The sequence below is a fragment of the Schistocerca cancellata genome, chromosome 9 (assembly GCF_023864275.1).
Source record: "Schistocerca cancellata isolate TAMUIC-IGC-003103 chromosome 9, iqSchCanc2.1, whole genome shotgun sequence".
In the NCBI taxonomy this organism is placed as follows: domain Eukaryota; kingdom Metazoa; phylum Arthropoda; class Insecta; order Orthoptera; family Acrididae; genus Schistocerca; species Schistocerca cancellata.
In genome coordinates this window covers 220,702,053-221,552,578 of record NC_064634.1, presented here as the reverse complement: position 1 = coordinate 221,552,578, position 850,526 = coordinate 220,702,053, and the positions used below count along the sequence as shown (strand labels likewise).

General features: G+C 41.1%; 4 protein-coding genes and 1 non-coding gene across 7 annotated transcripts; 2 read left to right on the top strand and 3 right to left on the bottom strand.

The window, feature by feature from the left end:
* Nucleotides 1-19,503: 19,503 nt before the first annotated feature.
* Nucleotides 19,504-582,506, bottom strand: LOC126100884 (uncharacterized). Its single transcript, XM_049911552.1, has 18 exons — nt 582,431-582,506; nt 401,953-402,118; nt 224,099-224,290; nt 218,882-219,104; nt 214,244-214,433; nt 184,577-184,928; nt 183,351-184,378; nt 139,508-139,747; nt 132,093-132,218; nt 116,525-116,755; nt 112,433-112,594; nt 98,293-98,419; nt 70,572-70,699; nt 49,406-49,492; nt 49,282-49,324; nt 48,857-49,150; nt 25,294-25,444; nt 19,504-20,670 (listed from the first exon to the last, which is right to left on the bottom strand). Exons 2-18 carry the CDS (start codon nt 402,011-402,013, stop codon nt 20,382-20,384), a joined length of 3,924 nt encoding a protein of 1,307 aa, XP_049767509.1. The 5' UTR covers nt 402,014-402,118; nt 582,431-582,506; the 3' UTR covers nt 19,504-20,381.
* Nucleotides 299,414-299,487, bottom strand: Trnat-ugu (transfer RNA threonine (anticodon UGU)). The gene has a single exon. It is a non-coding gene; the product is annotated as a tRNA-Thr (tRNA).
* Nucleotides 462,217-466,759, top strand: LOC126100885 (uncharacterized). Its single transcript, XM_049911553.1, has 4 exons — nt 462,217-462,251; nt 464,701-465,021; nt 465,263-465,359; nt 466,234-466,759. The coding sequence occupies exons 1-4, from the start codon at nt 462,237-462,239 to the stop codon at nt 466,473-466,475; spliced, it is 675 nt and encodes a 224-aa protein (XP_049767510.1). The 5' UTR covers nt 462,217-462,236; the 3' UTR covers nt 466,476-466,759.
* Nucleotides 582,507-620,959: 38,453 nt separating the features above from the next.
* Nucleotides 620,960-684,189, top strand: LOC126101085 (uncharacterized). 3 transcript variants are annotated; one of them, XM_049911764.1, is made up of 4 exons: nt 620,960-621,025; nt 627,988-628,440; nt 629,172-629,268; nt 630,136-630,475. In XM_049911764.1, the coding sequence occupies exons 1-4, from the start codon at nt 621,008-621,010 to the stop codon at nt 630,456-630,458; spliced, it is 891 nt and encodes a 296-aa protein (XP_049767721.1). In that variant the 5' UTR covers nt 620,960-621,007; the 3' UTR covers nt 630,459-630,475. The 3 variants fall into 3 exon arrangements, with proteins under 3 accessions (XP_049767721.1, XP_049767720.1, XP_049767719.1); XM_049911763.1 differs by lacking the exons at nt 627,988-628,440; nt 629,172-629,268; nt 630,136-630,475 and adding exons at nt 681,664-682,125; nt 682,842-682,938; nt 683,777-684,189 and having other exon boundaries at nt 620,963-621,025; XM_049911762.1 differs by lacking the exons at nt 620,960-621,025; nt 627,988-628,440; nt 629,172-629,268; nt 630,136-630,475 and adding exons at nt 677,261-677,390; nt 681,664-682,125; nt 682,842-682,938; nt 683,777-684,189.
* Nucleotides 658,083-658,929, bottom strand: LOC126101086 (uncharacterized). The gene is made up of 2 exons (XM_049911765.1): nt 658,829-658,929; nt 658,083-658,705 (listed from the first exon to the last, which is right to left on the bottom strand). The coding sequence occupies exons 1-2, from the start codon at nt 658,879-658,881 to the stop codon at nt 658,402-658,404; spliced, it is 357 nt and encodes a 118-aa protein (XP_049767722.1). The 5' UTR covers nt 658,882-658,929; the 3' UTR covers nt 658,083-658,401.
* Nucleotides 684,190-850,526: the final 166,337 nt, after the last annotated feature.

Genomic DNA, 850,526 nt, shown 5'->3' with positions numbered 1-850,526 from the left:
ACAGAAAGACTCATTGACAAGTTTGTCATTTTATTCTTAACAGCACATGAAGTTCTAAGGTAACTTCGCAACATCTGGCCCCAAGAATGGAGTTGTAAGAAGCAGAAGTCAATATGGCGAATTTTTTTCTCATAATGTTTTGTTATTCTCTTGCAAGAAATTTAAAAGATACGGAAAGTTGTTTTTGTTGACCACAATTCTACCAGTAAAAGTATTATTGGTGTATTTCAGTACTTGCCATTGTCTCAAATAAAAAGCAGAGCTTCAATATTAATGGCACTTCAACCAAAAACTTTCTTATTGGCACTTAGAACTTCGTCAATCAATTATTTATTTCCTGATCTGACTAACCACTTATTGTAATGCTGAAGTGAGTATCTGCAGCATTGGAATACCTTCTCAGTTTTTTTTATGCCGGTAAGCTATATACAAAAAGAGATACATTGCTTTCTTATTTCCCTGACAAATATGAGATTTGGTACTTAGAATGTTTAACATTTCCTCTCTTCAAGTATGTTTGAACAGTACTTTGTTGTGTGTACTGCGGAGGTGGTGGTTGGGGGCTGTTACACGTTTGGCTGTGTCTGTGTCAATGTGTCACCAGGCATAGATGGTGTATGTTTCCTCTGCACAAATGATGATACATTGCAGCTTTGAGCCATGTGGAGGAAGGTCACTGTAAACAAAGTTCATTGTTGTCTGCAGAGTGCTGGAGGCGATGTGCGTTAGCAAGCCTATGTCTTATTTGGCACAGCACACACTTGGTGTTTTGGAAGGTGTGGCTCACTAGTGTTGTGTTGAGTGTGCAGCTGTGGCTTTTTCTGGGTACAGTACGTTATCATGGGATCCACAAGTAAATCTGCTTAGCTTGAACCTAGAAAGACATTGCTTGAAACGGGCACTGTAAGTTGATATTTTTGCTAATTCTGCCCTAAACTGGCTGGAGTGATTTAACTGTTTTAATTCACTGGAAACACTTTTAACTTACTTTTTGTGGTACCGCACACCGTGGAATTTGAATCCGTGTCAGATGGCATGGAGGTCAAAGACCCCTAGAGGTCTCTGCACCATCACGCCATAAGCCGTGGCAGCGTGTGCCTCCTGGCCCACATTAGTGTGAGGGCGCCTTGTGGAACACGTGGTCCCAGTGGCCAATAGCGGCACCCCCGATCATGTATTTAAGTGCCTGCCTCTCGCTCAGCCAGCCAGTCTAATCTTGCTTGCATCTCTGGACATATCGCCTTGCCTTAGACAGCACATTTACTTTCTTGTTCTGGGTCTGAGTGGACGTGGTTTTCTTGTGATTCTGTTGTTTCGATCTTGTTGTCCATTAGGTCCTTCATTGGTCGTGTCCATCCTCTCCTGTTTGTGTTGTTGTTTGCGGGCCACTCCGTCAGTCCTGCCCCACTTTCCCTCACATCAACCATGCGATCATTCCAATCGCAGTTACAACATTTTGGCATCGAGGTAAACGGTGGTTGTTGTTGGCATGGAGGCGAAGTTAGTCTGTCTGCTGGAGCAACAGCAGCAGCTCATGCAGCAGCAGCAGCTCCAGTTAGACATCTTACAGCACACGCTGCAATTGCTAACGGACAAAGTCGATGCCCAGGACGCATTACAACAGCTTCCGAGTCCTCAGGTGTCGGATGCGTTCCCACGTCTGCCGTCGTTCCCACCATTTAATGACGTTAAAGAAGAGTGGGAGACCTATTTACATCAACTGAAACAACATTTCACGGATTTTCAAGACACGGACAACTCCTTGCAGCGGTCGTTGTTTTGTCTTGGGCCTCCCAAGACACGTTCTTTCTTCTCCACAAGTTGGGACCGTTGCCCGATTCTATGGCTGTCTCTTTCCAGGAGCTCTGCCTTTTGCTGACAAACTATTATTCCCAACGCTACCATGTGGTCGCCTCTCGTCTGGAGTTCCACCAGTACCATAAACAGCCTGGTCATTCGTATCATTCCTGGGTCACGGACTTGCAAGGTCTCAGCTGTCGATGCGAATTTACGTGCACCACTCAGCAGTGTAAGGCTTTGTATGCAGACTCCCTGATCCAAGATGTGGTGGTTCAGCTGGCTCCCGATCCTGAGGTCTGTACTGCGGCATTGAAACTCGATAACCCCTCATTGGAAGAAATCCTTCGCATTGCCCACTCCTTTGAAATTCCTCAAGCAGCTAACAAGCGTCTTACAGCGCGGCCGCAGGTGGAGGCGATTGAGGCGTCATGGCGGGTTCCCCCTTGCGCAGCAGATGTGGCCTGGCCGACAGAGGCCAGCACTGTTGGGGCTCCTCGATGTCCGACGTCTCTATGGCATTGGTGCCTCTGGTCGCCCCTCGTCGCCAGTCGCACGGCCCACTTCCATCTTGCCCACAGTGCTTTACTGCACATTCTCAAGCTTATTGTCCCCACCGCTGGAAAACCTGTACACTGTGTAACAAGGAGGGCCACATCCGATCGGTTTGTCGTAGTCGCTCGACTAGCTCCGGTCCTGACCCTCCTGAGCCTCAAGATACCATCCATGCTCTGCAATCGGTCGTCCCACAGGATGACCCGTCAGCGTGGAAGCTTGTCCTCACGCCTTTTCACTGAGGATGTCAGTTTTCAGGTCGACACTGAGGCCACCGTCTCCCTGATTAATATGGCAACATATACTCAGCTGGGCTCTCCTGAGTTGTCACCTCCATCTCGCCATTTGGTTGCCTACGGAGGCAGTTCCATTTCCCTTCGTGGACAGTTCGTTGTCCAGGCAATGTACAAGCGTGTCCCCTGCCTCCTTACCCTCTTTGTTGTTGACCATCCGTTGGCTTCGAATATTTTCATCCTGGATGGATTTCAACTGTTTGGCTTTTCAATTTCTGACGAAGTTAAGGTTGTTTACGTGGCTGTTCCTTTTCAAGACCTGGTCGATCTGTGGTCCACTTTTGAGTTGTCATTTGCAACGGATCTCGGATGTGCTTCCGGTTTTCAGGTGTACATCACCCTTCGGCCAGATGCGCAGCCTCGTTTTTTCTGGACTCGGCCCCTTCTGGTGGCCTTATGGCCGGCAGTCAAGCAGGAACTTGATTGGCTCCAAGCTGCTGGCGTTCTGGAGCCTGTGACTTACAGTGCATGGGCAACACCATTGGTGGTCATACAGAAACCCAAGGGGTCCCTTCAGCTGTGGGGGGGGGACTTCAGCGCTACTGTCAATGCTCTGTCCTTCGTCGACACTTACCCCATTACCCGACAGGAAGACCTTCTCACCAAGTTCGCTGGGGGAGAGTATTTTTCAAAGATCGACCTGGCTGAGGCATACCACCAGTTACCCTTGGATACCAAATCTCAGAACATCATGTTTATCAACACACTTTTCGATTTGAACAAGTACAAGCACCTTCCCATTGTTGTCTCTAAGGCGCTGGCAATTTTCCAGTGGTTCCAGGAGCAGCTTACACAGCCTATCCCCACCTGCGTGAATTATCTAGATGACATCTTGGTCACCGGGCGTTCCCGCCCAGGAACCTCTGCAAAATCTCAGTGCCTTATTTCACGCTCTGCAATCCGCGGGTTTACGCTGTCGGCTGGACAAGTGCTGTTTTTTTCAACCGGAAGTGGAATACTTAGGACACTGGCTTAGCAAAGATGGCATTCGCCCTTCAGGTCATAATGTTGCAGCCATTGAGGCCCTTCCTCGTCCCAAGGACTTATCTGACTCTAGGTGTTTCTGGGCAAGACTGCTTATTACTTAAATTTCTTGCCCCAGGCTGCCTCCATTGCTCAACCCCTCAATCACTTGCATCGCAAAGGATAACTTTTGATTGGACTCCTGCCTGTGACCAGGCTTTTCTCCGTTTAAAGGCGATGATGCAGTCCGCCCCTTGCCTTACTCCCTTCTATCCGGACCACCCCTCGGTTGCTGTGGTGACTGATGCTTCGGCACACAGCATTGGGGCCGTACTTGCGCATCGGGATGCCGATGGCTCTGAACAGCCCATCGCTTATGCCTCTAAGACGTTGACTCCAGCGCAACGGAACTACTCCCAGATTGAAAAGGAGGTCCTGGTGATCGTGTTCGCCGTCCAAAACTTTCACACCCATCTTTTTGGGGCAAAGTTCACCCTCCTGATGGACCATAAACCCTTGGTTACGCTTTTCGGACCCCACTCTCACCTTCCAGAGCAGACAGCTCAACGTCTCCAGTGCTGGGTGTTGTTTTTACAAAATTACGCTTACACCATCCAGTATAAGCCCATGCCTGCCATACTAACGTGAACACTTCGTCACATCTCCCAGCAGGCCCCGATCCTGCCTTCGACCAACAGGAGGTCCTCTGCTTTCACACTGATTCCGCACGCCGGGATGCACTGGACAGTCTGCCTGTCATGGCTGCTCATATTGCCGTGGCTACCCACTGCGACCCTATCTTGCAGCAGGTTCTCCACTACGTGGTCCATGGGTGGCCCTCCTATGTTACTTGTCGGATGCAGTCCGATTTCAGCTCCTGGTGCCACATGTCCCACAGGCTCTCCATGGTCAATAATGTCCTCCTGTTGGCCACAGAGTCTGATGCCCATCGGGTGGTCATCCCTCCAGATTTGCGGCTTCGTGTGCACAGTTTGTTACACTGTGGGCACTGGGGTATGTCCCGTATGAAAGTTTTGGCTCACCGGCATGTGTATTGGCCCGGCATCGATGGCGATATTGAACACCTGGTCTGTGAGTGCACTGTGTGTGCGCATCACCAGGCAAGCCCCCCCAGTCGTTTGCACCCTGGCCTGTGCCTCGCCGGCCCTTTGATACCATCCATATTGATTTTGTGGGCCCGTTTTTGGGGTCCATGTGGTTACTTATCTTTGATGCCTACTCCAAATACTCATATGTCGTCCTCATGGCATCCACCACCACGGAGGCTACACTCATGGCCCTGTCCCAGGTTTTCGCCATTGAGGGCCTGCCACACACGTTGGTCTCCGATAATGGCCCCCAATTCACTGCGTCCTGTCTTCTGTCAGCCCCCCTTTCAACCCTTCATTCAATGGCATGGCAGAGAGGCTTGTCCGCACTTTCAAACAACAGTTGACAAAGGCAGTCAACACATCTCCAACCACATCAGCCCTCACCCTATTTATGAGCATCTATCGCACTACGCCAATTGACGGACACAGTCCGACGGAGCTCCTTCATGCCAACAGCCGCAGACCCTGCTCCACTTGCTGATACCATCCCCCTCCTGCTCCCACTCCCGGCCATCGCAGCATTATGCCCCTGGCACGACCGTGTGGGCCCGTGAGTATGGGCACAAGACGGATCGAACGCCCGCCATGGTCTTCGTGGCCCATGGGTGGCATGTGACATCGAAAGGGTTGGAGCCCCGCCATCATAATCAGCTTCGCCCACGTGCCCCCGCAGGACTCTCACCGCCGCCTTCTCCCCTACCTCCTTCAGGTACAGATGTGGTCCTCAAGCCACCGCCCCTGGATACCTCGGGTGTCCCTTCCTTCCCACCAACAGTGGTTGATGAGCCCGGCTCTTCTTCCCACTGCCGCCCACCTCAGCACCATCTGGGGCGTTTCTGCCCCTATGCACAAGTTTCAGGGGGGAGGGATCTGGTACCATGCACTGTGGAATTTGAATCAGTGCCAGATGGCATGGAGGTCGAAGACTCCTAGAGGCACCGTAAACCATGGTGGCGTGCGCCTCCTGGCCTACATTAGTGTGAGGGCGCCACAGTGGAACACGTGGTCTCAGCGGACAATAGCGGCGCCACCTATCAGGTATTTAAGTGCCTGCCTCTCGCTCAGCCAGCCAGTCTAATCTTGCGTGCGTCTCTGGACATATCGCCTTGCCTTAGACAGCGTCTTTACTTTCTTGTTCTGTGTACGAGTGGACGTGGTTTTTTGTTATTCTGTTGTTTTGATCTTGTTGTTGTTTGTTAGGTCCTTCGTTGGTCATGTCCATCCTCTCCCGTTTGTGTTGTTGTTCGTGGGCTGCTCCGTGGATCCTACCACGCATCCTGTCATGACAACCCAGTGACCGTTTCGGTCGCAGTTACAGCACTTTTTAGATAAACTATCCCTTAGTAGTCAGTTATTGTTTAAAATGATTTTTAGAATAAATTCACAGTGACCCAATGTGTAATGATTTGGATTTATTACATGCTGTTATAAACTTATACATTTTGAAAGAGGTTTCTGGAATATTTAAGCTGTCAGCAACGCAAGGGAGGCATAAGTGCTGTTAACGTATCGTCAAAATACTGAACTATTTTAGGTAAACTTTTGAGTAATGTTTAATTCTGTTGTGAACTATATGCATGGATGATGGTTGATTATTCCACCAAGATTGTGGTGTAACCAGCCCATATGCATAATAGAACCCAGTGGATGTTTGATAGCAGCCTTGTTAGAGCAAGATTGTCTGGCATCCAAACCCAAAACAATGAAAGTTCATTTATTTATTCCAATAATTAGTTTTAGTTCAGTATTTGTACACATTGCATAGGACAAGGGCAAACACAAGTAATTTACAATTACAGTAGTAACTGGCAACCCCATCAAAGGGATTGATAATAACATTGATATACTTTTTTAAATTGTGAGATTCCCACAAAACATTATTCCGTATATCAGTAGTGACTGTATACTACCATGGTACATTGTTACTGCTGGTGAGAAGCTTGTTTTTGGAGTAAGAATCGTAACACCATACATTAATATATTCAGTTTTTTATTTATAGTAGTAAGGAACACCTCCCACTTCCAATCTGTATGACTGACATATGAGGCATTTTTTCCTTCAGCGGTGGAAACAGGGAAAGCTACCTTTCTTAAATTTTTTTAAGATTATAAAACACAAATGTCAGTTTCTGTAATCATTCTGAAGTTCTGTTTAAATATTAGTTTTAATGGCATTAAGCTTTTGTTTTTAAGCGTGGTGTTTTTACAGCTGTTAACCTGCTTTTCAGGTATTAAGAAGTTGAGTTAAATTGCAATTGAACTTGGTTTTTACAGCTGTTGAAGCATTTTTAATGTGGTTTCTCTTTATGAGATATTTTGTGGCAACACAGTGTTTTACTGAAGTGCTCTAATGAGCAATCTGTTGAGATAATTGTGGTTTTTAATGATTTCAAAGGTAGTTGTTTAAAGAAATGTACAAACTTTTGCAGTTTGTAACTCAGTCAATCATCCTCGACTTGAGTCCCACTGCCCAGTACTGCCATGATAACCAACTGTCCTGTTCTACATGCAACCTATGATCTTGAGCAGGTAAATGCTGCTATCTCAGTTCCCAAAAATCTAAATTTAATTTTTAAATTTATTATTCCTAAAACAATGTTTCTATCGTTGCAGCTAGCAAGTGGCCTTTAGACACTTAAGACGCATACATCTCACTGTCATCAATGGAATGTGACCTTGTCAACAGTCTGGGCACTCAAGTTTAACTGTAAAGCTCTAGTCAAGTGCAATAGATCAGGCTCATAACTATCACACACAGACACAGAGATCTCTCTTCACTAGTTATCAGTATCCGCAGTCCATCGAGGAACAATGTCGGTGAATGTTGGCTATTTAGAAGGAAAAGAAAAGAGGAAAGATGGCACATGATGTTTGTGTGGATGAACAAAATCACCAAAAATGATTTATGCCCTTTGAAGAAAGTTTGGACTATATGAAGGATATACCAACTAGCTAACGACATATTGAGGTCAATGACGTTAACTGGGAAAAGACTGTGTTTGTAACACCTGAATTTCTCTAACAACACCAAAGTTATATGCTGTTAGGTGTGTGCAACACTTGTGTTATGCACAACCTTAACCTGCTTGAATGTCTTAAATGGACAATATGTCCATGCTATCTGCATGACATTTTCCTAACAACATTTGATCATCTAAGGTGCTTGGTGACTGTGCTGACATGTGTCCCTGATGTGTATCTTCATCTGATTTCAGGAGATTGCCTTTTTTCAGGAGAGTGCCTCTTTGTCGCTCAACAAACAGCAATTTTGGGTCATGTCATTAATGATGATATAGTGTTCAGATCTCGAAAAAAGAACTGCGTGGCCTCCGAGCTCCATCTACGTGGAGCAGTGCTGTACTAAGCAGTAGCAGCAGCAGTTAGCTTCGCAACAGCAGCCACATGCTCGTCATCCATCATGCCCTCATCAGACATGAACATGGATGTGGACAGTATTTCCCAAGTGATGGTAGCCCCAAACAAACTCTATATTTAAGTGCATCTGATGCACAGGATGTTAAGAATGCAAGTGGATATGGGTGCAGCAGTGTCTTTGTTAAATTTTCAAACCTAACTGGATCCTGAATCACCAGCATTGTCTCATACCTCACTGGCTGCAGAGTTGCACCAACAAACAAAAAATGCTAATATTGGGACTTTCTACTTCTGTAGTGTTGAAAGTAGTTGGCTGGCCTTTGACCTCCCCAGTAGTGGATGATGCCAACACTGAAAACTTATTTGGGTTAGACGTTTTCCAAATTTTTGGTTTCTCTATTTCTTATTAAGCGCATCTGGTATAGGATCAGTCTCCTCTAGTGAATGGTCTATTCCACTGTACCATCAAAAAATCTAACAGCTCTGTGATGAATGTCTGTAAATTCACTGTACACTATTGATAGCCATCCCTTACCCTGACAGAATGAACTCTTAGCATGGCTTTAAGATGTTTTCAAAACAGACTTGTTCAAATTCTATTTACAACTGCTTCCAGATTATGATACCAAACGTATCCTCACAGTGAATATCCCCTTTGCATTACGTCAACACCAGCACCAGCCATTCAACATGGCTAGCCCCCCCTGCCATTTTCTAATGATTTTTGGAGCAACTCCTGATCTCTGTGGGCTGCATTGACCACCTGGTGGTATTGTGGTCTTAGGTTTCTCAACAGATGAACTTTTGTTGCAGAAACTTTGTGCCTTGTTCAAGGTGCTACAGTTCGCAGTTTTGAAATCAACTTCGACAAATTACAATTGTGTCAGCCATCTATCATCTATCTTATTTTGATCCTGCATGATGGCGTTAAGTCTTTATGCCAGCACATTGATGCAATTACTGCTTTGCCGCATCCTACCAATGTCAAAGGGTTACAAGCCTTTCACAGAAAGATTGCATACTGTCATAAATTTCTTCCAGGTGCAGCCACAATGGCCTCAGCCACTTCAGGTTCTCTTATGTAAAGATGTTCCTTTTCACTGGTCACCCACCTGTGAATGTGCTTTAACCCTATTACGATCAAAATTACACTCAGCACCTTGCCTGATAACCTTCCAACTAGGTCAACACATTGTTTTGGCCACACATGCTTTCCAGTATAGCTTTGGGGGCATTCTTGGGCACATAAATGCGGCCGGTTCTGAACGACCTGTTGCATACACTTCCAAAACTCTGAATCAGGTGCAACAGTGCTACTCACATATAGAAAAAGAAAACCTTCCTATAGTGTACACACTCAAAAAATTTCATGTTTCCCTATACAGTTCTAAGTTTCATTTGATTACTGATCCTAAACCTCTGGCTTTTCTTTCAATCTTTCACCATCATTACTGGACAAAGCAGCCCATCGCCTGCAAGGCAAAGCTCTGTTTTTGTCACGCCATAACTTTGAGATTCATTTCCATCCCACAACACAACAAGCTAATGCGGGAGCTCTTTCTTAAATGCCATTTGGTCCCAGTCTAGCTTTTGATTGGGATGAGGTGCTGTGTTTCATTTAAATGTTGAGGACCAAAACACAGTGGATGGTTTTCCCCATTACCAACTCTCAGATCCACTGGGCCGAGCATCATTATTATGCTCTCTGCCACAGCCTCTTAGTTATTGATGATGTGTTGCTGCTGACTACTGAAGACTCGGAACCCAAGGTTGTGATCCCATTTGCATTACGAATGGAAGTCATATGCCTTATATACCTGGATCACTGGGGCCTTTCTAGTGCAAAATTTCTGTCCTGCCGCCACACATTTGGGCTGTGTATTGCAAATGAGATCATGCATGTTGTGACAGCCTGCTCACAGTGCACTGCCTCTCTTCCTCTGTGGCCCACCACCCAGTGCCCTTGCGAGTATATTCATGCTAGTTTTGCAAGTCTGTTTCTTAACTCCTATTGGCTTGTATTATTTGATGCATTCTCAAAATTTCCCTATGTGGTTTGTTTGTCCATGCAGCTACAGTGATGGTCCTCTTAAAGATTTTTTTTCATAAGAAGTATTGCCTTATACACTCGGACAGACAAAGGCCCATTGTTTGTGTGTCTCAAGAATTTGAAGATTTTTGTACGAAGACTGGTATTTTGCATGTTACAGACCCTCCCTTTCATCCTCAGTCTAATGGAGAAGCAGAGCGACTGGTCCATACGTTCAAAACCCACATGAAAAAGTACATCACTCAATCCTCTCTTGAGGAAGCCCTCAACAAGTTCTGGAGTTCCTATAGGTTCACTCCAGTTGGCAACCATAGCCTGGCGAGGCTGCTTCACAGTCACCAGCCCCATATGCTGTTTTATCTATCTGGCTGACTCCTGGCCACCCACTGATGTCCACCTCATAGCAATTTGATTCGGGTCCCGCTGTCTGAGCCCTTAGGTTTGGCCAGCACCCTAAGTGGACACCTGCTGTCAAGGCCATTGCCTTTGTGCTGTGCACACTTCTGATGTCTTGGTACCATGGCAGTATGACCAGCTCAGTATATGCGACACCGAACATGCACCAGAGAGCCCTCCACCCCCAATGACAGCCTCCACCATCCACACAAGCCCCTCACGCCGTGGTCCATGCATTCTCCAGCTCCTGCACCATTTTCACTCTGGGTACTGCCGCCACCGGGCAGAGTAGCCAGTGCCAGGCCGTCTCTATCTCTGCAGCCCCTGTTGCCATCTTCTCTGCTGCCTCCATCACAGAGTGTCTGTCTAAATATTGACAAGGATACAGCACTCTCCCATGGCATGGTCCTTGCATCCTCCAGCTCCTGCACTATCTTCACTCTGGGTACTGCTGCCACCAGCAGAGTAGTCAGTACTGTAGCACCTCTATCCCTGCACTCCCTGTTACCATCTTCTCTGCTGCCTCCATTTGCAGACTGCTTGTCTGGATATTGACAAGGATATAGCATTGTCATCACCAGTGCTCCCTTATGGCCTCTCATGGGGGGGGAGTGGGCACTGTGCTGGTCTGCCTCGTGCCACTTCACACACACTCTCCTGTGCCAGCAGGACACCTTCTTCAGTAGATGACAACTGAAGACATGGAGCGCTTTTCCCCAGGGGGAAGGAATGTTGTAACCCTATAGTGTGAGCGCGTGTAATCGAACAGCACACGATACAAGTGCCTCCACGGTCGGTCTAGAAAGGTCGCATCGCAACCTGGACAGTGTGTCATCAAGTAAGCACTATGCCATGTGCACAACAACCCAATACATGCACAGCACACTGGGCCCTCAGTGTCACTTATGCTTCCTTACTTATTGTATGCTCACCTAAAGGATTGTATATTTATGTGTTCTATAGTTACGAGACGTTTGTACCATTCTATGCTTCATTCAGTGTTATTGTGAATCTCTTCAAATGGAAACGGAATAAAATTTCGTTGGTGTTACTCCTGACATTGTGCCTGTACAACGTTACAAGACTACCGTTTCCTCCTCCAATTGTTCCGTTTCAGCGTGTCTAAACTGACATTATCAGGTCACAAATAGGAATAAATGCCCTGTCTACCTCATCCACTATGCCATCACAAAGCTTGGAACAACTGCTGAAGCTACTGTCCACCACATTTGCATAAAAAACAGCAAAGCAAGATATTACAAGTTTCACACTATTTTCTTGATCCATAGCCAAGAGGCTGCAACAACAGTGGATACCTTGTTTCTCTATCAGCTTGATGACATTTGAGGATTACTTTCAAAAACATCTCATCACAAGAACTGAGGAAACATAAGAGATGGGACACCTTGGAGGCCAGCATAAGTACCAGAAACGTTATGATGCCAGAAACTGCCCTGTAACTGACAACCCAGGCAGCATAGTATGGACTTTTAAGCCTGTGTGCAAGGTCAGGCTATGGGAAAAATCATAAAAATGTTATTTTAGCTCATATCGAATTCTATGTCACTTGTCAAACACTGTGTATGAAGTACTGTGTGGTTATAATTTAAGTGCAATTACTCGCCGAGGTCCACTGCAGGCTGTGTTCATCGGGTGGCAGCAAAACTTGGTAGAGTGTCTAATGTGTTAAAGCAGAGCCATTTATGATGGAAAAAAATTAGTTCCAATTTTGGCCATAAGATGCAAATGTGGTGCTGTGAATGCACGAAAGACCTACAGAAATGTTTCCATATATAATGGATTAGGAATGGAACATGGGCAGAAAAAGTCAAACAAGTCAGAAACCACTTTGTTGATTTTATTATTAACCACTGCTTTCACCATTTGTTCAATATGAGGACCAATGGCAACAACAAGATGTTGTACAGCACCAGATTTGCACCTGATGGCCCAAACTGGAACCAATTTTTCTTTTTTTTCCATCATAAATCGGTTCTGCATTACACATTAGTATACCTACCAAGTTTCACTGCCAATAATTACAGCCCATATTGCACCTCTGTAAGTAGCTGAACTTTAATTATAACCACCTGGTAGAAAGCTCTGTATCAACGAGACAAAAGTGCAGAGATACCATTCAAATCTTCTGTGTGAGGCCTTACCATAGCCCTGAGGCACATAACAACAGGGACTTCTAGTGTGGTGAAGAAGAAGAAGAAGAAGAAGAAGAAGAAGAAGAAGAAGAAGAAGAAGAAGAAGATGATGATGATGATGATGATGATGACGACGATGAAGTCATGAAGACTTGAGTGTACAACACTTCGGTGCCACAACATATATTTTGCCCTCAAATTTTTTTTCTGATAATTTTATACCCACCCCTTAAATGTTTCCCATTTGGTTAGACTTACGCTGGGGTGGGGGAATCATCTCAGCAGGATGATAGTAATCTGTGCCAACTAGCGTGACCAATTTTAATATTGGCAATTTTAGTTAGTCGTAAAAGTATTGATGACTGGGTAAAATGAAAATTAAATATCTTTTTGCTTTTTAGGGTGCATTTAGTATTCTTGAGAAAATTTTCTTTACAGTGTTTCTTGCCTGCATTCTGGGTACAGTCTGTGATGTTCTTGAATACAAAGCAATACAAATTCCTTTCACTCCTCATCTGTGGTCAATCATCTGTGAAAATCTTGCATTCATTTTAACGCACATTTCATAAGAGAAATTGCTGGCTTTTAACTCCTTTACTATCATTTTAGCAACTAATTTTGAAGTTCTGCTCGCCCATGTCGAAGGGCATTCTTGAATAAAGCTAGCATCCGTAATCTTCAGGCAAGAAAAAGAGATCTTTGCTCTTGCTTGACAAGAAGTTGCCTAATGTTTTCTCTGAAATGAAGATGACAGTGAACTAGGCGATTTAAATTAATGAACTGAAACCAAAACCAAATTATAATCATAACAATATTAAACTTACCATATAATGGTCCATCCAATTATTCTCCATAGATTGCTACTTACCACCCAAGATGTTGGAGTTGCTGGTCGTTGTGTGCATGAGGTGTGCTTGCTTGCTTGGTGTGTGTGTGTGTGTGTGTGTGTGTGTGTGTGTGTGTGTGTGTGTGTGTGTGTGTTTTTACTGATGAAGACTGTGACCGAACGCTATATGTGAGTGTCTTTTAATTGTGCCTGTCTGCGACTTGACTTGTCCTCTTTATGGTGGGTAGCAATCTCTCTTTTTCTACATTGTTAATATATATCTTCTCTGTTTCCAGGTTCTCTCTGATCACTTTTGATACCATTTTGATTCTGGTTTGTAAACCTACTTTATCATCAGAGAGCAACGAGAGAGAGAACTGTTCTGTTAATACCACAAATGATGACTAAATTTCCTTATAGCTGCTTTTAAAATTGTGGAATATATGATTTCAGATCTTTTAAGAAGCAGAGATCCGCTTGAGGAGCTTTTACATCTCACGGCACTAAAGCTATGGTTTGACAAACACAACAAAAAGAGACAAGTCTCCCAATGCATTTTTATTTTCAATGGATACTTCAAACTGTAATATTAGCAACAACATTTCAAGCAATAAATTGCTCTTGCCACTCCTCTTGCTTGACGCAATACTCTAAGAGGATATATTTTCAGTTTTTTTCTGAAGTCTGCTCCTAAAAATATTACACAAAGCTCTATGAGTCCATGGTAATCACCTCTTACTGTTGGTTTATCTACATCACTTTCACAGAGTCTAACACCTTAATTTCTGACTCATTAAAAAACAAATGCACAATCTTTTCTGCCAGTGTGAAAGCTACTGACATTTATACTTCTCCAGTTTTCTCTCTCAGGTGTTTAAAAACTCGTATACTAGGGCTGCTTGTTACACTATGGACTTCACATTCAATTACATATTTTAAAGTAAGTTCATATATGTGATGATGATATGGGAAATAAAACAACTCCCTGTCCAATTCAAGCTCAAGTAAGATGCATGCCCAATTAAGAAGCCTAATGTTAAGAGGCAACATGTTATTGCATTCCAAACTGTGTTCGTTTCCTTTTTACCAGAAGTGTTTTGTACTTTTTGAATATCGATGAACCATTTACTGACCACAAATGTAGCAATGATTGGAAGTCTTTTTTATATTTGGTCCTTGACATTTAATGCTGGTGAGAGTTTCCCATATCAATTGACAGTAAGAACTGCAGCAATATCATTACTTTTTGAACACTGATTTTATTGTTTCAGACTGTACTCCTGTTCGGTCTTGTTCTATGAGTAGAAGATTTATTAATGCGGATCTTTTCAGTAATGTAACCAAGTGCTTCTGCTGTCACCAGAAGAATGTAGCGGGTGACCAAAAAGTCAATATAAATTTGAAAACTTAATAAACCACGGAATAATGTAGATAGAGAGGTAAAAATGTCAAAGATCTCTTGCGCGCATTGTTTGGTGATGATCGTGTGCTCAGCTGCCACTTTCATCATGCTTGGCCTCCCAGGTCCCCAGACCTCAGTCCGTGCGATTATTGGCTTTGGGGTTACCTGAAGTCGCAAGTGTATCGTGATCGACCGACATCTCTAGGGATGCTGAAAAACAACATCCGATGCCAATGCCTCACCATAACTCCGGACATGCTTTACAGTGCTGTTCACATTATTCCTCGACTACAGCTATTGTTGAGGAATGATGGACATATTGAGTATTTCCTGTAAAGAACATCATCTTTGCTTTGTCTTACTTTGTTATGCTAATTATTGCTATTCTGGTCAGATGAAGCGCCATCTCTCGGACATTTTTTGAACGTTTGTATTTTTTTGGTTCTAATAAAACCCCATGTAATTCCAAGCATTGTGTCAATTTGTACCTCTCTATCTACATTATTCTGTGATTTATTCAGTTTTCAAATTCATATTGACTTTTTGATCACCCGGTATACAGAATCTCTTACACTCAGCTGGCACCTATCCAAGGCAGCAGCTAATTTTTCAGTAATGAAATTTCTGGTACCTTGCATTGCAGCGTTCTCCAATTAACTGCTCTCAGAAGTATGTTCTAAAGCCTCACCACCATCTTCAATTTCATCTGAACTTGAAAATGTCTTATCTGATTCTTCAGACGATGATGAAGAAAGTACTGCAGAAGACGTAGAAGTAGATGCTGTGCAGTTTTGCTTCTCTTCCCCTCTCTCTTCTTCCAATCTCTCATCTTCATAATTTCCGGACTTTTTAGTCAACTTATTGAGAATAATATTAGATGAGAACTAAGGGGCTTGATAATGGCAAGGAATTCCAGGTTTTAATTGCTTGCCCTTGTGGATGAACTTGCTGCCTGACGGGCTGCAGATAACATTCCAGCCAGTTAAAGGTTCCCATCCACAGGTAGAGCCTACCTGCTGCCAACGACAAAGCTGATGTGTTTTGGAGTCCAAGGAAATTGGCTAAGGCAAGACAGAGTGTGACAGATATTTCAATAATAACAGAAAGACGTACTTCTAGATGTAGGTGATGTATGGAGTACTTGCTGCCTGGACCCCAGTCGGGATGCGAAACATTGATGGTGATGCACTACTACTTACAGCAGTGTTTAACTCCTGGCATCTGCTAAGTCCTTTGATTTGATGCCAGTTTGTTTTTCAGAACCTCATTGTTACTTGATGAAATACACATTTCCAACTCTGGTGGATGAGAAGCCCAGCGACATTTTTATAAATTAAGTAACGTTTATTAGATTTTCCGACATCTTCCTTTCGATAGACTCCTCAACTATGACGCCGTAGAAACTTGTGTGTTTTCACTACAATACTGGTCCCTTCATATTTCACTTCACGATTATATTTAAGCTGTGTTTGCCAACAGTTGCTCCGTTTGGGTGCTTTAGTCGATGTCAATGTCGATGATGCTGCTTGCACTTCTCCTAGGTTGTTCTAATAGTCTGGCCATGCAAAATATAGCGTCCCCAGTGCCATATTACGAAAAGACTTAAAAATTAATAATATATTTTTTTCACGTAGCCGTAAAACAATAATTTCTCTGTCGAGAAATGCAAAGAAATGCAATGCAAAGAAATATAACAAAGTGATCTAAAGAGACGACAAGATACGCTCCTTTGTTAATTTTTTTAGTCGTCTTCACTTCCTCTTTTGTCTTGAGTGTGTATAGACAGACGTCTTTCGAGTGCTGACAAATGTAAGCATATTTGTATGAGTTAAGCAGATAATATATTAATTGAATATTATTGTGCACTTTTAATTTGTAAGAGGTGATCCCGATTTCATGTCCGCCTTCCTTGAATTAACCTGCATTCAAGTAATTTACAGTTCAACAATCGCAGCGGCCGATGCAGCCAACGACGCCATTACGTGGCGATATTAACTTATGAAAATTAGCGGAAGCGAAATACTCGCCCCCTATTAACATAATATTAATTTTTCTCCACAGCCGCACGAAGTTGCAGAAATACGTAGCTTTAAATTTCTTATTTTCAGTACCGTAGCCGACAGCCAGAGCCAGGACTCCGACTACAATACAATGGTTAACGGAGGTAAGAAAAATACTCTCGCGCGTGTGTGGGCTGCAATTATAATTAATAACTAAAGATATTTTGCTTTAAAGTGAACTGACTAGCCGAGGAAATTAATATGAAAAGTTTATTACATTGTTCAGCTTGTATGCTCATGTTTTAAGATGCAGCAAGTCTAACATTCATTAACGTAACAAATAATTTGAGATTAATATTGTTAAAAAGGAGAACTTCAGGAAAGCATTTAACCGTAAAATCAAAATTAAATGGAATATCATTTTTATTAAGGCCCACCACATAAGTCGGCAACAATCAAAAAATAATAATAATAACAATAATAATATATTAAATTACGACGGCCGACGGACGCGAGAAAGACATGCTAAATTTGCGAGGAATGCAGTATACACCCAGCTTCTGGAGACCTGTGAATGAATGCCTGTATGGCATCATTGGCCGGAAGGCCCCAATCGGGGAAGTTTGGCCACCAAGTGCAACTCTTATTTCAGTCGACACCACATTGGGCAACTTGTGCGTTGGTGATGAGGATGAAATCATGAGGAGGACAACACAACACCCATTCCGCGAGTGGAGAAAATCTCCAACCCAGCCAAGAATTGAACCCGGGCCCACTATCATGGAAGGCGAGCACATTACCACCAGATAAGCAGGCCGACTCCGGAGACCTAAATCATGTTAAACAATAGAAAGAAGAGCTATTATCTTAATTGACTGGAGCAAAATATATTGGATGTTATTTTTCCATATGAGTCTACAAATCATTCCAGGTATTTGGCCAGCACAAAGTAAGTAAGTAAGTAAGTAAGTAATTCTAGTTTTTTCCTCCTCTGCCTCAATCTTACTCTTTCTCAGGGGTTGTTAATTTTGACTGCAGCACTCACTCAATTTGTCAATTGAGTACCCATTTCTCGCAAACACTATTCTTAGGTATTGTAATCCATAAGTGGGGCTTTTCTTGTGCAGCAGTGTTTTCTCAATCTCTATGGACAAGAGTCTTTAGTACAGAATTTCTGATAGACAAATGGTGCTGAATCAAGGAGCTGAGACTGAGGAGGTGAGCGTCCATCATTTTTCTACATAGCCTGTAACCTATGGAGCCACCTTCCTTGTTTTACTAAAATGTTGAGTAAAGGTAGCTGATCCTTTTCTTCAAGTTCCAGCAACCCATCAAGTATTCCCTCATACACGTATACATGTATGTCCAAGTATCGAGAGAAAACACATTGGTCTGAACTTGGCGGATTCTAATGAGTTTGCTTCTAAGTGCAGAATGTATACGCTCACCCGCAACAGGCAATAATGGACAAGCTAAGTCACTGAGCACTAACTCAAATATAATCATTCTATGAAATATGATGATACCAATACTGAAATGCAAACCACATGTTTACAGGACAGCATACTTGAGGAAACTATCAAAATAAAGGTGTCAGAAAAGATCTAATAAACTGGGACAAATGTTTAAGTTTAAACAATGTCTGGGTTCCAGCACTTAGTTTACTAACTTGCAATCTCATACACTCAAGCTGGAAACACTGAGACTGCGTTTCATGAAAGAAAAGTGTAGCCTCTGAAAAACAAATGAGCATAAGAAGTACAGAACTCTATTATAAATAGCAGTGAGGCACCATTAATATTTCACAATCTGACTGAAGCACGGAGAAAACAGTTTACAGCTCCTGAGGAAGCCAACTGAGTTTGTCTTTGAAATGTTGTAAAAAAAATTACACCTGACAGAATAATAATATTCAACTTAAAACATAGTTGGGTCCAAAGCATAACCAGCACCCATTGTTCATAGATAGATAGATAGATAGATAGATAGATAGATAGAGAGAGAGAGAGAGAGAGAGAGAGAGAGAAGAGTAGAGTGCAAGTGCTTGCTTCCAGCATTGTCTCGGTAAATCAACTTGGAATATTCATTTTATTATAGACTAGGTAATAACACCTATCTACCTATACCATTAGCTGAGCTCTATGCTGTTTAATGTGGTGGTTAGGATACCCTGTCGGACAACATGCAGTAAAAATGATAAATGCCATTTAATTAATGTAAGACCTAGTTTGTGATACACATGAATTTCATTCCTAAATCTACATATTGTTTTCTTTTGAAGACAAATGATCATCTGTTGTAAATCAAAACATCCATCACCCAGTGGTGTTGGTGCTTTCATGACATAACTGATAATGTGCGCTCCACTGCAGCATGATAATACAGGAAAAATGCTAACACTGTTCTAGCATATTGACACCACATGATTACAAGTTCTATCTGTTTCATCTTTTGCAAAGAAGAAAAAGTTTATAATTTTTTTTGAAGAAGTTGTGGTTCTGTGAGTGGGAATTTGTTGGAGAGCACAAACAAAAAAATCGTATACCAGAAAATAATTTACTTTTTATTTTATTATGCAGTAAAATATCTCTTAAGGCATTATAAAATAATTTGTACTTTTATTTTAATACTGTTAGCTATGGCACTTTTCTTTTCTAAAATGTCTGTAATTATCCTTCTTCACATATTACACACACATAAAATGTTTAAAACACTTCAAATCCTGTACAGACGAGACTTCTCAGTTTAGGAGGACTGTTGTATCAGCTTCAAATTCAATACTGTCTCTTAATTCTAAGAATCCATTATCAGTTGTCACAATTTAAATTCAGTACTACACATTTATAAAAGCTGCTGTTTAAATAGTCACACATCACTAAGACAAAACTGTATGAAGTCAGTTGAGAAACATTTGAAGAGGGACATTTTCTTAGGAAATTGGCATCTTCTGAAAGTGGTCTGGATAATAAATTACTTATCCCTTTGTGGAAACTGTGAACAACATTTCCAGATCTTCAAACGAAAGATAGTATATCATTCCACAAATATATTACCTCTATATCTCAAGGCATATTTGTTTCCACTGACTTCTCCACAGTGATTTTCAGACCATGAATTGGAGGTCAGCTATTTACTGTTTACCAAAACACTCTTGCAAAAGGTACAATTAAGCAGATGTGAAATATCCTGTCTTTTGTGACTCAAAAATGTAACAGTGAAATAAAACATGCATCATTATTTCCCTGGTTTTAACATCTATAAACTGATATTAAGTTGAGACATGTAGGTGTAACAAATACAAAAAAGAATCACAATAACAGAAATTCACATCTGTCTGAAATTTATGTTGAGTATACATCACAATCATCACATTTAAAATATATTTACAATTAAAATGCTGTAGAGGAGTATGTCAGCTTTCAGCCTCTATCATAGACAGACAACTGTCACGCTAAATCTTCACCCCTGCAATTTTGCATTCATAATAGTAATACTTTCATATGCATCCACATTAAAATTAACATCTTTACACTTGTCTATCCTCTTCAGGATCCTTAACAGACTATTGAACTGGTAACTCATCATGCGATAGCCATGTGCGACATTTTGCCCTATAGTTCTTGGAGTTGGCGTACCACTGTTTCTCCGCACTTTTCTCTGCACACTATGATCACAAAAAATTGCTATGAAGTTGTATGCGTGAAGATAGCTTTTAGTTACAACTGGCAGAATAGGTGACAGAACAGACCTGGAAAGAAAAATTTTTAAATAGTTATTCTACTCAATCAATTTTACACACACACACACACACACACACACACACACACGCACGCACGCACATGCGGGAGGGGTGAGTAGCAAGAGATACAAGGGGTTGGAGGTTCATATATGATTAGATATGTCCAAAAGTCACTTATTTATTTATTTAACCATTGCCTGCCATTTTTTTTCAAATCAATGTAACACAACTGCATTAATATTGTCAGTATATCAGAACAGTTTACCACCAGCTTCTGTTAGCTACCCTACCATTAGTAGCTACTTATTCACTGAACATGCCATTTTTACCAAGCAACAAGACACACCCCCCCCCCCCCCCCTCTCTCTCTCTCTCCAGTTTTTTTTAAGAGGGTCTTTGAGAAATTTTATTTTGAATGTATCCTTACTAATCACATTTGTAAACAGTTTCATTACTAACTTTTTAGGCAAGTCTTAAGATTACACTGTCTATTGTAAACAGTCATTGTGTTTTATTGGATAGATTGTGTGACTCTTATACATGCTTTTGCCAATGCTGCAGGAAGTCCCACCCTCTTCATCATCGTCTCACACCGGCTTGTACTTGCTTTGGATTTCACGATGCAGACAGTTGGAAAATTTCTGTAACTCCAGAAGCTTCATTCAGAAAATCTATCAAGTAATCTGGAAGCCTTAATTGAATTTATCGCGCACATGCTGAACAGCCTGCTGCTGCAATTCAGGAAATCTTGCTGATTTGGTCCCCTAAAAAAACTGATGTGTAGAATTGATGATCTGTAACTGATTCCTTATCCGATACCACTTACAATTGTTTAAAACTGTGATACCAAATTTTCCTCTTGCTGTGGAAATGTTTTTAGCCTCTGCGGCATCAATAGCTGCTAACTAAACATTAGTTTCACATTGTCTGAGTGAATCAATTGCGAACTGCAAACTCTTAGGTCCACATTTCTCAACAGAGTCACGGCTGTAGTTTGCATCTACCATCATCTGCTACAATTTACTGTTTTACAGTGTTAAGCAAACTGAATCACAGTAACATGTTATCATCTCAGCTCCTTAGTGCTGAACTGGCAGAAATCTGACCATTTTGTGTTAACAGTGTACTTCATTGACTGCTGCCGATCTTGAAAATTAACAATGCTGTCATGCCATCATTTAAATTATTATTTCAGTTATGGCACATTCTGCGTATTCTGTGTGAACACATTTTTTAGCATTAATTTTTCTCTTGTAGAAATGTAAATCTGTTCAGTTCTAATTGCATTTAGATTCAGGTAAATTACAGGTTTAACGTGTCAGACGTTCGTAAAAGCAAGGTACACAAAATGCATTCCCACGGTTGGCAGCATAACAAAATTTCCTGCTGCTCACCACTACCCTCCCACATTCAGCCGTGCTGGTGTCACTGCATCCCAATGCACACTTGTGAAATAATCAAATTAAATCTGCATGTGACCTCAACTAGCAAAGCTTCATCTGTGAATGCAAGATGACCCTGCATTTTTAGAATGATGGATTTTCTCTCTTTTTTGTGTGTTGGGGGAGGGGGTGAGAGGGAGAATAGTCTTATAGCCCAGTGAATATGGCAAATAATTCAAGTTCTCCATTACACTATCAATGCAACTAAGTGCAAGACAATCTCTTTATAATAAACAGTAAATCAACAGGCTCACTTACAATTTCACATTTCTCACAACAATGATTGGTTGGTTGGTTTAAAAAAGGGGGGGGGGGGGGATAAAACTTTTTGCTCATCAGTCAACAACAATGACCCATGCTTCCAATTTATCATTGATGGTAAGTGAAAGAAACTTAATTCTTAGGCTATTGGTCATAAGGTAATTTGAAAAAGAATAAGCACAAAGAATATTTGAATGCAAATTAATCAAAAGTTGCCACCAACTCTGCAAACTGAAATCTTGTTTTAGTCACAGGACAATAGAAAGTACCAATTATGCATACTTTCAGTTTCATCTTAAATATGGCATATAATGTTTCTATGAACTAGTAATGATATCTGCTAAACCAGTACTACACTTGTGAAGATGATAAACTTGTTTTTCGAAACTGGTGAAATGTATTAAAAACATATTCGCAACTGATGACTGAATTTTATTCTGGTGGCGAGGAATCAGAGACAGAATTGCTAAACAGTACTGATCTTCAGGTGGTGAAATATTTAGTACTGCCAATGCACACATAAGGCACATGACACTATCCCAGCTTTTGGAACTATTAGTTCCTTCCTCAGGCAGCAGAGAGGAGAAGATTGCAGAAGGTTAAAGAAAAGCATACTACGTCTACAAAATGACAATATCAAGAGTGTTTAAGTGCACAGGATGATAGGAAGATTGCTAAATTGCAGGTCACTCACACAAGATGAGGACGACCCAGTTCTTGTGAGGATGAGGGGAGACAAAGACAAAGGGGTGGTATCAAAGAGATTAGTTTGATCACCCCCTCTTCTTTCATGCCTGCCCTTTTATCTTTTTTCTTTCTCAAACTTGCAATAAGTTGGTCCTTCTCATCCTGCGACCTGAGTGACATGCCCTTAAATTTCTAAGCTTCTTCAACCTACTCCTCTTTCTTTCAAGAGGAAGGAACTAACAATTCTGAAAGCTAGGATACTGCATTGTCTTTTATACCTGTCTGATTGGCAATACAAAATATCACCTTCTGAAGGTGAGAACTAACCAGCAATTCTGAAAATGTTATAGTTTTCTCAAGTAAATGCTCCTTGTGAAAGAGAGTGGGGTGTATTCTTAAGTGTCATGACTTCCTTTCTACAAAACTTGTTCACTGAAATTTAATTCTTAAAACAGAGTCTAAATGCTGTGTTAAAATAGTTTATAAGGCCAACTCTGGTAACTAATCATACAATGGAACATATAAGAATGTTGCTAAAATGGCCTGGTTTCTACAGCCAGAATATAAACAGGCCTAGTGCAGAGTGAAACTGAATTTTCACAACAAAGAAATCAAAATAATAGAATCTACACAGCACAACAGATGTAGATATAGTCAAAAAATAAGAACAAAAGGTTCTATCTCTTAGCACGACAGGTTTCTTGATCTGTCAATGGAGAGAAAGGAGTCGGAGAAAAATTTGCCACAGCAGAAATTATTCACGCAAGTCATTCAGAAAAGTGAATCAAATAAGATAGAGCTGGGCTGAAGAAGAGAGACCCCAGCAACGAAGTAAAAAATATATGTAAGTAACATTTGGCCGTTTGTCTGGGACTCAACCTACAGGCATAACTGCCTAAATTGGAAAAGCATTGTTTATTCATGTCCATTGGGCACCTTTCCTTTCCAAAGTGCAGGTGTAGCATGATAGCAACTAGGCAAAACCATCACCACCAAGTCAATGAAAAGTATAAAAGGAAAGGTCAAGAGTGCGCTCTCTCATTCCTTGTGTTGGAAAGCAGCCAGTGAAGTTGTTCACAAACAGAAATCCCCCCAAGGAAGCATCTCAGCTCACAAAGACAGTGTCAAGTCATCACTGCAGTAAAGATGCCATATCACAAGGCTGCTTTCACACCTGGCTCCACTTATAACAGCATATGCTGAACTGACCAGATTAGGATAAATGGCAGTGGGTGAGCTAACTGAATAAGGATTATCACAAAGGATATGATCACTGGGTAGGATGTTAGCTTCTTGTGGGGCCTAAGAATGGACAATGATATCTGATAGGTTCGTTTTGTTGTGGAGTACTACTTATGAGGAGTAGGGAAAGTTTGGGGAGAATGTTTCTCACTTCAGGAATGATCGGAAAACAATCCAACCCATCGTCATCTGGGTGGAAGGCTGTTTAAATCTTTGCATAGCCACCAAGATTAAGGTTTCCTGCTGTCCCACAAAATCACTTAATCTTTGAAAGACAAATAGCCTACTTTCTTTCCCAATCTGAGCTTGTGCTCAAGTCTCTGTTAACCCAGTCATCTAAGGAGCATTAAACCTTTACCTACTTTCCTTTCTTCCTTTCACTGATTATTTCCAGAAAGGTGGGGAGTGGTGAGCTGATCTGTGATTAACAAGTGTGTAAGCAATCCTGAAGTTGTGGAAGTGTGGTAGGACATTGGTATTGAAACTGTTAAGAGTAGTACCTGTTTGTAAAATTATTGGCAACTCTTTCAGTTTACAGTTTTAAACATGGCTGCTTCTCAGCAACCGTATACTAGTTTCAGCATAGGATTATACAGCCAACCGGATGGAAATGTTGCTAAAAAGAAATGGTCAGAATTTACAGAATTTAGAGCAGCTATGCTCAAGTCAAAAGTGATATAAAACATTTCAGCCTTTGCCACATGTCCCTAGCTAGGAACAACATCAGACTGATCAGCCTAGTGGCTTTCATTGCTGCCACAAAAATAATACAAGTCTCACAGACAGTGAGATGTCCCCATTCAGTTTACCTAGTAGGAGGATGCTTGTCACTTCTGCTATTGCAGGTGGTTGGTTTTTATCTCCTCTTTACTCACTTCTCCTACTCTTCCTCAAAAGCCTGATGTTAAAGCTTATTCAAACAAACTTTTTAAATGTCCAAACAGGTACTTTGGCACATTAGTCCCAATTTACACTACCATTAATTATTAAGATTTCTTACCACAGTTCAGGAGATAGTGGCCTACACATAGGAGGTACCACATGGCCATAGAACTTCCAAGGATCCTGTAGAATGATGCGTATATCTTCAGGTACAGCTTTCAATACTGTTTTCAATTGATGATGTGTCACACATTCCAAAAGTATTGGACCTGGAATAGAATACAAAATAGAAAAATCTACTACCAAATGTCAATAGACAAAATAAGGCAGTGAATATGCTAGCTTTGGACTTAAGGTTTTTTCCCCACCTGTCAAGAGGGAGAAATGACGGAAGAAACCTGCCACACAGAGATTAACTAGGTTAGTCACCCAATTACTTCAGACCAAAACGGACATAGCATTGTAGTACAGCAGTTGATGTTAAAAAACCTTTCTTCGTTGATAATCTGTCTTGAACAATCCAATACAGATACTATGCAGTCAGTGCTTGTTTCATCACACAGAACTTATAGAGAGATGACTTATATGTCTGCTAATCTGTATCTGCTGCTCTGTTTCATACGTCAGTGTGATGACCAACTATTCAGCTTTAAACGAACAAGGAGGAAAAATATCAACTGTAAAGCATAAAAGCTGTAGACGTGTCTGCTTTGTCATGTGGACAAATGTTAGTCTTGCTTCTGGAAGTATCAACTATGTTTTCCTTCCGGAAGTATCATCTATGTGTCACTGAGTGCCTCACTAGTCAACTTCTCCATCACAGAAGCACTGGGCAATATGGTGTCAAAATGATTTCTTTCTTAAGAGTAACTGTGACAGTAATGTCGATAGCATCAAGGGATTTTCTGTCACCAAAAGTTGTCATACCAGCTCAAATTTGCACTGCAAAAAAAGTGAAAAAAATTAAGACACCAAATTGGACTAAGTTTTCTCAAGATTCTGATGCATCTATAACAACAATAAAACCAGACATGCAGCTACAGTTGCTTAGAAGTCCCTTGATCTGAAGAAGATGTGTTTATGATTCAACCTATGTGGGTAAGCAAACAGCCACCAATAATTACACAGTCACATCTTTTGTTTTTATTGTAGTTCTGTATGTAAGCTTTACAAAGTGTTTCCAAAGTAATTAAACAAAACCAAAGATACAAATTGGCCCATAATGTACAACCTGCCATTTGTCTTCAACATTCAGTCACCTGAGGAAAAACAACAGTCATGGAAAAAGTGACATCCCTTTCCGTCAAAAGAGATCTGTTGGTAAAGTCATGGCAACTGTGTTCTGTGACTGGAAGGGGTTACTGTTGGTTGTTTTCTGCATGCTGGGATAGCAATAAAGGCTGACAGGTACTGTGAGACATTAAAAAAACTGAGAAGGGCAATTCAGTACTGGAGAAAAGTAACGCTGAGCAAGGGCATAAAGAATTCTCCACGTTGATACCCACCCACATATCGTTCACCATTTGTCAATCTCTTACAAAACTTTGTTTGAAAAGTTATCACTAAAAACCAGATTATATTCATCATAAAAACCTTAAGGGGGGATGTAATGGAACATGTAAATATTTATTTAAAAAAGTCATTACAGCTGCACTTATCAATGTACAAATATAAAATTTTGTATGTGTAAAGCAAAAGAGCTGTATTTTAATGGAAAAATGTAATAAAATATGCAGCATTAATATTTTGCCAGAAATTTGAATTTTTTATTGTCTTTTTTTATAAAAGGCCATAACTCAAATTCTAATCATGCAATTAATCTGAAAATTTTATTGTAGTGCCCTGAGAAGGTTATAAGACCAGTGAACTACAGTTATAAATTTATGGTACAAATTGTATCATTAACAGAGTTTTCAATTTTGCACATCCAAAATTAACTTGTTTTTCTACATACAATCATCTAAAATCAGAAGATAATTGCAGGATCTCATATTTTTTAGTTCCAGGGAGACAGCAACACATTGCGAACAGTTCCTGAAAATTTCATAACATTAGCACATGAATACCTTTTGAGACAAGGCTTCTAATAACGTAAAAAAAATGTAAAACAGAAAAAATGAGGTTCAAAGATTTTCTTCTCATACTTCTACATGTAATAAGCATACCTCAATTTTAAAATCCTCCATACTGATACTGCTCATACTTCAGGCTTCTCTTCTCTCCTCTTTGAATCTGTCTGGCCTGTATTTGTAGGTAAGACACTGATCTGCAAGTTTTCTTGACCCTGCTCTCGTCGGTGGTGTAAAATGCTTTTGTTGTAAACACACCAGGATCTATACCAACTCTCTTCAGCACTTCAATTCTGCCATTATTTCCGTTATTGTAACATAAAACTGCATCATAGACTCCTATTTTGAGTACTTCAAGTCCACAGAATGTCCTTTTTGAGCATCTAATCCAAATTAAATTATTGAGGCTTTCATTTGCACTTTGTCTCTTTCCATGAAGACAATTCCTCAATAAATCAGGGTTTGCAGAAACCTGAATGTGGGCTTTTACTGCACTCATTAACAGGTTCTGGTAATGAGTGTTCATGCGAATACGTCTCATTTCTGTTGCTGAACTTACACCAATCGTCTTTCGGACACAGATTGTGCACTGCTGTTTGGTCAGTGGATAGTTTGTGGAAAAAAATTGCCCAGACAGCACGCCTCTTTGCCTCTGAATTTTCTGATAGCTCTCCCACAAGATAACTGAAGAGAATCTATTTCTTTCAGAGTAAGCCTGCCTTTTTCTCCTAGTGGTTTTCCATCCTCAAGTACTTCACCTTTCTTCTCTTTCATCAAGCAGCGAAGCCTACCACCAAGCCTCTTTTGGATGTGGCCAACACATTCCAACTTTTCTATTGTTGTACTGTACGGACTTTTATCTGTTACAGCTTTGAATGAAGAGGGGTCCCCGTCACCACGATATTCTAGTATATGTAACAACACCATACTGGTCCTCAGATCTGGAGAACATCTTCACAACTGCAGCAGCCTCCATGCCCCCACTTGAGCCACTATAATTTTTAGAGAATGCTACTGCATGCTTTTCTTGCCACAGTTTCTCACTGTCTTCATTGTTGGACATTTTCATTGTTGCACACTGCTGGCAGTATTTAGACCCATTATGCACAAATCTTGACTTCCACATAAAGGTTTGCAAATTCAACCTTTCATTACCAATATGTGTTAGCTTTGTCAAAATGTAAATAAACCTCATGCAAGAAAGTTTTTGGGCAAAGATATAGATGTCAGCCAAAGGTATCAAAAGAAAATAGCCTTCACACTGACAAAAATTCTGCTGAAGCAAGCAGTTTCCTACATGTCGGAAAAGGTGGGAGTGGCGCCAGTGCAGATTTAATCAGTTTAACAATTTAAAGGTGCTATCACGATAAAATTAACACACAACATAGATTAAACTGTGTAGATCAAGAAAATAATATTTTTGAAAAATCAATTTTTTGGACCAAAATCCATTACATCCCCCCTTAAACCATGCATGAAAAGTGTCAAAATATGCAAGATCAAATAACAAAAAAACATGGTAGTTACTGCGTCCATTATACCTCAAATTCGAACCTGTATGTATCAATTATGAGGAATAGCAGCACCAGCCAAGCAAAAAATCGGTACATTTACTTTCTGGTAGAGGTTAGGAAGGGGGCCTTCCCGGGATTATTTTCCAAATGTTTGCAAAATGGGGATGCATACAATGTTTCAAGAATTGTTCCTTCTTTGCTATTGTTGTCATAACAAGCAGATACGATGGGAGTGCATCACAGCAAAACGATTGATATGTACAGGACCAACATTGAGATATCACACACAGGGGGGAACGCTCAAAGACTCCATAATATTTTATTTACAAAATGACATACAATCATGAATATATTTTGAACAACATTAACCTTTAATTAATACTATTGGACCAAAGCATCATTTACAATTTATTTTACATTTTTCTACTATTGTAAACAAAAACGACCAAGTACTGTTCCAAATGTTCAGTAGTAAGGTTGTGTCTTCGATCACTTAAAACATTTTTATAAGCAGAAAAGGACCATTCTTAACCAACTGAGTTAACTGGGCATTATTTGAATTTGGGTGTTATGTTGGCACTTATTGTTTCTGGTCAAAGTTCACCCAGCCCATTAATAAAAATATCAATTTGCTGGAAGGGTTCAAAGCCTGGGTTTTTGTTTAAAATGTTTTCAAACTTTTCTTTAAGTTTTCTTGGGAATACCTATAGCAATGAGGACTTCACTAGAAGAACTTTATTCATTGACTGAATAGATTTATTCAATGCTAAACCTTGAGTTTCAAGCTCTTTAATACTTGCAGATATATGGGAAAAATGAGAGTTAATCACAGCAATGTCTTTTTTCAATACCAGAATCATTAAAAGTTTCCTTGCACTGACAAACTGCCAAAGTCTCTGCGCTATCGAAGTGGTTTGCTACCTCCCTAATGGCCTCAAAATGTTCACTGTGAAACAACACAGCTTCGACCTAAGTACCCCAACACATTACCACTGGTTCGGGAGGTAAAGGCAGATTTGGTAGTTTTTCTTTGTAGGTCTTGATGCGAGCAGGGGCCTTTAGAAACACTCTCCTTGTGGATGAAATCAGTTTATTTACATTCACAAACATGGAACGTACTTCCTGAGCAAGGCTATGTACTCCATTAGCAAAGCACGTCACAAGAATCAAATTGGGATAAAATACTCAGAGGGCTTTTCCTGCTTTGATCATACAGGGAGCAGCATCTGAAATAAACACGAACACCCTTTAATCAGCAGAAGATTCTGGAAATATTTTTCTGGTACCCTCATTCACAAATCTGGTGATCGTACAATGATTTACATTTTCATGTTCTTTTAAAGCGCCAACAATTAAATCTGCAATGTAAGGGCCACATGCGTCTGTAGTTTCGTCAACTGAAATCCAGATAATGCTGTCCTTGAGTTCATTGCGTATTTCTTCCAGAACATTTATGTAAATTGTCGGTACGTAATTTTTAAATTATGTTGATTCATCTAGTATATTTTGATATAAGCAATATTTGTGCAGGAAGCCTTTGAGGGTAGAGTTTGTAAGTTTGTGAAGAGGAATATTGCTTGCAATGAATGCTTCACATAGATCCTTGTTAAACCAACCCTTTTGTTTACCTTTGGACAAATCCCTGCTACTGCAACTTGCTGTTGTCAGAAGTTGTTGTCATGGTCCTTTCTTCTGCGTTCCAACGATATGAAGACTTGTCTTGACATGCTGGTCTACTTGAAATTCTTTTTGCATGAAACATTTTTCTCGCAAACTCGACAATGTAAAACAATTCCTTCATATTTAAATGTTCCAGGATGGTCAGCTATCGACGAAACAACATTTCTCTGGTGAAAAGGAGCCAAATATGCAAATGCATATGCAACAAGCAAATGCATATAATCTGGTCTCTAGTCATCACCCACCCACCAAAACAGTTCGGATACTGATTACAAACTGTTCCCTAATTTGAAGAAACATTTGCCTGGATGGCATTCCACTCCAACGACAAGGCAAAAGATGAGGTTCAACACTTACTGAAAGACACTGCAGCGAGCTGGTGTGACTTGGGCACTATTCACTGTCACAGTGTTTACAAGAATGCATCGACCAAAATGGCAATTATGTACGTGTACGATAAAAGTGTCACAAAAGTAAGCCATACATTTGGGGTATTCTGTAGCAGGATCAACATTTCACGTATAGGATACCATCTGCAATGACCGATGTCCTTTGAAACACTTTCAAGAAAAAAATAATTGCTATGGGCAATTTATCCTGCCACACTTCTGACTTTTTATATCCAATAAATATGTATGCTGCAGTGCCACAAAGTTCAAATGCTCTGCAGCATACGAGTGGGCATTTCCTACATTCACAAGGAAGTTCCACAGTAACATAATCTATGGCAAATGATAAATCCTAACACATAACAGGTACAGTCCTTTCACATCTCAACCCAGATGCCATTCATTTTAAGAGGCACTCAATGTGGAACAATGTACTTCTTCTCAAGTACAAGTGTGCAAAACATAAATAAAAAAGTAATTTTCGCATTATGTATCACTGCCAAGTAAAAGACCATATTTACCAAGTATAAGACGTCTCATGACCCTCTTTTTTGAAGAGGCTTCAGGGGAATTTTTTAAAAACATATTCTGACTCATCAAAATTACAAACTGTTTTACTGTCAAAGTATCTGCATCAAAAGCTAACATTATACTTTGTCTCAATCTTTGCCATTTCTTATACTTATAGTCTACATTTTGAGAATACAAGGAGAAACAAAATAAATGAAAGGAAATTGTTTACGTTAATTTGCTGCCTTTTTCTTTTCTACAATTTTTGCTTGCTAACCCTGTCACCTATGGTGACTATTTTTTATCACCACCACCACCATCCTAATGGCACAACTCTGAAATTTATATCTTCATTCTCACAAATATTTGACTGTTTCTTCTTAATACACTGTGATTTATGAGGTGGTTGTCACCTTGGGACCTGAGAGTGCAGCTGTTTTTATCTAAATACGTATGTGAAAATGTTATAATGTCTCTTGCTTCCAAACATATTGTCTGTCTGCCACTCTCTCATTTGCTGCATAGAACCAGCAGCTGACACACACTTTCTCTTTCCTGTCATATGCCACAGTGAGCGACAATAACACTGCAGCACGAAAGACTTAAGTACACCACTCCCTAGACGTTTACCGTCTCCTGCAGAAATGTGTACTATTGTTGAGTCCAATTTTGAAGTCAATTCAATTCCAACTTCAGACAGACTCAGGCAAACAGCAGTTTAAACATGGTAGTTGTTCCTAAGTAGCCAAAGTTCACAGTACAGATTCCCATGTTTGTCAACATGGTGTAATTTGCTGCCCACTCACTACTCCCGCCAAGCTGGTACCAATGTTCCCCTCCAATCCTTCAGTAGGGCTGTGCTGGAGCAACTGTGAAACACAGACGGCATTATCTTCTAGGGTGCAAGTCATAGGTATCAACAGCAACTAACACATAAATAAAAGATTCAGTCCAATTCCAGAACTTTTGCTCATCCCACAATCTAGTGATGTCTATTGGTACTATCTCCATAACAGGTCTTGCCGCTGTAATTTATTCTTGTGACAACAATTAGTCAATGTAATATGATTTATATCATTTGTGGAGATTTCAATTTCGATTAATTTTTCTGTTTGTTTCATCTAACTGTCACCCACCTGTTCTAAATGTGATTAAAAGCCAGTAATGTAAAACGATATTCTAATACGTGTACAGTGACCAAATTTTTCATTTGCACCACTTAGTAAATTATTAGTGCCTCATAATCAAATAAAATACTGATCTGGGTTTAGAAGCAAGTAACATTTTTTGAAGAACATCATTTCTGCTTTTGAATGCTACTTTTATATCTGTACGTGTATGAGAACTTTTGTTACAAACCTATACATATACAACAGGAGAATGTAAGATGATAGAATTTGGTTCTAATTCTTCCTGTGTTTCACAAAACTGTCAAATTTTAAGCAGAGCAATAGACTGTATATTATAGTGGCTAGTTCATAGTATATTGTAGCAGCTAGTTCAAATTTTCTGATGCATCCCCTGCACAAGCCAAAAGTCATGTGATCGTTCAAGCATCATCGATATTATATCGAGCGCTTTGGTGTATCAGTAAAGCATCATCAATACTGTGTCAAGCGCTTTGGTGTATCAGTAAATCTTGAGCCTGTTCGAATGCCAGTAATACTTGCCCAGCCCAACCCTTACAAATTCTTCAAAATAAATTTGCACATGATGTCAATGGACAAAGCTTCATCTGCAAATTTAAGATGACCGCCAAGTACTTTAATAAACAATGTAGAAATGTTAACCTCAGCAGCAATAGCTTAATTTCCAAATGTAAGACCACCCTGCATTTTTCCAATGACAAATTTGGGAAAAGACCTGTCTTAAAATTGTGTAAATATGGTAGCTTGTTGAAACTTGGATCATACATAGACTCAACTGTTACATAACAATACAGACGGTAACTGAAAGAAATGAGATCATGGATGGCAATGCATGCTTTGCAACATGCACACAAGGTGACCACAACGTTGGTAACAAGTTGTTGAGTTAGGGCATCCCATTCCTCCACCAGCACAGTTGACAACTACTGGATGGTAATGGGGCGTGTGGACATGCTGCAATACATCTACTCCATGAATCCGACACATGCTCAATTGTATTTCAGTTGAGTGAATGGGCAGGCCAGTTAATTTGCCAAATATCCTCTCATTCTAAAAGCTCCTCCAAATGTCCTGTTCAAAGTGGTTGCACACTGCTCTCCCTAAAAATGAAGCCAGGGCCAATTGCACCCTTGTAAAGACACACATGGGATTGTAGTTCAGTGTCACAATTGTGTTGACCACGTTCAAGCACTTGGAGAAGAGTACGTCCATGCCACGTTATGCCTCTGTACATGAGAGAACATTGCAGAGCATGCTCTGCCATGTGTGGTGATCAAACCCCCTATCAACCCTTTGACCACTGCAGATGAGTTAACTCATCATGCTCTGCCTCTCCCTAGGTGCCGAAGATGTATTTAAAACATGACCTCTGGATTTTTCTTAAGTGTTATTGACATGTTTACACTTCCACGGAACTGTCACTGCTGTGGGCAAAGTTTTTTCCATTTTTCTGTGAATAAAAATAGTTTGAGCATCTATCATAAAACACATGTGCCTCTTTGTGTGCTATCATTTGCCCAGTATCTTGAAACATTTATGAAATATGATTATTGTTATTACCACAATTCCCAATGCGCAGTGACCGAAATGAGCCAGTCTCATGGGACTGTTCACCAGATATTAAAACCAATAACTTGAGACCTAAATGAGAGATTGTTCTGCTCTCACTTTTAAATAAAATTTTGATATCTTATCTAAATTTCCTACGCAACAATGTATGAGCTAACATCAACCATATGCAAAGTTTACGCAATATGTTTGTACCTGTACAAAAGCATTAAAATTTCATGCAATGGTTTCTTTAATTTGATGCAGCACAGTAACTAGGATGAATAAACAAAAAGGAATTCAGACCTTTATTGAGCGATATGAAAAAAATCAAATTTTTTCACCAAATAGTTTTCTTAAAATATTATAAGTATATCATAGCGGCCAGAACGCTGTCTCTCTACACAGGTAACAGCATTTGGCAAGCAGTACGGCAACAACAAAGCTGCACTCAGCACAGAATGCAGAGAGCACATCTGTATCAGTAAAAGTGTTTTGCAATGTTCATGGGATGATAGTGGAAAACAGTGGTTTCACTTTAATTACTGTATTTGATTGAAATCGTCATTTTTTCTCTCACTGTGTATTTATTTCAGTTACTTTCTATACTCTACTGCAGGAATTCTGTCTATGTATGATTCAAATTTTGTTGAGTTATGTCACTTGGCAATGCCACATCATGGGAAAGTAACTTTCATCCTAAATTTTGCACCCCCATTGTAGAAAAAGAGGCGTTAAAAATGTACACATCCAGGATTTCACAAGCACTCCATAATATGTTTTTCCCATTACCAGACAACCCAAGCCACTGAAACATGAAATCAAATACCAAAAAAGGACAGTACAGTGTCTCCACAAAGAGGGTGGAGTTAGCACTAACACAGCAAGCAAATGTACTCAAATTTTTCCTTGCGTATTTTTACAATTTTTTTTTGCTTGAATTATTTAATGTAAAATTGAAATTATGTGTAAAAGTGGAATTACATACTGTTGTATTTATAACCAGAGATCTACCCATTTGGATGATGTGGAAGAAGCAAAAAGTTAGCAAGTGCACCAGAACGTTCAGAGAGAGAAAGCGACAGCCTGAAGTAGGCAGTCAATAGAGTAAGATGTAATGAGCATGATCACTCTACGGCGTTCGAACTGTGAGAATGTACTAGTTTGACCATTGTAAATTTGGCATGAGATGACTCACATTTGCTCATTAAAAGACTGGGCAGTGCTATGTGATAGTTAATTTGTGCATAAAATTGATCTGTGATAACTACAGTATGAGTCCAATGATTGGAAGTACACTGGTGTGTGCTCTTGTAAGGGTGTGACTAATATACAATATGAGAGAAGAAGAAGAAGAATATTAGACCAGATGTATTGGGTGGATTTTCTGTTCTTAACACCAGGTACCAGCTTCTAATGAATTGTCTGTATCACACACAGCTGCATGTAATGGTGTTTTAAGAGGGTAACATGCATACAAATACAGGATATGTATTATAAGGAGCTGTATCTCCAAAAAGCTACAATCAGAGCACATAATTCATCAGCCACAACCACCGAAGGGAAAGATTGAAACCTTGAATACATTATTTTTGTAACAGAGTGCAGATTAAAAAATCTGCTAGTTTTGAACAAAGTCATTGTCTTCAATTGCTTTGTACAAACTAGTTCAAATACCAAAGGCCTTCAGCCCTGTAACATGACAGTGCGTGTGCTTTTATTTAGAGTAATTAAAGGGAGAAGTAACTGCTTTCATACATTTACTAAATGCTCAGACAGCAGGTACAATAATTAACACTTTGTTGAGACTATTTGAAAGAAATGGTGTTTTTGTACAGCATTTCTTCAGTAATAGTAAAAGCGGTTATGTTTATTAAAGCTCATGGAAGTAATAAAATGCACACATGATTAGTTAACTGAGAAAACAATTGCTGTTAGTTATACTGTCTGAAGAAGTACACTAATGAGAAGTAATTAAGTGATTACAATAATACAGTGGTTTTGCAACATCGTTAGTGTACATACACTTGTTGAAGTTACTATATGGCCGTTGCTTTTGCTTATACAAGACAAGCTGTAGTGATTCTCCGTGAGTCTATGAAGTTTAAACCTTTCTGTATCCAGGCACACTTACCTGTGCAAGTAAATACAATGTGTCAATAGTTTAATAAAACTCATGCAGATGGACTACTTTAAACCCTACGTATTATAACTGATACATTACTGGATTCAATAGGGGCGACAGCAGCTCTATTTTGTCATGTTTAAAGACACCGTAACAGTTTTCCAAGGTAGTCAGAGCCTGTGCTTGAATTAATATTTACTATATAATCAGAGTCTGGCACAGTCAAGCTTTTCAATTTAAAAACTTTCACAATATTCCTTTATCATCACTAAACGTTCAGGAGGATGGGTCAGTGGTACGTACTGGCTTCTGTCTTAGCTGTGTGTACTGCACTGCCACAAACTGTACAAAAGAAGGCTAAGCAATAGGAAGTAATGGCATTTACTAATGGTCAATCTACAGTGTGTCATTGTGGCACACTGTGACTACTTCAGGACTTAGCTGGTTAGCTACTACATATTATAAACGGCTCTCATGTATTTATTCTTTCCTTAACTTGACATAATTAACTGCATTACTTTACTTTCATTAAACAAACTGGTTTCTTCAAAACTACTCTGCAAAGGCGAAACTTTATCTAAATTAATGAGTGATTAATTCATTATGTGCACAGTACTAATTACGTGACAGTTTTAGAGAACAATAAATTCAGCGACATAGCGAACAGAAGGAAGTGAGTGAGGTGGTTTGAAACTGCTTATGAATGACTGGACTCATTAAAATTAAAGGAGGTCTCCTTACACTTGGCTTTGATTAACAAGACTAATTCTGAATGTGAATCATTAGATTTGATTTTCTGTTACTGGAGAGATCGAATCAGGCCATTAGAAGGGGCCCTATTTTTAGATGTGATCTGTTGTTGTTGTTGTTGTTGTTGTTGTTGTTGTTGTGGTCTTCAGTCCTGAGACTGGTCTGATGCAGCTCTCCATGCTACTCTATCCTGTGCAAGCTGCTTCATCTCCCAGTACGTACTGCAGCCTACATCCTTCTGAATCTGTTTAGTGTATTCATCTCTTGGTCTCCCTCTACAATTTTTATCCTCCACGCTGCCCTCTGATACTAAGTTGGTGATCCCTTGATGCCTCAGAACGTGTCCTACCAACCTTCTTCTAGTCAAGTTGTGCCACAAACTCCTCTTCTCCCCAATCCAATTCAATACCGCCTCATTAGTTATGTGATCTACACATCTAATCTTCAGCATTCTTCTGTAGCACCACATTTCAAAAGCTTCTATTCTCTTCTTGTCCAAACTGTTAATCAACCAAGTTTCACTTCCATTCATGGCTACACTCCATACGAATACATTCAGAAACGACTTCCTGACACTTAAATCTATACCCGATGTTAACAAATTTCTCTTCTTCAGAAACGCTTTCCTTGCCATTGCCAGTCTACATTTTATATCCTCTCTACTTTGACCCTCATCAGTTATTTTGCTCCCCAAATAGCAAAACTCCTTTACTACTTTAAGTGTCTCATCTCCTAATATAATCCCTCAGCATCACCCGACTTAATTCGACTACATTCCATTATCCTCATTTTGCTTTTGTTGATGTTCATCTTATATCCTTCCTTCAAGACACTGTCCATTCCGTTGAACTGCTCTTCCAAGTCCTTTGCTGTCTCTGACAGAATTACAATGTCATTGGCGAACCTTAAAGTTTTTATTTCCTCTCCATGGATTTTAATACCTACCCTGAATTTTTCTTTTGTTTCCTTTACTGCTTGCTCAATATACAGATTGAATAACATGGGGGAGAGGCTACAACCCTGTCTCACTCCCTTCCCAACCACTACTTCCCTTTCATGCCCCTCGACCCTTATAACTGCCATCTGGTTTCTGCACAAATTGTAAATAGCATTTCACTCCCTGTATTTTACCCTTGCCACCTTTAGAATTTGAAAGAGAGTATTCCAGTCAACATTGTCAAAAGCTTTCTCTAAGACTACAAATGCTAGAAATGTAGGTTTGCCTTTCCTTAATTTATTCTCTTAAGATAAGTCATAGGGTCAGTATTGCCTCATGTGTTCCAACATTTCTACGGAATCCAAACTTATCTTCCCCGAGGTCGGCTTCTACCAATTTTTCCATTCGTCTGTAGGGAATTCACGTTAGTATTTTGCAGCTGTGACTTATTAAACTGATAGTTCAGTAATTTTCACATCTGTCAACACCTGCTTTCTTTAGGATTGGAATTTTTATATTCTTCTTGAAGTCTGAGGGTATTTCGCCTGTCTGATGCATCTTGCTCACCAGATGGTAGAGTTTTGTCAGGACTGGCTCTCCCAAGGCTGTCAGTAGTTCTAATGGAATGTTGTCTACTCCTGGGGCCTTGTTTCGACTCAGGTTTTTCTGATGTGATCTACAGAAGACAATATACAAACGATAACACCAATGTAGGTGCTCTCTCCAGACTGCTGGACCAAAGGTCTGACAAACATGAGAATCAACATTTTATATTAAACACCAAACAGTAAGAGACTTGCCAGTAAATGCAAGCACTATTACACAAACCACTTCAAGATATTAGAAAGTGTGTCCTGGCGAGGACATCATTAGTGGTGTGGCCATTCTGCAATACAGCACTTGCTGTGATCTTATTAAGAGGTGCCAATACTGATTCGAACCCACAGCAGTACGGGTATTCATTCTCCAAATTTTACGACAATACATTCTGAAGTTGCTAGAAAGAAGTGACTAGGAAATTGCCTGTATTGAACACCTAGCATGTCAACAGATTTTCAGGCTGTGCAGGAGCCTCTTTATTGTGTTTATATTTTTCAACGTCCCAGATGTGCAGAATATCAACTAGCCACACAGACCGGCTTCTGTTCATGGACCACTTCCAGCCATCGTATGGAACAGATTCGTGAATCCATTCATGGTATTCATGTGGTTGGTGGTAAGATATACTTTTCAATTTTGAACATATTGCCAAAATACAGTCTTCCACCACCAAAGCCATGATCCACTCCCTAATTGAAACTTTCAAAATCAAGGGGTTGTTGCGTAAGTGCTGGATAACTGGCCTTGATTCACAGCAAAGCAATTCAAGAAATACTAGGAGGGGAAGAGAGAGATTTAACTCACGTCTCCATTTTTTCACACGCAAAGCAATGGGGAGAAAGAGTAAATAATGCAAATGTTTGACCATCAAATTATAACACTTGTTGGAATAGTCCTAACTCAACCAGCACTGAATCTAATCCTCAGTACATTTCACGCACCACCAACGAAAGACAAAACAATGAACCAACTACTGTCACTGCACCACCTGTATTTCCAGCACTGGCCAGGGTGTAGACCATCCACAGGAAGACAGGATGATGTACACTGCAGTTAACATAGATAGTGCTTTTTAGAGCTGCTAAAATAGGCTCCATAAATGGAGGACCCCTAGCAAGCATTCGCCAGCCACTGCTGACCAGCATGCAGTATCCAGCATCCGGCATCAGTAGCAGATGGGCCAGCAAGCCTCACCATCACCTGATGCCAAGGGGCAAATGTCAGGATCTCCGCCTGACCTTCATTTAATGATTTTGGAAATTTCACCAGCATGTGTGACTGGCAAAGTCATAGGTTCACACTCCATTGCTGGTAGTGTGTGTTTTTTTTCCCCTCCTTTTCACAAAGAGAGAAACTTATTCTGAAATGTGGAACTACATAATATGAACAATAATAATCATTATAAAGGATGACAATGACCAATAATTGCACAATAAAAGAGACTGTGTAGTATATATACGCGTGACACTTTGTGATAAATGTGTTGTTAATGTTAAATAGGAATCAGAATTACGTAAACTAACAAAACAATGTGCTGGAGGACTGTGCATTACTTGAAACTGATTGAGTACAGAGACCAACATGTGATGCGAAGCCTATTCTAATGTGAAGAAGGATTGTTTTAACAAGGGTCACTCCAAAAGAAATGCACACTATTTTTTTTTTAAATCCATCTTTTATTCTACATGTTCGAAAGTTTTACAGTGTGCAGATACATCCTTTAGGAACAATATTTTCATTTCTCCACATAATTTCAATCCCTCTCAACAGCCTTACGCCGTCTTGGAACCAGCGCCTGTATACCCACACGGTAAAATTCTGGACCAACCTGTTGGAGCCACTGTTTGGCAGCGTGCACAAGGGAGTCATCACCTTCAAACTTTGTTCTACGAAGAGAGTCTTTCAGTTTCCCAAAGAGATGATAGTCACATGGAGCCCGGTCAGGACTGTAAGGCAGGTGATCGCTTCCATGGTTTTTTTGACTGACATGTGGCCATGCACTGTGGTGCAACAGCAAAACATCCTGCTTTTGCCGATGTGGTCGAACACGACTCAGTCGAGCTTGAAATTTCTTGAGTGTTGTCACATATGCATCATAATTTATGGTGGTTCCACTTGGCATGATGTCCTCAAGCAAGAGTCCTTCGGAATCGAAAAGCACCGTAGCTATAACTTTTCCAGCAGAAGGTGTGGTTTTGAATTTTTTTTTTTTTTCTTGAGTGAATTTACATGATGCCACACCACTGATTGGCTCTTCGTCCCTGGTGAAAAATGATGGAGCCATGTTTCATCACCTGTCACAATTCTTCCAAGAAAGTCATCTCCACCATTCTCGTACTGTTCCAAAAGTTCACTGCATACCGTTTTTCTTGTTTCTTTGTGGCCCACTGTCAACATCCTGGGAACCCACCTGGCACAAACCTTTTTTAACGCCAAAACTTTCAGTATTCTGCAAACACTTCCTTCCCCTATCCCAATGTAGCGTGACAATTAGTTCACTGCGATGCGTCTGTCAGCAGTTACCAATTCGTTAACTCTCTGCACATTGTCCGGAGTGTGTGCAGTACGAGGCCTGTCGCTGCGAGGACAATCCTCAATATTGCCATGCCCGCTTTCATCACATAACCTGCTTGCCCACCGACTAACTGTACTGTGATCGACAGCAGTATCTCCATACACCTTTTCCAACCTTTTGGGGATGTTTCCCACTGTCTTGTTTTCACAGCACAGGAATTCTATGACAGCATCTTGCTTCTGACAAACGTCCAGTGTAGCAGCCACCTTGCAGACATGCTGTGACGGCGCCACTCACGGGAACAGGTTGAACTAAGTTTGAAAACAAGCGGGAAGGATGTATCTACACACTGTAAAACTTTCACACATGCAGAATGAAAACTGTATTTTTACACAAATAGTGTGCATTTCTTTTGGAGTGACCCTCGTACATTATCTCTTTTCTCTGTCCTTTTAGAAAACATGTCACTTGCAGGAGGTAATATTACAGGAAGCTTTTGAGTGGGAGGAAAAAGACACAGTTCACTAATCACAACACAGAACTCTACAGTGCTATTACAGGGTGTATTAGCGGAAGGAGGGGGGGGGGGGGGGGGGGGGGGGGGGGGGAAAGAAGAAAGGAAAAAAAAAAAATCCCGGATTTCCCGGTTAAAAATACACTTTCTCGTGGGTGAAAATACACTTTTCCCATGTTAAATGACAGTATACTCTTCCTCGGCACAGTAAAACTCATCAACCCTTGAATGTTTATGGTTTTACATACCTGAGTAGAATTTCCCGGCACCTTAGAAAACAAAACTCGGGGGGGAAAGCACTTTTTGAAAGACCTTTGATGTGCAGCAACATGTACTCTGCATATTTTCGTATTATGAAGGTATAAATTTGAATTCTACCAAACACCACATATTACTTTCCAAAACATTGAAATCGAGATTGCGATGCGCTTTTGTAACACAGTCATAGCTCATATCACGTGATCTCGCCAGCTGATAGCAGCATAGGACACGTGATGTAGTAAGCCAATAGCAAGATCACTCTTCAGTAGCGCGAACACACAAATAAGAAAAGTTAATGGTTTAAATTAATATACATAGCCTTCACATATAATATTGGTCTCTAAGATTAATAAGCTGGAAGAGTAGCTAAGTTTCCACATATAATGTTGATTTTTCTTGCGCATGTTACACTTTAAGATACATCACACAAATGGCCCAGTAAAATTTTTAATAACGACGTAACTGTTTGATCTTCTGGCCTCGAAATTCTTCTAAATGGTCGCCCTCAGAGAGCTGATTTTTAAATGAAAGTCAAACGCTTTGTGATTTAAGAAATTCATCGTACATTTTCACACATAGTTCATCTTACGTAAAAGGAAATCTGCTTAGAATGTAATGCTTTTCAAACCACCATTCGCAATATTTTCCAGTGACCAGTTAGAAATAGGTACGTTTCAGCAGTTGCAAGAGAGCCAACCCCCACCCCCACCCTTCTTTTTTGAACCAAACATGTGGAAGTCACAGGGTAACCTGTCAAGACTGTAAGATAGATCGTCAAGCTGCTCCCACTTCAACTTGGCGGTTACACTTTATGTGAGCATCACCTTTCCTGCTGAGGGTACAGCTTTGAAGTTTTTAATGGGAGGTGGTGATGCACACTTCCATTGTAATATTACATTCCTGTCCCTAGACGTCTCACTACATTATCCCAAAGCGGTGTATGCAAATTTCAACCAGTTTCGTTGTTATAACATTTCATACCTTTTCATTTGAACACTCCACATTTCATAACCAGGGTGTATACACGGACAAGGAAAAAAATTCCCGGATTTTTCTCGGATTTCCCGGTTAAAAATACACTTTTTCCTAGGTGACAGTATATTTTACCTTATCAATCCTTTAATTTGTTACGGTTTTATACACGGGCGTACAATTTCCCGGCACTTTAGAAAACGAAACTCAGGGAAAAATAATGTTTTGGAAAGATCGTTGATGTGCAGGAACATGTATGCTGCGTATTTTCTGATTACGGAAACATACATTGGAATTCCACCAAACACCGCATGTTACTTTCTAAATCATTGAAATCGAGATTTCGATGCGCTTTTGTCAACCGTTCGTAACTCATGTCACGTGGTCTCGCCAGCCAATATTCACGTGATGTAGTCAGCCAACAGCAACATTACTGTTAAGTAGCACGAACACACATGCAGGGAAAGTTAATAGTTTAAATTAATATACATAGTGTTGCTACAAGAAAAGGAAAGCTTTCACATATAATATTGGTCTGAAGCTGCAAGAGAAGCTAAGCTTTCACATATACTGTTGATTTTTTTTGCGCGTGTTACACTTTAAGATATATCACACAAATGTGCCAGTAAAATTTCTAATAATGACGTAAGTGTCTGATCTTCACGGTTCGAAATTCTTCTAAATGGCTCGTCATCAAAGAGTTGATTTTTAAACGAGAGTCAAACGCTCTGTGATTTAATAAATTCATGGTACATTCTTGCACATAGTTCAACTTACGGTAAAAGGTTATTTACTTTGAAAGTGACGCTTTTCAAACCACTATTAGCAATATTTTCCCGCGACCTATTAGAAATAGGTTTGTTTCAGCAGTTGCCAGAGAGCGCAGATAACAGGCGACACCGCGCTTGGGTAGCTATCATGACGTAGGAAGCCCCTATGTACGTATGTGTAAAACATTGAAAGATCATACATTATGTCATAAAAGAAACAAGACATCAGAGTATACTGCAAGAGCATCGGAATTTCGTGAACCATATTAAAATGTGCACATTTAAAGTGCATACAGAGCACATTCGTATGTCCAGATTCCCAATGAAGTAGACCTCGACCTGACATTAATTCGTTCCAAATACATTGACTGCCTCTGCGGAAAAGGTAACAGGAGTCAAATTTCTTTAGCAAACAGACAAAAACAACTTCATTGTTCTGCAAGGTGATTAATGTTTGAATGTCAGAAAAGTGGAAATAAAATAAAATCTGAAACTAATGACATATTTCAGCCCTCCATAATTATGGGAATGTGTTTTAATTTACTTGATAGCTTCCAGCCACAGATATCCGTTTTGTTTTCATTTGACGTGAGAGTAAACGAAGGGGAAACAGCAAAATCACAACATGTAAACACGGGTCACGTGGAGGCTACCCACTATAACTCAGACTGCTCTGCGCATCAGCCTCGGATCTACGACATTTGCGAACCGGGTCGATGCTTAAAAAAAAATTTCAAATATGTTCATCTTGTAGCGCACATCTTTCCGAAAAGTCTGAAACAGCAAACATATGTATTCGAGGAAATGTAAGACATTTTATTTGGTCGTAAGTATGCCAAAGCGCAGTGCCACGCCTATTCATAAAGCATTTTTCTAACGCACGTCCAAACTATACTCAAGAGAGTGGAAATCGAAATGCTCCCAGTCGTCTGGTTTGACAGCCTGCCCCTCTTTTAAAAAAATCTTGCAATTAATAGCGGATGGCATTATTTGTAATCTAGAGAACAAGAACTCTTAAGAAAATCTGAACTCTTTATTGCATATTAGTTAATAACTTGCTGTTTTTTGTGACATAAAATTAAATATAGGCTACATAAAACCAATGAAGACAACAGATAAGCAAGAAATTACGCATTTCTTCAATCCGTGGCTCCTAGCATTTTTTTCCCCCTCTAATCTTGCTGCAGCTTTACATGGCGTGCTTTCTTTTCTGCGAAAGAATCTATTACGTCATCAAAGTTCGTCTAACATTTTGTTACATGAAAAATCGAAATGTTATCTAATACTGAAAAAGCTGTTAATACAAATAATACCCTAGACTGGTGTGGTTTCTTGATCCGATTACGTCTATTTTGTCACTGTCTGCTAGATAAAACAAAATAGGCCTTTCTAATATGGCACCAATTTTGTAACACACCAAATAAACGAGACTGTTTTGGGACAAATGGCCATTTTTATAACACGACAGAATATAATCCAATAAGTACCAATATCAACTGCCTATTAAACCTACTACTAGCAAAAAGCTTTATGTTAGGAAATAATTTCACATTTCATTCATACGAACCAGCTTCTCAAGCATGAGATCGAAAAGTAGTATTACGAAATTTTTATATGAATTTGGAATCGTCTTATTCTTCCATAATTTGTATGATGTCCCCGTTTCTTCTCCTTCCTCGTTCTAACAAACAATCTTGTCATCACCAATTCTGTAGCTATTGCTCCCACTGTCAAAATTTGTTTGCCGATTAACTTCACTAACCCTGCCAGAATCACAGGTTTAGTTATCTCACGATTATTTTCCGGTTAGGTGTTATTACGTGTTCGAACAAAACGTTTTCCGCGTTACTTCCAGAATAGAACTGAAGCGGCTGCTAGCCAGGGACTGTACTACCGGTCCTTACTAGTGCAGCGATCCGGTCAAAAATTTTCTGTCAAAATTTCATTTTCTTGGATACACGGAGAGGACAATACGTCATCTTTCTCACCTGTTATTCCTGTCAGTCGTTTATTTCCATTCTGGTAGTCTGAATCTATGGATTTTGCTAGTAATCAACCACATAATCAGACAGCGATTGGCATTCATCCGTTCGGCTTTACTCCGTCAGCTTGTATAGCCCCGTCCCCTTTTGTCTACAGAAAGTTTTTCTAGAATTCACCTGACAGATATATCACGAACACTATGCATGCATTCAAAGGTCAACTTATGATTCATTCTGCAATCAACTAAAAATGTGTTCAAAAATGTTCAAAAACCAACAGGGAAGCGTTTCAAAATCATATGAATAATCGATAGACAAACGTGCACTGGATGCTAGGTGCTTTGTGAAATAAGTCTTTTTTTTTTCCCTCAAGAATATGAATTTGGCGCTCCCTTTTCCTGGTAACATCTAGCTGCTTGCTGCGACTGCTTGCACAGTCAACAGCCACATTCCTGTTGCCAGAAGCGGGAGAATCTACTACTAAAACGTGACTCAACTGCGCATGCGCATGAGCCTACGAGTAACTGCTAAAACAAATCGAAAGTAAACAGTTGCGACTTCACGCTCATTGGAGCCAACTTGTTATGAAGCACTGCATAGTCTTTCTAAAGCTTTGACACATTTTCAATTGGCTGACGCTTGCAAGGGCACTGTGTGTCGTTGTTGTATATGGCGCATTTCCTTTGCTATTTAAGTTATTTTCGTTTTTCTCTCGTTTATGTTTTATTGTTTAAATATTATTCTCAGTATCGGGAAACAGTAATATCCTTTGTTAGAGCTTTGGTTCTTACCAGTCAAAACTAGAAAAATTTAACTGAACACTAAAACAATGAAAAGTTCCCAGAATTCTAAAAATATCCCGGATTTTTCCCGGTTTTATCCCGGATGAAAAATTACCCGGGTTTTTCCCGGATCTCCCGGGTCGTATACACCCTGATAATTCTTCATTTGAACGCTCCTTCTATATGTTGTGATCACAGACAGCAATAAAACTGTTCTCAAATAAAACATATTTCGTCACTGAATCTCACACCCATCATTTCTGCTGTTTTGAAGTATTTTATTATGGTAGTTTCTTTTCTAATTGACCTGGTCATATATTACTGTGGCAGAAAGTTATTTTCAGGCGCTTTAATTTGCACAAGGAGAGTTGCCTATGAATTGCTCACTGCCCTGGATCCAGCACATGCAGTGTGGAAGGAGCAGCTGAACCATAAACTTGACAACCATAGTCCAAGCGAGACAGAACTAGAGCACAATAAAGACGGAGGAGGAGGGAATGGTCCGCACCCCAAGAGGAGTGGGCAAGGAAGCGAAGGACATTGAGTTTACGGAAACATCCTACCTTCAGGAGTCTGATATGGGGCAGCCAAGAGAGCTTGTTGTCGAAAAGAAGACCCAAGAAACGAAACTGTGGGACCACAGGCAATCGTTGTGCAGCGAGATAGAGCTCTGGGTCAGGGGGGATCGTAGTACGGCGACAGAAGTGGACCACTTGCGATTTTAAAGGAGAGAATTGAAACCCGTGTGAGAGGGTCCATGCAGAGGCACGCCGTATAGCTACCTGGAGCTGCCATTCTGCAGATGCCATCGAGGAGGAACTAACCCAAATGCAGAAATCATCCACATACAGGGCAGGGGCGACCAAGGGACCAACAGAGGCCACAAGTCCATCGATAGCAATGAGGAAAAGGACACTCAAGACAGAACCCTGTGGGATGCCCGTCTCCTGGGTCCGTGGAGAACTAAAAGCAGTACCAACTCGAACTCTGAATGACCGATGGATCAGGAACTGGCGGATAAAAATCTGGAGTGGGCCCCGAAGACCCCACTGATGAAGTGTAAGTAAGATGTGATGGCGCCAGGCTGTGTCATAGGTCTTGCGAAGGTCAAAAAACACTGCAACCAAATGGCGGCGCTGGGAAAAAGCCTGCCGAACTGCGGATTCCAAGCGAAGTAAATGATCAATTGGAGACCGTCCCTCGCAAAAGCCACACTGGTAAGGGGACAAGAGATCCCGAGATTCGAGGACCCAATTGAGCCGACGGGCTACCATCCGTTCAAGTAACTTACAAACAACATTGGTCAAACTAATTGGCCGATAGCTGTCAACAGGTAGGGGGTTCTTACCAGGCTTAAGGACAGGAACCACAATGCTATCCCTCCACTGAGAAGGGAAGTCACCCTGGAGCCAGATATGGTTAAACACCCGAAGAAGATGTTGCCGTTGTGGAGCACTGAGATGTTGAAGCAGTTGGTTATGAATGGAATCTGGGACAGGGGCCGTATCATGAGAAGAAGATAGAGCAGAAAGAAATTCCCATTCAGTAAAAGGTTCGTTGTAAGATTTTGACTCACAAGGGGTGAAACGTAAGGTGGAAGCTTCAGCCCGCTGTTTTTGATGAAGGAAAGCAGCTGGATAGGAGGCTGACGCTGATGCCATTGCAAAATGGGTCGCAAGATGTTCTGCAAGAACTAATGGGTCCGTACAAATGCCATCTGGGAGGTGAAGGCCTGGGAGGGTGGACTGCCGATGGCAACCTTGGAGAGAGCGAAGTGTAGCCCATACCCGTGACAGAGTGACAGTAGAACCAAGGGAAGAAACGAATCGTTCCCAACATATCCGCTTGCTCTGTTTGATTAAATAACGGGCTTTAGCACGAAGGCGTTTAAAGGTAGTAAGGCTGGCTACGGATGGGTGCCTCTTAAAGTGTTGCAAAGCTCGACGGCGATCACGGATGGCAATGCAATGGCCGTACTCCACCACGGGACTTGCCGGCGACAAAAAGGTCCAGATGAGAGCGGGACAGCAAGGCTAGCAGCGCGAACAATCGCGTCAGACATGTCACGTAGGACGTCATCAATACAAGCCGACAAAGAGGGGCAAAACACGACCTGTGCAGTGTATAGAGGCCAATCGGCGCGTTGGAAAGACCAGCGAGGTACTGGAAGAAGCAGATGATTTTGAAGATATTATTATTGCCATGGCTGAGAACACTGGACGCAATGTGTGATCTTCAAGTAGTGCACAAGCTGTGTCACAACTGCTGAACATTCTATGGTCCACAATTCGAGAATTGCTGCAAACAATAGTGAAATGACATCTGTATGAGCTTCACATCACTCACCAACTTTTTCCATGATGCAGACATTCGAGTACACTTTGCTCTTACATTTCTTGCAACTTTTGAAGTTGACGAGATGTGGCCTTGGGAACATTTTTTGGAGTGATGAAGCATAATTTATTCATTACTTCTCCTCCACATGTCCTTAGGAAAGTGTCTGCAAAGTTCCATTGTCCTACGATCACTTATTTTCATAGGGACCCTCTCAAGTAGCTGAAGTTTAATTATAACCACTCTGTATATTATTTAGTTAATATTCTACTGAAACAAACCTGAATGCTCCAACAGCATGTCACATATGTCAGTTCTTCCACTGCTGGCTGCTGCCAGTATTGGTGGGTCACCACAGTCTCCAGGGATTGACGCATTAACACGCTGGCTACCATTTAAAGGTTTGAACTTCAGCAACACAGAAACACAGTTTTTATGCCCGTGCTGTACAGCTATAGATAATGCTGTATTCCCAGAGGAGTCATATTCATTAACATCGACACAGGAAGTGGACAGAATATGATGAACTTCATTCACATTCCCTCTGGCACAAGCAGTATGCAGACGGCTTTCACCTACAAAGCAAAGAACAATCAGCATAGAATTTTCATATGGTATAGCAGCTGTCAAGCTGCAATGGTATTAACTTATTAAGCAGCAAATATTGATCAATCAATTTTTTAAAAACTAGATTTAAATGCCTCACCTGCGGAAGCATCTTTTGTAAAGTCTTGTTTCCTCGGCAAGTTCTAGAAATAAAATAATTTCATTTGTAGAAAATTACAGAAATTTATTTGTATTTTTTAAGTGTAATATTGTAAATAACCAACCTCTTTCACTATTTTCTGGCTTTGTTTGTTTACTTTGTCACCATTCCTTTCTTTCATATGCTTCAACCTTTCTTTTAACACAGCTGCCTTCAATGAGTGAAAACAAAGATGTTTAAGAATACAATATGACACACTTATAAGATGCTGTTCAACTGTATACAGCTTAATCGTTGTGCACATGACAGAAATAAAACATGAATATTGTTTAATAAAAGAAGAAATAAAATATTGGCATCATATAGTGGATTATATGGTATTGTCAATTTTGGGGTAAGACTTTTCTCACTCTAAAATTATACTACAGAATCTTTAGTTTTAGTAACTTTTGAGAAACTTATTTATTAAAAAAATGCATTCACCATTAAATTTATGTAATTAAAGTCATACAGCTAGTATAATGGATAACAAATCAATAAATATTTCCATTTTCACATGAATCTACATCAAAACTGATGAGTTATGTTTAAATAGCCCAGAAACACATTATGCTGTGACATTAAGAATTTGCATGTAAGGCACTGAAAATTGAACATTATCTTGCCAGTCCATGGATTGGCATCATAAAATGAGCCAGAGATACCACCACTTCTCTGCATCATTACAAGGCAGAAAATTTAAATATTCTGGTACGGTATTGGTACAGTACTTACATACCTGGATGGTACTGAGTAACAAGAGTTGGACACTTGTTGCTTCTTTTCTATAGACAGTACTCTACCAGTTTCATTCACAAGCAAATTTCTTGTGCTACTGGAGCCAATTGCACAACTAAATATTTATCTAGCTCTGGAACTGACTGATATGCACCAGGAATCTGCTTGTGAATCAAAATGGTACTGTAATTTCTATTCCACTTTCAAACAATCATTCTACAGTTTTAAAAAAAGAAAAGGAACATCATTAGTGACAACATCGTTTGGCAAATGTTGTCTCAATAATGCCACTAAAACCCATACACTTGAATGAGCATCACCATGAATTTGGTTCATTAGTACAGCACTGATTTATACAGGATTTATGGATTTCAATGTTATACACTTTTGCATATATCTGATAGCTTTGACATCTATGTGATACCAGTGGTTCTGTCATCATCTAGTTGCTTGTTTGTTACGTTCTGTTGGTGTTATTGTAGTAATAATGTTTGGCTACCAACTTAACTGACTTACTACTTTTTGTAGTTCTCAGATTATATTCTTTATCTATCCCATCAAAGGCAAGGCCACTAAAAACTAAGCTGCAACATACATACAACACATTATTTGTGAGTTTTTTCGTGCGCAAATTCCATTTTTGAAACTTGTGTGAATAGGTTCCAATATTGTAAAAAGTTAGACAAATACATGTAATTAATGGTTGTCCTGTTGTTTCATGAAAGCTTTGTCTGATGTCACAATAGGGTGGTGAAAGCTGCACATATAATGCATGTGAAATCCATTTTTATGTGACTTGCATGTGATAAGACTAAATTTAAAGTCATAACTATGATAATAAGAAATATATTTTTACAGTAATTATAAAAGTGTTTGCAAAAAATCTTCCATAACTTCAGGTTTTATGTGCAAAAAATCATGAGTTTGCACATGAAGCTGTTTTTCGAAGAAATGTGTTGAACTTTAGGCACAGCATTCGTGTGTATATAAAACAGAGGGAAACATTCCACGGGGGAAAAATGTATCTAAAAACAAAGATGATGTAACTTACCAAACGAAAGGGTTGGTATGTTGATAGAGACACTAACAAACACAAACACACACACAAAATTCAAGCTTTCGCAACCCAAGGTTGCTTCATCAGGAAAGAGGGAAGGAGAGGGAAAGACGAAAGGATGTGGGTTTTAAGGGAGAGGGTAAGGAGTCATTCCAATCCCGGGAGCGGAAAGACTTACCTTAGGGGGAAAAAAGGACAGGTATACACTCGCACACACACACATATCCATCCGCATATACACAGACACAAGCAGACATTTGTAAAGGCAAAGAGTTTGGGCAGAGATGTCAGTCGGGACGGAAGTACAGAGGCAAAGATGATGTTGAAAGACAGGTGAGGTATGAGCGGCAGCAGATTGAAATTAGAAATTAGTGGAGATTGAGGCCTGGCGGATAGCGAGAAGAGAGGATATGCTGAAGGGCAAGTTCCCATCTCCGGAGTTCAGACAGGTTGGTGTTAGTGGGAAGTATCCAGATAACCCGGACGGTGTAACACTGTGCCAAGATGTGCTGGCCGTGCACCAAGGCATGTTTAGCCACAGGGTGATCCTCATTACCAACAAACACTGTCTGCCTGTGTCCATTCATGCGAATGGACAGTTTGTTGCTGGTCATTCCCACATAGAACGCTTCACAGTGTAGGCAGGTCAGTTGGTAAATCACGTGGGTGCTTTCACACGTGGCTCTGCCTTTGATCGTGTACACCTTCCGGGTTACAGGACTGGAATAGGTGGTGGTGGGAGGGTGCATGGGACAGGTTTTACACCGGGGGCGGTTACAGGGGTAGGAGCCAGAGGGTAGGGAAGGTGGTTTGGGGATTTCATGGGGATGAACTAAGAGGTTACGAAGGTTAGGTGGACGGTGGAAAGACACTCTTGGTGGAGTGGGGAGGATTTCATGAAGGATGGATCTCATTTCAGGGCAGGATTTGAGGAAGTCGTATCCCTGCTGGAGAGTCACATTCAGAATCTGATCCAGTCCCGGAAAGTATCCTGTCACAAGTGGGGCACATTTGGGGTTCTTCTGTGGAAGGTTCCGGGTTTGAGGAGATGAGGAAGTGGCTCTGGTTATTTGCTTCTGTACCAGGTCGGGAGGGTAGTTACGGGATGCAAAAGCACCAAGGCATGTTTAGCCACAGGGTGATCCTCATTACCAACAAACACTGTCTGCCTGTGTCCATTCATGCGAATGGACAGTTTGTTGCTGGTCATTCCCACATTCCACCCATCAACTCCTGTCCCTAATAAAAGTCCTCAATCTTTCCTCTCCCACATCCACACCGGTTGTTCAGAGCATCCTCCTACAGGCCAACCGCAAATTAGAACAGCATGCCACCCTCCACCTTAAAAAACTATCCAATCTCCTGGTTTCCCACCTCCGGAAAGGCAACTCACTCACCCTTCACAACCATTCCAGCAAACCTCAACCTCCTCTCATTGCACACAAACCTAGTCTCTCCCATCTACTCAATCTCCCACTTCCAGCTCCACTCCCTCCAAAACCTCAAAATTCCAATCAACACAATCTGGAACCACAACACCCCAATTCAGTAGTTAACCTCTCCTCTAAACCTCTCTCCCAATCCGAAACCTCTGTCCTATCCAAAGGCCTCACCTTCAGCCCCACTCCCAGATTTAACCAAACAGCCCTTGTCAAAGATTTACTGTCCTACACCCGTACTCTCTGCTGGAAATATCACTTTGCCACGAAGAAAAATGATCCTAATCCTACTCCTAATGATCCAACTCCCCAAGATACTATCCAAATTGAACCATGCCTGGAACAGTTCCGTCCTCCGTCACAGCGGGACCCACCTCCTCTTCCTCAAAATCACCCTCTCCTAACCTTCCAGGAATTTCTGACTTCCAGCCTTGCCTCTCAATCCTTCTTAAAAAACCTTAATCCTACTCCCAACATCACCACTGCTGAAGCCCAGGCTATCCGTGATCTGAAGGCTGACCAATCCATCATCATTCTTCCGGCGGACAAGGGTTCCACGACTGTGGTACTTGATCGTCGGGAGTACGTGGCTGAGGGACTGCGTCAGCTTTCAGACAACACTACTTACAAAGTTTGCCATGGTAATCCCATTCCTGATGTCCAGGCGGAGCTTCAAGGAATCCTCAGAACCTTAGGCCCCCTACAAAACCTTTCACCTGACTCCATCAACCTCCTGACCCCACCAACACCCCGCACCCCTACCTTCTACCTTCTTCCCAAAATTCACAAACCCAATCATCCCGGCCGTCCCATTGTAGCTGGCTACCAAGCCCCCACAGAACGCATCTCTGCCTACGTAGATCAAAACCTTCAACCCATTACATGCAGTCTCCCATCCTTCACCAAAGACACCAACCACTTTCTCGAACGCCTGGAATCCCTACCCAGTCTGTTACCCCCGGAAACCATCCTTGTAACCATTGATGCCACTTCCTTATACACAAATATTCCGCATGTCCAGGGCCTCGCTGCGATGGAGCACTTCCTTTCACGCCGATCACCTGCCGCCCTACCTAAAACCTCTTTCCTCATTACCTTAGCCAGCTTCATCCTGACCCACAACTTCTTCACTTTTGAAGGCCAGACATACCAACAATTAAAGGGAACAGCCATGGGTACCAGGATGGCCCCCTCATACGCCAACCTATTCATGGGTCGCTTAGAGGAAGCCTTCTTGGTTACCCAGGCCTGCCAACCCAAAGTTTGGTACAGATTTATTGATGACATTTTCATGATCTGGACTCACAGTGAAGAAGAACTCCAGAATTTCCTCTCCAACCTCAACTCCTTTGGGCCCATCAGATTCGCCTGGTCCTACTCTAAATCCCATGCCACTTTCCTTGACGTTGACCTCCACCTGTCCAATGGCCAGCTTCACACGTCCGTCCACATCAAACCCACCAACAAGCAACAGTACCTCCATTATGACAGCTGCCACCCATTCCACATCAAACGGTCCCTTCCCTACAGCCTAGGTCTTCGTGGCAAACGAATCTGCTCCAGTCCGGAATCCTTGAATCATTACACCAACAACCTGAAAACAGCTTTTGCATCCCGTAACTACCCTCCCGACCTGGTACAGAAGCAAATAACCAGAGCCACTTCCTCATCTCCTCAAACCCGGAACCTTCCACAGAAGAACCCCAAAAGTGCCCCACTTGTGACAGGATACTTTCCGGGACTGGATCAGATTCTGAATGTGACTCTCCAGCAGGGATACGACTTCCTCAAATCCTGCCCTGAAATGAGATCCATCCTTCATGAAATCCTCCCCACTCCACCAAGAGTGTCTTTCCGCCGTCCACCTAACCTTCGTAACCTCTTAGTTCATCCCTATGAAATCCCCAAACCACCTTCCCTACCCTCTGGCTCCTACCCCTGTAACCGCCCCCGGTGTAAAACCTGTCCCATGCACCCTCCCACCACCACCTATTCCAGTCCTGTAACCCGGAAGGTGTACACGATCAAAGGCAGAGCCACGTGTGAAAGCACCCACGTGATTTACCAACTGACCTGCCTACACTGTGAAGCGTTCTATGTGGGAATGACCAGCAACAAACTGTCCATTCGCATGAATGGACACAGGCAGACAGTGTTTGTTGGTAATGAGGATCACCCTGTGGCTAAACATGCCTTGGTGCACGGCCAGCACATCTTGGCACAGTGTTACACCGTCCGGGTTATCTGGATACTTCCCACTAACACCAACCTGTCTGAACTCCGGAGATGGGAACTTGCCCTTCAGCATATCCTCTCTTCTCGCTATCCGCCAGGCCTCAATCTCCGCTAATTTCTAATTTCAATCTGCTGCCGCTCATACCTCACCTGTCTTTCAACATCATCTTTGCCTCTGTACTTCCATCCCGACTGACATCTCTGCCCAAACTCTTTGCCTTTACAAATGTCTGCTTGTGTCTGTGTATATGCGGATGGATATGTGTGTGTGTGCGAGTGTATACCTGTCCTTTTTTCCCCCTAAGGTAAGTCTTTCCGCTCCCGGGATTGGAATGACTCCTTACCCTCTCCCTTAAAACCCATATCCTTTCGTCGTTCCTTCTCCTTCCCTCTTTCCTGACGAGGCAACCGTTGGTTGCGAAAGCTAGATTTTTGTGTGTATGTTTGTGTTTGTTTGTGTGTCTATCGACCTGCCAGCGCTTTTGTTTGGTAAGTCTTATATATATATATATATATATATATATATATATATATATATATATATATATATATATATATGTGTGTGTGTGTGTGTATACCTGCCCCCTTTTCCCCCTAAGGTAAGTCTTTCCGCTCCCAGGATGGGAATGACTCCTTACCCTCTCTCTTAAAACCCACACCTCTTCGTCTTTCCCTCTCCTTCCTTCTTTCCTGATGAAGCAACCGTGGGTTGCGAACGATTGAATTTTGTGTGTGTGTGTGTGTGTGTGTGTGTGTGTGTGTGTGTGTGTTATTGTTTCTATCTACGTACCAACGCTTTTGTTCGGTAAGTTACAGAATCTTTGTTTTTAGATATATTTTTCCCACGTGGGAAAATAGATTCTGTAACTTACCAAACGAGAGCGTTGGTATGTTGATAGAAACAATAACAATAACAAACACAAACACAAACACACACACAAATTTCAAGCTTTCGCAACCCACGGCTGCTTCATCAGGAAAGAGGGAAGGAGAGGGAAAGACGAAAGGATGTGGGATTTACGGGAGAGGGTAAGGAGTCATTCCAATCCCGGGAGCGGAAAGACTTACCTTGGGGGGGAAAAAGGGACAGGTATACACTCGCCCACACACACACACACACACATATCCATCCTCACATGACACAAGGTGATAGGTCTGCTGACACCACGGTCAGCCCAAGAGCCATCAGTGTACACACAGGTACTATTGCGAAATTCCATGTAAAGGTCGTGAAACTGAAAGCGATAGAGGGAGGCTGGTGTAGTGTCCTTAGAAAGTAAATGAAGACCACGGAGAACACACAAAGCCACGGTGGTGAAGGGTTCACACCTACCAGGAAAGCTGCAGGGAGCATAAAGTTAATTTGACGGAGGAAGAGCCAAAAGTGAACTCCAGGAGGTAACAGAGAAGAGGGACACGCCCCATACAGGCAATCAAAGGAGTCATCGAAGGAGGACACACAGGACGGGTGGGTGGCCATGCATGGCAGACAAATGGCGCACATATCTGCTAAGGACAAAGTCACAACGGTAGGACAGTGGTAGTTTGGCAGCTTTTGCACACAGACTCTCAACTGGGCTAATATAAAAGATGTCAGTGGCCAAACAGATGCCACGTTGGTGGACCGTATTGAGGCAGCTTAAGAGTGACAGACATGCAGATGCATAAACAAAGCACTCATAGTCTAGTTTCAGAAAGACAAGAGACCGGTACGAACGGAGGAGGGTGGTTCGACCTGCACCCCAGGAAGTACCATTGATGACACAAAGGACATTGATGGACCACGTACAGCGGTTCCCAGGTAAGACATGTGGGAGAACCAAGGCAGTTTTCCATCAAGCAGGAGCCTCAGGAATTTCATAGTTTCAACAAATGGAAGAGCAACATGCCCAAGATGTAAAAGTGGTGGGAGAAACCAACTGCACTGCCAGAAATTCTTACAAACGGTTTTGTCAGTGGAAAAACGAAAGCCACTGATGATGCTCCATGAGTAAAGACAAACAAGACATCACTGAAGATGCCATTCAATGAGAAGTCCGTGAAGAAAGGCATCAGATGGCAATATCGTCAACAAAAAAGGAGCCGGAGATGCCCGGCAGGAGAAAGGCAATTATAGGGTTAATGGCGATAGCAAAGACGACAATGCTCAGGACGGAGCCCTGAGGCACACTGTTTTCCTTGATAAAGGTGTCCGGGAAATTGGGCAGGCAGACACAGAAGACCCACTTGTAGAGAGTACGGAGGATACCAGCCCTCCAGCAGGTGTCGTCAGCTTTCTGCAAATCAAGAAACAAGGCCACAGTTTGTTATTTCCGCATGACATGGGTGGACAAAGTGATGAGATGATCAGAATGGCACACTCGAAATACTAGCCTGGCATGAATCATACATTCCATCGCCTTCCAAATACAGCTGGTGAGAGAGATGGGGCGAAAGCTAGAGGAAAGGTGTTTGTCCTTACTGGGCTTAGTTATAGGTATCACAGTGGCTTCACGCCAGTGTCTGGAAAACATGCCCTCTACCCAAATGCAGTTGTACGTATTAAGCAAGAGAAAGCTGCTGTAACATTTGAAAGTGAACAGCTTCTGGCCTTGGGCGGAGGATGGGGATGAAGTTGGAGCACGATCTAGGTCCCTCATAGAAGGCATCATTGTAACACTCACAATTCTGAGAAGAGAAGGGTATCGCCCGAGCCTCCTCCGCTTGTTTCCAATGAAGGAAGGCAGGGTGATAGTGGTAGGAACCCAAAATTTCTGCAAAATGGCGGCCCAAGGTGTTAGAGATAGCAATAGGGTCTATGATGACTTCGCATGCTTCTGTCAGGATGAAAATTGGGGAATGGATCTCGGTTCCAGTGAGTCATCGGAGGTTGGCCCATACGACGGAAGAGTGAGTGAAACTGTTAAAAGAACTAGTGAATGAAATCCAGCTAGCTTTTTGGTTACCTCGAAGAACGCAAAATACATCACAGCATGCCTCAGTCCACCAAGGGACCGGGACACGGTCTGGTAAAGAGGAAATGCAAGGAACGGAATGTTCTGTGGCGGTAAAGACAACGATTGTAAGATATTCCACCTGGTCATCACGACTGGGGAAATTGTGTTCATTGAAGGTTGCCAGGGAGGAGTAAAGCTGCCACTCAGCTTTAGTAATGTGCCATTTGGGTACCGATGGAGGTGGGGTAACGGTCAGCAAATGGACAGCATATGGGAAATGGTCACTCGAGTAGGTGTCAGAAAGAGCGGACCACTCCAGACGATGGGCAGTGCAGAAGGATAGATCGAAATGGAAATAGGGGAATCTGAAAGCAACACGGGTGCTCCTGAGTTAAGGCAGAAAAGGTTAAGTCGATTAAGGTCAGACAAGAGGGCACCTCTCTGACAGGCTCTGGAAGAGCGTCAAATGGGATGGTGTGCATTAAAGTCACCGAGCAGCAGAAATGGGTGAGGCCCAATAAGCAGGAGGAAGTCGGTCCTGGTGACATCGAATGATTGAGGGATTTAAATGGTACAAAGTGAAAAGGTCAAGTGAGGAAGGAAAAGGTACACTACAACAGTTTGAAGACAGGTAACCAGGTAGGATTGACTACGAATGTCACCCTGTACGAGCAGCACAACTTCCCCAGGAGACGGAATGCCGACCTCGGGCGGAAGGTCAAAACGGACCAGCAAGAAATGCAAAAGCTCAAAGCGGTCGTGTGAGGACGCAATTTTGTTTCCTGAAGTCAGAGTACAAGTGGACGCTGCGATTATAAAAGCACCCGTAAATCCTCTCTGTCGGATCAAAGGCCACCAACATTCCATCGGAGAAGAGTCACGACGAGGAAAATACGAAGGGGCGTCACCTCGGCGGCTGGCAAGGGACAGCCTGTGAATACTCACTGCTACAGGATGCAGAGGCAAGAGGATCTCGCTCCACAAGGTCCACAGAAGCGTCAGCTTTCTTCTGCTGTCGGCCTTCGAAGTCCGGGGCAGAAGAACGGTCGGTGGTGCACACCGGCGACACAAAGGCTGCCGGGGAGAAGGTATCACACGGTGACACCGTCGAAGAGGATCTTCGAGTCGGCGAAGGAGAAGACTGTTTGCCTTTGTTGGACTTCCTTGAGCCTTACCGGATAGCAGAGGAAGACTCGTGTTGACTGGCTAGAGGGACGTAGGGAGTCTTCACGGGAGTCTTCCTTCTGTCCTTTCGAGCCTGCCGGTTGTGTATCTGGTGACTTCGCCCCGTGAGATGAGAGTCTGATGGCTTCTTGCACAGTTGAACGAGGGGACTGCAATGCTACCTTGACAGTGAGTGGTTTCACAACCTCAGAGCTGAATTTAAGGTCACACGTCTGTGTAGCCGTGTCCTTCACGGAGCGAGGTGTAGCAAGAACAGTAAACGTGCAGGGTTTGCTACTGGCCAATAACTTGCGAGCCACCCGGTAAGGAACTTTATCCTCTATTTTTCCTTTACCCGGATCTCCTGCACTGCCCGCACATACACGAGACCTTCTCTAGAGGCGGCGGCACGGTTGTCATTGCAGGGAGGAGGAGGTGGTCGATCGCCCTTGTGCCCATCTTTACCACAGGTTACTGAGAGTTGACAAGACATTCGATTGTGGCTGAAACGATGACGATGGTAGCAGTGCATCGGGTTCTGAATGTACGGTCAGACTGTGAGAACCTCACAACCTTCTTTGATGTCGGACGGAAGCACCACTCCATCAAAGATGAGAAAGAGAGTGTGGTTGGCAAAGACACTCTGATCAGAGAGGTACGTATGGATTTTGGCCTCAGTCAGACCGTCGAGCAGCGTAGTCTAAATAACACCACGGGAAGAACTCGTAGTTCTGTGGGCCTCGACATGAACAGGATAGCCATAAAGAAGCAAAGTGGCAAGCAGTTGTTGTGCTTGAGAATCAGAAGTAGCCTCCAAAACCAAAAAGCCATAAATGAGAGCAGGATTTCACAGGCTCAGCAACTGCATTAACACCTTTCTGAATACTAAACGGATTTACCTTTGTGAAGGACTGACCCTCTTCAACTTATGAAACCACGAGGAACCACGGTGCAGTTGGGATGGTCTTAGAATTGTTAGCCTCATTCCGTTAACGTTTTGTAGACATTTGTCTTGAAGATGATTGACCCACTGTCGGAAAATCCCCCACGATTGCCAGTGTCTCCAATGGCGCACTCCTTCTAACTGGGGGCCCCCATCACAAGTGGGTGCACCCGACTTAGGTAACTGTTCACACCTCAGGTCACACCTCCCTAACACCTGACAGAGGGACCAATCTGCAATTTGGGAAGGTGGCAGCTTAGGTTATCACCCCTCCATGGGCCTGGCATGTACCAGGGGGTATGTGCAAACCCTACCTGTTGACCTGGGGTTGGGAATTATGCACTACAGAAAAAGAAAAAAAGAGGAGCTTCAAACGCCGAAGTGGAGGAAGGGTAGAAGGTGAATGAAGAAAGGAAAAATGAATGAAAAACAGTGGTGAGATTGTTCCTATGTCAGCTACAGACAGGGTGGAACATTCCCAAAAACACGCCAGACACGTTCCCCAAGGGAGGGGAAAAAGAAAAGGAAGAGGTTCAACATGCAGCACGAAAGGGGAAAGATGCTGCAAAGACTGGGGCCCCATGGTAGATTTCTCCCCCGTGTGAGCAAAAATTGTTAAGTACTAATGTCAACATCTTTTGCAATGAACTAGTTTTAGATAGAGAAAGCAGTGCAAATGGTATGTGTGTTTCATTAAGACAACTGTTGTTAATTTACTTCAATGAAATGAAATACATTTGTGACAAAAATAAGCATTTCCTTGGAGTCACAAGACAGGTTTAAAATACCTTAACTGATTTCAGAAATAACCTCACAGAAAAGTAGGCCTCTTGAAAGAAGTTTATAAGGCAGGGAAGAGTTGCGTGTAGGTGACCACTAATAAAATATTGGTTCTACAACATTTTTTAGTGTCAGTCATTAGTCCCTGTCTACTATTGTCAGTTATTAGTCACTGTCTATTATTGTCAGTTCAGGGTGTATACGGGGACAAGAAAAAAAAAATCCCGGATATCCCGTTTAAAAAATATGCTATTTCCCGGGCACAAATACACGTTTTCCGTGCTAAGTGACAGTAGGTTTTCCATAGATTTTCCCTCAGAACTGTAAAACTTATCAATTCTTTGAATGGTTAATGTTTTATACACTCGCATAGAACTTCCCGGAAAAAAAAGTAAAGATGGGAGAGAAAAGTTTTGGAAAGACTTTTAATGAAAAAAAGGAGAGAAGTTTTGGAAAGACCTTTGATTTGCAACAACATATACGCTGCATATTTTCGTATTACGAAAGTATAAATTTGAATTGTGCCAAACACAGTGCGTTACGTTTCCGGACCGTTGAAACCGAGCTTGCGATGTCCTTTTGTAAGCCAATCATATCTCTTGCCACGTGAGCTCTCCAGTGGATGACAGCAGATATTCAGAGCAAAGGACACGTGTTAGTGTCAGTCAATAGCAAGATCACTGGTTACATAGCGCGAACACACAAAGAGGAAAAGTTAACAGTTTACATTAATATACATAGTATAGCTACAAGAAAAGCTAAGCTTTCACATGTAATACTGATCTTTTTTGTGTGTCTTATTCTTTAAGATACATCACACAAATGTGCCAGTAAATTTAAAATTATGACATAAATGCCTGGGCTCAAAATTCTTGTAAGTGGATGGTCCTCAAAGTGTCCAGTTTTAAACGCTTTGTGATTTAGAAATTCATCCCACTTTCTCACACGTAACATACTTCATCTTGCGTAAAAAGAAATTTACTTTGAAAGTAACACTTTTCGAACCACCTTTTGCAATACTATCCGGGGACTTTTAGAAATAGGTTCGATTTACCAGTTGCCAGACAGGGCCAGAAAACAGGCATTATTGCGCCTACGTGGTTGTAGTGGTGTAGGAAGCCCGCATGTTCGTGTGCATAAAGCACTGAGAGAGCTTACATTACACTACAAAAGAAACAGGGCATCAGAGGATACTCCCAAGAGCATCGGAATTTCGTAAACCATACTAAAATGTATAATTTGGCTTGAAGTGCATATTGGATTTTTCCAGATTCACAATGAAATAGGTCCCATCTGATATTAAGCTTTTCAGTGTGGTTTTTGGAATGTAAATTTTTTTGGAGTACCAATACTCTACGATCTCAATTTTAGTTCTTTACTGTAACATAATGCCATACATGGCAGAAGATGATAACGTGCACTTTAAATTCAGCGAACAGTTGGAAACAGCCAATAGTGTGGAATGAAACACTTCATTTCAAATAAAATAATTGCCTCAGTGGAAAGATTAATAAAGCCAAATTTCTTTAGCAAACTTGCAAAAATAACTTCATTGTTCTGCAAGACGATTAATGCTTGACTGCTAACAATTCGGAAATAAAATCAGAAAACTGAAACTAATAATATATTTTTGCCCTCCGTAATTATGCGAATGTATTTTAATTCACTTGATAGCTCCCGGAAACGGAAATCCGTTTTGTTTTCATTTGACATGAGAGCTGTAAACGAAGAGGAGCAGCGAAATCACTCAACGCAAACACGGGGGAGACTAATGCCCTCCCCACTACAACTCTGCGCATGCACGAATTTGGCAGCTAGGGCGGGAGCGAGAAAAAGTTTTCTCGTTTGCATCTGGCTGCTTGCTGCTACTGCCGATACAGCTAATAGCCACACTTCAAGTAGCAGAAAGCGGGAGTAGGTACTCATACGCGAGTCAACTGCGCATGCACATCAGCGCGCTGGCGAGTGGTCATACGAACCAAATGTGAACAGTTGTGGCGTAATGCTCATAGCAAGCAGTTTATTGTTATGAAGAATTACATAGTCTTCTCCCTAAGGCCTTTGTCATATTTTTGCTATTTGCAGACACTTGTGCTTGTGTTTTTTGTTGTAAATTGTGCGTTTCCTTTGCCACTAAAGTTTTATTTTTTCCCCTCTCATTTATATTTTATTCTGCAGTATCATTCTCCAGTAGCAGGATACAGCAATATTCTTCGTCAGACAATCAATTCATACCAGTCAAAATTACAAAAATTTAACTGAAAGTTAAAACAATGAAAAATTTCCGGAATTCCGAAAAATTCCCGGGTTTTTTCCGGTTTTCTCCCGGATGAAAAAATTCCCGGGTTTTTCCCGAATTTCCCAGGTTGTATACACCCTGCAGTTATTAGTCACTGTCTATTATTTTACAGGTATTATGTGACTTTTCTTCCGAGAAATATATAAGTACAAAGCGTACAAACCACGAGTGACTGCCACAATTTTCTTCTTTTTATCATCCATACTATCAAATATATAAATTATTTTCGAAGTTCCAAAATGTACTAGAATAAATAAAATTTCTATAAAATGCCCCATTGCACAACATACTTGTGGTGAGACAGTTGCAATTCCTGAAATCCATCGCCCATGGCCTCTGGCCTCACGAAGAGCACCACAGTCCTAGGTCCTTGGATAAACCACGAAAACCTGTTGTATTATGCCACACACAAACAGACCCAGACTGCAGGCAGATCGGTGAGACTAGATCTGATGAGCAGGGCTTGCACATTAGTGGGAAATGGCGGGCGTTAAGATTGACAGGCCCGATCCATTGAAGATACCCACAGAAATGACCTGTGGTTTTGGTCTGTCATGGAAGTCCACTCCTGTGGCCAGCTAGTCAAGTGTCACAGACACCATGTTGATGAAATGAGACTGCATTGGTCAATCCATGCAACAGATAAATTGCGCAAATACTCTCAAAATCAATACTAATGAGGATAGGTAGCAACTCACTTTAAACATGGTCACTGAGCCACAGACAGACATGTAGAAAAGACAATCACATTCTCACAATTAAATTTTCGACCATAGCCTTTGTCAGAAAACAAGAGCATACACACATTCACACAGTCACTCAGACACAACTCATGGATACATGACCACCATCTCTGGCCACGGCGTCAACAATCTCTGAGAATCAGATCCGAACAAACCACTCCTCCCGCCTTCCTACCTCTCACTGCTAGCTGCTAGGCTAGTGGCAAGAAGTGGTGACAGCACTGACTGCAAGCTAAGGGGGAAAGGGAGAAGCAGTAAGAATGAGGGAGTAGGGAAGTGGCACACGTTTTCAGCTGTGCCCAGCCAGTGACGAAGCATGGCATCTCAGTAAACAAACCACTTCATCTACTGAGTCAAAAACGAGATTTTTCAAGTTTTTTTTTGTCCCCCCCCCCCTCCCCCAAATTACCCTGGTATTTCCCTGACACGTTTGAAATTCCCTGGTTTCAAAAACTTGTGGCAACCCTGACTAAAGATTTACTGGCAGATTAAAACTGTGTGCTGGACTGAGACTTGAACTCGGGACCTTCACCTTTTGCAGCCAAGTGCTCTACCGACTGAGCTACCCAGGCACAACTCACAACCCATCCTCACAGCTTTACCTTCGCCGGAAGTTCAGAAGGTATGAAACAAAGTACTGACGTAAGTAAAGCAGTGAGGATGGGTTGCGAGTCGTGCTTAGGTGGCTCAGTCTGTGAGCACTTGCCTGCGAAAAGAAAAGGTCCTGAGTTTGAGTCTCGGTCCAGCACATAGTTTTAATCTGTCCAGCACACAGCTTTAATCTTTCAAGAAATAACAGTGTACACTCCACTGCGGAGTGAAAATTTCATTCTCGTTCAAGATTTTTTTTACCAGTGGATTAAAATCTTAGAAAAATCTTTGGACTTGTGAAACAGTGCATGTACCAAACCAGAATTATGCCCAGCCCTGTACAAAATGATTTCTGACTTATCTGGCAGCTTCAAAGATATTTAAATCAAAACATCTTGACATATTTTCACTTTTCTATGACTCAACCCTACATCACCAGTGCAATGCACTCTCCTAGCTGGAAGGTGGTGGAACACCTGCATCTTGCAATTTACAGGTTAGTAAACAATATAAAGGGTGTATTAAAAAGAATCATCTGATTTAAAAAAAAAATCATAACTATTATGTTATTTGAGATATGTGTGTGAAGAATGTACTGTTGGAAAAAGCAAACTCCCGAGTCTTACATGGTTCCCGCTAGGTAGCAGCAGTGTGCGCCCACTTGGTGTCAAGACAACAGAAAGCATGTTGCAAATCTGTAAAAACTGTTCAGCATTGATTTTCGTACACCGTATCTTATGGATCCTCCCACAGGAAAGGCATTAGACGATGGCATGTATGATTCTGAGAAACAGATAGTTTGTGTGAAGGCAAATCGCAAGGCCATCCCCACATGTCTGACACAGATGTAAAATACATCGGCCACAGTTTCACAATGAGTCCACAGAAATCCATTCACCGTGCAGCTCGACAGCTCAACATGCCCCCGATGTGTGTCTGGCATGTGTTGCATCAACGTTTACATATGAAACGACACAGAATTCAGCTACTGCAAGCTCTTTGTGAAAGTGACAAACAACAACATGTGACAATCAGTAATTTTTTTCTTGCCGAGATGGAGGATGACAGTTTTCTTCCACGCTTAGTGTTAAGTGACAAGGCAACATTCCATTTAAGTGGAAAGGTGAATTGTGAGAATGTGGGGTATGGAATAACCTCTTTAAATTATACAACATGAGAGGGACTCTCCAAAATTTAATATGTTTTGTGCAGTTTCGCGGGAAAAAGTGTATGGTCCATTTTTCTTTGACGGGAACACTGTTATATGAAGCACATATCTTGATATGCTTGAGAACTTTCTTTTCCCACAGCTGGAGACTGATTCGAACAACACACTGGTGTCTGGAAGTGCGGGGATTTTTAAATCGAAGGATCACTGAACAATGGATCGGTCACACTGGACCAAATGATTCAGCCTTACATTACTGGCCTCCAAGGTCACCGGACCTGATTGTATGCAATTATTTCTTGTGGGGGGTTTCTAAAAGACTTTCTTTATGTGCCTCCATTACCAACAACAATGGATGAGCTGAGACATCACATAACAGCAGCTGTGGAAGCTGTAACTCAAGACATGCATGCCGTGCATATCAAGGGGGCATATTGAACTGCTAAGAAAAGGTATGAAAAAAAAAAATTTTGAGTTCATAAAAAACAAAATTCATTGTATATGTTTATTAGTTTCAAAAATACCGACATGCCAAATCAGAGGATTCTTTTTGATACACCCTGTATAATATTATATGGCTGAAGTGCATACACATAATACAAAAAAAACAATTTAGTGTTCTGCTTTAAGGCAAGTCTTTTCATGGGGGAAGTCTCATCAGAGAGGTCCTCCGCATGAGTGTCTATGGAAGTGTAAAATTTTGGGGGGGGGAGTTGATTTTATCCCCTGAGGGTCCATTTCTCCCCCAAACCACTGCCTGTTGCATATGTGGTGAGGGTTGTGCTTCTAGAGAGTGGGATGCATCTACAGTAGGAAGTATGCAACAGTGGGGGGCATCTATAATAGGAAGTATCTATATTTGGGATGCATACATCCGGAACTTCAATGACAAATTATGTCATATTGCATATAACATGTTATTTTACTTCACACAATGCATTACATTACATGACATGGTGTAATGATTAGAGAATATCCAAGTAAATTCTGGAACCACACAACCTTCTACCACCTCGAACACACGATGTTTTAAAGATAAGTGTGAGAGAGCCTATTTACTGTGCAACACATCTGTCTGTGCAGGACTGACGTTTGTCATGGGAGGACAAGAGCTGCTCAGACGAGCAGCACCAACAAGTGTTTGCCGGTTGTGCCTTGGAAGCTGTATCAAAAGGACAAGGAGTGTTTGTGTAATATTCTATTGTTCATAGTACTGTGATAATTGTTAAAGAGACAGATGAAGCATGGATTGAATATAGACTTTTACTTACTTCATGTTTAGGACTCGCCAAAGGTAAGACATGTTTATAATTTGTGGTGGTCATTAAACCAACCATGATATAAATGTATATTAATAGAGTCTAATGTTTGATGACTCAGTTGGCTTAACAGAGTTTAAGTGTTTATACAAGAAAAGGTTAAGCGGTTTCCAATTGAAATGAAAATATATCATGATTGAACTGAAAGTTTTCTACAAGTACCCAATTATTTCAAAAGTAGAGTCTTTTAAATTCTTATAACCAGCAATAGTCTTCCTAGAAGAAGATTTTGGGAGATCGACGTAGCTGATTATCCAGAGAAGAGGATCGGCTACACCCGCCATGTAAGTCAACTGATGAGGGAGAGGTATGAATTGTGAATGCAATCCAGTTTCGCACCACTCCTTGTGTCGTCAAAATGTTAGAATGGGTGCTAATACTAACAAGTAAAAAGGTGTAGATATGTCAAGATGTTTTGGTTTAAATGTCTTTGAAGCTGCCAGGTAAGTCAGAAAGCTAGTTACCTCCCCTTGCATCCCTAACTCTGCTCAAGACATATTCGCCTTTTCTATGCTATGATAGGAGCATTTTTCATTCTGGCAATGAAATGATTATAGTTGGTCTCAAATATGCAAAATTCTTCTAATAACACACTTCTGTCAGCAATGGGTAATTTAGTTAATGTCAGCAACTCTCTTAAAAACAAAGAATCAGTAGCAATATAATTAATTTGGTGGAAAAAAAAGCTACTAAGATAACAACAAAATTACAAGGTGACAGAAGAACTAACCAGTTCTCAGCTTCAAGATGTGAAATTGAAAGTATTGCTGTTGTAATACTTCTAAACACAAAATTCAACTCCAATAAATTATGAAATAGAACTGCCAGCCATCATTTACCTTCAAGATTTAACATTCTTAGTACTGCTGATAGAAGTATATAAAAGTGAAAGTGATAAAATTCTCCTAACTTTCAGAACTATTAGTTCCTTCCTCGATGAGGACAGAGTCATAGGTCGTGGAATTAAAATAGGAAGGCTAGGCCATTTACAACCTAGGATGAGAGGCACCATTTTATCCCTACCCCGAGTTGCCACTCCTGTAATCATCCTGGATGAAAAACCTGCACTATGTATGCATCCACTCAGTACTACCTGCTCCAATCCCACCACAGATACATCCTACAAGCACATTGTTTGTTGACTAACTTGTGTCCAATGAGTAGCATTTCATATGAGAACTAACATTACTAAATCGGCTGAGCACACAAATGGGCACATGGGAAATTGAGACTTTCTGGACACCCATTTCCTAATTGCTCAACATTCTTTACAGCACAGCTAGAGCTGCCTTCTTGGTGGCTCACTGTAACTGTAGGCAGAGTGGTCTCCCTGAGAGTGCAACGAGTGACACTCTTCAGCAACTGCAGCTATCCTGCTCGTTGAATAATAATAAGCAGCAACCATATGCTATTTATTGAACATCTATGATTAGACTTCACTCAATCTTACACAGATGTGTGAAGTAGGAAGTATACCAAGTACTTGCTAAAAATAAATAATTTTTGGAAGCACTAAACACTTTCTTTAAAACGTCTTTTTGTCAAAAACTCCATGACTGGAGTGTAAAACTAGTCATAAAACAGATTACTCCAAACAGCAAACATCAGTGAGAATATTTATCAGCTTTACTTTTTTTAAATTTCTTTACTGGAAACAAGCCTCTCACAAAAACATGTGCTTGTGAAGATACTGCGGAAATTGATGATGAAAATTCTAATAAAACATTTTAAAAATCTTCCAATGCAAAACCCCTCCTTCACATTTTGGTTGAACTGGAATTCAACAAGGTCCAAACAAATTTCAGGAGGCATCTTTACAATGCTCACTGAAAAAAGAGGTGCAACAACATTCAAAATAAATTCAAACTGATTTAAGTCACTAAACTTATCATTAAAATTTTTTCTTAGTTGATATAGTGACAAATCACTCAAAATGTCTGAAGTGGGCTCTTTATTCAGGTGCTTAGCCAGGTCACATCAGGTGAGATCATTAAGAAAGACAATCAATATCTAACACCCGTGGAATAGTCTTTAAACTCTTGCTGGCCTCCCTTTCACATTCTTCAATAGTGCTATGTCTTAATGGAAGTTTAAAAAATAATAAAAATAAATGAATACTTTATTTACCAAATTATTAGATGAAATTTTTTTCCAAATTCGTCATTCGTAAAATACAGGATCATGTTATATATACAGATTGAACTATTGCTGATGAAGTCAACAGTTTTACATTGTTTAGTACAATACATAGGGGTAGTCTTAATTTGCAGAAGAAGCTTTGGCTATTGAGGTCACATGCAGACTTATTTTGAAAAATTCGAAAGAGCAGGGCTCGACAAATGATACTCATGTTCCAGCAAGAACTTGTTATACCGCTGATATACCTTGAACAATCACGTGACATGACTTGCGCAGCACTAGTGCAAGAGATACATGGGAAACTATGAACTAGCCACTACAACAGTCTATTGCTCTGATTAAAATGTATCAATTTTGAAAAAACCCAGGAGCAAATGCAATTAAATTCCATCATCTTACAAACTTTGGTTGTATCTGAAAAGATATGCAATAAATGTTCTCATACATGTATGGATATTGTACACAAACATTTATATTACTCTGTAAGTAAAAGTATTTATTTGGTTACGAGAGACTGTAGTGATTTACTAAGCAGACTGCAAAGAAGAGATTTGGTCGCAGTTCACGTATTTGAGTACTGGGTAAAAATGTTACCAGCTTTTAATCGGCTTTAGGAAATGATGGTGACGTTCAGTTGAAACAAGAAAGAAAATAATGCAGAATGAAATGGCCAACAAAGAAAATATATCATATTAAACTGACTGTAATTGTTATCATGAGAATAAATTAAGGTGGAAAGACCTTTCATGGAGATAGTACTCAAGACAGGCAGTATGGAAGGATTGGAAGGTGACCAGTGACACCAGATTGACAAGAGCAGCTATAATGATTGCACAGAGGGGAGCGGTAAGTGAGCTGCAAATCAGAACATGTTGCCAACCAGCCCCAGAGCTACAATATTTCTGAACCGGGTAAAAACTTGATTTTTTAATGGAATTCCTAATTGTCCTAATTGAACTGTGCCCAGCTTTTTTAATCTCCCCAACTAACCAAAACTAGAATTAGAAATGCTTTAAAGCAGAAAATTCTATCAGCAGTACTGCAAATATCATCTCCTGATTGGTAAAGACTGCCCAGCCATAAAATTATCAAATACTGTTCAGCTGAACTTAGTACATTACAACGTTACTTATGTAATGAATCATTTCCTGCTGGTATTTTCCAAGACAGGCTTAAATACATTGCTATGAAACAATTGTAAAAAATTACCGCCGGCATATAAATTCTGACTGCGCACACGCGCTCGTGTGTGTGTGGGGGCGGCTTCAAAGTGATTATTGAGGATATCACACACAACAGAATTTATGAACAATTAGAAGGTTATAAAAAGTTCTTAGTATTTAACATCTTACTCTTCAGAAACAGCTGTCAACTATACACAGTTTTTACGATGACATGTGAATCAATAAATCAAAAATTTTTACCAAAGTGGAAATATTTTACAACCTGGTTAAGACTTCCAATAGCGTAAACCACAAAACCTTGCATTTTAAAATAACAACAGTTTAGTTTATATCATAACTAATTATCAGTGTTGTTGTAAATTAATATTTCATAACTTGAATTCATTGTTTCCTTTTTCAATAAAATCTACATCTTTCACTTCTTCCCACATCCCAGAGATCTCTCTCTATGCGGGAGCCACCAAACATGACTAATCTAATGTAAAACTAATTAATTAAATTAATGGAAAGACTTACAATGCTGAGGAGAGGGTGCCTTAGTGATTCACCAAGTTGCTTTTCAATAAGTTTCTTGCCAACCAACATAGCCACCCATGGCGGAGTGACAGAATCAAGGAACTTGGAAATAGTTTCTGAATCCAAGCCTGGAATTGAAATCAATATTTGTAATTCTTGAATAACTGGAAACAATCTGTAATTTATGAATCATAATGCATCAACTCAATTTTTGAACAACAGGAAACAAATCTGGATTGCATGAAAGTGTTCTCAACTTGACTTGCCAGATCGTTTGAGTGACATTTCACTTCCTACAATAATTATCACACAGTCAGGCATTGTAACAGCTCAATTTTTGTGACGTCACACATTAAATTTATTTTATAGAATGAAGCAGAAGCATATGAGGTATTGGTGTTCCAGAGTCTAATAATTTTAAATGAAAATCATTCCCGTTTCCTTATCCACTGTATGTCTAATTGCTCTGCCTTTCAAAACTTCATGATGGCACAGTAATTAAATCAAGAAAATGGCTGTTTCTTATCAGCTCTCTCTCCTATTATTACAACTTTAAATGTCACATAAAAATCTCATTTTCCTCCTCAACCTGTCCAGCCATATGAAAATTCATCTATCTATGAATGATTTTGAATCCCATTTAAAGGCTGGAAGACTGTAAGCATCTACCTATGATGTAAACCAGATATTCAACCTGACAGCTTAGGTAATGACGTGCATCCTTAGATGCTCAAATGAGCCCTCAAAACAAATAGCTTCATATTTAAGGAAAATATGCATTGTGGTTCCCTGCAATGTTTCATGAAGATACAAAAGAGGGAGGGAGGAGAAGGATGTGAATGAACAACAACCACCACCACCACCACCACCACCACCACCACCATCACAACTACCACCATCATCAAAAATTGTATATTACCTGGCAAAGTGAACTGGTTATACAGCCAGTGGGGCAGCATTGTCTGTTTTATGTCTGAGAATTATGGAGGGGAGGTTATCACTAGTGTACCCTTTAGTGGAGTGCTGACAAGTTATGGGTCTTTATGCACCACTGAATCGAAGGCTCGTTTAGACCAAGAACAGAGAAAGGATGTACAGTATCTCTCACCTTTACTGCTTAGGATGCTTCACTGGCAATATCCATAAAACTACCTTCCCTGATGATGTCGCTATTTTCCACAGCAGTACCTGTTGAGTCATTGTCTGCTGTTCCAGTTTCAGATAACAATGCTAACACTATTTCAGAATCTAGAATTACCCATATTACACTTTCAGTTTCCTGTCCCTCAAGGTATCTCTCCTCCAGTAGTGATCACACCTCTCTCTCTCTCTCTCTCTCTCTCTCTCTCTCTCTCTCTCTCTTCTGTGGTACACAGCATTTCAAGTCCTCTAATGTCACAACAGCAAAAACTAATAACACGCCAGTGCGAAAGCAAACTGACTTCGCAGTCTAGTGGTTAGCATTTATGGCTAGCATCAGCAAGGTCCTGTGTTTGATTACTGGTGACCACCTTTTTCTGGTGGAGAGGTCTGGAAGGAGGTTCACTCACAGTTGTGCGGGCAACTGAAAAGCTACTTGCAGTTACATTTTCAGGTCAGAGACACAGACACCTGATGGATTATGACCATGGATCTTATTCTCTGTGAGTTTCCACAGAACATTTGTATAGGATTTAGGTCTAGACAGTATGGCGGCAGAAGGTAGGGAACTATTTTCTTCCAAAATTTTCAATCGAATTGTGCTCATTAATTAATTAATGTCAACAATTTGGGTTTTCTCATCTCTATGTACTTTTAATTTTTTTCTGTCCATTTTGGCATGATAATCTCAGGTTCTTCTGTTGAAGTCACAACAGAGGAGAAGCAACCACAAAAAAGAACTATGCATTCACAACAATGAAATGTTGTCAGGCACTTTGTTTCACAATACTTGTCACACACTGTTACTTTGCAGTATTTATTAGCAATGTAGTGTGTGTGTGTGTGTGTGTGTGTGTGTTTTTAAGAGAGAGAGAGAGAGATCACTGCACCCTTTAATTCTGATGCTACATTCTACATTTTTTCATAAAAAATATGTTCTCTCATTTACATATAACAATTCGTTCATTGAGGCACCTTCTAAAATCAAATACCATAGCTGTAACAGTTTTTCTCAAAGTTCTTTACTAACCTGTAAGTCCAGTGCCATGCGACAAAAGCTGAAGTTTTTGCAAAGGTGGTTTTCTTTGTATTATTTATAATATCAGGGAAATTCTTGTCTAATAATAGGTTTATCTGTGTCATCACTGTAGGCATTTTACTTCTTCTACTTTGGGGCAGTTACTTGAATCTTGCTCCACCCAGCATCTTGTCCCTCCTGTAATTTGCAAGCAACTGATTTACTTAACTTTTGCTTGCCAAAACTTGCTTGCATCTGTCACCTATTACACTTTTATAGTTCTCACTTTCAGTAAAATTAATGATGTTAGGATCAAGTTGTCCAGCTTCATGAAGGAATTTCTCGCAATCACTGTTCATGCCAGCACCACAAGTTAACAACACACACCACTTATAACTAGAACATGTCTGTACCTAGTCACACAACCAAGACGAGTTACCAGTTTACCCTGCCAAGTAATACCTAAGGCACTGAGTGGTCAACAGGCATATAAGGGAGAACGAAAGCATTGCTGAGCCTATGAACATTATCCTTCAGAGATAAGCCCCTTCCACCTTCCCTTTCCTTCTCCCTGTGTGTGGCACTAAGCACTGCGGAAGATATGGATGTGTTCATAATTCCAGGCTGCCTGTTGCAGGTTGGACTGATGGTCCACATCCCATTGTGTCAGCTTCCATTATCCAGAAAAACTAAAATCCTTCAGATTGTAATGGGCGTTCAAGACTGGTCCCTTGTATTTCAGGTGATGAAATCTTGTGTTTCTGGGTGAGACCTACTTCAATATGACCCTTAATAATAGTTCCATGTACTATATGCTTAAATGGTGACTGCAATCTGGAAGCCTGCCTTGTGGGGCTATATGTAAAACACACGCTTAGCATATCATCTTGGGTGTTAATAAGCACTTGTGGACTTGTACATGAACTCTGGTGGGATATTCAATAGGAACCTATCCGTCCTCTTTCAATTCCATGTCAAAACATTTAGGAAATGCTATGTCGTCCGAATAAGACACAGCCAGGGCAAAAGCACATGTACCCTAATCTCTGAATTTTATTTCAGTTGTATCAAGCTGAAATTTATTACTCATTAAATATCTAGTCTCATAATAGTAAGAAAACACAGTTAACTTCACTAGACAATTTCTTTTGTCATAAACACAGTATTTAACAATGTAAACAAACTTACTGATGTGGAATATTTTGGAAGTGACGATTTCTAATTCTGGACCATTTAAAATATCTTTTATAACTACTTTGATTCACAGATTTTCTAATCATAAAAATGTAAATTTTAACTAAATTTTCAATGTTAATAAAACCAGATTTTAACATAATACTGATCTGCTGCAGAGGCTTACAAAATACTCTCCTGCACAGAAAGCAAATTATATGCACACCATATAATACATGCCAATTAAGGGCCATTCCTTGTGGTTTGTCATAGGAGACAGTTTAATGCAATCAGTACCAAGAGTACACTTAATAGTATACTACTCTTTATAAGTGATTTGTAGATCATTAGTTAAATAAAATTGTATGGGACTGTGACATCTTTGCACTAGCATGTTGGGTTTACTTGAGAAGTGTGGTGATGTGAACTCAAAACTAACTGTTTAGTGAAAATGAGGTATCTTCTTCTATGTGATGAATCACTGTGACATTTTACCATTTTTCAACTAGTGAGAAATGAAGGAAATAAACAAAAACAAATTCATAGCAACATTTATGCCTGTAAACAAGACCCTTCATGTTTTCTAGGGTTATGAGAGCCGCATGTCAGCAAAGACCTATAAAATAGCAGCATTTTGTTCTGTTAATTATTGAGTTGATCCACTACTCTTAGCCAAGATCATTAAATCAGCTGAAATAGCAATATATTTGCTAGAAAACTTCATAGTAATTATGAACAATTATCACTTTGCATATTCCGATGGAAGTTCATCATTCTCACATTAAATGAGAAGAGGGTGGTTTCAAGTAGGAACTATTTGTCTGGGATTTTGTACAAGGATAAGATACTAACACTGACTTATGTTTCAGCAGAAGGGAGAATTTATACACAAACATAAATTCTTTGCAAAAAACACCAGTGAAGAAGATAACTATAGCTCGCGCCATGTTGGAAGGCAGCCCTATTTTCAGTTGTTCTGCACATCCCCCACCATTACCTGCTAGTAGCCAGTAAGATTCATTCTCTTTCTGAGTGGTTAGCCGTGAGTTACAAACTGGACTGTGAGAATCTCTTTCCCATGTGCTGCACTGTTGCCATATTTTGTGACAATGCAGTTTCATTCACAGAGCAACAGAATTATCCATTCAGATATTGATGTTACTTTCTTGTAGCAGTATAGCTGCGAATGTGTATCTGTAAATGTTTTAGTGAGGTTTCCAAATGAATGTCAGGCGACACAATAAACGTAAAGTTCCTCACAAGCAACTTTAATTTGTCATGTGTCTATGGATATCATCTTAGTTGTGCGACTGGGTTCATGACTTCTTGTCAGAAACGTAATCGACACAAAATCATCGAGTAAAAGATTTAAGAGACAATCTGAGCAGCCCTCTTAAACTGTTTGCAGACGATGCTGTGATTTACTGTCTTATAAAGCCATCAGAGATTAAAACAGATTAGAAAACGACTTAGGCCGATATCTGTATGGTCAGAAAAGTGGCAACTGACTCTAAATAATGAAAAGTCTGAAGTCATCCACACAATTACTAAAAGGAATCCGCTAAATTCGGATTACAAAATAAAACACATGATCCTAAAGGCTGTGAATCCACCTAACGCTTAGGGATAATTATTACAAATAACTTAAGATGCAACTATCAGACATGGATAACATTGTGTGGAAAGCAGACCAAAGACTGCAATTTATTGGTAGAACTCTTAGAAAATGCAACATGTCCTCTAAACAGACTACTCACCCTACGCTTTTCCATCTACTTCAGGAGTATTGCTGTCAGGTGTGGGATCCACAGCAGATAGAACTGATCGAAAAGTTCAAAGAAGAGCAGCTCGTTTTGTATTTTTGCGAAACAGGGGAGAGACTGCCACAGATATGCTATGCGAATTGGGGTGGCAATCATCAAAACAACGTCATTTTTTGTTGTGGCAGGATTTTCACATGAAATTTCAGCCGCCAACTTTTGGAAAATACTTTGTTGGCACCCACCTACATGGGGAGGAATGTTCATCATAATAAAATAAGAGAAATTAGAGTTTGAAAGGAAAGATAAAAGCGTTCATGCTTCCTGTGCGCTGTTCGAGAGGGGAATGGTAGAGACACAGCTTGAAGGTGCTTCTATTAATGCTCTGCGGGGCACTTAATTGTTAATTTCAGAATAATCATGTAGATGTAGATGCTTCACAAGCAGGAGAGGTGATCTCTGTATATCACTTACAACATCGTCAAATTTGAATCTGAAACCGATACTTCTATTTTTGAAATTTTCAAGACTCAAGAATGAACTGCAGAAGCATGTGTCGGCAAGAGAACTGTACAGAGGATAGTACACAAAAGTGTCGGAGCTGTAAAGAGAATAGTAAACAAAAATGTCGGAGGGGTTGGGTTGTTTGGGGGAAAGAGACCAAACAGCGAGGTCATCGGTCTCATCGGATTAGGGAATGATGGGGAAGGAAGTCAGCCGTGCCCTTTCAAAGGAACCATCCCAGCATTTGCCTGGACAGATTTAGGGAAATCACGGAAAACGTAAATCAGGATAGCCGGACGTGGGATTGAACCGTTGTCCTCCCGAATGCGAGTCCAGTGTGCTAACCACTGCGCCACCTCGCTCGGTCAAAACTGTCGGAGCTCTAGAAAACTCAGGAAATTTTGTTTTTGTGTCACCTGAAAAGCATAGAAATCACAAGAAACCTGTGACACAAATATAGATTGTTTCTAACAATGATGTTTTAAAGTGCCCAGTGTTTGAAATGTATATAAGAAGGGAATACCCAACATCGCAAAAACTTGTTGCAATTATGCCTCAGCAAATTGGCTTCAAAGGTAGCGCTTCGTCAATGAAAAGAATTTTAAAATTCATTGGTTTTAAACATGTTAAGAAGAGTGTTTTTAATTGAAAGAAGAGATGTAGCAGCACGATGCACATCCGTTACTAAGATGCACGATACGAGAGGAGGAGGTAGTTCTACAGTATATTAACTTGATGAAACATGGATGAATCAGAATCATTCCATGAATACCTGCTGGGAAATGAGTGATGGTACAGGCGGTTTTGAAGTTCCCTTACGAAAAAGTTCTCGGATTCTTATTCTGCATGCTGGCTCTTCTTCTGATTTGGTTCCTGAGAGTAAACTTTTATTTAGATGTCAGAAAAACAGTAGTGACTACCATTCAGAAATGAACGCTGCCACTTTCAAGAAGTGAATCACTGAACAATTCTTGCCATACTTAGCTTCAAAGTTGTCATTGTAATATCCGTGCCAGTTATCATTCAGCTGTTACAGAGAAGTGACCAAGGATGAGCACCAGGAATGGAATATTGTGCTCTGGCTGAAGAATAAAAATATTCCAGACAATATAAGCCAGACTTGTGCTGAACTCTTGCAGCTCATTAATGTATAAAAGTCACGTGACAGATTTGACTTTCTAGCATGTGAATGTGTTCACACAGTTTTGAATTTACCCACATATTACTGTCCGTATAATCCGATAGAATTAATTTCCGCACAGGTTACAAGCTGTGTGTGTGTGTGTGTGTGTGTGTAAAAAAAAAAATTACAGTCAATAACATACACTGAGAGCTTGTGCTTGAAGCAATAGACAGCGTCCCCCTTCAGCATCGGCACACTGTGTGTATCATGGTGAAAAGTTTTAAAAATAAGACTTTCACAGGGAGATGAAGATAGATAAAAGCCTTGGACATATCATCCTAAATTTATAATCAGATGGTTCGGACATGGACTCAGATAGTAGATGGTATTATGATGTAAACTTTGAAACAAAGAAACGATCTTTCTCGGTTTTCAAGACTCACAGCTTAAAAATGTTTTTGTCAACATATCAATTGAATACACTGTGCATGAGAACTTCTTAGCTTTTATTGATTAGGAATATGTAAGCTGTGAAGCATTCAGACTATAATGTTCAACATGTTGCCCAAGGAGAACATAAGCTTTTCCCAGCCTGGTGTATCACTTGCGACAATGTAGCTGGATAAATTCATCACAAACTCCAGTACTTAAGCACATAAACTCCTGTCATTTTCGTGGCACAAACTGAAAAATGCCTTAAAATGAAAGGGAGAGTTAGCTGTCGATATACCGGTGATTTTCGACATTATCGGTCAGCATTCCGTCGAGTTAGATACAGAAGATAGTTAATTGTTAGCTTGTTCAATGGATCATAAATGCGTTCTCCCACTGTAATGTTGAATAGGTTAGTTTAAACTCGTAGTGCCTATTGACACCGAAAAATATGATACTGTACTGAAAATTTTTACGATAGTCTTTTGCACTAGTGTTTGCTACCAGTAATTCTTTTTTACACTAGCAATTTACATTGAACAGCAGTAAAACACACCCACATACACGCATTACTCACATTTTAAAAATTATATGGAATTAAGCCGTTTTCAAAGAAATATAACGATTTCAGTTTGAGTTTGAAGTTTGTTCTGTTAAGTATTACATTCTTTCTTACAATACAGTCAAAATCGCAATAAACGGCAACTATTTTCGATGATCTTTTCATTAGACAAACGTCGTTTTGAGAAAAATTGTTCTTGACACCTTCACAAAAGCTGTATCAGCAGTTCTCACCTTCTGACATCACACATGCAATTGCTGTGGAACAGTGGACACAACCTCAAGACTCAAAAGTAAGGTTTCTCTCATGTAGACGAATGATCGAAATAGGTTTTACAATGTGTTATTCTCTCATATATTTGAATGAATAATACAATGTACCTAGGGCAAATGAACACGATTGTTGTCCGCAGCGACACAGCTCGGCAACACAGATTTGGTCTGCCTGCTCTCTGCCACCACACATGCACAAACCTCATTCCCTCCACGCCTCCCTATCACTCTGCCTCTATGCACAGAAGTGCCTTCTTACATGAAGCGGGCTATAGCTGTGGCCTATGCGAACTTGAGTAAGGAGGACCTCATCCCATCGATGTGGCTGGAAGGAGGTACGCCACGGCCGCAATTGGGATTTACTAGATGGAGCTTACTGTCTGTCACTTACAGGTACTCATCTTCCCACAGACACATGACTTTGAACCTCAACAGGGACATGCCAGCAAACAATGCCATGGCACACTGATATAAATGAGGATCACGACACACTTCCTTGGCTGCTAGATCCATCCTTTCATTTCCCACAATACCCATGTGCCCTAGTGCCCAGCAGGAAGACACTTCCTTCCCCAGACATTGTCGATGGGTGAGGGCGTCCTGGATATTCTGTACTACATTATCTGCTGGATACAAGCATTGCAGAGAGTGAAGGGCACTCAGAAAATCTGAACAGAAAACAAATTTAGCACTGGAAGAATGTCTCGTATGCTCCAGTGCTCGCAAGATTGCTTATAATTCTGCATCAAAGACAGTAAATTTTTGGGGCAGTTGGACCTTGACAACATGATCCAGGGAAACGACAGAGCAACCAACAGACCAACAACCCATTTGTAAAGACTGCTACACAGTTGCGAGGCTTGAATAAAATATCAGAAAATATCACATTAAACACAGGAGTACTGCTACCTCTCCTGTACTGCACTAAATCTAAAATGACACTGGGCCTCTGAAGTAACCAGGGTGGCATACAGTTAAAACCCTGGACTTGGGGTTGTACATGCTCCACACCAAGTGACTCCAGCACATGCTGCACATGGATCCCAAATGGCCTTGTTGTTCATAGACAATGAATGAAAAGATGTTCCAGAGGGGGATGAACAACAGTATGGAAAGCACATGAATTCAAAGCTGCAAGAAATTTACATGCCTGCCGGCACAGAGTCTGGATATGGGGCTGGTCCTTTAAGCGCCTGTGGCAAGCCAAATCCCCTCGTAGTGGGCAGCATTAATGATCATCAAATAAGAAGGCCTTGCCAATCCACACACTGTGAATCTGTAGTGTAACTGTGAATGCACGAAAGCCCTATAAAACTGAAGTGGACTCACCCTGTCTGCACCCCAAGACCTCTGGCCAAGTCACTTTACAATGCTCAGAGCCTTCAAGGTCCTGGCTCTCAGGTCTCTTAGGTGTGGCAACCATGACAATTTGGAGTAAAGAATGCGGCCCAGGAACCTCACCTCTCTCTAAAATGTAGAATGGTGTCTCTCATATGCAAGTCAGGTGAATTAAAAATAAGAAACACACTTATCTGCAGAAAACAGAAAACCAGTCTTTGCAGTCCACTTCAATAACCTCTGCACTGTAAGTTGCAACTGACGGGTCACTGTTGCAACACTGGAGGAGGAAAGGAAAACAGCAAAATTGTCCACAAATAAGGAGCACTGTACAGGACTTCTTACCATACACCTGATAACGTTATGGCTATGGTGAAGAGGGTAATACTTAAAACACTGCCCTGAGGGACACCATTCTGCTGCTCAAAATGATCTGTGTACTACCAAGTTTGGTCCTCAATAACCACGGAGACAAAGGGCTCTATGAAGACGGAGTTGGCCAAGAAAACCTCACTGATACAGTTGTGAGAGTATACTGTGTCTTCAGGTAATATTGTATGCCTTACTGATCTCAAAGAATATGCCAACACAGTGATGTTTACATAGGAAACTGCTGAATAGCTGCCTCTAGCAGGGTCAGGCTGTCTACAGTGGGCTGAATCTCCAAAATCCACACCGAGAGCAGGTAAGGAGTTGCCTCAGCTCTAACAACCAGACCAGACAATTGGTCAGCATTCACTCTAGGGTCTTTCCTACACGGCTCGTTAAGGAAGTACTCCAATAATTACTACCGGAACATGTGCGGTCCTCTCCTGGTTTGAGGAAAGGTATCAGAATAGCCTCTCTTCATGAGTTGGGGATGTAACCTGATTGACATATAAGATTAAAACATTCGAGGAGAATTTCCTTTGATACTGTTGGCAAATGTCCAAGCACGCAGTACCAGTTTTGGTCTCATGAGCGAGTGCATTACCATGAGTCTCTGACAGTGCTGATTCCAGCTCCCACATGCAGAAAGGGTAGTTGTAAGACTCAGAATTGTTTCATCTGAAGTCCAACTTTTCCTCTCTACAATCACATGGCAGCAAAAAAAAATGTCGGATTCTGGACTACACTGACTTTAGGTTTTCAAAAATGTTCTACCAGTGTCTGATCAATGTCCTCAGATGCTGTCTCGAGGCATGCCTGTTTCAACATTGCTGCTATTGGTAAACAAAAGAGTTTACCGGAAATCCTACAGATGGCTTCCTATACTTTTGTAGAACAAGTGGTACGGTCGATGGAGACCAGGAACTCCTGCCGTGACCTCCTCTTGTTCTCCTTAATTATATGCTGAGCCTTGCTGGACTGCTGGATGGCACTTATCAGGACTTTAGAATGGATATGTCAGCAGCATGATGGATCACTTGTGTGATGTGGCCCACCCATCCCTGGAGGCTGTCGGTGAACAGCATCTAGTTAGGTCTGCTGACCATACATTTTGGTGGAATCTAGTCAAGCAATCTTCCATCCAGAAGGTCAATGTGGAATGGGAAGAGGTCACCAGACTGAACACAGTCTGTCAGGGATGGAGAGCAGAAGAGAAATGGTCAGAATCTACTGCATCTAGCAGAGGTAAATACAGCGAGCAAACAGTAACCCTCTGATGTGCACGAATTTCAATTGCAACTGTTCGCAGGCCCATAGCCAGAAGGAGAGCAGAGAGGTGGCATGCATTATTTACAAACAGGACAACCGCTCCCTTGGCCCTTTCCCCAGTCAGGACACTCATGTGATAAGAGTGTATACCCTAACAGACAGGGGCATCAGATGCTTCAAAATGTTTCTTGCAGACACAAGCAATTCCTTTTCCAGGAGCTTCAGTTCCTCCACACGTGTCCTGAACCCATTAATATTCCACTGGAGGATGGGATGCTTCTATTACAGGGGTAGCACTTTCATCCTGACATTCTGCCATGGAAGGCAGCCTACCATGAGTGGAGGCTCAGTCCTCAACATCAACATCCATCGCCTCCAAAGAAGAATCAAGAGAGACATCAGAGGGCATGATGTTGCCATCATTGGTCTGTTTATTTCCCAAATCCATATGGGGTGGATGTTTTGCCTTTGATTTTTTACGTTGTGTGGGCTTTGCAGCTACAACCGTGGCTGTGGTTGTGACAGCACTCGATGTTGTACCAGATTGAACCTTTGGAAGGGTGAGGAGCTACCCAATGCCAGCAACAACAGCTTTTTCTGAAGTTCTGGGGCAAAGGACAGGCTTCAAAATGACTGCAGCAGCACAACTTCATGGACAAATGCAGGTACTATTGCTGACAATAGCAACCTCTGTTTGTGTAGCAGCATCAGCATTCTGCTCTTGTTGTTTAACAACTGAAGCAAAGGAGGCAGTGTTTCGTAGTCTTAAGATTTTGTATCTTCTGTTCTTCCAGATACATGCTGCAGTCCCAACTCCAGATACGGTGAGCTCCAGAGCAATTCACACACTTCAATGGAGACAAACAAAGGGCACCTTTGTGGGTAGCCTCACTGAATTTGCCACAAGTATCTTCTCCATGACATCAAAGAGTAGTACGCCCAAAGCGCTGGCATTTGAAACATTGAATTGGGTTGGATACATTAAGCCACTTGTTTAGGTGGAGGAAACCTGCCTTAATGTGCTCAGGAAGTTCCATGCTATTGTTTACCTTATCTAATCCATTACATGTATAATCAATAAAAATGTGGGTATGGATTAATGCAACATGAAAATGGGAACAAAATATTGTATTATAGTGTTGTGGGTCATTCCAGATTTAAATGAACATAAAAATTTTAATTTGATATGAACACTGAAGCTCATTTCCTCGGAATCATGATCAGTTACATCCCTTTGCTTTTAACTGCATCAATTGAAATGTAACAGCAATCAATCAGAATCAAATTTATTGAAAAACACTAGTGATCAGTTTAAAGCATTCAAAAAAGAAAATAATTAACAGTTTTGGGAGTTCATGGAACAAAATAGTGAAAAAGCCAAATTCAGATTAATAATAAACAAATTGAAGATTTAAAAAATCACTTTGATGCTGGCTTAAGGACAGGAGTTGCAGAGTGGATATAGTTGGAAATAGGAAAAATACTTCATAAACTGAGTTTACTAAAGAAATTATGTATGCAGGAAAAGAATTTTGAAGAACTGAGGAATATCATTAAAGAAATATGATGTACAAAACATTGTATAAGACAAATTAAATAACTTAAATACTGAAACAGGGGGAAGTTAACTAAATAAGGTGTGAAACTGAATGATGATGAGAAAGTGTAACTAATGATGTAATTGTATTAGAGGGCAGAATGCCTACTGTAGGTAAAAAAATTACAGTAAGCTACTGTGTCTAGAAATTTGTTTGTTATCAGGAGAAAGAAAACTGGCGTTCTACGGATCGGAGCATGGAATGTCAGATCCCTTAATCGGGCAGGTAGGTTAGAAAATTTAAAAAAGTTAGATATAGTCGGAATTAGTGAAGTTCTGTGGCAGGAGGAACAAGACTTCTGGTCAGGTGACAACAGGGTTATAAAGACAAAATCAAATAGGGGCAATGCAGGAGTAGGTTTAATAATGAATAGGAAAATAGGAATGCGGGTAAGCTACTACAAACAACATAGTGAACACATTATTATGGCCAAGATAGATACGAAGCCCACGCCTACCACAGTAGTACAAGTTTATATGCCAACTAGCTCTGCAGATGACGAAGAAATTGAAGAAATATATGATGAAATAAAAGAAATTACTCAGATAGTGAAGGGTGACGAAAATTTAATAGTCATGGGTGAGTGGAATTCGGTAGTAGGAAAAGGGAGAGAACGAAACATAGTAGGTGACTATGGATTGGGGCTAAGAAATGAAAGAGGAAGCCACCTGATAGAATTTTGCACAGAGCACAACTTAATCATAGCTAACACTTGGTTCAAGAATCATAAAAGAAAGCTGTATACATGGAAGAAGCCTGGAGATACCGACAGGTTTCAGATAGATTATATAATGGTAAGACAGAGATTTAGTAACCAGGTTTCAAACTCTTAAGACATTTCCAGGGGCAGATGTGGACTCTGACCACAATCTATTGGTTATGACCTGTAGATTAAAACTGAAGAAACTGCAAAAAGGTGGGAATTTAAGGAGCTGGGACCTGGATAAACTGACTAAACCAGAGGTTGTACAGAGTTTCAGGGAGAGCATTAGGGAACAAGTAACAGGAATGGGGGAAAGAAATACAGTAGAAGAAGAATGGGTAGCTTTGAGGGATGAAGTAGTGAAGGCAGCAGAGGATCAAGTAGGTAAAAAGACGAGAGCTAGTAGAAATCCTTGGGGAACAGAAGATATATTGAATTTAATTGATGAAAGGAGAAAATATAAAAATGCAGTAAATGAAGCAGGCAAAAAGGAATACAAATGTCTCAAAAATGAGATCGACAGGCAGTGCTAAATGGTTAAGCAAGGATGGCTAGAGGACAAATGTAAGGATGTAGAGGCTTATCTCACAAGGGGTAAGATAGATACTGCCTACAGGAAAATTAAAGAGACCTTTGGAGATAAAGAGAACCACTTGCGTGAACATCAGGAGCTCAGATGGAAACCCAGTTCTAAGCAAAGAAGGGAAAGCAGAAAGGTGGAAGGAGTATATAGAGGGTCTATACAAGGGTGATGTACTTGAGGACAATATTATGGAAATGGAAGAGGATGTAGATGGAGATGAAATGGGAGATACGATACCGTGTGAAGAGTTTGAGAGAGCACTGAAAGACCTGAGTCGAAACAAGGCCCCCGGAGTAGACAACATTCCATTGGAACTACTGACGGCTTTGGGAGAGCCAGTCCTGACAAAACTCTACCATCTGGTGAGCAAGATGTATGAAACAGGCGAAATACCCTCAGACTTCAAAAAGAATATAATAATTCCAATCCCAAAAAAAGCAGGCGTTGACAGATGTGAAAATTACCAAACTATCTGTTTAATAAGTCACAGCTGCAAAATACTAACGCGAATACTTTACAGACGAATGGAAAAACTGGTAGAAGCCGACCTCGGCGAAGATCAGTTTGGATTCCGTAGAAATGTTGGAACACGTGAGGCAATACTGACCTTACGACTTATTTTAGAAGCTAGATTAAGGAAGGGCAAACCTATGTTTCTACATTTGTAGACTTAGAGAAAGCTTTTGACAATGTTGGCTGGAATACTCTCTTTCAAATTCTGAGGGTGGCAGGGGTAAAATACAGGGAGCGAAAGGCTATTTACAATTTGTACAGAAACCAGATGTCAGTTACAAGAGTCGAGGGACATGAAAGGGAAGCAGTGTTGGGAAGGGAGTGAGACAGGGTTGTAGCCTCTCTCCGATGTTATTCAATCTGTATATTGAGCAAGCAGTGAAGGAAACAAAAGAAAAATTCGGAGTAGGTATTAAAATCCATGGAGCAGAAATAAAAACTTTGAGGTTCGCCGATGACATTGTAATTCTGTCAGAGACAGTAAAGGACTTGGAAGAGCAGTTGAACGGAACGGATAGTGTCTTGAAAGGAGGATATAAGATGAACATCAACAAAAAGCAAAACGAGGATAATGGAATGTAGTCGAATTAAGTCGGGTGATGCTGAGGGAATTAGATTAGAAAATGAGACACTTAAAGCAGTAAAGGAGTTTTGCTATTTGGGGAGCAAAATAACTGATGATGGTCGAAGTAGAGAGGATATAAAATGTAGACTGGCAATGGCAAGGAAAGCGTTTCTGAAGAAGAGAAATTTGTTAACATCAAGTATAGATTTAAGTGTCAGGAAGTAATTTCTGAAAGTATTTGTATGGAGTGTAGCCATGTATGGAAGTGAAACATGGACGATAAATAGTTTGGATAAGAAGAGAATAGAAGCTTTTGAAATGTGGTGCTACAGAAGAATGCTGAAGATTAGATGAGTAGGATTGGGGAGAAGAGAAGTTTGTGGCACAACTTGAGTAGAAGAAGGGATCGGTTGGTAGGACATGTTCTGAAGCATCAAGGGATCACCAATTTAGTATTGGAGGGCAGCGTGGAGGGTAAAAATCATAGAGGGAGACCAAGAGATGAATACACTAAGCAGATTCAGAAGGATGTAGGTTGCGGTAGGTACTGGGAGATGAAGAAGCTTGCACAGGATAGAGTAGCATGGTGAGCTGCATCAAACCAGTCTCAGGACTGAAGACAACAACAACAACCACAACAACAACAACAACGGTGTATTATGTGGACCAATATACCAGTAATGACAGAAGGATTTTTAATATGGTTACTGTGGAAGTACTATGGAAATAATAATGACGGGGAAGGATTCTGGAAGAATCTAAAGCTTTGTATTCAAACTGGTGGATGAAAATTAAAAGTGTGTAGAACCAGTACACTGTTTTGCAAGCAACCTACAATAGAAGAAAGTGCAGGACTGAATAGCCTGGTGCACCTGTTAATTTGTTGAAAACTGAAAGAGAAAGATTAAAGCAAAAAGAAGTAAAACAAATGGAATTTAAAGCAATTGAAAATGATTTATTGTATGAGGGTTCTGAAGTGAAACTGGAGTACAGTAAGTCAGGTTGTCCACACATTGAAGCTTAAACTGAAGAATAAGAGAGGAAATTTTTGGTTGGCACAGGAATAACAAGAAAAATGGATTTACTGAACTGCCAGTAATAGGTGTGGAATTAAAGGGAGCCACAGGAAGGCCTACCGAAGGGTCAAGTACAGTTTGTATTTAAAATTGGAGATTTAACTTTCGAGCATGGATGTCTTTTGAGTCCAAACTTCAGTGGGAATTTTGTCTTGGCATGGGCAGGTTTTGATTGGGGTGGAAAATAAATAGTAATTACTGACCCTGTGAGTAAAGTATATTTTAAAACAAATACATTAATCTTAAACTGTGGCACTAATTTAATCATGTTACGTGAGCAGGGTGTATACGTGGACGAGGAAAAAAAATTCCCGGATTATTCCCGGATATCCCGTTTAAAAAACAAACTTTTTCCTGGGCGAAAATACACTTTTTCTGTGCTAAGTGACATTCAGTTTTCTGTAGATTTTCCCTTTGGAACTGTAAAACTTATCACTCCTTTGAATGATTAATGTTTTATGCACTAGTGTACAACTTCCCAGGGGGGGGGGGGGGGAGGGGGGGGTGTGTAAACAGGGGAGGGGGGGAGGGAGGGGTGGAAACAGGGGAGAGAAGTTTTGGAGAGACTTTTGATGAAAAAAATAGGAAAGAAGTTTTGGAAAGACCTCTGATGTGCAGCAACATATACGCTGCATATTTTCGTATTACGAAAGTATAAATTCGAATTGCGCCAAACACAGCAAGTTAGTTTCCGGAGCATTGAAATCGAGATTGTGATGTTCTTTTGTAAGCCAGCCATATCTCATGCCACGTGATGTTGCCAGCCGATGACAGCAGATATTTAGAGCATAGGACACATGATGTAGTCAGTCAATAGCAAAATCACTGTTACGTAGTGTGAATACACGAAGAGGAAAAGTTAATGGTTTACATTAACAAACACAGTATAGCTACAAAAAAAGCTACGCTTTCACATGTAATATTGATCTATTTTGTGTGTGTTATACTTTAAGATACATCACACAAATGTGCCAGTAAATTTAAAATAATATCATAATTGTCTGGTCTTCTGGGCTCGAAATTCTTCTACGTGGCTGGTCCTCAAAGCAGGGTGTCTACGTGGACAAGAAAAAAAAATTCCCGGATTTCCCGGTTAAAAACACAATTTCTCCCAGATGAAATTACGTATAAAGCGGGAGAAAATACATCTGTGTTAAGTAACAGTATGCTTTCCCTCGGAGCTGTAAAACCTATCAGTCCTTTGAATCGTAAAGGTCTTATACCAGCGGAGGAAGTCACAGCACCTTAGGAAACAAAATCCAGGAAAAACAATGCATTTGGAAAGTTGTTTGATGCGAGACAATATGCACAGAGTTTATTTTCGTATTGGGAAAGTATGTACACAAATTCCACAAATTACAGCACGGTAGCTTCCGAAACTCTAAAATAGAGATTGCGTTGAGCGATGCACTTTTGTCAGCCAGTCATAGCTCATGTCATGTGATCTCGCTAGCGAATGACGGCAGTTATTCAGAGCACGAGGCCTACGAGAAAGACAGGCCGCGGCACGTACATTACGAAGGTAGGCCGAGCTCACTCAAATCAGCAAAGTGCATTTCTACACCAGTTAACTCGTAAGTAGATGTGTATGTACAAACGAGAATTGCATTGTCTATTGGCATCCACTGTTATTAGTCCTACAATGATAGGAAGTCCGTAGGACCACTAACAGGCAATTAAAATCGTGCCAAAATCATATCAGTTGCGTAGAAAAGTCGAGGTGTTCTGGCATGAAGAGACTTGTGACATTGCTCAGTAACACATTATGCACATTTTTTTGAAGGTCAATTACACTTTTTGTCATTGATTGCATATCTTTTTATCTATGAAAGAACAAAATTAAATATGAAAACTAACTTGAAGCTCGGTCTTTTTTTTAGCGTGTGTTACACGTTAAGTCATATCAAATACAAATGCGCCAGTAAAATTTTAAATAGTGGCATAAATGACTGATCTTCTGGGCCCGACATTTTTCAAATGGCTGATCCTCAAAGTGTTCCGTTTTGAATGAGTGTTATAACGCCCTGTGATTTAAGAAATTCACTGCAAATTCTCACACGTAACATAAATCATCTTGCGTGGAAATTTACTTTGTAAGTAACACATCTCAAGCCACTATTCGTAATATTTTCTGGTGACCTGTTAGAAATGTAAACGATTATGACGTCACGCACATCGAATGCACGTTAGTTGTTATGGATGTACTTCATAATCTTCGACCTAAAGCCTTTGACACTTTTCCGTGTCGGCAAACTGGTCTGTGCATTGTGTAAATTACCCATTTCTATGCAACAAAACTTTTATTTTGGTATTATTCTCTGATTTATGTTTCATTGCTGCAGTATTATTCAGCAGTAGTGGACTAAAGTTCTTTGTCAGCATATCATGTCTTACATGTCAAACCTACAAAACTTTAACTGAAATTTAAAACAATGAAAAATCCCGGAATTCTAAAAAATTCCCTGGTTTTTCCCGGATGAAAAATTTCCACGTCTTTCCCGGATCTCCCAGGCCGTATACACCCTGTCAAAGTGTTCCATTTTAAACGCTCTGTGATTTAAGAAATTTATCCCACTTCCTCACAGTTAACATAATTCATCTTGTGTAAAAAGAAATTTACTTTGAGAGTAACGCTTTTCGAACCACATTCGCAATACTATCCTGAGACTGTTAGAAATAGATTTGATTTAGCAGTTGCCAGAGAGCACCATAAAACACGCCTTATTGCGCGTGTGCAGCTGCAGTAGTGTACGAAGCCCGCATGTTCATATGTATAAAGCACTAAGAGAGCTTACATTACGCCAAAAAAGAAACAGAACATCAGAGGATACTCCAAGAGCATCAGAATTTCGTAAACCATGCTGAAATGCATAAATCGGCTTGAAGGGCACATTGGTTTTTTCGAGATTCACAGTGAAGTAGATCCCAAGTGATATTAAGCTTTTCAGTGTGGTTTTTGGAATGTAAATTTTCTTGGAGTACCAGTACTGTACTATGTCATATTTGGTTTTTTATTATGGCATAATGACATACATAACAGAAGATGAAAACGTGCACTTTAAATTCAGCGAACAATTGGAACTAGCCAATACTGTGGAACGAAACACTTCGTTTCAAATAAATTGATTGCTTCAGCAGAAAGATTAATAAAGCCAAATTTCTTTAGCAAACTGACAAAATAACTTCATTGTTCGGCAAGGGGATTAATGCTTGACTGCTAACAATTTGGAAATAAAATCAGAAAACTGAAACTAATAATATATTTTTGCCATCCATAATTATGTGAATGTATTATAATTCAATTGATAGCTCCCGGCCGCAGAAATCCATTTTGTTTTCATTTGTCGTGGGAGCTGTAAACTAAGATGAAATAGCGAAATCACTTAATGCAAACAGGGGTCAGGTGGAGACTAACCCCCTCCCCACTAAAACTCAGAGAACTCTGCGCATGGGCAAATCTGGCAGCTACAGCGCGCAAGAAAAATTTTTCTCGTTAGCATCTGGCTGCTCGACCCTTACTGCCGATACAGTCAACACCCATACTTCAAGTAGCGGGAAGCGGGAGAAGGTATTGCTCACACGTGAGTCAACTGGTCATGCGCAAGAGCCAGCTGGCAACTGGTCAAACGAACCTAATGTAAACCGTTGTGACATCACGCTCATAGAATGCAGGTTACTGCTACGAAGTATTACATAGTCTTCGCCCTAAGGCCTTTGACATACTTATGCCGTTTGCAGACGCTTGTGCGTGCACTGTGTTTTGTTGTTGCAAATGGCACATTTCCTTTACCACTAAAGTTCCCCCCCCCCCCCCCCCCCCTCTCTCGTTAATATTTTATTGCTGCAGTAACATTCTCCAGTAGCAGGATACACTAACATTCTTTGCTACAGAATCAATTATTACCCATCAAAATTACAAAAATTTAACTGGAAGCTAAAGACAATGAAACATTCCTGGAATTCTGAAAAATTTCCGGGCTTTTCCTGGTTACCTCCCGGATGAAAAAATTCCTAGGTTTTTCCCGGATTTCCCGGGTCGTATACACCCTGGTGAGTAACATGTAATGATGAAGACCAATATTTTTTTCTGAGGGAATGTCTTTAGATCAACCAGACAACCAAAGGTTTAAAGAACTGGTAAACAGTAAATTGGAAGATGCTTTAAGTCTTAATTCTATTCACAAAACTGCAAAGGAATTATAAGACAGGGAGAGAAATCAGTAGATGCACAAATTCACAAACAAAAAAGTGATTACATTTTCAGTTCAAATAGATGAAATCAAACAACGGAAACTCCACGTTGGAACAGCAGCAACAATATAAGGTATACAATAGATTGCTCCTCACAGTAAAGATGATGATGATGATGAATGGGTTTGCCGCTCGTGGTCTCGCGGTAGCGTTCTCGCTTCCCGAGCACGGGGTCCCGGGTTCGATTCCCGGCGGGGTCAGGGATTTTCACCTGCCTCGAGATGACTGGGTGTTTGTGTTGTCCTCATCATTTCATCATCATCCAGGAAAGTGGCGAAATTGGACTGAGCAAAGGTTGGGAAATTGTACGGGCACTGATAACCACGCAGTTGAGCGCCCCACAAAACCAAACATCATCATCATCATCACGATGATGAATGGTTTGTAGGGTGCTGAATTGCGTGGTTATCAGCACCCGTACAAAGTCTCAATTTTTACACAATCCAATCTAGCCTCTGTCACAAATTATGATGATGATGATGATGAAATGATGAGGACAACACAAACACCAAGTCCTCATGCAGAAAAAAATCCCCAACCCGGCTGGGAAACAAACCCGGGGCCCCGTGATCCAGAGGCAGCACGCTAGCCACTAGACCATTAGCTGCGGACACCGCCGTAAAGAAGACCAGTTGATCTGTAGACAGAAATAACAAAAAGACTGTTTTACATGCATCTATCAGCCAAAGCCTTCCTCCACACACACACACACACACACACACACACACACACACACACACACAAGTTAATACACCTCACATACACTCTGCCACCGCCACCAGCAGTTCAGACTGGCTGCGTGAGGTGTGCTTGCTTGTGTAAACATGTGTGCACGTTTTCTTTGCTAAGAACGGCTTTGGCTGATAGCTGCACGTGTAACAGTCTTTTCATTGTACCTGTCTGCAACTCATCTTTTCATCTTTATCCTATTCCTTATATTGTTGAAAAAATAGCTCATTTATTCGAGAAGAAAGAGCTTCACTATTTGAGAAAGTCAATAACATGTTGGTCCACTTCTGGCCCTTACGGATGCAGTTATTTGGTTTGGTATCGATCGATAGGAGTTATTCCATGTCCTGAGAGATATCGTGTTAAATTCTGTCAACTGGCGCATTAGATCATCAAAACCCTGAGCCGGTTGGAGGGCTCTGCCTATAATACTCCGAACATTCTCAATGGGCAAGAGATCTGGCGACCTTGCTGGTCAAAGTAGGGTTTAGCAAGCACAGAGACGAGCAGTCTGAATTCTTGCCATGTACGGGCAGGCATTATCTTGCTGAAATGCATGGCCAGCACAGCTTTGCATGAAGGGCAACAAAACGTCATAAAGCTGTGCTGTATAGGTGTTGTGGATGACAATGAAAGGAGTCCCACTATAAAACAAAATGACGTCCTCGATCATCACTCCAGGTTGTGGTGTCGTATGGCAGGCAACAGTCAGGTTGGTATCTCACTATTGTCTGAGGTGTCTCCAGACATGTCTTCACTAGTCATTGGGGCTCAGTCGAAGCAGTATTCATCACTGAAGACAATTCTACTCCAGTCATTGAGACTCAAAGTCAAAGAAGTCTCTGGAGATGCACTGGACAGTGGTGGGATACTAACCTGACTCGTTCATTATACAGCTCGACAACTAGGAGTGACAGTCTAAAGCGCTAATTGGACAGAAATTGGCACGATATTTCTCAGGAGGATATCCAACAAGTCTATCAATCAATGCCAAACCGAATAACTGCTTGCATAAGGGCCACAGATAGACCAATGGATTACAGACTTTCTCAATTCCTGAAGCTCTATCTCTCGAATAAATCATCCAATTTTTCTGAAATTTCAATGATTTATTTGTCTGCATATGTACAACACATGTACCAATTTCCATCTGATACAGATAATTCCCTTTGTGTGTGTGTGTGTGTGTGTGTGTGCGCGCGCCATCAGTATAAGCAGCTGAGACAGAAATTCATAAGAGTGGAGGGGGAGGGGTGGTACAATGGAGTAACAGTGGCTGTAACAATCCTTTGGTAGTAGCTTCCTTCAGGGTTGCATCAGGTACCACTCAACCATACATTCAAAAAACAATATCGCATTCTTATATGGAAGTAGATAATACCAGTATTGTATAGTACCATTTGGATTAAATGTTTCTGTTGCCAAGTTTATTGTTTCTGTTGCACAATTTCTTTGAAATTTACTTTGTGTGTCAATTATTAACTGTATAAGTTGATGACATTTTAATTACTTGAGAAACTTGGGAAGAACATTTCGGATTATTAAGGGAAGGAGGAATTGTAAATTTAGGATAAACTGGTTAAAATTTTAGCACTCCTTATTTCACAAAATGGAATATTGCTGATAAAGATAAAATTAAGGCTACTGCAAAACTTCCAGCTCAAAGAAACAAAAGGCAACTGAAGCCATTTTACCGCTTAACAGCATTCAAATGATTTATTATTTGCTAGCCTTTTACCCGCAGCTTCCTCTGTGTATGTGTATGTGTACAGCACACATTTTGCTCATATCTCCTCCTCCTGCTGCATTTCTTCCACCCCCGCCTCCTCCTCCTTCTCCTCCTCCCTGTCTCTGTCCATCTATTCCTAACCTCCCTGTCTGTCTGTCTGTCTGTCCATCTCTTCTCCCCATCTCTCTGTTAATCTCTTCCTCTCTGTTAATCTCTTCCTTCCCATCTCTCTGTCTGTCAATCTCTTCCGCCCCTCATTCTCTGTCCACTTCATCCTCTGAAGCTTAAAGTAAATATAATACGTTTTAATATACCTTGGAGGACAGATGTGTTGAAAATATTTTTCCACTTCACTTGTGTAACAGCCGTTTCCTTTAAACGACTAGTGTCTAAAGCCCGACTCATACAGAGTAAGATTCACTGTACGCTTACTTGGCGCCTCAAGTGACGGTTCCCCAGTAGTCTCTGTCATCTCTTAGCCAGCTCCCCTGCACAGTGCTTCATTTGTTTCCCATTGTAGCTCAAATGCTGGTTTTCTTGTACAGTCCTCTGAATGCAACCTGAGCTGGCCAATCATGAGTCCTCTTTGGCATCTGGCTTCACAGCTTGCAAAGTGGGAACACTTTGAGATAACTGGTTAACCCACAAGATTAAACAATGTCATGCACACTTTAGTAGTTCTGCTGTCTTTCTGTTAACAGTCATAGTTATTGTGATATTTCAAGATGAAGTAACTTACTGCAAGAAATTAAAATAGTTTGCAAAGAAAAATAGGAGTTGCTATGAGTTTGTGATTGGTGCCTGTAAGGTAATACACTGCTGCATACAAAATGTAGCTAACATATTGAATTTTTATTTAAACTTGGTAGGAGATCACTGTCTGTCTGGAGTCTCAAGAAAAGATTGTATGCAAAACACTCAGTTCCAATGGTGCACACCAAGTATAAAGCCAGAATGAAATATTTAAAACATTCCTCACATCTTATTAACAGTTTGAGGTATTGAAGTGAGATTTTGCAAGTAATAGCACACAAAGAAGAAATACTTTTTCCATATGGCTAATATGTGAACCTTCCTGATTTACTGCAATATTCAAGTAACTACAGATTTTTTAAATAAAATAATTTTTCAGGGCCATCAATAGCTGGTAAAATGAGGGTTGCTGTGGGTTTTGGAACAACCTACTGAGCTGTCTTGCCCATTGATGCTAGTTTAATAATACACTGTTCCAGGTTTCTGTTTCAAATTTTTACATGGGAACAACAGAAGTTAGTTATTAGTCAGAATCCTGAAAGTAAGAAGTTTGGGGACAGTAAATCACTACTTACCTTGAAATTTTGGTGGAACCCTATACTCAAGTATATTTTTATAATGATGGATTGGGATTAAAACTGACCAAAGGATCTGATTTCTATATCTTAATTATCTGAGTAATACGCAAAACAAGAATGGAAATTCCTGTACAGAAAGAATCATGAAGCAAGGGAAAGGCAACCACTGACCTATAGAGGACTGATGCCTGGCATACAGAAACACATAATAGAAAATTGTTAAAACCGGCTTACAAGCACTTGCTCTTTTTTTAGCAAGAGTACACACATCCACATAAACAACCACTTGTGTGTGAATGTGTGTTCTCTTATAAGGAAAAGAGTATGAGCTTGAAAGCTTGTGTTAACTGTTTTCTAATACTTGTTTCTATGTGTCACATGTCAGTCCCCTGTAAGAAATATCAGAACAATTCGCACCACATAGTATAAAATCTTTTACTTCGTATCACTACGAAGACCGTAGGACTGTACTTTTTCATCTCAAATATCTTTTAATTCCTCAAATATATTAATATTCAGTTTACATCCTGGTGGGTAGTTGGCAGGATTCTGATATTGTTTTTTTTACGTTTCTCAGATCATTAAGATTTAAAAACCCTTTGGGCAGTCATTTAGTATTTAAAATACACCGGGGCATAGGATTCCCCCAAAATTTCAACAGAACTCTCAATTTCTTTTCCCCACACATCTTACTGCTTTTTTTCCTTCAGAAAAATGTCATTAGTGATGAGTCTTGAGGAACACCTAACTTCTCTTGTTGCCATGTTACACTTTACTACTTCTTGTCACAACACAGCAAAGTTTACAAGGATACATTTTATTGCTGGTGTGCATGATCGAAACTGAGTGCGTTACATACAACCCATTCTCTTCTCCTCCCAAGTTTACAGAATAATTAAATATGTTAGCTATATTTTTTCTACTGCAATGTATGACCTATGATGCACCAAAAGCAAAAACATTGCAACCTCAATTTTTCATTGCAGACTATTCAAAATTCTTGCAGTAAGATACTTAACCTCGAAATACCACAATAACTATGACCATTAATGAAAACATAAGACCGTTCATCATGACGCTGATAAATGACACTATGAGATGCGCAACAACCAAATTTTATTACCAAATAAATTCTTTAATCCTTTCCACTCTAACAGCAAGTTGTTCTTGACATGGCCTCATTTAAGCCTTTTTTTTTAATTTTAGCTTTCGCATGCTTTTTTCTTGAAGCTGACTGTACTAGGCATCAACACTGCACAGTACTGCATCTAGAGAAGCCTGTCTTAACTCTGTGTCATATGTAGCAATTGTGTTGAGAAAAAGGTTGTAATTATTACGTTCAAATTAGATAGCATTTCATGCACAGTTCTTTCTGAGGAAGAGATTGTAGAGCTTGTAGAGGAATGTCTAAGTGAAAACAAGAGTGATAATATTTTTCAAGATGATAACAATATACGTGTAAACAATTTGAGTGAATGTTTGTATTATAATGTTTCTGTTAATATTAGGTAGGTGCACAAGTCTGTAACATTTTTCCATGAAGTTAATGAACACAACAGATACACATAATGGAGACTTTAGGCATCTTATTCTCCTTCACTATTTGCCAAAGCTGGGGTAATTTTTCAACTCTGTGACTGTAGAAATCATGTGGTTTTGAGGCAAAGAACACTTTGAGCCATGTTCAGGAAACATTTTCATCCACAAAGGAAGTTCTTTGAAGGCTTTGGAACACGGAGCAGGAAAGATGAAAATCTGAGGGCAGAAGATCAGGTGAATAAGGTGGGTGTGGAATGACTTCCGAACCCAACTCCTGTATAGCCTTTTCTTTTGGTCCGTCTAGCTGAATGCAGGTGGGTGTTATAATGGATTAATATCACTTCAAGCGTCTTGTTGGTTGCCATTCTTGGACTGCATCTGTTAGAAGACTCAGTCGTTGACAGTAAACGTCAGAAGTGAGGGTTACACATCAAGGAAGCAATTCACAATACACCACACTTTCACTGTTCCTCCAGATGCATAACATATCTTTTGCAGGACTTGCTGCTTTGTTTGGACTCAACCATCCCTTTGTTTTCCTTATGTTAGCATAAATACACCACTTCTTGTTACCAGTAATGGTATAGGATAGGAATGGTCAGTGTTGTTCATGAGACAACTGCGATGAGCAAGCAGAGACACACATATGGTCACGCTCTCATTTATGTTATTTTGACTGGAACATGCGGTAGACATACAACTGACTGTTGAACCTTTCCATTGCATGCAAATTTTGCACAATAGTGGAATGATCACAGTTCATCACATTTGCCAGTTCTCGAGATACTGTTGTGGATCACTGCAAATTAATGTGGTTAAATGATCTTCATCAAACCCCAAAGATCTTCCTGAATGCAGAGAGTCACTAATGTCAAAATGATCCTCCTTAAAATGAGCAAACCATTTTCTTGCAGTGCTCTATCCAACAGCATTATCCTCATATTTGGCGCAAATGTTTCTGGCTGCCTCCACTGCTGTCATCCTTGTATTGAACTTCGATTTCTCCACTTGGTATTCAATTTTCAAGAGTCCACAGTTCCACTCACTATCTCCAAATGAGAAAATGTAAACTAAAATAGCAACAGGGAAGAACAAATAAAAAAATGGCAATTGATATATAAACCCATAGCAATTGGAATATCAACATGCAAAACCCTACGAACTTATGCGCTAACTTAATGTAACAGAATGAGAGTGCACTTTTTACTTTAATGTATATCTTTAATTGTTGGTCAGTGGCCTCATTATTTCCACGAAGAGATTCACGATATTCTCTGTAGCACACTCGCCATCCTGGTGGTGGCGATTTAATGAAGAGAGTACCTGCATTACAGAATGTGTAGGATTAAAATAGTTGGAGAAAGAATGCAGATGGGCCGATTTGCATGCATTGCCATCCACACAGTGAAATGATCCTGCTATCTATTACATCCTTAGAGAGTTTGGCATACGAGCTAGTTGTGTCTCCTCCCTGCCAGCCAACAGTGAAGTATGCCACCTAGCAAACTTATAGTGAACCTTACTCCATGTGAAACAGGGTAAGATCTAGTAAATCTCTGCATTTCATAATCCTGTTAAGCTGAGGATGTTGTACAGCTCTTTCATAAATTTGTCACTACACAAGACTATTCTCATTGTGTAGTAATGCCACCTTTTCTGCAGTAATGCTGCTAGCATGATGTAGCAGCTTCTGCTAATGAAAATCTCTATTTATGAGTGTTCTCATCAATGTCAGAATTTCTGCTGTTCCACAGAATGCTCTCTCTGTGTGAAAGGGAAACTGGTTTCCATGGAACTCAATGTCTGGTTGATAAATCAGACTATACAGCTCTTCCATATTTTCAAACAATGTTGTTGTTGTTATCATCATCATCATCATCATCATCCTCATCAACACCACCAGCATCATCATCAAACTTAAACAAAATGTTTTATCATCAATGACGATGTCCAATAAGAACAATGATATTTATCTCCAATAAGAACAATGCTATTTATCATTGAAAATTGAGTGTCACTAAATTTTATAAATTAGAACTACACTGACACAACAAAGAGCATTTAAATTGTGTTTATAACCAACCATCTGTGTTTTGGGTAATTTATGAAATTTACAATTATAAACCTAAAAGCACATCACTCACCATACTCCTCCATTTGCAGAAACAACTGGTCAGCAAAGAATTCACACTCAGCTCCAAAATGTGGATATTGCATTTTTGGATTATCTTCACTGATTCGAAATACTTCAGCGGCTATATGCATTAATTTCTGAAACATTAAAGACAACTGTGGTACAGAAAAGAAAATGCTTGTTGGATATAAATAATGCAAATGTTATTAAGGCTGAAAAATTTCTTTTTCAATCCAAATGAAGTATGCGCGCGCGCGCGCCCACACACACACACACACACACACACACACACACACACACACACACACACACAGAGAGAGAGAGAGAGAGAGAGAGAGAGAGAGAGAGAGAGAGAATAATGAACTTTATTTCTGAAGGTAATTAAAAACATACCCAAATAGTAAATTAGCAAGAGAAGTGGCCAGATAATACACAGTCAGAATTGAAATCCTATACACCCTACAGAGACTAAATGGGTAAATGAGAGACTGATTTTTCCGTATTGATGATTCAGTTCTGTAATAACAGTGCACATTTTCACTATAAAATATGAAATATCTCTATCAACGGTGATGAAGAGCCATTAATTTTTCACAGTAAGCAATCTTTATGGTAGAAATGGAAGAATGTTGCTTCCAGCAGTAGACATGACAAAACATTACTGTGTGCCCCTGGTACTGTTGTGTACAAACTTTTGGGAGCTGCGCTGCAAAGCAAATGTGTAAATGTATGGAAAAGGCAATCTCTACATCTACACGATTATTTTATAATTCACAATTAATTGCCTGGCAGAGGCTACAACCCATCACTTTAACAAGCTGTTTCTCTATCGCTCCACTCTCAAATAAATAGAAAAATGAACACTTAAATAATTCTGTGCAAGCTCTGATATCTCAAAAATGCAAAATGTATTTTCACACCCTAAGGAGAAACCTGATGATTGAAATTTCAGTTTGTGTTATCATATCGGTGGCATCCTATCCTCTGTTTTGCCGTAATACAAAACGTGCTCCCCTTCTTTGGACTTTTTCAACGTCCTCTGTCAAACTTAACATATGTGAATCTCACACAGCACAGCAATATGCACAGTGTAAGCAGTCTCTTTAGTAGACATGAAGCATATTCTAAGTTTCTTGCCAATAAATTGCAGTCTTTGGTTTGCTATCCCCACAATATTATCTGTGTGATCATTCCAGTTTAAGTTATTTGTGATTGTAATCCGTAAGTACTTAGTTGAACTGACAGCCATTAGATTTGTGTGCTTTATTATGTAACCAAAATCTAGCAGATTCCTTTTAGTACTCATGTGGATGATTTCATACTTTTCATGGTTTAGCGTCAACTACCACTTTCTGCATCACACAGATATCTTGTCTAAATATTTTTCCAATTGGCTTTGATCTTCTGATGCCTTTTATGTTGTATTTTTAAGTGAACGAACTTCGGAAAACTGTGTGTAGTAACCCTGCTTTAGTGGTGCTATCACCACCATTGTTACCACGCAGTGAAGGTACTGATTGTGTATTGCTACTGGTGTACTTTACTTACGACCAGAATCTCTTTGGGTTTTCAGCCAGGTTTCGGAATGTAGTTTTCTTGTGGAAACTATTAAAAGCATTCCACATTGAAGTTTGTACTAAATTTCAAGCTTATGTAAGAATTCGACAATCGTGGGGCTTCTGCATTCTTTTAAATTTGGCATGCTTTTTTTGTTGCCTCTGCAACAGCGTTCTGACCTGTTTTGTGTACCAAGTGGGATCAGTACCATCTCTTATTAATTTATCTCTCAATTTCCGTTGATACTATTTCTTTGAATCCAAACCACATCTGGTCTACACTTGCACAGGCAGATTGGAAGGAGTGGGGACTGTCTCCTAGGAAGGTGGCAAGTGAATTTTTACCTGCATCTTTAAATACATGTTTTTTGCATTTATTTTTGGTGGATTTGGATGTTACAGTATTCAGTGCAGCCACAACAACCTTTTTGAGTCACAAATCCCTGTATCAGTCTTCATACTCCTTCTTTGGGCAGGGTTATTTGCTGCTAAGAGGTCTAGTACGTATTCGCAACCATTTACACTTTGAGTGTGCTCCTGAACTAGCTGTTCAGAATAATTTTCTCAGAAGGCATTCAGTACGGTTCAGATGACACCGACTTTCAATTTGTATTTTTGTCGGCATATCAAGGGTAGACTGAAGGCACCAAGAACTGTACAAGTGGGGTACCTAGTTGAAATGCGACTCAAGTTTGCTTTGAACTACTTAGCAACTGTATCATCTGAGTGGGGAGGGGGGGGGGGGGGTCAGGAAAAGGAACAAATTAATAATTTATTTCAGTTGTCAAGTATAACTGCTACCCATGCTAACTCACACGAACTATCTACTTTAATTTCACTACAAGATAAACTACTTCTGACAGCTATAAACCTCCAGCTCCAACTGTATCTCATCTCCCCTTTCTGAACACACATCATTTGTAAAAATTTTGGCTGAACTTATCTCCGGCTTTAGCCAGCTTCCCACACCTATAAAGATTTGAGCTTCAGTGCTTTCTATTAGTGTTTGGAGCTCTGATTCTTTTCCTACACAGCTACAACAGTTTACAACTACAATACTGATTGTTGTTATGTCTACCTTCCTGCGTTTGCTCTACACCGTTTTAGACTGACGCCCTTTCTGCAGTTTGTCCGACTGACGCCCTTTCTGCAGTTTGTCCAAGACCCTCTAAGCTAAAAAAAAAACATCCATTCGCCTCCACACAGCTCCCACTACCCATGTAGCTGCTTCCTGTGTGTAGTGGACCCCTGACCTATTAAGCAGACCCCAGGAACCCACCACCCTATGGAGCAATTCGAGGTATCTGTAGCACACATGGTCAGAGAACTGCCTGAGCATCTGATTCAGGATGTCCACTCGGCTCTGTACCAAACAATCACAGTCGGTATCGTTGATGAGGTTACAGATGGGGAGCTCCACCTTCATCTCACAAGCAAGACCAACAGTCTTTACCTCTTCAGCTAGCTGACCGAAGCGAAAGAGAATCTCTTCCAATCTGAAGTGATACACATCACTAGTACCAACATGAACCACCACCTCCAGTTGGCTGCACCCTGTGCTTTTCATGGCATCCAAAAGCAGCCTCTCCACATCTGAAGTGACTCCTCCCAGTATGCAAACAGCACATTGTATTCCTTTCCCTCCATAGCAGCTATATCCCTAAGAGGAGGAGGGGGGGCATCATGCACCTTAAGCTGAAGCGCCCAACTACCAGTAATCCCACCCTCTGTGAATGCCCACACCTCATGAGTTGAGAGGTTTTTTCTGGAACAGGACAAACGGCTGCATTTTGCTCAGCGTCTTCGTCCATCATAGATAACACCGGAAACCAGTTTGCCATACAAACCAAAGAGACCTCCAATAGGCAAGACAGAAAGTCTGCCCATACCTTGGAACAACACCCCTCTCTACGATGGGTAGAGGTTCATCCTCAGTGTGGACAGTTCCCAGGCAGCCAAAGTAGTGGACCAATCAGGGGACACATGGGGCATGCTGGACATATCTCAGATCCTCATATCCAGTCCCCCACTGTGATGCCCACTGGCAACAGCCTCAAGCTGCGAGACTGAAGCCAATCCCACCCAAAAAATTTCTTTTATCACTAGTCTCATCATCATGTGCACACGTAATTGTCATATAAACTTGTACTACTGCGGTGTGTGTGCAACGATAATGCATTCACTATGCTGTTCATGTCCGCCCTCGTGGTCTTGCAGTAGCATTCTCACTTCCCGAGCACGGGGTCCCGGGTTCGATTCCCAGTGGGGACAGGGATTTTTCCTGCCTCGAGATGACTGGGTGTTGTTGTGTCATCTTCATCATCATCATTCATCCCCATTACGGTCGGAGGAAGGCAACGGCAAACCACCTCCATTAGGACCTTGCCTAGTAAGGCGGTGCGGGTCTCCCGCATCGTTCCCCTACGCTCTGTAAAGAAGCATGGCACTTCATTTCCATTTTTTCCATGCTGTTCATAGCAGCTTATCCACATTCCTATTTTCTTATTCATTGTTAAACCTACTCCTGCATTACCCCTATTTGATTTTGGACTTATATCCCTGTATTCACCTGACATAAATCCTGTTCTTGCTGCCACCAAATTTCACTCATTCCCACAATTTCTAACTTCACCCTATCCATTTCGCTTTTTAAATTTTATAACCTACGTACTGGATTACGGGATCTAATGTTCCATGCTTCGATATGTAGAATGCCAGTTTTGTTTTTCCTGATGACAACATCCTCCCAAGTAGTTCCTGCCTGGAGATCCAAATGGGGAACTACTTTTCCTTCTAAATATTTTACCCAAGAGAATCCCATCATCACTTAACCATGCAGTAGAGCTGCATGCCCTTGAGAAAAGTTATGGCTGTAGTTTCCCTTTGCTTTCAGCTGTTCACAGTATCAGCACAGCAAGGCCCTTTTGGTCGATGTTACAAGGTCATATCAGTCAATCAACCAGAGTGTTGCTCCTGTGACTACTGAAAATGCTCCTGTCCCGCTCCAGGAGCCATATGTTTGTCTGGCCTCTCAACAGATACCCTTCCAATGTGGTAGCTCCTACAGTACATCTATCTGTATTGCTGAGGCAGGCAAGCCTCCTCACCAACAGCAACCACAGTTCGTAGGTGGCAGGCGAGTTTATATTAAAGAAAAATATGGACCTACGCCATTCAAATAAACATACCTCTTTACCGATGGGTTTTGTGTTGCAGTAGCCTTTTAGTTTCTGGGCCCACAGCAAAGTAAAATGAATAGTAGGGCATTTCTCACATTAAGAGTTTCTGTTGCATCATGTAAAGTGTTTACTTGTGAGTCATTGTTAGCTGTATGATGTCTTACCTACATCCTCCTTTCTCGGTAGTTATTTCCACAGCTCAGTCATGCTACAGAACTATAGACTGTATAATTATAGGTAGGCTTATACTCTCTGTTTCTTCCTTCAAGAATGTCTGCAGCGGATTGATGCCAACAGCTTTTGCTATGAAATGGATATTGTCTTTGGCAGCATAAATCTTTGAAAAAGACCCATTACATGATTGTCTTTCAGAGCCGTAACTTGTTTATTGATTATTTTCAAAGCATGGGTAATGGATAATACCAAATTGACTATCTTTAGTTCCCCTCCCCCCTCCCCTTCCCCCTCGGGAAGTGAATTCTCACCAACTGTGTAGAATTATTGTCAACTACGTAAACCAGTAATAGAGTGGTAACACAGTTTTTGATACATGTCTGCTGTACACTAAAACGAATTTGATTGTATGGCCTTGGACAGGCTTGGACATCATCTTCCCCAATATATTATTTGCCCAATTTTTTAATGTTGAGGGAGACTATTATAGAATCAAGCAGGATGTTGGGGACAGCTAACTATACCACTTAAAAACTGACACCTAAAAGACACTGTCATAAACTGAGAAAAACACTACATCTGATGATTTTTGACCTAAATTTCCATATATTTTACCTACAAATTCTTTTGCTAATGCTAGTAGTGCTTCTGAAGTTACATTTTGTTATTTTATTCAGATATGTACTTCAGATATGTTGTGGTGAAACTGGGCAAGAGCAGTGGAATGGAAGGAAGGAAGATTAGGGTTTCACATCCCATCCATCAATATTGATGTCATCAGAGATGGAGCACAAGTTGAGTGTGTTTCAAGAATGGGACAAAAATTGACTGTACCATTCTACAGAAACTTAACCAGTATTTGCCTGAAGTGATTTATGGAAATCAGGGAAACCTACATCTTTATGGCCAGATGTGTATTTGAACTGTTGGCCTCCCGAATGTGAGTCCGGTGTGCTGACCGCTGCACCATCTTGCTCAGTGAGAGGAATTGAACACCTGCTACAGCAGAAGTACGCAATCGTATTTAGGTCCTGACTAGTTGCTACCACTACAGGAACCATTTTTTACACCCGGGACATATAGAATCCGGGTTTGCATTCACAAACCCTTCAGGCAAATACCCATGAGCCATGATGCTGCAACAGGCTACAGAGGGTCGATCAGTTAATTATACTATTCGCAATTTGATCATGGAATGCTCAGACAGTTGTGTAAAAAGTTGAATCCAGTTGTCCCAGTGTTCAAAGTAACTACATAGACATCTGCCAGATTTTCACAGAACTCAATCTGCCAAGAGTGAACATACACTCCAGACGCAGACTTTTAATACAAGCATCTTTATTGTGCTTGCACCATTTAGTGAACAATACTTGAATTACACTTTGTACTGAAATGCCTATCACAGGGAAAATTTATCTGCTTTGGACTTTCTATTGGTGTCTATCCCAGAGTGTTACAAACCCACAAAAATCTTGTATTGTCTTGAGTAAAGGTTTACATACCCACAAAAGGCATTCTATGAGATTAGTTAGACACAGAGATGAGTTGAATATAAGAAAATACCTGGATCATCCATTAACACACTGCTTCCTTTATACTGACTTGTTCAAAGCAGTTACAATCAAATTCCAAAGATCTTGTTGGGTTCTACATATAAGGTTAGGACAGCTTCCTTGAATCACTCCCTTTGCCTCTGCTCATATGTTTCCATTGAATTTGATGATATGCTCAGTAGGGTGCCACCTGAGATCATTTTAGTTCAAACCTTCGCTATGACACTGATGAGTGGTCGGAGACTGATCCTGCTGGCGGTAGTGGGGGAAGGGGAGGGGAGGGGGACAGAGAATAGTTGTTGCACAATTGGGATCACACTATTATCTATAAGTTTTGCTGGGCACCAGTGTCTTATCATGTGAGTCATTCAAGATCCACATGAAGAAATCAAGCCTGTACTAGGAAAGACACAAGGTAAGACACATGGCCATGACAAGCTAAGACACATGGCCACAACAGGCTAAGACACATGGCCATGACAAGCTGACTTACAGGTACTGGTAGAGTTAAAATGAATATATTTTAACGTAAATACTTGTACTACACTATCATCCACTTTGGAATACCCTTGTCCATAGAAATATTCTTTTCCATAATTTAAAGTAATTGTTTTCACTGTTATAAGTTAACCAGCACAGTCAATGTTGATTAGACCATCAGTGAGAGAGGACCTTGCATTTCTGCTGCTGATAAGGCAATTAAATCATTTGTTTGTTTTACATTTTTATGATCTTCAAATAGGAGTAACTTATTTCCACTTATCTGTGTGGTTTCTAGTTTAGTTGTTTTAATTTCTTGTGTGTTTTAGTGCTTACTAAGCACAGTCTAGTGTTCTAATAACTGTTAGGTGTAGAGTTTTGATGTGTTTGGTATAGATGGGGACTGTGACTGCTGTCATCAGATGTGAGCTGAGTTCCAACTGGCAGAATTTTGCATAATTTAATCATTGCTAACACATGGTTTGGGAATTACGAAAGAAGGTTGTATATATGGAAGAGACTTGGAGACACCGGAAGATTTCAGATTGATTGTATAATGGTAACACAAAGATTTAGGAAACAGATTTTAAATTGTAAACCATTTCCAGGGGCAGATGTGGACTCTGACCAAAATTCACTGGTTATGAAATGTAGATTAAAACTAAAGAACTTGCAAAAAGGGTGGAAATTAAGAAAATGAGACCTGGGTTAAGTTGAAAGAACCAGAGGTTGTTTAAAGTTTCAGAGGGAACATTGGGCAACAACTGACCAAAACAAGGACAAGGAATACAGTAGAAGTTGAATGGGTAGCTTTAAGACAGGAAATAGTGAAGGCAGCAGGGGATCAAAAATATAAAAAAAACAAGGCCTAGCAGAAATCCTTGGATAACATAGGAGATATTGAATTTAATTGATGAAAGGAGAAAATATTAAAATGCAGCAAATGAAGCTGATGAAAGGGAGTAAAAATGTCTAAAAAATGAGACTGACAAAAAGCGCATAATGGCTAAGCAGGAATGGCTGGAGGACAAATGTAATGATATAGAGGATATGAGGAGAAATATATATGCTCCCTGCAGGAAAATGAAGAGGCTTTTCAAGGAAAGAGAAGCAGCTGTGTGAATATCAAGAACTCGGAGGGAAAACCAGTCTGAAGTTAAGAAGGGAAAGCTGAAAGGTGGAAGGAGTACATAGAGGGTTTGTACAAGGGAGATGCACTTGCTGGCAATATTACAGAAATGGAAGAGTATGTAAATTAAAAGGAGATGGGGGACACAACACTGCAAGAAGAATTTGACAGAGCACTGAAAGTCTGAAATGGAAACAAGGTCCCAGGAGTAGACAACAGTCTGTCAGACCTACTGATAGCCTTGGGAGTGCCAGCCATGACAAAACTATTACATCAGGTGTGTAAGATATATGAGAAAGCAGAAATTCCCTGAGAATTCAAGAAGATTGTAGTAATTCCAATTCAAAAAGAAAGCAGGTGCTGACATATGTGAAAATTATCAAACTGTCAGTTTCATAAGTCATGGTTGCAAACTGGTAACACAAACTCTTTACAGAAGAATAGAAAACTTGTAGAAGCTGACCTTGAGGGAGATCAATTTGGATTCCAGACAAATGCGGGCACACATGAGGCAATAATGACCTTACGACTTATCTTAGAAGATACGTTAAGGAAGGAAAACATACTGTACTGCTTGCCTTCTGGAGCAGACATTTCTGTGATAAACTTTTGTGAAAGTTTACCACAAAAAACTTTGTTATGAATTATAAAGTGTCAAAAACTGATGATGGTGAACCTTCTTTACAAAAACATTACAACCACATTAATTACATGTGTCATGACCTACAAAGAACTGTTATATGGGAAACTAATACCTATGATCCTTGTCATTGTGGCTACGAAGGCTTTCCCGGCGTAATAATTGATAATATTCTTCTCAGGTATGCAGCCGGATCATAACGTCTTCATGACACAATATTTCCATGGTCCAACTGGCCGCCATCTTCAGGTGAGAGTGCTGGTGCACGATCTCGTCGGAACCGACTTCCTAGCGCAAGCAGCGGCCCCTATATAGGCCGCAGAAGACCCACAACGCGTGCGCGAGAAGGTGCTGTAACTGCCCTCTAGTGCAGTAAACATACTGCGCCCCCAGTGGTGGAAATACGCGAAATCGAGATATCACTGTCAAAAATTAAAAAACTTTTTATTCAGGCGATCGAAACACAGACCGTTGTTTTTTAATGTCAGATAACACCGGGTCCCAAGTCTTACTTAAAAGGTAACCCTTGTCTCTATTAATAAGATTGTAGATAAACGAATCTCTATGGATTCTTTTAAAACACAGTCCCAATAGCGAGATGCAGGGGCAACCATTTGTGTCTCGTCTTAGAGCATTCTGTGTCCCTCGGTGAGACAGTGCTCCGCCACTGCAGATTTCTCAGGTTGAAGCAGCCGTGTGTGCCGCTGATGCTCAACACATCAGTCCTGAATGGTCCGGATTGTCTGACCAATATATGCCTTCCCACAGTGGCAAGGGATCTTGTACACACCGGGCTTCCTCAAACCCAAGTTATCATTTACAGAGCCAAGGTGCGCTCTAATCTTGGCTGGCGGACGAAAAATACTTTTGATATGGTATTTTTTTAGAATTCTTCCTATCTTCGAGGAAATGCTCCCAGCAAGAGGCAGAAAAGCCAGCGATTTGCAGGTATCTACTGGTGGTTCAGGCGAAGGTCCAAACTGGAAAGCACAATGGATCTGTTTATCTGCATAGCCAGACTGCTTGAACACAACCTTAAGATGGTCCAATTCTTGTGTCAAGCTTTCTCCATCTGAAATGGCATAAGCTCTTCTCGCCAACGTCAAGGATGCAGGGAATTAAAATGATCTAGGAGGCGGTCAAGAGCTTCTCTCCCATGAGGCCACACCATAAACGTATCGTCCACATACCTCCAGAAACAGGTTGGTTTTAAGCACGCCGTCTTCAGAGCCATGTCCTCAAAATCTTCCATAAAAAGATTGGCGACTGCAGTGGCAGAGCGCTGTCTCACCGAGGGACACAGAATGCTCTATGATGAGAGACAAATGGTTGCCCCTGCATCTCGCTATTGGGACTGTGTTTTAAAAGAATCCATAGAGATTCGTTTATCTGACAATCTTATTAATAGAGACAAGGGTTATCTTATAAGTAAGACTTGGGACCCGCTGTTATCTGACATTAAAAAACAACGGTCTGTGTTTCGATCATCGGAATAAAAATATTTTAATTTTTGACAGCGATATCTCGATTTCGCCTATTTCCACCACTGGCGGCGCGGTATGTTTACTGCGCTAGAGGGCAGTTACGGCACCTTCTCGCGCACGCGTTGTGGGTCTTCTGCGGCCTATATAGGGGCCGCCGCTTGCGCTAGGAAGTCAGTTCCGGCAAGATCGTGCACCAGCACTCTCACCTGAAGATGGCGGCCAGTTGGACCACGGAAATATTGTGTCATGAAGACGTTATGATCCGGCTGCATACCCGAGAAGAATATTATCATCCTTGTCATTCTTAGTACAAAAGCTCTGATTCTCCCCCCCCCCCCCTCCTCCGACTGTGACTGTGACTGTGACTGTGACTAAGAAATGTTTTGTAAAAGTGAACAGTGAATGAACTTCGTATGTGTGACACATGCCAAAGTGAAACATAAACTTATGTGTTAAGTGGATTTAACAAGCATCAAAGTGATGGATGACATATCAGAGCATTCATTTTGTTCAGTTTAAATAGTTTGAACTAAACATATGCAAATGTCTGGTCCAACAGCACGAAGTTGTTTAAGGGTAATGTGAAATGATAAAACTATGACTGTTGAGTGATACAGTAAATTTCCTTGGACAAAAACACAGCTATGGTAAAAAGACGGATTTACAATGAAGCAAATAGTGTTACAACCGGAAAAAACTGTAGCACTGGTTTACTATCCATGCACATAGACGCTCCCCACAGTGCGTGCAATTTATATGGAGGTGAAAGTGTACAAAACTTTACTGGGATGTGTTACATCTGTGAGTACCAAAATTGCGAGTGCTTGCAAGAAACCCGGAAATATATGAAAACTAGACTGTGACACGACTACAATTCTCCGTAGCATGCATGGCACACACCATAAAGCATAAATGAAGAGCATGAAATTGCAAATAATGAGTTTATTTCCAGCAACAACACCTTGGCTGGTGAGATTTTTAACGCCCGATAGGTTGCACTGCTGCTTCTTCTGCCTCGGAGGGGTGGATGAGGCGTTATCAGAAGGGAATAGCGATGTTGGGATCGGACAAAGAGCGAGCGGTTTTGGGGCCCTCGGAGCGTGGGTCCATCACTCAACCCGAGGATGCAGGCTTCCTACCCTGAGAATGTCGGAGAGGGGTGTTCCAAGAGGGAGCACCATCCCTAGTAGGAGTCAGAAAAGAGGATCTCTTCCCCAGCTGAAGAGGAGAAGGAGGAGGAGGAGCGATTCCTTGAGGGGAAGGGATGGGAGATGCCAAGGGTGAGGAAAGAGAAGGGGGCAAAGGGGGAGGGGAGAGGAGGTAAGACAAAACGGAGGCCAAGGTAGAGGAGAGATTCACATGATGAAGTTTGCCAAACTTCTTCCGGGCTTCGAAGTAGCTGAGACAATCAAGGATCTTTATTTCCTGAATTATTTCTTCCTTCATATTCACTGGTCACTCCGATTAGCAGGGAGAATGGAGACCAGACCAATTTACACAATTAGGCGGTGGGTTTAAAGGGTTCCCTACATGAAGAGGATGGCTACAGTCACCACAGATAGGAGTGGCATAGTGTCGCAAGGACATGTGGCTGAGCTTCAGGTAACAGAAGCAATGGAAGGGAGTTGGACTGTATGGTTTCACATCCCATATGTAGACCATTACCTTGACCTTCTCAGGCAGGCTATCTAACTCCAATACCACGATGAAAGTGCCAGTGTCTACAAAACGGTCCTTAGGGCTTCCCTGGACACACTGGACAATGAATGCCATGTCGTTCCAGATTAGCCCTAAGTTCATCATTGGACTGTAGCTGAAGGTCCCTATGAAAAATTACACTTTGTGTATATTGATTGACTTGTGAGGAGCAGTAGTTATGGGGATGTCTCCTAAACAGTCATAGGCGGAGGGGGAGGGCGACTGGCTGGCAGAAGTTATCTTTATAAGGAGAGAGAGCCAGATCTCATCTTGCCTAATGACTCAATTTCACTGAACTTTCCACAAAGAAAAGTGGTTTTGTGGTGGCAAATGTCTCCCCGTCAGTTCAGTTGGTGGCCAAGCAGGGTAAGGCCACGAAAGCAGAAACAGGAACAGGAACTGAGACGGAATTACTTCTAGGAAGAGACGTGGCCGCAGAAGAGTGGCCAGAGAGTTCAACATGTTTCATGCTTTGAGCGTCTGCCCTGATACCATCCATGCCAAACAGAGGTTTGCCTCATGGGTTCCACCCAGCCACAGCAACAGCTGCTTGGCAAGACTGTCATTGCTGGCAACTCCGATGCCCCAGAAAGATAGGCAGCCACTCCTAGGCTTCCAAGGTATTCACGGTGCAGATACCAGTAGTGTGCTCCCAGTTGATAAATGAGTAGTTTGAGAATCAGATCTTCAGTCTCATATGTGAGATTCTAGATGTTATTCCACTGAATCCAGTTGCCACAACTGGAGGTCCACGGTGAAATCCATAGAGGAATCCCAGAAAATTACTGAGGAGGTCAAGTCCCACCCAGGATGTGGTGCCAATGGAAGAGGAAGTCAACGAGCTGCAGGTAATTACACTGTTATGTTCTACATTCACTTTGGCCCAGAAAGATGTAAAAAACCAGTAAGGGTCTTAGGTATTAAACATTTGCAGTTTAACAACAGTTCATATGCTGACCTCTCTTATGGCAATGTATAGTACTTGTGAAATAGAAGGGGGATAAGGAGACAAGTGCCCGCATCTCGTGGTCGTGCGGTAGCGTTCTCGCTTCCCACGCCCGGGTTCCCGGGTTCGATTCCCGGCGGGGTCAGGGATTTTCTCTGCCTCGTGATGGCTGGGTGTTGTGTGCTGTCCTTAGGTTAGTTAGGTTTAAGTAGTTCTAAGTTCTAGGGGACTTATGACCACAGCAGTTGAGTCCCATAGTGCTCAGAGCCATTTGAACCATTTTTTTAGGAGACAAGTAGCTGGATGACAATGGTATCATAAGAGAATGAGCACCAGCTTAAATTGAGGAAGGATAAAGAGAAATGTATGCCATTCCCCTTTGAAGAGGACTGTGTCAGCATTTAACTTAAGTTGTTTTGGGAACCCATACAAAACCTATCTTTAGAAGGTCGAATCAAGAATTCAATCCCCGCATCTTGGATGTGAATCCAGTGCCCCAATTATCATAATCTGTGCAGTACAAGGACACAACCACAGATTTATGTAACCAGTTCCTTAAATAAAGGTATTCAAATTCCTTTCAGGTGAGTTAAACTGTAGTGTTTTCCATCATACGTGATATGACTTTAAATTTAGATTATTATACTTTCCATAAATCAGTCAAGTTTCAATAATTATTGACATCAGACCGAAGATCATATATTAACTGCAACACAATTGAGGAGAGCCATACAATTCCAGCTCTAATAACCAAAACCTGATTTCTATAATATGAAAACAATGAAAGAGTGCAGACAAAAGTTTTTTTATTTGACATGGCAATTGCACCACGTAACTTGCTATCGATGATTTGCTTCACAAATATCATGTCACCTACCAATGATGGCTAATTTGCAGGAGGTATATAATGACTTACATTAGTATTGTTTAAATAGTGAGAATCAAGTTAGGAGGTTTTGTAGGGGTATGAGAGAAATTAACAATTTCCTGTCAAATCAAATACTGCCTTGTCTATTCCCTCGGATAACTACCTACTCCCCTGCTGAAGGTATTTCTGGAAGTGATAATCTATTTCTTCAACTGACAAATGTCATTAAAATTTGTCTACGACTATTGCATAAAATACTTTGTAATTTTTATGCTACAAGAATGGTCCTGACATTTTATTTGACAGCTTGGACCATCTAAAAAAATTACTAATTTTGAGTTATGTTGCAAAACATTATCCAATTTTTGATAGTATACACAGTTTTAAAGAACAAACATAATTTGACAGTAGCATCACAACTACAGCATAGAAAAACAACTTACTAGAAGGCTATCACTCTTGCAGTAAGACAACTTGCCTGGATCCCCCAACTGCAGGCAGACACGAAATAACAACTTTATGTCGCTCTTTGTTGGAATACCAGTACCCCATTGTCTCAGTGCTGACTCAGCTAGAGGTCGTTCTGGCCATAAAGCTTTGTCCACCTGCGAAAGAAATATTTCTAGTTACAGCTTCCTCTCCTTAGAGAAAATCTGGAACATGTGATAAGTGCCTCTGATCTACTGCAACTGCTTCATGTGTAATCTAATACAATGCCATTACAACTAAAATAACATTACTATACTCATTTTTCCCATGACGGCGTGCCGTTTGAGCGCTGTTAGTGACAGATAAACACCAGAGGAAGTCTCCAGCACTTGAGTGATTTAAGTAGTGTTAGTTGGAACGTTATTATGAGACAGAACAATGAGTGATGGAAGGTGGAGAAAGGGAGGGGATCACATAAAGAACAGGAGTAGTTGCATATCAGGTGTGTGGTTGGTGAAATGCGAATAGAAAGCTAGACGTATGGGAGAAGGAAGAAGCAAATGAATAGGGGTTTCCTGTGGGAAAGTCTGAATCAAAAGGAAGAAACAGTTCCAAATATGGTAAATGCAGGATTAGGCAAATAAATAATTCTGCCCTTGGAGTGTTTATAGAAAAAAATTATCAGTGAACACTGACATTTCTGTGCACACAAGATGAACAATAAACATAGCATGAGGAAGTCATGTATTACAACAATACTGAACTACTGAAAGTCAGATGAATGCTGAAGTCTGCTACAGTTACTCTCAATAGAATTGAAAAATTCACTGTTTATGCAAGTTTATAAAATTATACAATGAAATAGTCAACCACACACCCAGGACCATTCTTCTGCGGCTGATTGGCAATTGCTGGTCTTCCACTTCATATAGGTAACTTGAGTAAAATCAATTTTTAAGATAATTTGAAAGTTCTCTTAACTCTCTCCCACAATCAATAAAACTTTAATTACACCCAAATAATAGTAATTACTGAATTCTTTGAATCTCAACTAATGTAATGACAAATTCACACTTGATAGAATTTTAACTGGCTAATGCAAACCTTTCGAATAAACTTTAAAAACCCACAGTGTAACTGTATGTGTGTTTTATTAGTTAAAACATTGTCAAAAACATCAGAAATGTTCTCAATTGTGTTTATATTCCTGATGACGATTCAATATCTCAACTATACGGTGAATGGATAGCTTTACTCCTTTGTAGTGTGGTGTGCCCTGTGCTAAGCGCCAAAAGCCGATCGGCCGTGGGCTGCAACATTTAAACTCCCACGCCTGCACACTACCAGCAGCCAACTTTCAGAGTGCAACAACAGGACGTTGGCTGGTGGGCCATTGGGGTGCCATACCAGATGCCACATCAAGCTAGCAATCGGCACATGCACTAGCCAGCGGTGTGCATTGATCGGACTACGTTATGCACCTCCAACAAGGGAAGCATTCAGTTAGAAAGTTTTAGTCATCCGCATGGCCAGGATTTAAGACCACACACTGGCCGCAACTGGCAGTTCGTCCATCCGCTGAAGACTGATGTTCATCTCCAAAGCCACCCCCCCGTCACAATCTGCCTTCGATGTAATGCTTCTGGGGATGGCTCATGCCCAGCATGACACTTTTGGACTTTGAGAAGTTTCCAGTAGTGAACTTGGATAAATTTTCATATCCAATGCTGACACACACTTCAGCAAGGCAGGACATATTATGTGCCATTACGTGCCAGAGTAGTTACTTTTCTTATCCCCACCAGATGATGTGAGTTTCCTGCTAGGAAATAACAAATTTAGTTCTTTGGACCTGGAAACTTCAAGAAGTTAACTTTTTGTTGGATATTCAGAAGATTTGTGTTTCCTTTTTCAATTGAAGCCTCAGAAAAGTTTGCTCAAAGTCTTTTCAAATTAAGTGTTAATTGACACCCTATTCTCAATTTTTAGGAGACTTTCCATTTTGATTATTTGTATTCCACTCAGGGCTTTGCCATTACCATTTTACCTGTAATCACATTTTTTACAAAATCCAAGATTTAAGTACTGTGGTTATTCTCTCTTTCCTGAGTTACAGTCGATTTTGATGAACAATAATGACGTTCATGATATCTTATAATACTACAATAACTGGCATAATTTATCTCTCTGAATTGCAACGGAATATTCACAACAACTTTCGCAAGAAGTGAACAACTTCTAAACTAGATGCCCAAAAAACATTCACATGTGAACAACGAAACTTTTCTTTTTTGAAGTGTGTTACCCCAGAACACAACTGCACATGGCATTATTGTATGAAAACATGCGAAGCACATTAACTTGCCGATCTATTTATGCACAACAGTTGTAGTAACACAAGTTCCTAACTAGTTGAACTGAGTGGCTTAGAAATCTCCAAAATGTGTTTTCCTCTCAATTCATTTTCCTTTCCCATTTAAAATTTCTATCAATGTACACCAAATTCCAAACTGAACTTCTCATTAGTAGCATGTCCTTGGCTGTGCACAACATCAAAATTAAAGTGGAGTATGTCGAGTAACACCAGAAAGATGAGATGTGTTGGATGCACCTGAATCCAAGTGAAACGAAATTCTTCCTGCAGGTAACAGTCGAAAGTAAGCACACTAGACTCTCACTAATTCGGCCATTCCTTGCAAATACGCATGCCAAATTAGTTGATGTGCTGGATTATTGAGAGTGTCTTAAATTTAGTGTGAACACATAGGGATTACATTTCATTAAATTCAAAGAGACATTCATTTTTATGGAAAACCTAGTCCTTGAGTGTGTATATGAACAGTTGTATCACTCACTATGAAACACATCCCAAATTTTTTGTTGTCACATGATCTACAATGGCAATATGCTTTATTTCACTACAGCTTTACAAGCATTACATCAGAAATACATGTTTCTGATTTTTATATAACGTACTCCATGAAGACATCTGCAGCTTCAACACAAGCAGTACAAGATATCTTTTTCTTCTTCTCTCCTTCCACATCCTTGTCTTCATCAGTTTCTTCATAACTTCCCTGTATTGTCTGTTTTGTCTGTTAAAAGTCTGGTCATAAATAGTTGCTACTCCAACAATGTACTCAGCAGCAATGGTATTCCGAGAAGAACCCTCAGTACAACTTATTTCTAATTTCGTGTTCCTGCTTGAGATCTAGCAAAATGTGTTTCATTTTAGAAGTCATGATACTGAACTACAAAGAAAGCCACAATTTTGAACATGTATAGCATTGTTTAATGTTGTGATTAACCAACAACACTGTTGTACATTAGAATTCATTACTGTATGCATCATTTCTGCTTGAGTGATTTGAGGCTATATGTGAGCCAGATTAACAGGAGGCCTGGATTAACGAGAGTTTAGTGTGTTTAGAATACCTAGTTTATCACGAAAGTAAAGACAAAACAGTTTTATTCTTTGAATGGCCTTATGTTAAATCAGGTACTTGACTAACATGTAATGACACCACAACTTTCCTCATATTAGTGGCTTCACACCCACACACGTCCTTTGCACGATTTGAGAATCCCTTGTTTTTATATTTACTTTAAACGCTTTGATTATCAACATGTTGTCACCTCTGAATCTTATTTCATTTTATAAACCAGAAACTAGTCAATAAATCTTGTCACACTGACTCTTCAGAATATTTCAAGACTTTTTTTAGATTAGCAACACTGATGAATGGCAACATTGATTCTTTTTCTTCTTTCTCTGCTAATTGTGTTCCATAGTTCTGGCGTCTTGCCGATTTTCTATTGAAGCACTTTATTTGTGCAACTTGTCGTCATTGGAAATCTTTCCACCTCAAATGTCTTGATCAAAATTTCTGAGGCTGTCCCAGGGTCACACTTTCACTGTCTTACACTGATCTATTATAGACAAGTTGACATTTACCTTCAGATACATTGCAGGTTTCTCACAGAGTTTGAATGGTGAGCTTTTGAAGAAGTTAGGTTGACAGAGTAAAATAATGGTGTAACTTTAATATGCCAACACGAATGGTGTAAACCTTAAAAATCCAACAAAACTTCAAACATCCACTAACCGAAAGATAGTGCTGCTGCATCCATCGTCCGAGGTCACTCGCTAACACGTCAGTGATACAGTCCAGAAGCATAAAAATACGTTGAAAGCGTTTAGATTTTGGAAGGTCCACATATTTTTGTTTCTTTGATTTTGGAGTGAAAATTTGCTCCTTTTCTGGTGTGTCACTCAATTCATCTTCAAGCAGATCTAATAAAGTAGCCACCATACCACCAGGATGTAGCACATCATCCTAAAATATGACAACATTCATTAATTAGTCATTTTAATGAATAGAGCAGCCTTAGAGAAATAAAATTATAACAGTATACTAATCACACATTCATCTCTGTTTCTGAAAGTAAATACTATTCATCACTACAAATAGGTTTCATTGCACGCACGCACGCACGCACGCACACACACACACACACACACACACACACACACACACACACACACACACACACCTCTCTGGCTAGTTGAAGGTGAATATCAATGATACTCTCCCAGCACTCTCTCGATCTTTGCAGCAGCAATGTAAGTGAACTATATGTTTATCTGACTACTACTAGTATATAAAAAAAATTTGAAAAGGCACACTAAAGTACAAAACACTAATTTTTTTTAAGTATATCATGCAAACAGCCTCTCAGTTTGCCTCTGTAAGGATTTATGAACTGACAGAGGCGAACGAGAAAAATTATCCTCTTGGAACGTTCTACGTCTTTGCCAATGCCTACAATCATGTGGTACTTATAATTCTACTGGCAAAAGTGAAATGCTATGTTGTTAATGGCATCCCTTTTGCACAGATCGTCTTTCTTTCAGAAATGGAAGTACACGGAACATTCATAATTGGCCTTGTAGCTGGTTCATAGCAAACTCGGATACTACCTGGTCTGTGTCTGGTCAGCTATGGTTCAGTTTTTCTACTTATCAGTATACTTCTTTCTCAGTGGCGGCTGGTGCTCGTTTTCATTGATGAGGCTCACAATAAAGTCAATTTTCTATCAGAACTGCTCTAAATTGCTCCATTAAGTTTCGGGAATGCAGCCGCATGAATTCTGCTTCTTCTTCTAATATTTCGGCTGTATACCTTTCAGCCATCTTCAGAGAGAGCCGTATGACTGACGCTCCAGCGCTCGCTCCATCCTTTTAAACTCGCGGACCGCGCCACTGCGCATGCGGCCACAGATAAACAAGGCGCCAGTGATGTTGATCGGCGGCAAAGACGTACAATATGCATGGCTGCGCAATCGATCCATGCTGGGAGGTCGATGTATTACTGGGAGCTGAACTGTAGCGACGTCTTTGTAAGTTCAATATTGAAAGTGCCGGATTCCATGATTTATCTAATGTGAAACCGCTGTCTCTATTAATTAGATTGTTCGTTAAGCGGATTTCAATGGCCTCTTTTACTACGGAGTCCCAGGAAGATGAAACAGAAGTCAGAATTTCGACATTTTCATATACCATGTGAATGTGGCCTCTCATATATCGGACAAACGAATCGTACAGTCCAAGAGAGGTGTACGGAACATCGCAGGCACACTCGGCTCTTACAACCCAGTAAATCGGCTGTGGCAGAGCATTGTATTGATTCTGGTCACTCTATGGTATATGAAAATGTCGAAATTCTGACTTCTGTTTCATCTTTCTGGGACTCCGTAGTAAAAGAGGCCATTGAAATCCGCTTAACGAACAATCTAATTAATAGAGACAGCGGTTTCACATTAGATAAATCATGGAATCCGGCACTTCCAATATTGAACTTACAAAGACGTCGCTACAGTTCAGCTCCCAGTAATACATCGACCTCCCAGCATGGATCGATTGCGCAGCCATGCATATTGTACGTCTTTGCCGCCGATCAACATCACTGGCGCCTTGTTTATCTGTGGCCGCATGCGCAGTGGCGCGGTCCGCGAGTTTAAAAGGATGGAGCAAGCGCTGGAGCGTCAGTCGTACGGCTTTCTCTGAAGAAGGCTGAAAGATATACAGCTGAAATATTAGAAGAAGAAGCAGAATTCATGCGGCTGCATTCCCGAAACTTAATGGAGCAGTCTTTGCGCCGCGAAAACTTGAAGAATCTGCTCTTAATTGTTTGTTATATAACCTTCATCTATGTCTTCCTACTTAAAAAAAAACACTAGAAAAATAATAAACATTGTAATTATAAATTTAAAAATATAGGCTTAATCCAAGAAATACTTAGCTAATAATGAAGTACATACAGAAGTGATCTCAAATACAGGGTTATTACAAATGACTGAAGCGATTTCACAGCTCTACAATAACTTTATTGTTTGAGATATTTTCACAATGCTTTGCACACACATACAAAAACTCAAAAAGTTTTTTTAGGCATTCACAAATGTTCGATATGTGCCCCTTTAGTGATTCGGCCGACATCAAGCCAATAATCAAGTTCCTCCCACACTCGGCACAGCAAGTCCCCATCAATGAGCTCTAAAGCATCATTGATGCAAGCTCGCAGTTCTGGCACGTTTCTTGGTAGAGGAGGTTTAAACACTGAATCTTTCACATAACCACACAGAAAGAAATCGCATGGGGTTAAGTCGGGAGAGCGTGGAGGCCATGACATGAATTGCTGATTATGATCACCACCACAACTGATCCATCGGTTTTCCAATCTCCTGTTTAAGAAATGCCGAACATCATTATTGGAAGTGCAGTGGAGCACCATCCTGTTGAAAAATGAAGTCGGCGCTGTCGGTCTCCAGTTGTGGCATGAGCCAATTTTCCAGCATGTCCAGATACACGTGTCCTGTAACGTTTTTTTCGCAGAAGAAAAAGGGGCCATAAACTTTAAACCGTGAGATTGCACGAAACACGTTAACTTTGGGTGAATTGCAAATTTCCTGTACGAATGCGTGAGGATTCTCTACCGCCCAGATTCGCACATTGTGTCTGTTCACTTCACCATTAAGAGAAAATGTTGCTTCATCACTGAAAACAAGTTTCGCACTGAACACATCCTCTTCCATGAGCTGTTGCAACCGCGCCGAAAATTCAAAGCGTTTGACTTTGTCATCGGGTGTCAGGGCTTGTAGCAATTGTAAACGGTAAGGCTTCTGCTTTAGCCTTTTCCGTAAGATTTTCCAAACCATCGGCTGTGGTACATTCAGCTCCCTGATTGCTTTATTCGTCGACTTCCGCGGGCTACGCGTGAAACTTGCGCGCACGTGTTCAACCGTTTCTTCGCTCACTGCAGGCCGACCCATTGATTTCCCCTTACAGAGGCATCCAGAAGCTTTAAACTGCGCATACCATCGCCGAATGGAGTTAGCAGTTGGTGGATCTTTGTTGAACTTCGTCCTGAAATGTCGTTGCACTGTTATGACTGACTGATGTGAGTGCATTTCAAGCACGACATACGCTTTCTCGGCTCCTGTCGCCATTTTGCCTCACTGCGCTCTGGCGGCAGAAACCTGAAGCGCGGCTTCAGCCGAACAAGACTTTATGAGTTTTTCTACGTATCTGTAGTGTGTCGTGATCATATGTCAATGAATGGAGCTACAGTGAATTTATGAAATCGCTTCAATCATTTGTAATAGCCCTGTATATATCTGTGTGTGTGTGTGTGTGTGTGTGTGTGTGTGTGTGTGTGTGTGTGTGTGTGTGTGTGTAATACTGTAGATGGTCGACTGGTCGATATGTGCCTAACTGTTTAATTTCTAGCTTCTCTTCCATATTTAATAAATTATAAAGAGCATGTTTAACCATTCGTTTTAAAATCAATGTTAGAATATTCAAGTTTTAACAACACTGCTCACGAATCTGGAATACTACTGAGAGATGGGCCCATTTGGTGTCTGCAACATTTCCCGTTGATTGATGGCAGTAGGGGTGGGGGGCAGGGGGTTGGAATGTAGGGCCGAATGTGCATCACTTTGGTTATATGTCAACAGTGCACGTAATTCATACAGCTGCTGCCTACACAGCTATCTCATTTCAACAATGGAATTTCTGCTGGTACTTCGCTAAGCATTGTTGGCTCTCGAAAGTTGGCTACCGGATGTTAAAGCAAATAATACGTTATTCAATGGAAGGATTCCTATTTTTGCCGATTTCAGCCAATTGAGGACTGGAGAGGAACTGTTTAAGTTACACTGCTTCAAAATATTTGATAGAATAATAATTGAAATTGGAAACAGATCTGACATATAACATTTCATCTCACTTTAATCTCTTACCAGGAAAGCATTTAATGAGAACTCTGTATCTTATTTTGAGACATATACAGCTGATTATGGAGCCAAATACAAAAGAAACATCGACACACCAGAGCTAATTAACAAAATAGCTGCTTACAAATTCCACTAGAAAGAGCTGATGAAGAGCACTAAAACAGATTGCCATTTGGATACATTGAATTTTTTGTGTTTTATGTATAGTTTATGAGTGCTTATGCAAACATTGAAATAACTTTGAGGATATTTGTGACAATTACAATGTACTTTCAGCAAACTAAAGATGATAAAAAAAACTACTTATAGTCAAGTGTAGGTGAAGTGGACTGTCAAATTCAGCTACCTTGTTGCTGGAATATGACACAGCTGCTCAATTTGACTTCAACAACATTATGAACGAGTTTGCTGCACTCAAAGCGAGGAAATAGAAAGTAAAATTATAATGAAACACAATTCTTAGAAAGGAATGTGCAAAAATTAATTATAGCCCTTTTATCTTTGTATCTTATTAATGATTTCCAGTTAATAATTCAATAGGTGCAAATAAAATCTGCTATTTATTATAAATCATGATAAAATCCATTATAGATTTTGTTTTACTCTCTTTTAAAGTCTGGACAATTTGTATTACATACACACAAAATTCTAGCTTTCGCAACCAACAGTTGCTTCATCTGGAAAGAGGGAAGGAGAGGGAAAGATGAAAGGATGTGGGTTTTAAGGGAGAGGGTAAGGAGTCATACCAATCCCGGGAAGTCTTTTCTGCTCCCGGGATTAGAATGATTCCTTACCCTCTCCCTTAAAACCCACATCCTTTCGTTTTTCCCTCTCCTTCCCTCTTTCCTGATGAAGCAACCGTTGGTTGCGAAAGCTAGAATTTTGTGTGTATGTTTGTGTTTGTTTGTGTGTCTATCGACCTGCCAGTGCTTTCATTTGGTAAGTCACATCATCTTTGTTTTTAGATATAAATTATTTAACAGTTACATTGTACACCCATACACATTCCCTGATACACTTACACAAGGAATAACTTATCTGAAACCTAAAGATTAAGCAGACACAGCAAATCCAGCAAAATATTGCCCCATAACATGCCTACCAACAATATACAAAATATTAACTTCAGTCATTACACAGAAATTAATGACACACACAACACAGAACAAAATTATAAATGAAGAACAAAAAGGCTGCTGCGAAGGAGCACGAGGATGTAAGCTGATAATAGATGCAGAGGTGACATATCAAGCTAAAACTAATCAAAGGTCGCTACACTATGCATACATTGATTACCAAACAGCTTTTGATAGTGTACCCCACTCATGGCTACTACAAATATTGGAAATATACAAAGTAGATCCTAAATTTATACAGTTCCTAAACGAAGTAATGAAAAATTGGAAAACCACACTTAATATCCAAACAAATTCAAATAATATCACATCACAGCCAATATAGATTAAGCGTGGAATATACCAAGGAGACTCATTAAGTCCTTTCTGGTTCTGCCTTGCTCTGAACCCACTATCCAACATGCTAAATAATACAAATTATGGATACAATATTACTGGAACATACCAACACAAAATCACACATTTGCCTTACATGGATGATCTAAAACTACTGGCAGAAACAAATCAGCAACTCAACCATTTACTAAAGATAACAGAAGTATTCAGCAATGATATAAATATGGCTTCTGGAACAGACAAATGTAAGAAAAATAGCATAATCAAGGGAAAACACTCTAAACAGGAAGGTTACATATTGGATAACCACAGCGACTGCATAGAAGCGATGAAAAAAACAGATACTTATAAATATCTAGGATACAGACAAAAAATAGGAATAGATAATACAAATATTAAACAAGAACTAAAACAAAAATAAAGACTAACAAAAATACTGAAAACAGAATTGACAGCAAGATACAAGGCAAAAGCTATAAATACTTATGCTATACTAATATTGACATACTCATTTGGAGTAGTGAAATGGAGTAACACAGACCTAGAAGCACTCAATACACTTACACGATCACAATGCCACAAATATAGAATACATCACATACATTCAAAAACTTGCCATATGACATAAACTAATACAACAACACGTTCCCCCATACAAGTATGCACCACAAAATGTACTGGAGAATGATGAATACAAATTATACTGGAACAGAACCATTATAACAGAGAAAACATCACCACATAACAAATCTGACATCATAATCACCAATAAAATGAAGAAATTAACACAACTAAACGAAAAATCCATACCCAATACAACAAATATACAGAAGAAAACAGGAGAAAAAATTGAAAAATTCATCCAACTGGCTGAGGAATTCAAGGACATGTGGCATCAGGTTAAAGTTGACATTATACCAATTATTCTATCAACTACAGGAGTCATACCACACAATATCCACCAGTACATCAAAGCAATACAGCTACATTCAAACGTATATATACAACTACAGAAATCTGTAATTATTGATACATGTTCAATTACCCGAAAGTTCCTAAATGCAATGTAACATATACCGCACAGTTAAAATGAAGTCATGCTTGATCAAGGTCAGCGTCACTTTCCATTTCTAACCAGACGTAACGTCTGAGACAGGAAAGAGAAATAATAATAATAATAATAATAATAATAATAATAATAATTATTATTATTATTATTATTATTATTGATCAAGGTCAGCGTCACTTTCCATTTCTAACCAGACGTAACGTCTGAGACAGGAAAGAGAAATAATAATAATAATAATAATAATAATAATAATAATAATAATAATAATAATTATTATTATTATTATTATTATTATTATTATTATTATTATAATTATAATAATAATAATAATAATAATAATAATTATTATTATTATTATTATTATTATTATTATTATTATTATTATTATTATTATTGAACAAGGTCCGCGTCACTTTCCATTTTTAACCAGACATATAACGTCTGAGAAAGGAAAGAAATAATAATAATAATAATTATTATTATTATTATTATATTATAATAATAATAATAATTATTATATTATTATTATTATTATTATTATTTCTTTCCTTTCTCAGACGTTATATGTCTGGTTAAAAATGGAAAGTGACGCGGACCTTGTTCAAGCGTGACTTCCTTTCAACTGTACGGTATATGTTACATTGCATTTAGGAACTTTCGGGTAATTGAACATGTATCAATAATTACAGATTCCTGTAGTTGTATATACATGTTTGGATGTAGCTGTATTGCGTTGATGTACTGGTGGATATTGTGTGGTATGACTCCTGTAGTTGATAGTATAATTGGAATAATGTCAACTCTATCCTGATGCCACATGTCCTTGACTTCCTCAGCCAGTTCAATGTATTTTTCAATTTTTTCTCCTGTTTTCTTTTGTATATTTGTGGTATTGGGTATGGATATTTCGATTAGTTGTGTTAATTTCTTCTTTTTATTGGTGAGTATGATGTCAGGTTTGTTATGTGGTGTTGTTTTATCTTGTTATAATCGTTCTGTTCCAGTATAATTTGTATTCATCATTCTCCAGTACATTTTGTGGTGTGTACTTGTATGTGGGAACGTGTTGTTTTATTAGTTTATGTTTTATGGCAAGTTGTTGATGTATTATTTTTGCTACATTGTCATGTCTTCTGGGGTATTCTGTATTTGCTAGTATTGTACATCCGCTTGTGATGTGATCTACTGTTTCTATTTGTTGTTTGCAAAGTCTGCATTTATCTGTTGTGGTGTTGGGATCTTTAATAATATGCTTGCTGTAATATCTGGTGTTTATTGTTTGATCCTATATTGCAATCATGAATCCTTCCGTCTCACTGCATATATTGCCTTTTCTTAGCCATGTGTTGGATGTGACTTGACCGATGTGTGGATGTGTTAGATGAAACGGGTGCTTGCCATGTAGTGTTTTGTTTTACTTTCTTCGTATCTGTTGATGTTATGTGATCTAAAGGGTTGTAGAAGTGGTTATGAAATTGCAATGGTGTAACTGATGTGTTTATATGAGTGATTGCTTTGTGTATTTTGCTAGTTTCTGCTCGTTCTATAAAGAATTTTCTTAAATTGTCTACCTGTCCATAATGTAGGTTTTTTATGTCAGATAAATCCCCTTCCTCCTTCCTTTCTGTTTAATGTGAATCTTTCTGTTGCTGAATGTATGTGGTGCATTCTATATTTGTGGCATTGTGATCGTGTATGTGTATCAAGTCCTTCTAGGTATGTGTGACTCCATTTCACTACTCCAAATGAGTAGGTCAATATTGGTATAGCATAAGTATTTATAGCTTTTGTCTTGTTTCTTGCTGTCAATTCCGTTTTCAGTATTTTTGTTAGTCTTTGTCTATATTTTTCTTTTAGTTCTTCTTTAATATTTGTATCCTAGATATTTATAGGTACTGTTATTTTCATCGCTTCTATGCAGTCACTGTGGTTATCCAATATGTAATCTTCTTGTTTAGTGTGTTTTCCTTGACTATGCTACTTTTCTTACATCTGTCTGTTCCAAAAGCCATATTTATAGCATTGCTGAATACTTCTGTTATCTTTAGTAATTGGTTGAGTTGCTGATTTGTTTCTGCCAGTAGTTTTAGATCATCCATGTAAGGCAAATGTGTGATTTTGTGTTGGTATGTTCCAGTAATATTGCATCCATAATTTATATTATTTAGCATGTTGGATAGTGGGTTCAGAGTAAGGCAGAACCAGAAAGGACTTAATGAGTCTCCTTGGTATATTCCACACTTAATCTGTATTGGCTGTGATGTGATAATATTTGAATTTGTTTGGATATTAAGTGTGGTTTTCCAATTTTTCATTACTATGTTTAGGAACTGTATCAATTTAGGATCTACTTTGTATATTTCCAATATTTATAGTAACCATGAGAGGGGTACACTATCAAAAGCTGTTTGGTAATCAATGTATGCGTAGTGTAGCGACCTTTGTTTGGTTTTAGCTTGATATGTCACCTCTGCATCTATTATCAGCTGCTCTTTACATCCTCTTGCTCCTTTGCAGCAGCCTTTTTGTTCTTCATTTATAATTTTTGTTCTGTGTTGCATGTGTCATTAATTTCTGTGTAATGACTGAAGTTAATATTTTGTATATTGTTGGTAGGTATGTTATGGGGCAATATTTTGCTGGGTTTGCTGTGTCTGCTTTATCTTTAGGTTTCAGATAAGTTATTCCTTGTGTAAGTGTATCAGGGAATGTGTATGGGTGTGCAATGTAACGGTTAAATAATTTGTTAAATAATTTAGTTAGATGTGAATGTGTTGAGGTGAACTTCTTTAGCCAGAAATTTGCTATTTTATCTTTTCCAGGGGCTTTCCAATTGTGCATAGAATTAATTGCTCGGGTGACTTCATGTTGAAAAATTATCACTTCTGGCATTTGTGGTATCATCTTGTATGTGTCTGTTTCTGCTTGTATCCACCGTGCATTTCTGTTATGTTGTACCGGGTTTGACCATATGTTGATCCGGAAGTGTTCCATGTCTGTTATGTTTGGTGGGTTGTTTATTTTAATGTGTGTGTTATCTATTGTCTGATAAAATTTCTTTTGGTTTGTGATGAATGTATGGTTTTGTTTCCTTCTATTTTCACTTTTTTTGTATCTTCTAAGTCGCTTGGCCAATGCTTGTAATTTCTGCTTCTTTTCATCTAATTGCTCTATTGCTTCTTGTTGTGAGATTTTATCTAACCTTTTTCGTTTTTTGTCTGATATTTCATTTCTTATAAATTGTGTTAGCTGTTCGATGTCTTTTCTCAGTTTTTCTATTCTGATCTGTAGCCTGTGTTGCCATGCTGGTTTTGTGTTTTTTTTCTGTGTGTTGGTTTGTTCTGATCTCTGCCTAGTGTGTATATTTAGTGTAGTGAGTGCTCCTGTATAAACCAGTAGTTGTAACTCTTCCATAGTTGTATTTTCATTTATTTTGTTGTGTATGATTGTGTTGATAGTTGTTATTGTTGTTTCGACTTGTGGGTTATTTGGTGGTGTACGTAAGAATGGTCTAACGTCTGTATTTGTGTCTTTGTATTCTATATACGTTAGCTGAAATTTTTCTTTTATATCTAACTTGTGTGCCACTTCGTGTTCTATTTGTGCTTGTTCTGGTGGCTGTCTTAAGATTTCGTTTTCCTCTGATTGTTTAATTGATGCGTGGTGTTCTTTGTTAGTTTGCTCTGGGATGTTTGAGTCCATTACTGCTTCTTCTGATTGCACATTATTTTGTTCCAGTATTTGTTGTACTTGTTGTTTGATGTTTTCTAATTCTAACTGGGGTATCCTGTTATTTTTTATTATTACACAGATCTGATCAGCTAGTCGTTGTTCTGTTAAAAATTTTAATTCTGGGTATCTGGTAATCAATGTTGTGTATACTTGTGATCTGTATCCAATTGTGTTGGTTCCTAAAATTGTTGCTTGGTAATAACAGAACATGAGGTGTCGGTTAACTTCATCCGACCATCTCATCCTCTGTCTTTGTTTTTCTTCTAGAGTGGTTGCAGGAAGTATATCCTGCAAAACACCTCTATTTGGATTTAAATCATTTTCCGTGTGGCTAGCAGTGTCGTTACCATTGTGGACGGGCACAGGGTTGAAGCATCGTCCCCGACCATGACAGCGCTTGTCTGAGGTTTCGTTAGTTCTGTCCTGAACCAACTAATCACACTAAAAGGGGGGTTAGCACTTTTAGTAGTTTGTTCTTTTCGTCACCTTTTACGACTGGCAGAACATACCGAAGGCATATTCTTTATTATTATTATTATTGACTTTTTTTTCCTCAGACTTAAGTCTGGTTAAAAATGGAACGTGACGCGGACCTCGGTCAAGCGTGACTTCCTTGTAACTGTATGGTATATGTTATATTGCATTTAGGAACTTTCGGGTAATTGAACATGTATCAATAATTACAGATTTTTGTAATTGTATATATATGTTTGGATGTAGCTGTATTGCATTGATGTACTGGTGAATATTGTGAGGTATGACTCCTGTAGTTGATAGTATAATTGGGATAATGTCGACTTTATCCTGATGCCACATGTCCTTGACTTCCTCAGCCAGTTGGATGTATTTTTCAATTTTTTCCCCTGTTTTCTTCTGTATATTTGTTGTGTTGGGTATGGATATTTCAATTAGTTGTGTTAATTTCTTCTTTTTATTGGTGAGTATGATGTCAGGTTTGTTATGTGGTGGTGTTTTATCTGTTATAATGGTTCTGTTCCAGTATAATTTGTATTCATCATTCTTCAGTACATTTTGTGGTGCATACTTGTATGTGGGAACGTGTTGTTTTATTAGTTTGTGTTTTATGGCAAGTTGTTGGTGTATTATTTTTGCTACATTGTCATGTCTCCTGGGGTACTCTGTATTTGCTAGTATTGTACATCCACTTGTGATGTGATCTACTGTTTCTGTTTGTTGTTTGCAAAGTCTGCATTTATCTGTTGTGGCATTGGGATCTTTAATAATATGCTTGCTGTAATATCTGGTGTTTATTGTTTGATCCTGTATTGCGATCATGAATCCTTCCGTCTCACTGTATATATTGCCTTTCCTTAGCCATGTGTTGGATGCGTCTTGATCGATGTGTGGCTGTGTCAGATGATACGGGTGCTTGCCGTGTAGTGTTTTCTTTTTCCAATTTACTTTCTTTGTATCTGTTGATATTATGTGATCTAAAGGGTTGTAGAAGTGGTTATGAAATTGCAATGGTGTAGCCGATGTATTTATATGAGTGATTGCTTTGTGTATTTTGCTAGTTTCTGCTCGTTCTAGAAAGAATTTTCTTAAATTGTCTACCTGTCCATAATGTAGGTTTTTTATATCTATAAATCCCCTTCCACCTTCCTTTCTGCTTAATGTGAATCTTTCTGTTGCTGAATGTATGTGATGTATTCTATATTTGTGGCATTGTGATCGTGTAAGTGTATTGAGTGCTTCTAGGTCTGTGTCACTCCATTTCACTACTCCAAATGAGTAGGTCAATACTGGTATAGCATAAGTATTTATAGCTTTTGTCTTGTTTCTTGCTGTCAATTCTGTTTTCAGTATTTTTGTTAGTCTTTGTCTATATTTTTCTTTTAGTTCTTCTTTAATATTTGTATTATCTATTCCTATTTTTTGTCTGTATCCTAGGTATTTATAGGCATCTGTTTTTTCCATCGCTTCTATGCAGTCGCTGTGGTTATCCAATATGTAATCTTCTTGTTTAGTGTGTTTGCCCTTGACTATGCTATTTTTCTTACATTTGTCTGTTCCAAAAGCCATATTTATATCATTGCTGAATACTTCTGTTATCTTTAGTAATTGGTTGAGTTGTTGATTTGTTGCTGCCAGTAGTTTTAGATCATCCATGTATAGCAAATGTGTGATTTTGTGTGGATATGTTCCAGTAATATTGTATCCATAATTTGTATTATTTAGCATGTTGGATAGTGGGTTCAGAGCAAGACAGAACCAGAAAGGACTTAATGAGTCTCCTTGGTATATTCCACGCTTAATCTGTATTGGCTGTGATGTGATGCTATCTGAATTTGTTTGGATATTAAGTGTGGTTTTCCAGTTTTTCATTACTGTGTTTAGAAAGTGTATCAATTTAGGATCTACTTTGTATATTTCCAAAATCTGTAGTAACCATGAGTGGGGTACACTATCAAAGGCTTTTTGGTAATCAATGTATGCGTAGTGTAGGGACCTTTGTTTAGTTTTAGCTTGATATGTCACCTCTGTATTATTATTATTATTATTATTATTATTATTATTATTATTATTATTATTATTATTATTATTGTAAATAAATAAACAAAGGATGGAAAAGACAGAAAAATGGAAGAAACACAAGGAAAAATGTTGGAAAAAATTAGAATTATTCTGGTCCGAAATGTGTTAATCAGCTACTTCGACAGGGCCATGGCTTCTTAAAATCATGCCTTGAAATGAGATTCATTCTGTCTGAAATTTTGCACACCACACCTAGAATAGCTTTCTGTCACCCTCCCAGTCTCTGCAATATTCTCGTCAGACTCGATGCTCTTTTTGCACCCATCTGCCTACCCTATGGCTCCTACCCTTGTGACCGTCCCCCACTGGGAAACTTGCTCTATGTACCCTCCTACCACCACCTATAACAGCCATGTTATGGATCAAGATATCGAGAAAAGTTTCAAGGATGTTTCAGATCGGGTTCTTAGGAGTTTATCATGAAAATTTCAGCCATTTGCTTGATGTAGCAGTCTTTGAATCCGCAACTCCATTTTGGTATGAAAAAAATATTAATTAGAAAACTTTTTTTTTTGCGGAGTGGGGGGGGGGGGGGGGTTTTCTGACGAACCGCCCATGAACTAATTGTGCCTCCATAAGCCTCTTAAGGCCCACTGTACACCACATCAAATACAAACAACTGATTTCCTCTTTCCTCCACTTGTCTAAAGAAAATCTGTGGTCAAGCACGAGGTGAAGACAGGAGCCTTCACCTATTTCATGAATAGTGCTCCTATGCTATTCAGCATTCAGTGAAGTGACTCTTGACATATGTTAATGTTCTGCTCAGCTTATTGCACATCTAAGGGTATATGTTGTTCTGTATGTTATCAGTAGAAAAATGTTCCTTATCGTAGCACAAAAAGGAGACTATGCTACTTTTTAACCAATACCAACATGAACTGAAAAGTGGGGTACCAGCTGCCTCATTCCACCTTCCTCAGCACCTTTGAAAATGTTCCCAAAATTTTTGGCATGCAAATATATTCAACACGTTTTTGGCATGCAGCTCATCACTCGTTCCCACAAGCAGAGGAAAGTGCACTAAAACAATCCTTCTGTTGGGTATACAAATGGCCCCAGTCCAAGAGCTATCCAAAACACATGACCATACCTTCCTATCACCAAAATAATCTGAGGTATGTGCCCCAGAGTGATCACATGCTTGATATTTTCAAACATATTAGGTAGTGCGTGCGAGACGTGTAACTTTTATTATACTTGTTATCACATATTCCTTAGAGAGAATTAGGAACAAAAAGAAAAAGTTACTTACATTTCCAATAAAGTTATCAAAAATCATTAAACTACAACATAGCTTGAAAGCATGCTGTGCTTTGGGAAAAAAAGTGTGTTCCAAAATAATCCCAATTTTTCCACAAAGTCATCACAGTTGGCGAATTGTGGTGTTGCAGTTACAATCTGAACAAAGCAACAATCAAGCCACAGGCAGATTTCAAGTTTCTCACACTGCAAAAAAGCTTGTTGAGTGAAGTCTAACATCAAAACAATGCTGATTAATTTTTAAGATGTGAAGAGAGTCGTCCATTCAGTTTTTGTTCACAGTCATTTAACCAGACTTTCTACATGGATTTTTCTAAAACACTGCGAAATAATTTGTGGTGAAAGTAGCCTGGTTTGTGGCAGTTGGACGAATGATTTTCCACATCAATACAGCCCCACCTCACAAACTTTGTTTTGCCATTTTTTGACAAAAAATGGAAAGATGTCTGTGTCTCATTCCTCCTCTTACATAATACCCCCCTTCCCACACACTTTATTTCCCAGAATAAAGAGACACAAGAAAAAATGTTTCACTGACAATGCTGAGGTGAAATGGGCGGGAGTTGGGTGGATGCGAGTGGAAGCACCTGGAGACGCTGTAGGCCATCATAGAAGATGAATTAAAAAAATAAAAAAAAAATAAAAAAAATGAATAATGAAATAAAACATTAAAGAAGTGTACTTGAGGCAGTGGCAGATACTTTAAAGGGGACAGGAGGTCTTTTGTTTAAAACACTGAATAAATAAAAGTAAAGAAGGTTCAGTGCATAGATACACGTGACAAAAGTATTCAGCAGTGTTCGAGCTCTGGCTCTTTTTCTAGCAAAATTACATGCTTTCTGTTAGATGAATAAGTCAATTTTTTCCCTTTCACTTATTTTACATGCAGATCCATCCAGGAATTTCCATTACTGTTATAAGAAAGTTCAAATTCTTTCGGGTGCCTCCTCATATGTGCACAATCTGACATTCAATACAGTTAATGTAGGCTCTGGAAATTCTTTTTGAGATCAACTGTCTTTAGAGTTAGCCAGCAATTATAACTTCCTGCAACAACTGTCCAATTAGCGAAATGGAAAAGTTTTCACAGAACTATTCATCAGATTTGAAAATGACATACAAGTTTCAAATTTGTAACTTTAAAGTGCTCCCAATAACAGCAATATGCCATGTCTCAATTTCAAATGTGATACAGTGCTTTAATTTGCAGATTTAAAACTTTAGTCCATACATTTATTGCAGCTAAAATAGAGCAACTCACGCGCAGAGAAATTTATTACTTACCTCTGGTTTACTGGCTAAAACCTTTTTATAGTACACATTAAAGTGGAGAGAACACGGTGGATATTTCCTAAATAATCTGTCAATGGAGCAGCGAGTACGAGTCAACACGTCATCATCATGTGCATCCTGGAAACATAATAAATAAAAACACATTCAAAGACAAAAACTATGGAGTGATACAGTAAACACAATAATTTATGTACTTTTACCAGAATGGAGTGCAAAATGTAAATGCTGTAAAAGCTTATCAGTAATCCTTGATCTGGTTATATTTGCAGTGCCTCTTATTGTCAGGTAAGTGAAGAGCTGACATTCTGCAGCATGTTTTACTTACCATCTCCTGTTTATTCAGAAACTCCACCACTTGCAGTTCAGGGTTAATTTTCTGACTGGCAGCTGGTAGAAATGTGAGGAAGCAGAGGATTATGTCCGAGGGTTTTGTTATGCTCAAAGAAAACAAGTTTCAGCAGCAGCCAGGATTATGTTTAAAGATATCTCAGACAGGAGGCAGTTTAGCAAATATACAGAGGACTCTAGCAGTAATCAGGAAGCCTTGGTGGGTAAAAAATGTCAGGAAGAAGAAAGTCATGTGCAGTAGCCAAGGGTGAAGTATAGGCCACCAGTCACAGGAAATACTATGGTTAGAGTACCACGTCACTAGTAATTTTAAACCTGCGCACACACACACACACACACACACACACACACACACACACACACACACTCTTTTCATAATATTGTCACGAGTTAGTATGAGTTAGTATGAGTTAGTAGGAGTTAGTAGGAGTTAGTAATAGTGGGTGTGGGAGGAAATTGTTTATACAGGGACTGGGCATATAATATACGTGGTGATGAGATAGTTTAATAGAGTTGAGCGCCAACAGGTAATCCGCATACAATGGGCCACGCCTTAATAGTACTTTCACTCAGGGCTCAGTATGCTGATGATGGTTGACTCTGTGCATGTTATGCTGGTACCAGTTAGGATTGTTGACAGGTGGGGCTTCAGTAGACATGGCCTACAATCTGAACAGGACTGGGAAGGGAAGAATGGTTGGCCTAGTTACTGAAATAGTGGACGAGTTTCAGGCTACATCTCATCACTGGTAGAACAACTTGTGCCTTTTTAGATTACACTCACAAGGAGATGGCACGACCGTGGTGCCAGGGATTTGTCCAAAATCTTGTGTGGTGAAAGAGGACCCATAACACCTCACGTGGTTAAAATATTAGGACGCATTTCTCGGAAAATACCGAGAAAAATCGATCCAAAGTTTCTTAGGAGCCTTACGAGTATAAAATGTTAGCCCATTGCTGAGCCGCCGTCTGGCCTAGATGGTTAGGGCTCGGACTCTTACACCAGAGGTCTCGGGTTCGATTCCCTTTTTTTGTTTCATTTTATTTTGTTATTCCACCAATTATTCAAAAAGTTTCTCAAACCTACATTATTTTAGCTCAAGAACATAAAGTTTTTCATTCACTGAAGAATATTCATGCTCATTGTTCTATTTTGTTTTATGGGGTTTAAAGGTTTACAGGGGTCCCCCTGGGATTACTGCGATCATCTGCGCATAGGACTGTGCCCTAGCCGTGAGAAGTAAACGGCAGTTTGTTTTTCAATTTTGTCGTGAACAGACATGCCTGTTTCAAATTTCAACGTGTTATTCCGATCCAAGGTTATACATGTCGACTGAAGAAATTGCTGGCTCATCTGGAATAGGAGAAGAAATTCCTGAAGAATCCATTCACAGTGATCTATCAAAATTACGATTGAAGGACGCAGTGGTGTATTATGAAAAGCTGTTGACGGAAAATAATTTAATTGCATTGACATCTTCGGGAGAAATCTCTTGCGATGCTATGTTATTGGCCGGAGAACTTCATAATAATATACTGGAACCTTTGGGTGAAAAAACATTCATAACTGAAGAGGAATTAATTCACGCTCATGAGGATTGTGAAGAATGTGAGGAAAACAACGAACAGTTCGAAGTGCCACAAAGTGATTCGTCTCCAGACGAATATAAAGTTACCGAAAAGATTTAAAAGTGACACGATTCCCATTGACTACAAAGTCAAAGTCGTGAATATTGCTAAAGCACACCCCATATGGTCCTTGGCGACATTGCAAAAAAAGAAAAAGGATGCTGCCAATTGAAGAGAAAAGAATATCTTTCACAATGGGAGAAAGATATTGAAAGTGGTGATATGCGAATGGATGAATTTGAGGCGATAGATTCGTGGACCTACGATTGTTTTGTGGAAGCAAGACAGCAATATCAGCAAGTCACGACAAGAAATTTACAGCAATGGGCACTGGCTGCGGCTGCACAATTCATCGATTTCAAATTCAAGGCGTCTGATCGATGGGTCACGGCATTTAAACAGAAGCACAAAATTTCACAACGCTAGATCACGAAACTGGTTTCGAAAAAGAAGCGACGTCAATGGAGGACATCCAGGCCTCTGCAGAGACCTTTTGTCGGCAGACGTACCGTTTAATCCCTCAATACAATGAGGATTATGTGATAAATACTGACCAAACAGGTAAATACATGTTTTCTGCATACAAAATGTTTTTACCAATTTAAAATACATCAATTCAAATTTAATTATAGAAAAAGATATTTACATACACATTTGAATATTGTTTAATATTAAAAACACTATTGTTTCAGGATGCCAATATCAATCTGTTTAGTTTTCGTGAAAAAGTCGGATTTGAATAAAGTGACGCATTCGTACACCGCACAATATTCAATAACATTATCCAGAAAACTGCTCCCACATGTCTCCATATCCTTACAAGAAGCGACTGGTCATTTCAGACCTCGTATTCACAAATTAATAGATGGCTATGCCAATACATATACGAATGCCATCGTAACATCATCGAAGTCCGGAAAATTAACAACAGTTTTATACATGGATTTTCTCCGGAAATGTTTAAAATCTTACGTCAGGGAGAATAAATATTTACTTCTGAAACTTCCTGGCAGATTAAAACTGTGTGCCGGACCGAGACTCAAACTCGGGACCTTTGCCTTTCGTGGGCAAGTGCTCTACCAACTGAGCTACCAAAGCACAACTCACGCCCCGTCCTCACAGCTTTACTTCTGCCAGTACCCTGTCTCCTACCTTCCAAACTTAATAGAAGCTCTCCTGCGAACCTTGCAGAACTAGCACTCCTGAAAGAAAGGATATTGCAGAGACTAGGCAGCACATCTGGAAGCACACCATTAATATCACAGTTGGTCAGTTGCACAACAATGGTAACAAAAACCTCGGCATTAGTAATCAATTGTGTAGTTACAAATGTATGAAAGAAATACTATGTTGACAAGTAAATGATACTTGACTCTGATCATTTCTGACAGTTAATAAAAGTAAAAGCTGTACTGGATAAGCTCATCTGATTGCAGACTTAATAAAGACATCTTTCAAAATGTAGTACTCACAATTTTTCCAGGGTATTTTTATACCAAAGCTGGGATGAAGTGTGCACAGAAATAATGTAGACGCAGAACTTTTCCAAGTTTTGTACAATATTTACAATAAAATTTGAGCAGTTATTTCCAAGACTATCCACATCAACAGCAATGCCCAATTAAAGAAAATGGATAGCACATATCGGAAAGTCCTCCCAGCTCATGAAATCTCTTTGTCCCACAAGGAAAATTCACAATGAGCCACAGTTCATAAACTCCTATCAAAATTACAAGATTTACAGAAAGGTTTTGTTTGTGTCAAAAATATCATCAAATGACAAAACAATACTTAATGCTGAAATTAAAAGCTAAGCAGCCTGGGCACTTCCTTATCTGCAAAGGCTTATGCCATGAGCGACACACAACACTTTGTTCACATATGGAGGTTACTACGTACTAATTTCCTGGGGTGGAATATGGTATCTTGTTCTACTGAGTCCATAACAGTCACTGCTTCTGACATTGCTTTAGAATAAATTGATGTGGCAAGCATGTCCTCTGAGACCCCATATGTAAACTGTCCAATTCCGTCAACATGCATTACATATGACAACCTTTTATACTGGAATGATTTGCATCGTTGTTCCATCCTACTCATGCAAATTACGCTAGCAAGTGCCTCTATTTGGCTGTTTTATACTAATCATTGTAGTCTGTTATGATCTGCAGATGGCTTGTAGATAAGCAAAAACTATAAATCAACAAAACTATTTTTGTGACCTTGACTATCAAAGGTTTTTCTGGATCCACAGCTGTAACACAACAGATCACTAATCTCCCCAAATTTGACCACGTCAAATAATAAGAATGTATGAAGTGTCCTTTTTAGTTAATGTAAAAAATAACAAAAGCATTATTTATAAAAACTAATCATTAATAATACAACAGGTTAACAGAAGGAAAACAAGAAATGTTTTACTGAATAGGGAAACCCCCCAACTTTAGGTCAAAGGATTCACTGCAGGGCAAGTGACATGATAAATCAACTATGAAATACTAATAACAGATGGGGTGTAACATCTAAGGTTTTAAAATCTCTTAAAAGCATTTTTTCAGTGATTAATCCCCTGTCATTTTGTCCTACCACGACGTATTTTTGCCAGTCAGTAATATCTAATAAGTCAATATTTAACTCTTTGCTAGCTATGTGGTAAAACTTTTTCATCAATGTTTTCCTATTTTTGGTGGTTGAAAAGCTTGTCCAGATTAAAAAGGTAACCTTTGGGTATCTTCACCCATGTTGATATCTGCTGCATGTAAGCAGTGTTTTTTTCTCATATTGATCACCTGAAGGAAAAAAATTTCATATGGACATATGCCCTATTCTAAATGGGTTCTGAGAGAGAACACATGTAACATACATTTGTTTCTGGGTTAGTGGTGCACACTACGTGACTTACCCACCCAACCTCCTCCACATTCTAGCCCAACCTACCTCAACCCTACAAAGAGGGTCCTATTCATTAAGTCTTAAGGACTAATAGTCTGCGCAAAACAAAGTGAGAGAATATTAAAAATCTCGCACACTATAACTTAGGTAGTTTCCCGAACTTAATAGACCTAAGTGTCGTATACAAAACAGCTTGTCTCTACTTTTTCTACACTACTGTGGTACACTGTAAGCAATGACAATGTAGTGAATAATACAGAAAATCAGTAACAATATTTATTAAATGTGTTTTACCTCACAAGAGGATACCACGACATTGGGATCACAGACTTACTTCAAACTTTCTATGTACACCTTTAACAGGCCATTTAAAGAACATAATGTGCAAGTAGTAAGGTGCACTATTCTGGCAATTCTGAGAACTTCACAGAAGTTTTACATGTCTATTAGATATGTGAGGTATGTGTGCAAAGGTGCTAGGTGTAAGAAGTTGTTGTGGTCAAGCGATTAGCATTCACACTTAGTGAGAAGGTTGCGGATGAGGCGACAATTTGAATGCCCCTAACACTTAGTTTTTCAATCACTGGTCACATTTAATTTACATGAAATTGTAGTGAATTTCATACGTTATTTGCTTATTAACTATTTTTAATTAAATTTTCAAAGATGAGGGAGACGCCTGGTAAGCCCAAGGCAAACCTCAATAAATAATTATGCTAATGAACATCAACAAAAGCAAAACAAGGATAATGGAATGTAGTCGAATTAAGTCGGACGATGCTGAGGGAATTAGATTAGGAAATGAGACACTTAAAGCAGTAAAGGAGTTTTGCTATTTGGGGAGCAAAGTAACTGATGGTGGTCGAAGTAGAGAGGATATACAATGTAGACTGGCAATGGCAAGGAAAGCGTTTCTGAAGAAGAGAAATTTGTTAACATCGAGTATAGATTTAAATGTCAGGAAGTTGTTTCTGAAAGTATTTGTATGGTGTGTAGCCATATATGGAAGTGAAACGTGGACGATAAATAGTTTGGACAAGAAGAGAATAGAAGCTTTCGAAATGTGGTGCTACAGAAGAATGCTGAAGATTAGATGGGTAGATCACGTAACTAATGAGGAAGTATTGAATAGGACTGGGGAGAGGAGGAGTTTGTGGCACAACTTGACAAGAAGAAGGGATCGGTTGGTAGGACATGTTCTGAGGCATCAAGGGATCACCAATTTAGTATTGGAGGGCAGCGTGGAGGGTAAAAATCGTAGAGGGAGACCAAGAGATGAATACACTAAACAGATTCAGAAGGATGTGGGTTGCAGTACGTACTGGGAGATGAAGAAGCTTGCACAGGATAGAGTAGCATGGAGAGCTGCATCAAACCAGTCTCAGGACAGAAGACCACAACAACAACAACAACAACAACAACAACACAATGACATTATTCATAATCAGTAACATAGTAAGTCACAATGTGCTAGACCACAAGAGTAATGCACAATTACTTGTCGGATTTTCTCTCAACATAATACATTGCAGGATGGGGTATCTGTCGTACAGACATGGAATACATAAATTGAAATGGCATCTACTACATCAAATGAATTCAGTTTCCCAGCATTTACAGGGAATTTTCAGAGTTTCAAATGGAAAACACAGCTCATTGAAATTTTGGAAAATTTCTCTTTTTTCTGATAGTTTGGATGCACACTATGAGTAATGCAACATTTCCGCAAATACAGGTGCTGGCAGTTGGTGATGTACAGTGAAATGGATTTTAATAGCATCTTCAAGAGAAGCAATTTCTTTTTCACTCTTAATCAGAAAAGAATAGGTCTGAAGGTGCTTGATAAAGCTTTTTACTTACCTTTAGAAATAAATGTGACATGGTTGGCAAATCGAAGTACTCTTTGAGGGTATGACTAACTGTGCAAGTTGGAAGGCCTGCGTCATCAGTTAAGATGTCATCGTATACATGCATTTTTTCGTTTACTTGTTGATAGTTATAAACATGTTAGTTCTAATAATTAAATTTCATTAAAAATAGTAAGTAATAAAATAATATGAAATTGACTGAACTTCATGCAATACATGTGTTTTTTTTTAAATTATATTACCTCTCAACTGTCATATAAACTAAATAACATGAAAAAAGATACATTGACAATTAAGTTTGAGCGGGAGTTGAACCTTCGCCTCATACACTTTTTTGTTACGAAGCTCAAATGTTAATCACTTGACCACCATGAACTCTAACATCTGGAACCTATGCACAGACACATAAAACACATAATAGGTGCATAAAATTTCTCTTGTGATTTTCTCTGAATTGCCAGAGTAATGCACCTTACTTCTTGCACATTTTGTTGTTATAATGCCGTACTAAAAGTGTACAAAGTTTGAAGTAAATCTGTAATCCCAACATCATGGGCTCTCCTCATGCGTAATCATGCAAAATAGGACAATGTCAATATCAAGACGTTTTTTGGTTAGGGTTAGGAGCAGAGCTAAACAAACACGAATATAAAAATATATAAAACTCACCAGTATGAGGTCAAAGATCATCTGAATTGTATGCGCATCAGGTAGCATTCCAATATCAACTGCCATGTCAAAAAAATTAAATGCTCCAAACCACAAACCCCTGCTGAGCATTGATTTGAGGATATTAGAAGCAGGAACACTGAACATCTGCACACGAGCTGGAACTCCTTCACAACATTTTGGTGGGCCAGGAACACCAACTGAGAGCCACGGTTCGTCAAGATCTGCTTCAATGTGAGCCTGTACGCAAAAGCAAAACAGTCTTAATCTCCTCACTAGGCATTCAATCACAGTCACAGTATTTCATCCTGAAACAGTTAATATTATTTCACTGCCCGTCATTTCTTCACCATACAGTAATTTCCAGTTGCTAAACAGCAAACCCAGGTTGTGGTGCAAGCTGCCTTATCCAACTGCTTACAGGGGCAACAAAAATTTGATTTTCAATCCTTCACACAAATACTGACATAATTGCATTTAAAATGCAGTCATAATCCACTCATTAAAAGATGTAATCTTATGTTAAATTAACACGGTAAAATAAGTTGCACTTAAAAACTGTATATATGACTTGACACAGCATAACTCACTGAGCACAAATATCCGAACTATCCTTATCCGTCAGTTGAGAACGAGAACACTTCCTGACTTCCAACAAACTTGATACATAATTCCAAACCATTATGAAACTTTTTCTCACTGACATGCCCCACAAAATGACGAAAGGGGAAACGTTTATCACTTACTACAATTAAGGTGTTCACGCAGTAAATCTGCTGCATCATGCATGACGTTTCAATTATATCATTTCTCTACTAATAACTCTTTCACAATACATTTGCAAACAGGATCCACATACACCACTTAGATGTACCTGCAAAATTATGTCGCTATATAGAACACAGATCAGGAGACAAGACATAAAAACACTGAGATGTGTGAAAATCTACCTTTTGCTTATAAAGCAGTGCAAATTACTCAGATTATACTCATTCAGTGTTTGATAATGACAGCACTTTGCGACTTCCAACAAACTTTAAAAATAATTTCAAAATATTTCAACTTTTTCTTGCTTACATACGGAACATCAAATAATTGACACGTTAATTCATATGTAAATTAATCAGAATCAGAAGCTTTTTTAAATATGCAAGTTCTATTCTTTCAAACTCAGGCAGGGGGTGACAGGTGAAAGAAATGAGTAATGTTCTAACTGAATAACATGGCAACTAATGTGATTTGGTGGTTCTGTTCTGACTGAAATATGCAAGTGACTAAGTGTTGCAGCAGCAGCAACGTTAACAAAGACTGGACACAGCAACCAAATTGCAATATTAAATAGTGAAGATAAATGTAACTACACTGTCATTATATATGTTTTCTATTGTTTCCTTAGTTATGTTTACAGGGTACATAAAGAATACTTTTACAAACGTTGGGGACATTTTTCTTATACCAAACCCAGGAAAAAAACATCTAGTAAACACGGGCTTTAAAATGTGTAACATAAGAGCTAGGGGCATTTATTCAGCTTTGAAACACGTCTCTTCTACTGAAGAAGTACTCATAGCTCTTGAGGTGTGCATTTTACACTCCATGTTTATTAGACTTTTTTTTATAGTTTTGGTGTAAGGAACCTACCCCAAAATTTACAAAAGTATTTTTGAAACACCCCAACTATTCCTGGCATGTGTTTCCCCAAATGCACCTAAATGTAAGGCTGTTTTTATTGTGCCATGTGTGTTTCATTTATTTGATTTGTGAAACATCTTAGTGGCCTGTAACTCACTTTGTTTCTGTAAACAAAATTTGTGTTATGTAACAATAACAGATTTGTTACTACATTACACCTTTTTATTATTCTTTTGTTGTTACGTGAGAAACAACTTTCTGTGTCACCAGTTTCATGATGTCAGAGTAATACTTGTTTCTACTTATGAACTGGTATCTTATTAGTGCATATGTGTCATAACTGACTTCTACTTAGATAGTATGCATACTTAGGCTCTCCAGTTTCCCATGCACCACCTTAATGCCTAACTTCCACTGGTCACAACATTTTGGTTTGGTTCTTAACATTACTAGAAAACCATGATGAACATATAGTCATATAGTCCTTGCAATGAACAAGATAGTAATAAATGACCAATTCAATGTAAGTAACAACTCATTCATCAAGTTGGCCACTAAAACAATAACAGACAACAGATGTGTAACACCCCCCCCCCCCCCCCACACACACACCCCAAAAGAATACTGAATGACATGTAGACACCAACCATACAAAAACACACACACCAACCGAAAGAATACTAAATGACATATAGGCACCAAAAGATGAACAAAAAACACAATGATATTGTTTTAGTGACACACATTGATCATATGATCAATTAGTTGTTACTAGAATTGATTTGGTCATTTATTACTTTCTTGTTCAGTGTTAGGGCCCATGGTATGTGGAAGTTTTACTGTAATATTAGGGTTCTTTTGCTGTGATTGTTCACCCTAACAATTTTCACATACCATTATTTGTTAGATAGTTCACATCCTGTTATTTATTGGGTGTTCAGCAAAGAAAGAATGGCTGTTTGCTTACTTCAAACAATGGAAAATCCAGGAAGGAATAATGACAACATTGCAAAAATAATAGTTGCTACTCACTACACAGCAGATATACTGAGTCGCAGGTATACACTTCAAAAGGAGTGTCACGCAAAGCTTTCACTCAAACAGGCCTTCAAAAGAGTGCACGTATAACTCACATACATGATCACAGTCTCTGGCTGCCATGGCCTGACTGCAAACAGCAGTGCATGATGGAAGAAATAAACTGGGTGGTGGGAGTGAGGAGGAGGCTGGGGCTGGGAGGGGAAGGGATAGCAGGGATGGCCAAGTGCTGCTTGTGGGAACATACAGGGATGAAATGGGGAGAGGGTAGGACAAGTGCGTCTAGTCGGAGGTTGGACAGAGGGTAGGCAGCAAGGGGGGGGGGGAGATGGAAAAGGAGAGAAGTAAAAACACTGTGGCTGTGTCGGTGGAATAGAGGGCTGCGTAGTGCTGGAATGGGAACAGGGAAGTACATAGGAGGGTAAAGGACAAGGACTGACGAAGGTTAAGGCCAGGAGGGTTTATGGGAACATAGGATATATTGTAGGGAGAATTCGCCACCTGTGCAATCCAGAAAAACTGGTACTGGTAGGAAGAATCCAGATGGAACAACCTGTGAAGCAGTCACTGAAATGAAGAACATCGTGTTGGGTGGTGTGCTCAACAATGGGATGGTCCAGCTGTCTCTTGGCCACAGTTTGTTGGTGGCCATTCATGCAGAAAGACAGCTTGTTGGTTGTCATGCCCACATCGAATGCAACACAGTGGTTGCAACTCAGCTCGTAGATCACATGGCCGGTTTCACAGGTAGTCCTTGATGGAACAGGTGATGCTTGTGACCACACTGGAGTAGGTGCTGCTGAGAGGATATAGGGGACAGGTCTTGCATTTAGGTCTATTACAGGGATATGAGCCATGAGGCAAGTGGTTGGGAGCAGGAGTTGAAGAGAGAGGTGGAGGTCAACATTGAGAAACACTTCTTGTTGGGTTGAGGAGGACCGGGTGAAGCAAATGGGGGAGGTGTTGAGGCTCTGGAGGAATGTGGATAGGGCATCCTCAACCTTGATCCAGATCACGAAGATGTCATCAATGAATCTGAATTACGTGAGGGGTTTGCGATTCTGGGTGGTTAGAAAGGATTCCTCTAGATAGCCCATGAACAAGTTGGCTTCGGACAGTGCCATGTGTGTGCCCATAGCTGTACCCCGGATTTGTTAGTAGGTAATGTCTCCAATGGAGAAGTAATGGTGGATGAGGATATAGTCGGTTGTGGCTACTAGGAAGGAGGTGATTGGTTTGGAGTCCTTGGGGCAATGGGAAATATAGCGTTCAATAGCTGTGCGGCCATGGGCGATATGGATGTTAGTGTAAAGGCAGGTGGCAACAATAGTGGCGAGCACATGTGATAAAGGAACAGGAACTGTGGAGAGTCAGTAGAGGAAATGATTAATATATTTTGTATAGGAGGGTGGATAGCAGGTAAGAGGCTCAAGATGTTGGTCTACGAGAGCAGAGATTCTCTCAATGGGGACACACTAACCAGCCGCAATGGGGCATTCTGGAGGGTTGGGTTTATGGACTTTAGGAAGCATGTAGAAGGTAGGAGTGCTTGTTAAGTGTACATTTCTTTTTGTTGTTTACCTCATGGGTGCTCCTGTTATGTTTGTTTGATTTACTGCATTGTCTGTGGAGTTCTGTGGTGAAAGATACGGTAGGTGGGTGCATCTTAATTACTAACTACAGAGCATAAGGGTACCCCTTTCTTAATTAATCTTTGGCAGACCATACAATCTAGGTGGAATGGCAGCCCCAGGATGAACCTTTTTGCACACATATTCTGATAAACTACTCATTTTCCAAAGTGAAGCAGTCTTGTGGTCAATTCTTTCTGTGGGGTTGCTGCATAACCTTCTGTAAGCCGAGTCTTTGAGCAGTGAATCTATTTTAAACACATAATCATCCCACATCAGAACATGGGAAGCTTCCATTCTTCGATGTCATGGTTTACAAAAAACGTTATGGTACTCTGGGACATAGTGTTCACAAAAAGCTGACTCAAACAGACTGGCATATCGACAGTTGCCATCCACTGTACCACCAAAGTAGTACCCTTAGGACTCTGGTACACACAGCATATGCTATTTCCAATGCGGACAGTTTAAACCATGAATTTGTGCAATTGACAGCTGTGTTTAAGGAGAATGGACACTATGAGATGCAGATTCGTTGGGTTATGGAGTTTGGACCATACCTGGAGGTGCATGAACTGCAGCATCAATCTGTTGCCTTTATTCCTTATTCTGGAGACATATCCTTGGAGACTGGAATAATTTTATGGACTTTTTAACGTTAAGAGTGTGATCTGTCCAACTTCCACGATTAAGACACTACTCAGCTCTGTCAAAAATGATTTGGGACCTAGGACTCCATTAGTTTCGCACAGTTAAGCACAGGTTCATGGAACATCACCATCACACAAGATTACAACAGCCTAAAAAATCAGTGGTAGCCCAACAATGTTTAAATGGGGGACATGGATAAAATTTGACATGACTGATAGATGCCACTACTAGTTTCCTGAACAGTGCTTACAAAAGGGTGGTAAAAATTATGTTGGCAGAAAATGTAGAATAATAAAGACAAGATTTTTTTCTCTAATAGGGCATGGAACCCTGTACTGGCATGGCTGTGTCAAGTGTTCTACTAGGGGGCCGTGCCACCACCCTAGTCTTGAGGGCAGCACCTGTGGTGCGTGACACATGCACTCTGTATTGAATGGAGGCCAATACAGGACAGCAATCTGCAGCCTTTGTATCAGTTTTCATCAGGATTCAACAGCAGCAGTGTTCTCATAAAGATGGGGGACAATGAGAACACCAGAATATAGAATCAGGTTGATTTTAGAATCTGGCAGCAAACCCAAGGAGACTACCGGGAAAGAAGTTTATTGTTATAATGGAATTTTGGTCATTCTAAGTCCACAAGAGCCACTAGCTTAAAGCTGCTAATGCTTATAAGCATTTCCACAATCAGCAAACTAGTGTGTCAGTCACTTGTAAGTGCAACTGTCCACAGGCGTATTATGCAGTCTAGCTGTGAACACTTCTTTGCACAGTTAGAAAACGGTCCAGGAACAGTTTTTGTGCCTACAATTTTGTTTTCTTGTGATTAGTTGTCCAGAATGTACACAATTCGATATGGTGGCCAAATAACTGACTCTGAGACCTTCAAATGTTAAAACACTTAAAAAGAATGAAAAATTTACAGACGATCAGTTACTGAACATATTAGAAGATAGTGACTTTGAATTTGAAGATGACGATTTGGAATAAGATACATGGAATAATGAGAATGTAGAAACTGGCCAGATAGATGACAGTGTGGAAGCAGAGCTTTCAAATATGACTCGTGACAATGCAGAATTGGAAGATACGGATGATAATGGTGGTGTTAGTGATGATGATTATGATGAAGATAATGATGAACCCACACTGGCTGAAGTTTATAAATCAGACAAGACTTGGCATGACGAACCATACAACATAAAAAACCATACGACAGGAACCATCAGCCACTAACAAAAGGAGGATTTTTACTTATCCTACTAGCAAAACAAAAATGGATTTTTTTAGGCCACTACTTACAGGTGACATGCTTCAGTGTGAAGCTAATGAAACTAATGACAACTTTTTGAATATATTTCTGAGTGAAAATACAAAGGATAGGTCTAGTATTTGTAGAAACCTGATAGTGCAGAGCAAATATTGTCTTCTTGAGTATTTCATTACATATGGGTACCATATTTACTCGAATCTAAGCCACACCTGAAAAATGAGACTCAAAATCAAGGGAAAAAAAATCCCAAACCTAAGCCGCACCTGAAATTTGAGACTCAAAATTCAAGGGCAGAGAAAAGTTTTAGACCGCACCTCCAAATCGAAACAAAGTTGGTCCATTGTAACTTGAGACACAATTTAGGTCGAATGGATGAAGGTACAGCTACTGTAGTTTGGTTCGAATTGTAAGCTTAGCAGTTAAGCTTTACCAGGTAGCCATTGCTATGCGTCAGGCACGCTGTCTGTATTCCTTTTTCACGTGCTTCATCTGGTTTGAATCGATTGCTTATTTTGCTTTGATCTGATAACTGCTGTTCTCTTTGTTATAGGTGTTTACGTCACTCTAAGCTGAAAATGCATTATCGTACTGTGTCATGCATTGTTTGTTGCATTCTGATATCGAGTGTTTATGACCTGTCACCGCTCGCGGCATGGCAGGCTTTTGTGCCCACTACCGCCGCTTACACAGACACAGACACACACACACACACACACACACACACACACACACACACACACACACACACACAAAAAAAAGAGGAATTGTCTCATAAGTGAAACAATGGCAAGTGACTGCTATTTGTTGTTACTTACACTGCTGCTTTCTTTGATAATGATCAACAAGAACCAAATAATGGACCGCGTATGATAGAAGATATTCTGAACGAGAGTTTAGCAAAAAATTTTCTTCGTTTGAAAATCTTTGCAGACACCTCTTTAGTACATTACATTCTGCACAGAAATTAGAGGAGTCATCTTAGATTTAAAAATCTAGTCAGTTGCCGTGTTTCACTTCTGACTGTATCACTATTCAGCATAAGAATAATACGAATACCAGCATCTGAAGAAATTGCAACTACAACACATTGCAGAAGTGAAAGGGTGTGTACAGGCTGAAGAACTATGTTAGTCCACTGTGATTTTTTTGAGAACTGGTCTGTAGTCCTCCCACAAGAAATACAAGGATATCATTGGAGTAATGATCAGGTTCCAATTTTTCCAGGAGTGACATATTTTCAAACCAAGACCACAACTGTTGCAGTTATAACTGATGACACAGGACATGACACGGCACATGCTTTGCTAGCAATGTGCAAAATTCTTCAACTGCAAACATGAGCAGAGAAAAATCATCATTATTTCTGATGGTGCTCCTAGTCATTTTAAAAATCGTCACCAGCTTTTTGAATTGAGAAAGTTGCTCGTGCCAACTGACTGGGTATACACACTGCTACTGGTAATGGGAATGGGCCTTGTGATGATGTAGGTGGTCTGCTGAAGACCAAATACAGCTGTGAATCAGAATGCTGAGGATTTTACGAGATTCATGAAATCTTACACATCCACAGCCCTCATTCTTTTGTCCAAAAGAGGAAACCTAAGAATTCCATGAGTAGAAAAAATAAGAATGGTCCAAACAAACTACTCCTGTGAAACAAATTCAGAAGACACATTTTTAGTCTCAAAGTGATGGGCAAACATCCTGGATTCTGTGAAATGAATGCAAGAGGGTATGTTCCACTCCACTTGTTATTAGGGTTTCCTTCCATTCCATCCACATAGGGAGCATGGGAAGAAAGATTGACTGAATGCCTCTGTGCATGCTGTTATTAACCTAATCTTGCCCCCCACAGTACCTACGTGGGCGATACAGGCAATACACAATGGGCTGTAGTATGTTTCTAGAGTCTCTACGTGCAACCAGTTCTTGAAACTGTGTAAGTAGGCTTTCTCAAGATAGTTTCTGTCTGTCTTCAAGATTCCGCCAGTTCAGTTTTTGCAGCACCTCTGTGACACACTCTACAGTTCAAACTTTCAATATCTCCCCGTTAGTCCTATTTGGTACAGATTCCACACACCTCAGCAGTATTCTAGAATGGGTCACATAAGTGATTTGCAAGCAACCTCCTTTGTACATTGGTTGTGGTTCCTCAGTATTCTACCAATAAACAGAAGCCTACAACCTGCTTTACCCACAACTGAGCCTATGTGATTAATTCCATTTCACATACCAACTAAGTGTTTCACCCATTTTGCAAAGTGCACAATTTTACATTTCTGGACATTTAAAGCAAGTTGTCAATAATTGCACCATTTTGAAAACTTACGAAGATCTGATTGAATCAGTTTCTTTCAGATGATACTTTATTACAGACAACTGCATCATCTGCAAAAAGTATGATTTTACTATTAATGTTGTCCATAAGGTTATTAGCACACAATATGAACAGTTAGCGTCTCAACACACTTCCCCGGGGACACACCCAAAGTTACTTCTACACGACTCTGCATCCAGGATGACACACTGGGTCCTCCCTTAAAATAATAATAATAATAATAAATCCTCACAATCCAGACACAAATTTTGCTTGATGCCCCATATGATCATATTTTTGGAAATAAGCATAATTGTGGTACCGAGTCAAATCCTTTTCGAAAATCAAGAAATACTCCATCTATTTGTTTTGATCCAAATCTTTCATTACAAATCATGTCACATATACTGGCAATAGTGTTGCGGATTACTTCCATTACTCTTCTCGTACACGAGTGTGTTCTGTGCTTTCCCCCAGCTAATGGAAAGGTTTTTTTTTTTGTTCCAGGGATGTACAATACATTATAGTTAGAAGAGGGGGTAACACAGCCACAAATTCAGTGTAAAATCCAATAAGGATTTTGTTGATCCCCTGTGATTTGTTCAATTTTAACGATTTCATCTGTTTCTCAACTCACTGACACTAATACTTATTTTACTCCATCTTTTCAGCAGTACGAGGGTTAAATCGTGGTAATTCTGCAAGGTTTCCCTTTGGAGAGGAAGATCTGAAAGCTGAATTAAGCATTTCAGCTTTCGTTTTGCTACACTCAATTTCAGTTCCCATATTATTCGCGAATGACTGGGCACTAACTTTGGGGCCACTAACAGCCTTTACATTCAACCAGAATTTCTTTAGGTTTTGTGAATGATCATTTGACAATACTCTGTTATAGATAGCAGTCACTGAAGGCTTCATGCATTGCTCTCCTGACAGGCAAATGCATTTCATTCAGCATCTATATAATACATAGCCGCATGCTTTGTTTTACACCTATTATGCAGTAGTCTCTGTTTCTTTAGACATTTCTTTGCAGTCACCATATCCTATGGAGGGTCCCTCCAATTATGAACTGTTTTACTGGGTTCATATCTATCCAGCACATGGTCAACTATTCTTTTAAACTTGAGCCAGAGTTTCTCTACATGCTCCTGTCCTGAAAGTTTCAAGTTCCCCACTGAGGTAAGATACTACAAATTCTCTGTCTAGTTTACTGAACATTAGTTCTCCTTTGTAATTTGGTAATCATTGCTACCACAACCATATAATGGTCACTGATAATAGTTTTGATGTGGACATCACCAAAGTGGTGAGGTCCTTTTGTTGCCACTGAATCTAATGTATTTCCATCATGAATGGGGTTCCAAAATATTTGTTCTAGGTAGTTTTCAGAGAAGATACAATAATTTTTTTGCAGTATGCCTTTCACACCCACCACTAACAAAAGAGTAATTTTCCCAATCAGTTCTCTGATGGTTGTACTCCCCACCAATGATTATACCAAGATTGCGAAACTTGGGGCAATACAAGGATCCAATCACCATTTTATGCCCACCTTTTATATTGAGGCATGCCCAAACCATCTCACAAGCAGCTCCAATTTATATCTTGGTGGATTTGAGTTTCCTATCTACTGTCCAACAACTACACTACATCAATTTCCCATTAGCCTGTCCTTCCAATTCCTGAAAAATTTCAGTGTTATCAATTTCAGCTTTCTGTACATAGTGTTATCTGTGCTTCACTGCTTTTCAGGAGCCCTTCAAACTTGAAAACTTTGTTGTGAACGCTTCAGCAGTTAACTAGTAGCATTTTAATACTCTTGCCCATCGGGGAGCATCTGTGCATGATACAAGTATAACTGGCACTTACGTGTGTTAATCAGCTGTGAATATTGTCATGTCAAAACCACAATCAAATCCAGATCCGATGGCAGGATCTTCAATGTTTTCATGAAACTATAGTGGCTGAAGCAGGAATGTTCCACAATGTCCCACAACAACTTCCACATTTTTGCAACCAAAGACGGACAAATAAAAAAAAAAATAATAATAATAAAAATTAGTGTTACATCACTCGTTGAATGCACCTCATACATCCATCACATATTATAAAATACACGAACATTACAAGCACAATATATTTGAAGAACGTTTCAGAAATTATACATACTAAATTAGAGATAATTGCCCATGGTTAGGCTCAAACTGGTGAGCCACAGCACACCGACCAACAATGTTAACGACTACGCCACACTGCCAGTGTTATAGCGCAGTGCACAGCTCTCCCAGAGATACAGTGACCTGCTGTTTCAGAAATTGACACTGGAGTAGACTACAGAACAATGGGTCTAAAGCCTGTCAACTGTCCCCTGTACTGTGTCACTGGTGGGTGTTGTCATATTCTCTTCACTGCAATGACCAATAAAGGTAGCCCCACAAGTCAAAGCTTTGTGATCACCAACTGCATTATCAGTTTCTTTGAAACTCTCATTGTCAAACTGCAAACCTGAACTATAGCAGGGCTTCATAATGAGAACATGGATAATGTCTCTGCACTTTTGTCTTCTTGATGAAGGGACATGATTCTCAACTTCATACGTGACATCTGACAAGAGATGATATGGCCCGAAGTAGTGCTTCAGTACATTTTCTGATAGTTGAACTTTCAGCACAAGTGCAAATATCTGTATCAAGACTCCTAGATCATGTCTCACTGGGAGGTGCTCAGTATTCTAGTGTTCTCAATCTTTCTCCTTGCGTCCAGGGTCTGCCAAACAGCCAGATGACTCAATTCATTGGTTCTGGCAAATAGGTGTTTCACAGTCATCATGAGCATTTGAGGCGCAGTGCCATATAACGAACCTGCCTTGGAAGCAGTTAAGCGGGAGATGTGTCTCAGAGCTGGATAGTGACAGATGGTGACGCGAGACTGGACGCGCATGTAGAATATGTATCAACCAATAGAGGACAATACTGGATAGGGGGACTGGTTTTAGTTTCGATTGTGCCCACTAGAGTGCACTAAAGTAATAGAATGTTTTTCATAAACTGTTCTAGTATTTTCATAAAGTGTTGTTATTTCTTTTTGTGTATGTAAAATGTCATAAATGTGTTTTAGCAGTATGAATGAAGCGTGAGTCTGGTTTAAGGTTAATATGAAGATAATTGTTTAACGAGTTATGTAGTAGGATTTAGTGTGGGAACATTTCGAAGAAGTATGGATATGGACAAAGGGGATTTTTGTAGAATAGTTTTGTAAAGTAAGTTTATGGTAAAGGGAAAGTTAATTCAGGTATAAATAACAATAGTAAATAACTTTATGCATAAGCAAAACTTCAGCACATTAGATAATTACGTCGGTAAAAAGTGCAGTCGTTAGGTTTACTATTTTGCGATTGGTTATTGAGGAAAAGCGCGCATTGACGCGGGAGAATGTTGTTTTGCTATTGGCTGTTGAGTAAACTGACCAATGGTAAAGCAATATTCTTCACGCGCCTTTCTCTGCTGGTAGAGAAGACTTAGAGTATTCTAGAGAGGAGTCGAAGCCTAGCCATGAAACAGATCGGACGTGTGTAGTAGTAGTTCCGATGGAAATGATAAGTTGCCGGGTCTAGCAGTGTTTCATACACCAAAAGTGTTGGAAAGTGACGGCACAATTATTCCGATGTGTGTGTAGGAATTTCGGAACTTTTAAGTGAATTTTGTGACGAAAAGACACATATTCCGCGTGGCGTATTCAGCAGGTCGGTGGCTAAAAACTGTGACTGCATTAGGTACCGACAGACTTAATATTTGGCGAGCATTCTCAATAAAAAACAATCAGTATTTTTGTAGCTATTACGTTTTAGGGAAATGCAACACCATAAACTTGCTAACGTGAGTGAAAGGAATTGTGAGTGACTGTGTTAAGACTAGCACAGGCTTGGCAGTGATACTTGTTCACCTAAGTTTCATAATATATTAACTGAGGACAAAATTTCCAACCTTTCATTTCTTGTAAAAACTTTCTTCCGAAACGTAGATTAGTGACTTTAATTGCAGCCTGGTTCACTTCGAAGTACAGTAGGTTTCGCTTGGCTTCCCTACTGATGAAATGCTGAGACAATGTTCACAGGTAGGTGTAGGTTCGTCGTAAAGGGGCGAAAAGAACTAAGCTGCCGCACGTGGTGCATCAGTGTCAGGAAGCACTAAAGCCGTAGCATTTTGAATCCGCGGTCGAGAGAAAGATTTTGATGAACCGAACAGCGAACGTTAGTGAAAGAATTTAGTGAACCAGTACTAGCAGAAGTTTGAACGGAACCCATTTCGAGTTGCTGGAGCTGCAAGAAAGATGATGACCCACAATGGCTGCAGCAGCAATGAGAGTGCAGCGAAGCAGCAGATGGCATCTTAGCAGTGGCAGTGAGCAGTACAACGGGGAAGCGCCCAGCCTACACGACGAGTGCGGGCCCGGAAACTGTTACTGCAGCCTTAGGGGATCGGACTCGCAGTTTCAACACGCCAAGGCAGCAGCATCGACAAAAGATAAGTCAACTTTGTTACATCTGTTGTGTATGTGTGCTGAAAGACTGAGAAACATGGCAAGTGATAAAGATTTTGTGAATACGGTGAAGGAGAAAGAACTTTCATTCAGTGTGAGTGCTTCACACACTAGCACACCAGAACAGAGACAAGGAGTAGGTGTTAAAATAAAAGGGGATGTTTTTGATGATATTTCTATGTTATTTACGGACAGTGGAATTGAATCTGCTTCAAGTATGTCTGTTAATGTAACTAGTGGGAATAATACTAATCCCAAAAGTGACATTAAGCACGAACTCAGTAACAATAAGTTAATAATGTTACTGAATCAAATGTGGCAAACATGTCAAATGTGGATACCAAATTTGGTATAGTTCTGGTGGAACAAGGTAAACAAGAAACAGTGATGCCAAAAATGGAATTAGGAAGTATGCAGGAAATGTTCGCCGCTTTAATGGGCTCTATACAAGTACAATCTAATTTGGCTGAAAAAATTAACAGTAAACTCGAAAAACTTGACAGTGGTTTTACTGAAAAAATTAGTAAATTTGACAGTGGTTTTAATGAAAAAATTACCGTATTTACTCGAATTTAAGCCGCACTTTTTTTCCAGTTTTTGTAATCCAAAAAACCGCCTGCGGCTTAGAATTGAGTGCAAAGCAAGCGGAAGTTGTGAAAAATGTTGGTAGGTGCCACCACAACGAACTGCCGTCGAATGTATGTAGCGCTACACAGGCATGGTTTGTAGGCACAAAGATAAATACTGACGCCAAAACCTATGCATCAGTAAATAAATTAAAAAAAAAAAAAAAAAAAAAAAAGGTGGAAGACGAGCTTTTTTTCTCCGCCCCGAGTTTCGACCACTGCATTTTCATACATTATCCAACGAAGTAAATACAAACTCCGTATTGTTCATCTTCGAATGTAGCAGAATTTCAATGTACTACGAAAATCCGACTGGCAAGACTGTTTGGGATGTTTGTCAATATGGCCAACTCTACGTTCTGAAATATTTCCTACCTGTGACAAGAGATGGTTGCTAATAGGAACTTGTATGAACTGTGAATCACATGCAGTATTCTCTTCACCATAAGAATAATACGAATATAAACATTTTGCCATGTTTTCTTTCATGTTTGCTGCTATCTCATTTAAATCTTGCCTGCCTAATAAACTACGAAACTAGAGTGAGACAACAGCAAACGCGGAAGAATATACGTATCGTGTCATGTTTATATTTGTATTAAGTGATACAGTCAGAAGTAAAGCACGGCAGCTGACTAGATTTTCAAATCTAAGATGACTCTAATTTCAGTGCTGAATTTGATGTACTAAAGAAGCAGCCGCAAAGATTTTCAAACGGAGAAAAACTTTCGCCTAACTCTCGTTCAGAACATGTTCTATCATACGCAGTCTATTATTTGGTTCTTGTTGATCATTATCAAAGAAAGCAGCAGTGTAAATAACAACAAATAGTAGTCTCTTGCCATTGTTTCGCTAATGAGATGATTCCTCTCTCTTTTTTTTTATTGTTAGCAGCAGTAGCACGCACAAAAGCAAGCCATGATGCGAGCGGTGACAGACCGTAAACACGCACTATCAGAATGCAACAAACAATGCATGACACAGTACAGTAATGCATTTTCAGCTTAGAGTGATGTAAACACCTATAACAAAGAATACGGCACTTATCAGATCGAAGCAAAATAAGCAATAGATTCAAACCAGACGAAGCACGTGAAAAAGGAAGGGTACCCGTATAAATACGGACGGAGCGCCTGACGCATAGAAATGGCTACCTGGTAAAAGTTTAACTGCTAAGCTTACGACTCGAACCAAACTACTACAGCTGTATCGTCATTCATTCAACCTAAATTGTGTCTCATATTACAGTGGAGCAACTTTGATTTGATTTGGAGGTGCGGCCTAAAACTTTTCTCTCCCCTTGAATTTCGAGTCTCAAATTTCAGGTGCGGCTTAGATTAGGGAATTTTTTTTTTTTTCCCCTTTATTTCGAGTCTCATTTTTCAGGTGTGGCTTAGATTCGAGTGCGGCTTAGATTCGAGTAAATACGGTAGTAAACTTGACAGTGGTTTTAATGAAAAAATTAGTAAACTTAATAGTGGGTTTAATGAAAAACTTGAAAAGCAGATGCTGTTTTAAAAGAAATGTGGGAAAACGAATTGAAGTCATTTGAAAATAAAGTAGATGACAAAATTTCTCAAGTTGAGAATAATTGCAAAAGATCTGTTAGCATTGTAAAAGGTGAATTAACAGAGGCTTTGAAAAGAGTTGCTATTGGAAACAAACAAAGAGTAGATGAAATTAAAGAAGGTATACAAAAAGTGCAGGTTAAAATAGCGGCTGTAGAATCTGTATGTGAAACTGATCACAAAGTGTTAGCCAGCAAAATCAGTTCTGAATCTGACAAATGTATGAATGAAGTAAAAACTGTGTCAGAACAAGTGGATGAGTCTGAAAAAAATGCTCTTCAGCTAATCAACCAAGTAGAGGAGGTGGAAAGTAGGTTGGATGAGCATGACAGTAGGCTATGCCAAGTTGAAACTAACCTCAAACATGGAATTAACAGTAGTGGGTGTAGTTCTGTGGTAGAATCATTTGAAATTTCACATGTCACTAACAGACAGTTTTTACGTTTTGATCCAACAGGAAATGTGCATCCAAAAGAATTTTGGAACGATTCTGAAGGCGTGTTACCTAGTTTGTGGTCAGACAAACAAAAAATAGGTTTTATTACGTCAAAATTCTTAGGAGAGGCCAGAGCTTGCGGGGTTATTGCTACTGAACAGTACGATACTTTGGATAAATTTAAAGAGGCATTTTTGAAAGAATATTGAGATAAGCAAAAACAGATGGAGTTATTAAATAGCTTCTGGGTGGGGGAAAAGTTTAATCCTAGAAGGGAAAGTGTAAAAAAGTTCGCTTTAAAGTGGATGACAAATTTGTCATAGTTAAACAACAAAATCGAGCCACGGCAAATTGTCATGGGTTTGGAAGGTAAACTGCCTATGCACTGGCGGAACAAACTTATTTCAGCGCCGAGGGATATGTGCGTAAGTTCATTAGTGATTTGGAGAGGGTTGAGAAGTTATTGCATGAGGAGGTATATACAAATCATAATGACAGACCACCAAATGATGCAGGACCGCGACATAATGTAAACATTAACAGAATTGGTGTGTTCCGTGGCAATGGCAGGGACAGAGGTGCCGGGAGGTAGCACTATCCTGCAAATGATGGGCGAAGTAATGGAGAGCAGGTGCACGATTATCGATCGTATTCTCCAGTGCGAGAGAATGATGTTGCACAAAGGCTACAGCGGAGAGGGGTAAACGTAAGAAAGGATACTGAATTACAGAATCCGTCAAACTAAATGCTGTCTGTGAAAGGGCTAGCATTTACCAGACAGGAAGTAGTAGTTTGAGCCCGCTAGCAAAACCTTTTGCATGTGTTAATAGTAACCAGACAGGGACTGTAAGGGATGTACAGAAGGTAGTAGCAACAGACGAAACGAGCTACGTATAAATCTGTATTTTTAATGGAGGTTTAGAGAATTTTTTGGATAGACATAAACAAGATAAGCACTGTATTGCAGACGAGAGGGATGGTGTATTAGTGGAAGAGGCTGCAGAAAAATTAGTGATGCCAGTGTGGAGGAAATATTAGCGTCTATAAATGACGACATTTGTGAGGCTATTACGGAGAAGCAGGAGGATGGTGACCGGGGGGGGGACTAATTAATAGTGGAGAAATGGAAGAGAGAGAGAGGCTATAATGGAGAATAGCGAAGTGCCAAGAGGGAGTTGAGTTGTCACTAGTGGATAGAATACTTAGTATGAGGGAAAAAAGTGGTAAAGGTGATTCTGCAAAAATCTGTGTAATTTCCGGAAACAGGCAAGGTTTCGAATAGAAGAGAGGTTTTGAACGACTTGTTGGAGGAGGGCGCTGATACTAGCAAGGAAAGGAAAGTATTGAAACAACCAATAATTAGTCTGCAGGTGTGTGATGAAGAGGTACAGTGTTTAGCAGATACAGGTATTGATTTATGTGCTATGAGTAAAGGTTGGTTAGAATCATTGCAAAAAGGGAATGATCTTGTAATTATGCCAGTAATGGGGGTAGAGGTTATTGTAGCTACTGGAAAAGTGAAAAAACCTGTTAGACATGAAGTTCTGTTGCCAGTGAAAATAAATGGGGTGGAAGTATTCCATAACTTCCTTATAATTCCTGATCTGTGTATAAAAATGCTGACTGGTGTAGATTTCTTTAACCATTACAAAGGGAGATTAAATTTTAAAGAAAGTGTGATAATTTTTTAAATAAATGGGAAAGATGTGGTTGTGCCATTTTTTCAAAACGACTATGTGATCAATGAAGAAGTAGCCAGTATACCAGTTAGGTATTGTAGAAGGACAGAGGATTTGAGGGACTACAATTAGTATGGAGATGATGTGGGGGTGGACCCTGAGGAAATGTGGGTGTTACAAGAAAAAATAGAGCTAAAACTGAAAGAGGTGCCAGATTTAGAGGAGGATCAAAGGGACCGGTTAAGAGTAGTGTTACTAGATCATAAAAATGTTTTTTTTCTGATAAACCTGGCTTAGTCAAGGGGTATGAATGCTACTTAAATGTAAAAGATGATACTCCTTTTTCATAAAACCTATACCTATCGCTGAAAGACATAGGGAAGCTGTTAGGGACCTTATACAGAATATGATTAAATGAGGGATTATTGGAAAGGCTGTGAGTGAATATAATAATCCGGTCATCGTGGTTACAAAGAAAAATGGATCTGTAAGACTAGTGCTGGATGCTAGAGCTTTGAATAAACAGAGAGTGACCAGCCACAAAACACAGATGAGTTACTGCAAAAATTTGAGGGATCTAATTAATTTACATCTATGGATGTGACCTCTGGTTACTGGAATCTGCCGCTGGCCAGGGAATCCAGAAAATATACTGCTTTTTTGTTTGAAGGCAGATGTTATCAATATAAGGTGGTACCCTTTGGTTTAAATATAAGTGTGTGTGCTTTTGTCAGAGCCACGTCACAAGTGTTGGGGGATGAACTACTTAAGAAAATAACAGTCTATGTAGATGATATATTAATTTCAACTGCCACATGGGAAGAACATTGTGTTTTGTTAAATAAAGTTTTGGATGCTATTGAAAAAGGCAGATTGAAATTTAAATTGGAAAAAACTGATTTTGCTAAGAAAGAATTAAAATTTTTAGGTCACATCATTAGTGGGAAAGGAATAATGCTGGATCCAGAAAAATTGAAGGCTATTATGGAATACAAAGCTCTGAATAGTAGAAAGAGTTTAAAAGGGATGTTTGGATTATTTGGATTTTACAGGCATTTTGTACCAGGGGAATTGTTTAACGCAACCAGTTTAAGAAATTTGTTGAGAAAAGATGTACCATACAAATGGACCAATGAATGTAAAATTGCATTTGAGGAACTAACGAAAGCCCCATGTGAAAGCCAAATACTTCATCATCCTGATTTTTCCAAACCCTTTTGCTTAATGGCAGATGCGTGTGGATACGGGATTGCAGTAGAGCTATTTCAAGTGTGTGAAGAAGGAGATAACGAGGTTCATAAAACCATAGCATTTGCGAGCAGATCATTGCAACAGTCTGAGAAAAATTATTGCATTTCAGAACAAGAGGCATTAGCGATTATCTTTGGATTAGAAAAATTTAAACAATACCTGTTGGGACATATAGTATTTGTATACAGTGACCATTTGGTATTAACACATCTGCAGACATACAAATTAAAACACCCCAGGCTAACTAGGTGGTCTCTATACTTGCAACAATACGATCTGGAAATTAAGTACATAAAAGGATCTGAGAATGTGGTGGCTCATGCATTACCCAGGGGGGTAAAAGATAATAAGGATAATGGAAATATGTTGACAGACAAAGAAGGGGTTCATGTATTTGCAACTGTGATGAAGATTGAGGAGGAGGGACAGTTGCAAAAAGTGTGTAAAGAATTAAGAAGGGAACAGAACCAATATGACAACCTGAAAATAGTAAAAAGTTATTTAAGTAATCCAGCTTATCCTAAAGTTGCAGAATATTATAAGATGCATCAAGGGGTTTTATTCCGTCGGAGAAAAAAATACTGATAGTCAATGCAAGGTTTGTTTTGCTGATCAACATGTGAATTTATTAATTGACTATATTCATAAGAAGTTTGAGCATTATGGGGCCAGAAAATTTGTAACTAAACTTAGTGAAACTGTAATTTTTAATAATATGTGGAGATGAGTAAAAGCAAGGGTTGAAATGTGTGACAGATGTCAAAAAGTGAGAGCTAATAACAAAATAGTTCAAGGAGACATGTATAGTGTTGAGCCACAGAATAAATTAGACCTGGTAGCCTGTGATTTGTTCGGTCCTTTGCCTGTGACTCGAGGGGGTGGGGGGGGGGGGGGGGTTGTGAATACGTTTTTGTGTTGTAGTCCAGTGAAACTGTCAGAAAAAAAAAACCTGTACCTTGCAAAAGGTGGGGTAGAAGATTTTATTTTTTTAACTCGTTCATATTGTTGGAAAGGTTAGAAAACCAAGTTTTGTCAACAAAATTTCTCTTGGGAAAACTTTCTGCAGTCAAAAAACTTTGAAAACTTCGGACTTTTCCTATCGCTTTGACGTCTATTTTCTTTTTTAAAAGAGCACAAAATTCTCTACAAATTTGATTCTTACCATTTTTTTCTACTCCCAGTATCTAAGGCACTACAGCGCGTCAAAAAATACCAATTTTTCAAATTTCAAGCAAAGTGGCAAATTACCTAATTTTTGAACACTGTTATTTCAGTTTCTATTTGTGTAGTATAAACATATTATTCATCATGTTATTCATTGGAATTTACCATCTCACTCTGCTGCAGGGCCAGGACAAACAGCATCATATTCAGTAACTACGAACACATTCATGTCGGATTGCATGAAATTTATTTGTGTTACAATATGTAATACGATTGCATGCAGGTGCTGTACATTTTCTACAGTTGATTGATGTTAATGATCAATTATAAAAAAAAGTATGTAGGAATTTTCCTTAGCGGAAAAAAGCGTATTCATTCTTTGGCGGGCGGAAGGCGATTATCTCTGGTGATAGTTCTAAGCGCGCTGACAGGTATTAGCACACAACAATAAGGGCCCTACAGTTTGGAGTCGCTTCCATTCAGTATATGTTGTGGTGCTGAAAATGCTTGCTCCTTACCCAATGTCCCTATTCTCAGAAAAAGGCATGCGAAAAGGAACAAAATCTTCATTCTACAATGCCTTCGTTCCAGTGGCAGATGTGAAGTAAGCTGGATGGAGTAAATTTTTTGTCATTGATGGAGGGTACCTTATCCACAAAGTGACTTGGACTCGAAATGTTTGCTTCAAGTCAATACCCCAAAGCTATGTTTCTTAGCTGCAACATCATTTTGGATCTCAATTTGCTATGGTATTTGATGGGTATCCATGTGAGGGAGACAAATGTAGCACAAAGAGTGCTGAGAGGATTCGTAGGTCCAAAAAACATTCTTCGGTTGACGTTGTGGTTGAATCACAGATGGTGAACCAGGTCCCTCAAGACAAGTTCTTGTCCAACGAACGAAACAAGATGCGTTTGATCACACTTCTTAAAAAGGAATTTCTGGAGTGTAGCATTGAAGTGCACCAGGCACAAGAAGATGCTGACGTTATGATTGTAACATCTGCCATTTCAAGAACCAAAGATTTTCGAAGTGTTGTCATTGTAGGAGAAGATGTTGACCTGCTTGTGCTCATGACCGGTTTGGGGCAAGGCATTGAAAACTTAGGATGAGGAAATGCAGAAGACAAGTGGTTTTCCACTGCATCTTACAACTTTGACAGTGAATATATTCTGTTCACTCACGCCTTTAGCGGGTGTGATACAACATCCGCTTTTTTTGGTCAAGGAAAAATTAAGTGCTGCAGTATTGTTGCAAAAAATGAACACCTAACCTCATCACTTTGCACGTTCAATAAACCACATGCTACCTGTGAATAAATAGTAACAGAAGGAGAACAGGTTACTATCACATTGTATAGTGGAGGTGTCAGCACTTCCCACACACTAGACCGTTTGCGGTACCAGCTATTCGCCAAGTCTGCCACATAAAGCAAACTGAATCTTGCACGGTTGCCACCTACACAAGATGCTGCACAACATCATTCGTTGTGGACTTACCAACAAGTCCAAAGTTGGATGGGAAACTGGAAATCTCCTAAGAAATGGGGCTGGAATCAGAGTGACCACAGTACAATACCTGTTATAATGAGCCAAAATCCAGCACCTGAAGCACTTCTTCACATTGTTTCAAGCTCATGCAAGCTGAACTGTGGCGGAGCGTGCTCCTGCAGAAAAGTGGGTTTGAAATGTTCTTCAATTTGCAAGAAATGTATTGGGGTCAACTGTGAAAACATGCCAAAATTTTTATGTAAATACAGTGAAGATGATGTTATGGAGGATGTTGAGGAAACTGCTGACGAAATCAACGAACTTGGTGAGGCTGGTTCAAATGGCTCTGAGCACTATGCGACTTAACTTCTAAGGTCATCAGTCGCCTAGAACTTAGAACTAATTAAACGTAATTAACCTAAGGACATCACACACATCCATGCCCGAGGCAGGATTCGAACCTGTGACCGTCGCGGTCGCTCGGCTCCAGACTGTAGCACCTAGAACCGCACAGCCACTCCGGCCGGCTGCTGAGGCTGACTCGCTGTTTAAAGAAGAGGTCAATCTGGCATCAACTCTATGTACAGACCCTGAATCCATAACTCAAGGTATTTCTGGTGACACTGAGGAACCTGGCCCATCAAAACGTTGAAGTGAAATTCATATCACTCTCAAGTGCACTACAGTGCGATATTACAAGCATTTACACACCCAGAACTGTCAACATCTTTTAGTAACTGACAATGCATTTTAATTGTAATAAAGCTACTTATTTTTAATGTCAACTGTGTGGCTTTTATACACAATAATTACCTACCTAATTAGGTTGCCTATTGTAGCTAATAAAAGTTCAGTTTCCTGAGACAATTTATTTTGTGTGTGTGTGTGTGTGTGTGTGTGTGTGTGTGTGTGTGTGTGTGTGTGTGTGTGTGTGTGTGTGTTAATAATGTATTTTTATATTTACAGTTTTACAAATGCCAGGGCTGAGGTGGCCCATAGTGAACTTCAGGTAGTGATGTAAGAATCACAATAGTTGGGTGCCCAGCAACCCTTATGTTGCATACGGAGAAATTGAATACCTGAAAGTGAGGTGGTAAATTCCAACATATAACATGATATATAATGTATTTACACTACACAAACAGAAACTGAAAAAATAGTGTTCAAAAATAAGGTATCTTGCCACTATGCTCAATATTTGAAAAATTGTTATTTTTTTGAGGCGCTGTAGCGCCTTAGATATTGGGAGTAGAAAAAAATGGCAAGAATCGAATTTGTAGATAATTTTGTGCTCTTTAAAAAAGAAAATAGATGTTAAAGGGATAGAAGCAAATGAAACTGAGATATTTTGAAAAAAATGAAAAAAGGCCAAAATTTTCCAAGTATGTTGACTGCAGAAAGTTTTCCCAAGCGATATTTTGTTGGCAAAACTTGGTTTTCTAATCTTTCCAACCATATGAACGAGTTGAAAAAATAAATTCTTCTACCCCACCTTTTGCAAGGTATATCTGCTATTTGACTGGACTATTGGTGGATGGGTTCACAAAATTTGTGAAACTATACCCAATTAAGAAGGCTAATGTGAAAGTGCTAGTAAATTGTTTGCAGAAAGAGTATTTTGTGGTGATAGGAGTTCCAAAAGCCATCTTGTCAGACAATGGTCTGCAGTATGTCTCCAACAAATTTTAGTAATGTTTAGAAAGCAGGAACATTGAGCACATAAGGATTTCCGCAAGGAGACATGTGCGAAAGAATTATGAAGGAGTTGAAAAGATTATGTTGTACTTATTGTCATAGAAAACATACGGCATGGACACAGTATTTGAGAATGTCATCAATAACATAAAGCATGAGGCTACAGGGTTCCCTCCTTGTGAATTGATGCGGGGGGCGGGGCTGGGGGGGGGGGGGGGGGGTAAGACCAGACAATTTGCTGTTTGACTTGGTAGAATTTCCAGTTATTGTAGACGTCGCACTGAGTGTAAAAGAAAAAACTGATAGAGAAAACATTAAGAAAAAAGCATTGGAACGTAAAAGACGCCATGATGTTAATGCTCCACTGACAAGTTCCCAAATTGGAGAAATGGTATTAATACAAACAAGGGAGAAATCAAAAAAGATTACAGCAGAAACAAAAAAGTTCACTGATGAATATATGGGTCCATTTAGAATTACTGAAAAATCACACCCAAATGCATATAGATTAGTGTACTGGAAGTCGGGGAAACCATTGGGTTTAAGAAATATTATTGATTTAAAAAGATACATTAGTCTGGAGATAGATGTGAGTTAAGCTTGGAGGCCTCAGAGGGCATTGCAACTTGTGTAATGCTAGGTGTTTGACGAACACCAGGTACTCAAGTTACTGGCAGTGCTATTTCATTTTCTTTTCGTATTGCCAGTCTTCCCCTTCTAATCATTCTGAGCTGAATTTATCTTCTGTAATATTCTTCTCTATCAGGGAAGGTGTGTTTGTAGGTGTAAGATGGAGTCATGGAATTAAGGTGAAGTAAGTTTTGTGGTGAGAGAGATGGGGTTCAGTTTGTGATTGAAGGCTGAGTGACATGTACAAATATGAGAATAACCAGACGTGACAAGACAGTTAGTAAAAGAGATGTAGGTCATGAACATTTTTTACGAGTGGAGTATGAATGAAAGTGAAGAATATATGTATATTTTGTAAATACAATTCATGATTTCTGTTACATAGTGGTGAAGCTATGAGGAAGAAGTGATGAAAAGAGACACTACATAAAAAGTGGTAACTATGTACTACAAAAACGTTTGTAAATAATTGCTTTATAGGAAATGTGATTTTTACCATTAAATATTTTCAAGTTGAGTGGAAGTTAAACAGAAAAAATTAATATAACCTTTGCTTGCAATAGCAACTAGTTCTTTTAAATTTATTAAGTTTTTGGAAAAGAAGTAAATTTTAGAAAAGATTTTCGAACAGATTTGATCTTGCTGATTTGGGTAAGCAATACTCTGTTAATGTACTTTCATTTGAATTCAAGTTAAACTAAATAGTAAAAAATGTAAATAATCTCCCATATTATAAGTAATTGTATATTAGGATGTATATAAAGGAAGAAGGCTTAGACGGAAGTATGGTTTCAGGGACAGCGATGCATGTAAACCATGGAGGGACCAATAAGTGGAGAACGGAGGTGTGTTATGGACGCTATAATGCAAGGTGCCATACTCAAGACTCACGGAAAAATGTGTGATAAAGAAGCGATAGTTATGTGCAGTGCTTTTTTTTTAAGATAGGACAAAATACTATTATTAAATAGTAGGACACCAACCGCAGTGCCTGAAAAAAATACATTCAAAAAGTAAATTTAAAAAATTATTAAAAAGTTAGGAATGTTTTTGAGAGATTTGCAAAAAAATGTTTTCAAGTAAGAAAGGATTATTATCAAAGAAATTTAAGATTTTAGACTAGGTTAGTTATAGACCGCCAAGTCCAAAGTAAGAGATTTGTGATTTTAGTCTATAAGAATGAGAATATTTTTGTGAAATATTTTGTAATTTTAAGTCAGGATCGATATTAGTATAATTTTAAAATTTTTTGGAATCAAATTTTATAATCATAGGGTGTGTGAGGCGTAGCACTGTATAACGAACCTGCCTTGGAGCCAGTTAAGTGGGAGATGCGTCTCAGAGCTGGATAGTGACAGATGGTGACGCGAGACTGGACGTGCACATAGTATATGTATCAGCCGATAGAGGACAATATTGGATAGGGGGACTGGTTTTAGTTTCGATTGTGCCCACTAGAGTGCACTAAAGTAATACAATGTTTTTCATAAACTGATCTAGTATTTTCATAAAGTGTTGTTATTTCTTTTTGTGTATGTAAAATGTCATAAATGTGTTTTAGCAGTTTGAATGAAGTGTGAGTCTGGTTTAAGGTTAATATGAAGAAATTGTTTAACGAGTTATGTAGTAGGATTTAGTGTGGGAACATTTCGAAGAAGTATGGATATGGACAAAGGGGATTTTTGTAGAATAGTTTTGTAAAGTAAGTTTATGGTAAAGGGAAAGTTAATTCAGGTATAAATAACAATAGTAAATAACTTTATGCATAAGCAAAACTTCAGCACATTAGATAATTACGTCGGTAAAAAGTGCAGTCGTTAGGTTTACTATTTTGCGATTGGTTATTGAGGAAAAGCGCGCATTGACGCGGGAGAATGTTGTTTTGCTATTGGCTGTTGAGTAAACTGACCAATGGTAAAGCAATATTCTTCACGCGCCTTTCTCTGCTGGTAGAGAAGACTTAGAGTATTCTAGAGAGGAGTCGAAGCCTAGCCATGAAACAGATCGGACGTGTGTAGTAGTAGTTCCGATGGAAATGATAAGTTGCCGGGTCCAGCAGTGTTTCATACACCAAAAGTGTTGGAAAGTGACGGCACAATTATTCCGATGTGTGTGTAGGAATTTCGGAACTTTTAAGTGAATTTTGTGACGAAAAAAGACACATATTCCATGTGGCGTATTCAGCAGGTCGGTGGCTAAAAACTGTGACCGTTTTAGGTACAGACAGACTTAATATTTGGCGAGCATTCTCAATAAAAAACAATCAGTATTTTTATAGATATTACGTTTTCGGGAAATGCAACACCATAAACTTGCTAACGTGAGTTAAAGGAATTGCGAGTGACTGTGTTAAGACTAGCACGGGCTTGGCAGTGATACTTGTTCACCTAAGTTTCAGAATATATTAATTCAGGACAAAATTTCCAACCTTTCATTTCTTGTGAAAACTTCACCCAAAACGTATATTAGTGACTTCAATTGCAGCCTGGCTCACGTCGAAGTACAGTAGCTTTCGCTCGGCTTCCCTACTGATGAAATGTTCACAGGTAGGTGCAGGTTCGTCGTAAAGGGCAGAAAGAATCGCGCCGCCGCACATTGTGCAGTTGAAATGAGAGCAGCGCATAAACTGACTCTTCAGTTTTGTGATTGTGGAGCAGAAAGAACCACGTGAAGACTGTAATGTGTTGCTTCATTGTGTTGTACGCAAATTTTATGAGGATCATAACTGTCCTGATTTCTCTGTTTGAAATCAATGTACTTCTAGGGTATATCTGCCAGCCCCAGTGTCCACAATAACAGATCACATGGGCGCTCTGTTTTTCAAAATATCTTATACAAGTAACTTAGCAGTTTCCCAAGCTTAGGCAATCGGATAGCTTTAGTGACAGCATAGCAGGTGAGGTAGTCAGTGCAGACCATTATCCAACAATTACCAGTTGTCAACTTTGGAAACCTCCCCAAGAGGTTGATTCCAATCCAATGAAATAGCACTTCTTCAAGCAGGATTTGTAGCAGATGCCCCAGAGGTAACAGCAGCAAGTGCTTCCTTCATTGGCATTCCTTAGACAAGTTTCAGACTGAGATGACAACTCATTGCAGTACACGTCAAGGGATGCAGAGCACATGTAAGTGCGATAGTTGTATTCCCAATGAGGTGATACTGTATGTGACATGATACTTTATGTGATACGATACACGCAACACGATTCACCGTACAACAAGACAGCAAAGATAAAGTTTCTGTTTCAGTTTCAACAGTAATCATGAGCTCTTCTGAAGAAGAAATTATAATGGATTCTCATTGTTTAAAGTTCAAAAAACTCAAAGAGGAAAGGAAGTACTGGGTGACCTGTACAATGCTACAAATGTTAAACATAGTTTTGCTGTGTTTTTGCACGAGCTCTCCCAACACAAAGAAAAATTCTACAGAATGAGTCTGAACAGTTTCCACTTTTTAGAGCAACCAGTATTAGCTACTCTGACAAAGCATGACACAAGTTTTTGACTGGCTACTTCTCCTGCTGAGAAATGAAACATTACAGTAATGTTAAGTTGGTGCAAGTGATTTAGTGGTGTTGAAAATGCCACTATGTAAAGTTTATTTTTAATATGCCCTTCTAGTGAGGTATAGTGTAGCAGTGATATGTAAAGTTTATTTTTAATATGATCACCTAGTATGGTATAGTGTAACAGTAGGTGGTGAACTCAGCATAGCGATAGGCAATTTGTTTCAAGAAAAGGAAGGAGTCCACGAGATAAGGAAAATCTTGATGTATCATTGGCTTTGCCCAGTTGCTCATTCAAAAGTAACAGGAGTTTAGCCTTCAGATCTCTTTTACGCCTGTCATAAATTTTCTCAAATTGGGGAGCACAGAACTAGCTAATGAGTCCTGGTATTTTTGTTTCAGTAAGATTTCCATTTTGAGCTTTGGCTTGCACCAGCAGCATACAAAAAGATGAGAAACACAAAGCATCTCTACACTCTGGATAGCAAGCAACAATAGCACTCCACGGGGCACCTAGATGCCAACCTCTCTAACATTTTGGACAACTTAAAGTGGTGAAGTATGTGTGTAAACTCCCACTTCTTTAACGATACGACTTACATGAGATAGTCAGCCGACTTTCCTTGCTGGTTAGCTTGCTGCTCCAACCTCCTTTTCCTCTTCTTCTCCAAAGTATATTTGCTGGGAACAGGAATTTCTCAAGACTCTTTCTACTTATAAAAATAAGCAGGCATACACAGTTTCTTTTGCTTCTTACGACGACGTATATTTGAACCTCAAACTTTTTACAAATTTAATACTATCAAGTAAGTCTCTTCACATCTCCAAATTTTAGAAACAAAGTAGATTTACATATATGGTGAGGTTGGCTTGCTAACCTTGTCCTTTCTCAATATGCATTTCAATACATGTCTTTTCCTCTCCATGTCCATAATGAACATTAATTAACAATACTTCAATGGGCCTCCTTTTTTTTTCACTACAATAGTCAAAGTTATAAAACAGCCTACAATACATAAACACTCCTTGTACTTTCACTACGGCTTCCACGGAACGACACTTGTCGGTGCCATTCGACCACCACGTCTATAGTCATCTCATGACCACGTCTATAGTCATCTCATGATAAACTTCAAACCTGCACACACAGACAGGCGATGCACAGTAAATAGGCTCTCTCACACTTATATTTAAAATATCGTGTGTTCGAGACAGTAGATGGCTGAGTAGTTCTAGAATTTACAAGGAAATTCTCGAAACACAACACCTCGTCACAACACTCTCCAATGTACAAGGTATGTAAATAAAATACTGATACCTTGTGAATGTTAAAATTTTCCCGGCGACTTGACTGTAGGATCGTAATCAATCCTTCTGTAGGTAGGCTCTTCGTCTTAGCAGTGTAGACCTTCTAGTAAGTTTTGATGTGGTCTCACTTTTTACAAAAGTTCCTCTTGCAGATTCTTTGACACTGATTGGTAACATGTTTCCTGTTGATATCACTGCTTTGTGCAGGCATGCACTTTCCTCAACTTATTTTATGTTTAATCAAGAATATTTTGAACAGACTGACGGTGTCGCCATGGGTAGCCCCCTGTCTCCTTTGGTGGCCAACCTTCTTATGGAGGATTTTGAAGAGAGAGCGCTTGAATTAGCTGCCCTGAAGCCAACAGTTTTTTTGGCAGTATGTGGATGACACTTTCATAGTGTGGCCTCATGGAAAAGATAAATTAATGGAGTTTCTACATCACCTCAACTCCATTCATAGCAACATCCTGTTCATCATGGAAATAGAGAAAGATGGTTGTCTGCCTTTCTTGGATGCCCTGGTTCGAAGGAAGAATGATGGTTCTCTAGGGCATTCAGTTTACCGGAAACCCACTCATACTGATTTGTATCTGCAAGCATCGAGTTGCCATCACCCATCGCAAACCATGAGTTTGTTTAAAACACTTGTTCATAGAGCTCATACTGTCTCAGATGTAGATAGCTTACCTCAAGAACTCGCCCATCTAAAGACAGTATTCAGCGAAAATGGGTATTCCATCCGGCAGATTAACAGGGCACTAACAGTTAAAACTAAGAAGCAGGAAGTGAATAAAGAGGAAAACATGCCGGAACAATCTTTAGCTTTTCTTCCTTTCGTTGGCAACACTTCGTTTAAAATAGCAAGAATCCTCCGAAAATTTCAGGTAAAAGTGGTTTTCCGCCCACCATCGAAGACTGCGGACCTTGTGGTATCAGTTAAGGACAATCTGTTACTACAAAAGGCCGGAATTTACAAGATACCGTGCCAATGTGGTACGGCTTACGTAGGTCAAACCACACGCTCCGTGAAAGAACGCTGCACTGAACATCAACGTTACACCCGCCTTTTGCAGCCAAGCAAGTCCACTATTGCTGAACATTGTATTTCTACTGGACATTCAATGGAGTATGAGAAAACAATGATTTTGTCCACAGCAACGTCTTTCTGGGACTCCATTATTAAAGAATCCGTAGAAATACGACTGGCAGAAAATCTGTTAAACCGTGACAGCGGCTACCAGCTGGACAGTGCATGGAATCCCGTCATCTCCACAATTTGCTCAAATCGAAGACGACAGAGTGCACTGACAGCCGTGACAAACAGAAACGCAGAGGGCGACTGAGTTCCGCTATTCCACCAGCGAGGGTGCTGCCGGCGGGCAGTGTGGTTCAACTATCAAGTTTTCGACGCATGCGCAGAACAGTTACAGTATGCTATATATTGCGGAACGGAGGATGTTTTCGCCAGTCTGCAACGGCTCACCTGAAGATGACTGGCAGGTGCCCAGTTGAAATATCGTGCGAAGTATTGAACGACGACCGGCTGCAAGCCCGAAATTTGTTTGAACTACTGATACTTTTTTTCCCTATGTTTCACAATAACCTTTGGCTGGTCAGTTAAATCCATTTCAATGTTGTGCAGGGACCCTATGCAATACCCCTTGAGTTGTGTTTACAATATCGGAAAACGAACACAACTCAAGTCAGGTGAATAAGAAGGCTCAAAAGCCGCAGCGATGTTCTCATCGGGGAGGGACGGCAAGTTTACTGAAACTGCTATGTGACAATGAGCATTGTCATGATGCAACACCCAATTATTTTTGATGTTCTGTGTCTGATGAGCGGTGGAAGGACTCGTATTCAACTCTGTCATTTAAGTCATACCAACTGTGAACCAACAACCTGCATACACAAGATCCTGGACTCTGTTAATATTTACGTAACTTCTTGAAACCAAGTTGTCGTTCATTGTCAGAATGCACAACCAAGAACTCCTTCACTTAAAAAAAACTGGTGGCGGTGGCGGGGATTGGGGTGAGGGGGGGGGGGGGGGGGGGTTTGCGCGCGTCTCATTCCTTTAGTTACACACCTTATATCACATGTATTTTTCCAAGAATCTAACGAGGTACCGCTCTCCTTCCAAGTTTAAAAACAATTTGGTGTGTTAGCTGTGTCTTATACACAGCAATGTATGCCATTTAATACACCAAATGTAAACTGGCCAGCAATGACACTTTTCACTGTAAACGTTTTTTCAAAATATGCATGGTGTTTTATTTTACTTCAAATACTACTGAAACCTCAGTGTCAATCCTGCTTCTCAATGTAATGGTTCCTTCATGCATTCAGCCAGTACAGAGAATAGTGGTCCATCACAATAGTGAATGGTTTGCCAAATAAATATGACTGTAATTTGTTGATGATACAAACGATTGCAAGTCACTCTTTCTTGGTGTTGAGTAGTTCATCTTGGACTTGGAGAAACATGGAATAATAAACTACCACTTTGTCAGCATATTTTTGAATTTGCACTAAAACTGCCCTACTCCAAAACCACTAGCATTGGTGTCAGGTTCAGTCTCTGCATTCTCATCATACAATGCTAGAACTGCAGATATTAGCACCTCCATAAGGGGACAAAAGATCATTCTTGGGCCTCATTCCAGGAAAATTCAGCATCTCCCTGTGCTAGTTCTTGCAAGGTAAGTGCCTAGTCACGGAAGTCATTTATGAATCACTCGTAGTCTGAGTATATTCTGTGAAAACTCCTCAAATCACAAATGTGCCAAAGAGTTGGAAAATCTTTGACTGCTCTCATCTATTTATATTGTGTATCAATAATCTAAATGTAATTATTATAACATTGCTCATGCATGTTAAATACATGTATCGAGCTGTAAGATAAATAAATTATATCTGGATCATATTTGGATTTGTATATCTATGGCAAGGAAAACACATTTTTTCCAATTCAAGTGGAGAGCTGCAATCTGAACACATTTCAACACAGTTGTTAGTTGACTGAGAAGTTCCTCAGATCACTTCATCTACATCTACATGACTACTCTGCAATTCACATTTAAGTGCTTGGCAGAAGGTTCATTGAACCACAATCATACTATCTCTCTACCGTTCCACTCCCGAACAGCGCGCGGGAAAAACGAACACCTAAACCTTTCTGTTCGACCTCTGATTTCTCTTATTTTATTTTGATGATCATTCCTACCTATGTAGGTTGGGCTCAACAAAATATTTTCGCATTCGGAAGAGAAAGTTGGTGACTGAAATTTCGTAAATAGATCTCGCCGCGACGAAAAAAGTCTTTGCTTTAATGACTTCCATCCCAACTAGCGTATCATATCTGCCACACTCTCTCCCCTATTATGTGATAATACAAAACGATCTGCCCTTTTTTTGCACCCTTTCGATGTCCTCCGTCAATCCCACCTGGCAAGGATCCCACACCGCGCAGCAATATTCTAACAGAGGACGAACGAGTGTAGCGTAAGCTGTCTCTTTAGTGGACTTGTTGCATCATTTAAGTGTCCTGCCAATGAAACGCAACCTTTGGCTAGTCTTCCCCACAATATTATCTATGTGGTCTTTCCAACTGAAGTTGTTCGTCATTTTAACACTCAGGTACCTAATTGAATTGACAGCCTTGAGAATTGTACTATTAATTGAATTGACAGCCTTGAGAATTGTACTATTAATTGAGTAATCAAATTCCAACAGATTTCTTTTGCAACTCATGTGGATCACCTCACACTTTTCGTTATTTAGCGTCAACTTCCACCTGCCACACCATACAGCAATCTTTTCTAAATCGCTTTGCAACTGATACTGGTCTTCGGATGACCTTACTAGACGGTAAATTACAGCATCATTTGCGAACAACCTAAGAGAACTGCTCAGATTGTCACCCAGGTCATTTATATAGATCAGGAACAGCAGAGGTCCCAGGACGCTTCCCTGGGGAACACCTGATACCACTTCAGTTTTACTCGATAATTTGCCGTCTGTTACTACGAACTGCGACCTTCCTGATAGGAAATCATGAATCCAGTCGCACAACTGAGACGATACCCCATAGGCCCACAGCTTGATTAGAAGTCGCTTGTGAGTAACGGTGTCATAAAGCTTTCCGGAAATACGGAATCAACTTGAGATCCCCTGTTGATAGCGGCCATTACTTCGTGCGAGTAAAGAGCTAGCTGCATTGCACAAGAACGATGTTTTCTGAAACCATGCTGATTACATATCAATAGATCGTTCCCTTCGAGGTGATTCATAATGTTTGAATACAGTATATGCTCCAAAACCTTACTGCAAACCGACGTTAATGATATAGGTCTGTAGTTCGATGGATTACTCCTACTACCCTTCTTAAACACTGGTGCGACCTGCGCAATTTTCCAATCTGTAGGTACAGATCTATCAGTGAGCAAGTGGTTGTGTATGATTGCTAAGTAGGGAGCTATTGTATTCACGAATCTGAAAGGAACCTAACCGGTATACAATCTGGATCTGAAGACTTGCCCGTATCAAGCGATTTGAGTTACTTCGCAACCCCTAAGGTATCAACTTGTAAGAAACTCATGCTAGCAGCTGTTCGTGTTTCAAATTCTGGAATATTCCATTCGTCTTCTCTGGTGAAGGAATTTCGGAAATCTGCGTTCAATAAATCCGCTTTAGCGGCACAGTCGTCGGTAACAGTACCATCGGCACAGTGCAGCGAAGGTATTGATTGCGTCTTGCCGCTTGTGTACTTTACATATGACCAGAATTTCTTCAATTTTCTACCAAATTTCGAGACAATCTTTCGTTGTGGAACCTAATAAAGGCATCTCACATTGAAGTCCGTGCCAAATTTTGCTTGCATTTTAGCCAATCTTCGGGATTTTGCGTTCTTCTGAACTTCGCATGCTTTTTCCGTTGCCTCTGCAACAGTGTTTGGACCTGTTTTGTGTACTATGGGGGATCAGTTCCATCTCTTACCAATTTATGAGGTATGAATCTCTCAATTGCTGTTGCTACTATATCTTTGAATTTGAGCCACATCTTGTCTACATTTGCATAGTCAGTTCGGAAGGAATGGAGATTGTCTCTTAGGAAGACTTCTAGTGACACTTTATCCGCTTTTTTAAATAAAATTATTTTGCATTTGTTTTTGGTGGATTTGGAAGAAACGGTATTGAGCCTAGCTACAACAACCTTGTGATCACTAATCCCTGTATCAGTCATGATGCTCTCTATTAGCTCTGGATTGTTTGTGGCTAAGAGGTCAAGTATGTTTTCGCAACCATCTACAATTTGCGTGGGTTCGTGGACTAACTGCTCGAAATAATTTTCGGAGAAAGCATTTAGGACAATCTCGGAAGATGTTTTCTGCCTACCACCAGTTTTGAACAAGTATTTTTGCCAACATATCGACGGAAGGTCGAAGTCCCCACCAACTATAACCGTATGAGTGGGGTATTTATTTGTTACGAGACTCAAATTTTCTCTGAACTGTTTAGCAACTATACCATCGGAGTCTAAGGGTCGGTAGAAGGAGCCAATTATTAACTTAGTTCGGCTGTTAAGTATATAACCTCCACCCATACCAATTCGCACTGAGTAGCTACTTCGACTTCACTACAAGATAAACCACTACTGACAGACACAAACACTACACCACCAATTCTGCCTGATCTATCTTTCCTGAACACTGTCTGAGACTTTGTAAAAATTTCTTCAGAACTTATTTCAGGCTTTAGCCAGCTTCAAATAAGCAACAATATCATCCAGAAAGCAAAGGCACATTGTTCATTTAACGTGTCAAAGCAGGTTGTCCATCATACACTCTAAGGTGGCAAGAGCATCACACAACCCAAATGTCATAACTTAAAAGGGCTGAGCACGTGAGCTGCCCACTAGCCAGCCCACAGGCACTGTGCGTGATGGTATCGCCTTGCAGGCACAATGTGCACACAGCTTGCATTCTCATTCACGCAAATAGGACTGAAGACAGCCAACAACACACAAATGACAGCTGACACTCGAATTTTTGGTAAAATTAGATTGTTACAAGTATTATTTTCATCGTCATAATTATTAGAGTAGGACAACACAAATGTAACACGTACACAGTATCCTGTGACAGTGTAGCCTCTCTTGTGTTACACGAAGGTGCAATCAGATAGAAACTGTAACAACATTTAGCTTACAACCATTCTGTTGTGAAGGAAAGCTGATGAATATTGTGGTAATGTGTGTTTTTATGTACCAGTTCACCTCAGAAGGTTTTGGTTGTCAATGAAAATAGTCATGTTGTTTTCCTATGTTTGTCGGTGAGTGAAATTTTATTTTTGATTTTCCTGTTTGACCAGCTGATGTTCTACTTTCCTCTGAGCTTGAATGCACCATTCTCACTTCATTTGAAAAAACTGAGGGCAGATACACATTTGGATGACACCAGCAGAAGATAAAATAGCAACTGATCATCTACAGCAGTTCAATTAATATACAACATAGCAACAAAGAAACAAATAAACAATAATCTTTTCACTCTGTAATGCTGCTTTGAGCAAAAGTACCCCAAAGTAACACACAGTATAGGTTGGCAGGAGGTACAAACAGTATGATGCTTTTTATAAGTTTCCAAATTCTGTCTCTCTCATTCTGTTCAGTGCAGAGCCAGTGGGGACTTGGTTCAGGGATAAAAGAAATAAGAATAAAGTATCACTCTCAGTGATACAATTTCCTGGTCACAAATAGGATAAAAACAAAGTAATAAGCAAAGAACACACGCCTGTTTAGTAAAGTCTATTAAACTTTCCTGGAAGATCAAAGCTGTGTGCCGGATCGAGACTCGAACTCGGGACCTTTGCCTTTCGCGGGCAAGTGCTCTACCATCTGAGCTCCCCAAGCACGACTCACGCCCCGTCCTCACAGCTTTACTTCCACCAGTACCTCGTCTGCTGCAGAGTGAAAATCTCATTCTGAAAAGTCTATTAACTTAAGACATGAAACCTTAATGAGAAGCATTAAGTTCAGATTAGACACACTTGCTGCACACGCACCAGTAACAAACGAGTGATGTTAGCAGGTGGTGAAGGGGAAACTGCTAGCTGACAGTGCCCATGGGCAGCCAGTGTGGGCACACACGGGTGCTCCAAACCCTTGAAACTGCATCGACCCACCCCTGCTTTGAACTTGTAGAGGCCACCAGGAGTTACGAAAGCACTCTTTTCCTGGCCATCCGTGTCAACCTTGGTTTGCCAGAAGCCTGGTACCATTTCCATAGTTGAGAAATACTTTGGTTCTTTCAAGCAGTGTAAGGAGTGTACATATGGTCTTCCTTGGTCCAGGGTTCGAACCTCACCAATGCTTAAATTTTGAACAAAAATCATCAGTACTGGCAACCGAAGACTTCCAGCATCAGAAGTCACCATCATTCTGCCGACCTTGTCAAAGAGGATGGAGGAGCGGACAGAGGTTCAGGGCACTCTCTTGCCCTTGGATGGGAAACTGCCCCTAAAGGTGGAAAAATCAACAGTGATCAATGGCATCAAGATGCGGAAGGTAATAGAAACCACTACATTAAATACACTCAATGTGTATCCACAGGACATGAGGCCTGTAATTGAAAAAGTGTCATGATGGTCTCTCTTTGGCAAAAAGATTCTGGAATTTTGAACATGGTAGAGAAAGGAACTGCAAAAGCCTAATCTAGATATAGTAGGTGCAAAAATGTAGGAAAAGGCAGATTGCTGCTTACTGCAAAGAAGACATTACACTGCAGACAGGTAAAATTAAAAGACATTTACATAAAGCTTTCGGCCACAGTCTTCATCATCAGTAAGAGAGACACACATACGATTCATACGAGCAAGCAAGCAAGCACACCTCATGCACACGTGACCGCCAACTCCAGCAAGTCAGTAAAATGAAATGGACAGAAAACAAGGACTTCTGTTCTGATGAATGTAGAGTAATATCAACAGCAGCAGAAAATTTTATATCTGGAGTAAGATTCATTATGAATACAAAGGTTTGGCAAGGTGAGTGTTACTGTTAACAGTTCAGTGATAGCATTGTTCTCATCAAAATCAACAGCAAACCAACATCAACAGCAATAGTTCAGGTACACATGCTGACACTGAAAGCAGAAGATGAAGAGAGACGATATTGAACAATTAATTACATATTTACAGGGAGATAAAAATCTAATAGTTTTGCAGGACTGGAATGCAATTCTAGGGGAAGGAGCAGAAGAAAGGGTTACAGGAAATATGGGCATGGTACTAGGAATGAGAAGAGAAAGATTAATTAAGCTAAGACTAATTAAGCTCTGCAAAACATTTCAGCTAGTAATAGTAAATACTCTGTTCAGGAATCATAAGCGGATGATCAGGCAGAGATTACAAAATCAGGTACTAGATTCTAAGGCATACCCAGAAGCAGATACAGATCAAAATTTCGTAGTGATGAAGAATATGCTGAAGTTTAAGAGACTAGCCATGAAGAATCAATACGCAAAGAAGTGGAATACAGAACTACTAAGGACCGAGGAGAAATGCTTCAAGTTCTCTAAGGCTACACTTGCTGCAATAAGAAGTTCTCTAAGGCTGCAATAAGGATTAGCTCAGTAGGCAGTTCAGTACAAGAAGAATGGACAGTTCGAAAAGAGCTACCACAGAAGCAGGAAAGAAAAACATTAGTACAAAGAAGGCAACTGCGAAGAAACCATAGGTAACAGAAGAAATAATTCAGTTTATTGATGAAAGAAGGAAGTACAAAGATGTTCAGGGAAATTCAGGAATACAAAAATACAAGTCGCTTAGGAATGAAATAAATAGCAAGTGCAGGGAAGCTAAGCTGAAATGGATGCATGAAAAATGTGAAGAAACTGAAAAAGACCATTGTCGGAAGGACTGACTTAGCTTATAGGAAAGTTAAAACAACCTTTGGTGAAATTAAAAGTAAGGGTTGCAATTAAGAGTCCAGTGGGAATTCCACAGTTAAATGCAGAGGAGAGAGCAGATAGGTGGAAACAGTACACTGAAGGCCTTTGTGAGGGAGAAGATTTGTCTGATGTGACAAAAGAAGGAACATGAGTCAATGTAGAAGATAAGGGATCCAATATTAAAATCATAATTTAAAAGAGCTCTGGAAGACTTAAGATCAAATAAAGCAGAAAGGATAGATAACATTCCATCAGAATTTCTAAAATCATTGAAGGAAGTGGCAACAAAACGACTGAAACTTGAAACTTCCTGGCAGACCATGACTCAAAACTCTGGACCTTTGCCTTTTGCGGGCAAGTGCTCTACCACCCGCAAAAGGCAAAGGTCCTGAGTTCAAGTCTCAGTCTGGCACAAATTTTTAATCCGCCAGAAAATCTCATATCAGCGCACACTCCGCTGTGGAGTGAAAATTTCATTCTGGAAACAAAAGGACTATTCATGTTGGACTGTAGAATGTCAGAGTATGCAATGTACTGTCATCCACACAATTCTAAAGACTGCAAGAGCTGACAAGTAGAGACATTTATTGCATCATCAACTTAACAGCTCATGCATCCAAGTTGCTGACAAGACTAAAAGAAAACTGAGATGTATTACATAACGATCAGTTTGGTTTTAGTAAAAGTAAAGGCATCAAAGAGGCAGTTCTGACACTGCAGTTGATAATGGAAGCAACACTAAAAAAAATCATGACAACAGTCACAGGATTTGTCAAAATGGAAAACGTGTTTGACAAGGTCAAATGGTGCAAGATATTCAAAATTGTGATGAAAACAGAGGTAAGCTGTAGGGAGTGACAGGTAATAAACAATGTTACAAGAACCAAGAGGGAATAATAAGAGTGGAAGACCAATAACAAAATGCTCAGATTAAAAAGGATGTAAGACAGGAAGTAGTCTTTTGCCACTACTGTTCAATCCATACATCAAAGAGGCTATGATAGAAATAAATGGTAGGTTCAAGAGCAGAATTAAAATTCAAGGTGAAAGGACATCAATGATGAGATTCGCTGATGACATTGCTATCCTCAGTAAAAGTGAAGAAGAATTAGAGCATCTGCTGAATGCAATGAACAGTCCAGTGAATATAGAATGTGGACTGAGAGTAAATCAAAGAAAAATGAAATTAATGAGAACCAGCAGAAATGAGAAGAGTAAGACACTTAACAACATCATATTTGCTGATCATGAAGTAGATGAAGTTAAGAAATTCTGCTATCTAGGCAGTAAAATAAGCCATGACTGATGGAGCAAGGTTTGCACCAAACACAGACTAGCACTGGTAAAAGGGCCAGGAGCACTGGTAAAAATGCCATTCCTGGCCAAGAGAAGTGTGCTAGTATCAAACATAGGCCTTAATTCAAGAAAGAAATTTCTGAGAATGTATATTTGGAGCACAGCATTGTCTGGTAGTGAAATATGATCTGTGGGAGAATCAGAACACGAGAGAATCGAAGAATTTGAGATACGGTGCTACAGACAAATGTTGAAAATTAGATTGACTGATAAGGTAAGGAATTAGGGAGGTTCTGCGCAGAATCGGAGAGGAAAGGAATATGTGGAAAACTCTGATACGGAGAAGGGACAGGATGATAGGAGATCTGTTAAGACATCAGGGTACTTCCACGGTACTAGAGAGAGCTATAGAGAGCAAAAACTGTAGAGGAAGACAGAGATTGGAATACATCCAGCAAATAATTGAGGACATAGGTTGGTTGCAAGTGCTACTCTGAGATTAAGGGATTTGTATAGGAGAGCAATTCGTGGCAGATTGCATCAAAACTTTTTACAGTGTTCAGTTCTGATATTATTCTTTTGAAACTGATACAAGTTTCATTAATTTTCTGCAGGGATTGAAGTGATTGCAAAATATACGTGGTTAAAGAAAATACATTATTGTGAAACAGAAACAAAATAATATTTGAAATAAAGGCAGCCTGGAAGTGCACATATGTAAAATCTAAATTTGTTGCTGGGTAACTATCAATAATTATTTCACCCTGTGCATTTTACAAGTTTCTGATTCTCCCGGCCACATTGTCCACAATACCTAGATGCCACTGAACAATTCTATCACGACTGTAAGATGTAAGTGAAGAGAACTCAATACTATTCATCCAGGTTTCATTCCAGGCCCGTTTGGCAACATTTTTTTTGTGCGCCTTGATGCTAAGCCTTGGCAGCCAGAGACAGGGGTCATGTGTGTGAGAGTTGCATTGGCATGAATGTGTATGTATGTGTTTTACAATTCAGAAGACTACTTTTTGGTTCAGCGCTTACTTATTTAGCTGTCTTCCTGTTTTGCCTGTCTGTGACTCAACATTTCCATTAATTATAAGGTAATTCTTTTTGTTTTACTTTCAAGATTTTATGACTTTTGTCATGGACTAAATGCAGTTATGGTGTTCTATTGGACAGCACTTCTTTTGAGGTAAGATATTATGAACATAATGCATTCTGATTAGTTTCAGTAACATAGAAATGATAAATACATTTTTTCCTATGTAAAATTCAATATCCCGTTGCAGAGCATGCTCTACAACATGACAGTTGTGACCTCAGTGCCTGTTTCACCACACGTGCCATCTGAATTCTTTCCCCACACACCAGTTTTGAGAAACTCCATAGGTTGTAACTGGCATTACAAGTCATTGGTTCTCGCCACCCACTTGGCCTTAGTTTCCATTAATTTCTTCAGTTTCAACATTTATACACTCCCATTTAGTTTTCTATTTCTTTCATATCCTCACCTGTCTATACCCCCACCTCTAACACGTACAACACAATTAGTTTTCTGCTCTTATTAACTCATGCACAATGTTTTGGCAGTAATTTCTGTCCTGCATATTATCCCGCCATGCGTATTATCTGGTCTTCCACCTTTAAGCTCTCAGGTCCTCAAATCTCACCTGGTGTAGTCCCTAACAATCAGTCTTTCCTTCTCATCCCATCCCATAAGTCTCCCCAGATGCAGGTTCTGGGCGACTTTTCCAAAATCTCCCCACTTCCCAAAATGTCAACAGTCTTCTTAATTATCCCTCTTCCTTCCCCTTCAAACCGTTCTGCCAGGAGGAGGAGCCACTGTCTCCGAAAGCTTCCAAATTTTAATAACTTTGCATGTCTGTTGCTCTGGCACTGCTGAGTGAATTTACCTTTTATCCATTCGATTACATTATACTCACAAAAGTAGATTACTTTTGATGATATAAAAGAATGGACAGGTTAACAAAAGAATTTTCACACAAGCTGGCTCTCGTTTCTAACCATAATACACCATAGACCCCTGGATAAAAATCTGTGCCCTATATGGGGGGAAGGGGGGTACCAAAAGCCACACTGGTTCGCCAGAAGGTTAACACAACTAATCCATAATCACTATTGTCCTGTCTCACTGACGTCTATCTGTCGTAGAATCCTAGACCATATTCTTGAGCTAAAACATTATGAGATGCCCTGAACAGAATTATCCTCTTCACATCACTCATGATGGATTCCTAAAACATCTATCATGGGAAACCCAACTTGCTCTTTTTCAAGATGACATCATGAAAGCTATGGATCAAGGCAATCAGATGAACTCAGTATTTCCTGATTTCAAAAAAGCATTTATCTGAGACCTATATTTATTTACAAAAGTACAATTATATCAGGTACTAACGCAATTTGAGGAAGGGTTCGATGTATGGTGGGGAGGAGAGAGTACATTGCATGGATAGAGCATCATCAAGAGACATAGATATTGCTTTCAGACTCCTTTTATTCATTGTTAATTTTATTAGACAGTACCTCAGTACAAGCACCTGCAGCATTGCCAGAAGTCTGAGGCTGCTCCTGAACTGTCTGCCAGGCAGGCAGTATTAATACAACCTCAAACTTTTTGCAATGATGCAGTTACCTATAATGAAGCACCGTCTAAAATAAGCTGTGGACATATTCCATCAATTGATACGATTTTGAAGACTATGACAACTTGTTGTAGGTCTACAGAAATATAATATTACATATTTCATAAAAAGAAAAATGTACTGACTATGAATGCAGTATCAATGTCTCAGAATTAGAATCAGTCAACTTGTACAAATACCTGGATGTTACAATTTGTGGAAAATGATTTCATAGGCTTAGCTGCAGGTAAAGAAAATGGCAGACTTCGGTTCAGTGATAGAATACTGGTAAAATGCTGTCAATTTATTAAGGAGATTGCTTAAAAATCACCTATTCATCCCACCTAACAACACTGCTGAAGTTGAATGTACACACAGAAAGCCAGCACAAATGATCAAATGTTTGTTTTACTGATGGGAGAGCATTATGGACAAGTTGAAAACCGTGAATTGCCAGACATTTTAAGATAGTCGAAAATTATCCCACAACTGCCTAATGAAATTTCAATAATTAGTACTTCAAAAATATACAGAGATTCTTCTGCATATATTTATCACATCCATATGTAGAAAGACAAATTTATAGACTAATTACCGTTCACATAAAGCCACTTTTCCAGTGCTCCATTTGCAACTGCTATGGGAAAAAATCCCAAAAAGTGGTACCATGCCAATTACCATTTGCATTCACATCACAGTGGTTTGAAGAGTACGTATGTAATTTGGTAATAGAGAGAAATGTCTGGTGTACAAATTGTAGAGGAAGGCTACAGTATGCAGGAGGAAACATATGTACGTCACAGAGATAATTGACTACTGTTGACAGCTGATCAAATTACTCGTCACATTTAAGATGATCACTACCACCACCAACGCCATCACCATAAAAAAGAAGAAGAAGAAGAAGAAGAAGTAGTAGTAGTAGCTTTGCTGCTGCTGCTGCTGCTTTCTTAAAAGTATACTATCAAATTTTTGCATAATGAAGATAACTGAGCATATTTTCTCATGAGCCTTTTTCCAATCATATTAAATTTTCTCTATTTAAAATGATTCACTTTTTAAAAAATTCAGAACTTTCTTAACAACTGTAAGGAAATACCAATTAAAACTTATTGATATACACATTAATGTGTGATTCATTAAACATTATCTTGTGTAAACCGTATCAACAGCTCTACAGTAGATCCAGTTGTTGTTGTTGTTGTTGTTGTTCTTGGGGGGGAGGGGGGGGGCCTTAAAGGGTGGAAGGTTATGCACTTATGCCATTGCCTAATCATATTTGGTGATGCTGAGCAATAAAACTTTGGACACTGAACAGATATAAACCGTTACAAGAAATTAATCGTTTTCTGTGTTTAGAAAAGTCTCACCTTTCAAAAACAATGATAATTTATTTTTACACATACCATAAACACAAATATCAAGGATGAAATCAGGAGCACCCTCATAAACAACCTTCACAAATTTGGCCTCTCAAGTTGGTCAACACTGCAAAATGCGTAATTACAAATTCAGCACTGGTCATTTGGTTACATATATAGACTGGGAATGCATGTGTCTCAGCATTTCAACAAAATAAGAGGAGAAACTGGTCTGGAAACTGCTCAAAACTGTAGGCATAAAAAAAGATCTTTCCATAACATGAAATGCACAATTTTTCAAAGGTGTTGTTAAATGAAACAAAGAGGAAGTGGATGCATAAAAGATGTAGAAGCTGTCACACTGGCTCAACTGAAGTGACTGGATACTTTTACCCACCATCGACAATAATGTTCAATAAAAGCATATGGACAATAGCAAAGTTTTCACAGGTCCTTAATTATCTCAGTTACATAAAAAAAAAGATTTGATGGACCAGAGTTCCGAAACTTTGATCACCGTCACAAAAAATTATGCCAGCTACGAAAAAAGTTATCCTATGACCAAATAATATTTAATGTTGCTGACAGATGCACATGAAAGCATGATGGCACTATCCTAGCTTTTGGAGCTATTAATTCCTTCCTTGGGGAGTACAGTGATTAGGTTAGAAAAGTGTAAAAAGAAGAGCTAATGATTTCCAACTTCAACCTTCCACCGGTGGAACACTTTTATCATGGGGTGGGCACGAGTGCACCTTCCTTTCAAACCTTTTTGTATTTAGCTGACATTCTTTGTAAAACATATTTGTTTCTGAATGAACAGGCAGCTAGTTAGAGATTTTGTAGATGTCGTGTTCATTACTCACAACTTAAGTTTAGAAAATAATAATTATGTGTCTTATCACACTAATTACAGTTGGGTCACAATGTTAATGACTTTATTAAGTAAATGTTTTAGCTATTGGTACAGTATGATAAGACAACACAATTTTCATTTCTAACTCGTGGCATTGAGAACAGAATGTTCAAAAACCAAAACCTAAAAAAAAATTCGAACAGTTTTTTCCAATATAAAGTATACATGCTACATAATCTTTCATAAATAAGAATCACTTACTATGAGATGATCCATCATTGTGGTTTGCTCTTACCTTCACCAATTTTCGAATTTCCTGCAGGGTCATTTTGTATAATTTTCTTGGTCGATTCCAACGAGGGGCAGAATTTTTCTTAACTTTCAGTTTTACACACTGAAAACCACACATTTCATTCCCACACCTCACCTCAGTTTCGCATTTGACACAATCAGAAAAACAATACTTGTCATTAACGTAATCCATTTGGGAGGAATTTATCTCAGTGCACTGACTTTCTTTTGATGGATTATTACCACTGCAACAATTTTCTGAAAGTGTAGACGCACAGTTACTTCCACCCACAAGAAGCTGTGAAACATCACTGGCGAGATCTGAGACTTCACAGCAAATTTCTTTCTGAACTTCCCCACATTTGCCATCTACAAATTGGAGATTAACACTATGCTCCTTTGCTAGCACGTCATCGACTTTTTCTTCCTCTGCAAGAGAATGAAATCCACTTTCTTCATCCATGGAAGGATAATGTCTCTTAATGGTATCAGGACGAAAATGTATACCATATGATTCATTAGAAAAGCTGCTCCTGTCAATTATTCCTTTAGAATATAATGCTGTGTTTTCTTCTTGTGTAGGTACACAGCTTTTTTTACTTTCCTTGATTTCATACAGATCTGCACAGTCAGTAACCTCCACTTCTGATGCATCTGTCTGTAACATTACATCCTGGGAAGCAAATTCATCAGTGTCTACAACATTTGCATCACTACATCTTGAGGGCTTGGCTGAAGAATGTCGATCATGCACTTCATCCAAGTTAACAGCAGATTTGTCATAAATACAATTTTCCAAAATTTCCATTTCATCAGGGCTGTCTTCTACAGGTGAAAAATCTGCATCATCAAGTTCCTCAAGTTGTGACGTTTCTTCCATATTTAATTCACAGTGCTCCATATCACCCAGTTCCTGTGGAAGTGAACCTGACATTTTTCTTTTTACTGATGCAGAGCAGTTGTTAAACAAATATGTCCTTAAATTCTCATGATATTCCACTCTATTCTGGTTGTATTCCTCCATATACCCACCTGTAAATAAGCAGAAACATGAGAAAAGCCTACAACTACCGTACCAAGTTACATACGCATATCACTGCATTTTCATAATGTACTGCTACCAAGCACTGTACCACCCGATTTGCAAAGCCCAAAGTTTTGAGGATAATATAAGACAATGCTTTCTTGTAATGAAAGTAATGTGAGTACAGTTAAAAGTAATGAACTTACATTCTGGATATGCTGAAACAGATTGTAGTACATCCCTTTCATCCTCCAAGAAACTATGTGAGCTGTCAGATTGTGGATGACTATTGCAGTTATACGTACTATTACAAATTGCACTTCCATCATCAAGTTCCAGAAAATCATCTTGGTTTTCACAAAAAGCTGCATTATAAATTCTGCACCTCCTTTTGTCGGTGAGTTTCTCCCTCTTTCTGTTCAAATTATCCTGATCCAGAAAGGTGTTTTTCCTCTTCTTCGAATAACCATACATAACAAGATTGAATTCTATGTCTTGTTGCTGACGACTAACGTCATTTGTGTGGAAGATGTATCTTGTCATAGGTTCTGGACAACGCTGTGAAAGAATGTACATCTGCTTACTATTTCACCAGAAACATGAGAAGGCAAAATTGATACACTTCAATGCTCTGAGTATAATTGGAAAATAGAAACATTAAAATCTAAAATTTACAAAGCACTTTTAGTTTAACACCAGTAAACCCCCAATTCTTTAAAGAATCAGACTCCCATGTATAAAAAAACTTCAAACACCTGATTACTTTATAAACGTGTGTGTGTGTGTGTGTGTGTGTGTGTGTTGTGTTACATATTCGAAGTTAAACACGTAAGTGAGAAAAGTTTAAAAAAACGTTTGAAATTGTGTTTAAAGTTTATTAGGAGTCACTAGGTGCTCTTACATAATGGATGAGTATAGTCTGGGTAAGTTGCACTCTCCATCATAAGCAAAAGGTAATTTTTCACATATCTCAATGTGTATGATTTCCCATCTCCTGAACTGTGTGTTGTACAATGATATAATTTTGCAGGTACATCCTGTGGTACAGTACAATCAATCTAACTGGGACCAAGTGCAGCTCAAATATGTAAAAAACTTAAAATTACATGGTGACAGTTTTAGAGACCTTTTATTTAAAAACAAATTCAGAACATTAAGTTCAGAGTAATATTACAGTAAACAAAGTTATTGCAACAGTTAATGTATAACTTTAGAAACAAAGTTCTAGTAGAAACTCAAACACCATACTATAAAAACATACGTATTACATAAACTATTGTACAACCATTACTACTGCACATTTTCTGAAAAAGAATCAAATAGTGCAACGCCAATTCTAATGCCACCAATCCATCAATGTGACTCATTTTGTTGGCATCAATATCATCCTCTTTCTCTTCATCACTAGACACTCTGCTTCCTTCATTTACCATTACCACAACAGCACTGTCAGTCACTTCATACTGATCATCTTGGTTCAATCACATTTGCAGTTCAGTTTTGTCTGCATCTTCACACCCAGAAAAATGTTGAATGAGATCTAACAACCATTCATTTTCATTTTCGTCTGATAGTGTCATTGTTGTTTTCATTATTTTTTCACTTTCACTGTGTCTCTCTTGAATTTCCCATGACTGTTTTAGTGCTTTTGATTTTAAGTGGTCCCAAGCTTGTGCAACCCAGCAGACAACATCCTTCAAATAATAATAATAATAATAATAATAATAATAATTATTATTATTATTATTATTATTATTATTATTATATTATTATATTATATTATATTATTATATTATTATTATATTATTATATTATTATTATATTATTATATTATTATTATTATTATTATTATTATTATTATTATTATTATTATAATAATAATAATAATAATAATAATAATAATAATAATAATAATAATTATTATTATTATTATTATTATTATTATTATTATTATTATTATTATTATTATTATTTTGTTGGCACCAATATCATCCTCTTTCTCTTCATCACTACACACTCTGCTTCCTTCATTTACCATTACCACAACAGCACTGTCAGTCACTTCATACTGATCATCTTGGTTCAATCACATTTGCAGTTTATTATTATTATTATTATTATTAATTATTATTATTATTGTTACTGTTATTATTAGCATAGTAGTCATCAGCCGTGCATCTCATAAAACCGAAGTTTCAATTGACGGTGTGCGAATTACTAAGTTTTACTGCATATGTTGACACTGTCTGCAAAATGTGTTGTGAATAGAGTTAGTAGTAGAGAAGTAATAAATTAAAGTGTCGTGTCTAAACAGCAAAAATTTAGCTAGTGAAACTTTTTTTTTTCCTTTCATCATTTTGTGGGGGTGTCAGTAAGGGAAAACGTATACTGAAGGTTAGAAAATATGTGTAATGTTTGTTGCAAGTCACTTAGTGCACAATTTCTCAAATACTGGAGGAACATAGTTTTGGTAAGTGTGGCAGTCCGTTATGCTGCCTCAATAAATACAGATAGTTTCACAAGCTGTGACATGGTCGTGAATGGAACAGTGACACGAAAATCTAGAATAAATTTCTTTTATTTCACATCTATGGTCACAAACTTGTAGGTCCTCAGACTACCGGTTTCAGCCAGCAATGACCATCTTCAGATCTGCAGCAAAATATGGCAAAAACACAAATACAGGGTGGCGCACAATGGCAGTCACCTGATTGTTTCATGAATAACACATTTGTTGTTGACAAGATTTGTAATTTATTGATGTAGAAGTAAAGAATACAACTTGGAAATACAACCTAATGAATCACATGTTCAATATGACTGCCGTTTTGGTTTACAGCTCCTTCAAGTCGCTTACATGCATTTGTGACGAAACTCTGACACAAATCTTTTGGAATGGCGCACCATAACTCCACAATGATGGCCCTAAGTTGCAATGCATTTTCAGGTTTTCTGTGGTACACCTTCTCTTTAAGGAACTCCCAAAGGAAGAAGTCACATGGGTTAAGGTCTGGGCTGTGGGGCGGCCACATTCCTCCTCCTGCATAACATTCTGGAAATCTGTTTGACAATACCCTAAGGCCAAGTCTTTCATGTAGGAAATCAAGCACAATGTTGACAGTATGTAGGTGTGCTCCAGCCTGCACAAACCATTGTGTCTGCAATGGAAGATGTGAGGCCATGAGTTGAGAAAGTACTGGTTTCGTTGCATGTGTAAATAGCTTTCACCGGTTTCTGCAGCATCAAAGAAGAGCGGACCAATGATTCCATGACTTGACATCATGACCCCCCCCCCCCCAAATACACACACCATTCAAGTAAAAATAAGCTTCGGCAGAAAAACATATGTTGTGTAACACTGCCTCTTGGTCTTGCTCTATTCCCCACCTTGCAAACTTCCGTCTCCACTCCTTATCTCTCACAGTAAGATTATGTGCCACAGACATCTTGCATGGATACAAGTGAAGGATGGATTGAGTAATTCTTTGTACAGATCAGCGTGAAATTCCCAACTCTGTAATGGCTCTTCTTGTTGATTTTCTCGGACTACGACTCAAAGCCACTCAAACTGCTTCCATGTTTTGCGACAAACGCATGGTATGTAAATGTGGCCACCCACACTCCAAAACAGACCCAGTACCTTCAAATTTCTGATGTAATCTGTGTATTGTCTGTGGGCTGAGAGGTAATCATGTGCCGAAATGAGCACGAAACCGTCTCTGGCCAATATAACGTTGTTTGTCGCTGCAAACAGTAACACAGTCTTTGTCTTCTGTGTGACGGTCAACTGTCCTCTGTCTGACATCGCGGCAAACTAAAATGGCGGACTCACAATGGAAGCGATGAACTCGCAACAACATCTGGCACGATTTCCATGAACTGCATGAAGTTGAATGCACAATTTGAAAGCTATTGCCCCAATAGTATACTTGTAGGATCAAAATTCAATCGGGTGACTTATCGTGTGCCACCGTGTAGTGGATTGTCTACAGCTTTTTTTTAAAAAAAGAGGTATTACTGACATACACGTGAAACTGTGCACTTTAAATATGACGAGGCATACTTGTTTTATAAAAAACATGCACCTAATATAATGGAGCCAACGTGGCTTCGTCAAATGCTAAACGCAGAAACAAGTCAACCATCGTCACACTTATGTATTTTATGGTGTATACAAGAGTCATCTTCTCAGCAGCACTACTGTTCAAAACAGACTGCCATACAGTCGCCACAAAATGTTTGTGTCACAAGCTCGCCAGATGTCGCAACTGTAGGCGCACACACATTCTCCAATGGTAACTGTATGATGTAAAAGAAGTGGGATACCATCAGTAGTCTGTAGTGGGATTTTAAGGAGGAAAAGGCATTGTAGAAATAAAATGCAGTAAATTAAGCATGACAAATGTCAGATTCTTAAAAGCGAAAAAGTTAAGTGACAGTAATTCCGATATGCTGTAGTGGCGATATGTTAGATAACGGTATAAATAGTGAACAGCTTCCAGAGTACATATAATAATACAAAAATTATGAGGGTTGAATGAAAAGTAATGCATCCACCTTCATTGATTGGGTTTGGATGGGAATATTTTAATAAATCAAATGCAGAAATAATCCTTGGAATGTGATGTTTAATTACCATTATTCACTTTTCCACATAATCACCAGCAGATTGGATACATTTCCACCAATTATGAACAAGTTTTCTGAAGCCATCATGGAAGAAGTCAACACACTGTTTCCACAACCATAGTCTCACAGTTCTCACAACATCTTCATCAGAAGCATAATGATGTCCCTGCAGATCGTCTTTCATTATCAGGAACAGATGGAGGTGAGACGGTGCTAAATCTGGATTGTATGGAGGATGTGGTATGGTGGTGAGATTCAGTCTCTGAGGTTCTGCTGTGGTGGCACGTGAAGTGCACAGACCTTCCAATAGCCAAGCAAAGCAATAATGTGACCCACACGTTCTTGTGAAATGCCAATTGCGCTTGCAATTTCTCTCTGCGTGATAAGAAGATTGTCCTGAATCAATATGCCAACATTTTGCTTGTGAAACACTGTGGTTGCTGCCACAGGACATCCAACTATTTGTTTGTCACGCAGGTCAGATGTTCCCACCTCAACATCTTTAAACTTACTCACCCAATGACACACAGTACTCAAATCAACACAATCCCTATAAACTGGTTTCATTCTCCGATGGAACTCCTTTCAGGAGACACCTTCTGCTGTCAAGAATTCAATGACTGCACGTTGCTTAAATTGCATTGACCAACCATCTGTGCAAGGTTCCATCCCTTACACTGTAACAATACAACCATTCAATCCTAAGGCTTCCCGCTAACTGGAGCTGTTGAGAAGAGGCTACCGAACAAGCCAATGTCTGCCGCATACCAATGCTGCCAACTGTTGAAGAGTTACAAAGGTGGAGGCATTACTTTTCAGTCAACCTTCATACAAAACAGATAGCTAAAGAAACAGATAGCTAAAGGAGCCCAATGAATGAAAACAGGCTGCAACAAATAATCAGCGCCCTCAGTTGGTGCTACCGTCAGAATGCCACATAGGTGAGAAGTGATCAGAGAAACTTGACCGTTATCCCCCTCGTTCCCTGTGGCATGCCATTCAACGAGAAGAATGACGAAGCATCATACCAGTGCATGAACAAGATTATCTAGTTAATGAAGTATATTATGTAAACAGAGAAGGGACAAGAAAACACCAAAGTTCTACGCACAATGTAAGAGAACAAGCCAAATATGTAAAGCATTGTATACTGGGTGAAGCCAAAAGCAGGATATAAGCAACAGAGCTGTTCTGTGATTGAAGTAGAACAATGTGAAGTAGGCAATGGGTACAAAATTGCTTCGCCAAAGACATAATTCTGCTGGCTCTGGGTGTTTCACTTTATAAATTTCAAGCTGTTCTAGCAAGTTAAGAGGCCTCTTTCCACCCTTTGGAAAAAGATCGTGGTGAATAAGCATACTATTCTCAATGCTCCCTATGGAATGATCAGTTTTGTTATGTTGCTGTGAATGTTCCTTAAACTTTATGCTAAAAGAGCAGTCAGTCTGACTGGTATAGTATTTATCACAGTTACTGCAATGAATCCTGTATACTCCACAGCCATCAAATTTGTCATATGTGCTTCTCAGTTTATGTTTTACTCACAGTTTTAGGGTGTTGTTAACCTGACAACTACATCTGACATCAGATTTTCTAAAACATTTTTCTATTTGCAGGAACGTTTTGCAGAGAAATTTCATAGGAATGGTGTTTGTTCTTTCTTTATTGGTTCTATATTTTGGGCATGTGTATCTGCCAGCTGTTTATTATAAGTTTCTTTAGCCTACTGTAAGGGCAGGTGACGTTATTTACAAAGAAGCTGTTAGCTGCAGCAATTTGCTTTAAAATCTGAGTTCTTTAAGTATTTCATTCTTTTCTTGGAATGTCATGCCTCAGGGTACAAAGAGCCCTCTGGCAGTGATTTTCTTCTGACCACTTCTGAACTGTGCGGCATTCTTGCATTAACGTGAACAGAGGGCACTGATTATTTGCTTCAGTTTTCATTAATTGGGCTTCTATCTGTATTATAAATTTTATATTACTATGTGTACTCTGGAAGCTGTTCATTATTAATACCCATTATCTAAAATACTGCCACTAGAGAGTATCAGAATTACTGTCATGTAACTTTTTTTGTTCTTAACAATCTGTCTTTTGACATGCTTAATTTACTGCATTTTATTTTTACAATGCTTTTTTCCCCTTGTAAGTCCACTACAGACTTTATTGATTGTATCCCACTTTTTATTTTACATCATACAGTTACCATTGGAGGATGTGTGTGTGCGCCTACAGTAGCGACATCTGGCGAGCTTGTGACACAAACATTTTGTGGCTACTGTGCAGCAGTTTGTTTTGAACAGTTGTGCAGCTGACAAGATGACTCTTGTATACACAAATTACATATGTGTGACGATGGTTGAGCTGATTCTGTGTTCAGCATTTGACGAAGCTACATTGGCTCCAGTATATTAGGACAGGTTTTTTACCAAACAGGTATGCCTCGTCATATTTAAAGCACACAATTTTTACATGCATGTCAGTAATACCTTTCAGCATGTGTTGTTTTACTGTTTAAAGCTGTACACAACCCACTAGCTGTATTTGTGTTTGTGCCATATTTTGCTGCATATCTGAAGATAGTTATTGCTGACTGAAACCAGTAGTCTGAGGACCTACAAGAACATAGAGGCAAAATAAAAGAAATTTATTGTAAGTACACAGTTTCCAACCGTTATACCTGTCTGTGCAAGAACTATTAACACAAAATATACCTCTTAATGAGCAGATTATGACAGAATTTTAAATTTAGTCAATAATTATATGAAATGCTTTAAGTCAAATTTTTGTTGCTACTGGAACCTGTTAGACGAGCAAGCTGCACCTGAAATTTGCACAACGAACCTTGAATTGGGATAACCTCTTAGCAACACAGATTTGTTGAAATATTGTTAGATTTTAGTGAAATTCTCATTATTACAAAGACTGGTTTCTACAATATAGTGCTTTAATATGTATTGTTTACTTGAAGTGGTATATCCACACCTAATGCTAGCCTGAGAACCAGGCAATTGTGTGAAGGTTGTGCCCACTTTGATTATTGCCCAGCACTGCTGTATAGTCACTTTGTTGACTGCATGTTTAGTAAGGTGATGACAGCAAATGACACATTCAGAGCACCCACCAAGCTCGAACTGTTATGGGAATTATGGGATTCTGTGAGTAGCGAGGCTAATGAGCAGGTGCACTACATCAGTAGTATGCAGTGTAAGTTGAGAATTTGTGTCTAATGGGAGGTGTACTAGAGTACGTCGTGCAGTAGTACTGCACTGTGTTAACTGTGATCAGCTGGCCTAGTGGTCAGTACATCAGCCTAGTGCGCAGGAGACCTGGGTTCGAATCCTGGTCCAGCACAAATTTTCGACTTGATATAGATCAATGCCCACTGGCAGCTGATGCCTTGAATTCCTTTGTGTTTTGTCAACTACGTCACAATGTTAACCATGAGACATGTATTCAAAGCTTCTGTCCAGCAGCAATCCTGGTACATTGATAAGACAAATCGAAGGTTGATTTTCATTATGTCTATCTATTTTGGTTTTTATTTACAGAGCTTGGAGGTCGCAGCAGTAAATTATACTCCATTAAGTCTATAGGTAGGCAGTAATAAGATTTTTTTTTTTTCAAGTTTATAAAATATACTGAGTGTGCAAAAATACTTCATAAATGATATTTTATTTTGGAGAGTGTTGTATTGGGCTTCTATTGTAATACTTAAAGTATGGTCTGTCATAAAATGTAAGGTGACTAGCAGAGTATAGATTTAGATGATTATTTTGAATTCAGTACTGTATACAAGACCAGACTAGCATGGTTGTGTCTACACACAGCAAGACTTCTGTCCAAGGGGCTCAATTTTTGGACAGACACAACCACAGTAGATGGACACTAATACTTGCTTTCTTTGGACAGGTTGATGGCCATATTTATCTACCACAAATTGGCCAAACTTGCAACATTCAGTTAGTCAACAAAGCAATTCTTCTGGAAGCAATTCTGAGGCCCAGATTGGTAATATGAGCTACTCCTGTGTGGTCAGATGACAGTGTAGCTATAAGAGCAGCATATAACAATATAGTGCTGAAACGGGAAATGCTGATGGATTCCTGGTTTTTGTGGAAGTAAGTGACAGGCCATTACATCTCCTGTCTATGTAAATGAACTTATAGTACACAGGAAACTTAATCAGATCAACTGGTCTACAAACAACAATTCCGTAAGACTTCCTTGTTGTTTTTCTAGTATTTGGTGGAAAAGCAGTCACACATTGTTAGCTATGTTGCTGTTACCCACTTACACTTTGGAACATGACAGCTGCACGACAGTTATTAGTTTTGTTTCTGTATACCTGACCACTTCTCAATCCTGCTATGAGTGGCAGCTGTGTCTGTGGTGGTGGAACAGGTTGTGGATGCAATTACAGTAGAAGATTTAGGCCAGTGACAGTAAATGATTGACAGCTTGTTCTACATGGAGGAGGAAGTACATACCAGAACAGTTTCATGCACAAGGTGAAGTTACAGCTTCAAAAAGCTGTGTGTGTGTGTGTGTGTGTGTGGGGGGGGGGGGGGGGGGGGGGGGGGGGAGAGAGAGAGAGAGAGAGAGAGAGAGAGAGAGAGAGAGAGAGAATATGCAGCTGAAAATGATGTCAGATCCCGAACAGAAAAAGAAGGGAAAACTATATTGAAACAATAAAAATTAAAAAATAATATATAGCCTTCTAGACGGCGCCATTAATGACATGATATAAATGGATTTGGCTACAAATTAAAGATGAACTGCAGTATAGCAGTTATGGGATGAGTTACACATTAAACCAACTGTACTGCACAACATGTGTGACCAAACAAGTTTGGTATTTAGCAATTCTGGCACTCTTAGGTAAGACAATCAACCACAGTTAGGGCGTAACAAATTCGATAGGAAAAATCAGTTTTTAATTGTCCTGAGGCCAAAACAGTGGAAAAAAACAACAATTAAACCAGTTTTAATAGTCATGAGGCTGGTGCAATACTTGTTCAATACAATCTCCATTGTTTTCTCATGCAAGCTGAAACTGAGAAACAGTATGTTCCACAACAGATCGGAGTCTCTCAGGGATCTGCTCATACAATTTACTAATGATGGTACAGGTAAGAGACCCCAAGGACACATCTTCTAAAAAACATGCAGCCCTATAATAAACAATGCCACAATCAGTCAATGAAATGGTACCACTCGATATGCAAGCGGATTCTCCATTGCCCGTATTCTGCAATTTTGTAAACTGATGTCCTTGAAAATGAAAATGGAGTCTGTCTGTCCACAGAATGTTCCATGGCCATTCATTGTCCACTTCCATGTGAGCGAGGAATTCTAGGACAGATGTTTGTCTTACTGTCAAGTCATTATGAAGCAACTCATGAACATGAGTAATTCTGAATAAACAGCAATGCAGGATATTATGTAGGATTCTATGTCCTGTGCTCACAAGCATGCTAAAATTCGGGTAATTCCCAATGCACTGCATGTTTACATACCACTGCTAAGCCTTGGTGCCATGTTGTGGCTACATTCCCCTACCGACGTCAGATTAGTTGTTTTCCTCCATCTGCCCATTGCACTTCAAAAGAACCTGCATTTTCAAATTTCATAATAATTTTCTCCTTGGCAGACGTCGGACCAAGGCTTTTTTTTTTTTTCGTACCCTTGCGTGTCCGAAACTTCTCCATAGAGGTACTGGCACACAGTCACCTTCTTGTAAGATCTTTACCAGCAGCACGTGATCTTCCATTGAGACAGTCATATCAAGTGTCTCATAAGCAAACTGGAGAACAACCGTGTATTCCGCATCTTTTATTTTGCATATTCTGCACCTTATAGTGTCATCTAATGATAAAATTTTTGTTAAACTTTTATTATTTTCATAACATTCCAATCTTGTTTGATAATATTCCACTCAATTTTGATTTCATTATGAGCAGTGGTTCTTTTTATACAGCATTCTGAACACTGAACATAATCACCTTGGACTTCATTAGATGTGACATGCTAATTTGATATCATCATCATCATCATCATTTCTACTTACCCAGCATCAGAACAGGTTGGAACATGTACGGTTATTTCTCCACTTTCCCTCGTCTTTCTACCATTCTTCTTCTACAACTTCATTGATGCAGTCCAGATTCCTCCTCCTTAGAATGATCCAGATAGACTCAGCCCAGCTTACTCATTCCATTGCTTGCCCCCTCCCTGCTCACCCCTCCGCCTATGCTGTCAGTTATTAATTTAGTGTTCTTCCATTCCCTTTACATGTCCAAACCATTTTAACCCACTCTTCTCAAATCTATCATTTAATCGTTCTCTTCTATTTTCCTTATTAAAGTCTTCATTTCTCACCTCTCTCTCTGCACATCACCTAACACTGTTCTTAGGAATTACTGTCTCACTAGCTTGGAAACTACTCTCTTCTCCTCTCTTCTTGGCATTGTCCAAGACTCCGACGCATATTTCAGTATGGGTGTAAAATGTCTTGTACAACAGTTCTTTACAATTCATATTTCAGTATGGGTGTAAAATGTGTCTTGTACAACAGTTCTTTACAATTCATTGGCACCCCTATCCTCCACATTAAGCCTCTCACACACAGATAAAAGGCATTGCCTTGTTTCACCCTTCTGCAGATTTCAACCTGCAGTTTCGCTTTCTGTGTTATCTCACTTCCCAATGCAATAAGACGGACAGATGTATTGACAGAGGGCTGCAAATAAACAGGGTGGCAGATGAGAAAAGGGAGGAGATGATAGGAGAGAGAGGGTGGAAACTATTTGTGGAGGGTGTGGAGACTGTATAACCTTAGTTTGAGGCTAGGATAATTATGGGAGTGGAGAATGTGTTGTAAGGATAACTCCCATCTGTGCAGTTCACAAAAGCTGGTGGTGGAGGGAAGGATCCAGATGGCTCTCATAGTGAAGCAGCCATTGAAATCAAGTGTGTTATATACTGAGTGATAATTGAGTGATAATATTGAGTGACAATATTTGATAGAAAAGAGAGGCCAGTAGACTGGAGTAGTATTTAGGTAGGTTAGGTTAAGTTGGCGGTTTGGTAGTATGTCATAAAAGTTTAAAATGTCTGTTGAAAACCTTATTGAAATCAGTCCATCAAAAACTACATAATGAACACAGGAAACACTGTGGCAGAAGGTGGTTAATGTTTTAGTTAGCATGTGTGATTGACCAACCATTTTAAGGTGTTAAATGTTGTTGGTGCACTTTTCACATTAATTCATGCAAAATGTGCAATGAGAACATTAAACAACACATATCGGTCACAAAGGCTTGTTGTTTGAATGACCAAGCAAATAGTTGTGGGCTTCTGTATATGAGCGCACGCACGCACGCACACACGCGCGCACACACACACACACACACACACACACACACACACACACACACACACACTCTCTCTCTCTCTCTCTCTTTGGAATGACTTTCGTGTAGAAGACACTTACATATTCAATCTGTCTGAATGACTACAACTTTGCTCAAGCACAATTTTTCCCTGAACGCTTACCTTCATGGGCAGTACTCCTACTGTGTTTTGAGTATCTGCTAGCTCTTTCTCATTGGTATATCTTTACATTCTCAGCTGGCCAAGTGGATTTAAACTCAAAACTCTCTCTTTCAGTGCTTAATAATTGTGGAAATAAAGTTTTAGTATGATTCATGTTACATGTAAAATTGTGTTATTCATTCAACTCAACACCTTCTCCACCATCCGCTTCACGTGGCCTCCTCAACCCTTCATAAGGGCTTTGATTACCTATCAGCATCCCCTGAAATCAGGGACATACTACCTGAGATACTTGTCACCCCTCCTAAAGTGGTGTTCCCTTGCCCACCCAACTTCCATAACATCCTAGTCCATCCCTATGCCACTCCCAATCCCAACCTCTTGCCAAAAGGATCATAATACCTGTAGAAGACCAGGTGCAAAACCAGTCCAATCCAACCACCCTGCACTTCCTATTCCAGTCCTGTTGCTAGTTAATCCTACCTCCTCGGGAGCTAGGCCACCTGTGAAAGAAGCCATCTCATTTAGCAGCTCTGCTGTAATCATTGCACAGCTTTTTATATTGGTATGACTACTAACCAGCTGTCCACCAGGATAAACAGCCACTGCCAAACTGTGGCCAAGAGGAAAGTAGAGCACCCTGTGTCACAACATGCAGCTGAACATAACACACTACAACATGCAGCTGAACATAACACACTTGATTTCAATGGCTGCTTCACTACAAGAGCCATCTGAATCCTTCCCTCCACCACCAGCTTTTCTGAACTGCACAGATGGGAGTTATCCTTACAACACTTTCTCCACTCCCATAATTATCCCAGCCTCAAAACTAAGGTTATACACTGTCTCCACACCCTCCCCCAAATAGTTTCCACCCTCTCTCTCTCTCTCTCTCCTATCATCTCCTCCCCTTTCTCATCTCCCACACTGTTTATTTGCAGCCCTCTGTCAATACATCTATCCGTCTTTCCCTACTTCCCTTCTTTCTTTGTTCTGTTTCTCCCCACCTCCCTGCCCTACAAACTGCTGATGCTGTGCCTGTTGGCAGTCTAATTCCTACACACTCCCCCCCCCCCCCCCCCCCCCATCCATACACTACAATCCCTTACCCTTCCCCACCTCCTCCAGATTGCTGCTTGCATCCCAGGTGATGTTGCATTCCAACCCAAGATGCTGGAGTTGGCAGTCGTGTGTGCATGAGGTGTGCTTGCTTGCTCGTCTCTCTCTCTCTCTCTCTCTCTCTCTCTCTCTCTCTCTCTACTGAATAAGGCTATGGCCAAATGTTATATGTGAGTGTCTTTTAATCGTGCCTGTCTGCAACTTGACGTGTCTTCTTTATGGTAAGTTACCTGGAGTTTCCATTGTTTATTTGCATGAAACACATGTTATTGCTCAGCCAACATCTGAATGATTTGTCTAATTGCTGTATCCTATTTGGTAAGTTTCTAAAACGTTTTACTTCTAATGCTCTTTAAATTTAAATACAGTTGAGAACAATACGTATAATATTGCATTACGTGTTTTCCCAATTTTCCACGTCTAGTTTTTCATTAAAAGGCTTACTCTCAATGTAATGCTGATACACAATAATGAGGGAGTAAAGCATGTCCTCTGACAACTGCGTAATATCATGCTTCCAATGCACCATCATTTCTCCTCGTCTCCGTTCTGTTCGTCAATGGAGCGTGGGAAGAACAACTGTGTCGATGAACACCCGTACCAACTAATATTTCTCTTATTATTGCATCATGGTCATTTCATAAGACATGTGGAGGTAATAATGTCACCAGACTGACTGGAATGCACACACTTCAGATCAAAAATAAATATCTCCATGATACACCATACCTCTCCTGTAGTGTCCGCCAAAATGAGCCCATCATGAAACACACCATTCTTCGTCGGATGTTTTCTTAGCTCTGTCTTCTACAGGCTGATGTGCAATACTCATGTCGAATGTATATTATTTAATTTAAGCCACCTTAGTTGGTGAATTATATTTCCTTTAGATCCTCCCAATGAATCTCTGCCTGACATTTATTTTCCCTACAATTTGTTTGATGTGGTGATGCCACATAAGGCCATACTGATAGCTACTCCTCAGTATTTTATGGTAGTTTTCATTCCCAGTGATTTGTCATCAATAATGTAATCTAATAGTAATGAATCAGATATTTATGTGCTCTTTTTTTATTTCAATTACCAGGTCCAATACTATAACAATGTCCAAGGAAGGATGGTCAGTATTCAGGGATATGACAAGAACGATCACTCGAAGTCAAGAAGTCTAGCAAACATGGGCTCTAAAACGCATACCATAAGAGCTACAAGCATCAATTCATCTTTGCTACAGTAAAACACATTTCATCTACTGACCAACTGCTCACAACACTTAAGGTATGCATTTTAGAGCCCTTGTTTACTAGACAAATGATCGTTCCTGTCCTATCCATAAATACCACCATCCCTCCTGGGACGCACTGTGTATATACACTCCTGGAAATGGAAAAAAGAACACATTGACACCGGTGTGTCAGACCCACCATACTTGCTCCGGACACTGCGAGAGGGCTGTACAAGCAATGATCACACGCACGGCACAGCGGACACACCAGGAACCGCGATGCTGGCCGTCGAATGGCGCTAGCTGCGCAGCATTTGTGCACCGCCGCCGTCAGTGTCAGCCAGTTTGCCGTGGCATACGGAGCTCCATCGCAGTCTTTAACACTGGTAGCATGCCGCGACAGCGTGGACGTGAACCGTATGTGCAGTTGACGGACTTTGAGCGAGGGCGTATAGTGGGCATGCGGGAGGCCGGGTGGACGTACCGCCGAATTGCTCAACACGTGGGGCGTGAGGTCTCCACAGTACATCGATGTTGTCGCCAGTGGTCGGCGGAAGGTGCACGTGCCCGTCGACCTGGGACCGGACCGCAGCGATGCACGGATGCACGCCAAGACCGTAGGATCCTACGCAGTGCCGTAGGGGACCGCACCGCCACTTCCCAGCAAATTAGGGACACTGTTGCTCCTGGGGTATCGGCGAGGACCATTCGCAACTGTCTCCATGAAGCTGGGCTACGGTCCCGCACACCGTTAGGCCGTCTTTCGCTCACGCCCCAACATCGTGCAGCCCGCCTCCAGTGGTGTCGCAACAGGCGTGAATGGAGGGACGAATGGAGACGTGTCGTCTTCAGCGATGAGAGTCGCTTCTGCCTTGGTGCCAATGATGGCCGTATGCATGTTTGGCGCCGTGCAGGTGAGCGCCACAATCAGGACTGCATACGACCGAGGCACACAGGGCCAATACCCGGCATCATGGTGTGGGGAGCGATCTCCTACACTGGCCGTACACCACTGGTGATCGTCGAGGGGACACTGAATAGTGCACGGTACATCCAAACCGTCATCGAACCCATCGTTCTACCATTCCTAGACCGGCAAGGGAACTTGCTTTTACAACAGGAGAATGCACGTCCGCATGTATCCCGTGCCACCCAACGTGCTCTAGAAGGTGTAAGTCAACTACCCTGGCCAGCAAGATCTCCGGATCTGTCCCCCGTTGAGCATGTTTGGGACTGGATGAAGCGTCGTGTCATGCGGTCTGCACGTCCAGCACGAACGCTGGTCCAACTGAGGCGCCAGGTGGAAATGGCATGGCAAGCCGTTCCACAGGACTACATCCAGCATCTCTACGATCGTCTCCATGGGAGAATAGCAGCCTGCATTGCTGCGAAAGGTGGATATACACTGTACTAGTGCCGACATTGTGCATGCTCTGTTGCCTGTGTCTATGTGCCTGTGGTTCTGTCAGTGTGATCATGTGATGTATCTGACCCCAGGAATGTGTCAATAAAGTTTCCCCTTCCTGGGACAATGAATTCACGGTGTTCTTATTTCAATTTCCAGGAGTGTATATATACATCTCAAGGCACTCCTGAAATTACCTTTACATCTGTCTGTTTCATCCAATCAAGGACAATGTTTTGAAATCTCCCCCCTAGTAAATTCTGAATAAAGTCACAAATATGTTCCGATACTCGGTAAGCTCATATTTTGTTCATTCAATGACAGTGTGGAACTGTAGCAAAAGTCTTCCAGAAGTCAAAGAACATGGCATAAATGTGGGCACCTATGTCTAAGGCAGTTTGAATAGATTTCTGTTTACATAATACATGATGATTTACTTAAATAGGAGACTCTCATTCTCCAATAACATCATAATGTGAGAGTATAAAACATGTCAAACAATTCAAAACATTGACCTATAATTATGTGCTTTTGCTTGGTGTTTTTTCTTGAAAATGAGAGTAAGTCAATTTTTACCCATTATTCTCCAGCCATCTGTGATAGACTGCTGCTAGAAGGGAATAAGTTTTTTTTTTTTTTTTCACTGCCTCTGTAGAATCTCAGATGGTCTTGATGCCTTTCCTTGGTTGAGCAGCTTTTGTTGACTCCATGATCACCTGTCCCGACATCCATCAGTTCAGCATTTGTATGACCATCTTCGGTAGTGGAACAGTTTCAGGAGACCGAATTCAGTACTTTGGCCTCCTCTACGTCATCTTCCATTGCTGTGCCAGAATGGATGACGATGGTCTGCTTACTGGCTTTACAGAATGTTTAAAATTTGCTTATTTTGGCTCCACTCAGCTTCTATTTGCTAAAAAAAAGGCTCTGACTTTACTTACATCTGTGATGAAGCTCTCTGTTTTTGTAGCAATTTTTCTAACACGGTTATTGAGCCACAGAGGCTTTTTCCTATCCCTCACAATCTAGCTCAGAACATACTGGCCTAAGGGGTATTGTACAATCTTTCAGATTTTATTCATTTGTGCTCCAAATATCTTTGTCTTCAGAGCTGAATATTCAATGTTTACTATTTAGATATTTTTATACCTCACTCATGCTAAGCAAAAATATGTTCCTACCTTTTTCTAAACATTCCTTGTGTTGCTCAATATCATTAATGTTATAAAAGCCTTAAAATCCCCGACACCCGCCTCTACATTAACTGACTAAAAAAGTTCAGATAGCTATGTTAGTTACTAGCTGGTCTAGGACACTTTCCTGTCAAGTCTGTTCTCTAGCTGTTCAAAGAAATTTTGAGTCTATACATTCAGAAAAATCTCACGCGAGTCCCTGTCTCTGATGTCAGTTTTAACGACAAGGCTCGCCCTTCTATTGAGTATAAACATTCAAAAGAGCATTAGAGTTTAAATAATAGTGTTTCGTGTGTATTAAGGTACTATCAAATGCAACAAAAGCATGGGTGGGGAGAGGGGGGGGGGGGGGGGGGGACGACACCTTACTTGTATGGGACAAGCAACAAATAAAATTGTTATTTGTAATTATAGCAACATGTAAACCCAGATAACTGTTGCGTCCCTCATTTGTGTCTCACCACTTTCTCAGTGTATGACTACAGGCTGACATTTTTTAATCCTACTAATTTATATGTTTTGGTTGCATTTCTCCACATGGGCCTTTAATTAGCTTTATTTCCTTTGTTATTATCTCATTTCTAGGAAATCTAGATATGAATGCAAGAATGTTGTCAACAGCTAACAGTAAACCAAGGTGTGAGAAGTTGCTGCTTCAAGGTACAACAGCAAGGGAGTACCTGGGTGACATCTGAGTCAGCGTAACTGTCACAAACTAATCTGGTGGTGATGTACTTCACAGTGTGCATGTCCTGGTCAGGCTGTCCTCTCCTCAGTGTGAATGGCACACTATGTCCAGATCACAAGCTCAAAGCAGAATGTGAAGCAAGTAATAGTGAAGGCCAGCACACACACCTGGAACACACATGACATGTAGTCAGTTGATAACATAAGGAACTTGACTCCAGTAAGTCATCCTTTATTTTGAGGTGTGGGCTGTTATCTATGTAACACCAAGGCAGACAGACTGAGGAGGACATGCTAGTTATTAGGATTTCAGTGAAGACCAATTAGGAAAATGAAGCCTATTGAACAAAGAGAAATTCAAAGTTATCATAATAAGATCATTCTGAGTGTTTCATTCAGATACTTATGCAACCCTCCTGTCAACTGCCAAGTATAGGAGCCATTTGATTGGTTTGAAACTTTGGTGTAAGATGACATATCTGAGATGCAATACAACATTTAAATTGACTCACACCTACACAATGTGATAAAAAGTATCCTGACATCCCCCAAAACATATGTTTTACATATTAAGTGCATTATGCTGCCACCTACTGCCAGGTACTCCATATCAGCGACCTCAGTAGTCACTAGACATCGTGAGAAAGCAGAATAGGGTGCTCTGGACTTCGAATGTGATCAGGCGATTGGGTGTCACTTGTGACATATGTTTGTACGTGAGATTTCCACACTCTTAAATGTCCCTAGGTCCACTGATTCTGATGTGATAGTGAAGTGGAAGTGTGAAGGGACATGTACAGAACAAAAGTGTACAGGCCGACCTCGTCTGTTGACTGGCAGAGACCACCGACAGTTGAAGAGGGTCATAATGTGTAATAGGCAGACATCTATCCAGACCATCATACAGGAATTCTGAACTGCATCAGGATCCACTGCAAGTATTATGACAGTTAGGCGGGAGGTGAGAAAACTTGGATTTCATGGTTGAGCGGCTGCTCATAAGCCACACACCATGCCAGTAAATGCCAAATGAAGCGTAAGGAGTGTCAACATTGGACGATTGAACAGTGGAACAACATTGTGTGGAGTGACAAATCACGGTATACTATGTTGCGATCTGACGGCAGGATGTGGGTATGGCGAATGCCCAGTGAACACAATCTGCCAACGTCTGTAGTGCCAACAGTAAAATTCAGATGTGGTGATGTTGTGCTGTGGTGCACCCCTTGTTGTTTTGCATGGCACTATCACAGCATAGGCCTACATGGATGTTTTAAACACCCTCTTGCTTCCCACTGTTGTAGAGCAATTCGGGGGTTGTGATTGCATCTTTCAACATTATTGAGCACCTGTTCATAATGTACGGCCTGTGGCGGAGTGGTTACATGACAATACCATCCCTGTAATGGACAGGCCTGAGTCCTGACCTGAATCCTATAGAACGCCTTTAGGATGTTTTGGAAAGGCGACTTTATGCCAAGCCTCACCGTCCAACATTGATACCTCTCCTCAGTGCAGCACTCTGTGAAGAATGGGCTGCCATTCCCCAAGAAACCTTCCAGTACCTGATTGAATGTGTGCCTGTGAGAGTGGAAGCTGTCATCAAGGCTAAGGGTGGGCCAACACCCCAGCATTACCAATGGTGGGCACCATTAACTTTTAAGTCATTTTCAGCCATGTGTCCAGATACTTTTGATCACATACTGTAAGTGGTATTAAACACTGACAGAAATTCAGTCTTAGCTTTTCATTTGAGGCATTGCAGGGAAACATCTGGAAGCAGACAAATGCTGCTTTACTGAATGGAGTAGACATTTCCTAGTATTGATAAATCACTCTCATATCTTTATTCTCACAAGAAATAAACAAAGTTAGAGCTTAAATAATTCTTATCTAACACTCATGGCCACTTAGTATAACCTAATTTCATTAAATTAATTTTGCTGTGTACTAATGAGCAAGGTTAATAATAGCATCTACAAAATCCAGTGGAGATCATAACAAAGTACGATGAAGAAAATCAGTTGTATTATGTCGAGTTGCCAATTCAGAGTAATCTTGGAACATCTTACTTTGATACCAATCAAGATTTGGAGATACTAAACCATGACTGATTAAATATAGAGATGTAACCACTTGTTTTCACATTACTTCCTCATGCAAACATAAACAATGGTGATGGTTGTTACTATTATTGTTTTCAGTACTCAGACTGGTTTGCTACAGCTCTCCATGCTACTCTATCCTCAGCAAGTTTCACTATCTCCACATAACTTCTGCAACCCACATACTCCCGAATCTGCTTAACGTATTCATCTCTTGTTCTCTCTCTACAATTTTTACCGCCCCCCAATAACAAATGGTGATCCCTTGCTGTCTCAGAATGTGTCCTATCAACCAATCTTTTCTTTAAGTCAAGTTGCACCCCAAATTTCTTGTCTACCAGTACCCTATTCTATTCAGTACATCCTGATTAGTTACACAGTCTACCCCATCAGCATTCTTCTATAGCACCGTATTTCAAAAGCATCTAATCTCTTCTCACATGACTGTTTATCCCCATGTTTCACTTCCATATATGGTTACATTCCAAATAACTTCTGGACTTCCCAACACTTGAATCAAAATTCAATATTAACAAATTTCTCTTCTTCAGAAAAGCTTTTCTTGCCACTGCCATTCTACATTTCATATCCTCTCTAATTTAGCCAGCATCAGTTTTTTTGTTGCCCAAATAACAAAACTCGTCTATTAATTTAAATGCATATCAGCATCAGCTGATATAATTTAACTACATTCCACTATCCTTGTTTTTCTTTTGTTGATGTTCGTCTTACATATTTCTTTTCCTTTGCTGTCTCTCACAGAATTACAGTGTCATTGGTAAACCTGAAAGTTTTTATTTCTTTTCCCTGATCTTTAATTGCTACTCCAAATTTTTCTTTGATTTCGTTTACTGCTTGCTCTGCTTGAATTGGCTGACTATGCCACAAACAAAAAAAAAGATGAACAGAAGACATACAAGGGTGTTTCAAAAATAATATACATATTACGAAGTATTATTTCCTCTAAACTGTCAATCACTGCACCTCAGCTCGGCTGTTGGAGAAACGAATACATAGTCTAGTTGACATTAATAGCCGCTAGATGTCCATTGTCTTCTGGTTTGCTTGGTAACTGTCATATGTTTAAAATGGCTACTCTGCAGCAGAAATCATTTTGTGGTCTCAAGTTTGCGAAGTGCAATTCGATGATTAGAGCACAAAGACATTTCAGGTTGTGATACCAAATTGATCCTCCAAATAGGTGGAACATTCACAGATGATATCGACAGTTTCTAGATACAGGATGTGTATGTAAAGGAAAGAGTCCTGGCCGCACTCATGTTCCTGAAGAAAATGTTGCACGAATTCAAACTGCTTTCCAATGCAGACCTTCAAAATCAACTAACCGTGCCAGTTGGGAGTTACAGCTGCCTACAACAACAATTTGGCGTGTTCTGAGATGTCGGTTGGTTACGAAGCCGTACAAGTTACAAGTGTTACAAGCTCTGCGCCCTAATGAAAAACGCAAACATGTGGCATTTTCCAACGAGATTCTTGATGCTAGTGACAATGATAACACTTACACACAATGCATCATGTTCAGTGATGAAGCAACTTTCCATATTAGTGATCAGGTAAACAAACACAATGTTCGAATTTGGGGGCTACAGAACCCATATGCTGCCACTGAACGTGTACGAGACTTACCCAAAGTCAATGTGTTTTGTGCAATATCCCGATCATCTGTTTATGACCCATTCTTCATTAATGAAAACATGATTAACAGTCAGCAGTAGCTCGCTATGTTACAAAACTGGTTGTTTCTGAGGTGCACCTAGACAACTTCATTTTTCAACAAGACAGGGCACCCCCTCACTGGAGTCACGCGTGAATATCTGAATGAAACTCTACCGAACCGTTGCATTGGTCATCAAGAAGATGTTGACTTAGCATGTCTCCCCTGGGCTACATGCTCACCACATCTTATACCCTCTGCCTTCTTTCTGTGGGGTTTCGTTAAAGACAATGTTTATGTATCACCACTTCCACAGAGCCTGGAAGAGTTGAAGAACCGGATCCATACTACCATAACACCAGTGACGAAGGACATGCTTGCCCGAGTGTGGGAGGAATTTGAGTATCAAAGTCATATTGTTCGTGTCGCTGATGGAGGACATATTGAACATCTGTAATCTGAACTTGTGAGGTTTGTAAATAAGTACGTAAACCTTCATATTCATATGTCTTTAAGTTTAATAAATATATGCGTTCGAAAAATGAAAATTGTTTTTGAAACGCCCTGTATTAAGAGTTTACTCTCTGCATGGTTCAATATCCTCTACGTCAGTGTTTAGCATACATTTTTGGTTCCCAGCACAATTAAAAAGTACAATAACAGGCTAACTGCCAAAAAAAATTTTTTTTTTAGTATAGAGCAGAAAAACTACACTAAGTGCCATTGCCAACAACCTGTAAAGCGGACTAAGCACTATGAACATTTCTAGTAGCACATTTAAGGCATGAAAGATGGCACAAGAAGTATGTGCTGACCCGCTGGCAAGGCTAAAGTGGACTAAATGGCACAAAGCTTTCAAATTCTTTACTTGCAAAAATTCTGTGCAGCCATACTCAGTTTTTTGGCCTCCACCAGTTCATTTACATTGTGTGACAGCGATTTTGTCCAGACTGAAAACTGTAAGAGGTTGGAAGTATGTCACATACCTAAGGACCTTGTAAAACTTATGGAGACTGCGACATCTAACAATTCATTTCTGGTTCTATGTATCAGTCTGCGATTTTTTTAAAAAGCAGCCGATTCACATATTAACACAACAAAAATAAATATTTCCAAATGTAGTTGGACTCAAGTGAAAAAAATTGCACCTAGTGTCATCAATATGAGAACAGTGTTTAATGAATTTTCAGGAAACAGGGTACCACTGACATAATAAAGAACTTTGTTTTACCATCACAACAACGTAAAACTAACTTGTCAACTGAAAGGAAAAGGGATCTGCAACAGATGCTGCCGTATTTGAAAATAATAAACTTGTAAATGCCTGAGATATCTTTCACTGGCACTTACCTCGTTTTTGCTGGTAACTATGGCATTTAGCATGTACTGCATTTTTCAGAATAAAATACTTATTTTCACTGATAAAAGAAAGGTAACTTAAAATAAATTTGCAACAGTTGTGTGACTTATTGTAGACTATAAATAAAAAATGTGTCATGTTTTTTTTCATTGAAATATATTTCTCAAAATGAAGAAAACTGAATAAATCAGAATCAGTTTTTCTGCACTTAGCCATACTGATTTCCACTCTACAATTAATGTATCAGATTTTCTCCAGAAAGCCAGAAGTCAAAACAAGGGTCTGTCCAATGCAGTTAATAAGGTTACTTTAATTTCAAAGTGCAATGTCAAGTGAAAGATGTATCTTAAATTCACAACAAACAAACAATTTATTTTATACATTTATCATCAATATGTGCTTTATGGGATGGATGAACATGTTGCTGACAACACAAATTCTCAAATCTCAGAATCAAAACAGGCAGAGTTGCCCCACTTCCTGTAACATGTTCACTTTTGCACAATCAGATCTGCATGCTATGTACCTTATAATATATTGCAAACCTAAGTCAGTGGATTTTTATTCACAGTGTCTGTATCTGTTACTGTTATAGAAGGTGTCAAATATTGGAATATCTTTAAAACTCCCCACTAGTACAGCCATGGTGTCTTATAGCAGGGCACAGGTTGGCAACCACTGCTTCTCTGCCTACAGGCTTTCAACTATTTTTTAGAGAGAGAGAGAGAGAGAGAGAGAGAGAGAGAGAGAGAGAGAGAGAGAGAGATTTGGGGGGGGGGGGGGGGGCTGGGAAGGACGGGGACAGGAATAGACACGTCAAATCTCCTTTCAGTACTTTAAGCTGATTTATCCATGCATAACAGTATTTCTTCAGCTATCTGTTGAGTTTTTGCCTCTATTCATAAACCAATTAACATCTCAACTTTGTATATTTTTATTTTACACTTACAGTGTTTGAACAGGAAACAATTGTTAATGCATGTAGAAAATTACCACCTTTCATAAAATATAACTGTCATGTAACTGTAAACTTCACATACATATAATCGTCATAATCCACCAACCAAATGGCTTAATCACACCCTGTGTGAACCAGACGATTTTCTAGCCTAATTACTACCTTATTCTATTGATAATATTACATTCAACCTTCGGATTCCTGCACACCATATGTTCTAGTAGTTCTTCAACGTATGGTACTTCCTGAAGCACACTGCCTGGTGAAGCGGTACCTTGCAGACTAAGCACATGTAGCAGGTTTCCTTCCCCAATTTGTGTGTGCTGCAAACTTTTCACTACTTGGAAGGGTGTTTCTTGATCACTGATCCAACAATTGCCTCAAATTTGTGCTCCCTCATATCTCCTAGTTTTCTATGCAAGCATGTTATCTGCAATTATCACACTGTTACATTAGTCATCCTGACAGACATGATTCCAGATGTGTAGGTGTGGTGCCAATATAGAAAATAAACATTCTGTCCAGTCGTTTCCCTCCCACCACTATGTAATTCCACGTTACATATGTAACTTCTTGTCGCCTCATATGCCGTTCACCCATGTAAGCCACATTTCATCAGATTTCCAGGACTATAGGTCCTAAATCCTAGGTGGGCTCTTCGAGGTATCATGCCTCATCAAGTGGTATCTCCTGTATGAATTTACAAACAGTCTGAAAACGACCCACAAAATGCTAGAGAACTAGTCAGACCCTGTAGAGGCTGTCTGCTGGATCATCCTGTTGTGTACTGTCAGGAAAAGCCTTGCATTACACATTGATTGTGATGCAGTAGCTGTCTGATGAGAGGAGTTTCAATAAAAGTGTCTGTGCTCCTGTACTCCCGACAACTATTCTTTCTAACTTGTCCCATCACAAGTATAATCACTAAAAATCTTTTCATTTCAACAACTGAAATGCCAGTCAAGTTTAGAGTCTTGGATGATGCTTTATACCTACATAAATTCTGACTGTGATATAGGTTAGATTGTGTTATGAAAATATCAAATAATCAATCACCAAAAAAGTGAGCAACAACCTATGAAATATTACATGGATCATCAGGAACAAATGTTAAGGCCTGGCTGACCTTCAAAAGGTTCCAAATGTGCTCTATTGTCTTTTGTATAGCCATTGCTTGTATCTATTCCATATAAACAAATAACTGCCTCCTCATCACTGCCAGCACCACTGTCATTTACGAATATACGTGGATGTTTCTGATGTTTGGTTGATGTACGAGGCATGAAAGATGGCACCATTTTGAAATTAAAAAGAGACGTGCGAAGATATCTCAATAATTTTATTGTATGTGCTGTTATAAGATTTCTTAGTGGTAAAGGCCTAAAAGCAATTGATATTCATTGTGAGATCTGTGCAGTTTACGGAGAAAACATTATGAGTGATGGAATGGTAAGAAAGTGGGTGAGAGCATTTAAAGACGGCCGCACAAATGTGCATGATGAACAACGGAGTTCGGTGCAGGAAGTGGACAATAAGGTTAGAGAAAACAGACGCTTTTGATTTCCTCCTTGCAGAATGACTTTCCTAACATTTCTCGTAGTGTTTTTATGGCATTGTGACCGAGCACTTGAATTACCGAAAACTGTGTGCATGTTGGGTACCGAAAATGTTGACAGATGTGCACAAAACCAAACGTTTAGACAGTGCATTGACTTTCCTTGAGCGGTACCACAATGACAGTGATGATTTCTTAAGCCAAATTGTTACGGGCGATGAAGCATGGGTAGCCTACGTCACACCAGAATCAAAGCAACAGTCCATGAAAGTTGAGCAAGGGCATTTTGCTGCATGACAATGCCTGTCCGCAAGTGGCGAACCAGACCAAAGATCTCATCACATCATTTCGATGGGAAACTATAGATTGTCATCCGTACAGCCCCTACCTTGCGCACAGTGACTACCATCTGTTCCTGCACTCGAATAAACACCTGGGCGTTCAGCATCTTCAAGATTAACGCTTGACTGTCAGAAAGGTAGAAACAAAATAAAAGCTGAAACTAATAACTTATTTTAGCCTTCTGTAATTATGTGAATTTTAGCCTTCCTTAATTATGTGAATGTATTTTTATTCACTTGATAGCTCCCGACCACAGAAATCAGTTTTGTTTTCATTTGACGTGAGAGCAATAAACGAAGAAGAAACAGCAAAATCACTTAACGGAAACACGGGTCACGTGGAGACTACCACCTCCCCACTACAACTCAGACTGCTCTGTGCATCAGGTCCGGATCTACGATATTTCTGAACCGGGCCAATATTAGATAATGGCGCTCCCCCACCCTTGAGCATTTGAGGTAGGACGCGAAAATTGTAAAAAATTGACTTTTCAAAAATATCTTCATATTGTAGCTCACATCTTTCTCAAGAGTCTGATACATAAAACATATATGATCGAGGGAATGTAAGACATGTTATTTGGTCTTCAGTGTGCAAAACTGCAGTGCTAAGCCTCTTCACAGAATTCTTCCATCGCACGCCTCTGTATTTCGCTCTGTGGAATTCAAAGGTGTAATATTTTGTAATGGGTGCCATAAAACTATATTCAGCCCAGTGGAAATTAAAATGTTCTGTGGTGTGTCTACCGCTCCCAGTCAGCCAGTTTGACATCCTGCCCCTCTTTAAAAAATCTCGCAATTAGTAGTGTATGGGATTACTTGTAACTGGGAGGACAAGAACTCTCAGAAAATTTTTAGTCTTTACTGCCTTTTAGCTAATAACTTGCTGTTCTGTGCGACACAAGATTAAATATAAGATACATAAAACGAGTAAAGACAAGAGACAAGCAAGACAGTACACATTTCTTCAATCCTTAAGTCCCAGCTTTTTTTTCTCTCTCTAATCTTGCCACAGCTTAATATGGCGTACTTTCCTTTCTGGGAAAGAATGTATTACACCATCAAAGTTCGTCAACGTTTTGCTACATGAAAAAACGCAGAAAAGCTGTTAATACAAATAGTACCCAAATAATCTGCTAGATAAAATGAAATAGGCCTGCTTAATATTGTAGCAATTGTTACACACACCAAATAAACGAGACTGTTTTGGCACAAATGGTCATTTTTATAACACGACAGAATATAATTCACAAAGTACCAATATCAAATGCATATTAGGCCTACTACAAGCAAAAGGTTTTATGTTAGGAAATAGTTTCACATTTCATTCCTACTCTCTAGCTTCTGAAGCATGAAATCGAAAAGTAGTAGTACGAAATTTTTATACCAATTTAGAATAGTCATACTCTTCCATCATTTAGGAGGGTCTCCATTTCTTCTCCTTCCTCGTTCTAACAAACAATCTTTTCATCACCAATTCTGTAACTATTCCTGCCAGTGTCAAAATTTATCCTCTGGTTAACTTCACTAACCCTGCCACTATCACCAGTTAAGTTATACCGCATTTGTTCTCCAGTTCGGCATTATTAAGTGTTCGTACAACGCGTTTTCCCTGCTACTCCCAGAATAGAACTTTAGTGGCTGCTAGCCAGGGACTGTGTAACTGGCCCTTAGTAGGGTACCGGTCGGGCCAAAAATTTTCTGTCAAAATTTCATTTTCTTGGGTACACGGAGAAAACAATACATAATCTTAGCTGCCCGATATTCCTGTTAGTCGTTTATTTCCACTCTGGTAGTCTGAATCTATGGAATTCGCTAGTAATCATAACAACGCTAAACATTTGCAAACCCAGTCAACCACATAAAGAGCGATTGGAATTCACCCTGCGCTGGATGCTGGGCCCGGACCTCAGTTTCCCAAAACAGTTTGACATAGTTCTCAAAAAAACTGAAAACAACCTTTGAAGTTAATTATATTTTCTAGCATCGTTAAATAGAAAATGTTTGTAGTTTTTTGACTTAGTCAGTAGCTCACTTCATAGAGTAATTTAATTGTAATGTCATTTGTCTGAATCTCTCTAGTAGTGTCCTTTTTTAAATCTATATTTATTAATAAATGCAAATGGATAATTAACAAACAGCAATTATTATTTTTTCATAAAAATAACGTTTTTGTTTTCAATTACTGGTCACATGGAAACAAAATTTGATACAGTTATGCGAAATGCCTTTTTTGCTAAACAAAACAAAATGTCATACGAGTTTCTATTTTATGTCTCATTTTAGTAGCAAATTTTAATTTAGTGTCCATACCCACATTTTCATGTGGTATTTTTCTTAAGAAATTATGATTTCCTATTTGTTAACGAGCATTTCTACTTATTAATAAACATGAAATTTAAGGGACTTTCCTACTAGATAGATTCAAACCTGCAATGTTATGATTTCAATTCGATTATGCTAACACTACAAACTAAGCTACCAATGAATAGATTAATGAACCACTAACATTTTATGCTTAACAGTGCTCGGAAATAATTTAATCAACAAAAGAAGAATGAAACAAAATCCATATGAAGTCCGTACCTGAGTAGAATTTCGCTCAAGATGATGCTAGTAGATACAAAATTGGCAACTAGATACTTTCATACCCTGAAAACTGAACTTATGTAACCCACCAGTCACAGCTCTTCAACATTTTATCACTTTTTTCCTAACAAACACTGTCAACATTGTCAACACCTACATTTGTGAAGGGTTTATTTACTTATTAATTTCTTCGAATACTGCCCCAAAATCATCCAGCATTTTGACAAGTGTAGTTAATTATCTTGTTTATCAGATAAACGCATGTGATCCCACCAAAATGCATCCTCAGTATGCACACACATATACAGGGCGTTTCACAATTACTGTTACAGCCTTCTAGCAGTTGTAGAGAGGACTGACTTAGTAAATCAAGTTTTTCAGGAACCCACATCCTGAAATGTACCATCTGGATATAAAATTTTCACAGTGTGCGCACAAACTGATAACAGGAAGCCACTGTCAGTCCCTGCTATGACAATGACATATCATACCATGTTTGCCCAACTACAACAATGGCTGTGAGAAACTTGATACATTCCCATCTAGGATGATTGACTGTGGTACCCCTCTGACGCATCAAGTTCTTGACTTCGAAGAGGACATCCTCAGTCACTTGTAAGAGGACACAATCAAGAGTGCTTAAAACATTGCCCATGCTAGGGATCCAGTAGGTTACACAGGTCACATCTCACTGTCTCTACTGTATGCGTACTATGAAGTGATCGGTTTTCAAGTGAGCCAGTCTTCAAACGTATATTACATCCAAACTATACATTTACAGACATGCATTACTTATTGATACTTCATGTACTAAGTCCCCTCTACAACCCCTACAAGTCTGTAAGAGGAATTTTGAAACACCCTGAATAGCCATTATAATATCAAAATAACCCTTTTTTCCTTTTCCCAGTATACAGAACAAAAATTCATTTTTCAGCTTCTTGTACTGAAGTAATTAGTTTTAAAACTTAATCTCTGATGTCTCACAAAAATTCTAGGTTTTGCAGAACACAGCTGCACAACGTCTGCTGCATTTGATCAAATAAAATGTCCTTTATGGACAAATTATGGATTTCTATTTCATTATTTTTATTACTATTTTCAGGAAGTGTATAACCACTATCTACTCAAAAATTTTCCACTTTGCTGTCCAATACTTTTTTGGAAGTAAGTCAGAACAATTTCACATGTTCTTATAGTCTAAACAGTATTGAACATCGGTCATCTGAGTTATTACACGAAACCAAAAATTATCTTTTTATCAAAATAAGTTGGCATGGATTTTCCTTGAATAAAGTAATGCTTCCAGGCTTGCTTTAAAATATTTACAGATTGTAAACAAACATACTAGATCATCATCATTATAATTATTAAAAGTAAATCTCACTGGCATCATAGCATAAAATTTAATTAATGGTACCCTTAATACTGAACATGCCAACCACAATTACAAGGTATGGATAAAATCTTACCATCAATAATGTGTCTATGAGAAAACCAAGGCGTATGCAAAGAATCCCTTGCTGTGAAAGACAGTTGACCATCTCCTCACAGTTTACACTACGTCCGCATACAAGAACCCAATCTACTTCATATACCAGGGTGAAAATATCTGTCCTTCTGGATATATGGAAGTATTTTGCTCCACCAGCCTCCAGCAATCTGTAAATAAACTGTTGTAAATGATACACCAGAGATGAAATTAATATACGTTGATTTTTTTCGTCTTATGACTCCCTCAATGAAGAGAGAAAGACAGGGCAGTTCCAAATGACTATACCGATTTCAAACAACCATAACCATTTAACCTAAAGGAATACACTGATAAAAATTATACAGAATGAAAAACAGTTCAAACTTTTGATTGTTGTGTATGTGCAGTGATTTTGAAATGGGGTACGGAAGTTCACACATTTTCAAATCAATGTCTACTGAACTGTTGGACTGGTCATATTGAACATAACAATACTGTGTTCTGCTCTCTGCCACCTATACTACAGTCAGCAAGAGATGATTCCGGGCAGCTGTCACTGCTGCTGCTAACTTTTAACTGTGAAGTGTAAAATGGTTGCTGGCATTAACAATAGAGCTGTGACAACACTGAGGTGCTGCCATACAGATGTAAACAAAATCTGTGCTATGCGATTGGTGGAGATAAGATGGTAGAAGAAGCCACGCCAAGTCCACTGCAATCATCAGGGATCTGACCTCTTCAACTCTTCTGTAGATCTCTGGACCTGACAACCTTGGACTTCTTTTTATGGTGTCATGTGAAAGATGTTGCTTATGTGCTTCCTCTGTTAAAACCATTCCAGGCATTAAAAGGTGAATTTCTAATGTGCCTGCGTCAGCGACAAAGTATTCTTCAGAATTTTGGCCTGACATGGATTATCACTTAGGTGTTGTCCACATAAACAATTTAAAATCTATAAAGCATGTTTTAAAAATTTCTGAACTTCCTTTTACATTCTCCATAATTCTTCGTGATGCACTAATATGCATTAAATAGTTCATTAAGCAGTTATGTTATAGGAAGTAAGTATTCATATACCTGTAGTACTACTACTATTAAGCAAAGAGCAGCCACAAAAGTAACATGGTTGTAAATTAAACAATGCGAAGACTACAGTGGAATAACAACATGGAAAGGATGGAGTACTACTCTGCACATAGAGGTGGCATCGAGTCTCAAAGAGGCCCAATGAAAAGACTGCTAAACTATCAGCTTTCAGAAAAAAGTCTTTCAGGAGAGAGAGAGAGAGAGAGAGAGAGAGAGAGAGAGAGAGAGAGACAGGGAGGGGGGGGGGAGGGACTAGGGGGCCCCAAGAGCTGTAGACAGTAACACAGAGTCGTGCTTCTGTGAGAGTATCTTTGTGTGTTTTCTGCTTCTGAAGGACTTTTTTGTCCAAAAGCTAATAGTTTAGCAGTCTTTTCATAGTCAATGCTTCCGCTATGGGCTGGGTAACAATCCATCTTTTTCGTATTATGATTATGAATTAACATGTTCCTCTCACCTAGTAGATTGCAGATAAGCAATATTGCTACTGAAAGAATGGCAAGAGACATCTTTATGCACACAGAACATAAATAGTTTTGCCAAAGGGTTAAAATGTGGCCTACATGCAAGATAGTGACACAGTCAAAATTATCTGTGTAACGTTTTTACCAATATTGTCTTTCTCCAGAACTGTATTCATTTCTGAGCCTCCTCTCAAATTATCATGAGGTCTTACTCAGGAGTACATGTTTAAAGCATAAACAACTCAATATTACATCACCTACAACATCCTTACCTTACAAAACATAATCACATCAATGTAATGATCTGAATATCCTACTAACAATGGCTGTAAAATGTTCCCACCTATACTCCACAAACCACCTTATTAAATGGTGCAATGGAAGAAAGACTTACTGTAAGCCTCCATTATGTTTAAATTTCTCTGGTCATTTTGTGAGGTACGTTCTCGGGATTTTATCAGTAATCCTGTCCATGCTGCACAATGTGCGAACACCACTCAAATTCCATAAATGGCTTCACGATTGTGATTAATAAACTAACTGTGGACATATGTGCTGCCATTTTATGGACCACTTCTTACATTAATCTATTTCTTAAGAATTTTAAAAAGATGATCAACACTCAAAGAATGGTCAAGCGGGGTTTTCTTAAACTATCCCTCTCATAGATCAAAGTTACACTTCCTTAGAAATCTTCCAATGGCCCTCAATCTAGCATCTGCTTTTATTGTTTTTAAGGTTATATAGTTGTTCCACTTTGTGTGTTCAGCAAATAGCCACATTTAAATTAATTTGAGACATGACTATAAAATGGTTCATTCCATATCTTTACGATTTATCATAACTAAATTTGCATACTTTCAACTGACTGAATCCTTTTTACATTGTTCACCTATTTTGGTTATACTGAATGACTACTTTACCACAGCAGACTCTTATCTGCAAACTGCCATTTGGATCTTATCAATGACCATTTTTGCTATAAACAATGAATTCCAATTACCATCCAATGTGGACTACAAGAAAATGTCTTTTTTCCCAAATCTGCCATGAACTATGGACAAATAGTCATAATTAATTACAAGGTTGTGCAAGTTTATATATCACAGTAAAGGCAACAGAATAATGCAGCACCTTGCACATCAAAAACATCGCATAAACGCCACAAAACATGAAAAGAACATACAAGTATGAGTAGAACACATGCTCTGAGGGTTTTGCACAAACTTAATTATGTGTATAGATAATTAATTACTGGTGCTCAACGGCCTGCTGCAAGTCTTTCTATTACATACCACTTCACTTCACTGGCTTGTGTGTCCCTACTCTACACACTTATCCAGCCGGGGAAAGGGGAGCTACAGTATAACGTGATACTCAAACCACAGGTTGTTTCTGGCAAGGCCACACATTATTACGATATGTAAGTTAGGTTAAAATGAAGACTGGAAAATTCATAGTCTGACAGATTTTAAACTTGAGTGTTGCTACTAGGCTACAAGGCCTGACACACAAACAAATGCTCCATCTATAAATTTTGCCGAGTGAGCGTGCAAATATCCAGATATGTGAGACATGGCCGTTCTTTTGTTTGCATTAACTTAGAGGCTTTAATTTCTCACACCACTGAGGGACTGTAGATCTTAGTATGAGACAAATTTCAGCTTGCTAGCTCTAACCAGTCCCAAGAAAAAGGGGAGCAGATGGACAGATTTACAGATGGATAATAAATGACAAAAACTAATGCCAAAACCATTTTTGGTGATAAAATTATAAATTCACAATTTTTGGAGTTTTTCTTTTACTGTGAAACTTTGCTTCTTGTCAAATTTCATGATTCCAGGTCATTGGAAAGTACCCTATAGGTTTTGGTAAACGAGTTTCTGACCATTGAAATGTGTGACCTAAGTGGCCGTGTCTTTGAATGCACTGACTTAGAAACTTTAAATTTTTCACACTGCCAAGCAATCGTAGCCCATGGTATGTGACAAGTTTGAAGTTGATACCTCTGGCCATTCCAGACAAAAACAGTCTTGACAGACAGACAGACAAAAAGACAGACAAAAAGACAAACAAGAAAGTGACCCTACAAGAGTTCTTTCCGTTCTTACTGACTGGGGTATGGAGGGGGGAAAAAAAAAAAAAAATCTGAGAACGGGAAACATTTCCAAAACACCTAACTTAGAGGCTTTAATTTCTCACACCACTGAGGGACTGTAGATCTTAGTATGAGACAAATTTCAGCTTGCTAGCTCTAACCAGTCCCAAGAAAAAGGGGAGCAGATGGACAGATTTACAGATGACAAATGACAAAAACTAATGCCAAAACCATTTTTGGTGATAAAATTATAAATTCACAATTTTTGGAGTTTTTCTTTTACTGTGAAACTTTGCTTCTTGTCAAATTTCATGATTCCAGGTCATTGGAAAGTACCCTATAGGTTTTGGTAAACGAGTTTCTGACCATTGAAATGTGTGACCTAAGTGGCCGTGTCTTTGACTGCACTGACTTAGAAACTTTAAATTTTTCACACTGCCAAGCAATCGTAGCCCATGGTATGTGACAAGTTTGAAGTTGATACCTCTGGCCATTCCAGACAAAAACAGTCTTGACAGACAGACAGACAAAAAGACAGACAAAAAGACAAACAAGAAAGTGACCCTACAAGAGTTCTTTCCGTTCTTACTGACTGGGGTATGGAGGGGGGAAAAAAAAAAAAAAAAAAAAAAAAAAAAAAAAAAAAAATCTGAGAACGGGAAACATTTCCAAAACACCTCATTCAAGAAATAACTACATGAAAATAATGAATGACAGCAATGAAAGTTATTTCATAAACAAACCATATTTTCTTTCAAAACAACACAGAATTCAAGGACGAGTTTATCATAACAAGTAATCTAAGAGCATTAATCTTAAAACACTTCCACTCTGATTTGCTAAACCACGACTTTTCCAAGTACAGCAAAAGCATGCACATTGAGTTATGCATTCAGGAGGCCAACAGACTGATGTAAAATTGTATACACACAGAAAATTCCTCAATCAGTAATTGCAGCTGCATCAAATATGCTACCAGTAACACACTCACCTAGTAAAAACACTTTTGCTGACAGGATCACAATGGTCAGTAAGGAGACCAATCTTCCATGAGGAAAGGTTTGGACTTCTTCTAACAAGCGCCAACTCCCTATTCCTGCGTGCTGCACAGCCCATGAAATCTGTCTCCAGCTTCACCTCATACTGAAGCTCATCTAGCCACTTAAGCTGTTCATAACTATCTGCTATATAGAAAATATTCACTATCCACAGACCTGAGGAAATTATACTTATTATGCAAGACGTTTGCAATGGAGCCAAGAAATTCTACGAATAATACAAGAAATGAGTTTAAATGTAATACTACCAGTACACTAATATTGTAAGAATCAATGTAAAACAACACAAAATTCTAAATATCCTTACTCTTTAAACAGGACTAATTTGGATGGAAGGAAGGAGGGAGGGATGACAAGAGGTCAATACCCTGTCAATGATGATGTCATTGAGAGAGAGAGAGAGAGAGAGAGAGAGAGAGAGAGAGAGAGATATGGAATTTTGAATTGGTTTGACCATTATGCTTTTTCAGGAGGACAGCAAACTACAGCAGTGTAATCAGCACATTTATTTAGAATATATCATTCTGAAACACAAACTCTTCATAAGATTCATCATGTCAGTTTCAGCGTCAAGCATGTGCTTCACACTCAACGGTTAGGTTTAAAATGCAGAGATCATCCACTACTTTTCCTCTAACAAGGAATCCCTTGAGTGCTATGTCGTAAAGGCCAGTGATGTTTATGGCATTCGACACCCCACATATTGTCTAGCATGCAACCACAATACTGTCTCCTAATGGCAACAGAGGGTGGGACTGGTGGTATCCAATGGTGAGCACAGCATGAGGCTACTGAGCATAGTTGAACTGTTTGGCTGATAAGTAACTAACACTACCACAGTGCTAGTAGTGTGACACAAAGCAGAGCAATGGCAATGATAAACAAAGCAACACTGCATTGTATCTATAACTGAAGGAATTTCACAGAGTGAGAAAGAAGAGGCAAATGAAATATTAGCATTTCTGCAATATGAATTAGTGGAATGTGTTGTGTCGTATACGCTCGACATGTACATGAGGAGTACAGTGATGACAAAATGTGCTTAAAAAATGAAGGTGATACTGAAACAGGTGTTGAGCCATGTAGTCCTTGTTGGAAAGGGAGAAACAAATTCTGTCTCCAGGGAAATGTAGTATAGGACAATCTGTGTCTAAGGAGTGGGTCTAAACATAATTATATACGTATAAGATCATGTAACACAGTAAAAAAACAACTATGAACAGATTTGGAGCGAGTCGACTGCAATATGACTGTATAGTGCATACAAAAAACTAAAGATATTCAAGGGAGGACAAGGCACACTTGCTACAAACGCTGGTGTTTATGCATTTCAAGAATGCTTGATACAGTTTCAGGATGTGCATGATAGTGAAGTACTATGTTACCCGCAACAAACTGTGTGCAACATAGATTATAATGATTTCCAGGGAAGTAGTGGATGATTGCGCAACTTCAAACACTTCTACAGAACTGGAAGATGTAAGATAATGAAATTTCAAACAAAGCATCAACTTCACAATGTACAGCTAGATGAGGAATAAAGATGAACATTTGTAGATGAGATACACAAACTTACTCCCGTCATTTAGTAAGGAATTTGTTTTCAGTTCCAACCAATCAGGATTTGAAGAGGAAATGTATAAGAAAGGAACCATCTAAGTTAGAGGTACCACGAGAGTTTTATGAAGATCAACCAACTTCAATGCCATAGCACATTTATGCAAAACTATACCAACTATTAATCGGAATGGTAAATTGACTGGAAAGTTATTTACTGTATTGCGAGAAGCTGGAGGTTCTTCGCCTCCTGCGATTCTTCCTTGTGTGCATGTTCTTGCAAAGGCAGTACAGAATATTTACGTCACAACAAGAATTAGTGGGAAAATGGGCATAGGAGAACTACAATTGTGGTATAAGCACTGCTTTTGGCCATTAGCTGGTCAAAATAACTTTCTTTTGATCGATTCTTGGCTTGGACATAAAAATCATACTCCTTTAGAGCAAAGTGCTCTCCTGAAAAGTGTGTGACAGTGCAATTCATACCACCTGGAACCATGTTCCATGACAGACCATCTTGTATTCAGTTGCATACCATCACATTTCATTAGTTCTTATCAGCCCCCATGCACCAATATGATTCTATATGCACTGTTTAAGTGTGTATACCCATCTGAACATCCTGCACAGTTTGTAACTCCCAGGTAGTTCGCCTTCAATCTTGACGGTGGAAACCTTTGTGATCAATGTGGTGAGCCAGTTTTCACTCGGCGTTCATAGTGCAAGTTAAAGATTCATTTTGATAATTTCTTGAATGTTGACTATATCCATTTTGTGAAGTGTAATACATACAACCCATGGAAGACTGATCTTTGCATTACACGGACACTAGTTTTATGTTGCCCACCTGATGCTCGTGGCGAGTCATTATTTAAAATACTTTCAAATGAGCCTTACTAAAGATTTAACTTGCGACCTCACACTCAAGGGATTCATCGTAAGACTTCTGCAATAATGGCTGTTCACCTACATAAGAAACCCATTCAGTATTATTGCTGTGACATACAGAAGTACATCTAATACCAGCTGTACAATAAATAGAATAGAATAAACTTATTTTAGCCATCTCATTCCCTCTCTACAAAAACTTAAATCTGGATGGTCCCAACCAAATGTTGTTTAACTATCAAGAGGACAATAACTAGCATAATGGCCTTTGTAACTTTGTTCATTTCGAAGATGAAAACAGCAGTACATCTTTTCTAAATAGCACCCTACAGCTTTTAGTTTGTAATCCACTTCCTTTCCTCAAGACCTGTTCAAAAACGTATCACAGTGTATCAATCATGTAAACATGGCATTTTAAAAAATTTAACACAAATTTGACTTTTCATCTCATATTCGCACACTGTGCAGGTACCCTAGGTAACATAACTAATCCATGTCCAGGACTTGACATTAAACAGGTGCAAACATGTCACTCAGCCAACCATATTCATTCAAAGGTTCTTTTGAGTGTAATTTACATCATTGATAGATGGTTGAAATGCTATTTATCTATGGAGAATCTAAGTTAGCACAACACAAGTTGCAATATTCCATAATGAATTTTCACACTGCAGCAGAGTATGCAGCAATATGAAAATTCCTGGTAGAGTAAAATTGTGTGCCAGACCACAGCTCTCATCTAGGAACTTAGAACGAATTTTCTCATTGCAGTGCAGCATGTGCTGATATGAAAGTTCATGGCGGATTAGAACTCTGTGCTGGACTATGACTCAACCTATGGACCTTTCCCTTTGGCAGGCACATACTCTACAAAATAAGCTACTCGTATGGAAGGTAGGATAAGAGGAACTTGCAGAAGTAAAGCTGTGAGAACAAGTTGTGAGTCATGCTCATGTAGCTCAGTCGGTAGAGCACTTGCCCAGGAAATGCAAAGATCCCAAGTTGGAGCCCCGGAACAATACAATTTTAATATGCCAGTAAGTTTCAATTGCGATAATTTCTTCTTTTTTACAATACAGATACACATAGTACAGTAGTATAATACTTTAAAATGATACCTTGTGTTTAGCAAAGACAGTCCTCAAATAAAAACTGCATCATAACTGTTATAACGTCATGTTTAACACACATATAAGTCACAGAGTAAGTTGACAAGCAAGACGTGTACACGTTAGCATTCGAATGAGCACCGAGTCCCAGTCTAGCGGCCGCTGCTCGGCTGGCCGCTCAGGTGGCGCAGCTGCTGCATGGCTGGCAGACAGCGCCGCACGTAGAGGACGCGCGTAATTGCGCTTTGAATGATCGGCGAGTCACAACAATAACGTTTCTTGTATTGCAATTAAAGGTAGGGGTAATGCTACACACCCGAAGGAATTCGCAGACAGCAATATCCTGACGAGAACCCACATTTCCAATGAATGTTTTCTTGACTTTTGCAATGCTTCAAGAAATGCGAAGTTTCAACCCAAGGCAATGCAATCATTGTAGAACTCGCACAGATGATACTTCCACAGGTACTGTTTTTACTTCTGTTACCATGAATTGATAAGTCAACACATCACGAGTTGCACCTAATCATGTCAACTTACACCAGGATTTGCATGGGAATTATTTCGAAAATTTTGTGTTCTACTTGTCAGTGGGCATAGGAGCAAGTCCTTACCGACAGGAACTACTTCTCCACTGTTCTTTTTACGAACGAATTTTCCTTCTCAAACAAAGGACACTTAAATACAAAGAATTTGTGTTACTGGTCCAGTGAATACCCTTGATGACGGACATGTGGAACATCAGAGTCAGCGTAGAGATGTCTGGCATAGAATGAATGGTATTACAAATATTGGCCCTTATTTCCATCAATGGTAACCTAAATAACAGTGCATTTGCCAACTTTTTCAGATTAATTCTTGCTTGTCTTCTGGATGAAGTGGGACTAAATACCAGAGTGCTTTTTTGGCACTAACACAACAGAAGTCCAATATATAATGCCTTTCATGCATGTTGTTTTCTGAACCAAATGCAACCAGCCAGATGCATTGGTTGTTGAAGGAACAATGGATTGGCCTTCTCTGTCTCCTAACATGATCCCTCAGAACTTTTTCTTTGGGGATGCATGGAAGATGTTCGCTACCACGATATTTCAAAACCTTCAGAGAATGTGGAGCAAGTTTTTTTGCTTATTTGCAACTCACTTCAGCAGGAAACATCGCAAACAGCGATGAAATCTTCCACGCAAAATGTGGACATTACTGTCCATGGCCACCACTTTCAGCACTTTTGAATGTCCTATCCCTTCCTGTACCCATATATGGGTAACAGTACTACAAATGGTATTAAATATCCTCACTGCTGTTTCTTATCAAATTTCATGTTGCATTTGCATGAATAAGTGGTATGTTTTTGAGTAGGTATTGAGAGAAAGAAGCAGATTTTTAAAAAAAGGGGGTACTGTTTTAAGACAGACACACTGTTGCTCATTTCTTTGTAACAAAAAAAATAACAACAACAACAACAATCATGCTGGAACCACAGAAGACTGCATAATAAACTTCTATGCCTTGTAGCCAATTCAAAAGTTTAACTACTTTGGTTTGATCTGTTAAGATAGATATGCTATTAGGTTAGGTATGTGCGAAGTACCTTACCTCTTACAAGTGCTTCAAGTAATGTAGGTGAATAACTGTATAGACCAGAGCCAACAATGTGAGTTGCTGAGCACATATGTTCTTCACTAATAACTTCTCCACCTAATTCATTTATCTTCTGTGTAATGCTCTGTCGTTCATGGTATGTCAGCTCCAACTCCAGTGGAAGCACTATACGCTTTGCATTACGCCCTGAAACAAATTTGTTAATACAATTTCTCAGAATGAAACCACCTGACACCCCTTTCTTTTATAAAATTTAGTGATTTGGACACACACTTCCTTGAAGTATGAAAGTATACGAACATTTAATTCACATTTAAGTCAAATTCGAGAGCAAATAATAATTATTTAATGCTAAGCAAATAACATTTTTAATGAATTCTCTATTTGATTCACAAATAAGGACTTGTTCATATACATAATGCAGTGTGTTGCTTTATGCTTCTGGGAAAGCAAGAGAGATGAAGTTCATGAATAATAATACTTATTCACGAGATTTCACAGCCTTCATGGATAGAAAACACATATCCAAATGTAACAGTAGCAAAAATTCAAAAAGAACAAGTTTTAATTAATTCCAATGATTTTATGCCATGCCTTGCGTAGCACTTTTATGTTCCATGATCATTTATATTATTTATCATAATGATATGGAACAAAGCACCTTACGTTCATATTTCACCATTCCCATGTAAACATAGCTACATGCTACCCATTTACAAACTCTTCTTTTTATACAGACTTAACTTTGATGTTTGTCACACATTTTACATCACTGAGTAAGTGATCAAGAACTTCAGTGGCAGCGATGTGCACCTCTCTTTGTGCTGAAGCCATCTTAATGTAGAATAATATACACCATTTTTTCTTACAATATTGTAATTATGTATCAATGTTCCTTTAGAACTGCAGCAGGTTATTCACAACAAATGTCAAGATGGAATAAACATATACTGTGAAGCTGCAGTCGAAATTCATAACTTCTTAAACAGAGGTCTGTGTGATGATCAGAACATATTATTCTTACTGGATGTTTTTTTTTTGGGGGGGGGGATCTGATTAAGATGCCAAGGAACTATTATTATCCTGTGACAGTTTCCACCATGGATCTTGCCCAAGTGGATGGATTGCATACTTAACGTACCACAGACGCAACAACAATGGAGGTGTATATATGGACAGCACAGCAAAAAGTTACATATTTCACTCTCTCTGGGTTTACCCTGTTGTGTTTGAGAAGGTGTGTCACTGTTGAAAGACTGTAGGAGGATACAATACGGAAAACCAAAGTCTTACTTGGTCTGATGAATGGCAGCTTGATCCAAATGTAGAAAAATATAAGTTAATACGGGTGAATAGGAAATCCTATAATGCTCGAATACAGCATTAGTAGTGTGCTGCTTGACACATTAACATCAATTAAATACCTACGTGTAACGATGCAAACAGATACGAAATGGAACGAGCATGGAAGGACGGTTATTGTGAAGGTGAATGGGCAACTTCACTTTATTTGAAATTTTTTTGATAATGTTGATCTGTAAAGGAGACTGTATTTTCAACACCAATGCAGCTCATTCTTGAATTACTCGAGAGTGTGGTAACCCCAGTAAGTCAGATTAAAAAAACATGTGTAAGCAATTCGGAGGCATACTGTCAGATTTATCACACGTACGGAGATACTTCAGGACCTTAAATGGGAAATCCCTTGAAGAAAGGCAACATTATTTTTGTTAAACACTACTACTGAAAATTTTTTTAAATGCCTTGTTGCTTTTAGCTGTTACTGCTTTTATTATATTACCAGTACTGCTCAGGTACTCATTTTGCCGAATTTCCGTTAAAAACTAAAACAAAAAGAAATTAACTGTTTGTGTTGTGTAATATTCTAGACAGTACCTGTAAGCTGGGCAATGCTTCTTTGCACGTACCTACAACACGATTTTGCAAATGTCGCTATGGCTCACTTACAGCGAGAATGTTCATAATTCATTAGATAATAAATTAGAGGCTACTGGCATTTTCTGTGACCTGTCAAAACCCTTTGACTGTCTGAACCACAGCATTCTCCTAAGTAAATTACAATATTATGGTGTTACTGGCAGTGTTGAAAAATGATATGAGTCTTATCTAACTACCAGGAAACAAAGTGTGTCATTGTGAAATACCTGTGCAGTAAGAAGTCAGTCTTCATCTGATTGAGATACAATTATATGTGGTGTTCCTCAAGGTTCCATTGATGACCTCTCATATGTTACATTGCCAGAGGCTAAGTTTGTCTGTTTGCAGATGATACACACATTCCAATAAGTAGCAAGTCAAGTACAGATTTAGAAATAACTGCTAATCAAATTTTCACTGGCATTAATTAATTAAAGCTCATTCACTATCATTAAAGTTTGAAAAGCCCCACTGAATGCAGTTCAGAACCTGTAAGAGATTTCCTTCCAGCATGTGTATAACATATGAGGGCATGCAGATCTAAGAAGTTGACAATGTTATTAATTTTCTGGGATAACAATTCGATAATAAATTTAGTTGGGGAGGCATACCACAGAATTGTCAACCACCTAAACAAGTCTATTTTTCAAGTGAGAATGATATCAGAAGTAGGAGACAAATAACAAAAACTTGCATACTTTGCTTACTTTCATTCTATTATGTCATACCAATGTACTACTACAGTAGTACAAGTTTATATGCCAACTAGCACTGCAGATGACAAAGAAATTGAAGAAATGTATGATGAGATAAAAGAAATTATTCAGATAGTGAAGGGAGACGAAAATTTAATAGTCATTGGTGACTGGAACTCGACAGTAGGAAAAGGAAGAGAAGGAAACGTAGTAGGTGAATATGGATTGGTGGTAAGAAATGAAAGAGGAAGCCGCCTGATAGAATTTTGCACAGAGCACAACTTAATCATAGCTAACACTTGGTTCAAGAATCATAAAAGACGGTTGTATACATGGAAGAAGCCTGGAGATACTGACAGGTTTCAGATAGATTTATATAATGGTAAGACAGAGATTTAGCAACCAGGTTTTAAATTGTAAGACATTTCCAGGGGCAGGTGTGGACTCTGACCACAATCTATTGGTTATGACCTGTAGATTAAAACTGAAGAAACTGCAAAAAGGTGGGAACTTAACGAGATGGGACCTGGATAAACTGACTAAACCAGAGGTTGTACAGAGTTTCAGGGAGAGCATAATGGAACAATTGACAAGAATGAGGGAAAGAAATACAGTAGAAGAAGAATGGGTAGCTTTGAAGGATGTAGTAGTGAAGGCAGCAGAGGATCAAGTAGGTAAAAAGACGAGGGCTAGTAGAAATCCTTGGGTAACAGAAGAAATACTGAATTTAATTGATGAAAGGAGAAAATATAAAAATGCAGTAAATGAAGCAGGCAAAAAGGAATCCAAACGTCTCAAAAATGGGATCGAGCGGAAGTGCAAAATAGCTAAGCAGGCATGGCTAGAGGATAAATGTAAGGATGTAGAGGCTTATCTCACTAGGGGTAAGATATATACTGCCTACAGGAAAATTAAAGAGACCTTTGGAGAAAAGAGCGCCACTTGTATGAATATCAAGAGCTGTAATGGAAACCCAGTTGTAAGCAAAGAAGGGAAAGCAGAAAGGTGGAAGGAGTATATAGAGTGTCTATATGAGGTCGATTTACTTGAGGGCAATGTTATAGAAGGGGAAGAGGATGTAGATGAAGACGAAATGGGAGATATGATACTGCGTGAAGAGTTCGATAGAGCACTGAAAGACCTAAGTCTAAACAAGGCCCCGGGAGTAGGCAACATTCCATTAGAAGTACTGAAAGCCTTGGGAGAGCCAGCCCTGACAAAACTCTACCATCTGGTGAGCAAGATGTATGAAACAGGCGAAATACCCTCAGACTTCAAGAAGAATATAATAATTCCAATCCCAAAGAAAGCAGGTGTTGACAAATGTGAAAATTACCGAACCATCAGTTTAATAAGTCACGGCTGCAAAATACTAACGCGAATTCTTTACAGACGAATGAAAAACTAGTAGAAGCCGACCTTGGGGAAGATCTGTTTGGATTCCGTAGAAATGTTGGAACACGTGAGGCAATACTGACCCTACGACTTATCTTAGAAGCTAGATTAAGAAAAGACAAACCGACATTTCTAGCATTTATAGACTTAGAGAAAGCTTTTGACAATGTTGACTGGAATACTCTCTTTCAAATTCTGAAGGTGGCAGGGATAAAATACAGGGAGCGAAAGGTTATTTACAATTTGTACAGAAACCAGATGGCAGTTATGAGAGTCGAGGGACATGAAAGGGAAGCAGTGGTTGGGAAGGGAGTGAGACAGGGTTGTAGCCTCTCCCCGATGCTATTCAATCTGTATATTGAGCAAGCAGTAAAGGAAACGAAAGAAAAATTCGGAGTAGGTATTAAAATCCATGGAGAAGAAATAAAAACCTTGAGGTTTGCCGATGACATTGTAATTCTGTCAGAGACAGCAAAGGACTTGGAAGAGCAGTTGAACGGAATGGACAGTGTCTTGAAAGGAGGATACAAGATGAACATCAACAAAAGCAAAATGAGGATAATAGAATGTAGTCGAATTAAGTCGGGTGATGCTGAGGGAATTAGATTCGGAAATGTGACACTTAAAGTAGTAAAGGAGTTTTGCTATTTGGGGAGCAAAATAACTGATGATGGTCAAAGTAGAGAGGGTATAAAATGTAGACTGGCAATGGCAAGGAAAGCGTTTCTGAAGAAGAGAAATTTGTTAACATCGAGTATAGATTTAAGTGTCAGGAAGTCGTTTCTGAAACTATTCGTATGGAGTGTAGCCATGTATGGAAGTGAAACATAGTCGATTAACAGTTTGGACAAGAAGAGAATAGAAGCTTTCGAAATGTGGTGCTACAGAAGAATGCTGAAGATTAGATGTGTAGATCACATAACTGATGAGGAAGTATTGAATAGGATTGGGGAGAAGAGGAGTTTGTGGCACACCTTGACTAGAAGAAGGGATCGGTTGGTAGGACACGTTCTGAGGCATCAAGGGATCACCAATTTAGTATTGGAGGGCAGCATGGAGGGTAAAAAACGTAGAGGGAGACCAAGAGATGAATACACTAAACAGATTCAGAAGGATGTAGGCTGCAGTATGTACTGGGAGATGAAGCACCTTGCACAGGATAGAGTAGCATGGAGAGTTGCATCAAACCAGTCTCAGGACTGAAGACCACAAGAACAACAACAACAACAACAACAACAACAACAACAACATGTCATACGGGATCACATTCTGGGGGTAACTCATAAAACAGGGCAAAAGTTTGTAATAAGAATCATTTGTGGTGTTAATTCAAGAACATCACGTACAAATGTATTCAAGTAACATTGTATTCTAACCACTGCTTCTCAGTATATTTATTCCTTAATGAAATTTGTTGCAGGGAATATATCTCTATTTCCTACCCACTGCTCAATACACAGTATAAGAACAATCTACACAAAGACCTAAACGAAATTATCATGTGGCATTGTTGGCCGGGAGGCCCAATCCGGGGAAGTTCGGCCGCCGAGTGCCAGTCTTATTTCAGTCGATGGCACACTGGGCGACTTGCACGCTGGTGATGAGGATGAAATGATGATGAGGACAACACAACACCCAGGCCACGAGCGGAGAAAATCTCCAACCCGGCTGGGAATGGAACCCGTGTCCGCTGCATGGGAGGCAACAACATTACCACTCAGCTAAGCAGGCAGGCACAAAGACCTAAAATCGCTTACTTTGGTCCAAAAAGGGGTCAAATATTCAGAAATATTTTCAGTAAATTGTCAGCAACCATAAAAATTTTGGTTCCAGATAAAGCATGGTTTAAACATAGTTTGAAAGATTTTTTAAATCCAATTCCTTCTACTCTATAGAGGAATACGTTAAGAGGGGCTGTTAGACCAGCTTAAGTAAAAGTGTCTGTTAGATTTCGGTTTTGACAGCAATTGATCATAACAGTCAAGATAAGGTATTTTGTGTTTGACAAATTTATTAAAAGTGCATAACAATGTTTCATTCTGGCAGTGTGTATTACTTCTGTTAATATTAGCAGTTCCAGTTTATGTTAACTCGACAGTAGGAGTGTTCGAGTATTAAATAACAAATGTATTAAAACTTCATGCATGATGCGGCATTTTTTCACACATCTCAGCATCTATGAAGTCAGCTCTCAAACTCGTAAAAAGACATTTACGTAGGTACGGTCAGCGGCATATATAGATATCTTTTTTCCCACACATATTGATGTTTATGACGTCAAATCTGCTGAATTATATGTGGTTTCACGATGTATTTTGTAGATGCATTTAGCGGCATTTGTGGATACGGTCTGCAGAATTTATTGCAAAACCATAGTTAGTACCACAGAACTAATTAATCTGAAAGTCATTCATAATGCGGCAGTTTTTCACTTTGTGCAGGCAACAGCCTCATTGGCTACCTTCAATGCTAATCAACTCGGAAACAAAGGACAGTATAGAATTTTTTGTTAACAATTACTTCTCAACGCAATCTACCCTGCCATGCCCTTATAAGCTTTTCTGATTGCTTCTAACCACCCTACACACTAGCCAATTGTGTGTACGCAGTACAGGTTTTAGTGTGATAACAGTATTTGTACTGCTCTTTTTTGTGTACGTTAAATATCACCCCGTTTAGAACGATCTGGTGTACGCACTTCAGAATATTCAAAGAACTTAAAAAGTATTCTGTAAGCAGTCTGCACTGTAGATTGACAGCATTTTCCCAGGATCATGCCAATGTCCTCACGTCTGTTGCCTGCTTCCGCTACGATTGAGCCTGATCATCCCATTTCATCATCATACGAACTGTGTGCACAATTTTGCATCTCTTAACATTTGAAGGCAGTTTCCAATATCTGTTTCAATTTGAAACGTTATCAAGATCTGTCTTAATGATTGTTCAGATAGTACCCCATTACAGATAAATGTATCGTTTTCGAGTCTACTTGTACTATAGTCTGCCTGGTCTTTAATACACTACTTACATCGAGGTTCCCAACACACTTCTCCGCAGCACGCCAGATGCCATCATATTCTATAGGGTGTCTCACAAAAAACCGGTACGCCTCATGTGCCGGTTAATCATCTGTAGTCAAACAGCTTGTGAAGTGGCAACACTGTCTCCAAAGTTGGTTACACAGCATTTTATCGGAAAGTTGAGTGCAGCTGTGTGTTCGTCCGGTAGTTATTGTGAGTTTTAAACCTGGCTGCATTGTCAGTGACCGTTGCCAAGTAAAATTAAATCAATAACAGCCCTCGGTCACAAAATGAAGTCTTTGGACCTACATTTCGGCCACTACTGAGAGTCTAATGCTACCGCAGCTCGACATGTGTGAGCAACCCAATGACTCAAATGGCTCTAAGCACTATGGGACTTAACATCTGAGGTTAGCAGTCCCCGAGAACTTAGAACTACTTAAACCTAACTAACCTAAGGACATCACACACATCCTGCCCGAGGCAGGATTCGAACCTGTGACCGTAGCAGTTACGCGGTTCCGAACTGAAACGCCTAGAACCGCTCGGCCACAGCAGCCGGCTACGAGCAGCCCATAGTGGCTTGCCTTCTATGTTTTCTATTTTAATATTTTGTGACTGAAGTGTTATCGCTTGATTTTTATTTTATTCGTGACATGTCAGTTTAAATGTTTTATTTCTGATGAAGGCACTCTTTAGTAGTGGCCGAAACCTAGGTCAAGAAGACTTCATTTTGCGACAGAGGGCTGTTATTGCTTTAATTTCTCTTTTTTTTTTTTTGAGAGAAGTTCATATTGTTGTTATAAAGTCACCTTACAAAAAATGGTTCAAATGGCTCTGAGCACTATGGGGCTTAACAGCTGAGGTCACCAGTCCCCTAGAACTTAGAAATGCTTAAACCTAATTAACGTAAGGACATCACACACATCCATGCCCGAGGCAGCATAAAGTTACCTTACTTTTTGAACACACCTCGTATATTTTTATGAAAAAAATATTTAGTTATTCATCAATATTCATGTTGACCCCTTCACAGTAATTCCCCTCAGATACAATACACTTGTGCCAACACTTCTTCCAATCCTCAAAGCATTTCTCAGAAGTACTTTTTGGTGCAGCCTTGGGTACTTTCAGAGATGCTGTTTTTATTTCCTCAATCGTTGAAAATCGTTGAAAATCTTTGTCCTTTCATAGGTCTCTTCAGTTCTGGGAACAGAGACAAGACGCAGGCTGCCAAATCCGGTGAATATGGTGGCTGAGGCATGATGGCCGTATTGTTTTTGCCCAAAAAATCTCACACCCAGCGACGAATGAGCAGGTGCATTGTCGTGACGCAAAAGCCATTGTTTTCCACAATTCCGGACTTTTTTTTGCATATTGCTACTCGCAAACGGCGCATAATGTCAAAATAATACTCCTTATTAACCGTAAGACCTTGAGGCAAAAATTCATAATAAACTACGCCACAGTAATTGAGGAAAACAGCAAAACTTTGACATTTGATCAAACTTTGCGTGATTTTTTCGATCTTGGCTCTCTGAGATGCTTCCACTGTTTGACGATTGGGCTTTGGATCCGACGTCTTAACCGTAAACCCATGTTTCGTCACCAGTTATGACCCTTTTCAGCAAATTAGGATCACCACTGACGTCATTCTAGAGCTCCTGAGCGACACTCATGCCACGGACGGTTGACCAAAATTGAGAAGTTTTGGAACAAACTTCGCTGACACACATCTCATGCCCAAAACACCCGAAAAATGTCATGACACATTCTTTGTTCCATTTTTTGTAATAATCGAAAATCGCAGAGCACACTAAGGCACGTCTAACGTTTCTATCTGTCAAAAACAAACGAAGTACGCTGTACACTTGAAACTGGGAACTTGTGTTCGGAACATGTGTACCAACACTGAAGGATTACTTAGATAAAACACGAGTAGGAGCTTGGTAAAGAAATGGGATGCAAATAAATGGTAATAATGATTATAAAACATCCAACATTCCACAAAACACCTTCACACTATGTTTTTTCCTTCTTTTTTCCTTTTCTATAAATGCTTACCCCCATGCTATACACTACGACTATTACTACTACTACTACTACTACTACTACTACTAACATAACAAAAAATTCGATAATCGAATGTCCGTTGCCCACGCAATTTGAGAAGTCACCTTACTTTTTAAACAGCCCTCGTACAAATGAGGCAGTTTGCATCAGAGCTGCGAATTGATATCGTGGAGTGTTACATAAAGACAGGCTCCATCCGGGATTGTACAGAATGTTTCAAGGGCAGTAATCCGGCAGGAAACTCTCCACGACCAGTAAGATGTGTACAAGAAATGGAGGGCTGTTGGATCCGTTCACAATGTGCAGAGGAACAGACAACCGACAATGAGTCCCCTTGAAATTACAAACAGAATTCACATGTACATTACAAGACGAACCCTCAAGTCGATAAGGAGTGGGTCTATCTGTCAAAACTGATGGTTGTTCGGTTAGTTACGATATTCTTAGGAAGCCAACCACTTCTGATGTTGTACACAAAACATCTAACCATCCATTGCACTTCAAAAAGGCAGCATTCAGGGCTCTGCTCCACCTACTGCATAGTGCCCCACTATCCCGTGAAACTCATGGTCGAAAATTCAAAATAATACGGTTCACAGCATATTGAAATAGATATGACGCCGATTTTGTTGGTAAACTTAACAAAAATATATTACGTAAGTTGAATGCGAAGAGTAATATTGCTCATCTCTTTTCAGCATCCCGTTATTCCTTAGACAAGTGTTACGGATTATTTATTTATAAAATAATGTTTCCTTATTATTCGTACAGATCACCTGTGAACGCTCATTTAACTAACGCAACTGCCTGTTAAAATCAATCGCTAACGGTTATTTAGAACCCTTGCTTTACTCGATTAAGATGAGAATGCCTGGTTTCATTTGTCAGGTTATGTAAACTCTCACAGTTGCAAATACTGGTTGCTGTCCAACCAACATAATCTGCATGAAGAACTTCTTCAGTCAGCAAAGACAGGGGTTTGCTGTGCATTGTCCGGCATGTGCATTATTGATTCTATATTATTCGATTGCACTTTAAATAGTACCAGATATCTGGAGATCTTTGACTCTTTCAATGCACAGATTACAAGCGCTGAGAAGCTGTTGCAGTATTCCAACAACATAGAGCAACCGCTCTCACATCCAACCAAAGAACTGCCTACGACACCAACGTGTTCACTGAAGACACACTTGACAGTAGAAGCCTCTGGTGATGTGTGATTTTTACTTATGGGACACGCTACAAGTGTATGCTTATAATCCCTGCACAATAGACGATCTTAAGGGGAGTTGGAACGCCCTATCCCGACAATGTTAAATTTAGTGACTTGGCTTCCCTGTATTTCAGGAATCACTGTAGCCATTGACACGAAACTTTTACAGGACATTAAAATATATGTTCTGAGTCTAGTGAACTACAATAATTGCATTTCAGCCACTGCTTTCGGAAATACAATTTTTTAATGACATGATTAAAATGTTGTGTACTTTTTTGTACGTTATCCTAGATAATTTTAAAAATACGTAACATTATGTTTTTCTTTTAGTTCAGTAGACTCAGGATAAATATTACTCCCAGAAAATCTGAATACTCTACTCGAAGGTTTCTGAGATTTGGGAAAAATGCAACAGAAAATGTAAACTGTCAGGAACGGCTTCTAAAGTTCCAGAAGACTCACTAATATAATCTTAATTTTTTTTATTTTTAGTCACTCAGAAGCACCCTGCACCATACTGTTATATCATCCTCTTGATCTTCTTTCTGGACTCCTTAGTGGTCAACTGTGCTGCATACTCTGCTTTATCAATGCGAACCTTGTCCATCCGTTCAAGCTCTCTGATGCAGTTTGCTTCAGTATTAATCCCCATGTGCTGTAGCACTTTCACCCTACCAATGTTGCCGTCATTAAAAGCAATAATAGCATCACTAACCCCCCCCCCCCCCCCCACACACACACACACACTTTAGTGTCTTCATTCCAACAAAAATATTTTTTGGTAAGCGAGTCCATGTAAGATTATTGAACAACTCATTGGGATTTTGAGTATAACCATGCAGACACTTATTCAGTAATTCAGGATTTGCTAGGTCTCTGTAAATAGGTTTTATGATATCCATGACTGCTGTGTGGATGGAATGTTCATGGCTGTAGGAACTGTTTGAGTACTGGACTTTGCGGTTATTGCACAATGAATCAGGTCCAGGAGGGCAAAGGTGGTGTACCGGTTTTTCATCAGTTGACAGTATGTGGAAGAAGGTAGCCCATACTGCCTGCTTCATTTTCAACAAATCCTCAGTATTATTTCTAATGACCATCCCATAATACTGCTGTAGTTCATCTATCATTTTGTTTATCAGCCTGCCTCTTATGGTTTTACCATCAGAAAGTTTCTTGTCTCTCAATCTTTCTTTCAACTTCCTCAGCCTGGTGCCTATCCTCTTCTGGACATGACCAACACATTTCTGTTTTGTGATAATCTTCTCACCATAAAGCTGAACGGCTAATACACTGTTATATGCTTTTAAGTCTCCGTCACCTAAGAACTTACTGTAGCACACTACCCTTTCGTTCACAGATCGACTAAAAATTACAATAGCTGCAGAGGCCTCAGTACCACAACTTGTTCCTTCATAATTTCAGTCACAGATATGCCCTTCTTCATTCCCTGATTTACACTTATAACAATGTTTGGTTGAAATCTGGAAATCTATTACCTTTCCAGTATCCACATTTGTCACCGTAGCAACAGGATTCTTAGAACTGTAGCTGCGCTTCTGCCAAGTGCCACCAAACGCTACTGGCATGTCAGTCATATCATTTATTTCAACAGCTTCGTTTGCAGCACCCTTCATTGACTCGCATGCAACAGATTCCACAGCAGCTCCAATAAATACTTGTCGATTTTACAAGGTGGGCGTGGCATATTCATCACAGCACACATTTTTTTCTGCTGCTGTGTGTCCTTTGCCAATAGTCCCTCGTTGTCGACGGGACGTTAAACACTAACAACAACCACCACCACCACCACCACCACCACCACCACCACCACCACCTTTGCCAATAACTCTCAATGCATAAAACCACCTAACACTTGCTTCAAAATAATTATCTTTATACTTATCAGAATTCCAAAATGAATGAGTATATTTACAACTGGCACAATTAATGATAAGTTTCTTGTCTAGTCCACTTGGTACTTCTCTGTCTTCATGTAAACTAACTGGACCTCCACATATTATACAACACACATTCGCGTAATACCCTTGTTAGGATGTGTAAATCTATCAGAATACAACCTAACCTACCATTTACATCACTTTCGTTTTGAATAACTGTGTATCACAACGTTTTATTTTAATCTTCGTCCGCCCCCGGCAGCTGAATGGTCAGCGCGACAGAATGGTCAATCGTAAGGGCCCAGGTTCGACTCCCGGCGGGGATTTTCTCCGCTCAGGGACTGGGTGTCGTGTTGTCCTAATCATCATCATTTCATCCCCATCGACGGGCAAGTCGCCGAAGTGGCGTCAAATCGAAACACTTGCACCCGGCGAACGGTCTACCCGACGGGAGGCCCTAGTCACATGACATTCATATTTTTATTTTAATCTTCGAATCACTAATGGGTGTTTCTCTAGAAACTTCGTTGTCACTTACCACATGCCACATGTTGAACACAATTTTTCCCTTTATTCGAAATCTATTACTGTGAAACCCACGTTTCTTAAAAATACTTCGTTTTGGCGCCATACTTTACTTTTTGAGAGATTTCACTTCCCTCGGAAAAACGTTAGTGCTTCGACATACAACGCGTGTTTATACTATTAAACGATACGAACTGTTTTTGACAGTGCTACCAATAAAAACACGTAATTGAACCCTTATAACACAGCAATCCACAGCCTTCTATATAAAAAATTACCAATTTTATTAGATCTTGAAGTAATGCACGTAAAAATTTTAACATTTTCAACCGGTGTAGATTATGTTTAAAAAAAAAAATACTTCCGATGTGAGTTTGTAAGTGTATTAGTCGGAAAACTGCAATTTTATAATGAGATAAAGATCCGAATGTGTGAAAAAAGTTTTATTTTCATTTATAACTCCCCTTTAAACAGAATATTAATAGAGAAATTAACTTCACGACTATACTTTTTCGTTCGTTCACTGTTTCGTGAGTGTCAGGTGAAACGAACCGGTTTTACGTGGGACATACTGTAGGTTAGAGGGACCCCCCCTTGGGCGAAACGATAAAATACCTGACGGCTTACCAGAGAGGACATTATCATCGTTGATAAAGAACGTCCGTCCTCAGAGACCAAAAACAGGAAAAGTTAACGTAATGTTGGTAAACTGCAGGAGTATCCAGTTCCTGAATTAGTATCTCTTATTGAAGGAAATAGTGCGCATATAGTATTAGGAACGGAAAGTTGGTTAAAACCGGAAGTGAACAGTAACGAAATCCTAGACACAGAATGGAATATATACCGCAAGAATAGGATAAACGCCAATGGTGGAGGAGTATTTATAGCAGTAAAGAATTCAATAATATCCAGTGAAGTTATTAGCGAATGCGAATGTGAAATAATCTGGGTTAAGCGAAGTATCAAAGGTGGGTCAGATATGATAGTCGGATGCTTCTATAGACCACCTGCATCAGCAACCGTAGTAGTTGAGCGCCTCAGAGAGAACCTGCAGAACGTCGTGAAGAAGTTTCGTGATCATACTATTGTAATAGGGGGAGACTTCAATCTACCAGGTATAGAATGGGATAGTCACACAATCAGAACTGGAGCCAGGGACAGAGACTCTTGTGACATTATCCTGACTGCCTTGTCCGAGAATTACTTCGAGCAGATAGTTAGAGAACCAACTCGTGAAGCTAACGTTTTAGACCTCATAGCAACAAATAGACCGGAACTTTTCGACTCCGTGAATGTAGAAGAGGGTATCAGTGATCATAAGTCAGTGGTTGCATCAATGACTACAAGTGTAATAAGAAATGCCAAGAAAGGAAGGAAAATATATTTGCTTAAAAAGAGTGATAGGGCACAAATCGCAGAATATCTGAGTGACCACCATCAAACGTTCATTTCTGAGGAAGAGGATGTGGAACAAAAATGGAAAAAAATTCAGAAACATCGTCCAGTACGCCTTAGATAAGTTCGTACCGACTAAGGTCCAAAGCGAGGGGAAAGATCCACCGTGGTATAACAATCATGTACGAAAGGTACTACGGAAACAAAGAAAGCTTCATCATAGGTTTAAGAGTAGTCGAATCATAGCTGATAAGGAAAAGCTGAACGAAGCGAAAAAGAGCGTAAAGAGAGCAATGAGAGAAGCATTCAACGAATTCGAATATAAAACATTGGCAAACAATCTAAACAAGAACCCTAAAAAGTTTTGGTCATATGTAAAATCGGTAAGCGGATCTAAATCCCCTATTCAGTCACTCGTTGACCACGATGGCACCGAAACAGAGGACGACCGAAGAAAGGCAGAAATACTGAATTCAGTGTTCCGAAACTGTTTCACTGCGGAAAATCGTAACACGGTCCCTGACTTCAGCCGTCGCACGGACGCCAAAATGGAAAATATTGAAATAAACGATATCGGAATTGAAAAACAACTGCTATCACTTAGTAGCGAAAAAGCATCCGGACCAGACGAGATACCCTTAAGATTCTACAGTGATTATGCTAAAGAACTTGCCCCCTTTCTATCAGCAATTTATCGTAGATCGCTGGAAGAACGTAAAGTACCTAGCGACTGGAAGAAAGCGCAGGTCGTTCCCATTTTCAAGAAGGGTCATAAATCAGATGCGAATAATTATAGGCCTATTTCGCTTACGTCAATCTGTTGTAGAATAATAGAACATGTTTTGTGTTCTCGTATTATGACGTTCTTAGATAATACAAATCTCCTTCATCATAACCAACATGGATTCCGCAAACAGAGATCATGTGAAACTCAGCTCGCCCTATTTGCCCAAGAAATTCACAGTGCCGTAGACACTGGCGAGCAGATTGATGCCGTATTCCTGGACTTCAGGAAGGCATTTGATACGGTTCCGCACTTACGTTTAGTGAAAAAAATACGAGCTTACGGAATATCGGACCAGGTTTGTGATTGGATTCAGGATTTCCTAGAAGAAAGAACACAACATGTCATTCTTAACGGTTCAAAATCTGCAGATGTAGAGGTAATTTCGGGAGTACCGCAAGGAAGCGTGATAGGACCTTTATTGTTTACAATATACATAAATGACTTAGTTGACAACATCGGTAGCTCCGTGAGGCTATTTGCAGATGACACGGTTGTCTACAAGAAAGTAGCAACATCAGAAGACTCGTACGTACTCCAGGAAGACCTGCAGAGGATTAATGCATGGTGCGACAGCTGGCAGCTTTCCCTAAACGTAGATAAATGTAATATAATGCGCATACATAGGGGCAGAAATCCATTCCAGTACGATTATGCCATAGGTGGTAAATCATTGGAAGCGGTAACGACCGTAAAATACTTAGGAGTTACTATCCGGAGCGATCTGAAGTGGAATGATCACATAAAACAAATAGTGGGAAAAGCAGGCGCCAGGTTGAGATTCATAGGAAGAATTCTAAGAAAATGTGACTCATCGACGAAAGAAGTAGCTTACAAAATGCTTGTTCGTCCGATTCTTGAGTATTGCTCATCAGTATGGGACCCTTACCAGGTTGGATTAATAGAAGAGATAGACATGATCCAGCGAAAAGCAGCGCGATTCGTCATGGGGACATTTAGTCAGCGCGAGAGCGTTACGGAGATGCTGAACAAGCTCCAGTGGCGGACACTTCAAGAAAGGCGTTACGCAATACGGAGAGGTTTATTATCGAAATTACGAGAGAGCACATTCCGGGAAGAGATGGGCAACATATTACTACCGCCCACATATATCTCGCGTAATGATCACAACGAAAAGATCCGAGAAATTAGAGCAAATACGGAGACTTACAAGCAGTCGTTCTTCCCACGCACAATTCGTGAATGGAACAGGGAAGGGGGGATCAGATAGTGGTACAATAAGTACCCTCCGCCACACACCGTAAGGTGGCTCACGGAGTATAGATGTAGATGTAGATGTATTATAAACCGACAAGGATCCGATCAGGCCCAGGAATTTTATACAATTTTAAAGGTTTCAGCTATTTCTTAACGCCTTTTACACTAATATCTGCATCATTTAGACCTGCACATGCTTGAGTACTGTGGCATTACTCTTAGCTCCATTTTCAAATGTTCACTTGCACAGGAGGATCGTAAGTAACGTCTGCTTTTGCTTACCTACCTCAATTTCAGTTCCGTTGTCATTAGGAAGAGTCTGGTGTTCCTGACAACCTTTACAACATGAATTTATTTATGTTTTGTAGGAGCGTCTGTTAAGTGTTTCTGCTACAGCAGTTATTGAAAGCATCGCGCATTGTTCTCTTGGCAGCGAAAGGCATTTTTTTAGCATCTCTGTATTTATAGCCCTATATTTTGCTTTGCATCTATTATGGCTTAGTTTCTCTACACGCTCCTACCCCGAGCTACATGTTCCAATTACTTACAATGCAACACTACTGCTTCTTTGTAACTAAAATGTATATCTCCGTATGTATTTTCGCCATCCTTTGAGCTTTGGTAATAATACTTGATACGACTGCCTCATTGTCACTGATAAAAGTTTCAGTATCAGCATCCTCAAAGAAGTCATGTCTGTCTGTCGCCATTCTATCTAATATATTTCCATCATAAGTGAGCTTCCGAACTATTTGTTTTAAGTAAAGCATTCATTATTTTTTGTAGGACGACTTGTCAAGCATATCACTTGCAAAACTGTAATTTCCGCTGATAATAGTTGGATGAAAAAAAGAGTCTCCTTCAATGAAGAAGTATTTTAGTGAGCTGAGGTTTTCTCTAAAGGGTTCTGGTACGTCTGGAGGTGAGTTTGGTGCTCGAAAGAAATAGTAATTAATTTACACCCCTCCTTCACACTTAGTCTCGCTCAGTCTGTCATGCAGCTTCAATTTCTATTTGGTGGATTTGAGTTTCTCATCTACTGCGATAAGTATAACACATATATTTCCCATTAGCCTATCGTTTTGTTAGTTTGTCCCTAAAGTCTAAAAAATGGTTCAACTGGCTCTGAGCACTATGGGACTCAACATCTTAGGTCATAAGTCCCCTAGAACTTAGAACTACTTAAACCTAACTAACCTAAGGACATCACACACACCCATGCCCGAGGCAGGATTCGAACCTGCGACCGTAGCAGTCCCGCGGTTCCGGACCGCAGCGCCACCCTAAAGTCTCACCGCTATCGATTTCAGGTGTTAACCTACTGTCTGTAATCAATATTACGTTAGCTTCACTGCGTTTTGTGGCCGGCCGGAGTGACCGTGCGGTTCTAGGCGCTACAGTCTGGAGCCGAGCGACCGCTACGGTCGCAGGTTCGAATCCTGCCTCGGGCATGGATGCGTGTGATGTCCTTAGAACTAATTAAACCTAACTAAACTAAGTTCTAGGCGACTGATGACCTCAGAAGTTAAGTCGCATAGTGCTCAGAGCCATTTGCGTTTTGGGAGCGCTCCAAATTTTGACACTTTGCTGGGTATCACTAGTACAGTATTGCGTTCACAGCCTCTGGTAAGTAGTGCACACCTTACCCATTTAGGGAGATCCTACAGTTCTCGAACCTAAGGCGCACGTCTAAAAAATTGCAGCCTAGCTTGTCACATAACTTTCTACATCTCGAGTCTTCCAATGGACACAGAACTATGGGGCATTATAATCTATGGGAATAATGCTCCGTAATGAGATTTGGCGAAATTTCATGAGCAAGAGTGGTGTTCTCAACCATCTCTGTCGCTGGAGCAACCCAAGTACGGCCTCCGAGCCTAGACGACGGACGTAACTTGTTCCAACGTGTATGATAATCTGCAGCTTTTCACACATTGTTCCTCAATTGCTGCCTGCGCAACCCTTTCAGCATGCTTAATTACGGCTCTAAGCAAACACGCTTCCCTGCGCGGCAATAATATTTACAGACATCCCGTTCTATCCTCTTTAAACATGCTTTACCTCTACATGATCTAAACTTGCCGTGAACATCCAAAAGAGGACGGAGATCTGAACTCCTGATACTGGGTAGCACTAAATATGTTCCATACGAAATTTAACTGTGGGAAAACTTCACGAAAATGCGGATTACCCAGTCAATAATCATTAGTTAAAACGCTAATTAATCACGATAATACTAACACGGTGATAGCACGTTACCTGCAAGAACCTGACAAACCTCCGACATATCAAAGACTGTCGTTTGTAGAAGCCAATAAAATTAAATTAAAATAAAATTTTTCACTGACCGTGAGGTGACCGTATTTCCATGGAAATATCGAGTTGCTTCCAGTCACAAAAGCTGTAACTTAACATTCTTACATCTGTGAGAATATATTTATTCCTTGATATAGAGATTGCCACACTAGAACGCATGATTTAGATAATACAATAATAGAAACACGATTTCTAGTTATATGGAATTTATCTCCAATTCCACAGAGATAAAAATGTTTTATCATCAGGCTGACCATTAACTAGTAATCAAAAGGAAATAGCCGAATTATGAATATAGTTATCTTTACATTTCTCCATGCTGCATGAATAGACTACATTAAAAGCCAACCACATATGAGGAAATCGCCATTTTTTTTACTTGTTTACTTTCTGTGGGCTCTCAATTTGTTAACAGAGTGCCAGAGTTTTTATTAACGATCTTGTGATAGTTCCAGAGTACCATTCTAAGATCCTTAATTAATCTCAGACTTCATCCGGCAGCATTAGTTACTCTGTGGATGAAAGCGTATGGCCATGCGGATATCCACGAGTATATCTGCGAATGTCTGTAATAATTATTCTTGCTTTGTGGTTAAACGTTAGAAAAATAGTGTTAATATAACGATTTTAGTTTGTTTCATCACGTGTGATCTGAAATGACAATTATTGTTTCAGTCATTATGATTGCTCACCGAAGATGAGATTAAGATTCGTTGTTGACATTCGCATGTGCAACAGATCGCGACACGCTCTTCATTTCATCTCGAGAATTCCGCAACTTTTACCTGTGCATGCTGTTTCCGATGTACTAGCTCGAGTCATTCCTGTTTTCTTTGCAGTGAAAGAGGTCGCTTGGGCAGTTACCACCAGCGGCCCCAAATGGACATTAAGGGCGTCGTAATAGACTGCATCAATTAGAATCTTCACCACACACGACACAATATTGGTTATCTATCGAAGTTTCTCTTAAATACATTTAGAATGTGCACTTACGGCATACAATAGTAAGCGGTGGAAAATTATAAATTTTTATTAAAACTTGTTCACACTGCACAAACAATAGGCCTTTCACGTAAAGCCAGAGACAGAAGTTGAAGCAGGAAACGTACCAGTTTGTCGCAAGTGGGCCAGGCCTTCGACATATCACGACACCGTCTAAGTGCGAAATACACATTCAGCAGCAGAAAGAACACTTGTGACAGAAAACCAAGGGAAGAGAGGGTAGCTCTCTCTAAATATTCCAGTTTTTCGTGCTCTTGTCAGTTGATCATTGGGATTGATGGCATTCAGAGCAATACACTCGATTGTATGATCGTGACACTGTTCTGAATCTATGTCCTAAATGCTCCGGCATAGTCTATGAACTATTCAGCAAGCCAGCTGAAGTCGTACTCAAAATGATAGTATTCACTTGATGGACTTCACATTTCTTGCCACCTATTGTCTACTGATGAAGAAATTGACTGTCTTCTGACAACACCGCACAGCTTCAACACGGAAGCCAGCAATGGGGCATTTTAAGGGTCAGTGTTCCTGTTCAAATCTCAGATGCCTCCAGGTTCTCAAAAACAGCAGGGCGTTAGGGAGGATATCAACTGACCACACGACTACTGACACCAGGTAAATCGCTGATGGGGCATAGTAGTATTCAGAGTGGGACCGAGAACACTCCAACAGCCAATGCAAACTCAAATTTCACAATGAGCACGGCCGCCGACTGCTATCCAGCAACCCGCTGTGTGTGGCACCAAGATCACCAAGACCATTGTCTGGCTGTGCAGACACTGAGCTGCCTCAACAGATGTCAGCTAGAATCCAACACACAGTTAAGTGAAGCATCAGATAAGATTGTTGCGGCAGGGCAATGAATTGTAAATACAGTGAATCAATGACAGGACTCTAATAATGTTTTACTAGTGTCAAACAGGCATCAGAGGTTCCCAGCAGCCATCATGACCTCTCACAGGTCTGTTTCCACTTGCCCCACCTCCTCCCCTTGCAGCACAATGCTATGCAGTGCATTATTTTAAATGATGATGAATGAATGAACATTTGATTGGACAACTGAAGAATCTTAAACGTGTGCACGATGTGACAATAAATTGTAACTCGACTTCATTTGATTTCCCAATGTTGCCGATATATTTTACAGAAAACTGCAGAAACTATATTTCTGTAATTAGAACTGAAAGTTTTAGCCCATGAAATTCATAAAAAATATGATAACCTATGATGTACTTGAATGTGAACATGATCAGCTTCTACATTATTATTAATCTGTGGAATGGAAATTACAGGGTCCGACTTCGAAAATAGAAAATTTAGACCAGGTGCAAGCCTTTCGTCGGAGCTCCATCCTGCATAAAAGGTTAAATATCTTCACAAAACTGTAATATTCATGGGATGTAGATAAACCACTAGCAGGTACAAATAAGGGCCATGTAGATGTGCTGTACGTGCCTCTAGCATCTCTCTAAAGTGGGTTTAAAATTTATAGGTCTAGAGCAATGGAAAAATGCAATATATGCTGAAAGATTTACTTACTTACTTATAGCTCTTCTGGAATGGAGTATCTTTGCATGCAAATAAATGAATCCATTGTTATGTTACCCCAATTATCTGTCTTCGAAAATACTTCATGGTGTTACATGCGTTACAGCAGTATAAAAATTGTAATTAAGTTTCGAATTTTGTGCGCAGCAACTGTGCCTGGGTGTCTGTTCATAGTCCCAAACGTAACGTGGTAAAACTTATCTATCTCTGTCACGTTCTCTGACATTTTTGTAGAACAAGTCGATCACGGAGTACATATTTTGAGACACACCCATTTAATGAGTCGTTTCATCAAAACAACATACTTTTGTAGGACTTCAGCTTCAGAAAGATGTAATCCAGTATGACTGATTAGTCAATCATCTTTGACCTTTATAATGGAAATAAGAACATGTCAGAGCTCACTGTATTGACCAACTATAACAGAAACATACGTGACACTCACTGCTGTGGAAGCTACTGTCTGACAGTGATTGGCTGATTAAAAGGACCAAACTACTACGTCATGAGTCCCTTTGGCCTCGAACAGACAGTTCTATGGAGTGCGGATCAGAGATAGCGGATCACGCAAAACCCAGGGGAAGAAAACTTTGAGGTTTACCAATGTCAGCAAAGCTGAGGAAAAGACACAAAAAGACAAAGGAAGAAAGGCAAGCAAGCTACCCCATCTAGGGAGCAGCCGGAAGCCCCTGAATGTAGAGTGTAATGAGGGTACATACATTCCCCAGCCCCGCCACTTACCGAAGGTACTCTACTCTGAGACTGCCTGGGAAACACTACCAACCTGAACAGGGCTAGAGAACTACAGAGAGACAAAAGATGAACTAGTCTGAAAGGGCACACGAGAGGGGAGAAGAAGAGTACACGAGCCGGTAGGGTGAGGACCGGGCTGGACCACCAATCCCAGACAGCAGCTGCAGCTCGGTCTAGGCAGAGGAGGCAGCAGCGCTCTGTCAACCCCGCAAATGGGCCGATAAGTTTAAGCGGCCCTTCCTTAAAGAGAGTGGTAATAGCCTGATTCACGACTAAAACGTAAAACTAAGTTAGCTGCTGGGGCACTGTCTCTTAACACCAGGGGTAGCGGGTCAGGGAGATTAAGAGTCTGCCGCAGAGTGGCTAGGTTGGGACAGTACACCAAATGTGGACCACTGCCAAAGGGGAACCACGACGACATTGGGACGGGTCCTAACTACGGAGGAAATGACCATGAGTCAATCCAGTCTGCCGATGCGGACCCAGCAAGCAATGGTAGAGACCTTGCGAGAGGTCTGCATGGAAGACCTCCACAGATTCGTAGCCTCCTTTATCACCTGTAGTTAGTTTGGTGAATTCAGAGTGAGCCATTCCGTATTTCAGGCACCAAAAACTCGATGGTGTAATACTGATCAGAGGTCTGTTTCCAGAATAACGATCTCAAGAGTCGCTTTGCTGATAGTCTGCAACCATTGAGCCATCAGTATAGGTGACTTCTGAAGCATGGGATGCGCCAAGAATGGTGAAATATTAGTGGCAGAAGTCCTCAAGGATTAACCATGTCATTTGCACCTTGTGATACATCAAGACAAAGATGTGGCCAAGGGATGCAACATGGAGATGTACAGGAGTGAGTCGAGAGGAGAGGTGGAAGAGGAAACAATTGAAGTTAAGAAAGGACAGACCAGACACGGACTGCAATCATAATCACTGATTGGGGTCACCATTGTGGGGGTAGCATATCATGTTTGACGTGAAGAGGCAGTAGTTAGGATGCTTCCCAACTGCGAATGTGGTTAGCATAACTGACATGGTGTTGTTGGTACCTGATCCGCAACGGAGGGACCCCCACCTCACTAGTAAGCTGTTCACAGGGATAGTTCAAAAGGCTCCTGTCACATGTTGAACCCTGCTACCCAGTGTTCGCAATGCTGAAGGTCATGCCAAACTGTATGCCAAGACTCCCATAATCAATGTGGGATTGTATCGGGGCTTTATAAAGCTGCAAAAGCATAGTGCAATCTGTACCCCAGCGAGCCAGATGGGTTCCATAGGGCTTACATCTGTCTAACTTGGTCGCCGGGACATCATAGTGAGTTCACAATAATGCTCTTCAAACCACTGTAGCACGGTTCTGGCTCCGAGACACGGGCAATTATGCTGCTGAAGGATGGCATCGCTGTCGGGGAAGACTTCCTGCGTGGATGCAGGTGGTTCGCAGCTGTCAGCATGTCTTCGATTATTACCACAGGATCCCACGTTCTGGAAGAGTTTGTGTAAGTCCATCCATTTAGCGCCTAGTGGTAGTTTCACAGTCCTACCTCTTTCTGTACATGGACATGACAGTAACACGCGAACATTCGACCAGTTTCGCCGTTTTCGTTCGCTGGCACTGCATATTAATAATCTGTCCTTTTCGAAGTCGCTTATCTCAATCGATTTCCCCATTTGCAGCCAATATTTCGTTAGCGTTATCCCCATTCCTGTCTGCTCCATTTACATACTTTTGTTACCGCGTCACGTGGCCGCAACGCCATCAGGCGGCATCCAACGTCGCAGTGGGCAGTGGTCACCATGTTTCATCTTATCGGTGTATACCTCTTCCGTCTGCTGCAGTAACTATGAAGTAGTTTATAGTTCTAAAGAGCAATGCAAAAAACCTTTAATTTTAATTAGACTGTTCTAGGTATAGTACCTGAAGTACATCAGACTTACACCACTACCACCACAATCTTGGACACAGCACACCCTTAACTACCTCTGAAATCTACATACGTATTTTAGGAACTTAATCAGCAAATTAAATACAGTAGCTTTCTGAGATGATCCAAGTATGTACATGTGGAGAATGTACCACGTTCTTTTCGGCCAACAATAACGAGAAAATAAGAAAACTGGCATGTGCAGCTGTGTACAGGATGATTCTACTGCGACCAACATATATTTCACGTAAGGACCACGAAGAAACGACAGAAATTAAGGCTAGCGCGGATGCATAAACACAGATGTTTTTCGCGTTCACTCTATTTGCGGAGGGAACAGATTAGGTAATGATTAGTACTGGTACAAGGCATCCTGCGACATACGACATACGAGGAGTAAGTATGTATGTATGTAGATGTACAGGTGTCTGTATTCTAAAATTATTTAGGAGTCGTACCACGAAGTGATGTCATGATCTCATACCAACTTACAAAGTGGCCTAGTGTTCAGGCAAGTATTACATACTTAAGCAATTCCTAGCGTTAACATTTTAAGATATGTAAGTGTGATATAGGGTAATAATCAGAATTCAAGCAACATACTGCTTCAGTAGGGCTTTCTCGAAATCTACATTCAGTAGGTCTAATAATTAAGCCTGATGCTGACATGGAAAACGGTTATATATAATCCTTTTGTTGGGTGCCCTCTGGCCCATAGATGTCTGGATTGGTTTGTTTTTAATCCTATCCCCATGATTTTAGAGTACGCACAAAATAACATTGTACGCGTGAAACAAGAGTGAATAAAAATGGCTTAACGACTATTGAATGATATAGAAATTTATTAAGATAACTTAGAGAACAATTAGATGTCTTTTGTAGCAAACACCCTCAAATATGAAATTTCCTGGCAGATTAAAACTGTGTGCCCGACCGAGACTCGAACTCGGGACCTTTGCCTTTCGCGGGCAAGTGTTCGCAGGAGAGCTTCTGTAAAGTTTGGAAGGTAGGAGACGAGGTACTGGCAGAAGTAAAGCTGTGAGTACCGGGCGTGAGTCGTGCTTCGGTAGCTCAGTTGGTAGAGCACTTGCCCGCGAAAGGCAAAGGTCCCGAGTTCGAGTCTCGGTCGGGCACACAGTTTTAATCTGCCAGGAAATTTCATATCAGCGCACACTCCGCTGCAGAGTGAAGATCTCATTCTGGAACCCTCAAATATGATTCACACAGCGCATCAGTATCCCGTTCCTCCACCAGGAGCGCCAGCGTAGTACACAGTTAAAATGGCTGCTTTCACTGGTGCGGAGCGTGCTTGCTGTATGTTTTGGTTTCACTGAACTTTTTAATTCCACATATCGAAGATGATGACCGAGATGGAATGGTTTACTACCAGCAAGACGGTGCACCACCTCATTTCCCCACGTCGCGCTTCCCAGGTCCGTGGATTGGCGGTGAAGGGCCAATCGCATGGCCACGTTGCCCCCCAGACTTGACAACTAGGTTCCTTTCTCTGGGGTTTCACTGAAAATCGTGTGTTATGTTCCTACCCTACCAAACAATTTAGCCGACCTGACAAATCGACTCTACGCTGCCGTTGCAACGATTTGCTGCAGTGAGTGTGGAAAGAAATTTACTAACAGTGGGATATTTGCCGCATCACCATAATGACCTTTGACACTTTTGTATGAAACTTGAGATTGTCTGCTACAAAATAACACATCTACCGATTATGTAAGTTATTACATTTCTGTACCACTCCATAGTTGGAAAGTCTTTTTGACTAATCCTGCAGTTCCTTATTGTGGAAACTAGTACCAGTATTCCAGAGTTTCCGTCTTCAGAATTGTTTCTCTCTAACTACCTCCTTGAACACTTTCCTGGTAACTGGACAGAAAGTTTTTGTAAAATCCTTAGGGGATACCTTTTGCACCAAGGTTCCTATTGTTTGTAGTTATGAGTGTTTTTTAATATGACCTTCAATAATGGTTCATCGTACACCATATTCCCACTCTATGTTAAAATGCTCTACACCTGATCTGGAAAATACCCATAATCTGCACGTGTGGTAATTCTCTCATCTCACATGCTTTCCTGAAGCTCTGTCTAAAATGTCACCTTTAAATCGCTAGCCCAAACTGCCCTGTTACATACTTGCGTGTTCACACGAGTTTAAAGGTAGTAATATTTGATGCTCATTCTCCTGCCACATTTAACTGAATTTTTTTTTTTTTAAATAGTCTGTGAATACAAGGTTTCGTGACCACCACGAAAGAAATGCCTTCGACTGACCCACGACTGGTAACAATCGCCCATACCATTCGTAGCCTGTTACAAATGTTATTTGCAGCATCCTCCTCAACTATTTTTGGCCGAGGCAGACCTTTTACCTTTTTTAATGACGACGTATGGTGGTCGGAGAAGCTGGCATGTATAAGGTAAACCTTGCAATCAATTCTAGTTGAGCTAAGGATTCTATCAAACCTTGATGCTGATACGCAAAACATATGCGTAATATCACATCAAACAACCACACTTTTCATGTTCAGACCCCCCATCATGTTTTACAACATACCAAAGAAGGATGTTACAGTTTTTGGATCTCTCACGGTTGAAAGGCAATTTTTTTTATTTTCCATGGACTCGGGTAGATGCGCCGGATTAACGACGAGGGCCGATGTGCCGGCCAGCCTGGATGTGGTTTGTAGGCAGTTTTCCACATCCCGCTAGTGAATACCGTGCTGGTCCCCATGTTCCGCCTCAATTACACGGCTCGCAGACATCTGAGCACATTCGCACTATTCCATGGATTACACTCGACGCAGGCAGTTGGGGTGCACTAATTCAGTCCCGGAGGGTACGGGGTGGCGGCAGGAAGGGCATCCGGCCACCCCTTAAACATTAACATGCCAAATCCTATTAACGATGGCTGACCCTGCGTAACTGCGGGACAAGGCTCAAGCGTTAGATAGATAGAATTTCATTGTGTTTTCTCATAACACTTTAATAAGATCTTGGATTGAGGGAAAAATGTATCCCAGCTAAAATATTGATCTGACATGTAATATACATGTCGTCTGGTTTGGCAACCTCCTGGATTATAGGTACGTAATTAAATCTTAAGACAGATAGAGAATTATTCCTGTAGATAATGCACCAAGAGAGGAGGAGGAGATTAGTGTTTAACGTCCCGTCGACAACGAGGTCATTAGAGACGGAGCGCAAGCTCGGGTGAGGGAAGGATGGGGAAGGAAATCGGCCGTGCCCTTTCAAAGGAACCATCCCGGCATTTGCCTGAAGCGATTTAGGGAAATCACGGAAAACCTAAATCAGGATGGCCGGAGACGGGATTGAACCGTCGTCCTCCCGAATGCGAGTCCAGTGTGCTAACCACTGCTAATGCACCAAGAGATCATCTACAATACACCCGATAGTCCTACTAACATCAATGAATGTTCCCTTAGAAAACTTATCGTCTTCTATTGCCTATAGACTCCCTTCTGATGTTGAAATGTAATTAGCTGAAATAACAGTAATAACTTACAGCGTACGTTTAGAAATGTGTGTGTGTGTGTGTGTGTGAATATGTGTGTGTGTGTGTGTGTGTGTGTGTGTGTGTTTTATCAGGCGAATAGGGGCAGTAATATAGCGACCTCACGCACTGATAATGCTGTTTACATATTTACTTGCACTGCGCGGGTATATGGAGAAAACCGGTAAAATTATAGCATATAGCGTGTGTTCTTGCAGAAAGTGATGTGTCGTTTTATAACAGTATTTCAGACACACACTGCAACGTCGAAGTGTTTTACCTCAGTTGTTATGACAATCTTTACAGCCATCTTTGAACTAGAATTGCTTTGTTGCGAGAGTTCCGCTCACTAACGTGTAGAGAACTGAAATGAGGAGGCTACGGTACGAGGCGTGTTTGTTAAGCAAGTACCGTTTTGAAATTAAAAAAGACGTGCTAAGGTATCTCAATAATTTTATTTTCACATGGAAGCCTGCAGCTTGATCTACTTTTTTACATAATTTCCGTCAATATTGAGGCACTTGTCATAACGTTGTACCAGTTTTTGAATACCCTCATCATAGGAGTCTGCTGCCTGATTTGTTAACCACTGCGCCCGGGTTCCCGGGTTCGATTCCCGGCGGGGTCAGGGATTTTCTCTGCCTCGTGATGACTGGGTGTTGTGTGATGTCCTTAGGTTAGTTAGGTTTAAGTAGTTCTAAGTTCTAGGGGACTGATGACCATAGATGTTAAGTCCCATAGTGCTCTGAGCCATTTGAACCATTTTTTTGTTAACCACTGCATCACCACTGTTTTGACTTCGTCATCGTCTTGAAGACGCTGACCGCCCAGGTGTTTCTTCAAGTGAAGGAACAGATGATAGTCACTGGGCGCAAGATCGAGGCTGTACGGAGGATGATCTAGAGTTTCTATCGTAAAGATGTGATGAGATCTTTGGTCTGATTCGCCAAATGCGGACGGGCATTGTCTTGGAGCAAAACTATGCCCTTGCTCAGCTTGTCACGTCTTTTGTTCTCAATTGAACGGCGCAGATTGTGCAATGTCTTACAGTAAGCTGCTGCATTGATTGTCTCATTACGAGGCAGAGATTCCACAAGCAATACTCCTTTTCTGACAAAACTGTGCACATGATTTTCCTGGCAGAAATTGTTTGCTTAAACTTCACTTTTCTGGGTGAATCTGAATGCCGCCATTCCATGCTTTGATTCTGGTGTGACGTAGGCCACCCATGTTTCATCTTGAAGAAACACCTGGGCGGTCAGCGTCTTCAAGACGATGACGAAGTCAAAACAGTGGTGATGCAATGTTTAACAAGTCAGGCGGCAGACTTCTATGAGGAGGGTGTTCAAAAACTGGTACAACGTTATGACAAGTGCCTCAATATTGACGGAAATTATGTAGAAAAGTAGATTAAGGTACATGCTTTCATGTAAAAACAAAATTATTGAGATATCTTAGCACATATTTTTTTAACTTCAAATCGGTACTTACTTAAAAAAAAACACGCGTCGTAATAAATTGAGTGGAACATCTAAAAAAATTGTTAATAATAAATATGACCTTCAATCTATTTTTGTTTATGAAAATAAATATCTATACCATGATCCCAAGTAAACAACTTCCTTTCATTAAGGCGTACAGACCTCAAATGACAGCTGGATTCGTATTATGAAGGGGGAGGTGTGGCCAGTTTCTTGTTGGCTCAGGGAGGAGTGACCTCTTCTTGATCACTATCTTGGCTAGAACCAGTGCAGCAGGTGGTTTACCTTCATTCGCAACTGTACGAGGTTTGTGACGTCGCCATATGCTGGAAGGAGAGGTTTCCCACAAGTCGTATCTGTAACCGCCCGCATCTCGTGGTCGTGCGATAGCGTTCTCGCTTCCCACGCCCGGGTTCCCGGGTTCGATTCCCGGCGGGGTCAGGGATTTTCTCTGCCTCGTGATGGCTGGGTGTTGTGTGCTGTCCTTAGGTTAGTTAGGTTTAAGTAGTTCTAAGTTCTAGGGGACTGATGACCATAGATGTCAAGTCCCATAGTGCTCAGAGCCATTTGAACCATTCGTATCTGTAACCTTGAGACAATAATAGTACACGTATTGCGACAGACACAACTGTAATCATTATAGACACACTCCCACACCTTTAGCTCAGTCACTAATCTTTTGCTGGAGATCATGCATGACATCAGTCTTACCAATGGGTGTCAATGCTCCCTCCTTATCTTCAGCCAATCATACCATAATAGTAAAAAATCAAAGACGGTGGAAAAAGTCCAAATGTTTTAATTGTAAATTTTAAGTAAGTCCTTCTTCTCCGCCCCCCCCCACCCACCAACCCCCCCCCCCCCCCCCACACACACACACACACACACACACACACACACACACACACCTCCAGCCAACCACAGTGCAGTATTAATACTGGAAGTTGATGGGACATACACAGTGTACATGATACCCAATATCCAGGTCTCTTTCCTGCTAGTAAGAGTATAGTAGAAATGTAAATGTCAAATTACATTTCTGACTGACACGTATCTCCAACCAATCAAAGTGTAATAGTAAAAACAGCGCCAAATATGCTATAAAGTTACGTAAAACTCAGATTAGAGCCTAAGATATTCATAACTTTCGAAAGATATTTATGTCTAGCATGAAAGTAGTGTCAAATTATTTACGTACACGTATACACCTCTTACACTACACTGAAATGAGTGCAAGATCAAAGATATGTATTTTATTCATAAAATGAAATGAAATGTCGTGGTTAAGGCCTCCCGTCGGGTAGACTGTTCGCCTGGTGCAGGTCTTTCGATTTGACGCCACTTCGGCGACCTGCGCGTCGATGGGGATGAAATAATGATGATTAGGACGACACAATACCCAGTCCCTGAGCGGAAAAAATCTGCGACCCAGCCGGGAATCGAACCCGGGACCTTAGGATTGACATTCCGTCACACTGGCCACTCAGCTACCGGGGCCGGACATACATAAAATGACGCATACCCATTGCATGGTGTTCTCCCCCCCTCCAATCAGAGCCTAGTGAAGCAACGCAAGAGCCAATAACAATGTAGCCACATTGGCGACTTTCAAGCACAGTCCAAAACGGCCTAAATTATTTATCAAATAAGAAGTACATGAGACTCATCTCTCTACTCTCCTATTACAAACTGGTATTCCTACCTACTAGTACTACAATATAACCCCATTTGGGCTGTTCTCCAAACTATCCCAGACGTATCTTCTTATTAAAAAATAAGTAAATAAATAAATAAATAAATAAAAAATCTGGTTTTCGGCTGACTCACCAGTCACATCAGTAAGTTTCATTCAAAACTATGAATTACTCGCTATGCGATATTGGGAAGATTGTAGTAGCATAATTCCCTACAAACAATTAAAAACCAATAATTGCTTATAAAATGTAAATAAACAATTACGAATATGTGATCATTTCAGATCGTATGACATTTATTGGCCGGGGTTAGGCCGCCGTATTGCAAGCTGACGCCACTTCGGCGACTTCAGTGTCAATGAAGACGAAGGATACACAACACCCACTCCCCTGCCGGGAATCGAACCCGCGGCCCCTTGCGTGGTAGGCGGTAACGCTACCGCTGCGCTACGGAGGCGGACTAGGAATATGTTGTTGTCGGACACGAGTTTCAGCTCAAATAATATTTCGAAAACCCAGAATAAAGTAAACTGCTATTCCACATCCCAGCTGTCTACTGTCACGAACAGATGGTTACACCGTTAAAAAGTAACACAAGCTCTATCTCTGCACCAAGAGTTGTTCTCACTGTTACTAACAGGATTCTGTACCGAGAAATAAAAATTTCCAAATTTCGATATATTAACTGCATTTCGTTTAAGACACAATAGAGCGTATTGAATTATTTTCCACATTTATGATGCCAGTATTCTAAAAGGTCTGCAAAATATGTCAGCAACACAAAAATGTGATGTTTACATCTTTTATCTGGGGCTTGTTTGAGGATAAATGAACATCTATGATGTCACAATATTCTCAAATGAATTAGAAAACATTAAGTTTACAACGAGTATTTAACTGTGTGAACAGTGCGATGTTTTGTGTGGAATATTACGGTGTTTACATCAGCATTATTTTCCACACACATGTCATGTTTGTGAACTCTAAGGGGTCAGGGGGAAGGGGAGAGTGATGATGTTTAGTTGGGGGGGGGGGGGTGGGGCGCATAACTGCGCGGGCATCAGCGCCCATACAAATTCCCAATCTGTACACAGTCCAACTAGCCACGTTCACGAACGATGATTGAACGATGAGAGCAATGCAAACACCCAGCCCCCGGGCAGACAAAATCCCCAACCCGGCCGGACCCCGTGATACGCAGGCAGTAACGCTGGCCACTAGACCACGGGCTGCGGACAAAAGGTGACAGTGATCACAATATATCAATAGGAACATATAACTGATAACTATTACAAAAATGGTTGGGACGAAGTTGAGATCAAGTAGAAGAAAAATGTTGCAAGACTCAAATTAACTACTTTACCACTGCTACGCCGGCCGTGGTGGCCGAACGGTTCTAGGCGCTTCAGTCTGGAACCGCGCGACCGCTACGGTCGCAGGTTCGAATCCTGCCTCGGGCATGGATGTAGGTGATGTCCTTAGGTTAGTTAGGTTTAAGTAGTTCTAAGTTCTAGGGGACTGATGACCTGACATGTTAAGTCCCATAGTGCTCAGAGCCATTTGAACAGCTACAATGCCACAATATTCTAAAGAGCGTCAGATAATGTAATGTTTGCAATAGTACCTAAATATATGAAGTGTATTCAGTCTGATAATATGCGTGCTGTCATCGCCTAACATCGTTTCTTTCATCACCAGTTTAGGAGGAAATGAAGATTATGCATCACAATAAAAAATACAATCAGTGATGAGTATTAGAAACAAACTGCTGCTGTACCGTATTTGCAACTATGGCTCGCAGAAAAGATCTGTGATACGATACACTAACATCTAATAAAAGTACCACCACTCACATGAGTAACACTTGGTACTACTATTTCACTGAAGCCTTCACCGGCCAGCATCTTCTCCTCGATCCCTCCCCACCAACGATTCCAGAATAGTTGTCAGACGCCCTCGGGTCTACTTCTCGATTTACGTTACTTCACCTACCTTCACGCGTGGAACTGTGACTATTATCAGCTCAGCTTTTCATTCATGGTAGACAGCACTGATGTTAAACAAAAATATAGCTACGTAATTTAACCAGGAATGAAGTTTAAAATTATTTACTAAGCTTTTGCACTAAGCAGTAACTATGTCTGAAAATGGTGAGAACAGTGTTCTCGGAAAAGGTGAAGATATGTTCAATGAAAGCTAAATACTTTCACCATGTTGCATACAGCTAACATGCACCAGGATGAAGATGTAGCTGCTTCGACATCGAGAAGCAAATATAGAAAATTAAAACGCACAGCTGAGAGTTGAAAAAATTATTCTTCCTGCAAAGATCTTAGACGTGGAAGACCTGCAGCGTTTGTATAATGGATAATAGTGTACTTGAAGACCACAAATTCGAAAAATTGACTTCTATATTCATTCGCTGATTTCTAATGACAGACCAACGTTCGCTTCCTGAAGACGGCACGTTTACAGTAGCTGCCAACGCAACGGTCTGGATTAGTGATTGATGTGACTGAAATTTTAGCCAATTTGGCCTTTGATTGTTCGTACTGCCAATGTCTGTAGAACTGCAACCGTTGTAATGCCCCAGGACATGCTGTTTTACTGTGTGTTTGAATGACGGTGACATCCCCTTGGGTAAAAAACCCTGAAGCCAAAACACAATACCACTCTCATCTCCGAGCAGTAGTAATCAGGACGACGTTGCCACCAAGAAAACCGAACTGACGCCGTGCGAGTCGAAGCGTGGAATCCTTTAAATGGGGAAGTATATTGAGTCTTTACAGAGAGAACTGAAGTTAGATACAGTGAGAGTTTTTAAGAGTGGTTGCAGGAAGAACTGAAATTTCGGTCGGGTGAAGGAAGATAAGGAAAAATGGTGCAAGTACATGGATGGGGGCAATGAATGTAAGGAGAAGCCAAGTGACAATCATTTAAAACACTTGATATTACAATCCCGAAATGGCCTGTATATGGGTGACAGAACCCACAGACAACACAGAGATTACACAATGCTAAGATGATTATCGAGTTATTCAATAAAAAGGTGCAAAAATGACCTTCAAACGCACCTCCACACCCCATACTCACTGCTCAGTCGTCAGGATTTCAAGTATGTTGTTAGTGGCACTCCCTCCTACCACTGCACACAAATTTCCGACTAGACGACCTATTTCCCACATTCGACCTGCTTTGGTCTCTATTGGCTGGGCCACTAGCCCACTAGCACAGTCGGCTATTTCGTTAACATTATTAATTTAAACGTGTCCGTGATGGTAATGAAAGGAAAGAAATATCTGTAAACGTTACGCTAAAACTAATTACACTGACAGTTTGGTCCGAACTTAACCCTTACAGGCACAGTAGTTTCGTAGTCAGAAGGTCTGACGTATACAACAATGCAATCGTTTATTTTATGCTTTTAATATTCACAAAATTGTTAGGTTAACTTTCCACAACAGTCAATTTTACAATTTTTAAGTACTGGACTAAGCCGGTGGTGTAATTAGGCCAGTCAATGAAGACCAAAAGTGATCGAATGTGGGAAATAACTGGTGCAGTCGCAAATTTTTGTACAGTAGTAGGAAGAAGTTTCATGAACAACGTCGTAGAAATCCTGACCGCAGTGGGTTGACTGTGAGAGTCGGGGTTAATTTGTGGTTTGTGAGGACCAAAAATACCATTGCAGGTTGCATAAAATGACAGCGGTAGGGACAGCTAAATCATCCTGTATGATGAATTGGTATTCCAAAGACGCATTTGTCAGAACTAACTTTACATCTCGATGTGTGTCCCCTCCAAATCTAATTGTCATGTTGGCTTGTTTGTAAGAATTTCCCCGATAAATATACTCTAAATGTATATTATATGTATTCTTATAATTTCATGAAATATACAATATCTTGAGTTGTATTTGCGGTTTCTTTTTATATTTGGTATATTTGTTTTTAAGTTGCAACTTTTCCAGATTTAAATGTGTTACACTTCCAAACTATTTGTAAATTAATGCAAATCTGTCCAAAATAAGGAAGAGCAAAATCGTTGGGGGTAACAAAAATGCTCAATCCACTTTTTGAGCACCGAGTACATCGAACAATTTAATTTCCTTAGAGGAGCGGGAAGGAAGAGACGGTTCCCTGCTCTTTTCCATGGCCTACCGACTTTACCCTATTGGACGTGTGGTGGAGTGGGCGCTCTACTAAAAACAAATTTGAAACTGTAAAACAGATACCAAGGTTACAAAGAGAGAGGATCTGTATAAACGGAACGGGAAGCATAAATTGCTGCAGTTGGGACGAGAAATGTAAAGTTACAAGGTATTTCTAAGTACGTAGTAGATAAATTTCAAATTGCCGTTGACAAATCAGCACAGATACATGAGCTGGATATACGGGGTGTTACAAAAAGGTACGGCCAAACTTTCAAGAAACATTCATCACACACAAAGAAAGAAAATATGTTATGTGGACATGTGTCCGGAAACGCTTACTTTCCATGTTAGAGATCATTTTATTACTTCTCTTCAAATTATATTAATCATGGAATGGAAACCCACAGCAACAGAACGTACCAGCGTGACTTCAAACACTTTGTCACAGGAAATGTTCAAAATGTCCTCCGTTAGCGGGGATACGTGCATCCACCTTCCGTCGCATGGAATCCCTGATGTGCTGAAGCAGCCCTGGAGAATGGCGTATTGTCTCACAGCCGTCCACAATACGAGCACGAAGAGTCTCTACATTTGGTACCGGGGTTGCGTAGACAAGAGCTTTCAAATGCCCCCATAAATGAAAGTCAAGAGGGTTGAGGTCAGGAGAGCGTGGATGCCATGGAATTGGTCCGCCTCTACCAATCCATCGGTCACCGAATCTGTTGTTGAGAAGCGTACGAACACTTCGACTGAAATGTGCAAGAGCTCCATCGTGCATGAACCACATGTTGTGTCGTACTTGTAAAGGCACATGTTCTAGCAAAACAGGTAGAGTACCCTGTATGAAATCTTCATAACGTGCTCCATTGAGCGTAGCTGGAAGAACATGGGGCCCAATTAAGACATCACCAACAATGCCTGCCCAAACGTTCACAGAAAATTTGGGTTGATGACGCATGTCAACACAAGCACCGAAGTCAAAATTACCTTCCTTCAATTGGGCCAACGCGGTGAATCGAGGAAGTACAGTACATACTGACGAAACTAAAATGAGCTCTAACATTGAAATTAAGCGTTTCCGGAGACATGTCCACATAACATCTTTTCTTTATTTGTGTATGAGGAATGTTTCCCGAAAGTTTGGCCGTACCTTTTTGTAACACCCTGTATAGAGATGGGCTTCACAAGCGAGAGATGACGGTAATTTATTACTTTTGTTCAGGGATTCCTCAGAAAGGATTCATTATTTTAAAGTAAGACGTCGGATTGTTTCACGCAAAATCAATGAATTCGTCAATCAAGCGCAAATTGAGAATAAAAAGCTGCAGAATAAAGCTTGATTGGAGAGCAAAATATGCATAGTCTGAATAGCCGGGTTTCAATTTGAAAATGTATGCAGGAAGTACATTATTCTTATCAGGAACATCAACGCTGAAATACGAGGAAAATCCCTGGATGCCTTAACAAATTGTTATACAACACAATCCATTATATGCGCAAGCGAAGATTTAATGTCCCCCTTGCCTCATAGTTCTGAAAGAAAATGGTAGCAAGTTCGGGCCAAAGGGTGAAAAAAATTTTTTAATGAGATAATATCCTTGTGTTCATTCGTATGTCCGGTACATTAGGACCGGAGTTCTTACGGAAATGGTTTGAACAGGTTTATCTACATCTACATCCATACTCCGCAAGCCACCTGACGGTGTGTGGCGGAGGGTACCCTTAGTACCTCTATCGGTTCTCCCTTCTATTCCAGTCTCGTATTGTTCGTGGAAAGAAGGATTGTCGGTATGCTTCTGTGTGGGCTCTAATCTCTCTGATTTTATCCTCATGGTCTCTTCGCGAGATATACGTTCAAAAAATGGTTCAAATGGCTCTGAGCACTATGGGACTCAACATCTGTGGTCATCAGTCCCCTAGAACTTAGAAACACTTAAACCTAACCAACAAAAGGACATCACACACACCCATGCCCGAGGCAGGATTCGAACCTGCGACCGTAGCAGTCGCGCGGTTCCGGACTGAGCGCCTAGAACCGCTAGACCACCGCGGCCGGCAGATATGCGTATCAGGGAGCAATATACTGCCTGACTCCTCGGTGAAGGTATGTTCTCGAAACTTCAACAAAAGCCCGTACCGAGCTACTTAGCGTCTCTCCTGCAGAGTCCTCCACTGGAGTTTATCCATCATCTCCGTAACGCTTTCGCGATTACTAAATGATCCTGTAACGAAGCGCGCTGTTCTGCGTTCGATCTTCTCTATCTCTTCTATCAACCCTATCTGGTACGGATCCCACACTGCTGAGCAGTATTCAAGCAGTGGGCGAACAAGCGTACTGTAACCTACTTCCTTTGTTTTCGGATTGCATTTCCTTAGGATTCTTCCAATGAATCTCAGTCTGGCATCTGCTTTACCGACGATCAACTTTATATGATCATTCCATTTTAAATCACTCCTAATGCGTACTCCCAGATAATTTATGGAATTAACTGCTTCCAGTTGCTGACCTGCTATTTTGTAGCTAAATGATAAGGGATCTATCTTTCTATGTATTCGCAGCACTTTACACTTGTCTACATTGAGATTTAATTGCCATTCCCTGCACCATGCGTCAATTCGCTGCAGATCCTCCGGCATTTCAGTACAATTTTCCATTGTTACAACCTCTCGATACACCACAGCATCATCTGCAAAAAGGCTCAGTGAACTTCCGATGTTATCCACTACGTCATTTATGTATATTGTGAATAGCAACGGTCCTATGACACTCCCCTGCGGCACACCTGAAATCACTCTTACGTCGGAAGACTTCTCTCCATTGAGAATGACATGCTGCGTTCTGTTATCTAGGAAATCTTCAATCCAATCACACAATTGGTCTGGTAGTCCATATGCTCTTACTTTGTTCATTAAACGACTGTGGGGAACTGTATCGAACGCCTTGCGGAAGGCAAGAAACACGGCATCTACCTGTGAACCCGTGTCTATGGCCCACCGAGTCTCGTGGACGAATAGCGAGCGCGAGCTGGGTTTCACACGACCGTCTTTTTCGAAACCCATGCTGATTCCTACAGAGTAGATTTCTAGTCTCCAGAAAAGTCATTATACTCGAACATAATACGTGTTCCAAAATTCTACAACTGATCGACGATAGAGATATAGCTCTATAGTTCTGCACATCTGTTCGACTACCCTTCTTGAAAATGGGGATGACCTGTGCCCTTTTCCAATCTTTTGGAACGCTACGCTCTTTTAGAGACCTACGGTACACCGCTGCAAGAAGGGGGGCAAGTTCCTTCGCGTACTCTGTGTAAAATCGAGCCGGCCGTGGTGGTCTAGCGGTTCTAGGCGCTCAGTCCGGAACTGCGCGACTGCTACGTCGCAGGTTCGAATCCTGCCTCGGGCATGGATGTGTGTGATATCCTTAGGTTAGTTAGGTTTAAGTAGTTCTAAGTTCTAGGGGACTGATGACCTCAGATGTTAAGTCCCATAGTGCTCAGAGCCATTTGAACCATTTTTTTGTAAAATCGAACTGGTATCCCATCAGGTACAGCGGCCTTCCCTCTTTTGAGCGATTTTAATTGTTTCTGTATCCCCCTGTCGTCTATTTCGATATCTACCATTTTGTCATCTGTGCGACAATCTAGAGAAGGAACTACAGTGCAGTCTTCCTCTGTGAAACAGCTTTGGAAAAAGACATTTAGTGTTTCGGCCTTTAGTCTGTCATCCTCTGTTTCAGTACCATTTTGGTCACAGAGTGTCTGGACATTTTGTTTTGATCCACCTACCGCTTTGACATAAGACCAAAATTTCTTAGGATTTTCTGCCAAGTCTGTACATAGAACTTTACTTTCGAATTCATTGAACGCCTCTCGCATAGCCCTCCTCACACTACATTTCGCTTCGCGTAACTTCTGTTTGTCTGCAAGGCTTTGGCTATGTTTATGTTTGCTGTGAAGTTCCCTTTGCTTCCGCAGCAATTTTCTAACTCGGTTGACGTACCACGGTGGCTCTTTCCCATCTTTTACGATCTTGCTTGGCACATACTCATCTAACGCATATTGTACGATGGTTTTGAACTTTGTCCACTGATCCTCAACACTATCTGTACTTGAGACAAAACTTTTGTGTTGAGCCAACAGGTACTCTGAAATCTGCTTTTTGTCACTTTTGCTTAACAGAAAAATCTTCCTACATTTTTTAATATTTCTATTTACGGCTGAAATCATCGCTGCAGTAACCGCTTTATGATCGCTGATTCCCTGTTCTGCGTTAACTGTTTCAAATAGTTCGGGTCTGTTTGTCACCAGAAGGTTTAATATGTTATCGCCACGAGTCGGTTCTCTGTTTAACTGCTCAAGGTAATCTTCAGATAAAGCACTTAAAAAAATTTCACTAGATTCTTTGTCCCTGCCACCCGTTATGAACGTTTGAGTCTCCCAGTCTATATACGGCAAATTAAAATCTCCACCCAGATCTATAACATGGTGGGGAAATCTACTCGAAATATTTTCCAAATTATCCTTCAGGTGCTCAGCCACAACAGCTGCTGAGCCAGGGGGCCTATAGAGACATCCAATTACCATGTCTGAGCCTGCTTTAACCGTGACCTTCACCCAAATTATTTCACATTTCGGATCTCCGTCAATTTCCTTCGATACTATTGCACTTCTTATCGCTATAAACACGCCTCCCCCTTCGCTGTCTAGCCTGTCTCTGCGGTATACATTCCAATCTGAGTTTAGGATTTCATTACTGTTTACGTCTGGTTTCAACCAACTTTCTGTCCCTAGTACTATATGGGCGTTGTGACCGTTTATTAATGAGAGCAGTACTGGGACCTTTCTATAGACGCTCCTGCAGTTTACTATTAGCACATTAATATTGTTATTCCCTGTTGCATTTTACCTACTCCTACCTTGCCGCGTCTCAGGAGGCGTCTTGTCGGGCCTAGGGAGGGAATTCTCTAACCTAAAAAACCTACATGTTCACTCCATACGTACTACGCTACCCTTGTAGCCGCTTCCGGCGTGTAGTGCACGCCTGATCTATTCAGGGGGACCCTACATTTCTCCACCCGATAGCGGAGATCGAGAAATTTGCACCCCAGATCTCCGCAGAATCGTCTGAGTCTCTGGTTTAAGCCTTCCACTCGGCTCCAAACCAGAGGACCGCGATCGGTTCTGGGAACTGTACTACAAATAGTTAGCTCTGATTCCACCCCGCGAGCGAGGCTTTCCGCCTTCACCTAATACGAATTAAATTTTTTTCTTTATTGTGTTTTAGATTCATCGACCGCGCAAAACTAAAACGTATTTAACACCAGTGATAAACATGGAATAGAAGTGAACATTTAACGATTCCTACCAGAACGATCGGTATGATTCAACCATTAGACGTGTTCCGTGGCGGCTCTCGTGATCATCTATCCTTACCAGTTGCTAGTGGTTAGTCGCTGCTAATATTTCTTTCTTTCTGATGTCAGAGCGTGGTAATTGTTAATTTTCTTTGCGAGAAGACGCCACAATTTACTATCTTTAAAATTCGTCGTGAAAGAGGATTCATTGTGGAACTCAATACTTAGTAGTATCTTTCCCTGTTTAACTTTGATGAATTACACGATGAATAAGGACGATACTCTTTAAGCAAGTCGTTTCCAAATTGATTTTATCCTCTTGCATGTAAGTTAAATTCACGTAAAAAAAAATTTGCGATTTGAAGTCTATGTTCATTAATGATGGTAGTCAAAGATCCTATGCCTGTATTAACCATGGAGGTGAGAAAGAGAAGAGAGGTGGCACTACAGACCATGGAGGGAAAAAAAAGAAGGCAAGTGGCATTACGTCACAAACTACAAACCGATGTCCACCATCTTAACTAGCCCAAAACATTAGGTTTACCGCATTCGTACCCCCTTAGTTCACCGCGGTGTCACTTCCCTGTGATGTCATTCTGTATCGTATTACAAGAGCAAATACGCATTCAAGGGCAGAAAAACATTCAAAATTGCCTTCCTGACACTTTGTTATTCATGTAAGCTCTATATTTTTAGTATTTAAAACAGTGTGATGCGCGCACAGGACAGAAACAATGAACAAGAAACACTCGTAAAATCAGTATGGAGATAAAAAATGAAGGGAGGTAGCACTACAGGGTTACGCTGTGCGTCGATTTGAAGCCAAAGTGAGCGACGTTTTTCTGTTCTTGAAAGCATATTTTCTCTAAAAGCCTGGAAGACGAGTCTTTGGTATTGACAATTCACCAGCATCGTTCCGCTGACTAGAGACCGGAGGTAGCCAGTCAACGACGGACTGCAATCGAGTAGGTGGTAGCAGGAACCATATTGTTCGATGAGATTTCGGGATTGTAGCCGGATCATGTTGACTTCTTGCCACGATATTTCGGCTGGCAATCGTCCAGCCATCTTCAGTTGAGTGTCCGTCACTGGAGACTGCAAGTTATCGGAGTCAACTTTATAGCAAAAAATTGGCGCGAAAACGCATGCGCTTTGGCCTCCGTCACAGGAGCATCCTCTATTGAAAGCCGCGCCCTCTGGAGCTACTGTTCTATCTGTGGCGCTCATTAATAACCTCTAAACTGTACAAGATAGACAAAAACAAATTACATCACTAAATTCCAGAGCTCAAGCGAGTGTTATTTGATGTGTCATACATCCCCCTTCCCATAAAAAAAAAACCTTGAATCCAAAATGGCGGATTTCAAGATGGCAGCCATGAATGATCGAAAATGGCGGATTTCAAGATGGCAGCCATGAATGACATTCACTCCAAAAAGTGCGGCCCCACAATAAGCATATGTTACCATCATCACATTTCAATTTTTCCTTTAATCTTCCAACTTATGAAGATGTCCAAGGACTTCTGACTCGCCCTGTATTGTGGAATTTGACGAATAGCTTCATGATGTCCCAAGTCACTACAATGCCACGCCCCACACCATTACAGAGCCTCCACCAGCTTCAACAGTCCGCTGCTGACATGCAGAGTCCAAGGATTCATGAGGTTGTATCTATAACCATACACGTCCATCCGCTGGATACAATTTGAGACTAGACTCGTCCGACGAGGCAACATGTTTCCAGTCATCCGCAGTCCAATGTCGGTGCTGGGCCTTCGGCTCGGAAAGCCCATATCAAGTCCCCGAAAGCCCATATCGATGGTGTTTCGCTGACTGATTCGCTCGCTGACACTTGATGGCCCAGCACTGAAATCTGCAGTAATTTGCGGAACAATTTCACTTTTGTCACGTTGAACGTTTCTCTTCAGTCGCCGTTGGTCCCGTTCTTGCAGGATCTTTTCCCGGCCGTAACGATGTCGAAGATTTGATGTTTTACGGGATTCCTGATATTCATGGTACACTCGTGAAATGGTCGTACGGGGAAATCCCCACTTCATCGCTACCTCGGAGATGCTGTGTCCCATCGCTCATGCGCCAGCTGTAACACCACGTTCAAAATCACTTAAATCTTGAACCTGCCATTGTAGCAGCAATATCCGATATAGCAACTTCGCCACACACTTGTTTGTTGTCTTACATAGGCGTTGCCGACCGCAGTGCCGTGTTCAGCCTGTTTACATTTCTCTGTATTCAGTGTATATCATTGGGTAAGCTGTCTCAACTTTTGGCTGCAGCATTGTGAACCCCTGTTTAAGCTACAGATAATCTTAATGTGGCGTAATGAACGTAATCTTTTTTGAATGGCGAGGAAATGTGAACAATGAATAATAATTATCAGCGAAAGGAATTTAGGGCATCGGATGTTACCCCAACAACCAGGGCGGTTACGCAGCCTTGTGTTGTGCGGGGACGAGATGGTTGATACAGTGTGGCTCGGATGTCTGTTTGTGACTTGGAAGGTAATGAAAGACATAGGGAAGAACGGACACTTGAGTAAAGTAAGGCAAATCTAAAAGTCAAATGACAGAACTAAAACCATTACAATAAAAGAAAACCGTACAACAATAAATGAGTATACAAAAGGAAATATTGCTTGAATTGCTCCACTTACGAATGAAATGTGATTCTTCTAAACTTTAGATTGCGATCGGATCGATTAGTACACCCGTAAACAATGCAAGCTGGTATTTTTGATAAAACAACTAAATTTCCACACAATCACAGCACCCAACACGGTCGAAACTGGGCACGTGTATGTCAGAATGACGTCACGGAGAAGTGAATTAGTTAAGATAGCGGACATCGGCCTCAAGCCTGTGACGTAATAAAACCTTTTTTTTTTTTTTACCTCCATGGTGTTAACTTTCGGTCGACTTCATGAAAATATGACGATCACTGCACTGCGTAATGCAGCGATCGAAAATAATTAAGTTCTCACAGTTTCAACTTTGAATTACTATCGACTGAAACTTCCTATCTCACTTCCCTGAACTCACTTAAAAATTAACTATCAGTTCTCTTTTAATAATACAAGTTTTCCTTTCACAAATATAATTATTTTCAGATAAGGTGGAAGATACTCTTGCAGTTAAAGTTTTGAATACTTTCAAACTATATATTTTCACAATTACGTTATAAGCGCTCACAAGAGTTAACACAACACAGACGACGTGAGACAAGATGAGCTGAGACAAAATGACAGTGAGACACTATTGTCTAGACAAAAAAAGATTACGTAAGTTTTTTATGCCTAGAAGTTCTTAGTACGCTACTATTTTTGAAATGGTTATTCTTGAATAATTAACAGTATTGCAAAAAAATATTAATCAAATTATAAAATTATGGCTTTTTGCCATATAGGAGTGGCTTCCATGTACGCATTTCAGCCGTGAAGAAAAATTCTGGAACACTTTTCAGATATAATGATAGTGTTAACTTGCATTTAAGAAATAACATCCTAAAAATTCAATCCCTTATTCGCGATCAACTTTCTACTTCCAGATTCTTCAACTTTCTCAAATATACATTGTACAATAGCGGTTACAAACTGGAAGCCGTTTGTGACTTCTATCATGAAATTACAATTGTCCGATGTACATTGGCGCGCAAAAATAACAATGTATTTGTTATTATACAGATCGACAAAATAATGCAACAATAATGTACAAACAATTTCAAATATAACTTCATTAAATTTAAGTAAGTTAGAAAACGCCAAATGTAAAAAGAGAAATACAACACAAAGTATTTTGTATTTCACAGAATTCACTTCATAAAATATGACTGAATTTGGTATTGATGATTCAATACGTTTCGCTATCAGTCAAATGTCCAAACGTAAAAATTGCGAGAGGATTCGAAAAATATGATTTTTTTTTCAAAACTGTGTGCACCATTGTAACGCACATTAAAAAAGTCACACAACTTTTATTTTTTTATCTGTTTCTGTTTCAACGGCATTCATTTAGAAATATTACATTTTTTTCTAGTGGTGTTTCACACCATTATCGGCCGCAGGGGGCACGTGTAAAAGAATATGTCACTTATTTAACTCTACACTGCGACATATTCAAAGCTGACCTAAATCGAACGGCATCCTTTGTGTTGGTTTACTTGTTAGAATCGCGGTTGCATAATGGCAAACTTACATAGGAATGTTTGGCATTTGTAGCTCTTCAGACAGATTTTGACAACGATGATTGAAATTCTTTGGAATTCTGAAGGCGGCAGGGATAAAGTAAAGACAGTTCTAGCTTATCAATAGCTGTGGCGTCCACGAAGGCAATAAATTATTTAAAGAAATTAAATAAAACTAGAGAAATTGCAGTGTCTCGTTAAATGGCGTGGTGTAACTTAATGCTGTTTAAGGTTTGATTCATAATAGAAAGTTTCTTCTTAGTAAATGAGATGATAATTATTTAGTCACCTAAGAGTCACAATGGTCTCGCACTCTACCAAAATGCATGTAACTGCTTCGACCCCACTAGTAACTCAGAGTAAGCCGATTCCTTAGTTTTCGCTCTGCAGTCGCTATCATCGCATTATTCACAAACAACCACATACTTTTTGCATAGGACACTAAACATGAAAGATACTCAGTACAGTGCATTTGTAAGTGTAAAGATTACAATTGAATAACAAGAAAGAAATACTTTTTACCTTGTATTGAAATGACTTCTTTCAATAACCCGTGCTCAAGAAAATAAAAATACATCTGTGCTTTAATTACTTATCTGTCTCTTGTGCAAAATGGGCCGGATAGGTGGCCTATTTCGTGCGTCATACTCCGACACTCATACCTGAAGAAATGAAGAAGGCGAGCAAGATGAACAACGCGTGGAAAAACGGACAAGGAACGTAATTCCCAACAGCAATGCATACGAACTGTCCGTCTGTCCTCGGACCTTCAACAACATGTCTTTGGCGACTAATTAATTTCCGATAAAAAATGGAAAGTGTGTGAGTTCAGGTCATGAGCGTAGCTACCGCCGTATCAATGATACGGGGTGCCAGGGCTGCATGTGTAAGGAAAAATTTGTAAAATGTTTTTCTCAATCTCACTCAAGGCGAACGTTTAAGCCTTAGGCCGTACCATAAAACCTTAATTAACCGGGCGTCCAAATGTGGACAACAATGTTTACTGTATTTCTCCTTTTCTGTTGAACGAATACAACCTACACGCCAGTGGGTGCTTTTCACAATTTTTGGGAAAATATTTCTTTTGGGAAAACGAAAACTCTGGGGAAAATTTCTGGAGGGAAAAAATTTTTGGCATTGAGGAAATTGGGGAAATTGGGGAAATATTTCTTCTATGTAACCATATTACTAATGTCGTCTCTGATATTTTAGTTCAAATAGCACATACTTAGTTTATAGATACGCTCTCGCTCTCTCTAAATCAATCCATACACCTTTCCGTTTTCGTCTCTGGTGGTTGGCATTAGCGTCACGAAGGTATCTATTACGTAAACTATTTTCCATGCGATGACAGCGGCCTGCATGGGAAGCCAAACCTCGATTTTCTAGTAAGCTTTTGAATTTCTACTGTTTCTAGATACTCCACTTGATGAGGACTAGAGTTTCAGTCTTGTCTAAAAAAAACTACAAATAAGTGATTTACATTTTATTTTTACAAATGCAGTTATGACGAAATCACGCTGTACGATATCATACCACTCTAAACTGTTTATAGACTGAGATCAGTCAGCACTTGGTGGAGCAATGAAATATGGAAAGTTGGGTACTGGTTTGTGTTTTTATTTTTACTGAGTTGGATTTGTGGGTTTTCGTGTTATTTGTATGCCATTAAAATAAGAATTAACTACATGTTAATGGTAACTGGACTGCTGGCGTTAAGGGCTTATTTTTGTTTTGGTGGAATATTCTGGTTCGCTCCCTACAGCGCCTGTAGGCGATAGGACCAAATGATGCTAACCAATGAACCCAAACCATACACCACCGACCGATCGAAAATACACAAAAATATCTTTCACTCTCGTTGGTCAGAAACGAGCAGCGCAGTGCGGTCTTTGGTTTAGTAGGTGATCCAGACTTTGGTATTATAGTTGGTGGGCCCTTTTTGTTTGCTTGGTGTTGCCATTCCTGTGTCCCAAGCCATCAGCGGCATTTTTCGCGTAATTAATCATATATCGTCGAAGTTTTTGCTGTTTGACCTTAATAACTCACATAATAAATATTATTCCGATTTAATTTCGGTAACACGTGTTGAATCGATGCCAAATATGAGACATGAAAATTTGTACTAACTGTAGAAGGATTCTAGAATGCAATGTTTACTTGATAAGTTAAACACCAGTATAACCATTTTACTATTTAACATGTAATAATTTTTTTAATGTTCTTTTCATAATTGGCTTTCTGCGGTCAGGATAAATATTCCGGTGTTTTTTCACGGTGGCTGACACGTTCAAAGGCGGTGGTACCAAAGGCGGTGGTACCAAAGCGTTTTGCACATTGTACACACGCACACTACAAGCACAAACAAAAGATTTGTCTAACCATGCAAATTGTAAGAAGCATTTACAAACCCTCAAATTTTAACAACTCGATTGCTGCAACTCAAAATGAACAACATTTTATGGCTCAAATATACGTAGAGAGAGAAAAATTGCCGAGCATTGTTCGATATTTGCAGCAGACCATCCAACAGGTCTGCTGCCATCTTTGGACAAGTCATGTACTGTTCTCAGTGGAATGAAGCTGCATCGCACTAAATGTGCAGGGCTGATTACTAATGTGATTTCACCAAGTTTTCTTAATCAAGTCATTGGCGATAGCCGTTATTTGATGGTAATAGACAAGAGTACGTCCACTGACACCAAGAAAATAACGTGCATCACTGTGCGTTATTTTAGTGTAAACAGGAAAACGATAATAACAACGTTTTATAGACTCTTAGAAATAGAAGGTAGTGATGCTCACTCTTCAGCTAATGCGTTTAAAAAGCAGCTACAGATAGGCTTGATTTAAGTGAGTTAACAGGGAATAGGCGTGTACGGAGTTAATGTAATGGCAAGACAGCATAATTCATTCTCTTCAGTTTTGAAAGAATCGCTGTCTTATCTTACAACTGTCAAATGTGTGTCATACTCACTGCATGTGCCGCAGTAAACGCTTGCAAAGTATTAGCTTCGCATTTAGAATACATTGTTCGAGAAGTTCACAACTTGTTTTCGTGCAGTACCAAGCCGCGAATTGAATATTCTCTGCTGCGAAACATTGGCCGGAAAGAAACCGCTCAAAATAAGTTGTCAAGGACGCGCTGATTTTAGAGCAATGGGTGCTTTAGAACTTCACTTCAAACTGGCCAAGAATAAAAAATGATGCTACACTGCTAGTCAATTACGTGTTATGCTGTTACGAAAACCCAATAAATCAATTTTATATTTTTGAAATACTCACTAAAAGCAATCACCGATCGTTATCATATGTTTCAGGCTTATAATGTTGAACCTCTCAAGTTGTTATCAGAACTACATACTTTGCTACTGAACTATCTGTCAATTTTAGTTCCCCCAGAACGATTAAGTAAAGCCATTTCACGGATTATGTGATGAATATGGAATGCATCAATTTACGATTTAGTTATAATGAAACGGCAGGTGGTACTGACCAAAAAGATTTAAGAGTTATAAAAGAGTGGTGTGTATCATTTCTTTGTCAATTGTGCCGATAAATTCAGAGACGATTCCAAAGAATCTAAAACTTTTGGAAAAAACTGCCTGTTTCGCACCTGACTCAGCTACTAGCTAAGTCCGGCCTGATGTGGCTGTGGCCAATTTTAAAGAATTGCTAGGAGCTGAAAATGTTCACAGCGCTTTGGATCAATGGCGAGTTCTCCCTTTCCGACAATGGAACAAGGTTAATTCAACAAAGAGGCATTTTTGGGGTGATGTGTCTACCTTTGAAGACGCTGCTGGGCAGCGGAAATTTTCGAACGTCCCCCAATGTTTTGAGAGCAGTTTTGAGCCTGCCGTTCGCCAATGCTAGTGCAATGGGAGTATTCGCCATAATGAATGTGGTAAAAGACAAACTGAGAAAAATAACGCACACAAGCACAGCAGATAACGTAATTTGAGTACGGTGCAGTTTCAATCTGATGGGTTTTAATAAATTTGAGCCAAGAACTAAAATGCTTACCAAATTTATGTCAGAGAATGTATACAATACTCACAATGATGCCGATGTTGTGTTACTTCTGGCATTAAGAAACTGATCACACTGGTTTATTGTTATTTTATTTCAATGGAGATAATAATAAACAGTGTTTGCATTAGTACAATATTTACAGTAGGTCTACATGTCACATAATTTCATTCACTGTATCGTCTAACATGGTACCTTATTTAAATGGTTTAAATGGCTCTGAGCACTATGGGACTTAACATCTGAGGTCATCAGTCCCCTAGAACTTAGACCTACTTAAACCTAACTAACCTAAGGACATCACACACATCCATGCCCGAGGCAGGATTCGAACCTGCGACCGTAGCAGCAGCGCGGTTCCAGACTGAAGCGCTTAGAACCGCTCGGCCACACTGGCCGGCGTACCTTATTTAAACATCAATGTACTATGTAATAATTTTTAATGGCAGAGTAAATTTATATTTTGTATAAACAGACGGTTAAGAGGTTAAAAATTTTTAAAACATGCCCCCGTCATTATATTTTTGCCATTCACTAAGCAACAAAATAGCTCTTTTATCTATTTCTAAACTTTTTGCGGCATCTAATGGTAAACCAAAAGGACAATGAAAATACGCGAAGAATGCACAAATGTGGCGCACATGGACCATGCTTTCTATATTTTTTGGTTAGGCTACCTGTTTTTAATTAGAAATTAAAAATTTTCGTTTTTGTAGTATTTTTTATATGTACCGGTACGATAATTTTAAGGTCCTCGGCAGGTAATTCCGCCTCTTCATGCTGCCAATACTGATGATAAACACACATATTCCTTTGAACTGATATTTAAGATATTCAGGGAAAAATTGCCAAAATTGTATCATTTTCGGGAATTTTTTTGTCTGTTATGGAGAAATTTAGAAAACTCAATCTGGAAACACTGCTATACGCGTTTATTTCAATCTGTTCATGAGGTTCAAATGTTGTAAATCTAGTGATGATTTGTTCGTTAATGAGTTTAATTGCGAAAGAGATGAGTGAAAGAGATTCACCTGTGGAGCTATGAAAAGAAGAAATAAACAAAAGAAGGAGGAGAAAGTTATAAAGAAATTGCCCAAAATTTCTTCATTTTTTCAGCAGTCAAATTCTGTGAGTGATTTACTTTGCAATGGCAAGTACTAAAAACTTATCAATTCCACGGAAGAAATACTTCTTGTTTACAATTCAGGTCATGTTATGTAACATTCTACGCTGTGTAACGTAGGACTGTATCATTACTGGTCGCCGCAGAAATGTACAACACACATAATTTAAATTATGGTAACAGACCATTGGATTAGATTAAGGGTGCGCATGCGATGCATGTCGCTCAAGAACAGCGGCGTGTGAAAAGTTGCATCTTGTCAATCGTCTAGTCGAACAAATTGCATTATATAAATACACGCTACCAGCGCGTTCGCTAGATTTGTACACACGCTGTAGGCCTCTGTAAGAAAATACATTCCATAATTTAATAATAATTTTAATAAATTAATACACACAAGTTTTCCTACATTAGGTATATGTACATGTATGTTTAATTTTACGCCATTTGTACACAGGGTATCAATTATATAATTTTTCATCGTAGGCAATTAACAAGACCGTGATACATTAAATTTGTTTACAACAGTGAGCTTATTTCAGGAGGGGAGCTTTTCCAGCCAACACATCTGGTTCGGTAAGGGCGATGAAAAATAAAGTCAGTTATTGTAGATTTTATTAAGTACACAGTTAATAAAATAAAATTTTAATCAATATAGTACGGCATTACTGTTTAACCCAGGCAGGAATACATTACTTGTAATAGTAAATTTTATCGGTTAACAGGAATTTCGGATAAGGTGAATTACGAACCCGTTTTCAGTCCCAAGGGTAATTAACTTGCTTTTTTGCACAAATTCCAATGTTAAGTTATTTTTTCCGAAATGAATGCACGAAATGTAACTACAGAGCTAACAACCCATTGTTGATGGGTTTCTAAAATATTGTAGGTCAAGGGCCGCGATTATCAGCATGTTCAGTACATTTAATCAAATATTATAGAAGTATGTTTTACAGATATCTACGCTTTGTCACGCGTAATGAAAATAAAATAAGAGCAGATACCTCGAACAGCAAAAAAAAATAGTTCCTTGGGAGAACTTGCCCGACGGAAAATGCGTTGTAAGGACGATAATCGAAGTTTTCCAGTAAAGATCGATGAATTTATGGATTGTAGGTTAAACGAAAACGTCTGAATCAGCGATATAAATTCCAGGATGGTATATTCGATGTGTTTTCTCTGCTGGTTACATATTCCCAAGATCATTAATTTGGTCTTATAGCTCCTACAAAGATTTGTTTCTAATCTTGATGCGCCTTGGAAAACATTATACGTCAATATGCTTACACAGTATTTATTACAACATTCATTTGCCATGAATGGAAAGTATGAAAAAACAGCTCACCAAAGAAAAGGCCACATTTTACATCGAAATAGAACAGGAACACTACAGTATATATAAGTAACACTTTGCAAAAGTGTAACATGAACGAACAGAAATACCTCTCGATAAAAGAAATAATATCTCTCGATATACACCAAACTCGCAGAGGATTACAAATGGGAAGAGCGCAACCGCAGGGAGGTCAGTCAACGCACATTACAATTTTACAGCTGCTGCAAACTGATATTCGTGTGGAATGTTTCTTGCAGAGACAAATCGCTAACACTCTTTGTAACACACTGGCCAATCACTGTTAAATTTACGGTGCCTGCACAGGGGCGAATTCTGTTTTACGATTTAAAGTTGGTGTACTACTTTCAAGATCCGGTGAGGACTTGGTCCAATGGTTCAAAAAAAAATTTCGCTCGGAGGTACCGAAACGCCGTTCCGGCCCAAATTAAGCCCTGTACACTATTTTGTTCGCATTTTGACGGTCCCACTATGTTCTGAAGGAATCTCAAATGGCTCTGAGCATTATGGGACTTAACTGCTGAGGTCATCAGTCCCGTAGAACTTAGAACTACTTAAACCTAACTAACCTAAGGACAACACACACATCCGTGCCCGAGGCAGTATTCGAACCGGAGACCGTATCGGTCGCGCGGCTCCAGACTGTAGCGCCTAGAACCGCACGGCCACAAGGGCAGGCGAAGGAATCTCGCCCGTGATGCTTAGAACTTATCGTGCTGCTTTGAAACAACAGCCAATCTATGCAGTGATCATCTGTGTTGCGCTGCAGTATCAGTTACGCCGCGTATATTTTATTGTTGTTAATATCGCTTTGTTGAGCGCTGAGTTGGCTTTCTAACAGTACAGGAAGGGCGAGGAAAGTTTCCTGGAATATAATCTATTAATTTTTCAACGCCTCAACGGACCGCAATAGGATCGTGTACGTTTAGTAAGTAGCGTATTTTACATGTCAGTCTTCTCTTACTCATGAAATATACGTATCAGGACTGGCTTACGTTAATGTCATGTTCTTTGGTAGAAAATGTACAGCTATGAATATCAATGACCCTGAAAAGAAAGTGCTTCCACTTGTATTTGTCGAATCTCCGCCAAAGCAGTCGTGCGGCACGACACGAAAATAGTGCCGGGCCTGAATTAAACGTTAATTTAAAAAATTAAAAGATCTGTTCAATTAACATTTTTAAACCTACAGTTTCGAATAATTTTCAAAAATTCTCAATATCAATTTTACTTTCGTTTATTTTTTATTCATCTGAAACACATTTTCTGCCAGAGGTTCGGGAGATAGACTTATAAAGATCTTCGATACGGGATTCTTCTAAGGAATGTCATAATGTCTTCGTCATCCTTACTGAATTCGAACGAAAAATAATTTTTAAATTGGGCCGATTTACACCTAAAGGACAGTTACCGAAGGCTCTACAAATAAAGCGATGTTTTTCTATCATTACTCATACTTCAATAAGCCTGGTATAAAAATTTCAAGGCCATGGCTATGTTATTCTATTTTAAACAAACCGTATTGTCACTGCTCTTGGTTGTTTGCAGATGGTCAAAGCAAGTCATATTCCTCCGCATTGGTTAACGGTGTTAGAAGCAATTTTACACAAGTATATCTGACCATGGAAACACACAACAGCGTATTAACGCGGCTCTATCTTTTAATAATTGATTACAAGGTAATACTATCGATAGTATACTGTAAAGTGAAATCAATAACGAAATTACTTTCTTGCGAGATGTATTGCATCGTGTTACTAATGTCATAATTACTTCAGCTCATGCAATTTATCTTTAACAGGGCGTAATTCTGATTCTAGAAATTTCATTTCAGTTTTACGTTTACTATCGAGTATGATTCTATTTTAAAAGAACTTTTAAAGTCAAAAGATGACAAACATTACTTACGCCCCACGATTCAAGACGAGATTGCTAATATATTTCCTATCGCAATTGGAGAAAATATTGTTTTAGAAATTAAAAAATCGATACGTCTCGATGGCAGAAAATGACGATCGTGTGCCTAAAGAAAAATCTGGGAGTCCTTTCTGAGATTTATATCAGTAACTGATCGTAGTGCACAAGAGATTAAAACTGAAATGTTTAACACTATAAAAGAACATGGAATAAATTTTTTCAAATCTAGAGCGCAGGATTACGATAGAGCACACCTTACGTCGGGTTTATATGAAGGATTACAAGCCCTTATGAAAGAGCATGCGCCAAATGCCGATTCTATTCATGGTGCCCCACACGCATTACATTTAATTTTAAATGGTGCTGCGAAACGTGTTCCGATGTGTCAATTTTTTTCGATGGTTTGGAAAATATATATACCTTTTTTTGGCAATAGTATAAAACGTTGGTCAATGACGATTAACGATAAATAATTTAAATATAAAATTACCAAGAAGCTATTCCCTACTTGATGGTCTTCGCAAGACATGGCGCTTTATCGGCTATGAAGAAAAATTATTCATTAATGAGAACTTTGTACCAGATAAATTTAATTTCCACTAAAAAAGACGAGTACGACGACCGTAAAAGTATAATTAACATTTTAGAGAGCTACGATTTTACAGTGCTTGTCGCCTGTTTTTAATTATGCTATTTTCAAAAATAAAAGATGGAAGATGGCGAAAGGATATTTTGATTAGTTATCAGAAAATGAGAGATTTTCAGACCCGGAAACGTACTTCAGAGTCAATGTGTACTATTGCTGTTTAGATATATTAATTTCTCGAACTAACCAAAGATCTCAAAAGCCTTTGTGACCTTAGTAATACATTCAAAGTGCCGCAACCAGAGAAACTCGCATCATTTTAAAATGAAATAAAAAGGAAACGGTAAAACTGACTGCTAAATAAAATAAAGACGTCATTTGATCTGTATGATCAATTAATTTCTTTGAAAATGTGCTTAACAAATGAAATTCAGGAAAAATTCCATTAAGATACTCACGGAATTATGTTCTTATAACCGTCGTTTTATCAAAAATGTTCAAATGTGTGAAATCTTATGGGACTTAACTGCTAAGGTCATCAGTCTCTAAGCTTACACACTACTTAACCTAAATTATCCAAAGGGCAAACACACACACCCATGCCCAAGTGAGCACTCGAACCTACGACGGGACCAGCCCTACAGTCCGTGACTGTAGCGCCTGAGACCGCTCGGCTAATCCCGCGCGGCCGTCGTTCTGTCAAAGATGATTAAATTCGATAGCCTTGCATCCAGTTTTCCGGAGGTAACAACAGTTATGTTTTTAATTTTTGACTCTTCCCGCAACAATTCCAACAACTGAATTAAGTTTTTCGAAATTAAAACTGATTAAAACCTATCTTAGGACTCCTATGAGCCAAGATCGTCTTTCAGACTTGTCAGTGTTGTCAATGGTGGCAGAACATCTAGAACAGAAATTCGTCTTCGGCTTTGGATGACTTACTAATTAAGTTTGGCTTTGGATGATTTAATAATTAAGTTTGCTGGAAAAAAAAACGAGGAAAGTATATGCTATATTTGAATTGTTTGGGTCCTAGGAGTTTTTAATAATAATAATCAATAAATATTTATTTTATTCAAAACGAGTTTTTGTTTCTTTCGTGAAAAATCTTTACCCTACGTTTGAACGTCGCCACAGTCCGGTAAAAGGGCTCCGCGAAAATTTTGATAGAAGGCCCGTCTTAGGCAAGCCACGACACTGCTTTAGATATTGCAGTGTTACTTAAATCTGTTTCTACAGCAGCAGTAAGGGGAGTCCAAGAAGAAATTTGGCAAGGGAATTAAAGTTCAGGATGATGAAATAAAAAGTCTTAGGTTTGCCGACCACATTATCATTCTGTATCAGACAGCAGACGATGTGGAATATCAGTTGAACGGACAAGGTCTTGAAAAAGGCTGTCGCATATGAACATTAACAAAAGTCTTTTCTGAAAACATCAGCTACCAGTCAGATCTGTATACTCCACAAATTGCTTTTCCCTGTGCTCCCCACATTTCAACACCCAATGCAGCAAGTAGATTCATCAGAACAATGCCTAGAACTCTCCAAATGAAGCAAAACTATGCATTCATAACGTAAAGGACTTCGCAATCTCGTTGATTTGATTTTAACTTTTATCTTACTGTATGAGATTAGATGGGATGTGGTACTGACCCCAGTACCAAGAAATCAAAGGGCCAGACCTAACCTTTTCGCCACTGGTCTTGCGTCTCCGTAGTTCGTATTGTTCTTCGCATTAATAGCCCAACAACTCACATGCATTATGATGCAATAGATGTTATTTAACCCTCGAGCGGTCGCATTGGTTGAGTGAGTCAACAAGATTTCGTTTTCGCTCTGAATTCAAAATACGCATTGTTCAAGTTGGACCTCTGGAGGTCACTTGTATCGTTGCTGCGTTCGTAGCGCTTGCACATTGAGAACAATTGCAGCTTATTTTAGTGCGAGTTCTGTTTGGTATACAGAGTCAGCCACGCGACCTGTGATGTAAGTATTTTTATGGTAATTGTGAATACCGTCTTTATTTTGGATTAAAATCTTTCACTAACGACAATGTTTTACTTTTATTTATACTTTTAGGGCCTTTTTTAAAAAAAAGGGTTATCAGAGGACGAGAATGAAGGCTTCAAAATGAAGATTTGGACGACAGCAAGTCTTCTGAATTTGACTGGTCTGATGGGGAAGAAGAATAAATAGTAGTTCGTGATCACAACATTGAATCAGAAATAGAAGTAGTTCCTTTAGAGGGAGGAGGACATACACATACTGAAGGGGAAATGCAAAGTCATGAAGATGAAGAAGATGGTGACAATAATATTGATTTTATATGAGGTTATTTTGTTGGTAAAGATGGCAAAAGTAAGTGGTTTAAGGAAAGTGTAAGAGCCAAAACGGCGAAAAAGACCACAAGAAATAGAATAAAAATTCTACCTGGTCCAAAGAGGTCTGCTAAGGGTATTACACATGAAGGGAGAGCATTCAATACGATTGTTAGTGCAGATATGATTGATTCACTTGTGGAATACACCAATTTGCATATCAGAAACGTAACATCACAGAACATGTTTTCTAGAGAGAGAGAGAGAGAGAGAGAGAAATATGAAGGAAACTTCTAGGGAAGAGATATGTGCTCTCACTGGAATCCTTATATTGATTGGCTTGAAGGGTGGAAATAAAACAAATGTTGAAGAACTTTGGAGTAAAGATGGCACTTGTATGAAGATCCTTAGAGCTTGCATGTCATACAGACAGTTCTTATTTCTCCTCAGAAGCGTGAGATTTGACGACAAATTGACATGAACACAAAGACGCGATAGAGACAAATTAGCAGCAATCAGGTCATATTTAGATAAATTTATCACCTATTATAAGGAAAAATGCTAACGCCTTTTAGAGGGAGACGTTCATTTGTTCAGTACATACCGAACAAACCAGCAAAGAATGGCTTGAAATTTTTTGCTATTTGCTATGCCAAAACATTCTATACAGCATCTGTTGAGCTGTAGTGTGGAAAACAACCAGATGACCCTTACAAGGAGTAAAATAAACCGTTCGTTATTGAGCATCGTCTGGCAGAACCTCTGCAGGGATCAAATCGGAATATTACTTTCGGTAACTGATATACCGGTTATCCACTGGCAGTCTCACTTTTGAAGAGAAATATCCGATGCACTGGAACTCTGAAGAAAAAGAAAACGTTAATCCCTCTGGAATTCCTACCTCTGAAATCCAGGAACATTGGCTCTTCACTGTTGGATACCACTGGTGTCATATATGCCCCAAAGAAATGTGTTGTTCTGCTTACCACCATGCACAGTGAAAGCACACTTGATGAGAATACCAATAAACCACACATTATCATGGACTACAACATGACAAAAGGAGGGGCTGACACGACCAAATGTGCAGTAAATATTCTGTTGCGCGAGTAACAAGGAGGTGGACGATGGCTGTATGGTTCACTTTACTAAACTGAGCTGGTATCAGCGCCCAAATTCTGTTTCATTGCAACGCAGAAAAAAAAAACAAGGAGGCTATTTTTGAAACAACTTATGAAAGATCATTTAGTTACAAGATACCACATTTCGATGCTTACAAATGATTTCGAAATACTGGCAATACAAAAATGACTGTCACAATACTTCGCATGTTTCTCGCAGTAAAGTTAAAGACTGTCAATGTGGCAACACTGTAACCTCTGTCAGCATAGTGGATAAGTACTGCGCAATTGGTGCAGTGTACAGCGTTTTGGGTGATCATCCAGGAGGCTGAGGGTTCGATTCTGGGTCGAGGTGTATTTGTTTTTGCCAGTTTTATTCTGCCGTGAAATAATTTTGTATACACAGTTTCTAAGCCACAAGTATTCTACATTAACTTAGTACAGTGTTTTGTGAAGGTGAACATAACAAAAACTTAGCCTGAAAAGTCAGAAATAGACAGTCGAAACAAATGACCTTCATAGGGCGTGATAGATACGAAACCAATATCAATTTCGAGATGCTACAGATGACTGCAAAGTTAACTAACTTATCATCTACTGGTTATGTATACTACAGGCAGTATGTCCGCTCAGTTGTAACATATTAGCAACCAGTGACAATAATAATTTACACACCAGCGACAATAATAAACCGCATGACGTTAACAAAAGAATACATTGTCCTCAGAGCAGATGCTCAAGGCGACCTCTCCCCACGTCCAAACATTGTGCGACACACTGGATCATAGAGCTGTGGGCTCTTGGCAACATGGCTGCATCCACAGATACAAGAGCAGCATGAACACACGCTATCAATTCTGTGCCAGCGAAACGGAATACACGTTCTCCTTCAAGTGTCCCCAAAGGAGGAAATCCAGGGGATTTAAGTCGGGTGAACGCGGACGCCATACAACTGCATCTCCCCATGGGAGCCATCTCCTTGGAAACGCTCTGTCTAAATACCGTCGTACCTTAGTTCCGAAGTGCTGAGGTGCACCACCATGTTGGAACCATTATCTCTGTCGAACATAAAGTGGAACATCTTCCAGTGCTTAAGACAAACTGTTTGAGAGGAATGCATGATACCTTCGCGCAGTTAACCAGTCAGGCAATTAGTAGGGACCCAAACTCCAGTCTCCAATTATTTCGGCCCTTCGCGCAGTTAACCAGTCAGACAATTAGTAGGGACCCAAACTCCCGTCTCCAATTATTTCGGCCCAGACGTTTATACTAAAGCGAACTTGCGGGTTAACATCACACCAATGGTGGACACTGTCTATTTTGAAGACACCTCACGAGTGAATGCTGCTTCATCCGACCGTATTACCGTGTTCATGAGTTCGTCGTTGGCTTCCTGTTGGAACCATTCACAGAATTGCATCCACAGACGGCAGTCTGCAGGAGGCAAGTATTGCGTTGAAGAAGAATGATGGGGATGTAGCCCACGCTCCTGCAGCACGTCAATGGCCTTGCGTTGCGAAACACGGAGCTGTCTAGCTACACTACGTATAGTTCGCTGGGGTCCTTGGTGTATGACCTCAAGAATAGCTTCCTCAGTAGCTGAAGTACGGCAAGTCCGTGGACGACTTCTGTCACGCGATGCTGGAAGGTGAGAATGTGTGTCATTAAGGCGAAGCTCTAGACGATGAAAAACATTTTTATCTGGATGACGTCGACCATGACATCCAGAAGTATATTCACGAGCTACAACAGACCGGTTATCAGATGCACCATGCATTCATTGTTTGATACGCCAGACATCTGCCATACTGTTTTAGAATAACACAAGAAGAAAGTACAATAGGTGTACGAATGTGCATGGAGTATGTCACGGGTGCGTTACTCCGCTAGCTACCTGCCCGTATGGTGAACAGCGCATACAGCTTTTGTACTGCATAATACATCCCGACAGTGCTAATTTTGAAATGTTCGTTTTCGAGTTACACTGTTTCCCTTGCGGTAATGGACGTGATGTTTCCACATCTCCATCAATAATAATAATAATACTAATAATAATAATAATAATAATAATAATAAACCCCGTGGAGGCCCGGGAAAAGAATAGGCCTCCGGTATGTTCTGCCAGTCGTAAAAGGCGACGAAAAGAACAAACCACTAATAGGGCTAACCCCCCTTTTAGTGTGATTACTTGGTTCAGGACAGAACTAAAGAAGCCTCGGACAAGCGCCGTCATGGTCGGGGACGACGCTTGAACCCTATGCCCGCCCACAATGGTAACGACTCTGCTAGCCAACTGGAAAATGATTTAAATCCAAATAGAGGTGTTTTGCAGGATATGCTTCCTGCAACCACCCTAGACGGAAAACAAAGACAGAGGATGAGATGGTCAGATGAAGTCAATCGACACCTCATGTTCTGTTATTACCAAGCAACAAACCTAGGAACCAACACAACTGGATACAGATCACAAGTATACACAACATTTATTACCAGATACCCGGAATTAAAATTTTTAACAGAACAACGACTAGCTGATCAGATCCGTGTAATAATAAAAAATAACAGGATACCCCAGTCAGAATTAGAAAACATCAAACAACAAGTACAACAAATACTGGAACAAAATAATGTGCAATCAGAAGAAGAAGAAGAAAACACAGTAATGGACTCAAACATCCCAGAGCAAACAAACAAAGACCAACACGCATCAATTAAACAATCAGAGGAAAACGAAATCTTAAGACAGCCACCAGAACAAGCACAAATAGAACACGAAGAGACACATGTGTTAGATATAGAAGAGAAATTTCAGCTGACATATATAGAATACAAAGACACAAATACAGACATCAGACCATTCCTGCATAGACCGCCAAATAACCCACAAGTCGAAACAACAATAAAAACTATCAACACAATCATACACAACAAAATAAATGAAAACACAACTATGGAAGAGTTACAACTACTGGTTTATATAGGAGCACTCACTACACTAAATATACACACTAGGCAGAGATCAGAACAAACAAACACACAGAAGAAACGCACAAAACCAGCATGGCAACACAGGTTACAGATCAGAATAGAAAAACTGAGAAAAGATATCGGACAGCTAACACAATTTATAAGAAATGAAATATCAGACAAAAAACGAAAAAGGTTAGGTAAAATCTCACAACAAGAAGCAATAGGGCAATTAGATGAAAAAAAGCAGAAATTGCAAGCATTGGCCAAACGACTTAGAAGATACAAAAAAAGTGAAAATAGAAGGAAACAAAACCAAACATTCAACACAAACCAAAAGAGATTTTACCAAACAATGGATAACACACACATTAAAATAGACAATCCACCAAACATAACAGACATGGAACACTTCTGGAGCAACATATGGTCAAACCCGGTACAACATAACAGGCATGCACGGTGGATACAAGCAGAAACAGACACATACAAGATGATTCCACAAATGCCTCAAGTGATAATTTTGCAACATGAAGTCACCCGAGCAATTAATTCTACACACAATTGGAAAGCCCCTGGAAATGATAAAATAGCAAATTACTGGCTAAAGAAGTTCACCTCAACACATTCACATCTAACTAAATTATTTAACAGTTACATTGCAGACCCATACACATTCCCTGATACACTTGCACATGGAATAACCTATCTGAAACCTAAAGATCAAGCAGACACAGCAAACCCAGCTAAATATCGCCCCATAACATGCCTACCAACAATATACAAAATATTAACTTCAGTCATCACACAGAAATTAATGACACATACAACACAGAACAAAATTATAAATGAAGAACAAAAAGGCTGCTGCAAAGGAGCACGAGGATGTAAAGAGCAACTGATAATAGATACAGAGGTGACATATCAAGCGAAAACTAAACAAAGGTCCCTACACTACGCATACATTGATTACCAAAAAGCCTTTGATAGTGTACCCCACTCATGGTTACTACAGATTTTGGAAATATACAAAGTAGATCCTAAATTGATACAGTTTCTAAACACAGTAATGAAAAACTGGAAAACCACACTTAATATCCAAACAAATTCTGATAACATCACATCACAGCCAATACAGATTAAGCGTGGAATATACCAAGGAGACTCATTAAGTCCTTTCTGGTTCTGTCTTGCTCTGAACCCACTATCCAACATGCTAAATAATACAAATTATGGATACAATATTACTGGAACATACCCACACAAAATCACACATTTGCTATACATGGATGATCTAAAACTACTGGCAGCAACAAATCAACAACTCAACCAATTACTAAAGATAACAGAAGTATTCAGCAATGATATAAATATGGCTTTTGGAACAGACAAATGTAAGAAAAATAGCATAGTCAAGGGCAAACACACTAAACAAGAAGATTACATATTGGATAACCACAGCGACTGCATAGAAGCGATGGAAAAAACAGATGCCTATAAATACCTAGGATACAGACAAAAAATAGGAATAGATAATACAAATATTAAAGAAGAACTAAAAGAAAAATATAGACAAAGACTAACAAAAATACTGAAAACAGAATTGACAGCAAGAAACAAGACAAAAGCTATAAATACTTATGCTATACCAGTATTGACCTACTCATTTGGAGTAGTGAAATGGAGTGACACAGACCTAGAAGCACTCAATACACTTACACGATCACAATGCCACAAATATAGAATACATCACATACATTCAGCAACAGAAAGATTCACATTAAGCAGAAAGGAAGGTGGAAGGGGATTTATAGATATAAAAAACCTACATTATGGACAGGTAGACAATTTAAGAAAATTCTTTCTAGAACGAGCAGAAACTAGCAAAATACACAAAGCAATCATTCATATAAATACATCAGCTACACCATTGCAATTTCATAACCACTTCTACAACCATTTAGATCACATAACATCAACAGATACAAAGAAAGTCAATTGGAAAAAGAAAACACTACACGGCAAGCACCCGTATCATCTAACACAGCCACACATAGATCAAGACGCATCCAACACATGGCTAAGAAACGGCAATATATACAGTGAGACGGAAGGATTCATGATCGCAATACAGGATCAAACAATAAACACAAGATATTACAGCAAGCATATTATTAAAGATCCCAATACCACAACAGATAAATGCAGACTTTGCAAACAACAAATAGAAACAGTAGATCACATCACAAGCGGTTGTACAATACTAGCAAATACAGAATACCCCAGAAGACATGACAATGTAGCAAAAATAATACATCAACAACTCGCCATAAAACATAAACTAATAAAACAACACGTTCCCACATACAAGTACACACCACAAAATATACTGGAGAATGATGAATACAAATTATACTGGAACAGAACGATTATAACAGATAAAACAACACCACATAACAAACCTGACATCATACTCACCAATAAAAAGAAGAAATTAACACAACTAATTGAAATATCCATACCCAACACAACAAATATACAGAAGAAAACAGGAGAAAAAATTGAAAAATACATCCAACTGGCTGAGGAAGTCAAGGACATGTGGCATCAGGATAAAGTCGACATTATCCCAATTATACTATCAACTACAGGAGTCATACCTCACAATATTCACCAGTACATCAATGCAATACAGCTACATCCAAACTTATATATACAACTACAAAAATCTGTAATTATTGATACATGTTCAATTACCCGAAAGTTCCTAAATGCAATATAACATATACCATACAGTTACAAGGAAGTCACGCTTGACCGAGGTCCGCGTAACGTTCCATTTTTAACCAGACTTAAGTCTGAGAAAAAAAGTCAATAATAATAATAATAATAATAATACAAATTATGGATACAATATTACTGGAACATACCCACACAAAATCACACATTTGCTATACATGGATGATCTAAAACTGCTGGCAGCAACAAATCAACAACTCAACCAATTACTAAAGATAACGGAAGTATTCAGCAATGATATAAATATGGCTTTTGGAACAGACAAATGTAAGAAAAATAGCATAGTCAAGGGAAAACACACTAAACAAGAAGATTACATATTGGATAACCACAGCGACTGCATAGAAACGATGGAAAAAACAGATACCTATAAATATCTAGGATACAGACAAAAAATAGGAATAGATAATACAAATATTGAAGAAGAACTAAAAGAAAAATATAGACAAAGACTAACAAAAATACTGAAAACGGAATTGACAGCAAGAAACAAGACAAAAGCTATAAATACTTATGCTATACCAATATTGATCTACTCATTTGGAGTAGTGAAATGGAGTAACACAGACCTAGAAGCACTCAATACACTTACACGATCACAATGCCACAAATATAGAATACATCACATACATTCAGCAACAGAAAGATTCACATTAAGCAGAAAGGAAGGAGGAAGGGGATTTATCGACATAAAAAACCTACATTATGGACAGGTAGACAATTTAAGAAAATTCTTTATAGAACGAGCAGAAACTAGCAAAATACACAAAGCAATCACTCATATAAATACATCGGCTACACCACTGCAAATTCATAACCACTTCTACAACCATTTAGATCACATAACATCAACAGATACGAAGAAAGTAAATTGGAAAAAGAAAACACATGGCAAGCACCCGTATCATCTAACACAGCCACACATCGATCGAGATGCATCCAACACACGGCTAAGAAAAGGGAATATATACAGTGAGACGGAAGGATTCATGATTGCAATACAGGATCAAACAATAAACACCAGATATTACAGCAAGCATATTATTAAAGATCCCAATACCACAACAGATAAATGCAGACTTTGCAAACAACAAATAGAAACAGTAGATCACATCACAAGCGGATGTACAATACTAGCAAATACATAGATCACATCACAAGCGGATGTACAATACTAGCAAATACAGAATACCCCAGAAGACATGACAATGTAGCAAAAATAATACACCAACAGCTTGCCTTACAACATAAACTTATAAAACAACACTTTCCCACATACAAGTATGCACCACAAAACGTACTGGAGAATGATGAATGCAAATTATACTGGAACAGAACCATTATAACAGATAAAACAACACCACATAACAAACCTGACATACTCACCAATAAAAAGAAGAAATTAACACAACTAATCGAAATATCCATACTCAATACAACAAATATACAAAAGAAAACAGGAGAAAAAATTGAAAAATACATCCAATTGGCTGAGGATGTCAAGGAAATGTGGCATCAGGTTAAAGTTGACATTATACCAATTATACTATCAACAACAGGAGTCATACCACACAATATCCACCAGTACATCAATGCAATACAGCTACATCCAAACTTACATATACAACTACAGAAATCCGTAATTATTGATACATGTTCAATTACCCGAAAGTTCCTAAATGCAATATAACATATACCGTTGAGTTAAAAGGAAGTCACGCTTGATCAAAGTCCGCGTCACTTTCCATTTTTAACCAGACCTAAGATCTGAGAAAGGAAAGAAGATAATAATAGTAATAATAATAATAATAATAATAATAGGCCTAATAATAGTAATAATAATAACAACACATGGAGATACTCACCAGCATGCGTTCATCACGCCAAATGTTGAGAGGTACAATTAGCAGCTACCCACATACAAATGGCAATCGAGTTTGGAAATTATTTGCAATGCATGTTGCTGACTCTACTGATGGCGTTAAGGCCCTAACGAAACGTTTATTTATATTTCTCAGCCAATTCAATGTATACAAGATGTAGCCTCTTTAATTTATTAATACATTTTAAGAGGTGTTTCCAAGCATCTTTGTCCGCTGCTGTCTTCTGCCAGTTGAAGCCAGCAACTTCCACGAGTTCCTTATCCCAGCAGGTGATCTCCCTGGTGGTCTCCGTTTTTCTCTGGGACTCCACTCTAAAACTGATTTTGTCCGCCTTCCATCCTTCGTTCGCACAACATGTTCTGCCCACTGTCATATTAAGTGTCTTAACCCGTTCTATAATATCTTTTACACCTGTTATTACCGCTACGGTCGCAGGTTCGAATTCTGCCTCTGGCATGGATGTGTGTGATTTCCTTAGGTTAGTTAGGTTTAAGTAGTTCTCAGTTCTAGGGGACTGATGACCTCAGACGTTAGGTCCCATAGTGCTCAGAGTAATTTGAACCATTTGAACTCCTGTTATTGCTCGTATGCCTTCAATTTTCTGTCGGTCTTTCTTAGTGAGACGTAACACTGACTTTTCCATAGCTCTCTGAGCTGCTCCCTTTTGAAACATTCACTTGAAGTCCAAGTTTCACACCCGTAAGTTAAAACCAGTAGGAGGCACTGATCAAAAACCGTCTTCTTTCAATAGACTGGCATGTTAGACTTGAAAACTGTTGCATTCCTTCCGTAAGCCCTCCAACTCAGTTTAATTCGCCGAAAAATTTCAGGTTTCACATACCCTTTTGTGTCAATTAATTGCCGCCAGCTAAACGTATTCTGTAACATTGTTTACGGTGTTGCCGTTCAGTGTTACTTGTCCTGCAACTACCAACTTACTATGCATAACCTTGGTTTTAGAGTGATTTATTGTAAGTCCAGCTTCCTGACAACGATCTGTTAAGTATTTTATAGAGGACTGCATTTCCAGCTTAATTGTTAGCTAGGACCACTATACCGTCAGCAAATTCAGGTTGGTGAGCCTTTTACCGTTTATCCTTATTCCTCTGTTGTTCCAAATAATTTTGGACATAGCCATCTCGAGAACTGCTTTAAACAACTTCGGGGATATAGGATCGCCCTGTTTTACTCCTTTTCCAATGGGAAATTCGCACTTGTTTTTTTCTTATGTTGATAGATGCTACAGACGTGTCATAAATGTTGCACAATATGTTTATATATTTTGTTTCCACTCCTTGCTCGGCCAGTGCTTGTATGACTGCAGAGTGGCTGACAGAATCAAAGGTTTTTTCAAACTCAATGAAGACTATGCATAGTGGCATTTGCTCGACTAATTACCCCACGCAGTGTGTTTATATCGTCAATTTTACTGAAACCACTGCGAAATCCAGCTTGTTCTATGGCCTGTGCAGTATCCATTACTTTATTAATGTGATTTATCAGGACTTTAGTGGAACACTTCATATATACCAGAAAGTACGCTAATGGGGCGATAGTTCTTTAGATCGTGAGTACTTCCCTTTTTATGCAGTAAGATTGTATTTGATTTGTTCCAGCAGGTTGGGATCCTGCCATTCTGTATACACGAATAAAGACTTTAGCCAGATGTTTCTCTGTTTCCTCCCATGTAAACTTGAGTATGTCAATTGTCGGACCATCATGACCCCCTGCTTTGCCATTCTGCATCTCGTTTATAGCTTTTCTTATTTCTTCCGGGAGGTTTTTGGGGACTTCATCATCTGCGAAAAGTTTTCCTAGTGGCTCATGAGTTCTTTCATATAATTTGCTATAGATATTCTTTGTATGTTTTAGAACTTCTTCCTTTTCCGTTATGCACCCATTATCACCGTCAATTGGTATGATTTCGTTTTTATCACTCATAAGTTTTTGTTTAGCTTTCTTACAGTCCTTTTATTCTCTAATGCTAATTTTATGGTGTTTTCACTGTATTTTTGTATGTCGGCTTTCATATTCCTCCTTATACACTTACACAGTTCTGAATATTCTATCTTGTCACTTGAAGTTTTAATTTTCATCTCTCATCTTTTTACAAGTAAAGCTTTGGTTTCCGCCCTTTGCTTTCCTGGTAGTTTAGTAATTGTTGTCAATCCACCTATTTGTTTTCTCAGCTTCCATTATCTTGAACGTGGTAGGAATAACAAACAGTTGGTACTAATCGATGGGACGATAGGGGGGGGGGGGGACGACGACACAGAAAACAGGTTTGAAATCTAGTAGATGAAATTGTGTGAAACAATTCGCGTCCACGACGTGCAGAATGTTTCTTTAAAAGCTGACCAATGCAAACGATTGTACTTCTATTACTGTGATCGTACAAATGTTTTGTAGAAGACCCGCTGTAATCGCTGTATGACGATTAAAACGCCAGATACCATACCACGCATGCTACAGTTGGCAAATAAAAACAAATACGCCTCGACCCAGAATCGAATTCTCGACCTCCTGCATGCTAAGCCAAAACGCGACTGCACTGCACACCACAGCACTGCTCCTATATGCCGCCGACGGAAGTAGTTCCCGCACAAGTGATTACAGTGTCGCCTGATTGCCAGTCTTAGAAGTTCTTTTCCTGCCAGAAATATGGGTATGGCGAAATTTTAAGATACATTTCTGTATTGCTATGTAGTATGTGAGGAACCGCGCTGCGAATTCCGCGTGCGCGAATTTTTCTTCACCCTGTATATCCGTAAAGTTTTTGCTGTTTTGTTACTCTTTTATTTTGTCAAGAACAATGCACAGTTCAATAAGTATAGTGAATGATTAACCACAGGGATTACATCACCTGACTGCACAGTATCTTCAGATCACATGAAGGAACAGACGATTCATTGTGAGGGTACTGAGCCGGCCGGTGAGGCCGAGCGGTTCTAGGCGCTACAGTCGGGAACCGCGCGACCCTACGGTCGCAGATTCGAATCCTGTCTCGGGCATGGATGTGTGTGATGTCCTTAGGTTAGTTAGGTGTATGTAGTTCTAAGCTCTAGGGGACTGATGACATCAGAAGTTAAGTCCCATAGTGCTCAGAGCCATTTGAACCATTTGATTTGTGAGGGTAGTGATATAGTAAGGACTAAGCTAGAAACAGTCGAGAAACCTCCATGAATGACATTGCTTGAATTGACGCGCAGTGACGAGAAAAAGCATTGCAGTGGTTGCATACATCAATAAGCTAATTATACAACAGGCTACACAAATGATGAATGTGGTCGGCGTTATTCCAAAAGTATGAGAGTGTGGTGATTTGATATACTTAATTTGCTGAACTTTATTGCTGACGAAGGCAGGCCTGTATTCATGACTTCTTCTTTTTCTTTTTTGAACGACGTGAAATCTTCCCCTCACAAGGCACTCTTGGCTAGCTTCCACATTCCCGTCACGCGCATTATTCGCGCCTGCTTAAAGTACACTTACCATCATGTTGTGCAGTGGATCAATTGTTTACTTTTCTCAACAATAACTAAAAAAAATGGCTCTGAGCACTATGGGACTTAACATCTATGGTCATAAGTTCCCTAGAACTTAGAACTACTTAAACCTAACTAACCTAAGGACAGCACACAACACCCAGTCATCACGAGGCAGGGAACCCGGGCGTGGGAAGCGAGAACGCTACCGCACGACCACGAGCTGCGGACTCAACAACAACTGTCAGCTTGGCAAACTGCAGTACGTAACCAGCGTCTGGCATGTGCGCGTCACTCCGTCTGAAGGGCAAACTCACCTGTAATTTCATGTTTGTCACCTGAAGAAAAGGAAGAAAATCCTTTGGTAAGTTTCCACTCCAGTCGTTCATTATTAGAAATACGATGGGTTATGGGGATTCCGCCAAAATTGCAACAGAATTGGCGCTTTATTTTTGTGTGAACTGTCAATCTTCTATCATTCCAAGAAGCGTCATCATCTACGAGTAACGGCTCCAGTTCCGTTGTTGACAGGTTTAATTTTGCTTCTGTCCGCCCCGACAGCTGAGAAGCGCCGGCACGGTAGCTCAGCGTGTTCGGCCAGAGAGCTGGATAGCCTCTGTAATAAAAAAATTGCGAAGAAGAATCAACAAACGAGCTTGAACGGATGTCGTGTGGCGTCCGCAACGATCAAAGACAATGATGGTCAGCGTGACGGATTGCCGTCCTATGGGCACGGGTTCGATTCCCGGCTGGGTCGGAGATTTTCTCCGCTCAGGTCGCCCAATGTGGCTTCGAATGTAGTAAGACCTGCACCAAGGCGGCCGGACCTGCCCCGCAAGGGCCCTCTCGGCCAATGACGCCAAACATTCATTTCCATTTCCATTGTGCTTCTACTGCCGAAACATACAATTATTTTCAAAAATTCACATGCTGTAAAGGAAGGGAGGAATATTTGGGCTTTACGTCTGGTCAACAACGATGTCATTAGTTATGAAGCACAAGTTCTGCTAGTGTCGCAAGGAAGGACTACGACCACGAAGCCACCTGGAAGATGTGGTGCACTTTCAAAGGCTTAGTAGGTTAAGGACGATAACTACAGAATTACATAATGGCGAGACAGATTCCGAAAGTGAGATCTTTAACTGAAAGCCTATGAAAGAGCAGATACAGACACTTATCGCAATTTAATAACAATAGTAATAATGAATCATATCAGCAGAGTAGACTGAAGTCTCTCTCTCTCTCTCTCTCTCTCTCTCTCTCTCTCTCTCTCTCTAACGGAATATACTGGCACTATCTTCTGTTCTTGCCGCCCACTTTGTCACATGGGCTTTGAATGAAAAGCGTGACTGATTATTTTATTTGGTTTCCGTTAGCTAATTAAAGAGATCACATCTTTCTGTTTATACAACTCCATACCAGTTTACACTTACTTCATGACATATGTCCAACCAGGGTTATCTTTTCTTAACTTTTTCGTCTTCAAAAAAACTGATTTCTATCGCTCTGCGTTAATGATCAATATAATTTTACATATGCATTCATTCAATTGCTGCGAGTATTCGATCTGTTGAACTGCTGGTTCAACAATTTTATTTTAAGACGTGTCTGGGAAGTCTCTGAATGACGTTAATTGCTTTGAAATACGTGGCAAACGGGCATTTAAGTGGACTATAATCACTGTATGGCCGGTGACCTCAGCAGTTTGGTCCCATAGGAACTTACCACAAATTTCCAAAACACCTTGTAGTACACGTCTGTACTTCTTACACATGAATTTTGTGTTCACATTCTCTTGGTTTCTGCGGGGTAAGCTGCAGTTGTATTCCATTTCCCGAATATTTCCTCATGAATTGTTTGTAACATGTGTCATTTGATTCCCGAGTTTTAGCTGCGTTCACCGTTATTTCATGATTATTAATGTCTCTTAATTTTTGGCTAACGTGTAAGACTTCAAAATATGGCTTCTTTTTGAGTTTGTGTCGCTCCACCTCTCAAACCATAACAACTTTCGCATCACAAAGTGCCGTGACAGTACGTGGTTGGTTTAATGATTAAAGGGACCAAACTACGAGGTTATCAGCCCCCCCCCCCCCCCTCTACCTGCAAGAGGCAAGCCAACAAAACTACACAGCAAAGAAGAGCCTAGTAAGAGAAACCGACGGAAAGGAAACCCCAAGGTCTACCGAACGTTAACAGAGCCTAGAGAAAGGAACAAAGAAGAAGGCCAATGGAGGAAAGGAAAAAAGGCGAGCGAGCTGCCCCGTCCAGAGACCAGCCACAGGCCGCCAAAGGCAGAGTGTGTGATCATGGGAAAACAGAGGGAAACCACCAAGTCAAACAGAACACGCGAGAAGGGGGGGAAGAGCAAAAGACTAGGCAGGGCGAGGACTGCGGCAGACCACCAAGCTCAAACAGCCGCTGCCAATTTGGGCCACAGAAGGCAACACGGCATCCTGCCAACCCCTCAATGGGCTGAAAAGGCTGAAGCGCCCTCTTACAGAGAATGGTAAAAAAAGAACCACCTTTACAAATTAACCATATGATCATGTCAGCCGCTGAGGTATCATCCACTAACACCAGGGGTAGCGAGTCAGGAAGATTAAAGAGTCCGTCGTAGGGCGGCTAGGTTTGCTCCAGCAAATGTGGAACACTGTCAAATGGGCACCACAACGACAGTGGGGCGCACCCTCGCGACAGAGGAAATGATCGTGAGACTGCCATTCTGGTCAATGTGGATCTGGCTACGGACAATGGAGTCCTTGTGAGAGGCCTGCATGGAGGAACTCCACAAATTCGTGGTCTCCTCCATCGCTCATAGTTTGTTCAGAAAGGTTAGGATATACCATTTCGCATTCTAAACTCTTAGAACTTGACAGAGTGAAAAAGATCAAATGACTGATTCCGGAATAGCAATCTCAAGAGGTGGCTTGCCGGTAGCCAATTTGGCCAACCTCTCAGCGAGTTCATCACCCAGGATCCCAAGATGACCTGGTGTTTTGACAAAGAGCACCGAGTGTTCACGTCGTTTGAGGGGAAAAAAAAAAAGAATCCTGGATAGCCAGGATAAAGCGATGGCGAGGGTGATATTGGTCAGGAGCTCGTAAACTGCTCCACGAGTCACTAAAGATGATGGACTCACCAGTGCAGGAACAGATATGGTCAAAGCACGAGAGGTGGCTACCAACTCCACAGTGAAAACACTGCAGCAAAGAGTGGAGTTCAATACAGCCCACATGAACGTAATCAAAGCCAGCATGACAACAACCATCAAGCCTAATCGTTACCCACAATGGTGTAATGGGTCCAGCATCTGCAACATCAAAGATGATGACATTGCTAAGGCATCAAAGAGCATTGATGTGGGATCAACATGTGTGCGTAAGTTGACAAAGTTGGGGAAGCCATGTCAACTGGGCGTCAAACACCAGTCACAAAAAACGGTGAGAGTCAACCACATTGAGGGACAAACGCCTATCTTGACAGCCAAAAACTTGAAGCCAGAAGTGCGAGCACAAGATCGCATTTGTGTTGCTCCCTGCAGTATGTGTTCAGCTACACCCATTGTGGATGAACAAAATAAATTCTGAAGTCATCAGCATACAAAAATTGGGACACTGCAGGTCCCACACCCACCGCCACACCATTGATGGTTACTAAAAGGAGAGGGATACTCAAAACAGAATCCTGCAGAACCCCATCCCCTGCAGATGGGAGGTGGTACCGAAGGTGCCAGGTGCCAGCCTGTACCTGAGAAGTGCAATATGAAAGAAAATTCGGGAACAGGCAACAGGGGCCCCTCTCACGCGACTCTCCGTGGGATGTCGAGGGAGGAAGAGCTAAGAGCTCCTTCCAAGACTTGCACAGCTTCTCTTCCTCCTCCTCCTCCACCTCCCTCTTCTTCTTCAGGGGAGAGAGAGAGAAGAGGTATGATTGAAAAGAGAGCAAGTCGCAGCAATATCAGGATCAGAAACAGAATGAGCAGCTTTGAGGCGCAAAGAGCATGGGGGCGGCATCTGAGTAACAGGATTCTTGTCCTGGAGATGCTGAGGAGGAGGAGCAGTTCCATGAGGGAAGAGGAAGCGCCAGCGAGGAGGAAAAGAAAAGGGGGACAGGACGGAGATAAGGAGGAAGAACGCACCAGAAGCAAAGGTAGATGTTAAAGATATTAGAGATAGTCGAATTTTTGTTGGGCCCGAGTATGATAGATGGTTGACATTTTTGAATTCCTAAATCTTCATGACCTTTTCACAGAACAGGAAATCCAACGAGTGAGGAGAATGTGGTCTGAAACAATTCAAGAACTTAAAAAGTGGCGGGACTGCAATGACTCCCCACGCGGATAGGGCAGCCAGTCACTGCAAATAGGATTCGCCTCACATTGCGAAGACATGTGACTGAAATGGGGACACAGGACACAGTGCATGAGAGGTGGGATCTAGGGCCTCATGTTGCACGAGTAAACTATAGCTTTGACTTTTTCCAGAAGGGTATCCCCCTTAAAAGACAGGCTGAAAGTGACAGTATCAACACGATTGTTCTTAGGATCTCTGCCATCTCGCTGGACGCAATGAAAGCAGCGCCATACCAGATTAGTATTGAGTACCTCATCCCCAGTGGAAGATACTGTCTTGGACTGGTGAGGAATGATGCTCACTGGGATATTTTTTTAACACTCACAAGCCCAAAGGGAAACCAACTGGCTGGCAGAACAGGTTTTAATAAGTAGGGAACGAGATCGCATCTAACTAAGCGAGTCAATTCCACCAAACTTAACTTTGATGTTTTCTACAAAAAAGAGTAGTTTGGTAGCGGCGAACGTCTCGCCATCAGTACTGGAACAAGCTGAGTAACAGGGAAGGGTTTCAAACCAAAGGTAGTAGGCCTTGCCCTCCTCCCATGGAATGGCCAGGGAGGGCAAGGTCGAGGAAGCAAAAGTAAGAGCATTCCTCTCTCACAGGATGGACCCAGAAGAGTGGCCAGAAGTATGGAATTAGCACGCTTTGTGTGCAGAACGTCCTTCCTGGTACCACCCACTGAGATCAGGGGCTCACCCTGTGTGCGCAACCCAGCCACAGCAAGGGTCGTCTGGCACAGCGGTCGTTGGCAGGAGTTCCGATGCCCTGGAAAGAGGAGCAACCACTCCTAGGGCGAAATGGTGACAGCTCAGGTACCAGAAGTGCGATCCTTTTCTTGTCAGGTGTCTCAGCCGGTTAGTTACATACCAGCCCCATCACATGGACTACCTAGATATGCTGGTGACCTAGTGCGGGGGAGGGGGGGGGCTACAAGAAGGAAGGAAGGGGATGGGGAGGGAGGAGAGAATCCACGCCAGAGACGCTAGGGAGGTAGAACTTCCTCAACTGGTTCACAATAAGGAAACGATTTAGGAAGGGACGTCAAACTCTAATAAGAGGGACCAGAGAAAAACCAAAAAAGGGTGAATGAGAAGACAAGGCTGTAAAGGCACGGCGGAATCGACGAAATATCTGGGACGTCACAAAGGGAAACACCAAGAGAGAAAGGATGGGGGGAGGGGGGGGGGGGCGCTAGACAGGAGGAAGCTAGGACAGGGATGAAAGGATATGTGGAAGGGAACACAGCCTGGGAGGGAATGAAGGCTGCATTAACTTCGGACCCCAGTCGCTCTGCATACGTACCATAAAAGAGCTGTTGCACCCAGAGGGGGGATATTTGTGGTGTTGGCGTATCCAGCGAATGATAAATTATGAAAAATCTAGTCAAATAAACACAGAGTAGCAAATTCCTATTGCACTCATATTAACTTTGAACTTGCAACAAAGGAGGAGGAGGAGGAGGAGGAGGAGAGAGAGAGAGAGATAGAGAGAGAGACTGGCGTTGTTCTGGCTACGCAGATGGGAAGGTTGTACTAAAATACCATCTGTCAACACACGCTAATGATACTGAACTTTTACCCACAACGAATGTTACATGTTTCCACAAATTAACGTATTTCACCATATACTGGGGTCTTTCATCGTTAAGTTTTCGTAAAAAGCCTTTGACCTTGAATGGAAAGTGTGAGTAATAACAGGATTTATTATGTTTCTTGGGAGAAATGGTTTTGAAGTGCAGGGACGGGGGTACTGTGGGAAGATAGGTGGAACTGACATGTTTGCAGTAAGAGCGTTTTAATTACGGAACAAGAAGGGCTAAGTCTATGCCCCTCAGGCATATCTGAAGCAATCAATGAAATCTTCTGAAGAATAGGGAAGGTGGAGGCGAAAAGGAATAGATGGAAACTACGATATAGAAGAAAAGTACACGTTCTGAGAGTCTTGTTGTATACCTGGAAAATAAGTTTCACCAGCTGCCACATTTAGGTGAGGAAGAACCTCCAATAGGAATAGAAAACATGCAACAGGCACCTCTCTTACCACGAAGAGCAAGGACATAAAAATGTTTGGAAGTGTTTAGTACTGCTGTTACGCAATACCATTTAAAGCCGACAAACGGTACGAGGATGGCTGAAACAAGTGATTCAGGACTTTATGTAACGATTTTACAAAAAAATCAGACATAATAGTAGTTGGTTGGGCATGAGCAGTTTGGGTGGGAACTCGGCACACTACATGGGTAGTTATCTCTAAAAGATAGCCTTTTCGGGTGGGAACTCGGCACACTACATGGGTAGCTATCTCTAAAAGATAGCCTCCTAGGTTTGTGGCAACACCATGCACATTCTTCAGCTGCTCCGGCATCATTACCGATACCTTACTAGTGCTGTAAGCTGTATTAATGTGAGGCATGGGGAAGGAGGCGAGACAAAGACAGATGCCGAATTTGAACATTTTTTGAGGTGATGCCAATGAAGACTACTGACGTATAAGACTTAACAAGGCAGACCCTATACCTGAGCAGGAGTATAAAGGGAAAGTTGGTTGAGCTCTGATTAGTGAAGGCATATGAGATATTTTTTGACACACGTGGTCAAATATTTGTTATGGTTATGGGAATTAGATCTTTTTCGAATGAATCTAAAAAGCAAGGACTCCTGTTAGAAGATTGGTATGGGTACTTTTCCAACAAGCCCACAATTTCGCGAGTAATGGCAACGTGCAATGTATACATCACAATATTCAGTACGTAAATACTGTTCGAAGTTAAACTGCAGTTCTTAGTTTAGACAGTAGTATGCACCACCCAATATTGGTGTGGAGGTAAGCAATCTGCAATTCCAGGACGTTTTTAAAGAATGGACGACAAAGAAACATTTATGTAAAAAAAGAAATACAGTTTAAAAAGAGACATAATTTTGCCACAATTAATGATGATATTTATTTCAGAATACCCATCTCAATCTGCCATAGCACAGTTCACTAAAGCGATACTTGATGCTCTAAACAAGGAAGAACTTTTCAGGCTTATTTTTGCATTTCTCCAGGTCCCTGCTACAACTGACCATGAAAAATTGCTGAAATGCTGTGATAACATGGCGTCCGCATAGGCACTCACTCAGTCCCTCACTATGGAATGCAAAGAATAATTCTGTAAAATCGTATATAAAAAATCTATAATGAAATTACAATGTAATGAACACCCTTAGCTGCTTTCAGGCGTTGACATACGTCAACGGGGACAGATGAAAATCTGTGCCCCGACCAGGACTCGAACCCGGGATCTCCTGCTTACATGGCAGACGCTCTATCCACCTGAGCCACCGAGGACACAGAGGATAGCGCGACTGCAGGGATTTATCTTTGGCACGCCTCCCGTGAAACCCACATTCTCAACGTATTGTCCCGCACTACATTCGTAGTGCCCCCGCTCATTATACTCATTACTCGCGGCGCGTTGCCGATTCCCGTAAGAGTTCGGGCACTGTTTGTGCATTCGCACAGAAGAAGATGGTCAATTCGCCGGTGAGCCTTAACTATATATTTACTAAGATGGTATCTGTTCTTTCGGACATGTCCGAAAGAACAGATACTATGTTAATAAATCTATAATGGATTGTGTACTAACCTCCTCCCATTTTCATGAACCTAACATGTCAACCACATGTTGCGGAATACTGATTCAATTTTACAAGCAGACAGATCGGAATACACAGAACACATAAAGGAGGAAACTTTGCCAAGGGCCTGGTGCCAGCCAAATTTGTGCATGCGTGCATGGTGTGCCATCGTGTTTTGAGATTATTGGACATGTTTATAAATACCAACATGTAAAACAATTGTGCACAACATATATAAGGTCTCCAGAAGATTACCCCTTGAAGCCAACCCTCTCTCCAAACGACCATATTTTCAAGGAACGGATGTAAAGTTCCAGAAGACCGCATCTTTATCCTCTTTAAGATGGCCACCCCTCTTCCCTATCAACGATGGAAATGTAAGAAAGAAGATCCTATGAACATACACCGGTAGACATAAGAATTCACACATCAGGATATATCATTTACATTTAATGTTTAGACTACTTATAACATTTGTTAATACCAAATTGAAACAATCCATTCTCCATGTATTTCCGTTTAACCACACTTACACATAAATAATCATTAATACTGTTCCGAAAAGAAATTAAAGTCTTAGTTCTACTGTGATAATGGACGGCCATAAGTATTCACACAGTCACTTACGTTGCACAGTTTGATTTAGCAGCATACATCTAATAGCGTGTATTCATTCTCTTGCTTCTAATAACAGCCTTCAGCCTGTTCTGCATTGATTGTACTATCTTTCTTGTTACCGCTGCGTCATCTTCCCCCATTCTTGAACGATCACTTCCTTCAGTTGAGTTTTAGTGAAAATATGATGTTTCCTGATTCTTCTTCCTAACTCGTCCCACAAACGTTCAATAGGGTTCATGTCTGGCGACTGAGGTGGCGTTTGTAGAGTGGGGGGGGGGATGATGATGATACAGAATCCACTAACGTACGTTGTATGTTTTGGATCGTTGTCCTGTTGGAAATGGTAGTCACTACGCAAACCTAGTTTTTCAGCACTTACTTTCAAAGGTCTCTTTAAAATATCCAGTTTTCCCACACCTGACGCAGCTATGCCCCCACTCAGCGACATCCAGCTTGGAACTGTGGCGATATGTTTGCATTGTACCGCCAGTGTGTGAATACTTATGTCTGCGTCAACTACAACATCTATCAGCGTTTCTGTCTCTGGCTTTTAACCAGTGCTCTGGATTTAAATAAATTTGTGTATAACATTTGGGGCACATGGTATGAACAATGAACATAACAACATCGACAGTTCATCACCTTCATTATAAGGGCAGGATCTATTACAAACAAGACTGCGTGTGAAAACTTCTGTCCACCTGTGTATGACCGGAAATAAATCGTTGCCACAGTCGATGGCGCTGACGAATGACAGTTCCTCTGACGATGTTCCGTGTATGTCATATGTGTTGCAGGCTGTGTGGTTGGCGCAGCGAACTATTAAGAAGCAGAATAGTCCGGTATTCATATGGAGAACTAGCCGAGATGGATTCTGTGTACAGCCAAGCACGAGGTGGTGTTTGTGTACAGTCAAGCAGATGGAAACAGTCGAGAGGCAGCAAGGCTATACCAAAAAACGTACCCCCACAGACACCATCCACAGCCACATCACACAACATTTCACCTTTCAGACAGAAGAAAGTGCAAAGAAACGGCGGACTGTGCGTACACCAAATGTGGAGGAGCGGGTTCTACAGCATATTGAGAGGAACCCTAGTACAAGCTCCAGCAAGTGGCCCGCCAACATGATGTAAGGCAAAGTATGATTAAGTGTATCCTGTATGACAACCGCTACTATAATCCGTTCATCATAAGAATAAGCCTGATGTAAACATTGCACTATGTATTCTTCCGCGTTTGCTAGAACCTCATTGCATTTCCATTCCACGTGGCACTGCAGCCGATCTTTTCGAGTACTGTCAAGTACGATAATAAGGGTACGTTTTGTGCTGTGCGTTACGCGCACATCGACTTAGCGATGATAAGGGACAACAGCTTTACCGGCGCATTTAACTTGGGCAATACTGGCCGTTCAGCTGGTACAGCTACACTGCAGTTACGTGGCCAGCTGCAGTTCATACGTAAAAAGCGACGAGCAGAGGAGCAATACAGCTTCAAATGTCATTTAATTTTTCTACAGAACGAAATAATACACTGCAAATTTCCCACAATACGCTCCTTAGACGACTAGACGAAAACCGGAACACGAAAATGCCTGACATAACCAAGAGTAATTTATCTGCATAAACTGTGTGTATCGTAAGAGAGTATTGAAGGATTTCACCGTATAGTAAAATATTGAAGCCACTGAAGGTATTACTTACAGTCAGTCGTCTGGTAGATTCTTAGCTCCATCCTTATCCGAATCCGAAAAATACACTTCAGTTCTTGAGGTGTGACCTGCTAACGAGTCTATCAACAACAGAATCCACAATGCCAACCAGGCGCAGCATTTTCTCTTCTTTTATGGCGAGTCGTTCTATATTCCGACAGCATTCGGCACTGATGAGTGAAAAAGCCGCGTGCTTTAGTTCCAGTACGTCTGGCAGCTTAACAGCCTTGTTACTTCTCGGTCCAAATCTCGCAGCTTGGCTCCAGATCAGTTCCGTTGGGTTCATATTGTAATGGCACAGTAGCAAATGTAAAAATGCAGCATTTGTATGATGTGCTGGATGCTGTGAAAATTATTGTTTTTTATGTCTCTACGATACTTATCTATGTCTGAAGTATAAAAAGAGACATAGCCCAAATAAAGAGGATTTGTTTTTTTCTTTTTTCCCTTAAAAATTTAAATAGTCATGTTTTCTTAATGTAAACAACTTTTATAAACAGTCTTTCATAAAACATCGATGATCAAGAATGTGGTTTTGAAATGGAAACAAGAATTTCGCGTCCAATATGTAATTAGAAACAAGAAGACGTGCATTATTCATAAAAACTGATGAGTTTTATAATTACGAGATGTTATTTCAAATTGAACGAGAAAAAAAATGACACTGGGAGATATGAACCAACGCACGAATAGCCGATATGGTTCACATACCATTACGCTACTGACTATTATCTCCGTAAATTTATGAAAAACATTAAGAACAGCCTCTTTCTCGGCACTTTTTATCCGTGTTCCACTACAGAACAGAAAGCATCTTCACACTGCGCATTAACAGCGCGACAATCAGAGCACAACGCTGTGACTAGACGATTTTTTAAATAAAAGCTACGTAGATAAAGCGTGATTAAGAAAAACGTTGATGGCTGTCAATACATTTGAATATCTTAACGCTCCATTTAACGTAACTTAGTAATAACGTGTCTAATACATAAGTAGGACCTAATTCCAAGAGCGTAACACAACAGTGTACGTGTGCTACGGCTTCTGACCAAATCATCGCGTTTGTTTGTTTGCATCAGGTTCATTCTTATGATGTACGGATTACATCCCTGTCACCTGCAATCCCATGGAGGCCACTTCGAACTTCTGTTGTGACGTGAATGCGATTCAGTTCTATACTGTGTTCCGAGACTACTTGTGTCCGGAAATGGACGGTGCGCGTGCAACGACAATATGTTCATAGTACCTTTTTCCTCCACGTCCAGCCAGGAACCTGTCCTGCAGTTTATCGGTTTTCTGTAAACGTTTCTATCTTCGTATTAAAATGAGATGTCAAATATGTGAAACATGGCAGGGTGAAATAGCTTCTTTTTTCCTTCTTGTCTACCACAATATCTTCGCATGTGTGTTTCATATACAATATGTATACGAAATTTAAAAATTCTTTTACAGGTTGAATTTCTCTGGGGCTGTTTTAAGGTATAACAACCATAATTTACTAACAGCATATGCATTTAAAATTTTGATACCACGCATTCAGTACTGATAAACTTCAAAATGAAGTCTTTTCTTCTTTGTAAAGAAACAGGCTTCTTTCGAAACTTTATAGATTAGGAAATATTGCTATTCCAAAATTTTGAGCTCATGGTAGTAACTCAAGATGTATACAATTACTGGGAAAGTGAAACATCTCAAACACAAGAATCTGTACATTAGCATGCTTCACTTAAAAAAAAAAAGGGGGGGGAGGAGAAATTTGCCTCCTAAAAATCCGCCCATGTAAATAGAATCCAGTGTCAGAATCATTTAAAAGATGCCACCACTTAAACAGACCAACTTCGTTTGCGTCCGTATAAACATTGCCTACAACAGTTATGTTTTGCCATTCTTACATATGCAGCCTGTATTTTCAAAATTTGCAAACAACTTTAGAAGATTTCCTTGTAAGTAAATGGGCATTCTGTGTAATGCCACTGTTAAGTCAGTCATAGCCTAGCTCCTTCGCAGACAGTCGGTAACCCTCTACATTCCATGAAATCGTGCGGTAGTTGTCACTATCCATTCATCCTCTAACATTCACTAACTCACTGCTGAATCGTCACTGAATTTTCTTCACTAAGTACTGACGCAGTCAAATATTCACTTGCATCAGTCAGTATTCGTAATCAAAACAATATGAAACATTGTTAAATGTCATTATTATAAACAGACCGGGCTGCGGAGTGTGTCTTCGTTACTGACTTCTCTGTGTGAAAAGTTAACAAATAATGTGAACTGCTAACTAATCATTGTGTCTTAAGTGTACATTATCCATTGCGTCCAAATTCTCTGGTAACTGGGAAACAGCCGCTAGGCTTTAGTGTGCTGACGTTGAGAAGTTTTTTTATTCAAGGTCATCACGTGCATTTCATAGTCCGTGAATCTTGCGTCTGCCGGAGATTATGGGTGGCGAGCACCAAACTAATATAAATTACTCTTGTAGTAACTCTTACTTCTTTATTCTGGTCTACTTTATAACTTACTTCTTACTAATATATTCTTTTAGTGACTGTTGGAGAGCTCAATTTCTATTTACTTTTTTAGTTGTAACTAAAGTAGTAACGCCTTTTTACTATTGATGTAAGCCATTTCTGCACACTGCTGGCACGTGCATCACGTTCCCTCTCGGAAAATATTGATTGTCGGCGGACATTATTGCACCACCTTTTGCGTACAGCTTAAAGTAATTTGAAAGGACATGAAAGCGAAAGAAAAGAAAATAAAATAAAGACTAAATGTAACCGAGAACAATTTCAAACTGGCGTTGGAGCAGGTGAGACGAAGATGGACGATATAAGCCAACCGGTTGTTGATATGATCCCACAAATTTTCGAGGGGATAGCTGTTAACGACAATGACACATCTGAAAATAATGCGATACTTTCAAGCACTTCGATGATGATCACTACTCTGAAGGTAGCAATGAAACTGCTGAAGGTGGAACTTTATCCCATCGTCATGAATTTCGGCCTGCATTCTCTGGTGGGAGCTTATCAGAACAAGCGCCCAGCGAAAGAGGGAGAGCACATGAGATTGTTGTGAAGAGCCGAGAGGAATTGAAAAAAAGCAAACGAGCATCATTCCTTAAAATGCGTTTAATACGAAAGTAATACAATGCAAAAATGTTATTAATAGGACGACTAACAGAAATCATGGGCGAAGAGAATAACCTTAAAAAGGAAATTATGAATAAGTTCAGGAACGTAATGGAGCAAATTTAAGGTTCCAGTTCTTCAGCCAATGTGCTCGAGAAATTTAGGTTTTTGTGAATGAATAAGAAAATATTTATGTGTAAGAAATATCAAATTTCCTTTTTTTTTTTTAATATGTTCTTGTTTCTTTTATGGCGTAATATTATCATTTCAGCATCGGTACTAACTTTTGACAATGCCACATTCTAATATTTATCTGAATTTGCAATATTATAAAACAAGTCTTTTCTTTTAGAAATAATCGAAACTTTGTATGACTTTCTATACTCAATTTAGAAATAAAATGAGAATGTTAATTGCCTTGCAAAAAAACAAGGAAGAAAGAAAGAAAGAGAGAAAGAACATGGCTATAAATTACACACAAATAAAATGAGTCACTTTTCACTGCAGTAGTGACAATCCCGTGGCTTATTTATTCATTTAAGAAGGAAAGTCTTTACACTAACTTCCAATTTTACCCAATTTTACTTCCGAACTATGTACAACTTTAATAAAACTAACTAAGTATAATAGACCTTCTATCTGAAACTTCTGTTCCAAAGTTGTGTCGAACTGCAGCAGCCACAATAACATTCCCACATTTCTTTGGTTTAAATCGCATAGTTTTAGTGAGAATTTGGAAACGTTTCTTCCAACACCCGATAGCAATATGGGCTCTATTTTCGCGCCGTTCGGCTCCTGCGTGGGCTCGGAACACAGGCGCCATAAGATGTTTAAAGGGAGCGTATCCACTATCTACAACAAGCAACCTATCATATTGTCCATTTTCAAATTCTGCAGCGACTCTACTATTATCCCAAAAGCGTGTATCGTCCGTGGAACCCGGCCAATGGCTTACCACGTTCAAAATCTTCATATTGGCATCACAGATGATTTGTGTATTGATACAAAAGAAATTCTTAAGATTTCTGTATAATTCTGCTTGTGCTCCAGGATGGCAAAGTATGGGTATATGTACACGATCTATGGCCTTTATGTCACTTGGGAATCCACCAGTTCGACAGAATTGCCTTTTGTTCTTTGACATATTTTCTTGGCTCTGTGGCATGGACACACACGGGGGGACGTTTGAGAAACACGTGCAAAAATAAAAACTACTTACGTGTTTGGGATAAACCTTTTTTATTTTTCTCCATTTAGACTTATACACCTCGTCCAACGCTATTCTAAGTCGTTGATCCCTTCCGAATAATAGGAATTGTCCAAGTCTGCAAAATAGCTATTAGTTGCTGCAATCAGCTCCTCGTTTGAATAAAATCTTTGTCCCGCCAGCCATTTCTTCAAATTGTGGAACAAATAGTAGTCCGAGGGAGCCAAGTCTGAAGAACCCTATTTCCATTAATTTTGCGAACACAACTGCTGAGGTGTGTGCTGGTGCCTTGTGATGGAAAAGGACTTAATTTGCGGCCCAAATGCCAGCGTTTTTCTTGCAGCTCTGTTTTCAAACGGTCCAATAACGATGAATATGCACCTGTAATAATAGGTTTACCCTTTTCCAGATAGTCGATGAGGATTATCCCTTGCGAAACCCAAAAGACAGTCGCCATAACCTTTCCGGCCGAACGAATGGTCTTCGCCTTTTTTGGTGCAAATTCTCCTTTGGTAACCCATTGTTTAGATTGTAGTTTGGTCTCAGGAGTATAGTAATGTATCTATGTTTCATTCACAGTGACGAAACGATGCTTAAAGTCCTGTGGATTCTTCCTGAACAGCTGAAAACCATCCTTACAACACTTCACACTATTCCATTTTTGGTCAAGCGTGAGCAATCGCAGAACCCTTCTTGCGGATAGCTTTCTTATGTCCAAATGTTTATGCAAAATATTATGTACCCGTTCATTCGAGATGTTCGCAGCACCAGCAATCTCTCGCACTGTAACTCTTCTGTCATCCATCACCATATCATGGATTTTATCAATGATTTCTAGAGTCGTAACCTCCACAGGGCGTCCAGAAGTTCAGCATCACTTGTGTCCATATGGCCACTCCGAAAATTTTGAAACTACTTATAAACTGCTCTAATCGAAGGTGCAGAGTCACCGTAATGTTCATCAAGCTTCTCTTCAGTCTCCTGAGGCGTTCTGCCTTTCATAAATTAATGTTTAATCACCACACGAAATTCTTTTTCGTCCATTTTTTGACAATCACTCTACTTCCTTGATTCATACGAATGCCAAACAGAAATAAATAGACCAATATGGCTGAAACTTGGCGTGCGTTCTTACCAAAGATGCTACTAACTAAACATGACCTCGATACGCGACGGTGGTGCCATGTCTCTGACTTTGCACGGACTTTTCAAACGCCCCTCATACAGTGGCTTTAAGGCAGTTAAGCTGTTTATCACACTGTTAAAAGCTCTTCCGGCAATAGTACGATGGATATTAATGAGATCCACTACTACGATTTGATAAGTACCTGTACGAAAGATTTGCAATCCACAAAGAAGTTGCTGCCTATGAGACGGAGCACGGTTCCTGTCGGAATTGTGCTGCAGTAACTCAAAAGATTCCTTACGAAACTCAAACCGTTCTTTGAAATCAGTGCCGCTATATACCACAAATGGATCTCTTCTCTCCATTATAACCCTCATTCTTGGGATGTTCACCTCTTCCTCCATCTCCATATTTTCTTCGTAGTCCAGGTAATCCATAGAATTCGACACAAAACTCAAAGATCGCACCTTGCTGTCTTACTTTACTCCTGCTACTGCCTAGGAGTAAATTTTGGCCTATTTCCTCCTTAAGTTACTAACGTAGTAGCGTACTCTTCCATGGTGCTATCCATCAGTAATGGAGTTCATAAATTTACTTCGGAAGTAAATGAAAAATTTACTCCCGGAGTTATTTACTCCTTTAGTTCAGTACTATCGACTGGAAGTCGCCGATTTCCTTCTCTGTTAGTAACTTACTACTTTAGTTTCACTTATTCCTGGTTGGTGTTCGCCATAAAATTTTTGATTTGCTCATGGAGAAATGACATTACATGTAACAATAATTTATATCAGTAACAGGGGTAAAGAGATTACTGTGAAGGAAATCATGAAAGAAAAGACTATATTCTCTCAATCTACTTTTAATCATAAAGTTAAGAACCATCTGTGAATAATAATAAGTGGCAATTGTCATACATGAGGTTTCAACTCAAGGTTCGTGGTTTTCATGTGGAACGATCCAGAGCGACAGTAACCACAGTGGAGGTAATGAAACAATAGCAACCAGTGCGGCCTTTAACTGTTACGGCGAAAATACCCGTTAAACAGCCACATTTATATATTTTACTTGTACTGAATTAGGAACTGTTGTCCATTCTCATGTACTGAATCCTTGAGTTAACACACGAATAATGATCAAACTGAATTTAATTAAACCCAAGCAGGGTCTGGGAGCAGACGTTTAGCTAATTGTAGCGTTACATGGCTGATTGCAATTCTTGTGACAACGACACATCTCGAAAATGACGAAATGATTTGTATCAGACTGACAATTTTAGCGTCATAAGCTCCCTCTGTGTGCGTCCAGTCAGGATACGACACACAGAATCATAGCTCCTACAGTGTTCGTGTTTACCTGTAAAGTTCTAACAACAACTTCAGACAGCCTTAATTTAACTAATAACATACGATAAATGTAGGACGAGAATACATGTTCTGAAATAAAAGAGATTCTCACCAGCTGCAACATGGTCGCGAATATGAACAGTGATCCAATACTCTCAAACGTTCTTTTACTCCAGTCTTTGATCACAACTTAAACCGGTCACCGTCAAAATTTATATTGTGATCAAAGACTGGAACAAATAGATTCTACCGGACATCATACAAGGTAGTTCAGTAACATTACATGCGGGCGAATTAATTAAACAGTCCAGTCTTAAAGCACCATTCAGTATCTCAATAGTCACCAGGTCACTTGGAGATGACATGCAAATGGTAAGAACAGGGAGGCGTTGATTGGATGCTAAAAGTTAGAGTTCAATGCCAACGACTATAAAAAAACTTGCATTCAGCTCAATGACAAAGTGACTAACATCTGGCTATAGCCACCACAGATGCAATTAAATTCCACTACCTCACTCAAGTACTGCCAAACTTCCCTCGCAGTCAACACCAACTAGTCATTGTAGATATTGGTATACAGTTGTCAATAATCAGAATCATTCAGAAACGATGATCGAACTTAATTAAGATAAACTGGATGCCTTGCTCCAAACTAGCCGATTTACATATACTGTCAAAACTTGTGTAAAAAGGAACTACAGACGCTTCTTAATCATAGCGTCGGCTTAAAACAAAATTAAATCTCTTGCCGAAAGTCGAAACTGAGAAGCTTTATTAAGAAGAGGAAATAATAAACTTAGCCATAACATCCTCCACTTCAACATGAGGAGAGGGGAAAGATGGAGAACCACTAGATTTCGTTTCACGTATTCAAGCAGAGAAGTACAGAAGTTATCAAAACGCATCAGTATCAGTACAATTACAGTCTGAAAAAATTTTCAGTGTTCGGTAGTCGATACACAAACGCCATGTACAGTCTTTTCACAGGATAAGGCCAAGGTTTCTCTGGACACTGAATAATGTCATCTTGCAGTATCTTCCCCACTCCCTCCCAGATTATCCATAGTTCAGCCAGTGACACTAGTTACGAGTGCTGGCTAACTGGCAGATGCTCCCCAGTGCTAATATAGTGTTCCACAATGGACAACTGTCTTTTCTCTACTCCGGATTTAAAAGCATCATACGATTGGTACAGAATGGCTACTACTCACTAACGTCATTCGTCGGTCAGGCCAGATCACATTGGCAGTTTGATAGAAGCTTCCTCCCCTGGATTGTCTGTAGTGGTAGTAAAGCACAATTCTTCATCTTGACACTAGGCTGCCATTCCTGGACTGCCACTATGCACAAGCCTTTAGAAATGAATTGTGCCTGCTTCTGAAAATTGGTGATTCAAAGTTATCCTTGACCAGACCAATACTGATGACCATCACTGGCATTTAGATTTCTGAGTATCTTTTTGCGATTGACAAAGGTTTCCTAACCTGACTACACGGGATAACAATGTTTTCAACAATTCAAAAACGCCAAGAGTAATATTTTTTGTGTTGTTGCTGGAACTGCTTTGATCTGGAGCTCTCACCTTTCACCATCTATGAGCGATTATGATACCAGCAAGACTTCCCAGCTAAGATGAACACTAGGACTACAGTCTGAAAAAACAACAAATTAGAAGCGCTTTGTTCTGTTACTGATAGTTATTCTTGAACAGGCGCGGCTCGTATACTTCTATACTGGGGAAGGCTGCGGTATTTATCGATCGGAGCCAACATAGACCTCGGGTTACGCTCCAGATTGGTCTGACATAAAGAAGTGAGGATTCAGGGGGAGAGGGTGGGCATATCACTCTCTACCCATAATTTTACGTACTGTATCTTCTATAATCAGGTATTAAATATCATTAGAAGCTAACTTCGAGTTAAAATCTTTGGTTAGTGTTTTTATAAGTCATCATTACATTTTCTGACACTTTGCAGCAAATCATATGAAGAGACGCGTTTCGGAGAGATCTTTAATGCGACGAATGTTAACTTTGCGGGTGCTTAATATTTTAGGTGTTTTTAGTTCTAAACTTAAGGCGTTTATTGTGGTTTACCTCCAAAGCTCGAAGTTTACGAGTTCGCATGACAATACTGTGATGTTTTGGTGACGTCACAGGTCTTGTGCAAGTAAAGCTCACTAAAATCTTGCAAAATACACTCCGAAAAAGAAACTTGCTAATCTCACACGATATCAACAAAAGCAGTCAGCATCAGCAAGCAAGGAAAGTAAAGTAATGGGACAAATTTCGCGCGCTTTGTCCTCTAATCACTTATGAAACTCTCGCTAGATGGCAGTACTGTTATGTTACTGTAGTCTAGTGCACTCTGGCGGGATATTTGCAAACTTATTCTAAATGTGGATTAAGTAGCCAATGGCAGAAACAAAACAACTATGTAAAACATTGTCAAAACAATAATACTAAACGTCGATTAATGACACATCGAAGCGTAGTAGAGATGTGCAGAGACAGAGATTGGATAGCGAAGTTTCGGTCACTCTACATTCCTTTATTACATAGATAGTGGAACGTGAAAAACGTGTGGTGGTTGGTATGACACCCTTAGGCTGCAACCTCTGAGCCTTCGGGTCGCCCATAAAGAGCAGTAGTATGTAGAAGCCACGCCCCCAGACCGCTACTACATGCAGCTTACGGACGTTCCAAGGCGCAGCCTAAACACTACTAACCGTTCGGAAAACATCCATCGACACAAACAGTTCCAAAAACGTTGACCGTCGTTATTTTAATCGGAATGGGTAATATCCGAAATTCGTCCTGATAATTTAAATTATGTAATACGTTCTTGCGAAATTTACTTTAACATATATTTTGGGGCGGCTCCGCCTCAGAGCCTTTAATTACGAGCCGCGCCTGTTCTTGAAGTACATGTTGATGTGGACTGGATGTAATTCCCATAATGAAATTCCGCATATCTTTGTGACTACCTTTCATGGAGTATCTGTAGCGGCCTGACTCCATACAAGGTACTTGCATAGCTTTCCTGAAGTCTGCAACTGCGCGAGCGGCTGATACCTCTATACAGCAACAGAGAATGGCTACGGCATCTTGTGTGTGTGTGTGTGTGTGTGTGTGTGTGTGTGTGTGTGTGTGGTGGGGGGGGGGTTGGAGGCTCGTCCAGCATACAGCAACAAGTTTCGCCCCAAAGGTCGAGTATCACAATTTGCATTTGATTCGACTGAATTGAGCTGTTGCAAAGTTTGACGAATGGCAGCATAGTACTCTTCGTCTCCTCTTTTTCCTTGTAGTACTGTGCGAATTTTCTAGGGTGTTCACAGTGGAAACACTCTGGGGTGATGTCTTTTCCTCGGAGTGTCTGTTGTTCTACATGGTGTTATACACGGCGTAGGAGTTACTTGTACCTGCGTTGTCGTTTGAAATCTATGCCTTAAGTCCGAGTTGGGCAATTTCGTCTTCCTTGCGAGTTTGGTTCGTGGCGAAGACGGGTGCTAAAGATGAATACGCCTCCGTTTCATTAACATTCTCGATTACCTCCTGCTGTATCAGGTCGACACTCATGGCTGCTATCTGTTGCTTAGTGAGTTCAACAGTTCTGGTTGCCGTGAAATGCTGCATGTCTTCTCGCACTACCTGGAGTTACACGAGAGGCGAGGCCGTGGTGGTCTTTCACAACAGTCATATGGCCAACACTGGAGACTGTCATACTTCTTTTCTCCAATTATTGTCTGTTGCATTTACTCTACAGGCACCACTTACTGAATTTCTCACTGGTTGTGACATCCTTTAACAGTAGAGTTCGGTACGTCTTCTGCAAATCCTTGCATTAAATGTCACATTTTGTCATATTTGGATTCACAATGTGGCATCATGCAAAAACATACTGTATGTAAGACTGTTGCTGGTGCATGACGTTCATCCTTGTTCTTCACATGTGCTACCAATTGTCGCTATACACTTGCTTGTGTGTGTGTGTGTGTGTGTGTGTTTTGTCCTTAGCACAAGTTAGTTGTAAGTTAGATTACGTAGTATGTAAGCCTAGGGACCGATGACCTCAGTAGTTTGGTTCCACAGAAACTTACCACCACCATCAGATCGGCCTGGTGAACCTGTGCCGTCCAGGTGTAACAGTACGTTTACCAAATGTATTTCATCCGCCTTTTGTACTTAGAGTGTCAGTTGAATCCCTTCAGCCATTTCGTCAGGTCCTGACCAGCAGCTGTGGAAACACAGACAGTAGGAACGAAGCACTGCTTATATTTCTGGATCCTGTCCATGTACGCGACATCTTTTACCATGTAGGCGACAGCTTTTATGTTGCCTAAGTGAAGCGTCGTTGATGTAGACGTTTTGAAGTACTCGGCATCTCCAAACCATGCCATGTCATAACCACATTCAAGTCGAGATACAAGAAAGCAGGGTCGTCAATGAATGTAACACGCAACACTGAAAGCCCATTAATTACGAACACGGATATACAGCCAGATCAGAACTGACCACCTGGACAGAGTGTTCAAACGGTTCAAAGCACTATGGGACTTCTGAGGTCATCAGTCCCCTAGAACATAGAACTACTTGAACCTAACTAACCTAAGGACATCACACTCATCCATGGCCGAGGAAGGATTCGAACCTGCGACCGTAGCGGTCGCGCGGTTCCGGACTGTAGCGCCTAGAACCGCTCGGCCACTCCGGTCGGTGGACAGAGAGTGTACTTCTTTATACAAACATGGAATATTCCACAATTCTGGTACTGATACTCTAGAATAAAAAAGACATTTCAAACTTAAGATATCTCAAGAACCTTCCAGAAATGACAACTACTACATAACAGATAATCGCTCGTGGTTGGGTTCCAACTGGTGACCTGCAGCCTGCCAATCAAATGACGCAAACTACAACGCCACACTGCATGCACCACAACTGGCGGAAATATTATTAACAAAGGATCAATATAATCATGTAGCTGCACTATTTCTTGATTTGACACGAGTCTACCGTTTCTTGGAAGGAAAGACATTGCACGTTACTCCAGTTGTGTCATCAACAGAAGTGCAAGTAACTTCAGGTGTGTATCAGTTGTGTGATGGGACTCTCGTTGTTCACGTTGTATATTAATAACTGGGCAGGCAATACTGCTCAAAAATTCAGTTATATATTAACGATTCACAAGTACACTAAATCAAATCTACAAATATGTGGCTGTGGTAATATATCGGGATATAATGAAATCATCACATGGGTTGTTGTAGGTACGGTAAATGGTAAGACTTCGATTCATCAGCAAGATACTTGGGAAAGTCTGCACAGGGGACAGCTTACAAACCACTTGTGTCTCGTCTTATAGCGTCTCTGGTACCCATACCAAATCAGACACCATGCGTACTGAACGTATACAAAGAATGGTTACACGAATGGTGACTTGGGTTCAGCTGACGGGATGCGTCGTCGAAATGTTGAGAATCCTTAATTGGCTGGCTCTTGAAAACACACGCTAATTATCCTGCTTAGGCCTGCTCACACATACCTCAACAATGATCACCGTGCTAACAGACAATGTCCTCCAGACGTTTACGCATAGTCCGTGTAGATATCTGTCTTGTTGTGAGTGAGTGCTCTTCCTGACATAAGGCACGAAACGTAGCCTTAAGATCTTGCACGGCCGAGCTGACAGTATGTCTGTCCCCTCATGCGCTAGTCGCATAAGCCTCAATATCGCGAAACGATAAAGCGCTATCTCTGCAGGTTCAGACAGCCGGTATCGGATTCCGACACGGGCTTTCCCGACGTGTCTCATCCTTAAAGATGCACAACCCAAACATTCAAATTACTTTTCTGAATAAAAACCCCATGCACTACCTTCCCTTACTTACAGAATGTAGATGGCGTTGCCCCCACCTGCCACGCACGCAATTTTCAATGGTCTGCAGTGGCCTTTCCCTTATCCAATAAGGATTTCATTTCGTAGACTCGTCACACCATCGGTATCAGCAGAAAGGAAAAAATCCTTGATATGCTTCAGCTCACATTCAATGTTCGTTGTTTGAAAGATTACTTAAAATGAACAGTCATGTCAGTTATTCTGGTGTCTGCCTGACATATACCAGAATCTGCAACAGTTTTCGCTGAATAAATTCAAAAGAAACTAGCTGTAACAAACAATTACTACAAGTTCAGAAACCATGCTTTTCTGTAGCGAGGTTTATTTAAAGCATAAGATTTTAAAAAAAAATATTCCCTCAAGGTTTCTTATTTCAATGCTCTCGTAAGGTCTCGCTTATCACAAAGACAATCACTGCACGTTATACAGCATACTATATGTGTAGTAATATTATTGTAATAATATCTTCTCTTATTTGCTGCCGCCTTTTTTACCTTTTCATCTTCTGACGAAGCGTCTGCGTCTCCCAGTCTGACACATTACGGCCATCGATGGTAACCGGCTAGTTGTAGATGGCGATCGTAAGTTTACACTAAATATCCCTTCCTTATTGAGCCTTTCTTATGCGGACTCGCATTGTCCAATACTAGCTTCATTTACAGTTCCTTCATACTAATTTTTTGGTGTGCACTAACGGCTCTTGGGTACTAGTTTGCTGCTCGCGGATCGTGTCTGCTAGCGGGCATTACCTATCCTGCTCCTAGGGCACATTTACCTTACACACACCAATCGTTCAGTTATTGCGGTTAAATAGTTGCGGACATAGAAGTAACTTAAGTTTTTAACAATCAAAACGCATGTAGGTTTACAATGGGAACGCCTCCCCAGGCCTGTACCGTTGACGTGTTACTAGTCAAACTACTTCTGTACACAACGTATTACAAGTCAAACTACTGTACACATCTGTATGTACATTAAACCGGGAATGATACCATTTCTGTGACCCGCGCCTGGAATTTGTCTCCCAAAGGCAGTATATGCCCTGTCTATCTTTTTGGGCTGCTCGCAGGAACTAGTTTTAAGGCATTTGTGTAATATACGCGGTACATAGTTTTCTTATGAGGTTTCCAAACGGATAATCACCATCACCTTATCGCGTACATCAAGTTTGAAATACTTTTCAGTAATCTTTACACGTGACACATACCACAAGTCTCTATTTACCTGGTATGCCATCCACTTCGTTGCTATGTGGTGCTGTAATTATCAAATAACACGTACATTTGGCCGCTCCTACTGGACTTGTCCAAACAGGGGAAGAGCTTTTCCAGCACTTCCGTTTATTAGATCACATGTAAGGTCTGCACAATCATCGTACAATATATGCGCTGGAGATGTTGCGGTTCCTCGAACATAATGTCTGTTGTGTTCGCCATATTCTTGTTTCGGCGATGTGGGCGCATGTGTTATTTGTAATGATCATTAGATTGTACACAAAGCATTAGACTTTAGATTCTTTCTACACGTAGTTAGTACAACACAGGAATGTAGTGGCAGGGCCGAAGTACTGGTTTCTTTAAAACAATTCTCAATTTTTAGATTTCTTTTGGTTTACGTACAGGAGTTATCTCACTTTAAGTGTACCTTCGAACACTACCGTGCACGCGTCTTAAGAGTTACCGAAACAATGTGGATTTTTAAAAAATGCGGAAAAATAACCGAAACATTTACTGAAAAGGTTAATCTCATACTACTGTACGTGCTGGAAACCAACTGCAGCAGGAACTGAGAATAACTGATAAAAAAGTGATGATGTAATGTGTGAAAATCTGAGCGTTGTAAAGTATATAAGTGTAAGTCAAACTTAAAATTTGTTCTCACGTTGCCGCTATTCACTGGAAATTATGCTACTGATGTCTTCCTCCAATCTACGAAATGGCCGAGCCCAAGATTTGGGCGCTTTACAATTCTAAGTAAGAGGCGTTTCAAGTACGTGCCGTTTTGAAATAAAGAAGGTGGATTTTTGTGAGCAGTTTCATTTTTACATGAAAGCATGTACTTAAACCTACTTTTTAACGTAATTCCTACCAGTGTTACGGCACGTATCATACACGAGGATTATTCGGAAAGTAAGGAACGATCGATCGCGAAATGGAAACCACAGTGAAAATCCGATTAAGTTTTGCACAAGTGTGTTAGGCAGTGTCTCTAGTACGCCCGTCGATCGCGTTACGTCGTTCTTTTTAGTTCTGAGCACACAGGGAGCACATTAAGATACTTAGAACAATAGTGTCTCCCGCCAAGTACGAGGGCCTGGTGAGAAATTTCGCCTGAAGCTATGCAGCAAGCATTACATAAATGCCGTGCGTTTTCTTCTTCTTCAGCCGCATTCTGTAGGGCCAATGAAGATGCTCCTGCATCGTTTTCAATTGAAAATGTTTGATTACCCACAATACAGCCCGTAATTGTCTACCTTTGAGTTTCATCTCTTCACATAAACCGCTGGCTATGAAGACAACAGTTTGGCACAAACAACGAGCTGTAGGCCAACGAAGAGAATTGGCAGAAAGCACTGGCGGCTGCCTTCTATAACGAGGGTATTGGAAGTTGGAACAACTTGTAAGTTGGATAGGCGCTTATGCAGATAATTAGCTGGAAGTTGTACCTAACTGTTGCAAATAAAACAGTTTTCATTTTTACTGTGGTTTCCATTTCGCGACCTATCGTTCCTTACTTTCCGAATAGCCCTCGTAGTAGAACCTGCTTTCGAACATCACCTTCATAGAAATCTGCCGCCTCATAAGGCAACAATTACAGAACGCAACCTCTTGACACTCGAGGAAACTCCTCACATGACGTCGAAATTGTAAAATGCATGTTCTCTCTAACGTTTCTGTACCAAATCTTCTCTCTAACGCTTCTGTACCAAATCGTCAGTAATGACAGAAGGTCGTCCATTTCGTCGTATAGCCATCTTTAAAAGCTCTCGTACATTTCCGTACAGCCCATCTTTCCTAATGTTTTCTCCAAGCACTTCACTAACTTGACGACTAATTGCAGCACTAAAAAAACGAGTCACAGTGAGTATTTCACAGTCGGCAGTATTCTCAATCGGAGGTGGCATTTCAAATAGAAACAAACGTAAACAGGCCGAATGCTGTTGGGAATTACTTAAAAAATAGACTAAAGTATAGGCTTTTATGTAAAAATAAAATTGTTAAGCAAGCCTACATGGTTTATTTTTATTGCCGGCCGTTGTGGCTGAGCGGTTCTAGGCGCTCCAGTCTGGAACCGCGCGACCGCTAGGTCGCGGGTTCGAATCCTGCCTCGGGCATGGATGTGTGTGATGTCCTTAGGTTAGTTAGGTTTAAGTAGTTTTAAGTTCTAGGGGACTGATGACCTCAGCAGTTAAGTCCCATAGTGCTCAGAGCCGTTTGAACCATTTTTGGCAAACGTGATGGACTGTGATCATTCCACTATCGTGCGACATTTCCATGCAATGGAGAAGGTTCAAAAATCGCGTGTGTGGATACCGCATGCTCCAAGCCAAAATAAAATCAGCTGGTGAGCCGTATGTGCAGCTCTGCTTGCCCGCCATCAATGGCTCGGGAGCAACACGATAATTCCCATCCTGTACCGTTACCGATGACGAGAAATGGTGTCTTTATGCTAACACAAGGGGAAAAAAGGAATGGTTGAACTCAAACAAATCAACAACTCTCAGTATGAAGACAAAAAAGCGACGGTGTGTTGTGGTGTACTATGAACTGCTTCCCCGATGTATAACCATCAGTGCTGACATTCACTGTCAACAACTGAGACGTCTTGCAAACGCAATCTAAGGACAATGAAAGGAAAACTGCGTGAAGCGATTCCACTCCACGATGACGCCCACCAGGAATCTGCTAGACTAACTGCACAGGAGGTGGATTGGCAAGTCATTCCGCACCCTCAGATTTTCAACTTTCCTGCTCTCTATCGAGCAACATTCAAGGAACTTCCTTTCCGGATGAATATGTACTCCGAAGATAGCTCGAGGAGTTCTTCGCCTCAAAATTACGTGATTTCTACAGTCGCGGAGTCTAAATTTACCCCAGCGTAGGCAGATTGTTGTAAATAGTGAAGGAGAATATATTATTGATGACTGAAGTCCCTGTTATGTGTATCTGTTGTGTTTAATATAAACTTATGGAAAAACGCTACTAACTTATGCACCAACCCAATTCTTAAGATATTTTACTGTAAGAAGAAGAGAATGACACAGTATAACATTTTTGATTAACGGGCACCTCCTAAAAGACGAGACAAAATTCAGACTACATTTCGTTTTGAAACATAGGAGTGGAGTGTCATCTTATCCATCTCATGGAAGACAAAACAAACGATCAAAGAGTTTGTGACTGCACGATGTAGGTCCATAACCATGCCGTAGAAAACGAACTATGAGGTAATACGCTCATGGGATGACTTCAGACATGCAGACGAACACTCAAAAGCCTGCTGTTCAATAATATCCGTTTCTTGTTAAGATGGGCATTATTCTTGAACTTTTCTCTACTTGCTCTTTCTTCTCGTTTGCTTATGTAACTACAGTATTCAGCATAGGATCAAAACCAGTTTGCATATGTAACTACTGTATTTAGCATTGGATCAAAAATGGCTCTGAGCACTATGGGACTCAACTGCTGAGGTCATTAGTCCCCTAGAACTTAGAACTAGTTAAACCTAACTAACCTAAGGACATCACACACATCCATGCCCGAGGCAGGATTCGAACCTGCGACCGTAGCGGTCTCGCGGTTCCAGACTGCAGCGCCAGAACCGCGCGGCCACTTCGGCCGGCGCATTGGATCAAAACCAAGCAAGTACCAGGCTTTCGAATATTTCTAGGTTAAATTATAGAAATTTTTTACCAAAGTAAAAGTAAGTTCGCTTCAGGATTTCTGCCTCCGTTGCCATCAGGGTGCCCACCCCAAGAGACAGCAAACTAAAATTACCACTCGGGGTAACATCACATAATTCAGTATGTTTCATCTTCTGCATCCCGGAAGTGTAAATATTGAAAGCCAGCTCTCTGATTATTAGTGCAGTATTTTCCCGGATAATATTTCACTACAGATGACTGCATTTTCGAAAATAGTAAGTATGCCACGTGATTAATATACAACAAAAATACGGAAACCAAAACACTTCCTGGTGCACGCCTTCAATTGCTTCTAAATCTGTCGACTACTCTCCAAATGGTTCAAATGGCTCTAAGCACTATGTGACTTAACATCTGAGGTCATTAGTCCCCCTAGGCTTAGAACTAGTTAAACCTAACTAACCTAAGGACATCACACACATCCATGCCCGAGGCAGGATTCGAACCTGCGACCGTAGCAGCAGCGTGGTTCCGGACTGAAGCGCCTAGAACCGCTCGGCCACAGCGGCTGATTTCGTTTTAAATCTTTTATGTGGTATCGCTCTGTTTCTTCAGCAGTTTCTTTACAGCGACTTTATACCATGGACGGCCCCTAACAGCAAACTGCCATACTAGATATATAGATCTACGCAGAGCATGGACAACCATTTTAACTTGAGCTACGTTCTTTTACATGCTTCTACATGCACTGTGTAACATGTAACACCTTATCACTGAACTTCCACATTGAACAAGAGGGGCGCTCGGCCGTTCCTACCTGTAAGCCATCTCTCTCCAGCCTGGATTAACTGAAGGTTCGCCTACCGAAAACCAGTCACTTGCCAACCTAAGTTGGACTTAGAGCCACGCACCAGATCAGCTGGTCACCATAATGTACATCCCAGAGACTAAATAAATGCAGGAGAAATATTGTCAGTGCTTTGTTCTCTTTCTGTTTGTGAACTGGATGGCATCACACGTCACATCACGAATTTAAATCTACACTCGATACCGGTACGGTCAGCTGCTTTCTTTTAAACATTTCATTTTGCTGTTCCTACGATAATCAACGTCAGGAGACTACTTGTAAAGGCACACCACCAATAGTTATTCCACTATGTCAGAAAGCTCGTGATATGAATCACGCACTCGGTCACATCAAGTTTAAGTGCTTCTTATCTCTGGTTTATCTGTGTGAAACTGAAATACTTCCCAGTCTGTTTCTACGGGTATTTCCGTAGGAGCGCGCAAAATTTTAACAGGACGCAGAGAATGTTCCACTGTACAATTTGAGGTGGGAACCTGGGGTCGGGAGAAGCCAGATAAGAAGATAATAGGAATAAAATCACATTACTGTATACTTTATAATTTACATTAGTTGTAGTTAACTGCGATTACCGTCACTGACACAATCAACCTACCATTTGCACTGTATCTTACAAAATGTACTGAAAGTGAGGGCCATCAACCTCAATGCAAGCGTGACATTGGCGATCAAGAGCTGAACGCACCCTGGGAAATACACTTGGTATGCTTCGAATCACATCACAGGCAGCAACCACTCTGTCAACTAATTCCATTATCTGTATCCACAGGGGGTCTCCTAACCAAGTGACTTTAGATCTCCCTATAGGAAATAATCAGGGCGATTCGGGTCAGGTGACCTTGCAGGTCATGGAATAGGACCTCCCCTTCCAATCCAGCGACCAGGAAATACAGCACTGAGATGGTTGCGGACATCCACACTGAAGGGAAGCGGTGCACCGTCACGTTGTATACACATCCTCTCACGAACGAATAGCCAAGGGTACGTTCTCCACCAACTGGGGTTAACTCCTTGCTCGAACCTCAAGTCATCATTCAGACGGCCAGGTAGATGATATGGCTCGTCCTCCGTGTTTCCTTGCAGGAAGTAAAGAATGTAAATGTAATTAAGCTGGAAAACAGCAATGCTAGACAAAGCGGTAGGCAAGTTTACTTCCATATCTCCTTAAGCTGACTTCTCCGACCCCAGGTATCCTACCTCAAATCGTTCTGTGGAGCGTTCGCACGTTATTACGGAAACATCCTGTACAAAGAAGTTGGTATGATATATTTCATGACAGTGTGAGGTGGCGGCTTGATCCAAGCCTACAATTTTCTCCTCATTTTCATACCACATTTGTATGCTGAGCATTCATTATTCATTTGCAGTCTGCTTCAATTTGATTTACGAACTTCCATGTACTTACGCACTGATTACATGAGTGGTTAGGCCGTAGCTCAATTTTTCTTGCTGTCGTCTGGTCGTAAGTAAATTTACTTCTCAGTCTCAGGAAAGTTCTTTCATTGTGTCAGTCTCGGGGACAGTAGTTGTTCCTTTTGTTTGGAGGAGAGTTCAGGTAAATAGCGTTCTCGTGGCTGCAAGGAAACAGTTATTGTCTGAGCACTAGGCTGTCCCATAACAAGAGGCACTCAGGTAGCTGGAGGAACCTCTTGTTAATCCCTCCGACCAGTGTCAGCAGAACTGGAGGCCAACTTTGTGTACGGCCGGCGTGGTGAATAGAGAAACGGGGCACAGGTAGCCAGACCACCGAGTAATCCGTTGCGATTGTGCACTTACTATGCTGCCCTCAGAAGCCTAAATTTGGACACTTGGAATTTCTCTCTTCACAAGGTGTAGAGAGAACGCCGTGTTAAGCCCCCGTTGAAATTCCTTCCCGTTCCGAAAAACAAGCGTTCCCGAGAGACCTTTACTTTCTGTCTGCTCTCTGAATTCTCGATGCTGTTTGGCGAATACATTCTAACGGCTGGTGGAAGTTGGTGATTGTGGTTGGAGATCCTGGATTGATGAAAATTTGCCTTTTTTCTGTGATTTTCCGTAAAGACTGTACGGGCTTTTTCTCCAAGATCTGAATGGTGCCAGAAATGTTTTGGGGTGGAGCCTTGGTCTGATTTTTCGTGAAGTTGCATCTCAGTGGGATTTTAGAGATTCGGATCTTCGAGTTTCACATCATACTTACCGTTCACTGGTATTTCCGGTTTTGCATTCGGCAGTGGAGGAGGAGGAGGAGGAGGAGGCGGCGGCGAGTTCCGCGTTGTTCGGACACAGCTCCCCTCTGCGCACAACGCACGTTCGGCAGCCAGGGTCAGCGCAGCCTCGATAGGACCGCAAACGCAATGTGCGCCTGGGAATTCGGTAGACGCAGCAGTGAGGTGTGTGTCATATCAGATCTTCAGTAGTTTGTCTGTTTTTCAAATGCTCTCGGCGCTTTACGCACTCTTTCGCTTACTCACGACGGTTCTTTTTCTGGTATCACGCGGAGTGCCCAGGAAAACACTCCTGCCTGCAGATCACCGTTAGATTAAATCACCAGAAATAAATTTATTTCGCTGATAATGACTTTTCCGTTTCACCTTTCCATCTGGTAATTCTGTTGTGTGCTAGCTCTTCCCTACAATTTTGCCTTTATTATCGTATTAAAATTATGTTCACGGTTCCCGATGGTTGCAATCGCATAACCCTTATATGACGGTCACTGCTTTTTTTTTATTTTTTTAATCACGCTGGTAGCGACACTATTAAACAATCTATCTTTTGTAGGTAATCATTACAATTTATTAATCGCCAACTAGACTGATGTTCACGTTTACTTCTCATTAGCTCCTTTTTTATATGAATAAACTTTGTATTTACCAGTTCAATATCTTTAATTTCGTAGTCAATAGCTTCCATTTTTCGTTACATATTAAGCGTCCAGGTACTTCTCCCATAAATATTAGACGAAGCCTTCCTGACAATCTCAGGGCTTTCTAGTTTGTTTCCCTAACGCGCTACAGTTAAATTTTATGAAGTAGCCTAATCGTAACACGGGGTAAACTATTTTTGATTGATTTGGGATGATAGTCTGTAATCAGATTTACGTCTGCTTACCGAAGGAGTACTGGTGTGTATAATCTTCTTCTGTAGTCTGATTAACATTACCTTTTAGTTGATACTTCACGCGTTGGAGTTGGTTTCCTCCAGCCAGAGTGCTAACGTCACGTCCGAACTATAAGCAGTTGAAAATGTGTCACAACAAATTGTCAGTGCTTCTCCCTGTCTGGCTGTTTTTCTTGATGCGTTTGTATCCCGAATCCTGGGTCTGGCCCTTTCATTTCACATTTCATCAGGTATGATAACCACACTAAAAGCAACAATCAGGTGCGCGCAGCTTCACACAACGTGGCACGAGTCCAACTTTTTGAATGGAGCAAATCATCGTTGTGTCTGGTTCTGTAGAGGAATAAATATAACGCCGTAACGACGGATGGTGATGATGTGTAATAGGTAGGTTACAGTCATGACGTGCAGAAGGTCGCAAGTTCCATCTCGACAGATAAAAATTTTTTATTCTTAAATATTCATCAAAATGGCATTTTCATTCAATCAATTGGTTTAAAAGGTTACTTATTTTTAAGCCTTTGTCCCGTTATTTTCATCGTCGTATCGACTGTTTTTATTTACTCTTATTGTTTCCTCCCATTCTTTTCTCGTTTGGAATCCGCCTGTGTTGCCTATGACCTGTAACCGAGTGCCAAATAGGATTGCTCATCGGTGGATATCGCGTCAGCTCATGTAGCCATTGTAAGGATAGTTTTAGATAACCAATAAAAGAAATAAATTACAGTTCGCTTTTAGTGCTGAACCTTACATTTTTCTGTCTTTACTGTGATCGTAAAGGTTAGCTGTAATCGCCGTGAACAAACTAAGAGTGATCGACAATTCTGCCGCAGGTTGTTGCCTGCAATTTTCTCGGATACACTGCACATCACGAGCTCGTGGTTCAGTTAGGACGCGGGTGTAAATTCATGACTACAAAACGCGTCGTCTGCCGCACTTCAGTCACTGGTCACTGCGGGCAGATTATCTCGTGTTCTCGGAATACCTGACCGCAGCTCCTTCCTACACTGTTCTGCGTTACACGTTGCGTCTTGCGTGTCGTATTTGAACGAACGGCAACGGCTGTGGTAAAACTGCAGCAATAAGTGACAGGTATCAATTAGCAAGTAATTTGAAACTGACTACAGTTCCATTCCTTCGTATCCGCTTTATCGTAGCTTTCTTTCCGGAGTCAAGGTGCGGAATAGGTTTCTATTTGTAGTTATTTTGAATACGGCGCGAGGGCTGTTAGCAAAAGCTGCTTCTGCCACTCTTGTGGCGTCAGAGGAGTCAACCCTTACTTCGATAGACGGAAAACAGATGCGATATTCGTCATATCAGTCGATGATATCTTCATTGCTAACGATAAAATTTCGATACTGACGCAACAATGAACGGTTTGATGGAACTGTAAACAGAGTTCAAGTACATCTTTATCTGCTACATCTTCGCTTCCTGGTGTGCTCTGCAGTGCACCACTGATAGTACCAAAACTATAGTATTTAGAGCTGTTTTGGCGAGAGAAACACTGCAGTGATCATTAGTGGTTAAGCTCGGTCCTAAAAGCAACACATGAGGTATTTCCGAGAAAGGATTAACGAATATATATATCGAGTGTGCAGCAAACGACCTGATTATCACAGGCAAATGGTAATCTAAATCAAATCTGTAACGTAAGTGAATTAAAAACTTTCCTGGGTACACAATTTGTGTGACAGAATAAGTACAGTGTAGTGCCAAAAAACGTATGTTCTGGTAAAAGCCTAACTATCGAAGGTTACAAACTGGAGTGTAAAACACACAAGAGTCACTCTGAAGGAGATAAGCGAGTATGTGGCTGTTGTATTCTCTCTCATATATGAACACTTCTAGCAGCATAAAAAGAAAACTTGTGTTGCTAGAAATACTTCAATTTGAAATTAGTGTCAAATAACAATTTCGTGAAAATTATAGCTGTGAAGGATGCAGAGAAAAGGAATGTTACACAAACTTTAAACTTCTTATTTGAAATTTAGCAGACAAAGTCTTAAAGAAGGCAACGTAATGCTCTTTCATTATCTTAACAATTGCAATAAAATAATAAGTGCACTGGACCAGCTGTTATAATTACTTCTGAGTAAATGGCTTCATCTACTTTAGAAACAGTGATATGCTACACAGAAAAAAGAAAACAATTGAGAAACCATTGCCATTATAATGATTTACTTTCGGTCGGGCATTCGTGGTCTTGGGAGGTGGGTAGTGTATAAAAACTGAACCACATTAGAAATTAATTGCTCAAATTAATTCAACTCAATCACAAATTTCAAGGTTCTACATATACAGCGAACTTTTCAACTACAGATTGGTCCTTCAGAAATGTTGAGTAGTAAAAATCACTCAAAAGTGAAATTACCTATAATTTAAAATGTCACACATCCTAAACGAAGTTGCAAAGAAAAAGAACTATTTTGTTAAGACAATGTATCTTCCATCACAAGTTGCCAAGAATATAAGTACTTACACAATTCCTATTCAATTTTTACTTCTAAAATTAGCAGAATCAATGTCTTCTTCATGCAAGCATAATGCCATATGTCCAAAACCGTACATATTTATGTGAATAACGTAAAGGCAAATGGATAATTTAGTGTAAATCGCCAATCTGTCACTCTGCAACATGTAAGATTTTGGCATATGGCATTGTGCTTTTGTGAAGAAGGCACTGACATTTGCTAAACCAGTACTAAATAACAAATTAATCTGTCAAACCAGCAAAGCGAAATAAAAATGTCTGCAAGTGATGACTGAATTTTATTCGGAAATTCTTAACTTATAAATGTTTTGAAATTCAAATGAATTTTCCAAACTAGTTTGGAAGAAAAAAAAAAAGTTAATGTACATGAAAGAAGCGGTTCCCTGTGGTCAGTTAGATCAGCAGGTCGGCACAATTCTAATGAGACCTGGATTTCTTTTTTTTTTAATCTTTTCAATCTGATTACCAGAAGCTGTGGAATCGACACGACAACTAATGAGTTGCCATACTTTTAAAGTACTTTGCAGAACTTTTTGCTATGTCATGATGTCTTTTACAACTGGAGGCTATAATCAGCAATATGAACGCATGACATTTCAGTAACGTAAATGATATTTGATTGACATAAAATTTTATTTACATCCAAAATGGGTAATTCCAATATAATCACCATCACCTTGCAGTTTGAAGTTATCTGTTAGAAAGTAGTGAGCTCTACTTTGAACAAAATGCTTACTCTACAACGGCTTGTTCAGCTTTTTTACTTTCAAGATAAAAGCTACAAAGCCACATTGTCATTTTCAACTTCCTCAGCATTCAGCCGCACTTCGCACGTATACATTATACATATACAAGATGAGGAAAAAACTGACACTTCTCTTATTACTGTAGTCTTATCCACTGTGTGAAAGTTGATTTAATATTTGCAGACACAAGAAGAAATTGTACAGGATGACAACAACGTAACTAAATGAGGCAATTAACGAAACTTGATATTTAAGGGATTAAGATAAAACAAGTAGACTGAACCAAGGCGGACAAGAATGAGGTAAGACAGTTTTCTTCTGTGGAGAAAAATCTGCTTTTATCAAACTGCGGAGTGACATGGTCTTGAGGGAAAATGCACATGAAGTCATACTACTCATTTGAAAGGTTGTACTCCACGAGGAATTGAAAAATTAAGTGGACGAAAAGGCGTCAAAATACCAAGATGATTACGTTTTCGTGAATTCCTTACCCTAATGGACTTCATGTGTTCTATGGAAGGAAGGATTCAGTTATTTTCATAGCCTTTCAGCCAAATACAATGCAAGGCAGCCAAATACAATGCAAGGCAACTAAATCGCAAAATTGGGAATAAATAACCTAGTTGGAGGAAACGGATGCTACAAGTTAGTAATGTAACTAATAATTAAAGTTCGTCATTAATGTGTATTACATGGTGCTACAGTCACGGCATTTAAAACAAACAGGCTTTTTTCTGGGTAAAAAGCAGCCTCTGGGCGGTATGCGTTACTTCAGACCCAAATTCATTGTTGGTGCTAGGAGGTAATTGTAAGACAAAAGTAGACAATATCATTCCTTCAATGTCTGGCAAACTAAGAGGTAAAGGGAAATGAATGTCATCAAGCGCTGCGACGGAAACTTCAAATGGTTCAAATGGCTCTAAGCACTATGGGACTTCACATCTGAGGTCATCAGTCCCCAAGACTTAGAACTACTTAAACCTAACCAACCTATGGACGTCACACACATCCATGCCCGAGGCAGGATTCGAACCTGCGGCCGTAGTAGCAGCGCAGTTCCGGATTGAAACGCCTAAAACCGCTCGGGTACAGCGGCCCGCACGGAAACTTCGCTTGCGTTGTTGCTTCAACAAGTAAGGCAGAAATTTCGGAAGGAACTTATGACTTCCAGCTTCACTATTTTCTAAGGCTGTGGCTGCTTTAAGAACCACTTATTACCGTCGGGAATACTACTAATGGCCGGCCGAGTGGTTCTAGGCGCTTCAGTCTGGAACCGCGCGACCGCTACGGTAGCAGGTTCGAATCCTGCCTCGGGCATGGAAGTGTGTGATGTCCTTAGGTTCGTTAGGTTCAAGTAGTTCTAAGTTCTAGGGGACTGATGACCTCAGATGTGAAGTCCCATAGTGCTCAAGGCCAATACTAATAATGACGTGTTGTTTGCCCCAAGCAACATAACAATTGTTTCTACGATATAACGCTCCACAACTCAAGCTCTTAGTATCGTCCCTTGGGGACGAAGACGACCTGTACATACACTAAAATCGCTTGTGGAACCTGTTTAACTGGAGCCGAAACGGGTGGACAATGGCTTTTCGTGGCTGGAATACTATGATGATGACTTTTACCAACGATATTTATGTAAGGAAAAATTGCGTTTAACAGATAATAAAAAGTCATTATTATTTACATAAAACTAATACAAAGTAGTTTAAACGAAGGAACACTATCACATTTAAAACAATTTAACATTTCTCACAAATCAGTCACGAACAGAACAAACCTCATGCAGTCATTCACGTTTGCTTATTTGATGATGAGTCCCATACTTCTTTACAGAGCGCAGGAGAACGACGCGGGAGACCCGCGCCGCCTTACTAGGCAAGGTCCTAGTGGAGGTGGTTTGCCATTGCCTTCCTCCGACCGTAATGAGGATGAATGATGATGATGACGACACAATAGGCAGGAAAAATCCCTGACCCCGCCGGGAATCGAACCCGGGACCCCGTGCTCGGGAAGCGAGAACGCTACCGCGAGACCACGAGCTGCGGACGCTTATTTACATACTGGAGTGAATATTTTCACCAATCTTTCTGAGACTCAACAAAATGTCTTACATTTCCGAGTGTGAAATTACATTGTAGCACTAAAGAATTTGCAATAGTAGGACTTTCCAGTCTTTAATCATTTTTTTCGAATGAAATGCATTAGATAGGTGCACTGAGCCTGGAGAGTAAAGTGTAACTTCTATAAGCTTATGGAGGATTGTTATTGCAATGTTTTTGTCCTTCAATACTTTGAAATATCCAACCACTTTTCCTGTAAAGCTATGTTGTTAGCATTGCATTTACACAAATTTTCTATTCTTGAGCTGGTCGGTCACACCCATAACATTTCAGTAACATTGATTTAACTGATTCAAAAATTTTTCTCTCTCCAATTTTTTACTCGTGCGGGCGAGGAGGTTTCGGTGCTCCGGATCCAGAGGGCTATGCCCGCGGTAGCGTAGCTACCAGCAGGGTCACACAAGCCGGACAGGCCGAAGGGGAGGAGCCAGACAAAAAGTGTGTCCCCACAACGACCTATCGCTCCCCTTCCCTATCCCAAACCTGTCCTCACCATTTCCTTTTTCCTGTCATTCCCTGGTATATGTACAAACGGTGCAGAAAGAACTCTATAGGCGTGGAGAAGCCAATCTTTCTACGGGAGAAAACCCCGAATGAAAAATGATGATCCTCCAAGTTGGGGTTTGGCGACGGGCTACCAACCTGTCTGGAAAAAAATTTATCACCGGTAGGAGCGTCACAGAAGAGCCTCGGACAGGGCTGATCTCTGTAAAACGACCTAAGCAAGAACAAGAACTACTGAAGGAAATACAACTAGGGACCTGGATTGTGAGAATCCTATACCAGCCTGGGACACCAAAATGCATAGTAAAGGAAGCAGGTAAGTATCAAATAGCTCTACTGGCTCTGCAAGAGACAAGGTGGACAGAAACCAGAGCTACAGAAATGGAAAACAGTCATATTCCATGGAGCCTTAGAAGCAAACCACTCACTACGAACTGGTTTTGCAATGAAGAAATCACTCTGTACCACTGTCATAGATTTTAGATCAATCAGTCCCAGAATCTCACTCCTAGACATAGGCACAGGAAAACACAAAGTCACATATATAAACTGTCATGCTCCAACCGAAGAAAGCGATGACATCAAAAAAGATATTTTCTATGAGGAATTAGAAACCGTTTTAGACAATGTACCAAGTGAACATTACAAAATTATCCTTGGAGATTTTAATGTGAAAATAGGAAAAGAAGCAGCCTTCATACATACATACATACATACGTATACACACACATACATTAAGCCTTGTTCCATAGATCATGCATATGATATTTCGTAATGATGTGTAATTTGTCACTGTAACATGTTTTTTTATACAAAATAATTAAACATTTTTTTCTTTTTTTAGTTACTACTTCATATCTAAGAATTCACCTATTGAGTAGAAGGAGCTGTAATTTAGGAATTCTTTTAATTTGCTTTTAAATGTTGGTCGGCTATATGTAAGACTTTTAATATTGTTTGTGGCAGCTAAATTCACACATTCTGTGCCAAAGTGAGATTTAATCGAGAATAGTGAAGATCATCCTTTCATCTAATGTTTTAGCTGTGCACTTCGCTGTTATTTTTCAACTGGGATGAGTTATCAATGACAAATTTCATAAGTGATTATATGTATTGCGAAGGTATTGTGAATATCCCGAGTTCCTTAAATGAATGTCTGCAAGGTGATCTTTGGTGGGCTCCAGCTGTTATTCTGATTACACGCTTTTGCGCAATGAATACTTTATCTCTTAATGACGAATTGCCGCAAAATATGATGCCATATGGAAGCAGTGAATGAAAATAGCCATAGTAGGCTAATTTACTGGTATGTTTATCACCAAAATTTGCAATAACCCTAATAGCATAAGTAGCTGAAAATAACCTTTTCAGCAGATCATCGATGTGTTTCATCCAATTCAATTTCTCATCAGTGCACACACCCAAAAATTTTGAGTATTCTGCCTTAGCAACAGACTTCTGTTCATAGTCTATATTTATCAATGGTGGTATGCCATTTACTGTATAGAATTGTATAAACTGTGTTTTCTCAACATTTTGTGAGAGTCCATTTGCACAGATTCACTTAATAATTTTCTGAAAGACATTATTTACAACTTCCTCAGCTGATTCTTGCTTGTTCGGTGTGATTACTATACTTGTATCATCAGAAAAAAGAACTAGCTTTACCTCTTCATGAATATAGAGTTGCAAGTCGTTAATATATATTATAAACAATAAGGGACCCAAGACTGAACCCTGTGGGAACCCATTCTTGATACCTCCTCAGACGACTGCTTGCTTGCTTTTGTAGACTATCTGCACTGTTAATTTCAATCTTCTTCCAGTTAAGTATGAATTAAACCATTTGTGCACTGTCCCACTATATTACAATACATAAGCTCATCTAGAAGAATTTCACGATTCACACAATCAAAAGCCTTTGAGAGATCACAAAATACCCCAATGGGTGATGTTCGGTTATTCAATGCATTTGATATTTGATCGGCGAAAGCATATGTAGTATTTTCTGTTTAAAAACCTTTCTGAAAACCAAACTGACATTTTGTTAATACGTACTTCATTTTTACAAATATGTGATGCTACTCTTGAATACACCACATTTTCAAGAATTTTGGATAAAGCTGTCAGAAGCGAGATTGGGCGGTAGTTGCTAGCATCAGATCTATCCCCTTTTCCATGCAATGGTTTAACAATAGCGTATTTCAGTCTATCTGGAAAAATGTTCTGTTTCAGTGAGCTATTATATATGTGGCTGAGAATCCTACTTATTTGTTGGGAACAAGCTTTTAGTACTCTGTTGGAAATGCCATCAATTCCATGTGAGCTTTTACTTTTGAGTAAATTTATTATTTTCCTAGTTTCAGTAGGAGACGTGGGTTGAATTTAAATTTTATCGAATTGCATAGGTACTGCTTCTTCCATATACTGCCTTGCATTTCCTAATAAATAGCAGGATCCTATTTTCTTTAAAACACTTAGAAAATGATTATTAAAAATTTTTCTACTTCTGACTTCTTGTTAACCAACTTTTCATTGTGTTTGATAGAAATAGTCTTCCTCTGCTCTCGGTTGCCCTGTTTCCCTTTTAACAATATTCCAAATTGTTTTAATTTTATTATCAGATGTGCTAATCTCAGGCATAATGCACATACTTCTGGACTTTTTCATAACTTTTCTTAATACAGTGCAGTAGTGGACTTTTTGATAACTTTTCTTAATACAGTGCAGTAGTTTTTATAATGTTTCACTGTTTCGGGATCATTACTCCTCCTAGTTATAAGATACATTTCCCTTTTCTGTTTACAAGATACTTCTATCCCTTTAGTACGCCATGGCTTTTTACACAGTTTCTTACAATTATATTTCACTGTTTTCTTACATGTTTCCAAATATACTCACAAATATATCATGAAATAGGTTAAATTTTAAATTAAATTGGGACCGTCGGAAAGCACTGTTTACATGATGTGAGCAGTGATAACAGCACTAGGCAGGTAAGCTTTGGGACTGCAAAAGGCATGTTTATACGTAGTACTGATTTTGACAAGAAGAGAATATATAAAGGAATGTGGGTGTCCCCAGATGGGAAGACAGTGAACCAAATTGACCACCTAATTGTAGAGGCGAGAAGAAGTGGATACAAAATGCCAAAACTGCAAGAGGTGCGGAATGTGGATCAGACCACTTCCTTGTCAGGGGAAGGATGAGAACAATATGGAGAGCCAGGAAGTGCTAAAAAGGAGTCACTCGATATGACAAGGAGTGTCTGATTAAAGAAAATATAAGAAGAACTTTCAAGTTGGCACTGACAAACCGTTTTGAGGCTTTGAATGAGGAGGAAGGAGATACTGTGGTATATCAGAACTGGTAGGCGATTGTAGAGACCATCAAAGAAACAGCCCAAGATGTAATCCCAAAGCGGAGTTAAGGGGAAGTGTGAGGAAGCTATCAGAAAGAGACAATGGGCCAAAACACTGTGAATGCGAAGTAATATACAGGAAGAAGAAAAATCGAAGTTCAAAGAAATACGACGCCAGACACAGCTCACATTCAGAAGTATAAAGAACTTCATAGAAAAGTGAAAAGTTTTGAAGGAAGGACATATCATCAACACAAATTCATAAAAGATGCCAATGGAAGAATGTTAACAGAAGAGCAAAAAATTGGGAGAAGATGGGTGGAATACTTCAGAGAATTACTCAACTCTGATGAACCAACCAACTACTCGACTTGATGACCCAGTAACAGTAGACCCAGAATATCCTCCACCCACCATTGAAGAGATGAGGAACCAGATAAAAAACCTTAAGAATGGTAAAAGTCCAGGAGAGGATGGAATTCCCGCTGAACTTCTCAAGGCTGGAGACTAAATCCTCTGTTTCAAAATCCACAAGCTAATCGAGCAAATTCGGGCAAAACATGAAATACCAGAGGAATGGGAGGTAGCTGTGATATGCCCCACATATAAAAAGAAAGACAAATCAGTATATGATAACTATAGGAGCATAGCGCTATTCAACATCTGTTTTAAGATCTTCTCCAACTGCCTATTAGAACGAATAAAACATCTAGCAAACGGACGTAATTGGAGAATACCAAGGAGGTTTTCAACCAGGACGATCAATAGCGGACCAGATTTTTGTCCTAAAACCGGTCTGTGAAAAAAATGTACGAATACGGCCGAGAGAAACATCTCCCGTTTGTAGGCTTCAAGAAGGCTTACGACAGTATACATAGACCTAGCGTGATTAGAACGATGACAGAGATTGTTATGCCAAAGAAATTGGCTAAACTGTTAGAGGCATGCCTAAGTGACACGAAACTTAAGGTAAGGGTAGGCAATAAAATGACAGAAAGCTTCCAAGTTGTAACAGGATTACGCCAGTGAGATGAGCTATCACCTGTCCTCTTCAATCCGGCACTTGAGAAGGTAATGCGGGATTTCAACAAAGAAAACTTCCAGGGCATTACATCTGAAAGGGGATCCTCAGGAAAATATTTAGATCAGTGCGAGACCAGACTACTGAAGAATGGAGAAGACGCCATAACACAGAATTAGAAGAGCTGTATAAGGAGCCTAACATCTTGAGAGTGATGAGAAGCAAAAGACTGCAATGGGCTGTACATGTAGTTAGAATGGAGGCAACAAGGTGACCCAAAATTGCAATGGACTCGATCCCGTCAGGCAGCAGACCAGCGGGAAGGCCTACAACGAGGTGGATCGATGGAGTGAGAGAAGACTTGCTGCAGCTGGGAGTCACGGAAAACTGGAGACAGATGACAGAGACATATGAAGAGCTCTAACTGTGGTGGCGTGCAGTCCACTTGGCCCGATCGCATGAATGAATGAATGATTATTTTTTACCTTTGTTTTTAGCAGCTCATAACAACCTAATGCTTCTGCAACACAAATATTCTGCCTTTCAATTTCAAGAGTGCTCGTTTAAAGATATGTAGCAGACTGTGCCCAAACCATTACCGTAATTGATTCTACATCTATATCTACATCTATACTCCGCGAGCCACCTTACGGTGTGTGGCGGAGGGTACTTATTGTACCACTATCTGATCCCCCCTTCCCTGTTCCATTCACGAATTGTGCGTGGGAAGAACGACTGCTTGTAAGTCTCCGTATTTGCTCTAATTTCTCGGATCTTTTCGTTGTGATCATTACGCGAGATATATGTGGGCGGTAGTAATATGTTGCCCATCTCTTCCCGGAATGTGCTCTCTCGTAATTTCGATAATAAACCTCTCCGTATTGCGTAACGCCTTTCTTGAAGTGTCCGCCACTGGAGCTTGTTCAGCATCTCCGTAACGCTCTCGCGCTGACTAAATGTCCCCATGACGAATCGCGCTGCTTTTCGCTGGATCATGTCTATCTCTTCTATTAATCCAACCTGGTAAGGGTCCCATACTGATGAGCAATACTCAAGAATCGGACGAACAAGCGTTTTGTAAGCTACTTCTTTCGTCGATGAGTCACATTTTCTTAGAATTCTTCCTATGAATCTCAACCTGGCGCCTGCTTTTCCCACTATTTGTTTTATGTGATCATTCCACTTCAGATCGCTCCGGATAGTAACTCCTAAGTATTTTACGGTCGTTACCGCTTCCAATGATTTACCACCTATGGCATAATCGTACTGGAATGGATTTCTGCCCCTATGTATGCGCATTATATTACATTTATCTACGTTTAGGGAAAGCTGCCAGCTGTCGCACCATGCATTAATCCCCTGCAGGTCTTCCTGGAGTACGTACGAGTCTTCTGATGTTGCTACTTTCTTGTAGACAACCGTGTCATCTGCAAATAGCCTCACGGAGCTACCGATGTTGTCAACTAAGTCATTTATGTATATTGTAAACAATAAAGGTCCTATCACGCTTCCTTGCGGTACTCCCGAAATTACCTCTACATCTGCAGATTTTGAACCGTTAAGAATGACATGTTGAGTTCTTTCTTCTAGGAAATCCTGAATCCAATCACAAACCTGGTCCGATATTCCGTAAGCTCGTATTTTTTTCATTAAACGTAAGTGCGGAACCGTATCAAATGCCTTCCTGAAGTCCAGGAATACGGCATCAATCTGCTCGCCAGTGTCTACGGCACTGTGAATTTCTTGGGCAAATAGGGCGAGCTGAGTTTCACATGATCTCTGTTTGCGGAATCCATGTTGGTTATGATGAAGGAGATTTGTATTATCTAAGAACGTCATAATACGAGAACACAAAACATGTTCCATTATTCTACAACAGATTGACGTAAGCGAAATAGGCCTATAATTATTCGCATCTGATTTATGACCCTTCTTGAAAATGGGAACGACCTGCGCTTTCTTCCAGTCGCTAGGTACTTTACGTTCTTCCAGCGATCTACGATAAATTGCTGATAGAAAGGGGGCAAGTTCTTTAGCATAATCACTGTAGAATCTTAAGGGTATCTCGTCTGGTCCGGATGCTTTTCCGCTACTAAGTGATAGCAGTTGTTTTTCAATTCCGATATCGTTTATTTCAATATTTTCCTCGTTACTGAAAAATGTACGCAAAGCAGCAGGCACCTGATTCTGACAGGAAATATGATTTTAAAGCAGGATACAATTTCACAATACTTTCTAGTGCAGGTAATAATGCTAAGGACCTTGTGCTGCTGTAACACAGTACTTGCTGATACTCAATATTCACAGATTCACGAATCATTTCGTCGCTCCACCCTAACACTGCATATACTTATAAATTTTACATAGACAGTTTTCTACCTCGATTGGTAACTTGCCCACTTCTGTTTATCTGTTATGAATTATATATGCCATGCAACCAATCCTTGCAAGAGACTTTTTCAGACTTACCTCTAATTTGCTGAAAACGTTTTCTTTACCTCCTCTCTTAATCACGCCAAACATACTGACAGGTGAGGGACATAAATTTTGACTTCAAATTATAAGCCTGATGTGATAAGACAGCTTATGTTTCACTTTCGACAGAGCAGAAATCGAAAAATTTTACATGTACATCACTTTCAGGTGTGAAATATCTAACAATGAGAGTAAGTAATTTAATTGATTTATGATTACTAGTATCGATAGAAATGCTTATAAAATTCATATCATTAAGGTCTACAGTAAGAAGCTCTTTGCACCATGGAGCCAATACATTATTAGCAACACATTCTGTTTTTGTCCTTGCACAACTAAACTTGATATCATACAGTTTCTTGATCATTTCTTGTGGTAGGCAAATGATATTCCTTCTGCCGCAGCCAATTTTAATTCCTTCATTGCCTGAGAAAGAAGGAATTTGTAAAAGTTACAAACAAAAAAACAAATGCAGTAGTTAATAACAAAAGTACAAAATTCCGATATTATAATATTCTGGTAACATATCTAATGTTGTATTGGGAACGAATGTGCTCTTTTCGATGATATTGGAGCAGCTGTTTAACTCAATTTGTTTCTTAGTTTTCTCGTGCTGTAAAATGTCTTAACTTCCACCATGTGCAATGGAAAATTGGCAAGTTTTGGCAAGTTGTGCAATAAACCACACAATTTATTCTGGTACTTTCCAGAAGAGGATACTTTTTGAGTTGAGATGAAAACATGCACTTGCGTTTAGGCGTAATTTGAAGGAAGAGAATAATTTTCTGGATACTGAATATGAACGCAATACTGAAATGATTATTCCCAGAACTGAACAAGAGCACACGCACTTCTTAAAAGCATTCAACGCTCAACAGTCACCACAGACTAAGATCGGGCACACGAATGCACACAAAATAAATAAGATTTGTCGATACTGAAATAAAGAAACAACGTATGTGGCTTAATTTAAAGCTTCGCTAAACAATAGTTTTACTTCTGAGCTAAGACATGCATCGACGATAAATAGTTTAGACAAGAAGAGAATAGAAGCTTTCGAAATGTGGTGTTACAGAAAAATGCTGAAGGCTGCATCGGTATACCACATAACTAATGTGAAGATACTGAACAGAATTGGGGAGAAGAGAAATTTGTGGCACAACTCGACTAGAAGAAGGGATCGGTTGGTAAGACATGTTCTGAGACATCAAGGGATCACCAAATTAGTGTTTAAGGGCAGCGTGGAGGGTAAAAAACGTGGAGGGAGACCAAGAGATGAATACACTAAGCAGATTCAGAAGGATGTAGGTTGCAGTAGGTACTGGCAGATGAAGCTTGCATAGGATAGAGTAGTATGGAGAGCTGCATCAGACCAGTCTCTGGACTGGAGACCACAACATCAACGAAGTCATGCATTGTTACTGTTTGAAAGCCAATATTAACGTGGTTTAGAGCAAGCGAGATACAGGAGGCGGGGAAGGGCTGGAAGGAGGGGGATGATTACTCACTTTAATGTTTTGTGTAAGCATACAGGTACTTTAACAGAAACCTAACAAAAATAATTACAACGATAATCTAGAAAATAAGATAATTTTATGATGTATTTTCAAAATGACAGATCAACATTTTCAAACCATTATACGTAACTTAAATATAAATTAGCATTATTAATTTACAGCATAAAAGTATTTGCAAAATTTTAATATACGGGACATTTGTGCACCACGACAAAAATCACGGGGACGCCGGACACCTGGGCCAGAAAAGGTGACTGTCCCGTATTTTTTACGGGACGTAAAACACGTTAAGATCCCAAGGCACTGAAATAAGAACTGGAGATACCTCAGGAAAAAAAGGTGGCACTGAGCTGTGACGATACCTTCTGAGGCGATGTACGTCTTAAGTTCAAATTCAATAGTCAGATTGACTGAGGTAGCAAACAGAATTTATGATACAGTCATTACTCAAAAAGTGCAACGCAAAGACTACAGGGCAATCAGGTTTGTTAGTCATGTACGAGGATAATCCCGTAAGTAAGGTCTCCTGTTTTTTATGAGTACACAGACCTATTTATTTCTACAATGGTTTACATCAGTTTACAGCTTGAACTTTTAGCTATCACCATTCTGTCGATGCATTTTTGTTGACGCTGTGGCAGTTTTTGTGCGCCCATGTCATACCAGCTCGCCGCCATGCTGTTTAGAAAGTTATGAACCTCTTCCTTCACCTCGTCGTCAGAGCTGAATCGCTGGGACCACAATTAACACTGACAGGTACTGCGATACTCTGAAAAAAACGCAAACGGCAATTCAGAATCGGAGAAGAGAAATGTTGAGCAAGGGCGTACACATTCTCCGTGACAACGCTCGCCCACACATCGCTCGGCAAACCGTTGCTCTCCTGCAACAGTTTCAGTGAAACATTATCACTCACACACCCTAGAGTCCTGACTTGCCGCCCAGCGACTATCACCTGTTCCCTAGGTTAAAAGAACATTTGGCCGGAAAGCGATTCACCTCCGACGACGAGGTGAAAGAAGAGGTTCATAACTTTCTGAACAGCATGGCGGCGAGCTGATATGACATGGGCATACGAAAACTGCCACAGCGTCTACAAAAATGCATCGACAGAAATGGTGATTATATAAAAAGAGACCTTACTTTTGGGATACCCTCGTAACAAAGGCTATAACGAGAATCATACTAAGAAGAACTGAAAAGCAGATTGAGGAAAATACTACAAAGAGCAGTTCAGGTTTAGAAAGGGTAAAGGAACAAGGGATGCTGTAGGATGTCTGAGGATGACTGGAGAAAGAATGACAGAAATGAACATTTGTTTTATCGACGGAGAGACGGCTTTCGATAGAGTCAACTGGCTTATACTACAGAGAGAGAGAGAGAGAGAGAGAGAGAGAGAGAGAGAGAGAGAGTAGGGAATAAGGAGAAGGAAAATATAAGCATTGGAGGGGGTGTAAGGCAAGGATTCTCACTATAACGGAAGCTATTCAACATGCAGGGCGTTTCCGCAAGAGTGTGCAAAAATGTAACAGGACATACAGAATGTGCCACTGAACAATCTGAGTTCGGGAACCTGGGGCAGAGAAACCAGCTTAAGGAGATATGGAAGTATACTTGCCTCCCGGTTCGTCTAACATTACTGTTTTCCAGCTTATTTACAAGTAACATGTGTACAAGTTTGCACGTACATTCTTTATTTCCAGTTAGGAAACAAGGAGGTCGAGGTCGAGCCTGATTACCAGGAAACCATGAAGCAGGTTTTGTTTACTTTACTTGTCCAAAAAGTGGCTCTGTTGTATTTACATTGTCCCATGACATGCTATGAATCAACGACCACCCCGTTCAATACTCAGTGCTATGTGCAGTACAAGACGATAGAGCAGTACTTTTACATTATTTCATGGTCGCTGGATTGGAAGGGGACGTCCTATTCCATGGCCTGCGAGATCACCTGCCACCACTTGATCTAAAGTCACTTGTGTATGACACCCCAGTGGATACGGAGATGGAATTAATTGCCAGAATTGTAGCTGCCAGTGATATGATTCGACACACACCAAGAATATTTGTCAGGGTGCATCAGAATCTTGTTCGCCGATGTCACGCTTGCATTAAGGTTGATGGCCGTCAGTTTCAGCACGTTTGTAAGATACAGTACAAATGGTATATTCATTGTGTCAATGATGGTATTTAAAAAAAACTAATGTAAATAAGAAAGTACACAGTAATGTGATTTTATTTCTATTATCTCCGTGAGCTGGCTTCTCCGACCCCAGGTTCCCTACCTGAAATTGTTCAGTGGAGTATTCTCTGTGGCCTGTTACATTTTTGCACGCTCTTGCGAAAACGCCCTGTATATGAAGAGGAACTGACAGGTAAGCTACAGAGGATACGAGAGGCATTCTAACTCGAGAAGAAAGGATAAAGACTATAAAATACGCGAATGAGACAGCAGTGCAGGCCTACTCAGAAGAGGAGCAAAAGATGATGATGATGAAGGGTATTACAAGAAAGGTCAAGGAGTAAGCAATGATGTCAATATAGGAAAGACAAAAGAAAAGAGCACAATGAGCAGTTAACATATTCCTATGGGGAAAAAAGTACAAGTTTTTCTGTACTAGAGAAGCTTAATGACATAAAATGGAAGCTGTATAGAAGACAATGAGGAAAGGCGGCATTTGAAAAGATGGAACACTTACAAAAATCTAGAAGAATTTCAATAGCCTGAGGAAAACATTTGCAAAATGGTATGTCTGGAGAGTGGTATAAATCGCAGCGAATCTTGGAAAGTTGAGAAGAAAGAAGGACGATATTTAGAAAGTTTCGAAATGCGTTTAGGGAGAAGACTGCATAAGGCGAATTGGACTGACAGACTTTAAGAATGAAGAAAATAAGGAAAGAAAGAAAATTATTGGAAGCGCTCAGGAAGAGGAAAAGGTCTTGGCTGCGTAGGAACTGTCTGCAACAAAGAATTGTAGAGGAAAAAGTGGAAGGAATGAGACGAAGAGGTAGCAAGATAATTGGAATGATGTATGACAGATGAGGACGAACGTACAAACAGATGAAGGATGAAGTTCAGACTAAGATAAATGGAGAGCCCCCAGTTGAAACCTCTCGTAAGAGCAATACTCTAACGAAGACTATGATAAGTTTGTAGCATATGTACCTTAATCGCCGATGCGTTGCGTTAATGTCGCCCCCCCCCCCCCCAAAAAAAAATACTAGAAATTCCGTGAACTTAATTGTGTGAAGGAATTTACATACAGGGAACGAGGAGGGCAGAAGATCCGATAAATTATTAGACTGCAAAGGTCTAACAATATTCATTTTCATGGCTTCCTTTCATCCATTGAACATAACTTAAAACGTCTTGCATTTTCAGCAAACATTCGAGTGTTTGCTGTAGACCATCATTAAGTGGCGTATCCGTGAAAATTAGAGAAGGGCATTCGTGCATTCTATGAAAAGCTACCAGGGAAAACCATTTTACAAAAGTGCGCACTGAAAAAAATCAACCTCGAAGTTTGAAAAATGCTGTACTATACCCTAAGAAGATTTACGAAATGAATAGTGTACTAGTTGCTCTTGCCTCACGGTAGTTTCAGCCTCTTTCCTGCTTTCCTCGCCTTCTTGGTGGAACACATACTCTCTTTGGGAGAGCTCATTCTCCACATGTCTTCATTCTTCAAACTTTTTATCATCCTTGCCTCATAGGCCTTTTTATTCTCGGTAACTATTTTCATTAAACATAATCACAATATTACAAGCTCGTAATTGTACTATTTTTCTTACAAGGTCTTTGGACATTCTTCCAAACGCTGCAATGGAGTGACACAAAGATCTTGAAAAAATGTTTTATTGCTTCCATCACTGCCGCTAGGAGGTTGTTAATGTACTAAAATTTAACCAAAGTTTCCTCATGTAGCGCGTTTTGGTACGGGCAGCAACTCCTTTTGGATAAAGTTTAGCCACTGGTTCGTCATCTGGAGAACTTTTTGAACCACACTGTCCACACAGCCTTCTTCACGTCTTCAACAATACTGTATTGTCATAATAAATGGTTACTGTTGTTTTGATTATCTGTCAAGCGACCTTCATCCAAATTTCTTTTCCGTCCAATAACATCGTTACCTTAGTAACTTGATGGCGCTTGTTCAATGCTATAAGTGGATGTCTGCCATAATCTACTGTTGGGATGCAGTATGTTATTTCGACAAATACGCAACTGTTAATCAGAGAATACTTTTGTGCTACAAATAAATATCTGTAATTTAAGGTCATCAGTCCCTAAGCTTACACACTACTTAACCTAAATTATCCTAACACACACTCATGCCCGAGGGAGGACTCTAACCTCCGCCGGAACCAGCCGCACACTCCATGACTGTAGCGCCTGAGACCGCTCGGCTAATCCCGAGCGGCTTCAAAGTAGTCACCAGCGTTGTGTAGAACCCGTTGCCAGCGATGTGGAAGGCGTAGTATACGTTATACGTTAACAGAGTCTGTTCTGTTGATGGTGCGAATGGAGCGGTCTACTGCCTGTCGAATATCTGGAACAGTTCTGAAGCGAATGCCACGAAGCCAGAACTGAAACGCCAATAAAACGAATGGCGTCATTATCAGTCACCACGAAAGTCGAAAGTGCGTCAGAGCCTCAGTATGGTAAAAGTTATGGTGATTCTCGTGTACGATTGTGATGGTGTCATTCTAACGCATTACGTTCCTCCACGGCAGACCGTCAATGCACAGTATTAATGTTCGTTTATGGAGGATCACCTGCGACCAGCTTTGCGAAAGAAGCGGCGACACTTTCTGCGCAACCCACATATCATTTTGCACGACAATGCGCGGGCGCGTACAGCGCAAGCTGTGGCTCCTCTGTCCGGTCGATGGGACTGGGGAAGTACTGTACCATGCCCCATACCCCCCGGACTTAAGTCCTTGTGACTTTGATTTGATTCCGAAGATGAAGGAACCACTTCGTGGCATTCGCTTCAGAACTGTTCCAGAGATTCGACAGGCAGTAGATTGCTTCATTCGCACCATCAACAGAACAGGCTCTGCTAACGGTATACAACGCCTACCACATCGCTGACAACGGGTTCTACACAACGCTGGTGACTGCTTTGAAGGGCAGTAACAGGTGCAAACGTGTAAGTCTTCTGTATCGGGTGTGACTAAATAGTTGCCACTATTTAAGTTCCAACTCTCGTATCTTCCGCATCTCCTCCTAAACCACTGATCCAGTTCAATGAAACTTGCTACACATGTCTCTTACCGTCTGGAAAAACTCAAGGTTCATGACATCAATGTTATGATGGTACAGGAACATTCAGCGCCAACGGCCTTGCTGCAGTGTAACACTGGTTCCCGTCGTATCACCGAAACTAAGCGCTGTCGGGCTGGGCTAGTACTTGGATGGGCGACCATCCAGTCTGCCGAGCGCTTTTGGCAAGTGGGGTGCTCGCTGCTCTTTTGAGGCAAACTGAGGAACTACTTGATTGAGAAGTAGCGGCTCCGGTCTCGTAAACTGACATACGACCGGAAGAGCTGTGTACCGACCACATGCCCCTGCATATACGCTTCCAGTGACGCCTGTAGGCTGAGGATTACACAGCGGTCGATCGGTACCGTTGGACCTCCATGGACTGTTCGGGCGGAGTTCAGTGTTTAGAAACATTCAATGGTACAAGTAAAAACTGTCTGCAAAAGTGTTGCGAATACAGTTAATAGTAATGAAGCAATGAATTAAAATGTTATGCCTGATGGAGCAGCTTTACTGCATAAAAATGTATTATGCGATAAACTTCCCTTTCATAATTTTGTTTGGGTTATAAGCGAGAAAAAGTTTCTTGAAGGTTTGAAATAGTGTGTTATTTTGTTGCAAGTCACACAGTGCTCTAATTCTCATATACTGGGTGAATAAATCTGTGTATTAGCCCGTTGAGGGCTACGCTCTTTTTCTCTCACCTCCACCCCTTTGACAGGTAGGTGTTCTCCACAGTGAGTTTTTCCAGACGGTAAGTGACATGTGTAGCAAGTTTCATTGAACTGGATCAGGCTTCACGATTGCCGCTAGACTAAACTTTTGCTCGTCGATCAATACTTCGGAGAGCAGCTTGGTGCACATCTTTTGCATGTTAAGATCGTCGTCATTTTATGGCGGTGTATACAGTGCTATCCGAAGGTTCAGGGTTTGCGCTCAATCATCCCTACACTTACTCTGTTTAACATGCCAAGCACACGAGCCACATTTTCGTCAGAGTGGCTGGTTGATGTCCGTCCAGAGGGGAAAGGACTGTAGAACCTCTTACAGGCCCTCCTTAATTAAACAATTTCAGTGTCCAAGAAACTTGCGAAATCGATACAGCAGCGTCTTTCTGGCCTTGCTGGATCAGCTAATTGATATTGGTGTAACTTTCGCCGAATTTGACGCAGAATTTAATCACGTACCGTAATTCAATCTTTTGCTCCATCGTACATAGTGACACAGTCGAGACATGTTTCTCAAAATCAATGATACTGCTCAGAGCAAACTGTCCTTGTGATTCCAAGCGTCCGCACCATCTAACCTAAGCAGTCTGAACGCTACGTCAATCATTTCACAATGACGTTACCTGCATTACTTCATGCACAAACTCTGTCCACTCTTTCTGGGCGTCTGAAGAGCCCCTTAAGGAGTGAAAGCATATTACAGAAAAATATGAATTAAATATAAGTAACAAAAGAAAACATGGAAAGTCTTCTCCAAAAATACGTTGAAATGGCAGCTGATTTGGGAAGGATTTCATCGCAATGCACTCAAGTCTCCTACAATCATCATGCCCCCTGTTACCATTAATCGAGAAATGCGCAGCTGAGTAACTGGTCAGTAAATGATATGAAGTAGTCTATTCCTTCCTGGAAAGCCTCCTGAAGTTAGTCTTTTGAAATTTTCCGATCTTGGCAACAAGTAGAGGTTCGCAAAGATTCGATCTGTAACATACGTCACACACATGCAGGAGCTGATCTACATTTATCAAAATATTTCCGTTAGTGTAAGCTCTAGACTGTGGATGTAATAGCACATCGGAAAGGGTTTTTTAAAACTACACAACACAGAAGAAACAATAAAAAAACTGCAGCTGTAAATTAGCAATCACAGATCATCCAAACCTGTCATCATTCAAGCTGCCTTTCTTTTCCGACATTCAATATCCCCAGTTAGACCTATTTGGTATTGAGTCCACTTATCGAGAAATATCGTAAGATGTGTTGCACACGCCGGCCGCAGTGGCCAAGCGGTTCTAGGCGCTTCAGGCCAGAACTGCGCGACCACTACGGTCGCAGATTCGAATCCTGCCTCGGGCATGGATGTGTGTGATGTCCTTACGTTAGTTAGGTTTAAGTAGTTCTAAGTTCTAGGGGACTGATGATCTCAGATGTTAAGTCCCATAGTGCTCAGAGCCATTTGAACCATTTTTGTGAAGCACAAGTGCTTTGTAAGCGATCTCCTTTACAGATTGGCCACATTTTCCCATTATTCTACCAATGAACTAAAGTCAACCACTTGTTTTTATATACAACAAATTCGTGTGATCATATTATTTCATAAATGTACAAACTGTTTCACTCTGCTATTTGTATGAATTGACTGGTCCACTTATAAATCTCTGAAATTATGGTCATTGGATACCTTGTTTACGTTTCTGAATATTTAAAAAAAGTTGCTTATCTTTACACAGCTCTGAAATTCTAGCAAGAACTGACTAAATATTTGTGTTGTGTTTCCTCAGTACGGAGTTTATTACAGATAATTGAAACAACTGAGGTTTCCATTAATACTTCTGTCAGGTCATTCACATACAGATCGAACACAAGGTCACTTAACGCTTCCCTCGTACAAGCCAGAAGTTGCGTGTACATTTGGTGAAGATTCTCCATATAATTTATCATTCAGTGTCCTGCCTACCAAAAAAATCCTCAACACAGTCAAAAATTTCGCTTGATATCCCGATATAATTATAATTTTATGAGTAAGTGACGTGTAGTACTGAGTAAAATTTTGTAGGAGATTTCTGCAACCTGTCCCTTACAAACGTCACCGTGACGGATTGTCAATCCTCTGGGACCGGGTTCGATTCCCCACTGGGTCGGGGAATTTTTTCCACCCAGGGACTGGGTGTTGTGCTATCCTCATCCTATCATCCTCATCGACTGCAGGTCGCCGAATTGGCGTAAAATTGAAAGACTGGCACCCGACGAACGACCTGCCCGAGAGGGGGCCCTAGCCATACGATTAAATAAATAAATGATATATTGTGGTTGGGTAGGAGTTAACCCACTCACAAATTTCCCATTAACTCTAATCAAAATTCCGTCAGACATGGAGTTTCGTACAATTTTGGCGATTGCACCCATTTATGAACACTTCTGAAGTAGTGGGGCAACTTATGTATAAGGTCAAGGTCAAGGTCAAGACCACCATTTAACTTGATACCACTGCTGCATTTAGGTCACCACCCATGCCTCTATGCCAATTGTAGTCACCACCCATGTGTCTATGCCCACTATAAAACTTAAAATGGAGGGAAAATTAAGGTCTCCTCTCAATGTGACACTGTACGGCTTAAAAATGGTGAGAAATTCTTCCTATGGACTGGGGAAATGAAGACAGCCAAATTTATCCTTCCCCCCCCCCCCCCCCTCCTCTCTAGTCTGACTAAGCAAGTCTCGTGACTCCCGTTCTGTCCACTGCAGCTTAAGGTTCAGCATCATGAAGCATAATAAGAGATCAGCCACTGCACCTGGGCAGAATTAATCACATTCAAATGTAAGTACCAATTCACCTCTCTCTATCATTGTACACCAGTGTAAATTTGCAGATACTTGCGATTTTTCTTTTTTCAACGGCTCAGAAGCCCTCTGATGCAACACTGGCTGATACACTGAAACAGGACAAACACCTATTCACTGCACCGTTGCTCGATGAGCCACAACTAAGTGGACCCAGTGCACTATGAGCCACAACTAAGTGGCACCAGTGCACTGCTGTTTATCACTAAATATAATTTGACTTCCAGTGTAACCAAACATGTAAAATACAGGCACAGAAGGAGACAGTGACGGCCATATAGCAACGGAAATCGAGAATCTTATACACGGCGTCAAAGAACAGTTTACAGACAAAGAGGGGGATGAGCTATGTTGTGTGATAGCGTACACCAATGCTCGTATGACTGAGTATTACCCACTTCATCGTGGTGACGTGCCACAACATGATGTGGCATGGACTCTGCTAATGTCTGGAGTACTATTGGAGGGAACTGACACCATGAATTCTGCAGGTGACCATAAACCATAAGTGTAAAAGAGGGTGGAGATCTCTTCTGAACAGCATGTTACAAGGAATCCAAGATATACTCAATAATGTTGATGTCTGGGGACTTTGGTGACCAGCATAAGTATTTAAAAGTGTGTTCCTGTAGTCACTCTGTAGAAATTCTGGACGTATGGGGTGTCGCATTGTCCTGCTGCAACAGCCAAAGTTCATTGGAATTCAAAATCGACATGAATGGCTACAGATGATCAGACAGGATGCTTACGTATATGTCACCCATCGAAAGTTGTATCCAGACCTATCAGGGATCCCATAAGCTTGAACAGTCCCATGCTGACATGCAGGGCTTACGGATTCATGATGTTGTCTCCATTCCCTGACACATCCATCCTCCTGATACAATTTGAAACAAGACTCTTCTGAAGAGGCAACATGTTTCCAGTCACAAGCAATGTCAGTGTTGACAGCCCCAGGCAAGCCATAAAGCTTAGTGTCATGCAGTCATATCATTGATGTTTCGTTGAATGGTTCGCACGCTGACATTTGTTGATGACCCAGTATTGAAATCTGCAGCAATCTGTGGAAGGGTTGCACTTCTGTCACGTTGAACGATTCTCTTCAGTTGTAGTTGGTCCCATTCTTGCATGATCTTTTCCCGGTCGCAGCAACGTTGGAAATTTGATGTTTTACCTGATTCCTGATAGTCACAGTAAACTTGTGATATGGTCGTACGGGAAAATCCCCACTTCATCGCTACCTTGGAGATGTTGTGTCCATTTGCTCGTGTGCCGACTATAGCACCACGTTCAAACTCGCTTAAATATTGATAACCTTCCATTGTAGCAGCAGTAACTGATCTAACAACTGCGCATGACTGGTTGTCTTATAGAGGTGTTACTGACCGCAGCGCCGTATTCTGCCTGTTTACATATCTCTGTATTTGAATACGCATGCCTATACCAGTTTCTTTGGCACATCAGTGTGTATACAAGGAGCGAAGTACTTGAGGTAACACCTGGAGACTCAACGATTTATTTAATTCGCTCAAGTGTTATCAGCCGATGTCGTCTAGAGAGGGCATTATGTCTAGAAAGTGAATAATGAATTACATCAGACAGACTGCATTGGCAGAATCATTATGTCAAAGCTTTACTTGCAGGCTTTGTAACGTATCTGTGTGAGTATAGTCTACACATTTAGATGACTGGCAACAATGTGTAAATTTGGGACATACTGTACAACTTTAAAAGAATAAAAAAGAATCATTAAATTAAAAACAAATAAACAAACACCGTCTGGACAGGTGTTGAAGGCCCAATGGTACCAACTGGCCAGCATATCATCCTCAGCCCTTGGGCATCAGCAGATGGGGATATGGAGGGGTATTTATTACACACAGTGTATGACTGCCTTTGCAGGAAAAAAATGAATCATTGCATCCACTATATCAGGTTACACATTAATAATATTTTCTTACGAAACTTACGTTGTCCAATCCCGTTCTCTCATTCAAATGTGAGTTAATTGACTATAAAGTTATGCACTCACTGTGATTGTGTATGTGTCAATTCAATACAGCACTGAACTTGACCCACTCAGATTTCTTAACAATTGGTGCATTCAGTGATCTAGATAAAGAGATGGAAAACTACCGAGGTATATGACAATTGTGAAGAATGTTACAGGTCTGCAAAGTTTAGAAACTGTCTGAAATTTACATGCATCTGTCTCAACATAAACGACTCTTAATTCCGGTTCTAATTCACATACAGCAATGAAAGTATCTTTGTTAATATGTTTTAATCAATGAAGTGTACAATAAACTTTTGTCTACAAGTTACATAAGTACCTCCTGATTCATACGATTATGACAATTTACATAGATTTTTAAAACAGGAAGTAAAAGGGATTGTGCTATGTGCACACATCAACACGCTTCAATCAGAAAAAGGACTACACAGACAATGGACTTTAGCCAGGAAAGTTCCATATGTCAATGTTGTACACAATGTTTGTTTATACAGTGTTTGTATCTTACAAACATTCTGTACATCTTGTTATATATGATTTGATGGGCTAAACTGAAGATGATAAATGTTCTCTCTCCCTACGGGGAATTCATGAAGTAAGAGCAGGGAATATGGACTATAAGACTTATCAAAGTTTGGATCAGACGAGGAGGCATGCATGGATGAACAGTCAAAGTGGTTAGGCGACTACTTGGAAAAAATTGGAAATCTGGGTCAAAATCCTGGACCAGCACAGGTTTTGGTGTATCAGCAATAAAACATACTGTTGATGACATACATATTCACAATCTGCAAATCCATTTTGTAAGGTTCAATATTATCACTACTAGGTGTCTCATAGAGTCAAACTTTACGGATAAGCTCTTCCAGTCGGTACACTACCTGTTACCACAATTAATATGTAGCATAACATCATAATGAATCCGTATCTTGACGACAGGTAATTCATACAATCTACGGATCCTTCCCAGCAGTAGGCACAGGATATAAGATCACTTGAAGGAGCAGCATGGGTATAATGTACAAAACTTTTGCACAGAACCATCAAAAACCACTTTACAGCGGAAGCACAATGTGACAACATGTGAGGATTATTAATCATTAAATTAACAGACCCAGTTCAATATGGCGAGTAAATCACTTGTCAGGAATATATCTCCCACAAACATTTTGTTTCTATGACATAAAATAATAATTACTCTGCCATAGCTGGTCTCAAGCCCAGTTGGAAAAGGAAGAGGGGGAGGAGTAACACCTCTTTAAAAAACTTTGGTTTATCTGCCTGGTGATAGTATCCCATGAGGGTGCCTTGCCAGAAAAACAGCGAATACTTCAATGACAGTGAAGATGGAAATGAAGATCGTCAGTATGGTACAACTGGTGGAAGAGGCAATCCTGCTTTTGTGGACAACATAAAAGCTACAAATTAAAATCAGCATCTGTACCCCATGTAAGGGGCAGCTGAATAGGGCTCTGCGACACTCAATCCCCCAAACAGGGATATCAAGTAGCTTATGCAAGATGGAAATTTCTCCAAATGGAACTACCCCAGGAGATAACCTTAAAAGGAAATACTCCATCACAGAATGTTGGACAGCTGGGTCATCAGATTCTGCAGAGCCTGGAACAGCATGCAATGTAAAGGACTCAAAATGCTCTGAAAGCCCTACCTATATGTAAATTAAGAACAAAAAGGAAGTACTTCTGTGCCACTGTAAAATATAGTCACTGATGGAGACATCATAGAATCAGAGGGATGTAGGATTCTCAAAGGAAAGAAAGGCTGGAATCAGATGGGAAAAGGCACACCACATCTAGGAACAGGGTTCATTGTAAACATAACAATAGTAAATTTAATTATGGATTTTTATTCCCTAAGTGAAAGGCTCTCAAATCTTACTCTGTGACGTGCAAATAAAGATTGCACCTTAATAAACTGTCATGTTCCAATAAATGTGGACAAAAAAGAAATCCAGATAATGTTGTAAGCTTCTGGGAATCACTGGAACATGAACTATAAAAGGTCCCATTGAATGTGCAGATTAGAAAAGAAAGGAAGTTCAAGAAAACTGTTGGAAACTATCCAGCACACAAAGGAACAAATAAAAATGGGGAGACTAATAGAACTACACAGAGGCTTTAACCTCACATTAATGTCCACAAATCTTAAGAAACTATTAAGGAAACAGGAAAGTCTGAAATCACCTAATACAAACCCAGGAGAATTTCAAATTGACTATGTAGCTATATCTTTTAACAATCAAAAAGAAATCATGAATTTAATAAAAGTTAGAAAGGGTGAAAAATGAGGAAAGAGATCACTATCCAACCACAAGAAAAATGAAATTTATTCCACAAACAAGGATTCTGAGACAGGGACATAGGGTTCATAAAATAGACACAGAAATTTTGAAAGGGGAGTAAAAGGAATTTCAGTAATGGCTAAATAGAGTTTCAGAAGACTGGAAGAAGATTAAAACAAAATTAGTCAACACAGCCTTTGAAATAGCACCATTCAAAAAATGCAAACAGCCATTCATGGTGGAATGAACAGTGGAAAAAGCATTACTACTTAGAAAACAAGCTTGGCAGAAATGGTCCTCCACAAAAAGGAAGCTTTGAACAACAAAGGACTGAAACATCAAAAATGAAAAGACCAGTTAAAAGTAAGTTTGAAGGAAACCAGCTAGCACTAATTGAAGAAGACTTCCGAAAGAACAATATTAGGAACTTCTATAAAACTTTCAAGCAAAGCCTCCAAACATACAAGCTACCTACCCTGTACTTCAAGAATGAAGACAGAAAATTAGCCCTAAACAACAAAGAAAACTATGAAACATTAGCAAGCTATTTCAATAAGCTGTTAAATCATGAGGAACCAAGAGGAAATTTTCTAGAACAAAATCCGGATATGCTCAAACAAACTCGGAACCATCCAGCTGGTTGAAATCCAGAATATCATTAAAGGTCTGAAGAATGACAAGTCCTCAGAGTAGATTCAGTAACTGCTGAAATGTGGAAAATTGGATGTGCAGGAACAGTCAAGAAGCTACATGGAGTCTTTAAAAAAATCTGGGAAACTGAAGCCATACCAGAAGATTGGAAAAAAGCATTGATTCATGCAATCCACAAAAAAGGACATAAAATTCACCCCAACAATATAGAGGAATATCCCTGGTTCAAATGACTTACAAAATTCTTTCCAACTCATTACAAAATAGGCTGGAAAACCAACTGGATCTGCAATTTGGAAAGTACCATGGAGGTTTTAGAAAAGGACGATCCTGTGTGGCACAAATTTTAAATCCGAAACTCATAACCTGGTATAGAAGAACAAGATCTATATCATTTATATAACATTTGTAGCCTTCAAAAAAGGATATGATTCAATTAACAGCAAAACATTCAACACCTTAAAAGAGTTTGGAACTGACAACGAATCAGTGACAATCATAAAAGACATACTAACAACCACAAAACGCAAAATTAAATTTTTAGGCGAAACCACCAAGGCTTTTGAGACTGAAATAGGCTTATGCCTATGCAGGGAGCTGGACTGCCCCCACTGGTGTGCAATTGTGTGCCAGAAAAGGTAACCAGGAAATGGAGGAAAAGAACAGAAGAAGAAGAAGAAGAAGAAGAAGAAGGAATTAGAAGAATCACAGTTGGGAGAAAAGGGGACAATCTGAGTTTTGACTGTCTGACTTTAGCAGACGATCTTGTTATTTTGCTGAATCTATAGTACATGCAACAAGTCAGTAAAGCTGCTACGAGAGCTTCAAAAGCAGGCCTACATATATCTATCGAGAAAAAAAGAGTACGTGACAGATGTGAGGTAAGCACCAAAATATATGGAAACTGATTACAGCAGAATAAAAAAAAGTTACAAAATTTAAATATGTAGGTGAAATAATACAACCAAATGCTTTAGACAAAGAAGCTAAACTAGCAAGGACAAGGAAAATAGAGGTGGCTTTTCAACTAACAAAAAAACTGTATAACAAACAACCTATTTCTGTAAATGGACAACTTCGGCACTACAATACTGTCATTAAACCAGAATGCGTTTCGTTGAATACAGCCAAACAATCAGCTGAAGTAGAAAAGAAGAAAAGGAAAATAACCAGGAAAAATCTTTGGACCAAAATATGAGAATGCGAAATGTAAATTACAAAGTAATAAAGAAACTTATGAAAAAATAGAGTGAATATCAGACACAATGAGGAAGAGAAGACTTGCATTCTATGAGCACCTAAAAAGACTGGATGAAAAAAGGATAACAAAAATAAGTCTTAACTTCTTTGACAAAAATCCCGAAACATCAATGATGTGTATAAAACAAGTTGACAAAGGATTCAAGTGTATTTAACAACTGTAAACTAACCACTGCTGAAGTCTACTTGAATTTTACCCACACGACAGTTTATATCTTAAGTGGGGCAAAAATTTGTACAGTCTATTGTACAATGTGTATGGGATGTTTGCCTTTTTACTATAAGACTGATAATGGATTTAGATGCATGCTCAGCCCACAGAAATTTAAAGAACTGGCGTCCATCATCATGATAAATTTCAACACAAAACGAAAGTGTGAAATTGGTGCCAACAGACATCTGTATAGAATCTGACTCTTCAAGAAAAGTTCCCAAAAGACAGTGCAGCATACACATTATTACTTCACGACTCCATGATTATTTACTCATCATACACTGGAACTGTGCAGTGAGTTGTATAAATTGTCCAGCATCCAAGACCTTCCACAATGACATCTCAGAGTGCAAACATCAACAGTGACACTGACGGTGTCTGTAATGACTGTATTATAGTTAACATGCAGTTGCCATGCAAAACATGGGGATGATCCTAGAGTGGCTTGAAAAGATATGGTGATATTGCTCCAAATCTTTGATAACAGACACACAATCATTTACGTCAATGGCCATGAGAAGATCTGTCGATGCGTAAAATGTACAAGAATGCTTCTATATGGAATCTGGAATCTTAGAATTGTCTGCCTACTCAGCAACTAAAGCAGATGTATGAGGAGGGGGAGGGGGAGGGGGGGGGGAAGAAAAAGAAAAATAAAATAAAAAGTTTTATGTGCACTTCAGATAATATACAATTTCATGTAAGTTGGTTAAGATTTTTAAGAACTTTGGATTTTTTTTCTTTCGTTCAGTTCATCATCCTCCTCCACCAGGTTGTAACATGTTTGGAGGCAAGGATTTATTCACACTAAGTATGTAGTTTTGTCCACACATCTTGCCTATGTTGCTTCTCTATTATAGGAGATAATTTTTAGACGTCTTTCCAACACAGAATTGGATCCAGCAATGATCCCTACCAGACTGTTTCCATGTGCTGATGTGTGTAGCTCAGTACACAAACTCCTGTGCAATTATTCATTGATTGAGTTAAGTTCATCATCTGCAAACAACGCTTTCTTCATTGTGTTCACTTCCTGTGTACATCCACATAGGTGACATTTCCGTTGCTATCGGCCTTTTACACTAATGTAATGCTGTGTGGACATATGAGTAAACATGCACACTACTGCTTATATTATGAAAGCACCCATCTGTGCATATATTATGAAAGCACCTATCTGCTGGCTGTGAGCAATTCACTTGTTATCACAGTGGCATCAGCGGATGTGGCGCACCACACCCACCACTAGCCAAGTGCTGGTAATGTGTGTCAGACCGCAAGATGTTATCATTCTCTCATCAGTGGAAGCACCAGCGACAGCACTCCGACTATGCTACTGCCACAACCACAGCTTTAAACAGACTGTGACCTGCGTACCGGCTGTAGATAGTGTAACCTGCACCATTGCTGGTTGTTAGTGTCACGCAAGTGACATGAAAACCTGATGCTGCAGCTGAAGTAATGCTGCCTCATGAGGACCAATATATATGATATATATTTTCTTATTATTAGCTTATAAAATGGCAGGAAGTACGCTACTGGTTGGATTTGATCCTGCCAACACACAGAACCTTGATGTGGGTGCATCCAGTTTTGCTCCCCACCAACAGACAATACCGAGGTTACAAAAGTCACAGGATAGTGGTATGCACAATACAGATGATGGTAGTATCAAGTACACATGGCATAAAAGGGCAGTGCATTGCTGGAGCTGTCATTTGTACTCAATTGGTTCATGAGAACCGACATGTTTATGGCCACTTGATGGGAACTCTTAGACTTTGCACATGAAATGGTAGTTGGGGCTAGACACTTGGGACATTCCATTTTGGAAATCGTTAGGGAATTCAACATACTGAGATACGCAGTCAAGAGTGTGCTGAGACTTCAAAATACGGCATTGTCTCTCATCACAGACAACACGGTGGCTGACTGTGTTCACTTCACAACTGACAGCAGCGATGTTTGCGTATAGTTATCAGTGCTAACAGACAGGCTAATCTGTGTGAAATAACTACTGAAATCAACGTAGGGTGTACAACAAATGTATCCATTAGGACAGTGCAGCAAAATTTGGCATTAAAGGGCTATGACAGCCGAAGACTTAAGTGAGTGCTTCTGTTAACAGCACACTGTCTGCAATGCCACTTCTGGGAATGTGACCTTATCGGTTGGACTCTAGACACCTGAAAAAATGTGACATAGTGAGATGAGTCCCGATTTCAGTTGGTAGGAGTTGATGGTGGGGCTTGAGTCTGGTGCAGACCCCACAAAGCCATGAACACAAGTTGTAGATAAGGCAATGTGCAAGCTGTTGGTTGCTCCATAATGGTGAGGCTGATGTTTCATGGAATGGACTGATCCTCCGGTCTAAGTGAACTCTTCATTTACTAAAAATCATTGTGTTTGGCGACTTGGAGATCATTTGCAGCCATTCATGGACTTGTTCCCTAACAATTATGGAATTTTTATGTATGACAATGCACCATGTCACTGGGCCACAATTACTCATGACTGTTTTGAAGAACATTCTGGACAATTTCAGTGGATGATTTGGCCACCTAAATCACCAGACATGAATCCCATCAAACATTTATGGGGCATAATTGAGAGGTCAATTTGTTCACAGCATCCTGTGCCGGCAACACTTTTGCAATTATGGATGGCTGTAGAGGCAGTATGGCTCTATATTTTTGCATGGGACTTACAACAACATTTTGAGACTATGCCACATTGAGTTACTGCCCTATGATGGGCTAAAAGAGGTCGACAGTGTATTAGGAGGCATTCCATGACTTTTGTCACCTCAGTGTATACAGAACGCATCGCACAGCTTGTGTTAACTTCAGTGTTAGTCTAACTGCTGATACCAGTTATTACGAAACACTGGTGCCACCAGTTCAGTGACAAAGTGAGCAAGTGCCCTCATTTGACTGGTGATGAGTCTGCAGGTATGTATTGAAAAACAATGAGGGTGTGCGTTCACAAATAGCTATGAAATAATTATTTTTTTCAGGTGACAGTCACTGATGGAAGCAGGCACATCAGAGATCTTTCTGTGAATTTTCGACCATGGTCAAGTCCAGTCCACTGATTGTTCCCAAGATAAATGCATTACACCTGTGATATATCACCGAAGTATCATGTTTTTTTCTGTGTACAGGTGGTTTGGATTTTATCGCGACATATCAGCAGGTCAATACCGATGTCACAGTCCCTCACATTGGGCATGATGAGACAGTTAACTTCATGCTGATGCCACTCTTGGCCCAAACTTCATGGGGAATTACCCAAGTCATTGACAAACTAATGTATAAATACACCCACATTAATTACACACTTGCACACAAGGTGGTTTGGATGAGGACCTAGAACATAATGATGACTTTCCATTACCATTCTCAATGCAAGACTTCATTGGGGTGACTTCAAATGATAATGGAGGTACGTGCAAGTAGTAATTCACATAGAACAGCACTAATAATCTACATTTTCATAGAATGTTTATCACATGTTATTTTGTTTCTAGGGATTTGAAATAATGAGATGGATACCTTGCTGATTTGAGGGCTACAATCATCATAACAACTGAATTCCAACCACTTTATCACGACATGAGTTTGGAATGGCCCCACAGACATTGATGAAATCCTCTTTAGTACCAGAAAATTATTTCTGTCTCCATATTTCTAACAGGTATTTTGGAATCGTCACATGAAATTTATCTCTTTCGTTTAATTTTTTCTGCATGACCATCTGACCCATTCAAATGGGAACTTGGCCCAACAGCAAAACCTCCACCATCACTATCACCATGACATCAGACACCACCTCGCTCCAGGCCATCTCATCGAGCTCTTGTTAGTTGCACGCCAGATTTAAATTACTCTATGGTTTCAGGTGCATTTGCAGATAGGACTACATATGATCACATAAAGAACTCTACTAACGGCTACTGAGATCCGATTCTTTTCCTTATTGAGTGTCGATCTGTTCTGGTAAGGGTGTGCCTCAAAATATTTAACAATCCACAGTATCTCACCAACAAGCGTGGTGCAGTGTTATGCTCATAACTCATTCACCCCTCCCAATGATTGTGGTAAATGTGCTGATAAGAAAAGCATGATCTATACTTTGGATGAAGGGGGGGGGGGGGGGATGGTGTGATATTGCAGGCACTGTAATCACTGAATGGTTACAAATATTTTAGTATTCAACAAAGCCAGTTTTCTGAAATGCAGGGAAGACAATCCATCTATTTCACCTCGACATATATTCTCATGTTTTTGATCCATTAAATGGACAGTCGAGCTATAGCCTACTTCCAGAGGATCAGAGGATATACCTAAACAAAAGAGCCATCTTAATGTCCAAAATAAAGACACGGATTCTACTTTGTTTTGTCACTTCTGGCTTGTCCCCCCCCCCTCCGTATCTGAGTGGTCAACGCAACAGAATGTCAATCCTGAGGGCCCGGGTTCGATTCCCGGCTGGGTTGGAGATATTCTCCGCTCAGGGACTGCGTGTTGTATTGTCTTAATCATCATCATTTCATCCCCATCGACGTGCAAGTCGCCAAAGTGGCGTCAAATAGAAAGACTTGCACCCGGGGAACGGTCTACTCAACGGGAGGCCCTAGTCACACGACATTTACTTCTGGCTTGCAAAAGAAATTATAAAACACATGCTGACTGTTCAACTAGGAACCAAATGTTTTAATGTTTGTGGGTGTTGAACCTTAGATGATACCCATTTCCCTCTTAAACTTTAGGATGTACCTAAATCTGACAGGGCGAATCCAGCTATACAAGAGTTCACAATTCGTCAGACCATTCTACGTTTTCGAAGTAACCACTCAGCATCACAAACTCATGAATTTGTTGCTTCTCTACCGGCGGAGATACAACACTACGTCTGTATCAGAAACGTATCCTGCCTCCCAATTGACGAAACATTGTGGTGCATGACATTTCTGTCCTGGATGACTCAACATATTTACTTTGAGTGAGCATTGAGTAAAGCATTTGGTACATTGCTAAATGTCAGGAACCAAGATGTGTGGAAATGCCTACTGAGGCAAACGTTCTTAGAGTAGAACAACTCCCACCATGAGGAGCTTTGCCTCTTTGTAGTATATGCCGCATTGAGGCCTCTACTCGTGTGGTGCATTGTAAGGGTGACCCCACAGCTTCTCATATGCCTTCAGAGAACACATACAATATGCAGCAGCGTATCGAGTTGTGCGCTCGTATGGCTCAAAACTCAATCGGTGGGGATAAATCCTGCGAGATGGTTGCTCTCCGAGATTTCACAAATTGCAAAGCGTGTTGTGGTTTATCACGCAGACATTTCTGCCACCAAAATGTTGGAGAATGACAAATTAAACAAGAAAACATTTAACTGTCGCATTTGTGGTCTGTTGTTAAACATAAATGTGGAAACTCCACACAGAGGCCTCCGCAGCTTCAAAAGCAAAGCACATAATGTGTGCAACTTTAAAGATTGGCTACCATGACACAAACCCATATTCTTTAACAACCTGAGCGAGTATAATGCTCACTTTCTTGTTAAGTAGTTAGTAGATCTCAGCTTTGCTACTGTCCTGCCTGACTGCATTGAAATCTCCAACCGAATCACCAAGACTTGTTATGTTTTATGCACGCATTGCTTCAAAAACTTGCAAAGACAATTCCTCAGGAGAACATGCATCTCATTACAGTTGGACAATCTGATGATGCAAAGCATAAGCCCTTCACTAAGCTGTGGGTCTTCCCACATAAATAACTGGATGCGACGGGAAGACTGAACAAAACCCCATTACCAAATTCACCAGTAATCTTACAGGCAATGCCATAATGGATTCTGGGTATGGGCACGCAGTGAATGGCAGGAATTCAACACCTCTAATTTAATGGGTTATGCAAGACTACATGGACACACCCATACTTTCCAGAATGTATGCTTTATCACATACACACAAGTGACACAAGTTGACACAAGTCAACATCGAACTATTAGCTCACATTGATATCCTGCTCTTTTTCAAATGTAGAATTCGTAGGGGACTTTGCCAATGAGTTTATAGGCACACCAAGGCAAGTAACCTGCAAAAGAATCGGAAAAAACACAAAACACCTGACGATTTTAGTTATACTTTGTACCTAGATGTAACCAACTTACATGAGCATGCCACCCAACAATCTCTGCTGACTGGAGGGTTTCAATGGCTGCCCAATTAAGACATCATCGAATTACGTAAATTACTGGAAATGGCTGGTGATTCTGGTGCAGGATGTGTCATGGAGACAGAACTGGCGTATCCTGATAGTTTGCATGATGCACACAGTGACCTGCCACTACTCGAGAGTGACTAGCTCAGTGCAATGGTTCCCTTCCCAAGTTCATGACAATGACAGGGGATAAAAAGAGATATGGAATGGACTTTAGGAACTTCAAGCAATGGATTTAGTTGGAGATGAAACTGATTTAGAGTCACCTGCGTTGTATCCTTCAATCAGTCATGCTGGTTCAAGCAGTACACCGACAAACACCGTCAAGAGGCCTTCCACAATATATGACTTTGAAAAAAAAAATTTTTTTTTATTATTTGAGCAATGAAATATTCGGAAAGACAATGGAGAATTTGAGAAAGCCCTGCAAAATTCATAGTAACCCCTTGGGATATGCAGTATCACCGAAGGGATTGGAATATCAGGCCAAATTTTAAACTGCAATTTCTTCAGTTCTGTGGAGATAGTTATGGTTTTTAGGGAGTTAATGAAACCCCTTTATGAATGCATGTGCATACTGGACATATCCCAACTACAGATGTAGCACTTTCACTACTCATATGCAAAAACTCATTTCACAGATCCCAAGTTTAGTTTATTTGGAAAGCATGCGTTTGGTGATGGGCAGCGAACCACATGAAGAAATAAGGTGTCACTCGACAAATCTGGATATGCAACCAATAAAACTTTGGCATAACACCTGCAAAAAATAAGGTTATTGGCCTAATTAATGGCAGAAATTGATCGCAGATTGTGGAGTTTGCGGGCTTCAGATTAAAAATAAATGAATAAATAACTGGACACACACCATGCAGACACAGGCGCCACCCAAAAGCACATGAAAAGTATGGATTGTGTGAGGCAGGGTGTGCACCATGCAAACTCAATGGCTTACTTGATTGACATATTACAAAGAATGCCCATTCACGCACCAAGTAAGCATTCAACTGTGAGACCATGTGGTACACACTGTATCTTAACTGAAAATTGGTCAGCTGTGTCATGATGATGAATGGTTCATTTGTGAGGACGAGGACAGGATGAAGACCAATCCCATACTGTTAAACATTTACTGAGGTGATGGAAAAAGTGGATATTGTCATTATTTTATTCGGTTCCCCTGTAAATAAAGTCTCTATTGTCAAAGAAAAACATTGCAAAAAATATTAACTGTCTCAAAAAAGTATCTCTGTAATATTGTATCAATTGAAAACTGCAACACAGCACGATGGAAATGCACTATACAGGGTGGAGAAAAATTGTGTAAGCAAATTTTAACCCTGGATACTTGATGCCAGTAGGAACCAAAATTACTACTGTTATGTAAGTTGACAACGCACCATTTTTAAACTACGTCAACTTGGTGCCACATGCTCCGATTTGGCTGCGGGATTGCCCTGTTGCCATGGCTAATGGGAGTGCGTGGCGCCAAGTTTTCGTAGTTTAAGAATTGTGCGTGGTCGACCTACACAACATTCGTAACTTTGGTTCCTACTGGATTCAGCTATCCACGATTACAATTTCATGGCAAAATTTTTCTCCATCCTGTATATAATATTTTTAGTGTATACATACACTATATTTGTTTTATTATAATCCTGTGGACCATTATTAGTGTAAGAAAAGAATAACTTATCTCTAGACATACGGTTTTAAAACTTTTTTCTACAAAGAAAATTGTGTATATGAACACATACAGAAAATTACACAAGAAAAATATATAGTGAATAACCAAGTAATTATTTTTCTGCCTCATATATATTTCTCCAGTTCCTATTTTCAAAAGCCTGTACCTCAATATCCCAAACCCAATCACACTGGCCATTCCTCTGCAAACTTTTAATTTGCATTTCAATGAGATAATAGAGTTGGGGAAATGAAACAATTTTGCAGGAAATATTAAAATATGGAATAACCACCTTTTGCAGCATGAACTGCTGCGAGAGGTTCTCGAAGCTACCAATAGGGATGTGGAGGCATGTCGATCCTAGTACTGTGGCCAACTGTGCTAGGTGTCACAGTTGAGGATCCATGGTACAACAGCCGGAGCGGGGGGTCCACAGATTCTAGATTGGATTTAAATCTGGGAGGGGTGCCAGGGGAGTATGGCAAACTCACCCTGGTGCTTCTCGAACTATGCATGTGCAGCGTGACCTGTGTGACACATCGCACAGTGCTGTTGGTACGTGTCATCTGCTCCAAAAACTATTTGTCCGATGGGGCATAAAACATGAAGAAACTATCACACATTGGATGTCCAGTTGAGGTATTGGTATGCAAATTCCAGCCTGTATCACCAATGAACAGCAGTTAGCATAGGTGCTTACACCACATATTTCTGTGGAGGCCTATGCCCAGCAACATTCACTGAATGATTGTTGAGGACACACTGTTGGTAGCTGCTTGCTTCATGTCGTTTGTCAGCTGCTCGACAGATGGATATCTATTCACACGTAACACATCTCTGCAGCCATCATTCCCCCTATGGCCCATGGTACACTACAGTAGCCTCAGCACCGGTTTTGGCTAGTGCCATTTTGCTACGGACAGCATACTTTAACCATAGTGGCATGCGACCAATTTACAAACTTAGCCATTTTAGAAATGCTTCCCCATCCTGTGTCTGAAAGCCAACCATCATGCCCTTTTCAACATCAGATAAATAGTTCCATTTCTGCATTACAGCAACAACCGCACTGATACTATTTATCCATTACAATGACTGCTCAGTTTTCCATGCCCCTGACATGCTGTATATAACCTGCACTGCTAGTGCTGACACCTAGTGTCTGTGAGTGGTTATTGCACTCAACAGTGATCTTGTTTATGTGACTGGGCCATGTATTATTTATTATTATATGTTTACCTTAAATTTAGCCTGTATCACGCCAAAGTTATAGGGACAGCAGTACATTGAGGCGTTCCATCCGTAAATTCAACTATTATAGATTTAATACTTATGGAGAGGATTGGGGCGGAATTTGGTACTGCAGGAATTTGTACATTCTTCTGACTCACTAATTCACACACTATCCACACAGATAGATTACAGTCATTGAAAAGGCAAAAGACACGCGACTAACAGTGACAACCCGGGTACTGCAATATGTAATGCACTTTCTAGGCCACATTAGTTATTAAAATTAAAACGCTTCAAATAAACGGTCACATTTCCAAATGTTACCTGAAATATTGGAGCTGCATAAACATCCACAATGATACCTTCTGGCTGAAGACAAAGCAGTCAATATGAGTACAGAATGGATCATATTCGCTCATCATCTCAGCAACAATGTACTCCATCATGCCAAAGAGACAGCCCCACTGAAACCATGTACACTGCACTTTAACATATGTTTTACCTTCTAGATTTCTATTACTAAACAACAGTCACTATTCGCTTTTATGTTTATAACTGTAAGTTTGGGACCACTGGCAGTCAAATTATATGTAGTGGCAAACAGGAATACACTGCAACCATTTAGATGTATCTTATAGTCCCATATAAGAGGTAGGTCTATTGAGGAACGCTGCGGTGGTGCTGCAGACACTGGAAGCTTGTTTGGCTGATATGATAAATCAGAAAACCCAACTGTGTGCTGCTGCAGTTTGATGAGTGATTGTGCAATGAACATGTCCTGCTCCAACTTATCAGCCACTGCTGCATCAGAGCACTGTCGTGCTGTTGCAAAAAAGAAAAATCGTAAGTATTCACAAAATTACACATACACATATTGAGAGGAGTGAATTAATACTTACATTCTAATGTGACAGTCTTCTCTCGTTCTTTTCATTCGGCCCGGAGAGGACGGCTTTTCTCTGATGATGCTGAATCTTCAGCTACAGTGGGCAGAACAGAAGTAACAAGACCTACACAACTGACCTAGAGAGGGAATGGGAGGATAAATAGGTCTGTATTTGTTTCCCCAGCCAAAACTAAGAATTTTCCGTTATTTTTTAGGAGTTCATGAAAACTGCACCAATTGAAATTTGCGCCCAACCAGAAATCTGCACTCAACAATTGGTCCCTTTGTGTTACAGCTTACCTGTGCCCAGACTGTCATAATTGCTCTACACTACCTGCTACAGCCAAACTATGCCCCAATAGACCGCCTCTACCACAATAGCCGATAGTCTAAACAAACCGTCTTAGTACCACTCTAGTTGTTGTGGAGTTGACATCGTGCAACTATTTTATTTTTGTCACAACACTTCCTATATGGAAGTTTCAGTGACCATTCGTAGTAAGCCATGTTGCCACTATGAAGGTTATTCTTACATAGGGAAGAGAACAAAAGAAGATGGGACTGTGATTTGGCACTGTTGGAGACAGAAAGCAAACCATTGCCGAGGAATGCTTAAAATCAAGGATTCGACGCTGCTTTTTCCAATATGGAGCTCCAGATGACACTCGGTTGGAAGTAAGGAAGACCTTGAATCAGGTAAAGAAAAGGGGGCACGTGAGGGAGAGATTTGTATTTCCAAAATATATTCAGACGAGCTGGGCTGCCTGCATAACCAGCAGTCTGATTTTGTCACTGAAATGCCAGGGCAGCAAGCAACAAAGACAACTCTGTACTACCAGTGGGCAAAATCACTAGGACAGGAGAGTTCCACAGACAAGAGAAGAAAGTGGCCTCAAAGCAGAGTTACTAGCTATGAACGATGGCAGCAGTTTTCTGTTAGGCGATGATAAATTAGGGGAAAGGATAATAGTTTTTAGCGAAAGAGCAGGGAGAGCGCTTCTAAGAAGTGAACAAGGCTTTTTTTATGGAGGTACGTTCAAGTGCTGTAACAAACAGTTTTCGCGATATACACCATTCAACCAGACTGTGGGAGTACAAATAATGAGACCAATACCCATCCAGTTACCTTTGAATCAGTGCCAAACAATTTTGTGTCTAGGAGTTTTTTCATATAATGTTCACTACTTCGCAAACAGAAAACTAACAAGTAAAATGCATTTAAAACATACAGTTTAACTGATTTTAAGGAAGCAGAACAAGTGCCTTAAGATCTCCTTCGTAACACGTGACTAACACATAGCTTAGAATATTTTATTTCTTTCTGCGCTGCAAATTTTGAAACTGCGTCATTGATGTTGGTATCTTCAGCTTGGCATTTTTTATTGACTAACAGCTAAATTAGACAGTCGTGCTTGACTCATTGTGGAGCCAAGGTAATTTTTAAGTTCACTTTCAAAAAATAAGAATTCTCTTACATAACTCTATAGAAACACACCAAGTTAAGAAAAATCTTAGCTCGAAATAAAGCTGGGAACTGTTTCAGAGAAAATCATCTTAATTGTGAAATTTGTGAAAGGATACCCGTCTTTGTAAATCTCATGGTAACTGTTGACTGATTTTTGTATAATAGTTGTAAGCTTCGTTTCTGAAGTTTTAATCAAACAACTAGGATCTCAGGCGGAAATTTCAGTACACCTTATTAAACTACAAAATCATTCTAGGCATGTGGGAGAGGAGGTAAGGGGTTACGATGGCGTGTATCATTATGGGTGACCTGATTTTCTCACCATTTTTAAGTCATACAATTGGCCTACAGGCGTGGGTTGTGATCTTCCCATACGCCAGAGGCATCAGGTAACATGGTGAGCTTAACCTCAATTCATGTGGATTCACTGCCCCACTATTCGCCAACTCTAATTCTTTATTATTCCTCTTTGCACTATTGCAAGAATTAACTTGGAGCTCTACTCCTGTATCTTTATTTGCAACGAAAAAATCCGAAGAGTTCAACATTTCTGCTTTTGCTTCTCTCCTCTCAGTTACAGTTCCTGTGCCATCCATGAATGTCTGGACATGAACTTTGGTGCCACTGACTTCCTTTAAATATGAACAGTAGTTACGTTTTGTGGAGGTCTCTCTGTTAGACAGCTCTACGGTGGTAATCACAGGCTTTAAAGCATTGCCCTTCACTAAGGTAAATGGGTTACATTTACCATCTCCCTCTATACGCTTTATTTTACACCTGTTGCGCAGTGGTCGCTGTTTCTCTGTGCAGACTGTCTATCATGGAGGGTCTATCCCATCATGTGCTGTTTACTAGATACATATTTGCCCAGTGCTTTGTAATTTTTTTTCTCAATTCCTCAACATGCTCATGCCGATCCAAAGGTTTCAAGTTCTCCTTGTGATATGACACTACTGCCTCTTTAATCATGTTACTGAAGATGTCATTCTTTCTTATTGTTTTATTTGACCTTTGAAATTTGGTAATCATTGTTGCTGGGACTGCCTCTTGATCACTGATGCACGTTTCAACGCACACATCCCGAAAGAGATCAGTTCTATTTGTTGCAACTACATCTAACATTTCCCTCGTGAATGGGCTTCTGAACTATCCATTGTTGGTAGCTGCAGTGAAAGTATTTAGTATTGTTTCGCAACATGTTTTGTCACACTCATCATTTACAAAACTGTAAGTATTCCTATAGTTTGTTGGAGGATCAATCACGTTCTCCTCTAATAACGACAGTATAATGGGCGACACACGTAATAAAGACCTGATGTTATTTTTAACTTTTCGGTTACATCTGGGCGATCAATAGGTTGGTCGATAAGTGACACGATAATAAATTTATGATCTTTCACACAATGTCTTATTCAAACGATCTCGCTACAACTACTATCTCCGTGGATTTGGGTTTGTCTATTGCAACGAATACAGCATCATCTCCTATTAGCCTATCCTTTTGATATCCACTTTGGTTCACTTCAAAATCCTTAAACATAAAGCAGAATAATAGCAACGGCAAACTGTTTTATTTCTTATCTGCAATGAGGAAAAAATAGCACGGTGAACCACTGGACGCAGATGAAGGGAAAGAAAAAAATACCTCTTAGCAAGTTAATAATGGGAACGGTAGATAGGACAGGGCGGGGGGGGATATGACTACAGTACCACAGCAAAGAAGGGGCACTACATCAGCTGCCGTGTGGGATTAGCCGAGCGGTCTAAGGCGCTAGTCATGGACTGTGCGGCTGGTCCCGGCTTAGGTTCGAGTCCTCCCTCGGGCACGGGTGTGTGTGTGTTTGTCCTTAGGATAATTTAGGTTAAGTAGTGTGTAAGCTTAGGGACTGATGACCTTAGCAGTTAATTCCCATAAGATTTCACACACATTTGAATATTTTTTTTTCAATCTGTTGTAGAAGACTTGATGACGTTATGAATATCTAAGAAGGCTTACAATTTTTGAATGCCTCCGTTTTCACAAGGGGAATCCATATTAACAAAAAAAAAATCAGCTTAAAAAAAGTCCAAATATATTAAACGCAAATTAAAACCTTCTTGCATAGAGAAATCAAAGAAAATAATAAACACAAACTTTTGCTCATTCACAAGCAGAAACTACTGATCAATAATTAGACAGATTTCACTTATCTACTGAAAGTGAAAAGTTTGTAGTGTTGACTTCCCTACCCAAAAGCTGTAAAGAAAATGAATTTGGAGCAAGCAACTACACTGCAACAAAAACCAGACAAAGCAAAAAAAGAAGTGAAAGGAAGAGACATACTCTCTATTCCCAACCTTACGCCTGGGTTGTCCTTGCTGCAAAGAACAGTTCTGTTCATGAGAGTTTTATTGTAATGATGACACAAGCAGCAAAAGCTTGGCAGAAAAGATTACATTTCTATGAACAAAGATGACGAGGACAAACACGATTTTTTAAAATCTGCCGCGCGGGAATACCGTATTTACTCGAATCTAAGCCGCACTTTTTTCCGGTTTTTGTAATCCAAAAAACCGCCTGCGGTTTAGAATCGAGTGCAAAGTAAGCAGAAGTTCTGAAAAATGTTGGTAGGTGCCGCCACACGTAACTTCTGCGGTCGAATATGTGTAGCGCTACACAGGCATGCTTTGCAGGCACAAAGATAAATACTGGCGCCAAAACCTCTGCGTCAGTAAAAAAAAATTTAAAAAGACGAGCTTTTTTCTCCGCCCCAAAGTTCGACCACTTCATCTTCATACATTATCCAACGAAGTAAATACAAATTCCATATTGTTCATCTTCGAATGTAGCAGCATTTCAATGTACTACGAAAATCCGACTGGCGAGATTGTTTGGGATCTTTGTCAATATGGCCAACTCTACGTTCTGAATTTTTCCTACCTGTGAAAAAAGATGGTTGCTAATAGGAACTTTCATGAATTGTGAATCACACACATTATTATCTTCACCATGAGAATAATACGAATATAAACAGTTTGCCATGAATTCTTTCGTGTTTGTTGCTATCTCATTTAAATCCTGTCTGCCTAATAAACTACGAAACTAGAGTGAGACAACAGCAAACGCGGAAGAATATACATATCATGTCATGTTTATATTCGTATTATTCTTATGCCTAATAGTGATACAGTCAGAATTGAAGCACGGCAATTGACTAGATTTTTAAATCTAAGATGACTAATTTCTGTGCAGAATATAATGTACTAAAGAGGCGTGTGCAAAGATTTTCAAACGGAGAAAAATTTTCGTTAAACTCTCGTTCAGAACATCTTCTATCATACGCAGCCTATTATTTGGTTCTTGTTGATCATTATCAAAGAAAGCAGTAGTGTAAGTAACAACAAATAGCAGTCTCTTGCCATTGTTTCGATAATGAGACGATTCCTCTCTCTCTCTTTTTAAATTGTAAGCGGCGGTAGCGCACACAAAAGCAAGTCATGCCGCGAGCGGCGACAGGCCGTAAACACTCATTATCAGAATGCGACAAACAATGCATGACACAGTACAGTAATGCATTTTCAGCTTAGAGTGACGTAAACACCTATAACAAATAGAACGGCACTGATCAGATCAAAAAAAAAATAAGCAATCAATTCAAACCAGACGAAGCACGTGAAAAAGGAAGGGTACCCGAATAAATACGGACGGAGCGCCTGACGCCTAGCAATGGCTACCTGGTAAAGCTTAACTGCTAAGCAAACGACTCGAACCAAACTACTGTAGCTGTATCGTCATTTATTCGACCTAAATTGTCTCTCATATTACAATAAACCAACTGTGTTTCGATTTGAAGGTGTGGCCTAAAACTTTTCCCTCCGCTTGAATTTCGAGTCTCAGACTTAAGGTGCGGCTTAGGTTCGGGAAAATTTTTTTCCTTGATTTCGAGTCTCATTTTTCAGATGCGGCTTAGATTCGAGTAAATACGGTAGTCGAGCGGTCTAAGGTGCTGCAGTCATGGACTGTGCGGCTGGTCCCGGCGGAGGTTGGAGTCCTCCCTCGGGCACGGGTGTGTGTGTTTGTCCTTAGGATAAAAAATTTGTCCTCAGGGGCTCCGGAACGCCCTATACTTGCAATGTTAAAATAACGCTTATAAATTAGATCTTTCCTCACAAAGTATTTGAGGTAGGAAGTTGAACATTTTACAGATTATTTATTGGAATATGGGCTACAACTTAACACAGGGATTTTACAAAATTTTAGTTCAGTTATTAAAGATGATTTTTTTTCAATTGTAATGAAAATTCACAACATTTTTTTGCAATTTTTTATTTATATATTCAAAAATATACAGTTTTTTGGAAAAAGGCTGTGTTAAATTATGCAGAAGGTACTGTCTAACATTTACTGAAAGTTTGAAACAAATATGTTTGGAAGAGCCTTAGAAAACATGTAATTAGTATGAGAAAATAAAAGTTTTGGGAATCGAGCGACAAAGATTGGATTAACTTTTTAGTGCATTCCAGGTCCATAGGATGGATTATCTTCATCCTCTGCAAACTCCTCCTCCAGCTTCCTCTTGTTCCTCCTCCTGTTTACTCTTGCTTGTATTTCTACACTCTTTACAGCCCTGTCTGCAGCCCGAAGGCGTTCCTTGTCTAAAGCAAGCATCGCTCGTACCATGTTAGAACCTATCTTCATTCCCATATTTCTAAATACCTTGCACCTTACAATGTTGCCATCATTGAAAGTCGCAACAGCATCATACACACCAAAGTGAAGTGTTTCTATTCCAACAAATACAGTCTTAGGGATTCTCGACCATATAACACTATTTACACTTTCATTGGGGTTTTGAGTTTTTCCGTGAATACACTTTTTCAACAGTTCAGATGCTGCTAAGTCTCTGAAAATAGGTTAGCCACAACACATACTTTATCTCACATCACTAAAATGTACCTAATGAACACGGACATTAATAATAACACCATTTGACAGCAGTTTAACAGCGCCACATTGGGTCACGCCCGTGTAGAACACATTTCAAAAAAAATTTAAAAATAGTTGTAGTCTTCGGAATTGAATAAATTATATATCTATTAAAAGGTAATAGTCTGCAGATTCAGAAAACGCAAAAAAGTAAAAATTGAACTTTTCATGATTTTGAGCCTTTCCGGAGCCCCTTAAGTAGTGTGTAAGCTTAGGGACTGATGACCATAGCAGTTAAATCCCATAAGATTTCACACACATTTGAAAATTTTTTGAACTACATCAACTTCATTAGTATACACTTAGTAAGGGAGTCTCTTCGTTACAGAGCAGTTGTTAGATGCTAGGCCATAAATCACAATGAGTTTAATAATTTATCGTCAGTAAATTCCACCATATCATGTATTGTGATTTTCTTTGGGGCAAGCCTGCTGACCCGTTCATCACTGAACGTCAGCATGGATCGCCCCAAATACATATTCGCCAAATAGCCGCTATTGAGATCGACGTAAAACTAAGACAACAAAATACTATAAAGCCATTTGCATAATGGGTTATTCAAGAGGTTTCAATCAAGATTCTCATGACTGTTACGAACTTTTTATTTCATTAAATTGCAACATAAGAAATGCTTAGCCGGCCGGAGTGGCCGAGCGGTTAAAGGCGCTACAGTCTAGAACCGCACGATCGCTACGGTCGCAGGTTCGAATCCTGCCTCGGGCATGGACGTGTGTGCTGTCCTTAGGTTGGTTAGGTTTAAGTAGTTCTAAGTTCTAGAGGACTTATGACCACAGCAGTTGAGTCCCATGGTGCTCAGAGCTATTTGAAGCCAAGAAATGCTTGACGGTACATACGGGTCATTCAGTGTCCGGTGGCCTATGAGTTACCATTCGACCCGTTACAATTTTGATGAAATTTTTACAAGATGAAAGCTATAGCCAATAGCAGCACCCTTGTAAAGGCCAGTTTATCTACATCGCGACAGATATAAATAGATAACCTAGTTTACTTTACTCTTCTCCAAGGGGACTCCAGGCTGAAACTTCTGCTCAACTTTGAAAACCTAAAAACTAGCTCATAAATCTTACCACATCAAATTTGGGTAATGTTCTGGAAGTTTGTATCTTATGACAGGACGAATTTCTGATACTGATTGTTTTTTTCTCATTTGCAGCCAGCCAGAATATCATAAGACTGACCAGGCGGCATCTTGATTACTCAAAAATTACTTGATTATCCACGAGTACAATCTATTAAAAAATTATACATCTATTTTGTCTGATTTTCAAGAGAATATATGTTAAAGGTCCTCTCAGATTTTGTTTTTCTTTTAACTATTTATAAGAATTCTCTTTGTTTGATCAGGGAAATGTTCTTTAATTTTTGAGACAAAATAATAATGAAGAAGTTCAGAAGCATGCTTTGATTTATTGCAAGCATGGAATTTGTAGACTATTTGAATACATACATTTGAAATTGAACATCTGTTAGAGCTATTCTTAGTTGCCTTTAATTTTCATAAAACAGTAATTCATTCGCTCTGCCTTGTCTTTAGGAAATGTTTATCTGTTCATTTACGTTTTTTTCTCTCCATAATGGAATTCATCACAACACTTTTCAAGATCTATTTACACGCATTTTTACCAGGTTGAAAAATCCATCATTTTTACGATTAACAGTTGAAAACTAAGCCAACTGGAAGATAGAATCAAACTGTAGCTTGATGGATGTTCCATTCAACATTTCAGTGCAGTGTAGCATATGTTTTGGATCTAATTCTATATCTCACCAGACAACATTTGCATCTAAAAAAATTTCAAAATATAAAATAATTTTCATCACATCAGTAACAATTACTTAATCGAAGAAATAAAACAATGTCTTGCTGAAAATGATCAAATATGCTCTCATCACGAAGTGTATTTGGTCTAAACAACAGTTTTATGAAAAAGGACTGTGGTATTAATTTGGAAACCGGTCAGCTGAAAGCTATGACAAAGAACAATATTAAACCAGATCAGAAAATGAGCTCAACGTGGAGAAAAAAGGACATTACACTGGAAGACAGCTTCACCATAGTCAGAAGATGAAGCTGGGGAAGTATATCAATTGCAATCGCCTAACTGCTATTGGAAGCTCTACTCATTAATTTTAAAAGATGTCTATCACAGATCCCCGCCATTACCCAAAAACAAGGATAAGTGAAACTCAAGAAGCAACTGCATTTGAAAATACTGCTGCCGGGAGATTTGATCGATAAGATTATCAAACAATTAGCACAAGTAACGCATGTCCTCACTGCTTATATCGTTAAGTTGCTATTTAAAGAAGAGAATGAAAATAATGCTATTTTCAAAGCAGTCAAAAAACTGCAGATTTTGACTTTACTAGCTCAAAATTGGATTATAAAAGAAGCGATGCAGGAATCTGGGGTCTCAGAAAGAATGGTAATATACTGTCACGAGACGAGCGAGTTATCTGCAAAATCAACGTTACACTGCACTGAAATGTCAGTTGAACATACATCAAACCTACAGTTAAAAATCAAATTTCCACTTTCCTTCATTTTCAATTGTTAAACGTAAAAATGCTGGCTATTTACACTTGAAAAAATTTTATGTTCCTAAATGGTGAAAAGTGTTGTGAATTTCAAAAATTGAGAGAAACAATCTTAATTATTAGATAAACATTTATAAAAACCAAAAGCAGAGCCAATTAATTTTTATTCTAAGAAAATCAAAAATAATGATAGCTTAAATAGCTTTTACATCATTTTCAGAAGTGCATATTCAAAAAGTCTACGCATTCTTTGCTTGTAATAGCAGTCTACGCATGTTTTCGAACTACTTTATTATCTTTGAACTAGTATGTTTAAAAAATGAAACAACCTCTTCCCGATCAAACAAAATGTGATCTTTTCAAAGGAAAAATCAAATCTAACAGGACACTTCCGAAATCAGACAAAATTGATTATCAAACTGCCTATTGGCTTCTGTCTATCGGAGCTCAAGGAAGATGAATATGCTCCTCTTCATTAAAAGATTGACTGAAAAGTGGGGTACCAGCTGCCTCATTCTACCTTTCTCAGCACCTTTAAAACTTTCCCCAAAAATATTGACATTGGAACATAATCGCGCTCTTTTTAACAAGCAACTTTCACTTCCTTCTCCTCTTAAATCCTCTCCCACTGGCACTCTCTCTTTCACTCTTCTCCTAGCACTGGTCTCTCACTGTCAACTCTGCTCTACGGCCACTGTGTGCCTCTTTTTCTCTCACATAGCAGTTATCTCCTTTGTTCTTTCTGTACCACAACCACTGTCTACCACATTCCAGTATACATTACTTCTCCAAATTCTTCCCACTCCCACTGTCTCCTCCTCTCTCAGCATAAAGAAGCGAGAATATGTTCTACATCTACGTTTATACTCCGCAAGCCACCCAACAGTGTGTGGTGGAGGGCACTTTACGTGCCACTATCATTACCTCCCTTTTCTGTTCTAGTTGCGTATGGTTCGTGGGAAGAACCCCCGACTGTCTGAAAGCCTCCGTGCGCGCTCGAATCTCTCTAATTTTACATTCGTGATCTCCTAGGGAGGTATAAGTTGGGGGAAGCAATATATTCGATACCTCATCCAGAAACGCACCCTCTCGAAACCTGGCGAGCAAGCTACACCACGATGCAGAGCGCCTCTCTTGCAGAGTCTGCCACTTGAGTTTGCTAAACATCTCCGTAACGCTATCACGGTTACCAAATAACCCGGAGACGAAACGCGCCGCTCTTCTTTGGATCTTCTCTATCTCCTCCGTCAACCAGATCTGGTACGGATCCCACACTGATGAGCAATACTCAATTATAGGTCGAACGAGTGTTTTGTAAGCCACCTCCTTTGTTGATGGACTACATTTTCTAACGACTCTCCCAATGAATCTCAACCTGGTACCCGCCTTACCAACAATTAATTTTATGTGATCATTCCACTTCAAATCGTTCCGCACGCATACTCCCAGACATTTTACAGAAGTAACTGCTACCAGTGTTTGTTCCGCTATCATATAAAAATAATCATACAATAAAGGATCCTTCTTTCTACGTATTCGCAATACATTACATTTGTCTATGTTAAGGGTCAGTTGCCACTCCCTGCACCAAGTGCCTATCCGCTGCAGATCTTCCTACATTTGGCTACAATTTTCTAATGCTGCAACTCCTCTGTATACTACAGCATCATCCGCGAAAAACCGCATGGAGCTTCCGACACTATCTACTAGGTCATTTATATATATTGTGAAAAGCAATGGTCCCATAACACTCCCCTGTGGCACGCCAGAGGTTACCTTAATGTCTGTAGACGTCTCTCCATTGATAACAACATGCTGCGTTCTGTTTGCTAAAAACTCTTCAGTCCAGCCACACAGCTGGTCTGATATTCCGTAGGCTCTTTGTTTATCAGGCGACAGTGCGGAACTGTATCGAATGCCTTCCGGAAGTCAAGGAAGCCTGTATCTAATATTTTCTGGGTCTCATGAACAAATAAAGCGAGTTGGGTCTCACACGATCGCTGTTTCCGGAATCCATGTTGATTCCTACAGAGTAGATTCTGGGTTTCCAAAAACGACATGATACGCGAGCAAAAAACATGTTCTACAATTCTACAACAGATCGACGTCAGAGATATAGGTCTATAGTTTTGCGCATCTGCTCGACGACCCTTCTTGAAGACTGGGACTACCTGTGCTCTTTTCCAATCATTTGGAACCTTCCGTTCCTCTAGAGACTTGCGGTACACGGCTGTTAGAAAGGGGGCAAGTTCTTTTGCGTACTCTGTGTAGAATCGAATTGGTATCCCGTCAGGTCCAGTGGACTTTCCTCTGTTGAGCGATTCCAGTTGCTTTTCTATTCCTTGGACACTTATTTCGATGTCAGCCATTTTTTCGTTTGTGCGAGGATTTAGAGAAGGAACTGCCGTGCGGTCTTCCTCTGTGAAACAGCTTTGGAAAAAGGTGTTTAGTATTTCAGCTTTACGCGTGTCATCCTCTGTTTCAATGCCATCATCATCCCGGAGTGTGTGGATATGCTGTTTCGAGCCACTTACTGATTTAACTTAAGACCAGAACTTCCTAGGATTTTCTGTCAAGTCGGTACATAGAATTTTACTTTCGAATTCACTGAACGCTTCACGCATAGCCCTCCTTACGCTAACTTTGACATCTTTTAGCTTCTATTTGTCTGAGAGGTTCACATGAGAACACTTTTGCGAAAATTTTCAAAGGTGCTGAGGGAGGTAGAATGAGGCAGCTGGTACCGCCGCATATCAGTCTTTTAATGAAAATAGTAGCATTCCTCTTTTTTGTACTCCGGCAAAAGCATTTTCCTCTAGTTCCCTTCTTTCCGTGCCGCAGCAAGGCTTCTCTCTCATATGAAAAGAACTTGAGTCAGTTTACGTGGAATTGAAATAATGCAAAACTAATTATAGACCTCAGACCGAATATTAAGAGCAAACAAATGTTGCACATGCGGCAGTACTACTACATGGGATTCCCAGATGATAACGAAGACACTTTACAACAATTTCACCGCGTTATGTAACTTTATAAACTACGTTTTCGCCTCACACCGCAGTTAATGTGCATGTTTTACGTGTAAAAAGTAGGGTAATTTTGAACCTCTGCACCTCGGAAACGGAAAAAGGGGCGAAAAAATTTTCCAAGGCTGTTCGAGATCGGGATCTTAGGAATACATCAAAAAATTGACGGTCATTTGCTGTGCATAGCCGTCTCGGAGTTCGCGGCTGGGTTTTGGTACACAAGAAAGCTAAGTTTTCTGGGTGTTTCTCGATAATTTTGAAAACGGGGACTAGGTCTTCTAAATAAATATCTTGAGAATATACCGTTCAAATGAGAAATTTGATGCGGTTATTTATTATTCAGATTTCGCTTCATACTAGATTTAACTTGTAGACGCGGGGTAACTTTCAACCACTGTATCTTGGAAACTGCTATCATGAAAATTCTCAAGTATGTTCGAGATCGGGATCTTAGGAAAACATCGGAAAAAATTCAATCATTTGCTGTGCATCGCCGTCTCGGGATATCTGGATGGGTTATGGTACGCGGGTTACGGCGAAAATACAGAAAAACCCCTTTTTTTCTGGCATTTTCCGAGGAACTGCCCATGAACTAATGGTGCCTCTGTCTGTCCCATAAAGCACACGGTAGACCACATCAAATGCAAGAACCAACCAATTCGTTCCATTTGCCTAAGCAGAAGGAAGTGTGACCCTGTACCTGTAGAACAATGATACCACGACCATACTTTTGTTGAGTCTACAAATGGTCCCACTCAAGCGCTATCCAAACTGACTCCCTACTTTTCATCGCCTATAGAATCCGTTGTATGAATACCTGAAAATCCCGGGTGGCCTTTTCTTTTGCGCAGCGTTTTCGAACATACTGGTATGCGTGCTGTCACATGCACACCTATTCTGGCAAAGTAGGGAAAAAATCGGCATCAGAAAATCATTCTGTCCCAGGAGAAATTGTCAAAACGTGTTTCTTATTTGTCACAACTAGATATGTGCGCTACTTTAACAGCCAACTGTGATAAATCCACTGCAACCGAACAGACGTTTAGCAACTAGGCTATTGTACATAGGAAGTTGAGCGGTGTCACCTAGTTTCCGCATTAGAGTCCTTTTAGCAACAGTGAAGCAAACCTGGTGATTTATTTGTATCTGTCGATACATGGTAAAACTAGGCTATTCCTACTGGCCCCATCCAATCTACATCTACATCTACATCTACATGACTACTCTGCAATTCACATTTAAGTGCTTGGCAGAGGGTTCATCGAACCACAATCATACTATCTCTACCATTCCACTCCCGAACAGCGCGCGGGGAAAACGAACACCTAAACCTTTCTGTTCGAGCTCTGATTTCTCTTATTTTATTTTGATGATCATTCCTACCTATGTAGGTTGGGCTCAACAAAATGTTTTCGCATTCGGAAGAGAAAGTTGGTGACTGAAATTTCGTAAATAGATCTCGCCGTGACGAAAAACGTCTTTGCTTTAATGACTTCCATCCCAACTCGCGTATCATATCTACCACACTCTCTCCCCTATTACGTGATAATACAAAACGAGCTGCCCTTTTATGCACCCTTTCGATGTCCTCCGTCAATCCCACCTGGTAAGGATCCCACACCGCGCAGCAATATTCTAACAGAGGACGAACAAGTGTAGTGTAAGCTGTCTCTTTAGTAGACTTGTTGCATCTTCTAAGTGTCCTGCCAATGAAACGCAACCTTTGGCTCGCCTTCCCCACAATATTATCTATGTGGTCTTTCCAACTGATGTTGTTCGTAATTTTAACACCCAGCTACTTACTTGAATTGACAGTCTTGAGAATTGTACTATTTATCGAGTAATCGAATCCCAACGGATTTCTTTTGGAACTCATGTGGATCACCTCACACTTTCGTTATTTTGCGTCAACTGCCACCTGCCACACCATACAGCAGTCTTTTCTAAATCGCTTTGCAACTGATACTGGTCTTCGGATGACCTTACTAGACGGTAAATTACAGCATCATCTGCGAACAACCTAAGAGAACTGCTCAGATTGTCACCCAGGTCATTTATATAGATCAGGAACAGCAGAGGTCCCAGGACGCTTCCCTGGGGAACACCTGATATCACTTCAGTTTTACTCGATGATTGGCCGTCTGTTACTACGAACTGCGACCTTCCTGACAGGAAATCACGAATCCAGTCGCACAACTGAGACGATATCCCTTAGGCCCGCAGCTTGATTAGAAGTCGCTTGTGAGTAACGGTGTCAAAAAGCTCTCCGGAAATACGGAATCAACTTGAGATCCCCTGTCGATAGCGGCCATTACTTCGTGCGAATAAAGAGCTAGCTGCATTGCACAAGAACGATGATTTCTGAAACCATGCTGATTACGTATCAATAGATCGTTCCCTTCGAGGTGATTCATAATGTTTGAATACAGTATATGCTCCAAAACCCTACTGCAAACCGACGTCAATGATATAGGTCTGTAGGTCCTACCACCCTTCTTAAACACTGGTGCGACCTGCGCAATTTTCCAATCTGTAGGTACAGATCTATCGGTGAGCGAGCGGTTGTATATGATTGCTAAGTAGGGAGCTATTGTACCAGCGAATCTGAAAGGAACCTAATCGGTATACAATCTGGACCTGAAGACTTGCCCGTATCAAGCGATTTGACTTGCTTCGCAACCCCTACGGTATCCACTTGTAAGAAACTCATGCTAGCAGCTGTTCGTGTTTCAAATTCTGTAATATTCCATTCGTCTTCCCTGGTGAAGGAATTTCGGAAATCTGCGTTCAATAACTCCGCTTTAGCGGCACAGTCGTCGGTAACAGTACCATCGGCATCTCGCATTGAAGTCCGTGCCAAATTTCGCTTGTATTTTAGCCAGTCTTCGGGATTTCGCGTTCTTCTGAACTTCGCATGCTTTTTCCGTTGCCTCTGCAACAGCGTTCGGACCTGTTTTGTGTACCATGGGGGATCAGTTCCATCTCTTACCAATTTATGAGGTATGAATCTCACAATTGCTGTTGCTACAATATCTTTGAATTTGAGCCACATCTCGTCTACATTTGCATAGTCAGTTCGGAAGGAATGGAGATTGTCTCTTAGAAAGGCTTCTAGTGACACTTTATCCGCTTTTTTAAATAAAATTATTCTGCGTTTGTTTCTGGTGGATTTGGAAGAAACTTATTGATCCTAGCTACAACGACCTTGTGATCACTAATCCCTGTATCAGTCATGATGTTCTCTATTAGCTCTGGATTGTTTGTGGTTAAGAGGTCAAGTGTTTCCGCAATCATTTACAATTCGCGTGGGTTCGTGGACTAACTGCTCGAAATTATTTTCGGAGAAAGCATTTAGGACAATCACTGAAGATGTTTTCTGCCTACCACCGGTTTTGAACAAGTATTTTTGCCAACATATCGAGGGAAGGTTGAAGTCCCCACCAACTATAACCGTATGAGTGGGGTATTTATTTGTTACGAGACAAATTTCTGAACTGTTTAGCAACTATACCATCGGAGTCTAAGGGTCGGTAGAAGGAGCCAATTATTAACTTAGTTCGGCTGTTAAGTATAACCTCCACCCATACCAATTCGCACTGAGTAGCTACTTCGACTTCACTACAAGATAAACCACTACTGACAGAGACAAACACTCCACCACCAATTCTGCCTAATTTATCTTTCCTGAACACCGTCTGAGACTTCGTAAAAATTTCTGCAGGACTTATTTCAGGCTTTAGCCAGCTTTCTGTACCTATAACGATTTCAGCTTCTGTGCTTTCTATTAGCGCTTGAAGCTCAGGGACTTTCCCAGCACAACTACAACAATTTACAGCTACAATTCCGACTGTTCCTTGATCCAAGCACGTCCTGTATTTGCCATGCACCCTTTGAGATTGCAGCCCACCTCGTACTTTTCCGAGGCCTTCTAACCTAAAAAACCGCCCAGTCCACGCCACACAGCCTCCGCTACCCGTGTAGCCGCCAGCTGAGTGTAGTGAACTCCTGACCTGTTCAGCGGAACCGGAAACCCCACCACCCTACGGCGCAAGTCAAGGAATCTGCAGCCAACACGGTCGCAAAACCGTCTGAGCCTCTGATTCAGACCCTCCACCCGGCTCTGCACCAAAGGTCCGCAGTCGGTTCTGTCAACGATGCTGCAGATGGTGATCTCTGCCTTCATCTCGTAAGCAAGACCGGCAGCCTTCACCAAATCAGATAGCCGCTGGAATCCTGAGAGAATTTCCTCAAATCCAAAGCGACACACGTCATTAGTGCCGACATGTGCCACCACCTGCAGCTGGCTGCACCCTGTGCTCTTCATGGCATCCGGAAGGACCCTTTCCACATCAGGAATGACTCCACCCGGAATGCACACTGGATTTCTTCCCCTCCTTAGCCGCCATATCCCTAAGGGGCCCCATTACGCGCCTAACATAGGAGCTCCCAACAACCAATAATCCCACCCTCTGCGATTGCCCGGACCATGAAGGCTAAGAATCATCCTCTAAAACAGGGCAGGCAGCAGCATCTGGCTCAGCCAGACAGTGCCTGAAACCTGTTTATCAGACGCACCGGGGAGGCTTTCTGATCAGCCTCCGGGGACGTCTTTCGCTGCCTGCCTGCCACGCCCTCCCAATCAACCACAGGCGAGGGCTCAGTCCCACTGCGGGCAGCAACCGGGGCAACCACAGCGGCAGACCGATCTAGGGACAGACGGGACGAGGTTGACATCACCGTCATACCCAAGTTCGGGTCCCCACAGTGGTGCCCATTGGTAACAGCCTCAAGCTGCGCGATGCCAACTCAGCCTTCTTGTCACGTTGTAATTTGGCCTGGCTTCATGTAAGATCCACCCATCATCATCCAAAAGCGGGGCCCGGTGATCTAGCGGTAAAGCGCTTGACTGGAAACCGAGAGATCGCCTATCGAATCTCGGACCACTGATTTTCCAGTTTGCGTTTTAACCCAGGCTTCATCTCTCGAGGATGTAAGGCGTTGCTAGAAATGCCGCGTGGCTCGGATCCCACGTTAAAACTGTACGTCCCCGTCCTCCGGTTGGACAACAGGTGTAGGTTAGGGACACGCACGTCGCCGATGTGGCGTCCAGTTGAAGAATTGCAACAGGCCACTGAGCTACAGTAAGTTAAATTTATTGATCATCAAAAGTGGAGAGGTACCAGTGGGGGGCCTTGTGCACATACACAGAGATCGACGCTAAGTGGAGCGGTTCTCATCTGATTAACCCTAGCACCATCAAACACGAAATGTGTTTTATTAAAAAAACCATAACAAATTCCCTATGTTTGTGGGCCTTTTCTGTTTTTTTTTTCACCTTCTAAAATACTATATTGTACATCTAAATGGTTAACATTTTTAAATTTGAGAATAAAAAATACTACTTTTAAGCTGAAGGGGATGTTTTGTCCTGTGTTGGTACTACATGTAATGGTAATTGAAATTATGTCTACGTTTCATGAGGTAAACTTGCTATGCAGTAACCGCAGTAATTGATTCAGGAAACTGCCGTTTCTTCATTTAAGTTAATGGCTACATCTTTAATAACTTTATGTGCTGTCCGCATTTGTTGATTCACATACACGAACTCCACCGGACATGGAGTTTGTCGCTATCTGTCTTAGGAGTCATTTATAATCAAACATTTTTGTGATGCAGGAGGAGAATGTCATCCGCATTAAATAATATTCTCGCCACTTGAAGAATGTGTCTTTAACGTTTTCAATATACCGTAATATATATTAGTGGTAGTGCTTTTATTTCTGTTTTTGAAACTTTCCGTCAGGGCCAATATTGTAATGTTCAGTTATTAGATCGATGAGTGAATAGAAATTCTGGATAGCCTGTATATACAAGTACGAACTTTATGTTTCTCGTTTACAGAACATTTCACTGTCCAAGTTCCATGATCTCAGTAGGAGACGCCACGTAACACACAAAGCACACATTTATGTCATAACTGGCGATTTTCGCTTCATCAAGAAGGTGGTGTTATATGTGTGCAGTAGTATCTTGAAAACAAACGAATAGTTTATAGTAACACTATAAAACATGGCTGAACTCAAAGATTTCGCAAAAATAGGTTTACGGCACAGTATCCGTGGAATATAAACGCGCCGAACACGCCCACAGGGCATTCCTTTCCACCATTCGCTGTCTTCCACCCACACAGTTCTGCCTAAAATAACATGTTAATCGTGGTAAAAGAAAAAAAAAGGAACGAAATATGGATACCGAATGTTGCCTATCCGGAGAATTTATTACAAATATAAAATTCAATACTGCTATTTCTGCCACATATAAGCGAAATTATTAATCCTGCAACAACGCATCAGAGCTGCAGGAAACCTATCGTTTCCTAAAATAAAAATCTTCATCGTATGTCGATACAGAACTGTGTCAAACGTTCCTTTTCCAGGAAATAAAAGATGATATGGAGATAACAAGTCTCTTGCACGTCAAATTAGGTCCCAAGTTCGATATAAATAAATTATACAAGGTCTTAGTTCTAATCCATTGTTCCCTCCGATGGTTCGAGTCCTCCCTGGTGTGTGTGTGTGTGTGTGTGTGTGTGTGTGTGTGTGTGTGTGTGTTCTTAGCGTAAGTTAGTTTAAGTAGTGTGTAAGTCTAAGGATCGATTACCTACGCAGTTTGGTCCCATAGGAATTCACACACTTTTGAACATTTCTAATCCATTGTAATACAGCGGCTGCAGAAGAGGACGAGTACATGGTCGAAAATTTAAACTTAAGTGTTTCAAGACTTGTAGCAGGACACAGAGCATACGCTACAGATCACTGCAAAGCGGCCAGCAGCTTTTCCCTGTGACTTGGAGAATGAAATTAGAAAGCTACGTTTATTGAGACTTCGCTCCGAGGGAGGAGGGGGGGCGGCATGTTCTTTCTCTCGTGCGTCGCTTGGTGAACCCTGAGTTTTCAGTGATGGCGAAACGCCGGTTTCTACAGTCGAAACGTCGCTGGACCGTAGCACCCCTCCGCAAAGACCGGTGGCCGCCCGTTGTAGAGACGCAGTCGTGTTCTGTCGCTTATAACGACGTTAGCAGTAAATAAGAAACATGGATATAGAAATGGCCACTAATTCACTATAGTTCAGGGAAAATTTCATCTGCTACAGTCCCCCTCCCCAGTCTGCTATTTCCATTCCTGCTGCAGCACACAATTAGCTTTCATAGTTGACAGGGAACACAGTTTGAAACTCATGAAATGGTGTGTGTGTGTGTGTGTGTGTGTGTGTGTGTGTGTGTGTGTGAGAGAGAGAGAGAGAGAGAGAGAGAGAGAGAGAGAGAGAGATTGGATAGATACAAGGCGTCGGCCATAGGATTTTTGTTAAGTTACGTATTGCGTCTTCCACCTCCGGTGAGGTTTTGTTGATGTGAAAAATAGTATGTTCCTTTCAGCTGGTTAAGTCAGATCGAAGACTGGAGAAAGGCAAGGGCGCAACACATCCAATAGGGTCACACGTCGTAAATCACCTGTGTCCATACCAACATAGGTTTGACAACATAATTAATCCTTCGTTTTTGGGGTTATTTTGTATTTTCTTCGTTAATCTTTCTTTACATCGATTTACCGTTACCTTCGTATGTGTGTCCACTAACGTAAGCTTTGTTACCTTGAACGTGGATAGCAAAAATTTAAAAACCTGTATTTCCTATCTATTTTATAATGTACAGACACTCAACACTTGTTGAGTGAAAGGAATTTTCAAGCTTTGTTGTATGTCTATCCATACTTTTACACTTTAATGAAATGGAGTCTAAAACATATTTCATACGAGATAAGTGGATGCAGCTAGGCACGTGAAATAGTGATTATGTCTTAAAAAACAAATGCCTACTTTAGGATACCACAACCACTACCTTACTATACAGAGGATAAGGCCACGTTCTCTAACGGATCTAAAGTAATTCACATATTGTATACCACTTTGTTCACTAACCATTTTATTCTTTACTTTCTCACCATACAGAGAACTAACTAATTTCCAGAAAGGATTCTTTGCTCAGTTCAAAGGACGTCACCATCCATTGTGTAACTGTTACATGTGATCAAATGTTTAAAAAAGCTTGTTAATTGTATTCACCTGTTTTTTTTAATAACACAATATGAACCATCTTTAAAGTATTGGAGACAATTACAGAGACTTTCTGTTTCGCCAACTCTCGAATGGGTCGACGTTCCAGAGAGCAAACAAAATGAGAACAATAGCAATGGCAGGTCAACACCGACTTCTGCCCATAGCATGGCAAGAAGGCAGAACTAACAGGTTGCCTGTGAGAGCCAACAAGCTGCATTGGAATCCCAATCTGACAACTCTGGGGTGTCAAATGTAGTGATTTACTACTAAACTAGCGAAAAGTCCCAGTTTCCCCACATGTAGCACTAAGCACCTACAGGCAGATGACTTGTTTGTAATATGTAGTGACATACACAATTCTTCTTGTGAATCACTCAATCTATTAGTCACAACTATATCAAAATCCCTACAGTAGTTCCTAAGATTGGCCTATACATACAGGGAGAAAAACATGGTGGGGGACTTATAATATGTATAGATAGGACATTTTCTTACACTTTGTACAAATATTTAAAAATTATGGCAGTATTTCTTGAAAATAAATTATCACTGCATGCTACACTATGTGTAAAATACTTGCAGATTTTGTAACAAACTTTACCTGTGGAGTCTAAACTGATAAAATACATGTCCAACTCACTAAATTAACATCCCTACATTCAATCTTCCAGCTCAACACACGACACTAATTTTACATAGCATGCTTCATTCCCAACTTTCACCTTGTGATGAATAAATGTCACGTTACCAGTTATTCACAAAGTAATAAAAAGATGAGTTTATTCATTACTGAGAAATGTGAAAAAGTCAGACTACAATCATCAGAACTAATTATCCGAGGCAAAAAAAATACATATGTAAATGTAAGTGACTTAATAAAGTGAAGGGGCGTGAGCTACATTACGTAAGATACTTCATACAAAAGGGAAATGCAACTGTAGTTACACAAATCTATATGTAAATATAATTAACTTGTAATTATAAATTCATTTATGAGAGTTTACACAGTCATCCACGACTAAAAATTCCAGAGATGAAGAGATTTTTAGAGGGTTATTTGAAGGCAGAATTATTGTTCTATGCTTCATTCGCTTACCCTCCCACTTCCTCACCCCTCTCTTTCAAGCCCCGTTTTGCACACCATTTTTTTCTTCTCCCTCACTCCCTCTACACACCCTCTCCCCATGACCTCTTCTCAGTTCTTGCCCCCTGCTCTTCCTCCTCCTCCTGTTGCTCTTATTCCTATTACTTCTCAAGTACAGTAATAGGCTATGTAGTGAATTTATTATTCTTCTTCTTCTTTGCCCACATTATTGCTTCTATAAAAGGTTGGTCTCTCGGCACAAATCTTATCATATTTATAAACCATTTCAACATGATGCTTTGTTGTTTTATTCTTTCCGTACCTCAGAATAGTCACCATCTACTTTTTTTTATATGAAATTCTTCCAATGTTTACATTTCTGTACTGAAGAGCAAACGATAGCTTTGTATATTCCCATTCACTAACCAGCTGCATATAATTCCAAACCACCTTTCACAATACTCTTATTAACCTCGATCTTACATGCAAAGAATATGGGAAACACTTTATTGAAATTGAGCAGACTCCTTACATTAAACCAACGAAAGAATCACATACGCAAATAATGTGTGAAATCTTAAGGGACTTAACTGCTAAGGTCATCAGTCCCTAAGCTTACACACTACTTAACCTAAATTATGCTAAGGACAAACACACACACACACACACACACACACACACACACACACACACACACACACCCGTGCCCGAGGGAAGACTCGAACCTCCGCCGGGACCAGCCACACAGTCCATGACTGCAGCGCCCAAGACCGCTCGGCTAATCCCACGCGGCACATACGCAAATATCAAGACGTGTTGTTTGTCAATCAGATAGTGTAGTACAATGGCACACTACACCTGCTCATAATCAAGAGCTCATAAGAGTTTCGAGAAATATCAGGATATTAAAGGTACATTCCGACCATTTTGCCGCTGCTCAGCACGTAAATTCATTAAATTATGAGCTTCCTCGTATAAAAGTATAAAGAACTTAAAAGGTGAAGTTGCAGGTCATGGTCAGTTTTTTCTCCTAGGACTCACATAATTTTTTTTTTCACTGCACCTGATTCAACTTTTCCCTTATTGATAGCCACCCAATAACAATTCTTTGTACTTTTATTTGGACAGAAACATCCAACTACTGGTATTTGTAATTTTCAGCCAAGTTAAACTTTCACACAAAATATTTTAGCTGCCATTTAATGGCAAATATACAAAACAATCCAGATATATTATATACTTAACCCTTTCGCGGTTGTTGGGTCATATATGTCCAACTGACTTGATCACCAATTCGAGTGTCGGGATATATGTCACCCAGCTCTGCACAGTGCTGTCGTGAATGGACAACTGTACTAAAACAGAAAAAAAAGGGTCTGCACTGCACAGGCAATACAGAAGGCTGTGACAACTTTTGTTGATTGGCGCGTACATACGGCCGCTGCAACGCTTCTGATTTGTGTCATGTGACAGTTTTCATCATTTCTCACTTTCCTGAGACGTCGTAAGTACGTAGTTCGTATTATCATTAACGTAATAATAATTTTTAGTATAAATACACTGTCGAACGTACTTCTCAGCAACTGTATTATTTTATACTACAAATAAAATTAATGGGATACATGTGTCGCAGCAGACCTTACTTGTAAAATTATTTATTGGTTTGAAATATGTGATACTGTTTATTCCTTTTCATTGATTTGCACTGAAAATAATACCCTATTAATGAATTATCATTACCATTTTGCAGATACTATAAGATAATGAGATCCTTGATTATCTTTCTCACTGCCAGATTATCATGAGGATTTGGAAGCTGATTATCTTGAAGAGTACAATACTTCCGCTGCAGAGTCATCTAGAAGTGGTATGCCACATGAGGTCTCAGAAAATCCAACAGCCGGTGGTAGTTCGGATGTTTCACAAATAACAAATTACATTGACAGTAACTGCAAATGTCTTTCCTGATATTTTCGCTGATGAGAACTCCGATGAAAAGGCTGCACATAATGCATCTGTTATAAACACTGAAGAGGAATGATGTAAGTTATTCTGACAGCGACTGGGTTGATGACACGACATGCTTTGATAACACTGGGATTCTTTGTAAGGAGCCAAAATCGAAAGTAGATTCCAGTGTCACAGACAGAGAATGTGTATTCTGAGAAACTTTTTTTGTAAAAACATTATGGAATACATATGTTTGCAAACAAATTTGTATGCTGCTCAAAAGAACAGTGTCAAATGAAGAAAAATAACTGTTCCTGAAATGAAGACATTCATAGGCATGCTCATAATAATGGGTATCCATGAACTACCAGCAGCTGAAAATTACTGGAGTTCCATCCTATGTTTAAAGCGAGTTCAGTTTCAAACGTCATGACGCTGTCAATACACAAGAAAATCGTAAACAACCTGCACTCCAATGACACTAGTGTTATTCTTCCTCCAAAAAAAGATCCAAACTAGGGCGAATTTTGTAAAATGAGACCTTTTATTGCACCAATGAACAAAAACTGTTTGGCAGTGTATGTATGAGCCATCTTCGACATTCGCAATAGACGAATTCATGGTGGCATTCATTCAAGGGAGGCACATCTCGCAAACAGTATATCCCCATGAAGCCAACAAAAAGGGGATACAAAATTTGGTGTCCTGCAGACTCCAAAAGGGGTTTTATTACAAATTTTGAAGTTTTAACTTCAAGAATTACCAGATTTGTGAGCGAGTAGTTCTGAAACTGTGTCAAACTTTTTTTTTTTTTTTTTACACAGACATAATCGCTGTTTTCGATAATTTCTTTACAACTTACACGTCGGTGAAAGGACTGAGGAAACATGACCTCTACAGCTGTGGAACTGTAAGAGTAAACAGGGAAGGAGAGGGTTATTAGCAAACAAAAAAGTTCTCAAACGTGGAGAGTTTCAGTTTGCTGTAAAGTGTGGTGTAGCTGCTGTGAACTAGCAGAACAACAAAAGTTTGCCTTCTCTCTACATACAACAATCCAACAGATGTCAAATTTATTGAAAGGAAACTTAAAGATGGCTCTACGGTAACTGTAACCTGTCCTGAAGTAGTAAGTCATTACAACAACACAATGGGCGGAGTTAACTGATTTGATCAGCTTGAAAGATATATGATAGGCAGAAGATATATAAAATGATCGCATTGACTATTTTATTTTTTTTTGTTCATCTGGCTATTATCAACTATTATGTTTTGTATCAAACACAACGGCAGAAGACAGATCAGTTAACCTTTCGCCTCAACAACACAACTGATTAATGGGCATTCATCCAGGAAAGAGAGGGGTCAGCGCCCACTTTCTTTCCAAACATGTGCCGAAAGACAGTGACACTAGGAAGCGATGCACATTTTGAAGCACAAACTCTAAAGAGGAGAGAACAAAAGTTGTATGCGCTGCTTGTGATGTACCACTTTGTGCCACACCATATTTTTTCAAGTTCCAGTAACGTTCTGAATGTTTTTATCATCTTTCTTAAAAACTGAAATGTAATGATGTTTTTTACACTGGCAGTAAACAAATAAACGATTACATGCATCTATAATTTGTTGTTATTTTATTCGCTGAAAAAGCCTGTTTATGTCTAAAAAAGGATATTACAAAGTCACTCAGTCAACAGAAAAGGTATCCCGCGTTAGTTCGTGGGACATGTGTGTCCCATTTCCTATTGTTAAAAAAAATGGTGAACTAAAAAATATTTTGGCGGTCAAAGTATAATAATGGGGTTGAAAAGAAACCATGACCTTAATGTTTTAAGAATCTGTAAAAAATGAATTTTATTCATGAAAGGGCAAACCAAAAATCGATCCGAAAATACGTCGCACATACCGCAGTGCAAAAATCCGCACTGGGCAACTGTCCCATAATGTAAGCTTTATTTCAGATGGAGTATTATGTTAATACTGAAAGACTATGTATTTCTGGCGTCTAGCAAGGGAAATCAGATACACGTCGCTCTCTAATACAGTCAAGCGTGATAATAATTGGTGCCCACCCGCTTTTCCAGACAAAGAAAGTCAAACTTTCGGCGCGACTCCATCAGTCCATCCACGCGCCATAAAACCAAGTAAGTTGGTAGTACAGTGCTGCAGAGCACAGTTTCGAAGTCTCGCTCCCCGATCAAACTTCGTTTTTTACTTTGTTGAACATAAGCATTTTTAGTGACATCGTGAAATACAATGGAATTATTGGAAAAATAAATACCGTAAGCATTTCATATATTATTAAAGACAGATTTTATCGTCAAAGCTGACACGGCTTAACACCTTCCAAAATACTGCTAACAATAGTTTTCGTTTCTCTCCAAGAGGTTAGTGGCACGTTTGGTCAAGTTCCGTTACAAATTTGGTCCACAAAACTTACACAATCTAATTAGGTAGGTGCGTAAGTTCGTAGTGTTTTTGTTTACTATGTTGGTATTCCGGTTCCTATGGTTTTATCTGTCTATTGTTATTTTCTATTCGTAGTTCACTGTTGCTATTCGAGTTTACATCCGTCATTTTGTCATTTGGAGACTGAGTGGAGCTGTGGACGCTGCAAAATGGAGTGTCTAGTGGAGAACTCTGAACATTTCCGACACGTTCTTCTGTCTGAGTTCAGCAGAGAGGTGACAGCAATGGAGGTAGCCAGAAACATTTGTGCGGTGTATGGAGGTAATACCACTGATCAAAGTATGGCAAGAAAATGGTTTTCTCCTTTTGAGTAGGGTCGTGAATCTCCACGTCCAGGAATATCTTCGGAGCTTGATGGTCGTTTATGGGCAGAAGTAAGGTAAAATTGCGAAAAAATCCTATTTTTACAGCGTAATTTATTGATTATTTAAGAATAATATCGCAAAGTTCCGTAATCGAATTCTGGGTATAAATAGGTTTTAAAAACGGTTTGTTCAGGGCTAAGGCTGTGCGAAAGATTATCTTTGCTTGTTCCTTTGTTAACAATGTGTTTTCTTTAATAGTATGTGCTAAAAACGTATTTCAGTTTTTAGTTTTGCATATATCAACCTGTTCTGCTCAAAATGGGTCGTAATACTCAAAAACGTGAGGAAATTTCACGTGTAAAAATATAGGAAATTTAAATAACAGTTTTACAGATGCTATTCCTAAATGTGAAGAACAATTTTCGACAAAGTGACTTGAGTTCATCTAATAAGAAAATTAGTGAAAGAATTGATGATGGTTTGATCAGTCCCAAAGACGAGTTTTCCAGTGGATTTAAATTAAGTGACTTAGAACCACGTGCATTCACACTTAAGATACTCAGCAGCAATGAAGCGTGACTGGACAAAACTCAGGCAGCAGAAGAAAAAATGCAAAAGTTGGCTAGGCAAATGAGACAGAGGAAGAGATTATGGATATGGACGGCATTAGTCATTAGAGGTATAACAATACTGACAAAAACTTTAACAAAAACTTTAAATGCGAGTCGCCATAAACTCATGGTTTGAGTTCTAATTCACCTTTTCTCAGGAACTGTAAAAGCTAACATCCTGAAATTTGGATTAGTTCTTAAGGATTACATACTGAATAATCATGTGTAGTCCTAGGTAACACAAAACTTAAAAATTAATTTCAAAGCAACTATGACTTTGAACAAAAATTTCTTCCACACCTTTTACTTGCAGCTTATGGAAATGTAAACTGTGAAATTAAGGTTTATTGCTTGGTTAGTTTACGAGAAAGGGTACATATAGAAAAAGTGGTAATTAAACGTTCAAATCCTTATAAATTGTATGTCGATGCGCATTTTTCAACATAAATTGCACAGAATATCAAGCACTAAGTTGTATATAATAATCTCAAGTTTTACTATTTTAGCTCTAACATTTTTGGATTTTTTAAAGTACAAAACGCATTTTGCCCTACGTCTTTCCTTCGTGCGACATTTGCATGCAATGGGAAAGGATCAACGGTAATGCTTGCTCTAAGCCGGGGGCGGGCAAACGTTGCACGCGGCTCGTGAGCGCACAGCGCTGCACGTGTGCTGCTCGCGTGCAATCGTCGAATGGGGCAGTGGCGACAGCCGGCAGGTTGCGGCAGTGTAGTACAAGGCTAAGCCGCGGACGTTGATGCGAAGCGACCACTACGTATTGAACGTTGTATTTAAAGAACCGGAAAATGTAGAGTGAGTCAAGGAAACGGAGACGTGGAGATTTGCTATCTTTTAAAAAGTAATGGGAGAATCATTTTTTCTTTGTGCAAAGACGTGAAAATTCGAAATGTTTAATATGTGGCCGTATTCTCGCTGGTCAGCGGAAGTTTAGTATTGAAGGCCATTATAATAAATTTCACAAGGACGAGTACAATTTACTGTCGGATTCTGAGCGGATGGGGAAATTGACTGAGCTTAAGAAGACCGACCTGACGATATTAGCTGCATCTGTCCTAGTTGCCGTTGTCACGAGAGATCTGCGACTTTCTCTCGTCATGTCTCTCATGTAACTGATTTAACATTTTATGGAGCACTGTTTTCAATTTTTCAGGACGACGACAATAATAGCCCAGCGGTACGTGCAAGCTATAAAATTGCGCTTAATATAGTGAGAGCTGGAAAACCATTTGCTGAATTAATAAGCCTCGGTTAAGAGCAAACATAAGTGATGAAAATTTACGTAACCGTTTGCGTTTGTCTGTATGCAGAAATTTTGTTCCAGATATTGAACGTATTGTAAACTCCAACTGTGATAATTAAATAAAACATATTGTAGTTAATAGGTACTCTTTCAAACCATGATTTATTTCAAGCACTCCTGCTAACCTTATTCCATCATTCAATAAAGCAAGCTAGAAAAACAAAACGCATTACAGAGGAAGGAGTGGACAGAAGGTATGGTGGGGAGGGGAGGTAAGCGGGTGGCCGGCTTGCCCCTGTGTGCACGCAGAACACCTGTTTACTGCACGCGTGCAAGTGCACCGCACGCGTGCAGGATTCCTGCCCGCCCCTGCTCTAAGCCAACATAGCTGGCGGTCATCTCTGCTTGCTCATCAATTGGCTCGTGGGCAACGCCGAATATTTCTATCCTGACCGTTACTGGTGAGGGGAAATGGTGCCCTTAATATAAGGAAAAGAAAGGAATAGCTGAGCCCAGACAAAGTAGTAAATTCCCGTACAAAGATCTGCACTCTTCCACAAAAGATGTTAACATCTCGTGGAACAGCGCCTGTTTGATGTATTAAGCATTGTTTCCCAAGGTGTACCACCACTGCTGACATTTAATGCCAACAACTGAGATGTCTTGAAGATCCAATCGAGAACAACGACCAGAAAGACGACGTGAATTGACGCTACTTCATGATAACGTCCGCCCGCATTCTACTAGACTGACAAAAAACAGAGTACAGGAATTTGGTTGGGAAGTCATTCCGCATCTTTTTCACCTCATCTTGCGTCCCCAGATTTTCACCTTTTTCACTATCAAACAACCTTCAAGGAATTTCCTTTCCTGATGAAAATGGCTCCGAACATGGCTCGACTATTTCTTCGCCTCAAAACGAACCAGGTGATTTATACAGTCGCGGAATCGAAAAGTTACACTAAGGTTGGCGGACTGTTGTAAACTGTGGAGAATATATAAATGATGACTGAAGCCTCTGTTATGTGTATCTGTCTTGTTTATTAAACTTAAGGAAAAACGCTACAAACTACGCACCAACCCAATATGTAAATAACAATCATTGAAAAAAAAAAAAGAATTATAGTATTTCCATTTTTGCTTCGATTTTTACTTTTATGCAGCAAGAGAACCTGTGCATTTATATAAACACTGAGAGCATAAAAAATTCGGAGTACCACGAGCAACGTGCGGTGGCACATGTATCAGTCACATTTTTTGGGCGAATATCACTAGGAAGGTAAACTACGCATATCGATGTATTTTTACGAAATCCGGAGGCTGCAATTGACGATGGATAAGTTGTTTATTTTAATTGCGTCGCGTCTACTTGTCCCTTTGCTGAGAGTAGGCACTTTTGTTATTGGTGAATGTAGTTCTTCACCGTCAGTAAAAGTATACGTTGCAGAGTTTACATAACGGCAAACACTCTGGCGATATTACTTTTAATGAAGATGTCGGTATTCCGATTTCATCAACAAACTGCCAATCGTATGAAAAGGACTCGTTTTGCCCACCCTTCGAGCCAATAATGTACATAAACGTCTCCAGCAATAGATGACAGATTTCTTTTGTGAGCTTTCACAATTCTGTGGCGGTTGCGTGCATATCCCGATGTCATTCCAGTAATTGATTTACGTCTCGATGGACTGTAAGACCAAATTTCTCATTAACTTCTTGGATACAAACGGTCACTATTGTTAGCAGTGCTCTGTGTTATTTGCAATGATAAAAATTATCTTCTATAAGATGTGAAATCTTTATTTCTTTTGTCAATAACTCTACTGTCTTTCACGAGGTCATAAATAAATATTGATGTCATATACTTCCGTGACAACAAAAAGAAAATATACGACTGGATTTAAACACGAGGCACAGAATCACGAAACACTGTGCTGTTAGCCGCTGCTACAAACTCACTTGGTTATATGATGCGTGAGTGACTAATGGAGTCATGTTGGAAGTTTGACCGCCATTTTCTCGAAAACTACTACAAGTCGGCACATAAGAGGAAACTTGTGTCACTTTATTTTCAGCCTTCTTTCACCACGCAAAGTTTCGACTGTATCGGAGAGCGACCTATGGCGTTTTCCCCTCGTAAGTTATGTCACTCTGCCTCCTGGAATTTTATCGATTGAGGTCAGCGTTCCTGTGTACATTACCAATACACTTTTCAAAAAACTTAACTACATCAACGAACTGGTAAACTTATTAAATGTATTCTAGGGGGGTCAGTTCGGATTACTGTGGTGAGATGAAGTTGAAATTCATATCAGTTGTGAGCAAGACTTTTAAGCGTAAAGGTGGTGTAATTATGTGTTTGCTAGTTCGCGTGGCTGTGTCGCGAGTAACTGTTCTTAAGATGGAAGCTGCGAGTAAATGTTTTAAGATGGAAGCTGAAACCAAGTCCGCTCGGATTACTTGGAGTGATCAGGAGTCCCTACATCAAAAATAAATCAGTAATTGGAAATTTACGCTTCGAGGAGATGCGTAGGAGTAACGTAGTGGATCGTAGTAGCACAGTGTCACAGTGGTCTGCTCATTTCCGTGGAAGTCGGGTAAGCACTGATAACAACCCACTAAGTGGAAGGCCATCAACCGCAACAGACTACACGTCTCAGAGTAACAACATATCGAAGAAAAACATGGGAGAAAATTGCATAAGAGGCCATAATATCCGTCAATTCAGTTTACAGAATCATAACTGAGAAGTTAAAGATGAGAAAAGTTGCTGCCACCTAGGTTTCGCATGATCTGTGTGAAGAGCAGGAAGCAGATCGAAGAAGAATTGCTTCAACGTTTTCAAAGAGAAGAAAGTTCTTGATAAGGTCTGCTACACTTGAAGCCTGGTTAAGAGGTTTTGAGCCAGAACTGAAGTCTGTCGTCACATTGGAAAAGTACTGATTCTCCATGCCCGAACAAATTCCGCCGCCAGCGCACAAAACTGACATTGATTACGATCTTTGCTTATGACACGAGTAAAGTTATACCTAAGAATAGAGTGCCGCCGGCCGTGGTGGGCGAGCGGTTCTAGGTGCGACTGCTACGGTCGCAGGTTCGTGTCCTGCCTCGGGCATGGATATGTGTGATGTCCCTAGGTTTTTTAGATTTAAGTAGTTCCAAGTTCTGGGGGACTGATGACCGCAGAAGTTAAGTCCCATAGTGCTCAGATCCATTTGAATCATTTTGAATAGAGTGCCCCAGTGGAAATCTGTAACAAGCTGTTTATGCGAAATGTTCTCCGTCCGAAAATTCGTCAAACAAGGCGTGAAATGGTTGCAGTTGGTATCTTCATTTTGCACAATAATGCACGACCGTATACTGCCCGAAAAGTAAGAGAAAATGGTCGACAAGTATGGCTGTGAAGTGGTTCCCATCCACCACACAATCCTGCTATTGAACCCAACAGACTAATTTCTCTCCCAAATTCAAAGAACTCCGTGAAAAACGTTTTGATACAACTGATGAAGCTTCCAGTACAGATCTCAACAATGAAGGAACCCAATCCGGAAAACAATTAAGCTGGTATTGAAGGCCTGTAAAGGTATTTTGTAAATAAATTATTTTCTTCAACTCCAGGTTATAGTGTGCTGAACTTCTGAAATGACCGTCGTACCTGACACTTTTATTACCGTAATCCTCACTTAAACAACTATGCAACTGGAAAATTTTGGAGGGGTCCTTACAATTCTGAAAGGAAAAAACCATTGCTTGGAAGATTAGCATGATTTAGTGAGTACTGTTGATAGGAAAAATGCTGACGGCGGAAAACTACTTCATTCGAGTTATTAATAGAAGACACCGAGTGAGAGAAGTTATCTATGTTTCTAAAGCAATTAGAGTAAGGAATTCTCAGTATGGTAATAAGGATAAACGTCATACACATGCGAAAGCATGTGAGAGACAAATAACAAAAATTGGAATGTGACGAATGTTACAGGATTCGGACAAAGTTTGTTGCTCCCAAGGGGACCTTTAGACTGTTAATCATAGATTTTAATGATGCAGAAGTAAAGAACGTATTTTTGTGGAATCTCGCTCGAAACGATTTCTGTATTAGTCATTAGCGAGTCGGGTGCATTTTGATTTTTTGTGAAAATTTTAACCAGTCTGTAAAAATAAACATCAGACATATTTTGTAGTAACTGGAAAGCAGCTTATAATGTTACGGCCCCTAGTTTCCGAGTAACCCGATGGCAAAATTTTATGCGTACCTCCTGTTTAGCCCGTTTCGACCAAGCGAGTATAGTTCAGCGGCTTTAGTTCATAGCTACCACACTGGTGGCGCTAATTCAAATACTGCCCGTGTACTTTGTTATTCAATTTCATCGTATAGAATGTCATTAAATTGCTAATGCCATAAAAATTTATTCGAATACTATCATTTCTGCTGTAGTAATTTTATTAATATGACAGTCATTACAGCACACGTTCTTCAAATTTGTGTTCCGTTTGCGATTCGTATTTGAAATTGAAATATTTGGGCGGCTCCAGAGAAATCTCGGATATGGACAAATAATTAACGGCTGCGGAAGAATTTTAGATACAATTCACCCCTAATTTTGTCGTCGATTATGTAATTAATTTCTGGAGTGTAATTAGCAGTCTTCGAAAGGGAGGTAAGAAGGAAATGACAAGTATTTTGGACAGGTCAGGAAAACTGCTGGTGAATCCTGTGGATGCCTTGGGAAGATGGAGGGAATATTTTGAAGAGTTGCTCAATGTAGGTGAAAATGCGATTAGTAATGTTTCAGATTTCGAGGTAGAATGTGATACGAATGATGATGGAAATAGGATCACATTTGAGGAAGTGGAAAAAATGGTCAATAGATTGCAGTGCAATAAAACGGCTGGGGTGGATGAAATTAAGTCGGAACTCATCAAATACAGTGGAATGTCAGGTCTTAAATGGCTACACAGGATAATTGAAATGGCCTGGGAGTCGGGACAGGTTCCATCAGACTGGACAAAAGCAGTAATCACACCAATCTTTAAATATGGAAACAGAAAAGATTGTAACAACTACAGAGGTATCTCTTTAATCAGCGTTGTGGGTAAAATCTTCTCAGGTATTGTTGAAAGGAAAGTGCGAGTATTAGTTGAGGACCAACTGGATGAAAATCAGTGTGGCTTTAGACCTCTTAGAGGTTGTCAGGACCAGATCTTGAGCTTACGGCAAATAATGGAGAAGTGTTATGAGTGGAACAGGGAATTGTATCTATGCTTTATAGATCTAGAAAAGGCATATGACCGGGTTCCTAGGAGGAAGTTATTGTCTGTTCTACAAGATTATGGAATATGAGGCAAACTTTTGCAAGCAATTAAAGGTCTTTACATGGATAGTCTGGCAGCAGTTAGAGTTGACGGTAAATTGAGTTCATGGTTCAGAGTAGTTTCAGGGATAAGACAAGGCTGCAACCTGTCTCCACTGTTGTTCATATTATTTATGGATCATATGTTGAAAACAATAGACTGGCTGGGTGAGATTAAGATATGTGAACACAAAATAAGCAGTCTTGCATATGCGGATGACTTAGTTGTGATGGCAGATTCGATTGAAAGTTTGCAAAGTAATATATCAGAGCTAGATCAGAAATGTAAGGACTATGGTATGAAGATTAGCATCTCGAAAACGAAAGTAATGTCAGTGGGAAAGAAATATAAACGGATTGAGTGCCAAATAGGAGGAACAAAGTTAGAACAGGTGGACGGTTTCAAGTACTTAGGATGCATATTCTCACAGGATGGCAACATAGTGAAAGAACTGGAAGCGAGGTGTAGCAAAGCTAATGCAGTGAGCGCTCAGCTACGATCTACTCTCTTCTGCAAGAAGGAAGTCAGTACCAAGACTAAGTTATCTGTGCACCATTCAATCTTTCGACCAACTTTGTTGTATGGGAGCGAAAGCTGGGTGGATTCAGGTTAACTTATCAACAAGATTGAGGTTACGGATATGAAAGTAGCTAGGATGATTGCAGGTACTAGTAGATGGGAACAATGGCAGGAGGGTGTCCACAATGAGGAAATCAAAGAAAACTGGGAATGAACTCTATAGATGTAGCAGTCAGGGCGAACAGGTTTAGATGGTGGGGTCATGTTACACGCATGGGAGAAGCAAGGTTACCCAAGAGACTCATGGATTCAGCAGTAGAGGGTAGGAGGAGTCGGGGCAGACCGAGGAGAAGGTACCTGGATTCTGTTACGAATGATTTTGAAGTAAAAGCTTTAACATCAGAAGAGGCACCAATGTTAGCACTGAATAGGGGATCATGGAGGAACTGTATAAGGGGGGCTATGCTCCAGACTGAACGCTGAAAGGCATAATCAGTCTTAAATGATGATGATGATATGTAATTAATACCGATCAAATCAGCTTGCAATACCAATCAAAGTACAATACATCCCTTGCGGATCAAGGAGCGGAAACTGACCCTGTGCAGAAAAAAATTCCATTACTTTTCCTTATGTATGCACAAACCGTTGGGAAAATTTGATCACGAACCATCGGGAAAATGTGATTGGATTGTTCAAAAAAGACTTGACGAGTTGACATATAAATTTAAGAAAAATGTAATTGAGACCTGCACGAAATCAGGGTGTCCGTGTAAGCACAGCATGTATACGTCCTCAGAGTCTGTCGTTTTCATACGTGGGACAAACCTTTTGATTGGCGGGGAGATCAGGTTGATCAGATTTTACGATCAAGTTTTGTGGATTAAAGAAAGAATTAAAGTGCACCGAGGGCACCTTGGAAATTAACCATCAAAATGTACTCCATTTTGGCAACTCTGATGTTTATTTTTACAGACTGGTTAAAATTTTCACAAAAAATCAAAATGCTCCCGACTGAGATTCCACAAAAATACGTTCTTTACTTCTGCATCAATTTCAAATATAGCTTTTGAAAAATCCGTGTGCCTGCAAGGCAGCAGCTTCCATTAAATGTGCGTGGTGCTCTACGAATTTGTGCTACGATTGCTTCTACGTATCATCCGGAATTTTGTTCCAGCACAGCAAGAGACGGCAAGTAACGACTCTGTAATATATTTCGTACCAAACTGAAAACACGTTTAATGAAAGTTTGCCTTATCATTGATGTATTAACTAATTACAACGGCTAAAATGACTATTTTTGAATAATTTTCCAGAAGATATTATGTAATGATATTGTGTAGGAAGAAATTCGAAGAAAAAGGAAAAGACGCGGAAAGCGTTTGAACTAAGAACCCGTACCGACAGCCTGTTAGTCGTGAACCTCAGCCGCTGCACTATGCTCACTCTGTACAAACTCAAAAGGGGCTATAGGAGGTACGCATAAAATATCGAAATCGATTTTCTTGAGAAGTAGGGCCGTTGCACGATATCCGCTAGCCAGCTACTCAGCGCAGCTCTCTCTATAGCATACCTGACTCATCAAAATCTGTGATTAACAGGTCTGATAGTGGCAGTAGATATTTCCACTACAGTGGCAATAGCGTCGCATGGGTATTTCCCCCTGTGCGCGTCGTCGGCCACGGAGGCGGGTTCATTATGATTAATAATTCAGATATAATCATGGAGAAACTAAACCGTCTTGTGCATTCAAAAACGCACGGTATTACATATATAATGTGTTGAGTTTGAAAAAAATCGTTTTAAAAATGATAATCATAAAATTATGAAAATGTGATATGCTTTGTTTCTCGCTGTCAGTTTTAACAGAACGACAACTGCACGAATTCAGTCTTTCCTGACATTACCGATCAGAAGCAGGATGACAGGGTATTTAAAAACAGACATTGTTTTCTTATATACTGATCATAAATTTCAGGATTTCGCACCCTTTGCCTGCTGGCACTGACATGGGACAAGAGATTTACTGCAACATTATCCATCTCATGATTTGAGAATGATACGCTTAAGGGAAATAATACAGGGTGTATCATCCGATTTGGCACGTCGATATTTCTGAAACTAATAAACATATACGATGAATTTTGTTTGATGAACGGGAAACGCAAAAAAAATTCGTAGATGTCAATATGCCCTCCATGAGATGCACAGCCTGTGTCAATGCGGTATCCAAATTGCTCCCACACTGCAGCCATCATGTCGTGAGTTACAGCTTCTACAGCTGCTGTTCTGCGATGTCTCGGTTCACTCATTGTTGTTGGTAACTGAGGCACATAAAAAGTCTTTTATAACCCCCCCCCACAAGCAGTAATAACATTACATTTATCGATACTGATCTGTTTCCACTCGCTACCAATGTTAGCTAGCAGACAACGCAGTTTTTAATGTTCATGAATAGTGTATCACATTAAGTTACTCCTAACACTTCAGCAATCATTAACTCCACGTGTCTTTCTGCTTTCAGACACTGATTACAAAACAATGTTGGCTGAAGATGGTAACGACAAGAAATAAATATGTACCGATTCAAGTGGTGCGACTCGATTCTGCAGTCCCCAGCAGCCCCTCAGCAAGAACGTTCTTAGCAAATCAATGCAAATATTACTCGCACACTACCACATCATACTTGCCCGAGGAATTAAAGGCCGTATCTACTCAATTTCGTAATTGAAAACGCACTGCCGAAACTTCACTATCAACAATTCCGCAATCTTCAACAATATCAGCGTCTACCTCACATTTTGCATTACGGAGACTGCTAAATCATCGAAGCCGTTAAGTCATTTTGTTCCTCACATACAGGAAAGCTAAATAAAAAGGATGTTGTGAAAACAGAGAAAACGTGAACAACTCTGCAGACTACAGAAATACATTTCACTATTAACTTTCTGAAGTAATAGAAACAGTCAAAATAATATAGCGAACTATTGTTCATTTATTACGAACGAACGTCTTTGATTTGAATATTATTTGAAAAATGAAAAATATTATGTACCACAAATGGATATGCCTATTTACTTATACAAAAAGATTCACACACGGAGCTTACCTTGGACACTACCATACTTTGTTTTAGGTAGTAAGGCGTATTTCGCGTCTACAAACGTGAATACACTTAACAATACAAAACTTGTACATTATTAGTGACTGGTTGCAGAGCGGAGACAAACAGGAAAGTAGCAACAATAGTGAGTGCCCGTGTACAGGACGTAACATTTGTTTAATACGTGTCCAGAAACATATTTAAGTAGTACAGGCAAATATAATTAAACAGTGTCTGTTTTCATTGTGTCCACTGAGAAGATTAGAGCTTTCACAGATTTGACATTATGGGCAGTGACAATGCAAATGAAGGCAAGTTGTTTGTCGACCGTTTCTGGTAAGTACATCTGCACGACATAGGCCAAATTCACCGAAAAAATAATATTTTCGCCTGTGCATTGGTTGCAATTTACTTATCTACATCTTAGTTTCCGTTATAGTCTCAACTGAACTGCAGCCGGAGGCCTAGGTAACTGTCTCACTTCTAACTTTAAAAGTAGACAAATTGATGTTACTGGAAAACTCGCCTAACGATTATTTCTGCTCGATAAACGAGAACTCAGTTACATTAAAAACGATGTACAATAACTACATTCTTGTAGCTTCGCTTTATGCACTATTACTACCTCTGCTACATCAAGCCATTTCCCGGCACAAATATCGAGTACAATCTTACACTGGCACTTACTTTTCTGGAGGCAACGCATTAATAAAGGCAACAGTTTAGAATGTTGGACGTACGCCCCCTGTTGAGGTAACACACAAATATCTACAGGCAGGATACCTTCTACTACAATCGATTGCAAATTTGGCAAACTAGCTTCCATTTCATATAGTTAGATTCTGGATAAAAATGCGATCATTCACGTTACAGCGTGATAATTTGGATTATTTAGGAATTTCATGCACAAGAACTACACAATATCGTCAAACATAACTTTCAATAAATTTACCGTTGGACGATAATGTGGAGCAATCACTTCACATCAAGCAGTCGACATCTTAACGTGTAGATCTACGTACGGCAACGGGAGTCTCATTCCTATTAAATCCACACAAACCGCTAACTATTAAGCTCCTTTTGTTCCCTTCCTTGAAACAATATCTCACGTTAAACATATAATCGTCAACAACAGTCATGGCGTCGTAATGTTTAAGCTTCAAGGAACAAACGAAAACTTGAAACAAATGAAAATTACGCAGCAGAGAGAGAAATGAGTAATAACGTGAAGAATCATAAAATAATTAAATAATTTTTGCTTTGCATTCTGCAGTTTGAAAAATTTACCTTTGGAAAGGGCATTTTAATCACGAGCGTAAAACTGATTCAGACTGGTTATAGTTGACTAAATAAGTCCATTCCAAACTCATCTACCTAGTTAGGAGCGCACAGAAGTCTGAAGATTCGTGCAGGGTAGATCAGAGCTACAGGAAAAAATTATTTTCAACTAGTAACCAAGGAAACTTTTATCACCAAATCTGAGCTAAAAAGACAATATAGGAAAGAATCATAACCAATCTGTATACCCTAATGACGATAAAGTGTTTCTAAGAATAATTACCTTGCCAACACGTCACAAAATTTAAAAAAAAGTTCTCCGTCGTTAATTATTTGTGGAGCAGAAACTACTGCACCTGTTATAAGTGTTCATGCTGCTTTGGTACTACTTACAAAGCAGTATATTGCGGTACAGAGAGCATAAAATAAGTACGCGGAATTCAGTCGTGTAACAATAATAACTGTACCGCACAACGACCGTTCTTCTGTTATGTTCCTTAAATTTAACTGTATTGAATTACGGCCATTACTTTAATAAAATGCTATAGGTGCAAACGGCACCTATCAATAGAGCAATGATCCGTACTTGGTTTCGAGCTGACACTGCTGCTTTTACGAAACAGCGTCCTCTCATCGTTTTAATGTGGAGTTATGCACACTTCAAAAATGCAGCCTAAGTACGTTCTAAACAAACTCACCTGTGGGAAATTCCAATAAATATTGGAACGCATCAAATATTGGCTTCTGGGTGCGATCCATTTCACAGTATGCATCTCCCGGTACTTCCGAATTGGATCTGCGTAGACCGCACGTAGAGCAATGTTTGACAATGGAGTATAATGCTCCCGGTTCAAGCACTCCAGTCTGAAACAACAAAATACAGTGATAGTAAACAATAATCTCAAAAAACATAAACCTTTGCGATATTTGAAACAGTTTTAGCGTTTTTACGTTCAAATTTCCGTCCAGTATACATCCCTTTCCCTCCCTACAACAATATACTGTTACTCTCTCCATTTTCACGAAATCAACTGCACGACAATATTTGTTTCATGGATATTATTAAGAAAACAAAAAAAAGCAACTGTCAGCCACACAGTTCCAAGGAAGAACAACATATGGACAAAAAAAATTATACTGTATTTTAGAATATCTAGCTTTTAAGCGTCTCTTCTTTACGTGCTGAACAATTTTATTTTGTGTATTTTGGAGGTGAAAATAAGTTTATCACAATACAGTTTAACTTCGAAATAATGTTCACACATTTCCACTCTGCTTGAAAATCATATTGAACAAGCTATGGAAGACAGCAAATTAAGACAACGTTCATACGGCGACTCTTTAGATTAAGCTACTGAACACCTCATCAACGTGTATGTCTACATTAAAATACACTGAAGAGGCAAAGAAACTGGTACACCTGCCGAATATCGTATAGGGCCCCCGCGAGCATCACAAGTGCCGCAACACGACGTGGAATGTACTCGACAAACATCTGAAGTAGTGCTGGAAGGAACTGACACCATGAATCCTGCAGGGCTGTTCATAAATTCGTTATAGAGTACGAGGGGGTGGAGATCTCTTCTGAACAGCACGTTACAAGGCATTCCAGATATGCTGATGCGAAGTGTCTAAACTCAGAAGGGTGTTCCTGGAGCCACTCTGTAGCAATTCTGGACGTGTGGGGTGTCGCATTGTCCTGCTGGAAATGCCCAAGTCTGTTGGACAATAAATATGAATGGATGCAGGTGATCAGACAGGATGCTTACGTACGTGTCACCAATAAGACTCGTATCAGGGGTCCCAAATCACTCCAACTGTACACGCCCCACACCATTACAGAACCTCCATCTGCTTGAACAGTCCCCTGCTGACATGCAGGGTTCATGGATTCATGAGGTTATCTCCACACCCGTACACGTCCATCCGCTCTATACGATTTAAAACGAGACCTGCCCGGCCAGGCAACATGTTTCCTGTCATTAATAGTCCAATGTTGGTGCTGACAGGCACAGCGCTCCGAAAGCCCATATCGATGTTGTCTCGTTGAATGATTCGCACGCTGACACTTGCTGACGGCCCAACGTTGGAATCTGCAGCAATTTGCGGAAGGGTTGCACTTCTGTCACATTGAACGATTCTCTTCAGTCGTCGTTGGTCCCGTTCTTGCAGGATCTTTTTCCTGTCGCAGCGATGTCAGAGATTTGATGTTTTACCGGATTCCTGATTTTCATGGTGCACTCGTGAAATAGTCGAACGGAAAGATTCCCACATCATCGCTACCTCGGAGATGACTGTGTTCATCACTCGTGCGCCGACTGTAACATCACGTTCAAACGCACTTAGATCGATTACTGCTGCTACAATGGCAGGTTATCAAGATTTAACAACTGCGCCAGAAATTTGTTGTCGTATAACGACCACAGCGCCTATTCTGCCTGTTTACATAGCTCTGTATTTGAATATGCATGCCTGTACCAGATTCTTTGGCGCTTCTGTGTATTTCATGCGCCACAGCTTCCGTGGGACACAGTGCTAAAAAGAGCGTTGGTCAGCATCAAACTGTCGACCGACGTTTACATGTTGCTCTTCTTCGAACGCGGTGTACTTTGTCAATAGGTAGACCATGGCGAATAAACCAAAAGTGAGTGAGGAATAGTACAGGCCTTCTGAAGATTTGAATTACATCCTTTACTTGGAAGTTACAATTTCTGCGGGTACGCCAACCAACAAAGTATAATTTGGAGGCTTACGACGGATGTACATAGGGGAAATAATCAGAGCACACACACACACACACACACACACACACACACACACACACACACACACACACTGCGAATCGCCACCGTGTGCGGAGCGCCAAGTCCAGCGCAAAGTTTCTGTCTCCAAGATGATGACTACGCTGGGGAACAAGTAGCGATGTGTGCTGGACTACAGAAACCTCCGACAATGTCTCAGGTTGAGAATGGAACTTTTTAGTGCCACTCGTGGCACCTCATCCAAACAGCGTTGCTGGCTGAAAGAGTTAATTGCTGCGATTTCGGAAAAGATTTTTTCAATGTTTATGCACCATTCAATTTTCGGTTGGTTGGTTGGTTGGTTTGTTTGGGGAAGGAGACCAGACAGCGTGGTCATCGGTCTCATCGAATTAGGGAAGTATGGGGAAGGAAGTCCGCCGTGCCCTTTCAGAGGAACCATCCCGGCATTTGCCTGGAGTGATTTAGGGAAATCACGGAAAACCTAAATCAGGATGGCCGGACGCGGTATTGAACCGTCGTCCTTCCGAATGCGAGTCCAGTGTCTAACCACTGCGCCACCTCGCTCGGTCAATTTTCGGAAAATAGTGGAAAATGCTAGGGGACATCGCGAAATTCCTTCAGTTTACTGGTGGGATAGGTGTTATGGCGTATCGCCAGGCAAATTTCAAGTGCGTCACAATCTTCAATGAACGACTAGTCGCTGAGGAGATGGCAAGGTTTCAGTACAGCTCACGAACCCTGTCTATATACTTATCAAATGGCTCTGAGCACTATGCGACTTAACTTCTGAGGTCATCAGTCGCCTAGAACTTAGAACTAATTAAACCTAACTAACCTAAGGGCATCACACACATCCATGCCCGAGGCAGGATTCGAACCTGCGAGCGCAGCGATTACGCGGTTCCAGACTGAAGCGCCTAGAACCGCACGGCCACACCGGCCGGCTACATACTTATCGTTAGGGACAGTTCGGCCCAAAACAAGACTAATGAACAGCATTTTACAGCATTCGGTTCGCGTCACGTAACGTTGCTTGTTTGCCACTTCGTAGACTCAATACTAGATTTCATCGTATTCGGTTGTTATTCTTGGAACTTTTGTGTTACGAGAGTACGCCGTTTCAATGCAATGGCACATTGAACATTTATCGCGTCACTCTTGTACGATTTGTTACAATTAAATATCAGTTACGGCCACATCGGCGGTAAAAATGCTTTTGGAGACCGTAAGATAAACAATACCAAGGCCAACTTCGTATTTGAACGACATGTTCTTTTGGTGAGACACAAGGGTTATGATCTAAGGAAGTACGTTTGTATCGTGTTAGGTGGAAATATGTTTTTTTCCTTCCATTTTTGCGTTTGTAAAACATTCTGCCTCTTCCTTATTCATGTAGTAGAAGTATCTTCTGCAAATTCGAAGTTATTTACGTAAAGAGCGTGTTCTCTCACGAACTAGTTTTTCGATTAACTCTAGTCTGATTAAGATACGAAAGATGAAACTCCCGCAAATGACAGAGCACTGAAAGACCTGAGTCGAAAAAAGGCCCCGGGAGTAGACAACATTCCATTAGAACTATTGATGGCCTTGGGAGAGCCAGTCCTGACAAAACTCTACCATCTGGTGAGCAAGATGTGTGAGACAGGCGAAATACCCCCAGACTGCAAGAAGAATATAATAATTCCAATCCCAAAGAAAGCAGGTGTTGACAAATGTGAAAATTACAGAACGATCAGTTCAATAAGCCACAGCTGTTTACTCTGAATATCTCCGTATTTCCGAGGGCGTGTTGCTGGCCATAAATATGTAGCTCCGATCGATCCCTTAACAGATCGCACCACACACATAGTGATAATGAACTTTCTGTAAAGAATTCGCGTTAGTATTTTTCTGCGAAAAAGAGAATGGGTATTGCTGTTAAGGTGTCAAACTGTGATTTGTACAATTTCCATAATTCACTTTTACATCTCGCTAAATGATCCTTTAAAGACGAAAAGACGAAGAATCTTTACAATATGTGAAACAGAAGTCAGCAACACTAGCACTCACATATTGAAAATGTACTCGACAAACATCTGAAGTAGTGCTGGAAGGAACTGACACCATGAATCCTGCAGGGCTGTTCATAAATTCTTTACAGACGAATGGAAGAACTAGTAGAAGCCAACCTTGGGGAAGATCAGTTTGGATTCCGTAGAAATATTGGAACACGTGACGAAATACTGACCCTACGACTTATCTTAGAAGCTAGATTAAGGAAAGGCAAACCTACGTTTCTAGCATTTGTAGACTTAGAGAAAGCTTTTGACAATGTTGACTGGAATACTCTCTTTCAAATTCTAAAGGTGGCAGGGGTAAAATACAGGGAGCGAAAGGCCATTTACAATTTGCAGTAATGAACTGACAAAACGATGTTCCATGAATAATTTGCACAAATTGTTTCCGCAGTGTTTCACACGTAAACATCCAGCTTCGGTCGCCCACAGAAAGCCGAAGATAAAAAGGTCTCCATCAGACTGCACATAAGCTCATCAGAAACGAAGCAACGCTACTGGTTCTCGTTATCCTTAAATGCTTTTTTGGTTATTCACGTTTCGGGCCGAGTTGTTCCTAACGATGTGTGTGTTCTGGACCTCTCCAAACTCCACATGTGCCGATTCCACCACGAGTTTGCGAAATCCAACTTCGCCGATCCCAAGTTACTTTATATGGACACAGACAGTTTTATCTACTGGATGAAAGGCAGCGATCCATTTGAAGTAATTAGGTACAATCACGAAGAATTCGACACGTGTGGATGTGCGACCGATACCTCCTATACTCACACTATTCATTGGAGCGATGGAGTGTGTAGTCATGTATATTATTTATTTGTAATTAGTGGACGTGTGTGCGAAATAATTGGATGAACCGCCTATCATAGCTGTGCGTATGTATTCATGCGCAACTGCATTGTGTGTGCGTATATATAAATTGCGTGCACACGACACTACGTATGCTTGTAACTATTTTACATATTTGGGCGCGCGCGTGGGGGGTTATCTTTTTTCCATTTCATGCTGATAGTCCTCGCTTTCCATGTAGATATTTCATAGTCGGTCGCCAGCCTTCGTTGGTGAAGAACCAGGAGACTAGCAAGTCGCATATTTAGCGCTTCTGTTCGTGTTCACAGCGTAATTCTTAAAATTCATTGCGTATTTTTGTATTTGAGAGGTGCAGTATGCTTTTTAGCAACGGTAATGCGTAAATTTGCTCAGTCCGTAGTTAAGTAGTCCTCCGCATATTTTGGACGGTCTGTAACTGTCGCCCCCAGCTAATTCAGCTGCCAGCCACTTTTCGTGAAGCACCAGGGGACTAGCGAGATTTTTCGGTTTGTTTTCATAGTTTAATTCTGAAGTTAGTAGTAGGATGGATAGGGTATGTACGTGCTGTGTGCAGACGCAAGAGGAGCTGGCTGCAGTTTCCCAAGAGTTGAAGACGCTTTTATGGCCAGTCAGCCGTCTGCAGGCTGCTGCCTTGAAGTGTGGGAGTAGCGGAGGAACTGGAGCTTCGCAGGGGACACTTCAGGTGTTGCTTGTTCCGCCCATGGTATGTGCTGTCGAGGCACTTTCTAGCCCTGCCTGCGACTTTCGGGGGTGCGGGGTGCAGTGGACTGCAAGCTGCTGTTGATGTCGAATCGAATGACGCCTGCCACTTGGGTTCTGAGGGCAACCTCAGTTCCTACAGGTGGCTGGGGAAAGTGGTGAAGACTGCTGACCTCGCCAGCAGGGTGCAAGCAGAACCCACAGTTTACAGCATCGTACCCTAGCTAGAGTCGATCGGGGTCCTTTTTTTTTGACGCCGAATGGTGGGTCTCAACCAGAGGCTCTGTCGATTCAGTGACGGTTTTGGATCCAGATTTCAGGACCAGCCGTATGGGGAGGATAGTTGTAGACTCTCCTTGAAAGCGGTTCACTCCGCAAAGGAAGCAGCTACTCGTGCAACAAGAGTGCTTGTGAAGTGCGTATGGGGACATTTTAGGCTAGGCGGTTGTCTTATGTCCTTTCAGTAACGCTCGTCAGTCGATAGGCAGAGAGCGAAAACAGATCATATACGAAGTAAAGACACTTCGGCTGTCAAAATTTTCAAGGGTAAATTGCCGTATTCCTAACAAATTTTCTCAATATCCGGACCTCCAGGAAAGTTATCGCGATCTAATTAGTCTCGGAACTTAGAGCTGGCTGTAATCCGAAGCAGAAAGCACTGAGGTGGAGTTTTCACTGCCATTGGCAAAATATTGTGCCCATCGACGTCGAAACTGAGTCTGACCGTGCGTTATTTGGAAGCGAGTAGCAGGCCTAGGAGTACTAAAGTTGATTCTCGGATGTTTTTTACCGGCCACCAGATCACCCCCAACAGTTGAATCATTCATGTGAAATCTATGCTCAGTAGCGTGGTACTACCGAGATCATGTAACTTTAATTGCAGGCTACTTTAACCTACAAGTGTAGACTGGGAATGTCTATGGATTCCCTGCAAGTGGCACGGACCGACAGTCTTGTTAAATACTTTTGAATATGGGTTTTCCGAATACTATCTTTAACAACTAGCTAGATAAATATGTTACACCTTCTAGCTACAAATGGGCCTGACTTCGTCAACAGTGGCTCTGCGATGCGGTGACGATGGTTACTAAAGTTAATAAATCCTTCAAGAAGGCTAGGAGAGTATTTATGCTTGAAGAAGCAAATAAGCAGTTGTTAACACCCCACTTAGACAATGAATAGACATGATTTAGTTCCAATATGACGGACGTAGAGGAATCGTGGGCAAAAGTTTAAACTGATTTTAAATCTTACCCCGGAGATGTAAGTGCTAAATGGATTAGGGATGGAAAAGACCCTCCTAGGTTAAATAATTTAATTCGGAAAATGCTGAGGAAACAGAGAGCGAATGTTAGCAGCCGAAATTTAGTAGAAATTCGGGCGTCCCTAGAGCACTGAAAGACCTGAGTCGAAAAAAGGCCCCGGGAGTAGACAACATTCCATTAGAACTATTGATGGCCTTGGGAGAGCCAGTCCTGACAAAACTCTACCATCTGGTGAGCAAGATGTGTGAGACAGGCGAAATACCCCCAGACTTCAAGAAGAATATAATAATTCCAATCCCAAAGAAAGCAGGTGTTGACAGATGTGAAAATTACAGAACAATCAGTTCAATAAGCCACAGCTGCAAATACTAACGCGAATTCTTTACAGACGAATGAAAAACTAGTAGAAGCCAACCTTGGGGAAGATCAGTTTGGATTCCGTACAAATATTGGAACACGTGACGCAGTACTGACCCTACGACTTATCTTAGAAGCTAGATTAAGGAAAGGCAAACCTACGTTTCTAGCATTTGTAGACTTAGAGAAAGCTTTTGACAATGTTGACTGGAATACTCTCTTTCAAATTCTAAAGGTGGCAGGGGTAAAATACAGGGAGCGAAAGGCTATTTACAATTTGTACAGAAACCAGATGGCAGTTATAAGGGTAGAGGGTCACGAAAGGGAAGCAGTTGTTGGGAAGGGAGTGAGACAGGGTTGTAGTCTCTCCCCGATGTTATTCAAAAGAAAAATTCGGAGTAGATATTAAAATCCATGGAGAAGAAATAAAAACTTTGAAGTTCCCGATGACATTGTAATTCTGTCAGAGACAGCAAAGGACTTGGAAGAGCAGGAATGGACAGTGTCTTGAAAGGAGGATATAAGATGAACATCAACAAAAGCAAACGAGGATAATAGAATGTAGTCGAATTAAGTCGGGTGGTGCTGAGGGAATTAGATTCGGAAATGAGACACTTAAAGTAGTAAAGGAGTTTTGCTATTTGGGGAGCAAAATAACTGATGATGCTCGAAGTAGAGTGGATATAAAATGTAGACTGGCAATGGCAAGGAAAGCGTTTCTGAAGAAGAAAAATTTGTTACCACCGATTATAGATTTAAGTGACAGGAAGTCGTTTCTGAAAGTATTTGTATGGAGTGTAGCCATGTATGGAAGTGAAACATGGACGATAAATAGTTTGGACAAGAAGAGAATAGAAGCTTTCGAAATGTGGTGCTACAGAAGAATGCTATAGATTAGATGGTAGATCACATAACTAATGAGGAAGTATTGAATAGAATTGGGGAGAGGTCTGTGGCACAACTTGACTAGAAGAAGGGATCGGTTGGTAGGACACGTTCTGAGGCATCAAGGGATCACCAATTTAGTATTGGAGGGCAGCGTGGAGGGCAAAAATCGTAGAGGGAGACCAAGAGATGAATACACTAAGCAGATTCAGAAGGATGTAGGTTGCAGTAGGTACTGGCAGATGAAGCTTGTATAAGATAGAGTAGCATGGAGAGCTGCATCAAACCACTCTCAGGACTGAAGACCACAACAACAACATAGTAAGATCAATGCGCGAAGCGTACAACAACTTCCGCCGTCACACGTTAGCAAAACATCTTGCCGAGCACCCGACAAAATTCTGGTCATACGTAAAATCACTAAGGGACTCTAAGATTTCTATTCACTCACTCATCAACTAGTCTAGGGTGGTAGCAGAAGCCAGCAAATAAAAAGCCTGAAGTTTTAAATTTCACGATTAAGAAACCATTCAGGCAGGACGATCGAACAAACATACCGCCGTTTGACTGTCGTACGGACCCTTGCATGGACGACATAGATATAGGCATCCGTGGGATAAAAAAGCAACTGAAAGAATTGAAAACAATGAAGTCTCCTGTTCCAGATGGCATCCCAGTTCTGTTTTACAGGCAGTACTCTGCAGCACTGGCCTCTTGCTTGGGGTGCATTTATTGCAAATCTCTTGCCCAGTGTTAAGTCTCAGTGGGGAAAAAGCGCACGTGACTCATGTACCGGTACACAAGAAAGATAAAAGAACGGACTCGCATAATTACAGACCAGTATCCATAACACTGCTTTGCTGCAGAATTCTTGAACACATTCTGAGTTCAAATACAATAAATTTCCTGGAGACAGAAATGCACAGATTTAGAATGCATCGCTAGTGCAAAATTCAACTTGCTCTCTTCTCACATTATATGAAATGCATCATGGACGGACGGTAACAGGTAGATTTCCGTAAACGTTTGACTGGGTGCCTCACTGCAGTTCGTTGACAAACGACGACGCATACGGTTTAGGTTCCCATACGGTTTCGATTCCCAGATATGTCAGTGGCACGAAGAATTAATTAAGTTATAGAACCCAATACACTATCCTCGACGGTGAAAGTTCAGAGACAAAAAGTATCGTCAGGAGTGTGATAGGACCGCTCTCATTCGTGTGATAGGACCGCTCTCATTCTCTCTATAAATAAATGATGAGACAAACAGCGTTAACAGCAATCTGCAACTGTTTGGTGATGCTGCTGCTGCTGATGTCGTCGTCGAAGACGACGACGACGACGACGACGACGTGTTGTACTGGGAGGTGTCGTCGTTGACTTGTACGAGTACACAAGATGATTTTGATAGAATTTGTTGTTGGTGTGATGAGTGGCAGCTTGCTATAAATACAAAAAAACTGAAATTATTGCGGATGAATAAGGTAAAAACCATTTCTAAAGTTCGAATATAGCTTAGATGGACGCTGCTTGACACTGCCACGTCGATTGAATATCTACGCGTACTCTGCAAAGCGAAATGAAATGAGAACATCTGGTTGGTAGTAGGGAAAGCGAATGCTCGAATTTGTTTTATTAGAAGAATTTAGGGAAAGTGTAGTTCATCCATAAAGGAGACGGCGTGTAGAGTGCTAACCGATGCCATTCTTGAGTAGTGTTCAAGTGTTTGGGATCTGCGCCAGATCGGGTTATGACTAGTAGTGGCAAGTGGCAACCTCCGCCATGCACCGTACGGTGGCCTGCACAGTTTGTATATAAATATATGGACAAATATATGATCAGAAAGATGATTAAAATGTAAATATTGTATATATTAAATGTTAAACAAGGTAATCAACGACACGAAGTATTGAAGTGTTTGTGTACCTGGTAGTATTAGTAATGCATGTTAAGTTTCCAGAATATGCAACAAAAAATTATAGTAAAAATAGTATCACAAAAAAGACAAAATTCTTAGTAATCATATGAGAAGCGCCTATTAGACGGAGGGAGTCCTACAGCCGATCACTTCCAGTCATTCCACCAGGAAGGAGGTACACGGCTCGTGTTGTCTGTAGTTCAACACTGCCTAGACGGCCAATACCGCGGTTCGATCGCGTCCGCATTGTTACTCTGTGCCAGGAAGGGCTCTCCACAAGGGAAATGTCCAGGCGTCTCTGCGTAAACCAAACCGGTTTGGACATGGAGGAGATATAGAAAGACAGGAAATGTCAATGACCTGGCCGCCCAAGGGCTGCTACTGCAGTGGATGACCGCTGCCGACAATTATAGCTCGTAGTAACCATGATAGCAACGCCACCATGTTGTGAATAAACGTGTTACGACTCAAACTGTGCGCAATAGGCTGCATGATACGCAACTTCACTCCCGACGTCCATGGCAAGGTCCATCTTTGCAAAGACACCATGCAGCGCGGTACAGATGGACCCAAAAATATGCCGAATGGACTGCTCAAGATTAGCATCACGTTCTCTTCGTCGTTGAGTGTCCCATATGCCGTCAACCAGACAATGGTGGGAGACACGTTTGGAGGCAACACGGTAAGGCCTTAGACACACTGTCCAGCGAGTGCAGCAAGATTGAGGTTCCCTGCTGTTTTGGGGTGGCATTATATGGGCGCCGACGTACGCCGCTGGTGATCATGGAAGGCGCCGTAACAACAGTACGATACGTGAATTCGTCCTCCGACCGATAGTGCAACCATATCGGCAGCATATTGGCGAGGCATTCGTCTTCATGAGCGACAATTCGCGCCTTCATCGTTCGCATCTTGTGAACGACTTTCTTCAGGATAACGACATCGCTCGACTAGAGTGACCAGCATGTTCTCCAGACATGAATCCTATCGAACATGACTGGGATAGATTGATAGGAAGAAGTACTACCAACCACTCTGAGGGATCTACGCCGAATCGCCGTTGAGGAGTGGGACCATCAGGACAAACATTGCCTGGATGAACTTGTAGATAGTAAGCCACGACGAATACAGGCATGTATCAATGCAAGAGGGCATGCTATTGGGTATTATAGGTACCGGTTTGTACAGCAAAGGTACCGGTGTGTACAGCAATCTGGACCACCACCTCTGAAGGTGTCACTGTATGGTGGTACAACATGCAATGTGTGGTTTTCATGAACAATAAAAAGGGCGGAAATGATGTTTATGTTGATCTCTATTCCAATTTTCTGTACAGGTTCCGGAACCCTCGGAACCACGGTGATGCAAAACTTAATTTGATGTGTGCAGTTAGAAAGGATGAGAAGAGGGGAGAAGGGGGAGCTCTTAATGTTATTGGTCCAGCAGGACTGGAGTGTTTTCCCGCCATTTTAATGTCCTCTCATTGGTTCAGGAGTTTCCCGCCAATTTTATATGACGTAACCAGTTTCGAGTTACGTGTCTAATTGCCTGAGAAGTGTATGTAGGGCAGCGGTTCCCTTGGATGATTATCTTGAATATAGCTCTCAGTATTGCGTAAGACATTGGGGTTTCCCCTGGATGACCTTGATCAATTGGCGGTGGTTCCCCAGGGTAGGAAGTAAGGAGCGCCAGTTTATTGGTACGAAAAAAATATGAATTTAGAAACTGATTAATTTACTTACTTTTGTAACGCAGAGCAAAATACATTCTAATATAATAAAAAATTAAAATTCGCATTAACGATGATACAAAGCACTTAAATAACAGAATTGTTTCACTACTGTACAATGAATTTAATAATTAACTTTTCCAATATTAAATTAAAAACAAGTTTATAATTAGTATTAGTGACCCCATGGAGAGTAAAGTTATTCAAAGCCAGTAGCCACACACCCCTGAGGTAAAAAAACTTTCGCGCCGCTACCTGTAGGACACAGCAGTAGAGGGGCCATCGATTGAGGGTTTGTCAATGTAGCAAAAATACAGTTTACAGAGCCAAAGCCTCTTACAAGTTTCCATAACATCCCCCTCCCCAGGTCCAGTTTATTTTATTTATATGACCGAAGTAATTTCTTGAGTAATTTTTTCTTTTAAATCGAACTGTCATGCATGGAACAAGTTAATCTACGAAATATGCCCACATAATTTATAAGAAATCGTTTCATATGTTTGTAAACATAACTGGGAAGCTAAATTGTGTATAGGGAAATTTACATGCTCCTTCCCTCACCCTTTCTTTTCGACTTATATCACTATATTACAGAAGGTTTTACACCATCCTGGACGGCATTAGCTTCTGCTGTGCGGTCTGAGAAAATTTGCAAATGGTTGTAAATTCGTCGTCGATTCTCTGCCGTACTTCCAAGAGTTTTCACTTCTGAGTGATGGATTTGTCATATTTTTGTGAAATTGTGTGTGTGTGAAAAAAATTCCTTTGCTGTTATCTGTTGCTCCTGTGAGGTATCCCTATTTTCTTTCGTCCATACATTTTTTGAGATTACTGTTATTTGTTTTCATGGCAGGGAAATTGAAACCACTGTTTAGATTTTTTGTTCTTATTACTCACTGTACTAGTAACAGTAATGAGAATAGAACTATCTTTTTTTCTTTTTCCACTGAAAATCACTCCGATCTGACATTAGGCAACAACTTTAGTACTGAAAAAACTTGTCTTTCAAGAGTGATGGGAAGATAGAAAAACTGTTTGTAAAAATTATGGAGTTTAATTAAACCACGAACGAAACAATATCGCTGAAAAGTATTATGGGAATTTTGTCACGATGTTGCTCCCAAATTACTTCTACCGTATTACTTAATCTTCTGTGAATGCAGAGTCACACCGGTGATAAAATCGACAGATGAAAATATTCCAATAAAAATATATCGACTTTATTAACGTGCCCGTCTTAATGTCCTCTTGTTTCGCGGAAGATATTAATTTTCATCTGTGATTCTTTATAACGAAGTATTCACCTATAACCTATCTCCGATCGAACATCGTTAATTGCCCTTGAGGTTTAGGGGGGGATAATACAATCTTCTTTATTTTAGATATCAATTTCATCGTCGGCAGGCAATTCACTGGACAGGCAGGGTATGGTCTGAGAAGAATGGATGGTTGACTCAGCGACAGCCTGTAAGGAAAATTTTATCAGGGCTAGTGAAGACCAGCATCATCTAGGTGAACAACGAAGAAAAATAATGTTAAGATGGCTCAGCTCAGATCCAAACCTCGTTCTGAGACTCAGAACGGCAATGACTCCCGTCACAGGCATTCATTCTACTTCTTATTTACTAACATAGACACTATCGCTTTTGCCGTTGGGACAGGGATTTAATTTTGTTAGTATTCCTCGATTAATGCATACACATTAACTAATTCTGTTTTACACTCGGAAGTAACATGAACGCACTTATATTAGAACCAAATACGTCTAAAGTTTCTCTGTGTGGAACGCAGGTAAAAGCTGTACGAAAGGACCTGACGGAAGAGATCGTAACTGTCAGTCCGAAACGTGTATACTGAATGGAAAATGTGTGGTTTCTCAGAAGGTAGCAGTGCGGACCAGGCATTCGACTCGCGGTTTATAGGGAGACAGCTGCGGTTGTCATGGCGTCTGCAGACGTTCTTACGCAAATTGGAGATGTGCGTACGGTGGTTGGATTGGTACTATATAAACTGCCCTTTTCGATTCCCTGGCATCAGTAAGCGAACACCTGCAGCGCAGAACACTGACGGTATCCAGTACCGAAATGACCGTGGCAGCTCTGATCATGGTATGTAACCTACTTTCATCTTGAAATTAGTCAACCAAAGAGTACTTACAAATTAAACTTAACCCCACACAGTGAACTAATTGTGAAAACGCACAAGGTGCAGTGTATTAACGGGTCTAATTAAGTATTCGTGCTCAACCAATTGCATTACGAGACACTTTTTTGGCACGCCTATCCATACATATCGATCAATGAATTGTTCCTACTACAAAAGTTCGCATCAGTGTCTGCCATCATAAAAAATGAATTTAAATAATCGATTTGTCCAAGAGCGCAGAAACTACTCAAATAAGGGACGCGATACCCGTTTAAAGGAAATTTCGCGCTATGTTGACTGTTCATTAATACAAAATGGAAGAACCAAGCTAATTTCTACTGCAAGAAGGAACTCTGCAGCCACGCCAGGAAATTAGTTAAGTAGTCTTCAGTGGTGAAATTACGTTTCGAACTACCTTCGTAATACGAAGGCATGATGAATTCCTCTGGCACGAAGATGAGAGTCATATCAATGAAATTGTTTTTGTTACAAAAGACAAACGTAAACTGTTTAGTCTTGCGTGAGTTCTTTAAAATGGATAAACAGGAAAACGATGTGGTGAAATTTCATGTTCTGAATGTTTGTAAGGAGTCTACTACCTAATTCTGAACAGTTAAGAAACGGGAAACTTCATTCAAAGGTTGTCATACATCTGTAGAAGATAATTCACACAGAGGACATCAGAGAAAATGCAGCCATAGAGAAAAACAGAAAATACGTTGTGATATTTGATGGTGGGAGATAGATGACGTATCAAGTAGACGACGACGTTGGCATACCAGCATCTGTGCTGTATATCTTACACTAAAGGTTCAAAATGGCTCTGAGCACTATGCGACTTAACTTCTGAGGTCATCAGTCGCCTAGAACTTAGAACTAATTAAACCTAACTAACCTAAGGACATCACACACATCCATGCCCGAGGCAGGATTCGAACCCGCGACCGTAGCGGTCACGCGGTTTCAGACTGAAGCGCCTTTAACCGCACGGCCACACCGCCGGCTACACTAAAGGAGTACGCTACGTAACATGAAGAAATGGAAAGCTCTGTGTAACATGGCGCAGTAGCATTGAACCCAGAGCACAAGCAAACTGAGCTCACTGCTATGTTCAGATCTTTTTTATAAATATTTTAATCAATTATGCGCTCAAATTTAGCGCGGATAACAGAGGGACCAGCAGTCGACTATAATTTGCGCACTGAAAATATTTCAAAAGATCTGACATACACAACGTCTAGGGTACTGAAGTAGTGCTCCATAACTAACGTACTTTGCAAGAGACTACGTAAGCTTTTTCTCTTAATGATGATCATGTCGACGACAGCCGAAACGTCTCCAGTTTGCAGTGTTAGTAGCTGGGTCATGCATATGCGAACTGCAACTATAATTCCGCTAGGTATTCACACTCCTTGACATGTAGTCCTCTAAGTTCCGACGTGTGATACTGGTTCGTTTGCTTCCAGCTTGCTTCCTTTACGACGGCGGCTGCTATAACGCAGACGAGTGGCCACTACAGTACCTTCTCTGGGCCCGTTTCTGGCGCCATTCGACAGGTGGTGGCTAATCCGCGTGGAGCTGTGGATTTCGTGGTGAGTACATATTCGTTGAATTAATGTAAAACCTAAATGCAGTTGCACGATGTGTAGTGTTTAATCTTTTATTATTAAACGCAATTACAACTTTTACATACCACATGCACTCTATGTACAATATTTCACTGTTCTGCAACGGTATCATTTCGAGTTCCACAAATTATTACACACATATACTCCGAGACACGAGCTAGAAAAGAGAAACAGAGAGGGAGAGCTGTTCACACAATTAACGCAAATAAGTCGCACTCACAAAGATAATAGCTTTGTTGAGTGGCTGTTTATGAAAACAGTCTGGGACACCTATCAGATCAAACCTGGGCAAAAACTAGAAGTAGTGACGTCCTCTGCCCAATATATCAATGCCACAAAAAGCAACTCAGGATAAAAGTAACCTGCAGTCGCTTAACACAATACTTCTTGTTGTGCATCTTCATCACTGTATAACAATTGCAATATCCACTCAAAAAATGGTTCAAATGGCTCTGAGCACTATGGGACTCAACTGCTGAGGTCATTAGTCCCCTAGAACTTAGAACTAGTTAAACCTAACTAAGGACATCACAAACATCCATGCCCGAGGCAGGATTCGAACCTGCGACCGTAGCGGTCTTGCGGTTCCAGACTGCAGCGCCTTTAACAGCACGGCCACTTCGGCCGGCAATATCCACTCGAACCTGCCTTTATCTCCGTGAACACAACGATTAACGCACACATGACAGTGAGCACTGAAGAACATAAGCAGAAGTAGCTCTTTCTCCAGCACATGCATGTAAATTTCAGATCTCTATTTGAAAACGGAATTATACCAACAGTCTTTCATTTCCCATATAAACCGAAGTGCCAAAGAAACTGGTATAGGCATACATATTCAAATACAGGGGGATGTAAAGAGGCAGAATAAGGCGCTGGCGCAGTTGTTAGATCGGTTACTGCTGCTGCAGATTATCAAGATTTAAGTGAGTTTGAACGTGGTGTTTTTATAGTCGACGCACGAGACCGGGTGGAGCACAGTATCTCCGAGGTAGCGATGAAGTGGGGATTTTTCCATACGACCATTTCACGTGTGTACCGTGATTATCAGCAATCCAGTAAAACATCACATCTCCGACATCTATGCGGCCGGAAAATGATCCTGCAATAACGGGACCAACGACGACTGAAGAGAAATCGTTCAACGTGACAGAAGTGCAACCCTTCCGCAAATTGCTGCAGGTTCCAATGCCGGGCCATCAACTTGCGTCAGCTTGCAAACCATTCAACGAAACATCATCGACATGGGCTTTCAGAGCCGAAGGCCCACTCGTGTACCCTAGATGACAGCACGACACTAGTCTTTAAGCCTCGCCTGGGCCCGACAGCACAAACACTGGACTGTTAATGACACGAAACATGTTGCCTGGTTGGACGAGTCTCGTTTCAAATTATATCGAGCGGATGGAGTGTACGGGTATGGAGATAACCTTATGAATCAATGGCCCCTGCATGTCAGCAGGGGACTGGTAAAGCTGGTGGAGGCTCTGTAATGGTGTGGATCGTGTGCACTGATATGGGACCCCTCATACGTCTACATACGACTCTGGTAAGTGACAGATACGTAAGCATCCTGTCTCATCACCTGTATCCACTCATCTCCAGAGTGCATTCCGACGGCCTTGGACAATTCCAGCAGGGCAATGCGACACCCCACACGTCCAGAATTGCTACAGAGAGGCTCCAGGAACACTGTTCTGAGTTTAAAGATTTCCGATGGCCACCGAACTCCTCAGACATGAACGTTATTGAGCATATCTGGGATGCCTTTGCAACGTGCTGTTCAGAAGAGATCTTCACTCCCTCGTATTCTAACGAATTTTTGGACAGCCCTGCAAGATTCATGGTGTCATTTTCCTCCAGCACTACTTCAGACATTAGTCGAGTCCATGCCACGTCGTGCTGCGACACTTCTGCGTGTTCACGGGGCCCTACACGATATTAGGTAGGTGTACCAGTTTCTTTGGCTCTTCGATGTACAACTATCTAACGTGGCAGCGCTCCAATGAGATTATGGCGGTCTTGGGATTTTTTTTAATCGAGTACGAGGTGGGACAGGCATTCAGCGATCGGAAGATATCAGATTCCTGCAAGTCTCTGATGGCTTGCGGTCTAATGACTCTAGGCCTGCTCAAAGTGAACTAAGCCTATGCTTTGTTCTTTGAAACATCCCTGCATAACATCCGTATAATGATTGTGTGTTATGTCGACTTTAAATATGCCATTGTTAGTCGGGAAATACCCCAACCTTGTGCAGTAGCCCCACACCGCTAGGAGATAGTTGGACTCCCTTATGATACAAAAACCACTACGGATCTAATCTGCAGACATCACAGTCAACATATCCTGCAGCCTTTGGGAGTTGGATGTAACCGCAGCAGATCAGCAAAGAATCCCCGACTAACATTGTTCCCTAGCAGATCACTCACCTGCGGATCTCCTGTACCAGACGTCGGACTTTGTTTCTTACAGCTGGTATTTCACCGCCTAGGAAGAAATTTATTTACAATGCGGGCGGTAGGGAAGGTACAGAAATGAAAGTCGGGATAATCTGGAGAAACACGTAGTCAAAGATGATCACATAAATGACAGCTAACCGTGTAACACGTTTCCATACGTTGGACTTAACTTCTAAGGTCATCAGTCCCCTAGAACTTAGAACTACTTAAACCTAACTAACCTAAGGACATCACACACATCCATGCCCGAGGCAGGATTCGAACCTGAGACCGTAGTCGCGCGGTTCCAGACTGCAGCGCCTAGAACCGCTCGGCCACCCCGGCCGGCTTTGCCACGTGCATTTTGTGCTTGACAAAATAACTGCGTTACAATACCTAACCTCTTGTCCCTGGTCTCAGATCTATCCGTCGAGGATGTGTAATGGGAAGTGTGTCTACATACCAAGAGAATCGGTAGGCCTAATGATTGTTTTTGATTTAGGGCGCTCAACGTCATGATAAGAGGTTGCACCTGTAACTGGTAACAATGACAGTAAATACGGATTCGAATCCCAGTCCGGCACTAATTCCCACCCATCCCCTCCCTTTCCTCATTCTCTACTTCATATGAATGTGTGCATCTCTTAAAAGCCGTCTAACATAGCGTTCGTTGGAATCGAGAGTTCAACGCTCTTCACAGTTGGACAAAACACACACACACACACACACACACACACACACACACACACAGAGAGAGAGAGAGAGAGAGAGAGAGAGAGAGAGAGAGAGAGAGAGCACGAAAATATTGCCTGTTTGTAGCGAACAGCATATCTCTGAATACTGAGCAAGGCGTTGATCAAGCGCAAACCGAAGTCTTGGCGAGGCGCACAGCTCCTCTGCTCTGCTACTATTGTCTCACCCGTCAGTCCAAATGAATTACGATCTCAGAGCGATGAAAAATACTCAACAATTGGTCCACTGAGGGTTTTGCAAGCAATTCTTTCGTGCATGAATAAATAGTTATTCGGATTCTTCAAATAATTGTCTGGCCTCTGCCTTCCTCGAGGCTCGATTAATGTGAACATTCCGCTTACATCGCTCCCAAGACACTCGTAAACACTGGCGCACTGTCTTAATGCGTATTTAAGTGCTTTGCGTGGGAGCCAACTGCCAGTCTCTACATCTGATGCAGACATGTGGAGCGAGTTTCGATACAGGTTACTCACATAGTTACCTCCTTGTAGGAAACTGCGTCGAGAAGTTATCTGTTTCGTAACGTCTGGGTAGGTTAGAATCGTGTGACGTACCGGAATTCGAACCTAGACCTCTACAAGCCGTAGGCCTGGAATTTATGTTGGAGACGTCCTGTGAAGTTTCTTGAGTAGGTGAAATAGTATTGGCAGGACTAAGGCTGGGAAGACGACCTGGGTAGTTCAGTTGGTAAGAGCATTTCCCGAGCTCGATTCCAGGTCCAGCACACAGTTTTAATCTGACATGAAGTTTCGCAGCATCGCACACCGCGCTCCAGAGTGAAATATGTATATACACGCCTAATCATCAAAAAATGACGGGAAAGATAGCAAATAATAACATTTCACTTATAGTATAAGAAAACTAATGATTAATGTTATTACTGATTTGGGGTGAACAGGATGCGAAATTTAGTACACAGCGCTGGCAGCAACAATGACTCTAATCTAGCTGGACATCGAGTCGAACTGAGCATGGTGACCAGTATGGTAACGGCATTCCACGCTGCTACAACTCTAACCACAATTTTGTTAATGACAGTGGCTGGCGACAATTCATGATATATGTACGAAGTCATGGTCAAGGCAACAACCGAACATCCTCTTTAAGTGGGGTCTTGTGTTATCTTGTTGAAAGATAACGTCTGTAAGACCTCAAAAATAGAGCCACCAGCCTTAACATTAGGGATGTCACGCCTACTGTCCAGCTTGGTGAGTCTTCGAACCTGAGGTAATCGTGCAGCGTACCCATCTGCACCCTACATCCTCACGAGAGGCGGTGAGCCAGTTTGAAAATGGGGTCACTCCGAATGAAATCAACCAATATAAAAATGAATTTGATCCTTGACGATTTAGAATTTTGTGATTATTTGCCATTTTATTCTACTATCAAATATTGAAGATTTTTGACACTGTTTTCGAGTTTTTAATTTTCAAAGTTTCCAAAAATTGTCTGATTTTGTCGCATTTTTACACCAAAAGTGTTCGTATCTCAAACTTTGAGTTATAGACATCATATTTCTACCATCTGACTTAGTTTTTAATAAACTTTAAAAATACGTGCTTTTAAGCATATTTGTAAAAGTGCTGCTAAATTTTTCCAAACTAATTAATTTTAAAATCTTAAAATTAAGAAAGTGCAAGTTTTTCAAGTTGTGCAAAATGTATGTTTATCGTAAATTATGTGCTAATCTGTGCCAGATTTCACGACGGTATTCCAATGGAAATATAATTCATTTATTTTACTAAAATTTTTATCAACAACTGTAGCACAACATTTCGTGGTTTGCAAGTTGGTTCATAACACTGAATTTAAAATGAAGTTAGCGTGTACTAATTACGCACACTTAGGTATCTAATTAAAAAAATGTAGTAAATGATACCACATAACGATTTACTTAATTTTATATAACTTTTGAATTAGTGCTAGCTTATGATTGTAGCACAATATAAACATATTACTGACAAGCAACAATAAAAATATTCACTTCTACTGACACTTAACACACTTCAGTAGAGATGAAACGGCGAGATAAAATTACCATAGCACTGGGTTGTGATAGGCAAGCAGGATGTTGCATATCAAAAGCTAGGCATAAAAAGTGAAAGTACTGTTTCAATCCCTTAAAAAGAAACTCACGATGGGTGACTAAGGATATTGGATGACTGACATCATAATGGGTATTGAACAAAAATGAAAATCTGCTCTTTATGTAGACTAAAATTCTCTAGAGAAAGGGAACTGTAACTGCATTTAACTGAAAAAAAAAAAAAACAGACGGAAATGCGCACAGAGTTGTAGATGACTTGATGACTAAAATAATAAACACAAACTTTTGTTCATCCACAAGCAGCAGTTATTGATCAATAATTTGACAGATTTTACATTTCTACTGAAAGTGAAAAGTTTGTAATGTTGACTTCCATACCCAAAAATTGGATGTATACTTTTAAAGAAAAAGAATTTGGAGCAAGCAACTACACTACAACAAAAACAAAACAAAGCAAAAAAAGAAGTGAAAGGAAGAGACATACTCTATTCCCAACATTACGCCTGGGGAGTCCTTGCTGCAAGAATCAGTCTTGTTCATGAGAGTTTTATTGTGTTGATGATACAAGCAGACAAAAGCTTAGCAAAAACGGTTACATTTCTATGGGCAAAAATGGCGAGGACAAGCATGATTTTTTTAAAAGCTATTTTACGAAACCTAAGGTAGATATACGTCCTTTAAGTAACATATTCAGTCTTTATTGAGCATGTGTTGTTATGATGTTAAAACCCTCTCGTAAGTGACAAGGGAGAGCCAAAGCTTAATTTAAATGGATAATTTCTAATAATGTAATAAACAGTCAACAAATAAAAAATAACAATGATCTGACAGACTCTTATGGTTTGTTGCCATGCAAGAACTTGTTACGAAGTCCAGAGCCACACACTACGTAATGGATGCTGCGCTTACCAGTACAATAAATCGTATTTTAATATATTCCCACTAGAACGCTATCATGAAATTTGGCAAACGATTTAACAAATAATGTATGACATCTTTTGTTCCAAAACAAAAAAACCATTTTTTAATTTGAAGAAAAAATTGTTTGAGAAAATTCAGCAGTTTTATGACTGTGGTCAAGTAGTAAATATTTTCCAAGCTTACAAGAAACTGAATAAAATTGTACAACTTATAGTTCAGTAAGTCAGTTAGATTGAGATATGGACATTTCAATGTTTGAAAACGTGACATCGCACAGTGTTTTAAATTTAGACTTTAATAACTCAGAAACTCAAGATTTAAAGAAGATTCATTTGAGATTTCCCCCACTCCACTACTATCATTGGACCAAAATGTAACAAAATCTGAGATACCAGCAATTAGATTGTTTGTTGACTTTACATGGTCTCACACGATGATAAATGCCATCTGCCAGCATTGGTCTTCCGCGGAGGTTCGATGCATATGTATCTCAGCCGCGCGTTGTACGTACAACTGGGACTCGTTTGAAAAGCCGACGCTGTGCCACTCCTGTGTCCTGTGTTGTCATTAGAGTCATTACAATGGGCACTAGTCTCTACCATCAAAGGAAGCCGCAACAACGGTCGCCATGCTGAGTCACTTGTGCTTTAGACTAGGACTGCTGATATTTTTCAAAACTACTGGGTCTCCGATGTATCGATATTTATAAACTGTCATTATCGGTTCTTGATACATCGAAGAAATTAACGATAAACAGTCGGAGAACATATCGACGTAGCTGTCTATAAAAATTTCGGCTGCACATTGTAAATATTACTTCCGGTTTTAGATATTTGAATTGAAAGGAAAACGATGCACGTTCACGCTTGGCGATAACCACTTTGCTAACATTGGAAACTCAATGTTAAGTGGCACAATAAGGTGTCTGATGGGTCTGTCATTCGTTTTCGTCACATATCGGATTTGCCCGGAACACTTCATGTTAACTTCCCGGTTTTTTTCATTTCTGCGAACGCCAGCGATCTTTTGCAGTTGCATGAAAACTGCGTTGAAAACCTAAACGTCTAAGTTACTCCCATTTCGTCAGCATTTCCCTCACACGCCTCCACACACCGCATAGACCAATCTTGTCATTCGGACTTTTGTTCATCATTTCCGGCAACTGTTTTTGAAGAATGTCGATCATAAGAAATAATATATTAGTTGCGCTAAAACTTGTTTTTTTAACGCAATTGGTGTGCTGTTTCTTCACATGGGAAATACTGTTATTCCATTCATCCCCCCCCCCCCCTCCCGAAGCAATCGCAGCTGTTCTTTTGCGCCACATATAATAGTTTCACCTAGCCAAAGAGAAAGACTGGATGTGATGGAACCTCAAAAAGCAGTAAGACTCCTTCACACAGCAAAATTATGTCCTACTACAATTTCAAAAGAACAGCTTCAAGTATTTTCCGAAAATTGTGAACGGAATGTAATACAAAATGAAAAATCTGCACTCGATAAATCATGTCTGTCCTTGGGACCTAGCCACATGGAGCTGTTGAGATCCTGCAGGGCTAAGTATAGTCCTCCTGAACCGACTGATTCCGTATTGGCACAACACACTTGTGATTCTGACCAACTCGAAAAGCAGTCTCGGCAGCCAACAATTGTACAGTTATCTCGTGTTGGTGACGTTTCCGTCTAGTCAACAGTCATCTGACGAATTCATCTCCTGTGCCACTCTCTCCATCTCAGAGTAGCACTTGCACCGTATGTGCTCAACAACCTGTTGGCTGTAATCCAGTCTGTTAAAATAAAAAAAAGAGGGTTCAAATGGCTCTGAGCACTATGGGACTAAACATCTGAAGTCATCTGTCCCCTATAACTTAGAACTACTTAAACCTAACTAACCTAAGGACATCACACACATCCATGCCCGAGGCAGGATTCGAACCTGCGACCGTAGCAGCAGCGCGGTTCCCTACTGAAGCGCCTAGAACCACTCGGCCACAGCGGCCCGCAGTCTGTTTCCCTTGCAATTTTCATTTAGACAGTTCCCTCTAGTACTGTAGAAGTTGTCTGCTAGTGTTAACATGATGGCTCTTCTTCTTCTTAGTATTTTCTAAAATCTTCCTTTCTTCATAGATTCTGCTGAAAACCTCATCATTCCTTACTCTATCAGTCAAAGTACCCTACAACTTCCTTTTATACCACCACATCTGAAACGCTTCGATTCCCTTCTTTTACAGTATTCCCACAGTTCATGATTCGCTACCATGCGATGCAGTGTTCTAATCCTATATTCTCAGAAACTTCTTCCTCAAATTAAGGAATGTATTTGATACTAAAAGACTTCTTTAAGTCAGAAATATTCTCTTAGCCTATGCTAGTTTGATTTTCATGGCGTTGTTGCTTCGTCCAATGTGGCAGAATTCCGTAACTTCACATCTACTTTGTGGTCAATTTTGACGTTACGTTTATCGCTAATGTCATCTGCTACTCAGTGCTTTCGTCTTTCTTTTGTTTACGCTCATTCCGTATTCTGTACTTGTTGGAGTATTCATTCTGTTCAACAGATCCTGTAGTGATTCACGTTTACTGAAGATAGCAATGTCATCTGCGAATCTTATATCCTTTCACCTTCAATTTTAATCCCACTCTTGAGCCCTTCTTGTTTTTGCGTTGTAGCTTCTTCGAAGTACAGATTGAACATTAGGGGCAAAAGAGTTCGTCCCTGTCTAACATACCTTTTAATCTAAGCTCTTCATTCTACGTCTTCCATTCTTATTGGTCCTTCTTACTTCTTATACACACATAGTACACTGAGGTTGACAGATGTCTGGGATAGTGATATGCACATACACAAGGAATAAAAGGGCAGTTCGTTGTCGTAGCTGTCATTTTCCGTTGGATGATTCATGTGAAAAGGTTTTTGTCGTAATTCGGGCCCCACGACAAGAAATAACATGCTCTGAACGCGGAATGGCAGTTTGAGATACACACATGGGACATTCCATTTCGGAAATCGTCAGGAAATTCAATATTCCGTCAATAGTGTGGCGAGAGTACCATATTTTAGACATTACCTCTCATCATGGACAACGCAATGGTCGAGGGCCTTCACTTAACGACCGAGACCAGCGGCGTTTAAGTCGAGCTGTCCATGCTAACAGACAAGCAACACTGCGTGAAATAACTGCAGAAATCAATGTGGGACGTACGACGAACGTATCCGTTAGAAGTGCTGCGAAATTTGGCGTTAATGGGCTATGACAGCAGACGACCACCGCGAGCGTCTTTGCTAACAGCACGACATCTCCTGCAGCTCCTCTCCTGGGTTCGTGACCATATCGGTTGGACTCTCAAGACGACTGGAAAACCGTGCCTGGTCAGATTAGTCTCTGTTTCAGCTGGTGAGAGTTGATGGTAGGGTTAGAGTGTGGCGCAGACCCCACAACACTATGGACCCAACTTATCAACAGGGCACTGTGAAAGCTGGTGGCGGCTCCGTAACGGCGTGGGCTTTTACATGGAATGGACTGGGTTCTCTGGTCCAACTGAACCCAATCATTGTGTTCAGCTACTTGGAGACCAACTGCACGAAACAACGATGGAATTTTTATGGATGACAATGCGCTGTGTCAGGGGGTCACAGCTTTTCGCGACTGGATTGAACAACATTCTCGACAATTCGAACGAATTATTTTGGCCATCCAGATAGCCCGATATGAATATAACTGCACATTCACAGGACGTAACCGAGAGGTCTGTTCGTGCACAATCCTGCAACAGCAACACTTTCGTATTTTTAGACAGCTACAGAGACAGCATGGCTCAGTGTTTCTGTAGGGAACTTCCCAGTTTCATGGAATCGTGCGGCACGCGCCAGCGTCGTTTCCTTCCAGTTGTTGCACCGCTGTGTGATACTGTCGACAGGCGAAGCCAGACTACTCGTTCGCGTTCGGCGTCGAGGACCCGGAGTCGGGCAACGCACAGGCGCACGAGGAGCGCCGTGACGGCGGCGTGGTCAAGGGCCAGTACACGCTGCTCGAGCCAGACGGCCGCACGCGCACCGTCGTCTACACCGCCGACCCCGAGCACGGCTTCCGCGCCGACGTCACCTTCAGCGGCACCGCCGTCTCGCAGCCAAGCAACGGGGGCAACAGCAACAACAACAACAACCACAACTACAACAGCTACTACTATTGACGAACTCGCACACTTTCTCCACTGACGCAAACTCCTACCATGGTCGAATTTACTACAGGACCTCTACATCGCAATACTCTTACTCCTAGTAAAAGCCGAAGTAATCTGATTGTTTACTGAAGCTCGTTTAGGCAGTAGATTTCACCGAACAACACATCAAACGTTATGTACCCTTCTCGTCCAAGCTCCTGGTAAAAGCCATCCTATGCCAATGCCGGTTCCAAACACGACAGACTACGCAAGCACTGGTGTAAGTAATTTACTTCAAATGGCATTTAGAACAGCCACTATACCTAAAGATCATAAATAAATTGACGGGTATATCTTCGGCAAAAAACTGTGGGATAACAAATCAGTAAACACAATACTTAGTCAAAAACAATGTGTTCGGATACGGAATTTTTCAAGAATTGTAATGAAGTTACAAATTACGTAATCAGTACATGCATGCTGTTCTCTGAAGCATCCAATGACAGGCAAATTTCTTGAGAGTAAGCTACTGTTGCTCCGTTTCTCGTAAATGCATACGTTAAATGAACTGTGCGTCCTCCTAATTACCAGATATAATTTCAACGACCACTTGTTTCCGGTGTCGGTTTTCAAAAGACTTAGCACACAGAGTGAAATTACCCTGCAAAATGCCATTACATATTTAGCACCAGTACGCTTTCTGTACAGGACCTTTTCTTGAATAATTATATACACACTCGAACCACCCTCCCCCTTGTCTTCGCAAATTTAACCAAACTAAGTCGCTGGTATCTGATGAGGAATTCAAACTGATTGAGAACGCTAAGAGTTCGGTGTACTGCAATGCCCGAGGACTATTATAGGCCTACGCAAAGGGGGAAATCTGGAGTACAGAGTTTTTAAGTATCAATGTAATCAATTTGTAGCACATCAGTTCTCTGGGATATGATATGTCCTCCTGTGTCAGCTATAAAATTTGATTCTTGCGGCATGACATCTGTAACTGATGAACTTTTTTACATCAAAAATGGCAATTTTAAAGTCTGCCGCCCCCCCCCCCCCCCCCGCCCTCCCCAGATGATTTCTACGAGCGGCCATGATGATAATACTTCAGAGTTACATTTCCTATTAAGACTGATTTAGTTTCCACGACAATAACATCTAGTCTCCTTCAAAACTGTAGTTAATGGTAGTTGAAGTTATGGGTACCTTTAACGAACCGTGTAACAGTTCTAAGAGAATGATACATTCAGTTGTAAGAAGCATCACTTGTACCAATTACTTCCTCATCTGTAGAAATACAGATGACAGACTAATATATACTGGATGTTAATGTGTAAAATCTTTTACAACTCAAGTTCTTGAACGATTTTAACAACTGTATGTATTGTGCATCGCAAATAAAATATACGAAAGCGAAACTTTTGTATTCTTCCAAGAAGAAAACCTGCAAAAATGCCATGACTTCACTGTAGTTTTAAGAGAAATGAATGTACATTTTTTCTCTCTTACAAATAATTTTTTTATGTACACTGCATCAAACGAAGTCCAGTGGAAAAGATAATTCCTTAATTATGATCTATTATTTTGATTTTCAGAAAATCTATTATGATCTCTACATGATGTTCATGATCACAACAAATCTTACTTGCACCATCTGCAGAAATACTGGGTACAACAACGCAGTACGCGAATGAATACTTAACACACAGCCTGGTGCTAGCCTTTTGATTCTAAGTCGCTTCGTGAATCACTGGAAAAAGCAAATAGATGAGACCTTGAGGCTTCCAAGTTGGTGATTCGATGTCGCTGTCAAGCAAATGCCCATACAGCCGGCCGAACCGTCGATCGTATTAACACAATCTTCACGCGTGGCAGAGTTGTTAGCGTAGGTCTATCTAATCGCAGCTCTAGATTGTCACCCCGGTCACCTGATGGCAGTGTGCGGTTACTTTGTGTGGTGAGCCCTCAAGTGTGAGGTGTATCGTAACAACTCTCATAGTCTTCAACTGTCAGCAGTCCATAAACCTGAAGCCCCTAAACATTTTTAACAACCCGAATCATCTTCATCTTTTTTGCTGTGTCACAAACTGACATTACAGTATTCGCACTTGCCCACAATCTATATGCACTGAAAATTTTATGCCGTAATTTCCTTGTGTGTCTTGTCTAAGGCTTTTCCTTGAATGCAATGTGTCATATTCTTCAAGTGCTTATTACATTATCTTTGGGACTACTAGCGCCTTGGTACTATTAGTTCTTTCTATGCCCTTAACGCCGATCATCGTCACCTTCACATGCTACACTGCGATGCCCCTTTGAAAGTTCTTTGATTCTTTGTTCTTTTCAAAAAAGTGCTTTTGGTTCTTCGTATTCTTTTGTACGCGAAGTACTGAGCGTATATTGGTTTACTTAACTCAGTATAAAGCAGACATCGTTATTCAATGCTAAAGCTTCCATTAGGATAGTGATAAAATGCAAATGAAAGTAGTCAGCCAAACAGATTCCCTTTCATCAATTCTTAACAGTTCAAGAGGAAATTGTGAGATCCCTAAAATGTGAAAACGATGATGGAGTAAGTGTAAATGGAACATACGTTAACCAGTCTCCTTTTTTTTTTTTGAAAAACGATGTACACAACTACTTTAGCTAATTTATCAACAAACCGTTTTAGTCAAGCAGACCATCTTCAGGTTTATTGGGACAGCGTCTTCTGATGCGTGACAACCCATAACCACTATCAAGCATAATGTTACAAAGCAAAATCTTTAACTATAATACTTATGACGTGCCTCGCCATATGCCTACTGTACGTCGTACGAGCTCCTGATTTATAGCTGAACGGAGAAGTTGGTTTCCGACTTGATGCTTCATAGTAGGTATACGTTATCATACATCCGATTACGATGTCACAAAACCCACGAACAGAGTCTGTTTATGACAATCTGACTGTTTAATAAATTGATACAGCCGTGTGCAACCGTGATTTTTTAACAATTTCTACAAGCTGTGATCATCGCCTTCTCAATCTAACACACCTTTCCACTGCTGACGACACTACTGTCCGCGTTTAGTGCAATAAGTCACAATGAAAGGAAAAACAAGCGAGTCTGAAATCACTCCTAAAAATCGATGCCAACAGCACTATAAGAACGCACAGTGAAGACGTAGAAATTGCGAATGGGCAATTAACTTATTTCTGTATCTAGGGCACCTGAAGACAGTAACTGTTCGGACCGCAAAAGAGTAAAAAACTTTTAATAAGTTTTCCAAACGAAGGTAACGTTAAGTCTGAATCGTGAGGTGTACTTAGTGCAGTGAGACACGTGCTTTTAATTCGAGAAACCATTCCAGCTGAAGAGTAGCAGCGAAGTACTGGGAAACGTCTTTTGGGAATTACTGGGAAGGGGAAGGGTGTGTGAATCCGATCAGGAAACAAATTGGTGTGGAAAACTTGATTAAGGCTTTAATGAAAATGCATCTGAAGTGCGCGAGACATGAGGCCCGGCGAATAGAGGGACAACGGTAGTTCATGTCGCAAATTATCCGATAATAAAGAAGGCAGAGAGGCACGATTAACCTAGAGGTAGACAGGTGAAGACCATAACGCATGGAGAAGACTAACGGAGGCTATCCAGTAGATGTTAAATAAGTGAGTCAATTTCTCCAATCTTTAGAGACTATGTCAAAATTGTTTGAAAGTGATACTCCATAGCAAGGGCTTTCCAAACCAGCAATTGGATACATTTGCTCAATACGAAAGCGCCTATTCGATAACACAGCAGTCTCGTCTAGTGAAACGCTCGTGGTTTAGGAAGTTGCAGCACCTTAACGCAGCATTGCTTTCCAGTCAAGCGGAAAAGCTTTCACACAAGTTCGTTTGTATATAGCCTAGCAATCCGTGCTTGCAGCACTGACGCTTTCACATCTTTTTTGCGTTTGGAATGATGTGTGTTTTATAATTTCGAATCTGTTTTCTTCGATAACGGTTTTTCAGAAGTTACGTTCTGTGTCCGTTGCAGAGTGGCTTCACTTTGTATTGGAAAGGGAACAGCGAAGTTAATGTTCCAATATCAGAATTTGAAAAAGCGATACAGCAAACATAAACCATTACAAACTTACCGGATGCTTTACAGAACATTGGATTTGAATTAGTGAAACAAGAGTCTATTCTTTCGCACGTAACTCAGCTTTTTCTCTAGCTTTTCCAGGACGCTAAACAAAACTATCCGAGTGTGGTGTTCTGTAGACGGTTTCAGTTAGGCTATGTTCAAACTTCGCCGTTTAGCCTCGTTGTTCACGAAGTATTAATCTCGTGATTCACTGCCTTTTGTAGAATTTGCACTGCAGTGCTGTGACCCGGTCGGATAGCGAAGCGTGTTAGCACGCCGTTTCCGCGATTCGGGCAGGCGCGCTGGCGCCGGCTCCGAATCGAATTTGCCTGGTGGATTAACGAGGCCGATGTGCCGACAAGCCTCTATGTGGTTTTTAGGCAGTTTTCCACATTCCACTAGGTGAAGACCGAACTGGTACCCACAACCCGCCTCAGTTACACGACTCGCATACACTTAAAAAATGTTCGCACACTTTCAAATCGGTAACACTAGGCACAGACAGTTGTAATGTACATATTCCCTCCCGAGGAGGCAAAGGGGTAGCTACAATGAGAACGTCCGGCTAACCTCTTCTCTTTAACAACGCCCATGTCGAAGCATAAGAAGAACAAGGATGAGTGTAGTAATGTAGGCTCCAATACGAATAATATTCAGAATCAATGACTTCGTGGAAAAATAATGGCGCTCTGCGACACTTGTTCTGAAAAGTGGCTATAACTTTTGATATTTTCCTGCTGTGTTTGTTTCTGTTAGCAGGAGATTTTATATTTTTTGATGTTTATTATCTCTCATTTGGTCAGTAATAGTAGTATTCCAATTTCTATGCATTAAAGACGAGTACGAAGGCCGATTATTTTATATCTTGTCTGAAACAGCAATTTCCAGTGTCCCTGAAACTCCCATGTTTAATAGCGCTTCCTACGTGAAAGGAAAGGCAGCTAGAACTTCTTGTCCATGACGTTGCCATTACGTAAAGAACACCCCTCATTGGCACCATCCCATACTAGGCTGACATGATTTAGGAAAATGACTGCTTCCTCGAATTGAAAACTGTAATCGAGAGTTTTAACTGTGACGCGCCCGTCTACATTTCGTTAGGGGCATCGAAGCCAAATAGTTATAAACTCTTGTGAGAATAAATTGGCTGCAACTGGTCGATACAACAGTTTAGACGCTAGCTTTAAGTTACTTTGAAAAATACGACTGGACAATTTGTGCTGATAGAGAAATAACCCTCTCTGTGCTTCTTGGCACTGACAAGTGAAGCAACCACCCAACCCGTCACCAATTTTACTCCTGTTTCAGACGTCAGTAGTGAGCATTTGTGTAACAAATGCTGTTCTAGTATGATGCGTTTTTCAAGCGTTTCCGCGAAATCAATGTTCAAATATGTAGCAGCCTGCTGAACACCAAACGAGAGCGCCAGCCGTCGGTGATATTCGTGGCGAGAATATAAATAAGGAATATTTATGAAATTAACGTCTATTTATCGAAACCTTCATGTTCATTTCATCACGATGCCTTGCTGTTAACTAGATTACATTTAATCGCAAATGACTCGCGACGACGACGACGATTTAGACGATACTCTATCAAACATTCCGGCGGACATAGACTGCTTATTTTTTAAGGCTATGTATATATAGTGCATAAATACAACCATATATAATACATAAAACGGAGACATTCTTGGCAAAAAAAAAAAAAAACTGATAGATTGTTGGCAAAAATCTCGATAAGTTGTAGACCGGTTTTACTCGAACTTTAAGACTGGCATAGGCTTTATGACAACGCACAGGTTTTCTGATAAAACAGATAAGATAGAAAATGCTGTGCTATGAAAATCTGTAGTTTCGTTTACTTTTTCGCTATCTCTTAACTTCGATAGGGTAAATGTAAACCATTAGACAAATTGTTCCTCCGTATACACTGTTCAGTCATATTAAAAGGCCTGAATAACCATCTTTTGCAGCGCGGACCGCTGCGAGATGTGCAGAAGACTGTCACTGAATTTCTGGTAAGTACCGAAGGGATTGGTGGAGTCGTGAAGACTCGCAGCGTTGTGTTCAGCCGCACTGGGTTTCTCTGTTGGTGAGCCATGGCGTGATCAGACCGGTCGAGTGATTTTACAGATCATCGATTGGGTTTAAAACCGCGTGGGGAGGGGGAGGGGGGTTGGTGGCCTGGGTGGTTCAAGTGGCTCTAAGCACTATGAGACCTAACAAAAAATGGTTCAAATGGCTCTGAGCACTATGGGACTTAACTTGCTGAGGTCATCAGTCCCCTAGACTTAGAACTATTTAAACCTAACTAACCTAAGGACATCACATACATCCATGCCCGAGGCAGGATTCGAACCTGCGACCCTAGCAGCAGCGCGGTTCCAGCCTGAAGCGCCTAGAACCGACCGGACACAGCTGCCGGCTTGTTGGCTTGGGGAATACACTAAACCCATCCTGGTGCTCGTTGAACCACACACGTCCACTGCGAGCGATGTGTTCAAAAAATATTCAAATGTGTATGAAATCTTACGGGACTTAACTGCTAAGGTCATCAGTCCCTAAGCTTACACACTACTTAACCTAAATTATCCTAAGGACAAACACGCACTCCCACGCCCGAGGGAGGACTCGAACCTCCGCCGGGACCAGCCGCACAGGTGAGCGATGTGACACGTTTGCTTTGTCCTGTTGGTAGATGCCAACGTGCTGAGAAACAACAAACTGCGTTTAGGGGTTCCCAAGGCGAGAGTCGTACTTGTATTAGTCCAATTTGCCTTACAGAATGACATCACCCAGAGAATGCCACGAAAGCATTCCCCAGACCATAAAGGTCCCTCCCTCCAGCCTGGACCCGTCTGACGATTGACGTTTCACACCGTACGTGTCAGTGGCCAGTAGCGGCTGCTGTATAAGAGCACAAGAGCACGGGAACACCCTCACATTCGACACCTTGCGGATTTATTGGTTATTTTTCTTTGAATGCTGTTAATGCAGATGCTGCAATCTAAAACATGCGGCTCTTCAATCTTCCGCGCTACTGCTCCTCTAGACTCCGTGAAACTGGCGACAGGGGGTCTCGAGCACACCTCCAGTTGTGCACGTTTTAAGCAGCTTTCGCGCATCCGCAACTCGCGTGACGTAACTGCCCTATAGGGCAACTACATGCAGATTTGATAAACTATGTGCACATTTCACTACGTGCACAGCTAGCCCTTGCCACTCAACTACAAGTTTGTCAGTGCCACGAGGTGGTGGCAAACTACGGCAAAGTTTCATCCCCGTTTCCCTTCCTGGTAGATGATAGCACATTCCTCAGATATGCTAATTCACTCACTACATAATGTAAAAGTAGATTGGATGCCAGTATATGTTAAAGTTATACTGACACTAAATCTATTGTGTGTGTTTCTGAATGAGTTATAGTATATTAAGTCATGAATTTTATCATAAGGGCACAAAGCACATCACTGTCGAATGTGAGATTAGCATATATTCATGCTTCTGAAATCTGTTGATCTTACGGTGAGTTAGGTTTATCTGTGCTTTAGGCCCACATTGCTTACATGAAAATTCACGAAAAGCCGTATCACTGATTTCTCGCCGGCCGGTGTTGCCGAGCGGTTCTAGGCGCTACAGTCTGGAACCACGCGAACCTCGGGCATGGATGTCTGTGATGTCGTTAGGTTTAAGTAGTTCTAAGTTCTAGTCCCATAGTGCTCAGAGCCATTTGAGTCATTTGAACTGATTTCTCTGATATTCACTTAAATGTGGGATCGACGGCGCCTCATTTGTATTCTAGTGTCAAGTGACATGGTGGTGTACATTACTACTTGAGTAATTATTTCCACAAACGGCACCTTGTGTTTGGAGTTGGTTGTTTAATGAGCACCGCGCGGTTAAAGGCGCTACAGTCTGGAACCGCGCGATCGCTACGTTCGCAGGTTCGAATCCTGCCTCGGGCATGGATGTGTGTGATGTCCTTAGGTCAGTTAGGTTTAAGTAGTTCTAAGTTCTAGGGGACTTATGACCACAGCAGTTGAGTCCCATAGTGCTCAGAGCCATTTGAACCATTTGTTTAATGAGCGGGAATCGGCTTTCGTGCGCAGTGTAAACACGAACTATATTTAATCTATTTTAAATGCCAACGGAAAAATAAAGCTGTGAGGACGGGGCGTGAGTCGTGCTTTGGTAGCTCAGTCGGTAGAGCACTTGCCCGCGAAAGGCAAAGGTCCCAAGTTCGAGTCTCGGTCCGACACACAGCTTTATTCTGCCAGGAAATTTCGCGCACGCTGCACTGCACACTGAAAATCTCATTCTGGGAAAAGTTAGCCGCAAAGAAAGTAGCGTCTCCGAGAACAGATCCTTTGATTGAGAGAGTGAGGAAATCAGGCGTGACTACAAGCGAACACTTAACTAGGAAGCGTACAGTTAACACAAGTTGTTGTGAGGGTGCAGCGTAAGAATTATCTGATTTTCCGTCCAGAGGTATATTCGTGAACTAATACGTCTGTTAGAGATCTTGTACATTTGTCCGATAAAAAAATGGGAAAGCACGAGAACTTCTACTTACGCAAAAATGCAATATGCAGAGTTGCAAAAGCTTACACATTATTTCTTATTGCCCTAAACTGTACTTAATTATGTACAAAACAACGAAATTCCAAAAAAACAATTCTTTCGTTTGTCAGATAAATTATGATTATGATTATTATAATTAATGTTGTTATTGACAGTGGCTGTAGTTTTATAAATTTGTTGAGAAGCATAACTATTAAAACAACAGATGCTGTTTATTAATTTTCCACTCTCAAATTTATCTGAATCTAAAAATCTGTGAACATCCACAATGCATACTCACGAGCCGCCAGTGCCAACGGCCATCTGCCCGATGAATCATAAAAGAGATTCGTCTGCAAAGGCCACCTGTCGCCACTCAGCGGACGTCAAATAGCAGTATTGGCCTGCAAATTCCAGCTTTCGTCGCTCATGAACAGCGGTCAGCATGAGTCCATGAACCAGGCCCTGCTGCGCAGACTCATACGCAGCAACGTTCGCGTAACGGTCGTTGAGGAGACCCTGTTTGTAGTCCCTCGGTTCATATGGGTGGTCAGTTGCTCAACACTTGCACGTCTATTCGCCAGTATAGATCTCGACATCTGCCTGTCACCCCTTCATCTACGGCACTCGGTTCACCACAGTTGCCCTGGCGCCAGTCTCGGATAGCGCCATTTTGCCATGAATGGCATACTTCAACCAGGGCGGTATGTGGACAGTTTACAAGCTTAGTCGTTTCGAAAATGCTTCCACCCTTGGCCCGAAAGCAAATGATCATTTCCTTTTAGACGTCAGATAAAGGCTTCGTTTCCGCATTACGAGAAAGAATGCGCAGTTTCCGCGTCCCCCCGACATGCTCATGCTCATATACCCTCCACTGCTAGTGGTGTCACCTGCCGCCTGTGAGTAGTTATTGCACGTTGACGTCTAACACACGCGGCGTCACCATTAATGTGAGTAGACCGTGCGTTTAGGCATTCGTTTGGAGCTACTTTCAATTTCCAACCAAGGTTTCGTTTGCAGTGGCAATAACGAAGGTTCAAGGTAAAGAGAGGGGGCAAGAGGAGATGGCCAGAGAGAGGGGGCAGGACGAGATGGACAGAAAGAAGGAGAGGAGTTGTGGATACATATCCGATTCCCATACATACTTAGCAATAGGGACGCATTGCAGGGTTCGCCAGTTATTTAAATAATTCCAAATGATGTCCATCCCAGATCGTAAAGGGAGGAAGGACAGAATGACAGGGAATCAATGATTTATGAATGCATGGAGAGATGAACAGTAACAGGAGAAGCAATTTATAAGAGCGCTCCCTAAATTCAGCGACAGTGTTAAGGCTGAAATGTGAGCTGCCGACACAAAATTATACTCTTCCGGCACTGTCATGCCACTCGAAACAAAAACCAGACAAGGCAGCGCGCAGGCGGGCCGCCAGATGACTGAGGGGGCGCGGAGCGGTGGCATGCAGCAGCGGCGGCGGCGGCGGCGGCGGCGGCGGCGGCGATTCGGCGCGCTCCTTTCCAGCCCGGCGCGCCCGCCTAGCGGCTCAGTTCCGCAGTAGCGCTGCGCCGTATCGCGCCACACACCCGTCACCAAACACCGACTCCAGTCTCCGCTCTCTTACCAGACTTTGCGACACACTGCCGAAAAGAGAGAGAGAGAGAGAGCGCGCTATCGAGCTGAATCGCGCCAAGTAGCTCCTGCCGGTATCGAGCTGAATCGCGCCAAGTAGCTCCTGCCGGTGTCCACCACTCTTTTCCTAGCGGGAAATCTCAAGATATAAAATATATGGATGGCCAACACCGCTACCGAAACCACAAACGTCCGATTTGCGTTAAATTCGTGAAGTGTTGCTACGAGACGCCATGGCTTCAGTATTGAACACAGCCTTAGCTGCGAGGAATCAAGGCCCTTATGAAATACAGGGGTTGCACAAAACGACGGAAATACCACGAGAAATGCACCCTTGAATATAAATGCAGACGCTAGCCAAGCCTACAGAGTATGTTGTTTGACCACAAACAGCACCAGTGCAACGCCTTCGATATGTTGCAAGTGTCAGTTGTGGTACGAACAGTGTTCTGTGTACTTTTGAGAGCGATATGTAGGAGCTAAGTGATTCGAACGTGGATTAATTGTTTTTGCTCGTATGGTGGGTGCTTCCGTAATCAAGGCAGCTTCAAGTGTTTGCTGTTCCAAAAGGCCCAATACTGAAAATTTTTATTGCATGCAAGGAACGCAGGAAAACGACATACGCTTACTCACAACGCGGACGAAGCTGTGTGTTGAGCGATTTTGACAGACGGTCATTGAAGAGGATTGTGACGAAAAATAAGAAAGCGACACCTACAAAAGTCAATGCGAGCCCTCTCGGCACCACAACACGAAGAGAACTCCACAAACAGGGAACAGCAACGCGAGCTGGAACTTCAATATCTCACCAGTGATACATATGCTCGTTAATTGGAAAACGTGTGGCCGGAGCAATAAAACCTCGACTATGGAGCAAGGGAAGAAAGTTACTTGGTCGTCTAAGTCTTGCTGCACACTTATTTCCGATTTCTATCCAAGTTTATGTCCCTAAAGTGAAACCCTGACCGGGGTTTGGTGATAATTTGGGCATCCATGTAATGGTATTCCACGGGCACTCTGCAAGATTCATTACTGCACTGGATAATGTGAGCAGTTTGGCTCAGCAGGTCTATCCCATTGGACGAGGGCGTGCTGAAAAGTAATGCCTCCAAATTGATGTGGAAACTCTGAAAGCTTTTTCAATATAATGTTATTAACATTCTACATCTTTAATCTTCATGCCTACATATTTATTTCTCAACCTACTTACCCTGGCGACGAACACATTTCTCCTAACGAGAGACCAGATTGAGGACCGCTACGGTCGCAGGTTCTAATTCCTGCCTCGGGCATGGATGCGTGTGATGTCCTTAGGTTAGTTAGGTTTAACTAGTTCTAAGTCCCATAGTGCTCAGAGCCATTTGAACCAGATTGAGAATGATCGATGACAGTAAACCTAAGGCGTCGGTTTGTTGCAGAAGTCGCATTGATCGTTTATGATCTGGTACTGTCATGCTGAAGCGGAGGGGTGCTCCACGTATGAACGAACTCTTCGAATTAGTGCTTTCAGTTTTCTGAGGCCTCACAGTACCTCGCACGGTGCATGGTGGTGCCTTTAGGCATGAATTCCAAATGCACCAGACCCCTAACATCCCAGAACATTGTGAGCATGACTTTGCCTGCCGCTGGTAGGGTCTTTAACTTTTTTGGTGTAGGTGATCCTTTGCGGCGGAACTCCTTTGATGCTCTGGTTTCAGGATCAAATTGGTGAACCCAGCTTTCATCACCTGTCATTGTTATTAAGGAACTATTTACCCTCGCGCTCAAAGCGAAATCAAATTACTAACAAATGTCCAATCTTAATTTCAAGTCAGTATCACAGTTTCTCATTGACGGCCCGTACATGCTCTAGTGGTATGCCACACGTATCTCAAAGCTGTGCGATTCCGGTGACTGCCGTCGGTTGCCGCACACGGCCGTCCACTCCGAGCTCTGTCACATACGTTGAGATTAGCACCACTGTTTCCTTCGTTACGATCGCTAACAACCCAACGCCACGCATTAGTGATGTCGACGCTAACACCACTGTACACGGTTTTCATTCCTTTGTGGATTTCAATTAAAGGCACATTTTCTGCGGTTGGACACTAAATTACAGCACGCTGTTTCTCGAGCATCGACATAGTTTCGTTACAAACTATCATGTTACACGACTCAATTCGGAGCCCTTTAGCGGGAGAGGCCTGCAACTTGCGCCAGTCGACCGAATAATACGCATGACATGTAATAAGTCAACCGATATTGGGAACGGAATAAACAATTCGGAAACATGACTTTTCAGCATACCCGCGTACAATATCTCTTCCCCAGTGGTCATGCAGTCCTCCACGACTGCAGGGCTCCAGTGTACACAGCTCGCATTGTCCAGGAATGGTTCTGCGAGCACGAGGATGGACTGTCTCATCTCCCCTGGCTACCACGGTCAGCAGCTCTCTATATTATTGAGCGTTTCTTTACTTTGGAGAGATGGGTGCGTGATCGCTCTCCACCTCCGTCTTCGTCTTGAATTCGTCACTATTTTGGAGTAAGAATGACAAAATATTCCATTGAAAATCATACAGGACCTGTGTTTACCCATTCCAACACGAATGGAAGCTGTTCCGAACGTCAATGGTTTTCTTACTTTGGATTAGATTTGGTAATGTGTTGTATTTTTGTCCACCTCCTGCATGAAGCGCGCGATTAAGTCCCTATCTAGTTGGGCTCATATTTCAGCACGACTTACCTTAAAAAAAAATACAACATTGCTTCGGCACGTTACATTATTATTTTTTTTAAAAGAAAAAGGGGGGGATAGTTTCGTAAATCTTTACAGGGCTGTACAATCCTCTACTTCAGGTCTTCAATTGCATCAGTGGGAGTACTGTGTACTTCACTTTTGAAATGACCTCAGACAGAATAATTAAAAGGATTCCTGTCATGTGACCTTGGAGGCGAAGGGCATATTTTTAAAGGTTATATCAATATGTGGTGTAACTATATTTATGGCGGTTTTCATGCTAATTTGTAATTTGACTTTGAGAAGAATATTGCTCTTTCTACTCCCAGAAGATGCAACTCATGCCTGAGCGCGCAAACGCACGCGCATACGCACACGCACACCATCGTTAGATATGTAAAAAGCAAAATTATAGTTGCAATTCTGTGATTGGCTTAAAAGCCATCACAGAACATTGGTGTTGTTTTTGTTTACTGTTGTTACTAAGCCTGGTAGGGCTCTGAACAGCATCAGATGTTGAGTGAATCACTGAAGGGCGCAAGAGATCCCGCGTACCCGTATGTGACAGCGTTATCAGTACCTGTCAGTGTTTGGAAAGTGCCTCGTTGTGGGCCTCCGTTGACCGGATGATCGAAATGCGCAATTCCATATTTGTGCGACACTCGGGTATGACAGTGGTCCAATATTGAACAACATGAGAACTTGGGGACGGGCATACTCATTGTGAAGATTCTGGACGACCACAATGTAGCATCATGTAATTGTGCATCAAACACATCGTAACACGATTATATCTGTGCCTGCCTTCCAAGAACAAGTAATGGGATTATGTGTAATCCCGCACCATTGGTCGGAGACTAGCACCAGCCAGACTAAAATTACCGTCCCATCTACAGGCTGCCATTGACAACACCAACGGCTGCGTCTGCAGTGGTGCCGCGACCGAGAAGCGAGGACTGCTGATGAATGGCGTCGCAATGTGTTCAGCAGTTAATAGCAGTTCTGCACTACTGCCGGTGACCACTACTGGTGGGTGGGGCAGCGACCTGGTGAGAAATCCCAGTCTTCCAATGTTCTGGAGCCGCCCAGCAGCGCATGGTGTGGGGAACCATTGAGTATGATTTCAGGTCACAGCTGGTAATGACTGAGAAAATTCACGGCACAACAGCATGTCACGCACATCCTGCGTCCTCATGTGTTATACTCTTACCCAACAGGAAACAGACGCAATTTTCAAAGAGGACAATACTCGTCCACACTTGGCACAGTGTCTACGGACTATTTGCGTTTTATCGTGAAACTGAATTTCGCAGCACGCTTCTCTTTGCACTGGCCCAGCTGGTAGCACTTAGCCTGGGTCTAGAGTAACTTGAGAGGGCACGTTTGGCGGCATGTGGCCAGCAGCAGCGCCTCCGAGCTTTGCTGCAACAGCGTGAGTCATCAGTGGGCAATACACGGTACGAGGAATACCGTGCACATTACCTGGAGGTAAACGCCGTGACCGCTTCGGTTGACAGTCTTGCGGTGCACCGCAAGGGCCAAGCCTTGGCGCGATGGCCGAGGTTGTCTCTTTCACTGGGGTGGCGCTAGATGTGCGTCAGTGGTACGGAACAGTGGTGGCCATAACCTGAGCCACTACCAGTGGCCGCGGTGTCGAGCAGTTGACTGGAGTGTTGAGGCAGCACTGGGCCTTTTATGGGGCACTAGTCACACTTCTAGTGGGTTCGATGTGGCTGACCCAAGTAGTCGCTGCGGACTGCAGGGAAACAGACCGACCAGAAGGCAGCAAGTGAGACGGAAACAGGAACAGTCTGGAACGCGGTGTGGCGTGGTGCCTGGCAGTGAGCAGGGCCACAATGGTCAACATGGGGCATGGCCACGCAGTAACTGGACGTCGGCCACCTTGAGAACGTACGATGTCTTTTCCCAGCGTTCAGTAAAACATGGCAGCCATAGACGAGGAATGTTGAAGATTATATAATATTGTAAGTATTTTTGAAAACATTGGAGATAGCGATCACAACGTAATATTTTAAACAAATTATAAAACGTTCTAGATCGCAAGCACGTTTATTAAAAGCTGATTTGTTTCGTTCATCACATGATCATGTTCAGACTTTCAACCCAGCAGTTCACTATTGTCATTAAGCGGTTCTTGCTCCATGATGGGCAATAGCTATTGTCCATCAACATGGTTGAAGGTCTGAAGAATATACTCCACCCAAATCCTGCACTGTGCCTTGATACTGAGGTACTTTCGTGGCCCACATCATCTCCATATCAAGACCCAGTTACAACAACTGTGGGCCAGCCTGCCTCAGGAGAGATTACAACAGTTTTTTGACACTTCTAAGCGAAACAGTGCACGCATCTCCAGGCCAGTAGCAGTGGATCTTCGCACTCCTAAGTGGGCTCATACTCTCAAGTTCTTTTGTAAACCTGGTTATTTTGTAATCATTGAAATACATGAAATACCCTCTCAGCACGAGAAATTTCGTTTCGTTTCGTTTCCTCCTCTACTTTGTCAGGAAGTGTATCACACCCACTTAATGTTGCAGTAACAATCAGTTATTAATTGAATCTCGAATGTTCTCTCCATTGGTATACAGGATACCTGGTAATGATTTAAACCAGCTGTGATAAGGAATCATTTATCAGCAGCTCTTGGAGGGCGTATTGAGTATACTTCTTGCAGTTCAAGTTCTATTGCTTTGGTACTGGAAAATTTTCAGTAACTAACCTATTTGACTATGATCAAGTTGATATTCTTATTCGACGACCTTCAGGACACGTGATGATGTGATTGTATTTTTTTTTATTGTGAAGATTGTCACTGAGAGAAACTGGTCGTGATAAATAAGAATCTCACAAGAGCACTGTCTCCTGCATTTTCAGGTCTATCTTTTGGGTGGGGAATTATTTCCACACCATATATGTCGAGCATTTCTCTCACTGGTACGACAATATGCCGTATTGCATCACCGTGCAAAATGAGGACACCAGCTGCAAGCAAGCAATCACGCCTTCTTTCACGCATTTTCGAGACAAAATATTTTGTAGCAACAGCTTTTAGTAAGCGCGTCTTACAGACGTCCCCTGGGACACTATGCCTGTAACTAACACTCCATTCCTATCATACACAGATCATCATCAGTTTCACCCTTGAGAGATGGCGGCGGAATTTGTTTGGGCATGGAGAATGTGAACTTTTCCAGTGCGACGACAGACTTACGTTCTGGCTCAAAATCTCTTATCCAGGTTTCAAGTGCAAAAATCCTTTTCAGAAACTGTTCTTCTGGTTGATAACGTTGTAGCATTTATTCTGCGATTCTTCTGCGACATGCTTCCTGCTCTTCATTCCATCACGCGGAAACTATCTGACAACAGCCTTCCCCATCTTTAACTTTTCAGTTATGATTCTGTAAACTGAAGTGACAAACATTCTGGCCTCATATGCAATTACATCACATGTTTTTCGTCGATTCTCTCTCAAAATGTCATTAACAATAACCTAGAGAGGTGTAGCCTGTTGCAGTGGATGGCTGTCCACTTGTTAGGTTGCCCTCAGTGTTTATCCAACTTTCACGGAAGCCATCAGACCATCGTGACATTATGCTACGATCCAATACAGTATTCCCACGCGCCTTTCACGAAGCTGATGGGTTCTTTCCACGCAGGGATTCGATTTTGATGTAGCAACGCTGGTCACTATGTGCATTCCGCCCTGACTCGGTTTCAGCTTCCATTTTAAAACGAAATTACTCACGACACAGCCGTGCGAACCGGTAAGCACATATACGACCTATCCGCTTGAAGTCTTTCACAAAACCGACATGAACTGCAAGTTGATCCCGCCACTGAAACGGTCGCTTATGCGCAGTGTGTAGGACTTTTGAAATGACCGCCTTGCATAGTTTCCTCAACGCCTTGCTACGCAGAACGCAGCCTTGCGGTACTGCCTGTGGCTTTGAGTCACGACGGGCAGGCGACGTCACGGAAATTCTCGTGATTCAGTCAGGTAGGACACACAGAGGGCGCCTTTGAAGTGGCGGACACCAAACTGCCGCAGCGGCCAGCACCGAGTGGTGCACCTCCAGATGATGTGCACGCGACTGCTCCATACAGCAGATTGCCCACTGCTGAATCACACTGTTGCAGCAAAGCTCTGAGTGTTGCTAGCCACACGCCGTCAAACGCGCCTCTCACGTGGCTCCAGTTCAAGTGTGCCCAACCCAGCTATCGCGATCGACCGGCCGATTGTCATGTCTTTGTCTGAATTCTGTTTCAATGAACCGTTTTTGTAAACTACCAGTCTGTTGACAACGAGTATTTGGCACCATATTTGTAGGTGGTAGATCTGACAACGCTGTCTCCGCCTCCTTCGTCTCCATCTATACGTCACCGCCTTTATTGTTCGCGCCAAGCAACAGTCTTTCTTCCAGCGCGGTGAGGTTATTACTCGCGAACTGTAACTCGGCGCGATGTGCGAGGGTTGTGATGCGGGGGTAAACAAGCTCCACCTCCATAAGGCGACCCAAGTTGCGTGTTTTCGAGCTTCCATGACACCACGATGGGCAAGATGGAGGAGATAACTACGAGGGTGAGTCAAATGAAAACATTAAAATTGTAATAACAAATCGAAATTTCAAGCCGTTATTCCGTAAGTTGGTAAGCATGCTACAAAAAGCGTGCAGAATGGCCTGTAGGTGGCAGCATAGTGCAGATGCACACATACCGTCACAGTATCAGTATAAAGATGGCCGCCCGTCTTGCAACTTGCACCAGGAAAGAACAGCGTTCTGTTATTCGATTTTTGCGTAGTGAAGGTGTGAAACCTGTTGAAATTCAGCGACGAATGAAGGTTCAGTACGGTGATGCATGTTTGTCACAGTCTACGAATGGAGTAGGAAGTTCGCAAATGGTGTGACTTCAGTGGAAGATGCTCCTCGTCCAGGCCAGGCACAAAGAGTTGTGACTCCACAGAACATTGCAGCAGTTGAAGCCATAGCGAAGGAAAACCACCGAGTGACACTGAATGACATTGCAGCATGTTTACAGATTAGTCATGGGTCATCAGACCACATTGTGCATGATGTGCTCCGGTTTCACAAAGTGTCTGCAAGATGGGTGCCACGGCAGCTGACTCCTGAAATGAGAGGGCGACGTGCTGAGGCTTGTGAAAAACTACTTCGGCGCTTTGAACGAGGTGATGGCTTCCTTGCAAGAATCGTTACTGGGTACGGAACCTGGGTTCGCTTCCACCAACCGGAAACGAAGAGAGTGAACAAGGAATGACGCGCCATCCTCATCACCAAAACCAAAGAAGTTTCGAACAGAACCATCAGCAGAGGTTATGCTGACTCTTTTGGGATGAAAAAGCCGTCATTTTGGAGCATTACATGCCTAGAGGGACTACTGTCACCAGTGCATCATACACATATCTCCTAAAAAATCATTTGCTGCCTGCAATTAAATCAAAGCGACGTGGATTGCTGTCAGCAGGTGCCCTTTTGCAACATGACAATGCAAGGCCCCACACTGCTCGTACAACAGTTGCAACAATCACAAACCTGCATTTTGAGTGTCTTCCTCACCCACCATACTCACCAGACCTTGCTCCAAGTGATTTCCATCTGTTTGGACCTGTCAAAGACGCAATGGGAGGAAAGAAGTTCCGTTCTGATGAAGAGGTACGCCACGCGGTGCATGAGTGGTTGCGCGGACTACCAAAAGAATTTTTTTCTAAAGGAATTTATGCACTTTGTAAGCGCTGTAGGACTTGCATTGAGCGTGGGGGAGATTATGTTGAAAAGTGAAACAACTTTGTACCACTTCTGCAAATGACCATTTGTGCCAAAACTATCTCGCTTATTTGGCGTGTGTTAAAACTGCTGCAATATTAGAAAGGCCTATTTCGTTCTACCTCGCGGACAGTGACAAAATAGAAGTAATCAAATAGAGAAACCACACCGGTTTTGGGTACTATTTGTATTAACAGCTTTTTCAGTATTGTCTACTTCTGATTTTTCATGCGGCAAAACGTTTGACGAACTATGATGAGGTAATAAATTCTTTCGCAGACAGGAAAGCGCGCTGTGTAAAAGTGTAGCAAGAGAAGAGAAATAAACGCTGGGACGTAAGGATTGAAAAAATGTGTACTGTCTTGCTTGTCTCTTGTTTTTACTGGTTTTGTGTCGCACACAAGAGAAAGTTATTTGCTAATAGGCAATAAAGAGTGCAAATTTTCTGAACAGTTCTTATTCTCCAGGTCACAAATAATCCCACTCAGTATTAATTGTGGTAGGATGTCAAATTGGTCGGCTGGGAGCAGGAGGGGCGCCACAGGATATTTTAATTTCCACTGTCCTGAATATAGATTTGATGGCTCCCATTACAAAATATACACGTTTGAATTCCACAAAGCGAAATACAGTGACGTGCGATAGAAGAATGTTGTGTGAAGAGGCGTGACACTGCACTTTGGCACACTTAAGGCCATTTCCTGCAACTTGTATGTTTCATACATCAAACTCTTCAGAAATATGTGCGCAACAAAATGAATATATCTTTGAAAAATCGATTTTTTAAATTTTTGACGGCCTATCCCAAAGGGCCGAGGGGGAGGGGGCGCCAGTATCAAGTCTTCGCTCCAGTTCGGAAATATCTTAGATCCGGGGCTGCCGGAAGTCATACCCAATGGCTCCCCAGACAATGACGCCAGGCTTTGTACTGCTGGGCCTATCCCAAACATAAGAAGCCTTGGGCTTGCTGACTTAGCATCTGGTAATGTTCACATTTATCCACAATTGCCTCATTTTGTAATCTGATGTTCCCTATTATATCTTTCTATTTCGGCTGCCGCTATTCTGCGAAGTCATTTATCAGTCCAGATAGAAGCAGTGGATGTATGGAAGACAATACTGCAATTGGTGCTTGCGCTATTCTAGTAGAAATATATTTTATCCAGGAGGACACTTCGCTTACTTGAAGGGCTGGGACGATGCTGGTCTGCAGCCTTTACCAGGGACGAAACATAACAGGACCCGCAGGGCTAGTCCCCTCGAAAAAAATACGGCCTTACGATAAACGATGCCGTCAATCCGCACCTCATACAATCGCCTTTGTAGAATGAAGAAGTACCGGTTGATAAGCGTGCGCATTTTCCATTGCCCGTTTTCTGAAATTCTGCACCGTGCTCGCAAGTATGTCCAACGTTGGAGCAATTCACCGAGCGCTGCATGTTTGCACACCACCGCTCGACCCCTCCCGCAATGTTGCGGCCACGTCTTCGACATACTTCGGATCAACTGCTTTCCTCCCTATGCCGCATTGCACTTCAATAGAACCTGTCTTCGAATTTCACAATCATTTTCTCCAGACTAGAGAGGGAAAAAATAGACACCGATATTTTAGTACTGAAAAACGGTTATTTTGCCGTATTTGTTTGTTTGGTTGGTTGGTTTAAAAGGGGGGAAGGGAAAGAATAAAACCAACTAGACATACAGCACAATACAGAGACGAAGGAAAAACCACAAGAGCGACAGAAGAGCAACGAACACAACAAGGAACAAAATAGGGTAAGAAAAACACAGAGACGCAAGAAACAGGTAGAAGAGAGTAAAACAGAAGAGCAGATTACCGTGGCTGGCTGACCACGAAAATAAAAGGATAAGCCAGCCATTCTGCAACACATTAAAACCTCCACCCTAAAGCACTAGGGTGGTGGACACCGAGGGACAAAGGACATGCGCTAAAACTTAGCTCAAATGACAAAACCCACCCTCACGTATAAAACGTAACACCAAATCAGCCGATGAGGCGCTGTCTGTTAAAATTAATGATAACGAGTCCGGCAACCTCAGGGCAGCCAAACTATGACACAGGGCCAGTGTCAACCGGGCGCAGCACCGACACTGAGGCGGGTCTTCACGGCGCAGGTGGTAGCCGTGGGTCGCCCAAACGTGACCACTGCGGAGCCGGCAGAAAACTAGAGTCCCTGCGAGAGGCCCGCATGGAGGACTTCCACACATAAGTAGTCTCCTTAATGGCACGCGGTGCACTGGCTCGAGTAAATACAACATTCCTCCCCCCCACCACCTTCTCAATCACTGGCACACAGCCTGGCTAACTAGCTGGTCATATGAACAAGTGCAAAATTGGAGCGATTCGTCGACTTTCTCTTGATGAGCCCACTTCTTCCACCGCGATATTTGTATGCTGCCCAAAAGATGGGAGAAAGTAGTGGCCAGTACTTTGAATCGTAAATTTTATGTAAGTTTTTCACAATAAAGCCCATAATTTCAAGAAGTAGTTCTAGACTTCATATATATTCTGGGAATTGAACTATTCAGAACACACCCGAACTGTTAGGAACAAATATGATTAACGAATGTAAGCCAAACCCTGTAACAAGACAATCGTTTGATGTCTACATGTAAGAAACTAATATCTATTTTTTGGTAGTGACACTTCGTACACTTGTCACACGTAAATTCCTCCAGTTTATGCTCGTCGGTAATTGATTATGTGATACAACATGAGCAGGAAATTTACATACGACTTTCTCCAAGTCCTGCCTTACATGTTCCGCACTATAGAAGTTCTGTGTAGCGGAGAAAACTGTCTCTCCATAACGATATCGTTGAATATGTAAATTAAGGCTAAAAACTTCAGAAGACACCGAATACCTCGCAGTGAAAATTCGCATGGAACGAAACGTATTTCAGATTACATGTAAATCTGTAGGTCTCCTTCCCCCGATAGTATTACCGAGCTAGGTTAGGAACACGGAAGTAACCGAAGTGCAACTTGCCCTAGGCCGTTGAGCTACACGGATCACCATCTAAAGCTGAAATTATATTTGTTGAGAACATTTTAGTTTAAATCATTAACTCTGTTTCACTTCTCCTGAATGAAAGTGCAGTACTCTAGTCAAATAATTCTTACCTCACTACTATGCAGCTGTCTATATTTTCCAGTGTCAATTTCTTACCAGTTTCAATCAATGCTGTCTATAGTATCTACATAGACACGAATAGTCTTCTATGGGCAGCTCGTACTTTCTTTATTTCGTTTCAATTAAAGAGCTACTTATGCCTGCTGATAAGGTATTTTTTTCTGGAAGTTTTTCTGAGTCATCAGTCGGGCTCGATGCGCCCCACCACGAATTCCTCTCCTGTGCCAACGCATTAACGTTTGCCCCATTAGCCTTTCCCTTCTACTTTTCAGTGTTTTCCATGTATTCCTATCCTCGCCGATTCTGCGGAGAACTATTTCTTTCTTTAGTACACCTGGTTTTCAACGTTATACCGTAGCGCCACATCTCAAATGCTCCGATTCTCTTCTGTTCCGCTTTCCCCGCAGTCCATGTCTCACTGCCATACAATGCTGTGCTCCAAACGTACAGTCCCAGAACTTTCTTCCTCAGATTAAGGCTTATGTTTTATACAAGTAGAATTCTCTTGGCTAGGAATTCCCTCTTGGCCAGTGTTTGTTGCTTTTTATGTCACCCTTGCTCCCTTCGTCATGGGACATTTTGCTGCCGCTAGCACAATTCCGTAAATTCATCTGTCTCGTGATCGCCAGTTATTATAAGTTTCTCATTGTTCTTCTTTCTGCTAAAGATAAACTGATCATCATCCAACATATCCTCAGTTTTCTCTTACATTCTCCTGTACGTTATTCTTGTCAGCAAATTATACGCATGAGCTGTTAAAGATGATTGTACGATAATTCTCGCACTTGTCAGCTCTTTATAACTTCGGAACTGTGTGGACGATGTTTTCCTGAAACTATGATGGTATATCACCAGTCTAATACATTCTGCACATCACCGTAAATAATCATTTTGGTGCCATTTAGCCAAGCCAAATCTGAATAAAGTGTGATGGGAGTGCTTTTACGAAAAATTCGTAGACCAAACACGATCACTTCCTGAAAAAAAATATTCATGCATGCAGCACCTTTACTTACTGCTTCATAATTAATTTTATTTCATCTGTGATCCAATCACAATTTTTTTTTACTTATAACTAGTTTCGACCATCTTCAGAAATAATGGAAGACATAAAAACCAAAATACAAAAATTTAATTTAAAAATAGTTTATTTTCTGCTTGACGAAAGAATACATTAAGGTAAACATAAAATATTTCAGATATCTACGGATGGTATATGTAATAGAAAGTATGTAATATGCATCGTCATACTAACTGGAAGGTCAGGATTATGCCCGTGACATAAGCTACACATAGCTCCTTCTCCCACTCCTACCGTTAGATGTTCGTCCTCTATATATGACTTCAAAACAGAATAATCTGCAGGCCCTCAAAACTGAGGCATGTATTTTGGAAGAACAGAGTTAATATTGCGTTTAGAACAAGAAGTATTTTTAAAGCGCGAGTGCTTCACAACTAACCACAAAAGAAAGACAAATCTGCAAAGCGTGGGATTTATACAATATCCTGTCGTGATTGTGACGATACCAACACTGACCGGGAAGAGGGTCCTTCAACACACTATTTAAAGAAAATACTTGGGGCCAGCAACACGGAGAACCTTAGTATAGGTAACACTGAAGAACAAATGGAAACGATGCATAGAAACAGAAAAAGTCATGCGACTCCACACTGGAGATGTACTTAGTAAGAAGAAACGAAGAAACGAAGAAACAAAGAAACAAACAAAACGAACTTGCTACCAATGCCTACTTTAAGATTTGTGAAGGTCTGCTCGATTGCGGCTGGAGTCGGCTGGTCCCCGCGGTAAGGTTCCGCCGTGACAGAGCCGCATGGACGTCGAGGTGCAAACGACCAGCAACAGACATCCTCCGGCCGCAAAAAGAGGGATACTAATGGTGGACATAACTTTCTACCACATGCCATCGTTCATACGTATACTGCATTGGTTCCAGCTGTTTTAATGTTTAAATCCTGCTGTTCCCTCTTTTACATGCACACTCTGTCGTAATATGAAAAATTATGTAATGCGTCGCAATCTTATACTTTCTTAGTTATTACATAATTTATTTTATGATGCGTACTCTGTCCTTTTAATGCATATCTTACTTAATACACAATTTTTAATGCTGTTACATCTGCACTTGGTAATACTATTTTAAGCAGAATTTTAATGACAAAAATTGTTTTCTTTTTTTGAAATCACACATGGCGGCTGGGGGAGATGCACGTACATTCAGCGCTAAGAATGAGAAAAGGAGCCATAATCAGCTTATTTTCCGTTTATACTTGCATACTCCTGGACTTTTCGTTAGTATGACAAAGCATATTTCGTACGTACCTCATTTTGATCCCTGGGTGAGACCGTATTTTATGTTCATTTTAAAGTACGCCTTGACAACTATAAGTAATACGATTTTTAAATTCTATCATACGAGGGCAGTTCAATAAGTAATGCAACACATTTTTTTTCTGAAACAGGGGTTGTTTTATTCAGCATTGAAATGCACCAGGTTATTCCCCAATCTTTTAGCTACACAACACTATTTTTCAACGTAATCTCCATTCAATGCTACGGCCTTACGCCACCTTGAAATGAGGGCCTGTATGCCTGCACGGTACCATTCCACTGGTCGATGTCGGAGCCAACGTCGTACTGCATCAATAACTTCTTCATCATCCGCGTAGTGCCTCCCACGGATTGCGTCCTTCATTGGGCCAAACATATGGAAATCCGACGGTGCGAGATCGGGCTGTAGGGTGCATGAGGAAGAACAGTCCACTGAAGTTTTGTGAGCTCCTCTCGGGTGCGAAGACTTGTGTGAGGTCTTGCGTTGTCATGAAAAAGGAGAAGTTCGTTCAGATTTTTGTGCCTACGAACACGCTGAAGTCGTTTCTTCAATTTCTGAAGAGTAGCACAATACACTTCAGAGTTGATCGTTTGACCATGGGGAAGGACATCGAACAGAATAACCTCTTCAGCGTCCCAGAAGACTGTAACCATGACTTTACCGGCTGAGGGTATGGCTTTAAATTTTTTCTTGGTAGGAGAGTGGGTGTGGCGCCACTCCATTGATTGCCGTTTTGTTTCAGGTTCGAAGTGATGAACCCATGTTTCATCGCCTGTAACAATCTTTGACAAGAAATTGTCACCCTCAGCCACATGACGAGCAAGCAATTCCGCACAGATGGTTCTCCTTTGCTCTTTATGGTGTTCGGTTAGACAACGAGGGACCCAGCGGGAACAAACCTTTGAATATCCCAACTGGTGAACAATTGTGACAGCACTACCAACAGAGATGTCAAGTTGAGCACTGATTTGTTTGATGGTGATCCGTCGATCATCTCGAACGTGTGTGTTCGCACGCTCCGCCATTGCAGGAGTCACAGCTGTGCACGGCCGGCCCGCACGCGGGAGATCAGACAGTCTTGCTTGACCTTGCGGCGATGATGACACACGCTTTGCCCAACGACTCACCGTGCTTTTGTCCACTGCCAGATCACCGTAGACATTCTGCAAGCGCCTATGAATATCTGAGAAGCCCTGGTTTTCCGCCAAAAGAAACTATCACTACCCGTTGTTTGCAACGCACATCCGTTACAGACGCCATTTTAACAGCTCCGTACAGCGCTGCCACCTGTCGGAAGTCAATGAAACTATACGAGACGAAGCGGGAATGTTTGAAAATATTCCACAAGAAATTTCCGGTTTTTTCAACCAAAATTGGCCGAGAAAAAAAATGTGTTGCATTACTTATTGAACTGCCCTCGTATTTTCCGTTGTTTCCGAAGATAACGTCATAAGTAAAAGTAATAAAACAAAAATATGTTTACTTCCGATAGCAAATTTGGCATTACAGCTCTAGTTCGAGCCTCTCCAGCCCTCTTCATCAATACATCACGTAAAGGTAAGTGCATTAATGAGGTCACACACTGCCGTAAAATAAGGCGCGTGTCAAAACTTGCCTTAAGAGCCCTCGACTCATCTACCCGACGGCCAAGTTGCGGAGACCAAACGGGGAGACGTGGATCTTTCCTCGACACTTTCTGGTCGTAAATTGTACTGGATGCAGTTACAGGACACCACTACAATAGTCACCGGTAGCGACACAAAGGGCCAGCGCATTGCCTACTGCTGCCGCAGCGAACGTCTCCAGGGAATCGCTGGCTTCCCTGGGATTCCTCTTAACCTGCTCTGAAGTTGTCCGGCACAGAACAGAGGCCGGCGCATACTTTCCTGGTTTTAGCCATCTTATGCGGGGCCTAGGTTAATCTGACTAGTCAACTTATGCATTTCAAGTAACAGATTCCATGTGCTTAATTTAACATTGGTTTCGTTTTCATTTTAGTGTAAAGATGTGTTTAAGGCATCAAACGTAGATCACTGTTAGCAAGCTGTCTATCCCACCGCCGTATCTTGCATTAAATATACTGTCGTATGCGGTATGAATCCGACGGTATGAAGTTCATCCTATACATGGCTAATAGTAACAGATGACTGGAAGGCAATGAGAGATAAATATCAATATACAAAATTAATTGATTACTATGTTCATATCCCTACTGGCCCCACCTGTTACAACTTTGACATAACCAGCTTACGCCATTAGCTTACAGGATGATCATGATCATCAGTTTAATATATCCAAAATTGGATAAAGGTTTCTATACGTTATTCTGCCGGCTATTGTGCGTAAATATTGCTTCTGTATATTTTCTAATGTCTTGTTCTCACCTTTACATACCTACTACACGCATTTCACTATCTGTTCAGCGTAATACAACCTTTACTGCCTTCAGAATTTTTTTCTGTTTCGCCTTCCAACATCATACTATTCTTGGATACTCTCTCACGACCTTCCCCCAAATAATACACAACTGGTCGTTAACAGCAGGATATCTTTTGCTCGAAGAGTACCCGGCGTAACTGGTTATGTATTTATTCCTTAGCTGGTTATGTATTTATTCCGATCTTTTAGTAGCCCATCTCCTTCTCTGCCCTCACTCTCTCTGTCCATCCATCGCCACCTCCTCACTTGCCACGGCCACCCCAGTAGGAGGCTGATCTTTCTTACCCCACAGTATTTATTTCCGGACTGTAACTAATGTGTGTACCAAATTTAATTTAAATCTTCCCTGGCGTTCAGGATGAAATTTTCACCAGTGGTTTTGTGTCCAAGTACGCACATGTGAAATATATTTAACATATTTCACACATATTCGTACATATATTTCACCTGTATCTCTGGCGAATTTCACCCTCAAGTTTCGTTTTCACCCTCAAGTTTCGTTTGCACGCAGATGAAGTGCTACGACGTCAGATCTGAACTGTGTGTCGTAAAATGATGTAATGTTTCTGATATATTCAGCGGTATATGTGAATACTGTCTGCAAAATTTATCGCGAGTACAATTATCAGTAAAGAAGTAGCAAAAAAACGTCATGCACTATGCGGCAGTGTTTTGGGGGGGTCATCAGGAAAAGTTTCTTAAACGTTTGAAATTTGGTAAAGTTTGTTGCAAGTCACTAAGTGCTTTCTTTCTCAAATACTGGATGGCTAAAGAATGGCGTCGTGGGCCACACTTTTTTTTCACTCCCCACCCCTTTGATAGGTAGATGGTTCTTATATCCGCAGCGATGATTTACAGACAGTAAGTGATCTGTGTACCAAATGTGGTTGAAATCGGTCCACAGTTTTAGGAGGAGATACGGAGCATACATACATTTTTATAATATAGGGTGTTCGGAAGTTCCCTTAACCAGCTTCTAGAACTTGTAGAGGGGCGTGAGTACGTAATATTTCGAAGAGAAACCCATGTCCGCTCTATGACGGTTGCAATTCAGATGTTTCATTCATCGCCTTCTGCCTGAGGAACTGAATTAGACGCGACGCAGTACAACTATTTGGTAACAATTCCGCACGAAAAATTCATTTATCACTTACGCGCGCACACACACACACACACACACACACACACACACACACACAAAGAATCCAGCATACTGTACGCACATACAACAGCGGTTCCGTGTGGCGACCACCACCGTTGTTACGGACACTATACCTACGAAGCAGGCTCTGGTACACACTCTCCATCTCACTTGGTGTCCGTTCAATTTCTAGTGCAGCGTCCAGAACTCTTGCCAGTAGATCTTCCGCTGTGTCTACAAATGTACTTATGGATGTTTCGTTATGTTTCCTTTCGAACTGTTACCTAATAATTGTACTGTGTCCGGCCTAATTCAATTCCTCAATCAGAAGTCAATCAGTTAAACATCTGGATATAGAAACCGTTGTGGAGCGGAAACGGTAGGTTTCCGGACACCGGTTCGTACACAAAATGTTATGTACTCACAACCTTCAGAAGCCTAGAAGTTTGTAACGGGAATTTCCGGAAACACTGTATGCATGGATATTAATAACAAAACCGTTAAACCGTTGCGACTGAGCACAATGATCTCCAAAACTACTGGACGATAAGGGTAGCTTGTGTGAAAACATAAGATTTATTTCATCGCAATCGAGACACAGAAAGGACACACATCATAATTCAAAGTTTTATCAAAAATCTGCTCAGGTTAGTAATTCCGGTGTTTAATCACGGCCTAGTACACTGAAGAACAAATACGTCATTTTTGACACAGTGACCGAAAGTGTTTTCGGAAGTTTACATCAGTGACAGAATTAATCGCCTTAATCTTATCTTTTTGAATACAAACTAACTTCGAATTTACTTGACTAGGAAATACGAATTTACTAATTTCGCTTTGTGTATTAAAACTTACAAAAATGGCTCTGAGCACTATGGCACGTAACATCTGAGGTCATCAGTCCCATAGAACTACTTAAACCTAGCTAACCTAAGGACATCACACACGTCCATGCCACAGGCAGGATGCGAACCTGCGACCGTAGCGATCGCGCAGTTCCAGACTGAAGCGCCTAGAACAGCTCGGTCACACCGACCGGCATTAAAAACTTTAAGACAGTGCTTATGCTTCTTTCGACACGTTTTATTTATATTCTTTGCCAGGAAAAACGAATTTACTGTATTATGTTTGTGATTTGGATGCCTCCTCCATTACGTTTTGATTTCGTTTTGTTTACGAATAAAAGTACCCAGAAAACAGGTGAGTCTTTTTGAATACACAATAATGCCTAAAAAGACAGAGGACTACGCGCCCTCAAGACTCCAATGGAAGTCGTGAGGCGACTCTTGCTGCTGCTCCAGAAATAGCTCTTTGGAGTGTCCTTCCAAAAGCGAGATCCTACGTAACTCTGATCGAGGTCGTCATGAATTATCTCACTCCTCAGAAGCCTTCACTCATGAAGCTTTGAAGTTACTTCCCTTTACTTCTCTCCAAAGTACCACCATGCAGATATTTTGATGGAAACTGGCACAGCAAAGCGAGTATTTATATCCCAAATCCCACTTAATCTAAACAGTTTACCACTTCGCTTTAAACGTGTATAGTTCTTGGTAAGCTTCGTTATGCCTTGACTAAAGCAAAAGGCCAGACACTGCGTGTTGTACGATTGGAACTTCAAGAGTCAGTTGCTGTTCGCACGGCCATCTCTTCGGTGTCAATGAAGCAAACGAGCACTTCATTCACGCACCCACCAAGCTACTTCAAAAGTTGTACACAAAGAAGGTTTAAAAGACAAAAATAAGTTCCATGTGTACGACGTCTACAACACAGCTACAAATAAATACCCGGACAATGCCAGATTTCTCAGCTAGTAAAGGTTGGAGTTATCAGCATTAGTCTACCTCGCGCAAGCCTCTTCAGCTTTTAATTACATCAGGCTACATCCTTTTGTTCCTACACACCATAGTCAAGCCTTGGTCTCCGTCTACTAGTGGGTCAATCCAAATGAAGTGGTCCATTAAAAATTAAGTTGGTTGCTTCACCATTTTTAAATATTTTACTGTTTTATATGGGATACCCTGTAATTGAGAAGTTCAAAACAGTTTTTGTTTTTTTAAATTTACCGTTCACCTTTACCGAATGGCGAACATTTTCGTTTGTAAGCGCACGACGATGTTTCAGTTAGAGACGTTAGCAAAAATATGAATATCTCTGCACTGGGTTAAGTTACAACATGCAATTGACAAGACTGTTTTTAGAAAAGTGTCCTCTACAACATTGTCTATTAAACGAAATACCCTATATTCAAAAATAACCAGTCGAAATGACCACAAAAGTTTGGTATCCAAATTTTCAAAAATCCACTATTTAGGCCCAAAAATAACAAACAAGGAGTGATTTATGAGAGTCTATTTTTTCCTATAGTTAGATATCATACACTACTAGCCTCATATAAAGCAAGAAACTTTGTCATTAATAGATTTCTTGAATAATGTTCTTGGGCCAGCAGGGTGGTAAAAATGCACAAAAATATCATCGTTTTCCAAACTTATTCTTTCGACCTCTGAAAGCCATCACTGTCCATCATACACACAGGCCACTATGTCATCCAGCGTTAAAGACAGATGTATTTTACTGACACAACGATCCTCATAAATTTCGGTTTCTGATGTTACATAGCATTGCAATGCCAAGGAATTTGTGGAAATGCCTTGTTTCTTTTATTGCTATACAGTTTTCAAATCTGGGTTGAAGTGTTGTTTTCATACACAGAACCACTTACTTCTGGATGAGAAAATAGGTAATGCCTTTAATATTATCCTTGCAAAAGACACATCTACATCTATACTCCGCAAGCCCCCCAACTGTGTGTGGCGGAGGGCACTTTAAGTGCCACTGCATTACCTCCAAGCCTCCGTGCGCCCTCGAATCTCTCTAATTTTACATTCGTGATCTCCTCGGGAGGTATAAGTAGGGGGAAGCAATATATTCGATGCCTCATCCAGAAACGCACCCTCTCGAAACGTGGACAGCAGGCTACACCGTGATGTAGAGCGCCTCTCTTGCAGAGTCTGCCAATTGAGTTTGCTAAACATCTCCGTAACGCTATCACGCTTACCAAATAACCCTGTGACGAAACGCGCCGCTCTTCTTTGGATCTTCTCTATCTCCTCTGTCAACCCGATCTGGTACGGATCCCTCACTGAGGAGCAATACTCAAAAAGTATAGGCCGAACGAGTGTTTTGTAAGCCACCTCCTTTGTTGATGGACTACATTTTCTAAGAACTCTCCCAATGAATCTCAACCTGGTACCCGCCTTTACCAACAATTAATTTTATATGATCATTCCACTTCAAATCGTTCCTTACGCATACTCCCAGATATTTTACAGAAGTAACTGCTACCAGTGTTTGTTCCGCTATCATATAATCATACAATAAAGGATCCTTCTTTCTTTGTATTCGTAATACATTACATTTGTCTATGTTAAGGGTGAGTTGCCACTCCCTGCACCAAGTGCCTATCCACTGCATGTCCTGTACTGTGAGAATTTGGTCTGTGGTTGGTCTTTCCAGGCTGGCTTTACTTAGTTCACGATTTGTTGTACCTCCTACTCCATCACATGCATTTTTACCATGGCAAGATGCAAGAAAGTGCCGTTCAGCCTCCAACCCAAAGTCTACTTTGTGGTTGCACAGATTTGGAAAAAAAAAAAAAAAAAAGCGCGCGCGTGCGTGCGTGCATGTATGCATGCGACCACAAAACCAAAGACGACCGACGTGAAAGATTATCAATAGCGAATATTAATAATCAAAGGGCGTCTTTTGGCAGGGAAGAGCTAAAGATTCCTCGCAGAATTCAAGCAAAAATCTCCTACGCAGTATATAAGTTCAACTGCTTCCTTAATAACATTATCCCAACATCAGGAACTGAGTGCTACGATCTCTGTGTTATATTCCACACGACGACCGAAGCCAAGCCATCGCTAGGTAAATGTTTGAATTTTGCTCCGACGCCCAGACTTTTACCAGCTTTTTATTTTATACGTTTTATTGAACAGGTTGTTTTTGAACTGCCTTCTGATGCTATAGAGGAGGTTAGGAATCAAGATGTGTTTTGAGTAGGACATGTTCACCCAAGAGTTAATTTAACAGCAACTGATAGGAATGCTTCATGTTCAGAGTTTGGATGCTGTTATTTTACTCGCGGGCGAAAGCAATGCTACAGAGGTATTTGATAAGCAGGATAATCTTCAAAAATACGCAGTGTTTATTGTCGGATTCGGCGTATCGAAGGATGTTTTGGGACGCCAACTTCGTGTCAGGCCTCAGGACAGACATCGATACCTCTTCTCAGTGCAGCACTCCGTGAAGAATGGGCTGCCATTCCCAAGAAACCTTCCAGGACCTGACTGAATGTATGCCTGCGAGTGTGGAAGCTGTCATGAAGACTAATTCCAGCATTACCGATGGAGGGCGCTACGAACTTCTGAGTCATTTTCAGCCAGGTGTCCGGATACTTTGGATCACATTGTGTACACGCCTTGCAGTCGGAATCTGTCTTCCCCTACTCATGCATGTTTCAACACTCTTTCCTCTCTCGTCCAGTCTCTTCTGCTTTGCGTCTCTCAGTTCGTGTCAATACAATTTTTCAGTCGTCCGTATTCGCTTCTGTCCTTTTCATTTGCTGTATTTTTATGTATTCTCTTTTCGTAAAATTCAATACCCATTATGTTTTGCAAGGAATTCTATTGTGCCTTGTCTTTGTATCTGATCCTCTGCTGCCTTCACTATTTCATCTCTCAAAGCTACGCATCTGGTTTGCACTGTATTCTTTTACCTTCATTCCGTGAATGGTCGTCTAGCACTTCGTCTGAAACTCTCACCTTCGGGCTCTTTCAATTAGTCAGGTGTCGTCTCAATTGCGTATCTTCCCGCAGTTTCTTCAGTTATACTATGCAGTTCGTAATGAAATTATGGACAGACTGCACACCTGCCCTTGTAATATCTTACAGTTTAAAATCTGGTTTCGGAAGCTCTGTATCACCATTATGTAATCAATCTGAAACCTTCAGTGCCCCCAGGTGTCCTCCACTTCTACAACCTTCTTCCATAATGCTTGAAGAATTAGAAGTGGTTAAATTCTGCTTTGTACAACAATACCACGCTTCGTCTCATTCTTTTCTGCAGTCCATGTGTTACTAATTTTTCTTCGTAATCTTTCTCTTCTACCGAACTCTAGTCACACATCACAAATTTTCGTCTCCCTGAACTATCCAAATTATTTCCTTTATCTTATGTTTTTTTTTCTTTTTTTTTAATTTCTTCAGCTGCGGTGCTGGCTGGAATATAACATTTACTAGTGTGGTGGGTGTTGGCTTCATGTTTATCCTGACCATGACAATGATTTCGTTATATTGTTTATAGTAGCCTCACCCACATTCGTATTTTATTATTCATTAAACCTTTTCCTGCATTACCCCTCCATGGGTGTGCTGACAAACCTTTACTGACCTAATTGTTGGCAGCAACAATGTCCCTAATCCGGCTGAGCTTGGATGGACATGTGCTGCTTGAGCTGAATCGCTCGTAATGGCCGTCGAGTGGTGACGTGCCAGTCTCTGACATCCATGAACAGAGGTTTCCAGTGACAGATTTGCAGAACATGCTGGCCGGGGCAATTGTCTTAATGCCCTTTGTATCTAGGTAGGTCATGACACCACAGGCAACATACGGCCTTATTTTTACAACACATTATGGGGAATGGCGCTGAAGTCTAGGAAGATTCTCGGAGAAGACCTCCGAGAAGCTCCACAAAATAAAGGTGACATGGAAGCATATAGATCTGCGTGTAAAACACGAGAGTTTCTGTATGTAAGTACTCAGATGTATAGTATTGTCTTTTGACCTAGGGGTACGGGTACTTCCACAGTACACTGAATGTATCTTCATCCCCAGTCAACGTCTGAACGATTCTAGAGTTCTGCTACACTGACTATTCAACTCGAGCTAATTTAAACAATTATCTGAGCCCTTAACCCTACGTGCATTAGCTGGGGCAAGGTAAGAGAGAACTACACTTCTGTTCGTTTGTCGCTGATTGTCTTACAATTTATTGCAACAGCTACACAAACTCCGCACATCCGGCGTACGGTTGTGTGTTAACTTTCGTGTAAGTGTCCCCTCCTGCTAACTTTTTCCTCTTGTTCTTTTGCCTCTGAACAGATGTGGAAACATCAGTGGGGCCGGTACATGACGCTCCTACTAATGATTGTAGTTGTACTTTTACATATGTGAATTCATCCCCATCCTCCTCCTGTGATGTGTGCATAGGTGGCAAGGAGGCTAGCGATGGCCGACGGCGCAGCAGAATACGCGATTTCGTGGGTGTCGCCTTAGAAAGTACTCGCTGGGAGACGGCGGACGGCGGCTGCTGTGACGAATCCTCTCGGCGGCGACTGAGCTGCTATAAAAGCACCGCCACTCCAGATGCAAGCCGTCACTGACCACACGGCCCACAGCAGCAGGAGCAACGCCATGGCAGCCATCAAGGTGAGCACCGCTTCTGCTTTTCGTTGCTGTATCACCACAGCACTACCCCGCTGTCAAACGGGTTGGCTACTTCGTGTCACAGGTTCTTTTAGTGAGCCTGTTTCTACTTATAATGCCAGTTGACAGTGGAATACCCTTTGCAGTATACTGCAGCTATAGATATACTGACGGTTTCAATATCTGAGATCTTTTCTGTTACTCTTACCCACGAGGCATATCAGCCCGTTCGAGACATTTTTATTTATCATCGTTGGTGTGATTACAAATGTCAGTGGACGTTAGAAGCACGGGTGACTTCTCAAAAAGAAAGGTGGGTGGCGACCTAATATTTTCGCGGCAACTAATTGCAAAACAACTTATCATGCTTGTTCGTCAAGATATTTCACTGTGAGTCAAAGATCCGAGGCCAAAGTATTGTTTTTACCCTACAGTCTGAATGCAAAAAAGTTCTCACCCGTATAGCAGCCTCCTTTTATGGTCTCCATTTTGATCTTGGTCTGTCGGTCATTCGAACATTTGAAACGAGTTACTAAGCTTCTGCACTTCGGACAGCATCAGTGTGACAACAGCGCTCGCAGTGTCAAAAAGCAAACAGTGACATATCAAAGATCGCTATCTTTCTAAGAGTCTTATCTCAGACCTCGATACACGTAGTGTACGCTGTGACTGCTGGTTTATCGCGTACATTTTCATGCTGGTAAAATTGGTGTATGTCTAATGATTTCATGTGGTGAATACAATCTTCCGAACTAACTTAAAATACTTGTAATAAGTCACTACCGGTTTCGCATCAATGGAGATGCATGATGAGGTGATCTGCCAAGAAATTAAAACATTACGGATTTGCAATTGCTTGAATAGCTCGGCGTACTGCCATAAAGCGCCATATATCAATGAGAACTGTGTTGTTTCGGGCCTCTGAAACAGCCATGGCGCGGCGAAGTAATTGCTCAGAGTCAATTCACATCGTTCATCATCAAGACAGATGGCATGCTAAAAAGCGGTAGTCCATGATTAAACTGATACGGGCTCAGAGCACCTATAAGCGATAGGAACTCGCATAAACCTATTAAAATTTCTGTCTACCGTATAATTATGCGATATGAAAAAAAACACCACATGAACATGTCGGTAGATAAAATACACCTTGAATGCCTTGGTGCCGAAGACGGCATATAATCGTGCACAGCGCCAGCGTAAACCGTACTGATGGTTCGGTGTGCGAAGTGGCGTTAGCGCGAGTCTCGCTCGAACTTGCCCTATCCGTGAGAAGGAAGGGGGGGGGGGATGTGACTTTACATTGCCTCTAAAATACATCCTACATGTCACTGGGAATTTCTTTTTTCAAGTCATTTGTAGCTAACACCATCCAAACTTTTTAAAATACTGGATAAAATAACCCTGAACATCCTATCTAGAAACAGGATTCTGTTTTTCTACGCAACGTTTCTTTTCTACCATGGGACACAAAATTGAGAACCCTTATCTAAAAGAATAATTACGCGTTCTTTCACCACCGCCACAGTTCTATATATAAGCAATATCGGTATTCTTTGGCGCAGGTCATAAGATTTTCCTGTATTAGTTCATCAAAGGTAGCATATCAGTATTTGTAACGTGACGTCCCGCTATTTCTTTCAAAGCGCACCGCGGACAAAATACCACTATCAAACAAACAAACAAACAAAAGCTTACACGAGAGTTGATTATCGCGATAAATAGCTTGAACAACTTCAGTACCAGCCGCTCTACACCAAAATGTCTCATGTTCAGGGATATGTTCTGCGAATTTTGTTATCGGGGACCCGCGGTGACTGGTGCCTCGCTACAGAATAACTGCAGTGGTTCTCACCCTCATTTATTTTTGAAAGTCGACAGAATTCGCAGTGTGTCTTGTTTGGCACAAACGAGTTCCATTCAATCTTTACTTGCTGTTGGCAACAGGTATACATACATTTCACTCTTCGCCCTCAAGCTTGCAATTCAGCACTCCTCGAATTTTTGTACGATTTTTTTTTCCCGGCGGTGTTAATTGTACGTTAACAGTGATACACTGCAGTATGGATAGGTTTTTGCTGTTCTGATGGACGATGAGCAACTCGTTTACGTTTTCACTCAATAAACAACGACGCTATGCTGAACTGTTCTTGCAGTGACGTCAACCACATTGCACTACTTTTGCATGTGAGTGTTAATGCATTACTGTGTGTTTTGTATTGTACATTGTGTTGATTACATATTAGTGGCAATTTTACTCTTGCGAAACCATATTCACTGAAGCAACTGTGATAGACAAACTCACAATTACATTAACACACTGTAAGAAGCCACTTGAGAGCACTTTCCCCTTATACAAGTTAATTATAATATCCGCACCCCGAAAGCATCTGAAATTTTGTCGCAGTTCCGCGATACAGATTTAGCTAATGTAGACCTTGTATATGTACAGAAGATGTTGGCGGCGGCGGTTATGGCCGCAGTGTGCTTGCACGCAAGCGCAGGCGGCCACGGCGGAGGCGGCGGTGGAGGCGGCCACGGCGGAGGCGGTGGTGGAGGCGGCCACGGCGGTGGAGGATACTTAGGCCCCGGCGGTCACGCGCACTCGTTCGCCTACTTCCACGGACCCGTGGAGGGCGGTCACCACGAGATCGTCGTGGACGGAGGCGACGGCGGTGGTGGTGGTGGCGGCGGTCACGGGGGCGGCCACGGTGGTCACGGACACGGCGGACACCACCACACCCACACCGGCGGGAAGTACGTCGACTACGTGGTGAGTTACGCACTGCTGTCTTGTGACACGGCACTCTTAAACACTACACGGAGGTGCTAAATAGCACTCTACGCTCACTGAAATTCGGCTTTTTGTGCACACTGCTAAGTTGCAGTGCGCATATAATACCTCTGCAGGCCGGACCTAATCGTGTTTATAGTTTCATTTCGCAATATCCATAAACAGCATTAGTCATATGGTTTCTAGCAGCCAGTTTACGAAAAATGCCACTTTGTTTCAGGCTCATCCTCGGTATGAATACGCATACGGTGTAACTGATGGCCACTCTGGGGACCACCACGGTCAGAAGGAGCACCGCGACGGTGACGAAGTTGTCGGTAAGTAATCTGAACCTGAAGGCCTCTTCATTTACATTAGTTACTTTGACGAATTACGCTTGAGTACAATTCACAGACAGCATTCACATCATAATGTTCTTTCCAAATATCACACACCACAGGCGTCCACAAAAATTTCTCTGGGGCCCAATGGACGGCGGCAAGACTTAAATCGCAATTTTTACACTAAATAGTTGGTCCATTTCGAGACACGTCGTGGCGCTAGAACTAAACTGCATGTGACACACGGATAACTTACTACATCCCGAAGAACTGATGCTTATCCACTCACTTCTAGAAGTGTATAGGAACTCTATTAGGCTCCAAGTTCCAGAGAGGATGTCAATAAGTGCCCCTCCCCCATCTGAAAAATTTATGGTCCTGAGAAGCTGTGGTTCATAGTACCACACTTCACAGAAACATGCCCTCTTCGATGGCAAGGAAGAAATCTTGATAACAAACCGATAAATTTGACGAAAGTTTTCAAAATATACATTCAGTTCTTTTATTTGAATGTACAGAGTTTAAAGGTAGTACTGAACACTTCAGACATATTCAGAGTCATTGCTCATCCTTCAAGTATTCTAAAATAAGTACGAGACATTTCATAGCAGCTCTATGATTATTATCCTTGACGAAACAGATATGGTTCTCGAGTGTAATTACGAAGTGAAATGGCAGACACTGAAGTTTACTTGTAGGACACAATGTCCACAAAACCGTAATCTGAACTTTCCTGAATCACATTGCATAAATTCTGCACCTGACACGTATTTTGTTCTAGAACTCCTTTTGTACAGACACCGTATTTATATTGTCACCACTGTATGCGACGTGGGTCGAGAGTACTAGTACCTATATGCTTGTTTTGCAGGGGAATACACGATAAAGGAACCTGGTGGCAATGTGCGAACTGTCAAGTACTACTCTGACAAGAAGGGTGGCTTCTTCGCCAAGGTCCAGAACAGTGGTGGAAATGACCACTCCGGAGGTACCTACGGAGGCTACAGCCATGGAGGCCACGGTGGTGGTGGTGGCGGTGGAGGCCACGGAGGCGGCCACGGTGGTGGTGGCGGCGGTGGTGGTGGCCACGGAGGTGGACACGGACACTACTAGACGAGACTTGGCGGCACCACAGCTTCTGCTCAACACATGTTCTCTTTTGTACCTTTCCATGTTGAGTTTTTGTTTGTATATAATTCCTACAATTGAAATAAAATAATTTATTCTGATTAAGTTTTGTTGTACAGTATCTTTGAAGTTTTCTGACTCCTGAGCTGACTGTCCTACACAACACCCCGCCGACTTTAGTTACCCACACACAGAACAGTTTCTCTTTAAACTGCTACACCTTGGTCTCTTCTTAAATTTTCCACAAAAATGCATACCTTTCATATAAATCTTGTTCTCTAAGCAGAATACATTATTAATCTGTTAGGGGATGATCTAACTATCACGCTTAGTAATTCACAACCTTTTTCCTTGAAAGTGTTCTTCACATCCTTTACCACAAAAATGGTACTGCATAACCTCTCCATTCATTACAATGGTACAATGACTCCTTTTCACAAACTGAAGTTTATGTTCCATTTGAAAAAGCATTTATTTTGAGATACAAGTCAAGCAGTGAAGGCAGATAGCTACAAACATTAACTTCAAATTTTCAAAAATAAGCTGGTCTTTGTGGTTTCACTTTTATCATCATCACATTTTTGTGTCTTAACATATATATATCTGCCGAAACTCTGTCTTTACAAATGTCTGCTTGTGTCTGTGTATGTGCGGTTGGATATGGGTGTGTGTGCGAGTGTATACCTTTCCTTTTTTCCCCCTAAGGTAAGTCTTTCCACTCCCGGGATTGGAATGACTCCTTACCCTCTCCCTTAAAACCCACATCCTTTCGTCTTTCCCTCTCCTTCCATCTTTCCTGATGAAGCAACCGTTGGTTGCGAAAGCTTGAATTTTGTGTGTATGTTTGTGTGTCTATCGACCTGCCAGCACTTTCGTTTGGTAAGTCACATCATCTTTGTGTGTGTGTGTGTGTGTGTGTGTGTGTGTGTGTGTGTGTCCTTCCATCTTTCCTGATGAAGCAACCGTTGGTTGCGAAAGCTTGAATTTTGTGTGTATGTTTGTGTGTCTATCGACCTGCCAGCACTTTCGTTTGGTAAGTCACATCATCTTTGTGTGTGTGTGTGTGTGTGTGTGTGTGTGTGTGTCCTTCCATCTTTCCTGATGAAGCAACCGTTGGTTGCGAAAGCTTGAATTTTGTGTGTATGTTTGTGTGTCTATCGACCTGCCAGCACTTTCGTTTGGTAAGTCACATCATCTTTGTGTGTGTGTGTGTGTGTGTGTGTGTGTGTGTGTGTGTGTGCGCGCGCTTCAGGCTTTACAATAACTTATCCCACCTCAGATTATCAAATATTTCCCCTATGACCACGACTAGGAAGGTATCACAGATATCCATTATTCATTTCTCACCCCCCCCCCCGCCACCAATTATTTTTGTTTTGTCCTCCACAGTGATCCATTATTCATTCCTCATCCCCCAGTTATTCTCCTGTTGTACTGAAATTATCAAATTACTGTACCAGAATGCCAATGATAAAGCACACCTGGCCCACTCTAAAACCTGAAAACTAAGATCTTATGTGCCAGTTTCCAGGTTCAGGCAACTAAGCTACTTCACAGTAGCTCAAATCCTTTCAAAGTATAAGAAATGTAATAATTATCTTTATAAAGTGGCATGTAAAACTTAGCCAACACTTCAGAAATATTCAATTTTCTACAAATTTTGTGTGTTCACTTAAGTAGTATTTGCTTTCTATACATAAATGGCTTTAATAGCCAGATTTTGTGCTCTTGATCAGTCACAAGAAATCACAATGAGACAATCACTGCCAAATTTATTTATTAAATAAATAAATATTGGCTATTATACATAGTACTCACACACCTACATTTTGAAGGTATCTGTTTAAGCAGCTGGCAGTATTCACCAAAGTTTCTCTCAGTAGATTTATTCATCAAAATTTTCTAACAGCCAGAATGCATGAACAATACAGAAATATGTAACAGAAGAACAGTGGAAGTAAGTATGATGAATGAGAAAATGGTGATTGATCAACACCACCACAGGGTGCCCACAAGGTCTGGTTTTGTCCCATTACCGTGGAACATACATCTGCACCACCCTCTGGAGAACCTAAAGCAGTAAAAATGCACAGCTAGAACTCTGGCAATCTGCCAACAGAAATAAAATGTGACAACAGTAGTTTCAGACACACAATACTATTTTTCTCCTCTACTATACGGAGTATGCCTTGAATGCATACATTTACTCGGCTACAAACCTATATATTGTCACCACAAAGCAATGTAAATATGATTTCCACGACATTTTGTTCAACTGAAACATGCCTCACATCATACCATATGATGAATGAAACGAATTAAGCATTTAACTAAACTATATCAAATCTTAAAAACCTTTAGTTCTGGTGAGGCAGTGAAAAGTTATTCTGAAATCTGTACATTAGACATGAGATAAATACTTCAAATGTAAAACGTTCTAGCCAAATCTTACCAGGCCAACAGTGTGTGAGAAACAGAGAAATAGATTATTAATAAAATTTAATTCTATAAACTGTTTTTCGTACTATTATTGTTCTCAGAAAAGGAAATATTTACATAATGTCCAATTCTGGCAACCAGTGTGACACTCAAAGAATGTTTTCACGAGATTTCCCATTCACATTCGTATGAAACGACAACAGAACAACCAGAAACTTGACCTGTCTCTGAAGTATAACAACAACATGAATACAATCTCTTCAGCCATGTGACAAAAATCACTGTATCAAGAATATATTACCTTCCTTGATATGACACTATGACCCATGGAAATAAGCTTTGTAATACTTATAGTGCAATAAATACAAAATATGAACAGGGTAAACGTAATAGCTGTAGAACTTGGCATACATAGAGAAGTAGTGTCTCAATATCTGCAGATGGTAAGTTAGAAGATTAAATGGAGGAAATACTGAAATCTAAGCAGTATATGGAAATAAATATTGTCCTACACTGTGTGTCATCCACCACCACAGAACAATTGTTATTCATTGGCAGTGTGCAAGTCACTGCTCGATTCCTGTCTCATGCTGTTATTGAATATTTGCGATTTGTTTGTTTGTGAAGTTTGATATTCATGATAGACTGCAATTTGCCTGAACATTCTATTTAAAAAACAGAACACACACATTGCTAAGGTAGAATGAGTGCCATGTGTGATCAATATATACGCTTTCAGTATAGTTCTTATTAATGATCATACTCTCAACAGCACTCTGTTTTGGATTCAATGTGACAGCTTTGATTAAATAGACAATTCTAATGTGGATCTTTTACCAAAATAGGAAACACATTCTTGTTTCTGCACACACAACAATGTTGTCTATGTGTAAATGTGTGGTAAAATGCAAGCACAGAGTCATAAAATCAACTCCATTGAGCTGTCATAAATCAAACAAATCTGACTGTCACTCTTATTTGTACCATAAATATCACCCATTGGCCCTATTTGGTCTGGCTCCCACACACTTTAACATTATTTGCAGAAGTGCCACAGAAGTGCTTTTCTTAGCAACCTCCTTTGTAAGCTGACCGCATTTTCGCAGTATCCTGCCTTACCTACGACTGACCCTTGTATTTCGTGTCCCTGCACATTGTTACACTCAGGTATTTGTGCAAATTGCTCGATTGCAATTGTGAATCATACTATTAGTATCACACACTGACACAAGTTGTTCCCTGGAGTGCATTTTACAGGTTTTAGGACTATCTCACCATGAAGTTTAGTTACTGCACTTTCAGAAAACTGTATTTCACTTACAGATAATGCCTTCTAAAGAAAAAAGAAAACTTTGTCAACACGGTGTTTTTCATTTCCGCAACATATAGGTGAAAAGTGGTTCCTGCATATCTGCATTACACATCACACCAAGGCTCCATTGCAACAGAATGAAGAAAGTTAAGGATGAAAGTGAATACTTTATAACTATTCAACAGTTCTCTAATAGTATCCTTACAATACTCAAGGAGACCAACATTATTTCTGCAGAATTATCTGCGTGTGTTTCGCATTTCCTGGACACACAGAGGCCTTGTTTATATTTTCAATGAGATTTTTGTCACCATACTGTCCTTACAAAGTAGGTGGGTGGGGGTGGTGCAATACAAGAAAAGGTTAAAATATATAATAGCATTTGTCTGGTTTAGAGTAAGCATCTTTTGGATTCTATTTATGTTGTGACAGAGCAATGACCTACCAAAGCTTACTCAAGATTTCTTCACTAGAACTTGCACTATTGAGCTCTAAAATATTTCAAACAGATTCTCCAATTACTCCTACTCATATTTAAACATGCAAACAGTGATGGTACAGTCTTGCAGGGCTGGTGAGGACAGGCATTTGTATCAATTTGTGGAGGGAAGCAATGAGTCATTGAAAGCTGTATGTGAAGATATCAAATTTGACAGCATCTGACAATTAGAAAAATGTGAGTAAATGCTTTCTTTCAATAATTTTATCTGTACACATGCCTTTGATGAGGTGCAGCATTCACAACAGTGTTGTTCAGTTTCAAGACAGGCATAAATTCACAATAGTAAGCTATTTAACGTCATCTGGAATTCCATGTTGGAACGTATATGTATGAAGACGAAGTGGTATGCCTCCGAACACGTGGGTAACGACTCCACGAAATTTTACACCTGCAGAGTCAAGTAGGAAAGAAACTACTGAAGGTGTGTTAACCCATCACTGACAATGTCTGCTTACTAGTAGCTTATGAATGTGTGTTGATGGCTCTTCGAAATTGTAAGATAGATCCTTTTCCAATCACATATACAACTATTTTGATTACTACGCATTCTGTCTCTGGCTGTATAGATTTCATGCAAGACTAGTACATACCCACTGCAATACAAATTAGCTCAATGTCGGACTGATGACCTCATCTACATCTACACCTACATCAATACTCTGCAAGCCACTGACGGTGTGTGGCGGAGGGTTTGCAGTTTGGTCCCATAGAACTGACCACCACTCAGTGTCGCAAGGTTCAATGACAGGAAAGTTAAAGCTTGCTTTTTCCTGTTAACCCTAGAATCACTGACATGTGATCATACTTGGAACTGCAGCTGGGTCACTTATGACATTCATTATCCTGTGTCAGTGGGCTATCACACCTACTGATGAATCTATTCTTTGAAATGCTCAAAGTGTGTTTTTTTTTAAATATATAAAATCAACAAAAATGAAGTAGCTTTTCTCGAATTATCAATTATTAAGAGAACTTACATTTGCTGGGTGCCTTTACTGGCTAGCATCACATTATGAGTGCAAATAATAGTCCTTTGATGTGCAATTACTGCAGACATTTTTTTTTAACATATGACACTCAACAAATGATTTGTTTCCAGTGCAGTCAGACTTTACAAGGTAACATGTTCACTTTTCTTGTCTCTCAGGAATATCTTCTGGAGTGATGCAGGTACTAGGCTTCCTGGTATCTGTATTTCTCAGCAATCTCTTCCACAAACTGCAATATAAAATACCTGCTTTTCAACTTTTTCTCATTCAGAGTATTGTATAATGCCCAGGTATTTATCCCAGCCACATACAGCAAGTTCTAGAACTTGTGAACAGGCCACTGTTTGGATGGTGCTTCGAGTGTTTACGAGCCACTGTATCGGGCTGCTTCTTTCAAACCAGCCTCTGTTTTCACATGAGGATGCATAGTGCTGGGAGTCAGGGCATTCTTGCTGCTCTTTCCCTGATATACAGCCAATGCCTTTCATTTTTCGCTAACAACTCTGTGCTTCTTGACAGAGATTGGTATTTCCCTATGAGGTCAATTTATGGTGCCCACAATACTTGTAGCATTTGCTTTGTGCTTTGAAGATTTCACAGACAGGCAGGAGGCGAAAAAAATTGTCTGCTTTTTCAAGGAAAACAGCACCAACATGTAAACATATTTGTTGCAACAGAAAAGTGTGTGAATGCTACACAGAGATCAATAATTATGAAAATAAACATGTAAACATGAACAGCTTCTTCTTCAATACTCAGTAAATCATCATGTGGTGTAACATCATCTTCTGATAAACTATCTGAACCTACAGGTTGTTCTTCCTCGGATGAAAACTCCAGCAGCTCCCATCAGTTTCATGATCCAAAATATCATTTATGGCATTTACAATGTCCTCTTCTGTTTTTAGACAATTTGTCATAGTCAATGTTGCAAACAAGACACTGGCTGTGCAGTACTTGCCTACATGTTCATTTGAACCTGATCTCTCTCCTCTCCTCTCCCCCCCCCCCCCCCTCTCCACTCCTGGAATCCTGCAGTCTCACTGGGCATGCAGCATAAAAAAAATAAAAAATAAATAAAAAAATAGGTTCAAGATATTGAGCAAACATAATCTGCAAATAAACATGAAGCAATACGAGACAAGATTATCATAATGCCTGCCGCAAGGGGAGTCAGAACTGACATGTCTGTGGTTCTAAATTAATCCCGATTTTCCACTTTTAAGTCCCATTGTAATTCGGTCAGAGACCGCAAAGGACTTTGAAGAGCAGGAGTGGACAGTGTCTTGAAAGGAGGATATAAGATGAACATCAACAAAAGCAAAACAAGGATAATGGAATGTAGTCGAATTAAGTAGGGTGAAGCTGTGGGGAATTAGATTAGGAAAAGAGACACTTAAAGTAGTAAAGGTGTTTTGCTATTTGGGGAGCAAAATAACTGATGATGCTCGAAGTAGAGAGGATGTAAAATGTAGACTGGCAATGGCAAAGAAAGCGTTTCTGAAGAAGAGGAATTTGTTAACATCGAGTATAGATTTAAGTGTCAGGAAGTCACTTCTGAAAGTATTTGTATGGAGTGTAGCTGTGTATGGAAGTGAAACATGGACGGTAAATAGTTTGGACAGAAAGAATAGAAGCTTTCGAAATGTGGTGCTACAGAACAATGCTGAAGATTAGATGGGTAGATCTCATAACTAATGAGGAGGTATTGAACAGAATTGGGGAGAAGAGGAGTTTGTGGCACAATTTGACAAGAAGAAGGGACCGGTTGGTAGGACATATTCTGAGACATCAAGGGATCACCAATTTAGTATTGAAGGGCAGCATGGAGGGTAAAAATCGTAGAGGGAGACCAATAGATGAATACACTTAACAGATTCAGAAGGATGTAGGTTGCAGTAGGTATTGGGAGATGATGAAGCTTGCACAGGTTAAAGTAGCATGGAGTGCTGCATCAAACCAGTCTCCGGACTGAAGACAACAACAACAACAACAACAACGTTTCCTCTAAGTGCAATTGTTAATTAGCTATTTGATGCAAAGTCACAGAAATTCAGCAATGCCATCTCTCCAACCCAACCACTGACAACCATGCCTCCATCCTTGCTACCCTCCCTATTTTCCTTTCCCTGTTGCTTCATAACCTGGGTTGTGAGTAATTGAATCTCCTTTCCCTTCTTGCCTTTCTTTCCCCTCTCTCCTCCCTGATGAAGGAACATTTGTTCCGAAAGCTAGGAACGTAAATTTTCGGTTCCGTTTTTTGTGTATCTATCGGCTGTACTGAGCTGAGGTACGTACTGGCCAGCCCCTCTATCTCTGTTAGCAATCCATGGACTTTCACTCTTGGACCTGCTTTCTCTCTTGTAAGCCAGGCAATCTGCCGAGTGTGGAGAGTGGCAGTCATGGCAATTGACACACACAGTTGGTGGAACATTGGGTCTTAACTCATGGAGTGGGTGTCCAAGTCACCCCACAGAGGGTCCGCAGTACAGTGGGAAGTCATATGCCCAAAATGAAAGCACTTCATTGGCAGTGGGACGTAAGGCTTCACATAACACCTGTAGCACAATACCTTGACCCTCTCTGGGAGGGTATCTTCCTCAAAAGCCAGAATGAAGTCACTGGTATCACTGCAGTTGTCTTTACAACTGTTCTGCACAAATCAAACAAAATGAACGCTGTCACTCCAGATTAGCCCGGAGTTCACCAGTTTGCAGGATAAGGTCCCAACAAAAATCACTTCCTGGATCATATTCAAAGACTGATAAGGGGTAATACACACTGGGACATTGCCAAATTAATTACAAGCACTAAAGGCTGCAGATTGGGTGGCAGAAGCAGCTCTGATAAACGGGGAGCTCGACCACACCTTAATGAGAGACTCCACTTCACTGAACTTGTCCTCTATATTCTCCACAAAAAACAACATATGGCTTTGTAGCAGAGAATGTGTCCCCTTCAGTCCAAGTAGAGATGAGGTGGCAGGGAAAGAGTTTCATCCCAAGACGGCGAGCCTGGCCCTCCTTTCAGAGTATAGGAAGGGAAGGGAAGGAAGCCAGGTCATATGAAGCAGCATTCAGTGATCCAGTACCATTCATAGACGGCCAGATTTTTGTAGCCTGAAACGCTTTATGTGCCAAGCTCCCACCCTGAACTCCCACTCCGATGAGGGACTCGCCACAGCCACAGCAAGGGCCACCTGGCACAGCAGCTGTTGCCTAGAGTTCCAATGCTCCAGGAAGACAAGCAACCACTCCTTGGCGTACATGGGGAGGGAACAGCTCAGGTATCAGTAGTGTGATCCCTGTGATGTCAGGGGGTTCAGCCATATGTGTACACAACAGCCCCACCACATGGAATGGCTACACGTGCTGGTGACCTAGCTGGGGCAGAGGGCAGTATGGTAGCGACGGAAGAGGGGAAGGAAGAGGGGATAGGAATCCATGCCGTACACTCTAGGAAAGGAATTCTCCCCCGGCTGGCTAACATTAAAAACAGAAAATTTAGAAGTGTATGTCAGACCTCAGGATAAAAGAACAGGCAGGAGGAACAAAATTACAAGCAATATAGGGAAGTAGATGGATAGCCAGGTTGACATAAATCAGAAGTCTGAGGGAGAAGGACAGGCAGTGGGGGAAGGACCGAGGATAGGGAGGGTGGGGGCAATGGGGAAGGAGCGAGGATAGGGAGGGTGGGGGCAATGGGGAAGGAGCGAGGATAGGGAGGGTGGGGGCAATGGGGAAGGAAATGCAGCCAGGGAATGAAGAATGGGCCAGAATAAACCTAAGCCCTGCGTGCACCATGCATGAACTCACGAAAGAACTCTGTGTCATCAGGGGGTAAATGACTGATTAAGTGTTTAAAGGTTTAGAGGCTAAATTCAACCGGTTTCTAATTAATGGACTCACACCTAAAGGAACTTTTATGCGCAACTTTGTACTACCGTACTACTCAATGATGTATCAACTTCAGTAGTCTCATGTTAGTTGCTTCTGGAACAACTTAATCCACAACAATGCATTTAATAGTTTTAAATGATGAAAAGAAGAATTAGTCTATTCTGTTTATAATTAAATGACTAGCCCATACATAGCACTTACTGAAATGTGAGATATATTCACTTACTAGTTTTGTCATCTGTCTTCCGACTGGTTTGATGCAACCTACCACAAACTCCTATCCTGTGCAACTTCTTCATCTCAGAGTAGTACTTCCAGCCTACATCCTCAATTATTTGCTGAATGTATTCCTATCTCTGTCTCTCTCTACAGTTCCCTCTAGTACCATGTAAGTCACTCCCTCATGGTTAACAGGTATCCTATCATCCTGTACCTTCTCCTTGTCAGTGTTTTCCACATATTCCTTTCCTCTCCAATTCTGCACAGAACTTCCTCATTCCTTACCTTATCAATCCACCTAATTTTCAACATTCGTCTGTAGCACCACATCTCAAATTCTTTGATTCTCTTCTGTTTTGGTTTTCCCCTCAGTCCTTGTTTCACTACCACATGATGCTGGGCTTCAAATATACATTCTCAGTAATTTCTTCCTCCAATTAAGGCCCATGTTTGATACTAGTAGACTTCTCTTGGCCAGGAATGCCCTTTTTACCAGTGCTAGGTTGCTTTACATGTTGTCCCCACTCTGTCCATCATTGGTTATTTTGCTGCCTAGATAGCAGAATTCCGTAACTTATTCTACTACATGACCATCACTCTTAATTTTAAGTTTCTTGCTGTCCCATTTCTGCTACTTCTCATTACTTTCATGTTTCACCCACTCTTATTATTCCCTCTTGGCTCTTGTACATGATGTATATTACTCATCTCTCCCTACAGCTTACCCCCTACTTTTCTCAGGATTTCTAACATCTTGCACCATTTCATATTGTTGAACACTTTTTCTAATCTGACAAAGCCTATGAACATGTCTTGATTTTTCTTTAGCCTTGCTTCCATTATCAACAGCAAAGGCACAATTGTCTCTTTGGTGCCTTTACCTTTCCTAAACAAACTGATCATCATCTAAAGGTAAACTGATCATCATCTAACACATCATCAATTTTCTTTCCCATTGTTCTGTACATAATTCTTGTCAGCAACTTGGATGCATGAGCTGTCTGTGGAGTAATTCACCCACTTGTCAGCTCTTGCACTCTTCAGAATTGTGTGGACAGTATTTTTCTAAAAGTCAGATGGTGTATCACCAGACTCATACATTCTACACACCAACGTGAATTGCCATTTTGTTGCCACTTGCCCTCGACAATTTTAGAAATTCTGATGCAATATTATCTATCCCTTCTGCCTGATTTGGTGTAAGTCCTCCAAAGCTCTCTTAAATTATGATTCTAATACTGGATCCTCTCTCTCTTCTCAATCCACTCCAGTTTCTTCTTCTATCACATTAGCCAAATCTTCCCCCTCATATAGACCTTCAATGTACTCTTTCCACCTATCCGCTCTCTCCTCTGCATTTAACTGTGGAATTCCCATTGCATTCTTAATGTTACCACCCTTGCATTTAATTTCACTGAAGGTCGTTTTGACTCTCCTATACGCTTTTTTGATTTCTTTACACTTTTCATGCAGCCATTTCACCTTAGCTTTCCTGCTCTTCCTATTTATTTCATTACTCAGTGGCTTGTATTTCAGTATTCCTGAGTCTCTGAACATTTTCGTACTTCCTCCTTTCATCGAGCAAATCGAGTATTTCTTCTGTTACCCATGGTTTCTCTGCAGTTACCTTCTTTGTACCTACGTTTTTCTTTCCAACTTCTGTGATGGCCCTTTTCAGGGATGTCCATTCCTCTTCAATTGTACTGCCTACTGAGCTATTCCTCATTGCTGTATTTACAGCTTTATAGAGAATTTCTAGAGTGTGTGGTCAATTCTAGTACTTCGTATCCCACTTCTTTGCATGTTGATTCTCCCTGACTGTCTCTTAAGCTTCAACCTATTCTTTGTCACTACTAAATTGTGATCTGAGTGTATATCTGCTAGTGGGTAAGCCTTGCAAGCCAATGTCTGATTTCAGAATCTCTGACCATGACATTATCCAATGGAACTATTCCCATATCCCTTGGCCTTTTCCAAGTATACCACCACCTCTTGTCATTCTTGGACAGAGTATTCACTATTACTAGCTGAAATTTATTACAGAACTCAATTAGCCTTTCACCTCTCTCATTTCTGTCCCATGCCCATATTCTCCTGTAACCTTTTGTTCTATTCCTTCCCTTGCAACTGCATTCCAGCTTCCCATGACTATTAGATTTTCCATCTCCTCTTATGTACTACATTCCCTTTTCAATATCCTCATGCACTTTATCTCTCCATCATCCACTTGCGACGTCGGCACGTATACCTGTACTACTGTCATCTGCTGTCCATTCTGATAAGAGAAACCCTATCGCTGAACTGTTCACAGTAACTCATTCTGGCCTACATCTCTATTCATAACAAATCCTACTTCTATTGTACCATTTTCCACTGCTTTTGATATTACCCTATACTCATTTGTACTTTCAGATTTCCTAGCTTCCCTGCCACATTCAAGCTTCTGACATTCCACATCTAGACTCTTAGAACATTATCCTTTTGTATTCAATCTTTTTCTCATGGTCACCTCCCCTTTGGCAGTCCCTCCTAGAGATCTGAGGAGGGGACTATTCCAGAATCTTTTACCAATGGAGAGATCATCATGACACTTTTTCAGTTACATGCCACATGTCCCATGGATACACTTTATGAGACTTTACTGCAGTGGTTTCCAGTGCCTTCTGTATCATCATACTATTTATCATTGCCGATTCGTCTGCCTTTAGGGGCAGTTTCGCACCACAAGTACAATATAGTGACCTGAACCTGTCTGCTCCTCCGCCCTTTTTGGCAAGGCCATTGGCAGAATGAGGGTGATTTCTTATGCTGGAAGTCTTTGGCCACCAATGCTGATTATTAATCAAAATTTAAGTGGTGGTGGGTTTCAAACCTGGGACTGACAACATTTTGATTACTAATCAAATACACTACCCCTAGACCACACTTGTTGTATACCATTGGTTTAGTTCAGCTACTTAGTTTTCTACCAACTAGTTTCCCTCAGAAGAATGAATGGATCTCTTACTCTACTGAAACACTACAGTGTGGTCTTAGTTGGAATAATGAATACATGGTTCAAATGACAGCCTTCTGGAAATCTAGGAATATGGAATCGATCTGAGATCCCTTGTCGACAGCACTCATTACTTCATGGGAATAAAGAGCTAGCTATGTTGCACAAGAATGATATTTTCTGAATCCGTGTTGGTTATGTATCAGTAAGTCATTTTCTTCAAGGTCCTATATGTTCCAAAACCGTACTGCAAATTGAGGTCAGTGATATGGGTCTGTAATTCAATGTTTTACTCCTATTTCCCTTTTGAATATTGGTGTGACCTGTGCTACTTTCCAGTCTTTCGTCAAGTGAACGGTTGTCTATGATTGCTAAGAAAGGCACTATTGTGTCTGCATACTCTGAAAGGAACCTGGTTGGTATACCATCTGGACCAAAAGACTTTCCTTTCTTAAGTGATTTTGAGTTGTTTTACAATACCTAAGATATCAACTTTTATGTCACTCATGCTAACAGCTGTTCTGGTTTCGAATTCTGGAATATTTATTTCGTCTTTTCATGACAAATTACAGAAAACTGAATTTAGTAACTCTGCTTTAGAGGCACTATCATTGGTAACATTTCCATCACTATCGCCTAGTGACTGTATTGACTGGTTTTTGCCACTGGTGTACTTTACATACGACCAAAATCTCTTTGGGTTTTCTACCATATTTTGAGACAATATTTCATTGTGGAAACTATTAAAAGCATCTCACATTGATGTCTGCACTAAATTTCGAGCTTCCGTGAAACTTAGCCAGTCTTGGGGATTTTGCGTACTGAATTTGACATGCTTTTTTCATTGCTTCTGCAACATTCTTGTGACATGTTTTGTGTACCATGGTCGATCAGCCCCATCTCTTATTCACTTATGTGGTATAAATCTACCTATTGCTGTCGATACTGTATCTTTGAATTTGAGCCATATATGGTCTACACTTACATAATTAGCTTGGAAGGAAGAGAGACTCTCTTAGGAAGGCATCAAGTGAATTTTTATCTGCTGTTTTAAACAGATATTTTGCATTTATTTTTAGCTGTTTTGATTGGTATGGTTTTGAGCCTCGCTACAATGACCTTGTGTTCACTGATCCCTGTATCCATCATGACGCGCTCTATTAGATCAAGATTATTTGTGGTTAAGAGGCCAAGTATGTTTTTGCAACCATTTACAATTCACGTGGGCGCATGAACTAATTGTTCAAAGTAATTCTCAAAGAAAGCATTTAGTACAATTTTGAAAGATGTTTTCTGTCTACCACTAGCTTTGAACATGTATTTTCGCCAACAAATTGAAGGTTGATTGAAGTCTCCACCAATTATAACTGTATTTATTTGTAACAAGGTTCAAGTTTTCTTTGAAGCGTTCAGACATTATATCACCTGAGTCGGGGGGGGGGGGGGTCAGTAGAAGGAGCCAGTTATTTTGGTATGGCTGTTGAGTATAACCTCTACCCATAGTAATTCGCATGAACTATCTATTTCAACTTCACTACAAGATAACTACCAACAGACACAAACACACCACCACCTACTTTATTTAATCTATCCTTTCTGAACACAGTTTGCGTCTCTAAAAATTTCGGCAGAATTTATCTCCGGCATTAGCCAGCTTTCTGTTCCTGTAACGATTTCAGCTAGTTTCACTTTAAAAGGAAGAATGAAAAATTCACTCAATATGCAAAACTACAATGCACCAATTTTTTTCATTCATTTGCTTCCACAGACTGGTTTCACTCAAAAGAATGACAATAGTTCAACTGATACATAAAACTACAACCCAATGAATCTACTTTTTTCATTAAGTCATTCCCATCAATATGTCAAGAACGGTATGGACTTCTAGATATTTCATACAAGAAGGCTTACAATAATAATCAAAGGCAGAATATCTGTGTCTCAGAAGAGTGTAATATGCCTGTGAATTAGAATTATTACTAGGTCTGTGCATTTACCAGTCTTGACTGGTCAGACTGCTTCAGGGTTACATATATAAATAAGATTTGGTTACAATTTTATACAATATACAGAAAAGTATTAACAATAAGGCCAGATATAACATTAAAACAATATTATTTTGCCCATTCACTTTGTCAATATTGAAAAATTCTCCAATAGAATGTAATGGGTATTCTTTCAAGTCCTGTGCAATTGTCCTTTTGAACAGTCCTAGTGGCAGAGACTGCACTTCTCAATCCAGTATACTGAACATTTTTAGAGCTACCACTGGAAAACTGTCTAGCGTTTCAGTCAGTCGACAACTTGGTACTTCAATGTTCCCTTTGTTGCGGGTGTCGTGATTATAATTGTCTTGCCTCATGCTGGAATCATCTTTGTTTTCCTTTACACTGCAGAGGTGTAGAAACACAGATTGGCTGAATACTGTCGTTATCCCTAGCCTGGTAAATAAAGGTTTGCAATGCCCTGTTTCTTACTTAGTGTAATGATTCTGACAGCTGTTTTTGGAGCATTAACACCTCCTTACAACCTGCAGTGTGCCCATAACAGCAGACCATAATTAATATGGTTATGAAAGAGTGCATAATAAACTTCATATGTACTGGTCAGTTAATACACCTTTTAGTTTTCTTAGCAGGTATGTAACACAAGAGAGCTTAGCGCGCACACACACACACACACACACACACACACACACACACACACACACACACACACACACACACACACAGTGCTTGTCCATTGTTAGTTTGCTGTTTATCATGAAGCCTAGTAGTTTGACAGGCTGCATGTTCTCCTGGCAGCTGATGTTGCTGAGACTGCATATCATGTGTTGTGTTTTTTCTTGATTCATTTTCATTTTATTTTAATGAACCACTCTTTGATGCTTTCAAAGAGTACATCTGCTGCCAACAGAGCTTGTTCAGCTGGTTTCCCTTGGCAAAGAGTGTGGTATCATCAGCAAATTATAAAATGTCATAGATACAACCTATATTATTGGCATAGATAAGGAACAGGAGATATCCTGTGACAGATCCCTGGGGTACACCATGACCCAATTTTTGCTCTTGAGAGGTTGCTCCATGGACTGATACTATTTGTCTTCAGTTTTCAAGATAGGATTGAAGAGTAGCTAGGACCACACCTTCAATACCATAACACTTTAGCTTATTAATCAGTACCTTGTAAGATGCAATCAATTGCCTTGCTCATGTCGCAGAGTGTCAATGCCACACTCACTCCATCTTCTAATCACTCCCATATCTTCATGATTAAGTCCAGTACCACTGTAATGGTTGACTTTTCCTTGCAAAAACCGTGCTTTATGACCTGAAAGAATTTGTTTTCAAAGTAATTTTTGTATCTAATGTTTCATTATGGACTCCATGACTTTACCAAGAATGGGTATCATTGAAAAAATCTGAAGCTGGACAGTTTTGCATAGGTTGTTTGTTTTGTAGACTGGTACCGTCTGTGCCACCATCAGGGAATCTGGCAAGACACGAGAAGATAAACACTTGTTAATTACTGTAGCTAGTGACTGACCAAGCTCTGGTATTTTTTTCAGTACTGTGCAGGGCATACCATAAACATCTGGACACACTGAATGCTTATAGGACTTCACTAATTTTGCAAGGTCCTCAGGGCGTATTTCCTCCCAGTTTTTAAATGTGCAGCTTACACATTTTATATTGGCCATGGGATCTAAGCCTGGATCTGGAATTTCATTTATCATACTTTCCACTACGCTAACAAAGTACTGGTTGAAGGCATCAGCACTACCGGAATTTACGACAGAAGTAGGCTTCTTCCTGTGCTCATTTACCAGATTCCATGCTGCTTTACATGGATTATGAGCCTCTTTAATGAACTTGTCATTGTGTTTCTCTTTTGTATTATCCACTGCCTTTCTTTAGGTTGTTTTGGCTCTTAAATAGTTACAGTGAAGTAGGTCTTTAGTTGGAAGATCTAAGGCTATTTTCATATGGTCTCTGAATATTTTAGTGAGGCATTGTAGTTTCTTTAGCTAAATATGTATACCTTACACCTTCCCTTTAATGGGTGTTTCCCTTTGTTATGACTTGCTTACAGGGTTCTCCTTGGGAAATTCTGGGAAATATCAAATTTTGTTCTGAAGGTATGGAACACATTCAAATGTGTCACCGGACCCCATTTCTACAAGTTTTGTTGCCAGTTTACACACTAGACAGTGCTGCTTTAAGGTCATTAAAGACTTTTCACTGAATGTGTAATTTGACTGCCAAGTGATTGGTTGAAATTTACTTTTGCTCTCCATACTAAGCTCCACTACTAATGTACTGTGTTCTGCAATCATTGGTCCAACTGCACTTATATTATATTCCAAAGTACTGAGGTTGGTGGCAACTGTCTAGAGAGGCAACACCTCTTGTTGGGGGCTGGTTTTCTACAAACAACCCACAGCTGTTCATTAAGTTCATGACAACCCTATCTTAAGTACTTCCACTTCCTATGTGTATGTTGAAGTCACCACACAATGCAAGTTTAGACTTAAAGCACATAAGGTAAGAAACAGTTATCCACCAGTGCAATAAAATTTTTGAAGTTACCATCCGGTGAACTATAAACAGAGATAACAATGAGATCAATGTTTGGTAATACGAATGCAGCTAGTTCATGATCCACAGCTGTATAAAAGTTTTTTAAATCGATTTCCTTCACACTAAGATTTTTGTTTGCATGCATGGACACACATGCATTTACCATATCCAAATACTCAACATATTTGTAATAGACACCCTCTGCTTCAGTCAACCAGTGCTCACAGATACATAAAACACCTGGTTTCATTTCTTCTAGAAAGAATGATAGAAGGTCCACATTGGTTCTTAAGCCATGTACATTTACTCTTGCTATAACTAATGGCATATTACTGTTATCATTAATGTTCTTTTTATCTGATAGTCCATGGTACCAATTTTTGATTTCAGAGTCTACTTCACTGGGGCATTGGTTGATCTCTGGAATAAAAAACCTTATTACAACATTCTTGGGCCATATGGCAGTATCCATTAGCTTAAGACAGTAGACTGCTTTAAGTACAGCAGCTAAAGGAAAATAGGATCCTAACAGATAAGAAGGTGCAGTTTGGAAGGTGGAATTGGAAAATTATTTTTCAAATTCTCTATGACAAATTTATGTGCCAAAACCAATAGACATGCAGGTAAGAAACTTATGATACCAATATCATAGTACTGAGTGGATACTTGAGCAACTTCTAAAAGTAAGAGCAAGAGGGTTAATGTAACTGAGATGAGATACATGCAAATGGTCAGAATACTGTGAAACAGAAAATCTGGGAATATGTACAAGATATTCTATTCAAGAAATACCAGGAGAGAAGCCAAGGGTGTATGAACATGAAATTAGAAAAGATCACTCACACATCCAAAGGGTGAGATGGTAGTCAATCAAAACAGATGAAAGAGGTCCAAAGAGAACAGTTTGATTATGTCCAAGATGAGAGAGAAGATCACAGAAGACCATGACTTGCAAAAAAATTAAGTCTACATCCATACCTCATAAACCACTAAAAAATACAGCTGAGGGTACTTTCCATTGTATAAGTTATCAGGCTGCTTTAAATTTGTACATGTATGTCCCATTTGACATACTGCTCAGTGATATTTGTTCCTTGTTAACAGAACTAATAAATGAGCAATTATGGTACAACCACACTAAGAGAGACAAATAATATCCATGCAGACTGCTTCCTGATACAGGATTCAGTGTTAGTCACTCCTAAAAACTAATTATTTAGATTCAAGGAACGAATGCTCTTGCAAACTGTGTGAAAATCAATAACTGTCACTGAAAACTTACCTGTTTTAACTGATACAAATATGTTTGCATAAATATTAAGCTAGCATAATTATGTAAATGCCATATACCAATATTTAAAATAACTGAGGAAGCTGTAATTTTGTCAAAGTAGTGTTTTTTTCACTTTTCTATTATGTTCAGAAAATGTTTTAGTTAACAAATACAGTGTATTGAAGCTGCTTCCATTCAGTAATGCATACCTTCACACATGAAATACACCTGAACGATTCTCCTTCTGGAATAAATCTATGGAACAAATGACTGAAACATTGCCATTAGTAATACTCCATTCATTACTAATGGCGATATAAAAAACATTAACTGTGAACAAACTCAATCTGAGCTGCCATTAAAATATAGAAATTAGCTTCCATGGAAATATCACATTTATTAATCTTCCTTCAAATATGTTTACACTCTGGTATAAACTTGACAATTTTCTGCAAAATTACTCTTATTGGGTGTCTCATGGAAGATATTTCAGAAATACATCTCCCTCACTCTGTAAGGTTTCTGTGAAACATTAGCTCAGTGCACTGTATTCAGTCAAACTGAGGATCCCAGGAAGTATAGCATTTCAACAACATAAAAAAACTACTCCAGCAAAAACTGGAGTAGCTGAATCATTCTGCAAGAAAATGCTGTGAAGCAGAAAATGGAGAAAGGTAGGTATGATGGTGGACGTGAAGAGGAAAAGGGCGGGAAGGGGGGGGGGCAGTCAACACATACAAATGTTATAGGAAACATTACCATAAGGAGATATTTCAAATCAGCACAGATTCTACTGCGAAGCTTTTCTACAGTGATTTAGAGGTGAAGTTGTGCTTTACTGGTAAGGTTGATGGAACACCAATAAGGTTTATCCTATTAGATGATATGTCACTACCAAATTCTGAGTTTTGAACTATATTATTCAAGAACTTATAGAAACATGTACAATTTATCAATCTCTGAACCTCAGTACAACTTCGTATTTTCCCATTAACAAATTGTTGTTAGAAGTAAACAAAGCAATGAATGGCAAGGTGGGCAGGAGGATGGGGGATTGAATGCTGGAGCTTTGAATTTGTAGTTTGAAAAATTTACCCACTTAGCCACCAAATCACACTACATAGCTGTATGATATAGGTAACAGTCTATAAAGAAAATGTGGAAGCAAACAAACTTCTGCTCTGGCATGAAGTTATATAAATTTTCATATGAAAAGCAGTATATGTAAACAAAATATCCTAGGAATCTAATTGTCACTGCAACACTCATCCCCACCAAGAATATAAAAAGGATTTTTTTAACAATGACATCCACTATCACTTTTGCATAAGTTTTTTCAGTTAAATCTTAGCACTTAATTGGTTCTGATGCAGTGACAACCTATTACCTGTAAGACAAATCAACTCCCGACTAAGGTAATTTATAAGGCTTATGTATGTGTAAATAAGCTGAATGTAAACGTACCTAAATTAAATTAAAGCAGCATCATGCCACACAATGAAGACTCCAGTGATTTTTTAAAAGCAGCTTGATGAATGAGTATGACAAAAAGGTGTCAATAATTGATTTTATCACAAATTTTCTTCCAGCTCCCAGAACAATTTTATTTTAGTAATAGATTTCCATCTGCTAAAGTAAACTACCTCACTTACCTTGTCAGTATAAGGGAGTCTTGTTAATTATATCCCATGCACTATCAGGCTCCAACAACAAGACTAAAAACCATGTACAACTGATGTGATTGTAGTGCAGGACAAATTCATGTGATACGTTGAGTGACCCAGAGTGTCAGCAATGTTCCATATTAATGTGAAAACTGCCAAGCTCTCACTCAGGAAATTGCCCACAGAGTAATTTCCTACTATGGCAAACCCATTTTACTGAACACATCATAATGACCTTGCATTTAATGGTTGGTTCCACTTTATGTTATCTCCTACTAAACATACAAAGAAACTTTCTGAAGGTGGCAACTGGCTGACCTACACATTTTACACTTGCTGCTCACTTCTTCATGGCCTGTCTTCCTGCACCTCCACTTTTTCTAAGCTATTTTTGGTCTTCCTAGCTACTATTTCATTTTTATATTTTTTCACAAGGATCTGCCTCATATGACTAAGGTACTTTACATATTGACTTCATTTTATATTTGATGCCCTTGCCCTTCCTGTTATAAACCTTTTCACACTATGTTTTGTAACCTTTGACATTTGTTGTCGTATGACATCTGATGATCACATCAAAGGCTACCTCCAGTTCTCAAGTAGTTTGCACTCTGTACTCTTCAAAAAAGTAATGGGTTTCAAACAGACAGAATTCCGACTATGAACTTTTGTCTCCTTTGTCCTGTAAAACACTTGTAAGTGGGTTTCATGGTCCTGCCAGCACATATCTTTCCGCCCTCCCCCCCCCACTCCTATTCTCCCAATCAAAAGAACTTCCCAATACTTGCAAATGATGCATAAAGAACTTTTCCAAAAAGAGAAAAGTCACATATTTGGAGATGTATAATGTTCGCAGTGTTTTGGCTATTATTTCTTTGCCAATAAACATGTGGAGAAAACTTGCTGTACAAACAGAAGAATAAAGAAATATAGTATGTTTGTAACTGCTGGGCAATAACTTTGTTGGTTGAAATAGGCAGCAAGGAACAAGATAACCTGCAAATAAAATTTAGAACTACTGGAGAAAAGATGCAGCAATTTTCAATAAGAGAGATACAGGGAAATAATTTCAAAGCCATCAGTTATAACCAATTCCTATTTTCAAGTTTAATGAGCCCCAATAATAATATGAAAAAGTAGTAGTAGAAGAATAAGACTAAAGATTGATGACCTTCAAACCCAAACACCACAACTGAAAATTTGATGAACATATCACAGAAAACTGATCGAGAAAGGTCAGAAGAAGAAAGGAACTGGACATCAAATGTATATATTAGTGGAATCAATATGTAAGAAAATTTCAGTGCAAAACCTATCCTCATAAAAATATACAGAGATCATGAAGCAAATTTAGAATAATGAATGGGGATGCACAAAAATAAATTGTTATGAAGTGAGCATCTAGTGTACAAGGTGTCAGTCAGGCCACCTAAAACAGTTTTTACTTTCGCATGCATTTAGTAAGAGATCCCATAGAACAGGAACAGGTGTTATACTACAAGATGTTACAACCAGTGTGTTCAGTACATTTGGTTGCCAGTGTACAAAGTTTATCTGTGAGCTTTCTCCTGACAATTTGGCAGTTGTCACATTACATTATAGAGTGCTAAATGGCACTAACAAGACAGATCTCACGCACATCGTCATGTTATCTCACTTGCTCTACACTGTTTATACCATTGTTGTTGGGGACTGAGGCATAGGCCAGGATGTATAAGATATCACAGCACAGATATGAGAAGTTTGATTTGGGGTCCATAAGGATTATTATTGCTCTGGGAGATATGGGAAGAATATAAGTTTTGAGACAGTAGTTCTAGACATTGTTTGAACACTCTTGATATAAGCTACAATTAAAAGATGTCAGTTCAGTGTGTTGTGGGAATAGTTACTGTGGACCTGTTTTAGTAAAAATCCAGAAGCAGAGCTAGTGCACCAAGCTTTACGAGAGAGAACACGACGCAAAAATATAAACTCACGATACTGCTACGTGTTTGAAGACAAGTATGTTCAGGTAGCAACATCCTATGGATATATTCAAGTAACTGAAACTAATGTGCATCATTATTGCTCTCTCAGCATGAATAATTCACATGCATGCCACAATTACGATCACAAATAGAACCGTAGTGCAGAAGCTTCTACTGTTTTTGATACGAAATATCTCAAAACCGGACGATGACATTTTGAAGACAGCTTGGCAGTAAAAACAAGGCACACATAGATCGTTTTTATCTACTGTTATTACCATACTGATTCTTTAAAATGTGGTATTAATAGACGAAATACTCCCACTCAGTTACCACTATACAAATTACTGTGGCGCTAGACATCACGCACAGTGCTTCCATAAACACAGACAGGCCGATAAAGAAAATAAACCATAAATTTTAACTTCTATATTTGCCAAACCACTAACTGTAAAATACTCGTGTATCAACCACGTTTCCTACCGATTAGGTGCAAAAAGCATTGTTAACTAGGTACTGGACTGTGGTTCTAGTGTACCACTGGCGGCGTTTGATCTTTACAGTGCTTCACTGAGCTACAGTACATTTCAGTGGTCACGACTGCAAACGGTACGTGTTGGTAACGCGAACAAAGTCTTTCTCACTGGGAGTTGCAATATACACCTGTTGCTTTACTTCTTTACTACTGTTTCTTAGCTATGAAGGCGCATTGTTTTCTGTTTGCAAACATGTCAGTCAACTGTTAACAACAGGATACAGAATAGCAAGTTTGCCTAGTGACTGCTAAATTACTGCTTATGTTACGTCATATAAATGCCAAGCCCCACCACCTGTCCAATACCCGTAGGCTACTTCCCCTATTCCCTTAAAGCATGTTATATACGCTGGCCCATTGACTGGTATCTTATTGCCTTGATAAATTTTATACTTGGACGAATAACTAAAATATCACCAGTACCACTCAACACAGCAACCGATTGTTATACGACAAACGTTGTAGCTCACACGAAATTCGGCTTCGTTCAGCTTCCACTTATTACAATTTCACATTCTGCCGAAAATGCGTTAACCTGTGTAGGAATCGATAAAAAATTAGATAAAACTGAGAAATCAAAATCCAAAGAAATTGTTTATAAAGCTGTTATTGTGCAATAGGCCATAATCTTCATAATGAAAAATTCTGCGGTCATGTAATAAGCCGACAAACTAACCTGTACCTACGGTCCGACTACTTACGTTTTGCGGGCTATTTTAAGTCTTCAGCTGCGAAATATGCAAGATTCAATGGAACTCTAAAACCGCTCCTCTTAAGTTACCAGCAATGTTAAATGAAAACAAAGCCAGAAATTTTATTCTTGTGTGTGAAAAATGCAGCTGCACGGCAAACAACTAGGGCAAGTTCCCTTGACTAATGCAACCATACCCACCACAATCAAATTCTAACTATTTTATACACTGCTTTGTGGATAAAGACGATCTTACTACTGGGATTACATCACAATAATTCTGTTGGCTGCAGTAAATTTAACAAACAATTGCATGAATCGGGTAAGTTGTAAATTGTGTGTAAATAGCAGTGGAAATCACACCAAGAAATCTTACTTTCGTTTGCTGTGGTATAAGCATTCGTGAACATAAATTTGCCCGTTTCATGTACATGAAAATTTTGTCCAACCTTTTTATATTTAACAGAAGTTAAAGTCGTTACAGTTCTATAACAATTGCTTTGAACACCTCCGCGCGGAAAATGCGCAGTGTAGTTTTCTAGAACATGTTACACGAAAACTACTCCGACAACATGCTCTGTAAGTATCTGAAACTCACCCAGTGACAAGCACGGAAGACAGCAGAAAAAGCACTATTTCACATTCATCATCAGTTTTAGCTTCGTCAGAACTATACGCGCGCACGTCACAACCACATAACTTCAATGTTCGCGCCCGCTTCGCACTGTCGCAGAGTCAACTGGAACCCGCCTCTGTTAACTTGGACAGTAGTACGTCACAGTAGCCTCGGAAGATGATTGGTTCGCCCACGTTCACGCAATGCGCAGTGTTGCCCACTTCAATGCGCGTGCGTAGTGCTACTACTGAGCCCCACGAGGTTATCTCTCGGTTAAAGCCGTTTTATGAGGTATACACGTGCTTCCCTGCTTGCTACTGAGATTACCTCATACACACAGCTCGCAGTTGTTAATTTTAACAGGCCAACGTGACTTACTAACTCCAGTAAAAAATTGTAGTATTGTAATAAATCTAAATTCGTAATACAACAAGCACGCCGGGTGATTCAAAAGGAGCGGAAAAACTAAATTTGAAAACTGTTGCAGGTCATGCTATATGCCTTAACAGCAATATATAGAGTAATATTGTATTTGTTCTACTATAGAAATAATTAGAAAAGTTAAGCAATGTAAGGAGAGCAGAGATTGCTAACTACCGTAAAGATAACACGTTAAGTTGCAGAGAGGCACAATGAAAAAAGACATTAACTTTCGGCCATAGCCTTAGTCAGGAAAAGAAATATATACACACACACACACACACACACACACACACACACACACACCAATTCATTCATACAAGCAACGTATCCTGATCCGAGCTGGCAGAGTTGGCCTTCATGTGTTCGCGATGTGTGCTTCACTTTCTTTTTGCGACGAAGGCTGTGCGAAAGCTTATGTGTTTTAATTGTACCTGTCTGCAACTTAACGTGTCGTCTTTACGGCAAGTAGTAATTATCTTTCCCTTACATTGTTGATATTCCAGTCTAGAATTCCCCATTATTAGAAAAGTTCCATTTTCTTGATGATAGGTTGTACTGTTGTGGTCCTGCAGACAGCTGAGCTACCCAATTCACTCCACGGAAATGTAATTGCACCCACAACGAATGCAGTGCGCCAACACCGCAGTCCACTGAAGCGCCATCTGCCGACTGCCAGTGTCAAGTGTGAAACGTAGGTAACCATTCTATCAAAATTTGGCATTCATTATCAAAAAGAGATGAAGTCCTTTATGCATTTGCATTTCTGTGAAAACTATACCCTTGTCATATTTTGTGGTGCCTGATATGGTTACTGAAATGTCTTTGAGGTACTACGTGCTATTCATAAATATAAGCTCCATTATATTACTCGATTGTAAAATTCGATTTGTTTATCAATACGACATATTTTTCTCTCTCTCATCAGCATGTTTTCCTATACGAAACTTGCAATCTGCAATTCTACATATTTGAGTACCACTTCGATAATGTCCGTATTAAATTCGCCTTTTCTGTTTCATCCTAACCTCTCGTCAGGCGCTTTCACGCTACTGAGAGATCCACGTTTTTCATCATTCAAACTAAATACAGCTCCAGTTGTCGCTGAGAATGTAATCAATAGTAACACTCTTCGTAATAGTTAATTTGTAGCCATCTCCTTAGCAATGACAGTGTCGCCTTAATACAAGGGGCCTTAGAAACTTTGATAACCTATTACACTGACTTTATGGAGAGCGCACGGCATCTTTTTTATGGAAAGAAATTGCTGTGAGAAACATTCAGTAATCTTAACCTCTCGACATTTCTGCAACGTGAACTTAACTATCTACATCTACGTGATTACTCCGCAATTAATCTTACGTGCCTAGGAGAGGGTTCCACTCTCGAATAGCGCGTGGGAAAAATGGACATCTAAGTCTTTCCGTACGAGCTCTGATTTATCTTATTTTATTACAATGATCATTTCTGCCTACGTAGATGCGTTCCAACAAAGTTTTTTCGCATTCAGAGGAGAAAGTTGGTAATAGAAATTTGGTGAAAAGGTCTTGCCGCAACGAAAAACGCTTTTGTTTTAATGATTGACAACCCAAATCGCTTCTCTCTCTCTCTCTCCTATTTGGCGACAACAACAATAATAATAGTAATAGTAATAAAAAAAGAGCTGTACTTTGTGGACGTGTTGCATGTTCTAATTGTAAGTGTTCTGCCCATAAATCGTTGTCTTTGATTTGCCTCCCCCACAATATGATCTGTGTGATCGTTCCAATTTCAGTTGTCTGTAATTACAATTCCTAGATATTTAGTCGAACTGACAGCCTTTGGATTTGTGCGATTTATGGTGTAACTGAAATTTAACGCACTTCTTATAGTACTCTTGTGCATGACCTCACTCTTTTCCTTATTTAGATTAACTGCCAGTTTTCGCACCATACAGATATCGTGTCTACCTAATTTTACAGCTGGATTTCATCTCCTGATGAGTTTACGAGACGTTTAATGACGGCTTCATCTGCCAACAATCTAGGGCTGGCCAAACTGTTTCCTAATTCGTTTGTATAGATTAGGAAGGGTCGTCGAGCAGAGGCGCAAAACTATAGGCCTATAACTCTGACATCGGTCTGTTGTAGAATTTTAGAACATGTTTTTTGCTCGCGTATCATGTCATTTCTGGAAACCCAGAATCTACTCTGTAGGAATCAACATGGATTCCAGAAACAGCGATCGTGTGAGACCCAACTCGCTTTATTCGTTCACGAGACCCAGAAAATATTAGATACAAGCCCCCAGGTAGATGCCATTTTCCTTGACTTCCGGAAGGTGTTCGACACAGTTCCGCACTGTCGCCTGATAAACAAAGTAAGAGCCTACGGAATATCAGACTAGCTGTGTGGCTGGATTGAAGAGTTTTTAGCAAACAGAACACAGCATCTTGTTCTCAATGGAGAGACGTCTATAGACGTTAAAGTAACCTCTGGAGTGCAACAGGGGAGTGTTATGGGACCATTGCTTTTCACAATATAAATGACCTAGTAGATAGTGTCGGAAGTTCCATGCGGCTTTTCGCGGATGATGCTGTAGTATACAGAGAAGTTGCAGCATTAGAAAATTGCAGCGAAATGCAGGAAGATCTGCAGCGGATAGGCACTTGGTGCAGGGAGTGGCAACTGACACTTATCATAGACAAATGTAATGTATTGCGAATGCATAGAAAGAAGGATCCTTGATTGTATGATTATATGAGAGCGGAACAAACACTGGTAGTAGTTACTTCTGTAAAATATCTGGGAGTATGCGTAAGGAACGATTTGAAGTGGAATGATCATATAAAATTAATTGTTGGTAAGGCGAGTGCCAGGTTGAGATTCATTGGGAGAGTCCTTAGAAAACGTAGTCCATCAACAAAAGAGGTGGCTTACAAAACACTCGTTCGACCTATACTTGAGCATTGCTCATCAGTGTGTTATCCGTACCAAGTCGGGTTGACAGAGGAGATAGAGAAGATCCAAAGAAGAGCGGCGCGTTTCGTCATAGGGTTATTTGGTAAGCGTGATAGCGTTACGGAGATGTTTAGCAAATTCAAGTGGCAGACTCTGCAAGAAAGCGCTCTGCATCGCGGTGTAGCTTGCTGGCCAGGTTTCGAGAGGGTGCGTTTCTGGATGAGGTATCGAATATATTGCTTCCCCCTACTTATATCTCCCGAGGAGATCACGAATGTAAAATTAGAGAGATCGAGGGCGCACGGAGGCTCGAAGGTAATACAGTGGCACGTAAAGCGCCCTCCGCCAGACACCGTTGGGTGGCTTGCGGAGTATAAATGTAGATGTAGATGTAGAACAGTGGAGGGCCTGTAACACTTCCTTGGTGTATGCCAGATGTCACTTTCCGTCGTTTATTACGATCTTTGACCTTTCTGAGTGGAAATCATAAATTCAGTCGCACAACTGAGACGATACTTCGTATACGTGGTATATGATTAGAAGTATCTTGTCAGAAACCATTCTTCGTAACTATAATTTTCTGTGTTTATCAATCGCTCCACTAAGTCTCTCATGTGATGGTCTGCATTATGATGCTACAGATGACCTACTAGGTGAGATGAGACAGAGCGGATTTAGGTTCTGAATTTCTGTCCCATCGGGAATAAATAAAGTTGTCGGCAGCGTTTTGAAGTTAACGTGGCACAGTACCTGCGGTTAACGAGAGCCTCCCTGACTGGCGACAACTCTAATGGCCCCAGGCGAGCGTGGGGTTTTCCGAGGGGTGGTCGGCAAAACATGTTTCTCTTCTAAGAATGAGGTGGCAGGGATTTGAACGAAAGCTTGCCTGCCTGGGTGCATTGCAGCCCCGGCTCGCCTAACCTGAATGCCGTGCAAAATTGGATCCTGCGCTTCTCGACGTTATCCTATACCATATCCGAAACCTGTGAACAACTTATATGTAATTTTGGACGAACTCGGCCGTATAGAAAAATGCTGTCGCCAGGTCCTGGAAGATTTCCGCTCTTCAGAAATTTTAGAATATCATTCCATAGGATGGGAAACGTGCAAACACTCGCTCTGCTCCAACCTCGACTGCTGCGATGTTATTAAAAACGGCGTGAGTAGTGAAAACTCTGGATGGTTTGAATTAAGGATGAACGTGTGCTGCAATATCCGTCTATTTGGCAACGTCAGTGCGTCACACTTCCCGTTAGGATGGATGCGACCAGGCAACTTACGCGAGTCTACTTCTCATCGGCTCCTTAAGTGTGCACGCACCCCGATATCTACAGCTGCATCTACATCTGAACTCTGGAAACTACTGTGAAGTACATGGCAGAGGGCACATCCCATTGCATCAGTTATTAGGATTTCTTTCCGTTCCATTCACGTATGAGTGCGGAAACAATGATTGTTTAAATACCCCTGCGTATGCTATTATTAATCTAATTTTGCCCTCAGAATCCCACTGTGAGCAATACATAGGGGGCTGTAGCATATCCCTAGAATCATCAGTTAAAGCCAGTTCTTGAAACTTTGTTAGTAGGCTTTCTCAACATAGTTTCCGTCTGTCTTCAAGAATCTGCCAGTTCAACTTCTTCAGCCTCCCTGTGACACACTGCTACAGTTCATACAAACATGTAACCAATCGTGCTGCTCTTCTCTACACACTTGAGCAGTATTCTAGAATGCGTCACACGAGTGATTTGTAAGCAATCTCCTTTGTAGACTGACTGCGGTTCCCCAGTATTCTACCAATAAAAGGAAGTCTACTACCAGCTTTACCCATGTGACCATTCCATTTCATATCCTTCCAAAGCGTTATGCCCAGTTGTTTGTAGGAGTTGACCGATTCTGACTGACTCATTGATATTGTAGGATGTTGCGCTTGTTTTTTGAAGTGGACAATTCTACTTTTACAACAGGAATCAAGTGCCTAACAGCTCCTCATAATCGAAGCGGAAGGACTCATTTAACTAGTATCGTAGTTGCGGCCATCCATAAAACAAGAACATTCGCAAACTACTTCTCTGTTGCCGCTGTCCGCCTCTCGAACAATCTACCCTGCTTTCTGTGCAAAATTCAGTGCATTACATCTAAGTCCATACTCTGGAAACCACCGCGAAGTTCGTGGCAGGGAGTACAACCTATTGTACCACTTATTACAGTTTTTTCCCGTTCTGTTTACGTACGGAGCGCGGGAAGAACGATTGTTTGAATGCCTCCATGCATGCTGTAATTATTCCAATCTTGCCCCCTCGATCTCTACGTGAGCGAAACTAGGGAGTTACAGTATATTCCAAGAGTCATCCTTTAAATCCGGTTCTTGTACTGTTGCGTTTAAGAAATGTGGTAGCCGAAGCATTCCCTTTTGTCAATGTCAAAACTTCTTGAAAATTAACATACAGGGTGTTACAAAAAGGTACGGCCAAACTTTCAGGAAACATTCCTCACACACAAATAAAGAAAAGATGTTATGTGGACATGTGTCCGGAAACGCTTAATTTTCATGTTAGAGCTCATTTTAGTTTCGTCAGTATGTACTTCCTCGATTCACGGCCAGTTAGCCCAATTGAAGGAAGGTAATGTTGACTTCGGTGCTTGTGTTGACATGCGACTCATTACTCTACAGTACTAGCATCAAGCACATCAGTACGTAGCATCAACAGGTTAGTGTTCATCACGAACGTGGTTTTGCAGTCAGTGCAGTGTTTACAAATGCGGAGTTGGCAGATGCCCATTTGATGTATGGGTTAGCACGAGGCAATAGCCGTGGCGCGGTACGTTTGTATCGAGACAGATTTCCAGAACGAAGGTGTCCCGACAGGAAGACGTACGAAGCAATTGATCGGCGTCTTAGGGAGCACGGAACATTCCAGCCTACGACTCGCGACTGGGGAAGACCTAGAACGACGAGGACACCTGCAATGGACGAGGCAATTCTTCGTGCAGTTGACGATAACCCTAATGTCAGCGTCAGAGAAGTTGCTGCTGTACAAGGTAACGTTGACCACGTCACTGGATGGAGAGTGCTACGGGAGAACCAGTTGTTTCCGTACCATGCACAGCGTGTGCAGGCACTATCAGCAGCTGATTGGCCTCCACGGGTACACTTCTGCGAATGGTTCATCCAACAATGTGTCAATCCTCATTTCAGTGCAAATGTTCTGTTTACGGATGAGGCTTCATTCCAACGTGATCAAATTGTAAATTTTCACAATCAACATGTGTGGGATGACGAGAATCCGCACGCAATTGTGCAATCACATCATCAACACAGATTTTCTGTGAACGTTTGGGCAGGCATTGTTGGTGATGTCTTGATTGGGCCCCATGTTCTTCCACCTACGCTCAGTGGAGCACGTTATCATGATTTAATACGGGATACTCTACCTGTGCTGCTAGAAGATGTGCCTTTACAAGTACGACACATGTGGTTCATGCTCGATGGAGCTCCTGCACATTTCAGTCGAAGTGTTCGTACACTTCTCAACAACAGATTCGTTGACCGATGGATTGGTAGAGGCGGACCAATTCCATGGCCTCCACGTTCTCCTGACCTCAACCCTCTTGACTTTCATTTATGGGGGCATTTGAAAGCTCTTGTCTACGCAACCCCGATACCAAATGTAGAGACTCTTCGTCCTTGTATTGTGGACGGCTGTGATACAATACGCCATTCTCCAGGGCTGCATCAGTGCATCAGGGATTCCGTGACACGGAGGGTGGATGCATGTATCCTCGCTAACGGAGGACATTTGTAACAAAGTGAAGTCACGCTGGTACGTTCTGTTGCTGTGTGTTTCCATTCCATGATTAATGTGATTTGAAGAGAAGTAATAAAATGAGCTCTAACATGGAAAGTAAGCGTTTCCGGACACATGTCCACATAACATATTTTCTTTCTTTGTGTGTGAAGAATGTTTCCTGAAAGTTCGGCCGTACCTTTTTGTAACACCCTGTATATAACCAGCTTTCTCTCTGTCACACATTAAAGCAAATGCCTCCAATTTCTTCAGTTGTGCTCCATTCTCATTTCGTTCCTGTCAGTTAAGCTACTTTATCCCGGCCTCTCTTCACTACTTGTGTTCCTCATCTCTTCGTCTGCCAACCCGTCGTCTCCCGCTCGTTGCTGCCAGTCCCCTTATTGTAAACCTACCTGACTGTGATCTGCCTTTGTTGTTCTACTTTTCATGAACTGATATGAACTCTGCCGTTTTTCCACATATGCTATGTTCCAGCACTAAGAAATGCTTCGAAGAAAACGACCCATGATGCACAGCCAGCACTGATTCAGAAAATATAGTTATTGTGAAACACAACTGGCTCTTTAATCACACAAAGTAATGAATGCTATCGACAGGGGGTCTCAAACTGTTTCCATATTTCTTGATTTTCAGAAGTCTTTTGACAGCGTTCCTCACAAGCGGCTTCTAATCAAACTGCGTGGTCATGGATTATCGTCGCAGCTGCGCGACTAGATTGATGATTTCCTCTAAGAAAGACGACATTTCTTAGCAATTCACGAGAAGTCAAATAGGGGTTGCCTCAAGTAGCGTTATAGGCCCTCTGCTGTTCCTAATCCATATGATTGATTTAGGAGAAAACTGAGCAGCCCTCTTAGATTGTTTGCAGATGATACTGTCGTTTACTGTATCGTAAAGTTGTCGAAGTATAAAAACTACTTACGAAACAATTTAGAAAAGATGTCTCCATGGCACTAAAAGTGACAGTTAATCCTGAACAATAATAATGTGAGGTTCTCCGCATGAATACTAAAAACATATATTAAATTTCGATTACATGATAAATCACACAAAGTTTTAGACTGTCGATTCAGCAAAATACCTGAGGATTACAATTGCGAACATCTTAAACTGGACCCATGACACAGAAAATGTTGTGGGCAAGGCGACGGAAAGGCTGCGTTTTATTGGCAAGGAGATGCAAAAAATCTGCTAAAGAGACTCCCTAAGCTAGGTTGTCCGTCCTATCGCGGAATATTGCTGCGCGGTATGGATTCTTATAAATAAGATTGAGGGAAAACTTCGAAAAAGTTCAAAGAAGAACAGCTCGTTTTGTAGGCTATTATTACGCTGATGGGGAGAGAGTGTCACGGATGTGAAAAGCGAATTTTGATGGAAATAATTAAAACAAAGCCATTGTTGGTTGCCGCGAGATCCTTTCACGAATTTACGTTAACCAACTTACATCCCTGAGTGTCAAAGTATTTTGTTGACTCTCACTTATATGGGGAGAATGACCACTGCGATAAAATAAGAGGAATAAGAATTCGCAAGGAAGATTTACGTGAGCAATATTTTCGCATGCTATTCGAGTCTGGAACGATAGAGAAATAGTCTGAAAGTAGTTCTATGGATCCTCTGACAAATACTCAAGAAAGGACTGCCGAGTAATCACGTAGATGTAGCCTAGATGTAGCTTTACGTTCTATTTATTTCTAAGTGTTGTGATCAAATCAGTTGTACGCCTTTTTATATTACTAGTGTCTACATCTACATAAATATTCCGCAAACCGTCGTATAGTGCATCGCAGAGGGTAGGTACCTTGTCCACTACTAGTCGTTTGCTTTCCTGTTCCACTTGTAAACACAGCAGGGAAAAATGACTATACATCTGCCTCCGTACGGACCCTAACCTCTCTAATCTTATCTTATGGTTCTTACTCGAAACGTACGTTAATGGCAGCAGAGCCGTTCTGGAGTCAGCCTGAAACTCCGGTACTCTAAAGGAAACATACAGGGTTCTATTATGTTAACATAAAATAAAGTATGTAGACTGCCAGATGTAAGTGAGCGCCTGAAGGCCTTAATCTTAATCTAAATACTTCAATAAGTAATTAGGAAAATATTCTTCCCTTTGGGCTCCGATACAAGAACTGCTGTTTCCAAGGAAGCCAGACAAGAGCTTCAGTATAGGAGCAACGAAAGGTGGCTAGAAAGAGGGAGCTCTTCTGTACCATGTCCACGTCCACTATTGCCTCCTTCGACGTGCTATTGTCAAATTGACTACGAGGCGTCGCCTGACTGTTTGGGTAATTAAATTTCGCGTATTGCAGGTCACTAAATCATAGTGTAGAATACACTATAGGCCGTATATCATACATAATTTTCCAAAATGTGAATTGTTTGCTGTGTACGTACTATAGAGCACTCTAAAACTCCCAGCGAGGTGACTGCTGGAATTACTTTAATCGATAGAAATCAAAGGACGTCGACCGTTATTAACTGATTGTTGACCACTGCTAACTTGAAATGGCAAACATTGTTTATTGCGCCTGCATGTACGAGAGCAGACGTGATGGTCTGTATTAATGACTGCTGAATTGTTCTGTATAGTTTATTTTGGGATCGTCCTATTTATTTACGTGTTAGACCTATTAAACACAGTGTTTTCTGCCGTGTCAAGTTGGCCGCAATCGGAAAGTAGTTAATATGGCATTTAGTTTCAATCGAAGAAGCTACTCCCACCGGCCACCTAGTCGGAAATATTCTTACAATATGCATATATCGGTTGTTATAATTGAACGACATTCTTTTCTCGAAATTATTGCTTCAAGCCAACTTACAAGTCTTCAAAAAAGGTTAACGAAGACTGGGTACTTTACGCAGTCAAGTCAAAGGGCAGGTGAGACCTACCCAAGAACCTAACGTGGCTCCCACAGCCCTGTATAAAAGGCTACACTGTGTGCGTCAGGAGGAAAGGTACATGCTCTTAGGGGCACTAGTATTAGTGATTCTGAATAAAAAACGAATGGTTTCTGAGATAGAAGACATTTAATGTATATGGTCACTTATTTCGCTGTATTGTTCACACATTGTCATTGTTTACCACGTATTACAGCAGTGTAGAGGAAGCTGAGATGAACAATTTGGTACAGGACACTTGTGGCCCATTAACTCGTGAAATTGCCACAAACTGGCCTACAAAAACTACCTAAGCTACCACGCACTCATGCCGCGAGAGATTTTCGGTATTCTCGCGCTCTCTTCGCGGAAAGTATTAGTCCTAGAGAAAATAGAAATAGGACCTTTTTTGTTGGACATTTAATGTAGTATAATTTTGTACTGCGAGACGGTTCTGCTGGAGGGTGCGGTTTTCGAGTTATTCAAGAAAAACGTACAAAAGTGATATTAAATACGTTCTATCTCGGAAGCTATTCAGAATAGGGCAAATGTCCCAATAAAGTTTTATGTTCAGGATCACTAACACTATCACCCTCAAAGCATGTACCTTTCCTTCTGACTCACCCTGCATAATGCATAAAAGAACTGATTATGCTCTTAAAAACAACGAAAAAATCTAGAAAATTACAGTCAGCTAAATTAATTGCGTTGCTTATTAATGACAAGTTCTAAACGATGTATTTTCTGAAAAATTAAGAAAAATTATAGCTTTTACGTTAAATTGACAGCGCTGGACACTATGCAGTATGAGCTGAATAAAAAACATGCCTATTACTGTTTCAGAAAACATGTCTTATCCTTCAAATGAAAGTATTGTACAAGGGCTTTGCTGGAACTGAAACAAGCTCACATGTGTAACACGACCACTTTCTTCGGGTGCTAGTCCAATGATCTGTCGGGTAAAACGGAATAGTCTCCACGGGCCGATTCTGTAGCCAACAGCAGCAGGTACCCGGGAACAACAGAAAAGAGACTGGGCACTCTGCTGCAGCATTGTTCTGCAAAGTTTCCTTCTGTCTTGAGTTTATGCCAGCGCAAAAGGAATCGATGAAATTTCCTTTCAACGGTGTGACATCAAGAGAAATGCAAGTTATGTAACGACTCCTGAAACCTTTGTATTTCTCATTGTGCTCTTCTACGTTAACCTACACGGTTAACGGAAATGTCTTCGTTTCTGGAAGTTTGTGATACTTCGATAATGAATAAAAAGGCTGTACTTCAGACTCCAAGGAGAAGGGGGGTTGGCTAGTACCCCATCATGCCACATTCACACACCCCTCCTCCCTGTACTACCTTGTGGACGACCATGGAGCAGAGTGCCACTAGTTTAGACTTAGAAATTTCCCACGTTCATACGATAACAGTTATGTCGGGCACCCCTATCGCCTTATGCCAGAACTGACAAGTTCGGGTTTGATACCCAACCCTAGCTTTATCTGTTCTAATTACCACTTCGTTGTGTCCACTTGCTTGCACGTCTAGTTCATAGTGGAAGTAGTACTACTGTGTCAATATTTACTGTTTGCTTCGAGGGGAAAGATACAAACAAAGAATCCGACACACGAGGTGTTTACAACATACAATATCTAAGAAGCGGTTATTAAACACATAGGATTTTTCCTAATGGAGTTACTTCGTAAGCTAAATTATGAAGTCGCGGACTGGCGAAATTACTTGCGAACATGTTCTGACGAGCGTGACTGCTGGTACAAACAAAGAGTCCGAGACACAAGGTGTTTACAGCATACAATTGTGAAGGCAGCGGTTATTAAAGACATAGGAATTTACTACTAGAGTTACTTCGTAAGCTAAATTATAAAGCTGCGGATTGGCGATATTACTTACGAACGTGTTCTGATACGTGTAACTGCTGGTTGCATTGGATATTTTGCTTCCTAGTGATATATTTAAGTGATTTCGTCAGAGAGTCAACAACTTCAATTTGTTCTGTGAGATAACAGTATGGCGTGTCCTTTCATCTCTTCGAGTGCTACATTCTTTACTTCTCACGCTCCAAACATACGGATAACCCCTGTAAACTTCTTTGGAATACTGGCGAGTGTCATACAGTTCACGAGACTTGATAACTTTTACTTTGAAGTAGAGGATACACTTTCCCCCACCAAATCTGAGACAGTTTCTAGTTCACACGCAGCGATTTGTCTTTGCAGTCAATTCCGCTTAAACTTGAGACTCCTGCAAGGACAGTTCACAAATATCGAGCCTGTATTTAAGATCTTGCCTCAGCAGTCGTAAAGTTGCAGTTTATGCCATGGAGGAGTCAGGTGCATAGTGAAAGTTGGCGAGAAATTGCAATGAATGAGGATACGTATCGGAAATACCCTACACTTCAAGATGAATATATTAGTTCAGAATCCCAAGAAGGTAGGTACTGAATATTACCGCAGCAACTGTTTAACAAATCATAGTTATAAAAACCGATAGAAATTATTTACGGGAAACGGAAAAAAATCGTTAGAAGCTGACCTCGGCGAACATGAGTTTCTGTTCCCGAGAAATATAGGAGCACGCGAGGCAATGCTGACCATTCTACTTGTAGTGGTCTTCAGTTCGGGAACTCATTCAATGCAGCTCTCCATACTAGCTTCCTTCAGCTTACCTTAGAAGACATAGTGAAGGAGGGCAAACGTATGTTTGTAGCATATGTTGATCTAGAGAAAACTTTTGAAAATGATGACTGAAATACACCTTTGAAATTCTGAAGGTAACACGGATAAAATATAAGGAGTCAAAAGTTACAGACAACATGTGCAGAAACGAGACTGTAGTTATAAGGATGGGAGGACATAAAAGGAAATCAGTTGAGCGGAATGGATAGTGTCCTGAAAAGAGGTTATAAGGTTAATGACAACAAAAGTAAAACAAGAGTGAAATAACGTAGTCGAATAGCAAGAAAAGCGTTCCACAAAAAGAAAAAATTGTTAATACGGAATATTCATTTAAAAATTAGGAAATCCTTGCTGGAAGTATCTTTCTGGAGTGTAGCATCCACGGAAGGGAAACGTGGGCAATCAACAGTTCAGATCAGAACGAAACAGAAGCTTGTGAAATGTGGTACTAACAGAAGAATTCCTACGATTGGATGGGTAGATCGAGTAGCTAATCGAATTGAGGAGAAAATAAATTTATGACACGACTTGACTAAAAGTAGGAATCGGTTTATAGAACGCATTCTGAGGCATCAAGAAAGCATCAGTTTGGTAATGGAGGGAAGTGTGGGGTTAAAAATTTTAGAGGACCCCAGTTGAATGAAATGTATTTATAATCACCAAATATGACTGCCAAACTGCACAGTTATGAAATTATTAAATATTAACCTACACGACTCATAAAATGGTTAGTCAGTTTTCTGATGAGGAGGCTGTGTATCTCAAAATGACTCATGCAGACTTTGTAAGTAGATATCTATTTTGTTGCCTATAATTTTAGTCTCACGTGTCTTTCTCCTTGAGTCGCAGGGGAGAAAACTAGATTAGATTAGATTAGATTAGATTAATACTTGTTCCATAGATCATGAATACGACACTTCGTAATGATTTGGAACGTGTCAGGTTAGTAAAAAGATGTCTGTACAAGATATTACATTACACAAAATATTGCATGACACTAATGTTTAAGTTTTTTTGTGAACTCCGGGAAATTATGTAGATGATAACAACAGGGAGCAAGTCGAATCATATCTTGCAAGTAATGGAGCCGCCGGCGACACTTGAAAACTTGATGGTAACCGAACACTAGCTCTGCAGACCTTCCTGCATTTCGCTACGGACTTCTGGCATTGCGATCTTTCTATACACAAAGCATCTCCCACGAACAGCATCACGGAACTTCCGAATTTATCCATTATATCATTTTCATATTTTGTAAACGTTAACTACAACACTTTCCTTGCGGTGTTTCTGAAGTTAGTTTTACAACTGTCGTTTTCGTCCGGTTAAGAACAATGCGTTGAGTTCCGTCTGATAGGAAGTCCTGTCTGCAGTCACAAATTTTGATCGATGCTCTCGTATTTTGCTCACTAAACTTGAATGTGAGACGGTTTCGATTGTCTATCGAAAGTGAAGTACAGCACCAACCTGGGGAAGGGTTGTCTACGGAGTTCTGGATATCATGGACTATCAGAGCGTGCTGAGTTTCGAAAAGTATCTGTCTGCGGATTCTATGTTGATTTTTAAAGAGATTTTCGTATTCCAAGAACGTCACCAATAGCGAGCATAAAACCTCTTTCATTCTTCTACGAGCGACTGTGATAAATGTAATCCTTCGTGTGCATGAAGGTTGTGATATCTGTAGCTGTGCCTTCAAATGACAGACACTGTTTTTCATTGTAACAGGCATATTTTATTTTTACTTTCTTCAGTTGTGTGTACATATAGGTATTTGACATTTTCGGGCGTGAAACGCTATTTCGAAGACAGATACTGAACAGAGAGAGAGAGTCAGATGATAAGTGAACACATTAAGTCAGGCTTGGATAAGGTATTCACTTTCTCTTTTCATCATTACCAATTACAGCTGCAATGCTTGCCAGTTACCTTCTTTCCCTTGGACAGTTTTCTTTTCACTGCACAACCGAAGTGATACACAGGTAGAAACAGGCACCGTATGAACAGACTACAATGTAGACATGTCTGATTATCTCGGCGCGCCCTCGAAATGCGTGTTGTCACTCGAACATGTAAAAGATAAAACAGTGCTTAATACAATAAAATATTTTCATTTGCTTAATTAAAACTGTAATATAAATCAACATATTGCTCATGAAAACCACACATTGCATGTTGTACATTGCATAACTGGAACTGCTCGGCAGCGAGACCTTCAGTGGTGGTGGTGGTCAAGATTGCTGCATACACCGGTACCTCTACTACCCAGTAGCCAAGTCCTCTTGCATTGATGCGTTCCAGTGTTCGTCGTGGCATACTATCCACCAGTTCATGAAGGCACTGTTGGTCCAGATTGTCGCACTCCTCAACAGCGATTCGGCGTAGATTCCTCAGAGTGGTTGGTGGGTCACGTCGTCTATAAACAGCCCTTTTCAGTCCATCCCAGTCATTGTCGATAGGGTTAATGTCTGGAGAACATGCTGGCCGCTCTAGTAGAGTGATGTCGTTATCCTGAAGAAAGTCATTCAAAAGATGTGCACCACGGGGGCGCGAATTGTCGTCCATGAAGACGAATGCCTCGTCAATATGCTGCCGATACGGTTGCACTATCGGTCGGAGAATGGCATTCATGTATCGTACAGCTATTACGGCGCCTTCCATGACCACCTGCGGTGTACGTCGGACCTACATAATGCCACCCGAAAACAGCAGGGAACCTCCATTTTGATGCATTCGCTGGACAGTGTGTCTAAGGTGTTCAGCTTGACCGGGTTGCCTAAAAACACTTCTCCGACAATTGTCTGGTTGAAGGCATATGCGACACTCATCGGTGGAAAGAACGTGATGCCATTCCTGAGCGGTTCATTCGGCATGTTGTTGGGCCCATCTGTACTGCGCTGCATGCTGTCGTGGTTGCAAAGGTGGACCTTGCCATGGACGTCGGAAGTGAAGTTGCGCATCATGCAGCCTATTGCGCACAGTTTGAGTCGTAACACGACGTCCTATGGTTACACGAACAGCATTATTCAACATGGCGGTGTAGCTGTCCGGGTTCCTCCGAGCCATAATCCGTAGGTAGCGGCATAGTAGTAGTAGCCTTTGGCGGCCTGAGCGAGACATGGCATCGACAGTTCCTGTCTCTGTGTGTCTCCCCCATGTCCGAACAACATCGCTTTGGTTCACTCCTAGACACCTGGACACTTCCCCTGCTGAGAGCTCTTCCTGGCACGAAGTAACAACGCGGACGCGATATCAAACCGCGGTTTTGATCGTCTAGGACATGGTTGAACGCAGACAACACGAGCCGTGTACCTCCTTCCTGGTGGAATAACTGGAACTGCTCGGCTGTCCGACCCCCTTCGTCTGGTAGGCGCTGCTCATGCATGGTTGCTTACATCTTTGGGCGGGTTTAGTGACATCTCTGAACAAAGGGACTGTGTCTGTGGTACAACATTCACAGTCAACGTCTATTTTCAGGAGTTCTGGGAACCGTGGTGATACAAAACTTTTTTTGACGTTTGTATTTGCCAAAAGATTGTCAGCTGGCACCAAAAGATTGTCAGCTGGCATCCCTGGCTCACGAAGTCCAGCTGCTATTCTGCCTCCTGATTGGCTCAGCTGATAACTTAAGACAGGCCACGTGATAATACTTATTCATGTCCGGCTAACGGGAATGTGAAGTTCAGTGCCAGTCATAGAAATGCTGTCGCTATCAACACACTCTAAGTATGACTGTGCGCAAGATTGTGTTCCAGGAAGTTCCTTCGTTAACATTCGGGGATGTTTCTTCACTTATTAAATCGGTTGGTTGTACGTCCTGAGCCATTTTCAAAATGATGGGAGACTAATGGGCGAGTTTACTTCGTCGTTTTTCTTGCAAGTCAGCTAATAGTAGATGCAAAGTCTGAAACCGTCCGTACTGATTATTGTCGCGAGTTAACTAACGCTCCTTGTGACGGTGCACAATCACTGTAAGAGCTCAAGTTTGTAAAATATCGAAGTCTAGAGCCATAGTGAACAGAAGGCGTGCCCTGACTGTGCGCCACCCTTAGGCGGACTGAACGTTCGGTATCTTACTGTAGCGTCTAGCGTGTGGCCAGTCTTACTCTTATCAACGCAGCGGCAATCATAATATCAGCAGAGATACGAGCGAAATGCGGACGTATTATTGATACAGCGTTACACGAAATAGTGCGGCGTCCTGTAAACTGCACCCAGTGAAATCAGTGCCCAGAAAAAGTCGAGGAAAGGTCTCCTCGTCCCATTCTCACAACTTGCCCGGCAGGCAGAAGAGGCGAGGGCTCTCGTGGAAAATATATGTGGCTGCTTTCTTGTCGAAACAGCCAGACCTCGTCTTCGTCCCGACACCAAGTTCGCTCTGACTTTCGATACGGAACAATTTATTCGTGAAACTGGAAGCAGAAAAGCACTCTGGGATCTAACTTACGAAGAATACCGTGGTATTGGTGTGGAGAGAAAAAGATAGAAGAAATCGCAGATATGACATGTGAGGAGAATAGGACTGAAAAAGAAAAGAATGAATTCGGTAAGTCATTGTTTTATATATTACATAATAACAATTTGTTATAGGTACAATAACGGAGAAGAGAGTTTCACTGTACACTAAACAATTATATAAACTAAATCTCATAGAAGCAATAATGGTTATACGATCTAATTGACATGTATACTTGCTACCTCAGTGCAATTCTGTTTTGGTATTCTAGCGGATCTGAATTCGTAAAATAATCCGCAAACTGACTACGCTGAGGGTCTCTGCCTGTAGGACCAGGGGGAAGTTCCAGTTGTGGAGGGACGTACAGCGTCTCTTCAAATTCACAGTCCTCTCATTCTCTACAGAATCATGTAAAACACAGCGTGCTTTTATTATGGCAACTGCAAATTCTTCTCGTGCATGTATGTGACAATGAAAAATTCTCCATTTATTCGCCAGAATGCAAAACGTGCATTCTATAAACCGGTTAGCCCGAGGCAGTCGTTAGTCATAGAATTCTTTGTTGTTTGTTAAATCCTTCCTCTGTAAGGACAGACATACCAACTGCCTCGTCTCCGACAAAGACGCACGACCTCGGCGTTCCATTCTTTGATATTGTCTCCGATATTTGTACATGTTCACTGACGAATTTTTCATGCAAAATTGGACGCTTAAATTGATGAGTCACAACTGTTTCCAACATATATGTAAGCGAACTTATAATCTGCATCGCATAAAGCAATACAAGAAAGGAAGAATAATTTTTATAATTATAGTAAAGTGACCAAAGGCACAAATGCAGTGTAATGAAAAGTCATGACAAAGATGCGACAGCAAATAGCTATAGAAAAGCAAAGGAGAGGAAATAGTACAAAGGTATAGAACACTGATGCGGACAAACTGAAAGGTAATGAAAATGCATTAAACTCCAAAACAGATTTGAATTTCTAACAATGCAGGAAAATTTCGACACTGAAAGCCAGTGAGAAATGATAAAAAGAAATATGGAATCAGCAACAGTAGAAGTGTGCAGAAGAAAAGACGGGGGCGAAATTCATGGTTCTGTGAAGAGTGAGCAAAACATGAAAGAAAGTAGCAAAGGAAAATACCCGCAGGAAGATTCGAACAAAAGCAAAGAAGCATATGAAAATAATAATAGGAAACCAAAAATTTTCTCAGACTAAAAAGGTAAAACGTTTCATTATTTCTGCCCTAATTTTTATTCTTATAGTTGATAATTTAATGCAAAATTTAAAGATGTGGGTCCTGGTTAAACTGAAAGAACCAGGCGTTGTAGAGAGTTTCAGAGGGAGCATTAAGGAACGAACTTAATCGATGAAAGGAGTGAAAGGAGGAAATATAAAAATGTAATAAACGTCTAAAAATTGAGACCTACAGGAAGTGCAAAATGGCTAAGCAGGAACGGCTAGAGGACAAATGGTAAGAATGTAGAAGCATACATCACTACTGGTAAGATAGATGCTGCATACAGGAAAATTAAAGAGATATTTCGAGAAAAGAGAACCACTTGTACAAATATCAAGAGCTCAAATGGAAAACCAGTCCTAAGCACAGAAAGGAAAGCAGAAAGTTGGGAGTACATAGAGAGTCTATACAAGCGAGATGTACTTGAGGACAATATTATGGACTTGGAAGAGGACGTAGATGAAGATGGGAAGGGAGATATGATACTGCGTGAAGAGTTTGACAGAGCACTGAAAGACCTGAGTCAAAACAAGGCCCCGGGAGTAGACAACATTCCATTAGAACTACTGACAGCCTTGGGGGAGCCAGTCCTGACAAAACTCTACCATCTGGTGAGCAAGATGCATGAGACAGGCGAAATACCCTCAGACTTCAAGAAGAATATAATAGTTCCAATCTCAAAGAAGCCAGGTGTTGACAGATGTGAAAATTACCGACTATCAGTTTGATAAGTCACAGCTGCAAAATACTAACGCGAATTCTCTACAGACAAATGGAAAAACTGGTAGAAGCCGACCACGGGGAAGATAAGTTTGGATTCCGTAGAAATGTAGGAACACTCGAGGCAATACTGACCCTACGACTTCTTATAGAAGGTAAGTTAAGGAAAGATAAACCTACGTTTATAGCATTTTTAGACTTAGAGAAAGCTTTTGACTGTTGACTGCAATACCCTCTTTCAAACCCAAAAATCGGCAGGGGTAAAATATAAGGAGCGAAAGGCTATTTACAATTTGTACAGAAACCAGATGGCAGTTATACGGGTCGAGGGGTATGAAAGGAAAGCAGTAGTTGAACGGAATGAACAGTGTCTTGAAAGGAGGATATAAGACGAACATCAACAAAAGCAAAACGAGGACAATGGAATGTAGTCGAATTAAATCAGTTGATGCTGAGGGAATTAGATTAGGAAATGAGACACTAAAAGTAGTAGTGGGTTTTGCTATTCGGGAAGCAAAATAACTGATGATGGTCGAAGTAGGGAGGATATAAAATGTAGACTGGCAATGGCAAGAAAAGCGTTTCTGACGAAGAGAAATTTGTTAACATCGAGTATAGATTTAAGTGTCAGGATGTCCTACCTGAAAGTATTTGTATGAGTGTAGCCATGTTTGAAAGTGAAATATGGGCGATAAACAGTTTAGACAAGATGAGAACAGAAGCTTTCTAAATGTGGTGCTACGGAAGAATGCTGCAGATTGGGTGGGTAGGTCATGAAACTAATGAGGTGATACTGAATAGAACTGGGAAGAAGAGAAATTTGTGTTACAACCTGATTAGAAGAAGGGTTCGGTTGGTAGGACACATTCTGAGGCATCAAGGGATCACCAATTTAGTTCTGGGGGGAAGCGCGGGGGGGGGGGGGTGTTAAAATCGTAGAGGGAGACCAAGAGATGAATGCAGTAATCAGATTGAGAGGGATGTAGGTTGCAGAAGTTTCTTGGAGATGAAGAGGCTTGCATAAGATAGAGTAGCATGGAGAGCTGCAGCAAACTAGGCTTTGGACTAAAGATCACAACAACAACAAAAACAACAACAAATGGTTCAAATGGCTCTGATCACTATGGGACTTAACTTCTGAGGTCATCAGTCCCCTAGAACTTAGAACTACTTAAACCTAACTAACCTAAGGACATCACACACACCCATGCCCGAGGCAGGATTCGAACCTGCGCCCGTAACAGCGGCGCGGTTCCAGACTGTAGCGCCTAGAACCGCTCAGCCACCTCGGCCGGCAAAAACAACAACAATTGAAATTGTAACGACGTGTAAAAAAACGGAAAACTATATTGTAATGAAGAAGATAGGATTTTGAAAGGTGTTGAAAGATTGCATTTAACATGCAGAAAAAATGTTCAAATGTGTGTGAAACCTTATGGGACTTAACTTCTAAGGTCATCAGTCCCTAAGCTTACACACTACTTAACCTAAATTATCCTAAGGACAAACACACACACCCATGCACCCATGGCCGAGGGAGGACTCGAACCTCCGCCGGGACCAGCCGCACAGTCCATGACTGCAGCGCCCAAGACCGATCGGGCTAATCCCGCGCGGCTACTTGCTGAAACCTCCGTAAGTTGTAGTAATGGTGAATGCAAAGCCACTGAGATTAAATGAAATAGTGCTGCTTTTTATCTGCTTCTTGCCGTTTTGAGCTCGAGGTGAGCATATGTAAGTGCAGTAACTGTAACTATATTTGTGTGATAACTGTTATTTAAATCTATCTGTTATGTCGGCTCCGTTATTTACGCTGTTATCTCCTCATGTTACAGACCAAAATAGGCGAGGTTTTTGGCGGATTGTTAGGACACGAACGATCGGACATAATCACTGTCCTTTCGTTAATTACTTTTCAATTAAGCGCCCGATCCCACTTGAGATATTTATTCCGATCATTTCTGGGCTCTATGCAATATTTTGCAATTAAAACTGCGCGGATCAGATCTTTTTCCGTTCCCGAACAATAACGTCTGTCAGCTTAGGCAACGGTCTAATGCCAAGCAGATCTACAAATAAAAATACAGAGGGTGGAGTTGAATAAGGTAAATTATTGTACTAAAGCAGGGAAACTTCTCTGTGTCGCACCACATTGTACATTTTTTAGTAAAATTATCCATCGTCAATGGAAGTTTCCCCTATGTTGCGGCACTTCTATTGTTCTGAAGTGCCCAATTTGTAAATTGTTAAGTTCTTGCCGCCCCTTTGAGTAACGCCTCTGTGGTTCTCTTCCAGAGACTGAGGGGGGGGGGGGGGGCGCCCAACGTGGGGTTTGAAAAATTGTCTGAAAATTTCTATTATTGTTTGTGATTATGTCTTGTCTTCTTTTCTCTTTCATGCTCAAAAAATGTTGCGATGTTATATCTGCAGGAATATCGTTGGAATGAAACGTGTATTAAGAAAAATATATACAGAAGAAATTTTATTGGGTGATATGATGAAGCGGTAACACATCAAGGAAGAAAAGAGAGAAATTAAGGGAAAGGATACCCTGGCCTGTTGCTCGCACTTCGCAAGTCACAATTTTTTTCTTTTCTTTAAATATCTCACTGAACGGTTCATAATTTAAATTAAATGATTGTAAATTCTGTGTTGAGAGACACTGAATTCTGTTAATTGCATTGTTGCAAGAGATCGTGACCAATATGGCAGCAATTCGGCAGCGCGCGGATTATATGAAGCGTTGATAACTTTTTTCCTGTTTTTTTCCCCTTTTAAGGAGCATCCCTCTTGTTCAACAGCAATTAGAAATAATTTTTATACTCGTAATCGTTACATTTGTAATTTGTATTACAACATAAATCAGTTTCAAATAGCACTGATATTTCAATATAACGACCAAAAGAGGGGCAGCCTTACTAATGGATCCAGAAAATCAAATGAATGTTGAATTTGATGCCGACGCCGGCAACAGGGGAAATGAACGCCGCCATTCCTGAAAGAGAGTGAAATTCACAGCACTAAGTAACGAGGAAATTTCCGAAATGACAAAATGCAGACCCATTCACAATGGTATTTAAGAAAATCGCAATAATGATTAATAAGCGCGACCAGGAAATGGCCGCGCAAATGAACGAGAGTGATAGTTTGCCGCGCAAATAAAGAATACCGTAGCAGAACGTGATAAACAGTTTTCTGCGCAAATAGTACTCTTGTTGAACGAGACTAACAGTTGACCACGCGAATTTCCGCGCAAATAGACAATACCCTTGCAGAACGGGACAATGAATTTGCGCTCAAATTAATACCACTCTTACTGAGCGAAATAAAGAATTAGCCTCTCGCAGTGATACCCGTTTGTCAAGTATTTTTATCGAAATTTCGGAACTTAAGAAAACCTACGAAGGCATACCGGTGGTACTGAAGAAGTTAACAAGCGATGTACAGTCACTGCAGACAACGCAGCCAAGCACAGAAACCACTGTACATCAGGTGTCTCATAGAGTTGAGAGTTTAGTACTTGACCCTGAGGAAGTGTACGTGAGCGCTTAGAAGTTCAAAGTCAAATATTTTCCAATTAATCTACTGAATAGTTGGTAGAAAAATACGAAGAGATTAACTAAAAGTTAAATACCAAGTGGAAGATACTGTATAGTGACTTAATGCAGAGGCAACACTTGAATCGGGTGCTGTGGATGAAACTACAGTATTCAAAATGAGATCGCAGAAGTAAAGTGTGTACTGAATCATCACGTTGGTGAGTGGCGCGAACACGTCTCTACTCAAGCCACTGACTTACACCGAGACATTACGGGGAATAAGCCTGGGGTCACACGAATGGAATTTTTGAGAAACGTCAGCTACACGGTAGATGGGCGCACTGCTATAGTGCACGGACTAGATGCGGTAGTCCACAAGGGCTGCGGAATTTCGCCGCTTGCAGCGACATCGCCCATAGCGAGCCAGAAATCATGCGGCGGTACCTGCACTGTGTATATAGGTCAGGAGCATCATTTGGGCAGTTAACACGGGCAGTACAGCAAGTGTTCGTTTAGGGCCAGGGGCAATAGGCAAGTCAGTGCCGTGAGCGGATCAGTGTGGCCAGCTGACAGAGAACAGGCAGCGATGTGTGAGTGGCTGCAAAGTGTCCACTACGACGTGTCCTGTAGATACTGAGGAAACTGATACAGAGACTTTAATAATGGAGGACTAGAAGACGCCTTATACTCCGGACATATGGAGCGATGAATACAAGGATAAAACCACAAAAGATATGCCATGGCATGGCAGTTATTTCTAGGTTTTGCACAGCTAAGCTGAGAGAGAGAGAGAGAGAATCTGATAGTATTTCTTTTAACCTCTCCATTGTTATAACAGTACTTTGAATTACAAGATCAGTCGGAATTACAACTGAATTAGCGATATAGTTTCTCCAAATGGATTACCCACTTTTATTTTGAAATTGGTCAAAGTGACAAGTTATGAGAAACTACATTTTTCTCATTGTTAGCATGTTGCAGCTTGCTTCTTCTGACACAGTCTAACAAAAATACTAATTCAGTTGCGATTATGATGGAATCCAATAACGAGGTTAAAAATAAATAAAATGGCAAGGCAGATAAAATACTTAAGAAGACTAACAATAATGTGATTTTTGAGGTACTGATCGATGTATTGTAATCGTGAATAAATGCAATGAATGACCCAAAGAACGAAACATGGGTGGCAGTTCGCATTACAGTTCCTTACAAGGTGTAGCAAAGGATACTGCTCAAGCTCTCGGTTCCTGAAGAATCGGCGATAATGATATCGATTCCCTTTGCATCTGATCAATTCCGCCACGTGATCGCTTTGGATAATATTATGTTACTGGAGAGAGTGATACGTCTCTTACTGTACGTATAAAGAAGATGCACGCGACTGCCCTTATTTTGTTTTGCGTCATACGGCAGACTTTGCTGTTTTGCCAAGGCATTTTACCAGTTACATTTAGAAAATAATTGCAATAACATCTCTTATTATTGTTGACACATTTGTTGTTGTTTCATCCAAGCTTGTGACAGACTCAAATCCTTTCACAGTAAATGAATCCTCAACTTGTGCTCACATACATAATTATGCAGAACACAATAAGGTTTTATTATGCCAACAACAAAATCGATTTCACGTTCATTGATCGCATGAACAATCGCCATTTGTTTGACAATTTGCTCAAGGAACATTTAACGTACTTACGAGCCATTGACAAAACGTAGTTCAAAATTCTTTTCAGACACACAGCATTCTACCTCCACGTGTTCTGTTAGCAGAAATGCTTCCTCACCAGTAAACAAATATGGCGTAACTATTTCACTGGCATTTAGTAAGCCACAGGGCTCTGGTCTATACACTGTATATTCGTTCAGACGGTCCCACAACAGTTATTTCTTTAACACCGTTCCCTCCGAATCTTCTTCAAACGAGCCAATGTCGACAAAATTGAATCTGTAATCTGAGTCGGCCACTCCTGGAAGAACAATGGTAAACAAGTTCTTATAATTGTAAAACAATGATCCACTCCTCTTTGGCTTCACCAACCGTGTGTGTGTACCGTCACTACCCCTACTTAATTCAGGAATTCGCATGGGTTTGGAATCCGTTTGCAATGTTCCTCCACACCTCCTGTGTTGGCTGGGGCGGACACTTTCACGCATGCAGCCTTAAATCGCACAGCTCACTGTTCTCTTTATATCACTGGTCTGTTGATGCGTCAGTTCTCTACACACAGTGGAGCTCAACTAACTAACAAGTATAGCGCGACAGATTTCCAAAAGTGTTGGGACAATGGCCGTATTTCGAAATTTTCCAGATTGAGACAAGCCCGCAGAGTGGCAGCGGGGTTTAGGCACCATGTCACGGATTGCGGGGCCTCTCCCGCCGGACGTTCGAGTCCTCCCTCGGGCATGGGTGTGTGTGTTGTTCTTAACATAAGTTAGTTTAAGTAGTATGTAAGTCTAGGGACCGATGATCTCAGCAGTTTGGTCTCTTAGGAATTCACACAAAATTTGACAGTTTTTTTTAAGAATGAGATATTTCATCCAGACTGCCGCTGCAAAATTCATTACACGAAAAGCGAGACTAGCACTAGTTAAGGAGAGGATTCGGCGTACTCGCCGTGAACTGGACGCCAAATCGAAACAGCTGTTTCATCTGCGTATGGAGATTGCATGCAGTCTGCCATCACTTTCCTGGGCATGGGTCGACGGCGTGACCTAGGCAAAATCGGACTGGGTACATAAGGAGTTTACATCAAGACAGTTTTCGAAGTTCGCCAGGCTATAAGTAACGTTACCGCAAGAAGATACTTTTCGACGCTCCGTGGTCAATTTAACGGATAAGGTTTTAGACAACGTAGCACTGTCTGTGCTTGGGAAAGGCTTGAACTTCGCTCCTACGCCGAGAACCCTGTCTCTGATTTTATCAGTGCTGTTGAGAAAGCTGTTAGACCTCTTCCTAGTGATGCTGCAGAAGAAATAAGACGTGAAGCATGTCGGGCACTCACTAAAGCTCCACCTCAGAAGAGCAACATTTCTGCCATGGAAAGGGCTCCTCTACGACAGATACAAGAAGATACTCATACGGTGGTCTTACCAGCGGATAAGGGAAATGCCACCGTGCTGTTGCCACGTGAGGTTTATAAACAGAAGATTTATACCTTTCTGGGTGAACCAATGTATTGGAAGATTGAGAAAGATCCTACAGCGAAAGTGGAAAGGAAAATATCAGCACTGCTGAATTCTTCTTATGTTCCGCAAGAAGTGGTCAAAAGACTTTAGACCTCACAGTTATGTGCCACCCAGGTCAGACGGTCTTCCATAGATACATAAAAAGAAGTTCCGTTACGGCCGATCGTCAGTAACATCGATGCCCTCACGTCTGATTTGGAGATACATCTCGCCTCTCTACTGAGACCTTTTGTGGGGAAGTGCGCGCATCATATTCGCAGCTCGGCTGACGTTACCAATAGACTGAAGTCACTTCAACTCAGTGAAACTGATTTACTAATGAGCTTCGATGTCATCTCATTTTTCACTAAGGTTCTTCTTATGGACTTTTTGGCACTCATGAGCAATAAGTTCAAGGCCGATATAAAAACACACTTTCAGTGTGTCGTTTCCCCAACCTGCTTTTTATTTAACAACGAATGTTTTGAGCAGATTGTCGGTGTTGCCATGGGCAGTCGTCTCTCTCCTTTGGTAGCAAACTCTTATATGGAAGACTTTGAGGAAAGGGTACTTGATTCGGCAGAACTTAAACCGAGAGTCTTCTGGCGATATGTAGATGACACTTTTGTAGTGTGGCCCCATGGTGAAGAAGAACGTCCAGTTTACGAAGGAAGTAGAGAAGGATGGTTGCTTATTGTTTTTGGAGGCCTTGGTTATTAGGAGAGTGGATGGATCATTAGGGCATTCTCTCTATCGTAAGCTCACACATACGGACCTTTACTTGCAAGCGTTGAGTTGCCATCATCTTTCACAAACTACCGACGTCCTTAGAACGTTGGTGCAACGGGCTCATGTTGCTTCTGATGGAAAGAGCCTTACAAAGGAGATAGAGCATCTACAGTCGGTGTTCAAACATAATGGTTACTCTCCACATCAGATTAGTACGTGACCACCCACAACATCAAGAAGATGAGGAGCTGTCCAAGTCCAGGGCGTTCCTTCCATACGTCAGCAACCTTTCCCCTAAAGTAGGCGGGATCCTAAGAACATCAAGTTAAAGAAATCTTCCGGACACAGGCGAAGATTAGTGTCCAACCTTCTCGGCACGGTAAAATGCGATCTACAAAATTCCTTGCCAGTGTGGCAAAGCTTATATAAGTCAGACGATACGCATAGTGCATGAAAGGTGCGTTGAACATAAGCGCCACACTCGCCTTTCGCAGTCCAGTAAGTCGGCTGTAGCTGAGCATTGTATCACCACAGGACACTCTATGGATTTTTCTGCCACAAAAATCTTGGGATTCAGTAATTAAGAATTTGTGAAAATATAACTAGCACAAATTCTTATAAATTGTGACAGCGGCGTTCAACTGGACAAGTCTTGGGACCCGTTGATCTCTCTGATTTCTTCTAAGAGAAAACAGTTTATTCATAATGGCGTGTCTGGTTTTAACGACGCGAGCGCGTATTCCGACAGAGGGCAGACATGTAGTTTCGCCTTTACGCATGAGCCTGCGCGCTACAGATAGAACAGTATTTGCAGACGGCACGGATTTCGAAAGAGCACGCTCCTGTGACGGCCGCCACGGCGCATGCGATTCGCGCCAAGTTTTGCTACAAAGCCGACGCCGCGAACTTGCAGTCCCCTGGCATTCCAAGAGTGTCGTATTCTCTTCCAGAACATCCACTACTTCCGCCCCCACAAATACCTCCCCATGAACAGCCTCTCCCAACACCGGGTCGATGCTTCCCTCCTGAATGAAACCTGTCTCCAGCTCCACCATATTGTCCGCACATCTCCCTGTATCCTCCACCGAACAGATCATCCTGGTCCCCGAGTGCAAGATGAGTCGCCATCAGCCACCTTAAGCACATTCCCGTCTGGCCACAACCCCTCCTCAATGACCCCACCAAACACCTCATCCTCAGCGTCTTTTTCCCCTCCCTCCCCGTCACCTGCACCACCATCTATGTCCGCTCCACTGCTCCTATTCCCTATGACTCCATATCCTATGCTGACCGCGCCTTCTCCACCTATGTGATTGCCGCCAACATCAACATCCACAGACGCTCTCTTGCCGCCCTTCAGCGTGTGTATCAGTTCCTTCCCATGATCCAAGGTGACCATATTCTTCTTCCTCAGCACACCTGTCCCGAAAGCAACACCACCCCCGATATTGTCATTGCCTCTGCCAGCCTCCTTGGGCTATCATCATAGACATCCTTGACAACACAGGTAGCTTCCACCTTTCAGTCCTTCTCACCATAACATGTGCTCACCACCCACCCCTGGCTCCGCACACTGCAACCCCTCCCAGGTAGTCTATGAGTAATGTTGTGCCTACTGGGATGCCTACCGAGAATCCACCGCCACCCAGGTCAAAAGCCACCCTCTTACTTATCACCATCCTGATGACATCACCCACGCCTTGTCCTTCCTTCAGAAAACCATTACTGATGCCGTGGAGGCCCATCCACCACCACCATCCCACTCTCCCTCCACAGGCTGTCCTACTCCTCCGCGAATTCCGCCGCCTCTATCGCTCCTTCTTGGGCGCTTGAGTCAGGGATACACACCACTGCCACCAGCAACTCCAGCGACATGTTTGGAACCTGATTACAGCAAAGAAATGCCGGAACTGGTGCCAGACCTGTACATGACTCAACACCACCCTCCCTATAAACTCCTCCAAGTATTGGTCAGCCTTCCATTGCCTTACTGGTTCCCATTACACACCCCATTACCCCCTTCTCCATAATGACAATCCCCTTTCTGACCACCTCAGTAAGCCCAACCACTTCACTTCCCATCTTTCTGAGGTCTTCCCCATTCCTGATGACCCCCACTTTGACTATTCCCTTTTCCCCACCATCATAGAACACACTGATACCTTGGTCGCTCCACTAGATCCCATTCTCCAGTCCTTGGGCCAGCTACCCCCTCTGACATCAACACTCCAATCACAGTGCAAGACATTAAACTTGTTCTCTGGTCAAAATGGAACACAGCCCCTGGTCAAAACTCTGTCATCTACCATCACCTCAAAGAATGCCCCTTCTCCTTCCTGACTGTCCTTGCTGATTTATATAATGTCATCCTCTCCACTGTTTTTACTCCGACCTGTGGGAGACTTCCTGTGTCCTCTTGTTCCTCAAGCCCAACAAACCCCCTTCCGCCACCTCTTCCTATTGTCCCATCTGTCTTCAGTAAAGTCTTTGGATCCGTCTTCTCCTGTCGTATCGCCTTAACCAACACCACCTTCTCCCCCTTACCCAATGTGGCTTCCAACCATCCTTTTCTGCCAAAGGCCCACTTGTTAACTTCGTCCACCTTTTCTCCCTCCAACCTAAGTCCCGTCACTCCGCCATTTTTGTTTCCCTTGACCTCCAAAATGCTTACAATGCGTATGGGATCCCGGCCTCCTCTTTAAACTCCAAACCTATGCCCTGACCATCAATTTTGTCCGTGTGGTCGCTTTCCTCCTCTCACGCCGTCCTTATGTCACCCTCCTCGACACCAACACCTGAGTCTTTAATCCCACCACCGGCAACCCACAGGACTTCATCCTCTCCCCTCTCCTCTATCTCCTCTACAGCACTGACATGCCCAACCCACCCCTACCTGTACGCTTCCTCTAATATTACGATGACACTGCCTTTCTTGCTCTCTGTCCTACCCTTCAATGGTCCCAACGAAACCTTCAAACCCACCTTGACCAGATCGCCACTTGGTGCAACCACTGGTTCCTTCATATCAATCTCTCCAAGACCAAGGCTATTATTATAGGCCACACCACCTGCTCCTTCTGTCTCCATTATTTCTACTTCACTATTTATGGTCGTCCCATCCAGTTCACCCTTACCCTGAGTACCTTGACCTCACCTTCGACCATCACCTCACCTGGACCCCTCATCTCCTGACCATGCAGCAGAAAGCCCATACCTGCCTCTGCCTCCTAAAACTCGTGTCCAGCTGGACCTGGGGATTACATCCTTCCGTATACACCTTCCATGTCCCACACGGCTCCTGTATGACCTCATCCCCTTCCCCTAACTCTTCCTTTTCCTCCAACATATCCACATACTTTACACTGTCCGCAGGCTTGATTCTCCTCCAACCCCTGGTGTTCTCCTTCCTCTCCGCCCCCTGCCCATTGCTGCACCTCTAGCATTCTATCTTACCCTCTCTCCACCTCCACACCCTTCATATCCTTCATCAAGTCAATTTCCAGCACCTCCCCCCCTCCTGGATGATGAACAATGCGATAACCTACCAGGCATTCAGGGCATATGAATGAAACGGTGGGGACAGTACCCACTTTAGCGGCGATTTTTCTCGAGGAAAGCTTACTAAGGCATCGCCAGTTTCATATACATATAAGAAATCCCCATACCTCGTTGTCTTGGTAAAGACTTTTAGAGGTGTCTTGCCTTGATCGTGGGATGAAACGCAGAAAATTTAGTTTTCACGGCATACGTTCAGAGCAAAGGGGCCCTGTGGGCAACTGCTGCTGCCGATATTTGTAATACATATGACTAGTTTAAGAAGGTTTTGGTCCAGAGCTGCCCAGGAACGTCTTTGGAAGGAAGTTTTTAGCCTGTAGGTTTATGACCCTAAACATGGTAGCACGAGAAAATACCTTGAGCGCTATATTAATGGGAAAAGATGCTGGGACAATCCAGTTGCGCACGAAAATGTGCTTCGGATTTTAAAGGTAAAATTTCTGATCAAAATATGTGAGAAGCTAATAAGGAAAGCGGGCGACGATTTGGAACACTTTTTCTCGGCCCTAGATTCGATCGATATGATACATGACGATCTTAAATCTGCTGACGGCAACGGCGGCACGCAGGCTGATAACACCGGCTCGTACGCCAACAATACGGCTGCTTTGACGAACGCTGTGGCAACGGCGCACAGCAACAGCCCGCTCAGGCAACTAAAAACAATCATCTAAACACTCGGAGCCCGGCGCTTTTTTACCGGCATCCGGTTCAACCCGAGACGCCATACAAACCGCAGTGTGATCCTACAGAACCAATGGAATTCAAATTTAGACAAACAATGGCGCCAAAATCCCGACCACCGCCACGAAATTCTAATTATAATACTGACATTTTGTACCCATACGCTGGAGGTGTGTGTCTCTCTTTACTGATGAAGGCTGTGGCCGAAAGCTTTATGTACTTGCCTTTTAATTGTGCCTGTCTGTAACCTGAGGTGTCTTCTTTATGGTAAGTAGCAATCTGTCTTTTCCTACATAGTTAATTATGATAACAGACAGGTGAACAATGCGAGACCAGCAGCAAATTGTTCACAGCCTCAAAATACTAATTTTGAAGACAGACACGCGAACAATACGAAACCTTCTCTGGATTGGCCGCGATCTGAGAATCATGTTGTTCGTATTGTTGAGGTGAGGTGAGTACACCTCGACAACGAACGAAGTGTGAAACTAGATGCGACTCCATCGTGCTTCCTCATGACAGTCACGGAACGAAAAGGGGGCTCCATTCCCACTGAGCAACGACATATACTGCGATATAATGATGTACACATTAGGAAAGAGTTCTATGGCAACTCTGAGTCGTGTAGGGCACCTACACAAGAAGTTGTTCAGGCTGCAGTTGCGGGAGGAATTCCGACCATCATTGTACTCGACACAGGTGGAACTATGAACGGTTTCCTTAGAAGAACTACTGATATAATGAAACTACCTAGTCTACCAGTATAGGATTGTTTGCCATCGGGAGCTATTGGTGGGAGGTGCCGGAGGGTAGATAAGCAGGTGCAGATTGAATTTAAATTTGAGGATGGAGCCATTTGTTGCACGTTTCGCATGGTGAAGGGATTAAGAATCAAATTACCTCTGTTTTTGCGAGGAAGGAACGCGAGGATCGACCTCCCAAGCGGCCAGTGCCATTTAATAGTCAGTGGTAGAGAGATTGTATTAAATTTAATTAAAACAAAGGCACATCATAGTAAGTTTTGTCGATCACTTAAAGTAAGAATCATACTGTCTAGGCTGTTGTACACACACCATCGCCCAGTTCATGCTAATAACACATTTGTGCTATCAAATTGTGAGGAGACTATGTCTGACCCTGCATGTATATACAAGAAAGTGAGGAGTAAGAATGTTTGTCTGAGGAGCAGAGGCTCGAATTAGTAAACTTGTTGAGGTATCAGTATCGTATGGAGGTGATCCCGCACAAACCATATTCCCACATATCCTGTTCCGTCCTGCAGACTAGAAGGGAGGCCGTAAAACATGAAATTTAACAGATGTTGCGGTGAGACATAATAGAAACATCCTTCTGCCCTTACAATAGTCCACTGTTAGACTACCAAAATCTAGTGGAGGGTATGGCTCGTTATGGATGAAACATCCATTAATAAAATCACGTTTTTGGTAAGAACCTGACCAGACGTATTGGAGGAACAAATCTAAAAATACTACTGACTGCGCTATCTATCCACGATAGATCTCCTCTCTCCTATTAGCAGGATAAACAGAGGAATCACAAAAATATACTACCTTTATTTTTGGGGGGAGTTCATACCAACTTAAAATATTGCCTTTCAGACTGGGGTTTCCATAACAGCCCTGGACACTGTTCTAGGACCAGAACTATTAGATGAAGGTACACTCATTGTAGATGACCTGCTAGTAGCAACTGCAACTTGGGAGGATTATCTTAAACTACTCGAGGAAGTGATAACTAAGTTCTCGAATAGTGAGGTCACAGCTAACTTAGAAAAATCAAAATCTGCAAAGGATAAGGTCAAATTCTTAGGTCAAATTGTCTCGTCCAAAGGAATTGTTACAGATTCCAAAAAGATCTAAGGTATCGAAGGTTTCCATCTCCACCGACGAAAAAACAATTGAAAGCATTTCTAGTACTTGACTTCTTTTTAGAAGGTCCGTTCCTAAACAGTTAATGAACAGTAGTAATTGTTGAATCTGTTGCATAAGAATGTAAATTGGCTCTGGTCTGACACCAGGAAGAAAGCCTCTGACGCCTCCTGCTGCAGAATGGGAGCATGTACATTGCAGATTACACCCAAAGATGGTAAATATGAAGCAAGAGTAATCAACTTTGCTAACCGAGTTCTCACTGAATGTGAAAGGTCGTGTTCTGCAACTTAATTAGAGGCCTTGACTGTCGTTTGGTCGTTTAAGAAATTCAGTTTCTACGTACATGGTGTAAGACGTGCATATTTCAATTGTCTATTGTCAAACCACAATTTATGAAAGATGTTTATATTTTATTAATAGGATTAAGTAGGAATAATTAATATTTGTCATGTTGGAAATAATTGTGGTAGCAGGGAATGTCTGCACCGAAGTATTGTTGGCAAGAGAGGTCGCAAATTGATATAATTTTAAAAAGGGCGGGAGAGACCGCGTATGGATACATTTTAAGAAAAGAGCGGGAAAGACCGCGCATTGATACATTTTGAAATGGTAGCAGGGATTGTCTGCACCAGAAAGCATTGTTGGCAGGAGAGACCACACTTTAGCGTTCGTAGGAAGTCTGTAGTAAGCGAGATGTGAAGCGAGTTGGTAGCAGGTCTGAAGCGAGAGGTTGAGAGGAGCAGTGTGCCTGCCAGCCACCAGCTATGATTTACAAGAGATTATAAACGGATGTACAGAGACATCAGCTAACTATTATTGAATTATTTTCTTTGCGAAACTCAAGACTACTGTAGGTATGTTTGTGCAATGCTAGTTGTAAGATTATTGTAAAAAGTAAGTCCCATTTGAACGTTTGTAAAATCATTTCATTACCAGCAGTAAATATTTGAAGAATATAATTAATTTTTGCCAGCAGTGTTGCATTACTCATTATAATCCATCCCAAAAACCATCAACGTAAAACTTAGCAAAAATTTTATTGTTGCCAAGAAAAAGTGTAACTATGAATTACGTAACTTCAGCCAAATTAATTAAAGAATAACGTCAGCTTTGCTATTAAAGAATAACGTCATCTTTGGTAATACATACAGCTACTTATTAAGACAGCCCACCAGCAGTTAATAGAGTATACTAAACTAGAGTAAGTATATTCATGTCGCAGTTTGATGTAGCAGTCAGATGGCGATCCAGTAACAGTAAAAAAGGTAAGGAACAGTTTTGGGTTATTGCAGATAATGACTGAGGGCCACGACGACGACACATTCTATGTTTCGTCGAAATAATCATAAAATCACTTTTAATAAGCAGCAATTAAATTTGTATGCGAAGAATGAGAAAGAGAATAAATTTCAAAGGGAAGATTTCATTTGTTATTATTAAGCAAGAGATAGAAATCCTAAGGAAAGGTTTCATAGGTTATTGTAGAAGGGAAGGTTGCGTAACAAAAGAGATAAAGAGGAGACGGGAAGGTTTCACTTGGCGACATCCAATCAGTAAGACTCTTTAGTGAATCTACTGTGAAAATGAATATACTGACTCTGACAATTGTATGAATAAGTTAGTGTTAAGTGGCGCAACGCTTATACTAAACTGTATACCTTTAATTCATAGCCCATCGGCAATTCTTTTTGCTCTATTGATTCTGCGTTGAAAAGTGGTTGTTCAGTGTTGAATCCGCTTTAAACAGTGATATATTTTGTTGCGTGTACTAATTATAGACAATGTCCGGCAGTATAATTACTCGTTTTCAAAGTGATAAAAGTGTAGAAAATACTGACGAGAAATTCTTTTCAGGAATAGACAGAAATAATACGTGTGAAAAAGCCGATAGTGAAAGTTTAGGTGTACAGACATTCGAGAGTAGTAATAATATGGAATCTTTTGACGAACAATCAGCTGCAGAAATGCCAACTGATAATGAGACATTAGTGCAAAATAATTTGTTTTTAAATACAACAGACGCTACACAGCCACAAATTACGCGTAGCAGACATAATAGTTTCAGTAACGAAACCACTAAAATACAGTCAAACAGTGTGACTCCATTACGTGCCGAAACAGATTCAAACGGTACACAGCTACACAATCTGCACAGCAGATACCACAGTTTTATTGACAAAAATTCCGAAACCACGGAAGAGGTGACACGATTACAATCGTCTGAGGATGATCAAATGAACACAGATGTACAACCTTTAACAACGAATACAAATACACACTGAAGTCAATCCGAAACGGATCCAATAATATCATTTTTGTTACAAATGAGACAAGACATGAATAAAAACTTTAACAGAAAGGCACAAGAATCAGCAGATCTAAAAAACGAAATCAAGGTAGTCACTGAAAAATGTTTACAATCAAACCAAGAATTACACTCCAAGATTCAAGAAATGACAGATAAACAAGAAGCATTCGCGGTTAGCATAGAGAAACAATTAAAAAATGGTTCAAGTGGCTCTGGGCACTATACGACTTAACTTCGGAGGTCATCTGTCGCCTAGAACTTAGAACTAATTAAACCTAACTAACCTAAAGACATCACACACATCCATGCCCGAGGCAGGATTCGAACCTGCGACCGTAGCGGTCGCTCGGTTCCAGACTGTAGCGCCTAGAACCGAACGGCCACTCCGGCCGGCAAAGAAACAATGACAGACAACTTTTCTAAACAAATAGCTCACATTGATGAACGTTTTAACAATCACACAGTAAACTGTTTGACACGTCACCGCAAACTGGTGCGATCGCAGGATAAAGAACGAAAAGAACTATTACAAAAATTAATAAACAGAGACAGGACGATAAAAAGAAAGTGTTTGCTCAGGGAAAAACTTATGTGGACAATCACATGCACTCGATTTCAGAAGAAATAGAAACAGTTCAGGAGACAAATATTCAAATACAACACAGACTCACGGAAATCCAATCACATACAATTGAGGCGAAAATTTCTACAGACACTGAAATCCAGAATATTAGGGATAAATTAACAGAGGAAGTTCTGACACTAACTGACAAAATAGAACACATAGAAATCAATCAAGACTCAGAAAATTTGAAAGCAGATTTTAAGAAAGTAACCAAAAGCAATCGTAAATTACGAAACGAATTGACAAAAAAGCTCACCGAACTCACTACAAGAATAGACCTGTTAGATACTAACAATGACAGTGAAACAGATGACACTACACCAGTCTCAGTTCATCAGATTTCTAATCGTAAAGATACGCAAATTACAAATGTGCACCAAACAATCGCAGACCTAGAATCATGTAATAATTTGTTACATCAGAAAATCAATTCTTTACAGCAAGGGATAGCGGACACACAAGAAACAACTGCAAACAATCAATTCCAACAGAACACACACCATTACGACATGCCTCAGACGCACAATACATATAATGTCTGTAGACTTCAGAGAGTAAGAGATCTTAATCAGGCAGAAAGATACATAAATTCATATGCACAACATTACGAAAATAATTACACACAAAGACATGACGGTTTCGACCACAAGCATTTCCTTTCAGTGAGAAAGTTTAAAACATTTAAAAACCACATGACGCAAATACATCCACTGGACTGGATCCAACAATTCAATGCGGCATTCCCACCATCATGGCCAGTTCAACATAAGCTAGAATTTATTATTAGTTTTCTTGAAGGGGAACCAGCGAGAAGAATGTGACCAATTGCTAGACAATGTTTATCAGTAGAAGCATTCCAGGAAGCATTTCTAGCAGCATATTGGTCAGATACCACACAGAGTAGCATTAAAGATCTGCTAATTAGTCTGCCAAATTTCGAGAATTCTACTTTCCCAACAATCACACAATTTTTCGAGTATATGGTTGAACAAAACCAATACCTCAGTGAGCCATACAGTCAATCCGCATTAATACAGCTGTGTATTTCAAAACTCCTCAGAGCATTAAAAGTGTCATTATTAACAGGCCAGCAAAAGGACAGAATGTAAGCATTTAGAGACATCCTGCAATTGCTAGAGGTACACCAGGCAGATTATGCGTTTGTTAATAAGAACTTTTCCCGACATAACGCAAACCAGACAAACAGTGATAATTTTGAGCAAACACGATTTGGCAATAACAATCGCAATAAACGCTTTCGCAGCGAAAATGAAAATTTTAATGGAGAATACACATAGGGATTTAATGAACAGCAGTATAATAACAATGTACATTACAATTCAAGACAGCAACAAAGCCATCCAAATAACACGACGCATATACGACAGGAAATGCCGAACCGGTCAAACTTTCACATGACTCATCGCCAAGAAAATGCGACGGGTCAGCCGCAAAATACACAAAACGAACAAAGACAGCCTTTTCAGAGAAACACGCGTGCCTCGCCGTATAACCACAGTTATAACGACAGGAGGAGAGAAAACTAACACCGACTGCGAAGGACATTCTATAACGATAATTTCCATAGAAATTAAAACAGTGCACAACAACCAAGTCTCGTATGAATGTACCAGACACAAGATTTCATCCGCCACCTACCGCTAATAATCAAAACGGTAGAACAGTACAGCTCATAGAAAACACACAATACTCCCCGACAGAAAATGAAATGTCAGAAAATTTATGACTAGAGATAGCCTGTGATGAATCTCTAAATGACGACACTATGGATAAGGACAGAGAAAAGATAACGATAGAGAATGCCATTATATTCGATGACGTGTGAGACACATTGTTACACGAAAAACCGATCATATAGAAAACTATATGCCACCCAATAATCCAGATAAATTTAAAGTAACAAAATATTTTAGCAAAAATTGATTCAGGCTCACCAATGTGCGTAATTAACGAAGAGACAGTTAACAGATGCAATAGCAATAATGATTACTCAGTATTCCCATTACACAAAACTAAAGTTAAGGAAGCATTTCCAGGAAAAAGCATTGAAGTCAAAAGACAGACACAATTAACGTTTGTTTTTGCAGAGCAAACTTTCCACAGCAATTGTTGGGTAGTTCCACATTTAACAACTGATATAATATTAGGAATGAATTTTCTCGTACAGTACGACGCAAAGATTGGCTTTAAATCGTCATACCTAACATTACAGAAGGAAGACAGTGAAGTGGTAGTGAGATTCCAAAACACAGTATCCTCAGAAGAACAAAATATGCACAGGATCGAGATTATTGCAGTTTCTAAAGATAACGATTGTTATTTCACACCATACACGAATACACATAATAACGACATGGCAGAGGAACAGGAGTATAATGTATTAGAAACACTTACACCCAAGGTTGGAGGCAGTATAGCAAAAGACGACACAGAACGCACAGAATTAGAAAATATTCTTGTGCGACATAAAACAATTTTTAACAATGTTCCAGGAACGATGACATGATTTATGTACGAATTTCAGGTGAAACCACACGAGACTTTCAAAGCAAAACACTATTCAATCCCACATATACATACATAAGCAGTTAAGAAAGAGTTACGAGCAATGATTGATCAGGGTATAGTTGAACCAGCAGCAAGCCAGTATATAAATCGATTAAACATCGTTGAAAAGAAGGATGGATCGCTCCGTTTAGGTTTAGATTCACGTCAGGTTAATAAAATAATCATTACAGAAACTGACCGACCACAGACGTTAGAAGAGTTACTGCAGAAGTTTCATGGCATCTCTTTATATACCACCCTCGATCTCAAATCAGGATTTTGGCAAATCCAGTTGCACCCAAATTGCCGAAAGTATACGGCATTCCTTTGCTTTAGTGAATGTTACCAATTTTGTAAACTTCCGTTTGGACTAACGATTTCGTCTGCAGCTTTTATACGAGGCATGAATACAATTCTCCTACAGGATCTTAAAAACAAAAGTACTACATATGTAGATGACATTCTAATCGCAGCAGAAAACTGGGAACAGCACAACCACACCCTTCAACAATTACTGAATACATTCGAGCAGAACGGTGTAACTATAAACCTCCGTAAATATGAATTTGGAAAAGCCTCAATAAAATTTCTAGGTCATATCACTTCACAAACATATATTGCACCAGACTCCGACAAATTGCAAGCATCGAAAGATATCGACGTGCCAACAAATAAGAAGGAACTTCGGAGCTTTTTAGGCCTTATTAATTATTTTAAAAAATTCATTCATTATAAAGCGTTAGACACACCCTTGCTATACCAGCTCACAAGTAAAAACACAATTTGGTCATGGAATGAAGACGATGAAGCTGAATTCGAGAATTTGAAAGAAGCGTTACTAAGGGCACCTTTGTTATCACATCCTGACCTAACACAAAACTTTTCAATTGCAACAGATAGTTCAACTACAGCACTAGGAGTACATATTTTCCAGGAAGTAGATGAGGACGGCAAGACAATCGTTAAACATATTGCGTTTGCAAGCAGGATACTTTCTCCAGCAGAGAGCAATTATTCAGTAACAGAATTAGAGACACTATGCGTAGTACGAGCATTTAAGAGATTCCGTCAATATTTATATGGAAGACACACCACAGTATATACCGATCACCGAGCAATGCAGTTTTTATTATCAGCAAAACTTAGGCATGATAGATCAAGCCGTTGGAAATTATACCTACAAGAGTTCGACTTTACTATTGTACACATTCCAGGCACGCAGAATATTGTTGCCGACGCACTATCGATATCTATTCACCATAAACGACTAGAGAAAGAAAATACCTTCTGCCACAACAACCATAGTATTATGTATATCAAACAAGTAGCTTTCGAAAACTTTATGTCATCAGCATTACAGGACATAGAAAGAGAACAGCAGAAAGATGAAACACTAAAAGAGATTGTAACGCCTTGGCGAGACAAGAGCAACGCAAAAATCAGACATAATTACACTATACATCAAAATATTCTGTTTATTCGCTCATACCCATATGGCAACAATTGGCTTTTATGCATTCCAGAAGGGATCAGAAACAAATATATATGGTATACGCACCTAAGCTATGCACATTACGGAGCTAGGAAATGCTTTCTTATTCTTCGACAAAATTGTCACTTCGACAATATGTAAAAACACATTCGTTAAGTTATAGCATCCTGCCAGATATGTCAGAAAGCTAAATCATCAGCAGTATCACATATTCCACCATGTATCCCATCATACTGGTCAAGTGAAGACACATGGCAGCGGTAGATCTTTTCGGTCAAATCCCCAGAACAAGTAAAGGTTATAGTTATATTCTGGTAGCCGTAGAACTGACATCCAAATTTGTAACATTTTTTCCATTAAGGAAAGCAACAGCTAGATCAGTATCAAGAGCATTTGTAAGAGATTTTCTGTCAATAGTAGGACATGTACAGAAGATTATTTCAGATAACGGACCACAGTTTAGGTCAGACATATAGAAACAAATGTTAGAGAGTGAGATCATAACACCAATATACATATCAAGATATCGCAGTTCTTCTAACCTGTCAGAAAGAATAATGAAAGAGATAGGGAAACTATGTAGAATTTATTGCCACAGAAAGCATACAACATGGGACGAATACATTTCACAGTTTCAGGAAGTAATAAATGCGATACCTAATGAGTCAACGATGCTCTCACCAACTATAATACTGTAGAATAAAGACCCACCGAATAAACTTACTGAAATGATTACTTTTCCAAAGAAGCGTAGACTTCGTCATTGTGGGATAATAGACATGGCATTAGCGAACATTAAACGAGCTGCAGATCGTCGGAAGAGACAGCAGAAGCAGGTAAATAGATTATGCAAGTACGAGATTGGCGATAAGGTACTAGTCCGTACCCATTATCTCTCACAAAAAGGAAGAACCGATGAAAAAATTTGAACTTCTATATGCAGGACTGTACAGAATTCGAAATATTCCGCACGCTAATGTAGCACACATTGAGACACTCAGAACAAAAAAATCGAGAGGAAACCATCATATATCAAACATAAAGAAATTCTTAAAATAGAAAAACCTTCTTACAGGGATACATATAGACAGAGTATAACAATGAGCTTTTTGACACATTCCAGCAAGCCCGAACACAGTGAGCTACTAATGGGTTATTTACGTGCACAACAGGTCACCTCGATTCGACCGCAGATAAATACACTGAACATTAATAAGCAGTCTTAGAAGCGTTCTCGCAGGACATTTATTTTACATTATGTAAGGTAAGTGAAGCAATTAACGGGACTACTTTAAATGTAAATGTATAACACGTACAAATGATTTTCATACAGTAGTAGCAATTAGATGTATTCTTTAACCCGTGCATGCAACATTGTTGTCTTAGTTTACCAAAATAAACGTAGTTTTAATTATAATATAAGTATTGAACATGGAGAAATGTGGATAAATGCTTTATAGGTCATGCCGAGAGCTGACGCGGTTTTCCAGATGCCGTGAGATGCTGAAGTCATGCCGTGCGCTGACGATTATTAACCATGAATATTTTATTATAGGTAATACAGAGAGATATTGAAGTCATGCTGTGCGCTGATGATTATTAACAATGAATATTTTATTACAGGCTATGCAGAGAGATGACGCGAGGTACAAAGGAGAGAGTAGAATAAAGATGTTAGTATGTAAGGAATATAATTTAGTAATGGTTTATTTTGATAATAGGTGACAAAGCACAGCGCAGCACTACGGATGGGGAAACCACATTAAATTGCTTACTATATGTACTTTGCTAATCGAATTTTTTTTCTGCATTGAACATGATATCTTTTACATCATATACCTACATAGGAAAAACAGATCACACCAAATGTCAGCATACAGATTCGCACTCTGCGTAAAATACAAATGTTTTCTCTTAAATAACAATGACGATGTGTGCTACTCAACTCAAACAAAATATATAGTCGACTGACAATGTGACTCGTAACTGACGACCACATTACCGAACATACTGAAGTCACAGAAAGTGACATAGTTTGTCAAAATGTACTTTCATATATCAAAAACTGTGCATTCACGACCTGTGAAGTAATATAACAGTGTCTTTATGTAATTATCTACATCTACATCTACATCTATACTCCGCAAGCGACCTGACGGTGTGTGGCGGAGGGTACCCTGAATACCACTATCGGTTCTCCTTTCTATTCCAGTCTCGTATTGTTCGTAGAAAGAAGGATTGTCGGTATGCTTCTGTGTGGGCTCTAATCTCTCTGATTTTATCCTCATGGTCTCTTCGCGAGATATACGTAGGAGGGAGCAATATACTGCTTGACTCTTCGGTGAAGGTATGTTCTCGAAACTTTAACAAAAGCCCGTACCGAGCTACTGAGCGTCTCTCCTGCAGAGTCTTCCACTGGAGTTTATCTATCATCTCCGTAACGCTTTCGCGATTACTAAATGATCCTGTAACGAAGCGCGCTGCTCTCCGTTGGATCTTCTCTATCTCTTCTATCAACCCTATCTGGTACGGATCCCACACTGCTCAGCAGTATTCAAGCAGTGGGCGAACATTATTTATATGAGCACTAGATTATGATTTATTTAGAGGAAATGTATCTGATCAAGTCACAGAAAGTGACATAGTTTGTATAAAGGTACTTGTCTATTTTATTTAAAATGTTGATGCCTAAATGTACTACTAAATTACACTTACAGAAATATTTGTTTATGTTATTGACTGTTACGTAATGTTGTTATATGTATTGTAGGCTGAAAAATGAGTTTATCAAAACTAGACATAGTTGTCTCACTGGGAATTCCGCGATCGTTCAATAAGTAAAATATGGAGTTTCAGTCTTCGATCGCTATTCTTTATTTTCAATTACCGGTTTCGGGCTAGCTGCCCATCTTCAGATCTGTTAGACAATGTTAAAAATGTAATTAATAAGAGAGATACAGTTAGTGAAAAAATATCTTAGTTTACAAAAAGAAATTTTGGAACGTATAAAATGTCAACATACCATATGTTGTCGTTACAAAGTAACTTGTCCGTACAGAACACACTGTTCACTGTCATAAGTAAAGTAAATTTCAATCTGTTAAAACATTATATCGCAGTATTTAAGAGTAATCTGATTGGTAACAGTAAAAAGTGCCCTCTACCTATAACAATTGTGCATCTGTTATTATTTCGCCGTATATATTATTGGCGAATATTCTTTTTAATAAAACAATTTTTAAGGTAATAACAAATGAATAATCTTTTTGAGTGGACCATGAAACGAAAAATTTTTACATTAATTTAAAATTTCTTTATAAAGAAACATAAAATATAATTAAAATGTAGATATCCTTCCGAAAATGTGCGTTTACTCTTCTTTGTTTTTGATTGGTGGTTGAGTGGATTTCCCTACGCCTGAGCGTATACAACGCCACGCCGAGTTGTCTTGCGCCGCGCCCAATTCACCTCGCCGCCAGTACGCTGAGGGCCGTTCCGCTGTAGCTGTTTCTTACTGGGGCGTGCTGCTGCGTTCAAGAGTATGCCTAAAACAGGTCTTTAAAAATCTCATAATAATTCCTGTGCATAAAGTGATTTTATGCACAGGAATTATTATGAGATTTTTAAAGACCTGTTTTAGGCATACTCTTGAACGCAGCGAATTGGGCGCGGCGCAAGACAACTCGGCGTGGCGTTGTATACGCTCAGGCGTATTAATTAAAGAATAACGTCAGCTTTGCTATTAAAGAATAACGTCAGCTTTGGTAATAAATACAGCCACTTATTATGACTGCCCACCAGCAGTTAATAGAGTATACTAAACCAGAGTAAGCATATTCATGTCACAGTTCGATGTAGCAGTCAGATGGGGATCCAGTAACAGTGAAAAAGGTAAGGAACAGTTTTGGGTTATTGCAGATAACGACTGAGGGCCACGACGACGACACATTCTTCGTTTCGTCGAAATAATCATAAAATCACTTTAATAAGCAGCAATTAAATTTGTATGCGACGAATGAGAAAGAGAATAAATTTCAAAGGGAAGATTTCATTTGTTATTATTAAGCAAGAGATAGAAATACTAAGGAAAGGTTTCATAGGTTACTGTAGAGGGGAAAGTTGCGTAACACAAAAAAGAGATATAGAGGAGACGGGAAGGTTTCAATGGTAAACACATCTAAGTCTATCCTGACCATCAAGCAACAAGCTGTTTTCTTACATGTAAACTGCTCCATCCGAGGCTTGCTGGATAGTCACTCTTTTTACAAGAATATAATTATCAAACTGTTCATATTAGGGGTAAAGGGAATGTAATCAGGGATGCTCTGTGCAGACTTCCGTAAACATTACCTGAGTATTCCAAGCTAATTGAACAAATGTCTGATTTTGATATACTGTTAATGAAAGATCCATTACACTGACAGTATTACCTGAAGATGTGCCTGAATGTGAGAATTCTAGAAGACGCTGATCCTCGTTGGAGCAAAGTTAAACAATTAGTGGTATAAAACCTATGACAAAAAGTCGCCCAGTATCACAAGGTACCTGTAAGTGTTCTCTTCCAACGACAAAAACCCGATTCAAATGCATACGACGACCAACTTATGTGGTATATGTTTTTCGTATGAGGGCTCTTCGGAATGGAAAAATGTAAGAGGAAGATCGCACTCCATTGTTACATTCTTAATCTGCATAGTCAGGCACACCGGCTCTTAAGCACTTGCGTTGCCTGTCGGAAGCAAAACCCAGGAACGTGTCAAATAAGATACCTTTGCATCCAGTTTTGACTTCAAAACCTAGGGAAATTATGTCCCTTGACTTCACAAGACCATTACCTCAGGTTCGTGGGGGTGCTAGATACCTCGCAGCTGTGTGTGATTTGTTTTCTAAACATCTTAGACTCTTGTTTCACTAAAACTGCTACTGCAGCGCCGATTATCGAAAGGATGAGGGGGAACTACATCCCAAAGTTTGAAAAACCACAGGCTGAGCTATCTGACAACGCCCTAAATTTTACATGTAAAGCATGGAAAACATTTCTTCAAGAGCAAAAGATTAGGCAAATTTTTATTTCGGAATTTTATCCTGAATCTAGTCTCACTAAGGAGATTTTAGGAATTCAGACGATTCATTAGGACATACAATCCCCACCGACAGAGTAGATGGGTCGAGTTCGTAACCTCCTTTTGAACAACTAGTGAGTATTTGACCCTTGCATGCACGCACCACATGCCTGCTGAAGTCATGTTAAAAGGCAAGGAGAAGAACGAGTGGGTAAACCCTCTCCTACGCCATGTTAGGGTGTGACACATCAAGAGAAGGAAAAAAAGACGCCAAGACCTCATTTCCTTAACAGCCTCTGCACGTCTTAGAAAGTCCAAATATGATAAAAAAGACGATTAAAAATTCAGAACTTTGAGGTTGATCACAGAATGTTACTGAGAACTCACCCTGGCCCTCACTTCTGCAAAAGAAAAACAAGAAATGACAGATTCTATACGCTGGTTCCTATAAGATTACAGGAGTACCAAATAAAGGATCCTATCTCATAGCCTATCCAGATTCCAACAAGGCTGACATTATGACCACTGTCCAACGCGACGTTGGATGTCGCCCAGTGGCGTTGCGACCATGTGATGCGGTGAGAAAAGTATGTAAGGGGAGCAGACATGTACGGGTGGAATTTTCACTTACTAATGTCGTGAGCATGTATGGAAAGAGGTAGAAGGACAGTGAAACAACGACGAGGCGACTCTTCACAGAATGTGGGGTTTGGAGGCTTGTCTGCTGTGTGAAGTAGGATAGATGGTGATCTGTGGCATCTCTGACAGAAGGGCACAATGCTGGTGCATACAAAAGTGTTCCGGAGCACATCATTCATCGTATCTTGTTGAAGATGGCGCTCCACGGCAGACCATCCCTACGTGATCACGTGTGGATCCAACGACATCGCAAATTACGACTGCAGTGGGCACGGAACCATCGGGATTCGACCGTCGATCAATGTAAACCTGTCGGCTCTTCAGGTGAATCACATTTTTGTTGCACTAGGTTGATGGTGGTCTCGTGTGGACCCAACGACATCGCAAATTACGACTGCAGTGGGCACGGAACCATCGGGATTCGACCGTCGATCAATGGAAACCTGTCGGCTCTTCAGGTGAATCAGATTTTTGTTGCACTAGGTTGATGGTGGTCACGTGTGGACCCAACGACATCGCAAATTACGACTGCAGTGGGCACGGAACCATCGGGATTCGATCGTCGATCAATGGAAACCTGTCGGCTCTTCGGGTGAATCAGATTTTTGTTGCACTAGGTTGATGGTGGTCTCGTGTGGACCCAACGACATCGCAAATTACGACTGCAGTGGGCACGGAACCATCGGGATTCGACCGTCGATCAATGGAAACCTGTCGGCTCTTCAGGTGAATCAGATTTTTGTTGCACTAGGTTGATGGTGGTCTCGTGTGGACCCAACGACATCGCAAATTACGACTGCAGTGGGCACGGAACCATCGGGATTCGACCGTCGATCAATGGAAACCTGTCGGCTCTTCAGGTGAATCAGATTTTTGTTGCACTAGGTTGATGGTGGTCACGTGTGGACCCAACGACATCGCAAATTACGACTGCAGTGGGCACGGAACCATCGGGATTCGATCGTCGATCAATGGAAACCTGTCGGCTCTTCGGGTGAATCAGATTTTTGTTGCACTAGGTTGATGGTGGTCTCGTGTGGACCCAACGACATCGCAAATTACGACTGCAGTGGGCACGGAACCATCGGGATTCGACCGTCGATCAATGGAAACCTGTCGGCTCTTCAGGTGAATCACATTTTTGTTACACTAGGTTGATGGTGGTTTCGAAAAACGCAATCATCGAGGTGAACGGCGGCTTCAAACGTGCAGGGCGCTACGGACGCAGGCTGGTGGGGGCGGTATGATGCTATGGGAGACGTTCTCTTTCGCCTGCATGGGACCTGTGGTAGTAATCGAAGACACGCTGACAGTTGCGAACCACCTGCATCCCTTCATGCTTGATTCTTCACTGACGGCGATGTTATCTTTCAGCAGCATAATCGTCCGTGTCTCGGAGCCAGAACTGTGCCACAGTGGTTTGAGGGGCATTATAATGAACTCATGTTGATGTCTCGGCGACCAAATTCGCCTGATGTAAATCCTGTGGAACACACATCTGGGTAATTATCGGGCGCCATCACGGCATACACAGATCAGCAGCCCATTATTTACGGGAATTACATGACCTGTGCGTAGATATCTAATGCCACATACCTCCAATAACCTATCAACAAACTGTCGGATCTCTGATACGTAGAACCAGTGACGCATTTTGTCCCAAAGATGGACAAAGCTGCTACTAAGCATGTGGTCATAATGTTTTGGCTCATTAGTGTAGTATGGATTGTGCATTTTCTATACATGTTTGATCCGTGGGACTAAAACAATCATAGAACTCCACATGCCCATAAGATGTGTAATATAGGAGAAAAGAGCAGCCAATCACACTAGGTTTAAGTCAAACTTCTGTTTGCAGGGAATATTTAATATACTGTTAAGTAAGAAGTATGCCATATAATCTTTTACTTCGAGTACAAGCAAATGATCTTATTGCATTTGTATATGTTTTCAATTTCGTAGTATGTAGGTAACACAGTGTCGTAGTACTCAATGTAATGAGAGCTATGAATTGTTCAGTGACTGTTTTACCCTAATTTCTAGTCCTTGAGCTGTTTCGCGATTACGATTTTTTTTCTTTGCTTTGGTTTGCTCGTCATATCCGATCCATGCTCACACAGCTGACGATTTATCACGTGTGAGTGTAAAACAATGGTATCCCAAGTATTGGAATTTATACTGTATTTCTCCATGTATAAAAGAAAAGAAAACACTGGAACTACTTATAATTAGGGTCTACACTGCATTCCTTGTAATATTAAGTACGATTGTAAATACACCTTGACCCAAGTACTCTAAAGAAAGTTTTACAATCCTCGAGACTAACAAAGAAGGAGATTTTGTATAAGTTCCCATGTGAAGTTATTAGAGTCGGACTTTTGTATGTAAATCTCGCGTCCTTCACACAAATTTTAACGGACCAAGTAGTGTGTGCGACGCTCATGCGAGCCAAGATGCTACATTTTGCAAGCAAGCAGAAATTTAAAAACACATTTGGAAGCGCACAGTGCCGGTGTACTCATCTCTGATGAACTGGAAGAGAAACTCCCATTCTTCTGTATATCCCGCAATTGGTGATAAACACTCGTAGTCGCAAGAACACGTGATACCGGTTCAAACCGTTGTCATAGGGTTGCCATCTGTCCCGATATATCAAGCCCATCTCCGTTATGGACCTTCCTGTTCCAACATCCCGACAAGACCCAATTTTGTCCCAATTTTGCAAAATACTGTTACGAGCTTGGCTCGAGTACTGAAGTGACGCCGTCTGTTACTGCAACATGTAAATGCAGTCTCATTTACTTTTATTTTTGTCAACAAGTTTCTGTTGGCAAGGTCGTGTCACAGATGGCGTTGCGTGTTGCGTATCCTTTATCGGCGATGCAAGCAGCTTCTAGATATTACGCTATCATTCGAGAAAATACCAGACTTCTCCAGTAGTATGGGGCTGGACCTATTAAAGCAGCGCAACGCGGAAGAATCGGGCAGTTCCCATGTGAATAACGATCTAATAAGACTATTCTCCCTAACCGTAATACGAACAACGGGTGCAAGTTAGTAGTGTCTGAAGTGTTTACTGCGGGTATACAGGGTGGTCCATCGATAGTGACCGGGCCAAATATCTCACGAAATAAGCATCAAACGAAAAAAACTACAAAGAAAGAAACTCGTCTAGCTTGAAGGGGGAAACCAGATGGCGCTCTGGTTGGCCCGCTAGATGGCGCTGCCATAGGTCAAACGGATATCAACTGCGTTTTTTTAAAATAGAAACTCCCATTTTTATTACATATTCGTATAGTACGTAAAGAAATATGAATGTTTTAGTTGGACCACTTTTTTCGCTTTGTGATAGATGGCGTTGTAATAGTCACAAACGTACACTCCTGGAAATTGAAATAAGAACACCGTGAATTCATTGTCCCAGGAAGGGGAAACTTTATTGACACATTCCTGGGGTCAGATACATCACATGATCACACTGACAGAACCACAGGCACATAGACACAGGCAACAGAGCATGCACAATGTCGGCACTAGTACAGTGTATATCCACCTTTCGCAGCAATGCAGGCTGCTATTCTCCCATGGAGACGATCGTAGAGATGCTGGATGTAGTCCTGTGGAACGGCTTGCCATGCCATTTCCACCTGGCGCCTCAGTTGGACCAGCGTTCGTGCTGGACGTGCAGACCGCGTGAGACGACGCTTCATCCAGTCCCAAACATGCTCAATGGGGGACAGATCCGGAGATCTTGCTGGCCAGGGTAGTTGACTTACATCTTCTAGAGCACGTTGGGTGGCACGGGATACATGCGGACGTGCATTGTCCTGTTGGAACAGCAAGTTCCCTTGCCGGTCTAGGAATGGTAGAACGATGGGTTCGATGACGGTTTGGATGTACCGTGCACTATTCAGTGTCCCCTCGACGATCACCAGTGGTGTACGGCCAGTGTAGGAGATCGCTCCCCACACCATGATGCCGGGTGTTGGCCCTGTGTGCCTCGGTCGTATGCAGTCCTGATTGTGGCGCTCACCTGCACGGCGCCAAACACGCATACGACCATCATTGGCACCAAGGCAGAAGCGACTCTCATCGCTGAAGACGACACGTCTCCATTCGTCCCTCCATTCACGCCTGTCGCGACACCACTGGAGGTGGGCTGCACGATGTTGGGGCGTGAGCGGAAGACGGCCTAACGGTGTGCGGGACCGTAGCCCAGCTTCATGGAAACGGTTGCGAATGGTCCTCGCCGATACCCCAGGAGCAACAGTGTCCCTAATTTGCTGGGAAGTGGCGGTGCGGTCCCCTACGGCACTGCGTAGGATCCTACGGTCTTGGCGTGCATCCGTGCGTCGCTGCGGTCCGGTCCGGTCCCAGGTCGACGGGCACGTGCACCTTCCGCCGACCACTGGCGACAACATCGATGTACTGTGGAGACCTCACGCCCCACGTGTTGAGCAATTCGGCGGTACGTCCACCCGGCCTCCCGCATGCCCACTATACGCCCTCGCTCAAAGTCCGTCAACTGCACATACGGTTCACGTCCACACTGTCGCGGCATGCTACCAGTGTTAAAGACTGCGATGGAGCTCCGTATGCCGCGGCAAACTGGCTGACATTGACGGCGGCGGTGCACAAATGCTGCGCAGCTAGCGCCCTTCGACGGCCAACACCGCGGTTCCTGGTGTGTCCGCTGTGCCGTGCGTGTGATCATTGCTTGTACAGCCCTCTCGCAGTGTCCGGAGCAAGTATGGTGGGTCTGACACACCGGTGTCAATGTGTTCTTTTTTCCATTTCCAGGAGTGTATAAGTACGTGGTATCACGTAACATACCGCCAGTGCGGACGGTATTTGCTTCGTGGTACAGTACCCGTGTTAAAATGGACCGTTTACCAATTGCGGAAAAGGTCGATATCGTCTTGATGTATGGCTATTGTGATCAAAATGCCCAACTGGCGTGGGCTACGTATGCTGTTCGGTGTCCCGGACGACATGATCGAAGTGTCCGGACCGTTCGCCGGATAGTTACGTTATTTAAGGAAACAGGAAGTGTTCAGCCACATGTGAAACGTTAACCACGACCTGCAACAAATAATGATACCCAAGTAGATGTTTTAGCTGCTTTCGCGACTAATCCGCACATCAGTAGCAGACAAATTGCGCGGGAATTGGGAATCTCAAAAACGTCGGTGTTGAGAATGCTACATCAACATCGATTGCACCCGTACCATATTTCTATGCACCAGGAATTGCATGGCGACGAATTTGAACGTCGTGTACAGTTCTACCACTGGGCACAAGAGAAATTACGGGACGATGACTGATTTTTTGCACGCGTTCTATTTAGCGACGAAGTATCACTCACCAACAGCGGTAACGTAAACCGGGATAATATGCACTATTGGGCAACGGAAAATCCACGATGGCTGCGGCAAGTGGAACATCAGCGACTTTGGCTGGTTAATGTATGGTGCGGCATTATGGGAGGAAGGATAATTGGCCCCCATTTTATAGATGGCAATCTAAATGGTGCAATGTATGCTGATTTCCTACGTAATGTTCTACCGATGTTACTACAAGATAGTTCACTGCATGACAGAATGGGGATGTACTTTCAACATGATGAATGTCCGGCACATAGCTCGCGTGCGGTTGAAGCGTTATTGAATAGCATATTTCATGACAGGTTGATTGGTCGTCGAAGCACGTTCACCTGATCTGACGTCCCCGGATTTCTTTCTGTGGGGAAAGTTGAAAGATATTTACTATCGTGATCCACCGACAACCCCTGACAACATGCGCCAGCGCATTGTCAATGCATGAGGGAACATTACGGAAGGCGAACTACTCGCTGTTGAGAGGAATGTCGTTAAACGTATTGCCAAATGCATTGAGGTTGACGGACATAATTTTCAGTATTTACTGCATTAATGTGGTATTTACAGGTAATCAAGCTGTAACAGCATGCGTTCTCAGAAATGATAAGTTCACAAAGGTACATGTATCACATTGGAACAACCGAAATAAAATGTTCATACGGACCTACGTTCTATATTTTAATTTAAAAAACCTACCTTTTACCAACTGTTCGTCTAAAATTGTGAGCCATATGTTTGTGACTATTACAGCGCCATCTATCACAAAGCGAAAAAAGTGGTCCAACTAAAACATTCATATTTCTTTACGTACTACACGAATATGTAATAAAAAATGGGGGCTCCTATTTAAAAAAACGCAGTTGATATCCGTTTGACGTATGGCAGCGCCATCTAGCGGGCCAACCATAGCGCCATCTGGTTCCCCCCTTCAAGCTAGACAAGTTTCGTTCTTTGTAGTTTTTTCGTTTGACGCTTATTTCGTGAGATATTTGGCCCGGTCACGATCAATGGACCACCCTGTATAGGGCGTGAAATGTAACTGTTTCAGTAACTCACGGAGTTCAGGCAGATGTGAGGCATCACATTTCTACAAAGAATCATACAAACAGATTCGCGGTAGCATCGACATCAAAGCCTATTTCTACAGTCATGACTAAAGAAGATACATAGGAAGAATTGGTCTTTGCTGCTGCAGAACTAACAACTTATAAATTTGTCAAGCATTATCAGTCCTTCAGTTCTATTGATTGTACGGTAACACTGAATGCCGCAATGTATCCTGACTCCTAAGTCGCCGCAAAGCAGTCTACAGCCAGAATCAATCGTTACAATGACTTTTAAAAATATTGCGCACCCCCACCCCTTGTCCGAAAGCATAACACAATTGCAAGAAGTTTCATTTTACGACATAGCTCCGACGCATCGAACCACGAGGCTGAAAAGATGTTTCCTTTTGTTGTTCGATACTTTATTGAAACTGAAGGAATGCATTACAAGCTGTTGAAGTTAGATTCTCTGAATAACGAAACATCGGAGACAATTGCAAAGATTTGTCTAGACCTTTAAGACAACTGCAAATTCCATTAGATAAATGAATCGCTTGTTGTGTAGGCAATACCAATACCAACTTCGGAGGGCTTCATCGACGCGGCCAGCGGAATGTGTTTCACAAATTAAAGATGAACTAGAAAAAAATGTACAAGGAATTGGATGCTCTGCCCATATCCTCCAGAACACTATATCAACCGCTGCTGGAGTCTTAACTGTCGACATTGAAATGATCATCATGAAAACATTTATTTTTCAATATACACGATAAAGACAGAGAAGCCGAAACATTCTGCTTATAAGCTGACGTCAATCGTCAGACTCTTCTATCTCAGTCAAAAACAATATGGCTGCCGTTAATGCCCATAGTTGAGAGAATCGTTAAGTTTTGAATTCCATTAAAACAGTTTTTTGACGCCGAAGACAGAGCACCTAAAATAATTTCATATTTTTACAATAGTCCGATAAGCGAAATTTACGTCACGTTTCTGCAGTCAAACTTGGCTCTATTTGAAACAAATATAAAAAACGTGGAGAAGAATAAAGTCTCGATAATTGAAATAAGAATTAATGCAATCGACAGTCAAAGATGTCTGAATGAAAGGAGGCCTGCCACTTTTCTTGGCATGCAACCCAAGTAGAATCTGGACAAATTAAAGAATGAGGACCCTAACCACGAAATAATTACGTTTCGAATTTTGAGGAAGAGACAATGGCTTTCTACACATAGCATTTGATGTATGACGCTATCTGAAACCTCATATTGGATGATGATTGAAAACACTGTTATATACCTGACTAAAAATGATCTGAAAATTTTAAGCGACAATTGTTTTCAAGAATATATGTGTGTGAAGAGCTTTCTAGAAACTAAGCGTGACTTGGAAGAATGGAATTCTAAACAGTCCGTGGAAGAAAGGTGGATTTACTTTCTACATCTACATCTACATCCATACTCCGCAAGACACCTGACGGTGTGTGGCGTAGGGTACCTTGAGTACCTCTGTCGGTTTTCCCTTCTATTCCAGTTTCGTATTGGTCGTGGAAAGATGGATTGTCGATATGCCTCTGTGTGGGCTCTAATCTCTCTGATTTTATCCTCATGGTCTCTTTGCGAGATATACGTAGCAGGGAGCAATATACTGCTTGATTCCTCGGTGAAGGTATGTTCTCGAAACTTCAACAAAAGCCCGTACCGAGCTACTGAGCGTCTCTCCCGCAGAGTGTTCCATGGAATTTATGTATCATCTCCGTAATGCTTTCGCGATTACTAAATGATCCTGTAACGAAGCGCGCTGCTCTCCGTTGGATCTTCTCTATCTCTTCTATCAACCCTATCTGTTACGGATTCCACACTGGTGAGCACTATTCGAGCAGTTGGTGAACAAGTGTACTGTAACCTACTTCCTTTGTTTTCGGATTGAATTTCCTTAGGATTCTTCCAATGAATCTCAGTCTGACATCCACTTTATCGACGATCAACTTTATATGATCGTTCCATTTTAAATCACTCCTAATGCGTACTCCCAGATAATTTATGGAATTAACTGCTTCCAGTTGCTGACCTGCTATATTGTAGCTAAATGATAAGGCATCTTTCTTTCTATGTATTCGCAGCACATTACACTTGCCTACATTGAGATTCAGTTGCCATTCCCTACACCATGCGTCAATTCGCTGCAGATCCTCCTGCATTTCAGTACAATTTTCCACTGTTACAACCTCTCGATATACCACAGCATCGTCCGCAAAAAGCCTCAGTGAAGGCAATCGAAAATTCTGAACGGGAATGCCAACTGTTAAAATTACGCGAGCACTTGTTTTCTATTCCCGAACGCAACGCAACTGTGGAAAGAGTATTTTCGCCGACATCAGACCGGTGTACTGCTGGAAGAAATCGACTGCTGCCAGAGCCTGTGGAATCAGTCATACAGTACCAATTTAACTACAAGCTGATTTGCATGGAGTTTTATAAGTACGTGAAAGGGAAAAAAGTCTTGCTGAGAAAGGTGGAATCTTCTGAAAAATATGGTCTACCAACTACTTCTTCCGCAACAAGTTCCACATAATTTTCTGCTAAACAAAAAGTAATTATATTAAATAAATTTTTTACTTCATTTCTATACCTTCATCTTAGTGTGTTCCGACGAGGTTCCAGCTACATATAGCAACCCTAAGTGGTCACGAACTAATTTGCTACTCAAACGCCGCGCGAACTGAGGCGCCTTCTCATGTATCGCGCGGCTCCCCCCCCCCCCCCCCCCCTCCTTACCGTCAGAGGTTCGAGTGCTCCCTCGGGCATGGGTGTGTGTGTTGTACTTAGCGTAAGTTAAAAACAAGTAGTGTATAAGCCTAGGGACCGATGAACTCAGTTTGGCCCCATAAGAACTTACCTACCACCTACCTACCTGCTCAAACAGCAAGTGCCAATGACACCACGTCAAACCCTATTGTCGACGTGTTCCTCATAAAGTAAACTGCATGTGACAGCATTAGATCAGAATCACACACAGTTACGCTGCGCTGACACATGCTTGTTGCTAGTGCTCAATACTTAAATGACTTGTAAGCAACAAAATGTTTCGTTTTGTAACATGAGTGTACTAATCAACTAAATCACAGGGCGGCATTGCGTGTCAAATTTTAATGGAAAAGTGGTATTGCCCCTACGAATGTTTTATGAATGCCTGGACAAGCGGTTTGAAGAAAAACACGCCAGCCGACCTGTCCAGCGAGCGGCAGCTGTCCCCCGCGGCCGATGTGCCTGTTCACGCCTCCGCACCCCAGCTGACACGACGCCGCCGACCTGTCGTCGCCTGGCAACGTATGACGCCAGTTTCAGTCACCCGCCGCCGCACAACGATGCGGCAACTTTGGTTCAATCCTAGACGACGTCATTTCATTGTCATGTACAAAATTTTATCGAAAAGTAAATTTTCGCAAACAATAGAAGTTAAACAAACAGGGAAGTTTCATCACTTTATTAGTCAATTTGTGTGTGTAAATAGTGGAAAGTGTATAAAATCTGAGCTTCATTATGTACAAAAAAATGGCTCAAATGGCTCTAAGCACTATGGGACTTAACATATGAGGTCATCAGTCCCCTAGACTTAAACTACTTAAACCTAACTAACCTAAGGACATCACACACATCCATGCCCGAAGCTGGATTCGAACCTGCGACCGTAGCAGCAGCGCGGTTCCGGACTGAAGCGCCTAGAACCGCTTGGCCACAGCGGCCGGCTCATTATGTACAATAAGCATGACTCTGACTCATGAGCACGTTAGTTAGTATTGACCTTTCTCGCTCCGTTGTTTTTTTCTCCTCTTCTCTATTTTACTGCGAGCTGATCTCAGCTGGGGAGGGACAGAGAATTCAAAACTATAAATGAGCCGAGAACATTAGAACAACTATTGAGTTCTCATCAAGTACTGAAACATAAAAATTAATTCTGTTTTCATTAGCATACTTGTCAATGAAGCAATTAACCTGAATGGTTTTTTACGAAATCACTATGTTTGTGAAGTTTCCTTAACAAATGATTTATCAAATACTTTATTTTCTATTTCTTATCTTACACTCTGTGTTTCTTTACTAAAAGGCAACATGAAAATAATGTGCTGAGCGATAACTTCCACATCTTACTGGTGTTACTGCTTGTAGTGCGTACTGTTGACTACAAGCATTCAAGGGGTTGATTAAACGGTTCATTATTTTTTTGCCCTAATTTATATTCTCATAATTGATAATGTAACGATGTGCAAAAGAAGACAACTATATTTTAATCATAAAGAAACTACGATTTTGATAGACTTTCAAATATTGGATTTAACGTACTGAAACTTCCAGAAGTTGTAAAAGCCACTGAGAATAAATGAAATAGTACTTGTACTACCACTTTTTGCCGGTTGGAGCTTGAGCTGAGCAGATTTAAGTGTCGTAACTGTAACTACATTTGTTTGACAAAGTTTAATTAAATCTATCTGTTGTGTCAGCTCCATTGTTAATTCAAGCCTTTACTTTGTCTTTTAGTCATTTATGTTGTTATCTCCTCATGTTACAAGCAAAAATAGGCGAGGTTGGAGCCGGGTTGTTCGGACACGAGCGATAGGATATAATTAGTGTACTTTCGTTAATTACTTTTTAATTAAGTGCTCGAACCCACCTGCGTCATTTATTCCCACCAATTCTCGACAGTATGTAATATTTTGAAATTAAAAGTGCGTGGTCCTGATCGTTTTCCCTTTAAAGAGGGTGGAGTTCAATAAAGTAAATTGTGGTATTAAAGCAGGGAACTTTGTGACCCACCACATTGCGCACGTTTTCCAGTAATATTATCTATAGTCAATGAAACTTCCCTCCATGTTGCGGATGTTGTATTGTTCTAAATTACCTCATTTGTAAACTGTTAAATTCTTGCCGCCCGGAATAACGCCTCATCTGGTTCTCATCTACATTTCCGAAATGTGCCTTTCTGTAGAAGATGCATGCATATAGTTCGAAAATTCACTCAAAAAACTGCCAACTCCAAATCAATGACGTTGCTGAAAAGTATGTATAAAAATAGAATGCAACGAAAACAAAATCCGATGCCGCGAATTAAGGAAAACCGTGCTGAATGAAAAGATTCAGAGAATCTCTTAGAACCACCAACGTGAAAAAATACCAACGTGAAAAAGATATTTAGAGCATGTTTGTATGCTAAACTATTTCCTTTTGCTTCGGAACTGCTTTATCCTACTTTCTCATTCTAATGAAGAACTGTAGGTTAGTAACTTTTGACACAACTAGTATTTAATTTATTACATGTAGTCACGGAATGAGTATGTATTCCTGCTTAGTGTTTGACTCCACTGAAACTTGGTTGTGGTGTTACTGATCTGTAGCATACTTCGAGTTCTAGGTTATGTTGGAAGCTGATATTATATGTAAATAACATCGAATATCACAAACAAACAGACTTATTAAGTTAATACGGAATTCCGAGAATCTCTTAGAACCACCAACGTGAAAAAAGACCAACGTGAAAAAGATATTTAGAGCATGTTTGTATGCTAAACTATTTCCTTTTGCTTCGGAACTGCTTTATCCTACTTTCTCATTCTAATGAAGAACTGTAGGTTAGTAACTTTTGACACAACTAGTATTTAATTTATTACATGTAGTCACGGAATGAGTATGTATTCCTGCTTTGAATGGTGTTGCTTCTTGCTATTGAGTATGCTTCTTAGTCTAAATGACTAAGGCGTCATTCCTTGCACGTGCTAGAAATGCAACAGTAGTTATGCAAATGTGTTCACACGTTATTAATGGGTACTCCAAAAAATACATTTTAGCAGAAATCAGTGTATTGTAATTCTCCTCCCAGTCCAATGAAAATTTGAAAATAAATAATACACGCTCTCGTGCTTATATCGTTGGATCTACTAGTGGATTCTTTATAATTAGGTTTTACTAAATGCAGTAACATTAAGTGCAGTAGAAATACTTTCACACTGTACCACACAATCATCATTTTCTTTGGGCTTTTGTCCCACTGCAATGCGGGGTTGGCCTGGTTACTATGGGTTTGGCAATGTTAGTGTCAGAGGGTGGTCAGATTCCCTTTATGTTGACACCCTGAAACCCCGGCATGGAATGAGTGTACACCAGCTGTCTGCATCTAGTGTAAGTAATGAAATAGTGCGAACGTTTTCCAAATTTCTGCCAGTCGTGGAACTGAAGCAGAACATGTGTACCAGCCCAGTATTCACATAATGGGATGTGGAAAAACGCCTGAAAACCACATCCAGGCTGGCCAGCATACCAGCCCTCGTCCTTAATCCGCCAGCGCGCCTACCCGAGTCCAGGAAGTAGTGCATTAGCGCTCTCAGCTATCCTGGCAGGTTCACTGTACTGCACAATCCCATGTGTAAACATGTATTTCGATCTGTAATTTCTTGCTGCGTAATAGCTGTCACTGATACCACAAAGCACACTCAGTGGGAAGAACCAGTACCTTTCAAAACAGAAATACATACTCATTTCGTTGCAAGATGCAACAAAGGTGAATACCAATTCTGCCAAAAGAGCCTAACAGGGAGTTCTGCATTAAATGTGGAGAAATATTAAAAATAAAGTAAAATAGAGTAGAATGAGAACAATACACTTACAAAGCATGCAGTATACTTACAAAGCATTCATGGGTTACAGTAGGAATAAACGTATACGAAACACGGTGCTACGAAACTAGCTTTTGTTTTAGATAAAAAATACAGAATCATTACTCCAGAAAATATTACGGATGTGAGCAAAAATCAAGCAGATTACAAGCAACATATTCACAATGCAAATCAAAAGGTGCGACATACACATACCCCCTCACAAAATCGTAATTAGGAACACAATACTACGAAATTATCTTCTGTTCTGAGCGAAACAAAAACAAATGTTTGAGACTTTAAATCACCCAGTAACAAAGCGAAAAGATCGACTGACAAAACCTGTAGCGCTCCAACTGTACTGGCAGCGAACGGGGACCGTGTAACCGGAAGTTCCAGTACGAGTTTCAGCCGCGTGCGTACGTACACAAAGACATCTGCTGCTAGCAGAAATAGGGACGCTCAACTATCTCCTATACACGTGTCTACGGTCATGCTACCATGATCGTTTTTGAGTCCAGGGTGTCCCATTTCTGCTATTTATCTCGGGAGAAGCATGTACAAGACAACGACAAGAGCGCTGTGCTGGATACACAGGAGGCCGCCGAGAAACGCTTCTCTACAGAGCACCGGCGCGTTGCTGCTGGAAACAGAAGCGGCCCCTTTGTTGTCACGCTGAGCCCCTTTGACCTGCTGCTGCTGTCATGTTTCGGTTCCGCCATGTAGTCTGGTGAGCAGGACGCCTCTCTCGTACTTCCCCCCCCCCTTTTTTTTTATTTTTCTTAGCCATCAATCTTCGGACTGGTTTGATGCGATCCCCCACGAATTGCTCTCCTATACCAACCTCTTCATCTCAGAGTAGCACTCGCAACCTACGTTCTCAATTATTTGCTGGATGTATTCCAATCTCTGTCTTCCTCTGCAGTTTTTGCCCTCTGCAGCTCACTCTAGTACCATGGAAGTCATTCCCTGATGTCTTGACAAATGTCCTATCATCCTTTTCCTTCCCCTTGTCAGTGTTTTCCACATTTTTTCCCCTCTCGGATTCTACGCAGAACCTCCTCGTTCCTTACCTTATTGGTCCAACATTAGCTACTTCTCTTACCGAATAAAAAATAAAACAGTAATTTAAAAGTAAATCCTGGATACCACTTGTTTCCGATTTCTTGGACACCGAGATGGCTAGTAATAATACAGTTAATTAGCATACTCTGAATAAGTAATACTTCATTAATTACAACATACCTTATCATTGCTCGCCTGTAGCTGTGAAACTGCACATGTGGCTTTGCGGTTTAGAAAACACTAAATGAGCCACGATGAGCGTGGCGAATTGTTCAAAGTTCAGAATGGTCATACTGTGGCTTTACTACGGTCACTAGAAAAGCGAAGTTCGTGGACACTTGGTTCTGATAGTGTTGGCGCTGAGGCACAGTTCACAGGAGAGGGAACTAACTACCTTCACTCCCCGGCGTTTGACACGGACTGTGTCACGGCGAGTAGGCAGCACCACGGCGTTACTCTGACAGCTTTCTGGAAGTGAGCAGGATCCGACCTCCAACAGAACGGCCCTCTTCGTCTCTGGCGACGCTATTTCAGGGCAAGAGCCCTGCGATGGCGCCTCGGAACTACGGGGGGCACGGCTTCTCCTAGCATCTCATTGGCGCCTCGTGCTACCGCTTTGCTGCGCAGTGTCTCTGCGCTGGTCGATACGTCTTGCGCCGCTTTCGATACTCGACGGCACCGCACCACTATTCTCGAAGACAGAGTAGTGCAAAGTTTCCTGAAAGGGCAGCCGATTTAACCAAACGTGTGGCGGCTGCAAATGGTAAACATATACGTATCATCAGGACAGCTGACCGGGGGGACGTTTTATTACAAAACTAAAAACATGTTCTCTATATTGTTGCTGGCAATGTGTGATTCCCAACAAAGACTCATGTTCAGGGACGTCGGAGCAAACAGAAGATCACCAAATACACCTGTGTTCAAGAATTGTTTGCACCGTAAGAAGTAAATTGACAATGAAGCAACATTTCCTTAAATCAGGCGGTTGTATGAAGGTTCTGATTACTTTTCTCTTGCAATCATTGGTGATGAAGGTTTCGGTATAACATCTTCCTTACTGCGTTAATGCAGACAATTTTTTCGAAGAGTTTTCAGTTACATGCTCTTTCGAGCTAGAAGATATGTTGAATATATTTGTGGCATTCTTGCTGAAGAGTACAAAAATTTTGATCGGCCTTCGAATGTACCTCCAAAGTTAGTTGAAGATATTATAAAAATTGCTGTGTGTTGTACAGTTTTGTTCCTGATCGAGACAGATACAGATACGAATACACTCTGAGTACTTGTCAACAGACCGATCACAAGCGGCAAGAAATGTGAGTGACCCTCCCCAATCGTCGAAGAACATTTGCCTCCGACGTACGGTGAAAACTGATTTTCTGCAGTTTCTCGGAAAATTCTTCACACTCCAAGTTGCGTGTCGATGGGAATGGCTCTGAGAACTATGGGACTTAACATCTGTGGTCATCAGTCCCCTAGAACTAAGAACTACTTAAACCTAACTAACCTAAGGACATCACACACATCCATGCCCGAGGTAGGATTCGAACCTGCGACCGTAGCGGTCACGCGGCTCCAGACTGAAGCGCCTAGAACCGCTCGGCCACATCGGCCGGCTGCGTATCGATGGATGGTTTTCAGCTTCACAGACGAAATCTTCTGTATTGAAAATTCTTTTCTATTGACATCCACCTCCAGCCAACAGTATGACCCACACGACCGCATTACCGAATAACAGTTAGCAGCAATCCCAATACGTCTCGAACTGATACTTCACATATGATGTGCCACTTGCTCGTCAATGTAATCGTACTAAATTTCGTCCGCGGCTCGTGGTCTAGTGGCTAGCGTTGCTGCCCCTGGATCACGGCCTCCCGGGTTCGATTCCCGGTCGGGTTCGGGTTTTTCTCTGCCCGGCGACCGGATGTCTGTGTTGTCCTCATCATTTCATTAACATCATCATCATTCGTGACAGTGGTGAGAGTGGACTGTGTAAAAAAGTGGAACTTCGTACGGGCGCTGGTGACCGCGTAGTTGTGCGCGCCTCAAACCAAACAACATCATCGCGCTAAATTTCTTTTTGCCAAAAGCAAACCTAATGCAGTTCTGTTGCTGGCATAAGTATTTACTTTAAATCGTTTGTTGAAGGACATTTCTCTCTGATCAATGTAGGTCTTGTCACAATCATGACAGGATATTTTATAAACCTCAGCATTTGCTTATTTGCCATTCTTTTGCTAGATTTTGAAGCACTTTAATATTATGTGTTGTTTGAAACGCAATTTTAACTCCTTCTTCCAAACTATATGTTCCAGCTTTTGACGACTTACCAATTGTTATCCTGTTTTGAAGTCTCGCGCTCTGGTAACGGTAGGAATGGGAGGTGTCGCTGTGTACAACTTGTGTAACTTATCTTTTAGCTAGTTTTCCATTCTCTATAGAGGAGGTCGACGTTGGCCAAAACCCGTCATACGTAAAAATGTGGTTTCGTCAGAGAGAAAAATAAAAGAAATTATCAATCAGTTAGTGGTGCTCCACAAATGAAATGTTTTTTTCTCCAGAAAGTGATCATGTTCTGTCTACTGAGTTTTCATAATAAACCGTTTCCGATCACATTTTATCCAGGCTTTCGACTGGCTAAATGCCAACGTAAATTGGCATTTAGCTGTGTTTAAAATCGGCTTATAAGCATATCTACATTTTATTTTTTTAATTTATGTATCAGGTACTATTTACATTTTGTAAACCTTATATATATATCGTCTAACATTATGCCTATGAATGTACTCAAATTTTCGGAGGTAAGAAATTCTTTCAAAGTAGCCCTTTACTGTTTTTTCCAGCCTTGCATAAAGATCCATGTATGTTGTTTTGTTTAATTTGCTTTCCATATTTAACTCTGCGGGCTTTGCAACAATAAATGAATGATGGTGTGATGTGGCCCTCAACTACGCACCCTCCGACTGAACGTCGCAATATTAAAAGTTTTGGCTGGTTTCGTTGTCTAGGGGCTGGGATACGTAGTTGCTGCATTACAGGCCAAATACTGCTGCGTCTACAGTATACGATAAGAATGCACAGATGAATCGAATGGTGGAAGGTTCCTATCACACGGCAATTGCGAATTTAGAACGTAACAAAGACGTTTATAAATGAAAGATTGCAATTAAATAAAATCTGCAGATACTTTCTCAACGACTTTAAATGATGAGTACGATAGTAGAAGTACTTTTTAGAATGTGGTATATTTCTGCAAAACACTTATTGGTGTTGATGGTCCAGCAATAAAATAAAATAAAATAAGTTGAATAACAGAGAAACAATATATTGCTACAGCACGTAATTAGATATGAACAACTCAGTTAGCGAGATATTCACTACTGAACGCATACTCCGACTTCACTGCAGAAGCCACGGGAATCACACAAGAGCACAGTTCGTCACTCCGAAATATTTCTATTCACGCGCCAACTGCTCCACTGTCCAAGTCTTTCCGCCGACTGTGCGTCCGTCGCGCTGTACTGTCGCGGGCGCTCCCTGTCCTGTTCGGAAACGATGCTCCTCCCCCACTTCCATACAGTCTCGCCATTAAAGAGCGCTGTGATTGATTAGAGCGCTCCCTCCATGCCACCATGCCAACGTACACTCACAAACATATCGAAACACATACGAAATACTGGATTTACATTTAAATACATGAAATTAAATAAATATTCCTACGGCTGGACCATAAACACGCTCTAACACACATTATTAGATACATAAACAAATTAAATAAACATATATCAAAGGAATAGAACAAAAGGTAGGCCAGTAGCCTAAAGTCTCTGTGCTTTCTAAAACGCAGTAAATATTTAACCAATTTCTTCATGAATAGTATATATCGGATATAAACAAAGACATAGATGAATAAGTATATTTATAAGCATGCTGCTACCGTTCTTTCGTGTAACCGTGGAGTACTTATGGCCTGACGCGATCGATAGTAATCGGCTACTTTGACCTCCTATAACTCATGTACTATTCAAGTTATATGCCTGTAATTTACACCAATTTATGTTTACACTAATAGCTTTCTGAAGACACGTCGATCGACGAAATCGGATGAAGCGTTTTCATTTTGGAAATTCGTTGCTTGGTGTTACTTGTCTAATTTATAGTCAGATACTAAACTTTAAACTAAGGCATATATTGAAAATCTGATTACTCCATCAGAACCGTCGTGCAAATAATGTTAATGTACATGTTTCTTTTTAAGGTATCACGATTCCTCTGGCTACTATTAATTTCTATATGAACTGTGAAATGTATGCCATTAAGGTTTCACAAAGTCCGCCATCTTTGGCACTCCCGGCATAGACATCTCCTCCATCGACACAGAGCACCGCCCTCGTCACAGTGTCACCGTGGAATTGCCAGCCATGCGGCTGGCCCCCTCTTGCTTCGGCCAGCGTCCGGCACCACGTGGTCGGCCTGCCGGGCGGCCAGCGCCAGCCAAACGGTCCGTGCGGCCACTGCTTCCTCCGAACTTGGAATATTTTCAGGGCGCGACGACTCGCCCGTTACCTCACAATTCTCACGTCATTTTCGCACACGTCGAGTACTCCGCTTCTGTCTCCGAACACCTGATTACATCTTTAATTTTAGGATTCGGTTTTCTGAGCAAATTATTAATTCCGTTGTCTACAGCGTTGGCGGTACAATGGCGGCGTCTGTAGCAGCTCGAAACACTATTTCGGAACCAACATTTTCCAACCATCTATCTACGAGGGGCGTTCAGTAAGTAATGCAACACATCTTTTCCTCGGCCAGTTTCGGCTGAAAAAAACGGTGGAATTTGCTCTGGGACATCGCTGAATATTCCCACTTCAGATCTATAGTTTCACGAGGTTCTGATAGGTGGCGGAGCTATAGGTAGCCTTTAAAATGGTGTCTGTAACGGAGGCGTGTTCCAAGCAGACAGCTGTCTTTGAACATCTTTTTGCAGAAAACCGGAGCACGACAGATATTCACAGGTGCTTGCAGGTTATCTGCGGAGACCTGGCAGCGAACAAAAGCACAGCGAGTCGTTCGGCGAGGCGTGTATCATCACCAAGGTCGCGCCAACCTGTCCGATCTCTTGCGTGCCGGCCGGCCGCACAAAGCTGTGACTCCTGCAGTGTTGGACATTCTCATTTGAGGTGATCGACGGATTCGACGTCTCTGCTGGCAATGCTGACGCAGACGTCCATCAGTTGGGACACTCAGAGCTGTGTGCCTCCCTGGATCCTTGCCGCCTAACAGAAGACCATGAAGAGCAACGATGGACCACTTGAGCTGCATTGCTTGCATGTTACTAATCTGACCGTGACAATTTTCTGTCGAACATCGTCACATCCAATGAAACATGCATCACTTCGAATCGGAAACAAAACGGCAATCCGAGGAGTGGCGCCACCTCAAGAAAATGTTCAAAGCCGCGCCCCAGCCGGTAAAGTCATGGCGACGGTTTTTTGGACTCTGAAGGAGTTATTCTGTTTGTCCTCCATCATGGTGCAACGATCAACTATGAAATGTGCTGTGCTGACCCACAGGAAACTGAAGAAACGAATTCAGCCTGTTTGTCGCCCCAAAAATGCAAACCAATTTCTTGTTCTCCACGATAACGCAAGGTTTCACAGAAGTCTTCGCATCCGACAGGAGCTCACAAAACTTCATTGGACTTTACTTTCTCATCCACCCTACAGCCCTGATCTCGCACCTTCCGACTTCCATATATGTAGCCCAATGAAGGACGCACTCCGCGGGAAGCAGCATGTGAATGATGGGAAGGCTATTGAGGCAACAACACGTTGCTCCGACTAGAGTGGAACCATGCGGGCATACAGGGCCTGCCAGTAAAGTGCCGTAAGTCCGTTGCATCCAACGAAGGTTATGTTGAAAAATAGGGTTTTGTAGCCGAAAGAGTGAACAATAATATAGTGTACTGAAATCCTGAATGAAACCAAACTGCTTCCAAAAAAAAATTGTGGTACTTTACTTATTGAACACACCTCGTACAAGAAGTCGAAAAACTGAGAAAGCTTGGAGATATCTGGTGCTTGTGAATGTATCTCGAGTCGGCCATCGCTGACATATTCAGGTCGAAGGAACGCCACAGCAGCACACATTCGATTTTGCAGCCTTACTTCTTCATTTTCTCTCTATTTGAAAGTACGTCACAAATCTTCTACTTTCCTCTGAAGAGATTTATTCATGTGGAAATGGCAGCCATGTACGTCATCTAACGGGAGCACAACTTTTAGCGCAGAAGCTGCAGCTGATTCGAAATCAACGGTGACATTATCGATAACACTGCGGAAAAGACGGATATACGCAAGGAGTTATGAAAAGAGCAGTTGTCACAACGCCACAAACATGAAGCCGACGTCCGCCTTGTCAGCTGCCCCTGAAACATTAGGTTCTGGTGGAAGTGTCTTATAAAAAATGCCAGCTTGCGTCATTTACGGGTGCAATAGACATTTTGGTTGTAGTCTAAACTCTAATGTATATAGGAATCACATTTCATTCGTATCTGGACTTGTTCAGAGTGAATCATCTGAAACTGGCACCGCAGATATTATGGAAATAGAAAGTGTTATTGATGTTCGGTTTTACAAAATGGATCGGTAGTCAGGGGCTCGTATTGTTAGCCAGTCAACATATTGTAATAAATCTTTCTATTTTTTGTGCAAACGTTGTCGTCTTTAAACGGAACAATGCCTGGTGACATTAACATACGAAAAGAAGGGTATATGAAATGTCAGTGGTATTTGTTGCAGGATTCTCGTGCGAGTAGTTTACGAGATATCGTATTTTGAAAAATTTTCACACCGACACTTCTTTGTACCATTCAACCTGCATAGTTGCTAGTTACGATGTTGTTATGTTTGCTTACAGTGTACGTGTGTGTCTTGAGTGCACTGCGACTTGGTAGTCAGTTAGTATGGGACAGTCTAAGCAGTAGGTCGTAAGTGGACGAAGGGATTTTCCAAGGTAGGATAAGGCGACAAGCTCACTGTGTATGGAGAGTGTAGGAAGAATGCAGTTCGTTCTTGAACAGTGTGTGCTGCAAGATACCATAACAGGTGTCACCCACCATTCACAATAGACGCCATCCACCACGGCAGTTATTTATCCACCTCTTCAACCAGTTACGTGAAATTGGTAGTGTAGCACCTAGTCAACGTAACAAAAGGAGACAAGTGACGACAGAAGAGGAGAAAATTAATTTCTTGCTGCTGTTGCAGTTGATCCGCACGGTACCTCCTGCACAGTCACACGAGGAAGTGGCTTGAGTCAGGTAAGTGTCCCACGCTTTCTCCATCGAGAAAGGTTCCATTCCTATCACATCTCTCCCCATCAAGGGCTGCATGAAAACGTTTATGAGTATACTCCAGATGTATCGTGTATCTTGTTTAGTGATGAACGCACGTTTACCAATTATAGCCAGGTAAACCGCCGAAACATGAATATTGGTCCGTTGATAATCCCCTTCGTCTTCGTCAGGTGGGAACGTCAGAACCCGTGAATTGTAAACGTGGTGTGGGATAGTGAACCATCGCCTCATAGGCCCGTCTTTCATAGATGCACAAGTACCGCAGCCTCGTAAGAGACCATCTTCGATAGATGCTAGAAGACTTTCCTCTGCAAACTAGGAGGAACCTGTGGTACCAACATGATGGCTGTCCAGCCCCTAGTATCAGAAGTACTACAGCATGGCTTCACGAACTGTTTCCAAATCGCTGTATTGGACACAGAGGACCTGTAACTTGACCGACCGGTTCCCCAGATTTGATGCCTGTAGACTTTTTTCTGTGGGGAGAGCCGAAAGTCGCTATCTACAAGGAAATACCAACTACATAATTTGATGGAACTTGACCCATACATAAAAGGAATTGCAGCTATATGGTACTGAACGTAAGTAATGCACAATGAGACCAACAGAAATGACCCTTTAATTCAAAGACAATAATTATATTGGTTCATGATCGTCTCCTGGACGTTATGAAAGGCGGAACATGGTTTTTAATAGGATGCTGATCACCACAGAGGGCTGTGGATAGTCTGCAACATGCTTCTATGTTCGCCACAAGGTTGGTAAGGAGTTCTTGTGGTATTGTATTCCATTTCTCCACAAGCGCGGTTGGCTCCCAGTTCTGTGCAAGTCAATTGGTTTGATACGAGAACGGCGGATTACGTTTCAGCTTCAATGCTTATTTACTGATAGAGTTCTTATTTTGCCCTATGAATCTGGGACTTTGTTATAGGCCCGCATTTCAGATAACTCTTAGATGTTAATGGGAATTAGTCCAGAATCTCCGTATCAGTAGCCATATACGCCAGCGTCTATACCACGGAAGCAATCCACACCAAAAATAAATCAGTGGTCTAAATTACTGACAGTAAGAGAAGTTATTGAAATGATTTCCACAAGAATCGTCAGCGGCGACCGCGCTGAAAGTGCAAGGCACAGTAAAGAGATAAGCGAGCGAATATTCCATTAGTCACCAAAGCCGACCTCGATATCGCTAGCTGAAAATAGCGCTGCAGCCTGTCGACGCTGGTTATCAGATAATGGTATCGCCAGAAAGGAGCCATAATGGCATAAGGAGGACAGCACGATAGTATATGTTGGTGACGTGAAATATCTTGTTTCTACCAAAACAGACAGACATGTATTACAAAAACAGAACGCCTACGGTCAAGTGACCATTTACAATCTCTGGTCAATATGTAGAATGATTCTGGGCGACGCAAATGGTCACAAAATAAAGCGGGATAGATAAACGATGTTTGAAAGAGTGCTATTTGTTCCTGTGAATCATCTCGCACATTGTTCCCAACTTGTGGCTGAGAATTAAAAGAAGACCACTTCATTCTGTTCAGTGAGGATGAGGTGTACGTCGGTTTCACGGCTTTTCCTTGCTTTGTCACTCTCTATGGAATGATTGTGTCCTATGATGTACGAGTATTTTATGTGACAGATTCAGCTGCAAATATGAGCTACATAAATAGACTTGATAAGTATCACATCTTATTCACTGTTTAAATACAGAAACTGTCACTTAACTTCGTCTGAAATATTTTTTTATTCCCATTAATTAATCTCCAGATGGGCCACATAGCCATATAGCATGATGCTGGTTACTGGCTTGTGACCTTATGGGTCATACTGTAGTTAGTATCAACCTGGAAGCTTTCATTGTATTTGCCTATAGACCACATATTAATCACTTTTCACAATAAATATAAATAATGATTGTTACGATGAATTTGCCAGCATCTGGCAAGTGCTGTGAAGCACTGTGAACCAACAGTCTCATGTAATGCTACTCTTGATTGTTTCCTGGAGATGATAGAAAGAACATTGCTACCTGTGTTTTTGCATTTGGGAGACAATTTCTGTATCTGCAGCAGAACATCGCAGTACAGCATTTAGTGTGTGATTTGTAACGAGCTTCTGACAAGAAGCGACTCATTTTCACTGTGTCATTTTACTCTAAATTCTTAAATTGTTTGCGTGATTGTGTATCTATTACCCATAGCTCCACCTCTTAATAATTGTCTAGTTTATAGATCCGCCTTCTTTAGTATGTATAGGAACTGTGAGTGCCGTATCCAGATGTAACCAGACTAGATGTAACCTGCGTTAGTGACCCTTCGCTCGCAGCTCCAGGCTGTTCTGGCTTTGGTCACACAGACTGTGTAAGCTTATTTGTCCGTCTCTGACATAGAAGACCGCGAACCTTCTTTCCTTCCCGTCTGGGCAAGCTGTGCAGTGACTAGTGTACATGTAAAGCTTACTGGGACAGGGTAAATGAAGTCGATAATTCGATTGTAATACTGGCAGTTTAATTTGATATCCCCCACAACTATCAAAATTTACAAAAAAATGTGAATTTCTTTGTCCACCCATACACTCCTGAGAATGGCACATTAACAATTTGCAATTACGAGCCCCTATTACCGGCAGCTACGTTGATAAATATTCGGCATCTCGCAAGGATATTTACCAGATCAAGAATATTAGGTAAAGTTGTTGGAAGTGGTTGAGCGTTGGTGAAAATCTCGCTTCTGGGCACACAAAGAGTTCTAGCCGCAAAACTCTGCACGGAACACGCGTTGGTGCAGTGCTGCGATACAGACCGTGTATCTCCAGTCGGAAGCGATGGCCAAGACGCCGCCTCCAGTTCCGTACTGCTCGCTGGCTGAGGGCGTAGTCCCACTCTCTCGACGATTCTCCCGTCTCCCTCGCTTACGAAAATGCGGCGGAAGAATACTCTGTTTCGGCCAATCTCGAACGCTCTATCGTCGCCGAAATCCCTCCAACGGCATTTCTGAGATCCACCCAATGATCGAGTAGGTCATAACGCCCCCTGGCAAACGAAATTCCCGTCTTCGCCACGTGTTGCCCAGCACAGGTGGCTCCGGATGCCGGGCTGCCCCAAAAAGCGCCGTAATTGTCCCGCGTTTCCGGTGACCGCTACCTGCCGCCCACGGCGGCCCGGCGAGATACGGCCATCTGCAGACTTTACGTTCCACAATTCTCAACTTCCGACGCTTTTCACCAACGCTTTAAGTTAGTGGCTCAACCATGCAGACATGCAGCGAATACTGCTCGAAAATCCCTCATATTCGTCATAATTCAATAGAGTCATGATCTGATGCCATTTGCCAGTCCCTTTATTATTGATACTAATGTTGGTAAGCTAACGTGTAAGTGCCCATGTCCTGGCATTTTACACAGCCCCCACCTTCGTAATAAAATTTTTGTTAGTATCAGTATAACCAGTGGTTATGGTGATCAAACGGAAAATTTTTTCATGTGACCCGAGACAAGATACTACCCATGTGCCATCCTTCTTATTTACGCACTCATACAATCTTTGTGAGAAATGAATTACTTGGAAATCTCTGAAAAGCATGACTGAATGCCATCAGTTTTACCGACACTGCTTGAAGGAAGCTTGTTCCCGTGCCGTCTTACAAATTCACTAATGCTTAGCCTGTACGGAATTACAGCAATACGGTCTCAGGGAGATAATACTTCGATCTGTACGCTAGCAACATGTCTCACCTACCCCTGGGATACACTGATGTACCCCCTGAGAGAATCTCTAATTACCACAATCAACAGATACATACCGCTTTGCCATACTTTTTATTAACGATTTTACTTATAAAAATACCGCTATAGGCCCATTATTGAAGTTGAAAATACAAAATGAAATAAAATAAATTATGTGAAACTGTTATGAAATTAATATTTTAAGCAAATTGGCAGTACCACTCTAACTGGAAGTGAATTCCCTGTCTTGACAAACTATTTTGTTGTCTGATATTAATATCAAAAAGAAACTAAGCAAATGTGACCTTATTTCTCATTAGTATAATTATGTAGGTATGAAAAACTTTATCAATGGTCACTGTCCCTACACAGTTGGCTTAAACAAGACAATTTACGGTTATTGTGGTCATTGCATTTACTCCACTTCTTGTTAATTTGCAAGCAATAGTATGGCAACAATGTATAAGGGTGTGCCTTAACCTAGTTGTACAAAAATCATGAACATATATCATCTTCACAAAACATTAAATATGAACACACGAATATATAATACACAAAACAAAGTCAAACATATTAATTTGCACCAGAACTGTATAATACAACAAGGATTCATGTAAAAAGAATCTAAATGAACAGACTCATCGTTACTTCAACCGCCAAGATTCAACAGTGAATGATTAAGCAAATTTAAGATCAATCAAAATTCAACGCAAGCCCTTTATGATTGTTCTGAACTTTGGTTCACAATTGTTTTTTCAACACAAAAAAAAAAGATTGTCTCTGTTGAGAGAATTCTTCAGGGGAGTGACACTGACTGTTCTTTGGGTTTTGCACAGGAGAAGCAATGGCACTAGTTCATTTTTGGAAAGTGAGTGGCAATGATTTGTTTATGGGACGCTGCATTTTACTGATGTGGGAGTCGCTCTGTCTAGCAGTGAGCTACTGCCTTTAGAGGCGTTGGCGAGGTTCTGGAGCGTCATCCGTGTTGTCTACGCCCGCTGTAATGCACATAAGTCGCATGCAACTCCGCTGTAGACGTTCGGCGGTGTGTCGCGCTCGTCGGCGCGGCGTACTGTTTTTGTCGGTCGTGGCGTCAGTGGCGTTTATCGCCTAACTTGTGCGCTCTGGCTTAGCTGGGACACACGGCAGGGGTCATAGGCGGAAAGGTACGGTTATCGTTTCTCTGTTGGCGCACTCGTACATCTTGCATCCTCGTCTTACGATAACGATAAAGTACTCGTCGTCTTCTTGACTGACTCTATAGCGGCACCTCGACTTCTTTATTCCCTATCTCCAACTCTTCTGGAAGCCTCCGCTCCTGCAGAGACCTCCTCTTCTTAAGTCCCGTCTTCACGGTACCGCTATAATTACGGAGTCAGCCTGATCCGATAATAGTCGGGGACGAGAGGTGGATGTATGCAACTGTTCCCACCAAGTGTAGCCGTGTAACTTTCACTGAAGTAGGCCCCACCTCGAGTGATCCGCGCGTGTTCTAACCAGATTACAAGTTGTTGACCGCTTGTTAGCCGATATCGGACGCCGCTGCCTCAGCCGAACAATAGGAACCTGTCGGTCTCGGTGACACACAGCTGCTGACTGCGGTGTGACACTGTCCTTACTCTGTTTGCCGTTCAGCTTTCCATTAGGTCAAAGGCCGTGCTTACTCACAGCTGTCTCGCCACTAGTGCTTCTCTGCATACCGTGCTCCCTTTGGTAGTCACACCTCATCTGCAATCGGTACATACAACATAGATTTATTTTTCCTTGTCTTAACTTAAATGGCACCTTTTTGACTTCACAATGTGGGTGAACTAAGTCTAATGGAGTGGCATAAAGCTATACTTAAGTGATTCTTCTAACTTAACAGACATCATAATTAATCAATTTACAGATGTAATTGAATGAACAAGTTTTTTTTTTACAAAATTGTAAATAAAAAAACCTTTTTTTTGGCAGGTGTCTCATGTCTGTAGTATGTTGTCAGAATGTTGTTTGTATGTTGTCCAGCATCTGAACAGTTAAAAATATATTTCATATATACATATATTTAAAAAAACATTTAAAGTTATTATTATTATGCAGGAAGAGGAATGACGATATGTAGGATCTTCGTGCACATGAAGATATGTCGCCAATGTCCTCCTGTGAACACAAAAAAAAAAAAAAAAAAAAAAATCAAGCACAGTCACCAGCTCTCGCTTGTGCGTGATTCCTTGATTAGTATTTTAGTTATTCTGATTTCTTGCCGGTCGTGATTGTTACCCATTTCTCCTTGCTCTTACTTCAAAACCCTTTTTTTGTGGTTTAGTTCTCCTTCCAAATTTCCTCTTCAACTGGAAGCCAATGTGGTTTCACATAACTTTGTTTGTGTAATTGTGCCTGGTTGGACCTGATGAACATAAAGAGTGATTAACCGTACAATATTTACTTTATTTCTTCCTATGCAACACCGCGTCATGTCATGGGTCCCTTGAGATTTTTTCATAAGACTATTCTATCTTCCTTAGCATCCTGTACCCTTCTTTAGGGTTGATATCCGCTCTCGCAACCGCGCACAGTCTTATCCCATCAACCACAAATAAAACACCACTCTCGCAACTGCGCAGAGCCCTCTCAACACATACTTCCCCAGTTCACGTCACCCTGACGATGAACTTCTTCACATAATTTTGCAGGTCACCCCGACTCTGCTGGTAAGTACCAAATGCATTAAAAAAACTCTCTATAGCTTCACGAAAAATCTGTTCGGTAACTCCTAGAACCAACGCTCGTTGCGTTTTCCTCGTCTGTTTCAACGAGCTCGCTGGTCAAGATGTCCGCCACGGATTCAGCTACCTAGTCATTTTTCTGCTTTACTGTAACCGATAATTTCTCCATTGTTTACCTAACATTCTGCACATTTATTGACCACTATAACGTCGCTTGAACCACGAATTACTGACTTCTTATGGACAGAACTGTAGGCCATGTTTGCCCAAATGTACCCCTTAGTTACTAAACAACAACATACACACAAAAACATACCATAACAAATATATTTCTAACATATAACTAACATTAACATTATTTACAAAAACAGAACAACATGGCCTCATACATCCCACATAGGGCTTCACATGTGTGATATGGTGCACTCCCAAAGACTTTCCGGTTTTTAGGCTCACTAGTTCAACGGCATTGGGATGGGGAATTCGCCGCACCCGCACAGGGCCATGATACAGAGCGAAGAACTTTTTGCACACTTCCTTCTGTTTATTAGACAAGCAGTGAGATTTCACCAACACTTTGTCATTGATTGAAAATGTCCTCACTACTGCCGACTTGCCCGAGCTCACCTTACGCGAATGTGCAGCCACCCTAATGTTTTGCAACGCCTGGCGTACAATCTCCCCGTGTCTTAATCTTGGGCGTGGGGGAAAATCTACAAGCTCCTGAAATCTGTCCGGCGGATAGGTGTTCTTAAGCTCTGTCACAGGGGGAAGAAGTGTGGTGCTATGGGGCATTTCATTGATAACCTCCTCAAAGTCTTTAAGAAAGACGTCCCATGTTTCATGTCGTCTCGAACAGTACATGCGGCACATCGCTCCCAAATCCTTCATCTACATCTACATCTACATCTATACTCCGCGAGCCACCTTACGGTGTGTGGCGGAGGGTACTTATTGTACCACTATCTGATCCCCCCTTCCCTGTTCCATTCACGAATTGTGCGTGGGAAGAACGACTGCTTGTAAGTCTCCGTATTTGCTCTAATTTCTCGGATCTTTTCGTTGTGATCATTACGCGAGATATATGTGGGCGGTAGTAATATGTTGCCCATCTCTTCCCGGAATGTGCTCTCTCGTAATTTCGATAATAAACCTCTCCGTATTGCGTAACGCCTTTCTTGTAGTGTCCGCCACTGGAGCTTGTTCAGCATCTCTTCTATTAATCCAACCTGGTAAGGGTCCCATACTGATGAGTAATACTCAAGAATCGGACGAACAAGCGTTTTGTAAGCTACTTCTTTCGTCGATGAGTCACATTTTCTTAGAATTCTTCCTATGAATCTCAACCTGGCGCCTGCTTTTCCCACTATTTGTTTTATGTGATCATTCCACTTCAGATCGCTCCGGATAGTAACTCCTAAGTATTTTACGGTCGTTACCGCTTCCAATGATTTACCACCTATGGCATAATCGTTCGTTCAGTGGGGTTACAACTTGGTTTGTACCTAGAGATGTAAATAGGCTTGATATTGTATACCCGAACGGTTGCCTGCCACTGTTCTGACCTGTGCTGAGGACCGTTGTCAGATATAATACGGTCGACGTGCTCAACTTGGTTTAAATAATCTCGGCGCAAAGCTTGACTGACATTGAGACCCGTAGCCCTTTTCAAAGGTGTCAGCGTTACATACTTCGACGTCAGCTCAATTACTACCAGTATGTAGCAATAGCCCCTCCTTGTTCTGTTTAGGGGGCCCATTAAATCCGACGCCGCAGTCTCTCGTAGCTTTGTAGGGCAATTGGAAACATTGGTGCCTGCATGGTGACCGTGCTAGTTTTCCCTTTCTGCCAAACCTTACAGTAACGCAACACCGCCCTTATTCTCCTCTCCATGTTACAGAAGTGGCATACGCTCCGCAACTTCAAGAAACACTTCCGAGCGCGGAAGTGGGAATAGCTAAAATGCGTGTACCAGATGACCTTGTTGATCAGCTCTTCCGGCACACATACTAGGGAGCTGTCGACGTTCCTCCGATAGAAAAGCACACTCTTGCGCATCAAGTAGTGGTGCCTAATCTTTACTTGTGTCTTATCTCGGTATTTTTGTTTGATTGTCAACAGGTGCGGATCCTTATCCTGTTCTTTCTGAATATCTTTCATCGAAACAGCCACGTAGTTCTCAAACGCCACCTTTAGTAGAGAGAAAACGGTTCGTCATCTCTCTCCCGTAGCTGGGTGTCATTTCCACCAATTGGCGATCGTGACAACATGTCAGCGATGACGTTTGACGGCTCCGGTACATAAATGGTTGTAAAGTTAAATTCTTGTAACAACAAAATCCACCGGGCCAGTCGAACATGCGTGAGCTTTGCTGTTTGGAAGAATTCGAGCGCTCGATGGTCCGTATACACGCGGGTTCTACGGCCAAACAAGAAGTACCGAAATTTTTGGAATCCCCAAACTAACGCCAAAGCTTCCAGTTCCGTTACGGAATAGTTCTACTGTGATGAACAATCTGGACTGTCTTTATGGACTGTGAGAAAATTTTAGCTTTTGACCAAAATTGTATCAATAAGTGTGTGCATTGGATATCTTTGTTAGTGTAATTATGAAAAATTTTATCAAATTGTTATTGGCCACTGGCCAAAACAATTTGTAAAATTTTTTGTGGGGAGCATGGGGGCTATGTAAGTAGGCAGTTTATGTTTTCTTATTGGCAACGTTACGTAGCGCTCTATATGAAGGTCACTGGCTGTGCTGTGTGCAGTCTGTGGCTAGTTTGCATTGTTGTCTGCCATTGTAGTGTTGGGCAGCGGCAGCTGGATGTGAACAGCGCGTAACGTTGCGCAGTTGGAGGTGAGCCGCCAGCAGTGGTGGATGTGGGGAGAGAGATGGCGGAGTTTTGTAATTTGTCATGAACTGCTCTATATATTATGACTATTAAGGTAAATACATTGTTTGTTCTCTATTAATATCTTTCATTTGCTAACTATCCCTATCAGTAGTTAGTGCCTTCCGTAGTTTGAATCTTTTATTTAGCTGGCAGTAGTGGCGCTCGCTGTATTGCAGTAGTTCGAGTAATGAAGATTTTTGTGAGGTAAGTGATTTCTGAAAGGTATAGTTTAATGTTACTCAGGGCCATTCTTTTGCAGGGATCTTTTATAGTCAGATAGCGTTGCGCTAAAAATATTGTGTGTCAGTTTAAGCACAGTCGTGTATAAATTTTTCTAAGGGGACTTTTCAACCTAACTAACCTAAGGACATCACACACACCCATGCCCGAGGCAGGATTCGAACCTGCGACCGTAGCGGTCACGCGGTTCCAGACTGAAGCGCCTAGAACCGCTCGGCCATACGGCCGGTGGCCATTCAGAAGTCCTGTTCAAGATTGGGATGGGCGAGAATAGGAGTCTCAAGGAGTGCCTGCTTCAGACTCCTAAATTCCCCATCGGCTACCTCGTCCCCGACAAAAGGCGTGTTCTTCCCTGTCAGTGCACAGAGCCGGGGTGTGGCTAACTTCTCTATGTGTATGAATCGCTTTAAAAAGCTAATTACTCCGAGGAACCTACGTAAACTCTTCCGAGAGTTTGGAGCAGCCAATTGGGCTATTGCTTCCAATTTCTCAGGATTTGGGGTGATCCCTTCTGACGAAATAACGTGCCCTAGGAAGTCCACTTCCTTGGTTCCGACACACGATTTCTCGATGTCTGCCGTGACGCCGTGCTCGCGCAGTTTGTCCAGCAACATCCCTAACACCTCGTTGTGCCGTTCCCACGAATTTTTCCCTATCAAAATGTCATCTACATAGCACGTGAGGCGCTCCTTCAACGTGTCATTCAGTATCTTTCCCAGACCGCGAATGAATGCAGCTGAAGATACATTTAGCCCGAAAGGTAAACGTCTGAACTGGTAACATCGGCCGAATGCTAGAAAGGCTGTATATTTGCGACACTCTGGTGCCAACACTATTTGCCAAAAACTACTTCGCAAGTCGACCGAAGAAAAGATCGATACGCCGTCAAACTTCTGCAACAGCTCCTCTAGCGTCTCTGGTCTATCCATTTCTGGAATGATTATGGTATTAATTTAACGGAAGTCTAGGATCAGGCGGATTTTTCCATTCTTTTTCTCTACTACACGCAAGGGGCTGTTGTACGTGGACGTAGCCTCTTCTATTACTCCGTCTCTTAGCATTTCCTGAAGTTCGAGCACCACCTGTTTCCGATATACCAGCGGAATGGGATAGGTAGGTACACGGAAGGGAACATGCGTCCTTACTCTAAACCTATATTGAAACCCTTTTATGGCTCCCGGTTTCGGAAGAAATACCTCCGCATTTCTTCTGAGCACTCTCTCTAATTCTATTCTCTCTGCACCGGTTATGTCTTCCAGTACCGCCACTTTTCCTTGTATTGCCTCATGGATTTCTGTCAGTCACCTTCCTCCCTGTCTTCTAAGAGCGATTCCCTAATATCCTCATAAATGAGCATGTAGCTGTGGTGGTTTCCGAAACGTGGTTCGAGTTTTTGTGCCACCGTCCCTGCAACTTTGGCTAGTCATGGCTGTTCGTGCACGTCTTCTATCTGTGCACGCCCAGGATTTGGCCCCATAATATCTGTTGTCTGCGGATTGTTTTCTCGTCTTTTGTGAGATGTAAAGTTCGGTTGTGGGTGTCCTTGCGACCACGGCTGGTTGTTGCCCCACTTTTCTTTCCTCCATTTATTACCGATATTCGTTTTTTCTTCCTGTAGACCGTTATGCGTTTGCCAGCTGTTACTACTATGCCATTGGTTCACCCGTTTTTGATCTGCTCGTGCGTTGAAATTTTGTGACACGACTTTCGTTTCTCTATCTCTTTTACGGTTACGCGCCAGCTCCTCGTTCAGCACGAATTCGACTTCTTTCAGTATATTTCTGAAGCCCTCCACATCGTCTCCGCATTTACCTATCAGATTTTGTTGGTAACGTGTCGGCAGCTTCATGTAGCAAATACAGATAATCTCGTTATTCGTATACGGGTTGTCTAGGAATTCATTTTTCTTGACCATGTGGTCAAGGAATTTCACTGCGCTTTTGAAGCCTGCAGTTTCCATGTCTTTAACCGTCATCTTTTTGTGTTTATTCTAGTCTGAGTACTCTGTGACCAGTATCGATGGAGAAATATTGACCGAAATTCTTCGAACGATTCGCAAGACTTCCCACATTTAAGCATCGTTTCTGCCAGCAACCCTTCTAAATGTGCACATACAAGGTCGATCTGTTTCCGCGCTGGCCAATGCGGTGGCAATGCTTCTGTGAATTGGGAGATAAAAGTCCGAGGGTGCATAACATTATTGTCCTCTCGTTAGTGTTGGAATCTTCGTAGGCTTAAGTGCTTTTCATGGTCGAACTGCTCCTCGTATTGTAAGTAGGCTGTTTATGTTTTTTATTGGCAACGTTACATAACACTCTGTATGAAAATCACTGGCTGTGCTGTGTGCAGTATGTGGCTAGTTTGCATTGTTGTCTCCCATTGTTGTCATGAACTGCTATAGCTGGATGCGAACAGCGCGTAGCGCTGGGCAGTTGGAGGTGAGCCGCCAGCAGTGGTGGACGTGGGGAGAGAGATGGCGGAGTTTTGATAATCTGTAAGACTGAATGTCAATTATGAATATTAAGGTAAATACATTGTTTGTTCTCTATTAATATCTTTCATTTGCTAACTATCCCTATCAGTAGTTAGTACCTTCAGTAGTTTGAATCTTTTATTTAGCTGGCAGTAGTGGCGCTCGCTGTTTTGCAGTAGCTTGAGTAGCGAAGATTTTTGTGAGGTAAGTGATTTGTAAAAGGTATAGGTTAAAGTTAGTCAGGGCCATTGTTTTGTAGGGGTTATTGAAAGTCAGATTGCGTTGCGCTAAATAATATTGTGTGTCAGGTTAAGCACAGGCTTGTATAATTGTTCTAAGTGGACGTTTCACATGTATAAATTGTTCTAAGGGGACGTTTCATATGTCGACCCTTAGCCTAGGATACCTCACTGGAATCTTCTGATTTTTTCTTGTAGTTTGTGTATTTAGTGTAGCTTTAGCGCGTAATTGTAGAGAGAATCTCCTTGGTAGTTGCAGTCTTTCATTGTTGTACAGTAAAACAGTTGTGGCATGCATATAGATTTGCACCAAGTATTTCGCAGCTACGCTTGCAATTAACTAGATATTATTTTCAGTGCTATGTTAATGTGTTCTCTTATTTTTGCTATTCAAATTGTGCTTTTCTGTGTTATCGTGTGAAATATTGTGACAATAATGGCGTGTGAAAAACGTAACACTAGGCTCCAAACTAAATTGAGAAATAATAGTGACGACGAGCGTAGCTTATCAGCGCCGCCGAGTAATGAATTTACTAATGTTCAAAGTAGTAATTTAGTAACTGTGCATAAGGAAATGGAGCGGGCGTCAGACAATGGCGTAGGCAGTGAAACAGGTAGTGAACAGGGAAGCATTATCGATCGATCGGTCGGCAACAGCTCGCCTCAGGAATCCGAAATGATAGGACACAATTTTGCAAATACTGTAGATTCAGGTTTTGCGTCCTCACCGTTTTCTCAAGTAAGTCAAGACACATTTTCAGCTTGTCAAAATGTGAATGTTGCCGGTGCAAATTCACTGCCGAAAAGCACTGAGGAAAATGTTTCAGACACCAATGCATTGTTATTACAATTAATGCAACAAATGGGAGAAAAGCTTCAGAAGTTAGACACAATGGAACAACACCAGAGACAAACACAGCAACAGTTAGACGCAGTGGAACAAAATCTTAAAAAGTTAGACACGATGGAACAAAATCTTCAAAAGTTAGACTCATTGGAACAAACTCTCGAACAAACACGTGAAGATTTAACTGCTGAGTTACATAACATTGAATCGAAATGTCAAAAGGTCTGTAATGACGTAAAAACACAAATTTGTGAGCATTTTCAGCCTATTTTTTCGCGGCATGAAAATGCATTACAGAATCACGAAGCAGCCATAAAAGAGCTGCAAACCATTGTTCATGAAAATCATGAGACCTTGTGGGCTAAAATTGACTCAGTTGCATCTACCGATTCGGTTACGCAACTGGCAAAAACTCAGGAAAACTTAAAGAACACAGTAGATTCGATTTCAACACAAATGGACACTCTGAAACTTGGTTCAGAAAAACACACTGAGGAAATGTGTTCACTATCGGAGAAAGTAGCTGAACTTTCGGATCAGGTCACTAACTTATCTACAAAGGTAGATGATGATCTGAATGACACAAGACCCGTAGCCTTCACTGACACAGAAGAGTATGAACAAATTAGAAAATTCAGACAAAATCAAAATCAAATTAATACACAGTACAAAAGAGAAATCCGGGAAGTACAAGATCAGTTGACACAGGTGATACAAGAATTACATATTTCAGAGGACACTCGCGCTCCAACACGGGAAGAGGAACTTAGAAATACGGAAAAGCCACAAAATAATAACACAGGGCATTTCGGTAATTATGAAAGAAATTGGCAAGGTACACCGAATTTTGAGATGGAACCGCCGAAACGACGTGACAATGACCGACATGCTACTCGCCGACACGATGATTTTGACTATAAGCTGTTCATTACTACACGTAAATTCAAAACATTTAAGAATTCTGGCAACGACATTCATCCACAAGCATGGCTCCATCAATTCTCTCATTGTTTTCCTCCCAACTGGTCATTGGAGCACAGATTAGAATTTATGTGTGGCTACTTAGAGAATGAACCAGCTGTAAGAATGCGATCGGTCATTCACGATTGCCACAGTGAAGGAGAATTTTACCATGCCTTCCTCTCAGCATATTGGTCACAAGCTACACAAGATCGCGTAAAACATAGCATCATGATGATGAAACACTTTGAACAATCTGAATTTTCCAGTCTTGTCAAATATTTTGAAGACATGTTGCACAAGAATCAGTACCTATCAAACCCATACAGCCCCTCAGAACTCATCCGCATTTGCTTAATCAAACTGCCTGAACATTTACGATATATTATTTTGGCAGGACGTTGCAAAGACGACATTGAAGCTTTTCAGGGATTGTTACAAGAACTGGAAATTGACACAGACAGTCGCGGGATGCGAAAACAGGAAAACAATCACTACAGGTCACATCCGTCACAATTCCGTGACGACAGAAACAATAAATGGCCACGACAAACCTATTCTTACAACGTAAATCGTGACCAAAACAGACACCACCCATATGACAACCACTGGCAGAGTAATAGTTACAGGGAAAGATCACCTTTCCGCGGTAATGACTATCACAGAGACAATCAGAGAAACAGACAATATGGGAACCAATATAACTATTATCAAGGGAGACAGAATAACTTTAGACGCAACGGTCCAGCACGCAGTTACGACTCAGGCAGAAATTCTCCACCACATGACCGACAAGAAAGAAACTATCGAACCTACCGACATGACGACAGACGATATGATCGTAACGACAGACCTGAATTGCATCAGAACTGGCGAGTTTTAAACAGAGCTGGGCCCTCTGGGCAAGGCGAATTTGTGGAAGTTAGGCCTCCAAATCCCAATAACGACGCGCGCCAACAAAGAGACAATAGGCGATGACTCACACCACTGGCAGCCACAAGACGTACTTATGAAACTGACGACGGAGCTGCCGTAGCTAGTAATTACGTAAAAATGGAAGACATTAGGGACATCTTACTCCAGGAACACGACGTAAAACATAATAACATTGCATATCCTGTGATTCACATTACTGTAAATGACGTAAAATTTACGGCAGTACTTGACTCTGGCAGTCCCATTTCAGTAATTAGTGAAACAGCTTTTAGCAAATGCAACAAATCGAACGATTGCCCCACACTTCCGTTACGTAAGATTAAATTACAAGGTGCAATCTTTGGAAAAAGTGTAGATGTACGCCAACAAACCAATTTAGAATTCTTTTGCCAAAGCCACAGCTTCTCTATGAACTTTCTTATTGTTCCATTATTGTCGACGGAAATTATACTGGGAGTAGACTTTTTGAATGAATACAAAGCAATCTTAAACTTTAACGATGCTGAAATAAGTTTAGAGAAAGAAGGTAAGTCAATAGCTTTGAAATTTGAAGACTGGCTCTCAAACCATGATGAGGAAATTAATCGGCTTTACCTTCTGTTAGATAACAGTTCGGAATTTTCTACGGAACTAGACACAAACAATCACTCTGCAAGTACTGACAGGGATGACATCAATGGCATATTTGAAATTAATGAGTTAATTCAGAATAAAATTCAAACAATTGAGAATTGTAATGACACTGATAGGCAGGACCTTTTTGAGATTTTACAAGCACATTCCACAGTTTTTACTCACAAAACAGGAACAATCAAGGGATTTCAATACCAATTTCGTGTTCGTGAGCATACTAAATTTTGTGTTAGACCATATGTAATTCCAGCACATTATAGGGACCGTGTTAGAACAGAAATACAATCTATGCTTGACGAGGGCATTATTGAGCCTGCAGTAAGCTCATACAACAATCCGTTACATGTTGTTGAGAAGAAAAATGGATCGATCAGGCTTGTCTTAGATTCGAGACAAATCAATACTATCATCATTCCTGAAACAGATAGGCCACAGACGATGGAAGAACTTCTTCAAAATTTTAATGGTGTAAAAGTGTTGTCTTCCATTGATCTCAGATCCAGCTTTTATCAGATCGAACTTCATCCAGAATGCAGAAAATACACAGCTTTCCTTTGTTTCGGCGTTTGTTATCAGTTTCGGAAACTTCCTTTTGGTTTGAACATTTCTTCGGCAGCATTCATTCGTGGGTTAAATTCCATATTACCTGAGTTCTTAAAACGTCACATCACCTTATATGTGGACGATATTCTAATAGCAGAAGCTTCATGGGAACAACATAACCGCATCCTCAACAGTTTGTTACGTATTTTTGCAGAATCTGGAATTACAGTTGACTTGGAAAAGTCTGAATTCGGTAGGTCAAAGGTGAAGTTTTTGGGACATATTATTTCTTCTGAAGGCATTCAGCCGGATCCTGAAAAGTTAGAAGCAATCAGAGCCATTCCAGTTCCATCCACAAAAAAACAAGTCCGTAGTTTTCTAGGTCTCGTAAATTTTTATCGTCGTTTTCTGAATATGCATATTCTAGTTACACCAAAACTTTGTTCTCTCACTGGAAAAAGTACTATTTGGAACTGGGACGAACAAGCACAGTTGGAATTCAATTCTTTGAAAGAAGCGTTACTTCACGCGCCAATACTAGCTCATCCAGATCTGTCACAAGATTTCTGCCTTAGCACGGATTCTTCTAAAGTCGGTCTTGATGCCCACTTATTTCAAGAAGCTATAGAAAATGACACTACTGTTCAGAAAACCATTGCTTTTGCTAGCCGAGTGCTAACAAAATCTGAAAAAAATTATTCCGTTACTGAATTAGAAGCTTTAGCTATCGTTTGGGCATTTAACAAATTCCGTTTCTTTCTTTCTGGTAAGCACGTAAAAGTATACAGTGATCATCGTGCATTACAGTTTCTTATGTCTTCAAAATTAAATCATGATAGGTTAAAACGTTGGGCATTGTTTCTGCAAGAATTCCGCTTCACAATAGTCTACATTCCCGGCAAGGAGAACATTGTTGCGAACTCGCTGTCACGCGCACCGGCTGGGCTTGAGAAAAGTAACACAGAAGGCAACCTTGAGAAAAATTTCAGTATTCTTTACATTCAGAAAGTCGCCTTTGAAAACTTCATCACCACATCTTTAAAGGACATTGCTCATGAACAAGATAAAGATCCGATTTGGAAAGATATCAAAAGTAAATGGCATGAAAAGACACACACTCAGATTCGGCATTATTACCTGGTTAGAAACAACATACTTTTCAAACGCTGCACTGTTGATGACAAGCTATGGGTACTTTGCATTCCAGACGATTTTGTTAATAAGCTCATTTGGTACATTCATTTCAGCTACGCACATTTTGGTCCACGAAAATGTTATCATATTCTTCGAACGACTTGTTATTTTAACAATATGGAAAAGCGAATTCGAAGAGTCTTGTCTATTTGTAAACTTTGTCAAAAGGCGAAACCATCTACTATCTCACATCGTGCTCCGTTGTTTCCTATTATTCCTTCCAAATTAAAAGAATTTGCTGCTGTTGATCTCTTGGGACCCCTTGTCACAACATCGAATGGATTTTCGTACGTTCTAGTCGCTGTTGAACTTACTTCAAAATTTGTTTCTTTCACTCCGTTACGTAAAGCCACTGGACGGTCTGTATCCAACGCCTTTGTTAAAAATTTCTTACGTGAAGTGGGACACGTTAGTAAAGTCATTTCAGATAACGGACCGCAATTCAGATCTGCTGTTTGGTCACGCATGCTTCGGAATCATAAAATCAAACCTGTTTTTATTTCATTGTATTCACCACACTGTAACCCGTCTGAACGGATTATGAAAGAAATCAATAAGCTTTGCAGACTTTATTGTCACAGAAAGCATCAGCATTGGGACAGATATTTACACTTATTTCAAAATGTGCTGAATGAAATGCCTCATGATTCCACTGCTTTACCACCTACTCTTGTACTGAAGAATGTAGAACCTCCGAACAGAATCAGAGAGCTTGTACCTTTCCCGAATACACGTAAACTTCGACACAAAGACATAATTGATTTGGCTCTTAAAAATATAAAATCTGCAGCAGACAAAAGTAGAAAACTACACGGTAAAGCAAATGCAAAGAAATTATGTATTGGTCAGAAAGTTCTCATTAAAGCTCATTCATTGTCACATAAGAAGAAACACTTGAGTCACAAATTCTTTCTAGTTTACAATGGACCTTACAGAATCCGACGTATACCACATGATAATTGCGTTGAAGTTGAAACTCTGCGTACTAGGAAGAGTAAAGGTTTACACCACATTTCTCATGTAAAACCATTTATTGACAGATAATCTGTTTTTAACTTAGTCTTTGCAATTTTCACTTCACGCTACTTGTACAATTTGTCAGACTTAAGAAACTGTTAACATGCAACATTTTGGTTTGCATACGAGTGGATTCTGGATTTGAGGTGCTTTCTGTGAAATGCCAGATGACACAGTGGTTGGTTTGTGTGACAGCTACACGATTATATCACGACGTTACTAATGAGTGACAATTTACAATGTTGCTTTTGCGGTGTATCTGTTTGATATCTGCACAGTTTTTCTGAATTCTTCTGTAAAGTAAAACATGTTTTAGTGGTGACTTTTGTGCTATAGCTACAATGAGATAGCCTTTTCTGTAGCACAACAATACGTTACAGCACAGTACTTTCCTCATCACGGCAATAAGCGTAATAACTAAGTTATCTATACGCAAAGCATTTCACTTTTGTGTATCATGAGGTAAGTACATTGACTTCTGCAGAACTTAGCTTTCGGAGGACAATAACTACGACACTTCCCAGAGATTATCTTACAGCAAGACGCATATTTAGCGCTACTGGACACGTATTTGAGTGATTAATTTTGTACTTAAAACATTTATTTTTAAAGATTTTTGAATTACACAGAAAGTTTTTCGTGATACATTTCATTCCATTGCTGTAATCTGTAACACCTGAGGGTATAATTACAATAAACCTCAGGGGGGTACACGCTTACTTTGTGTACCATGTGTTTGGCAAGCACAAGGAGCCCTAGCTAATATGGTATTTGCTTATACAATTTAACACATCGGTACCATATTTCTCTAACACATAAATTACACAGCTATCTGATCATTTAACAGAGAAACAAACATTTTTTTTCTACGTCAGTGACACATGTTTACGCAATTACAGAGTTGGATTACTTCACACTTAAGAAATTGTACTTTGTCTGTACTTTGTGCACTGTTCATATTTTTTTGGAACCATTGTGATACTATGAGAGCTTTGAATGATGTATTTGGTATGAGATCATGATTTTTAAAGTACGTTTGAGGTAGATGACACTACTGAAATGAGCAGAGAATTTTCTTTAGGTTTTGAAATCATTGGAGGCAGCTACGACGTTTTTGACATTTGACTGAGGTGTTATGATGTTATTTTTACGACGACGATGTGTATTATGCTGTTGAGGTATGTTTATGTCAATAAAATTCTTGACCTGTGAAATGTTTTTATATGAGACTGTCACTGTAGCGGAAACTGCTGTCGTAAATATTTCCGTAAGAAAGTTAAGTGACCACCTGCACATAATGCGACGTGGGCACCCAGGTGTGTCAGACACCTGGAGAACAAGCCTTTTCAGACGCTCAGGTAAGCCATTAGGGTGTGCCAGAGGCACAGGTGGAAGAGAAGGACAAAGAGAGGCCTATACCTCTGTTAATGACATTCCTTTGTAGAGGGCATCGCTAATGCGACACCCTCGTTACTTAAAAACATATGATTACTCGCACTTTGTGCTAATTATTGAAATGCTTATGAATTGACAAGAAATATTTTTACATCTGCACACCTGATTATGACAAGAGTCTTTGTACGAGAGTTGAGAGCAATTAACTTATGAAATGAAATGTCACATGACTACTGAATGACATTTTTATGCTTTGGTTTGCGTAATTGCTTATTTCATTTGATATCTGGTTTCCAGCTGTGTTACAGCATTGCTTTGATAAAATAAAATGCATTTGCTAATGTGAACTCTTTCTGTCAACAGATCTATTAAATAATTATTTTATGATCCACATTATTTAAAAAAGGAGCACTTGGAAAGGAAAGAACAATAAGAAGGAACTAGCAACAGTAAAACAAAATTTTCTTTTCAAGTACATGGTAATATTTTTTTACAATAAGTTGTTATGGTGCACCACTTTAATTACATAGACATTAAGATGACCACTTTAATTACATAGACATTAAGATGTGAATATGCATTTCCCTTGTCTGCATTGTTGTTTTTACTGTAATATTTTTTCTGCTTGAGCTATGTCATGTTTAGGTATAAGTTGCTGCTGTTTGCCAGGCATAGTGTTACTGAATTGGACTTTGTGTTACTCTTCTAAGCTAGTTTTTCTTGTTTCCTGCACAGTGCCTTATATTAGTTGTAATATTGCACTTGCTTTGCTAATTTATGCTGCTAGCTTTGCCAATTTGCATTTTTTGTCATTCCTGTTTGTGTTGATTTGTTGTGATGCTGCATTGCCTCGTCCCTTGGTATATATATCTGAGCTCAGTAGATTTAAGTTAGCTTAAGAGGGGGTAGACTATATAAGAAACTGACTATGGAGAATAGGTAAAGAATGCATTGCGAAGAAAGATTTGGGCCCCAATGATTATTGTACAATCAGAAATAATTATTTTGAAAGAAATATGAATAGAATACACGAACGAGGTATAGGTAGGATTTTCTTGGAAATAAATGATGAGGTAAGCAATGTGTGAACATATAAATACAGAAAGCATGCTTGGATAGGATTTTTTTGGTGGAAACAAATGTTGAAATAAGACGAAAGATCTATCGAATGAAGTTGTGGGGTGGACTGCAGTACCAAATGTTACACTGAAAACAAACCCTGTCCTTTCCTTTTGTGTTATCCCACTATGTGTTTGGGTACCCGTGTGTATTTGTGTTTTTCCTGTCTTTATGTGTTTAGCTGATGAGAGCTATGTTGTAGAATTTTTCTAATACTCTGTTATTTTCTTTGTAAAGATGCTTAGACTTTATTTATTCTGTTTTGTTTTAATGCTCATGTGTGAAGTTGACGTTTCAAAAGTGATTCTGATCTTTTATTTTTGTACTCATGTCATCATTCCTGTAACACTGATGTATATGTTTATTTCTATTCTGTTGTAAAGCCTGTACTACAAGTATTATCTGTGTTGTTATGTTTTTAATGATGTATTTTGTATCTTTGTAATTGTATTCTTATGTTATATAATTGTAATTGACACCAGTTACTCAAATTAAGTAACTTGTAAGCATTCATTTCACTGCACACATTTCTGTTGGTCATAGTATATGGACAATATGTGAGAAGTAGGGACTGTTAGTGTTTGCACGTGTGTTAATAATTCAGCAAGGGACTGGATAACAACATTGCTGGTTCTAAGGACAATTCCAAAAACTTTGTGAATGCACAAGTGGTGGTTATGGACTTGCTATATTATCCGCAAGCCTCTTCAATGGTGATTGTGCACCTGCACAGTCACAACAGATGGCTGCTGGCCATCTCTACAAGGACTACAGTGGGTCTGCATCTTTGATGACCCACCAATACCATTATTTCTACAAGGACTACAGTGGGTCTACACCTTTGCTGACTCACCAATACCATTATTTCTGCAAGGACTGCAGTGGGTCTGCACCTCTGGTGGCCCACCAATACCGTAATCTCTACCAGGACTACAGTGGGTCTACACCTTTGCTGACTCACCAATACCACAATCTCTACCAGGACTACAGTGGGTCTACTCTGTGATGACCTACCTACCAATATTCATCAACTTCGACTGACTCTGCTGTGGGTTTGCTCCATTGTGGCGCATTACCTGTCAGCATGTCAAAAGTCAGCACTGTCTTTCTGTTAGAAGGACAACACTACTTCTTCAAGACTGCATGGACATCCACTACTTCCGTGTGCATTGTCTTTTATTGCTCAGACTTTGATAAAAGAAACAGCAGTTTTACTGTGGTGAATGATCAGGACTGTCTTTATTGACTGTGAGAAAATTTTAGCTTTTGACCAACATTGTATAAATAAGTGTGTGCATTTGATATCTTTGTTATTGTAATTATGAAAAATTTTTTCAAATCTGTATTGGCCACTGCCCAAAAAAATTTGTAAAATTTTTTGTGGGGAGCATGGGGGCTATGTAAGTAGGCTGTTTATGTTTTTTATTGGCAACGTTACATAGCACTCTGTATGAAAATCACTGGCTGTGCTGTGTGCAGTATGTGGCTAGTTTGCATTGTTGTCTGCCATTGTTGTCATGAACTGCTATAGCTGGATGCGAACAGCGCGTAGCGCTGGGCAGTTGGAGGTGAGCCGCCAGCAGTGGTGGACGTGGGGAGAGAGATGGCGGAGTTTTGATAATCTGTAAGACTGAATGTCAATTATGAATATTAAGGTAAATACATTGTTTGTCCTCTATTAATATCTTTCATTTGCTAACTATCCCTATCAGTAGTTAGTACCTTCAGTAGTTTGAATCTTTTATTTAGCTGGCAGTAGTGGCGCTCGCTGTTTTGCAGTAGCTTGAGTAGCGAAGATTTTTGTGAGGTAAGTGATTTGTAAAAGGTATAGGTTAAAGTTAGTCAGGGCCATTGTTTTGTAGGGGTTATTGAAAGTCAGATTGCGTTGCGCTAAATAATATTGTGTGTCAGGTTAAGCACAGGCTTGTATAATTGTTCTAAGTGGACGTTTCACATGTAAAATTGTTCAAAGGGGACGTTTCAGTATCTTGGAGCACGTCCATTTCCATGACCCTGCAGTATACTGTAGTATGTCGGCGGTGTACTGTCTCCTCCGTTCGTACTGATTTGTGTTTCAGTACTCCCGGAATCTCCGCTCTGCGAGTTGCAAAGGTAAACAGTTCTCATGGCTGCTTCGTACCGACCTCGGCTCGGCAACCATGAGGGGCACCGTATTTTTCCCCATCACGACCTGTCTAGTTGCTTAAATGGGACTTGGTTCGTAAGTGGGAGTTGGAGGACCTGACTGCTTCTGTCCCGTGCTACTTGCACCGCCACCGTTCAGAAACTGTGTGTCCGACTGCTACGGTCGCAGGTTCGAATCCTGCCTCGGGCATGGATGTGTGTGATGTCCTTAGGTTGGTTAGGTTTAAGTAGTTCTAAGTTCTAGGGGACTGATGACCACAGCTGTTAAGTCCCATAGTGCTCAGAGCCATTCGAACCAAACTGTGTGTCCCCAGTTAGCGGTGTTACATTTCCTGCGTTCTCTTGTGACTGCACCGCGTCCCCAGTTATCTGCGTGCGAAGATTTTCGCGTTCTTGCTGCACGATCTGCGAGACCCATTCGTCGATGGATTTTTCCATTGCGCCATTATCTCTTCAACTACTTCTTCAGCATTAATCTGTCATGACCTTCCCGCAACTTTCGGCAGTTTGTCCAGGCGATGTTTCAGTTTAGTCAGTTCCTTTTTTCCGACGGAGGTCGCCGTCTTAGTTTGCTCGCGAGCCTCTTGGGCAATCCGTTTCGCACCGCGTGCGTCTCGTCTCGCCAGAACTGCGTCCTTTTTAACTTGACCTAACTCTTTCTTAATTTCTTGCGCGAAGGAAAGCATTTTTGTTTCCAAACCTGTACGCATCCTATCTAATTTCTCATCGGTCTTTTACTTTGTGCATCTAAATTTTCCTTGATATCATTCTTGATTTCATCCATCTTCCTTATCAATTGCGCGAGCGACCACTCATCTATCGTCGCAGTTCAAATGGCTCTGAGCACTATGGGACTTAACAGCTGAGGTCATCAGTCCCCTCGTCGCAGTTCCTCCAGGACTTCGCGGTCTCCGCGAGTGCCTAGCGTTCTCTACCCGGTGATCGTTATGGTTAGATTCGTGTCCGATTGGTCTTCTTACGGTGCTAGCCCGACTTGCCCAAAACGCCGGAGGCCCACTGTCGCAACGTCTGGTTGGTATCGGACTATAATTCTCCTGCCGGTTCAAATTAATTTTACTGCCATGGTACTCGAATTCAACTTCAGATTCGGAGTTGTCTCCTTCATCACTAGTATAACAATAACCTCTGCTACCCAAGTTACCAGTGTTGGATCGTACTGCTTGCATTTGCTCATGCTCAAACGATACCTCGTGAACTTATGCGGCTACCAACATTCTATTTTTCTCACTATACCCTTCCATACTTATCTCACGAGCCTGCGTTCGCTCTTCCGCCTTGGCTTGGCTACGCGTCCTCATGTACTATCGATTATTACCCCCAAAATAAAAATTAACTACACAAAATGCAGCACATAAAACACAAATCAAATCACAAAAAGAATTCAAATAAAACTTACTGCAAAAGACAATAAGAATAGAAATTTTTTTTTGACGATTTAGCGAAAACTACACTTACGCATGATATAGGAAGTCCATAACATGCGTGATTTCTGTCACTGTCCCACCAATATTTCAACGTAGTCCTAGGTTACTCTCTTGCGTCAATACATATACAAGAATAAAACTACGTGATATATCAAATATCCTGAAAAACAAAAAAATAAATAAAAAAATCACAACGATTCAGCAACAACACAAGAAATCATTTATCTTACATCGCACAATTGCTGCGTCAAACCTTCTGCCTTATTCAGTTGCGAGAGTTTCCAACACCACAACCAATATCTGAAATTAGAGTCGCCTTTAACAAAAATTTAGAAAATCCGAGTACGTCACAAAAAAGCCTATTTATGAACAATCCTGGCAGCGGTCGCCATGTGTAAGCTTATTTGTCCGTCACTGACATAGAAGAACGCGAACCTTCTCTCCTTCCCGTCTGGGCAAGCTGTGCAGTGACTAGTGTACATGTAAAGCTTACTGGGACAGGGTAAATGAAGTCGATAATTCGATTGTAGGCAGTTTAATTTGATATCCCCCACAACTATCAAAATTTACAAAAAAATGTGAATTTCTTTGTCCACCCATACACTCCTGAGAATGGCACATTAACAATTTGCAATTACGAGCCCCTATTACCGGCAGCTACGTTGATAAATATTCGGCATCTCGCAAGGATATTTACCAGATCAAGAATATTAGGTAAAGTTGTTGGAAGTGGTTGAGCGTTGGTGAAAATCTCGCTTCTGGGCACACAAAGAGTTCTAGCCGCAAAACTCTGTACGGAACACGCGTTGGTGCAGTGCTGCGATACAGACCGTGTATCTCCAGTCGGAGGCGATGGCCAAGACGCCGCCTCCAGTTCCGTACTGCTCGCTGGCTGAGGGCGTAGTCCCACTCTCTCGACGATTCTCCCGTCTCCCTCGCTTACGAAAATGCGGCGGAAGAATTGTTTCGGCCAATCTCGAACGCTCTATCGTCGCCGAAATCCCTCCAACGGCATTTCTGAGATCCACCCAATGATCGAGTAGGTCATAACGCCCCCTGGCAAACGAAATTCCCGTCTTCGCCACGTGTTGCCCAGCACAGGTGGCTCCGGATGCCGGGCTGCCCCCAAAAGCGCCGTATTGTCCCGCGTTTCCGGTGACCGCTACCTGCCGCCCACGGCGGCCCGGCGAGATACGGCCATCTGCAGACTTTACGTTCCACAATTCTCAACTTCCGACGCTTTTCACCAACGCTTTAAGTTAGTGGCTCAATCATGCAGACATGCAGGGAATACTGCCCGAGAATGCCTCTGTTGTTGTTGTAGTCTTCAGTCCTGAGACTGGTTTGATGCAGCTCTCCATGTTACCCTATCCTGTGCAAGCTTCTTCATCTCCCAGTACTTACTGCAACCCACATCCTTCTGAATCTGCTTAGTGTATTCATCTCTTGGTCTCCCTCTACGATTTTTACCCTCCACGCTGCCCTCCAATGCTAAATTTGTGATCCTTGATGCCTCAGAACATGTCCTACTAACCAGTCCCTTCTTTTTGTCAAGTTGTGCCATATCCTCCTCTTCTCCCCAATTCTATTCAATACTTGATCGCCAGCCAGTGTGGCCGTGCGGTTCTAGGCGCTTCAGTCTGGAACCGTGTGACCGCTACGGTCGCAGGTTCGAATCCTGCCTCGGGCATGGATGTGTGTGATGTCCTTAGGTTAGGTAGGTTTAAGTAGTTCTAAGTTCTAGGGGACTGATGACCACAGATGTTACCTCCCATAGTGCTCAGAGCCATTTGAAACATTTTTTGAATACTTCATCATTAGTTATGTGGTCTACCCATCTAATCTTCAGCATTCTTCTGTAGCACCACATTCGAAAGCTTCTATTCTCTTCTTGTCCAAACTATTTATTGTCCATGTTTCACTTCCATACATGGCTACACTCCATACAAATACTTTCAGAAACGACTTCCTGACACTTAAATCTACACTCGACGTTAACAAATATCTCTTCTTCAGAAACGCTTTCCTTGCCATTGCCAGTCTACATTTTATATCTTCTCTTCTTCGACCATCATCAGTTATTTTGCTCCCCAAATAACAAAACTCCTTTACTACTTTAAGTGCCTCATTTCCAACTCTAATTCCCTCAGCAACACCCGACTTAATTCGACTACATTCCATTATCCTCGTTTTGCTTTTGTTGATGTTCATCTTATATCCTCCTTTCAAGACACTGTCCATTCCGTTCAACTGCTCTTCCAAGTCCTTTGCTGTCTCTGATATAATTACAATGTCATCGGCGAACCTCAAAGTTTTTATTTCTTCTCCATGGATTTTAATACCTACTCCGAATTTTTCTTTTGTTTCCTTTACTGCTTGCTCAATATACAGATTGAATAACATCGGGGACAGGCTACAACCCTGTCTCACTCCCTTCCCAACCACTGCTTCCCTTTCATGCCCATCGACTCTTATAACTGCCATCTGGTTTCTGAACAAATTGTAAATTGCCTTTCGCTCCCTGTGTTTTACTCCTGCCACCTTTAGAATTTGAAAGTGAGTATTCCAGTCAACATTATCAAAATGCCTCATAATTCAATAGAGTCATGATCTGATGCCACTTGCCACCGTTTAGAATTGACACTAATGTTGGTAAGCTAATGTGTAAGTGGCCATGTCCTGGCACCTTACAACTGAAGCCACTGACATCACTGTGGGAGGCCGAAAATGAAGATCCGAGGGATGTCCAGCACATCCCACATATACCCCCAAACCACCGTCACTGTCCTGGTTACTGTTCCCATCTTGGCAGACCCCTCTACCGTAGGTGAGTGGGAGGTCGCTTCAGTGTCTGGCAGTGAAATATCTTCTGGGGGTGCTGACAGAAAGGCCTCCGCTGTTCGTCTGACAAGCAGGTTTAAGGCACTATCTGTGACTGTTAAGTATTCTGAGCCAGATCTAGTCACTTGCCCTGTTTCAGAGGAAGCCTCTGGGCCCTTAAGATCTGGATATTAACAGAGGGTGGGATTACTTGTAGTTGAGAGCTCCAATGTTAGGCGCTTAATGGGGCTCCTTTCTGATATGACTGTCAAGGAAGGGAAGAAATCCAGTGTGCACTTCGTATGTCTACTGGGAGCAGTCATTCCAGATGTGGAACTAATGCTTCCAGATATCGTAAAGAGTACAGGGTGCAGCCAGCTGCAGGTGATGGCTTCTGTTGAAATTAATGATGTGTGTCACTTTGGATCAGAAGAGATTCTCTGTGGTTTCAGGAGAGTATCTGAAACGGTAAAGACTTCAAGACTTGCTTGTCAGATGAAGACAGAGTTTACCATCTGTAGCATCGTCGATAAGGCCGATTGTAGACCTTTGGTATAGAGCCGAGTCGAGCCTCTGAATTATAGGCTTCGGCAGTTCTGTGACAGTATAGGCTGCAGAATCATCAACTTGCACCATGAAGTGGTGGGGTTTCGGATCCCGTTTAGAAGGTCAGGGGTTCACTACACATAGGAGGTAGCTGAATGGGTAAAGGGGGTAGGGGTGAGTAGAATGGACTGCGCGGTTTTTCAGACTAGAGACTCTCAGGAAGTTACAGAAAGGATTACAGTCTCAAAGGGTGCAGGATACATGCATGACGAGGGTAGACAGAGCAACAATCAGTACTGCAGTTGTAAATTGTCCTAGCATTGTTGGGAAAGGGCCAGAGCTCCAGGCGGTTGTAGAAACAGATGTCAGATACTTAAACAATTACATTTTTAACCATCAGCTGTGCAAATAAATCTTTATTCTCTATCGGTTTCAGTCTCTCATACCAAAGTAGGAAGACTATCAACAGAAAAGTGAAAAATGCAATGCGCACATTACGTCTAGCAAATAGCATTAACACTAAAGTTAAAGAGAAGTGTAAAAGTATTTACAAAGGCAAAAACATTGAAGGAAAGCAATTCATCTTTTGCTTAGATTGAAACGTCCCCTTAGAAAAATTGTACAAGACTGTGCTTAAACTGACACACAATATTTTTAGCGCAACGCAATCTGACTTTCAGAAATCCATACAAAAGAATGGCCCTGACTAACATTAACCTATGCGTTTCACAAATCGCTTACCTCACAAAAATCTTGGTTACTCGAACTACTGCAATACAGCGAGCGCCACTACTGCCAGCTAAATAAAAGATTCAAACTACAGAAGGCACTAACTACTGATAGGCATAGTTAGCAAATGAAAGATTTTGATAGAGAACAAACAATGTATTTACCATAATAGTGTTGAAAAATCATAACATACATAGCAATTCATAATATCCAGTATTACAAATTTCAAAACTCCGCCATCTCTCTCCCCACATCTACCACTGCTGGCGGCTCACCTCCAACTGCGCAACGCTAAGCGCTGTTAACATCCAGCTGCCCAACACTACAATGGCAGACAACAATGCAAACTAACCACAGACTGCACACAGCACAGCCAGTGATTTTCATACAGAGCGCTACGTAACGTTGCCAATAAGAAACATAAACAGCCTACTTTCATAGCCCCCATGCTCCCCACAAAAAATTTTACAAATTGTTTTGGGCAGTGGCCAATAATGATTTGATAAAATTTTTCATAATTACAATAACAAAGATATCAAATGCACACACTTATTGATACAATGTTGGTCAAAAGCTAAAATTTTCGCACAGTCCCATAAAGACAGTCCTGATCATTCATCACAGTAAAACTACAGTGTTTTTTTTTCTCAAAGTCTGAGTAGTAAAAGAGAATGCACATGGAAGTAGTGGATTTCCATGCCATCTTGAAGAAGTAGTGTTGTCCTTCCAATGGAAAGACAGTGCTGACTCTTGACATGCTGACAGGTAATGGGTCAAAAAAAAATGGTTCAAATGGCTCTGAGCACTATGGGACTCAACTGCTGTGGTCATAAGTCCCCTAGAACTTAGAACTACTTAAACCTAACTAACCTAAGGACAGCACACAACACCCAGCCATCACGAGGCAGAGAAAATCCCTGACCCCGCCGGGAATCGAACCCGGGAACCCGGGCGTGGGAAGCGAGAACGCTACCGCACGACCACGAGATGCGGGCGGTAATGGGTCACAACAGAGCGAACCCACAATAGAGTCAGTCGAAGTTTTGAAGAATCTTGGTAGGTAGGTCATCACAGAGTAGACCCACTGTAGTCCTGGTAGAGATTACGGTATTGGTGGGCCACCAGAGGTGCAGACCCACTGCAGTCCTTGTAGAAATAATGGTACTGGTGAGTCAGCAAAGGTGTAGACCCACTGTAGTCATTGTAGAAATAACGGTATTGGTGGGCCATCAAAGGTGTAGACCCACTGTAGTCCTTGTAGAGATGGCCAGCTGCCATCTGCTGCGACTGTGCAGCTGTACAATCACCATCGAAGAGTCTTGCAGAGAAGATAGCAAGTCCATAAACCACCACTTGTGCATGCACAAAGTTTTTGGTATTGTCCTTTGAAGTCTTGCAGACAATATAGCAAGTCCATAAACCACCACTTGTACACTCACAAAATTTTTCATAATTACAATAACAAAGATATCAAATGCACACACTTATTGATACAATGTTGGTCAAAAGCTAAAATTTTCGCACAGTCCCATAAAGACAGTCCTGATCATTCATCACAGTAAAACTACAGTGTTTTTTTTCTCAAAGTCTGAGTAGTAAAAGAGAATGAACATGGAAGTAGTGGATTTCCATGCCATCTTGAAGAAGTAGTGTTGTCCTTCCAATGGAAAGACAGTGCTGACTCTTGACATGCTGACAGGTAATGGGTCACAACAGCAATGCTGTTATCCAGTCCCTTGCTGAATAATTAACACACGTGCAAACACTAACAGTCCCTACTTCTCACATATTTTCCATATACTATGACCAACAGAAATGTGTGCAGTGAAATGAATGCTTACAAGTTACTTAATTTGATGAACTGGTGTCAATTACAATATTATAACATGAGAATACAATTACAAAGGTACAAAATACATCATTAAAAACATAACAATACAGATAACATTTATAGTAATATAGGCTTTACAAAAGAATAGAAATAACATATACATCAGTGTTACAGGAATTATGACATGAGTACATACATAAAAGATCAGAATAACTTTCGAAACATCAACTTCACACATGAGCATTAAAACAAAACAGAATAAATAATGTCAAAAAATCTTTACAAAGAAAATAACATATTATCAGAAAAATTCTACAACATAGCTCTCATCAGCTAAACACAGAAAGACAGGAAAAACACAAATACACAAGGGTACACAAACACATAGTGGGATAACACAAGGAAAGGACAGGGTTTGTTTTACTGCAGTATTTTGCAAACAAAACTTTCTTTACTTCTCAGAGATCTCCCTTCGTTCTTCATTATTCCCAAAAAGTCCTATCTATACCTGCTTTCTGTACTTTTCTCGTATAACCTCTCAGTGCATTTCTTCAAATTCATCGCAACTCATTCTCTTATAGGCTACCCCCTCTTAAGCTAACTTAAATCTACTGAGCTCAGATGCATAAACTAAGGGACGAGGCAATGCAGCAGCACAAAACAATTAATACTAACAGCAATGAAAAAAAATTGAAATTGTCAAAGCAAGCTACAGTAAATCTAAATTACAAAGCAATGCAACATTACATCTAATATGAGCCAATGTGCAGCAACAAGAAAAATAAATCAGTAGTAAAACTAGCTTAACAGAGTAATACAAAGTGAAATTTAGTAGCACTATGCCTGCCACACAGCAGCAGCAAATGTAATAACTTATATCTAAACATGACAAAGCTCAAGTAGTAAAAATAGTACACTAAAGACAACAATGCAGATAAGGGAAATGTCTATTCACATCTTAATGTCTATGTAATTAAAGTGGTGCACCACAAAAACTAATTCTACAAAAAATTACCAAGTACTTGAAAAGAAAATTATATATGCAGTTATTGTTATCAGTCCCTTCTTATTGTTCTTTCCATTCCAAGAGCTCCTTTTTCGAAGAATGTGGATCATAAAATAATTATTTAATAGATCTGTTAACAGAAAGTGTTCACATTAGCAAATGCATCTAAGTTTATTTTCTAAAACTAATGCTGCAACACAGCTGGAATCCAGATATTAAACAAAATGAGCAATCTCTCAACTACAAAGACAATAGATGTAAAACGTTACTCATCATTTCATTAGCCATTTTAGTAAATATCATAAATTACGAGCTCCACAGTATGCTTTCAACAAGGAAATGTCAATAGCGAGGATAATGGCCTCCCCTTTCTTTTTTTCTACCTGTGCCTCTGAAAACGCACACACTAATGGCTTTTTCTCCAGGCGTCTGATGCAGCTGGGTGCCCATGACGCATTACGTGCAGGTGGTCATTTAACGTTCTTACGGAAATATTTACGACAGCAGTTTCTGCTACAGTGAGTCTCATATACAAAATTTCACGGGTCGAGAATTTGCGTTGCAAATGTGTAGAAACAAAATCTTATGAATATAACAGTATCCAAAAAATTTTCGCCGGCATTGTGATACATTCACGCATTTACACACATTTCATGACTCTTAAAGTACGATTCTTGGTGTCCTACATCCTTTTTCACAAGTCAGAGTCCCTAACCACTATTCATTACTCCTTACCTTATTACACATATATATATTCGTCGACACGTCAATCTTGTGACGACACTTCAATATTTCATCATAATAAATACATAGCATAATCAAATTCCTCATATAGCATCAGCTTATTGATCATAAACATACCTCAACAGCATAATACACATAGTCATCGTAATAATAACATCATAACACCTCAGTCAACTCTCAAAATCGTCGTAGCTTCCTCCAGTAATTAAAAAACATTCTCTGCTCATGTCAAAAGTGTCATCTGCCTCAAACGTACTTTAAATCGTGATCCCATACCAAATATATCATTCAAAGCTCTCATAATATCACAATGGGTCTGAAAAAATATGAACAGTTCACAAAGTACAGACAAAATACAATTTCATTAGTGTGAAGTTACCCAACTGTGTAATTGCGTAAACATGTGTCACTGATGTAGTAAAAAAAATGTTTATCTCTCAGTTAAATGATCAGATATCTGTGTAATTTGTGTGTTAGAGAAATATGGTACCGATGTGTAAAGTTGTATAAGCAAATACCATATTAGCTAGGGCTCCTTGTGCTTGCCAAACACATGGTACACAAAGTAAGCGTGTACCCCCCTGAGGATTAATGTAATTATACCCTCAGGTGTTGCAGATTACAGCAATGGAATGAAATGTATAACGGAAAACCTTTGTATCATTGTACTTCAAATATCTTTAAAAATAAATATTTTAAGTACAAAATTAATCACTCAAATACGTGTACTGTAGCGCTAAACTGTGCATCTTGTTGTAAGATAATCTCTGTGGAAGTGTCGTAGGTATCGTCCTCCGAAAGCTAATTTCTGCTGAAGTCAGTGTACTTACCTCATGATAAACAAAATTGAAATGCTTTGCGTATAGATATCTTAGTTATTACGCTTATTGCCGTGATGAGGAAAGTACTGTACTGTAACGTATTGTTGTGCTATGGAAAAGGCTGCATCATTGTAGCTATACCACAAAAGTTGCTACTAAAACATGTTTTACTTTCCAGAATAATGCAGAAAAACTGTGCAGATATAAAACAGAAACACCGCAAAAGCAACATTGTAAATTGTCACTCATTAGTAGCGTCGTGATAAAATCGTGTAGCTGTCACATAAACTAACCACTGTGTCATCTAGTACCTCACAGAAAGTACTTTAAATCCAGAATGTATTTTCAAGTAAACCAAAATGTTGCATTAAAATCTCATTAGCAGTACTGGTAAATGTTCTAAGTATGTGAGCCTTATATTCGTTACGTAATCGTGCAACTAACAAGCAAGAATGCACACACACAATAACACTGTGTCGTCTGTTCACTATAACAATGCACTCGTAAATACTGTCTAAATATGTTCCCTAGGTTCTAGACTGGATAGTGAACTTCAAAACATTGTTGCATGTTAACAGTTTCTAAGTCTGACAAAGCATACTAGAAATGTGAAGTGAAAAATTTTATGGCAAAGACAAAATTAAAAAGCAGATTATCTTTCAATAAACGGTTTTACATGTGAAATGTGGTGTAAACCTTTATAGCGAGCAGAGTTTCAACTTCAAAGCAATTATCATGTTGTATACGTCGGTAAGGAATGCTAAAAATTTTTTCAAGGTTAGCGTGTATGCTATTTTTCCCTGAGCCAGGCGGCGCAGGTGGCTGCCTGCGGTGCGAGTAATTTTCTGCTATCTCTTTGTTGGCACGCGTCGTTATTGGGATTAGGAGACCTAACTTCCACAAATTCACGTTGTCGAGAGTGCCCTGCACTGTTTGAATCCCGCCAGTTCTGATGAAATTCAAGTCTGTCGTTATGATTATATCATCTGTCGTCATGTCGGTAGTTCCTGTACTTTCTTTCTTGTCGGTTAAGTGGTGGAGAATTTCTCCCTGAATTATCACTGCACGGTGGACTGCACGGTGGACCGTTGCGCCTGAAGTTATTCTGTCTCCCATGATAATAATAGTTCTGGTTGCCATATTGTCTGTTTCTGTGATTGTCTCTGTTATATTCATTACCACGGAAATGCGATCTTCCTCTGTAACCATTACTCTGCCAGTGGTTGTCATACGGGTGGTGTCTGTTTTGGTCACGATTTACATTGTAAGAATGGCCTTGTCGTGTCCATTTATTACTTCTGTCATCGCGAAATTGTGACAGATGTGACCTGTAATTGTTGTGCTCCTGTTTTCGCATTCCGCGATTGTCAGTGTCAATTTCCAGTTCTTGTAACAGTTCCTGAAAAGCTTCAATGTCGTCTTTGCAACGTCCTGCCAAAATAATATGTCGTAAATGTTCAGGTAATTTGATTAAGCAAATGCGGATGAGTTCTGAGGGGCTGTATGGGTTTGACAGGTACTGATTCTTGTGCAACATATCTTCAAAATATTTCTCAAGCCTGGAAAATTCAGATTGTTCGAAATGTTTCATCATTATGATGCTACGTTTTACTCGGTCTTGTGCAGCTTAAGACCAATATGCTGAGAGGAACGCATGGTAAAATTCTCCTTCACTGTGACAATCGTGAATGACCGATCACATTCTTACAGCTGGTTCATTCTCCAAGTAGCCACACATAAATTCTAACCTGTGCTCCAATGACCAGTTGGGAGGAAAACAATGAGGGAATTGATGGTGCCACGCTTGTGGATGAATGTCGTTGACAGAATTCTTAAACGTTTTGAACTTATGTGTAGTAATGAACAGCTTATAGTCAAAATCATCATGTTGGCGAGTCACATGTCGGTCATTGTTACGTCGTTTCGGCGGTTCCATCTCAAAATCCAATACGCCTTGCCAATTTCTTTCATAATTTCCGAAGTGTCCTGTGTTCTTATTTTGTGGTTGTTCCGTATTTCTATGTCCCTCTTCCCGTACTGGAGTGCGAGTGTCCTCTGAAATATGTAATTTTTGTATTACTTGTGCCAACTGATCTTGTACTTCCCGGATTTCTCTTTTGTGTTGTGTATTAATTTGATTATGATTTTGTTTGAATTTCTTAATTTGTTCATACTCTTCTGTGTCAGTGATGGCTACAGGTCTTGTGTCATTCAGATCATCATCTACCTTTGTAGATAAGTTAGTGAACTGATCTGAAAGTTCGGCTACTTTATCCGTTAGTGAAATTATTTCCTCAGTGTGTTTTTCTGAACCAAGTTTCAGAGTGTCCATTTGTGTTGAAATCGTATCTACTGTGTCCTTTAAGTTTTCCTGTGTTTTTGCAAGTTGCATAACCGAATCGGTAGATGCAAATGAGTCAATTTTAGCGTGCAAGGTCTCATGATTTTCATGAACAGTAGTTTGCAGTTCTTTTATGGCTGCTTCGTGATTCTGTAATGCATTTTCATGACGCGAAAAAATAGGTTGGAAATGCTCACAAATTTGTGTTTTTACGTCATTATAGACTTTTTGACATTTCGATTCAATGTTATGTAACTCAGCAGTTAAATCTTCAAGTGTTTGTTCGAGAGTTTGTTCCAATGAGTCTAACTTTTGAAGCTTTTGCAGTGTTTGTCTCTGATTTTGTTCCATTGTGTCTAACTGTTGCTGTGTTTGTCTCTGATTTTGTTCCATTGTGTCTAACTGTTGCTGTGTTTGTCTCTGATTTTGTTCCATTGTGTCTAAAGTTTGAAGCTTTTGCTGTGTTTGTCTCTGATTTTGTTCCATTTGTTGCATTAGCTGTAATAACAATGCATTAGTGTCTGGAATCTGTTCCTCTACGCTTTTCGGCAGTGCATTTGCACCGGCAACATTCACATTTTGACAAGCTGAAGATGTGTCTTGACTTATTTGAGAAAACAGTGAGGACGCAAAACCTGAATCTACAGTATTTGTAAAATTGTGTCCTGTCATTTCGGATTCCTGAGGCGAGATGTTGCCGACCGATCAATCGATAATACTTCCCTGTTCACAACCTGTTTCACTGTCTACACCATTATTTGCCACCCGCTCCATTTCCGTATGCACAGTTACCAAATTACTACTTTGAATATTTGTTAATTCATTACATGGTGGCGTTAACACACTGCTTTCGTCTTCACTGTTATTTCTCAGTTTACTTTGGAGCCTAGTATTACGTTTTTCACACGCCATTATTGTCACAATATTTCACACGATAACACAGAAAAGCACAATTTGAAGAGCAAAAATAAGAGAACACATTAACATAGCACTGAAAATAATATCTAGTTAATTGCAAGTGCAGCTGCGAAATACTTGGTGCAAATCTACATGCATGCCACAACTATTTTACTGTACAACAATGAAAGGCTGCAACTATAAAGGAGATTCTCTCTACAATTACGCGCTAGCAATAAACAAAAGCTACACTAATTACACAAACTACAAGGAAAAAATCAGAAGATTCCTGTAAGGTATCCTCGGCTAAGGGTCGACATATGAAACGTCCCCTTAGAAAAATTGTACAAGACTGTGCTTAAACTGACACACAATATTTTTAGCGCAACGCAATCTGACTTTCAGAAATCCCTACAAAAGTATGGCCCTGACTAACATTAACCTATGCGTTTCACAAATCGCTTACCTCACAAAAATCTTGGTTACTCGAACTACTGCAATACAGCTAGCGCCACTACTGTCTGCTAAATAAAAGATTCAAACTACGGAAGGCACTAACTACTGATAGGCATAGTTAGCAAATGAAAGATTTTGATAGAGAACAAACAATGTATTTACCTTAATAGTGTTGCTAAATCATAATATACATAGCAATTCATAATATCCAGTATTACAAATTTCAGAACTCCGCCATCTCTCTCCCCACATCCACCACTGCTGGCGGCTCACCTGCAACTGCGCAACGCTATGTGCTGTTAACATCCAGCTGTCCAACACTACAATGGCAGACAACAATGCAAACTAACCACAGACTGCACACAGCACAGCCAGTGATTTTCATACAGAGCGCTACGTAACGTTGCCAATAAGAAACATAAACAGCCTACTTACAAGATATTTCGTAAGTCCTCAATGTTACAACAAGCATATGTGACCCTCTACCATATATCATCAATAGCATTCAAGAGCATGAAATTAGTCATACAACAATACACAACTAAATGTAAAGAAACACTCATGAAGAATGATCCCAGGTGACTATAGAATAGTGCAGATCATATGTTCGCTAAGAACTCCAAAAAATACAATGCAAAGTATGTCCTAAAATATTCAATATAGGTTACCTACAAAGAAATAGACTGCCAGCACTCAGAGGAGTAGGAGCAATCAAAAAATGCTTTACAGTGTGTCTATACTGTAAACTTTGTGAACACATGTAATCTACGAGAATGTGCTGAAAAGTAATGCTTACAAATGTTATATGCGAAAATTCTTATAGGATTTTAAGTAAAACCAACATTATTAACACACTACATCTACATTCTTCATGTCTACATATACATTTCTCAACATTGTATACAATGGCTGTAAACACTCGCCTGGTTGGTGGGGTAATGTGCACAGTGACGCCTTTGCAGTTCTTCCAAGAATATATTAAGTAACACAACTCTTCATCTCTCCACTTGGAGAATATATAAGACTCTCAGCTTATTTAATGCTGATCTATTTAGAGTCCATTGTGATCAAAGTAACTGCAGAATAAATCTCTCTCCATACCACATGGAGCATTAAGCATTCTGTGTATCAAAAGAATGTTTTAGAGAGAGAGACAGAGTGAGAGAGACCTCTTTCTTGTCTGCAAATTGCATATTGCTACCTCTTCCCTCTCTGTGAAGAACATTGGCTCCATCCAAAATTGGAGCCTGCCAAACAAACTGATATGTACAGGAATTATTTCTCCCATCCTCAAAACATTAGATTCAGTCATCCCACGAAATAATGTAAAAGGTCCAGTCTCCCTTCTCTCAAAGTTTTCAGACTCTTATGCCAATGACAGAGCATTCTACGAGATACCCAGTCTTTACTTGCATTCATATAGAGATCATTCTCTATTCACATGAGTGCTGCATGCTGTTTTGACTCCATAGTACCTCCTTCACCTCTGGAAATGCGGCCTATCCAGTTAGTGTGAATTGGGCAGTCGCCTCTCCCACTGGTAGGGTAATGGCAGCATCAGCACATTTTGTTAGAGCAGGTTGCAGACATTCAGAGGCACACTTGATTGATTTGTGACACCCTCCTCCATCGCTCTGTTAATTGATTTATGATCCTTCCCCCTCCTTCAACCCACTGGAAACTTCCAACCCTCCCCCATCCCCCTTGCCAATACAAGTGTACTTTCAGCCTGAGTTATTCAAACAGCTCCCCTCACACTACATTAGTTGGATTGATTAATTAATTAAATCAATAAATTAACTAACCCCTCCCCGTTTGGTGGATACTCCAGCCTCCTTATTACTGCCATCTGGAAACTGGCCTATCTGTGCTGGGGAGGAAAGGTCTCACAACAGGAAATTCAATTACATAGTAAAGAATGTACTGTTTATTTATAAAACTCAATTCATAGAGGTTCGATCTCTTTTTAATTTGGTGGGAAAATCTCGTCATTCTCTGCTGTTTTGAGAGATGCAGATTTTGTAAAATACATCAAAAAGAAATACTTACACTGTAAAAAAGCTTCCAATTGCAAAACAGACATGTCTGCCATTTGCTGGGTCACACCATGCACCAGCTGCCTTGTGTATTCCCACATGCACAGGCCAGGAGACAGGCCTTCACACAGAGCTGGCTCATGCAGAATGCAGACCAGATGTCTCGCTAATCCCCCAGCAGAGTGTTGAGTGGTGGCAACCCTTTGATAATGACACCTGAGAAATTCCTCGTGAAACACATGCTCTCCCTCCATGCCTTCCCCCTCTCTCTCCCTCTCTCTTTCTCTCAAGTGACAACATCCCATTGCATGCCACTGCTGGACTTGCATGCACCATTTACCATGGTCATACCGAACCACAAACAAAGCAGTACTTACCTGGGAAACTTCTAAGCCTTTTTCTGTGGGATACCGGCGCATGTGAGAACTCCTTCCAAGGCAAATACCCGACTGGGAATCGATCACTAAATACTGCTGAAGTCAATAAATTGATTGACTAATTAATTTCTGGTCATGTGATTGTGATGTCAGGGATATAAGGTGGACACGATAGCTCTCCAGCCTCAGTCACATCAGTCTCTAGTGGAAGAAGGACCATGAAGCATCAACAGCAGCTGAGATCCTCATCTGCCTCTTGATAGCAGACGAAGTGTAAAAGCAAGTGAAAGGTCTCTGTTGGATTCCTTTCATGTTAATTTCTTAAGTCTGTTGTCATTTACGGCATAAATTCCTCTTCTAAATTTACTGTGGCGTTTCTGACTATCTGGGAGGAGACTGAGTAGTGGAACGTGTTACTTTTACACATAAACGAGAACGATCTGTCTCACTACTACACTTTAAAACACAGTTTATATGTAATTCATGTCACACAGTCTCATACGGAACCTACATCCGCTTTCTTTTATATACTGTATATGATAAGATACTGTCATCCCCCTTCCCTTCTGTGTGAGAGGATGAATGAGCAAATGTATTTCTAGTTGCAGTAGGACCAACGTCGGAACAGGTAGCTACGCTTTCTAAAAGCAAAGAGGTTTCTATCCTTAGTATGGTCCTGTCCGTCCCTTGTCATGTTGGTATAGGAAGCTGCCCCTCTGGCCACTTCCGTTTGTATTTGTGAGCCACCCTCAGGAAGGGACCAAGTCAGTCTGTCCGTGGCGAGCGTCTGAAGTGGTGAGATCTCCGGCTAAGCGCGTGTCTGCTAAGTCCATAGGACAATGGATTTCTTAAGATCAGCCTAACTGAAAATTTAATCACCTTTATTTCAGGTTTAGCTCTAAAATATCTAATGTTATCTTAAATTGTAACGCTGTAATTCGAGTGTGAAGTTCAGAATATATTCCGGTAGTTGCTTTGTCACTACTTTATGAGTAAAGTGGAACCACGTGTTGATCAGTAACTCTAACTAGCATCATCAATCTTCAATGCGAATGTGCGTGAGATTATAACGTCTCGTCTTGACAATATTTTTCAATATAGCAACTTTTCTTTATGTTCAACCCATGTGGGGTGTACTTAGTGAGACCAGTACCACATGCTTATACAATTGTTTCACCCATCAGGTTAATAGTAAGACGATAGTAACCAGTTCGAGGTTTTTCTTTTGTAAATAGCTTTTCGATCTAATTTATTTTAATTATCAAAATTATTGTGTAGTTACACGCTTTGTGTAAACCAAGTTGACCACGTGAAGCATGTGATATAATCATCAAAGTAGCCCTCAGCTATTCTTTTCGGGAAGATTTCACAGAGAGTTAGTATGAATTTAGTATACCAGTGTGTGGTAATTACATGACGGACAGGATTGTGCTACGAACGTAATTTCTTTGGGTGAAAATTGAATCGGTTGGCTGTGGTTAATTTCCTCTTGCATATGTTTCAACGTTCTTTGTGTGTTATTTTATGAATGCAGTGTTGTATGCAGTCTCCCAATCTTGGCTCCATATTTGATGTGTTCTGTAAGATTACAATCTCACATTTTCACAATCCTAAATAAGGCACCAGCTTAGTTACGACTCAAGTTTAATACGCTGAAATTTCAATGATCAATGTTAAAATAAATTTCCAAATATAAACTGATTTTTTTCTTTTTATTTAAATTCTCTTATATATACGTGTATATATATCACCAGTTGTCATATGACTATTAAAAGATTGTAATTAATGTTAGTCTGGTTGGGAATTTGGTAAGCTAGACTGGATACCTGGTGAAACAGTTGCACAGTAATGCAAAGTTAACTTCCTCAGATAGCTCACAGCTTTTAACACGCTTTTATTGGCTATCAGTACCGCTTGCAGAACAAATTAAAGCAACAACGTTACACATGGCGACCCTGTTCTGTGATTCCGCTAGACTCTGGAATCTCTGAAACGTTAGACTGCGAGAGTTGTATAATCTCAATTTTTTCTCTGCAGCGCTCAAACAACTTCTGGGTTGTTTCTGAGCAGACTTTGAAAAGATTCACGGCGTTGTTGAGCGGCGTTGTGTTGTTTGTCTTGTTTTGTTTTCTATATTTGTGTGTTTTATATGTGTGGTTTTTTTCTCGCTTGTAAATTGCACTGTTTCGATCAGAGATAAATATTTGTTTTGCGTGTGAAAAAGTGTGTACTAGGTTGGGTACCTTTCGTGTGACTGTCGTAGTTTTTGGGGGATACATTTATTGTGATTAGTGTGTTGCGTACTGGGTATAAATTGAATGAATGCAGACACGTAACCAAGCTAAAAGTAGGCGGTCCAACAACTTAAGCAACATGGACCAGGGGGATAATTTGCTTTTGAATATTAACACGTCGGACGGTTCCGAAAATGCATTGGGGAATACTTCAGAGGAAATGCAAAACAGGACGAACGGGCTCACATCAGAGCCAGAAATTACTTTGCCTCCAACTAACCAAATTGATTTGGCCGAACTCATGAAAGCCTTATTGCAACAAAATAAAGAAAACGCAGAGAAATCTGAAAAATCGATCCGCGAGCTAGGCGAACAAATAGACGAAAAACTAATCCAGCAGACAAATAAAGTCGACAAGTCGATGCAGAGAGTGTCCGATGATATCTCACAAAGAATAAACAATCTTTGTGTAAAGTGAAATAAAAAGTGATATTATGAAATAATTAGGACGTACGTTTGATCTAATCAGTGATCATCTGCAAGCCTTAGAACAGGGCAAGCTTAGTCAAACAGCAAGTAGAACAATTGAAGCAGACTGAGGCGGAGGACAACAGACAAATACATGATAAGATTGCGGCATTAGCGGACATCGTAGGCACGATGAAGGTGACGGAGAGTGATAACAATACTACACCGGTAGTGGTCGCAGAGACCGAAGAAGTGCGTTCGCTTCTTAGATTTCAGAAGGGACAGTTCGAAGTGAACAGGCGGCACAAAGCTGTAACAGGCGAATTACAAGAATGCGTGGCGCATTTAGAAAGCCGCATGGGGTGTGATTCCGAACTCGCCAATAGCACTAAAAATAGCCGTATGCACAGTGCAGAGAGGGACTCTGGCCACGAGGGAGATTTTGATGACAGGGAAGAATGTATTTTGATGGGCAGACATGAGGAAAATAGAAACATTCAAGTGCCTCGCCGGGAGGAAATGCGGGGATTTGATTTCAAACATTTCCTTATGGTGAGAAAGTTTGAGATATTTCGAAATTCGCAAAAAGGAATATATCCACGAGCATGGCTCGAGCAATTTGAGTTCTGTTTTCCCCCCGACTGGGCAAGTTCACATAAGATAGAATATATGTGTGGCTACTTGGAAGGCGAACCGGCGATTCGCATGAGGTCGGCAGCGCATCACTGCAACTCCACTCGGGAGTTTCGACAAGCCTTTCTGTCCGCCTATTGGTCGGAAGCGGCACAAGATAGGGTCAAGCATGGCATAATTGTGCTGCCAAATTTGAACCAGTCTGGTTTCGGCAGCCCAGCACGCCTATTCGACCACATGCTGCAGGCAAATCAATTTTTAAACGACCCATACGGGCCTGCGGAACTAATAAGGATATGCATCACCAAATTGCCGATGTACTTGCGCCACGTCACTCTTGCGGGACGATGCAAGGAGGACGTGGAAACGTTTAAGACACTTCTCCAAGAGTTGGAATACAATACAGGAGAATGCCCGCCTAATCAGGCACAAATTTACTACGGGGCACAGCAGCGCGACCGTAGTCGTGGCCGTAGTATTAATCAACAGCGTGACTGGTCTTCGCGACGCGAACGGAACAATAATCGGGACCGGCCGTATAAAAACTGGGGTAACAGTCGCGAACACAGGTGGAACAACGGAAATGATCGAGGACGTGTACAAGATCGTGAACGCTACAGGTACGGCAACCAGAGTCGATACTACGATGAATACGGTGGGAATAGGACTGTAGGCGGAGCACCTCATGATGTTGAAATTCGGCCGGCTAACCCTAGACATAATCCAGCAAATGGAAATGAACAAAACCGGTAATGACAAACGATCAGCGCAGAAGGCGCCCAATCGAAACGAATGAGCGACATGGCAAATGAGTAGAAAGGACAGTGAGAAGTAGAGAGGACGGTGAGGAGAAAGAATTGATTAGTTTAAATTTGTGACGTATGCATTTTGAATAATATGTTGGTAAGAATAATGATAAAGATGTTTCTATGTGACTGATTGAAGTGATGTTTTTAATTTTCTTTTTCTTTCCTTGTGCATTTAGGATTTAGGTTGGTTCAAAGGTGAAGATAAAAGGTTTCCTTGTGAACGAGTGAAATGCTGTTTATGTTTTTTTTGTGTAAATTGAAACGAGTCGCTCCTGAGAGAAGCAAGATCTGTGTTGAATTAATGCAAAACTCAGGGGAATATCCGATTTGTGGGTATTATGGGACTGGCAAACCCAGGTCCCCAGCTGTTAGTAGCCTTGTTTCCGATTTTCTGCTTTCAGTGCTACTATCTATCTATTACTATTCCATATCTGTCAGTATAAATGAGGATCTCTTACTATAGCATGCGTGTTGTATAAATATTTTAAGATAGGAGAACTCTGAGAAAGGAATGAGTAAGTTTGAAATCTTGAAAACAGAATGCGATAATACGATTGCTTAACAAATGGCTTCCCAATATACGCTAATATGTTAATATTGATGATATATGTCTCTTTTGTTCTTTATAGCTGAGTACGTAAAGTGCTGTGTGTGGATTTCGTAAGTAGATTGATTCCCTTCGAGGTGAAAGAAGAATTGTGGTTTGTGTAATTTACGTGGCCTGAAATAGTATTATGGCAATCAAATGACGAGCAGTTTTCCAGCAAATGGAGAATGGAACAGGAATATGGATCCTTTCTGTAACCTTGATTGATGTTGAGCCTGAGCCTGAAAAATTATTCTGCGTTTATACTTGTCCTAGAAAAGCGACGTTTATGTGTTTTGCTGATGCTGTGAGCATTACAGCTTACTGTTTTCGCTGGTGCGGGATGCACTGCAGCCTATATGATTTGTACTGAGGAAATTTCCCTCTGAAGGTAGAGGAAGATTAAATAATTTTGATTATGGGACCGAAGGAAAGCTTGGTTTAAGGTAATAAGGATGGAGCAAAACATTTGTCATTTAAACTACAGGAGGATTCGGATCTATGTTAAGATGAAACTGTTTTACAGAATAGAGGAGACCACAATTTTGCCATTCATGAGAAATGAATCCAGAATAACCACCACAGGCGAAATAACTGATTTGGAAGCAAAAAGTAACTTAAAGAATGAACGAAATGGGAGCAAAATGGGTAAGAAAATGTAGTATAACCTGTATAATGAAAATATTTTTACCCTTATTAGAGTCATCTGTGTGATTAATTCTTGTGATAACGTAATTTTAGATGAAATTGTCTTACTGTTTTATGTGTAAACATATGAGTGTGATAAATGTATAATTGCGAATCTCTTATCAGGTGTGTCAACTGGTATAAATGTTTTGGCGTGCAAATAACCATTGTTCTTTTTACTATGTATGTTTAAGGAAGGTTTCTCCATATTTATCATGTGACAAGACATATGCCGCAAGTGTCAAAAAGAGGACGAATTAGAAAAATGTTGTAGTGGTATAAACACTGTGTTGACGTAGTATTGAAGTAGCTTGTTGGATTAAGTAGTAGTGGATAGAAGTAGAATTTTGAGTAATACATGTTTATGGGTAGTTAGTTTGTAGTATAGACAACAGGTGTGCATGTGTGTGTGTGTAAATAACATGTGAACCCTATGCTGCCCTGACCTATACTTGCACAAGGCATAATCCTATTCATTTTAGTGAATTAATAAGTAGCATTTGATTTATTAAAACGGAAGTGAACCACATTAGTGATGTGGATTTAGAAATTATATTGTCAGTTCGTTTAATTTTTATTTTTTACATTGTCAAGTCATTAAACTTTTATTTTTTACATTGTCAAGTCATTTAACTTATATTTTTATATTGTCGATTCATGTAACTCTTTTATTTAAAAAAAATTAAGTCTCACTTTTGTTCTTAAAAATTGTGAAAGACAATACTAACTGGTATTATGTATGGTATGACACCCAGCAAGTTCCTGACTCACATGGTACGGGTCTGTACTGGTCTCTTACATCTCTGACATATGGAGCATCCCAGAGCATTTGACTGTGACTACAAGGACAGCCAATTGATGTGGTGGATGGGAAGCTGCCAAATCCTCTTAGTGCTATTGTGCTTTTCACTTCAACTTATGATTTAACAGGGAGATGTTCAAAGTGCTTAAATATTGGTGTAGAAGCATCAATGAGCAGTGACTGGCATGTTATGTTAGAGACTGAACATGTATCAAGAACGTTAAAAAGCAGTTTATGAATTTGGAATGCGATGAACTGTGTTGTGCAGAACAGTACATCAAGCAACAGATGACCTCCGAGTATTCTCCATCTGCAAACATTTACTGTGCTTGCTTGACACTGTCTATAACATCACTGCACAATAGCATGACCCTCATGGTGAGATATGGAGGTCGATCCATTTGTCTGCAACATGTCACCACTGCAAACCTGTTCAGCCTATGAACGGTGCTATCCCTTGTGTTGGAAAGACTGAACTGTGGGCTCCCATGTGTTCAAACTGTGTATAAAGACATTTAGAACAATCTCCATGTGTATAGTGTGCATGCAGATGATTTAGAACAGTGTGTTAATCCGGAGTCGAAAGAAGAAGTTAATGGAATACCCATCAGCTTGAGAGAATGTTGCAAGTGACTGGTCCTGTGATGGTGTGGAAGACGACTGGAAGAAGAAGGAGAATAGGTTACTCCTAGCCGATAATATAAGAGTGATAATTATAGATCCATTCAACTGTTGCAAGACAAATGTTCTCATGTCATTGCTAACACACCCGGATGGAGTCTGATTTGAGCATGTATGTGTATTTTCAAAAATGCCATACCAATTACTGCAAAAGATTTTACAGGGAATTGATAGTGTAACAAACACGACACTCATTCAAAGCAGTCAAATTCCCCTGCCAGAAAAGTGGTCGTCTTTGACGATGTTACCATGGAAAACCAAGATCAAATCTTCCAATTTCTGTTTTGGGCGCCATACAGGTATTGATGTATTTTATTTGAGTCAGACATATTCCAGAATCACAAAACAGTTTGTGAGGGATGACGAAAATCTCATTATAGCTCTCAGACACGACAGTTTGAATCAAAAACACATTTACCATGCACATGCAGGAACTGAAGTCATACGATCGTTTAGTAAAGATAGGTGCGGATTGCTGGAATCACACACAGTACGGGTTTATTGTTACTGCTAAATCAAGGAAATTGAATGATGCTAGATACAGATGGAACTTCAAGGAGTTTCTACATATATATCTATGAAAAAATGATGAGTATGTTAGTGTAAATCACACCCAAGACAAGTTTGTAAGGACTCAGCCCGAGAGGATAGGTGTGTATAGACACAGAACGCATCTCCACATAGACGGAAAATTTCAGTCTCTTGAACGTAAAGTTAAGGAGCTAGAGATGTATGCCCAGACCCTTCTGAGACTGATCAGTGCATTAGATGCTAGGGTTAAGGAACTAAAGACATACAAGCGCATCATTCTGAGAAAGAAAGTAGATGACTTAGCTGTAAAGGTTGACGGAATTGAAAAGAAAGTGCATGACTTGACTGTAAATGTTGAGCAAAATGTATATAAGATGCAGCCTGTGACGCACCTTGCTTAGTATATAGCAAGATGTCGATTAAGCATAAGGTCATTGCTGCATGAATGACCATTTGAGAGAAGTCATGGTTGCTGAGATTAGGACATTTGGATTTAGAGCGGATACAGTGAGAAATGTTTAAACCAGTTAATGAATATCTTGATGAATACTCCCCGCAATTATGCAATACCAACAATGATGCCATTGTTGGTTTCATTAAATGTCACAGTGATGCTAAGTTAGACAAAACACTTGATGTTTGTGTTGAAAAACCATACAGGTTAGTCCACAGCCTGTTACTTTAAATGAAAAAACAGTACAGATAGGGAATAGGGAATTTCAAAGAACACCAAGTCTGCTGTACCTAGTTTTCCTAAAAACCTCAAAAATAGTAAAATTTTCACCCAAATGTACGGTGAAATACTACAATTGACTGGTGGACACAGGAATGCAGGAAACCAATGCAGTTGAAAATATGGATACATTAGAAAACCATTACTATTAGACAGTCAGTATAGCAGTGCTGATGATATTGACATTCAGAGTAAGAGTCAGCAATCAGCCTAACAGAGCCTCACAGGCATGTAATGATTAAAGGTTTGGATGACTTATGGCAGGCTGATCTTTTAGATATGAGAATATTGGATTCAGACATATTTTAATGATTATTGATACATATTCCAAACTTGTTTGGGCATTACCTGTTAAAACAAAAATAGAGAGAAATGTTGCAGGTGTGTTTTTGTCGCAGATGGGGATGTATTGTGCCTGGACAACCTCCAAACCAATCACAGTGGAGAGATTTACAGTATGTATTTCAAGACTGTGATGCAGCGGTATGGAATACATCACTACTCAACTCTCACCCACCTGAAGGCGAGTGTAGTGGATCATCTGAACAGAACAACAGAAGGTCAGATGTGGATGTGTTTTAATCTTTGTGGCTTATGCAAATGGACAGATATCCTCCCAGAAATAATTGCACAGTATAATCGAACAAAACAAAGCACAATAAAAATGAGACCAAATGATGTTTGTGATAATGGACTTATTGATATGGTGTACTATTGTATTAAAATGCTTTATCCAGGTAGATCGAAATTTATTGTAGGTGATTTGGTACGTATCTCAATACACAAGACAAAATTTGAGAAGTCATATCTCCCAAACTGGTCGAGTTAGATGTTCACTGTTTCCAAAGTGCAAAGCACAAATCCTAGAACTGACATCTTAAAGAATTGCAATGGAACTAAAATTTCAGGGTGCTTTTACACCAAGAAAATGCAGAAGAGCTCAGAAACACACGTGTTTCTTATTTAACATATAAGATTTCGAGGTTGGAGCGCTAGTTAAATGGCTTGGTTTTCCTGCAACGCAAAACAACTGGACTGACGCTGACGATTTGCTGTGTAATGGGATGTACAGAGCGCAACCAGCACAGTAGCATATCATGCATGATAGGAGATGCATTATAAGAGGCGGAGGTATTCTTGACAAATTTCCTGTGGAATCGCACATTATGGGATATAATTACTGTGGACCTGGCACAAAACTTCAAAACCATTTGGTTCATAGTCATAAGGGGATTAACCTTCTTGACAAATCACGTTTGGAACACGACATTTCAAATGCAAAACATACAGATTTCCCAGGACGTCGTGCTGCAGAAGGAATTTTAGCTGACGAAGCGAATGCAGTACGTGCGAGAAAGGATATTGGTACAGGACAGCCCATTTCAGCATTTGTAGTTCATAAAACCATACATGGTAAAATTAAGTAGGGCATAGGTGATAATTTCAACCAAGCTATGAACGCTGCATGTTGTGCACAGAATAAGAAGAAGACAACAATGTTGCAGAAGGGGTGTTTAAAAAATTGTATCCTGACAGCGATGGATGCAACTAAAAGTGACCTGAATCACAAAGGACCCGTTGAAGCACCTAGGGTTCTGCCAGTATTCAAGACATCAGGTGGACTTATTCCCTTCCTCATTCTTGCCTCGCAGGTCTCTCAGTGATGGGTTCACTGGCTGGTGGTGCTATGGGTATCACCAGAATAGTGAGGAATACTCAGAACTCCCAGGAGGAGTTAGAGGAAGCAAGAAGACATAACTGCATGATGGAAGCAGCAGCCATCGGAAAAGGAGACCATATAAGAAAAGACTAGGTCTCTTCATACACATAAAAACGCCCATAGGCTATTCTGACGGATAGAGCTTACAAATATAGATCTGCTAAGTTTTTAGGGAAAAAATTGAGCATTAGAAGATTCTATAGTGTGTTTATGTGGGGTTCATAACTAAAGATTATGTGGAAATCTGAAGAGTGTGGAATTGTGAATTTAGATGTTGCTGGGGGGGGGGGGGGGCAGGAACCCACTTGGTGGCGTATGTTAAGAAAAATACAAGTAACGTCTACTATTTCTACTCATTTGGAGACTTGCAGCCGCCAGAAGAGTTACAACGATAATTCACCAACAGAACTCGTGTGTTCTATAGTTTTCAACGCTATCAAGACTTTAATACCCACTTATGTGGGCATCTGTGCGTCATATTTCTCCTAACATTTAAGAAGAAGTATATATTTAAGGAGATACATTAAGTATGCAACCTTCAGATGAAGTTCAGATGTAACATCGTGTACTCTAACTTTAAAAGATCGATCGCTATTACCTGAAATACTTCCCAATGATTGATTTAACAAATGGGGAGTGGAGAATTGCACTGATGGGACTGGAGACTTACAATAGCATTCTGAATATCACAGAGGATAACAACAAACTTCATCTGGAAATTAGTGGTGAAAAAGAAACTATGGAAATAGAATCTGGTGAATAAGACAGTGATGATTTAAACGATGTTTTAAAACGGTCTGGAAAAGGGATTGCACTACGTGCAAACATCAGTACACTTATATCTGAAATAAAGACGACGGGTGCAATGACTGGCGTTAACCAGAAAGGTTCAGTAGGATGGCTACTGAGTTTCACAAAAGGACAGGTTTTGTTGAAGTATCCTAATAAATTCCACAGATCTGACCAGACTTACGATAGTCTTACTGTCGGTACTATCCGTGTCGAGTGCAACATTGTAACAGACTCTTACTTCAACAACAGATTGATCCATACAGTTTATGAATTCTTCTCATCAGTGGAACAGGGCATAACATCATTGAGATCCTTACCAAAGCTATTTACCTCTCAGTAAGAGTTCAGGCTTAGGACTACCTGGAGCTGTGTATTGTCGACCAGGTGAATCAACTTGTCGAAATTCGTGACGGGGAAATCATTGTACAGCTATATCTAAAGCAGAACCAGCAGAGACCTAGAACGTGAAGAGACCCAGAAGCTGTGGTGGCCTTCAAGCATGTGGGACCTATTGGAGGCAGAAGCGATGACAGCGTCGACAGCGAGCTTCAGCCACTCTAGAATTGCAGTGTCCCTGTATTCTCAATGAAGAGAGGATGGGCGTAAGGTATAAAATCAAAGTGCACAACGCCCAACGTGGCACTTCACAACAGAACAGCAAGCTGATAACACGTGGAAACTACAAATTTCTTAAATCAGTAGGTCTGAAGCCGCACAATGACGTCGTTCTATATAACTAGCCCAGTGGAATATGGCGAGTGTATTATGTGCCAGGAATACTTCTCACATAAACCTTATGCACCAGTCACATTTAACAAGAACGATGAAATTAAGATTATCATCGAACACCAGGACTCTTACCCTTCCCATGCACGAGTTTCATATATCTTAATGGATGACATACGAAAAGGTATGGTACTGCTACAGTGGCATCGAACCATACACGTAACGCTTTAGCGTTACTTTTTCATAACATATGATATGAACTTAACTGGGTCAAGATTGATAGTACATGCAATGTGGGCATAATGTCAACTATTAAATCGTTCGTCTCTGTTTCTCCCTCGGATCTGCACGATTTAGAAAACGCTGGCTAGTTTATAGACGAGCCAGTGTATGGAACAGTGGAAGAGTACAATAGATTTACTGCATCTGTACCTTTAAAACAGCTTACGAGATTCTTTGAGGTTATGCGGGGAATTGTTCTGAATCCTAAACAGGAACATATTCTGGTATGGAGAGCAACAGATGAAACGTCCCCTTAGAACAATTTATACACGACTGTGCTTAACCTGACACACAATATTATTTAGCGCAACGCAATCTGACTTTCAAAAATCCCTACAAAAGAATGGCCCTGACTAACATTAACCTATACCTTTCACAAATAACTTACCTCACAAAAATCTTCGTTACTGGAACTACTGCAATACAGCGAGCGCCACTACTGCCAGCTAAATAAAAGATTCAAACTACTGAAGGCACTAACTACTGATAGGGATAGTTAGCAAATGAAAGATTTTAATAGAGAACAAACACTGTATTTACCTTAATAATCATAATATAAATAGCAGTTCAATTTCAAAACTTCCGCCATCTCTCTCCCCACATCCACCACTGCTGGCGGCTCACCTCCAACTGCGCAACGCTACGCGCTGTTCACATCCAGCTGCCGCTGCCCAACACTACAATGGCAGACAACAATGAAAACTAGCCACAGACTGCACACAGCACAGCCAGTGATTTTCATATAGAGCGCTACGTAACGTTGCCAATAAGAAAACATAAACAGCCTACTTACATAAAGAAAACATAAACAGCCTACTTACATAGCCCCCATGCTCCCCACAAAAAATTTTAAAAAATATTTTTGGGCAGTGGCCAATAATGATTTGAAAAAATTTTTCATAATTACAATAACAAAGATATCAAATGCACACACTTATTGATACAATGTTGGTCAAAAGCTAAAATTTTCTCACAGTCCATAAAGATAGTCCTGATCATTCATCATAATAGTAATTACAGTTTTTTTTTCACAAAGTCTCATTAGTAAAAGAAATTGCACACAGAAGTAGCGGATTTCCGTGCAGTCTTGAAGAAGTAGTGTTGTCCTTCCAACGGAAAGACAGTGCTGACACTTGACATGCTGACAGGTAATGGGCCACAACAGAGCAAACCCACAGCAGAGTCATTCGACATTTTGAAGAAGATTGGTAGGTAGGTCATCACAGAGTAGACCCACTGTAGTCCTGGTAGAGATTGTGGTATTGGTGGGCCACCAGATGTGCAGACCCACTGCAGTCCTTGTAGAAATTGTGGACAGGCCCACTATAGTCCTGGTAGAGATTGTGGTATTGGTTGGCCATCAAAGATGCAGACCCACTGTAGTCCTTGTAGAGACGGCCAGCAGCCATCTGTTGCGACTGTGCAGGTGCACAATCACCATCGAAGAGTCTTGCAGAGAAAATAGCAAGTCCATAAACACCACTCGTGCACTCACAAAGTTTTTTGAATTGTCCTTAGAACCAGCAATGCTGTTATCCAGGCCCTTGCTGGATTATTAACACATGTGCAAACACTATCAGTCCCTACTTCTCACATATTGTCCATATACTATGACCAACAGAAATGTGTGCAGTGAAATGGAACTTACAAGTTACTTAATTTGATGAACTGCTGTCAATTACAATTTTATAACATAAGAATACAATGACAAAGGTACAAAATACATCATTAAAAACATAACAATACAGATAACATTTGTAGTAATATGGGCTTTACAAAAGAATTGAACTAACATATACATCAGTGTTACAGGAATTATGACACAAGTAAATACATAAAATATCAGAAGAACGTTTGAAACATCACCTTCACATGTGAGCAACCAAACAGTATAAATAATGTCTAAACATCTTTACAAAGTAAATAACAGAGTACTAGAAAATGTCTACAACATAGCTCTCATCAGCTAAACACATAAAGACAGGAAAAACACAAATACACAAGGGTACACAAACATATAGAGGGATGACACAAAAGGAAAGGACAGGGTTTGTTTTACTGCAGTATTTTGCATGGAGATCTCCCTTCGTTCATCATTATTCCCAAAAGTCCTATTTAAGCTTGCTTTCTGTATTCTGTCCACATCCTCTGTCAAAAATAGTTTTTGTCCACTCTACAGTATCCTTTTTTTTTTTTTTGCCCAAACCATTTTCATAAGTCATCATAGTTAGTTTCTTATATAGTCTACCCCTCTTAAGCTAACTTAAATCTACTGAGCTCAGATATATATACCAAGGGACGAGGCAATGCAGCATCACATAAAACAATTAATATAAACAGCAATTAAAAAAAAACGCAGATTTGCGAAGCAAGCAGCATTAAGAAATTAGCAAAGCAATTGTAATATTACAACTAATCTAAGGCAATGTGCAGCAAATAATAAAAATAAATCATTAGTAAAACTGGCTTAACAGAATAATACAAAGTCAAATTCAATAACACTATGCCTGGCTTTCTACAAAGGTATGTCAAAAACGAGGATAATGGCCTCCTTTTTTTTTTCTTTTCTACCTGTGCCTCTGAAAGGCTTTTTTTTTCGGGCGTCTGTCGCACAGCTGGGTGCCCACGACGCATTACGTGCAGGTGGTCACTTAACTTTCTTACGGAAATATTTACGACAGCAGTTTCCGCTACAGTGACAGTCTCATATAAAAATATTTCACAGGTCAAGAATTTGCATTACAAATCTGTAGAAACCAAATGCTATTGACATAACAGTGTCCAAAAAAATTTTCGCCGGCATTGTGATACATTCACGCATTTACACACATTTCATAACTCTTAAAGTACGATTCTTGGTTTCCAACATCCTTTTTCACAAGTCAAGAGTCCCTAACTTCTATTCATTATTCATATACATATAAACACGTAATCACATTCCTCATATATGGTAGCATCATCTTATTGACATAAACATACCTCATCAGCATAATACACATCGTCGTCGTAAAAATAACATCATAACACCTCAGTGAAATCTCAAAAAAGTCGTAGCTTTCTGCAATCATTTCAAAACCTAAAAAAAATTCTCTGCTCATGTCAAAAGTGTCATCTGCCTCAAACGTACTTTAAAAATCATGATCCAATACCAAATATATCATTCAAAGCTCTGCTACATCCATGTACTAATTTTTCTTTACATGACAAACCCTACTTTCAGGGCTATATTTTAATTTGGACTAATGGATCTATGCAGATATTTGTAAAAACGACGATGATACATCATTCCATATTTATGTAAAATTGCCGCCTTCTGAAGAAGACAGATTTAAATCTGCCGAAACCTAGGTAAAGATTTCTTTATCCATTGCAACTGGTCGGCTGTTTTTAGTCTTATTACGTGGAACCGTTGCTGTTGCGCAGCTATGTTTAAAATACCAAAAATTATTCAGGTATCGATAGCAATAGTTGTATTGTACCCGTGGTCTAGGGGTAGCGTCTTTGATTCATAATCAAAACGTCTTCGGTCCCGGGTTCGATCCCCGCCACTGCCTAAATTTTGATAAATAATCAGCATTGGCGGCCGAAGACTTCCGGCATAAGAAGTCAGCCTCATTCTGCCAACGGCCTTGTCAAAGAGGGCGGAGGAGCGGATAGAGGTTCAGGGCACTCTCTTGTCCTAGGGGTGGGAAATTGCCCCTAAGGGCGGAAGATTCAGCAATGATCAACGACATGAGGATGCAGAAGGCAATGGAAACCACTGCATTAAAGACACGTAACGTGTATCCACCGGACATGTGGCCTGTAATTGAAGAAGTGTCACGATGATCTCTCCATTGGCAAAAGATTCCGGAATAGTTCCCCATTCGGATCTCCGGGAGGGGACTGCCAAAGGGCAGGTTACCATGAGAAAAAGATTGAATAATCAACGAAAGGATAACGTTCTACGAGTCGGGGCGTGGAATGTCAGAAGCTTGAAAGTTGTAGGGAAACTATAAAATCTGAAAAGGGAAATGCAAAGGCTCAATCTAGATATAGTAGGGGTCAGTGAAGTAGAAGGAAGACAAGGATTTCTGGTCAGATGAGTATCGGGTAATATCAACAGCAGCAGAAAATGGTATAACAGGTGTAGGATTCGTTATGAATAGGAAGGTAGGGCAGAGGGTGTGTTACTGTGAACAGTTCAGTGACCGGGTTGTTCTAATCAGAATCGACAGCAGACCAACACCGACAACGATAGTTCAGGTATACATGCCGACGTCGCAATCGGAAGTGTATGAGGATATTGAAAGGGTAATGCAGTATGTAAAGGGGGACGAAAGTCTAATAGTCATGGGCGACTGGAATGCAGTTGTAGGGGAAGGAGTAGAAGAAAAGGTTACAGGAGAATATGGGTTTGGGACAAGGAGTGAAAGAGGAGAAAGACTAATTGAGTTCTGTAACAAGTTTCAGCTAGTAATAGCGAATACCCTGTTCAAGAATCACAAGAGGAGGAGGTATACTTGGAAAAGGCCGGGAGATACGGGAAGATTTCAATTAGATTACATCATGGTCAGACAGAGATTCCGAAATCAGATACTGGATTGTAAGACGTACCCAGGAGCAGATATAGACTCAGATCACAATATAGTAGTGATGAAGAGTAGGCTGAAGTTCAAGACATTAGTCAGGAAGAATCAATACGCAAAGAAGTGGGATACGGAAGTACTAAGGAATGACGAGATACGTTTGAAGTTCTCTAACGCTATAGATACAGCAATAAGGAATAGAGCAGTAGGCAGTACAGTTGAAGAGGAATGGACATGTCTAAAAAGGGCCATCACAGAAGTTGGGAAGGAAAACATAGGTACAAAGAAGGTAGCTGCGAAGAAACCATGGGTAACAGAAGAAATACTTCAGTTGATTGATGAAAGGAGGAAGTACAAACATGTTCCGGGAAAATCAGGAATACAGAAATACAAGTCGCTGAGGAATGAAATAAATAGGAAGTGCAGGGAAGCTAAGACGAAATGGCTGCAGGAAAAATGTGAAGACATCGAAAAAGATATGATTGTCGGAAGGACAGACTCAGAATACAGGAAAGTCAAAACAACCTTTGGTGACATTAAAAGCAACGGTGGTAACATTAAGAGTGCAACGGGAATTCCACTGTTAAATGCAGAGGAGAGAGCAGATAGGTGGAAAGAATACATTGAAAGCCTCTATGAGGGTGAAGATTTGTCTGATGTGATAGAAGAAGAAACAGGAGTCGATTTAGAAGAGATAGTGGATCCAGTATTAGAATCGGAATTTAAAAGAGCTTTGGAGGACTTACGGTCAAATAAGGCAGAAGGGATAGATAACATTCCATCAGATTTCTAAAATCGTTGGGGGAAGTGGCAACAAAACGACTATTCACGTTGGTGTGTAGGATATACGAGTCTGGCAACATACCATCTGACTTTCGAAAAAGCATCATCCACACAATTCCGAAGACGGCAAGAGCTGACAAGTGAGAGAATTATAGCACAATCAGCTTAACAGTTCATGCATCGAAGCTGCTTACAAGAATAATATACAGAAGAATGGAAAAGAAAATTGAGAATGCGCTAGGTGACGATCAGTTTGGCTTTAGGAAAAGTAAGGGGACGAGAGAGGCAATTCTGAAGTTTCGGCTAATAATGGAAGCAAGGCTAAAGAAAAATCAAGACACTTTCATAGGATTTGTCGACCTGGAAAAAGCGTTCGACAATATAAAATGGTGCAAGCTGTTCGAGATTCTGAAAAAAGTAGGGGTAAGCTATAGGGAGAGACGGGTCATATACAATATGTACAACAACCAAGAGGGAATAATAAGAGTGGACGATCAAGAACGAAGTGCTCGTATTATGAAGGGAGTAAGACAAGGCTGTAGCCTTTCGCCCCTACTCTTCAATCTGTACATCGAGGAAGCAATGATGGAAATAAAAGAAAGGTTCAGGAGTGGAATTAAAATACAAGGTGAAAGGATATCAATGATACGATTCGCTGATGACATTGCTATGCTGAATGAAAGTGTGCTGAACGGAATGAACAGTCTAACGAGTACACAGTATGGTTTGAGAGTAAATCGGAGAAAGACGAAGGTAATGAGAAGTAGTAGAAATGAGAACAGCGAGAAACTTAACATCAGGATTGATGGTCACGAAGTCAATGAAGTTAAGGAATTCTGCTACCTAGGCAGTAAAATAACCAATGACGGACGGAGCAAGGAGGACATCAAAAGTAGACTCGCTATGGCAAAAAAGGCATTTCTGGCCAGGAGAAGTCTACTAATATCAAATACCGGCCTTAATTTGAGGAAGAAATTTCTGAGGATGTACGTCTGGAGTACAGCATTGTATGGTAGTGAAACATGGACTGTGGGAAAACCGGAACAGAAGAGAACCGAAGCATTTGAGATGTGGTGCTATAGACGAATGTTGAAAATTAGGTGGACTGATAAGGTAAGGAATGAGGAGGTTCTACGCAGAATCGGAGAGGAAAGGAATATGTGGAAAACACTGATAAGGAGAAGGGACAGGATGATAGGACATCTGCTAAGACATGAGGGAATGACTTCCATGGTACTAGAGGGAGCTGTAGAGGGCAAAAACTGTAGAGGAAGACAGAGATAGGAGTACATCAAGAAAATAATTGAGGACGTAGGTTGCAAGTGCTACTCTGAGATGAAGAGGTTAGCACAGGAAAGGAATTTGTGGCGGGCCGCATCAAACCAGTCAGTAGACTGATGACCAAAAAAAAAAAAAAAAGCAAAGAGTTGCTGCCACCTGATGCCTTGTTTGGGAATTAGAGTGACTTCCAGCCTGTGTGCCACACAAACTGGATGGTGGTGTTGCAGTCAACAGCGGTTGTGGGGCCTGAGGGGGCTTAGCACTGTCTCCTGGACACTGGCGCATCATGCAGCCCAGTGAAGTGGTCAGGGTATGGGTGCACAATGCCCTGTGTTCGATATGAACGATTTTTAACAGTATAATTATGTTCAGTGAATTATGTTGACGTCGATTTCGTGATTGCATTCCTTGCGTGAGTGGAATGAAAAAACACCGCTATTGTTTAAATATTCCATACTGCCTTGTCACCCTAAAATGTTTAAATAAACAGTATTCTGTACACTTCAGTTTCCTGACAGATTCCTTAAATAGATAAATTAACTATATTCGAAACACTATTTTGTATCCCTTAAATTGATTAAATAAACATTATCCCACTCATTGCCTTGTCTACCAGAACTTGTTTAAACATTATTCCATACACTGCAATCGATTTCCTCCAAACTCTTCAAATAAACAAAGAAACCTATATTTCATGAACTGCCTTGTAGACAGAAAGATAATTAAAATAAACAATATTCCACACAATACCTTGCCTACCAGAAATTGTTTAATCAATATTCCATACAATCTACATCTACATCCATACTCCGCAAGCCACCTGACGGTGTGTGGCGGAGGGATGCAGTTGTATTCCCGCCAAAGAGCCACTCAAATGACTCTTTTCCCCATCAATTTCCAGATGGGGAGGGGAGAGATTAATTAATTGATCAAGTTAATTAATTTGTCAATCAGATTAATATAATGGGGAGGGGGCTATTCGAATAACTCAGGCCTGAAAGTGTGCTTTTATCGGCTAGGGGAGGGAAGGGTTGGAGGTTTCTAGAGGGGTGGTGAGATGGGGGTTTCTCTGAAGGACTGATTATTCCAGCAGATCATAAATCAACTAGCTTAACAATATGTTAAGGGTAGGGGATCATAAAACAATCATGTCTGCTCTTGAATGTACGGAACCTGCACTAACGAAATGGCCCAGACCCCACCTACTTCTCCCTCGGGACACCTGAGGCAGTAAAGGCGCCTTTGGCCTCTTGTGGCGAAACAAGCTACGTGACTGTTGAGACCTGCACAGTGTCCCTGCTGGCTGTAATATTTATGACACATCGTATCATTTGACATGGGCGTGTAGAATGGCTTTTAAAGAAAAAATGTTGCATTGTAGCTCATCGTCTCCTCTGTGTTCCAGGGCTGAATTGCTACTGAAATGTATAACATGCAAGTGAGTAAAGGGATAACTTAGTATATTATTCCGGTCAATCAAGTACACATTCATTATTATTTGATAAGCAAATTAGGTCTTTTAGGTCCAATGTATGGTATGTGACATTTTATTCGAATCGCCTTGTCGAGGAGATGCCCATGGAAGGTGGTATAATGGCTTATCACTTTATGTATTGCCCTTAGAAGATGGTAGAAATGGACAGCCACCTTACATCAGTCTGCTAATGAGAGAACAGTTTGGTAATACTGTCACTGTAGAATGTTTCACATTGTTGATGGAGCACAGCCTTACTTTTGCTTACACCAAATCATCACTATCAAAGTGAAGTCCTCGAAGATATTATTTAAGTTTTGGAAACAGATGAAAATCGGATAGGGCCAACTCAGGACTGTGTGGAGGGTGATCGATGACACTGAACCCAAGATATCAGATTGTTTCAGATGTCGCAGTGCTCATTTGTGGTCTGGCACTGGCATGCTTAAGGATAGGGTGCTCCAAGTGTGGACAAACTCTTCGAATTCGAAACTCGATTACAGCACACTGTTTCCCATGCACATACGTAATTACCTTACACACCGCTATGCTACACACTACAATTTGAAGAGCTCTAATGGCAGAGGGCTGCAAATTGCGCCAACGAAGTGGGGAAGTCGACCGACTATTATGCATGACATGTAACACTTCAGTCAATATCGAGAACAGAATAAAAAATTCGGGGCATTACTTTTCAGCATGCCCTTACAGATGAAATAAGCTGAGATCGTTACTCACCGGGTGATACATACAACTAAAGAAAGCGAAACCAGATGTAGCGTGAATGCTAAATTGTCAACATTAAAACTTAGTAACCTAGCTATACATCCCAAAAATACATCAACTACAAAATGTCAGAAATAATGGAAATAGGCTCCATACATTTTTAAGTGCAAAATCATGAAATCTTTCATTGTATATGCTATCATGTACGAATACACTTAAATATATGTCAGTTGACACGTAATGAGCCATACTACTGACAACTTTCATATTAAAAATTTGTGTCGTAAAACTATGTAAATCATTTGCGGTAGACAATAATTATCAAATATAGTTCTTGTGAAATAGTCATTGTGAATCACATAGCCTGATTAACCAAGGACTCAGCCACCAGATGATTTACACTTCTGATACTGTGCGTCATAAGAAGGGTAATATACAGGACTTGTTACATGTACTGTAACACTGTAAATACCCCATGTCTTACATCCAATACCAGTGCTGGAATCTGAATTAATGATACGTATACAGGCAGTTTTCTTCATCGAGAAAGGCATTTTAGTATCATTCTAACTTTTGCAGAAGTTAATAGTGTGGCATCGAAAAAACGGAAGGAATGTAGTGAAAGAAAATGGTTCAAAGATGAGTTAAAACGGAAACATCAGTGTAAAGCATCTTTGAGTAGGAAAATATAATTGCCACATACCCTGTTAACTGGCTTGATTGATTGTACACTCTTAATGATGTAATTAGTCTCGAAATAACTACATCACTTGTGAAATGCAGGCAGTAGTGCACAGACATAATAAGAAAATTGAGAGACTTGACAAGGAACAAAACCATCCACAGGATGGTAATAATTTCTTTTCGTTCTATGTTAAGGTAATTAGTATCACCGACATTGTATTTTCTCCACGAGATATAACGTTATTAGAAAATAGTTTAAAATATAATTTGTATTGTGAATTATATGCAAAATGCATAAAGAGGATGACGGCTCATACAAAAATCGCTGTTGATCAATTAGTAGAATCAAAAGACCACAAAGTTACAATATTGACTAAGGTAATAAACGTTCTTACGAATATGTGTGAAGTAATAGGGAAGAAGAAAACATGAGTGCTACAAATAAAATAAGTTAAAGAGGAAAACTCGTCGATAATGATGCAATAGATAAAGCTGATACAGGAAATTTCCTAGTAGTTAACTAATGTCTATTAAGAATAGTACTGAGAAATCAACGCAATTCTTGAAGGATGAAACCGATTGCTGGTGTCCAACAACGAAAGCGAGCACATATAGCGCCCTATAATATGGCATTAGTTATCAAGATGACTATCGCTGCACGTAGGAAGCTTTCTGGTTTTAATTCTGCCACTTGCACGTTATGTGCTCGCTTCCTAATCAGCTATATCCGCCGTTGAATAACAGGATAATTTACTGTACACATATCGACACTTACTGAGCTTGAAAATGGCTTCAAAGGCCGAAACTGGCCAATTGTACAAGGTATACTGAAATGATTGCTTATCAGAAACAGCAGAGGTGCAAAACTGCAAAATGTATTTTAACAAATGTACGGCTGTGATACCGCCCATGAAGCAAATAGCTCTTTTACTGTCTTTTACCCATTGTCTTCCCGTTTTCAGTTTCGTTAATTACTCCATGTATTCTTCTTTAGTGACAATATGCGTCTTATCCTTTTCCAATAACAGCTACTATACAAGGTGTTTCACAAGGCATGTTACACACTTATAGAGCTTGTAGAGCGGACTTAATAGATCAAGTTTTACATAAGTCGTCATAGCTCCTCACGTATACACTTTAGAGCCCATATGTACTGGACATTTTTTCCTTGCTTTGAAGGATACTATCATCTCTGTAAGCTGCCTGTCCTATAGTCTTAGCAACAACAGCACCAGTACATGTATTCCACCGTCAGAGGTATCACAACGGATTTGTCTTATAACTTTCGACTCGTTCCTTTCCGGTACAGGGATCCTTATCTCAAATTGATGCATTTATCCTTCTCCATCATCCTAGTAAGTTTGTAAAATCATCATTGGATCACTTTGTATACACATACATTTTCAGGCACCGGCGCCTATAACTTTGAGGCTCTGTAGCGTCATTGGATGACGTTTACCGACAAGGGTTCCTGTGCAAAACTTGACCTACTAAGTCCTCTCTACAACTTCTAGAAGTGTGTAACATGAATTTTGAAACACCCTATACAGTTGTTTTAAAAATAAAGTGGCCTTACCATTTTAAAATTCTACGAGAATTTATGTAGTCCAGCTTCATCTTTATTTACGTCTGTAAACCACAGTGAAATAACCAGGAGAGCGTTACCAGTTATTAACACTTTTTCCCATTCCATTGATGTATGGGGTGTGGGATGGACAGTTTAAATGGCTCAGCTCGCTCTCTCAATACCTACGGGAGCAATATATAGGGGGATGTAGTACAATCGTAGAGTCATCACATGAAGCTGGTTTTTGAAACTTTGTAAGCAGGCTTTCTCGCAAGAGTTTATGTCAGTTGTCAAGAGCCTGCCAAAGATTTTTCTTCAGCATCTGTAAAGCTGTGACCATTTGTCCTGCCCTTCTCTGTACTTGTCTAATATCCCCTTATAGTCTTATTTAGCGATGTCCCACACATTTGAGTATTATTCTAGGATGGGTCACACGAGTCATTTGTAAGCCATTTCATTTGTAGATTGATTGCACTTCCCTAGCATTCTACCAGTAAACCGAAGTCTGCCATCTATCCTACAAAGTGCTACAGCCAGGTATTTGTATCAGTTGTCTGATTCCAGCTGTGACTTACTGCCATTATATTCATAGGATACTACTTTTTTTCGGTTTCTGAAGAGCACAGTTCGACATTTCTGAACGTTTAACACAAGTAGCCAATCTTTGCGCTACTTTGAAATCTTGTCTAAGTCAGACTGAATATTTGTACAGCTTGTTACAGGCAGTGCTTCATTACAGACAGCTGCATCGTCTGCGAAAAGCCTGAGGTCACTATTAATATTGTCCATAAGGCCATTAATATGCAACATGAACAGCAAGGGTTCTAAGACATTTCCCTGGGTCACACAAGAAATTACTTCTGCGGGGTGATTTGACGATGATGTTACAAACTTTCAAGTATGATGGATAGGGTACAGTTATCAATTTGAGGGAGGAAACGCTGGTACGGAAACAGTCGACAGGAAACTTGTCATTCTGATACCTCTGACAGTGGACCTCTTCTATTGCAAGGTCTTTGCCATCCACATTTTGAGAGGCGGTAGTATGGACTAAAACAAGGAAAACTGTCCAGTAAAAATGGACTCCAAACTGTGTACCCTAAGAGCTGTGAGCACTTGTCATCTTTGCTGTTGTGAAACATATCTCTTCTACTTAACAAATGCTCATAGCTCCAACGGTATGCCTTTTATAGCCCATATATATTGAATAGTTTTTTCCTAATTTTATTTCATTTTACCTCCTGACAAAGTATGGAAAGCAAAGAGCTTACAGTAGAAGTGGTCCACTGTCAGAAGTATCACACGGTTTTCGCTTATAACTATCGACTCTGTCATTTAGAGACCAGGGTCCGTTCCCTCAGATTGATGTATGCACCCTTCTCTATAATACCTGAAAATGTGTAACGTCATCACACAATCACTCTGTAAATCTGCTCATGACTCTCCATTCTAGATAACTTGCTGCGTCCTTCCTACCAAAAGATCCTCAATCCAGTCACAAATTTCGCTCCATACCTCATATGATCGGTCTTTTGAAGCATAGGTGTGGTACCGAGTGAAATGATTTTTGAAAACGAGAAAGAGTGCATCTACCTGACTGACTTGATCAAGGCTTTCAGTATGTCATGTGAGAAAAGTAGAAATTGGGTTCACAGAATCTATGTGTTCGGAATCTATTCCGGCCAATACGTACGAAACCATTATGTTCAAAGTGCTTCGAGGTGCTTCTGACGTTGTGGGGCGATGGGACAGCAAAGTATGGCAGCTGTGCAGAGGGCTGAGCCGTGTCGCAAGGGCCCAACCGACGTTTCCCAGGCAGAGCAGGGCGCGGCGCAGCTGTCGCTGCCCCGTGTGGCGACGTGCTGGACGCCAGCCGACGTCACGATCGCCGGAATTCCGCATTCGTCGCCCCGTCTCCCGAAGAGGACCAGACGGTGGCCGCCCGTATAAAACGCTCGGCTGGACACCGAGGCGCCACCAGTCTCCAAGTGTCCGCTGCCAGCAGCAAGCCGAGCACAGCAGGAGTAGCGAGCGACATGGGCCGCACGACGAGGGTAAGCTGCGCACCAAGTACCAAGTTTCGCAACAACAAAAACATTTCATACCTCCTGTTTTCAAATATTTTCTCCCTCAGTTCGTAATCCTCCCTCGTTCTCCTCCACTGACAAAAAATCTCTCGTTGTATAAACGGTAGTCATTTCGAATAACTCTGTCGCTGTCCTTCTCTCCTTATGTGATGCTAAAAGGCGAATAGGACGGATTCCAGGTTTTAGAATTCTGTTAACAGCCAACCATGGCAACACAGTTTTCTGCAGTCTCTGACAGCGATCTTTAGATGACAAAATAATTCAGGGATGTACGTTCGGATCTCGATGCCCGACGGGCGCAGTGTTTCAGCAAAGGACTACTTTGCCATCATCAGGTGCATTGATGTACAGAGATACAGTCGCATATCTGTCAATTATTTTGCAATCTTTATTTTTCTATACGACTCTTTTCAGCTAAATTGTTTTTCATCAGTAAACCTCTCACAGATATTATTTCTGCAGTTTTGGATACTGAATTTCTTTCCGTTCCTAGTTGAATGCATGGTCAGATATATCTTTCTCATGTTTCTCAACATTCACTTCTTCACTCCTCCAATATTAAGAGCTAAAGAGCGATTTACAGTCGAGACATGGACGTAAAATCTTACAATGTTGCACTAAAAAAGTGGTTGCAGTGAGTGCCGTTAATGGAAAAAATCTTGTTGTACTGAGCAAGGGGGTCTAATGGTTAAGACCATATACTCATTTTGAAAAAAACGAATTCGAATACCTATCTGGGTGCCCTGATTTTGGCTATATACGTCTGCATTCTCGCAGCCCACTTTATAGTATATGGAGAATTTACTTCGCACCACTTTTAGCCGTTCTCTGTCCTACCTCATTTGCGCAAGAGCGTCAGAAAAATGACTACATAAACAGTCTAATCCTTCACGTTTGCATGACCACTAGGCGAAACAGACTATCGAACAGATAATACTGTTGCGTGGTCTATCTCTATTATCGATTCTCTCGAAAGCTACCCAACGTTCGAGTTCAGTTGTCTGAGCTTCAACGTTTCCCTTCATTGACAAAGTCACTTCAGTCAAACCTTGGGGTTGCGTCTTAAAATTATCACAGGTTTCTTTCTAAATCTTCTGCAGCACTTCGTCTCTAAATACCTCAATACATTTTGCTTTTCTTTCATTTCGTCAATTTATTGTCACATGTTTAGTGCGACAGCCATCCAGCACTGCATAGATGTATACGAGTAGTAATGAGGACACGCCATTAGTCCTTTATTTGTGAAGCATCTATCCGTTTCTGTTCTGTGTAAATTATTCGAAACGTCCTGGATTAAGGGAAAACAAGCAGTGAACACTACAACTAACTGTATCTGGGGATAATATAACAAAATAGTCTCAGTACTCTGGCAGATCTTTGAAACTTATTTCTTCTGTTTACAGCTAGTCACATTTACAAGCAGTATCCAAGTTGCCCTGGCCGCATTTCTTGTCGTTCGCTATAAGGAAATAATGTTATCGCTATTGCTATTGCTATAGGTAGAGGCACAGAGGTGCAGCTATTTCCATTGATTTGTGCTGTCTTCTGCTTGGTTAACGCCTAATCACCGAATCAAGAACTTACAAATGTAGTCAAAGTACTTACTCAAGGATTTCATGTCATGTAGATATCACGCCCCTAAGAATTGCGTAAATATGTACACTTCCCAGCAAAAAAGTGGAATTATGCTGAATGCTGGCAACATAACGTAGCTGTATTGCAGTTTCTCTAATCGTTGAAACCCCTATGGGATGCAGTCGTCTGACTACACACAATGGTTACCACAAGAGAACAATGCACATTATGGCAGTCAGTCCAGATATAAAGTAATACCGTCATACAACAAATATTAGAAAACACATTATTACATATGAGACTGCCACTAACGCTTGTAAATTAAACTACATTATAATAAGAGACACTGGAGAAATCTTATCACACTCATTAAATGACTTGACAAGTTGTTGTTTGTTATCCGAATTTGAACCCAATGATGTTAACCAAACAAAGTTTGTGCGTATGATCGAGACTCGAACAGGCGTAAAGAGACGTAAATTATCGAAGTGTTCACCAGCACCAGTTTACGAAGCCAAATGTCTGAACCTTGAAAGAAATAAATAAATGCTCAAAATGTGAATTATATGCTAGTATACACAATTATTTGGCAAGGTTGCCACCAAAACTTTTTACTTTTACAATGCCCTAGCTTATCTTGCTAGAATACATATTTTCTTAAGCCTTGATCTAATCCAGAGCTCTTATAGTTGAAATATTTTGTGGTAGCTACGGTTGCCATGAGTGTATTCTTTAACTGAATATTTGAATAAAACATCAAAAGTAGATGTGCCTGCTTATGTTACAGCAAAGTAGCTCTAGCTGCTTTAGTATATACTACAGACTTGCATAGGGTAGATGAAATGTTTGATCCTTCAAAGGGTGAGCGTGGCTTTGTGCCCTGGGCCCGTACTGGCCGTAGCTTGCGATCTACCGGCCAGCCAGGTTGGGCGGTTGATGGGATGGCCGACCACCTACAGACGGTGCTGAGGCGAGACTGAAGCGAGTGAGCCAGCGGTGGCGGGTCAGCAGCGGCTGCAGGGCATGGCTCTGCCTCTGCCACTACTTTTACATAAGTATGTTTATGTCCTCTCCTGGCATCAGTATAAGAGCGGCAAGCAGAAATACACATCAGGCTGTCTGCTGCAATTGCTCATTGGGAGAGACAAACTCGAGATGAGTCGTCGCTCTTGTTGAAGAACGCGGATGTTCCATCAGAGAAACTGGCAGAAGGTATGGCGTGCCTCATACCACTGCAACGAGATGGTGGAGGAACTACCTTGAAAGAGGCATTATCAACAGACCTCCTGGCTTAGACAGGAAGAGAGTGAGCTCATAGCAGATAGACAGGGAACTAGTGTCTAACAGCAGAGAAAATCCATTTCTCTATGCAAAGAAGTTGCGGCCGGAGTCCAGTTTCCCTGGCTCCAGTGACACAATTCGCCGAAGGCTGAGGGACACTGGACTGCATGCACGATGAGCCGCTGTGGAACAAGAACGCGGCGAAGACAATGTTTTACACCAGCTGGCGTTTGCGGATGTCCTTACGAATGCGTTGTGGGAAAACGTCATATTCGATCTCATTATCGAAAACGTGTTGCCATCCAAGCTCCTTGGTGCTGTCTTCCAGGGTCGCATTTACTACTCTGGAACTGCAAAGCATCTCATTTCTTGGCAACTAATGTCCGCTGCGAAGGACACATTACTGTGAAGCAGCTCGTAACACAAAACACCTTCTTTGTCCCACGAGATGTATATCAATCACATTGCATTTGGTGGACGTATACAGGCTATTGTTTGAAATAATGTTTGTTATGGCTTATCCACTATTTTCTCCTTACGAAGTTACTATATGCTACATTCAATCGCCATCAGGCGGCGCTGATTTCGGTTTACGGTGACTTCCATAAATCTGTTATGGCAAATGCCAGGATCAGTCCTTTGAAAGGGCACACACGGATTCCCTCCCCATCCTTCCCAGTTCTAGATTCTGCTTCGCGTCTTATCACGCCTTTGACGAGATGTATCGTAATCCTCCTTCCTTTCTTTTAACTTCAATATGACTACTGAAGGCAAGTGTCGCAGGATGCGTAAATGGTAGTCACACGTACCAATTTTTGGGGACTCTGTCACTGACGATGGTAGTAAATCGCAGAAACTTCTTTCATCAAGGCCTGTTTGTCTTCCTGAACGTGGTGATTAATTTATTTCAAAACGATAGCACTTGAAACAGTACAACATGACTTTCTCGATTACTCACTCCATGCAAGTGATAGGTGTTTCAAATTACCTTGACTGCTTTCACCCTTTTATTGAACACAAACAGAACACAATGTCACAAATGTTAGACTTTATTCCGTTTCAGACTCCGTTTTCTAATGCATAATCGACGCTCCTCATAATGTCAAAAATGAGAAATATTCAAGTTGTCAAGGCACGAGCTACACTCCGAACTTGAATAAAATAAGACCATAGTTTTAGCAAGATCATATACAAAGTCGCCTTCGAGCATAATGAAACATAATATTATATCATACACAACGTTCCATAATGTTCTACTTGCTAATTCGAGCACAGAATAGACCGCTAGAGATCATGGGCTCTCTGCCCAATCCGTCGCGATCACTTGGATGTACGCCGGTCTGTATCAAGTGGCAGCTGGCTGACGCACTGAAATTCCTCCTGCCATGAGAGACACTCACGAGTACTTTCACAATCATGTTGTTGCAAGATTTTTCTTATTACTGACTGGTCAGAAAATGAATGAAACTGTCTGACCTTCTGTCAGGCTCAAGCTCTACTAGACCACGAATAGGTTATTCACAGCAACAGCTGAGGTGGAAGCTAACACTTCTCGTACCCTGTGCTGCATACCCCATTACGACAAAAACATGATGATAACATATGAGAAATTCGGTGGTTGGTTGAACTGAGGCTTGCTTGGAATGGCTAAGGCGTGGGTTCAGTTCGCACTGAGGCTAACAACTCTTTAACAGCCACAGACATACCCTCTTCACCTGCAGTACCACCGAGTAAAGAACGCAAGACTGTGCTGTGGTTTCAGATCAATATTATACATGTCTACTCGCTACTGTCTGGAACAGATTTGGGTTACTTTAGGCTGTCTGATGTCGAAGTCGCTGCTTGCAGAAAGACTGTATCTAGTAAGCTTTCTTACTCTAGTAATGTTATTTTAGTTCACAAAGCAATCGTCGTTAAAGTCATTTGACCTTCATTTCTTATTCTAACTGATCTTGAAATTTTGAAGATATTGGCACTGGGCTGGGAATTGAGTTCCGATTGCCATTTTTCTCTGGGTTTGAACCCTTGGAGATGATACTGTCCCATCATTTCGTTGTTTCCTCACGAAGCCAAAAACCCCCCCGCCCGCCCCTCCCCCTGTCTCTGGGAACGGCGCGGTCCTAACTACTAGTGAAAGAGAATTTGATAGTTGACATCTCTTTCTGTTGGGTCAACATCGAAGAAAAGCGTGGGGTTGGAGACCCAGGCAGCACAGCTACTAGCCTGTAAAATATGCTAGGGATACCATATTTTTCTAGAAATGCCCTAGCTGCTCCATGACGTGAGGACGGTAAACCCACACTGTAACAAGACAGTTTCTTCATCAGAGGCACAGTGTAAGATTAACTTAGTTACAATGGACAGCTTTTCCCGAACCGTAAAGTGCAGAATGCAGAGACTTGCGCCCAATAATCAGGTCATCACTGTCTCTAATTGCTGTCCCTTGAGACATTCGGTCTGCTCTCTACCTTCTTCTCCACAAGGTTGGAAACATGACAAGTTCCCTTAATGGGGGATCTGCCTCAGTTCAGTGACCTCTTGTCAGAGACTGTGGGCTCACAGACCACTGCAGTCCATTGCTGGATGGAAGCAATCAGTTTTAATCTACAGAGAGAAGATCACTCTGCATTCTCTGTACTTGTCACCTAAATCATTAGTGTTTCTGAGACCAGAGACAACTTATTGCCAGCTGATATGGATGTTTGGCATCCGTCAGATAGGGAAGTTATGCTCGGTGTCCTCTTTGTTGCAATTCAAGAGCATGCCTTCGTCAACATCGTTAATACAAACACAACATGCACTTATCATGCCCACCAAAACTGCAACAGTCACACTTGATACCAGCACTTGCCAAAGGTCTCTAAGTGTGTCTGGCAGCTTCTCAGATTCAGCTTTTCAGTAGTTTCATGTCAACGTGCATCTCATAACTTGTACTGCATAACGTAATGACAGGCTATGATCAGATATTCGTATGTGTACAGCTTCTATATTTTTATTTGAGCCTACTATGAGGACATTATCCATCAGATTAGACCTCTACAGGTAGCTTTATTCCAATAAAGGTTAATCTACACTTCTTGTTGAGAGATCTGTAGGATTCGCTGACCTTTTGGTTTTATAGAAGTATGAACATGCCGCAGATATTACAACAGTCGAAACTCCGATGGACTACCCACAAATGAAATTAAGTGAATAAATATTAAATTTCAGCGTAGGTACCATTTTTGTAATCAAATAGAAATCTTATCGCAGAGCCACCTACTTATATGTTTCCATATATCCTTACCCGCTCTTTATTGAGAGCTGAGTAAACATTAACATCTCTGTAGCAGTGGTCAGGCAGTTGTTTCAGACAGAGTAGAAGCCACAGATTAGTCGGCGGATGATCAGTAACGACACACATTTCGAGACATTCAGAAGCTATGAAAACTTCTTAACAGGGAAGGATGGCAAACATCATTACACGATTCGATGGTAGTTCAGAAGTGTCAACAAAGAATTATTGCTTTAGCGCTTAGTTGTATAATTCATCAAGGAAATCTTGCCTTTCTTAATTTTATGACATTTAACTGGATTTTCTAGATCTTAATAGGAATGCAATGGCGAACACGTAAGCTTTATTAACAGTGAGTTATGTTTAGTGTTGTTATTACAAAAGCGAAAATGATAGCATTGCACAAAAAGAATGTCTCTTTCAGTCTCCAGAGTAGTATACGCTGTTACGAAACTTCCTGAAACGTAATTATGAGATGGACAGCACTAGACAATTCATTCGAAAATAACGTCCTCTGAAGGTCGTAATAAACTATATTCTATCCTTAAGCCGTCATCTACCAAATCTTTTCTTGCGGATGTGGTTGCCAACTGCGGACTTTGGAAGTGTTTCAGAGATATACTGCGGATTAAAGAAATGATTTAAACTGCGAATGTTCTTGTTATTTCTTCGCTGGATAGAGCATTTACTGGTAAGGATAAAAGTCGAGGCTTATGACCAATTAATCAGCCAGCAATGATTTTCAGCTGAGAACCACAGAGGAGTAGAGCTGAACTCTAGTTTGTTGTTTGGTGTGCAGGTACTGGTGGCAGCAGGCCTGCTATTGGCAGTGCTGAGCCAGGATGGTATGGCACGTCCTTGGGGCCACGGAGGCGGCGGCCACGGGGGCGGCGGCCACGGGGGAGGTGGAGGTGGCGGAGGTGGTCACGGAAAACATCTCGGAGGACCTGGCGGCTACGCCCACTCCCACGCCTACTTCCACGGACCGGTAGCTGGAGCTCATGAGGCTGTCCACGGCGGTGGTGGCCACGGGGGTGGCGGAGGCGGCGGCGGACACGGAGGTCACGGGGGCGGCGGCGGTGGTGGCGGACACGGAGGACACGGTGGTGGTGGCGGCGGACACGGAGGTGGTCACGGAGGCTACGGTGGTGGCGGACACGGAGGCTACGGTGGCGGTCACGGCGGAGGTGGCGGCGGGCACGGAGGTGGCGGCCATGGAGGCGGCGGTGGTGGACACTACACCGACTTTGTCGTAAGTACATATAAAAGAGGATGTAATACCATCCAAATCTGCTATATTCAGCAAATCTAGTTTAGTTTGCCATTGGCTTCTCATAGACACTGCAACTGTAAATAGATGCCAATACAATGACGTAACTAGCAGACAGTGATGAGTGAAATAATTTTTGACTATGAAAAAATTGTGGGCCCAGTTTCATAAGGATTTGTATGTAAGACAGGAGTAGCAGATTTCAGTATAAAGCACTAAACTGATATGGGAATATCTATCACAGATTTTTAGTAACTTAAAATTCATGTAAGATATCCAGAAATGATACTGAGAATATAGGACTGACATGTGTCACTTAAACCTAGCTGTGAAGCGTTGGTTTCCATCACTTGAATCACTTTCTGTTAAGGAAGCGAGTATATAACAATCATCTAGAACAAATCACCAATATGTGAGACAATTTAGCTTATTTCTGTTCAATAGCTAGTAGATTTTAGGGTGATTTGTCTACTTTTGATCTTTACTGTACTGTGTTGTTTGTAAGCTTTTGTCACACTACTTGCAGTTTATTTTCTCTTTCTTCTAGTATGATTGGAACGAGTTACATTGTAATAAAGCAACATTTTGTATGAGCTGAAAATGTTCTCAGTTGATTGGTCATTTAGATAACCTTGTACATTCTTCTGCTGCCTAAGGTGTTATTGCTTCTTGCCACATCTTGTGCTTACCATGATCTGTTGTTTGCCTTACAGGCCTACCCACTGTACACCTACGGTTATGACGTGTCTGACAAGCACACTGGAGACCACCACGGACATAAGGAGGACAGAAAGGGACACAGTGTGATCGGTAAGCTACAGATACCGCTATAAAGTTTTGTTCATGTTAGCGATGATTGCAAGGGTCCACATCTTAAATAATTTGCAAAGAAAATATATAACGCTTTCGCAGCCCAAGGTAGGACCTTTTTTCTTTATTTCTTTGCATAATCGGTTTCCAGATACTCAGTTTCATTATAGAATTATTACGTGAGTGATTATATTGGACAGTGAAGAATTAGAAAGTGGAGCTAAATTTAATGTTTTTATATTGCGACGATGCCGAAGGCTCCATGTATTCAAATGGGCTATGTCCCTTCTTGAAGCACACGTGTGAAACAGTCAAACTGTTGAGAACAGTGCTGAAGACTTGTGAGACGAACTGCATCCATCCTCTTCATGTCAGAGACCAGCTAGCGCTTGCAGAGTAAATTATGTACAGGGACAGTCTTAAGTACCTCAAGGGTTTCAGGAGGTCACTGTGTCAAAACTACAAGACATACAGAAAATAGACACCTATTAATGGACGGATCACCTTTCCAAACTCTTACCTCGCATTACAGGTGCTTAGTATGGGCACTGTTTGTGACGTGGGAAATGTCGATATGCGTATGTAGTTCACTGAATCTGCTTAAGCGTACTGCCTAAAAGGCAATCCGACAACATGGAGCGGATGACTTTCTGCATGGTCTGACACGCCTACCAACCAGTACGATTACACCATGGCGCTTATTAATAATCCAAAATTGAAGAGATGATCTGTCCACTGTATGGTGCAATTTTTTTGTAGGTTCTGTAGTTTTCGCACTGTCTTCTAAAGCCTAAGAGGTTCTTATGGATAATCCTGTATATCGTCCGCCACATTGTTCATGTGTTAATCCATACGTGACTCCTGCAGGAGAGTACCACATCAAGGAGCCGGGCGGCGACGTGCGCGTCGTCAAGTACAAGGCGGACAACAAGCACGGCTTCCAGGCTCACGTGAGCGGCGGCGCCGCAGGCGGAGGACACAACGACCACTCCGGCTACCACAGCGGCTGCCACGGCTGCGGATCCCATCACGGAGGCGGCGGCGGCGGCGGTGGCCACGGAGGTTACGGAGGCGGCGGACACGGAGGCGGCGGCGGTGGTGGTCACGGAGGTCACGGAGGCGGCGGCGGTGGTGGTCACGGAGGTCACGGAGGCGGCGGCGGCGGCGGCGGCCATGGAGGTCACTACTGATCGACACTGTACCTGGACCAAACCATTCTGTAAACAGATTCTTCTTGTATGTTTGTTAATGTTTTTGTATAAATAAATGTTTTTAGCACATTTACTGCATTATTCTACTCACAATCGTGTACCTCGAACCAAGATATAAGAGTTGGTGTTGTAACATATTCCACTACATGGAACTTGATACTGAGTGATGCAAAGATTGATGAGAGACCCTCCATACTGATGGTTCTGAATAAGTGCCTTTGGATAATGAAAGTGTCCATGCTTGGACGTGTCACTAACAGCATTTTCCATCAAAGTATTGGTTGATCTTTCATACAGAGAAAAGCAAGCAACTGTGAACACCCTGGAATTCTTTCTAATTCGTCAGTATTATGATTGGTTTCGTGTGGTGCACCACAATTTCCTCCCTACTTCTAATTTCTCTTAATTTCAGTGGAACAGCTAAAGTGAAAACCTATTATTTCTTGTGTATGAAGGATGTTCATAAATTAAGATCTTATTGCTTATTCAAAATAGATAAAAAGGTTTATTTACAGTTTGTACGTACACAGTGACATAACATCTCCGCACAATAAACATACAAATGCAGACACTTCTCATATTATAACACCATTTCTTCACCAAAGAATGCTGCCACCTGATGCTTTAGCCAGTCATTGACAGCGTCCTTCAGCTCATCGCTGGATGTGAAGTGCTGAGTAGCCAGTCACATTTTCATCTTGGAAACGGGATAAAGCTCGACTGGTGTCGAGTGCAGACTATAGAGATTATCTTCAAAAATCTTCCAGCCAATAAGTCTGATATTTTATTCGTCGAGTTCACAAAAAAATTCAAACGTGTGTGAAATCTTATGGGACTTAACTGCTAAGGTTATCAGTCCCTAAGTTTACACACTACTTAACCTAAACTATCCTAAGGACAAACACACACGCCCATGCCCGAGGGAGGACTCGAAACTCCGCCGGGACCAGCCGCACAATCCATGACTGCAGCGCCTAAGATCGCTCGGCTAATTCCGCGCGGCGTCGAGTTCACAGTATGAGGTCGTGCCCTGTCGTTCAAGGCGATTGATGTCTTTGGTAATCATCCCTCACTACTTGTTTTGGACTAACTTTCGTAAGAGTCTCATAATAAACATGTGATATCACAATATTTTTATGTGTTACTCTCACGAAATATATTGTCAAAATTCCTTTGGTATTGCAAGAAATTGTAACCATTATTTTGAACTCCGACAGCGTCTGCTTGAATTCTTTGAGTTTATATGAAGAGTGGGACTGTTCCTTAGTTTCAGAGTACACCTACTGCACCCATGTCCCCATTCAAGATCGTCTTCAGAAATTCCTTCCTCTCTACATAGTTACGCTGGAGGAATGTCAAGACTGCAGTCACCATTTCAGTTTTGTGAAAATCATTTAGACATTTTAATACTCACCATGCACAAAACTTATTGTAACGTGACCTCCCTGTGAGTAGTGGGATAAAGCTCGTATGAGGACAAATTGATATCAAATTAATTAAATGATCAACTAATCCCCTCCTCCCTCCCACTGAAAACGTCATGGGTTTTCCCTAGTTGGCATGTGACCACCGATTCTGGGCTACTTTTCTTTATCACCCTATCCTCTGGGAAATCCCCACCCCTGCCCCCTCCCTCCCTGCCGATACGAACGCACTACTTGAATTTCACGCGGTTTTGAATGCAGTTTCTGGTGTGCTTTTCCTTATCACCCTCCTCTCTGGGAAATCCACAGCCTCCCTTCCTCCCGGAACTCTGCCCCACTTTTCATATCAAATTAACTGACTAATTAATTAAACAGATGAAAAAATGAAATAGCGCAATTGAGGTACCTCCTCTTAACCTATTGTGCCACTTGCTTATTCTGTCGTTGAAAACATGTGGCTTCAGATGACGTCTGAGTTATTTCAATAACGCCATTCCCCTCAATCAAACTGATTGAGTATTTAATTAAATCGATATCCTTTTGTGTGGGACAGTTTTCTGTGGTGAATATTGCCCCTTTAGAAAATATTGATTGACTGGCGGTAAATCGATTGCAGTGTGTGGAATATTGTTTATTTAAACATTTTATTGGATAGTCTGTGAAATATTTAAACAATTGTGACGCTTTTTCTTACTCCGATAGTGTAAAGAATACCGTCATGAAACACTCACCACACATAGTTACACTCACATGGATTGTGCTAAGTATATCTGGCCATCACTGGGCTGCACCACGCACTGCTGGGAGAAGTGGTGCACGATCCCTATCGGCTTCTGTGCTGCCACATGAAGGACCATCAGCTGTCCCGCAGTATTAGCCCTCCTCATGTGGCTACTTCCTGACGCATGGCACTGCTACATCTGCACGTGCCACTGGCCGTGTCTGGTTCAGACTGTGAACAAAGCAGTGTTTATCTAGGAAACCGCTCCAGCTTTTCCCTTGCAGGATCCTGGTGCATTTGAGAACATCTTCCAAGGCAAATGACTGACTGGAAGTAGATCCAGGTATACTGTTGAAGTCAATAAATTGGTTGACAAATTAATTTTGGTACTCATGATAGTGATGTAGGGGATATAAGGCAGACACGGTAGCTCACTGGTCTCAGTCGCAGTCAGTTTTTGGAAGAAGAAGAACCATGAAGTGTCAACAGCGGAGAGGGTGCAGTGATTCCCAGCAGATTAGGGAGAAGCAGAAGGGTAAGTACTTCTTGTTTGCCGGCCGAAGTGGCCGTGCGGTTAAAGGCGCTGCAGTCTGGAACTGCAAGACCGCTACGGTCGCAGGTTCGAATCCTGCCTCGGGCATGGATGTTTGTGATGTCCTTAGGTTAGTTAGGTTTAACTAGTTCTAAGTTCTAGGGGACTAATGACCTCAGCAGTTGAGTCCCATAGTGCTCAGAGCCATTTGAACCATTTGAACTTCTTGTTTAATAACACATCTTCATCCCTCTTGTTGCTTTATTACACATGTAATTTTTCTTCTTATTTTGGTCTCTGGAGATGACGTCCAGCTCTCAAGGACATGCAGGGGCATGTGATCCTCTAGTGGAAATGGTCAGCACGTTTAAACCGACAAATACGGATGTCGCCTCTGGAGGACTGTGCTGGACCCTAACACATGCACCATCTCAGAACACTGGTGTTACTGCAATGGAAAGTATTGATGTGGTGGATGAGAAGCTGCTGAATCCTCCTAGTGCACTTCTGCTTTTCATTTCAGCCTATAATTTAACAGCTAGTGGTTCAAAGCGCTTAAATATTCCCATAGAAGCATAAGTGGACAGTGGCTGGCAAGTTGTGTTGGAGATTGAAAATGCATCGGGAAGTGTTAAAGTACTGTTTACGGATTTGGAATGGGATGAAATGTGTCAAGCAGATCACCACATCAACCAGCAGATGACCTCCGAGCATTCTCCATTTCTGGACATTTACTGTTTGGGTCTGACGCTATATATAACCTTATTGCACAATGGTGTGACACTCAAGGTGAGATCAGGAGGTCGATCTGTTTCTCTGCAACACTTCATCATCACAAACGTGTTCAGCTTATGTACGGTGCTATCCCTTGTGCTGGGAAGACTGAACCATGGGTTGCTGTGTGTTCAAGCTGTGTATAAAGACATCATGAACTATCTCCGCCATGTCGTCTGAGGTGCCTTGTCATGGTCCATGTAACTCCCCTATCGGAGGTCCGAGTCCTCCCTTGGGCATGGGTGTGTGTGTTGTCCATAGCGAAGGTTAGTTTAAGTTAGATTAAGTAGTGTATAGGCTTAGGGACCGATGACCTCAACAGTTTGGTCCCATAAGACCTTACCACAAATTTCCACATTTTCCAACTATCTCCGTATGTATAGTGTGTATGCAGATGATTTAGAAAGTTTCCAATTCTTCTTCTTCATCCCATCTTCTTCTGCACCATCACAGAACCTGTCACTTATGACATACCCCTGATGCTTCACCCACCTTGCGATGATTCCGATTACATCAAGTTTTCATGTGCAATGGGCTCTTACAGAAAAATGAACACATGTAACAATAATATGTGTAGCCACTTTAGCATAATCATCTTGTCAAAAGAAGAAGCTGAAAGAACACTCATCAATTGAGAGAAATATACACTGAATTTAGTGCATACAATAAACAGTATTCAGGAGATACAGTAAACAATGAATCAGTGTCTTTTCTTGTTGATGTAAGGCAGCCCATGTATCATTGTTGAGGTGCAAGTGATTTTTTCCTTCATAACCCTCTTATTATAATGTAGCAACAGTAGCTCTTTTGGTAAGATGATTGTGCTAAAGTGGCTACACATATTATTGTTACATGTGTTCATTTTTCTGTAAGAGCCCATTGCACATGAAAACCTGATGTAATCGGAATCATCGCAAGGAGGGTGAAGCATCAGGGGTATGTCATAAGTGACAGGTTCTGTGATGGTGCAGAAAAAGACGGGATGAAGAAGAAGAATTGGAAACTCTACCTGATAGTACAAAAGTGATTATTGTAGGTCCATCCAACATCGACAAGACAGATGTTCTCATGTCACTACTAACACACCTGGATGGAGACTACTTTGGGCATGTATATGTATTTTCAAAACGCTATTTCAACCCAAATATCAGCTACTGTAAAAGAAACTGCATAGTGTAGATGTGTAACATACACAACATTCAGTAGAAGCAGTCAATGCTGTTGCTGTGGAAGACCAAGAGCAAATTCTATAATATTTTCATTTTGGTCGTGATATGGGTACTAACGTATTTTATTTGAGTCAGATATATTCCAGAATCCCAAAACAGTTGGTGAGGTATTATGCAAATCTCATTATGCCTTTCAGACAAGACAGTTGGAATCTAAGACACATTAGCAGGTACATGCAGGTACTGACATGATTTGGTAAAGATATGCACAGATTGCTAGAGTCACACACAGTACAGGTTTCTTGTTATTGATAAATCAAGAAAACTGAATAATGGTAGGTATGGAGGGAACTTCCAGGAGTTTCTATCTACATAGCTATGGGAAGTGGTGAGTATGTTAGTGTACATCACACCATGAACAATTTCACACATCAGGTGCTCAGCCCGAGAGAATAGATATGCACATGGACAGAGAAGGCATCTGTTCATAGATGGAAACTTTCAGTCTCTCGAACATAAAGTTAAGATGCCGGAGACGTATGCTCAGGCCCTGAGACTGCTCAGGCTTCTGAGACTGATCAACGAGTTAGATGCTAGGGTAAAGGAGCTAGAAATGTACACCCATGTCATTCTGAGACAGAAAATAAACGACTTAGCTGTAAAGGTTGGTGGAATTGAAAAGGAAGTTCTTGACTTAACTGTAAAGATTAAGCAAAATGTACATAAAATGCAGCCTGTGAAGTAGCCTACTTAATACATTGAAAGATGTCGACTAAGTCATTGCTGCATGGAAAGCTCTTTGAGAGCAGTTACAGCTGTTAAGTTTAGGACATTTGGATTGAGAGCAGACACTGAGAGAAATTTTTATACCAGTTAGTGAATCTCTCGATGAACTCTCAGCGAAATTACACAACAACAACGATGGAGCTATTGCCAGTTTCACTAATCGTTACAGAGATGCTCGGGTAGACAATACATTTAGTGTCAGTCGTGAAAAACCATACATGTTGGGCACACAGTCTATTATTTTAAAAGAAAATCAGAACAGATAGGGGATACGTAATTTCTAAGAACACTTCAGGTCTACTGAACCTAATTTTCCTAAAACCCTAAAAAACAGTAAAATTTTCACCCAAAGATCTGGATACTACAATCGACTGTGTACACAGGAAAGCAGGAAACCAATACAGTGCGAAGTAAAGAGACATTATAAAACCGTTATTATTAGATTGTCAGTATAGCATTGGTGATGGTATTGACATTCATCATAAAAGGGGCAGAAATCAGCCCTCTCAGTACATATACTAGGATGACCCCAATGAGATTACAGATCGACTATGGCTACTCACTGCATCTGCTGCCACAGCAATTCTGCTCATTCGAATGAGGTTGTCTCAATAATTCAAGAGCTTAGTGAGAGAGGTATAATCGAATGAGTATGGAAACAATAGCTTGAGAACTGCACAAACCAGCATGCTAAACATATCCCCATAGGTATGTTATGATTAAATTTTTGGGTGACTTACGGCAGGCTGATCTTGTAGATATGAGGGAATATTCAGATGGGAATAATGGGTTCAAATATACTTTAATGGTTATTGATACATATTCCAAATTTCGGCATTACCTGTTAAAACAAAAATGGGGAGAAAGGTCACAGATATGTTTGAGTGGTTGTTGCAGACAGGGATGAATTAATGCCCTGACAACCTCCAAACCAAGTGGTGGAGACTGTTACAACAGGTATTTCAAGACAAATTAGTGATATGGAGTATATCACTCCTGCACATTCGCCCTCTGGAAGGTGTGTACCATGAAACATCTGAACAGAACAAAACGTGGATACATTTTAATCTTTGCGGCTCATACAAAAGGACAGATAACCTCACAGAAATAATTGCACAGTATAACCGAATCAAAATTGACACCATTCGATGTTCATGACAATGGACTCATGGATATGGTCTACTACCTTATTAAAACGCTCGATCAAGGTAAACATAAATTTAATATGGGTGATTTGGTAGGTATCTCAAAACACAGGACAACATTTGAAAACTTATACATCCCAAACTGGTCGGGTGAGATATTCACAGTTTCCAAAGTGCAGAGAACAAATCCTAGAACCGAAATCTTAAAGAATAGCAGTGGCACTGAATTGTCAGGATACTTTTACACCGAGGAAATGCAGAAGAGCTCAGAATCCCACTTGTTTCTCATAGAACATAAGATGTCGAGGATGCAGCACTAGTTAAATAGCTTGGTTTGTCTGCAACACAGAAAAGCTGGACTGACGCTGACGATTTTCTGTGTAATGGGATGCACAAAGCGCAACCAGCACATAGCATAACATGCGTTATAGTAGATGCATCATAGGAGGCTGTGCTTTCTTGGCAAACTTCCCCTCGAACTGCACGTTCTGGGGTATAATTACTGTGGAACTGGTATAAAACTTCAACAACGTTTGGCTTGTGGCGACAAGGCGTTTAACCTGCTTGACGAGGCGTGTTGGGAACATGACATTGCATACACAAAATGAAGGGATCTCCAAGGATGTCGCACTGTAGATCGAACTTTAGCTGATGAAGCAAAGCCAATATATGCGAGAAAGGATATTGGTATAGGACAGCGCATTGCAGCATTTATAGTTGATAAAACCATGCATGGTTTGGGTGTGAATTTCAAGCAAGTTATGAACGCTGCATGTCGTGCACAGAAGAAGAAGAAGAAGAAGAAGGCAACGATGAAGAAGAAGAAGGCGTGTTTAAAAAATTGTATCCTGACAGCGATGGATGCAGCTACAAGCATTCTGAACCATAAAGGACCCGTTAAAGCACCCAGGGTTCTGTCAATACCCAAGACATCAAGTGGTATTATCTCCTTCGTTATTCCTGCCCCCTCAGGTCACTCAGTGATGGGTTCAATGGCTGGTGGTGCTATGGCTATCTCAAGAATAGTGAAGAATACACAGAACTCCCAGGAGCAGCTAGAGGAAGCAAGAAGACATAACCACATGATAGAAGCAGCAGCCATTGGAAAAGGAGACCATACAAGGAAGGATTAGGTCTCTTCATAAATAAAAAAAATGCTTATTAGCTATTTTACCAGACGGACCGCTTACAAACACTGATCTGCTAAGGTTGTAAGGTTGTTAGGAAAAAAATTCAACATTCCAGGATTCTGTAGTGTGTTCATCTGGGATACATTACCGAAGACTATGTGGAAATCAGGTGTAATTGTGAATTTAAATGTTACTGTGAGACCAGAAGCCCATTTGGTGGCGTATGTTAAGAAAAATACAAGTAACGTCTACTATTTCTACTCATTTGGAGACTTGCAGCCGCCAGAAGAGTTACAACGATAATTCACCCACAGAAGTCGTGTGTTCTATAGTTTTCAACGCTATCAAGACTTAAATACTCACTTACGTGGGCATCTGTGCATTATATTTCTCCTAACATTTACGAAGAAGCATATATTTAAGGAGATACATTAAGTATGCAACCTTCAGATGAAGTTCAGATGTAATATTGTGTACTCTAACTTTAAAAGATCGATCGCTAATATTACACCTGAATTACTTCCCAATGATTGATTTAACAAATGGAGAGCGGAGAATTGCACTGATGGGATTGGAGACTTACAATAGCATTCTGAATATCACAGAGGATAACAACAAACTTCATCTGGAAATTAGTGGTGAAAAAGAAACTATGGAAATAGAATCTGGTGAATAAGACAGTGATGATTTAAATGATGTTTTAAAACGGTCTGGAAAAGGGATTGCACTACGTGCAAACATCAGTACACTTATATCTGAAATAAAGACGACGGGTGCAATGAATGGCGTTAACCAGAAAGGTTCAGTAGGATGGCTACTGAGTTTCACAAAAGGACAGGTTTTGTTGAAGTATCCTAATAAATTCCACAGATCTGACCAGACTTAGGACAGTCTTACTGTCGGTACTATCCGTGTCGAGTGCAACATTGTAACAGACTCTTACTTCAACAACAGATTGATCCATACAGTTTATGAATTCTTCTCATCAGTGGAACAGGGCATAACATCATTGAGATCCTTACCAAAGCTATTTACCTCCCAGTAAGAGTTCAGGCTTAGGACTACCTGGAGCTGTGTATTGTCGACCAGCACAATCAACTTGTCAAAATTCGTGACGGGGAAATCATTGTACAGCTATATCTAAAGCAGAACCAGCAGAGACCTAGAACGTGAAGAGACCCAGAAGCTGCGTTGGCCTTCAACCATGTGGGACATGTGGGAGGCAGAAGCGATGACCTGTAACTTGTCAGACTGAAAGCGTCGGCAGTGAACTTCAGCCACCCCAGAATGCAGTGTCCCCGCATTCTCAACGAAGAGAGGATGGGCGTAAGGTATAAAATCAAAGTGCACAACGCCCAACGTGCCACTTAACAAAAGAACAGCAAGCTGATAACACGCGTAAACTGCAAATTTCTTAAATCAGTAGATTGTAGCCGCGGAATGACGTCGTTCTACATAACTATCCTAGTGGAATATGGCGAGTGTATTATATGCCAGGAATACTTCTCACATAAACATTATGCATCAACCACATTTAACAAGAACGATGAAAATTGGGATTGTCATCGAACACCAAGACCCTTACCCTTCCCGTGCAAGAGTTTCATATATCTTAATGGATGACATACGAAAAGGTATTGTACGGCTACAGTGGCATCGAACCATACACGTAACGCTTTACCATTATTTTATCATAACATATGATATGAACTTAACTAGGTCAAGATTGATAGTACATGCAATGTGGGCATAACGTCAATTATTAAAACGTTCATCTCTGTTTCTCCCTCGGATCTGCACGATTTAGAAAACGCTGGATGATTTATAGACAAGCCAGTGTATGGAACAGTGGAAGACTACAAGAGATTTAGTGCATTTATACCTTTAAAATAGCTTATGAGATACTTCGAGAACATGCGGGGAATTGATCTGAATGCTAAACAGGAACATATTCTGGTATGGAGTTCAATGGATATCAACTCATACCTTCAACCAGTTCAAGAGGAGAACGAGATCACCATGAATAAAATAATATGAAAAATGCCACACACCGCTGTATCTGATGAGCAGCGTTTGAAGCTCTTATAGTTCTGAATGCTGGGGTATTTCTGCCATTATCTTTCTGTTCATGAAAGGCTTTCGAATACCCAGTACTTCTGACTGTAAGCAGACAAACGTGGTCTGTTAAAACCGCTACTCAACTGGAGTCACTCATTTCACTATACTTGCATTTCAGACAAATAGACGAGGGAATATAGCAAATGATTCCACGAAATTTGATAATTGTATCCACAATGAGATTTTCACTCTGCAGCGGAGTGTGCGCTGATATGAAACTTAATGGCAGATTAAAACTGTGTGCCGGACCGAGACTCGAACTCGGGACCATTGCCTTTCGCGGGCAAGTGCTCTATCAACTGAGCTACCCAAGCATGACTCACAGCTTTACTTCTGCCAGTACATCGTCTCCTACCTTCCAAACTTAACAGAAGCTCTTCTGCGAACCTTGCAGAACTAGCACTCCTGAAAGAAAGGATAAATCGGAGATATGGCTTAGCCACAGCCTGGGGGATGTTTCCAGAATAAGATTTTTACTCTACAGCGGAGGATGCGCTGATATGAAACTTCCTGGCAGATTAAAACTGTGTGCCGGACCGAGACTCGAACTCGGGACCAATGCCTTTCGCGGGCAAGTGTTCGAGTCTCGGTCCGGCACACAGTTTTAATCTGCCAGGAAGTTTCATATCAGCGCACACTCCGCTGCAGAGTGAAAATCTCATTCTGGAAACATCCCCCAGGCTGTGGCTAAGCCGTATCTCCGATTTATCCTTTCTTTCAGGAGTGCTAGTTCTGCAAGGTTCGCAGGAGAGCTTCTGTTAAGTTCGGAAGGTAGGAGACGATGTACTGGCAGAAGTAAAGCTGTGAGGACGGGGCGTGAGTCGTGCTTGGGTAGCTCAATTGATAGAGCACTTGCCCGTGAAAGGCAATGGTCCCGAGTTCGAGTCTCGGTCCGGCACACAGTTTTAATCTGCCAGGAAGTTTCATATCAGCGCACACTCCGCTGCAGACTGAAAATCTCATTCTGGAAACATCCCCCAGGCTGTGGCTAAGCCATGTCTCCGATTTATCCTTTCTTTCAGGAGTGCTAGTTCTGCAAGGTTCGCTGAAGAGCTTCTGTTAAATTTGGAAGTTAGGAGACGATATACTGGCAGAAGTAAAGCTGTGAGGACGGGGCGTGAGTCGTGCTTGGGTAGCTCAGTTGATAGAGCACTCGCCCGTGAAAGGCAATGGTCCTGAGTTCGAGTCTCGGTCCGGCACACAGTTTTAATCTGCCAGGAAGTTTCGTTTGATAATTGTAGGTTGACTAATGCCAGAGTCTACCCTAATTCTGAATTTTACCCATGTGGTTATTTAGATCTGGGGTGGATGAAAATGTATACAGTCCATCATACGACAGCCATGCAAGGTTCCATACTTCATACTATGAAGAGAAAGGATGCCTACTCAGTCCACGGAAAGTGAAGGAGCTAGCGCCAGACATCATAAAAGATTGCTCAAAACAGAACGAGACAGTAAAATCTGGGCCTACAGATGTGCGAATTGATTTTGAATCTTCGGCAAATTTCCCAGAACACACTGCAGCGCATGCTCTAGTTCTACGTGACTGTGTGATCAACTAATGCCCTCTCACTGGTGTTGTGCAACGACTGGCATAAATGAAGAGGTGCTGTGTCGTATCCAGAGCATTCCACAATGCATTTGAGGTCTGGGCACTATGGGACTCAACTTCTGAGGTCATTAGTCCAAATGTATCTCAAGATGTGTACATCATTGCAGAAATTCTATGGTGATGAGCATAGACAGTTCATATTTTAAGATGTTGCACCATAGCATAAACAGAAGATGCCGGAATAATAGAGACATTCTCAGCAAACATTGCATTAACGAGGTCTTTCAAGGATTCGAAGTGTGCTAAAACACGCAGGAGTGGAAACTAGTTAACATGTAACTACCAGGGAATTCTCTGGGATGATCCTAGCTTATCCTATAAAGATAATGTGACCTTGCTTCGATTATTAGACCACAAAGATACCATCATCTACTTGAAATGGAAGAAGAAGATCGCAAGCATGCAACGAATTTTCAAGTTTGCTGCTAGTCAAGAGCTGTATTCTATGGGTAGCCTGCTCTCCATCGGCTCAAGACGTAGAACAAAGTGTGTCAAAATAGTGCTGTGTTGGCTCATGAAAATGTAAAATTACTTTTAAGTTGGATGAGCAATAACTGACTTTTCATCTCACAACATGTGTACAGTTTTTTAAACTTATTTAACCCTTCTCACACTTTCATATATATATATAGTATGCAACTTTTTTACAGATATTATCCCTGTTTTTTTTTTTTTTTTCAAGCACAGAAGAAATAATTTTCCACATGTTTGCATTTGTCTTTGGAAGTGGACATGGTCATATCCCTCGTGCCCCCTTAAGTCAATTTGTGCTGCACAATATGCAAAATCACATGCAACCATTCTATATATTTTGTTATTTTACATGTTAAACTTTACTTTCATGTTCAGTGCGAACTGGGATAGGTTTTTTTTTTTTTTTTGTAAATAACAGCGACAAAGAGATTTTTCATTTATTCAGTTCACACAGGTACAATTTCGTTCTCGAGATTCCAATTTAATTCCTGAGCCCACAATTTGCATGTTTTTCACTAAATACTGTTTTTAACAATAACAAACAAAAATTTACTGGTTGAAATATTGACAATTTGCACATATATATATAAATATATAAACCAATGTAGATATACTTTTATTGTAACACTATACCAATCACAATAGTAGCAGTTACATGGATGAACAACAATGATGTTGATAGGCAGTGAACTATATACACTTAAAAACTAATCTGACTTGGGTGGCTAACTATTCTATTTACAAATGTACATGGCACACGACATTCTAGATATGATATTTACACTTTTTTGTCATATAATGTGCAATTTTATACTTTCTTTTTCGTTGGTAGGTGTAAGTGTATTTATAAAATTGTTTTTTTTTTTTTGCACTCATGGTGTGCAGACACACACAATCGCACTCATTCTCCTCCTCTCAGTCAGAGTCCTGCACCCCTTCTCTTGCTACAAGTGAGTAGTGTGTGTATGGGAGAGTTTGAATCCGGTCATCATAAATGACCCTTTTATCGTCATAATGTAACAGAACAATCTTACACTGCAGCATAGTGTACACATCGTGTCCTCTCTATTGAATAATAGTCTGCTATACCACATGTGGTGGCTACTGTGTAGCACGATGAACACCATTGTACAGGCACTGCATACAGTCTTTGATAGAGAGGGCTCTCGATGATTTATGACACCTACCCTTAGAGCACCTCTGGGTGACATCTTCAAATGTGTGATCCACATACATTTTTGAACACAGACCTAAAAACTCCACAATTGGCAATCCATTCACCTCATCTTTCATAAGGCTGTTAGCTTTCTTGTTCTGTGGAACAATACCATAAGGATTATTGGCCATTCATGAGGATATGTCGAATTCATAACTGTGGTACCTCATTGCTTCATATGGATCACAGTTCCTCACCCAATAGATGAAGCTATTTCTATCCATACAAAGCAATTTAGGACCTGCGAAATGAGTTTTCACAAACTCATGGTGGAAAAGGTACATTTGGAGATCAGATAGATCTAGTATTCACATCCACACATAAATAGGTTTCTTGAAATCTACTGCAGTCTTTGCCATCTTCATGGCAACGAAGTTCTTACTGAGTATGGTGATCTGCTTAAAATTTGGTCTGGTGATGCATTTCCTTAAGCCCCATTGCCCATCCCATTCGGTTATAATCAAAATTTCACGACATTCCCCCAAATTCTCCAATGTTTTGCTGAAAAATGAATTATCCATTAATTTAAAATAATCTTTTTTGAAGTCACATGTTGCGGAAGCCCTCAACATTACATTCAAATCAGTACACTCCTTCAACCAGAAGGACTGATTGAAGGATATAGCCCAGTTGATTCTAACCACGTCAATTCCCAAGCTGAGACACTGGTGAAGATTATGATAATGAATAATGTATCTCCACTTATTCCACACTGTTGTCATCAGGTTTGGGTTGGAGCCCCCTCACGGAATTTGCTGCTCTGGGCACAGCAGCAAATTCTCATATGCATCATGCAAACTAATAGAGTATGTGTGTTCTGCCTCCACCACATACCTCACATCAGAATCATCCGCTATACCCTTGATTATTCCACCTAATCCCCCACTTTCATTTTCAGGCACCCTTGAAAACTCGCCAGTCAGCAGTGATTGTTGCATGGTGTGTATAGGTGAGTTATTCACTTCGAGGATCATGATCGAACTCGAATCAAGGGATGTGTTGAACCTGTCTCTCATCTTGGTGTGTGTATAGACACTTTGGCATATTCCCAAATGGATTCGTCGCTCAAATAAGAAAGAAGCATGTCGGGAATCAATTTCTGCTAGACAAGGTAATGTGTGGAATATTATTTATTTAAACGACCTGCGGGATGTAAGGCGATATATGGAATATGGCTTATTTATTTATTTAAAGAATTTCGTGGGAAATCGATTGAAGTGTGTGGAATATTGTGTAAACAATTTCTGGCAGTCAATGCAATTAATAGACTATCGTTTATTTAAGCAACTTGTGGAATACTAAGCAGTGTTTGGAATATAGTTTATATATTTATTTGAAGTATTTTTCGGGAAATTGACTGCAGTGAATGGAATACTGTTTATTTAAGCAGTTAATGGGAGACAAGGCAGTATGGAATACTTAAAGAATTGTGGCGCTTTTCTTATTCCGACTGCGCAAGAGATACTGTCATGAAACACTCACTATATGTAATTATACTGTCAGAGATCGCGTTAAACATATGTGGAAAAAAAAACACCTTTCATGTTGCTGACTTCCAGCTCAATCGCACCGCACTGCGTACTTGACACATCAGGGACTTGAGAAATTTCTATCGCAACTCATGCTCTCCCTCTCTCTCTCTCCCTCTCTTTCTCTCTCAGTGGTTGCTTCCTGTTTGTGTGAAGAAATGTGTGCAAACACACATTGACCAACATGTCCCCCACCCCCTTCCCTTCAATCCTCCTCCCCTGCCCCATCCCTCTCGCCACTCATGCACACTTGGCATTGCTAGTCAGTGCATCGCTTTGTTCTCACACTTCCTTTGCTATGGAAACCTGTAGCTGTTGGAACAAAGGCATTCAAGGTAGTGTCTGATCCCCACATTTGTTCTGAACTAAGTAGTGGAGACCAGGATAACCCCCAGCTGTGGATGTCTTGGAAATACTCCCTCACTCTATCCAATTGATTGATTAATTAATTAAATCGATAACTTTTGCTTCCTCCTGGTGGATGCTGAGATTGGTATATTTGGTGGGATTCGATCCCAGAACTGCGTAGTTTCCATACTGTTCTAGATTTTTTCCCCTTGGTTCCTATTGGTGGATATTGGCACAGTTAGGTCGGTGGTAGGAAGTACGTTAAGCTGGAAACTTTCAGCTCAATTGCATGCTATGTCCTTAAACAGTCCGTGCAGGGATTGGGTTGGTGTAGTTGCTTGCTATACCACCCTTGGAGACAATACATTGTATAATTGGGTATTTGACTTTGCAGTTGGGTTTTCAAAGTACTATAGAATTCCTAAGCTTGTTCTCTACACTACAATTGGAAGGAGTGGGATGGAGAAAACTACAGTAAATACCACTGCAAGACAGAGTCTACTTCGATGCATTGAGAAGAACTGAACACAGCACACTTAAACTACGATCCATCCCGTGGTAGTAGTTGTCATGGCTAGATGTCGGACATCACTGAAACACTCGCACATCCCGCACACTCATGTCCAAATGTCCACACACAGCACCCCAGGCCAGATGTGCACTGCCAGCAGCCACAGTGGGACTCATGTCTCAGTAATTGCAGCCCATCTGCAGCTCGACTTGGCCTGCTGCAAATGAACTGCCCTGCCATAGAGAGTGTCCACGATGATCAGAGTGGTTGAAATTAAGATATTATAAATACATCCAGCGCCAGCTATCACCATATTGAATCTTCTTAAAATCCCAGATAAAAATCAAAGAATACGCGCAACACACGCGATCAGAAGGCTGCCCAACACATACTAAGTACTAGTTCGCTAATTACCTGATCAGAGGGCGACTTGGTTGTACCCCGTCTGATCAATTCGAAGGCTCAGCAACGGCTCTCGCCTTAAACCGGAAATGTCATTTCATTCCGGTCACCGGACACCTCTGCCATGAACCCACATGCAAGGCGGAGTTGTCCTGTGAAACCAAGCATATATTTATCAGTGTAATTGCAATTAAATGTTACGATCATAGCACCAATGTGGTGACACTTGACAGTGAACAATGTATCGACAGTACCTCCTTCTGACGACTGTGACTCTGAAAATATCAATATCTATGCCATTCTTATGACTGGACATTATTTTCCACGTAAAATGATTCATTCTCCTCATGGCTATAGATGGGCTGAAATCGCAATTTTCCGTGTCAAATCCGTACCTCCCATACGACTGGACATAGTCATCTTCTTTGCACGTATCAGAACAGCGACCACAGTAACGTTACACTGCTCATATACACGTTTCAGAAAAGCATTGCAATTATCATATACAGGTGTATAGCACCCGAAAAAATTATCGTACGTCCACACTCACATTAGCTAGATGTCCCCATTCTCCACGGTTCTAGGAAATTACTCCTGGCTATATCGTGTTCGTGTGTGCGTGAATCAAACTGTCCAAACCCATCGACGAAAGTATCCTCGAATACTGCATTCCTGTTGGCTACGTGTTCCAGAATGCCGTGTTCCTATTGGCTGAAGCTGACTCAGTGAAGGTATATAAGCCCTAACCCCTCCATTCAAATTCTCATTCTGCCTTCATCTACAGCCGCATTGTGTGAGGTCGATTGTCTTCTCCTCGCCCAGTTGCGTTAATCGTTAGGTTGGTTCGTCGCCGATCTAACATGAAGCGTTCAGCGGCATCAAACAGCAGCAGTGCCAGTGTCGGCAAGTGGCTGAGACCGTTAGAGAAGGATGGAGAACTACCTGGTAAATACAGAATCAAAGCGGAAACTGCAATTTTTTTTCACTAGGAATTTTGTAGTATTGAATACAAGTCGTGTTGTTGTTTCAGCGTATATCCACCGAATTCCTGATGAACAAGGTGCTGAGATGCGTCATCGCCATCAACAGCAGTAGGAGATGCGTCAGCAATAGAAAACAGCAGCTGTTATATTGCCGTAAGTATATATTTCCTTCTTCATATTCGTGGTATATGTAATATCTTGCGACCAACGTATCTGAGGTTATTATTGATGATTTCTAAGGACTAGAATATATAAATGTAAGTTTCTCACTAAGAATTTTATAGTATTGAGTACATGTTCTCTTATTGTTTCAGCAGTTGTCCAGAGGATAATGACGATCTGGATACTAAGAAGCAACAGCAGCAGCAGCAATATCGCCTTGAGTATGCACATATACTAATTTCTTTCAAAGAAAATTTCGTCGTATACTTATATGTTGCACATTATTTACTATTGTAGACATTTTCGATGGAGCAAAATCGATAACTGTAACTTTTTCTTCCACTAAGAATTACATACATTTCGTTTTCTTGTTTCAGTATTTGTCCAGAGGGTAGTTGACCACCTGGATGCTGAGATGCAGTAATAGTAGCAGTAACAGCATTGTAAGTAGTATACATATTTTTCTTCTTCACAGTACTGTGCATATGTAATATGTTGCTGCTTGACAAAACTTTCAATGTATATATAATATGGTGCACATTCTCTGTTGTCGCTGTGGACGGTTTCCTGGTAGAAGAAGGTGAACAGCGAGCGGTATTCGTCGAGGATAGGTAGGAGCCATCGCTGATCTCCTGTAAGTGCATATTCTAAAAATAATATTTTTTTCTCGTGGTTTTTGAGAGTTTATGTGCTTTTTTATTTTAAAAAAATAATGTGTGGTATTAGGTGATATCAGTGAGATGGACCGACGGCTCTCTCCCTGTTCAGGACTGCGGTTCAAATGCGCGTCTAGCCATCCAGATTTAGGTATTCCGTGACTTCCATAAAATCACTCCATGCAAATGCCGCGATGGTTCCTTCCCCATCCTTGACACAATCCGAGTTTAACTCCACCTCTAATGACCTCGATGTCGACGAGACGTTAAACCTCATCTTCCTTCCTTCGCGATGGTTCCTTCCCCATCCTTGACACAATCGAGCTTAACTCCATCTCTAATGACCTCCATGTCGACAGGACGTTAAACCCATCTTCCTTCCTTCTTCCCTCCCAGTTCAGGCGATGACGAAATGTCACAGTGGGTGGAGGAGATGGAGGAAGACCTTCGTCGGCGTGAGGAGATGCTGGATGACCTGAGTGAGATGCCGAGGCGCCAGAACGAAGTAAGATTCCACTTTCAAATACTAAGTGTTCTTTCTTTCCATGCAGTAGTAGCAGCTGTCGATGTCTGGAACATTTTACTTAAGCGTGTTCGTTATTCTTTCTCTACAGCACCACCGTCCATTCAATACGACGTCCATGCAATACATGCGAGAAGCCGCCGCCCCCGCCACCGCCCCCACACCAGCTCCGCTCTGGCGTCCATGGGCTGCCCCTCCTCCGCAAGTGGGTCAGGGCTGCAGCCGCAGCAGGAACGAGGCTGCTTGCAACGGCCCAACACTGCAGCATCTCCTCCTCCTCCACAATCTCATCCTTGCCAATCTCGCAAGGTATAGCACATACCCCTCAATACCTCACCACAAGCAGTAGTAGTCTCATCTAGTAGTAGTAGTAGTAGTAGTAGCAATATTGTAGTAATGCTGTGGCTAGTGGCAATTCCCTCTCCCATCCTTTTAGTGAAGGACATCAGGTCAGTGACACCATACCAGTTAGAGTACTTGGTAATTGCAGACACCTTTGAGGAGTGGAATTATTCAGTTTTAAATAATAAATAAACCGCTGTACTCCAGAGAGATAGGTTCTCAAAAATTACTTTTTTGAGGAGTTAGCATCGTTCACTAGAATCGAGAAACTGGCAGGAGCGTACTGCGACCCTATTGGGTATCTAAGAGCGTGCCTTCCTGTAATGGAAACAGAGCTGCTCCAGGTTGTTAATGATCTGCGATAACAGTATCACGCCATTAAATGTGATGCAGGGCTGTACACTGTACTGTTGCACCTCTCCTCCCCCACCCCCTCCAAAATTCATCCATGGTGTTGAAGAAACAAGTCTTCATTATCTATGGAAGAATAATGGCGTGATAAAGACGAGCACGTGAACCACTGAGGGCTTTGTGAGTCCTCCTTGAGACCTACATGGGCCCAGTTTTCCAAAATGGAAGTTAGGGGGTCAGCTAAAACACTGAGCTACCTGGACATACATACATACGTCTATGATCCAGCAAATGGAGGGTCCATCTATACGAAGCTTCCTAAGGATGTAGATAATAAGAAGGCATGTATTAATGTGAAAAATTAAAACGATCAGACTTGTTTTGCATGGTCGATCGTGGCTTGCGAAGGAAGTGTTAAAGAGAATCCAAGGCACACGTATATATATGTGGTAGATACCTTGACACTCGTACGTGCTATAGCTTTGATGGTATTGAGTTCCCGTCAAACTCCAGGACATACCTAAATTTGAGGTGCGGAATATCGGAATATCGGTTCTTGATTATGGCCTTTAGAAACTCAGTCAGATCAGCAGAAGAAGCATATAGTCGTCGATGAGCATAACATGCATGTAAAGATGCTCTTATCCTCCAATGAGAAAAATAAGGAGAAAGGCAGTTCTCTTTATGTTTGTATCAAAGACATGTCCCGACCCCTATTGTCTCAGTTGAGTAAACATGAACATAAAAAGCATATTCGCTCAAGGTAGCTGAATTATTTTGCCTCAGACAAGTTATTAGCAGTGCATCTTGTAGATTACGATACCAAGGACCCGGTATGTGTTGTTATTCCTACTGAGGAAGACAAATTCACAAAGTTTAAAACTGCTAATCATCAGGGGCGATGCCTGTTTGTAGCGTATGCTGACTTCGAATGGCTTCTCGCTTCTGTCACCCACTATCAAGGTGACCCTACGACCGATGTACCACATTTACAGAAAAAATGTACCACATGCGACATCGCACCAAATTGTATCGTCCCTTGATTCAAGTCATAACCGCTACAAATCTTATTTTGGGGATAATCCTGCGGTTTGGCTACTCATTGAGGTCGAAAAACGTTCATAGGAGGCTGATAGGCTTTACGACGACAACATTCCCATGACCAGATCGAAGGAGAATGAAGATTTGTACAGTAACGTGGCTGACTGTCATATTCGTGGGCTGCCGCTTGACAGAAAAGCGGAATCTTCTAGTAGGGACCACTGTCCTCTTAATGGGAGTTTCCGTGGCGCATCCCACAATACATGCCATTCGAAGTACCGATTACCAAGACATATACCCGTTTTCTTACATAATTTAAGCGGGTATGACGCTCGCTTCCTTGTTGAGCACTTGGCTGATAACAGTGAGGTCAGTGTCATGCCTGAGAACGTCCAGAAATATATTTCATTCTCGAAGAATTACACACTGATTTCTTGACTCGCTATGTTTTATTCAGACACCGCTCCGGAAACTAGTTGAAACTCTACCTAGGGACAATATGCATATCACCCAAGCTGCGTTTCCTGACGAGGAAGTGGGTTTCCACGAGTATCTGGATAGTATGGGAAAACTCAATGAAACTAGGCTACCTGACATAAAAGCATTCTACAGCAAACTTACAGGGGATGCCATATCGGACGCAGAGCACGAGCATGCCAGGAACGTCTGGCTGGAATTCAACATCACCACTTTAGCAGAGTACGCACAGCTTTACATGGATACAGAAGTGCGCTTGTTTGTGGATGTTTTCAAGAAATTCTGGAGTCTTCCCAAGACCACATATTCGCTCGATCCCACCTTTTATTACACAGCACTGGTTTGTCCTGAAATGCAATGCCCAAGAAACGTAGTGCAGCATCGAATATTGACCAATCGTTTCTTTGAGCAAGGGATCCGTGGTGGACTTCCCAATGTGTCCATAGACATGACACAGCAAATAACTCATGGATGGATGACAGGTTATGGATGGGTGACAGGTTCAATGCATCCCTTGATTCAAATTACATCATGTACTTCATGCAGATAACTTACATGGGCACACCATGCAACAGTCCCTGCTGATGGGTACCCAAAGACGAATAAAAGAATTAGGTGGAAAAATCAACGGTATGGGGGCTGATTCTGATGTGGGGTAAGTGGTGGAGGCAGGATTCACGTAATCTATTAGTTTACATGATGTGCACGCTTATTTGCCACTGTGTCCAGAGCAAATAATCCCGTGACGAGGCTGCACCCCAAAACTGATGAAACCACTATGCAATAAGCAGAGATATATTAATCATTATCTTAATTTCAACCAGTGTCTCAGCTTGAGGATGGAGCTGGTTAATATCACCTGGGCTATCTCCTTCAATGAATCCTGATTTGAACATAATTCCGATGGCTTCTGTGGCATGTGACTTCGAAAAAGATTATTTGAAATTAATGAGTAATTCCGTTATCAGCAAAGCAATGGAGAATTTGTGGGAATGTAGCGAAATTTTGATTAGAACCGAATGGGGTGGGCAATGGGGCTTAAGGAAATGCATTGCCAGACCAAAAGACATGTCATCATATTCAATAAGAACTTCATTGTCGTGGAGATGGCGAAAACTTCAGTAGATTTCAAGAAACCTGTTTATGTGGGGATTTGCATACTAGACATATCCGAACTCCACATGTAGTGATTCCACTATAGTTTGTGAAAACTCATTTCGCAGGTCCTAAGTTACTTCATATTGATACAGATAGCGTCATCTGTCGGATGAAGACCTGCAGTCCATATGAAGTAATGAGGTATCACTGTAATGGATTTGACATGTCCTCATAAACGAGCAGTAAGCAGTAATACTTATGGTATTGTTCCACAGAACAAGGAAGCTATCAGCCTTACGAAAGACGAGGCGAACGGATTGCCAGTTGTGGAGTTTTTAGGTCTGTGTATGTGAATCGTATATTTGAAGATGCCACCCAGAGGTGGGCTAAGGGTGTGCGTCATTTGGCATCAAGAGCAATCGAAGACTGTTTGCAGCGCTCATGCAGTGGTGTTCATGATGCTGCCCTGCTGCCACCACACGCGGTACAGCAAAATAATATTCAGTCGAGAGGACACAATGTGTACACTACGCTGGAATGTAAAATCGTTCTGTTACGTGATGATGATAAAAGGGTCATTTATGATGACAGGACTCAAACTCTCCCATAATCACATAATCACCTGCAGCGAGAAAAGATGGGGGACTATGAGTGAGAGATGAATGAGAGTGTGTGTGTGTATGTGTGTGTGTGTGTGTGTGTGTGTGTGTGTGTATGTAGAATAGTATGGCCCCTTTATCATAGTGTAAATAATTGTGTGTGTGTGTACATTTTTATTTGTTTATTTATGTGTACACATGTATATATATATATATATATATATATATATATATATATATATATATATATATATGTGTGTGTGTGTGTGTGTGTGTGTGTGTGTGTACATCATATGCGGAAGAAGCATAAAGAAGGATAACACACCATGTATGTGTGTGTGAAAAAAGTAAAAAAAATGCAAATAAAAGCACATAAAAAAGAAAGTATATGTATATTTATCTATTCATATGCAGCATATGTATACTGTGTAAATAGATATCTGTGCAACATGTACGTTATGTAAATAGAATAGCTTTTAAGTTTCACCTGCCGCTAGCTGTCCAAGACTGATTAGTTTCTAAGCATACACAATCCATCAGAATTATTGTAAAACTTCTACTTCTGCACTGTGGAATTTAGTTGTAGTAAAATATCTCGCATTAATTTTAGAGTAGATTTATGAAAATTGTAAAATATTCTCAACTAGTACTGCCGGAAAATTTTTAAAAATATTCTCAACCAGTCTCTCTATTGGGAGGTTACTTTTTCCAAGTTATTAGTAATAGTGTGCAAGTTAAAAGTACATTTGCTTTGAAATGTCAAACTGTAGCTCAAGAACTGAACTGTATCTCAAAAATCAAATTGTACCTTTGTGAAATGAATAAATGAAAATCTTCATAACCAAATATCTTTGTTGTTGTTGTTATTTCACAAGTCTGTAGACTAACAAATGTTTATAATGGATGTACATGACACAAATGACATTAGTTTTGAACATGAAGGTTAAGTTTAAAATGGAAGGTAACAAAGCATATAGATTGGTTTTATGGGACTACACCTCTAGTGCAGTATGAATTGGCTTATGGGAGCGGGAGGCTTGTGACTGTGTCCTTCCAGATACATACAACAAACATGTCTCAAATTATACCTCCTGTGCTTGAAACAAGCCATAGACATAGCTTCCAGACAACACTTTGGTGTCAAAGTGGGAACAGGGCGAAGAGAAATCATACACATATTATGATGTAAAAATTCATTTTATTTCTCATCCAACTTAAAACTAATTTTACATTTTCATAAGCAGACAGAACAACACCATTTTCACACATCTTCTTCTTGAGTCGATGGAGAGGAGAGCACCCTTAGAATTCCAGTTCTTGAATAGCAGCATACTTGAAGATTCGACACGTTCATGCGATCTTTTTCTTCCCCTTTAGGTAGAAGGGGATACAGGTGAATTCCATGGTAACCAATTTGTACTCCTTTGTGTTTTAGCACACTTCACATCCTTGAAATTACTTAACGATGCGTCTTTAAATACGAACTGTCTATGTTCATAATCACAGAAACCATAAAGTAAAGCAACAGCAAAAAAAGTAGTAGAAGCTTACTTGGTTAATGGACAGACATTATGATTTATTATTGGTCATGCTAGTCGTACATCCAACACAATGCATCTTAATTGATGGTGATCCATCAATCTGGCGTCGTGCATTCATATCATAGTGCTTAAAGCAGGACCGATACTTTGAAATGAGTTCATCCCATTTAAACACTTCAGGTAACAAATAGAATCTGTGCGACATATCACATAGTGATGTTACAAGTTGTGTAAGTAACATGTAGTAATCAAGAGCGTTCATATGTCAACGACTCCTAATGTTTCACATAAATATCCGGGAGTACATTACGTGCATTTCTTGATTTCATCCGCTCCAACGTGTTGCAAGCAGTAACATTCTCTTTCCCAGAGAATTAGTAGTACTAAAGGCTAATTGTCGTAATAGATGTGTTCTTGAATAAAGCTGAGTCGTGCAGTCACTAAACCCTTTTAACACCTTTGAAATAGCGATAACTAAAGCATGAACTCCAGCATCCACGACCATACTTTGCACAATACACTCACTACCACTGCTCAAATTCACTATTAGAAGTACGGCGCTCCTGCTGTTCCTTCTAGCCTCCACAGCACCACCTTATTGACAGACATCCTGCACGAGACTGAAGTTGAATAACTGAATGACGATGGATTCATAGTGGTTTTTCTATTCTATACAACTGGTGCACTGGAGTGACAAACAGAAGTCTATTGTACGCTTCGAATAGAGCATGCTTTGCATTTAATCCTATTGACGGTTTCTACATAATATGGTATTCTTTTTGATAATTCAGCTTCGAACACATGTTGTAGGATCTAAACAGGTATCCGTTTAATATCTATCATTAGGTCATCGTTTCTCACACTTATTTGTATGACGCTCTAATAGCTCATTTTTTCCAGCTGCAAGAGATCCGACTCGGGGTGGCCCCCTCCAAAGCGCTAAACAGATACGGTGCTTAACAAGAGAAACATAAAATGTGCTTACATGCGATACAGAACAGTTTTACGATATGAAAACCTTTCTCCACTGTTTACTTGTCCTTGAAAATTAACCCCGAATGGACGTACTCTAGTATATTTCACTCGCTATGATGTCTTAGTCAAGAAATGTGTGTGATCTGAGTGTTAGGTCTACGGTGGTTATGAGTGTAAACTTGGCACAAGGGTCAAATGCACTAACACAGACTCCAACTTGGCGGTCAGAAAATATAAGACGCCACTGTGTTGGCTGGATTTACAAGTATAACAAAACGAAAGGATTTCGTGGATGTGGCGCAATAGAGAAAATAAAAAAGACGCTAGGGCTTTTTTGATTGTAATTACACCCTTTATTCCTCAACAAATATGTGATAACAACCATGTAGTGTGTGTGTGTGTGTGGGGGGGGGGGGCAGTGGTGTTGCTATCGGGTGGTATGAAACGACAGCCAGCTTGTGCCAGTGTGGACATATCATAATACTTTCGGACTCTATACACATGTAAATGGTAGCCAAACATGTTATGCTGAAGTTACTGTTGCGTATGTTAAAACATATCACTAGAAGTTTGTAGGAAGTGATCAGACTACTATTCATGTAAAAAGACTACGTATTTCTAATCGTAAGGGGAGGATAGATTTGACATGGTGAATTGTGATTTCAACGCACTGAGGAGTATATCCGACAGTAAGGGTTGACAGATCAATTCCGTGAACAGCTGCATAATGTAGCAATGCAAGGGTTCAACTGGATCTTCTATAATGTACAAATAGGATGGCAATACGGCTGTAACGAAATGGATATACAGAACATCCTCTCATCGGCTCCCCTAAGCACATCCTCATGTGTTCTGTGATTCACTATCGACTGCGATGTTTATTACAGTACACCAACCCCTATCGATGATGTCTTTCCAACTCTTTCGTACCTGGGAGAGCTGTTGATTACCGCAAATGCCAGACACCTGTGGTTTACAATACTGTTTTGAAAGAGGCTTGGCAGGATGCAGCACCTTTTGGAAGCAGCACCTTTTGACAGCAAGACTTAAAGGTCAAATACACTCCTGGAAATTGAAATAAGAACACCGTGAATTCATTGTCCCAGGAAGGGGAAACTTTATTGACACATTCCTGGGGTCAGATACATCACATGATCACACTGACAGAACCACAGGCACATAGACACAGGCAACAGAGCATGCACAATGTCGGCACTAGTACAGTGTATATCCACCTTTCGCAGCAATGCAGGCTGCTATTCTCCCATGGAGACGATCGTAGAGATGCTGGATGTAGTCCTGTGGAACGGCTTGCCATGCCATTTCCACCTGGCGCCTCAGTTGGACTAGCGTTCGTGCTGGACGTGCAGACCGCGTGAGACGACGCTTCATCCAGTCCCAAACATGCTCATTGGGGGACAGATCCGGAGATCTTGCTGGCCAGGGTAGTTGACTTACACCTTCTAGAGCACGTTGGGTGGCACGGGATACATGCGGACGTGCATTGTCCTGTTGGAACAGCAAGTTCCCTTGCCGATCTAGGAATGGTAGAACGATGGGTTCGATGACGGTTTGGATGTACCGTGCACTATTCAGTGTCCACTCGACGATCACCAGTGGTGTACGGCCAGTGTAGGAGATCGCTCCCCACACCATGATGCCGGGTGTTGGCCCTGTGTGCCTCGGTCGTATGCAGTCCTGATTGTGGCGCTCACGTGCACGGCGCCAAACACGCATACGACCATCATTGGCACCAAGGCAGAAGCGACTCTCATCGCTGAAGACGACACGTCTCCATTCGTCCCTCCATTCACGCCTGTCGCGACACCACTGGAGGCGGGCTGCACGATGTTGGGGCGTGAGCGGAAGACGGCCTAACGGTGTGCGGGACCGTAGCCCAGCTTCATGGAGACGGTTGCGAATGGTCCTCGCCGATACCCCAGGAGCAACAGTGTCCCTAATTTGCTGGGAAGTGGCGGTGCGGTCCCCTACGGCACTGCGTAGGATCCTACGGTCTTGGCGTGCATCCGTGCGTCGCTGCGGTCCGGTCCCAGGTCGACGGGCACGTGCACCTTCCGCCGATCACTGGCGACAACATCGATGTACTGTGGAGACCTCATGCCCCACGTGTTGAGCAATTCGGCGGTACGTCCACGCGGCCTCCCGCATTCCCACTATACGCCCTCGCTCAAAGTCCGTCAACTGCACATACGGTTCACGTCCACGCTGTCGCGGCATGCTACCAGTGTTAAAGACTGCGATGGAGCTCCGTATGCCACGGCAAACTGGCTGGCACTGACGGCGGCGGTGCACAAATGCTGCGCAGCTAGCGCCATTCGACGGCCAACACCGCGGTTCCTGGTGTGTCCGCTGTGCCGTGCGTGTGATCATTGCTTGTACAGCCCTCTCGCAGTGTCCGGAGCAAGTATGGTGGGTCTGACACACCGGTGTCAATGTGTTCTTTTTTCCATTTCCAGGAGTGTAATTTCCTAGAACTGAGAAGAATCGAGACACCTAGCTGGTGTGAGTGTGGACATACCACAATTTTTTGGTGCTATAAACATATAAATGATAACTGCAATGCTTCTCTGACATGTGTATATGAGCAGTGTAAAGTTACTGTGGTCGATGTTCTGATATGTGCAAAGAAAGTGACTTAGTCCAGTCGTAAGAGAGGTATGGATTTGACATGGAAAATTGCAGTTTCAACGCATCGATAGCTGTAAGGGGGATGAAAGATTTTACATTGAAAATTATGTATAGTCATAAGAATGGTGTAGATATTGATATTTTCAGAGCCATAGCCATCAGGAGGAGACATTTCCGATACTTTGTTCATTGTCAAATGTCTCCAGATTGGTGCTATGATCGTAATATTTAATTGTAATTACACTGATAAATATGTGGCTGGTTTCCTAGGACGTTTCTGCCTGGCCTCCGGGAGCATGGCAGAGACAGCCAGTGACCAGAATGAACTGACATTTCCGGCGTAAGGTAGGAGCCATTACTGAGCCTCTCAACCAATCAGCTGGGGTACAACCGTATCGCACTATCGGTTGATGAATGGCGAACTATTACTCAGTATGTGTTGAGCACCTTTCGTGTTTGTGATCATTGTGAGTTTCTCCGGTTATTATGCCCAAATTTGAGAACATTCAATATGGCGAGTGTTGGCACTGGACGTATTGATAACATCCGCCGATGACTGCTTCCACTGTGTTGGCGAAAGTGGTTGAGATGAGGTGTTGAAAGTTATGCGTCGAGTTGCACGTACTTTGTGGGATCAGTGAGGATGAAAAGGTGGAGGAGGAGGAGATGCTGTGGTACCAGTCCAGTGCAGGAAGTGTGGCTGTGGCTGACCCGCTTGCATGAAGAGTGGGAGCTTGTTCTTCAACGATCCGTGGACAGGGCAGTGCTGAGCGGCGGCGGCACCGGGGACGGCATCGGCGGTGGCTTCTCGGATGGCGATTAGCGACACCTTTACCGACGCGGCATGCCTCACTGGACACCGCTTCAGTGAAGCAGGCTTTCCGCACCCATTACCCGCTGCACAGTGTACTGCGGAAATTGTTCCTCTGACACAGTCGCTGCAGAAGAGAGAGAATAACGAAAAAAAGTTAAGTACAACGTTCCAGACACTGTCAGCTGCAGCAAGGAAAGAAAGAACACTGACTAGTGGGAAGCAGAATGAGAACATATATATAAATTACCTATTTCGCCCTGCCTCATTGATATCTCTCTGATCCTCCACCCACTGTGGCATTTCGTCCTCTGCTGAATTGGGGAAGAGCCATCTGCCCTCCTCACTGATATCACCTGTAACATAGTGGTCTAGTAAAGAATAAACACACACACACACACACACACACACACACACACACACACACACAAACTCTTCTTCTGTCAGGAAATCATTCAGAACAACGACAAAGAATATGCACCTTATTACATATACACTGAAATTTTTGTCAGACACCAGCATACTACACACACACTACAACGAAGAGGAAAAATACGTATACTACTTATAATGCTGATTCTGTCACTGCTGCTGGATTTGAGCAGCTAGCTCACCAATCATGTGTTAATACTGTGGAACCTCGTTTAACGCGCACCTCCCATAACTCCCAATTTGCATAACGAGCTAAAAAAATTGTAAAAAAAAGACTCGCTTAACGAGCGATGTTCCGCACAATGAGTGATAACGATTTATTGTGACGTCACCAGCCGTTCGCGCGCGTGGCGGGGGAAACGTTGAACAATATGAACATATTTCATTGCCAGCAGCGGCATGTGAACAATGTCTTTAGTACGTACTGCAGTCTGGATTTAGCGCTCTTTCTACTACCATCTTAGTGCAGCTTGTGATCACACATTTTTCTAAACTTGTGTTAACATAGCGTCTTTTTGTGTACAAATTTTAATAACCTTCCTAGAAATGGCCCCGAAGATAACGCCGCAGGAAGACGACCATAAGAGAAAGAAAATGTCCTCAGAAATGAAACGTAAAATCATTGAAAAACGCGAACGTGGTGTGAGCGTTGCTTGTATAGCACACACATTCAGTCGGCCTACATCAACTATTTGCACTATCCCCAAAAACAAGGACATGATAATGAGGTAGATGCTTCAAAGGTGTGATAAGAATATCTAAACAACGGTTTAGTATTCTGGATGATGTTGAAAGGTTGCTCTTTGTATGGATAAATGAAAAGCAACTGCAAGGCGGCACTGTTAACGAAAATATAATTTGTGAGAAGGCGAGAATGATTTTCGCTGACTTGGTTAAGAAGACTCCAGGATCATCAGCGGATGAAGAAGTGTTTCAGGGAATTCATGGGTGGTTCGAGAAGTTTAAGAGAAGAACCAGCATCCACAGCGTTGTGAGGCACGGCGGAGCAGCAAGCTCCGACACAAGGGCAGCAGAGAGCTTCATCAGCAACGTTAAGATGCTCTTAGATTCTGCGGGTTATTTGCCGCGACGGGTTTTCAATTGCGACGAGATGTGTCTATTCTAGAAAAAGATGCCGAAGCGTACCTTTATACCAGCACAGGAGAATGCATTGCTCGGTGGCAAGGCCACCTCACACGGCTATTCTGTGCCAATGCAAGCGGTGATTTGAAAATTAAACAACTGCTTGTTTACCACTCATGCAGAAACTCCACTGGCCTTCAAGAAGTCCAGAAGAGCATGTAAAATTTGATGTGGATTCCAACAACAAGGCGTGAGCGACAGGTAACCTTTTTCGTGGTTACATCAGTGAAGTGTTTGGTCCTTTGGTGAAAAAATATTTGCTTGAGATGAATCTGCCACTCCATGTCTTACTTGTTATGGACAACGCTGCTGCCCATTCTCCAAGCCTACAAGACCACCTCCTTGAAGAATTTCAATTAATCAAGATCCAGTTTCTGCCTCCAAACACCACTCCTTTACTCCATCCTATGGACTAGCAGATTAATTTCTAACTTTAAAAACGCTACACTAAAGCACTCTTCAAGAATTGCTTTGAGTTGGCTGAAGCTACCAACCACACTCTCAGAGAGTTTTGGAAATATCACTTCAACGTCGTTGCCTGCATCAAGTTGTTCGAAAAGGTGTGGGAAGGGATCACCAAGAGAACTCTCACTTCTGCTTGGAATAGGCTTGGGCCAGAGTCCGTTGTAGAATGTGACTCTGAGGCATTTGAGTCAGTCAGTACCTGTGGAGCCTGTAGTCAACGAGATTGCGCCTTTGGCCGAGGGCAAGGGACTAGAAGTGGATAACAATGATACCCATGAGCTTGTGGAAGATCACAGCCAAGAAATGACCACCAAAAAGCTTTTGGAGCTGCAATGTGTTTCACAGCAGGAGTTGTGGAGGAGGAGGAGGAGGAGGAGGAGGAGGCAGTAACAGCGAAGCAGCATTCTTCTGGCACAATAAGAAAAATGCGGAAAGTATGGGAATCGGTTGCATCATACACTGAAAATCAACACCCCAATAAAGCAGTGACTACAAATGCTACAAATTTATTTGACTATAATGCTGTGCCCCATTGTCGCCCAGGTGTTGAAGCGTCGGCAGAAACAAATGGCTATAGATAGCTTCTTAGTAAAAGGGAACTAGTTATGTATTATGAATAATAAAGTACATAATACTGTATGTACAATTATCTTGGAATAAATGGCATGAATAAGATAAAACTTTCAGTACTTTTTCCGCATGGATCGCATTATCGTATTTTTCATTAGTTTATAGAGGATATATTTTTTCACTTAACGAGTATTTCGTACTGTGAGTAAGATTCTGGAACGAATTATGCTCGCTATGCAAGGTTCCACTGTACATACTGAAACTATAAGACAAGATTTATTCAATACTACTAAATTCTCAATGAAAAAGTTACAGTTATCGCTTTTAATTTTCGAAATCATGTATAACAGCAAAGACTCACTGACAGACCTCAAAGTAACAGCAACATATTATGTATACGAAGAAGAATATATAACGCTGTTGCTGCCACTGAAAACTCTCTCCTCCAACTCATCCATGATTGGTGGATAAATGCTAAAACAATAAGATGAAATGTATTTAATGCCACTACCACGAAATTCTTAGCGGAAGAAAAAGTTACAGTTTGCCGATTTGAATCTGTACTTGGGAAATTCCTATTCCTGCGACTACCATGGATGTTTGTCACCACTAGCACTACTGCTACTGTTACCTGATACTGCTGAATAATACTTCATGATGGTACAGATAAGACGAAGACGAAGCAAACAGACCTGTAAGGTAAGGATGGAATCAAATCGAGCTGACCCAAACCCGAACAATAGTAGAATGAGGCCAGGGGTGTAGCGGGTAGAATTTATATAGAGTCAAGCTCTGCCCACTAATTTGAGGGGGGGGGGGGGGCGGACCAATCAGATTGCAGCATTCGGTGGTACCTTAGTTGATAGGTTTGGGCAAGTTGTTCCACTCACGCACAAACAGGAAGTAGCCACTCGAGGTGGCAAGGGACACCGCCACTGCGACTGCAGGGTGATCTAGATACTGGATGGTCACAAAGCAAAGAGTACTGCATTCTGAGACACCATTGTCTGTTGGTTTGTACAGGGTGGGCCGAATGCCTCCAAGGGCACACGACAGGAAGTCGCCACTTGTGGCGCGCTAATACTGCGAGGCGGCTGGCGGTCCTTCACGGGGCAATGAGATACCCAATAGCAGTCGCGCGCTGCTCCTTCCAGTGGCACGTTGTGCAGCCTGGCAATTGCCAGATATATTTAGCGTGATGTGTGACAGTGTAATTACGTGTGTTGAGTGTTTCATGATAGTATTCCTTACGCTATCAGGATCAGAAAACGCTGCAATTGTTTAAATACACCACACGCTTTATTCCACAAATTGTTTAAATCAACAGTATTCCACACACTACAACCGATTTCCCGCCAGTCAATCAATATCTCCAGAAGGGGGCAGTATTCACGAAGAAAAACTGTCCCACACAAAAGGATATCGGTTTGATTAATTATTCAATCAATTTGATTGAGTGGGAGGTAGACTTTTCGAATAACTCAGGCCTCACCCACAGCTTCAACGACAGAATACCGAAAGTGGAACAATAGGTTAAGGGGAGGTACCTTAATTGTTTGCCACCTTTAATTAATTTGATATCAAATGTGGTGCAGGGTTTATGGGAGGGAGAAAGGCTGGGGATTTCCCTGAGGGAAGGGTGACAAAGAAAAGTGCGCACGAAACCCCATTCAAAAAAGGGTGAAATTCAAAAAGTGCACTCATATTTGTGGGGTTGGAGGGGGAGGGGTAGGGGTGAGGGATGAGGATTTCCCAGACAGAAGGGTAACATGCTGGATGGGCAAAGCACATCATGTCATCAGGAGGAGAGGGGATTAGTGGGTCAGTTAACTAATTTGTTATCAGAGTTGTCCCTGTACCGGCTTTATCCCACTACTTCTTTGATAATGTTAAAAAGAGGAGCCCAGAAATCTGACGCACATCTTCAGAAGGTCGCGAATTGAAGTATCACATGTGCGATTTCGTCAATATGTTGCACAAGTTTGCCATATCTTCCTCGATCACTTTCATCACAAGTTTGAATTTTCTGCTCCACTTCCTCACAACACCATGACTAATAATTCAGTCCCAATGCACACAACACAATCGACAATGAATGCTGGCGGCATTTATTCCTCCTGTTTACAGGAAACGATGACAGAACATACCTCACAACTGTAGGAAGACGCAGTAACACCGCCCATTTCAGTCGCTTGCTGCTCCTTTGCCAACCACGCAAGCACCATGATGCTACATGCATTTGTTTATGTGTAACAGCCAATTGTAGGTTAATATATGAATAGCCACCGTATATTGGAACGTCCGTATCGTCCGGTCCTATATTCTACGCTACTGGCCATTAAAATTGTTACACCAAGAGAAATGCAGATGATCAACGGGTATTCATTGGACAAATATATTATACTAGAACTGACATTTGATTACATTTTCACGCAATTTGAGTGCATAGATCCTGAGAAATCAGTACCCAGAACAACCACCTCTGGCCGTAATAACGGCCTTGATACGCCTGGACATTAAGTCAAACAGAGCTTGGACAGCGTGTACCATGCAGCTTCAACACGATACCACAGTTCATCAAGAGTAGTGACTGGCGTATTGCGACGAGTCAGTTGCTCGACCACCATTGGCCAGACGTTTTCAATTGGTGAGAGATCTGGAGAATGTGCTGGCCAGGGCAGCAGTCGAACATTTTCTGTATCCAGAAAGGCCCGTACAGGACCTGCAACATGCGGTCGTGCAATATCCTGCTGAAATGTAGGGTTTCGCAGGGATCGAATGAAGGGTAGAGCCACGGGTCGTAACACATCTCAAATGTACCGTCCACTGTTCAAAGTGCCGTCAATGAGAACAAGAGATGAACGAGACGTGTAACCAATGGCACCCCATACCATCACGCCGAGTGATACGCCAGTATGGCGATGACGAATACACGCTTCCAATGTGCGTTCACAGCGATGTCGCCAAACACGGATGCGACCATCATGATGCTATAAACAGAACCTGGATTCATCCGAAAAAAATGACGTTTTGACGTTCGTGCACCCAGGTTTGTCGTTGAGTACACCATCGCAGGCGCTCCTGTCTGTGACGCAGCGTCAAGGGTAACCGCAGTCATGGTCTCCGAGCTGATAGTCCATGCTGCTGCAAACATCGTCGAACTGTTCGTGCAGATGGTTGTTGTCTTGCAAACGTCCCCATCTGTTGACTCAGGGATCGAGACGTGGCTGCACGATCCGTTACAGCCATGTGGATAAGATGCCTGTCATCTCGACTGCTAGTGATACGAGGCCGGCGTTCCGTATTACCCTCGTGAACCCACCGATTCCACATTCTGCTAACAGTCATTGGATCTCGACCAACACGAGCAGCAATGTCGCGATACGATAAACCGCAATCGCGATAGGCTACAAACCGACATTTATCAAAGTCGGAAACGTGATGATACGCATTTCTCCTCTTTACAAGAGGCTTCACAACAACGTTTCACCAGGCAACGCCGGTCAACTGCTGTCTGTATATGAGAAATCGTTTGGAAACTTTCCCCATATCAGCACGTTGTAGGTGTCGCCACCGGCGCCAACCTTATGTGAATGCTCTGAAAAGCTAATCATTTGCATATCACAGCATCTTCTTCCTGTTGGTTAAATTTCGCGTCTGTAGCACGTCATATTCGTGGTGTAGTAATTTTAATGGCCAGTAGTGTTCTTTGTACTTTCCACAAATTACTTCCCTCGCCGATTATGTGGAGAATAGCCTCAATTATTTTGATTTTCTGTATTCAACTGTTACAACACACCTCAACCGTCATTCATAGAAATTCGCAAATTCTGGACTCTTTTTGATACAAGTAGACTTCATTTTTTCGAGGAATGCTGTCTTTGCTTGTGCTAACCTGTATCTTATGTCCTTGCTTCGTCTTTCATGCACTACCTTGCTTCCACTGTAGCAGAATTTCTTAATTTCATCTACCATAGTCTCCAATTAAAACGTTCTTTGTCTCATATCTGCTGATTCCGAGTACTTTCAAGTTTATTTGGTTCACTCTATTCTACCTGGGTAGACTTTAAATTTCGTTTAGCAGATCCCGTAATTCTTCTTCACTTTCATCGAATATAGCAGTATCATTAGGGAATCATATAACTGGCACAATGTCATACTCAATTTTAAGCCCACTTCAAAATCCTCCTTTTACTTCATTTATTACTTCTTCGACATACAGATTGAACAGTACAAGAGAAAGTCTGCATTCCTGCTTAAGACGTTTGTAATCCGAACACTTCTCTCTAGGGATCCATTTTGATTCTTCTCTTTGTAGACTTTGTGTACTACCTTGCAGATATTGTGTACTACCAGTCTTTCGCTATAGCGCATCTTCCTCTTACGATTTCGAACATATAGCTTCACTTTCTATTGTCGAACACTTTTTATAGGCCTTGAGTTTTCTTAAGTCTTGCTTCCACTATCAAGCCTATCGTAAAACAGCATCTCTGGTACCTTTACCTACCCAAATTCCAAATTGTTCGTCATTCATAATATGCTCAGCTTCTTTTACAATTAACCTTTGCAATCTCGTCAGAAGCTTGTATGCACGAGATGTCAATTCTAGCCCTTGCCATCTTCTGTATTCAATGAATGGTATACTTCTGGAAGCTCAATGTTATGTCTCCAGTCTATTAGATTCCTCACACTAACTTGAATAATCGTTTGGTTCCCAAGTCTTCCGAGTGATGTTTTCTATATTTATCTTGTTTGATCGCAGGTCTTCCAAAACTATGTCAAACACTGATACAGGATCCGTTGCATCTTCCAAACCGACACCCAATTTTACTTCTTCTACGTCATCAAACAGCGCCTCCCTTTCTAGATGCTCTCAACGTACTCTTCTCACATATAAATTCTTTCGTCCAATTCCAACAGTGTAGTTCCTTTTGGTCTTTTGACGTTGAGCTTAACGCTTGCAGACTGATGACTGGCAAAAGTCAGCAGGCTTGTTTGCAGGGCGGTTTTATTTATTAATCATCTATTTTGATGGCCTCTGTATCGACCGTAAACTTACCTGCAGGTGTAAATGTAGATGAATAGTGGATAGTTCGAAACAATAACAGTTTTGAAACTAGCTTACTATCTGTTGACGTAGACGTTCAGTCTGTTTAACCATTGTCCTTCTACATTCTTTAGAGTTTAATTGGCAATGAAACTTGCTAAATTGTTCTTCAACAGTTGATGTAAACCACACAGATATATAAACAAAACAAAAAGACTTGGCCTTTTCACTTCGCTGAAAAGCGAAGGGCGAGTGGAGACAACATTCGATACGGTGTGGAGCACTTATCTTATCTTATTGCAAACCTTTTTCTTTCCTGCCAGTGTGAAGAAACGGCAGATGTCACGACCATGAGTGCTCATTGCGTGAATAAACAGCGACTCCTAATTCCTGTAGTAGTGAAGGCTGTGCACGTATAATAAAACTTCCTTTCATCCTTTCTGATGTAACGCTTCATTCAAAGGGAAGTGAATGGTGTCCAAAAGTTAAAGGCAAAGGCAACTTTCGCATTAAGTGTCACTGCCAAGTGAGGCCTGGAGGCTCGTGTCGAAGTTTGCTGGTCAGGCCGTGGCAGCCATCCTGTGTTGACTGAGGCATTTGCACCACTTACACTGCAACAGTTCCTACTATGTAAGGTCCAAAGACTCATCGAGCTTTGTTACTTGGCCGCCGAGAATACAACCGCAGCCAATAAGAAATATACACTGAGGTGACAAAAGTCATGGGATAGGGATATGACGGTAATACATCGTAGCAAGTTACAAAAGGGCGGTGCATTGGCTCAGCTGCCCATCTTGAACACGTCCGAATGTCCTTCATTAACCATAAACTCGACCCTACCCACCCACAGTTACTCCCCTCTTCCCCCCCCCCCCCCCCTTCCCTGAGCACTGCTCCTGGTACTCTGCCACGCCTCTACCCTCACATTCCCCCAACGGTGTACCTCCAGACTCCCCATATCCTCTTCCAATGAAACTTCCCTTACCCCAACATGAAAAGCTACCCTGATGTATACCCGTCCTACCGGATCTAAATGAACCCACCCCATCTCCTCTGGTCAGGACTCATTTCCCCTCCACTTCTCTCCACACACATGCCAAGACTTAGTCTCGAACAGTATCCCTCTTCACTCTCCCGAATTCCTCCCCCCAACATCTGTGCACACAAACACCCTCGTATGCACTACCCCAACTGCTTAATTCCCATGATACCATTTTAATGGCATTCTAGGCCTACTCATCGCTTCATTCTCTATTTTAGTCAACGCAGCGACTATTTATTTTTTTAACTTATCCAATGCCCCTCTGTATTTCATCTTACAGGGAAAATTTGTCATTTCATCTGTGTCAGTCTTTTAACTAATAAACTCCTTTCGTGTTTTACATTATACAACTGTAAATGTCTTGTTATTGTGTCACACACTTATTTTGTCAACCACCGTGTCTAATTTTATAATATGTTTTATGAATTTTTACCCTCATAAGGCTGAAGAACGACGGCTTTTATCAGCTGACAGCCCATCCTCCGCCCATACGGGGCGAGGGGAATGCAATGAAAATAAAGGAAAAAAAAGAAAGAAAAAAAGAGGAGCTATCATTTGTAATCAAATACTTCATATGGAGAAGTTTCCGATGTGGTTTTGGCTGCATGGCGGGGATTAATAGACTTTGAACGCGGAACACTTAATGGAGTTAGACGCATGAGACATTCCATTTCCGAAATCGTTAGGGAATTCAATATTTCGAGATCCACAGGGTCAAGAGTGTGCCGTGAACCCAAATTTCTGCCATTACCTCTCACCACAGACAACGGCGTTCGCTGAGAGCAGCGGCGTGTGGATAGAGTTGTCAGTACTAAAAGACAAGCGACACTACGTCAAATAACGGCAGACATCAGTATGGGACGTACGACGAACGTATCCGTTAGGAGAGTGTGGCGAAATTTGGTGTTAATGAGCTATGGAAGCAGACGACTGACGCTGTGTACCTTTGCTTACTGTACGACATCGCCTGCACGCCTCTCCTGGGCTCGTGACCACATCACTTGGAATCTAGACTACTGAAAAACCGCGGTCTGATCAGAAGAATCCCGATTTCAGCTGTTAAGAGATGATGATAAGGTTCGAGTGTCGCGCTATCCCCACAAAGCCATCGACCCAAGTAGTCAAGAAGGCACTGTGTAAGCTGCTGGTTGCTCCATAATGGTCTGGGCTTCGTTTACATGGAATGGACTGAGTCCTCTGGCCCAACTGACTCCAGTGGAAGACTCTGCAGGAGAGACGCTCAGTAGCTCGGTACGGGCTTTTGTCAAAGTTTCGAGAACATACCTTCACCGAAGAGTCAAGCAGTATATTGCTCCCTCCTACGTATATCTCGCGAAGAGACCATGAGGATAAAATCAGAGAGATTAGAGCCCACACAGAGGCATACCGACAATCCTTCTTTCCACGAAGAATACGAGACTGGAATAGAAGGGAGAACCGATAGAGGTACTGAAGGTACCCTCCGCCACACACCGTCAGGTGGCTTGCGGAGTATGGATGTAGATGTAGATGTAGATGTAGACCCGATCATTGACTGTAAATGATTATGTTCGGCTACTCGGAGACCATTTACAGCCATTCATGGACTTCGTGTCTCCAAACAACGATGGAATTTTTATGGCTGACAATGCGACATGTTACTGGGCCGCAATTGTCCACGATAGGTTCGAAGAACATTCTGCAAAATCCGAGTGAATGATTTGGCCATCCAGATCACTCGACATGAATCCCATCGGAGATTTATGGGACACAATTGAGAGGTCAGTTCGTGCCCAAAATCCTGTACCGGCAACACTTCTGTATGTGACTTCCAATTTGTTGAAGCCATGCCTCGTCGAGATGGTGCACTACGGCAGGCAAAAGAATGTCCGACACGGCATTAGAAGTATCCCGTCACTCATGTCGCCTTAATGTAGCACCAATGCGCAAGCGACTACTTAGCCACTCGCCGCACCTCTCAGCGGCAGTCACAACGCAGACTACAACTGCGGAATCATCACACTGGGACATCGCACCTTCGAACTACAGCACGACGGATGGGACTTCATTTCGGTGCACCGGTCAACTCCCATAACATCGGTATATTTCGTTACTGTGCCGATTTCCGTCAAGACTGCGTCTAGCTTAGCATGTGGCCGTTTGGCGCACTTTTTCCGATTGTTTACCTAGTCGGAAATTAACTTTTCCCTGCCGACTTACTGCGACTGTTTCGATTCCGCCTAGCCGACTGTTATTTCATTTACTCAGGGTATTTATGAATTTTGGTCGATTAAGAACTGACTGTTTATTTTGCTTTAAGGTCAACAAGAACTACTGCAAGTGCAGTCCTGTAATTTTTTCTTGGTTTATTTAATTAACTACGAACTGTTAACTATTCATCATGATTTCGTTTCAACTATTCTGTGTATAGTGGCTCATGAACCTTTTTCAGTATTCAGTGCTTTGTTAATAAATGTGCTGAATTGCTGCCTGTCTTTAACTCTGGTGCCCAGACAACAGTAACTGAAAGAATTACCCAAGGAGACGAGCAGAAATGACTTCTTCAAAGACAATAATTGCACTCACGTCACCACGATTTTTGATAATCCCATGGACGTTACAAAATGCAGATCACGGTTCTTAGAAGGGTGTGTCATCACAGCTAAACACAAGATGGGTAAAGAGTTCTCGTGGAATGTCGTTCCATTCCTCCACCAGTGCGGTTGACAATTGCTGGATGGTCGTTGGCGAATGTGGACATATTGCAATATGTCTTCTCAACGCATTCTAAACTAGCACGATGGTACTGAAGCCGCGGGAACCCGCAGACCTGTGCTTCCGCCCAGCAAGAGCTGCTCCACCTGCGCTCTTCGAAGCTGTCGTGCATTGTCGTCCATAAAAATGAAGTCAGGGCCAAATGCACAGCTGAAAAAGACACACATGGGGGACGAGTACAGTGTCACAATAACGTTGACCGGTGAATGTACATTGTTGAAAAATTCGGAGGTAGGAACGCACTTGGAACATCATACCTCCTTGCGGCATATTACCTGGACCACCAGAATTATCATGTTTGACATGGCTCTGGACGTATTCTCGTATAGCGAGAAGTGGGAACATACACTCCTGGAAATGGAAAAAAGAACACATTGACACCGGTGTGTCAGACCCACCATACTTGGTCCGGACACTGCGAGAGGGCTGTAAAAGCAATGATCACACGCACGGCACAGCGGACACACCAGGAACCGCGGTGTTGGCCGTCGAATGGCGCTAGCTGCGCAGCATTTGTGCACCGCCGCCGTCAGTGTCAGCCAGTTTGCCGTGGCATACGGAGCTCCATCGCAGTCTTTAACACTGGTAGCATGCCGCGACAGCGTGGACGTGAACCGTATGTGCAGTTGACGGACTTTGAGCGAGGGCGTATAGTGGGCATGCGGGAGGCCGGGTGGACGTACCGCCGAATTGCTCAAGACGTGGGGCGTGAGGTCTCCACAGTACATCGATGTTGTCGCCAGTGGTCGGCGGAAGGTGCACGTGCCCGTCGACCTGGGACCGGACCGCAGCGACGCACGGATGCACGCCAAGACCGTAGGCTCCTACGCAGTGCCGTAGGGGACCGCACCGCCACTTCCCAGCAAATTAGGGACACTGTTGCTCCTGGGGTATCGGCGAGGACCATTCGCAACCGTCTCCATGAAGCTGGGCTACGGTCCCGCACACCGTTAGGCCGTCTTCCGCTCACGCCCCAACATCGTGCAGCCCGCCTCCAGTGGTGTCGCGACAGGCGTGAATGGAGGGACGAATGGAGACGTGTCGTCTTCAGTGATGAGAGTCGCTTCTGCCTTGGTGCCAATGATGGTCGTATGCGTGTTTGGCGCCGTGCAGGTGAGCGCCACAATCAGGACTGCATACGACCGAGGCATACAGGGCCAACACCCGGCATCATGGTGTGGGGAGCGATCTCCTACACTGGCCGTACACCACTGGTGATCGTCGAGGGGACACTGAATAGTGCACGGTACATCCAAACCGTCATCGAACCCATCGTTCTACCATTCCTAGACCGGCAAGGGAACTTGCTGTTCCAACAAGACAATGCACGTCCGCATGTATCCCGTGCCACCCAACGTGCTCTAGAAGGTGTAAGTCAACTACCCTGGCCAGCAAGATCTCCGGATCTGTCCCCCATTGAGCATGTTTGGGACTGGATGAAGCGTCGTCTCACGCGGTCTGCACGTCCAGCACGAACGCTGGTCCAACTGAGGCGCCAGGTGGAAATGGCATGGCAAGCCGTTCCACAGGACTACATCCAGCATGTCTACGATCGTCTCCATGGGAGAATAGCAGCCTGCATTGCTGCGAAAGGTGGATATACACTGTACTAGTGCCGACATTGTGCATGCTCTGTTGCCTGTGTCTATGTGCCTGTGGTTCTGTCAGTGTGATCATGTGATGTATCTGACCCCAGGAATGTGTCAATAAAGTTTCCCCTTCCTGGGACAATGAATTCACGGTGTTCTTATTTCAATTTCCAGGAGTGTATTATGTACTCAGGTACTTAGTCGTACACGATCGATTTGGTGGACAGACATAACGTGGCATGGTACACTCACTCGTTAACGTTATTATGGCACTGTACTCTTTTTCCCATATGTGGCTTTTCAGCATGTCTGTAATGCGTCAAAGCGTCGAACAGTGCAGGTGGAGGAAGTCTAATAACGAGAGGATATTCGGCAAATGGACTGGCCTCCCACGATTAAAATCCCAACGAGCACACGATTTAAATCCCAACGGGCACTTATTTTGGATGCGGCGGGCCGACGTATCTGTAGCACCTCCACATGCACCAGCCACCACCCAGCATCTATCAACCTCGCTGGTGGAAGAATGAAACGCCCTACCACAAGAAATCCTTACGAATCGTGTGGTCAGAATGGGAATACGTTGCAGAGCACGCATTGCCATCCCTGGTGATCAGACACCCTATTAAGAACCACGTCCCGACTTTTGTAATGTCCAGGGAACCGTCATATATTGCAGTTACTTCGCTACAATTGCTGTCTTCGAATTAAGTTTCTGTTCGTATTATCCCGCAATCTATCAGTTCCCTTCAATACTACTCGTATACAGTAGCAGTTCTTTCTGTGTATGGGTCACGTTCCATCGAACTATGTTACTTAGCAGTGACACAACATGCGAATGTTACTTCGTCCTTGTGTTTTGCACACCGGCGTACAATAAAGTATCGGATGAAAGATTTAAGAGGATGCTCAGAGAAGCACTGTGGGGCAAGGCTATGAAAGAGATGACCTTCGTGAAAATGTCACTAAGTATCTCGAGTGAGTGTCATTGAAGACTGGGAGTAAAGTGGAATCAAATGCTTGCGTCAACAGGCAGAAGTTGGATGATTTCATTAGGTTTCGACCTATGTTTAACAATTAACCAGGAACAGAAACTGAGGAAAGCTGAATGTGTTGGTTATCTTGGATGTTTTAGAAACCTGAAAATTCAAGTCACAGACCGCAGAAATTCCAACAAAGCTATGTGCCACGTGTTTCATCTGTTCTAGTGAGGTAAAGAGGACTTGTGGAAACGGGGTAGCAGGATCAACACTAGCTGACTTATTGCCAAATTCTACATGTCCACCAGAACTAGCTGTGCAAATGGAGGTTAGTGAAATCGTGACAAGATCTCACAATCTTCAGCCTTACAATATGGACTAATGTTGGAACAAGATGAAAACAGAACTGGCATCGGAGAATCATGCGTGTCCAGGGAAGATGGTGAGAGAGGATACACCAGGTGAAGAGCAACTGTGAACAGAATTTGAGCTAATGGTATCTCCGAAGAGGAAGGGAATGCAACAAAGTGAGTATCGTTTGAAATTATAAAGCATAATGGTGCCAGCTGCTGTGAGAATTCTTGTAAATAAAAAATGGCTTCCCGTTTAATTAGGAGATTACCTTCAAATGGCTACTTAGGAATGGAAGGACTTAACGAAATGAATACTTGTAAATAAAAAATGGTTTCCCGTTCCATTAGGAGACTGCCTTCAAATGGCTACTTAGGAATGGAAGGATTGACGAAATGAATAAATCCAGTGTAAAACCAGCAGGAAAAAGCTCCTGTCGGGGCACAAAAATGGCGAGTACATTCCTCTTTAAATGGCTCTAATAGAAAAGTGGGGAACCAGCTGTCCCAGACCACATTCCTCTTTCCTCACTAAAAGTTTTGGCGTGCGAACATACTCGCAACTTTTCAACATAGAACTTTCTATATCCTTTTACTCAGTCTCTATTTCTAGTTAAGCCTTGATAGTGCCACAGCCTATACACACTGAAGCGCCAAAGAAACTGGCATACGGATGTGTATTCAAATACAGAGATATGCAAACAGGCAGAATGTGGCGCTGTGGTCGGCAACGCCTGTGTAAGACATGTGTCTGGCGCAGTTGTAAGGTCGGTTACTGCTGCTACAATCAAGATTTAAGTGAGTTTGAACGTTGTGTTACAGTCGGCGCACGAACGTTGGGACACAGCATCTCCGTGGTAGCGATGACGTGGGGAATTTCCCGTGCGACCTTTACACGAGTGTACTGTGAATATCAGGAATCCGATAAGACATCAAATCTCCGACATTGCTGGGCCGGAAAAACATCCTATCAGAACGGGACCAACGACGACTGAAGAGAATCCTCAATGTGACAAGTGCAACCCTTCCGCAAATTGCTGCATATTTCAATTCTTGGCCATCAACAAGTCTCAGCGTGCGACCATTCAATGAAACATCATCGATACGTGCTTTCGGAGCCGAAGGCCCACTCGTGTACCCTTGATGACTGCACGACACAAAGCTTTGCGCCCCGCCTGGGCCCGTAAACACCGACACTGGACTGTTGATGACTGGAAACATGTTGCCTGGTCGGACGAGTCTCGTTTCAAATTATATCGAGTGGATGGACGTGTACGGGTATGGAGACAATCTCATAAATCCATGGGCCCTGCATTTCATAACGGAACTGCTCAAGCTGGTGGAGGCTCCGAAATGGTGTGGGGGCGTGTGCAGTTGGAGTGACATGTGACCCCTGATACGTCTAGATACGACTATGGTAAGTGACACGTACATAAACATCCTATCTGATCACTTGCGTCCATTCATGTTCATTGTGCATTTCAACGGACTTGAACAATTCCAGCAGGACAATGCGACACCGCACACGTCCAGAATTGCTACAGAGTAGCTCCAGAAACACTCTTCTGAATGTAAACACTTCCGCTGCCACCAAACTCCCCAGATAGGAACATTATTGAGGATATCTGGGATGCCTTGCAACGTGCTGTTCAGAAGAGATCTCCACCCTCTCGTACTTTTACGGATTTATGGACAGCCCTGCAGGATTCATGGTGTCAATTCGCTCCATCGCCACTTAGAAGACATTTGTAGACTCCATGCCATGGCCTTTTGCGGAACTTCTGTGTGCTCGCGCGGCCCTGCACGACATTAGGCAGGTGTACCAATTTCTTTGGGTCTTCAGTATGTGTCACACTATTTTCTTTTTCTCCGATTGATGTATAGAATATGCCACTGCTACTGTCTACTCTCATACTTAACGGTCTCCTTTTGTGTTTCTTTCCCGCTGCCACGCTTCCGACTATACTTCGTCAACTCAAAAACTTGACACATGTACACAATAAATAAGTGTACTTCACACAAGGTTGAACCAAATCGTTTCGTTTACATCTTTTCTGGATACTTCGCTAATCTATCGCAATTCACTGAAAACATCCGGCTTATGATTTGTATCTTAAAAGAGCTTAAATGTGATTTGAAATATTTTACTGAATTTGCAGTCTTTCCAGTTTCAAAAAAATTTTTGGCACTCATTCTGAGTTCTTTTCAGGGATGTGAAGCCCCTTTGTAGCCCATTTTGTATCACTGTAGCACTAGTTTGGACATATTTGTAGAGGCGTGAAGTGCCGATTATACAGAGACAGCTCGTCATAAAGTTTTATTGATGGTTAAATGCTGACTAAAAACATAATTTGGTGATCTCAGAACCCTTGCTGTAAGTTACTACATTTAAGTTAAAACTACATTTAAGCTCCAGACCAGATATTATGTACACATATTTTGAGCATATATACTATGACCTTGAACCTCTTGACCTCTGTAGCAGATGATATCGAAAAAGATTCACAGTTTCTCGAGAAGGTCATAACAGTAGCGTATGGTAAACATATCAACGGTTTGCCATGAACAGAAATTACAGAAGTGGACATCCTCCCAATTGCTGCTATGGCAGTAAGAGACAGAATCCTGATAGTGTTCTTAACGAGCAAAATCTCTCGAACCAAAATTTTAATTCGTAATCTCTGATGAACTTATTTCCTGACATTTGTGTTCCTAGTGGAAAGTGTTATCGCGGACCCTCGAAGACTTGAAGAGATGTACAGTGCCGCCATCGTCTACACAGGTTTTTGAACACCATGCACAGGGGACGGTGCACCTCCGCTCCCTTCAGGAACGTTCGCTACCTTGGATAGCACAACAAGTACTGCTGCCAAGGTAAATTAACATGCATCTACGAGTGACCTGCCCCATCTAGCGTCGGTCGCTGCACTTCACCGCCTTCCCACTACAAATAATACTATTTGTTATTTATTTCTTGGAAATACTGTCGTAATTTACTTCTTTCAGTTACTCTACGTCCATTCCTGTTTCATTTTCATTTTTATTATTTATTGTCCTGATCAAAATGTAACCTTGAATATGAGAAACACGTCAAAATGCATGTTCTAGAGTTTAATTCCGTCTTCTTCCTTTATAAAAATACGTCAAAATGCATGTTCTAGAGTTTAATTCCGTCTTCTTCCTTTATAAGTGTAATTTTAAACACCTCATAGCTCGTAAGGTATGAATTTTAGAGCCAATATACATTGAATATTTTTTCCTTGTTTTAGTTCAGTATATCTCCTGTCTAATATGGAAACCAAAGGGGTTGCAGTGGAAGTGGTCCACTGTCAGAAGTATCAGAACGATTTTCGCTTATATCTATCGACCCTGTCATTTCGGGACCAGGGTCCGTTCCCTCAGACTGATGTATTTACCGTTCTCCGTCGCACGTCAGAGCTTGTACCGTCATCACAGATTCACCCTGTTCATATGCTGATGACTCTCCATTCAAATATAGTTTCTGCGTCCTCCCTATTAAAATTTCCTCAAACCAGTCACAAATTTCGCTCGATATCCCGTATGATCGTACTTTTGATAATACGTATAGGTGTGGTACTGAGCGAAATACTTTTCGAAAACGAGAAATAGTGCATCCATCTGACTGCCTTGTCGAGGCTTTCAGCATGTCACGTGAGAAAAAATGCAAGTTGGGTTTCACACGATCGTTGTTCTCAGAATCTATTCCGGTTAGCATGTAGGGGGTCATTCTGTTGAAGGGCCGGCCGGAGTGGCCGTGCGGTTCTAAGCGCTACAGTCTGGAGCCGAGCGACCGCTACGGTCGCAGGTTCGAATCCTGCCTCGGGCATGGATGTGTGTGATGTCCTTAGGTTGGTTAGATTTAAGTAGTTCTAAGTTCTAGGGAACTAATGACCTCAGAAGTTATAGTGCTCAGAGCCAACTTGTTCAAGGTCCCTCAATATCCTTCTGACGTTGTGGGGTGATGGGACAGCGAAGCGTGGCAGCTGTGGAGAGGGCTTCAGCCGTGTCGCAAGGCGCCAGCAGACGTTTCCCAAGCGCAGCTGGGCTCGGCGCAGCTGTCGCCGTCCCGTGTGGCGACGTGCTGGCCGCCAGCGGACGGTGACGGTGACGGCGAGCGTGTAAATCGACGGACAAGAGGCCGGCGCCCGCCCGGACGAACACAAAAACGGCCGCCCGATCTCGGGAAGTTGCGAAGCTCTCTGCTCTTGTTTCCGGACCGGCGAAAGGCGACGAACCCGGTGACGTCACGGCCGCGGGGATTCCGCATTCGTCGCCCCGTCTCCCGAAGAGGACCAGACGGTGGCCGCCCGTATAAAACGCTCGGCCGGACACCGAGTCGTCACCAGTCTCCAAGTGTCCGCTGCCAGCAGCAAGCCGAGCACCGCAGGAGTAGCGAGCGACATGGGCCGCACGACGAGGGTAAGCTGCGCACCAAGTACCAAGTCTTCCAACTACAAAAACACTTCATACCTCCTGCTTTCAACGCATTTATTCTTATGTTACACATTTTTCCCTCAGCTCTCTATTCTTCCCTAGTTCTCCTCCATTGAAATAAAGCACTCCTTATACAAACGTTAGTCATTTCGAATAACTCCGTCTCTACCCCTCTGTGTTTCTGGGATACAAGAAGGCGAACAGGACGGATTGCACATTTTACAATTCAATTAACAGCCAACCATTGCTATGCAGTATTCTGCAGTCTGTGGCAGCGACTGTTAGATCACAAAATAATTTAGGACTGTACATTCGGGTCTCGATGCCCGATGGGTGCAATGTTTCGGCAACCGACTACTTTGCCATCATCAGGTGCATTGATGTACAGAGATACGGTCGCACATCTGTCAACTATTTTGCAATCTTTATTTTACTATATAACTCTTTTCAGGTAAACCTCTCTCAGACTTTATTTCTACTGTTCTGAATAATGAATTTACTTAACAAATTTGTTTTCATTCTTAGCTGAATGCGTGGTCAGCTGTATCTTTGTCTTGTTTGCTGGCATTCACTTCTTTACTCCTCCAACATTCAGAGCTACAGAGCGATTTAAAGTAAAAGACAAGAACGTAAACGCTTACAATTTTTTTACTAAAAAGGTGGTTGCAGTGTGTGTCATTAGTTAACAAAAATCTTTTCTCTAGTCTTTTCCTTTTGTACCAAGCAACGGGGAGCTAGTGGTTAAGGCCATATACTCATATTGGGAAGAATCGACTTCGAATACCCATTTGGGTATCCTGATTTTGGCTATATACGTCTACATTCCTGCAGTCCACTTTACAGTACATGAGGAATTTACTTCTCACCAGTATTAGTCGTTCTCCGTCCTACCCCATTCGCGCATGAGTCGCAGAAAAATGACCCCATAAAGACTCTAATCCTTCATGTTTACACGATCAGGCGAAACAGACTACGGAACAGGTAATGTTGTTGCGTAGTCTACCTCCATTATCGATTCTCTGTAAATCTATCCAGCGTATTGGTTCCAGCGAGTTCAGTTGTCTGAGCTTCGCCGGCCGCAGTGACCGAGGGGTTCCTGGCGCTTCAGTCCGGGACCGCGCTGCTGCTACGGTCGCAAGTTCGAATCCTGCCTCGGGTATGGATGTGTGTGACGTCCTTAGGTTAGTTAGGTTTAAGTAGTTCTAAGCCTAGGGGACTCATGACCACAGCAGTTAAGTCCTATAGTGCTCAGAGCCATTTGAACCATTTGAGCCACTTCAGCCAAACGTAGGGATTGCGTATTAAAACTACAGGTTTCTTTCTAAATCATCTGCATCATTTCGTCCCTAAATATCTCAATACGTTTTGCTTTTCCTACATTTCTTCGATTTTTTATGACATGTTTAGTGCAACAGCCATCCACCACTGCATAGACTTATATGAGTAATAATGAAGACACGCCATTACTCCTTTTTTTTTAAAGCATCTATCTGTTTTTGTTCTGTTTAAATTACGCAAAAGTTCTGAAATGAGGAAGAACAAGCATTAAACACAACCAACTGTAACTGGGGATAATATAAGAAAATAGTCGCCGTTTTCTGGCAGATCATTCAAACTTGTTTCCTATACTTACAGCTAGTTACATCTGCATGCAATATCCAAGTTGCCCTAGCCTCATTTCACGTTGTTGGCTGTAAGGAAGGAATGTCATAGTCATCGCAACAAAAAAAGAGGTAGAGACACAGAGGTACAATTGTCTCCAGTAGCTTGTACTGGCTGTAAGGAAGGAATGTCATAGTCATCGCAACAAAAAAAGAGGTAGAGACACAGAGGTACAATTGTCTCCAGTAGCTTGTACTGTCTTCCGCTTGGTTAACGCCTGTCTCAAGAACGAAGTTAAAGTATTGATTCATGGATTTCGTCTCATATAGATATCACTACCTTGAGTTAGAATTGTGTAAATATATACACATTAAGTGAGAACTACTAGTTTAGAAGGCTAGGAGATTTTGCACGATGGGAGGAAGTGTTACTATGAATTATATCTGGTGAAGGTTTGGGACGATTATTGCAGTTCCTTCGTGAGTTGTTGCCACAAAAACATTGAGCAATTTATAACAGATCATCATCATATTTGGAGGAGAAACCAATAGAAATTCTCGTGAAACGATCTGTTGTTCCACTAATAGTCGCATATGTTGCTCTACCCTTCTGTGTTGGCCAACTGCAAGCCTATAGAACACGCTAGCGCTTCCATAATGTGAGAACAATGAACCCACGCCATAACAAAATATAGTGTTCTTCATCTGAGACACAGTGCAACAGGAATCGAGTGGCAATGGACAGCTTTCGCCGACCCGTGCAGTGCAGAACGAAGGGACTTGCGCCCGGTAATCAGGTTATCGCTGTCTCTAATTGCTGTCCCTTGAGACATTCGATCTGCTCTCTACAGTCTTCTCCGCGAGGAAATCCTCGGTCTGCACCGCGACTGCTCGCTGTCTGAAACCGGACCACTTCCCTTCACGGGAGATCCGCCTCAGTTCAATGATCTCTTGCCAGAACCTCCAGACTCACAGACTCACTGCTATCCATTGCTGGATAGGAGCAATTACTTTTAATCTACAGCTCAGAGAGACGATTACTCTGCATCCTATGTGCATGTCGCCCAAATTTTTGCTGTTTATGAGACCAGAGACAGCTTATTACCAACTGACATGGAAGTTTGCCATCCTTCAGATAGGGGTGTTATGCTCGGCTTCCTCTTATGTGCAATTCGAGAGCAGGCCTTGATCAACATCGTTAACATTAACACGACACTACACACAACATGCAATTACATGCCCATCTAAACTCCAATAGTCACGCTTGATATCAACACATTCCAAAGGTATCTGTGTGTGTCAGGCAGTTTATTAGATTTCAGCTTTTCAATATTGTAATGTCAACGTGCACCTTACAGCCAAACTTCATTCACGACATTGTCCAAGAACAAAATTTTTAGGTAGACCTCATCAAGGAACTAGATTCGTATTTGACAGTTTACGTAATGACTTCTGTCACGATTAACAGATATCTGCACTGAATAAGTAAAAGTGGTTTAGTGCCGCATAACGTTAACGGTAGGTGATGAACACATTTGTACGTGTAGATTTTCTACAATTATTTGTGAGTATTATGAGAACGCTATCCACCGCACCAGACCTCTACAGGTAACTTTCTTCCTATAAAGAATAATCTACACATCTTGTTGAGAGACCTGTACGAGTCACTGACTTCTTGGGCTGATAGAAGTATGAAGCTGCCGCAGATGTTACAATAATCGAAACTCCGGTGAACTACACACAAATTAAAGTAAATAAATACGTATAAATATCAGTGTAGGTACCACTGTTGTAATCAAAAAGAAATCTTTCCACAGAGCCACCTACTTATCTGTTTCCTTATATCGTTACCCACTCTTTATTGAGAGCTGAGTAAACGTTAACATCTCTTTAACAGTGGTCAGGCAGTCGTTTCAGACAGATTTTGAAACTACAGATCAGTCTGCGGATGATCAGTAACGACACACATTTCGAGACATTCAGAAGCTATGCAAATGTCTTAACAGGGAAAGATGGCTAGCATGATTACACGATTGGATGGTAGTACGGAACCTTAAAGAAATATTTATTGCTTTAGCGTTTAGTTGCGTTATTCTGCAGGGAAATCTTGCCTTTCTTAATTTTCTGATGATTAAACTGTCTTTTCTAGATATTAGTAGGAATGCAACGGTAAACGTGTAAGTTTTATTAACAGTGAATTCGGTTTAATGATGCTGTTATAAAAGTGAAAATGACAGCATTACACAAAAAGAAAGTCTGATTCAATCTGCAGAGTAGTATATGCTGTTACGAAACTTCCTCAAGCGTAATTATGTCCTGGACGACACTAGACAATCCATAGCAAAATAATGTCCTCTGAAGAATGTTATAAACCATATTCTATCATCAAGGCATCAACCACCATATTTCTCGCAGACGTAATTGCCCAATGTGGTACGGAGATCTCCTGCAGACTTTGGAAGAGATGCAGAGAGGGACTGGAAGATTAAGGCAATGAGCTAAACTGTGAAGTGGGTTTGTTATTTCTCCAGTGGATAGAGCACTTAGTGGGTTAGATAAAGCTCCACGCTTTTGACCACTTAATCAGCCAGCAATGATTTTCAGTTGACAGCCACAGAGAAGTAGAGCTGAACTCTAGCTTGTTGTTTGGTGTGCAGGTACTGGTGGCAGCAGGCCTGCTATTGGCAGTGCTGAGCCAGGATGGTATGGCACGTCCTTGGGGCCACGGAGGCGGCGGAGGCGGCGGCCACGGGGGCGGAGGCCACGGGGGAGGTGGAGGTGGCGGAGGTGGTCACGGAAAACATCTCGGAGGACCTGGCGGCTACGCCCACTCCCACGCCTACTTCCACGGACCGGTAGCTGGAGCTCATGAGGCTGTCCACGGCGGTGGTGGCCACGGGGGTGGCGGAGGCGGCGGCGGACACGGAGGTCACGGGGGCGGCGGCGGTGGTGGCGGACACGGAGGACACGGTGGTGGTGGCGGCGGACACGGAGGTGGTCACGGAGGCTACGGTGGTGGCGGACACGGAGGCTATGGTGGCGGTCACGGCGGAGGTGGCGGCGGGCACGGAGGTGGCGGCCATGGAGGCGGCGGTGGTGGACACTACACCGATTTTGTCGTAAGTACATATAAAAGAGGATGTAATACCATCCAAATCTGCTATATCCAACAAATCTAGTTTAGTTTGCCATTGGCTTCTCATAGACACTGCAACTGTAAATAGATGCCAATACAATGACGTGACTAGCAGACAGTGATGAGTGAAATAATTTTTTGACTATGAAAAAATTGTGGGCCCAGTTTCATAAGGATTTGTATGTAAGACAGGAGTAGCAGATTTCAGTATAAAGCACTAAACTGATATGGAAATATCTATCACAGATTTTTAGTAATTTAAAATTCATGTAAGATATCCAGAAATGATACCGAGAATATAGGACTAACACGTGTCACTTAAACCTAGCTGTGAAGTGTTGGTTTCCATCACTTGAATCACTTTCTATTAAGGAAGCGAGTATATAACAATCTTCTAGAACAAATCTCCAATATGTGAGACAGTTTAGCTTACTTCTGTTCAATAGCTAGTAGATTTTAGGGTGATTTGCCTACTTTTGACCTTTACTGTACTGTGTTATCTGTAAGCTTTTGTCACACTACCTGCAGTTTATTTTCTCTTTCTTCTAGCATGATTGGAACTAGTTACATTGTAATGAACTGAAAACTTTTCTCAGTTGATTGGCCATTTAGATAACCTTATACATTCTTCTGCTGCCTAAGTTGTTATTGCTTCTTGCCACATCTTGTGCTTACCATGATCTGTTGTTTGCCTTACAGGCCTACCCACTGTACACCTACGGTTATGACGTGTCTGACAAGCACACTGGAGACCACCACGGACATAAGGAGGACAGAAAGGGACACAGTGTGATTGGTAAGCTACACACGCCACTGTAATGTTTTGTTCATGTTAGCGATGATTGTAAGGGTCCACAGCTTAAATAATTTGCAAAGAAAATTTATAACGCTTTCACAGCCCATGGTAGGAACTTTTTCCTTTATTTATTCTCATGATCGGTTTCGAGATACTCAGTTTCTTTATAGAATTATCACGTAAGTGAACAATTAGAAAGTGACGCTAAATATGTTTTTATATTGCGACGATGCCGAAGGCTCCGTGTATTCAAATGGGCTATGTCCCTTCTTGAAGCATACGTGTGAACCAGTCAAACTGTTGAGAACAGTGCTGAAGACTTATGAGACGAACTGTATCCATCCACTTCATGTCAGAGATCAACTAGCACTTGCAGAGTAAGCTATGTACAGGGTCAGTCTTAAGTACCTGAAGGGTTTCAGAAGGTGCCTGTGCCAAAACTAGGAGACATACAGAAAATGGACACATATTTCCAAACTCTTACCTCACATTACAGGTGCTCAGTATTGGCACTGTTTGTGACGTGGGGAATGTCGATGTGCGTATATAGTTCATTGGGCCCGCTTAAACGAACTACCTAATAGGCAAACCGACTACATGGAGCGGATGATTTTCTTTGTGGTCTGACACGCCTACCACCCAGTACAATTACACCGTCGTGCTCATTAATAATAGAAAATTGAAGAGATGATCTGTCCACTGAATGGTGCCATTTTTCTGTAGGTGCTGTATTTTTCACCCAGTCTTGTAAAGCCTCAGAGGTACTTACGAATAATCCCATATATAGTCAGCTACATTGTTCACACACTAATCTGTACATTCCGTGTGACTCCTGCAGGAGAGTACCACATCAAGGAGCCGGGCGGCGACGTGCGCGTCGTCAAGTACAAGGCGGACAACAAGCACGGCTTCCAGGCTCACGTGAGCGGCGGCGCCGCAGGCGGAGGACACAACGACCACTCCGGCTACCACAGCGGCTGCCACGGCTGCGGATCCCATCACGGAGGCGGCGGCGGCGGCGGTGGCCACGGAGGTTACGGAGGCGGCGGACACGGAGGCGGCGGCGGTGGTGGTCACGGAGGTCACGGAGGCGGCGGCGGTGGTGGTCACGGAGGTCACGGAGGCGGCGGCGGCGGCGGCGGCCATGGAGGTCACTACTGATCGACACTGTACCCTGACCACGCCGTTTAGTGATCGAATTCTTCTGTTATGTTTGTTAATGCTTTTGTGTAAATAAATGTTTTTAGCACATTTATTGCGTTATTCTTCTCACAATCGTGTACTTCGAACCAAGGTGTGTAAGTTGTTGGCGTAATCTGTTGCACTATATGGAATTGAATACTGAGTAATACAGAGGCTTCTGACAAAGCCTAAATGCTGATGGTTCTGAATAAGTGCCATTGCATATTGGAAGTCCCCTGCTTGGTCATTTCACCAACAGTATTTTTCATCAGAGGTCGGGTTGATTTTTTCAGTATAGAGGAAATGAAAGACCAAAAAGCTAGTAACATTTTCTGAGAGTATCACTTTGTACTGTGAACAATCTGGACTTTTTTTGAAGATCGGTGTTCTGATTGGTGACCCGCCACAATTTCCTGGCCCACCACAATTTCCTCTCTGCTTCCAATCTCTTTTAATCTCAGAGCACCACGTAAACCCAAAAGCTTGAATTATTTATTGTGTACGAGAGCTATTGCTAAATTAACATCCGACTGCCTATTATAAAAATAGATAAAAACTATATACAGTATCTCTTTCCAAGGTGACACTACTTCTCCAAACAGTCGCCATACAAATTCAAACATTTGTTGTATCATCACACCAGCTTCTTCACCAAAGAACGGTGCCACCTGATGCTTCAGCCAATCGTCGACAGCATACTTGAGCTCATCGTTGGCTGTGAAGTGCAGCGCAGCCACCCAGGCTTTCACCTGGAAAGACAAACGAATCTCAATTGATCCCAAAGTCGGACTATAGGAAGAATGTCGAAAGCTCTCCGTGTCAAAAAGTCAAAGTTTTTTCTTCGATTCACAGTATGGAGTCCTGCACTGTCGTGTGGGAGAATGCGCCTTCGGCGATCATCTGGAATTATTTGTTTTGGGGTGACCATCGAAGGATCTCAGAATACACATGTGATGTCACAGTATTTTTTGTGCATTACTCTCATGAAACTGTTGTCAAAATTCTTTTTTAATTCCAGGCAATTGTAACCATTAGTTTGCAGTTTGACAACGCTTACTTGAATTTTTTGGGTCTATACGAAGCATGAATGTGCATCCACTGTATAGACTGCACCCCATTCAAGATTCTGTTCAGCAGTTCCCCTCTCTCTTCCTACTAGTGCTGAGGGAATGTCAACGCTGAAATCAACCTTTCATTTTCATATAAGTTATTTAAACACTTTAATGCCCACCATGCACAGGACTTAAGGTAACCTGACTTCTCTGTGATAATGTTAAAAAGGGTTAGCTCAGCAATCTTTAGCACATCTTCAGAAAGTTCGGAATCAGTGAAGCAGCGTATAACGTAATTTCGTCAATATGTTGTACAAGTTTCTCATATCTGAGTGTCTTCGCCGATCAGTTTCATCACAGCATTGAATTTTCAGCCTCACTTCTTCACAGGATGATCACTCATAACCCAGTCCCCCCACACATAACACAATTGATCATGAATACCGACTGCATTGAATCCTTCTGCTTGCAGGGAGAGAATGACAGAACGTACCTCGTAATTGCAGAAAGACGCAGTAACACCGTCTATTTCAGGCGCTTGCTGCTTACACACTGACGAACACAGCGACGTGATCACGTGATCACTGAAGCAACGTGACCTTAAAATATCCTTTTCCAGCCACGCAAGCATCATGAAACTACAAGCATTTGTTTTTGTGTAATACCCAATCAGAGGTTAATTTATGACTGGTCACCATACATGGAAACATCCGTCTTTACCTGCAATTTTTACTGTACATGGCAGCTATACCTAGATGTCCTATCATCCCGTCCTCCAGTTTTTTTTTTTTTATTATCCACAAATTATTTCTCTCGCCGATCCTCTGGAGAATCTTCTCAATTACTTTAATTTTCCACATACAAAAGTCGTTCTTAGAAATTTATTTCGCAAATTATGGCACAAATTTGACACTAGTAGATTTCCTTTGTCGAGGAATGCTGTCTTTACCTGAACTAACCTGCGTCTTATAACCTTGCTTTACCATTCATGCGCTAGCTTGCTTCCAAAGTAGCAGAATTTCTTTATTTCATTATACAGTGTCGAATTAAAATGTTGTTTGTCTCATTTTTGCTGATTGTGAATACTTCTCTAATTTTTGGTTCACTCTATAAAAATTCAGAGTGCCCGGTAATTTTTCTTCACTTTCGTAGAATATAGCAGTGTTATCAGCGAACCATATAACTGACCCATTTTCACCCTCAATTTTAAGCCCTCTTCTTAACCTTTCATTTTCTTACTTTATTGCTTCTGTAATATACAGACTGGACAATACAAGATAAAGTCTACACTCCTGCCATATGCCATTTGTAATCCTTGCACTTCTCTCTCGGGCGTCAATTCAATTCTGATCATTCCCATTTCGTTGTTGGAGATATTACTTATTATCCGTCTTTCGCTATAGCGTATACCTATTTTTCTTACTATTTCAAACACCTAGCACAGATTTACAGTGATAACACTTTTTCTACATCGACAAATCCTCGATTTTCCTTCAGTCTTACTTCCATTATCAAGTCCAACGTAAAACTACATCTTTGGTCCTTTACCTATACAAACTCCAAACTGATCGTTACAAAGAACTTGCTCATCTTTCTTTTCAGTTTGTGTTCTCGTAGAAGCTTGTGTGCATGAGCTGTCAATTCATGCCCATCTTCTGGATTAAGTGAATGATACAGTTATGAAAATCTAGTGTTATGTCTCCAGTCTAACAGATTCATCGTTTGGTTGCCAAGCTCTCCAAGTGATGGTATCGATATCCGCCTTATCTGATCGCAGGTCTTCCAATGCTATGCCAAACTCTGATATGGGATCCGTTACACCTTCCAAATCGACATCCATTTTTCTTCCACTAATTTAGCAAACTTTTCTCCGTTTCCAGACGCTCTCAACGTACTCTTTCCACACATAACCGTGTAGTTCCTTTTACTCTTTTGCTCTTGGGCGTAGAGTTTGCAGACTGCCGACTGGCAATAGCCAGCGGGCCTGCCTTCAGTGCGGTTTTATTTATTAATCTTCTATTTTGATGGCTTCTGCATCGACGGTAAAGTTGTTTGCGGAGTACAAATGTAGATGAATAAAAAGAAGATAGTTCGAAATAATAACATTTATGCAACTAGTTTACTGTGTGTTGATGTCGACTTTTTATTTATTTAACTATTGCTTTCATAGATTAATAACAGTTTAATTTTCAATGAAAGCTGCTAATTTGTTTTCAACAGTTCTCTCTTCATACAGTTACAGAAACGAAAACAAAAACTATTGGTATTTTCACCTCGTTAGGAAGCGAAGGAAGGCTATGGGGCCGGCCACTGTGCCCGAGCGGTTCTAGGCGCTTCAGTCCGGAACCGCGCGACTGCTACGGTCGGAGGCTCGAATCCCGCCTCGGGCACGGATGTGTGTGATGTTCTTAGGTTTAAGTAGTTCTAAGTTCTAGGGGACTGATGACCTCAGATGTTAAGTCCCATAGTGCTTAGAGCCATTTGACCCATTTGAGGCTATGGGGCAACACTCGACACGGTGTTAAGCACTTAGCTTATCCTATTAGGAACCTGCTTCTTGTTCGCTAGTGTGAAAAAGCAGCAGATGTCACGACTGTGGCTGTCCATTGTGGAAATAAGCAGCGACTCCCAGTAGCTGGAATAGTGAAGGCTGTGGATATGTAACAAAAGTTTATTTTTCAACCTTTCTGATGTAATACTTCATTCAAATGGAAGTGCACTGGTGTGCATAAGTTAAGAGCGAATGTGACTTCCGCATTAAGTGTCACTGTCAAGTAACAGCGCTCGATGAAACTTGGACCGTACATAGAATGATCTGTTACCGTATACGAGTGGTCTAGAAGGTAGCTGCCGTGGAGCGACGGTCATTCCGCGCAGGCGGTACTCTCTCGCTACATCGGCCCAGCCAGCGCACTTTGCATAACTGCAACCGTGCTGCGACCTCAGGAGGAAAACGGCCACGTGCCTCGCTCAACACAGGGCGGCCACCACGGACCGGCCACCACACTTCGACACGCGCTTCACCTGTGGGGCGCGCATTCCACACTGCTCCCTGCCGCCGAGGAGACAAGAGCAGCAGATCAGAAATATACACCGAGGTGGCAACAGTCGTGGGATAACGATGTGCACACATACAGGTGGCTGTAATATTGGGTACACAAGTTATAAAAGGGCGGTGCATTGGCGAAGCTGCCCACTGTAAACACGTCTACATCTACATCTACATCTACATACACACTCCGCAATCCACCATACTGTGCGTGGCGGAGGGTACCTCGTACCACAACTAGCATCTTCTCTCCCACTCCCAAACAGAACGAGGGAAAAATGACTGCCTATATGCCTCTGTACGAGCCCTAATCTCCTTATCTTATCTTTGTGGTCTTTCCGCGAAATATAAATTGGCGGCAGTAAAACTGTACTACAGTCAGCCTCAAATGCTGGTTCTCTAAATTTCCTCAGTAGCGATTCACTAAAAGAACGCCTCCTTTCCTCCAGAGACTCCCACCCGAGTTCCTGAAGCATTTCCGTAACACTCGCTTGATGATCAAACCTACCAGTAACAAATCTAGCAGCCCGCCTCTGAATTGCTTCTATGTCCTCCCTCAATCCGACCTGATAGGGATCCCAAACTCTCGAGCAGTACTCAAGAATAGGTCGTATTAGTGTTTTATAATCGGTCTCCTTTACAGATGAACCACATCTTTCCAAAATTCTACCAATGAACCGAAGACGACTATCCGCCTTCCTCACAACTGCCATTACATGCTTGTCCCACTTCATATCGCTCTGCAATGTTACGCCCAAATATTTAACTGACGTGACTATGTCAAGCGCTACACTACTAATGGAATATTCAAACATAACGGGTTTCTTTTTCCTATTCATCTGCATTAATTTACATTTATCTACAGGGTGTTACAAAAAGGTACGGCCAAACTTTCAGGAAACATTTTTCACACACAAATAAAGAAAAGATGTTATGTGGCATGTTTCCGGAAACGCTTAATTTCCATGTTAGAGCTCATTTTAGTTTGTTCTTCCACCTACGCTCAATGGAGCACGTTATCATGATTTCATACGGGATACTCTACCTGTGCTGCTAGAACATGTGCCTTTACAAGTACGACACAACGTGTGGTTCATGCACGATGGAGCTCCTGCACATTTCAGTCGAAGTGTTCGTACGCTTCTCAAAAACAGATTAGGTGACGGATGTATTGGTAGAGGCGGAGCAATTCCATGGCCTCCACGCTCTCCTGACCTCAACCCTCCTGACTTTCATTTATGGGGGCATTTGAAAGCCCTTGTCTACGCAACCCCGGTACCAAATGTAGAGACTCTTCGTGCTTGTATTGTGGACGGCTGTGATACAATACGCCATTCTCCAGGGCTGCGTCAGTGCATCAGGGATTCCATGCGACGGAGGGTGGATGCATGTATCCTCGCTAACGGAGGACATTTTGGACATTTCCTGTAACAAAGTGTTTGAAGTCACGCTGGTACGTTCTGTTGCTGTGTGTTTCCATTCCATGATTTATGTGATTTGAAGAGAAGTAATAAAATGAGCTCTGACATGGAAAGTAAGCGTTTCCGGACACATGTCCACATAACATATTTTCTTTCTTTGTGTGTGAGGAATGTTTCCTGAAAGTTTGGCCGTACCTTTTTGTAACACCCTTTATATTTAGAGTTAGCTGCCATTCTTTAACCAGTCACAAATCCCGTCCAAGTCATCTTGGATCTTCCTACAGTCACTCAACGACGACACCTTCCCGTACACCACAGCATCATCAGCAAGCAACCGCACATTGCTATCCACACTGTCCAAAAGATCATTTATGTAGATAGAAGACAACAGCGGACCTACCACACTTCCCTGGGGCACTCCAGATGATACCCTCACCTCCGATGAACATTCACCATCGAGGACAACGTACTGGGTTCTATTACTTAAGAAGTCTTCGAGCCACTCACATATTTGGGAACCAACCCCATATGCTCGTATCTTAGTTAGGAGTCTGCAGTCAAACGCTTTCCGGAAGTCAAGGAATATGGCATCCGTCTGATTACCTTCATCCATGGTCCGAATATCCTGCGTTACCCGTAAACTCGACACTACCTATCCCTTAGTTCCACCCCCGCTCACTGCTCCTAATACTCTGCCACGTTGCTACAACCACATTTCCCCCGACGCTACACCTCCACACACTCCAAATTCTCTCCCAACGAAACTTTAATCGCCTTCTCATACCCGACCATGAAATCTGCTCTGATATATACTAGTCCTATCACTTCTAAAAGAACCCACCCCACTTCTCCTGGTCAGCACTCCCTTCCTTTTCATTCCTTTCCACATACATCCCAAGGATCTGGTCCAGAACAGCATCCCTCTTCACTCTCCCGAATTCTTGCTGCAAACATCCGCCCACAGAAAGATCCTCTTACACAAAAGCCCAACTGCTACGTTCCGATGATGCCCCTCCTTCTGGTGGTCTAGGCCTGTCCATCACTTCACTCATGTCTCTGTCTTAATCAGTCAAAACACCGGCTTTTTACTTTTTTAAATTATGCAACTGTTCCTCTGTCTTTTATCTTTTGTGAAACATGTATTTTCCATTTCATCTGTGTGAATCTTTTGATTAATCAATAAATCCGCCTTTTGTATTTTTAATTATGCAACTGAATAATGTATTTTTATTACGTCAAACGTTCATTTTGTCAACCGCTGTGTCCCATTTCATAATATGTTTCATAAATTTTTACTCTCATCCGGCTGAAAAACTGCGGCTCGTATCATATCACAGCCCGTCCTCCGCCTCACAATAAAAGAAAAAAAAAGAAGGAAAAAAATCGGAGCTGTCATTTGTACTCAAGTAATTCATGTGGAAAGGTTTGCGATGTGATTATGGCCGCACGACGGGAATTAACAAACTTTGATAGAGGAATAGTAATTCTAGCTAGACGCATGAGACATTCTATTTCCGAAATCGTTGGGGAATTCAATATTCCGAGATCCACAACGTCAAGAGTGTGCCGAGAACACCAAATTTCTGCCATTACCTCTCACCACAGACAACGGCGTTCAATGAGAGCAGCATCGTTTGTGTAGGGTTGTCGGTACTAAAAGACAAGCGACGCTGCGTGAAATAACCGGAGAAATCAATATGGGACGTACGACGAAGGTATCGGTTAGGACAGTGTGGCGACATTTGGCGTTAATGGGCTATGGTAGCAGACGATCGACGTGAGCGCCTTTGCTTACAGTACGACATCGCCTGCACGCCTCTCCTGGGCTCATGACCGTATCGGTTGGACTCCAGATTACGGAAAACCTTGGCCTGCTCAGATAAGTCTCGATTTCAGCTGATAAGAGGTGATGGTACAGTTCGAGTGTCGCGCTTACCCGACAAACCCATCGACCCAAGTAGTCAACAAGACACTGTGTAGGCTGGTGGTTGCTCCATAATGATGTGGACTTTGTTTACATGGAATGGACTGGTTCCTCTGGTCCGACTGAACCGATCATTGAATAGAAATGGTTATATTCGGGCACTCGGAGACTGTTTACAGTCACTCATCGACTACAACTGAAATCACTCAACAGAGGAAAGTCCACTGGACCTGGCGGGATACCAATTCGATTCTACACAGAGTACGCGAAAGAACTTGCCCCCCTTCTAACAGCCGTGTACCGCAAGTCTCTAGAGGAACGGAAGGTTCCAAATGATTGGAAAAGAGCACAGGTAGTCCCAGTCTTCAAGAAGGGTCGTCGAGCAGATGCGCAAAACTATAGACCTATATCTCTGACGTCGATCTGTTGTAGAATTTTAGAACATGTTTTTTGCTCGAGTATCATGTCGTTTTTGGAAACTCAGAATCTACTATGTAGGAATCAACATGGATTCCGGAAACAGCGATCGTGTGAGACCCAAATCGCTCTATTTGTTCATGAGACCCAGAAAATATTTTTTTCTTGACTTCCGGAAGGCGTTCGATACAGTTCCGCACTGTCGCCTGATAAACAAAGTAAGAGCCTACGGAATATCAGACCAGCTGTGTGGCTGGATTGAAGAGTTTTTAGCAAACAGAACACAGCATGTTGTTCTCAACGGAGAGACGTCTACAGACGTTAAAGTAACCTCTGGCGTGCCACAGGGGAGTGTTATGGGACCAGTGCTTTTCACAATATATATAAATGACCTAGTAGATAGTGTCGGAAGTTCCATGCGGCTTTTCGCGGATGATGCTGTAGTATACAGAGAAGTTGCAGCATTAGAAAATTGTAGCGAAATGCAGGAAGATCTGCAGCGGATAGGCACTTGGTGCAGGGAGTGGCAACTGACCCTTAACATAGACAAATGTAATATATTGAGAATACATAGAAAGAAGGATCCTTTATTGTATGATTATATGATAGCGGAACAAACACTGGTAGCAGTTACTTCTGTAAAATATCTGGGAGTATGCGTGCGGAACGATTTGACGTGGAATGATCATATAAAATTAATTGTTGGTAAGGCGGGTACCAGGTTGAGATTCATTGGGAGAGTCCTTAGAAAATGTAGTCCATCAACAAAGGAGGTGGCTTACAAAACACTCGTTCGACCTATACTTGAGTATTGCTCATCAGTGTGGGATCCGTACCAGATCGGGTTGACGGAAGAGATAGAGAAGATCCAAAGAAGAGCGGCGCGTTTCGTCACAGGGTTATTTGGTAACCGTGATAGCGTTACGGAGATGTTTAACAAACTCCAGTGGCAGACTCTGCAAGAGAGGCGCTCTGCATCGCGGTGTAGCTTGCTCGCCAGGTTTCGAGAGGGTGCGTTTCTGGATGAGGTATCGAATATATTGCTTCCCCCTACTTATACCTCCCGAGGAGATCACGAATGTAAAATTAGAGAGATTAGAGCGCGCACAGAGGCTTTCAGACAGTCGTTCTTCCCGCGAACCATACGCGACTGGAACAGGAAAGGGAGGTAATGACAGTGGCACGTAAAGTGCCCTCCGCCACACACCCTTGGGTGGCTTGCGGAGTATAAATGTAGATGTAGATGTAGACATGTTCCCAAAAACAACGATGTAATTTTTTATGGATGACAATGTGCCACGGCCGAGCGGTACTAGGCTCTTCAGTCCATAGCAGCGCTGCTGCTACGGCCGCAGGTTCGAATCCTGCCTCGGGCATGGGTGTGTGTGATGTCCTTAGGTTAGTTAGGTTTAAGTAAAGTCTATGGGACTGATGACCTTAGATGTTAAGTCCCATAGTGCTTAGAGCCATTTGAACCATTTGACAATGTGCCATGTTACTGGGCCACAGGTGTTCGCGTTAGTTTAGAGGAACATTCTGGACAGTTCGAGCGAATGATTTGGCCAACCAGATCACCCGACGTGAATCCCATCGAACGTTCATGGGACGTAATTGAGAGGTCATTTCGTGCTCGAAGTCCTGCACCGACAACTCCTTCGCTATTATAGACAGTTGCAGAGGCAGCGTGGCTCATTAGTTCTGCAGGGGTCTTCCAACTTCATGAGTCCATGCCACGTCGAGTTGCTGCAGTACGACTGGCTAGAGGAGATTCTACACGCTATTAGGAGGTATCCCATGACTTTTGTCACCTCAGTGTAGAACCGCTGAGCTAGCGACTATTTAGGCCCTCCCCGTGGATGACATCGGAAGTTCACTGAGGCTTTTTGCAGATGATGCTGTGGTGTATCGAGAGGTTGTAACAATGGAAAATTGTACTGAAATGCAGGAGGATCTGCAGCGAATTGACGCATGGTGCAGGGAATGGCAACTGAATCTCAATGTAGACAAGTGTAATGTGCTGCGAATACACAGAAAGATAGATCCTTTATCATTTAGCTACAAAATAGCAGGTCAGCAACTGGAAGGAGTTAATACCATAAATTATCTGGGAGTACGCATTAGGAGTGATTTAAAATGGAATGATCATATAATGTTGATTGTCGGTAAAGCAGATGCCAGACTGAGATTCATTGGAAGAATCCTAAGGAAATGCAATCCGAAAACAAAGGAAGTAGGTTACAGTACGCTTGTTCGCCCACTGCTTGAATACTGCTCAGCAGTGTGGGATCCGTACCAGATAGGGTTGATACAAGACATAGAGAATATCCAACGGAGAGCAGCGCGCTTCGTTACAGGATCATTTAGTAATCGCGAAAGCGTTACGGAGATGATAGATAAACTCCAGTGGAAGACTCTGCAGGAGAGACGCTCAGTAGCTCGGTACGGGCTTTTGTCAAAGTTTCGAGAACATACCTTCACCGAAGAGTCAAGCAGTATATTGCTCCCTCCTACGTATATCTCGCGAAGAGACCATGAGGATAAAATCAGAGAGATTAGAGCCCACACAGAGGCATACCGACAATCCTTCTTTCCACGAACAATACGAGACTAGAATAGAAGGGAGAACCGATAGAGGTACTGAAGGTACCCTCCGCCACACACCTTCAGGTGGCTTGCGGAGTATGGATGTAGATGTAGATGTATATGTAGACTTTCCAGCGGCAGTCACATCGCAGACAACTGTGAAACCATCACCATCATCAAGCTGGGACATCATACCTTCGACCTGCAGCTCGCCTGATGCGACTTCACTTCGGTGCACTGGTCGGCTATTCTTGGTAAACACTAAATCTTTTTCGATATCATCATCCGCTACAGAGATCAAGAGGTCCAAAGCTACAGTATATATGCACGAAAAATATGTGCGTAATAAGCGACTTGAAGCGTAAATGTAGCTTAACTGACGTAGTGAAAATGGGCAAGGTCTCTATGGCCATCGCAACTGTGCTGATGTCACCAAACTCTCATTTTAGTCAGTATTTTGCCAGCAATACAACTTTATGCAGCGCTGTCGCTGTACAATCGGCACTTCACGCATCTACAAATATGCCCAAAACTGGTACTGGAATGACACAGCATGGGGTACAAAGGGTCTTCAGGTACCTGAAAAGAAAATGAGTGCCAAAAATTTTGTAAAACTGGAAACACTACAAATTTAATAAAATAAAATATTTACTCTTTTAAGATACAAATCATAAGCCAAGTGTTTTCAATGAACTGCGATCGATAAGCAAAGAATGCAGACAAATGTGAAGCAGACGATTTTGTCCAACCTTATATTAAGTGTACTTATTTATTGTTTTAGTGTATCTAAGTATATAAATGTATCGAAGTGCATAAACAAAATTTTACTGCCCAGTGGAATTCCTTTTACATAAGCAGCACAACCTGCTGTAGCGGGGAAAAGAAGGGAAGCAGCGGAATAGGCTCTATTTGAAGTACAAAAAGGCGAATATGTTCCTCTTTAAAAACTATAACAGAATAGTGGGGAACCAGCTTCCTCATTCTTCCTTGTTCTTGAGCGGAAGGTGAGTAGCAGAGAGAGAGAGAGAGAGAGAGAGAGAGAGACAGGGAGAGTGACGGTGAAGAGTGGGAGAGAAAGAGGAGACAGTGGCAGTGAAACAGAAACAGAGATGGATGAAGATAACAGTAATGGGAGCCAAAGAGACAGGAGATTTTGGTGGTCAGTGAGAGACAATAGCAGTAAAACAGAAAGAGAGATGTGTGGAGATAGAAGCTGTCTGAGTAAAAGAAAGAGGAGACAATGGAAATGAAAAGTACAGATCAGTGGAGACTATACGTAGGCTTGGTGGTTCTGGACCCTCCGAGATTGGCGAACGTTAAGACGTAGTATAGTGGAGGGCACATTTTGGAGTGAAATTTTAAACACGTGATTATAGGGAAAAAAAAAGATTTGATTTGTCGAAGTATGATCGAAACTGTGGCAGCGGGAAAGAAAGTAAGTGACTGGGCCAAATATCTCACGAAATAAGCATCAAACGAAAAAACTACAAAGAACGAAACTTGTCTAGCTTGAAGGGGGAAACCAGATGGCGCTATGGTTGGCCCACTAGACGACGATACCATAGGTCAAACGGATATCAACAGCGGTTTTTTAAATAGGAGCCCCCATTTTTTTATTATATATCCGTGTAGTACGTAAAGAAATATGAATGTTTTAGTTGGACCACTTTTTTCACTTTGTGATAGATGGCGCTGTAATAGTCACAAACGTATAAGTACGTGGTATCACGTAACATTCCGCCAGTGCGGACGGTATTTGCTTCGTGATACATTACCCGTGTGAAAATGTGAAACGTCCCCTTTGAAAAATTATACAAGACTGTGCTTAAACTGACACACAATATTTTTTAACGCAACGCAATCTGACTTGCAATAATCCCTACAAAAGAATGGCCCTGACTAACATTAACCTATACCTTTCACAAATCACTTACCTCACAAAAATCTTGGTTACTCGAACTACTGCAATACAGCGAGCGCCACTACTGCCAGCTAAATAAAAGATTCAAACTACGGAAGGCACTAACTATAGTTAGCAAATGAAAGATTTTGATAGAGAACAAACAATGTATTTACCCTTAATAGTCATAATATATATAGCAGTTCATGACACCCAGTCTTACAAATTTCAAAACTCCGCCATTTCTCTCCCCACATCCACCACTGCTGGCGGCTCACCTCCAACTGCGCAACGCTACGCGCTGTTCACATCCAGCTGCCCAACACTACAATGGCAGACAACAATGCAAACTACCTACAGACTGCGCACAGGACAGCCAGTGATTTTTCATACAGAGTGCTACGTGGCGTTACCAATAAGAAAACCTAAAAGCCTACTTACAAATGTACCGTTTACCAATTGCGGAAAAGGTCGATATCGTGTTGATGTATGGCTATTGTGATCAAAATGCCCAACGGGCGTGTGCTATGTGTGCTGCTCAGTATCCTGGACGACATCATCCAAGTGTCCGGACCGTTCGCCGGATAGTTACGTTATTGAAGGAAACAGGAAGTGTTCAGCCACATGTGAAACGTCAGTCACGACCTGCAACAAATGATGATGCCCAAGTAGGTGTTTTAGTTGCTGTCGCGGCTAATCCGCACGTCAGTAGCAGACAAATTGCGCGAGAATCGGGAATCTCAAAAACGTCGCTGTTGAGAAGGCTACTTTAACATCGATTGCACCCGTACCATATTTCTATGCACCAGGAATTGCATGGCGACCCTTTTGAACGCCGTGTACACTTCTGCCACAGGGCACAAGACAAATTACGGGAAGATGACAGATTTTTTGTACGCGTTCTATTTAGCGACGAAGCGCCATAAACCGGCATAATATGCACTATTGGGCAACGGAAAATCCACGATGGCTGCGGCAAGTGGAACATCAGCGACCTTGGCGAGTTAATGTGTGGTGCGGCATTATGGGAGGAAGGATAATTGGTCCCCATTTTATCGATGGCAATCTGAATGGTGCAACGTATGCTGATTTCTTACGTAATGTTCTACTGATGTTACTACAAGATGTTTCACTGCATGACAAAATGGCGATGTACTTCCAACATGATGGATTTCCGGTACATAGCTCGCGTGCGGTTGAAGTGGTGTTGAATAGCATATTTCATGACATGGTGGATTGGTCGTCGAAGCACCATATCATGGTCCGCACGTTAACCGGATCTGACGTCCCCAGATTTCTTTCTGTGGGGAAAGTTGAAGGATATTTGCTATCGTGATCCACCAACAACGCCTGACAACATGCGTCAGCGTATTGCCAATGCGTGTGGGAACATTACGGAAGACGAACTACTCGCACTTGAGAGGAATTTCATTACACGTGTTGTCAAATTCATTGAGGTTGGCGGACATAATTTTGAGCATTTATTGCATTAATGTGGTATTTACAGGTAATCAAGCTGTAACAGCATGGTTCAAATGGCTCTGAGCACTATGGGACTCAACATCTTAGGTCATAAGTCCCCTAGAACTTAGAACTACTTAAACCTAACTAACCTAAGGACATCACACACACCCATGCCCGAGGCAGGATTCGAACCTGCGACCGTAGCAGTCCCGCGGTTCCGGACTGCAGCGCCAGAACCGCTAGACCACCGCGTGTAACAGCATGCGTTCTCAGAAATGATAAGTTCACAAAGGTACATGTATCACATTGGAACAACCGAAATAAAATGTTCAAATGTACCTGCGTTCTGTATTTTAATTTTGAAAACCTACCTGTTACCAACTGTTCGTCTAAAAATTGTGAGCCATATGTTTGTGACTATTACAGCGCCATTTATCACAAAGCGAAAAAAAAGTGGTCCAACTAAAACATTCATACTGTATTTCTTTATGTACTACACGAATATATAATAAGAAATGGGGGTTCCTATTTAAAAAAACGCTGTTGATATCCGTTTGACCTATAGTATCGCCGTCTAGCGGGCCAACCATAGCGCCATCTGGTTTCCCCCTTCAAGCTAGACAAGTTTCGTTCTTTGTAGTTTTTTCGTTTGACGCTTATCTCATGGGATATTTGGCCCGTTCACGATCAATGGACCACCCTGTATGCTGTTAATCAATCGGAGAAAAAGGAAACAGTGGAACTTACACTGTTAAACCAAAGAAACCTGCCTAATATCGTATAGGGTCCCCGCGAGCACGCAGAAGTGCCGCAACACGATATGGCATGGAGTTGACTAATGTCAGTTGAATAGTGCTGGAGGGAATTGACACGATGACTTCTGCAGGGCTGTCAACAAGTCCGTTAGAGTACGAGGGGGTGGAGATCTCTTCTGAATAGCACGTTGCAAGGCATGCCAGATATGCTCAATAATTTTCATGTCTGAGGAGGTTGGTGGCCAGCCGAAATGTTTAAACACAGATAAGCGTTTCTGGAGCCACTCTGTAGCAATTCTGGACGTGTGGGGTGTCGTATTGTCCTGCTAGAATTGCTCAAATCCGTCGGAATGAACAATGGACATGAATAGCTGCAAGTAATCAGACAGGATGCTTACACACGTGTTACCTATCAGAGACGTATCTAGACGTATCAGGGGCCACATCACTCCACACCATTACAGAATCTCCACCAGCTGGAACAGACCCCTGGTGACACGATGGGTTGTTGGATTCAAGAGGTTGTCTCCACACCCGTACACGTCCACCTGCTCGATACAATATGAAACGAGACTCATCCGACCAGGTAACATGTTTCCAGTCAACAACAATCCAATGTCGCTGTTGACGGGCGTAAAGCTTTGTGTCGTGCAGTCATCAAGGGTACTCGAGTAGGCCTTCGGCTCCGAAAGTCCATATCGATGATGTTTCGTTGATTGGTTTGCACGCGGAGACTTGTTGGTGGCCCAACACTGAAATCTTCAGAAATTTCCAGAAGAGTTACACTTCAGTTACGTTGAACGATTCTCTTTCGTCGCCCTGGTCCCGTTCTTTTTCCGGCCCAAGCGATGTCCAAGATTTGTTGTTTTCCGGATTCCTACTATTCACGGTACATTTTTGAAAAGGTCGTACGGGAAAATTCCATTTCATCGCTACGTCGGAGATACTGTGTTCCATCGCTCGTGCTCCGGCTATAACACCACGTTCAAACTCACTTAAATCTTGATAACCTGTCATTGCACCAGCAGTAACCAATCTAACAACTGCGCCAGGTACTTGTCTTATTAGGCGTAACCAACTGCAGCGCCGTATTCTGTCTGTTTACATTTCTCCGTATTGGAATTCACATGCCTATAACCGTTTCTTTGGCGCTTGAGGGTATACAATGCAAAGCAATTCTACAGGTCGTTGACATGCCCTTAATGTACAAATAAATTCATTTAAAAGTACAGTTCTTTTAAAATTGACTCAGTTGTATATAAGGAAACAAGATGTTTTTAAAAAATGTTTAACTATTTGAAAAATCTATGCGTCTGCCGGCAATTTAAACTAGTCAGATTTAAACTGAATGTTCAAAAAACAAAAACTGATTACAGAAATCATTCTACAATTAAATACATTGTGAAGGGTCTAAAATCTCACTTATAAATGAAGAAGACAGAACAGACTTTTAGAACATGTACATTGTCCTGTTACTCATATTCCAGATTATATTTTTGATTAGGACAATAAATAATAATAAAAATGAAACAGGAATGGACGTAAAGTAGCTGAAACAAGTAAATTACGGCTAAATTTCAATAAAATAAATAACAAATAGCATAATTTGTAGTGCGAAGGTGGTGAAGTGCAGCTATAGTCGTTACATGGGGCAGGTCACTCGTAGTTTACCTTGGGTGTAGTTATTGTTGTGCTATCCAGGTAGCGGATGCTTCTGTAGGGACCAGAGGCACACCGTGCCGTGTGCAGGGCGCCCAAAAACCTGTGTAGACGATGGCGGCACTGTACGGCTCTGCAAGCCTTCAGCGGTGCACGGTAACACTTCCCACTAGGAACACAAACGTCAGGAAATACACTCCTGGAAATGGAAAAAAAGAACACATTGACACCGGTGTGTCAGACCCACCATACTTGCTCCGGACACTGCGAGAGGGCTGTACAAGCAATGATCACACGCACGGCACAGCGGACACACCAGGAACCGCGGTGTTGGCCGTCGAATGGCGCTAGCTGCGCAGCATTTGTGCACCGCCGCCGTCAGTGTCAGCCAGTTTGCCGTGGCATACGGAGCTCCGTCGCAGTCTTTAACACTGGTAGCATGCCGCGACAGCGTGGACGTGAACCGTATGTGCAGTTGACGGACTTTGAGCGAGGGCGTATAGTGGGCATGCGGGAGGCCGGGTGGACGTACCGCCGAATTGCTCAACACGTGGGGCGTGAGGTCTCCACAGTACATCGATGTTGTCGCCAGTGGTCGGCGGAAGGTGCACGTGCCCGTCGACCTGGGACCGGACCGCAGCGACGCACGGATGCACGCCAAGACCGTAGGATCCTACGCAGTGCCGTAGGGGACCGCACCGCCACTTCCCAGCAAATTAGGGACACTGTTGCTCCTGGGATATCGGCGAGGACCATTCGCAACCGTCTCCATGAAGCTGGGCTACGGTCCCGCACACCGTTAGGCCGTCTTCCGCTCACGCCCCAACATCGTGCAGCCCTCCTCCAGTGGTGTCGCGACAGGCGTGAATGGAGGGACGAATGGAGACGTGTCGTCTTCAGCGATGAGAGTCGCTTCTGCCTTGGTGCCAATGATGGTCGTATGCGTGTTTGGCGACGTGCAGGTGAGCGCCACAATCAGGACTGCATACGACCGAGGCACACAGGGCCAACACCCGGCATCATGGTGTGGGGAGCGATCTCCTACACTGGCCGTACACCACTGGTGATCGTCGAGGGGACACTGAATAGTGCACGGTACATCCAAACCGTCATCGAACCCATCGTTCTACCATTCCTAGACCGGCAAGGGAACTTGCTGTTCCAACAGGACAATGCACGTCCGCATGTATCCCGTGCCACCCAACGTGCTCTAGAAGGTGTAAGTCAACTACCCTGGCCAGCAAGATCTCCGGATCTGTCTCCCATTGAGCATGTTTGGGACTGGATGAAGCGTCGTCTCACGCGGTCTGCACGTCCAGCACGAACGCTGGTCCAACTGAGGCGCCAGGTGGAAATGGCATGGCAAGCCGTTCCACAGGACTACATCCAGCATCTCTACGATCGTCTCCATGGGAGAATAGCAGCCTGCATTGCTGCGAAAGGTGGATATACACTGTACTAGTGCCGACATTGTGCATGCTCTGTTGCCTGTGTCTATGTGCCTGTGGTTCTGTCAGTGTGATCATGTGATGTATCTGACCCCAGGAATGTGTCAATAAAGTTTCCCCTTCCTGGGACAATGAATTCACGGTGTTCTTATTTCAATTTCCAGGAGTGTAAGTTCATCAGAGATTACGAAGTAAAATTTTGGTTCGAGACATTTTGCTCGTTAAGAACACAATCAGGAGTCTGTCTCTTACTACCACAGTACTCCGTGTGGAGATGGCCACTTCTGTAACTTCTGTTCATGGCAAACAGCCGATATGTTTACTCAGGATATTGGTATATATCGTTAGTGTGCTGATTTCCGTCAAGACCCTGTCTAACTTAGTGCTTGCAGCACTTAGACTTTTTTCGATTGTTTAGCTAGTCGAATATTAACTATTTACTGCCGACTTCTTACTGTGACTGTTTTGATTTCGCGTAGCCAAGTGTTACTGCTTAATGGAACTTTATTTCATTTACTCAGGGTATGAATTAATTTTGATCGATTAAAAAATGCCTGTTCATTTTACTTCAGCGTCAACAAGAAATTCTGCTAGTCTATCCTATAATTTTTTCTTCTTTTGCTTCATTAACTACGAACTCAGATTTATTCACTGTGATGTCATTTCGACTATTTTGTATATAGTGGTTCATGAAACTTGTTCATTATCAGTACGTGTTGAAGTGCTGCCTGTACTTAACTCTGGTGCCCAGATGTCACAGTAACTGAAAGAATTATGCAAGGAGACGAACAGAAATGACATGTTTAAAGACAATAATTACACTGAAGTCACCGTGATTTTTGATAATCCCCTTGACATCACAAAATGCAGATCATGGTTCTTAAGAGGGTGTGTGATCACAGCAATGCATGCTGGACACAAATTTAGTAAAGAGTTCTTGTGGAAGGCCGTTCCATCAGAGCAGTTGACAACTGCTGGTGGTCGTTGCTACATCCGAACATACTGCAATATTCAACATAACCTGGACGTATTCTCGTATGGTGAGAGGTGGGAACATGTTATGCATCTAGGAACTTAGCCGAACACGTTGGGTTTGGTGATCCTGTTGGTATGATGTGGACAATGGTACGCTCGCATTGTTTCAGGGGTGCATTCAGCATGGCTGTAATGTGTGACCACATCAAACAGCACAGGTGGAGGAACTTCATAACGAGAGGATATTCCGCAAATGGATGGCCTCCCACGATTTAAATCTCAAAGTGCATGTGTGAGATACGGTGGGGAGACCTCCACGCGCACCAATCACCATCCAGCAGCTATCAACCGACCTCGTCGAAGAAATGAGAGTGGCACGAATATGATTCACCAGTGGCTGTAATCATTAAAAGACGCCTTCATAGGATCCAATGCAAGTATGTGGTTGGATGGAGAGACTTGATTTCATATCACAGACAGCATATCTACCAGAAAGCGTAACGCTATCAGCGAATCTTGTGTGTGCCTGTAGAACCAAGACCGCTTTTTATGCAGGTGAGGGTAACATAGTCGTTGTGATCGTGTTTTTAATAACTTGGTCCTTACGCGAAATATATGTTGTCGGTGGTAGAATCTTTCTGAGGTCAGCTTTAAATGTCGGTTCTTAATAGACTTCCTTAAAAAGAACATCGTCTTCCCTCCAGGGATTCCCATTTGAACTACCTGGTGAGCGTAATCCGACTACTGAAAAAGAAAAATTATGCGCCATGCAAAGTGACTCTCATGATCAGTTTAATTAATTAGCATATAAATTTGATATCAGTGGTCTGGTGCATGGTGGCGATGGCTAGGGCATCAAGGATATGATTCTTGACTGGACATTTTTTTTCGTTGCAGCGATATCTTTTAAAGATATTTAAAGCTGCCAGCTACACAGGGAGAAACAACTGTCGTAATAAAATCAGATGTATTACCGAATTTATGAAGTGATACGTAGTATAAACCTGATATTTACAACTTCTCTGTGCTGTTACCTTGCCCGCATCTCGTGGTCGTGCGGTAGCGTTCTCGCTTCCCACGCCCGGGTTCCCGGGTTCGATTCCCGGCGGGGTCAGGGATTTTCTCTGCCTCGTGATGGCTGGGTGTTGTGTGCTGTCCTTAGGTTAGTTAGGTTTAAGTAGTTCTAAGTTCTAGGGGACTGATGACCATAGATGTTAAGTCCCATAGTGCTCAGAGCCATTTGAACCATTTTTTTGCTGTTACCTTAAGAGACTTCATATGTGGTGAGACATCTGGCTACCTTAAGAGGGATTTCGAAAGTGAGGAGGCGTCCTGTGACAGTGGTAGATCTTAGCACTGTGTCATGAGCCAAACATGAGTTTAAATACTCTAGTCCTGTGATGCATGATGTAACAGATAAGAGAAGATTTTTGCCTTCCTAATGAGCAAATTGATACGTCGTGGTATGGGAAAACTTAACCAAAACGTAAGGTAAGCAGAGCTCAAAGGCTGCAGGGAGTGAAAGCGTAGACCCAAATGAGGTTTCAGTTTCAAACATAATTTAATTTTATTAAACATTAAAAAACACTTGTTCACTGGTATATATATATATATATATATATATATATATATATATATATATATATATATATATATATATAACACAATAAAATTTTTTAAACTTCCAGGCCTGAAGGGCCGCTGAACATTCACAACTGTAATGTCAGAATGACAACCTTAAGATTCAACATCAGGAGATAATTACGGTCTGAAGGACCCAACACCTTTGATTAATTATTGGCCAATACAATAAGTTACTGAAAGGAATGACTTTAATCATTCGGCCAGAAGGGCCAATTATATATAACCACAAATTCTGTTTTGATAATGCTACAAGAATGCAAAACCAACAGTTAATTTACTTCGTCCAAAGGAGCAGTAAAGACCAAAAGCCAAATTCAGATACCAAAGGTTTTTTTTAATGAAACAAGCTAACAAGATAAAATTAATAACCAAAAAGGGGTAGTGACGTCGCCACTCGGCCTGAAGGGCCTGAATATCAGCAGTAACAAATATTTGAGAATGGTTGAAGTTTGTGAGTTAGCACTTAAAACCAGCCCGTGCTCCTCGCCACCAGGAAATATTTACAATCAGCTGTGCTAGGACTGCCTGCTTTAGCAATATGGCACAGACCAGCAGAACAACTAGAAACTTCACCAACATGGCGAATCGTCCACATAGGGCATGACAGCAACTCTCTATAACACATAAAATAAAAATTACTAAACATTGAAACACATGGTTCAAAATATAACGCCTATCTAGGCAGGAACTGTTAATGACGCCCACTGGCCTTCGTAAATCTTCGACTTAGTAAATGTGACGGTCAGTACTAAATAATTATACTACTCAACAAATTGTAAAATACAAGATCGTTATTGCACTTGGGTCAGAATAAAATTTCAACCACAGATAATATTTTAGGTTCAGTTATTAAAGCACAGAGATTTAACACTCTTTTGTAGTGATAGTTACACTTGACAACATAACAGCAGATCATTGAATCGGGATTTCGGGCACGCCTGAGCCTACTAAAATTGCGCAACACCATGGCACACGACCGTAGAGCAAAACACACCCGACGACACGGGCAGAAATTGAGTGAGACGCATCAAGTCAAGAAATTCTCACCGTTAGTCCAGAAGGCAGACAAGCATTCGGCGACAGGTTGCAACCAGCACCAACTCGAGTTATGTCAATCGCCCCAGTTCCGCCGTAGCAACGCGGACACGCCGCGTCAACAGTTGCCACGCCGAGCTTCCTTATCACACAGCCCGTCCAGAACGACTGCCGCCTTCCCGAGTACAGACGCTCGTAGCAATCACGTGCGTTCACAGGAAGTTACACCACCTTTCCCGCAACATTGCGCTGCCACACAACTGGAAACTAAACTCCCCGTCTCACTCCGGCAGCAGCACTCGATACTCTCGTCGTCAGCAGGTCTCTCCAGAACGCAGCGCCCTGCGGAATTTAATAGCAAACGGACCAATCGTGGCAGAGCAAAGCCAAGGCTCCGGAAGACGACACACCAAACCTAGGCAAAGATGAAGATGATGCGGTTCACAAATATTAGAGGAAGTGTAGCCTATGCCATACTGTTACAGGATTTTCACAACAAGTTGGTTCAAATGGTTCTGAGCACTATGGGATTTAACTTCTGTGGTCATCAGTCCCCTAGAACTTAGAACTACTTAAACCTAACTAACCTAAGGACATCACACACATCCATGCCCGAGGCAGGATTCGAAACTGCGACCGTAGCGATCGCGCGGTTCCAGACTGTAGCGCCTAGAACCGCTCGGCCACTCCGGCCGGCTTAACAACAAGTAACGATACTTTAGCGATGTGAGAAAGTGTGTATGCCTTCCATCTCCGAAAATAACTCGTGTAAAAGGGCGAAAGCTATATTTCAAATGTGAAATTCGAGGTGTACGATCAACAATGTTACTGCCTTAGATTGGATAAACTGGATTTTATAAACAGGTGGGTCTATGTCGGGGTGGAATTGTTTGGAATTACTGTATACGTCCAAGCTGCAGCTGCTTGTTTCCCAGTGCACCAAGGCTGGCTGCAAGGGCGGTCACGAGGTTTCGGCGACCAGAAGTTGCGGATTAGCTCAGCCTGAGACGGATACAAAGAATGCGCAGACCTGTCTGATCTTGCCCACGGCAGCTAGGCCTGGCGAAGTGACCAGTGTGCTAGGCAAGCGCGGCAGAAGTGGACGTATGTGTTGTGTGATAGAAGATTCAAAATGACAGATGTCTGTGCTGGATGTATTGATAACATCCCAATTCCTACCACTGCAATCATCCGTGGATGCCCTCCATGGCCGGGGCTGGTGCACTCTGGCATACCCGCTCGTCCACGACTGTGGCTGCGATCGCGGCGGTAGTTTACACCGACGTCTGAGCGCTGGCGGCGGCGGCATATGACGGGGTTGGACGGGCGTGTGGACCTCAGGATATGAGCGCGCGGGATATATGAGTGTTTCAGCCATTTCCGACATATAGCCATGGCAGCTACTGCTACAGACTGGATCGTTTTTTGTTTGCTGTTGCCTCTATCCTATCATGCAGTAGGCCTTCAAATGTAGTGGAGAGAACCAATTTGGGAATTCTGTAGCGCTTTAACACAATTGCTACATCGGATTCTCGATTGATGGCAGACATCTAGCCATGAAAACTTACTACTACGAACTGGATTGCGGTTTCAGTGTGTCTTGTTTAGAGCTTCTCAGCACATTGCAGTGGACTCTGTCTTGCAGAGGTATTTATTATTGTTGTTGTTGTTGCTGTTACTATCCCATCACGTGTAGACCCTTTGCTCCCTTCTCCTTCGTCCTGATGTAGTGTAGGCAACCAGTCAACATAGGAATTCTATAGTGCTTCAAAAAAGAAATTACACTTACGAGACCTGTAGTGGTCGGAAACTCTATAACCGTGCCTGTGTAAATTCACAACGAAATTTGAAAATCTAACTATCATTTCTTACATCACCGCTTCCAATCGTGATGTTAAATAATAATAAGTTTGTATGATTTAATGAAATTTCTCGCCAAAAGTACAACTGTAAGTAGGCTATGTAAGTAGGCTATGTTAAGTAGGCTGTTTAGGTTCTTATATTGGTAACGCCGCCGCCACGCAGCGCTCTCTGTATGAAAATCACTGGCTGTGCTGTTTGCAGTCTGTGGCTAGTTTGCACTGTTGTCTGCCATTGTAGTGTTGGGCAGCGGCAGCTGGATGTGAACAGCGCGTAGCGTTGCGCAGTTGGAGGTGAGCCGCCAGCAGTGGTGGATGTGGGGAGAGAGATGGCGGAGTTTTGAAATTTGGCATGAATTGCTATATATATTATGATTATTAAGGTAAATACATTGTTTGTTCTCTATCAAAATCTTTCATTTGCTAACTATTCCTATCAGTAGTTAGTGCCTTTCGTAGTTTGAATCTTTTATTTAGCTGGCAGTAGTGACGCTCGCTGTATTTGCAGTAGTTCGAGTAGCCAAGATTTTTGTGAGGTAAGTGATTTGTGAAAGGTATAGGTTAATGTTAGTCATGGCCATTCTTTTGTAGGGATTATTGAAAGTCAGATTGCGTTGCGCTAAAAATATTGTGTGTCAGTTTAAGCACAGTCTTGTATAATTGTTCTAAGGGGACGTTTCATATGTCGACCCTTAGCCGAGGATACCTCACTGGAATCTTCTGATATTTTTCTTGTAGTTTGTGTAATTAGTGTAGCTATTGTTTATTGCTAGTGCGTAATTGTAGAGAGAATCTCCTTTGTAGTTGCAGTCTTTCTTGTTGTACAGTAAAACAGTTGTGGTATGCATGTAGATTTGCACCAAGTATTTCGCAGCTGCGCTTGCAATTAACTACATACTATTTTCAGTGCTATGTTAATGTGTTCTCTTATTTTTGCTCTTCAAATTGTGCTTTTCTGTGTTATCGTGTGAAATATTGTGACAATAATGGCATGTGAAAAACGTAATACTAGGCTACCAAGTAAACTGAGAAATAATAGTGACGACGAGCGTAGCTTATCAACACCACTGTGTAGTGAATTAACAGACATTCGAAGTAGTAATTTGGTAATTGTGCATAGGGAAATGGAGCGGGCGGCAAACAATGGCGTAGGCAGTGAAACAATTAGTGAACAGGGAAGCATTATCGATCGATCGGTCGGCAACAGCTCGCCTCAGAAATCCGAAATGACAGGACACAATCTTGCAAATACTGTAGATTCAGGTTTTGCGTCCTCACCGTTTTCTCAAATACGTCAAGACACATTTTCTGCTTCCCAAAATGTGAATGTTGCCGGTGCAAATGCACTGCCGAAAAGCGTAGAGGAACAGATTCCAGACACTAATGCATAGTTATTACAATTAATGCAACAAATGGGACAAAATCTTCAAAAGTTAGACGCAATGGAACAAAATCTTTAAAAGTTAGACACAATGGAACAAAATCAGAGACAAACACAGCAAAAGCTTCAAAAGTTAGACACCACACTTGAACAAACACGTGAAGATTTAACTACTGAGTTACATAACATTGAATCGAAATGTCAAACAGTCTGTAATGACGTAAAAACACAAATTTGTGAGCATTTTCGACCTATTTTTTCGCGGCATGAAAATGCATTACAGAATCACGAAGCAGTCATAAAAAAACTGTAAACCATTGTTCATGAAAATCATGAGACCTTGTGGGCTAAAATTGACTCAGTTGCATCTACCGATTCGGTTACGCAACTTGCAAAAACTCAGGAAAACTTAAAGGACACAGTAGATTCGATTTCAATACAAATGGACACTCTGAAACTTGGTTCAGAAAAACACACTGAGGAAATGTGTTCACTATCGGAGAAAGTAGCTGAACTTTCGGATCAGGTCACTAACTTATCTACAAAGGTAGATGATGATCTGAATGACACAAGACCCGTAGCCTTCACTGACACAGAAGAGTATGAACAAATTAAGAAATTCAAACAAAATCAGAATCAAATTAATACGCAATACAAAAGAGAAATCCAGGAAGTACAAGATCAGCTGACACAGGTAATACAAGAATTATGTATTTCAGAGGACGCTCGCGCCCCAATACGGGAAGAGGGACATAGAAATACGGAACAGCCACAAAATAATAACACAGGGCATTTTGGAAGTTATGAAAGAAATTGGCAATGTGCACCGAATTTTGAGATGGAACCGCCGACACGACGTAACAATGACCGATATGCTACTCGCCGACATGATGATTTTGACTATAAGCTGTTCATTACTACACGTAAATTCAAAACGTTTAAGAATTCTGCCAACGACATTCATCCACAAGCGTGGCTCCATCAATTCTCTCATTGTTTTCCTCCCAACTGGTTATTAGAACACAGATTAGAATTTATGTGTGGCTACTTAGAGAATGAACCAGCTGTAAGAATGCGATCGGTCATTCACGATTGCCACAGTGAAGGAGAATTTTACCATGCCCTCCTCTCAGCATATTGGTCTCAAGCCACACAAGACCGAGTAAAACATGGCATCATAATGATGAAACATTTCGAACAATCTGAATTTTCCAGTCTTGTGAAATATTTTGAAGACATGTTGCATAAGAATCAATATCTTTCAAACCCATACACCCATTCAGAACACATCCGCATTTGCTTAATGAAATTGCCTGAACATTTAAGAAATATTATTTTGGCAGGACGTTGCAAAGACGACATTGAAGCTTTTCAGGGACTCCTACAAGAATTAGAAATTGACACAGACAGTCGCGGGATGTGAAAACAGGAAAACAATCACTGCAGGTCACATCCGTCGCAATTCCGTGACGACAGAAACAATAACTGGACACGACAATTCTATTCTTACAACGTAAATCGTGACCAAAAGAGACACCACCCGTATGACAACCACTGGCAGAGTAATAGTTACAGAGAGAGATCGCATTTCCGTAGTAATGGATATGACAGAGACACTCATAGAAACAGACAATTTGGCAACCAGAACAATTATTATCACGGGAGACAGAATAACTTCAGACACAATGGTCCACCGTGCAGTGATAATTCAGGGAGAAATTCTCCACCGCTTAACCGACAAGAAGGAAACTACAGGAACTACCGACATGAGGACAGACAATGTGATCGTAACGACAGACGTGAATTTCATCAGAACTGGCGGGATTTAAACAGGGCTGGGCCCTCTCGGCAAGGCGAATTTGTAGAAGTTAGGTCTCTTAATCCCAATAACGACGCACGCCAACAAACAAACAGACAATGACTCACACCGCAGGCAGCTACTTGCGCCCGCTGGCTCAGAGAAAAATAACATTGACGCTAACCTTGAGCAAAATTCCAGTATTCTTTACAGACGAATACCACATGATAATTGCATTCAAGTTGAAATTCTGCGTACTGAGAAGAGCAAAGGGTTACACCACATCTCACATGTAAAACTGTTTATTGAGAGATAATATGTTTTTTAATTTAGTCTTTGCTATAAAATTTTTCACTTCACGTTACTAGTACTCTTTGTCACACTTACAAACTGTTAACATGCAACTATGTTTTAAAGCTAACTAACTATCCAGTCAAGAACATAGGTAACTTAGACAAGTAATTGCGAATGCATTGTTATTGCGAACAGACGACACAGTGTTGTTATTTATACATTCTTCCTTGTTAGTTGCACGATTACGTAATGACTATGAGGCTCACATACTTGGAACATATACCGGCACTGCTAATGAGATTTTCATGCAACATTTTGGTTTGCTTGAGAGTGGATTCTGGATTTCAGGTGCTATCTGTGAAATGCCAGATGAGACAGTGGTTGGTTTATGTGACAGCTACACCATTATATCACGACATTACTAATGAGTGACAATTTACAATGTTGCTTTTGCGGTGTTTCTGTTTTATATCTGCACAGTTTTTCTGTATTATTCTGGAAAGTAAAACATGTTTTAGTAGTAACATAGTGTTACTGAATTTGACTTTGTGTTACTCTTCTAAGCCAGTTTACTACTGATTTATTTTTCTTGTTTGCTGCGCATTGCCTTATATTAGTTGTAATATTGCAATTGCTTTGCTAACTTCTATAATGCTGCTTGCTTTGCAAATCTGCATTTTTATCATTGCTGTTTGCATTAATTGTTTTGTGCTGCTGCATTGCCTCATTCCTTAGTTTAGCATCTGAGCTCAGTAGATTTAAGTTAGCTTAAGAGGGGTAGACTATATAAGAAACTGACTATGGAGAATAGGTAAAGAATGCATTGCGAAGTTAGATGAAAAAGATTTGGGCCAAAATGAGTATTGTACAATCAGAAATAATTATTTTGAAAGAAATATGAATAGAATACAGGAAGGAGGTATAGATAGGACTTTTTGGGAATAATGATGAATGAAGGGAGATCTCCAAGAAGCAAAGAAAGTTTTGTTTGCACAATACTGCAGTGAAACAAACCCTGTCCATTCCTTGTATTATTCCGCTATATGTTTGTGTACCCTTGTGTACTTATGTTCTTCCTGTCTTTATGTGTTTAGCTGATGAGAGTTATCTTGTAGAATTTTTCTGATAATATGTTATTTTCTTTGTAAAGATGTTTAGACATTATTTATTCTGTTTTGTTTTAATGCTCATGTGTGAAGTTGATATTTCGAAATTTATTCTGATCTTTTATGTATGTACTCATGTCATAATTCCTGTAACACTGATGTATATGTTATTTCTATTCTTTTGTAAAGCCTGTATTACTACAACTGTTATCTGTATTGTTATGTTCTTTAATGATGTATTTTGTACCTTTGTAATTGTATTCTTATGTTATAAAATTGTAATTGACACCAGTTCATCAAATTAAGTAACTTGTAAGTTACATTTCTCTGCACACGTTTCTGTTGGTCATAGTATATGGACAATATGTGAGAAGTAGGGACTGTTAGTGTTTGCACGTGTGTTAATAATTCAGCAAGGGACTGGATAACAGCATTGCTGGTTCTAAGGACAATTCCAAAAAACTTTGTGAGCGCACAAGTGGTGGTTATGGACTTGCTATCTTCTCTGCAAGACTCTTCAATGGTGATTGTGCACCTGCACAGTCACAACAGATGGCTGCTGGCCATCTCTACAAGGACTACAGTGGGTCTGCATCTTTGATGACCCACCAGTACCATTATTTCTACAAGGACTGCAGTGGGTCTGCACCTCTGGTGCCCCACCAATACCAGAATCTCTACCGGGACTACAGTGGGTCTGCTCTATGACGACCAATCTTCTTCAAAACGTCGAATGACTGCTGTGGGTTTGCTCTGTTGTGGCCCATTACCTGTCTGCATGTCAAGAGTCAGCACTGTCTTTCCGTTGGGAGGACAACACTACTTCTTCAAGACTGCATGGAAATCCACTACTTCCGTGTGCATTGTCTTTTACTGCTCAGACTTTGAGAAAAGAAACGGCAGTTTTACTGTGAGGAATGATCAGGACTGTCTTTATGGACTGTGAGAAAATTTTAGCTTTTGACCAACATTGTATCAATAAGTGTGTGCATTTGATATCTTTGTTATTGTAATTATGAAAAATTTTATCAAATCATTAATGGCCACTGCCAAAAAAAATTTGTAGAATTTTTTGTGGGGAGCATGGGGGCTATGTAAGTAGGCTATGTAAGTAGGCTGTTTAGGTTCTTATATTGGTAACGCCGCCGCCACGTAGCGCTCTCTGTATGAAAATCACTGGCTGTGCTGTGTGCAGTCTGTGGCTAGTTTGCATTGTTGTCTGCCATTGTAGTGTTGGCCAGCGGCAGCTGGATGTGAACAGTGCGTAGCGTTGCGCAGTTGGAGGTGAGCCGCCAGCAGTGGTGGATGTGGGGAGAGAGATGACGGAGTTTTGAAATTTGGCATGAATTGCTATATATATTATGATTATTAAGGTAAATACATTGTTTGTTCTCTATCAAAATCTTTCATTTGCTAACTATTCCTATCAGTAGTTAGTGCCTTCCGTAGTTTGAATCTTTTATTTAGCTGGCAGTAGTGGCGCTCGCTGTATTTGCAGTAGTTCGAGTAGCTAAGATTTTTGTGAGGTAAGTGATTTGTGAAAGGTATAGGTTAATGTTAGTCATGGCCATTCTTTTGTAGGGATTTTTGAAAGTCAGATTGCGTTGCGCTAAAAATATTGTGTCAGTTTAAGCACAGTCTTGTATAATTGTTCTAAGGGGACGTTTCACAACGCTGTCTTTTATGTAATCAAACTACTGTGCAGTGGCGAACTTTTTTATTTCGAATAGTTTTAAACTGTGTTTGAACGCTGTGTTAACGATTTAATCAATATTTCCCATGCCACATGTTCTGAAGCAACATTTGTGACATCTTCAAGGTGTGATATTCCCCACCATCTTTAGTAGCCCCTGAAGCAGTTCGCGAAATGCTCCACAAAGAAGTGTGTCAGGAAAGCTGGGACACTTTAGAACCCATAGCGGAATGAAATATCCCATGCCAGTTTCCATATCATCTGCAAAGCAAACTACAGCTCTCTCTCTCTTTGTACGCAACAATGTTTTTCTAAAGTGTATTTCGAGTCAGGCTGCTTGTGACATTATCAATTTGCTTGTGTTTGTATGTGTGTGTGTGTGTGTGTGTGTGTGTGTGTGTGTGTGTCTGTGTGTGTGTGTGTGTGTGTTTGGGTGTGGGTGTGTGAGTGAAATAGCTACTGCGTCCACCCTATATTCCTTACATCATGATCATGTGACCGAAAATTAATTATTTATTAACTTAAACAGTATTTCACGCTCGACTACCAGTCATGTATTTGCTTTGGAAGGAAGGCGTCTCTGGCGTGCGCCGGTCTCCGACAGGTTTGTTCACGCATGCAGTAGGCAGGAGCAGGACGTGACCACTTGAGACGGCAGCTGACAGCCGACAGCGGGGCGGCGAGCCCACTGGCGTTACCACAATCCCTCCAGCACATTCCGACTCCAGGCAGCTTGCACGCGTGGGGAGACGCGAGAAAGTTGTGCAGATGTATTTAAGCGGACTGTGACAGCGTAATTATGTGTTTCCTTAAGCATTCGGAATGAAAAAGCATCGCAATTGTTTAAATATTTCATACATCACTTTGTGTACCGCAAATTGTTTAAATAATCAATATTCCGCACATTGTTTAAATTGTTTAAACGATATTCCATACAATACAATCGATTTCCTGCCAAATTCTTTGCATAAATAAGTAAACAATATTCCTTACACGGATTTGTATCCCACAAATTGTTTAAATAAGCAATATTCCACATATTGTCTAAATTGTTTAAACAATATTTCATATTCTGCAATCGATTTCCTGCCAAATGGCTACTCAACTGAGTCTTTTTCCCGCCATTTTCCAGGTGGGGAAAGGGAGGGAGAGGAATAAGTGGAGGAGTTAACTGATTGAACGATTTAATTGATTAATCAAGCGAATTGACATCAAACGTGTGCTTGTATCAGTGAGGCGAGTTCCGAGAGGGGTGGGGGAGAAGGAGGGTGGGGGAGGCGGAGCGGTGGGTTTTCTTAGAAAACTACTTAACCAAACAATGTGTTAAGAGCTCGTCAGTTAAAAGGATAGATTATTCCAATGGGGTCATAATCTTCTTAGCACAACACTTGGTTAAGGGCCTGTCAGCAAAAGAGAACAATCCGCTTGCCCCTGAATGTATACTTGCCCTCATGTGGGCACATGCAATGTGGGGTGATGTCCTTGTTGCCCTACTACTCATGCATTGCTGTCTCTGGTGATCAGCCACTCTCTTAAGAACCATGTCCCTACTTTTGTAATGTACAAGGAACCGTAAAAATCGTGGTGATTTCAGTGTAATTAATGTCTTTGAATAAAAATTTAATTCCTATTCGTAAAATTTTGTAATTCTATCAGTCACCATCAGTACTACTCGTATACAGTAGTAGTTCTTCCTTTCTTTCCGTCGAGGTATTTTAATTGGCAATGACACACCATGTGAAAGTTACTTCATCCCTACGTTTTGCACATCAGTATACAATAAAGTCTCAGATGAATGATTTATGAGTATGCCCAGAGAAACACTGTGGGCCAAGGTTATGAATGAGGAGACCTTTGTGAAAATGTCACTAAGGATCTAGAGTGAGTGGTCTTGGAGACGGGGAGTAAACTGGAATCAAATGCTTGTATCAGCAGGAAGAAGTTGGATGCTTTCATTAGATCGCGAACCAGATTTAACAATTTACCATGAACAGAAAATGAGGAAAGCTGGATGTGTTTTTTTTTTTTAAATCTTGGATGGTTTGGAAACCGGAAAATTTAACAGTCACAGACCACAGAAATTACAACAAAGCTATGTGCCACGAGTTTGATCTGTTTGACACAAACAGGACAGAGGGAAACGGGATAGCGGGGCTAACCGTAGCTGAGTTATTACCAAATCCTTTATGACCAACAGAACTAGCTGTGCAATCGTAGGAGATAAGTGAAATCGTGGCAAGATCTCACAATCTTCAGCCTCACGATACCGATTAATTTTGGAACAAGATGGAAACAGAACTGACGTCGGAGAATCGGGTTGTGTCCAGGGAAGATGGTGAGAGAGAGGGTACACCAGGTGAAAAGCAACTGTTAACAGAATTTGAGTTACTGTTATCTGTAATACACTTCGGATTCAGATGAAGAGCGTGGCACTGCAACAAAGTGAGTGTTTTTTGAAAATACGAAGCATTATGCTGTCAGCTACAGTGAGAATTCTTGTAAATGAAAAGTGATTTCCCATTCCATTAGAAGATCAGCTTCAAATGGTTACTTAGGATTTTTTTTTAATTTGTGGTAAGGTCTTATGGGACCAAATTGCTGAGGTAATCGGTTCCTAAGCTTACACACTATTTAATCTAACTTATGTTAAGGACGACACGTACACCCGTGCCCGAGGGAGGACTCAAGCCTCCGACGAGGGCAGCCGAACGGACCGTGACAAGACGCCTGAGACGGCGCGGCCACCTCGCGAGGCGCTGCTTAGCGAGGCGATGGTGTCGATTCCCTCCAACGCTATTTAGCTGCATTAGTTGACTCCATCTCCAGATGACCATTTTAAGCCAAATATTATACAACTGCTACTTTTCGTATGTAAAAATCGTCTTTTTGAGGGTTTCTCCAGTAAACGCCCTTGAGCAACAGGTGGTTTTATAAGCCGCATAGCGTCGACCCTAAGCAACACCTAATGCAAAGAACCAATTCGTAATTTACGTGGGCTGGCGGTAGTGTGTGACGTTGAAATTTTGAGCCTGTACTGCAGGGTAGGACAGTGTGCCCGTTCTTCCGATAAGTATACAAATGGCCGCTACGCCAAGTTCTATCCAAAACACTTGATCCCTTATTTTTGTGATCAATAGGATCCAAGATTTGACCTGAAAAATCGCATTTTCACGCGATGTTTGGAAGATACTGGTTCTGTGTACTGTGTGATAATGCGAGTGAGTCAGTATTTTGTATGTTGTTGCTTGCTGTCTGCTTTGATCGCTCGGAATTTATGAGCTGAAATCATTAATGGGTCTTTGCTCTGGATAGGTTTGTAAGTAGGCTGTTTATATTTTCTTATTGGCAACGTTACGTAGCGCTCTATATGAAAATCACTGGCTGTGCTGTGTGCAGTCTGTGGCTAGTTTGCATTGCTGCTATATATATATTATGACTATTAAGGTAAATACATTGTTTGTTCTCTATTAATATCTTTCATTTGCTAACTATCCCTATCAGTAGTTAGTGCCTTCCGTAGTTTGAATCTTTTATTTAGCTGGCAGTAGTGTCGCTCGCTGTATTGCAGTAGTTCGAGTAACGAAGATTTTTGTGAGGTAAGTGATTTCTGAAAGGTATAGTTTAATGTTACTCAGGGCCATTCTTTTGCAGGGATCTTTGATAGTCAGACTGCGTTGCGCTAAAAAATATTGTGTGTCATTTTAAGCACAGTCTTGTACAATTGTTATAAGGGGACGTTTCAGGTTTTCCTATTAGAATAACTATTCATCATGCGAACTGGTGACAACCTTAAATGAATATCGGATAAAAAACAGTTCATGGTCAGTGCTGTCACCTCTCTTGCTTCGTGGGTTTAAAGTAACTAGCATCCTTGTGCTCCATTGAGTTGGACGATTCACGTAAACTCACCGGTCAAAACACGGACGGCGTTCAGTAAGTAATGCAACCCTTTTTTTTTCTCGGGCAATGTTGGTTGAAAAAAATAAGGTTTTTTTTGTGGGATGTAGTGGAACATTCCCGTTTCAGCCTTTCTCGTGAAGTTCCGATGCGTGGAGGCGCTATACGTAGCCTTCACAATACCGTCTGTAATGGAGGGCGTTCCAAGTAGATAATTGTCATTGAATTTCTTTTGGAGCAAACCAGAACATCGCAGATATTCATAGGCGCTTGGAGAATGTCTACGGAGGAGGGGCAGTGACTCGCATTCGGGAGGGCGACGGTTCAGTCCCGCGTCCGGTCATCCTGATTTAGGTTTCCCGTGATTTCCCTAAATCGCTTCAGGCAAATGCCGGGATGGTACCTTTGAAAGGGCATGGCCGACTTCCTTCCCCATCCTTCCTCAATCCAATGAGACCGATGACCTCGCTGTTTGGTCTCTTCCCGAATCTACCCAACGGGGCAGTTAACGAAAGTGACATGTCGCGCGGCTGGCGCCAATACCTCTTCCTTTTAGTGTCATCGATTTCGCTTTCGTCGGCCGTGAGTCAATTGTTCATCACAGGTTGGGCTATTTAAGCGTCGAGGCAGCAGGTCACTGTGTGGTCTGCCGCTTGCGGTTACAACGGGGTCGTGAGGCTGGCGCTCATTGCGTGTGGTATTATTGGAGTGCTGCAGCCGGAGACGGAGCAAAGGTTTGGGTTCCGGCACGAGGCGTCGTGTTCGGCTTTTCTCGCTACGCAGTGCATGTTGAGAAGAAGACCTTGCCAGAGCGTCCCCTGGCATTAACTGTCCGCCTCGGCATATGCTGCGTGTTTGATTTAAACAGGTGCAATTGCGTGTTATCTACATTTGTTAATGGTTAACTAATGTCGTGTTCAGTGTGAATTTGGTGACGAGTCTGATATGTCAAAGCTATGTCGCACGTGGCATGGTAACGAGGCTTGGTCTTTCCATGTTAGTTTCCTACAACTTGATGAACGATCTGCAGCTATATGTAAGGAAGTCCGGTAAGCTGCTCATTATTGAGTGATTGTATATCTGAAGTTGTTGTAAACTTTGTGATTAAATGCCAAAATTTGCACCTTAGTTTACGAATAACAAAATACTACGCTGCCTCGTAAAACTACATCAGATTCCATGATAGTGTAGTTCTGGTGGGCTTATAATAACACTCAGCTGTTACTATCACGTTGCAAGGAACATTCTTGTCTAAGAGTAGTGTAGTGTTTAAATGAATACTAAAGCGCTGAGTTAAAAAAAATTGCGAGCTTTCTTGTTTTAAGGTTATGTTTTATTCTTCTATGTAATATGAATGTGCAACTGCAGGCATGCTGTTGTAGGTGATTTATGTTTCAGTTGGGCGGAGCGCAGTGTATTTCGTCCGGTACGGTGGGGCGTGGTACCGGGGCTTGCGACTTGGCCGTTGCCAGTGAAACTGATTCGTTAGACTTGGCTCCATGTTGCTGGCCTTCTGTGTCGATCTCATCCTTAAGTTGAATATTGCTGATCTCTTTGCTCCTGGCTCTGGCAGGTCGTTAAGCTTTGTAGCTCGTTCCTCTGCCACTTTGGCAAATGCACCTTTCACTCTAAATACGAATTTAAACCTGTAAAACTGGGTTTCACTCTGTAATTAGTGCCCGATCAGATTGCTGGAGGCTCCGCCTTATTAATTCTGTATTCCCTTGTCAGCCATTTGTTTATTATACGAGGGTTGAAACTTAAATAGTGGCAACTATTTATTCACAACCAATACAAAAGAGTTACATGTTTGTACCTGTTACTGTCCTTCAAAGTAGTCACCAGCTTTGTGTAGAACCCGTTGCCAGCGATGTGGAAGGCGTAGTATACCGTTAGCAGAGCCTGTTCTGTTGATGATGCGAATGGAGCGGTCTATAGTTATTGTGATTCTCGTGTACGAGTGTGATGGTGTTATCCTAACGCATTACGTTCCTCCACAGCCGGCCGTCAGCGCACAGTATTACTGTTCATTTTTTGAGCATCGCCTGCGACCAGCTTTGCGAAAGAAGCGGCGACACTTTCTGCACAACCCACCCATCATTTTGCACGACAAAGAGCGGGCGCATCCGGCGCAAACTCTGGCTGCTCTGTTCGGCCGATGGGGCTGGGAAGTACTGTACCATCCCCCATACTCCCCGGACTTAAGTCCTTGTGACTTTGGTTTGATTCCGAAGAGGAAGGAACCACTTCGGGGCATTCGCTTCAGAACTGTTCCAGAGATTCGACAGGTAGCAGACCGCTCCATTCGCACCATCAACAGAACAGGCTCTGCTAACAGTATACTTCGCCTTCCACATCGCTGGCAACGGATTCTACTAAAAAATGGTTCAAATGGCTCTGAGCACTATGGGACTTAACATCTGTGGTCATCAGTCCCCTAGAACGTAGAACTATTTAAACCTAACTAACCTAAGGACATCACACACATCCATGCCCGAGGCAGGATTCGAACCTGCGACCATAGCGGTCACGCGGATCCAGACTGAAGCGCATAGAACTGCACGACCACACCGGCTGGCTAACTGACGGGTTCTACACAACGCTGGTGACTACTTTGGACAGTAACAGGTGCAAACACGTAACTTTTTTTTATCGGTTGTGAATAAATAGTTGCCACTATTTAAGTTTAAACACTCGTATTTGTACCTTGTGTTCTCGTTGTGAAGTTTAATTTTTTATAAAGGAGGATTTCATGTGTGTATGTTCTCAGCGAATGTTTAGATGCTGTGGCGCTGCTTTTTATTAATTGTTTGTTATTTTAATTAGAGCCTTCCTGGATTATTCGTTAGTCAGAAGTTAGTGTGCCCGGTGTCTTCGTTACCGAGCGTAGAAGTTTTAGAAGTTGCTTGTATTATTACTTGCATGCCTTATGTTATGCGTTAATGCTATACTTTGGTATGAATTTCTATTGCAAAAGAGAAGTCATTGTACAGGATAGTCTCGCTGGCTCCCAGTCTGGCAAATTTTGATTTTATTAAGTATTCCCACCAACAGAAATTTTGTTAATGTTTTATGCATTTGTTATGCAGATTTTAACAGGAGTTTAAGAAAAAATTTTTGTGCTGCTGTGAGGTCAAATTTATCGTTTTATTGTATTGCATCGTGCAAGGTAATAAACATTGTTTAACACAAGCTGTGTCTGTTTGATAATTATGGCCCTGCTGCTTCGTGTCTTATTAATGGACGCAAATAAGACGTCCCAAAAAGCACTATGAGTCAGTGGGCGAGGCGTCTGCCATCATCGCAACATCGTCGTGCAAACCTGTCCCCTCTCCCGCGTGCCGGCCGGCCGCACACAGCTCTGACTCCTGCGGAGTCACCTCGTTCGAGGTGATGAACGGATCACAAGCGAATGCCTGGCTGCTCTGCTGGACATCTCTGTTGGTAGTTCATTCATTGAGGTACTCGGATGTGTGTGGCCGCTGGGTAACAGAAGACCATAAAAAGCAGTGAAGGACCTTCCCTTCTCTATGACAACGCAAGGTTCCACACAAGTCTGCGCATCCGAGAGGAGCTCAAGGAACTTCATTGGACTGCTTTTCCTGATCCATCCTACAGCCTGTACCTTGCACCTTCCATCTGTTTGCCCAGTGAAGGATGCATTCCGCGGGAAGCAGTAAGTGGATGATGGGGATGTTACTGATGCAGCAAGACGTGGGCTCCGACCTCAACCAGCAGAGTGGTTCCATGCATACAGGTGCTCCTAGTAAGGTGGCGCAAGGCCGTCGCATTGAAACGAAATTACGTTGAAAAATAGGGTTTTGTAACCAGAAGAGAGGACGCAATAATATCGTATACTGGAATCGTGAATGAAACCACCCTGCTTTCAGAAAAAAGTTTCTTGCATTACTTATTGAACGCCTCTCATATCAATTACCACATTGGAAGTGTACTCTGGTAGTTTTGTAGCGCTGGAGACTTTGTAGAACTGGTTCCAGGTGGTCATATGACGCTCCATCGCCGACGTAAGTCATGGCAGTGACGAGGCGAGTATGTGGCTATGTAGTAAGATTGGACGATACGGTGACGTGTCAGGATGGGTATATCATGTTTGGGTGTGTCCATGACGACATCGTGAATGAAGCTGCCTGATTTACTGACATATCAACAGTGCAACCTGTATTCTAGGTATGATGTAGCACTTGTAGCCATGACATAAGGTGTAAGAATAGCCACCATAAAAAGATTGTGTGTGATTTTGTTAATTATGGTTTCAAAACTACTAGAATCGCTGGCGTTCATGAATACAGGTTCAGTTGAACCAGTTTCCGAGTGACTATTGCGAGGAGAATTGCACGCATTGAATAATTATAGTATGTTCCTCGCAAATTGCCACTGTCCACAGTGGCACCAGAGCTGCACGTCTTCAAACACTGAAACTACACCGTAACTGGGCAGTAGCCGATTGGAGGCATGTGATGTTGTTCGACGAGTAGGGATTTTGCCTCGTTTCAAATGACTTATGGCTTCGAGTCTATTGACAGCCCAACGAGATTTTTAACACCCAGTGCATGGAGAATGTAGCGACCACAGGCGGTTCTGTCATATTTTGGGAGGGCTTCTCGTTCCATGAGAGAGGCCCCCTGACGTAACGGAAAACTTGGGAGAAAATCTCAGTTCACTTGTATCTAAGTTCCACAGTCATACTTTAGTCATCAATAGAGACTTAATTGTCCAACAATTAATTGGGAAAATTACAGTTTAGTTTTGGTGGACGTGATAAGACATCCTATGAAATTTAAATGCCTTTCTGGACACTACCTAGTACAGATAGTTATGAACCCCACTCATAATGGAAATGCATTGGGTCTAATAGCAACAGGCAGACCTGAGCTCTTTGGAGATGTCCACATCGAAACTGGTATCAGTGACATGATATGTTTGTGGCAACAATGATTACACAAATACAAAGGGCAACTAAGGCAAGCAGAAAGATATATATGTTCAGTAAACTAGATAACAGATCAGTAGCGTCATACGTAAATAAGGAACGTAGTGTCATTGCTCAATGAGGAACTTGAAACTTTCAACACAGGGCCGGAGCACGTACAGAAACTCTGGCTTAAGTTTAAAAGAATAGTCAACCATGCACTGGATAGATATGTACTCAGTAGAACAGTTCACAGTGATGGGGAACTTCCATGGTGTACAATCACTATAAACAAACTCCTAAAGAAACAGGTTGCTGCATAATCTACACATCAAAAAACGTTTTGCATCACCCAAGTTCCCAGAACTTCTGAAGACAGACGTTGACAGTCGATATTACATCACGGACACAGCCCCTCTGACTGTTCAGAGATGTCACTAAACCCGCCCAAAGATGTAAACAACCATGCATGAGCAGCCCCTATTGGACATATGGGGTCGGACAAACAATCAGTTCTAGTCATTCCACCAGGAAGGAGGTCCACAGCTCGTGTTGACTGTAGTTCAGCCATGCATAGACGGTCAATACCGCGGTTCGATTGTGTCCGCATTGTTAATTTGTGCCAGCAAGGGCTCTCAGCAAGAGAAGTGTCCAGGCGTCTCGGAGTGAACCAAAGCCATGTTGTTCGGACATGGAGGAGATATAGAGAGACAGTAACGGTTGATAACATGCCTCGCTCAGGCCGACCAAGGCCTACAACGGCAGTGGATGACCGCTACCTACGGATTATGGCTCGGAGGAACCCTGACAGCGGCGCTACCATGTTGAATAATGCTTTTTGTGCAGCCACAGGACGTCGTGCTACGACACAAACTGTGCGCAATAGGCTGCATAATGCACAACTTAACTCCCGACGTCCATGGCGAGGTCCATCTTTGCAACCGCGACACCACGCAGCGCAATGCAGATGGGCAGAACAACATGCCGAATGGACCGCTCAGGATTGGCATCACGTTATCTTCACCGGTGAGTGTCGCATATACTTTCACCCAGGCCATCGTCGGAGATGTGTTTGGAGACAACCCCGTCAGGTTGAATGCCTTAGAGACATTGTTCAGTGAGTGCAGCAAGGTGGAGGTTCCCTGCTGTTTTGGGGCCGCATTATGTGGGACCGATGTACGCCGCTGGTGGTTATGGAAGGCGCCGTAACGGGTGTACGTTACGTGAATGCCATCCTCCGACCGATAGTGCAACCATATCGGCAGCATATTGGCGAGGCATTCGTCTTCATGGACGACAATTCGCGGCCCCATCGTGCACATCTTGTGAATGATTTCCTTTAGGACAACGACATCGCTCGACTAGAGTGGCCAGCATGTTCTCCAGACATTAACTCTATCTAACATGCCTGTAATAGATTGAAAAGGGCTGTTTATGGACTACATGACCCACCAACCACTCTGAGGGATATACGCCGAATCGCCGTTGAGGAATGGGACAATCTGGACCAACAGTGCCTTGATGAACTTGTGGATAATATGCCACGACGAATACAGGCATATATCAATGAAAGAGGACGTGCTACTGGGTATTAGAGGTACCGGTGTGTACAGCAATCTGGACCACCACCTCTGAAGGTCTCGCTGTGTGGTGGTACAACATGCAATGTGTGGTCTTCGTGAGCAATAAAAAGGGTGTTAACGATGTTTACGTTGCTCTTCGTTCCAGTTTTCTGTACAGGTTCCGGAACACTCGGAACCGAGGTGATGCAAAACTTTTTTTGATGTGTGTAACTGTAAAACAAAGCGTAAGGCTATAGATAGAGAGATGCTAAGTGAAACGTGTTTGGCTGTCAAGAGAGCAATGCGTGAAGCCTTCAACGAGTACTGTAGCAGAATACTGTCAAGTGCTTTTTCAAAGAACCCAAAGACAATCGTATATAAAGAGAGACATGTGGTCTTCAGGTAACGTCTTTGATCTGTAATTAAATTGTCCTTGGTCCTGGGTTCGAAACCCTCCATCTCTTAAATTGTGATTAATACTCAGCACTGCCGGTCGAAGACTTCCGACATAAGAAGTATCCTCATTCGCCAACGGCCTTGTCAAAGAGGGTGGAGGAGCGGACGGAGGGTCAGGACACTCTTTTGCCTTTGGGGTGGGAAACTGCCCCTAAAGGCGGAAAAATCTGCAATGATCAGCGGCATGAGGATGCAGAAGGCAATGGAAACCACTACATTAAAGACACATAACATGCGGCCTGTAATTGAAAAAGTGTCATAGGGATCTCTCCATTGGCAAAAGACTCCGAAGCAAAGGTCCCGAGTTCGAGTCTCGGTCGGGCACACAGTTTTAATCTGCCAGGAAGTTTCATATCAGCGCACACTCCGCTGCAGAGTGAAAATCTCATTCTGGAAACATCCCCCAGGCTGTGGCTAAGCCATGTCTCCGCTATATCCTTTCTTTCAGGAGTGCTAGTTCTGCAAGGTTCGCAGGAGAGCTTCTGTAAAGTTTGGAAGGTAGGAGACGAGATACTGGCAGAAGTAAAGCTGTGAGTACCGGGCGTGAGTCGTGCTTCGGTAGCTCAGTTGGTAGAGCACTTGCCCGCGAAAGGCAAAGGTCCCGAGTTCGAGTCTCGGTCGGGCACACAGTTTCAATCTGCCAGGAAGTTTCATATCAGCGCACACTCTGCTGCAGAGTGAAAATCTCATTCTGACTCCGAAGTAGTCCCCCACCCTGACTCCAGAAGGGGACTGCCAATGGGGAGGTGACCATGAGAAAAAGATTGAACAATCAACGAAAGGATAACGTTCTGCGAGTCGAGGCGTGAAATGTCGGAAGCTTGAATGTGGTAGGGAAGCTAGAAAATCTGAAAAGGGAATTGCAAAGGCTCAATCTAGTTACAGTAGGGGTCAGTGAAGTGAAATAGGAAGAAGACAAAAGATTTCTGATCGGATGAGTATAGGGCAATATCAACAGCAGGATTCGTTATGAATAGGAAGATAGGGCAGAGAGTGTGTTACTGTGAACAGTTTAGTGATAGGATTGTTCTTATAATCAACAGCAAACCAACACTGGCAATGATAGCTCAGGTATTTCAGAAATATATCATCCATACAATTAGAAAGACTGCAAGGGCTGACAAGTGCGAGAATTATCGTTGCAATTGATAATGGATGCAAGACTAAAAAAAGTCAAGACGCGTTCATAGCATTCTGGAAAAAGCGTACGACAATGTAAAATGGTCCAAGATGGACGAAATTCTGAAAAAAGTTGCGGTAAGCTATAGGAAGAGATGGGTAATATACAATATATACAAGAGCCAAGAGTAAATAATAATAGTGGACGACCAAGGATAAAATGCTACAATGAAAAGGAGTGTACGACAGAGACGTAGTTTTTCGCCACTACTGTTCAATCTGTACATCGAAAAAGCAATTATGGAAAGAAAGGTTCTGTAGTGGAAATAAAATACAAGGCGAAAGGGTATCAATGATACGAGTCGCTGACAACATGGCTATCCTAAGTGAAAGTGAGGAAGAATTACATGAGATGCTGAAGGGAATGTACAGTCTAGCGAGTACAGAATATGGATTGAGAGTAAATCGAAGAAAAACGAAAGTAATGAGAAGTAGCAGAAATGAGAACAGCGAGACTCTTAAAATCAGGACTGGTGGTCATGAAGTAGATGAAGTTAAGGAATTCTGCTACCTAGGCAGCAAAACAACCAATGACAGGTGGAGCAAAGAGGTCATCAAAAGCAGACTAAATTGGTACAAAAGGCATTCCTGGCTAAGAGAAGTCTACTAATATCAAACATCGGCCTTAATTTGAGAAAGAAATTTTTGAGAATATACGTTTGGAGCACAGCATTGTATGGCAGTGAAGCATGGACTTTGGAAACGTCGGGACAGAAGAGAATCGAAGCATTTGAGATGTGACGAATGTTGAAAATTAGGTGGACTGATAAGGTAAGGAATGAGGAGGTTTTGCGCAGAATCAGAGAGGAAAGGAACATGTGGAAAACACTGACAAGGAGAAGGGACAGGATAATAGGACATCTGTTAAGACATCAGAGACTGACTGCCATTGTACTAGAGGGAGCTTTAGAGATTGTAGAGGAAGACAGAGATTGGAATACATCCAGCGGACAATTGAGGACGCAGGTTGCAAGTGCTACTCTGAGATGAAGACGTTGGCACATGAGAGAAATTCGTGACGGGCCACATCAAACCAATCAGAAGACTGATGACTCAAAAAAAAAAAAAGTGTAAAGCTATAAGTTTCACGAAAGTTAGTGGTCAATTCCTAGCGAATGAGACAGGAACTGAAACTGAGGGTAGCAAAACAAAAGCTGAAATTCTTAACTCCGTTTTCACATGTTCCTTTACAATGGAAAATCCAGGAGAACTGCGCCGATTTAATCCTTGTACCACTTGAAAGATGAATGAAATAAGTATTAGTGCCAGAGGCGTTGAGAAACAGCTGAAATCGTTAAAACTGAACAAAGCTCCAGGGCGCGATGGAATCCCCATCAGATTCTATACTGAATTTGCAGCTGAGTTAGGCGCTTTTCTAACTATAATCTATCGTAGATCCCTGGAACGAAAAGCAGTGCCCAGTTCTTGGAAAAAGGCTCAAGTCATACCTGTCTACATGAAGGCTAGTAGAAATGTTCCATAAAACTACTGTTTAATATCCTTGACATCGACTTGTTGTACAATCTTAGAACGTATTCTGAGCTCAAACGTAATGAGGTATCTTGAACAGTATGACCTCCTCGATGACAGCCAGCAAGGGTTTCCAAAACATCGATCATGTGAAAAACAACTCGCACTTTTCTCACGTGATGTACTGAAAACTTTGGATCAAGGCAGTCATGTATGATGTAGTATTTCTTTATTTCCGAAAAAAGTAGGATCATATGGGGTATCAGGCGAAATTAGAGACTGGACTGATGACTTGGATGGAGAGTTATCGTTAGATGTAGAAGTAACGTTAAGTGTGCCCAAGGAAGTATGTTAATGACCTTGCAGACAATGTTAATAATAGAATCAGACTTCTTGCAGATTATGTAGTTGTCTATAATGAAGTTCTGTTTGAAAGAAGCTTCATAAATATTTAGTTAGATATTGATAAGTTTTTAAATTGGCGCAGAGACTGTCAACTTGCTGTAAATGTTTAGAAATGTAAAGCTGAGTAACTCAGAAAACAAAAAACGTTGTATCCTATGGCTATAATATCAGCGAGTCACTGCTGGAATCGGTCAACTCGTACAAATACTTGGTACGAAATGGATACGAAATGGAATGATGGCACAGGCTCAGTCGTGGGCAAAGCGGGTGGTAGACTTCGGTTTATTGACAGAATAGTGGGGAAGTGTAATCAGTGTAAAATGAAGATTGCTTGGAAAATCACTCTTGCCACTGGTTCTAGAATATTACTCAAGTGTGTGGGACCGTACCAGATAGGACTAACAGGGGATATATTGAACTTATACAGAGAAGGACAGCAAGAATGGTCTCAGGTTCGTTTAATCCGTGGGAGAGTGTCACAGAGATACTGAACGAACTGTACTGGAAGACTCTTGGAGACGTAAACTATCGCGAGAAAGGCTATTTAAAAAGGTTTCGAGAACCGGCCTTAAATTATTACTCTAGGAGTATACTACAACCCCGTACGTATAGCTCACAGAGGAATCGTGAGGATAAGAGTAGAATAATTACTGCAGGCATCGGAGACATTCGAACCATCATTCTTCCCGCGCTCCACAAGTGAATGTAACAGGAAGACATTCTAATAACTGGTACAATGGGACGTACCCTCTGCATGCACCTCACGGTGATTTGCAGAGTGTAGATGTATATGTAGATTCGGGTTACCGTGAACGTGAACCAGGATGTTTATTTTAAGGATCTTCTTAATCAAGTTACGCCCTTTGTTTTACATCTTCAACATCTCCCTGGATGACAACAGTTATGTTTTCAGGGCTGAAACAACCGGTTTTCGGTTACGCCTTTTCGTCTCCAGTTAAGCCTGACTGTTAAATCCGCTCAAAATAAAAGGTTTCCGATTTTTCGGTTTTCTTATTGCTGTTACTCCCAGTAATAAACGTAGACTTCGAACAAAGATTGAAAAGTTCTAACGAAGGCGAAGGAGTAGAAGATCACGATCGATATGGGGTCGAGGCTGCAGCAGAACTCTGCCTCATTGTTCACAGCAAAGATTGCTAAGGTCAAGGAGACGGACGCGGCGACAGCAAGAACGAAAGGTCACAATTTGATGACTTTCTTGCATTGTCAATTTTGGATGGTATCAATTTTTTCGCCCTGAAGCAACCACAAAATTAAGGGTTCTGTTACTATCCCAAGTTTATAGCACGTCAATAAAATTATATGTATATCTAGCAAAGTTACCTTCTCTTCCAAGGAACGTTGTGTGTGTGTTCTCCTTGTACGATGTCTCAGGTCTGTTATGCCACCTGCCGTTTTTAATCTTTTAAAGGAAATGGAGCATTGTACTTTATTCCTGCCGCACTTGGTAAAGTACTTCAACAAACGAAGGACAGTATAGTAGAGTCTCGATTATCCGACCTAAACCAGCCGCGGTAAGGTCGGATAAGCGGGAAGGTCGGATAACATGGAAAATAATACAAAAAAACACAAAAAATTAAACTAAAGTAGCCCAAATGAGTTAAACATTTAATACAATACAAATCAAATTAGACTGAATAGATATCTACTGTGTGAAGAAGTTAGTAATTGTCTTTTGTTTTCCTGCCTTTTTTTTTTTTTTTTTTTTTTTTTTTGCCGCTAAATCACGTAGTCTCTTAAGAAGTAAAACCTCGGTAGACAATGTTTCCTCCAGTTGCTCTACATATTTTAAAGCAGTTTCTATGGCCTTGTGTCCTTCGTTGTGAGAAATCTTGGGCGCACTTTCCTCCACTACATCCGCTTCTTCATCTTCATCTTTTTCGTTTACCATGTTGACTATTTCTTCATCTGTCACTTCAAATTCTTCATCTTGGACAATCCATTCAGTTATGTCATCTTCTGTGGCGTTAGCACACCCCGGAACTTTTCGAAACACTGAAAGCACTGTAGTATTTTCTGGTTCGGTCTGCTGCTGTTGAGTTTCATCATCTGGAGAATTTTCTTGATTTTCCTGTAGTAAAATTTTCCAGGATTTCGCAATTGTATTTGCTCCAACACTCTCCCAAGATTGGGCCACGTCATAAACTACGTCTTTCAAATTAATACGGGGCAACTGCTCTAGCATGTCTTCTCCCTTGTTCATAGCATTAATTAAAGAGGAAAGCAAGTTTCTGCGGTAGTTTATCTTCAGTGTCTCTAAGGTCCCTTTGTCCTTAGGCTGACATAAGGATGTGACACTTGAAGGCAAAAACATGGCCTTTATATCTTGATCTTGAAGTTCATCTTCATTAGGATGAAAAGTGGCATTGTCTAGAAGCAACAGTGCGCTGCGCGGCAAGTTGTTGGCTGACAAAAACTTTTCAGTTTGTGGCACGAACTCATTAAAAAACCATTCTTTAAAAATGTCTGAGCTCATCCAAAAAGTTTTTTGGTTCTAATATTTCACCGGTAAAGCATTTTTAGATACATTTTTAAATGCTCTTGGTTTTTTCGGCTTACCAACCATAGACAGTTTCATTTTCAAATTTGCTGTGGCGCTACTGCATGCAAGAATTATCACTCTTTCTTTGCTACGTTTGTAGCCTGGCGCTGCCTTTTCGGCCTTTGACTCTAATGTTTTTTCCGGTAACATTTTGTAATTGAGACCAGCCTCGTCGCAGTCAAAAATTTGATTGCCTGTTAAGTTTTCCTTGTCCAATAACTTGTGAAGTTTATTCCTAAACAATTGAACAGCTTCAAAATTTGCTGACAGCTTTTCACCACAGACATTAAGTTGCCGAATTCCGTATCTTTTCTTCCATCTATCGAGCCAGCTTACACTAGCTGTGAAATCAGGTTCACCTTCGTTTAGGGCGTTACGAAAGTATAAGGCTTTTTCCTGCAAAATAGGTCCCGACATGGGTACACCTTTCTCTCTATGTTGAGTAAACCATAGGAACAAAGCTTCACTTCCTATTTCATAATCACATTTTTTCATGGCTTTCCGATCTTCCAAAACAGCCGAGGTTGCGCGCTGAGAACACCTCTTCTCAATTTCATTGCGGTTCCTTTTCCAGTCTCCAACTGTTGTTTTCCCGACGTTATAATCTTGCGCCACATTTAATAGAGTTTCACCATTGTCTATTCTTTTTAAAGCTTTAAGTTTTTCTTCCATTGAAACGACCACCTTTTTCCGTTTTGAAGCCATCACCACAAATTTTTACAATAAACAAAGTGCAACATGTCCACTCCACTACAGATCTAAGTCAGCACTGAGGAGTAGCAAACGGCGACAATGAACTGAGTATCAACAAACAACACGTTAGTCACTGACCTGTCGTCGGCTGGCGCAGTGAAAGGGTCAGATAACACAGAAGGTCGGATAACCGAAGATCGGATAATCGAGACTCTACTGTATCATTATGTGATATTACTGATGCCCGAAAACGGCAGCGAGAAAGTGCCTTATTGACCAAGTGGGGGCAAGTCTCGCACAGTGCACGTACTCGCTCACTGTCTAATGGTCCACGTCGCGAGGCAACGGCTGCAGTACTGTCTCTGCAATGTTGTACCGATTCTCATGTCATGTAGTTGTTGCTTCTTTCTAGCTGCAGCTATTGTTGTTAAAATAGGGCCGACCGCTTTTCCCACTTTCCGTAACGGGCCTAATCCAATACTTCAAAGCAATGGAAATTTTACGAATAAACAGTACTCGTTTTCAAAAAAGGTTTTATTTAAGAACCGAAATTTTTAGCACTTCTGTTGTAGTAAATGGATATGCCGCTTTCTTTCCAAGTTATTAGTAAAAATTAAAAATAAAACATTTTATAACCGAGATCAAACGAATAGGGAAAAATACCGGTTATTCAGAACTAAAAGACTGGTTTCGCTTTTAACCTGTCGGTTTCTCCCATTCCTAGGCTCAGTGTGACGACCGCCCAGGCATCCTATCGCACCTTAACTGATGCACTAAATCACTCGATCTTAAACCCATAGGCAGTGCCTGGTACTACTTGAAACAGTGAATGTAAATTACACAAACGGTAAAACACAATCAGTACCTTAACTGCGCTATAGTAGTGGTAATGTTACCGACGACACTGCCACTAGAGTTTTCCGAAATTATTTCACCAGACAAGACGAAGTAAATATGCTGCAATCAAAATTAAGAACAGACGCCAACATGACTAACGGAGATGTAGATATTCTCGGTGTAGCGAAGCAACTTAATCACTTAATGAAGGCAACTCTTGCGGTGCAGAATGTATACCAATTAGAGTCCTTTCAGAGAGCGCTGATTTAGTAGCTCCTTGCTTAATAGTCATATAAAACCGCTAACTCGACGAAAGATCTGTACCCAAAGACTGGAATGTTGCGTTAGGTCGCATCAATAATCCAGAGAGGAAATAGAAGTAATCCACTGAATTTTAGCCCCATAACAACTACGTAGACTTACTACAGGATTTTGGAACATATAGTGTGTTTAAAGACTGTGAATTATATTGAAGAGAACAATCTATCGACACGTACTCAGCACGGATTCAGAAAAAATCATTCTTATGAAGCCTAACTAGCTCTTCATTCACAGGAGGAAATGAGTGCTATCGATATGGACCTCAAATTGATTTTATATTCAATATTTCTAGAAGGCTTTTAATATAATTCCTCACAAGCGGCTTCTAATCAAACTGCGTGCCTAAGCAGTATCGTCTCAGTTGTGTGACTGGATTCGTGTTTTCCTGTCACTAAGATTACGGTTCGCAGTGAAACCGAAGTGGTATCTGCCGTTCCCCATGGAAGTGTTTAGGCACCCTGCTGTTCCTAATCTAGAGAAAAGTCTGACAAGTCGTCTTCGATTGTTTGCAGATGATGCTGTCGTTTAACATTTAGTGAAGTTATAAGAAGATGAAAACCAGTTGCAAAATGATGTAGACAAGATACTGTATCTGTACGATGTGAAAAGTGGCAGCTGACCAAAAAAACGAAAAATAAGATGTCATCAACGTGAGTACTGAAAGGAATCGGTTAAATTTCAGTTACATGATAAAACACACAAATCTAAACTTGTCAATTCAACTACAGCCCTAGGGATAACAATTACGAACAACTTGCATAGGAACGATCACATAGAAAATGTTGTGGCGAAGGCAAATCAAAGACTGCGTTTTATTAAAAAAAAAAAAATGGTTCAAATGGCTCTGAGCACTATGGGACTCAACTGCTGTGGTCATAAGTCCCCTAGAACTTAGAACTACTTAAACCTAACTAACCTAAGGACATCACACACATCCATGCCCGAGGGAGGATTCGAACCTGCGACCGTAGCAGTCGCGCGGTTCCAGACTGAGCGCCTAGAACCGCTAGACCACCGCGGCCGGCAAGATTCTAACAAGGCATCCTTTTTGGTCGTTACTAAAACAATACTTTTTATAACTGATGAAAGAAAGATGCAATTTATATTTAGATATCGAGCTAAACATTGTCACCTAGATGTTTGTGTTATCCCCCCTTATCATTCACGTAGTAATATAGAGCAATTGCATTCGTAACTGTTCTATAGATAATATTTTTCGCAGGATGTATCAGAATAATTTGACTGATCTGCAATTTTTTTTTTTTTTTACAATCACGCAGTCTTCATTTGTATAATCCAAATTTGTAGTTCGCGTAGAAAAATTCTAGTTGAGCTTCTCCCTCCAGCTCTCTAGCGATCCTTCAGTCTGGAAGAGTCACAGATCAGGCCATAATTTATCAACACCAGTGGTACAACCGCCGAGTCCTGCCTCTTCTTCGTTGGTCCATATTTACTCATCGATGCTTTGTACATCCGTGAGCAACACGCTTCTGCTTTTTGCGTGACAACAATACCTAATGCTACAGGGAAATAGCAGTTCCCTTCTGTTAAGTACTTTCGTTTGTTGTAACTCAAGCTGTTGAAAAATTAGTTGTTGGAAGTTCTCACGAAAACAGCACCAGCGACCACAAACGAGGCAATTCCTGGAAACTGGGTATGATTCCCTCAATAAGATGGAACTCAATGGCATTATACGAAAACGTTTCGACGTTCCATAACCATAAACAGTGAACCGAAACCACCTCACACTTCATCTATTATTCAAATAGTGTTTTGACAATATGTCAGCTGAGAACTTCGTACTAACGTTACATTTATGTCAGAGCTTTCTCTTGCTATGACAATAAAATCCAACAATTAAAGTCTCTGCAAAAACGCACATAGATTACCTCAACAGTTAGATGAAATTTCTGAAGTGAATATGGGATCAATTTTCTACCGACTTCATATATTGCATTGCATATGTACACATATTTCCTATGTGCGGCTGGTCCCGGCGGAGGTTCGAGTCCTCCCTCGGGCAAGGGTGTGTGTGTTTGTCCTTAGCAGTTAAGTGCCATAAGATTTCACACACATTTGAACATTTTTGAACATATTTCCTAGCTTGAATAAGTTAGATTTCATCATATGAGGATGTAACTGCAGACAGTAAAATTCTAAAGATTCTCAAGCTCAGCTGTTCAGTTATATCGAAAACGACAATTTTAGAATCTTGTCCGGCCTTGGATAAAGTTCTGCGGACGCCAGTGGCAGGAAGACTCGTCGCAGGAAGTTGAAGGAGAGTCTAACATTAGACTGCGGTCGAAGTAAGCCGCCGGTCGGCAGTGTTGTCGCTTTGTCTGCAGTAGCCTGAGGTCAGCCATTTCCACACTCAGGCGCAACCTGCCGCCTACGACCAACTTCAGAATTTCAGATGACGCCAACTCCGTATCTTCCATTAGCTTAATGAGGCGATTACACAGGGCTATCGGTCGTATATACAGAGAAACTGCAACAACACTGAAACTAAATGTTTCAGGTGTGCTTATAGTCCAGATTTATTAACTATGTATATCTTCATCGACCTATTCTGGTAGATGAATTTCTCGTAGGTAATCCACCGAATGTACCTGTTTGCGGCGTCTCCAATATTGAAATGTAAAGAACATGACTGAAATGTGCTGGACGACGGAATGCAGCTCGTTGGCCATCCTCAAACACTTTTTAATCGAGAGTGGGACTGACGACCAATATACCTTACGAGCCAGGGATAGAAAGCATCAGAGAGCATAGCATGCCAACGCGAAGAGGCAACGATATGAGACGCTCTCTCAATTTTCGATCACTTGAAGGAACTATAGAGACCACCAGAGCATAACATGTCACTGCGAAGCAATAGCAATGTTAGACGCTTTCTCAATTTTCAGACATGAATTCAAATAAATTTGAAAGTTAGTCCACAGGTTTCGAGCAGTTAACACCACATGCACCAGAACACAGTACCAGATTTTTTTTTCCTCTTAAGGAAAAAGTGGAGGAGCAGCATTCTCTACCATAAGTTTTTATTTGACTTGAAAATAAAACCTAGTTTGAGGGTTGCACCTCAGCATCTAGGCATATTATTATAAAGTTGTCTTTTCTATGCAGACAACACCAAAATTTTCGGTAGAAAAAGAGGATGATCTACCAAACAAAATTATGCGTTGAACTTAATATCTAAGTAATACAATCCATATTTCCATCTTTTTCTTAGATATTTTTCTGGTGACACATTCCACATCATAGCATATATTATGAATATAATCTGTGGAACAACTAACTGTGTCAACAGAAAACTGAGTGTTTGACATTTAATGGCAATCACAACATATAAACAACAATTGTTGTTGAAAATGAAATATTAGCACAACGGAACATTGAATTATCTAGGTTGTGACGGTTTTCTGATGACACATTTCACATCATAACACTTATCATGGATATGCTATTGGAACAAGGAGGTAACTAATTGTGTCAACAGAAAAAGTAAGTTTAACTTTTAAGCGAAACCAGAGCTTAAGAACAAAAATAATTGTTGAAATTGAAAAAGTACCATAAAGAAGCATTTGGTTATCTAGGTTGTGACATTGCATACTAGTATGAAGAAGTTATGGAGACAAAACACTATACAAAACAAATGTGTGTGAAAAAATAAATAGATGTCGCCATGAAAACAACAAAGAAAGCCAAAAATTTAAAATTGAATAAGACTATGTTTGCTATTACAATATTTTTTAGATGTAACTCAAGAGTGAAATTAAAACCAAGAGAACAAAGTTCAGTTCCCCATTGATTTAAATCAATGTCCTGTGGCAGCTAATGTCATTAATTTATTTCTGTTTTGAAAAGTTTTAACGTTCGGTTTGTGTTTTAAACGGACGAGAGTACAGCTACTTGAATCTAGGAATTCGTATACAATTTGCCAATTTTTGAATGAGGAAAAAAAAAAATACTTCTGCCTAGCCTGGTAACACGGTTATTATACTACTAGCCTCGTATTCTGGAGAGGTGAGGTAATTCCTGTCTGGCGACCCAAATTTGGATTTTTCCTGGTTTCCCTAAATGTGCTAAGACATATGTTTTTGAGAAGGACAATGTTAATTTTCCTCCCAGTCTTAGCTTGGTCCTATCTCTAATGACCTCATCGTGAATGGGTCATTAAATCTTAAACTTTCTTCCTTAATATTATTAGCTTACTGTAATATGGGGAAATGTACTTATCCTGTATTTAGCCTGATGCAAATACGATGTGTAACATGAATTAATAGCCTAAGTCAGTGTGGCACATTTCGCTGGTTGCACAGCATTTGAAATCCGTCATCGTGCAATATATTACACCTCCATTGTCTGCGACGCAACTCTTTTTGTTTAACGCTAATGTCAAAAGTAGACATTGAGAACCATGACTTTGGTACAATTGTAAATTTTATAATTTAAACACCAACCAGCCACAAGTATGGCTTACAAGAGTTATTGTTTTAAATAAATTTTTGTAAACCATACTCGTGGCTGGATGCTGTTTCAGTTTCGTGGTTTTATACAGCGTTTAGAACTTTATTTTTTAGTCAGTTGTCTTTCGCCATCGAATAGGACCTTCCATTGCTGCCGCGTGATTTTCATTTGTCTTAAAATAAGTGAAAAACACAGACGCAAATGTAATCTGTTTTCTCCTGGTGCATTTTGAGCTGAGTAGAGGTAAAGAGAGATTTGCTACCGTTTTTGTATCATATTTATTTAAATAAACGGCTAGTTATAAGTTTTTTGGTGTGGATTATGCTAATTATAACCTATTCCATTGTTCTACATTTATATTAACAGAAGGTCACAGTCTAACTAAACAGACAAGAGATGATTTCTTCCGCATGTCGCGTGAAGTATAGGATGATCAGTTAAAACAGGTGCATGACTTGTACACTCCACAGTGTCTTTCTCGATGTGCTTCGACTTCCACAGCCCCGAGTGAAAAGCGTTGCGGAAAGATCGACAATCAGCCTCAGGTATCTTACATTAATAGGCTCACGGGAAAAAAAATCGCAATACCAAGAAGCAGTTGTGCGACATAAACGAAAGTTGCTAGGCGTGTTTCTACATTTGAAACATGTCGCGCCAATCACAAAAGAGTTGGATTGGATGTGGTGACTTGATTTTAGTCATGTCTGCCTTTGAGGCGACAAAGACGACATTATCAACACCGCACTGAGCTTGAACAATGTCGTGTAATAGAGCTACGAGAAGAAGGACTTGGCAGGAACGTAGCCACTGTACATGACTGCTGACAGCGGTGGTCACGAAAATGTAAGGTCGCAACAACACCCGGCCCCAGACGATCATGTGGCACTATCGAGAGGGAAGACCATTGTGTTCGGTGTGTGGCTCTGGCGCATCGTGCTGCATCTGCAGCGGCAATTTGAGTAGCAGTTGGCACCACAGTCACACAACGAACTGTTACAAATCGGTTATTTCAAGAACAGATCCGGGCTAGACGCACTGGAGTGCATTCCACTGACATCAAACCACCGCTATTTGCGACTTTAGTGGTGTCAAGCGAGAGCTCACTGGATGGCGCGGTGGAGGTTTCTTGTGTTTTCTGACGAAATCTGGTTCTGTCTCGGAGTTAGTGATGGCTGTATGGCAACGGCCAGTCGAGAGCCCGCAGCCAACCAGTTTGTGGACCTGGACAACAGGAGCACTCTCACAGTTATCCCACGCACACTGCAAATTTGTGCGTCAGTCTGGTGATTCGGCCTGTTGTGCTGCCGTTCATCAACAGCATTCCAGGTGGTGTTTTCCAACAGGATAACGCTCGTCTACATACCGCTGTTGCAGCTTAACATCCTCTGCAGAGTGTCGACATGTTTCCATGCCTGTTCGATCACCTGATCTGTCTCCATATACATGGGCCATCACTGGACGACAACTCCAGCGCCATCCCCTAACAGCATAAACCATTCCTGTTATGACTGACCAAGTGCAACATGCATGAAACTCCATCCCACAAACTGACATACGACACGCGTACAGCACAATGTACGCACGTTTGTACGGTTGCATTCAACATTCTGGCGGCTGTAACAGTTATTAATGTTCCAGCATTTCTACATATACATTTACACGGATACTCTGCAAACCACCTTCACAACAATTCTCCATTATTCCACTCTCGAATAGCGCGCTGTGAAAACGAATAACTGTATCTTTCCGTGCAACCTCTGATCTCCATTATTTTATTACGATGATCGTTTCTCCGTATGTAGGACGGCGTCAACAAAATATTTTCGTATTCGGAGGAGAAATTTGATGACTGAAATTTCGTGAGAAGATCCTGCCGCAAAAAATGGCTCTGAGCACTATGCGACTTAACTTCTGAGGTCATCAGTCGTCTAGAACTTATAACTAATTAAACCTAACTAGCCTAAGGACAGCACACACATCCAAAACCGAGGCAGGATTCGAACCTGCGACCGTAGCGGTCGCTCGATTCCAGACTGTAGCGCCTAGAACCGCACGGCCACTCCGACCGGCATCCTGCCGCAACTAGAGACGCCTTTGTTTTAATGATGTCCATCCTAAATCATGTATCATGTCCGTGACATTCTCTCCCCTACTTCTCGATAATGCTACTCTTAATTCAACTTTTTCGATGTACTCCGTTAATCCTACCTGGCAAGGATCCCACATCGCGCAGCAGTACTCCAAAAGAGGAGTCGGGCAAGCGTAGTGTAGGTAGTCTCTCCAGTAGATCTGTTGCATCTTCTAAGTGTTCTGCCAATAGAACACAGCCTTTGTTTCGCGTTCTCCACAATATTTTCTGTGTGTTCTTTCCAATTTAAGTTGTTCGCAAATGCAATTCCTAAGTATTTAGTTGAATTTACGGCTTTTAGATTTGATTGATGTATCGTGTAACCGAAGTTTAACGGATTCCTTTTAGCACTCACATGGATGAACTAACACTTTTCATTATTTAGTATCAATTGCCAATTTTCGCACCATGCAAATATCTTTTCTAATCGTTTTGCAATTTGTTTTGATCTCCTGCTGACTTTACTAGACGATAAACATCAGCATCATGTGCAAACAATCTAAGACGGCTGCTCAGTTGTCTCCTAAATCGTTTATATAGATAAGGAACAGCAAAGGGCCTATAGCACTACCTTGGGAAACGCCAGAAATCACTTGTGTTTTACTCGATGACTTTCCCTCTATTCCTAGGAACTGTGACCTCTGACAGGAAATTACGAATCCAGTCTCGTAACTGAGATCGTATCTTATAAGCACACAGTTTGATTACAAGCCTCTTGTGAGATACCGTGTCTGAAGGCAGAAGAAATCTAGAAAACGGAATCAATCAGAAATCCCTTGTCAATAGCTCTCAACACTTCACGTGAGTAAAGAGCTAGTTTTGTTTTACTAGAACAATATTTTCTAAATCTGCGTTGACTGTGTGTCAATAGACAGTTCTCATCTAGGTAACTCATAAAGCTCGAACACAGTATATGTTCAAAATCCCAGCTGCTTATCGACGCTAATGATATGGGCCTTTAATTTAGTGGATTACTCCTATTATCTTTCTTGAATATTGGCGTGACCTTTGCAACTTTCCAGTCTTTGGGGACTGATCTTTCACCGAGCATTTCACATTTTCAATGGCTTATCTCGCGCTTACCTGTGATCTTGCAATGTAAATCACTTAAATATGATGCATAGACAAATGTATTCCCGAAAGTTTATTACTCTACATTAATTATTTTCGGTGTTGCGATTTTTTGTCCGTAAGTATATATAATTCCTCTTTTCGGTGCAAGTTAAACTGAATAGGAAATATTCTTTCTCAAATGCGTGAGATAGAGACCCTTCAACTTTCTGTTATTGAAGGTATGAAGGTGGAGCGATAACTGATGAAATGGTAGCATCTTGTCCGTTTTCTCATACTGATAGGTTCTTTCCGGTGAGAAAACTATGCTGTATACGATATAGCAGCCAAAGTTACGAACAGGTGTGTCAACAGCCGTAATGAATTGGAAGGGGTGCTGATTCAGTCGTAGGTGGGAGGCCTCGATTTATAGGATCATTATTTAAAAACTAGATGTAGCTTCCGAACGAAATAATATTCAGGTGTGTGATATCAATATCAGGTCGAATTCACAGGGAGCATGAATCATACACGAAGGCGGACGAAAATAAGGAAACAACAAAAACACACAAAACATATCCAAGCATAATACGGTGTAGGAAACCTGATGGCACTAGGGTTGCCAACTTTTTTGTCAAAATAAGGGAGACTTCGACTTGACAAAGTTAACAGGCCTAATACAATTGATTTAAATCTTAAAACAGGTTTATTTCATGGAGCAACAAAAAAACTTCTTCATAACAGTTGTAAGCTGAAGGTCTACAGGACCTTTTACTTAAAACTATATTTGTTTACACTTTTGGCAGCATTCAGAATTTGCGATCGCTCTTTGCAAAATGGACAAATTCATCACATGTGTAACAAAAATTAACACTTATTTGTAGTTCAGCTTTCATTAAATCTAGTTTGCAACGGTTCCTATCATCAGCCTATTTGCTATTCATCAATAAAAAATTCTTTCAGTGTGAGCATTTGATGCTGATATATTGCGAAAAAGCCAAGAATCTTATTTATCTCCTTGGAGTTAATTCCTTTGGCCTCTGCCTCAATCATCATGGATACCCACTTATCAACTGTGCTACCGTCGGGTGTACAACTTTGCTTGCGCCGTTTTTTCCCAACATTTGAGGCTTTAATGAAACAAATTGGTTACACATGTATCATTCAAAGTATTTTCCATCGCTGGCCACTACTTTCTCCCATCTTCCGGGCAGTGTACGAATCCCGCGTCGAAAAAATTGTTCATCTTTTGAAGCGATCCACGAATCGATCCAATTTGAGACTTCTTCAGGAGATCGGAATTGTTGGGCAGCCAGGCCATGCTCCATTGATCTAAGCAGGTGACAGTCAGAGGGGGCAATGTCTGGAGAGTACGGTGGGTGGGGTAGGACTACCCATTGTAGCCCTCCCAAGAACGTTTTGACCTCTTTTGCAACGTGGGGTCGAGAGTTGTCCTGCTGCTAAATCACTTTATCGTGCCTCTCGCTGTATTGCGGCCGTTTGTCTTTTAATGCTCTGCTCATACGCATTAATTGCGTTCGATAACGAGCACATGTGATTGTTTCACTTGGTTTTAACACCTCATAGTACACGACGCCCAGCTGGTCCCACCAAATGCAGAGCATGATCTTGGAGCCGTGAACATTCGGTTTGGCCGTCGACGTGGAAGCATGGCCGGGATATCCCCACGATTTTTTGCGTTTAGGGTTATCGTAATGAACCCATTTTTCGTCCCTGGTCACAATGCGATGCAGAAATCCCTTCCGTTTTTGACTTTGAACCAACTGTTCACAAACACACAAACGTCCCTCAACGTCTCTTGGTTTCAGGTCACACGGTACCCAAGTCCCTTCTTTCTGAATCATGCCCATAGCCTTGAGACGTTTGGAAATGGCTTGATGTGTCATTCCCACTAATCGTGCCAATTCTTCTTGAGTTTGACGCGAAATGTCTCCAGTTCTCATCTTCGAAAACGTTCTCTCTTCCACCACTATGCCGGTCTACGACGTTAAAATCACCGTTCTTGAAGCGTTGAAAACACTCACAACACATTCTTTCCCTTATAGCGTCCTTGCCATACGTACTAGAGAGCATTCTATGAGACTCTGCCGCTGTTTTTTCATATTGAAACAAAACAATAACACCTCCCGCAAATGACGATAATTAGGCTCGTAAACTGACATCTTCAATCAAGAACAACTTTATGACGCAGACACAAATCGACTAATGTTTGAATGAGATTATGTTGACCGAGGTCCAAGCTGACTGTCTGACGTGTGCGATCTGTTTCTTCCGACCGCTACTTACCGTTGTCGGCAAAAGGCGGAAGCAAAGTTGTACACCTTTTATTATATTTTTCAAAGAACAAAATTCATTGTACATGTTATCCTCATTTATGTCTACTTGAATATGAGTAAACATGTTCTGAATATCATTAAAATTAACCGAATTCCTTATGGACAGTGGGAGCAAGGACTGAACTGTAGCATTGTCAGAAACGATAACGTTTTTTACAAAGTAAGTATGAAATGTAACATAAAATTCAACAAGATTATTTTGAATTCTCTTCTGATTGACGGGATCTAATCTATTTAAAATCTTGTGTGTATTGCTTCCAAAAAACGAGCCATCTTTTCTTTGCAAAATTTACTTTGACAATTCTGAAATGGCACTACAGGACTCCATTATAGTTGAATCTGAAATCTCTAGATATTTTGAGATTTCCAAAATAATATTTCCTAGGTAAGAAAAAATCGAAGATATGCTTCGAGAATTAACATTTTGCTTGGATCTTCATCACTAACATACAATTTCAAAGCTTTAGGTGTTTCATTTGCGCTTTGAAAATAACTTATTATTGGCTCCCAGTTCTTTATTAGCCTATCAACAGCTGGTGTGAGGGACAGCCACCTAGTAGGCACATGCCTTAAAATTTCACACCAATCAGTATCAACAAAATTTTAAAAAAAATTTAATTCTTTCCTGACACTTAAAAGTGTCCATAAATCTTAACAACTATCATTTCTATGTTTACATCTAAGACAGCTGAAGCATATTTAGTGCCATTATGGGTTATATGATTTGTGTAGTTTGCTTTAAATATTTTGTTATTTTTCTCACTCAACAATTTCATCACGGATTTATTTTTACCATAATTGACACTAGCAATATCGGCACTATAAGACGAAATATTATTTACATTTAATGAATGAGATTCATGACTCTTGTCTATCAAAGCATGAATACCACTAGCACTCTCATCTGCTTGTTCCACAAAATCTAATAGTTTATTTCTGATGCCAACACAAGGTTCAATGTACCTGGTTACTACTGGAAACATTTTCCTGTTCTTGAAATTCGACGTATCTGAAGCCACAGAAAAACAGTGCTACACTTCTCTGGATCATTAAGCACATCTAGGAAAACACTTACACTTCTAGGCGCCAATACGTTTTTTGCAATAGACTCTGCTTTCGTCCTACCACAACGTATTTTTTTGGCTACATCCGAATCCATAAATGTATTCTTTGCAAGTTTATTTTCACAGTCCAGTTTTTTACTGCATGATACACAAACGATAACTCACCTACTGCAACTTTGTCGGATTCACCACTAGTGGGACTATTACTTAGGCACTGAAAATAAGTGGATATTTTAGCTGTGTTACTTCCCCTGATTCATAAAAATGGGAGAAAGGAATAGGCTTAAAAATTCAGAAGCATACGGGAGTTCCCGTATAATACGGGAGAGTTGGGAATCCTAGTTGGGACTCAAAACAGCTTCCTGTCGTCTCAGAGTGGGTAAATACAGGTCCTGTATGGTTTCCAAAGGAATCTTATACCATTCTTCCTGCAAAATGGTGGTAATTTCAAGTAGCGGTGATGGAAGTGGATAGCGATCACACACCCTTCTCTCCAAAGTAGTCCACAAAAGCTCAATAATACTGAGAGATTGTAGTGGTCAAGGAATATACGACAATTGGTCTTTGTGCTTGCAAAACCAGCCCTGGACGATGCGAGCTGTATGAACAGTCCCTGCCGTCTTGAACACATTGTACCATGGGGTGACCTGATCAGCCCAAATGGTCACATAAACCTTGTTCATAATGCGATCTTTTATAGAAACCCTGAGACCCATGGAATACCATAATACGGCCTCCCAAATCATCACCGAACCTCCGACATATTTCATTCTTGGGACGTAAAATCGACCAGAAGTTGGAAACAGTGTGGAACAAGACTCATCTGACCAAATGACTTTCTTCCACTGCCCCATAGTCCAGGATTTATGGCTACAACACCACGTTTTCCTGTTACGAGCACTTGCATCACTGATGAGTGGTTTTGGAATTCCAGTTCATCCTGCAATTCGTTGCTCATGAGGCTCGCTTCGTTTTGCTTTCGTGCTGACCGGTTTCCCGAGTGCGACATTCAATTCTACGTTGAATTTTGCAGCTGTCCTCTTACTTTTCGACACGATCCTCTATAATGACTGTCACGATCGCTCACCACAAACTTTCGTCTGCTTTGACACTTAACGGATGTTGTTTTTCTTAGTTTCCTGCACGCATTATAAATCTTCGATACGCCACCTCTTGAAACACCAAGCTCTTCGATTCCCTTGGTTACAGAGACACCCACCATAGGAGCACCAAAAATTTGTCCACGTTCGAATTCACTTACCTTGACGTAATGCACTCATAGCTAGAACGCTGTTCTGACCACTACTGACGCTTGCAACATATTGAGGGCGTTAGGCAGGTGCCTTTCCTGGACAAATACAATAGTGCAACCTGCAGACTTGGCTAACATGTGCATTTATGTTCAAGCACGCATTTATCGCGGTGCTTCATTATTTTTGTCGAAACCCTGTACAAAGGAGAGCAGCGTGAACAGTGACAGGCGTTTTAACATTACGAAAAAAGTAACAGCACTTAACATCTGAAACAAATGTGATTACTGCTTCAAAGATGTGAAAAATTACGTAAAAAATTCCAAGTATTGGCTTTCAGTGTGGAAAACACGACTACTGTCTATCACGTTGCTACCCAATAGAGACCTGAAGAAAAAAAATTAAATCAAGTAGTTGCTCTTTTTATGCTATTTGGCTTCCCTGGGGCATACCCCAAGTTATTTCTATGTCTGTCGCTGATTATCCCTCCAAAATAAAATTCTGCGTCCTACCTATCAAGAAATCTTCGATCACGTCACAAACTTTGTGCGAGCCTCCGTATTAAAGTTGTTTTCGTTTTTTTCTCTCTCTCTGTGTGTGTGTGTGTGTGTGTGAGAGAGAGAGAGAGAGAGAGAGAGAGAGAGAGAGAGATTCTGGTGGAGAGAGGCACTGGAAGAATCATTATTATGCGAAGAACTTGAGAATATAGAACAACCCCCTACCTATCACTCCCTTAAGGATCGTTAAAACAAGATTGCAGTAACTACGGCACATACAGGAGCGTTTAAAATTTTAAGCAATCATTGTTCCCGTACTCCATAAGTGAATACCAGAGCGGAATGTAGTCCTCTGCCCTTCACAATGTTTTGCAGAGCATTCATGTAGGTGGGTGGGAGAAGATACTAAAATTAGCTTTTATTGATAACATTATTTCTTTTTCCTGGTGGATGTGGTGGAGGTGAGGAGACTGTGTAGTCCGTATTTTAATAAGGGCCCGTTCCATGTCTTAGTTTCTTGTTGTTACAGTTGCTAGCCACAACAGTGTCAATGACCAAATTGGTCTAATAATGAGACAAACGGTAAAACATGTAATTGTATAGACATACAGTAAGACCAGAATGTGTAGTTGAGTCAGTTATGTCAGCGGTTCCAGTAGCAGAGACGGATTTATGTTCAAAAAAGATACTAACAATATTTTCTGCCTCTAAATCTGTATTCCACAAGCCACCTCACGGCGTGTGACCGAGGGTACACTGTGTACCACTGTCGCTCCCCCCCTCTCCCAGTTGCCAAGTACGGTTGCTGGTAAGTCTCCGTGTGAGTTCGGAGCTCTCTTCACGGTCTTCTCGCGAGATGTACGTGGACGGGAGCAATCTTCTAGGAACGAAAGCTCTCGAAACTTTAATAGTAAATCACACCGTGAAGCAGAACGCTTCTCTTGCAGTGCGTGCCACTGGAGTTAGCTGAACATCTCTGTGACGCTTTCGCACGAACTAAATGAAACTGTAACAAGACGTGCTGCCCTTCTTTGAATCTTCTCTGCTTTCACTACCAGTTGTATCTGGTACGGATCCCAGACAGAGAGCGGGAGTTTTGTAAGCTAGCTCCTTCGAGGATGGACTACACTTCCTGAGAGTTCTTCCAATGAAGTTCAGTCTGCCATTTGCCTTGCCTGCGATTAGTTTTAGAGACGAGAAACGACAGAAAATACGTAAAACTGTGAATAACAATAATATGTTTTAAATATTTTGTGCTGTTCTCTGTAAAGAAAAATTGTAGAAAATCTATGAGAATGATAAGCGACTATCTCGGAACCCGAAACCTAATACCAGTTGCAGGCTGCCTATCTGATTCCAGGGCCAATAAAAATATTACCTTCATTATTTCGCGTGATTACTGACCGAGTTTAAAAAATTTAAAATGCTGTCGCAGTCCACTCATTAAGAAGTATAGTCTTACGTTAAAAGTCTAACACCATAAGACAAGTGTTGCGGTTAGAAGGTGTATGTTTGTCTTGGGGCAGTGTAACTCACGACATGCAAATATCCGGAGTTTATTCATCATGTATTTGAGAATGAGAGCACTTACAGACCTCCAACAAACTAATTTCAAATATTTACTTAGCTTGTTCTCGCTGGTACCCCCGGCAAAATGATGAAAAGGAAAATATTTATCGCTCACTACATTTTCGCTGTTCCCGCAGTAAAACTGCTGCATGAAGTACGGCGTTTTACTTTATTACTCGTTACTACCGACTCTATTCGCAACATACTTAGCAGCCAGTACCCACATAGATCTCTGAATGTACCTCCAAAATGATACCACTGTACGGCACATAGTTGAGGAGATATGACGTCACACACATTGAGGTGTCTGAAAACTTGTTTCTGTTTGAAATGGAGTGCAAATCACCCAGACTATATTCATCCAGTGTTTCAGAATAACAGCAGTTAGCGACGTCCAACGAACTTTAAGGGTAATTTCAAACCTTTCCCAAAATTTCTCTCGCTGACGTGCTTAACGCCTGTTTAACACATTAAAAAGTAATCTATGTCTTTTACACATGGGAGTTCGTTTCTTTAAAGAATCGGAGCTTTACTGGCATTTAACCGAGAATGGTGCGATTATCTAAACACACTGAACATGTGCAACACTTTTTAAAGAAAATATTTTAGACTCTGCCTGAACCGAGTTAAAAGCGCAATCCCAACATATCAGCGGAAGAAATTAAAGCTGGTATATAGCGAGCAAGAACTTAGATAAAGCCTCTACCGAAATGTAACAACTTCGTACGCCACAGTAAAAACGTAAGTGACTTGAAGGGGGTTGCCTTTAGAGACTGGTTATCAGTGAATAAATACTTCACAACGGCCAGTGATGGTCCATTGGCGCCATTCTTTTAATACATTAAAAGAAAATTATTGCTTTCGTTCAAAAACGAGATTATCTTCCATATTTTTGAGCTGTGAGTATGACCTATGTTTCGCCAATATGTCCTACCTTTGTGAAGGTGGACGGCCACGCACTTGTTCTCGCTGTGAGTGACCAGAGCGGAAGCGGATGAACCGTGCCTCTGTGTCTTGTTTTGCGACTGTAGCGACCGCTACGTGGGTGGTCTCGGCGAAGCGCACAAAGGGCAGTTATTCCAACGGTGTCAGGATTAAGAGGTCCTTCCGGGAACTGGCAGCAAAAACAGCAAGGCTGAGGGTGCAGGCAGGTCCTCAGTCTAGCTGCACTGACCTACCCGACACGCGAATATACCGCTCTGTAAGTACGTGGATGGATAGGACGAGCAGCAGCTGCACATCAAATTTTTATTCGGGGAGGTGAGTCATGGCGGAACAATGTATGATAGTATACACGTAATGCGTCACGACAGTGAAGAGACCCTGTGACCACAAGAGACAGTGCCACAAGTTCCTCCAAAAAATCGTAACACAACACACACACACAAATATACTAACAAATGTAAGTCCAACCGATGATGGAGGTTTAAACCTTTGAAACGCGTCGTGGAGATAAATAAACAGTGACTGGTAACAGTAAACTTGTTGTTTCATTTCATGTCAATATATTTGTGCCAGTATATGAGGCCGAGGAAAGAAAGAAGTATAAAATGTTCAGGGAAATTCAGACTCATAGCAATACAGGACACTTCGGGAACGAAATAAATACCCAGTGCGGGAAAGCCAAGGTGAAATCGCAGCAGGAAAAATGCAAAGAAAGAAATGGAAAAAGAATGGCCTTCTGAGCGATTAATTCAGAAAGAGAAAAGTCTAAATAACCTTCTATGAAATTAAAACCAAAGACGACAACATAAAGACCGCAAAAGAATTCCGCTGTTACGCAGAGCAGAGGGCTGATAGTTGGAAAGAGTGCACTGAAAATCTCTACGAGGTGTAGGAACTGCCTGATGACATCATAAAAGAAACGGGAATCGGTAAGGAAGACATAAGAGCTCCAGAATCGAAATTTAACGGAACTTTAGAAAACTTGCTAGCAAATAAGGCGGAAGGCGTAGGTTACATTCCTTCCGAACTTCTAAAATCATAGGGACACGTGGCAAACAAACGGCTATTCTACATCTATACTCTGCAAGAACGCTTGCAGTATACTCGTCCGATGGTGTTGATTCCTGCCTTGACGTCAAATATGTGGGATCTAGGAAACCTGGTTCCTCGGATCGCTAGACGAATAATTCAAACAAATCTTATTAATGAGTTTTATTACGAAATGAACAATGGCAATACCTAACATTAACAATTACAGAGAAGTGTTGCAAGCAAAGGGCGACATGCAAATAAGAAATCTTTTCAGTATATACAGTCCCTCAGTCGCTGGTCTTGAAGTGCCTAAGCCAGATGTTGTTGTAGAAGTGGGGCGCGGCCAGTCGGCGCTGCGTTTATGTCTTCTCCGCACACAGGCCACTGCTGTCGCGTTGTCATCCTGGAGAGAGGTCGGTCAGTGTGCAATTGGCTGGCGTCGACTCATAGCCCTCTCTGTTCTAACGTTTCCACTGGGGTGCCAGTGGCAAATTTATTTTTAAGATTGTTGTATTAATGAGAACTTGCAATGACATTTAACATAATGAGAAATGGCAATGAAATTCAACATCTTTTTTTAAGATTTTGATGATGCAAAGAACGGGGGTGGGGGTAGAGCAGCTAAGTAAGAAACATGGTACTTCTTACGACTATTGCAGCCTTGTGACGACTGCCATTTTAGTACGAAATTTAACCGACGAACTTATATTTCATTGCCATTTTATTTAAATGTTAAACATGAAAACAAAGAATGTCAATGAATACTACTTATTTTGCTTTTCACTAAAGGATCAACGTCTGGTACCATTTGTTGAGTAACACTGATTCGAAACCAAGCTCTTAAGTTGCCAATGAGCTTCTGTGGGCGGACTTCGTTCTCTTCATTACGTAAAAAAGCAGCATGTACATGGAAGTCTAAACTTCGACATAATCGTAGCTGCAGACTTCTAAAGTCGTGAAACTTTACATTGAAGATGCAGAAATCGACGAGACTAATTTTGTTACGAAACTATAATCACACAAAGGTCACACTGTAGGTGTATAAGTTCTAGCTGTAGCCGAGCTTCCACACTGTCAGCATAATTCGAAAACCACCGAAAGTGCACGATCCTCTGCAGGCTGAAAAGCAGTTGTGGTAACTTAATCTAAAAGCAGATTTATTCGTTGAGTGTTCTTCCACAAAAAGCAAAAATGTGTTTCTGTAGTGAAAATGTTGGGAAAATATTGAGATCTTTATTTCTTTGCTCCCGTATGATGAATACTTTCTTCAGTCATATCGCTTAAATACGTTTTTTCTCAATCTTTGTTTTCACATCACTTTCCAGCTGTTCGCCTTCCAAGTATCCATAATCTTTTGCATGGAAGCTATTGCAGTGTTGTTGTAAACTGAATTTTTTCGTTGTGGTCAAAGTTTTGAAGCACATTAATTGAACTCTAAGCGGATCAAGATACCGCAACATAGAATAAACATACAGAGTAGGCATCTTGCACTGATACATTGATGTTGATGTGACTGACTGCTTTGACGCTCCTAACCATATCATTATGTTACTTTTCATCCCGTTATAAACAGCTACACTCTACAGCTACATTTTGTTTTAAGGAGAGGCTCCTCCCCAAAACTTCATTATTTTTTGAAAAGAAATTTCATGGTGTGTGTTCCATGGTGTGGGTTCCTGTAGTCATGTCCTAGTTCATGAACCACGGGCAACGTATGAGTGTCCAAGTAAGTGGTCCCGACAGTCGGGATACCAGTTACTTTGGAATAAGGCTGGGCATCTCGGACATATTCTGAGTCATGGTCACCTTTGTGCTCATACGGCAAAGACTACCAAATCCACCGGTTAGTCCCTCAGCCGTTAGGGGTAAAACCCAATGGGACTCGCGGCAAGTAAGGCTAGCAACCTGCTTCCCTGGTACTTTAAATATGATGCTGGCAACAATCAGAGCAAAATGCCTCGGACCTTTGGAGGTGACGGAGTCCCACCTCTAACTGACAAACCAGGGACTCCTAAGATACGACTTGGCAAACAAATGGTAATGAGATGGGGAGCTATTAATATCAATGGGGGCTACTCTGGGAAGAAGGTAGAGCTGGCAGAGGCCGCAAGTAAGATGGGACTGGACGTTTTAGCTGTTAGTGACATTCGGGTAAGGGGTGAGAAAGAAGAGGAAGTGGGAGAATACAAGGTCTACCTGTCAGGAGTCAAAGCAGGAATAGCACAATGGGGTGTAGGGCTTTACATCAGGAAAGAAATGGAACCCAGCGTAGTTGCAATAAGGTATGTAAACGAACGACTGATGTGGATAGATTTGACAGTGTCTAGCAAGAAAATTAGGATTGTGTCAGTATATTCGCATTGTGAAGGGACAGATCAAGATAAGATGGATAGTTTTTATGAGGCACTCAGTGAAGTAGTTGTTAGAGTAAAGGACAAGGACAGTGTCCTGCTCATGGGTGATTTTAACGCCAGGATTGGAAAGCGAACAGAAGGGTATGAAAAGGTTATGGGTAAATTTGGAGAGGATATGGAGGCCAACAGGAACGGGAAACAACTCTTGGATTTCTGTGCCAGTATGGGCTTAGTAATCACAAACTCCTTTTTTAAACATAAGAACATTCACCAGTATACTTGGGAAGGCAGGGGAACCAGATCTGTCATTGACTATATAATAATAGATCAGGAATTCAGGAAGGCTGTGAGGGACACACGTGTATTCAGGGGATTCTTTGATGACACTGATCATTATTTAATCTGCAGTGAAATTGGGATTGTGAGGCCGAAAGTGCAGGAGGTCAGGTCCATATGTAGGAGGATAAGAGTGGAGAAACTTCAGGATAAGGAAATCAGGCACAAGTACATAACAGCGATCTCAGAAAGGTACCAGTTAGTTGAATGTAGTCAATTAGTCATTGGAAAAGGAATGGACAAGGTACAGGGACACAGTACTAGAAGTGGCTAAAGAATGTCTTGGAACAGTGGTGTGCAAAAGTAGAATGAAGCAAACAGCTTGGTGGAATGATACAGTCAAGGCAGCCTGTAAAAGGAAAAAGAAGGCGTATCAAAAATGGCTACATACCAGAACCCAGGTAGACAGAGAAAGTTATGTTGAAGAAAGAAACAAAGCCAAACAGATAATTGCAGCATCCAAGAAGAAATCGTGGGAAGACTTTGGAAACGGGTTGGAGACTATGGGTCAAGCTACTGGAAAACCATTCTGGAGTGTAATTAGCAGTCTTTGAAAGGGAGGTAAGAAGGAAATGACAAGTATTTTGGACAGGTCAGGAAAACTGCTGGTGAATCCTGTGGATGCCTTGGGCAGATGGAGGGAGTATTTTGAAGAGTTGCTCAATGTAGGTGAAAATGCGATCAGTAATGTTTCAGATTTCGAGGAAGAATGGGATAGGAATGATGATGGAAATAGGATCACATTTGAGGAAGTGGAAAAAATGGTCAATAGATTGCAGTGCAATAAAGCGGCTGGGGTGGATGAAATTAAGTCGGAACTCATCAAATACAGTGGAATGTCAGGTCTTAAATGGCTACACAGGATAATTGAAATGGCCTGGGAGTCGGGACAGGTTCCATCAGACCAGACAAAAGCAGTAATCACACCAATCTTTAAACATGGAAACAGAAAAGATTGTAACAACTACAGAGGTATCTCTTTAACCAGCGTTGTGGGTAAAATCTTCTCAGGTATTGTTGAAAGGAAAGTGCGAGTATTAGCTGAGGACCAATTGGATGAAAATCAGTGTGGGTTTAGGCCTCTTAGAGGTTGTCAGGACCAGATCTTTAGCTTACGGCAAATAATGGAGAAGTGTTATGAGTGGAACAGGGAATTGTATCTATGCTTTATAGATCTAGAAAAGGCATATGACTGGGTTCCTAGGAGGAAGTTATTGTCTGTTCTACAAGATTATGGAATAGGAGGCAAACTTTTGCAAGCAATTAAAGGTCTTTACATGGATAGTCAGGCAGCAGTTAAGAGTTGACGGTAAATTGAGTTCATGGTTCAGAGTAGTTTCAGGGGTAAGACAAGGCTGCAACCTGTCTCCACTGTTGTTCATATTATTTATGGATCATATGTTGAAAACAATAGACTGGCTGGGTGAGATTAAGATATGTGAACACAAAATAAGCAGTCTTGCATATGCGGATGACTTAGTTGTGATGGCAGATTCGATTGAAAGTTTGCAAAGTAATATTTCAGAGCTAGATCAGAAATGTAAGGACTATGGTATGAAGATTAGCATCTCCAAAACGAAAGTAATGTCAGTGGGAAAGAAATATAAACGGATTGAGTGCCAAATAGGAGGAACAAAGTTAGAACAGGTGGACGGTTTCAAGTACTTAGGATGCATATTCTCACAGGATGGCAACATAGTGAAAGAACTGGAAGCGAGGTGTAGCAAAGCTAATGCAGTGAGCGCTCAGCTACGATCTACTCTCTTCTGCAAAAAGGAAGTCAGTACCAAGACTAAGTTATCTGTGCACCGTTCAATCTTTCGACCAACTGTGTTGTATGGGAGCGAAAGCTGGGTGGATTCAGGTTACCTTATCAGTAAGGTTGAGGTTACGGATATGAAAGTAGCTAGGATGATTGCAGGTACTAGTAGATGGGAACAATGGCAGGAGGGTGTCCACAATGAGGAAATCAAAGAAAAACTGGGAATGAACTCTATAGATGTAGCAGTCAGGGCGAACAGGCTTAGATGGTGGGGTCATGTTACACGCATGGGACAAGCAAGGTTACCCAAGAGACTCATGGATTCAGCAGTAGAGGGTAGGAGGAGTCGGGGCAGACCGAGGAGAAGGTACGTGGATTCGGTTAAGAATGATTTTGAAGTAATAGGTTTAACATCAGAAGAGCCACCAATGTTAGCACTGAATAGGGGATCATGGAGGAACTGTATAAGGAGGGCTATGCTCCAGACTGAACGCTGAAAGGCACAATCAGTCTTAAATGATGATGATGATGATGATGATGATGATGATGATGATGAAATTTAATGACTATTTCGCATCTTTGGAGTGTTTATTCTTAGATTCAAAAACGATTTGGCTGTATTCGAATTACAAGTACGTCTAAGAAATGTTTGAAATACGTACTGCACAAGGGGCAGTAGTACACCGAGAGACGCCAAAAATAATTTTTGATTTCTATCACTACCAGGTGCGACCTGTACTTGTCTGTATTTTAATTGGCCGTATCCGAAAGAACAATGAGTGGACAACCGGAAGCTGTATTACGCATTTCCACTCTGATTTGTCTCGACCAGCACAAGGTGCCTATGCGGCTGTGCGTCGCTAGGGGTCAACGTCACACCTCGCCACGTAGCAGGCGGGTGTCGCTGCCACGATCTATGAGCACTCGTACGTCCTGGAGCCACGCTGCCGCCTGAGGCGCCACACTCACAGCTCTTGTGCTGCCTCCGGCGTGACAGGTACATCCAACTCGAAGGCTGCGATTGTTATTACAAATCGCAGATTTACAGCTATACAGATAGCTCATCTATGCACCAAACACCGCGCAACAGTGGAAATAGTGCACGAAGGCAAGAAGTGGATTATTGCGTCGGTATAAGCGCAGTACTCGCGCGACATTGAACCATATCTCATTTACATAAGAGACGTTGACGAATATGCCAATAACAGAAACTTACTAACAGCTGCAGACATAAATGCTAGGTCGACTATATGGCACTCTGACACAACAGCCGACCGGGGGCGCCAAGCCCATGATGTGCTAAATAAACATCGTCAATAGAGTGTATCAGGCACACACCTACATAGTACCATCGGAAGCCAGCAGCGGGATTAACTTAAAGTTGCATTTATAAAGGGGTGGCAGGTTATGCATGGCGCTACTCACAGCGACCACAACCCTATCATCTTGAACATAGACACACAAGTATACACACCTATACCGTATAGACATCAGCGATTGTTATTTCGTTAGGCAGACTGGGAAAAACTAAGACAGATGATCGGAGCCTTCCCCCTATATGCAGTTGAGGCGTCAGTGGATTGCGAAGCACATATTTTGACTGACTTACTACAAAAAGCACAAAGAACTGCAATTCCGACCACTGACATAGGACGAAAGCTAAACTTACCATGCACTAGACGACTAACAAGATTGCGCAAAGAAGCAAGAAACGAACGGGAATGGTATCAAAGAGCGACAACGGCAAGGGACAGAGATGTCAGATTAATGCAGTTCAGGGAGGTTCAAATGGCTCTCAGCACTATGGGACTTAACTTCTGAGGTCATCAGTCCCCTAGAAGTTAGAACTACTTAAACCTAACTAACCTAAGGACATCACACATCCATGCCCGAGGCAGGATTCGAACCTGCGACCGTAGCGGTCGCGCGGTTCCAGACTGAAACGCCTAGAACCGCTCGGCCACACCAGCCGGCTTTTCAGGGAGGCAAAATAACGCTACAAACAAGATTTACAAAAAACACGATGAGAACACTGGAACACACACGTGCAGAAACAACTCTGAACCAAGATTTGGGGGGAATCCTTCAAAATACAGACGGAGCGTCTGAAGACGCCACTAGTCTTAGCAACGCGGAGACGAGATGACGGTACTATAACAGAGGGATGGAGAAGTTCTGCAGAATTCGTGCTAAACAAACTCCTCGCCGATGACGAGCAACAGTCAGATGAACACATTCATACTGGGCGACCCTTAGTGAACTCTTGCTATGAAAATGGTACCGTCATTATTCATTTTGCATGTGAGGCGGTCGCGCTTGCGATTGCCAAACTAAAGAACAAAAAAGGCCCTGAGCCAGATGGTATCCATTCCGAGACACTGAAAATTGTCGTTCCACAGATTGTTCCGTACCTGATAGATCTACTCAACAAAGCGTTGCGGCTGGGACGGGTACTTGGGGTCTGGAAAACAGCAAATGCCGTCATAATTAAAAAGTCAGAGGGCAAGGATCCTTCAGATCTAAAAAGTATAGACCTATATGCTTAATTAACACCTCGGCCAAGGTCCAGGAACGACTTCTGTGCGATCGCTAGCAAACGCAGAGGGAGTTCCTTGGCGTTAGACCGCATCAATTCGGTTTCAGGCCGGGAAAATCTACAGATGACGCACTAAATAAGATACTAACCACTGTTAATGACATAGAAAAGAAGCACTCAGTTGCTATTCTTAGGGACATTTCGGGCGCCTTTGATAATCTCTGGTGGCCCGCAATGTTTGCAAGACAGAGAGATGCAGTTACCCAAGACCATCTACGATAGCCTCTCCAACTACTGTAGAAACAGGATGGGTGAATGGCTCGCGGGAAATCGGAAAGTGATTAAAAGAATCACCAAACGTTGGCCGTAAGGATCAATCCCTTGCCCTGTCTGTTGGGATATCGCCTTCGAACCCTTCCTGCATCAACTGGATGGGGATAACCGAGCGAACGGGACTGTAGCATAGGCAGATGACCTTCTGGTGGTGGTCTCCACAGACTCAAGAGCGCAACTCGAACACTAGTCAAACACAGCAACTCACAAGCATCAGCCAGTGACGCAAACATAATAAACGCCAGATGGTTCTACTTAAAACAGTATATATACTACTTGAAGGAACTCTACAAAGTAATCCAACCATAAAACTACACAACATTAGCATACACAGACAACGGAAAACACGATGTCTCGGTGTGCACCTCGGCGAACGCATGTCCTTTGACGAACACATCAGAACAAAGACTGACAGAGCTGCCAAGATCATGCACAAGTTGGCCAGACTCAACAGGGTACCATCACATACACGGAGCACTTACTATTGTGCACTCTGTGTCTGTGGTCTGTTTTGCGGCCAGTGCGTGGGCTCACCGAGTACGTCTGGTGACGAATCGGAACATCGTGGGGCGAAGCCAGAGAAGTGCCCCGTGAGGAGCTTTTAACACCACGTCAGTGGAATCACTGTGCGTGGTGCTTGGAACCTTCCCTACGGACATAACCATTCAGTTTCGGGGTGCAATGTACTGGCCGAGGAGGGGGTAACGGGAGAAGGTAATCGAGATTACCGGACAGGGTATTATCGAGAAGCGCCGACTCGTTAAATGGCAGGTGCATGCCTGGCAAAGGGAGTTAAGCGATAAGGGATGTAGGGTATATCAGTTCTTCCCGGACTTTAGGAAACGTCTGAGACTGAGCTACATCAATCCCAGCCAGAGTACGGCTCACTTTCTGACAGGTCACGGCCCTTACCCTGCGCTCTTATACCAGTAGGCCGCAGCCAGAGTGCATGTGGGGAACATGGATTTCAGAACACATACTTTTTCACTGTCACCGATACAGAGCAGCACACATGACACCAACGCAGTTCATTAATAACATGATACTTTCAATAAGAGACAAAGACGAGTGGGAAATAGCAAATAAAATGGCTGATGATGCTCAAGGACATTCATTACATGACGAATACAGACAGACACAGCCGTATAACACAACACTGCGACACATACGAAACACGTAAGATAGCACTTCCAGTTCGTGCACCAACACAGTCAGCACCACTGAAACACACCCTCACTCAAACAGCGAACACTTTCACCAAGACGTACCACAGACAACCATACAGAATAACTAAAATAATGAAACTTTATCAGAATAAACATTGTAATGCAATAAACCCTATACACCTGTTCTGGTTTAAGTATAAAGAGCAGGCATATCCATCCCTATGACATTATACCGCTGTTGGGATGTAGCATTTTTAACTGAACACTTAGTATACAAGCAAAATGACAGGTAAAATTCAAGACACATAATATAGGAACTAAAGGTTAATTAATAACCCCAAGAAGTAACAGACTTTACACTCACATACCACTGCGCTTTTAACAATGTGCATAATAGTTATAGTGTTTTTGTAAATAGTGTTTAGAAATATTAATCCGTAAATTAAACTGTAGCGAACCGGGACTGCTAGGTTCGAAGTAGTTCCGAGGCTTTCAGACCAGTCTGGCTCAGATAAAGTAACATCTCTCTCTCTCTCACACACACTATCCAAGTTATTCCTATCGTCCGTCATCATATCTTCTTAAAATCTGAATATAATTGTATTTTTTCTTTCAGTTTCTAATGTATTTTTAATTTATTATTACTTGCATCGTAATTGCTGAAAACAATAATTGCTGTCATGTTGACTAATCGGACTTCAGCCGGTTATTCGCGTCTTTCCTGCACGATATTTCAACTGCATGACTCGCAGTCAGCTTCAGGTGCTGCCTGTGTGGAAAGAGTCCGGTATTTATGCCTGTGTGCGGTTCGCGCCGCGTCCGGCGCTGTGTCCGCTGTGTGCGCCGACCAATAACAGCGGCTGTAGCGTTTTCTTGTAGCCGCGGCTGTTCCGACCGCTGTGCGCATACTTCGTGATTATAATCCGTTGTCAGTATTGCCGAATTAAGTTCTGAATGACGTCGCAGGCGTGCTAGACGTTTAACCTTCCGATTGTCACCATTTAAGTCCTTCTGCGAATTAGGACGTTCCGTTACCGTGGTGTGCCGTGTTAGGCGGTCCGTCCGATGTCCTTGGCCCCCAGGAGCTGCTGCAGTGTTATTTTCAGGCCGATGGTGTTCAAGTTGCCGCTCGAGACACGGAAGAACGTCCTCAGATATTCTGTCTGCTGTCTGAGGTACCATTTCACGAGTGTCCTTTGTTACATGCACTGGGCTGTTATCTCTAATTCCATTTTCATACTTGTGTCCCTCGGGGTCTTGCCTCCGCTGCGTCTTCAGAAGATCAAGTGCCGGTTTCCAAGTCGAGCTCAGCTGGAACTCGGCGTCCCGCTAATGAGATTCTCCGCAACCTTAAACTCAAAACATTCTTTGATGGCGCTGTCCCAGCACTCTATGTTTGTTTTAAAATTTTGACGTCGTTATACTTCATAGAATGATTGAGTTCTAAACAATGCTCGACAGTCGCGGATTTGCTTGCCTGTTCCAGTGTGGTGTGCCTTTGGTAGCATAGAGGCACGGATCAGAGTTGCCACGTCCCGCACGGAACACACACGTAATCTTTGTTCCGTGTTCAAAATCACGAACTATTCACCATATAAATATGTAAATTGCATCAATATGTTTAGTAAGAGCTGCAGTGTGTTTTGTTTTAGTTTGATTTGCGACATCAAGTTATTGAGGCGATATCCGGACTATTGACGAAAATGCGATTTTTGAGGATGCTAGCAAATTTTCTACGTACGGAAAACATTTTTGGTACTGAATTTAGATGAGCATATTAAGCAAACGAAATCTTAAGAATACATCAAAATTCAATTTAATCCAAACCAGAAGTCTGTCAATGTTTTCTAACGTGAGACAATTTCAGTCAAATATGACTCCCTATGGTCGACTCGCGCTTCAGTTTTTAAGCCGTGTGGTTTTGCTACGAGAAGCGGAGACCTACGTTATTACGTAACTTGCTGTTAAGTATCCTGATCAACCCATTTCTTTCTAACATAAGGAAAACAGATTTATGGGTGTTTGTCGCGGTGAGAAAACTAATCTTTATAGGCCAACCAGTATTGAGAGAAAGAACGAAAGCGACAAGAAAGAACATTACTTCAATACTGGAGCAATTATACTGTAAACGGTATTATTGATTGTGTGTGGTATAGACTGAATTCCTGAGACGAACTTCATTTGGAGTTGGTTGCCGACAACTACTTCAGTCCCCGTGTCCAGCCGGCTGGATGTCACGTCTCTATTTTGCATTAACTGCAATTACAGTTTCTTATGCACTGTAAACATATATCTAGTGCGGCAGATATTTTAGCTATCTCCAGAACTTTTTCTCAGTAATAGTTTTTCTGTGATGTTGGCTACATTGAGATATTCCGCTCACAGTGTCATGGCGGCAGCTGCTGGCGACCTCTCTGCAAGGTGTTTCTAAAAGAAACATAAGTACGAATTTATTGTCGTTATTGTTCTAAACATATAAACACATTATGTTTTTTCTTAATTATTTTCAACAGCAAACTGTGGAGTCCAGCCGGCCGGACGCAGGAAAATCTCTCTCTGGATGAGCCGTAACCAAAAATTACCATTACAATGCTCATTTATGATGTCCATATGCCACGTCTCATTAAAAAAAATCTAATATAGAAACATTTTGTTTGGTCTGAACAGGATAAGGCCTTCTTATTAAAATGCTAAAATCTACGAAAATATAATGTTGTTATCTAGCTGCTTATCATTGACACTGAGCACTTCAAACATGCAGCAGAATCCGCCTCTGCTTCGTTTCTGTTGTAATGGAAAAACTTCACTGATATTGCTCTCGCCGTTATGACAGATGCATGAAGTACCACTATGGCTGTTACTATTGTTATTTAATGAAATAAAAAAAATTGTATGCGATCGCCTCGAAAGAGATCCGATTACTTAAGGGTGACCAGTAACTTACTGGCTGTCAGATTTTCGTTTATACTTCAATAACCATAAACATGATCCTCAGCAAGTAAATCTATATCGGTAACTCGCTTAGCAATGCAATGTTTTTTCCCCAGTAGTTTGAAGCTTCGATATGTTTTCAACTTCCTTTTACTTCTCGAACATTTCCTTCTTGCCAGTCTTGACAATAGTGCTCTTGTTTATGTTCAGAGCTGCATCGTTTCCATCCATTACGTTGTTAACGGAAAGTAGCGGGCCACCACGAATTTTTTCAGTTTCAAAGTAACTAAGTAACGCCCACACCATTTTCCTCCACGCTTTCGCACGGCAATCCCCTAACCGGGAGAACTACTCTGAACTTTTCCACTCGTGACTTTCGACGAACTTATTTCTGAAATTATTCAGTGCCACTCAACAAATAAAATAATAACTTCTGGAACAGTAAAATCGACAGCAAACAAAATCATAAGGTGTAACGCCTACACAGCAAGTTGCCTAAAACACAAATATATTGTAAGCCAGGAGTGTCGTGATGGTGGGGTGAAGGTTTGACAACCTCCGGATGTTTTCTGCGGCTTCAGGTATCGTGAGATTTGCGGAATGCGGGAGTGCCTCCCACGTGGGTTTCCCCCAACTGCTCCCTTCGTAGTTGTCAGTCCTAAAGTACTTTTGTACAGTCTACAGCTCGTATGATTCTTTGATAGAGATTTCATATCACCTCCAGGAGCTCGTTCTTGTTAGTACCTGGGTTGACGACCCTGGAATATCTGAGTTGGGTGTGACGTTTCTTACTTTTTCATTCTTTCCAGCATCACACTAGATCTTATACTTGTTCTTTCCCCATTTTTGCGTTTCATGCAATTTCACATTCAGGCATCAGTCGCAGAGTGTTGCGTATCTTCATAGCCATGTAACAACAGAGCATTAAAGTAACGCAGAATTAAAGATAAGGTGGTTTGGCTCATACAACTTAAGTGGACATGGAGACTTCGAGTTGGGTGTGATATTTTTTTCCGTTCTCTCGAGCATCTCACTCGATCCTACACACTTTCTTTGTCCATTTTTCTGACAAGTAATTTCGCATTCAGGCACCAGAAGCGAAATGTTGGGAAGTACCTCCACAGATTGTAATATCACAGTGTTAAAGTAACACGAAATTAAAGATATGATGAATTTGGATCATAGAACTGAAGTTTTTAAAAAGTGAAGCTCTCCCAGTAATACTTTTGACGGCACTAGCTTAGAGTACATTTCAGCTCTGCTAAATAGACGTGATACAACGTCTGACATTGGCGAAACAGGGAAACCCTGTAGCACGAGAAAATTTCTGAGTTCTGTGAGTAACGTACGCCAAAGCTACGTTTCTCCTGATTTTGATACTATTTCTCCATTCGCTGCAGATGAGAGTATGTTTCCACCGTAAGACGCAAGTGCAATACAGACGTGAGAGAATTAGGGAATAGGGCTTTTACGCTTAATAAACTGCACTTCCATCCGAAACTGAAAACATCAGTGCCTCAAGAATTGCCCAAGACATATTAAAAATTGTTGGACGCAATCTCCTTGTTGCTATTCGAGAGAAGCAGGCTGCATGCTGGAGCCAGATTTTACCTCCTCCCTTCTCTCATTATCATTGTACACCATAAACATAACACTACAGTATACATGCATCCATTACACTCACGCCGGTCGCGGTGGTATAGCGGTTCTAGGCGCTCAGTTCGGAACCACGGGACTGCTACGGTCGCAGGTTCGAATCCTGCCTCGGGCATGGATGTGTGTGATGTCCTTAGGTTAGTTAGGTTCTAAGTTCTAGGGGACTGATGACCACAGATGTTAAGTCCCATAGTGCTCAGAGCCATTTGAACCATTACACTCACCCACAATCCACACGTAAGACATAGTTCTCACACATCTGCAAGGTAAGTGTGAAACGTCCCCTTAGAACAATTGTACATGACTGTGCTAAAATGACACACAATATTTTTAGCGCAACGCAATCTGACTTTCAAAAATCCCTACAAAAGAATGGCCCTGACTAACATTAACCTATACGTTTCACAAATCACTTACCTCACCAAAAATCTTCGTTACTCGAACTACTGCAATACAGCGAGCGCCACTACTGCCAGCTAAATAAAAGATTCAAACTACTGAAGCCACTAACTACTAATAGGCATAGTTAGCAAATGAAAGATTTTGATAGAGGACAAACAATGTATTTACCTCAATAGTGTTCAAAAGTCATAATGTATATAGCAGTTCATGACATCCAGTCTTACAAATTTCAAAACTCCGCTATCTCTCTCCCCACATCCACCACTGCTGGCGGCTCACCTCCAACTGCGCAACGCTACGCGCTGTTAACAGCCAACTGCCCAACACTACAATAGCCAACAACAATGTAAACCAGCCACAGACTGCACACAGCACAGCCAGTGATTTTCATACAGAGCGCTATGTGGCGTTACCAATAAAAAAACCTGTACAGTCTACTTACATAGCCCCCATGCTCCCCACAAAAAATTTTACAAATTGTTTTGGGCAGTGGCCAATACAGATTTGAAAAAAATTTTTCATAATTACAATAAAAAAGAAATCAAATGCACACACTTATCAATACAATGTTGGTCAAAGGCTAAAATTTTCTCACAGTCCATAAACAGTCCTGATCATTCAGCACAGTAAAATTGCAGTGTTTTTATCAAAGTCTGAGCAGTAAAAGAAAATGCACACAGAAGTAATGGATTTCCATGCAGTCTGGAAGAAGTAGTGTTGTCCTTCCAACGGAAAGACAGTGCTGACTCTTGACATGCAGACAGGTAATGGGCCACAACAGAGCAAACCCACAGTAGAGTCATTCGAAGTCTTGAAGAATATCGGTAGGTAGGTCATCACAGAGTAGACCCACTGTAGTCCTGGTAGAGATTGTGGTATTGGTGGGCCACAAGAGGTGCAGACCCACTGCAGTCCTTGTAGAAATAATGGTACTGGTGAGTCAGCAAAGGTGTAGACCCACAGTAGTCCTTGTAGAAATAATGGTATTGGTGGGTCATCAAAGATTCAGACCCACTGTAGTCCTTGTAGAGATGGCCAGCAGCTATATGTTGTGACTGTGCAGGTGCACAATCACCATTGAAGAGTCTTGCGGTTAATATAGCAAGTCCATAACCACCACTTATGCACTCACAAAGTTTTTGGAATTGTCCTTAGAACCAGCTATGCTGTTATCCAGACCCTTGCTGAATTATTAACACACGTGCAAACACTAACAGTCCCTACTTCTCACATATTGTCCAAATACTATGACCAACAGAAACGTGTGCAGTGAAATGTAACTTACAAGTTAATAATATGATGGACTGGTGACAATTACAATTTTATAACATGAGAATACAATTACAAAGATACAGAAAACATCATTAAAAACATAATAATACAGATAACATTTGTAGTAATACAGGCTTTACAAAAGAATCGAAATAACATATACATCAGTGTTACAGGAATTATAAGTACCTACATAAAAGATCAGTATAACTTTTGAAACATCAACTTCACACATGAGCAACAAAACAGAACAGATAGATAATGTCTAAACATCTTTACAAAGTAAATAACATATTATTAATGCAAATTATATTTGAGGTTAACAGTATTCCTCATCATAGTGAATGTAGCTGAGTATTAGAAAAATTCTACAACATAAATCGTATCAGATAAACACATAAAGACAGGATGAACACAAATACACAAGGGTACACAAACATACAGCGGAATAATACAAAAGGAAAGGATGGGGTTTGTTTTACTGCAGTATTTTGCAAACAAAACTTTCTTTACTTCTTGGAGATCGCCCTTCATTCATCATTATTCCCAAAAAGTCCTATCTATAGCTGCTGTCTGTATTCTATTTATATTTCTTTCAAAATAATTATTTCTCAGTGTACAATACTCATTTTGGCCAAATCTTTTTCATATAACTTCTCAATGCATTCTTTCACTATTGTTCAAAGTCTGTTTCGTATATAGTTTAGCCCCTCTTAAGCTAACTTAAATCTACTGAGCTCAGATGCATAAACTAAGGGACGAGACAATGCAGCAGCACAAAACAATTAATACAAACAGCAATGACAAAAAAATGGAAATTGGCAAAGTAAGCAGCATTATAGAACTTATCAAAGCAATTGCAATATTACAACTAATATAAGGCAATGTGCAGCAAACAATGAAAATAAATCAGTAGTAAAACTGGCTTAACAGAGTAATGTAAAGTGCAATTTAGTAGCACTATGCCTGGCAAACAGCAGCAGCAAATGCAATAACTTATATGTAAATATGACATAGCTCAAGCAGAAAAAATATTACAGTTAAAATGGCCATGTTTAATACCTATGTCACATCTTAACACTAGAGTGATGCATCACAAAAACGTACTCTGCAAGAAAGTTACCAAGTCACTAAAAAAATTATTTATGCAATTCCTGTGACGGGAAATGCCTATTTGTGCTCTCTTTTCTAAGAAAGTCCATCATAAACGTATTCTTTACTGGGTCTGTAGACAGAAAATAGTGATATTAGTACATCTATTAAATTTTATAATAACTGCAGTGCAGCTAGAAACTAGATATTAAAGAAAATGAGCAAATATGTACAAAGGAAGGCATGAAACATCATTCATTAGCAATATGGCATTTCATAAGGTAGTAAAAAATCCCTCAACTAGAAAGACAGTAGTCATAATCAAGTGTATAGACATAAAAATATTTCTCGTCATTTCATTAGGCATTTCAGTAAATATCATAAATTAAGAGCTCCACAGTGTTATCATATGTTTTCAAGTTTGAGCGTGTCATATTTGCGATGCTTTCTACAAAGGAATGTCAATAGAGAGGATAATGGCCCCTTTTTTTTCTCCACCTGTGCCTTTGAAAGGCACACACTAATTGCTTTTTTCCAGGCGACTGTCGTGCAGCTGGGTGCCCATGACTCATTACGTGAAGGTGGTCACTTAACTTTCTTACTGAAATATTTATGACACCAGTTTTCATTACAGTGACTGTCTCATATAAAAAATTTCACAAGTCGAGAATTTGCGTTGCAAATGTGTAGAAACAAAATCCTATGAATATAACAGTGTTCAAAAAGTTTTCGTCGGCATTGTGATACATTCGCACATTTACATACATTTCATAACTCTTAAAGTACGATTCTTGGATTCCAACATCCTTTTCCACAAATCAGAGTCCCTAACCACTACTCATTATTCCTTACCTTATTACACATATACATATTCGCCGACACTTCTTCAATATTTGATCTTAATAAATACATAGCATAATCAAATTCCTCATATAACATCGGCTTATTGATCATAAACATACCTCAACAGCATAATACACATCGTCGTCCTAAAAATAAAATCATAACACCTCAGTCAAATCTCAAAAACGTCGTAGCTTTCTGCAACAATGTCAAAACCTAAAAAAATCCCTCTGCTCATTTCAGTAGTGTCATGTGTCTCAAACATACTTTAAAATCATGCTCTCTTACCAAATACATCATTCAAAGCTCTCATAGTATCACAATAGTTCCGAAAAAATATGAACAGTTCACAAAGTACAGACAAAATACAATTTCATAAGTGTGAAGTTACCCAACTGTGTAATTGCGTAAACATGTGTCACTGATGTAGTAAAAAAATGTTTATCTCTCAGTTAAATGATCAGATAGCTGTGTAATTTGTGTGTTAGAGAAATATGGTACCGATGTGTAAAGTTGTATAAGCAAATACCATATTAGCTAGGGCTCCTTGTGCTTGCCAAACACATGGTACACAAAGTAAGCGTATACCCCCCTGAGGATTAATGTAAGTATACCCTCAGGTGTTACAGATCACAGCAATGGAATGAAATGTATCTCAGAAAACCTTTGTATCATTGTAATTCAAAAATCTTTAAAAATAAATGTTTTAAGTACAATATTAATCACTCAAATACGTTACTGTAGCGCGAAACCGTGCGTCTTGTTGTAAGATAATCTCTGTGGAAGTGTCGTAGTTATCGTCCTCCGAAAGCTAAGTTCTGCAGAAGTCAATGTACTTACCTCATGATAAACAAAAGTGAAATGCTTTGCGTATAGATATCTTACTTATCACGCTTATTGCCATGATGAAGAAAGTACTGTGCTGTAATGTATTGTTGTGCTAGAGAAAAGGCTGTCTCATTGTAGCTATGCCACAAAAGTTACTACTAAAACATGTTTTCCTTTCCAGAAGAATTCAGAAAAACTGTGCAGATATCAAACAGAAACACCGCAAAAGCAACATTGCAAATTGTCACTCATTAGTAGCGTCGTGATAAAATCGCGTAGCTGTCACATAAACTAACCACTGTGTCGTATGGTATCTCACAGAAAGTACTTTAAATCCAGAATGTATTTTCAAGTAAACCAAAATGTTACATTAAAATCTCATTAGCAGTACCTGTATATGTTCTAAGTATGTAAGCCTTATAGTCGTTACGTAATCGTGCAACTAACAAGCAAGAATGTACACACTTAATAACACTGTGACGTCTGTTCACTATAACAATGCATTCGTAATTTCTGTTTAAATAAGTTCTCTTGGTTCTTAACTGGATATTTAACTTCAAACATTGTTGCATGTTAACAGATTCTAAGTCTGACAAAGCATACTAGTAATGTAAAGGGAAAAATTTTATAGCAAAGACTAAGCTAAAAAGCAGATTATCTTTCAATAAACGGTTTTACATGTGAAATGTGGAGCAAGCCTTTACTCTTCCTACTATGCAGAGCTCCAGCTTCAACGGAATTATCATGTGGTATATGACACATCGGTAAAGAATGCTCAAATTTTTCTCAAGGTTAGCGTCTATGTTATTTTTCTCTGAGCCAGCTGGCGCACGTCGCTGCCTGTGGTGCGCGTCATTGTCTGCTATCTCTTTGTTGGCGTGCGTCATTATTGGGATTAGGAGACCTAACTTCTACAAATTCACCTTGTTGAGAGTGCCCTGCTCTGTTTGAATCTCGCCAGTTCTGATGCAGTTCAAATCTGTCTTTACGATTATATCGTCTGTCATCATGTCGGTAGTTTCTGTAGTTTCTTTCTTGTCGCTTAAGTGGTGGAGAATTTCTCCCTGAATTATTACTGCACGATGGACCGTTGCGTCTGAAGTTATTCTGTCTTCCGTGATAATAATAGTTCTGGTTGCCATATTGTCTGTTTCTATGATTGTTTCTGTTACATTCCTTACTACGGAAATGCGATCTTTCTCTGTAACTATTACTCTGCCAGTGGTTGTCATATGGGTGGTGTCTGTTTTGTTCACGATTTGCGTTGTAAGAATAGCCTTGTCGTGTCCAGTTATTATTTCTGTCATTGCGGAATTGTGATGGATGTGACCTGTAATTGTTGTATTCCTGTTTTCGCATCCCGCGATTGTCAGTGTCAATTTCCAATTCTTGTAACAGTCCCTGAAAAGCTTCAATATCATCTTTGCAACGTCCTGCCAAAATAATATGTCGTAAATGTTCAGGTAATTTGATTAAGCAAATGCGGGTGAGTTCTGAAGGGCTGTATGGGTTTGACAGGTACTGATTCTTGTGCAGCATGTCTTCAAAATATTTCACAAGACTGGAAAATTCAGATTGTTCGAAATGTTTCATCATTATGAATGAGAGAATTGATGAAGCCATGGTTGTGGATGAATGTCGTTGTCAGAATTCTTAAATGTTTTGAATTTATATGTAGTAATGAACAGCTTATAGTCAAAATCATCGTGTCGGCGAGTCGCACATCGCTCATTGTTACTTCGTTTCGGCGGTTCCATCTCAAAATCCAATGCGCCTTGCCAATTTATTTCATAATTTCCGAGGTGTCCTGTGTTATTATTTTGTGGTTGTTCCGTATTTCTATGTCCCTCTTCCCTCTGGAGCGCGAGTGTCCTCTGAAATATGTAATTCTTGTATTACTTGTGCCAACTGATCTTGTACTTCCCGGATTTCTCTTTTGTACTGTGTATTGATTTGATTTTGATTTTGTTTGAATTTTCTAATTTGTTCACACTCTTCAGTGTCCGAAAAGGCTACAGGTCTTGTGTCATTCAGATCATCATCTACCTTTGTAGATAAGTTAGTGAACTGATCATAAAGTTCTGCTACTTTATCCGATAGTGAAATTATTTCCTCTGTGTGTTTTTCTGAACCAAGTTTCAGAGTGTCCATTTGTGTTGAAATCGTATCTACTGTGTCCTTTAAGTTTTCCTGAGTTTTTGCAACTTGCGTTACCGAATTGGTAGATGCAACTGAGTCAGTTTTAGCTTGCAAGGTGTCGCGATTTTCATGAACAATAGTTTGCAGTTCTTTTATGGCTGCTTCGTGATTCTGTAATGAATTTTCATGACGCGAAAAAATAGGTTGGAAATGCTCACAAATTTGTGTTCTTACGTCATTACAGACTTCTTGACATTTGGATTCAATGTTATGTAACTCAGTAGTTAAATCTTCACGTGTTTGTACAAGTGTGGTGTCTAACTTCCATTGTGTCTAACTTTTGAAGATTTTGTTCCATTGTGTCTAACTTTTGAAGCCTTTGTCCCATTTGTTGCATTAACTGTAATAACAGTGCACTGGTGTCTGAAACATGTTCCTCAGTGCTATTCGGCAGTGCATTTGAACCGGCAATTTTCGCATTTTGAAAAGCAGAAAATGTGTCTTGATTTATTTGAGAAAACGGTGAGGACGCAAAACCTGAATCTACAGTATTTGCAAGATTGTGTCCTGTCATTTCGGAATCCTGAGGCGAGCTTTTGCCAACCGATTGATCGATAATGCTTCCCTGTTCACTAATTGTTTCACTGCGTACACCATTATTTGCAGCCCGCTCCATTTCCCTATGCACAGTTACCAAATTACTACTTTCAACATTAGTTAATTCATTACATGGTGGCACTAACACACTGCTTTCGTCTTCACTGTCTTTTCTCAGTTTACTCTGGAGCCTAGTCTTACGTTTTTCACACGCCATTATTGTCACAATATTTCACACGACAACACAGAGAAACACAATTTGAAGAGCAAAAATAAGAGAACACATTAACATAGCACTGAAAATAATATCTAGTTAATTGCAAGCGCAGCTGCGAAATACTTGGTGCAAATTTACATGCATGCCACACCTGTTTTACTGTACAACAATATAAGACTGCAACTACAAAGGAGATTCTCTCTACAATTACGCGCTAGCAATAAACAAAATCTACACTAATTACACAAACTACAAGAAAAAATCAGAAGATTCCAGTGAGGTATCCTCGGCTAAGGGTCGACATATGAAACGTCCCCTTAGGACAATTGTACATGACTGTGCTTAAACTGACACACAATATTTTTAGCGCAACGCAATCTGACTTTCAAAAATCCCTACAAAAGAATGGCCCTGACTAACATTAACCTATACGTTTCACAAATCACTTACCTCACCAAAAATCTTCGTTACTCGAACTACTGCAATACAGCGAGCGCCACTACTGCCAGCTAAATAAAAGAATCAAACTACTGAAGCCACTAACTACTAATAGGCATAGTTAGCAAATGAAAGATTTTGATAGAGGACAAACAATGTATTTACCTCAATAGTGTTCAAAAGTCATAATGTATATAGCAGTTCATGACATCCAGTCTTACAAATTTCAAAACTCCGCCATCTCTCTCCCCACATCCACCACTGCTGGCGGCTCACCTCCAACTGCGCAACGCTACGCGCTGTTAACAGCCAACTGCCCAACACTACAATAGCCAACAACAATGTAAACCAGCCACAGACTGCACACAGCACAGCCAGTGATTTTCATACAGAGCGCTATGTGGCGTTACCAATAAAAAAACCTATACAGGCTACTTACAAGTGACCAATATGTGCAGTGGAAGAACATCCTTTCGGTCAGGCGGCTGAATGTAGCTACCTATGCCATACGATATTTTATTAGTGAACTGGCGAATGTTCAACCACTAAAAGCAATGCCATTGAACAATAGTCAACATTTGCTGGCATAAAAGTACGAAATACTGTCTTTAATTAGATAAAGTTTGCCACAGTGTGGAGCTAATTTCGAGAAAAAGTCACAAGAATATGTTTGTATGCATGGACGTCTTCCGCAGCAGCTGTTAAATCAGTTATTATTGGTTTGTCCGTCTTAAGCGTAAGGCAAATAAATAATAATAATAATAATAATAACAATAAAATAATAATAATAAATAAAATAATAATATAATATTAAATAATAATACTGGTAATAAATAATAATAATAATAATAATACACCACATGTATTTCGCTCTTATTTGAGGAACATCTTTTGTGGTCATTCTGTAAACATGGGGACATAGGTTTATTCATTTTGAGTGTTACAGATTGAATAAAAAGGTAAGGTTGGTGTGCAATTTACTTATGGCGTTTCTGCCTCTTGTTTACATATTCTGAAAACCACTGCCGTTCCATTCATCGTTAGTGAAACCTGAAGTCAATGGTAACTTCGATGTATGTATACATTTGGCAGCTTCTTTTTTCCCTTTTTTGAAATCATTTTCTCTTACGCTACATCGGCGTTGTTTGCGCTTCACCACATTGTCTGGAAGCTTTTAAATATGGAAAATTTTTCTTACAGAACATGCCATGCAACTCAGAAATACATTAAGTGCAATTATGAAAAACTCTAATTTGAACTTGTAAGTAACTTAACAGAATATCTGTAATATCAATCGCATCCAAAGGTTGTCCAAGATAACTTTTTGAACATTAAATAAAATAGCAAGAAGATTTATGAAAACTATAACATGTGAACTGTAACAGGTGAATGTGAAAAATGTTTTCGAATATCAGAGACAATAGTGTCAGATTTCCAATGTTTGATTCATAAGAAACATTGATCCATCGCGTAGGATGGTATGACTGTGAAAATTGGAGTGCCTGGAAAAATGATTTAAATTAACTTAAATCTTAAGGAAGATATTAGTCCAGTACGAGATCAATGGGGAATGAAGGGTCCGATGTTAACTATAGACTGATCAGAATGAAATGGCTTTTGTGGGAATATCATGCCGCTCACATCGATAGACATCGACGGCTTTTGAAATCCATGGAATTCATTAGTAAGGGTGACTGGCGGCAGAAAGTAGGAAATAGAATCCAGTGAAAGTGGTGGTTGTAGGCATTGGATTACAGAATACATGGTAGTTGTGGAGGTGGTTTGCGTCTTGCAATAACCATTTTTTTCTTTTTTTGCCTTTGTGTTTCTAAAAGATTCGGGTACTTCTTTATTAAGTCACTAGAAATATGTTTTGTAATATTCTATATAGAATTGCGCCCTCTCTCTTTCTCTCTCTCTCTCTCTCTCGTGCATGTTGTCATTGTCAATAATTTACAAACTAAACATGACACAGAGAAATGAGAATAACTATTCACAGTTGATCGTCTGGTAAAGCAAACTACCTTTCAAAATAAAAAGCATAGAAAAGACACACATTTGGAACAGAATTAGTTGGCAATTTAGTCACAGCCACTTATAAAGTGTATAAAAAACAGTTTACGAGCTAGTTCTTTTAGAGTACATTTCTCAAACAAACGTCATCCTTTTCGATATTTGATTACAACAAATTTTACCAATAGCGACGCATTTTCGAGAGATCCTCATTGTGTTGGTGTTTCGAAAGATCATGTATTCATTTGACATACGGTAAACGATCTGCTACTTTAATTCGTCTGCTCGAATGGCTATCCTGCGTTTGTACAGACCAACTCCTAAAACTAATTTTCAGAGTTTGTAAAAATAAACATTTTGTTGAGATACCTTAGTGAACACTGTTGAATATACACGTTATTGGATTCAGTGCTGGCTGGCTTCAGCTTTTTTGTTTCTGCTGATAAATCAGTAAGTCTATTCACTTTCAGAGTTGATGAAGGCGTATTAGGAAAAATAGTTAGCACCACTTTTTCAGTAAGTTTCAGAGTTAGTTCTTGCCAGTACTTTACCCTGTCCCTTACCCACAGCCCGTTTCACTTGAATACGGAACGTAACAAAGTCATAAACGATGTAACTTCGATGACGACGTACACACCTGTAAAGAAAAAGCGTAAGCTCCAATCCTCTCTACTCGATATGAATGGTATTATTTTGAACGTCATGTTCGCCTCGCACGTAGTGAACCGAACGACCGTGAAAATCGATAGACATCTGTTTTTGACTTCGAACAGCGGGTGACGTCAAAATGACGTCACGTTTGCGTAGTCTTGTGAACAATATGTTACTCCCACAGTATATCTTGCTTCGTACAAAGAGTATTACGAGGGTTGACTGAAAAGTAATGCCTCCACCTTCGTAACTCTTGAACAGTTGGCAGCATTGGTATGCGGCAGGTACTAGCTTGTTCTGTAGCCTCTTCTCTACAGCTCCAGTTGGTGGCAAACCTTAGCATTGAACGATTGTGTTGTTACAGTGTAAAGTATGGAACCCTGCGCAGACGGCCTGTCAATGCGATTTAAGCAACGTCCAATCATTGAATTCTTGACAGCAGAAGGTGTCACCCCCAAAAGAGATTCATCAGAGAATGAAAGCAGTTTATGGTGATTGTGTTGATGTGAGTACTGTGCGTCGTTGGGCGAGTAAGTTTACAGATGTTCAGGCGGGAACATCTGACCTGCATGACAAACAAAGAGTTGGACGTCCTGTGACAGCAACTACCGAGTTTCAAAAGCAAAATGTTGACAGACTGATTCAGGACGATCATTGTATCACTCAGAAATCGCAAGCACAGTCGGCATTTCCCAAGAATGTATGGGTCACATTATTGCTTTGCTTGACAAACCACACACTTCACATGCCACCACAGCAGAACTTCAGAGACTGAATCTCACCACCGCATCCTCCATACAGTCCAGATTTAGCACCGTCTGACTTCCATCTGTTCCTGATAATGAAAGACGATTTGTGGGGACATCATTATGCTTCTGATGAAGACGTATAGATAACTGTGAGACTGGTTGCGGAAACAGAGTGTCGACTTCTTCTTGACAGACTGATTCAGGACGATCATTGTATCACTCAGAAATTGCAAGCACAGTCGGCATTTCCCAAGAATGTTCATCATTGGCAGAAATGTATCATCTGCTGGTGATTATGTGGAAAAGTGAATATTTGGTAATTAAAGATCACATTCTAAGGATTATTTCTGCATCTGATTTATTAAAATATTCCCATCCAAACCCAATTAACGAAGGTGGAGGCATTACTTTTCATTCAATCCTCGTAATATCTGTTGAGTGAGAATTTAGACACTCAGAACAAAAATTCTATCCGCAATGTCTCCTGCGCTCAAGTCACGTGACTCTGGGACGGCGCATTTTAGCCCGTATATCGTTCAGCGTACCCGACTGTTATTACTTCAGTGCGACTGGTAGATCACCTTCAGAAGCACCGTGAAACTTTGAATACCCGTTTTACGGACATCTTAACAATTTCGTAGCAGGAACTGAAGTTGGCTGAAAGTTGTGAAGAGCAACGATATTGTGCTTTTTCGCCACAGTATAATAGTTCAGATTTCACTTTATTTCCGTCTTTTCGGTAACGGGATAAAAAGTGACAGCCAACAATATATTTTTTTTTTACTTTTGATGTTGCAATGGTTCATATTGTCGAACCTGTTCTAATTAACTACATTACAATAACACTGTATACGAACTCCCTCATGCAGATGTATTTAGACACACAAGGGTTTGAGAACCTGCATACATTGTGGGAAATTAATCAGATTGTTATGTATAAATTTCATCTGAGTATTGGCATAACACCAATGTGTGAACACTTACAAATTTATCTAGCGCTTGTCTTGTAAACACATGGCAATAAAATAGCATAAATTATCTCTAAAAATACAGGACTTCATAATACTGCGACTAAATATTTTTCAAGAAATGAAGTGCCTCATATCAAAATGACATTTACGATTATACATTTGTTATACATTCCTACGAAAAGTAACTGGTCCACCTTTCACATATATCTCTTTACATCTGTAGCAACGGCAATACTGCACCATAGCTGTTACTAAAACTCAGACGTGGAGAAACCTGTATGAAACAATGCGACTACGTGTAATATTCCAGTTTCGCTGTTACCGAAAATTGTAGACAAGCAGTGTCGTCCCAGAGTAACGTGAGTAGCTCGGTTTGATATTGAGAATGTGCGCAGTAGGCTGTGCTCGCTCCATATATATACACTCTGTGGTATCGGACAACGTAAACAGAGGCACGCCCCGCGCGTCAGACGAACAGCGGCGGATATCTGTGTCGCCGCAAGGCGGAACGGAAGCGAGTAGGCCCTTGCTGGCCTGATAAGCGCCAAGGCCAGGCCTGAGGGTCGCCGCAGCTGTTTTTATGGCAGCCCGTCTGCGGCGGCGGCCGCCGCGCGTGGCTTGCCGCACTGCCATCCGTGAAGCTCCCGGCCACGACTCAACGGTCTACGTAGCCCGCTCTGGGCTCACCGTTACAAACCACGGAGTCAACAGTCTCCCAGGGCCTCACTTAACCCTAGGACGCCTAAGAGGGGGGTTCGCTGAACCCACAATTTTTTTTAACGTCCCCTGCTTTTGCTCAAGTACCTTTCATACTACGTATTCCCTTTGAGTTATTGTTCGTTGGCTATTTTATGAAACGTCAGTGTCAATATATTTTATAGAAAATTCCTGCTTTGAAAGAAAAAATAAATAAACAACCCCCTCCCCCCCACCTCCCCCTTAGGCTTCCACGCTATAGAAAATTTCCCTTAGTAGGATTTCGTATTTCTCATCTCTACAAGAATGCAAGTTAGTTTCTTGTTGGTTGGTATTCTTGATATTCACAACAATTGGTTTACTTTCAGAGGAAGTGATTGCTGATGTCAGTCAGCTGTTATTTATCCTGTAAACTTGCAGTGAGTTAGTGCAGTTCCCAACATGTAGGCCTCCAGGAACTTTGGTGTCCTACACAGCAAAAACGAAACCAAGTAAAAACTTACTGATGTTGTCAACAATGCACCAAGATAAAGGCACTGTTGGAGGAGAGAAGAATAAAACCGAGATAAATGCATATTATAATTCCACTAAAGGTGGAATTGATACCATTGATCAAATGGCGCGTATGTACACCTGCAAGAGGGGAACAAAGAGATGGCCTCTATCTGTATTTTACTCTCTCATCGACATTTGTGCTATCAATGCAACCACCATATTCATCCAGCAACATCCAAGATGGAATGAAAAGAAACACAACAAACGTAATCTTTATCTTCTGAAAGCTGGGATGGAACTCGTGAAACTGCAGGTAGAAGAAAGAAGTGCCAATGCAAGAGGGTTATCTAACCAAATTGTTCAATCAATGGAGACTATTCCACAAAAGAAAATCGAAGAAGTGACAACAGAAGCACGTCAGCCTCCTGCAGGGAAAGGTCGGTGCCACATTTGTGTAAGAAAAGCTAAAACAAAGAGGGAGAAGTACGACAATCTAAGTAAACCAAAACAGTATTGTGGACAGTGTCATAAACATGTGTGTAACACACATTCAGAAAAAATTGTGAAGTGTGTCTCTTGTCTTGAACTTGATGACTCAGAGTAGTCTATTGTATATGAATACATCTGTATTTTGTATTGTAATATGACAATTTTGTATTCACTCAATCCAATATTTATAACAATTAACAACATTTATAAACCGATGCCTTAGTTAAAATACATAAACCATTTTTCGGCAGTAAACTTATTTAATACCTGTGGGCTCGCCGAACCCCCCCCCCCCCCCCTTAGGCATCCAAGTTAGAAAAAAAGGCTTGGGCGTCCTAGGATTAAGGCTAGGCGCAAATTGAGACGCGTATAGCACGTGTGACGTGACACGACACTACAGCGCGACACGCACGTGCCGCACGAGTCGCGCGGGTGCAGCGCATATTGCGACGTGTACACCATACTTCACACGCGCCGACTAGCGACGCTCTGCGCTGACAGGACCGAAGCGCGCGCAACCCGTTATCTTCCTCAAACGATTTTACGGAAACTATTCCCTGAAAATATTTGATTTTTGCCTTACTTGTAGCGTTATATCTCAGCTTCGTCGCGAAGTGCCTATTATCTCGCTAATGGCCATTCTCATTGTGATGTATACATTTTAGTGATGCACTACGCAAAACTCAAAAAGTTTGCAACGAAAATTTGGGGTCGCTATGATTTTGCGATCGGTGCGTATTACACCATATGTTGCTGCGTATGAAATTTAGCTAACATGTCGAATTTTTGTTTAGAATTGGGAGGAGGTCTCTATCTGCCTACGATCTCGAGAAAATGGATCCCATGTAGCGCGCTCACTTCCGATCTCAAGCCCGCGAGAATAAAATCCTGGTAACATCTCTCGTATCTCCTAAACCGCGCGACACACCGAAACGAAAGTTTGGCGAATGATAGAATTCAAGGAGGAGAGTGTTTTGCCAATTCTTCAACACATGGAACTTTCTTATCTATGGCGATATATCAGTACTTGTACTTACCTTTTTATTTCTTTCACTCCAGTGACTGTAATTTTTTAAGAGTTATCGACAACTAGCGAAACAAGAGCTCCCTAGTATGAAAATAAACATGAAATTTCTTCTTTTATGTTACTGCTAACCGACACTACGCAATTCTGTCTCAATAGCTGCTGTGAGATGAGTTGGGCAAATTACACTGTCACAAAGAAGTACAATTAAACCAGTCACCAAGAGAAATGTGGCCGTTGCTCACAAACGGTGATACTTCTTCGAATGAGAAAAGGTTAACAACTCTCACAAAAAAAGATTGCCAATTCTGTTGGAATTTTGATGGAATCCCCGTAACGCATCGTATTTTTAAGACTGAGCGACTGGAATGGAAACTTACCAAAGGATTTTATTCCTTCTCTTGATCTGAGCAGTAATAAAATAATGACGAGCGTTCCTTAAGGCGGAATGATAGTCACATGCCAGATACTGGTTACTCACCTACGGCTTGCCAAACTGACAATGTGTGATCGCGAATAAAATAGTTGTTATTGAGAAAAATAAACAATTGATCTGTCGCACAACGCAATGGTCAGTGTATTGTCAGCAGCAGAGGATAATGCGCGCTGCAGGAATGCACACACTAGCCACGTGTGCCTTCTGAGTTGGAATTCGAAAAACATTGTCATGAAAGTAGGTCTGCCTTTGTCAGCAGTACATTTCAACAAATTAAATATATCTATTCATAACATTCTTTTAGGATATTCCTACTTTCGTAATAATACTGACCATTTTCTTCATTTGTGTAGCCTGTTGTATAATTAGTTTGTTAATGCTGATAATGTCCATGCAACAATTGAAATGCTTTTTCTCCTTACGGTGAAACAATTAAAACATTGTTATTTGTGACTGCTTTTCGACTGTTTCTAGCTTGCAGTGGAAATATAATGTTCACATGCATGTAGTACAGTGTGTCGTATTACATTATTACATCTATGTCAGAGTAATCAAAGTGAGACTTCTATACTTCAGATCTTGGGCGCTTTTTACCAGAAGCACACAGGGATCACACCTGTGGAGATTAACCCTTTCTAAATTTTTGTAACAGATCGTACAGATATGCCAGCATACCAGCCAGCGAGAAGATAAACTTGTTTTACTTTCCTGCCTTGATTCTGAATCACATGATTTTATAACATTCCTTGCTTCCTTATTCACTACCCTCTGGCCCTTCTTGTGATCTGAAAACATCGAGGAGGCATACGATACAATTCCAGCGGCCAATGGCTCATCAGTTACCTAAGTATACATTTTTCTTGACAGAAGAAAAACAAAAAAAAAATAACTATACAGATATAAATAACAGAAAACTATAACGTACTAACGAAGAGAGCTGGAGCGTTTAAATGGCGAAAAACGAAACACTACCCAAAGGCAATAAAATTTAGTACACAGTAACGGAAAATTTGTCGTATGGGCAATACTACCACTGCTCATATGCGCCGTTCCGATGTGGGCATATGGCCGGTCTACTTTTCAGCTCCTCACCTGAAATTTCCCACGGTGCTAGAAAGGCCTAAGGCTAGGCGCAAATTGAGACGTGTATAGCGCGTGCGGCGCGACGCAGCGCAGCGCGCATTTTTGTAACTTCACTGTTTCAAATGGGAAAGCGCAAATTGCGACGCGACGCGACTGGGACGCGACACGCGGCTGCGCCAGGTCGCGCGGCATTGTGGTTGTGGCGCAGTTTCTCGCGCCGCGCGTCGCGCGTGCCTCGCTAGCATCTCGGGAAATTTGAGGCGGGGAGCGGAAAAGTAGCCCGGCCATATGTTCAAATCGGAACGGCGCATACGAGCAGCCCATACGATAAATTTTGCCTTACTGTATACTAAATTTTATTGCCTTTGGGTAGTGTTTCGTTTTTCGTCATTCAAGCGCTCCATATTTCTTCGTTAGTACATTATACTTTTCTGTTATTTATATCTGTATAGTTTTGTTTTCCTTCTGTCAAGAAAAATGCATACTTCAGTAACTGGAGAGTCATTGGCCACTGGAATTGTATCGTATGCCTCCGCGATGTTGTCAGATCGCAAAAAGGGACAACGGGTAGTGAATAAGGAAGCAAGGATTATTATAAAATCATGTGATTAAGAAGAAAGACAGGAAAGTAAAACAAGGTTATCTTCTAGCTGCCTAGTATGCTGGTGTATCTGTACGATCTGTTACAAAAATTTGGAAAGGAATAATCTCCACAGGTGTGACCTCTTTGTGCTCCTGGTAAAAAGTGTCCAAGATCTGAAGCATAGAAGTCTCACTGTGGATATGGGTGTAATAATGTAATATGACACACTGTACTACATGCATGTGAACATTACATTTTCACTGCAAGCTAGAAACAGTTGAAAAGCAGTCACAAATAACAGTGTTTTAATTGGTTTGCTGTGATGAGAAGCATTTCAATTGTTGCATGCACATTATCAGCATTCAGAAATGGTTCAAATGGCTCGGAGCACTATGGGACTCAACTGCTGTGGTCATAAGTCCCCTAGAACTTAGAACTACTTAAACCTAACTAACCTAAGGACAGCACACAACACCCAGCCATCACGAGGCCATTATCAGCATTAATAAACTAATTATACAACAGGCTATACAAATGAAGAAAATGGTCGGTATTATTACGAAAGTAGGAATATCCTAAAAGGCTGTCATGATTAGATATATTTAATTTGTTGAAATGTACTGCTGACAAAGGCAGATCTACCTTAATGACAATGTTTTTTGAACTCCAGCTCACAAGGCGCACATGGCTAGCTAGAGCATTTCTGTCGCACGCATTATCCTCTGCTGCTGACAATACACTGACCATTGTGTTGTGCGACAGATCAACTGTTTACTTTTCTCAACACCAAAACGGGGATTCCAGCAAAATTCCAACATAATTGGCAATCTGTTTTTGTGTGAGTTGTTAACCTTTTCTCATTCGAAGAAGCATCACCATTTATGAGTAAAGGCCACATTTCTCTTGGTGACTGGTTTAATTGTACATCCTTTGTCACAGTGCAATTTGCCAAACTCATCCCACAGCAGCTATTGTGACAGAATTCCGAAACGAAGTGCCTCATTAAACAAGTAATTGGCACAGAGCTCAATAACTTACGAAAAACCTCATAGTGTAGGTTTGCAGTAATATAAAAGAAGAAATTTCATGTTTATTTTCATACTAGGAAGCTCTTATTTCGCTAGCTGTCGATAACTTTTAAAAATTACAGTCACTGGAGTGAAATAAATAAAAAGGGAAGTGGAAGTACTGATATATTGCCATAGATGAAAAAGTTCCGTGTGTTTAAGAATTGGCAAAACACTCTCCTCCTTGTGTACTATCATTCGCCAAACTTTCGTTTCGATGTCTCGAGCGGTTTAGGAGATACGAGAGATGTTGCGAGTATTTCATTCTCGCGGACGTGAGATCGGAAGTGAGCGCACTACATAGGATCCACTTTCTCGAGATCGGAGGCAGATAGAGACCTCCCCCCAAGTGTAAACAAAAATTCAGTATGTTAGCTAAATTTGATACGCAGCAACGTATAGTGTAATAGTCACCAAACGCAAATTCACGGCGACCCATAATTTTCGTTGCAAACTTTTTGAGTTCTGCGTAGTGTCTAACTAAAATGTGTACATCGCAATAAGAATGGTCATTAGCGAGGTGATGGGCACTTCGCCACGAAGCTGACATATAAAAATACAAGTAAGGCAAAAATCAAATATTTTCAGTGAATAGTTTGAGTTAAATCGTTTGAGATGGATAACAGGTTGCGCGCGCTTCGGTTCTGTCTGCGCAGAGCGTCGCCAGTCGGCTCGTGCGAAGTATGGTGTACGCGTCCCAATATGCGCTGGACCCGCGCGACTCGTGCGGCACGTGCGTGTTGCGCTGTAGTGTCGTGTCACGTCACACGTGCTATACGCGTCTCAATTTGCGCCTAGCCTAAAGGCCGGTTCCCACTAGAGCGCGGCAGCGCGGCGTGCGGCAGCGGCAGCGGTAAGCGTTTTCCGCGTTGACGCGGTGGCTCGCGGAATTGGCGTTCCCATCTGGAAGCGGCAGGCGTTAGCGGTAGCCAATGACGGACAGCCACTGAGGTACGGGGCAGGACCCACTGAAACGCGCGGTGCGTTTGATTAACTATATCTTACACCTACATGAAGGAAAGACGAAATTGGGTGAAGACATGCCAATTTTTCATTTTCTGTACAATGTACTCTTTCACATATTTCATTATTCATGTTTTCTCATTTCACCATGAACAGATTTCATGACTACCGTTCACAATTGTTCACTATCTCCTAACACATTGAAACAATGTACGACAAAAGAAATTATTCAGATAGTTAAGCGAGACAAAAATTTAAAATGTGATACGGTAGCAGGTACACGAAACAGTAAGAACACAAAGGCTAGGTGGAAGGGATGAAAGGGGAAGCCACCTGATAGAACTTCGCACAGAGCATCATTTAATCATCGCCAGCACCTTGCTTAAGAATCACGAAAGAATAATATATATTTGGAACAGTTTTCGAAACCAGATTTTAAATTGTAAGGCATTTCCTGGTGCAGACGCAAACCTGACTGAAGACTGTCAATAGCAAGAGAAGCTTGCTGAAAAAGAAAATTTGTTCACGCCGAATATAAATTCTAATGGTTGGATACTATTTTACAAAGGTATTTGTGTGGAGTGCAGCCTTGTATGTAAGTGAAACTTGGATGATGAACAGTTCTGTCAAAAAGACAATAGACGCTTTCAAAACGTGGTGATTCATAACAATGCTGAACATTAGATACGAGGATCGTGTGACTAAAGAAGAGGTACGGAATTAAATAGAGGAGGAAGAGGAAATTACGGCACAACTTTGACCACAATAGGGATTAGTTGACAAGACGTATTATGGAGCGTCAAAGAGTGAGGACAAAGGTGTTGGGTGATACTATTCTGATAATAATCATCTGTTGAAATACTATTCTACTATTTTATCTATTAATGTAAGCAGTGAATTTACTCTTCTATGCACTCCTCCACAAAACATTTAAACCGAAACTGAAATCAGCTGAACACCAAATCTTTCAACCACTGTCTGACAACTACTGCATTCACTTTCAACTTTCTATAACTATCACCGGCTAGCCACACACACATACAGATATAAGGAGAACAAAAATAAACAAACATTAGTTTTCAGCATGTAATTCTGCAGTTTGGCAACATTTACATAAACAAACCAGACAGGAAGGGACATGAGGCGAACACACCGTAGTTACGACTTCAAATCAGAGTTTTCAGTAAAACGTCTACTGCTAGAGTGACAGAAGAAAAAAGAGCGAACATGAAAATGTGCTATATTCCATAATCTAAGTTTTAGTTCAACCTCCAGCATGTGACCAGGTGAGGGGAAACGTATATGTCCGCCAAAAACTCGATTCACTGTAAGTAGTCAGTCATTCACATAAAGATGTGAACTGTTTTATAATCTGCAAGTATCACATATCAAAACAAAACTGAATCATTCTAGATTCCACCGAAGATGCCTTAAAGTAAAAGGCGAAACGCGCCTTTAATCAGTAAAGTACACTGGATAAAGAAAAAAGAAAGGAAATAATCAATATCTCTGCATATTTAGTAAATTACATCTTATGACATACCAGAAAATTAGTTTCGGTTTAACTTCTCATTCGACATGCTATTAATGCCGTTTAAAAAAATTCATCTATCCCTTCTGAAAAACTGTAGTTACTTTCATATCTCGGTAGATAAACAGATTTAGGATATTTATCATGCGACGCGATACATGACTTTTCACAAGTTATCGTTTGCAAAAAAACACGTTTCGATTTCTTGAAACGTTTACGAAATTTGCGGTTGATACAACCACATAGTTTACGACGAGCAGGACGAAGTATCGGTCGCGTCGCGAGCGAGCCGCCTGCGGTCACGGCACAGCCCGTCCGCCGACATATCATCCAATATCTCGAGAACGGTGATAGCTATCGATCTGCTCTCAGCTTTAAAAACAATTTCGATATGTTGACTAAATTTCATACGCAATAATGTATAACCTAAAATGAACTGTACGCAAAGTCCACGCAATGCGTTTTCACCTCTGCACACTCATTAAAATTTCGTGTAAAGGTTTACGTAAATGCGATACAGCAAGTAACCACGACGAATAACGAAAAGAAATTCGCCGGTTCCCACTAGGGCTGACGCGCGTCAAAACCGCGCGTCAGCGGCGTGGTTGCCATGGAAACGGCGTCAGCGGCAAGGCGCGGCGGGCTCTGCGTCGCGGTTTGCCCATGTCGAACCGCTTCCGCTGCCGCGTGACGCGCTCCAGGTGCGCGCCGCCAATCACAGAACGCGCTGAGCGTGACGTCAGGTATGGCACCCCGGGCCACACGAAGTTCCGCCGAAGCGCTGGCGCGGACGCGGCGGCAGCTATGAAAAACATATCATCCGATTCCAAGGAAACTATTCGGTAGAAAAATTTGATTCTTGGGCATGTTACAGCCTGATATCTTCTCTCGATAAAGGACCTAATTTCTTTTCGTTATTCGTCGTGGTTACTTGCTGTATCGCATTTACGTAAACCTTTACACGAAATTTTAATGAGTGTGCAGAGGTGAAAACGCATTGCGTGGACTTTGCGTACAATTCATTTTAGGTTATACATTATTGCGTATGAAATTTAGTCAACATATCGAAATTGTTTTTAGAGCTGAGAGCAGATCGATAGCTATCACCGTTCTCGAGATATTGGATGATATGTCGGCGGACGGGCTGTGCCGTGACCGCAGGCGGCTCGCTCGCGACGCGACCGATACTTCGTCCTGCTCGTCGTAAACCATGTGGTTGTATCAACCGCAAATTTCGTAAACGTTTCAAGAAATCGAAACGTGTTTTTTTGCAAACGATAACTTGTGAAAAGTCATGTATTGCGTCGCATGATAAATATCCTAAATCTGTTTATCTACCGAGATATGAAAGTAACTACAGTTTTTCAGAAGGGATAGATGAATTTTTTTAAACGGCATTAATAGCATGTCGAATGAGAAGTTAAACCGAAACTAATTTGCTGGTATGTCATAAGATGTAATTTACTAAATATGTAGAGATATTGATTATTTCCTTTCTTTTTTCTTTATCCAGTGTACTTTACTGATTCAAGACGCGTTTCGCCTTTTACTTTAAGGCATCTTCGGTGGAATCTAGAATGATTCAGTTTTGTTTTGATATGTGATACTTGCAGATTATAAAACAGTTCACATCTTTTTTTACGTGAATGACTGACTACTTACAGTGAATCGAGTTTTTGGCGGACATATACGTTTCCCCTCACCTGGTCACATGCTGGAGGTTGAACTAAAACTTAGATTATGGAACATAAGCACATTTTCATGTTCGCTCTTTTTTCTTCTGTCACTCTAGCAGTAGACGTTTTACTGAAAACTCTCATCAGAGTTATATGCTGAAAACTAATGTTTGTTTATTTTTGTTCTGCTTATATCTGTATGTGTGTGTGGCTAGCTGGCGATAGTTATAGAAAGTTGAAAGTGAATCCAGTAGTTGTCAGACAGTGGTTGAAAGATTTGGTGTTCAGCTGATTTCAGTTTCGGTTTAAATGTTTTGTGGAGGAGTGCTTACATTAATAGATAAAATAGTAGAATAGTATTTCAACAGATGATTATTATCAGAATAGTATCACCCAACCCCTTTGTCCTCACTCTCTGACGCCCCATAATGCGTCCTGTCAACTAACCCCTATTGTTGTCAAAGTTGTGCCGTAATTTCCTCTTCCTCCTCTATTTAATTCCGTACCTCTTCTTTAGTCACACGATCCTCGTATCTAATGTTCAGCATTCTTATGAATCACCACGTTTTGAAAGCGTCTATTGTCTTTTTGACAGAACTGTTCGTCATCCACGTTTCACTTACATACAAGGCTGCACTCCACACAAATACCTTTGTAAAATAGTATCCAACCATTAGAATTTATATTCGGTGTGAACAAATTTTCTTTTTCAGCACGCTTTTCTTGCTATTGACAGTCTTCAGTCAGGTTTGCGTCTGCACCAGGAAATGCCTTACAATTTAAAATCTGGTTTCGAAAACTGTTCCAAATATATATTATTCTTTCGTGATTCTTAAGCAAGGTGCTGGCGATGATTAAATTATGCTCTGTTCGAAATTCTATCAGGTGGCTTCCACTTTCATCCCTTCCACCTAGCCTTTGTGTTCTTACTGTTTCGTGTACCTGCTACCGTATCACATTTTAAATTTTTGTCTCGCTTAACTATCTGAATAATTTCTTTTGTCGTACATTGTTTCAATGTGTTAGGAGATAGTGAACAATCGTGAACGGTAGTCATGAAATCTGTTCATGGTGAAATGAGAAAACATGAATAATGAAATATGTGAAAGGGTACATTGTACAGAAAATGAAAAATTGGTATGTCTTCACCCAACTTCGTCTTTCCTTCATGTAGGAGTATGATATAGTTAATCAAACGCACCGCGCGTTTCAGTGGGTCCTGCCCCGTACCTCAGTGGATGTCCGTCATTGGCTACCGCTAGCGTCTGCCGCTTCCAAGTGGGAACGCCAATTCCGCGAGCCGCCGCGTCAACGCGGAAAACGCTTGCCGCTGCCGTTGCCGCACGCCGCGCCGCCGCGCTCTAGTGGGAACCGGCCTTAAGGCCTAAGGCAGCACCGGACGCCGCACCTCACCTCCACGCCGCTCCGCTCTCCGCTACAGCTACCGCTATGGCCCGCACAAAGCAAACGGCCCGCAAGTCCACCGGCGGAAAGGCGCCGCGCAAACAGCTCGCCACCAAGGCGGCGAGGAAGAGCGCGCCCGCCACCGGCGGCGTCAAGAAGCCCCACCGCTACAGGCCGGGCACCATCGCCCTGCGAGAAATCAGGCGCTACCAGAAGAGCACAGAACTGCTCATCCGCAAGCTGCCATTCCAGCGCCTAGTACGCGAGATCGCCCAGGACTTCAAGACCGACCTCCGCTTCCAGAGCCTAAGGCTAGTCGCAAATTGAGACGCGTATAGCGCGTGTGGCGCGACGCAGCGCAGCGCGCGTTTTTGTAACATCACGGGTTCAAATAGGACCGCGAAAATTGTGACGCGACGCGACTGGGTCGCGACACGCGCCTGCGCCAGGTCGCGTGGCGTTGTGGTTGAGGCACAGTTTCTCTCGCCGCGCGTCGCGCGTGCCTCACTAGCACCGTGAGAAATTTGAGGCGGGGAGCGGAAAAGTAGACCGGCCATATGCCCACATCGGAACGGCGCATATGAGCAGTGGTGGTATTGCCCATACGACAAATTTTCCGTTGCTGTGTACTAAATTTTATTGCCTTTGGGTAGTGTTTCGTTTTTCGCCATTTAAACGCTCCAGCTCTCTTCGTTAGTATGTTATACTTTTCTGTTATTTATATCTGTATAGTTTTTTTTTGTTTTTCTTCTGTCAAGAAAAATGCATACTTCGGTAACTGATGAGCCATTGGCCGCTGGAATTGTATCGTATGCCTCCTCGATGTTTTCAGATCACAAGAAGGGCTAGAGGGTAGTGAATAAGGAAGCAAGGAATGTTATAAAATCATGTGATTCAGAATCAAGGCAGGAAAGTAAAACAAGTTTATCTTCTCGCTGGCTGGTATGCTGGCATATCTGTACGATCTGTTACAAAAATTTAGAAAGGGTTAATCTCCACAGGTGTGATCCCTTTGTGCTTCTGGTAAAAAGCGTCCAAGATCTGAAGCATAGAAGTCTCACTTTGATTACTCTGACATAGATGTAATAATGTAATACGACACACTGTACTACATGCATGTGAACATTATATTTCCACTGCAAGCTAGAAACAGTCGAAAAGCAGTCACAAATAACAATGTTTTAATTGTTTCACAGTAATGAGAAAAAGCATTTTAATTGTTACATGGACATTATCAGCATTAATAAACTATTTATGCAACAGACTACATAAATGAAGAAAATGGTCGGTATTATTACGAAAGTAGGAATATCCGAAAAAAAGAGTGTTATGATTAGGTATATTTAATATGTTGAAATGTACTGTTGATAAAGGCAGATCTACTTTGATGACAATGTTTTTCGAACTCCAGCTCACAAGGCGCACATGGCTAGCTAGAGCATTTCTGTCGCGTGCATTATCCTCTGCTGCTGACAATACACTGACCATTGTGTTGTGCGACAGATAAACCGTTTACTTTTCTCGACACCAAAACGGGGATTCCATCAAAATTCCAACATAATTGGCAATCTGTTTTTGTGTGAGTTGTTAACCTTTTCTCATTCGAAGAAGCATCACCATTTATGAGTAAAGGCCACATTTCTCTTGGTGACTGGTTTAATTGTACTTCTTTGTGACAGTGTAATTTGCCCAACTCATCTCACAGAAGCTATTGAGACAGAATTCCGAAACGGAGGGCCTCATTAAACAAGTAATTGGCATTCACAGAGCTCAATAGCTTACGAAAAACCTCATAGTATCAGTTTGAAGTAACGTAAAGGAAGAAATTTCATGTTTATTTTCATACTACGGAGCTTTTCTTTCGCTAGCTCTCGATAACTCTTAAAAAATTACAGTCACTGGAGGGAAATAAATAAAAAAGGAAGTATAAGTAGTGATATATCGCTTTAGATAAGAAAGTTCCGTGTGTTTAATAATTGGCAAAACACTCTCCTCCTTGTGTGCTATCATTCGCCAAACTTTCGTTTCGCTGTGTCGAGCGGTTTAGGAGATCTGAGAGATGTTGCGAGTATTTCACCCTCGCGGGCGTGAGATCGGAAGTGAGCGCGCTACATGGGATCCGTTTTCACGAGATCGGAGGCAGATAGATATCTCCTCACAAGTCTAAACGAAAATTCAGCATGTTAGCTAAAATTCATACGGAGCCACATATGGTGCAATACGCACCAAACGCAAAATCATAGCAACCCCTAATTTTCGTTGCAAACGTTTTGAGTTTTGCGAAGTGTCTTACTAAAATGTCTACATCACAATAAGAATGGTCATTAGCGAGGTGATGGTCACTTCGCCACGAAGCTGAGATATAACGCTACAAGTAAGGCAAAAATCATTTATTTTCAGAGAATAGTTTCTGAAAAATCGTTTGAGGAAGATAACAGGTTGCGCGCGCTTCGGTTCAGTCAGCGCAGAGCGTCGCCAGTCGGCGCGTGCGAAGTATGGTGTACGCGTTGCAATATGCGCTGCACCCGCGCGACCCGTGCGGCACGTGCGTGTCGCGCTGTAGGGTCGTGTCACGTCACACGTGCTATACGCGTCTCAATTTGCGCCTAGCCTAACGCTCTCTGTGGAAGGTCAGGTTGTACTTCTGTAGGTGAACGCACTGGTGTCCTAAACTGAAGTGTAAGATTTGATCACTTGGACTTTTTCTTCCATAGATCCATAATTTGGAGAGATCCAAAGATGTAGAACATGTCATAAACAAGAATACACATTACATATTTACAAACAAAAAGAGATACGTTATGTACCTACCTCAGATCCCAACTGATACTGTCCTCGTGGATATAGAAAAAGCAAAACAGTCTTAAATGTATTTTAATTAAAAGGGTAAAACACTTCTCACAAAACGTGTAAATGTACAATACACTGAGGTGTATATGGTATTTCTTAGGTTATTTTAGCCACACGGCTTCAAAGAGATAACTACCATACAAAACCTATCTACATTATTACTGCACTAAAGTTGAACAAAAGTCAGATTTCATCTAATTCTCGCGTTATTTTTTGTTTTTATGGATATTATACACACATCAGTCCATGGCCTGTCCAATTGGTTTGAAAAAGATTGCGTAATTTACGACAAATTTTATTAGCGAATAAACGTGTTAGAAAAACGTAGTGAATATCCCCAGCTCCCTGAACAGGACTCTGCATGACGTTCTTGAGTTTACACCACAAGTAATTCGTATCATACGTGTACGTGCTTCTAAATCTTAGCTTGTCTTGATGAGTTGCATAAGTGAGCGATCACGTATGACATTTTATAAAGAGAGTAAGCGAAGTACGATAGCTTTTTTGTTTTTCATCAGCTCTGACAACATCCGCATAGCAGATGAAGATTTGTTTAGGTGTTTAACCATTTCGATAGTGATAAATAAGTGAAAGCAGGTGCCGCGCGGAGTGGCCGCGCAGCTTGAGGCGCCATGTCACGGATTGCGCGGCCCCTCCCGCCGGTGGTTCGAGTCCTCCCTCGGGCATGGGTGTGTATGTTGTTCTTAGCGTAAGTTAGTTTAAGTAGGGAGTAAGACTAGGGACCGATGACCTCAGCAATTTGGTCCCTTAGGAATTCACACACATTTGCACATTTGAGAGCACATATTCGTAACACGATGTCAGGTTGAGATATGGTATGCCTTCGAAACGCGTAGCTAGAAAAGCTGTGAAAGTGAAGACACGCGCAGAAAAAAGTAACGAAACAGTAAAATCTCTTAGCAACCCTGTCCATAACCAGTATGTTGGAACAATGGGACTGTACAATAACATAACTGCTTATGATATATTACTCTGTCATGAATTTGTTTTCGAGACGTTTAAGAATCACCTTGAGACGCCGTATGCAGAAGTTTACATATTCGTGTCTTGAGGAAACGGAAAACATCATACCATAAACACTTCGGTCGAAAGTTGTCTAACCGATATCTCGATATTTTCACGCCTGTGTGATATTTTGATTAAAATCATCCTTGCTTGAGCTTGTTTTTACTAGAGGATTAAAACTGTGCCTAAGGGTACAGAATAGTATGAAAACACGAAGGTTGCTAGTGTATGCCGGCCGCGGTGGCCGAGCGGTTCTAGGTGCTTCAGTCCGGAGCCGCGCGACTGCTACGGTCGCAGGTTCGAATCCTGCCTCGGGCATGGATGTGTGTGATGTCTTTAGGTTAGATAGGTTTAAGTAGTTCTAAGTTCTAGGGGACTGATGACCTCAGATGTTAAGTCCCATAGTGCTCAGAGCCATTTGAACCATTTGCTAGTGCATCTACCTTTACTAGAACTTTTCAGGTACAGACTGCAAGACAGCATGCGCGTGCAGGTTATCGACACCCTTCGGACGGTGAGAAAGATCGAATCATCATCATGAGGGGCGCGGAGCACCATACCGACAGATAACACAGACAGTTGGCTGCAGTGCAATGACTGCAGAACGCGTGGTGGCTAGATGGACTTGAGACAACAGTTTGACAAGAAGACATGGCCCATTCCAGAAGGACTACGCAACGAGAACATCGTAGGACTTTTCAACTGGCTCTGACGAATAGGCGGATGACCACAACTGAGATTACAGGCAGAGTCACCACGAACCTAAAATGAAATTTTTACTCTACAGCGGAGTGTGCGCTGATCAGATTAAAACTGTGTGCTGGACCGAGACTCGAACCTGGGACCTTTGCCTTTCGCGGGCAAGTGCTCTACCAACTGAGCTACCCAAGCGCGACTCACGCCCCGTCCTCACAGATTTAACGAGGTACTGGCGGAATTAAAGCTGTGAGGACGGGGCGTGAGTCGTGCTTGGGTAGCTCAGTTGGTAGAGCACTTGTCCGCGAAAGGCACAGGTCCCGAGTTCGAGTCTCGGTCCAGCACATAGTTTTAATCCGCCAGGAATTTCACCACGAACCGTTGGAAACTGGTAACTCGATCGATTCCATTCTGTTTACTTGTACCCACAGTCCTGTAACGTTTGAGAAGGGACAACATCTCACACTTAGAGAGCTATTAAGTTCATTTATTCACCATGACTGCGATTTCGACTTACAATGCCATTTTCAAGTGATTTCACTACGATGTGCGCTAATGCATCTTTCCTTTTATGAAAACACTCATTGTAACTATCTCCTTCGTCCTCGTTGTTATTGTGATATACTGTGTCTCATTATCACTGGCTCTCTCCTACTTCCACTTTCTCTCTCTCTTTATTCCTCCACCCCCACTCCCCACCCCACCACAGCACTGTCTCCTTCACTCCTTTCCTATCACTGTTCTGGTGACTGTCAATTATGTTCCTCTTCCACTGTGTCCCTCTCTTTCTCTCACATTGCCATTGTCTCCTTAACTCTTTCTATAACCTCCATCTGCTATCTTCCAGTATTTATTACTTTTCCCTCTCTTTGCCACTGCCACTGTCTCCTTCTCTCTCAACATAAAAAAGCACGAATATGTTCGCATGTCAAATTTTTTGGGAAAAGTTTTAAAGGTGCTGAAGAAAGCAGAACGAGGCAGCTGGTAACCCACTTTCCAGTCAGAGTCTTTTAAATACAGAGGAACATATTCGCATTTTTTGTGCTCTGAAAAGAGCGTTTTCCGTTGGTTCCCTTCTTTTCACTTGCTGCAGCAGGACTTGTAACTCATATGAAAAGAAATGTGTTGGTCAGATGGCTTACTTAGGTAAAACTGAAATAATGCAAAACTAAGTTTACGTCAGGCAGGATTTTGCGTTAGTAAAATGTTTGCTTGTACTTCAGTACTACGAAATGCGATTCCCAGATGATAACGGAGACACTTAATAGCATATTTTCCCGCGCTACGTCACTTTATAAACTACGATTTTGCCTCACGTGGATTTTACGAGCGTACTTTACGTGTACAAGGAGAGTAACTTCGAAGCTCTGTATCTCCGAAACGGATACAGACACGAAGAACATTTTTGATTGTTCGAGATCGTGATCTTAGGAATACATCGTAAAAATTCAAGCATATGCTGTGCATAGCCCTCTCGGAAACCGCAGCTGGGTTTTGTACCCAAAAACCATATTTTTGGGAAGTTTCTCAATTACAAATAAAGATTTTTGAAGACGAGGAGATGGCTCTTCTAGATAAATGCGGATAGAATACAGGGTGGTCCATTGATAGTGATCTCACGAAATAAGCATCAAACGAAAAAACTACAAAGAACGAAGCTCGTCTAGCTTGAAAGGGGAAACCAGATGGCGCTATGTTTGCCCGCTAGATGGCGCTGCCATAGGTCAAACGGATATCAACTGCGTTTTTTAGAATAGGAACACCCATTTTTATTACATATTCGTGTAGTACGCAAAGAAATATGAATGTTTTAGTTGGACCACTTTTTTCGCTTTGTGATAGATGGTGCTGTAATCTTCACAAACATATAAGTACGTGGTATCACGTAACATTCCGCTAGTGCGGACGGTATTTGCTTCGTGATACATTACCCGTGTTAAAATGGACCGTTTACCAATTGCTGAAAAGATCGATATCGTGTTGATGTATGGCTATTGTGACCAAAATATACAACGGGCGTGTGCTATGTATGCTGCTCGGTATCCTGGACGACATCATCCAGGTGTCCGGACCGTTCGCCGGATAGTTACGTTATTTAAGGGAACAGGAAGTGTTCAGCCACATGTGAAACGTCAACCACGACCTGCAACAAATGATGATGTCCAAGTAGTTGTTTTAGCTGCTTTCGCTATTCAATATTACTTCTGTTACCCAATGATTTCTATTAGCCCTCGTCTTTTTACCTACTTGATCCTCTGCTGCCTTCACTACTTCATCCCTCAGAGCTACCCATTCTTCTTTTACTGTATTTCTTTCCCCCATTCCTGTCAATTCTTCCCTTATGCTCTTCCTGAAACTCTCTACAACCTCTGGTTCTTTCAGTTTATCCAGGTCCCATCTCCTTAAATTCCCACCTTTTTGCAGTTTCTTCAATTTCAATCTGCAGTTCATAACCAATAGATTGTGGTCAGAATCCACATCTGCCCCAGGAAATGTCTTACAATTTAAAACCTGGTTCCTAAATCTCTGTCTTACCATTATATAATCTATCTGATACCTTTTAGTATCTCCAGGATTCTTCCAGGTATACAACCTTCTTTTTTGATTCTTGAACCAAGTGTTGGCTATGATTAAGTTATGCTCTGTGCAAAATTCTACAAGGCGGCTTCCTCTTTCATTCCTTCCCCCCAATCCATATTCACCTACTACGTTTCCTTCTCTCCCTTTTCCTACACTCGAATTCCAGTCACCCATGACTATTAAATTTTCGTCTCCCTTCTCTATCTGAATAATATCTTTTATTTCATCATACATTTCTTCAATTTCTTCGTCATCTGCAGAGCTAGTTGGCATATAAACTTGTACTACTGTGGTAGTCGTGGGGTTCGTATCTATCTTGGCCACAATAATGCGCTCACTATGCTGTTTGTAGTAGCTTACCTGCATTCCTATTTTCCTATTCATTATTAAACCTACTCCTGCATTACCCCTATTTAATTTTGTATTTATAACCCTGTATTCACCTGACCAGAAGTCTTGTTCCTCCTGCCACCGAACTTCACTAATTCCCACTATATCTAACTTTAACCTATCCATTCCTCTTTTTAAATTTTCTGCCCCATTAAGGGATCTGACATTCCACGATGCGATCCATAGAACGCCAGTTTTCTTTCTCCTGATAACAACGTCCTCCTGAGTAGGACCCGCCCAGAGATTCGAATGGGGGACTATTTTACCTCCGGAATATTTTATCCAAAAGGAGGCCATCATCATTAAGCCATACAGTAAAGCTGCATGCCCTCGGGAAAAATTACAGCTGTAGTTTCCCCTTGCTTACAGCCGTTTCCAGTACCAGCACAGGAAGGCCTTTGTGGTTAGTGTTACAAGGCCAGATCAGTCAATCATCCAGACTGTTGCCCCTGCAACTACTGAAAAGGCTGCTGCCCCTCTTGAGGAGGGTCCATCTAAAACATTCATATTTCTCTACGTACTACACGAATATGTAATAGAAAATAGGGGTTCCTATTTTAAAAAAATGCGGTTGAAATCCGTTTGACCCATGGGAGCACCATCTAGCGGGCCAACCATAGTGGCAACTATTTATTCACAACCGATACAAAAGAGTTACATGTTTGCACCTGTTACTGTCCTTCAGAGTAGTCACCAGCGTTGTCTAGAACCCATTGCCAGCGATGTGGAAGGCGTAGTATACCGTTAGCAGGGCCTGTTCTGTTGATGGTGCGAATGGAGCGTCTACTGCGTGTTGAATCTCAGGAACAGTTCTGAAGTGAATGCCACAAAGTGGTTTCTTCATCTTCATAATCAAATCAAAGTCACAAGTACTTAAGTCAGGGGAGTATGCTGGATGATTCAGTACTTCCGAGTCCCACAGACCGAAAAGAGCAGCAACAGCTTGCACTGTATGCGCCCGCGCTTTGTCGTGCAAAATGATGGGTGGGTTGCACGGAAAGTGTCGCCGCTTCTTTTGCAAAGCTGGTCACAGGTGATGCTCCAAAAACGAACAGTAATACTGTGCATTGACAAACTGTCGTGGAGGAATGTAATGCGTTAGGATAACACCATCACTGTTGTGCGTGTGAATCACCGTAACTTTAGACCGCACCATTCGCACCAGCAACAGAACGGGCTCTGTTAACGGTATACTACGCCTTCCACATCGCTGGCAATGGGTTCTCCACAACGCTTGTGATTACTTTGAAGGACAGAAACAGCTGAAAACATGTAACTCTTTTGTATCGGTTGTGAATAAATAGTTGTGGCTATATAAGTTCTAACCATCGTATTTTTACATATGTTCTGTAACTGTGTTGAATTTTGTGTGAATTCATTGTTTGTTTGCTTGTGTAGTAAACGTCTTTTTATACAAGTTCTCGCTGTCATACGCCTTAATCCAAGCGATATCCCGAGAACTGTGTGACGATGGAAAATTCTGACAAAGACTCGCATCATACTTTGTAACATTTCTGAAAAGTCAGGAACATTTGTTGTGACTGAAAACATAGCTACTCGATTTGAGATATGCTGAATTAATGTTTCAAATGGCTCTGTGCACTATGGGACTTAACATCTGTGGTCATCAGTCCCCTAGAACTTAGAACTACCTAAACCTAACTAACCTAAGGACATCACACACATCCATGCCTGAGGCAGGATTCGAACCTGCGACCGCAGCGGTCACGCGGTTTGAGACTGAAGCGCCTAGAACCGCACGGCCACACCGGCTGGTTATGGTGAATTACGTCCATTTTGTATGAGTATTACAAAGTAAGCGATTCAGTTTTTGCCAGACATTTCTCCAATAATTATTTTTGTTGCTTTATGGAAGTTTTAAATGTAGTAGTATGCGTTCACAATAGTGTAGTGGCGACTTCTGCCACCGAATGTATCAGGAAGAGGTAGAAGGCACCGTATTAAGACTCGTCCGAGCTTTCCAAGCGATTTATTGTATCCAACTACAGTGCCTTGTTCCCCTCAGTCTGCGTACCGGGTCCCGCAATGCTGAGGACACCACTTTGCTGTCTTTGAAATGGCTTGGCAAGGAATGGCTGCGTCAGCGGCCCGTGCACTGTGTTTCGGCCTTGTACGCCAGCGGAGCTGCGGCGTAGTCAGGATATTGGCAGTTAACTCGGCCGTCTGCGTCCCTGCCGACTCACCGCCGCTCGGTGTGAGCCGCAGGCGGCCAGCTGCGTCCTTCTCGCTGACGTGGCTGAGATCACGGCGACAACGAGCGCCCACAATCCGGAGTCCGAAGCTGCAGCCAGCGCCTCGGGATGCCGCCGGCGTGTGTTGGAAGCCAGGACGACTGCCCACCGTAGCGAGCCATGGAGTGACACTCCGCTGGCTGGATACGACCCCACATCAGCCTCAAAGGGTCGAACCAGCGACCCGCCGTTTACTGGAATGCTGGCGCCCCATCTGCTGCTTCGTGTTGCTGGTGGTGTGACACACCCGGCTGTCCAGGAGAGCTGCCAGACTTGAATGAATCTCGTTAGAAACCTGCACCTATTTATACACGGCTGTGTGCCTCTGTGTTGCTATATGCGCCGCTTTGTGTCACGTACTCATAACCCGCCAGGTTGACCAGTGGGCCCCTTCTGCCTGTGATTTGTGACATGCAAAACTGCTATGTATACTCCTTCAGCAGTTTGATGGCCTTGTGGTCTCTATTCTACTTCCCACTGCTGGTATGCGCAACTCACTGCAATCCGGCCCGCACCTGGCTGTAACTTGCGCTCAGGATATTGCACAAAACTAACTTTCCCTATCCTAAACGGTGGTGCCGCTACAATAGAAACATAAATTACACGAAGACGTGTAATTTCCTGTGAAGGGGCAGTTATTTACTTTGAATTGTAACTTAAAATTACAATAGGAACTATTGCAAGCAAAGTGGAAAGCGCAAATTACCTGTATAAAAGAATGTTGTTATCTTTTCGTATATAGGTAGTCCTTTAGCAAAATATTAATCTATTTAATGAGCAGATGATGAGCTAATTCAGGAGCATGCTACTTTAGCTATGTAGCTTACAATCTACAACATCTTACTTGCATATACCGCTTAATGGTACGGTTAATAAGGTACTTAATCTCTGAGTCGCAATTTCCAAATTTCATCTACGTAACACATAATTTATTTCAAGTTTTAATAGAAATTGTATTTCCTACAACTTTTTTTCCTTTGCTCTGACTTCCGAAACGTTGTTAAACATATCTACAACTGATTTTTTCTTTTCTCCGTATTGGCTGTATCTTGTGCTTAGTAAAGCATGTATCAACCCAGACGAAGATCAATCCTAAACGGAACTTTCCAAACAATGTCTTCTTACTCTAAATGTGAGTCAATAGATCGTCTGAAACGGGAGTATTTATTTGTATGTGTTACAGTCATGCTGAAAAGCGATATATACCAACTGTTAGTCCCCCTAAGATCAGGGTAATTTCACTTCTGGCTGTACCTGCTGAACATAACAGTTTAGTTTACAGATTACTTAGCACTATCCTATAAAACGCCCATTCGTTTTGGAGGCATAAAACACGGTGGAGGGTTGTTCAGCTTGCTTTACTGTCGGCGCGGTGTTATTTCTCTACGGTATTTAATCTCTTTGTTCTTGGCGTGCATTTGCGACAATCTAACGAACAGTGCCACAAATGGAAGCCTGCTAGCTTGTCGGGATCGTTAAGAAATACTTCTTTGACGACTCTAGTCTCTGGGATGCTTTAGCGTGACTTTTACTGATATTGAGTGAAACAATAATTTTACTGTCATCAGTCACGGTTTATTTTACCCCCACTGCGAGTTTCAGAGGTTTAAACCTCCAACATCATGTGCGTTTATGTGTATGAATACTACTCAGCCACCGTACTACTGCTCTTGGCCTCCCGTGGCCGTTATCCGAATTATGTGATGACGTCACAGTAAACAAGTTCAGTGGTGAATAAGGAAAACGCATCACACTGTGAATGATTTCAGGACACTTATGTCTATACTATCAAGTGGTTCAGTGTGTCCAGGTGAAATATTACGATAAAAACTCACGATTCACAGGTGCGAAGACATTGTGGTCTCTGGCCGTGGTGGCCGGGCGGTTCTAGGCGCTTCAGTCCGGAACCACGCGACTGCTACAGTCGTAGGTTCGAATCCTGCCTCGGGCATGGATGTGTGTGATGTCCTTACGTTAGTTAGGTTTAAGTAGTTGATGACCTCAGATATTAAGTCGCATAGTGCTTAGAGCCATTTGAACCATTTTGAACATTGTGGTCGACTAAAAGTCATATATATGTCGTGTTTACAACTTTGGTGCAAGTTTTTCACTAAACAAGGAAAACAGACAAGCAGCTGTGGGATTTGAGAAGTTATTTTATTTTCACAACCAGTTTCGGCATCTTAAGGCCCCAAATGTGCCTCACGTATAGACATTCAAACGTGTCGGTGTTGGCGTACGTGACGACCGTTATTTTGATCTGAGTCCCCAGTGTGGATCAGCTATTAAAAGTATGCCTACCAGATATGCCCGAGTTATTAAACAGTGCCCTTCCTTTAAACGCCCATGTGTAATGATGGGAGGTTAATAGTTTAAGGTGTTTGTTCGTGTTTTTAAATTTCTTTGTGTTAAATTGCCACAATTATTTTGAACATTACGGAGTCACACTTAAAACTCGAAAGGGTTTTATGTTCATTTCTGTTATTGTCTTCACCCTGTGGCTATGCGTTTAAATTTTACCCTGTACGTGTTTTAGAATACCTAATTAGATGCGTGAAGCGACTGAGCAATGCCACCTTACGTCAACACCAGTTTAATAATCAAACGAATTTGGTTCTGGTCCTTAAATTTTGATGAGTATTTTCAGTGTTCGTAATTTTATGAAAATGAATCGGCCAAGCAACAGTTTTAGCGTGTTCAAAATCGTGATGGAGTGTGTGTGTCTTTGTGGGTTAGGGGCGCTCGACATCGAGGTTACCAGCGCCCATACGACGAACAACTGAAACGAATGTGTTTATAACATACAAAATGCGACAAAAGAACTAAAAGGTAAACTGCGATAAAATCGCACCCACTCTCTTCCAATCGCAAACATGATCACTAACTCAAACGCACAATCTCAGCCGCGCGGAGTAGCCACCCGGTCTGAGCGTCTTGTCACAGTTCACAGTTCGCGCGGCTCCCCCCCCCCTCCTCCTCCCCCCATCCCCCGAGGTTCGAGATTCGAGTCCTCCTTCGCTCCTTCGGGCATGGGTGTGTGTGTTGTCCTTAGCGTAAGGTAGTTTAAGTAGTGAGTAAGCCTAGGGATCGATGACCTCCGCAGTCGTGCGGAACCGCCATGAAAAACAACGCCATAAATGGGGAGATGCGCGAAAACTGTCAATTAAAATACAACGAAGACTAGATGTAAACTAAAAGAGATTCCCGGCAATATGTGGCTAGCTGATCACATAGCAAATACACGGGTGAGCCAGCCATCCGAATAACACATTAAAAACGGCACTCTAAAATTTCAGCGAACAAATCGGACAATCCACAAAATTGTAAAAGTCGTACCACATTCGTCTGATTGTCGGCTAAAACAGACGGCAAATCTGTCGGCAAATGAGCTGCCGCCTTATGGTCAGAAAATAAAACACATTCTAATAAAATGTGGCGCACTGTGATCTGTACGCCACAAGCACCTCGCATTGGGCAAGTCTCGTCGGAGCAAGAAGCCATGCGTCATAGGGCTCTGGCCTGTGCGAAGACGAGTTAAGGTCGGGACACACACGTCCGGGCCGTGTCAGGGCCGAGCGTCGGACGAGTGACGGCCGTGCTCCGGTCCGTTCCTGCAGGGGCCACACATGACCGGGGCACGTCCGTGTCTTCGTTGTTCCTTCCTCGGACGCGGTGATCTGTGTTTCTGTTTGTGAAAGCTGTAAAACATGTTCACTAATTTTCGTAATAGTGAATTAGGACTTAACAGCACTTGCTTTAGATGAAGAGGAAAAAGAAAGAAGGCAAACAAGAAGAAGGAAATTATGGATCCACAGTGCCTGGAAAACAAGACCAGTACAGGGAGAGTTTCGATTCATTATTTTCTCATCTCATCTTTAGAGGGAAAGCACGTAACAATACAGGCTCCAAACAACTCAGGAAGTCTCTATTGGAATTACAAAAAAACATATTCCATTGTGCTTCTTGCTCTGGTTAACCCATGTTATAATTTTATTGCAATAGACATGAGAGCGTACGGAAAAAAGTCTGATGGAGGCATTCTAGTAAATTCAAACCTTGGAAAGTCATTGGAAAGCAATACGCTTAGCGTCCGAAAGAGTAAAACTTTACCCGGAACTGATGTTGAATTTCCAATGATAATTGTAGGCGTTGAAGCTTTTCCTCTCAAAACATACTTGATGCGACCATATCCTGGCAGGAACTTAACAAATGACAAGGCTATATTTAATTATTGTTTGAGTCGGGCAAGAAGAATATCCATAAATGCATTCGGTATATTGCAACAGAAATTTCGAATCTTAATAACCTTACAATGATTGTGACGGCTGTGTGTGTACTGTACAACTTTATTCGAAAAATCGAAGGTTATAGGGTGCCCGAACAGAGGATGGATCAAAAGGAAACTGCAGAGGAATCCGGAAGATCATCAAATCTTCGAAACCTACCTCGAATTCGTGGGAGATCAACAGATGCTGCATTTGCTGTACGAGAACAACTCAAAAAATTCCTGAATTCTCCACATGGGACTGTGGAATGGCAAGAACATGTCACCTTGGCGATATAACGATGACATAAACCAAACATGTTTGTAAAATAAAAAGTAAATAAATATCTTTCGGGTATTAAAACTTGTATAGTTTTTATCTTACCTTTGGCCTGTAGATCTGTTGCAATTGTCTTCCAAACTCTGTCTTTGTACTCGATATTCCTGTAGTTTTCACTTCCCTGATCGTAAAGAACAGGAAACTTACGAACTTCTTCTATTAGCCGTTCCACATCCATGTTTTGTACACAGAACAGTCTTGCGCAGTTGCACAGCTCACAAGACAATTCTACCGTCAGGCCGTGCCCGTCACGTGGAAAATTAAACACGGCGAATCCCGCCCGGCCCGGCCCCGGCCCGTTGACGTTCCCCGTGCACGGCCCGGTTATAAGTGGGGCCCGCTACATTTATTTTAATGATGTATTTCGATGTCCGGGTGACGGCCGATACTCGGACGTGTCTCGGCACGGACACGGTCCGGACATGTGTGTCCCGACCTTTAGGAGCCTATATGGCTGGAAGGATGTACGCCACGGCAGTGTTGTGGACTTAAAAGAAACGTAGCTTATTATCTGTCTCTTCCAGCTATTTTCCTTCCCATCGACGCATAACACTGTACCTCAACAGTCAGGCGAGAGCATGCAAAGGGATGGCACACTGAACTGATTGAGGATCGCGACCCGCCTCCTTGACTGCTATATCCGCCCTTAACCAGGGTGCTGGAATTGAGGTTGTGTTTGTTCCACACCAAGTGACTCCAGCAAACGCTGCTCGCGGATCCGAAATGGCCTTGTTGCTCGTGGACGACTGGCGAAAAAGCGTTACGGGACGAGCAACTGTATGGTGTGCAGTTAAATTGGGAGCAGCGAGGAACTTCCATACCTGAAGTATCAAGGGCTGCAGACGGTGAATGACGGTTCCCCAGCCTCAACACAGAGACTGGGTGTGGTGCTGGTGCTGTAAGCACCTGAAGCCACCCACATGGTAAATGGCGTCAGTAATCTTCAGAGGCGAGGGCGCCTCTCATCCGTATTGTGTACGTCCATAGTCTAGCCGTGATCGCTCGAAAGCCCTACAAAAATGCAGAAAAACACACGCTATCCGCTCCCCAAGACCGGTGGCTAGGACGCTTTAAGACATTCAGTGCCTTCTGAGTTCTGGCTTTCAGGTCTCTCAAAATCATGATGGTGTCACTCGTCCAATATATGGACGATATTCAGATTACCATGTTTGGTCTTTTCCTTACGGTTAAGAAGCAGTTTATAATATCCTATAAGATATTCGCACATAAGAAGTTTCTTTTATGCCGTTCACCATCAGTCTGGACACTTTGGCATATTAGATACGGTGGTAGTGGGTGCAGAGAAATCTTGTTCAGTAACAAAAAGTACGGCAGTCGTGAATTCGAGTTTGAGCCCTCTTCTACCAAAAACACATCATCTGATAACAAGAGCTTGTTTCGTCTGCAGTCAATTAAGACACCTAGTGCGCAGCTGTCCAGTACTGTGAGACGAGGTTAAAAACAGCTAACGCCCTTGGTCGGTAGCTTACAGGAGGGGTCATGAGGGCCACCAGAAAGCTGTAATAAGGTAAAGGCTGTTTTGATGTAACATTTACCCTTTGTTTGTGCTTCTTTAGTCTGCTTGCGTAGCTGGGTGGTAACGTGCTAGCCTCCCATGCAAGCGGGTCCGGGTTCGATTCCCGGCCTCATCATCATTTCATCCTCATCCCCGGCGCGCAAGTCGCCCAATGTGGCGTCGACTGAAATAAGACTAGCACTTGGCGGCCGAACTTACCCGGTTAGGGGCCTCCCGGCCAACGATGCCTCCGTAAACCATCAATTGGCATGTGTCTTCATGGACTCAACTTGATTATCAGTGATATCGTAAGTATGCTCGCATTTGCAGTTTTCCTATGTTACAATCAGTCCGCAGGCAATTCTATACTGCCAACATGAACCGCTAACTGTGTTAGGAGAAGTCCATGTCAATTTAGGTGTTCCTGGCTTGTCACGACCAATAACTTTTACTGTTATCGAGGAGTTGTTCACAAATGTGTTGCTTGGCTGTGTATTCATGAAGAAGACAGAGTGCATTTTAGATTACACAATAAAACTGGTTTTCTTAAGTTTCAGTTGGGCAAAAGATATTTGTTGTGTACCTATAATTATATTCAAGGTGTTCATAATGCTCAAGATAAAGCAGTTCCTTTTAATGTGGTGCATCAGAGTGAATTACAAGTTCAACCATTGCTTAAATTACTTGATAAAATTCCTAATGTCCTTACCAACAAATTAAATATCATGAAAAAATTGATTATCAAATTGAGCTTACATAACAGATTCCTGTCAGTCACGCTCCTCATAGTTTGTTTCCTCCTAAAATGAAGATCTAGTTAACACTGAAGAGAAACTTTCAGCTGGCGAGGTGATTTGGCCATGAGTTTAACAGTAAGCGTCACATATTTTTCTAGTGCCAAAACATAATGGTGCAGATTATCAGCTGGTGCTGGACCCTGAACCAAAAGGGGATATTGGAATCAGTTCCCTTGCCCAATCTCCGTAACGGTTTCACTTAATTTGCTTTAGCCTGATACTTTTCCGCTCTTGATCTTAATTATGCACGGACCGGACTTTATTCGAATAATTGTGACATCTTCAGTTTGTCCATGGGGTCAGCGGTGTTACTGCGTAATTAGGTTTGTTTCAGGTGAACTTAAGTGTAGACGGTGCGCGGGAAGAAACTGTATACGTTACACACCCGTAGGTCCCTAGCTCTTTACGAAAGAGACAACAACCTCGAGCAGGTAATTTGTTTCATGACTCGAACTAGAACGAGACCTCTCGGAATATTGCAAGCAGAGATCTCCTAGACGAAAATTGCTTCTTTTTTTTGTCGCCTTTCTCATTGCAGCTTGTTGAACATTTCTTTCTCGTACTGAGCTTTTCTCTTCACTAGCTGATCCGTTAGCCCAAAGTTGATAATGGAACGAGGGCTTTGAGAGCGCGCTGCTTCGTGATATATTATCTCATTGTGGTAGATCAGTCACTTTAGTAAGATGAGCATGGTCAGCGATCTTTAATAGTAATGAAAAACTTCAACATCTTTGTTTTAAACAGATGTTTGCCTCTCTCACGAAACTTAAGGTTAGTTAGGTTTAAGTAGTTCTAAGTCCAGGGGACTGATGATCTCAGATGTTAAGTCCCATAGTGCTCAGAGCCATTTGAACACGGCCCATTTGAGAATCGTGAATTCATTCAACCAGTTTTCAGGTAATTCGACAGTGGAGACGATGGGGATCCCAACTGCGGCTTACCAGTTCCGGCATACGTCTTGCAACAAGGGAATGCCTCCCAAAAGAATGGATCGGAACTGAGGGATTGGAACCTTATTGATTTATGCCTGGGACATCGTCCTTCGTACGAGATGGAGTCCTAGTCAGTAATTAACATGTGTGTGCACACGTTACTTAATGGAGCGAACAGTGCAGGCGCAGCGGATGGTGTGTACTGAAGCAGTCATTTATTTACAGCTAAAAACCTAACAGAAACGCGTGCGAGTACACTCAGCGCTCTCAGACTCGCAGTATTTTTTAATAGACGCTGGAATGCAACGGACACTTCTGTGTGAAACGTCAGGAAATTGAGTCGATTTGTTGGAGAGTGAATCTTTGTAAAATCAAGACGATCGTTGTAAGCCGCCAAAGCGGAAATTTTGATCTCAAGAAAGTGTAAGTCATTAACACTAAAGAATCATTACTAGAATTTGTTCGAGTTTATGTAGCGAAAGTGAAGAATACAAGCTGATTTACATGGTGTTCACAATTAAAGTTCCCGTTTCAAAACTCTGTAGAGCGAGAATCACTTTTTAGAATGAGGTCAGATTTGAAAATTGACTCAAGGGGAATCGTCATGGGACAAAAACAATCTAACGAAGATTTGAACAATAGGTGGAGCTCTAAACGTCAGAATATGCACACCAACAGATGCGCAGCACTCGGCTGTTCCTCAGGTTGCGTACGAAATGCCCAACATGACTCTCTTCATGAAGGATCGCACGCTGCTAGTAAAGCTCTTTTAAACGAATGGTGACTGTGTTCCAGAAGCCCTGCAGAAGTTGCGGATATTCAAGAGTATGAAAAAAGGTGTTGGTCCGATGTCTGCTAAGAGCCTGGCGAAAATTATTACAAAATTCTGAACGATACGTTCTTTTGAAGTGCAATGTTACAGAAGAAGGAAAGCAGTTGATCTGACATCTATCGAAGATGTGGCCACAGCATTGCGGGAGGGGTCTAGCGGAGTTGTGGGCATGCAGTGCACGGAGAATTGCCCGAACGTTGAACAAGCCTGTGAGTACGGTGCATAAAATCCTACGACACATCCTACATTCCTAAGCGTACAAAATCACCCAAGTTCAGGAGTTGCTTCCTGCTGAACTGCCAGCAAGACAAACGTTCGCTCTGTAATTTCTTGTTCGAATGGAAGTGGACAACGAATGGCCATGGAAAATTCTGTATATGTACGAAGCCCATTCCCAGCTCCACCGACGTGCCGGTACGCAAAATCTTCACGTACATCGGCCGATGTTAGTTCATTCTGCAAAGTGCAGGTTGACGGCTACATTTATCGTAGGGCCGTAGTTTTTCGAGGAGGTGACTCCTGTGGTTCGAGGAGGTGAGTGCAGTACTATCACTGGTAAACGATATGAGAGTGTTAGGTGCACCAACGTCATTCCAACCCTTCAAGAGTGTGGATGCCGACGTCATTCCAACCTCTCAACGGCGTGGATGTGTGGGTAGGATCATTGTTATTCCGGACGGCGATCCTCCCGCACGCTGCACAGCCAATGAAGCGGCTGCCGCATAGGCACCTCGGAAATGCTAGAATTATCAGCCGCCATTTCCCTACATCCTGGACGTCCAAAACGCCTAATCTTAGATCGTGTCACATCCGGCTGTGGGGTTATCTGAAAGACGTTGCGTTCTGTGCTCCAATTACGAACATAGCTGAACTGAAGGCACGCATTCTGAACGTGGCCTCCAGGATATTCTCATCTGTTGTTGCGGAACATTCTTTTCCTCTATTTCAACTTGTGGCAGAAAGCGGTTGACAGCATACTGAACATGTCTTGCGTCAGTTTCACGATAATTAGTAATCGATGTCATTTTTCTTTTTGTGGGGGATTGGTCCCAGGACAATTAAAAATCGGCGTCATTCTGCTTTTTATACCGTCTTTGGACTCAGGTCATTTAAAAACCGATTTATCCAGTCCTATGTGATACGGCCTTGCCACAACTCTTGACTGCCGAAATAATGTAGTTATACACATAGAACAGTACGGATGCTGTAATGTGCAAGTCAAACCATAGCCGTCGTCTTGCGATTCATTTGTCGTTAATCGCAGCCGACTCCGTTTACGCCAAGATGCTTACAGCGCTATATATTGGTAAAATTTTCCTTACTTTTTTTGTCCCACGACGTTTCTCCTTGCGTCAATAACATCCTCTTCAAATTTGACGTTATTCTGAGCAGTGGTTTTCTTTCTTTAGAATTTGGGAACTGCAACTTTTATTATGGACGCCCTGTATGTAAAAGCACGTGTTGGTACTTATTTTCGTCGAAACCTAGATTCTTTATTACAAAGTACTACGGCGTCCTATAGATCGTCCGAATTGGACTCCTAGCATAAACCTACAGACACGGTCAGTTTTATTTGGAAGAAGACTATAGTTTCGCTCTGAATGGATTAATGGAACCTACCTGAGGACCTGTCATCGAATTTTCATTAACTACGCTGTCATAGCACATCGACGGATTCCAGCCGATTTATAGCGATGGAGTAATAACTTTACATGCGGTTTCAGTTTCCGCAGATAAATCGCAGCTTTATCAACGAGCAGCCAACTAGATCCTCCAGGTAAGCTGTACAACCACCGCCTTATTCAAAGTATAGTAGAGAATTTTACGCAGTTCACTGTACCACTCTAAAGAAGAAAAAATTGCTACGCTAACTTCAAAGACTCAGAATTTCCCAAGATTTTTTACGTTTGTGAATACAATTGAATCTTTATGCATTTAATATTTTCAATGAAGTTAAAATCAACCAGTACAAATTTATTTCAAGTTAGCGCCCTTTTCTTTACTTTCTTTCCTCTTGAGAGAGAGAGAGAGAGAGAGAGAGTACACTGAGTGAGTCATACTTACGTAGGATTCTTCCAATGAATTTGAGTCTGGCGTTTGCTTTCATCACTGCTATATTTAGACAAGCGTTTATCATCAAATAGTTCATCACAGAAATACCTAGACACTTGAATTTTGTTGGTTCCAGTGGCTGATAGTCGATCGTACAGTATAGCCGTTCGTGTAGTCAATTTACGTCTGCCAGTCTCCGCCCAAGCACAGATCACCTTCTAACATTCCTTCATTTCGTGGCAATTTTTTAACAACGTGCCCTGCCTGTATTTCACTTTGCCGTATGTGATAATGACAGAGAGCGAGCCTCGTTGTCTGCTAGGACATTTACACAGGATGACTTTTCGTGGTGTACACAAGTGATGGTGAAATGAATCGAATAGTTATGTATACTTTATCATGCAAACCAATATTTACAGAGCTGTCGCTACTTTTCTCTAACTGACTTACGCAAAATGGTCACATTTTTAGATTTCATGTAACTGCCTTATCTAAACGAAGCGCTTGGGTCGTAAAAATCGTGAGAAGTTTCGGTTGTGAACTAAAGGGAAGAGGGTTGTAACTTTGAAAACACTTTACATCCTTTTGGCTTGGCCAATATTGCTGCTTGGCGAATGTTGTCGACCGAATATGGCAGACTTTCCTGGTAACTGTCTACTAAATGAGCGTATGTCATTGTTGGCCGGAATTTCCCAGTCGGGTTCGGCCGCCAAGTAAAAGTCTTATTTCATTCGGCTCCACATTGGGAGACTTGCGGCCGGTGATGAGGATGAAATGATGATGAGGACAACACGAGACCCAGCCCCCGAGTGGTAAAAATCTCCAACCCGGGCCCAGTGCAAGGGAGGCAAGCACTTTACCATCCAGCTAAGCAGCCGGACATTATCTACTGTCTACTGTTAACATGAATCAGAAAGCCTCCCATGTGGCTGCTTCTCCATCAACAGCGCCTGGCAGCCTGTTCGAGGCATCGGTGGTACCTGAAGGGACCATTTGTTTCCAGAAATGTTATCAACTACGGGATGACAATAATTTTCCCTTCACAAAATGGAGAAGATTACGAAGAATGCGTACAACTTTGCACTTGCTTGTGACCAAACGTTGTCACGGGAAAAACTTAGTTCGTGGAACTATATGGGTCAAATATTCTTTGGGCGGTTTTACTTTTACCTCTTCAAGGTTTTCTGTCCGTTGGGAAATATGTGTCAAGCTATGCAGTATGGATTGGAGAGGGTAAAGGAGCGAAAACGATGAATTATTCACGTTAGTAATAATAAAATGCTGAGCGGAAGACCAGTATGTATTGCAGCAAATTGTCCCAAAGTTTCTTCTGTTCATCACACAAAACTGTGCTCTTGTCACATACATTAAATCACGTTTGCATAGGCAGTGGAGATTTGCACATGAGTACCCAAGGACCCCACAGTGGCCAGTTAACTGGTATGTGGAAACATCCAACTGGCTCGCTGTTGTACCAGCTGGCGTGACAGAAAAGTTAAAAGCTCCCTAACTTAGAATGAGGTAGCAAAAGTCATGGGGCAGCATGCACATACACAGATGGCGTACACAAGGTATAGAAGGGTGGAGCATTGGCGGAGCAGTCATTTATACTCACGTGATTCATGTGCAAAGGTTTCCGACGTCATTACACAGCAGATGGGAATTGGTTCAAATGGTTCAAATGGCTGTGAGCACTATGGACTTAACTGCTGACGTCATCAGTCCCCTAGATGGGAATTAATAGACTTTGAATGCCGAATGGTAATTGGAGCTAGATGCATGGGACATTCCATTTCGGATATCGTTAGGGAATTCAATATTCCGAGATCCACAGTCTCAAGAGTGTGACGAGAATACCAAATTTCAGGCATTACCTCTCACCGCGGACAATCCAATGGCCGAGGGCTTTCACTTAACGACTGAGAACAGAGGCGTTTGTGCAGAGTTGCCAGTGCTAACACAGAAGCAAAACTGCGTGAAACAACCACGGAACCAATGTGAGACGTACGACGAACGTTAAGACAGTGCGGCGAAATTTGACGTTAATGGGCTGTGGCAGCAGACGACCGACGCAGGTAGCAGCAAAGCGGTGCTTTTCCTGGGGTTGTGACCATATCGGACGTGCCCTTAGCGCTAGGATTTCACCCGGAACAAGTCCCACCCATTCACCCCCCCCCCCCCCCTCCACGCCTCTCCATAGTGTAAGGCCCTCCCCTAAACAGCCGCCAGTTCCCAGTTCCACAAACTGGAAGCTACAACAAAGTTGTTATCGTCACAGTCCAACACACGTTACACTGTGATGAAATTCAGTAATGATAAGAAATTTAAGTTGTTCTGGATGGTAATATAACATGAATTTGCATTATTAAAGAAATAAAAATATTTATAGAGAATTGATAGCATCGCGAGCAATAGAAAAAAAAATAACGTGATGTTATTTAAGGGCAATAAGGACAAATTTTCATTAAGTAATTCACTTATTAATAATACGTTTATTTGAGGGTAACAGCAGAGCAAACATACAATGCGAAAACAATGGTCTTGAATCTGTTATGTAGATAGTAAAGCCACAGACGCAGTCGACTAACTCTGTTGTCTAAAATCAACGTTATATAGAAATAAGTGAAAGTCGTTTTGTTTATGTAGGCCCTCATAGTAACTCACGAAAATTAAAGAATGTAAGAATGCCATAAAGTAGAAATGCCTAATGAAGGCAGTACGATATTTCCTTATATGACATATTTCGTTGGTATTTGCATGGGTAATGGGTGAATTTTAACTTGTAAATTCTTCAAATGCCATACCTGCGCATTATAAACGAGGTTACAAAGAATTGTGGCTGTTTCTGTGTGATTAATGTACTATATGCTGTTGCAAACGTCTCAGGGAAATAATCTGTCGTTATTCTTTGTCCTGTCTATTTTTAACCTAAAGATTCATTAATTTTGTAAATTTCATTCAAACCATTTTTAAAAAATAATAATGATGATGTGTTTGTTTGTCACAGAACAGTTATGGAGGAAATAAATGCTGCAGTGTTTCACGGCTGTAAAACGTCCTTCATGCTGTGCTAGCTCTTCTTCCACCCCTAAAACTTTTCAGCAAAACTATTCAGTGAATAACACGCGAAAACAGCGTGGATCGATCTAGCAGGAACAAAGTAATTTTGATGCCCTCTGGAATTATAGTGAACACTGACGCCTGTTTCACGTATACTGTCTGAGTTTTGAAACTCAGAGTGTCAAGTATACCGTGGTTCATATTTCTCCGAGCAAATTATTATTTGAGGGTAGGTTTATCCTGTTTTAGCTTTGGGTGCTTTTTCTCACACAGAAGTATGTTTCTTCATAGGCTATTGATCTGAATACTGAGTTCTCGTATTTAAAGAATTCAGTGCTAAATTGTTTTCTCTTATGTTTGCTGTGGAAGTAGCTGGCACAGCTGAGGCCACCTGTGCATGTTTTTTGTAACGTGTCTTTTAACTATCTGGTGAAATTTAAGACCTGGCAAGATATTAATTTAACATTCACTCCGAGCGAGTGCAGCCGAACGCGGTAAACCACGGGGGTCAACTGAAACGATGCCCAGGCGCCGAACAAAGACCGGGAAAACCGGGGGTGAGTGGGCGGGGCTTGTTCCGGGTGAAATCCTGGCACTAACGATTTCTCCATATCGGTTGGACCCTAGACATAGGAAACAATGGCCTGGTCAGGTGAGTCTCGATTTCAGTTGGTGAGAACTGCTAAGACTCAGTATCGATATAGTCGGAATCAGTGAAGTGAAATAGAAAGAAGACATGGATTTCTGGTCAGATGAGTATAGGGTAAAATCAAAAGAAGCAGAAAATTGTATAACTGGAGTAGAATTCGTTATGAATAGGGAGGTAGGCAGAGAGGGAGTTACTGTGAACCATTCATAGCGTTGTTCTCATCAGAACTGAATCCAAACCAATACCAACAACGATAGTTCAGGTACACATGCTGACATCACAAGTCGAAGTGACAGAGAAAGCATTTGAGGACACTGAAAGTGTAATTCAATATGTAAAAGGTGATGAAAATCTCATACTAACGGGGGATTTGATTGCGGTTGTAGGGGAAACAGTTTAAGGAAGGGTTACGGGAGAATGTGGGCTTGGTAGTAGGATTGAGAGAGGGGTAAGGCTGAGTTCTGCAATAGATTTCAGCTACTAATAGCGAATATTCTGTTGAAGATTCACAAGCGGTGGAGGTATACCTGGAAAAGGCCGGGATATACGAAAAGATGTAAGTTAGATTACACCATGGTAACACAGAGATTCCGAAATTGGATACTGGACTGGAAGGCGTACCAATGAGCAGCTATAGACTCAGATCAAAATGTAGAAGTGACGAAGAGGAGGCTGAATTTTAACAGAGTATTCAGGAAAAATCAACACGAATGTAATGGGATACGGAAGTACCAAGGAATGAAGAGATACGCTTGAAGTTCTCTAAGGCAATAGATACTCCAAAACGGAATAGCTCAGTAGGCAGTACAGTTGAAGAGGAATGGACATCTCTAAAAATGGGAGTCACAAAAATTGAAAAGAAAAACTTTGGTACAAAGAAGGGAACCGTCAAGAAACCATGAGTAACAGAATAAATACTTCAGTTGATCGCTGAAAGAAGGGTGAACAAAAATATTTAGGGAAATTCAGAAATACAGAAACACAAGTCGCTTAGGAATTAAACAAACAGGAAGTACAGGGAAGCTAAGGAGGAATGGCTGCATGAAAATTTGAAGAAATCGAAAAAGAAATAATTGTTGAAAAAACAGACACAGCATATTGAAAAGCGAAAATAACCTTCGAACAGATTAAAAGCAAGAGTGGTAATATTAAGAGTACAACAATAATTCCACTGTTAAATGCAGAGGAAAGAGCAAGTAGGTGGTAAGAATATATTGGAGATCTCTGTGAGGGGTGGACTTGTCTGACGTGTAGAAGGAGCCACAGGAGTCGATATAGAAGAGGTAGGGGATTCAGTCCTAGAATCAGAATTTAAAAGGGCTTTGCAAGACTTAAGATCAAATAAGGCAGAAATTATAGATATATTCCGTCAGAAATTCTAAAATCATTGGGTGAAGTGGCAACAAAACAATTATTCACGTTGGTTTGAGTCTGGCGATATACCACCTGACTTCGGGAAAATATCATCCACACAATTCTGAAGACTGCACGAGATCACAGGGGCGAGAATTATCGCACAATCAGCTTAACAGGTCATGCATCCAACCAAGCTTCTGACATGAATAATATACAGAAGAATGGAAAAGAAAATTGATGATGTGTCAGATGACGATGAGTTTGACTTTAGGAAAGGTAAAGTCGTCAGAGAGGCAATTCTGACGTTACCGCTGATAATGGAAGCAAGACTAAAGAAACATCAAAGCACGATCATTGGAATTATCGTCCTGGAAAAAGAAGCTATAGGGAGATACGGGTAATATACAACATATACAACAACCAAGAGGGAATAATAAGAGTCGGAAACCAAGAAAGATGTGCTCGGATTAAAAATGGTGTAAGACAGGGATGCAGCCCTTCGTCCCTACTGTTCAATCTAAAAATCAAAGAAGCAATGATGGAAATAAAAGAAAGATTCAAGAGTAGACTTAAAATTCAATGATGCGATTCGCTGATGAGTTTCCTATCCTGAGGGAAAGTGAAGAAGAATTACATGGTTTCTGAATGCAATGAACAGTCTAATGAGTACAGAATACGAATGAAGAGTAAATCGAAGAAAGACGAAAGTAGTGATAAGTAGCAGAAATGAGAACAACGAGAAACTTAACGACAGGATTGATGGTCCTAAGTAGATGAAGTTAAGGAATTCTACTACCTAGGCAGCAAAATAAACAATGACGTACGGAGCAAGAAGGACATCAAAAGCAGACTAGCACTGGTAAAAAGGAGTTCCCGGCCAAGAGAAGCCTACTAGTATCAAACACAGGCCGTAATTTGAGGAAGAAATTTCTGAGAATGTACGTTTGGAGCACAGCATTGTATGGCAGTGAAACATGGACTGTGGGATAATCGGAGCAGAAGAGAATCGAAGCACTTCAGATGTGGTGCTACAGACAAATGTTGAAAATTAGGTGGACTGTTAAGCTAAGAATGAGGAGGTTCTGCGCAGAATCGGAGAGGAAAGGAATATGTGGAAAACACTGGCAAGGAGAAGGGACAGGATAATGGGACATCTGTCAAGACATCAGGGAGTGACTTCCATGGTACTAGACGGAGCTATAGAGGGTAAAAACTGTAGAGGAAGACTGTAATACATCAAGCAGATAATTAAGGACGTAGGTTGCAAGTGCTAATCTGAGACTTATGACTCAAAAAAAGAAAAAAGTGTTGAAGTGTGGGGCAGACCCCACAAAGTCATGGACCCAAATCGTCAACAACATCTACATCTACATATAGATAATTACTCTGCAATTCACAATTAAATGCCTGGCGGAGTGTTCGTCGAACTACCTTTAAGCTACTTCTCTACCGTTTCGCTCTCGAATAGCACGTGGGGAAAAACGAACACATAAATCTTTCAGTGCGAGTTCTCAGTTCTCTTATTTTATTATGAGCAGTGACTGGGATAAAATTGATAGACTACTGCATGATACCATGGGGAAGCGTATGTTGACAACGTCTAGTAGACAGAAGAAGAAGTTTGATGATTTGCTACCTAATCAGACTGTTCGGCATTTAGACGTTTCCCGGACCGTTATCAATTTGTCCAAACGTTCGTTATCTGACGATGAGACATCTGTGCATGCCAAGGGAGGAAATTTTGCTGTTAGTCCGCGTTTTGTGCCCACGGAAGAAATTATAGCCAGTGTAGAAGCAGGAATTCGCGGTGTGGATTCTGTAACAGCTGAAGAAATCCGTATAGAAACAGTGAGAATATTAGCCAATGCAAAACCGCCGAAAAGTAATATAGCTGTGGGTGAGAGAAGAGCTTTAAAACTCCTGAATGACGACGATAGTATTTTGGTTCTCCCAGCTGACAAAGGAAGCGCAACGGTGGTTATGGATGTGGCCGACTATCAGAGTAAAAATTACTGATCTATTGGATCCGCAAGCATATAGGAAGCTGAATAAGGACCCCACTAACAAAGTTCTCAGAACTGTGTCGCGGTTAATAAAAAAGTCATCCATTGAAGAGAGTGTACAGAAAGGTCTCTGCAATTCGGTTGCACTACCACCGAGGCTTTATGGATTGCCCAAAATTCATAAAGAAAATGTGCCGTTAAGACCGATACTAAGTGCCATTGGTTCGCCCACCTATTCGTTAGCCAAGTTTTTGACTACGCTGTTGAAACCACATGTGGGCCGTTCGGACTCTTATATAAAGAATTCGACACATTTCATCAGCAGATTGAATGGCATAGTGGTCCAGCCGGAGGACATATTGGTCAGCTTCGATGTGGTATCGCCGTTTACCATGGTTCCACTTAATGATGTATTGGAACAGCTGGATCGAATTTTTCCTGCCGATATTTTAGAACTGTTTAAGTGTTGTTTGACGACCACATACTTCAAGTGGAATGAACAGTTTTATGAGCAAACGGATGGCGTGGCTATGAGAAGCCCGCTAAGTCCCGTAATTGCAAACTTCTTTATGGAGAAATTGGAAGAACAGGCCTTAGGTACTGCCAGCAAAAAACCAAATGTATGGTTCCGATACGTGGATGACACGTTTGTGCTGTGGAGACATGGTAGGGAGGAACTAAGCCGGTTCTACGAACATCTAAACAGCATAAACTCGAGAATTCAGTTTGCAATGGAGGAGGAGGTAGACGGCAAATTACATTTCCTCGATGTGCTTGTGTTTAGAAACGAAAATGGTAGTTTGGGCCACTCAGTATACCGGAAACCCACGCACACGGACCGTTATTTGCACCGGGATTCGAACCACCACCCATAACAGAAGCGGAGTGTTATCAAGACGTTAGCGGACAGAGCTAGAAATATTTGTGAACCTGAGTTGCTCGACGCTGAGACGGAACATCTCCACAATGCACTAATGAAGAACGGATATTCGTCCGCCGAAATAAAACGTGCGTTGAGGCAGCCACGCAGAAATCATACTGACGTACAGGCTACTGCAAAATCTAAGGTTTTCCTGCCGTTTGTTAAAAATGTAACGGAAAGAATAGGGAGGATCTTGACGAAGCGGAATATTACCGTAATTTACAAGCCCACCAGGAAGATACAGGAATACCTTGGAAGTCTGCCAAGGACGCTCGCAAACTTTTGGAAAAAAGCTGGAGTGTATAGGATCCCATGCAGCTGTGGTGATGTTTATGTGGGTACAACTAAAAGAACTGTTTCTAAACGTTTGGAAGAGCACAAGGGAAATTGTAGAAGAGGAGAAACGGAACGATCAGCTGTTGCGGAACATGCTTTCCAGCCAGGGAACCACAATATTCGTTTCGAGGAGACGCAAGTACTAGCGGCCACAAGCGGATACTACGAAAGGCTCTACAGGGAGGCAATCGAAATCGCTAAACACCCAAATAATTTCAACCGAAAGGAGGAGGGCGTGAAATTAAACGGTATGCCGGTGTTAAAGAAGATGTGTACCACCCGTCCACTACTGGGTGATGGCAACGGCGATCGACGGCGACCGACAGCGGCCAATTGCACTGACGTTTTCAAAACACGTGGCGTCACACAGCGGCGCGGGAGCGCGCGGACACGGAATTTAGCGGCAGTCAGTATCAGGCCAGTGGGTCTGTTGGACCTTTCATCGACCTACGGACCCCCTTGAAGATGTCTCCCGCAGTCGGAGACGAAACGTTGGGAATTGAGACAAAATTCATCAACTGACCACGACATAACAGCCCGGATAATTATAATGGACATGATATTTCCGGCCGTGAAAGTCTACATTTTAAGCGAAGTCACATAGTAACTCCGATACAGTCAACTTTAGCCAAAACTGCTCAAGACAGACAACATAGGCCGCTTGTACGCAGAACGCTCAATTGCCAACTGTACTCGGAAAGTTACGTTGAAGTCGAAACTTCAGCAACTTCGTCAAACAGTAACAATTAAATAAAAGTATATTAGATAGCCAACGGAAGGCAGGCTGTCCAGAGCAGCGAGAGCTCAGTCTTGTAACCTACTCCGACCGAAAGGCGAGAGCTGACTCTCTCTAGAGCACCCGTACAAGCCGACCCCCGAACATTCCCACCCCCACGACAGTGGCCGTGGTTAAACGTTCCAATCAGTAACTCGAAAACCAGCGGAAAATTCCACTCTATTGCCGAAAAACTACTAGTCCACCAATGGAGATTCTTGGCGCCAATTTCTGCGCCGATTTTGATACGTCACGGAGCTATGCCCTGAGCAAGCCAATCACAGTTACGATTTTGCAGAAAACGCGGGGATTTGCCCGCCAAGACTGCCTGGGAACACAAGTCATTCCCACGCCTCGCTGGTAGCCGGCCATATAGTGTTTTCACTAAGTTTCAGCGAAGTAACGGAATCTCTATCCCAGCCGCTTCTTCTGGCCCCTTTTGGCGTGTCGCTCCCGCTCTTATGACAATGTCGGCGTCTGGAAAGCATCCACTCGACTTCCTCACACCCGTCGGCTTAACCCTTTCAAGCTCAGCAGAACTCGCCTGTCACCGGACCACCCGGGTGACGAGAGACGCTGCGTGGGAAGTCGGCATGTGAAGGAATAGCAACTTCTCACCGCATGCAATTAGAGAGGAAAATCGAATTACTCAGACTAAGATAGAAGTATGAGAGGGGGCTCCTGCCACCTCTCACAACTACAATATTAATTTTTCATATGCCTACCCTCTTCCTGTGTTCGTTCTGCACCCTTTGAAGATGAAGCCCTTTCTAACCTGAAAAGCTGTCCAGTCCCGTCCACAGAGCCCCACGACCTGTGCAGCAGCTACTTGCGTCTAATGGACTCCTAACCTACATAGAAGAATACGGAAACCCACCATCTATGGCGCAAGTCGAGCAATCTGCAATCTATACGGTCGCAGAACCATCTGAGCCTCTGATTCAGACCCTCCACTCGGCTCTATACCAAAGGACCACAGTCGATTCTGTCGACGATGCCACAGATGGTCAGCTCCGCTTTCATCCTGCAAGCAAGACTTGCAATCTTTACTATTTCAGTTAGCCACCCGAAACTGGAGAGATTCTTACACATCGTTAGTACCAACATGAGCCACCTCCTAGTTGCGCCCTGAGCTCTTCATGGCTTCTGGAAGCACCCATTCCACATCTGGAATGACTCCTCGCCATATGCAGTACACAGTGGCTTTCTTCCCCTCATTTGCAACTGTATCCCTAAGGGACCCTACTAAGCGCCTGATGTTAGAGCTCCCAACTACCAGCAATTCCACCCAGAGCTTACAGGCAAAGAGGATTCCTCTGGAACAGGGCGAGCGACTTTATCTGGCTATGGGACTTGATCAGCCACAGACAGCGCCCAACACTTTTTCGTCAGACGACGGGTGAGATCCTCTGATCGGCCTCTCAGGAAGTCTTTCACTGCCGACCACACCTTGGAACGAACTCCACGCCCTCTCCACCATAGTTGAGGGATGAACTCAGTCCAGTAAGTTTGTAAGGTAGCAGATTTTGCACCTTACATGATATTAAATCAGTACTAATACACCGAATAATAATTGATAATTGGCCGACCGGTAGGTGAGAATGGACATAGAAAAGGAAGTTGTGTGTGTCATGTCAAACTAACGAGATGGCCGCAGAGGCTGGAACACGGCCGGAACCCCTAAGGAAGGTGTTTATGTCATGTCAAACTAACGGAATGGCTGCAGCCGGACCCCTTTGTCGGCTGGCACTTCAGACCACCAAAGACGTTGGGAGAGGCTGGGCTATCACAACAAGAAGTGAGAAGGAGCTATACGCGAAAGAGAGAAAGACGATTTCGCGCCACAGTGGAAAATTTGCGGAAGACTGTGACGGGAATGGCGCAGAGCGCGTAGAGATACATATTAAAAGTTTGGCGGCAACAGTAACCGCGGGAGAATTCTGTGTCGTGGTTAGGTACAAACGCGCACGGATACATGGTAGCCTGTGTCGTGATTGGCTACCAACGCGCACGGATCCATGCGGCGAAGAACGGCCAGGTTCGCAAAAACTCCGCAGGAGGACTCGGAGGTCGGCAGTGGCCTACAGCAGTAGGCTGCCCTGCTTGGAGCGCGTGGAGAGAAGTAGGTTGGAGAAATTACCGGCAGTGAGTCCAGTGGTTACTCTCCAAGTCTGAATAGTGTAGAGCATACGACTCCACACACGTAGCATTATCTGTTCCTCTGAGGAGAGAAACAGATCTGTACTAACTTGTGGTGTTCATACGCAATCTGATGTGTACCTTTGCTGCAGCGCACTTGAGTCGACCAACTACTCTTGGCATATGTGCAAGTAGCTTGAGTATTGACTAGTGACGGACTCCGCAATTGAACACTTGCGTACAGGAGTTTACGGACGCAAATCACGTCCACGTTGGAGATTAAAACCGAGCTCGTTCACGGGAAAGACGGCATCACGACGTTGGCTGGGCCGACCGTCGTAATCATCACGGAGAATTACGGTGATATTAGCAATAATCAGCCAAAATAGGGCACTGTAATTCTAAATGAGTTCGTATTCCGCTAGCTCTTTGATTGGCGCTCCCTGAGTCTGCGTCCGATCAGGCAGAACTTCAATAGAGTCACTCGCGGGTTCAGTGGTGTGTAGTTAGGAAAAGAGGATGCATTGTGCCAATGATAGGCTAGTTAAGTTAGCGAGTATATTGGATTGTCATGTTAGGCTAGAAATATTGCTCATCCTGTTTTCTGAATAAATCTTAATTTGGTATCATATGCTAATAACCGCATTACTGATTTCGTAGCTAGCAATCACCATATTTTTGTTTAATAATTAGAGTGTAATGGTAATTTCGATGCAAATGATACTGGGGGCATAACAGCGCGTTTAAAACAGAGCTAACTTAAGTCAGATAGCAACTCATGATCGACTAAGACTACCAATACATATTTTTCAATATATCGATAATTTTACAATAAACCCCCGCACGTTGCAAGTACTCGAAGCGGCTGATTGGGGGGGGGGGGGCATGTGGATTGTGCTGCACGTCCCTTGGATCGCCCCGTGCCCCCTCCCCCACTCCTCCCCCCTCAGTGACGCTCATTGGTAGCAACCTCAAGCTGCTTGACTGAACCCAACACCATGTGAGCTGTGAGCAATTCGGCTCGCATCTAAACACAGAAGCCACAGTTCCTATCTGAACTAAAAATGGCCTGATAAATACACAGACACACACGGATTAAAAGAGTTGAAGTTTGAAAGGTCTCTGTTGGATTCATTTCATGTTAATTTCTTAAATCTCTTGTCATTTACGGCATACATTCCACTTCTAAATTTACTGTGGTGTCTCTGACTATCTGCGAGGAGACTGAGCAGTGGAACGCGTTACTTTTACACATAATCAAGAACGATCTGCCACACTACTACACTTTAAAACACAGTTTATACGTAATTCATGTCACACAGTCTCATACGGAACCTACATCCGCTTTCTTTTATATACTGTATATGATAAGATACTGTTATCCCCCTTCCCTTCTGTGTGAAAGGATGAGTGAGCAAATGTATTTCTAGTTGCATACTCGATGGTAGCATACAAGCCTGTCTGCTAGAGAACAGTAGGACCAACGTCGGAACAGGTAGCTAAGGTTTCTAAAAGCAAAGAGGTTTCTATTCTTAGTATGGTCCTGTCCGACCCTTGTAATGTCGGTATAGGAGCTGCCTCTCTGGTCACTTCCGTTTGTATCTGTGAAGCACCCTCGGTAGGGGCCCAGGCCAGTCAGTCCACAGCGAGTATCTGAAGTGGTAAGATCTCCAGCTAAGCGCGTCTCTGCTAAGTCTGTAGGACAATGGATTTCTTAAGTTTCGCCTAACTGAAAATTTAATCACCTTTATTTCAGGTTTAGATCTACAATATGTTATCTTAAATTGCAACGCAGTGTAATTCGAGTGTGAAGTTCAGAATATCTTCCAGTAGTAGCTTTGTCACTACTATGTGAGTAAAGTGGAACCACGTCTTGAGGATCCGTAACTAAGTAAGATCATCAATCTTAAATGTGAATGTGCGTGAGATTATAACGTCTCGCCTTGCCAATATTTTTCAATATAGCAACTTTTCTTTATGTTTAACCCACATGGGGTGTACTTTGTGAGACCAGTACCAGGTGCTTATACAATTGTTTGACCCATCAGGTTAATAGTAAGACGATAGTAACCAGTTCGAGGTTTTTCTTTTGTAAATTGCGTTTCGATTTAACTTATTTTAATTATCAAAATTATTGAGAAGTTACACTATTTGTGCAAACCAAGCTCATCACGTGAAGCATGTGATGTAATCACCAAAGTAGCCCTCAGCTATTCTTTTTGGGAAGATTTCACAGAGAGTAAGTATGAATGTAGTATACCAGTGTGTGGTAATTTCATGATGGACAGGATTGCGCTACGAACGGAACTTCTTTGGGTGAAAATTGAATCGGTTGGTTGTGTTTAATTTCCTCTTGCATATGTTTCAACGTTCTTTGTGTGTTATTTTATGAATGCAGTGTTGTATGTAGTCTCCCAATCTTGGCTCCATATTTGATGTATTCCGTAAGATTACAAACTCACATTTTCACAATTCTAAATAAGGCACCAGTTTAGTTATGAATCAAGTTTAATATGCTGAAATTTTAACGGAACTATGATCAATGTTAAAATAAATGTCCAAATATAAACTGATTTTTTTAAATTTAAATTTTCTTTTTATATATATATATCACCGGTTGTCGTAAGATGACTATTAAAAGATTATAATTAATGTTAGTCTGGTTGGGAATTTGGTAAGCTAGACTGGATACCTGGTGAAACAGTTGCTCAGTAATGCAAGGTTAACTTCCCCAGATAGCTCACAGCTTGTAACCCGCTTTTATTATTTTGAATATCAGCACCGCTTTCAGAACAACTTAATGCATCAACGTTACAAGTTAAAGAATACTGACAAAATTTAAAATGAGTCGCTTTTTATGAGACGTTGTGCCAACTCACAATACTCTGATACGCTTTGTTGCTGATGCTGCTGCTAGGACAGCTATCACTCGACTGACTGTGCAAGGCACTGTGCTAGCTGGTGGTGGCTTCGAAATAGTGTGGGCTGCAGTTACATGGAATAGAATGGGTCTCTGGTCCAGCTCAACCGATTGTTGTTGTTGTTGTGGTCTTCAGTCCTGAGACTGGTTTGATGCAGCTCTCCATGCTACTCTATCCTGTGCAAGCTTCTTCATCTCCCAGTATCTACTGCAACCTACATCCTTCTGAATCTGCTTAGTGTATTCATCTCTTGGTCTCCCTCTACGATTTTTACCCTCCACACTGCCCTCCAATGCTAAATTTGTGATCCCCTGATGCCTCAAAACATGTCCTAGCAACCGATCCCTTCTTCTAGTCAAGTTGTGCCACAAACTTCTCTTCTCCCCAATCCTATTCAATACCTCCTCATTAGTTACATGATCTACCCACCTTATCTTCAGCATTCTTCTGTAGCACCACATTTCGAAAGCTTCTATTCTCTTCTTGTCCAAACTAGTTATCGTCCATGTTTCACTTCCATACATGGCTACACTCCATACAAATACTTTCAGAAATGACTTCCTGACACTTAAATCTATACTCGATGTTAACAAATTCCTCTTCTTCAGAAACGCTTTCCTTGCCATTGCCAGTCTACATTTTATATCCTCTCTACTTCGACCATCATCGGTTATTTTACTCCCTAAATAGCAAAACTCCTTTACTACTTTAAGTCTAATTCCCTCAGCATCACCCGACTTAATTTGACTACATTCCATTATCCTCGTTTTGCTTTTATTGATGTTCATCTTATATCCTCCTTTCAAGACACTGTCCATTCCGTTCAACTGCTCTTCCAAGTCCTTTGCTGTCTCTGACAGAATTACAATGTCATCGGCGAACCTCAAAGTTTTTACTTCTTCTCCATGAATTTTAATACCTACTCCGAATTTTTCTTTTGTTTCCTTTACTGCTTGCTCAATATACAGATTGAATAACATCGGGGAGAGGCTACAACCCTGTCTTACTCCTTTCCCAACCACTGCTTCCCTTTCATGCCCCTCGACTCTTATAACTGCCATCTGGTTTCTGTACAAACTGTAAATAGCCTTTCGCTCCCTGTATTTTACCCCTGCCACCTTCAGAATTTGAAAGTGAGTATTCCAGTTAACATTGTCAAAAGCTTTCTCTAAGTCTACAAATGCTAGAAACGTAGGTTTGCCTTTTCTTAATCTTTCTTCTAAGATAAGTCGTAAGGTCAGTATTGCCTCACGTGTTCCAACATTTCTGCGGAATCCAAACTGATCTTCCCCGAGGTCGGCTTCTACCAGTTTTTCCATTCGTCTGTAAAGAATTCGCGTTAGTATTTTGCATCTGTGACTTATTAAACTGATAGTTCGGTAATTTTCACATCTGTCAACACCTGCTTTCTTTGGGATTGGAATTATTTTATTCTTCTTGAAGTCTGAGGGTATTTCGCCTGTCTCATACATCGTGCTCGCCAGATGGTAGAGTTTTGTCAGGACTGGCTCTCCCGAGGCCATCAGTAGTTCAAATGGAATGTTGTCTACTCCCGGGGCCTTGTTTCGACTCAGGTCTTTCAGTGCTCTGTCAAACTCTTCACGCAGTATCTTATCCCCCATTTCGTCTTCATCTACATCCTCTTCCATTTCCATAATATTGTCCTCAAGTACATCGCCCTTGTATAAACCCTCAATATACTCCTTCCACCTTTCTGCCTTCCCTTCTTTGCTTAGAACTGGGTTGCCATCTGAGCTCTTGATATTCATACAAGTGGTTCTCTTCTCTCCAAAGGTCTCTTTAATTTTCCTGTAGGCAGTATCTACCTTACCCCTAGTGAGACAAGCCTCTACATCCTTACATTTGTCCTCTAGCCATCCCTGCTTAGCCATTTTGCACTTCCTGTCGATATCATTTTTGAGACCTTTGTATTCCTTTTTGCCTGCTTCATTTACGGCATTTTTATATTTTCTCCTTTCATTAATTAAATTCAATATTTCTTCTGTTACCCAAGGTTTTTTATTAGCCCTCGTCTTTTTATCTACTTGATCCTCTGCTGCCTTCACTACTTCATCCCTCAGAGCTACCCATTCTTCTTCTACTGTATTTCTTTCCCCCATTCCTGTCAATTGTTCCCTTATGCTCTCCCTGAAACTCTCTACAACCTCTGGTTCTTTCAGTTTATCCAGGTCCCATCTCATTAAATTCCCACCTTTTTGCAGTTTTTTCAGTTTCAATCTGCAGTTCATAACCAATAGATTGTGGTCAGAATCCACATCTGCCCCAGGAAATGTCTTACAATTTAAAACCTGGTTCCTAAATCTCTGTCTTACCATTATATAATCTATCTGATACGTTTTAGTATCTCCAGGATTCTTCCAGGTATATAACCTTCTTTTATGATTCTTGAACCAAGTGTTGGCTATGATTAAGTTATGCTCTGTGCAAAATTCTACAAGGCGGCTTCCTCTTTCATTCCTTCCCCCCAATCCATATTCACCTACTATGTTTCCTTCTCTCCCTATTCCTAGTGACGAATTCCAGTCACCCATGACTATTAAATTTTCGTCTCCCTTCACTACCTGAATAATTTCTTTTATCTCGTCATACATTTCATCTATTTCTTTATCATCTGCAGAGGTAGTTGGCATATAAACTTGTACTACTGTAGTAGGCATGGGCTTTGTGTCTATCTTGGCCACAATAATGCGTTCACTATGCTGTTTGTAGTAGCTTACCCGCATTCCTATTTTTTATTCATTATTAAACCTACTCCTGCATTACCGATTATTGACACCAAATGTTTCTGTACGGCTATTTGGAGACCATTTACAGGCTTTCATGTACTTCGTGTTCCCAAACAACGATGGAATTTTTATCGATGACAATATCCCGTGTCACCGGCCCACTATTGTTCTCGATTGGTTTGAACAACATTCTCGACAATTCGAGCGAATGATTTGGCCACCCAGATCGGTCGATATGAATCCCACGGAACATTTATGGGTCACATCTAGAGGTCAGTTGGTGCACAAAATCCTGCACTGGCAATACTTTCGCTACAGAGGCAGCATTGCTCAATATTTCTGCAGGGGGCTTCCAGCGACTCGTTGACCCCATGCCACGTCGAGCTGCTGCTTTACGCCGGGTGAAAGGAGGTCTGACACGACACTGGCAGGTATCCCACGATTTTTTGTCACTCCAATGTACTGATCTCACGTACCTTTCCCACCATCGTCCAGGAACTTCGGAAACTACCGCTGAGTGGATCTTCTCTCACTCTGCATTCTTTGATTTGGCTGCGCAGGTCTAGAATCTTTGTTCGTGTATATGAATAGCTTCATGGCCAAAAACCGGACGTTGTCTTCAACTATGAAAGTAAACACTTCTCAAACTGGCAAAATGTTCTTAAACGGCGGCTACACGGGTAGCAGGGGCTGTATGGCGTGGACTGTGTGACGTATAATTCTATATATACATTCAGTGCCAACAGTGTCATCTTTCAGTGTCACACAGATTTTTATTTTTAAAGGGGATCACTTAAGACTATTTCCATGGGTTCGCCCCTCAAATTTCTCCCTCACATCACAAAATCGTCGTCTGATGTAGTACAAACTGAAAAAATAAATTCCTTTTAAAGCAGAGTTTCGTATATAATTTATATTCAAAACCTTACACCTGTGTCACAGAACAAATCCTACATCGAGAATACTTTACACAAGTTTAAGGGAAGAAAAGCTTCCCATAATTCTTCAGTATTTAAAGAACATCAAAATATGAACAGGCTAAAATGAACAAACAGTTCATGAGACTACGTTAATCAATTCAACTGTAAAAAGCTAAGGAGCATATTATTAGCAAAATGAGAAATATGCAAAAGCGAAATGCCAAGATGAGCACTTCTCAATTGGGAGTAAATCAAAACAATCAGAATGGCTGAACGAGAGCACAATAACATGAGCCATAAACGAATAAGAGCTAAGCAAATAAGAGAATAGGCAAAAATGAGATGCCAACAAAATGAGAGGTGGCAGAACTCCGTCGGCACTTATATACGGTTGCGCTCGTGGCGGCGCCTCGCGGCCCGTACGCAGCACAAGCGCCTGCTATCGCAATGCACTCTTAGCGCTCGCAGCGGGGTCTAGCGGCCTGTACACAGGTTGTGCGATTGCTGTCGCAGGTCGACCCTTAATCTATGATGTTACAAGTGCTCGGTTTTCTAGGTTAGAAAGTCTCGGGGAAACACAAAAAGGGCTTCTGTCTCGAAGGGTGCAGGTCGAACACACAAAAAACGTGGAGCTAGGAACCATCGGTATAACCGTTGTAAATTGTCGTAGCTGTGTTGGGAAAGTACCAGAGCTCCAAGCGCTAATAGAAAGCACTGATGCTCAAATCGTTATAGGCACTAAAAGCTGGTAAATGCCGGAGATAAAATCAGCGAAATTTTTGCGAAGGACCTAACGATGTTTGGCAAGGATAGGCTAAACACAATTGGCTGTGGCGTGCTCGTTGCTGTTAGAAGTAGTTTATCTTGTAGCGAAATTGAAGTAGATAGTTCCTGTGAGCTGGTATGGATAGAGGTCATTCTTGACAGCCGGAATAAAATAATAATTCGATTCATTTAGCAACTCCCAACACAGATGATACAATTGCTGAAAAATTCAAAGAAAACTTGAGTATAATTTCAAACACATACTCGATTCATACAATTATAGTTAGTGGTGACTTCAATTTTCCCTCGATACGTTGGCGAAAATACATCTTTAATTCCCGAGGTAAGCACAAAACATTGTCCTAAATTGTGCTAAACGTATTTTCTGAAAATTATTTCGAGCAGTTAGTACATGAGCCCAATCGAAAAGTAAACGGTTGGGAAAACACACTTAACCTCTTAGCAACAAATAATCCTGAACTAATAACGAAAATCAAAACAGATACAGGGATTAGTGAACGCGGGGTTGTCTTAGCGACACTGAATACCGTAACTCCAAAATCATCCAAAAATAAACGAAAAATATACCTATTCAAAAATGCATATACGATTTCGCTTGACGACTTCCTAAGAGACAATCTTCACTTCTTCCAAAATAACAATGTAGGCCTAAATGTAGATCAGATGTGGCTTAAATTCAAAGAATTAGTATCGACAGCAGAGATTTATACCAAATATATTAACAAACGGCGGAACTGATCCTTCTTAGGACACAAAACGGAACAGAACACTTTCGCAGAAACAACGAAAAAGTATGCCAAATTTAAATGAACCCAAAGTCCCCAAGATTGTCGAGGTTTTACAGAAGCCCGAAATTTACTTCGGAGTTCAATGCGAGATGTTTATAATAGTTTCCACAACGAAATTTTGTCTCGAAACCTGATAGAAAATCCAAAGAGATTCTGGTTGTTTGTAAAGTATGCTAGCGGCTACACACAATCAATGCCTTCTCTGAGCGATAGTAACGGAAATATCAATGACAATACTGCTAACCAGAGTTACTAAAAACAGCATTCCTAAATTTGTTCACCAAAGAAGACGAAGTAAATATTCCGGAACTCGAATCAAGAACGGCTGCCAACATAAGTAACTTAGAAGTGTATATCCTCGCGGTAGTGAAGCAACTTAAGTTACTTAATAAAAGCAAGTCTTCCCGTCCAGACTCTATACCAATTAGGTTCCTTTCAGAGTATGCTGGTGCAATAGCCTCATACAACTGCACACTCGACGGAAGATCCCTACACATAGACAGGAAAGTTGCACAGATCACATCAATATTCAAGAAAGACAATAGGAGTAATCCACTGAATTACAGACCCATCTCATTAACGTCGATATGCAGCAGGATTTTGCGACGTTAAATGTGCTAGAACATTATGTATGACCTCGAGGGTAACATTCTATTGTAAAACAATTTAGAAGATATATCTTTATGGTCTTCTCACGAAACCTCAATCACCAACTTTCTCCTCCGAATACTAAAATATTTTGTTGACGCTGACTTACATAGGGAGACGATCATCATAATAAAATAAGGGAAATCAAAGCTCGCAAGTATAGAAGTAGGAGTTCGTTTTTCTCCGCGCGCTGTTCGAGAATAGAATGATAAGAATTGTTGTGAAGGTGGTTCAGAGAAACCTCTGCCAGACACTCAAGTGTGATCTGCATAGTATCCATGTAGCTGCAGATGAACGTTGTGACAGGACTCTCAATCTAGACTTCAGTAATTTCCTTTATGCATGATAGGTTATTAAAGTAACAGAGTATCATTTTTAGCATTGCAAGGAAGTAAAAAAAAAAAGGTTCTTAAAAAAGTCTTTTCTTCAATATTCAAAAACTGTTGTAACACAGATTATGGATTCCAGAGATTCATATTACTGCAGAAATGCCGATATTCTAAAGCTGTTTTGATTTCAGTATACTGACAATAAATTATAATATATAAATTACGTTAACCACACACTGTTAATATTGCAATAAAATGGAGGTAGAAAATATATTTGGGAATTCAGAGATTTAACGTTATTCTTGACCGAAACTAAAATCCTGTGCAGAAAACAACGGCGCTCTAATTGGCGTAAACAGTTCAAATGGTTCAAATGGCTCTGAGCACTATGGGACTTACCTCTGAGGTCATCAGTCCCCTAGAACTTAGAACTACTTAAACCTAACTAACCTAAGGACATCACACACATTCATGCCCGGGGCAGGATTCGAACCTGCGACCGTAGCGGTCGCGCGGTTCCAGATTGTAGCGCTTCGAACCGCTCTGCCACTCCGGCTGGCGGCGTAAACAGTGAATGATGCTTGGTTGTGTACAGTGTTAGAAAGTTTGCTTTGCCTAACAATAAAAAAAAAACAATAGCGAAGATAACAGCCTTACTTTCATATTATCTTCTGGATATTTAACAGCCAGTGTCTGGCAAGAAAAGTCAGAAAATGTTTTTTAAGAAATGAAGCAAACATACAACAATGCTATTAAGAGTATATGCTGGCAGGTACCTCAGTCTTCCTTGTAACCTAACGCGAGATAACATGACTTCTCGTGTAGCCGTTTCGGACTTCTAAACAGAGGTCGAAATTAAAAACGACGGAAGATTACAGTTTAATGCCCCGACGCAATCAAGGTCATCAGAGACGGAGTAGAATATCGGATTATTCCAAGAATGGGGAAAGAAATCGGCCACGTCCTTTCAAAAGAACCATCCGATATTTGGATGGAGAGATTTAGTGAAATCGCCGGAAACCTAAATCAGGATACGCGGACGTGGATTTTTCACAAGTGTCCTTCCAAACGGAAGGGCTGCCCACTGCGCCACCTCGATCGATATAGTTTCACTCGTCCGAAAGTGATTGTCGAACACCACTTTGTTGAAGGTTTCTGGCAGATTAAAACTGTGTGCCGCACCGAGACTCAAACTCGTTTGCCTTTCGTGGGCAAGTGCTCTACCAACTGAGCTACCCAAGAACGGCTCACGCGCCGAACTGAAGGCTTTACTTCCGCCTGTACCTCATTTCCCACCTTTCAAACTTCACATAAGCTCTCCTGCGAAACCCGCAATACTGACACTCATGGAGGAAAGGAGGTGGAAGATGAGGTGCTGATGGAAGTTAAGTTGTGACGACGGTCGTGAATCGTGCTTGGATAGTTCAGTTCGTAGAGAACTTGTCTGCGAAAGACGAAAGTCCTGAGGTCGAGTATTGGTCCTGCAAATACACTCCTGGAAATGGAAAAAAGAACACATTGACACCGGTGTGTCAGACCCACCATACTTGCTCCGGACACTGCGAGAGGGCTGTACAAGCAATGATCACACGCACGGCACAGCGGACACACCAGGAACCGCGGTGCTGGCCGTCGAATGGCGCTAGCTGCGCAGCATTTGTGCACCGCCGCCGTCAGTGTCAGCCAGTTTGCCGTGGCATACGGAGCTCCATCGCAGTCTTTAACACTGGTAGCATGCCGCGACAGCGTGGACGTGAACCGTATGTGCAGTTGACGGACTTTGAGCGAGGGCGTATAGTGGGCATGCGGGAGGCCGGGTGGACGTACCGCCGAATTGCTCAACACGTGGGGCGTGAGGTCTCCACAGTACATCGGTGTTGTCGCCAGTGGTCGGCGGAAGGTGCACGTGCCCGTCGACCTGGGACCGGACCGCAGCGACGCACGGATGCACGCCAAGACCGTAGGATCCTACGCAGTGCCGTAGGGGACCGCACCGCCACTTCCCAGCAAATTAGGGACACTGTTGCTCCTGGGGTATCGGCGAGGACCATTCGCAACCGTCTCCATGAAGCTGGGCTACGGTCCCGCACACCGTTAGGGCGTCTTCCGCTCACGCCCCAACATCGTGCAGCCCGCCTCCAGTGGTGTCGCGACAGGCGTGAATGGAGGGACGAATGGAGACGTGTCGTCTTCAGCGATGAGAGTCCCTTCTGCCTTGGTGCCAATGATGGTCGTATGCGTGTTTGGCGCCGTGCAGGTGAGCGCCACAATCAGGACTGCATACGACCGAGGCACACAGGGCCAACACCCGGCATCATGGTGTGGGGAGCGATCTTCTACACTGGCCGTACACCACTGGTGATCGTCGAGGGGACACTGAATAGTGCACGGTACATCCAAACCGTCGTCGATCCCATCGTTCTACCATTCCTAGACCGGCAAGGGAACTTGCTGTTCCAACAGGACAATGCACGTCCGCATGTATCCCGTGCTACCCAACGTGCTCTAGAAGGTGTAAGTCAACTACCCTGGCCAGCAAGATCTCCGGATCTGTCCCCCATTGAGCATGTTTGGGACTGGATGAAGCGTCGTCTCACGCGGTCTGCACGTCCAGCACGAACGCTGGTCCAACTGAGGCGCCAGGTGGAAATGGCATGGCAAGCCGTTCCACAGGACTACATCCAGCATCTCTACGATCGTCTCCATGGGAGAATAGCAGCCTGCATTGCTGCGAAAGGTGGATATACACTGTACTAGTGCCGACATTGTGCATGCTCTGTTGCCTGTGTCTATGTGCCTGTGGTTCTGTCAGTGTGATCATGTGATGTATCTGACCCCAGGAATGTGTCAATAAAGTTTCCCCTTCCTGGGACAATGAATTCACGGTGTTCTTATTTCAATTTCCAGGAGTGTAGTTTCAATCTGCCAGGAAGTTTCATATCAGCGCACTTTTCGATGCAGAGTGAAAATCTTATACTGGGAACATGCCCCAGGCTATGGCTGAGCCATGTCACTGCGATGTCCTTTCTTCCAGGACCACTAGTGTTGCAAATTTTACAGGTCAGCTTCTGTGTAGTTTGGAAGGTAGGAGATGAAGCACAGGCGCAAGTAAAGCTGTGAGGGCTTAGGTAGCTCAGTTGATAGAGCACTTGAAGTGAAAGGCAAAAGTCCCGAGTTCCTAAAAAAGATTAAATTCTACGCTGAAATCTCGTGCCTAGTCACTCTAAAGATGAAGTGATTGATTGAAATTCCCGCTCGAGATGTGTTTCCCCATATTCTGTTTATTCAGGTCTTGGTATACATCATAGTCTTCCTATCAACTTCTTAATAATGTTAAAATTTTAAGCCATATTATAACCATAAGTGTTTTATTTACATTGCCCCGGTGATAAGTGCCACTCTCACCTTCTCCACATAAAATAAGGACCTCTAAACTATGAAGTAAAGTCCTCGAAAGATCGAAATATACTATATTCCACTGAAAAGTAGCAATAGCAACAGTGAAGACGGTCAATCTACTCTCGTTCATTGGTATCTTATAAAAATTTGTTCGCTAGTAACACAAAATTGTTTATTTGTTGACATTAATCCTCAAGTAAAAGCTCATACAAAAAGAGGAAAGAAGTCAACAAACCTAGCTCGAAAACTTCACAAGAAGACTGAAAGCATTCCAAAAACAGACTCAAGGAAAAACATCTGAAGTACAAAAACAAAACGAACACTCAACACCGAAAAAATATTCCATGAGAATGTAATAAAAATGAAAATAAAAAAAAAAACTGTAACGAAATACAGTGTAACACTTCTTAATAACATGTGCTGTTTGTAAATTGAAAAAGTCATGATTGTTAAAAAAAAGAAAAGTTCGACTCTCGGTCCGATACAAAGTTTTAATCTGCCAGGAAGTTTCATAACAGCGCACACTCCGCTACAGAGTGAAAATCTCGTTCTGGAAACCACTTTGTTCCTTGCCAATAACTCTTTTATTAGGATGTTTGACTTCTAAAATTGATTTCTGTGCGAAATCTATTTTGAAGTCCAACGTCATGGGGGTCCCATTGTCTTTCGTTAATGTTTCTGTAAGATCTTGAACTAAAATCTGAATAGCTACAACTGCCTGCACGAATTACTTCAGTCGATGTCATCTCAGTACGACAGATTCCGTCAGCGAGTATGGAAGCACTTTCTGGGAACGCTATAGTGGGGGAGCCATGTGCAAGTTTCCACTGTCTGTGGAAGCGGGAACTTATCGCCAGCCCGCTAGCGGCTTTTGCCGCAAAGACGGAATTTCAAGAAGGAAGTCAAGCGACTCAGCACGCTCCAGTTAAACTTCCCTCCACCTACAGGCGACTTTTCGAGAATGAGAACAGCCGCTGCTTTCCTGGAAGGCCATACCCACAGCAGTGCTAACTCAGCCCAACTGAACGGTCACACTGCACACAAAAGAACGATGCGCAACGGACATCCGGGGCTCTTTTCGAAACCTGTACCATTACGTTTCCTAGAAACTGTGAAGCGGTGCCCTTTCCGCCAGGATCTGTTAATCGTAAGCATTGTACTGAGGCAACTGCTGTTTCCTTTCCAGTTGTTTAATTTGGTACTTATATTTTTAAGAAAGGAAACGATAAAACAATATACGAATCCGTATGATATGGTCATCGTTTGGTTCCTAAGATCTAGCAGCAGATTTCTTTCCAGATTAAACTATGGGGTTTCAATTGTCAGTGTCCTGTTGTTGTTGTGGTCTTCAGTCCTGAGACTGGTTTGATGCAGATCTCCATGCTACTCTATCCTGTGCAAACTTCTTCGTCTCCCAGTACTTACTGCAACCTACATCCTTCTGAATCTGCTTAGTGTATTCATCTCTTGGTCTCCCTCTACGATTTTTGCCCTCCACGCTGCCCTTAAATGCTAAATTTGTGATCCCTTGATGCCTCAGAACATGTCCTACCAACTGGTCCCTTCTTTTCAAGTTGTTCCACAAACTCCTCTTCTCCCCAGTTCTATTCAATACCTCCTCATTAGTTACGTGATCTACCCATCTAATCTTCAGCATTCTTCTCTAGCACCACATTTCGAAAGCTTGTCTTCTTGTACAAACTATTTATTGTCCATGTTTCACTTCCATACATGGCTACATTCCATACAAATACTTTCAGAAATGACTTCCTGACACTTAAATCTATGCTCAATGTTAACAAATTTCTCTTCTTCAGAAACGCTTTCCTTGCCATTGCCAATCTACATTTTATATCCTCTCTACTTCGACCATCATCAGTTATTTTGCTCTCCAAATAGCAAAACTGCTTTACTACTTTAAGTGTCTCATTTCCTAATCTAATTCTCTCAGCATCACCCGAATTAATTCGACTACATTCCATTATCCTCGTTTTGCCTTTGTTGATGTTATTCTTACATCCTCCTTTCAAGACACTGTCCATTCCGTTCAACTGCTCTTCCAAGTCCTTTGCTGTCTCTGACAGAATTACAATGTCATCGGCGAACCTCAAAGTTTTTATTTCTTCTCCATGGATTTTAATACCTACTCCGAATTTTTCTTTTGTTTCCTTTACTGCTTGCTCAATATACAGATTGAATAACATCGGGGAGAGGCTACAACCCTGTCTTACTCCCTTCCCAACCTGCTTCCCTTTCATGCCCCTCGACTCTTATAACTGCCATCTGCCTTCTGTACAAATTGTAAATAGCCTTTCGCTCCCTGTATTTGACCCCTGCCACCTTTAGAATTTGAAAGAGAGTATTCCAGTCAACATTGTCAAAAGCTTTCTCTAAGTCTACAAATACTAGAAACGTAGGTTTGCTTTTCCTTAATCTTCCTTCTAAGATAAGTCGTAAGGTCCGTATTGCCTCATGTGTTCCAACATTTCTACGGAATCCAAACTGATCTTCCCCAAGGTCAGCTTCTACCAGTTTTTCCACTCGTCTGTAAAGAATTCGCGTTAGTATTTTGCAGCTGTGACTTATTAAACTGATAGTTTGGTAATTTTCACATCTGTCAACACCTGCTTTCTTTGGGATTGGAATTATTATATTCTCCTTGAAGTCTGAGGGAATTTCGCCTGTCTCATACATCTTGCTCACCAGATGGTAGATTTTTGTCAGGACTGGCTCTCCCAAGGCCTTCAGTAGTTCTAATGGAATGCTGTTTACTCCTGGGGCCTTGTTTCGACTCAGGTCTTTCAGTGCTCTGTCAAACTCTTCACGCAGTATCGTATCTTCCATTTCATCTTCATCTACATCCTCTTCCATTTCCATAATATTGTCCTCAAGTACATCGCCCTTGTATAGACCCTCTATATACTCCTTCTACCTTTCTGCTTTCCCTTCTTTGCTTAGAACTGGGTTTCCATCTGGGCTCTTGATATTCAAACAAGTGGTTCTCTTTTCTCCAAAGGTCTCTTTAATTTTCCTGTAAGCGGTATCTATCTTACCCTTAGTGAGATAAGCTTCTACATTCTTACATTTGTCCTCTGCTTAGCCGTTCTGCACTTCCTGTCGATCTCATTTTTCAGACGTTTGTATTCCTTTTTGCCTGTCTCATTTACTGCATTTTTATATTTTCTCCTTTCATCAATTAAATTCAATATTTCCTCTGTTACCCAAGGATTTGTACTAGCCCTCGTCTTTTTACCTACTTGATCCTCTGCTGCCTTCACTACTTCATCCCTCAGAGCTATCCATTCTTCTTCTGCTGTATTTCTTTCCCCCATTCCTGTCAATTCTTCCCTTGTGCTCTCACTGAAACTCGGTACAATCTCTGGTTCTTTCAGTTTATCCAGGTCCCATCTCCTTAAATTCCCACCTTTTTGCAGTTTCTTCAATTTTAATCTGCAGGTCATAACCAATAGATTGTGGTCAGAGTCCACATCTGCCCCTGGAAATGTCTTACAATTTAAAACTTGGTTCCTACATCTCTGTCTTACCATTATATAATCTATCTGATACCTTTTAGTATCTCCAGGATTCTTCCATGTATACAACATTCTTTTATGATTCTTGAACCAAGTGTTAGCTATGATTAAGTTATGCTCTCTGTCAAATTCTACCAGACGGCTTCCTCTTTCATTTCTTACCCCCAGTCCATATTCGCCTCCTATGTTTCCTTCTCTCCCTGTTCCTACTCTCGAATTCCAGTCACCCATGACTATTAATTTTCGTCTCCCTTCAGTACCTGAATAATTTCTTTTATCTCATCATACATTTCATCAATTTCTTCATTATCAGCCAAAATAATTGTTAAATCCATTCAGTGCTCTGGGTGCGAACTTCAAATGTCTTACGTTGTTGTGAATTACAAAAGTAAATACTCTGAAGTATTCAAAGGACATCAGTTTAAAGTTTTGTTGACTTATTGCAGTGTTCCCATGAGCGTAACTGTTCGCTGTTGTTTATGTCAAATTTGGCCTCAGTAGCAAATTTATAGTGTTCATCATTGTGTAAGGTGGCAGAATAAATGAAGGTCAGATTCGCACCTTAGATGAGAGCTTTATACATCACAATCGGAAGGTGACTATGACACCTAACTTAATACGGCGGTAATGAGCAAATTTGCCTAGCAGTATGTAATGCAAAAAGGGATGACACTCAGTCGATGGTAATTAACACACCGTTCCTATAATTCATGTTTGAGCGGAATGTGAAACAAGCACCGAGAGGCGTTTTAGTTTTGAATTCAGAGGGACTAGGGGTGAGGCATTTTCGATCACATGTCCAGCGAGTGGTACACATATGAAAGAATCAACGTGCGCATTTAGGCGTCTGGAATGGGCACAAAACGTCCGATTGGCGGAAACATGCTAGAAAGAAGAAAGGAGCCAAAGTTTCGGTACAATTTAATGGTAGGGAACTTGCGATTGGTAGAGAGAGTTTTCACAAAATAAGAGGAACGCTCCTATTGGTCGAAAAAAGCCATGACGTGAAGAACGAAAGAACCCAGGTGGGGAGACAGTTTCGCTATGAGTAAGACAAGACGAAAATTTTTTGGGGACACTTCTCTGAACTGGCATCAAGTGTAGAACGGAGCGCATAATGCTCTGTAAGACGCAGAGGAGTAATTTGTGTGATCACTGCGTTCACAGCGCCTGATATCCAGCTAGAAATTAGCTGTAGCATCGTTTAGTTCCAACTGTGGAGAAACGAACCAGCCAATTAATTAAATGTTCTTACGAGAACTGAGAGGGCATTATAATATGCACGCTGCTCCAACCATGCGCGTGTATATCGCCACATTCAAAGACTAGGGATGAGTACATGTTCTCCCTCATAACGAGAAACATAGAGAAAGTTTCTTCTGGAAAATTCAGCAAAGAGGTAATTAGTTTTATAGGAATTTCAGCGGAAGAGAGTTCATCGCAGCTTAAGGTAAATACCGCGTGCAGAGGCGTAAATTTGTTGGTTCATCAGCTTGTGTCCACTGTAAACTCGAGCGATCTTGGGCAATCTTTTGCTCAATTTATCACGTAAGTAACCATCCACCGCAGACTTGATTGTCATCTTAAGAATAGTACCGAACTTTGAACCGGAATCGGACGATTTTCATAGTACTGACCAACATCATAACGTAAGTGTAAGAACAATTTTCTAAAAAAACTTCTAGTTGAACTTTAATATTGTCGTGTTGAGGATAATTTAATCTTCTGAGAGTTAATATTTAATATTGTTGTGTTTAGGATTATTTCACTTTTTGACGGTGACGAGATTCGTTATCCTGATGATTGTTTTTTGTTGTCACATTGAAAACTGTGTAAAAGGTTGTATTTTTGTGCTAATGTTGCGACATTAAACATGTCACTTCAACTTACACAGTTATCTTCAACCCTACAATGAGTAAACCACAAAATATTGCACCTTACAATTGTTTATGTTAAATTTGGCAAAATTATATATTCAAAATGATTATCTTTTTAATGCTCAGCACCTTCTCACTCACAGATCGAAGTTCCCCGCTATTTCAGTGTTTCCTACCAACATCACATTCTAAGTACACTATGAAGTACCAGTACAATATGTATCAAACTTTGCGGATTTCATCATATAATTGCTATTAAATGATTAAACTTTCATTTCATTCTAAACTGATTCCCATTACCAACATCAGTCTGAGAAGTGTCCTTTTTTTTTGCGTCTTCTGACTGGTTTAATGCAGCCCACCGCGAATTCCTCTTCTGTGCCAACCTCTTCATACCAGAGTAGCACTTGCAACCCGCATCGTCAATTATTTGGTGGATGTATTTCAATCTCTGCCGTCCCCTACACTTTTTGTCCTCTACAGTTTCCTCTTGTACTGTGGAAGTCATTCTCTCATGTCTTAACAGGTGTCCTATCATCCTGTCCCTTCTCCTTATCAGTGTTTTCCACATATTTCTTTACTCTCAGCTTCTGCGAAAACCCTCCTCATTCCTTACCTTATCAGTCCACCTAATTTTCAACATTAGTCTGTAGCACCACATCTCAAGTGCCTCGATTCTCTTCCTTTCCGGTTTTCCCACAGTCCATGTTTCATTACCATACAATGCTGTATTCCAGACGTATGTACTTAGAAATTTCTGCCTCAAATTAAGGCCGTTGTTTGATATTAATAGACTTCTCTTGGCCAGGAATGCCCTTTCTGCCATCGTTAGTCTGCTTTTGTTGTCCTACTTGCTCCGTCCGTCATTGGTTATTTTACTGCCAAGGTACCAGATTTCCTTAACTTCATCTACTTCGTGACCACCGATGCTGATATTAAGTTTCTCTCTCTGTTCTCATTTCTGCTGCATCTCATTACTTTCGTCTTTCTTCGATTTACTTCCAGTCCATATTCTGCGCTCATTAGACTGTTCATTCCGTTCAGCAGTTCATGTAATTCTTCTTCACATTCACTCAGGAAAGCAATGTCATCTGCGAATTGTATCATTAATATCCTTTCACCCTGAATAGTAATTCCACTCCTGAACCTTTCTTTTATTTCCATCGTTGCTTCCTCGATGTACAGATTGAACGGTAGTGGGGAAGACTGCATCCCTGTCTTACACCCTATTTAATCTGAGCACTTTGTTCTTGGTCGTCCACCCTTATTATTCCCTCTTGGCCCTTGTACATATTGTATATTACCCGTCTCACCCTACAGCTTACCCCTATTTTTCTCAGAATTTCGAACATCTTGCACCATTTTACACTGTCGAAGGCTTTTTCCAGGACGACAAATCTTATGAACGTGTCTTGATTTTTCTTTAGTCTTGCTTCCATTATCAACCGCAACGTCTGTATTGTCTCTCTGGTGCCTTTACCTTTTCTAAAGCCAAACTGCTCGTCATCTAGCACATCCTCAATTTTCTTTTCCATCCTTCTGTGTATTATTTTTGTCAGTAACTTGGATGCATGAGCTTTTAAGTCGATTGTACGATAATTCCCCCACATGTCAGCTCTTGCAGTCTTCGGAATTGTATGGGTGATATTTTTTCGAAAGTCAGATGATATGTCACCAGACTCAAACATTCTTCACACCAACGTGAATAGTCGTTTTGTTGCCACTTCCCACAATTATTTTAGAAATACTGATGGAATGTTATCTATCCCTTCTGCCTTATTTGATCTTAAGTCCTCCAAAGCTCTTTTAAATTCTTATTCTAATACTGGGTCCCCTATCTCTTCTAAAACGACTCCTTTTTCCTCTGCTAAGACATCATACAAACCTTCCCCCTTATAGAGGCTTTCAATGTATTCTTTCCACCCATCCGCTCTCTCCTCTGCATTTAGCAGTGGAATTCCCATTGCACTCTTAGTGTCACCGCACAAGCTTTTAATGTCACCGGTTGTTCTGACTTTCCTGTACGCTGAATCTCTCCTTAGGACAACCATTTCTTTTTAGTTTTATTCACATTTTTCATGCAGCCATTTCGTCTTAGCTTCCCTGCATTTTCTATTTATTTCATTCCTCAGCGACATGTGTTTCTGTATTTCTGAGTTTCCCGGAACATGTTTGTACTTCTTCCTTTCATCGATCAAATGAAGTATTTCTTCTGTTACGCATGGTTTCTTCGCAGTTACCTTCTTTGTAGCTACGTTCTCCTTCCCAACTTCTGTGATGGCCCTTTTTAGAGATATTCAATCCTCTTCAACTGTACTGCCTACTGTGCTACTCCTTATTGCTTTATCTACAACCTTAGAGAGCGTATCTCGTCATTCCTTAGTACTTCTGTATCCCACTTCTTTGCATATTGATTCTTCCTGACTAATGTCTTAAACTTTAGCCTACTCTTCATCACCACTATATTGTGAGCTGAGTCTATATCTGCTCTTGGGTACGCTTTACAATCCAGTATTTGATTTCGGAATCTCTGTCTGACCATGATGTAATCTAACTGAAATCTTCCCGTATCACCCGGTCTTTTCCAAATATGCCTCCTCTTCTTGTGATTCTTGAACAGAGTATTCGCTATTACTGGCTGAAACTTGTTACAGAACTTAATTAATCTTTCTCGTATCTCATTTCTTGTACCAAGGCCATATTATCCTGTAACCTTTTCTTCTACTATTTCCCTTACAACTACATTCTAGTCTCACATGACGTTTAGATTTTCGTCCCCCTTTACGTACTGTAATAACCTTTCAATATCCTCATATACTTTCTTTATCTCTTTATCTTCAGCTTGTGATGTCGGCATATATACTTGAACTATAATTGTCAGTGTTGGTTTACTGTCGATTCTGATAATAACAACCCTATCACAAAACTGTTCACAGTAACACACTCTCTGCCCTACCTTCCTATTCATAACGAATCGCACTCCCGTTATGCCATTTTCTGCTGCTGTTGTTATTACCCTATACTCATCTGACAAGAAATCCTTGTCTTCTTTCCATTTCACTTCACTGACCCCTACTATATCTAGATTGAGCCTTTACATTTCCCTTTTCGGATTTTCTAGTTACCCTACAACGTTCAAGCATCTGACATTCTATAAATGCACATTTGCATGCCGAGCGTGAGTTTCCGCGGAAACGCGAAATATTAATTAAATAAATAATCAGTGACAAATAAATAAAGCCTATGGCACACAACTGCAGCGCTGTGTCGCTGATAAAACAAAAGCACAATTACGTTACTCTTATGTTTAATTAAGAAAAAGGGAGAGCTCTGGTTGAAGTGGTGCGAGAAGCACGTATTTTATTTTATTGTCTGGCACACCGCCATATTTCATGTTAGGGAAGAATACTGCGAGTTGCAACCAGACTAGGCACTCGATTCTGTAAAGAATTTGTATTTATAAAAGTAAGTAGGATTATGAACTGTAGGCTTATTCATTGAATATATCTGATTTAACTAACTGTGTAACTTTTTTATGTTTAGTAGACAGACACCTCTGTACGACGTATTGACATGGCTGGCAAATTATTTTAATATTGAGATTTAGATTTGAGTCCGCACCTACCGCAGCAGTCTTTGGAAACGATTTATTTACGAAGTCCGATTATTTCAGTTTTATTTCACGGTCAACTACGAGTAACATTGCCTTTACGAAAAAGCCATTGTCAAGCGTCTGATACCGAATAATTAAACGTCCACGTTCCAGATAAGCAAATATCAATTACAATTACAAACACCATCATACAGATAGAATAATTAATATATTATTATTTTTAATTTATTTTATATTGGCTACAGCGTGTCGGACTTGTTATTTTGTCATTTGTTACATTGTTCTCTTTGTTTCATGTAAAAAAATCAACTTTCTGGACCTCGACGTCAATGTATGAGAGATAACAAAATTGGAAGATATTTTCAAATTCTGAAATTTTGCCGGAAGACGCAAAGAAGCTTCCAGCAAAATAAGGTAAGACGCAGCATCTTTGCATTAGCAGGCTTGACCAGACGTATAATTCAGTGTATTAGCTTTTCAGTAAATTCTGTAGTGTTTCTTTTCTGCATAACAGTTTCAGTGATAAATTTCGTTCTCAGTACTTTTCCCTAAACAATAACGTATGCAACAATACCAATACACGAGTGTACAATATGGCCGACTTCTGTACGATATCATGTAACATGGCCAGCAGCCATTACCAATAATCTCAAATTCAGTTTATATTTTTAAATTAACAGACAGCCATTGTTGCTACGAGCGATTCATGCTCAACTACATTTTATTTTAAAATCAGTGTCAAAAATTTTCTTGAAACATATATCACGTGTGGCATGGTAATAACTAGAAAACAATACGCAAAAATGGAACAGCAAGGACGTACTATTCAGACGCAATCCGACTCGGACGTGAGACAAGTGTTAGAAAATGACTTTACGACAGCAACCGGTAGTGACGATTCATCAAACATTGACGCAAGTGTTGACGAAAATTTTGACAATAGGCCGTCCACCACAAAAATTTCAAAGTCTCAATCAGAGCCCATGTTAATGCATGACGTCACGTCTAATGACGCGGCGGGGGCAGAGACCTTGCAAACGGTAAACATTGCCGACATGTTACAAATGCTAATGAAACAAAACGCAGAAAATATGGCAACCATAAGGAAACAGAACGCGGAAAACATGGCAACCTTAAAGACACAAAATGAACAGTTAAAGACACAAAATGACGCAATTAAATCTGACCTCATAGCACTCAAGACAGGTAATGACACTTTATGTAAACGTGTGGAACTTATAGACGCCACACTGACCAAACAGATGATTGAACTCAGTACTAAATTTTCCCAGCTTAATACGAGACAAGAAAAGACTACAATTGACGTAGCACTTTTACAGACACAAGTAAAAAACCTTAATGTCACGTGTGAAGTTCTTACTGAACAAATTCAAACATATCCTTCAGTGCATGACAACCTTGAAAAACGAATTACTGACGTACAGAATAAATTTGACAATGTTGAACAACACCTGACTGACATCTTACAATCTGATGCCACAGCTCATTTTCAAAATATTAATAAGGAATTTAATGATTGGGTAGTGAACAAAGACAAACATTTTGATACATGCTTACGTGAAAATTTACCAACAATTGTGCACGACTCCGTAGCGCAATACATTACTAATAACAAACAGCTGATCAGTGACGCTGTACAATCCGTCACTGCACCCATGAGACAATTCACCGATCGACCACAGTCTGAATGTAACGAAAATATCAGTCAAAATGCACAGTTCAGGAACCAATATACATTCGAGTATGACACACACATACCGCACACGACAAACACACAAGAACAAAACACACCACGACTACAACACATACCACGATGTGCAAACACAAACACAAGCTATCATGGTAAACCACAGCAACATTATCGTAATTACTCGCCAGCTGAACATACCAGTAATTACACTGGAATAAATCCATATCACAATACGAAGGAAGAAGAAAGCTTAATGAAACACAGGCAATTTCAGATTTTTATCCCAGAAAAACGAACCATTCATCCGGTGATTTTTCTTAAATCCTTTAGTAACGCATTTCCACGCACTTGGAGTGACCGGAAAAAGATTTCATATATTGTCGGTTACATCCAAGGCGATGCAGCTGTCTGGGCATACAGTCAAGCTGACGTATGTACCACGTACAGTGAGTTTGAGCGTGCTTTTCTGAACAAATTCTGGTCGCAATCCGTCCAGGAGCGACTCAGAAGACAAATTTTAGAACCTGAAACTTTTAACAGTAAAAATGGTAACTTACGCAGATATTTTGAAAAATACTTGAACATGGGACACTTTTTAGACGAACCAGTCGCAACGCGTGATATACTCCGTGCGTTGAAGGCCAAATTGCCTTTCAACATTAAAGAAAAACTCCTACATATCCCGGATGACGATTCAGATTATTTTTTAACAGCTTTAGATTCGGTTGACATGTTACTTGAAGACCAGCGCTTCGCGCGGCAAAACAGCAGCCACAATGTTTACACTAGTGGTATGCAAAACATGCAGGCTTGCCAACACAATTCTGGCGCGTCCACAGTTGGATACGCGGTACAACAAAAACAGCAAATTCACATGCCGTCTCAGTACGGAAATCAAAATCAACACGCGTATTCCAATACAAACAATAGTTACAACAGTAATAACACTTCATGCGGCAATCCATACAAAAGGCACCGCGGTAATAACTACAACGGTAACAACGGATACAAAGCCAACAACAAAAACACAAACAGAAATAGAAATAATAACAACTACGAGCCAAGACAGCATCAAGGTTGGACTCGTAACGATCAGTACTTTCATTCAAACTCTGCTTTACCACAGCAGACACCAGGACAAAATTGGAGCATACCTTACGACCGACAGGTAAGTTATAATGCGCAACAGCAACAACAACCGCAAAAGTTTGGAGATCATAATAGGCAATATCCGAATGTGAATATAATAGAAATGACACCTGATGCACAACCTCAATCTGTGTCAGTACCTAGTACAAATGCTAATCCAACAAACTAGAAACAGTCACTACTATGCCCCAGGTCGTGGCTGAAGAATTCTTGGGGGGCGACTTCAATGTTAATCAGTTATTCGACACCACACTTGAACAACAGAATAATGATATGCCGAATAATTCTAAACAAAAATTACCTGTTTTATTTATAAGATACAACCACAATGAGAATATATCAGATGAACTTTTGCAAGACAGTACACAATGTCGTTCAAACACAAATGAAATTGTTTTAGCATCTACTACTGGTGTAGTAGGTGGGATTCCAACTACTATTATCCTAGATACAGGTGCAGCTGTGAGCGTTTTGTCTTTTAATTTCTATAAAAAGATGTGTGAATTGGAACCTGTGCCTGAGTTTCCTGCCCAAAACTGTAAAATAACTACTGCACTAGGTAATAAGTCATGTAGGGTTACGAAGCAAGTTTTTGTAAACGTTAAAATAGGTAATGGAACCGTACAATGGCCATTCCTGGTTGTACAAAACCTTGTGACAAATTGCATATTAGGAATAGATATTATGAGCGAGAAGGACTGCATTATAGACTTCTCCAAAGGTAAATGTATTTTAAATGATAAAAGCAGGGTAATTATTATTGATTTGGACAGGAGAACTCTAAAGCATGACAAACACTGTACAGGGTACAAGGTTCAGTTAGTACTTGACAAAGACATTCAAGACATGCAAACACACTCATCTGACACAGAGCTAATGGACTTGAAAACATTGCTTGATCTTAAGATAAGTGAAGCTACAGCTCTCAGTGTACATGAACGTATAAATCTACAGGAAGTGTTATCCAAATATTTACAAGTTTTTACCAAACGATTGGGTGTTATCAACACGTATGTGTACAAGATTGAAGTTAAGCCTCACAAGATCTTCTACCATAAGACATATAACGTACCGTTATCTCAACAACCTGCTGTGTGGCAAGAATTAAAACAAATGTTAGACTGGAAGGTCATTGAACCATCCACCTCACCTTATTGTAGTCCTCTACTTGTTGTCAAAAAATCGAATGGAAGCATTAGGTTAGTGTTAGTCGCACGAGCAATTAATGAAATAATTTTACCGGTTCACACAAAACCCGAAAATTTAGAAGAGCAATTACAGAAATTTCTAGATGCAAAATATTTTTCCACAATAGATCTCGCTAATTCGTTTTGGCAGGTGGGTATCACTCCTGATTCACGGAAATATACTGCATTTATGTTCGGGGGGCGAACCTATCAGTTTTGTGTTCTACCCTTCGGACTGAATGTCAGCTCTGGGGTATTCATTACAGCCCTGGATACCGTGCTTGGCGACGATTTAGTTGAGACAGTCACACACTATGTAGATGATATACTGATAGCTACACAGTCTTGGAATGAACACGTTGACACACTTCAAAGAATTTTAGAAAAATTTGCACAAGCTGGAGTCACAGCCAACCTAAGAAAATCAAAATTTGGTTGCAGTGAGATAAAATATTTAGGACATATCATTAATTCACAGGGCATACGTCCTGATCCCAGTAAATTAGATGCTATCAGAAACTTTCCTAGCCCTCGAACTAAAAAGCAGTTAAAATCATTCCTTGGGCTATGTTCATTTTTTAGACGTTTTTTGCCACACCCACTTTTGAACAGTAAACATCTGCTAAATCTACTCAGAAAGAATCAAGTTTGGATCTGGTCGGAACAGTGCCAGAATGACTTTAATACAATTAAACATGCTTTAGTGGGTGCAAACTTATTGAGCCATCCAGATTTCAATTTAGATTTTTGTATGACTTGTGACGCTTCACGAACTGGCTTGGGATGTTGCTTATTTCAAGTTGTAAAGAATAAAGAAAAGGAACAGATAAGAATTATTGGGTTTGCAAGTCGTACTTTAACTGAATGTGAGCGTACATACTCCACTACTGAGTTAGAAACACTTTCCATAGTATGGGCATTCAAGAAATTCAATTATTATTTATTTGGAAAACATACAGTAATTTACACCGATCACCAGGCCCTGACATTTTTGTTAACTTGTAAACTTGTACATCCTAGACTATCACGATGGGCAGTTACACTTCAGAACTACTCTTTTGAAATTAAGTACATAAGAGGTAAGGACAACACCATTGCAGACACTTTGTCTAGACTTCCACAAGGTATGAATGATACCAACAGTGACTTAGAAAATATAAATGACTACAGGATTCTCTTAATGCAAGACAAGCAGTATCACCAATATTATATTGATATGTGCAGAAACATGGCTGAATTACAAAAATCTGATCCTCACTGGTATAAGATAATAACATTACTGGTAGAAAAACACAATCATCCTTTGACTAAGTATTACAAGTTACACAATGATGTGCTATTTTATCGACGACATCCCAATGCTACTAACTGGTGTGTATGCATTCCCAAAGAGTCTGAACGTAATTTAATTTGGCACACACACTTAGTTTGGGGTCATTATGGGACAAAAAAGTGTTTAGCAAAGCTCAGCACATACTGTTATTTTAGCAATATGAGAAGAAAAATTTACAGGGAACTGAAAACATGTGTCATATGTCAAAAATCAAAACCTCAGAATTTATCCACAAAAACAGATTTACATTCTATTTTACCCAGTAAACCCCTGGAAATTCTGTGTACTGACATCAGTGGACCGCATCCAGCAAGCTCTGGAGGCGTCAAATATATCTTAGCTTTTTACGATATATTTTCTAAACATGTAAAACTTTATGCTTTAAAATCCGCCACTGCAAGTGCTATAATACGAAGATTCTCAAGTGATTACCTGACGCACGTGGGAAAACCTAAAGCAATTCTGTCAGATAATGCAACATACTACTCTGGGTACAAATGGAGAAATTTCTTGAAGGACAATAACATCAAAAGTATATTTATTTCGAGGTTTAGCCCACAATGTAACGCGACTGAGAGACTTTTCCGAGAATTAAATCGATTCATGAGGACCTATATTTCATCAAAACATACTAATTGGGTGTCCTACCTAAGTCTTTTCGAAGACGTACACAATAACTTAAATATTTACGATACAAATTACACACCTAACGAGATCATGTTCAATTGCAAACAGAACGATCAGTGGATAGAACCATTACCTAAGTTGTCAGACAAGGAAATCACACCTGAACAGAAAATAAAAGAAGTATTGACTACATTGACACATCACGCACAAATACGAAACAAACATCACAGAAACATAATAAAAAGAAAACAAAAATTCGAGGTAGGAATGCTTGTACTACTTCGTACTCATCATAAATCTGTAGCACTCAAACGACGCAACGCTAAGCGGCGTCTGCTATATGAAGGACCTTATATAATTGTTAACATACCGCATCCTGGTGCGTATCTGTTACAACATCCTAGAACTAACAAAATTATTGGGCTATACGCACACCGAGATCTTAGAGCATTTCATGCTGAATAATGTCAAGGTCATACCCATCAAAATATTGCTAAGCAACTCGAAAAACTCTGTTGTTACAGCACAGATAATAAGTAGTATAGAAATTTTCATTTCAGCGGTTCCAGTGACGCAGTTGAAGACAGAAGAACTCTTCTTTCAACGCACGGCACCACCTGAAGGACGGAATATTAAAGTAAAATTTATGATTACGTAGCAGTGGATGACATATTAATTTTTCACGGAACATTTGTTACTGAAGGTACCACTGACTTGGTGTGACACCTGACGAACTGACAGACGTCACCTGTGAAGCGATCTTTTACTTTGAGAAATAGATTAGACGCACATCTCTCAACACGAAAAGCATCTATCAGTAGTCAAGGCCACACAGACACTCTACACACACGCACAAAACGCGAGGAATCGAACATTTTCTCTCTCTTACTATTTTGAATATTATTGAGTAGTGAAAACGCCTGGTCTTGTCTACTGATGTAATGAATGTTGTGTCTAACCAATCTTAATTTCAGATGACATCACAAAAAACATCGATAATATCCCAGCAAAACCGCTAAAGAGGATGTAAATATCGACAATTCATGTAATCAAACGTGACACAATGTAATAAGCTATAGCTATGTAATGATGATGCAAACATGTTTATGTGCAACTGTATTATGTTTATGCTAAGAAAATATGTGACGTGTGTATGTATAATTACTTATTTTTTTAACTGATGTATCATGTAACTGTACTATGTAAAAAATTTGAACAAAACGAGTGCCAAAAAGACATTGCATAGTGAACCTCTGTTCACGGACATTAACGAACATTACTAACTCTGCAACTACGCAGAAACCTATGTGAAAGAAACGGTTAATGCCATTCATTATGCAGCGTATCTATGTAAACGCGATGAATGATTTCTTTGATTAATAACTACGAACATTTAGGTGAACTATATTCAGCGAAAAACTGAAAATGTGAAGTGCATAATTCGTGCATCGTCTAGTGACATTACTACAGTACCTAACTTCAAGATGTTAAGTGGATTAAATGGACACATAGTGCCTGTCCAGAAAACAACACGACGGGTGGAAGAATTTTGGTTGGAACTTCAGGGAATGAAATGTTCTCGAAATGTGACGGACACTCTTACCTGGACTGTCCAAGGATCGACGCCAGCTATGTGCCGTCCGAGGTTCTGCAACCAAGCTTCCACGGAATGTAAAAAACGAACTGCACGTGGACCAATTACTCGACGGGTCACATCTGATCTGTAATAAGCAATGATTTTAGTCACAACGAACTGCATCACAACGACTATAATGGAGATGAGAAATGGACACGCTTATGTATTAATCACGTTGTTATACAACGATGTTACTGTGATCAAAAAACTTTACCACGACGATACTAACCTGTAAAAAATTATTGTGTAGCGGATGAATATGAACTGTAATAACGACACGATGTGTATAGGTCAACGCACCTGAAACATACGGACATTTTTCTTTGAAGTATTTCAAAACAATACTATGTAACTAAGAACATTCAACAATCTAAGTTGTATTGTGTTATAACAAATATTGTAAATTTAAAACTAAGTTACCTGTCATAGAATGTAGTCTTCATATGTAATGTTGGTTGAATATTTTCTTTGTGCAACGACTGAGAAACGCGCGCACACGAACAATATGAACTGCAATACTGTGCCGCGTGATCTAACTGTACGACATAACGGCAGTCACACAGACGCTTCTGCGCATGCGCGCACTCTATCTGCCAACATAAGAACTTTTACGGCGCACCCGCGTCATTCAAATTTTGTATATAATGTGTATAATGTGTATAATGTAGGTCATGTAAATAGTTGTAGATAACTTAGATTTTCTTGTGCCTTTAGGTGAATTGCTCGCCTGCAGGTGTGTCCTTTCGCCTCGCAATTCAGGGGGCAATATAAAGGCACATTTGCATGCCGAGCGTGAGTTTCCGCGGAAACGCGAAATATTAATTAAATAAATAATCAGTGACAAATAAATAAAGCCTATGGCACACAACTGCAGCGCTGTGTCGCTGATAAAACAAAAGCACAATTACGTTACTCTTATGTTTAATTAAGAAAAAGGGAGAGCTCTGGTTGAAGTGGTGCGAGAAGCACGTATTTTATTTTATTGTCTGGCACACCGCCATATTTCATGTTAGGGAAGAATACTGCGAGTTGCAATCAGACTAGGCACTCGATTCTGTAAAGAATTTGTATTTATAAAAGTAAGTAGGATTATGAACTGTAGGCTTATTCATTGAATATATCTGATTTAACTAACTGTGTAACTTTTTTATGTTTAGTAGACAGACACCTCTGTACGACGTATTGACATGGCTGGCAAATTATTATAATATTGAGATTTAGATTTGAGTCCGCACCTACCGCAGCAGTCTTTGGAAACGATTTATTTACGAAGTCCGATTATTTCAGTTTTATTTCACGGTCAACTACGAGTAACATTGCCTTTACGAAAAAGCCATTGTCAAGCGTCTGATACCGAATAATTAAACGTCCACGTTCCAGATAAGCAAATATCAATTACAATTACAAACACCATCATACAGATAGAATAATTAATATATTATTATTTTTAATTTATTTTATAATTCCATGCCCTGACTCGTAGAACATTATCGTTCCGTTGATTGTTCAATCTTTTTCTCATGGTAACCTCCCCCTTGGCAGTCCCCTCGCGGAGATCTGAATGAGGGACTAATTCGGAATCTTTTGCCAGTGATCATCATGACAGTTTTCAATTACAGGCCACATGTCTTGTGGATACACGTTACGTGTCTGTAATGCAGTGGTTTCCATTGCCTTCTGCATCCTCATGCCGTCGATCACTGCTGATTCTTCCGCCTTTAGGGGCAGTTTCCCACCCCTAGGACAAGAGAGTGCCCTGAACCTATGTCCGCTCCTCCGTCCTTTTTGACACGGCCGTTGGCAGAACGAAAGTGACTTCTTATGCCAGAAGTCCCCTACAGCCTCAAATACACTTTTTTTTTCGTTGTGGCATGGAAGCAAAGATCTTCCGAATGTTACTTGCAGTAATTTCTTGCCATGCCTGAAGCTCATGATGCGCCAGATCATGAAGGTTGCTGGTGTTACTTGCAGTAATTTCTTGCCATGCCTGAAGCTCATGATGCGCCAGATCATGAAGGTTGCTGGCTGGAGGCTGGTATGAAAGTATACGTTTGCACATCGTATCCCAGATCTCTTCTACATATAACAAATCAGGACTGACCAGGCCAGTGATGTAATCATAGGTTTCTCAAGGCGGTTTTGCTGTCAGAAGCAGTGTGAGGTCAGGAAATGTCCTACTGTAATATACCATTTAGTACCCTGGACATGAAAAGTGTGACAACAGAGTTTGTCATCCTTGCTACAAAATGGCGAACATTCAGCGTCCATTCAACAACTACCAAATAATTCCTGTCGTCATATCTAGTACCTCCCCATTCCATAATTTCAGTAATCTATCAAGAGAATCGCTGCTTTCTGTGACCTTTGGCGAGATTATCTACAGATACAATGGCGCCGATTTAAGAGTAACAAACAGAAGTGATAGTCGTCACGGGAAACCACAGAATGCCACTCAGTGCACCACAGTTAGTTCCGGCTTCACGCCATACAATAAGCTCTGTTGTCTTGTCGTATGCTGCAAGCAGCGAATGACGAATGGCAAGTCGTGATGTCAGTCCAGCTTCCACTAAACTTAGAAAGGATAAAGTTTTCCGCCAGGCCTATTATTAATTGTATTTATTCACCACGATCCCGATTTTGGCTTATACTCCATTTTCAAGTGATAGATCGCTATAAAGTGCGTCAATGTATCGTTCCATTTAGGAGGTCCTGACCTCGTGTCATGCATGTTTAAATAAATCATGCGAAAATCGGTATGCATGTGACAATATGCGTACCTAATATGTTCCAAAACACCGTCCGAGCTTAGAAACGGGATTGTCCCGTCTCATACCTCGGGTACTACGGGTGATGTAAAGGGAGTGTCAAGCGTTTTGAATAGCCCCTGGGGTAGGAACCATTTGTACACCCAAATGAAGGATCATCTTAGTGTCACTATCCTACAGTGAAGGATCAAAATATGAATATTACACAGTTCCTCCTGCTTAGGGAAATGGAGTAAATCGGTTGGTTCTTCTTGCATTTGATGTGGTCTACGGTTTGCTTGATGGGACTTATGGAGGCACCATCAGTTCCTGGGCGGTCCTGGGAAAACCCCAAAAAAGTGTATTCGCCGTCACCAGCGGACCAAAACCCAGGCGAGGCTTCCAGAACGACTATGTACAGCATGTGCCTGAAACTCTAACGAGATATTCAAAGATCCCGCTCTCGAACAACCTTGACAATCTTCTTCATATCTTTATCCGTTTCCAAGATACAGATGTTCAAGGTTAGCTTACTTCCATACGTAAATCCGGTATGAGGCGAAATCTAAATAATAAATAACCGCAGCAAATCACTCACACTTTGACAGTATACAGGGTGGTCCATTGACCATAACCGGGCCAAATATCTCACGAAATAATCGTCAAACGAAAAAACTGCAAAGAACGAAAGTTGTCTAGCTTGAAAGGGGGAAACCAGATGGCGCTACAATTGGCCCGTTAGATGGCGCTGCCATAGGTCAAACGGGTATCAACTGCGTTTTTTAAAAATAGGAACCTCCATTTTTATTACATATTCGTGTAGTACGTAAAGAAATATGAATATTTTAGTTGGAACACTTTTTTCGCTTTGTGATAGATGGCGCTGTAATAGTCACAAACATATGGCTCACAATTTTAGACGAACAGTTGGAAAGAGGTAGGTTTTTTAAATTAAAATACAGAACGTAGGTACGTTTGATCGTTTTATTTCGGTTGTTCCAATGTGATACATGTACCTTTGTGAACTTATCATTTCTGAGAACGCTTGCTGTTACAGTGTGGCCGGCCGGTGTGGCCGAGCGATTCTAGGCGCAACAGTCTGAAACCGCGCGACCGCTACGGTGCAGGTTCGAATCCTGCTTCGGGCATGGATGTGTGTGATGTCCTTAGGTTAGTTAGGTTTAAGCAGTTCTAAGTTCTAGTGGACTGATGACCTCAGAATTTAAGTCCCATAGTGCTTAGAGCCATTTTTTTGTTACAGCGTGATTACCTGTAAATACCACATTAATGCAAAAATGCTCAAAATGATGTCCGTCAACCTCAATGCATTTGGCAATACGTGTAACGACATTCCTCTCAATAGTGAGTAGTTCGCCTTCCGTAATGTTCGCACATGCATTGACAATGTGCTGACGCCTGTTGGCAGGCGTTGTCGGTGGATCACGATAGCAAATATCCTTCAACTTTCCCCACAGAAAGAAATTCGGGGACATCAGATCCGGTGAACGTGCGGGCCATGGCATGGTGCTTCGACGACCAATCCACCTGTCATGAAATATGCTATTCAATACCGCTTCAACCGCACGCGAGCTATGTGCCGGACATCCACCATGTTGAAAGTACATCCCCATTCTGTCATGCAGTGAAACATCTTGTAGTAACACGGTATAACATTACGTAGGAAATCAGCATACATTGCACCATTTAGATTGCCATCGATAAAATGGGGGCCAATTATCCGTCCTCCCATAATGCCGCACCACACATTAACCCGTCAAAGTCGCTGATGTTCCAATTGTCGCAGCCATCGTGGATTTTCCGTTGCCCAA

Bases quoted from the DNA above. Each gene is read 5' to 3' on its own strand.
- LOC126100884 (XM_049911552.1), bottom strand. From the start codon at position 402,013: ATGGATCGCACCCAGAAGCCAATATTTGATGCGTTCCAATATTTATTG. The intron at 49,325-49,405 runs GTTGGTTATTTA...TTTTATTTCTAG, and splicing joins GCCAGAAAATAGTGAAAGAG to AACTTGCCGAGGAAACAAGA. The intron at 20,671-25,293 runs GTAAGAAATCTT...TTTTCTTTCCAG, and splicing joins CCACTATCTCCTGAACTGTG to GTCTGTTCTGTCACCTATTC.
- LOC126100885 (XM_049911553.1), top strand. The intron at 465,022-465,262 runs GTGAGTTACGCA...ACTTTGTTTCAG, and splicing joins GGAAGTACGTCGACTACGTG to GCTCATCCTCGGTATGAATA. The intron at 465,360-466,233 runs GTAAGTAATCTG...CTTGTTTTGCAG, and splicing joins CGACGGTGACGAAGTTGTCG to GGGAATACACGATAAAGGAA.
- LOC126101085 (XM_049911763.1), top strand. The intron at 682,126-682,841 runs GTAAGTACATAT...TTTGCCTTACAG, and splicing joins GACACTACACCGATTTTGTC to GCCTACCCACTGTACACCTA. The intron at 682,939-683,776 runs GTAAGCTACACA...TGACTCCTGCAG, and splicing joins AAAGGGACACAGTGTGATTG to GAGAGTACCACATCAAGGAG.
- LOC126101086 (XM_049911765.1), bottom strand. From the start codon at position 658,881: ATGCCACAGTGGGTGGAGGATCAGAGAGATATCAATGAGGCAGGGCGA. The intron at 658,706-658,828 runs GTAATTTATATA...TCTCTTCTGCAG, and splicing joins AATGAGGCAGGGCGAAATAG to CGACTGTGTCAGAGGAACAA.